The sequence below is a fragment of the Lepidochelys kempii genome, chromosome 2, assembly GCF_965140285.1.
Source record: "Lepidochelys kempii isolate rLepKem1 chromosome 2, rLepKem1.hap1, whole genome shotgun sequence".
Classification (NCBI taxonomy): domain Eukaryota; kingdom Metazoa; phylum Chordata; order Testudines; family Cheloniidae; genus Lepidochelys; species Lepidochelys kempii.
Window position 1 is genome coordinate 117526369 of NC_136381.1, and position 1153433 is coordinate 118679801.

General features: G+C 41.7%; 8 protein-coding genes and 1 pseudogene across 24 annotated transcripts; 5 read left to right on the forward strand and 4 right to left on the reverse strand.

Moving 5' to 3' along the window:
• Positions 1-2558: 2558 nt before the first annotated feature.
• F13A1 (coagulation factor XIII A chain) lies at positions 2559-91363 on the forward strand. Its single transcript, XM_073332122.2, has 15 exons — positions 2559-2671; positions 3499-3678; positions 14996-15184; positions 35588-35839; positions 48358-48476; positions 53103-53210; positions 55895-56069; positions 61148-61286; positions 68332-68435; positions 71726-71814; positions 72755-72908; positions 74733-75017; positions 78630-78790; positions 83570-83706; positions 88737-91363. Exons 2-15 carry the CDS (start codon positions 3519-3521, stop codon positions 88888-88890), a joined length of 2226 nt encoding a protein of 741 aa, XP_073188223.1. The 5' UTR covers positions 2559-2671; positions 3499-3518; the 3' UTR covers positions 88891-91363.
• A 53516-nt stretch (positions 91364-144879) lies between these two features.
• On the forward strand, positions 144880-154908 carry NRN1 (neuritin 1). Of its 2 annotated transcripts, XM_073332123.2 has the most exons (4): positions 144880-145496; positions 145671-145786; positions 150061-150205; positions 153732-154908. In XM_073332123.2, the coding sequence occupies exons 2-4, from the start codon at positions 145672-145674 to the stop codon at positions 153964-153966; spliced, it is 495 nt and encodes a 164-aa protein (XP_073188224.1). In that variant the 5' UTR covers positions 144880-145496; position 145671; the 3' UTR covers positions 153967-154908. The 2 variants fall into 2 exon arrangements, with proteins under 2 accessions (XP_073188224.1, XP_073188226.1); XM_073332125.2 differs by lacking the exon at positions 145671-145786 and having other exon boundaries at positions 144973-145496.
• A 106044-nt stretch (positions 154909-260952) lies between these two features.
• Positions 260953-632077, reverse strand: FARS2 (phenylalanyl-tRNA synthetase 2, mitochondrial). Of its 8 annotated transcripts, none has more exons than XR_012157340.2 (9): positions 631207-631804; positions 628775-628868; positions 563036-563668; positions 534723-534882; positions 515090-515221; positions 424874-425034; positions 378753-378904; positions 265312-265473; positions 263209-263283 (listed from the first exon to the last, which is right to left on the reverse strand). XR_012157340.2 is itself a non-coding variant. In XM_073332127.2 (8 exons), the coding sequence occupies exons 2-8, from the start codon at positions 628802-628804 to the stop codon at positions 263145-263147; spliced, it is 1407 nt and encodes a 468-aa protein (XP_073188228.1). In that variant the 5' UTR covers positions 628805-628868; positions 631858-632077; the 3' UTR covers positions 260953-263144. The 8 variants fall into 8 exon arrangements, 6 of the variants coding, with proteins under 6 accessions (XP_073188228.1, XP_073188227.1, XP_078707757.1 ...); XR_012157339.2 differs by having other exon boundaries at positions 263210-263283; positions 265272-265473; XM_073332127.2 differs by lacking the exons at positions 265312-265473; positions 631207-631804 and adding an exon at positions 631858-632077 and having other exon boundaries at positions 260953-263283.
• On the reverse strand, positions 384755-386796 carry LOC140907029 (uncharacterized). Its single transcript, XM_073332134.2, has 2 exons — positions 385934-386796; positions 384755-385347 (listed from the first exon to the last, which is right to left on the reverse strand). The coding sequence occupies exons 1-2, from the start codon at positions 386514-386516 to the stop codon at positions 384806-384808; spliced, it is 1125 nt and encodes a 374-aa protein (XP_073188235.2). The 5' UTR covers positions 386517-386796; the 3' UTR covers positions 384755-384805.
• Positions 631040-777338, forward strand: LYRM4 (LYR motif containing 4). 5 transcript variants are annotated; one of them, XR_012157341.2, is made up of 5 exons: positions 631042-631563; positions 669887-670007; positions 700479-700614; positions 701299-701421; positions 776957-777338. XR_012157341.2 is itself a non-coding variant. In XM_073332141.2 (3 exons), exons 1-3 carry the CDS (start codon positions 631478-631480, stop codon positions 708555-708557), a joined length of 258 nt encoding a protein of 85 aa, XP_073188242.1. In that variant the 5' UTR covers positions 631040-631477; the 3' UTR covers positions 708558-711933. The 5 variants fall into 5 exon arrangements, 3 of the variants coding, with proteins under 3 accessions (XP_073188242.1, XP_073188243.1, XP_073188241.1); XR_012157342.2 differs by lacking the exon at positions 700479-700614 and having other exon boundaries at positions 631043-631563; XM_073332141.2 differs by lacking the exons at positions 700479-700614; positions 701299-701421; positions 776957-777338 and adding an exon at positions 708507-711933 and having other exon boundaries at positions 631040-631563.
• LOC140907032 (small ribosomal subunit protein uS19 pseudogene) lies at positions 663579-664089 on the forward strand (annotated as a pseudogene).
• Positions 777339-777422: 84 nt separating the features above from the next.
• RPP40 (ribonuclease P/MRP subunit p40) lies at positions 777423-836054 on the forward strand. 3 transcript variants are annotated; one of them, XM_073332135.1, is made up of 11 exons: positions 777423-777528; positions 784928-785035; positions 791774-791854; positions 818545-819409; positions 825900-826044; positions 828864-828932; positions 830464-830559; positions 832022-832147; positions 833858-834056; positions 834334-834468; positions 835641-836054. In XM_073332135.1, exons 4-11 carry the CDS (start codon positions 819284-819286, stop codon positions 835837-835839), a joined length of 1095 nt encoding a protein of 364 aa, XP_073188236.1. In that variant the 5' UTR covers positions 777423-777528; positions 784928-785035; positions 791774-791854; positions 818545-819283; the 3' UTR covers positions 835840-836054. The 3 variants fall into 3 exon arrangements, with proteins under 3 accessions (XP_073188236.1, XP_073188237.1, XP_073188239.1); XM_073332136.1 differs by lacking the exons at positions 777423-777528; positions 784928-785035 and adding an exon at positions 788599-788694; XM_073332138.1 differs by lacking the exons at positions 777423-777528; positions 784928-785035 and adding an exon at positions 789483-790264.
• PPP1R3G (protein phosphatase 1 regulatory subunit 3G) lies at positions 785396-789524 on the reverse strand. Its single transcript, XM_073332139.1, has one exon. It carries the CDS (start codon positions 789468-789470, stop codon positions 788478-788480), a length of 993 nt encoding a protein of 330 aa, XP_073188240.1. The 5' UTR covers positions 789471-789524; the 3' UTR covers positions 785396-788477.
• Positions 836055-876806: 40752 nt separating the features above from the next.
• On the reverse strand, positions 876807-1068764 carry CDYL (chromodomain Y like). Of its 3 annotated transcripts, XM_073332143.2 has the most exons (7): positions 1068461-1068764; positions 967340-968006; positions 892520-892776; positions 891616-891788; positions 884317-884527; positions 879945-880088; positions 876808-878429 (listed from the first exon to the last, which is right to left on the reverse strand). In XM_073332143.2, the coding sequence occupies exons 1-7, from the start codon at positions 1068482-1068484 to the stop codon at positions 878271-878273; spliced, it is 1635 nt and encodes a 544-aa protein (XP_073188244.1). In that variant the 5' UTR covers positions 1068485-1068764; the 3' UTR covers positions 876808-878270. The 3 variants fall into 3 exon arrangements, with proteins under 3 accessions (XP_073188245.1, XP_073188246.1, XP_073188244.1); XM_073332144.2 differs by lacking the exon at positions 879945-880088 and having other exon boundaries at positions 876807-878429; XM_073332145.2 differs by lacking the exons at positions 967340-968006; positions 1068461-1068764 and adding an exon at positions 928491-928629 and having other exon boundaries at positions 876807-878429.
• Positions 1068765-1153433: the final 84669 nt, after the last annotated feature.

The following is a 1153433-nucleotide window of genomic DNA, read 5'->3' on the forward strand; positions in this document are numbered from 1 at the left end:
CTGGGAATTCCAATTTGCATCCAGGGAGTGGGGAATTCCCATTTTCAGCTGAACAGGCTGATGATGCCAGTTCTTTACCATTAGGTACTTAGCTATGTTAAGAGCTAGGGTAGGAGTATGGCCAAATTCTCTACTGTTGTAATTCAAGGCATGACTTCAATGGAGTTATGCCAGCAGACAGTTTAATCCTGAATTTACATTACTGGACTGTAGGCAATAGCTCTCTGTGTGGGGGACAGAATGCCAACTGCCCGTCTTTTCAGTCTCTAATCCAGACTGCAACATGATGAGTGGTCTGATCTGATTAAACGATCACATACATTGTGCTGTAAGTAAGGGGTGATCTCCACCAGCCAGTTTGTGCATGAGTATGTCTGTTTATTGTATGCACATTGTGTCTGCTGCCAACTAGCAGCCACTAGCTGGACACTGAGCTGAGTCCCCCTTCACAGTAGTTTACCCTCGTGTAACTCCATTGGGTTAATGGAGTTATTCCTGACACATCAGGTGCAAATGATATCAGAATTAGGCCTCCTGGCTTAATCTTCAGCTGTGCCAGAGCAGATCTCAGTGCAGCTGAGTGAGACGTGGGAGAAGGGATGCAAAGCTGACGCTAAGATGGATTTCTGCTCCTTCTTCCCCTACTGCTGGAGCTGGATTTAAGACTGCTCTAAATTCTACCACCTTAAAATGGCCCCAGCGGGCCATTCCACAGGTGAGGATCAGACCTCAGCAAGTGTCTCAAATTGCTTTCTAGTCATTATATTACACGTGAGGTTGTCTTTCTGAGTATGGGAAATCAAGGACCAATGGTTTTTATTTACTGAGCACTGAACATCACTATATGTTAATCACAGGAGTTTCTCTCACTCCTGAAACAATACTTGCTTTACTTCACTGTGCTCCTTAGCTAACCACGGTGACGTAGGTTATCCCTACGTGGGAAAAGCTCTAGATTTCTACTTTAAAAATTGCCACTTGTGGAGTTCCATTTGGCCCCACCTGACCCGGGACCTGTGCACAACTCTTTAGGTGTAAGCAGCTCTCCGGGTGTCGTGATGTCTTCCACTGCCAACAGCTCCACCAACACTCCCCTTGTGGGGCCTGGCTACTCCTGCTGAGTCCATCAGGGGACTAACTCGCAGGAGAGTTTCAGCCTGCAATGCATGTGAAGAGCAGGAGCGCTGACCGTACAAAACAGCTGCTCTTCGGTGCATGCATTTTCTCTGCCCACAAACTCTTACTATGTGGGGCGGAGGGGGAGCCTCACGGTGCCTGGAGGCAATGGAGGGGGGTTACGTTGATGCTGAGGAGATCAGAGCGCACTTTGCTACTGCACGTTGTGCAGTGAAGAGTAGCATGTGGCTTATTCTACCAATTGACTCCTGTTGACCATTAAAGGGACAGCATCAACCTGAAATTTGTCGATTGTAAGAAGTAAAAGTTATTGCAGGTGCTATACCTGCCCTTGGTCTTTAAATATTTTTCCCCCACCCTATCCTCATTGGTGTATGAAGGATCCACACACGAGGGAACAGGGAAATGATTTCACAAACTGTTGTCTAATGCATGAAGTAAACAAGTACACTGAAAAACAGATCAAATCATATTACAGGAGGATTAGGACTTATCTGTAAAAGAGCAGCTCATACATGTTGAAACAGAAGGATGATTTAATTCCCCAAGCTGTGGCCCTTTAACTGCAGCTAGACAGGCCCAGATTGATAAACGTGACTTTTTAATTTTGCACTTGCAAAATTGTGCATGTAGATACTTGCATGCAGAAAACTTCAATGTATGTGGGAAATTTTTTCATGCACAATATAGGCTCTGGGCCAGATCCTCAAGTGGTGTAAATTGATTTCAATGCATCTGTATGGATTTACATCAACTAAGGAGCTGGCCTGTATTTAAGACTGAGTGAAACAAATAACCCAGCTTTGGGACAGATCCACATGGCCCCTGTGCACCACTCTAGCGATGCAAAGAGGCAATACAGCAAGTTTAACCAGCTGGCTGAAATTCCCTAATGTGGCAAGCCCAAGTAGCCCAGAGCTAGCACGACTGGATCTGTGCCATTGTCTTCAGGGGCATGATTAAGGGAAGCGGCATGCTCCTTTATAATCTGGCAATCCCCAGATGGCATAATAGCCCCTTGGGGGCTGTGCACCTGGCAGAACTTTGAGCAGCCATGAGAGGTTATAGGATTAGCCCCAGGAGTGTGGAGCAGTAAAGGTGTCTTATAGCTACTTTCCCACTCTCCTCCCTCCCTGCCACCCCCGCCACCCCCGGCTCCCAAGCTGATGCTGTGTTCTGCTTTGCCACAGCTAAGGCGCGAGACCCCTACATGAAGCAGCATGGCAAAACTTATTTTACCATATACACTGAAAATTGTATATTGAAATCCTCCTGATGTATATGTGTGTGTGTGGGGGGGGGGGGGGGGGTTGGGGCAGAAGAGTGAGAGACACCCAAGGCTCCCGCAGCTGTTGCTGCTGCCTGGAGGTGGCGTGGGGAGGGCTTGCCAAGAAGGGAAGTCTCCCAGCCCTGAGGGGGGTGGGGAAGGGAAGGGGATATACTGCAGTTACTTTAAGAGCCCCCAACTATTGCCAGATTTCATTGCACTTGAGAACGTCTACCAGGAGCAGGAAAGAGAACATCTGAAAAGAAGGTACCCTGGCTAGCTAAATACTTTCTTCAAAATGCTATTAACTAATTGCCACATTTTGAAATGCTGCTTAAATGGGTATTTGGAAGAAACTGAGTTCTCAGCATTGGGTATTTTTCTGAGCAGGCTGCAGTGCCTTACACACACACACCAGCTTTATGCTACCTCAAAGAGAAATCTCTTATCATCCAATATCTGCAATTTCCCTTTAATTGATTTACTCTAGAGAAGTAAGTGGAGGAAAAGTTTTTGTCCCCTTTTTCTTGAAACCTGCAGGGTGTGGGAGGTGATTTTATTGTCTGGGTGTCTGTGGGCAAATCTTCAGATATTTTGTGTGTTTAAAATATGTAGAAACCCTATACAAGATATGATAGCATTCATTTCAAACACTTTCTAGTGTTTTGGACTCATGATGCAGTATAATTTATGTGTGTGTATTAAATCAGGGTAGAGAATTTGTGAGAGTCACTCACCAGAGATATTAATTCACCACTTAATCTGCAGTGATGCCTTTTTGGAGGGTTATGTACGTACATATGTATTTAATCCTAACCCATGGAATCTCCCAAATGTTTCAAAGTCTTGCTATTCCCAGACAAACGCTTTTGTGGTTGGGTTTATTCTTTCTTCTCTTTTTCATATATTTTGACCTTCCAAACCTCAGGGGATTGTAATCCATTGTTAGACTGATGCTTTCTGCCTTTGTTTTATTTATGTGAGACTGAAAATGTGTAGCGCATTGGCATCGCACACTTGTTATTTGTTTCTCCCTCTTAGACGTGGGGCTATAGCTCACTTTTCTTTTCTCTTGCTCTCCTTTTTCCTTTTAGGGGATTGCAACACTGTAAGAATGTCTGAACCAACGCACGCTGACAAAGAGAAAAAAAAAACAATTCCCCCTAGCCTGAGTGGCCGCAGAGCCCTCCCTCCAAACATCTCCAATGCTGAAGAAGATGAGGTCCCTGTCATGGAGATGACTGGTTTGGTACCTAGGGGATTTAACCTGAAAGGTACAGTGTACTGCACATTTTAAGAGTTGAACCCTTTCTATATTTCCAGTAGCTACGTTTATGTCTACGAACTAAAACAAAAACACTTGTAATAACAAAGTTAGGTAATAATAATTTGTTGTACTTCTGTAGCTCCTTTCATTTGAGGATCTCAAAGGCCTTTACAGACCTTAATGAATGAAACTTTGCACCATCCCCGTCAGAAAGAGGAAAGGAAATTATGTCTGTCTTACAGGCAGAGAAGTTGGCGCACAGAGAAATTAAGTGGACTGCCCCAGGTTCACGATGTCAAATAGTAGAGGGAGGAGGAAGATTCAGGAATATTTTGAAACTATAACACTGAGTTCAGTTCATTGTGACTTGTGGGGGTCATATTATTTGTTGTTCAAAAGCGTTCAGATGATTGCGGGTTATTTCTGAAAATGTTTTCAAATCTTGAATTAGTCTTTAAAATTACCAGAAATTGCTTGTTATGCTCCTGGTTACAAAGTTTACAATCCGGGATCAGAACTGATGATACGTGACTTGTATGTCAAACAACACTGAGTAACAGTTCTAAGTCTTTGGAACAAACAGGTTCACATGCCAGCTGAAAATAATATGAAAATCAGGACTGATGCTTGAATGATTCACTAACCTAAGAGGCTAAATTTATAACAAACATTATTTGAAATTAATAGGTGAGCTAGTTCCACAGAGCAACCAGGGCAGTATGATATAATAATACATGAAACTCCTACAACAATTTTCAGCCAAGGATCTCAAAGTATAACAAAAGTGGGTAAGTAGTAATATCCCCATTTTACAGATGAAGAAACTGAGGAATTGGAGAGCTTTAGTCACCTGCTCAAAGTTGCACATGAAGACTGTGTAGCCTTGATCCTTCACCCTAATCCTGTGCCTTAACCACAAATTCACCCACCCTTCCCATTCTAATACATAAATGTTTCTTTAATAAACATCACTTAAAAACAGGCAAGAAACTGTCGTGTTAAGAGTGGAACCATGGGCTATGCTTTTCAAACATCCTTGCTGTTGTATGTTGGTTTGTGTTTTGATATACTGTAGTGGAGTGAAACATGACATAAGAAGGTCCATCTCAGACTACTGTGGATCTCAAAGGAGAAACATTAATAAAATCAGGGAAGCCTAAGGTCTTTGGAAGCCTGAGAGGAAGATTAGAGAAGTTGTGTTGTGCGCCCGAACCAAAGCCCATTAAAGTCAATGGAAAGACTCCCACTGACTTTTGAGAAGCTTTGGATCAGAACCCATGTATAAGGGTAGAGTTGGGGGAGATTTTCATGGGGTTTTTCCACCAACAAAATTAAAGCTTTCAGGGCAAGTAAAAGGTAGTGAGAAGCCTGAAACATCCTCCTCCTGCCTCACTGGCAGGCCGAGAGATTATTAATGTACAAGGCAAGGAAACTGACGGCCTAGAACTCAGCCTCTAACTAGATAAGTGTAGAGGTTCTTTTGTATCAGAATGTGCTGAAGGGGAGAATCTGCCTGGAAAGAGTCACTGCTTCTGAGGGGACTCGTTTCCCTCACATTATCCCTTGGCAATGTTATTCCAGCAGAACTGAGGGAAAATGCAGTCGGCATAGCCAGAAAAATACATTTTGAAAAGGACCTGCAGGGTGTTTGATGGTGATTGGGGGGAGGGGGGAATTGCTGCTGTTTTCACCGCATTTTCAGAAATAACAGTAGGAATTACCTGGCCTCTTATTTTTTAGACCAGCATGTCTTACACATAACTCTGGCTGAGTATTGCATTTTGGGGTTGGTGCTTGCTGCACAGAGCAGGTGCAGTGTTGTACAGACAAGCACAAGGTAAGAATTTGCCAGCAGGACAGGACGTGCCAGGGAGCCGAGTCCTGTGTCAATGAGCATGCTTTCTGCCTAAGCTGCTTCCATGCCAATGCTACCACAATATCTCACAATCGCCAAACGATTTTATATTCACAGCACCTCTAGGACATAGGAAGTGCTGTTAGTCCCCCATTTTACAAATGGGGATAATAAGTGACTTGTACAAGGTCATACAAAAGTTTGTGGTAGAAGAAGGGACTGAACTTTTAGCTCTCAGGTCAGCACCCTGACCACTGGACGCATCACGTTCCACTCTTCCGCCAACTGCACAGAAGTCCCACATGCAATTTCTGTCAATAGGGGGTGCTGCAACTTTTCTGTGGAGTGTTCCTGCATTGGGAGGGAGTTGAGGCGATGCCATGAGAGAGCAGCTTTGCATAACATCATCCACTGGGAAACTCATGAGATTTCCTGACATAAGTTAATGATCTTGTCAGCCTTGTTATAAATGGAGTGTTGGTAAATCGGAGGGAGGGAGGTGAGCAGATGTCCCAGGCACGAGGAAAAAAATTGCTTTGGCTCTGACAAAATATTGGCCTCAACCTCCAGGGTTCTGTTAGTTCACCATTGGCTGTATGCCTCTGCTTGTAAGAAAAGGATCTAGAGCAAACTAGAGTGGGAAATGGGGAACTCAGGATTCCCAAATGGAAAAGTCACATAGAATTAAATAAAGAATAGTAACCTTGCTCTAGAGTGTTTAAACCTGCTGATCATTCTAATCAGGAATTGTATCCTTTCTATGGGCAGCGTTTAAAATTCTATATAGAGAATGTTTATCATGTATCCTCTCTGTGGGTGGGGTTATGATAAACTTTCTTTATAAACAATTTTAAACCCCAAAGTTTGTCATAACTCCATCCACAGAAAGGATACAACTCCCTATTAGATCGATCAGCAGTTTTAAAAACTCTAGCGCAAGGTTACTATTCTCTGTTTAATTCTATAGGATTCCTGAGTAACTGCAAGAAAGTTTAGTCCCTTTTAAATTCCACTGGACTTTTCCAGAAGGGCAGCAGTAAGAAATATTTTGAGCATTTTTACATGAAACAGACATTTCCCTCTCTGGTTTGTTCTAGATTGGTTTCCCACAAGGCAGCATACAGCTGATGATGAGAAAAGACAAGGACATACTCCTGCAACCCTTATTCATATGAGTATAAAAGAATAGCACAAGTATGTAGTAGCATAATCAGAAAGGCTAAGGCACAAAATGAATTCCATCTAGCAAAAGAAATACATTACAATAAGAAGAGATTCTATAAATACATTAGGAGCAAAAGAAAGACAAAGTAAAGTACAGCCCCTCTACTTAGTGGGGGAACAAGAACTAATAACAGACAACACGAAGAAGGCGGAGGTGTTTAACACCTATTTTTGCTTCAGTCTTCACCAAAAAGGTTACTTGTGACCAGATACATAGCAGAATTAATAACAAGGGGGAAGGAATGCATGCCAAAATAGGGAAAGAAGAGGTTAAAAAATACTTACGTAGGTTAGATGTATTGAAGTCAGTAGGGCCTGATGAAATTCAACCTAGGGTACTTAAGGAACTAGCTGAATCAATCTTGGATCCATTATCTTTGAGAACTCCTGGAGGGCTGGTGAGGTCCCAGAGGACTGGGCAAACATAGGACTTCTCTTTAAAAAGAGCAACAAAGAAGACCTTGGGAATTATAGACCAGTCAGCCTAACTTTGATATTTGGAAAGATACTGAACAAATTATTAAACAATATGTAAGCGCCTGGAGGATAATAGAGTTACAAGGAATAGCCAGCATGGATTTGTCAAGAACAAATCATGCTAAACCAATCTATTTTACTTCTTTGACACAGTTACTTGCCCAGTGGATAGGGGGAAAACTGTAGATGTGATTTATTTTGATCTTTAGTAAGGCTGTTGACACAGTCCCCCATGACAATCTTATAAGCAAACAAGGGAAATATGGTCTAGATGAAATTACCATAAGGTAGGTGCATAACTAGTTGAAAGATCATACTCAAAGAATAGCTGTCAATGGTTCTCTGTCAAACTAGGAAGGTGTATCAAGTGCGGTCCCACAGGGGTCAGTGGTGGGTCTGGTACTAGTCCATATTTTCATTAATGATCTGGATAATGGAGTGGAAAATATGAAATTTGTGGACAACACCAAATTGGGAGGGGTTGCAAACACTTTGGAAGACAGGATTAGAATTGAAAATTACTTTGACAAATTGGAGAATTGATCTGAAATTAACAAAATGAAATACAATAAAGACAAGTGCAAAGTACTACACTTTTTAAAAATGAAAGTCACAACTACAAAATGGGGAATTACTGGTTAGGTACTGAACAGGCTCTGGGAGTTATAATGGACCACAAATTGAATATGAGTTAACAATATGATGCAGTGACCAAAAAAACCAAACAAACAAAAAACACAAGCTAATCCTTGGTGTATATGAACAGGAATGTCATATGTAAGACAGGGGAGGCAATTGTCTCACTCTTCTTGGCACTAGTGAGGCCGTAGCTGGAGTACGGTGTCCAGGTTTGGGCCCCACACTTTAAGAAGGATGTGCACATATTGGAGAGAGTCCAGAGGAGACCAATAAATATGATAAAAAGGTTAGAAAACCTGATCTCTGAGGAAAAGTTAAGAAAACTGGGCCTCTGAGAAAAGAAGACTGAGCAGGACTTGATGAGTCTTCAAATATGTTAGGGGCTGTTATAAAGAGGACAGTGATCCATTTGTTCTCCATAACCACTGTAGGTAGGACAAGCAGTAATTGGCTTAATCTGTAGCAGGGAGATTTAGTTTAGATGTTAGGAAAAACTTCCGAACTATAAGGCTAGTGAAGCTCTGGAGTAGGCTTCCAAGGGAGGCTGTGGAATCCCCATCATTGGAGGTTTTTAAGAACGGGTTGGACAAACAGCTGTCAGGGATGGTCTTAGGTATACTTGGCCCTGCCTCCGTGCAGGGGCTGGACTAGATGACTGCTTGAGGCCCCTTTCAGCCCAGTATCTTTATGATTTACTTGTGAGTCCTTATCTACACTTTAAACAGCTTCATCAATCAGTACCTGGTAAATAATAATCTTATAAAAGGAATAAATCAGGTACATGGCCTTCATTAATGCAGCTGTGAGGGCCTACACTTATTTTTATTCAGTGGCCAGAGCAAGGGGGGATGCAGAGGGGATCAGTGACATAGGATGTAGCTCATGGTAGGGTTCTCGGGTGCAGGAAGGTCATGAATGGGGACTGCACTTGCCCGGCAGAGCAGTGCCTATCTCCCCACTTTTGTGCCAGGATAGAAAAGGGAGACTTGGGGCAAAATGGGTGAGGGATGAGTGTGTGAACTCTGAATCTACTACTCCACAGATCCTCTGACCACAACTCCTCCACCCACAGAAAGGACAGGCTGGATTCTGTGCCTCCCTGCTTCCAAGGAGAACCTCTGTGCAAAGCTGATTTACTTGAGCAGTATACAGAGGTCTGTTTTAGCTCCTAATTACTTACATATCACATTTGTTCATCAAATTATAATACCTGGCCATTTATATAATGCTTTCCAAGCCAAATTCTCCATGATTGTAAGGGAGCACAAGTCAGTTTAGAACAGAGCCACACTTGCTTACCCAGCTGTGAGTTTGGCCCTGCAGTCTTCAATGGAAAGTGAAACATTAGCTTACAAATTCCTAAAATGAAAGATGGGTGTGGTTTTTTTTCCCCTAGTTCAGCACTGGAAACTCATGCTGACAGTTGATAATCAAGGGGTCCAATATTGACCAGTAATAAAGATCCTACAGGCAGATCCTTTTGACTGAGGGTGTGTAAAGTTAAATAGAATCCAGCTCATTCTTTCATAGCTGCATTGATGCTAGCAGGAGCGTGGGGGAGTTGGTTTTGTTATGAAGTTAGCTAATATAAGTTAAGTCTGTTCCCTGTGGCGTGAGAAGATGCCATTTTTGCATAGTCATTTATCTAACTCTAACCGCAAGTATCTCTGGTATTTTTCAAACAGGCTGGGTCTATATGACATAGCTGATCTCAGCAGGAAATGTCAGCTGGAGAATATTTCTTTAATTATAATTCTCAGAACTTTGTTTCTGTAGTTTAAAATAGACTATTCAGGGAAGGGTATTCATCTTGCAAATTATTTCATGAAATGATAATGAAACATTAGGCCAAATATATTCTGTGTATTACTCCATTAACATCAGTGGATGAACTGGACCTATTTTCTGTCTAAGGTTCAGTTCTGGTACTCCATATTCAAAAGCACCCACAGAAACATCTGATGAAGTGAGCTGTAGCTCACGAAAGCTCATGCTCAAATAAATTGGTTAGTCTCTAAGGTGCCACAAGTCCTCCTTTTCTTTTTGAGAAAGCTTAAGAAAATTCTGGGTCAGATACCCAGATGGTGCAAATGTGCATAGCTCCATCGAAGCCCAATTCCTGACTCTATCACTGACTTGCTGGGTGACCTTGCGAGAGCCACTTACATGTCTCTGGGCCTCAGTTTCCCCAAACCCACCTGTGTTAAAGGTCTACAAAAGAGAGGGCCAGATCCTCAGCTGGTGTGAACTGGCATAGCACTGTTGAAGCTGGTGCAAACTGGCATAGCTGCAGCCACATTTGAACTCCATCAGTTTATGCCAGCTGAGGATCTGGTCCATGATCTTTTTGCAAGGGCAGACACATCCAGAGAGGAAAGAAGGAAGACAAAACTTCCTGATACGGGGTGGTGGTGAGGTAAAGCTCCGCCCCTTATGTCAAACATTTTTAAGTTGAGGTGTAGTAACTGGAAGCATTTACTGCTGATGTTCTGTGTTATGGGGTGTCTGCTTTAGAACAACCACCAAAAGGACTTTAAGGGGTTGGTTATAAAAAATCACATCTTTTATAAAGTGCCTTTCACCCAAGCATCTCAAACCACTCTACCAAGGTGGGTGGTATTAACTCTATTTCTCAGAAGAGGAAACTGAGGCACAGAAGTGAGACAGGGAATTAGTGGCACTCAGAAATAGAACACTGGTCTCCAGACCCCTAGCCAGGTACTCTAGTGACTAGGCACCGATGCCTCCCTACTTTCAGCTTGGAGGCAGGATTTGGGACTAGATATGGCTTCAAGCTGAACTTGAACTTTGACCCTCAGGTCCATCAATTTACAATACATACAGCTTTCAGACTAGCTTGGCAGAAAGCAGTTTTTACAGGAAGGAACCACTTTAATTATTGGGCATTTATCACAAGTCACAAAGCAATACCAGCTAAACCCCCAATTCTTCTGTCTTGTCATCAGATAGTCTAACCGTGACAATTAACCCATTGTCATCTATATGGGAAATCGAAATTTCACTCTGCTCTACCAATAAATGGCTACACAGGCTGTGCATTAGCTTAATTTAAAGCTGTATTTTTAAAAAAAAAAAAAAAAAAGCTTCATCCCTGCCTGGGAGATATCTTCAAGGGAGGATTGGGCAGGAAAGGAGGAACCTAAAGGGATTTCAAAAAGGGGTGGGGGAGCAGCTTTAAATTCCACCAGAGGCAGCTATCGCAGGGATAAGCTTATCAGCACATCCTCCAGCTGCTCTAGCCACACATCCTCCCTGACTAGCACAGTCTACTTGTTGAGTTGAGCTTTCCCCCTCATAGAATCATAGAATATCAGGGTTGGAAGGGACCTCAGGAGGTCATCTAGTCCAACCCCCTGCTCAAAGCAGGACCAATCCCCAATTTTTGCCCCAGATCCCTAAATGGCCCCCTCAGGGACTGAACTCACAACCCTGGGTTTAGCAGGCCAATGCTCAAACCACTGAGCTATCCCTCTCTTCCCCTCTAGGCTGCTACCATTCTCCACAGCTGAAATTACCCTTCCTGTCAGACTTTCTGCTGCTGGGGCTGTGTGCCAAGGCCTATGCCTGCAGTGTAGACACAGGAATGAATCTGCCCAAGTTTTTGCAAAGATCTTGCAGGGCACAGACACCATCTTCCTCCACGCCCTGGGGGTGCTCACCCCTCCTGTGCCCCGCCTCTTCCCACCCCCCTCTACCCCTGCCCACCTCTTCCTGCCCAGTTCCGCCCCCTCCCCCGAGCGCATCCCATGCCCACTCCTCCCTCTCCCACCCAGTGCCTCCTGCACTCCTGATTGCACGGGGCAGGAGGCGCTGGGAGGGAGGGGAGGCACTGATCAGCGGGGCCGCTGGCGGACGGGAGACGGGGGAGTGGGGAGCTGGCTGCCAGTAGGTGCTAAGCACCCGCTAATTTTTTTCCATGGGTGCTCCAACGCCTATGTTGCAGGGCACTAGCCATACGAAAGGAAAATGCTGAGTGCATAACAAGCCAATATACTTTGGGTATCTGCCTTAAGGAAAATACAGAGGATTCTGTAGGCAGGAATGTTGAAAGCAAGCAAGCCATAGAAAGCGAATGGAACAGGAAAAATACTAGCTTTATGGGAGCTTAAATAGGTATTTATGTGGATACCTACGTCATAAAGTCCTAGTAAGCTCCCTCTCACAGTCACGCTTTAGATAGAACAGAAGGAGCTCTTGAAAAGTTGACTCATGCAACTGGCGACAGAATGATGCAAGTTCAAATCACAGCATAACTGAATGGAAGTGCTCAGTGGGGGATACGTGTTGTGAAGCATGGTGAAAATGAAGATGGGGAAACAGCTTGTGACATAGTTTTACCATAATGGTAGGATGAACCCTCTGACTGCTACCAGTATGTTCCACTCCGGTGCACTCAGAGATATGCCTTATTAAAGTGTTCCCATAACAGGCCAATAGGATGGCATATGAGGCAGTAGATTCCCCGCCGCCTCCAACTGGATAACCACAGTTCTCTGTGTTGCTGAATTACAATTTAATTCAGAGACAGTAGTATTGCCTCCAGTATGCATTATGTATCTGCATCATTCATGAGACCTTCTTTAAGTCTCTTAACTTTAGTAATCAGGATTTCATCCAGGTATGGGAAAAATTCTAATGTATTGTGCCCAAATATATACGTTGTTATAATTACCAGGATCACCAGTGTTTTGGGATAGATACACCTGTATATGTGTGAGTGCTGCAGCTGTTCTAGCCCAGGGCTCATTTTAGGAACAAACTACCGCTGTGAGCCCATTTGAGATAATAGCATGAAAATTTTCTGCAAGGAGTTCAGGTACCCTGGTGATAAGTATGATATAATAACCTGAGTAGAAGATTTAATTAAGTTGTTGTTATAGTGATATTTTTCCCCGTGAACCAAGCAAGTGGGTCAAAAGAAGCAGGGCCAAAATTTTCAGATGTGGCCTCTGATTTTGGATACATATGTTTTTGGATCCCCAATTTAGGGTCCACCTTTGGCCTGCTTTTCAGAAGCGCTGACCACATGCAACACCCATGCTTTCAGCTGGACCAAGGTGTCTCAAGTTGGGCACCCAAAATCAGAGGCTATTTTGAAACTTGTTGGGCCAAAATGAAGCAGAGGAGACCATCCCACTGCTGTGCCAAGAACAAACACTCTGATCATTAGCAAATATGAGTAATGCAGGGCTCAGGTTGAATTCCTGATCCACTTGAACCACCCCTGTTCCAATTTGACAAAGGAGCTTGACTTTCAGCAAGCTCGGGTTGGGCACCCTGGTTTTGTTGTGATGTGATATTTACTTTGTAGTGTTGTGACATCTGCTCAGAAGAGCCCAGTATCCAGGTGCTCATACCTTGAGCACCAGGAGGAGGAGGTCTGCTTCCCTGTGTAGCCAGCCTTTTCCTTCCACCCAAGCTCTGGAGAGTGCCTCTTTTGGGATGGTTCCCGGGGATACCCAGGGGTGTGAGGCACCTTGCTACCACCTGCCAATAGTGTGAGGAAGCCTTTTCTGTACCTGCCATGGGTGAGCTCCCCAATTCCACCAGCCACGGGCAATGCAAGCAGTGCCCTCTAAGCCTCACAGACCATGCTGTTACCCTACAGACTAGCAATTGGCACATCCCAAACCCCCAGCCCTCTGTCTCCCTGAAGTGTCCAGCCCTTGTTCCATTGGACACACTCAGTATTCACAGATTCACTGCTTCCACAGAAACAGTACACCCCAGCTCTGCCAGTTCTACCTCACATCACCACTCTGCTTAACTCACAGCACTTAGATATGTTTACAGTGAAATCAAGTGTAAGTTTATGTAAAAAAGTGTAGAGATTCAAGTGTTAGCAAGAAGTAGTATTGGAGACAAATGGTTACACATACAATCATAACACACATTCTAGAGCATAGACTTAATTAACAAGATCCTCTCATGTCTTGTAGAATATTGTTTACCCCCAGAATCCTTGCAGTACTTTACAGCCAGGTTGGCTGTGACCTTCCTTTCATTAGACATGCATTCTGCCAGTTTGCCTCCTAGGTGAGGGATCCCATGTGTTTCCTTCCACCCCAAGATATTCCATACCAATCCTTGGAGTTTATTCAGAAACAGGACGCACGCACGCACGTGCACACACACAGCCTGCTTATTTCTCTCTTGTAGATTTTACAATCCTTAACTCCTCCCCAGGCTCCGCTAGGCATACATTGTGAGGCATTCAATACCCAAATAACCAGACAGGGAGATAGGTGTCTGTTACCTCCTGCCTGAAAGGAAGATGTCCGAGGCATGTCATCTTTTGGTGAGCTACCTTAACTCCATGACCTTAAGGACCTAATTTTCAGTACAGAGACATAATTCCTTAAATACTATCCATACGTACATGGCCTGGCTCTGGCTCTTAGCCCCTGAGGCCCTGCCCCCAGGCCGGAAGCTGGATCCACCTTGGGGTAAGAGCTGCACGGGCCGCTGTGGGGAGCCATGGCCCCTCCACTTGCCCTGGGCTGGGGGCACAGACGGCGGGGACACAGGCCAGGGGCTAGCTTTTGGAGCCCCCCACCCCAGGAAAGTAGAGGAGCCTGGGCTCCCTAGCCCAGCTCTGGCTCCCAGTTGAGTAGGGGCATGACCCTGGGTAAGAGGAGGGGCAGGAGCAGGGCCTCATAGGGGGAGGGGCCTCTTGGCCCCCCACTTTTAGGAAGAGTCTGTTGCCCCTGCCACACTCTGTTTCTCATCCTGCAATCCTAAGCCTCCTGCACTATTCACCTTCAAGCTTCTGCAACCAATGAGACAGGGAACCTATATAGTCAACAGCCTCACTTGTGACACAGCCCAGATTCACCCCTAGAGCACTGGACTATTTTATAACTCATTTCATATAAGGGGCCTGATTCTCCTCTCTCGAACCCTACAAAGACATTTACACATGTGCCAAGTGGGTATAAAATGTAATCAGATGATGATTTTCCTCTCCACTTCAGTGGGGCTATTACCAAGTAAGGTACTACTCAATGTGAGTGAATGAGCAGGATCAGAGCCCATAAGCGGTATGGTATCAGTATGAAACAAAGAAACTGATTTCCCCCCCCCCCCCCCCTTTTGTGTGTGTACCTAGATTTTCTGGAAGTTAAGGAAGTTCACATGTTCAAGGGTGACCAGGATGTTAACAAGCAGGAGCACCATACTGACAAGTACTACCACCCTAAGTTGATTGTACGCCGTGGACAGCCTTTCCTTATCCAAATTGACTTCAACCGTCCTTACAAACCTGAAAAGGACCAGTTCTGGGTGGAATACCTTATAGGTAAGTGCCAAACAGGAGCAATGTAGTGTTAGCAAAGTAAAGTTTATAGAATATCTATATCTGTTCCAAATAATATAGTATCTAAGGGCCTGATCTTCTATTAAAGTCAGTGAGACAGTAGGATGTGCTTAAAGCTGAGCATATGCATTAAACGCTTTGCTGAAATGGGGCCTGGATCCGGCTAGCCTTACTCATTCATTTAAGTCAATGGAACTACTCATATGAGAAATGTGAGCAGGGTTTGTCCCTCTATGTATATTCAAAAGCTGTACTTTACTATATTGGATTGCCAATGTTATCACTGGTTTATGTTTAGGGGCAAAATGATAGTGGTGGTGGGCAGATTAGAAAAACTTGTTACAGTAACTCCTCACTTAACATTGTAGTTATGTTCCTGAAAAATGCTACTTTAAACGAACTTATGTTAAGAGAATCCAATTTCCCCATAAGAATGAATGTAAATAGGGGGGGTTAGGTTCCAGGGAAATTTTTTTCGCAAATATTCCCTGCGGAAACTGAATGTGATGATGAACCCACGCTATCCCACTGGAGCACACCACTCCCTCCACTTTCCAAAGTTCCGGGGGCTGCATGTGTGTGTGAGACAGAGACAAACCGTGTGTGTGTGTGTGTGTGTGTGTGTGTGTGTGAGAGAGAGAGATGCGCATTGCCCCTTTAAGTACACCACTCTACGTACACTGTCTTTTTAAGTAGATCAGCAAGTTGAGAGAGCTGCTGCTGCCAGCAAGCTCCCTCAGTCCCGAGCCCTGTCGTGTCTCCCCCTCCCTGTTCTGTGGAGATGGGGTACAGGAGTGGGGGGAGAGGGACACCCTGACATCAGCACCTCTCTTCCCCTCCACCCACTGCACAGCAAGCAGGAGGCTCCCAGGAGCAGCTCCAAGGCATAGGGTAGGAGCGGCACACAGCAGTCGGGGGAGGGACACCTGAACTGCCCAGCAATTGATAGCCAGCTGGTCGGCCACTGCACAGGGAACTTAGGGGAGCTGATGGGGGGGCTGCCGGCCCACCCTGGTTCCAAGCCCCCACCAGCTAGCTCCAACAGGCTTCCCTTCCTGCAAGCAGTAGACAAAGCAGGTGGCTGCCAAACAACGTTATAAGGGAGCATTGCGCAACTTTAAATGAGCATGTTCCCTAATTGATCAGGGACATAACAAAACAATGTTAAACGGGAGGATGTTAAGTGAGGAGTTACTGTACTTGCAATTTTGGAGAATCTAGAGAAAAGAGCACGAGATTGTAGTCAGGAGAAATGGCAGAAATGTGTGTGTTGATATAAAAAATAGTTCTATGCACAAGGGGAAAAACAGAACACTAGAACTGTGAAAGTTTCTATAATGTGTACTTGCAGCTCAATATATATTAAACTGGAAAATTCTTAGGCAAGGGGGGAAAAAGATTGCAACCTTGGAATCAGAAAGGTATTGCAATCATAAAGATCAGATCATGAGTCATCCTGCACAACTACTCAGGAGAATAAGAGCAGGCATATGGTGACCCCTTGCACCAGATACCTCCATCACAGGGAGAGGAAATGACCCCCTCCTCCAATGCACCAGCCAGTGCAGACAGGGGATAGGCTGCAGGATATGTCCTTGGTAAAGAAGGGGGAAAGCGAGAAAGCAGACTGCAAGTCTGAGTCACAAACTGCTTCCCACTCTGCTTCTGGGTCAGCGCAGTCATACGCTGCCCCATACAGAGGGCTTTTGGTACAGTCACAATTTCACCGAGTTCTCTCTCAATTTTTTTTCAGACATCTCTGTTCCTTCCTGTTATAGATTGTGTATAAATTGGTTTGAATTGACATTTAATATAGCTTCCTGAGAACTGCATTTTAAAACTTGTATTACTGATTTTTTTTCTGCTCTTGGATTATGATCATATATCCACTTATTAGATTTGTTACTCTATCTTTTAAACATATACATGATGAAGAAGTTGCAGTCTGCAGTTCCCCCCGCCTCCCACTCTGTTACTTCTCATTTCAATTAGGGTTAGGAGGCATGTTGTGGTAGTCTAATGAGCTGATTGGCTAGAACATCCGTAAGTGCCTTAAAATTTAATATGCACAAAGATTATTAGTCCTTTTGGGGATTTAATTGAATTCAAGGCTTTTCCAATTCATCTTTATATCTTTAAACAAACAGCTATAGATTGAAGAAGTGAAAAATGGAAAGTTTGTTTGTTATTGCATTGTGTGATGTATGATGAATAAAACAAATTTCAGAATTCTTTATAAAAGTGATCTTTGTTTTTAATTTTTTTATTGAAGAATTCTAAAACTTTTTAGATTCATTTCCCATACATAACATGATGCAATAAAACAAAGTATACATGTGCATCGACAGGGCTCTTTCCCAACATACATCTTCCAAGTTTCACACCATGGCTTCATGGGAATGCATAGTGTACTGGTATGCAAGGGGCAGTGTCTGGTATTTCAGTGGTTGCAGAAGAACCTATGATCCAGTGCTCATTGAAGTCAGTGGAAAGACTTCCCCCTAGATCACATTAGAGATGGATCTGAACACTGTGGAGAAGCTTGCAATACAAACCCAGTTCCACATCATAACTTTACAATCGACTCCTTTCTTTATGATGCACCAAACCAAAACCCCAGAGCCAAACTTTTTTTTCTTTTTCTTTTTAAAGCTTTGGAGTGTTTGAAATCCAGATCCATCTGTTGGGGCTTGGTCACAATTCTAGTCCATGTTCTGTGTAATTCAGAAACAAACGTTGCATTTCCCAACTTCCAAATGCTCAGCCCAGCCACTGGCCTCTCTCATCCTGACTCTAGTCAGTCCCTCCAGTGCTGTGTCTGGACCAGGCCAGAGAGAAGTCACCAGCAAATAGCTACAGCAAACCTTTTTATTAAACAGGAGCACAGTGGGAAATGATAGTCACCTCAGACATTTAGAGGGATGAGCTAATGGACCTTGTTCTTTAGCTTAGGGGCAGCAGCACAGGGTAGTCTCCTTATGTGGCCCACCTGGCTGAGTGGGACAAAGCCCTACCTTCTGCCAGTCAGAGCCAAACTTGCTCAGTGTGGCCCCGTCAATGAGTGGCAAATTATTTCCACAAATCTAAATCCATATTCAGCCATCCTGCTATTTCTTGCTGAGCATCTCGTATGTAGTTCTTTTTTGCAGTCTCATGTTCGTAGGTTCCAATGGGAACTGAAAGCACTCGAGCACCTCTTAGGAAACCCTCAGCTGTAGGTAAGCAAGAGAACAAGGAGCTAGTTTTTATGAAGGAAGACTTAGCTGCTTTTCTCCTAGTGATTCAAAGTGCAGTGTTTCAGAGTTGCTATTCTTTCCGCAGGATGTCTTTCCCTGAGGAGATGACAGAATTTCACAATACTTAAAGTAGTGAGCATCCCTTGATTAGTGAAATACTTGATGGCAGTACACTGTTTAATACTTGATGCTGTTGGGCAGCAGTCAGACCTGCAGCATGTTTTCTGATCATGGTGCAGGACATAGCTTCCAAAAGGCAAGCAACGAGCTGCTGCTCTATCTGGTGATAAGCTTCCAGCCCTACTGAACTCACTGCCAGCACTAAGCAAGCTGGAATCCAGAGCACTGCTTAATACTCAGCACTCCGACAAATGTTTCTCTATAACCACATTGGGGTGGGGTTTTATGTGGGCAGCAACAACAAAAACAGAACAGTACACGTGGGAGGAGGAAGTCATGTAGGAGAGCTAAGCTGACATTTTGTATTGGCAGTATGTTTGCATCTTGCTACTTCCTTCTAGTGGAAGGTTCAATATTTAATGATCTTGAGGGGACGGGGAAGAGGTTTCTCTACAAATACTTAGGACCAAACAGAGACTGCTGAAAGATTCAGCATTTTGTTTGCCATGAGGAAACTCACTCTGTCTGCATTTAGTGTCATGTTCCTGGGAAGCAGGCACCTGGCTTACCAAACGTAAGCCGGGAATTGGGCAGACAGCAGCAGCAAATCACTGCAACCCAAGCCAGAGCTTTGGTAGATAAGAATGTAAAAGGTATTGCATGAAAATAAGTGGTGATTCAGAGGAATGTTGTAGATTTGAAAGTTTTTAAGTTGATGAATATTAAGCAGCCTTACAGGTGACTGTAATGACCTGCAAAGATCCTCCCCTCCTCTATTCACAAACATGTAATTTAAAATAGTCAGATAAGAGACCATCACAAAAGAAGCCATCCCAGGTTTTACAGCAGATTTAATGCATTCCAGGGCGGGGCTTGAGGTGTTTAAGGCTCAATCCTGTGTGGTGCTGAGTATCTCAGCAGGAGCAGATGCCCTTGGTTCCTGGTGAATTCAGTGGAGGTTGAGGGTACTCAGCACCTTGCAGGAGGTTCTCTTTGCAGGATCAATCCCTTAGTGAGTGCTGTGTAGATACCAACATAGAACGTATGTGTTTAGTAGGGTGACCAGATGTCCCAATTTTATAGGGACAGTCCCAATATTTGGGCCTTTTTCTTACATATCCCCCCACCCCATCCCAATTTTTCACACTTGCTATCTGGTCACCCTAGTGTTTAGTAAAGATGATTCTTGCTGACAGTAATTCAGCATGGAGGTTTAATAGATTAAAGACCAGTTCTGCTCTTAAAAATGACTCATAAGCGTGGGAACTAGAGTTGTGGGGGGTGCTGCAGCACCCCCAGGCTCCCAGCTGCTGGCCCCACGCGTTCAGGCTTCTGGATGCCAGCCCCACACGCCTGGGGGCTCTGCTGCCGTCCAGGGTCCCAGCTGCTGGCCCCAAGCCCAGGTCTCTGAGGCCACCCTGCGCCTGGGGCTTTGCTCCTGGCCTCAGCTCAGGGAGTGGGGGGAGTGGACAGGGGTAAGGGGGCTGGCTTTCAGCACCCCATTAAAAATGTTCCAGCACCACTGAAATGACTGAGTAACAATGGCACTTATATACTCCAGAGACCTGGTCCCTGCGTGTATTCAGATTTATCACTGTTTACTTTCCTGGCTAAAATAAATTTTTGCTATTCTTTAGTCCTGTTAATGTTGCAGAGCGCTATGGGAGAGTGAACTGGATTCCATTCTGGCTTGTGCATTGATAACAGGACTCTGAACTAAGCTAAATTTGGATTGCAGAATCCTTTTAGTTGGTAATGAATCACATTGGGTGAACTCTCCTTGCTACCCTCAATAGCCTGAAATTTGTTCTCTAGAGACGTTTCATGAATAACAAATTTGCAAAAACTCAGTCTGATTGCCAACAACTCACAAGCAGAGTGAAGTTAACTGAATACATTATTACAAATAGTTCACGCAGCTCCATTTAAAAATATGTTGTTTCACAACACCGTACCACACAGCTACCTAGTGAATACAGTACCTTAGCGGAATGTTTCTGTTAAGATGATCAGTAGTGAAGTTATGTAAATGTTAACATTTTAGACAGTTGTAATTATGTTTCACATGTAACACCTCATTGAATATGTTGTCCTGGGGAAGAGCAACTTAAGTTCTTCTAGCTCTTTCTAGGAGCTCCATGAGAGCTGTGCTGGTTGAGGCTATAAAATGGATGCACTGAATCAATGAATCCACCAGACATCCTGGACGTATTCATTGCCAGTCAAGTTGGGGCTGTGTTGGCTTTCTGGCAGCCTCCTGGTGAAGGGGCAAATGTGGGTATTTTGTGCCACTGTAAGCCCCACAGCAGATTTTTCACAGTCAGGGAGGGGGCTTGTGGGAATCTGCCCATCTGTTCATATTGCTGCAGATAACTAGGCTGGCACCAGTGCTGTGAAAAAGCTCCAGTACGAGCACTTATTTAGAATTGGTAGTTCTAACTATGATTTCTTCGAGAAACAATTGTATGATTCGGTCTGCTAATATGGCCTTCAATCTCACTTTTCATAGTAGTTTCTACTCCTGGGGGAATTCTGCAGCATGCCCTGTAGGGGTGCGGGTATCTGGGCTGGGGCACCCTGTGGCTGGGCTCTGGGATGTACGGGGTGAGGGTGTCTGGGCTGGAGGGCGCCCTGTGGCTGGGCTCTATGGGGGAGCAGGTGAAGGTGTCTGGGCTGGGGGCACACTGTGGATGGGCTCTGGAGGTAGAGACTGAGGGTGTCTGGGCTTGGAGGGTGCCCTGCAGCTGGGCTTTTGGGGATAGGGTGTACAGGTGTGTGGGCTGGGGTGTGTACACCCCATGGATGGACTCGGGGGGAGAGAGGGATAGTGAGTGTCTGAGACCAGAGGGGAAGAATTTTCCCCTAAGATGTGCCCAGCTGACACATGTGACGCACCCACACTGAGGTTCCCAACAGAAGCACAACAGAGAAACAGGAACTGGTTTGTCATAGGGGTTTCTTTACCTCTCTCTACTCCTGGAGAAATCTTTCTTGTTGTCTGCATTGTTACAGACATACTTGCTGACCAATATTTTGAAATAAATTACCAAATAATTGAAACTGGTGTGATGATATTGTGTTATTTTGACAACTAAAATATGCAGAATTTTGCAGAAATTTTAATTTTTTGGCGAAATTTTTTTAATTTTGACACAGAATTCCCCCAGGAGTAAATAGTTTCCTGTACACTACCAAAGCTGTTGATGACTTTATATGGTACATCCTTATTCTAATGAGATATTTCTATGCATTGTTGTAAATCTTAGGGCTAGTCAGACCTTCCTTAAATGGCTTCATAAACTCATAGATATTGGTCTATCTATAAATGTTATCTTAAACCTCTAATTTATCAATACACTTCAGAAATGGTCATAAATCCCAGACCTCTTGGCTAATCTTACCCCCACTTCCCATGCATCTATAAATCAAGGAATATTTCTCTGAAACTAGAGCAGAAACTTCCTTCTCTCTTTTCTGTAGCCTTATAGGACAATGCTCAGAGAGATTGTTACTCACATTAAATCAGTCAAGAGTAAAGAATTCTAAGGCCTGATCCTTTATGCTTTATCCAGGCCAAACTCCCCGGAAAGTCAAGAGGGTATTTGCCTAGTAAGGACTTATGGGGTCAGGGGCCCGGTCCAAAGCCCTCAGAAGTCAATGAGAGTCTTTCCAGAGCCCAGGTCCTTAGTCTACTTTTAAAGAAAAAAATGTCACTTTTAATTGATCAGAACTTTTTTTGACATTTAATACAGAAGCAGTAAATCTCATGCTTTGTGAGGTTAACATTGCCAGTGGAGTCGTTTTTGCCCATTGGATCCAGAAAAGATTTTTGACTATTTGAGAATGTTGCCTGGGATGGTCTGTTTTCTTGATGGCATGTCTGGTAAAGCACGTTGTCTCAGTCATTACGACAATATGCAAAAGCGGACTGCCTCGGTCTCTGTGACATTGTGGCAAAGCACATTTTCTGCCTGTTTAATCAAACGCCAGGGTTTAATTAAGTAAATATTTTTCCCCTTTAAAAAGAATGGATTCTCATAAACATACAGGAACACATGATGGGCTGAGCAAAGAGTCCGTGCCGTGTCCCATGTTGTTTCCATTTTCTAAAGGAGCTCCCATTCTTTGGAGCCAGAATTATTTATGACCATTGGAACACACTTCCTAAAATTGGTCCAGGACATAAAAACAACTGCATGCCAGCTGCTAGCTAAGAACAACAAATCTGTTTGTTTTTTGCATGATAATGTCAAGGGTATATTTTTTTCACCCTGGCATTCTTTGCCAACAGCCAGAAAGACGTAGGAAAGGAATTATCTGAGACCTTCTACAAAGTCAGGATTTTTTAATGCAAAAGGACCTAGATTCTGTTGCCCAATTACATCCATGCAACAACAGTAACTTTTAAAACTTGGCTTCTTTTTTAAAAAAATGCCTGTAATAACTCAGAGTTAGTAATAGTTAGCAGTGAGTGTTTAGCCCGTTTTAGCCCAGGGAATGTGGTCAGATCTGGGTAAAGCTGTGCTGAGATGGGTATGTGTGTTTTTTCTAAATGTTTTCAAGTCTGCATGCAGCCCTGCTGAAGGTGATGCTGTTTGAAGATGGGAGGGAACCAGATGTGACACTATAGGCAGCCTCTTAGAGACACTAGTACCTTCAAGGATTTGTTCCTCTTACAGGCTGTGATCATTTGGGGCAAGAAGGTTGGTTTTTTGTTTTGTTTTTTTGACAGCTGGGTGTTTGTAAAAATTATTCATGAGCGTTAGCTAATCATGGTCCCAGTGCACCCACCTACCATCCTCAGTCTGTTTGTTACAATAAGGCTTACCTCTGTTACAAGGCTACTATATTCTGGCTCTCAGCTCCAACTTATTTATCATCCTGTCACAATTGTTATACTTCCAGGACCTGCTTGGAAATGGATTCTTTATGCTGTGTATGAAGGGTCTATCTGGGTAAAATGAATGAGTTGAACAGGAAAAATATTAACCTTACTGTGTATATAGGAAGACAGATTCTGGCCTCTTTCTTTTAAATATCTGCTAATGGCTGAAAGGGATACTGTGCAATATCATGGGGCCCCCATATTTTGATATAGATCTTAAAACTAATGCAATCTGGAGCGGGGGGAAATGTCCTCTGGAGTCTAAATATATCTTTAAAAGAAAATTCCATTATTCTGTCTGCCAACAAAAGTATCCCCAACCAACACCACCACTGATTTGTGGGACCTATCCAAAAACATCTTGCACTCCCTCTGCTGGCCCTGCAACAGCAGTTAACGAATATGCCCTAATTGCAGAGCAATACTGATATCAGTATGTGCTCGCTGGTGCACATACAATGAATTAAAGCAAAATGACATGTTAGCGACAATCTTGATTAGAACAATGGAGCTGGAGGAGGAAAGCCCATGAGAGTTTTCCCTGACTCAGAACTGACCTGATGTTTGTTAAACTGAAAATAACAACCTTGGTATCTATTTTGGCAGGGTTTTGTTTAAAGAGCTTGTTAACTGGAGGAATATCGCTCTTGTGTTGCTGACTGAACCTTATTCTGCCTTCCTTCCTCTCTTCCCCACAATCAATGTAAATTCCTCCCATATGCTCTACAACTATATCCAGCACTAAGCCTAGCATACTATAGTAACTGACAGGATCTTAAGGTAATGCTGATATTCCAAGCAACTGAGACATGCTTTAAACAGAGCAAATTTCTATGTGGGATACATATGTAGGTGACCACAGGTCTTTGTTTTAATTTAACTGGTTTATTCTTTTACTTCTAAATCAATATGCTTGTAGCAGTTGTTGATGTGATGATGGATGGTGAGAGTTTATCTCCCTGTACAAAAGGCTGGGCTGTGGTTTTTGTAGGTGCCTTTCCTCTTGTTTTTGGAGTACCTTATTGCACATTCTGTTACTAAATAAGATATTGGACACCAGCAGGAGAAAGCCCCAAGCCAGCAGTAAGGATGGAATCCCAGCCACACTGAATGGCAGAACTCCCATTGACTTCAAAAGGGGTTAGGATTTCATTCTTAAGTATTTGTTTACTTCCAAATAATTAGGCAGTTTGGCATACCCAGGCCCGGTTAACTCTGGGCCAAATTCATGCCTCCCTCATGTAAGTGAGCTAGACTTGGGGGAGGGTTTAATGAGCGCTACGTCTGTACATCCATGAGGTGGAGAAGCACAGTTAGTTTCCCAGCACCGGAGAGCGCAGAGCAGAGGGTTACTGTCTAACAATGTTACTGTCTAACAATGGTGTTACCATACACACTGTAAGGAGAGTAATCAGATAAGGTGAGCTATTACCAGCAGGAGAGCAGGGGGTGGGGGTGGGGGTGGGAAACCTTTTATAGTGATAATCAAAGTGGGCCATTTCCAGCAGTTGACAAGAACGTCTGAGGAACAGCGTGGGGGAATAAACATGGGGAATTGGAATTAATTTGCAAACTGGATACAATTAACTTAGGCTTGAATAAAGGCTGGGAGTGGATGGGTCAGTACACAAATTAAAACTATTTCCCCATGTTTATTCTCCCCCCCCCCACTCTCCTGCTGGTAATAGCTCACTTTACCTGATCACTCTCCTTACAGTGTGTATGGTAACACCCATTGTTTCATGTTCTCTGTGTATATAAATCTCCCCACTGTATTTTCCACTGAATGCATCCGATGAAGTGAGCTGTAGCTCACGAAAGCTTATGCTCAGATAAATTTGTTAGTCTCTAAGGTGCCACAAGTCCTCCTTTTCTTTTTGTCCATACTAACTGTCCCAAAGAACACGTATCAGAATGGGGTGAGAACACTGAGCGGAGTCATGGCCACCCACCTGCATTATTTACCCTACTACATAGGAGTGGCAAACAATGCCCTTCTCCTCCCCCCATCCTACCCCATGAGCCTGTATGAGCCACACACAACTGAGACCTGAATGTACAAATATAGGTCACATCCCACTTGCCTTCAGAGGAGTAGTCCCTTCTGAGTTCTGTGAGTGAAGTGAGACAACGCTGGCTCCAAAGTGAGTCACTTTCCTTATAATGAGGGATTATGCTGGGGCATTACGATGAGTTACTACTCCATAAACATTCTTCAAAACACTGTTAGGAGGGAACTGGATGGTTCTAGGTAGTAACTAATGAGTGAGCCTTTCATGTTTAGAAGTCTTGTTTTAAATTCAGACCAGATCAACAGTGACCAAAAGTTATTGCCTTCTGGTGTCCCTTTGGTGCCCTGTGTAAAATGTGTTGATGGTTTCAGACCAGTCCCTAGTAGGCAGATGTTCGCATCACAGAAAGTGCCATCGCTGACACTCCTGTTGTCAGTCTCAGGCCACAGAAAGGGCAAGGACCGAATGAGCCTGGAGACTGAACTCCTCTTGCCTCTCACATCCCTGAGGCGATCCCTGAGGCATGTTGGTGGGACTGTGTGATGATGGAGCTAGCAGTACCACTGGTTGTTTTCACAAACCCTCAAATTCACTTTTTTAAAATATTAAGGGTAAAAATATTCTATGATAGGCAAAGCTGGTGGCATCACCTATTATTAAGGTTGCCTGACACTTCCCATTATAAGATCCTGTTATTAGTTGTTTATAACATTGCAAATTTTAACCATTTGTGCTGAAATTTTGCATGCTCGGTGGGTATCCACCTCAGGCTGAATTGTTTTGGAAAATCTCAGTCAAAATGGTTTGGCCGTTTCTGAGAATGAGGTTAGAGAGAAATACTTGGGTTTTTTTGCCCGGGTTAAAATAGTTTGGTGACCTTTTTTTTTTTGCGAAGCTTTGGTGCCCCTATGCTTTGGAGCAGAGACTTTAAATTTGTCAGGGATGTGCCTTTTGCCAAATTTGCCCAAGTTTTAAGCCTTTGAAGAATCATAGTTTGGACATGCTCAGACTTAGATTTTAGTAGCTTAATTCCCTGAAGATTCTACCCCCACAGGCATGCTCCAGCCAGGACTTTCCCCGCAACTGCAGCTCAGGACTGCTATGGGCCAGGTCAGGCCTATTCTGGCCATCTGAACTGGGAGCTGGGAGTGTCTCTACTGTGCTCTCAATGATCTCCTGCTGGGCCCAGAAAGCATAGAGGAAGAAGATGTCTAATTTGAATGGAGAAGGGAGAAGCGCCTGATCTGCAGGATCGGGGGCAAGTAGATTGGAACAAGGAGCCTGTGGGGAGAGGACACTGGGACTGGTTAGGCAAGGTGACTGTGAATGGGAGCCAGGGAGGAAAATGGGTGTGTGGGGGGAGAGGGGGAATTGGGCACTGAGAACAGATGAGAAGACTGGGCCTGGCTGGACAAAGACTCTGTGACAGGAGTGAGGGACTCGGAGATTGGACGAGTTGTCCAGGGAGAGAGATTGGGACTGGAAATTAGTGGAGAGGAGGAACAGAGGAAGGCAGGACCAGGAATAACTGAGCAAGGAGACTGGGATGAAAAACCATGGGTGGAAAAGGGACAGGACCGGGATAAGGTCAGATAGGAGGGGATGGGGCAGAAGGGGGTCACAATTTAGGGGGTGTGGGCAGAAGAGTTTGTGTTCTTTGGAGCAAACTCCCTCCAGATCCTGGAATGGAGTCAAAGATCCCTGAGTCTCACCATTCCTCTAAGTCAGCAAATATCTGTGACATCCACTGCCAAACGCTCACCCCCATCTAGTGCTGATCCATCTGGAGGATGACTACCTGCTATTGCTATCAGTTATTCCATTAGCTCAAGAGGTGGAGGTTTGTGTGGTGGCTTTAAAGCTTCCAGCCCTGCCGATGACCAGTGTGAGTGTCAACATGATGGAATTTTTGGGTGTGGTGTTCGTTTGCTAGATTCTTTAAAAACAAACAAACAAACAAAAAAAAAACCCTAAGAATTTACACACAAAATACGTTAAAAAAACATTAAGGTTACAAAGACAAATACTGAAAAGTTAAAATATGACAGAACTAAGGTTGCCAGGGCAACCTTTGGCCCCCTTGTATTATGATACAGACTTTAATTACATAATTAATCCTCTTTCCCCCCTCCTATCCCCATTTGTTTCAGAAGTTGAAAGATGTGTAGTGAATGAGGCAGGGGACTGCAGGAAAAGAAAGGGTGGTCTCACGGTTAAGGCAGTTGAAAGCCACCCTGGAGACTTGGATTCTATCCCTGCCTCTGCTACAGTGTTCCTCTGTGATGCTAGGCAAGCCACTTAAATCAAACTTTTCACAGGTGGTCACTAACTGGGTGTTCCTCATTTTCCGGATGCCTGAGTTGAAACTGTATGGTCTGATTTGTTGAAAGTGCTGAGCACTTGCAACTGCAGTCAATAGGAGCTGTGCTTTGAACTTAGAAAATGCTACATAATAAGTTCTTTGAAAAATTAGGTCCCAATTTGGGCACCCAAAATTAATGGATACTTTTGACCTTAATCTCCGTGCCTCAGTTCTCCTTCTGTAACATGGGCATAATAACCTCTCACCTCAAAATGGTCTTGTGAACATTCATTAATGTTTGTAAAGCTCTCAGATGCTATAGTAATGAGTGCCATAGAAAAGTGCATGAGGAAATCAATAATTCTGTCTTCAAAGCAGGGTTTGAGTAGTGTGAAGTAAATAAGGCCTGTGGCCACACACTGAATAATGAGGAGAAAGTAAAATACCATGAAGTGAGCATCATCCATCCTGTGCATGGAATGAGGCCAGATCCTGTGGAAAAAATAGTATGCAAATGTGTATTGAAGACTGAATGCATAATATGTATTGCATAATCCATCAGAATCACTCTGTCAGTTCCCACAAGCCCTCAGTTAATTGCAAATGATGACAAACCAACCCCAACTTTTTCACTCAGGACAGGCACCCTGACCATTCCCAACTCTGGAACCTTCCCAGTATCCCTTGCTTGGCAGTCTCTGCCATCTCCACTCCTGAACCTTCTTCCCTAACAAATCTTGACTGACTTCCAGCAATAGGGGCCTCCTTCATTACCCCTATCCAGAACTTTCTGCCACCATTCAGGACTTCTCCTGTTCTCATCTCTCACACATCTAGAACCCTTCCTTCTATCTGCTTAAACCACTTGTAACACCTGACCTTCCTCAAACAAGTTTCTCCTCTTGAACTTTCAAATTCATCCAGTTTCTCCACCTACAGATTGCAGTAGGTAACATTTTTAAGGGCTAAAATATGACTAATGGGATAAAAGGATTATGAGGTGCTCAGATACTATAGTGATGAGGGCCATATAAGCATTTTAGGTAGATGTATTAGCAATATTTCAGGGAAATTCTTGCAGATGGCAGTGTTGTGCATTTAATAATTGAATGATAATCATGCCAAAAAAGAGGGGAAGTGGGGAAAATCTTACCTAACGACGAAGAATAACTAAAAGCCTAACAGGCCAAAAAAAGTCATTGTCACTGAGTTCTGTCCTGCACCTTTGTATTACTATATCAATTCACATTTAACATTAGGCCTTTATCTGGCAAAAGAAATCTTACACAAAGTCAAAGTGAACCCATTCATCACTTTCGATTTGCACAACTTCTTTTTTCCCTCACACCTTCATTCTCTTGTACACTTACATATATGGTTTAAGGGGGAGGGAGATCAAGTGCAAAAGCTTCTGCATAAATTCTCCTTAACTCTGAAGCTAGTGAATAGGATTGCCCTTTTCCTTGACGCATTACTGTTCTGAGGAGCTCTCCTCATTTGTCGAAGCGTAGACATCAAAGACATGCTTTACAACCAGATGGGACTACAGTTCATTTATTAGACTGGCGGACAGTGTTCGATGCCATTAAACATAACCTTAGATTTAAAACATGTAGTGCCAGAAAGGGCATAAAGTTGGGAACAACACCTTCCAGAGATAAAAGATAATGACAAAAGCTGTAATTTAAAAATTACCAGAGGAATGCAACGTTTAGTAGGCAATTCTTTTATGCTACTTGTTTACATTTAATAAAGCAATACGCTGCCAGGTATGAGATGGCTAAGGGTATGTCTGCATTGCAATTAGACATTGGCCCATGCCAGCTGAGTTGGGCTTGTGGAGCTCGGGCTAAGGGGCTGTTGAATTGCAGTATAGATGTTCGGGCTGGGGCCGCAGCCCAAGCTCTGGGACCCTCCCACCTTGCAGGGTCCTACAGCCTGGGCTCCAGCCTGAGCCTCAACATCTATATTGCAATTAAATAGCCCCTTAGCCCATGCCCCATAGTTCTGAGTCAGTTGGCAGGGGCCAGCCCTGGGTTTTTAATGGCAGTGTAGCCACACCCTTAAGTATACTGGTAAAAGGATATAAAATAGAGCCAGTCTCATCAAGGTTGTTGGCTTGAATCAATTCAGGTCTCTGGTCACTAAAATTTGTCACTATCTATGGACACAGGGTGAATCGTATGAAATGAATTTGCTGTTAATCCAGGTTCCAGTGGACAGATGTCCACATTATGGAAACCACCATAATTAGCAACTTTGATGGCAGTGTTAGCAAAGGGGACACAACCGGTGACTAAGAACAATTCCATCGTGGTCAGGTGTCTTTAGACAAATGTGACAACAGCCTTGTCTACACTGCCACTTACAGCACTGAAACTTTCTTAGCTCAGGGTGTGAAAAGACACCCCCCCGGAGCGATGCAAGTTTCAGCGCTGTAAAGTGGCAGTGTACACAGCGCTGGGAGCTATTCCCCTCATGGAGGTGGTTTTATTACAGCGCCGGGAGAGCTCTCTCCCAGCGCTGGAGCTGCGACTACACAGCCAATGTTAAAGCGATGCTGTGGCCATGCTTTAACATTGGCTGTGTAGACATACACTAAGAAAATGAGGACTAGACAGTGCAAGGGATTGTTAGGAGGGTGTGGGGGATATCAGTGTTAGGTAGGGTTACCATATTTGAACACTCAAAAAAGCGGACACTCCACGGTGGTGGGGGGTGGGGTATTTGCACCCAGTATCTACCAACTCGCGTTGTATTAATGTGTTATTGTACTGTTCTGTATGCTGTGCGCTACATGTTGTCTATATTGAGTATATATAAGAAAAAGTGATATGGCCTCAAAAGTGAAGTTTAATTATTTAAAGTTTACCGTACTTCTTTATATGTAGTGAGTCCTTTCCTTTCACCAGTTCTTCAGTTTTCTTTCTCCTCATGTGCCCACACATACTTCTCTGTAGATCAAATTTTTCTCAGCAGTGGCTGATTGCTCTTTAAGAAGGCATGAAAGTCTTTACAAGAAGTTTGTCTGAAGTTGTATTGTACAAGTAGAATTCCTTTCAACGACTCAACATTCAAGTTGTTCCTTTCCTTTGTCTACTGGCTTTGCATCAGTGAAAAAATTCACTCTACATTTGCATTGTGAGAAGGAATAGCAAAGAAAAACTGTGCAATCTTTAACAGTTCTGAATGATACTCAGTGTTTCTGGATTTCTCAAAATATTTGGTGCACTTCTGGTGTGCTAGCAAATTACTGAACTCTTCATCACTGTTGCAACTTTCTGTAAACTTCTTCAGGTTGCTGACCTGATCAAAACACTTCACGTCATCAATTTGCACCCCCTTATTGATCAGGTACTTGATACAAGGTTCCACATCACTCCAATTTGGTGCCTCACTCAGGGTAATCAACCTGAAACAAGAGAAGTCTTCCAGGGGTCTAAGCCATTTCTTCAAATATTCTAAGCATCTGCTGTACATATTATCTGCTTCAGCACAGAATTTGTCACACTCTTCATCAATTCCTTCCATGCGCTTTTGTGCCAGTAGTCCCTTAACTTTCAGGAACATAAAGTTGTGAGTCTTGCATTCAAGAAGGATAGTGTGAACCGAGTTCAAACTTTTCAGCACTTCCACGACAGAATTGCTTTCCCTTTCGATTTCTTAGATGTAAGTTTGGAATACACTCATGAGTGAATGCATGTGCCAAAGGTAAATCTCACTTAATTCATACTCAAAAAAATGTCTTAAGCACTGTGGGTGGTTTGTCCTGTGACAGAAAGAACGACTTCAAGGCTGGAAACATCTGTATCAGCCTTGTAATGCCTGGAAGTAATGACAGCCATCGTGTCTTGCTATGAGAAAGCAGCTTTCGGTATTCAACATCAACAAACTCACAGTACTCCTTCAGTCGCTCAGTTCGGACAGCGTAGATATGAAAGTACTCGTAAATTTTAAAAATAATGTTCTTAATGTCAACGTTCATTCTTTCTGCTGCATGGTGTACACAGTTGTTCAAAATGTGTGCTGGGCAACCCACACCAATTAATGTTCTCTTCTGCAACAACTTCTTGAAGTTTGCAAACACATTCTTTCCATCTTCATCATGCTGGAGTCTTCCAAACATTGTATTGCAGTTGTCACCTGTAAATGCAATACACGTCTCAAACAAACCATTTTTTTCAAATGTTTGTTTTATGTAATGAGCAATCGTGTTGGCAGATTCATTAGGTGTGTTCTGGACCTCAATCAATTTTGACTGCAAACTACCATTCTTCCAGTCGAAATACTGAATAATTACTGGAAATATTTTCCCTGAACCTGTGATTGCTTCCTCTGTAGCAACTCCACAGTAAGCTACGTCATTTTCTTCAAACATTTTCAGAACAACATCAACAGAATGCGGTGCAAGCACAGAGAGAACAATTGCTTCTGTCTTGGTTCTAGCACTTGAAAATTTCTGTGCTACTTCAGAATCAGGGAATGTCTTCTTCAACAAGACAGATGTGCAATCCATTGACTTAAAGCTATTACGATGCTTAATGGTGTGAAATGCAAAAGCACCCTCTGCTTCAGTAACAGCATCCTCTGATTTGCTGCCTAGTTTTACAAAATAATCGGTCAATTTTTGTTGATGAGCTCTCTCCTTGAACTGCTTTTTTGTGCTTGTCTGGGTCCACATGAGTTTGTAAATCATTAGCGCCTGTATTTTTCACAGAAATGCAAGTACCAGGTCTACATACCAAGCACTCAGCTTCCCATTCTTCTCTACCACTTCGAGAACACAGGAAGTTCATCTTTAGTTCTGCAGTGGATTTACACTTTCGTTTTGGCATTGTGTTTGGGGGTAGTAAAATAAAATATCAAATAAAGAGCTCTTGAGGAAACACTGCCATGCACAGTATGAACTCAGAAAAGACACTGAAATTGTCGACATTGCACTATCGCCACTATGGAAAAATGAGACAACTTAACAATGCTTAAATATGAGGCCCAATTCTGCTGCATGTTCAGGCCACTTTGTGCTAGTGAAGCATCCAGTTTAGCTGGCGACTGAGGGATTCCTCTTCCTTGGCTGGCAGAGTCCTGGGAGTGGATCTTAAGTCTCCCCACTCTGGGCTGCTGACACAGGGGACGTGGCTGGGAACGTACCCATAGGGTGACCAGATCACAACAGTAAAATATCGGGACACACTGGGGTGCTGTCGGCCCCGCCCACAGTCCACTCCCGCTCCGCCCCCACTCTGCCCCATGCTCCACCCCCACTCTGCCCCAGGTCCCACCCCCTCTCTGCTCGGCCCCACCACTGCACCCTCCTCACCGCCTGGCCTGCCGCTGGCTTGCTGCATCCTTCCTCACCCCCACCCACCCACCGCTGCTGGCTCCCTCGCCGCTCGCCTCTTCAACCCCCACTGCTGGCCTTTTCACCCCCCAACCCACTGCTGGCTCACCGCTTGCCTCTTCACCCCACCCCACTCACCTACTCACCCCTCCTGTCGCAGGTCCCTCTGGCTCCTAGGATCAGGGGCAGCCGAGGGGTCTCCACGTGTTGTGCCTGCCGCAAGCGCGAGGTCCATGGCCCCCATTGGCCGGGAAAAGCACAAATGGGAGCTGCCGGAGCAGCGGACCGGGGCTTGCACGTGCCGGCAGCGTGCAGAGAGCCCTCCGCCCCCACCCCCCGACCTGACCCTAAGAGCCAGAGGGACCTGCCGGGGGGCGAGGTGGGGAGTCCCGGGGGTGCTTACCTGGGGTGGCTCCTAGGAAGCATCCAGTAGGTCCCTCTGGATCCTATCTAGGGTCAGGTCGGGTTGGGGGTGGGGGCGGAGGGCTCTCTGCCCGCTGCCGATGCCTGCAAACCCCTCCCTGCAGTTCTGATTGGGTAGGAGGGAGTTGGTGCAGCACGTGGAGACCCCCTCTGCCTCTGTGCCCAGGAGCTGCCCACACTGCAGGCTCCTGCCGGCGGGCGAGTGCTGGGAGCTACCCCAGGAAGCACTGCCAGCCCCAGGACTTTGGTGCGCACGGTGAGGTGAGCAGTCCCTGATATCGGGACAAAGCGCATCCCAACCGATGTGGCAAAATCCCAGATGTTTTTAGATATTTAAAAATTCCTCCTGGACGGCGATTTAAGAACTAAAAAGCCAGACATGTCTGGGAAAATACGGACATATGGTAACCTTAGTGTTAGGTCACTAGTTTGAATTTGGCCAGTGAACAAAGGCATTACCATATAACAATTGTTTCTCTCTCTATTTGTAGCCACAGCTCAGTTTTAAGTGGACATATGCCTACCTCATAAAAAATATCATCACACAGTAGCACCCTTTTGGAAATCTCAGAGGGCCCAGGGACTGATGTCTACTCCCATCTCTAGAGGGCCCTTTAGATCAAGGATGAGGCACATCTCAGGGCACTGTGAGGGAGCTTGTACTGCTATATCCGTTCTATGGACAAACGTGGGCCAGATATTTTTAAAAGACGTATAGGTGCCTAAAGATACAGTTAGGCACTTGGTGGAATTTCCAAAAGCACATAGGCACCTAAACACCTTTAAAAGTCTGCCCCTTAGTTTAATGGGCGGTCAGCTGGGCAACTTTCAGCAGCACAAAGTTCAGACTTTCCTCTTATCTTTTTAATTGAATAAACCAAGCAATTTACCCTACTCTTCAGAATTAGGTGGTTTGGAAGTTGCTAGAGATGTCTACTGAATAATCCAATTTTGCTGTCGTTTGCTGTTGTTTATACAATTACTGTACATCAAAAGTAGGAGAAAAATACCTACTGTAGAGGGAAGAAGGATCAAATCCACCACCAGTTTAAAGGGCAATCCTACATTCAGATCCCAATTGTTAGTAGCCACAAGACTGTCATCTCTTATCCCTCTACACCTTAATTTTTAATGGCCTTTTTAAGATGTCCTGCACTTCATCTTCCTATGTTTGCTATCGAGTTTTGTTTTTTCTTTCTAATTCCTTTTTCTTTAGTAGGTCTCTTACTTCTGTTGCATGCCCCAATAAACAGAATATATAAGCAAAAAGAAAAGGAGTACTTGTGGCACCTTAGAGATTAACAAATTTAAATAGTCTCTAAAGTGCCACAAGTACTCCTTTTCTTTTTGCGAATACAGACTAACACGGCTGCTACTCTGAAACCAGACTATATAAGGTATCTGGTTTGCAGCATCCCTGGACTTTAGGGCAAAAATGGCTATGTATGTGGTCCTGAACAATCCATCAGATGGAAGCATAGTAGAAATGCAGAGGCTGAGCTGTGTTATAAAGTTCAGAGCCAGAGCTAGATTTATGTTATCCCAAAATTTAGGGGTGTTCAGATCTGGGACTCTCTCTACGTCAGCATTATACAAATAATTGGAAAGGAAAATCAGTTACATGCCCTATTCTCCACTTCAAAGTACATAAATGCTATATTTTCACTCTGCTATTATTAGACTTGTCTGTCCCTGTGCATTTGCTTTCCATTCATCTGTATAAGAGCTTGCTGAGATCTGACTTACGATTTATTAGGGCAAGGATCAGTTTGGAGTTCAGGAGAAGTGTGATGCAATATCTAAACAATGCTGAGATGTGGTGTTATCTATTATCTATATGGCAGTAATACCTACAGGCCAGGGCCCTGCCGTGCTAAGGACTGTACAAACATATAACAAAGACAGTCCCATATAAATTGAAGAGGAGACAACTGGTGGATGCAGCAAACACATGACAGGGGTGGGAGAAGGGAGCACAAGGAAATGATGAGAGACTTAAACTGAGGCATTTACAAAGCTGTCAAATACATTCACAGAAGGTTCCTCCTCTCTTTCCATTACTGTAGGTCGTTATCCACAGCAAAACAAAGGCACTTACATCCCAATCCCTTTGGTTGAAGAACTGCAAAGCGGGACATGGGGAGCCAAGATTACCTGGAAGGAGGACAGTTCCATTAGGCTGTCCATCATGTCTGCTCCGAGCTGCATTGTGGGGAAATTCCGCCTCTATGTCGCTGTCCTGACTCCCTATGGCATCCTCCGGACAAAGAGAAACCCAGAGACTGACACCTACATACTCTTTAATCCCTGGTGCCCAGGTGAGGGGTGTACAATATTCAGATGTTCATACTTCTGAGACAAGACCCATCTGTTTCCCCAGGCTTTTGGGGAGACAGGGGTGTGATAAAGTTTGTGATGGAGGGGGTTATTGTCTGGACTTGACTTCTTATTTTTTTAACTTGTGGTTGATTATTTTCTAGTTTGAGTGGGCAGTAGCTGGTGGCTTTACTTTAACTTTTGGTAAAGGTACCAAGATGCTTGGATAGCTGCTTGATCACTCTCTCTGTGTGTCTGATTCAAAGCCCACTGAGATCAGTGAGTCTTTCCACTGATTTCAGTGGGCATTGGTTCAGGGTGCAAAGAACTAAATGTTTAAAACCTGGTGTTCCATTTGTGCATATAAAAATCAGAATTTGTGCTCACATATGCATTTTACAAAGTGAATTCTATATTCCAGGCATTTTTGAAGTGAGTACAAATGAGTTGCAAGTTCTGATCAGCATCTTTTCAAAACAGTTTAGGAGCACTTTGCTTCAACATGATAAAACTTGGAATATAGACAGATCCAGAATGGCTTCAAACTTCTGGTATATCTAGTGCTTTAATGCAGTCCTGGAACTCTTCCTTCTTGGTAGATATAATCTCTTTCCCATAATATTTATATACATTTCTTTAGTGTCAGATAACGAGCATCGTGCTTTGTGATAAATGTTTGGCATTATAAATAGAGTACTCTGCAGCACTTTGTTTTGTACATGGAGTGATTTGGCCCAAGTTCATTACCTGCCTCTGGTCCAAGAGAACATAGGCAATGATTAGTTTATGTATTGTTTAGGAAGATGCATGATTAATCCTGAGTAAAGTGACATTAGTTAAGTGGAATTAGGACTAAAAAGGAGGGAAGAGAAGGAGCTAGGACCAGTGGGGATTTAGAGTTAGTGGGGCCCTGTGCTTAGCTTCATTTTTGGCCCTCCCCAATGGGGGGAGCATTCTCTCTTATCTTCCCCCCCCCATTATCTTTTCTTTTTTTTCTGCATTCTCCTCCTGGGGCTCAGGGCTGGGGGTGCAGGATCTGGGAGGGAGTTAGGGTGCAGGAGTGGGCTGGGGGTCTGGGTGGGAGTTATGGTGCGGGAGGGGGCTCAGGGTTGGGGTGCAGGGTCTGGATGGGAGTTAGGGCATGGGAGTGGGCTGGGGCTGGTGGTGCAGGGTTAGGGTGGGAGTTAGGGTGTGGGAGTGGGCTGGGAGTTGTGGCCAGAAGTTAGGGTGTGGGAGGGGGCTCAGGGCTGGGGCAGGGGGTTGGGGTGCGGAGCACTTAGCTGGGGCAGCTCCCATTTGGTGCAGGTGCGGGGAGCTCAGGTGGCTCCTTGTGGCCCTGTGCTTGCCCCGCAGGCACCGCCCGCAGCTCCTATTGGCCACGATTCTCGGAGATGCCTCCCCCGCTCCCCCGCACCAGGAACGCAAGGGCTTTAGGGGCTGCAGCCCAGCGCTAAGCGGGCCCTGGAGCCCTGGGCGGCAGCCCCTAAAGCCCTGCCCCCTTTCCGAATCCGGCCCTGCGAGCAGGCGCTGGAGGACTCGGGGGGAGCAGGGGCAGCCGGGGAGAAGCGGGAGTTTCCCTTTCAAAGCCTCGCTTCTCTCCGGCTGGCTGCGCGGCTGCCCTGTGCTACTCCTGAGTCCTCCGGCCGACGTTTGCAGCTCTCCCGCCACCCGCACCTCCCGCCTGCTCCCCTGAGGCTGCGGGTGAGCCTCCCTCCCTGCTCTCCTGCCCGCCACAGCGTCTACCCCCGCAGCCGCCCTCCCGTGGAGCAGCCGCCCTGCACAGGGTGCGCCGGTGCTGAGCTGCCCCAGTGCCCAGCCCTGGGGGAACCGTGCCAGGGCACTGTGTGTTCCATGGTAAATCCGCCCCTGGCTAGGATGGGATGCTACAGCACCATGAACTCTCCTGAAAAACGGTGTAGAGTTGTGTTGCTTAAAACTGCACAGTAAGAAGATGCTCCATGGAGAAGGTAGGTGCACAGCCAGGAGAAAAGTGGGAGGCATCACAGCCTGATGTAGGCATGCAACTGTAACTCACTGCTGAGTGGATGTTAGCAGATCCCCCTCCATGCCTGATTTGTAGGTGGTATGAGTCTGTTACAGCCCCAGCTAGGGAGCTTTAGCTCAAGTTGTAGCTGTTCGTGCTTTTAGTCCTGGACATCTCTGGTTCAATGTGCCGTGTGTTGGTCAAGATGACAGCCATCCCCCAATCATCCTGAGCCAAACCCAATGCAAAATCCTCCTAAGAACTCAAGTCATCGAGGAGATCCTCATGATGAAAGCATACACATTTCATGTCCCGTGCTTAGCCAGCCCTATAGGAACTCGCTGCTATTGTGCTATCTACACCTGTGGAATATGACCAAAGAGACAAAAATCAGATAAAAATAGATCATCGGAGGAAACCAGTAGGACATGCTGCAAACTACAATGAAATGCTGAAGCTGTTGCCTTCAAAAGCAGTCATCAGCATTCAGGGAGTGATAAATAATGAAGAGGACAGGTCAATGACACAGAACAATCTGGATCTCTTGGTAAGCTGGGTGCAAGAAAATGGTATGTTCTTAAATCTGTCTAAATGTAAATGTGTACATCTAGGAACAAAGGATTTAGGCCAGTGATACTCAGACCTTAGTGGTTCAGAAGCCAAATTAGTGGTCACATTACCCAAAAGAGCCACAGCAGTGTAAATTCATTGTTTCATTTTCTCTCTCTCTCTCTCTCTCTTCCATTCTCACAGCAAAATGACTAACCAAGTATTATTATTTTATCAACTACAATTAGTTTACAACATAATAAAAGCACCCTGATTGGTTAATAACTTAGATGGGTTAATAATTAACACACAGGTGTTAGAGAACTTATTCCTTCACTCTCCCACTTCCCTGGTCCTCCTCGCAGGAACAGAGAGCAACAATACGCGAAGTCTGAAGGTGCAAACAATTCAATGTTTATTGGGGTGAACTTCCAGCAAGCTTAAATCCAAGTTCCTTTTTCCTTATTTTCGAATCCCAACTTACTTCCTGTTTGCCCCTAATTTATATAGTAATATTCTTAGCTATACCTTAACCAATCATTCTACTGAAATTTACCTAACCAATCCTAACATATTGTAACATGATTAGCTAACCAATTATATCCCACCACCCTTAATTAGTTTACACCCAGTAAAATTAATTATACAGCAGACAGAAACAATCACAGAACCAGGCAGAGACCATGCCAATAAACAATAGCAAAGGGGGAATTATAATGACAAAACAATACAGAAGTGAGGATTTCACAACTACATCTATAGTCTTAAGGGTTTCCCAGCTGTGTCTATTGATAAGTGAGTTCTTACCAGGCAGAAAACTATCAACCTACATTTCCTTTTACATCTTCTAGGCTCTTCCCTTTCTCGGGAGGTGATAGATTGGATCACCTTCCTAACAGCCCCAGATGGACTAGTTTGGAATGTGAGGATGTGACCGTTCGCTTCCCAGGGTATGGCTGCCTCTGCTGCTTAGCCAAAGGCCTTAGCCTAAGAACAGGACCTCAGACTGTCACAGTGAGCGAAGGCCCTTACACAGATTCTTTCTTGTATACCTCTATTACTAGCTAAATGATAAACATAGACCTACATTCTTAGAGTATAGGCCTTTACATGCAGGCCTGAATATCTATATCCTAACAACAGGGTTTTAATATCATGTGCTGCAAAGAGCTGCAGGAGACACATTAAAGAGCTACTAGCAGCTTGCAAGCCTCAGTCTGAGTATCACTGATCTGGGCCATACTTACACAATGGGGGACTCCATTCTGGGTAGCAGCAGCTCTGAGAAAGATCTGGGGGTTGTGGTGACTAATCAGCTGAACATGAGCTCCCACTGCAATGCTGTGGCCAAAAGGTCTAATGCGATCCTTGGATGGTTCAGAAAAGAACTGCAAGAATGATTAAAGTATTAGAAAAATTGCCTTTATAGGGATAGACTCAAGGAGTTCAATCAGATTAGTTTAACAAAGAAAAGGTTAAGGGGTAACCAGATTACAGTATAAAGGTACCTACACAGGGAACAAATATTTATTAATGGGCTCTTCAATCTAGTAGACAAAGTGGTCGGAAGTTGAAGCTGGACAAATTGATTTGAAACAATATGTAAATTTTTAACAGAGAGACTAATTAACCTTTGGAGCAACTTACCCACGGTTGGGGTGGATTGTCCATTGCTGACAATCTTTTATACAAGAGGTCAGTCTAGATCCGTGGTTTTCAACCTGTGGTCCGCAGACCCCTGGGGATCCACAGGTAAGTCTAAGATTTTCAAAAGGGTCGGTGCCTCCAAATGAAAACCACTGGTCTATATCATCACAATGGTCCCTTCTGACCTTGGAAGCTATGACTGTCTATGGGCAACTCATAAGGCTCTGCCATGGGGGAAAGAAACTCCTAATACTATGCAAGTACACAGATCCATTATGAATCCACAACAGTACAACAACACGTAAGCAGCTGATCCCAGAGTTTCCTGGATAACTTTGTGCTGAGTATGCTACCTCTTTTGGTCTGTTACTTACACGTACTCCATTCTATATATGCAGCCAATGACCCTTTTTACCTGTTTGGATATTGCTTTGTATTTTTTCAAGTCACAGCCCTTGATGACTGTGACAAGTTCAGTTTTCTGCACATCCAAGGGTGTGATTTCATTTTGATCTCTATTTGTTTCTGGTCACATGTTTCTAAATAGTTTTGACTGTTACACTTATTTTTCCCCGGCCTGCTTGTGCAAGCAAATGAGATAGAATGCCCCTCCTTCCTTTGTACCCTGAAAAAAGAAATGTGTGAAATGGATCAACCAATGTGTATAAAAACTCAGCATCTTAAATATAATCCTTGATTAGCAAAGTGAGCAGTGGTATGAAGATCTCATAGGCTGACTTGCTTGGTTAATAGATAACCTTTGGGTGAAATACACCATTTAAAATGAGAAAAGAATGACCTGAATATATGGGAGTGTTTTTACACTGATTAGAAGACAGGATTTGTCTGTTTCACTAGCAGCTTTCTGGCTCATTGTTTGGAAGAAATGTCTGTGTTTCTGGATGAGATTCATTCAAAGACAAAAGTGAAATATTTGTGTCCTTCCTGGATAGCACCTTTTGTTACAAGAGTTCAGCTTTGTTGTACCTTTCTGGTTTTCATAGTCTGCTGTTTCAGGACAAGTATGTATGTATCAGTCAAGCTAGAGAGAGGTTCTGGAGCTGCTGGCTTTAAAAGTCATTGGATTCTCTCATACGAATCTCCCACTTCAGATGTATGACTAATCACCCATCAGACTTTATTAATTCAGTTACATTACTTTTAGGGCCTGACCCTGCAATATGATGAGTGCTCTCAATTCAAGCTCTCACCACACTACAGGATGAAGAGGTTTTTTACATACTTAGATCATAGATCATAGAATATCAGAGTTGGAAGGGACCTCAGGAGGTCATCTAGTCCAACCCCCTGCTCAAAGCAGGACCAATCCCCAATTTTTGCCCCAGATCCCTAAATGGCCCCCTCAAGGATTGAACTCACAACCCTGGGTTTAGCAGGCCAATGCTCAAACCACTGAGCTATCCCTCCCCATAAACCATGTGCCTTTAGTAATCTTAGATCCGAATACCATGAGCCTGATTTCAGGAGGTGCTGAGCTCCCATAGCTTTTCTTGGTCTAAGTTAGCAATGAGACCTCAGCTCAGGTTCAGGCTCTACGTAAAGGGCTATACAGTGTATTCAGTCAAGCTGAAAACTTCCCTGGCTGAAGTAATGCATTTCACCCATTACAGCCTTTTGCTAACTGAACAGTGTATTTAAGATGTTGGGGTTATACACATTTTTGCTGCTCTAATTACAAATTTCTTCTGCTCATCCTTGAATAGATGATATATAATTTGAGGATTAGGTATAAATGGACGGCCCTGAACTGCTCACATAAACTGTTGTGAATCCAATTTTGTGCCATAGGAAGTTTCCCCTAGATTTGCAATTGCGGGTCAGATTTGAATTACTATGGTTATGTCTATCCTGCACACTCCTTACAGCAGCGTGTAGAGTACATACTGTGTATGCCCCTGCAGCCTGGGTCTCAATAGCAGTGTGGACAGTAAGGCGCTACTTAGGCAAGTAGATTAAAGACATGTCAGAGCCTTAAGGTATGTACTAGGTCTGTCAATTAATCACAGTTAACTCATGCGATTAACTAAAAAAAATTAATCACGATTAAAAAAATTAATCGCGATTAATCGCACTTATTACAATAGAACACCAATTGAAATTTATTAAATATTTTGGATGTTTTTCTACATTTTCAGTATTGATTTCAATTACAACACAGAATACAAAGTGTACACTGCTCACTTTATATTATTATTTTTATTACAAATATATGCACTGTAAAAGCGATAAAAGAAATAGTATTTTTCAATTCACCTCATACAAGTACTGCAGTGCAATCTCTTTATCGTGAAAGTGTAACTTACAAATGCATTTTTTTTTGTTACAGAACTGCACTCAAAAACAAAACAGTGTAAAACTTTAGAGCCTACAAGTCCTCTCAGTCCTACTTATTCTGTCAATCGCTAAGACAAGCAAGTTTCTTTACATTGACAGGAGATACTGCTGCCTGCTTCTTGTTTACAATGTCACCTGAAAGTGAGAATGGGTGTTCACATGGCACTTTTGTAGCCAGGGTTGCAAGGTATTTACATGCCACATATGTTAAACATTCATATGCCCCTTCATGCTTTGGCCACCATTTGAGAGGACATGCTTCCATGCTCATGATGCTCATTAAGAAAATAATGTGTCAATTACATTTGTGACTGTACTCCTTGTGGGGAGAATTGTACATCCCCTGCTCTGTTTTACCCGCATTCTGCATATATTTCATGTTATAGCGGTCTCGGATGATGACCCAGCACATGTTGTTCATTTTAAGAACACTTTCACAGCAGATTTGACAAAACACAAAGAAGATGTGAGATTTCTAAAAATAGCTACAGCACTTGACCCAAGGTTTAACAATCTGAAGTGCCATCCAAAATCTGAGAGGGACGAGATGTGGAGCATGCTTTTAGAAGTCTTAAAAGAACAACACTCTGATGAGGAAACTACAGAAAACAAATCACCAAAAAAGAAAATCAACCTTCTGCTGGTGGCATCTGACTCAGATAATGAAAATGAACATGTGTCAGTCCGCACTGCTTTGGATCGTTATCAAGCAGAACCCATCATCAGCATGGACACATGTCCTCTAGAATGGTGGTTGAAGCATGAAGGGACATATGAATCCTTAGCGCATCTGGCACGTAAATATCTTGCAACGCCAGCTACAACAGTGCTATGCGAACACCTGTTTTCACTTTCAGGTGACATTGTAAACAAGAAGCAAGTAGGACTGAGTGGATTTGCAGGCTCTAAAGTTTTACATTGTTTTATTTTTGAACGCAGTTTTTTTTTTTTACATAATTTTACATTTGTAAGTTCAACTTTCATGATAAAGAGATTGCACTACAGTACTTGTCTGAGGTGAATTGAAAAATACAATTTATTTTGTTTTTTACAGTGCAAAAATTTGTAATAAAAAATAAATATGAAGTGAGCACTGTACACTTTGTATTCTGTTATAATTGAAATTAATATCTTTGAAAACGTAGTAAACATCAAAAAATATTTAAAATAAATGGTATTCTATTGTTGCTTAACAGCGCGATTAATCTCGCAATTTTTTTAATCGTGCAATTAATCACAATTTTTTAAATTGCTTGACAGCCCTAGTGTATACCCTACACTGCTCTCTGTGTGACCAAGCAGTGCCCTCCATGCCTACATTGCTATTTTTAGCAGTGTAGTGTCCTGCTTCCTCCCCACTGCTGGAGCCTTCCCCTGCCTCAGTGAAAGGCTCTTGCGGCGGGGGAAAGGCTTGTTCATCTCCCCACAATCAGAGCCTTTCCCCACTGCCTCCCCCACCCCCAGAGCCGTTCACTGAAGGGTAGCTATACACCTCAGTGGCGGTGACATGTAGTGTAGACATACCTTAAGTGTCATCGATTTCAGAAAGGTGAAATTCACCCAAAGTCCCTAATTTACCGCTCCCGTGGTGTAGATGGGTTCTGACTGCTAATCCGGCTCAGAGGCTAGAGTAGCAGCCCTAGGGGATAAGGAGGTGCACTGCATTTGGCCATGTGTTGGGTAGATTTTGCAGGCACACATACTAACCCTTGCTTACTCTGGGCCCTGGGCTTTAGGAGTAGAAGCCTTGGGGGCCATTTGGTTACAGGGAGGCACAACAGTGCTAGAGCTCCCCAGGGCTCATGGAAAGTGCTTGTTGATGCGCCCTTTAAACATCTTCTGTATTTTCCACAGTATGCATCCGATGAAGTGAGCTGTAGCTCACGAAAGCTTATGCTCAACTAAAGTGGTTAGTCTCTAAGGTGCCACAAGTCCTCCTTTTCCTTTAAAGGGAGGCAACCTAGGCTCTCACCTGTGCAGTGGGTCAGCTCCATGGGGACATGACTCCCACCTCCTCCCTGCCCTGTTGGGAGAGACTAGACTCTCTCAGGAAGTGTTAGCAGAGGGCATTTCCTGTGCTCAGGAGGGTAAAGGGTATGCCACTGTGGCACATATATTAGGGGGACAAGGCGGGAGGGCCTTCCTGTGGACTTTCCTTGCTTGATCTCACAAAGGAGCCAACCCTTTAGCTGCATTACTTCATTCAGACTGAGTGTATTTCACCCTTACTAATCTTCATACAGGTGAAATACAGGCAATTAAACGTAGTACTTTTTTTCCTAGAATTGCTAGATTTTATTTATTTCCAAGGTAAAACCTAATTAGTAGAATTAATGGAACCCTCCCGCCCATCAGATCTGTAGTTCCATTCGCACAGAATAATTTTGGAATTGTGCTACCTGCAGAGGGCTTAGAATCAAAGTAGTTCACAGCTGTCTCCTGTTTTCTTCTCAAGAGAGCCAGTGGTATTGAAAGCTATCCAAAACCAAAGCAGTGGGTTTCTAGGGCCTATTTCAACTTTTCAGTGAAAGCAGAGATCCTTTTCTCGGTTTAACAAAATGCAAATATTTAAAACAAAAACAGAATGGCAAAGGATTTAATCCATCTTCATCTGATTTTTACAATGATTACATAATCTGCAAATAACAAAGACAGGCGGATTGATATCCAAAAGATCAATGGATATTTTTATTCTGTGAAAGGAAATATCTGTGGTCATGAAACCATAGGCTATCTCTACTGAATGAGTAAATTATCAGTAAAGATGGAAGAAAATGCAATTTTCATTCCCTTAAATGTTCCCTCTCCACCCATTTTTTACAAAGGTATTTTAATAAAATGCAAAGGTCAATGAGTAAATATATACAGTAGCTCAATCTGCAAATTATGCAAATCAACACCAATCAAATAGGCTATAGAAACCTTATGATCTGTGAAGTATGCAACGGTATTGGCAAAGTGCTATGCAGCAGTTGTTCAGAGCTAGGAATCAGAAATTGAAAAACTCACTTGACAAGCTACTTCCTTAGGGTCAGAGTCTCAGCTCATATAAGACAATGGAACTGTTTCAGTTTATGCCATCTGAAGATCTCTCTTGAACTTTTAAATCTATATTGGTAACCTCTGAATCAAAAACCATGATCCTCTACTGCCTGAGCTAAAAGACCCAGGTCCCCTGATAGGCAGGGCCGTCCTTACCCATATGCAAAGCACGCAGCTGTGCTGCTCCAGCCCCTGTTCCTGCTCCGCCCTGCCCCTTCCCCGCCCCCACTCCCCTGAGCTCGGCAGCTGGCCTGGGCCTGCACTCACCAGCGGCGGGAGTGCAGCAGCCCGGCCTCAGCCGCACCGCTTGTGAGTGCTGAGGGTGGTTCCCCCCTACCCCCCCCAAGCCAGCTCCGCCCCCCTCCCCCCGCAGAGGCCTGGGGCCCGTCCCCCGCTCCCCCCCATGGGGGTGCTGCATAGGGCCCCAGAGTTGCTAGGGACAGCCCTGCTGATAGGGTACGTTTACACGCTATTCAAGGGTGTGATTTGCAGCTCAGGTAGGCACAATTTGCTAGCTTTAATCTACCTAGCATGCTAAAAATGGCAGTAAAGATATGGCTGGGCAGGCTTCGGCGTGGCCCATACAAGCCCGCCTGGTCCCCTGGGTACACGTACCCATGTTGCTAGGCTGCATTGAAGCCTGTGCAGCCATATCTTCATGTCTATTTTCTGTCATGCTCACTAGATTAAAGCTAGCATGAGTGTGCCTACTGGAGTTACAGTCACACCTTCACTTGCAATGTAGCTGTACCCTCATTTCCTACCCAGTAGCAAGTTCATAAACCTGTCTGTGGGTGGCTGAGCCATTAGAGCAGGGGTTCTTGCAACAAATTTTTTGGTGGCCTCAGTGTGTGGCCACCAACTCTTCCTGGCGGCTGCACTGACTCTTTTTTCCCTAAAATTATTTTTTTCTCCTAAAGTGAATTTAGTAATATGCACATATATACATCCAAATCATTGTAATTTATTTATGTAAGGTTTGGGATTTTTTTTGCAGACTCAATAATAAAAATCATGCATAGTTATTTCTATTCTTTACTGAACCTAACAGAATAGAAACACAAATAAGGTGAACTGGAGTACTTGAGGCACCTTAGAGACGAACAGATTTATTTGAGCATAAGCTTTCGTAGGCTACAGCTCACTTCATCGGATGCATACTGTGGAAAATACAGGAGGATGATTTTATATTATATATGATTTTACAGAAAACATGAAACAATGGGTGTTATCATACACACTATAACGAGAGTGATCAGTTAAGGTGAGCTATTACCAGCAGGAGAGAAAAAAAACCTTTTGTAGTGATAATCAAGATGGACCATTTCCAGCAGTTGACAAGAACATGTGAGGAACAGTGGGGGTGAGGGGGAATAAACATGGGGAAATAGTTTTACTTTGTGTAATGACACATCCACTCCCAGCCTTTATTCAAGTCTAATTTAATAGTGTCTAGTTTGCAAATTAATTCCAATTCAGCAGTCTCTCTTCACAAATAAGGTGCTTTGCACATTCTTGTCTTTTTTATTATTGTTTGGTAAAAGTGGTTGTCTGTGTAACAACTATGAAGTAAATTTTAAAATGCTTTGACATAATAGAAGTCAAAATAATAATAAAAAACATATCTAGGTGGCTTGGGTCTGGGGAGTGGAGTGGAGGGGAGGGGAGACACAACTGCAGCTGGCCCAGAGCTCCTCTGGACGAGGGCGGGGGTGCTCCGGGCTTCGACCAGCCCAGGGCTCCTCTGGGCAGGTGTGAGAGCCAAGATTTCACCCCAAGTTTCAACCCAAGCTTTATGAACAGTTTTATGGACAAACTACAAATTTTTAAAATGGAAATACATATCCTATTTAAAGAGCTTCAAAACTGTAGGTTATTTAAAATAAACTGTTTAGTCCACTCTACCCTGTTAGTCATTTTTGATGGCACAACGGAGAGCCACTGGCACAGTGGTGACACAGCATAGTTTCATACTTGCCTCGTTTCACAATACCACAAACCATTATTCCATTTCATTTAATATCTGTGGCTGTGCTTTTACTTTATTGCATAGGACACATGATTTCGGTTGCCATTACATTATATATCTGAGCCTCCAGTCTTGCAAGCCCTAACACATGGGAGGCAGATCCTCAGCTGGTGTGTTGTAACTCCACTGAAGTCAACAGAACTAAGTCAGTTTACCCCGATGATCTGCCAGTGTTTACCTTTAAGCATGCGAGAGTCCCATTGACTTCAATGGAATTGTTCATGTGTTTTAAACCTGTGAGAGAGTGTTTGTAGGCTCAGGGTCTATCTGCTCTTGATTGAGATGAGATCAATTTAGAAAAGATTTCTTAAAATATTTTCGACAAAGTACTCTTCAACTTATTTTCCTCTTTGAAAGGTAAGTATTTCCTGGCCAAATGTACAATAATGCCCATATTTACAGGAAAAGAATCCAAACCCCTTAGCTAATACGAGGGAAAACCTGCACTCCAAATTCTGTAATCATTTTTTAAGGCAGTACAGATTTTTCTTTAACTTGCTTGACACTGAGCTATTTTCCATTAACGTTAATGGGCTTGAAATTGTTGGTCTTTGATCTGTTTTGCAGAAGTGCGTCATGGTGTTCAGCCTTTTAAATTAGTGATGCACAGTAATCATAAAATAGTTGATAAGATGTGACATTTTAATCATGCTTTACAGATCCCACTAAAAACAGTCAGGAGTTGTCAGCATTTTTCATCTTGCATACTTTTAAGTTGTATGTCTTATTCCTAACTGTGATTGCTCTAATTATTATTGTTTTTATTTGTATTGTGTTGGAAGAAATAATGTTATGCCTTGTGAACAAAAGACACTTTTCATTTAAGATGACTAGAATACAGTAGCTTTAAGATCTGTCCACTATAAAAACAAAGTAGCTGTATTAATGGTTACTGTGTGTAAATTCTGATGCAGAGGATTCTGTGTTTCTGGATGATGAGAAGGAAAGGGAAGAGTATGTCCTGAATGACCTTGGTGTTGTTTTCCATGGAGACATCAACAGTATAAAATCCAGAAGCTGGAATTATGGTCAGGTGAGCCCTTTAGAATTTCTCTGGCTGGCCCAAGTAGTACTCTGCAAGTTAGTTTAATTGATACCAGATTGTAGGCTCTTGAGTGCATTATCACTCTCTTTCTGAGAAACACAGTGGGCATCATTTTAATATTGCATGAAGTGGGTATATACCTAATCCAGACAAGTAATTTCTTATCTAATATTTAAAGGGCTAGTTTTAGGGGTATATTTCAGATATTGAGAGGCTGTCCATTGAGAGTTAAAGTCATCAGCTGACAGTTCTGAAATGCACCAGTATATCTTCTGCTGCATTATTGCCTCTCCAGGATCAAACCAGTTGACTCAAGAGAAAAGGGGGACAATGATTTTAAGCATTTATTTTTAAAAAAATTAAATAGCCCTCAAATGTTGTATAATACAATGCCGGGCATAGTTTGTACCTTTTTCTCTTCTTCTCTTTAGTTCTAGCAGCTCAATGGAAATAAGTATCCTCTTCTCACACATTATCCTGGCACAGGCTGTGAGGGTTCTTAAAACTTTTTCTGTTATAAAATTTGTTGGATTTTTTAAAATAGTTCTGGATTATGGAACTTTCCTAACGTAAACACTGATTTCCCTGTGAGAAGTTGCGTGGGTTGATTTTTCTCCTCTTCCCCTCGCTCCTCTCAAACGCTTGGCTGTTTATCCACGGATATGTTGGTTGTTCCATGTACCTGTGTCATGTACTTTCATTTTTTCATTTAAACCCGGAGGCCACAACTTTCTCCACTGTTGTGTACCATTTGCTGTCCTTTTCCTTTAGTGAAACACAGGTGGAACTTGGGTGAAAGTGATTTCGATCATTGAAGTTCTACAGGCGGAATAAGCTACTTAAGGCAATGGAAATCAGGTCTGGAAAGTGTACTGATGGGCTCCTAATTTTCAACCAAATGAAGTGTACTATGTTTCTTAACTTTCACAATTGACTCTCATTTGGGTATTGCCCAATATTCAGTCACTTTGAAAAATGTTGTTTTCTAAATTTGTGGTTTAATTGAGGAATCATGGATTTTAGAAACGAAGAACATGGGTGGGAGTGAATTACAGTGCAGGCAGGCACCATGCACAGATAGGACCATAGGGGGGTGTTGGGAAGAAATGAGGCCATATTTGCAGTATTGGTGGTTTGGTTTGTATATAGAGAATAGTGATATTTTATATCCTACAAGCATGTTTCAAACACTGCTCATTTGGATATTTTGCTCAAACTGAAAGTTTTAAAATGGGAGGTGAAGTTCCAAAACAGGATCACTAGGTGCTGGGGAGATTGTGGCTGCCATTTTAGAAATGGGTAGCACCATTTGGGAAAGTAAGAGAGTGGGTGGGGGCAGGAAAAGCGGAACCAGGAAGAACAATAGAGGGAATCAGCCACTGGGAATAAAAGAGTATGGGGAAACAATTGTACCCTTCATCATGATACCGATTTCCGCCCTGTATTGAGTAAATTGCTAGTCACTCAGAAAAGCCCAACCCACAGGGAATATGGGGAAAATCAAGGTTCGGAAGAGATCTGGGCAGAAAGGGTACTATGCCCAGAAAACTAGGCAGCTCAGATTTACAGTGATTTTCATGCTTTTTGCAATAAAGTTATGAACGGGTCCTCAAATTTGTCTACATACAAAGTTGCACCAGCTTAATTTAAGGCGTGATTTTTAAAAAATATATGGATTTAGTTTAACTGGCACAACAGGCCTATAGACAGTCTTATCTTGGTTTAAACCAGCTTTTATTTCAGTTTAGCATATGTCAATTAGAAACAAGTTTAACTGAAACTGAAATAAGAGGGTCCGCACAGGGGTTTGCCCTGGTTTAACTAAACCAGTGCAAATCTGTGTGTAGACAAGATCTCTGCGTCTGTCTATTCTTCCCCAGCTTTGTTTTCATGTAGCAGTTGCATTCCTTGCAGCCGTTTCTCCAAACTGCTCTGCCAAAACAGCTCAGTCTTGAATCCAGCTTTTAATTATTTTTGTCCTTGGCTGTCTCGAGCAGAGAGTGACTGCTTTATGCTGTATGGGCCAAATTCAGCAGTATTCTCTGGATACTTGGCACTGCTATGGCAATGCAAAAGCAGCCATTCACTTCCCACATTTTGGAGATCTTCAGATTTTGTGTTTTGCTTCAGGTCCATCTCTTGCTAGACAGCAGTTGAATGCAAGACTTGAAGACATGACATTGAGTTTGATGTAGTTTTTGCAAAATAACTGGCATAGAAGGTGGAGAAGTATAGGTCTAGCCTGGTTTATGGCTGCTTTGAGGTGCTCTAGTGATGCAAAGCCACCAGAGTATACTGGTGGCCATTTATCCCTTCTCTTGTCCGTTTAACCCAGTGTGGTAAACCCAGGACAAACAGCTACAAAAGGGGGGTAGTAATTAGTCCCAGTGAATTAAAAGGCCCCTCCCTATCCACTGAGGAGAGAGAACCACAGGGCAATAAGGTTCAGCTGGAAAAGGGGTTGCTAGAGAACCAATTAGGTTCAGCTGACTCCAACTACTTGGGACCTTTTTAAACCCTCCCCTGGGTGGTAGGAGGGAGAGAGTGAGGGAGTGAGAAGAGCAGGGAAGTTGCTAGTAGGCTGTTTGCAGTAAGACACCAGACCTTCCCAGTAGGGAGGCTGCACTCGCTCCCCAGAAGGGAAGGAAAACAAGCACAAGGACTGACTGAGGAGAGGAGAGGAGTAGCAGGACCCTGTGCCATCTATAAGGATTTGCCTTGCCCCAAACCTGAGTCTCCAAGGCTAAAAAGGACTGAGCCTACTGAGGCAAACAAGGTATTTTGCCACACGAGTTATTTCGCAAACACTTACTATTGTTGTTTGCAGTATTGTAGCCACATTGGTCCCAGGATAATAGACAAGATCAATAGAAGTTGGTCCAATAAAAGATAATACCTCACCCACCTTGTCTCTCTAAATGCATACAATGTCAATTCATAGATTTTTAAGGCCGGGGGGGCCTTACCACCATGATGACAGCAATTCCTGTGTTTCTCTCTCTCTCTCTCTCTGCCAGTGAGATTGAGATGGCAAGGGTTTAATGCAGAATATACTTTACTGCATCAAGTGATGACTAGATGCAAATAAAACAGATTTTTGACTTTGGTGAAAGTGACATGTCCTTAGCTCAAGCCACAAGCAGAGTGAGTTGTAGCAGACAGGGCTGGTGCCAGCAGATGTGAGCCAGAGGATTTACGTTCTCCGTTGTGAGGATGCTGTTTAGAAAGGGGTGTCTTTAGAGAGCTATCCTTTGTCCAGGATTATTTCCAATACACACCAATAAGATTATTCAATTGATCTCCAGTGCAAACACTCCGTGGATGATATGACTCTGGCATTAGCTCCTTGGGTGGGGAAATGCTGACCTCCCCTGAACTCAGTTTTGCACTCTAAGATTATAACTGATTATTTAATAATGAGTTTCTGTTAAATGCCAAAGAAACTAAATCAGTGCAATTGTGGTTAGTAGAGCCCAGAAGTTGAATGATGATAAATGTACACTGACTTTCTTGGTTGATATTGCATTAGAGAGTGCAACAATATATCAGTACCTTAGATAGGTACTGACATAATCCATTCAGTTTTTCTATTTTAGATCAATTAGAAAACAAAACCTTTATAGCATATTTGTTTTTTTTTTTAAGAAATGGATGCATACTGTGTATAGCACCTTCCCATTGCTCGTATGGAATTAAATGAGTGAGGAAGAGCTTTGTAGTTCATACATTTTGATGTATGTCACAGCCTGCAATAGAAATATAACGTTGTTATATGCATTTTCAGTGAATACAGAAGATGAGCATTTTATTGATGTGCATTTCTCTGTCTCCTTTCCTCTTCCAGGGGACAGTGGTATTTTCTGCTGCTATCCAATTTCTCCTAAGCAAATTGAACTACACCACAGGGCAAGTTATTTGATGATGGATTCTGGTCTATGTAGGCACCTCTGCTCCCTATTCATTCCTGTGCTTGTTATTACTGGATTTCAGAAGTGGGAGTCTTTAGACTGTTTTTAAAGAAGACCGCTTTAGGTCACTTGTCATTTTCTTAGTCCAAACCGCATAGGCCAGAACTAATCAATATAATGTACCCAATAGCTAGTTAATTTTAAACACAGGTCCAAGCATATTACTTTTTAAAGTATGGAGACTTTGCCCTAACCTTGGTAAAGCATTCATTGTTCAGCTTTGGGCACTGCAATGGCTATGTCAGAAAGGTCCTCGTAATCAACAGGTCTAGGACCTATGAAGGACACACAGTTCTCTTTGAATAGATCAGCATTCTTCTTGTTGTTATTAGAACTTCCTATTATATTCTTGATAGCCATTTAAAATGTTATGTAATGTAAGATTGACTTTGTTGCCATAACCTTTAGATGTCTAGATCAGAACGGACTTGAAAGCAAGACTACATTTTCTCACGATGGAACACTTCTTACTCAATGTGGATAATTAGTAAACAAAAAAACCAACAACCCTGTATATCTAAACACTGAACTAAAACATGACCTTGATCAGTTTATTGTAGGGGAAAAGAATATTGGCTTTCTATTTGCTTTCTAGAATAAAAACTGAACCAGCCTTTTTTCTTTTTTTCTCTTTCCTTTTATTTAGTTTGAAGAGGGCATTCTGGACGCTTGCCTACACTTGATGGATAGAGCAAAACTAGATCTCTCTGGGCGGGGAGACCCAGTCAAAATCAGTCGCGTTGGATCTGCAGTGGTATGCAACAAAGATAAAGACCTGGAATATATTGGAAATGACATGTTTTTATTTATTTAATTTTTTATATCTATTTTGAAAGCTGATCTTGAATGACCACTTGAATAGGTGGAATCTCACTTTCTTGTTCCACTGCACTGACCTAAGATCAGATCTCTCTTATTCTATACACACGCATGCTGAGTTCTAGAGACCACCATTAATAATGTCTCACTCCAGGAGGGATGATATCTTAGTGTCCACCCGTCATCTGTGTCTGACACTAGGACCACACTGATAGACGTGCCACTTTCAGACATTGCACTTCTTGATGTGATGGCACTCCACCTGACACCATGCCAGTATCTAGCAGGTCAAATAATTGATAACGTCCATCTTCCCAGAGCAGGGAAGACAATATGGTGGTTAGACTGGGAGTCAGGAGGCCTGGATGTTAATTCCCACTATGACCTGGCTTTGGTGTTTGGCCTCTGGAAAGTCACTTCACTGTGCCTCAGTTTCTTCATTTGTAAAATGGGGATGATAATTATTTGTTGTAATTAGATTGATCAGGGCTACCAGCAGTGCAAGGTACCCCAAAGGGTGAGAATCATGACCCTGGACCTCCTTCACCATCCAGTAGACCCGAGCCTGTAGGTGGTGGAGCACGCACTCCACCCTGATACAGGATGGAATAGCCCCTGTTAAGGCATGCATGCCCAATGCTTCTCAGGAGTCCTGCTTGTGCAGGTTGACTCTGCAGTGTCCCTCTTTCCCCTTTCCACCCCCAGCCATTTTCCCCCGGGGTGCTTCTTAACAGCCACAGTGTAGCCTTTTAATGACTGGCTATAGCACAGATTAAAGATCAAAATACTGCACTGTCCTTGAAATGTGCCTCTTCCAGTATGTCTCCCATGACAGCGAGCTGGATACAACCCCTCACCCTTTGGTTTTGTCACTGAATACTTACCTTGTTTCATCCCGGGGTTCACAGGATTTTCTAATTAGAAAACAGTAGCTAGTCCAACCAAAAGCTTTTAAATGAAAATTGTGATTTATTTGGCAAGAGTGTAGTTGCTGTGCATTAACATAATTGAATGGTATATGGTGAATGAGGTTTTTCACACAGCCTCAACTGATTTGGTTCAGATTGCTACTAACTAGGAAATGTATTGCTCATTGACTATCAATTTAGTCATTAATCAGCAAATTGCATGTATAGTCTTACCTGGAGAAAACTTACACAGCAAAATCTTTCTTGTTTTCGTGTGTGCTAGATGCATGCTATTAGATTCAGCTCTAAAAATAACAGTGGACCCATTTCTTCTCTCACACCAATATAAGTCAGGAATAATTGTACTGCAGTCACTGGATTTACACTGGAGTATAAGTGAGAGGCGAATCATGCCCAATATTTCTCAGTAGGATTCAGGGTCACTTAATAGGCTATATTCACTTTCCAGTGAGCATGCTTATTAATAGTGAACCATTGAAAACTGCCAGTGTATGTATGTTGCATTTTGACTTGACTTCACCTTCCCCCCACTTTCTGGCAAAGAATCAGGTGTCTTCGACTTGATTGCTCCTCCTCCCCCTGCTTGAGGATGGTACATCCCCAGGTCCTGCTTCAAGTGTGACACTTCCATGGAGTGTTAAACTACCAGTAGAAAATACACTTCATTTAAATGAATAGTCCATGACAAACAAATGACAGCTTAGGATGTCTGTCTCAAAACAGTTCCACCAAATTAATCATTTGGTGACATGATTGAAACTTTGTCATTTGGTTCAATGACATTGGACTTGAGCATTTGACCACCAGTGGGATTTTTCAAAAGAGCCTAAACAGGTTAGGCACCTAACTCCCATTGATTTCAGTGGCACCTAAATGCCTTTGAAAAACTGACCCCCAAGTGACTAAAAGATCTAGGTATTTGGCCAAGTAGTTTAAAGTAGAGAACTAGAAACCAGGAATTCTGAGTCTTAATCCCAGCTCAGAGTGATTTAGTGTGTTACCTTGGGCAAGTCAATTATCCTTTCTGTTCTTCTGAAGATGATAAAAAATTTTGAAATTCTTGGATGATAAGAAAAGCACCTCATCTGAAGAAACAACATAATGTGGGAGATGGTTACAACATTTCTAATACACAGCATAACCTCTCTCCCCCAAAAAGTATTTGTACAAAGGTTGTATAGAAGAGACTGTATAACTTTTTTTTTTACATGTTTATATCTTTTAAATTATTTTATCCATTGTCCTGTGCCACAATGTCCTCATAGCAGGGCACTACCAAAATCCAATGATCTACTTCTTTGTTAACAATGGGAAATGTTTTGGAAACAACTTACATGGTATTCCTAAATTGTAAGGGAAAGAGGCCATTTTGATCATCTAGACTGACCTGCATAACACTGGCTGGAGGACTTCCCTGAATTAATTCCTATTTGAACTAGAGCATATCTTTTAGAAAACCATACAATCTTGATGTACAAATGTTCAGTGATGGAGAATCCTCCATAGAACCTTGGTAAGTTGTTCCAGTGGTTAATTACCCTCACTGCTAAAAAATGTAAAACTTATTTCCGGTCTGAATTTGTCTAGCTGCAACTTCCAACCATTGCATCTAGTTCTACCCTTGTCAATTTTTTGACATACTTTACACAAATCTTAACATATAGATTTATAGAATTTCTTTTTTTGTTAGATCAATGCTAAAGATGATGAGGGAGTGGTTGCTGGCAGTTGGGACAATATTTATGCTTATGGAGTAGTACCGTCAGCCTGGACTGGAAGTGTAGACATCCTGTTGGAATATCATAGCTCTGGTATGCCAGTGCGGTACGGTCAGTGCTGGGTCTTTGCTGGAGTCTTCAATACTTGTAAGTATTTTAAAAAGTGGTATCTTTGTCTAGTGCAGATAGTTTTAGAACTAAGATACTTCTTGAACTACAATGTTCAAGAATAAATAGTAGGGGGTTTTGCCATTACATGGCTAAAACAAACATGCTTTGAACATGCTTGTATGCTTTCAACTTTTGCTTCTCTTTTACGAGAATCTTCTAGCTATTTAAAGTCTGTCTTTTGCATCTAAAATGGCTGGTAAAATTTGTTTAGTGATGTGTGGGTAATGGGGGCATGATGGGCATTGGGACAGGTGGAGACTTTGTAAACGTAATAGTCATTGTTTTCCTCTGGAACTCTGAGATGGAAATCATGAATGAGTGATCTCAGTCTAAACCCACTGTGAGCAACTGACCGTATCACAAAGCCATTGCGCTGTATGGCACAACTGACAGTCTCTCTTGGCTCAAGAAAGTTTAATTACTGGAGTACCAAGGATTCTTCTTGGCAAGACCGAGGTGCATTGGCACAGCACCTGTAATATCCTGTGTAACTTGCACTGTTAACACACTTCCTTGGCGTTTTTGAGCCAGCCCTGTGGAGGAAAATACTGGTTTGGTGTATCATGTATCTGGTGCACCAAGAGGTTAAACTAAACAATCAGATCAGAGTTTCAGTGTTGCATAAAAGCAGAGAGGTTCTAAGTTTCATATCCCAGTGAGGGAAAGCAATGCTTGTACGGTCATAACTTTCACTGTCAAGTGAAACTGTAGGAGCATCATACCAAATAATCACTCAACACCGGTTTCAAACTATTAGTCACTAGAGGCCAAGAAAGACATATGCACTGTGAGATAATGTGAATACTCTGCCCATCCCAAGATCTTGGAGTACAGAGTGTTTTCCGTAATTGGGTCCAGGAGGATTATGCCGGTGTACGGGATCCCCTATAGGCTCAAAGCCAGCATAGCAGCTCCTATACCAACGTCCCTGCTACCAGTGTAAGGGGCTTGGCTGGAGTATAAAGGGTATAGCTTGGGTTTCTCTAAACCCCACTGATCCCAACTTCTTTGTTGGCTCACTAAGATGACTGCCAGCCTGGTGACAGAGTGGCACACAGCCCAGGTTCAGGGGACCATAAAGGACATCTTTGCAACCTCTGAGCATAAACTCTCTGGCCAAAACCAAGGGTCTGGGACTCCATGTTTAAGTTGTTAAGAAGAAATTAAATAAACAAAATAACCCAATGAAACCTTCTCACTTTTTCTTTGATGTTGTATCCATGACCTATACAGGCACATCAGTTTTCTTTGCAGTGTATTCTTATATCAGTGATGTTACCCGTACTGGCAGATCTGGAAGTTGCATGATTCGTGCACTGAGCAATCAGTTAAGATTATGCCTCATTATCTGTTTCTGTTCCATACCTTTTTGCACCTAATAAGACAAGGAAAAACATGGGCCAGACGCTTACCTGCTGTAAATCAGTGTAGTTCTATTGACTTTGGGAGCGATGCTAATTTACATCAACTAGGACTTGGCCCTCCCCAAAGTGTCTGCTGCTGAACAATCTAGGAATATGTGGATTTCTGGAGTGGGTTGATTCCTGTTTGGGAGCAAAAGTAGAGCCAATATACTGTGATTATAGTCAATTCCCCATGGAATTTCAATGACCAGCTGTTTGCAAGTAGTGGTAATCTTAAACAAAGACAGTCAAAGTTTGAGCATTGGCCTGCTAAACCCAGGGTTGTGAGTTCAATCCTTGAGGGGGCCATTTAGGGATTTGGGGCAAAAATTGGGGATTGGTCCTGCTTTGAGCAGGGGGTTGGACTAGATGACCTCCTGAGGTCCCTTCCAGTCCTGATATTCTATGATTCAGAGACCATTCTGCTCTGAGAGCTCCAGCTAATTGCTGGAGGAAGACCTGAAAAGTTTTTGAAAATATTTTTTCCCTTTTGATTTTTGCAGTAGAAATTCAGGTCCTGTCTAGCATGCAAGATTGTATGGCCTTGTTAACAGTCAGTTGTTTCTTAAAATTTCTCAGCATTGTACTGCCCCTGGTACAGCTCTAAAAGTAGTAGCCATGGTGGGGTCTCTAGTATAGACAAAAATGTGTGATATAGCCCTGATCATAGCACGAATAGCCAGTGGAGAATTAAGCCTCTTAAACTGCGAGGGTTGCCAATCTTCCACCTTTGACAAGCACAAAATTCGCTATTCCTGCTCACTGACTCCCCAAACAAAAGTAAAAATTCTGTTTTATAAAGTGCAGCAGCCAGAAAGCTAGACCCAAAACAATGAAATTCTATTATTATGGAATGGTTCTGACAAGAAAGATACGTCCAAAACCTCCATTTCTGAATATTGAGGTGTGTGTGTGTGTGTATCTTTAGTTTAGATATACGTCTCTTCATCGGAAACACGCACACTGTACCAAATACCTTACTTATATCAGGACTAGCAGGACTCCAATACAACCCTATCTTCTACATGCTACGAGTATTGTGATCATGCCACTGCTGGTAGGTACCACCAGTCATTTGAAATTCCTATAGCCATTAGATGATGCTTTTTGCCCGCTCACCCTCCCACCTCTGTCCTGCAGTACACCAAAAACCTCCTCCATTGCAGACATACCGTTATACACAGCGGGCCAAATTTTGCCGTCTGAACCACAGGTGCACAGCTCCCATTGGGACTGATTCATTTCTGCATTCCTCTAGCTCAGTGGTTCCCAAACAGGGGGTTCTCGGGGAAAAAAATTCCCTAATGGCAGACAGAGCTGTCCTTAGGGACCCTGGGTAGTACGGGGCCATAAGCCTTTAGCACCTGGACTTCCAAGAGCTAAGCAGGTCAAAGCAAGCATATTTATCCCACTGAGGAGATTTAAACTTCAAGACTCCTTATAAGAAATGGAAAGGGAGGTAGATTTTTTTTTGCTGTTTTTAAAATTAAATAGGCAGCTAGTATTGTTTTTAAAATTATTATGAAGAACAAGTTTAAGCTTTGTTGTAATGTGTGTTCTTTGCCTGGACTGCTCAAGACATGAATGCTTGTGTAGGAGGAACTCTTTGAGTTGGCTTCTTAAATACCTTTATGCTGTTTCACATCTGATACTCCTTGATGAAAGCCTTGTCTTATAACAGGCTTATTCAAAGTGATACAAGCTATGAAAGTGAGATCTTGGAAGAGTGTTGCCGTTTTCATAATGTAATAAAAATACTGTAATGATGATAAATAATAGTGTGTAATAAACATGTCATAAAAACAAATTTCATATTTCCAAGATCATTGCTTTTATAATTTATACTTGGGTCAAGGAGAAAATCCCTGGAAATATTCATTTTTAGCAGGGGGTCTGCAAGACTTGACATTTTAATGAAAGGGGTTCACAGGTTGTTAAAGTTTGGGAACCACTGGTCTAGCTATACCCTATTTATAAAACTGAAGTAATGCAGTGTAGATTCAGGGCCACCTGTAGTCAATAGGAGACACATGTGCATCTTAGGGCAGAATCTGTCAAGGTAGGCCTACTAACATACCAAGTGCAGTTAGAGATCTAGCATTCATTGTTGTTACGAAGCCAGATGACAAACAAAAAAAATTGATGATTAGCAAGTTATAACGCTGGGCAGTGGCATATCTAGCATATAGCTGCTTACATGAAAAGGAGCCACTGCGAATGAGCGTCAAGATGACAGTGAATAGGGGGATGGCTAATTCAGCTAAAATAATTGCTTTGAGTTTTGAGTTATTTGAAGCTTGTAACATTTTATGACTGCAACTGCAACCAATCCAGTTTTCCAAGATTACCATACTGATTCAAGACAATCATCTGTTTTAAAATGCTAAAACATTCTGGAGAAAAGTAAACTAAGTCATTGATCTTAAAATAGCCAGATGAATTATTTCCAATGAGCCCCAAAGGCGCTCATGTGCTGGAAGTCTGGGAAGGCATTGGAATGAAATTTAATCTATAGGTATGTATGAGATCCATGCATCCAGGTAATTTGTCATCAAACAATTTAAAACATATGTGTGGTGTTGCTCTTTATTGAAAGTCACAGTAGTGACGTTAGCCTACATAGCACCATAGAGGGCAGTCCAAACTTTTCCACTGAAATTGTTTTGTGACAGTAAATTGGGTTTTCAACCCCTTCCCCTCCCCAAAACAGTATCTGCCTCCTGTGGAAACATTTGGCTTTTCATCAAAAAAATTAAGAACAAAAAAGCTCGTCTGAAAATCGAAATATTCAATTCAAAAATGCTGCCGCCGTGTCTCATGGAAGTTGTTGTTCAGATGCCTCAGACCCCCTCCCGCCCCCAATTCTTCTCTGAGAGCTGCGCGTCCCTAGTTGGACTCCCATCTCCTGTGCTATACCATGGCCATGGGACTCCCATGATGCACTGTACCAGCTGAACAAGAGCGTTAACCTGACTACATCTTAGCTTTCCCATCCGTAAAAATAGAGATAACAATTACATGCTTCACTGAGATGTTCTAGGATTGAATGCATTTTTTTTAATTCACTGTGAGATCATCTAATAAAAGGTGATTACAGAAGTTCAAAGTATTATTAGTGAGCGATTGGTACAAAATATGTAATGTGCTTTGTTTAAATTCTCTAACCCTGACACTTGTAAATAATTCAGTTTTCTTTCTCAATATCGATTTCTGTTATATTTTTTGGATTCTCTAGGTTCCTCCAAATGTAACATTGGAAAATTCCAACTAAACTTAAAGAAACCTTCTAACAGTGGCCCTTCTAATAAAGTCTTCCATTCACTTCAAAGCTTATCACTGCTGGAAGGACCAGTGTTTACCCTCTATTGTGTCTTAGTTTTTTGGGAAGCCTAACTGTTACTTTTTTTCATGTGCTAAAGGCAGACTATGTGTGGGGAGCGGCTGGAGGGGATGGGGGTTGTTTTACAAATGGAAAGCATTGAAAGAATAAAGGCCCAGGTTATCTTTCCATCCTCCCACCCTGCTTCCACCTGAAGTATACCTATAATCTCCTCCAATCTATCTACCCATTCTATCTACTCATCCTCTTGCCAATATATTATCATATTGCTTCAAATCATCCTTTTCATTTCCTTTCTCTTTCCACTCCAGTTCTGAGGTGCATAGGGATACCTGGAAGAATTGTTACCAATTATTCCTCTGCCCATGATAACAATGCCAATTTACAACTGGATGTCTTTGTAGATGAAGAAGGGAAAATGGACTCCAAACTCACAAAAGACTCGATCTGGTGAGCTGTCCCAGCAAACCTATCATCTCTGTGCACATAAAACATGACAGATGATCAAGGTTTCGTATGTCTCTGCTATTCTATTTAAAGAATACTGCTAGATTATCGAAAGACGTAGTTGCAAACTGTGGAATAAAAGCTAGTTAATAAATAGGGCAAGGAATGTAAACTGTTCAACATGGAAAAAGGCAAGGGATCAGTTCAAGAGTCAGCGTTCAATATACCACGCATATAAGCAACTTGGAAGAAAGGGTGAATACCTAAGTGGCAATAATTGCTGAACTCTAGAAAACCTAACAGAGGGCCCAATCTTGCTAGGTGTTGGGTATCTCCAATTTTGCTTGGAGGATTTCATAGCTTGGATTTAATTCCTGATCTAATGTCCATTGAAGTCATGGGAAATTTTCTGTTGCTTTTGATAGTTTCCTATTTGCATGTTTTATTTAAATTTGGTACCTGCATCCAGAGCTGCAGATGGGAAAACTTTAAAATAAATCAGATACATTTTTAAAAGATATAGGACAGGACTCTTTAATACTTCGATTAGCTTTATAAAAATAACAAGATATCGGATCACTATATTATTTGACCCAAGACCACCTTAGGTTTGCAGAAGACAATTCTGCTGTTTTCTCCCTTCAACTTTCCCATTCTCCTGTCTGGAGTGAGAAGAGCAATATATATTGATTAAGTTCTACATTCAGCAGAAATGATCTGTGGATTACCATACCACAACATCTCTCTTTCTGTGGAGCAATGATTCTGCCTTCTATATACATTCCTACATTCAGTAGATTCTTGTTCTGCCCACTGTTAATATTCCTGATTTGTGTGAATGATTTCTTCACCTCATCGGTAGAATAATATTCATTCATCAGGATGCTTCATTAACAATCCAAGATCTGGATTCTTTATAACATAAAAACTGGAACAAATCTACTGTCCTGAGGACAAAAAGACTGAGCCTATTATAATTGCAGCCCTGATGTCATCTCCATGAGTTCCATTGTCAGGGGGGAAGGATCCAGGTTTTGGAATCTATGTAAGAATTACATGTCAATTTCCAAGGAAAAATTCTCTTTCATGATAGCATAAGTCAGTGCATCTCACAGAACCACCCATATGCCATCCTATATAAATTGCACAGAAAACAAATAGCTCTGTGTCTAGAGAGACAAGGTGGGTGAGATAATATCCTGGGACCGGCACAGCTACAACAACATTACGTAGTTCTGTGTCTGTAATATATCTATTTTGAAGCCTATACTTTGTGATCCCAGGGTTCCAAAATTCAAATTTAGCATTTACTCTAATGACCAGAAGACAATATAACATTTCTGTAGGTATGATTCTCCTGCAACTTACACTGGTATAAATTGAGAGTAACTCTACTGAAGATACAGTGGTGTATAACTGATGTGAGAGAAGAATCAGGCCCTTTGTATATAGTCAAGTATGTTAGTCTCTAAGGTGCCACAAGTACTCCTTTTTCTTTTTGCGAATACAGACTAGCACGGCTGCTCCTCTGAAACCTGCAGTATGTTAGACACTCTACTAACAGCTTCACCAAGCTCTTTTTCCCCATGTACTCAAAGTCATATTTGTCTTAACCACTTGTGACTTTTTCCTTTTCATTTCCCTACCATTTTTCAATATTTTTCACTTCATTCAATAATTGTTCAGGTTTTCCTCTGAAGCTGGGGACAGATTCTGAGCGGGTGTAAATAGACGAAGCTCCATTGAAGTCCAGGGAACTGTGCCAATTCACTTGAGCTGAGGAACTGGCCCGCAATGTTTTACACCCCACATTTTATATACCTCTTTCTTTGTCTTGATTACTTTGGGCTTCCTTGTTCATCTCTTTCTCCTCATAATGTATTTATTGCTACATGGTGCACATAACCCCTTAGGCGCACATTAATTTATCTTACAGCACTTCCCATTTCTCCTTTGTGTCCTTTCTCTTCATTACCTTGTACCACTCTGTGGTAGCTCTAACTCAGACTTTAAATGGTTTGTGTCTTATCCTTGATGTTATTTCAGTGTAGCTTTTTATTTTTTTTAAGATGACATGTTCAAGGTATTTATAACAATTTTTGAAAAAAATGTCTTGACTTTTCTTTTTTAATTTATTTATAATCCCTAGGCAACTGGAAGTTAGGATCTCTTTCCTTTATGAACGTCTACAGCAGTTGACTATTTTATTCCCTGGAGCTGCAAAAGATGGATCTGTGTTCCTATTTCTAGCACTGCCAGAATTCAGGGATGTTTGGATCCAGGATTTTTGTTCAGACCCATCTCTAGGCATGGGGCTGCACCCAAGTGCTTGGTATCTGATATGCATTTACTTATTTTTAGAAAAAAGCATTTTTTCCCAGGATGAAAACATATATAAAGAATTACACAGACTTTTCCAGAAGTTATTTTTAAGAACTTGGTCAGATTACTGTCATTATTGACTGCTTCTCCTTACTTTAGTTTTTTTTAATTATGTACAGACACGTAAGGAATATACCTTGAAGGGATCTTACTATTGTGCCTTGATCCTAGTATTGATCTCCAATCAGGCAGAGCCCTGTTAAAATCAATGAGGCTCCATGTGGGTGCAGGAGCTTCTTCCATGCCAAGCTCACTGTAAGATGGAGGCCTGAGTAGCGATCCCTTCTGAGGTGTTGAACTCCAATCTTCCAGGCTCCACCCTCTCTCTAACTCCAAAACCAAATTTCTTGTGGTGTGGAAGACATTCTTCAGTGCTATACTCAATCCTAATGTCCTTTCTCATCCAATATGTCCCTAACCATATGAGCCCTGTAAAGTACTCTTCTTAAATTGTCTGCCAGGCATAAAAGTCTGCCACCTGGTCATTTTTTATTAGTTTTTCTATCATTTTGTTTAGTCTCTGGCTGGTTTAGATATAAGAGCTACAACTTCAGTTTAAATAATTGTCTATATATAGGGCCAGACCCTCAGCTGCTAGTACGCGGCGTAGCTCTATTGAAGTCAATAGAACAGTGCTCACTTGCACCAGTCAAGCATGTGGCCCAGTATGTTTTGGAGCTGGAAGGAACTTTAGATTATGTTTTAGGGATGGAAGAATCCCCCCAAATCTGGGGAAGCACAAGTGAATATGTATTTATCCATCCTCACCCAATGTCATCATACTTATTTATCATTTGTATTGCAGTAGCATATATAAATCTCAATCCCATTGTGCCAGGCATTATACAAACAAAAAAACAGTCCCCGCCACAGAGCTTACAGTCAAGTTATTACATTGCAGTGTCTACTCACCAAATAAGATTAGTTTCATTCATGGCCTCCTCCCCTCTGTTTTTTACCTTCTGTCCTTTGGTCACACTCAAAACCAAGAACATCTGAGTTTGATTCAAAGTTGGATTTTAAGTGCTTCGGGGCAGAGATTGTCTCTTCTCACATGGCATCGTCATAACTTTCAAAAACCCACCTACCAGACAGTGGTTCACCAAAGGCTCTATGAGAATGACTCACTACGCCGCATTCAGCAGTATCAAAAATTCTAGTTGTGTGCGTCACTTTTCTTGAATAATTCTTTTTCTGTAGTCCTGCTTCATTAACTCTCCTAACTGACAAGTTTTTCCCTGATCCAAGCATTTATTTCTGCTTTGAAATGTCTTGTTAGACAAGCCTCAGAGCCCACTGACTCCTCTACATTTCTGTTTTTTTCACCTATTACTAATGAAATGGTCGGAGTTTAACAATCCATTCTGGCTGCAATTTTATTGCTAATATTGCATGGATTAGGGAAGTATCAGTGGCTACACAGATGTAATTTCATTCATATCTGCTGGCAGGATACACATAATTTGCAAAGAAAATTGCTACTTTCTCCTCCCCCATTTTTGTTAATAACAAAATTCAAACACTTGGTTGACTCTTGAAGCTGTTGCAAGAAACTCGTGTTGGGTTTTTTTCCTCCTTGTTTGTGCTCTCCCTTGAGCTCTAATAAAATTTCAGAAAGAAAGTTACAAGAGCCATCTTTCTCGTTAGGGTGGTTCATCTTTGAAACATTCTCGACAGATTGTAAATAAGATGACCTGGTGGTGTTTTTCAAGCACCCAGCCAAGTGAGGGCATTTCAAGTCTGTGCTTAAACTAACCACTTAAATGCCTTTGAACATAACGCATGTGGCTCATGGAACAGCACTTGGCAAGGGTGCTGGAACAATTGGTATAGTGGGGGTGCTGAGAGCCATTGAACCAAACTGCAAACCCTGGATATAATAGAAACCACTTCAAGCCAGGGGGTGCAGCAGAACCCCCAGCACCCCTAGTTCCCAGATCCATGGAACTTGGTCCTGTGGAGATATGACCTCTAACATGGGCAACCATAGCACGTGAGTCTGTGAACTAATTAGAAACTAAGAGAGCTGGGCCTATTTTTTGCTTACATGGAAAACCTCCAAGGAAAACTTAGCACCATGGCACTGATGATTCAGTTGGGGTCTCTCTACCTTCTGCAGTATTACCAAGGGAGAGTTGGAAAATTCTAACAAAGTAAATTGCTTTTTGCATATTTTTTTAAAGTTAGACCTAATCATTGAAAGGGACCTCTACAGATCATCTAGTCCATGACTCATGGCAGGACTAAGTTTATCTAGACCATCCCTGACAGGTGTTTGTCTAACCTGCTCTTAAAAAACTCCAGTGATTTAGATTCTACAACCTCCCTATGCAATTTATTCCAGTGCTTAACCTTCCTGACAGTTAGTAAGTTTTTCCTAATGTCCAACTTAAATCACCGTTGCTGCAATTTAAGCTCATTGCTTCTTGTCTTATCCTCAGAGGTCAACGACAACAATTTTTCTCCCATCTCCTTGTAACAACCTTTTAATTACTGGAAAATTGTTAGTATGTCCCCTCTCAGTCTTCTCTTCTCCAGACTGAACTAACCCCATTTTTTCAATCTTCCCTCATAGGCTAAGTTCCCTGTAAGCTGCTCAGCTGCACAGCATCCTTCTTAGCACTGCACAGGCGCTCAGGAAACCCACCTGGGGGGAGGGGCATCTCCCCAGGCCCAGACATAGCCTGGCCCCCAACTCTGCTGCACCTGGAGCACCCGGACCGGCCAGAGTGCCCCTACCCTGGTCTGAACCCAGCCACAGCTGGGGTGGGGCGGCCCAGCCAGGCCCGAACCCATCCCTGGCCCAAACCTGCTGAGGGAGGGGTGCCTATCCTGTGGCCCCAGCCCCAGAGCTGCTGCGGCATGGAGAAGTGCCCCCCTCCCCAGGTGCTGCTGTGGTGGGAGAGACAGCTGGGGAGAGTCCTCTCGTGAGGATGTAGCCCCAGAGCACCCTCCTGCACCCCAAACCCCTCATCCCTGGCTCCCAACGTAGAGCCTGTACCCCCCGCTGGAGCCCTTACCCCCTGCACCCAACCCTCTGCCCCAGCCCTGAGCCCCTTCCCACACTCCGAACCCCTCGGCCCCACCTCCACCACATAAATTTTATTATGTGCACCAATATGCAGGTGATGAGTTTATGTTGCACATAACAAAATTCATTCCGCACGTGAGGTGGAAAAATTAGAGGGACTGCTGCTCATACATTATGTTTTCTAGACTTGTAATCGTTTTTGGTGCTATTCTCTGGACTTTCTCCAATTTGTCCACATCCTTCTTGAAATGTGGCACTCAGAACGGGACACAATACTCCTAATTAGCATGGAGTAGAGTGGAAGAATTATTTCTCGTGTCTTGCTTCCAACACTCCTGCTAATACATCCCAGAATGATGTTCACTTTTTTGCAACGGTATTGCACTGTTGACTCATATGTAGCTTGTGATCTACTATGACCCCCAGATCCCTTTCTGCAGTACTCCTTCCTAGGCAGTCATTTCCTATTTTGTATATGTGCAATTGATTGTTCCTTCCTAAGTGGCCTTTGTCCTTATTGAATTTCATCCTATTTACTTCAGACCATTTCTGCAGTTTGTCCAGATCATTTTGAATTTTAATCCTGTCCTCCAAAGCACTTGCAACCGCTCCCAGCTTAATATCGTCCGCAAACTAACGCAACTATTCCTCTTTAAAAAGCTTAGTCTTTGGTTTGTGGCATTCAAAAATGACCTACAAGGAGTTAGGGAACTATTTGTTTATATATCCAGTGCAGGGTCAGTTAATAAACCTGCACCTGCAACTTTACACAGAAACCAGACAAGCTCGTTTGTTTGTTTTAACTATCAGAATGAACATAGTTGTGCATATTACCAGTTGTATAGTTGGTACTGAAACCTCTGTTTAAGATTACCTAGTCATCAGCCTGGCTAGGTCTGCTTTATACCGTTCAGGAATCACAAAGCAGTGTTAACACCAGCATACATGGGCAGTTAGGGATTTCTCTTGCATAGAGGTATTCTCTGAGATAGAATTGACTGGCACCCTTCTCACAGCCCCCATTCTTGGGGACGTGGCTGACAAAAAAAGGATTCGCAAAAAGAAAAGGAGGACTTGTGGCACCTTAGAGACTAACACATTTAAAAAATTTCCATACGGCTAAATTCAGTGCCTTGCATAATGACAGGTTTCAGAGTAGCAGCCGTGTTAGTCTGTAGTCTCTAAGGTGCCACAAGTCCTCCTTTTCTTTTTGCGAATACAGACTAACACGGCTGCTACTCTGAAAAAAAGGATTGTGGCAGGAGCACCATTGTGCACCAACAATTCCTAGCTGCCTGAATCTCTTTTTAGGGGGGCTATGCATTAAGTGCCATTTAGAGCATCTTTCAGGCTCCTCTAATTGGCTTCTTGGCACTGGACTGGGCTTGAGGATCAGGGGATTGCAAAGAAGGCTTATACCTACCTTTCTGATACTCCCCATCAAGCTTCAGCAGGCACCAAATTATTGGGCCTGGGGATCTGGCTTGATCTGTCCTCTGCAACATATAAACTGTTGGACCCAGAAAATTCTTATGAGATTTTCATTGCAACAGTGAGACATTAAGACACAGGCTTGTTCTGATATTTATTTTTATGCTTTAGTATTGAATATTCTTGTCTGTTTTCCTGTGTAAGGAACTATCACTGCTGGAACGAGGCATGGATGGCAAGACCTGATCTTCCCGTTGGTTTTGGAGGATGGCAAGTCGTAGATAGTACTCCTCAAGAAAACAGTGATGGTAATCCTGCATGCAGTCTTTGTATTTTAGTCCTTAGACTGAAGTCAGTAGCTGTGGAGAAGATTTGGAGATGGATTTCTCATTCTCCCCCAATAGATATAAAAGCACCAATTATCTCAGTGGGCATAGAATTTGGCCAGAGGAAAACAAGACACTCTGTGCCATAATTCAGCCACTTTTGTTGGGTTAGGTGGTATGTACTTTATATAGTATTATGTATTAAAGACCAGCATTCCATATTCTGCAATACCAAAAGGTTTTGATGCAACCCATGTATAACCTTGACTTCTTTTAAGGCGGGAGGGGGGGCTGCATATTGTTTCCCATTGAAAGCATGTTCAAAGCAGAATTTCTGTGCATACTGATAGGAAGGATAGGAATTTTATAGTGGACATTACTTTGAAAAAATCACAGGTGAAACATAGAACATTTTGATGAAACCAAGGGCAGGTCTTCACTACCCACTGGATCGGCAGGTAGTGATTGATCTATCGGGGATCGATTTATCGCGTCTCGTCTAGACGTGATAAATCGATCCCTGAACGCGCTCCCCGTCGACTCCGGAACTCCAGCTTGTAAGAGGTGGAAGCGGAGTCGACAGGGGAGCAACAGCAGTTGACTCGCCGCCATCCTCATGGCCAGATAAGTCAACCTTAGATACGCCGACTTCAGCTATGCTATTTGCGTAGCTGAAGTTGCGTATCTTAGGTCGACACCCCTCCACCAGTGTAGACCAGGGCAAACTTTATTTAATCAGATTTCTAAAGTGCCCTCACCATAGTATTTAGGTGTTGGTCCTACATTTTGATACTGATTGTTACAGGTTGAGACTTATTTACATCCCCCTTCAGTAAAGGAGTAGCCCTCTCCCTTCAGTCTCAGCAAGTGGCATACGCTGAGCCCAGGGATGACTTCAAGGGTGGGGAGAGACTGTGGTATTTTCCACAGCATGGCCACCCAAAAGTCAAAGGGCTCAAGGAGAAAAATGGAGAAGTCATGGGATTCCGGATTCCATGAGCCCTGTGACCAGCCTGCAAGCCAACTCATAGCACAGTGGAGTGAGGAAAGGACATGTGGAAGGGAAAGGTGCCTGATCCAAAGAACGTTGAAGCTAATGAAAGGACTCCAATTGCCTTCGCTGGAGTTTGGACCCAGCCCCAGGAACGTTAAATGTATTTGTGATAACAGAGCTGCCCTGTAGAAGAGTGAGAGGGGATGTAACGGTTTTAAACCAAGTATTTTGGGAGTATATAACATATGCCATAATGCTAATTTCTCTCTGTAAATTCCTGTGGCTGCATTCTCTAGATGGTAGAGAAAAATGAAAATCCACTATTGCTGTTACATTTCTTAATTTCCTGCTCACTCAATTCAAAGATATATTCTTAAGACAGCGGCAGTCAGATGTTTCCTAGGTTCACACTCTGACAGACTGAGCTCCTCCAAGCTTGTCAGCTTTAACTCAAATCAGCTTATACTGAATGACATTTCCAGCACTTGAGGCTTATGCTAAACAGTGAAGCAAAAAGTGTGTCATTAAGGTGCCAACTGTTAGATAGCTTCAGATTTGGGACTGGATGGTTCACTGAGTTGGTAATAGAACATGGAGCCTTTCCTGTCTGGGTCAATTGTGGCTATAAGTTATTACAACATAAGTTGTTCTGTGGCCTTGAGCATGTGAAATGAGTTGATGCTATCAGTCCAGTTCCTAGCAAACAGGTCTCCATGTGGTAAAACTGGCATTAATTTGGCAGTTGCTGGCAATTCCAGCAGAGAAGAAACAACTGAATGACCTCGGAAGTAGTACCTATGGCTGAGGACTGAGGCATGCTGGTGGGGCAATATGGAAAACGTGGAGCAACGTGTCGGTGCTTTATCAGGGGCTAAACAGCGGACAAAGGGCCTGATTCAGCACTTAGTTACTCCAGTTTTGCACCGGTGTAACTCCACTGAAATCATGGTGAATAGGGACCGAGTTCTGTCAGTTCATCACCTTTCAGAAACTCCCAAATCACTTAAAAAAGGTAGATGAAAACATCACTGTTTTCAAGTAAAAATCAGCGCCATGATCTTACCTTGGTTGAATGTAGCATTTGTGGGTACATGCATGTGCACCTGTGGCAAGCTGAGGTTAGAACATCAAAAAACTAGAGTGGGGAAATATTGCGGGGCCTGGGAGAAGTGTGGCTTAAGTTCCATCAATAGCACTTGTAAAAGCTTTTTTCCCCCTCTCTTTAAATAACCTCAGACACTGAAGGCCTGATTCTGATACTCTTATCACACTGAGTAGTACTTCACTCTGCAAGTAGTCTCACTGCAATCAGAGTTTGTCAGGGTAGCAGAATGAGGCCCTGAAAGTGGAAGGGAAGCAAAGTCTCCATTTTCATTAATGAACAGTTTTGTTGCTGCATCTCACACCTAGCACATGAGTCCAAAGACACCTGCAGTGCTGTACATGTACCAGGTATAATATGCTATCTTTGCAGTACAGATACCAGTGGAATATTATGCCCTCAGCAAAGGAGATAGTCGGGCTTATGACACTAGGTAAAACCTATCTTTTTATTTCATGTACATTGGAATTGGAAAAGGTTCAGAAAACAGCAAAAAAAAAAAATGATTAGGGGTATGGAACGGCTGCTGTATGAGGAGAGATTAATAAGACTGGGACTTTTCAGCTTGGAAAAGAGATAACTAAAGGGGGAAATGATAGAGGTCTATAAAATCATGACTGTGGAGGAAGTAAATAAGGAAGTGTTATTTACTCCTTCTCATAACACAAGAACTAGGGGTCACCAAATGAAATTAATAGGCAGCAGGTTTAAAACAAACAAAAGGAAGTATTTCTTCACACAACGCACAGTCAACCTGTGGAACTTCTTGCCAGAGGATGTTGTGAAGGCCAAGACTATAACAGGATTCAAAAAAGAACTGGATAAGTTCATGGAGGGTAGATCCATCAATGTCTATTAGTCATGTTGGACAGGAATGGTGTCCTTAACCTCTGTTTGTCAGAAGCTGGGAATGGGCGACAAAGGATGGATCACTGAACCTGTTCTGTTCATTCCCTCTGGGGCACCTGGCATTGGCCACTATCGGAAGACAGGATACTGGGCTAGATGGACCTTCGATCTGACCTAGTATGGCTGTTCTTAGGTTCTTATTTTAAGCGAATGGTTTTGGCTAGTTGTTTTTTCCCAATCTAGCACATTCTAGATATTTACTTTAACTAAAGATAAAGAGAACAAATTCAACCTTTTATTTCTCTTCCCCCTCTAATCTCAATTCAGGTATGTATAGATGTGGCCCTGCTTCTGTTCAAGCTATTAAACATGGTCATGTCTGCTTCCAGTTCGATGCACCTTTTGTTTTTGCAGAGGTATGTACCTTAAAAAATAGTGTTTTGCGTGATTTAAATGCGACAGTAAGTCAGTCTCTAGGTATAATACATGGACTGCAATGTTATTTCCCATTACAACTCATGTAAAATAGAAATCCTGTCATTATATTTAGATCAGTAGGTTTGATATGACACTTGTGAATGATAAAATTGATGAAGCACTGCTTGCCAAAGTAGTAATCAGAAGAAGTTGCTCCAGTTGAAATGAAACCCCAGTTACCAGAGCAGCAGAGAAAGTTACTCGCTGCTTTCCATAACACAATCTGCATTGGCCCCTGCCTCTCATTAACGACTGTAACAGCAGGCAGGCTCCCCGGCAGGCTCTGAAGCTCTGGGTGGTGGTGTAAGCTCTTTGGGCCAGGGCATGTATCTTCCTGTATGTGTTGACAGCCCCTAGCACATTGTGAGGCTCTATTAGAATGCAAAGTAATTGTGCTCCTGCTGAGATGGTGGGGCTCCTCAACTCAGGACAGTACCTTTACAAGCATCATGGAGACCAGACTTGCTGCCAGGATTTCTCAATCTTCACAAATGTGTTATTAAATAGCTATTGATTGTTCAAAAGGACACAGTGGGCCAGATCCTCAGCAGGTGAAAATTGGCTCCAATGACTATACATGGAGCTACGTTGATTTACACTAGCTGAAGTTCTGGCCCTGCAACTGTACTAGGAAATCCATATGACAAGTGTATCTGACAGCTAGTTTAAAGTATTACCAAATTATCATTAACATTAAACCCTTTTTGGAAGTGTTTTGGGCCCCAGTCCAGGAAGGGGGCTTAATGTGCTTAATTTTAAACATGCATCTAGTCCCGTTTAAATCAGTAGGACTTGGTGATTGTGTCATTGAGTCAAGGGGAAGATATATTGGCTTTAAACACAACAGAAGACGTAATGCTTTGTTATTTAATTTTATAGGTAAACAGTGATATTGTTTACTCAAAAGCAATGAAAGATGGGACCAGAGTGATTGAACACATTGATAAGACCCACATTGGGAAATTCATCTTGACCAAGGAAATTGGTAGTGATGGAACCAAGGACATTACTGAGCAGTACAAGTTCCAGGAAGGTAACTGACTGCACATGGCAAAATGAAGTGTTGTATATACGGATGTAGATTTTTCTTAAATAGGTCTCCTGTCATTTATATATAAACCTCTAGCAAGGTGGGTTCTCACACAGCTTTCTCCAAGTGGCGTATCTTAATTCCACCTCAAACTTATTACACATCCTTCTGTAAGAACATCTCCTTAGGCTGTCGCTCAAAAACACCTTGGACAGGAGTTGCTATATCTGAAAACAGAGGATAACCATGGATGAATTTATTTAATTCAAAATAGGAGATTTTAAAAGTTGTTTTTCATCATCCACTTCAGAAGTGTGACAGTAGTGTGACCCTTAAAAGTAGTGGTGACTAAGGGTCAGCCCATCCTAGGTCACATGGCATGGCCCTTTAAAATTCTGGGAGGTTTTGAAGTATGCAAAGCCCTAGGAAATAAAACGTATTGGTGGAAAGAAAGTGACCCTAGAAATAAGTAGCATGTGGGAGAAAATCAGTTACTGTTTCTTTAAGGGCCTGCAAACAGGAATTTTGCAGAGTGGGTGAGGCAAGGCTCTTCTCTTACCCAACCAACTGGGGTGAGCTGAGAAAAGGGGACTAGCTCATTTTTCATCATCCACTACAGAAGGTCTGACACATCTTGGGTGACAGTAATTCCTTATGAGCTTCCTCCATGTCAAATACAGTATCTTGGTAAGTGCTTATTTTTTAACAAAAAAGGGATGAGTGTCACACAGCCCTACCACCCTGAGACTGTTTCCAGTGCTAAAAATTAAGTCCACTCGGCTGTGCCACATGTCTAGAATCAGATATACTCAAAAGTAGGTAGTGTTCTTCCATCTTCTCTACTAATTTACTTTAGCAACACTCCCCCATTCATTTGTGATATTGGGGAAGCAGAGAAGGATCAAAATAACATTTTAATCCCAAATAAGCTGCTTTACCCAGGACTGCATGGTTGGAGTACAGAGTTTTTGCTTTCTAAGTCCCACTGGTCAATTGAGTTTAGATTGATAATGAACCACAGTAATTATTATCTGACTATTGCTTCAAGTATTCACTTCTTATATTTCGCTATTCACACAGTGTGATAGATCACCTACGTCATATGGTAGCATTTCTGCTCCATGACTGGATGATTCCCAAATCCACAAGCTATCAGGATGGCTCAATGAACACTTCAGCACAAATATTCAAGCAACTGCGTATGTGCATGAGTATTTGGAACATCTTGTTTTTCTGTGAACAAAAAATTCACAGAAAACAAATAAGGCAAATATCATTGAGTTGAATTTGCTATTTTTATTTTTAAAATTTGCAAGTGATTTTTTGTTTTTATTTGCAGTATTTGCCAATCTCTGACTGGTACCGTAGTTGGAAGTCCCAGCAAAGAGGCCAAGAACTGAATGGACATGAAGACTGAACTACCCTCTTACTCATAGATGTGGTCTCTTTAGTACAGATTTGAGGCACATTAGCTAGCCAGTTTGGTTGGGAAGCATGCATTACCCCTACCACTGCTCAAATTGTCCTCTACTTAGCTCCAGGTCTCCAGAAACCTAAGGGCCAGATCCTGAGATCATTAAGGTTAAGGGGAGTCTTTTCATTGACTAATGAGTTTAGATCTGGCCCATGATCTGGTAGTTTTTATAAGCGCTGAAGTAATTTAAGAAGAGAAATAATTTCAAAATATTTGTAAAAGATTTTTTTAGGTGTTTGTTACTGCCATATACAAAACACCAATCTGGACCCTGGGAAAGTGGCATCATTATGAACCTGGTAATTAGGTTCTGTTGTTTCAGTTTTTTTAACATAATTTTCATCTTGTCCTAGGCACAGAAGAAGAGAGACTGGCCCTTGAGACAGCTCTGATGTATGGCATTAAAAAGGTTACCCAGGATACTATGGAGCAGGCAGGGACCGATGTTGACATGGACTTTCAAGTGGAAAATGCAATACTTGGCAGTGACTTCAAAGTCACTGTAACTTTCAGAAACAACAGCCACACCCGTTACACTGCAACAGCCTATCTGTCTGGCAATATTGTGTTTTATACGGGTGTCACGAAGAATGAATTCAAGAGTCATACTTTTGATGTGACACTGGAACCCTTGGCATGTAAGAGGGGGAAAACTTTAAGCCTCAGCCTTTTGTTTGCTTTCTTATCTGTGTGTGCTGACGCCAGTGAAACTCCCTCTAGTGATAGGCCCAAATTACATAGCTGTGGATAGGGCCCTGGAATGGGAGTCAGGAAACCTGGGTTCTGTTCCTGATTCTGCTGTGTATTTGCCCGTGACCTTACCCTCTGACCATCCACAATATGTGAAATGGGGATGATCATGCTTATCCACAGTCAAAAAGTATTTTGAGTTCTACAGATTGAAAGTGCTGAATTATTAAATAAGTGATGAGGATTGTTATTATTTAATGAGAGAGAGAGAATGGGTCCAGGTGTTAAGCTGTAAGATGTCATTTTCACATCTTTGACCATCTTGTAAGTTCTCAAAAAGGAAAGGGAAAACTCTGGTTCTTCAGGTGGAGGTTACAATGACAAAATAAAAGCAAAATCTTTCTCTTATTTGAGAGAGCCCTACAAGAGAAGGGAAAAGAGTGGCACTGGGTGCACATCTGGCACAAGAGCCATCCTGCAGTTAGAGCGTAGGAGGGTTCAGGACAGGCTATGGGAATACAGTGTTAGGTGCATATTTATGGCAATCTAAAAAGGAACAGCATACATCCCCGGCTAGTGTGTGCTGCTGACCACAGCATATGTGCAAGCCAGTTGAGGGAACATTCCCTACCTGAGATACCATGCACTCTGCGGGGGTGTGCTGTGCTGCTGGTACCCTCTTTCTAGCCCTCTCTGAACTGTTAGGGAGAGATCCTGCCCTGTTGTTTGCCGGGGATAAAGGGTTCCCTATTATCCATTCTGCACGTCTTAGGGCAGGATTTTTCCCCACAACTGTAAATTTCCATTTGGAGCTTGTAAATCTCCATAAAATAATATGAATATATAATAATAATGAAAAATTAGAGATGGACCCTAATCAAAACTTTAGCTCCAGTCTCATATGATGAGTCAATAGCTATTTGTTGGTTGTTTCTAACTCATCCGATTCATTTGTGAGTATTCAGTAACTGTTCATGTACTTTCTCTCTGCCGCATTGAGTTGTTCCAACCAATTTTATTATAACAAGCACTTTTTAAAGTGCTTTGAATCAATTATTAAATGTCGGCTGTAAAGTTGTCAAACTTTATAAAAAATACCTGGCTAGCCATAAAAATAAATCAATTTCAACTCTGGGCTAAACTCTCATTGGCAATCCAATTGCACCCCTATAACTGAGAGAAGAATTTAGCCATAATTTAGATATTCAGTATAGATGTGCAAATATTTCAGCATTCCCTCTGTTTTCCAAGCTAAATTCCACAGGTCAGATTCAGCCCTGTGGTGAGGTCCCATGGAAGGCACTGTGACTCTACTTAACAAAGAGGTTAAATAATGCAGTGGTGCTTGTTTGAATCCTCTGCACGAAGGTGAATTTACTAGGATACGTTTACAGCCACAGTGCTCATTTTTGCTAAGCTGTGGCTATGGTACATAAAACTGCTATGGAATGTTTTCATAAATTCCAAATTCTAGTGACTGATGATGATGAGTGAATTTAGACTGGGCCTCCATCTAGAATAAGCAGCATACCAGGGAGAAATCACTAGGGTTGCCAACAGTCCATTATTATAAGGGACATACCGTATTTTTTCATCTCTGTACAACAAGATTGGGAGTTGCTGATTGTTGCACAAAGCAGCAAGAAATAGCCCTGGTGAATGTAGGTGAGTACTGCTGCTTATTAATTATTATTATTATTAATAATAATAATAATGTCAGGAGGATGGGTGGGGTGAGGGTGCTAAGAAAACAGTCCTTTATTTTTTAAATAGAATGTTAGCAACTCTCAGAATCATCTTAACGTATTTTGAGAAATGGGAGCAGAATTTGTAGGTTTAGTGAAATAGCAAGAAGTGTGTGTGTGTGTATTTTGAAGGTAATAGAATATCACTATATGATCAAAATGCGTCAAGGCATTCTTTCTAGACTACACTGCTGAAAGGAGCAAAATAAGTTTTCAAACAGAAACTGGATGTGTGATTTTTCAGAATAATGATTAAAGGAACTGTATGGGTTGAAAACATCTTTGAGGATTTGAATAGCTTAAACCTGCCAGTGCCTTCAAAGGTGCTATTGCTTCCACTCAGTTATATTTAGCTTTCCCTGTCTTTTTGAAAGGCTGCTAGGCAGCTCAGTTTTGTGTCTCCCTGGGCTTTCCCGGGCACAGTAAGTTGTATTGGCATCTTACCAGCATACCCGCTGCAGAAATGAGATTCCATTATTCTTTTTTCTCAGTGATTAAATTTAATCTGAAATGTTTCTCTTTTTTCCATTGTAAAATAAATTCCATTTCTAGTACAACAAATATTTTTTACACAGATAAAAAACACCTAGTCTTGATTATAATTAAAGATTTGAGATATGATGAGAAATTCATTTACAGGAGATGGGACCACATCAAAAAAATTCCAGGCTGGCCTGGTGAATCTAGTTCAGGTGGTCATCATAGGAATGGCTTTGAAACCCACTCTAGGAACCCATTTTGATGTAGGTGGCTCAAGAGTGGAAAGAGGTATATGTGATTTACCCAGTTTGAATTCAATTTCATGGGTGTTTGTACAGTGCCAAGCATACTGGGGGTCTAGTCCAGCATGACTCTGAGGCTCCTAGGTGCTCCGATAAAACAAATGAATAATAAGTGGGTGGGAAATCTTGATATTTTTTACTAATGTTGGAAAAACTAGACTGGAGTTTGCTCAGGCAAGGAATCAAGATACATATTGTGACTGATCGCCTCCTAGATGATCTATGTGAGCTTCTGCACGTTGAATTCTAACACCGTTGCTGGACTGAGAGTTGCAGAGAATCATTGATTTTAACTGTATTGAACGGCATCTCAACATTCCAGCCCAGGGAGCTATTCTTTTCAATAATGATCATCCAGGACCAGAGTGACAGCTCTCAAGGGAGCGGGGTAGTGCGTGTCCCTTTGCCGTGTGGTGCATGTAGTGTTGAGGTAGGCCAACAGCGGGCATCAGCAATGAGCTCTGCACTGAGGAACAGGAAACCTTGCCAGTAGCACTGTGTGCATTCACACCTCCAATTGGCTGCTGTTACCGCCTGCATGGGTACCCCTCAAAAATAAGTGGAAGGGGTATGGAAATGAAGTAGAGAAGTAAACATTTAGAGGGAGATTCTCCAAGGGCATTTCAGCACCTCACTGTCCCATTAAAAGCCCATGGGAGTCATTTAGTACATCTTGTTTATATTACGGTAGTGCCTCTGAGCCCCAGTCAAGGATCAGGGCTTCATTATGCTGGGCCCTGTCCAGACATGTAACAAAGAAGATAGTCCCTGTCCCAGACAGCTCAATCTTAAATGACAGGTGGTGCACAAGAGGAGGACAAAGGTAACATACGAAGAAAGTTGTAGCAGAAAAGGAGGCATTGCAGCTTTTGTCTGACTACCTAACTCCCATTTGTGCCTTTGACAGTCTCTTCAGTGGAGGCAAATCTGTACCGTATCTGCAGGGCATCAGCAGGACTGAAAGTAATAACCGGTAACTATACTGCTTTCAAGCTTCAGTTTTATTGTGTGCGTTTGTTTTTTCTCCCATCAGCTAAAATTTCTGAGGTCTTAATCAAATCAAGTGAGTACATGAGTCAGCTGCTGGAACAGGCCTCTTTGCACTTCTTCGTCACAGCACGTCTCAATGAAACGAAAAAGATTCTGGCCAAGCAGAAGACCTCTGTACTGCAAATCCCCAAGCTGCACATCAAGGTCAGTTTCAGGAATGCAACAAAGGAACCTAGCAACTATCCTGAGTTCAGGATACATTCTGCATCACCATCACACAGACCTCTACTCCGTATATCTACAGGTTGGGCCAGCACTTAGGTGGCTAACCTGGGGGTCTTTTTTCAAACAAATTTAAAAGCTAATGTTATAAACAACTTAAAACAGAGTCATATATAAAAATAAGTAGAGTTGATTGTATCACCTCTAGTTCAGTTGCCTCATGCTTCCCACTCGGACCCTGTTTTCAGTTGCTTATAACTTTGCCAGATTTTAACGTTTTGGCTGAAGTTTTCCATGTTGGTGTGTGCTTGAGGCTGAATTTATTTGTTGTTTTTTGAAAGGCTCAGCAAAAATGAAGAAAATATGTTTTGCGCATGTTAAACATATTCTTACAACTGTTTTGTTAAGGTCTAGCACTTCCATGCTTTGGAGAAGGGACTTGAAATTTGGTAGGGACATCACCTTGATGTCAGGGATGGGCCTTTTGCTATCCCCAGGAAAATTCACCCAAGCAGGCAAAAGTTACAAGCCTCTGAAAATTCTCATGAAATACGAAAGTGTCACTATGGTCTAATTAGAGAATGTAAATGATTATCAGTATGGTCTTCAGAGAGGATTCTGTTTTACAGAGCATCTCCTAGAGAAAACCAACAAGTCAAATTAACTTCACTTATCTTCAGTAGCCAAATTTAAAAAATGTATAATCCTGTATCTTCAGTATTCAGACAGAACCTCTGACACAAAATCCCCAAGTTAAGCTCCAAAATAGCTTATTCACCCTCCTTTGTTGTGATGAAAGAATAATTAATGAAAGCGATAGGTTTTAGCCCAGTAACCATCTATTCTATAAACAATAAAAGCTTACGGTGACCTGCAAAGGGTAAAAAAAAAATTAAATTCGTTTTGTGCCCTATTTGCTGCTTTGTCATGTACAAAGGTGTCCTGCTTTTTGTTTGGTTTTTCTTCTTTTAAGTGCATGTAAGATAGAGGTGATAGGGACTTCTGCTCAATTTTAATTTTAGAAATGTGAGCAATGCAAATCTCGTCTTCCCGAACTTTCTTGGTAGACTTTGATATGTGAATTGGGTGACTACTTAATCCTTAAGTAAGGGGAAAGGGTGAAAAATACTATTCCCCATATGTCTTCATATATACATCTTGATCTTTCTATGTCCGACTAAAAGATCATTGGAATTAACCAATTAATGGGGAAAATATACCTCTTTCAAATTTAGCTTGAAGCCAGGTCTCAATAAGAAGTGTGCTAAGGTGAAATTCTGCTCAGTTACATCTGTGTAAACCCAGAATAACTCAATTCTTATGGAGTTAAGTGCTTTTGATCACAGGAGTTAAGTAAATTAGGTGCCCAACTTCCATTGATTTCAAATCAATTTTGAAAATCTTACTAGGGGCCTGCCTGCAACTTTAGGCACTTTTGACATTTTGATCCTAAACGCCTTATCCTGTACCACTGAAGTCAGTGGGAGTCTTACCTTTTACTATTTCAGGGTGGGGGTGATCAATCCCTAAGTGAGGATATCAGGATTTGGCCCATAGCAATCTCTTAAACTATTAAAAGTAATGTTAAAAACAAAGTACTACTGACTAGAATTGGTCAGTGAAGTGGTTTTTATCCCCAGTGGAAAACTTCTGAGTTTTTGTCAACTCCTCCCGCCCGCACCAAGTGTTGATGGAGCAGGGGGTAGCTAGAGTTTTTACTTGAAGGGCTTTTGTTTTTTCATTGAAAAAACAATTTTGGATGGGAGGAGTGGGGTGTGATGGGTTGGATCACAGAAACCCCCTTGGGGCTCCAACTGATGTGCCAAAACTGCTTCTGCTCCTGCTTTCCTGCCCTGGCAGCTTGGGACTTCAGAGCCTGGCCTGGTTTGAGCCAGATCCGCTAGCCTGCTGCAAACCCAGACCCAAGTGTGAACCACATCCCCTAACAGCTGTAGGCTTAATTGAAAGCAGCTTAAGAAGTGTTCCTGTCCTCCCAGTGGGGTCCAAACCCCAAATAAATTAGTTTTACCCTGTATAAAGCTTATACAGGATAAATTCAAATTGTTCGCCCTCTATAACGCTGATAGAGAGAGATGCACAGCTGTTTCCCGCATCTCCCCCTCCCTACCCCTCCCCCAGGTATTAATACATACTCTGGGTTAATTAATAAGTAAAAAGTAATTTGATTAAATACAGAAAGTAGGATTTAAGTGGTTCCAAGCAGTAACAGACAGAACAAAGTGAATTACCAAGCAAAATAAAACAGAACGTGCAAGTCTATGTCTAATACAGTAAGAAAATTGAATACCGATAAAACCTCACCTGCAGAGGAATTCCAGTAAGCTAGCTTTCACAGACTAGTCTCCTTCTAGTCTGGGTCCAGCAATCACTCACACCCCCTGTAGTTACTGTCCTTTGTTCCAGTTTCTTTCAGGTATCCTGGGGGGTGGAGAGTCTATTTCTTGTGCCAGCTGAAGACCAAATGGAGGGGTCTCCCAGGGGTTTAAATAGACTCTCTCTTGTGGGTAGATACCCCTCCTTCCCGCTGTGTAGAATTCCAGCTATAAGATGGAGTTTTGGAGTCACATAGGCAAGTCACACGTTCATGCATGACTCAGAACTTACAGGTAGCAGCCATGGTTCACATGCTACCTTGAACGTCCTCATGTAGACTTCTTATGTGGATTGGAGCCTTCCAAGATCCCTTTGCTTCTTGATTGGGCACTTAACTTGTAAATTCCTTTCTAAAGAAGCTGACCAAATGCTTTACTAAGGCTACTTAAAAATCAAGCAAGTATACAGCCAATATTCATTACTTCAAATACAAAAATGATACATGCACACAAATAGAATTAATAGATTCAGTAGATCATAACCTTTACAGAGATATGTTACATGGCATATGTAGCATAAAACATATTCCAGTTATGTCATATATACATCCATAAGCAGATTTCCATAAAGCCTTAAGGGGTGCACTGTCACAGGGGGGACTCGATGAAAATTTGTCTGTACCACTAACATCAATTTGAAGATGTAAGAGGGTCTTTTTGACTGGACTGTCACAAATGTGGCTATTAGTGCTATCATTGCACATCAGCCATGTGGTGTTATACACGCAGTGTTTTACCTCATCTGTGCTTCATCCATTTCCTATTCTTATATACAGGGGGTTTTGAGAACAACCAAATAGAAAGGTTATATACAGAGAACAGGCTGAGCTGGAGTTCCCTCCAGAGCATTAAAGAGGAGTGCAAAAGAATGGAAAGCTGTGCACAAGACCTTAGAGGATCCTGAGTGACACAAACCAGCGCTCCTAATTTTATACTATAGAATAGGGGAAAATATTTCAGTAGTCCATTCTGGAGTGTCTAATCACCAGAGTGAGAAAAGGGACTAGATAAACAGCACCAGGAGCATTTTCTTCCCAGGGGCACCTGCTTTCTCCTGGGAACACTTCCTACACCGGGAGCTGAGACAGAAAGAGGAAGTGGGCTTGGAGTAGGATCAACTACCCCAACTCTTAATTTATGATGGATTTCTCAGGAAGCTGCTTAAGCCAGCTTTGTGCTGCTCAGACCCAAGAATTGGACCTGAAGGAAGTGAAACCCCTTTTCTAATTCCAAGTTCCACCCCACTCTGCTGGCTGGTCTTACAGCCACAAGTTTGCATATTCCTACAGAGCCTAGTACTTTTTTTTAAGTCAAATTAAAAAATGGAAGACCCCGCACACACACACACAAATCATGATAGTGCTGTTATAGACAAGGGGCTGTGCACAATTTCATGCATTGCCTGAAGAAAGCAGAGTTGTTAAAACAAACAAGATCCCACTCTTCATCCTCTATCATTCACAAACCCTATGATTTGGGGTGCTGAACATCCACCCCATGAAATGCATGGAAGGTGGGGACGCACTTTGTCTCCCAACTGTGATGTAATCAGAGGTCCCCCTACCAGTCCAGAATTAAGGAGATCCTCAGAAGTGACAAGGAAGAAAAGGCTGTTTCAGTCTGGAAGCCAGTATGCCAGGGACAGTGGGAGTGAGCATAGTGTAAGAACAGCAATAGAATAGAATGAGATCTACAGGGTTTCTTTCTGTCCAGTACCTCAATACAAAATCCTCTTCGTAATACTCAAGGCTCCTAACTTAGCCATCATACATAAAAAAAAAGTCTGTCTCTTATCGTGCTTTAATAGACCTGTATGCATTACTCCATTTTAATTGTATAGCAGGTCCTTCTGTGGTTCTCTTATCCTCATTAGCAGACATGTTATGAAATCTTCCTGGACAGATTGTGTGCAGAAGTGAGGTGAAGCTTGGCACTTCTCTCGCGCTTTTTCCGCCTCAGCATACTTCTGTCTCAGAATACAGCAACGTTCACTGTGGGGAAACCCACATTTAAACCAGTGAAACATTTGCCCGGTCATTGTATCCACTGCAATAAAGAATGCAGTGAATGGCCAGTCACCCCAGCGGCATCTAGGTATTTTAACTAGTTTTGATTTGTAAAGAGGTGAGCACCAAGAAAAGAAACAGGGTTCCAAATGTTGGGGGGCATGGGGAGGGGGGAGGGTTGTAGTCTTCTCTGTGCATGACCAAGCTCAAGAAACTAATAGCTCACTTTACATTGTTTCGGTCTCAAAAAGCCATCCGTACAAACACACATTTTGTTAAATGTGCATTTAACAACTGAGACTTTGCATGCCAAGATTTTATAATTTTCTGCTTATTATCTACATCCTTCCCTTGTTTTGTAGGTTCCTGGAGAGAAGGTAGTTGGTAAGGAAATGTCTGTGATAGTAGAATTCACCAACCCACTGAACCAAAAGCTTGTGAATGTCTTGGTACGTCTCGATGGACCTGGCTTACTGAGGACAACCACAAAAATGTTCAGGTAGGGAAGAGCGTGGAAATAATGAGCTGTTCATTCCCTTCTCCCATATGGGATTTAGCACAAAATAACTATCCTTGTGGATCTATGTACTGTAATTCAAGCATATGCTTCTTATTCTAAGGATCTGTAATGGATGGAGGGGGTGTAACAGATGGAAGAGGTCAGTCTGTCACTGTGAAGGTTACTAGAGGGTTTTGGTAGTTGGGAAGTGGCTTTGGAGAAGTTGGTGGTGTGGGTAACTGCCAACTCTATTATTCTTTTATTTGTCATCTTTGTGTCATATCTAATCTCTGCCTCAACTACTCAACCACATATTGCCCACTACAAGGTGTGCGGTAAAACCATAAATAAGACTTGCTTTTTAGGGAGGGTGTTCCAAAAAGGGATTTCCCCCTCCCATTGATTCAGAGCAAGATTTTAAAAGATTCAGATAGCTGCTTTTGAAAATCCCTGTATGCACCTATGTGAATCTAAATACCTTTTAAAAAATATCTGTCTCTATGGGTCTGATGGTGAAACAGCAGAGCATGGAGGCGATCACTGTGTTGAACATAGGAGTAAGTAACTGTGATCCTACAGCATCCCTAAATAGGTCTATCCTGAAATGCAGTGGCCTGGTGCAGGATGACCTCAAGTGTGAGAAACAGGAAAGTCTTATGTTGTTGGCCAATGTTTTGTTTCATTTATAGAGAATCTCATCACTGGCACAGCTGCTCCCAGGCATAAGGGCTACATTTTCCAGAACTCACATTACATTTGAGTGTGATGTGGTGTATGTGTGAAAACAGTAGAACTGTGTGTGCATAAAAGATTTTTGGATGCAAGTCTTATTTGCATGCACAAGTTCTGCTGTTGGCACGCAGTATTAGGTACTGAAATTTAGAAGCTGGATTGAGGCCCTGGTTCCTTTGAAAAATTGGTCTAATTCAGCAGTGGCATAAATGATAGCATATTTGCACATCGGCGATCTGATTCTGATCACACTTGGACTGATGTAAAAATGATTGGCATCAGATCCTGGATTTGAGTTGGGTAGAAAATAGGTGTTAAAGGGCACTGGACAATGTGTAACATGCACTACAGTTTAAGGCATGACTGAATTTGGCTCAGGATCTTCCACAGGGCTATCCCAGTTTTGAAACTGGCCTTAATTATTAGGGAATCATTGTTTTGCAGCCCTTCTTATTCTAAAAGCTATGGCTGACTGTTCTCACCTTCAGGGAAGTGAGAGTTGTCAGGTGCATCCAAAGAAAGGGAGTTACCAGGAAACATGGGCAATCAAGGGGATACTTTGCTTTCTTCAAGTCACAGCTTCCCCCCCTCCCTCTTTAAGATAATGGCCTAGGACTTATTTAAAAATGGGGAATGATTAGCTGTGTCATTTGGAGATTTCATTTTAACTTTCCTTGGATGGATAAAGGCTGCAGGTTATGCACACAGGGGACAGACCATGGGTAGTTGTAGTTTATTTAAATAATAATCCCATGTGTCTCTATGTATTCAAGCTGATAAATGGCTGCAGTGTGTTGACAGCTCAGCACATTATTTAGAATCATTCATCACTAAGTTCACTCCCAGGCAAATATAATTAGGGCAGTTTGACTTCATTTGCCAAAAAGTTAGTCAGTTGGTTTTCTGGGGTTTTTTTTTTTTCCATCTCTATCCATCACTGGACCATCTCGGATTGGCGGTGGTCCCTTTGGTCTCTTGTAATTAGTTATTGTTTGGGGAGGGGGGTATTGAGGAGGATAAGAATTTAGAAATGGCTATAAATGCTCTCGTATTTTTACAGTACTGACATATATATGGTTTGAGACAACAGGCAATGTGGTCCAGTGGCTAGAGCACTGGGCTGGGAGTCAGGAGACCAGGTTGTTTTTCCTGCCTCTGTCCATTGACCTAGGCATGTCACAGGGCTATATATTGATGCTTAGCCATGGGCCTGAGTAGGGAAAGGAGTACGATTTGTGCAAACGCCTTTGACAGTTGCAGCCACTGTAGTTGGGGGTATTGCCTTTGTACATCTCAAAGCTAACAACTGGCCACACAATTAACTGCATTATTAAAACGATTTAGGACCAGCCCATATTCAGATCCTCCTTCAAGTCGCTTTATCCTTTTCCAAAGCTCTGAGCTTGAATTAAAGGTGATGGAGGTGAGGAAGGATGGTTTAGTGCATAGGACAGTAGATTGGGACACAGGAGATCAGGATTCAATTCCCAATTTAGCCACAGCCTCTTTGTGGTCCTTGGACAAGTAATTTAATCTACCTTGTGCCATCTGTACATTGAGGATAACAGCACTTCCCTAACCTCACAGGGCTGGTGTGAGGATAAATACATTAATGGCCACAAGACATTCAGTTGCAGTGAGGACAAGGTCATGTAAATACCTCAAGAGTGAACATACCAGCTAGAGGCCTGATACAAAGCCCATTTAAATCAATAGGAGTCTATTTATTTAAATGTGCTTTGAAAAGTTGATTTGTAGAGCCTGATCAGAGAGATCTAGTGAATCTAGTGGAATGGCAAATTTAGGGTAATAAAAATCTCCACATTACATTTGTACTAAGATCGTACCTACAACAAGCATTGCATAAGAAGAAAAGTTTATAGTGTCAGTACACAGAGCCAGAGCCTCAGCTGGTGTAGCTCTACTGACTTTGTTAGAGTTATGGGTAATATTTTCAAAAGAACCCAATTGACTCAGAAGCCAAAGTCCCATTGAGAGTCAATGAAACATAGATTCTTGAAACTTTAATCTTATGACAATTTACATGAGCCAAGGATCTGGCCCATGTCTGAAAATATATAACAAACAGTTGCTCTACCTAAAGGATCATGTAATGCCTTAATTGCTTCCCATATTGGAGATGTCTCTCTCTCTCAGGCACACACAGAACTAATGGCATTTTAACTGGCACCATCATCTAAGTCATGTAATTCACTGTTCTGCCATCGTAAGTTTGTATTTGGTGAAGAGTCAGTTATAGGAGGACAGGTTGCACATACTTCATAAGGAACCAAAAACAAAATAAAAAAAGGAATTTGCTAAGAGCAGTTTGCATACATTCTCTTCAAAACAGCGTGCTTTGGTTTTTTGCAGGGTGCAGGCCTTAAAGCTGCTCCAAAGTATTTTTGTGCTGAGCCTGGGACTTACTCAAGAAATCCCCATCACAACCTTGACTTTCCCCTGCCTTGAACCTAGTGTAGTCAGTTACATCTCTGCAGTGTAAAATGTTACCAAATCTGTCTTCTGCTTTTACTTACCTCATGGTAGTAAGCCACCTTGCACTCACTCTGTTCAGATGGTTACACAGAAGAGAGAATCAGGCCCCACATCACTATAACCTCACAATCCAGAAGTGTGCAGTTCATAATCCTCTTCCTTACTGCTAAAGGAAACAGTTTTTGTTTTTATAAATACCTAGCTCACATCCTCCACTGGTTCCATTAAGCAGGCTGCATTCCCCTAAACACAGTCAGTCAATACCAATTATCTGTACACTGGACAGGGAGAAGGCTGTGAAACGGCCTAAAAAACACAAACTCAATACATGTGGCTGTCTGTGGGACTTAAACCTTAGCATAAAATTGAAAATCAACAGTACAAAGTGCAGTTTGTTGATACTATAAGCAATCAGGAGCCATACATAATGGAACATTGCAACTGCTAACAGCAGGACTCATAACATTTCAGCTTGTTTTCATGGACACAAGGAAGTGATCTTTAAAAGTGGACAATGACAAGATGCTCTCTGAGTAATGCAGTGTGAGCTGGCAGAGTGTTTCAATTCCCCATCACCACTCCTCCTGCTGGATATTTCTGAATGAAGAATGGTTTGATGTACATTAGGGTGGGCAAACTTTTTGGTCTGAGGGTCACAGTGGGGTTGCGCAACTATATGGAGGGCCAGGTAAGGAAGGCTGCCCCTCCCCAAACAGCCCAGCCCCTGCCCCCATCGGGGCCCCCCCTCAGAACCCCAGACCTATCCAACCCCCCTGCTCCTTGACCACCACCTCCAGGACCTCCCCCCCTGCTCCCTGTCCCCTGACTGCCATGACCCCTATCCACACCCCCATCCCCTGACTGCCCCCCCTGAACTTCCAACCCATCCAACCCCCCTGCTCCCTGTGGCAGGCCAGAGTGCTGGCAGCGCAGCGAGGTGAGGCTGCAGGGGAGCGGGGACAGCAGGGGAGGGGACGGGGGCTAACCTCCCCAGCCAGGGGCCAGGCAGGATGGGCCTGCAGGCTGTAGTTTGCCCCACCTCTGCTCTACATACATGAATTTGCTTTCAGTGTATGTACTGGAAACTACAGCTAATCTTCTCAGGTTGTCCCAGGACCAGAGGGGAAGAACTGAACAACTAGACACAAATCTGCTGAATGCTATTTTATGGCAGCATAGTGCAGATTAGGATGCTAAAATGAATACACATTCCTTGAGCCACCTAAGAGACTAGGTGAAATCCTGGCCCCATTGAAGTCAATGGTAAGACATCCATTGATTTCAGTGAAGGCAGGTTTCACCCAAAACTTAAAATTGAGCTGAAAGACTAAGTTTATACTAAAGCTCAGAATTTTGAGCACGATTTCTTGGAAACACTGACTAATGGGTCATATTCCCTGCTGTTGCAGGTCAGTGTAGCCACCTTGTCTTCGATGCAGTTTTGCCCATTTACACCAGCAGAGCATCTGATGCATTGAAGATAAGGGCCACCAGTATCCTATGGGATTGACAGAAGCTATGAATTTAAAAGAGGGGTAAATGTAAATTGAATAGCTGGACAAACTTCCTCCTAGTCAGATCTATTTGACTGAGAAATAGACTCCCAAAGGAAGCGTGGGAAATTTTAAAATTGGATTGGAAAAAAAGCCTAGAAAAGTGTATTGTAAGAACAATTTGGCAATGGCCAGGAGATGGGAGCAGTATGAAAACAAATGTAGATTAGACTTCAGATTCTGTATCAGGGTGAGATTTCTCACCCTGCCAATCTGTCAAAATATTGATATTTTGCTTTATAACTGCAGGGAAATTCCAAAGAATTCTACTTTGACCTGGGAAGAAAAAAGTTTTCCAAGACAAGCTGGCATTCGAAAGCTAATTGCAAGCCTGAATTGTGATGCCCTACGACATGTCTATGGAGAGCTAGACCTAGAGGTTGAAAGGAAACCACTCATGTGAACAAGACTTCACTTCTTCAGTCTTTCATTTGTCTGTGTTTATAGGGGAAAAACAGTTCAGAAATATTTTCAGCTCTCATTGTCCTAGAGATCCAAATACATTTACATGTCAATGAAGCAAAGTAACAGAACACACCAGGGAGGGTTGGGAATGCATTTATTTGGTTATGAGTGTTCCAAATTAAGATAATACTAGTTAAAGGCAACTTCAGGCCGTATTACTCTTCTAGTTCACGTGAATGTATACCCCTTTGCATTGGTACTGGGAGGGAGAAGGTTCCATTCTCCAAAACACTCTGAACTTTAGTTTTAATTAGAGCTGGATATTTCCGTGAACAAAAACTTATAAACTCATATGGTAAAAGATAGTTTATGTAACCTAAGGGGTTGCTTTATCTTGTGGTGGTAAAGTTTCCAAATTCACAGAGCAGCTCACTTTGTTGAAAGGATTTATCAGGGTTTGGTACCTCAAAGCTGCTGCCAATTAGCACTCTATGCCCTCTTGCTGTGTCTTTACCCCACTCTGTCTGCTGCTAGTGCACTGTCCCTCTCATTTGTCCCTAGGCTACCATATCTCTGCCCAGGGATACCAAGGGATACCATATCTCTGCCTTGGGTGCACCAAGCTCCCAGTTCATTAATCAAAACCTTTCACCTCTGTTTAAAGGCTTCTGTCTTGCCACATCTACCTTCTCTCCTTACCACACTTAGTAGGGCCCTTATTATTCCTTCGTTCCATGAGTGTAGAAAACAGCTGATGCTGACAGGTGTTCCATGCCCCTTTATGGAGTTCAGGCTCCACCGACCTGGAAAGTGGGCAACTAGGGATAGAAAGGTGTGGACAGGCAGCAGGCTGGGAGGAGTAGAATCCAAACCCACAAAGGAAGCAAGTGCAAATGAATAAGTCCTCTCTGTGCTGTGGAACCTTTCAGGCTGGTTCAAGAGGCAGCTGTGATCAGGTGAGCTCCTGGTATCTTGGTTTTTGCAGGAGCAGCATTCATTAGCTAATAGGAGCCAGTGGGGCTGAGCATGGCAGTTTTGGGAGAGCTCCCAATGAAGATTGGCACAGATCTCTGGGTAGTCCCAGGGTAGAGGATGGAATCATAGCTTCTTCCAGGGGGAGGGTACAGCCACATCCCCTGAGAGATGGAAACTCTAAAGCCTGATTTCAGTGTCTTCTCTCCTTTACAACTTATTCCTGCATAAGAAAGAAATGAGAAGCCTGGGGTCCCATTCTAAGACTGATCCTACCCATAGCTGTTACTGACATTTCTATGGATTCCATTCTCACCGTTCTTCTTGCACCACTGCTACTCAGCTGAAAGGGAAGTACTTCCTGGCATGTTCTGTGTAATGGTGGGGCTCTCAGGGATGCTGATGGGACTTAGGAGATCTAGGAGAGAGAGTGCTGCCACTGATACTGAGCCCTATTAAGATTTTTCTAGGGGATTTGAATTTTATTCCTAAATACACATTTCCTCCCCAACCCCAAAACATACCTTGTTTCCCTGTGTGTATTATGAATGCCTACTGAAATACTTCACAGCATTTTATTCATTATAAAACAAGTTGGGGGGGGGAGAGGGATGGGTCTCAAATTATTCTGTATCTGCAGTAAAAAAATCTTTGCTTGCCAAGCTGTAGAGATTTACTGTATGGAAAAGAACACAGCCCATGCTAACAAACAGCATGTGTGGGATACTTCATCATTTTAAAGGGAGATGAGAGGAAGTGGGTACAAACCTCACATCTATTAAATAATATAGCTTTACTGTGCAGTTTATAGGTGACATGTTATCTGATCAACGAGAGAAAGATGCTTTGCCTTAACCTCTCCAGTCCCATGCTCCTCTTCTTTCCCCATGTCGTCTCCCCTCCCCACACTCACAGAGCCTCTACCCAGGTAAAAGTAATTTCTTTAGGACAAGTAAGTGCAGAAATTCTCTCAAGGACAGGCAGCTAGCTAGGGGAGAGATGGCTTGCTTTGTTAGAGTATATGGGACAAATTTTCAAACAGAGACACAAGTTGCACTTACAAAATTTTTATGTATACCTCATACTACAGTGCTGGGTATGGGACAGAAAGATAAGTACCCATTGCCTGCCTAAGTGGGCATGTTCACATGGGGAATGGGTAGGCATATACCTAAAGAGTACCTGTTAGCACCTGGGCTTTAATGCAGCTGTGTTCACACAGGGTTTTGCCAGCTCAATTTACATTACCTCATTTGAAAATTTGTCCTTACTTGTCCAAAGGCTCTCAAGGAGCCCTCTGTGTTTAGCAGTTAACAGCATGCTGAAAATGCATTACAGCAAATTATGTTTAGTGATCATATGTTCCTTGCTCAATTCTATAGTATCTAATACAAAATATCCACATTTTGCTACTGAGTATAAATCTGCTTGCTTCTGTGCATTTTTAATTAGAACATAATAAAAACCTTAAAATAAAGCCAGTCTGATTATGCAATAGAGCTCATAGCCTGTGTTTTGTATCTTGAACTATCATATCTCCTACAATCCAGCAATATAGTACACTACTTGCAGCATCTGTTAAGGGGTTAAAAAAATACCCACAACTGGGAAAGCAGAAGGCTGCTTAAGAAACACATCAATAAGAAACTCCTCTCTGATACCAAGGAAAAAGCCCTTTACTTAAAATGTTTTCCCAGGGCCATTGTGACTATTATAGCCACTGCTTTGCTCCCTGGTTTATCAGCTGAGTACCCAATATATTTATCCAGCAAGGAAGTTAACATTTGCAGGACAGATCACAGTGACAGCAGAAAGACTCCATGGACTTCCCTGGTGTCCGAAACCCTTTAAATGGCCAGTATTCTTTGAATGAAACCACAAACATCCCAGCTTCTAAAATAGGCACCTTTTAGCTAAATATACACTTAGCACTGTACAAACATTAAGCTACACAATATCCCTGGAAGGCAGGCAAGTATTATTCCCAATTTACAGAGCTATAAAGTGAAGCGAAGATGTTCAGTGGTTTGACTAGCATCTAAGGCAGACTCTTAGCTCCTATTGCCTCCCCATTCTCTACAGAGAGAGTTGCCCAGCCAAACATAAGGAACACTGAATAAAAATTGAATAAGGACTCCAGAACTTGGGTCATAGATTTTAATGGGTTTGACGTGAGTAAGGGTCAGGATTTGGCCTAATTTACACATACGATGCTATATGGAGAATATATTCTATACATACCCTGCCATCCCCCAAATTACACTAACACAGGAAATGGGCCCAACCCAAAACCCCAGCTCCAATACCTCTGAACTTTGGGGAAGTCTAGAGCAAAGTTTGAACTTGCCAGCTGAGGCCTTCTTGCCAATGGGTTGAACTAAAACCATATGGATCCAAGCTTCATGGCTCAGGACAATCTCTAGCAAAATTACACACATCAACAAAACAAAACCCTGACCCCAGTGAGCTCACAGGAGTAAAATACAATTGACAAATAGACTTTTCAGTTGCCTGCATGCTTTAGGGGTTCAGCGAGGTTTGAATGAGAGCGAGGTCAGAGTGTGAATGTTGATTGGGGGTGTATTCCAAGTGTAAGAGAAGGCCTGAATGACAGCACAGAGCTGGAAATGGATGAATGAAACAAACGAAGCAGTGAGGGAAAGCTTGGGCTGAGTATATGAAGCAGTACAGGCTGCCAGAAAAATGGGGTCCAGGCTGTAGACATGGTGGAGAGTTGCTGAATGCATTAAGTGAGAAGCTTGAACTGAATACAGAAGAAGGGGAACCAGTGCTGAATGTTAGGAGGTAGGAAAAAAACAGCCAGGATGAGGGAAAGAAAAATCAGCTTAACAGCAGTGTTTTGGACAGACCTAAGGAGAGAGCGAGCTGCCAGAGGGGAGGAGGTTACAATTGTTGAAGCAGAGAATCAGCAGAGCGTGTCTATGAGCTTGCAGTGGTGATGGCGAGGAGAGGGCAGAGTCTGCAGATGGTAGAGGAAAAAGCAGCAGCTTTTAGCATCCCTGTAAGACCAATAGCAGCGGGTGCTTCACTTCCCCCACACACACTGATGGCACCTTTACTCCAAAATTGCAATTTAGGGCCTTCAACATAAACATGATCATTTTAACAGCTGTAAAGTCAGAGTACAGCTTTGGTAAGTGACCAGCCTTATAGCATAGGGAGAGCCTGCTCTGGGCTGTGGATACATGTTCATGTGAAGTTCAATTTAGCCACGAGTCGGACTTACATGAGTAGAAAAATGTATTCAGGAACAAGGTTCAGATGATTTTTATATTATGCTTTAGGAAAGCCCCTCCAAGTATGAAAGCGTTAATATCAGGTACAATATATGTGCACCTTTTATACAGTCACCAGCTATTGGTTTAAGATTTATTTACTGTCTTTGACAAGACAGAGGCACTGTTGAAAAATTTTGCTTAAGTCCTAGTTTGCAAAGTGATTGGATTTTCAAAAAGACTTAGTTTCCTTAGTAACTTTTGAAATTAGGATCGAGGCTCCTAAGTCATGGAGGACTATTTGAAAAATCTTAGTTCAAGTCTCATGGGACTTTGAAAATGAGATTTAGGGCAACATTTTCAGAGTTGCCTAAATTTACCTATTTGATGTTGTTTAAGTGCATTTTACTATAGTAATAACTAGTGATGACCCAAGGTTTCTTTAGTCCATTCATTAAATCCATCTGTACAGGCACCGGGGGTAGAATATTCAAATAATTATGGGCAAATATTTTAGATAGCTGAAGAATCAGCTGTTTTATGGACTGAATAGTAACCCTGACAAGCTGTGGTTCCTTTTTGTATTCTTAGCTCTGTAACTCTAGAGGTGGAGATTTTCAAAGGCTCAAGAGACAGGGGCCCAATTCCCATTAAAAAAAAATCAATAGGAGTTGGGTGAATAAGTTCTGACATGCTAAAGTTGTACTATGCTGGTACAGTTAAAGCAATAGGCAGCCCCCATCTGGGAAGGGGAATAAGCTACACATGTATCTAAACTAGGGGTGGGACCTAGAGCAGGTTGGAGGATTTTTAACAGACCCATATTCAGTTGAAATCTGCAGGTCCATTGAACTTGACATGCTTCAGGAACTCAGAGTGATTGCTCTGGCATTTCATTTCAGAAGAAAACCAGAAAGCAAAGTTCCAGCAACATCAAAATGACCCATTTTGAAACCATTTTTAAAATAATTTTTCATTTGATATTTTATTATAAAACAAAATTTTAAAAAGGCAAAAAAAATTAAGATGCAACATTTCAAATGACCTGAAACAGATTTTCGTTAGGGTGGGGAGATTAACTTTCCTTTGAAATGTTTGGGTTTTATGCCTATTTGGAACAAAGCCAAATCTTCAAATCTTTCACAAAACTGAATTTCCACCCTCCACCCAGCTTTAGTTGCACAGGTATCATTGCTTCAATCAAATAAATGAAATCACACACCCCTATCTGAACTAGGCAGAGCAGTAGAAACCTGCGTAGCGTCCAGGCCGAAGTCTCATTCGTGACTGAAAATTTCCTCCCTAGTTTTAACAAGTTTGGTGGATTTCTTTGCCATTTTAAAGCAAATAATTTGAGCCAACTCTGAAAGTGTTATCATGTGATGTGGACAAGTCCTCCCATAATCGAAACATTTGAAGTTACGTCATGACATTGATGTTTAGAGTGGGGAATTGTGCACGACACAGGAGCTCATTCTTTTAAAAATCTGTCATTAAGCAATGGCTACAATTTGTGCACCATAAGAACAATACCTTGTGCTCCAGCTGCAAGCTCTGGAAGAGCTTTTAACTAATAAACCCTAATCCCAAAGCTGTTCTGACATCAGATGTTGCTAGAGCACAAGGAAAAAATGCCTTAGTATTCTGTGGTGATATATAATTTGAAAGTGTCATAACAAAAACACTACATAAATATTATTTCCATCACAACCATAGGGAAAACCGCTTTGTCAAATGGAAAAGCATATAATAAAGGCATTTTTGCACTGAGGATCATACAAATAAGTTAAAAAATAATTACAAAACCTTTATATTTTTCTTTTAAGGTCTGTTACTTACCAGAAGGGTACGGTTGTAAACCATGCACTTTCAGCTAAGCTGGAGTTTATTTACCCAAGCTGGGGATCACGCTTAGCTGCTGTGCAGACATGCCTTCTAAGGGAAGGGAGAGGGGATCTTCCTGAACCCAGTTGATTGTCTTCTGCCAGTGAGCCTGGCAATCCCAGGTCCCGTAACTGCAGAGGAGATGCTCCAGGCCAGCATGCTGCGGTTTATCCCACCTGCTCTGTGCTGCCCCCCCCCCCCCCCCCGGCCTAGGCTGTGCACCTGCACCTTTCTGGCCCCGCCGTCGACAGAATGTCAGGGTGTTGCTGGGGGGGGTAAGGGAGCACGGCTGGAGGGCTGAAGTTCTCTGGCAATCTCTAGCTGCAGAATGGCCCTTTGGAGCTGTGGCAGCTGGTTATAATTCAGAGTCGCCTTAAATTACACTGGAGACCGGAGCAGCCATCCGCCCGGCCCCAGGGTTGGAGAAAAGCAAAAGTGACTTGCTCTCCCCACAGCCCCCAGGATTATAGAAGAGAGGGGAAGGCAGAAAAAAAATGGCATAGTTTTGGAAAAGTGGCAGCACTATGGGTCCCGCTGAGTTAATGAAAACCAAAGATCAGATGTAGCATAGCATGAGAGAGAGAGAGAGATGGCAAAGAGGCACACTTTTCCATGACGAAGTAGATATTCTACTGCCACCCCCCAAGAAGCGGAGCGTTATTTACTCATCACTAGTTTCTAACATTCTCTCTTTCCTTCAAAGCAAAGTTCCCAATGTTGTTCCTGCAGGTCAACAATTCAACATTTAGCGTTCCAATAACTTTGCTTGCATTTTCTGCTGCTCATTAACGCAGACCATTCACTCTGTTCAATAGCTTTGGAATGGAGTGCACAGTACTGGAACACGACATAGATCACTGCAATATTTTGCTGCTGAACATGAAACACAATGCACCACTCCTCACCAGAAACAAATAGAATTGGGCGACAGGTGGGAGGGTGCAAAACCAGCGACTGACAAGGCAGTTACTTTGCAGGTTTTTCTCTTTTGAGTGTTCTATCAAAAGCCACCTGCTGACTTCCATTTTCTCCATCCACTAGAAACCCATCTTAGGGCTCAATCATGCCTGCCTGACCTTTTTCTTATACAGGCTCCTGTTACCCCCCCCCCCACCATCCTGATTTTTCACACTTGCTGTCTGGTCACCCTAAGCTCAGGCCCTCAGGCAGGGTACAGCAAACAGACAGTCTGACATCCTGGTTCTGGACAACGACACACACAGGACTCTTGGCCTAAGGTGGCGAGGCTGCCACCCAAGGGCAGAGTTGGCAGTAAGGGGTACGAGGCCTAGGCCCACCCTACTCCACCATGGCCCAGCCCAGGACCCTAACAGTGGCGGAGGGTTCCGCCACTGGGTCAGCTGGAAGCCTACTGCAACACGCCGACCTGGATTCAGGCCACAACCTAACTATAGTCTAGTGTCCCCAGGCTCCTTCCTACTTTCCCACCATAATGTACCTGCAGCTCAAGGTTGTCCCCCATCTCTTCAGGGTATACAGCAAGGGGCAGTCCTGCCAGCTCTTCACCTGGCTCAGTTTCCTCCAGGGGCAAGCCATGGCACAGTGCAGATTCAGCTCCAAGGATCCATAGTGGCCTGGAGACATCTGTTTCCTTCCCTGGCTCAGGCTCAACTGAGTTAGAGGCTCCACCTTTTATACTCCCTGTCCCACCCCTTAGCTTTGGCAGGAGGGGCCAGGCAGGCCTGGCTCCACCCACCATGGGGGTCAGAGTGTGGCTCCTCCTACTGCAGCTCAGTGGGAGGCCTCTCCAGCTCACTATAGCTTGTGTATGTGGTGTGGCAATGCGATCTATGGGGGTGTGATTTCTAAAGTGCACTAAAATGTTGAGCATTCATTGGTCCATGCAGACCAGCTGGCATGCACTAAAAGTTCCCCAACGCACATTACCTAGAGCTCCTTCCAGTAGAGCCAAATTAATGCATACACAGACTAGGCAAGTGCTATGGCCCAAATCCTTGGTACTGCTCAGGTCTGGGTTCCCCGCAATGCCATGTGCTGGGTTGCAATGCCAGTCACTCAAATTTGGCCTGGTCAGCCCTCCATCCTGACAGAGGGCCAGCCAATACTGCTTGGGTCCACCACCAGGAGTCCTCACTAGGGGCCTGACCAGCCTCTGTGGTCCTTCTGCTCTGCCTGCAGGACTGGCTACAAGTACAGGGAGCTGCAGTGAGTGCCTGGATGGGAGAGCCAGCTAGAAGAGGAATGGTGGGGAGTGCAGCAGATGCCAGTCACTGACTGACCTGGCTAGGAGAGAGTTAACATCCATACAGCTGAAGATCTATTCGGTTAATAGATCACTAATGCAACTCTGCTGGCCAGGACAGAGTTAATATAAATACATCCATACTGTGGGAGCCTCTAGTTTAGCTGGCCAGTAGAGGGGCCCAGATGTATAGGTTTGCATAGGGCCCAGCAATGGGTTCATCCAGGTCTAGTTTCCAGCATTACATTAAAATGCACTAGAGAACTTTTAGTGCATGCAGCAGAGTCTACATGGACCAATTAATGCACAGCACATTAGTGCACTTCAGAAAGCACACCCCATACTTCGCCTTGCCACACCATGTAAATGTGCTTTGATAGTAATACCACCTAGCTTTTATATAGCACATTTCACCAGTAGACCTCAAACTGCTTCACAAAAGGTGGGCACCATCATAGAATCTCAGGGTTGGAAGGCACCTCAGGAAGTCATCTAGTCCAAACCCCTGCTCAAAGCAGGCCCAATCCCTAAATGGCCCCCTCAAGGATTGAACTCACAACCCTGGATTTAGCAGGCCAGTGCTCAAACTACTGAGCTATCCCTCCCTCCTTACAAATGGGGAAACTGAGGTACAGAGAGGTGAATTAACTTGCCCACGGTCACCCAGCCAGCCAGGAATCAAGCCCAGGTCTCAAGAGTCCCAGTCCAGTACCATGCTGCCTCTTTAATGGGTCCCATTGGCAACTGCTGGCTACAGAAGCCCTCATAGCATCAAATGTCTAGGGAGCATTAAGGAGACTGTAGGGCTCCGGAGCGACTGCAGAGGCACAAGGTCCCCATGTGGAAGAATCTGGCAGATTTAGTTTTATCCTCCCATTTAGCCCACCCTTCTGCTGAGAAGGGCTATTCCAGACCTTCAGGTTCTTTGGAGCCCAAAGGATCTGTAATGATCTGCCCTTTGGAAATTCACTGATCAGACTTCCAAGCAGCATAATCTTCTGTTTGATAGAACTAAAGGAATCCTGTTTCACCCACTTCAGAAGGTGCATCTTTTGGACCATCAAAATGGAGTGAGGACTTTTTGCAGATGAATTAGTCTGCCCCCCAAAACCTGCTTCTGAGTTCTCAAAGAAACCACCCCAGTGCTGTTTAGTTTTATTTCAGTTTACCTGGACTGTTTTTTTCCTCCCTTGCAGCTGAATTGAGGATGCCACAAATGATCTGGAAGGAATGCTGGATAGAAGGAGCCCATGTAATCCATTGACAATCCAATTGCTTCCCCAGCCTTTCAAACAGATCAACTGCAAGCTTTTTTTCGGACACCATTAGATACAGCTTGAGCTCACAGCATGTCTGAGCGGCATGAGTCTGGGCTGTTTTCCCCATAATGCCAGAGAGGGAGGCAGGGGTATTAAACTTCTGAGTGAAAGCTCTGAGGAAAGATAACTAACCCTGTTTCAGCAGCCAAAAGATTTCAGTGGTTAACAAGACACATAAGCACAGCAGCACCCAGATCAATGGATTTTGCTTTACAGGTGGCCTCAAAGCCAGCTCCAAAAGAATGTATTTGCTATGAAACTTTTACAGCAGCTAATTATCCAAAAGCTTTTCCTTGCCATTTGTTTTGTATGGTCTTTCTCTAGCTGCTGTCCTTGATTTTAAATGAGACTGTATTGCAGAACAGCTGTATTGGATTGTATTCATGTTGTTGTGATCTGTTTTGCCAATAACCCTTAAGAGCTCAATTCTACCGCCACAGCTCACGCTGAGTAGCATATTACTGCATGAGTGATTCAATGGACTTACTCGTTGACTAAGATGCTGCCAGATGTGATCAAGGTTGCAAGAACTGGGTCCTAAATAATCATTGAAAAGTAGTATTTGTGGGGTTTTCATTACTAGCCAACTGCTACATCACAGAAAAACCTTCAAAGCCATTTTGCAGTTCACATCTCTTATTCTCTGCTACTGTGGATATTTGCAAGATGATTGGTCACATACCATACTGTCTATCCCAAAGGGTGTGTACACACATGAGCAAAGATCACATCATGTATTCTGTACCATTTATTATCCTGATGGCATCACCTATTATTAAGGTTGCCTGACTTTTCCCATTAGAAGACGTTTTCAATGGCTTATAACTGTGTCAAACTTTAACCATTTGGGCTGAAATTTTGCATGCCAGGGTCTGCCTCATGCGGAATTATTTCGGAAAAATTTCAGCCAAAATGGTTTAGCCACTTCCAAGGATGAAGCTAGGTTGGTTTTGCCTATATTAAAAAAAATTCTGTCAACCTTTTCTTTCAGGAGCTGTAGTGCAGCAGGGACTTGAAATTTGACAGGCAATGGCCTTTGTGTAAAGGATGTGCCTTTTGCTGTCCACATAAAAATCTACATAAATTTGTCCAAGTTTAAGTCTTTAAAAAATTGCAGTTTGCACACACTCAGAGACTTCATAGATTTTTAGCAGCTAAACTCCCTGAAGATTCCATCCAAATGGGGAGCGGAGGGAGAAGAACGGGACAGGCAGTAGATTGGGACAAAGCCTTGGGGTGGGGGCAGGAGATTGGTACTGTGGCTGGGGAGGAGAGAGGGAATCTGGAATTGGAAGCCAGGTGGAGAGGGGAGACTGTGACTGTCTGGGCAAGAAGACTGGAATTGAGAACCAGTAGGTGGGGAGAAAGGAGTTGAGTTGGAAGAGGAGACAGCTGATGGGGAGGAAGAAATGGGACTGGCAAAGACTGGGATAAGGAGCTAGGGGTGGGGAGAAGACACTGACAGGATGAGGAGCCCAAGAAGGGAGATTGGGGTTGGGAGTCAGTATGGATGGAGAAAGGGGATAGGGCAACTGGAGGTCAGGGTGGGGGGAGAGAGACAGATCGGATGAGGAGCCAGGAGAAAGGAAATTGGGACTGGCTGGGAAACGATTCAGAGCAAGGGATTGTGGGGGGGTGAGACCTGGGACTGGCTGGTTAAGGACACTGGTGGGAAGTGGGCGGGGGGGGGGGGGGTCAGAAACTTGGACAGGGACTCCAACGGGGTTAAAGACAATCTTTAATTACATGATCACATGCTATTTTTCTCCACAGGATGGACCTGCTCTGAGGATGAATCAGGGTTGTGTAGTGAAGGAGACTGTTGTCTGTAGGGCCCCGGTTCATTTGTTGCAGAAATTGAAAGGTGGGCACCAGTGAATGAGGTAGGGGGTTGCAGGAGGGGGGGAAAAAGGATGGTCTTGCAGTTGAATGCTCCTCTGAAGAACTGGACTCTATCCCTGCCTCTGCCACAGAGCGCCTGTGTGAAGCTGGGCAAGTCACTTCAAACAGACTTTTGTGTCTCTTGCCAGTTTTCTGAATGTGGGATTTGAAACCCTGGAGTCAGATTTGCAGACATGCAGCTGTGAGTGCTCAGCAACTGAAGTCAGTGTTGGAGCTGTGCTTTGAACACAAAGTGCTACACAGGTGCTAAATGCTCTGGAAAAAAAAAATCAGGCTTTAGGGGTTTCAAAATGGACACTCAAAATTAGTGGACACTTTTGACCTTATTCTCTCTGTGCCTCAGGTCCCTGTCTGTACAATGGAGAGAAGAATACTCCCTTCATCTCCCAGAAGAGAGAGTTTCAAAGATAAATTAATATTTGTCACTCAGCTAGTTTAGTGATGAGCACCAGAGAAGAAATTAAAAATTCTGTCTTCAGAGCAGAGTTTGAATATGTCCAAAAATAAGGCCTGGGAGCACACATTGAACAATAAGGAGAACATATAATTTTGAAGAGTGTTCATTCACTGAGTACTATCCACTCTGTGCACTGAATGGTTTTTCCACATGACTCTGACCTCAATCTTTAATGACATGATCACATGGTGTATCAATGCATAAACAAAAGGGGGCTGAATTAAAGCTGCACAGGCAACCATAAGCCTGGCATTTTCTGACTTTCAGGGCTTGACATTGCAACTTCAAGAATGTTCTTTTAATATAGCACTTCATGCAAATATATATTTATTCAGCAGAATAGAGGATGGCGTGGTATAATGATTTTCCTCACGTGAGTTTGGGGTAGTCCACATTATTCGTGAGTGGCAAAGCCTTGAGTGAGCTACCCAGGTGTCAAGGTTCCTTCCCCACTCTGAACTCTAGGGTACAGATGTGGGGACCTGCATGAAAGACCCCCTCAGCTTATTCTTACCAGCTTAGGTTGAAAACTTCCCCAAACTTTGCCTTGTTCTTGAACCGTATGCTGCCACCACCAAGCATTTTAAACAAAGAACAGGGAAAGAGCCCACTTGGAGAGGTCTTCCACCAAAATATTCCCCCAAGCCCTACACCCCCTTTCCTGGTGAAGGCTTGATAATAATCCTCACCAGTTGGTACAGGTGAACACAGACCCAAACCCTTGGATCTTAAGAACAATGAAAAATCAATCAGGTTCTTAAAAGAATTTTAATTAAAGAAAAAGGTAAATTTTACCTCTGTAAAGTCAGGATGGTAAATACCTTACAGGGTAATCAGATTCAAAACAGAGAATCCCTCTAGGCAAAACCTTAAATTACAAAAAGGCACAAACAGGAATATATATTCCCTCCAGCACAGCTTATTTTACCAGCAATTAAACAAAAGAAAACCTACCTCATTTTCTAGCTAGATGACTTACTAACTTAACAGGAATTGGAAGGCTTGCATTTCTGATCTGTTCCCAGCAACAGCATCACAGACAGACCAAACCCTTTGTTCCCCACCCCCTCCAGATTTGGAAGGATCTTGTCCCCTCATTGGTCATTTTGGGTCAGGTGCCAGCAAGATTACCTTAGCTTCTTAATCCTTTACAGGTGAAAGGGTTTTGCCTCTGGCCAGGAGGGATTTTATAGCACTGAAAACAGAAAGGTGGTTACCCTTCCCTTTATATTTAAGGACATGTGGCAGAGCTCCAAGCTGCTCCCCATGGGTCCCACACTTCTAGCTAGCTTCAGAGGCTTACTGCAACCCTCCACATAGCCCTTCTCTCTCGGGCCAGGGATACAGTGTACTGAGCCCTTTTCATCATAAGCCAGCAATGGAGGTTGGTGAGAGAATTCCCAGTCTCTGTTGCTCCTACAGCCTCATGCCAAAACAGTTTAGCCTCCTGTCCTGACAGGGGCCTGTTTTCCCCTCCCAGGAGGTGTTTCTGTAGTGGTGGGTTGGGAGGAACCCAGGCCTGCCCTCTACTCTGGGTTCCAGCCCAGGGACCCTAATGGTAGCAGCTGTTAGCAGCCAACCTTTTACTGCCAGAGTTGCTACATTTCCCTGGGCCACGTCCCCACAGCTCTCCTGCTTCTTCCTTACCTTAGGGCTCCCTTACCAATGACTTGAGGGTATCTTCATTAACCAACCCTTCAGCCCCACTTCCTCTTTCCTGGCTCCTCTCTGCCAGACTGGAGTGAGCCCTTTTATATTATCAGAGGGGCCTTAATTACAGTCAGGTGGTCACATTAGCTTAATGGCCTCACCTGACTCTTTGCAGGTTAATTGGAGTCAAGTTTTCTCATTAGCCTGGAGCAGCCCCTGCTCTGGTCAGTCAGGGAACAGAAAACTGTTAATCCAGTGGCCGGTATATCTGACTTCTGCTACTCTGCTGTACCTTCGGTTGCACTCTTCCCCTCACCTCCTTATCTATGCACTCCCTATCCGTGGCCCCACAAAGTCGCGGGACCTCCTGGTCAACCTCCTCCTGGCCCTGGCTTAAATGGCCATCTATAAAACCAGGGTGAGGAGGTTGGCCAATGGAGTCTCCTGTGACTGTGGGGCCTATTTCCGATCCTCCGTCCATTCATGCCTCCGGGCAGAGTTCCTCTGGGCAATGTCCACTGACTCCCTTGATGCCTTCGAGGAGCAGTGGGCGCTGTCCGGGGTTTTCTGTGTGGTGTCCCTGTCCGGTTCCCTTTGTTTGACCCTTTGACCGCACTGCTGTCCCTGTTGTTCATTAGTTGTCCCACGTAATTATTTGGTTTCCCAGGTCCTGTGGATCCCCCCCTTAGGCTTGGGGGGATCCTTTAGCAGTGGGCGGGCTTTGCCCACCCAATTCCTGAATCCCAATAAGACTACTCTGCTGTATCCAACTGGGCTGGGTCTATCACAGACACCAGGTCATCCCAGGCATGTGCCAGTAAAACCTTTGTAGCACACAACATGATCATGTGTTCTGTATATGCCACATAGTTCACAGAAAGCTAGTTTATCACCTCCCTTTGCTTGTGACCGTTGGCTCCCTTAGTTGCCATGAACCCAAATGCACTGATCTCTGCCATGCTGATCCTGCAAAGTACTGCACCCTGGACTCCTATTTACTTCAATTCAGTATAAACTGAAGATGCTCAGCACCCCACAGGATCAGGCTCCTACACCCCAAGAAGCACAGTTTCAGATTCAAATGTGCTGGAAAGTATTAAGCATCACTGCTTCCTACTTTAGTACCTATGACCCTGATGGGGTCTTTGTTCATCTTGGTGCCCCTGGTGGCATGTAGAGTGTTTCTCAGTTCTCTTGCCACTAGATGGGCTTGGGGGGATATTTTGGGGAAACAGGAACTCCAAGTGGTCCTTTTCCTGAATTTTGTCTAGCTCACTTGGTGGTGGCAGCAGTACCCATCCAAGGATGGAGCTAAAGAGTCTTTGGCCACAAGATTGACTCACACGGCACATTAAATAAAATGTTGTCACATCACTAATACCTTATATATTACAGGGATTAGACCATAAAGAGAGAGGCGGTGAGCTCTAGTGATACAAGTTCCACAGTTTATAAATGCATGCAAGCTGTTCTTACATCCACACAGGGCTCAGATACTACACATGTAGGGATAAAAATCTGCTGTCATTTACACAAGTGTAAATTGGGGGTACGCAGCCCCAAATTCAAATGTGGATGTCGCTAACTGTACCTTTAACAAAATCCAATTTGTTTCTCCAGCTGTACACTGGTGTAAATGAGAGAAGAATCTGGCCATCTGGCCCACCACGTCTGCTGAGCATCTGCATTGATATACTCCTAGGCATTAGAATGGGAAGATTCTACACTGACTCCATTTCAGGCTTATGGGGACCTGTTCTACATAGAATTCACAGTGAGGAAAGCATGGCTTTATATTAGACACTCGCAATGGTAAGAGCTTTGTAACAGGGACACTCAGCCCAGTCCCCATCTCAGTTACAATCTATGGAAGTGCAATGGTGTAAGGCCAAAAGTTACCATTGTGATAATCTAGGCTGGCCTCCTGCAGAAGGTTAGAGCTTAGCACAGATTGTTACAAAAGTCTCTCTCTAACACGTAGGTAAGTAAAGTAATTCACTTTATTCTCTGTATACTAGCTGCACTAAGCACCGTCAGGTGGTTGCTGTTTTACGACTCAGTCCTGTCAAATGATAAAACACCTCCTGAAAGGTGCTCAGCAATCAACACTCCCAACTCCTGTTGACTTCGAAAAGAGCTAAGGAAGCCCCAAAACCTCTCAAGAGATTCTTAGCACCTGGCCAGTTCAGGTCGTAATGCATAACAACTGCATGGTTAATATGATGCTTTCTAAATTAAACACCTTTTTTAAAAAAAATTACAACAGTTGACTACAATATCCTGGGCCTAATTCAGACCCAGGTCAAGCACCTGTAATTCTACTGAAGTCAGAGTTGAACCTGCTGACACCAGGACTGAATTTGGCCTCCTGCATTTTATTGACTAAGCAGTACCAGCCAAATGCCAGAAAATATATCTGCTTTTGATTAGTCCAGAATCAATTCCCAGATGTCTAACTGTATCTTTGATACATTTAATTTGATTCCAGCTGTGGAAGCTCAACTCAGACACTATTGTGTTATCTTTAACTCAGAAATTTCACTTAAGTAGTACGTCAGTTGATCATCAAAATGTCTTAGAATACTGAAAGAATGTTTCCATATTCCTACCAATGCTTACACTGCAGGAGATGAACACTTTTGCTTATGCTTTGGTCCCTGGAACACCTTTGACCTGTATTTCCCCCAAACATTTTTAATTCCTCTAAATTACATGCAAACCTCTGCAGCATATGCTACACCCCAGGTTAGTTTGTTTTATCCTATCCCGCCAGTCTTGGCTGTTTTCTATTGGTTCTCAGTAGAGTAGAGAAAGTCTGGAGCACTGTGCCTGGTGCAAGGTCTGAGGCCTGAACCAGGGGCTGTGAACCAAAGTCTGCAAATAATAAGAAATTAAACCTTAAAATTAATTCACAAATTTATGGATTAGGTCAAGCTATTAGTCGATAGTGCAGCATGTTAGTTCAGAAGACCTCAATGTTACGGTTCGGTGGCGAGGGCATTTGGCCAGCTTTATCATCAACAAAGCACAATACTAGCTCCCTGGGTCAATGTCTACAGTTACACTAACACATGTATGCTCATTACAATGGGCTCAGCTCAGTCAGTGGTGGGACTTTCCGATGCCCCCTAGGCTGGGCAAAGGATTAAGGTGAAGTACCCTGACATTTATAGGCTGACCCTAACAACTGGAATACACAACTTACACAACACCTTACGTGTTTGTTACCTCCCCTTGTTCCTGATATCTTGGATAAAACAACCCTATTCATTATTTTCTCAGACCATTTTATCTTGTACTAGATTGGGATGTATCTGCACTCATCATCATCATCATGTTCCCATTATACCTCTGGCATTTAGGGCAGTGACGAAGGTCCTCCACTCCTGTCTGTTTCTGGCAAGTTTTTCAATGGTTCCCCAGCTGTGCCCCAGGTTTTTCAGCTCAGCTTCCACAGCTCTTCGCCATGTTGTTTTCGGGCAGCCCTGTTTTCGCTTGCCTTCAGGTGTCCATCTTATTGCTACTCTGGTGATGGAATCATTTTCCATCCAAAGCACATGACCAATCCATCTCCAACACCTCCTGGCAATGATGGTGCTCATATCCTCCTGGCTGCACTATGTCAAAAGAAAGCTGATGAGGATCAATAAGGATAAGTGCAGGGTCCTGCACTTAGGATGGAAGAATCCAATGCACCGCTACAGACTAGGGACCGAATGGCTAGGCAGCAGTTCTGCGGAAAAGGACCTAGGAGTGACAGTGGACGAGAAGCTGGATATGAGTCAGCAGTGTGCCCTTGTTGCCAAGAAGGCCAATGGCATTTTGGGATGTATAAGTAGGGGCATAGTGAGCAGATCGAGGGACTGATCGTTCCCCTCTATTCGACATTGGTGAGGCCTCATCTGGAGTACTGTGTCCAGTTTTGGGCCCCACACTACAAGAAGGATGTGGATAAATTGGAGAGAGTCCAGTGAAGGGCAACAAAAATGATTAGGGGTCTAGAACACATGACTTATGAGGAGAGGCTGAAGGAGCTGGGATTGTTTAGCCTGCAGAAGAGAAGAATGAGGGGGGATTTGATAGCTGCTTTCAACTACCTGAAAGGGGGTTCCAAAGAGGATGGCTCTAGACTGTTCTCAATGGTAGCAGATGACAGAACGAGGAGTAATGGTCTCAAGTTGCAGTGGGGGAGGTTTAGATTGGATATTAGGAAAAACTTTTTCACTAAGAGGGTGGTGAAACACTGGAATGCGTTACCTAGGGAGGTGGTAGAATTTCCGTCCTTAGAGGTTTTTAAGGTCAGGCTTGACAAAGCCCTGGCTGGGATGATTTAACTGGGAATTGGTCCTGCTTCGAGCAGGGGGTTGGACTAGATGACCTTCAGGGATCCCTTCCAACCCTGATATTCTATGATTCTATGATTCTATGTCAATAGAACTCGGTTTGAGATTGTTCCGGGTCAAAAGATACGGGGGATTTTTCTGGGGCAGGTTGTATGGAATGAAGACAGTTTGGACATGTCAGATTTTCTCATTCCCCAGCATTCTGCACTATAAAGTAGTGTTGAAAGTACGCAGCTCTGATAAATCTTGAGTTTTGGTTTTGGTGTTGTATTTTGATGATTTTCAGTCTGTATTTAAGCTCCTGAAGGTGTTTCTGGATTTATTGATTCTCTTCCGGATGTCCTGGCTTGTTCCACCATCCTGGCTGATGGTGCTGCCCAAATACGTGAATGTTTCTACATTGGTGAGAATATGATCTTCTATCCGTACTGGTGATGGTGAGGCAATATTAAAGGTCATGATATCTGTCTTATTGTGGTTGATTTTTAATCCAATTTGCTGGCTGAATGTGCTGAATCGAGTTGTTTTTTCTTGTATATGGTGCTGGGTATGTGTTAGGAGAGCGAGAGCATCTGCGAAGTCCAGGTCTTCAAGGGATGAAAAGGGTGTCCATTTAATGCCTCTTGGCATGTCTTCTGTTGTACGCTGTGTTACCCAGTTGATGGCAATATTGAAGATTTTTGTAGACATGACACACCCCTGACATACTCCTATTTTGACTCAAAACTGAGATCACTGTGATCAACACTGCATGTAAAGTTGGAACAGAAGCTTTTGATGATGTTGATTATATGGAGAGGGATTACATATGCCTGCAGAATGTCCCACAGCCTGGTCCTGTGAATGCTATCAAAAGCCTTCTCAAAGTCTATAAAGTTTATGTAGAGTTGCCATTGCCATTCTAAGCATTGTTCTATTATGTGCTACCATGCCAGTTATTACAATCACTTAGAGTTCCTTTCTTTAGTATCTTCACTTTAACCCCATTGGTCTACTCATCTGACACTTTTTCCCTTTCCCAGACAGATGCAAATAGAGGGGCCAGGATAGATGCTGCTAACTCCAGGCTCTCTACACTACACTAAGTTTTTCACTTCACCTCTCTATGCCTCTCTTCCCCTTGTCTTATCTATGTAGACTGTAAGCTCTCTGGGGCTTGGTGCTAGCACAATGCAGGCCCAGACTCACCTGAGAACTCCAGGCACTAGTGTAACACATATAATTAAATTTTTCATGCTTGAGTTTTTGGATAGCTACCTTGAGATACCTGAAACGATCCTCATTTTCAGAGAGTGTTGCATACTTGCCCTCTGAAGTTTAGGCCACTTTAAGATATCTCCATTTGGGGGCCACAAAAACTGAAGCACACAAAATCAGAGGCCACTTTTGAAAATATAGGTCTTAACTGCCGTATGCCTCACTTATCTCCCCTCCCCCCTCTGTCCTCTGGGGAGAATAACACCCACTTTCCTCACATAGGTGTGGTGAGGGGTAACTGCTATATTTTTTTTTATTGCACTTGGAAAATGGAAAGTGCTGCTGCTAAAAATCCATACAAATGAATAGCTAGCAGTGGCCAAATGCAGCCCTGATGTAAGCAAAATTATGCTGTCCCCACTTACAACAGGGTTAGATTTGGTTCATTATCCCTAATATCTCTAGGAGACTTTGCACAGCCTTCTTCCCTCTTTCTTAGGAGTGCTACTGCTGCCTGTGTCCCTGCTTGATCTCTGTGCTCAGCTTCAACAGAACACTTGAATATTCCTTGCATGATGTGAATCATCTCATCACCTGGGATTTGGCCCTTTGGATTCTCGGCTCATTGGTTGAATTCCCTGCCCTGGTGCATGTGATGTGGATGCCTGACTGAGTTTAAAGACTTGCTTACGTCTAATGGAAAACTTAAAATAACCAAAGCAGACTATTCACCCTTGTCATGTCTTCTATATTTGCCTTCCCCGTGATATACTGATAATGGGTAATGGCATTTCTATTAAAAAAGGGCCACGCACAGCTCCTGCTGTTGTTCCCTACTTGAAATCATAATCCTCTGAGTTATCACAATTGATTTGTTGTGGAAATAATAATGATGCTTAGCACTTATGCAGCACTTTGTAAACACAAAGCGTCAACATTTTCAAATGTGGCTGGTGATTTTGGGTGCCCAACTTGAGACCCCTTTGAAAAAAGTCCTGATTCTCAGAAAATGCTGAGCACCTGCCCTTTGAAAATCAGGCTGGTGGCTCAAGTTGATTTTCAGGTGGCTCAAGTTGGCTGCCCAAAAATCACTAGTCACGGATGAAAAATTTGGCCTAGTCCAAAGGCCAGGTACACAGTCTTTGCACCGGGGATCTCCATGGCAGTCAGAATTTACCACCAAGAGTATAGATCACCAGCACAGCTGCTCCTAGTGCCCGTAGCCAGCTGTATTCGCTACTGCACCAGCCCACCCTCACTTTTGTATGATCGCTAAGCTTTCAGCCAGTTATCTCAACGTGCTTCAAACATATTGTAAGCCTCACAAGTGCTAATCCTCATGACAAATATGTATTACTATCCACATTTTGCAGAGGCACAGAAAAGTGATAAGTGGCTTACTCAAGGCCACATAACTGAATGGCAGAGATCTGAATCCAGACCTTCTGATTCCCCTCTAACCTTTAGCCCAGAAACCCATACTGTAAACAAAACAGCAAGTAACAAAGACAGCATACAACTGAATATATAGTGCCAGATATGCTTAACTTTGTTATTAGATGCTGGCTCTGCTACTGCTTGAATCTAGTTCTCTTGTACTCGAGCACGTCAGGTGATCATCTTCTAGCAGGAGCGGCGCGATAGTCCCCTGGGGAGAATGTAAAGGCTGTGACACTTTGGGGCATCTTGCAGCACTCCTGCAGCTTCAGGCTGTCCGCTCTCTGCAACATGTTTTGTGCAGGGGTGTAGAAGTTACCATGCCTAGCTAATAGTCATTGTTAGGCCGGGGACAAGCACGAAGACTGTATACCACTTAAGCCCTCAAAAGTGGGATGATTTTTTCTCAACCCATCCCCGTTATCTGCCCCTCTGCACAAGGGTGAATTTCATCTGTGTGAATGGGAAAGAGGGAAATGAGGCCCCCAGAATAACAGAGTGGGTACAAACCTTCCCACAGACCAACCTAAGAACCAGGCCACTGCCTCCCAGTCAGTCAAAAAACCCGCTCCACAAGGCCAGCACAGCACTGTAGATCTTGAAGTGAGGGCAGATCAAGTGCAACAGATGCAGTGGGCAGCCTGAGGCCCAAGTGCTGCTGTGGGACTTGAGGATTGACTTGTTAAAGAGCCACTGAACAGGCAAGACACACAAATGAGTTCTCCAGTGCCACAAGTAACTCGTCTATTTGTCAAACTCGGATATCATCTTAACACGAGAGCACTTTCCTGTCTGTGCAGAGGAATAGATCTGGATTGAGTGTATTTTGATCTGATGTCATGTGGGAATACCTGGTTCACAGGTGATCTTTCCCCAGGCTGCTTTAACAAATAAACAAAGAGGACTATTCTGACAGCTATTTGCTTGTTATTATTTCAGCTAACTACTAACTCCTGAACTATTTTGGCTCAGCCACCTGCTCAGTAAAGCTGAGTTTGTTGTTAAGTGTCCCAATGCCCTAAATCAGAGCCAGCATCTCAGCTAGCAACTAAGCAGTAGTTACACTAATGAATTTGCAACATGGTTTATTTGCATGCAGAAATCTCTTCTACCACTACTATAGTAGCAGCTACTGTAGTAGCGCTGGAAGAACACAGAAAAAGATATATGAATATTCATTCAAATTGTTTAATGCATTTGCTTCATATGGGGCTGCACCCCTTTTTTCATTTCATTGAATATTCTGGTGAATGATCTTTGCTAGCAGGAATAATCAACAAGGGCCTGATCCAAAGCCCATTGAAGTCAATGGAAAGTCTCCGTGGACACAGCGGGCTTGAGATCCGACCCTTAAGCCAATTATAAGCATAAATATTCACTGAAGGTGAATTACAGATTGAAAAACCAGCCAACAATTGTGCCAATGTTGAGTTTTACATACCAGTTTGAGAAATGTGCTGTCATTGGTTGGATACAGCAGCCAGACAATCAGAGAACAGACCCACCAGATGAATATCAGTGAGACTGGGGTAGTTACTCCTGGGGGAGTTCTGTGCCACTGCACAATGCAGAATTTTGCAGAAATTAATGTTGTGCCTGCAGAATTTCCTTTCCCCCACAGAAATGGGCTGCAGTGCTGCTAGCCACCACTAGGGGCCACTGGACTCAGCAGAGCCCAGCTTGCACATAGAAGACACTGCTAGGGGGAGGAGGAGGGAGCTAGAGAGTTCCTGGCAGCTGCAGTTCCCAGCACGCTCTGAGGGAAGGAGAGGGCCATGTGCAGGAAACTCCATGCAAGCCTGGGACCAAGCATCAGGCTGTTTCTCCCTCTGGATCCCTGGCTTGGGGGAGGGGGAAATGAGTGTCTGGGCAAGGGCGGGGGAAAGGGGTGTGGGTCTATTGGTGGGGGGGCCCTGCAGGTGGGCCCTGGGGGGAGGGGTTGTGGGTGTCTGGCCACACAGCTGGGCTCTGGGGGGAGGGAAGGGGACAGAGAAACAGGAACGGGGTTGTTATAGGGGGTTCTTTAACTCTCTACTCCTGGGGGAAATTTTGTGTATGTCTGTATTGTTACAGACATACTTGCTGACAGGTATTTTGAAATAAATTACCACAATAAATGGAACTGGCATGATTATGGAGTGTTATTTTGCCAAATAAAATGTGCAGAATTTTAAAATATTGTGCACAGAACTTTTTATTTAGGTAGTGCAATGAACGGTTGCTGGCTCTCTGTGAAGGTGTGAATTTTATTCTTACTGCTTAATAATATGCACAGAATGCTGTGAAGTTCGAGGATGATCTTCACTATTGGAATGAATAGATTGATAACTGGTGGGGAGAGGGGGTCTTATTTTTAAACCATGAGGTTCAGTCCAGCTGGCAGTTGAACACTCCAGGCCTGTTTCTCCTCTACTCTCACCTCCTCAGCAGGAACCATCAGTGCTGCAAACTGTGCTGTGCCAGGGCCCCTGTCTAGCAAATCAGATGCCAGACAGATTTGACATTGCAGGTGCTAGAAACAAAGAGCCTGATCTCAAGAAGTCAGTGGAAGGTGTTCACCACCTCACAGGATCAGACCAAAAAGTAGAAAGTAGCTAGCATGAAACTAAGAGGGATGGGTAACGGAGACTCATTCACGGCACATGGAATCAGTCTGCTGGACCTAGTCCAGCCATTTAGCACAGGGAAGAACTTCACATTGCGTTACAGAGGACAGTGCTACACTGATCCTTATATGCATCTAGGCCCTGATTCAGCAAGGCACTTAAGCACCTGCTAAACTTTAACCAGGCAATAGTTCTCTACATTTCAACAGGATGAAGCACATTCTTAATGTTATGTCCGTGCTTAAAGACCTTGCTGAATCAAGATCTTAAACTCCAGGTACCATGTCCATATGAAAACATTATGCTTACTGGGGTGTGACTTTGCTACACACCTGATGGATCAGCATAAAGCTGGGGAAAGTACAGCCCAAAATACCATTGAAGTCTATGGGAGTTTTACCTCAGTAAAGCGGGTGAAATTCACCCCTGTGCAGGAGGCCAACACAAGACATAGGCACTTGCTTACATTCACTGAACTCAAGGCTTTAAGCCATGCACTGGCCCTTTGCAGGGGGGGGGGGGGGTTCCCCCAGGCTGAGTAAGAACTGCAGAATTGGGTCCTAAAAACTGCACTTAGGTTCCAGGCAAACTGGGTTAAACAAGCATTTGACCAAACAAATTACAGCCAATTAACCTGGAAAAAAAAATATCTCGGACAACTCTCCCATATCTACAAGGTAAGCACGCGTTTAGTTCCCATTGAGGAACATTCCTCTTGTCTCCCAAGCTTGGTGAAATCCTGGCCCCATCACCACAGGGGCTCAGTGTGGCTTCCACTGGCAGCACAGGCAGCTGCATGCAGGACACACTTATGAAAACTGACAGCTAGAGAAACCAGGCAAAGCAATTTTTTACATTAGGGGCCCCAGAATGCAGCCCAGAGGCCAGAAGAACCAAGCACCAGTTTCTATTCCTCCTTTGTGAAGGAAGAAGCAAGAACTAAGAGAAAAAGAGTGTTTATTTTTTATCAAAAAGAACAGTCACCAGACTCCTTCCAAGTCATCATTACAGCCCTTGGCATCTCAGGAGCTGTGTAAATCCTGTGTATCCTACACAGCCTATCAAGGAATGTGAGAATGGCTGATATGCCTGCTCTCAAATGGCTTCCCAAGACCACTGCCATGCAGCTTTATGGTCCTGGTGGACTCCCTTATGGGAACTACTACTTGCTTGCACTTTTTCAAAGTTCTGTGTCATTTTCTGACAATATACAACAAATGATTTTTTCAACTCTTCCAGTATCTTACATTAATAACTCCAGACCCCACAGTAAGACTACAATCGGTTCATTACTGTTTAATAAGCAGGGCTGGTGTAACCACTAGGCAAACCAGGCGGCCACCTAGGGTGCCAAGATTTGGGGGAGCCAAAAAGCGGTGCCCCCAAATTTTTTTTATACTATTGCTGGAAAACGAATGAATAAAGAAAGAAAAGAGAAATGTCGTTGAACTTGCATTTTAACTTGTCGTTCTCTCATAAAAAGTGGCAATGACATCATTTTTCTCGTTGCGCGCAGCCCTCGCCCGTTCCGACAGGCTGTTTATCATGCTACATTTTCGGAGGTTGTCAGGTTGAGGCTAACTATTTTTGTTGAGTTGTTTCAAATCTAAGACTGGCAATTGCTGCTGCATCGTTTCGCGGATACTTTGTGTCAATTGTGTGTGTATGTTCAGTATTTGAGTGTATATGTTTATCATGTGTGAATATGCGTGTGTAGGTTGTTGAAATTTGTCATATTGATATTGTCAGTTGCTGTTGTATGATGGAGTATCCGCCATTCTGATTTTATAAATGTTATTAATAACGATAATTGGATAGTCTAAAGGTAGAATAAAATGTAGTAGATTTTGATATGAAAGAATGAAGGAAGGAAATATACGTGACTAAAAAGTGTGTATTTCCAATTACAATCAACATTGCTTAATTTTAAGGAAAAGTAATCTTGATCTCTTAATCATTATGCAGTATTCATTTTGAAAGTTTTTAATAAGCGATGCTTGGGGGAAAGGGGGTGGCGCAAGGTGGAAGTTTCGTCCAGGGCGTAAAATATCCTTGCACCGGCCCTGGCTGCCAGGCTTTCTAATCCATAAAAGACCTTCCTGGAAGTACAGGCCAGCTCTCCAGAATGAGTCTCCTTTATTTTCCTGATACCGGGACACACACAGTGTAATGGTATTTTCAACCAGCAATAATTGTGTGTAATGTAGTTTGGGAAAGTCCAAAAAGGGCATAATTACAATAATCAATATACAATAGGCTGGAACAAAAGCTTGCATTAACACTGCAGCAGTGATTTGAGTCAGATAAAAGCCCAACAAAACCATATCACTGAAACACAATACTGTGTGCTTTTTGTGAGGGTATGGCCAGTAGGGGGCAGAGAAGGAGTAACCGGATTATTGCTGCTTTTCACATGTATAAGTCCCTATCCTGTGTCTGAATCACTAAAGCAGATCTGAGGGTCCCACTGAAATGCAGATCCTGACGCAGAAATGGAGCCTTCTTACTCATAGGTAGAAAGTGCACCAAACTTCCTGAATAGAAACAAATAAAGCAGTATTCATTCATAACAAACAGAATCATCTCCAGTACCCACATCCATTAGACAGGTTTCAGAGTAACAGCCGTGTTAGTCTGTATTCATGACAGAGTTTGTAATACCAAGCAGAAAAGCACTTGCCAAAATTTTGTGAAGCAAAGAATTTGTCCTCAAGACATGGATGGGAAAGGAAGCTGACACTCACTTGTGGTTATGAATCATGGTGTTAAAGGACCACTGTCAGGTTAATATATATATATATTTTTAAATTCACTTTCTTGTGTTACCAACCTAAGACCTTATTACTGCTGAGAAAAATTTAAGAGGTAGATTCTCAGCTTGTGTGTCAGCAGAATCCCACTGAAACCAAATTAGTCTCAGCTAAGAATCAGACCCTTTAACAATCTAATTTGCTTATAACTATTCACACATTTCACCATTTTAAAGAAATGTCAGCTTCATTTTTCTTTCTGATCACGTTCACGTTACAGTTCTCATGATCTTGGAGTTGTCCAACCCTGAAGGGGAACATTTAAATTTAACAAAAACCTTTTCATTTAGAACATGAATATTAAAAGGTTAACAATGTTACAGTTTGTAAAACAAATGCTTCTCCAAAGCTTAGATTTTTGGCCACCTTATATGCATCCGTTTAATTAGGCAACATAAGGTTCACATTGACTTCAATAGTCATTGGACCAAGCCCATAATGCCAGACAAAATAAATGTATTTTAAAGATGCTTGCTATAAAACTCCTGTGTAACAGTAGATTACTCGTATAGTGAAGCTGTTTATATTTAAACAAGAGAAGACTTTGAATTAAAGATAATGATAATAGTAGCTAAACCACTTGGTTGCCACACCTTACCACCATCAAATGAATGGCCTAGTGGAGTTTAATGGGACTTTGGGGGCCATGATATGTAAATTCATGAATGAGCACACCAGTGATTGGGACCTACTGTTGCAGCAGTTGCTCTTTGCCTACAGAGCTATACCACATCCAAGTTTGGTATTTTCACCCTTTTGAACTCATTTATGGCCATTACTGTTGGTGAAACAGCAATGGGAGCGGGTTACATCTTCTCCAGGAACTAACATTTTGGACTTTGTAATCAACCTGCAAAACACCCTCTCTAGCCCTTGCTTGAGAAAACCTACAGGATGCTTAACAAGAGCAAAAGGCCTGGTATGATAAACATGACAGAGAGCGTTCCTTCAAAGTCGGTGAACGAGCCATGGTCCTGAAAGCCCTCAAGGCCAGTAAGATGGAAGCATCGTGGGAGGGGCCATTTATGGTCCGAGAGTGTATGGAAGCTGTTAATTACCTCATAGCGTTCCTAGACCCTACCTTAAAACCTAAAGTATACCATGTTAATACTCTAAAGCCCTTTTATTCCCAAGAAATCAAGGTTCTCCAGTTTACAGCCCAGGAGAGAGACAACGCTGAGTGGCCTGAAGGAGTCTACAATGAAGGAAAAAGCAACAGTAGCAAAAAAGCGGTGAGCCTTTCCATCACCCTGGGGCATAAGCAGCAATATCAAATCCAGAAGCTGTGCACCAGCTTCACGCCAATGTTTTCAGCCACCCCAGGACAGACAGAACGGGCATATCACTCCATTGACACAGGTGATGCTCGCCCACATAGAGCCCAACTCTCCCGGATGGCTCCTCAAGCCAAAACCGCAATAGAAAGGGAGATCAAAGACATGTTACAGATGGATGTAATTCGCCCCTCTGAGAGTGCATGGGCCTCTCCAGTGGTTCTGGTTCCCAAACCCGATGGGGAAATCCACTTTTGCATGGACTACCATAAGCTAAATGCTGTAACTTACCCAGAAAACTATCCAATGCCATGCACAGATGAGCTATTGGAGAAACTGGGATGTGCCCAGTTCATCTCCACCTTAGACTTAACTAAGCGATACTGGCAGGTGCCACTAGATGACCCAGCTAAGGAAAGGTCAGCCTTCATAAGCCATGTAGGGCTGTATGAATTTAATGTGCTCCCTTTCGAACTTCGAAATGTACCCGCCACCTTCCAGAGACTGGTAGATAACCTTCTGGCTGGATTTGGGGAATTTGCAGTTGCCTATCTTGACAATATAGCTATGGTCTCAGATTCATGGGTAGAACACCTCCAAGCTATCTTCCAGTGCATAAGGGAGGCAGGATTAACTGTTAAGGCCAAAAAGTGTCAAATAGGCTTAAACAGGGTAACGTATCTTGGATAGCAGGTGGGTCAAGGAACTATCAACCCCCTACAGGCTAAAGTAAATGCTATCCAAAATTGGCCTGTCCCTAAGTCAAAGAAACAGGTCCAATCTTTCTTGGGCTTGGCTGGGTATTACCGACGATTTGTACCACACTACAGCTAAATTGCCACCCCACTGACAGACCTAACCAGGAAAAAACAGCCAAATGCAGTTCAGTGGACTGAAACGTGTCAAAAAGCCTTTAACCAGCTTAAGACAGCCTTTACGTCTGACCCTGTACTAAGGGCCCCGGACTGTGACCAACCTTTTGTCGTAACCACAGATGCGTCCAAGCGTGTTGTAGGAGCAGTTTTAATGCAGGAAGGACCAGATCAACAATTCCATCCTGTCATGTGTCTCAGCAAAAATCTTTCTGAGAGGGAAAGCAAGTGGTCAATCTCAGAAAAAGAATGTTACGCCATTGTGTATGCTCTGGAGAAGGTATGCCTGTCCATTTGGGGACAGCATTTCCACCTGCAGACTGACCATGCTGCACTGAAGTAGTCTTTGACTATGTGAAGCCAACAAAAAACTTCTCTCTTCAAAATTTTGATTTTGAAATACAACACATTTCAGGAGCCTCTAATAAAGTGGCTGATGCACTCTCCTGGGAAGGTTTCCCAGAATCAGCGGGTAAAAATGTCCCTGTATTCTAAGTCATTGTAGTCCTTGAAATGTGAAAAATACTGTTTAGTTCTTCATGTAATTAGTAGTAAAATTAGAGGTGATTGTATCCTATTAACTCTGTTTCTTAAACCTCCAGGAAGAAATCCCAGCTAGTGTGGACCCGAACTGATTCAGGCTGGCCAGCACCATCTGTGATTTGGGGGGCATGTGATAAATGAAGAGGAAGGGGTAGCTCCATTTTATGGACACCCAGCCAGCCAGTTAGCTACAAAATCCCTGTGAGTAGCTGTCCTCTACTTGCTTTACCTGTAAAGAATTTAAAAAGCCCATAGGTAGAAGGAAGGGAGTGGGCACCTGACCAAAAGAGCCAATGGGAGGGCTAGAACTTTTTAAAATCTTTCCCTTTGTCTGTCAGTGGTTGTTCTCCCGGAGAGCAGGGACAGGCTGGGACTATGCTGTAAGAAGCTTTAAGCCAGGTATGAAAAATCATCAGATCATACCTAGAGACTACTTATTTAAAACCCCAGATATGTAAGTAGATCAGGGAATGTCTAGGAAGATGCAATTAGGTTTATTTCTTTTATTTCTTTGTGGCTTGTGGACTCCTCTGTGCTAACCCCCAAATGCTTTTGTTTTGCTTGTAACCATTAAGCTGGGCCTCAAGGAAACCATTCCTGATGCTTAATTATTATATTTGCTCTTTTTAAATCTAGCAATAGCCTAAGTTCCAGATGTATATTCTTTCTTTTTGTTTTTAATAAAATTTATCTTTTTTAAGAATAGGATTGGGTTTGTGTGTCCTAAGAGGTTTGTGCACACATTGTTTAATTAGCTGGAGGCAACAGCTGATTTCCTTTGTTTTCTTTCTCAGCTCTTCCCTGGAGGTAGGGTGAAAGGGCTTAAGGGTACTTCACAGGGAGGAATTTCCAAGTGCGCCTTCCTGGGTCCCAAGGGTTTTTTTGCACTTGGGTGGTGGCAAGGTCAGAGAGAAGCTATACTCTTGGGAGTTTAATACAAGCCTGGAGTGGCCAGTATTAATTTTTAGAATCCTTGCAGGCCCCCACCTTCTGCATTCAAAGTGCCAGAGTGGGGAATCAGCCTTGACAGCAGCTATGTAGCATGAGGATATAATCCTCAGTGATACAAAAACATGGGAGTGGAGCACAAATGAGTTGTCAGTGGAACTGCAAAAATCAGATTTCTTTGCATCACACTGTGGCATGTTGGTTTATAATGTAATGTTAGAATGTTTCTATTGAAAACATTTTTAGTTTTACATTGGTCTGTAAAATTCAGATACCAAGGTGATGTCATAATCAAATAATAGCTACTCTCATTCCACATCATTACCAATGTCTCCCCCCCACACACACAGTGTTTACTGCTATATGGGAATGTAAGCAAAAAATTAAAAAACAATGAGCTCGATCCTTTTTCTTATATAAGTGTAAAGCAGGAGTAATGTCAGTTAAGTCCATGGAGTTTAATGGTGAAAAGCTAGTATAAATGAGGCCAGAATCCAACGCCTTAGGTTGTGCATTTTTTGGTGATTATTTTATTGATTTTTGTGAAGAAACAGGCAATAACAAGTACAAAGAGGAAAAAGACATATCTTGCCTATGTTTCCAAATACTGTGTGCATCATGGGATCTCGTCACAGTTAGACAAATACAAGACAACGCTGCATAGACATAACACGTTAGGGTGGGTGTTGCAGTAATAAAATAGAAGATGTACATGAATAAGGAAAAAACAGAAGGAGGGGACCAGAGCAGAGGGAAAAGGAGTGGCATAGTATTAGATCTATCCAAGTGTATATAGAAATACAATACAAATATCTTCAAATTCATACAACTGATCTCTACATTTGTACACTCTACATAGTTGGCTGCTAACTATGAATACCACTGCTCTATTCTAGATATAAGCTTACTCTTCCATCTTTGTAAAATCATGCACTTTAGTGAACACTGCAGCCCCCAAGAACTATAGTCTTTGGGTGAAGTTAAAATTAATTTCACAGGTAAGTATCCTAAAATATAATTTTCAGCAGAGGTTTGGCTGCAGAAGTCAAACACCATAGTAACTCTTATGTTCACCTCTCTCCACTGCTGCCTACTGTTGGATAATCCCATGGCATATGCATCAGGGTCCCTTTTTTCTTTATTATGACACCAAACAGACATCAGAGGATTGAGCAGAGGCATTTTTAACATGATACAATATTCTCTGGCACTGGGATTCTGTTAAGGGCTGTGATCAATCCCCTTCCCAAGCTTTCACAAAGAATGCCCGACTAATGGAGTTCCTCTTCAGTAACAAAACATACAGAGTGGACATGGACTTGGGGAGTTCATAAAATGTTCCTAAAACTCCCAGAAGTTCTGGAGCCTCTGACAGTCCTAGATGTCCAGACTAAGCTGATATGTTAACAAGTGTCAGAGTATGACTACACTTCAATCAGACACCCGCAGCTGGCCCATGCTAGCTGACACAGGCTCACAGGGCTTGGGCTAAGGGGCTGTTTAATTGCAGCGGAGACTTCCAGAGGAGGGCTGGACCATGGGCTCTAGGATCCTGTCGGGTGAGTGGGTCTCAGAGCTCAGGCTGCAGCCCTAGCCCAGAAGTCTACAGTGCAATTAAACATCCCTGCAGCCTGAGCCCTACCAGCCTGAGTCAGCTGGCACAGGCCAGCCGTGGGTTTTTAATTGCAGTATAGATATACCCTTAGTTGTAAATACTACCACTCTGCAGTAGAAGAGGGACAAAGCCCTCACCATTGACTAATTGGGAAATCCAAATGCCACCTCTGCTCAGCTAATCCTTCCAAATTATAGGTTTTTTCCCCAATTGCCCATAATAGGCCTTTCTGCATGAAGGCTAGAATGAAATCAGTGCCTCTTAGCTAGGATAGTTCATACCTTTTGTGCAAGCACCACAGGTTGTACCTACTTTAATAAATAAGTGTTATTATTTGTACATAGTTTTACATATACATTTTTAAGGCTAAATTAATTTTTCAATATAAAATAATCTTGGCACCTTATACGGTAATTTCAGGCAAGCACCCTCCTGCTTCCTCCTTCATGGGAGGAACATCCCATAAACATCTGCAAAGCCACCTCATTGTCCCCTTTCAAATCCCCCCTTAAAACTCTCCTCTACCATGATGCCAACAAAAACCTTGACTGTGATTAGGCTGCTTGTGTGTGCTGAGACCACAGACTACCATGCTAACCAATACTGTCTCATTTCTTTGTACTCCCCTATCTGTCTGCATCCACCTGGTGTCTCTTGCCTTATGCTTTGATTGTAAACTCTCTGGGGCAGGGAAACATCTTTTTGTTCTCTGTTTGAACACCACTTAGCACAATGGGGCCCTGCTCTATTACTGGGATCTGTAGGTGCAAAGGCAATAATAATCATTAATCGTTTCACTTGCCCTGAAGGAGATTGACTGCTCTGAAGGCGAATTCCATTCCATCCAATCCTCATTCAAAAGCTGCAAGACATCTGCAGCTTGTCAAGCTTGTCAGCAGGTCAGCACTGTGGCTGAAGTTTATTAACAGGGCTGACAAGGTTGCGATGTACTTTCTGAGCTAGCAGCATATCACAAGGTTTCTAATTCAGGACCTCTTATTAACAACAATCCCTCTCTCTTGTGTTTATCTGTAGGACTGATTGAGGGCATCGTAAGTCCATAACTGAGCAATCCAAGGTCTTAGGTTGGAATCCTTGGGTCAGAATCACAGGAGAACAGCTTTATAAGTATGTGCACATCCTGTGATTTTCCTGCTTTGCTGTGACAGAGATGCTGGTAAAAAGAGCATGTGATCTGAAGCATAAGAGAACTAGGTTTCGTACCAGTAACTGGTGTTCTTAGAATACATTCCCTCCAGGGACCCACACGATTGGAAACATGCAGCTGTAGTGCACATCCTACCAGTTAAAAGGCACTTTGCCTCCCAAAAATAAATTGCTTTATTTATCGGATAGTGACGTTTGCCTCGGGTGACTCATTGGCACAAGTCATTTTCCTCTTTCTGTTGAGTGCAAATCATGGAATGTTTTACATTCATTCAGTGTGGGCTGATGAGTAGAGGAAAGGACAAAGTTTAAAGCGGAGATTTCACCCCCCTCCTCCCATCAAAGATCATCATTCAGTTTTATTAGATTTCCCTCTGGTCAAGTGTTTGGCATTTGGAAATGGTGCTTGGTATTAGTAGCTATCATGTTAAAATAAATTAATTTTTTTATAGAGTTGGTCAGGTTGGAGAAATTAAGGTGATCTAAAATCACCAGCTCTGCTTATTGGATTTTAGCCAAGAATATTTCCATCATTATGTTTCTTGGGTAGGGCATTACAAAAATGACAATAATTTCAGTGTTGTATGCTGCTATCTAACAGTGTGATCCAGCTCCCACCAAGGTCTATGACAGTTTCCATTGACTCCAGTGTGGGTGGAATCAGGTGCTAAGAGACAAATCAGCCATTTATTCAGTTAGCGTGACAAGGCATAGCTCCATTGATTTCAATGGAGCTGCACCAGTTTACAGCAGCTGTTGGGTAGTTGTAAATTGCATTACAGAAAGTTCGATTGCTGATTGAAATGAGAGTTTTGGGGGCCAAAACAGCAGGATTAGAGCTGGTCAAGGGAAAATATTATGATTTAAAAAAAAATTTAGAAATATTTTCCCCGCTTAAAATCTAAAACCAATATGTGTAAGTTTCAAAAATCACACTTTTAAATTTGAAAATTTGCAACCAACTCTAAGCAGCTAAGGAAAGTGGCCTCATCTCACGTATAGCTGCCAGTATAGGACATCCCCAATTTAAGCAGGAAAAAGTAATCTATATGTCCTGCCAATGTTAATCTGTCTGTCCTACAGTGCTTTGAGGTTCAGTCTTCTTATCGGATGTGGAACTTGCCAAGCCAATTTGCGGTGGCCTCATCAGCAAAGTGCAGAGCCCTCAGACCACCAGCAATCTGGTCAGAGGGCAGTGGTCAGTGATGTGTGACGTCCGTCTTTGGCCCCAGCCACACATGGGATCCTCTCATTGGCCGAAGAGTGGCTGTGCATTGATCCTGGCCCACTTGAAATCAGTTCAGAAGGCCCCATGAACAAATCAAAGCTGGGTACATGCATGGTCAAGTCTGTTAAAAGAGACTGGTTTCTGACATCAGCTGCAGAATATTCTTCTTGGCACATCGACGTCACAGAAAAATCTGGGAAGGGCAAGAGGGCCCACAATGGCTGTCTTGACAACAAGCATGCTCTTGAGTGGTCAGAGAGGTCTTTTGTATTTGCAACCAAATTTGCAACCAACTCTAAGCAGCTAAGGAAAGTGGCCTCATCTCACGTATAGCTGCCAGTATAGGACATCCCCAATTTAAGCAGGAAAAAGTAATCTATATGTCCTGCCAATGTTAATCTGTCTGTCCTACAGTGCTTTGAGGTTCAGTCTTCTTATCGGATGTGGAACTTGCCAAGCCAATTTGCGGTGGCCTCATCAGCAAAGTGCAGAGCCCTCAGACCACCAGCAATCTGGTCAGAGGGCAGTCGTCAGTGATGTGTGACGTCCGTCTTTGGCCCCAGCCACACATGGGATCCTCTCATTGGCCGAAGAGTGGCTGTGCATTGATCCTGGCCCACTTGAAATCAGTTCAGAAGGCCCCATGAACAAATCAAAGCTGGGTACATGCATGGTCAAGTCTGTTAAAAGAGACTGGTTTCTGACATCAGCTGCAGAATATTCTTCTTGGCACATCGACATCACAGAAAAATCTGGGAAGGGCAAGAGGGCCCACAATGGCTGTCTTGACAACAAGCATGCTCTTGAGTGGTCAGAGAGGTCTTTTGTATTTGCAACCAAATTTGCAACCAACTCTAAGCAGCTAAGGAAAGTGGCCTCATCTCACGTATAGCTGCCAGTATAGGACATCCCCAATTTAAGCAGGAAAAAGTAATCTATATGTCCTGCCAATGTTAATCTGTCTGTCCTACAGTGCTTTGAGGTTCAGTCTTCTTATCGGATGTGGAACTTGCCAAGCCAATTTGCGGTGGCCTCATCAGCAAAGTGCAGAGCCCTCAGACCACCAGCAATCTGGTCAGAGGGCAGTCGTCAGTGATGTGTGACGTCCGTCTTTGGCCCCAGCCACACATGGGATCCTCTCATTGGCCGAAGAGTGGCTGTGCATTGATCCTGGCCCACTTGAAATCAGTTCAGAAGGCCCCATGAACAAATCAAAGCTGGGTACATGCATGGTCAAGTCTGTTAAAAGAGACTGGTTTCTGACATCAGCTGCAGAATATTCTTCTTGGCACATCGACATCACAGAAAAATCTGGGAAGGGCAAGAGGGCCCACAATGGCTGTCTTGACAACAAGCATGCTCTTGAGTGGTCAGAGAGGTCTTTTGTATGTAGGCTCGGGTTTGCCCTAATCGTCTCAGCTATTCTAGCCATAGCATCCTCATGACGGATGTGTGGAGGAGTGATTTTGCTCAATTAAACTGTTTTATTCTGTGTTTCCCATACATAGAAAAGTTGCATTTAGGAGGCTGGATATGTATTTAAAAGGGGGGGGTATGTGGATGATTGCTATTAAAGCTTCCCTTTACTGCTCAAAGGCTACTCTCTTTGATTAAAATAAGTCTAGCTAATTATCCAAATTCTTGTATAGTGGCCCACCAAATAATATCACATCATTTAGAGGTGAAGTTCACCTCAAATGAGTTAGATGCACCACCAGCACTGATACCGGTAGCTAATGGGAGGAATGCTGTCAACAAATAGGATTCTACATGGTTAGAATTAAGGTAAAGAAAAATTGCTTTGTAACCAACCATCAGGCACCCCGCACACACACAATAAATAAAATCAGTCAGTCACAGAACTCGTTAAGGGGAAAGAAGTTTATTCAGCCCATCAGGGTGATAAGAATTCATTTCTCAAGTGGGCTGAATTTCACCCAGATTCAATAATTAAACTGTATTCTTTAAAAGTCAAGATACTTACAGCCGAAATGAATGGTTCTTCCAGCTTAACTGATAGGAAGGCGTGTCAATATTCAGTACCTAATTACCGATATTCAGGCCTAATTACAGCTGCATCACGTAGCTGTGTACTTAGAGGCCAAAAATTCTGGACATCAGTTTTAGTGCTAAATAGAAGCCTTATGGCCAGATCCTGCCACTATTACTCACAGTGAATAACAGTGCCTTGTCTCTCATATAGTCCCATTGATTGCAATGGGACTGCTTGCAAGCCAGGATATTACACACAGCACGGAAGGAGAAACTAGCTGCGGTCTCAAATTGAGGAGAAACTGAGAGTTAACATTCCTAGCTCCTTTGAGATTAAGCTTTTCATTGGCAGTTTATTGCAGTAAGTTCAGTTTGTGGATGTTGTGGGAAGGGTTTGCTTTAGACCCCAGGGGCCATTTGGTCTTGGTTAATATGACCAGCGTATGTTTAGCAGCTGTGTTAGTTACCACAGGGAAGGGGCTGCAGTTACATGCTGGCTGTGTATCCCAGAGGATGTTATGGAGGAGTGAAGAGCTAGGAGGCAGGGGTAAATGTTGAGGAGCCGCAGAACTGGATGATGAGAGCCAGCTCAGTGAAGATAAGGGGATGCAAAACAATCAGAGCTGCAACCTTTGAGCTGTTCCCGATGCACTACTTTAGTGGTGCACAGAGACTTCAAATATGGTTGTGGGATGTCCTGCCAACCACTGCCTTTTGCTGAAAGTGTGTCACTGTCACACCTGGCCAGGTGTGTGGGATCATATCATCCTCGAATGGCTGTGGGTGCTGACTGCAGAAGATATAAGCCTGAAAGAAGGAAGGGGCTGAGAAGGAGAGAGATGAAGGGAAGAGGTGAGACAGGGAAGGAAGAAGTGTTGGAGAATGAAAGGAAAAGAGGATGGGGAAGGAGAATAAAGATAAGGAGGATGCAGACTACTTATGACATAATCCCACCAACTCAGCTAGTGTGCGAACAGTCAGCAAGGAAAGAGTTAATTCTCCCATCCCTTTCTAAGTCAGGGTTTGTAGAATGTAGCAAGGGCAGTAACATGGAAGAAGTACGATGCAGGTGCAGGAGAGGGGGAAGTGCTCCCAGCAATCAAAAAGCAGGGCCTCCTTCAGCATACCCAGGAAACGGCAGGGGAATGAGAGAAGCAGATGCTGGCTCTTGGCAGCTAGAGTGAAGGGCAATGTTATAGAATGTCAGGAGGAAAAAAATTGCCACATATTATTGTTTGTAATTCCTGCAGTAGTCTCTTTATTAGATTAAAAGCGCATTTGGACAGGAGAACAAAGAGCAAATTGATGCCATTCAGTTCTTCTGAGGAGTGCAGAGATGTAGCAGCCAAATGGCAGTAACCTGAGGAACCCTGCCTACAGGGAGCTCTGAGGAGGAGTGCGCAGAAAGGTACAAAATGCTGTCCCATAACAAGACACAGGCAGCCACAATGGAGGCAGGACCTTGGCCACATCCCCTTGGATTGCAGAGCTCCACTAGGAATGCTATCAGGTCCCATATTTAAAGCTACAGGGAGCTCTAGGGGTTTTGTCCTGGGGCTGGTGTTGTTTCAAGGCAATAACTTTATTGTTACCTCTGTGATTTCCCTGGAAGTGAACATAAGAATGGCCATACTGGGTCAGACCAGAAGTCCATCTAACCCAGTATCCTGTCTTCCGACAGTGGCCAATGCCAGGTGCCCCAGAGGGAATAAACAGAACAGGTAATCATCCAGTAATCCAGCCCCTGTAACCCATTACCAGCTTCTGGCAAACAAAGGCTAAGGACACCATCCCTGCCCATCCTCGAACGGATGGACTGAACATCTCAGGGCATCAGTGATGGGATTCACAGCATGTCAATTCTATATCACCAGTTCAAATCCAGCCCAAGGCAGAAGTGACTGAAAGGGCCTGCCTACACTTAAAACACTACAGTGGCTCATGTTCAGTACAGAATCATGCCTAAGTCGACGGGAGGGATTCTCTCATCCGTGTAGGTAATCCACCTCCACAAGAGGGGAGCTGATAGCGGAGGCACATTGTGGGGCAAGCGACGAGGGACAATGCTGGAAAGCTTGTACTATAGCTGCCTGAATCATCCCGACTGTGGGAATAGTCTCCTGACTTCTCACTGTGGTACGCGGCACAAGCCTAAATTCACTTGCAATCCAATTACATTCACTCTACAATGAATGTGTAACCTTGATTTGTTTTACTGTCTAAAACAGGCCTGGAGAGAGGAGGCCCATGACCATTGGGAAACTCAAGACTGACAATCTCAACATCAATTAGATGGATCCCACAATTATGGAGTATCCAATAGAAGAATTGGAAAGTTTACTGGAGTCGCATCTTATAGTTAGAGTGGTGCAGCTTTGTGTTTAGACCAGTCTTAATGTACACATGGGGCTCATACTGGCTTCAGTGGGAGGGGTGGGTGTGTGTACACCATTGTGGAGAGGCCTGTACTCTAAGTTGTCCAAGGTAACACAGGCTCAACTCAGGTCTGTTGCATAAAATTGTTTATGAAAGACAGTGAAAGTTGGAGACAAATATACTGGTACAAACTGGATTGTTTTAGTTAAAGGAACTGTGATAAGAGGTCTTCAAGGCTCCTGCTGAAATCCCAGGTTGACATGACAATAAGCCGAAAGACCTGAGAAACAGGAGGAAACATTTATAACTGAAATCACCAAAATGTGCTTTGGTAAATTGGTTTGTGTTCATGGGATGAGGCTGCCACCCTTCTTGGGCACTGTTTATCTGAAGGTCACTGGAAGAGTTTGGATGGACTGGAAAGAGAAAGCTACCATTATGGCTGACATCTCCTAGGATCCCAGGATCCACCAAGACACCATTTGGCCTTCTTCCTGATCCTGGAAGACATCCCAAAGATTTGTAATGATGGTTATAATGGGAGAAACCCAGTGATAACTTGATGCGAAATACTGCACTACACTTTACTATTGTCTTATAACAGTAAACAAGGGTTTTATTAACATCTTATGCTTCGTTGCCAACACATGCGCATCAACAGGCAGAATTTAGCTCAGGGTACATCTTTTTTTAATGACTCTGTGACACAGAGGTCCATGGGGCTGACAGACAAAGGGTTCACTGTTCTTTACAAGCAACTCCTGTCTCAGATCTGACAAACTCACTACACCTAATACACCACTTTCATGGTATTTATCCATGGAAGGTAGCATGTGAGAGAACTACTGAAAGCTTCTAACTTATCAGTACTCAGTCACTGTGGGGTGTGTGTCTGGGTAATATTTAAGGAACAATGTAACTACACCAGACCCTCACTAAAACGCGTGTCTATATAGCAGAAATTCGCATATAACGCGGTCGCAGCCATGGATCCCAAATTTAATTACTTTAATTGTAATTCATTATAATGTGGTCCCCGTGTTAACGCAGTACCGCACATGGATCCCAAATCCTGTGTTCTAGCAAGGCTCTGATGTATATTAAATTTCACCCTAATGGTCTTGGAGTGAAAGTGGGTCACCAGGGAATTATATGTCTGAGTGATGGCCCATTCAAGTGGGAGGGAGTTATCACCCATCCCTAGCTAGTCGATTACATAATGTATTGCTCAGTTGTCCACCGTTGCAACAACCCAGAAAAGTCAGTGGAAAACCATCAAAGATAAACACTGAAACCACTTAGAAGTAAAAAAGAATGATATATCAGACAGGGGATCGCCCTGTCCGGGAATAAAGACAAAAGACAGATTTGGTATATTACACAGTGGAGACCGATACTCTGTATCCATTAACTGAGGTGACAACTGAGGAGGGATGTCATGAAAGATTGAATCCTGGCTTCTGTGAAGCCGGCCAGCTCTACAACAGACTGAACTTTGTGGGGAAAACCTACTCTATTAGATAGGAAAAGGTAACTATTAATAAGCGTAGGCCTAGTTCACATTTTATTATTTTGTTTTTTACTGTAACCATCTGTTCCCATCATTCTCTTGTTTCTAGTGGAACCTCCATTCTTTCTTAAGTAAACCTTCTTTTGTTTTATTACAAGTGCTCCTGATTGCTGTATGTTATGCAGGAGCAGTGATTTAAGATAAAACTGGGGTACACTGCTCCTTTGAGAGCAGAGGATCGAGGATTTCTGTGAGCAGCCAGTGTCAGGGTCTGGATATCACAGGGGAACATTTCAAGGGGTCCCAGGGACTGAAGTGCCCCTATTGCTAACCTGCAGGGCAAGGGCAGGGCTGGTGTAGCCTGAAGGAGAGTGCTTAAGTAGCTGACAGGCTGGTGGTGGCAGGAAGCTAACATTTAGCTACCACAAGCAAGACTCCCTCGTGCTAGCAGCAGGAGGGTAACAAGGTGACTCACAGGCCTGGGTATCCCTAACTATCACAGACCCTCCCTTCACTTTCCCCTGCGAACATTACATTTTCTAACCACAGTTGCCAGAACAGCCAACTGGAGACCAACTTAGAGCAGCTAATTTGCATCAGGGACCAGACCAACCCCTAAGGGGCCAAAGATCATGAAGGTGCATTTCCTCTCTTCTCAGACTTGTTTTTCACCTAAACTTATCTGGCTGTTCCTACTCTGGATTTCTTCTTAAGAAATACCCTCCAAATCCTAGGTGTTTACACAGTTTTCTTCCCCTTTAAGTAAGGCTCAGCGTGTTATCTATTTGGTACAAGATTCAGAGTAACAGCCGTGTTAGTCTGTATTCGCAAAAAGAAAAGGAGTACATGTGGTACCTTAGAGACTAACCAATTTATTTGAGCATAAGCTTTTGTGAGCTACAGCTCACTTCCTCACGAAAGCTTATGCTCAAATAAATTGGCTAGTCTCTAAGGTGCCACAAGTACTCCTTTTCTATTTGGTACAAATTTCTCTTAGTGCCTCAGATGTTCAGGATGTGGTTCAACATAGACTCTCTACTTCTGCCTAATTTTCCTCAGACCCAAGGAGTAATAATGCTGTTTCATCCCTCATCAGCTCTGTAACTCCTCAGTGGAATTCTCCCCTCTGACTTTTTAAGTTCAATCACTTTCTCAGGAAGCAATTTCAGGCTAATAATACTCAGAGTACTTTGCCTAGTGATTTCCAGACCGTCATCTACATTCAAGGACCTAGAATAGAATACACACGATATTGTGTGTGTGACACACACTTACACTAAGTAATATCATAGCCTCAAAATCTGCTGTTATATTCACGCAATTGTTTCTGGATTGCTCACTTTTAAATCTTTGTATCTACAGATTCTTCATCATCATTTTTATGTACATTTCAGTCCTTACTACTTTAATTTCTTGACCTTTTCTACAAGGAAATTAACACTGGTTCTTACCTTACTGACTGCCTTTGAAGAGTGCTTTGAGATCTCTGAATGAAAGAGGATTCCATTTAGCAGTACTGATGGGGCAGTTACTGAATCAAAGAGCAGGCATCAGAGTGCAGTCCATAGAGCGATGAGCAGATGGAGATGCCAGGTGTCCCTATGGAAGGCAGATAGATGTGCATATGTGGTGGTGTCAGCAGAGACAAGGAGGAACATGAGATGGAAGCTTGGATGGCTAGTAGCTGTCACAGGAGGGAGCACAACTATGAAGAGGGTTGAAGAAGATCTACTAATAGCCCATGATGCGGGGGTGGGGGGGGGAACCTACTAAATGTTCAGCCTTAGCAATTAGAGGATACTGTTATGAGTTAGGGCTGAAGCTGGTGGTCGAATAGATGCTCTTCATTCAGGGTAATGTAAGAAACAGTTAAGCTCCTTTTTGGAGTGACACATGAAACAATAGGAGTCACCACCCAACACAGGCCACACTCAAGTGGTGTCAGAAACTGAGCTTTGTGGGCGGAGGGGTTTCACTAGGTATTGTTTGACGGAGGTGAATATGTCTGCAAACAGAAGCACTCAGAAGCAACTAGAGAACAGGCAGAGAGAAGCAGCCAAAAAAGCCAAGCAGGCATCAAGAAAAGTACTGAAAACACAGTCCTGAGAGAAAGTGGAGATAGCATTTTACCCCAAACAAACTCCCTGGCTGGAAAGAGGCTTGGAACTGTGAGCAGAGGCGCTGTCTCCTACTGTTGGAGTCCTCTGGGGTTCAGGGAAACAGAACTTTATGTACTTCCTTTGTAAATAAACAGCGTTGCACTACAGCAATACCTGACTCCATGATCAATTTCTCCTTCTAATGGAAACAACGCACAAGACCCCAAAGTTTGGCTAACCATTTGCGTCAAAAGGGGTAACAATAGCTTTGTAACAAAGAGGTCCAATGTGATACATGCTCTTCTGAATTCTCTAGACAAAGAACTGCAAGGGCTCCAGGAATACATGGCCAAATGAAGCCAAATACAAAGTAGAAGGACGGTCGAGTGGGAAGGGCACTAGACTGGGACTCAAGAAATCTGAGTTCAATTCAGACTTCCTGTGTGACCTTGGGTAAATCACTTACTCTTGGTGCCTCGGTTCCATATCTGTAAAATGGAGCTAGTATGTCCCTGCTTCAAATGGATGCTGTGAGGATAAAATCCATTAATAACTACAAGGCATTGAGATATTATGCTGATGGTAGCCATATAAGTACTGATCTAGAAATCCAGTTAATTAGCAACAAGAAACATACAAAGAAACCAGCTATACATCTAAAATTGGTTCTCTTAGTAGGCCGTAAGAGCCCTGCATGTCTTTTCTTCACCAGGACTTGCCCGTTACTACTTTTTCACTTGTCCTCTTTTATTTTATAGTCTGGTGAGGGTTTCCCAGCATGCTCTTCCTTAAAGAGATAGCACCTATCACAGCTAGAACTGTTATTTTTAAAATGGAAGTTTACATAATTACTGACATCCAACAGATCAAAAGCTCTGCCCAGAGCAGAGTTTCTAAAAGTTCAAATCATAGAAGATTAGGGCTGGAAGAGACTTAAGGAGGTCATCTAATCCAACCCCCTGCAAAAGCAGGGCCAACCCCAACTAAATCATCACAGCCAGGGCTTTGTCAGGCCGGGCCTTAAAAACCTCTAAGGATGGAGATTCCACCACTTCCTTAGGTAACCCATTCCAGGGCTGCACCACCCTTCTAGTGAAATAGTTTTTCTTAATATCCAACCTACACCTCCCCCACCACAACTTGAGACCATTGCTCCTTGTTCTGTTATCTGCCACCACTGAGAACAGCCTAGCTCCATCCTCTTTGGAACCCCCCCTTCAAGTAGTTGAAGGCTGCTAACAAATCCCCCCTCACTCTTCTCTCCTGCAGACTAAATAAACCCAGTTCCCTCAGCCACTCCCATAGCTCATGACTCTAACAATTAACCAATAACCCTGATAAAAACAATTAAAGGGAATAAGTTTTTGTTAAGGAAAGCTGAATAATCCTATCCCAAGTTTCTACATCTAGCCAATTTTGAGATAAGACACTCAAAAAAAAAAAAAAACCACAAAACCAACCACAAAACATCCTTCTCATTTTTAGACTTATCTCCAAGACTCCTTTTATAATTAACTTCAAACTTTCCACACACAAAAATCCTCTTCTGCCTAGAGAAAATAATTGAGAATTTGCAGCGGGAAAGCAACTTCTTTGCAGAAAGTTAGAAAAATTGGGCTTACAATGGAAAACTAGTTGCAAACCTCACTATGGAATCACTAGAGGTTCCATAACATATTGGACATTTTTATTTTTAAGCTCTGCCTCACCATTTCACTTTATTTCATTTCAAGACGGTCAAACTGCTAGAGACTTGTAGACACTATTGGTGATGTCACCGAGAGCTTTTTTGACAAACAGTAGAGTGGAAACTGTTAGCTCTTTTAGTTCTATTATATCTGAATACTGATCAGACTTTTGAGATATGCAAGGTGGTTCTATCCCAGGGACCGGCAACCTTTGGCCTGAGGCCCACCTGGGTAAGCCCCCTGATGGGGACGGGCCAGTTTATTTACCTGCCGCATCTGCAGGTTCAGCGATTGCGGCTCCCACTGGCCGTGGCTCACCGCTCCAGGCCAATGGGGGGCTCCAGGAAGCGGTGGCCAGCACATCCCTTGGCCCATGCCACTTCCTGCAGCCCACATTGGCCTGGATGTAGATGTAGATTTCACCCTCTCTGATATCTCAGCAATACCAATAGCTTGTAGGAAAATTCAGAGTGATACTACCCTGGTCACATGATGGGTCAGGAAAGAAAATCTGTTCATTTTATTTCTTGCCAGCAAAATTCTGATGACACTGAGCATCCACAAAGCCAGCATTCCAGTTGCCTTGCATTGTCAGAGTGAGGCAAAGCAGCCAATGTATTCTGGTGAATGTAGTTCACCATGTATCTGAACACTAGCCTCCTGCGTGCCTTGGACCTCAGCCTCAAAGCAGCTTTCTCCCCGGGACCAAGGGATCTGAGCTGTGGGACGTGGCCAGGGGACTGACTGCAAACAACATAGATCTGCTGACCTTAATAAACCCTCCAGAACATGAGGTACACAGAGAATCGTGGTGCTACTACAGTAAATGGCTGCCTGTTTGAGCAAATACCCAACACTCTGCCCCTGAGTTCAGAGTGGTAAATTCCAGTCCTATTTAAACCATGTTAGTAGCCTATACACTTGTAAATTTCACCTGTAGGAAACAGAAATATACTTGTGGCAATCATCAAATTAGAACTTCAGAAAGAGTTTTCAAACGTATTGTCATCACTAATCATATTTTCTCTTATTTGAATAGCTGAATTATTAAGCATTCAGGTTCAGTTAGGATCAATTATCAAACAGCTCGTTTTGACCTATGTGAACTTCAGATCTGTTTTTTTTTTAAATGTTTTCCAAATGTGGACAGTCATCAGAAAAATAGTATGAAAGGTTTACATATAATGTTCAAGCCAGGTCTGCGTATCTTCATAGAAATGCCAGCAATAATATTACCATTCTCTTAAATTTCAGCTCTTTAATGACAAGTCTATTAGCTGAAAGTCTGTTTGAAATACAACCGGACGTAAAGCTCGCCATCCATTTTAAATAACAAGTCTTCAGTGCATTTTCCCACTTACATAGAGTGCATGTATCATAGCAACATGGCTATACAAACATACAGCATTACAATAAGAGATACTGCTCACAGTATCTGTGCGACGTTCATGAATTAGATTGACTATATATGAACCAGATCCGGCTCCCATTGAAGTCAATGACAAAACTTCTATGACAGCAGATATATACTCTTTATCTACTTAACTACTTCTCAGACTGCAGGAAACCATAAACTGAACAGAAAGGTACATTTCCCAAACTCTGCAGCACAGGCCAAATCTTGAGCCCAAGGCCCAACTCCAGTAGCAAGGTTGCTCTAAACTGCACCCAATTGCCCATAGCTCCACAAGCTTGTTCTGGCAGCCAGGGATCAATAGAGCCAGCATAGGGGAACTCTCTCTGTGCTAATGCTGGGAGTGGGTTGATGAGGAATTCTATACCACCTGGACATTCCCTTTGTTTACAGAGGGGATCCTCAGCAGAGTGGGTAGATCAGTTTTATGGCCCCTTTACACTGAGAATGCTGCTCACAGTCACTGCTATGAGGACCTTATAATCTGTGACATAAGAAACAAGACAAGCTGTGCTTTGCAAAGAGGCTATTGCAGTGTTGGGGTTGGGAGTTTTGATTTTGGAATGCTCTCTCGGTTGGATTTGGCAGAATATTCCAATGTTCTTCCTAAATTGTAATTAAAAAAACAACAAAGTTTCACAGGTGGACAAAAAACAAAAAATACTACTTGCTATATTGTTACAAATAATAGCAACAGCATAATATTCTGTGGTGTGTCTAATAAATTCTGTAGAAAATTACTAGCTGTTCAAATGTGCAATTATGTGTTAACATACCTTCCTAACAAAGAGGGGGAAAAAAGGGCAATGATTCAATTATCAAAGTACGGAATGTTTTCCCTTCTCGTTCCCTAAAGACTTGAGGCAGTTAATGCACCTTTAGCTGTCTAAGTACAGAATGACCTTTTAGGAGCCCTTCAATAGTTTGCAGAGGAACAGCCGTGTTAGTCTGTATTCGCAAAAAGAAAAGGAGTACTTGTGGCACCTTAGAGACTAACCAATTTATTTGAGCATGAGCTTTCGTGAGCTACAGCTCACTTCATCAGATGTTTACCGTGGAAACTGCAGCAGACTTTCTGCTGCAGTTTCCACGGTAAACATCTGATGAAGTGAGCTGTAGCTCACGAAAGCTCATGCTCAAATAAATTGGTTAGTCTCTAAGGTGCCACAAGTACTCCTTTTCTTTCTTCAATAGTTTGGTAATTGTGTCATTTCACAACTTTCAACAAACAGGTAAAGCTGAGAACAATTTCACTTCATGACCAAAGGAGTGTAGAGTAAGCTAAGATTTAGTCTCTAAGGTGCCACAGTACTCCTTTTCTTTTTGCGAATACAGACTAACACGGCTGTTACTCTGTCACCTAACCCACTTCCTCCCTCTCCTGAAGCTGTTATTATACAGGCAATGCTTTTCCAAACCAATAGCTCCAAGCCCAGAGAACTTACATTTTGTTTTCACCCACAAAAAATGCTAATTGCAGCAAGAACAAAAATCGTCTTTCTCTGCTCACTGTGCGACTCTGCTGGTTGGCATGAGCAGAGAGTTCTGAGCACTGGTGCTGTGAGCAGTGGGGAGGGTTGAAAAGAAAATCAATGGCATTTCTCGTTCAATTAAGTTCATTGTGATGCAGAACCACCTCCTCACACTGCAGAGCCTGCAAGAGATCAGTGCTGCAATCACTACCTTTTAGCAGCTTACCTCCCTCCGTCTGGACCTGCACAAGCCACTCTTTGGCAGGCGATGGCAGTTTGCTCTGAAAAAGATTCCTTATAGGAACCAATGAAATATGCTGTCATAAGTTATTGGCCTTCAGGAGAGGATGTCAGAATGAGGGGGAGGGGACTTAGGGCAGCTTTCAAAATGAGTCAGTTTATTTAGATGTCAAAATTACTGCTGTCTTTTTTACCCTTCAGTAAAAAGTTCTCTCTCCTTGGTGTCTCCCTGAGAAATAGCTGCAATACATATTTTGGTTTTATGACCCTTTGGTCTTAGCAGCTAAATGACCTGATTCAGAGCCCATCAGAGTTGATAGAATGATTCTCATTGACCCCAGTCAGCTTTGGATCAGGCCCCACCGTGCCTAGGAAGGAAAGCTCAAGGGAACAAAATGTTCATGGCAATGTGTATTTTCCACCTCTAGCTGTTTGACCGGCTGGTTAGTCCTGGATGGTGCGGAAAGCTCCTCTAAAGTGAGGAGCACCCTCATCTCCCATGGCAGCATATCCTATGGGCACTCAGCACATTAATGCCCTTGGCAAAGGCAGCCATGGTTTTCACTTGTACATTAGCTCATGGAAGTGATTAAATGCACAACATTTAACAAAAATCTCACAGCCCCCTGCCACCTATGTCTATGTTCATCCCCTCAGAGGATTACCACACTAATTCACTCCCTGGGGCATGATTCTCAAGGCAAGACCCCAAAGAGGCTGTCTGACTATTTAGACGCCATACCCATCTAGGAAAGAGAAGGGCATAATCCCACAGAAGTGTTCTTGATATTTCTAATTGCAACCTGCTAAGCAGCAGCTGCCATGTTTTCACTATGATGTTTCAGAAACTCATGGTTAGCTGGAAACAAGGATAGAGAGATGCTGGAGAGGGAGAAAAGATTTTGACATGTGCATGACTAGTAAACGTGTGCATGACTGACTACATGGAATATCTAGCTGAGAGAGAGAATACAAGGTGATGGTGATCAACAGCTACCCTCTCTTAGACAGATGACCTTCCTTTCTGGACTGTTGAGTCATGCATCTTTAGTACTGTGTCACTGAACAAGTAGCACGGTATGCTGCTACTTTTTGCCTACACAAATGCATACCCATTTGGTCCAGTCATTGTTCCACATCCTACATAGAATGATGTACCCAAATACATAGAACATAACTGTACCCAAATACAGCTTCTGAACAATGATCGTTTTTGGTAGAGTAACAAAGGGGACATTCCTTTACCATTTGGAATGTCCACTTTTGGTCAAGCCACACTCACTTGGAGCTTCACCCAACTCCTGTTCAAGTCAATGAGAGGCTTTCCATTGACTTAATTGGGACCTAGATCTGTCCCTCTATGAGTTATAACTTCCCAGATGTGTCTGAAGCCAATGGCAGCTGCTACAGAACTCAACACCTCTGAAAATCAGGGTATTAGTGTTCCTCTAGATCCATCATAGATTCCCAAAGTAGATACGATTCTATGATAATTCTAGAGAGCATCATACACTGTAGACTATTTACTCATCTCTTTCAAGATATGCATTAGTACATCACAGGGCAAAATTCTACCTTATATATTTTTCCTCCCTAGATTTAGCACTTTTCTGGCAATGACTATCTCATTTAAGTTCATTGAGATGCATACATAGAATATCAGGGTTGGAAGGGACCTCAGGAGGTCATCTAGTCCAACCCCCTGCTCAAAGCAGGACCAATCCCCAATTTTTGCCCCAGATCCTTAAATGGCCCCCTCAAGGATTGAACTCACAACCCTGGGTTTAGCAGGCCAATGCTCAAAACACTGAGCTATCCCTCCCCCCCACACATGGTAATCTAAATTGCCTGTGCTCTCCTCAAACTACACATAACTAATTAACACATGGATTTTTTTTCCAGCTCTGAAGTTCCTTTGTAACTGGTTATGTTACTAAGGGCTGATGAAGTGAAAAATTAAAATTTAGAAGAGCATAAGTATAGGTTTTCATGACAGCTGGCATCAGATAAAGCTGGTTATTTTAATGTGTTTCTAGAAGGAATCATATTGACTGTTGTAAAGAAAACTCAGAATGGAATTTCAGTTACTGAATTCCTATTTTAACTGAAGGCCAATAGCTGCTATGGCAATAGATATTCTTCAAATCAATAAAATAAATAAAAGAAACAGAATACTAATCCACTAAGGGATCCCTGTTCCCACTGCAGTCAATAGGAGTTTGGCCATTGACCTCAGTGGAAGTAGCAGCAAGCCCTATGTGGGATTGTTATTGAAATATAGTGCAGTTACAGACCTTGTGCAGCTAGCTCCTGTAATGGAAATGTCATTGTGGGCCAGAGTCTGACCTCAGTTACTCTAGCGTAAATCTGAAGTAACTCCAAACTGTTTAACACTGGTGTCAATGGAGTTCCCGCAGAGTTACATTCAAGTGATTGAGATCTATAGCTGGCCCACAAGATTTATTCATAGTGGCAGAAGGATGTCAAACAGAGGCAGGATGCATTCAACTCACCAAATTTCCATATCCTATACCCTACCTGGATTTTGCTGACTAAGACAAAATATCCAGTTTGGGACTTCGGTTCTTTCCCAGCACCACCTATGCCATTCAGGTCTGTGATGAAAGTACTGGGGCTCACCTCATCCATAGATCCTTTATATACCATGGATGAGAATATGTCCCTTGAAAGAAAACACCCAGCTAGGATGACAGAGACACAGTTTTCCAACGGGACAGCTTTTTGGAAGCCAGCCCACTCCTAGCAACATCCATGGGCACCTGAAACAATATCTTGTGTGCCAAACATAATGGAAGTGGGTATGTTCTCCATCTGGATGGAACATTTCTGAGCTCGGTTTTGCTCATCAACAACACCCTCATTACAACGCTGTATTAAGAAGTGGATGGGCTGGTGAGAAGCAACATCCTTCAGATAACAAAATTAACAATCCCTGCTTGGAATTTTCTTTTTTCCACATGTATCAAAGAGAACTGCTGATTGGCTGTGAATGATCATATTTTTAAGAGAGACATTATTTTCCTTACAACCATGGCTGGCAAAAATTTGATGGTGGTCAAGTGAGATTTTGTCAGTCAGAATTTATTTTCAAAAGGCATTTCAAAAAGTACAAACATACATGTAGGCTGAGCTTTTCCAAGGAGCCTAATGGAGTTAGGTGATCAGGCCCAGCTCCTCAAAGATATTTAGGTGCCTAACTCTCATTGAACTAGTTTATTTCAATGGAAATAAAGTGCCTAAATACCTTTGAGGATCTTGTTCTTCGGATCTTTATCCCTTTGATCATCCCAGGCATAGAGAATAAAGATTTCATTATTTCACTAATTTGGTAAACTTAAATTAGATCATTGTTCTCTAAGCCAAATATTTTGCAAAAGATCTTATCCAACATCCTTATCTTTTCAAAGCATTCTGTAAAACAATCCCAATACTTTAAATTCTACTCTTAGTCCTCAGTTCCCCACTACTTTCCCCAGCTTTGCATTTTGAATCACCACAACAGTTTACATTCATAAAAATTCATTTACCTAACAATGATTTCCATTTGTATGATTTACAGTGTATACACACGCGCATACTGTAATTTCATATTGTGACACAACTTTAATGTAGATTAGGGTCAAATTCTTCCCTCAGATGCACATGCCTACCTGACTCCTGTTCAATACAAGTCATACACATCCAAGGGTAAAACTAGACCTGTGGTTACCCAGGACTTTCAATTCATTTTTAGAAGATTGGCTAGTAACATAAATCCTAAAATATGCGACCAGACAATTCCACTGCACCCCCAACTAGAAGGTGTTCCTTAAACCCCACCTGTCACATTTTCAGTGTGTTCGTGCTCTTTTTCTACTTAAATAAAGTCTTCAGGCTCTCACAATGGATTGGGGTAATTTCAACTGGGCATCAATATTGGTTTGTATTTTTTGTCTCTGGCCATCTTCCTCTAACAACAGAGCTAGCTGGAGGTTATGAACCTCACTATCTATGGCTTGCTGTAAACAGATATGTCCTTTCTAGACTGTGGTAATCCAGTACGGAATGCAATTAGTAATAGTATTTTATCAGATAGAGTTGCCAACAAGCACAGCTTTTTGTAGCACAGATAAAGATGGATTCCTGACCTGAGGAGCTTCCAGTCTAAGGGCTAGGTCATAGCTCTATGGCACATGTCAGAAACAGGGCTCCACAAGGAACAATGGAAAGCAGAATTCCTCCTTGACCTCCAGAGCATGCAGAAGGACTGCAAGTACTACTAAAACCACTTTACAGGGCACAGCTTCTTCCCCCTCCACGAGCGTCAGTCCCACTCATGGGGCAATTTGTGTAAGGTGTCAGAATCGTGGCATCTATTCCTGTTTGTTCTAGTCTTCATCTAGGGCCAGATTTTGTCTGGCCCTTACACTGTTATCATAGAATCATAGAATATCAGGGTTGGAAGGGACCTCAGGAGGTCATCTAGTCCAACTCCCTGCTCAAAGTAGGACCAATCCCCAATTTTTCCCCCCAAATGGCCCCCTCAAGGATTGAACTCACAACCCTGGGTTTAGCAGGCCAATGCTCAAACCACTGAGCTATGCCTCCAGGGCAAAAGGAAATTTCCTCACCTCTTACGCAGATCATGTAAGTGCCAGGCTGAACTGAGCACAGGGACTGCTCCCCCATCCCAGAGGGAGATGCCCCACAGGAGGTGATACTGCCAGCATTTTAATCAGTGCTGTGATTATTATCTGACCCAACTTCTGAGTGATACTGTCAGAGATTATGATGATTACTTACTTGCATTAACAGTAGTAGCTTCACTGAGATCAGGAACCCTTTGGGCTAGGCAATACTGGGAGATAATCGCCACCCTGAAAGCTTTCAATTTGAACAGTTCGGATAGACAAAGCGTGGAAGGGGAAACAGAGGAAGTGTCTTGTCCGCACTTACACAGGTGGCCAATGGTAGAGCTGGGAATACATCCTAGATCTTCTGAATTCCAGGCCAGTCCCCAACCAGCTGGACCAAACTGCCTCTTTTGATGATAGTCTCTGGTAGATTTAGTCATGATGGTAAGCCTAAGGCTAACTGAGGAATACATTTACTTAACAGATTTACACCATTGCCAATGATAACATGCTAAGCATGTGCCTACAGCAAAAACAGTAATTGCAATGGGCAGAAAGAAATGCTGAAGAGATCTTTACCCTAAGAAACATTGAAAAGAGTTGTTGATAATGAAAATGTCTTAAGGCAATGGTTCAGTGACAACCAGGGGTCCGGATCCCCCTGTGGGGCGGGGTTGGTTCGAAGGGGTCCGCCAAAATAAACCGGAAAGCAGGGCCGGCATTAGACTCACTGGGACCCAGGGTGGAAAGCTGAAGTCCAAGCCCCGCTGCCCCCGGGGCTGAAGCCGAAGTCCAAACAACTTAGTTTGGCGGGGGCCCTTGTGGTGTGGGGCCCTGGGCAATTGTTCTGCTTGCTACCCCTTAATACCGGATACAGCTGAACTTCCCCAAAGTTCAAGGTTATCCAGAGGTGGTTTAGTTTAGGATCATTTCTAGCTGGAACACCACCAAAGCCACTGCTCTTGTGTTCCAGAAGCAGAAATCCTACAGAAAAGCCTGCTCTCAAGAGATTTTTGACCCAGTTTGTCAGAGGTTCAGATACCTCTGAACTGTTAAACATGGATCTGAAATGTTAAACAAATCAAAACTCTACAATCTGTTTGGTTTGCATGTTGGAAATTGTCATATAGTCAATTTCAAAGCAAGTTTTACATGTGCTATGGTCAAAAGTAAGTTCAAGACACGCCACCTCATACTAGCTAAGCCCTAACTTGCAGCTAGACCTTGTTTACCCTTAGGAAAAAGTAGGAGACACAAGTATGATAAAAAAAAAAACAACCACCACCACAAACCTTTATCAGCATGGCATGGGAGTGAAATGAAAATTCCTCCTGCTGCAGCTCTCTCAGTACTTGTACTCTTGAACTTGTCACATCCCTTCGATCATGGTGCTTTTCCAAGGGTGCTTTAACAAACTGACTAAAATACCAACAGCCCAGCTGCAGGCTGACCAGCATGTACAATGTTTCCATTCAAGCACCTTGAGCCTACAGCCCACCCATCCATCCCCTTTTATTTGCTGCTAATGCATTAAATCAAAGATGCAAAAGACCTACTGGGTCACCTCACTGATCTTTGCAGGGACAATGGCAGAATTCTTCCCTATGGTATATCTATCTCTGTCTGTTGGCAGTAATTCTAGAGCAGCCATTACCACATTTGAACGCCAGATACTGTGTTACCTTTTTTTGCCTTAAATCCAGTTTAGATTCAAATATCCCTACTGGAGGGAGCTTCTATCACGTCACTTGAGAGACTATTTAACATCTTCAGAGTATAAATTGGTTAGTCTCTAAGGTGACACAAGTACTCCTTTTCTTCCTGTGATGTTGGGACTTGAGCTTTCCCCAGCAGTCTAGAGACCTGATTCTATCCTTAATTCTGCCATGCAATCACTTTGGGACCTGACAAAAGACACTTTCCCCTACCTTGTCCCTATCTGGAAAGTAGAGATAATTCTGCTTATCTACCTCTGTTAATCAGTTTGAAGTCTATGGATAAAAGGGTGTTATATAAGTGCAATGGGTAAATTGCATGTTAGTATTACCATATTAACAGATCTCACCATCAAGAGTTTTTGCATCTTACTCTTGATTTCATGTAATTGCTCCTAGTTGTACTGACTCACTTAACCCTAAATAATCCCTCTCCCTTCTCCGTGACCTTCAGACCCTTGTAGACGGTCATGTCTCCCACCCTCTTACTTCTAAGCGTATTGCTTAGTCCTCTTCCCTTCAGGCCATGGGGAAGTGAAGGGCTGTTCTTTTTTAAATGATGCTTCTCAGGCATTGCTGGTATAAGGAGCTGCACTGCGCAGCACTCACTGCTGCTGCTGGAGTAAAACTACTTAATTATATTTACTCATTAGGAGCAGGGGGATTGAAAATCAACAGCAGCCCTCACATTGCCTATCAGCCAGCCTGAAACAGGGGTGGGAGGAGCTGATTTGGGGGCAGTAACTTTGTGGTTGGATCTGACTGAGGGGTAGTAATTATGGTGGTGAAGGAGTGGCTATTCTGTGGGGAGAGGAGCCGAGTAGAGGGGTGGTAGGAAGACATGGGCAGGGGTTGGTAATTTTGTGGTGGAGCACCTGAGTGGGAGTGGCTACTCTGTGGTGGGGAGAAGGTAGGTAGGAACTGGTAATTACAAGCAAGTGAAACCTTTAGGGTCACTGGGTTCAGTGTGGCTACACAGGGTGCAATGCAGGGCAGAAAGGAGACCCTGGTGGGCAACAGCAGCAGAACATCTCCATGAGCTGCTTGTGTTTGCTCCCTCTGCAGACACAGGGTCTCAGTTTGCATTAGCCAGAGCCAGCACTAGCCGTTTTGGCACCCTAGGGCTACTGCTACCTGAGGGCAAGTGGGCCACATTTAAAAGGGAAACACTCCCCCTTGAGAAGCGGCCCATCTGGTACATGCCCTAGACAGGTACCTATGTAGCCTACCCTAGTGCTGGCAGCAGGTCCCCCTCTCCCTTAGGGGAAGATACATGTGTAACCCCCCAGGATCAAGTGTATGTTATACTTCCCCCATTTTGGGCCTAAGTCCACAGAGGGGCTTTTTAGGTCAAGCTGTGAAGCCTGGTGTTTTCAGTTCTGTCAGTGTTCAGTCCCCAGTGTGTTAGCCAAGATAACAACATGCACACTCTACTGAGCTGAGCCAGAGCTCAAAACCCTTAAGGCCAGGCAGGGGTGCTGACAGACTCCCACCGAATTTGCCCTCATGCCTTGAGCCTTGCACCTGGGGTGGTGAGGGCAGCGCAGCATTCAGGGCCCCAGGGGAGGGTGGGGATGGGGTGGAAAGGATGGCACTGCAAGGGCACTGGTTTGCCTGGACAGCTCCCTTATTGTCTGGCGGGGGCATCCCTGCTCTGCCTGACAGGAAAGCCCCCCCTCCCCGCTCAGGCTGGAATAAGGAGCTGGTCAGACCAGCACCTGCAGCATCCACTTCTGTTTGTGCAGCCCCCAGCTCTGATCTGCCTCAGGCCCCAGCCACCGCCCCTAATACACACAGTAGGAAAGAAAAAGGCAGATGGGGCAGGCAGGCCCTGGTCTCCCTCAGGATTCAGGGCAGGCAGCCTGGCAGAGATAAACCAGCTCAGCAGCCCTCCCCAGCCTCATCCAGGTGACGTGATAGGGGAGGGATGGGGGGAGACTCCTGAATCCTCCGCCCATTCCTCACTGCAGGGGCCAACCCCGACAGACCCAGCAAAAGCCAGTCTCCCACCCCCACTGCTGCAAAGGGTTGGGGGGGGGGAGGCTTTCTTCCGTGCTATCCCCACCCAGGCAGGGAGGGAGAGAGATGCAGTGAGCTGTAGCTCACAAACGCTTATGCTCAAATAAATTGGTTAGTCTCTAAGGTGCCACAAGTCCTCCTTTTCTTTTTGCTGACTATACAGGCTAACAGGGCTGCTACTCTGAAATCTTCCACAACAGGATGTACTCCTCCTTGTCCCCCCTCCCTTCTGTCTCCTGGAGCGCGGCAAACCTCCCCACAGCCTTTCGGGCCCCCTCAATATCCTCACCTGGTGCCAAATGGATGGCTAGATCTCTCACTAGCCGCTCCTGTTGCTCTGCAGGAGAGAGGGCTCGAGGGATAGACAGGTTCGCTGTCTGCGAACAGCCCCCTCATTGGATTTGCATGCCTTAGAAAGTATTATTTTTGCATCTCCTGGCTAAAAAGAGGAAACACACAGTCACGCCCCTCCCATCGAAAATAACATTGGAGGCTTTGTGCTACCAGCCTGCATCCCCAGGAAGCCCCAACGGGCCTGGCTAGGGATCAGATGTAACGCTGGGCTCTACTCCTAGGTTCCCGATCTATTTGCCAGTTGCAGCCCCGTCCGTTATGTAACAAAGCAGCAATGCAGCGGCATCGATTCAGACAGCACAGGGGGGGCATGTATTTTATAATACGTTAAAAAGCCAAAACCCCTGGAGGGCGGGAGAGCGGGTTAAAATCGTGAGGAGAGGTTATTCCAAAATAAAAAGAGGGGGGAGGGCGGCAATTTTGCAGCCTGGCTCCTCAGCGGTGCCCTAAGTAAAAGCAACGCCATGCAAAAGCGATGCAAATGATTTCGGGTTGCTTCTCTATCAGGGCTAATTATTATTATGTGGCTTAGGCTCAGCACAAAAGAACCAACCCAGCATGCCGGCAGCCTGTTCGAGGCCAAGCTTTAGCCCCCGGGTCGCCTGTTGCTCTTGAGGAAGCGGCCAGCTCTGCAGGGTGAGGACAAGCCCGCAAGGATCACATCTAGCGGCCGGCGTGTGCCAGGCACAGAGAGTGTGAGGCGGGAAGCTGGACGCAGCTGTGCAGTGAGGAGAGAGGGGGGGAGAGAGGCACACGCCAGGCTTAACAGAAGCTGCTCTGCTTGTCAGGCGCTAGCTGCGGTGTTTGGCCATGGGGACGTGTTACTAACGACGGCAGGAGTTCCTCCCGGGCCAGCTCCTTCTGGTGGGCTTTTGTTTGTTGTCGGCGCTGTTGCAGGCGCGTGGAGAATCCCGGGTTCCCCTAAAGTCCTGCAGGGTCACGCCAGCAGCCCGGGGGAATTTCACGGCGGGGAGGAGATTTCGTGGCGATTAATGGCAGAGAGCGGGCTAAATCCAGGCTGGGATGCCTATAAATGGCGTTTCTCCTTCCAAGGTGCACACTAAAAAAAAAAAGAAAGAAAGAGAAAGAAAAAGAATCCGTCAGTGTCATTCCCCCACGTCAGGGCTGGCGGTGGGCGTGGGGCTGTACTTCCTCCGCCCCCTGCTAATGGAGTGAACCATTCCCAGCTCTCCCTTCTCCCTCTTTCTCCCCTTCTTCTCCATCTCCCCCTCGCCTGCAAGGTCTCCGCTGCTGGGAACTTGTTGGCAATGCCTGTTTTTCAGCTTCCCCCCACGTTTTCCAAAGTAACTATTTAAAGATCTGCAGTCGCAAATGGTTTTACTAAGTGTAGGATGGGACTTAAGTTGAACGGCAGATATATTTCTCTGATCCTTGCTGTACAGATAGGTAAGTGGACCGCCAAATTGTGTCTCAAGTTGTCTGCACCAAACCCCATTTGATGCATGCAGAAACGGAATGTCTAAATAACCTGAAATGATTGGCATGGTTTGTGGCGAAAGGGACCGGGCTATGTACTCTCCTCGCTGGCTCTTTTTAACGGCAATTTTCGTGTTTATTCAGGATGCCAAGTGCTGAAAGAACAGCTTTTCCGCAGGAAAGGGAACGAATTCTTTTTCGTCTTGAACCACTTTTGCTCTTCCTTATTGCAAACCAGACGGATGAAATGCTCGTTAATGGTTAGGTTGCTTTCTTTTTCTTTCCCTCCTCCCCGGGAACGATTACATACGTATTTCTTCCTAGATCTATGCCGCCGACAATTCAGTGGTTCCAATGCGAGGACATTTATTTCTTCCCTAGAGGGGCAGGGAGAGATGAGAAATGGAACAAAATGGCTAGAGAGCGGTCTAGCTGGAAAGTTTATTTGCAGGCAATCAGGGAGGTGCAAAGGGGTGGCAATGCTGTCTTTTGGAATGTCAGGGCTCTCCCAGCTGCCGTGAAATTTTTTGTTAAGTGGGATGGTGAAACAAAACCAAAATCTAAATCTTCTTGCCTGAGCATTAATTTTGTATAAACTAAGAGAACCTGTCACTGAAGCACAGGTGCAAAATGCCTATTCTTTGAAAGGGAGTTACTTACAATAGCACAGATTTCCCTCCACCCTGGTTTGTGTGTATATATGTATGTGTGTGTGTGCGTGTGCATTTCTTCTTGCTGTTGTTTGGGATTTTGTTGTTGCTGGGTTTTGTTTGTTTATTAGATTAATTTTGTTCAGTGTTTCCGATGAAAATATTTTCACAGTTACAAACATTAGAACAGTTTTAAAGTTTGCCACTCCTTTGATTCTGCATGAGGCACTAATAACCCAAAAAAGCCCAAAAGAAATTCCCTAGCATTATCCAAAAAAAAAAAAGATCTTGGATTAAAAAATAATTAAAACACATCCTTTATCGATACATTGGCAGATTACAAGAGAAACCCTTGAAAAGATTTTCTGCAAAGGAATTCTGTCATAATAAAAATACTCAATTTTGCTGTTTAAAAATCATTTCGCTCTGTCGCTTTCCTAGCTAGCCGATCTCTGCAGCATTGGGGCGGGGGGAGAGTGGAGAAAAGGCAAAACGCGATGGAAATAAATTTCGCATCGATGGGGTGGGGGTGTGGGGAGGAAACCCTAGAGACGAAACACTGAACTCGGGAAAATGTGGCTAGAATTTGCAAACCTCAAAATTCATGTCATATTTCAAACAGAATAATTTCAAAGGATGTCATTTTTCAGGACATATGGCCTTTTTAAAACTACATTTCCTATTTTTAAAATGTATTTATTTATTTGATTGGGGGAGGATGTGAGGATAGGAAATTTTACCAAGAGAGGCATTTTTTCGCCGTGAATTTTACATGTTCTTGGCACTTTATATGCACTAGATCGTTCGAAAACGTGCAGGAATTTGGAAAGTTCAGATAAAAACAGTGCTGCAGACCTCAAATATTATTAAAGTGTAGATATTTTGGGGGGAGTGAGGAAAGGGATGAATTTTCGGATCTTATAGTCTCTTCGGTGAGCAGTTTGATTTTATTTTACTCCGAAGTCTTTATTACTATATTGAAATAAGGTGCCACCTCTGTTTTGTAAAGAGAATAAATGCCACATCCAGTGTAGAGTTGTATTTACCTCTGCTGGTGAATTACTAAAGGTTTCCTATGAAATGGAAGTTTGTCGCATTAGTTTGGTGTCCCCCACAATGTATGTATATCTTTGCACCAATGCCTTGGTCCTTATGAATTCATGGCTGGAAGCTGTCCGAAACCACTTACACTTTGACAAGAAAGGTGGCTGAGGGAGGGAAGCGGGGGTTGCAGGAGCTTGGAAGGTGAGACAGAAAGACAAATGACGCGGGGAGTAGACGGAGCTAAAGAATATTAAACGTAGAGAATAAGCAGCAAAATTAAGGAATGCAAAAAGGATCAATTATGGATGGACCCTTTCGCCCTTATGCGTTGCAGATGGGCGGCACTTTCCCCTTTCTCTTTCAAACGACCTAATTCAAGAGAAATCCCATTGTTGGGTAACTCGGGAGAAACCCAGTCTCGTTTCTTAGAGCACAATTGCCCCCAAAGCCGCTGACAGCGACAGCATGCTAACCATGCAATTAGCTGCACCTCATTTCGCTCTCGCGCCCGCGTGTGCTTTGAGCAGGCCTCTCCTTCCGAGCACGAAGGCAGTACAATGGCACTTACGAATTATTATTGTTGCCATCGCATCTTGGCGCCCGGGAGGAGTCGATTCATAGGGCAGATCATTTGGGAGCCTGTGTTTTCAAGAGTGACTTGTAGCATTTTGCCGCTTGGAAGTGGCGTTTTCGCCCTCCTCATCGGCTTGCATGGAGGGAATCGCGATGGCTTTTGTAGGATCTCTCTCTCTCTCGGGATGTGCTCAGCTCTGCGATTTGTTTGCATGTTTTGTACCGTAGCCAATGTCTGCCCCCCCCCCCCACCTCCCCGGCGTGTTTTGACGTGCGGGTGGGCGGCGGTGGTGAGGGGTGTGGTTACTAAGTCAGGTTAATGATGAATCAAACGGGGAGGGGTGATGGGGTTTCTGAGTTGAAACGGAGCCTTTTGGAACCAGCCATTTACTTCGTAATGGGAGCACCTTAAAAAGAAGCAGCCACGTCCCCCAGGGGAGTCTCTAGGGTAGACTTTCTTACCGTTGCAATCCCAGGCTCCCGACCCAGTGTGTGCCCCCAGCACTTGGGGCAGGCTCCTGAAAGCAGCATGTGAAAATGGCAGCTCCCTTCACCCGATTACTGTAGGTGGCTAAAATGTCCTAGGCATGGGGGGAGGGGGGAGCAGCCGAGAGCCCTGAGCTCTGTTGTTCAGGATCAAGCCAGTGATCAATTAAACCAACAAGTCTCTAATTCCCTTTCATTTGCAGAGGGATTGATAGGGATAAATAGCCCGTATGCTAGCGAATCCCAGCCTGTCAGCTAGAAATTGTATCTGGTGGTGGTGTTTTTTTCAAACAGACAAATCAATTGAGTGAGTCCTGACCATGCAGGCGAGCAGAGAGAGAGAGAGAGAGAGCAAACCATGGTGACACCCCAAACCTCCCTCAGCACCACTGCAACTGGAGAGGCTAGTGGCTGGGAGGGATTTTAGAAATAACATCACTTAAAAGGTATTTACAGAAAATCCTCCCAGCAAGACAGCCTGGCTTCCCCTTGCATGAAAATCCACTAGATCCCTCAGCACTGTGTGGATTTCATTGCAAGGGGAAGAGATCGGGAGGGAGCACCTTCTTCCCAGCAGGGTCAGTTTTCTGTGTGGCTAGAGACTGAGCGCCTGGTTGATGGACTAAGCTGTAGCTAGACAGTTTTCAGAAACTTCTAGCTCTCTAGGCAGAGTGGTACAGAGAGGAGCTGAGGTGACGTGAGGTAAATGATGCTCTTGTGTCTCCACGTCGATCCATCTGGCTATGAACATGTCCAGAGACACACAGTCTGACATATAAACCACAGGCGTCTCTCTGGCACCCATCTAGCTGCAAAACTACGACATAGGTGAGGAGTAATTTCACACATACACAGAGAGAAAGAGAGAGAGAGTCTGTAACTCTAACACTCAGTCCATCGGTGGATTACACAGGAGGGCATTTTCATTTTTTTAAACAGTGGGAGGGTCTCAGTGTGTGCCAGTGAATAGCAAAATCCGAAAGGTGCAACATGGGAAATATAACCAGGAAAAGATTTCAACGGTGGAAAAATTAATTTCTCTTACTAGCGATTGCAACCCAAAACCTTTTCATTCCCACCCCACGCTGTTGCACCATCGGAGGGAGAAATCTACGTGAGCCGTTTCAGTTGGAGCCCCTTTGCGTGGTTTGTGAATGTTTTCCTTTTCCTCTCAGAGAGGTTTCATTTTTTCGCAGCTATTTCCCCTGAAATAATGAAGTGCCCTTAACAGAGTGTCCGTGTGTGTGTGTGGGTTCGGAAGCAGAATGTTATAACAATGAAACGCATCCCGGGAAAGGAAAGAATTCAATTGAAAATTGCCTTTAATAAACAACCTAACGGTAATCAGGACTGTAGTGGGCCACGCTACTGTAAACTAAACTCAAACATGCAACGGGAGAGAGAAATGGAATAAGAACTGACGGGGGCGCACACAAATCGAAGGCACAAACCCGCTCCCTGAATGCCTTTGACTCTAAACCTGTTGTTCTCAGCACACTTACCCTCATTCAAAATGAATCCCGTCTGCTGGTGAAAATGCCCAAACAGGAAAACTGGCTTTTTGTGCTGAGAAGGAAGCAAGGCGGTTTGCAACCTGGCGGGTGCACAAGAATGGGAGCTCTTCCTGTCTACGACTTTGATCCCTAATATATGGTGGTGGTTGGGGTGTGGGGGAGGGAGGAGGTTGAATGGAGCTCACAGACACGTGGGGGTTGGGTGCTGCACGGTGTTACTTGTGTTGGGATGTGTCCGGGCTGATGTGGTGCTGCTCTGTTCCCCAGCGTACCTGGTGCAGGCGGTGAGAGCCGCGGGGAAGTGCGATGCGGTCTTTAGGGGCTTCTCGGACTGTTTGCTCAGACTGGGCGATAACATGGCCAACTACCCGCAGGACCTGGACGACAAGAGAAATCTCCAAACGATCTGCTCGTAGGTCTTCCTATTTCGTTGTTATTCCTCGTCACGGATCGCGAGGGTTACATGCGGGGTGGTTATTCGACCCGGTTATTTGAAAGGGAAATGTCACTGGCCGGGCTGAAAATCCCGCTCGGTTTGCTGCTGTGGCTGTGTTTCTCTGCGTAAAAAGAAAGGGCTTGTACAGAGCTGCAAGGCGCTGCCCTATTTGCAGTTGTCCCTGGCCTGAGCTGGCCTTACCTCCGTCCTTATTGCCCCGCAGGCTGAAGCGCCAATCAGAGCAAAACGGTACTGCGAGGACAGATTTAACCTGCGCGCCAGCTGAGCCATTCAGTTCGTTTCCCCGCTGACTATGTATTCCTTTGGCTTCTCTTCTCTTTTTCTTGCCCTCTGCATTTTTTTTTTTTTAACGCCGATGGTCCCTTCCCAGTTGATCAGTTCAAGGCCCCAGGTGTGCCATCCAGCGTTAGCTGTCAATGCAAATAGTCATTTACATGGGTGGTGCCGGTGCAAATAAAAATGAAGGTCGGAAATCCAGCATGGGGTTGGCAACATTTGGCTGGCCCTGGCTCTTCTTAAAGGCCGGTTTTGTAGCTAACGAGTTGCCTAAAACAGGATCGTTTTTGCAAACCCCCTAAGCAGCGAAATTCTAGGGCTAGTCTTGTTCTTCATTGACTCTTCCGATTCTTTATTTGTTGTGGGTCGAGTTCTGATTTCCTTACTCTAGAAATGTGGGACTGTTTTTTAAGTCTGCTACTAAACAACACGAGTAAAGAGATCAGAATCTGGCCCCGGAATGAAACAAAATAAATTAAGATGACAACAATGCAATCGAATATACTGTGAAATAATAATAATAATTAATAATAAATAGCACCTTGCCGCCTTATTAGAGAGAGGTATTTCTCCACGATCATTCAGATCTAGTTAGTTTCATTTTTAGAGTTAATAACATTATTGCTTATATAAGGCGTGAATAATGACTTGGGCTTGTATAGAAATACTGGTGTCTGAAGAGGGACTGGCACTGAAATGATCTCTGCAGGCTGAGACACTGGGATGGTTTCTCTGCCAAACTTTCAGTCCTTGCGGAAGGAACACTGGGCCAGACCGGGCAGGGAGTTCTTAAGCACAACTTTCCATAGAAGTCATTGCAGAGTTTTGCTTCGACTCCAGACTAAGCGCCTGGTAGGGTCCATTGCTTAAAGAAATGTTGAATCGTGATTCATTTCGCCCACATTAAAAAAGCGTTATCTCCCATTCCTGACTCTTTACTAGGGACATATGAAGGTTGTTGGTGAGAATAGAAGGATAAGAGCTAATGCTTCATTTCTAAGAACTGTCCATTAAGGGGTTCTTTGTTTGAAGATAGTAAGGCACCGTTTGCATTTTAATTTAATTTTTTTAAAAATCCGTTTATAGGATTTCCCTAATTGCTGTTTTCCTGCATAATCCTGAAATATCCGGCAAAATAGTCATATTTAGAAGCCAATGCGGTGTCATTGGAGTGTAACGTCTTTCTTGAAACATAAAAAAGGAGTCCGAAAACAATGTACATTAAACGGAAACATTTTTTTTTTAAATCAAGACATGTTAACCCAAAAGATTATGTTGTGAAACCCATGTGACTTCTCTTTCTGTCTATATATTTCTGATCGACAGTAGGCTGCTATCTGCAGCGTCTACTATGCCGGTACGTGGCTTGAGTGGCCAGCTGCAATGTACCCGCTGTGCTGCAAGTAGAATAAATACATAAATAAGGGCCCTAGCATTCTAATCTGAAGCCTTTGTCCTAGATACTGTTCAGGAGTTAGCTTCTTGTCCAGTGCCACCTCCCTATGCCTGATTTCTTTAAAGGTTTCTCTCTCCCTTTCTCTATGCCAGTATGTGTATTGAAAGAAGATCAAGGAAGATTTAATTTTCCTTTGGGAGATGCAGTTATAGCAGAAATACTGCAGGAGAGGCATACTCTCAGCCTTCTTGGCATCTCAATATCTCATTATTTATTACAAATGTAGCAAACACTGGAGTCTACAACCAGTGTAGAGTGCTCATAAATTAGAGGCTGCAGGACTGCTTAAAAAAAACAACCGAAAACTGAGCGCCTGCCTGAAAAACCAGACCAAACCAGAGAACCGTCACAGGGGCCACACTGATTTTAGATAACCTAGACTACTACACAGAGATCTGCCAGTCTCCTCTGAAATGAGACAATCCTGCTTGGAGTATAGATTTAGCCTCGAAATCTGCTTTTGGTTTGAGTGAGAAAAATGGGAAAGCAATTTAGGAATATTGGAAAATTTTCCAAGGGGGTGAGTAATTTCTTATTTTAAACACTGAAGGATCCTGGGCTCACTTAAATCACTGGACAGACTTCCCCTTTGTCTCCAGCGGGGCTTTGGATCAGGTTCTGATTCTGAAATTACAGGAATACTGTCCCTGTAATTTCAGAATCACTGACCTGGCGCCTGATCCAAAGCATTCTGCAGAGAGGTGGCTGGTTTTCTGTGCAATGAGGGCTCGAGCTAAAGCCCTCTGAAGTCGGTGGAAGGTTTTCCTAGATGGGATCACCAACGTGGTGCTTTCCTGTCAAGTAACTTTGTTTTAGGAGCTTTAAACTTTGGCCGATTCCATCGTTCTGGAAGAGTAAAAGCAAAGCTCACTGCACAATAATACAGTTCATCAGCATCAACAACAAATAAGACCCTCCAACAATAATCATGCTAAGCAATAAATAAATATAATCATGATAATCATCACAGCTAAGAAACACCCTCCTTAATAAAGTCAGACAGTTAAGGAAGGTTAATAATAGGCTTTTTGTGGCTATTTCCCCCCGGAAGATGTCCATCTATTCTGTGAACGCAAAAGGCACACTTTCTACCCCTGCCTAGGATTTATGGAGCTATGCGTTAGACCCTAGCCGCCTTCCCTTCAAAGGCTGAGATTTCGATGTCTGACTCCTTGCAAAAGCCTAAACCAAAACGTTACCGCGTAAATACAGAATAAGCTTGCTGGGTGTAGCCGCCTTGCTTCTTCAGAATGGAAGCAAGCCGCCCGCTTAGGGGGCGTTTGGGGATTAAGATTGCAGTCGCTCCTGAGGGAGCCCTGAACCAGAGCTATTGACTGAAGGCTTGATCCTGCTCTCATTGAAATCGACGGCCCCGCCCCCAGTGGTTTAACTGGGAGCAGGAGCCGAGCCTAGGCGCAAAACGAGCCGGTTGTGCGTAGGGCTGCTTCTACTAAGGTTGCAATTCGGAAGGCAGCAAGGGCCAAGGTTTTGAAAAAGCGACTGTTGATTTTAGGGGCCTCAATTTTGCAGCCCCCCAAAGGGGGAAACTTCTTGCAGGGGCCTGATTCGCATAACTGGGGGGTTGGGCACCCGTCATCGCTACACACATTTGAAGCTGTTGGGAGGGGCGGGGTTGGAAGGGGAGCGTGTGGGGCGGGGGGAGAATCAGGCGTGGGGCTGGCAGGTTGTTGGACCATCTTGTGCAGCCAGTGACCTGGCGCTTGTCCCCTGTGTTTGCTTCTTCCCCAGGTACTGGGATGATTTCCACTCCTGCACCCTCACAGCCCTCACGGATTGCCAGGAAGGCGCGACAGATCTTTGGGAAAAACTGAAAAGGGAATCCAAAAACCTCGATTTTCAAGGCAGCTTATTTGAACTATGCGGAGGAAGCAACGGGTCAGCTCCTTCCCTACTCCTCCTCCCTGCCTTCCCCCTGCTCCTGCTGGCTCTCTCTGCAGCGCTAGTGACCTGGCTCTCCTTCTAGGAGGTCTCTCCTGGTAGACCACACATACCCACACACACACACACCTTCCATATACTGGATTTATAGAGGAAGTGTCCATCCGTTTTTTGGGGACCGTTGTGATGATCTGTGATGATGAAACATCCATATAGGATTGTGGAAACGTTCTCTCTTTATTTTGTGTTTTATTTGCCAAATGTTACCAAACAATGAGCAACAAACAGCCAAAATCGGACCTCAGCTTTAGTGTCTCTTCAAATAAAAATAGAAAACCCGAGCCCTTTGTGCAAAAGAATCTCAGGAATGGCTTTGGGCCACCTAATATTAATAATCTTAATAAATAATAAATAATAATAATAACAACCACAACAACAACAACAACAAAAGACGGGCTCCTCTTATAATATGAAAGAAAACGATGAGTTGAGAAAAAAGGCACTGGAAATGAATCCAAGATTGATATCCACGTGTGAAGCATATGGTGAATAACTCACAATCTATCATCTTTCCTCCACAGTCGCTTGTTTTTTGATCATTCCACTGCAAAAATAAATTTCCTCGAGGGGAAAAACGAAAGAAATGGACAGCTAAAGAAAAAGAAGGAAGGAAAGAGATTGTCTCTAATGACTGAAGGATTGAATGCTGCTAAGATTGCTGAGAGTTTAGCTTTACTTGGTGTTGTCGAAGCATCTTTCCGAGTTCACTGCCTTTAATTTCCCTCCTCCTCTCTTGTTTTAGATGTTACACATACCGTAAAATACCTGAATATCCAACAGTATAGATTACAAAAAGGGGGCTTAAATGTAAACTTAAAAATACAGCATATTGATTTTGACAAAAAAAGAACCTTGATTTTAAAAGAAAAGATGTAATTTAAAAAAGAGTTTATTATAAAGCTAATTCAGCAAAAAAAATTTGCTACAAGTATAGAAAGAAGTATAAAATAAAAAGTATTGTTTGAAATGAGGGTGTCGTTTTATTTGTAAAATATGCATGGTATATATCTATTTAACTGGACAGGCTTTTAATATAATGGCGGCTAAATGCAGAGCTGCTAAATTAATTAACATCGTCATCTTGGAGCAAAGAAATATAGAATTTCTAAACTAATTAACAGAGCCCTTGAAAAATAATGCTAAAAAACTCTCCCTAAAAACAGTCCACAATACTCCTTTTCTAAAACGTGGGACTCCTCTTCTGTGACTGCTTACAGAGGGAACCAGCCCCCGCCAGCCAAAGTGAGTGCCAGATGTCAGTGGGAACTCGGGGTACCCGAGCAATGCAGGACGGGCTCACAGGTCTAGCACGGCTGCATTTGGAGCAATTTGTCAAAAATCCGCCCCGATTATTCTTCCCTTTATCCACACGCGCCGGTTTTGCTGGCACAGCAATTGCTGACGGCCTTATAGGCAGACTATTTACAGCTATATTCTTTCCAAACCTATTTAGAGATTTAAAAAAAAATAAAAATAAACCTATTTTGCTGAAAAGGAGCCTGTTTATAGCTGTGGAGGGGAGAGAAAGCAACCACCATTAAGATGCTGCAAAGGAGGGACAGAAAGCGGCTGCCTGAGATCAGATGAGTCCTTTCATAATTAATAAGACAGCTCGGCTGAAATAGCCAGGAGACTGGGCCCTATTGATTTAGCAGCAGAAGCTGCTGTAACCTTGTCTATTTATAGGATTTTGATGCCTTTATGGAGAAGTAAACATCAAGGAATAAACACATCCTTTCTACCTATAAGATGAGAGCCCTGCTGAGAGGGAGGAAGCTGGGAGGAAGGGAAGGAGGGCTCAGAGTTTAATTTTGATCCTGCAATTCTAGTCATACACATTATTTATTCTGGTGCGGGAGGGGGATGTAATAATCCCCCTTCTCCAACATATCATTATTCTCTCCCCCCCCCAAAGGTCTGTAAAGTCTGAAATGTAATGTGTAAGCAATAGCAAACGTTCCCGTTCATAAATCAAACAGTGGGTTGCAATCCAATCTGCATTTCCCAAACGTATTGAATCCCAGCAACAAATGGGCCCCGGAACTGAAGCCAGCAGCCTTTAGCACTGCAAGCGATGTTGATTTTTAATGATAAAATACATTGGGGGGGAGGGGGGAATCACCAATCTATGCAAAGCTCAGCCTCATTTCGTGGGCATTTTTCCACCTTCCCTTCCCTTCTTTCCCACATTGGCACTGCCAGGGAACCGTGGGCTTTCTGCGAATGGCTTTTCCCAGATGATCAAAATTTAGATCGCTATTAAAAATAATCATGACATCACACGTTGCTATTTATTTTAGCACCAACTGACAGCTGCAAAAGAGGGGGAAAGGGAATGGGAGAGTTCAGGCAGACCCTGCACTGCTTTAGCACCCGCTAGAGTTCCCACTGAAGCAAACAGCAAAACTCCCATTGATTGCAGTGGGAGGAGAATCGGGTCCTTCTTCGGGCCAAAGTCCCACTGAAAATTTGCCCGTGTAAGGAGGATGGTTTTTGTTTGTTTGTTTGTTTTACTGCTAGTAGTTAAATCAATTTCCGTAAGGAGCTAAATCCTGCTGACTTTACACGTGGTCAAATCCTGTTACCTGTAGCAATCCCACTGACTTTCTCTCCCAAGCAGGATGTGGTCACGTGAGTCTAGTTTAAAGTCCCCAATCCGGTAGTCCTTACTCAATAAAACTTCCACTGAAGAAAATAGATCGGATTCCATTTTGAGAGAGAGGTTTTGTCTGTATAAGGACTGCAGGACCAAACGCCAAAGATGTGCCATTCTATTACAGAAATACAAATTGAATCTGGATTAAAATGGCTTCTTAGTTCTTTCTATTTCCAGATTTTGTTTTAAACAATAGTGGCTTTGTCTTAACTGTATAAAGCAATCTCAAACTCTTTGGTAAGGGGATCGGTTTCCATCTCAGTAGTGCGTTCAAGAGATTTTCAAATTAGAATGAATGAATAATAAATAATCTCTCTATATTTAGCAAATACACAAAGTCGTTCTACATGGCGACGAGACGGCAGACAGAGGGCTGATGGAATCATAAGCATGTTTTTTTTTTAAGTTAGTGGCTGAGCCAGTGAGAGACAAGGATGCTAGGTTATTTCATTTGAATTTTTTTTCTCCTGGGGTATTGCAAATTGTTTCGATTTTAATATCAATCTTCTTAGAGTTTTAGAAAGGAAAGGATTTGTTCAATAGAAGCAAAATCTCACGGGAAATCTCCCATCCTGGTGTTATTCCAAATGCACCAGCATGCAGATGTGCCTTTCTAATTGACAAACGCCTGCTTTCGGAAATCACTGTCTAATGACAGGGTAATTCCAGGCAATAAGATGAACAAGGATGCATATGTTATACATAAGTCTACATTGCATCGCCTATATTTATTTTATATACACAGCAACCGGGCTATAAATAATGACTTACCCAGCTTTCTTTTCCATAAATGTATAAGCCACCCACACAACCTTCTGACAGAAAGAAGAAACAACAACCCAAATCAGAGAGAGGAGACTGCAAAATAAGCTAATAAAGACCCACCAAAGGCATCCACCAAAGTGGCATGGAATAAGGAATGGATTTGAACGACCACATAACTATTCTTGCAAAATGGGATCTTCCCCTTGCTGAAACCATTGGGAGTTTTGACACTGACTTCAGTGGGAGCAAGATCAGCCTGTAACTTCTCAGCCTAGACCGTTTCATTTGTTTTCCACTTACAATTAAAGAAAAGGCCAGGCGCAAAATGACTAACTCCCCCTCTGATTTTCCAGGGAGCTGGGAATTACTGTACTAGACATAGCTGATATCAGTTAAGGTGTGCAAATGAGGAGACAAGGAGTTTGTAAATGAACTAGCACCAGGCTTTTTTATAGAGAGAATAGTTAAGCTTCCATCTCTGTAACTGTCTTGAAGATTAGAGGAGTAGCAGCAGAACTGGATTTCAATCTCAGTGTTCTTCCCGTGGCTATTTATTATTTGTATTGTGTTAGCGCATTTGCACCAGTCTTTTGCTCCACAAATATTTGTTTGTTTCTTACAAAACAAACTAAAAAATAGGAGGTGGGAACTGAATTTATTGGACACTTTAAAATATACATATTTTACATAATGTGTTAACAAATCATCTCTGGCCTCATTTAATTACTGATTGCTGATCAAAACCCTGCTCTATGGATCTTCAGACGGCACAACATAGTCTCAAATTATGGTGGCAGGGCTAAAGCCTTCTCAGTGTTTAAGGTTATGAAAATTTTAAGGGTCTCGAATCCCCTGGATGTTATTCTTCTATTTTCTGTTTGCTTTTTAATCCAGAAATGACTATACTGCCATGTGTTTCCAGAGTTTTTCTCCTCAGCTGTGTCCAAACAGAGCAGAAAAATAAATGACCCAAACCTGGTGAAAAGGACTAAGCGAACCAGGTTTGTTTAACCTCGTCTCTCTGTGCCCACCAGCTCCAGAAGGCTTTGTGGTTAGGATAATAGAAGTGATAAAAAGAGAAGAGAGGAGAGGCCAAGAAGAAACCAGCCATGCTCTCTGCTGCACTGGTCCCACTCCCCAATAAGCAGATTTCTTTCAAAGCTGCAGGTGTCCAATTCTCCAGAACCTCACACCATATTCCAGCCCCCAGGCAAACAGGAGCTGGAAAATTTCAAGTCCAAACAAAGGAGTTCAAATGCTCATTCAAACCGAAAGGGACAGAAATAACCCAGCAAGTGCCCTTCTTTGCTAAACTGCAAGGTAAATGGAGTTAACAGAAGCTGGGGCCGCTATTTTCATTGTCAGAGCAGATCTACAGGCCCTAATCCTTGTCCTAGTTCAGTCTGTGAGCAACATCAGACCTGCAGGCTGCTGTCCCCTGAGACTCACTGAAGCTTGTCTCCTTCCTTATGAATTCTGGATAAACTCGTGTTTAGTAACAGGCTGCTCCACTGAATAATCCTCGCCAACTTCCGCCTTTTAACCAGCCACCTGAGCACTGGAGGCGGAGGCTGTACACTGCTTCCTATTCAGATTTGCCTCAGATCACCTTAGAAAGAAGGAAGATTGAGCCAGAGTTAAAAAATGCATCGGTTACCTCTCCATCTGCCTTGTTGCATGATGCAAAGACAGAGAGAAAGATGGACGTGCAACGTTGCAAAGCCAGCCTGCTAGCACATGGGGAATGAACTGGGAAATGTGGTATATGTCCATTACTCAGAATAAGAACATAAGAACAGCCATGCTGGGTCAGACCAAAGGTCCATCTAGACCAGAATCCTGTCTTCCGACAGTGGCCAATGCCAGGTGCCCCAGAGGAAATGAACAGAACAGGTAATCATCAACAACATTTGAATGCAAGGCTGTCTGAGTGCAGGGTACATTGACCTGTTTGTTCACAGTATTATTAATAATTAAGGTTGGGATTCTGCCCCTCTTACTTACCTTAATTCCCACATAGCCCTGTTTAAACCAATGAGCTGTTCTCATGCTCTGAGAGCAGCCCTAGTGAAAGCAGTGGCGCTACAAGCAGAGGAAGCAGCCTGAGTAGGAGTGGCAAAATCAGGCCTGTATTTATTGATTAATTCATAATATTATTTGTATGCCAGTGGGGCCTAGAGATCCCCGCTGAAGGGAACTGAACATTTTAAGTAAAAGGGCCTGATTCACTACTGTGTTACTCCAGTCTTATGCTAATATAAAGTCACTAGTTTTAACGGAGCTACAAAGGTGTAAAGCTGGAGTAACATAGTGATGAGTCCAGCCAAGCTTTTCAGATATGCAACCTCTTTTTGCCTCTGGCTCTTCCTGTTCTCTCCTGTTATCTGCAGCTGTCCTGCTTTAGCTGCTCTTCCTATTTGCAGGCCATGTTTATTTTGTGCCAGGGCTTGCCAGGGCTGAGCCCCGTCACCTCTAGGCTTGGCAGTTCATAGCGCCAGCCTCTCTGCACTTGCCATGTCAGTTATGAAAGTCAAAAACTTGCTTGAGCCCCAGCACCTAATTACTTGAGAGCCCCAGCACCTCTTTCATTACAAATTAAGCGCAGCTTGCAGGAGGCTGGGGAGAGGACTGTGTAGGTAATAGCCTGAGGAGGCATCAAGCTGTCGTCTTCTTCCCAGTGAGTGCAGGGTGAAAACACATTTTGACGGGGATGAGGAGTATTTGGTCTTGGGTAACCCAGCCTATTTACACTACATGAATCCAAAGGAATTTGAGGTGAGGAAGTGGGCTAGGTTTGGCCATCAGGGTCTGGTAACTGGGTGTGCCATAATCACCTCAGCTGGAGCCAGTGGCCACCTGAGTGACAGTCACACCAGGCCCTTGGAGTGGTTTTCCAGCAAGCAGTGCTGTATTATCTTGGGTCAGGTGTCCTTCTCCTGACCAGCTGATGCTTTTGGCTTAACAGGAAGTAAGTCTCTGATGACAGAGTGTGATTGACATGTGTCTGCGCTGGAAAAAAAAAAAGGAGGCAACCAAGGGAAACAAACCAGCAGTCATTATGGGTGTAATTCCCTCCTGTGCAGAGGGCCTACACAGGACCAATGAGCCCACTGAAATCCCACTTAAGCCCTGGGACTTCAGTGGTGCATGTGCCTTGTGCCGCACCTCTGTACAGGGATAAATTCCACGCTGTGGGGATACAGCCCTACACCTGAAAATAGAGCACTTCAGTGACCTGTCTTGTAAACCATGTGTAAGACATCAGATTTTGTAACTGTGATATTACATGATTGAATAATAACCTGTAACATCATGATTTGCACAGTGTTATCTGACCCAATAAAATTACAAGACGGCATGTGTGTGCCTTTGTGAGAGGGAGAGAGATACAGGTGAACCTAAAGTCTGTTTACATCCTTGCTTAGCCCTGGTCTACACTAGGACTTTAGGTCGAATTTAGCAGCGTTAAATCGATGTAAACCTGCACCCGTCCACACGATGAAGCCCTTTATTTCGACTTAAAGGGCTCTTAAAATCGATTTCCTTACTCCACCCCTGACAAGTGGATTAGCGCTTAAATCGGCCTTGCCGGGTCGAATTTGGGGTACTGTGGACACAATTCGACGGTATTGGCCTCCGGGAGCTATTCCAGAGTGCTCCGTTGTGACTGCTCTGGACAGCACTCTCCACTCAGATGCACGATTGTTTGCCGTTGCTCTGACGCAGGGAGGGGCGACTGATGACACGGCTTACAGGGTTGGCTTACAGGGAGTTAAAATCAACAAAGGGGGTGGCTTTACATCAAGGAGTATTTCAGGCAGGACTTCACGGAGGGTTCCAATAAGAAATGGTGCACCTAAGTTATTGTTCTTATTGGAACAAGGAGGTTAGTCTGGCCTCTGATTGATACATGGCTAGATTTACCTCGCTGCACCTTCTCTGTGAGTGACTGCAGTGTGACCTAGAGGAATGAGCTCCCTAGACGGGGGGCCAAGGGCGGGGTTGCAAATGAGTACAAAACAAATCTGGTCTATTTCTTATTTTGATACACTCCATCTATCTTTTACAGCTTTGGCTGGCAGCAGACGGTGCAGAAGGACTGCATGCCATCCACATCTCAGGGCTGCTCGGCAGAAGATGGTACAATAGGACTGCTAGCCATCCTCATCTCTTGCCTGCCCGGCAGAAGATGATGCAATAGGACTGCTAGCAATCCGTATCACCTGCCTGCTCACCATAAGATGGTTCAATAGGACTGACTGCAGGACTAAAGAGAATGACCTGATCAAGTCACTCCAAATTTAGTCCCTGCACCTATGTCTGCTCAGATGCTCCTGATCGACCTCACACAGGCGACCAGGAGCACCTCGGACATGACGATGACGGCTACCACTCCTATTGCACCGTCTGCTGCCACAAGGCAATGGGTTGCTGCTGCTGTGTAGCAATGCCGTACCGCATCTGCCAGCACCCAGGAGACATACAGTGACAGTGAGCTGAGCGGGCTCCATGTTTGCCGTGGTATGGCGTCTGCACAGGTAACTCAGGAAAAAAGGCGCGAAACGATTGTCTGCCCTTGCTTTCACGGAGGGAGGGAGGGAATGGGGGCCTGACGATATGTACCCAGAACCACCCGCGACAATGTTTTAGCCCCATCAGGCATTGGGATCTCAACCCAGAATTCCAATGGGCAGCGGAGACTGCAAGAACTGTGGGATAGCTACCCACAGTGCAACGCTCCGGAAGTCGACTCTAGCCTCGGTACTGTGGAAGCACTCCGCCGAGTTAATGCACTTACTGCACTTAGAGCATTTTCTGTGGGGACACACACACTCGAATATATAAAACCGATTTCTAAAAAACCGACTTCTATAAATTCGACCTAATTTCGTAGCGTAGACATATTCTTAGAGACAAGCAGCATTAGAAACAGACTCATAATAATCCTCAAACCAGGATACTAAAGAACAAGTACCAAGGCACTGAGCATGGGGATAAGTTGTGAAACATTTCTATGTTAACTTGTATTTTCTACCCTCACTGCTCCAATGGACAGACGCCTGTTTTCCATCTGTTGAATGCACTGGAAATGTACCAGGTTTCAGAAGTTCCTATTCACAGGGCTTAGATTGAAAAGTACATCATTGGCATCTGAATCAATTGGTCTGGTGTTCTATTAATATTATGTGTCATCAGTATGTTGTCACCCTGATGATAAATTACTTTGACTAATACCAGCTGCCTGAATCATCACCTGGATATATCACTTATTGGACAGAGTTTTAATGTCTGGGACATTTCATACTCAATATTTTGTATGGAAAATAAAAGAACTCATTTGCATGGCATGAATGGATAAAATGGACCACTCCAGATCACTATAACAGCCAGACAGCTGGTGGAAAGAGTGAGGAATGGCAAAGCAAAGGGAGTATGTCAGCAAGACAAAAATGGAATATGTTTTAGCTGTTGGATAGTGGTTGCTCTACTAAATTGGTAGACATCCTTCAATCCCTTGAAGCCTAATAAAGAAAAGGTAGCTGGAGTTGTTCATTCAGAGCAAAATTTACCTCAGGATGAAATTCACCGCCGTGCAGAGGCCTACACACCACTCAACTCAAGGAAATTCTATTGGGAGGGTGCTAAGCAAGACATAAGTGCTGGATAGGTATCTTGTCCATTGTGCACAGGGATTAATTTTACTCACCAAAGCAGAAGGCCCACACAAGGCCCCATGCATCCATGTGAAGCATTGAATAAGTGGAGCATAGGGCCTTTGTATGGGCTGGACACACTGGGATGAATTTCACCTCCATTGTGATACAGAGAATTTGGTTAAAAAGTGTTTTGCTTAAATTATGAAAGTCCGTGCCTCCTCCTGAGGCAAAAGCAAGACAAGGGAAGTCAGAGTCAACAGTTTCTGATGTCAATCTGAGACTATTAATTTGAGAAGATTGACTGCCTGCTGCATCAGACAATAGAGATTACTGCCCACAGGTGCTGTCTCTTGAAGTAGAAAGGGACTCAGAACTGCTGCAGAGATTAAGGGACCAATCCTGATGTCCTTACCAAGCCCTTCCTCAGGCAAAGCTTCCCATGAAGCCAATGTGAGTTTTGCCTATGTAAGCATTTAGGCTTTGAGGTGTGGGAATTTTACCCAAGCAAAGACTCCAGGATCAGGAACCTCAATGTTTTAAATGTCTGTAGGTCCTTTTTATCTTTTCTATGATATTTGACCTCTAGGATTTAATTCTCTCATAAATTATGTTTCTGCTCCATTAGGTAACATGAAAAATGTACAAAGAGGCACTTATTTATGTAATGAAGGTCAATTTTGTATTCATCAGGATGGGTTTCTTGCCAGGAAATGAGAGACTCTGACGCAGAATCAGCATGTGAGGAGAAGTTTGACAGTCCTTCAGCAATATCAAGCTCAGGACACTTTGGAAAATGTTGAATATGCAAGCTCACCGCTCTGCTAGGCAGGGCTAAACACCACCACCACCACCACAAAGACAGACACTAACCTTGGCAGTAATTTTTTCATCACAGTTACCTGTCCTTGAACCATCTCTTCAGTGTAGTATCCACCAACAGGCTTTTCTTCAGCCTCTGGTAGGAACAATTTCTAGCCCCACCACATTCTTTTCTTAAAAGGGCACCGTCACATCACATATGTTTATAATACACCACCTGTCCTCACCTGTGCTATTAGTAACCCCTGAGATTATTAAAAGTGAAAAAAAAATTTAAATAGAATTGGCTTTTTTGTATTTATGATCTTTTTGCACTTCATTCAGATTGGCCACCAAAAAGAGTCTAGTAGTCTGTTTCACTGTGGCTTTAGGTCAGCTTCATTTTTTGGTTCTCCTGCACTGGCCGCTGCTCTGCAAGGGAATGTTTCAAGCAAAACAATAACAATTCTCCCATTACAACACCCCAACCTACCCCAAGATAGATTAAAGTTAGCAGAAAAAGTATTTAGTCATGAATATATTTCTATTAGTCATGAGTTTTGTAAACTTTTGTTTCTGTAACAAAATTTTATTTTAGGATCTAACCTACCAGACAGTGTCCCAGTGCACAAGCAAATTTGTTGCAAAGCAAATTCTGCTTTTCATTTATGCTCATGTTCCTCAATTTCCTTACCAGGCAGCAGGGCAATGATAGACAGATGACTCTGGTTCCACTTTTGACTTCAGCTTCCTTGCTCATTTTCCCCATCTGTGAAGTACTTTTGTAAAGTACTTTGTTAAGTACTTTGAGATCTATGGATGAAAAGCCCTATTTAAGAAGCTAGATATAGTTGTTAATTCTGCTTCAAGACTTGAACTCCAGTTTCTTTCTGGTGCTGAAGGGGCACCCAGAAACAAAAGATGAAGGATGCCTCTTCATAGATTTTTTTTAATCGTACTTGGGACAAAACAGAAAACAATATACGGCCATTTGGATGCTATTCATCTGTGCAGAAGACCAGCACAAGGGCCATATACCACTTCTATCTCACCAAAGTCTTATTCTGAAATTAAGTGAAACGTAGATGTGGTGCTGGCCTTCAGCTCAGGGGCCAATTTCACTCTATGTCATTGATTTGCTTGCAATAGACACGTTGTGGCATCTTCTTACAGAAACTCAGTCCATCTTCAGAAATTTCATTTCACTATTGGTGATCTCTTTATTTGGTTGTGTACCAAAGGTTATTTTATTTTTTAAAGTGCCAGTGATTTGTGCTGTCTCCAGCTAATTCAGTGACTTGGAAAGGGGAAAAAAGACAAGCATCAATATTACACAGTGCAGTAACATCACTGGTATGTCTGTTTCCTTTCTTCATTTCAGCTGGGGTCAATTGTTTTTTCAAACGTGGGTGCCTTACACTAGATACATAAAGCTACATTTGGACACCTATTAGAGTGACCTGATTCTCAGAAGGCTGAGTATCCACAGCTGCTGCTGACTTCAATAGGAGTTGCAAGTGCTCAGACTTTCTAAAAATCCAGCCATTCATTTAGGTGTCTAAATAGGGATCTGGGTGCCTGACATTGAATATTTGAACATGGTGGCCTGGGAGCATTGTCACAGTTTCAGGGTAACTACACCTGTATTCTTCCAGATACACTTCTGTGGTCCACTCCAAGAGTTCCCAGTCAGGTCTCCAGCCATCAACTGTCTCTGGGCAGTTTATCCAACCTTTATCCAACTCCCTTGTGATCTGGGTTTTTAAGGCTGCACAGCTCCCTGCCTGACACTGTGATATTCCCAGCAAGCCAATCTGCCAAAAGGCCAACACCTGCACTTTGCTTTCTCTCGGAGATGCTTATGATCAGTGTATGGCCTGCAGTTACCACCCTGCTCTTTCTAAGCAAGCATGTTAATTCTTACGGCAAAGGTATCACAGAGAAAACATAAGAACATACCAGGCGTCACTCATGAACTCTAGCAGGCCAAAGTCCTTCCAATCTTTGTGTGAGGGTTGGGACCCCTTTGGAAAGAAGGCCTTGTCCATTTGCTGGGTCAGAAAGATGGCCCTGGGTCAGTTCAAACACAGTCTTTTTCATTCCAAAAACCTTTCTTCTGGCTGTTGTTCTCTGAAAACCCAGTCTGAACCACTAGATGCAAGCCTCCCTAAGGGGTGGTACCTCTCTGGAGGTGCTTACAACATAAGCAATTCACCTTAATCACCCCCCCACACGCACACACACACTTTTTAGTTCCTGGAGGAGTTGTGGCAACCCTCCCGTCCTGGAGTTGCATACAATCCCTAGCCCACAGTGATACATCAACTTAATATAATGTGGGATTGCAATCTCTCTCACTTGCATAACAATTTATCTACTTCTAGTGTTAACAAGGAAGCCAGTGTTCGGGGTCCTTAGACAGCTGAAAAATTCATTTGGTTAAGAAGTTACAGCAAGAATAGCCAAGGACCAGCCCATGCACTGGATTCACACTATATTTGTTCCTTATCTGTGCCACAATTTACAATTGCGTTAACACACACTGAAACATAAGTAGTAAGTATAATGTAGACAAAGCCTAAGAAACCAAAGCAAAAATGGTGGACCAGAGCTTCAGGTGGTGTACGCTGACTCTTGACTACAGTGGAGCTACACCAATTCACAGCTAGCCCCTGCGTCTGGTCTAGATGCTGCAAATGGAGTCAACACCCACATAGAGTCCTCGTTAAATCAAAGGCTCTCTCCAGGGGCACAGGGGTGAGAGTGAACACATCCATTTGTGAGAACTAGTAACTAGCTCTAATGTTGCTATATAGAAAGGGCATTAAACTCATTTCTCTTATTAACATATACTACGGTGCCATCACTTCAGCAACAAAAATTGGAAAATTGGGGGGGCGGGGGTGTGAACTTACCAGCTGGCAGAGAGAAAGATGCAATTATCCTGTTATAAAATGGCCACTTGAAGGCTGCAGACGCTGGGCTCTGCCCAGTTTAAAGAACCTGCCCCACAAAGCTTGCTGAGAAAAACAATTCCTAGAAGATAGCAAACCCTCACACCAAAGTTCATAGGGACCAGGAATTCACTGAGAACAGTGTTGCATTTGTCACCACTCTCCCCCATATGTATTCTACAGTAATGCCTGCTACTGATAGCGCTACAGTAGAGCTTGAAGCTATTACTTTGTGTACTACTGTGGTATGTTTTTAGAAGGGTTGGCATGTACTTGAATACCCAACAATGTATTCATGGCTGCATTGGGGCTCTTTTAGTCCTCCAGTGTTCTCAAAAACTCCCTGTTCTTTAATTTTATGTTACAAAATCCCTTAATCAAATTTTAGTGATTTTAATACCACTTCTTTACAAGTTCAATATTTATCTTCCCGTGTTATTTTATATCTCATCACATTTACTACTGTCAAAAGTATTATAGTATATATTATTCAAAGCTGCTATTTAGTGTCAGTAATGTAATGTCACTAATTGTACTTTTACACCTGATACAATTACTGTCATTTGGTTACTGAGCTCTTTTGTATTTCTACAGATTTCAGTGTTACTTTACTCTTCACTCGTCCTTTTCCCCATTAAATTATATGCATATTGCAGATAAGAAAAAAAGGGCCACAACTTTCACTGACTCGAAACTCTGGCTGTACAAACAATGCAGGTTCCATTCAAAAGCTGCTTCATTTTATTGTTTCATTTTTAGGATGTTTGGGACTTGATTTTCTAAGTGTCAGAAGCTCACAGACATGTACAGAAATGTATGGGCAACTGAATGCCTAATTTCTGGGAGCAGATGCTGAGGCATTGTCTACACACAAACTTGTACCTGTTTAATTAAACTGGTATTACCTGCTACATAGTTACTCTCATTTTAGTTTCAGAGTGGTTTCTATCAGTTTAGCTTTAAAGCTGTTCCTAAATGACTTTGAGTAAACCAAAATAAGCCTCGTTTAAACTGAAATAAGAGCGTCCAACATAGGCTTTTGCACCAGTTTAACTAAATTGGTTTAAAACTGCACCTTTAGTTAAACTGTCTTAACATTCGTGGCTAGACAAACCCTTACTGCGCATGCAAAGCTCATATGTGCATGTACAAATGACCAATTAGGCATCTGGCCATTCATATACCCAGACTGAGTGGACCCAATCCCCTCCTGGTATAAATGATGCAGCTCAATTCACACCAGCTGATGATGTAGCACAGTAACTGTGGGCAGAAATTAAGCACACACTTGCACACCCATTTTTTGCAGAGAGCCTCTGGTTTCTGATTATTGAAAATCAAGTCCTTGTTATCATGTGCACTTGTTTGGAGCAAAGATCGAGGAGTTAAGGGCTTCCACAGAAATACTGTAGTGGAGGAAAAGCAAAAAAATAACAGAAAAAGACCCTTCACTGAGGAGTCAAAATAATTACATCTTAATAAAATAAGAGTAACCTCAAGAAAAAAAGATTCCTACAGTTATTAATACGAAAAAAAATTATACAGGAGAACTCACCATCCCGCTTAAAGACTGTCATGTGCAGGAATGAAGAGAGTAATTTCCCTCTGACCATGTTTACTTCTCCACAGCTGAAGTGCTATCCTTAAGTCCATACTCAGACAAAATTCCCAGTGAGGGACTTCCATGTGAGGAGAGATTGCGAAGTATAGCACAATTGTTTAATGTATAGAGGACATGAATAATGGGAGATATGACAGCTAGTTATAAATAATGAATGGCATAGAGCAAGTAAACCAGGCCCTTGTATTTCTCCCTACTGAAATACAAGATCAATATAAAACTTTTATTTTTCCTGTTGTTTTTACATAATATGTTTGGACTCACCACAACCTGGATGTTATAATGTATCTGGTAAGCTTTAATAATCAGGACCGTCCGAGAAGCAGAGCACCGAGTGAAAGGTGGCTGAGTTTCCTTTATCATAAAAAGTGACTAGAAAGCAGTCAGGTGTGAGAGACACAGTGGAATGCACAATGGCAAAGTGAGGCAGAAAGGTAACAGGTTTCAGGACAGGTCAATCATTTCAGTTGATGGGGCTGTTCAGATTTGATTGTGAACTCTGAGCACTTTCATTAAAAAAAAACGTTGAGAACTTCCTTTTCGATTCTCACTTCAAAGCAAAAGGCAAATATTTGCCTCACTGAGGGCTCAGACCTGCATCCCTTGCAGACTCAAAACTCCCCGGTGGGCAACAATCATGTCAATAGGAACTTTAATGTTCACAAGGAGAACGAAATCAGGCCATGAATCGGAAATGGTTGTGACATTTTCAAATAAGCTTTCACAGTATTAGGAGTTACCTTGTTAAGGTAGTTGCCTTCGCGATCATTTCTATGTTTCATGATTAATTATTATAAATGTGTTTGTATTGCAGTAGCAGCACCTAGGCACCTACTGTGCCAAGCACTGTCTAAGAGCTTGTCTTCACTACGGTCGCTGCTGCAATCGACGCAGCAGGGGTCAATTTAGCGGGTCTTCACTTTGCTAAATCGATGGCAGAGCGCTCTCCGGTCGATCCCGGTACTACAGCTCTCTGAGAAGAGTAAGGGAAGTCGACCAGAGACCGTCTCCCATTGACTCAGCACAGTGAAGACACTGGGGTAAGTTGACCTAAGCTACCTCGATTCAGGTTACGTTATTCACATAGCTGGAGTAGCGTAACTTAGGTCGACCTACTCCAGTAGTGAAGACAAGTCTTAAGAGTTGAAGCAGATATAACGTGGGACCCAGCTCTAACCAGCTTGGCTACCTATCAAATTTAACCATTTCTCCATTTTTAAGTGGGACAGGAGCAGAATTATTACTTATGAATATAAATGTTCTCAAATTAGTTGCCAGTGATGTTACAGGTATATGAACAGATAATAGAGTTTACTTAAGTAAAATCACATATTCTTTGAACAATAACAAATATGTCCCTTGAGTGGTTCATTATTCACATTGGAAGCTTGAAATAAATGTCTAAATGCTACGTGGCCAGTGAAGAGTCAGCTGATTTAAATTATGGATCGGGGCAAAGATTTGTACAAAGTAAATATGTGTGTGCCTGTTTTAAGAATACTATGAACATTAATTAGGGGATGGAGTGATGAAAAAAATAAATAGTTTTCTGCCCACAAGCCAGACACTGCTCGCAAACTCAGGACAGCTGGACAGATATTCTATGATTTTAACTGACGTGATCTGTACTGAAATAGTTAATGTTGTCATTTAACTTGCCACGGTTAGGCTTCAGAGTCCACACCTGACTGAAAGGAATGGGAGAAATTTATACTTCTCAGACTTATTGTGCTAAATTCTCAGCTGTATCCAATATATCCTAGGCACAGCCTAGGACACACAGGAGCAGAGGGTGTACACCAAAGAAGCCAATCCTGAGGCTGGTCTCTGGTTTAGTTTAGAGCAGCCTAAGGTCAATTCTGAACTACGATGTCTGGCTTATGGCCCCAAAGGGACATTATGCCAGTTGCGGATTGCAGGAGCAGAGTGGCACACCATCCTCCTTTCTCATGGCCACAGTTCCCACAGTAGAAGCCAAGAAGGAAGTGAAACAGAGAGCTCACATAACATGGGGACTCCTCTACCTCAGTGAATCCCCATCTGGCTGGATCCACTGGCTTTATGGCAAAGGAGCCACATATCACAGGGGAGAATCAGACTCATTGATTCTATCAACAGCCCTGCATTAAGGATTTATCTCAGATGAGGATTCAGGAACTTCATTTTTTTAAATGAAAGCTTAAATTCTGCAGAAATGAGGGCATCACCAGAGAAAAGCTGGCCCTGTCTGCCAGCTGCACAACCACTCCCTCTCCTGAGATGGGATGCAAGGCTCTGACCCCTGACTTCTCTACATGGCAGCTAGACCCTGGGGGATGACACGAGGGGAGGCAGTGCCTTCCCAATTCTAAGTGATGGGTGAGTTCCTTCTTGGTTTCTTGCCATGCCAGAACAAAGTCTCCAATCCCATGACAATCAGGCTCCGCTCCCAAAAGTTCCCTTCTTCTAACTCCTTTTGATTTGTAAATTGCACTCTCACATACATGTGTTTATAAAACAATTTTCAGTTGACTCAAAGACCCCAATGTAAAAATCCAGCACTTGGGGCCATCCTGTATGCTGACAATGCTTTCTGCAGGGCTCGGGTATCCACAAAGAGATGATTACAGTGCTGTGTAGCTGTAGGTTTCAGAGTAACAGCCGTGTTAGTCTGTATTCGCAAAAAGAAAAGGAGTACTTGTGGCACCTTAGAGACTAACCAATTTATTTGAGCATGAGCTAAGTAGCTGTAGTATTTTCACCGCTGACAGGTATAGAATCTTAATCCTATCTCTCTCAGATTATTTACGGTAACTGCTTCAGAAACCCATGTGTGAGGGAACACAAGAGAAAGGCAATTGCTTATACAGAATGTTTCCATCCACTGGACAGTGAAGCCGTCTAGTGGCATACAGAGATCCTCCACAATTTCCAGTGTAAACAGAATTTGGTTTTAAATGTTGATTCAGCAACTCACCCACTGAAGCTGTGGGCAAAATTGATTTAGCCACACTGTATATTGGGCATTCAGAGAATAAAGTCCTTGGTTCCATGCTGTGGAACCCTGAAATGTGGCATCATTTATTTATTTACGCACCTAGCCACTGTTTCTGCAGCACAGTTCAGCTCCACCGCTATGATACTGTCCCATAATAGAGTCAGTCTCCAGAGCCACCTGTTAAGGCAAGTAGTGTGAATGAAAGTACTTAGGCTCATAAAAATACAACTGTATGAAAGGCTATATCATCAGAGAAATACACCTCTGGAGGGTACATTTTGAGCATAAGTTAATATTGATCACATCTGGAAAAAGTCATGTTCTGTAGTCTATGCACCTGGATTTGAATGACCATTAGCAAGCTGTCTGGCTATACACATTTTTTCTACATCCCAATGCAAAACGTAGCAGTCAGGAACTTTACTTGGATTTGTGGCACTCCCTGGAGGATTTTGCGTCCCTGTGCACTTGATTTTCAAAGATGCTGTTTGCATTGCCTTCAGATGGAGGAGGGTTGCTCAGCCTTCCAGAGCCATGGAGGGATTCCCGGTATGGAGACACAAACCTAACGTTTTGGGGTTGGCCCATTGTGCAGACAGAGGCTAACTGCAAATTTTAGACCCAGGTTCATAGACTTCAAGGTCAGAAGAGACCATCGTGCTCCTCTAGTCTGACCTCCTGCACATTACAGGCCACAGAACCTCACCCAACTGTGAATTTTTTCAAAATATGGTGATGTTTAGATTTGTGGAGATCTCATGGCTACTTTTGAAGCAGAATGAGTGTAATAGAGTGTAGTGATTGCAAAGGAAAAAAAACTTGTGGGATATTATATTAGACCATTTTGGGAGGAAGAACTGGGGCTTTAATGCTCTTTCCAAATGTTGTGAAGATGAATAAACACTGATGTGCATATCCCTTCTCTTTGATATGAAGATATGCTTAATTATATCAAATATGATTTTATTTTTCAGGCAACAGGTAGCTGTATTCTCTAAAACCTGTTGCTCTTCATTAGCTAGTGTCCTAGCCAGACTCCTGTTGGTAGTTATCTCTCCTTTGCAACTTCAGCCAAATGTGGACATGACTGCTTAGTAGACAGAGGTGTTTGCTTTAAGTCTTTCATTAAGCCAGCTGATAGGATCAAGTGCAAAATAGTCACAACTAAACCTGGTGAGACATTTTTCTTGCAGTGTTTGGACAAAAGATCAGAGACCTATTTCTGCTCACTTCTTTCCTTGTTAAGATACCCATTATCTTTAACTGCTTTGGGACATACTGAGAGCATGACAGTTATAGAAAAGTCAAATTCTATTCTTTTTTAAGAGTGCCATGCTCAAATGCATCTGTGAATCAGATGGTACTACCCTTTGGTGCGTTATGAGTAGACAAAAGTCAAAAGAGGCTAACTGCTTTGTCAGTCAAGTGTGAGGCTATGAAATGAAGGACACTCCTGGACGGATTGTTGAACATTTGTCTTCATCAGTGGTAATTGCAGGTTAACGGCATTTTATCCTGTGTATCATTTAACAAACCAAAAATAAATAAGAAGAGGATTTCCAACCGGATAGGTGTTCTCTTGTATCTATACTGCCTAACAACTTGGACAAGCAGCAATGTAATTACAGGTCACGTGAGATTATGGACAAGTCTGAACTAGCTTTTTGTTTTCATCTTTTCATTTGCAGCAGAAGTGGTATGTCAGATACATTTTAATTTGCTGACTTTCTCTCAGAACATACTAGGATTTATTTTTAGATGTTATCCAGCACTGGTGTGGTACAAATATATTTTTACCAATAATTTGATCACCATAACCATTACTTACCATTTCTCAAATCATGGTAGAAATTCAAAAAAGATAAGGAAACAAAGGGGAATAAATGGTCAGTTTTCAGAATGGCAAGAGGTAAATAGTAGTGTCCCCCAGGGGTCTGTACTGGGACCTGTACTAGTCAACATATTCATAAATGATCTGGAAAAAGGGGGAAACAGTGAGGTGGCAAAATTTGAGGATGATACAAAATTACTCAAGATAGTTAAGTCCAAATCAGACTGCGAAGAGTTACAAAGAGATCTCACAAAACTGGGTGACTGGGCAACAAAATGGCAGAAATTCACTGTTGATAATTGCAAAGTAATGCACATTGGAAAACATAATCTCAACTATACTTATAAAATGATGGGGTCTAAATGACCTGTTACCACTCGAGAGAGATCTTGGAATCATTGTGGATAGTTCTCTGAAAACATCCACTCAACGCTCAGCGGCAGTCAAAAAAAGCAAAAAGAATGTTGGGAATCATTAAGAACGGGATAGATAATCTGACTGAAAATATCATATTGCCTCTATATAAATCCATGGTACGCCCACATCTTGAATACTGTGCCCCATCTCTAAAAAGATATATTGGAATTGGAAAAGGTACAGAAAAGGGCAACAAAAATTATTAGGGGTATGGAACGGCTTCTGTATGAGGAAAGATTAGAAAGGGACTTTTCAGATTGGAAAAGAGACAACTAAGTTGGGATATGATAGAGGTCTATAAATCATGCCTGGTATGGAGAAAGTAAATCAGGAAGTGTTATTTATTCCTTCTCATAACACAAGAACGAGGAGTCACTAAATGCAATTGATAGGGAGCAGGTTTCAAACAAACAAAAGGAAGTATTTCTTCACACAACGCACACTCAGCCTGTGGAGCTCTTTGTCAGTGGATGTTGTGAAGGCCAAGACTAAAACAGGGTAACAAGATACATTCATGGAGGATAGGTCCATCGATGGCTATTAGGCAAGATGGGCAGGGATGGTATCCCTAACCTTTGTTTTCCAGAGGCTGGGAATGGGCGGCAGTGGATCACTTGGTGATTGCCTGTTATGTTCATTCCCTCTGGGTCACCTGGCTTTGGCCGTTGTCGGAAGACAGGATACTGGGATAGATGGACCATTGGTCTGACCCAGTATGGCCATTCTTTATGTTCGGAACCTGTACATTTCAAACCATTTGTAACATGTTGCCATTATTTGCCTGAAACACCCTACTGCTATCAGCAGGAGTTGATCCTTTGGGGAAAAGGTTATGTGGCTTCTGCTGATTCACTGAGGGTCAGTGACACACAGTTGTTCCTGACTGACTCCATATGTAGACACTCATATCCAAAATAAGAGTGTCCATCCAGGAAATTATTCAGGAATAGCAATTGCACTTTAAATTCACATTCTATCTTAATGTTCATTAACCTTCAAGTGTAGACAAGCCCTGAGGTAGGACACTCATTACCCTAGCTTACATATATGGGAGTGGCTCACTGAGGGAGACAGGATTTAAAGTGTGGGCTGAGCAGTCCTAAGGGAGGAACTTTCTGCACAGTTAAACCAGGGGAGAAGGTTTGTGCTGAATTATTTATTAATTTTGTTAATGAAACCAAAGGCAAGGGGGTAAACTGGGAGTTTATATACTGTGTAGACTGTATTTGTGGAACAGGTTGGGGAAAACACCTGTTTACACCATTGTTTCTATAGATGGACTATTGTAAAGCTCTGTGCCATCGCACTGTCATCAATTTCTACAGCAACATTGCATTTTAAAGGGGGAAAAGTGAAAGGAGACCAAAAGGGACAAATGAAGGGCCCAGTGATATAAACAGCACAGTGCTCTGTGTGTTTGTGTGATATGCAGAGATACCTATAAATGCACATGTGTATGTCTACAGTAGATATCATTCAGGCCAATGAATGAGAAAGAGCGATTACCAGGTTATAGATCCATCAGTGAGATTGAAGATAGGCTACCCACAAGTAATGAAGTAACTGCGGGCCCCATGTCCTTTATTTCTACTTTCCGTCCCCACAATTCCAAACCTGCACCATACAGAGGAGCAAATATCCAGAGAAAGCTTTGGGGGGGCCCATTGGGAAGAGGAAATGAGTGAAGTGGAAAACAGCCCCTTCCCTTTTCTTCAACCTTTCCCCTTTGCAAAATATCTGTGTGGCTCAGGCTCAGGAAGAAGTAGGCTGGCAGAGGGGCAGGATCTTCACTAAGCAATCAGCAGCACCCCTCAAAACCACAGAGAAGTCACACAATTAATGCTTCCACAGCATAAGTCATTGCTCTTCTCTCTCTGTCCTCCTTTCACAGTCACAGAACAGAGAAGCCAACAGCAACACGGCTACTGGTTCTGCAGTGGGTAGGGGCTGCTGCAGTGGAGAACTAAGTGGGAGACACTGGCCAGAATCTTTGGGCTTGAATCCCCATAGCTTTTCGGCCTCCACTGCCTTTTTTTTGGCCTTTCCCCCATGAGGACCAGGGTAGGGAAGAATGTGCCAATGCCACAGTTTCAAGGGAGCCAGAGAGTTTGTTGCAGTAATTTTTTCCCCTCTGCATCTTTTTTGTTCACAAATTGACTGCTGTTTGCCTTCTTCACATTATATAAATGTGAATTGCTATAACTGGTTTTTGAGGGATGAGTCATGTTCAAAAAAACCTTTCCACTCTAAGGGCTTGTCTACACTACAAAATTAAGCCAATTTTATCTAATTCAACCTCAAGACTCTGAATTAATTAAGTCAATTGTGCGTGGCAACACTATGCTCATTGTCTCGATGGAGTGCGTCCTCACTAGCAGTGCCTGCATCGATACTCAAAGCAGTGCATAGTGGGTAGCTATCCCAAAATGCAACTTGCCACAGTGTGTTTTGGGAAGTTTGTGCAATGCCTCATGGGACCAAAACACTGTTGCAGGGGACAATGGGAACATAGCATCAGCATTCCATGATGCACTGTGCTCAATGACAAACAACCCGGTGGTTTTTGTGCCTTAAAACCTTTGTGCATATGCCATAACCCCAGAAGCATGGAACCTGCTCAGTTGTGCACTCCTGCTCAGAGCATCTCAAACACCTTGTGCTTTCTCCTGCAGTGTTTCCAGAGCTGAAGTAGGGTCCGCCGCGTGGAACTTAGCAATGTCCTGCAAGCAGCCCTGCTGCAAGCCACTGAAAAAACAACAACTCACAGTTGCTGCTGGCAGTCACAGAGCAGCTGCACTCTGTTGAGCGCCGTTTCTGGTCCTGTGAAACAAGCACTGACAGGTGGGACCACATCATTTTGCAGGTATGGGATGACGAGCAGTGGCTGCAGAACTTTTGAATGCGGAAGGCCACTTTTGTGCAGAGCTTTCCCCTGCCCTGCAGTTCAGCAACACAAAAATGAGAGCTGTTCTGATAGTGGAGAAGTGAGTGCCAATCGCTATTTGGAAGCTTGCAACACCAGACAGTTACCAGTCAGTGGGGAATCAATTTGGAATAGGTAAATCACCAATGGGAGCTGTTGTGCTCCAAGCATGCAGGGCCATTAATCGACTTATGCTACGAAGGGTAGTGAGTCTGGAAAATGTGCAAGACATAGTGGATGGTTTTGCTGGATGGGGTTCCCTAATTGTGGTGGGGCGATAGACGGCACACATATCCCCATCTTGGCACCAGACCACCTTGCCAGAGTACATAAAGTGAAAGGGATACGTTTCAGAGGTGTTGCAAGTGCTAGTGGATCACAGGAGGCATTTCACTGACATCAACGTAGGATTGTCGGGAAAGGTTCATGACATGCGCATCTTTAGGAACTCAGGTCTGTTCAAAAAGCTACAATATGGAACTTTCTTTCCAGACCACAGAATGAACATTGACAATGTTGAGATGTCTATAGTTATCCTGAGGGACCCAGCCTACCCTTTGTACCCATGGTTCATGAAGCCATACACGAGCCACCTGGACAGCAGTAAGGAACTGTTCAACTATAGGCTCAGCAAGCGCAGAATGGTGGTTGAATATGCCTTTGGTCATTTGAAAGGGTGCTGGAGAAGTTTACTAACAAGGTTGGGCCTTAGTGAAGAGAACATATCCATGGTTATAGCTGCCTGCTGTGTGCTCCATAATATCTGTGAAAAAAAGGGGTGAAATTTTCCAAAGGGGTGGGCAGCTGAAACAGATCGCCTGGCAGTCATTTTTGAGCAGCCAGCCACCAGGGCAATAAGAAGAGCACAGCAAGGGGCTCTGTGTATCCGCAAGGCTTTGAAAAGCCATTTCAGTAATGAGTCACAGTAATGTGAGCTGGCTGTCTGCATTGGGTTTTCCCAAACCTTCACCTGGCTTGTACCACTGTCCCTTTAAAGCCAACCCCCCGCTCAAGCCCACTGCTTCTACTCAATAAAGAACATTTATTTCTCAAATCCATTTACTTCATTTAACAAACATAAGGAAAGAGGGAGAACAGAAAAAAAAGGTAACTGTGGGGAAAAGGGGTTGTAAAGTTGGAACAGGAGAAAGATTTTCAGCTGTGTAACATAACACCGCATTCCAGACCATCAAAGGTCTGTGTATGGGAGCCTTCTGATCCTTGCAGTTAAGTGAAAGGGAGTCAAGTGAAAGGGATAATGGACTTTTTGCCCACACCTCATGGAACGCTTGGGGGAGGGTGATTCTGTGCCAGGCAATGCTGACTGGCTGGTTGTCCACCAGGGTCTGCAGAGGGCCTCTACCCTCCTGCTTTTGTTCCTGCAACTCAACCAGATGCCTCAACAGGTCTGCTTGGTCCCTCATAATCTGAAGCATCTCATCCTGCGCCGCATGCTCTTGCTTATTGGAAGCTTTCCTGCTCTCCATATCCATGTCTAACTTTTCGGACAGTGAAATCCTCCATGCTCTCAGCTCTGTGTCAGCTGTCCGGAGATGTTCATTATCTCAGTGAACGTGTCCTCCCGCCTTCTCTTTCTCCCCCTTCTAATCAGCAAAAGTCAGCTTTCAGGTGTTGATGACATGGTGGAGGACACACTTCCAGCTGTCAGTCATGGGAAAAAATAAAGGCGCTATTGTACATGAATATATGTTTCCATAGCAAGGCCTTTTTCATAAAAACAACAACCCCTTATTACACTAGGTGCAAGCCATAACATAATCAGAATCCGTAACCGTTCACTGTGTTGCTTTGCTGCTCCAGCCGTGGTGAGTAGGTCCCCGCAAGTCACGGGTGACCACCCTTTTAATGAAATTTATGGCAGGCTCATGTCAGGAGCAGAGGTAGCTAGCCGAACAATGGTCCTTCCCCATAGCACCACAGGAAGTTGTTTACCAATGGGGTGTGTGTGTGTGGCGGGAATGTTTTCACTCCCAAATTGCGGAATCTCTCATGGGGGCCCCAGTCCCCCATCAGCCACTTTAAACTACTTGTCGACCCATTCTGAGCACAGAAAAGGCACATTAGCAGCCGCATGGTTTGGCAATCCAGAATGGGGTTGGGGGGATGTTGGGTGGGTCTACATGCCCTTTTTTTCTCATAAGAGCATTTTTAATGAGAACTTCCCCCATTTCCCCTAGGTGACCTTATCTGATATCAGTCTCCTGAGGAGAACAGAGGTGGAAAGGAAGGAGATGGTGCAAGCATCTGGGTATAGACCCGGTCCTTATGCTGCTTTGCTGTGTACCGCAATGATGCCAGCAGAATTAATTCAGGTGTTGCGTGGGAAAGTGTCCTACCATGGTGGAAGAAATAAGACTGCCCTGCCCAGAAATCTTCTGCAAAGGATTGCAGAGTACCTCCATGAAAGTTTCCTAGAAATATCCATGGAGGATTCCCAGGCTATCCCAGTCCACACAAACAATCTTTTCCGGGGGCCACCCTCTGAGTAGCAGTAGCGGTCTCTTGTAAGCAGAGAACCACAGCACCTCGCTTTTTCTTCACAGTAAACATGCAATACCACCGAATGTGTTTGCCCACTAAAGTTTAACTGGACTTTGATTGTAACTGTATACTCACCAGAGGTGCCTTCCCTGGGATCACGGTCAGCCACTGTGATATCCTGTGACCCACAGGACTCCAGGGTTAAGAATATTTCCTGGTTCTTGGGGAGAATGGATCCACCACTCGCCTGTCTCCCATTCTCGTCCTCTTCCTCATCCACCATATGTCCTTTTTGTTGTCCCTAGACTCACACAACTGTGAGGTGTCCATGTTGCTTGTGGGGGTGCTGGTAGGGTCACCCCAAAAATCACATGCAGCTCATTGTAGAACTGGCATGTGTGGAGTTCAGTACCAGAACGACTGTTCTCCTCCATTGCCTTCTGGTGCGCTTAGTGAAGTTCTTTTATTTTCGCCCGGCACTGCTGTGTGTCTCTCGTGTAGCTCTTTTCCCCCATTCCACGAGCAATCTTTGCATAGATGTCAGCATTTCTTCTGCTGGATCAGAGGTCTGCCTGCACAGACTCCTCTCCCCGCACAGCGATGAGCTCCACCGCCTCCTGTGCAGACCAGGCTGGAGCGCGTTTGGGGTGTGTAGTCTACATGATCAGCTAGGCTCAAGCTGGCACACTCCCAATGCTGATCAAACAGGAAATGGGAAATCCAAAATTCCTGGGGCTTTAGCAGGGAAGGGGCTGTTTCCTGTGGACCTGGCTGCAGTGCAGCAGAATTGAGAATGATCTCCAGAGCGGTCACAGATGAGCATAGTGGGACTCCATCTGGAGGCCAATTAAGTCGAATTACACAATGCTGCATCTGCACTACCTTGCAGTTGACCCATGAAAATTGAATTAAGCACTACTCCTCTCACAGAGTTAGATTACAGAAGTCGACATTACAGGCGACTTAGGTCAGCATAAAGGAGCCGGTAGCGTAGACATTAACAGGTCGACTTAGGCCTGGTCTACATTAGAAAGATAGGTTGAAGGAAGCTGCCTTAAGTGTAATTCTGCATGGTACTTTCTATGTTCCCAGGTAACTTTTGTCCTTTCACTGTTTTCTCATCCCAGAGGGATATTGTGCTGCCACAGATTTCACCTTCAACTGTCTCCATGCTTATTATGTAGCCTGAAACCTTTAATGGACACCCACAGTTACAGTCCACACACACACGCTGAGAGATTCAATGCCCTAGTTATTTCATCAGGCACTATTGCTGCTTTAAAAAGTCAGGGTACCCAAGCAGGGAACTGAAACCACACAATGTCACTTAAGTGACCATTCTTATAATTCAGTCCCTAAATTCCAAATACTGAATATTTAAAAGAACACTCACTACACACACTTCATGAACAGGCTATAGCTGTGGTTTTCAAACTTTTTTTCTGGGGACCCAGTTGAAGAAAATTTTTGATGCCCGCAACCCAGCGGAGCTGGGGATGAGGGGTTTGGGGTGTGGAAGGGGCTCAGGGCTGGGGTGCAAGGGTGAGGGCTTCAGGGTGGGGCTGGGAATGAGGGGTTTGGGGTGTGGGAGGGAGCTCTGGGCTGGGGCAGGGGTTTGGGGTGCGGGATGGGGTCAGGGCTCTAGGCTGGGGGTGCAGGCTCTGGAGGTTTGGGGTGCAGGAGGGGCTCCGGGTTTGGAGGGGGCTCAGGGCTGGGACAGGGGATTGGGGAATGGGGTTGGGGCGCGGACTTACCTCCGGCATCTCCTGGTCAGTGGCACAGCTGGGGTGCAGAGGCAGGTTTCCCACCTGTCCTGGCACCACGGACCACGCTGTGCCCCGGAAGCAGCCAGCAACAGGTCCAGCTCCTAGGTAGAGGCCCACAAGCTGCTTAGCGTGAGTCTCACCCACAGGCACGGCCCCCCCAGCTCCCATTGGCCGGAAACCAGCCAGTGGGAGTGCAGAGCCGGTGCTCGAGGCGGGGGCAGTGCGCAGAGCACCATGGCCCCCCTGCCTAGAAGCTGGACCCGCTGCTGGCCACTTCCAGGGCACAGCATGGTGTCGGAAAAAGTAGGCACTAACTTGCCTTAGTTTGGCAGCACCGCCAACGGGACTTTTAATGTCTCGGTTGGCAGTGCTGACCAGAGCAAGGCGACCCAGTGCCTTACATTCCATGACCCAGTACTGGGTCACAACCCATGGTTTGAAAAACACTGTGCTAAAGGCCCAATTATGTTGGTCTGGCCAAACAAGTTAGCTGATCCTGGCCAATTGACAAGGAGGAAAAAGGGACAAGTCAAATTAATATATTGTTCACAGTGAATAGTTCAATTAGTTCTAGTCAATATTATACTCCTCAGGGGGGTTTCAATGCTGAGGAAATAGGAGCAAAGTGTATTGACCACAAACAAATTATCAGAATTGATGGATGAGAAGCACATCAAGGGCCACATTGTGCCACTATATTTTAATCCTGTTTTTTTGTATGTGGCTCTAATAAGATTTGGTTTTTAACAATTCTGTTTAAAAATTGATGACCTAATATGGTCCCTGGTCTTTAGAACTTTGCTGTCTTCTCTCTTGGGTTGCTGTAGAGTAGAAGAAGCCAAAGACACTCTATCCCTCCACTGCAGAAATTGGTCTGTGTGGCAGGTGGATGTCACGCAGATGAGTTCAGGTGCCATTTATATTCCATTTCTGGATACTGTGTTACAAGACATTCAAGCACACACACAGCTTCCAAATATACCCCCAATGCCACAGAAATTCTGAGAGACAAGGTGGGTGAGGTAATATCTTTGATTGGACCAGCTAATGTTGGTGAAAGAGCCCCATTTCTCTTCATCAACATTAGTGGTCCAATCAAAGGTATTACCTCACCCACCTTCTCTCTCTAATATCCTGGGACTGACAGGGCTGCAACAACACTGCAAACAGAAATTCTGGAAAGGTTTCTGTGACATTTACTGTTTCCTCCACTGTTGTAGGGCTGTTGCTCTGCGCTCAAGTTACAGTGGTAGGAGGAGCAGCTACACTGGGAACAAGAAGCACTTCCACAGCATGAACATCAGGGTAATTTGTGATGCCAGAAAGAGCCTTGTGAATTTTTTTAGTAAAATATCCTAGATCCACATATGACATCTTTAATGTAACAGATGTCTACCCTCCACCACATGTTAAAATTTAGTTCAGCTCTGCTTATCGAGTTGGTATAAAGTAAAACGAATTCTTGTTGTTTGAGAGTGTGACAAAGAAATATTTGTGTTACTCCACACTAGACTTTGTGTCCCAGATAGTAACATGTGAATTTTAAATAGGATCCTTTATCTTCAAAATCAGCCACAAGAGAGAGAAATGGGGCTAATAAGAAACAAGCCTTGCAAGGGCCTTGGGGATCCTTAAAATGAGGTTCAGATGGCTGCACAGAGATGGAGGTTCCCCACAGCTCTCACCGTGAAATGACTGCCAAGTGTTAGCAGCAGGCTCGTACAGGCAGTATAATGTGGGCTCACATGAGGTATATTTCTACAATGGAAAAAGCAGCATCAGCCAGAGGAAGGTGGCCAATATGAAGAATGGGGAAGCAAGTGGAAATGGAGCTAGAATGAGAAGTCTCAGAAATGGGAGAAGAAAATGGTTCAGGGCCAGATCATTGCCGCGAAGGAGCAAGTGGGAGTAAGGCTCCCCAGCCCACATCCCTGCATAGCCACCTCCCTAATTCCTGGGTCTAGGAGTAGGTGGAAAGGGACAGAGAGTGGACGGGGTCTTGGCTCCAACCTTCCAACATACTGACCAGCACAGCTGAGCAGGGGCAGGGTTACAGGGGTGACAATTCTGGGACTAATCTGTTACCAGTAGCATATGACTGGCCCTCCTTCCCTCCGAGCAAGGGAGGAGCAGGGCAAGATGAAGTTAACTCAAGAACTGCTGAATTTCTATAAGGAAGAAATTATGTCTTGGGCACAAACATATATGGTTTTAAAAAGTAAACTGAGTATTAAAGCAAATACATTCATACTTTTCATTTATAAGGCAAAGATGAGTCAGGCTGGGTTGCCAGCCAAGGCTGATGGGTATTTTTGGCCAGGGTACTAACCATCAGCAAACTTTTACTGACAATCAGTTTAAAAACAAAAAAGAAAACTGACTATCAGTACATTTTTCAGTAAAAAAAGGGGACCCATTTGGATGTCAGCTCTTTGGATGGAGCGACTGCCTTGGGGTCTAAATCAGGTTTAAACCCAAGTCCCCCTTCTATCCACATAGAAATTAGTCTGACCTAGGCCAGGACCGCCCCCTTCACTCAAGCCTGCAGATCCTGTTAGTGGGGTGGTTCAGAGACCAAGTCTCTCTGTGACATGAGTCAGAGCACAGGCATTTTGTCGCGTGGATGCAGCTCAAGTCCAGGTCGCCAGACTTGGATATGGAGAGTTTGCCATCGCCTTCCTGCAAACCACCTGGGTTGCATAGCCCAGCCCTTCCATTCCAGAACTTGCAACTTGCTTCCCAGGCACCAGAAGCAACCTCCTGAGTCAAAGACCCTGGACATGGGTTTACATGAGCAAAGGCAGCTTGAATCTTGATCCCAGAATCTGTAAAATCTGAAATGTACAATCACAAATAGAAACTGCACAAGTCCCAAATTGCCACGAAATGGTAATTGCCCTCCTATATAAACTGGATTTGTGTATTTATTGATGAATTTGAGTTTTCATCATTAAGAATTTAGGAGTGTCTGTACCATGTTGGTGGACAGCAAAGGAGATTGACCTCTTGGTAGCACAAATCCTGGCAGCTGAAGTCTTTGTAATGGCAACAAATCATATCATTACAGAATTCTAGTAACAAACAACATCCTTCTAACTTTCATAAAGAAGCTTTATTCAGGCTGAAAATTCAAATGCTTATTTTTAATCCAGCCTATGGACAGACAAATACTGCAACAAACTTACACAAATTTGCAAATGATTCATTTAAAAACAATGTACTGGTTGCTATTTCATCCCTTTTCTGTTTGCTTTCTGAATGAAAGCTGGCTCTCCCTGTGTGGAGAGCCAACAGAAGGTCTACTATCCATTAAAATAGGGCTTAAGAGGGACTTAAGAGGTGCACAAGGGAGGCTTTCACTCTCCATTTGTTTTCTGGAGTATAAATTTACTCCCAAGACGGTTTGCTGAAACAATTATTGTTAAATTAATATTTGTGACTATTTGCAGAAATTGAATTTTGAATTAGTAGTTGTGAGGATTCACACCAAAGGCCTGCTAATTAGTTCTACCCTCACCCAATCAAGGAACAGAGCTATACCATGTAACCTGTGTCCAGTCAAAACAGCTCAAATTACTAATACAACTAATTGCTCACAAACAATTCATAGTTCAAGAATGATTAACAGAAAAGGAAGCAAAATGCCATACAACAAATGACTGATATGAAATATTCTCCCTGATCCAATCCAGAGGTCATGGGGGGCGGGGGCAGAGTCTTAAAAAAAATCAGGCAAGAGGGTTTTCAATTATGAGTCCATGGAAATATTTGCAGGTTTTTGTTTTGGAAAAAATGGTTCTCTTCTTTTTTCTCTGCTCTCTCATAACCTCAAAACTAGCACTCTTTAAAAATTTAAACATGCCTTACAGTTAATCCTCAGTGAGGGCAAGAGCATGTGACATGGATTTGAAAAGTGCTGGTTTAGGAATGAGAAAGTTATTAATGATTAAATTCCCTAAATACTTAGTGGCATCAGCACATGCAGATCGATATTATAAAGTATAACTAGTAGTATGCTTCTCTTAATTTTGGTCAGGACACCTGCTAGCTAATTTTTCTACCTGCTACTGTCCTAGCTTACAATTATTTTTGGAGGAAATAGTAGGTGATTTTGATTAAGCATTCTTAAAGGCCTCCATGCACCTAGGTATTATTACAACCAATAAAGCTACATTAAAAGAAAGTTGAGATTACAAAGTCAAGCGCTCAAAAGTTAGGAGATGTCAGAATTAATCTGGCTGGCTTGTATATGTGTATTCCGATTAGAACTGGGTGCAAAATTATTTAACTGAAACTTTTTTAGGCAAAAAGTGCAGATTTGGCTATGCCAAAGCCTTTTGTGAATTCATGTCAATTTCACCAAGTTATTTTGGTAAAAAAAAAAATCTGAAAAATAAAATGTTTTGTTTCACCATTTTCAAAATGAAACTTTTGGATATGAAATTTCATTTAGAAATTTCCTTTGAATTAATTTAATTGTTTAAAACATTTTTTGAAATGCTCAAAATTAAAATGAAATGCATTGGGTCAGACAAAATAGGGATAAAATGAAACATTTCATTCAACCAAAAGCAATTTTTTAAAGAAAACTCTGATTCAACAAAACATTTGAAATAACTTCATTCTTGGGTCAACCCAAAACTTTTTTTTTTAATAGCCAAACCCAAAAATCCATTATTTACCCATCTGAATTACAATAGTCTTTAATTACATGATCATATCCTATTTTTTTCCACAGGACCTCCTCCTCATTCAATGAAAGGGCCATTAATCAACGTTTCTTTGAATGAGAATAAATAAGGCCCTAGGTCTTAATTAATGTACATTACTCAAATCCTGTACTGAACACAAAATTATTAACTTTTTCATGGGTATTTCTACAGTACTCATCACTAGAGTATGAGTGCTTCACAAACATTTAGCTTCACGATGCTCCTGTGAGAACAGGTGAGATTATTATTCCCACTTTATAGATAAGGAAGTGAGGTACAGAGAGATTAAGGCCAAACTGTCAAATAACCAATAATTTTGGGTCTCCAACTTGAGGCATGTATGATTTGATTTTTCAGAGGACTTGATGCTTGATTTCAAAGCCCAGCTCCATCAACTTCATTTTCTGCTGTGGGAGCTTAGCACTTCGCAAATCTGGCCCCAAATGTCTTATGTTGGGTACCCAGAACATGAGGAATGCACAATTACTGACCACCTGGAAAAGTCTGGTTTAAATGACTTGCCCAAGCATCACATAGGAATTTGGTGGCAGAGACAGGGATACAATGCAATTACCCATGGCATCATTTAACTGCATGAACCATGAGACAACCCTTTCTCTTTCTGCTGTTCCCTGCCTCATTCACTACATACCTTCCAACTTCTGCAACAAATGAGGCAGGAATCTTACAGTCTCCTTCACTACAAAACCTGATTCATCCAGAGAGCAGATCCTGCCTGTGCACTGAATGAGGCAGTGATCCTGTGGAAAAAATACAATGTAATCATGTAATGAAAGATTGTATTATAATGCAGAGACACAGAAACTCTGAACTAAGGTTTGCACAAACTTTAATTCTAACTTTTCAGGGCTTGATTTTTCAACCTTAATGTTCTTTTAACATTTTTTTTAAATTAGGAAATTACATCAAAAAAAACTATCAAAAAACAAATTTCAGGTCCCTGCTTCAAAGCATGTAGAGGCCAGAGCCTCTCAGTTAAATGGATATAAGATTTTTTTTTAAACAGGGGCAGAACAAGATATTTTCCCCGAATCTCCTATCAGAAATGGCTGAACCATTTTTTTCTGAAACTTTCTGAAAGGATTCATCTTGAGGAAGTCACCTGACATGGAAAATTTCAGACCAAACAAATTTTAGTAAAGTTATAAACGTCTGAAAACAGGGTGAAAAAATGCAGTGCTACCAATTTTGTCTATAATACAGGTAATTATACACCATTTAAAGAGCTTGGACCTTCACTCATGATGAGATCTGCTTAGAGACCAAGGGTTCCCAGAGAAACCAGGACGTCTATTAGTTCAGGGAGCCAAACTCTATGCCCATTTCAAGGGAAGAGGAGCACAAACCCCACCCTTGAACAAAATAGTTTCCACAAGTGGCAATGTGCAGTGTGGGTTTCATTTTATTTTATTGTCACCAACACAATGTCAGCAACTGAGAAAAAAACGTGTTCACAAATGTTACTCCATTTTGGCCAGTATTCAAGCTGTTCATATCAAAGTAGTGTTGAATCAACTTATCAATGAAGTAAATGTTTTACTGAAATATAAGTGTTCGCTACTTACCACTTTCCTTCCTCCACTAATTTTATAATTGTGCCAAAAAAGCAATCAAGCTTTAATGATGTTGAGGGACAAATGCAGCTATCATCAATATTTCTCTCAGCCATCAGTTGCTTTTACATCTCAGGGAACTGTCAGAAGTTTAGCTATTGCCAGGGCCCTTCTTTCAATCACTTACAATATCTTTAATGAGTAATCCATCAGCATAAACACACTATCTTCCAAGACACATGTATGGAAGAATCAAAACAGCCTTGCAAGTATTATTAGCCAGGAAAGCAATGCACAGAGCCATTCAAAAATTCAATTTGAATGTGTGCTACATCCGTTTCCATTGACTAGTCCCAGGAATTGATGCAGTTACTACAGCCAGGATTAGCAATTCTTTCTAGGGACATCCTTCATAAAAGAAAATCCCTCAGCTGAATGAATCTTTGTCCCAACAAATGAGGAATGCATTGCAGAGGTTTTGACTGGATAAGGTATTGTTCTTGTCCTATACTAAACTGTTGTGAGCTGTTAAAAAATGCCATTTTTCATCCTAGAGGTGGAGAGTGAAAGGACGCATGTGTATAGCTTGCATATTAGTTTGCTTCGGTTTTAAGGCATGTGGGGACTCCTTTGAGATGAAAGAGGTTATACGATTCACATGACTTCATATACGTATTTATTTATACTTTTCTCCACTGATGTGGGCCTGTAGTCAGAGTCACTGACAACATGAGCAGCACTGCTGTTTAGGAATAGTTTCACTAATCACCAGTGCTGAGTGGCACTGCAAACTCCACTATCCTATGCACAGTCCAGGCAGAACTCTGCATCACATAGGAAAGCCCACACGACAGCAAGGGAACCTAATATGTGGAGCAGTTAAAGTAGCAATTCAGTGACACACCCATAAGTATCTTTCTCCAGGATTCAAAGGGATAACTTTCCAACAAGGGATTCTGAGATTTAGCTGCATGGTTTCCATTAATTTTAATAAAAAGAAAAGGAGTACTTGTGGCACCTTAGAGACTAACCAATTTATTAGAGCATAAGCTTTCGTGAGCTACAGCTCACTTCATCAGATGCATATCGTGGAAACTGCAGCAGACTTTATATATACAGAGAGAATATGAACCAATACCTCCTCCCACCCCACTGTCCTGCTGGTAATAGCTTATCTAAAGTGATCATCAGGTGGGCCATTTCCAGCACAAATCCAGGTTTTCTCACCCTCCACCCCCCCACACAAATTCACTCTCCTGCTGGTGATAGCCCATCCAAAGTGACAACTCTTTACACAATGTGCATGACAATCAAGTTGGGCTATTTCCTGCACAAATCCAGGTTTTCTCACATCCCCCCCACCCCCATACACACACACACTCACTCTCCTGCTGGTAATAGCTCATCCAAACTGACCACTCTAATAAATTGGTTAGTCTCTAAGGTGCCACAAGTACTCCTTTTCTTTTTGCGAATACAGACTAACACGGCTGTTACTCTGAAACCTGTCATTAATTTTAATGGGAGCCATGCAGCTTAATCCCCATATGATGTGAATTGAATAACAGGGCTGTGACCCCAACAGAATCCCAATGCGAGAGGGAAAGGGGCTCACTGGTATCTGGTAGTGAGTTTCAGGTCACTGTACAACACCAACTCACTACAATCATAACCTGTATTTAAAAGTGTCCGGTAAGGTATCAATGGAAACCTAATAACACACTGATCATTAGCATTATTGCATGGTGTATGTATGGAGGACAAATTCAAAATTACAAACATACTGGGAATTATGTTCTTAAAATGTGCTTGCCAGGCAGGGCTGAAGTTACCCCACCCTAGACTGGGGCTCTGCCACCATAAAGGTACTTCCAATGTGCATTAAGAGACAATGGAAATACAATTTACATAAAAGGTAAACAAAACAATCAAGCCAACAAAGGGAGGAGATAACCACTCAGCATTGTGGCGGGGGGAAGAGGAAGGGAGGAGACTGCAGGAAAATGATCAATTTTCATTTTAGCAAACACCAGCGGGGGAAGAAACCAGCATGGAACGTCCTTCACCAACAGACTCCAGGTCTCCTTCCTCATAGCTTGAATGTGCTTTACTTTGAGGAGCAGCATTTAGAAGAATCCATTTCAAAGATTCACCTGACTATGAGAGAGAGGGGCAAAGAACCCCAAGTGATCTTTCACCTAAGGAGACAAAGGAACAAAGCACTTTAGGCTTTATGGAAGATCCTGACCCGAGGGATAGTCAATCCTCCTGCTGGAAGGAAGTGTGATAAGAATCTTACCTTGACCCGAGACTGTAGTTTTGTTAAGTTTTGGTTTCTATAAATCATTTTTCACTTTTATTTGCATGTAACCATGTCTAACTCTATCGTTTATCCTTGAATTCATTTAAAATCCCATCTCCTTTGGTTAATAAACTTGTTTCATTTTTAATCTAAACCAACCCAGTGCTGTGTTTGAATTGAAGTGATAGGTAAAGCCAGCTAAAATGATAAGCTGTGCAGGTTGTTTCTTGAGACACAAACAAACCTTATTCCTCTGAGGGGTCCAGAAGAGGGCTGGACATTGCAAATTTTGGGAAAATCCGGGACTAGGAGGTGTTGGGGTCATTTTGCCAGGTGTAACCAAATCTGATTCCAGAGTGTGACTGTGGTATGACAACCAGGCTACCGGACTCAGAGCTGCTGTCCCAGGATTGCTTGTCACACAGATACTTTGTGCATGCTCATATGCTGGCTGGGAGCATCCAGACAAGGGAGATGCAGCGGCAGAGCATTACCCCAGCAGGGTTATTGGGCAGGTGATGACACAACCCCTCACTGGTCTGGACTGCATCCCAGAACATGAAAAGGGCCAATCTAGTGAAAGCTTTAAAAAAAAATGGTGGGGCTACTGCCATGTTGTGTCTTTCACATACAAATCCAGTTTTCTTGGTAGTGACTTGCGGCATGACACCTGTTTGTGGACAAAACAATCTATGTGGGTTTAAGTCCTGATCCTCATTGTTCTCACTCCTGTGCATCTCAGAAGGAGTTGAGAGAGCTCAGCGTTTTTTGGGATCAGGCCCCAATTCACAACAGAACTTCTGTACATGCTTAAGTGATGTCCTGAAAAAGCAATGGTGGGGGCTGGGGGCTGATTGCACACATAAAAATCTTTCAGCACCTGCTGCTGTCCAGTGACCTACCATAACATAAAATGAAACAGGAGAATGCCACCTGGTGGACTTGCTCGTTTATATGCTAAAGAAGCTGCTGAAGCAGAGAAAAAAATTAAATTAATATGTGATGTTACACGTAATTGGCAAGGCAGATATACTTCACAATGGCTTCTCAGTGAGAACTTAGTAACCATCCAGGAGCCATTTCAGGCAGCAAATTACTAAGTCAAGGCAGCGAGATCATGTCTCAATTAAACCTTCCACAGTGATTGTAAATATTCCTGATGGATGTGCAATTCGAAGAGCAGGCTGTGAGAGTATGAATGTCAAAATCGGCTGCAGCTTTAAAAGCACTTTACTGCCATTCTGTGCCTTATTCTCCATTTGGGGTCAAATTTTCCTTGATGGAAAGGGTCACACAAGACTCTCTTCACCCATTAAGCCACATTAGGCAGCTTCCTGGGATAGGAGGAGAGGTAGGCAACAGTGGGTAAGTCACAACTGTGAGTTTCTTTGCACACTCTATCTGCCACAGAGTCTATAAATTAGCCATACATAAGCCAGCACAGAGCGTGGCGATGGGTGCAGGTCAGGGTAGGGGAACAGCCGTCGGATCCATACTTATACTGGTGCAGTGACTCCTAACACCCTATGAAAGTGGTGCAGCTGCATTGCTATAGCGGTAGATTATAGGGGTAGATTTCACTCCCCTCCTGCCCCTATTTCCCTGCATTTTAGCCTTGATACTTATTTGGCTTCTAGCTAGGGTGGTAAAAAGGATCAGATACTTATGATCTTTTCCATCAAGTAACCTTCAGGGTAGACATTGAGCTATCTCCACAAGCATAGCTTTGCATTATGCTAGAGGTCTCCCCCTTTGTTGACTGAGGGCAGCTTCTTAGCCTATTTCCATCTCTAAAAGGAAATGGTTGGACTTTTGTTTTGTTTTGTCTGCTGAAAAATCAAAATATTTTTTGTTGATGAAAAATGGTGTCAAGGCCACTTGGTATTAAACTCCCAAGGTTACAGCTTTTCTCTGACTTTGGAGCAGTAGATGCTGCCCTAACCCTAACCCCTTCGGACCCAGGTAGGCGCACTTGGGAATTCCTCCCTGTGGGGTACCCTCAAGCCCTTTCACCCACCCACCCCTGCTCTCCAGGGAAGAGCTGAGAAAGAAAACAAAGGAAATCAGCTGTTGCCACCAGCTAATTCAACAACATGTGCACAAACCTCTTAGGACACACAAACCCAATCCTGTTCTTAAAAAAAGGTAAATTTTATTAAAAACAAAAAGAAAGAAAATACATCTGGAACTTAGGCTATTGCTAGATTTAAAAAGAGCAAATATAATAATTAAGCATCAAGAATGGTTTTCTTGAGGTCCAGCTTAAAGGTTATAAGCAAAACAAAAGCACCTGGAGTTAGCACAGAGGAGTCCACAAGCCATAAAGAAACAAAAGAGATAAACCTAATCACATCTTCCTAGACATTCCCTCATCTACTTACATATCTGGAGTTTTTAATAAGTAGTTTCTATGTATGATTGGATGATTTTTCATACCTGGCTTAAAGCTTCTTACAGCATAGTCCCAGCCCTGTCCCTGCTCTCCGGGAGAACAACCACTGACAGACAAAGGGAAATATTTTAAAAAGTTCTAGCCCTCTCATTGGCTCTTTTGGTCAGGTGCCCACTCCCTTCCTTTTACCTATGGGCTTTTTTAACCTTTTACAGATAAAGCAAGTAGAGAACAGTTACTAACAGGTATATTGTAGCTAACTTGCTGGCTGGGTGTCCATAAAAGGGAGCTACCCCCTCCCCTTTATTTATCACAGATGGGGACAAAAGTCCAGTCAAAACCTGCACGTGGCAACACAAGTTATGGTACAGAGCAAAATAGTCTGGGAGATTTACATTGCAGGGTTTGTCTTCCCATCTGTGGGATGCCCATTCATTCTCTCATCTCTGTAAAAGGAAGCATTAAGCCCATCCACTGACTCTGAAAACTTTCTGGTAGCTGAAGGAGGGGCCTGGAAAATTGCTCTTCAAACAACAGGCTAAAAAGATCAGTTATTAACTTGCTGCCATGGCTTTGTGTTCTTTAGCAGCTTATGTGAGTAGTACTCATACGCATGCATGAGTATATATACACACACACACACACAGTGTCTATCTATATGTATATATACATAAGTATACAAGCTAGTGCATGTGTGTATGTACATATAATAGATATGTATACACACACAATATCAGTAGTCCCACAGTCAATGGTACAACCTATATTATATAATATAGATAGGTATATTTGTGTGTGTGTGTGTGTGTGTGTATATACACACACACACAGGTATATAAATAATTAGACTGTATTGATATAAAATAAATTATGAAATTGCTAGAAGTTGAAATAATCAGTGTGCTGCTCTTCTTGGACAGAGAGAGTTGATGTTTTAATAGCTTACACAGGAACAGAAGTGGGCAGCTTGTCCCAGCAGTATACTGTGGTTTCCTAGGTAACTGTACTTGAAATAAGGTGATGTCTGGAACTGGGTTGTAGCAAATCAATTTGTTGTAGGTGCATACATAGAAAAATGAAGCCAACCAGAATCCTGCTGATTCTCAGCTGCTACATTGTATCACCTAGTCATTTCAGTAATGGAAGATTTCAGTGAGTTTTAATGATCAGCAACACATTTTTCTTTTGTGGGGAGGTACACAGAAAATATTATTATGCCTATTATGTAGTATTGATACAGTTCCATAGCTCTGCATTATGACAAATGAAAAATGGCAGATCCCAGCCCTGAGGACTTTACAATCAAAGCCCTGATCCTGCAAATCCTTGCTCATGTGCTTACGTTTACACGCATGAGTAGTCCCATTGATAACAATAGGACTACACCATTGACATTCATCTGACAACTCATGTGCAACAAGTCAAGCACATGCACAAATGCTTGTGGAATTGGGGCCAAAGCTTGCTCCTTTTATGCCAGTAGTCCCACTGATTCATTACTTATAGGGATAAGGTGAGAAGGATTTGGCCCTAAAATTAGACATAGCATAGTAAGAGATGAAAACAATCAAAGGATAGAGGTTAGCAGTTATGGGACAGCCCAGTGGTTAGGGAATTAGACTAGAACTTGAGAGACATAGGTGCAAGTTCATACCCTGCCACTGACTTCCTCTGTGATCTTAGGCAAGTAACTTAGCCCCCCCCCCCATGTCTCTGTTCTATATGTAAAATGGGGGTCATAGTACTTCCCTACCTCATAGGGGTGGTGTTGTGAGGATGAATACATTAAAGATTATGAGGTGCTCAGATATTGTGATGATGATGGCCGTAGAAGTATCTTAGATAGAGGGCTACAACAGTGCAAGATCATGACATCTGCTAATTCTACACACACTTGATGTTAATTCCATTTCATATTTACAATTAACGAAATATAATAAACAATGTTTAGAATGAAGACCATTACAGAGACTGGTGTCTAAAACAACAATAGAAATATTTAGCATTGGTGAATCTCTGTGAAATGTCCATATGTGCTTCATTTGCTTTCATTTTATTAGAAAGGGCTAGTGTAAACACTGAAGGGACACCATCAATACAAAAATCACACTTCCGTCTGAACATTCTTCTGCATTTAGACAGCCAGTTTATGCTATATATTTGACAGCACTTCGGAGGCCTGGTTTTGCCAAGTGCTGAACAACTCCAGTGATGAGAAGCTGAAAACATCCAGCACCTTCAGGAGTTGCTTAGCAGCTTGAATGATTGGGCCCTTAAAGATAGGGAAAATATGGTTGCAAAATCAGAAAAATTAGCAGATGGCTCAAAGTAAGTTTTGGGACCTGAAACCCCTTCAGTCAAATATGAAAAATGAATTCAGTTTCTAGTTTCAGAGTAGCAGCCGTGTTAGTCTGTATCTGCAAAAAGAAAAGGAGTACTTGTGGCACCTTAGAGACTAACAAATTTATTTGAGCATAACCTTTCATCAGCTACAGCTCACTTCATCAGATGCATTCAGTGGAAAATACAGTGGGGAGATTTATATACACAGAGAACATGAAACAATGGGTGTTACCATACACACTGTAACAAGAGTGATCAGGTAAGGTGAGCTATTACCAGTAAGGAGAGCAGGGGGGTGTGGGGAGAGATGGGGAACCTTTTGTAGTGATAATCAAGGTGGGCCATTTCATAGATTCATAGATATTTAGATCAGAAGGGACTATTATGATCATCTAGTCTGACCTCCTGCACAACGCAGGCCACAGAATTTCACCCACCACTCCTGAAAAAAACCTCACACCTATATCTGTGCTATTGAAGAATGTCTGAGGAACAGTGGGTGGGGGGGGGGGGAAATAAACATGGGGAAATAGTTTTACTTTGTGTAATGACCCATCCACTCCCAGTCTCTATTCAAGCCTAAATTAATTGTATTCAGTTTGCAAATTAATTCCAATTCAGCAGTCTCTCATTGGAGTCTGTTTCTGATGGTTTTTTGTTGAAGAATTGCCACTTTTAGGTCTGTAATCGAGTGACCAAAGAGATTGAAGTGTTCTCCGACTGGTTTTTTAATGTTATAATTCTTGACGTCTGATTTGTGTCCATTTATTCTTTTACGTAGAGACTGTCCAGTTTGGCCAATGTACATGGCAGAGGGACATTGCTGGCACATGATGGCATATATCACATTGGTAGATGTGCAGGTACTGTGTCTCTTTAATGCAAGTGGTTCTTGTATTAATTTTTAACAAATGTATAGACAAAAAGAAAGGCAAAAATGTTATAATTGTTTAACAAGACATCCAGAAATGCTGACCATGGTTCTTCTCTGAACCATCTCTAACTTATCAACAGTTTTCTTGAATTGTGGACACTAGAATGGACACAGTATTCCAAAAACGGTTGCACCAGTACCAAATACAGTGGTAATATAACCTCTCTACTCCTATTCAAGATTCTCCTGTATATCCAAGGATTTCACTGGCCACAGTGTCACACTGGAAGCTCACGTTTTGCTGATTATCCGCAATGACCTCCACAAGTCCTTTTCAGAGTTACAGGTTCCCAGGATAGAGTCCTCATCTTGTAAATATGGCCTACTTAGAATCATAAAACTGTAGGGCTAGAAAGGACCTCAACAGGTCATCTAATCCAACCCCCTGTGCTGAGGCAAGACCAAGTATACCTAGACCATCCCTGAAACGTGTTTATCTAACCTCGCCTTAACATGCTGGCCGCTGCTTCCCGCTGTTCCCATTGGCCGGGAACAGAGAACCATGGCCACTGGGAGCTCGGGGGGGTGGTGCCTTCGGACAGTCACTGTCAGCAAAATGTCTTTCAGCCCGCAATCAGATTACCCTGGTGGGCCGCAAGTTGCCCACCACTGAGTTATGCATTTGATTCTTCTATGTTCCAAGATGTATGACTTGACGTGTGGCCATATTGTTTGTGCCCAGTTTCTCACGCAAGCCAGATCCCATGACCTATCCTCTTAATTTATCACTCCCCCATATTCATATTAATAAATTGAGTCTCATTTATGAGCATCCCTGTGAGGTAGAAAGGTATTGTTATCCCCACTAGATACATGTGAAACTGAGGCACTGAAAGCAGCCTAAATTCAAGGTCGTAAACAAAGACTGTGGCAGAACCAGGATCTCTTAATTCCCAGCCAAATGCTTTAACCATGCAACTATCCATCTTTGCTATTGTCGCTGTTTGAGTCACTGCACCTTACTCCATACTTAGATTCATAGATTTATAGATACTAAGGTCAGAAGGGACCATTATGATCATCTAGTCTGACCTCCTGCACAACGAAGGCCACAGAATCTCACCCACCCACTCCTGCGAAAAACCTCTCACCTATATCTGAGCTATTGAAGTCCTCAAATCGTGGTTTAAAGACTTCAAGGAGCAGAGAATCCTCCAGCAAGTGACCCATGCCCCATGCTACAGAGGAAGGCGAAAAACCTCTAGGGCCTCTGCCAATCTGCCCTGGAGGAAAATTCCTTCCTGACCCCAAATATGGCGATCAGCTAAACCCTGAGCATATGGGCAAGATTCACCAGCCAGATACCCAGGAAAGAATTTTCTGTAGTAACTCAGATCCCACCCCATCTAACATCCCATCACAGGCCATTTGGCCTATTTACCATGAATATTTAAAGATCAATTAATTACCAAAATCATGTTATCCCATCATACCATCTCCTCCATAAACTTATCCAGTTTAATCTTAAAGCCAGATAGGTCTTTTGCCCCCACTGCTTCCCTTGAAAGGCTATTCCAAAACTTCACTCCTCTGGTGGTTAGAAACCTTCATCTAATTTCAAGTCTAAACTTCCCAATGACCAGTTTATATCCATTTGTTCTTGTGTCCACATTGGTACAGAGCTTAAATAATTCCTCTCCCTCTCAGGTATTTATCCCTCTGATATATTTATAGAGAGCAATCATATCTCCCCTCAGCTTTCTTTTAGTTAGGCTAAACAAGCCAAGCTCCTTGAGTCTCCTCTCATAAGACAGGTTTTCCATTCCTCGGATCATCCTAGTAGCCCTTCTCTGCACCTGTTCCAGCCTAACCAGAAAATGTGTGATAAAATTACCTAAACACCACATGCACATTCAATACAACTTTTTTCACAACCTATAGGTCAGGTCAGGGACCTTCCACTTATCTATCTGTCCCTTCCAGGATGGAAATCAAAGAGAGAGGGCCTCACCACCCACCCCATCCATGGATCTGGAAAAGGATCTCATGGATCTTGGAACTTGTGTGTGGAGAGAAGAAGGAGAGAGAAATTGGGTCTGCTGGAATCACTTGGGACACACATTATTACTTCTGGCAACCAGAGGGAAGTCCTTCAGAAAGTTAATACAGGTTCAGGAGCCATCTCTCTGGACCAAGCAGGGACATGCACAAGGGGAGTGGCAAGCAGAGGCCAGGCCCCCCCAATAATTGGCAGGGGCACAGAACTCCTCCGACCTGGTACTGGAGCAGGAAGAGCGAGCTCAACCGGGGCCGGGGCAGGGAGAATGAGCTCCTCTGGCCCTGGGGCGTAGACACAGAAAGTGCGCCTCCAAAAGGGGTCAAATTTTTATTCCTGCTCATGCCCCTGCTACCAAGAAAGGTTCCAACGGCTCTGGCAGCATGACTTTATATCCCTATGCAGATGGCCTGCAATCTTGGCTGAGCACTGAGACTCATACAAATCTGGAGGAATCTATTGGATTTGAGTGATGGACCCTTATTCTCTTTATGAGTGGGAGCGTGAGTGGAAAGGATGTAACCTTTTGCTGAGTAAAGACTCATAGGATGGGGAAACATCATTTGCATTCATAAAATTAAACTGCATTTTTATAGCTCATGTTCATTTACTGCAGCTTCATCAAATAACCTAGCAACATCTACAGTGATGCTTCTAGAGAAAGGTTTCATGGTGGTAGGCATGATCTATACCTTCCATAAGGCTAGGGCTGCTGGGCAATCTGCACTGAAGGATTCTCCAGCTTCTCCCTGGCTCTAATGGAGCCTTTCCCCATGGGTGGAAGCCACTGGGACTCTATTTAGTTTATAAGCTCTTGGAAGAAGGGTTTTCTATGTGTACAGTGCCTACATTAAGTAGTAGGTCCCTGATTCCCAGCTTCACTGCAGTAGCAATAGTAATAACAGTGACGATTATTCCTGGAGAAACGCTTTTTCCTCACGCAACTGTACATATTCTAGGAAATCAGCTATTGTGAGTGTCCCTTTCGCACCGAAAACAAATCAAGGCATTCAAAACTGACCATCATATAAAGCAACATTTCATCTCTAAACAAAACTTGTTTCCCCTCTAGAACAGGGGTCCTCAGCCTGGAGGATCATGACATCTGGGAATGTCACAAACAGATGTCAGGAGGTTGTGACCATTCTTCCCCCCTAGTGGGGGGGGGAACGACAGAGGTTCCTTTAAATGCTCAACTCCTCTTTTATCTCTTCCTCAGTCCTTGCAAGTACCCAGCTGCTCATGCCCACTCACCTCTTCACAAAGTGGTGGATAAACACACTAGCTAGATGATGCTGCAAATATGACCATTAATGAAATAGCAGTGATGACTCTAGGTTTCAGAACCAACTCTATTATGAAAATCAGGTCAGTTTACATATCTGTGGACAGTTTGAACCAATAGTGCCTGAAGCAGGTGTCAACAGGCGTGAACAGCTGACACTCACACATTGGGTGTCCACTGGCTGCTTTTTAAAAATCCGGAGCAAGGCATGGTAAGTGATGTCTTAATAAGTGGTGGTAGTAGGTCATGGTAAGTGGTGTCTTAATATAAACTTCCTATAACAATCATTTTGGGAAACATGAGGTTTTTGTTGGTCTCTTTTTCTGCATGTGAAATCTTTTGCTTTTAGGGGTTGGGGGGGCATGCGGGATAAGGCATTTACCATGTTTCTTGGCCTTTAATGCTCCTTTAACTCACACTTGGATTTTGTGGTCCTACCTTTCCATATTAGGCCCTCTTCAGGCACCATTTACCTAGCAGAGGATACAGATTTTCACATCGTGTGGACGGTACTGGTGCATTCCATTGGCCTATGACAGTGAACTTGGCACATATACAAGCAGGGCTGTGTGTTCCAGAAGCTAGGCAAGGAGCCAGCAACAAAGAGTGAGAGTGGCCAAAGCAATCAAATTCAATGTGTTGTAGTCTTAAAAAATAAGAGAGAGAGAATGTCAAAGCAATAAGCTCACAACAAGTTGTTGTCTTGGGCAGCCCAGCTTATGGCTTTATTCCTATTCTTTACTCCATCCTACTGCCAAATGAAATTACATATCCCATTTAAAAATACACTAAAAGCAATGCAAAAAATTACACCCATTCTCCATATGATATTTAAGATTTCCTTCTGGACACAGGGTGACAGGGTGAGACATGAGAGAGAGGCTAAGCAGGTATTGATGCCACCTGTCACCTCTACGTGTCATGTATTTGCATGGCCACATCAGGCAGACACCATGCAGAACTTTAATGCCACTTAGCAGCAGTTCCACAGCAGCCTTCCTGTCCTGCTGTGCCTACTGACGAGAACCACTTGCTGCATCTCCTGAGGTAAGCAAATGAGATGGTGACTGATAGTGAATGACTGAATAAGTGTGAGTGAATAATGGAGTGAATGAGAAGGAACAGGAATGAAAATAGGAAGAGAGCTGGATGAAATTTTTTGGCAGAAGCTTTTTTTCCACTAAAAATGCATTCTGTCAACTGAAACATTTCATGAATTTGTGTTAAATTCACAACATCGTTTTGGTTAAAAAATGGGGAAAAAAATAGAAAAAATCTGAGCACTTTGTTGTGACACTTTCTAAATAAAATGCTTAAGTTTTTCAATTTGAAATGACTTTGTTTCAGAATTTATTTCAAATTCATTTAAAAAAAAATAAATGAATGGCTTTTAAAGCTCAAAAATGAAACAAAACTTTTCATTTCAGGCCATACAAAGATATTTTTTTCTTGACTGATCAGTTCTCCAAAAAAAAAAAATTGAAACATTTTTATTTCAAGTTGACCCAAAATTATTTTTCTTTTTCATTTTCAAAACAGCCAGTGACCTGATAAATCAATTAGTCACACAGCTTTAAACAGGAATCAGAGCAGGAGTGCATGAGAAAGAGAAAGGTACTGCACTCACAAGAATGAAGGGGTAGCAGCTTGGCCTTCATGGTAAAGCACTGGGCTGAGAGTCAGAAAACATGGGTTATAATTTGTCTCTTACTGTGCTAGAAAATAGGGATACTACCACCTACCTATTTCACAGGGATGTTGTGAGGTTGACTTCATTAGTGTTCATTAAACTCTGAGTTCCTAGGATGAAATGTGTACAAAGTATTATCAGTACCTGGGGGTAAATGGGAAGGAAACTTGGCTGGCCCCAATCCACATTATTTAAGCATTGTCCCATTTTATACAGGGTGAACCCATGAACTGTAGATCAACTTGCAAGATTTTAAAGGAGCTTAACATAACTTCCTGGTCCCATATGTTGTCACTATGATGCAGCATTGCACTGTGTTATTAGGAAACCTCAAAGCCACCTGTGGCTAACCTTGGCAACACATGTGTGACCTACTTCAGTTTCTCCTTCTTCCACCCATGCAAAGGCATATTTTATCTGTCAGTGGCAAATCCAACCCCTTTTATTTGTAGAAAGTTCACATAGAATAGAATATCAGTGCTGGAAGGGACCTCAGGAGGTCATCTAGTCCAACCCCTGCTCAAAGCAGGACCAATCCCCAAATTTTTGCCCCAGATCCCTAAATGGCCCCCCTCAAGGATTGAACTCACAACCCTGGGTTTAGCAGGCCAATGCTCAAACCACTGAGCTATCCCTCCACCCAAAAGGGAAAAACAAATCATCCCAGCCACGGCTTTGTCAAGCCTGACCTTATATTTTTTTGCCCCAGATCCCTAAATGGCCCCCTTAAGGATTGAACTCACAATCCTGGGTTTAGCAGGCCAATGCACAAACCACTGAGCTATTCCTTCCACAATCCAGCTCCATCACAGTAAAAAAAATTCCTCACAAAGTAAAATAAGAACACAATGCAGCAGCTCTTCAATCCAACTCAATGGTCACCATTCCCAAGTCACCTACCCGAGAGTCATTAACTTTTATGTCCCAAGGTCCTTTAGCTGCAGTTCCAGGGCCCCACTCTCAAGACTATCCAACATGAGTTCCAAGACCCTGCTCTCCTTCAACTCGTCTTCTGCAGCCCCAATCAGGTCTTCCACCAGAGGGCTCCCCTCGGTGTTCCACTCACCAGGACTCCTCACCAGTGAGTCCTGCCAGTACTCAGAAGAACCTCTCTCCCAGACCAAGCCCTTGTTCCTGGGCTCCTCCCGCAGCCCTCTCCATCAGCTCTTCTGCCAGAGAACTTCCTGCATCGTTACACTCCCCAGGCCTCTTTGACAAGGCATACTACCCCTGCTCCAGGGGACCCTCCCTCCAGAATTAGCCCCTTGCTTCTGGGCCCAGCTTGCACTGACCAAGCTGATTCTTCCCCTCATTCTGAGGAGCCTCCGCCCAAATCAAACTCCACAGGGAACCCCAGCTCTAGCCAGTCCTCCTAACATCTTTCCTCAGAATTTTTCATCAGCTGTTTCCAGTTACTGCTCTACTTCAGGTCTCCTGCAGCCCTTTGCCCTCAGGCAGCTTTCACCTGCCACTGACTAACTCTGAGACTCACCTACACTGGATCCCTCCACTCCTTCCTAAAGGGGCCCATCCCCCTGTGACACACTGGAGCTGCATTTGCAGCTAGCCAAAAATTTCCATCAAAACTTTGTTTCTTTGACTGAAAATTGGGTTTTGAACTCAACGGAAATTTTCACAGAGTCTGTTGTCTGCAGAAAAAATTGACTTTTTTTTGTGAAAAACGTCTTTTAAAAAGTCAAAAATTTCTGTGCAAAATTGACAAGCCTATAATTAGTGGGAATGGCATGTGTTTTTCAAGAGAAACATATAACTCCTTAGACACACTTATGGCCTTTCAAGACACTTGCTTTGGTTTTACTGGTTAGATATGTTGTGCCCTTGAGGTAAATTTATAAGGTGGGCATACTAGAGTGGTGAGAGGGCACAAGGAAGCTTCTCTGTGCTCAGCACAACAGTGCAGGCACAAGGACTAATATCCCAGAAAGGGGTGTCCTAACGGTGTCAGAATGGCGCCATGGCCCTGATACATCCTAATCATCACGATGGCTGAGCTAGGAAGACAACTGGCTCCCTTTGTTGCAGAAGTAATGCAGAAGGAGCCTTTCCCTGCCTTCTCCCTTAGCTCAGCTCAGCCTCTCGGGAGCCATAACCGAACCCCTCAGCCCTCACTTTCCCCTGAGAGTGATAACAATACTGTAGCTATTTTTCATTTAAAAAAAATCCACTTTCAGCTTGATCAGGATCCAAACTCTGAGTGATAGTGATAAATGTACTGCTGTCCTCCTCACACTCCTTCTATTTTTCAGATTCTGGTATGGATACTCCTGAATGGGGGCATCAATTTCCAGGACAACAACAATGGGTTTCAATCTCCGATTATTTAATGAGGACTTATAAGTAAATAGTACTTCTTCAGAGAAGCTCTATTCGAAATCTCCGTGGGATCCTAAAGAACTCTGGAACTGAAATAACTCACGGGCTCTACAGTCCTTAGTAAACACAATTTAATCTAAGAATAGCAAGACATTGTTCTGAAATGAAAAATAATCATTAAAGCCACGTGGCACAATGGTTTAACATATAGCATCAACAGACCTGGCTATGCCAAATTTAATTAAGGAATTTTATTTGTGGCAATAATTTATCATCCAAGGTAGAATAAAAGGTATTCAATTTCTTAGCATTCAGTTTCATTTAGGTGTACAGTTAGTGGGTTTATCCTATTGCAAAACAATTCAGCTACGAAATCAGAGCACCAACAAAGAGTACAACTAAATCTATTAGCAATCTTCAAACACTAATTGGATACAGCTCTGGACAGGACATTTTATGTGTGTCATATTTCTCTCTCACTCTTTCTATCTCACACACACACATAAATGTGTGTAACCATTTAGTAGAAATGATTGGTTGAATGCTACTGTAATGCTACTAATAATAAAAGCAGTATTTTTTTACAGACATCGCCAAGGGCATCTTTTAGTAAAGATGCAAAGAAAAAAAAAAGCTATAAAATCTCCTCTTTTTCTAAAGAGACCATGCAGGAACAATTTCTTCATTAGCCTCATGCTAGTTCCTTATGCGTTCCCAGTAACCAGGGACCAAAATGGATCACGACTATGGCACCCAAGTGGTCCTATTGCCAAGCATCTTTTGCCACTATTTAAACTAGTGGGCAGTGTGGGTGTAAAATGCTACCACATTGTCAGCTGTAAGCAGACAGAAACTAACCTGTTGACAACAAAAAGCCTATTTGTGGATCACGGTCACATTTCCCGGGGAGGTAGCCAGGGGTGTGAGGCACCTCGCTACCACCTGCCCTTGGTGTGAGGAAGCCTTGTCTGTGCGTGCCAAGGTCAGCTCCCAACCTCTGTCAACTACAGGCCACGCAAGCACTCCCCTCTAGGCCTAAGCAGGCCAGGCTATCTCTCTCCAGGTTAGCGGTAGGCACACTCCAACCCCAAGCCCTCCAGGTGGCTCCCTGGAGTGGGCAGTCCCTGTTCCATTGGACACGCACAGTGTTCACAGATTCATCGCTTCCAAAGAAACAGTACACCCCAGCTTACCAGTTCCACCTCCAATCACTGCTCCACTGAACACAGAAGTATGTTTACAGTGAAAAAAAAATAAAAGTTTACTTTTTATTCATTAGAGATTCAAGCAATAGAAAGTAGAAGTGTTGGAAACAAATGGTTACATATAAAATAATACACATACCTAGACTTTACTTAACTAGATACTTTTCTGCCTAATAGAGCAATACTCGTCCCAAATCCTTCCAGTGTTTTACAGCCAGACGTGGCTGTGATCTTCCATTTATGAGACGAGTCACACTGTCAGCTTGCTTCCTTGGTGAAAGATTCAGTGTGTCTCTTGGTAGATTTTAGATATATCAGGACAGTCCTTTGTTCTTTTCCACAATCTGGACATCTGGACACACCCTACTTATTGGTTTCCTCTTTTTTCAGTTTTGCAATCTTTTGATTAGCATCAGGCTCAATATGCAAACAGATTTACATTGTGAGACACACGATACACATATGACCAGCCAGCAAGAAATACATCTATTACCCTTTACTCACCTCCTGGTTACCTGCCTTAACAACATAATTTTCAGGACAGACACATAACTTCTTAAATGTTATCTGTACATTCATTTCACAGTGATTATGACTGGCTCTAAGCAGAGCTCTCATCCTTTAGTGAGATATTATGCATACATCCAACTCTAAGCACCCACTATGCCCGCTGCCAGTTGAGACAGTGAGGTTCCTGGGTCACAATCAGATACAGGGCACAATCCTGCAGATTTTATTCAGGAGATCTTAACATTCACCAAAAGTTAATCTCATCCCAAAACCACAGAGGTGATGCTGGAAGAATTGCTACCTGTGTTCCCACTTCCAGTTTGTTCATGTGCTGGTCAAGTGATAGTTTTGCCTGAGTAATATCGGCAGGGTAAGGCTCCTAGTACAGGATATAAAGTAGCAGGATAACCTACTGGGAAGTAAACTAGGGGAAAAAACACTTATTTTAAAAAAATAAATGCAGAAAGAGAGACAATTGATGAAATTATGGTTGTACATATGCTATTATTAACTGGAAGGACAACCAAATCTAATTCAACAACAATAACCATTCTTTATTGCTACAATACCCTCTGCTTGAAGGCCTCTGGGCACTAATCAAGCTTAAAATTAAAATAAAATCTTAAAGATAAAAGGCTTGGGATCACATAATCAATAACAACATGGGGCGCAATCCTGAAAATATTAGGCAAGGGAATAATTTTACTCAGATAAGCAGGACTATTGAACTCAGAAGGACTAATCATGGGAGAAAAGCTACTAAAGGTGTTTACGGGTGAAATTCTGCCAAAGCTGAATCGCAAATCTCTCACTGACTTCACTGGGGCCAGGATTTCACCTTAAGCATCTACAGGATTACAGATGTACACATATATACAATAAACAAGCTGACTTCTTGCACCTCTTCATTGTCATTATTATTTGTATTATTATCTGTATTACATTGGCTACAACCAAGATCAGGCCCCACCATGCTAGATATGCACAATCACATGGAATTTGAACCAGTCCCTGCTCTGAGGAGCCTACAATCTTGATAGACTAACAGAACAAATAGTGGCAGAAAGTGATTCAACATGCATTGCAGAAGATTGGGAACCCAGACACAGAGATTAAATGACTTGCCCAAGATCACACGGTGGCAGAGCTGAGAATATAATATAGGTCTCTCAACTTTCAGTATAAAAATAAAATGTATCCTGGTTAAATATTTGGTATGTTTAACACCCCTCCACCCCATTTCACAAGCCAACATAAAACTGTAAAGGAAATAAAATATATTAAGCCTAACAGTAGCTCAGCGCACTCATTAAGCAGGTGGCTCCATCCTGTTAACTTCTTCCCAGCTTTCACTGGTAGTCCCAGGTAGAGTTTGTAGCAGTAGTTTAATGCACAGGTTACAAAGGTATGGATGAAACAAGAAGAGCCTCTAGTCTCTTTGCCACTAGAGAGGAAAGTCTCTTGGACATTTGAGGTACATCTACACTGCAAAAAGAATTTAAAAAACCACAGGGGTGAGACTCAGAAGCTGGGTCTACAGACTCAGGCTCACACTTCGGTGCTAAAAACAACAGTGTAGAAATTCCCGCTCGTGCTGGAGCTCAGGGTCTAAGCCACATGCTTTCCACCGGGTTTCAAAGCCTAAGCGGGACTGTCTACACAGCTATTTTTAGCACCATAGTGTCAGCCCCACAAGCCCGAGTCTCTAGACCTGAGTTCTAAGACTTGTTGTTACGGGGTTTTTGTTTGAGGTTTTGGGGTTTTTTGGTAGTGTAGACATACCCATAGAGAACAGAAGTCTAGTGTAGATTGTGACAAAGTTCCTCCTCTGCCTTGGTGGGTCCTGCACTTATTGATGATTTGCTCGCCTCAGAGGTTCACGGCAGCACTCAGTTTGGCCACTTTAGTGGCTCAAATCTGCCATTCACTCAGTTAGCCTCATCACTGGCCAGCATGGGGAAAGGAAGAAGAACAATCCCGCAGTCTCTACTGATCCACCTAGTGGATCGGGGAACAGGCCAGAGACCTTCCCCTCTGGTGAAACCCACAATCCAGTTCAACTCCTCCGGTATCAAGTAGGGAGTTGGGGGAATGGACAGATGGGGGGAACCTGGGCCAGCCCTCTATTCCAGGTTCCAGCCCAGGGCCCTGTGGATTGCAGCTGTCTACAGTGGCTTGCGTGACAGCTACAACTCCCTGGGCTATTTCCCGATGGCCTCCTCCCAACACCTTCTTTATTCTTACCAAAGGACCTTCCTTCTGATGTCTGATAATGCTTGTACTTCTCAGTCTTCCAGTAGTACGCCTTCTCACTCTCAGCTTCTTGCTCCCAGCTCCTTGCATGCATGCCACAAACTGAAGTGAGCTCCTTTTTAAACCCAGGTGCCCTGATTAGCCTGCCTGTCTTAATTGATTCTGGCAGCTTCTTGATTGGCTGCAGTTGTTCTAATCAGCCTGTCTGCCTTAATTGCTTCCAGAAAGTTCCTGATTCTTCTGGAACCTTCCCTGTTACCTTACCCAGGGAAAAGGGACCTACTTAACCTGGGGCTAATATATCTGCCTTCTATTACTCTCCTGTAGCCATCTGGTCTGATCCTGTCACAAGGTGTTACCTAGTGTAAGCAACATGTCTTGCATATAAATTGGGTGTATTTTAAAAAGGACTTTTGTTGGTAAGGCAGTACCAACTAATGACAAAGGTAGATTGAATGTGTCGTAAACATGATGCATTTTGTCCATGAGCTTACAGGAAATCTAAATGGTTTTAAATAACTTTGTTCAAATGTCCTGAGGTTTTTAATGGAGAATGAAAATGATGAGGGTCACATATTAGTATTTTATTGACTACAAGCCAAAAAGGTTGCTTTGCAAACATTTTAAACTTTCTATCTGATCAGAGTTACCTTCCATTTGAGGATGCAACTTCCACTGGCATCAACATACTGATGGGTGAAAAGGAGAACACACCCTTCTGTCCAGGGGAAAAGATTCTGGACCTTTCCATTTCCAAAATAATTAATAGAATGAATGGGTTTGGGGGTTTTGTGAATTGCAGCTTATGCTCATGATTTCATATTTTCTGCAAAAGTATCAAAAAGAAACAATTATTTGGTGGGGAGGATGTCTTTCAAACATTCTCATGGAACTTTTCCAGTTTTCCAACAAATAAAAGGACCATTTCAGAAGAAAAAATAAAAATGTCCCTTTTTTTTTAAAGGTCTCAAATGGTTAAGACCTCTGTTTTAAGTCTCTCCCCTCACCCCACCCCAAAAAAGCTCTTCCAGCAGCATAGTGCCACCTAATACCATGTTGTAAGGAACTTTTCACTTAGCTGTTATTTTCAGGAGAATCATGCTTCTATTCTTAAAGGATTTTTGTTGCTCTTGGTTTGCACATCTCTTCCCTTATTAAATCATCCACCATGTAATTTACATCATATTGCTTAATTAAGAGGAAACTCTTTTGCTGCGGCATGTGTTGGAGGATGAATAGAATCAATCAACTTTCTTACAAGACTAGAATCTCCATACAAACCATTCATTTCCAAGCTTACTTCTGCAGAAACAATAAAACGAATGCTATTGTACTACCTTGAAAATGGGCATTTTAAATGCTTATGACAGGTATGTTGTAAATGTTCATGATGGATATATTGTATATTTTTCATATCTCTGGTTAGAAAATAAAAGGGGTCTAACTTAATAAGCATCAAGCGCTTGAATTTGGGGCTGGGGTACTAATAGGTGTCTGTGCCATGCCACCATTTTCACATCTCTCAGCTGGAAAAAGGAGGCAGAGAAAACGTTGTCAGGCCATCACTTCTAGGGAGAACGTCATCACTTTGCCCTCTAGCTTCCAATCCCAGTTCAGGCACTACGAATAGGAATTATGCGTGTGCGTATCGACAGAATAAAAAGACATCTTCTACACACAAGTATAAAGTCAACTGCTGTGTCTACTGCAGACCACCCATCATCCTGGAGAAGCTGACCTTAATTAATTTAAACCAGGCTCACCTTGTTTTACTATAAGCAATTAAGATTAATTTGTTTCTGTAGCACCAAGAGTCTGTTATGGCTATTGTCTTCAGCGGTGCTTAGCAAGCTTGCAGGATCAGTATAATGGTGATAATTTACAGATGAGGGCTGGGGAATTGGGAACAATGACAAGCAAAGTGACAAAGCAGCAGTTCTTGACATTTTTCATACCAGGACTTCCCACCCAGGTAGCCAGGATCTCACTCACACCACTTCCTTCCCATTTAGCAATATGGGAAGGGCAGGACGGTCATTGACCCCCTGATATCTGTTTGTGCCTCCTCCAGCTTAAGAATTCCTGGGCTAAAGTACTAAAGTTAACCCCTGGCTGGTTGGTTCCATGATTTTAGTTTAGATTTTCTATTTTAAAAGAAACTGATGTACCATCTTCCAAATTTCTGACTCATTATTCTCAAAACAAAGGAATGAACTGATTGTAACATGCAACAGGGATGATTATGTGTATGTGTAAGTAAGAGTGCTGATGTCCGTAACGGCATCCTACACAAGGGGCTTCACGACTCCGCCTTATAATCATCATATGACTTCATATCATAGGCTTTATTTTTTTTAGTGTTTGCACTTACCCTGTAAACTATTTCTCCAAGGCATGTTTCCTGGCTTCCAGACATTTAACTCCAATTGTAGACAATGTGGCTAATGCCACAGAAAACAAGATTTGTATGGCCTAAAGACAAGCAGCAACTGCGATGGTCCCTTGGTTTTCACACTGAATAAAAACATAAAAAGGGAAGGTTGAGTGAGGCTTCACTACCCACTAATACCTCACAGCAATTGTTTTCTTTGATAAATTAGCTCTAGGCAAGCACTTGACTGTCAGCATGGAATTTGATTTTGTAGCTCCTGTACAGAAGAATTGCCTGCTATCTCAGCTAAGTGCTGTCTATAGTGAATAGCAGAATATACTGAAAACAGAGCCAGCTGGATTAAGCTCTGTTTGGTTTGTGTAAAGCAGATTCAAACCAAATAATGACAGTTAATTTTTTTAAATCTTTAGGGTAAGAGTAACATCTCATGGGTTTATTGCTTAAAAAGAGTTGTCACCCACTTGTCACAGCTGCTCCTCATTTTTAAAGACGGTAAGATGTCACAATAACCCCTTATAACAATTGTTGGTGGGAAAGGGAGGTAGAAAGACTGAATTAGTCCAAAATAAAGAGCCTCCTGATACAACTCAAAGCCTATTTTAAGATCATGCTTGGTAAACAAGAACAGTATGAGACCAGACACTGGTGAACCAAAATTGGTGTGTCAGAACCTAGACCTAACTGGTGGACAAAATAATGAGTGGATGGGCTATTCCACCTATAACTCCTTTTTGGGGTCCTTAAAGAAAGGAACTTTGGGAGAAAAATTGTCTACTGTACCTAGTTTCACCATCATGGCTGCTACCCCCACCATCTCCTGGAACCTCCGGCCTTTGTCATCCTGATCATGAGAGATGTGCTAACCAGACTGGGCCAGAGAGAGGGACCCAGATGACCATTTCCAACAGCTACAGCTATATCCTGAACACCTCCTGGGACATGAAACTTTGTCTCTCCTCCCTGTGTTCCCTCCCCACCATGTATCCTTTCCCTTCCCCACCTTATTTCTTCTCTTTCCTAGCTCTCAGCTTTTTCCATCTGTCTAATACGAGTCTGGCTTAGCCAGCCAAGACTTTATATTTTGCAGCACTGCCGTGAGCCTGTGACCAGAATGAGGCAACTAAAAGCAACGTCCTAAACAGCCTGATACTGATACGAGTTTGCCAGGTCTCGGAGTAGTTGATAAGACCATTTGCTGTGCTATGACAAGACCATTTCCAGCTATGAGGTTGCAAGAGAGTCAATATCAGAGACAGAAACTTCATTTTCTATCTTTGCTGTTCTTTTCTCTCCCCTTTTGTGTATATTTGTTTTCTTCTGAGGAAATGTGATCAAATTTAAACACCAGCAACTCCAGTCCATCTCAACTAATGTCTTCTCTTTTCCTCCAAAGGACGGTTATTACCATCTTTAATACCACCTAAAAGACTGTCAAATAAGGGTTCCTTTCCTTCTAAAATCTCTCTCCAGCTAAAGGGAAAGGGAACAAGGGATGATGTTAAAATGAAAGCCCTATTTAATACCTTACATTGCAAATGCTTTAACTGTTTTTTCCTTCTTTTCTGTATCTTTAATAAAAGGATTCGTAATGGTGTGGTTGCTAACGTATTAAGCAGGCTGAGGTCTCTGTATACCAAACCCCAAACCTTGTTTAGAACTGTTTAATGGTGACAGTGACTGGGTTATGTTAACATCTTTGGCCCATATATTCCATCTAAATTAATACAAGTCTCATGACTTCTGGGTAAATCAGCCAATGAGAGTTTGAAGTGATGCTGTAAATGCTCCAAAACTAGGCACAGACTGCCTACTCCCATGAAAAAAATCTAGGGGCAAAAATGAGGAACCTCCCCACTCTCTTTCTAAAGCCTCCCAGTGCTTTCAAAATGGATTGAATATTTATCCTCACTTCTCCTGAACTGTTTTGAAGGATACAGTCCAGCTACACGGGACTGAGCACATTCCTCTGCAATGTCTCTATTTCAGGAGTGGCAGGGAGACAATTCCTAACTGGCTGGGTAATGCAGGTAGGGAGTCTCCTGACTGAAAGGCTGTATATAAATGTAAAATATTATTAATTATTTTAATCATTTGATTTTCAAGTGTGTGAGAGAGGACCTCAAATTCAGGAGTCTGTTAGAATTAGAGATAGGCCCAAACTGCAAATGTTGGATCAAATCTGAGCTTCTGCCAAGACTGGGCTTGCCTTGATCTGGGGTTTTGGTTTGGGCCCATCTTTGGTTGTAAAAGACTCTCCCCGAGTCCATTACTCAGCTGGAAATTCTGTAATTCATAGTACTCTCTTCCCTCTCTTAACCTGCCAGATGTAGCCTTATAAGATGTATCAGATAATGAATGATCCTACCGTAAGTGAGTCTCCACATTCTTGATAACTGTATTCTGCCAGGTGGTGTGTGAATTCTGAGGAAAAGCAAACTCCCTGCCCTTGGGGAAATGTTCAAGTTAGCCTTTGGAGCTACCATATGATATACTGAACTTTAAATCAGTCTGCTGAAATGCAGCACTGTATTGAATACACTGGAAGAAAACCCCACACAATAACCCCCTAAATCTATGCATATTTTAATGCTTCTTACATATTTCTCTTTTCTCAATGGTGTGGGTCCATTTCTGCCTCTTTCTTTAGACCAAGGGTGGGCAAACTATGGCCCACAGGCCGCATCCAGCCCGACAGCCATTTTAATCCAGCCCTCAAACTCCTGCTGCGGAGCGGGGTCTGGGGCTTGCCCTGCTCTGGTGCTTCAGCTAGGGAGCAGGGTTGGGGGCCACTCCGCGCAGCTCCCAGAAGAAGGGGCATGTCCCCCCTCAGGCTCCTATGCATAGGGGCAGCCAGGGGACTCTGCTCCACATGCTGCCCTCACCCCAAGTTTCCACCCCCGCAGCTCTCATTGGTCGGGAACTGTGGCCAATGGGAGCTGCAGAGGTGGCGCCTGCGGATGGGGCAGCGTGCAGAGCCACCTGGTCACACCTCCATGTAGGAGCCAGGGAGAGGGGCACGCTGCTGCTTCCGAGAGATGCTTGAGGTAAGTGCCACCTGGAGCCTGCACCCCTGAGCTCCTCCAGCACTCCAACCCCCTGCCCCAGCTCTGATCCCCCTCCTGCCCTCCAAACCCCTCGGTCCTAGCCTGGAGCACCCTCCTCTACCCCAAACCCCTCATCCCCAGCCCCACCCCAGAGCCCGCACCCCCAACTGGAGCCTTCACTTCTCCCACCTCGCCACCCTCCCCACCCCAGCCTGGAGCCCCCTCCAGCACCCTGAACTCCTCATTTCTGGCCCCACTCCAGAGCCCATATCCCCAGCCAGAGCCCACACCCCCTCCCACACCCCAACCCCAATTTTGTGAGTATTCATGGCCCGCCGTACAATTTCCAAACCCAGATGTGGCCTTCAGGACAAAAAGTTTGCCCATTCCTGCTTTAGACAGTATAGAGGTGACCATAGAAAAGTAGGAAGAATTGTAGACAGTGAGTTGATATATTTATATATATACACACACACATATATATGTAAAAAAGGATTTTATTACATCTTTAGATTGTCTGACCCAGCACATTTTGCTGATTCAGACTCATAAGGTCTAAAATAATTTCCTACTGCTGTCCTATCTGCTGGACTGTTGTATTTTTAAACAATTAATGGGCCAGCAAATTCCTGGGAATAGGTCCCATGACACTGTGCACTAAAACAGAACAATTTTTGCACGGGGTAAATCTGGTGCTGCAGCAAATTTATGGCAAAAGACTCTATACTTGAGATATTAATGATTAGGACCTGATCCTGCAAAGATTTAGGAGCATGCTTAACTTCACACACAGTGAATAGTCCCATTAATCAGCCCCTTATTCTGTATTTAGCCCAGAATTTTTGCTTCCTACGTAATAAGGCCCTGAGCAATGGGATCATTATTTTTTCCTCCATAAAATATTATAATGGACCTTGGGCTGAAAATCTGTGCTGCTGACCTCAATAATACCCCCTACACGTGGTCCTGGAAAGGCGTCCTAAAGAGGCATAGGTTCAAGGATTACACAACATGCCATACAGTGATAGACTCAAGGAGCTTGATCTATTTAGGTTAACAAAGAGAAGGTTAAGGGGTGACTTGATTACACTCTATAAGTACCAACATGGGGAGCAAATATTGGCTCCTCAGTCTAGCAGAGAAAGGTGTGACATGATCCGCTGGCCGGAAGTTGAAGCTAGACAAATTCAGACTAGAAATAAAGTGTACATTTTTAACATGCGGGGGTAATTAACCACTGGAACAATTTACCAAGGATTGTGGTGGATTTTCCATCATTGAAAAGTTTTAAATCAAGATTGGATGTTTTTCTAAGATCAGCTCTAGGAATGATGTTGGGGCAGTTCTCTGGCCTGTGCTATACAGGAGGTCAGATTGGATGATCACAACAGTCCCCTCTGGCCTTGGAATCTATGAGTACCTGTCTGCCAGGAAATACTTCCTGGGATGGACATGGGGGGTTTCAGGCCTCTTTTACATCACTCTGACCCTTTTACACCACATAAAGGAGCGGGAGTGAAGGTCTCACTCTTTGTGAATTAAGCATTGGACAAGATCATCCATTTAGATCAGATGGGCAAAGCTCATTTTATGAGCTCCCTGTAGTGGTGGGCTTGATGACTTGTTCCTCTTAGTCTAGAAAATTGGAAGGCTCCAGAAGCAACAACAGCTACTATCCTATAAGTAGTATAAGAGAAATACTGCACCTGCTTTTAGTTCCTGTCGCTAATATTTATTTCAATGTTTTGTTCTGCGGTTGGACGTTATTAGATAAACCCACTGGAGTGTTCTTAAATTGTTTTTGCTTCGTTTTGTTCTTACGTTATTTTTATTTCCTTTGTCAACAATGCAGCTAAGAAGCCTAAAAAGTATCAGAAGAGCAAGGCAATGTGCCCCAGATGGAAGCATAGAAGCATAAACCAGTCTCTCTTAGATCTAGTGTCCTGAGTTGGTTAAAGAAGTGGTATTTGGTTATAGGGAGCTGTATTGCTCTCCCAGCAGATATCAGGAAAACTAAAGTCACCCATGAGAACCAGGGCGTGCGATCTAGTAGCTTCTGCGAGTTTGCTACAAGCTAAGTTAGATAGGCTTTCATCTTAAGTTACAGGAACAGAACAGAACCACCTCATATTCTCTCAGCAAAGCCCTGATCCTCCTGTATGTCTGTGGGACTGTGCCACTCAAAGCAACACCCTGGAACCTCCATATTCCCCCCATTGTATAATTATGATATATTTCATACAACATATGCCATGTAAGATATCATATGAAAAGTCATGATCTGCTGAAAAGCATTGTTATGTCCAAATGTGTATATCGTTCGTGTGTATGAAGTTATGAGATTTTGCAATATGGTTGTTACTGAAATAGGTTGAGGTTTGAGAGTCTCTACTGCTGGTTCCCCAGGGACAGCAAGGGTGGTGATCCACTCCCAGGAGGATGTTAAGTGACCCTTAATCAGCAGGGGAGTTGTAAACAATGTATTTACAATTCTGTAAGAGAAGCACACACAATGGGGGATTGCTCAACCCTGTGACTCAGCAAAGCCCTCCAGGGCATGTCTGGGCTAGTGTTTTCCAAGCACATGGACTGAAGATATAAAATGGGGGACAGTGGCATCATGCTTTGGCCCTTATCCTTCTCCACATATGCTGGAAGCAATAAGAACGCTGGAAAGACAAAGACCAAAACTGAGGAGACTGGTCCCAGGCTTAAAGGGGAAGCCTATGTATTAAGAACTGTAACATCTAGTGTGATGAGAAAACTGCTTGTCCAAATACTGCCCAGTCTAATAAGGTTTAAGATTTAGACTGTGCACTTACCTTTTTTTTCTTTGGTAACTATCTCTGACCTTTTGTGTCTAGTACTTATAATCACTTAAAATCTATCTTTCTATAGTTAATAAATCTGTTTTATATTTTACATAAAACAGTGCATTTTTGTTGAAGTGCTTGGGAAATCTCAGCTCAGTTTACCAAGGCTAGTTTGTGTCCTCTCCACATTGAGGGAGAACCCAGGAATCCTGTCACAGGGACTCAGGATAAAAGTTGATGCTGCAGCTCAGAGCAAGCCTCCCAGCCCTGGACAGGTAACCAGACACGCACTAGCTCTGCTCAAGGCAGCACACTAAAAATAGCAGTGTGGATGTTGCGGCACCAGCAAAGGTGCAGGCTAGCCACCCGATCTTGGATAGTCCTGGTGGGTAAATGACTTAGGAGCACAAGTCTTCTTGACTTTCAATGGGACTTGTGCTCCTAAGTCATTTTGGTGCTTTTGAAAATCTCACCCTATTTTTATTTTACTATTCAAACAACTCATTTCCTAGGGTCAAGGTCTTTATTTACAAAAGTAAAATGCTGACATAGAGAAAACCTCACATTTAATGAGCTGTCTTTAAAAGCTACAGCATCCTTTTGTGGACTTAGGCAAGTCACAACAACAAAAAAGAGAAAGAAAGAAATCTAAGCTTTCACTAACATCAGTTAATCTTCACAAGGTCATACTTTACGTAATTTTAATTAACATCTATTGAGCGTTGATGTTCACTTGCCAAATGGAAATATGTTCATTAAAATACACATTAAATACCCCTGCTATAACATCAGTTGAGAATGTTAAACAGACAGGACTTGGAATCATTGTTCTGAATGTTCTTGTCAGTGGTGTATGTGCTTTACTTTTTCAAACATTTTCCATTTCTCTCAGCCTGGATAAATGTACCACAATGCATCTCCAAGGAGAGCAGTTTCCTGGCTAGCATTATAATTCTGCAAAGGGGAATTTTTATAAACTTTGAATTTACACCATACTGGGTAAAAGTGGAATTTAAAATTAAAAAGCCATATTAAAATAGCATTAGGGCACCCCTGGGAATTTATTTATTTGGTCCATTAATACATTTCTGACAGAGATGGAGCAAAGTGCTATGGCTGGGCTAGGGGAGGGAAGCAGGATTTCTATTAAGCAGTACTGTGGCCTGGTGCGTTGCAGCAGTCTCAAGCTGTGGATCAAGAGAACACACCATGACATTATCTTGGGGCACCCATGATTGAGTCACGTTGTTACCCCCGCTGCCTCAGCAAGAGAGAGAGACTTGCTGGTGCTAAACTGGATGTCAGCTCCTTGTCACTCCAGACTGTTAGCCACTCAAACACTCTCCTCGGAAGCTCGGCCAGCCTTTACTTTGCCTTGCAGGTTAACTTTATGTGCACCCCAATCACCAAGCCTCCTTGAAGAGCATTCCCCTGTCGTATCCAGCCCTGGCACTGGATACTCTCAGAAATTACCAGGTTCGCTGTCTCCAAAGAAAGTGTGTATGCTAGCCTATTAGGTTCAGCTGAGGGTTCACACTTTACTTACCATTACAGCACTGAAATGAATTTATAATAAAAGCAAGAACAAGTTTATTAATAAAGTACAGAGATTTAGGTGATACTGAGTAAAGATAGAGCAAACAGAATTGATTACAAAAGAAAAACATGCTGCTAAGAGACTAACCATAATTTTAGCAGGCCTCACTTCTTTGGCTAAAGCAGTTTCTTCACTCTCCTGTCTGGCTGCAGAGCCTGTTGGTTTTCAGTCAAAACCAGGATCCATAATGGTCATGATGAATCACTCCCCTCTGCCAAGAGTGTTCCTCAGTGAAATAGATAACAAAATGTCCTTTTGCTTCTCCTTATATTTTCCCCAAACTCATTGTTTTGACCCCAGAGACATGCCAAACCCCTGTGGTTTTAGCCTCTGGTGTCTTCCCACGCTGATTTCACTTCTCCTCTGTCAACCTGGCTTTTCGTGTTGTTTTACATGTGTTTTGGTTTTTACGTTGCTTGATTTACCTCAGAGATCTAGGCAGGAAGGTAATTCAACATTCCTTTCTCTAGGACAAACTTCTTTATCAACTCTGCCTGGTTACATGGTTTAAACATATTTTTAGTACATACAAACAACTTCTTAATGATCACCCGTACGTACATCACACAATGCTTATGATTAGGGCTACGATTTTGTAACAGAGGTCATGGATCCCTGACTTCCAGAGACTTCCATGACTTGAGCCTGCAGCACCTGGGAACTGAAGGGTACCCCCATCACCTGTGGTGGCTGGGAACTGCGGGACCTCGAGCTCCCAGCCACCACGGGGCCCCTGGGAGCTCGAAGTCACCACGGGTGGCTGGGACACCCCTGGAGCTCAGAGCTGCTGCGGGTGGTCAGGGTGCCCCAGAGCTCCTGGCCGCCACAGGCGTGCCCTGCAGTTGAGAGCCATGGGTGACAGGGATGCCCCACAGCTCCCAGCTGGGGGCCTTAGGGGTGGTGTGAAGACCCCGCAGCTCCCCATTTTGTCATTCATATTTTTAGTAAAAGTCATAGATAGGTCACAGGCATCCATTAATTTTTCTTTATTGCCCATGACCTGTCAGTGATTTTTACTAAAAATATGCGTGACAAAATCTTAGCCTTACTTATGATGACCAATATAGTATAAGCTTTCATTTGATACCTCACATGACCTTCTTTACAGAAAAATCCTATGACAGCAATGTCCTATGACACTACCTATGTTCAAAGTAGTGAGTTCGTTAGGCTCATAGGAGTTGCTGACACAACTCAAAACACTTAAAACTTAGGTCAACATAGCTACAGCACTCAGGGGTGTGAAAAATTCACACCCCGGAGTGCCTTAGCTATGCTGACTAACCCCAGCGTAGACACAACTAGGTCGACAAAAGAATGCTTCCATCGACCTAGCTACCATTGCCCTCGGAGGTGAAGTTCCTACAGAGATGGAAAAACCCCTCCCATGGCTGTAGTCTGCATCTACACTGTGGGATTACAGCAGCACCATAGCTATCCACTGTAGCGCCCATAGTGTAGATATGGCCTGAGAGGGACAATAGAACATAAATGCATATTATGTTGTATAGAAACATATCAGTGATAGGGCACAACACTGACCTGGTATGGTCACTTTGGAGCCATCTCTTGTTTTATTTAAAAATGACAAAAGTGTTTATGTCTCATGAGAAATGCCTGACAGACTTGATGCCCAAAATTTACAGCAGTGAGCTCATTCCTCAGAAACAAAAAGTAGCAAGGAACAGGATTCAGCTGCTAAGCGATAAGGCAGATAACAAGTGACCTTTCTATAGAACCAGCCCATGCTGCCTTTTAAGCACTGGAGAACTAGTAGGTTTCTGACCTCAAAAATACCATGGAAATGCTACCAGATTTTCATTTAGACTGTTCAAAACTCTTTTATTTTTGGTCACACCTATTTAACTCAAACACCTAGGAGAAAGGCTCTTTCTCATTAAGTATCCCACACTTCTGACCCTTCAAAAACTAATGGCAGAGAAAACCAGCAGTTCACATCTATATGCCACCCAACAAATCTTCCAGCCAAAACAGGGAAAGCTGGACTTAATATTCCAGATATTTATTAGGTAAAACATCAAGCAGAAAAAACATAAAAAAAAAATCAAGGGGTTTTTAATACATCATAAACAAGTAAAAAAGGGCACTACTTTTTTTTTCCCCTTTCTGGATCACTTTTAAATATTAGAAGGCTTGAGTTTACTTGACTAATTGTGTAATTAGAAATACTTCAAAATAATATATTTTTATATAGCATGCATTATTACACATTAGCATTTGTGAGAGTGCTATCTACAGACATTACAGATCTATTATTGGCAGTGGTATCTATAAAGCAATATGTATTTTGGCTCTACTCATAATGTGATCACATATTTCTTATGCTGACTATATGGTGTCATGCTGGACAGCATTCATGCAACAGCAGCTGGTTGATAAGACATTCAGAGAAATTCCACACCAGCCACCTTACTCCAAAGGAGAGTTCTAAGTTTGGCTTAATTTTTTAAGAGATAGAGTCTGATACACAAGTGTTTGCCAACTTCAACACTCGTGGCCTGAAAGCTCTGTGCTCTTCTTCCTGTAGGGTAAAAATTGCCTGCCTATGGAAAAGTTCTATCATAATTTGTATCTTCTTTGTTTGGACTACCCTTCAGAATTGAACAGAAAATTAACCCATTCCTGCTGTGTAATTCTATGGGATGGTTAAAAATAGAAACTATAAAAAGTTTAGAGTTTCCACTGGTTCTTAGAGTGATTTTTATTATACGTTTCTGAAGAACCTTATAGAATTAAGACCTGCTCCTGCACTGTTGAAGTTAATGGGAGTTTTGCCATTGTAGTCAATGAGCCTTTAATCACTATTACATTTTATAGGACTTTTCCATAAGCATGAAGAAGTCTATCACTTTCTGGGTACTGTCTGCTTCATATTATTTATCAATTAATTAATTAATTATCAGTAGTTAACTCCCTGTAATGTGTATGGTGCTGTAGAAGATACCAGCAAAGACAGTCCCTGCCCTGAGAAACTTACAATTTCTTCTTTTCTCTATAAAATGTGACAAAAAAAATCGTATGTTTCAATTACATGGTGCCTTATAAAACATATATAAAGTATAATAATATACCAAGGACTGAGGACTCAGTGTCTCAGAGGGTGGGTAGTGCATAGCACCTATCTAGGTAGCTCTCAATATTGAACCGCAGATGGCTGTTCAATATGCAATGAAAAATACTTGTGCAGTCTCTGTTCAGTTTCTAGTGGCCATGCAAAAGAGCCACCTTCACAACCAGCATCTTTGCTGAACGTCTTGATTGACAAGTGAAAGGCAGAATTGGGCATGGGGACTAAATGGCCCTCTGGGCTCCAGAGGTGACTCCCTCAGCTCAGGATCCAAGCATGTTGGTAAGGAAGTTTGCATTGCTGCTGTCTATGCTGCATCCTTTCTGTGGTGATAGATGAGCACTACCTGCTCTGCAATTAAAAAACAAACAAACCTACTACATTTTAACAAACAAAGACACATATTAATTATTGTTAATTTGTATTGCAGGAGCACCCAGAGCTCCCACCCAAGGATCAGGGTGCCGTCATGCTATGTGCTATAGACACATGTTGTAAAAAGACAGCATTTGCCCAAAAGGGTTTACAAGCAAAGCCAATATTCTAAATGTATGACACTTCTGAGCCAACAAGAATGGGCACCCCAAAAGCCATTGAAAAAATATGGGTATCCTTTTGGAGCCTCTGGAACTAGTAACCAGCCCTGTTCTTTCAGACCTAGTAGGGCAAAATGGTATGCAGGATGGTAACAGCTCAGTGAAAACATGAGACCCAATACCAATTAGGGATTTAACTGTTCAAATTATAACTTTCAATTTAATCTGTGAATCTACAGGCAGAAAGCAAAAGTAGCAGGAAGGTTTCCAATATTCCCATAGCCCAGGTACCCAGCTGTTGTTACGTCCACTTGTTGGTCTTAACCTTTTTCGCCCCATGGCACTCGAGTGAATGCTGACAGCATCCACACCTTAAAAATGTCTCTCTAATAAGATAGCTCTTCTGAACGATTAGGTATTAGTTAAATTAAAAGAACAACATCCTTGGCCCTGTGCTCTTTTATAGAGTCTTGTAATGCTGCTTCCAGGTTCAGTGCACCTGCAGAGCGAAGGCTGTAACCATTCACCACAAAGCATACAGATCAGCAGACAACATAATGTTTAAAAGCAGCATTGTCCTACTTATTGAGAACACCTGAACTCAAATATTTTCACCAGACAATCTTATTATATTTCTCATATTGCAACACAGCTGCTCATAACTTTCAAAATTCAATCTGCATTGATAACACCAGCCAAACAGTCCAGCAATATAAAAGTTCCTTATTGTTGACTGGGTAGCCTCTGTACATATTACTTTCCGTGGTACCACAGTAATCACACAAACAATGCAAAAGCACTCTGGTTAACTAAAGCACTTTGAACCAGAACTTTAGAAAATGGTAGTCCTTTTAAATCATGGTTACTCTTGTTCCAAAACCTAGTGGTTCTCAGCCTTTGGTGTATTAACTAGGGCTGTCAAGCAATTAAAAAAAGTAATAGAGATTAATCGCGCTGTTAAACAACAACAGAATACTATTTATTTTGTATATTTTTGGATGTTTACTACATTTTCAAACATATTAATTTCAATTACTACACATAATACAAAGTGTACAGTGCTCACTTTATCTTTATTTTTTATTACAAATATTTGCACTGTAAAAAACAAAAAAAAATTAGTTTTCAATTGACCTCATACAAGTACTGTAGTGCAATCTCTTCATCATGAAAGTTGAACTTACAAATGTAGAATTATGTACAAAAATAACTGCATTCAAAAATAAAAAATGTGAAATTTTAGAGCCTACAAGTCCACTCAGTCCTGCTTCTTGGTCATCCAATCACCCAAACAAACAAGGTTGGTTACAATTTGCAGGAGATAATGCTGCCTGTTTCTTGTTTATAATGTCACCTGAAAGTGAGAACAGATGTTCATATGGCACTGTTGTAGCTGGCACTGGAAGATATTTACGTGCCAGAAAGATTCATAAGTCACTTCATGCTTCAACCACCATTCCAGAGAACATTTGTCCATGGTGATGATGGGTTCTGCTTGAAAATGATCCAAAGCAGTGCGGACTGACATATGTTCATTTTCATCTTCTGAGTCAGATGCCACCAACAGAAGATTGATTTTCTTTTTTGGTGGTTTGGGTTCTGTAGTTTCCACATCAGAATGTTGTTCTTTCAAGACTTCTAAAAGCATGTTCCACACCTCGTCCCTCTCAGATTTTGGAAGGCACTTCACATTCTTAAACTTTGGGTCGAGTGCTGTAGATATTTTTAGAAATCTCACATTGGTATCTTCTTTGCATTTTGTCAGATCTGCTGAGAAAGTGTTCTTAAAATGAACTTGTGCTGGGTCATCATCCGAGTCTGCTATAACATGAAATATATGGCAGAATGTGGGTAAAACAGAGCAGAAGACATACAATTCTCCCCCCAAGGAGTACAGTCACAAATGTAATTGATGCTTTTTTTTTTAACGAGCATCATCAGCATGGAAGCATGTCCTCTGGAATTGTGGCCGAAGCATGAAGGGGCATACGAATGTTTGGCACGTAAATACCTTTCAACACCGGCTACAAAAGTGCCATGCGAATGCCTGTTCTAACTTTCAGGTGACATAAATAAGAAGCAGACAGCAGTATCTCCCGTCAATGTAAACAAACTTGTATGTCTTAGCGATTAGCAGAATAAGAAGTAGGACTGAGTGGACTTGTAGGTGCTAAAGTTTCACACTGTTTTGTTTTTGAGTGCAGTTACATAACCAAAAAAATCTGCATTTGTAAGTTACACTTTCACGAAAAAGAGATTGCACTTCAGTACTTGTATGAGGTGAAAAATACTATTTCTTTTGTTTATCATTTTACAGTGCATATAGTTGTAATCAAAATAATAACATAAAATGAGCACTGTGCACTTTGTATTCTGTGTTGTAATTGAAATCAATATTGAAAATGTAGAAAAACATCCAAAAATATTTAATAAATTTCAATTGGTATTCTATTGTTATAAGTGCCATTAATCACGATTAATATTTTTAATCACGATTAAGTTTTTTGAGTTAATCATGTAAGTTAACTGTGATTAATTGGCAGCCCTAGTATTAACATCTTGCTTCCAACTAACTGGAACACCATCCCAACGAACAACCTGAGAAATGCAACTTCCTGTCCTCTGCCCTGACAATCCCCTTGCAGATCCCGACCCCCAGTCTGAGAACCCACGACATATGACAACTTATGCATTGTGTAATTATCCATGATATGCGACCATGTCATCCCTCCCTTTACATCTCTTCACCGGCTCCCTCTTTGCTGTTGTATCAAACATGAGCTACTTATTTCACCCCATACTCCTCCCTACCTATCATCTCTCATTCAGTATCAAAAGGTCAACTCCTGCCTCCAGCTGGCCCATAAAACCAGCCTCCATCACCCACCTATCAAATTTTCAAACAAGAACTTTTGTGCTTTCTCCAATGCTGCCCTTCATGCTTGGGAGGAGCTCCCTACAAAGCCACTTAACTGTTCTTCTTCAAATCCCTCCTTAAAACTATCCTTTGCCATAAGACCAACAAAAAACTTGACAACCATTCGGCTGCTGGTCTGCTGAGAGCACAGCCTATCAAGCTGACCAATATTGTCTTATTGTTTCCTTGTTCTCCCACGTCTGTCTGTATCCCTCTGTTAGCACTTATCTTATAAACTCTTTGGGGGCAGGGACTGTCTTTTATTCTGTGTTTGAACAGGTCCTAGCACAATGAGGTCCTGGTCCGTGACTAGGGCTTCTAGGCCCTATGATAATACAGATAATAACTAATAATAATTGTTTTCAGAAAGAAAAAAAGTAGGAAGATGGCTGGAAAAAGGGAGAGGGGGAAAACCTAGAGGGAGACAGAAAAGATGTCCAGGAGATGTGGAGAAACCAGGTGTAAGAGTTCACTGTCCATGTATATTTCTGGTGATTATAAAGATTATGGGATATGATATCCAGTTCCTTTTACTAATTATAGAAATCAAGAAATAAAGTAAAACTATTTACAAGGTTAGGGGTCAGTTCTTTTTTTTTGTAAGGTACATTCGCCACTGATGCCAGACCATACAAATGGCACTGTGGTAGTCTTCAGTCACTAGTGAGTGATTTTCTTTGCTGCCAAAGTAGACCATTTTGCACAACTTCCTTGTGAATCAGCCTCCCTAGGAGTATAGGGGTACCTCACAGTAACAGTCAGCTTCCTGGCTAATTCTGGTTCAGACTTTTCTCCAAAAGTCTCCTCATAACTGGGAGACTCCCACAGCAAATGAAGGAGTTTCCCTGGTAGGGCTGACATCGTTGCAGTCCTTAATACCCATTTTTGTGCATTTTATACAGATCCCAATAAAGCCCAAAATGTGGTGGTGGTGGTGGCGTTGTTCTTGATCCTCTCCCCGGCGCCCGCATTACACTGAGGAAGTTTAAGACTTAGTCTAGTCCACTTGTCTGGTGTAAATACAGTGTCATTAAAAAGTCCAGGCTTATCGCTTTAGGCAACATGAGAAAAAAGTAAATGACTGGAAACAGACATCTGATGAAGCTAGTAACTGAGACGTGGAGGATGCTGCAAAGGACGCTTACTGAACAAGCCAAAGAGCTAACGGTTTTTACAGATTAAGGTTACAGCAGTGTGTTTCCTGCATTCCAGAGCCAAACTGACAAGAAAAACCTGGCCCCCCTTCACACCACAACCAGACCCCAGTTACTTTTCCAAATCATTATAAGAAGAGAGACTATCTGGTTTTAAGATGTATCCGTAAAGCTAGTTCAAAGAATAAACAAGAAGAGAGGTTCTCTGCTGTCAAGAATAGAACAAATGAGTTTAGGTTGGAGAACATAACAACTCCTGGGTTTGGGTCTATAAACTCAAATGAAATACAAAGGAATATTTAATATGGAAGGAAGAAATCTTGTGAGTGCAGGAGAGGTTAGGAGAGTTTCCCCAACCAAAGCAATTAAGTGTGATTAAAGACTGATACATCAGAAAACCAGTCATAACAATAAAGACTGATACAGAATGCCAGATTATCCTGTACTAAGTGGTATCATGCCTTGATAAAATACATTAATGCAGTCTCATTTTGTATATGACCTGGTCCATTTAGAGCAAGTTACTACAGGGAGCAACAACGGGAATAGGGTTTCATTGCCCACCGTATTCACACAGCTATTGTAACTCCCCTCCCTTTATGAACACTTATAGAATGGGTGTAAAAATTAGAAAGGGGAAGAGTAGGGGAAAGTGTAGAATTGTCTGTTAAAAAAATATAACGGTATAATCAACATAACAAGATTGTTTGGCCACTATAGGCAGACAGACAAATGATAATCTTTAGCTCTTAGTCATACACCCATTTAAAGGAGTGGGGACATTGTCATTGACTTGAATGGATACAGGATCAGACTCATATTGTGCATTTCATCTGTCAATCCCAAAGTCCTTTACAAAGAATATTAAGTATGTAGTCGCCAAATTGCAGATAAGGAGATATTTCTATCCAGTTCACATTGCACACTACACAGATGTAACCACAAGGGCATTAGCTTCCAAATTAGTGGCTTCTGTATCTAGTCACACAAATTTGAAAGTATCTTTTAAAAGAATCTTTCCTATTTGTACCAGCTCTGGCTTATTTGAGGTTTGCAAAACATTTTGCAGGCCAGTTGTGGGCCCTTCTAGTTAGCACTCGCTGATGTCATGTGAAAGTTTTTATTCTCAGGTCAAATATCTTACTTCCTAGGTCAGTAGAGACTATGAGCCCTGGGAGGAAAGTATGCTCATTGTTATAATAATAATAATAATAATGATAGACCTGATTCTGATTGTACTTACCCTAGTTTTAGGTGGGAGTGACTCCATTGTTTTCAATGATTTTACTCATGATTAAATTGGTATCAATTCAGAATCAGAGCCAAATATCTTTCATTCAGTACATTTCAGCATAAATGATTCCAAAACATTTTACCTACTATGGTCAATAAACACCAATGTTCAGTAAACTGCATGGGACTTGATTTATCTACCTCAGAGAGGTAAAAGGTTTCGTTGACTCTGCCAGGATTCCCACCTCTAGTTCTAGGGAGTCTAAATATCTCCAGTTTCATGCTTAGGCCACTAAGCCAATCCAGCTGTAGCTGGAGGAAAGGAGGTAAAAGTTTCAGGAGGATCTCTTGACAGGAAATGGCATGCATCTGAGAAGAAGGGAAAGGGGTGTCTCCAGGACAGCTGGGTTTGGGAAGCTGGATGTTGCTGGAGCTGGATGGTGGGGAAAAAATCAAGATTTTCTGCTTTTCATAACCAAAACTGAGCGAAAGCTTTAAATAAATAGGGATGTTGGGAAGACACAGGAGGCATCTGCAGCAGGTTGACTTCTTTGTTGACCCATGAATTCCCAGGTTTGTCCAAACATGCAAAGAGGTGACACAAGCCACTACAGATTCTTCTCAAATCAATTTATCCCTTCCTGCTTTCTACAGCCACAAGAAGTTTCTACTCACACCCACTGATTTCCTTTCATAACTATTCTCTACTAAACCCCTTCCATATTCACCTCTGCAGCCCTTTTTCTGTCTTAGAGTCTACATCACCCTCAGTCCCATGAGGAAATTCAGCTGTACGCTGAACATGGAAGTAATTATTTCATAATGGAGTCAGACCCTGCAATTGGGATGGTGTCAGGCCTCACCTAAGTGACCTCATTTACAGACCCAGGCTTTGGCTGGCTGGCACAAAGCGATTTGTAATAGATAGGATGAATTTTAGTGATCGGTATATCACAGTGCTTAGATAGCTCCCAGATGACTACATCACCAGCACTTCACAAAGCTACACTAACTCAACTCTGTTTTAAAAAAAATCTACTTTATCATAATATACTCGGACAGGTGCAAAAAAATCAAGGGTTTGGATCTATATCTGTCACAACTTCTGGAAATCCTTCCGCTAATATCAGGTGGAGGGAAGCTGCTCTAATTGCCTTGCTTCCTACGGCACCTCACATCCACCTGATGCCGCTCAGTGACATTAAAACAGATTTTCAATCTCCTGCTCAGTGTATCATCCACAGTGGAGAAAATAAATCAACCCTTCTTCCAGTGGTGTCCGTGACAAAGGAGATGACACCACCACGAGGTCAGCTCTACGCAGTGCCATGGCTGCTGCCACCATCACCTCAAGTGCTCCTAGGATCTGGGTGATACCACCTAGACTTGCAGGTAGAATGTGGACTTGGCATGCTAGTATCACTGGACCTGCTTACAAACCCTCACATACAGTGATACACTGACCTCTAAACAACATTTACAATTATACTTGACAGTACTTAAAACCAAAAGTGACTGGTCTCAGAGCTCTCCCTCTCCCTGGTTATGTGGCATTGCACCATGTACTGTACTGTAAGGTCCCAGTGTGGCAGTTCAATACAAGACAGGACACGGCTTTAGGCAAGCAAGCAGGCTGGTCTGCTGATGGGATTGCCCCTGTCAGCTTTTCCACCTCTTTTATTTCTCTCCCCCTCTGCACATCACATACCCCAACCGACCGCAAAAGGCATCAACAAAGGAAATAATATGACTTATGGCATACAAATAAACCAGGATTTATTTGAAGGGCAGGGCAGACCCACACAGTCAAATAGAGCACAAGTCCAAATGAAACAGCCAGTCCTCAAAAATAGAATAGAAGGTAGCTTTTGAAGGTCATGTAGAACCCTCTTTCTCTCTCAAAATATAACCTTCATGATTGCCTAAGAATTCAGTTCAGCACTTGTTTGCAGCGGACATTCGTCCTCTCATCAGATTAAATTCTTTGCCAAATATACCCCTGGCATAATCCTGTTATCATCAGTGGAATTACACCAGGAATGTGATCTTCCCCCTTCAAGTATGCAGTGGAGTTGTTTGGCTTATATAAATCTGTCAGGTATACAGTTCATACAGTACACATGCAACATGTGCAGTCAGATTCTAGGCCTTGTGCAAAGCCAGATGTGCAAATCCTTTGGTAGACATACTTGAACTGCACCTGGGGCACAGTAGCAAACACTGGGAACAAATTGGGGTGCAGGGCTCAGGGAGATCATGGGGGATTTGGGCATCTACGGAAGGTGTCAGGTTGTTTGTCACTGGAGAGAAGAGGTGCTTGTCACTGTGAGTGCAAGAGGGTTTCAAGAGCTGAGGAATTGGGGCACGTGGAAACAGAGTGTAGGAGCTTTCGTTTTCTTTTGCAATTGAAGGGTGTTGATACTTTTCATTGGGGTCATGGGAGGGGGGTTGGAAGTCACTGGAGGATATGGGAGAGATTTTCAGTTAGCTGAGTTGAAACCATATACAATTACTTACCTTCCAGTAACTTGTTCTTCAAGATGTTTTGTCTGTGTGGATCCCACTTATGGTGTGTTTGCACACAAGTCATAGAGAGTGCATGTGCAACATCAGTGGGATACACACAGACAAAGACTCCAAGAACTATTTGTTTTCTGGTTCTAGGAACTCAGACACCTGTCCAGTAGTTAAACACTGCCACAGTCTCCATTTACAATGCCCAGTCACTCATCTGAATATCTTCTTTAAGAACAAACTATTAGAGACACAGGACTGGGTCTCAGGAGATCTTGGTTCAACTTCCAGCTCTGACACAAGTTTCTTCTGTTACTTTAGTCACTCTGTGTCTCAGTTTCCCACTTGTGGAATAATGAGAATAACTGCACTGCCCTAGCTTACAGGGGTGTTGTGAGGATAAATGCTTTACACGATTGTAAGGTGCTCAACCACTATGAGTGCTTAGATACACAGACTTATATACAGTGGCCCTTGCAAAACACTATAAGCTATTTCTAACCTCTACATCCAGTCCTCTGCAAGAGACACTTTGCTCCAGTATGGACAAGTTTAATATTTGCCAGCTGGCTCACAAACACCTCCAGTGAATGATATGCCCTGGCTATTGACCTGTACCTGTCCACTTCAGCTCTGCAGAGAGCCCTATGCCCTATTGCTGGTATGTGATGAGTACATAATGCAACAGCACAAAACTATACATTTTAAATTGTACAACAACTCAGTCATATGAGTCAGTCAGAAGGTATATGGTTAAAAACAGTGTAAAGGACACACAGCATAGAGAACTGAGGCTACGTAGTGCCAGTAGACCAGGAGACCTGTAAAGGACATGAAAGACTGTCAATAGGACAGGTGAGAAGACCTGGTTTTCAGTTTACTGAGAGGGGAGGGATAGCTCAGTGGTTTGAGCATTGGCCTGCTAAACCCAGGGTTGTGAGCTCAATCCTTGAGGGGGCCATTTAGGGATCTGGGGCAAAAATTGGGGATTGGTCCTGCTTTGAGCAGGGGTTGGACTAGATGACCTCCTGAGGTCCCTTCCAACCCTGATATTCTATGATTCTAAGATGATAGAAAAGGAGTGGATTTTAATATGCTTTAGAAAAGGATGGGGATTCAGCAAGTTCTTGTCTACACTGGAGATTTACCCCAGTTACAGCCATTAGTGATCTGCCACTGGTGTAACTGCAGCTTGCAGCTCCTACCTTGAATGGGCAAAGCTGCTATTTGCACTGGTGAAGCGTATCCCACTTCCGGAGTTTATACTAGAGGTGTGAACTAGGGCAGATCCATTGGTGCTTGAATGGCTGGAAACATGGTAAATCCTCAGTGTAGACAAAGCCTGAGGCACGGAGTGGGGGCATGTTTTATTGGATAGCCGGTACAGCAGCATTCAAGGCTTACGCGCTAACAAAGGCATGTGTGTCAAACTCAGAGGAGCTAGGATACCTTCCTCACTAGTTCTTTGTGATTTAGAACAGACATGATTGGAAAATTCCCATTCTGATTTAGACAGAATTAAAAGAGAATGCAGGAGATTAATGGACAACAGGAAAGTGCATTAGAACTTTATAGCACTTTAGCACAACTACTATATTGACAGGCACCATGAGTCTCAGCTCCCCGCACTCAGCTCAGATAATGCTTCAGGGAATCTGAGGTACAATGGGACTTCTGAGGAAGTGCACGAGTGCCCAGTGAGGTCCTTCTGACTAGTACATTACAATGAATAGTTAATGAAGGGGCACTTACGCTAAACTGAAATACTCATTTTGTTGTAAGTGTTCCATTGCATCATGGAAGGAATCCATTGTTCTCCTCTGCAATTTCACCAGCCATACTGCTTTACTTTTCCCTGCTGAGATGTCACTTGTTCTGCCGAAGGTGCCGTTGGAACATGGCATCTGTTTCGATAGTCACTTAGGCAATTGCACATGAAATATCTCATTTGCCCATTAAAAGCAGCAGGGCTGAAACCTCAGGTGGTTTTTCCCTTGCAATCTAACAGCTAATTTTAACCTTGGAAGATTTGATTTTTCCTCCCCTAAAATCCAGGCACTTATTCCTAGCTCAAGACACACAAATAGCTCTCTTTGGTTAATAAATAGCTCTTTATAGAAAATGCTTAACATCTCAATGTTTGCTCTGAAGAAAGAACCCTTCAGCAGGAGGTAGAGGTGATTATGCAACAACAGTACCAAAAACCCAGTGTGTCTTATAAAAAGAGATCAGTTGGCTAATCCTGTTAGCTCCCTAATAAATGTTCTGTTAGGGAGAGAGGACGTTAGGGTATGCAAGTGAGAGCAAGGACTGATATTGCAAATTTCTACTCTCATCACTTAGTTAAATGCAAGTACTTCATATCTAATACAACGGGCTGAAACATAGCAGCCTATAGGATTAGATTTTCAAAAGTGGCTAAGCAGCAATTCTGGGTGAATTTGAGACCCCAGAAAGGGGCCTGATTTTCAGAGGACAAGTGCTCAGCAGGTTTAAGGGTGTCTTAAATGTGACACCTAAAAATTGAGGCATAACAAAATCACTCGTGACTTTTCAAAATTTTGGCCTATATCCTTTTTCATTTCGCCTCCATTTGAACAGAGCAGGGCCCCTCCCCCAGCCACATAGTCTGGATCCTACTTTTGGGTAAATAAAGTACTGGGATTTTGCTTTGGACCAACCTCTGGTATTGACATAATTCTGAGAGAATAAAGAACCGCAAGGGACATGGTGAGGCTTTGTCAAGCTTCAGGGATGATGAAACAAACAGGATTTTTTGTTTCTAATGCTGATTATGCTTCTGTCATTATGAATTTTTCTAATAAAAAGAAATCACAGAGGAATTTTCCTTATTAGTAACAGTAAGTACATAACTAATTACAGATGGGAACAGCTGAGTCAACGATCTAGAAAGCTGGCAATGCCATTTAATAGCTGGACTTGAAGTTAGAATGCTGCTCAGAGTCAAACTGAAGTAGCTGTCGTGAAACTTTGAAGAATGACACCAGACGGTTTTGTAAATGTCCCTGAATTATGTGAGGTTTCTTGCCCATGAATTACAGGATCATAAAGGACATTGTTCCTAACTAACTGTATGACAACTTGTAGCCTCTCTCACTTAGTACTCTAAGCTTCAGGTATTTGAGGTGCCTCATAATTCACTCCAGCAGAATTTTGCCAGCACACAAAATCATATTGACTAACAGTCTGAGCATCATTTTAAACTAAGTTCACACTGTTTTATAGCAATATTATTCCTCATCTAAATGTTCACTTACAGATCCAGAAATCATCCAACCTTATTAAACATAGCTTTTTGTGTGTATGCACGCACATGTGCACACACACACACCCCGTACCTAATTCAGTAGAAAGATATGGGCAAAAGTTGCAGTGGGGGAGGTTTAGATTGGATATTAGGAAAAACTTTTTCACTAGGAGGGTGGTGAAACACTGGAATGCGTTAGCTAGGGAGGTGGTAGAATCTCCTTCCTTAGAGGTTTTTAAGGTCAGGCTTGACAAAGCCCTGGCTGGGATGATTTAACTGGGAATTGGTCCTGCTTCGAGCAGGGGGTTGGACTAGATGACCTTCAGGGGTCCCTTCCAACCCTGATATTCTATGATTCTATGATTCTATGATTCTAAGTGAAAACTTGAGGAAGCCAAGGACGAGCCAAGGGTAGAATATGCTGGCATCTCTTCACTCCCTGATAGTCGCAGTGACCTTACACACTGTAGCACTTTTTTGGCATGTGTACATAGTCTTCTCCAATAGCTCATCTCGTGTTTTAGCTCATAAAGCCAAATCAGATCTTATGACTTGGCTCCAGCCTAGCTCTGCATTCAATGTTTGTGGCTTATAACCTGCTTCTGGAAAAAGGATGAAAGTGAACTTAAAAAAGCAGAACTGAAGTCTTAGCTTTCTATCTCCTCCCACAGGAGTTTATATAAAATTCCTGCAAGTAGCCCACAGACACAGCGGGCTTGGATGATTTGTATAAGGACATACAAGTATAATGTTGCAACAGCACCACTTATTTGGAATTTGGGAATAGGGGCTGGCTTAATGAATACCTTTGACTTCTTTTGCTCTTAGGGGTATAGCGGCATCTTGATGGGAAAGAACTTGCATTAATGTTAATAGACCTTACTGATTTGCATGCTAATGAGAATAAACTCCTCCCATCACAGCTAGCCAGGAACAATATTAAAACCTTAGGCAGAGGATGTCCAGATTTGAAATATTAAAGTATTTTAAATTGCACTTTGAGGGAATTCAGAACAGAACGTAAGAAACACTGCAGACAAAGGAAACAGCTATTCCAGAAAATGTCTATAATTTTCAGGGATTCCTTTTATTGCTGATGGCTTCCAAATATTTCTGCCCTTGACTAAGGTTTTTCAGTTCCCTTGTGCCTCCCAGTAATCTCTGCAGAGGCTGAACAGAATTGCACCAGAAAGAAGGAACTGCAGAAGCACAGACATAAAATCCCTCAGTTAATGAAGGAAGCTTCTTCACTCACAGATTGAGTACAAACAGTGTTCCTTTTGGAGGATCACACCATACTGGACGTGTGCACGTACTAAACAGAACCAAAAACAAGGAGAAGGGAAATGGAATCTCTAGCAAACAAAAGACAGCACCATGTACAAAATCTCACTCAAGTGAGTGTGGGGTTCAAATCCTAATTCCTTACCTATACTTTCTATTCTTTTAAATTCATACAGTCATATTGTTGTTATTCATTATTTAGAGGGCTATTAATGTGTCTGGAGCTTTACAAAGCACATCGAGCTAGACTGTGTCCAGCTACTGAGTGGCTGAGCAAAAGGGTCAAGGCACCAGAAGGGTTCTCTTCTTGTGTTCCTCTGCATGGTAGCCAGGTAAAATCACAGTCCCACACTTCCCTAAACTAAGAGACTGCTCTCTCCTCACGCCTCTCTGGATATGTATATACTAGAGTTTATACTTGAGTCAATAGATTGCCAGTGAACTCTCAGTAGTTACAACCCTTACGAAGGCCAGCCTGGACGCTTCCCAAATGTTTGTTACATGATACAAACATCTATAGCTCATCCCAAATAGATCCCTATGATAAACTCTAAACATTTGTTGTCTGGTACCTCTGGGCTATGTCCATCCGAATCCAAAAGTTGGATTTAACATGTGTTAACTAACATGAGTTACAATCCTAGTGTAGTCAGGGCAATTTGTATTTAACATGTATTAGCTAGTAAGGTAACCATAAATCAGCTGACATATTTCAGCTACGACTTGCCCTGTCTACCCTAGAATGTCAACACCTCTTAGGCTTTGTCTACACTAGCACTTTTGTCAGTACGACTTTTGTTGGTCAGAGGCGTGAAAAAAAACAAAACCCCAACTGACAAAAGTTTCACCGACAAAAGCACCGTTGTGGACAGCACTACGTCAGCAGGAGACATTCTCCTGCCAATATAGCTACTGCTGCTTGTTGGGGGTGGTCTAATTATGTTGATAGGAGAGTTCTCTCCTGCCGGCATAGAGCAGCTACATGGGAGACCTTACAACAGCGCAGCTGCAGTGGTACAGCTGTGCCATTGTAAGGTCTGTAGTGTAGACATGGCCTTAGTTAACATATTAAAACACACTCTTTTTCCTAGTGACGATGACGCCTGTGCAGACTACCCTTTACAAACATGTTAACTACCTCAAGTTAACTCACAATTAACTAACTAGGTAAAGAAACTCCAGTGAATATAGACTTCTGGGTGCTTAATGGTCCACAGACGGTGAAGAGGTTGAGCCAAGGTGCCTTCATTCACAGCATTACTGCAAATAGGGTTCCTTTTATAGGCTTATACTCTACTGGATGGATACATATACTAAGAACTAAAGCAAGATGGGAAATGGAATCTCAGGAGAACAAAAGACGGCATCAAGAAATAAAGTGTAAAAATCTCACATGAGTGAGGAGGTTTGGATCACATCTGTCATAAATATAAAGGGAAGGGTAAACCCCTTTGAAATCCCTCCTGGCCAGGGGAAAGCTCCTCTCACCTGTAAAGGGTTAAGAAGCTAAAGGTAACCTCGCTGGCACCTGACCAAAATGACCAATGAGGAGACAAGATACTTTCAAAAGCTGGGAGGAGGGAGAGAAACAAAGGGTCTGTCTATATGCTGGTTTCTGCCAGGGATAGATCAGGAATGGAGTCTTAGAACTTTTAGTAAGTAATCTAGCTAAGTATGTGTTAGATTATGATTTCTTTAAATGGCTGAGAAAAGAATTGTGCTGAATAGAATAACTATTTCTGTCTGTGTATCTTTTTTGTAACTTAAGGTTTTGCCTAGAGGGGTTCTCTATGTTTTTGAATCTAATTACCCTGTAAGATATCTACCATCCTGATTTTACAGGGGGGATTTCTTTATTTCTATTTACTTCTATTTTTATTAAAAGTCTTCTTGTAAGAAAACTGAATGCTTTTTCATTGTTCTCAGATCCAAGGGTTTGGGTCTGTGGTCACCTATGCAAATTGGTGAGGCTTTTTATCCAACATTTCCCAGGAAAGGGGGGGTGCAAGTGTTGGGAGGATTGTTCATTGTTCTTAAGATCCAAGGGTCTGGGTCTGTAGTCACCTAGGCAAATTGGTGAGGCTTTTTACCAAACCTTGTCCAGGAAGTGGGGTGCAAGGTTTTGGGAAGTATTTTGGGGGGGGAAAGACGCGTCCAAACAGCTCTTCCCCAGTAACCAGTATTAGTTTGGTGGTGGTAGCGGCCAATCCAAGGACAACGGGTGGAATATTTTGTACCTTGGGGAAGTTTTGACCTAAGCTGGTAAAGATAAGCTTAGGAGGTTTTTCATGCAGGTCCCCACATCTGTACCCTAGAGTTCAGAGTGGGGGAGGAACCTTGACAACGTCCTAATTCTATACCCATTTCTTTCTATACTGGCCAGTTGAGCTGGCTGCATAGGGGGAATATGCTGTACTCTTTGAAGGGGGTTAGGAGTGGCACACTTCCACTTTGCACTGAGGAATTCTGTGCTGGACTGTGCTGCTTTGAGGCACAACACCTCTCTACGCTCCAGCTGCAACAACATGGCTCTGCACTGACCCATACTCAGAGCTGAGCCTCTCGGGGGCAACACTGAGCCCTGTAGAAGACAGGGACCTTGCTCCAAAGCAATGCAGATGCACATGCTGCACAGTACAGTTCAAACTGTGGAATTGATAGGGGTATTGATAATGGAGATGGCTATGTCCGAGGGCTTCACAAAAGTAGGTATTAGGCAGGCTTGGAGTGGGCGGAGGGGGACTTTCAGTGGACGGGATGTGGCAAGCTATACCAACTAGTCAAGGAGGTTGAATCATCTCTATGACACCAAGGCAGAACTTGTGCAGACCTTGGAGGGCTCAAGCCTGGAAGTCAAGAAAAGGAATTCTCACACTGTTGTCACTCCTTTGAGACAGCCTCAGCCTTCACTTTGCTGCTGTGTTAGTTCAGCCATTCATCAGCCGCCTGAAGGCTGCACTGTGCTACTCTGTTGTTTATTGCTCACCAAAATACCATCATTCAAAAAGGCTGGGTAAAACTAGGAAGACTAGGCTTCAGAAGGGCAAGCACGACTCCTATTTTATGAACAACAGGCTACTAGAGAGCAAGCAGGACTCCTAGATTTAGCCCTGATCCAAGTCAAGTCAATTTAGTTATGCCTTTAAATGGCCGTAAGATATCTGAGCAAAGATGAAATCATAACTGGGATTTAATTTGCGGGTGTGGGGAAGAAGGTGAAGTGTGTGCTTACGAAAATACTGAATTGATTATCATATATTTATATATAATAATTCAGCAATCAAGTTGCAAACATCTAGAAGAGAATAAGGTGATAAGTAGCAGTCAGCATGGATTTGTCAAGAATAAATTGTGTCACACCAACCTGATAGCTTTCTTTGATGGGGTAACAAGCCTTGTGAATAGGGGGGAAGTGGTAGATGTGGCATATCTTGACATTAATACAGCTTTTGATACTGTCTCACATGACCTTATCATAAACAAACTAGGGAAATGCCACCTAGCTGGAGCTACTATAAGGTGGGTGCACAGCTGGTTGGAAAATGATTCCCAGAGAGTAGCTATCAGTGGTTCACAGTCCTGCTGGAAGGGCATAACGAGTGGGGTCCCACAGGGATCAGTTCTGTGTCCAGTTCTGTTCAATATCTTCCTCAGTGATTTAGATAATGGCATAGAGAGTACACTTATAAAGTTTGTGGACGATACCAAGCTGGGAGCAGTTGTAAATGCTTTCGAGGATAGGATTATAATTCAAAATGATCTGGAAAACTGGAGAAATGATCTGAAGTAAATAGGATGAAATCCAATAGGGACAAATGCAAAGTACTCCACTTAGGAAGGAACAATCAGTTTCACATATACAAAATGGGAAATGACTGCCTAGGAAGGAGTACTGCGGAAAGGGATCTGGGGGTCATAGTGAATCACAAGCTAAATATGAGTCAACAGTGTAACACTGTTGCAAAAACAGTGAACATCATTCTGGGATGTATTAGCAGGAGTGTTGTAAGCAAGACATGAGAAGTAATTTTTCTGCTCTACTCCACACTGATTAGGCCTCAGCTGGAGTATTGTCCAGTTCTGGGCGCCACATTTCAGGAAAGATGTGGCAAAATTGAAGAAAGTCCAGAGAAGAGCAACAAAAATGATTAAAGGTTTAGAAAACATGACCTATGAGGGAAGATTGAAAAAATTGGGTTTGCTTAGTCTGGAGAAGAGAAGACTGAGAGGGGACATGATAACAGTTTTCAAGTACATAAAAGGTTGTTACAAGGAGGAGGGAGAAAAATTGTTCTTCTTAACCTCTGAGGATAGAACACGAAGCAATGGGCTTAAATTGCAGCAAGGGAGGTTTGGGTTGGACATTAGAAAAAAATTCCTATCAGGGTGGTTAAGCACCGGAATAAATTGCCAAGGGAGGCTGTGGAATCTACATCATTGGGGATTTTAAAGAGCAGGTTGGATAAACCCCTGTCAGGGATAGTCTAGATAATACTTAGTCCTGCCACCAGTGCAGGGGACTGGACTAGATGACCTCTCGAGGTTCCTTCCAGTGCTATGATTCTATATCTATTCATCAAATTCATTTCAGACAACATAGTATCTGGCATAGACTCCAGTAAATTATATAAACACATGATAATTCCCCATACATGATTCATGCATGCTGATCCAGAAACTGACTTTAGGAGTCTGGCTGCACTGGGGAAATTTTCTAACAGGTTTTAAAACAGGTTAGAGCTGTAACATAGACCCCGTTTTGAGAAAACCTGGATTTGTGCTGGAAATGGCCCACCTTGATTATCATATACATTGTAAAGAGAGTGGTCACTTTGGATGGGCTAGTACCAGCAGGAGAGTGGGGTGGGAGGAGGTATTGTTTCATGGTCTCTGTGTGTATATAATGTCTTCTGCAGTTTCCACAGTATGCATCCGATGAAGTGAGCTGTAGCTCACGAAAGCTCATGCTCAAATAAATTGGTTAGTCTCTAAGGTGCCACAAGTCCTCCTTTTCTTTTTACTGAACCAGTTTCCAAACCAGTTAGAGAATTTCTCCACTGTAGATCTTCCCAAGGTGGCTAGGACTCAGACGGCTAGCTATTTTGGCTGAATGGTATGTTATTTAAGAATATCTAACATATATAACCAAATACAAACATTTTTGAAAACTGCATTCACACTGCAAGTGCTCAACCAGTTCTCCTTAGTATCTGTAGTGTATTTTTTCCTGAAAAAGCTAAGGTCTAGGGAATGCATTGTGTGCCAGTGGACAGGGTAGTGGAGTGGGATGCAGAAGCCCTGGGTTCTATTCCTGGCATGACTGACACTGATCTGCTACAGCACCTTGGGCAACTAATGTAACTTATCTGTGCTTCAGTTTCCCTGCCTGTAAAGTAGCCATTAATAATATATTTGCAAGGCACTTTGCCTGATGTAAAGTGCTACATGAGCCTTAAGTCTGACTATTACAAAAAGGACAGGGCACAGGTGGAAGTACATGTTGTATCCTTTCAAAGGCTAGTGGAGCTGCCACTATAGTACATGTGGGCAAAGCCCTCAGAGGAATTCTAGTCGAGTCCTTAGGAATTCTGCCAGAGGCTCTTGCCATAGCATGGCTTCCACCCCCCTACCTCACCTAACATTGGCTATGACTGAAAGCCACAACGTGATCCAAAGTGAAAGTTTAAAGGTGAGTATATAGATTGTACATAATCTTTCAAAATCTGAACTGTGTTCATGGGCTTAAGATTGCAATATCAACACTTCAATTATGGCTTCTAAAATGCTTTGAAGATGAAATGCTCAATGCAGTAGATGTCCTACTCTAAAGCCATATCTATACCAAACCTTTGGTCAATGCAAGATATTTTGGTGTAAAGCCGCCACAGTTAGTATATCACTTGTGTGCCTGCATACTGACTCCTTGTGCCAGCACTGTGCATAGGCCCCCGAAGTGCTTGTCACTGCACAGTGCAGTGCACTGTGGATAGGTATCCCAGTGCGCAACCTGCCATTGTATGGGAAATTTTAGCAACACATGGTGGGTCAGAAATGAGTCACGCAATGGTGAGTGGGAGCAAGGGGCCAAGTTCCCATCATGAAAGTTCTCTATCCCATAATGCCATCCACATCCATAATTTTGGCATCCTTTTTGAAATCCCATGAACCCATGCTGCACTTCTCTTTGCCCGCCATCTCTGACAGAAGCACGGAGCCCGCACAGCACAGCATTATTGTCCTGAAAATTACAAACACAGGGTGAATGATCTTCTGGTTTTTGCAATGCCACAAGAAGAACCACTTCAGTGGGGAATGTGATGATTTAGTGGAGGACAGGATGCTGTGGGACATAGCAAAAGCTGGTGGCATTCATGGAGCATATGGTGAACAGTTGCTTCTGGGCCTGAGAAACAAGCACTGACTGGTGGGATCACATTGTAATGAAGGTTTGGAATGATGAGCAGTGGCTGCAGAACTTTTGGACGTGCAAGCTCTTATTCCTTGCTTTGTGAGTTGAGCCCCCCCCTGCACTGTGGCACAGAGACACCAGAATGAACACTGAACAGTGGCAAAGCGAGCGGCAATCGCACTGTGGAAGTTTGTGATGCTGGAGTGCTGCTAGTCAGTGGGAAATCATTTTGGAGTTGGAAAATCCACAGTGTCGTGCCGGGCAGTTAATTGTCTCTTGTTATGCAGGACTGTGATTCTCAGTAACGGGCAGGACGTAGTGGCTGGATTTGCAGCAGTGGGATTACAGAACTGCGGTGGGGCAATACATGGAATGCACGTCCCTATTTTGACACCAGACCGCCTTGCCACAGAGTACATCAATAGAAAGGGCCACTTTTCTCTGGCTGTGCAAATGTTGAAAGATCACCAATGAAGTTTCACCACAGCAGAGTTGACTGGTCAGGGAAGTTACATGACGCATGTATCTTTAAGAACATAGAACTGTACAGAAAGCTGCAAGAAAGGATATTCTCTCCCGACTGACGGATTACCATTGGGAATGTTGAAATGCCAATCATGATCCTGGGGCACCCAGCCTATCCCTGGCTCATGAAGCTGTACACCGGCCACCTTGATGGCACCAAGGAAAGATTCAATTACAGGCTCAGCAGAATGCCAGTTGAATGCGCTTTTGGTAGATTGAAGGGACACTGGAGTTGTTCACTCACAAGACTGGGATATTTTTCTCACTGAGAGTCAATGGTTATAGATGCCTGTTGTGCGCTGCATAATATCTGTGAGGCAAAGGGAGAAAGCTCAGCACAGAGGTGTGTGGCTGAAGGAGACCTTGAAAGGCACTTCAGCAGTCAGTCACAGTAGTGTGGTATTGTGGGCCGTGTTTACCTGGCCCTGAAGTTGCTGTTTTTTCTTTTGGGGGGTGAACGGCTGTTAGGAATTGTATGGTGCTTAGTGTACATTTATAACTATAACACTGACTGTTAATGCACCTATTAATTTTGCAGTGCTTGCTGTACATGTATAATTATTGCACTGTGTTTGTCACTGACCCTGTGCATTCTGGAGTGCTAAGCATTCTGCAGCATTTGTTGTGAAGTAATACAGATTAATTATTTTCCAAAAAACAGATTTTTATTGCATACCAAAACCAGTGCAAAAAACCTATGTGCAATTAAAAGAAATTAATGGAATAGAACTTAACAAGGGAATGGGCGACAGGGGATGGATCACTTGTTGATTACCTGTTGTGTTCATTCCCTCTGGGGCACCTGGCATCAGTCACTGTCCGAAAGCAGGATACTGGGCGAGATGGACCCTTGGTCTGATCCAGTCTGACCATTCTTATATTCTTAAGGGGAAAGAACACTGAAGTCCATGTGTCAAGGTTCCTTCCCCCCTCTGAACTCTAGGGTACAGATGTGGGGACCTGCATGAAAACCTCCTAAGTTTATTTTTACCAGCTTAGGTTAAAACTTCCCCAAGGTACAAACTATTTTCCTTTTTCCCTTGGACTTTATTGCTGCCACCACCAAGCATCTAACAGATATATAACCGGGAAAGAGCCCACTTGGAAACGTCTTTTCCCCCAAAATCCTCCCCAAACCTTACACCCCCTTTCCTGGGGTAAAATAAATTTGATAAAAATCCTCACCAATTTGCATAGGTGAACACAGACCCAAACCCTTGGATCTTAAGAACAATGAAAAAGCAATCAGGTTCTTAAAAGAAGAATTTTAATAGAAGAAAAAGTAAAAGAATCATCTCTGTAAAATCAGGATGGTAAATACCTTACAGGGTAATTAGATTCAAAACATAGAGAATCCCTCTAGGCAAAACCTAAAGTTACAAAAAGACACAAAAACAGGAATATCCATTCCATTCAGCACAGCTTATTTTCTCAGCCATTTAAACAAACAGAATCTAACGCATATCTAGCTAGATTACTTACTAAGTTCTGAGAGACCATTCCTTTCTGTTCCCGGCAAAATCATCACACAGACAGAGAGAGCCTTTGTTTCTCCCCCCCTCCAGCTTTTGAAAGTATCTTATCTCCTCATTGGTCATTTTGGTCAGGTGCCAGCGAGGTTATCCTAGCTTCTTAACCCTTTACAGGTGAAAGGGTTTTTCCTCTGGCCAGGAGGGATTTTAAAGGTGTTTACCCTTCCCTTTATATTTATGACACCATGTTAATCCATTTTGGCTACACATATAGCAACTGAAGTTCTCACAGGAAGCTGTGGTTGTCCTTACTGTCCCCTGGTGTTGAGTGGTAGGGGTAGGGCTGTGGCCCCTGATGCCACGTTGAATGTTGGGGGGGGATGTAGGGAGGTGCTAAAATAAAGTTTTCCATTGACTGCAAAGAGAGTTGAGCCCATGCTTGTTGAACGTGTAGGTCAAACAGAGTCAGCAGCATCTGTGTTTGCTGTTGGAGAAGCCCCATTATGTTCTGGTGCATCTCCCTCTTCTTTTCCTGCTGGGACTCCTGGGCCTTTCTCCTGTAGCTCTTGCCCTCTTGCATCAGACTGTGAACAGAGGGCAAGGCTGTCTGAAATACTCACCCTCCAGGCCATCTGTTCACAGTCCAATGCAGGAGTGGCTTGCAGGATCTCAGAGAACATGTCCTCTCAAATCCTTTTCTTTCTCCTCCTTATCATGGTCAGGGATTCCGGGGGTGTGAAGGGGGGCCCTCAAGACCACAACAGCAGCAGATAAAACACACAGAGGTACCGTTGTATGTATAGTCATAATGGAAAGTGAAAGTTAAGCTTCAGAACTCCGTTCCCTTGTCCCCCAAAAGTTTTAAACAAGACATGCTTACTGACATGTCAGAACCGCTCTCCAGTCACAGTCATAGAGAGTGTGGCCTGCCAGGGGCAAGGGGGTGGGGAAATGAGAAAGAAATGATTTGTTTACATGTAACAGTAAAATTTCAGTCCCTATTTCCATGGGTACAAGTACAGGGCACTAAATAGTGGCACTATTTTCCGCAGGCGGTGGTGATTATAGCTAGCTCATTCCTGAGGGTAACAAAGGCACAGAGAGCACAGCTGCTGCTGGCGTGCTGAAGCTGCCAGGATCCATATGCCGCTAGGCTGTTTATTGCAGTGGTACCTGCCAGAGTCATTGCAGACTGATTGTCCTGCTGTGGAGGAAGGAATAAGGCTGCCGTCCCTAGAAACCTTCAGGAGAGGATTGCAGAGTATCTCCAAGAAAGTTTCATTGACGTCTCTCAGGAGGATTCAAGGGACATCCTGGTTACATACACAAACTGCTCCTCTCTTCGCCTCCACCTAATGAATGGGAATGAAAAGCAAATAACAGCTCTATCTCTGTTTGTTGTCCCGCTTCTAATACAAGTACATGAATGAAAAATCGATACCTGTGTCCTGCTAACTTGGGGTCAGGCACCGTCTGTACATTTAAACATTGTAATGGAAAATGCATTCACACACTTACCTCAGGTTCCTTCCCTGTCATCGGGCTCGCCCTTGCTCAGCTGCTGGGACTGACTGGACTGCAGTAGAATATCAAACAAGTCCTGACTTGTGGCACACAACATGGGAGAGCTTCTAGGTGTGGTCACCAGGCTGGGCAATCAGGAAGAAGCATTTCAACATTTTGTGGGATTTTTGAAGGGCAGGGGTTTTTGGCTTCCAGTATCTGTGACCTGTGGGCAGTGGAGTTCACAACTGTGACCAGAGCGGTGAGTGTCAAGCATTATGGGACAGCTGCTGGAGGACTGTTAGGGTTGACATACGTAACAGAGTGTCTATACTCACGTCGCATCAACCTCAGCACATCACCCATGGCTCTACGCCACTCAGGGAGGCGATGCGACTGCGTCACCATAACAAGGCACTTACATCAGTGGGAGACAAGTTTAAGTGTAGCCACATGCATAAAGAGGTCAATGAAAGGCTGCTTACATTGATCTAACTTTGTAGTGTAGACCAGACCTATGTATTATTATTAATATCCTGCTCTGTGTACAGGAATCTTCCTAGAAAGGGACACCTCTATTTCTGTGCAGAATAAAAGATGGTCCTAATAGTACTAATTAAAGCCTTTCCCTATCTTTTATCCAATAATCCTATAATCTTAAATTAACCAAATCCTTTCTTGTTGGTTATGCACAGCATTCACAGGCTAGGCGAGACAAGATCAACAACAAAAATCCTTGCAGAAAATAAATACAGTGAACCACAGTAAATTGGGAGCAGGCCCCCCAAAATGGTGCAAAATTCATAGGGGACACTGTTGCCATAGTAACCAGCATTACAGCTTGCTTCTGATAATTAATGGAGGGCTTTGCTATGACAGTATTCGTGAAATTTCACTTTCCCCTGTGCTCCACTGCAGAATGCAGTATCATTTCCCCATTCATAAATATTTCATTACCACAGTCAGCCATGTTTCATCATCACTGATAACACTCAGCCTAACCCACTCATAACTGAATTTGTATAGCTCTGTCCCTACAGCAACTTTCATTCTCTCCTTTTACTTCTGCAGTCTCCGTTTTTCTTGCTTGATATCCTTACGCTGCAGAGGTATTGTTTTGGACTAAGTTCAAGACCCACTTTCCCCCCCCCCCCAACTAAAAAAATCAATACAAGATTGTAAAAAATATCATACACCTATAATATATATATACACACAAATATACACAGATAAAATGTACGTATAGCTCTCTCTGTATAACACTGTTTAGAGAGATGCACTGCAGATATACACAGTAATTCACAGGACACTGGCTCCAATCCAGCAAACCACATGCATGTCTTTAAGCATGAGTTGTCCCATTGATATCAGCTCAGTGCCCCACTAGTCTCACTATGATCAATAGGATGTGCTAAAGGACTTTGCTGGATTGGGGCCTTATTATCCTCCATGAATAACGAGCTAGTGGAGACTATCCAAAGCATGGGGGCATAAGGGGTTAAAGTGATACAGAAATAACTGGGGTAGAAAAGGAATTGTTCCAATTCCTCTCTTTAGTACCAAAACTTTTTGTTTAAAATGACTGACAAAGGGTAAGAATACATTTCATGAGTAAGAGCATTTGAGCGTCCTTGTTGTTTATCACTTGACATACTAATTTTTGGTACCTTTCTGTTGTTTTGTTATTATGGTGACTTTGAAAATATCCTGGTAGCCAAAGGGCTCACAGATCCCAACCCTCAGGTGCATAATTATCTCCTTAATGCCAGATCAAGTTCTATCATTAGCTGTGATGTTTCATAGGCTGTCTCTAGGAGAAGATTTCTTCAGCCAAAGGAAAATAACCTTTAATCATCTGTAACCCTTTGTGGAGCATATTGTATGTTTCATTTAACATATTTTCTCATGTGCTTTGTATGTATTTCATAACATCTTTCGGTCTGTGGGCCAAATTCTGCTCTCAGATGTGTTTTTATGGCTTATATGGACATCAGTGACAGATGCATGCATCTCAAAGCGGACTGTAGCCCTCGCTATATAAATAAGAGTAGATACATTTCTCTCTCACACATGGGAGAAATCTGCGTAATCTATTAAACATGTGGTGGCAATATTCATGTGATAAATTGCAAAGCCATTCAATAAATACTATTTATTTTCCTATGCCATGCTATCTGTATGACCAGCTCTGATGCCATTTACACTAGAATCTTGGTTTAGCAGAGCTCTGTAAATCCATTTCCTAAAAGCACAATAAAAGCATTTTTCATACATCTTCACCCACAAAATCACTAGCTTTCTGCAGCTAAAAGAGAAGGCTAGAAGGGAAGGAAAGGGTACTTATGAATTATTTTGCCTTTGGCAAAAAATCCACTAGTACAAATTCCATTGCTAACTATAAATTGTAATTATTTTCTCTTGCATGCAAGAATTTCCTGACCGTTAAGGCCAGGCACAAATATAGCAACAGATATTTTTTTGTCAGTATGACTGGGACAGGGATGTAATGAATCAACTTTATTTTGGAATCAGCTGGTGGGCTCCTTCCCATAAAGATGTTAGGATGGAGAATTCAGGCTACCGGACTGACCAGAAGACATCAAAAATTAAGGAGTAGGCCTCAGCTCAGGTTTTCAATGCGAAGAAAGTTGATTACAATTTTGCCTTGAGTCATGAAGTTCAATCAAACTGAGAGCAAGGGCAACCAAGATCTTTTTAAAGATGGTCATTATGTTTCTGATCTTTCATGATGAAACAAATTAAAGACCAGTTTTGACTATAGCATTACACCTTGAGAAATGCAGACTACACTATTACAAAAGCAAAGCAAATACTAGAGCCACATCCAAATGGACTGATAGGTCTAAAATGAAACAATCCTACCATCTAAGTAGTATTCCAACAATTAAAATGATCCCAGGGTCATGGCAACACCATGGTGCAGTACTGGTGCATACCGCAAGTATGTTCGGCCGTCAGCCATCCAGAAAGTACGACAATAACCTACTAATTGCACATCTCTGATGATCTCTTGCTATTAGATTATGGCTCCTTAACTTAATTGCTTTTTAGCTTTAAAGAAAAAGTGTCAGTGAGTTTTGTGCAATATATTCATCCATGGTCAAAATAAGTTGCTAGAAAAATAAGAGAAAATAGTGCTGAAAAATAAAAGTTATGAAGACCATTTCCCCACTATTTTGTACTATTTGCATAATATATATACATCTTTCTCATCAACTTAATCCTGTTTTTCTTATAAGCTAGACCCTGCCTCTTTTGTTAAAGTGCCCTAAGTCCCACCCATTTTGTCAGGGTTGCCCAAACCCCTTCTCCCATTGTAAAGATAAGACCTTTGTCTGTAGTCATATTGCAAGGCCTAAATCCTAAGGCCTTTGTCTGCAGCCTGGTTAAAAGAGCAGCAGTCATTAGCTGAGAAGCAGGAAGTCACATCCTCACATTCCATCTAAATTACATTAAAACAATGTAATAGGCTGTTAAGAAGGAGACCCAGTCCTAATAGCACCCTCTATCACCAGATAAAGAAACAGATCTTAAGACGGTTAAAGAAAACTTAGTTTGCTAGCATCCTGTCTGGCAAGAAATCACTTATCAATAGTTGTGGTTATGAAATTCTCATTTCTTTATTGTTTTGTCATTATGGTCCTCGCTTCCCTATTGTTTGTCTGTATGATTTCTGTCTGGTTCTTTGGTTCTTTCTGTCTGTTACATAATTAATTTTGCTACGTGTAAATTAATTAAGGTGGTGGAGTATGATTGGCTAGAGAATTTTGTTAGGATTGGTTAGTGAAATTTTAGTAAAATAATTTATTAAAGTACAGCTAAGCAGGACTCAAATGTCACTATATAAACTGGGGTCCAAAAAGGAGACTGGAAGAGAAGGAACAGAAGAATGATAAGAAGTAAAGACCTGGAAGAAGAAGAACTCACCTCCAAGACACAGCCTAACATCAGAGCTGCGAAGAATCCTCTGCATGACCATGATGTGCAGCAACCAGAATGCAGATGAGATTGACCTTGCTTGGCCAACAGGGAAAGTTCGTCTACCTGATCAGAATTGGTGAGCATAGCATTGTATGCTTAGCATGTGTATTGTGCTTGGTAATTGTCAATAAATAGAGAATGAGGATATTACTGTGTAATGCTCTTTCACTGGTAAAAAGTCCTGCAAACCCGCAGAAAATTATGCCCTGAGCCCTAGGAACAGGTTAAGGGTGGGTGCCCTAGAGTCTGAGCTCACAGAAGGTAAGGGTGGGTGCCTAAATTAAGAGGGTTCCGCCTTGAGCCCTAGCAACTAGGTAAAGGTCAGTGCCCCTAGCGTGTGTGAATAACAGAGATTTTTGTGCAGGTAACACCATCTTTCAGAAGTTTAGTTACAGCAATCTGTGCTTCAGACACTTTCCCCTCACTTTCCCCTTAGTTTGTAAAAACTAAGGCTCCAGTCCTGCAACCCACACAGAGCTTCATCGAGTTCAATGGGAATCTGCCCATGCAAACCCTGTTGCAGGGTTGGGGCCTAAATTTGGCATGCAGTTTTCACACTAGAAAGTGAAATAAAAGCAATGGAGACCTTGAGACTTTGGGGAGCATGAGCAATATAAAATAGTCACTGTTTCTCTTTCAACCTCTCACTTTCCTCACCACCCTCACAACGGCCTCTCCAGGACTCTTCTCCAAAGGCAGCTGTTATCACCTACGTCATCCAATCTGAGCCCCACAATTTAACATAAAAGGCATCGGGATTTTCCCCCCACAGTAATGACTTCCTACCGTGTCCCTCTGGGAGATTGTTCATGGCTGTGGCTTTCATGCTAAAGATCCAGCTGGCCAATCAGAATGCAGCATTGGACAATTATGACATCATCAGCAAGAGTCTACTATGTTTTCTAAAGAATAATCCCCGGGGCTGGCGATACCTCAGTGTGAGCTCAGCAATAGTCTATTGGCAGAGATCCAGCCAGAGAGATTAGGCTGACGTATAAAGCACTGACACACCTACTGTGCGTGATGTAAATCGGAGAAGCTGGGATGTCATTTTATGACATATGGGACACATGTAGCATATAGTTTGAGGATTTGAAAGGCTCTGAAATCCTTTGACTGGCATCAACAGTCATATGGCATGTTAAGCGTGTAGGCTTAAGACTTTATGTTTCTACTTTCTATGCAGTCACAATATTCATCCTGTGATGACTCAGCCTGATCTGTCATCAGGGCCCCGTTGAGAGTGCACAGCTGACACATTTGACACTCCACAGGCTACCTAGAATCAAAAGAGAAAATACGGGCATGCTTTTAAGTGGAAACAAGCTACCAAAGCCCAATGCAAGAGGACACCGACTAGAAAGTGCAGCTCTGATTCCATAGCATAGTAGTTAAATTGCCTTTTGAACCCTCTTTGAACTCTTACCACCAATGTAGCCAGCAGAAATTCATAGTTTTTTAATCAGTTACAGAGTGAAGTTTCCTTGGTAACTGCTGTATGTTTGATCAGGCCTTCAGCGTTTGGTCTACCATTGTTTCTAGAATTCTTTCTGTGTGGAGGTACCTGATTTGAGATCCTGCCTACCCATCTCTCTTCGATGTGGGACACATTCCTCATGTTTAATCTGAGATTTGATTCTCTCCAGGGCCAGATTGGGCACCCTGGGCCACATCAGAGAAGATGTGAAGTTGCACCACCCCATGGGTGGGAATTTGCCTCAGGAAGCATCTTTCCCCCTGGTGCACATGGAGCCTGACCTAAAGCCCACTGGCGTCAATCAAAAGGCACCAACATCAATGGGCTTTGTAACAAGCCCATGGGAAACATGCATACCACATCATGCCTTAGGATGGTGCAACAGCCTCTGTGTCCCCGACTAATTCTACTGGCCAGTGCAGGGGAAGAGGGGCTCCCTCCCTGCTTCCCCTTCAACGCTTTTGGGATAGTTTGTGCCCCGGGGTGGTTGGAGGGAGCAGTCCCTGCGCATCCCAGAGAACAGGGCCTGTAATTGTGTGACAGGGGTGCTCTACATCTGAATACATGTAAAGAGTTAGGCTCAGATCTACAAAGGCACATAAGTTCCGAACTTCTGTTGAAATCAGTGGAATTTAGGAGCCTAAATATCTTTGTGGATCTGAGGCTTACTAAATAATGTGTCAGTAGATGGCGCTCATCTGCTCTTAACATCTGGCCCGGAGGGACGAGGGGGGCGATCAGAGAAGGGGAAACTCCTTAAACTCCCTCTTGTTCATGGCACCCCCAAAAGAACCAGAGACCATTCAGCCCATAGTATTTCCTATTACACCCTATCAGGAACTTTTATCTTCTAGCAGATATTTGTTCATCTTAGATGAGATGGAGAACAGAATTAAACCAAGCAAAACTGAGAGCTCAGCTACGTGTGTTGGTGTCACAGGAACCCAGAAAGTCAGAGATATTTCAAAGTGCAGCCTGGATACAGAAAGTTATCCCTTGCACAATATATTGCTCTTCTCTTTTCTTGTGGCATTAAGCGATGCTGTCACCATGGCAACCGGCTGAATTCACGTGCCTGTTTCCCAGATAACCCTTCTCACAGTATTGTACCAGATACGGTAGTTTGTACCTGTGCGATTGGGATGTGCTGCGGTAATCATTGACCCGCCTCATTAATTGCATGGTAATAATTAACTCTTCGCTAGCAACTTCGCATCTGCAGCTCTCTAAGTGCTGAACTAAGACAGGCAAGTATTGTTCAAAGGGGGGGAGAGAAAAAGAAAAGCAACTTGCCCAAGGTCACATAGCAGGTCAGTGGCACCAGTGGAGCAGAACCTCTGTCTCCTGACTCGCGGCCCAGGGCCCCAGCCCACTGGGTCACACTGCTTACACCAGTGCCCGCAGCTCTTTCGCCAGTGCGGACAAGTGGGCTTTACAATCACACCCCTCCGCTTTTCTATACTGCACTTGCCATTTAAGCTCTGACCTCTGTCCTATATATATATATGTGTCCTATATGTGATCCATATCTTAGGTCTTGTGTACACTTAAAATGCTGCCACATGGGTTGTCTTCACCAGGAGCGCATGTATTGATTGTATTGTCAGCGTGGGGCATTGTGGGACGGCTCCTGAAAGCCAGTAACAATCGACGTAAGCAACACGGTGTCTACATTGACACTGCATCAACCTAATTGCATTGACCGTGACTCTACAATGCTCCGGGAGGTGGTGATACTAAATAGGCATAGAGTGGCACTTATGTCAGCAGGAGTCAAATTTAAGTGAAGACACTTCCACATCTGGGTCGATGCAAGGCAGTTTACATTAACCTAACCATGTAGGGTAGACCAGGCCTAGGTAATCCACCTCCCCAAAGGGCAGTTGATAAGCCGAGTGAAGAATTCTTCCATCAACCTAGAGCACATCCCTGAGAGACTTAGCTATACTAAAGTAAATTCCTAGTGTAGACCAGGCTTTAATGTCAGATCACATTCTTCTATCAAGCAAAGCAGATGTAGCTAGATTTTACTTCCTATTAAAGCATTTAAGTGACTTCAGAGCTTAAATCCTATTTTCAAAAGTCACTTACAATATTTAGGGACCTGAGTCCCATCGAAAGTAAAATGCTAACCTAACGCCTAAGTGCTACAGCTGGTCAGAAATTTGCCAGTGGAACATTTTATCATCAGAACTATTCATGAGAATCTGTCCATTTTGCCAAATCTTCTGAAGGACATCGGGCAGGTTTCCGCCTGGTTTCTTGCCCACTTGCTCGCATTGAGGGCTGCCACAGAGCAGTGACCCCAGAAGACCCATCGTGGACTGAGGTTGTCGGGGCTTCCAGGCTCCCTGTTTTTTGGCAGGCTGCCAGATGGGCAGCTGAAGCGTGGGGAGCCTCAGCGATTTCATTTTTAAAAAGTCAAAATGAAATGCCATTTTGATTTTTCAAAATGAAAATTCTGGACTGCCCCCGTTCCTCAGGAAATTACAAAAGTCTGAGCTTTCATTCTGATGTAGAACAATTCATTCTCTTTTCAGGATTTCCCACCGAATGGAAACACTGAATTCTGACCAGGCCTACGAAGTACTTAAGTTCTGCATTCACAGAAAATCAGAACCGATTTGTGCATGATCTGATAAACAAGGAAAGAGGACCAAATCCAAAATGAATGTTATTTGAAATGAATATGCAGTTAGTTCTGTTTACAAAGGGCCCAAGCAGCTTTAGTCATTCAAGATGCAATGGCACTTCACACAAAAGTGAGAACAGGTCATCTTCACTAGAAAATTAAATTGAGTTAAAATGCAATTTTGAGGCATCATGTTTATGAACCTGATGCTAAACATGACTTTTAAATCAGTGTAGACAGGGACAAGTTGATTTTAACATCATGTCACCTACTCATAAGGTTCACTCTCTGGTTCCAACAGGGTTTATTCATGAACAGCTGACATGTTCTATACATGGTTGTCCCCTTCATGCTAGATGACACTTCTCATCTGAAGATCTCAAAGCGCTAGGATGGGTTTTAACATGACCTAATTTCCTAGTGAGGACAAGCCCTAAGAGTATTGAAACCTCTGTGTCCTTGCTGATTCCCAACCGTTTATATTTTTGCCAACCCCAAGCATTCAAAAATGAAGTGTCAGGCTAAAATCATAAGATTGGCTTCCAAATCATGAGATTTAAAACAATAACAAGTTTCAGATTCTTTTAGTTAGCTTGTCTGTTTTTTTGAGACTTTATGGTTCACATGTTCAAGCTTTCCTCTGCAACCAAGAGGACTAGAAACTTGAAAGAAAAAAGAAAGAGAGATTCTTATGTAATCACATGACTCCAGGAGTTGGGGCTTTAAGAAAAACACAAGGGTTGTAATCAAATCATGAGTTGGCTGGCTCTGTCTATAGCGGTCATCTCTACTAGTAATGTGGCATGCACCACAATATCAACACAACAACTAATCTAAACCTGGAGTCAACGCCTCAGAAAAATTAGATGCTGCAATAAAAGAGAGAAATTCCCAAAAGGAAAGAACGTTGTGAACAAAGTAGGCCACGGTAACCAAAGGTGTATTGAGCCAAATAGAATGACATCATACCAACCTTTGAAGGGCTCTGGGGATTATATTTAGGATCACATTGGTTCAGAAGTACCCTCTCTTTCCCTGGCTCAGCCCTGAAGGAATGTCAGGAGGGAGCACAAGGCCAAGTATCAACGTGGTCAGCCTCAGACAGGTGCTCAAGAAACTCAATCAGTCCACCTTAAAGAGGTCCCTCATAGTTTCAATGACATAAGTTATTCTTCGCTTCCTACCCTAAGCTGTTGTGTAGGGTTTCTGTTTGCTGTTAAACTATAGCGTTTTAGTCCAGAGGTTGCTGAATTTCAGTGATGGGTGAAATAATTTCTATATTTTACACAGAGAGAGAGAGAGAGACTGAAAAGCAGTCTGCGATCCTTCAGGACAAAAGCAGCTCTATAAAAATATGCCATTATCTTAATCATTTTCAATGTAACAATGTTCACGTTCCCATTTGCAGTGCTATTTTTGAATAGTATCACTGGCCTAAAGAACACTCCATCCCTGATGCTGTCAGTCTGGAACTTTTTATGAGCATGACATTCACTTACAGGGCTTTTATTCTTTCCCATTGCTGAGCTTTTCTTTCAGTTTTGTCTCCATTTCCCCCTCTGAGCTTAGAAATAGTCAAAACTCATTACAGAGAATATAATATCATAGACATTAGAAATGGAAAGGACCTATTAGATCACCAGTCCAGCTTCCTGCCAATTAAAGACTGTTCTCTAGCATACATTTTCTAATGCTTTGTCCAGTCTAGTTTTAAAAACGTCCAAGTAACTGGGCTACCACTGCTTCCTTTGGGAGACTATTCCACAGCCTAATACATCTCACTACCAACAAATTCTTCCTGCTATTCAGCCTTTTACTGTCATACTATTTAGCTCTAGTTATATCCCAGTACATCACACTAAACATTTCTCTCTGATTGGTGTTTACACCCTTCAAATATTTGTGCACGTTCATATCCCCTCACTTCCCTTGGTCATTGCTTAGCAAGACTGTACCTAGCTGTTACTTTGAACTGCTCTGTCAAGCCGTTCTACTCCATGATCCTATTTGCAGTTCTTCTCTAAAGTCCTTCCAACTTGTCAATAACTTTCTGGTATTGTGGGCCTAGCACTGACAGCAGGGGTTGATGTGGGATTTATATCTGGCAGGGGTGTAGCGCTGACAACATTGAAACAGGGGATACCTAGCTAAGTGTGAGCAGGGGTGAGTCCCCACCTAGCGGCTAGAGTCTGTGGCAGCACCCCCGACTAGCAATAGGAGTAGGGGGAATCCAGGGCCTCTCACTGCACTGGGTTCTGACCAAGAAGCCTTCTTGGGCGCCAAAAGGAAGGCATCTGCTGTCTGTGGTCCAGCTAATGTTGCCCATGGGTCTCTTCCTACTGCTCTGTCGTTCCTTGGGGCAACGCTGTGCCTTGCGGTTGATCCCTTGCAACCCAGCCCATGGGCCTGTGCAGCCTGGGGAGTCCCGGCTTTGTGCCGCACTCCTCCTGCGGATAGCCTCCTGGCATAACCGCTCCGTAGCAGTGAGTTCAAGTCTGTCTTTCTCCATCTGCCACCCTGCTGTGCTGAAGAGGCTCCCTGTTAAACCCCCTCTCCAACTGGGGCATGGCCAGCAGGTGTGCTGGGGTGGGGCTTCCCATGCTCAGAGTTGTTGCTGTACCCTTTGCTGTCCAGTGTGGGCTTTATCCATCCTATGGAATGTAACTTCATTCACTGTTTTTTAAATGGTCTAGCCAACCATTCAAAGAGGATGTTCCTTGTAATCATCTCTGGGAATCCTAGTTCTTGGGACACCACAAGGAAGCGCCTCAATTAATTATTCTCTTCTACCAATTTACAGAGCCACACTCTACCTCGCCCTACAGCATAGGGAGAATGATCCATGTGAACAGAACCACAATAATTCTCTGCACAATCATGTACCAAGCTACACTCCTGGAGTTGCAAGAGTTATTGTTAAGCATTTTATTTCACTGCTTATAGTAGTTCCAAGGCTCCTAACAGCTCCTGTTTGGAGCAGTAAATCTGCTGAAAGGCTGAGCATATTAAAGCCCCAGGCAGCAGTTGCTTGGCTCCTGATGTAGGTTTTGTTCACGCACCACAGGCGGAGGTCCTTGCAGAAAGCACATCTATGGAGGAATAAAGATCTGTAAATATGCTGCCAAATGGCCCTTTTGTCCTCACTGTGCTTCTAGAGAGGGGGAGAAAACAATTAAAGCCGTTGCAGAATCCCCCGACCCCCATCTATCTGCTCCCCAACACCAAACTCTCAGACTCTTCTATATTTCTGGTTTGATCTGAGAAGTTCCGAAGGGGAAAACATGCAGCATGATTTATTTAGTGTCACTGCAATGCAGAGAAGTGGAATAGTGACAAAGAGCCCAATGCTGCAAGGTGGCGATTGTATCCTATGAGGTGCAGAGCATCCTCTGATCCCATTGGTCAAGATACCCAGCAGCTTGCAGAAGCCATCCTAAAGAAAGAAAAGGAGTACTTGTGGCACCTTAGAGACTAACCAATTTATTTGAGCATGAGCTTTCGTGAGCTACAGCTCACTTCATTGGATGCATACCGTGGAAACTGCAGAAGACATTATACACACAGAGACCATGAAACAATACCCCCTCCCACCCCACTGTCCTGCTGGTAATAGCTTATCTAAAGTGATCATCAAGTTGGGCCATTTCCAGCACAAATCCAGGTTTTCTCACCCTCCGCCCCTCCCCCCCACACAAACTCACTCTCCTGCTGGTAATAGCCCATCCAAAGTGACCACTCTCTTTTCCACGGTATGCATCCGATGAAGTGAGCTGTAGCTCACGAAAGCTCATGCTCAAATAAATTGGTTAGTCTCTAAGGTGCCACAAGTACTCCTTTTCTTTTTGCGAATACAGACTAACACGGCTGTTACTCTGAAACATCTCTTCACAAAGTGTATGATAATCAAGGTGGGTCATTTCCAGCACAAATCCAGGTTCTCTCACTCCCTCACCCCCCTCCAAAAAACCACACACACAAACTCACTCTCCTGCTGGTAATAGCTTATCAAAAGTGACCACTCTCCCTACAATGTGCATGATAATCAAGGTGGGCCATTTCCAGCACAAATCCAGGTTTTCTCACCCCCCCCACCTCCATACACACACAAACTCACTCTCCTGCTGGTAATAGCTTATCTAAAGTGATCATTAAGTTGGGCCATTTCCAGCACAAATCCAGGTTTTCTCACCCTCCGCCCCCCCCCCCAAACTCACTCTCCTGCTGGTAATAGCCCATCCAAAGTGACCACTCTCTTCACAATGTGTATGATAATCAAGATGGGCCATTTCCTGCACAAATCCAGGTTCTCTCACCCCCTCACCCTCCTCCAAAAACCACACACACAAACTCAGTCTCCTGCTGGTAATAGCTTATCCTTTGTGTGGGGGGGTGGAGGGTGAGAAAACCTGGATTTGTGCTGGAAATGGCCCACCTGTTGATCACTTTAGATAAGCTATTACCAGCAGGACAGTGGGGTGGGAGGAGGTATTGTTTCATGATTTCTGTGTGTATATAAAGTCTGCTGCAGTTTCCACGGTAAACATCTGATGAAGTGAGCTGTAGCTCACGAAAGCTCATGCTCAAATAAATTGGTTAGTCTCTAAGGTGCCACAAGTACTCCTTTTCTTCTCCCTACAATGTGCATGATAATCAAGGTGGGCCATTTCCAGCATAAATCCAGGTTTTCTCACCCCCCCACCCCCATACACACACAAACTCACTCTCCTGCTGGTAATAGTTCATCCAAAGTGACCACTCTCCCTACAATGTGCATGGAGAGTGAGTTTGTGTGTGGTTTTTTGGAGGGGGGTGAGGGAGTGAGAGAACCTGGATTTGTGTCTCCAAGATTTTGATTTCGACATCCAGTACATCTTAGGAGCTTCTAACAAAGTGGCTGATGCACTCTCCCGTGAAAGTTTCCCAGAATCAACTGGTTAAAATCGCCCTTGAGATGTGGAAAATATTGTTAGTCTTTATGTACTCGGTAGTATATTTAGAGGTGCATGTGTCTTATTAACTCTGTTTTTTCCTAGAGCTCCAGGAAGAAATCCCAGCCAGCGTTTCACCCCATCTGTGATTTGGGGGGCGTTTCATAAATATAAAGGGAAGGGTAAACACCTTAACTGAATGGATCCGATGAAGTGAGCTGTAGCTCACGAAAGCTTATGCTCAAATAAATTTGTTAGTCTCTAAGGTGCCACAAGTACTCCTTTTCTTTTTGAGTGATAAGAGTTTCTTGGAAAAAGTTGGGTTCTTTTGTATGTCACCTTTACTTCCAGGAGGAGAGAAAAGACCCTGATTGTTATCAGCAGGTATTCCAAAGTATTCTAAAAACAGATTCCAGAAAGTCTTTTACTTTCAGGCTGAAAGGAAAAAGCTCTTGAGTGGGAAAGGGAGGTTCTTTGGCTAGAATTCGATAGCTCTTTGAAAGGGGAAGAATGTGCACAGGAGCGTCGGGTCTCAGACAGCATGAAGCATCATAAAGTATTGAATTTCTCTCAGAAAAAAAGATGATTCTCCTTGTATCAGAGCAAAGCTGCAAAAGAGAATAATCTCTAATCATATCTAGTACAGGAAACAATGTCTTTGCTTTTGCATCCATGCCACATACGTAAAGTTCTCATCCCTGTTTTGATCTATAGACATCAATTTTTAAAGAGATCACTGGAGTCAGACATGCAAGTGTGCAGCAATAACATAGGGGCACAATCCCACAAGGCACTAAACTCCTCCTGAGAGATGCGGAGCACCTCTCCCCAATGAGAAATTGTGGATCAGACCCATCCTGACCAGATCATATAGGAAATCATGGCCTTCCTAACCAAACTCCATTTTTCAGCATTCAGTATGTGGGGATGAACGAAAAAGGATGCAGGACACACAGCACACCAGCCCTGCAGATTGCAAACACACACTGATATGTATAGAGCTGCTGATGTGCAATGAACTTTTTCAAGAAAAATAGTTTTGTGTTAGCTTGTTTTAAGTGGGCAGCAGTGACAGGCGCTGGACTGTACGCTCAGATTCTCACACAGGCTCCCTCATTATAGCGCTCCCTGGCTTTCAGTCACCTTACACTCATTCATTTAACAACACTCATTACAGTCACCTTCTCTTTTCTTTTTTAACGCTCAGAATTCTCACTCCCCACAGGAGGGCCTTGTAATGAGGATGGAATATATTCTTAATTAATTATTCAGGGGGCCATTAGAAGTTCTCAGCCCAACCAATTCCTGTTGCGAACACGTGTCAAACTCCTGAACTCCCTGAAGTGGCATCAGGGTACAGGGCCAGATCCTCAACTGAGCTAAATTGGATTGGGTCCAGAGAAGACAGTTAAGATTTCAGATATGAACAAATCTATTGATGGCAGAGAAATGCACTTACATTGTCAAGGGGGTGTATTCAGTTCTACAGCTGGATCTGCCTACATGTAACTCTAAATTATTCTCACTTTCTCTGCTGTCCCTTGAGAAAGAGTTTGGCGCAGGAACAAGTAAACACCTTTATTAATAAATAATAATGATAATTAAAAATGAAAAATCCTGGACATGCAAGCTAATTATTTGTCATGTGCCTGCTCAAAGCCCTGCCATGTAATTCACTCTGCATACAATACAACAGTCAGATATGGAACAGTGAGAGGCAGCATCGTCTAGTTAGTACTGTCCAGGGCTGGGAATCAGGAGTCATGAGTTCTCATCCCATCTCTACTAATCACTTACTGTGGGACCTATGGCATAACATAGGAGCAGACATATCAGCTCAGGCTAGTGGTCCATTTAGGCCAGTAACCTGTCTCTAACAGTGGTCAATACCAACGGCTTCACAGGAGGGGGCAAAAAAGCCCGAGGTAGGCACTTATAGCTTCTTCCCAACCACCCTCAATTTGGGCTTGGCGTATACCTTGAAGCTAGAGGTTACACCTTCCAGAACTCCTTACTATTGTAACTGAGGTCACTTAATCTCTCTGAGCCTCAGTATTGTAAAATGGTGATAACGATACTGACTTGCAGCTGTAAAGTGCTTTGTGATTTTAGATAAAATTACTATGTAGGTGCCAAATTATAATATGCAGCTCACCAACATCTACATATAGTACATAATGACACAGAGAGTTATTGCTTGGGTTGGATTACATTGTGCAGACAGAAATCAAGCCGAGTCACTGAAAAAAAAGAGAGAACAATCTACTGTCCAGCCAACCAGCTCCTGCTCTAGATTACTGCAGTATTGCCCACCAAATTAACATTCACCGAAAAGGGCAGAAAGAGAATTCCCTGAACTGCATGTTAATCACCTCCAGCCACCCGGTGACCACAAAGAGAAAGATCCCTGGCAGTACTATGGTGAGAATACAGGCCTGCTTTGCACAGAAAGCAAACCCATTTTATATACAGAGCTTTCTCTTAGCAAAAACACACAGCAGGTAAAATATCCACAATACCCTGAGCTTTTAAAAAAAAATGCAGCTGTTTAAGTGTTTTAAAAGTAGTGTATATATATATATATATATATATATATATTTTCCCTCCAGTTCGGTAACAATTTACAGGGATGATTTAGTGACATGTATGAAGTTACTCAAGTGTGCAAATGAAGTGTTTACAGGATAGCAGCCCATTTGTTTGGGGAAGGACAATAACAGATATCCCAATATTAACTAATTAACTGATTCTGGTTTTCTGCTGCATTGTTTATTTTGTTTCCTCATTCTCCTACCCAATCCACACCATTTCTCTCTTTAGTCCACCTGCTGTGTCCTGTCTGACACTATGCCTCGTCTATATTCCAAAGTTTTACTGATATCACTATTTCTGTTTGTGATTTTTTTTAAACTGATACAGAAGCCCTAGTGAAGACACAGTTATACTGGCACGAAAGTGACTTATATTTGTATATTTATTCACCTTCTCATACTGCATCCACACTCGGGGGGTTGTACCACCTTAACTATACCAGTGTAGTTAAAACACTACACCTTTTAAGTGTAGACAAGCCCCTAGACTGTGAGCTCTCTGCGGGAGGGACTGTCTATGTTGCTAATTGTCTGTACTGTGCCTAGCACAAGGGGGCCCTACTATACATAAATACTAACTCTGGAAAGAAATACATTCTAAAATAGCCACTTCTGAAAAGTGTTGTCACTGTTTCATTCTGCAGAACTTGTTAAAGAAAATGCCTGGAAGGGTTAACATGGTCTAGAGAGAAGACTACTGAGGAAATGATGACTTGAGTTAAATATTAAACAAAACGAAGCCATTCGTTCCTAGACTAGAGTATATGACATACAGCTTCTGATCTCATCCGCTTCGCAGTAAAAAAGAAAATCAATTCTGTAACAATCAATACAACTACACAGAGTAGCAAGCAGCTATAACTATGCAGAAAATAAGTACAGCACCAATCTGTTAAAGTGACTGAGGAAATCTGCTTTTTCCAATTGGGAAGTAAATGACCAAACCAGATTAATGAACAGCTGATTGCAGGTTGTCTGAACAAGGCTGTTTTCAGATTAGTACTACTGTTTTATCATTATTGGTAGTGTTCGTTTATGGGAGAGGTCACTGAAGTCTCAAGTGGTATGACTGCATGGCAATTTGCTGTTCAGATAATTCACAATAGTTTTCCATTGTCACATGTTTACAGCGAGCAAAAAAAACCAGACCAACCAAACTGTACTGTAAATTTGCTATCAGCCTGCTGGGAAGACACAAATCTGAGTGTTAAAACAAAATCTCTGTAATCTCCCTAATCTCTAGAGTCAAGCATCCGTAGTAATCATTCTGAAAAACAATGGGGACTGCAGTATACTGTCTCCAAAACATTAAAATGGCACATACATATTGTAAACCAAAAATAAAAATCCTCAACCAATCCTATGTCCTAAACTTTTGAAGCAACATGTTACAAGGCAACTTTTTTTAACAGTTACTGATATAAAATCTAATGTCAGACAAAAATAAAGTACCAACAGGTGATCACAATGAAAACAAAGGCCTGGTATACGCCACTTACCCTTACGAAAAAGTGCTATGTACATGCCAAGCATTATTCTTAACCTAATGCTGCTCCTCTTGAATTTTTTTGCTTGGCATTATTTAACTTGGCTATTTAGGAGATCACACTCCCTACTTTGTTTGAGGTCCACCAGTTCAGTGATGACTGCTGTTATGATGTAGCTCACAGCAACCTGGACTGACATGCTTCCTAAGAAGAGCAAAATGAGAGGCACAGATGCAGCCCTTTCTTTGGCAAAGTCAGACGGGGTTTTCCCTGTGGAGTCCTCTTTGGTAAGGTTTTCTACAGTACACACATGCGGTAGCAGACCAGACTCTGAGGTTCAATTCGGATAATCTATCTTTGAACAGTAAAGTATATCTTGCATTATAATAATTCATTACATAACATTGCCAAATGTGATTCTGCTGGCATCTGAGAGTCATGCAGCCTGGTTGATCTCTTTTGTTGATATGATTCTAAAAACAGAGCAGAAGCACTGCTGCCTGCAATGAACTTTTCCAAACTTATCTGTATAAGATCAGGGACGGGAGACACAAAAATAAGGAAAGGGCAAGATTTCCAAAAGGTAGTCGTCTAAAAATTGTACCCTATTGCTTCTGATCTGGGGTCTGCTTCTAGGGGAATGGAAAGTGCCACAGTCACCAGCAACAGGGAGTCCTTGCCTAAAATATTTTCCAGATCACATCTATACTAGAGTGTGCATGAAGAAGGTCTGTTTAATCTAAATCTAGCTAAGCATTTATACCTTGCGGTCAGATAACCATGGCATCTGATAGCCTTACACAAGCCTCAAAATCCTTCACATGATCTAATCTAGTTCTCTCCTGAAGACGTCTGAGTTCTTTTCTTGTAAGACATGCAACCCCCTTTCCATTTCCTTCTTCTACCTTCTCCTTTCTTTTTTGTTGTGAAAGAACTCAGCAAAAAAAGTCAGTTTTGCATTGAATGAAATCAACATGATCTACAGTCATGCTTACCTCCACCAGAAGACGTGTCCATAGTCTTGGGCAGCTTCCAAGAAAGCTCTGTCCTTTCCCACCTTTCCACATAAACCCTGAAGGTTGACGGTTTCAGAGATCCTGTAGAATGTGGCTGCCAAGAGAGACTGTGGTCTCAGAGAGATGCAGACTCTTAGATAATTTGGGCCAATGCCACAGAGAGCCTCAAAGAGAACAAATGAGACCTTCAATATGGCCTATACATGGTTAACGTAGTGGGTGGATATATTCTTGGTAACTGACACTGCTGAAGAGTTTGAATGCTGCAGACCGCTCCACAGTTGGCTTGCTCACTCCCAAGTATAATGGGAGGCAATAATGCAGCCTAGAGGTCATGAAGGCAGGGATCACTGTAGCAAGACATCCTTCAGCAAAGCAGGTTAAAGCTTTTTAGCCAGTCACAGATGGAAGAAGTCATTTTTAGAAGCTACATGACACGGAATGAGGTTCTTAGCATTAAGAACTTTGTTTTCCCATTGGAAGGTTCTCTGAGTTTCTCTCATCCCTCATGAAATGTTACTGCAGTATTTTACAATAAGGGTCAAAAACACTACAGCTTTTACAAGATACTTTTTTATTACGGAACAAAATTCAAGACAGTGGTATCAGACATTTTTTAAACGAAGAAACCAGATCAATAGTGAAGTGAAAACTGCTTATTACTGGCAGTGCCACCTCTGTAAAAGCATTTTCAAGAACTCACCTATCTTCCCACCTTTTTTCCACCAAGAGATTAGATGCTCCAAGAACTCTCTCTTCCCCCCATTTCCCGGCTGCTAAGTACAGACAGTTTGCAATCTGGATCATGCCAAGTACCATACATGTTAATGGTTAAGGAGCAGGCTGATTCAAATAACATCCGGGTACCCTTGTTAAACCATTCAATTCACATCTCTGGCTGTGAGACCCAAGGTTCACTGCCCAATTTTCTCCCTACTACCTTTCTGAAACTTCTCCGCCACACATATTGATGGAGCAATCAAATGGGAAAACCAAACTTGCCCTAAGAAATTGTGTGCCATGGGGGAGAGAGAGGGGCAGAGTAAAGGGGTTTGGGAAGCAGTAGATGGAGGTTTCCATATTGAATGGTAGAGAGAATCTTGCAATGTGCCCCAGCCAGGGCCATAATAAGAGAGGAGATGTCATCTTTCCCCAAGAGGCTCTAGGTACTACCTCAGTGCTCTCTCACAGCAGGAAGCAGCCTATACTCCCCTACTTGTGCAATGTGATTGGTGAACATCACAGCACCCTTTCATCATGTAAGGATTGGAGTCCCCAGGTGGCAGCATTGCCTGAACTTGGCTGTGCCAAGGAATAATCACTGCTCTGGTGAAATTTTTGAAAAAGCCCTTTCACTGAAGTAGTCCCTAATGAGAATTCTAAAAGGGGCAGAGATTAAAAATGGGCAGGAATCGAATGAAATGTAATACAATTAAGGACACCTGCTCTTTAAAAAGATTTTTGTTTAAAGATCACCAAGTAGGTTCTTCTGTTGTGTAAATGACTCCTACTCTGTTTGCCTTGTAGAAAAAAAATCTAGCATATTGTCTTTATAATCAAATTATTTAGATAGTGCAACAGTGATTTAGATTAGAATTTGTTTATACCGCTAAGTCTGTTGAATAACGAAATTACAATGATCTCTCCATTCATTTCCCATCTGTGCTAATTGCTGGGTTCTTCTGGTTGAGTATGTTTACTGCACAGTAGTCTCGTGATGGGGTATAAAGCAATGTTGGATGGTTCTTAGTGCATTGCTTTTACTGCCCCCTTCCCTGAAGGAGGCAACATTCCTTGCAGAGCCAACAAATTTGTATGTTACCTGGAAGACCATATTAAATATCATTACAGGCAAGAACAAGCGCTCGCACGACAGTCTCTGCCTCTGAGTGCTTCATCAAGTATTTATCAGACCATTTAAAAATTTCAACAAGCCTCCAGTGTCATTCCACTGCCAAAATTTGCTTATTATAACCTGTCATGAAAGAAGTAAGCATCCAATAAAGTGACTGAACTAGAAAGGGGTCCGTCAAAGATCAGCTTTCTCCCTCAAAGGTCACAGCTTTCAGTGGATGACTTCTGTTAGGAAGCACAACATTATGGGAGTTCAAGTACCTGCATATTTCTGCTTTTCAGGGCCTTTTAATAATGAGTACTTCCCTCTTCCACCTCCAAGTGATATCAATCTTTGGCTGATGATGTGGGTGATGGAAATTTTTGCCATAGTACACACGCTAGGAACACTAATTTGAAGCAGGCACTGTGTATGTGAAACACATGCAGCTAGACATGTTAAGAGGATACGCTCTCTTTGGTTTGGTCTGAGTACAGCTGGGCCCACACCAATGGCCACATCCAAACACCCAGCACTCTGAGAAAGTTCTGATTTCCATCCAGAGCCACATTTCACATCTATCCCTTCCTTTATAATAGGCCAAACCAAAATCCAAGCACAATCAACTTGGGTCAGGATCCAAACTTTGCAGGTATATTTCATGAAAGTTTTTCTTGACGCAGAATGTGCCCTTTTTATAAGAAGGGGGAGAAAAGAAAGAGTGAACAGTTTTTCTATGTGTTTTGCTTTACTCATTATGTGGATGGAAAACCCTGTCAACATAGAAATAATGCCAAGTGTTTACACTATAATGGAACCCAGGGACCAATTAACAACACAGAAAACCACCAGGCAGAGTATTTCTTAATGTAACAGGAGGGAAATCTTACAATATTGCTCCCCCCTGCCCTTTCTTAAAATAAAGGACAAATGCTTTGCCAACAATTTCTCAACGGTAATCTTTATGATCTGAAAGTTCTACCACTGCCCATTTATGAAAAGGCTTCCAAACTTTATGCTTCGCCACAAAATCCCTTTCTTTCTTTACAAAAAAACATCCACAGTAATTGTGACTGTCAAAGCAGGGATTTTAGAATCTACCCTCCACTCCCAGTTCTTGTACTACCAATTCCTCTATGGCTCGATGAAGGTGGTGCACCTCGACCTGAGTCAGAGTCCTCTCCAAGTGCCGGTAAGTGATACGATAGCAATGGCTGACCTTCTTTGTCCTGGAAAACAAACAAAAAGAGGACTAATACACATGCATATACAAACACACACACCACAGCACACTTCCCCATCTGCACACTTCCCCATTAGTTGTTGTCTTGCCATCTTATTTTATTTTTATTGCTTAAATTATCAATGTAATGGCAAAATACACAATGCAGACATTTTCACCTACTGCCATTCCGCCATGTTGAAAAAGTATTTTGGAGAAACTAAGGAAGTGTTATTTACTCCTTCTCATAACACAAGAACTAGGGATTACCAAATGCAATTAATAGGCAGCAGGTTTAAAACAAACAAAAGGAAGTATTTCTTCACACAACTCACAGTCAACCTGTAGAACTCCTTGCCAGAGGATGTCGTGAAGGCCAAGACAAGAAGAGGGTTCAAAATAGAACTAGATAAGTTAATGGAGGATAGGTCCATCAATGGCTATTAGCTAGAATGGACAGGGATGGTGTCCCTAGCCTCTGTTTGCCAGAAACTGGGAATGAGCAATAGGAGATGGATCACTTGATGATTACCTGCTCTGTTCATTTCCTCTGGGACATCTGACATTGGGCAGTGTTAGAAGACAGAATACCGGGCTAGATGGACATTTGGTTTGACCCAGTATGGCCGTTCTTATGTCACTATGTACTTGACTGCTGAATAAAATATGTGTCAGCTTGACACATGCCCTGTGTATGTCACTGTGCTGACATTCCAATGGAAAGTGAAGACAAAAGAACACAACAGTGGAAAGATTAACACTGACACCTAGGAAAACAAGGGGTTTCGCTCACTTTATCTCAGTCTAATGTGTCTTGCAGTTTCAGAAGCAGGAGAACAACTGGCAATCTTACAGTGCTAGCAAGTAACACTGTTAGTCAGGGTGAGATGTTCAACAAATCTCTAATCCATGTTGCTTCAGCTCAGTTGTAGCAACCACTACTAGCTCCAGCTAGAAGGGGTGTTAGTGCTTTTCCAAACACAAAGAGCAAAACATGTATTTTTCAGTCCAGATTATTATTTTTATTTCAGATCATAGGAAAACAAAGAAAGAACAAATGTAAAGTCTCCACATGAGACAGTAGGACAGAGAAAGAAATGTGCCTAGCAAACCCTTACGTTCTGTATCTCAAATGAAAAATAAAATGGCAGCTGCTTCACAGCTACTTTTGTAAAGACTCCCTTGTATTTGAAGGTGCAGTACATAGAAAACAGAATGACATCTCCTTTCATTTATGTAGCTACCTACACCACAGTAAGCAGCAGTAGCGCATAGTGTCCTGAGATCGTGGAGCACAGAACATACTTCCACAGCAGTGTACCATGTGTGCTTTGGTAGTTGGGCATATCACCAGCAATCCAGAGAGACCAAACAGAAGTTTATGATTACACTGTTGGAAAGGAATTGCAACAATGGAACTGACAGTATTATTATACGTATCAACTAACACCTTAAATTAAACTCAAAGATATCAGAAAGTAGAAGAGGAAGGCACTTGAGCTTCCCCCAGTTTCAAAAGTTCTGACAGTTGTGAGGAGGGGAAGAAAAGGAAAAAGAGGGGAGAGAGAGATGGGTGGAGGGCATGACAGAAATCAGAAATATACTGTATGACAGAGGTTTACAAACTGTGGGGCATGTCGGAGGTTATCGGGGGAGGGGTGTGAGGACCTGACAGGGCTGTGCTGAAGGGCCAGGGTCAAGAGAGGTCTCTGTCCAGCAGGGGAAGTGGACAGGCGTTTCTGCTATCTTGCATTTTGCAGCTTCAATAATAACTGTATGTAATGTGTTTTTCAGACCCTTGGCAGAAAGGCTCTTTAAAAATGATGTAATTCTGGCCCTGATCCTGAGGCCTGGAAAGTGTATCACATTAGAAAATGTGTAACCATGTTTTAGCTAATATGATGTGATCACAACTTTGCTCTTAGCGTGGAAAAGGGCAAGTGTTTAGAAGCATAACTGGTCGTAGTTAACCTCAGGTTTAAAACCTCCCCCCACCTTATTTTGGATTCCATGTCCTTATGCTGTCTCCTCTCACCATTCAGGCTCCTCTCCCAATGCAGATGAGCAGTTCCTTCATGACACAGAGATATGAAAAAGCTTTTTGTGGGTGTCACAGAAGAAGCGTGTCTTCAGGAGGGATTTAAATGAGGAGAGGATAGTGGCCGTGCAGAGCAGCTCAGGCATGGTGCTTTGTTAGCTAGAATTGAAGCTGGGAATTAGTGTGAGAGAAATAGGAGAGGGGCTGAATTGTAGAGGAATCACAGTTACTGTGGTTGATTTAAAAAACATTAAGATCAAACAACGATTCATGCTCAAATAAATTGGTTAGTCTCTAAGGTGCCACAAGTACTCCTTTTCTTCAAACAAAGAAGTAACTATTAAGATGTGACTGGTATCACACTGATAATTTTGCTTGTATGTTACACGTCTTTCCCCATCTTTTTAGCTGGGATTATTGGGAGATTGTTACTAACTAGGAGTAGAACGATTTTTCAAAAATGTTTGTTCAATCGGAGATGCACAATAAACTTCAGAAAGCTGAGCCTCCTGCCTAATTAAGTCCACCCTGAATGCAATGCTGTAGCCAGCCCCATGTTAGAGTCTGTAGATCTATATTTCAAACAACTAAAAATTTAAGCCACAGAACTGGGACAGCAGCTTCGCTAGGTAAACAAACATAGAAGATTAACACTGAGTGCAGTGGACATTATTTACCTAAACTGCACTTTCAGACAATCCCATACGGTTTACAATCACACAGCCTTTCTCCTTTCATTAGGATTTAATTGATCTTATTGTCACACTCGACTCTGCACCAGCCTGCAGCTGTCAGGTAACGAATCACAATAAATACAGGGAAGCACTGCTCAAAGTAGCAAGAAGACAGTGATGTATTCTGATGCCACAAGAGAAAAACATGGATGCACTCAATGAATAACACTGAAGTGAAACAGTATCTAATATTTTTGCATGCATTTTTGGTGGGAACAGCTTTGCCTCATGGACTATGGCTTTTCGGGAATTGGAGTTCCCCAGTGTTACAGTCACAAGTTAGTTTCACTGCATGCAACCAACCTGCAGGTATATTTTACTCACACACACAAATATACACAGAGAGAGAGAGAGAGAGAGAGAGAGAGTGTAAGGGACCTGATTCTTCCCTTACTGACTCAGGAATAACCTTATTTAAGTCAATGTGAAACCAGTGTGAGATCAGAATCTGGGCAAAGGACTATCAAAACCTAGAATAAAAAAAGCATCTAAGGCAATCAATGCCAGCATTCGTTCCCCTAATGTGGAGTCCCTGCCACAGATGTCCACTGAAGGATGTTTTAAGTACAAGGTAGAGAACTGTATCTGACCCAATAAACCACCAACAGCAAACATCTGCAAGAACAGCAGCTGGATAATCTGACCCAGCTGTTAGACAAAAATACAACACAGAGCAACCCAAAAAGACTGCGGAAAGAACGAATGCCTGGGACTGGACAAAGTACTGTTTATCAACATGCAACACTGCAACAAGAAAAACCTCTCAGAAGTTTGAGATGGATGGGAGATAAAAGTACAACAGTGAGCAGGGAAAAAAGCGTTTAACAACTATATTCTACTTTCTTTTCACAGGTTTCAGAGTAACAGCCGTGTTAGTCTGTATTCGCAAAAAGAAAAGGAGTACTTGTGGCACCTTAGAGACTAACCAATTTATTTGAGCATAAGCTTTCGTGAGCTACAGCTCACTTCATCGGATGCATACTGTGGAAACTGCAGAAGACATTATATACACAGAGACCATGAAACAATACCTCCTCCCACCCCACTCTCCTGCTGTTACTAGCCCATCCAAAGTGACCACTCTCTTTACAATGTGTATGATAATCAAGGTGGGCCATTTCCAGCACAAATCCAGGTTTTCTCACCCCCCCCGCAAAAAAAACCCCACACACACACACAAACTCACTCTCCTGCTGGTAATAGCTTATCCAAAGTGACCACTCTCTTTACAATGTGTATGATAATCAAGGTGGGCCATTTCCAGCACGAGAAAACCTGGATTTGTGCTGGAAATGGCCCACCTTGATTATCATACACATCGTAAAGAGAGGTTTCAGAGGAACAGCCGTGTTAGTCTGTATTCGCAAAAAGAAAAGGAGGACTTGTGGCACCTTAGAGACTAACCAATTTATTTGAGCATGAGCTTTCGTGAGCTACAGCTCACTTCATCAGATGTTTACCGTGGAAACTGCAGCAGACTTTATATACACACAGAAATCATGAAACAATACCTCCTCCCACCCCACTGTCCTGCTGGTAATAGCTTATCTAAAGTGATCAACAGGTGGGCCATTTCCAGCACAAATCCAGGTTTTCTCACCCTCCACCCCCCCACACAAATTCACTCTCCTGCTGGTGCTAGCCCATCCAAAGTGACAACTCTTTACATAATCAAGTCGGGCTATTTCCTGCATAGATCAAGGTTTTCTCACATCCCCCCCACCCCCATACACACACAAACTCACTCTCCTGCTGGTAATAGCTCATCTAAACTGACCATTCTCCAGGTTTAAATCCAAGTTAAACCAGAACATCTGGGGGGGGGGGTAGGAAAAAACAAGAGGAAACAGGCTACCTTGCATAATGACTTAGCCACTCCCAGTCTCTATTTAAGCCTAAATTAATAGTATCCAATTTGCAAATGAATTCCAATTCAGCAGTTTCTCGCTGGAGTCTGGATTTGAAGTTTTTTTGTTTTAAGATAGCGACCTTCATGTCTGTGATTGCGTGACCAGAGAGATTGAAGTGTTCTCCGACTGGTTTATGAATGTTATAATTCTTGACATCTGATTTGTGTCCATTTATTCTTTTACGTAGAGACTGTCCAGTTTGACCAATGTACATGGCAGAGGGGCATTGCTGGCACATGATGGCATAGATCACATTGGTGGATGTGCAGGTGAACGAGCCTCTGATAGTGTGGCTGATGTTATTAGGCCCTGTGATGGTGTCCCCTGAATAGATATGTGGGCACAATTGGCAACGGGCTTTGTTGCAAGGATAAGTTCCTGGGTTAGTGGTTCTGTTGTGTGGTATGTGGTTGTTGGTGAGTATTTGCTTCAGGTTGCGGGGCTGTCTGTAGGCAAGGACTGGCCTGTCTCCCAAGACTTGTGAGAGTGTTGGGTCATCCTTTAGGATAGGTTGTAGATCCTTAATAATGCGTTGGAGGGGTTTTAGTTGGGGGCTGAAGGTGACGGCTAGTGGCGTTCTGTTATTTTCTTTGTTAGGCCTGTCCTGTAGTAGGTAACTTCTGGGAACTCTTCTGGCTCTATCAATCTGTTTCTTTACTTCTGTAGGTGGGTATTGTAGTTGTAAGAAAGCTTGACAGAGATCTTGTAGGTGTTTGTCTCTGTCTGAGGGGTTGGAGCAAATGCGGTTGTATCGCAGAGCTTGGCTGTAGACGATGGATCGTGTGGTGTGGTCAGGGTGAAAGCTGGAGGCATGCAGGTAGGAATAGCGGTCAGTAGGTTTACGGTATAGGGTGGTGTTTATGTGGCCATTGTTTATTAGCACTGTAGTGTCCAGGAAGTGGATCTCTTGTGTGGACTGGACCAGGCTGAGGTTGGTGGTGGGATGGAAATTGTTGAAATCATGGTGGAATTCCTCAAGGGCTTCTTTTCCATGGGTCCAGATGATGAAGATGTCATCAATATAGCGCAAGTAGAGTAGGGGCTTTAGGGGACGAGAGCTGAGGAAGCGTTGTTCTAAATCAGCCATAAAAATGTTGGCATACTGTGGGGCCATGCGGGTACCCATAGCAGTGCCGCTGATCTGAAGGTATACATTGTCCCCAAATGTGAAATAGTTATGGGTAAGGACAAAGTCACAAAGTTCAGCCACCAGGTTAGCCGTGACATTATCGGGGATAGTGTTCTTGACGGCTTGTAGTCCATCTTTGTGTGGAATGTTGGTGTAGAGGGCTTCTACATCCATAGTAGCCAGGATGGTGTTATCAGGAAGATCACCGATGGATTGAAGTTTCCTCAGGAAGTCAGTGGTGTCTCGAAGGTAGCTGGGAGTGCTGGTAGCGTAGGGCCTGAGGAGGGAGTCTACATAGCCAGACAATCCTGCTGTCAGGGTGCCAATGCCTGAGATGATGGGGCGCCCAGGATTTCCAGGTTTATGGATCTTGGGTAGTAGATAGAATATCCCAGGTCGGGGTTCCAGGGGTGTGTCTGTGCGGATTTGATCTTGTGCTTTTTCAGGAAGTTTCTTGAGCAAATGCTGTAGTTGCTTTTGGTAACTCTCAGTGGGATCATAGGGTAATGGCTTGTAGAAACTCGTGTTGGAGAGCTGCCGAGCAGCCTCTTGTTCATATTCCGACCTATTCATGATGACAACAGCACCTCCTTTGTCAGCCTTTTTGATTATGATGTCAGAGTTGTTTCTGAGGCTGTGGATGGCATTGCGTTCCGCATGGCTGAGGTTATGGGGCAAGTGATGCTGCTTTTCCACAATTTCAGCCCGTGCACGTCGGCGGAAGCACTCTATGTAGAAGTCCAGTCTGCTGTTTCGACCTTCAGGAGGAGTCCATCTAGAATCCCTCTTTCTGTAGTGTTGGCAGGGAGACCTCTGTGGATTAGTATGTTGTTCAGAGGTATTTTGGAAATATTCCTTGAGACGGAGACGTCGAAAATAGGATTCTAGGTCACCACAGAACTGTATCATGTTCGTGGGGGTGGAGGGGCAGAAGGAGAGTCCCCGAGATAGAACAGCTGCTTCTGCTGGGCTGAGAGTATAGTTGGATAGGTTAACAATATTGCTAGGTGGGGTGAGGGAACCATTGCTGTGGCCCCTTGTAGCATGTAGTAGTTTAGAAAGTTTAGTGTCTTTTTTCTTTTGTAGAGAAGCAAAGTGTGCGTTGTAAAGAGAGTGGTCACTTTGGATGGGCTATTACCAGCAGGAGAGTGAGTTTGTGTGGGGGGGGGGCGGAGGGTGCTTAGTACCTCTCAGGACCAGAGCTCACCAAGAGCTCAGCTTGAAAGTATTACTCAGCCTAGCCAAAGTTTCTTTCCCCCCTCACTCTACTCACTTCTTTTAGGGCCGGAGTGTAAATAAAAAATCCCAAAGATACAGTAGGAAACGTTACAGACAACAGATAATTGTTCCTTCCACTCAGCTTCATGCTTTCAAATCACATACACCACAACCGTAGTACACATAACTGGTGTATGTTGTATTATAAAATTTACAATTGACAAATAGTGCTCTTTGCTAGGAACAACATCATGGAAAATGGCAAAAGCCTTGTGTAATATACCATGCTGTCAACAGCAAATAATTCAATTACCATAGTCATATGGATGCGGAATACAGCAACCAGTAATTCACTGAATAAAAGGCCTTATCCAAAGATGCGCTCTCATCAGTCCTTTCATATATAGATAGCCCATGTCACATTGTGTCCTACAGTGTATTTTGAAAAGTGGCCACATTTTCGTTTATTTGAAGTGAACTTGATGCTGGTGAAAGACCCTGGACTGAGAGCTCTAGAAAATAAAGTTCTTTATTAAATCCATAGACCGTACCACATGGGGAATGGGCTTGGAAGCTGCTATTGCACTGTCCTTCCAACTGCCTACCAGCCTTGGTAGTCCTGTCTCCAAGGGTGTTTGTTCCACAGCAGCTTGGTTGAGACTGCCAAATGAAGCTGATGCTTGTGGTTGTAATATTTTTTTAGTGAGGCAGATACTTATCTTCGAGGATAGAGGTTCTCAAACTGGGCGGTGGGTCCCCTTTAGGGGAGACACGGAATGTATTCTGGGTGTGTGTGAGAAGCTTTAGGGGAAAAAAGAATTATTGCACACATTTTACCCACTGCAGTGGATAAGTAGCAAAGCTGATTCCTCCAGACAAACAGGTCCTCAGATGGTACTGTACATTTTGATGGCTTTCTATTAAGCTTGCATAGCATTATACAAAGTTGTTACCATCTGTACATTACTCTGTTTGCTATAAAATGGTGCGGACATTTAATTGTGAGTGACAACTGCAGTTTTGATTTTGCTCTTATTACAATGGATTGTTGACTCTGTTTGAATCAATGCCTTACTGTTTTTAATATTTAGTAAGTGTTGCATGTTGATTTTTTTTATTGGTATATGTACTTGTGTGGCAGAGGTAAGTTTGAGAACCACTGTACCAGGAACTAGATTGAGATTATTAACAATTCATTTCACAGCCTTTAGTCAGATAATGACTTTTTCCTCACTACTAACCTGGGCTAGATTTGAACTGGTGATCCAGAGATGAGTGTTCTGTACCTCATTACCAATCTCTGAGCCTCATAATCTCTCAGTTTAATTTTCTTCTAAATCAAGATCTTAATATAGAGCTAAATTTCAAATACTGTGTCCTAAATCAATAGGCAGGTTATTAAGAGACAGAAAGAAAATATGTTATGGGTTCCAACAGCAAAACACATTTATGCCTAATGTTGTGTCTAGTTAAGCTAATGGGAACTAACCAAAAATTCTGACAGGTTTCAGAGCAAATACTCACATACTCAAATACAGAAGCAAATATTCACCAACATGTACACACCACACAACAAAAACACTAACCCAAGAACCAATCTCAGCAACAAACCCTGTTGGCAACTCTGTCTGCATATCTATTCAAGGGACACCATCATAGGACCTAACCATATCAGCTACACCATCAGGGGCTCGTTCACCTGCACATCTACCAATGTGATATATGCCATCACGTGCCAGCAATGCCCCTCTGCCATGTACATTGGCCAAACTGGACAGTCTCTACGCAAAAGAATAAATGGACACAAATCAGACATCAAAAATTATAACATTAAAAAACCAGTAGGAGAACATGTCAATCTCTCTGGTCACTCGATTACAGACCTAAAAGTCACAATATTACAACAAAAAAACTTCAAAAACAGACTCCAACGAGAAAGTGCAGAACTGGAATTAATTTTCAAACTGGACACCATCAAATTAGGCCTGAATAAAGACTGGGAGTGGATGGATCACTACAAAAAGTAATTTCCATCTGCTGATACTCACACCTTCTTGTCAACTGTTTGAAATGGGCTACCTTGATTGCATTGGCCTCATTAGCACTACAAAAGTGATTTTCCCTCTCTTGGTATTCACCCCTTCTTGTCAATTGTTGAGAATAGGCCACTTCCATCTTAACTGAATTGGCTCGTTAGCACTGACCCCCACACTTGGTAGGACACTCCCATCTTTTCATGTACTGTGTATTTATACCTGCCTACTGTATTTGCCACTCCATGCATCTGATAAAGTGGGTTTTAGCCTACGAACGCTTATGCCCAAATAAATTTGTTAGTCTTTAAGGTGCCGCATGGACGCCTCGCTGTTTTTGCAAAAATTCTGAAACTTTTTAGCTCCTCAATCATTAATAAACAAAACTTCTATACAGTCATAAAGATGGGTCTGAACTACAGTCTAGTATGGGAACACAATGAAGTTGAGGAAGTTTTGATCTAGACTTTCCATACAGCTGTAGCATTTAAAGAGTTAGATGCTGAAACAAGAGACAGAGAGGTTCTTGCATTATAATAAAAAAGCCACTTTACTAGAACACCATCTGTATGCCCTAGAGGAGAAAGACACTCAGTTGCCAGAATGATTCATTGAAAGTCTGGTAGAGCAATACAACCATCTGGTGTCCACAACCATCAATGTTTTGACCTTCTTTCCCCATCTCTATAGATCATCATGGTTTACGGAAACTGTCAGATGAAACAGGAAGCCAGACAGCTACATCATCATGGTGAAAAATCCATTCCATAATACACAAACAAAAGCCAAAGGAATTCTTGTAAATATATAGCAAGCTGTGCAAGAAGCTAAAAGAACCTTCTTTCTCCTTGGTGTAATGATGACCACCTGACCTATACTGTGTAGAACACTAACTTATCAACCCTGATGCCTCAGCCCATCCTCAGATCCAAGCACCTCGCTCTGTAAAGAGCTCTCATCCTTCTTTGCTGAAAAATTAACTGAATTCCTATAATCCCCATGATGGCCTTGCATGAATGAATTAGATCTGATGCAAAAAAAGGAACCATGCACTATGGAGTTTCATAGACTCATAGAACTGTAGGGTTGGAAAGGACCTCAAGAGGTCTCCTAGTCCATCTCCCCAGACTGAGGCAGGATTAGATAATCTAGCCCCTCACTGACAGGTGTCTGCTCCCTCACACCAAAGGAAAATATGAAACTCGGAGGGATGATCAAGCCACTAACTGTGACACAGACCCTTGCCAATCATGGACGGCAAAAGTCAGTGAAGAGCACTTACACTTGCTTCTGAATAAAATAACCAATCCTTCCATTGAAGGCAATCCACCAACGACCCTGAAGCAATACTCAGACCAGCTCTCAAGCAGCCAATGCTGGATTCTACAACCCACACCAGCTACCAGTCCATCTCCAATCTCCCTTTCCTAGGAAGGTGTGATGCATGGCGAGAAAGGGTTAAGCATCCTGCAGGCTAAATGACACAGAGTCAACCTGTAGAGACGTGTTAGAACAGTATATAAATGGTAATTAGGGCCATTCCATGGTAGATAGGCTAGAACTCTGAAATACAAACCTATATTGTTAGAAATTAGAGGTGATACTAATTGTATGTGCGTAGTCATATGTTAGCCATGTAAACAGACAGTTCCTTGTCTGGCACTATAGCTATTGATTCAGAGATCAAAAGGGTATATTAACATTTAAATGAACTGTAAACACAGGATATCGCTGTATTTGTCTCTCTTTGAAATGTATAGCAAATCACCTGAGAATGATGGAAACCGGGCAATTGTTTTATGTTAATCTGTGTAAATAATTACCGGGAATGCTTAGGAAATAGGTCCGCTTCAAAGTCTCCATAATAGTCTACTGTTCGCCGAAGAACTCCGACCTGTCAAGAGAAGGCCTGGAATTGTGTAAAAGACCCTTGGGTCCTGATCCTGTCATCTCAGACCTGCTTGATGCTTCATGCAGGGGAAGCTTAAGTCATAAGGCTGAGATCCCAGTCCTAAACTGGAACACCCTGAACATGAAGATTGGACTATAACCTATGAACTAATTCTGAAATAACTTTTTGCAACTACAACGCTCGCCATCTCTAATGTGAATTCAATCTCAAGAACTGTACTCATGTCTGCATGTATACTGATCCTTTAACCAATACATTCTCTCTTTTCTTTTTTCATAATTTTTAGTTTAGTTAATAAGAATCGGCTGTAAGCGTGTATTTGGGTAAGATCTGGAATATTCATTAACCTGGGAGGTAATGTGTCTGATCCTTTGGGATTGGTAGAACTTTTTTATATGATGAATCAGATTTTAAGTAATCCTCATCATATTTGACTTGGGTGTCTGGGTGGAGGCCTAAGGCTGGGTTATTTTAAGGGAACTGTGTTGTTGGCTTCCGGGTAATCAGTGAGGTATTACAGAAGCTGTTTTGGGCTGGCTTGGTAAATCTAAGTATTGGAATATCCACCAGTTTTGGGGATTGTCTGCCCCATTCTTTGCAGTTCACCTAATTGAGTGGCATCAATTGGGGACCCCGGTCACAGGTCACTGATTAAGTGGAGCTGATCAAACTCCAATAGCATTTGACTCATGCTGACACCAAAGAATCCACTGCATCTGGATTTACACTCGGATGTTGCTGGGATGGCCCAATTGGACTAACTTCAGGTCACTCTGAACTGGGCTGAGTAAGAGCATCACTACAAAACTCCAATATGAAGCACCTCCTGAGGGGGAGGGAAGAAAGAAAGAAAGAAAGAAACACATTGGCACCCTGAAACCTCCAACTGCTCACCGTCCAGTTCTGGACCCAGTTCAAAATCCTTGTCAATCTATAAATACTCACAATAGGATAGAATCTCAATGCCTTAGAGTCTGTCTTTCCATCAATAATTCATACTACTGTAACCATCAGACACAACAAAGGTGAGGTAGAAGCGGCAGAGAGTTTACAGGGAACAGCACTATGTTATGGCACTCACTTTCAAAGAGATAAGGATGTGCCCAAGTCTGCTATGCTCAGAACATGATGTAAGGCCCCATCTTTCCTTCAAGCCTTTTCACCATGACAGGGATGAAGCATTACAGGCTGTGTGATAGTAAAACAGAAAGAAGGAGAAGAGAACTTTCCAACAAAAATATACACATCACAATATCCACTGGAATAACAGCACCATAGTGGCAAAGAGAGCAGTGTTCTTTGGTTAAAGTATTTGGGACCCTTAATTTTGAACTAGAACTATATAACACAAGGACTGGATGTTGGGAGAGAGGGAGAGAGAAAGGGGATGGATGGAAAGACAGATCCACCATTCAGTTGCAGACAAGACAGAATGAGAGATTGTATGTGCAGCTCACAGTTTCATTGAGCTTCACTTTTCCCTAGGGCTGGTAAAAAACTGTTTTGACTGAAAATTGGGTTTTCAACAAAATTTAATTTTTTATGTAAAGTGTCTGCATGCTAAGAGAAAAAATCGATTTTTTAAATCAAAAACCATTAACATCTGAAATCTGAAAAATATTTGTTAAAAACGGAAGTATTCTGATTTGGATACAGTGCTACAATGCCTCATGGGAGATGTGGTTCAGTTACCTCATGCTCTCATTCTCCTTTCTGGTCCAGGCCCTTTGGGTGGACTACATTTCCCATGATCCACAGCCAGTTACTTCCACAGTACACCACCTCCTCTCTCCAAGAGGGGAGACTGTGGTGCATCATGGCAAATGTAGTCCATGGCAGGAAGCCCAGTCTATAGAGTAGAATAAGAGCATGAACTACAACTCCCATGAGGCACACTGGCAGTGTCCTGAATTCAAACACTTTGGGTTTTAGCCAAAACTTTTCTTTTTCAAATTTTCACAGAAAAATCAACATTTTCCATGGAGGGGAGGAATGACACCATTTTTTGACCAACTCTCCTTTTCCCAAGTCTGGTTTCCTGTCACATTTCCCTCAGGTTCCTAAATCCCAACTAGATACGGATTGGATTGTTGCACATGCATGGAAGTCTATGACCCTACTGGGAGCTCTGGCAGGCATTGTGCTGAGTCTGGTAGCACACAACCACTTCACTACTCTAAGAGAGGATGCAGTGCCCCCTCCTCTGTGCATTCAGCCAGTGCTATTGGCTGGTACAGAGGTACCAAGGCTCACAACCCATTTGCAGAAGTTAGTGATAGCAGTTACACTAGCCCTGCAGAGTTCTTGCACTCCTTGAGCACACAGACACCATGTTTACCTGCTCCCAGTTCAGGGAATGCAAGTGAGAGAAGGGGAGAAAGATGCCTTGTAGCTTCTATCTCTACACACTTGTGCAGAGGACCGAACACGGTTTGATCCTGTGAAAATAGCAACAACAATTATCCTATCATTGGACATCAGGGCAGCTCAAAACTCTCCAACTGTTGGCAAATGAATTACCATCTACATGGACCCAAGAGTGACATGCTTTCTCAACAATCAGAACAAATCTTACAAGAGAGATGGAACTGGACTCTTCTAAATGCTGTATGAAGCATTTATAGTAAAAACGTGGAGTGGGATACTTTTTTTTAGTCTGTTTCATAAAAGATCAAAGAAAAAAGGTATAAATATTTAGCAGGAGGTTGGATTTTTTCATCAACTCCATGTTAATACTAAAGGCTACAAAAAGTATTACTAAAATTAATCTTGCTGTCAAGTTAAAAATGTATCTGATAAAGGACTAAAAAGGGAATTTATAAGAGGAGTGAAAACACTTCATCCTCCTCAGAAGCCAGGCTGGATCAGTGTGACAGCAGGTGCTCAGACATTTTCTATTAAACAAAACTCCATCACCTCGTTAACTCTGGAAACCAAATTCCAAGCTTGAAGAGAGTTCTGCCAAAAAGTGTCCCGTAGTAATAAATTAAAACAAAATTTGGTCACTTCCAACAATATAAAAACAATAGTTCTCTTGTGACCAGAAATGGGGTGCCCAGCCTGATCAAAAACAGACAGTGACTGACAGTTACAGGCATCACAGATGCACAGCTTTTGTGAAATGGAGATAGATAAGAAGGCATCTATGCTCAGATGCCACCACAGAACAAAGTATTATACGGCCAAACCATTCCTTTAAGACCATCAGTAATGTGAACAGTAAGTGGAGAGCAGTAGTACACACTAATACACAAAGGGTATTTCACACCAATCACAGCTTTGTTTGTGAATGATCTTAATGGGCTTTCCACTCTGGGGCCTTTGGGCACTTCTGCAATATAAATAATACCTAATCAGATGAACTAGGTTTAATTGGACAAAACCTATCAACATCACGCCCCATAGTGCGAACCAGTGCACAAGAATTTAGGGAGAGCTGTCTATTGTAGGTACTTATATCACCCTCATCGCCACAATATCTGAGAACTCACAATCTGTAATGGATTTATCTCACAACACCTCTGTGAAGTGCTATGTCCCCCCGGCTTTTTTCTTTTTAAATTACATATTAGAAGGAACTAAGCCACAAAGAGACTAACTGACTTGCACAAGGTCACACAGAAAGCAGGGACTTGAACCACGGACTCCCAAGTCGAGGCTAGTGCCCTAATCACTGGACTATGCTTCCTCTCTGTCAGCTGTAAAGCACCTCATGAACAAAATGGGTTGTTGTGTGGGCATAGTCTACCCATGTGCAATAGACAAGGGATAAGGAAAGCGATATACTAATCAAACGTGTGATTTTTGCAAGCGTCATGCAAATTCCATTCTTTAAAATTGACCATGGGGGCAAATAAGGGCTGGTGGTGGTGGAGATGAAGGACAAGATGAGCTAACATGAGCATGACAGTAGGGAGAGGAAGGAAGGGACTTGCAAAGTGAGGAAACACTCAGGGTACATCTACACAGCAAAAAAACCCATGCCAGCGAGTCTCAGAGCCACGGTCAGTTGACTCGGACTCGCACTGCGGTGCTAAATATAGCAGTGTTAACATTTGGGCTCAGGCTGGAGCCCCGGCTCCAAGACTCTCCCCTTTGCTAGGCGTCAGAGCAGGGCTCCAGACCAAGACTGAGTATCTATACTGCTATGTTAGCCCTGCAGCGCAAGCCCCACAGGCCCAAGTCAGCTGACCTGGCTCTGAGACTCGCTGCCACAGGTCTTTTTTTGCTGTGTAGACATACCCTTAGGTTAAAAAATATTTCTTTGCCTTTTTTAATATAGAAATTACTGAACATTCAAAAGAATCAAAAACTATGCAGCCAGGATATTTCCCCAGCTCCCCTCAGGGCATCTTACAGTGCTATAGGAAAGTCTGTAAGATGTTCAAATTTATATTTTTTCCACCTGTCAACTTACTTTTTGGTTTTCAGTGAAACTGAGTGGAAATTTTCTAGCAAGACATATAATTAAATGGTGTTTCCAGCTAACTTTATTTATTATTTACTTGGTTTATTTTTTTTTAAAGCTCTCCCTTTTCCCCATAAAAGAAAATATTTTTTCAAAATGGGCATTTTTTTATGGTGATTAATCTTGCTTAACCAGTTTTGGTTTTGAACTACAGAGATTCCCCTCCTTGATAATACTTTCCTTCCCTGAGGACAATTCCGTTCCACACAGCCAATCACAAGAAACCGGACCTGACTGTTTCTTTGACAGTCAATGCCTCGGGAAGACGACCCAGAAACAGTCCACAAGTAAGGAAGACCCAGGGCCAGTAGGTTAGACCATTTCACAGCAAAACACTAGCTGTCTAGCTGTTAAATATTCCTCCTGTTTATCCATAGTTACATAATGCCATAGTTCCCAAGAGCAGATCTTCAGCTGGTGTAAACTGGCCTAACTCCTCTGAAGTGACTAGAGCTATGACAATTTATACCAGTTGAGGATCTGCTCAAAAATCTTGTGGGGTGCTTTAAAATTTAAATCACCCCAAAATTCCCACTTCCATTGCTATTCTCAGTGATGCACGCAATGTACCATAGCTGCATTTACTCCTAGTGGGCTACCTGATGTCCTCATCGTAAAAGGAAGAAAACTGCGGATGGGGAAAATTGACTGGCATCAGCTGCTACAAAGGAAGAAAACAAAATGGATTAATGGGCAGCAAGCAGGTGAGGCAATCTAAGGATGCTAATGCATGCAGTTTATCACTTGCTTCTACAACTCATAACATACCACTTACATACCAACACGTCTGCTGTATGTCTCATTAATTTTAGTAATAATTGTCTGAATGAAAAAAAAATTGTGAAGATTTCTTGTGCATGTCAGTAAGACAATAATACACGGTATTCTAGCCTATAATGACTTTCATATATAGTTCTCAAAGCACTTGACAACAGAGGTCAGTATCGTGATCTGCATTTTACATATAGAGAAACTGAGGCACAAAGAGTTAAAGTGACTTGGCCAATGTTACACTGTAGGTTAGCATCCAAGCTTGAAACAGAACCCAGATCTTCCAAGTCTAAGTTCAGTGCCCAATCCTCTCAGCCACACTGCCTTCTCCTTTCCCACTCTGTTGTGTTACACCACCTACTGTGGGTGTAACACAGCAGAGTGGGAAAGGAGAAGGCAGTGTGGCTGAGAGGATTGGGCTCTGTAATTATATGGTAGCTCTGAGGAAGGGACTGGCTTTCATTTTATGTTTGTGTATGTCTCACGCATCAGAGAACGGGGCCTCTGCGCATTATTCTAATACAAATAATAAAACTTCTGCATATGTGTATATAATCACGCAAGTGTATATATGCACACACACGCTCATGCTTGCAAAGGCTATTTTGTATATTAACTCTAGCAATAGTGCTCAGGTTAGCAAGACATTTTATAATACAGGTTATATGTTAACAAGACATGAGTTTTGTTTGTTCCACACCCAGTTTTCCGACGATTCAGATGTTTATTGTGTAACCATCGGGGTGAATAGTTCTCATAAAAGGTACATAACAGAGAGTGCCACTTTATACATTTTTTCTTGCACTTTCATGAAATTTGAAGTTACAGAGAGTAGAATAAACTATTTTTGATGGGGCCCTGTGTTGTAACAAAAAAATATCTTAGCGGGGCCATGCTTTGTAAACTGATTGATTTGAGGGAGGTACAGTATATTATTCCACAAATTGGAGAATGGATAGAGGAAGACTGTTAAATATAGTCTGGGAAATGCATTTTGTCCATCTTTTCTTAAAAAAACCCTGAGCTCTTTATGTGTGATTGGTTAACTCCTAACAGAGAATTATGGAAAAAACTTGACATTCATCATGTACTAGATGAAGTATCTTGCAGGTTATGATGTTTGGCCTCACATACTAGGATCTCTGAAAGTGAGATTTCCATGAAAAGTGATGTGCTACAAAATGAAAAATAAGATTCTCTTTCTGAGATTACGGGTACATAACTGAACAACACTGAACCAAATGTGACCCTGGTGTAAGCCAATTAAAGTCAATGGAGTTTGCCCTCTACTTTTTCCTCAATGTACAATTCTATACTAAACACTTACCACCAAATTGGAAAGATCAGTCTGAGGGGTTTAGGGTGCATTTGTCTGTGCCTGTGGGGACTTGAAGGGAAGAGGAAATGTGAGGCTAATGACAGACTCATTAAGACAAAACTTATCTGACATTCCTTTAATTTAGAGATGGGCCATAATCACAGAATGCTAAACTGGATCTGAACTTTCCCAAATTTGGGACATATTTGGATTGGGTGGAGGAATGGGTTGGTTTAGCTCACTTCAGAGATACAGATTTCAGAGTAACAGCTGTGTTAGTCTGTCTTTGCAAAAAGAAAAGGAGTACTTGTGGCACCTTAGAGACTAACCAATTTATTTGAGCATGAGCTTTCGTGAGCTACAGCTCACTTCATCGGATGCATACTGTGGAAACTGCAGAAGACATTATATACACAGAGACCATGAAACAATACCCACTCCTACCCAACTGTCCTGCTGGTAATAGCTTATCTAAAGTGATCATCAAGTTGGGCCATTTCCAGCACAAATCCAGGTTTTCTCACCCTCCACCCCCCCCACACAAACTTACTCTCCTGCTGGTAATAGCCCATCCAAAATGACCACTCTCTTCACAATGTGTATGATAATCAAGGTGGGTAATTTCCAGCACAAATCCAGGTTCTCTCACTCCCTCACCCACCTCCAAAAACCACACACACAAACTCACTCTCCTGCTGGTAATAGCTTATCAAAAGTGACCACTCTCCTTACAATGTGCATGATAATCAAGGTGGGCCATTTCCAGCACAAATCCAGGTTTTCTCACCCCCCCACCCCCATACACACACAAACTCACTCTCCTGCTGGTAATAGCTCATTCAAAGTGACCACTCTCCCTGAGCTGTAGCTCACGAAAGCTCATGCTCAAATAAATTGGTTAGTCTCTAAGGTGCCACAAGTACTCCTTTTCTTTTTGCGAATACAGACTAACACGGCTGTTCCTCTGAAATCTCCCTATAATGTGCATGGTAATCAAGGTGGGTCATTTCCAGCACAGATCCAGGCTCTCTCACCCCCCCCCCCCCGGGAACACACATACACACACATAAACTCACTCTCCTGCTGGCAGTTTATGTGAGTTTATGTGTGTGTGTGTGTTCCCCGGGGGGTGGGTGGGTGAGAAAGCCTGGATCTGTGCTGGAAATGGCCCACCTTGATTATCATGCACATTGTAGGGAGAGTGGTCACTTTGGATAAGCTATTACCAGCAGGAGATTGAGTTTGTGTGTGTGGTTTTTGGAGGGGGGTGAGGGAATGAGAGAACCTGGATTTGTGCTGGAAATGACCCACCTTGATTACCATACACATTGTGAAGAGAGTGGTCACTTTGGATGGGCTATTACCAGCAGGAGAGTGAGTTTGTGTGTGTGTGTGGGGGGCGGAGGGTGAGAAAACCTGGATTTGTGCTGGAAATGGCCCAACTTGATGATCACTTTAGATAAGCTATTACCAGCAGGACAGTGGGGTGGGAGGGGGTATCGTTTCATGGTCTCTGTGTGTATATAATATCTACTGCAGTTTCCATGGTATGCATCCGATGAAGTGAGCTGTAGCTCACGAAAGCTCATGCTCAAATAAATTGGTTAGTCTCTAAGGTGCCAGAAGTACTCCTTTTCTTTTTTCAGAGATACAGGTCTTGATTTTGATTTTACCAGCACAAACCCAGTGTAAATCATAAAAACTCCATATGAATCAAAAGAGTGAAACCAGTGTGTGATTGGAATCAGGTTCAGAGGCCTGCAAACAAGTCCAGATCCAGATGCAAACTGTCCAAAGTTCACAATCTGGGCTTTTCGTTTGAGCCTATGTCCCTTTTCATTTACTCCCAAGATTGGTTGTGTTTGACGTAGTGGTTAGTTGCTGATAATCACATGCCAACAATTCACTACATTCACAACAGAACTAAAATACAGCAAATCTCATTGTTCAAAAAGTTCACAGCCAGAAAAATCATACTACAAGTTTAAAACAAGATTCTGGAAAAACAGCCGTATGACCTCAAAACATAGTTGGTGTAAATTGGTCTGTTTCCACTGAAGTCAATGGAGCTATGTCTATTTACACCAGCTGAGGAGCTGGTTGACTGTCTTCAAAACAAGAATGAGGACTCCCCCGACGGGAAAGTTTCTAAAATTAATCAGCAGAAGCAGCTACTGACATCCTATTTCTGTAAAACGATGATACACATGCTTGGTTGGGAAATTAATAAACATGTGTAATTGGGCATAGACAGGGGTGAGGAGTTAAAATAGCTATTGGTAGCCTAAGCTGACAAAAATGAAATTCGTAACGGGGCAGGGGGCGTGTGCTAGTTTTAACCTACCGCTTAAGCCCTATGTTAAGTGGGGCTTAAGTGATATGTATATGTGCCCTCTGCACCAGAGGGAATTTCATGCTATGTGAGTGAAGATCCCCAGTTTGATCTGTAATGTAGATATATCATTCTAGGATCTGCAACTGCAAGCTCTCTCTTTCAGTATTTAATTGACTATAGCAGCAATGCATAAGAAATGACTTCCATTAAAAATGAATCTCTTCCAGATCATTGCTTTTAATACTCCCCCATGTCTCGAAACCCTAACCTCGGCTGACGGTTTGGTTTTCAGGTATTAAGTGGAGTGGCCAGAAAGAGAGAGAGAGAGAAAAAAAGACAAGCCTTCATAATAATAACCTACACTGTTAATCAGTCATTTTGCTGATAAAATGCAATGTCTGTGCTCTTTAATAAACAGGTAGATTGTGAATGTGAAATAATCAAAGTGAGACTACTATGAAAGTCCGCTGTAAGATATTTTGAATAAGGATCTACAAAGCTGCTAATTGGATTCTGGAAGTTGTAGAGTCATTATCCTATAACACTGGGTTGCTTTGAATAGAATATGAAATCCATATTTCTAGAGACTGTGTTTTCCTTGTGATTAAAATGTAAAAGGAAATGAGCATGCATGTAAATGGGTTTTCAAGAATAAAAATGAATAATTAAAAATTAACTCATTGCAATTATAAAGCATCCACAATAACATTATTTTGCCATTTATCTTTTAATTAAAGATGTCCCATGATTCAGATTTTGTGGGCATGAAATTAGCATGGATTTTTAATGTTTGGAGAAAAACACAGGAGGTTCATTGCACTGATGTATCTGATATGACACCACCTCGGTGTAAAATGAAGCTGGGCACTACATATAAATCACTGATCTTTCTCACCTCTTAGGAAAGTTTCACAATCAAATTGAGACGCTAAATGAGTTCAGCTTTTATTGTAAAAAGAGCCTAAATTACAAAAGCACCGCCATGTATATAATTTGTTCAGGAGCCGCCGCTCAGGCAAAAGCTCAGGGCTGAATTAGTCTGAGGACTCTATTATCCTTCACCTGGTGAAAGGGTAATTAGTGGGAGAAATGTCACATTTATAATTTAAAAAAAACATTTCAAAGATGACTTGCATCCTTTGGCACAAACCAACCACCTTAAAAAATGGAGAGAGATCGAGTGTCCCCTGTTATGATTTTCTAGCTCCTGTGCCGGGGCACCAACTTTATCCAGAATAATCAATAACTCAGTGCTTGGCACATCCCTGCCATTGATCCACAGTCTAGCACACAGTGCCAAGTGTCCTTGAGGGAGGGGGCAGATCCCTCCAAGCAGTTATGTCTAGGTTCTTAAGACACAGCGCCGGTGCAGTCTGCATAATCGCAAGTGTCAACTCAACTTTCAGTAGAGTACAGCAGCTAAAGAGCAGATATACTGTATAAGGAGCAGTGAGTAACAGCAGCTCACTCATCCCTCCTAGTGTGAAGGAGGAAATGCACTGCTTCAGCTATTTTATAAAATGTCAGGAAAGGGACAAATTAACAAACTGGGTGGGAAAAAATGGGTATTTACTCACAAATACTTTTCTTTATAGATTTTCTAGTAAAATGGAATTTGATGTCTTCCCTGCATATAGTGTAGTTCATATAAAAGGAGAGTTTCCTTTGCAGTTGTCCTTCTATGGTCATCCATGGAAAAAGTTGATGCTTATTATTCTAATAGTACCTCAGATGCCATAGCAATTGCAAGCTTGTGACTGGTAACAACTGCAGTACCATTGTGGGTAAATGTTGACTTTTTAATAACAATCACTGTAATTCTGCTTTTCTCACTAGCAAATCTACAGAATGCCTACTTGGTTGCTGTGTGTTTGACTTGCATCTGTTACTTCCTTATGCAATGCCATGGAAATAAATCAAAGAACTCATGCAAAGACTGCAGGAACTGGCCAAAGAAACCTTGGTCTCTGCTACTTGGCAAAAGGCAACTACTTCACGGAAAACACAGGTGAATCTTCCTGGAAAAGGAAGAGCTCCCAATAACAAATGAAGAAATATGAGAGGAATCATATTATTCCATCCTTATCCTGATTGTGCATTTTTGCCTTTTCTCTGAGATTAATATCAAGTTCACTTTAGATGCTGCTTTTAATGACATATACATGCTTGTAAGCAGGGCCAGGGCAACCACTAGGCGAACTAGGTGGTTGCCTAGGGTGCCAAGTGGTTGGGGGTGGCGGTGGAGCCGAGGTAAGCTGGGGCAGGGGGACGCGGGGAGGGCCCCCTGCAGCAAGTAACGGGGGAGCGGGGCGGCGCACAGGGGGACCGCTCCCCGCCCCCGCTCACCTCTGCTCCGCCTCCTCCCCTGAGCACTGCCCCGCTCTGCTTCTCTCCCTCCCAGGCTTGTGCACCAAACAGCTGATTGGCGCCGCAAGCGTGGGAGGCGGAAGAAGTGGCGGCATGCTCGGGGAGGAGGCGGAGCAGAGGTGAGCTGGGGTGGGGAGCTGCTGCACGCGGCTCCCCGGGCCGAGGGAGAGGGGTGGGGGCGGCGGGGAGCTGCTGCAGGGGGGGCTCCCCGGGTCGAGGGAGGGGGCAGCGGGGAGCTGCCGCAGGGAGGGCTCCCCAGGCCGAGGGGAGGAAGGGAGGGGGTGGCGGGGAGCTGCCGTGGGGGGGCTCTCCGGGCTGAGGGGAGGGAGGGGGCGGTGGGGAGTTGCCGCAGGCAGGGGGGGCAGCAGCACAAGGTGGAAGTTTCGCCTAGGGTATGAAACCTCCTTGCACCAGCCCTGTTTGTAAGGGGTCCTGGGAGGTGCTCAGATACTACTGTGAGATGGGAGCAATGTAAGTACCTAGACAGAGACCACTACTTTACATCTGTGTTCAATCCTGGCAACTCTTATTCATTGCTACACTCCATGTTCAAGTCTAGCAGCTCACACTGATTTCTATGCCACTGGAAGGGTAGTCCAACTACTAGAAAGTGTATTCTAGTCTACAGTCATTTGTGGTGTGAAAACAACAAGGTGTATTCCTAACAATAAAAGGATGCATTCATTATCTACACTGCGTAGCAAGAGGGATGGAGACTGATCTACAGTAATAGGTCTTTTCTCTAATTGACATCTACACCTCTACCCCGATATAACGCGACCGATATAACATGAATTTGGATATAACGCGGTAAAGCAGTGCTCCGGGGGGGCGGGGCTGCACGCTCTGGTGGATCAAAGCAAGTTCGATATAACTCGGTTTCACCTATAACACGGTAAATTTTTTGGCTCCCGAGGACAGCGTTATATTGGGGTAGACATGTATTTCTTTTGAGACATGGCCAGCCGGTTGCCTCTAACTTCTTCATTGTCCTAAAAATGCCCTTCATTTTGGTTTGCTCTCTGCTCCAATTGCTTCTTCTCCAGTCTCTTCACATGTTTTTCATATTTTGCAGGCTAGCTTTTAGTGTCTATTCCATCTTCTGGGAGAGTGCCCATATGTCTGGCAGGTCACAGATGTCAGATTTTTTAAAAAGAGGAACCTTAGTCTTCATAATGCTGTTCAGCCTGCCAAAGAACAAGGTTCAGCCTCGACTCTTCTCTCGACCTCATTGTCCTGTTTCGGAATATCACCTACAAATTGGCAAAGTTATACTGCAGTTACTTGAAAAGCAGGGCATTGCAGACTCTAATCTGGAAGCTTTCACTGCTTCATTAGCACAAGACACTGTCCCTACAGTCTTCCTTTAAAGGAAAAAATTAAATAGAAATTATATCAATTGGGTTCTATAGCAGTTGAGCAGGATTCTGTAGCAGTTATACAGAAATTAATAGAGAATTCTCTCTTTTGTATAAGTGTTTTCAAATACAATCCTATAGAATTTCATAGCAAGGTAACAATTTTCTATAAAAAATTCTATAGGTCTTTTCCTGAGGTCTTATTTTTCTACAGGTAGTAACCCTTCGATTCCATTTGATGCCATACCACTCAAATTCTCATGGCCAGCAAATACATGCATAACATAGAACCATCCAGTTTTAAAGAGAGTGGGAGCTAAGGACAGCTTTATGGCCTGTTAGGCCATCATGCTAGTCCCTGCACAATGGCACTCTTATCTGGCTACAGTAGCTGTGTCAGAGAAAGAGAAGCACTGTCTAGAGGTCAAAGTACAGGCAGGGCTTACCAGCCGGAGCTTCCTGCAGCAGAGCTCCGATAAATATTTTCAAACCCTAGAGGTGAGCCACGGTGCGCCCAGCAGGGCTGAAGCCATGAGACCCCCCCACCCCACAGCTGAAGCCCGGAGCCACGAATGGCATCGGTGGGTGCTCCAGGAAATAATATATGCAAATTTAAGCTCTGAGTACAGACTTGGATTTTGGAAGTCTGCTGCTGACAAAGACTGGTTGTATGATCTTGAAAATGTAACTTTATCTTCCTGTGCCTCAGTGGGGATAAAGATACTTATTAACCAATTGTAGGCCTTGCTGGAGCCCTAAGCAGAAGGAACAGTATGAACCGAACGGTGTGAACCAGAGTAGGCCTGGTCTTGGCAAAATAGCAAAACACCAGGTATTAGTTAACACTGAATAAGCACATTCCTGACTGGTGAGGATGGTACAGGAACACAGAGATCTCTCAAGTAACTACATAAATACATTCCTAAGAGATGGTACAGGAACACACTGACTCCTCGTAAAGATAAGGAGGGGATGACAGGATAATGGATAAGGATGTTTTGTTTGAACTAGCAGGTACAAGGTAAAAGGGTGGTAACTAACAATATCTGGAGTGTCATACGTAACTTGTTTGCATCAAAGTATAAAAGGAGAAGTCAGAGGAGGGGCATATTTGTACTTGCCGAGGGGACAGCATCCTGGTGTACTGACTGAGCAGGTACCATTGTTGCAGGCACACACGTGTTAGTGTACCTGTAGCTCCTATGGGGTGCTAGTACCGTGCTTTGTCAACAATCAACTTGGCCGAGCGACTTCACCACTAAACCGAGCCTGTGGTCTTTCTTATGAATAACACTGAGATCTGCTGAATCGGCAAGCTGCACTCTACTCGTGCAGCTGACAACAGAGCCACAAGAACAGCAGCACTGAGGAGCTGTAACCACTTAACAGCCTTAACAACTCTCCACACCACCACCACCACCCATCACAAAGATATTGAAAGCCTTAATAAGCTAGTGCATGTAAAGAGCTTTGAGATCCTCGGATGGAATGAACTACAAGGTCTTTCAAACGCTTAACGCATGCGACTAACTTTATGCGTGTCAGCAGTCCTAACACAGCATTTTTGCAGGACCGGGTTCGAACGCTAAGTATGATTTATTAATTATTATTACTATTATATTGCACAGCCTTCCAAAGTTAATTTGGGTGGCACGCAACAGTGTATGCTGGAATAAAATTTCTATTGTGAAGCCTGAATATCAAGAATAGTAAAATCTTGTCTATAAATGTTTTATAATATATTTATTGGAGTCATATGTTATATACTTAGTCTTTCCTTAATAAAATATGTCAATAAAGAGAAAGCAATTTCCAGTCCATTATGGAACTTATGAGCAGGATAAATGTGTAGTTTATTGGACCATAGAGAAGAGACTAGCAGTTGATCTGTCACCCTCTGTCAAACCTTAACAGGTAAGGATAGCTTGTCCACTTTGATTGATTACAGTTATGATGCTGAGAAAAGCAGCTAGTCCAATGACAAATATTATTATTTTAAACTACAACCTTTGACGTGACAACATCTACAAAGGTTATGGGCAAAAATAATAAAGCCCTAATCAACTGTCCTGTACTAGTGATACAAACCAATGGTGTCCAAAGTGAAGTTAAAATGCTGATGTATGACTTTTGTGCAGGATATTCCACAAAGAGGTGGGGAATCTAGGATTTTTATTAGAAGACACCACAGTCTCTGCCTTGGCAATCATAAGGGCTAGGAAGATTGCACTTCTAGGGCCCAATATGGCAACCTAATGAGCGCCATCTGACTTCAGTGGAAGTTGAGGAAATCAGCATTTCAAAGGACTGGGCTCATAACAGTGAATTTTACCTTAGGATATGACATTTTCACCTCTTTGCACCTGGCTTTAACTTCAGATTTAGCGCCAAATTTTGAAATTCTTACTCAGTCCTTATTCAGGCAAAGTCAGAGAGCTTTGACGAGTGAGTACATCAGGGTTTGTCCCACTACGAACAACTTCAATGTGTGTTATTGAAATACACCTGATGCAGCTTCTTTTTTAACTACATGGAAACAGATTAATTTTCTCCCAACCCACACAACCACAAAAATCACTATTAGAAAGAATTCATTCTATGAATGAGACACCTGATTTAGAAAATTGACACTGACTATACTCCTCACAATATCATATTTTGTGGTGAACAATGGGTTTTTGCGTCTCTTTATCCCTCGCTATCATCCCCTCTTGTAGTATTTTGTTCACTCTTTTTAATATCTCTAAAACCTGGGATTAATACAAATTGCCTGATGATAAAATGGATGACCAGTGCACCTCAGAACAGACATTCTGGAAGCAAAACTTTTGCCATTCCTCTTACAATCACAAGTTCACTGGCTAATGAGAGTGGAGGTTTGTGGATGATTTGGCAGTTCGTTTATTGAAAGCATGGGAGACTGATTCATCAGAGACCCTTTTACAAATGTGTTTCTTGTTAGTAATGCAGAAACCACCAAAACATCACACACCTTTACAAACAATAGGACTAGATTGGGTCCCTGGGACATAGTTATTCCTAAAAGACAGAAGGGTGACACGTTGCTGCCTACTTGAGCATAATTCCCTCTTTGCTGCCCCCTTGTTGGCCATGCCAAGATTTTGCCCATTCCTCTCCCTCCTTGAAGGGGTGTGTGTGGGGGGGTGGGGGAAGTGCACTGGCTGACAGGCTATGTCTACGCTGCACTGTTAATCTGGGTGATTTACACCTGGGATAAACTAACCTGGGTGCTAGCGTTCCCGCAGCAAAGCTGATAATACAAATAATAAATAATAATATCCAAGTTATTGTGTCTTCGTTGATTCTGCACTTCCCTGTGCGGGTCTGGGGACATATCTCCTGGTTCTTTGTGCTGAGACACCTGAGGATTCCTTCCCAGTCAATTGTGGGAGAACTTGTCTGTCCTTTGGGGCGAACTGTAGGAAGGGTATTATGGGACTATTGGCACTCGAGTGATTTACCCTGTGTCCTCCCTGCAAAGTGGGTGAGCTCCAGTCTGAGTTAAAGCAGAGCCTGGGCTCTAAGCCATCCCCTTCCAGCTGGGTCAGCTAGTCCAAGCTTAAAGCACCTCCAAACCTGAGTTGGAAATTTTTCTCTGGGGTCGGCCCAGGAGTTAAAGATAAAATCTGGACAAGAGCCCAAGGTAACTGTGCAGTGTAGACATACGCTGAGTGAGTTAGCAGCACCTCCTAGGGTGTGTCTTCATTGCAGCGTTAACCCAGGCTTTTACCTGGTTTTAACCACACCATCCTACCATCCACACACAAAAACCTTTGACCCAGTAGCAGAGGTGGTTTGACACCGGGCTACATTACCCAGGTGGGGGTGTAGCTTTGGGCCCGAGCTCTGCTTTAACTTGGGCTGGAACCTGCCCACTTTGTGGTGCAGATGAAGGCTGTAACCCAGGTTACTTAACTTGAATGTTGATAGTCCTCCAATGACTTCCCACACTTCCTCCAGGGTAGTATATTCCTGCCCTTCTCCCTTCTTTTGCAACAGAGATCACCTACAAGTTTATACATGCCCATTCAGCATTTAAACCCCATTCCACAAGGGCAGCTACATTTCTACACAGTACTTGAACTCAGATGCCCACCAATGTGCTCCTAGCTGACCACAGACTCATAGAGCAGCACAGCTTAGTACAGTGTTAAGAACCATGTGATGAGTCCCAGAAGCCCTAGCACCTAACCTAGGTTAGTGCAGCACCAGTGTGGATATAGCTACATGGGTGTGACTTAAGTGTGGCTTAGCAGTGTGGAGGCTCACACTTGGCTTGGTTAACTTACGTTCCCAGGCCCTGGAGCCTGGACCAAAGCACAGATATACTGCAGCAAAGATACACTCTTACCCCTGTATTTCCAGGCCCCAATCCTCACAATCTACCCCAACAGTGTATAAAAAAGGGAAGTAAATAAACACCTTTCTCGGGTCTTCCACCAGCCAGTGTTTACACTATACTTTTACTTTCCTTTAAACTACAGGCCAGTGTACAAAGACTAAACCGTTGCACCACAAAGGTGGAAGTGTAACCATGAGGGTTATTGAACCTGAGTATCTCCAGTGTATCACATTCACAGAGACACCCCTGTTCTAAATAACGTTGAGCTGAAAAACTGAGAGAATGTGCAGGGCTCAGTGGCTCTGAACAATTTTTTTTCTGCCTTGTGTGTGCACGTGTGAACAACAGATGCACATTGGATTGTGTGTAAAAGAGCACTGATTAGACCTCTTAAAGGGCTTTTCTTGTGAACACACATCTTGAAAGGCAAAACACTGGCTACTTACATTGTAAAGTAGCTGAAGACCAAAAGATTTTTCATTAGTAGTGTCTTTTGGTCTGCGCTTGTGCCCTTCTCCTCCTAATTCTTGGAAACAAGGGCATAAGGAGCCGTGTGGACCAACTGCCTCTCCAGTTCCTTCTCTACTGCAAATAACTTTAGGATAAGGATCTCAAGCAGAGGGAAAGGGGTGGTAGTGGAATACACATAGGGCCATACATCTCAAAGAACACCAGTTACTGTACACGGTAAGTAACCCATCCTTCTTCTTTGAGTGATGGTCCCTATGTGTATTCCACTCAAGGTGACTCACAAGCAGTATTCACTGAGGAGGAGGGTGCAAGGAACCCAGCTGTACCACAGACTGAAGGACTGCTCTGCTGCAGAAGGTGTCAGATGTAGAAGCCTGTACAGTACTAGGGAGTAATGTCTTGCAAACGCATGCACAGAGCCCCATGTTGTTGCGCTCTAGCTCTCTAGAAGAGGGACATTTCAAGGTGAAGCTATCAAGGCAGCCTCAGCTCTAGTCAAGTGAGCGCTCACACCTTGTGAGGCAACTTTATCTGTCAATTCATAGCAAAGCAGGATGCAGCCCAAAATCCACCTAGAATGTTCCTATGAGGTGACTGCTTCTTCTCTCCTATGTTCAGTGAAGAAAACAAATTGTTTAGTGGATTTCTTGAAGAGTTCTGTCCTCTGTAAGTAGAAGGCCAAGGCTCAACAGACATCTGGAGAGTGGAGCTGCTTGTCCTCCCTGCTGGGATTGAGCTTCAGACAGAAGACAGGTAAGTGGATGACTTGGTTCAGATGGAATTCTGAGATCACCTTCGGACTGAATTTAGGATATAACCTTAGAGAAATTTTATCCCCATGGAAGACAGTATATGACTACTCATCTGGCTGAGGTGATTGCAACTAGAAAGGCAATGTTCATAGAAAGATAAGTGAAGGAACACGAGGGCAAAGGCTTAAATGGGGAATTTGCTGAGGTCCCACATCAGGATTAGTTTCAGCAATGGAGGAAAGATTCAGGCAAGGCCCTTCAGAAAGCATCCTGTGACTGGATGGGCAAAGACAGTATAGTTGCTGCCTGGAGGGATGGGGTGAAAAGTACTAATAGCTCCCAAGTCCACTCCTAAGAAGCTGGGGACAACCCTGACATTTTCAGAGAGACAAGGCTGTCCAGAACACTTGGGCATCTCGGTTTTAAACAAGGTTGGAAATCGTTTGATACTCTGTTTTATTGTGTACAGTTATCCCAAGGTGCAAATGTACATCTGTTATCTGCTGCCACGTTGTTAAACAGTGTTAAAGGAAAGTTGGTGCTTCCCTCGATGCACAATCACACCAGTAGTTTGGTATGTTAGTGTCCCCTTTACTTACTTACGGAGCGTTGCTAATATTTTTTGTTGCAAAAACAATTTCCTTGCACATTGACCGCTCCTGTTAGACAACAAGAGCAAAGCCGCAGTGGTGGTGAAAATGATCAGTTTTACAGTAGTCAAGTTATTTTTAAAAACGATACTCTTCTGTCATTTAAGCTCGCGAAGCATCTATGCCTAAAGGACCAGTGATTTATTTGTGGTGGGTGGGAAGGAAGCAGGAGAAATATATATGTCCTGGCTGGGAAGTTACTGAGGGCCAGATTCTAATATCTCACCTTTGCTGAGCAGTACATTACTACTTGAGTGGTCCAACTGAAGTCAGTGAGAGGACTCAGAGTGAGATCCTTCTCAATGTGAGTAGGGAACAAGGCTGTGTCCTTGAATGTTCACAGTATTGAGGGAACAGATTAGAAGGGGTGGTTTCCCCGTAGGCCACTAAATAAATCACTCTAGAAGATCATGGGGAAAATTCAGACATGCTGTAAGTGGGGGCATCTCTACTGATTTTACCAGAGGGGAAAAGGTGCAAACTCCATTGACTTTTCACATGGAGAGCCTTCAGTGAGTAAGGGAGATGTGGGTGGCCAGAAGTGGTCAAAATTATGGGCCAAATCCTTCCTTCTGCACACAGAGCAAGGAATAGGGCTGTGTACAAGGAGGATATGCTTACGGGTGGTGGTGGGGGAGGGGGATGATCCTATCCCCTCCCGTAGAGCAGCAGTGATAGGTGTTGTCTCCTCCTCTCTCATGGTGGGGTGAGGAATGACTGACAGACCCACACAGCTGTGGAGAAGGAGCAGGGCTGGTGGAGCCACAATTGAGCCTGCCCCCTTTTCCTTATCAGCCCCTCTAGAGCAATCTTCTGGCGTAAAAAAGGGTGTGTGTGGGGGAGGGGCCAGGCGGGCCATGTGCAGGTTGCCAGCACACTTCTCCCTCCACCAATGCAGTGGAATAGTATAATAGTTCTGTTGCAGGCACAGTGCTTTGTGATCACAGAGGAAGGGGCCAGGTTTGCCCAGATAAGAAGTACAAAATATCAAAGAATTAATAAGGGCTTTTCAAAAAGATGAATAAAGCGTCTCTCCAAAATTTCCATTTAAATAAATTGGCATTCTTTTTTAAAAATGGGAGCCCATTTACCCTATGTTCAGGCCCAAAACATCTGACCTGCACTTTCAGACACTAAATTACTTGAGTTACACCTGATACCAACAAAATGCACATGGGCTATCGGGGGGTATCATAGGCCTTGTCAAGCATTCCAGCCGAAGTAGGCTGTTTAATGAAGCATAGAAGGAAAACCTTTTTTAGAGGCAATACAAGACTGAGCTCATGTTTAAAACAGGAATTTGCCCATCCCGATTCAGCAAAGCAGCAGATTTTCATTTCATGGAGCAGAGAAGGGGGAATTGTTTGTCAGATGTATCTCCAGAAATATTTGCTTATGGGAGAGTGTATGTTTGTGTGTGGAGGACTTCTTGACCATTTTAGGGAGAAGGGTGTCCCCTGAAGGTTTCAGACATCTGTTCCAATGGGCTGCCCTGGAGATTTTTTATCTTTGGTTTGCCAAATGAGACGTCTGTGCTGCTAGCATTGCACAGGTTTTCTTTCCGCTAGGACTACTCTCTCTGTTGGAAAAAGGCAGATACTGAACACACTGTATCGTTCTCATTTCACTCAAGAAATGGGTTTAAACTACAGCTGGATGACAGAGCCAGACATTTCAGACAGCTCCTCCACTTTTCTATCTAAGTGACCTTTTTGAAGGCATAAATAAAACTGAGAAATTGAGGGACCAATTCTTCAAAGTGGTCCTTCACTCTCAGCTCCTATCTGTCAGCACGTTGCAAAATTAGGCATGAAATTATATGACTCAAACAAAAAACCTATTGGGGGAAAACAAAAACTGGGAAAGGAAAGATGCACTGTGAGTGTGTGTCCAACACTTGTGAGCATTTCCTTCTACATGTGCTCTGTATCTCAAGGTTATTTTACTGTATTTTACAATGTCCCCCTTACCTATTTAGCTGCACAACAGAATAAACAGTCTATAAAATCCACATTAACTGTTGGCAGCCATATGTACTGTAAACAGAGCCCTCTCCTGCTGTTTTGAATTCTATACCCTTTAGATGTACAATAGAGACCACTATTTATCCTGGAGATGGAACTAAGTTAATATTGAAGAAATACAATTAAACCAAGACAGGAATACTCCACACTTTTCTTCTGAAAAAAAGAATAAACTGGATTCAGTAATCAACCAAGATAATTATTTGATGGTGGAGGAGAAAGGCAAGACGACATTCAATAAGTGACAACTGCAGTAATTAAAAGATTTGTTAAAAACCAGTGTTGAAGTGCCTTTTGTTGAGTAACTAAAATAACAGTTTAAAAACTATTCTATATGTACAATATGTATTTTTCAGGCCTGATACTATATCATTTTTAAGGGTACTGGATTCTTGCTTTCTGCTTAATGAGAGTATTTATGCTTTTAAAAAACTATTTTAAATAATAGTATTTGAAAGCTTAAAGTCTGAATAATTTTCTATGATGTACACTTTTGTCATACACTCAAACAGAAATTGCATTGCTACCATTTCTTGGGGGGATGTGCAAGAAAAAAATGCTTTGGGGGATAATGAAATTTATTTCCACTATGGACACTTTACTCAATAAGAACCTGATTCCTCAGTTTGCTGATCACCTTCAGCTCTTTTTGAGATCAGTGGGAATTGAGGGCATTCATCAACTCACAGGATCATACCCTTCCTTGAGTTTGGAAAATTCCTTTGAAAACTGACCTATCCAGATCCATAGTTTACTTCTTTACATCTACTATAATGATTGATTATAAAAAAAAACCCTAACGATCTTTTACTGGCCAATCAAAAAAATAATTCACTATGGGCCAGCAGAATTTTGCAAAGTTGCAGAACATTTTAGTGACTCCAACTAGAAATTAGAAATATTTTCAATTGGCCTGTTGATTTGTTGTCATTCCAAGCAAAACAGAAGAAAATCCCCATTAAAGGAAAATGGGTAAGACTACAAGTTGTATTTGAAATGAATAACTTCTATAATTAATTATGCACAAATGTCTTTCTCATGAGGTTAGTGTTTATGAAAAAGAAATCTAACCATAATCCGATGAAAATCACTATAGGATTTTTGGGGGGCGAGAGGGGGGGAATTTTGGTTCCATTTTTGTCTTTTTTTGGAGGGGAGAGGGAAAAGAAAAATCTTTCCTCTTGAACCCTTTTGTGACCATTGAAAAATGCAGTATAATAGAACATCAAAAAAAGAACAACTTCAAAATGCCAGTGCTATTTTCAGAAGCCTCTTGTTGCTAGATGAAGTAGAAATGATGGTTTATCAGTTCTCCAGATGGACCAAGAGGAAACCCCCAACAGGAAACTTTCATCTACAAAGAAAGCCAACTGGAAACTTTACTTATGTAATTAAATGAGGGAAACTAGTCTGTGATCTGAAGGAGATAAAGGTGTTACTGAAGACTTTTAAAACTCCTCTATTCTTATTGTACTTGAGTCCGTGTGCTCTGTGCCTGTATGCAGTCCCTTTAGGAAGAGAAAGCTCTGGTGTGTCATGCCCTTCATGGTATTCTGTTTCTATAAGGAAATGACAAGGATTCCTTTCAGTAAAATATCAAAAAATGAAGGCCCAGATTTTCCCCTGTGTAACGCCAATGCCCTTAAGTGGGTCATCAGCAGTGGGGATTGAAGCTGGGATCTATAGATCTTAATGTATGAGCATCTACATCCTGAGGTAAAAAGACCGCCATGTTTTAGCCAAGGCTGTATGCAGCAGGCTCATCAATCTCTAGTTGTCTTCAGACACCACCAGGGGGAAACAGAGCACCACACCATGTGGGCATGGCTTAAACTTGTGATGTGGCCCACTTTGTATCACACAACCAGGGGATACTGTGCCTAAATCCTGTGTAGCCAGTCACAAAAAGATCACCCCAGTGGAGGGGATGGGATTATCCAGCAGCACAAAGATGGTTTTATGATGCCAGGACAGGGGTGTGGCTGGGGAAGGAGGAGGCATGGCCGGGGTCCCTTATGTCCTGGTGATCCCTGGCTGCAATTACAACTTCCTTGGGACTATCAGCGATGAACTAACAGTGCTCTGGAGGATGCTCTAACTTGCGCCAGGAGACATGCCCAGCACACAGCTAGCCCGGGATTTCTAGAAGAGCACAGAGGTGGCTTACACCCACTTTGGCATGTAAACACACCCACACCCTTCCACCTGAGATGCATTGTGCTATGGCCTAATGGTGCAGAAGATCAGGACCAAAATGGTAAACTATTGAGTTTCACACTTATCGGTTAGGCCATGTGTGTCATAGGGCTTCAATCTACCCATTCTGTCTTAAAAATGTATCTTAAACCCATAGTGTAGGTGGCTAAATGTAATGGGTGTCATATGGCTACTTAAAAAATATATGCCCAAGTATCTAAAATATAACATGTCACCAGAACGGTTTATAAACCTACATTTTATTATATACCTGCCAACTGTATACAGAGGGTCCTGTGCATTTCGTGATTGCAGAATTTGCCGTGGGATTTACCCCTTGCTGCAGAATTGTGCTCCAGAACCTCAGCTTTCATTTTATAGATGTTAAGCTTATAGCCCTAAAGGGTATGAAGATAATGTCAAACAGATGTTCATGTCTGCAAAGCTTGAAACAATGGCTCTGGAAGGTTAAATTGCCCCAGTCATCTCAGTCAGAGCCCCATGGACTTTGATTGTGCAGCCATGGAATCTGGTATTTTTCCAAGATGTTACAGAATTCAACGTTTTTGTTGCAGAATTCGTATTTGTGTGTGCTTGAGAGTAGACAGATGAAAATGAAGGTTATTTCATGCTAATAAAAATGCTAATTCAAGTATATTCATAATTATATATATAAACGTTATGCCATATTGTGAGAAGGTATTGCAGGTTGTAGACGAAAGCAACTGAAGGCCAAATTTTGCCTTTAACTTCAATGGCAGATGCTCATGTATCTGGTGCCACTATTCAGCCTATCCAACATATACCATTGTTTGCTGCCAATCAATGGATACCATAAGTCTCTCATTCCAAGATAAAAACAGCATGGCAGCTGAGAGTCTATGCTTCCTTCAATTTGTATTACAACCTGTACCCTACTGTGTTTTCACTGAAGCTTTTCTTTTTCATTAATCTTTGGCTCTGTATTTTGTACTTATATAGTAGAACATACTAGTGTAATTTTCTACTCATGTAACTTCTATTCATCAGACAGCTTTTAATTCTACATAAAAATAACCTTTTCTTAAACTATCCAAGCCCAATTAATCCCTTGTGCAATGCCAATGAGTACTGTAGAGTTACACCAGAGATGATCTTGGCTCTCTGGGTTTAATTTCAGCCAAGAAGAACTGTATGCTGCTTTGATCTTGAGGTTAATCATCTGCAAATCAGTTAAAAATTAATATTTCATTATTCCAAAGAAAGAAACTCTGATAGTATATGTGAAATATTGGAATTATATCTGATTTAATGTAGGACTATAAGAACATAGGAACAAAATGGATAAGGCCAATAGTCCATCTAGTCCAATATTCTGTCTCAGACAGTGACCGGTACCAGTTCATTCAGGGGAAGGTACACAAAACCCCATAAAGGACAAATATGCAATATCTTGCCTCTGGAGGAAGTTTCTTCCTAATTCCTGTCCGTTAGTGACTGGATTTGTGTCCTGAAGCACAAAGTTTGATATTTATTCAAATATAAATTTAATCTTAAAAATCCATGGAGCTCTTTGGCTCAATATTATCTTGGCTAGGTAATTATTTATACCATCTGTAAAAAAAAATTCCTTTTATCAATTTTAAATGTGTTTCCTTTTAATTGCATTGACTGTCCCCCTTGTATTTGATAAATAGTAAGTAGCAGCATGCAACCAACCTTCTCTATGATATTATTTTTACTTTCCTCAATCATTTCACCTCTTATTTGCCTCTTCCCTAAACTAGATAGTCCTAATCTTTTAAAAATCTCCTCACTTGCCTCATGTTTCCACACCTGCGATAATTTTTATTCCCTTTCTCTGGACTTTTTCTGCTAAATGTTTTTCAGAACGCAGTGACCAGAAATGAACACACTTCTCAAAGTGTGGCTGCACCATCAATTTATATAATGGCTTTTTAATATTTCCAGTATTACAGTTTATCCTGTCTTTAATGCATCTTAACTCCTTGTTTGTTTTTAGGACAATTCCCACTGAGAGAAAGGATTGAGCTAGTAGATTGGGCAATGGGGTGGGACTCGGGATATCTGGAGTCTTCTTCCCACTGAGCCACAAATGGGGTGTTTCCAGGGTTTTTATTCCTAAATTTAATAAATTTAGACTGCATCAATGCATATGAATACCTCAGAATATTCTCACAGATGCGTATTACCTCCATTTAGGTCACATCCATCTACATATTTGATGGCTACTGTTTCCAACCAGTTTACTTGGTTCTAAAATGAGATTCACATGCATGTAGTTTCCAGCATCATTCTACCTTCTTAAAAAATAGGTACAATATTTGTTACCCTCCTGGCTTCTGGGACAGTAGCTAAATTTAAGGAGAGACTGAATTATTTTATTACCAGCCCAGTCACCTCATTCTCAAATTCCTTCAAGATTGTGTCCTGGTGATTTGCTGCAGTTTAAATATTTGTTTTAGCACCTTTTTCTTTCACACCTCTGTTTCTGACAGGGTCTCATTTTTATTGTCTCCCTCAGAGCAACTGTTTACGAGTCTGTTCCTATGGTCTCCCATGGGCAAGGCTGATACAAAGAAATCATTTAGTTTCTCTGCAATATCCATATCATCTTTAATTTCTCCTTTTACTTCTTGGTAATCTAGAACAGAGGTGGCCAACCTGAGCCTGAGAAGGAGCCAGAATTTACCAATGTACATTGCCAAAGAGCCAGAGTAACACATCAGCAGCCCCCCACCAGCACCCGCCCCAGCCGCTCCCAGAACTTCCCACCCACCGGCAACCCCGCCGATCAGCGCCTTCTCCTCCCTCCCCACACCTCCCAATCAGCTGTTTTGTGGTGTGCAGGAGGCTCGGGGGGGGGGGGGGGGAAGAAGAGGAGAGGAAGGGGGAGGAGCAAGGGCACGGCAGGCTCAGGGGAGGGAAGGGGTGGAGTGGGGGCAGGGCCTGTGGCAGAGCCAGGGGTTGAGCAGTGAGCACCCCCCAGCACACTGGAAAGTTGGCGCCAGTACCTCCAGCCCTGGAGTCGGTGCCTGTACAAGGAGCCGCATATTAACTTCTGAAGAGCTGCATGTGGCTCCGGAGCCGCAGGTTGGCCACCCCGATCCAGAATAATTTATCAGGCTTCCTATTTCTGATATTCTTAAAGGAATTATTTGCTTTTATGTCTTCAGTAATTTGCTCTTCAAATTCCCTCTTAACTCTCATAATTTCCATCTCACATTTTGACTGCCATATACCATATATGCCATATATGTTGTAGATAGACATAATGGAGGAAATCCTGGCCCCATTCAAATCAATAGCAGAATTCCCATTGACTTAAATGGGGCTACGATTTCACCCCATGATTTAAAGAAAATGTTAAACATCATCTCATTTCTGTTTATCAAAATTCAGGTAGGATATTTAGTTCAAGCTTGAAAGTTTCGTGTTGTATGAATCATTTTACAGATGTGACATGGGGAAAGACTTTTCCCACAAGCCTGTATTTTCTGACAAACAACAAAACCTTTCCAACTGTAGTGTTGTTGCAGCCCAGGATAAGGTTCCCAGATATGAGAGAATCAGGTAGGTGAGGTAACGTAACATCTTTTATTAGACCAACTTCTGTTAGTGGAAAGCACAAACTGGGGCTTGACATGAAGAGCTCTGTATAGCTCAACAGCTTTTACCATCCACCAAGAGAAGCTAGTCCAATGAAAGATATTATCTCACCCATCTCGTCTCTCTCAAAAACCTTCTGAACGTTGTACAGCTAGGGAAACAGGCACAGAAAGATTAATTGCCTGATTTTCAAAGGTGCTCAGTATTCCCAGCTCCCACTGACTCCAACAGAAGTCTTGGGCGCTAGGCACATCTGAAACCTGAGCCATAAGTGACTTGTCCAGGGCCTCACACCAGAGCTGAGATTAGAAATCAGGAGTTCCTTGTCTGACTTCCAACATTTGGGCTCATTCCTCTACGCCATTGCCTTTGGTCTCTCATTCCAAAGATGGAATCTCCAACAGCATAGTGCTCCCTACTTTGCATTGTTACTCTGCTGCTGGTGAATTTTCTGCCCTGGGGGCCTGGCAGCTTGTGTTCTGTCAGCGGAACCCTTGCAGTGAATCAGACCTATACAACTATATGTAGATTTTGATATCGATATATAAAACCATGCTTTTGTGGTGATACATAAATGTGAATCATCAAATATATATATCTATAAATATTATTATAAAGTGGTGATAGCAAATCTTGCTTTCTGATTGGTCAGAAGTAATGACAATAGACAAGTAACGACACCATAGGTCCAAATTACTGGGTACTACTGTTCCCCCTCTGCCTCTCTCTGTGATCTCGGGTGACAGTACTTATCCTGTCAGCCTCAATTAATTTATCTATGAAAGAGGGCTAACAAGATTTGTCTGCTTAGTATGGATTGACTATAGTTTGTATTGCAAAGCACTTGGATGATGTGAAGAGTTATATAAGTGGTGGTGTTTTATTATTAGGTTTTTAAAACTGAAGTACATCACACAGGGCTTAAATTCGACCAGAGCTGTCCAGAGTTGAGCTCTGGTAAGTATTTTAAAGTCCCAAGCCCCAGCGCCTCCCCTCAGGGACAGGGCTGAAGCCCATGGGTGAAGAAGCAATGCGTGGGGGGGCAGTGGGCACATACATATCTTCTCCCTTGTTAGCCTTCCCTTGATGCTTCCTCCTTGCAGAGGAATGTTGGTGGGTGTTGGGGGCCAGCGGTGATGCTAGCCAGGTGCTCTCTGCTAGCAGGTCAGTTCCCCCCGTGGGCTCTGTAAGGGGAGGGCTTCCTAGGCCTCTATGCAGCAGGGACAAGCCCAGGTGAGTCAGTGAATTACTCCTGGGGGAATTCTGTGCTTGGTTCAGCTGCTAGTCCCAAGTAAGCTGTGGGGGGTGGCCCCCGTGCATCCAGACCCCCACACACATCCAGAAGCCCCCGCTGAGCCTCACCCTGGCACCTGGAACCTCTCTGCACCTGAACCCCCATCCCGCTGAGCCTCTCTCCCTTCATCTGGAGCCCTCTCACACCCAGACCCCTCACCAAGTCCCACCCTCCTATATCCAGACCCCCGCCGAGCCTCACCCCTTGCCCCCCCAAATATAGAAGTTGAACTATGCCTATGCTGAAGCCCCTCCTCCTGGCACCTTTCTCAGGGCTGAAGCCCTTCCCCGCACCAGGCCCCCTTTCCCCCATGGGGCTAAAGCCCAGAGCCCTGCTGCCCCTCAGAACAGAAACCCCTAGCCCCAGCACCCTGCCGGAGGGCAGAAGCCCCATAGGCAGAGAAGGGGTGGTGTGTACGGGGCTCCAGGAAATATTTCAGGAGAATATAAGCCCTGACATCACATATAATTAATGCACTTCTGCAAATTATGCCAGTATTGACTAATCAAAATATAGGATTTTCTATGATGTTTTAATTTGGCAATATTTTTAATATTTTCCCTAATCAATAAAAGTTGAGTAAATAAGTAAATGACTAAATTTTTTGTTTAACAGCAGTGTCCAACGTAGAGTCTTTGACCCTTCTCTTCTTCTGCCTCCCTTCCTCATCCCCTCGCACAACTCAACCCCTCTCTCCTGCACTGCTATGCTTCCCCTGTTCTTTTATGCTGCACTCTTACCTCTTTACCACCTACATCATAGCTTAATGTTCTGACCCCCGGCCTCTTCCACTACAGCCAACCCAGACAGTGTGCCACTTGGTCAGAACTGTTAAGATGTACTATCAACTGATCACACACACAAAAAAACCTCTCCGATAATCTTTGTCCCAGGGCTGCAGTGAATAAGTGTGAGGGACTGAAAATTCTTCTCATTTGTTCCCTTACATGAACAAAAATAATTTTTCAACCAGGGAGCGAGACATTACTTGGCAAAGGAACTTCCGCTAAGAGCACTTGCTGGCAATGTTTATACATTGCTCCTGAAAAATACACTGAGCATATTGACAGTATAGCACAGTCTTCAGTGGCTGTGCCAGCTGAAATGGACAGGGGTAAAGATCTCATACGGATATCCAGAGGTGGTCTCCGTCAGATAACCATTTGGAAAATACCAGACCCCTGGCACAACCTGATCCATTTCAACAGAAAAAAAATAAATCCTTTCCAAAATGTTTTTTAAGATCCAGGGATCCACTCACTGGCAGGAGTGATTTAGCGACATTAGAGAGGGGGTGAATGCTACCAGATAGATGGAAATTACCCCAAATCTGCAATACAGTGGCTGAATGTTAACTAGGTGTTCCTGTAAGCTCCATCATTGGACCTGTTTCAAGCAACTCACCTGAGCAGAGCCACGGGGTTGGGGGTGGGGGGCAAGGAGAAGAACACTGCTTTTAAAAATAGAGTGCTGGCCCAGCAACTCAGCCTGTGTGTATGCAGAGGCATTCTCCAGGGAGGTTATGAGTGTAGGAGGCCTAGGTATTTTTCTCTCATCCATGGCCTCTTTCCTACTTTTTACTTCTGTTGGCACTGCAGAGCCTATGCAGCTATGGCAGAGTGAGATGGATTCCATTGTGGCTTATCACCATCAGCAGTATGGCTCATGTGCACCAGATTCTGATCTCAGTTGCACCAGTGCAAATCCAAAGTAACTCTGCTCAAGTCAATGGAATTGTTCTGGATTGAGTGAGATCAGAATCTGGGCTGGTATCTCAAATGCAGGGCAAATTCTACTTTCAGGTACACTGCCTTACACCATTGGAAAGGGGAGTCTCCCAGTGGGGGACACAAGGTCAAGTCCAAGAAGGTTCCACAATACTCAAACTTCAATAGTATGATGTTTTCATGTATGGAAAAGCAATTCAGAGTCCATTTTAAGAGGCTTCCATGGCTCCCTTTGAGATTTGTGCAGCTGGACCCCTACTAATTCAGAGAGCTTTTATATCCCTTCAGTTCCAGGCAGAGATGTACCAAACCTGATGAGGACATAACCGAACTCATGCAGACAAACATTATACCACTCTACATCATCATCATCTTCTTCTCTGTATATAATTTACTAACTACTTGGTAGCATGCTGTGATGGCCACATCACTGTGGGGTAACACCTCATTTATGCACAGCTCAAGAATTCCAGAGCAGAGGAGACATGTCAGCTAGTTCTCGCATACAGAATTCCTGCATTGTGCAGATTATTATCTGGACTGTGGTAGCACTCAAAGACTCCATTCAGGATCTGGTCTTCATTGTGCTAGGTACTGTACAAACACACACTTTGCCTGTACAATACACAGCTTAAATTCAGACACGATGCGCAAACAATACAGAGAGACCACAGGGAAGACAGGGGTTGTAGTAAAAAGAACGTGATTATTCAGGTAAATTATGTGCACACCTTGGTAATACAGAAGGTTTTAGAGTACTAATGAACTATTTTTTTTCCTTTATTTTAAATACAAACTATGGGCCAGATCATCAGCTGATATAAATCAGTACATCTCCATTGACTTCAGCGAAGGATCTGCCCCAAAAACTCTTTTTGGGCAATTTATCGTGTTTCCTCCCTCCCCCCATCCCCCTTTTCATTCCGTGTGATAAGAATAAGGGAAATGGTAACAATGAAAAGACATTAAATGAACCAGGTGGCAGCAAATCAGTGGATGATGGACTTTGCAATCCTGCAGTTTGTGGTGAAGGTCTAAGCTGGAGCATTGCAGCCTGTGAGGACTGTTGGGGAGAGGCACAGGAAGTAGCTGCCTGACATTATATCATTAAAAATCTTTATTTGTTTAGTACTTTAGTTTTGTGACATTAAAGCTCCGAAAAGTGTTAGACCACACACCCTGGAAACTGAGGGTGGGGATAGTGTTCAATGTTGGCCTAACTCTGCTCCCATCAAAGTCACCTGAAAACTCCCAGAGTTAGACCAATGCTGAGCACTTTTGAAAATCTCAGTGAATTCCTGTGTTTGTTAACAGAAGAGGTACCACAAGGGCAGGGCTAATGCAAGTGTCTCCCTACACTGCCCAGCCAGTATGACTCAACCCTAAGTTTGAGGGGACTACCTTTGTGTGTAAAAATCAGTTTTAACAGACAACCGTTGGTAGCCTGCTGATACTTGACACTGGGGCCAAGCGTGACGGTGGATTTTGAAATGTGGATTCTTGTCCGTTAGGTATTGGACAGAGGCCACCAAATCACTTCATACACAGCAGGCCAACAAACAGCCACCTGAGTGAAAATTCAGGTGGTATTTGAAAGGAGTTTGCTGGCTTCCTGTCAGTCTTCACATCCCCAAATCTGCACATAATTCGAAATGGTAGCACTAGCAGCCTGTAAAAGACATCAGTGGACCTTTCCTGGCCAGGATTTCTTTTTCACTAACCTAGCAGGTTTTTTAATATTGTATTTAGTGATTGGCAGCAACTTTTTACCTGCTGTTCCACTTCCTCTCGAGTGCTGCCAGCCTGTCTCCTCATCAGAGCAGCTCTAACAGTCTGATTTCATTGCACAAAGCAAATCGCTTCAGTGGCCGTGACAATTTTCATACTTTTAGGATTTTAGACAATACAATTTCTGCTGTAGGACAGCTCTGGGTGCAGTAGGCTTGTTTTCCTTCACGGCAATCAAAATGTTGGTTCTCACTGCTAAGTAAAATATAAAGACATTTAAATTAAGGGCAGGAGGGACTATAAATACAGCACCAGATAAGAACTTTAAATCTTTTTAATGTACCTTTTTAATGTACTTTTTAATGTACCTTCCCTCCAACCATGGTTTACATTCCCTTGAATGTGAATTCTTACAGCTACGAGTTGCTACAGATTCCACAACAAAGGTTGTCCTTTTGAAGGAAGAGTGAGCTAGAAGAAAGAGAGAAGCATCTAGCTGTGCAACAGGCAAATGGCAGCTGCCAAAGAAAAAGCATCTACTGTGGTAGCCTCCAGCACCTTTCATAGTAGGAATCAATAGGGCAATTGAATGTTGCTAGTTCAAATAACAACTGAAATGCAAAGAAGTGTATGGTATTAGAGACGGGAAATAATTAAAAGACACAAAAGCTGTAGGCCTCCAAAGCCTTAGCAATCTCAGTTTTATATTTTCTTGAAAGGAAAGAGAACTGAATTATTCTGCTCAAACCTCAGTGATTATACAGCGGGGGCTGTTTAAAAAATCTACACATAAAATACAAAGGCATTTGACTTTATCACAGTATTCCCGTACTCCCTTGACTTAGCATAGGAAAGGCTATGTCAAATATCACAGCTCAGTAAATGTTGATTTTTTTAAATAGTGCCAGCTATAAATCCTTTATATTAATGATGTTCTCTTGGCTCCTAAGGAGAACTACGGGGATCAGTTTTCAAAGCACATCTGATAATATACATGTGTAGAGTTTATAATTTGCAAAGGGTTTGGTGGCTGTACACCCCACACCACACTTGGAAACTTAATTCTAAAAAGGCTGATGAACCTGTGACTGTATTTGGTAGTCTCTAAGGTGCCACAAGTACTCCTTTTTTTTTTTTGAGAATACAGATTAACAGGGCTGCTACTCTGAAACCTGTATTTTAAGAGGTGCTCAACACCTGCATCTTCCATTGACATCAATGGTTTTAATAAGAGATGCTAGTGCTTAGCACCTCTGAAAATCAAGCAGCTAATGACTAGCACAGAGTTCCATTATGCAGTAGTGCCCAGCTCAGAAGTGACCTCTGAACTCTTGCATCTTATTCTAGTTGGGACTAAAAATGTCCCAGAGTTTGTACAATTAGCTCTGTCAGAGATGGCAGGATATACCAAAATTCAGTACCCCCTACAAATTGATTATGGGCTGAGATTTCAGATTCATGGGAGAATGTTTATTTATCACGCACAAAGGTGTTATAAAGTGAGGCGCATATTCAAAGCCACTGCTGTTATAAGGGAATTACATACTGGGGGAAGGTATCTTCAAATGACAAGATATCTGTTAGTCATTGTCTTGGGCAATGGAGAGGCAAAGGTCTCCTTAGGGTCTGCCTTTGACGGATCAAGGAAAATCCCATGTTTGGACAAAAACTTTGCCTCCATCAAAAAAACAGAGAGAGGAAGGTTTCCATGTTGCTAGATATTTTTTTGTCTTTTGCCTCTGATCATACTTTGTCTCTGTTTCATATCCTTGTAATTTTAAAATGGTTTAGAGTACTAAACGTTTTCACTTAAATTAAACGTTAGTCTTCTATGGATTTCTGTGTTCCTTTGAATTACACACATTTATGGAGCATCATGGATTTTATGATGCCATGTGTAATGCATTATGTTTTCAGATTTTTGTGCATGTTACAATTCTGAAGAGGAAGATTAGTGTGTTAATGTGCCTGTGCACAAGGCAGCTCCTTGGAAAATCTCCGGCGGTGGTTTCAGTTATAGTCACCGAATCAGTTTTTAAATGATGAATGGGGGGGGAAATGGGGAGAGGAAATCAGAATTACATGAAAATGATCTCATAGGTATAACTGAAGTGGAAACATTATTCCCAACATGAAATTTCACCTTGCAATTTTGTGTGTTTATTTCAAAATGTAAATTGTGATATCCAAATCAATATGCGGGGAGAGCCATCATGCATGGATCTGTTTCTTTCACTGCAGAATCACTAGAGCACCATCACTCTGTTCCCTGGACGCTTTTCTATAAATATATTACAAAACACTTCCAGTCACTTCCAGTTTACATATGCCAGCGCAGTTAAAGAGAAGTGTGTAGGTTCAATATTTAACAAAGGTTTAATCCCTAGATTTAACTCAATAGAGCGAAGGAGGCCAGGTTCTAGAGGAAATTATTGGATATGGGGAAATGTGGGCGATTCAAGGAATGTAAATGAATGCATTTTTTGAGAGAGAATGTTAAGCATCATTGGCTAGGTAGAAGTGATGAGATTGCATGAAATCCTTGTAGTATTGTAAAAATGTCTACCAGGCAAAACATTAATATTGCAGATATGTATTACAGCTGAATAAAACATTGTGTTTTCATTCATAGGGAGTTGTGTACAACTTGTTCCCATTCACATGGGCTCACACCTTTTGGGTTTTGTGCAAAGAAACCCAAAAAAGCTCAAAGTGAATCTCAGCCAAAATCAAAACATTGAGTTTTTACCTGCTGTTCCCAATCCACACACTAATGTAAATCTGCCCAAGTTCTCTTAAAATTTAGCTTATGTTTACAGAAAGGTTTATGGACATTGGTGATTCTTCCTGCAAAATTGGCCCAAGTTTTGGGATTGTAATGAAATCCCAAACCTGGTGAATTGCGTTTGATTTCAAAGTTAGTTTCAGACAACTACAGCATATATGACAGTACTATCACTGCTGTCTAGTTTCTAAGCTAAATAACTTGTCAATGGGTTAACACATTTAAGATGTTGGATAAAATTTTCAAAACTAATTTAGGCACTATTGAAAATTGTAGCCATTTTCTATGGGCCTCATTACACTTTTAATTTCACCCGTGTAAATCAGGGGTCAGTAGAGTAATGCCAGAATAGAATCATATCAGTATAGAGTAATACCAGAACTCCCAGAGCAGAAGCAGACCCTATTATTCTTTCCCAATGAAACCTGATTGTGCTCCATATTGTGCATAGAGGAAGATGTACAGGTAACAATGTTACATTAGACTGAGGGATAACCTACAAGGAACCAAAACTTGAATGCTTTGCTAAACCGATACAACAGTTGTGATGACATTGCCTCATTATGGATTTCTGAAAACCACCCCATTATTTCTTAGCTGGCATCTCCCTGCTTTGCATGAGTTTGAAAGGTGGGTATTTTCCAAAGCTAAAATGACTATGTCACTCTTGAAGAAAGACTGTCTTCTTCAAAATGATTGTTGCTGTTGGCAGAAGAATTTGAAGCTACGTGATAAACAAAGTATGGTTTGTGAATGATCCTCTCATTGTGGTAACTGACATGAAATAGGTCATTTTGTGTCTAGCAGACAAATGTAACAGATACTAGATTTTGCTTGAATTATAAAGAAGACCTCAGCACAGATATCACTTGAATGTATTTTTCAGAAGTCACTTATCTTCCAAAAGAAAGGAAGTCTATGCTTAGAGCCCTAGACAAGAACTCAATATCAGGCATGAAAAAATCAGAGTTCTATCTATTTTTATTACGATAATGTTGGAGAGCAATAGAGAGGAAAAATCTACGGTGTGTTGAGACTGATGACTAAGTGCTGGCCTTGAGAATTATAGATGCTGTATGTGTGGTGCACTTTAGTTTTCCTGCGTCTCTAAAAAACTGCAGTGTTCATCCTGCAGGTGCCTATTGTTCCATTTTTAAAAACTTAACTGAAAAGGGCACTTAAGGAGAGCAGGCACATACTGTATTCAAAGGCAAAATCAATTTTGATATTGTGGAAAAGGCCAGGCCTGGATGATATTTTTGTTATTTATGACAGACGTAGGTGAAATTTCCTCAGGGATAATCAGACATACAGCTTCTGCATTAATAAACAAGAAAAATATCAAATCTGGTAGAACTTTGTCAGCTCCATCCTAATTGTTATGGACTCTGACGTACAGTGATTTTGTAGGTGGTACTCTTTCCTCCAAGTCAATGTTGAGCTAAAAGACTCCACAGAGTGCTCCCCCTTTAGGCACAGAGGTGAGAATCGCTAGGCATATATCAAGCATAAGAAAGAACACTGCACTAGGCCAACCCTCCTCTGACTAATTACCCATGTAAGGTGTTCTCTCAGTTTTACTGACTGACAACTGTGTTTGGAATCAGCACAGATGCCTTGATAATTCTCCATCCTTTTGTTTGAGGAGATACAGCTTTCAAGACTCAAGTTGGTGGCTCAGATATTTCCCTGACAGAATCATTTTGCCATCAGCATTTGTTTTGATTAAACATCGTATTTCTCATCAGTTCAGTAAAGGGAAGAAAATAGGGTTCCTAATGTTAATATAACAGCATTTTTCATTATGGTAAAACAACTATCCAGAGAAAGCAGTATCCATATCATGGTGGACAAGAGCTATTTTAACTTTCCACAGGGAAGAGAACCCGTTGTAGCACAACAAAGTAATATCATGGCATATAAGAATAAAGATTAAGGGTTGACAGCAGGCTTTCTATGCCCTTTCTTCAGATTCTTAGCATACAACATACATAATTTTTTCTATGCGATTTTCAGACACAGATTGCAGGTTATAAGGCCTGCAGCTATACCCCTTTTTTCTGTGATCCTGTCAGGTATTATTAAATAAGCAGGGCAGGGCTGAGTGAGAACGTGGATGGGAGATCTACAGGAAGCACCTACAGTAGATGCTATAGGAAGTGCTGATAGGGAACAAGTAGATGACACTCTTCCCTCGAGTCAGTACAGACCTATTTCCCTAGCATGTTGTTCGGAAGCTCTGTACTGCCATCATTTAGACAAAACCAAATACTGAGCTACTGACCACTTATGGCTGGCCACTGAAGATACCATGGGATTTGCAGAAGGGTTGCAAACTCTGGTGTGCTGATCAAATTACAAGGGCCCTGTGTTCACTTCTATAAGCAGAAGGAAGCCAAAAACCTATCAATCCATCTGAGGGAAGGAAGCAGGGTGTACCACCTCTGTGGCACACTCTCATTCCTTCAAGTCTCTGCACTATGGTGGAGGGGGAGGAGCTGCCCTGATAGATCTCTTCTCCTTCTTATCAACTGGGCAAAACATTCTGAGCTACTGTAGACAGAGACTGCAATGCAGTAGTTTGTGTACCATCCTCCTCTGCCCTTTAAGGGAGCATCTAGGGACAGCAGGAGTCGAGGGAATCCCTGGCAGCATGGCTCTCACGGAGTGTGTTCCGGCCAGGGTGGCAGGGGAGGTGAATACATCTGGTTGCAGTGTGGCGACAATGGGTTTCCGCATGAATGCCCCTTATATCTGCATAGAATTTGGGGAAAATGTTGGAGCAGGGGATCAAACTCCTTACTTCTACTGGGAGGAAAGTCCCACCCTCCTAGATGGGAAAGACAAAAAGAAACTACCAGTGTAAACTTGTTGAGTTTCCACTCTTATATTCTGCCCACCTACATTATCCCTGCAGATTCAGCTGTTTTTTGTCATACCTCTTTGCTTCCTTTCCTGTGCTGTTTTGTGGTGTTGCTGGATGCCACTATACAATTCTTGTGTTTCAGCTCAGAGGCTACTGTGAACCACAGGTGGATGAAGCGATCTGATCCCCATATATTGTTTGTATATCAATTTTTAAAGTAGGTAAGACTCTTTGTGATCCTTCAGATGTAAGATGCTATAAAAATGTCAACTCTTATTATTATTAGTCCAGAATTTGATGGAAACACTGTTCAAAAAGTACAACAGGGAAAAAAACCAACCACCAATGAATAGGATTTGTATACCTACACCACAGACAAAATTGACTCCAGTGCATTTCTGCACAAACCTGGATTGTCTTACTCTTACGTACTGTCTGTAATTAGCAGTGTCAGGCAAATAGCCAAGCAAACTTTTATGCATATGGACTGAACTGCCTTGTTTAGAAAAGCAAGTGAGAGAGACCAATATGCTTCTGAATTCTGTTTTCTTGCCCTTTCGTTCTCACAAACCCCATGCTGCCACACTGGAGTCTAAAATTAAAAACTCATTGCATTGGGTTATAGCAGCATCACTTCCCATCTCTCCAGTGGAGGGAGAGTTTAAGCATCACATCCTCAGGGCACAAGAGCACACGAAAATGGCCATTCGCTCTGGATTTCCCTATCCCCTTTTCCCAACCAAATCTATTTTTCTGGCCTTTTTGGATAGTTACATTAAAAGAGGTTAAATGGACACAGGCTTTATACATGCCTCCCATACCTCCCCCCAGAGGGAGCCAATAAAAAGAAGTAGTGCCAAGCCCTCCTGCTCTGCAGGAGAATGGAAAACATGAACATCCAGCACGAGTGAGATAGTCCTACACTAATTTGAATACCTGACAACCCAGTTCTTACTACCTCTGCATATCTTCCATTCCTGATCTGGAGATGCTGGCATCAAATCGCATCTTCCAATTAACAGTAAGGAGTATGCACTCTGTTCCCACAATAGATTTATGTAATACTAGGGCTTGCCTATACAGGTATTTATTTTAGAATTAACTACTCTGAATTAAATCCATGTGTGGAGCACTTATTCCAGAATAAGAATGGTGCCTTATTCCAAATAAACTGGATTTAAATAATGTGCAATATGGCACTCTTATTCTGGAATAAGAGCATCCACACATGGTTTTAATCGGAATAGTTAATCTGCTCTAAATTTAAATCCTATCTTAGTATGGATCAATTTTCATTAATTTCTATTTTCATTAAATTAATTTCATGTGTAGACAAGCCCTTAAAATGAAGTCAGTGTGAAATGTTAAGGGAAAGTTATAATACCCAAAATAATAAATTCATCGAGACAGACATATATTATGCTAGTGTTGACCATGATTACAAATATATTTTTAAAAGAAGTTAATCTCCACCTACACTAGATGCTCAGTGGTGTTTAAAATCATTATGTAACATCATTTATGAAACTCCTTTTAATATTGTTCTGAACAAGGTAAGAGTTTGTGAATTGGTTGGGATGTGATGTGTATGTACTGAATTCACTTATGTATTCTGTTTCTGTTGGCAAGAAATTTCTCTCTCTTTGTTATTCTCTTCCTTGCCCAGTACATATTCTCCTCACCTATACGAGTTATTGCCAGTTTGGCTTTCGTAATTGTTTTTTGGTTTTGCTTTTTTTGGGGTGGGGGAGGAGTAAAGAGATTGGCCCAAGCCACAAACTTCAAATCCATACTTTCCCAAGGGATTGTGTGTGGGGGGGTTAGGTTTCAGTTCAGACCATTAAATAGGTAAAGACGATCTGTAAATTTTGGATCTGGACCCGAACTTTACCAGAGTGTGAGAGAACTTGGATTTGAAGATTTAGTTTGGGCAGATCCTTGGGAGTTTGGGGTGTTTTTTATTTAAAATGTTGTGGGCATGTTTATTTTGTGAAGGAAAATACACACAACAGCCCCAAATAATTAAATTCCATGAAACCAAGTTCAGTTGCTTGTCAGTCATATACTGGTACAGCTAAACCCAGACACCCCTTCAAAATGTATTTGCCTTTCCTCGGCTGAGAAACACATAAGTTAGGCCTTATCTTCACTACTGGGGAGATCGATGCTGTTGCAATTGATGCAGCGGGTGTTGATTGAGCGGGTCTAGTGAAGACCCATTAAATCTACAGCAGAGTGCTCCCCAGTTGACCCTGGTACTCCAGCTCCCCTAGAAGAGTAAGGGAAGTCGACCGGAGCGCATCTCCCGTCGACGCAGCACAGTGAAGACACCGGGGTAAGTCAACTTAAGTTATGTCGACTCCAGCTACGTTATTCACGTAGCTGGATACCATGACTTAAATCGACTTACCCCGGTAGTGAAGAAAAGCCCTTAGAATGGGACACAGGCTTCTTCCACGCTAGGGTTAAGATACTCTTTGCTTGAAGAGCTTGTGGCATAAAGGATACAATTGCTTTAGTAACATTTGACACGTCCATCCACAACCTGCAGTGCTTTTAATGTGCTCAAAATCACTTTATCACTTAAAAAAACAACAGCAAGAACAAATGGCTTCAGTGAGCAGAAAACATCTCTAGGCAGGCCCCTCTGACTTCCTCCTGAACCTGTCCTGTAGCACAGTAGTAGATATGAAAGGTGCTGTCAGGTGACTTAATTGTCACTGACAAAAAATGAAAACAGCAGTGAATGCTTTTTTGCATTCTCTTGATGTTAACCCACTGACCTCAACTGACTTGAGGGTTGCTTTAAAATTCATTGTAGAAACAAAAGACACATTTAGTTGCAGGAATCTGCTGCGTCCCAGAAGCTAATAGCAAGACTTGGCCACTTATGCAATGCTTTACATCTTCAACATGCTGTGCAAACATTAACTAATTAATTAATCCTCTCCAGGCCTGTGAGGTACATCAGTAATATTGTATTGAGACAGACAGTTCAATGTTAAAACGTGGCTCTATTCTGAAAAGTGACTAGAAATGGTATCATGGGTCTTTCTGTTTATATATTAAAGATTTCAGAATAAAGTGTTCTTGGATTACAAACAAAAAGATGTTAATTTTTCCTAACTGCCAGCCCTGCAAACTCAGCCTACTCTTTGAGAGCAAAGATAGGCTCTTATTTCTCTCTTTCCAAGCATCATTACTAGTAATAAAAGTTATGCAGGTTACTTACATTTGTGCAGCCATCTTGTCTTCGGATTATGCTCTCAACATCACTTGTTCAACCCCTTCGACTTCAATGGGAGTTGCTGGGTGCTTAGCATTTTTGAAAGTCAAGACACTTATACGAGAGTTAGGGTTCTCATTTTAGAGGCTCAGGTTTGAAAATCTGGGCCAACAGTTTTATGTAAACAAAGATCTTGGGTCAGGCACATAAGGGGTGAGCATGTCACCTTTTAACTCAAAGGGTTTTATTCACACCTTAAGGACAAATAATGTTGAAGTGCAGTTCTGCTCCAAACAGTGACTGTAAAATTACATTGCAAGATCCATGTTTTATTGTGATTTATTGGTTTCTCTTCTTACAAGTAAAAAGGTTTTTCTAATTGACAGTGCCACAAACTCTTCCTTGGATCTGAAAGACATCTGTGTTCTTTCCTGTTCATGCATCAATCCTAGTAATCCTGAAACTGGAGTTTATTTAATAATACTGATAAAGATGCCTGAGTCAGAACAGAATGCAACTCACTTTCCCATTGCTGTGTTGGTTCTGCAGTGCTAATTGGAATAAAAACTGTCCCTAAATCAGCGATTTCACTTTGAATACATAGTATGAGGCCATCCTTTGAGTGCCATTTTTAGACAGTCACTTTTTGAACCTAACTACACTTTGTTAGTCCAGCTGGTAGGGGCAGCTGCAGAAGTAGCCAAAGCAGCAACCTTCAGACATTCAGAGAACTTTCTATAGTTTTGCTGTGACTTTCTCAGCCCTTTGCTACAATTCTCCAGCTCCCTCGTAGACTCTTCACCTCAGCTTCAATCCACACCTGCACCTCTTACCGTGTTTTCCTCTGCTTTGTCCCCCTCCTCCTCATTCCCTTCAATGTCCTCTCTCCCTTCACTTACTTTCTATTTATCTGATCCCCTCTGTAAACTCTCTGGGGTAGACACTGTCTTCCTACAGGAGTCTATACTAACACATTTTGGGTGTCATTGCAATATAAATAACAAATCCCAAGTCCTAAATCAATCAATCAATCAATCAATCAATCAGTCATCAAACACACACACAGAGCTGGAAAATATAAAACATATGAGAAGTGTTTTTCAAAAGATAAATGTTTTCCGTTTTCTAGATATCAACTGCTTCTTCAGGCTGTAAAACCCACATATCTTCTGATACTGTGACTTTGAACAGTAGTTATAAGTTCCATTTCAGACACTACATTTGGTTTCCAAATGTTGGCTTATAGTTTGATAGGTAATGAAAAGAGTGGGTTTCATCAGTGAAAGCTACATCATCCTGCATTGCTTGAGCTAGGCACATGCTGCTAACTCAAGACAGGTTATTGACAGGAAACAGCTGTGACTGATTTGTTTCCCCAGCAGATATGGCTACAAGGTGATGATATCAAGCAGTCCCTAACACAGAGTAGTGAGCAAAACAAGAGAAGTAAAACAGAAAAAAATAAAAGAACCCCAGAGTTCGGAAGTGCCACTGAGATCTGTAGCAATTCTTCTTTAAGGGATTTTTTATTTGATTTTTATTTATGCAAATGTTCTGGGTACAGATTTACTCAGCATTTATTAGGGTTTCATTTTCTTTTACATGAGCGCAGTAGGTCTCATGATAAACTGAATAGTTATCAAATTCCGGCATAGCTTCTGTAAGAACTTCTGCACCCTCAGCTGAGATGCTAGTTTGTAATTTCTGCCAATGACACTACTTCACTAGTCCTATGCATCCTCTGATAACCGTACTAGGGAAGTGGCTGCCATGTTTCCATATGGTGACTTCACTTTCCATACTGAGATCCCCCTCCCACCTAATTGGGATCCCACTCCCATTTAGTACCCTGACCCCTGTTCGTGATTCCCACACTGAGGACATCTGTGTTGAAGGGATTACTTTTCCCTCTCTTTCTTCAGAAGGACAGACAGACACGCACACACAGCAGAGACAAGTCAGAACCAATTGGTTTAGATCAAGTGTCAATCTTCTGCAAATCAACTTTAATTCTGTTGCAAACAGGATCTAAAGAAGCCTCCTTATGGTCATATTCAAAACAACAAAACACTCCCATTTTCTAAATACAAAGCGAACCATGCAATTTAACACTTTACCGAATCAAAGCACAACAATGAAGGAATAGACTCTTGCCTGTGTTTTGAAAGCATCAGAATGAAGAAGTTCAATAACTCATGTCTGGAACTGGGTAAAAGTCTTTATTCACCACGCTAGACAGCTGAGGGGAGCATACACACAAAAACACAGGCAAGAATATGTTTTTAACCCTTTTTAAGGATTTCCTGTAGAATGTGTTCACAAAGGGTGAATTTTAATCACTGTGGAAGGCTGGTACAGGGCTCTCTGCACTACTTACGGCCCCCATACAGGCTGAAGTGTTTGTCTATTGGCTGACCTCCTACATGCCATGGTTCTAGACAGACTGTCGTAAAAAGCTACACAGGGGGTAGACTGGGAACAGGCCAAGAAATGAGCCTCAAATCCACAATTACATGGATCCAGTAGCTCAGGTAATGCAGATATCTGGTGGGGGCTGCCGAACAGCAATTCTGCACCTGGCTTTGAGTGAAGGGTGCACTCCCCTCCCCGCTTTCAGCACACCACCCTGAAAGAGGATGAATACTTAAGCTCTGCAGGTGAAGTAGGACAAAGGACACAAACTACATCAAAAAGGAATAAAAGCTGCAATGTGCACAACCACAAAGTCTCATTTTGTCTCTTCAAGTGGGTTAAAGGTCGGGAAAAAAGGGTAAGAGATTAATTTATGCATTAACTCTAATGCTTCTTTGCTGCAATGCAGACACAACAGCTTTCTCTACTACAGTCTGTTCTAGTTAGAACTTCCTCAGCTTGAATTCACTATACCTCAGCCACATAGTGTTCCAATATAGGAATAGCAATGTACCACATCTTAATAATATCTTTGCTAAATGTCACAAAACTTGCCACCCATCAAGGAACAGAGGTAATTCATTATTGTGCCTCTAGATGTGCAGGCTTAAATTAGACTTCCAACTCTCCTGCTCAAAATAGTGAAACACACCTTACAAAAACAAAAAAGGCAAATGTGTTGGAACTGAGGGTAAGTTAGATTCGCCAAGGGACAGATCTATTTGCACGGTCGATTTTCCTGAGGTATACTTTTAGTGTTTATTGTATTACTCAATACAAATTAATAACAAGCATAACAGCATCTCAACTGCTTGATGCAAATGACCCATTAAAAATACAAAGCATCTTGTTAACAAAATGCAGTCATCAGAATGCACTGTGAATTCCCACAAACCTGTGTACATTTAAGGTTAGTATATCTCTAATAATCATCAGCAATCTTTCGTTTTCTTAAATGGCTATTATTATATCACTTCCCTCAAAAACTCTTTACTCTCACAGATATGGTGGTTGCTAAAAGAAAGCAGGAGCAGTAGCAGCCAGATTATTCTAGGTTCTTGGGCGGGCATGTGGAGGGGAGGGGCAAAGGCAGCACATTGCCCTGTCAGCTGCAACAGCCTTCACCTTGTGAGCCTGGGAGGCAGGAAGGGTAATGGTGTTATGAACAGCAATAGGGCAAGGGGGAAGTGCAAAGGGTTTAGAACAAATAAGGAGCTCAAATTTAGCCACACTCTAGGTGAATTGCTGGCAAGACATTCAGGAAGAAAGGTCAAAGAAACTGAAGCTCATTCTGCTTTCCTCTCTAAGGGTATGTCTATACTATGAAATTAGGTTGATCTTATAGAAGTTGATACAGTACAGGTCATGCCTGACTAATCTAATCGCCTTTTATGATGAGATTACTGGTTCTGTGGATGAAGGGAAAGCAGTGGATGTATTGTTTCTTGACTTTAGCAAAGCTTTTGACACGGTCTCCCACAGTATTCTTGTCAGCAAGTTAAGGAAGTATGGGCTGGATGAATGCACTATAAGGTGGGTAGAAAGCTGGCTAGATTGTCGGGCTCAACGGGTAGTGATCAATGGCTCCATGTCTAGTTGGCAGCCGGTATCAAGTGGAGTGCCCCAAGGGTCGGTCCTGGGGCCGGTTTTATTCAATATCTTCATAAATGATCTGGAGGATGGTGTGGATTGCACTCTCAGCAAATTTGCGGATGATACTAAACTGGGAGGAGTGGTAGATACACTGGAGGGGAGGGATAGGATACAGAAGGACCTAGACCAATTGGAAGATTGGGCCAAAAGGAATCTGATGAGGTTCAATAAGGATAAGTGCAGGGTCCTGCACTTAGGACGGAAGAACCCAATGCACAGCTACAGACTAGGGACCGAATGGCTAGGCAGCAGTTCTGCGGAAAAGGACCTAGGGGTGACAGTGGACGAGAAGCTGGATATGAGTCAGCAGTGTGCCCTTGTTGCCAAGAAGGCCAATGGCATTTTGGGATGTATAAGTAGGGGCATAGCGAGCAGATCGAGGGACGTGATCGTTCCCCTCTATTCGACATTGGTGAGGCCTCATCTGGAGTACTGTGTCCAGTTTTGGGCCCCACACTTCAAGAAGGATGTGGATAAATTGGAGAGAGTCCAGCGAAGGGCAACGAAAATGATTAGGGGACTGGAACACATGACTTATGAGGAGAGGCTGAGGGAGCTGGGATTGTTTAGCCTGCAGAAGAGAAGAATGAGGGGGGATTTGATAGCTGCTTTCAACTACCTGAAAGGGGGTTCCAAAGAGGATGGCTCTAGACTGTTCTCAATGGTAGCAGATGACAGAACGAGGAGTAATAGTCTCAAGTTGCAGTGGGGGAGGTTTAGATTAGATATTAGGAAAAACTTTTTCACTAAGAGGGTGGTGAAACACTGGAATGAGTTACCTAGGGAGGTGGTAGAATCTCCTTCCTTAGAGGTTTTTAAGGTCAGGCTTGACAAAGCCCTGGCTGGGATGATTTAACTGGGAATTGGTCCTGCTTTGAGCAGGGGGTTGGACTAGATGACCTTCTGGGGTCCCTTCCAACCCTGATATTCTATGATTCTATGATTGCATATGTCCACACTAAGCGCTACTGTGGCTAGCGTCAACTTTCGGAGCGTTGCACTGTGGGTAGCTATCCCACAGTTCCTGCAGTCTCCACTGCCCATGGAATTCTGGGTGGAGCTCCCAATGCCTGATGGAGCAAAAACATAGTTGTAGGTGGTTTTGGATATGTCAGTCACCCCTCCCTCCGTGAAAACAACGGCAGACAATCGTTTCGCGCCTTTTTTTGGTGCAGATGCCATACTGCTGTCAGCAGATGGTGCAGTAGGACTGCTAACTGTCATCATCATCCACCGCTTCTGCTGCAACTCTGCTCTCCTCATGCCATGAATCAACCTCACAGGTCCTCTTGTCGTTCTGTATCAATATCTATTCTCGTGGCAACCATCGTCATCCACCACGTCCACTGCAACTCTGCTCTCCTGCAGAACCCATGGAGCCCGCTCAGCTCACTGCTGCTGTTGTGAGCATTGCAAACACCTAGCACATTATCCTGCAGCATGTGCAGGACCTGCAAAAGCGGGCGAGGAGGCGACAACAGCATGATCACAATAGTGATGAGGACATGGACACAGACTTCTCTCAAAGCACGGGTCCTGGCAATTTGGACATCATGGTGGTAATGGGGCAGGTTCATGCCATGGAATGCCGATTCTGGGCTCGGGAAACAAGCACAGATTGGTGGGACCAGATAGTCTTGCAGGTTTGGGACGATTCCCAGTGGCTGCGAAACTTTCGCATGTGTAAGGGCACTTTCATGGAACTTTGTGACTTGCTGTCCCCTGCCCTGAAGCACAAGAATACCAAGATGAGAGCAGCCCTCACAGTTGAGAAGCAAGTGGCGATAGCTCTCTGGAAGCTTGCAACGTAAGACAGCTACCGGTAAGTCGGGAATCAATTTGGAGTGGGTAAATCTACTGTGGGGGCTGCTGTGATGCAAGTAGCCAACGCAATCACTGAGCTGCTGATATCAAGGGTAGTGACTCTGGGAAACGTGCAGGTCATAGTGGATGGCTTTGCTGCAATGGGGTTTCCTAACTGTGGTGGGCCGATAGATGGAACGCATATCCCTATCTTGGGACCGGACCATCTTGGCAGCCAGTATGTAAACCACAAGGGGTACTTTCCAATGGTGCTGCAAGCACTGGTGGATCACAAGGGACATTTCACCGACATCAGTGTGGGATGGCCAGGAAACGTACATGACGCTTGCATCTTCAGGACTCTGGTCTGTTTGAACAGCTGCAGGAAGGAACTTACTTCCCAGACCAGAAAATTACCGTTGGGGATGTTGAAGTGCCTGTAGTTATCCTTGGGGACCCAGCCTACCCCTTAATGCCATGGCTCATGAAGCCATACACAGGCAGCCTGGACAGTAGTCAGGAGCAGTTCAACTACAGGCTGAGCAAGTGCAGAATGGTGGTAGAATGTGCATTTGGACGTTTAAAAGCTCGCTGGCGCAGTTTACTGACTAGTTAGACCTCAGCGAAACCAATATTCCCACTGTAATTGCTGCTTGCTGTGTGCTCCACAATATCTGTGAAAGTAAGGGGGAGACGTTTATGGTGGGGTGGGAGGTTGAGGCAAATCGCCTGGTGGCCGATTATGCACAGCCAGACACCAGGGCGATTATACAAGCACAGCTGGGCGCCCTGCGCATCAGAGAAGCTTTGAAAACCAGTTTCATGACTGGCCAGGTGATGGTGTGACAGTTCTGTTTGTTTCTCCTTGATGAAAATCTGCCCCCTTGGTAGACTCTACTTCCCTGTAAGCCAACCAACCTTTCCCCTTTGAGCACCGCTTTCAGAGTTGTAGGGGCAAGGTTGCGGAAGATTGGCGAGGAGCTAAGTGGCGGTCTGCATATGTGACTGAATGTAAGCGGAGAATGCAGACAGTTCAATGAACTTTGTCCGACAGACCCTGCCAAACTGTAGTTTAGCATAGTTCAGCATATTTTTTTCCTGAAAACAAGTCAGTTTATATAACAAGCATAAATCATGAATGCAACGAATGTAACCAGCTGTTGACCCCATGTAACCTCGAGATAAGCGCGGAGACTATAACACCGCAGAGGACTCCCCCCCTGGTGGAGTCTTGCCTGGTCAGCTGTCCCTCCGCGTGCCCTAGGGATTCCCCACGCAGATTGGAGTGTAAGTTCTTCCTTCAATAAAGCGTAGCTTGCTATTCTTAGGCCTGAGTGTCATCCTTTCACTGGTATTCCATCGCCCCCACCCCCCCCCCCCCCCGGGCCATTGTGGGCACAAGAGGCAATAAAGTCATTATTGTTTAAAAATCATGCATTCTTTATTAATTCATCGCACAAATGGGGAAAAACTTGCAAGCCCCGGAGGGGTGGGTGAGGAGGGAAGCACTGGGTGGGGTGGTGGATGAGGGGAGGCGAGAAGGACAAGGCCACACTACAGTTCAAAACTTATTGAATGCCTGCCTTCTGTTGCTTGGGCAATCCTCTGGGGTGGAGTGGCCGGGTGCCTGTAACTTCCCCCGCTGTGCTCTTGGGCATCTGGGTGAGGAGGATATAGAACCTGGGGAGGAGGGCAGGCGGTTATACAGGGGCTGCAGTGGCGGTCTGTGCTCCTGCTGCCTTTCCTGCAGCTCCACCAGATGCCTGAGCATGTCATTTTGCTCCTCCATTAGACTCAGCATTGCATCTTGCCTCCTTTCATCGTGCTCCTGCCTCCTTTCATCGCGTTCATTTAACGCTTTCCTGGACTCTGCCATTATTTGCCTTCATGTGTTCTGCTGAGCTCTTTCAGTGTCGGAGGACTGCATGAGCTCTGAGAACATTTCATCGCGAGTGTGTTTTTTTCACCTTCTAATCTGTGCTAGCCTCTGGGATGGAGATAATGGGGGAGCACTGAAACATTTTCAGCTGTGGGAGGAAAAAAAGGGAGAGTAGTATTTAAAAAGTTACATTTTAGAGAACAAAGGAAAGACTATTTCACACAGAATCAAGCGATTCACATTACATAGCACATGTGCTTTTGGTACAAGGTTGCATTTTGCCTCTTATATTGAGTGCCTGCCAGTTTGGTGTGAGACATCACATACACTCGGCTGGGCAACAGAATTCGGCTTGCAGGCAGCCATGGTAAGGCAAAAGGTTTCGGCTTCTTCAACCTTCATAACATGTGGGAACAGTTTCAAACAGCAGAGCCCTCCTTTCCCATACCAAGCAAAGCCTGTTGGGTTGGCCATTTAAAAGGAGGAGCTTTGGTTTTAGGGTGAATGTGCAGCACAACCCAACCCCTCTCTCCCCCAATTCTCTGGGATGATAGCTTCACACACACCCTGCCACCGAGTGGCTAGTATCAGGGAAGATCCCTGTCAGACAAACGCAAACAGCTCAGCATGAACGGGCCTCCCCCCACCGCATGGCTAACAGCGGGGATGATTTCTTTTCAGCCAAAGTCAAACAACCCAGCAGGAATGGGCACCTCTGAATGTCCCCTTAAACAAATTTCCCGTATTGTACTCATGTGACCATGAATGATATCACTCTCCTGAGGCTAACACAGAGAGTACATCCAGGAGAGCTCTATGGAGATGTCCCTGGAGGATTTCTGCTACATCCCCAACACGTTAATAGACTTTTCCAGTAGCTATACTGGCCGCGAATGCATCCCAAGTCTTCAGGGCAAATCAATCATTAAACATTTTTGCTTTTAAACCCTGTATTATATTTACAAAGGTACACTCACCAGAAGTGTCTTCTCCAGCTTCATGGTCCGGGAGCCCACCTTGGGAGGGCTGGAAGGGTATTGGCTCCAGGGTGATGAACCGTTCCTGGCTGCCGGGGAAAAGGGATTCTCACTTTTCCTGCTGTGCGCTATCCTCAACCTCCTCCTCCTCCTCATCTTCCTCATCCACAAAATCCTCATCCCTGTTGCGTGAGACTCCCCCCTTGCAGGTGTCCACAGACAGTGGTGGGGAAGTGGTAGGGGCTCCCCCCTAGAATTGTATGCAGCTCATTATGGAAGCGACATGTATGGGGCTCTGACCTGGAGCGACCGTTTGCATACTTTGTTTTTTGGTAGGCTTGCCTCAGCTCCTCAACTTTCATGCAGCACTGCTGTGTGTCCCTGTTGTAGCCTCTGTCCATCATGCCCTTGGAGATTTTGAAAAATATACTGGCATTTCGTCTTTTGGAACAGAGTTCTGCCTGCATGGATTCTTCTCCCCATACAGCGATCAGATCCAGTACCTCCCATTTGGTCCATGTTGGAGCTCTTTTGCGATTCTGGGACTCCATGGTCACCTGTGCTGATCAGCTTGCCACGCTGTCCAAACAGGAAATAAAACTCAAAAGTTCCCGGGGCTTTTCCTGTCTACCTGGCCAGTGCATCTGAGTTGAGAGTGCTGTCCATAGCAGTCACAATGGAGCACTCTGGGACAGCTCCCGGAGGCCAATACCGTTGAATTGCGTCCACACTACCCCAAATTTGACCCAGCAAGGTTGATTTTAGCGCTACTCCCCTTGCTGGGGAGGAGTACAGAAATCAATTTTAAGAGCCCTTTAAGTTGACAAAACAGGCTTGGTCGTGTGGACGGGTGCAGGGTTAAATTGACCTAACACTGCTAAATTTGACCTAAACTCGTAGGGTAGACCAGGGCTTAGTGACCTTTCTAGAACAGGTTTGTAACTTTAGCAAGAGGAAGAACATCTCCAATTTGCACCATGGCTAGCAGGGATCAGGTGAGCACTATTACATGCTTACTTCTACACTCCTGGGATTATGGACCTGATCCAAAGCCCACTGAAATCAATGGAAAGACTCTCATTGACTTCAGTGGGTTTTAAGCCAGGCCGTGTGAATAGGGATGACTGATCATACTGTGTTCATTGCGATTTTGCTGTGTGGACAAATGTCCACTAGGGCCTGGGATGTGATCACCACACCCATTTGCATTTGAGCTCTAAATGAGATTTCGAACTGCAGAGGGCAGGACATTCAACCATTGTGTCACTTACCCACTTTGAAATTCTAGCAGAGTTAAGAGAGTTTACAGTTGAAGAAGGGGTCAGGGGAATGGACCCTAACACAAAGCTTATGTGGTATTTAATTAATAACACAGATGCCTGGAATTCCATGACCTTCCCTAGTCCTTTTTTAACCACATCCCACCAAGCAATGGCTCCAAAGAACAGCTTATTAAGGCAGCTTTACTGTGTACACAGAAGAAAATTAAATTGGAAGTAACCTTGGACTAATTAAAGCCCAGTAGCTGATTGAAGTAAATAAAAATGAACACATTTGTTTTAGGGACTGTGCTCAGCAAAGTTTTGTGTATACTGGCAACATGTGGATCTGGGACTCTCCGCTGGTATAGCCTCATCAGTGGTAGCAACAGTGCCAAAAATGCCCACGCTCAATATTCTCACTGGATTCCACCATTGCTACCACTGCCAGCGCTACACTGGTGAAGAATTACATTTCCATTTTTTCTAGTATAAACGTGGCCAGTGTGTTAACCAAGCCGAAAAGACAGAAAATGGCACTGATTGATTCATCTGCCTGATCTAAGATCAGGTCTTTGCAGTACTGATCTGTGGCCTTACGGAATAAAGTAAAAAACACTGTAGTGTCAACCAAAGTGCTCCCAGAGACAAGCAGCAGGCAAGATCTCATGCATTAGAACAGTCATACTCATCAAGTTTTGTAATGGGGCCAATTTCCACTCATGGGTACCAGAGAGGGATAAAGCAGTAGCCGTGGCCTACACTGAGTCTCCTCATTTTCTCCTTTCACTCTAGTGAATTCAAATATTGAATGGAAAAGAGATCATTTGCACAAGTATTCAGAATAAAGCTATTGAAAGGAGGCCCACGTGTATTTTCTCCTATTAATTAAAAAAATACATGCCATTTGGCGCATTATGGATTGTACCAAAGCAATTTTTTGTGTTGATGTAATCTGGTGAATTCCTAAAGCAAAATATTTGCTTTTTAAAAAGTGCATATTTTATATCTATATTACTCACATACATAGCATCCCTCTCACATATATGGTGGTCGTGGTATTTGTGTGATAAACTGCACTTAAGCCCCTTTCACCACATCACTTGCACTCAATCCAATATAATCCTTCTCCACCAGAACTATTTCTAACATTCCAAATCTTTAAGCAGCTTTCAAACAGCCACCATTATTTTTTTTTTTGCAACAAACAAACAAAAAACCTTCAAAACATTAGCACCCAGCACTTGGCATAAATCTTTACCTCTTTACTCTTTATCTCTTCTTTCCCTTGGGCCTCTGGTCCAAGAGGAGCAATATTGTTTAAGTCTCATTAGAAAAAAGGTACAGTACATAAAATTACATGGATTAGTGTCAGGTTAAGTTATTAGACCTTAGAAAGTCAGGAATCAGCCTTATCCAGTGGTTTAAGATACTTGTTCTCCCGGCAGATCTTTGAGATATTGCATCTTAAATCTCCAACGTTATTATGGAGCAAATAGCGGGCCAGCGGGCCCCTGGGGTGACAGTACTCCCCCCAAAAGCTTTGCCCCAGAGGCTGCGTGGGGTGCTCCTCCCCAAAGACATGCCCCAGAGGCTGGACCGGGGCTACAGCTCTGCCTGACTGCAGGCCAGAACCCTAACTGTTGACTGCCACACCCTGCTTAAAATCCTGGGAAATAGACTACTGCAGCTCGGCCGGATTGCAGGCCTGAGCCTTCACTGGTGGCTGCCTTGCCACCCCCATTTAGAAGCCTCTCTGAAATTATCCAGGGACTTCAATGTTCAAAGCCTAGAAATAAATGTAAATCAGGTTCAGCGTGAGTATGATATTAAAATGATTATTTAAAGGCATTTCAAAGGATAACTGAAAGCTGATTAATCTAAATTTTGTTTTATGTCTTTTTCCTTTGTACACCGAATGCCACAGTTGCTTCCTGCAATAGCTGTTACAGGAATGTTTTTAAAGAAAATGCTTTTCTTTGCCAAATGTTGCAATTAAAAAAAAATCTAAATTATAGACAGTTACAGCTATATTTACAGTTGCAAACCAAATGTTATTATTTACTCCTTTTCACTTCCTCGTAACTGCATTTCTAGTATAATGATCAACTTAGCATCTAGACATCTGGGTTGGAACAGGTTCTGTTGGAGAACTTAATGTGGGTGTCCAAACACTGTCAGTGTGGAAGTTGTTGACCATTTCATAGATTCATAAGATTTAAGGCAGAAAGCATTATTATGATCACCTTGTCTGACCTCCTTCACAGCACAGAACATAGAATTTTACACAATGATACCTGTTTTGAGCGCAATAACTTGTGTGTGAACTACAGCGTATCTTTTAGAAATACATCTAGCCTTGAATATTCAACAGATCCTTTCTTCCAATGGTTTAAGTGTGGTTTATAATAACAGTTTGTTAAGTATCCTGGATGAAAATCACGTTCCTTTTCAATCAATCCAGTTTCACTTGCTTGATAGCTGATGATTTAATCCTACTAATTTGCCAGTTGTCCATAGTCTTTTAGAAAAAATGGGACAGACAAGATCTGATTTTGTAATGTAATTAAACAAAACACATGCAGATTTACCCTCACCCCATAATTTCTTTTTCTTTTTTGGAGGAGCAGGGGGGAATAAGCAAAAGGGACTAGGAAACCCACCACTTTTTGGCTCTCTTTATACACTGAAAAAAAGCAAAAATGAGCTCAAACTTTTGCAGGTTGTCTTTATTGCTGCTTTGAAAGAACATGTGTGTGCTTGTTAGGGAGTCCCTTACAACTGTTTCCAGGTGCCATTCAGAATCTGGCCCTATCTAGATAACCGGTTCAACATAAGACATTAGCATTTATCTTATCACAGTCAGATCTGTTCACCACAAGACTACGTTGCAATTAAAGGAAAATACTGAATTGTAAAGTGACAGGCTGCACTTTGGGTTGCATCACTGCCTGCCCACACGGACTCTCACAAGGATCACAGTGCACATGTGCACCATATCTTTTATTGGACTTAATTTAAGGAGTAATACAGTAGAAAAATGAAAAGTAAGAAATTTTTTTAAAGAATAACTATGACTACCTTGCTTTAATAAAGCATTAATCTATTGGCAGGATACTTTTTTTTTATTCAGGTCAAACGTGAATAATATAAACCAATTTTACTGAAGTACTTTTTATACCAAAGCAAAGAGCGGAGCAGGTCACATGGGTCAAACTACAAGCATTTTAAAAGTTTCCCTACAGAAAGCCAAGACATGGGAAAATCAAAAAGGAATAAAATTTTCAGTAAGGAGATCAGCTTTCCATTCTAACTTGTTTCATTATTAGGGATAAAACAGCTAAGTGACCAATTATAAGTATCATTCTGCGGGCTAGACATTTTTCCTATGACTACACCTTCCCCAAATTTTACTAAGCCATGTAACCAATACAGGATTAGCTCTTTCCCCTCCCAACTAGCTGTGAAGATAATGTGAGCTGCTAATAACAAAAACAGTACATTTTGACCAGTATCATCATCTACTTCTAGCAATGCTAAAGGAGGACCTACTGTAACACAATATTCATTTATAAATTAGATTACACAGTGATCATGTTGCAGAAGATCAGGGGTTCTCAAACTTTTTTTTGCTGGGACCCCCTATGAAATATTTCAGGCTGTGATGACCCTGCTCCAAAAAAGTGATAACCCCCCCCATACCATCTCACCCTTACTTCTGGCAGTAGTGCTGCCTTCGGAGCTGAGCGCCGGCCAGCAGCCACCACTCTCGCAACCCCCCTACAATAGTCTTGGGACCCTCATTTGGGTCAGTGAATAAGTGCAGCTTATCCTCATTTGGGATACAGTGAATAAGTGCAGCTGCCCTTGCAGACCCTTGGGGGTGGGGAGGAAGCAGGGGGCATGCCATGTGCACACGCAAGTAATTGTCTGTGGGAGTTAATATTTCATTAACAAACCATAAATGTATCCTAGCATCCAACTGTCCACAATTCCTCCAAAAGAGAATCTGAAATAGAATGTAGATGGGATAGGGAAGATACATCATAAACTTTGGTACTGAGTAAATTTAAGATTAACACAAATTGAAATTTCATTGGTAGGTTATACAACTTTGTACCCTCTTTTCAGATATAATCTTCTGATTATTCAAACTTTTCCCCCCTAAAAATGCCTACACTAGACTTTCTAATAAAGCACAATGTAATCAGTTCTGCAAAATGTAGGTCAATACAAAAATACAGTCAACATGCATACAGAGTGTCTGAAACAGAACATGGCACGGAATAAACTAACCAGCTTCACAACATACATGATGAAAACTATATTCAAAAACCTCTAAAAATCATTTCCTTACCTAGTAACGCTTTGTTTATCAATCTATCGGTCTAAAACCGTAAAAAGTGTTTATTTTCTGGAATCTTACTGTGTTCTTCCATAGTGAATTACTTTGGCTTATTTCAGTTCAGGCTATTTTGCAAATGCAAAGGATAAATGAATTCCCAAAGCACTGCAAAACTTCTGCAGTAAAAATGTAAATGGATTATCCCTACATTAATATCTCACTAAACAGCAACACTTTAGAAGCAATCATTCATCTGTTGCTCACAACATAAAAGCCACATGATATTTTCTCCATAAATCATCTGGCTGTTATAAGATTAGTGTAGAAAGGGGCTGGGTTTTCTATGCAGGGTTTTTCTACGAGGAAATAAAATATTTAGATAATCTTGCAAGTGGGTTTTCAGATGCCACATTTTCTCGGCCACACACTAAGGCACTAATTTTCAAAAAGCTAAGGTCGATTGTCAGGGTGAAATATATGTGTATGTACACCCACATTTGCTCATGTAATTATCCACTGACATGTGCATGAACTGATTTGCATACACAAACTTGGGTGTGCACAGATCTTTGTCTCCACTATGAAATTTTGGTCCCATTTCTGTCCTACCACGTGCAATCCTTGATACTTTTTTCCATATGCTAATTCATAGATTCATAGATATTTAGGTCAGAAGGGACCATTATGATCATCTAGTCTGACCTCCTGCACAATGCAGGCCACAGAATTTCACCCACCACTCCTAAAAAAGACCTCACACCTATATCAGTGCTATTGAAGTCCTCAAATTATAGTTTGAGGACCTCAAGGAGCAGAGAATCCTCCAGCAAGTGACCCATGCCCCATGCTACAGAGGAAGGCGAAAAACCTCCAGGGCCTTCCAATCTGCCCTGGAGGAAAATTCCTTCCCGACCCCAAATATGGCGATCAGCTAAACCCTGAGCATATGGGCAAGATTCATCAGCCAGATACTACAGAAAATTCTTTCCCGGGTAACTTGGATCTTACCCCATCTAAAAACCCATCACAGGCCATTGGGCCTATTTACCATGAATATTTAATTACCAAAACCATGTTATCCCATCATACCATCTCCTCCATAAACTTATCGAGTTTAATCTTAAAGCAAGATAGATCTTTTGCCCCCACTACTTCCCTCGGAAGGCTATTCCAAAACTTCACTCCTCTGATGGTTAGAAACCTTCGTCTAATTTCTAATCTAAATTTCCTAGTGGCCAGTTTATATCCATTTGTTCTTGTGTCCACATTGGTACTGAGTTTAAATAATTCCTCTCCCTCTCTGGTATTTATCCCTCTGATATATTTATAGAGAGCAATCATATCTCCCCTCAACCTTCTTTTAGTTAGGCTAAACAAGCCAAGCTCCCTGAGTCTCCTTTCATAAGACAAGTTTTCCATTCCTCGGATCATCCTAGTAGCCCTTCTCTGTACCTGTTCCAGTTTGAATTCATCCTTCTTAAACATGGGAGACCAGAACTGCACACAGTATTCCAGGTGAGGTCTCACCAGTGCCTTATATAACGGTACTAAAACCTCCTTATCCCTACTGGAAATACCTCTCCTGATGCATCCCAAGACGACATTAGCTTTTTTCACAGCCATATCACATTGGCAGCTCATAGTCATCCTATGATCAACCAATACTCCAAGGTCCTTTTCCTCCTCCGTTACTTCTAGTTGATGCGTCCCTAGCTTATAACTAAAATTCTTGTTATTAATCCCTAAATGCATGACCTTACACTTCTCACTATTAAATTTCATCCTATTCCTATTACTCCAGTTTACAAGGTCATCCAGATCCTCCTGTAGGGTATCCCTGTCCTTCTCTAAATTAGCAATACCTCCCAGCTTTGTATCATCTGCAAACTTTATTAGCACACTCCCACTTTTTGTGCCCAGATCAGTAATAAAAAGATTAAATAAGATTGGTCCCAAAACTGATCCTTGAGGAACTCCACTGGTAACCTCCCTCCAACTTGACAGTTCACCTTTCAGTAGGACCCGTTGTAGTCTCCCCTTTAACCAATTCCCTATCCACCTTTCAATTTTCCTATTGATGCCCATCTTATCCAATTTAACTAATAATTCCCCATGTGGCACAGTATCAAACGCCTTACTAAAATCTAAGTAAATTAGATCCACTGCGTTTCCTTTATCTAAAAAATCTGTTACTCTCTCAAAGAAGGAGATCAGGTTGGTTTGGCACGATCTACCTTTTGTAAAACCATGTTGTATTTTGTCCCATTTACCATTGACTTCAATGTCCTTAACTACCTTCTCTTTCAAAATTTTTTCCAAGACCTTGCATACTACAGATGTCAAACTAACAGGCCTATAATTACTTGGATCACTTTTTTTCCCTTTCTTAAAGATAGGAACTATGTTAGCAATTCTCCAATCATATGGTACAACCCCTGAGTTTACAGATTCATTAAAAATTCTTGCTAATGGGCTTGCAATTTCTTGTGCCAATTCTTTTAATATTCTTGGATGAAGATTATCTGGGCCCCCCGATTTAGTCCCATTAAGCTGTTTGAGTTTCGCTTCTACCTCAGATATGGTGATGTCTACCTCCATATCCTCATTCCCATTTATCATGCTACCATTATCCCTAAGATCCTCTTTAGTCTTATTAAAGACTGAGGCAAAGTATTTGTTTAGATATTGGGCCATGCCTAGATTATCCTTGACCTCCACTCCATCCTCAGTTTTTAGCGGTCCCACTTCTTCTTTCTTTGTTTTCTTCCTATTTATATGACTATAGAACCTTTTACTATTGGTTTTAATTCCCTTTGCAAGGTCCAACTCTACTTGACTTTTAGCCTGTCTCACTTTATCCCTACATATTCTGACCTCAATAAGGTAGCTTTCCTTACTGATCCCTCCCTTCTTCCACTCCCTATATGCTTTCTGCTTTTTCTTAATTACCTCTCTAAGATGCTTGCTCATCCAGCTTGGTCTACAACTCCTGCCTATGGATTTTTTCCCCTTTCTTGGGATGCAGGCTTCCGATAGCTTCTGCAGCTTTAATTTAAAATAATCCCAGGCCTCCTCTACCTTTAAACCCATAAATTCTTCAGTCCAATCCACTTCCCTAACTAATTTCCTTAATTTTTGAAAGTCAGCCCTTTTGAAATCAAAAACCCTAGTTGCAGATTTATTTTTGTTAATCCTTCCATTCAATTTGAACTGAATTAGCTCATGATCACTTGAGCCAAGATTATCCCCTACAACCATTTCCTCTATGAGGTCCTCATTACTCACCAAGACCAAATCTAAAATGGCATCCCCTCTAGTCGGTTCAGCAACTACTTGCTGAAGGAATCCATCAGCTATCGCATCTAGGAAAATCTGAGCCCTATTATTATTACTAGCACTCGTCCTCCAGTCTATATCTGGGAAGTTAAAGTCTCCCATGATCACACAGTTTCCATTAGTATTTAGTATTAGTATTTACTTTATTAAAAACATTAAAAAGGGCTCTATCCATATCCAAATTAGATCCCGGCGGTCTATAGCACACCCCAAGCACTATCCCAGGGGAGGCTCTAATAGTTTTCTTCCCCAATTTAATTATTGCCCAGACAGACTAATCATAATGCTGGGTAAAGCACTGAGGCATTAGGCTGCCTGGAGAGAAGTCACGGCAGTTTTATTAATTACACCAACACGCAGCCCAGTCTGTCTGTGCTCAGGGTTTTGGAAATATCAGCATCGTTACTCCTATGCTACCATCACAGGTCTGGATCCTCAATTGTCACTGAGTTCTTAGCACAGCTCAGTAGAAGGACATGAGAACAAAAGCAGATTTGAGCCACTTTTGCATTTCCCCAATCCTGGGCTGGCTGTGTAATGGTCTGGTCCCCTAAGTTAGAGCAGTCTGCAGGTTGCTCTAATGTACACCCGCTGCCATTAGGTCTAAGTGGTCATTACAGCAGCCAGAAAGCCCAAGTTATGATCCCTTTCTCCTCATTACACCCCAAACACTAACTGCAGGAAATGGGATGTATCACAGGAGTCATTAGGGTGGCTCTATGCTACCAGAGGATCCCACTACACTGGGGTGATCTTCCCAAGCCTTTAGACAGACAGCAAGTTTAAAAGTGGCCCTAATGTAGTGGATAATCTGGTTGATGACACCTATCCTTACTGGAACAGTTAAGTTACCTCTTAGGTTTCCAATCTCTCCAGTAAAGATTGGAGCTTGTTTATGGTCAAAAAAGTGACCAAGTTCAAATAGCACCTTCTTATTCAACATAACTGCTAGTCATATCTGTTTACTTGTCCAAGAAAGCCACATTTTATACCTGTTAACACTGCAGAACCATATGAAACATTGCAGTTATGCAAAAGTGAGTTGGCTTTTACTCCTTCATATATCATTCACAAAATTGTCTGCTAAATTCTGATTAAAAATAGTAATATTAATTGATATTAATAGATCAGAGGTTGACTCTGCAGTGCTGGGAGTTAGAAATACACTCTTCTTTTGATATGTAAACTGAGCAAATTTAATATGCAAATAACTGAAAGAGAACTCTACAATGTTATTTTTAGAGTCTCTTTTCTAAGTTTAATTGGACAGCTACAGCAATTCTCCTTATACAGTATGATCTTTCATAAGAAGTTTGAAGATGAAAACCACAAAAGCTTCTAGGGAGAAATCATGTCTAGAAATTTCTTCTCCTTGGGACCTCCTCCATTTCAGGAGCAGATCCTCTCTGACCTTAAAGTCTATGAGATCTGACACTCAAATTGCTGTACCCATTTACTGGATTAGATTATGTCTTTACTGTCTGGTTGACCCTGTTCCCAAACCCAGCCATTTTACCACCAGATTCTGATGCTCTTAAAGGTTGAAAAGGCTTCCTGATGCAACATGGCTCTGTTTAAGATGCCTTAAGGGAGTAAAAAGAAAAGGAGTACTTGTGGCACCTTAGAGACTAACAAATTTATTTGAGCATAAACTTTCATGAGCTACAGCTCACTTCATCGGATGCATTCAGTGGAGTATGCATTCATCGGATGCATTAAGGGAGTAGCAACTTAAACAAAGCCTGCTGTTCAAGTCATGACTTACTGTACTAAAAAAAAAAAAATGGAGAAAAAAAGGGTTAGATTAGCAAAATAGAAAAAGAATAAATGTATAATAGTTATCCCAGGTGATATTTAGCGGACACTTTCTACAAATTAAATAGAAGAAAAGTTTGTATCTGAATCAAGAATGTATCAGTTGCGTAGTGGTGGATTAATCAGTTTGCAATATACAATACGGTGCTGTCCTTGAACAATGGGCAAATTACTTGAATACGTTGCTGTGGTTTTGAGAGATTCTGTTCCGTTCTGAGATGCACCGCTGAAATGACCCCATTCAGATTTCAGCATTTTGGACTAGAGTTCTGCAGTTTTCAGTAAAATGTCCGTGCAATTACATGTGGGAAAATCCCCTCCAGGTCTGTGTGGCTGCACTAGTGAGGGAAGAGGATGGTGGGAAGGAAGATGCTCCCCTCCAGTATAACTACAGCAGCATCCAGGCTCAGCTATTGCGTACACTTGATAGCCACAAGAGACAATGATATGCTAGCTATGGAGCGTGGCCAGCTGCACAGTGTATACGGTTATGTGTTACTTACTAGGAGCGTCCCTTCTAAAGCTGCAGCAGTGTGCGCCTTACCACACGTTATCCTCACCCAGCCAAGTAATTCCACCCTCTGCTATCATCATGGCTCGGCTAAGCACAGCACCTGCAGCACACTTCTCCGCCGCACTGGTCCCAGCATAGATCCAGCAGATAAAGGCAGGGTTTAGGCCTAAACTGGATCTCAGGAGAACTAAGATTCAGCAACATACTTTAGAATTCTAACATTAGCAACATGTCAGGCAGTTTGGACAAAATTTAAAAAAAAAAAAAAAACCCAACCCAGACCTGAACTTCCACCCTGAGCTCTTATAGAACCTTCCCCGAGAATCTGAGAAAGTTCAGCGTGGACCAGGAATATCATATAACAGCGAGAAAAGCTATTCCCATGGACTTACTAGATCAAGCAGACAAAGAAAGTACCAGAAATCTCTTAAGGCTTTTACATTAGGAGAAGATTAGAACTCAAGTCCCCTGGCTCCCAGGCCTGTGCGCTCTAACCAGGGACCTACCTATTCACAGGTACTTGACCTATTAACAGATCTTCCACTCTTCATCCTTCCTGATAAACCCCACATCTACAAGGTGCATGTGGCTGCCGTGCTAAGGGAGCTGGAGGCCCATAGGTGTTAGAGACAGTCTGTGAGGAGGGTAAATGGCAAGGGAATTGCTATCAAGGAGAGAGCCAAGGACTGTGGGGATAGGTCTAATAAAAATAAAAGGAAATGAGAGCCCAGATTGCAGCTGTGGGCACTTTAAAGGTTTGGTTTGGGTTACATGGCTTGCCTCTCAAGGGCTACCATCCTGGGGTGAGCCAACATGGATTATTAAGGAGGCACACCTGAACAGGGATCACATGGGTCCCCTATACAGAGCAGGAACTGGAGGAGTGGGACAAAGGCATGCTCAGGGAGATCAGAGGCTGCTAGGAGTGAATAGGCTCCAGCAGAGAGTTCTGGGCCTTGGGATTGAGACTACAGGGAGGAAAGGCCTCGGAGAGCCCTAATAAGAGGGTAAACACATGAACTTGAAGAGACTTGAAACAAAGCAGACTCCAGGGGTGTAAGATGGAAAAGACTCCAGCCAGGCAGAGCCTGGCAGTGGTCTGCCAAAGCAGGAAAAGCCTCAGGCAGGAAAAGGCCTAGGAGTGGGAAGAGAAACTTTAATTTGTGTCGACTTTTGTTGGACTTTTAATTTAGGACTTCCACTTTTATTCTGTGTTTATTTTATGTTAATAAACCCAGACTCCAAGGAGGGGTATTTTTGACCACAAAAAGCCTATGGGTGAAGTTTACAGAGTAGTCCAAGTGGGGAAACTAAGGCAAGGGGCACTTGCAAGACAATCTTGAGGTCACTAGGGGGCGCCTGGGAGGAGGCCACTCTATGACAGTTTGGAAAAAAATCAATTCACCCATTTTTACTTAAATGTCTTTAATTCTTGCAAGGGAAACATGGAATCCTGAATTGAGGTCTGAAGCAGATAAGTAGATGAGGTTCTTAGAACTAGGATTGGAGATGTTTTCCACATGCAAACAGCAAAACAAATACACTGAATTTGATTCTCTTTTCTTACCTTTACACAAGTGTATGTCCATTGAGTTCAGTGGAGATACTCTGATTTACAACAATAAATGAGAGGAGAATCAAGCCCTGTCAATCTATATGAATGTTATATCATATGAGAGAGGGAGAGTGAGCACAGTGTGTGTTACTCATTCTTTAAGAGCCATCACAACAACCCCCGAACATTTATAGGTGCAATACAAAGAAAGAAGAGCCTGTCTACGTACATTTACATCACTACATCCCCATTATCTTTAAATGTAGTTATAGATGAGTGTGCACACACATTTACACAAACACAAATATACACAAATGCATGCAAGTAAGTGGGTGTAGAGTGGGTACACAAACGGTTTATGGTTTTCAATACGCTATTAGCAGCAGAGAGCATCCTTTAAAGATAAGCAACTTTGTTTTTCTCTTAGCACGGACTACTTTGTCATCTTACAGTTAAACAGATGTGTTCTGTGGTCCACTAGAGGCAGATCAGTGTTTTGTTTTTTCACATGGATTTTCTATATTTTGGTGTTACAATTTAGACAATATTTGACCTAGGGCAAATGTGTCAATATTAATAGGAGGAAACCACAGCAGTCCCAGAAGAAGTGATGTAACAATGTCAGTGCCCAAAGACTCAATCATCTAGGCCAGCTGGAATATATAATTTTTAATAGGATCTTTGGGTTAATAAGATCTTCCCTTGTTAATGAAGAATAAAGGCAGGGGCTAAATCACATTAAGCGCTTCTAAAGAATTTAACAGACAATTTAGCAAAATGAGATTTTCACAATCAGAAATATAGTTCCAATCAAAAAATTTTTACATGCTCTACTATAAAACTACACATAAATCATCTAGTGCATGGTAATAAGGCTTATACTGTAGAGTATGTTCTACCAAAGATGACTTTGTAAATGTCATTATATTACTTACTATATGTTGGGGTTCCCCCAAGATCTCTTCCACTTGGTTCCCCAAGAATTCAGTCTAACTCTAATCTTGTCACCCAGATTCCTTTATCTGACACGTAGCAAAGTTATGATGAGTTGATCAGATTCAAGTATTGGGGGAGAGTATAGGGCGTACCACACATCCGAAGTTACACCGCAAACCTTTTCTTTTAAGTACATTTACACATGACCTTGCATTTGCTATACGTTACATTTCACATTTTGGGATTGGCTTGGCCACTTTGTAGGAACCGACCCCTGCACAACATTCTCAGTCTATGCACTGTCCATGTATAATTTATTCTTTACCTCATCTTATGTTCCAGGCTTATTTTATCCATTGTTATCCTGTCCATTGTAAATGGTTCCCTTATTTTAGCTAGTACAGACATTCTTGTTTCCAGCCTGCTGATCCATTTACTGCCCTAATCTTCCCAAGAAATGAGGCCTCACCCATGTCCAGTTACTCATGTCAAGCCAGGCCTACACCACGTTCCCTAGAATCATTTTATTAAAAGTATTAACGTGGATTCCTGAGATTAGGACAGAATACTGGAGGGTGGAACTCCTCAAATGAGTAATGTTACCCACATATATAACTTCATCAACACTGGACACAAAGACCCCAATCCTGCAATGACTTATACATGTGCTGAACTTTAAACTAGTAAGTAATCCTGGGAACTATTCCTGTGATTAAAATGAAGAGTGTGCATAACTCTTTGCAGGATCAGAAGCAGAGTGTGCATTTATACAGCATGGGCTTAATTCTCTGTTATAGCAGAAAACAGAGGGAGTAACTCCACTGAAGTTGCACAGTTTTCCATTTGAGCTTTGATCCCTGCATATTTTGTTGTGAATGAAGATAGGTGACTAGAAAGAAAATTTATGTAAAAACACAGATTCAAAAAAATACATCAACAATGAATTAATATTGGGGGGAAACTGAATAGCCTGAAGATAGATGCCACTGAAAAAGCCCATAGGTATACAAAGCAGACGTTTTATGAAAAAGGAAATAAACGTGATAAGCTATTGGCTCGAAAACTTAAAGGGATCCAAGAGCAACATATTATTCCACCAATTAAAGACAATCAGCAAAGGATAATTACACACCCTAATGAAATATGTGCTTCCTTTTCTGCTTATTATAAAATCCTCTGTTCCTCATATATTCCAAACTCTGAAGTTATTCAAAAATATCTGGAAGTAGCAGGCTTACCAAAGATAAACAAAATTGAGAAAGAAATGTTAGATAAAGAAATAACAGAAGAAGTCTTCTTAGAGACAATAGCAAGTATGAAAAGTGGTAAAGCTCCAGGAACTGATGATGGCTTTCCAGCTGAATTTTACGAAGTATTTAAGGAGGTATGACTGGGTCCCTTCAGTGTACCTTCAGTGGCATTCTGTTAGGGAGGAACTTCCATGAGCTATGATAGAAGCTACAGTTGTTGTTCTCCCTAAAGTTGGAAAAGACCATACCTTTATACAGCCCTTATAGGCCCATATAACTGTTGAATCATGACAAAGATGTTAGTAAACAATACTAGCTAGCTGATTCAGTCCACACTCTCAGTTCATATACACCCAGATCAAACTGGATTCATTAAGGACACTATTCAAAGAGTACTTGGAATCATCCATAATGCCATATTAAAAAAAAAAAAAGGTTAATTTCTTTTATCATCACTTTACTCGGAGAAAACTTCTGATAAACTAGAGTGGAACTTTCTTCTTCAAATCCTGTCCCACATGGACATTGGCCCCCAGTTCCTTAAATGGATACTAGCTCTTTATATCAGCCCAAAATCAACGGTGCAACTTAATGGGCTTGAATCTCCCATGTTTGAATTACACAGAGTGATGAGGAAGGCATTTCCATTATGTCCTTTGCTTTTTTCATTGGCCATGGAGCCTTTTGCACAGAAGATAAAGAACAATGACTATCACGGGAATAAAACTTGCAGGAACACACCAGAACATAGCTTTATATGCAGAGAATGTAATATTATTTTTTATCTAAACCAAATATTGTCCTAAAATTTGAATCTAAAGAAATTCATGACTTTGAGAAAGCATCTGGATTTAAAGCAATGTTTGCCAAATCTGAAATGCTAGCTATAAATTAGCCAGACTCTGAAATATCATCCCTCCGGAAAACACGTGGGTACAAATGAGTAACAAATTCTGTAAAATACTTGGAAATTCAAATCTCAAACAACCTAGAAGAGCTCTGTGATTTAAATATCAAACCACTACTTCATCAAATGAAAAAAAATCTGGAATGTTAAGACAAGTATGCAATTTCCTGGTTGGGAAGAACAGTCACAGTCAAAATGAACATTTGGCCAAGGAAATCTTTCTTGTTTCAAAATCTCCCTGTAATCATCCCACATAAAATCCTTGCAGGAATACAGAAGATGTTGTTAGAATTTATACGGAATAAGAAAAAACCAATAGTGAGTGCATATACTTTATACAGACCCATTTAACAGGATGATCTAGCTGTTCCAAATATTTGATGGTACTATCAAGCCAGCTAGCTCAAAGCACTAGTGAATTGGGAGCCAAACACTAGGTCTTTTTTGAACAAGAAAATTTTGGCAGTGTAAACATTGATAGGCTATCTTGGATTCATTAAAAAAAAATCACACTCTTCAGAAATTTATACACATGCTTTAGCGAACGCTATGGCTCTGGGGTAAAACTAGAGATAACGTATGTTCCTTTCCCTTGCCAATGACACCCTTTGCAAATAATCCAAATCTTAATCCAAACTGCGAACCAGAGAGCTTTAAGACTAGGAAAGCCATCAAATACATATGGTTGGACAGTTATTCAGCAAAGAAACTTTTCTAACTTATTTAGAGATCAAAACTAACTTTAACTGGCCCACTCTTCCATGGTACCAGTACTTTCAAGTTAGGCATTATATTGCTCAACTTTCGAGAACAGCTAACTTCAATAGAATGGATTCTGATCAATTAGGAAACAAACAAAAAATTATGGCTAATTTATATCAATCTTTGCAAACAACTTTCCTAACAAAATAATGCCATTATATGTAGGGTGACCAACTTTCTAATCTGTGAAAATTGGACAGAGTGCCGGAACCTTCATTGCCCTCTGCCCTGCCTCTTCCTTCTCAGGCCCTGCCTCTGCTCCACTTCTTCCCCGAAGGCCCCACCGCTGCTCCACCTTTTCTCTTGAGGCCCTGCCCACTGCCCCCCATTGCTCACTGCTCTCCTCCACCTCCCTCCCCCACCAGCTGAGAAGGGCTCTAGGGGAGGAAGAGTGACTGGGGCAAGACGTTTGAGGGAGAGCCGCTCTTCAAGGGTGGGAATGGGGTGACTGGGACAGGATGGGGGAAGGAGAGCCATGCTCCGGGGGTGAAGTGGTGATTGGAGCAGGACGAGGGGAAGCACCCCCAGGGTGGGGCACAGATGTAAATTTTTTTGGTTACATAACTGCACTCAAAAACAAAACACTGTAAAACTTTAGAGCTTACAAGTCCACTCAGTGCTACTTCTTTGTTCAGCCAATCCCTAACACAAACAAGTTTGTTTACATTTGTCAAGGTTCCTCCCCCACTCTGAACTCTAGGGTACAGATGTGGGGACCTGCATGAAAAACCTCCTAAGCTTATCTTTACCAGCTTAGGTCAAAACTTCCCCAAGGTACAAAATATTACACCTTGGACAGACCGCTACCACCACCAAACTAATACTGGTTACTGGGGAAGAGCTGTTTGGACGCGTCCTTCCCCCCAAAATACTTCCCAAAACCTTGCACCCCACTTCCTGGACAAGGTTTGGTAAAAAGCCTCACCAATTTGCATAGGTGACCACAAACCCAAACCCTTGGATCTGAGAACAATGAAAAAGCATTCAGTGTTTTACAAGAAGACTTTTAATAAAAAATAGAAGTAAATAGAAATAAAGAAATCCCCCCTGTAAAATCAGGATGGTATATATCTTACAGGGTAATTAGATTCAAAAACATAGAGAACCCCTCTAGGCAAAACCTTAAGTTACAAAAAAGATACACAGACAGAAATAGTTATTCTATTCAGCACAATTCTTTTCTCAGCCATTTAAAGAAATCATAATCTAACACATACCTAGCTAGATTACTTACTAAAAGTTCTAAGACTCCATTCCTGTTCTGTCCCCGGCCAAGACGACTACAGACAGACACAGACCCTTTGTTTCTCTCCCTCCTCCCAGCTTTTGAAAGTATCTTGTCTCCTCATTGGTCATTTTGGTCAGGTGCCAGCGAGGTTACCTTTAGCTTCTTAACCCTTTACAGGTGAGAGGAGCTTTCCCCTGGCCAGGAGGGATTTCAAAGGGGTTTACCCTTCCCTTTATATTTATGACAACATTCATGGGAGATAATGCTGCCTTCTTATTTACAATGTCACCTGAAAGTGAGAACAGGTGTTTGCATGGCACTTTTGTAGCTGCCATTTCATGCTGTTTACGTGCCAGATATGCTAAACATTCATATGCCCCTTTATGCTTTGGCCACCATTCCAGTTGTACCTTCACAATAAAGAGATTGCACGATAGTACTTGTATGAGATGAATTGAAAAATACTATTTCTTTTATCATTTTTACAGTGCAAATATTTGTAATGAAAATAATAATATAAAGTGAGCACTGTACACTATATTCTGTGTTGTAACTGAAATCAATATATTTGAAAATGTAGAAAAAACATCAAAATATTTGTAATAAACTTAAATTGGTATTTTATTATTGTTTAATAGTGAAATTAAAACTGTGATTAATTGCAATTATTTTTTTAAATTTCATGTTTGATCACAATTAATTTTTTTAATTGTTTGACAGCCCTAGTTATTTTATCTCTGTATTTCACACTATTGTGAATGCTGCTGGAATACTGTGCCCAGTTCTGGCACCCACAATTCAGAAAGGATGTTGACAAATTGGAAAGGGCTCAGAGAAGAGACACAACAATACTTAAAGAATTAGAAAACATATCTTATAGCGATAGACTCAAAGAGCTCAACCTATTTATCTTAACAAAGAGAGGATTAAGGGGTGACTTTATCATAGTCTATAAATCCCTACATGGGGAACAAATATTTAATAATGGGGCTCTTCAATCTAGCAGTGAAAGATATAATACGATCCAATGCCTGAAATTTGAAGCTAGACACATTCAGACTGGAAATAAGGCATACATTTTTAATAGTGAGGGTAATTAACCATTCGATTTACCAAAGGTCACTGTGGAGTCTCCATCATTGGCAATTTTTAAATCAAGATTGGATGTATTCCTAAAATATATGCTTTAGCCATTTTTGTGTTGTTCACATACACTCTGATCATAAAATTTGTAACAGGATTCTTTTAAGTTTACAATATAGTCTTATTTTCAAAGGCCCAGAAACAGGTTGCTGAAACAGATCTTGATCAAACTTTCAAAATATATTGACTCTTAGGCTGAGACCAAGCATGGGAAACTTCTGCTCTAGTCATAGTTGCAATCTGTTCAAACTATAAAGACCTTTTGATTACAGGAAAGCAAAGAGCACACGTTTAAAGAAGAAGGTCCAGTGACATAAGTCATGGTGGAAGACTGCAGGTGCCCAATTACCCTATGTGTGGTTTTTGTTTTTGTTTTTTTAATAGGGGGGTGTTTTTGAAACCTTTTTTCTTTTGTAACTTGAGGTCATGGTATAGAAGACACTGAGAACTACTGCACTAGTTCAACAGATCTCTCCCCAAAGAAAGGAACATTTAATGGCTGAATCCTCAGAGATAGCCCTCCCGTCCCGGTGAGACTGCAGCACAGATAGTCTTCAGCAGAACTATTCCCAAAGAAGACTTTAGTTCCATTATATATAATCTGATTTTGATAGATCCAGTAGCAGCACTGCACTGGATTAACTCTAGACTGACTCATCAGGTCACTGTAGAACTACTAAAGCTATTGAAGTAGGGGGAAAAAAGGAAGGATGGATTTTTTTCTGAAATTTTAAATAGATAGAACCAAATTCCCCATTAAAAAAAAAATCACACTTGGCAAAGTTAATTTTCCCTTGAAAGGATACAATACAATTTATTTTTATGTCACATCCTTCATGCAGTTTACAGTGAAAGTCCATTGCAGATCAAGTTAAAAAGAGGAGTGTTTTAATAAAAGATACGGAGACAGTAAATGAGTCAATGGTTCAGAGGGAAGAAGGAAGGTAAGAGATTTTCAGCTAGCTGCAGCAGCCTAAGTGAAGGAACAACACCTTCAAGCTATGAAAAGGAGGCTAAGTCTAGAACAAAATTGTGAGCAAGTAATGCAGTGAGGGGATGTGGGGCAAGAATATGGGATGAAACAAGGTACATACTGAATTTTGAACAGGATTTTATACATTTAAGACTGAGTTGTGGTTTTATTTAAAAAGTTACCATTTAAACTATGGTGATATACCATGAACACTTTGTTTCCACAGGCTACTAGATTCAATGTATATGGATTCAGTTTGGGTGCATAAAATACAGTGTACATATATATTATATCATATATACACAGATCTATTTAGAGCTGATAATATACACATATGTATCTCACAAGACAAAATGCTTCAGATAAACTTGACTGTATTATATGAGTATTAGCATATACCTTTTTTTTAAAAAAAAGTTTTATACCGGTTCTCTGTTGCTTTAATCTTGTATGTTTCATCATTTGGGCCCTTCATCCTACCTAATGGACTTCAGTGAGGCTCTACACAGGCGCAGCAGCATTTCTGGCAAGATCAGGGATTTAATCTATACTAGCCGTAACCCATTAATCATATATTCTAATAAAGCAGTTATATATATATATATATTTTCTATAAGCTGCTCCCTCTAGAGGGCAATATGAGGTCTCCCTCAGGCATACTAATGTAACACACTATTACAATTGACCATAGAGAGATATTTGACTTCTGAGGCATTAAGAAAAGAGGCAGCTCCAAAACTATAATGACAGAATTATGCAAACCATTATTTTGTAAATCTAAAGGGTATCAATTAGGATTTTTTTTTTATTACAGAGAAGCAGCAATGGTCCAGTGAGCCAACCAAGTGAGCCGGGAATACCCTAGTTCTGCCACTGACTTGCTTTCTCTGGCCTCCTGAAACAAACTCATTGTTCTCATTTACCACACTGTGTAAATAGTGATAATGATACTTACCTCTCTCACTTGGGTCTTGTAAGTATTCATTAATGTACATTCAATGTTTTGGAAATGTAAAGTACAAGATGAGTGCTAAGCTAAGCATCGTTATCATTGGTAGGGTAAGTATATTATTTTAAATTAACTCAGCATTTTACATACAGTACATTGGACAATACTCAAAAGCTTGTTTACCCTTTTTTTTGTTTTGTTTTGTTTGTTAAACAGATTCTTCTCTCTCCCCACCCCTAGTAATTTCACCTCACCAGCAAGCAAGTTGTAAAATAATTTTAAAAGAAATCTAACAGGCTTCCTGTGGTGGGATGGTGATATTCTAGAGAGAAAACTCTTGCACCATAAGAAAGATCCCCATAAAACAGTTTCTGCACATAGATATCTTGAAAAAGAAAAGGAAGCAGAAGAACAGTAAAGGCAATGACACTTCCGGTATATTTTAAAATGTGCTTAAAATGACTTTGAATGGTGACAATGTCCAATAAACAAGGATCCCTTAAAAAAAACAAAAACAAAAACAAACCAACAACAACCTTCAGCTGTTAGTGAAAGCCTGTAACAACCGAGAAATAATTTTTGTATTGACATCAGTCATTTTTTCCCAATTGTTAAAAAGTTCAAAGTTACTAGTCCCTACATTTTTTTTGCTCTGATGGGTACTTAGCTGATTTATCACATCAAACAAATAGAGTCATTCGTGTACTCAAAAGAGAACAAAAACAAAAATCAATCTTGCCATCTGGTCATAATTTAGTGATTGAGAATTTAATTGTTAAGAAGTAATTCTTCATTTTTTACATTTATATAGTTTGCTAGCACAAATGGAAGAAAATTAAAGCGCTGTAATGTAGGGCCAAATTGTCTGCAGGGGTACATTGGTACAGTTCTACTGAAGTCAACAGAACTGTGTTAATTTACATCAGTAGAGAATTTGGCCCATAAAGTGTCAAGCACTAGAGTTTCATTTAAGGATTTCAGAAAAAATCCAGCTGTGAATCCAGCAAGAAGCAATTAGGATTACAGTTTCAAGTGTTGTCTAAAGGTTCACTCATGTTAATTCTGTTTAAGTCAATGGGATTCATATGGATCAAGAAATCCACACTGCTTTGAAAGCTTTTCTGGCAATCTTCTCTTTTGTCTATAATGAAAACAGGCTCTTGGCTACTGTCTTCTTTTAGAACAGGAAAAGCAAGCACTTACAGAACCATTGCCATGCTCTGGCAAAGTGTTTTATTCATATCCCATTAAACTATTATGCACTTTTTTGGTTTCCATTTAGCATTCTTGCTGTTTGGAAAGGTGTTTCACTAAACATATACCATTCATGCTTCAACTCATCCTATTCTTCCATCTACCAGCCTAATTCATTCAGTAATGCCACAACCCCAGTGTTTCTGATATCACAATTCAGAAACACCACCGAAGTGTCTTTAATCTCACAAATTCTAGTTGGTGGTGTAATGGAATGATTCAGGCAGGAGAAGCAGGTTGACTGCGATGGGAAAAGCTTCTGTTTCTGTGCAAACGAATATCAGCATTGAGGGCAAGGAAATATATAAGAATTACAAGATTAATGAGACATTAAGAGATGGTTCAAGCAGTTTGTCTAGAAGTGCCCTGTACATAGCAATTGAAACAGCATCACCTATACACATAAATATGAGCAACCTCTCCTACCTTTTTAAAGGCTGAAAACAGCAATCATTGATTTGATACAAAGCAATTCCTGGGATTAATGACCAACTGGAAATCCAAACTAGTTATTCAGGACCCAATCCTGCCAAATTTTACTCAGGTAAGTAGTTTCACTGATTTAAAGGATTGCAATATCTGGCATTACTTAGGGAATGTTTTGTGCAAAGGCAGTTTTTGCTTATATGACAGTTGAATGGGGTTTTGTGAACGTGCGTATTTCTAAGGTTTACTTAAATGTGACAATGATTGTTTAACTACAGTTATTATTGCTAATTATTTATATTGGGCCATAAATAGTAGGTGACTTGAAAACAGGTAACAGGTCCCTGCCCTGAAAGGTTTTCAACCGAAAGGCGCGAAAGACAACAGAAATAAGCAGACAATTTACAGAGAACACGAAGGGTCCATTAGAGCCAAACATATCTTGGAAAAAGGATTTTACTGGAGTGTGTGGAGAGAAGGGGAGAGGTAGGAATCTTGGAGTATGTCTACATTACAGCCACTTCAGAATCATAGCTGCAGCTACGTTGCTGTAGCTCTGTAGTGTAGACCTTTCCTGTATTGATGGAAGGGTTTTTTTTTAGGGCTGTCAAGCGATTAAAAAAATTAATCACACGATTAAGCACGCTGTTAAACAATAATAGAAAACCATTTATTTAAATATTTTTGGATGTTTTCTACACTTTTAAATACATTTATTTCAATCACAAGACAGAATACGAAGTGTACAGTTCTTACTATGTTTATTTTTTATTACAAATATTTGCACTGTAAAACACAAAAGAAACAGTATATTTCAATTTGCCTAATACAAGTACTGTAGTGCAATCTCTTTATCATGAAAGTTGAATTTACAAATATAGATTTATGTACAAAAAAAACTGCATTCAAAAATAAAACAATGTAAAACTGTAGAGCTTACAAGTCCACTCAGTCCTACTTCTTGTTCAGCCAGTCACTCAGACAAAACAACTTGTTTATATCTGCTGGAGATAATGCTGCCCACTTCTTATTTACAATGTCACCTGAAAGTGATAACAGGCGTTTGCCTGGCCCTGTTGTAGCTGGCATCAAAAGATATTTACGTGCCAGATGCGCTAAAGATTCATATGTCCCTTCATGCTTCAACCACCATTCCAGAGGACATGTATCCATGTTGCTGACGGGTTCTGCTCGATAATGATCCAAAGCAGTGCGAACTGACGCATGTTCATTTTCATCATCTGAGTCAGATGCTACCAGCAGAAGGCTGATTTTCCTTTTTTGTGGTTTGGGTTCTGTAGTTTCCGCATTATAGTGTTCTTGCTCTTTTAAGACTTCTGAAAGCATGCTCCACACCTCGTCCCTCTCAGATTTTGGAAGGCACTTCAGATTCTTAAACCTTGGGTCGAGTGCTGTAACTATCTTTAGAAATTTCAAATTGGTATCTTCTTTGCATTTTGTCAAATCTACATTGAAAGTGTTCTTAAAACGACCGACATGTGCTGGTTCATCACTGGAGACTGCTATAACATGAAATATATGGCAGAATGCAGGTAAAACAGAGCAGGATACATACAATTCTTCCCCAAGGAGTTCAGTCACAAATTTAATTAATGCAGGGGTTCTCAAACGGTGGGGCAGGACCCAAAAATGGGTCGAGACCCCATTTTAATGGGGTCGCCAGGGCTAGTGTTAGACTTGCTGTAGTACAGAGCCAAAGCTGAAGCCTGAGCCCCACCACTTGGGGCTGAAAACAAAGCCCGAGAGCTTCAGCCCTTGGCTGTGGGGCTTAAGCTTTGGCTTCACCCCTGGGCGATGGGACTCAGGTTACAGGCCCCCTGCCTGGAACTGAAGCCCTTGGGCTTCAGTTCCAACCACCCCCACTGCACAGGGAGGTGGGGCTTGAGCTTTGGCCCCCCTGTCTGAGGTGGTGGGGTTCAGGTGGGCTCAGGCTTTGGTCCCCCCGCCTGGGGTTGGGTAAAAATTTTTGATATCAGAAGGGTGTCACGGTGCAATGAAGTTTGAGAACCGCTGAATTAATGCATTATTTTTTAATGAGTGTCATCAGCATAGAAGCATGTCTTCTGGAATGGTGGCCAAAGCACAAAGGGGCATACCAAAGTTTAGCAAACCCAGCATGTAAATACCTTGCAATGCCAGCTACAGAAGTGCCATGCGAATGCCTGCTCTCACTTGCTAGTGACACTGTAAATAAGAAGCGGGCAGCATTATCTCCCGTAAATGTAAACAAACTTGTTTGTCTTAGCAATTGGCTGAACAAGAAGTAGGACTGAGTGGACTTGTAGGCTCTAAAGTTCTGTCTATCCTTGTGGATAGTTCTCTGAAAACATCCACTCAATGTGCAGCGGCAGTCAAAAATGAAACAGAATGCTGGGAATAATTAAGAAAGGGATAGATAATAGGACAGAAAATATCAAGTTGCCTCTATATAAATCCATGGTATGCCCACATCTTGAATACTGTGTGCAGATGTGGTCACCCCATCTCAAAAAAGATATATAGGAATTGGAAAAGGTTCAGAAAAGTGCAACAAAAATTATTAGGGGTATGGAATGGTTTCCATATGAGGAGAGATTAATAAGACTCGGACTTTTCAGCTTGGAAAAGAGACAGCTAAGGGGAAATATGATTGAGGTCTATAAAATCATGACTGGTGCAGAGAAAGTAGATAAGGAAATATTGTTTACTACTTCTCATAACACAAGAATTAGGGGTCACCAAATTAAATTAATAGGCAGCAGGTTTAAAACAAATAAAAGGAAGTATTTCTTCACAGACGATGCACAGTCCTTGCCAGAGGATGTTGTGAAGGTCAAGACCATAACAGGGTTCAAAAAAGAATTAGATAAATTCATCGAGGATAGCTCCATCAATGGCTATTAGCCAGGATGGGCAGGACTGGTGTCCCTAGCCACTGTTTGCCAGAAGATGGGAATGGGCGACAGAGGATAGATCACTTGATGATACCTGTACTGTTCATTCCCTCTGGGGCACCTGGCACTGGCCACTTTCTGAAGACAGGATACTGGGCTAGATGGACCTATGGTCTGACCCAGTAGGGCTGTTCTTATGTTTACATTGTTTTGTTTTTGAGTGCAGTAATGTAACAAAAAAAACAATCTACATTCGTAAATTGCACTTTCTCGATAAAGAGATTGCACTGCTGTACTTGCATGAGGTAAGCTGAAATATACTATTTCTTTTTTTTTTTTTTATCATTTTCACAGTGCCAATATTTGGAATCACAAATAATAATATAACGTGAGCACTTTGCACTTTGTATTCTGTGTTGTAATTGAAATTGATATATTTGAAAAAATAGTAAAACATTCAAAATATTTAATAAATTTCAATTGGTATTCTATTATTTAGCAGTGAGATTAAAACTGTGATTAATCATGATTAATTAATCGTGATTTTTTTAATCACGGTTAATTTTTTTGAGTTAATCGCATGAGTTAACTGCGATTAATCAACAGCCCTATTTTTTTCCATTTATGTAGGTAATCCATCTCTCTGACAGGTGGTAGCTAGGTCGATGCAAGAATCCTTCCATCGACCCAGCCAGGTCTACACTGGAGGTTAAGTCGATCTAACAACACTGCTTAGGGTACAAAATTTTTCACAGTCCTGAGCGATGTAGCCAGGTTGACCTAAGTTTTAGGTGCAGACCAGGCCTTGGCATATACAATTTGAAGAATTTAACAAAAGCTTCAAAGGTACTATTATCTTATGAATACTAAAATGTACTGAAATAATCTTGAACTTTTTAGGAAAACAAATTATAGAATAGTTTTAGGCATGAAGCAATCCAGTTTTACAGAATTTCATCAGGGTTCTGCAGAAATCACACCAAAACCCTCCATAATTTAGTATAAAGTGATTTCTATACAGTTTTAAGTCATACTATAGAACAAATATATCCCTTCTATAGAAGTCTACAGTTTGGCTCAAACATTCTACAGAAAGGTCATCATTCTCTAGGCAATTTTACAGGACTTTTCCATAAGTGTTTCTGTAAACTGTATTTTCTCCCTGCCCCATGGCTGCATGATTTCCATTTACACAAGTCTGGCCAGTTTCAAAATATATATGCCAAATTTTCTTAAGCATTGAGTGGATCTCTATGGCTTCCTGTTTAATACTGGAAGGTGTTAATGGCTGCTATCAGTCATAGACCTGGTTAAAGTCTATGGGTGTATTAAGCACCTTGATTCAGGTTAAATAGAAGGAGCAATTAAATGCCCTTTTGTGTAGCAATATCTGAAAAAACAGAAGCTACTTCCCAAAGCACTGACTAGCATGGGTAGGCCTGAACAGAAGCTAAAGCCATGTTGGCTGAGGGGTTTCCCTGGAAACTGAATGCAAATGCAAGGTCTGGAGGATCAATTATTTGCAGCTATGTTTGTGAGAGGAAGAAAACCAAAACAAAACCTGCTAACAGCATGGCCCTGATTGGGAGCAGAGACTAGATCTTTGGGGCACAAGACTCACCAGAAAGACAGGTTTAGAAATTATGAACCAGGAAACTTCCTGCTGAGCTCAGGGAAGTAGGACTTTGTGTACATTCTGTGTAAATAAACAGGACTGCACCAAAGACACACCTAACTTGTATCATCGTTTTCTCCTAATGGAAATAACTTGGTAAAGCCTAAAATATTGGCTAACTACTTGAGCCAAAAATTATCGAATCTTAAAATCTCATAGAATTAAAGCCATAAATTGTGAGAGTTATAGATTCACTCAATGTTAGCATAAAACTGATATACTTTCTCATAGACAGTCCATTGTACTCCACCACTAACCAGTGATATCCCCAAGTCAAAACTTGCTGGGAAATGAGTGTGGAAATGGATAGTTAGTAACCTTAGGGGAACAAATATGGAAGTCTAAAAGCATGGGGAGGAAAATGTAGGTTAATTTGTTTTTAAAGGAAATGCAATACAGTGGGGCATGTAGATAGGTGTCTGGTCAAAAAGGGACCCCAGCGCCTCCGGTCAGCACGGACGACTGGGCTGTCAGCAGTGTTGCAGAGCTAAGGCAGGCTACTTCCCAACTGTCCTGGCACCGAGCTGCACCCTGGAAGCGGCAAGCAGGTCCGGCTCCTAGGTGGGGGGGCCATGGGGCTCTGTGTGCTGCCCCAGCACCGGCTCCACACTCCCACTGGCCAGGAACCGCAGCCAATGGGAGCTGGAGGGGGCGGCAGTGCCTGCAGGCAAGAGCAGCACGTGGACTCCGTGGAGCCTCCTAGCCCCATGCCTAGGAGCCGGACCTGCAGCCCGCAGCCCCCTCCCACATTCCGAATCCCTTGGCCCCATCCCCCAGCCTGGAGCCCCCTCCTGTCATCCCAAGCCCCACCCCAGAGGCTGCACTCCCAGCTGGAGCCCTGAACCCCTCCTGCACCCCAACTCCCTGCCCCAGCCCGTAGCGCCCTCCCACACCCTGAACCCCTCATTTCTGGCCCCACCCCAGAGCCCGCACCTCGAGTTAGAGCCCTCACCCCCTCCCAAACCCCAACCCCCTGCCCCAGCCCAGTGAAAGTGAGTGAGGGTGGGAGACAGCGAGCCACTGAGGGAGGGGGAGTGTAGTGAGTGAGGGGTGGGGCAGGGTTGGGGCCCCAGGGAAGGGGCGGGGCTATGGTGTTCGGTTTTATGTGATTAGAAAGTTGGCAACCCTTGAACCCCACATGCAGAAGGGAACTGCAGTGGTAAGTCATTCTTAAAAAAAAAGGTTTCTATTCATCTTTCAAATATAATCTATGCCATTTAATCTTCTTCAATAGGTGCTACTGTATCACTGAACAGCAGGCTGCAGTGAGGGGTGAAGGGGAAGGATGGGGACACCTACTCACTGTTATGACACAACTGATCTTGAGAACACAGACATAACAGCTGGATACAACAGTTTTGGACTATGCAGTTCATCCATCATTTACTCCTCAATCTAATCTCCAACCATATGGCCATTACCCAGGTCCCATCAAGCTGCACTAAATGAATCTTTCCACAGAAGCTTATGGGGCATGACTTGCTCCTTCTTGCCTGCACCACGGACATCTCTATCCTGATGGCTTTTTTGAAGACATCCTCAGTGTTCCCATAAACAAAAATTTCTCTTTGCGTCTGTACCCACTAGACATGTTGGACAGACAGAACACAGGAAACTGCTAACTGCAAAATCAGCTGTGTTTCTAGTCACCCCCTCCATGGCCACCTTCTTTTCATCCTCTTGCCTTTCTATCTTTACCACAGGCTGCCTCCTGCCTCAGACAGATATTTGGAACCATTATCAAACACAACAGACCACAATGAACAATATGCTCTTGGCTGGAAAAAAACAAATCTCAAGTCACTGTGTCCTCATTGTTTCTCAATTACAGCACTGCAAAGTAGATTAAAACACTCCTGTCTCTGCAGCAATTGCCTTTAATGCAATCAGGATGTAGAGATACATTTTTAAAGGTCAAACAGCTAATTTCAAATAGAAGAGGGAAAGAAAAAACAAAACAAAACAGGTAAGCCACCTGCAGGAGAGGTGCACTTATTCTGAAGCGCTGGCACAAAATCCCTCTGACTAATGTATACAAATTAAGGGCTAGATTGTGCCCTGCTCAGCACAGACATGCAAGATGGGATCCCACGAAAGAGCAGGCAACGCTGCAGCTGGGGAGATGACCAACAGCTTCTTATTTTTGCCACTGCCGGTGCTAGGTATCAAGCAGGGACAAGGTGAATTTGGAGCCGTGGCTCTACCCCTCTTCTGCCCAGCCAGCACACCGGGAGAGAGAACACAGCATACCCGTGTCAAGGGCAGAGCTATTACTGTGCTTTGTTTCCTGGGAGCCCTGGGAGGAAGTCTGGCTCCTGCTGCTGTGCAGCCCCTAGGCACTTTATCCAGTGCTCCTCCAAAGTACCCATGCATGCTTCAAAAACTCTTTATAGTCCAGAGAAGCAAAGCTGTGCATGTGTGTTTATACTTCTCTGAACTGTGTCTCTCTGTCTGTCTCTATATCAGAAATCATGTTTATTTACCCCAAATACGAATCTCAGTTATAGTACCAAATTATTCTGAGGGGGTAACAACAAAGATGCTGCTTTCAGTCCAACATGGATTTCTTTCAAAGCCGTTTTCAACGTGCTTTAAGCAGCAGAAGCTGTAGAACTGTAAAACACAAGGCTGGCTGCCAAGCCCAAGCTCTGCTGCAGCTGAGCAGGCAGCCGTTCAACACAAACAAAAATAATTGAGGATGAAAACCAAGAAAGGGATGAGGGGCTAGACAGAAGAAGAAGCTGATGCCAAGACTTAAAAAAAAGACAAGAGGTTTTTCCAGGGGAAAGTGTGGTTCTCTCTCTTTTTTTTTTTTTAAATCCTCCTAAATATGCTTCTACCAGTGATTCTAGGAATTTGCATGGCCAGCAACAGATTTTGAATGCGACTGTAATCTAAATAAACTATTGTAACAAGTTAGAAACTGGTTAAAAGACTTCAGAGACGAAGAGGCCAGTTTTCAACATGGCTATAGGTACCCAAAGGATCAGTACCAGAACGAGAATTGCTTAATATATTTATTAATACATTTTTTAAAAATTGACATTAAAAGAACACTTAGGTTGCAAAGTTAAACACTCAAAAGCTAGGAAATGCCATTTTACACTTGCAACGTTACTTCTATCCCCTAGTACAGTGGTTTCCAAACTGCGGATCGCAGAACATAAGGCACTGGGTTGCGGCAGCTCTGGTCAGCACTGGACCATTAAGAGTCCCGTTGGCGGTGCTGCCCGGCTAGGGCAGGCTAGTCCTACCTGTTCCGACACCGTGCTGTGCCCTGGAAGCGGACAGCAGCAGGTCCTGCTCCTAGGCAGGGGGCATGGGGCTCCGCGTACTGTCTCCGCCCAGAGCACCGGCTCCACACTCCCATTGGCCGGGAACCAGCCAATGGGAGCTGGGGAGGCGGTGCCTGTGGGTGAGAGCTGCATGGAGCTGCTTGCCCACCTCTGCTTAGGAGTTGGACCTGCTGCTGGCCGCATCCGGGGCGCAGCACGGTCCGCAGTACCAGGACAAGCAGGAAGCCTGCCTCTGCACCCCAGCTGCGCCGCTGACCAGGACCCGCCCGAGGTAAATTCGCACCCCAACCCTGCTCCCCAATTCCCTGCTCCAGCCCTGAGCTCCCTCAAACCCAGAGCCTCGCGCCCCAAACCCCTCATCCCTGGCCCCACCCCAAGCTCTGACCCCCTCCTGCACCCCAACCCCCTGTCCCAGCCCTGAGCCCCCTCCCACACCCTGATCCCTCATTCCTGGCCCAACCCTGCAGCCCTCACCCCTACACCCCAACCCTCTTCCCCAGCCCTGAACCCCTCCCAGACCCCAAACCCCCCGATCTCCAGCTCCGTTGGGTCATGGGCATCAACAATTTTCTTCCACTGGGTTGCCAGAAAAAAAGTTTGAAAACCACTGCCCTAGTCATCCTCAAGAGGGGCAGGGGTCCTGTAATTTCCTGGGGCTCATGTAATTTAAAACTATCACAATGCATGTGCCCAAGGGGCAGAATTAAGATTGCAGGAGCAGATTTTTGCATATAATTTCCATATTATTTATTTGCTTGTTTTACAGAAAAAGGTAAACCACCAATTTGGTTATGTACAACTGTAATGACCTCTGCTCACAGGATTTGAATCCTAATGCTTCAGCACTTGCCTCTAGTGCCTGGAATATATGACCTAACTGGTAGCAGAAAAAAGTTATCATCACAAAGATGGGGGTGCTAGGGCCATGTGCTGAGTCCAGGGGATGGGTTGGGAGAGCACAGCCTGGCTTTCTCTCCCCAAAGCCTCTACTACATCCGCTATGGCAGCTCCTAGGTGTGTTCCCACTGAAATGTCATTGTTGCCTGCTGGTGTTGCGGCATTGGACTGGCCTTAGAATGCTCATGTTCAGTTATTGTTCTGGATGCTCCCAAAATTTTCTCGAGGAATGCAAGTGAAAAGGAAAATGGAAATTTAACAGTTTATATCATCTCAGCAAAATCTGAATGGAAAAATCAGGGGACAGACAATAAAGGCACTTCTCTAACCTAAAGGCTTTCCTGTGCTGAACTTCAAAGGCCTGCTGCAAATGGTAAAGGTGTTAGACCTTCTCAAAAAGGTCACTAGAATTTATAATGGAAAATGTTATACAATCTAAAGACAGGGATTGCTACCAGTTCCACTTGTGATTTGGAATATGGAGTAAACAGTGAGGTGGCAAAATTTGCAGATGAAAAGTATGCAGGAAAAAGTGGCCTGGACATCATGAACAGCACAATGAAAAAAAATCTGCTAAATATGGAAGTGGTCCAAAAAAACCCAGCAAACCAACCCCAAACAACATGTTAGGATGTTCTCTAAGAATAAGATAGAAAATAACACTGAAAATATTGTAATGCCTGTATAAAAATCAATGGTATGTCCTCACCCTGAATACATAGTTTAGTTCTGGTCACCACATCTAAAAATAAAACAGAAAACAAGGGGTCCAGAGAAGGGCAACAAAAGTATTAGTCATGAAAAGACTTTCTGCATGAGGAGAGATTGATGAGATTAGGTTTATTTGGTTTAGAAAGGAGATAAATAAGGAGGGGGCACGACAGAGTTATATAAATAATGAATAGTACAGAGAAAATAAGTTGAGAGCTCACACTCTCATAACACAAAGCAAAATGCAATGAAATGGAAAGAACCAATAAAAAGGAAATACATTTTTACACAACAGATAAATAACCAGTGGGACTCATTGCCACAAAATATCGCCAAGAACTTAGGAGGATTCAAATATGATTAGATATGGATAATAAGAACATCCACATAGTTACATTAGATTTAAAAAAGTATGCATGGAATAAACCCTCGTGATTCAGGACATAAACCAGTCACTAATTGATGGGGATTAAGAAGAAATTCTCCGACAGGTAGATTATTTCATAATTGTCCATTATGGAGTTTCTTGTACCTTCCTCTGACACATCAAGTATACATGACACTGGATTAGATGGACCACTGAACTGACTAGTATAGCAATTCCTATGTTTCTGTTATAGCTTTTCAGCCAGCACTTATGCCTAAGGATGACAAATGTCAGGGTTAGGTTCACTATTACGCTGAAAGTAATGTGTTGGGTTTTCTAAGCAACTTAGATTACACCAAAAAAATTTAAATGTTTACAGCCACTGTGACAAACTCACTGTCATTTCACTTCCAATCTTCCTAATGCTTAAACTATCACAAATTCCTTGTTCTCTTTGGGATTTTTTGGGTGTTTATTTTTTGTTCTCCCGTTTCATCTTTTAATATATATAAATATTTTAATCTTGTTATTTTTTGAGCATTCAGGAAAAATACTGCAGGCAATAACAAAAACAAGAACAGTGCATGTTTTTCATGTCCTAGTGCTACTATGTATGGTCAAGCTTATGGAGCGCACTGCATTACAAATCTGCAAATCTACTCTTTTTGAGAGCAAGATTTTCTGAAGACAGCAGAGTTTGAAAGGAGGGCATTAGAGTTTCTGAAGAGAAAAATGCTGCCAGCCATACCAATGCCGAAAGCAGACAGTGACTTGCAAATAACACTCCAAGTAACACCAGGCACGAAATCTGTTAGTCATACAAAAGAGAGCTTACAAAAACTTAGTGTAAAGGCAATAAACATGCAAGTCTAGTTTGGCAGGACCAAAGCCTACAATGATGCTTCACCCCTTCCTAAATATTGTATTCTTGCAGTATACTGCTGGATATAAAATCATAATAAACACTACATGAATTGCCATATCTTAGGGTAAATCTAGAAAGCCTAATGTGCCATTTCATATTCCGTACTTAATCAAGCAATCTGCGTGGTGAAGCAGTATGTCTTAAGTGCAAAAAATGATAATGAATCTGCCTTTCATTTCTGTGAGGCCATAGAAATTTGAACTCTTAGACTTTCATACTTTAGAAGCTACTTTCACAAGGCATAAAAAGAATGGAATTGGTGGCTAAGTAAAGGGCAGATATAACAAACATACTACAGTACCTACATTTCTTTTGTAGTTCCTCATTATGTGTAAAACCTAACGGCTGAGACCTCTAGAAGCTACTGTAATACAATTATTAATAATTACTACTACTTTATACTATTGAGCAAATAGCAGCGTGCCCCTTTTGACCAACAAGTGTATTTTTATGTGTAACCCCCAAGGAGATGACATAGATTCCTGGGACTCTGCCTGCTGGCAGCTCAGGGAGAGGCACACTGTCCCTCGTCGGGAGGGGGAGCCAAGGCAGACTCAGAGTCTGCCCAGCAATAGATAGGGAGTGAGAGGCCCTTCCAGAGAGAAGTCATTTGTAGTCAGTCTGGAGCCAATGACGGAAAGGGCAGGACTGGCTGTGTGGGGAGCTGGTGAGTCCCAGGCCTGCATGCAGCGTTTCCCCTGAGAACTGGCTTCTAGGGACCTGACAGCAGATCCCTCAGCTGGGTTTTTCCTTCCCCACTGATGATTCCCAATTTGTAGTGTTTGCTGAGAAGCTTCCCAGCCAGGCTGGGTTTGCCCTCCAGCTCCCTAGGTGAGACCAGTCGCCACATGGTCAGCTCTGCTCTGGCTGCTAGGCCAGGGAAGCTGCCTGCTGAGTGTGTGACTGGACGCTGGGCTAGGAGGTTACAGTTTGGATGTTAGTGTAGTTGTGTAACCTACACCTTGAGCCCTGCACCCCTTTGTGGGGAGGGGAAATCCTGGGACCAACGCAGCCAAATAATTTCACAGGAAAAAAAGAAAGAAGATACACCCCACTGAGTGGGTGGCTGGATCCAAAAGAACCCAGACCTGTCCATCAAAACCTGTAAGCAGATTGGCATTAAAGGAGGTAACCTGGTGGAGAGGGAGTGCTACATATGACTATCATATTTCTTAGTGTGGTATCAAGGAAGGCCAGGATGCCAGAAGAGAAATGACTGAATTATTGTAGACAGATTAGGTTTTAGGAGGAAAGAAAATATTTAGGATATAATCCAAAATTTATTGAACTCAATGGAAAGACTCCTACTGATTTCAATGGCCTTTGGATGAAGTTCTTGGTGCTCGATCCTGCATTTCCTACACAAAAATTCCAGTGAAATCAACAAGAGGTTTGGGTGCCACTGAATGCAGGATGGGCCCTTAGACAATTACAATCATTGTTGTAACACCTTAATTTAATTGACATGGCAGTATCAGTAAGTACAACACAAGTTTATTTTGTGTATCACTTTTCCTACACACATATGAAATGCTTTGGACAGCTCAATAATACAAGCACACAACAGCACAAAGAAAAGTTATAATTTATTTCATATCTCATCATCATAAACGCAAAGCTGAACATTTTGATATGCAGTATCCACAAAGGTACTGGAAAGGTTTGAGAGTTTGGACAAACTCTCCAGAACACTGCACAACTACACAGTTCTTAATTTTGGAATTTTGTCCAGAGACGTATGGAGAGAGTGTAAAGTAATTGTCTGGAATTGCTAAGGACAAAGCATCCTGAAAGCTTTCTCAACAATGCAGGTGAAGTGAAGGGGGATTTAGCTTCTTTAAGAGAGTTGTTCCTACAGTTCTATTGTCATAGTGGATTTGAGGGGAACTGGAAAAAAGGGGATCTGAATGGCAATATGACTAGATGAAAATGTCCATCACCAGGAAAGATGGTAAAGACTGAGGGCCTGAGCCACTGCTGTTATCCAGCTTTACGCCATGCATATCCGTAGGAGTTACACCAGTGTAGGACTGGGGGAAGGCAGTTGAGAATCAGGTCACAACTGTTTGTCTAAAGAAAGAAATGATTGGAAGGAAATCTCATTTCTCACATTTGCTCAAAGTTCTTTTGTCAGTATATAGAACACTTTCAGGTTCTGGCACTGATTATTGTAATACAGACCCACGGGAGTGTGTGTGGGGACAAGTGGCATGGGTGCAGAATAAGAAATCTGACACTCTAACATCTTGTAGAAGGTTATAGCAGGAGAATAAATCAGACTGATATTTCTTTATTCTTTTGTCCAAAGAAAGGAAGTTAACAACAACAAAGATATTAAATACTGCACTTAATCCAGGGTGGAAGTTCCCAAACTCTTTATTAATAGGACGAAGCCCAACTGGTGATGATCAACTTCAAATGTCACGAAAAATCATGGATATTTTGGGAATTGGAGGAAACTGTTGAGACAACTGAATATGCTAGGATAGTGGCTCAACAAGAGCGACAGGTAATGTATGCTTTTGTTTTTTAATTAAAATCTCTTGGGCACAGGTTAAATGGTACAGCATCTTAGCTCACCTGATAATTTTCCTCTTTATGATTGTCCTTCAGCAAGGTATTGTTGAATCTGGGCCTATAAAACAGTCAAGTTCCAGCATATTCCTAAAATGTTACTGCACTCTGCTGGAAGTAAACTATGCAAATACAGATGGGTCATCAAACATATGTTTCTTCTGAATTGTTTAATATCAGTTCATCCATTTGATCCTCTGATCAGCAGAGACATGGCTGATGGCTTTTAGCACATACCCTTCAAACTTGGAACAACTTTACTTATTTGGCTGTACTCACTTTTGTTTGTTTTCATATATAGTCTGAGCATTCAACCTTATTCTTGTTACACTTCTTTCCATGTATAATAATAAAATAATAAATAAATAATAATAATAAAAGGTTACACTGTGCTATATATATTAGCATCCTCTCAACTAATAGAATTAACTAGTTAAGTACATCTGATTTCATTGCATATGTTTAAACTGATATTATATCTTGTAATTAGAATCCCAACAAAAACAAACAAACAAACAATAAAATCAGAGACTAGTAAGCTATATGTAGTTTAGATTTGTAAGTCCTTCAAACTATTATATGATAATGGATCGGGTATTAGAGATAACATAGGTGAGATGAAAGTAGAAATGTTTATATGTTGAATGTAACACAAGAATATTGATAATAAAGCACGCTCTTTAGTTTGTATAATTTAACGAACATGTTTCAGAATAACAGCCGTGTTAGTCTGTATTTGCAAAAAGAAAAGGAGTACTTGTGGCACCTTAGAGACTAACCAATTTATTTGAGCATAAGCTTTTGTGAGCTACAGCTCACTTCATCGGATGCATACTGTGGAAAGTACAGAAGACGTTTTTATACACACAACCCATGAAAAAATGGGTGATTATTACTACAAAAGGTTTTCTCTCCCCCCACCCCACTCTCCTGCTGGTAATAGCTTATCTAAAGTGATCACTCTCCTTACAATGTGTATGATAATCAAGTTGGGCCATTTCCAGCACAAATCCAGGTTATCCCCCCCCCCCCCCCGTCAGAGTTGGCAGCAACAAGGGCCGGGTTCAATATCTAGGGGATCCATTCCAACACCACAATGCAAACTGGCTCGAGCCCCCACCCAGTGACCTGGGACAAATATATACCACCCCCGCTGGGCGCCTCCAAGAGGCAATACTTCCCCTCTCGCAAGCACATAGTCTGAGTGTAGCAAAAAGCCTTTTAATAACAGAGAGAGACAATGTGGCATTATGTTGGGGAAACACCACCAACAGGATTCATAACACAACCCATGAGCAAAAAAAAAAAAAACAACCCACCCCAAGCAAACTGGGGCATGCCCTTTCCCTTTGGTTCTTGAGTCCAGCAACCCCAAATCACCCAAAGTCCCAAAAGTCCAATGACCCAAAAGTCTCTGTCCCTGGTCAGGGCAGCCCCAGAGTTCAAAAGCTTATCTACAGAGCTTTACCTCCCAACCTGGGTGGAGATGGGGGCGGAGGTAAGAGGCACCTTACATGATCTGAAGCTGACCGCCCCACAGCTCCATAGGCCTTTGCTCCACTCCGCTCCACGAACTGCTTCGCTCAGCTCTGCTTTGCGGCCCACAAGCAGCTCCCGCCGTCCCACGAACTGCTCCACCAGCTGGTCCACAAACTGCTCCGCGTCCCACCAGCAGCTCCCGCCGTCCTATGAACTGCTCCACCAGCCTGTCCACAAGGCACTCCAGCCGTCCCGCAAACTGCTCCACAATAGATCTTCAGGCTCCCCCACTACTTAACACAACGCTCAGTGATTTCAGCTCTTAGTCAGTTCAGCTCTTTGGTGAATTCAGCTTGTAGTAGAGGAGCCTCAGTGCTGGGGGGGGAGATAACCTGGATCTGTGCTGGAAATGGCCCACCTTGATTATCATACACATTGTAAGGAGAGTGATCACTTTAGATAAGCTATTGCCAGCAGGAGAGTGGGGTGGGGGGAGAGAAAACCTTTTGTAGTGATAATCACCCATTTTTTCATGGGTTGTGTGTATAAAAACGTCTTCTGTACTTTCCACGGTATGCATCCGATGAAGTGAGCTGTAGCTCACGAAAGCTCATGCTCAAATAAATTGGTTAGTCTCTAAGGTGCCACAAGTACTCCTTTTCTTTTAACAAACATGGTGGGGCAGAAGACATTTTGAGGAGCCAAAGGAAATTCTCCCCTGATGCATTTTGTAATGCTGTCTGGACTACTTCAATGGCAAATTATGTTTGTGAGAAGTTACTTATGAGCCCCAGGAATATACCATCTTTGGGAGGCAGGAATTAGCAGTATCTAGGGTGGGATGGATATGTATGAACTACAGTACAACTTACAACTGTGTTGAATGCTATATAAAAAGTCCACACTGAAAGCGTGAGACAAGAAAATTATCCCAAACCAATACTTTAGCTTTGTGACAGAATTTTAACCTGAGGTTTCCAGAAGCCCAACTAGCCCCACCAACCCAATGCTTTGCATTACAAAACTGCTGCTTCTGAGTGGGGCTGAATTGCTCAGGAGATTAGTAATAGGATATAGAGCCTTCAAGTGCTGTCTAGGTTACCAGTCCAAATGCAGGCCACTGTCCTAGTGACTAAAATTGTTATCTAATAGCCTATGAGAAATTAGTTTGATGGTCTCATCCGGTTCCCAGTAGACTAAGGTCTAAATTACAAAAAACAATTACAAGTGACAGTCTTCTTGTAGAACTCAGAGAGGCCAGAGACTGCATGGGCAAAAGGTACACACCCAACCCCAGAGTAACCTCCTGTCAAATTTCAAGTCCTTGCTCGAAAGCATAGAGGAGCTAGAGCTTCTCAGTGAAATGGTTTCCAGAAATTTATTTTTTAACATGGGCAAAATGTATCTTTCCCTAAGCTCATTGTGAGAAGTGGTTGTGCCATTTTAGTTGAAACAAACAAAATCTGACCGTAGCAGACATCCAGCATAGAAAATCTCAGCTTGCAGAATTAAAGTTTGGCAAAGTTCTAAGCAACTGAAAACATGGTCTTATAATGGGAAGTTTTGGGCAACCTTAAAGATAGGAGCTGCTATCTGAGCCACCTATAAAGTCCTCTTATCTAAACTTAAGTGTTCCCACTATCACAGAGAAGATTTTTTATATATAGTTTTGTTAGCTTTAAAATGCTAATAACTTGAAGCCTATCAAGTGAACTGTATTCCCACAGCCAAGCAGGGTGAAGCCTAATCAGTATCTGAATGGCAAACATCAGAGGAACAAACCAGGATGTTCTGGGAAATACTGCTAATGGTTTAAGAGTTTGTACTGTACTCTACCTTTTGAGTTAGTACTGAACCAATGCCCTGGGCTAGCACTAAGGACTCTGTGCTGCAGGAAATGCAGTCTCAGATAAGACAATACCCAGGTCCTGAGCATATGTATTAATGAAACATCCTGTGGCAATTTTTTCTTTTGTTTTTAAAAATAATTAATGGGAGGGGAAATGACAATGATCTGAAAAAAAATCGATACTGTTACATCAAACAACTGAAATCATACTATAAATACAAATACTATCAATAGATATTAAATCCCATATGAGTCTTCCCATCAAATTACTATTACAGGATGTTCATCTGAAGATTTCAAAGTGCTTTACAGCACTAACATCATCTACATTTGACAAATAGGGTAACTGAGGCACAGAAAGTCTTAATATTTACCTAAGGTTACCCAGCCAGTCACGGGCAGAGCTCGGAATAAAACTAAGATTCTCAACTAACTCCTTGCTGGAAAAGCAGAAGCACCTGGGAACATTCTAGTTTGGTAAATTAGGATTTTAGGTAGGGTATTAGCCCAAAGGCTATCTGTAATCTCTATATTATTCCACATTTTCTTCTTCTATGTGTTAAGCAACTACCATATTCTGTCCCAGAAGGGTCTAAGTTTCAGTGATGGATGCAGTTATCCTTGTATGTAGTATAGATAGTTGTTGCATTTGCAAGGAACTTTGAAGTGCTTTTGGATGAAAGGCATGACTATAGAGATACACACCTACATCTCAATTATACAGTAAAAATAACATATGTAAATTATTATTCTCATAATAATCATTGCATAACCCTGAATTTTTTTTTTTTTTTATAAATTTTGGCCAAGATTTGCAAAAGTGATGAGTGATCTTTGGTGCCTTCAGTTTTCAGTACTCAAGTTGAGACACCTGAAAAGGGCCTGATTTTCACAGGAGTGGAACATCACACTTCTAAGATTCAGACTCCTTTAAACGTGTCAAGTTTCCCCTGCCCCCCAAAATCATTTGTCATGCTTGAAAATATTGGCTCTTATGTTTTAAATGCAACATTTATAAAAGGAAAAAAAAGTTACTCAGGACTGTAACGCCTCTCCCTGTTATCAGCTGCAGTTGCAGATTTTACTTTTTTTGATCATTCAATTTTTGGCATCCAGCCCCAGTTTTAAAAATCCAACATGAGAAACAGTGCAGAATTACTCTAGACCTCTGATGCCAGTTTCCTTGCAGACTGTCTGATGGGAAAGGCAATGTATAATCAACCAATCAGGAAAGAAAGACACAAATCTCTCCTCCCACTCTCAACATTCTGACAGACAGTAGACAAATAACCATTCTTAATGGCTTGCCATCAAAGTCTGTGGTTTCCTTCAAACCACTGTATTCAGCTCCATTTTGGGTCAGGCTATGTTCTGTTATGCAATCCAGGGCTCTTCTGAGAGCACAGAGTACAGCAAAAGACATTTTTCACTATTAGAAACAAATTACTGTTAACAGGCTTCAGTAGGAATCCTATCATTCTTCTTTGGTTGGAGGCTAAGACATGCTAACTTGTGGGAAGAATGGTACAGAAGAAAGGAAAAAAGATAAAGAGGAAACCACAGGATTCCATTAGGGGTAAAAAAAACAAAACAAAACACCTGACGTGTGATATATCACCAGTGATATTCCATTAGAAATGTAATCACCCTTCATGGGTAACAAGAACAGAGGAAACCTTAAGTCATGAGCCACGTGGAAGAACATGTAGACTCACTTATTCAGGCAAATGCAGAATATTGCTCTGCTATATAGAAAAGGGATAGCCAGAATCACACTGAATCTTTGTAAGAAGCTACAGCAGGAGAGCTTCACCTTTTTTCACTACGTTACCTGGAAGTCAGTCCTTAACAATCAATCCTCAGACACATCCCAGAAACCTTTGCAAGAGTTCCCAAAGCACTTCACAGGAATTAGTACTGTGATTCATTGGATACTTTTAGCATGCAATGGGCTGGTGAAAAATGGCTAAACAAATCAGCTACAATAGGACACAAAGGAAAGAAGCAGGCTCCAGCCTCCGGACAGCTGCAGGTGAGCGGCTCCGCTTGTGGTCCACAGGCTGAGATCTAGGGCTCTACAGAATCTCCCCCAAGAGCTGTCTCCCCCAGCACACAACTGCAGGCATTTCGGGAGTTTGAGCAGCATTACAATGGATATAATATGTCTGTGAAAAAATAAACTAGCAAAAGCCTTTGTAAGCCGATTCAGTGAGACAACACCCCTTGACAGTGTTATATCTAAAGCCACAAAGACAGAAACTCATTACATGCCACAGAGAATGGGAGGAGGGAGGAAATGTTTTTCCGTCCGGTTTTGGATCTTTGTCCATAACTTTTTTATTTTTTAAAGTTAGCAGGAGCTGCTGCTCTATACCGCTTCCATTCTGCCCTTAAATTAAGTCTCCTGTTTAACGCATAATGCACTTGTTTTGCCTTATATTACTTTAGCTCTGTGAAGTGGCTCAGATACTTATCAGTAACACCTACTTTAAACCCCAAAAGTCTCAGTTCCTCTTAAGCATATATTGAGAAAAATTCTATCCCTTCCTATGGGAGCTGAACAGAGAGGGCAGGAATGGGGTGGTAATACTAGTGTCAGCCACCTCTCTGTCACAAGAATCATTCTACTCATTCAAGGCACAATGACTCCAGTCAGAGAGCCACAGTACATTACCAAGCAAACCGTTCACAAGCAGTACAGCAGTCCTTTGCTCCAGTATACTGTTTATCACAGTGCGACAGATATGGCAATATCCTGGGCAAACCTTATGGAGGTAACTTAAACCTTATTGATTACACTTAATACCTTGAGGGTCCATGAGTGATTCTATAGAGTTTCCTTAGCAGAAAGACAGAACTCATGCAATCTCTTAGTAGAAACTTTTCAGGACCGTTGGGGACACTGCATGTGTATTGTGAATTCCTAGGAATACTTAGGAGAGTATAAATGACCCACTTCAAATTCATCCTTTTGAAGCTATGCCCTGGGAAGAGAAACCACTTGTATACCGATTACCCACTCCTGAGAACTCCAGTTCAAAGACCTCTAAATTGTGTAAATGATGGACTGAACTTCTCATGAGTGTTCTTGTTCTGAGCAAAGAATGTTTTAAATATATTTTCTCTGTAGTCCTTTTACTTTAATAATCAAATATACTTGCTTAGAAGAATGGTGTGGTAGCTTAACTGAGGGCAGTGATGCTGTTGTTAGTCTCTGAAGATAAGGCAAACAGGTCTGCTTAGGCAGTCTGTCTTTGTCTAGGAATAAAATAGTGAAGGCAGGAAGCTGTTTAGCATGGAGATACCCGACCAGAAGGGAGAGAGACCAGTCTCCACCTAAGAAAGGCAATGGCTAGGGAGCTGGAAGCCTGTGACTGTGTGCCCTTGCTGCATCACTAAAGGAAAATACAGGTGCAGCTGCCCTGAATTACGACCTGCAGTATATGTAATTGCCAGCTGGAGCTCTGGGCTTGGGTCTTACCTGCAGACCACGCCCCCTTGAAGCTGTGAAGTGCCAGCTGGCATGGAAGCCAGGCGCTTCTTAGACTGCCTTAAGGCTAGGAATAGACCCTATAATGCTATTTATATGGAGGGAAGGGGAGAAAGTCCCTATGCCCCTCTTCACCCCTTACTGTAACTTCACAGAAGAGGGATGAAGTTAGCACTAAATAATTAATTCTTCCCTTCACCTTTGATGGCTCCAGAATTAATTTTTGTAAGAAAAAAACCTCTCTCTGGCTAGGACGGATTTTTAAAAAGTTGATTCACTGCAATAAACAGCTGAAAGGTTAATGATCTCTATGCTGGAAAATGTTAACATTTAGACCAAGGAAACATGTTTTCGTAATTTCAGAACAAACAAATGTCAGCATTCCTGGAAGAGATCACAATGTTTTCAACTTGTTTGTTTTGTACTTGGTGGATATTCTATACTAACAATCAACTTGTTTAAAGTTACAGGTCTAAGAAAACTATTACCAAGTCCTGCGAGGTTCTGATGACCCTCATCTCTAGCTGGCTAATGAGATTCAGGGCACTGACCACCCTTTCAGACGGGGTGGGCAAACTTTTTGGCCCGAGGGCCACATCAGGGTTCCAAAACTGTCTGGAGGGCAGGTGTAGTGTATTAAACTGCTCCCAGTAGGAATGTGCTACTTACGGCTGCCAGTCCTGGTGCTCTAAGTGGCATGGTACGGGGGCGGGAATGGGGGGGTTGGATAAGGAGCAGGGGGTCCTGGGGGCAGTCAGGGACAAGGCACAAGGGCGGTTGGATAGGCATGGGAGTCCCAGGGGGCCTGTCAGGGGGTAGGGGTGTGGATAGGGGTCATGGCAGTCAGGGGAGAAAGAGCGGATAGCGGGATGGGGTCCTGTGGGGGAGGTTAGCAGCAGGGTGTCCTGGGAAGGGGCAGTCAGGGACATGTAATTTTGAGGGTGAAGGAAAATTGTATATTTTTACTTTTATACCAAAAACCTGAATAGAAAGAATACAACTCACCAAAAAAATAAATATATGAAGTAAAATTAAAAAAGCAGTTTAAAAATATACTACCGGCATAAGATGGAAGTAAATGTAGAGAGAACAAACAGATGTCCATTTTAAACCTTTTAATGTACTGATGTGATGAAAAATAACTTTTTTCTAAGCAAATACCAAATAGAGGCTTTGGTATATAAAGACTAACTTATCATCCTAATTCTTTGCATTGACTTAACACCTTTACAAGTGAGTATCTTAAAGCACTTTACAAACATTAATTAAGGTATTATCATACTCATTTTGCAGATAGGGGAAAAAAGGAGACATGAAGTGACTTGTCCGAAGTTCCCCACAACAAGTCTGTATTTCTAGTCCCAGATCTACTCAGAAAACTATCAGAGGTAGCGCTCAGCAGTAGGGATGAATAGCAAGATGGTTCAAAATTAGTTAGGGTTTTCAAAACTAGGGAAGACTCAAGTACCCCAGGACCTCACAAAACATAGTAATGGTCAGATTCAGTTCAGCATTGCCAAGTGCAAGGTAATGTTGTGACCCAAGAACCTCTTGGTGTCAACTGGTAGAGGGCATAAGGGTTACAAGGGATCCCCTGGGTCTGGTATTTACATTGTAGCTCATTAAAAAATGTCATAAGGATTTTTACTGAAAGCCTGTGTCACGCTGGTCATCATAATCTTTGCAAAATGTATGTGCAGATAATACTGAAGGAGATATATAGGAAATTATGTCCTTAGGGCTTGTAGATAATATGCCTTAAGACCATTTCCACAAGGCCAGAGGTGGGAGACTCTTATCTATCTGGTTTAATATTTTGTGTCTTACAATAGAAGTCTATTTGTGTACTCAGTCAAATGCCAATGAAGAGACTGTGGGAACTTCAAGAGAAGAAATAAACAGCAAGAGGTGAACATCAGGGGAGGGACCCCTGTTTTCAGGTAAAGGTCTAATATATCTGTGGGTGCAGAAAGATACCCTGGCATCCTTCATCTGGGGGAGACAAGTTGCCAGCAGGTTTGGTCTCCTGAAAAGAGGATCTCAGCATCCTGGTTGAAAAATGCTGGGAGAAGAACTTTGGGTAGGCAGCATCTTCTCAGAAAAGAGGGCATCTTGTTTGTTAAATTTAAGCTCTAGAATGTGTTATGATTTTATAAGTAACCCTCTATTTCCATTAGTCCTACTTACTATCACTTGAATCTCTGTTCTTTGATAAATAAATGCATTCTTATTTTCACTATAAACATACATAAGTGCTGCGTGTTAAGCGGAACTAGGGTCTACGGTGTAACTGGCAAGTTGGGATATACTGTTTCTTTGGGAACAGCAGTGCTGGTAATAATGTGAATGTCCAGTGGAAGAGGGGCTGGACATTCCAGCGGGGCACTCGGAGGATTTGGGTTTTGATGTTTATCTTTCAGTAACTTGCATGAGGGATAGCAGAGCCTGCGTGGGCTGAGAGGAGAGTACTTGTGTTGCCTGTGGCTGGGCTTGTCAGGAAGCTGACCCCTGGTGGGCACAGAAAAGGCTCTTTCATGCTAAGGACCAGTGGTAGTGAGGTGTCTCACAACCCTGGGTACCCCCAGGGAGCAGCACAAATGCATATTAGAAGAAAGGGTGGAGGGATAGCTCGGTGGTTTGAGCATTGGCCTGCTAAACCCAGGGTTGTGAGTTCAATCCTTGAGGAGGTCATTTAGGGATCTGGGGCAAAAACTGGGGATTGGTCCTGCTTTGAGCAGGGGGTTGGACTAGATGACCTCCTGAGGTCCCTTCCAACCCTGATATTCTATGAAAGAATTTCAACTGCTTTTTCACACTCATGGGTTCTGAATTAGCTTTGATTCCTTGGGAAACAGATAAAGGCAACAATGACACTCGTTCAATGCACAGTGCCTGTCAAATAAAAAGTGTCTAAGCTGTTAGACAGTATTAATAATGGGAGATAGAATAATATGGAAGACATTTAAGTTATTTAAATCCTTAGGTGGATTATGCTGAGAATAAGGATTAGAGGCATGTGTGTGGGCATAGTGGTAGATCTAGACGGCTGGGAGTTAGAAGACATCTATTCTATTCCAGATCCTGTCACTGACTTGCTGTGTCACCTTAGGCAAGTCATTTAGGCCAGCATTTTTCTAAGTGTCTATTGATTTTCATACACCCATTTTTGGGTGCCCAATTTGAGACACCCTGAGCCATTATTTTCAGAGGTTCTAAGCATCTACAACTGCAGAGGAAATCAATGGAAGCTGTACAGATCCAAAACTTCTGAAAACCAGGATTCAGATCCTTAAGTTGAGCATCCAAAAACGGAGACGCTAAAAATTAGTGAACACTTAGAAAAATTTATCTAAATGTGCCTGGGCCTCAGTTATTCCATTTTTATATTAATAATAACGTTGCTTATCCAAGTTTGTAAAATGTTTGAGATCAAAAGATGGTGAGTACAAAAGTGCATAGCTTTGTAGAGGCGGGAGAGGATGATTTGAGGTGACGAGATATACAATTAATAGGACTAGGTTTATTTCATTTGGGAAAGGAAGAGGAGATACGAAAGAGGTTTTTGACATAAAATAGGTAATAAAGAATTCCAGCTGGATTCCCAATAATACTAGACCAAGATGAAACTAAAAGGTAACTTTTAAAAACTAATTAAAATACTTTGCATAGTGTATCAAAAACTCCATGCCACTGAAAATCTTCCAGGCAAATAAGCTTAGTAAGATTTTAAAAATAAGAGTAGTATCTACAGTTGCACTAAAATGATAAGGTCTGTCAATTCTCAAGCTTCAGAACACAAGGTGACACCAGTATGGAGTCAGAATGAAATTGTACCATGAATTATAGACCTGCAGAATTTGGGCCAGGATGATGATTTTATGTGCACCTCTGAAGCAACTGGTACTGGACAATTCTATAGACAGGATACTGGACCAGAAGGTGTCTTGGTATACTCTGGTATGACAATTTCTATTTCTATATTTTTAAATTCATACAATACCTACACTATCATAGGCTTTCTTTTTTATTGGATAATGTCCCCAGTGGACCTCAGTCTGTCCTTCTGGGCCACTACAGTCTATCATCTAAATATGAACTGTAGTTATATGTACCAATTGTGAAAATGAATATTAGTCCAGTAGATTATTACAATAGCTATTACGATCTATCATGTAAATATGTTTTTAAACAGTTTTAAAGTGGTGGATAATTGATATTGCATATTTCAGCTTTTCTGGTCTTTTGACTGCTAGCCCAATTGCTGGGGATTGCTTTGAAGTAAATCTAGTTTCAACCCAGGGAGAATGTTTTATGGCTGAGTTTTAAAGCTGGACTGATAGTAGTAAATGGATTAACCTCGCTAGTTTGAGGTTTTACTAACTTCACATATTTTGGGATTCTCAAATCTATTTGAAGTTCATGCATATTTTCCCTATAATTTAAATCCATGCTTCCCCTTCCACACAAGGACAATTCAACTTTTTTTTTTAAAGAAATATCTGTTCTATAAATTTGAGATAGAACCCAACATTCTAAGCTAGCACGAAGTGGATGACCTGTATACGACATATATATTACCTAGTTGTAGTTATTTGTTACTTAATTAGATTTCTCTTCTCACCCTCACGGTCTAAAGATTTCCATCTTGTCTCCTCTGTGAACCACTTTCACTTTGCTTCTCCCCCCATGGATTTTACTCTCTGCCACCATTCTGCTCTGTCCTCGCAATCTGCAATCTTTTCTACAGCAAGCAGAATGCATACCCTATAGTGATGGAGTCAGACTTGAAATTTCAAACCCACAATATTCCCATATGTAAAAAACTAAGCAAACCAAGGGCTTGTCTTCACTATGGGGGTAAATTGACCTAAATTACGCTACTCCAGCTACATGAATAACGTAGCTGGAGTTGACGTAATTTAGATCGACTTGCTCCGGTGTCTTCACAGTTCTGAGTCGACGGGAAATGTTCTCTAGTCGACTTTTCTTCTTGGAAAGCTGGAGTACCGGGGTTGACCAGAGAGTGCTCTGCCATCAATTTAGCAGGTCTTCACTAGACCCATTAAATCGATTGCAGCGGTGTCGATCTCCCCATAGTGGAGACCAGCCCTGAGTTTGCTCATCCCTAGAACCAACACAAAGTTAACTAGAGTGCCATAAAATACATTTCTATAAAACTGAGTGCAGGGCAGATCAAAGTTCAGAATGGGTTGGTTTTCAACAAGCCTCATGATATTGCACTATTCCCTTTCAGCTTCCATTCTTGTGTAGCTTTTCCTCCAACTGTGGTGTTGTGTTCTCCATGTGTGCACTAAGTGAAATTGACTGTATTCCTGACCTTTCCAAAGCAATGGCTCTGTTGCCACAGAAAACCAATTGGAGCAGCAGGCAAGAAAAAGATGAGAATTTAAGGACAGAAAGCAAAGGTGAAAAGAGGAGGGAAAAAAACACCTCAGCCCGAGAGGGGAATAAGCCAGATGGAAAACTGTAACCTAGAGAACCAGTGCTTGACCATAATACGCAAGGGCTTATTTGACTTGTTTCTAAACAAAGTTGAAAAGAGTATTTCTCGGTTCCTTTTATATCCAGTCCATTGACTATCGAGTGGATGATACAAGAGATGAGGTCCATGCAGCAGAAGCAGATGCTGATCTGGCTTTTATTGCTATGCAATAAAATATAGTATAAAATAATCTTGTGCAGATCAGTATACAGACACACACACACACAGCATTCACAGGACACAATTTCTTTTTTATGACAGATTTTTAATTTATGACAGTTACAGATTTTGACCTAGGGTGTGTTATTGCTGTTTAAAACTGGGATTTTCAAAAGGAGCCTCGGTACCAGAGGCATCTGATTTCAGTTCTCAAAGCAATGCAGGAGTCCCAGTACTTCAAAGTTCCTATGGCACCCGGATTGGCCCATGGAGTCTCCTTAGAATGGGAGCTGCCTATGCTTTTATGGGGAGAGTGATGCTGCTTTGTGGCTGAGCACATGGCTTTAACCAGCCTATCAGAATCCTGAGCCATCATGATCTTTGTAGATGGAACCCATGAGTTAATGGATATGGAACTCACTGGGGTGCTTTTACTCTGAGGTTGGTCTGCCCTGCCTGGATCAGAGGCTGGCTGCACAGAGTGGCCTAGGAAAAACATTTTCAAGAGCACCTCCCTAGCTTGTAAGGTCCCTTTAAGAAAAGGACTTTCCCACAGCACATTTGGAAGGGCTATGTACTTCCTCTAACCAGAAAAATCACCTTTGTGCTTGTATCCTTTACTGGAATCGCTGCCTCACAAGAGGAGCAATACTTAAAGCCTGGAGACTTCAACCTCTCTTATTAGAGAGGAAAAAATACAAAAAGTACAACTTCCAAAAGGCTGTCAATTTATCTGCCAATGAGAAACTACCTAACTAGTGCTAATACACACACAACTATTCACAGCTAATGAAAACATATGCGTGAAGATGCGGACACTGAGGAGTTCGGTCTTGCAGTCATGGGTGGTGAGAAGGAACTGAGTGGCAGTTGGGCCAGCTCTGCCCTTTACATCCTCAGTCACAGGTGCATAAGGATGCCCGGGACACAAACACAACCTGCTAGCCAAAAGACACTGATCTGTGGTGTATGCATGCCAAGACTGGAACACCGATGGATGAGTGCTCCAGGAATCTTCATTACGAGCATTTTATTTTATTTTTTGTCATTTTGAGGGATATGAGACAAAAGCGAAACATGGAGAGCTTCTCATTCATTGAAGAGAGTAAGTTGTGCTATTTTGTGTGGGAGGAAGGGGAGAGGAGAAATGGGGCTTTCGCCGGCTTTTACAAACCACTGTGTAATCTTGCTCGGAGGCTTGCTCAATTACTGGGGTTGATGAAAAGGGCCAGAAGCAGCCAGTAGTCTTCAAAAGACCCTGATATAAATTATTAATTTAATGCAGAAATATTAGTCTTCCATTTATTTGATCAAAGAAATGAAAAGCTCCAGAGCACTAAAGCACACAGTTCATCAAAAGGAGGCCTCTATCCTCTGATAGCTCTTGTCAAGCAGTCTCTCCTCTTCTGGTGATCTTTGCAGAGAAACTACAACTGGGACACCGCCAGGTCAGCAGTGAAAGGTAATCTCAGAGAATCCCTCAGCAAACTGTAATGTACTCAGGATGAAGAACAAGGAGTTCAGGGACTGAACTAATTGTGTTTTAATTTGTGTAATACTAGCAGCAAACAGAGTTTCAGTGTTATTCCACCGCAATTCACCTCTTGCAGAAGCAAAATGAAAACGTGACAGAAAAATATCCCTGATAAAGAACTAAGCTCTAAAAGTATTTGTGTATGCATTGCTTAATCTGAATTTTTTTTTTTTTTTGGCGGAGAGTGGAGGGAGGAAGCAGAGTATATGCCAAGAAAAGAGAAAATAAGGGGATGTAACATACATTGGCTTTTATACAATCTAATCAGGAGATATGGGAGCGATTTGATAGACGGTGGTAGAAGATGGGATCTGCTGACTTCTCCCTACCGCACTACAAATCTGCCCTTTATCAGTTAATATGGTGGGCAAAGAGGGGGTAGAGAAAGGATCAGACAACATATTGGTCATCTGATTATTCTATATCCAGGACATTTTGAAACGGTGGCAGTGTATACCTGCTAAACTACAATAGATAATAGTTTTCCTATTTTAGTATTTACACATTTACAAATGTACAACTGTCTCCAGAAAGTATACAAGAAATTCATTCAAAGACAGGAACAACCTTCCTTCACTACTTCCTTGCTATCTTTTTAACACGGCATGTGAAAAGAAATTTTCCTGCTTATTCTCTCCCATACTGCCTTTTCAGGGTATATTTAATTGTTCTGATTAAAAATTTACTTTGTTAAATACCACTGAGAACACAGTTCATTTCTAGTTTCCAGTTTTATATATTTCTTTCGCCTGCCTCCACGTAACAGGACCTGAAGAGCTCTGTGTAAGCTCAAAAGCTTGTCTCTCACCAACAGAAGTTGGTCCAATAAAAGATATTACCTCACCCACCTTGTTTCCATAAAACAGGGATGTGAATAGGTCTTTCTGCAGAGCCTTGCCTTGATTTCCCTACTTGCATTCCACAAAAACTCCAGATCACAGTCAAAAGGTAATTAAAACCACTCCCCTTCTGGGATACAACGTATTTAGTTGTCACACATGTCGGCATTCTAGGCACCAACCCCAGTTCACTCATGCTCTCTCTTTAGGTAGGGAGTCCTCAGGCTTCCTTCCCAGAGCTGGGTCTCCATTCTTTTACTCTTTGCAAGCCCCAAACTCCCGTGGTGCCAAGGTCCTCCCCACAGGAGCTTCTCTCACACTTGGCAGTTTCCTGAGCGTCATCCTTGTAAGGCCCAGTGAGTCTCAAACCCTGGGCCTGCAGCAGATATCTCCATACTACCACCCAGCAGCAACTATAACTAGCTCATGCTCCACTATCCACAACACACTGTGGGCACAGACTGTGGCATGTCCCGCCTCCAGATTCATGGCTCCTGATTGGCTCCCTGCCCTATATAAACCCAAAGGGCATTCCAGGAACTGTCCAGGCAACAGCGCAGATCTCCTGTAGCTGCTCTGACTATTCCTGCTCCCTGCTCTTGAACTCTCGGCTTCTCCCTTGGCTTGATTTGGACCTCACCTCTTGACCCACACCCTGAAACCTGAATTGGACTCTGATCCTTGGTATTGACCCCGGCCTGGAACTTGACTGAGAACTCCTCCGCTACTCTAAGCCTCAGGTTTGACCCTTCTCTGACCTTGATCCCAACTGCCCTTGCTAGGATCCTGACACTTCCCTCTCTGAAGCTTCTTTGAGATTCTTGTAGAGGAATCACCTGATCCCTGCTCAGGTGTGCCCACTTAGTAACTAGGGAAAGCTGGCTCTGCAGCCTCTAGCCCTTAAAGGGAAAGTCACCCTGTTAGACACTGTATCTTCTTACTAACCTCACAGAGATCATTTTTGTGTCAAACTTAAAATTGGGGCCCAGATCCTGAACTGGATAAATGTATCCACAAGATATTGAACAAACTTTTCAGAACACATGATTCCAAGGTGTCCTGCACCATTATGGAGTATACAAAGGGGTGGGGCTGAAATGTGTTGCTCAGGCAGGAAAGTGCACGCAAAGGTAGCTTTAACCAAAATACAGAGACTCTGGACTTCTGGGTTCAATTCTAGGTTCTGAAGGGAAATGTGTTCTAATGGTATAGATTCTTCTGCCCCTGTGCCCACAACCTTTCTCCAGCCATATCACTTGTACTAGAAGCTGCTACAGTGGCTGTATGTCACCGGAGTACTTCGCTGTTCAGATGGAATCCTCCAGAGGTGGCTATGATGGCTGTAGGGCCACGGTGCACTTTCCAAGCTGCCACACTGTATTGGAGCCAAAGTATTTAGCAACAACAGTTTAAAACTTTAAGTCTGAGAAAACACATTGCTGGTACAGCCTTCAACTCATTTTCTGAAGATCAGCATTCAGCCTCTTCTGTTTTACTTGACTTTGAAATTAGACATCTCTTTTAAACAGGATGAATTCCTACATATTGTTCTCCCAACCTTCCCTTATTGTTACCCATAATGGTACAAGATGAAATTGAGAGGTTTTTTTGTTCTAAACTGACTGTTTCACCCAGGTATGTCTTCTGGTTTTAAAATGAGACAGTACAGCTTATTTTCTATTATATATATATACACACACACACACAGAGTCAACTTTATTTCACTTTGTGGTCTCTGTTGGAAGTTTGGGCATTGCATTCTCATTATCTTCACTGGAATTTCATCTATGCACGAATGCATTACTGATATTAATGTCTCAACAATTTCATATACTCTTCTTACTGGAATTTTTTGGATGGCAGCAATCTTGCTTACTTAGGAGAGGCATAAATCTTTCCTCTATTTGCCTGATTTTTGGACAATCGTTTTTTTCTCAAGGAAAACCCATTTCTTTTGTGAAATTAGCAAAGTCTTGACCAGAAAAGGAGGACCACTTTCTGATTTAACTATTGATGGAATTTCAAAAATATTGGATAGATTATCCCATACAACAAGTACTGATGTGGATGTGGATAGCACCATTGGATGTGGATAGCACCATTGTTATTGCACAACATCTAGAAATGTTTACCAATTGCTGTCCACTCTGTAACGTTCCATAAAATTCTTGGTATTCACAACCCCTTTTGATTATGAAAACATGTGCATGAAAACATTTTTGTTCACCAGCATGTTGGAGTAAAGGGAAAATGTCAGAAATACTTGTAGAAATATGTATTAATGAAGTATTTGCACAGCCATCTTGAAAGCTCTTTATGGATATGCAAGTAGTCATTCCATCAGTTAGCAGAAAGAATAATATATGACTGAGGGGACGAGTCATAGCTCAATACTCAAAATAATATTCACAATAAATAGTTTTGCAAGCTGTCTATTGAATAGACAAATACATTCACATAAGCTATTAATCAAGTAATTTTCAACTGCAAATACATTCATAAAAATCTAAATGTGCTGCAGATAATTTACAAGCAGAAAAGGGGCTTAAAATCCTACTCCCCATCCCACAACTGTGGAAGGCTCTGAGCCAATTAAACAGGACAAGGTGGGAGCAGCACCAATGGGAGGGGAGGGGGCCGGGGGGGGGGGACGACGACCCTATGCAGGAGCCTGTAGCCTTTACATGCTACAGAGATCATCACCATCAAAGCTCCTACACCTTAGCATGCAAGGGTTCTAGAGGGCAATTGGCTGGGAGTTACTGGAACGAGGATGGCTGGGCCACAACTAGGCCGTGATGCCTGAAGTGAGGGAACATGCTGGGTGAGAGGACTACTTCAGCCTCAAGGCTGCACTACTAGCCATAGAGCAACATGGCTGCCATTCTGGAGACAGAGTGGCATCCCCCAGCCTCTATAGAGACCTTGGCTCACCCCCCTGCTGCATTATGGGAGTTCAGAATTTTGCCCAAAGAGAATGGTTAGCAATAGAGGCAATACCACATTTTTAAACACAGTATCCTGAGAAGATAGCAACCAACACAAAACCTGTCAATGGAACAGATATTTTATCTAGAGTAAAAGCATAGAATTAGCATATAGGAAATTAGACTAGTTCTAGATGGGTCTTTCCCATTTTTACATAACTTTCTGATGCTTCTTTTATTGTATCAACACTGATATGAAGACTGGCAATTAAAATGTATTTTCAGCAACATCAATGTGCCTAGTTTTCAGGTCTATGCATTGTCTTGTGCTAACTGACAATACAGCGCTGCCCCAGTAGCAATAAAAAGAGAAAGCTGTGCATGGCTGCAACAAACTTTTTCTTCACATTCTCCATAGCTAATAATCCTATTTGTCTTTATGCTCAGGTGCACTCATTATCTGATCATAGCCTATATTGTTCTCCTGAACATTTGACTTTTCAGTCTAGAGGTATTAATTGAAAATCCTGTTCACAGCAAGAGACATCACTTAAATGTTAGGAACGCTTAGGGACTAGAAATGCAAAGATTTTAGATGACTCCATAAATTCAAGTGGCACATCCATTTCTTTGCATAAATGAAATTCTGTTTCATACAATGCCAAGCCCACTTTAAGGAAAATGCCAACAACCAACCAAAACTTATTCACTTGTTGAACCACGATAGCTACCAGGCCAGAAAAATAATTGATAAATCCAGCATACAGTGTACAACAAATTCAAGAGAACAATGGTGTCAAATGTCTGACTACGGTAGGAAAAGCCTGCAGGATGCAGGGCATAAACTGATGATCAGCTAGGTTTAGGTCAGAAATTTCCCTTCACCCCTGAGATAATATTGAACAATTAGATTCACAGCCCCATCAACCTACAAGAACAAAAAATGACTGAAAAGAAATTATTTTTAAAACCCAATTTTTAAAACGGTTTCAGCCAATAAAATTTTACCTCTTACCCTCTTTGAAAGGGCGTAAGGTAGTTTAAACTGTGTGGAGGATGATTTCAAAAATAGTTTTATCTGCAACATCTGGCATTTGTCACTGTTAGAGATAACCAACTATATGAGATGGACCACTCTTTTTTTCCTGTATGATCATTTTGTGCTCCTATTCTAACAGGAAGGAATTCTGATGCCTGGAAGTGTGAATAGTTCCAGTTACATGGCTGGCTAATAGAAAACAGAGCAAAATCTAATCTCCCCCCTCCCACACACTAAATATAAACAATATTCTTATATGACCCAATACTATTCTTGTCATGCACGTCATACATGTGTGGATCAGACCATAGGAAAGAAAGGAGGGAATAAACAAACAAATAACAGCCATGGCTCAGGTCTAGGACTAGAATGGGGATGTTGTGGGTGAGGTACACTGGCAGATCTATGTGGGAAGTTGGTTTTCAGCCAGCACTATGCCTCCCTAGCATATATTCAACATTCATGCAAAACTTTAAAAGGAAAATAAAGTTTTTATAAAATAAAACCCATTTTTGAAAACTGCTGTAGGAAACATTTTGGAGCTATGAAAATGTAAATGTACAGCCATTGTAATAACCAAACATGTTTTTATACATTTTTCTAGATAACACATATCATCATCTGACAACGGGGAAGAAATATTTCAAGAGCTTTACTTACTTGGGATGCGTGAATTCGTCAATGAGGACAACCTTTTCCACCAAGTCTCCTCCGATGGTTCGGACTAAATCATAGAAGTCATTTTCAGAGTATTTCTCAGAGGGCAGCCAAAAAGAGATGTCATTTATCAAAGGAGGATATTTGCTGAGAGGCTAAAAAATAAAAAAAAATATGTATACACATGTCATAAATATAAAGAGAAGGGTAACCACCTTTCTGTATACAGTGCTATAAAATCCCTCCTGGCCAGAGGCAACATCCTGTTACCTGTGAAGGGTTAAGAAGCTCAGCTAACCTGGCTGGCACCTGACCCAAAGGACCAATAAGGGGACAAGATACTTTCAAATCTTGGGGGAAGGAAGCCTTTTGTTTTGTGCTCTTTGTTTACGGGGTTGTTCTCTCTTGGGACTGAGAGAGGCCAGACAGAAATCCATCTTCTCCAATCCATCCTAATCCAAGTCTCCAATATTGCAACCAGTATAGGTAAACCAGGCAAAGCGGATTAGTTTATCTTTTGTTTTATGTGAATTTTCCCTGTGTTAAGAGGGAGGTTTATTCCTGTTTTCTGTAACTTTAAGGTTTTGCCCAGAGGGGGATCCTCTGTGTTTTGAATCTGAATACCCTGTAAAGTATTTCCCATCCTGATTTTACAGAGATGATTTCTACCTCTTTTTTTTTTTTAAATAAAAGCCTTCTTTTAAGAACCTGACTGATTTTTCCATTGTTCCAAGATCCAGGAGTTTGGGTCTTTGATGGTTTTGTAACCAATTGTTTAGGATATTATTCTCAAGCCTCCCCAGGAAAGTGGGTGTGTAGGGCTTGGGGGGATATTTTTTTTTTGGGGGGGGAAGATGTCTCCAAGTGGGCTCTTTCCCTGTTCTTCGTTTAAAACGCTTGGTGGTGGCAGCATACTGTTCAAGGACAAGGCAAAGTTTGTACCTTGGGGAAGTTTTTAACCTAAGCTGGTAAGAATAAGCTTAGGGGGTTATTCATGTGGGTCCCCACATCTGTACCCTAGAGTTCAGAGTAGGAAAGGAACCTTGACAACACATCTATATAAATGTTTCATTTGGATAGAGATATTTAAAATTCTATTTTATGCTCATAATAACATGTAAACTAAGCTTTCACAGAGTTAATTCCTTCAAATTTTGCAAAGTTTGTGCACTGTTTTTTAAAGCACAAACTGAACTGTCAAGTAGCTAAAGTGCAGTTCTAAGCTGAAAAACTTTAATCTCTCAAAACGGCATTGTGGGGTTCCAGTGTTCATTGTCTCAGTGCCTCCTTTGCTCAGTTCACAAGTAAAAAGACAGTTATTCTGGCTGCCATTTCTGCAAACTCATTCAACCTTAATTCCTCTTGCACATCACCACTAGCAACCAAGGCTCTGTAAGGCAAACAATGCAGGTACACTGTGCAACCCTTCCCTATCAAAAATAAAATATGGCTCTGCAGTTAGAATAAACATTAATTCTGCTAATTACTTGTGAGCAGAAATAGAATTCATCTGCCTCTTTCCTAGATGTGTTGGTTCTGCAGGTCTAACAGATCTAGGTCTAACTACGTAAGAACAGGTCTACCTACTTAAGAGTAGTAAGAACTTAAACACATAGAGGGAGCAGATCTGTTCAATAAGAGGAGGCCATTTCATCACAGTAATTTTCAAGGTAGAAACAGTTTAAAGATTTATTTTCACATATTCAAAAGATGCTTATCACATTCATGCATAACATTTCCATGTAGTTTATTTTACCATGTTTATCTCATTTATCTTCTGTAATGTTTATGTTTATCTTCTGTAACGTTCAATTTAATGCTAAAACAGTCTGATTTACAGTTCTTGGTGCATTCTTATTTGTAGCCAAAGCAAAGAACATGTTTAGACTCAAAAAATGGGAGTATCAGTTAATTTCCTCTATTGGTTTTAGTTACAATAAAACCCTTAAGATTAAAAAAATACAGACTATTGTTAAGATATTCATATTTTCATAATCATTACAATATGCAAATGTGTCACCTTTGCTGTAGACTGGAAGACCCTGTCTCATGATCTAAGTGGTCAGGAGAGCATGCCCTGATATTTTCAAGATCACAGAGAGAGGAAGAAAATTAGGCCAATGTTTACATGCACTGGACTTTTAAGGCCCGAGCCAAAGCGCACTGAAGTCAATAGGCTTTGGATCTGGCCCTTAATGAGATTTCTTTAAATCAATCCTTATTTTGAACAAAAACCAGACAGCAGTAGTTCTCCTCTCCCATTCCTGCTTAACTTTCTAATTATTTGTATTACCATAGCACTTAGGAGCCCTAGTCACAGACAGGATCACATTGCGTTAGGCGATGTACGAACACAGAGCAAAAAGACAGTCCCTGCCCAAGGGACTTACAATCAATTATAGGACAAGAGACAACGAATGGATACAGATAGAGGACTACAAGTACACAGCGAGACAAAATTGGTCAGCATTGGTCAGGTAGGTAGTGGTCTCTGTATACCAGCAGACTAACTGTTGTCGAGTTTTATGTAGCAATCACAACAAAGGAGATTTTTGAGGATGAATTCAAAGGTTGATAATGAGGTAGCTTCACTGCTGTTTGCGTGGAGCGCTTCTAAAGCATCTGGAGCAACATGGGAGAAAGCCAAAAGCTGCTTGTTTGAAAATGTAACAGGTGGGCAATGGAGGCTACCATCACAAGCTGATGGGAGGCAAGCATTTTATTTCCTGCCTTCCCACTAAAACGTTACATCTTAATTAAGTACATGTATATAGGATCCTTGGGTACTACAAGAACAAATTGCTTTTCTTATTTTGTTTATATAAAAATACAACACTTTGTATGTAAGCATTGGTCTATACAGAACATTATCTCAATTAAAAATGTATTCTATGATTGGGAATGTTTTATGATAGAAAAGTGAAATCCTAAGTGAATACCTGATAAAGCAATAAACCTGTTAGTAAGACAAATTTACAGTGCCCAGATTTATACGAATCCTGTTACGTACAGTGTAAACCTTTCAATGAATATCTGATAAGGAATATAGTGCAAGTTTTAAATTAATAACCCCCGTAAATCAAACTGTGAATCACAAATGATTATCCAACTTGTTACATGAATAAACTTGTCAAAGAAATTCATCTCCCCTGTATACCAATTTCAAAACTCCACACAATAAAGCCATCATACAGGAGCTCTTGAGACAATACCAACTCTAAGGCTATGTCTACACTACGAAATTAGGTCGAATTTATAGAAGTCGGTTTTTTAGAAATCAGTTTTATATATTCGAGTGTGTGTGTCCCCACAGAAAATGCTCTAAGTGCATTAAGTGCATTAACTCGGCGGAGCGCTTCCACAGTACCGAGGCTAGAGTCGATTTCCGGAGCGTTGCACTGTGGGTAGCTATCCCACAGTTCCCGCAGTCTCCGCTGCCCATTGGAATTCTGGGTTGAGATCCCAATGCCTGATGGGGCTAAAACATTGTCGCGGGTGGTTCTGGGTACATATCGTCAGGCCCCCGTTCCCTCCCTCCCCCCGTGAAAGCAAGGGCAGACAATCATTTCGCGCCTTTTTTCCTGAGTTACCTGTGCAGACGCCATACCACGGCAAGCATGGAGCCCGCTCAGGTAACCGTCACCCTATGTCTCCTGGGTGCTGGCAGACGCGGTACGGCTTTGCTGCACAGTAGCAGCAACCCATTGCCTTCTGGCAGCAGACGGTGCAATACGACTGGTAGTCGTCCTCGTCGTGTCCGAGGTGCTCCTGGCCACGTCGGCTGGGAGCGCCTGGGCAGACATGGGCGCAGGGACTAAATTTGGAGTGACTTGACCAGGTCATTCTCTTCAGTCCTGCAGTCCTATTGAACCATCTTATGGTGAGCGGGCAGGCGATACGGACTGCTAGCAGTCGTACTGTACCATCTTCTGCCAGGCAGGCAAGAGATGAGGATTGCTAGCAGTCGTATTGTACCATCTTATACCAGGCAGGCAAGAGATGAAGATGGCTAGCAGTCGTACTGTACCATCTTCTGCCGAGCAGCCATGAGATGTGGATGGCATGCAGTCCTTCTGCACCGTCTGCTGCCAGCCAAAGATGTAAAAGATAGATGGAGTGAGTCAGAACAAGAAATAGACCAGATTTGTTTTGTACTCATTTGCCTCCTCCCCTGTCTAGATCACACTGCAGTCACTCACAGAGAAGGTGCAGCGAGGTAAATCTAGCCATGTATCAATCAGAGGCCAGGCTAACCTCCTTGTTCCAATAAGAACGATAACTTGTTCCAATAACAACGATAACTTAGGTGCACCATTTCTTATTGGAACCCTCCGTGCAGTCCTGCCTGAAATACTCCTTGATGTACAGGCACACCCTTTGTTGATTTTAGCTCCCTGAAGCCAACCCTGTAAGCCGTGTCGTCAGTTGCCCCTCCCTCCATCAGAGCAACGGCAGACAATCGTTCCGCGCCTTTTTTCTGTGCGGACGCCATACCAAGGCAAGCATGGAGGCCGCTCAGCTCACTTTGGCAATTAGGAGCACATTAACCACCACACGCATTATCCAGCAGTATATGCAGCACCAGAACATGGCAACGCGATACCGGGCGAGGAGGCGACGTCAGCGCGGTCCCGTGAGTGATCAGGACATGGACACAGATTTCTCTGAAAGCATGGGCCCTGACAATGCATGCATCATGGTGCTAATGGGGCAGGTTCATGCTGTGGAACGCCGATTCTGGGCTCGGGAAACAAGCACAGACTGGTGGGACCGCATAGTGTTGCAGGTCTGGGACGATTCCCAGTGGCTGCGAAACTTTCGCATGCGTAGGGGCACTTTCATGGAACTTTGTGACTTGCTTTCCCCTGCCCTGAAGCGCATGAATACCAAGATGAGAGCAGCCCTCACAGTTGAGAAGCGAGTGGCAATAGCCCTGTGGAAGCTTGCAACGCCAGACAGCTACCGGTCAGTTGGGAATCAATTTGGAGTGGGCAAATCTACTGTTGGGGCTGCTGTGATGCAAGTAGCCCACGCAATCAAAGATCTGCTGATATCAAGGGTAGTGACCCTGGGAAATGTGCAGGTCATAGTGGATGGCTTTGCTGCAATGGGATTCCCTAACTGTGGTGGGGCTATAGATGGAACCCATATCCCTATCTTGGCACCGGAGCACCAAGCCGCCGAGTACATAAACCGCAAGGGGTACTTTTCGATAGTGCTGCAAGCTCTGGTGGATCACAAGGGACGTTTCACCAACATCAACGTGGGATGGCCGGGAAAGGTGCATGATGCTCGCATCTTCAGGAACTCTGGTCTGTTTCAAAAGCTGCAGGAAGGGACTTTCTTCCTAAACCAGAAAATAACTGTTGGGGATGTTGAAATGCCTATATGTATCCTTGGGGACCCAGCCTACCCCTTAATGCCATGGCTCATGAAGCCGTACACAGGCAGCCTGGACAGTAGTCAGGAGCTGTTCAACTACAGGCTGAGCAAGTGCAGAATGGTGGTAGAATGTGCATTTGGACGTTTAAAGGCGCGTTGGCGCAGTTTACTGACTCACTTAGACCTCAGCGAAACCAATATTCCCACTGTAATTGCTGCTTGCTGTGTGCTCCACAATATCTGTGAGAGTAAGGGGGAGACGTTTATGGCGGGGTGGGAGGTTGAGGCAAATCGCCTAGCTGCTGGTTACGCGCAGCCAGACACCAGGGCGGTTAGAAGAGCACAGGAGGGCGCGGTACGCATCAGAGAAGCTTTGAAAACCAGTTTCATGACTGGCCAGGCTACGGTGTGAAAGTTCTGTTTGTTTCTCCTTGATGAAACCCCTTGCCCCTTGGTTCACTCTACTTCCCTGTAAGCTAACCACCCTCCCCTCCTCCCTTTAATCATTGCTTGCAGAGGCAATAAAGTCATTGCTGCTTCACAGTCATGCATTTGTTATTCATTCATCACACAAATAGGGAGATGACTACCAAGGTAGCCCAGGAGGGGTGGTGGAGGAGGGAAGGAAAATGCCACACAGCACTTTAAGCACAGCACTTTAAAAGTTTACAACTTTACAATTTATTGAATGACAGCCTTCTTTTTTTTGGGCAATCCTCTGTGGTGGAGTGGCTGGTTGGCTGGAGGCCCCCCCACCGCGTTCTTGGGCGTCTGGGTGTGGAGGCTATGGAACTTGGGGAGGAGGGCGGTTGGTTACAGAGGGGCAGCAGTGGCAGTCTGTGCTCCAGCTGCCTTTGCTGCAGCTCAACCATACACTGGAGCATACTGGTTTGGTCCTGCAGCAGCCTCAGCATTGAATCCTGCCTCCTCTCATCACGCTGCCGCCACATTTGAGCTTCAGCCCTGTCTTCAGCCCGCCACTTACTCTCTTCAGCCCGCCACTTACTCTCTTCAGCCCGCCACCTCTCCTCCCGGTCATTTTGTGCTTTCCTGCACTCTGACATTATTTGCCTCCACGCATTCGTCTGTGCTCTGTCAGTGTGGGAGGACAGCATGAGCTCGGAGAACATTTCATCGCGAGTGCGTTTTTTTTTCTTTCTAAGCTTCACTAGCCTCTGGGAAGGAGAAGATCCTGTGATCATTGAAACACATGCAGCTGGTGGAGAAAAAAAGGGACAGCAGTATTTAAAAAGACACATTTTATAAAACAGTCGCTACACTCTTTCAGGGTAAACCTTGCTGTTAACATTACATACATAGCACATGTGCTTTCGTTACAAGGTCGCATTTTGCCTCCTCCCACCGCGTGACTACCCCCTCAACCTTCCCCCCTCCCTGTGGCTAACAGCGGGGTACATTTCTGTTTAGCCACAGGCAAACAGCCCAGCAGGAATGGGCTCCTCTGAGTGTCCCCTGAAGAAAAGCACTCTATTTCAACCAGGTGACCATGAATTATATCTCACTCTCCTGAGGATAACACAGAGAGATAAAGAACGGATTTTGGTTGAATGCCAGCAAACATACACTGCAATGCTTTGTTCTACAGTGATTCCCGAGTACGTGTTACTGGCCTGGAGTGGTAAAGTGTCCTACCATGAAGGACGAAATAAGGCTGCCCTCCCCAGAAACCTTTTGCAAAGGCTTTAGGACTACATCTAGGAGAACCGCAAATGCCAGGGCAAAGTAATCCTTTCACATGCTTGCTTTTAAACCATGTATAGCATTTTAAAAGGTACACTCACCAGAGGTCCCTTCTCCGCCTGCTGGGTCCAGGAGGCAGCCTTGGGTGGGTTCGGGGGGTACTGGCTCCAGGTCTAGGGGGAGAAACAGTTCCTGGCTGTCGGGAAAACCGGTTTCTCCGCTTGCTTGCTGTGAGCTATCTACAACCTCCTCCTCCTCCTCATCTTCTTCGTCCCCAAAACCTACTTCCGTATTGCCTCCATCTCCATTGAAGGAGTCAAACAACACGGCTGGGGTAGTGGTGGCTGAACCCCTTAAAATGGCATGCAGCTCATCATAGAAGCGGCATGTTTGGGGCTCTGACCCAGAGCGGCTGTTCGCCTCTCTGGTTTTCTGGTAGGCTTGCCTCAGCTCCTTCAGTTTCACGCGGCACTGCTTCGGGTCCCTGTTATGGCCTCTGTCCTTCATGCCCTGGGAGATTTTCACAAAGGTTTTGGCATTTCGAAAACTGGAACGGAGTTCTGATAGCACGGATTCCTCTCCCCATACAGCGATCAGATCCCGTACCTCCCGTTCGGTCCATGCTGGAGCTCTTTTGCGATTCTGGGACTCCATCATGGTCACCTGTGCTGATGAGCTCTGCATGGTCACCTGCAGCTTGCCACGCTGGCCAAACAGGAAATGAGATTCAAAAGTTCGCGGTTCTTTTCCTGTCTACCTGGCCAGTGCATCTGAGTTGAGAGTGCTGTCCAGAGCAGTCAGAATGGAGCACTCTGGGATAGCTCCCGGAGGCCAATACCATCGAATTGTGTCCACAGTACCCCAAATTCGAGCCGGCAACGTCGATTTAAGCGCTAATCCACTTGTCAGGGGTGGAGTAAGGAAATCGATTTTAAGAGCCCTTTAAGTCGAAATAAAGGGCTTCATTGTGTGGACGGGTGCAGGTTTAAATCGATTTAACGCTGCTAAATTCGACCTAAAGTCCTAATGTAGACCAGGGCTAAATGAATAAAAGGAATACACCTCCTCTTACACCACAGCCAGAGCTGTGGATGTTGGAGACACCCTAGACTTACTGTGTTAATACAAAGTTAACATACATTATGTTGTTAATAATACCAGCGTGATAAGACTCTGTTTTAATATATTTCACCCTCACCCCACAAGTTACATTACATTCTCCACTACCAAAGAACCGTAGCAACTTATTGACTAATTTCAAGGTATTTAGGGACTAATCCAAAACCCATTGAAGTCACAACTCTGTATCAGGTCCTTCATTTTAAGAAAAGCAGGAGACTTGCCTGAAATAAACACAAACACAATCTGCATCTAATCTAGATGGTAGCTATGTATTTCACACTTAGAAGTATGATGTTAAACAGCAATACTGCAAAAAATACATATCATTGCCGTTTCTTAATGCCCTGAATCTGAAAGGTGCTGAGCATCCGTAGGTCATGCTAAAGTCTTTTGCTGTTGATTTCAGTGGAAGCAGGACTGGACCATTAATATGGAGACAGCACTAATATTCCCAGTTAAACTCAGACCTACAAGGCCAGATCCTTCAAAAACACTTGAGAGTAACCTTACTTATGTGAGTAATGCCGCTGAACTCAATGACACTACGTACATAATAATGCTACTCATGGACATAAGCATTTACAGGATCTGATCCTTTTTCTGCATTACCAAGTCTTCAGGAAAACTAAATGTATCCCTGGAGAATTAACCCTTGAAATTACTGCCTTAGACTAACAAATGTATTATTATTTTTTTAAACAGAGATGGAAAGAATATTAGCCTTTCATCTCCAAATAGACAAATATAGTTTAAACACTATCAAATAGTTAATAGATACCGCAAAGCTCCTTAATATTTTGGTAAAAGGTATTCTTTTACTCAGACTTATAATATACAAAACTCCTGTATGTTCAAAGATAAAGGGCAATAGTCTTATATTCTTGTCACTCTTTGCCACTGACTGCAGTCAATGGCACTGCAGAGGTATGAAGTCAGTGCCCAATTTGGTTCCCAAGTGGACTACCTGGTTCAAAAGTGCAATTGGTTAAATAGTTGTAAAACTAGATGGTAGGCCACTATCCCCACCCACAAATGGTGGACATATAAAAGGGACAGTCCTAGATTTTTGAACTGGAAGCCTAAAATTAGGCTCTTAAATCCATATTTAGACACCTAAGTAAGTGACCTGAATTTCAAAAATGCTGAGTGCCCAGCAATTCCCAATAGCATCAACAGGCCCTGTTGCTTCCAGATGTGCAGGTTCATTAACTGAGGTTCCACAGAATCTCAAATCCCTGATGAGACTGTGGATTTTTTGTGTGAAACTGAGCAAAGAAAACCCTGAACTGGCTGGCAAACGGGTGGTTTCCTTTACTCCCCAAATACATGAGAGGAGGCCATCTAACCTGTTTTCCCTTTTACCCTCCCGCCCAGTCCTGCAAGACTCAGGTGAGGAATGCAAATGAGCCTCATGCCTCTTGAAAATGCTAGAGGGGAGCCATTCTTCCTCTTGCAAAATGGCAACAAAACAAGCATAGGAGCCTAGGAAAAAGGTCACAAGTGGGAAATGCTGGAACCTACTCAGTCACCCTGGAGAGAGGAATGTGGGAAGTCCTTTACCAAACTTTTCCACGCTTCAAAAAATGAGCAAAGGGTTAGAGGTGAGGAGGTTCTTGTTGTATCCAGTCTAATTTGCCCCTCCGTAACATTTATAACTGAATACTGCAACGTTCATAAAATAACTTACAAGAAAAATATGATTTTTTCTAATTCAAAAAGAATTGTAGTATGCTGCACAGCTTGTGGGGGCAAGTGTTCCTTCAGCTAATAAAAACCAACCAAAGAAAGTTCTCTTCAGGGCTTTTCCTAAACCAAACGTTCCTTCTGTTTTCAGGTTCAAGGCAAACAATAGCCTCAAACTCCCTTTCCTCAAGGTTTAATAGAAATTGACTGTTGTCTGACTGGTTTTATTGGCAAACCCCTCGACACTGCTGTTTGGCTCTCCAGCCTCTACCAGCAGACACCCCTTGATTGCCGTTTCCTCCTCCCTTTATATAGTGTAGGCAGGTTTCCTCAGAAGGTAATGGACTCCAGTAGCTTCTAAACTAAGCCCTGCTTGCTAATCCTTGCCTCCCAGTTTTAAATCCAGGGTTTCTTGACGCAGTTCCTTCCTGACAGTCCCAGGGTACAGATAAGTACTAGGCCCTGCCACATACCCCACATATGAACTTTTTTTGTTCTTAAGATTTGAAAGTAACTTGAGAGGCTTGAGAAACTATAGAACCATTTGCAGAACACGGTCAGACATTAATCAGGGTTACTATACAGTTCTGGCGATGCTGTTGGCAACACTGTTGGCAAACCACAGTTGCCAACTTTCACGCGGTAAATAAGCACCCCGACTTTCACAATAAGCCAAAATCAAGCTAATCTCATTTCAAAACAAGGCCAAAACAAGCTAATCTCTAAGAACCCCAACACCCTATGTGACTAGATCCCCCGGTGTGCAGTCTGGGACTGTGGTGGGCCCACTGTGCATCCCTAACTCTCTCACCCCCTTGTCCCTGCTTGCTGGGAGATGATAAAAAAAAAAAAAAAAAAAAAAGAAGCAACAAGCTACAACAAGCAACAAGCCAAACAAGCAACAAGCTACAAGTAAAAACTAGCCAGCAAGCAACTCACAAGCCAATTAAGCCAAAAACAACCCCAATTTCTGCATTTTGTTTTGCAGGTTTGATATGTCTGCTGCAAACTCTATGCTATTTCCTTTTCCCCAGTCCACAGTTTTCTATATAATGAGCTTTATAATTGTGCCATTTTAGATTCTCTCTCCACACCTCCATTTTCAACTATTACAGCACATGTACCTTACGCACTTTTCAGTACTCTCATGAAAACTAGATAAAACTAGATATATGATTACAGTATCCACAAGGTATTTCCACTAAGTACAAGGGAGTACGGGAATACTGCAAATACCTGAGATAACTTTATGTAATTAACCAGGCAAAATTGGAAAGTATTTAAGGGTGAGCATTGAATTATTAAATAAAATAGACTCTTTTGAGGATCTTTGCCCAATGATACATGTTTACGGTTAGAGATCAAGAACAACAATAAGCCATAAATCAGTTTCTGGCTTCCCTCTAATAAAAAATAAACAAAATGCATCTTAACACTGCAGCCATGGTGCATGGTACTTACTGTCATATGAAATGGGGAACTGCGCATCCTGCTCTGCCAACTTGTAGAGTATATCTACCTCTACGTATTAGGTCTATCTGATATACTTAACCACCTTGGCGACTTAAGTACCAAATGCATGTGCTTAGACCCTCTAACATCACCAGATCTGCAGGAGAAACCTGGTGATGGATTCAGGCTACAGGAATCACGTGCTGATCACAAGGGTACTCTCTGCTCATTCGAACAGAGTCGGGACTGCCAACTAAACTGAACCAAGATTCCCCCCCAGCCATATAAAAGAGAAGCCTCACAAGATACTACTTTACTTACAAAAGAGAAAGACCTGCATATGGGTCCTTCCTGCCCTTGGGGAGAATGCTGCCCGAGAACGGGAAAGGGTTAGTGCTAGGAGTGAAAACAACACATCAGTAGTACCAAATGACCAATATTTTATCCTAGCCCAAAGCTCTAAAAAGCTGGTCGCACTGCACTGTTTTTGCCCAGTGATTTTTACAAATATTTTGCATTAGTGTTATATGTTTTTCCAAATACAATGATCAAACTACAGCATGCTGAAGGGAACAGGAGAGGAACTTTCTGATATGGTGTTTCACTAAAATTCTCTCTCTCAGCTACTGCGGAGACAAAATGACACTACACAATGAACCGTAAATTGAAAAAGTAGGAAAAAAGCTTAACTTGTATTTCGACAGCTGTGACACAAATACGATTTTAAAAACCGTGTTAGCAATTCCACAACAGTCAAACTATTAAAAAAGCCAACTGTGTTTTACTGTCATCACTGTTCTAGCCAGAAAATAAATACATGAAGACTATCAGCATTATTGCTGCCACAGCTTTAATAGTCCTGCATTGCCTATATTTTGGATAAATGTACATAAACTGCACAGGGTTTTAATGTGACATAATAGTCTCACGCCTGTAACAGATAACCCTTTCTCAATACATTCAGTGCTGAAGCTACACCAATCCACTGTTATGGTTGGAAATTTAAACACACAACAGACATGAAATTCAAATTTGCAATTGTAGCTTGATCCATTTGCACATACGGTAGTATTTTGTATTAGTGTATATACTGTTAAATTTATGCTTTCATATTTATGCCCAACGTAGCCAATTTACAGTTGCTGCAGAAAGCATAACTTTGCATTTCTCGGCTGTCATGGGTGTAAATTCCTAGCCATAATGTTCCATTAAGGGAGGGTCCTCCCCTCATCAAATTTCGCTTTCTTTTTTATATTCCAGTAAAGAGGTAAAAGTACAAACAAGCAAAACAAATTTGATGTCACAGACAAATATATACAGAATGGCCCTGGTCCTGCAAAATGCCTTCAATTCCCAGTAACACTTAGCACCTTGCAGGATCAGGCCCTTTTCCAGCCTACAACCCGAGTTATTTCACTGACCACATCATTACCCATTCAAATCAATGCTTGAGAATACTGTGGGCTAGACTGTGGAATTTAACCAACAGGCTGGATTTGGGAGTAGCACACTGCTTTACTCTCCCAGAAGGAGCTCTGGGAGAGACTGTGCTTCTAGAGGCAGGATCTCATGCTGAGGAACCCAGCATGGAGGGGGAGTAGACATGATGTACCATCTTTGGTACCATCAGCACACCTGTGCAGCTTTGCAAGCCAGTGTAGAGGAGGCTGGGAGGGGAAGACAGGACTTTGGGCCTGGCCTCCCCATCCTTTTGGGGGTGATTTATGCTCCCTGGAGCTTAGGCACTGTGATTATGCATGGCCCTTGCAAAAGCAGGAATGGCTTTCCTTATAGCAAGGCCCAGGCACAACCTACCATATATTTGAAGGTCTGCTATATAAGGTACGTGAATGCCAAAACGGTGTTTGAAAAACAATTAAGTGTGACAAACCCCTTTTTTACTGTGCTCTGACAACTCCACCATAGCCAAAAGAAATTTCACCAATTTTCTCCAGTTTACTTCATTTTTTGGCCAAGAACAAGCATGGTAAATGTAGTCTGGGCCAGGGAGCCCAGCCCACAGAGGAGAATGGGGGCATGGGGCACATGGACCTCAACTTCTAGGAGGCTTGGCAGCCGTATTATCAAGTCAAAATTTTTGGATGTTCAGTTGTTTGGTTTTTTTTGCTGAAAAGTTGAAAATTTCCATGGAGCCTCCCCCATTTTCAACCCAGCTCTGTTCATGACAAATGCCAGGGACCCCAGCCATAATTCTAGTACTTGGTGGCTGATCAGAACTTTTGATTCCTAAGCTGCATTTAATAACACACAAAAAATGCTGGCACTGCCCTTCTCTTTCAGATGAGAACCCAAATTAAAGCCAGATCCTACCACAACAAGCATTTGTCTGTTAATTCTGTTACTGATTTGAATGCCAATATTCACCAACACGTTGCATCCATCAAACAATATCCAGGTTTCCATTCCATTTATAACAGTTAATATCCCCCTCACTTGGGTGATACAGAGAAGGGAAACTCAGATTCCTCTCCTGAGATCAATACCCTGAAGAACAATTGCACATTTGGCAGCAAGAGCTGATTTGTTTGTCAGCAGAAGTCCACACAATTAAAACAACGTTGGATTACAAATAGCTGCTGCTTCTGATCTTAGCAAACACTTTTCTTTTTCATTTTTTTCCTCTCCATACAAGAAAATATAAGGAAATATTTTGTGGCTATGAATCAGCGCTCAGCACCTTAGCCACAACACTGCCTCCTCCCCACGTGAGGTAAGTCTTAGCAGGAAAAGCTACCAAGAGTTGATAACATGATGATATCGTATGTCAGGCTCCCTGCAGGTACAACATAGGAAAACATTTAAAAGTATGCGTTCTGTTTAGGCTCCTGGGTCTCCAGCTAACTTCTTCCCATCCCATTCAGCCACCTACTCCATTGCTGCAGAAATAATCACGAACAGCCTGAAACAAATTCATGGGTGTTCTTTTGTCACAATGAAACCAAAACCTAACAGCAGTAAACAGCACCCTTCCCAAACACTGATGCAGCTATGGTTCATTACAGAAGCAGCTGCCTAGCTGAGAGGAGGTGGAAAGGGCAAGCGGTGTTCAATATGACATTGAAGGATTAACATGTGGAACAACTGAAGGGAAGTTCAAAGCGTTATAGATGAGTATATCTCAGCAGCTCCCGCCTGCCTGAACTGCAGCAAGGACCGACAAGAAGAATGGTGCTCTAGCAGAACTCAGATGTGTGGTCAGTGGGGCTGGTAAACACTGAAGAGGAGAGGGCAGAATGCACAAACCTATGAGATATCAGGGAGGGCTGCACTCCTAAAACTGCAGGCTGGAGAGCTGAAACAGTATCTTCCTGTCAAAGCCCCCGTGCATGTTTGTCATTCTAGACAGAACATAGTAAATATACCTTTTTAAATGGTGTGTTTAGATAATATTTTAACTTGTGGCTATCTGGGAAAAAATGTAACAAATTACAGAGACGGTCTGAGAACAAATAGCTGCTGCCCAGCTGTCAAATATCTGTCTTTAGACAAAAAAGAGAAAGGTTGCTCTTTCCTTGAAAATTCTGTGTATTAAAATATAGTAATAGCTCTCTCCCACATATAACCCACAACAGACAAGTCTTCACACCCACGTATGAATTATCCTTTCTGATCCATGTTAAACCATTTAACAACATAAAACATTTATGAGATTAATGCTCAGAACAACTGAAAAGGGAAGAGAAGGTACAGTATTCATGCCACTTCATGGACACAGGCACCCATGGACAGATGCTGTGCATCTTGGCAAAGCACTGCACAAAACAGAAATCTAAAACATTGTCTGACCCAGGAGCTTCTGTTTGGCACAGCAATTAATGCGTTTAATATTTAAAAAGTAAAACTGTACCCAGCTGTCATTTCGGGGACCAGCACAAACACACGCACAGAATAACACAACGGGGGGGAACAATTCATACTTTTTACTGACAACTATGTATTAAAAACTCTTATAGTGTATTAATGTCAAGTTCATGTTGGCACAAGAGTAAAACATACAGAATTAAAGTTCAGTTATAATCTGAAAAGAGGCTGGGAAAATGGCATCGTGGCATTCCATAATGATTGTGCCTCTGACTCCAGTTCAAATGTGCTCAGCCTGCACATAAGAAGGATAGGTTTGCCAGCTGCCATCCCTACAAACTCAACCTGGCATCTAGAAGTTCTTCCCCGCTTGTGCATTTTCACCAAACATAAAATATTCCGCAGGCCAAATTAGACCCTGTGTGACACCTATGAATTGAATTCAGTGGAGTTACTCCAGATTTACATCTATAAATCGTTTGGTTTAAATAAAAGCAGCATTTGACACGGAGCCTATAAAGGGAATTTTTAAGAAGCTGGGCATTGAAAGTACATGGGTTGGGTCATATCCTGATTTGGCTTCAAGGAATTTATTATTAACAACAACAAAGACAATAGTAATAATACTACCTAGCCCTTCATCTAACCCCTACCACTTTTCAACTAAGAGTCATCCTTCCCTGATACTTAGAGATTCAAACTTGGGTACCATTCAGGGCAAACCACACAAGTGTAGACATTGGTACAAAACCTAGTAATTTTCTAAAATAAGGGCATGAACCCACAACTTTCTGCAAAAGTGCAGTCCCACAGAAGTCAGTGGGATGAGCCCAAACTCTTCACAAGACTTTCTGCAATGAGATCCTGGGCAATTGTCTAATCACGCTCTCCTGTTACTTATAGCTCTGAGAATGAGCTTAAATATGTGTTGAGAAAGTCCATAATACTGCAGGCTACTGTGCCTTTCTAAAGCTAGTGGAAATAAACACAGTGCTCATATTCATTACACTATTTTAAACAACAATTTTGTTATTTTAAATGTTTAATTTATTCAAACTTGTTACTGTTTTACTTCTCTGAATGAAAAAAGCATCTAGTTTTTTAAACAGATCTCTAGGGTCCAATAATTCAAAAAGCTGGATGGACTTTATGCAACCTTCCACATACAAAAAATCACTTCTATTTCTACTACAAAGTCATTTTTATACTCTAGTAAGTTATACACAATTGAAGGGGGAAGGGAATAGAGGAGTATACATAAATGAAGGGGCCAGTTTAACCTTAACTAAAGCATCAACGTTATACTGTATACAGCACAGAAATACTCACATGCACTGGTGCAATATACACACAGAGTGCTCTTTTGGAAAACTTCCCAAGAGCAGTAGCCAACATGCAAAATGTCACAATTACGTTACTAGTGAGATGACATTAGTGAAAGTAAAATTACTCTTTTGGAGCACCAAGCAATGTTTCAGTTACAGATATTTTAACCTTATACTTTTTAAAGAAATGCAATCAGTTGTTGGGACCAGTGTAAATGAACATCTTGATCTGAACATAGGGGCACCATTCACAGATGACACTGAACTAGAAGGTGTTTGAATACCACTGAGGACAGAGGGGTTCCAGAGAGATTAGAAATATGGCCAGAAAAAAACAAAAAGAAAATAAGATTCAATTTGAAAATATGTCTGGGGGAAAATAATTTGAAATACAGATAGTTCGATAGGAAAGAAACCTGGAAAGCAATAATGCAGAAAGAATCTTAGAGGGATAGTGGCCAGTAAATTATATACAAGTTTGAAATGTGAAACAGCTGTAAAAAAGGTCTGATTCTATGCTTCATACCCAGAGGGTATACAGATACAGAGCAGGGAGGCGACAGTCCCTCTCTAGACATCATAGGTGAGAGTGCACTGGCTATACTACCATCAGGTCAGTAGGCAGCTCAGATACAGAAGGATACTAACAAACTGGATGGTGTTAAGAAAAAGGAAGCAGAGATGGTTTGGGACCAGGAGGAACTGAGCAGGAGAAAATTCCCTACTACAACCAGGATCTCCCTTCTAACCTATGGCCCGCCAACCACCATCCAAACAAACAAACAACATTTTTAGTATTTGTTAGTTACTGGTAATGTGCTCAGTGCTGGGCAAGGCAAAAATAAACAGCCCATGCCATGGGACAGACAAGACTAACAGGCAGACCTAGAAAAAGGTGCTGACTTAAAATTCCCTCCCCCATCTTCTCAGTTTCTTACAAACCTCTTGAAAATGTTGGGATGGAGAAGACATTTGATTGCCAAGGGCTCCTCTGGCAACATTAACTCTACCACCTGAACATATGCATTCTGTTCATGTGCCTTTCTCTTAGGCCAGTGGTTCCCAAACTCCAGTCTGAGGAGCACTTACTAGCAGTCTGCAGAGCTAATTGGTTATATGATGCTAGCTCTCCTCCTGGTTTCAAGCAGCTAAATGTCATTAGAAGACAGCTACAAGCATATCCATACTTTTCTAATATTATTTGCCCATTTAAGCAATTGCTGTGGGATCATATGCAATCACAAGTGGCTCTCCCAGTTGGGAGGTGGCTCGCCCAGTGTGGGACTAGGAAGGGGGTATGAAATGGAATGGACTCTCTCTTTCTCAGAAGCTAATCTCTGGGGACAAATTCTGGTAACTAAGTAAATGGGATTTGCATAGAGGTATGGGAGAATAAATCATAGAGCCATAGGGTTAGAAGGGACCGCAAGGATCATCTAGTCTAATCCCCTGCCAGGATGCAGTATTTGTTGTGTCTAACCATCCAAGACAAATGGCTATCCAGCCTCCTTTGGAAAACCTCCAATGAAGAAGCTATCACGACTTCCCTAGGCAGTGTGTTCCGTTGTCCTACTGTTCTTACAGCTAGGAAGTTTTTCCTGAGATTTAATCTAAATCTGCTATGCAATGAAACAGAATCCTTTTCCCGCCTGGCCAAGTGTGAGCATAAGCTGCCCTGCAGCTGCTACTGAAGCAGCTCCATATCTACTGTGTCCCTCTCCATGGGAGTACTGACTAATGGCTAGAGATTGCCCTCTGCACTTGTCTCCACAGGCTGTCCCCCACAAAGAGAACTGCACTGGTTCCATTGCAATTGGGTAGAAGGCACCTAGGGGTGGGAAAAGGTGCATAAAAAGCAAACAGTTAAGCAAGAAATATCATATACATATAATATAAGTCTCAGACCTGGACGTTTCTAAGAACTACTTAGCATACCTGGAGGAAGTTGGCAATAGGTTGATATACTCAGTAGAAACCCAATTTATCAGCAGCTACTATGGGCCTGAGTTTAAGAGGTGCTGAGCACCTGCAGCTTCTACCAAAGACGATGGTAAGCTCAAGCACTCAGCACCTCTCAGGCTCAGATGTCATATTTTCTTGTTTTGGTACCTACTTTTTCTTGTTATGCTTAATAACAACACCGAGATAAATTGCTCAGTGGGATAAAATATTGCACTTATCAACAATTCCCATCAGAGCTTTATATATAAATAAAAAATGCAAGTCTTAGAAAACTGACTTAAGCAACAGGAAGACATTCTTTTAAATATATAGCTTAACCATATAAACAAATCACATCCAACATTTTATTTTAACTCAGAAGAAAAATATCACTGGGCACATTCGGTTGATAACATTTCCTTTTCCCCTCATTACGTTCCACCAATCCGGAGAGCTGTTTTCTAAGCAGTAGCTTCTCCACAACACCCAAGCGGGACTTGCACCAATATTCCGTGCATATCCAAACATGCAGGAATTACTGCACCAAGAACCTGTGGCCAAATGCAGCATGCGTAGAAGCTCTTCTGAGCCCGCTACCAAGCTGTAATGTTTAAAAAAAAACAGCAAAGAGATTTTAAAGTGATGGTGCAACATATTTCCTTGACAGATGCAGCTTCACACAATGCCCTGGACATTGCTGTAGCTCTAGTGGAATGAGCCTTTCTAGTAAATGGGAGAAAAATGCCCCCATCCCCGTAAGCCTCTCAGACACGAGCTGATCTGTATTGCTTAGGAAATGTTACTATATATGGCCCCATAAGAGCTATGCTCCCTAAGGCTCGTGGTCTGAGCGTATCAGTGATGGCTCTGAAATACTAATGGGGATGAATGAATAAAGAGAACTTCTGAACACCAGAGCTATGTCTATTACAGGTTTTTCCATTCTACTTTTCAAAGCAACAATAGGAAAAGGGGTTCAATATTACTGTTTTAGGAGAATATGTTTAATTTGGAAACAAATATGCAAACTAGACTTTAAATCTGTGTGAAGGTGCTACAGGATGGAAGTAATCAATGGTAATTTATTTATTTATTTATTTTTAAGTGAAATCCCTTCCAGTCACAAGATCCTAGTTATTTTTTTTACATTTTGTTCCCTGGAGTGACTACTAAATGTCACTTGTACCACATTCCAGAATGACACAGGAAACAGGAGAAGGATATTACAATATTGATATAGCTTCTTTCCCCCCATACTGTGCCTTGTATTGTTTGGCTTTTCTCTGTAGCTTAATTCTTATTCTGATCAGAGAAGAAGTAGCTGAAAACCAGATTTTTATTAACACTATATACATCTAACGGTGCTCATGCCCACACCTACATACATACAAACATATGCACAATCCCTTCCCATTTTCTAATGATAGCCACAGCAGCTCAGCTGTGAAAGGTAATCATGATGATTGAATGGGATTTGTGGATGGATATTAGAGCACCCTTTATCAAAAGCTCTTTGCAAGATGCATTTGTGTGTAAAATGCTTCCACAAATGCTAAAATAGCCATCAAGTAAACTCATCTTTGACAGAATCCAAAATGCCCTTCTCCCAGAGCATTGGTAAAAGGAACATAGAGCGGTATCAAAAACTCTTTCTCTTTCTTTATTTTATAATGTATATACATGCGCACACATACATCTAAATAAATTCACATCTCCCTCTCTCTGTTTATTCACAAATGAAATGTCTACGCACACTCATATACATAAAATGCACAGTTTACAGTATTACTATATTGTGGTAGCACTTAAGAGCTCCAAACCAGAGATCAGGGTCCCTTTGTGCTAGGCAATTTACAAACACATAACGTAAAGATAGTCCCTGCCCCGAAGACGTACTTACAGCAGCACGTATAGCACAGTCATTGCATGCCCAGCTAGCACAAGTATAAACAGCAGTATAGACGATAAAGCACAGCTGAGCAGAGTGCCCTACATGCCAGAACCTCAGGGTATATACCCTAAACAGCTCTCTACATGCACAAGCAGTGCCTCCAATGTCTAACATTGCGCCGCTACTGTGCATGCCATCGTAGGTGTAGACATCGCCTAAGTATAAAGTGAGAGACAACAGGCAGATACAGAAAACAGATTGGGAGCACACAAGGTAACAATGGGGCAGTTACAACAGGAGTGGACACAGAAAGCTCACAGAGGTGAAGTGACTTGCCCAGAGTCACACAGCAGATCAATGACAGGGCTTGCAATAGAACCCAGATGCTACGCTGAACTCTGGGTGCAATCCCTTATCCAATAGACTGGAATTTATTCGAGTAAGAATTGACATAAAATGTTACAGGCCCACTAGTACCACAGGAGAATTTTCCACATACCCATGCCTTTATAGAAAGTAATAAATTTGTCCCTGAGAAGTGCTGAGCACCTGACTCCCACTGAAATCAATAGTAGTTGGTACTCAGAGCCTCTTACAATAAGCTCTAAATCTGTTATTATTTTAAAACTCTGTGTTTATCCCATCATCTGATAGTAATTTAAAATGAGTTTTTAACATATCGCTGATGGAAACTGCTCCATGGTTTATTTAAGCACTTTGTCTAACCATTACGCTTCACTATTTAGGATGTTATAAAGACGGGGTTGATGCATTCCGCAGCAGAATTATTCATTTGTGAGCTATTTGTTTTAAAGAATCCCAACTCGTCAAACTATGAAAATATGAGGTTTAGAGATCAGACAGCACTGCAGTACATTTACTTTTTAAAGCTCCTTTAAGCTTTTGCTACGTACCCATTTAAGAAGTAGCAGATGTACTGTTGTTTGGTTACATTTGCTTTCACCTTAAAAAAAATGCAGGTAGCAGTATTATATGACTGGAAAGAAATCTATCTATTGCATCATTTAATTGGGGATCAGCCCTGCTTTGAGGTTGGACTAGATGACCTCCTGAGGTCCCTTCCAACCCTGATATTCTATGATTCTATGATCACTCCATCTGCAATGCTACAGTGAATGTGTCAGCACTGGCAATTGGTAATTCCTTTTTTCTTGATCTTATTATTTTGAGGGAAAAACCACTGTTGAACTGAAAATTCTATTAGGGCCATATAGCCTCCACTTTTTGTGTAAAGATGCACTGAAAGGAAGTTCCTAATGGTATGTCCCAGATTACTGGGGATCTCTTTAAAATGATATTGAAGGATGTAACTATTGGGCTTATTTATCATGTTTGCATTTTATGAGTATTCACCCAGTAATGACTAAAAAGCTAATATCCTGACCCAGAATGCTCTGGGCTGAGGGTAAAATCTGGGATGGATAGTCTTGGGTCAGCTTCTTCTGTTATTGTTCGAAAGTCCTTGTCAGGAATCTGGAGGGGATATGTAAAGGATATTATATTTAGCTGCAAAGATTTGAAGTCAGGTATACTGCCCTGGTGCCCCAAATATGGAGGACTATGGAGGCGCAGAAAAAAAAATACAGCCAAAACCTGTGTCCTGGGAATCTCCCCTGTGCTGTTCCTAGCCCCGCATAGCAGGTACAACTGTGACCTTTTTGATAGGGGTCAAAGACAATGCAGTGGAGGTTTCCCTGGTTTAGAACAGTAGTAACTTACAAGTAGAGCCCTACAAATCTGCAAGTATCTGCTTTATATCCGTGGACCATTTCTGCGGATAGCAGCGCAGATGTGGATACAAATTTTGTATCCGCGTAGGGCTCTGATGGTAAGAGCCGGACGGGCAGCTGTGAGGAACCGCGGCACAGATCCTCCACCTGCCCTGGGCTGGGAGCCTGGGAGGCAGGGACACTGGGCTGGTGGCTGCTTGGGCCCCAGACCCAGAGCAGGTGGAGGGTCTGCCGTGGCTCCCCACAGCTGCCCACCTGGCTCTTACCATGGCCAGGCTGTGGATCCAAGCTACCTCCCTCCCCTGGCTGGAGCCGGGTCTGAGAGAGCCACACTGGCAGCTGTGGGGAGCCTGTGTTCCTCCTCCTGCCCTGGGCGGAGGGACTGGGGAGGCAGAGACACTGAGTGGGGGGGTTGGGACATTTGGTGGGGGGCTGGTGGAAGGGACACAGGGTAGGGGCTGGGACACTGGGCAGAGGGCTGTGGGGGCCCTGCCCAGGGCAGATGGAGGGTCCGCTGTGGCTCAGAGCCGCAGCCCGGCCACGGTAAGAGCCAGGTGAGAAGCTGTGGGGAGCTGCGGTGGACCCTCGACCTGGGTGGGGGAGCAGCACTCGGGCAGTTCCACAGGTCTGCCCCCTTCCCCCGGTCAGACCAGCGTGGAGCCCACCTGGGGAGTCATGGCAGACCCTCCACTTGCCTGCGGCACAGGGGTAGGGAGAGGCTGAGAGCAGCCCCCGGCCGTGTCCCCACCCCCCCCAGGCTCTCCGCCCAGCTGAGGGCAGGTGGAGGGTCCGCAACTCCATGCAGGCTCCCCACTGCTGCCCATGCAATAATATTGTCAGGGGGTAGATAATAATATTGTCAGGGGATGCATCAGAGCCTCAGCCTGGGCTCCAATGTAGGGCACTGCAAATCCGCAGATATCTGCGGATAATTTTGTGTATCCGCGCAGGGCTATACTTACAAGGCTGTTTAGGGTACAAGTTACACAAAGTCCCAAGAGGAACAGGCTAAGCACAGGGTTACCTGACTCTTCTCTATTTCTACCAGAAAATGCACCTTGTTTTCAAGACAGGGCTCTGGCACCTTAATTGTATGGAGGAATGATTGCAGCTACATGGTGAGGGACGAGACATGGAATCGGATCCAAAATCCTTTAGCATCAATAGGAGCCTTTCTATTGACTTCAATGGGCTTTGGACCTGGCCCACAATGCATAGATACATTTTTCCTCTGAAGGCCACTCTTACAAATTGGGACCTGGGGCTGGATATCCCTTTCAGCAGATAGAGGGTGGCATTTGCATCTAAGTTTTTCCCCTTTTCCCCTTCCTCAAATTCTTCCCACCCATTCTACTTCCTCAGAATTCCCTCTCTCTTCCATTCAGGCTTCCTCCTCAGAGGTTCTGAGACTTCAAGGTAGGGGAAGTGGGAGTGGAAGACTGAAGTATCTGGCCAGCCGACTTCTCTCCCTGCCTAAACTACTCATGGCCCTCATGGCTTTGTGACAACTCCCCTGCTGTGGTTTGTGCTGTTAAATAAGCAGAAGCAGAGATGGGGAGTAGTCACAAAGAAATGAAAGCACTGAGTGAACACGTTGGCTGAGTTGAAGGGTTTCAAGTGCTGGCTTCTGGCTGACTGTTCAGCCAAAACAGAGAACAGCTCCTGGTATCAGGTGGGATGGAAAGATACTTTCTGTTGCAAGCTGTAAACAATCCTGGGATGTTGGCTGAGACTGTTAGCAAATATGCAAAGGCAGGGGAGCATATGGCTGTTGGACTACAGGTTTTCAACACAGCAGAGAATTAATTTCCTTAGTAAGAAAATATAGAAATTGGTCCAGCTTTTACAGTTACTTACAATTACAGCTGTTTTAACTCTGCAATATATTCTGACCTGAGGAGATACACAGTGGCCTCATAAAATGCAACCAAGGAAAGCAAGCAACTGAGAGAATGACACTGCTCCGTTCATATTCAGAGAATGTATTCTTTTTCCTTCTAAAATGAAATGCCTCACTGGGATATCAGAGCACAAAGCAGAGAACTCGGTGCATCTAAAAAGTACAGCTCCCATCTTTAGTTTCCAGAGCCCAGTCACAGCACTGCTATATAAATAACTAGAAACTGGAAAATCACTCTAGCTATTGACATGATAATTAAGCAGAGGGGATGGGAACATAAGACTCTGTGAATATTTTAAGGTTGTAAATGGCCAAGAATTATTTAGCATGTTTATGAAGAATGTGGGAGATTATCTGTATTTTTTAAATTAATGTATATTTCCTATTGGTCCACTATCATGCTATCTGTTACCTGGCTACAAGAGTAAATGTAATCTAGGTGGAAGTGGGGGGTTACACTTCTGCAAGAAGGCAGATGATGGACCAAGAAGGTGGTCAGGGAAAGTGCGGGCCCCTTACTGAATGGGGGAGGCAACCTAGTGACAGAGGATGTGGAAAAAGCTAATGTATTCAATGCTTTTTCGCCTCTGTCTTCACGAACAAGGTCAGCTCCCAGTCTGCTGCACTGGGCAGCACAGTATGGGAAGGAGGTGACCAGCCCTCTGTGGAGAAAGAAGTGGTTCAGGACTATTTAGAAAAACTGGACAAGCAAAAGTCCATGGGGCCAGATGCACTGCATCCGAGGGTGCTAAAGGAGGTGGCGGATGTGATTGTAGAGCCACTGGCCATTATCTTTTAAAACTCATGGCGACTGGGTGAGGTCCCAGATGACTGGAAAAAGGCTAATGTAGTGCCCATCTTTAAAAAAGGGAAGGAGGATAATCCAGGGAACTACAGGCCAGTCAGCCTCACCTCAGTCCCTGGAAAAATCATGGAGCAGGTCCTCAAGGAATCAATTCTGAAGCACTTAGAGGAGAGGAAAGTGACCAGGAACAGTCAGCATGGATTCATCAAGGGCAAGTCATGCCTGACTAACCTATTTGCCTTCTATGATGAGATAATTGGCTCTGTGGATGAAAGGAAAGCAGTGGACATGTTATTCCTTGACTTTTGATTTGGTCTCCCACAGTATTCTTGCCAACAAGTTAAAGAAGTATTGGCTGGATGAATGGACTATAAGGTAGACAGAAAGCTGGCTAGATCATCGGGCTGAATGGGAAGTGATCTATGGCTCCATGTCTAGTTGGCAGCCAGTATCAAGCGGGGGGGGGTCGGTCCCGGGTTTGTTCAATATCTTCATTAATGATCTGGAGGATGGCGTGGATTGCACCCTCAGCAAATTTGCAGAAGACACTAAATTGGGAGGAGAAGTAGATACGCTGGAGGGTAGGGATAGGATACAGAGTGACCTAGACAAATTGGAGGAATGGGCCAAAAGAAATCTGATGAGGTTCAATAAGGACAAGCGCAGAGTCCTGCACTTAGGAAGGAAGAATCCCATGCACTGCTACAGACTAGGAACCAAGTGGCTAGGCAGCAATTCTGCAGAAAAGGACCTAGTGGTTACAGTGGACAAGAAGCTGGATATGAGTCAACAGTGTGTCCTTGTTGCCAAGAAGGCCAACGCCATTCTGGGCTGTATAAGTAGAAGCATTGCCAGCAGATCGAGGGACGTGATCATTCCCCTCTATTCAGCATTGGTGAGGCCTCATCTGGAGTACTGTATCCAGTTTGGGGCCCCACACAACAAGAAGGATGTGGAAAAATTGGAAAGAGTCCAGCAGAGGGCAACAAAAATAATTAGGGGGCTGGAGCACAAGACTTATGAGGAGAGGCTGAGGGAACTGGGATTATTTAGTCTGCAGAAAAGAATGAGGGGGGGGGGGGGATTTGATAGCTGCTTTCAACTACCTGAAAGGGGGTTCCAAAGAGGATGGATCTAGACTGTTCTCAGTGGTACCAGATGATAGAACAAGGAGTAATGGTCTCAAGTTGCAGTGGGGGAGGTTTAGGTTGGATATTAGGAAAAACTATTTCACTAGGAGGGTGGTGAAGCACTGGAATGGGTTACCTAGGGAGGTGGTGGAATCTCCTTCCTTTGAGGTTTTTAAGGTCAGGCTTGACAAAGCCCTAGCTTGGATGATTTAGTTGGGAATTAGGTCTTGCTTTGAGCAGGGGGTTGGACTAGATGACCTCCTGAGGTCCCTTCCAACCCTGATATTCTATGATGTAGCTAGCCCAATCACTAGTATTTATCCAAACAGTAAAGGCATCAAGATCTGCTGCTGCCCTTTTTGTCCACGTTCAAGAGGGGCACAGCTGACCTGCTCCTGTTGTGCTGAGATTGCCAGCCAAAGACTGCTGACTTGCTAACGATTCTGATCTGGGGTAACAAACACAGAGGGCTGGTATGAATGGAAAAAAATCCCAGGGCAAAACCAAAAGTTAGAATCTGCTGTTAAAACAGAGACGCTCTCCAGCAACGGAATACAGAAGACAAGACTGGGCAGGAGGAGCCGGAGGTGCAGAAAAATCCTGGACTCCGTGGAAGACAGTGACTATGATTCAAAGGATGCTCAAGAGGGGTGAGGAAACTGAGGGAGGGTCTTGAACACAGATGTTTGTTATTTTTGCATAGATCTGTATAACTCTGGTGCTTTGGCTGTGAGTACAGTTTGTGTAGTTAGAGGTGCCTTTGTTAAGTCTGTGTGGTACCTGTTTTAACTGTCCCCAGGTCCCCAAAGGGTGAAACAGTAATTAAGAGTACACACGAGGGTGGACCACTGGAGAGGTATGACTGAGACCGTGTGTATGTGTGCGCACAAGTGCCTAGGGCAGCTGGACTACATCCTGAAATATTCCAGGAGTGGGAATTAACAGCTATTCTAGGGTTGGTAGTTAGAGGCTCCTTACATCTTTTCTCCACACCAATTAGCATGTCTGCACAAGGCCAGACATAATTTGCCCCTTAGGCAATACAGAGGTAGCATCAAGAAGTGATAGCTGCTGGAAACATCTGAGCTCAGGTCAGATTTCTTATAGCTTCCACTCCACATCCAGTGGGAACCAGGAGCTAATACTATGCAGAAAAAAAACAAAGTTTTAAGGGTGTTTGGAATGTTCATTAAATTGAAAGGTTAGATACAATTCCAGTAGGTATATTTTTGCACTACTGAACTTGTGGTTTCATCTGAGAATCAATTTACAGTATCATACGATGGCAGAGTTGCCATGGTAATTAAGTTTTTCAACACTAATCACTACTGGAATCATGTATGATTTGTTAGCATATGAGCTATTGGTCCCAGGTGGTCTTGATTTAGACCCTTTATTAAACCCCTCTCTATCTCCACAGCCAAAAATGCAAAACTAAATTTGCATGGTGTATTTTTGAGTTCTGGAGCAAAGCATACACTATACCCCTCTTTCCCCCACTGTCTGAGTTGCAGACGTTTTGGGGGACATTACACCAATTTTAAGAGAGTTACTATATATCTATGACAGGTTTCAGAGTAGCAGCTGTGTTAGTCTGTATCCGCAAAAAGAAAGAGTACTTGTGGCACCTTAGAGACTAACAAATTTATTTGAGCATAAATACAGCTCACTTCATCGGATGTATGTAGTGGAAAATACAGTGGGGAGATTTTATATACACAGAGAACTATATATCTATGTTACTCTAAATCAGACAATTTCTTCCCCTACTTGACTTGAGATGGGAGATGATACCTACAAGGACAGGTTCTCCTTTTATGGCTTGTGACCTTGATTTTTGTGGCCTCCCGTTTGCCTTTTCACAAGGAAAAATAATAAGTGTGATCTATCACATGCAAATGGGTCCATAGGTGCTAGAACTAAGGGTGCTAGGGGTACTGCGACATCCTCTGGCTTGAAGTGGTTTCCATCATATGCAGGGCTTACAGTTTGGTTCAATGGCTCTCAGAACCCCCACTATACAAATTGTTCCAGAACCCCTGAATGGGTCAGGAGTGGATAAAGCCTGGGAAGATTTTCCAATTTATTTGTTTGTTTACTTACTAGAAACAGGGAAATCGCCATTATATCACAACGTCAACTTAAAAACAAACAAACACCGTATTGTCTGTCTTTTTCATTCTATATCTTGAATAATCTTTTCGTCATTTCTTTCACTCTGTGTATTCTCTGGAATCCACTCTAGAAATGTTGCTTTTCTCTTTTGCCTCTCACCTAATTTATTTTACCTTTCAATGTTATTTTTCACTTCCTTTCCTCCTATCTCCTCCATTTCTAAACCACCCTTTTCTTCTCTTCCCCCCATCCAGCCAGCCCCGCAAATCCTCTATCCTTCTTTAACCAACCTTCTTTAGATCATGGCTGGAAGGCAGGTGCTGCACACTCTCCTCCAAATGCTGGCTTGATGAAATACCTTTCCCTCATGCAGTTCAGTGATACCAAGTAGTTTCAAAGGCTTTCAAATATCTATTTTACATTTTTAAAGCATTAAACGGTCATGATTTTACTCAGGACCATTTAAAAACATTTTTCTGCTTACCATGAGCTCAATCCTGCAAGATGCTGAGCACTCAGTTCAATCTTGCAAAGTGCTGAGCTCTCTAGTCGCGATCCAACAAAGCACTTAAGGACATGCTTAACTTTAAGCACATGAGTAATCCTACTAACTTCAGTGGGACTACGCATGAGCTTAAAGTTAAGCATGTGCGTAAGTGCTCCGCTGGACTGAGGCCAGAGAACTCAGCATCTTGCGCCTACTGGCATGACTCTTGATGCTAGAGGCCATGATTGACAGGTTTCTAGTCCAATGATAAGGCTGAGTGTGAGGTCTCTTTATTCTGAGCTGACAGTAGAAACTGTCAGTGGTTCCCTTCCCTTGGCTCATTAGTGTGAGAAAAGAAGAGAGTCCCCACCCCCACGAAGAAGATATACAATACCCGATGGGGTGGGGTAGTGTAAAAATGTTATTGATACTCATTTGGGGTGATCTGCAAAACTCATTCATAAGAAATGCTGCATTTCCAAATTTATGCCAATAAAATTTTTATACCACACCATCACGTATTCTCTATATGTATCTACAAACATGTGCTCTGAATACATCTTCAATTACAATAAAACTAATTAGTCAATAAGTCACATTTGAGGCTGTAGCTCAAATGTTCAGACATCGAAGTTCAATTTACATACTAATGGTGCATATTTGCCTTTAATAGATGTACTATTAGAAAGCAAACATAATAAATGGATTGGAGTTACCCTATCTTGATGAAAAATATCTGAAACTGCAACAGCCAGTCAATCTATTTACTTTTTTTATTGGGAAATAAAGCTAATTACAGACTAAGAAGATAAATGTAAATTACACAGAGCAGCATACTAATGGTGGATCATTAGACCCACCCCCTTCACAGTACGTAATCAGTTCAAACTGGCTGAAATGGCTGGCTTGTACCTTAGACTTTATTTTTCTGAGACAGAACTAGCAACATACAGGCAAAGCTGCTTACGTTTTGCAAATGTGTTCCCTTAGGCATGTCACTTTGTTCTATTTTTGGTCTCCCCTAGATTTCCAGAACAAGTTCTCCATCTCCCAGTGGCCACCATTCCTAAGGTATCAGCCTCGGGACATTTCACTTGTCTGAAGAAATTGATGACTACCCAGTGTATGCGTAATAAGAGGTTTTAAAGCTGCATGGTGTGAGCTGCAAGAAAGCTCAGGTGTGTAGTGAAAAAGGTGTTAATTGGGTAACTGGGTGAACAGAACTCTATTACAGATTATGGGCCTGATCCTGCGGTCATTACTCACAGAAAACACTCAATGAAGACAAATGGGAGTGCCGGAGTTATTCAGGAGCAGCAGCCACCAAGGGAGACAGGAAAGAAACACTGTATATTACAGAGGTATATTGTCAAGGACCCATAAACAGTCTTACTCTTTTTTCCTTATTTTAGAGTCCACACAACTTTAAAAAACAAACAAACAAACAAACAAAAAAAACAACCCCAACAACCCCACAAGAAACCCAATATTGTTATGTCTTGACAATACAACAGCATGGTCTTATGGCTAAGGCACTGAATTTACACTCGAGATTTGGGTTAGATTCCTAGCTCAGCTACAGACTTCCTGTGTGATCTTCCCAAGACGCTTTTTCTCTGTCTCTCACATTAACCCCTCTGTAACACCTCCATTCTTTCACTTTTTGTTGGCCTTGTCAAGTAAGGTCTCTTACTAAGTGTCTGTGTAATGCCTAGTGCAACGGGACCCTGATCTCAGGTGTGGCCCTCGGCTCTGCTGCAATAGAAATAAATAACAAAACAAGCAACCACTGGAAAATGAAACTGACTTTATGCTGAAGAACAATACACCTACAACAGACTGACACAACATGCTGCTTAATGTGGCCGTGAAACAACTGAGATTCCAGAAAACCACCTTGGCAACAGAACCCACCTGTCAACACCTATAGATGTGCAGCATTTTATATGAACCTCTCTCCTCGTCCCTCCCCAAATGTCATTTTATTTTTGTAACCTTCCCTGTGAGGTGCCAAAGTCTGAGGTCTTTTTCACAAGAATGCCAGCTCAGAACAATTCAGGAAGTGGTAATTATCTGCATGTGTAGGTATGCTAGGAGCTCTGACGAATGGAGATATCACATGATATACTAGATCAAATCACACAGTTTCCCCGTCTATAAAATGGGGATAATGACTCTGATCTCCTTTGTAAAGCACTGAGGAAAGGCGCTATAGAAGAGCTAGGTATTAATTGTTAGTTATTATAAACAGGTCCAAGTAATTTCCTTTAATTATAATATCATGTTCTTCAGGTGCTCAGTTTTTCCTGCCCTTTACATTCCAGGTCCTACCTCCCACCTGTTCTTCATTCTGAACCTAGGCAACAAATGCTAGTGATTGTAGGGCAATAACTTCCTGTGATCCTCCATAGTCCCGAGACATGACAAGTTATAGGTTGAGCCACATAGTTAATCCAAGTGAACACAGTAATCTATGGGGAAAAATACTCTCAGACTGTTGTGACAGGTGGGCACAATGGTATGCTAGTTGTCAGCTTCTTGACACACTACTGCTTGCATTCAAACACCAAACGCCTGTGATGACAAGCCTGAAAATTCAGGCTGTTAAAATGTTCTTTACTAATGCAAGAAACACATACTGTAAGTCCTGAGAATGCATTCAAATTCAATTCCATCTTTGAATGAGAGCATATTTAACCCAGATAATAGTAAAGATTATTGCTTTCCAATGAGATGATCTTGGATATTTGAAGAACATTTTAATGAACAGTGGAAAAATATAAATGGTGGTGCATAATTTTCAGATTATAAGAATTGATAGGTAAACTCCAAAGGTTCAAAAGTTTGGTTCAGTTAAGCACTGAAAGTATGATTCCATGCCTCCTGGGGTGCGCACAACTGGGCTGGGAATCTGGTGAGGACAGGCTCTCAATATTTCTGTTGTACCTTGCTTCCTCTCACTTAGGCTGAAAATGCTGCAGTGGCTTTCCTCTAATATCCATCAGAAAAATCATACAGGCCTCCACATTGGAAAGCCAGGTTTGGAGCCAAGCTACAATTTTTCTATGAAATTTGATATGAATTGGACAAATGGTTCCTTAATTATGATACCCTAAAAGCAGGAGGGCTTATCAAAGTTAAAAAAGTCTACTAATTTGGTGTTGCCACTTAGTAGCAAAATGACAGACAGAAGAGATAAAAATTAGTTTGTTAGATTCCCCTAGCTGAGATCTAGAGAACTGCACCATACATTACTTGATTACAATCTCATCTGAACAGTTATTAACCCCTTAAAAAGGAGTATAGTATAGTATAGTATAGTATAGTATAGTATAGTATAGCTCTCAATAGTTCAATATAAGACATCAAATGAAAGCTGGGGACTTAAACTTTTATTTTTTAGAAAGAGTAAGCCTCTAGCCCTATTAAATGGGGACAGAGCAGAAAATGTAAACTGAGGGATAGGCAAAATTCTTCCACCAAAACTGAAGGCGGGAACAGTCAAGCTATTTGTATAAACACACATGAAAGGAAGTGCTAGTCACCAGAGTGAGAAACCACTTCTAACACCTTTGGCAGATTCTACTTTACTGGATTCATCTATCCTGCCGGCACTGCTGTGCCTCTTTTAAGTTTCTTGCTTTCTCAATGTCCCCACCATACAGGGGTGTGCACGCACCTACACACACTCCAACACCCCTATTTAGGAGCCCTGTACCAGAAGACCTTAGGAAATCTGTAGGAAGAGGGCTAGAAAGAGCAGAGGGTGTTCCCCTTTCTTGGGGACATCCTGAGGTTTACAGGAGAGGTGAAGGAGAGGTTACTTACCTTGTACAGTACCTGGAGTTCTCCAAGAAGTGTGTCCCTATTGGTGTCCCACGTCAGAACATACCTGTGCCTTGACCTGAGATTTTTGTCAGCAGTGTCTGCAGGTCCACATCGCCGCCCAAGACACACTTGTGCTCCAGTATGAGGGCACACAGGCAAAGGGTGGACTCACCACCTCTCCAATTCCTTCTCAACCACAAAAGTCTAGCAAAAAAGACTATGAGGCAGAGGGGAAGGAGAGAGGGTAGTTCAGTCCCATAGGGGGACACACCTCAAAGAATTCCAATCATTATACAAAATAAGAAACCGCTCTTTTCTTCGAGTAGTGTTCCTATGGATGTTCCACCTCAGGAGACTCCCAAGCAGTACCTCAATATGCAGGAGGGTGCCAAGGATGTAGATTCAGTACAGACTGTAGAACAGTGTCACTGAAAGCCATGTCAGCTCTGGAATCAGGCACAAGAGCATAGCGCTGGGAAAAAGTGTGCACCTAAGACCAGGTGACTGCCCTGCAGATGTATGAGATATGAAGCAGCTTTTCAGTGCAGCAGCAGAGATAGATTGAGCCCCACTGGGGCTCAATCACTCTGATAAGAAGGCAAAACCCTGTGGTTCATAACAGGTTAAGTCATTCAGTCTTTGGGTGGAAACCTGATGTCCTTTCATTCATTTCTCAACTGAGATGAAAAACCATGGGGAAGCCCTAAAGGGCCTAGTCCTGTGAAGGTAAAAGGCAAGAGCTCTTTTTATGTCCAGCGTCTGGAGGCTTGTTTCTTCTCTTAAAGACTGAGGCTTAGGATAAAATGCCAGTATCTGAATCTCCTGATTAATGTGGAATTCTGAAGAAGCAGGGTAGGAAGCAAAGGTGTGGACATAGTATCACTGTATTGCTGTAGAACAGTGGTTTTCAACCTGGGGTCCGCAGACTATGTCGAAGATTTCCAAAGGAGTCCACATCTCCATTTGAAACTTTTTAGGGGTCCTCAAATGAAAAAAAGGTTGAAAACCACTGCTATAGAACAGAGTGTATGGGGGATCAGGCATCAAGGCTGCAAGTTCCCCTACACTTCTGACTGAGGTGAATGCTTTGGGGAATGAGGTATTACAGGACTGAAAAAGGAGGGAACAGGTTCCCACAAGTTCAAACATGGATTTCCTCAGCTCATTGAGAACCAAGTTGAGAGGTCCCATGATGGAGCTGACTCCCTAACAGCAAGATAGAGATTGAACAGACCTTTAATAAACCTCATAGTGGTTGGGTAGGTGAAGAAAGCCACTCGATAGGGCCATGTGTGTGAAAAGCTGTGATGGCAGGTAGGTGAACCTTAATGGAGCTCACCCATAAGCCTGTGATTTTTAAATTTAGCAGGTAATCAGGAATGTGTGTCAAATAGGACTCAAGTGGAGATATAGATCTGTGGCTGCATGAAATCTGGAAGGTTTCCACTTCTGCAGCAGTTTTTCTTGTCATGAGTTTTCTACTATGAAGCAGTACTGTTTATACCTCTGGGGAGCAGTCTTGTTCCATACCAGAGAGCCATCTTGAAGCCATGCCTTGAGGTGAAGCACCGAGAGGTTGGGGTGGATGATGGATCCTGACTCCTGGAGTTTGCTGTTAGAGGAAGGCAGAGAGGTGGTTGCACAGATATGCAAATCAGCTCTGGGAACCACACCAGTCTCAGCTATGACAGTGCTATGAGGATGGCTAAAACGTCCTCCTGTTTCAATTTTCTAGGACCTTGAGCAATAAAGGTGGCAGCATGTAGCAATGTGCAAGGCCAAGAGATGACTAGGGCATCTCCTCTCGAGTTGTGGCTCTGACCTCTCCTTGAGCAGAATCGTCTGCACTTCACGTTGGATGGTGTCACAAAGAGATCTACCTGCAGATGACCCCAGGTAAAGCTTATCTCTTGGAACATGTCACTGTTCAGCTCCCACTCATGGCTGATGTGGAAATGCCTGCTGAGGGAGTCCCCCACTGTGTTGTGTACTCCTATCAGATAAACCACTGAGCTCTGAATCCTGTGTGAAATGCACCAGTTCCATAGTTTCACAGATTTGGTGCTTAAGGACTCAGATCTCGCTCCTCCTCGTTGATTGATATAATACATTGCCGGTCTATTGTCCAGCATTATTCTGATCGGGTGGCCTCAGATGTGTGGTAGGAAGTGCTGGCAAATGTAATGAACCACTTTGAGCTCTAATATGCTGATAGGGAGGATCGCTTCCCAAGGGGTCCATTTGCCCTGATTTGTGAAGTTTTGAGAGTGTGTACTCCAGGCAATCAAGGAGGCATCTGTAGTGATGGTTCTTGTGGGAGGAGGCTGCAGGAATGGAACTTCCATGCACACCCTTTGTGGATCCTTCTTCCAATTTAGAGAATCAAGGCCCTTCTGAGGTACAGATACTTGCTTGGATAGACTGGTTGTTGGGAGTAGAGACAGTTCTCAGCCAGGCTTGAAGATACCGAGAGTGTAGTCTTGCTAACAGTGTCACAAACATACAAGCTACCATATGTGTCTTAGGAGTTGCACGGCAAGGCCTTGCTGTGGTTTGCAAGCTGTTTTGCAATGTTGCCATTCAGCAGGTATGCTCTAATGGTGGTGGAGTCCACTGTGGCTCCAATGAAGTCTATGTGTTGAGTGGGTTTGAGGTAAACTTTTCTGTGTTGAACTGGAGGCCCAGTGGAATAGAGAGAGGGCCTTGCTGGTTGCAGTTGGTGCCTCAAGAAATGGGACCTTTCAGAAGCTGATCATCTAGGTAAGGTAAGACAATTATTCCCAGCTGGTGAAGATGGGCTGCAACAGCTGAGAAGACTTTGGGACATGGGAGAGACCGAAGGGTAGGGCATGATATTGGCAGTGGTCCCTGACCACAAGAAAACAAGAAAACATCTGTGCCAGGGGTGCTTGGCAATATGAAAATAAGCATACCAAAGGTCGAGGGAAACAAATAATCTCCTGGACCTAGAGAGGGAATCATCTCTGCTAGGATTACTATTCTGAATGGCTGACTGTAGACAAAGGTATTCGAAGTCCTGAGGTCCAGAATTGGTCCCCACCCTCTATTTTTCTTCTGGATCAGGAAGTCCTGGGAACAGAACCCTTTCCTAACAAAGTACGGTGGAACAGGTTGTATCACCCCCACAGTTAGGAGGCATTGTACATCCTGTCTCAAAAAATCCTCATGAGAAAGCTTCCTGAAGAGGGACTTGGTGGTGGTGGTGATGGGGGGACAAGGAGTTGCAATGGATGGAATAGCCTGTAGAAATCACCTCCAAGATCCATCTGTCCCATGCAATGAGCTCCCAGGAAGTTAGGAAATGGGAGAGACGATCCCAAAAAGGGTGAATGGGGGGAATGGATGCAGCATAGAACCTGGAGCGGGAGACAGGATACTGGGTTAGTTGGACCACTGGTCTGATGCAGTATGGCCATTCTTATGTTCTGATGAAAAGGTGTGCCCTTCACGTCTGGCTACAGATGACGGTACTGACAACAAGTTCAGCTTGGCTTCGGAGACTTTATGTTTCAAAGGCACAGAGTCTGGTGCTGCTTTAGGTTGTTTACCTGACAGCTTCTCAGTATGTGGCATGGTCTTCTTAGCCAATGGTGTGATCTCTCTGCTGGAAGGGAAGAGAGCCTTAGCAGTATCCAAATCAGGATATGAGGTCTCCTGAAACACAGACTGAGGTTGTGACTTTCTTTTTCTTTTATTCTGTTTTGGAGAATGGGGTCTTCTCTTCTCTGAGAGTCTGGATGGTTCTGAAGGGCTCCCAGGGTATTTGCTTACTGTTGCAGTAGAGGTGGTCGCTGGGGCTCTCTGAGCAACCAGATAGATGATACAGAGAGGTGAATCGGACCCCATAAGTCTGTGAGGGTTTTTCATTAACAGGAATTTTAATCTATCATAAGAACAGCTATGGTCTGACCCAGTAATGGTCCATCTAGCCCAGTCTCCTGTCTGACTGTGGCTGATGCCAGATGCTTCAGAGGGAATAAACAGAACAGGACAATTTCGGGTGATCTATCCCATGCCATTCAGTCCCAGTTTCTGGCAGTTGGAGGTTTAGGGACACCCAGAGCAGAGTTGTATCCCTGACCATCTTGGCTAATAGAATTGATGGATCTAGCCTCCATAATTTATCTAATCCTCTTTTTAACCAGGGATTTGGAGCGGAGCCCGCGGAGCAGCTCCGCAGCAGTGGAGCTGCAGGTTTTTGCCTGGAGCTGGAGCAGAGCCGGAGCACAGTTCCAAAGCCCTGTTTTTAATCCAGTTATATTTTTGGCCTTCACAACATCCCATGGCAATGAGTTCCACAGGTTGACTGTGTGTTGTGTGAAAAGGTTTTTTTTGTTTCTTTTAAACCTGCTGCCTATTAGTTTCATTGGGTGACCCCTAGTTCTTGTGTTTTGTGAAGGGGTAAAGAACACTTCCTTATTCACTTTCTCCATATCATTCATGATTGTGTAACCCTCTATCATAGTTGTCTCTTTCTAAGCTGAATGGCCCCAGTCTTTTTAAGCTCTCTTCATTTGGAAGCTATTCCATACCCCTACTCCTTTTCACTGTCCTTCTCTGTACCTTTTCCAATTCTAGTAAATCTTTTTGAGATGGGGCAACCAGAACTGCATGCAGTATTCAAGTTGTGAGCACACCATGGATTTATCTAGTGGCATGATATTGTCTGTTTTATTATCTATCCCTCAATTTCTTTTTTAAATCCTGAACCGATCATACATTTGGAAGGAATGTGAATCTATTTCAGGCAGCAAAGGCAGCTTGAATGCCCGTCGCTGCGGGGAAAAGAGTTATGGCAGGTCTGGCAGGGAAGTCCAAGACTTGGGCATAACCCATACTCAAGGCTGCGGATCAAGGACTAAGGGACAAAAATAAAGGCTCAGCATGCACAAATGAAGAAGGAAAGGTTTGCTTAATAACAGAAAATAAAAGAAATTTGAAAAGAAAGGATTAAGCAAGAAAGGTAGCAAGCTGTGTAGCTAGATAATAGGCACCACAATGCTCCATGTCAAGCTGCAGGTGGTTGAGAAGGAACTGGAGTGGTGGTGGGTCTACCCCCTTCCTGTATACCTTTGTACTGGAGCATCAGGATGTCAAGGGCACAGACACTGCTGATGAAAATATCCCATCAAGTGTGCATGGGCACACGCACATCCTGATGCAGAGCAACCACAGGGACGCTACTCGAAGAAGAACCTCATAGTGAGCTTTCAGAGTCAAATCCTGACCGCTCGCGAGACTCCTCAAAGACCACCCTGAGTAACCAGAATTCCTAGAAGGAGTTTTAGTCCCTTAACAAACTCCTTCTTAAATTATTTAGTTGGCTTTGTAAAAATTAAAAGGGTGCTTATCACATAGCCTAGGGGCCCCTGAAAAGACAACCAGCAGCAACCCCACAAAGTGTAGCCGAAAACCAAATTTTACCTTATTACCCTGACAACAAGCCTATTCTGGTTTGTTAGTGAGAAGCCTGCTGAGCCTATTTTGGATCATTAGGGGCTGAAGGTCCTAAGGCTGGGAAGGAAGAGCACGGTGAAGCTAAGGGAACCACCAAAGGCCCAAGGGCTAGGGAAGCTGCTAATTAGCCTCTCACAAAATTCATGGGGAGGGAAATGGAGATTCGGGAGGCAGCCCTTCCAAAGAGCATCCTAAGGCTCAGGAGTGTAGAGGAGAGACCTCAATATTGGTGCAAAATGATTTTAATAAAATAAATAAAATTTTCAAAATATTAAGTCACTAAACTTGCCTTTGCCTTTACTGAAGCTTATGATCTATGTATCATCATCATCTACCTTATCTCCCAAGGGCAAGCAAATACCAGGGAAGATAAACATTTCTTTATAGCCACAAAATGTTTATTACCTCCAAGTGTGTTTACACTGTGATGGGTTGGGTCACAGAAACTCCATTGGGACTGCCACCTGATGTGCCGAGACTACCTCTAAGCCTGTTTTGCCTGGCAGCTTGGGACTTCAGTGCCCTGCCTGGTTGTGCCAGACACGCTAGCCTGCTACAAACACAGACCCAGGTCTGAACCACATCCCCCAGAAGCTGCAGGCTTAACTCAAAACAGCTTAAGAAGTGCTCCTGTCTCCAAAACCCAGATACCCAGTTCCAAATGGGATCCAAAGCCCAAATAAATCTGTTTTAATCTGTATAAAGCTTATACAGGGTAAACTCATAAATTGTTCACCCTTTATAACACTGATAGAGAGATATGCACAGCTGTTTGCTCCCCCAGATATTAATACTTGCTCTGGGTTAATAAATAAGTAAAAAGTGATTTTATTAAATATAAAAAGTAGGATTTAAATGGTTCCAAGTAATAACAGACAGAACAAAGTAAATTACCAAGTAAAATAAAACAAAAACATGCAAGTCTAAGCCTAATACAGTAGAAAACTAAATGCAGGTAAATCTCATCCTCAGAGATGTTCCAATAAGTTTCTTTGACAGACTAGATTCCTTCCTAGTCTGGGTCCAGCAATCACTCACACCCTTGTAGCTACTGTCCATTGTTCTAGTTTCTTTCAGGCATCTCTTTGGGGTGGAGAGGCTATCTTCTGAGCCCGCTCAAGACAAAATGGAGGGGTTTCCAGGGGGTTTATATTGTTTTTCTCTTGTGGGTGGAAACCCCTCTCCAAGATGGAGTTTTGCAATCACCTGTTCAAGTCACACATCTATGAATGATTCAGCTTTTTGCAGGCCGATGCCATTTTTTACATGTTAGTTTGAACGTTCCCAGGAAAGCTCAGATGTGGATTGGCATCTCCCATAGGTCATTGTTAGTTAAATACTCCCAATTACTTGAATAACCCCTTCACACCATGTTGACCAAATCTGTCCTATGTGTTTCCTACAGCAAACACTTTAAATACAAGCACAGAGCCAACGTCCATAACTGCAGACATAAAAATGATACATGCATGCGAATAGGATGAATATATTCAGTAGATCATAACCTTTGCAAAGATGTGTTACATGGCATATGTAGCGTAAAAATATTCAAGTTATATCATATTTACACTCATAAGCATATTTCCATAAAGCATTATGGGGTGCAATGTCATATACACAGACTCTGGGATGCAGTCTTATAACTTCTATTTTTCTTTAACATTCTATACTATTTTCTTTTATACTATGTTTTGAAAGATATATATATATATATATATATATATATATATATATATATATATGAGTTTATTGTGCTTTGTATAGAATGTAGATATGAGTCTGCAATTACAAACTGTGTAAACAGACTGCAAACAGTAAGTTATACCTCTAGAAACTATTTAGTCAAAAAAGAAAAAAAAAATCAGAGTTATCAAAGTACAGGACAAGTCTCCTGTGTATAAGATACTGGCTTGATCCAAAGATAATACTTATTTCAAGAAGACAAACCATATAAAAAATTTGTGTTTTAGGAAGAGACCTGATTGTGGGCTAGGAAATGTAGGGTGAGTTTTCAAAGTAATAAATATAAGTAAGCCCATACAAAGAAGTCTAGAAATATCATAATTAAAATGAATTTTTATAATTACTCTAAAAACTTATTCAGAAAAAGCCTCTAGGATAAATATGTGTCATTGGAAGTGTTTTAAACCTTTTGTTTATTTCTTAAATGTTGAAATGGCAAACACCTTTCTGAAATGCATACTTGAAAATATGTTAATTAAATGTGAAGCTCCTAATACCTTTGCTATGTAAATAGTGAAATTCTTCAAGTACAAATATAGCAAGATCATTTGATGTCATAACTGGTTACTAATATAAGAAGCCATTTAAGTAAAGAAATATGTATATTAATTGGGAAACTAGTTACCTGGCAATCCTTTAGCAATCCCTCATCAAACTTGTGAAGACAAGAACCACCTCTCCAAAAACTGGTAAAAAGAAAAGACAATACCGTCTCTGATAACACTTTAAGAATTTAATTTTAAAAGACTACTTTGAGAACTGACCTTAACAGAGAGAACAGGAGCGTTTGGACTCATTTGAAACAGAATTTCAACTCCAATTAAACTCTCATGGAACTAAAGGAATATTTCAGAAAATTGGCTGAATAAAAAGGAGTTAAAACTAACTTTAAAAGTCATTTGATGCTTTTCTGACACAAGAAGAACAAAGGCGAGTTAAAACATGTTGCATATTCATTATTCAGACTGCTCATTCAGGAGACGAAGGTGCCACCCAAGCCAACTCTAAAGTCATGAAGTAGTGAAAGAAGGACAGCAACCAACTTTAAATCTACATAAGACAAACAACAGGTGTGTTTTCCTAATTTCATGGAAGTAGGAAGGAAAGAGTATAAAAAACTCCTCAGAAGTGAGCACCCCCGTACACACACCTCCTGCTACCCTGCTTCAGCAAGAACTCTACAACTCACCTCCATAAGCAAGCTGACCCAGACAGACAAGAAAAACAGAAAAGACTCAAGAAACCATCTCAAGGAATAGCTTCCCAACACTTCAGCATGGATTGATGAGAGGAAGTTAACTAAGACACTTGCCAAGAGACTAGATTTAAAACTCTTGTAATGATTTTATTGGAATATGAAATTGCTATTGTAACTTAAAATACTAATAGTTAATCTGTCACTTAAAATACTAACAGTTGCTTGTTAATCACCAAGTGATTAGAGCAATGGTTCTCAACCAGAGGTACACAGAGGTTTTCCAAGCAGGACATCAACTCATCTAGATATTTGCCTAGTTTTACAACAGGCTACATAAAAAGCACTAGCGAACTCAGTACAAACTAAAATTTCATACAATGACTTGTTTATATTTCTCTATACATGATACACTGAAATGTAAATGCAGTATTTATATTCCAACTGATTTATTTTATAATTATATGGTAAAAATGAGAAATTAAGCAATGTTTCGGTCATAATGTGCTGTAACACTTTTGTATTTTTATGTATGATTTTGTAAGCAAGTAGTTTTTAAGTGAGGTGAAACTTGGGGTACACAAGACAAATCAGACTCCTGAAAGGGGTACAGTAGTCTGGAAAGGTGGAGAGCCATTGGATTAGACCATGTATTCCTGGAGACGACACAGGGTAAACAACGGTAAACAGAGAAATAGTGGGATTTAATTGGATTTAAGATTCTTAATATTTGTAACTGGCCTGTCTCTAAGACAGCTCCTCATATGGCTTCTTCTAAGTAACCGACTTAAAATATTTCCTTCAATTTCATAGGATTTAGTTAAAATTACTTTTTATTATTATTAACTAGACAGGACCCAACAGCCCTTAAATTCTTTTACCCAATCATAAACAGCCTTTAAGTATCTAATTGGACACTAAAACTGGAGTCATAATAATTTTGGGAAACAATACACTTTGATCTTAATTTACCAAAGGGAAAGCATTCCTCAGAGGTGTTCACTCTGTGGGGCATAATCTCTGTTAAAAGCTCTCCACAGAGAAACATACAGAAGAGATTGTAATGGAAGTAACCAGCTTAACAATTATGTTCTGTTATTCGTGTTGTTTAATGTCCTTTTTTCCTTCCTTTAATAATAAAATAACACTGGCTAATAATTGTGATGATTTTGCTTGTTCTTAATCATGGTGTCCCCTAAAAAACGTTAAAGAACCCCTGTGACTAAAGCAGTGGGAGCCACACCCCGGAGTTGGCAGCAAGAGAAACAATTAGTAACAGCTGGTCTACCATTTCTTGGTTCTGTAAAACAAATATTTTTAGTAATTTTTAAAATAAAATTCCTTGGTGTCCACCAATTAAAATAAATAAAATTCCTTTCTACCACACAGGAGGGACCCACACCTACTAAGGCTAAACAGGCACACCTGGGCCCATAGGGAAGTTCAGGGCGTGGTGAGACTCCTAAGGCTTGCAGTAGGAAAGGTGCGGGAAGCCCAACTAACCTTATAAGACTAACAATACATGGAGGCTAGGGGCCTCCCGCTGAGCCTTCTCTAGAGCTTGTGGGAGCTGAGGGTTAGGGAGGCCCCTGAAAAAAAGACTTGAGTGGGGATGGAGGGCTGCTAGTTTCCTTGTGGTCTCACAAGCCTCCAAAGGCCTATAGAGATTAAGGCCTTATGATGCACTCCAGCCAGTTGGGAAACTTACCCTGGTAGAGACTTCTCCTAGGTACCTCCTAGGGATTGCAGAGTCTTAGAATGTGTGCATTAATAAGGCTTCCCAATTGCAGACATCAGGAAGGAAGGAATGCCCCTTTCTACGCACTCTCCCCTCCACCATCCCAAGTTAGGACTTCAAAAAAATAAGGAAATTCCGACATAAAATACTTCATCAAGGTGAAGTTAAGGTTTCTGTCCTTGGTTGGCATGCTTATTATCTTTCAGATATATTAGAATCACACAAGAAATTAGAAGTCTAAGGAATTCAGTTAACAACATTTTAAAGTATGGAAGTCAAGATAGCCAAATTGCCATGGTTTTGCCCCAGAAGAAACCACTGAATGTCTGAGAGGATTCACTTATAGAGGCAGAACTAAATATGCATTTTTTGTTATTCTAGGTTTGCTATCTGTTAACTTAGAGAACTATAACAATCTACAAATATTAGAAGAGCACTAAGATGAGGAGAAAATTGTTTAAGGTGGTGCATGATGGTAAAACTGGGAGCAATGGCATGAAACTGAGGGAAAAAAAATTTCACAAGCTAGCAGGAAAATGTTTGTACTAAACTCTGTTGGACTGTGAAATAGTCTGTCAGTGGATGTGGAAGATGGCCTGGCACTGGAGTATTTTGAAATGGACAGAATTTTGCCTAATACAGTCAAAGTCCTCTCATATCCCTAATTTTTATGATTTCGCATGGAGAACAATTTTTGACTGTTACTACAGGGACCATTTTTCATCTATTTCAAGAGGAGAGAAACCTTTATTTTTTTTTTCTTGGTGCTGGCATAGAGAAATTTGAAGGAACAGTCTGAGCATCACACAAGTGGTATGTTTTATGTTTTGAAGAGCTTCATTTAATGATGGTGCAAGAAAAGCTGCTATTAAATCTGGTCAAGGAAAGGTAAAACACTTGTAATGAAATTCAAAACTCTCAAAAAACTTTATTTTGTCATTTTAACGTCTGCATAAGCATGATGCAGATCTGAATTAAACTGAATGCTATGTGACAAGCTACAGAGGAAATCAGGCAAATCCAGAGTCTACCCTTAGGAAACATTGCAAGGCCTTCCTCTTTGAGAAGCTGCCCACCTAGATTATCACTACAAAAGGTTTTTCCCCCGCCCTGCTCTCCGGCTGGTAATAGCTCATCTTAAGTGATCACTCTCCTTACAGTGTGTATGATAACACCGATTTTTTCATGTTCTGTGTGTATATAAATCTCCTCACTGTATTTTCCACTGAATGCATCCGATAAAGTGAGCTGTAGCTCACGAAAGCTTATGCTCAAATAAATTGGTCAGTCTCTAAGGTGCCACTAGTACTCCTTTTCTTTTTGCGAATACAGACTAACCCGGCTGCTACTCTGAAACCTTTCAGCCATATGTGTCACACTCAATTCAAACACTCCTTTTATTCCTAAACTCCTAGCAGCTGCCCTCCCCAAAGGAAAACCCTACTCCAAGCAGAGTTTTGACCCTGTGAAAGGAGAGGTATCAAAGACTCATGAAGTTCAACAGGGACTTCCTATTGCTAATGATTAGGCATGGAAGGTGCTCAGATACAACAGTGATGGGTGACAGCATAAAATTCTAAAATAGATTAGATTAGATAAGATAAATTTAATAATCTGGAGCCTCACATCCACAATAACATTAAGAGAAGAAAATAGTCATTTTTTCTATCAGGCTTTTCAGCTTTGACTGAGTTCTGTCAGTTATTTTCTTGGCTTGCTTTGACTGGCTGCTGCTTCCTGGAAAGTTGGAGTTGTAAGTATGTGTACTGTATTTGAATGGATGTCTGGATGTTTCAAACCTACAGCTGGAGTTTGAGCTTTGGGAACATACTGGAATATTTAGGTTTGCTCTTGTGTAGGTCCTTTTTACAGTATTTCACGGGAGAATTGTGGACGACTTTCCCCAATCTTATATGCCAATGCATCTTCATTGTTGGGTTATTGTACCAAAGTGAGAGCTGTTTCAACAGCTGATTCAGGTTTATCGTAATTTTTCTTTTCATATTATATTTACTTTCAAATAATAAAAAAGAAACAAGTTGGTTCACAAATTAAGTGAGAGGAATAGTAAAGACATTAGTGTTTAAAGTCCACCTCTCCCACCTTGACATAGTACTGCTACAATTATTATCCAATTTCTCCTACAGAGACACCGGGTAAAATTTCAGTAGCTATTCTAACTTTCAGTAACCCCTTCCACTGAAGCATGATGCCAGTTGACTTGACCCTCCCTATGCCAATGGTAAAGTATACTCTGAATGCAGCACTGCCTTTCAATCAATTCATGTTCAGCTGCTGTATTACTGAAATGAGTGTCAGCTACAGAAACTTTAGGATGGTTTTGATGGTAGGGTTACTACAAAAGTGCTGCTGAAACCCCAGCTTGCAACTCACTCATAGAAGAGGCTGGAGGAAAATGCTGCTGATACATTGGGGCAAAGGAAACTTGTGCTTGTTAAGTATCATTAAAAGCTATACCCACATACACATTGAAGATAGCAGGTCACATTTCCAAACTGTTTTGTGGAAGGTTCGCCAAGCAACTCCCAGTGACTTGTATGTGCATAATGTGGCTGTAACACCAAGCAGGGATTTGGGAATTTATTACAGTATTTTCAGAGGCAGCTTCCATTCAAAGTAACACAGAATTACAGCCCTCATTCAGGAAATCACTTAAGCACATTCTTGACTCCATCCCTATCCAGGAAAAACATGTAAGCATGTGCTTCAGTGCTGTTTTGAACAGAGATGATTTTCTGAATATCCAGAGCTCAATAAAAATGTTCCATTATTGATATAAATTTATGGTAATGACAGGATTTTGCCACAGCAGCTGAAATTTTATTATGATTTTAAATTGCCTTTTACCGTTGAACACAATTTTGGTTATTTAACATCTCTTCTCCTCTGCTAATGACCAAACCCTCCTACAGAGCGAAAATTATATATTGTGAAAGGGTTGGGCCAGATGGCTACAGGAGAGTAATAGAAGGCAGATATATTAGCCCCAGGTTAAGTAGGTCCCTTTTCCCTGGGTAAGGTAACAGGGAAGGTTCCAGAACAATCAGGAATCTTCTGGAGACAATTAAGACAGACAGGCTGATTAGAACACCTGCAGCCAATCAAGAAGCTGGTAGAATCAATTAAGGCAGGCCAATCAGGGCACCTGGGTTTAAAAAGGAGCTCACTTCAGTTTGTGGTGTGCGTGTGAGGAGCTGGGAGCAAAAGGTACTAGGAGCTGAGAGTGAGAACGCGGACTGTTGGAGGACTGAGGAGTACAAGCATTATCAGACACCAAGAGGAAGGCCTGAGGGTGAGAATAAAGAAGGGTGAGAGGAGGCCATGGGGAAGTAGCCCAGGGAGTTGTAGCTGTCGCACAGCTGTTCCAGGAGGCACTCTAGACAGCTGCATTCCACAGGGCCCTGGGCTGGAACCGGAGTAGAGGGCGGGCCCGGGTTCCCCCCAAACCTCCCAACTTCTGGTCAGACACAGGAGGAGTTGACCTGGACTGTGGGTTCACGAAAACGGCCAAACTGAGGGCTGCCGTGAAGCTCCAAGGTGAGCAAATCCGCCAAGCGTGAGACCCACCAAGGTAGAGGAGGAACTTTGTCACTATATATATATATTAATATTACCTGAAAATGCACTTTTTGGTCAATGTGAGGCACACTAAACTGTTTCAGGAAGCGTTCGTCTTCACTCCAGAACAGGCGAATGTCAGGGATATCATAGAGAATCATGGCCAGCCTCTCTAATCCCAGGCCAAATGCCCAGCCAATTTTCTCCTCAGCACCAGCTGCAATAAACAAAGATAAAAATCCAAGGGCTTAAGTGTGGCACATGAAAAATTGCTAATACAATGCCCCTCTCTTTCCCAAGGAAGATGCTAAAGAAGCATGAAAGGAAAAAAGTCTGCAAGTAATTGTCAGATGATGGAGCTAAAGGCTGATCCTCATCCCATCAAAGTCAGTGGCAAATGTGATCGAGGAAGCATGACCAAGTTCAAAAGTAAGCAAGGCTAGTGACCAGGAAGCCTTGCTCACATGGCTCTCTGGCTGCAGTTAGACTTTGAAGACACAATTAGCAGCACTGTATATTGCCTTCCTTTACATTACTTCTCTATTGTGCTTATAGGTTAAACACTTAACATTTTATTCAATTATGCTGTATAACACATACAAAAATCAGTTTACAATCCAAAGCATTTTAGTTGGGCTGATAGGCCAGGCCAGTGCACAGTGAACACTGTCACTAGCATTTGGGAGGATCGAAACTGTCCCTTTCAAGGTGACAGTAAGATCAATTCAGACCACCAACTGTATGCATACTTTGCAGAACAAACAGGTTTAGGACGCTGCTAGTGTTAATAACAACACCTCTACCCAGACAGCTCTCAGATCAGCAGAGGCTTTTACACCTGGAGAAAGCTGTTACTCCCAGATAAGCAAGGTTCTATTACTGTAGCAGTTAAATAATAATTAATAATTCTTTGTACTTATATAGCACTCTGTATGTGAGGATCTCACAGATCTTTACAGATGTTCATGACACAAGACCCCTGTCAAGAAGGTGAATATTCTTATCTTCATTATTTACAGTAGCGTAAATTGAGGCACAAAGATATTAGAGTAATTTTTTTAAAAAACGGAGCCTAAAGTTAGACTCCAAAATCCACATATAGACAGCTGCCTGATTTTCAACCGTGCTAAGTTCCCAACAGCTCCCAGTGAAGGTCAGCCTTGTAAACAATCAAGCAATTGCCTAAATGTGTATTTAAGCTTCTGTTTTTGAAAACCTTGACCTAAGAAATGTGCCCCAGTTCACAGAGGAAGCTGGTCATAGAATTCTGTTTCCTGATTTCTATCTTTGTTACCATCCATGGAAGAAAACTCCAGCAGGGAGCCCATGGGAGCCCTCTTGTAATTAGGGTAATTGCTACCGCCTAGAGATGCACTGTCCCCATTAGTGCAGAAGAGGAACATCACAGAGTCCTAGATTTTTGAGGGCAGACATAACAAGAATTAGAAAAGAAGCATAGTCATTGTTTTGATTTATTTAATTAACCTGAATCTCCTTATGTTACTTAGAATACTGAGTCCCTCAGCAGGATTCCTGTGCGCTTTATTTAACAACTGGCTCACATTGCACTTTCCAGACAATTGCAGTGCGAGGTTAATCCACTTTATAAAGAATAATCCATAGCAGGGATAGTCAATAGGCAGACCGTGGGCCAAATCTGGACCGCCAGACACTTTTGAACGGATCGCAACATCTTTTTATTTACTTATTACCTTTATTATTGGGTTTTTTATTATTTTCTCTGGAGGCAATAACTTGACAAAGAAATCAGGACCTTGGCAAAAAATAATTGATTACCCCTGATCCATAGAGTCAGAACTGTAAATACCCTGCACTATCCTTCTTAGGGTACAGAGTGAAGTACACATTCAGGTTTTTTGAAAGCAGACAAGATAAGAAGCAGTCTCTGCATATACGTCACACTAAAAAGGGTGTATTTTGCAAGTTTGGTTACCCCAATTTTTAGATCATATAAAGGACAGACACAAAAAGACACAAATGTCACCAAATGACTTTGTTTTTTTAAACTCATACTGAAAAAATAAAGGAAACTGAAAGCAAAGGCTGCTGCTAAGTCATTTGGAAGCCACTACAGACGACTATGTTAATTACGAAGACACAATAGCGACTCCATAAAGTTGCACTGGGCTTTGTGCTTAGCTTCTCTGCTTTGAACATGATAATGTGCCCTCCTCAAATTTAAAACACTTATTCTTTTAGTATAGAATGAATTTTTGGAGAATTTTCATGTAAGACTGTTGATTAGTTTAAAAGGTATAAGTATTTAAAAACTGAGAAATTTGTATAATCTACTCTCTCAGCATATGGACGCTCCAGAATCCAAGCGTTCATTTAAAAATAATTATGTTTGTAGTCCTTACAGATGTGAAGAAAAGATGAACCAAAAGCAAATCAGTGTTACAGTGTGGTCTTCCTGAACTGTATCCCTTTGCTGTCTTGTCACTTGCCTCCTTAGATGATAAACTTTTTAGGTCAGGGATCACAGGTAGAATCCCAGCCATACTCAAGTCAATGACAAAACTCCCACTGACTTCAAAAAGGCCAGGATTTTACACCATATCATTGTACAGTGCCTAGCACAACAGGGCCCTGATTTACTCTCAGAGCACTACTTAATACATAATAAAAACAGAAATAGACTGCCTGAGGCAATAGCTCTGGAAGGTATGAACTGCCACTGCTTGTCTCAATAGAGGAGATAACTCTGAAACCTAAAGACGCCAATTTAAATGCCAACAATGTTAACTATTTCACTAACCAATCCATGCAACAAACCTCGATGCCAACTCTGCCCACATATCTACACCAGCGACACCATCACAGGACCTAATCAGATCAGCCACACCATTACCGGTTCATTCACCTGCACGTCTACCAATGTAATATATGCCATCATGTGCCAGCAATGCCCCTCTGCTGTGTACATCGGCCAAACTGGACAGTCCCTACTTAAAAGGATAAATGGACACAAATCAGATATTAGGAATGGCAATATACAAAAACCTGAAGGAGAACACTTCAATCTCCCTGGAGACACAATAGCAGATTTAAAGGTAGCCATCCTGCAGCAAAAAAACTTCAGGACCAGACTTCAAAGAGAAACTGCTGAGCTTCAGTTCATTTGCAAATTTGATACCATCAGCTCAGAATTAAACAAAGACTGTGAATGGCTAGCCAACTACAAAAGCAGTTTCTCCTCCCTTGGTGTTCACACCTCAACTGCTAGAAGAGGGCCTCATCCTCCCTGATTGAACTAATCTCGTTATCCCTTGCCTGATCCTTGCTTGCATATTTATACCTGCCTCTGGAAATTTCCACTACATACCTCTGATGAAGTGGTATTCACCCACGAAAGCTTATGCTCCAATATGTCTGTTAGTCTATAAGGTGCCACAGGACTCTTTGCTGCTTTTACAGATCCAGACTAAGACGGATATTTCGCTACTGCTCATTTGAGCAGACAGAACAAACAAAGGTGACAAATTAATCTGATGACAAATGGAACTGATGACTGTGTATGTTTTTTGATAAGTAAAATTTTAGCAGAAGAAGGTCTTGATCTAGACTGTTTTTAAATATTACTAATGTGCATATTTTGAGTTATGAACAATTTAATAACAACCATTTCTGTTTATTCTGCAAAGTTTAACGTAATATTATTTGACAAATTAATTTACTGTAAAAATAAAGTGTATTTCATGTCAGTTATTTATTTTTTAGATGGAGTGGGTGCCACTGCATATTTCTGCAGTATGTGCATATGGTAGCCAACTGAGAAAGCATTCTTCATCCAAGCAACTACCTTGCAAGCTCAGCACTTCAGTGGCTGACCTATCCATAAGTACCTGCTCCAAGAACTTATCTTTCAGGTCTCCTGAACACTAGGAAGCCCACAGGAAGGAAACTGCTCTCCTGAAGACTTTCTGAATTTTAGGAGGCATACGTAACAAGGTTCTCCTCAGCTGGCTACCCTACTTGAACTTGTCAAATCCCTATGGCACCCTCAGAACACACCCCTCCTGCTGTGTCCCTTCCCTGCTGTCTTGTTTTCTATTTGTAAATTATAAGGCCCCTAGGCAGCAAAACATTAAGCATGTGCTTAACATTAAGCATATGAATAGTCCCAGTGCAGTCACAGGGACTAGAGCATATTCTTAAATGCTTGCTGAACGGGATTTCTAAGGTGCTTAAAGTACATACTTAAGTGCTTGAATCAGGGTCAAAGCATATATATTTTTAAACACACATATTTCATGAAAGTACAAAAGTTATCACTACAGAATTTATAGATATAAAATGTACATGAATAAAAATTAAACACCTATACTAACAAGAAATTAACTGCTTGGGGCAAGTGGGCAAGAGAAAGTGATGAGGGAGCTGGAAGTGACTGCCACAGACTTAAAGCTGGGATGGAGACAAGCTGAGGGCTCACGAGTGAATCTGGTCAGGCAGCAGGTTTAAGGGAACTGGGGAAGCAATCATAGCGTCTCTGTTTAAAATGTCACAAGCCAATGGAGATAGCTTTCTCCACCTGGCTCTCAAAGCTTTCAGGCTGCCAGGCTCTTGATGCTTCATGTGGAAAGATCTGACCACTCAGCAGTGGAGCATCATTGAAAGTTTCTTTGCCCCATACACACAGTTTTAAAGCAGCCCTTCTCTCAGGCCCCAGGGTCAGTCTCCCATCCTGGGTCCTCAGTCCTCATAGATAAATACATTATATATATTAAAGGAAAAATCCCCCCCACAACTACTCAAACGCCACCAAGAAATTCTCCATTACAAATCTTTGTTAATATAGAATGAAGATTACTCAAATGTATTTCAAACACAAACGTGGACACAAACACCAAAGAAATCATAAGTTAAGGAAAAATACATGACTAATAGAACACGATTCTCCAGACATTAGCCCACTACCATCACACTGTTCAGCCACTCTAACACTCTCTACTCACTCAATGTCTGTACCAAACAACTACAGATAATTCAATGTTCTTTGGGATGAACTAGAAGGTGCTATACTCTAGCTAAGAGACATATCCTGACCTGCCAAAGCCGAGGGGTAAAGCTACTGAATCCTTTATTACAGCTATGGATAGAGATATACATTTTTCTAAGGAAACAAAGAGCTTTAAAGCCATGGGTGAGATAAGGACTTTTCTACCACTTAAGATTTTTAAGCTCTACTTTGTAACTTAATTTTAGGATCAGGTTAACATTCTCTCATATGCATCTCAATCATGCTTACTTTTATACCTATACTGCCTTTTATTATACAGTTTCCCCATTACTTCTGTAAAATTGCCAGTAAGGAATTAGTTTATTCAAGACAACTAAACTGAGTCTTGGAACTATGAGAAGGGGCAGTTACTAAGAGGTGAGAGAAACTAAACCAGTGGTTTGCATCTTGCAGCCAAATCAGCACAGAGCTCCAGCCCCTCAGGGCCATACATGTAGTATCGGGTGCGGCCCACATTGGTAAAAAGGTTAAGAACCACTGAACCAAACTCTGATCTTAAGGTTGAAGCAGTACCAGGAGTGGAAAAACAGATTGGGTACAGTGTGTGCTGTAAATCAATGAATCCAAATCTGGCAGACTAAGGATTGGAGTGAGATGATAAAGACCTCTCTCCTCCCCCCGCTTTAAAGATTGTTATTGACTGTTAGCTTGATCACCTTTACTGACTGAAACTGCAGGTAGAGATGTGGACTCTCAAGTAGCCAGGACCCAACTATTATGACTTAAATTCCACTCAGAAACTAATCTACAGCCAGACAATACTACAGAACACAGGTGTAATGTAATGAGCTCTCTGCATGAAACATTGCTTAACGTGTAGCCCCATGTCACAGTACTCTAATCTTGAGGTGAGAAATGCAAGGTAGGAATTAGAAAGAAAAGGATGCACTCTTCTTGCCTAGCATAGATGAGGAAAAACAGTCTTGGCTACAGCTATTACCTAGTAGCAGATGAAGATCTAATAAAACCTCCAAATTGTGAACTATGAGTGATAATTCACAAACACACTTCCTCAATCAACAGGGCTGATATACTTCTCTGCCATTTCTCCTGGTTGCATCCCTGAATGTATAAGCATTATTCCAGTCTTATGTGCATTGACCCTCTGCCCGTCATCCTCATTCAAGCTCCAATTTCAGCCAAAGGCTCAGGGCCTGATTCTTCATTGTGTTTCTTTTGAATAGTGGGTGTAAAATCAAATCAAATGATAGAATCTTGCACTCTATTTACCCTGGTATAAGGGACTACACAGGGGTCAGGCACTGAAGAACTGCGCCAACTGGGGTAGATCAGATGGAGACACAGCGTTAAGGAGAATAAAAACTGTTAAAGTGATTCTTCTCAAATTCCTCTTTAATTTAAAGAAAGAGCTCTCCTCTCCAGGCTGAAATCTTGCATGCATGCTGATATGTATTTCTACAGCTGAGTTAGAAACACCTCAGACAAAGACCTGAGTCCATATTTTACATGTTAATAAGCACTGGTTTTAAAATGATTTCTGAAAACCAGAGTTACACAGTGTTTGGCTAGTCAGTATGGACTAAGATCCATATTCTAAATAAGGGCCACAGTGATCAGACAAAGTATGTTTAACCCATGTTAGAAAGAAATCATTTTTAATCTAGTGTTCAAAAAAATGGTTTTCTGGTATGGGTAAAACTCCATTATGGTTTGGGGACAAAGGGTCCTATAAAGGAAATGCCAACACAGCAAAAGTCGCCAGTCTAATATAGATGTGTCTAGGAACAGGGTTAGAAAAGCATTCCATAATGAGGTCAGATGAACAGAATGTTAATCAACTGATGCTGAAAACATATTAAAGTTCTGCTGAACTGATCTCTTCATCTGAAACAAGAATCAGAACTATTTATATTATCTTTAATCTTCCTGATATCTGCTGGGAGAGCACTACAGCAGTGCATAGACAATCCAGGAAGTTTTTGGAAAATGTAGGGGACAATTTCCTGGTGCAAGTGCTAGAGGAGCCAACTAGGGGGGGAGTTTTTCTTGACCTGCTGCTCACAAACCGGGAAGAATTAGTGGGTGAAGCAAAAGTGGATGGGAATCTGGGAGGCAATGACCATGAGTTGGTTGAGTTCAGGATCCTGACATTGGGAAGAAAGGTAAGCAGCAGAATACGGACCCTGGACTTCAGGAAAGCAGACTTCAACTCCCTCAGGGAACTGATGGGTAGGATCCCCTGGGGGAATAACATGAAGGGGAAAGGAGTCCAGGAGAGCTGGCTGTATTTCAAGGAATCCCTATTGAGGTTTCAGGGACAAACCATCCCGATGTGTTGAAAGAATAGTAAATATGGCAGGCGACCAGCTTGGCTTAATGGTGAAATCCTTGCGGACCTTAAACATAAAAAAGAAACTTACAAGAAGTGGAAGATTGGACAAATGACCAGGGAAGAGTATAAAAATATTGCTCGGGCATGTAGGAATGAAATCAGGAGGGCCAAATCACACCTGGAGCTGCAGCTAGCAAGAGATGTTAAGAGTAACAAGAAGGGTTTCTTCAGGTATGTTGGCAAGAAGAAGAAAGCCAAGGAAAGTGTGGGCCCCTTACTGAATGAGGGAGGCAACCTAGTGACAGAGGATGTGGAAAAAGCTAATGTACTCAATGCTTTTTTTACCTCTGTCTTCACGAACAAGGTCAGCTCCCAGACTGCTGCGCTGGGCATCACAGCATGGGGAGTAGGTGGCCAGCCTGCTGTGGAGAAAGAGGTGGTTAGGGACTATTTAGAAAAGCTGGACGTGCACAAGTCCATGGGGCTGGACGCGTTGCATCCGAGAGTGCTAAAGGAATTGGTGGCTGTGATTGCAGAGCCATTGGCCATTACCTTTGAAAATTTGTGGCGAACGGGGGAAGTCCCGGATGACTGGAAAAAGGCTAATGTAGTGCCAATCTTTTAAAAAGGGAAGAAGGAGGATCCTGGGAACTACAGGCCAGTCAACCTCACCTCAGTCCCCGGAAAAATCATGGAGCAGGTCCTCAAGGAATCAATCCTGAAGCACTTACACGAGAGGAAAGTGTCATGCCTGACTAATCTAATCGCCTTCTATGATGAGATTACTGGTTCTCTGGATGAAGGGAAAGCAGTGGATGTATTGTTTCTTGACTTTAGCAAAGCTTTTGACACGGTCTCCCACAGTATTCTTGTCAGCAAGTTAAAGAAGTATGGGCTGGATGAATGCACTATAAGGTGGGTAGAAAGTTGGCTAGATTGTCGGGCTCAACGGGTAGTGATCAATGGCTCCATGTCTAGTTGGCAGCCGGTGTCAAGTGGAGTGCCCCAAGGGTCAGTCCTGGGGCCGGTTTTGTTCAATATCTTCATAAATGATCTGGAGGATGGTGTGGCTTGCACTCTCAGTAAATTTGTGGATGATACTAAACTGGGAGGAGTGGTAGATACGCTGGAGGGCAGGGATAGGATATAGAGGGACCTAGACAAATTGGAGGATTGGGCCAAAAGAAATCTGATGAGGTTCAATAAGGATAAGTGCAGGGTCCTGCACTTAGGATGGAAGAACCCAATGCACAGCTACAGACTAGGGACCGAATGGCTAGGCAGCAATTCTGCGGAAAAGGACCTAGGGGTGACAGTGGACGAGAAGCTGGATATGAGTCAGCAGTGTGCCCTTGTTGCCAAGAAGGCCAATGGCATTTTGGGATATATAAGTAGGGGCATAGCGAGCAGATCGAGGGACGTGATCGTCCCCCTGTGTTCGACATTGGTGAGGCCTCATCTGGAGTACTGTGTCCAGTTTTGGGCCCCACACTACAAGAAGGATGTAGATAAATTGGAGAGAGTCCAGCGAAGGGCAACAAAAATTATTAGGGGTCTGGAACACATGTCTTATGAGGAGAGGCTGAGGGAACTGGGATTGTTTAGTCTGCAGAAGAGAAGAATGAGGGGGGATTTGATAGCTGCTTTCAACTACCTGAGAGGTGGTTCCAGAGAGGATGGTTCTAGACTATTCTCAGTGGTAGAAGAGAACAGGACAAGGAGTAATGGTCTCAAGTTGCAGTGGGGGAGGTTTAGGTTGGATATTAGGAAAAACTTTTTCACTAGGAGGGTGGTGAAACACTGGAATGCGTTACCTAGGGAGGTGGTAGAATCTCCTTCCTTAGAAGTTTTTAAGGTCAGGCTTGACAAAGCCCTGGCCGGGATGATTTAATTGGGGATTGGTCCTGCTTTGAGCACGGGGTTGGACTAGATGACCTCCTGAGGTCCCTTCCAACCCTGATATTCTATGATTCTATGATCTTCTATCTCCTTTAAATTGATACGTCAGGCTCCTGAGTGCAATCTAGTTTACATTACCTCCTTAAACAAGGATGTATCTTTCAGACTCTGCATGCTACATAAGCCACGCTTCAGGAACTCCAGAAGAGAAGTAAACATTCAATTACACCTACCTATGAGAGGAAAAAAATCTGGGGTTCTTTTTAAACTCACATTTGGAATAATTTTCTAATAACTGCTTTGAGAACATAGCTTTGTCTCCTGGGTCAGACTGATCTGTTCTGTTTGCTTCACTTGAAAACTCAGTAAAAGAACTTTAAAGCCTTTAACTGAGTTTTTAATATTTATGTTTATTTTTGTCCATAATCAAAATAGCCTTGAACACACTAAATGGAGAGCCTATTTAAGAATAACTCCCAAGGGAAACAATCACTCCTATTAACTATCTTCTAATAAGTAATTAACACATATTATACTTACTTGTCAATATTTCACTGGGCTAAATAGCCAAGTGGGAAAGGGTCCTGCTTCTATATGCGTTTTTGGGCAGGAAGAAATAGATAACTAGAACAGAAAAGGAGAGAAGAGGTAATGGCAAAAGGAGAGAGATGGGGAAAAGATGGCAGGAATGGGAAGAAGAGAAAATTCCTTTCTCCCTTCCACCTGATCATCTCTCCTTTTTATCCCCCTTCACTTCTTTACCTTTTCCTTTCCCATGTCTTGATTTCTCCCTTCCCAAACCTCTCATCTTTTCCATCTTCCACATTCCTAAACTGAATCCACTTCCTCCCTTTTTTCCCCAAACCACCTTCTCTAAAGTCCAAGGATGAAACCCTGCCTCATTGAAGTCAGTGGCAAAACTCTCACTGACTTCAATAAGGACCAGGATTCTACCAAAATCTCAGAAACTTTTCTAACTTATATAAATGAACACCGCCATAAACTAAACTTTCTCAAACTCCATCATCTGTATAAAGTTTCAACTCAGTTCTCACGTGCAATTCAAGATATTGGTTTTGAACCCAAAGCCCTTCATGGTCTATGTCCCAGCTACTTTAGAAATTGCCTCTCTCTTTGCATTTTACGCTAAAGTTATGAACAGCTAAGATGCTCAAATTTTAAGGCCTTAGAGTTGAATGTCTGGGGGTTGGACATCCCCAGTGGATGACATGGGGGAAGCAAATTCCACTCATCTGACAAAACCCAAAGTTGCTAACCTTCCGAGCATATTGCCCATCTACTTCCCCAGATTTTGCCGAAGGGGTTGGATGTTGCTTTATTTCAGCATGTGTATGTTGAGTGCCTGTTGCATTGCTAACATTTTGTCAACACTGGAGAGACTGAGAGGTACTGTAGTGTTCAGAAATTCAATTATAAACCTAATTTATCAGGGGTATAAACTACAGCTGGACAAATTCACTCCCAACAAGTTTATTGCCCAGATGCAAGTTTCTTGGCAAAATTTCACCCTCATTAATTCTGGCTGTTCTCTGTTTTACTAGGGTGGTCTTTTCTAGATTTTCTCAAAGAGAAACAGATACCACGCAATGGCTGAGTCCAAAAGAACATCACATTTTGATTCAATTACCTGCTAGTATTTTATCCTTAAATTAGGTGTGGGATGTCAAAGTAGCTAACAGACTGAAAAGTAACACTTTATACACACACCACTTCACCGAATATTATTTTGCATGTGATTGAGATTTTCTTTAAAAATGAAATAATTAAAAAAAAAATCTGTAAAACAGATTATATATGATAAGTGCAAATTTTGTTCAATATATTTGGAGGCAACTTGGTATATGGGTTAGAGCAGGGGACTGGATGTTGCAAGCTACTGATGATTATCAGGTTTCTGGGGCAGGTATCGTCTTGTGGTTCTATATTTGTACAACGCCTAGCATAGTGGAATTGTGGTCCATGATTGGAACTCCTAGTCACCACTGTAATAAAATAAACAATAATAATAAACTCCAGGCTCCATACACAACTCTGCTACAAACTCATTGTTGGTCTTTGGAAAGTCATGATCAGCCTGTGCATCACTTTCCCCACTCTGTAAAATAATGCACATATTTATAAAGGGCTTTGTGATCCTTGGACAAAAGGCCCGACATATATGCAAAATATTATTAACATCTTCCTGCCACTACTTGTATACTTCTCTCAAAAGTTAAGAAAAGCCAGAATTAAGGCTGCCTATGCAATATTAATTAAGCTTCCTTGTGTCTATGAATTATGATATAGTATTTAACTACATGATCACATACTATCTTTTCCACAGGACTCCTGTGCTCGGGCTGGGGGCAGCACGTGGAGCCCCATGGCCCCCCTGCCTAGGAGCTGGCTGCTTCCAGGGCACAGCACTGTGCCAGCCAGCACAGGTAGGGACTAGCCTGCCTTAGTGCCGCAGCATCGCCGACCGGACTTTTAACGGCCCAGTTGGCAGTGCTGACCGAAGCCGCCAAGGTCCCTTTTCAACCGGGTGTTCCGGTCGAAAACCGGACACCTGGTCACCCTATAACAAACTTACTACCACTCTGTGTAGTTGCAGCCTGCGACTGCCCTGGGCTGCTTTGTTTCTGCCTCCAGTAGGGAGAGCATCACAGGAAATCCAAAGACTGCATAAGGAGTGTACAGAAAGTGTGGCATCTCTACATTTCCTGGAGGATTTACTTTGTCGCACAGTAATCTGAAAAACTGTGTACCAAAGCACAGTTCCATATGAACCCTGCCTCATTCTATTTAGTGTACATATCATGCAGGATGGCTTGTTTTGTTGTTCAGAAAATAGCAATGCAAGATACATTTTATCTATTTTCTTCAAAACAAAAGAATCCCCAGAAAATTCCATAAAAAAGAGATTAAAAGAATGTAAAAGTTGCAACGTGAAGCTATCAAAATTCTGGAAATGTCAAATTTAATGTTACTTGAACAATCTTACGTCTGCTACCTCGTTCATATGTATTGCAATAAAACTTTGTTTGATATAATTTTTTGTGTGTAATATAAATCAAACATTATTAAGGTTGAAAAGTGAAACTCTCAAAAGTTAAGAAATGCCAGAATTAAGGCTGCCTATGCAATATTAATTAAGCTTCCTTGTGTCTATGCATTCTTTGTGTCTATGTCTATGCATTATGATATAGTATTTAACTACATGATCACATACTATCTTTTCCACAGGACTCCTGCTTCATCCACTGCACAGGACAGATGGTGCTCACTTAATGAGCTGAGTCATTCATAAATATTAATTAATTTATTTCTTCAACACCCTTGTGCGATGAGGAGATATTATCATCCCCATTTACAGATGGGGAACTGAGGCACAGACATATTAAGGTCAAAAGTATCCACTAATTTGGGGTTCCCAATTTGAGATGCCTAGGGCCTGACTTTTCAGAGTATTAAGCACTATATATCACTTAATGTGTTCAAAGTGCAGCTTCCACTGACTTCAGCTGCAGCTGAATTTCTGCAAATCAGATTCCCAAGTTTCAAGTCAGGCACCCAGATAATGAGGAACACACAATTAGTGATATACCCAGTGATATACCCAGAATCACACAGGAACTCTGTAGCACAGACAAGAATGGAATCCAGTTCTCCAGGGCAGCATTCAAATGCTTTAACCATGAGACCTTCTGTTCCTGCAATCTCCTACTTCATTCATTACACACTTTTCAAATTCTGCAACAAATGAGTATGTGTGAACTGTGAATTTTCAAACGCTTATAAACTGGCCAAATTTGTGTGGAATTTCACAGGGATGTGTGTAAAAGGCACCTCGCTGATTCTGAGGCCACAACTCTCCCCTCTTGCCGTCAAATTTCAAGTCCCTGCTCCAAAGCATCAGGGAGCTAGGGCTTTTCAAAGAAAAGGTCACCAGAATTTTTTTTTATCATGGGAAAAACAATATATTTTTTTCCCTCTATCATCACCATTGGAAACACCTGAAGCATTTCAGGTGAAAATTTCCAGAAAAATTCAGCCTGAGGCAAACATGCAGCGCAGAAAATTTCAGCTCAAATAGTTAAAGTTTAGTCAAGTTATAAGCAATTGAAAGCACTATCTTATAATGGGAAATGTTGGGCAGATTTAATAATAGACGGTGCTACCAGCCCTGCCTGTACTGACCACAAAAGGCAACATTTTAATATCCATACTCATGTTGCATTGTACCTTATTCCATAAGCGCAGTCTCTTCGGGGAGAAAGATACCATTCAATGTGAGTAAGGGTATCAGAATCTGGTCCTTACTATTTTTCCCCAGAATACCTGCCTCACTCAGTAAACAGGATGGATGGTGAATGAGACAGGATGAACAGTAAAGAAGAAGATGGACTGTGTCTAGTGACTGAGGCAAAACTTGGCCCATACACCGGGCACCTGATAAAAACCTAGCGAAGTCAATAGAAAAGCTTGGATTGACTTCCATGGGCTTTGAATAAGTTCCTAGACAAATGGACTAATGAAAAGCTGCCTTATTCACGGAGCAATGTCTATCCTATGCACTGAATGAGGCAAGGGTCCTGTGGAAAAAACAGTATGTGACCATGTATGCAATCAAAGAGTACATCCTAATGCATACACACAAGGGGGTTAATTAAGGTTGTACAAGCAGCTCGAAATTTGGCATTTAGTGACTTTTGAGTACTTCACTTTGGAACCTTAACTACTTTTTAATAAGAGTTTTTTAATGGAAAAACTCTCAATGTATGTACAATGTAAGTGAAAGGTCAAGGCTTTCCTTATTGGCTATTTCAATTCACTGCTAAAATATTTAAATAAATTAACAGGCAAGTCAATCCAGCTTTTGTTCTTTGTGAGGAAAGAATATATTAATAAAATCTCTTGTTCAGTAGAAAAAAATTGCATTTTAGCATCCTTACCAAAAAGATTACTTTCTCAAAATAAGTTACTAGTTCTCTGTTTCTTTCTACATGGTTGGTAATTAATTTGCTGCTGTTGTGCATAGAACTTAATTTAGAGTAAATAATGCCACTGTCACTTAAATACTTGAATGACAAAAAAAGTCAAATTCTGTAATTCCTATGTAATGACAATTAATGAAATGCTATTTTCCACTAGGAATTATTTTAAGCGTTAAATAAAGGAGTTATTGTTCCTTTTAAGATTTACTCTCATCATCAAACTGCATCTCTCTTATTATCTGAAATATAATTAGAAGAAGACTTTAAAAAACATCCAGACAATTCTTAATTACATCTTCTTTTCCATTCTTGTTTGAGAGTTGACAACAATCACTACAGAAACTCACAACGAAGTAGGACTGAGTGGACTTGTAGGCTCTAAAGTTTTACACTGCACTCAAAAATAAAAGTTATTTTTTGTACATAATTCTACATTTGTAAATTCAACTTTTATGATAAAGAGATTGCACTATGGTACCTGTATTAGGTGAATTGAAAAATACTATTTATTTTGTTTTTTATAGTGTAAATATTGGACACTTTGTATTCTGTGTTGTAATTGAAATAAAAATATTTGAAAATGTAGAAAATATAAAAAACTATTTAAATAAATGCTATTCTATTATTAACAGTGCGATTAATCACACAATCGCGACAGATTTTTTTTAATTGCGCAATTAATCACAATTAATTTTTTAATTGCTTGACAGCCTTGCAAATTAGGCTATTACTAGTTTTTTTCTTTGTTACATACAGAGGTAGCAACATTATAGAAACATTTAATGAATCTAGCCTCACTGTTGCGATATAGACATTATTATTACCCTGATTTTGCAGATGGTGAAATGGAGGCACACAAGTAATTTGCCCAAAGTCAAAAGCATATCAGTCCAAGAGTTAGGAATATATCCCAGAACTCCTGACTCCCAGACTGATGTTTTAACTGCTAGACCACACTTTTACAAAAGTCTAGGTTTATGAAAGTTAACACAAGATTTAACTTTTATATTCCCCGAACAATGTTTACTGCACATATACCCTAACAGCACAACAGCATTAACAGTGTTGAGAAATGCTACACAAAGCATGTCACATATGTAATGTGATCCAACTATGAAAACCTTTTTAATTTCCGGAATTATGGTATTAAAATTTTAAGCCATTATGTTGCATTAATACACTCTTTGCATAAAACTGTAATTATATAGTTTCAAATTACTTCATCTAATGAAGTTATTTGTAAGTAATTTGCTGCAACAAACTGTGAGAATAAAAGAATTAAGAACTCAGAATGGGTATTCCCAATTCCTTAAAGTTAATTTTTGTCAAAATACACTGTGGGTGTTTCAAACAAGCATAGCTATCCATAACTCTCTACAACTAGACATATATGAATAACGTCCACAATTACCTCAGATAAGAAATATGTATAAGGGATGTAAACTCTCCTCATGCTTTACGGTTTGAAGAAGCTTCCCCTACGAGCAGATTATTCCATACTTTTTGTGACAAAGTTCCTCCTCTACCTTGGTGGGTCCTGCGCTTATTGGCGGATTTTGCTCGCCTCAGAGATTCACAGTAGCCCTCAGTTTGGCCACTTTCGTGGCTCACATCTGCCATTCACTCCGATAACTCATCACTGGCCAGCATGGGGAAAAGGAAGGAGAACAATTCCCACAGTCTCTGCTGGTCCACCTAGTGGGTCGGGGGACAGGCCAGGGACCTTCCCCTCTGGTGGGACCCACAGTCCAAGTCAACTCTTCCTGTATCCAATAGGGAGTTGGGGGGTTGGGGGGAACCCGGGCCAGCCCTCTACTCCGGGTTCCAGCCCAGGGCCCTGTGGATCACAGCTGTCTATAGTGTTTTGTGTAACACCTGTGTGACAGCTACAACTCCCTGGGCTACTTCCCCATGGCCTCCTCCCAACACCTTCTGTATCCTCACCACAGGACCTTCCTCCTGATGCCAGATAGCATTTGTACTCCTCAGTCCTCCAGCCGCATGCCCTCTCTCTCTCTCAGCATCTTGCGTGCATCTCACTAACTGGAGTGAGAGTCAAGGTGTCCTGATTAGCCTTAATTAATTCTAGCAGCTTCCCAATTGGCTACAGGTGTTCTAATCAGCCTGCCTGCCTTAATCAGTTCTAGAAAGTTCCTTAGTGTTCTGGAATAGTCCCTGTTATTTTACCCAGGGAAAAGGGACCTGCTTAACCTGGAACTAATGGATCTACTTTCAACACTCTTTTGTAGCTATCTGGCCTGACCTTGTCACATTGTCTATTATGGGGTTTCTTACACTTTCCACTGAAGCACCTGTTACTGGCTATTATTGGACAGAACAATGCACCAAGCGGACCACTGGTATAATCCAGTACAGAAATTGCTATGTTCCTCTCAATTTATTTTCCATAAACATGCTTTTCAGTTTACATATTTCTAAGGATGCAAATATAATCAAATCAATAGAGTTACACATTTGACTTGGTATTCATGTATTATTAACCCAACAAAGTCTTCACCATCCTCTCAATTTTCTCTCCAGGTCCTATGATATGTTGCATACCAATGGCTCGGTGGCAATACATGCAATTATGATAAGAGAGTTCCTCAGTTATCAAGCATGTCTTTTACCTTTGTTTCCTGTTTTGTATGAACATCTTAAAATATCCATCATCAAAACAAAACTAGATAAATAAAGTTACATCTGTGCAATTATCCCACACAGTAGGTAGGAATTTATTACAAGTACTTTATCTACAATGTTTATTTAATCCATCCAGTCAGTAGTCTCAAGACTGATGAGATCTGCTTTGATGCTTGTTCATGCCTGACAGACCTAAAGCTTCATATTTGTTATGCTGCAATAAAACAGATGTTTGATGCTGGAATCTGGATGGCAGTGATTTTTTTTAAGTTTCAGCAAATGTTCATTTTGGCCCCCAAAAATCAAATGGAAATAGATAGGGTTTTACTAGGAAAGAACTCTGCCCCAATATGTATGTGTTATTTAATTTAAATTAAAGGTAATATTTACTTTCTTTAAAGGAAAAAACTACGAGCACAGGTTCTGAGTAATACAACCTTTCTCCCCAACACCCCCACACACCCACCGCATAATTCAAACTAATAGGTTCCTTGATTCAAATAAAGAAGTTGGATATGAAACAATCTTGTAATCTTCTTGTAATTACTGGACTGTACTGGTGCTTGTGCATGAGACAAAGAATGAACTACTGTTATTACAGGAGAGAAAACAGAATGCAGGAGAACTAAAAGGAGAAAGGAAAGCTGTAAAACACTGGGGAAGATTGTCAGCTGGTATATATAGCTCTACCTCCACCAACATCAATGGAGCTGCGCCAATTTACATCAGATAAGAATCCAGCCCACCACAGGGCCCTCTCCACTGACAAAAGGATTTGACTAAATGTTACATTGTTTTACAGACGACATATTTGTCTAATAGTGCAGTGAGTATGTTAAATTCAGTAAAATTGCCAGTTCATTTATTCATTTCTTTGTGTATGTTTTAGAAAGCCTTAGTCAATATTTACAATACATTCAGATGATCACTTCAGATGAAGTGAATAGCTCTTTATTATACCTATTTTGCAGCTGGGGAAACTCAGGCACAGAAAGGTTACCGATTTGCCCAAGGTCACAGAATGAGTGAGGGAGAGAAGCAAGACTGCACATAGGAGTCTGACTTCCCAGTGCACTGCTCTTAAAAAAGTTTTATTTTCCCTCTGAATCAGTGTAAGATATTGATGTTTCCAAATTTTTGAGCTCTAGATTCACAGAATCACACAGAGATCCCAGTGTAAGAAAACTACAAGGTTAACTGGAAGATCTGAATTTACTCATCTTTTCTCTCTTTAAATCAACATAGGCCATGCAGGAAAGCATGGTAGATTTTCACAACTGCATATTAAGCATTGCACACTCATTACATATTATGACTGATTACTATCTGCACAGAAATCCTGGTGTACTGAACTAGTGATAAAAGATCAGGAGATTTTTGGTTAGAAAAAAATCCCACAGCAACTCTTCAAAGAAAACAGGCTGCCAAATAACCAACCAACACCCCTCGCTCTCCCCCCCCGCAATAAAGCAGGAAAAAGGGCTCTAGATCATCAGAACTCCATGTTCCATATGCTCTATGACAAAATAACTCCACTTACCTAAATATGTTGGCAAGAAAGAAAGCAGTGTTAGGAGTCTAGCAGAGGAGAAAGGGTGTTACAGGATAGGAGGAATACTGGTGATACCCCAGTTTGGCATATTCTGGCTGTGTCAAGTATAATATACTATTATCATCATGGCTTAGGGGTGCTACTATATTTGCTCAGGCTGGTAAATTTTCTTAACTATTTTGCAACATTGTTTTAAAGGGTTAATAAAAAGTAAGACAGGAAAAAGCATTCAATAAAGCACAAAGAGGTAAATCATCCCAGAAACTCATAATGATCTGTGAAGGTACCTGTGAGAACCAGCAGTAAACTCTCCCTTACTACTGTGAGTTTTATCAGTGAAAGGAAGGTATAATGCTATTGCTGTATTTGTTAAATAGTACCCTTGAAAAGAAAGCTGGGTCTAATTATTTCAGGAGTACCAGTTAAATCCATCTGATGCTCAGTGACCATCCAAAAAGCAGTTACAACCTTCAAGAGACTGAGAGTCACTAAGGCACATCTCAAGACCTATAAATATAATTAGTAATCAAATTTTATTTAATAAATAGTTGTCTTCTACCTTTCATATTAAAGCTCAGCTGAGTGATAACTCTGCTGTTTTAGCAGATTTTTAACTAGATGGTGTAAGATAGTACACCTCGAAACAAAAGTGTACCACATTCACCTATTACCAGTCTATTTCCAATATGGCATGTTTTATTTTTATTGTCTAGTAAAATGCTTTTTCTAAACTGTGTGGGAGGGGGTGCAGATGAAGTTTTGAGCGACTACATCTCACAGAAGCTCCAAGACAGGGTGCCTTATGTTTCACAATCCATCCAATTTTTACCACTCTAGCCCCTGGTCCTGCAATGAGAACTAGTCAGCCAGATCCCTGCACCAAGGTGGAGACCAACTGAGCTCCATGCAGGTGCAGGGGTCCACCCACATGGAGTGATTTGCTTTAATTATTAAGGTCCTGATCCTGCAATTACTCAGAATTGAAGAACTGTTATACCTGAGACTTAAAATATACAAAAATTAAAAATGCCATGTGGCAGGGCAGGGGTAAACCCCTTTAAGGCCCTGCCAAAATGTTGGCTGCAGCCTGGTCTCTAGCCAAAAGGCCTGGGGTAGAGACACAGGTATTCAGCAGGGAGCCCAGCTGCAAGCCCTAATGAGGGCTGGCTCAGAAGAACATGCTGAGCTAAGTGCTGACAGCTAGGCTGAGGCATGAAAGGGCTATAAAAGCCCTGGGCAAACATCAGTGAGGGGCTAGCCTGGGAGGAGACAGGAGGGTGGTATTGCTGTCTCTTTACCAAAGAAGGAAGCCTTGAAAGCTGGGAGACCCTGGGGAGGGTCTGTGGGGCACTAGCTGTTGGGGGATCTGGGAACTGTATGAACACTGTAAATAAAGACACTTGGGTGATCCAGCAAAAGAAGGCGTGGAAGATTCTTTATTATACCAGCCTAAACACAGGGCGCAGGCTCAAGAGGGAGAAAGCCTGTGGGGACCCCGTGACATGCCAAAACAGAATAAAAAGAAAAAAGAACTATTTTGCTCCACAAGCCAGCGCTCTGCAGACAGTCTGCCCAGAGCCATCTTTTTTGACTGCAATGCAGGATAATCTTGCAAAAATGTCAAGACACTGGAATAGACTATGCTGCTTTATCTCTGTGGTAAATCACAAATGCTAAATCAGATAAACTACAACTCAGGCCCGAAAAAGAGCTCTGTGTATCTCAGAAGCTTCTCTCTCTCTCTCTCACCAACAGAAGATGGTCCAATAAAAGATATTACCTCACATACCTTGTCTCTCTCACAACCTTTTGTCTCAAGCAGTGAGGACAAATAGGAAAAATATGTCTATGCAACTCATCAACCTGGACTCCAACATCTATGTTCTTGAAAAGTGACTGGAAAGTATAAATCAGTAAGTAGCAAATACTGATTTCTGAAAGTCAAACAGAAATACTAGAGACCCAACTCCTTTCTGGGAATCTTTGGATACCCAGGTGTACCAGGGTGCTGGTGCAAAAGCACCTAATTAGCCCATGCCCAGTCAGCTCCAATCAGGGGAAACAGATTGGGGCTGATGGAAAAGGCCTGGTACCGGCCTGAGGATTAGCAAAACCTGCTGGCCTGAGAAGCCAAGAGTTACAAAGGCTGGGAGAGAGCCAGAAGGCAGCGGTAGCAAGGGAGAAGACAGTCAGGGAGGGAGCTGGAGGCTGACTGCCTGTAAAGCTTGTATATAGATGGACACTGGTGGCGGGACAACCTTAAGTAAATAAAGACACAGGTGTTGCACAACCCTGAAGTGCCTCTGAGCCTTTCTGGGGAGAGCAAGCGGGCCCCAGGAAGAGGGGCGTGTCGTGAACCCTGTTACACCTGGATTCCAGCTGGAAAAGAGAGAGGGTCCAATCACTTATATGGAAAAAAAGACGTGTGTGTCTTTTTAGAATTAACTCTTAAAGAAGATCCAGTCTACATAAAGAAAAGCTATTGCATACCGCTACCTTAGAACCCGGATAACCCCAGACCGGGTGGTACTGTGATCTTCACACTGATTAAATCAGGCAGGATTTTGCAAGCGGCCAGACAAAAGCAAAATATCAATCTAGATGGGTTTTAGATTCCAGATATTAGTATAAGGATAAGGAAAAGTGAATATTGTTGAACAGTCCTTTCTGGAAAAAAAATGCACGAACATGTTGTTATAACCCATGATGTTGTGGGTTCTCAAAAAAATAAGTGATATCTGTTTTGGGCAGGAGTGGGTGGAATGGCGTGTGAGGAGAATGACAGACTAATCTGTGGATGAGCACGGCAATGTGGAATCAGAAGATCTTGTTTAAACTTTGTGATAAATGTATCCTGACAGTTTATTTACTATATTTTGGATATAATTGCTACTATAGTGTAATATTAAAATTTCCTGCAAGGAAAGGTCCTCTACTTGGACTCATAAAAGCATTAATATTTTAGGAAGTCACTATTATACTAAGAATAGGAAGAACATTTTCTTGATCACAACTTTAGAATTAACAAAGTGAAAATGTAGGATGTTATGTTATAATGGAAGAGTCTCCCTAGAGATCAAATAATCTAAAGCAGCAAGAGGTTTCTATACTTTTTCATATAATTAGATAAGTCCATTTACTTTTTGTTATGTAAACTGCGGTAGCTGACCTATTAATTAAATAGATGGGTCTTCAGCAGTTTTCAGGATATCACTGGAAAGGCGACTTTGTAGACACTCTCCCTCATAAAAAGACTTCTATTAAAGACAGTCATACTGTTAAGTTGCTCTGTGTCATACCTTAAGAGAATAACACCTCTTTGTAAACTCCCCACCTACCACCACTATCAATATAACAGTACTCATCAGGATTTATAGTGAGCACCAACTGTAAAGTAACCAAGGAAGTGGAAGTGAATGGTCCTTGTAAAAAATGTCATTCAATGTAGCATCTTTAATACAAATTTCACAAAATGTGGCTTAATTATTGTGACTCAGGAACCTTTGTGGCAACTGGGAAAGGACATAGGGGGTGGAGAGTTTTACAGGGAACCCCTGGATCAAATATATGCACAATAATTCACCAAAAGGTGGCATGTTAAATGTCAACGGAGAGCCAGTAGCCCACCGGTCATCATAATCATTATTAAGGCTACAATTCAGTCATAGGTATTTTTAGTAAAAGTCATGGACAGGTCACGGGCAATAAACAAAAATTCACGGCCTGTGTCCTGTCCATGACCTTTACTATAAATACCCTTGATTATATCTTAGCTGGGGGGGCCCAAGGTGCCGCTGCTGCTTGAGGAGTCCCTGGGGCCAGCTGTGCAATGCAGAATTTGCTCAAAATTAACGTTCCCAGCAAAACTCTCTCTTTCCTGCAGAATTAGTGATTTCCACCAAAATGCTTTCTTTTGGAGGAAATCAAAAAATTCAGCCCCGTGCATGGCGGGGCTGTCAGAGAGTCCCAGCCATACATGTGGCTGACAGAGGGGGCCCCAGCCGAGCAACATTTCCTGAATCTTTAGGTCATGGTTTGGGGCTTGCACCCCATTCTGCATCTGGTCATCTCTATATAGCAAAGACACCAGCTCTGGTTTCTTAAGATGAGCAGTTGGCAAGCATACATCCACAAACTGATCTTTCTTATGGACTTTATAATTCATGCTTGTTCCCCATCTTTCCCGAATAGTGTAAAAGATCCACTCTGCTTTAGGTTGAAGAGTAGAGGTTTGTTTCCTTGTGAATGCTTCCTTTAAAACTTTGCCCTCTGCCATACTGAACTCAAAGTTTCAAAGGAGGCTTTTGCATGGAAATCAATATGTCATTACTTGGCCCAGGCCCCTCTGCATGGACATCAGTCTGTTGAGAATGGACCCAACTGTTGGATCCCACATGTTCCTAAGCCAGCTGTGTCTGGGCAGAGCCAAGCTTCTAGCTCTGGGTCTCTAAGGCACATTCCCTGGGTGACCCCCCCCTTGCATGAGCCTTTCCTTGGGAGATGGGACTCAACTGTCCTGTCATCCCCAGACCCTGGAACCAGAGTCTCAGACCTCCTGAGTCCCCTCTAGTTGTTTATAACATGCTCCCTCAGAGAGTTTCATGTAGGCTGTGGTCACAATGGGATTCTAGTTTAACCCCTTCAGGGACAATGTGATAGGAAGGCAAGGGGGACAGATTTAGCAAAGGAATTTCTTAACCCCTGTTACTTTACTCTTAAAGAGGACTAGAGAGTTACAGACATTTTTTAAAATAACAAGTCCTGGGATGCACTGATTTCACCCCACATCTAGTCTAATCTCACCCCTTCTGAGAGTCCAATGTCTTGTTTGTGTTTCAGACTGGGTCTCTCCTGCCTCTCTCTCTCAAGCCAGTTCTTCTTGCACATGGCAGAGGTTGGTTCCCTTTCAGAGAGAAACACATCTCCTTAAACACTGTGTATGTCTCCTTTTGCTATGTGCCCAGGTTGATAAACTCCAATCCCTTCCGCCCAGTCAGGCTTCTGTGTAGAGAGTTCATTGTTCCATGCTGTTGGGCCAGCAGTTAAGATACAATGAAAGCTGAAGGCAATGTCTAGATTACTCTGTGATGGCTTCTCAGTCACAGTCATTCAATTAGGCATCAAGCATATTTCCTGGTCAGGGCAGCTATCTGGAATGCAGCATAACAGACTGACCTATCAAGGTCAGGCTGTTTTTTCAGCACAGAATATAAAATGGTCAGCACACAAAATAGAAGACAGGGTACAAAAATAGAAGTCATAATCTGATACAGATATAACCCACTGCATCACAGGAAGTTTTAAACAAGCAGCAGTTTATTGTTCATTCCTTCTGCAAGAAAAAAAGACCAGAATTTCCAGACCTCTTCTCCAAGTTTCACAAACACAAGCCTTTGGAGGAAGAAGGAAAGTGCTCGAGGTAGAATCTCTAAAATAGGCTTTGAACAATGTGTGTCTGGTTCTTTCTTTCTTCAGGAAAGAGGGGGGGAAAGGTAAACCCTAACAGTCTTTAAATAAACTCCCAATGATTTAGAAGTATCTCCCTACAGCACACCTATCAAGCTGTCCAGCCCCAGCAGTCAATTTCCTCTTCCTTTTAATTTGAAGGATAAAGGGCGAGGGTTTCTGGTCGAGGATTCCAAATAACCCTTCCATCTTCACATAGCCTGGAACAAGGATTCCTAATCCTTTTAAACTCCTGGCCTCACGCAGGCATAATGCACGAGCACATACATCCCATTTCTGTACTAATGAGCTTTTCCTCTTTATATTTGTTATATTTGTGGGTATGGGCTCAGCTTCTCAGCTGCTCCATAGATCCCTGGTTCAAAATAATCTTCAGGGGCAGAATTAAGCTGTTTCAAAGCTATAGGCAGGAATGAAAGAAACTGACTGCCCCATTACAATGTTGCCATATCTCATGATTTTATCACCAGTCTTGTGAAACTTGTTTTTTTTCCTTAAAACTCCAGCTCCTGAGGTCATGAGAATTTCATCTTTCATATATTTAAAAAATAACTTTCTAGCCCTTTTGATTTGGAGAAAAGCTCAAATATGACTCAAGTGTAACCAGAAGTCTCAAAAACCAGAAGGCAGAGAAAAGGAAACCCACATTTACTATTTTTAAACATCTCACGATTTTCAAGCCAATCTCATAATTTTGGGGGACCTGACAAACGCTTTTTGACTGCTTAGGTTGGCAATACTGTCACTAACTACAGACAGCACTGTTTCTGTACGTTGCCGAAGTCACAGCAATATAAAGTATCCATATGGCCAAAGCTTTTAGCTTCAATTCACAAGTCCTCAAAAACAGCAAAAAATTGAAAGAAAACCGAGAACTGCTTCCCTTCCACGTTCTTGGCACTGAGTTTCAGAAGGGAGCAAATACAGGACTGCATAGCATATGTTAAAAAAATAAGGTGGGATCTACATGAGATTTTATATTGAACACATACTCAGTTTTTCATATTTTGTCAAATGAAAAACTATCCGAGCCAAGGAATTCTCTATTTTGAGTTTAGTTTTTCTAAAACATTACAGCCAGGCTGCATGTTTGGCAGATGCCTGGTGGAGCAGGGAAGAGAAATTCAGACACACACATATGTCACAGCTGTGGAGTTACTTCAGAACCACCCCAAAGACACTCCTTCAGTCCAATGGCTGAAGTACAGTCCCATGCCTCCACACAAATCCCGCCACTGGAGGAGTCCTCCATGATAGAATGCACCCCTGTATTCACACCCTACACACATTATAATAATTTTTGTACAAGGCATATCTTATGAGGTCTCATTTATAAACTCTTGATTTACTGATCAATAATATCATGACAAAATGCATGTAGCAGTGTTATATGTGAAATTATAAACACAAGCGGAGATCCTGACTAAAAGCGTGTTTTCCAGATAAGTCTGGGGAGGGGGCAAACCAGTTCCTGGGAGACAAAGGACAAGCTGACACCACAGCCAGGTGTAAACAAGGTGGATGCACCATTACCTGCTAAGTGGCCACTCTTTGGCAGGAAAGGGGACAGAGGCAAAAATCTACATCTTAGCAAAGAATGAGCATGGAGTCCCCTTCCAGAAAAGGTGGCCTGTGACCTTGCTCCCAGCTGGAAATGCTTCTTGAATGGGGGACGGACAATAAAAAGAAGGGGCAGACAGCACAAGACACCCTCCTCTATCTCCCTGCCCATCATATTCACTGGCCCTGAATAGACAAAGGAAACAGCCATTGGACTGTGGGAGATGGGTCCTGACCTATATTGTTTGGTCAGTAAGACTGCTGAAAGCATGTGGTGAGAAAACTGCTCTGAATCTAATGTTGTTTGTTAAGTTAAGCACGAGTAAAACGTTTTACCTTTATTTTTCTTGTAACCATTTCTGACTTAGATGCCTCATTACTTGTACTCACTTAAAATCTCTCTCTACATAGTTAGTAAACTTGTTTTACTGTTTTATCTAATTCAGTGTGTTCAAATGGAAGTGTCTGGGCAACTCCATTTGGGGTAACAAGTTGTGTGCATGTTATTCCCTAGGAATAATGGACTTAACATACTTGTGCTGTCCAGGAGAGGGCTGGGCTGGGCTGGGCTGGGCTGGGCAGGGCAGGACATACATTTCTGGAGGAATATCCAGGCCTGGGGGTGTATTGGGGTCCGCCTGTGTTGGATCATATTAAAGAAGTTCTGTATTAAAATCACAAATGAGTTTGATTCCCCATAGTTTAAATTCCAGTATATTACTAATTAAGAGGTCTCTTGGTTTTTGGTACTGTTTCTCTCCCTCTATGCGTGAAACTTGCAAGCTGCTAATTGCGTTAGTACATTCTAAGACAGAGTCTGTTCTCAAAGCAAGTCACATAGAGAGAGACTCAAAGCAATACTCTGTAACAACAGAAACAGCACCCAGAGACTCCCCGCCCTTTTGTTGTATTAACAATTGTGATTAAAATAGAGATAGAGGATGTATGTGGATGGATGCTTGGTGTGGATAATAACTGAATGATCAGGGAGGTGCCAGCCTAAGAATCCAGTGTCCATCGGCTAAAGAAGGCGTCAAGTGGAAATAACCAGAGGACCCCCGGAGGGCAGACTGGAATCCACCCAACAGCCTCAAGAATGGGAGAACCAAAGAACAAGATAACGTCTAGCAGCACGGAGTCATCAGGAACGTGCTATCTGCTGATTGATTCAGCAACAGCATGATGAAGCAATTCCCATAGACTGGCATAGGAAGAAATTCCTATAAAAATGGACTCTAGAAAGTGAGAACTTTGGGGTCTGATTCTGCAAACCAACTTCCAGGAGCATCAGATGAGCATCTGACAAGGCCCTGCTCCCTGTTCATGTCCAGGCCACCTGGCCAGTGGCTTGGCATGAGCAACTCTAAGGCTGGTAACTATATGATAACAACCTTGCAGAACCTGCGTGTCTGTGTTTGTATGAATGAATGTGTGAATAAATATGAGATTGAATGGAATGTATAGCTATAACTAACTGCTTACTATGATTCTGTCTGTATTCACAATAAATGTGGTATTTTGCCTTTTCCCCCTTAATAAGATTCTGCCAGTTTTTATTTTATTGGTATAACACCTGCAGCATAACCAAGGCTGGTAAGAGCCAAGGTATGGCTGGCTGGCTGCAGCACCCACACAGACATAGCTACGAGTGACTTACATGTGGGAGGCTGTTTGTGATCAGTCCAGGTTGGAGGCTATAGCAGCAAGGAGTTGTAAAACGCAGGATTTAGGGTAGGGGTGACACAACTACTCATTAGTCTGGATTGTATCCTCCGAGAGGCAGATTCCTTGGACAGGGCTCAGTGCCTTACCTAGGGAGCATAACTCCTGTGAAAATATTCCCTGTCAAATGGTCCCCTGCTTGTAGAGTGGAACAGCACTGGTTTCACTGTTAGGGGACCTTGAAGAAGAGGGAGTCAGTATAGCCCAATACACCATAAACTCATTTTACACCAGTTTTCTATTTCTGCATTCAGAGACATTTTGGGTCATGATAAAATAAATTCTAAAGAAATTATATGTGGAGTTAAACAAATGTAAAATCTTTAGTGTGTAAGGAGAGTCTGATGGGCTTGAGAGATTTGAGCTTGTCACAAGCCCTTCCAGTGTTATAGCAGTCATCGCTTACAGGTTGGCCAAAATGCTCACAGGAAGGTTAAGCTCTTCCACAGTCCACTGTCTTTGCTAATGGGCCATCAACCCCGTCTGGCTTCTTCACTGTTGTATCTGAAAGGCTGGCTGTGGGTGTTTTCCAGACTAAGCCGATTTGAAATACAGATCCCTAGTCAATATTCATAACTTCAGATACAAAAATGATACATGCATACAAATAAGATAAGCATATTCAGCAAATCATAACTTTTCTAATGGCACCTCACATGACCCGTCTTGTACAAAATGCATCGTAATTATGCCATAATTACATCATAATAATATCACTGTGAAGAATATGGGGTACAGTGTCACATGATAGATTTCGTTCTCTCACATGTATGGTGCTGCCTTTGGGTCACTGAGTAAAATGCTGCAATACCCTCAGGAGCCAAGTCATTGTTAAAGAGAGTTAAATCTAGTCAGTACTTGACTGGGACTCCTGAGAAAATCCCGGTATTGCAGGAAATTACTATTATTTGTATTACATCCGTGCCTGGAGGTTACAAATGAATTTGAGACCCCAGGTTGTGCTTAGCACTGAACATACACTCAGCTTACAACCTAAATAGACAAGACAGACAAAGGCTGGGAGAAAATAAGAACTATAAATCCCATTTTACAGATGAGGAAGTGAGGCAGAGAGAGATTAAATTATCTGCTCAAGGTCACATGCAGAAGTCAGTAACAGAGCTAGGAAATGAAGGCAAATCTTTGGAGTCCTCAGTCTTGTTTGGGGTTATTGTAATTAAGCAGGTGGTATTTACATCTGAGTGTATATTGAAACAATATCCTAATAAGGAATTAAGGGACACTATGTTTTGGAGGTACCATCATTTAGATGTGATACAAACCAAGATCCTGACTATATGTGGTATTTAAAGATGTTATGATGCATTTCACCAAAAGAAAGGATATTTTAAGCCAGTTTCCAGTTTGATAATTATACTCTGTCCCCCTAAATTTCCCGTCTAGTTTCAGTTGGTTGGAACATTCTTTTGTTACTTCCAGTCCTAACACCTTCCTGTAATGCTGACATGTGCTACTAAATAGCTCCAGCATTTCAGCTTAACTGTGGCTCTATTTAGCAGCATTTACAAACATTTTAAAAATGTTTTAGGATCCTAAGAACTATATAAGTGCAACTTATTTGACTGTATCTCTCAATTTTGCATTGATTTCTCAAATTTATAGGGAAATGTAAACACAATTCTAAAATATGTATTTATTTTGACTCATTTTTAAATGTGCTGAATTTTTAATAACAGTGGGACGGGTTCTCCTCTCACTTGTACTGCTTTAATGTTGGTTTAACTCCGCTGAAGTTACACTCGCTTTTTACGGGGTAAGTGAGAGGCTCCTTTGGCTCACTGAGTGCCTTGTTCCCTTCATTGCTACCACCATCCTCAATGTTGTGATATACATCTACTTTGGCTGCTATTTTGGTGCAACTTTAATTCTTTTCCACTTCAGCAAAATTCAGTAGAACAGCATACTGGCTTTTTAAAATCAAGCTGCAGTAAGAGGAGGTTATTTACCTGTATCTGGAGGACATGGTGAGAGAGGATAAAAGGAAGAAAGGACTCACTTCTTCCATACCGCCCATAGTTCCATAATATTGATGTTCATTCTTGCCTCTCAAGATGTCCATGTTTCCTGTGCCAAGTGGTTGCCCATATGGGCTCTCCAGCTTAGTAGGGACAGGTCCGTAATGATGATCTTGCCCAGTAAAGAGGGGAGAAAGAAGACGCCTACACATATGTGATGAGGATTTGTCCACCATAGGAGAGAAGACAGTACCTTGGCAGAAACTGTCAGCATGAGGTTCACAGAATGGCGGCTTCAGGAGTAAACCAACTGTAGCCATGTTTGAAGGTAACAAAGGTGGAGTCTTGCGAATGGAGTGATGTAGTTGCACAAGTCCACGTGGCCAAACAGGGACAGACATATTTTGACCTTTACTTGAGGACTGCTTGTGATGTGAGCTATGATATCGTTCGTGGTCCGGAATCTGTCTGTGGGCAAATAGGCTCTTGTAGTGAGAGAGTTCAAAGTTGCCCTGATGAAGTTCAAAGACTGGATGGGGGTAAGAACAGATTTTTCGATGTTCACACTGACTCCCAGTGAGGAAAGGAGAGAGAGCATCATAAAGGTTGACATTAAGGCTTCCTGGAGAGATTTGGTGGCGAGGAGTCAGTTGTTGAGAAATGGGAAGATGAGGTGGCCATGAGGTCTGACATGAGCTGCTACCTCAGAAAATACCTTGGTAAAGATTGAGGGAGCAGTAGCTATCCTGAAGGGTAGTACTCTGTACTGGAAATGATTGGAGCCCACCACAGCTCTGAGAAATCATCTGTGGGCAGGATGAATATCAACATAACAGCATCCGTCCTTCATGAAGCAATGAACCACATGCCATTTTCTAAAGATGGAATTATTGCTGCGAATGTGACCATGCAAAATTTGACCTTGTGAATAAAATGGTTGAAGTGGTGGAGGTTGAGAATTGGTCTCCCCACCCGCCCTTCTTCTTGGGTATGAGGAAGTAAGTTGAGTAAAAAACCTGTCCCTTGATATTGTGGAGGAATACATTCTATTGCTCCTTGGAATACAACAGGGACCACCACTCAAAGAAGAATTAGCTATATTATCCCTAAATTACAGTCGTCTTTGGTGGGGAGTAGGGAGAGGTAGGGAGGGAAAGCAATTTGTTTCCAAATGCTGCAATATAAAATTCTTAATTGGATGGACAGATCTGTACATAATGCAGCAAGATGTTCATTAATTCAATATTCTTGGGAAATACATTATACTATGGCAAAGTAAGCATTAAAATGAGCAATGTTCTCAAAGACTGTTTGTGAACGCACATACAATATAATTCCTAAAACTACAAATCTTAGACCGATCAAAAACATTCAGCTGAGCTTTTAAGAGATATTAAGGGGACAGCAAGAACTTATTTCAACGACATCAGTGACCTTCATTTTCAATGTTAATGTCCTATTTACCATGATAGCAGCTTAATAACCTTTTAACTGACTAAATGAAATTATATTTCAATGATGCAATATTATTACCATTTCTAAAAACAGGAACACACTGTTCCTTGTACTCATTGTTCTGATGTTTTTATCCCACATTAGAGGGGTCATGCTTAATGTTCAATTTCCCTTGCCCTTCCTCCTGTACACAATAAACATTTCAGTCAATCTAAGCACCAGAGCTTGAAGAGAACTCACATTTCATTTATGAAACAAAATGTTTTACCTTGTCAAAAAACCCTCCTTCAAACTGCAATCATGGCCTCCTTTGTTCAGATTTCCTTTGAAAATTATGCTGTACTCCCATGACAAGTTCCTTGACTCTCTTTATACAGGTAGAAGCTACTTTAGAACACACAATTGTGCAAAATTCTGCTCTCTGAGTTAGCTCCACTTTGGAGGCAGAGACAGTTTAGATAACATTCCAAGATGCCACTGACTCATGTGACTTTGAATGAATTATTTCACTTTTCCTCATCTGTAAAATGGAAATCATAATTACCTTCTTTGTAAAGGACTTTGGAATCTTTGGATGAGAACACTGTACAAATGCTAAGTACTATTATTAAGGGTTAACGCATATACAATATGCTGAAAACACACAAAATGACAATTGTAACAGTCATCACTAGGGCCAGAAGGTTTCAACTCCTGCCACATGACAGGCATATAATCTGTAATCCTGACACATATCCATTATGACTGGAGCCAGGATAGAACGATCATATGTAAAGACATGCTGTTATTATAACAATTATCTCTTATTACCCACACATCATATGGCATCAGTCACTAGGTCTAAAATACAGAAACAAAAACTATTGGAAAATAAGAGGCTAAATTAATAGCAAATGCAGGTATCCTCTCTACTAGGTCTATAACCACTAAAAGAATTACATTTTTACAGGTATTATTCTCATCATGTATAAGTCAATCAACATCTTTTTCCTGAATAAGCTTTCCTTGCTTTCTTTCTGGCCATCTCTCCCTTAGCTGCCAATCTGAACTCATCTTGGAGTAGATACAGGGAACTCCCTTTTTTGAGGTCTACCTTATGCACGAAAGGACATTGCTCAACCCTCCACGCAAGAGAATATCCTTCTGAAAAAACATTATACAGACTGCTGTCTTGTTCCATTTATCACAAACACTATTTGCCATCTCAATTATTCAGCATAGCTGAGCATGAATACTACATATTGAATCCTTGACAATTCTGTATGCCAGATATTGCTTTCTATTGAAAAAAAATCATGATTTGACTCTTCCATGAAGTTCTTAGACATGTTATTACATATTGTCTTTTCATTAAGGTTTTGGCAGCTCTCTCATGAGTGAGCCACTCTGGGTTAATTCAAACTGTTTAATAGCTGTATCTCAAAAATTTTAAATATGATCACATGCATATCTGGATGTGAGTGAACTTAAAAAAAAATGTTTGTGCTACACAGACCTTTATCTATAGAAGTGGTGGGCAACCTGCGGCCCGCATGTGGCTCATCAGGGTAATCCGATCGCAGGCCGCTAGACATTTTGCTGACATTGACCATCCGCAGGCACGGCCCCCCGCAGCTCCCAGTGGCCACGGTTCGCTGTTCCAGGCCAATGGGAGCTGCAGGAAGCGGCCGGCCGCAAGGACATGCTGGCCAGCACTTCCCGCAGCTCCCATTGGCCAGGAATGGCGAACCGTGGCCACTGGGAGCTGCGGGTGGCCGTGCCTGCGGATGGTCAATGTCAGCAAAATGTCTCGCGACCCGCAATTGGATTACCCTGATGGGCCAGTTGCCCACCACTGATCTGTAGTCATGTAGGACTAAATTCATAGGTGATATGAATTGTGATGTAATAATAAAAACTTAGCTCCTATATAACTCTTTTGATCAGTAGCTCTCAAAGCACTTTATAAAGAAGGTAAATATCATGATTCTCGTTTTACAGATGTGGAAACTGAGGCACAAAAAGAAAAACTAATTTGCCCAAAGTCACGCAGCAGGCCACTGGCAGAGTTGGGAATAGAATCCAGGTCTCCTCAGTCCCTGTCCAGTGCTCTACCTACAGGCAAGACCCTGTGCTCTTTGTCTGGGTCCACAGTTTGAGAAGAAGTAGAGAGATCAAATTAAATATGAAATCCAGAGAGAACTTGTTTCAGGAAAGCACTTGGGCATGTGCAGAAGTCCATCCCTATTCAGGACAGCACATGTTTAAGTGCTATCTTGAATAGGAATGCTTCCCTGAAACAGGAACTTGGCCTGCCTAATATACAAGTGCAGTCATTTCTCCAGTCTCAATTCATTTGGACTTCTCTTTTTACTCTACTTTGCATGATGCTTCCCTTATGTTAGATTTTATGTATTTCTAATTTCTTACATTTGAAAAGAAATAACTAAAGGTCAGAATGTTTCAGTGGGTTTCTAAAATGAGTTAGAGCTCATTGGAAAAGTTATCTGACTGGTGGAGCTTTGCTGAGGACTTTCTAATTGTTCCTTTTCAGAGACTGATTTTGATTTTTTTGTTTTTGTTTAAAAATTTATTTAGTAAAAGGTGTTCAGTTGACAACCATGGCAATAGACATCATCTGTTTATCCAGAGAACAGCTACAGAACAGACCACCACAGTGCACGCTTCACCATACAACCTTGCTAAATTGTCTTCACTCTGTTCTTGGACGAATGCCTCTAGAGGTAAAAGAGGGCCCACTCAGTTTTTGGTGCCTCTGCTGAGACTGCCAACGTATGAATCTCTGACAATTGTTCTGATGGGACTGGTGATATAAAGTGGCCTGACAGTACAAATATATTTCACATAGGTCACTGAACACCTATCAGACAATGACTTTTGGTCACTACTAACCCAAGCCAAATTCAACCTGGCCACCTAGAGGTGAAAGGCTCTGAATTCCATTACTAATCCCCTGGGCCATCTACTCCCCCAAAGGCTTATTTGTCTTGTTCCTGCTATTTATCACAGAACTGAAAGGCACATCAGTAAGATAAATAAAAATGGTGTGGATATTTCCAATTCAGTTTTAATTACAGAAAATAATTGGTGATGTTTCAAAGTGCCATGTATACAGTATTACATTATTACTCCTCTAGTGTTGGGAGTTACACTGAGGAAAGAAAACTAAAATAGAATCACGTTTGTGAATTTTGATAACACAGATCATGAAAAAAAAAAAAACCCAACACCACAGATGCCTGGAAATGATATCTTTGCACTTTTGACTGGTATGCTGCACTGGATCAAAACACAGCAATGTAAACTTGCCAGTGTACTACAGCCTCCTTGAAAATTTAACACTGTTCCTGTTTTACACCAGGTTCAATCTGAATCAATTTCAGATTTTCAATTTTCTGATGAAGGGAAGATCTAAGCATCACACTATTGAACAAGATAAGAGCTCCAACAAACCTCTGTAACCCACCATCAAGAGCCTCTTAGGGGATCTTAAATCCCCATTATTAATGGCACTGTGACTATCCCATTAACATGTAAAATATACACTTTTGTAACTATGACAAGAACACAGTAAGTTATTACTTTACCTGACAAGAACAAGTTAATTAATATAAACAGTGACACATTATTAGACTTAGAGACTATAAAAGATAGACATGTCACAGGCTTAGGAAAATTAGTGTTTTCATTTTTAGAGCCAGATTGTGGCACGCCATTTCACAGGTATACAAGGAGCTTCCCTCATGTTTGTGTCTCCCATTCTAGGACCAGGCATGATTGCTGACCCTTAACCTCAAGAACTATTTATACCCTGCTACTAGAGGTATGTTAAGAATAGAACCATGGCTTTGCAGCTCCAGACATTGTGAAGCCCAGGAAGGTTTGATCCAGGGACCTGCAGAGCACATGCGAGCCCTCCACAGAAACTGGGGCATAAGCATAAGAAGGAGCACTGGTGCAGCAGAAGCCTACAGTGCAGCTGCTTCCTGGCTAATACTTGAATCATGGAGGTCTGGGGGAGCAAGTCCCCTTTGTTACTTTTAGGGCTACCTCACTTCTGTCTTATGGCCCCCTTACTGCTCACTACTGTTTATATTAAAGCAAGCCACTTGACATTCAGGGCCCCCCCACTTATTCTCATAATTCAAGCACTGTTCCTGACCCCTCCTCAATCTCAGTTTCTTCCCCCTCAGACTCTGAGCTGGTCAGCAGCAATGGCTTCCCATGGAGGTTGAGTCCTCTCTGCAGATTACCAGCACACAGATGAGGGGATAGCTCCACTATTCCTTCTGCCTCCCTACCCAGTCCAGTTGAACATCCCACTCATATCCCAGGCCCAAAGAAGGAGATCCGGCCTTATCTAAGGGTTGCTATTTTTTCTCAGGTTACACGCAGGAATAATCTTTGTGAGCAGCCAGCCCAGCCAGCATTGAGGTGCATCAGCCTACCAAAAGTGATTTTGCCTCCTACCTATCCTTTCAGCCATAAGAAACTTCCTGCAGCCATAAGAAATGTCACTCTGTCATAGCAAGGCCAGCTCTAGTTTACAACAGCTAAAAAATATAAGGCTATAAGAGAAGAGGCACCGAAGGAAGAGGAGGAACCCAGGAGGAAGAATAAGAGGAAGAGAATAGTGAGTGGTGTGAACAAGTGAGTTGTGTGAAGGAGTGGGTGAAACAAGGACCAGAAGAGAAGAAGAAGGGAAAGGAAAAATGACACAGGAGGAAGAAACCAGCGGTGAGGGGAAGAAAAGGGGACAAAGGCAAAGACTGGAGGGACAAGCTATTTTAACAATATATTGAATAACGCACCCTTTGAAAAGTACGGAAACTAAAGTAAATTGCATTTCTTTTTTTTAAACTAATTGTTACATCTAAACCTTCCATAAATGACAGATCTTGGGAAAAATATTTTGTTATTTTTCATTCTGTTAGTCAGTCTTTCCTTTTTTGAGTGTGAGGTCTTAAAATATAAGATAACATGATTCTGAAACCACAGAAAGTAGGCAGAGGGACTCAAGAGTCAGCTGTAGTTCCAAAGGCTACTTTTAACTTTTTTTTTTTAATTAAAATGACTAGTTTACAAATTAAAAGTGTTATTTCATCTTTAAATTCTGTTGATCTGAAAAAACAACTCAAAGTTCATTCTCATGATTAATGGACCTCTTGATGGAATGCAACCTTACATTGGAAGTTGGGATGGGTACATTATTCTTTATATTTGCGCTAGTTCTAAGGGTGGATAAGCAGGGTGCTCTCTCTGGGCACCAACTTCCAAAGGGCATCATACTGCTGTGCCACTCTACTGCTGCTGTTTTTTTTTTTTTTTCGGTGGCTCAGCTACACAGGAGGAAGGGATGCGAAACATTTTCCACCCTAGCCAGCAAAACAGTTAGGGCGCCTTCTGTTTATATTATCCAAAAACCAAAAAAACCAGAAACTTTTTTAAAAGACTTCAAAGTGGGATGGGGTATAACAGAGGGATATGCCACTGTTTCCAGAACCAAAAAATAAGGCTTTAACCACTAAACAAGTTACATAAGCACAAGGTTGCAAAAAAATAAATTGGTTTAGCTATTCAAGCTTTATCAGGTTAGACTACAGTACGTTTCCGGCTACACTCATTTGGGCTTCAATTATAACAACAAACGCACTGAAATAATTAAATTATGAAGCCCCGAAAGCATTTAAAAATCACTAAAATGAAGCAGATGCACTAATAAAATTAACACTAATAAACTAGGTCAACACTGAGCGAAAGGAAAGAGCAATGACAAAGACAGAGAACTCTACACCCAGAATGCTGGAACCTGCCCCCTCCAGGGTACCATTTTCAACACTGTTTTCCACATATAGTACTGTGCATTTCACAGTAATGACGCAACTCTTTGACCTCTGTAACACAGGCATTGCTCACATTGTTCCCATAGAATCTTTACTTGCTGCTGCTAGCATTCAAATGGCTACTTAATACAGACAGACTTGGGAAAAATGCTCATGGTACCAGTACATTAGCAACTTCCTACAGTAAGAGGTATAGTCTCTTGTAGCATGGAGAGACTGGTGCATGTACTCCACACAGGCTTATCTTCAGGGCAACATGATCTAGAAAGATGAGCCTAGGACAAGGAGTCAGGGGCTCCCAAATTCTAAACTCACCACTGTCACTTACTTGGGCTTGGGCTTGACCTCTGTCTTCCTAATTCAAAATGAAGATACATTTGCTGACCATCCTCACAAGGTTATTGTGACAATTAAGTAGGGTCAGATTCTGCCACCCTTTCTCAGTTTGAGTGGCACCTTCCTCAAAATCAAGGGAGTAACTTGCAGAGTAAGGTACTACAAGATGAAAATAAGGGTGGGTGGCAGAGTTTGGCTCTTAACGTTTACACAATGCGTTGCATATGTAAAGCACTACATTCAATAAGAAGTGAGTAAGGAACCAAACCTTGAGGAGTTCTGAAGCACCAGTAACTTCCACCAAATTCAGGGGGTTTCAAGTATGCTCAGTCTGTCTCCAGATATGACCTACTATTGTTATAAAGCTGACACGTAAGTGATTATGCATGGGGGTTGAGAGTATGCAAATGCTAAGTATTATTGTTATTATAATACAGCTACACAAAAGATGATGAAGAGACTTAGGGATATGGCATTGACTTTTAGGTTTCTCAAGGGCCAGAACAACAGGGATCTCTGCTCAAAAGGAAGGAAGGAGAAAGAGGAGGTAGGGAAAAATGCAGGCCAAGAGAATTATTTAGGAAGGAAAGAGAGAAATTCTACCTGTCTTTCTCTTTCTTTTATATGCACTCCCTTGTTCACACTGGGAAAGCTCTAGCATAGCAGCAAAACAGCAGAGAAAGAAGAGCCAAGGCAAGAAACTAAACTGTTCATTAAAACTCAGGATTGGAAACAGCTGACAAGCATTATAGCGATGCAGAAAATCATTTTTCTCAAATCTCTGACACAGAAAAACCAGGCACAACCCTCATAAAAAATCAAGGACAAAGGAGCAAAGGAAGGGACAGACTCTGAAAAAGAGGGGGTGGCAATAAAGATACACAAAAGCTGTACATTTAAGTGTTTTGAATTATGGACACATTTTAAAAGAAAGCCTAACTGTTGTTATAAATCCTGACATTAAAACTTCCGCTTTTTAAATCCCACTCCTCAAATGAAGGTCAACGACAGATTGCTGAGGCACTAGGAGAATTTCTGATATAAAAGCAGAGGCTTTGGAGATATATGCAGAGGATAGAGATAGTAAGAGGTCTAGAAAGTAATTCTAGAAACAGTGGCAGGTCTGTCATTTCACAACTAAGCGTGTGTCACAGTAGAGAGAAAAAGGGCACGGGTGGACATAAAATTATGTAAAAATTAAAAATACGAAGCTTGCTCAAGATCAATCATCAAAAGCTAATATTGCAGTATTAGCAAATAACCCCTGAAGAACTGGTGAAAAGAAGTTAAGTCTTGCCCCTGCTCCCTCACAAGTAGATCAGTTTCTGGAAAAAGGGTAATAAATCAGCAAGGCTTCATTACTTATAAAGTGTGATAAGCCCTTTTATGCCACACTTTACCATCATGCATTCAGCATGGTCCAATGTGTAGGGCACCGAACTGGGAATCAGGAGTTCTGAGTCTGGGCAAGTCACTGACCCTTTCTGTATCTCTCTGTCCCTTCACACCCTTTGACTGTTTTGTCAATTTAGAACAAAAGCTCTTTGGGCCAGAGACTGTCTCTGACTTTGTATCTGAGCATAATATATTGGAGCCCCATTCTCAACTGGGGCTTCTAGGCACTATCATAACACAAATAATAATAAATAATAATTTATTCCATCAGTCAATTTCTCTCCCTCTGTTCATTACAAGTATTTATGAGTTAGAGGGCAAGAGTGATAAAACATTGCCTGAAGAGTGCAATACTTATTGGGATTATAGTTATAGTATGTTGCTTCAGTGGGTCATAAACCCTTTCATGCAATATCATAAAATCTCAGAGGAACTATTTTAATCCTCAGGCAAGATTTTAATACTGTTGCCCTTAAACCCATATATTCTTTGATTCATATATATTGCATATACTAACACTAACATATTATTATTATTATACATTTCCAGCTCAATTTCAAATTTTCAGTATGATAACTGATTTCAAAACAAGCCCTAAATAGCAGTTATATATATCTTCTTATCAATGGGCCAAATTCTCTCCTCAGATGCATGCAAACAACCCTGGTGACTTGAACAGGATCACCATTAGGCAACAGATTTTGAGCCTTAATCTTCTCATTGTCCTCACTAATCTTCCTTTTCTCTTTGTTCCATCCCCTTTTCCGCTCCTTTCACACATGTGTAGGTTGATGGGCTCTCTCACCAAGCCAGGAAAGAATGGTGCTACACCTTAGACACACTTCAGGAGCTTGCGTGAGGGCGCAGTTTACTGCCCTCATGCAATAAATGAGTAACATAAAACAAAGAGATTTTCCTGACCAACAGGCTGCAGGGACTTTTCCCCTTGCTTGCCTCACTCAGGCTCTACCACAGAAAAGGCTGTCTCTCCTCTTTCCAGGCTTCTCCTGGCTGAGCTGTCATGGCTTTAGACTCCCCAGCAGGCAGTCACATGACTCAGAGTCCTGACCCCCTTCCTAGTTGGTTCAGATAACACACTCTGCAAACGACCAGTCTCAAACATAGGATCTTAAACCGGCTAAGGGTTTTACACCTGAGAATGGGACTGATCTCAGCCCTCCCTCTCCACCAGCCTGGCCTCTAAAGGGGCAGACCACCCTGTTACAATTTTATTCTAATTTTGCTCTTTACTTCTTCCTGATCAATTTTTTTTTTCATTTTTTTGTGTATCTGCTCATAGGACCTGATCCAACAACCAGTGAAGTTGATGGCCAGACTCCCACCAACTTCAAAGGGCCCATAGCTGACTGGACATTTGAAACACTCTGCTTACCAATTCATTAATTTTATAGAGTGACCATTTTGCACTGGACTTGACTATTGGCTGCAGTATACATTTGAGAAATGCAGCCAATTGCAATGACAGATTAATAGAGACATCACGGTTAGAAACTGTCTACATGATAGGTTCACGTGCATCTATTTTAGATGGATGGAGCTATACAGAGTGGCATTGATAGTAGGGTGGAGTTATCGCCATTTGGCGAACTTTATCTTAACTTTGTATTTCCCCACACTCTAACTTAAAGTGTAACCTTAACTTTGAATTTCCTGGCTTTTGAGTTTTTTATTTGTTTTTAAATTACATTATTTTATCAGGGCTTTTTATTTCCCTCGTTGATATATATTTACAAACTGAGCTCCTCTTAATAAAGATTTTGTCTAAATTTATTAGGCTATTTGGTTGGCCTGAAACATACCTTTCTCGAGTATTCTGATCCATACAGTTTTATAATGGCCATTATTTTAGTAGCTCCTCTGCCTGTTCTTAAGATACAATATAAATAAATAATATAAATAAATAATATAAATAAAACATCCCTTACTTCCCTCCACAGAGGACACCCAAAGAGATCATGGAGGATAACATGAAAAAGCAGGAAAGTTTGGCCAGATTATTGTTTTCTTTTAGAGATAACCCCAGATGACTGCTAACGATAATAGTTAAATTTATATTGCAACCCACCATCCACCATACCACAGAAACAATATTTGGGGCTTACATAGCACTTTACGCCTCCACACATTAACTATTTCACTTAGTGGAAATAAAAACTCTCTTTCTTTCCAGGTATTCATACTGCATTCATCACTGTGGTATGTGAGAACTGTAACAAGTGCTGACAAGCAACATAAGGAAAAACAGTGGATTTTACATACCCTTCTGTGGAGAAGACTGATAAATCCAGGATAAATCAGAGAATCATGAAGTCTGTTTAACCTCCTGGATCAGATTCTCTGCTGATATAAATGGACAGGGCTCCACTAAAGTCAATGGAGCTCTGCCAATTTATGCCAACTGGGATCTGACCCGCTGTGTCTACTGCTTAGTAGCCCAGTACTCTTCCCCTCTTCCCCTCCTCCCCTCCCCCACAAAAAACAGTCATTCAACAGATATTAACATCACAGGAGATGCGGAACCAATATAAAAGGAAAAGAGGCTATTTCTAGCAGCAACTTAGCTTCCAATGGCAGATTGAATTGGGTTTTGTGGATCAGCAGATCAGCAACCTATGCCCCAAATCTCATATCTCTCTAGAGGGATCCCCAAAAGTTGCCATGTCCCCCTGGAAAAGTAAAAGTGAGTGAGTGAGTATGTTTGTCTGTCAGGTTTGATCCAAAACCCACTGAAGTCAAAATCAAGTTATTCCCATAATTGGGAAGGTATTTAGGAAGGTCCATCATTAAGAGTTAGCATATACATGTTGTATTAAGGTACAGTTTTTGTTTTTACTGCATGCTTGAGCTTGAGCTAGGCACAAAAGGTAGTTAAATTAAATAATTCAACAACTCAAACAATTCACCTTAATGTACCTTGGTAGCCTGAATTTCCAAGACCTAGCAAATACAATGCTCTGGCAGCACTCTACTGGAGAGAAACCTTGCTGGTAAACTAAAAAGAGAAGGCAGCACATTTAACATCAAAACCCACGGCGCCATTTTTATTCAAGGCCTCCCCAAATGCGCCTAATCAATGAAGCAGCTTAAAAGAAAAAATCATGACCAAGGACTCTACCCTGGTGATGATGAATAACTAGGGATACTTGGGATATGTCTACAAGGCAGGTGGAAGCAAGCCTCTCAGTCCCAGTAGACAGACACACTCTAGTTCTGCTTGAGCTAACGCATTAAAAACAGGTTTCAGAGTGGTAGCCGTTTTAGTCTGTATCTGCAAAAATAACAAGGAGTCCTTGTGGCACCTTAGAGACTAACAAATTTATTTGGGTATAAGCTTTTGTGATTAAGTGGGTTTTAGAAGAGCACCCAGAAGTCACCTACTACAGGACAGGCCCAACAAAGAAAATAGCAGAACGCCACTAGTGGTCACCTACAGCCCGCAACTAAAACCTCTCCAGCGCATCAACAAAGATTTACAACCTATCCTGAAGGATGACCCATCACTCTCACAGATCTTGGGAGACAGACCAGTCCTTGCTTACAGACAGCCCCCCAACCTGAAGCAAATACTCACCAGCAACCACACAACAAAAACACTAACCCAGGAACCTATCCTTGCAACAAAGCCCGATGCCAACTCTGTCCACATATTTATTCAAGTGACACCATCATAGGACCTAATCACATTAGCCACGCCATCAGGGGCTTGTTCACCTGCACATCTACCAATGTGATATATGCCATCATGTGCCAGCAATGCCCCTCTGCCATGTACATTGGCCAAACCGGACAGTCTCTACACAAGAATAAATGGACACAAATCTGACATCAGGAAACATAACATTCAAAAACTGGTAGGAGAACACTTCAACCTCTGTGGCCACTCAGTAAAAGATTTAAGGGTGGCAATTTTGCAACAGAAAAGCTTCAAAAACAGACTCCAACGAGAAACTGCTGAGCTTGAATTAATATGCAAACTAGACGCCATTAACTTGGGTTTGAATAGAGACTGGGAGTGGCTAGGTCATTACACATATTGAATCTATTTGCTTATGTTAAGTATCCTCATACCTTCTTGTCAACTGTCTAAACGGGCCATCTTGATTATCACTACACAAGTTTTTTTTTCTCCTGCTGATAATAGTTCATCTTAACTAATTAGCCTCTCACAGTTTGTATGGTAATTTCCAACTTATCTGTATGTATCTATCTATCTATCTTACTATATGTTCCATTCTATGCATCTTATGAAGTGAGCTGTAGCTCACAAAAGCTTATGCTCTAATAAATTTGTTAGTCTCTAAGGTGCCACAAGTACTCCTGTTCTTTTTGAGCATAGGGACTGTTCCTTTAGATTGTTTGGTAAGTGCCTAGCACTGAGTGGATGATACGATAAAAATATTAATAGGTTATTTATGCATCAATCAATATTAAGTATCCTAATTCTTGCAGGTTTAAATAACATCCTGTGTGTGTAGGGAAATCCATTTAGTTCAATTACAACATGTAAATCTTTTATTAAGTTTCTAATTACCAGCAGCATCCATAGATTTCAGAATATCCTTTCCTCTGGTAAGGACACGTAAAGTACACCAATTTTCCTTCCCTGTGGAAATTGTGAAATGTTTTTAAATAAACTTTTCACGCTCACTATCTCTGGAAAAATGTCCCCCATAACTAAACTAAACTCTTCAATATTTTTTTTTTTTTGGCCCATGGAAAAGCAAGCCAAAAAAATGAGAAGCGTGGGCAACAATGGAATATATGTCAAAACCTGGCAAAATCAAGCATTATTTAACCCAAAAAGGAGAAGAGTTATAGATGATTTGATTGACGATATAGTGAAAAGTGATCAGTTGCTCCTTTCTCCCTGTTCCATATTATAAGTACAAGGGGGACAATAAACCGAATTAGAGAACAGCACAGTCTGAAATTCCTGGAACAGAAACACACTGAGACATGAGTAACAAAAGTGCTTCTAATGGGCCTTTCATGATCCAAGTGAGAAAACATTATTAAGAGAGAAAGAAAGTGTGTCTCTGATGGGGAGGGAGTACCATCCTCTGAAACAACAGCCTTCTGGGTCTGCTGCAATGATAATTAATTCTGAGGCTATTGAGAAGAGAGTGGGTTTGAGAGCTTAAATTCATGAAGAGTCCTTGTGTGTTCTTTTGTATGGTTTAATCTATGCAATAAACACTTGGGATGTAGGATGGGCACCTATAGTTATATCTTATAAATGCAAACAAATTAATCAGTTAAACAAACAGATACAAGCTACACCCAGAGACAGGATACCACGGGACGTTGATTTTATCCAGGACGGCAGTTCCTGGGTTCCATTGGTTCAAATTTTTTAAAAACTATTATCTTTTTTTTAACCATTTCGATTCAGTCATCCACTGTAGATCTAGGTCCTCTCTAACATCAGCAGTTTGACCCTCATTTCTTTCCTTTAGCGACTTCATTGCTTGACTTAACTTATGCGTACCTTCCTAAAGTCCTTTCAGTTGAATGCATCTGAAGTCTCAGTGTCTCCTCTACATTCTGACAATTGTAGGTGTTCTAGTTTAGAATTCTCCAAGTTGCTCCTCTGCTGCTGTGACATTGCACTCCATATTTTTATAAAAATATGTTTATACGTGTGGATATGATGTTACTGGAATATGCTTTATGCAAAAGGTCTCTTGTAAAGTATCATAACAAAGCTTATAATCTACTGAGTGTGGTCATCCTATTTGTATAAATGTATCATTTTTGTACCTGAAACTAGGGATATGAAATATATCCTACTGTCCTATTGTAATTATGCAAAGTGTGGGCCATTAATGGTGGTTTGGAATCTTGATGGCTCCCATTAACCAGGATAATTGACTGTAAATGGCTGTGTTTACTTGTAAAACTTCCTGTATACATGTGTGGTAATGAAGTCTCACATGTATGTGATCATGTCACCTGAACTAAAATCCATCTTTAACCTGGTGCTTTTCCATTTAGAAGGAAGGGGGAGAACCTAGATGGAGACAAAGGATTCCAATCTTGTGCCAAAGATATAAAAGGGGGTGGAACAGAACGAAGGGGGCGGCAGTCATGAGAAATCCCCTAGCTACCACCTGAGCTGGAACAAGGACTGTACCAGGGGAAAGGATTGGGCCCAGACTAAGGAGTCTTGTCTGTGAAAGAAGCTTATTGGAACATCTCTGAGGGTGAGATTTACCTGTATTCAGTTTCTTAAATGTATTAGGCTTAGACCTGCATGTTTTGTTTTATTTTACTTGATAACTTACTTTGTTCTGTCTGTTTTTACTTGAAACCACTTAAATCCTACTTTTTATACTTAATAAAATCACTTTTGTTTATTATTAAACCCAGAATAAGTGATTAATATCTGGGGGAGCAAACAGCTGTGCATATCTCTCTATCAGTGTTATAGAAGGCGAACAATTTATGAGTTTATCCTGTATAAGCTTTATACAGAGTAAAACGGATTCATTTGGGGTTTGGATCCCATTGGGAGCTGGGTGTCTGGGTGCTGGAGACAGGAGCAGTCCTTAAGCAGTTTTCAGTTAAATCTGCAGCTTGGGGGCATGGTTCAGACACTGAGCCTGTGTTGCTGCAGGCTTGCGTGTCTGGATCTACAAGGCAGGGTTCTGGAAGCCAAAACTGACAGAGAAAAAGGGCTCAGAGGTAGTTTCAGCACATGGGGGGGTCTGTCAGCTGCTTTGCCCACTGAAGCATTTATGATTTACCAAAGTTTCTGATGCTTTGGTGCAATATTAAAACACACTGGGCCAGATCCTAGCTCTGGTGACAGCCCCTTTGCACTGTCCCAATGACGTATAGAGGCCATGTAGAAAGAGCAGTCCTACAGGGGATTCTTCCTGGTACAGGAGTGGCGTAGGGGTCTGCATTCTAGCAACTGCTGGCTGAAGAGCAGCCTATGCACAGCTGGATTATGGCGACCCCTGCTCTAACTTACATGGAGGGCTTCACTGGTGCCCAGAACACCCAAAATCCAGGAGGTAAAATGGGTGCTTAAAGCTACCTTAGACCCCACAACTCCTGAGAGGGGTAGCACAAAATCTGGACCCTTGATTTAACCTCAGCATGGTAAGAACCTCAATTTTCAGCACTGCAATTGTCATGAAAATGGTATTCCAACATCCTGTTAACTGATGCTTTCACCTGGATAACATGCTTTGTATGGGTCTGTACCTGTTTACCAGGAAGGAGGAGCAAAATACACCTGAGGGGGCCTATGCGCTTATATTTTGGCCTCCCAACACCACTATTACATTCTATACAAAAAACAAAGCAGAGTTGTTGCTTAGCAACTAAGAGCCCACACAGGGAGAAGCTAATCAATATGGCTTTGACTATAACCCCTTTATAAACAAAAGTAAAACAATAATTTACTCTGAAATTCAGACTGTAGCATATTTTCCTTTGTGGTCTGACCTTTCCCTCCCCACCCTCTGGCTGAACAAATACTTGGGACTGATAGCTCAATGAATTACCACAGGGTGAGTAAAGTTTTAACAGAAACCTGAACATGATGTTAAGAAAGATGAGAGACATAACTGACAGTCCAGTAATCTTCAAAGCAGTTTTGCATAGTAGCAGACTAAAGAATTCAGGCCACTCATGTCTTGTAAGCTAATGATACAATCACTTCAGATTTTAATACAGTGTAGTAGAACAAGCCAATCATTTATTCTGTAGTCGTCTTGCATAACTGCATAAACAACAGTATCCCTCCTCCAAACATAGCATTTTTATGTTTTCCGTGAATTAACTGAAATTCAAATGCAGGTGCTTTCTTCGTGCAGTTGGAATCTTGTCCTGTCTCTTAGTTAAGTCCTGCACTGCAGAAGTCAAACATAGCCATGTTAAATCGTTGGATAAGCTGGGAGATAAATTACAAATGAATTATTTTCAAGGTTACCACATTAGTTTTATTTTTAGCAGAAGGAGATATATATTATTTGATCCCTTAGCTGCAGACAAGCTTCTGCTGGGGACACTGGGTATGACCACTAGGTAATTCAAGGGGATGGAAGACCACGAGTGTCGATGAAACCCCCTCGCACTAGGCCCAAGTGACCTTGGCCCCCCCGCCCTGGAGGCACTCGCAGCAGTTATGCTGAGGATCTGCAACAATATGTTGTAAAGTCAGACTGTCTGAAACTAAACAAGGCCAGACAGGGCAATATGGTAAAACACTGCTGAACAAAGCAGCTTTATATATATGGTTTAACAGATGGTACAAAGAAAAAGGGAACTAGCTGGTATCTGGATTGGCTGGCTATATGGATACTTAGGGCAGCTTGCTATTGGATAAGTATGCTGAAGAAAGGATGTATAAAAGTCTGTGTAACTTCCTGCTCTGTGTACAGGATTTGAGGTGAATATCTCCCTGTACCATATTGAAGCTTCAAATAAACTTTTCTGCTTCTCTACCCCGTTGTGATTATTGGGTGACGCACCCCGGGCAATGAACCTTGCTGTTGCTTGCCTCGGGCACTTTGTGCCGGCAACACTTCATTACAAAAATGAACTCATTTCAGCACACAACTACATATATTTCTTGATATAAAGAAGAAAACACTTTTTACAAGGGAAAAACACTTGCAACTGTTAGCTAAGAGGCCACATAAAACACTATTAACAATACCGTTAAATCCCCACAGCATTACAATGATCAATTCAACAGGATCTCAGACAACAGCGAGCCACTTACAAAAACTCCTTTCCACCTCTTAATTATTGTGGGAAGCATCCCCTCAGTTTACTCCACATTCCCCTCCCCCAGCCTGTATCTTTTGTAGTGTGCCCAGAAGGTCACAAATTGGGTTATCTCAGACCAAGACAGGAAGCAAGGTCCAGAGACCTGGAGCCCTCACAGAAAACACTCTGCCAGCTACCTCCTTTCTTGTATAATATGAGGATCCACCTTGAGCAGCCCAGTTGTGGCAGTATAGCACAGGGAGAGAGATGATCTCTCAGGCAGGCACGTCCCAGGCTAATTAGGTCATAACCAACAACTTAAACTGCATCCAGAGACTGATAGGCAGGCACGGAAGACATCAGAACATGACAGGATGAGGAATGGAAAGAGTGGGAAGATGTGGGGGGGGGGGGGAGGCGCGGAAAGAAAGGATGGTATTAGTGAGAATTTTTTAAAATTCAATTAGTTGTTACATTTGAAATGTCTTATTTTGTGAATAGGAGTCTTTCATTATTATTTAAATCAAAATAAATAATTTAGGTCCTGTTCTTGCAATTGATCCACCCATGCAGAGCCCCACTGAAATCAGCGGGACTCTACAGGAGAGCAAAAACCTCCCTGTATGGAATCAATGCAGCTGTATATCCATATACTGTAAACAAGGACCTCATCTTCTTATACGTTTGCAAAATACTATGCATATGTATGTCACTATATACATAAATAGCAAAAGTATCACTGCACACATCTTATTAAACCATAGCTGAAATATAATCTATTTTTAATTAGCTTGCAGTAGAATTTGACATTGTGTATGAGGGCATACTAAGAGAGAGGGAGGCTACAGGGCAGATCTTCAGCTGGTATAAATTGTCACTTGGGCCCAAGACAATTTGCAACAGCTGAAGTTCTGCCCCTACACATACTGGTTTTCATTTTAACCTCTCCTTGCACATTTGTAACTTCTTACCAGGCATGATGGACCATGACATATCAGATGAAAAATGATTGTGCATTAAACATGGTCTCTCTTTTGCCTTGAGTAATGTCATTTTTTGGGGGAAACTCTTTCATGGGTAGGAAAGAAGGATGATTTTTTATAGGTGTCATAAATATAAAGGGAAGGGTAAACCCCTTTAAAATCCCTCCTGGCCAGAGGAAAAATCCTCTCACCTGTAAAGGGTTAAGAAGCTAAAGGTAACCTCGCTGGCACCTGACCAAAATGACCAATGAGGAGACAAGATACTTTCAAAAGCTGGGAGGAGGGAGAGAAACAAAGGGCCTGTCTCTGTCTGTATGCTGCTTTTGCCAGGGACAGAATAGGAATGGAGTCTTAGAACTTTTAGTAAGTAATCTAGCTAGGTATGTGTTAGATTATGATTTCTTTAAATGGCTGAGAAGAGTTGTGCTGAATAGAATGACTATTCTTGTCTGTGTGTCTTTTTTGTAACTTAAGGTTTTGCCTAGAGGGATTCTCTATGTTTTGAATCTAATTACCCTGTAAGGTATCTACCATCCTGATTTTACAAAGGTGATTCCTTTACTTCTATTAAAAGTCTTCTTGTAAGAAAACTGAATGCTTTTTCATTGTTCTAAGATCCAAGGGTTTGGGTCTGTGGTCACCTATGCAAATTGGTGAGGATTTTTATCAAACCTTCCCCAGGAAGTGGGGTGCAAGGGTTGGGAGGATTTTTGGGGGGGAAAGACGTGTCCAAACTAAGTTTCCCAGTAAACCCAGTTAAAGTTTGCTGGTGGCAGTGGAAATCCAGGGGCAAAGGATAAAATTAATTTGTACCTTGGGGAAGTTTTAACCTAAGCTGGTAAAAGTAAGCTTAGGAGGTTTTCATGCAGGTCCCCACATCTGTACCCTAGAGTTCAGAGTGGGGGAGGAACCCTGACAATAGGACTGTTTTATTTAAAAATAAATAAATAAATAAAATGGGGGAAGTTCTCTGTGAGGGATTTGAACAGATGCTTAGGTTCTTAGACATAGTCCCAGCAGAGATGAAATTAGTGGGTAGAGTATAGATGAGGCAATCAAAGATGCATGATGATAAATGCAGCTTATCACACAGCTCAACAATTTATCACACTGATATTGCCACTATTGTCCATTTGTCTTACCACTACATATATACACACTTGATCTCTATCTGTCCAGCTATTTAGAAGTAAAGCACAGATCTGTGTATTCAGATATAATTCCCAACTCATTGTAAAAGTAAAGGTTACAGAAAATTGAGATAATTTCCTCTTTCACATCTCTTATTCCCCCACAGAATGCACACCAAACAAAATATTTCATAGTCCAGAGAAAATTATCACCTTCCATGCCATTATCTATACCAAAAGTTTGTTGAAGTTATCAAAATCACTGGCATTAGCACATATTATAAACATGCTGGGGAAGGATTTTCTGTTTCCTATTAAAAATAAAGACATACTTGTTTGAATGTTAAAATGCAACTTGCTTGGTAGCAAATGGTTAAAAGACTCAGCTTTTGGTCCTTCTGTGGTTTTTTTTTTTTTTTAAAGGAAAAACTGTGCTAGTAATTACATCTTGCAGTTACGAGCCCAATTAAGAACATGCAATATGTCCCACTTCTTTTATTCTCTACTGATATAACACCACAGGCAGCATTAACTGTCTAATAAATAGGTGACTACTGCTTAACACTTTGTAATGCTTCAGCACTTTCATTCACTCCAGGCATCAACGCCTCCTCTCCCTTGGCTATTAGCAGATCAGCCTGGCAGCATGAGGATGCTACCATGTGGTGTGACCAGGCACACACGCACAGTCTTGTGATTCCCCTGGGCTATGAAAGGCAGGTGGCATAGTCAGATTCTGAAAAGGAAGATGCACTAAGCTACCATATGAAGGTTTTAAAGACACTTTTTGCTAGCTAATTGACTGGAAAAAGGAACAACTTCTACATGGAAGGATCTATGTTTGTATGTCAGCTTGACTAGAAGGATTCAGAGTAACAGCCGTGTTAGTCTGTATTTGCAAAAAGAAAAGGAGTACTTGTGGCACCTTAGAGACTAACCAATTTATTTGAGCATGAGCTTTCGTGAGCTACAGCTCACTTCATCGGATGCATCCGATGAAGTGAGCTGTAGCTCACGAAAGCTCATGCTCAAATAAATTGGTTAGTCTCTAAGGTGCCACAAGTACTCCTTTTCTTTTTGACTAGAAGGAGTAAGCGTGTAAAGTATATTTAATATACTTTTATGCACGGAGTTCTAAATATTTCCTTTATGAGCACCAAATTTGATTTATACATATAGGCAAATATGAATGAGAAGAAACATTGGAACAAATTCATCTATGCACAATATTTAACTGATCATGGAATATGGACATATTGAGCTCCTCTGTAATAAGTAAAAGTTTAGCAGGTTTTGTAAGCTATAATCTAAACTCACCTGGCTAGTGCCTTCTAGCGAGGCTGCAATACTCAGTTATTTTTACAGCAAAGAGTAGGGAGTCACTACAAAACTCTATGTGCATTACAAATTAAAAAGATACTAATATCAATTCATACACTCATACAAATTGATTGATCTCTGTAAAGATCACCCATCAGGAAGTATTTGAAAAAAGAACACCACAATAATTACACTTTATTTACATAAAATAAGGAATCAAGACCACCACAAACTTGGCTAGCTCTACATGAATACGGCACAGGCAGAACTCACAAGACCTCCCCACAGCCTGTTTTGTCTACCAATAGCTTAAATCCTATGCAGCAGTGATTTTAGAATACTGCTCCCATTTGCTGAAGAACCAAAGGTTCATATTGTCTTTGTTATTAGAGATTTGCAGTATGTAATAATAAAATAAAACAAAATAAAACTCATTCAAAAGATTACAGATCATCTCTTCGCATGAATAAACAGACCTTATCAATTCAAATATATTAGTTGCACATGCATCTATGAAGCAAGTAGATTAATGAAAAACAAATAAAAAGACCATATATTAAATTGTTTCCATAACTTTAGAGGACTCTGATACAGCAGTCTCTGATTTCATACCTGACTTTTCAAGCACAAATTACATCAATACCCACAACCTTTTCCTATGTTTTAGCTGTAGTCAAATTTTCCACCACTTCATCAGATTTGGGGGGGGTGTGTGAAAAAAAATGCACAGCCAAGCATTTCCACAACCAGTTAAGTTCAATTTTCCTAAGAAGTCTCATAGCTGACTCATAGAAAGCGATTGTCTCATCTAGAAAAATAATAGTTTTAGAGTTCTACACTAATTCACCTGGTGGCACCTTTAAGAAATTTATTACTAAAACAGAGTGAACTAAAAATTACTAACACAGTATAAAACATAGGTGAGATATTTTTTCCCATTCTTGGGAAGTCTGTGGGTGGAGATCACTAGAGTCCTTCATAATGTACCAATTCAGTTAGCTTTTTCCTAGCAGAGCAAAGAAAGATCTAAAGATTCTATTCCGACAGAAACACGAGCAAGTCTCGGCTATTTCATCCAGAGCCTACTCTCCGTCTCACCCATCCTGCAAAAGAAGAGTCAGCTCCTCAGATGGCATAAATCACCATAGCCTCGTGAAAGTCAAAGGACCTTGCACTTTCATCTCTTTTCTGGCCCACATCAGGTCAACAACATCACCAGTGTAAGTGTGACACTGTTAATTCTAAAATGGTGGATGAGCTCTATTTCCAAATCAGTCTACAAATCCTTCAGATGTATCCATAAACCCCTGCAAATTATCTATCCTTTTGGGAATGAGATCCAAACTCTTGGAAACAAAGTTCTTTAAATAAAGAAGTCCATTAATTTAAACTGTTGAATTGTTTGTACTGCCCTTGGTTGGAGGCAGTGAGATTGCCATCCTAGTCTTAGTGTCTCTGCTCTGCAGTGGAAAAACCTACTCTTGGACTGGGAGATTCCTGTTTTTCAAAGTGACGCAAAACCTGCTGCAAAAGATCCAACTCTGCAAGGGGGCACACAAAAAATCCCAAACAAACTCAACAACAGCTCAGCAAACCATTTCTGCTTCCTGGGCCACATTTAGGGCCAGTCTGTGCTTGGCCGTTGTGTGGATGCACAGGAGAGAGTATGGGGAAGGGTGTCAGGAGCCAAGTAAAAATAACTCCATACTCTTTCCTGATCATAGGGGCTGCTGCCTGCCACTGCCCCCAAGTCAGTTGCATGCACTAGTAAGTGGAGGTAGCTAGTTACTGAGGGAACAGCATGCTGCCCCTTCCCAAGGCTACGCTCTTGGGAAGCAGAGAAATCTCTGGTAAGCAATGTTTTTCAACATACAAGGCCACCCAGAGCTCTCCACAGGGTAGTGCAGTTCAGGCAGGTCCTTAATGTCACAAACAGGCCCTTTGCATTCCTGTGTATATGTTGCATAAAATGAATGTTAATATTGTGTTATCAATAGCATAGTATTTTTCCCCACTAGTGTTTAAATATTCTTTTTGTTGCTTTCATTGATACTTTGGAGTGTATTTAATGTTCAGGTTCAGAACATGTGCAGCATTTTTCTGTCAAACGCCAAGGAATAGAAAAGAAAACCTCAGTTCAGTCAAGAGGGGAGGAGAAGGTGTGAGCAAAGTCAAGGTGATGCCATGTAACAATTTTCATAAGGTTTTTTTGGCTTTGGTTTTTTCCCCTGCATTGGTACAAACAGCTGTCTGGACTGGAAGGTTCACTCTGAAAGGTGATGCTTCTTAATGAATTCTCTTCTGCTTCTGATCGAAAATATTTTCACTTCCTACATTGGTCTGGGTTGACTTACTGAATTTAGCATTTGTGAAAAACAAAACAAAGCATACAAAAAATCCAGGCTATTCTACTGATCCATAGCAGCTAATATAACAGCAAGCAGCTGATAATGTTGAAAAATAAAAATAATAATGTTATTATTAATAATAAAAAGAAACAAAAGAAAAAAACATTTAACTAATTTCTCATTGCTAGTATTTCATACCACTGAAATTTATATGCACAGCCAGTTTTTTTACGTTGGTTGAATGGACATTATTATTCTCACTCATCAGCATAGTTACCAGTCCTCTATTATGAATCTGCACTAAACATAACATTTATATGAACTCATTGACTGACTGATCCTCATCACAATACCAACAACAACTCTTACAGGCTTTCATGGGTACTCTGTGCACCGAAGAATTGTCAAATCAGGCCTATTGTCTTATATTACACTTGTACCATCTGTCTTATCATACAGTGTCTGCATATGGGGTTCCAGCCTTCATCTCTCCCTGACCAACGTATTTATGATGGTCACTATTGTCCTGAAAATTTTCAATAAAAAATGTTAAAAAACAAAACCAAACCAAGATCATATACAACGTGAAATAACTGAAAGAAATAATAAAAAGAGAGCTACATTTCTACTTATTTATTGTAGTGAAAGCTGTTGTTGCCTGAACTAAAGATTATTTTTTGACTTTAAAAAAATATTTATTTCTGACTAAACTTGACATCTTTTTTGGCTAAGATCACAGGTAGTATCAATGGAGATGAGACTGAGGTGCAAAGTCTTAACTCAGAATCTGACACAAACCTCCATAAAAGTCAGGAGCGTTTGGTTCTTAGGTTTTGGTTTGGGACCATCTTTGAGTATGAGATTGATAGTGAACATGTCTTCTACCCAGAGACAATATCCTATCCCTGCAGATGGACAGACTCACTGATCAAGAGAGCTCTGCGCAGACACAAAATTTGTATCTGCAATCCACAAAAATGATCTGTGGGTATAAAGAGGATATCCACGGATATGCAGGGCTTTAGATAAAAATTTTTGATCCGCATCCATCTGCAAACTGCAAAAATGGTCCACGGATATCCACATCCGTAGATATCTGCAGATATAAAGTGGATATCCGCAGATTTGCAGGGCTTTACTGATCTAATAGGACTGTGTTTTCAAGTTATTGGCAGACAATGTAGGGCTGACGTTTATTGTGGTGTGGAAAGTTTCTGAATTGAGGCCTGAACCTTCATCACTGAAATCAGTGACTTAAATGGAAACAGCATTGTATCTTTAAACAATTATGTTTAGGACTACAGTTAACTGTGTCCAAACTTATCAATAGGACTTTAAATGCAAGGACATGCATGACATCTAGACTGACAGTCTCAGTGCTAATGAGTTACAAGTATTACAAGTTCCCCCTCTATCTTGGTGGGTCTTGTGCTTATTGGCGGATTTGCTTACCTTGGAGCTTCATGGCAGCCCTCAGCTTGGCCGTTTTCGTGAACCCACAGTCCAGGTCAACTCCTCCTGTGTCTGACCAGGAGTTGGGAGGTTTGGGGGGAACCTGGGCCCGCTCTCTACTCCGGGTTCCAGCCCAGGGCCCTGTGGAATGCAGCTGTCTAGAGTGCCTCCTGAAACAACTGTGCGACAGCTACAACTCCCTGGGCTACTTCCCCATGGCCTCCTCCCAACCCCTTCTTTATTCTCACCATAGGACCTTCCTCTTAGTGTCTGATAATGCTTGTACTCCTCAGTCCTCCAACAGTATGCATGCTCACTCTCAGCTCCTCGCGCCTCTTGCTCCCAGCTCCTCACATGCACACCACAAACTGAAGTGAGCTCCTTTTTAAACCCAGGTACCTTGATTAGCCTGCCTTAATTGATTCTAGCAGCTTCTTGATTGGCTGCAGGTGTTCTAATCAGCCTGTCTGTCTTAATTGTCTCCAGAAGATTCCTGATTGTTCTGGAACCTTCCCTGTTACCTTATCCAGGGAAAAGGGACCTACTTAATCTGGGGCTAATATATCTGCCTTCTATCACTCTCTTGTAGCCATTTGGCCTGACCCTGTCACAAAACACACCCGCTTTGAGATGATTCCCCTGTTTACAATTACATTTTTAGACCTGTCAGCACATATTAAATGGATTAAAAACTGAAAAAAAAAAAAAAAAAAAAAAAAACCTTCCCTGTTACCTTACCCAGGGGAAAGGGACCTACTTAACCTGGGGCTAATATATCTGCCTTCTATTACTCTCCTGTAGCCATCTGGCCTGACCCTGTAACAAAGTATATAATAAATCATAATGGTATCATGTAAAAAAATCAAATCTCTTTTTATAATGAGCCTATATACAAAAGTCCTTCTTTTAAAAGCAGCAAGTAATAACACAATGAATCATGAAGATGGGATGACACTGTATGGACAAAAGACAGAAGATGAGGGAGCACCCTGACTACAATGGGTGAAGTTAGAGAGGGGGTCAAATCTAATTTATTGGAGGAGCCACCTTATCAATATGGGAGTCTTCATAAAGGGCCAATCAGAACCATTGTGATCAAACTATTTTTAAATGCACTGTATCAAAAAGGCATACTGCGGAGCCGAAGTATTTTTTTTTAATTATTCATCCAGGTAGTAGTAAATAGTATGAGCCAGAGTCTCAACTCACATAAAAGTATAGGTTTCAATGAATCTACGTCAATTTACGCAAGCTGAGGATCTGGCCCTAGGTTTGTAAAAATTTCTAATTAGGCCTTTAACTGACCTGAAATGTGCATCTGCAGAGCAATTTCTGTCAACTGGATAAACTGAATACTTTCTCCTTCCATGAACATTTGTGTTTCTTGCTCTTAAAAAATACTCCTATTCTCCAATTTGAAAGCCACCCTTTCCTTAAATCAAATCACTTGTACTTTCCATTTCCATTCTTGACACCAGCTTGAGCTCTGGACAGAGTGTGAGTCCTGGGCTTTTGAAGTTCCTAGTTTATTCCATTTAGTGTCACAACCTCTAAGCATTATTTAAATGTACCTTTTGTCAGCAAATATGAAATATGAAACCCAAGAACAAACACACTGTAGCATATGTGTACAAATATACACACAAGCAACGTAGTATACATTCCGTAGAATACATGTTTTTATATATATATATAAATAAAAAAAGTGTGTGTGTGTGTGTGTGTAGACAAACATAAGTGGAACCTTTCTCTATTTAGGCAGAATATTGGCTGAACAAATATTTATTGAGAGTTACTCAGCTGTAATACATAAGGGGATTCACGACATGGTACATCTGGACTCGTCTTAGTCTTTATGAGATAATTGCACCTTGGACCACCTAAAACAAGGCGTAACTAAAGGATTTGATTTTTAAATTTAAAAACATGGAATAGGCAGGAATTGAATCAGTCATGCCTCTGCACTGTTCATAAAGGAAAGAGACTATAAACAAATGGGCAACAGAAATGGTGCAATAAGAACAGGATTAATCTGAGTGTGATTAATTCAGTGTCAGATTAAAATGGATAGTGCCAGCTGTAACGGATCCATTCTGCAGCATTATTCCTTCCTGTCACTTTTTGTCCAACCCCCTCCTATTCCAAAATGGTAGATAAACCTGCAAGAGAGTTAATTGTCACATACATGGATTTAATCACATTGTCCACAGTGTTTGGGGGCCTTGCCTTCAGCGATCCATGACTAATTGTTGTGGTAATTTTTCAATCATTAACAGCAGCGCATATGCTGCAGACAAATCCCATGACACTCACCAAAGCCCAGTGGCAAGAGGCATACACTCCTTCATAAAGGCCACCACACTCCCCACTACACCTATTATATCCCCATTAATATATGTCTGTTTCCTTTGGATGGAGATGGGAGGGATGTACTTAGACTGTATATTGATAGCTCAATAGTTCGTTTTTATTTTCTTTAAGGCATGATCCGGCTTTAAGGCTTGGTGAGGGAAAGAGAAGGAAATTAAAACTCCATCTGGGACACTAGCTGAGGGTCTGCTCTATATTCTGCTTGTCCTTCATTCATTTTATGTTGAGCTTGTGTGCTTCAGCAAGTGCCCTTTCTTTGTGTTTCAGCTGTATTAGAGATTTCCATGGCAACTGCCGGTGCTCATCTGCTGCACCATACTGTAGCCTCTCTCAGCTCAATTCTCCAGTCGCCCCAGTGTCAGGGCATGCTATAGGCACTGGTGGGACAAGACCTTGCCTTAGGGAATCCTCCTGCTGATTGAAGCCCTGCTCTAATCACCTCATAATATAAGTGAACCAAATCACATAAAAACAATTTTCTTTTTGAGATTCTTGGAAATAAAACAAACAAACAAAACCCCCCTAGAGGTTCTTTGTTGCTCAAAAGCAAAAGAAAAACAGCACCCAGGATCCTGAAACAGCAGAAGGGATTAGTTCCATAATAGTCTGGAAGGAATTGTGGGAAATACATAAAAGCGTCTCTGCCGGTACAACCTACATGACCTGCCCCTTTAGCTCAGCTGGCAGAGTGCTTGCCTGGGGAACAGGAGGCCCACATTTCAGTCACCTCTGTGACTTCTCTTTATAAATTAATTTATTCACTGGCATGCAGGCCAGTTTATGCTAAATGAGGTGTGTGGTGCCCTCCACTGGAGCCTATGTGCGCTCATGGAAAATGTCACATTCGGTACCCACTTTGCACCTTCTGGATGCACTCAGTGGGGTCACGTTCCTCCCTTTCCCCCGTTGTTCGTTAATGTATTAACTGTCACGCAGGCCTGTTTATAGGACATGTGAGGCAGGTCCTTCAGAAGAAGGCACGCCCAGGCACAGAAAGTGGAGGTCAGGAGGCACCAGATTCAGACACTGCAGCATCATTCCTAGGAAAAGACCATTTTAAAACAGAGGTATAAAGAGCACTCAGAGGCTTTAGAAATGCAGATAAAATATTAGTTATTGATAGCAAGTAAATAATAATAATAATAATAGTGGAAAGATCACCAAAGAAAGTAAATGAACAAACAAGAGCTCATGGCACAGGAAGAAGAGATTAAATAAAAGTAAAGCCCACTCACTTCCTGGGCCTCCCGCCTCAAACAACTTTTATTTAGTTTCTGGTTCTCATCATAAGGGAATAAAAAAAAGTCCTATTCTTTTGGCCTGTTTGTGACAGTCATGGCACCAACTCTCTGATGTAACTGTTAGATAAGTTATGACAAGACCAATGCTTCATTTCCCCCTAGCATAGCTGTGACCATGCAGTGCTTCTGACATTCCAAGAGCCTCGTCTAAGCCAGTGGTTTTCAAACTGTGGGTCATGACCCAGTACTGGGTCGTAGCATGTAAGGCACTGGGTCGCAGCGGCTCTGGTCAGCACCACCAACCAGGCTGTTAAAAGTCCTGCTGACAGTGTTTCCCGGCTAAGGCAGGCTAGTCCCTACCTGCTCTCACACTGCACTGTGCCCCAGAAGCAGCCAGCAACACATCCAGCTCCTAGGTGGGGGGGGGTGGGGCATAAGGCTCCATGCACTGCCCCCGCCCCAAGCACCGGCTCCGCATTCCTATTGGCTGGGAACCAGCCAATAGGGGTGGGGGGGGTGCGGTGCCTGCAGGCAAGACCCATGCGGAGCTGCTTGCATGCCTCCACCTAGGAGCCAGACCTGCTGCTGGCAACTTCTGGGGCAGAGCGCAGTCCGCGGTGCCAGGACAGGCAGGAAGCCTGCCTTAGCACCCCCGCTGCACCGCTGCCCGGGAGCTGCCCGAGGTAAGCCCCCACTCCAACCCAGCACCCCAACCCCCTGCCCCAACCCAGAGCCCCCTCCAACACCCTAAAACCCTCATTCCCAGCCCCACCATGCAGCCCGCACCTCCCGCACGCCAAACCTCTGCCCCAGCCCTGGGCCCCTCCCACACCCAAAACACCTCATCCCCAGTTCTGTTGGGTCACGGGCATCAACAATTTTCTTCAACCGGGTCACCAGAAAAAAAAGTTTGAAAACCACTGCACTAAGCCATCGAGTGGGCCAGCCACACTCACTCTTCTGTACGAGTCACGATGAGCCATGGTATACATTTACAAAATAAGAAAAGGAGGACTTGTGGCACCTTAGAGACTAACACATTTGAGCATAAGCTTTCGTGAGCTAAAGCTCATGAGCTGTAGCTCACGAAAGCTTATGCTCAAATAAATGTGTTAGTCTCTAAGGTGCCACAAGTCCTCCTTTTCTTTTTGCAGATTCAGACTAACACGGCTGCTACTCTGAAACCTGTCATTTACAAAACAGTCCTTCAAACTTTTATTATTTGTCAACAGCTCTCTCTCTCTCACATCCATAAGTTTGTTTTGCCTGGCGGGGGTGGGGGGGCGGGAGGGAGAGAATTTATGGAATTCAAATGAAGCAACTTGTGTGTGTGCGTGCGTGCATGTTCTTCTCTCAGGGGAAAAAAAAAGGCAACAATATGTAAACTGTTTCTTGATTAATTTCTGCATGTGGTAGAGTCATTGTTATTACCGTGCTGTACTGCGTCAGTGTCATGGACACGGGAACTGCACAAGTTAGGGGATCTGCCTTCTAAAGCCTACCAAACATGACAAAAAAAATCCTGACACTGGCAGATGGCATGTGAATCACTGTAAAGGCAATTAGCAGCTCGCTGCCGGATTTTGACATGCTGGGGAGGAGAGAGGGGGTTTTCTCTGCTTGGAGCAGTTAGCGCTAAAGGGGATGGAAATAGGGATTAGTCTCACTTTGCTCCCACAGAGCCTTCACAACTGGTGTTGCTGGCTTTGCGGCTGCTGTACCATAGATGCCCCTAAGTCTCTGGTGCAGAGAGATTTGCAGCAGCAATAAAATTGCCATCTCGTTACCTTGATGACTACAAGTCACAGTTGCTGCAAAGAGAAGGGTATTAAGCGGAATAAAGATCTGTGTAGCAAAGGAACAGAGCTGCCCAGCTAAGCACTGACACTGCTATGCAAAAGCATTATAGAGCATTACTGAAAATATATCAAAACCCTCCAGTGTTTCTAAGAAACAACTATAAATGGATTTTTGAACTGTTAAAAAATTGGGTTTCTCTCAAAATGGCTCAGTGTTGCAGAAGGTGGTCTCAAATTTTGATCAGTTCAACTAAAAATGAATCCTGCAGCCTGAGCTTTGTGGATGCGTTTCTCTTCAAATGATGCCAGTTGACAAGAAACTGAAAAGAGTAATAATACAAACTGCAATAATAAAAATAGTAGTTCCAATACATGGTCCCATAAGATTCCACATGTAACGGTGCTGCACATCCTGGTTACAACTACAGCAGGAGCACAGCTCTGGCTAGACAAGTGGTTCTCAACTCTGGTCCACCGCTTGTTCAGGGAAAACCCCTGGAGGGCCAAGCCAGTTTGTTTACCTGCCGCGTCCGCAGGTTTGGCCATCGCGGTTCCCACTGGCCGCAGTTCGCCGCTCCAGGCCAATGGGGGCTGCAGAAAGCGGCGCGGGCTGAGGGATGTGCTGCAGTGGAAGCCTCGATCGGCCGAACCTGCGGACGCGGCAGGTAAACAAACAGGCCCAGTGCGCCAGAGGCTTTCCCTGAACAAGTGGTGGACCAGAGTTGAGAACCACTGGGCTAGACCAACTCTGACAGTTGAGACCACCATGACTGCTAACCTGTGCTACTGTCACCTTGTTCACCCATCAACCTCCCCATTTGTCACCTTCTTCAGTTGTTATGTATTAGCTAAATCTTAGATTGTGAGATTTAGGGACTATTTGTTAGTACAGTGTCAAGTACAATAAGACCCTAATCCCTGTTTGGGTTCCCAAAGCACTCTGGCAATAGCATTAATAACTATAACACTCAGATCCTTCTACTCTAAAAGCAGTCTCCTACCCCTTTTGCTAAAGGAGAATCTCCATTAGCTGTTTGATACAGGGCCTATGATGCAAACAGTTTGATTCTCTCAGTCGAGAGAAGTGGGAAACATACTCTAGCTAGATCATTTGAATACTTATAGATGGCTTCCATCGGAGACTCTCAGTGCATTTTGCAAATATTAATTAAGCCTTAAAATGACATGTCAAGTAGGTAAATTATTATCACAATTTTGCAATAGGTAAAGTGAAGAACAGGAAAAATGGCTCATTTTGGCAATCCTCTTTGATATACCAGTTCATGCAGTACACAAAGCTAAGCCCTTGCCAAGCAGCATCTACTGAATTAGCAGAAAAGTCCATACAAAAGCAAAAAAAATGTTTTTTAAAACACCCTCATGCTTTCAAGGAACATACACTTAAAACTGAATAGAGCAACACAATGCTTTGTTTTTCCACCAACTCAAACACTTTTGGGTAGAAAGACTAAAACCTTAACACCAACATCTAACAAGCTTCTTGAACCAAAGAAAATTTACCCCTTGAAATAGTTAGAAAGTAACGATATGATAGAAATTTAGATGCAAAGAAATACCGATTGCTAGTGGGAGTGAATGTTGAATTCAAAACAGAAAGTGCCAGTTTAACAGCTGTTCCATCTATAGGGTTATATGACTATTGAGAGTCAGGCCTACAAAAGGGAAGGCAATGTGACCCAGCAGACAGAGCACTAGACTGGGACTCAAGAGACTGGGTTTCTATTTGTGGTCTGCCATTATCCTGCTGGGTGACTGGGGCAAGCCATGTCACTGCTCTGTTCCTCAGTTTTGCAATCTGTAAAATGGGGATAATCCTTAACAGAAGACATCTAAACAAAATCATGCACAAACATGGCTCTATGTTTCTTGAGGTTATCCAGAGACAGTGCTTCTCTAATACATTTACCTTAAGAACAAATAACAGGTGCAACAAACATAGGCTTCAGTGCTTAAAGAGGCCGTAGTGCTAGCATATCTGTAAATTCACACCTTCTGAAACTATAGCACATGAAAAGATCAAAATTTAGTTTGGTGACCACACATCACGCTGCTTCTTATTATTAATGTAACAGACAAAAGTGTGGTAGGAGCTTGACAGCAAAACAGGTCATTGCTCCAATGAGCTTACAGTCTAATAAGACAATGTACAAACAAAGGAGTCGGAAAAGGGATGTAATTTTTTCTAATTGCATTAGTCTTTAACCCTCATTATATGCCTGCCAAACCTTCAGCCCTTATCTTAGGGTATGTCTACAGTATAAAATTATATCGGATTTACAGAAGTCGATTTTTAGGAACAGATTTTATACAGTCAATTGCGTGCATCCCCACTAAGTGCAGTAAGCCAGCGGAGTGCATCCACAGTACCATGGCTAGCGTCGACTAGTCCTCGCTGCCCTTTCGCTCCCGGTTGCTATGCAGACACGTGGCAGGCTGGAAGGCGCAGCCCAAACCCTCTCCTGCACCAGGATGAAACCGAGTATTTACATGTCAAAACTACGAACGCCAGCCTGATGTCAAATGTAGCTGGCCCCCGAGCGAGCGGGTTATTTCCAAGCAGGGAGGGGAAAGGAAGTTGCTAAAATAAGCCGGAGGTACGGATGCACATTCAAATAAGAGGAGAGAAAGAAAACCCAGCCAATCCTCTGCTAGGAGCTGAACCCCTCCACCCCTGCCCACACACACCCCCCACCATTAATAGCTTCCCTCAGCGCTGCCAGAGATAAGCTCCCAGGGCTTTTCCTGTGTACCTGACTAGTGCATCTGAGTTGGAAGTCCTGTCCAGAGCAGTCACAATGGAGCACTCTGGGATAGCTCCCGGAGGCCAATACTGTTGAATTGCATCCACAGTACCTCAAATTCAGAACAGCAATGTCGATTTTACTGCTACTCCCCTTGCCAAGGTGGAGTACAGAAACCGGTTTTAAGAGCCCTTTAAGTTGACAAAACCAGGTTGGCTGTGTGGATGGATCTAGTTTTATTTCGATATAACGTGGCTAAATTCAACATCATCGCGTACTGTACACCAGGCCTAAATTTCAATTTTTTAATCTGTATTATATCCATTTTCTATTGATACTGTGATTTTAAAAAAAAATTCTTGCCCAGTCCTCAGAGCTTTGACTAATCACCAAATAATGCTTTTACTCTTTTCTACACTTAAGTTTTCTAAGAATACATAACCTGCATTTTTCCATTTCTAACTACCAGCTGCACCCACATCTACCTATTTTTAATTCAAAGCATGATGCTACCAGAAGTCACTATGACTTCAAAACAGGAGTGAGATGCTGATTTTGCCTAGTTCTGGTGAAATGTTGAGAAGCAGAATTCTGAATAATCAACTGGCAGGAGCCCAGCCCTAGATTAACTCCACTCATATTTTATATCGCTGTTTTTGCAGCTAACACATCTTTAGATGGGTAAACTGTACTCTTAATGTGTCATTTTGGATCAGACACAGCATATGTATCTTTATACACATAAACAGTACATAGGAACACATGAATTGCCATAATGGCTCAGCTCCATGCTCCATCTAATCCAATCCAGTATCCTATCGCTGACGGATGCAGGAAACTGCATTGTAGGAGGAGATGGGATAATATGCCCCCCACCCCATCCCAATTAAGGTTTCATCCTAATCTAGGAGGAATGTGCTTTTGCCTTGAAACATGAGATTTTATCTCCCCTCCAATGCTCTTTTTATTAACATGGATAGCAAGTGCAAATATATACAGAATAAAGTCTTTGGAACTCTCCCAATTAGCGCTCATGAAAGTGAGGAATTGTTATCCTGGCCTTGATTCTAAAAAAAAAGAAAATGGAGCTCAGATAAAGTGCTCAAATAAATCTGTTAGTCTCTAAGGTGCCACAAGTACTTTACCTCGTTCTTTCTGCTGATACAGACTAACACGGCTACCACTCTGAAACCTGGGAAATTCTAGTTAGTGCCATCAGTCTTACAGTAGTATCGTGAAAAGAATTCATTTAGTTGAGGTAAAAGAAATTTCAGTCAGAGTTTATCTTTGACTGTCCCTAGTGAAAAGTGTGTGCTAACAAAGTCAGAACTAATATGAGACAGGGAAAGGATTCCCCTAAATCTGTTTGTTCTTCTGGAATAATTCAATAGCTAAATACTTTTCAACTGTTACAATCAAAAAAGAATTCCTGACTGGAGCCTTATTTCAATGCATTCCAATAACGTTTCTAGTATTGCAGTCCCCAGTTCTGTCTTGAATCAATCAATATTATGAAACAAAATTCAGTAAATTCATCTTAACATTTTTTTTAAAAAGAGGAGAAACTCTGAATTACAATAATATCACTGACAGTCCCAGCCACTGATAGTAAGGAGATGAGACTGATGCATGAAGAGCCCAGTTTCTGAATTAGGATGCTATTTATTCTCAGAAGTGGAAGAAAAAGTGGAAGAAAAAATGGTTACCTACCTTTCATAACTGTTGCTCTTTGAGATGTGTTGCTCATGTCCATTCCATTCTAGGTGTGCGCACTCCCACGTACATAGTCATCGGAGACTTTTGCCTAAGCAGTATCCATAGGGCTGGCTGTGGTGCCCTCTTGGGTGCTGGGCTAACGTGTCGGTATATTAGATGCAGCTGGGCCTACGCTCTCTCAGTTCCTTCTTACCAGCAAGTCCAACAGAGGGGCAGGAGGGGGGGTAATGAAACGGACATGTGCAACACATATCGAAGAACAACAATTACAAAAGATAGGTAACCATTTTTTCTTCTTCGAGTGCTTGCTCATGTCAGTTCCATTCTAGGTGACTCACAAGTAGTATTCCTGGAGGTGGGCTCCGAGTTCACAGTCATGCGGCTTGCAACACTGCTCTACCAAAGCCAGCATAGTCTCAGGCCTGCTGGGTAAGTGCGTAATGAGATGTAAACGTGTGGACGGATGACCAGGAGGCAGCCCTACAGATATCCTGGATCAGCACTTGAGCTAGGAAAGCTGCTGAAGAGGCCTGCACCCTAGCTGAATGGGCGGTCACAATCGCCGAAGGAGGCACCTTTGCCTGATTGTAGCTGTAGCGGATACAGGCAGTGATCCAAGACCAAATTCTCTGAGCAGACACTGGACAACCTTTCATCCTGTCGGCCACTACGACGAACAACTGTGTCAACTTACGAAACAGCTTGGTCTACTTAAAATAAAAGTCTAGCACCCTTCTGACATCCAGAGAGTGAGACCTGTGCTCCTCCTCCATCTTATGAGGCTTTGGAAAGAAGACAGGTAAGACTATGTCCTGGCTCATATGAAACTGTGAAACAACCTTGGGTAGGAAAGCCGGATGCAGCCGCAGCTGAACCTTATCCTTGTAAAACACCATATAAGGCAGCTCCAAGGTAAGTGCCCTAAGCTCAGAGGCCCCGTGGGCAGATGTCATTGCGACCAAGAAAGCGACCTTCCAGGAGAGGAGGACGAGGAGGAAGAAGCAGGAAAGCAAAGGCTCAAAGGGGGAACCCATGAGCAGCAATAGCACAAGATTCAGGTCCCAAGGTGGGACGGGGTTCCAGATATGCGGGTAGAGGCGCTCCAGGCCCTTAAGGAACCTGACAGTCTTGTCTTGGGCGAAAACTGACCTGCCCTCGAGCAGAGTGTAGAAGGCCAAAATAGTGGCCAAATGGACCTTAACAGATGAAAGGAACAAGCCTTGGAGTTTGAGATGCAGCAGGTCATTTTTGACCAGGGAGGAGTATAAAAATATTGCTCAGGCATGCAGGAGTGAAATCAGGCAGGCCAAATCACATTTGGAGTTGCAGCTAGCAGAGAGATGTTAAGAGTAACAAAAAGGGTTTCTTCAGGTATGTTAGCAACAAGAAGAAAGCCAAGGAAAGTGTGGGGCCCTTACTCAATGAAGAAGGCAACCTAATGACAGAAGATGTGGAAAAAGCTAATGTACTCAATGCTTTTTTTGCCTGTCTTCACGATCAAGGTCAGCTCCCAGACTACTGCACTGGGCAGCACAGCATGGGGAGGAGGTGACCAGCCCTCTGTGGAGAAAGAAGTGGTTTGGGACTATTTAGAAAAGCTGGACGAGCAGAAGTCCATGGGACCGGATGTACTGCATCTGAGGGTGCTAAAGGAGTTGGCGGATGTGATTGCAGAGCCATTGGCCATTATCTTTGAAAACTCATGGCAATTGGGGGAGGTCCCAGAAGACTGGAAAAAGGCTAATGTAGAGCCCATCTTTAAAAAAGGGAAGGAGGAGGATCCGGGGAACTACAGGCCGGTCAGCCTCACCTCAGTCCCTGGAAAAATCATGGAGCAGGTCCGCAAGGAATCAATTCTGAAGCACTTAGAGGAGAGGAAAGTGATCAGGAACAGTCAGCATGGATTCACCAAGGGCAAGTCATACCTGACTAATCTAACTGCCTTCTCTGACGAGATAACTGGCTCTGTGGATGAGGGAAAAGCAGTGGATGTGTTATTCCTTGACTTTAGCAAAGCTTTTGATACGGTCTCCCACAGTATTCTTGCCAGCAAGTTAAAAGAAGTATGGATTGGATGAATGGACTATTAGGTGGATAGAAAGCTGGCTAGATCGTCAGGCTCAACGGGTAGTGATCAATGGCTCGATGTCTAGTTGGCAGCCGGTATCAAGCGGAGTGCCTCAGCGGTTGGTCCTGGGGCCGGTTTTGTTCAACATCTTCATTAATGACTGAATGATGGGATGGATTGCACCCTCAGCAAGTTCGTGGATGACACCAAGCTGGGGGCGAGGTAGATACACTGGAAGGTAGGGATAGCTTCCAGAGTGACCTAGATAAATTGGAGGATTGGGCCAAAAGAAATCTGATGAGGTTCAACAAGGACACGTGCAGAGTCCTGCACTTAGGATGGAAGAATCCCATGCACTGCTACAGGCTGACTTGCTAAGTAGCAGTTCTGCAGAAAAGGACCTAGGGATTACAGTGGATGAGAAGCTGGATATAAGTCAACAGTGTGCCCTTGTAGCCAAGAAGGTGAATGGCATATTGGGCTGCATTAGTAGGAGCATTGCCAACAGATTGAGGGAAGTGATTATTCCCCTCTATTCAAACACTGATGAGGCCACATCTGGAGTACTGTGTCCAGTTTTGGACCCCCCACTACATAAAGGATGTGGACAAATTGGAGAGAATCCAGCAGAGGGCAATGAAAATGATTAGGGGGCTGGGGTACACGATTAACAAGGAGAGGCTGAGGGAACTGGGCTTAGTTAGTCTGCAGAAGGGAAGGGGGGGGGAGCAATTTGATAGCAGCCTTCAATTACCTGAATGGGGGTTTCAAAGAGGATGGAGTGGTGGCAGATGACAGAACAAGGAGCAATGGTCTCAAGTTGCAGTGGGGGAAGTCCAGGCTAGATATTAGGAAAAACTATTTCAGTAGGAGGGTGGTGAAATCTCCATCCTTAGAGGTTTTTAAGGGCCGGCTTCACAAAGCCCTGGCTGGGATGATTTAGTTGGGGATTGGTCCTGCTTTGAGCAGGGGGTTGATCTAGACAACCTTCTGAGGTCTCTTCCAACCCTAATCTATGATTCTATGATGGAGGCCAGGGAAACGATGCAGAACTTCAAATTTTTGAGGTGCTTGTTGAGGCGTCGCAGGTCCAAGCTGGGTCTCAGGCCCCCTTTTGCTTTCGGAATTAGGAAATAATGGGAGTAGAATCCTTTTTCCCAACTGTAGGGTGTAGCCCGAAGAGATTATGTTGAGCACCCAATGGTCCGAAGTTAGCCGCGACTGGGCTGCAGGTGGTTGAGGAAAAAGTAGGAAGGTGAATCCTGCTATGTGACTGGCCCGCTGTCCTTGAGCTCATCCTCAAAATGCCTGTCTCTGTCTTCCATAGTGTCTTGAAGGGCCGGGCTGAGCAAGTGAATGGGAAGATGAGGGGCAGCGTCATTTAAACCCCTTGTCTTTGTCTTTTTTTCTATAGGTGCTCTGCTAGGGAGGCCCACAGGACCTAGGCGGAGGAGGTGGATGATGGAACTGCTTCCTAGCTTGCTGAGGAATATGAAGGTCCAGGGATTGGAGAGTGGTGCGGGAGTCTTTAAGGCCATGCAGTCTTGTGTCTGTGAGCTAAGAGAAGAGCCCTGCTCCCTCAAATGGATGGTCCCGGAGAGTGGACTGCATCTCCTGGGATAACCCCGAGGACTTCAGCCAAGAGCTATACCTCATCACCACCACAGAGACAACAACCCTGGTTGCTGAGTATATTGCATCCCTGGTCATCTGGAGGGTGCCTTTTGCCACTGCTTTGCCCTCCTCCACTAAAGCGGCAAACTCCTGGGCACAGTCCTGTGGGAGGGCCTCCCTGAATTTGCTAAGGGAGTCCCACAGATTAAAATTGTACCTATCCAACAGGGCCTGGTGGTTAGACACCCGAAATTGCAAACTGGCAGTCGAATAAATCTTTCTGGCAAATAAGTCCAGTCTCTTGGAGTGTTTATTCTTTGGTGTGCCGCTCACCTGGCCCTGCCTGGTCCGCTCGTTAACTGGGGACACAATCAGCAACTCAACTGGTGCGTGAGTACAGAGGTATTCAAATCCCTTTGCGGGGATGTAATACTTCTTTTTCACATTCTTAAAAGTGAGCAGAATGGAAGAGGGGGTCTGCCACAGCATTTTCGCAATCTTAAGGATCCCTGTGTGGACGGGAAGTGCGGTACAGGCCAGGGTTGTGGAAGATATGATGTTGTAAAGATCATCTGATTGCTCAGCCAACTCCTCAGTTTCCAGGTTTAAGTTGGCAGCCACCTTTTAAGGAGGGCCTGATGTTCTTTAAAGTTGTCCGGGGGGACTGCCAGTCTGGGAGGGTCCCACCACCACCTCGTCCAGAGATGAAGACGAAGAGTGCATCGCAGGAGGAGGGGTGAGTTCCCCTTCCTCGTCTGGAGATGGCTCATTAGGCGTCTGAGCCTGTCGTGCTGCCCCCACGTCAGATTCTGCACCGTGCTCTGACTCCGGTGCCAGCAGAGCCAGGGGTGGTTTGTCCGAGGTGGCCAGGGAGGAGTGGTGGGACTATGGAATCGGCATTACCTGTAAGCGCCACGGGTTCCAATAAGGCCATTGAGCAGGCCACTGGCCCTGCTGCCACGCTGCCGCCACGGATGCTCAGCTGGTCTTGCGGGTCGATGGCAATTCATACTTTCTTGGCGAGGGGCTGAACTCCGGCTCTTACTCAGACCATTTTCCTTCTGGTGACCAGGGCAGGGCTCTGGAGGCCTGAGTCTGTCGACTGACCCTTGCTGGACACCGGTGTCTAGAGTGCAGGATCAATGCCTGCCCGTCGAGTGGCATGAGGATGGTAGAGACCAGTGCCATGATGGGGAGCAGTCCTGCACTGGTGGGGACCGACACCTGGGAGATCGTCTAGGTGATAGTGACCTGCGCCGGGGCGATCTCTGGCGGGAGGCCTGATGGTAACGAGAATACGGAGACCAGTGCCACAACTCCAGCGTCCGATGCCTCATAGAAGGAGAGCATGAGCGTGGCGCCAGGACTCTGGGTCTTCTGGCCGGAGACCGAGGTTGCAGAGCTGAGGTCCTAGGCTGTGGGGACATACACCTGCGAACAGGGGACCGATGACACTCCACTGCCCTTTGGGGGCGATCCCGTGGCCAGCTTTCCCTTGGATTTCAGGGCCTTAGCCAAATCTGGTGCCTGGTGTGGCGTCTGTGGTGCCAGAAGACTCACTAGGTCTTTAGTCGCCTGGGTCCACTGGGGTTGCTACCGGGAGTCGGATCCCTGGCTTGGCTACAGTGGTACCCCCTTGAAACTCCAGGGTGGACATGTGGCCTGAACTAAGTCCTTTGCCCAAAGCCTCCTTTCCTTCCTTAGATGGTGCCAGGGAGCCTTTTTTTCTCCCGCAGGTTCTTAGGCACCGGTGAGGGGGAATGTTGCCAGGCAATACGCTCGGCACCGATGCAGAGGTGCTGGGAGCGGGGTCCATTCGGGAGGGCTCTGATGCTGGACAAAGTGTAGCCTCCATGAGGAGGGCCCTCAACCAGATATCCCGTTCCTTCTGAGTTCTGGGATGAAAGTTCTTGCAAATCCTGCACTTATCTTTTATATTGGACTTCCCCAAGCACTTCAAACAGCTGCTGTGCGGGTCACTAACAGGCATCGGCCAGCTGCATGACGAACACGGTTTGAAGTCCGGGGAACAGAGTATGCCCCGCTCTGGGGCGAAGTCCCAGCCAGGACTCTCACTACTAACCTACTGATAGTTAATCTAATGGCGAAGTTCCTAAGAACTATATACAAAGGAAGTAACAATGGACTGTTAAGAAGCCTAATGCTCTTGCAATGCAAGACAAGACGCTCCAACCAACCATCATGGGCGCTAAGAAGGAACTGAGAGAGTGTAGGACCAGTGGCGCCTAATATACCAACGCATGAGCGCAGAACTCAAGAGGGCGTCACAGCCAGCCCTACGGATACCGCTAAAGCAAAAGCCTCCAACAACTGTGCATATGGGCCGGCACACACCTAGAATGGAATCGACATGAGCAAGGTCTCGAAAAACAAAATCCTTGTTTTGTTTTATTTTTATTTCTCCGTCCTCTCTCCCAGATTTGGAGAGGAGGCTTCATAGGACAGAGGTCACTGGTAGAGGAGGGAGCTGGGCAGGACTAGACTTGGGCCAATCAGCTTGTGTTTCTTGATAGAGGAAGAGCCTTAATGATATATTCCCAGCAAATGTAGGAAAGTCTGAGGTATTTGGGCTATGAAGCACAAACGTTAAAAAAACAAAAACAAAAAAACCCATGCTTAAACAATAGAAAGTATGTACAAAGCTACTGTCGTATATTTACTTCTAATTTCCATACATTATGAGACATAAAGATTCCCCCATAATTATACTGCAATATGGAAGTTAGTTCTTATTGTCGATGCTCCTTCCATAAGCATTATATTGCATAATCTAATTGTTAAACTGTTTGCTAATTTATTGCTGCTATTTATATAGGGAATATCCTTTAAGTGTTAGAAGTAACTGGTTCTTTCATTGACTTTTTCATGTGCAATGGTAAACTTCAGTAATAACTGGTTGGTCCATTGCCTGGCTCCACCCTTTACTGTAGAACAGCCGCTTTTCAGCTCCACCAAGCATAGGAATACCAAACCTACTCCAGTCTCTTTGTTGCTCTCTGGAAATATGATAAGGTTCAGATTTCATTCACAGGACAGCCATTTCCTTTTCTGATGCAATATGTTCCAAATCTGATATGCTATATTCTCTTCTAATCCCGGTGAGCCACTGGGTTGTTATGATTACACAGACCTAAGTACAAGCAAACCTGAACATCTCAAGGTTAAACTTAAGCAACCCTGAACTAAGGCATTTAGGCTTAGAGTGACCATATTTCCCTATACTGAACATGGGACACCTAGTAAAATTACTCATATTGAAGCAAGTTCAATGGCAAACAATCGTACAAATGTTCAATCTAACATCAAGTTGACTGAGCCCCTGTTAAAAAGAAATACTGCATAGTTGGATTCTTTTTATTTACCTTCTTATCTTTAAGGCTTTAGGGTTCACATGTGTGTCACACATCCCCACACTCCCATACACCTCTCTCACAGAGGGGGGGTTGACCGACCTACCGAACTGACCCTCCCCCGGGATGGACCCACCTCTCCTGGTACCTGCCACTGTGTCTTCCCAGGGCAACACAGGGACAGGGGGCATGCAGGGTCACATGCCCACCCTTCCCAGATTTCTGACAGGGTTCACACCAGAATGTGGCTAGCAGCAGCCTATATGCACTTCGTGGGAGGGAAGGGATGGGAGCTGCTTCCAGCTGCAGGGGAGGGGAAGGGATGACCTGGCCCATGTCCTTGCAGAGCTCTTCTCTTCCCCCTCTCACTCCCGTGTGTGGCTGGAAGAGTCTTGTCCCTTCCTGACCGCACAGTGTTGAAAGGCAGCTAACACCTCCAGGCTGCTGCTGGCCACTGACATAACCCAGCCGCCTCCTGTCCCCTTGCTACAGCACAGGCAGGAAGGGTTTAAACCCTAAGGATGCATTGTGCTCCAGGGCCCAGGCAGCCTGACTGCAGGGGCTTCAGTGAACCTGGCCAGAGAGGGCTCAGCAGAGGAGGGTGCGTAGGGACTCAGGACGGGATGTGTGCAATGAGGGTGCTACGCCCCTGCCCCGGGGGCTGCTGTGAAGCCTGCAAGTTCGGGGCATGAACAGGCTAGCAATCTCTCCCCCCCACTCGCCACTCCAGAGCTTAGCTGAGAGGCAAAGAGGCTTCCCTGTGCCAGCGCTATGCGGGGCTCGGCTCCTCCTGGCCAGTGTTCCGGGCCAGAGCACCGGCCCAGCCAGAGGCAGTAGGAGAAGGAAGGAGCATGCCTGCCAGGCTGCTGGTGAGCTGAGCATTCTGACCAGGGGCTGATTCTCCGCACAGTGCTGGGAGTGGGGTGCGCCCCACGGGGGCAGAGGGAAGGGGAGATATGGAAGAGCAGCGGGACTGTGGAGGCCAAGAGGCAAAGCAGGGAGAGGACGGCGAGAGGTGGAGCATGTAAAGGGCCACTGGGGGGCAACAGCGGCGACATGTAAGTGGCCACTGTCTGGCACCTGCCCACACTCACCAGCCACCGCAGCTCACAGTGCGCAGCCAGTGCAGGCTGGAAATGGGATGGGGGGTGGGGCCCTGCTGGCTGAGATCCGGCACGTACTGATGGGGTGGGAGACAGAAAATACAGGGCAATTTGTCCGTTTTAAAGGAAAAGTTGGGACACCTGCAGGAGGGCTTAAAAACTGGAGATCAGGTCACCCTACTTAGGCTACATCTACACTTATGGCGGTGTGCAGAGTACAGCTAGCACAGGCATAAACAGTATTGTAGACAGTGAGACATGGCTTAAGCCAGTGGTTCTGAACCCGTGGGCCCCTTGTGGCCCAATAAGCACACAGCTGCAGCCCATGTGACAGCCTCAGAGCTATACAGGCAGTATATATATTGTGTGGATGCGGCCCACATAACAGAGAGAGCTGCATATGCAGCCCACAATGGTAAATAGGTTGAGAACCATTGGCTTAGACAAACAGAGTAGAGTACCCTACGTGCCTGAATCACCTAACACAGCTCTCTACCTGCCCAAGCAGTGCCTCCCACCTCTACACTGCTATTTTTAGCAGTGTAATGTGTAGCGTCCCCCAACGGCTGGAGCCTTTTCCTGCCCCTGAGAAAGGCTCTGGCAGAGGGAAGCAGCGGGGAAAGGCTCCAGAGTCTTTCCCCGCTGCCTTCCCCCTGCCAGCACCTTTCGTTGTTGCCCCTCTACTGCTGGGGCCTTTCACTATTGTGTGGCGCTACAGACCACAACGACAAGCAGGGACACAGCTGGTCTTTCCCTGGGGCTTAGAGCTACATGTGCAGTGCCTGTACTCTACACTACTGCCAGAAGTGAAGATATAGCCTTTGTTATAGCAGTTAAAACGCAAGCTGTGACATTGGAGCTGACTTACAAGATACTTATACAAAACAAAACAAAATTTCAAAATAATACAGGAGATTACTCTGGTTGTCAGAAAGTAGCGCTAGAAAATCATCTCTGCTTTCTCTGTTTCTTAATCATAGACAAAGGGTAAAGTCAGAGAGAGAGAGAGCATATACAGCTTCAGACAGCCATAGGGGAAAACTCTGCCCATTTACCCAACCTACAAACATGAAAGTCTGAAAGGCAAGAAGTGGCATGAATTGCACCATCTGTGATATATTTTAACATTAGTCTCCTCGACAAATAGATTTTGGACAGATAAGAAATAAAGTTTGCTTTTGCTGTCTGGCAAAGTGAAACAGTTTAATGCTGCACTGCTAGGAGTAGGTACAGACTCACATAAATAAAGTCTCCTCTCCATTCCTATTTGGCTAATCCTGGTAAGCATCGTACAGCCCAACAAAAATCTTGTGGAATCCCCCAATCAGATGAGGAAACTTGTTATTTGGATCAGAAAGGCAACAGCTCTTAGTTGCATAAAAACTAGAATCCTTATAAATGAGAACAAGATGAAACTGGGAGAAGAATTGTTTAAATAACTCTACAAAGGATCACATTTTGAAGCGTTCAGCACAGCATATTACAGTAATTAAAATACATTATTAGATTATATTCTTATCTGTGTAAATAAAAGAAAGAAAACACTTCTGTGCTATAAATTGTTGCTGTTGAGGGTGCTGAGATCACCATCCTGTTTTGCTTTGGAATTACTTAATAAATCTCACACATTATTTAGCTGCCTCTTGTGTACAGCACTCTAATCCTCCTGCTGGATCCCAGGAAGATCAGTCATACTAAGGCTCCAAATCTTTAATGTCTTTTTTAATTTCCAAACATGAAGGACAATGTGAGAAAGACACACTCTAACTACTGTATGTGTAATATTACCTCACAAGGCTTTAATATATCTAGCCGTATACAGTAACTGGTTTTTAAAATTCCAATTGGACGACCTAATCATTCTCCCAGAGAGTAGAGTCTCTCACCCCTTCAGGGGAGAAAGTACTTATGTCATGCCCTCAAATAACCAGTCTAGCTGGCTCAGGGCCAGCATTAACTCAGAGCGTGTTAACATCTTGCAGTGGTTTTGTGGGGAGGAGAAAATAAGGTCTGAAGTATAGGCTAGATTCCAGTACTGTGAGGGTATGGGATGAATGTTCCAAATGCAAATGAAGTCTTGTACCATCAAAGAGACATTACCCTCTAAATCTACTCACAGAATCAATCTAATGCTCAGCTGGTAATTTGTCCACAGACCATGCAAAGCCAATGTGGCGCCACATATTTAAATGTTGGTTCCAAGTTCTATAATAGCTTTTTAGTTCGAAACTCAATCCTGTACTAACCATCCCTGCAAATAAACAACATACCTCCCAGAAATAGGTATAACTGAATTGTCATAAAATGTATTGCAATATATTTGTTCATTCTGAGCAAACATATACAGACTGGGAATAAGGTTATATTAATTCTTTCAAAGAACACCAAATTCCAACATATACGATGAATCTGTCAGAGGTAATAAAGTCAGAGAAAGCAACATTTTAAGAATTTTGTGGGCTCATTCTGGATGAAAAACGATGAACAAGTTAAACAAGCAGAGCTGTAAATTAAGAAACAGACAATAGACAAATTATCTTTACAAGAGGAAGAGGAAAAAAACCAGAAACCTTTACATAACTTTATAATACACTGTATGTGTTTGACCTGCAGCTGTAGCCATGGGTAACAGAAAATGGGAAAGCAACAACAAATAAAATACTGCCTCCTGAGACTTTAAGGGATATCACCTCTATGTAGTCTGTCTCTCTGCCTTGCCCCAATTTATCAAGCCAAGACCAAAATTTCCTTTAGCCTTGTCCAAAAGAAAGCAAACCCAACCACCAATGGAAAAACCATCTTCATCCAAGAGCGGGAAGCAAACCATCCTTAACTAAATTTCCCTTTCAGCTGTGAGGAAGGAGAAAGGAAACTCTACATCCCCTCAAGAGTTTATCCCTAGCCTGCAACTGCTTCCACTTTATGGACTTGATCCTCCTGCAAGGTGCTGAGCACTCTGGCTCCAAAATCTTTACGCATGTGCTAAAGTCCCACTGGTTTGAAATTTATGGGACTTCAGCACACATTTAAGTGTTTTGCTGCATCAGGGCCTAAAGCACATTCACTTTGATGAAACAACCTCTTAAAATTGAGCATGTGCTTAAATGATCTGCTGTATTCAGAACAGGCTGCTGAGCACCTTGCATGATACAGCTCCAAATAAAGACCGGAGTGTGGACACTCTCCTTTTCCAATAGGGAGACTGAGCATCTTCTCTGAGATAGGTCAGGTCCTCTGTCTTATTCCCTTTTTAATCTGTCAAGACCTGCTCTGCCTATTTTAGCTTACGGCCCCCAGAACACACTACACATATATGTAGACAGTAATATCCACATGATATGTTGTGGACCACCAAGATCAATTTATCATACTTCTATGAACAGCTCACCTATGCCTTTCCCCTTTAAGCCAATTCTATCAGGACTTCCTCCAGAATTCCCTGAGTTTAGACGATTAAAGTAAAATTTCACCAGCTATTAACTATCAAATTGGGTATGTCACTGGGATTGGCCAGCTCTGGCAATCATATAGCATACAACTGCCAGATAGCTCTGTTTACATTTAAATAAAATCCCAAACTCCCCACCTCTTTTACTTATGGAAGTAGAGCTCAAATCACTAGGCAGCTTTGAGAAGAAGGATGGCCCTGTGGTTAGGTAACTTGCCTAGGACTTGGGAGACTCTGCTCCATCACAGACATCCTGTGTGACCTTGGGCAAGTCACTTAGCCTTTCTGTGCCTCAGTGCCTCATCTGTAAAATGGAAATAATAGCACTCCCCACCTCACATGGATGTTGTAAAGATAAATACATTGAAGATTGACAAGCGCTCAGATATCATTGTGTGGGCCATTTAAGTTCCTTAGCTAGAAAGTCACTGGATAAAAAGAGATTTTGTTTTCCACTAAAAGATTTGTGATGAGGGCAGCTGAGCCTCAAGAGGGAGAGTAAAATTACTCTGGGTGTCTTGTTTGAGAAGTACAACCTTTATTCAGCGTAACACCGGAGGCGTTTTATGTATCTATGTGCTCAACCCATTGATATGCAATTGTAACTTAACTTCACCTTAAAACAGAGGTCCCCATACTGTGGGGCACCCCGCCCCCCACAAGCGATTGCAGAGGAACGTTCACAGGGACGTGGCTGGGGGTGTGGAGGGAGCATCACCCAGCTCCGCCCCGGCCCCTCCCCAAGCTATGGCCTCTGCCTCCTTACCCCTGTCCATGTCACCATGGCCCCTCCAGGAGCTGTGGCCCCACTCCCAGCCCCAGCTCAGGGGGATGGGGGAGGTGCGGCAGACAGGGGTAAGGGGAGGGTAAGGTGAAAAGTTTGGGGACCACTGACTTAAAGGTTTTGTAAGGATGTGCGTATGTGTACTCCTCTCTACTATATCTATACATACATACGTACATACGCGCACACACTTAAATATTTCAAGATTCCTGCAGTGTTAGTGCTCAAAAAGATGTTGGGATGGGTAGAACACATTGGGTTTGCATGCTGGATATGCCATATGCTCCATCTGTTGAAATATTTTAATGCAATTTAACAGGCAAGACTCAAAATAAATAGCTGGATGAGACATTAAATTTCCCATTCCCCAAAACTCCCCGTCCTCCCACTGCTTGATAAATCAGAATCCTACATCTCTAAAATGTAACTCAGAGTATATTAATAAATTAAACAAGTAAAATTGTCCCTTCAAGGTAGCATTAGCAAGGTTTTTCCATTAGCTACAAATTCACTGCTTATTCAGCACGATACGGAGTTTGGTTGTGTCAAAACCAGAGCCTGAAACAACTGAAGGGTTAAGAATTTGGAGCTGCTATTCTCCTTTAGAAAGCATGTGTACAAATAAATAAATAAAATAATCAAATGTTTAGAGTGCTACAGCTAAGATTACACATGTTAAAATTTTTATTGTGCAGAAGATGGCAGCACTGGGCTCATTAACACTTTAAGTGCTGGAATTAAATACTGTAGCTAAACTGTCAGTGTTTTAAAACAGGAAAAAAAAACATTTTGAGGAATAGCATCTAACTTTCACCTCACACAATACTTTGTGGCAAGAATGCTTTTGCCTTAAAACCCCTCACATTCAGAGGAAGAGCTTGCTTCAGTGAAATTGGTTTAGTTACTGCAAACTCTTTTCTTTGTGTTTCTCTGTCTATGAGGAAGGCACGTTATCAGGCTCATTAGTCTTCACTCACAACAATCTTAGGACTGAATACATAAGGATTGACAACAATAAACGGTCAGCAAAAGTGCTTTCACTGCAACTTCAAGATATTATACACACTCCTTTGAACCTCAGCACCGCACAGCAATGTTTGAACTGAGAATACAAACGAATGCAAACTGTGCACAATTTCTCCGTATCCTTGTCAAAGGCCTCATTCCGTCACTGAAGTCGGAGCAATCCTCTTCCCTTCCATTTTAGCCAACTGACATTTTCTCTGCCAAGCTCTCCTCATATCCATTGCATTCATCCTCAATCCCAAAAAAACAGGCAAATCGCCATCTCTGAGGGCTATGCCAGTGCTACTTTCTGAACGGGAAGGCAGGAAATACATGCGCAGCAACAAGCCTTGCCAACTCTCCCCACTAGCAGCTTCAATACAGCAGCACTTAGGATTAAGGCTAAGATTTACTCATGGGTATTTTTAGTAAAAATCATGGACAGGTCATTGGCAATGAAAAAAATTCATGGCTGCTGCTTTGGTGGGTCTTGGGGAACAACATCTGGCCCCTGCTCTGGCAGCGAGGGCTGACTGTCCCCGGATGCCCGCTGCTCCAAGGCCCCAGGGACTGCTGCTCTGATGCCCTCCAGAGCAGTCCCCGGAACCGCTGCTGCACCAGGTCTACTGCTCTGGGGCTGCCCCCAGGACCACTGCTGCTTGGGCGGCCCCCGGAGCCAGCTGCTCGGGTGGCCTTGTGGTCAGCCACACTGGCAGCTGTGGAAGTCATGGAGGTCCCAGAAAGTCACCGAATCCGTGACTTCCATGACAGACTTGCAGCCTTACTCATGGTTCACAAGCGCTCGGTGTGTGATATCGATAGCAGTTGCACCTAGACCAGGAACTATTGTTTTTCAGAAAATCTTAATATACATCCTACTAGTTATTACTACCATTATTCATTATTATTTGTATTGCAATAGAGCCTAGGAGCCCTGATCATGGATCAGCATACCATTGTACTAGGGGCTGTACAAACACAAAACCAAAAGACCCCAAAGAGCTTACGTTGTGCTTAAAAGCTTCAATACTTTATTTTCTAATTGTTGAGTGTTAATTATAGTAACCATAACTTTATATTAATATGACTTTTATACATCAATTTTAATATAAATAATATTTAAATACACAGTTTTACTATTAGCAAAAAGACCCCACACAACATGAAATTTTAAAAAAATCTAGAACTAGATTTTATACTGATTATGATACTGAATTTCCTTCTATCCAGCTCCCTCTCTTTGCACTACAGTAAATTTCCAAAGTTCTGCATCACTAACTTCAGCCTTTGGGGAACATGTAACTGCATTCCTTACTCTGTGCCTTCGGAATAATAAGAATTTTCTAAACAGCTGAAATAAATCTCTACAATAGGTGGAGTTTTTGGTTTTTACACAGATTAGATATATTGATAGAGTTTAAGCCAGAAGGGACCATAAGATCATCAAATTTGACCTGCTGTATATCCTTGTGTATTACACAGACCAATAAATTTTACTCAATTTGACAAGATATCTTCCAGAAAAGTATCGAGTCTTGATTTGAAGACATCAAGAGATAGAGAATCCACCACTTCCCTTGGTTGTTTGTCCAATGATTAATCACTCTCATTGTTAAAAATTCATGCCTTATTTCTAATTTGAATTTGTCTAGTTCAACTTCCAACCATTGGTTATGCCTTATCCACGAGATTACAAAGCCCTTTAGTACCTAGTATTCTCTCCCCATGAAGGTACTTATGCACTGTAATCAAATCACCACTCAATCTTCTTTGTCATAAACTAAACAGATTGAGCTCTATACATCTCTCACTATGAGGGATTTACTCCAGTCTTCCAATTATTTTTGTGGTTCTTTTCTGCACCCTCTCCACTTTTTCCAACATCCTTGTTAAGCTGTGGATACCAGAACTGTATGCAGTATTTCAGAAATGATCTCACCAATGCCATACACAGAAATGCAATCACCTCCCTACTCCTACTCACTACACCCCCTGTTTATAGAAGCATGGACCACATTGGCCCATTTTGCCACATCTTCACGTGGGGAGCTCACGTTGAGTTGCTTATTTACTCTAACCTCTAAATTCTTTTCAGAGTCACTTCTTTCCAGGGTACAGTCCCCCATTCTATACGTATGGCCTGCATTTCTTGTTCCTAGAGGCATAATTTTGCATTTGGCTGTATTAAGCACATTTTGTTCAAATGGGCCCAGTTTACCAAGCAACCCAGATGGCTCTGTATGACTGTCCTGTCTTCAGCATTATTTATCACTTCAAAACTAGTTACATAGACAGGCCGAAGACCTGGAGGAAAAATTTGGCACCATATTCTCAGTGGGGTTATAAAGAGTAGCTTTCCTGGTATATGCATTGCAATTTTCTTTTAAACAGTCAATAACACTGCAATCTCTCCTCTCCCTTTTACACTTCAGGATTTTTATTTTGGAATCAAACATCATCACAATGGGCACCCTGACTGACCTCAACACAGAGATCAATATCTGAATGGGTATGAACAATGAACAACCCCCATATCCCATTCAGTGAGCCTTTAAGAAGGAGGTCAGCTTTAGAATCTTGGGTGAAGAAATCTGGTATTGTTTTTCTGAATACCAGAATCAGCTGAACCTTGAAAGTGAGGTATGACACTAAAACAACCCTATATAAGATAAAGCAATGAATCTTATTTTATTTCAGAAATTTCAAATTTAATGTACTATTTTTGTTGTCTCTGTCATTTGGGTTCTTTGTAACACATTCTGAAGGTCAATGTCAGACAGTGGAGACCTAGCAGTGAGTTATGCTGTCAGGAAAGAGAGGCAAAGACTCAAAGACTATGGAATCTTTTCTTCGATATAAAAAGACAAAAAAAAAAAAAAAAAACCCAGAAGACCAGGAAAGTGGGCAGTGAATGAAGCTAATAAAGCTTTTGCTCTTGCACAAATTTGATTGTTTTAAAGTACATATTCTATTTAAAGGTAACTGAAATCAAAGAAAGGCTTCTGTCAGAGATGGTCAAAGTTTACTTTGTCCTGCCCCAGCGGAGGAGGTTGGACTTGATGACGTCCTAGGGTCACTTCCAGCCTTACATTTCCGTGATTCTCTGTAAAGATGAGTATCAGAAGCATTTTCAGTGGAAGAGAGTATTTGGGAAAACAATAGTTTAGCCCAGATTCCATAGGGCATTACAGCTACAATAGAATTCTTCACTCAAGACTAAATGTTCAAAACTGAAAATCTTAAATAATTTGGCAATATCATTTGAATTTGATACATCCTCAAGTTAGCCTCCAAGAAACTGTATTAAGATATTACAAGCAGGAGAACTGTCATTGCAAGACACATGTAGTGTTGTTTAACTGTGTCGGTCTCAGTATGTTAGAGAGACAAGATGGGTGAGGGAATATATTTTATTGGACCAACTTCTGTTGGTAAGAGAGACAAGCTTTCAAGCTACACAGAGCTCTTTTTCAAGTTTGGGAAAGGTACTAAGAGCGTCACAACTAAGCAGATAGTTTAGCTTTAGCATAAGTAGTTAGCATATATTCTGAGCCCTGGTCTAGACTAGGAGTTGAGAGGTTTTAGAGTAGCAGCCGTGTTAGTCTGTATTTGCAAAAAGAAAAGGAGTACTTGTGGCACCTTAGAGACTAACACTGAATGCATCCAATGAAGTGAGCTGTAGCTCACGAAAGCTTATGCTCAAATAAATTTGTTAGTCTCTAAGGTGCCACAAGTACTCCTTTTCTTTTTACTAGGAGTTGAGGTCGAATTTAGCAGAGTTAAATCGATTTAACCCTGCACCTGTCCACCCGACGAAGCCCTTTTTTTTTTGACTTAAAGGACTCTTAAAATTGATTTCCTTACTCCACCCCCGACAAGGGGATTAGCGCTGAAATTGGCCTTGCCGGGTCTAATTTGGGGTACTGTGGATGCAATTTGACGGTATTGGCCTCCGGAAGCTATCCCAGAGTGCTCCACTGTGACCGCTCGGGACAGCACTCTCAACTCAGATGCACTGGCCAGGCAGACAGGAAAAAGCCCGCAAACTTTTGAATCTCATTTCCTGTTTGGCCAGCATGGCAAGCTGCAGGTGAGTGCAGAGCTCATCAGCAGAGGTGGCCATGATGGAGTCCCAGAATCGCAAAAGAGCTCCAGCATGGACCGAACGGGAGATACAGGATCCGTGCTATCAGAACTCCATTCCAGTTTTCAAAATGCCAAAACATTTGTCAAAATCTCCCAGGGCATGAAGGACAGAGGCCATAACAGGGACCCGAAGCAGTGCCACGTGAAACTTAAGGAGCTGAAGCAAGCCTACCAAAAAATCAGAGAGGCGAACGGCCGCTCCGGGTCAGAGCCCCAAACATGCCGCTTCTATGATGAGCTGCATGTCATTTTAGGGGGTTCAGCCACCACTACCCCAACCGTGTGCTTTGACTCCGTCAATGGAGGGGGAGGTAACACGGAAGCAGGTTTTGCGGATGAGGTAGAGGATGATGATGAGGTTGTAGATAGCTCACAGCAAGCAAGTGGAGAAACCGGTTTTCCCGACAGCCAGGAACTGTTTCTTACTCTGGACCTGGAGCCAGTATCCCCCGAACCCACCCAGGGTTACCTCCTGGACCCGCCAGGCGGAGAAGGGACCTCTGGTGAGTGTACCTTTTAAAATAGTAAACATGGTTTAAAAGCAAGTGTGTTTAATGATTAATTTGCCCTGGCATTCGCGGCCAGTACAGCTACTGGAAAAGTCTGTTAACGTGTCTGGGGATGGAGCGGAAATCCTCCAGGGACATCTCCATAAAGCTCTCCTGGATGTACTCCCAAAGCCTTTGCACAAAGTTTCTGGGGAGGGCAGCCTCATTCCGTCCACCATGGTAGGACACTTTACCACGCCAGGCCAATAGCACGTAGTCGGGAATCACTGCAGAACAAAGCATTGCAGCCTATGTTTGCTGGCGTTCAAACAACATCCGTTCTTTATCTCTCTGTTATAGATTCATAGATATTTAGGTCAGAAGGGACCATTATGATCATCTAGTCTGACCTCCTGCACAACGCAAGCCATAGAATTTCATCCACCACTCCTGCAAAAAACCTCTCACCTATATCTGTGCTATTGAAGTCCTCAAATCGTAGTTTAAAGACTTCAAGGAGCAGAGAATCCTCCAGCAAGCGATCCATGCCCTATGCTACAGAGGAAGGCGAAAAACCTCCAGGGCCTCTTCCAATCTGCCCTGGAGGAAAATTCCTTCCCGACCCCAAATATGGCGATCAGCTAAACCCATATGGGCAAGATTCATCAGCCAGATACTACAGAAAATTCTTTCCTGGGTAACTCAGATCCCACTCCATCTAATATCCCATCACAGGCCCTTGGGCCTATTTACCATGAATATTTAATTACCAAAACCATGTTATCCCATCATACCATCTCCTCCATAAACTTATCGAGTTTAATCTTAAAGCCAGATAGATCTTTTGCCCCCACTGCTTCCCTTGGAAGGCTATTCCAAAACTTCACTCCTCTGATGGAAACTTCATATCCTCAGGAGAGTGATATCATTCATGGTCACCTGGTTGAAATAAGGTGCTTTTCTTAAGGGGACATTCAGAGGTGCCCGTTCCTGCTGGGCTGTTGGTCTGTGGCTGAACAGAAATGTTCCCCGCTGTTAGCCATGTGGTAGGGGGAGGGGTTAGCCACACGGTGGGGGGAGGCAAAATGCAACCCTGTAACGAAAGCACATGTGCTATGTATGTAATGTTAACAGCAAGGTTTACCGTGAAAGAGTGTACCCATTGTTCTATAAAATGTGTCTTTTTAAATACCACTGTCTCTTTTTTTTCCCTCCACCAGCTGCATGTGTTTCAAGGATCACAGGATCTTCTCCTTCCCAGAGGCTAGCAAAGATTAGAAGGTGAAAAAAACACACTCACGATGAAATGTTCTCTGACCTCAAGCTGTCCTCCCACACTGACAGAGCGCAGATGAATGCATGGACGCAGACAATGTCAGAGCGCAGGAAAGCACAAAATGAACACGAGGAGAGGTGGTGGGCTGAAGAGAGTAAGTGGTGGGCTGAAGAGAGTAAGTGGAGGCAGCGTGATGAGAGGAGGCAGGATTCAATGCTGAGGCTGCTGGAGGATCAAACTAATATGCTCCAGCATATGATTGACCTGCAGGAAAGGCAGCAGGAGCACAGACTGCCGCTACAGCCCCTGTGTAACCAACTGCCCTCCTCCCCAAGTTCCATAGCCCCAGACGCCTAAGAACGCTGTGGGGGGGCCTCCAGCCACCCAGCCACTCCACCCCAGAGGATTGCCCAAGCAACAGAAGTCTGGCATTCAATAAGTTTTAGAGTTTTAAATTTTTAAAGTGCTGTGTGGCCTTGTCCTTCCCTCCTCCACCACTGCACCCAGCGCTTCCCTCCTCCACCACCACTCCCGGGCTACCTTGGCAGTTATTCCCCTGTTTGTGTGATGAATGAATAAAGAATGCATGAATGTGAAGCAACAATGACTTTATTGCCTCCGCAAGCTGTGATCGAAGGGGGGAGGGGAGGGCAGTTAGCTTATAGGGAAGTAGAGTGAACCGGGGGGGTGGAGGGGGGGCAGTTTCATCAAAGAGAAACAAACAGAACTTTCACACCATAGCCTGGCCAGTCATGAAACTGGTTTTCAAAACTTCTCTGATACGCACCACATCCTCCTGTGCTCTTCTAACCGCCCTGGTGTCTGGCTGCGCGTAATCAGCAGCTAGGTGATTTGCCTCAACCTCCCACCCCACCATAAACGTCTCCCCCTTACTCTCACAGATATTGTGGAGCACACAGCAAGCAGCAATAACAATGGGAATATTGGTTTCGCTGAGGTCTAAGCGAGTCAGTAAACTGCGCCAGCGCGCCTTTAAACGTCCAAATGCACATTCTACCACCATTCTGCACTTGCTCAGCCTGTAGTTGAACAGCTCCTGACTACTGTCCAGGCTGCCTGTGTATGGCTTCATGAGCTGTGGCATTAAGGTGTAGGCTGGGTCCCCAAGGATAACTACAGGCATTTCAACATCGCCAACGGTTATTTTCTGGTCTGGGAAGAAAGTCCCTTCCTGCAGCTTTTGAAACAGAACAGAGTTCCTGAAGATGCAAGCGTCATGTACCTTTCCCAGCCATCCCACGCTGATGTTGCTGAAATGTCCCTTGTGATCCACCAGTGCTTGCAGCACCATTGAAAAGTACCCCTTGCGGTTTATGTACTCGCCGGCTTGGTGCTCCGGTGCCAAGATAGGGATATGGGTTCCATTTATGGCCCCACCACAGTTAGGGAATCCCATTGCAGCAAAGCCATCACTATGACCTGCACATTTCCCAGGGTCACTACCCTTGATATCAGCAGATCTTTGATTCTGTTGGCTACTTGCATCACAGCAGCCCCCACAGTAGATTTGCCCACTCCAAATTGATTCCCAACTGACCGGTAGCTGTCTGGTGTTGCAAGCTTCCACTGGGCTATTGCCACTCGCTTCTCTACTGTGAGGACTGCTCTCATCTTGGTATTCTTGTGCTTCAGGGCAGGGGAAAGCAAGTCACAAAGTTCCATGAAAGTGCCCTTACGCATGCGAAAGTTTTGCAGCCACTGGGAATCGTCCCAGACCTGCAACACTATGCGGTCCCACCAGTCTGTGCTTGTTTCCTGCACCCAGAATCGGCATTCCACGGCATGAACCTGCTCCATTAGCACCATGATGCCCACATTGCCAGGGCCCGTGCTTTGAGAGAAGTCTGTGTCCATGTCCTCATCGCTCTCGTCACCGCACTGACATCGCCTTCTCGCCCGGTTTCGCTTTGGAAGGTTCTGGTGCTGCATATACTGCTGAATAATGTGCATGGTGTTTAATTTGCTCCTAATTGCCAAAGTGATCTGAGCAGGCTCCATGCTTGCCGTGGTATGGCATCTGCCAAGTAACTCAGCAAAAAAAGGCGCAAAACGATTGTCTGCCGTTGCTTTCACGGAGGGAGGGAGGGCCTGACGACACGTACCCAGAACCACCCGCAACAATGTTTTTGCCCCGTTAGGCATTGGGATCTCAACCCAGAATTCCAGTGTGCGCTGGAGACTGTGGGAACTGTGGGATAGCTACCCACAGTGCAACACTCAGGAAGTCGACGCTAGCCTCAGTACTGTGGAAGCACTCCGCCGAGTTAATGCACTTACAGCATTTTGTGTGGGGACGCACACAATCGACTATATAAAAACGATTTCTAAAAAAACGACTTCTATAAATTTGACCTAATTTCGTAGTGTAGACATACCCTAAGGGACCATTCAAGGGGAAGTGTCACTACTTCACTTTTAATGCCTAACAGCTTTGGGGCAGGGAACTTATCTCTTAATCAGCCTATAAAGCTCATTTATATTTCTGCCCAAATATATAGAAAATAAATAAAATACAGCATAAAAGTCATCCAATGTGTGGCATCCTCAAGGCCTCTTTAAAATATAGCCATAGCAGAGCACTGTGCGCACAGGCAACTTAGTTCTGAGTGATAGCTTTTGGTGATCTCACAAACAAATACTTCACATTTAAGCAATAATACAAAGGGAAAAAATGTAATTGTAGCTAAGGCTTGTTTTTTTCCATAGAAAAGTGCCATTTTTTAATGGAAGAAAAAGGTAAATTTCACTGGGCAACATAAAATTTCATAACTACATGTCTTAATGACTCACATCAACCAAAAATGCTTTGTAAGGGGCCAGACATGTTTTGTTAGGAAGAAATAAATAAAGAGTTTCTATTCACTGTTTACTATTTTGGAACTTTACTTCAAAATTTTCAGTGTATCTAAGGAAAACTTTGACACAAATTGTTCAGAAAAACAACGTTTCAATAAAAGCAGTTTAAACACACATTCTAAAATTTTTACTGTAGAAAAGGTTTGGTTCAGCTGAAGTTTATTCTGCTGCAGTATCCTGTATGAATGCAAACTCCCTTGTTTCTGCTCTGGTGCTTATCAGTTAGCAGTGCAGCAGAACATGAAAAAGATCTTTTGGCACTTAGCCTGTGAACTGGCACACACAGCAAACTAACTGAAATATTCCCCAGCTGTGGCCTAGCCAGCCAAAAATGAATAATGTTTTTTTTAAAAAAATTCCATTCAATCCTACTGTGCTGAGTTCTAGAATATCTCCCATAGAGATTCTGAGTTAGCATTTTTCACAATAAGTGAGCAACTGGTGGGAAATTTTAAATTCATGTTTTTCATAGAGCAGTCAATTTCATGTTTTCCATGCAAGCTGTGATAACTGTGAAAATAATGTAGCTGCATTTATAGGCAAGTACTCTGGATGAAGTTTTGAGGCACACAACAACAAAAAACATGTGAAAGATGTGGTATTCACTTCCCAGGAAAAGATGAAGATCTCTCCCCTTGCATATGGGCAGGATGATAAACAAAGAGCTGATGAAAGATGCTGGAGAAGCAGGATACCCGATAGATAGACTTGGCAGAATTCTTCCCTGCCCCCCCCCCAATTTCCCCCCCCCAATTTTTATCCATTTTTAATTTGACAGTTGCAGGAAATTAAGGGGGAAGTATGGTTGGGGGTAGTACTAGGGCACTGACAATGATGTAGCTGGGGGGATCCTGTGCTACTGAGGGGTTCAAGATACCCGGACACAGGATGCAGGGGAGGCTGCAGTTCTGGTCACCAGAGCAGAGGCCTCTGGCCAGGGCTGAAAGGAGGAAGATCAGCCTTCAGCCATGGAGGAGGCCACCCCACTGCTGAACACTCCCTGCCTGGGGACAGCCCCTGCACTCAGGGCTAGTGAGTGAGCGCGGGACTGTGACAGGGTTGCTGCAGAGGGCTCCCTGCACAGCCGTGGAGCCAGTGACACTGGATCGTTGCAGGCGCAAGGCTGCCTATGGTCCTAGCAGGGCAGAACAGAGACCTCCCTAGTCGGGACTGCAAGGAGGAGAAGGACAAGCCCCCAACTGTGGAGGAGGCCACTCTGCTGATGAATGGCTCTGTCCCCTACGGCTGAGGGCTCATCCTCAACCTTGCAGCCCTGGCCAGGGGTCTCTACTCTGCCCTGCCAGGACCATAGCCTTCCCCACACCCTCGGCCTGCAGAAATCCAGTGTCACTAGCCCTGCAGCTGTGCAGAGAGCCCTCTCCACTGTCATAGACCCGCTCCCTCTCTCCTGTGACAGCAAGGCTGCAGAGGGTGCTCTGTGCTGCTGCTGCAGGGCCAGTGATACCCAATTGCTACAGGCCCAAGTGGGAGGCTGCACTAACTTGTATGGATGGATATGCTTTTCACCAATTTCAGGGTGTCAGCTGAAATCAATGTTTAACAACATCTATCAATTTAAATTAAGTCCTGCCAAGCCTTTATGTAGAGGGAAGAGATGGAGCCATGAAAACACCCCTCCGTGCATTATGGGGTGGAGACTTTGGAAAGGAAGTTCCAGTCCTCCCGGCAATCAAGATGAAGGAACTAGGAGGCACAATTTTGATTTCTAATAGCCATGAGAAGTACTTCCCTTCTGGTCATAGTGTCAGGGCAATACTAAGGATTTTTAACTTTGTTTTGCGGGAGGCTTGTCACTATAACAAATTCTGAGAATCTATGCGTTTGAGTCATAATAATAAACAAGGCACCATCATAAATAAATGTTAAGTTGGCACTTTGGGGATATTCTGAAATCTGAGGGAATGGGACAGTAGCAACTATTACCTGTGTAGGCCACGTCAAGTCATATGCAGTAATCACAAGCCACATTTCTTAATAAATAAATACATAAATAAACAAACATACATACATTTTGGTTTTGTCTGTATTAAGTTTACTGCAAGGTCCTGTATATTTTTTCCAATTTGTAATATCCTCTGAGCAATCTCAAAATAAAATGTCTTCTTTTCTCAACAACTGTGTCTTTCTCAACAACTTTCTGTTTGACAAACATTGATTCCTTTCTTTTTGTTCCCCACCTGCAATGCATTTTGCTTTGAATCGAGCTGAAATTAACAAGACTCTTTTCGTCTGCACATCATCATCATCATCACCATCATCAACTGACCTGGATGGGAAACGGTTTTCCCATCCCATAAAAACTCAAGATTCCAAAAATATTCTTGTTCCTCCTCAGTACAAAACTGAGACCTTTCAAAGATTTTCAAGGAAAATGAGAGAGATACCCTTTCTGAATCCGGGGGAGACTTGAACCTGGGACTCTCACATCAAAGGTGGGTGCCCTAAGCACCTGGCTATTAACTATTCTGGGATGATGCCCTCTCAATGTCTCCCATTGGAGCTGTCCCACTTTGTATAAATAATTAAATGTTCACTGGGCCAGAGACAGACTGACTCCATGTCAGTGATCAGGTCACTTACCTGGGATGTGAGAAATCCAGGTTAAATGCCTACTTTAAAGAATATTAAGAAAAGAGGAATTTAGAATCTACTAATGACCGATATACATCTACATCAGAAACACAACCGTGGCCCAGCTGCAGCACTGCAGCTTGCAATGCTGTAGCATAGATAGTTACTGCAGCAACAGAAGGTGTTCTTCCATCACTGTAGGTAATCCACCTCTCTGAAAGGGGTTAGAGCTGTCTACACTAGGGCTTAGGTTGGCTTAACTACGTCTCTAAGGGCTTGGCTATCCTACCCACTGGATCGGCGGGCAGTGATCGATCCAGCGGGGGTCAATTTATCACGTCTAGTCTAGATGCGATAAATCAACCGCCGAGCACTCTCCCGTTACTCCTGTACTCCACTGGAGCGAAAGGCGCAGGCAGAGTCGACAGGGAAGTGGCTGCAGTCGACTCACTGTAGCGAAGACACTGCGGTGAGTAGGTCTAAGTACGTCGACTTCAGCTACGTTGTTCACGTAGCTGAAGTTGCATGACTTAGATCGATCCCCCGCTCCTCCACCCCCAGTGTAGACCAGGCCACCTCAGGGTTGTAAATTTTTCATATCCCTGAGCGATGTAGCTAGGTTGACCTAAGTTTTAGGTGTAGACCAGGCCAGAAATAGCTTAAGAAAACCTACAGCAACAAAACACACTAAATACACCATAACAGGAACACCTGGAGGCCGCAACCTTACCCGTTTGCACAAAATAGATTAATAGTATTCCAAAGGGCCATTGGTATGTAATAAACAACAACTGCTGTTTATTCCGGGGGAGCTGCAGGTTCCCATCCACTCCAAAAATCAAGGCCATGAAGTAGTGAATTTGAAAATACTTGAAAAGTAATCCCATTATCTTTTTCTTTCCTTTTTTGTAATCTTTAGAGGATAACTCATGTCAGGCAACCAACCATATCTCTGTAATTTCAATTAAATTAATTGTTGTTGCTCTTGAAACAGTACATGATCATCAGTACAAATAAACAACATATAAAAGGAGAATATTTACCCAATTAACACATAGTGGTAGCTAAGATGCCACAGTGTTCTCCTATGTGTGTGCTGTTTTGCTAACAGCATTTTTTAATCATAACTATTTGAATAAATTAGGCTTGATTTGAATGACAGGAGAATTTGTCTGTCAATTAATTAGTTTATCTTTTAAAATTAAGGGTCCTCCCTCCCCACAAATTCCCTAAAAAAAAGCCATGGTTTCAGTTTTTGGGCTCAACTAGCTGGCTAGCTTGGTGCCCTAACAGCATGCAATCTGTTTGTAGTCTTTCTGCTGCTCCTGCTAGTAACAGAGATGTGTGTGTGCGCAGCACACTCTGAAGGAAAAGGGAGTTGGAGACTGTGAAACTGATTGTGCTAGAAGTGTTTGCTAATAGAGATGTCAATGAAGTAGAGAAGTTTCAGTACCTGAGTTAACTAGCTGCTGCTCCATGACCCCGCAGCCCAGCACCTCCATCCATTCTCCTTGGAAGTTGATCTCCATCTCAAAGGAAGGGTGAGTAAATGGGAAGTAGCAGTCTACCCATCTAATTTCCAGTCCTGTACCATTGTTTAAAAATAAATAAATAAGAAGAGTAAGTATTTAAAAGGCTACCTCCTCCAACCCTTTGTAAAACTTGTCCTTCAGTTAATGACACCAATTACTGTAATCCTGAGAAAATAAATAGCAAACAAACTAATTTGCAGCACTTTTGTGCAAGGTAATAAATCTTGCAACTTGTGAAAAAATGGCTATGTCTTTTCTAATATGAAAAACACTTTGTGCAATTCAGGCACCCTTTGAAACCAAATCAATCACTTGTCAAATTCGAGCAACCACCTGGCAGAGAAGGAAAATGAGCCAAGATCATGGGATGGTAGGTAATTTTGTTATTCTCTGTAACAGAAAATGACTAAGATCCTCAAATATAGCTAACACTTTTTGTTGTGTTTTTATTATTTTTATTATTTTACAATTTTAATTATTACTTTAATGACACATTTAGGCAAATAAGTTTCCGCCCTCCCCCCCCCTTTTTTTTCTCCAAACACAGTAATCTTAACCTGTTTTAAAAATAAAGCTATTTTCTCTGTACGTGCTTGTGTATGAATATTTTATTAGGCTACACATACGAGAATACATGATGGTGCAATGTGGTGTAACACACAAGATATCTGTAGCATGAGTTTGGGATGACTTCAATACTTGTAAGTAAGTGAGCTATGCATGCAGTGTTGCCAACTTTTGACCCCAGTTTGGTTCATTTCATAAATCCCTAGTGCCTGGAGTCACGATTACACGAGAAACTCAGCTTTCATTAAAAAAAAAAAAATTAAAAAAAATCAGTTTTCTAGCCTTTATGATTACAGAAGAAAGCCTGAAAACATGAAAGGCTCAATAGCCTTTTAAATGTTTTTAAATCTCATGACTTTTAAGCTAATTTTATTATTTCTGCAAGCCTGACTCATGAATTTTGAATGTTTGAGTTTGGCAATATTATACATATCATCCCAAAACTGTGCCAAGAAAACCTTTACAGCATACTACACCATCCTGATTACAGTAGATGACAAATATTTTACAGGGGAAAAAATGTTTAGATAAGTTTTTGTTTGTTTATAGTTGTTGTTATTGTAAGCATCAGCATATATCAGGGCCAAATTGATTCCAAGGTTGAATTCCTGTTTCTGTTCCAATTCCCTTCCCCTCACTTTTTCCATTACTAATAATACATGAAACAATTTATTTTTAGGCTGAAATTTTCCATGTTTAGTTTAAGCCTCCCACCCTTTTTTGAAGCAACTGTGATTCAGCCATTTTTGAGCAACACAACCAGGGAAACCCCATCCCTCCAAACAATTTCCACAAATGTTCTGATGGAAGTGTTTGCACTGACATTAATTAAAAATAGATGAAACTAGAACCTTATTAAAGACTGTAATTAAAATGGCACTCTAGAGGCCCCATCTGAGATTATGGCCCTATTATACTCGGCATTATACAAACATAGTTAAGACAGTCCCTACCCGAAACAACTTACAATCTAGGACGCCAGTCCTACACTGTGATCCACATAGGTGCAATATCCCATCCACATGGACTACAATGCAGAATCAAGGCCTAAACAGACAAGACAGACTAAGCGTGGGAGTATTGTTATCCCATTTTACCGTTGAGAGCTGATGCACAGAGACATTTGGGGTATCTCTTCACTGCAGAGTTTACTTGGGTGTTGCCCTTCACCTCCCTCCCATGCACACACAAGTTTAGTGGTACTTTTAACTTGGGCTAACTGGCTCGTTTGAGGCTGTACACTAAACCCCAAGAGAAGCTTTCACTCATGCTGATAACCTGCCCACTTTGCAGCGGGGACGCAAGCTAAACCACTCGAAGTAATGAAACTAAGTTCAAACTTGATTTAATTCATGTTCACTAATGAGCAAGGGAAAGCAATTCAAGTTTGAAAAAACACTAGCCTGAGTGAAGTTTGTTGGGGTGATGTTAACTATATATTTCCATGCGATAGATGATTTTTTTAATTTTAAAAAGAAAAACAACTTTGAATTTCCACAATTTATAACTTTGGGTTTTTTTGTGTTTTTTTTAAAACTATAACATTCTCTTACAATCTTAGGTGATGGATTCTTTCAGCCTTAGCTGCAGGTTAATGGCATTTTTGCACATAAATACTCACACACACAATACACTGTAACACATGCATGTGTACACAGACACAGCCAAAACAGTAAATACATTCAACATTTAGGAAACACCACAACGGATGCTGTTGACAGTCAGCCATTCAAACACATTAGCACTTGCATATTTTCTTTTTTGCTTTTAAAAATAAACCTCAAGAACTTTTATGGATGAAGGTTAACTTTTTATTCATATAAAATTAGAAAATTCAAAGTGATTATCAGAATGACCATATTTGTACTATGTTTTTTATTTATACACACACACACACATTATGGGTATGTCTTCACTCCATGCTGGATCGGTGGGCAGCGCTCAATCCAGCAGGGATCGATTTATCGTGTTTAGTCTAGACGCACTAAATCGATCCTCGAAGTGCTCTCCCGTCGACTCCTGTACTCCAGCGCCGTGAGAGGCACAGGCAGAGTCAACGGAGGAGCAGCAGCAGTCGACTCACCGCGTTGGAGACACCATGGTAAGTCTATCTAAGTACGTCGACTTAGATCGATCCCCCCCCCGCAAGTGTAGACCAGAGCTAAATGGTGATAACTATACTGACTTCACGCATATATAAATATATGAAGTCTATATGAAATCAGTATATATATGCATGAAGACAGTAAAGTTATCCCCATAGATAGAGAACACTACATATATACAAAAGGGACCAACATATGGTGACTGTGGGAACCATAACTTTGAATTTCCTGACCTTTGTGCAATTGGAATTGTAACCCTAAGGCTGATGTAAGACATCGCATTTTTGTATACATATGCATATATGTGAACTTATTTTTCATTCAGATTTCACAATTTGCAAAGGCAGTAAGAATTACATTGAATATTCAACTAATTTTGTACTTAATAAAAAGAAAGCTCCAGTAGAATATGTTTTTAATAATCTGCCTTTCAGATAATGTTCAGATATTTGATTTCTGTTATTAAAAATCATAGAATCAGAGAAATGTAGGGCTGGATGGGACATAATTTTTATGATTCTTAATCAAGTAAATACAATTTCAGCATATTATCTGAAAGACAGATTAAGGACTGAATGAAAAGCAGGAAGGTGAAAAAATGATTCTATTACATGAGGGGATTTGGGGGGGAGGCTGTTTGTTTTTTAAATTTTGAACCATTGATGTATGTAAATAAGTTTTTCTGGTGTTCAAGGAACACTCCCTTTGGGGTATCAGACACTGTACAGAATGCAGTTCCAGTTAGATTATATTGCATTATTTGTCACAGAGTTCATCATGTTACCCAGTGTTCTGATCCACAGGGAGGCTCAAAGAGTTAGGATTGCTGTGGAAAATATATACACATTTCCTGTAATTTAGGATTAGTTAGAACACTAAACAGAGTGTTTTGTAACATCCATTCCTTTTTATTTTTAATGTATATTCAAAATTAAAGAAATAACATAAAAAGTACAGAAAACAGAGAAGGGATAGTAAAAAGAGAAACTATATAAGAGAAACTGTATCAATACTGTATCAATCTTCACTTATTTATTTTATTAACTTTTGTTTCTGTTTCTCCAGTCCTATACCAAGATACTTCATTTTTCAAGATTGACTTCATTTAAATACACATTGCTTATTGATTAGGATTAATTTCTTTTTAAATTATTATGATCAGAGATTAAACATGAGAAATTTCAGGCACAAAGGATTATTTCCAGAAATTTTAAAAAGGCTGAGGGCTCCAAAAATCAGACATACAATTTGAAAAAGTCAAATAGGACTTAACTTTCTGTGTTCTGTAAACCAAGCAATTGGTCCTTCAGACACTAACTACCAGATGTCGACCCACTCATTTTAATATTTCAAAAGGGACTGTTCATAATTACCCACTGATGTCAATGGGAATCCTTTCATTGGCTTAATTGGGTATTGGATTGGGTCCCTTGTCCAGCAGTATCTAAAGGATTAGGCCTCTAGTGAGTAAAAAGTAAATGGAGGATTATTCTTATTTTTGATTAATGCATGCCAACAAGGAATTGCACAGATCTCATTTGTATTCAATGGAGATGGCATTGCCATATACTGAGCTAAAGGAAGAATCTGTCAGTAGTAGCCTAACTGAGCCCTGTAAGGAAAATGTTTAGCAAAAGGCACTGAAAATAAAAATCATGAAGGCAGCCCATTGCTGTGGTACTGCTAAGAATCAGAAAAAAACAGAGTACCAGACATTCTCCAGAGATTACACATTTATGTACTGGTTTGTTCCTTGTACGATTATGTTTAGGAAAGGACTCTGGAAGAAAAGAAAATATTCACAAAAGGAAACTACTGAGAACAGGAGTTGCTTAACCCTATGTATGTAAAATTTACATCTCTCCTAAATTAAGCCTGACTTCATTACTTCCTATTTTCCTTTATTGCCCCATCTCAAGAAAGTTACTTTGGAATTGGAGGGGTTTCGGAGAAGGGCAACAAAGGTGATTGGGGGTATGGAACAGCTTCCATATAAGGAGAGATTAGTGGGACTGGGACTTTTTGGCTTGGAAGGGAGATGACTGGGGGTGGTATGATTTGGGTCTGTGGAGTCATGGCTGATGTGGAGAAGGTGGGTGTGGGAGTGTTGTTTGCTCGTTTTCATGACACAAGAACTAGGGGTCACCAAATTAAATTAGTGGGCAGCAGGTTTGGAGCAGACGGGAGGAGGTATTTCTTTACATGGTGCGCAGTTGGCGGGTGGGGCTCCTTGCCAGGGGATATTGTGGGTGCCGGGATTATAGCTGGGTTCATAAAGGAACTAAATAATTTCATGGAGGATAGGTTCATTGATGGCTATTAGTCAGGGTGGGCAGGGATGGGGTCTCTAGCCTCTGTTTGCCAGAAGCTAGGAATGGGTGACAGGGGATCAATCACTTGATGATTGTCTGTTCTGTTCTTTCCCTCTGGGACACCTGGCATTGGTCACTGTCGGACGACTGGATACTGGGCTAAATGGACCTTTGGTCTGACCCAGTATGGCCGTTCTTATGTTCTATTAATTCTGCTTGCAACAACTGGCAGAAATTGTGTGGAGCAAAAATCTAATTTATCCTATGTTTTCTCAGAAATTATCACCAAATGAGATTTTTGTTAAACTGGTAAGAGGTACACAAATTGGAGATAGTCCAGAGGAGAGCAACCAAAATGATAACAGGTTTAGAAAACATGACCTATGAGGAAAGGTTAAAAGAATTGAGCACGTTTAGTCTAGAGAACAAAAGACTGAGGGGGGACAGAAAAGCAGTCTTAGCCCTGGTCTAAACTACAGGGTTAGCTCGAATTTAGCCGTGTTAGGTTGATTTTATAATGAATGCGTCTACACAAGCAACCCTGTTCCGTCGACATAAAGGGATCTTAAAATCGACTGCTGTACTCCTCCCCGGCGAGGGAAGTAGCGCTAAAATCAACCTTGCTGGGTCGAATTTGGGGTCGTGCGGACGCAAATCGACGTTATTGGCCTCCGGGTACTATCCCAGAGTGCTCCAATGTGACCGTTCTGGACAGCACTTTCAACTCCGATGCACTAGCCAGGTACACAGGAAAAGCCCCGGGAACTTTTGAATTTCATCTCCTGTTTGGTCAGCGTGGAGAGCTCAGCAGCATAGGTGACCATGCAGTCCCTCCAGAATTGCGAACGAGCTCCAGCATGGAGCGAATGAGAAACACTGGATCTGATTGATGTACGGGGAGAAGAATCTGTGTAGGCAGAATTCTGATCAAAAAGAAGAAATGCCGATATATTTGCCAAAATCGCACAGGGCATGATGGACAGAGGCTACAACAGAGACACACAGCAGTGCTGCGTGAAAGTCAAAGAGCTCATGCAAACCTACCAAAAGACAAAGGAGGCAAACGGTCGCTACAGGTCAGAGCCCCTGACATGCCGCTTCTATGATCAGCTGCATGGCATTCTAGGGGGGGACCCTACCACTACCCCACCACTGTCCGTGGACACCTGCAAGGGGGGAGTCTCACGCAACACGGAGGAGGATTTTGTGGCTGAGGAAGAGGAGGAGAATGCGCAGCAGGCAAGCGGTGAATCCGTTCTCCCCGGCAGCCTGGACCTTTTCATCACCCTCGAGCCAATACCCTCCCAAGGCGGGATCCCTGACCCTGAAGGCGGAGAAGGCACCTCTGGTGAGTGCACATTTGTAACTACACTACAGGGGTTAAAAGCAATAGTGTTTAATGTTTGATTTGCCCTGAACAATAGCAATGCATTCATGGCCAGTACAGCTACTGGAAAAGCCTGTTAACGTGTCTGGGGATGGAGTGGGAATCCTCCAGGGACATCTCCATGAAGCTCTCCTGGAGGTACTCAAAGCCTTTGCAGAAGGTTTCTAGGGGGGGTTCCTTATTTTGTCCTCCACGTTAGGACACTTTACCACGCCAAGCCAGTAGCAAGTAGTCTGAAATCATTGCAGCACAAAGCATGACAGCGAATGGTTCTGGCTTTCGGTCACTTTCAAGCAACATTCGGTCTTTATCTTTCTGTGTTAGCCTCAGGAGAGTGATATCATTCATGGTCACCTGGTTGAAATAGGGGAATTTTTGTAAGGGAACAGTAAAAGGACCCCATTCATACTGGGCTGTTTGCGCTTGGCTAAAAGGGATCATCCCATAGCCACGCGGCGGGGGAGAGGGGTGAAGGGATCATCCCAAATAGCCATGCAGAGGGGTGGAGGGTGGTGTGTGCTGCACATCCACCCGAAAACTGCAGCCCCTCCTTTTAAATGGCAAACCCAACTGGCATTGCTTGCTATGGGAAAGGAGGACGCTGCAGTTTGAAAACATTCCTACATGTTATGAAGGCGTTAGAAGCCAAACCAGAGTACCCTTTGGCTTACCATGGCCACCTGGAAACCAAATTCTGTTGCGCAGCCGTGTGTGATGTGTCATCATACCGGCAGGTGCTCAATATAAAAGGCAAAATGTAACCTTGTATCTAAAGCACATGCTGTCTGCTGTGAATTGCTTGATTCACGGTGAAAGAGTCTCCCTTTTGTTCTCAAAAATGTATCTTAAATTTTACTCTCCCTTTTTATCCCCCTGCAAGTGCAAATGTTTCTATGCTCCCCGTATCATCTCTGTCCCTGAGATTATCGCAGATTAGAATGCGAAAAAAACCGCACTCGTGATGACACGTTTTCTGAGCTCATGCAGTCCTCCCGCACTAATAGGGCACAGCTGAATGCATGGAGGCATTCAGTGGCAGAGGCCAGGAAAGCATTAAGTGAGCACGATGAGAAGAGGCAGGCTACAATGTTGAGGGTAATGGGGGAGCAAAGAGACATGCTCAGGCATCTGGTGGAGCTGCAGAAAAGGCAACAAGAGCACAGACTGCCGCTGCATCCATTGTATAACCGCTTGCCCTCCTAACCAAGTTCCATATCCTCCTCATCCAGACACCCAAGAACGGGGGGGAGGGAGGCTCTGGGCACCCAGCCACTCCACTCCAGAGGATGGTCCAAGCAACAGAAAGCTGTCATTCAAATAGTTTTGATTTGTAGTGTGGCTACAATAAGCAATGTGGCCTTGTCCTTCCCTCCTCCCACACCCCACCCGGGCTACCTCATCAGTTATCTCCCTTTTTAAAAAATAAAATTAATAAAGAAAGAATGCATGGTTTCAAAACAATAATTACTTTATTTCCTTTGCCAGCTGTGATCAAAGGGGGGAGGGTGGCTGGCTTACAGGGAATTAAAATCAACAAAGGGGGCGGGTTGGCATCAAGGAGAAACACACACAACTGTCACACCGTAGCATGGCCAGTCATGTAACTGGTTTTCAAAGCCTCTCTGATGCGCAGCACGCCTACCTGTGCTCTTCTAATTGCCCTGGTGTCTGGCTGTTCAAAACAGGCAGCCAGGTGATTTGCCTCAACCTCCCACCCCGCCATAAACATCTCCTCCTTGCTCTCTCAGATATAATGAAGCACACAGCAAGCAGTAATAACAATGGGAATATTGGCTGCGCTGAGGTCTGATCTAGTCAGCAAACAGCGCAAGCGAGCTTTTAAACATCCAAATGCACATTCTACCACTGTTCTGCACTTGCTCAGCCTATAATTGAACTGCTCCTTACTACTGTCCAGGGTGCCTGTGTATGGCTTCATGAGCCATGGTAGCAAGGGGTAGGTTGGGTCCCCAAGAATAACTATTGGCATTTCAACATCCTCAACAGTAATTTTCTGGTCTGGGAAGTAAGCCCCTTCTTGCAGCTGCTCAAACAGCCTGGAGTTCCTAAAGATGCGAGCGCCATGCACCTTTCCCGGTCATCCCACGTTGATGTCGGTGAAAAGGCCCTTGTGATCCACCGGTGCTTGCAGCACCATTGAGAAGTACCCCTTGCGGTTTACGTACTGGTTGACAAGGTAGTCTGATGCCAAGATAGGGATATACATTTCGTCTATCGCTCCACCACAGTTACGGAAAGCCATCCACTATGACCTGCACATTTCCCAGAGTCACTACCATTGATAGCAGAACGTCAGTGATTGCATTGGCTACTTGAATCACAGCAGTCCCCACTATAGATTTGTCCACTTCAAACTGATTCCCGACTTACCGGTAGCAGTCAGGCATTGCAAGCTTCCACAGGGCTGTTGCCACTCGCTTCTCAACTGTCAGGGCAGCTCTCATGTTGGTATTCCTGCGCTTCAGGGCGGGGGAAAGCAACTCACAGATTCCAGAAAAGTGGCCTTTCACATGTGAAAGTGTTGCAGCCACTGGGAATCATCCCATACCTGCAAGACTATGCAGTCCCACCAGTCTGTGCTTGTTTGTCAGGCCCAGAATCAGCATTCCACTGTATCAACCAGCCCCACTGCCGCCATGATGTCCCAGTTGCCACATCCCGTGCTTTCAGGAACGTCTGTGTCCATGTCCTCCTCACTATCGTCCTCGTGCTGCCGTCTCTTAGCCAGGTTCTGCACACACTGCAGTATAATGCATGAGGTGTTTACAATGCTCGCAACAGCAGCGATGAGCTGAGTGGGCTCCGTGCTTGCCGTGCTGTGGCATCTGCACGGGTAACCCAGGAAAAAAGGCACAAAATTATTGTCTGCAGTGCTTTCACAGAGGGAGGGGAGACTGACGACGTGTACTCAAAACCACCCGCAACAATGTTTTTGCCCCATCAGGCATTGGGAGCTTAACCCAGAATTCCAATGGGCAGCGGAGACTGTGGGAACTGTGAGATAGCTTCCCACAGTGCACCGCTCTGTGAGTCGATGCTAGCCACGATATTGAGGATGCGCTCCGCCAACTTAATGCGCTTAGTGGGGGCATACACAATTGACTATATAAAATTGATTTCTAAAAATCGACTTCTCTAAAATCAACCTAATTTCATAGTGTAGACATACCCTTAATAAGTAAGTTATGAACGGAACAGTCAACAATTGTTCTCTATGTCCACCCAGGGTAGGACAAGAAGTAATTGCCTTAGTTTGCAGCAAGGAATATTTAGGTTAGATATTAGGAAAAACTTTCTAACTATAGGGATAATTAAGCACTGGAACAGGTTATCTAGGGGAAGTGGTGGAATCCCCATCATTGGAGGCTTTTAAGAACAGGGTAGAAAACACCTGTAAGGGATGATGTAAGGTATACTTAATCCTGTCTCAGCACAGGGGAATTGACTTTTGAGGTCCCTTCCAGCCCTACATTTCTATGAACAATAATTCTTAGCTCTTGTATAACTGTTTCATCTACAGATCTCAACAAACTTTCCAAGGAAGTCTAGTTACAACGATGTTAGAAGAGAAGCAAGAAAAGAACAAGGCATGTGGTATCAGGAGCCTCAAGGGCAGTGCACTGAGAACTAACAGTGAAAGAAATATTAGTTCCCACTTGGCTTTCCTATACTCTTTTATTGAGGTTTCAAGAATTTGGCAAGCAAATATGATGAGTTTGAAAAATATGTGCAAGCTGACATATATTCTATGGAAGAGAATTTAATAAAGATGTTGAGATAATTTAGAAGGGACAGCAATTACCATTTTGGACAGCCTGCCACCAAGAAAAAGATAATTAAAGACTTACTAAATACGATGTTGCGTTTTCCAATTATAGCCACATTCTTACTGAGGGACAGAAATTTAGCTGGTGTACAGTAAATTGGTGTAACGCCATTAACTTCAGTGGAGCTATGCAGATTTTTTACTAATAGAGGCGCCTGACCTTACAGACTATTTATATGGGGGTTAGACTTTGACCTACCACACAAAATGGGCTTTTGACATACATGACACACTGATTTGCTAGCACATGTGAATGTGTAATATCTTTACCCAGCTTGCTATTATTTAGAACATCCTTCCTGCTTCTATTTCCATTTTCTCAGTGAGCGTAATTACGGAGTCCACAACTCTTATCAAACCAGTTAACAATAATTGATTAAAAGCACTTGCTGCTTCATCAATGAAGGTGGCCTACCTTCAGAATAATCTATCTATTTTTCAACATAATCACATTCAGATCATTCCAGTTCTAGTTCGCAATGCTGGAGAGGCACAGCTGTGGACTCTGTGCTTGGAGGTCATGTGCCATGGCAAGTGATGCATTTGGTCAGTCTGTGCATTGTTTGACCATTTGTTCTCTTGTGTACGGGCTGCGTAGCTGGGCCATGGGTCAGTCTGTTGGAGCTTCAGTAAGGGGCATGTGGCTCTGACCCTTGGTGCTTTGATCATCCCTGCTGCTTGAAATCTCTGAGTGGCTAATCACTCTTTGATGAGGAGAGGAAGAGATGAGCTTGGCTAAGCAGGGGAACTTGACATTAAAAAAAAAAAAACTTGCTAGGTGAACTCAAGAGCTGCAAATGAAGGGAGTTAACACGAGAGCAAGATTGGTCAGGGAGTGTGAGAGGCTTTCCTTTCAGGTTCAGCTTTATGTGCAATTTCAAGATGTCCAGAGCTGGAACAGTGGTGGTGACCTGAAACAGATGTGCCAAGTTTTCTTTCCTGCCAGTAGCTAGAAGGAACTTGCTGTGCATGAAGGGCAAGGTGGTGGCTGTGCTGGAAGAAAAGATTCTTGGATTGGAGTGGTAAGTAGAGATGCTATGGAGAATCAGAGAAGCTGAGGAGTTTCTGGACAGCCAGGTTTGGGAAACATCTGTATCCCAGCTACAAGGAAGAAAGGAGGTGACCATCAGAGAGAGAGAGAGAGAGAGAGAGAGTTCATAACTCCCAAAGTGAAGAGGTGGAGCTGACATTTTGCATGGGTGGAAAAAGATGAGGATGGGCAAGCTGTGCCCACCAGAGAGAAAAGGATCAGGAGAAATTCCATCCAGCTTGAAATTTCCAATCCATACCAGGTCCAGCATCCAGCTCTAAAGATCCAGCTGGAGTGAACGAATGAAGAAATAAATGGGACACATGTTAATAGCGTCTCAGTCCAACCTGTAAGAAATATCAAGCTTGCCAACAAAGAGATCTCCAACCCTCCAACAAAGACAGACAATCCTGGTTAGGGATTCAGTACTCAGAAGAACATTCTGTAAGGGACAGACTGGCAATAGGATGGTGTACTGTCTTCCCAGAGCCAAGCCTCTCTAAGAGTGGATAGGCTTTTGAAGTGGAAGAACAAGGGTCCTTTAGTGCTGATATGAACCATCACTGATGGCACTGCATCCCAAGATCTCTCACAGAAAATAGATTGTTTCAGTGATCTTGGAGCAAAGGGAGACACGAGGCAGAAGATTCTGGAAGTGAACTGATGGCGAGTGGTGTAGAGCTGAGCTTTTTGGCTTTGTGGAATATTGGTCAACCTTCTATGAAGACAGGGTGCTGTATAATTTGGATGGCCTACACTGTACTAGGAGGGGAACCCATCTCCTTGGGGACAGGCTGGCTATAGTAGGCAGGAGGATGTTAAACTAATAACAAAAGGGGAGGGTAGAAAGAGGGAAGACATGAGAAATCACTTAGCACAACATGTTGGCAACAAAATTAATCAAGACATTACAGGACATAAAGAGAAGAAATTTTTAATTGCCTATACACCAATGCTAGGAGCCTGGGTAACATATGAAAGGAACTGGAATTGCTCGTTTCTGAGCATAAATTTAATCTAGTGGGAAGTACTGAAACCTGGCAAGATGATTCACATGACTGGAATATTAAAATCAATAGTTATAACCTATTTTTGTAGGATTGAATGGGTCAAAGGGGAAAGGGAGAATGGCACTCTGTGTAAGAAATGGGATTTTCTGTTTCCAAGTCACTGACAACTCCAAAGAAAGGATCTTGAATGCTTATGGATCAATGTCCTAACAGATAAAGTACAAGACGGGGTATTAGTTGGCATTTGCCTAAGACCACCAAATCACACTAGGGAATAGGATGACCAGCTCCTTATGCACCTATCTACAATTCGGGGGGGGTGGGGGAGGAGTGAAGTGCGCTCATGGGGGACTTCAAGCTATGTGACAAGTGTTGGAGGTCTTATGCTGCCAGTATTAAAACATCCATGGAATTGGTAAATGGGTATAGAATGGAATGGGTAAAGTTACCAGGGTAACTATAGGCTTTGTCTGACATCGATCCTGGGAAAAGATAATGGAGTGGCTAATTAGGGACTCAATTAATAAAGAATTAAAGGAGGTGTCATAAATATAAAGGGAAGGGTAAACCCCTTTGAAATCCCTCCTGGCCAGGGGAAAGCTCCTCTCACCTGTAAAGGGTTAAGAAGCTAAAGGTAACCTCGCTGGCACCTGACCAAAATGACCAATGAGGAGACAAGATACTTTCAAAAGCTGGGAGGAGGGAGAGAAACAAAGGGTCTGTGTCTGTCTATATGCTGGTCTTTACCGGGGATAGACCAGGAATGGAGTCTTAGAACTTTTAGTAAGTAATCTAGCTAGGTATGTGTTAGATTATGATTTCTTTAAATGGCTGAGAAAAGAATTGTGCTGAATAGAATAACTATTTCTGTCTGTGTATCTTTTTTGTAACTTAAGGTTTTGCCTAGAGGGGTTCTCTATGTTTTTGAATCTAATTACCCTGTAAGATATCTACCATCCTGATTTTACAGGGGGGATTTCTTTATTTCTATTTACTTCTATTTTTTATTAAAAGTCTTCTTGTAAAAAACTGAATGCTTTTTCATTGTTCTCAGATCCAAGGGTTTGGGTCTGTGGTCACCTATGCAAATTGGTGAGGCTTTTTATCCAACATTTCCCAGGAAAGGGGGGGTGCAAGTGTTGGGAGGATTGTTCATTGTTCTTAAGATCCAAGGGTCTGGGTCTGTAGTCACCTAGGCAAATTGGTGAGGCTTTTTACCAAACCTTGTCCAGGAAGTGGGGTGCAAGGTTTTGGGAAGTATTTGGGGGGGAAGGACGCGTCCAAACAGCTCTTCCCCAGTAACCAGTATTAGTTTGGTGGTGGTAGTGGCCAGTCCAAGGACAACGGGTGGAATATTTTGTACCTTGGGGAAGTTTTGACCTAAGCTGGTAAAGATAAGCTTAGGAGGTTTTTCATGCAGGTCCCCACATCTGTACCCTAGAGTTCAGAGTGGGGGAGGAACCTTGACAGGAGGATACTATAATTAATGCCAATCAACATAGGTTTATGGACAATGGATCCTGTCAAACTAACTTGATCTCTTTTGGGGATGAGATTACAAGTTTGGTTGATAAAGGTAATAGTGTTAATGTAATATACTTAGACTTCTGTAGGGAATTTGACTTGGTATTACATAACATTTTGATTACAAAACTAGAATATTAAAATGGCACATATTAAACGGATTAAAAACTGGTTAACTGATAGGTCTCAAAATGTAAACAGAGAATCATCATCGAGTGGGTATTTTTCTAGTGGAGTCAAAAAGGGGTCTTTTCTTGGCCCTATGCTATTTAACATTTTTATAAATGGCCTGGAAGAAGACATAAAATAAAGGTTGCAGATGACACAAAAACTGGGAGAGTGTTAAATAATGAAGAGGTATCCGGGGGGGTCCAGATCTCTTGGTAAGATGGGTGCAAGCAAACATGCATTTTAATATGGCTAAATGTAAATGTACACATCTAGCAATGCAGACCGTACTTACAGGATGGGGGACTCTGTCCTGAGAAGCAGGTACTCTGAAAAAGGTTTGGGGGTGGAGGAGGAGATCAGCAGAACATGAGCTCCCAGTGCGATGCTGTGGCCAAAAGGGCTAATGTGATCCTTGGATGCATAAACTGGGGAATCTCGAGTAGTAGAGAGGTTTATTTTACCTCTGTATTTGGCACTGGTGCAACCAGTGCTGGAATCCTGTGTCCAGTTGTAGTGTGCACAATTTAAGAAGGATGTTGATAAATGGGAGAGGGTTCAGAGAAGAACCACAAGAATATTCAAGGAGGAGAAAACTTGCCTTATAGTGACAGTCTCACAGAGATTAATCTATTTATCTTAACAAAGAGTAGGTTATGGGGTGAATTGTTCACAGTTTACCAGTGCCTACATGGGGAGTAAATATTTTACAATGAGCTCTTCAGTCTAGCAGAGAAAAGTATAACACTATCCAATGGCTGGAAGTTGAAGCTAGACACAAATTCAGACTGGAAATAAGGTGTACATTTTTAACAGTGAGGGTAACTAACCATTGAAACAGTTTGCAAAGGGTTGTGGTGGATTCTCCATCACTGGCAATATTTAAATCAAGATTGGATTTTTTTTCTAAAAGATCTGCTCTAGGAATTATTTTGGGGGAGTTCGATGGCCTGTGCTATACAGGAGGTCAGACTAGGTGATCACATTGGACCCTTCTGGCTTTGGAAACTATGAATTGACAGGGAAATGATTGCAGAAATGGCTATCCTGCAAAGAGAAATGGCTGAACACCTTAGACGCAGCATATCACCCAAGTGGAGGCATACCAAATATGCTCACCAGTATATTTAAATTGGCAGTTAGTCTCCACATGGGAGACACTTGCCCTCCACTACTGTTCATGAGCAGAACACCAATTTATGGTAGCCCATAATATAACCAGTATGGAAACCACCATGTAGCTAGCAGCCCAAGCAGAAATCAACACATTCATTTTCACTTGCCACCTGCTGTGGGGACAGGTGGCAGCTTCCTATGATGTTACAGGACCAAACTAGCAATGTCCTTGCCTGACATCTCATTTCCGCCTTCTGATGTGTCCAAACTCCCAGAAGCATATGTTTCTACCATGCCAGAGGTACAGAAGCAAGCATATTTTTGTACACAGGTCCTTTATCTCCTTTATTAGCAAAAGAAATTCTGTATGGTAATACAGCCTCTAAAAAACTCTAAAGAATACATCTCTCTGTTCAGACTGATGACAGGGAAACAGCTGGACACTCTTGATCTGATTTGAATCACCTTGAGGACTGGTCAGACAATTATTCAAAAGGGCATACAAGTTGTACAGAATTCTTACCAGTCTTGTATCTTTAAATGGGACTTTCTCCATAAGGTTCACTCCATCCTCTTGCAGGGGAGGGACATTTCTTCCATTGCAATGACAGGATTTCATTCATGCCAAAGTTTTCCATTTGTTGTTTCATATGTCTGTCCTGAACTCAGGCACAAATGAGCTGAATGTGTGTGGTGGGGTGGCAGCTCCACTCTTATGACAGATAGGGCTAGAGTAGGCCAGAGCAGCTGTGCAGAAGGGCAGCCAATCAGGGCCAGTATTATAGTCAGCCAATCAGGGCTAGGCTAGGCCCTATATAAAGGCTGCCCAGGAAGGGAGCAGGCAGTCTGTCTCCTAAGCAGGAGATAAGCACCTTGGATAGAGCAGTGCTGGGCAGGCTTGGGGGAGCACAGAAGGGCTCCAGCCCAATACCTGCCAGACTGCAGGCTCTGATAGAAAGGGCCTAGAGGGTATGAAGGGCCAGAGGGGAAGTGGCCCAGGGACAGTTAGACAAGGGGAGAGGAGGAGGGCAGGGAGGCTGCCACGAGAGGGTCCCTGGGTCAGGACCCAAAGTAGTGGGTGGACCTGGGTCCTCCAACTTCCCTCCTCCTGGTACTGCACCTGGCCATGGAAGGGTGGCTGTGACAGACTGCAACCAGCCCTTGAACAGAGGGGCTAGACTCGCGGGGTTGTGGTTGGCCACTGCAGCAGGAGCGAACTGGAAAGAGTGCTGTTAACCCTGCCCTGGAAGGGGGTGAGTGTGGACTTGGGAGCGAGTGTGGACTTGGGGGCGCTGTCCTGAAGAGGACACTGCTGAGCGAGGAGCAACGTGGGTCTGGACGCCAGCAGGGTGAGAGATGGATAGGACACCACCAGCAGAGGGTGCCCCGCAGAGGATAGAGCTAATTCCCGGAGGTGCCACTGTGGTGAGCCCCAACCCTGTTACAATGTGCTAAACATTTTTCAGCACAAGCGTTGTTTTTAAAAGTCAGCATTTACATAGGACCCACATAATCAGGACTGAGTTGGGGAAAGACATTTATGGGGAGTTGCATGGGTCAATATTAGATCAGTCTTAACAACTTCACTAGTCAGAAATGGTAGCAAACACCACTGATTATAATATAAACTGGAAAGTTCTGCAAACAGAGATAATATGAAAGGCCCTAGAATGGTCAGAAATACGGACAACACATAAAATGAGAATTGGCTTAGGAAAATGCAACAACACAGATCTGGGGGAAATAATCTGAAAGAAAAATATTGAGGAAGGAATCTGCAAAAGGAGTAAAGGTGAAAGTACTTGGCAACAAATTAGTTATGAGTTTACAACGAGATGTGACAACAAAAAAAGCCAATGAACTTTGGGCTTTTTATGTCACAGAGCAAAAAGAAAAAAAGTTAATCTCTGGACAGCCCACTCCTGAAATACTGCATTCAGCTCCGGACACCTCCTTGCCCAAAAGCTTCGGACAACTAGAGAGTTCAAAGGAGGGCAACAAAAAAGATCGGTAAGCAGGAGAGACCGATTTACTGCATGAGGAAACATTGAAATAGCTTGGTGCAATGATTAAGTGGGCACACAACAATCTTCAAACATCTGAAGTGTATAAATGCAGACGGAGAGAAGTTAATTATTGTATTACGAGAGGACATACACAGTAACTAGAAAGAATGGAAGGAAATTAAGGAAGGGGAAATCTAGGCTGAATATCAGGAAAACCTCCTTGACAGTGAGATCTATTGGAAGAGATGGAAGGCACATCATTTGGGAAATCTAAAATTAGACAAGACAAAGCGCTAGAAAATGTAACAAAGGGAACCATCATACATTGTCAAGGATGCAAACAAGATGACTTAATATTCTAGGTCTTTTCCTACTCTAATATTTATTATTTTTTTGTTAGTCATCAATAAAACCAGAGGTAAAATAAACACTGGTATAGTCATTAAGCTTCCACAAAAGGATGGCCTTTAAGCAACTTATGTTATTTGATGACATGTATGGCAGTAAGATACCTCAGAAGCTTAATATAGCTCCAGTGCCTATGAACATGTTATCCTGCTTGATAGAATGTGTAACTCAACTGAGGTTTTGCTGACTTCATAACCTGTAAAGAATACAACCCTAAGTGATTTATGAAAAGCAGCAGTAATAAACAAATCTCCTGTGAGAGAGAGCGCGCAACTGAATGTGGGACCTTAAGCAACTGAATGCGGGACCTTACACTATAGTTCTATTTCAACAAAGAAAAATTATATTTTTCTACAGAAGCAACAAAGCAAAATCCATTTCAAATTCAAAATTAAAATTTGAGGGACATTTGTGTTTCTGAGGCAGAAAAGTAAATAAACATACTATAAATTGGACAGTAGAATATTCAAAGATAAATTGCTGTGACTGGGAGAATTTAGTTGAACTTATCCAAGATCTTTTGCACTGGTGCCCATATTGTATGTCTACATAGTAAATGGCACAGCATGGATTTTGTTCCTTTGGTGCCACCTTATTTTATTCTGTTTTCACTGACAACTGAGCTGGAAGTAATCGGAGAAGAGCAGGAGAGAAAGACAGGAGTGAGGAAAAGGACCTAATTCTTATAAGTTCCTGACCATACACTATGTCTATATGTTTCCAAAAAATGGGGGAGGGGGAGTGTAGAAAGAGGAAAACCCTCACTGTCAGATCAAAATGAGTAGGGAAATCTAATAAGTTAAAGTTTAAGTCTGCAGGTTTAGCAGCTGTTTAAGAATGTCTTTTCTAATGTTCATCTGGCCTCAGCCTAACGGGCTGCAGAATAAACTTCAGTGTAGTAATTATTGTTAAAAATGCAACATCTGCCATCAGTAACCAGTGGCTGTCACTACAGTTTCAGATAACACTGTTAACTCTGGGCAAATGTTGACTTTCAATGGCAACCATAACACCTCAAAAGTTGATTTACAAATATTTTTGTTCTTATCACTTTGACCCTCAGAATGTGCTACACTGCCATTTAAAAAAAAAATAAAATAAGTAAGTCATGTCAGGTACAATTTTCAAATGCACCTAAATGTCTTTGGACCCTAAGGTCTATTTTCAAAATTGACTTAGACTGACTCACTGACTTTTTTTTAAAACTGTATCCTTAATCTAATTGACACATTTATGCAATCACCCTTTTTTAAACAGAAAAATGTTAAATATAATACAATTATTAAAGAAACTGTTGGAAGACAGGATACTGGGCCAGATGGATCATACTGACTCAGTATGGCCGTTTGTTCTTACGTTACCATTTTTCCTGCCAACTGACATAGGACTAAAACTGGCAGGAAACTTTTTTAATCAATATTTAGAATTATTGAAAAATTTCTATCATCCCTACATAGGACCTGATATTGCCATCAATCCTCACTCATAACCCCCTCTAATTTCAGTGGGCATCTCAAAACAGCTTTAATAGTAACCAGCATATCCCATGCATTCTAATGCTATGCATTACTTCCTTGACAGGAAGTTGAGTAAATTCAGCAGACCAGTCTTCCAGCAAGGAAACAGCCATAAGCAGCTATGCTCACTTAGACCATTCCTTTACTGAGACAGTGAAACAGAAACAGGTATTTCTGAAGAATGTTTGATAAATCACTCTTATTCATACACACACACACTTTGTAACCTCGAATCAGCAAATGGCGGACAGCCTCCATTCAGTTAGAGTCTGGTTTATTTAGCTATGGGGAACTTTCATGTTACTTCATAGACAGAGTGGATGTAATAACACATACACAGAATATGTAACTTTATATAAAATTACTGATTATATCAAAAAGAGCAAATCAACAGGTTTTTTTAAAACAAATACAGCGGTTTTAGTGCCATGACAGTTCCCAACAGCTCTCTGGCTCTCTCTCTTATTATGCTGCATAACCATTCTCAAAAACTTGGATCCATGCCTGCCCACCAGTAGACAAGGTGAAAGGGTCTAATACCACACTGCAATACTTACCATCACCAAAGAGATGAGTCACAAGCTTTGTGAGCACTTGTTTTAGATTGAATTCCACCAGCCGCACTGCCTCCATGGTGTGAGTCTCCTGCTTGTGTGCTGTGCGGTGCCCTTGCTCAAGCAACTGTAAACTTTCTCCATCTTTGATGTTGCTGAACAACTAAACCAACAAAACAAAAAGCACATTGTTTTGTATTGACTTTTCTAATGAAGTTTTATTGACTCTAGAAGGGAGTTCAGCTGCTGAGTCTTCAGCATGAAATAGAAATTTAGGGATTATGGTTTTGTATTGGTGTAATTGTGAGCATAGTTTTTTCCTGAAGAATCTTTATTATGGACGATGATGCCAACAAATATACAAGGAAAAAACCCAGCCTGACTTTCAGGACCCAGGTTGAGTCTGCAGGGATGGCAGTTAGAAAAACTATTTAGCATATTTGTTATGGAAATCAAGAGGCAATAAACACTGCATCTTAAAAATCACTTTCCAGAGCAGAGCCAAAAGCTGTAGCCAAAAGTAAGGAAAAATGTAAGAGAAGCTAGTTTCTAGTTTAAAGATATATGATGTTTGAAACCTCTTATTTTTATTTAAATTTTTTTTTTACAAATTCCATTCTTTAAACAGTAAGATGAACTATCAAACATTCAATCAACTGAGCTTTACAACTTGATTCTGTACACTGATTTATAGCTACTAATTACAGAAATCTATTTGTAGGAGAGAGATTCATAATCTGTTTGATTTAATTTGTTACTATAAATCTGTTTGGGATGGGAGATTCACAACTTAACTTCTGAATTGTTTAAAATGGTTAAAATAAAATGGTTTAAAAAAATATCAGGATAAATAAGAGTACCCAAAACAGAGAATACAATGTAGTACATCTAAGTTATGTCACAATATTAATATAGAACATATTTGACACACTATGATTTTATAAAAATATGCTAATGAATGAATATAATGTAATTAGAATATGCTTCATGCAAAAGGTCTCTTGTAAGGCATCATTACAAAGCTTATAATTTATTGAGTGCAGTCATCCTAATTGTATAAATGTATCACTCTTGTATCTGAAACTAGAAATATGAAATATAACTGAAGGCCTACTGTAATTATGCAAAGCGTGGGCCATTAATGGTGGTTTGGAATCTTGATGGCTTCCATCAGCCTGGACAATTGACTGTGGAGGGCTCTGTTTGCAGACAGGCCTTCCTGTGAGTCAGGCTGGGAGAAATGAAGGCTTGGAGTCTTACAGGACATGTGACCATGTCACCTGGTACTGAAATCCATCTTAAATCTGGTGCTTTTCCATTTGGGGGTGGGGACCCAGACAGGGCTGGCTCTAGGAACCAGCAAACCAAGCACATGCTTGGGGCAGCACTCCGGCGTTTTGTTTTGTTTTTTGTTGGTGCTTGAGGTGGCAAAAAACCTAGACCGGCCCTAGACCCAGAGAGAAAGGATGCCCACCTTGTGCCAAAGCCATATAAAGGGGTGGAACAGAACAGAGGAAGCAGCCATCATGAGAAATCCCCTAGCTACCACCTAAGCTGGAACAAGGGCTGTACCAAGGGAAAGGATTGTGCCCAGACTAGAAAGGTATCCGGTCTGTGAAAAACTTATTGAAACATCTCTAAGGGTGAGATTTTTATCTGTATTCAGTTTTTATTACTGTACTAAACTTAGATTTGCATATTTTATTTTGCTTGGTCATTCACTTTGTTCTATCTGTTACTACGTGGAACCACTTAAATCCTACTTTCTGTGTTTCATACAATCACTTTTTTTACTTATTAACCCAGAGTATGTATTAATACCTGGGGGGAGGGGAGGGGAACAGCTGGGGAATCTCTATCCGTGTTATATAGGGCGAACAATTTATGAGTTTACCCTCTATCAGCTTTATACAGGGTAAAACGGATTTATTTAGGGTTTGGACCCCATTGGGAGTTGGGCATCTGAGTGTCAAGGACAGGAACACTTCTGTAAGCTGCTTTCAGTTAAGTCTACAGCTGTCAGGGGATGTGGTTCAGGTCTGGGTTTGCAGCAGGCTAGTGAGACAGGCACAAACCAGGCAGAGCACTGAAGTCCCAAGCTGGGAGGGCAGGGAAAGCAGGGCCAGAAGTAGTCTTGGCACATCAGGTGACAATTCCCAGGGGAATCTAACCCATCACAGTACTATAGCTTGAAAAATTTTTCAAAAATTAAAACACTCAAATCTATGAAAGTCGAATAAATGAAAAGCTATAAACGTAAGCTAGCTTTGGAAACCCAAAAATAGTTTCCAAGATCTCTAAGTTCGTGTGATTGACCCATCCCTAATAAGAACATTTTGATTCTTCCCAAAGAGACCTGCAGGTCATGCTAGAATTTTAGCCACATTTAGAATAGCCACCATAGAATGTGCCTGCCCTTAATATTGCAGCTGCCTTCCAAATTGATAAGCTAAAAATCAGCAGACCTCATGTGTATTACATAGTGGCTGAATCCAACTGTTTCTTCCATTGCACCACAAAGGGAAGCAGGCAGAATGGGTGGGTGTGTGTGCGAGAGACGCCCCTCCACAAAGTACCTTGTACCCTATGGGAAAGTGCATTCAGCTGAAAGAAAGTTCAAATTTCACTTCTACTTACTGCTGTTTATATTTCTATACTTCACCACTCTTATTCTTCAGCACAATTTATAAACATTATAGAAGGCAGTCAAACTGCTTTTCCTGTTGTACAAATTAAACTTCAAGGCAGCACAAGGTAATTTCAGGCAGTGCTGAGAATAGAACCTAGGTCTAACAGGGAAGACCCAAGACACATTGCCTTTCAAATTACTATGTCGAATTAGTATACTTGTCTATAGCCACTGCTCTAGCTATTACATAACACTCCCCTCCCAGAGCCAGGAACAGAATTCAGGAATCCGAATCCCAAAATACTGCAGCTGCCTACCAAATAGCTCTGTGACCCACTGGCTAAATGTGTGTAGTGTCCTTCTGGCATGGCTGGTCCAGAACAAAAATATATTCTTTGTAGCTTACATAATAGAGGGCTGTCCTGGGGAATCTGAAAATCCAGGAATTATACCCTACCGATGACCTATTTATTATTCAAATTTTCTTTTTTAAAAACTAATTTACTTTAAAATTACTTAAAACCAGATTTTAAAGTTAAAAACCATTAAAATCTCAAAGGCACACAAAGAGTAACCAACCACATCTGTATATCTCTCACCTGTCAAACAATTTGATTGCCAGTGTCACACTATGGAAGATCTGAAAGCTGAGAGGCATGACAACAATAAATATACGGGTGGAGAGAGGGCAAAGAATTATGCACATAAATCCTTGTGCACACAACCCCTCTCATCCGTGCAGGCTAGTCTGACGACTCAGGTGATAAAGATTGATGGTAGATCCCTTGAACTTTTACCAGATGGAACAAGGGGAAACTTGGAGATTAACACTTTTCCTGGAACAGAAGTGTACATAATACAAAATACTCATGCCCATAACAGCAGGTTGCTATGGAGTAGAGGATGCAATTTTAGCTCACTTTGCTATAGGGTTAATGTAGACATGAAGTTGTTGTACTGAAGAAGCCCAGCGCAGAATGCAAACCCTTTCAAGTAGGGTACCAAACAGCCTTGTAAATACTGTGCATCATAACCAGTTTGCATGGATTCAAATCCCTGATGTTCATAAAGGTTTCCCATGATCAATTCTTGTAAATCCATAAGCAAAAGTCAATGACACTTTTCTGATATTTGCAGTGTTTGCTATCTCACAAGAACAGGAAAAGAAGCAGGCTTCCAGTGCAACAAAGTAAATTTATCTGAGATCAAAGTTATTATAAAACTGTGGTATAATTATCTGAACCAAAATATAAAACAAGATAGTTTACAAAGTGGAGAATCACAGAAGGTAACAATTTACTAGGCAACTGCCTGCTAGAGTCAGACACACACAGGGGCCTGCAGAATTACTTCTTCATACTTCCCCTCTATTTGATTTTCCAGGTCAACCTCTCCCCTTGTGAAACGAAGTGAAAATGGCTTCTACTGAACCTCCTGACTACATTAGATATAATCAGCCAATCAAAGGCACAGCAAATATGCATTGATTGGCCTATTTGATCTATCCCAGCAAACGTGTCTTTAACTCAGAATGTACTATGAACAGTATCCTTAACAGTTCACAGATGCCTATAGAGTTAACAAAACAAATACACTTGCAAAATGCTTTTTTAGAAGTTCTAATAAACCACTGCTGACTTTCAAATGCAGGTCACAATTAATCAAGGTTAAATTCTAGCACAAATATTAGATGTAATGCTGAACTGGGGAAGTCTGAATTTAATTATTAGGAAAATTAGCAGCCAAGATTGGGCGAGTGAGTGGGGGGAAAAAAACACTACAGTACCCCCTGAACTGGTCTATTATTACAAGTTAGAAGGTGACTTGGTTGGGAAACAGAAAAAAGAACCTGAAGTCTGATTCTTATGTTGTCTTCAGCATGTCACAGGAGAGGGGGAAAAAGGAAATGAGTACTCATCACTCTAACAAAAAAGGCAGCAGCTTTAAAAATTATTTATTGCGCTTTGAAATAACAAGAGGTTCATCTTGCAATTGACCATTTGAAAGTTAAAAAACACCCTTTCCCTCACTGGCATTTTTTCTGCATTGCCCAAACAAAACAAATTGTCTCCACCACAGCATCCACTTGACCTTAACCACTAGCTGCACAGATCAATCATCTAAAACTCTGGCTACATCGACACTAAGAGCTAGGGCTGTGATTCCCAGCTCACACAGAGCTCTCATCTGAGCTAGAAAACTAAAATTGTAGTGGCATTTGGGGTCATTAAGCTAAGAGCTGCAGAGATCTGAACCCTGGGGGGAAAAAACCCAGCCATTTAAAAAAAAATACAACCAAAAAACCAAAAATCAAGCTTTTTTTGTTGTTGTTTTTTTGCACAGAGCTCAAACTATTGATGTGATGTGGGTCAAAATGGTCTCAGTCTGTCAAGTTATACCCAAGGTAGTGCATGTCACCACTAAATCTTTGGGGGACCCTAAGCGATATTTAAGAAAATATACTTTTTTTTTTTTTTTTTTGAGTGCATGCACCAATATGGTTAGAGGGTTTCATTCCTTCCACTTTATATCCTTTAAAACTTGACTCTTGTAAGTGCTCTAAAATCCGAATGGTTACTTGGACTGCTTTGAAATTTGGTGTGCCTCATCATGAAGGTGCAAGATGGCATTAGCGATCCAAATTTGGGGGTCAACTGACCAAAGGTTTCCCAAGTTGCAAACCCTCTCCTCTGCAAAAAACAAAACAAAACCAAACCAGTTCTCTTCTGCTGCCCTTACTGTTGATCTGAGAGGTACTAATAACTAGATGAATCTCAGACCTCGTTGAGATGGATGTCTGTGAATTCACCCTTCAATTATCACAGAATCATAGAACTGGAAGGGACCTCGAGAGGTCATCTAGTCCAATCCCTTGCATTCAAGGCAGGACTAAGTATTATCTAGACCATCCCTGACAGGAGTTTATCCAACCAGCTCTTTAAAATCCCCAATTATGGAGATTCCACAACCTCCCTAGGCAATTTATTCCAGGGTTAACCACTCTGACAGTTAGGAATTTTTTCCTAATGTCCAACCTAAACCTCCCTTGCTACAATTTAAGCCCATTGCTTCTTGTCCTATCCTCAGAGGTTAACAATTTTTCTCCCTCCTCCTTGTAACAACCTTTTATGTCCCATGTCAGTCTTCTCTTCTCCAGACTAAAACAAACCCAATTTTTTTCAAATCTTCCATCATAGGTCACGTTTTCTAGATCTTTAATCATTTTTGTTGCTCTTCTCTGGACTTTCAACAATTTGTCCGCATCTTTCCTGAAATGTGGTGCAAAGAACTGGACACAATACTCCACTTGAGGCCTAATTAGTATGGAGCAGAGCGGAAGAATTACTTCTCATGTCTTGCTTATAATACTCCTACTAATACATCCCAGAATGATGTTTGCTTTTTTTGCAACAGTGTTACACTGTTGACTCATATTTAGCTTGTGATCCACTTTTTGCAGTACTCCTTCCGAGGCAGTTATTTCCCATTTTGTATGTGTGCAACTGATTGTTCCTTCCTAAGTGGAGTACTTTGCATTTGTCCTTATTGAATTTCATCCTATTTACTTCAGATTTCTCAAGTTTGTCCACATCATTTTGAATTTTAATCCTATCCTCCAAAGCACTTGCAACCCCTCCCAGCTTGGTATCGTCCGCAAACTTTGTAAGTGTACTCTCTATGCCATCATCTAAATCACTGATGAAAATACTGAACAGAACCGGACCCAGAACCAATCCCTGCGGGACCCCACTCATTATGCCCTTCCAGCATGACCATGAACCACTGGTAACTACTTTCTGGGAATGATTTTCCAACCATTTATGCACCCACCTTATAGTAGCTCCATCTAGGTTTTATTTCCCTAGTTTATGGGAGGGTCACGTGAGCCAGTATCAAAAGCCTTACTAAAGTCAAGATATACCACATCTACCGCTTCCCCCTTATCCACAAGGCTTGTTACCCTGTCAAAGAAAGCTATCAGGTTGGTTTGACATGATTTGTTCTTGACAAATCCATGCTGACTGTTACTTATCACCTCCTTATCTTCTAGGTGTTTACAAATTGATTTCTTAATTATTTGCTCCATTATCTTTCTGGGTACAGAACTTAAGCTGACTGGTCTGTAATTCCATAGGTTGTCCTTATTTCCCTTTTTATACATGGGCACTATATTTGCCCTTCTGGAATGTCTCCTGTCTTCCATGACATTTCAAAGATAATTGCTAATGGCTCAGATATCTCCTCAGTCAGCTTCTTGAGTGTTCTAGGATGAATTTAATCAGGCCCTGGTGATCTAAAGACATCTAACTTGTCTAAGTAATTTTTGACTTGTTTCCCTATTTTAGACTCTGATCCTACCTCATTTTCACTGGCATTCACTATGCTAGACATCCAATTGCCACCAACCTTCTTGGTGAAAACTGAAACAAAGAAGTCATTAAGCATTATCATCATTAAGGATAAATTAATCACATGCTCCCACCTAAGACAAAAGGAGTTTTGGACTGATTGACTGGAGGTTGCTACAATTTGTGAGTCATGTGTGGCCATTTTATTTTGGGGCGGATGTAATCCAAGTCTTTGGGGAAATGTTATAATGAATGCTTCCTGGGAGGAACGCGGTATTAGGGAGTGGAGGAGTGGGGAAATAGAGGGAATGGGTTTGGATCTGCAGCAAAGGGAGGGGGGCTTTGGGAAGTGGGATAAATGGCTGGGTAGTAGGGGAGGGGAAAGAGCTTGTACATTTCAGCAACTGTGGGGGTAGCAGAATAAATGTATGTGTACTGAGGAATACTGGGGCATTGATGAAGTGGTAGAGTTAACTGTGCAATCTTAACTGTGCATTTCTGGTTTTCATAAGTTTGAGTTTTGCTCAACTCAACCTATTGCAAGGAGATGATATACCATCAAGCAACCTTAGCTCTGCATTGTCATTTTTTGCCACTTAATTATTAGTGCAGATGTAACATTAAAACATGTTCATGAACCTCTTAAAATGCATAAATTCAACCATCCAGGAGCTCTGCAGTTTGATGGGATGCCTGGTGCCCAAGTCAGTTTGTTTACTCCTTCCAAGGGAATCACATACAGTTGCAATAATTGAACAGGGGTGGGGGGGATCTTTTGTATTGGCATATGTGAAATTGATTAAATGTAGTTCCTGACTGGCAAGCTGCCATACTGCAAAAAGGCACCATTAGGATATGCACTAATTAGCATCCTTGCTGGCATGTTCCACAGAAGACTGATCTGCGCATAGTTCTTGTAGCAGTATCATTATTTCACTAAGGCCCCAAGCATGTGCCTTTTTTTTTTTTAAACTGATATAGTTATATCGGTACAAGTCCTAATGTGGATTCAAGTTATATCATTACAAAAAATGCCTTATACTGGTGTAGTTATTCCTGGTATAAGCACATTTTTTACCAGTATAACTATGTCCACATTGGGGGCTTGTACTGCTTTAATTATACAAGTATAAGTAAAGCAGTGCAAATTGTGTGTGAACAAGCCCAGGGAAGCCAATTACTGAATAGGATGGAGAATGACCTACAGTCTCACCCATTTTAGTGCCTATTCTAAACTTTTATGACAGAACTTCTGCATCAGATCACATGGATATATTTTAATAATTTCACATACAACATTAACACATCCAAGCTGCAGCCATGTCATGTGTGTTTACTCTTTCACAGTAGATTGTGAAAAATAGACCATTTTATTATAACCTGTCCACTTAATCTTACAAGCAAAAGAATAAAGGTTTGGTTTAGTGATGTGATGAACAACTGTGTGTCTACCTTGTGTGATGACAAGAAGTCTTTCTATTTAATTTTGAAAGCCAAATATATTGCATAATCATGGAGGACAGATACTGGAAGAATGTGTATGTATCAATACGGCTGGCTAATTCAGCATTAAAAAGGAGGGAGGAATTAGGTGATTTAAACATATGGCATGATGGCTACTAGTCAGATCACAATAGGCAGCAGCAGGAAGTAAGTCAACATCAGTAACCTCAGGTGGCCAGAAGATACTAATTATTAGACAAAATAAAAGTGGGGCTAAATTTCTTTAAAGTCTTTTTATAGCATTGATCAACATGTTTTCTCAAAGTTGACCAGTTTAAAACACTTATTTAATTAACCTTACGTATGAGATTCAATGTTTGTGTAACAGTATTAAAGCAAAAAGCTAAATAAGAGTTTAGTAATGTGTGACACTGCACCCCATATTCTTCATAGTGATATTATGATTATGACATAGTTATGGTGTATTTTATGCAAGATAAGTCATTGAATAGGTCATTGAAAAGGTTGTGTATTGCTGAGTAAGATTATCCTATTTTTATGCATATCATTTTTATATCTGAAGCTATGAATATCGACTACGTGTCTGTATTTCAAATGTAGTTATACCTGGGTACTGCCCACTAGGCAAGTTGCTTTCAGTCTAGAAAGCTGGGTGGGGAAGGGCCTATTCAGGGCAATGAGCCATTAGGAAAAAACAATAGGCCTTAGGAGAAGCGTATCTCCCACCTGGGGAGCCTTCCTGAGAACGCTACAGACAGCCTCCGAGTAATGCCTGCTATGACTCTACAAAGACATGTGATGTGATCACATGTCTCTAGACTCCATCTTGGGATGTCTGTGTTTTTCCACAGACTGGTCTGGGAACCAAGCTTTGGGAACAAAGGGTTCCCACCATATGCAAAAGCTATATAAGGCAGGGAGTGACATAATCTGGAGTTCTTCACTCCCCACAGAAGAAGACTTGTAGAAACACCTGACTAACAAAGACTGGACTGGGGGAAGTGCTGGACCCAGGTTAAAGGGATTTTTAGCCTGTGACTGAAACACCTGGGGATTCCAAGCTGTAAAGGAAGTCCACCTTGCCCCTTAAGAATCTGCCACCTGCTTGTATAATTTCTTGGGGTGAGAATCTGCTATTCATATCAAATCTATTTAGTATATTAAGCTTAGTTTGCATTTTTGTTTAGTTGCTAGGTAATCTGCTTTGATCTGTTTGCTACCACTTAATCTATCTTTTTATAGTCAAACTTGTTTTTGCTTTATCGAAACCAGTGTGTGGGAATCATAACTCCGAGGCAAAAAGCTGTTGCATATTCCTCTCCACATTGAGGGAGGGGGCAAATTTTATGAGCTTATGCTGTGCAATTCGCTGTGCAGTGTAAGATGGTATAATTTTGGGTTTATATTCCATAGGGGGTGCATGCCTGAGGAGCTGTGAGCAGCCTTCCTATGCAGGGGCTGGTCAGAGAGCCGGCTTATAACTGCAGCTGGGTGTACCTCTACGTATGCTGGTTTAAGTACAGGCTGGAGGGCTTTGTAGCTTGTCACAGTAGTACAGTGTGAGATGGAGCCAAGGCTGGTGGTCAGGGGGCTCAGTGGTACCCCAGTTCCAGGTGGCACCCTGGGGGGAACCTGTCACATGTTTGAATTTATATTGTTTTAAATCCTGACATCTCCTTGTCTTTCCAACAAACATGACACAGATAACATGGTTCTCAACACAGTATAAAAACCTGGGTTAGATAGATTTCTGTCCATCTAATCTAAGGTGCCCATCAAAATAGCATCCTGGTATAAGCAAAATTACACACATTCAGGCCCTGATACAGCGAGGCATATAAACATGAGAGGTGATAATGGAATCCTTTTGTCTCAGAGTTCATTAGCTCAGGATACAGTTAGTAACAAGTTTACTTGAAAGCGATACCTTCATTATACTGTAATTTGTTTCCCAGCAATACATCCTGTGCTCTGACTGGCTCCTTATATTTATGACCACCCTGTCACAGCACTTCTTCGCAGTCCACATGTCTTCCTCCCTACTCTGCTTTACCCTTGGGGAAGGCTTAGTCTCCATCACCAAGAGAAACTCCTGTTTAACTAAACTATAATTAGAACATGCGGCTAGGTGGGGTGACTAGGTGGGAGAAGGGCTCAGAAGTTGAATTAGCCATGCTTATTGTGTGCTTACGAAAAGGGATTTCTGAGGTCAGACGCCAATTCTAGTGTCAGGGATTTACGGTTGCCAATCAGAATGAAGGAATTTACATTATCCACATATGGTTATAGAATTTTTTTCCAAGCAGCTGAATAGTGATTATGCAAATCCCTGTGTTAAGATTATGTAATAAGTACCCTCCACCAGTGAGTACAAAAAAAACCCAGCATTCTGTGTGTATGATGTCTACACTGCAGCTGGGTGCAAGCCTCTCAGCCCAGGAAGACAGACTCGCACTAGTGGGGCTCAAGCTAGTGGCTAAAAATAGCAATGTGGATGTTCTTCAGAGCTCAGGCTCTGAAGCCTAGGGGGTTGTATGGGCTTGAGAGGCCAAGCTTCCACTCAAATTGGAACATCCACATTGCTATTTTTTAGAGCGTGAATTCAAGTCCCACTACCGTGAGTGCATACCTTCCCAGTTGCAGTGTAGACATACCTTGTATGGTCAACAAATAACCTGAGAACTGCCATTTATTCATAGTAGAGAGTTGTACAGTATCCCTTGTTCTAACTGAGTGAGAATTCCATTTCAGCGTATTCACTAAACTCGAATGAATCTAAGTTCCTTCTGAAAACACCACTTAAGAATATCTACCTGTCACTTGACAAGAAAAAAAATTGATTTACCAACCTTGACAATAACACTATAAATCAGTGGTTCTCAAACTAGGGCCTCTGCTTGTTCAGGGAAAGCCCCTGGCGGGCCTAGCCAATGGGGGCTGCAGGAAGTGGCGCAGGCAAAGGGATGTGCTGGCCACCCTTCCTGGAGCCCCCATTGGCCTGGAGTGGCAAACCGCTGCCACTGGGAGCTGCGATCGGCCGAACCTGCAGACGCAGCAGGTAAACAAACCAGCCTGGCCTGCCAGGGGCTTTCCCTGAACAAGCAGCTGTTCTCCCTAGTTTGAGAACCACTGCTATAAATAAACAAGCAGCTGTACTCTAAATCCACTTACCAATATCGAAGCATTTTCATATTTTTTAAAATAGATTATTTTATAAAATGATGGATTAGCAATGACATTTATCTGGAGCTGATGCATCAACAAGAAAACTTCCTGCCATCCCAAGTAGTTTCTGACACAAAAAAACTTGTGCAATCACACCCAATCTAAGCAGCGTCAATCACTGAGAAGATGCATAAGCCAGTGTGTTAATAATGGAGTACTCTATGCTGCTTACTGACAAGCTTTTGGTTTGGGAAGAGAGCAACAAAAATCATTTCAGATAGTAAACCTGCTCAGCTTTCTTAATCTCTGGAAGCTTCAGTCTTCATTCCTCCAAATACAACAACTTTTTAATTTTTTTTTTTTTAAATCTAGCCAAAATGTTTCTTTAAAGGAAGACTAAGTATGTCGCATGGAATAACATAGAAAAAGCTATTATGTTCAAAGGGTACCAGACTCATAATGATGGATTTCAGGTTCATAATGCTATAATTCTTCATTTCTTTAACAAACTAAACCTTTTCAAATACACCTGTGGATGAAACTTGCTTTTTGTTTCCCAATTAAAGAAACAGGTACATCTGTTTGATAAATTTGTCTTGAAATGCGTACTTTGATTTTGAATTGACTGAGTAAGATGGTAGTTCCAAACATTTTATTTATTTATATTTAAAATAATAAAGAAGCCTATCCAAGGCCCTAGGTGCTCTAACATAATTATTGTGACCCAGGGACCTCTTTATGCTAACTGGCAGAGGGCATAAAGGGTACATAAGGGTTACAGAGACCCTCATAGTCTGGACTTTACAGCTCACCAAACAGTGTAATGTAAGGTCTCTAATGAAAGCCTATGTCATACTGGTCATCACAATGATTGTGAGATGTATGTACAGCTGATATCTGAGTTATGTAACTGTACAAAAATTATGTTCTTAAAATGTAAAGTGACACCACCGAATTGTTCCACCAGAAACATTTCTCTCTCTGGCTATGTGTAAAGTAACCTTTATAATGGACACCCATTTACATACTGAGTCAAAAGCTAATAAAGGGAAGTCAAATCAGCATGAAAGCAGAGAGGGGAAAAAAATTAAAGGGGGGTTATCCTGTTCGCAAACTAAAATTATGATTTGGGGGACTATTTCTAGGGGGCAGATGAACCCCCTGTGGGTTTGTTTTTTTTTCCAGTCTTGTAGGACAAACTGCCAGCAAGCTTGATCTTACAAGAAGAGGACTCAACCAAACTGGCTGCAAATGCTGGGGAAAGAACTTGAGGAAGCTATCTTGTAGGAGACAGGGAAATGCCTTGTTAGTTAAGTTTACTCTCTAAAAAGCATGTTATGATGTCGTTTAATATGTTACCATTTGTTTCCATCTCGCATGCCAGTTTATTTGAATCTCTCTATTCTTTCTTAAATTTTCCTTTTGTTTTATAATTAAGGCCCTACTTGAATCACAGGATGATTGTCAAATAATTGCAGCTGAATTGCAGATAAGTAATAATGGACCTTTATTATTTGTGGTAATTTGGAAAAGCTAGAGAAGACCTATTTCTTTAAGAAAAATTTGCTGGAATGATAAACAAGTATTATGCCTGCTTTTTTTTAAAAACCCAGACATTTCGCTGCAACTATTACAGTCATTAATGCATGGGGATGACCGCAGGAGTCCTGCTGCTGTCAGCTCAGATAACTAGGGTTCTACTGTACTTATGGGGGGAAAAGTATAGTTCCAAACCTCAATGTATGCAAAATTCTGGATTGTGTAAAGTAATTAACATCAAAATTGTGGTGAAAGCTTAATATTGTGGGATCCACAGTATCACATATTAAGTAGGGCTTTATTTATAACTTAACTCAAGTGCTGTACATAATACAGGGACAGCACTCTAAGGTAAAATGGGTAAGCTATTCCTTTGGAAACAGAGGATCTGGGATTTCTGTACGCATCCAGTGATCAGGAGCTAGATACCACAGGGGGATACTTTGAAAGGACTTGAGAACTGAGGTGCATTTATTGTCAACTTGCAAGGCAAGGACAGGACTAGCTGTTTTAGGGAGCTTATACCTAGCTAATATGAGCAGGACTCCCTTGTGCTGGAGGGAAGGTGGTAACAAGATGAGGAGGCTCAGCCTACATGCCCCGAGAAGTGTGAAAATCATACAATATGTACACTTTAAATTAAACCTCAGCTGCACTGAAACAAGTTCCACAGGAAGTCGGCCAACCAATCACCTGTAGCACTATTTCATCTAGGAAGCACACCCTCAGCCTTCTCCAAGACCTTTATCAAACAGGTGTCTTCTGCAGAGTCAACAAATTTTGGCTATTTTGGAGCAAGGGGTGGGTTCAAAAATCTTGCAGCCCACACAGAACACCCTGTGTTATAATAAAGGGACTCCAGTTTGGATGCCCCTGCTGACCACAGTGTGCCCCTACTCACCCTGGGATGCGGAACAATATTCAAGTTCAGCAACAATTATTCAAGTTGGGGTGCAACACCATGCCCTGAGTGTCCCTAGCCTCTGTTTGTCAGAAGCTGGGAGTGGACAACAGGGGATGGATCACTCCATGATTGCCTGTTCTATTCATTCCCTCTGAAGCACATGGCATTGGCCACTGTTGGAAGACAGGATACGGGGCTAGATGGACTTTTGGTCTGACCCAGTATGGCCACTCTTATGTTCAATTTCCAAATGAAGCCTATTTTTAAATCAGTCTTTTTATCCACTGTACCTCACGATAAGATATTTTATCCAAGACATGAAGCACCCATTAGAGAGAATGTCCACTGAAAACATTTTTTTCATGTCACTGCTCCTCCCCTTCTGTTCCCTGTCCCTTCTCCCCCAATCAGGAGATGCCACTCATGTGGATAAGAATGCATAATCCAAGTCCTGCCAATCATGACTATTGATTACATTTAAGTGGTAGCTCTACATCACAAAATTGGCATTGACTGGAACCCTTATTGGCAATCTTAACAGAGATGCCCTTGATTGAGTGAGCATGGAAAAATAAAGAAGTTTTAACCCCTTAAGAGCGTCACTCCAGAAAAAAATCTGAGGACATTAAGAAATTTGTCCTGCTACTATTTTTTTTTTTTTAAACTGGATGGTATGGCTTGGACAATACCAGCCAGGCCTGCTCTCCACTCACATCTGAGATTTACTGTGTTCTTGGATATTGAGGTTCTTTGACCAAGTGGGGTAGCAACACCTCATTCCCATTATGAAAAAGGTAAGTTGAAATATTCACCTTTCCTTATTCCTGTCATGCTTCCAATCAAATGAACAGATTAACAAAGATAGTAACATTGTTTAAAAAAGACTTAGAACAAAAAGTAGACTTCCATGGGGCACTCCATGTGGTCCCCAAACAATGAGGGTTGGAGTCTCCAAATTCTAAATTTCCTCACTAATAACTCTATATAACTGTTTTGAGCCTCCTCCTATAACACACTGGATGGACATCAAGACGACATGTCTCAACTGCCCACACTTCGAGCTGACACTCAGACAAAATTAACAATAAGTATGACTTACTTTCTCCCCGACAGGCTTTGCTCTAAGGATCTGGAAAAGAAAGCTGATGTTGATGAAGGGCTGTATGAATATGAAGTGGCACAAAATCTCATCACAATTCAAATAGTAGCAGTTCATATATCCCAGCTTTTCCAGGGTAATACCTTCAGTTATTCTAGAATATATCTAATCATATACCCATTTTAGCTACTGGTATTTTCAAATGACATGCTTTGCAAAACCTCCATGTTAAAACATGAATTTCACAGAAAACTAGCTGATAATCTGAAATCAAATATTGGGAAGCTTCCACTGTAGAAACGCCTCTATTGATAATATTTAAATGTCTGACCTCCCTTTTCTTCAGTTCAAAACTCATTCATTTTCCCAACTGGTATTTAGGAAGGGGTGTGGGGGGGGGGAAGGAAGAGAGAATCTGAGAAACAAACCATGTTTCACATCTACCACTATCAGAGACACACAGTTCAAACTGCTGATGAGACTACCTAATCCCCATAAAGTTAAATGCCATTGATCCTGCCACCCATTCACGTTGCTCTCAGGAATGTGGCCAGCCGGCAAAGCCCCCAGTATCATCAGCAGTGGGCTTGTTCCAAACCTCAATGTTTTTAAAACTCTGTTAAACAAATTTTTTTTTGTGTAATAAAAAAAAAAAACCTATATATGCTGCTAAGTCCTTTAACCTACTTGTCAAGGGTCTTCTCATAAAATCCTGCTGTTGGAGCTATACAGGATAGTTGTGTTGCCAGTTAACTATGGCAGATAAACTGCTTATTGCCAAAAAAAAATGAAAATGTACAGACTTCCTCCCCATCCATAACCTACTGTCTTGAAAGAAACCCTGAGGCCCCTAGTGTATGTAAACATTAATCTGATGAAAGTCTGAATTGACTCAGGACCCAATTCTTTGACACCCTTTTTACACTGGAGTAAATCCACAGATTTCAGAGAAGTTATTCAGGTTTGCATTGGTGTACTGCATGGGAAAACAGAATGAGGTCTGTACGTTTTAATATGGGGAAAACAAGAGGAGAGAAGAGAAAATAGGTATGTAGAAAATATAATTGTACAGAGAAGGCTAGTTGGATGTTCCCATCTATTTCAATCTATAAAACAAAAACAGAAGGGAGGTTGGCTAAATTAGGAGACAACACATTTAAAACGGATAAAAGGAAATTACTTTTTCATATGATATAATTAATAATAGCCATGGGATGTAATAACAATGAAAATCTTCATAAGATACCAAAAAAAAGTAAACTTTTCTATAAATAAGAATAGCATCTGTAGTTATATTACCTGGGATAAGAGTTTTCATGCTTCAGAGTATACAAACCATCAGCTGGGGTCAGGAAGTAATTCTCCCACAATTATATAGAACTGCACAATTAGGAGCAATACATAGATGCCAACTCTCCCTCATTTGGAGAGAGAATCCCTATTTTTAGCAAAGTTTTAAAATTCTCCATTGTCTTAGCAACAAATTCACCATCTGCTCCAATACATTTCAATGGAGACTACAGATGTATCCCTATTTTTTCCCTCCAAATGTCCCTATCCATAGCCTTCAGATGTTAGCATCAGTGTGCTTTATGGGACTTTGACCACTGATGGAGCTAGGATATTGAACTGGAGGAACATGTCTGTTCCCCATCAAACTTATACAAAACTTAGTATAATCGAGAAAAAATACTTTGAATTCTTTAAGACATGTAATTTTTAATTAGCATTTGTTGTCAATTGAAATGTTTTGTGATACTGAGTTTGTATTATTTCTCTCTGGTGGCTAAATTACCTGAAATCTAGGGGGGGTTTAAACAAACATTTCAGTATGTGTAGAATTGCACACATTGATCCCTGTACATAAAGGAGTGCATCCCTCTTTCATTTTTATGTAAAAAAGTATGAATACGTCTTTGGGGATCAGATTTAAAAATGGTCAGTTCTAGCCTTACTGCAGTTATGCTAATGTTGCTAATCCAAAGAGTTTGCAAATCACATGACAGAGGGGAAAAAATCATGAGATTTTATATATAGATTAAAAAAAAGATAGGAGGAGACATCTTCTCTGAGCCCTGGACTACACTACCTTTTTACGTTATACCGACTGAACTCCTGGTGTAGAGAGCACTATGTCAGCGGGAGGGCTTTTCCCATCGACATAGCTACCGCCTCTCAGGGAGGTGGAGTACCTATGCCAACGGCATAGGTAGCATCTTCACTCAGTGCTACAGTTGCAGCAGTGCACCTGCACCACTGCAATACTGTGAGTGTAGACAACACACTGAGGTCCTTTTTTCAGAAAAGGAACAAACCATAATAAATTGTATTTAGTTTTTTTTTCCCCCTTCTCTGGGAGATGCCTTCCAATGAAACCCCACTACACACCAAACACCTCCTTCCCTCCACCCCATAGCTGGCTGCACACTGTTTGGAACAGAAACGGTCTCTTCTAGACTCTCAAACCCATCATTCTCTCTCCCTCTCTCTGTTATAAAAGAAACAGATTCCCAAGTTGGATTTTTTACTTTTTCATGTTGGTGTCTTAACAAGATCTTCAGTACAAAATGGCCACATTCATCTCATGGTCCACTGTACTAATAGAAAACATGCCACACTAAAGAATGCCTGATTAGACCTTTATTGAGGATATCATCCTATTTGCAATCTTTCATTTCTATAGTCTTAGATTTTAATTTGTAGTATTAAAGATCAAAAATGAACATTGTGTTGTCTTCGCAGCCAGTACTGCATATTTTGTCTAGATCTTAAAAAAAAAAGTTTGCCGCTGCATGAGTCAGAACAAAAATAGTTAGTGTATTTTACACTCAGAATTGAGGTACATTAGCAGAGCCTTACAGTACTCTAGTTCCTATCACATCTATTACCTCCCTTCATAAGCATTAATTCATACAATACTTTAGGCAAATATTAAAAAATATTAATGAACATATTAGAATAAAAACTGCAAATGTGCTGTGTCCATGACTTTCATAATTAATTTTATGTGAATATTTAAAGTTTTTAGAATAAGAATGTACTTGGAAAATGAGTAATTATGGAAAACTTCACAATGGAGCTGGTTGCATGACCATCTTGAAATCTCAGCTCTCTCTCCTCTTATATAAAAGAATCACTCATCCAATCAGGGAGCAGACATAATGCCATGTGACTTAGGTGATCGTTCACACACCAGGAATAAGGATTAGCAAATAAAGACATAACTGAACCAAATAGTTCTCCATCATTATTATTCTGACTAAGATATTTGGGAAGAGTGATGTGAATGTTTCACTCAAACAGCAGTACTATTCGAAATTTGCCTTGATTACGTTTGACATGAGTTTGTGAAAAAGAGGTGGTTCATTCAATCTTTCTTATCCTGTCCAAAATGCCCATTCAAGCTGAACTGAAGCTTTTTGCAAACATGCTTACTCTCTCTTGATATCACAAACCATGGAGACCATTAGCTGTGTATTTTAAATTCAAAATGCCATGGGACCTTTGGCATTTCCTTTATCTGACTGCTTCCAGGTAGGAGGAGGACAAACCACAGTAGTGCAAGTAGGGTGGTACTCTCCAGTATGCAGTACCGGCAAAAGATTTTTAGGAGGTACGGGATACCGAAAAGACTTGGGGCTAGCCCCACCCCTTGAAGGAGCAGACCACAGCTAGGGAGGGCATTCATTCTTATATGGCTTTAACAGGCTTTGTTTAAGTTGTTAGCATACGTATTGTGCTGTTAAATTGGTCAGGAGTCCTCAAGAATGGAGAGGGGGACGGAAGGTGTTTAAACAGTGTTTTTGATTCCATTTCTTCCTATTGGTCTGAATTATCCATGACATTCATACTGTATCACATCAAGTCCAAATCATTAGAGGAATGCCCCTGCTTCCACTGACCAGAGGATGTTTGGATTCTGACATCAGCCCGGTTCTGCAGCCTGATGGGAATCAGATGTTGTCCCCAGTGTACGTAGAACTCTTCTTTGCAGCCAAACTAGTCCAACATGCATTTTGTTAACTGGAACTGGAGCAGCAAAACAAAGAAAATGCTTCTTTTCCACCTTTATGGGTGAGAGAACTATAAGTGAAGATTATAATGCCGGACACTGATGACCTTAAACCAGCTGCTTCAGGAATCTGCCAAGAACTTGGCTGAAAATAAGTTCCTCATCTTAGCAATGGAGCTAAGACTTATCATACATCTGCCCACCTTTATTCGAATGTCACTCCTTCGGATCTGACAGCTCAGGCATTGTCAGTTTCATCTAGAACAATTTACAAACTTGGAACCTAATCCTGTAAACCCTTAATCATTCGATCAATCCCATTGAAGACAGTGGGACTATTTGCATGACTATGGACCACTTTTTTGGTAAGAGTTTCAGGAGTCTGTTCTGTTCCTATAAGGAAAATTGAATCTCCCATTGAAATGCAATGTTTGGGTACAATATAACGCAGTTTAGGATACAGTTCTATTTAAAATTTATCTTTTAATAAGTCATACATATGCTGAAATGGCTCCTCACTCAACTCCCATATAAACAGACTGAAATACTACATATTTGGGGGGAAAGTGAGTAGTTAAGCATGTTGATGTTTGTATATACAAACACCCATTTCATCACTGTACTGGAAAAATATACCTGAACTTAATTTTCTATAGAATTTGGAAAAATATACCTGAACTTAATTTTCTATGGAATTTGAAATAAGTTTAACAGCCCCAATTGTTTTCTGTGTTAATCAGTGTGAACCTGAAAAAAATTACATGCCTTCTAAGAGAAAAGAATCACTTATTGAAAAAAAAAAATTCCTTCCAACTGGTTCAGAAGAGGGTTACAAGACACATACATAACCTCATGAGCAGATGGTGGAGAGGATACTCTCCCACATTATGACCAGCAAAATAATAATAAAATCTCAAAGAGGCAGAGGTTCACAGATTTGCAAACTTAAAAACCTGTGCTATGCTTTAAACCACCTCAGCACATACCAGGTTTATGAACATTAAAAAGTTAACTGCAAAGGAACACTGAAAACCATTAATCTGAATGTGTACCAGCCAGTATGCCCTCTCTGACTAAAGGTGCACACCGGAGCAGCTAAAAATTAACCTTGCCCTTTTATTCTAAACTGAGTCATGTCACTGGCTCCATCTCTGTTGTTACATAACAGATAACAAAACTCCAGTGGGACATGGTGCTGGCACATAGGGTCTCAGATACACGCTGTGATTTTTCAGAATCTCTTTTGGGAACAGTCACGTAGGTGAAATAGCTGGTACTTATGAGCTATAAGAAATAGCTGTTATTTCTGCTAATAGCTGCTATTTCTATGCATGTATATACATCTTGGTATCTGAAGTTATGAATATTAGCTATGTTAACTGCATGTTTGCTTCTGTGGTAACGGCCACAAGGTATTTAGCTAGCACATGAAGGGACAAGTCAAGTTGAATGGCCCATTAAGGAACACTTAGCTCACAGTGGACACTGGAAAACACCTGTCTTCCTGTGAATGTTCTAACTAGAATATGGGTGGGGCGTGATGGACATGTAGCTTGCCAATATGACTCCAAACACCATCTTTCACAGTAAGAACAGATTTTCCTTTACTTGGCACAAGCTAAAAGGCTGCTCTGGAAACATATCCATTTTGCCTCTTTCCTGCTCTGGCCTCTTTCCTCCTCCAGCCTCTGGACTATGAACATATACTAATGGAAGCATTCTAACCAAGGGACTGAGGACTTTAAGGTAATCTGGAGCCTTCATATTTCCTTGATCCTTTGTAGATGGACTTATGAGATGGATATGGTACAGAGACTGTTCTAGCCTCATTGATTGCTGATTTCTCCCTTGCAATGGACAAAGATCAGATGTCTGATGACTTTCTCACATGAGTCAGCAGCCTTTGATACCTGTGGTATAAACAACATAGCCCTTGCTTGAGTGGTTTTGTTCTTTCCTCTCCAGATGTCAAAGCCTGTTCCCATTGAGCTCAATAACAAAACTCCTTTTGATCTCAATGGGGACAGATTTGGCCCCAAGAGATCAGAGAATGTGATTTTGATCGATTGTCTCTGGACTAATAAGCAGTTCTAATACATGTTCTGCCAGGCTGATTTTGATTGCCCTCCTGTATATCGTGCTGAGGAAAATAATAAAACAATTTGGGCTGTAGTTCTATCCAGATGTACATGGCACACACAGTTCTATGCATCTTTTCCATCAAACCCAGATGGCACAGCATCTTTGCTTTCCTAGTGCCTGATGGAGAGCAATACTTAGAGAAAGGTAAGCTGGCAGAAGCTTAGTTTGGACATAAGGGAGGCACTGATAGTGTGGTAAGGGAAAGTGGGGTGACTGTCCTTCCTATTCTTCTTTCATTTAAGAAGTTTTCAATTTGGGGTGCTGCTGGATCCTCAAGGATACGTGGAAGTACAGGTGGCACCAGGGGCCCAAAGCATCATTTTACAACTGCATCTGTTTACCAGATGCAGTTGTCTAAAATTTTAGACAGGTAAGGGGGGTGTCAGAGGGGACAGGGAGAGCTTGGGGGCCCTGGGCTGGGGAAGAGTCACATGGAGGGTCACGTGGCGAGATCACGTGCACTCCCTTGTGTCCCTCCCATGGGTGCAGTACCGTGAAGAAATGATTTCTGCTTGCACCACTAACAAAACAATGACTGGAAACCTGAAAAGCAAAGTAATATGATGAACTGGCTAGTGTGTTAAATGTGTATCATTGCCTGCATGAAATCAGATCTACTCAACCCTGCATCAGAGACCTTACTTCTAAACTTAAGGGTACATACCCAAGCTGGTCTTAATCAACAGCAGAGGAGCTGTAGCAGGACAGATGAGTCACTAAGCGTGTAGCCAGGGTCTGGAGCAGGCTTGTATAGCCCATGCTGCTGTGGCTTCATTGCTATTAGTAATCAAGCTAACTAGATCAAAGCTAACTCAAAGTGTGTCTACATATGCTGCAGTCTGGTGTCAATTGCAGTGCACACATACCTTATGAGCTAATGAAGCTTTTCCTTTAGCTTAATTTGTAAGATCTTGTGTTCTAGCAGCAGGAAGAAGTGGATTCTATCCTCAATACTGTGAGGTTCCTATTGGCCATGGTGTGTAGCAGAATGCCCTAGGGCAGTGATAGCAACCACTGGCATCCATGCTGCTTTTGTGGACTGTGGTAGAATTTATATATGAATGCCCAGACATATAATATATTTTCCCCTCACTTGTAACACCACTGCTTTTTACTCTTTTTCAAACTGACTACTCCTGTGTATTCATCTAGGGAGTGGGGACTCTTGAGCTAGCAATTCTAAGCCAGAACCTGGAACGGTTAGCGCCCTACTGAACACAATGAAATCACTGAATTATTTGTTGGAATTAGAAGTCTCATTTTATTCTTGTGATGAAGTTTGTAATAAGTGTTACGTATTACAATGAACTGCGTCAATTCTCATAATGAAATTCAAGAATAAAACAAAGTATTCAAATTCTACAAGGTGAACTCTGCGCAATCTTCCTCTCTACCAGCCCTCCCACAAAATATGGACACCTACACTTTCTGCTACTCTGAAGGTCTCAACACAAATGTTTCAGGGAGGGAGGGAGGGAGGGAGGGAGAGAGAGAGAGAGAGAGAGAACGAACATCTTTTCCAGGCAAGTTGGTTAGCACATCGCTATAATCATTAATGAACTGGATGTTAACATTCTGTGATAACAGATCAATCGTTCTCCTGAGAAAAATGGTGAAGAAAAGGGAAAACAGGGAGAAAGTAACATTCTTATTAAAGGCTGCAATGAGGTGAATGGTAAATGGTATGGGGCTTTTCTTTCTCACCCTTCCCGACATAAAAACAAAATTTAAAATGGCTCTGACACTTGGAGAGATTGTGGAGAAAGAAATGCCTTTTTCTGTATCTCATGGGAGTGTCCAAATGGTCAAATTTTGGATCCTCATTTCAATGTCTGTAATCATGGGGTCTAGGATCTTGTCTGACTCTGCAACTTTCAGTCATATGTCTAAGGCTTCCCATGATATAAAACTATCAATTGAAAACCCTAATGCTTATTGTTCATCTCTTGGGAGCAGCGAGATGCTCCATACCTGTCTACATGATATAGGAAAAACACACAGCTACAGTTCTAAGTGCAATTCTCTACAGTAAAACAATATTTATCAGTGCCTGCTAAAGGAGCAACTTCCAGTTATGAAAAACAATGGGGAAAAGTTACCATTAGTACAAAACAAAAAGGTCTTCAAATGTAACCCTGTACAAGATATCTGTGAATTTTAATTCCATTATTAAGCTCATTCAGGAGAAAACCAATCTGAAAATGGGTGCTACATTTCTTAAAGGAACCATTCTTAAATTATTTTTAGCCCTTAAATTCATTAACCAATTTACTCAGTGTCAGAAAAAATTCATTCTGGACTCAAAGAGTAAGTGTGGTAATTTTGAGGAGGATATGCTGTATTTTTCATACATAACTAAGGCCTGGTCTACACTACAGAGTTAGATTGATGCAAGGCAGCTTATGTCGACCTAACTATGTAAGTATCTACACTAAAATTTCGCTCCTTTTGACAGAACTGCCCCGCTATGCCAACTTAATAACTCCACCTCCGTGAGAGGCGTAGAATCAATGTCAGTGTAGTTAGGTTGACGCAGTGTTAGTGTAGACACTGCATTGCTTACATCATTTGTTACTGGCTTTTAGAAGCCATCCCACAATGCCCCCACACTGACAGTACAATCGGCACAAAAGCTCCTGGTGAGGACGTGCACCATCGACACAAGGAACAAAGCGTAGACATGCACGAGCGATATAATTACTGCGGTGGCTGTATGTTGATGTAAGATGGAATGACTTAATTTTGTTGCGTAGACATGCCTTAAATGGTTAATCAATTCTTTAAATGTTAAGCTCAACTCAACCCAACCTTGACTGTGCAACTGCAAGTGGCACTTCCATAATGGAAATATATACTTTTTACACGTGTCCCCACCCTATATGCACACATTTTATATTCATTCATATTACCTCCTCAGCTAAGCAACCCCAATCACTATTCTTCTCCAACAAGCAAACCCTTTCACATATTGGCATCCCTTTTAATAATCTATTACTCATATCAATATATTACTTATCAATGGCACTTAAGCATTCAGTGTGTAAGCTTTGCCAGTGAAATATATAAACTCAGGAATCTCAGACATTTGCTAAAGACTCGCTGACTGGCATTTTTGCGCCCTGCTGAGCTTACTGTATAAGCATCACAACAAGCTTGTATCAGTGTCAGCTGTACAGAGCCATCCTTAACATAGCTTTGAGCCGAGACCATGCATAGCAAATTTCAGTGCAAAAGGAATTTTTCTGAGAAAGTTAGAAGCAACTGAAAAAAAGGTGATGGTTAGAACAGAAAATGCATTTCAATTTCAGCTGTAACAATTATTGCCTTAAATTACTGACATGTTGAGCGTGTGACTGCAACAAAGCAGTTGGTAAAAAGATGTTCACAACATGGGTTTGGCCTGGATGAATTCAATTATGTAGGTCACAAGTAAAGCTGGTTGCTCTTCTTTCTTATTTCCGAAGACCATCTCATTTTGCTAGTTTTCAAATAAGATCTTTTTTCTTCATTTTTCAAAATTTCGTGTGGGTTTTTTATTGTATTTTTCAATTTAAAAAAAAATCTGACTGTTCAAAAATGAATTTATTTCAAAATCAAAACTTTTCATCTAATTTTGTCAGTTCTGAAAAACTCTACCATGTGACTAGGCTGACTAATCAAGATTGGAAATACAAAAAAAAAAAAAAAAACCCCACACCCTGAAATTGAAAACCATAAACCAAAAAAGAAGGTTTGAAGTAAAAGATTTTCATGATTTTTTTTAAACAAAAAAATTGGTTTTGTTTAAAAAGAAGTATTTACTAAAATTCTAGTTGTAAATGAGTTATTATACAGGTCATTCGAAGACAGTTTTGATAAAAATCTTTATACCATGCCAAGCTAGCATGTGTATGTCACATATTTTACAGAAACAACTATATTAGAAAGGTTTCAGAGTAACAGCTGTGTTAGTCTGTATTCGCAAAAAGAAAAGGAGTACTTGTGGCACCTTAGAGACTAACCAATTTATTTGAGCATAAGCTTTCATGAGCTACAGCTCACTTCATCGGATGCATACTGTGGAAAATACAGAAGATGTTTTTATACACACAAACCATGAAAAAATGGGTGTTTATCGCTACAAAAGGTTTTCTCTCCCCCCACCCTACTCTCCTGCTGGTAATAGCTTATCTAAAGTGATCACTCTCCTTACAATGTGTATGATAATCAAGGTGGGCCATTTCCAGCACAAATTCAGGTTTTCTCCCTCCCCTCCCCCCCCGCAACAAACCCACTCTCCTGTTGGTACATAGCAATCCACAGAGACCTCCCTACCAACACTACAAAAAGAAGGCTTCTAGGTGGACTCCTCCTGAAGGTCGAAACAGCAGACTGGACTTCTACATAGAGTGCTTCCGCCGACGTGCACGGGCTGAAATTGTGGAAAAGCAGCATCACTTGCTCCACAACCTCAGCCGTGCAGAACACAATGCTATCCACAGCCTCAGAAACAACTCTGACATCATAATCAAAAAGGCTGACAAAGGAGGTGCTGTCGTCATCATGAATAGGTCAGAATATGAACAAGAGGCTGCTCGGCAGCTCTCCAACACCACTTTCTACAAGCCATTACCCTATGATCCCACTGAGAGTTACCAAAAGAAACTACACCATCTGCTCAAGAAACTCCCTGAAAAAGCACAAGATCAAATCCATAGAGACACACCCCTGGAACCCCAACATGGGATATTTTATCTACTACCCAAGATCCATAAACCTAGAAATCCTGGGCGCCCCATCATCTCAGGCATTGGCACCCTGACAGCAGGATTGTCTGGCTATGTAGACTCCCTCCTCAGGCCCTACGCTACCAGCACTCCCAGCTACCTTTGAGACACCACTGACTTCCTCAGGAAACTACAATCCATCGGTGATCTTCCTGATGACACCATCCTGGCCACTATGGATGTAGAAGCCCTCTACACCAACATTCCACACAAAGATGGACTACAAGCCGTCAAGAACACTATTCCCGATAATGTCACGGCTAACCTGGTGGCTGAACTTTGTGACTTTGTCCTTACCCATAACTATTTTACATTTGGGGACAATGTATACCTTCAAATCAGCGGCACTGCTATGGGTACCCGCATGGCCCCACAGTATGCCAACATTTTTATGGCTGACTTAGAACAACGCTTCCTCAGCTCTCATCCCCTAACGCCCCTACTCTACTTGCGCTATATTGATGACATCTTCATCATCTGGACCCATGGAAAAGAAGCCCTTGAGGAATTCCACCATGATTTCAACAATTTCCATCCCACCATCAACCTCAGCCTGGTCCAGTCCACACAAGAGATCCACTTCCTGGACACTACAGTGCTAATAAACAATGGTCACATAAACACCACCCTATACCGGAAACCTACTGACCGCTATTCCTACCTACATGCCTCCAGCTTTCACCCTGACCACACCACACGATCCATTGTCTACAGCCAAGCTCTGCGATACAACCGCATTTGCTCCAACCCCTCAGACAGAGACAAACACCTACAAGATCTCTATCAAGCATTCTTACAACTACAATACCCACCTGCGGAAGTGAAGAAACAGATTGATAGAGCCAAAAGAGTTCCCAGAAGTCATCTACTACAGGACAGGCCTAACAAAGAAAATAACAGAACGCCACTAGCCGTCACCTTCAGCCCCCAACTAAAACCCCTCCAATGCATTATCAAGGATCTACAACCTATCCTGAAGGATGACTCAACACTCTCACAAATCTTGAGAGACAGGCCAGTCCTTGCCTACAGACAGCCCCCCAACCTGAAGCAAATACTCACCAGCAACCACATACCACACAACAGAACCACTAACCCGGGAACCTATCCTTGCAACAAAGCCCGTTGCCAACTGTGCCCACATATCTATTCAGGGGACACCATCACAGGGCCTAATAACATCGGCCACATTATCAAAGGCTCGTTCACCTACACATCCATCAATGTGATATATGCCATCATGTGCCAGCAATGCCCCTCTGCCAGGTACCATGGGCAAACTGGACAGTCTCTACGTAAAAGAATAAATGGGCACAAATCAGATGTCAAGAATTATAACATTAAAAAACCAGTTGGAGAACACTTTAATCTCTCTGGTCACTCGTTTTCTGATCTCAAAGTGACTATCCTTCAACAAAAAAACTTCGAAAACAGACTCCAACGAGAGACTGCTGAATTGGAATTAATTTGCAAATTGGATACAATTAACTTAGGCTTGAATAGAGACTGGGAATGGTTGAGTCATTATAAAAAGTAACCTATTTCCCCTTGTTTATTCCTTCCCCCCTCCCCCCCCACACACTGTTCCTCAGACGTTCTTGTTAAACCCTGGATTTGTGCTGGAAATGGCCCACCTTGATTATCATACACATTGTAAGGAGAGTGATCACTTTAGATAAGCTATTACCAACAAGAGAGTAGGGTGGGGGGAGAGAAAACCTTTTGTAGTGATAAACACCCACTTTTTCATGGTTTGTGTGTATAAAAACATCTTCTGTATTTTCCACAGTATGCATCCGATGAAGTGAGCTGTAGCTCACGAAAACTTATGCTCAAATAAATTGGTTAGTCTCTAAGGTGCCACAAGTCCTCCTTTTCTTTTTATATTTAGAAATGTTCTTTAAAATATCTGTCGATTTTGGGTTGTTGTTTTTTTTAACCTCCTCACCAGTAAAACAAGATTCTCTTTGGCACACAAAGGAAAACTGAACAGCCTTGGAGGAAAATATTATAAATAATACACTTTAGAAGTCTCTACAAATTACCTAAGATAGCTTTTCCATATGTCATCATGGCATGGTTTTAAGGCCCATTATTTTGCAGTCTGTGAGGGCTAGAAACTGGAAAGGGGAAATTCCTTGACAGGCTGCCCTTATAGGTAAAAGTAGAGTGCTACTAGCCAAATGGAGGGACCTGTGAAACTCCCTGCTTGTTAGAGTCATGCTAAGCATTATGAATAGTTCCTACCTCATGATTGGAGAAGAGCCGCACTCCTTCCATCTGGTGAAAGATTGGGTAGTGGCTGCTATCAATCGTATCGCGGCGGTAGACATCTCCCACAACCAAAAAGGCATCCAGCCCCGAGTGCATCAAGTCCCACTGGTGAGCCGACGTGTGTGCTCTTAGCATGTGAGTATGGCTCATGTAGTAGTTTTCCCCTTTCCTCCTGCTGGGGTGGTCTTGTGGGATAAGCAATCTGTCAAAGTTCTGCTCCACTGTAACCACCGGGGACAGATCATCATAAACAGAAAAGAGTGGGGTCCCAAAACGTCCTATATATTGCTTGTAAAAATGATCCTTTATCCGCTCTTTGATCAGCCACAAAGGATGGTACCTTTGGTTGTGCAAGTTCTTTCCCACCTTGGACAGAATTTTCTCTGTGACATTGCTGTAGTCATCTCGAGGGTATACTTTACCAAGCAGTTCCACTGTACTTGATGTGGGTGTTTTGGCAGCAAAACTTGAAGTTACAGTCCTGGACCAGGCATGCCCAAAACTGGTGATTCTTCCTATCTGGACTCCCTGTGATAAAACAGTTTTGGAATAACGAACTACTCTCATGAAATTCCAAGATGCTGCCATCATAATACCTCCAAGGCTCTAGAAAGAAGGCAAAAAAATTAATAGTCAAGATTTGCTGTAGGTATTGCAAACAGTCTAATGATAATGAAAAGCCAAACATCAATTCATTAAATAAGACAGAAGTCCAGTGTTGTGTCCACTACCTTACAGAAAAATCTTATGACCCAATTCCAGCTAGATTATCTTCTCCAACCACCAACTCTGCCCTTCTATTAATGATTTGGGGCCCGATTCTGTCCCCATTAAAGATGATGGGAATCTTTACAGTACCTTAAATAAAAGTAGTATAGGCCTTTTATTTATTATTTTTTATATTCAATTTAACCTCCCTCCCCCCAATAACTCAACTTATTATACAGGAGAAATTGTGGTAAGTGTTAACACGTTTGTCAATAATTATATTCCACGTGCTAACATATTGTTGTACATTCTCAAAACAAACTACAGGATTAAATAGCAGCAGCACAACAAAAGAGAAGCAAATGTAATATTTTGCATTGTTTACAACAAAATTTTGTCCCCCATAAGAAGTCTAGAGATGAAACCTAGCTCATTTCACAGCATAACATACAAACATAACATATGCATTACAAACTATACATTTGTAGAATGGACAGAACTGGTCTTAGCATTTTGAGGAAAACCTGCAAAACAAATTTCCAAACCCACTCTAATGCAAATTACTCTTGTCCATGCTGATTTTACCACTACACAGAGACTAGGCCTTAGGATTTTGGAGGAGGTCAGTGAAATGGAAGATTTTGCTAGGGATGGGGGGTTTGGTGGTTGTGTCAGATACAAATGACTATCTCTATAAAAGAGGTATCATTGTCTATCCCCCAGTTTCTCTGGTTGCAGTAGCAGAGCCTTATTGTGCTGGGTTCAAACATAACTGCTGAACACTGAAGTGTTTAAAGAGATAATTCCTGAACAAGCAAGGATTCTGAGGGCTGTAAGGCCTCCAGAAACTATAAGATTCTGTGCTCATTCACGGAAATGTTAGCACTTATATACCATTAGTAGTGCTTTACAAACATCACAAGACTCCTGTGAAGTACGTAAATACCACTGTCTCTATTGTAAGAAGTGGGACACAAAGGTATTATTGTTAAGTGACTTGTGTAAGGGCACAAAAGGAGTCTGTGTCAGAGACAGTATTCAAGTCTAAGGGTATGTCTACACTACGAAATTAGGTCGAATTTATAGAAGTCAGTTTTTTAGAAATCGGTTTTATATATTCAAGTGTGTGTGTCCCCACAGAAAATGCTCTAAGTGCATTAAGTGCATTAACTCGGCGGAGTGCTTCCACAGTACCGAGGCTAGAGTCAACTTCCGGAGCGTTGCACTGTGGGTAGCTATCCCACAGTTCCCAGTCTCTGCCGCCCATTGGAATTCTGGGTTGAGATCCCAATGCCTGATGGGGCTAAAACATTGTCGCGGGTGGTTCTGGGTACATATCGTCAGGCCCCCGTCCCCTCCCTCCCTCCGTGAAAGCAAGGGCAGACAATCGTTTCGCGCCTTTTTTCCTGAGTTACCTGTGCAGACACCATACAATGGCAAGCATGGAGCCCGCTCAGCTCACTGTCACCGTATCATCACCAACGCCCCAGTCCCTTACAGCTCCCTTTGACCTCACACCCTGTATGACCTGTCTTACAACTTGTGGCTACAGGAATACAGATGAGCTAATAAGTATATAAGCTCTGAGTACATGAAAGGTTTTAAAGCAAAAATCTTTAAAGCTCTTTTATCCTGCCTCCCATCCAAGAATATTTAATTAATGAAAAATTCTGAAGTGCCATGGAAAATATTAGAAAATTTGGACTGCCACCATCTTGTGATCTGACAGCTTTTGTGTACATTATGTGTGGGGAGGAGAGTTCCACTAACACAGCATATGCTAAAACAAAAATTATAACATATGCTAGGTTGCTAAAATTGGACATTTACCAGTCTGCTTAGCAATTTAGCAAAGCCCTGCATTTTAGTTTTGAAAACTGTGCAGGCATACAGCAGCAACTATCACTGTTTTAGCCATGACCATGTCTGTATTTTTTCCCCACTGGTTACAATAGGACACCATGGAAGTGGTTTATAGTGCCATAATATTAGCAGTTTGAATGCTCTACCAAACTAAACTCTGGGTTTAGAACACAGACATCTTGTTAAACTCCAAAACAGGCCTGCAGTCCTACCACAAACATCGAATTTGTTATACGACAAAGACTTTTGAAATAGGTTGTACCTCATGTACACACTTAGGCTTCAATCTTATCAGGTGGTGAGCATCCTCAGATCCTGCTGAGGACATCTAACATTTCCCATGGCCTTTCAACGTTTTGTATTAAAATCTTGGGAAGAAGGCAGGATAAAATGATTTTTTTAAAAGACTTTTAATTTTTTCATGTCCTCAGAGTTCATCTACTTAACAGCCTATGTATAGTCTTGCAGCCATAAATTGTAAGGAACATACACAAAACCCCCTTTTTGCAGTTTCTGTAACCAAAACAAGATGCCGTAGGCTGGTTTGTTGTCTGTTTTCTAATAGTGCCTCATTAATCATGACGATATCACTGGAAACATTTGGAGGCTTGCAATATTGAAAGAGGAAAATTATAAAATGTTTTCTTGGATAAGGTTATTAACCATCATATTTCTCCTTATTGTTCTGTTTAATAACTGTTTAAAGTTTGGAATAGAAGTTAATAATCAAACCATCTCTTGTAACTAATCCAGTTGTCTAATTCCTTAGCAAAGTTTAGTATTTTTATGTCCTGTTTTACACACATCAACATTGAGTGGCACAGAGAAAGCGGCCCATGTATCTCAAGCACGCTTTCCTCCACCACCATCCTTCTCAACTACAAGAAAGTTGCACCATGTGAGGTCAAACCCTATGGTGCAGCATCTCCTGGGAGAACAGAACATTCTTCTGCAAGAGCACTGCATGGGCACCAATAGTTGTATATTAAAATGTTAAAGTAAGAAGTGCAAACTCTCTATATAAATTTCAGGTAGGATACGATAACTGATGACAATTCCAGTGTCCTCTTCATATCATATTGGCTTATACTGCAGGTTCCATTATTTCATTCCTGATGCTATCCACCAAGCATACCTAGAACAGCTACAGTGCACCAGTTATTCATATCATTTAGGTGTTCTGGTTTATTCATAAATTAAAGCACATTAATTTAAATAGATAACATTTCTCAATTTCTCAGAAGTTTTTTTCTCCTGCTGATAATAGCTCATCTTAACTAATTAGCCTCTCACAGTTTATACGGCAACTTCCAACTTATCTGTATGTGTATATATATATATCTATCTATATATATATCTTCTTACTATATATTGCATTCTATGCATCCGATGAAGTGGGCTGTAGCCCATGAAAGCTTATGCTCTAATAAATCTGTTAGTCTCGAAGGTGCCACAAGTACTCCTGTTCTTTTTGCAGATACAGACTAACATGGCTGCTACTCAGAAACCTGAAAGTTCTCAATAGCTTCTCACATGTTTCAGGTGAATTCAAATTCATTTTCGGTGTGCTCAAAAGGTCCACAAGCTCTATAATTCTGTTATAACTCTAGTTGCATTAAATCTACATTTCAAATATTGACAGAGTTTGGTTCTAAATGAATTAGATGAGCTAAATAATGTATGTTTTAGCAGCTGGGAAAGTGGAGTGCCTGTACACTGGAATTTGTGTTCATTAAACTACAGTCACATCTAATTTGTTGTACTGTACCATTCAGAGAATGTCAAATTTAAAACAGAGGGCTAGAGGGGCACAGATAGAAACTATCACCTTTCAAATGGCATCAGAAGTCAACCAGCAGATGGCCACAAATTCAAATTGTGCATATTTTAGCACCCAATGTAATAGAATAAAGGCACCAAGCCCTATAGTCTGTGAAATTTAAAAATTTAGGCCCCAGCAGAAAGGCCCAAAATCTTCAGGTCCCCTCCTGATGCAATATTTGAAATAGATGGAGAGAATGCACAGATTCAGAAGAGTAGAGCATTAATGCTGAAACTGGCTTAGATGTTCTCTTAAACAGGCTAAACTGTTAAGGAAAATCTCTTACTCCACATGCACAGTAAGCAATTTTCCTTCGCTTAAAATGGAAATTATTCCTTGAATTTTTCCCTGAACTAAATAGAGACTGTTCTTCATTGAAGACTGGCTACATTCCAAGTTTGACGCTTTAGATGGGGACTTTCAAGAACACCTACGTGATTTACGTAAAAAACATCTAGTTTTGAATGATCTGAGTATCAGAAATACCAATCCCAAAACTCAGAAATGGTTGAAAGTGAAGTGCGTATTTTAATGTTAAATCTTTACTATATAGATATATTCTCAACATACATAATAATATTACATATTCTCACACACATCTCAGATCCAACAAGATGATTCATAAATGGTTCCTACACATTCTCAAATACATCTCCTGTGTCCTGCGTTTGATACATTACTCTTTCAAGAGACGCATCCTGAACAAGGCTAGCCCTTCATTCCTTATCTGCAGGGGGAGCAGTACCTTATTATTATTCTCTTCACCACCCTTAATCCAAACTCTATCTAGTTTGCTTTCTTTAATGAAATGTTCTTCAGATCTGAACTGTTATCTAGGAAATATGCAGCTGAAGTGGCCATAAAGTCTACCTGCAAAAATAGTATTTTTTCAAGCACATTTTCTCAACATCTGAAATTCAGCTATGTTATCCTCATGTATTTGTTAAGCACAAAGAGTAAGTTTACATTGTGAAGCATTTATATGGGCAAAAATTAATTTACTTTATTTAGAAATTAGATGGTATATTTCATTAATTTTCACTGCTTAAATATGTTATTTTTAATAGATGTAACAAAGTCACATGACCACCTACCTAGCTTTAACTGAAGAAAAACAGTAGAAAAAAAATTGACTTGTGTTGGAAGCTGGTAGTTAAACACAAGTTTAGGTGGGCATTAAAAATACAAGGGACAATAGATGGAGAGTAAATAAAAAAGCACTGCTGAATTCCACCATAGGTGCCGACTCCGTGGGTGGTCCAGGGCTGGAGCACCCATGGGGAAAAAATGATAAGAGCTGAGCACCCACCGGCAGCCCCTCTATCACCTCCCTCCAACCCCAGTGACTTCTATTTACCGTGAACAGCTGTTTTGCGGCATGCAGGAAGCTCAGAGGGAGAAGCAAAGATGCGGCACCCTCAGGCAGGAAGAGGCGGGGTGGGGGTGGACCAGGGGCAGAAAGAGGTAGGGTGGGGGTGGGGTCTTGGGGGAAGGGGTGGAGTGGAGGCGGGGCCTGGGATAGTGCTGGGGGTCAAGAACTCCCTGGCATTTTGGAAAGTTGGTGCCTGTGAATTCCACAGTAATGGTCCAAAATACTATAGCACAAATTAGCAATTCTGCAGAGTGCTGGATAATTAATGTAGAATACTGTATTATTAGACTGTAAAATCTTCAAGGCTTTAACACTATATTTTACTTTATGGAAAATCATTCTGCATGTTTGGAACTATCTACATAAATATTAATAACAATCATTATTAATTATTATTTCTATTTCAGTAAAATATCTGATATTTAAGATATCAGAATCAGAACCCATACTGCTAGGCTTTGTAAAAAACACAAAAAAAGACATATTCCCAGACTCTACAGAGTTTACAATTTAAGGCCACATCCTATAAGATGATATGTCAATGGGACTCTATTCAGGCATAGGGATTTTCCCTCATGCATCAATTTGCAGGATTGAGACCTAAGAAGAAAAGAATTAGGGAGAGAGATATAATCAAATTTTTTAAAAATTTTTATTACATTATTAATTTTATAATGGACAGGGGAGGAGGACAACAAGAGGAGGACAGAGGTATCATAAATGCCCCATAAAGCCTATCTTAGCCTTGCAAATATGTTGAGTCTTAGTTCTATTGTGATAATTAGGCTTACAAATTTACTCTAAATGTGAGCTCAACTGTAAAAAGTATGTGAAAGTTCATATATCATATCATAAAACTTGTAACAACAAACGTTGATGGGAAAAGGTATGAGACAGAAAGGTGAAATTAGTCTAAACAAAAGCTACAGATATGGTTCAAGGACTATGTTAAAATCATGCTTGGTAAAAACAGATGTTGTGGAACTGAAAATTAATGAACCAAAACTGATGTGTTGGATACAAGGCCTCATTGGTGGACAAAATAATTAGGGGATGGGCTATTCCACCCATCACTCCTTTTTTGGGTCCTTAAAGAAAGACACTTTGGATGAGGAAACAGCAAAGAACAGACAGAGACAACTGAAGGAAGCTTTGCCGTCATGCCGGCCACCCCCACCAATCTCCTGAGACCTGGAGCCTTCATCATCCTAATTCTGAGAGATGCCCTGATCAGACCAGAGCAGAAAGTGAGACCCAGATAACATCACCAGCTACCAGCTCCAGCTGAATCCCAAACACTGCATGGTATAAAATGGGATCGGATTTTTACAACGAGAGTAACAGCTCTAGTCCATCTCAACTAACGTGTCTTTTCCCCAAAAGGACAGTTATTGCCATCATTCGTACCATCTTAGAGACTGTCAAACAATGGGGTTTTGCTTGTAAAATCTCTCTCCAGCTATGGGGAACGGGAACAAAGGATGTTGTTAAAGTCAAAGCCTTATTTAATACTTTACTTTTCAAATGTTTTAACTGTTTTTTCCTTCTTTTCTTTATCTTTAATAAAAAAAGTTAAAAGGAAGTTTAATGATGTGTTCACCATGATACTAAGCAGGGTGAAGTATCTCTATAGCAAACCCCAAGCCCTGTTTAATACTGATTAATGTTGGCCAGTGATGGAATTACATTAACACCTTTGACCTATTTATTGAAAATACATTAATACAACATTTCCTATCTGTGCAAAACGTTATTTTTCAATTACACCGAGGTCTTTTTCCAAATCAGGGGTACTGTGACAGGTAGGTCTATGGAGGCTTAGTCCACGAAGGATTCACCTGCCTGAATAAAATTCATATACCTGGGAAGTGCATTTTATCACAAAATCTGAAACCTAAAAAATATTCTAGCCCAGTGTGACTTAGAGACCTCTTGATGCCAAGTGGCAAAGGCCTTAAGGGATGCAGATGAGTTACAGGAATCCCCTGGGTCTGGTATGTACATGCTAATTCACCAAAGTGAGTGTGATGTAAGGTTTCAAACAAAAACCAGTGTCATTCTGGTCATCAATATCACTGCAGAAAGCATGTACAGATGCGTAAGGAGTTCTGTACATATCAGGGATGGCCAAACCATGGCTTTTGAGCCGCATGCAGCTATTTTACAGTTCAAGTGTGGCACGTGGAGGCCCCCACGTCCTTCATTCTCTGGCTACCAGACTTGGGGGAGGGGAACTCAGGGCCTCTGCCTTGCAGTGGGGTAGGAGCTTCTGTTTAGCGGGGAGGAGGATTTCAGGGCTTCAGCCCCGCAAGGTGCACCTACTGAGGCTCAGGGCTTCAGCAGGAGCAGGGCTGAAGCTCCGAGCCCCAGCGGGCGCGCCCTGCCTTTCAAACTTCTGAAGTTTGTCATATGTGGCTTGGAGGGTCAGTAAGTTTGGTCATTCCTGGTATATATATATATATAAAATTATGTTAAAGTCTGTGAATAGGAATTGGTCACCAGGAAAAGTGAAAAACAGTTTTTCTTTTAGGCACAAAATGTTTACTTATTTTTCTGTTTCTATATTAATTACGTATTGTATGGTTCAAAATAGGACTCCACTCCCAAATCTGAACCAAATGCTAAAGAAATATTGTGAAAACTTCAGAGGGGGAAAAAAAAAAAAGAGAAAAACAGTGGGGTGTAAGGAGGAGCCCTATCTTGAGGTGCAGATCAAAGGTCTGTTCTGGTATATTTGTGGGACAAAGAGGTAATTCTGGCATCCTTCACCTAGGAAGTAAACAGACAGAGAATTTGATTCATGAAAGAAGGGTCTCAGCCAGACTTGGCTGAAAATGCTGGAGAGAATTTTGAATGAGATAAGCTTCTTTGGACAGGGAATATCTTTTTAGTTTAGTCTAGTCACTAGAAACCATGCTACAATTTTGTTTTATATGTAACCATTTGTTTCCAATATTCTTACTAGCACTTGAATCTCTGTTCTTTGCTAATACATGTATCCTTGTTTTCACTCTAAATATATCTAAGTACTGTGGTGTTAACCAAAGAGATGATCCTGAGTTGACTCTCGCAGCTGGTGTGTACTAGTCCTTTGGGAATAGTGGATCTAGGAGTTTTGTAAATGCTCAATGGAATAGGGAACAAGCACTGCAGAGGAACACTCAGAGGATTCAGAGGTTGGTGTGTGCCTATCAACTACCTGTACAGAGAGAACAAGCCTGCAGAGCCCAGGAGGGCAGAGCTTGTGTTAGCAGGGAGCTGATCCACAGCGGACACAGGCAAGATGGCACTAAGGGCACGTAGTGGTGAGGTGCTGCACAACCCTGGATACCCTAGGACGGGTCTCACCCTGTCTCCAAACAATCCTAAAGTGAAGCTTAATTCAGCTGGGACAAAGTAGAGATGCAGCTTTGCACATATTCATCAAGTCTCCCAGGAACCTGGAGAAATGCCCCCTGATTTTCTGTTAGCTCCTACTCTCTCCCAATAGCCTCCCAACTCACTCAATTGGCTGTGTTTTTTACAATGATGGGGAATTAACTAACTCACAGCTGGCTCTGCCCCACTATCCTACACACCTAGGCTTTAACTACACGCATGCCAATATTATTTTCATAATTTACAATTCTTAGAAGTAAGAGTTTAACCAAAACTGAAATGTTCTATCTGAATTTCAAGTGGGGTCTAAATTCAAATCCTGGAATTTGGACCTGCCCCTTCAGTTTTGGCTCCTATTGGGATTTAAAACAGGAAAGGATCTATTCCCTGGTTCCAACTGGGATGCAGTCAAAACTTCATTAAAATACCCATTCATTGTCAGATTTAAGTCCAACTGTAGACCAATGGGACAATTGTACCATTCAAAATGATAGAATTCTCCTATCAATTGATCTCCTGCACTTGCTGCCATTTTGAACCAAAGTCTCACCGTTGAGCTAAACCTCAGCACTAGCGCTAATGCATCTTCGATCTCAACTTCCTAACTTTAACCCCGCTCCAACATTGCTCTTTTGTCCATATCTATTGTGGAAATAATGAAAATCTGTGAATGAACAGAGCATTTACTAGGACTATGTGTATTTCAACAACCAATCAAAAAATAAAGACAAACATTTCTCTATGGATTTTATTTTAGAATCCATTAGTCTAACAGGCTTCAGAGTAGAAGCAGCACAGAACATGTAAATGTTGGCAGCAGAGATGCTACTGCTGCTGCCGAGGTACAGTATCTCCCAGTTAGTAAATGTACGATCACATATATAAAAAGAAGCCATCTTTAGTTTGAACAGTACCAGCCCTATTTATTTGTCATAGGTTCTTACAATGTGTTTAAAGAAAAGATCAGAATGTTCTTCCAGAAGGAACTGTATTTCCCTGCCTGGGGCATACAGGTTCTATGGGTTGATAAGATTGGGACTGAAATATTAATGAGAAGCAATTTGTCAAGAAAATTATGCAAGAAAGCTAGGCGGTTGCACAAAGAGGCAAGCAATATGAGATACAAAATCATGCACTCTGATCTAAAAAAATCACTGACTGTCTGGTTTAAAAAAACTACTACCTTTGTAAAGAATGCTTTGGGGAAAGTAAATAAATAAATTAATGAGAGAATTGACAAACAAGTGCTCACTAAATTCAGCATTTATAATTGCAGGTACTATCTACAAAAGTAAAGACCCCCACAACCCCTCACTCAGGATACACAAGATGAGATTTCATAATTGATTCAATCAAGAAATGACTACTAAGGATATTTTTGCAACTAAATTTCTATACTACATTCCGCAAATGTGAGATGAAAGATGTTTTGTCATGGGGTAGGATAGCTCGGTGATTTGAGCATTGGCCTGCTAAACTCAGGGTTGTGAGTTCAATCCTTGAGGGGGCCATTTGTGATCTGGGGCAAAAATCGGGGATTGGTCCTGCTTTAAGCAAGGGATTGGACTAGATGACCTCCTGAGGTCCCTTCCAACCCTGATGTTCTATGATTCTATGTCAAAAGCTGTTTGATTTTTGAAAACCTACAGAACATAAGAAAAATATCCCATGATGGGCAGAAATACAAATGGAAAAAATATCATTTTTGAAACATTTTCTCACAAATCATAATGCATTTGTACTAGGCAAAATGATGATTGTTGTGTCATATCAGAAGGTTAAAATCTGCAACTAAATAGATGCACATGGGAATTAAATTAGTCAGGCGCTTCAAAATATTATTTCTTTACAAGGAAAATTTACAAATGAGAAAGGACTTTGTGTTATCAAAAAAAAAACCCAGATATGGTGTTCCTTTCATGCAACCCTTCATTTTATAAAGAAAAAGATACTGCTGGAAGACAAAATGTATTAATGAATACCAGTTTATCCAGACAAATGAGGCCATATTTGTGTGTAACTTAAACTGATCCCCCTGCCATATTCTGTAAAGACTCAAACTTGTGTTGACACTGGTTTAATTCCCATTGATTGGAATGGGTAATACACACAGACATTACTCATGATCTCTTAGATTATTATTATTGTTAATAATAATACTTTGCACTTACATGGCACCTTTTGCCTGAGGATTTCACAGTGCTTTTCAACCATTAATTAAGGCTTGCAATGCCTTATGAGGAAAATACATTATTTATACCCATCAGGTACAGCAGCTTCCAGTTCAACAATACTGTATTTCATCACACATGAAGATGATAATACTTAGCCTGCCTTAAGTGCAGGGGACTGGACTAGATGACCTCTCGAGGTCCCTTCCAGTTCTATGATTCTATGAGCTCTGCGTAGCTCAATAGTTTGTCTCTTTCACCAACAGAAGCTGGTCCAATAAAAGATATTACCTCACTCACCTTGTATTTCAACATGTTGTTTTTCATTTGTTGTTTGTTTCCAACTGGTTTTCGATTGATTTCCTCTCTTTCAAATGCTCAGAATGTTTTTCTTTAATCTTAAATGTCATTTTATCAAGTATTCATGTCAGCATTTTAAAAAAAAAACTTTACAGTGAACCTAAATTTGAATGACTTTTCGATGAAAGAAATTGCTTGGATAATGAAAAATAATGATGTGAACAATCATCTAAAAGTATTTTAAACTAGAAACAATTTAACAAGAATAATGGCTACTCTCAGTGAAATTAAAGTGCTTTTTAAAGTAGATTGACTAAGTTGCCTATTAAGAACTGTGCTGAACAATTAGGGAATACTGCAATGTTATGGATGAAGCAGCCTTCCATGTGCAAGTTCTTGCACTTAACATAATGTAGTAGGCCTTATATAATATAATTTTTAAGGCCCAGTCATACGTTCCTCAGGCAAGCATGCAAGGACTGCAGGGTCAGACTCAAATTTCATCCCAAAAAACTTCACAGACTTAAATTATATTATTCTTATTGTTTACTTAGTACTGTCAAAAGACATGAGCCTGAGAAATAAATCAAAAGACACTTAACTGAAAAAGAAATATGCTTTGAGATGAGAAGTGAAGAGAGATGGAGAGTTGCTGAGGCAGATAGGTATAAGAAGGATATTCCAAGTTGATTATCTGCCGTGCAGAAGGCTCTCACATCAAGAATAGCAAAAATGCGTGAAATGACATAGAGGAGAACATTGCTAGTGTTATTTATGCCTCACTGAGTATTTAACTCAACCTGCTAACTCATGTGAAAACTAAAACCTGCCTCGTCTTTGCTAGAATTTTACCTCACATTAGTTAGCTCAAGTTAGCTAATTCAATATAAGAACTGTTTTCCTGGTGAAGACATGGCCAAACCACAATCATAGGCTATCAGTGTTAGGGTTTGATCCCTCACAGTGCTCAGTATTCTGGCCATGATCCAGCAGAGCAGGCTAAATGTGCTTAAGTGCTTTGATGGATTCAAGACCAGAGTGCTCAGCAGTTTGCAAGATCAAGTCCTTAGATTAAAATAAAGAAAACCCCAAACGGAACAAATGAAAAAGAAGAGCGGAGAGAGTGACCCCTCTGTAAAAGATGCATTAACTCTGCCTCACAAAATGGCAACTGCCTCTGCATCCAGGCAGACTGCCTTAGAAATGTAAAGATGTAGTACAGAGAGGATAAAATCATAATCTTTACATACACTGCAGCTACTGTAGATGAACAGAAGAAACTGGGAGGGTAATGGAGAGAAGTATTTGTTGTTAGTACTAAACAAGTACTAAGTAATAATCCTAACTAGGACCAGAGGATGAGGCGAGAGCACATCCACAGCAGGGTTTAAAAATAAGGTAGGACAATATTGAACTAAATCCTCAAATGAATGGGGAGCTAGTAAAATTATATGAGGATTGGGGAGATAATGATTGCAGTTCCTTGTATGTGTGAAAAGTCTGGCAATGGCATTCTGCCTATACTAGAAAGAAGAAAGATGAGACTTGGGAAACACACAGGAAAATTTGTTTTTAAACTACAGGGATGGGAGGGGACAGAATCTGGCACCCTCAATTATGATTAATCAGTGGGTTACGGTGGAGTGAGGTACTACTTAATGCAAGTAAGGGGTACAGAATCCAAACCAAGAAAGGAAAATACAACCATTGCCTAAACAACATGCAGCAATGCAGATTTTTGACAGTGATAGCTTTATAACACTGAACAACACTTTATAACACTTTATAGCATTGACTTTTTAGGAATATGAACGATATAAGCTCCGGAAGTTCCAAGCACTATTGCCTAGACCTATTACACTGAAGTGACATTTTAGAATTGTTTTACTCACTATATACCTTGATTTATAAGTTATAACCTAGGCACAGGATACCACACTATAGACATATTTACAGTGAATTCTTTTAAATTTACTGCTTTTCCCTTCTCCTTGAAAGGCCTCTGTATGTGTATTGTCATCTTCCTGTTTATTTTTTAAAAAATCATCTTCATTTTCATGCTGTTACACCATTATATATATTCACAATAAATATTATATCAAAAGTATTAGAGAAAATGTGTGTAGTTCACTATTTGTTATAACAGCATCTGGCCTATCAAACACATACTGTATCCTACAGGACATTGTCCAGGTATACTGGAAGAAGAACAGGAGATCCGGGATATGGTTTGATCAGGCTGCAACTTTATTATTACATGTCTGGGACTACTTGGCAGATAAAAGTGTACAGTGCAGGTAACTCCATGATCATTTCAATATCTACCTGGGGGCTTCGGCCAGCCCACTCTTTTTCCATTGGTCCCCAGCATTGCTGGGACCTTACCATCCCCCCACCGCAAATGAGGGTTAAGGTGGGCTATAAAGGAACGGGGCCGGAAGGCTCTGTGCTGCACTAGTCACAGGCACTCTGAACCACCCCTCCCACCCCTGTTCCACTCCTTTAACAGGCCATTTATCTGGTCACCGTGTCCCTTCCCTACAGAGTGCCTGTGCTGGACATCTGCCCCACACTTACAGAATGAGTTGTGACATCATAGACTAAAACTCTTCCTCACTCACCTACTCTTCCCGAAGGTGTGGGGAAGGTGACCCCTCACCCACTCCATCTTGGCCAATCTGGCGGTGAAGGAAAAATTTCTTCTCAGCCCCCAAAGAAAGGAGCAACTAGCGAAATGCCCACAGCAGGTCCTGACCAAACCCGGTATTTTGCCACTTCTGAGGCTGGGTGCTGCTCTGCCTGGTCTGGGGAAAAGGGGCTTCTCCTACCACGCTTGCCCTTTATCAACTCCCCTGCCCTTCTGGTCCCTGGGGTATGAGTCAGCATTGCAATGCTGACCCACTTTTCTTTTGTAGCAGCCTTTGTGCCTTTCTGGCCTCCCCACCCTTAAAGTGATATACTCCTTTCCCCAGCAAGCCAGAAAATGCTCCTTCCTCTCCACCACACCTGCTTGTGGTGCTGTAATTGTCAAGATATGAATCATGGGTGTTATTTTTAAAGTTAACTGAGAAAAACCACATAAATCCATTTTGTGTGCACCTAATTTATGGATGAAATTGCTGAATGTTCATAAACAGCCTGGGAATTTATACAAGAACACATAACCAGACCTTCAAAGTTAGAGATACACAATTCTCAAATGTTTAACTTATGCATGCAGATATTAGACAGGTACCTAATAATTGGGAATTTGTGAGCTCTTGAGTTAGGTATGAATATCTATATTTGCAAACTTGTTCCCATATTTTCAAAGCAATTTTATCTTTCTTATTGAAGCAATTCAGATGATTAAACCTTCCCCCACCCCTTTTTTTAATTTAATGTACTTTTTTCACCATGTAATGTACACTCTTTGTTTTCTTTTTTCACTTCACTCAACTTGAATAGTGAAAATAGACTTGTCACTAGTCTCGTCTCTTTTCAAGAGTTCACTTTTATTAATGGCCAGTTTTAATCAATAGTTTTTCCATGCTACCATAGTGCTAATACATTTCAGTTTCCAACACTGTAGGGAAATAGTTAATTTTATGTAATGTTTTAAAGTTTTTAACATGTCTATTAATATAATTTATTTTTTCAATACATAAAAGAATCTGTTACCAAAGTCTCTTGACCCAGGTAGGATCAGATTCTGACACTGCTACCATTAGCATTTTATTCTGTAAATAGCCCACACAAACAAAGGGGCCCAACTGTGAAGTAATGTACTACTCAATGTAAGGGCTTCAGAATCTGGTCCCAAATTACTACACTATAAGGTGCAATCATACAAACAGTATCAAGCTCAGTCCCATTGAAATCAGCAGGACTAATCAATGGTGTAAGATCTAATATGTTGGGTAAGAGGATGAGTGTTTGTGGAATTCTATTCTGTCCCATTCATGTTCTTACACCAGACCCCACACCGTGACAGCTCAGTAATTGAATGATTACATTTTATAATTTCTTTTTGGTCATAAATTAGTTGGGGACAGATTATGAACCCCTTACACATACTGGTAAGAAATTACTCATCTGAAGCCACTGGGCTACTTGAATGAATAATTCCTCACCAATGTAAATAAAGGATTGAAAATCTGGTCCTAAATTCCTAAATCTCTTAATCTAAATTATGTGACTATTTTCCCTATAATCACCCATAAAAGACTGCAGGTAGAATTGCTGTCTTTGTCATTTATGTGGACATGGTCAGAGAATTTAATTCTGCTGGGAAACACTACCATAAAATCTCTAAGATAATTAAAGCAAGAGTGAAAGTCCAAGATGAAATGTTTGGAATTTTTAAAGTTCAAGCGACTTTCCTGCATCTTTAGGGTATTTAATTTTCTGCCATTCTAATACATGCATACAAAATGGCAGATGAACTGAAAACTCTCTTTCTCCAATTCTTCTTTCGGTCATCTGCTGAGAGTCAGAATAAAGTAAGTAGATTGACTAGAGACGTTGCTGATAGCTTTCAGCGTATAGGCCCTGGTCTACGCTACGAGTTTAGGTCGAATTTAGCAGCGTGAGATCGATTTAACCCTGCACGGGTCCACAGGATGAAGCCATTTTTGTCAACTTAAAGGGCTCTTAAAATCAATTTCTGTTCTCCTCCCCGATGAGGGGATTAGCACTGAAATTGACATTGCTGGGTCGAATTTGGGCTAGTGTAGATGCAATTCGATGGTATTGGCCTCCGGGAGCTATCCCAGAGTGCTCCATTGTGACCGCTCTGGACAGCACTTTCAACTCAGATGCACTACCCAGGTACACAGGAAAAGCACCAGGGACTTTTGAATTTCATTTCCTGTTCGGCCAGCGTGGAAAGCTCATCAGCAGAGGTGACCATGCAGTCCCAGAATTGCAAAAGAGCTCCAGCATGGACCAAACGGGAGGTACTGGATCTGATCGCTGTATGGGGAGACAAATCCGTGCTATCAGAACTCCGTTCCAAAAGAAGAAATGCCAAAATATTTGAAAAAATCTCCAAGGGCATGATGGACGGAGGCTATAACAGGGACCTGCAGCAGTGCTGCGTGAAAATTAAGGAGCTCAGGCAAGCCTACCAAAAAGGCAAAAGGCCGCTCCAGGTCAGAGCCCCAGACATGCCACTTCTATGATGAGCTGCATGCAATTCTAGGGGGGTCCCTACCACTACCCCACCCCTGTCCATGGACACCTGCAAGGGGGGAGTCTCATGCAACAGGGATGAGGATTTTGGGGACGAGGAAGATGATGATGCGGAGGAGGAGGAGGATAGTGCGCAACAGGCAAGCGGAGAAACCTTTCTCCCCAACAGCCAGGAACTGTTCATCACACTGGAGCCAATACCCTGCCAACCCGGGCTCCCAGACCATGAAGCCGTAGAAGGCACCTCTGGTGAGTGTACCTTTGTAAATATAATACAGGGTTTAAAAGCAAGCATGTTTAATGATTAATTTGCCCTGAAGACTTGGGGTGCATTTGCAGCGAGTATAGCTACTGGAAAAGTCTGTTAACGTGTCTGGGGATGGAGCAGAAATCCTCCAGGATTTCTTGCAGGGCAGAGTGAGATGCTTGCATTATCACTGTCTATGTTATATCCGTTTCAGGCCTTCCATTTTTTATTATTAAGGGGACATTCAGAGGTGGCCGTTCCTGCTGGGCTGTTTGCCTGTTGCTGAAAAGAAATGATCCCCGCTTTTAGCCACACCAGGGGGCAGGGTGGGGGGCTCATTCACACTGAGCTGTTTGTGTTTGGCTGGCAGAGATCTTCCCTGATACTCGTCACACAGTGGGAGGAGGGGTGAGGCGATCATCCCAGAGAAATGGGGTGGGGGGGGTTACTTGAGTTTGTGCTGCACGTTAACCCGAAAACTGCAGCCCCTCCTTTTAAATGGCCAACCCAACAGGTGCTTGGTATGGGAAAGGAGGGCGCTGCTGTTTGAAACCATTCCCACATGTTATGATGGTTGAAGAAGCCTAAAGACTGTGGCTAACCATGGCTGCCTGCAAGCCGAATTCTGTTACCCGGCCCTGCATGTGTGAGATCTCACACCAAACTGGCAGGCCCTCAATATAAGAGGCAAAATGCGACCTTGTACTGAAAACACATGTGCTGTGTAATGTTAACAGCTTGCTTCACCGTGAAAGAGTCTACCCATTGTTCTCTAAAATGTGTCTTTTTAAATACTACTCTCCCTTTTTTCCTCCCGCAGCTGCAAATGTTTCAACGCTCCCCCTATCATCTTCGTCCCAGAAGCTAGCGCAGATAAAAAGGAGAAAAAAAAACACACTAGCTATGAAATGTTCTCTGAGCTCATGCAGTCCTCCCACACCGAAAGAGCTCAGCTGAATGCGTGGAGGCAAACAATGGCAGAGTCCAGGAAAGCTGAAAATGAACGCGAGGACAGGAGAGACGAGCAAGATGAGAGGTTGTGGGAGCAAGAGGAGAGGTGGTGGCAGCGTGATGAGAGGAGGCAAAATGCAATGCTGAGGCTACTGGGGGATCAAACTGATAAGCTCTGGCGACTGGTGGAGCTGCAGAAAAGGCAGCAGGAGCACAGACCACCACTGCAGCCATGTGTAACCACCCGCCCTCCTCCCCAAGTTCCATAGCCTCCTCACCCAGACGCCCAAGAATGCGGGGTGGGGGGCTGCCCAGAGAACTGCCCAAGCAACAGAAGGCTGGCATTCAATAAGTTTTGAAGTGCAGTGTGGCCTTCTCCTTCCCTCCTCCCCTCATCCACCACCCCACCTGGTGCTTCCCTCTTCCCCCACCCCTCCTGGGCTACCTTAGCAGTTATCCCCCTATTTGTGTGATGAATTAATAAAGAATGCATGATTTTGAAACGACTTTATTGCCTCTACAAGCGGTGATCGAAGTGGGAGGGCTGCTGACTTACAGGGAAGCAGAGTGAACCAAGGGGGCAGGTTTCCATCAAGGAGAAACAAACAGAACTGTCACACCATCGCCTGGCCAGTCATGAAACTGGTTTTCAAAGCTTCTCTGATGCGCAGTGCTTCCTGCTGTGCTCTTCTAATTGTCCTGGTGTCTGGCTGCGCGTAATCAGCAGCCAGGCAATTTGCCTCAACCTTCCATAAACGTGTCCCCCTTACTCTCACAGACATTGTGGAGCACACAGCAAGCAGCAATAACAATGGGAATATTGGTTTCGCTGAGGTCTAACCGAGTCAGTAAACTGCACCAGCGCGCTTTTAAATGTCCAAATTACATTCTACCACCATTTTGCACATGCTCAGCCTGTAGTTGAACAGCTCCTGACTACTGTCGAGGCTGCCTGTGTATGGCTTCATGAGCTACAGCATTAAGGGGTAGGCTGGGTCCCCAAGGATAACTACAAGCATTTCAACATCCCCAACAGCTATTTGCTGGTCTGGGAAGAAAGTCCCTTCCTGCAGCTTTTGAAACAGAACAGAGTTCCTGAAGATGCAAGTGTCATGTACCTTTCCTGGCCATCCCACGTTGATATCGGTGAAATGTTCCTTGTGATCCACCAGTGCTTGCAGCACCATTGAAAAGTACCCCTTGCAGTTTATGTACTGGCTGCCAAGGTGGTCTGGTCCCAAGATAGGAATATGCGTTCCGTCTATCGCCCCACCACAGTTAGGGAATCCCATTGCAACAAAGCCATCCACTATGACCTGCACATTTCCCATAGTCACTACCCTTGATAGCAGCAGCTCAGTGATTGCGTTGGCTACTTGGATCACAGCAGCCCCCACAGTAGATTTGCCCATTCCAAGTTGATTCCCAACTGACCGGTAGCTGTCTGGTGTTGCAAGTTTCCAGAGAGCTATCACCATTCGCTTGTGAACTGTGAGGGCTGCTCTCATCTTGGTATTCTTGTGCTTCAGGGCAGGGGAAAGCAAGTCACAAAGTTCCATGAGAGTGCCCTTACACTTGCAAAAGTTTCGCAGCCACTGGGAATCATCCCAGACCTGCAACACTCTGCCGTCTCACCAGTCTGTTCTTGTTTCCTGGGCCCAGAATCGGCATTCCACTCCATGAGCCTGCCCCATTGCCATCAGGATGTCCAGATTGCCAGGGCCCGTACTTTGAGAGAAGTCTGTGTCCATTTCCTCATCATTCTCGTCACCGCGCTGCCATCACCTCCTCGCCTGCTTTTGCAGGTTCTGGTTACGCACATACTGCAGGACAATGCGTGAGGTGTTTACAATGCTCATAACTGCCGCAGTGATCTGAGTGGGCTCCATGCTTGCCGTGGTATGGCGTCTGCAGGAGAGCAGAGTTGCAGCAGAAATGGTGGCTGATGACAGATGCCACGAGAATAGATATTTATAGAGAACGACGAGAGGACCTGCAAAGTGGATTCATGAGAGCAGAGTTGCAGCGGAAGAGGTGGAGACAATGGTTAGCACGGGGCATATTCCTCGACAAAGAACACACGTACCCGGGAGCCCATGACAGACAACATGGAGAAATTCGCTACTGAGACAATAGCAGCAGAGCAGAGTTGCAGCGGACATGGTGGTTGACGATGGTTAACAGTCCTACTGCACCGTTTGCTGAAAGCAGTATGGCGTCCGCATGGAAAAAAGGCGCAAAACGATTGTCTGCCGTTGCTTTCACGGAGGGAGGGGCAACTGATGACATGTACCCAAAACCACCCGTGACAATGTTTTTGCCTAATCAGGCATTGGGAACTTAACCCAGAATTCCAATGGGCGGCGGAGACTGCGGGAACTGTGGGATAGCTACCCATAGTGCACCACTCCATAAGTCAATGATAGCCACGGTAGTGAGGACGCACTCCACTGATTTAATGCGCTTAGTGTGGACATACGCAATCGACTGAATAAAAACGATTTCTAAAAATCGAATTCTATAATATTGACCTAATTTCATAGTGTAGACATACCCTAGTTTATTCCCTGATGCCAGGGAGGGAAGGCTTGCTAAATAACGATCAACAGACTAGATGAGCCTGTCTAAATCTGTTTCTACAAAGTTAAAGAACAAAGTTTGAAATGAACTCTTCTCTTTTTTTTGTTTTTAAAGGCAAGTTATTTGAATAAAATATTTAGTCAGCTATGGCATAATAAAGTTTAGAAGAATATATGCAGACTCTACAATTTAAGCAAAGTGGAAACTGATTCAATGCTCCTCCCCTGTATACAATTTCTAAGAACCCAGCACAAGCTCAAAGGAAAAGAAAGCGAAGAGACACGTTAACATTTCACTTCAGTTACAAAAAGAACTGGATCCAGGGAAGAAAATTTGAATCACAAACCAAAACATGCAAAATGACCTCACACAAACCACCACTACAACTGACACCTTCATTCACAATCACACTGGAGAAGGCAAATATCAAACATGTATAGATAGAAAATTGAAGTAGTCTCTCATTCCCAGAGGTGATTCTACTTGCTTAAGCTATAAGTCCATAGGCAGGGTAGAGTGACATGCTTGCATTTTCACTGTCCATGTTATACCCGTTTCAGGCCTTCCATTTTTATAGTATTACATTCATTTGAGAGAGAGAAAATAAAATCCACTAGTGCATAGGGCAGAAAGGAAATTATTATCCCATTGTTTTAAAAGTCAGTTTACTTTACATAGCCGATAACATTATTCCAATTGAAACTACAAAGCACAACTTTCTCCTTTGTTAAATATTTTTAACTGTCAAATGTTTTCTATGTTCTCTCATTTACTTCAGTGTTATTGATATTGAAGCAAAGTGAAATATTTTGCAAATAAAACAAAGGTACTTAAATTGACCATTTAACCTGTTGTATTTTTTGCTAAGCCTTTGCTAACTTGGCAGTAAATTGAGCATTAAACTGTAGAAAGACAGGGAACATACCCACAGGGCTAGTCACACAAGTGAAGTCTATTCACATAAGGATGAAATTAATCAACATGCACAAATCCAGCATCAGGCCTATGCATTAGTATAGGATTTAGTGGCACAGACATTCTGCTGGCCATCTGCCCAGGGATGAATTTCACCTAGTATTAAGAGTTTGCAGGGTTAAGGCTCATAAATTGTATTTATATATTCTGAAGAGTCACATTCTAAAATACTAAGTTCAAGATACATTCACACATCATTGTTTAAAATACATTCAAGTTTCCATATAATTCTCTTGACTGCAATTGTGATTGAAAGAGTATCACACTAACCTCTGAAGTAACTACTGTACGTACATCATATATTCAAGTAAGTCCCACCAAAGGTGTGGAGTCAGACTCAATGTAATCATTATAGCCTACACAATGTTAACCTCTACCCTATTTCTCAAAACTGCTAGTGAATTAGCCAGCATTCTAGTTGGTACATTACTGTAGTTACCAGCAGACTTTGACTAGTATAGTGGCATTTGTTTCAATGTCATTGGGTTTGTCATGTGCGGAATCAGGGGAGAAGTGAGAGAGAGAGAGAAAGAGAGTTGTGTGTGTGTGAGAGAGAGAGAGAGAGCGAGCGCGCCACAGTGGTGCAACTGTATTTAGATTTATCTCCTCCTGCACTGAATGAAACATCACCGCATTGTAAATTATTCTCCATTACGTAATGAAATACTGTATCTATAGAACAATTTAATGTATCCTATATGTTTTTTGGAGATCTAAATAGTATATATTAAGTATACTTTATTACAATATGCTAATGACAAGAAAGGGACCTCAGCCAAATTCCAGGAACTAAACAACCCCAAGCTCTGGAATCATTAAGACCTCTATCTGAGCTTTGTTATCTCTAGCTATTCTGATGCAAATTTTCAGAAGCATCCACTAAATGCTGGGTATCGAACTTGCAATGACTAAGGTCTGATTTTCAGAATTGTTGGGCATCCATGAATCCCACTGACTTGAACACTGACATCGTTGTGTCAAACTGGGCACACAAAAATTGAGGTAGCCAGAATTAGTGGGCACTTCTGAAAGTTTTGGCTAACGACATTCAAACAAATTGTAATGAAAATAATAAAAACAGAAAACAATAGAAACAAAAGATAATGGGGAGGGGGAGGGGATGGGGGAAAGGACAGAAGCACAAAATCGGTATAGAAAGAAAGTGTTAGGGGAAAAGGAGTGGGAAAAGATCAGGCCATGATTATTGGAGATACCTGCGGCTTAAGGGCTGAATCTCGTACTTTTGCACGGTGTGAAATCATTTCTCAATATTATAGTTCTACTCTGCATAAAGCAGTACTTACAAAAAGGATCTCCTCGTTTCTTCATGTATTGTTAGATCTTAGCAAAGATTGTTTTCAGATCTTACTTTTAGCCTGCAGAGAACATATTGGAGAAAACTTGGCATCTCCATGAATTCAGGAAGATTTTCTACACCCCACCCTGGCCTTTTTTCTTCCCCTCCCCCTTCCTCGATAGCTCTAAGAAACCGTTTAGAGGCCCCATGTAACTATTTCCCTACCCTGGCTACAAAAATTAATAAACTTTAATAGCATGCTACGAGGGAACACTTTTACTTATCCTTGCCAATAGTCCCTTTTTCAACAGAAATTCTAATGATGTCCACAACACTATGTGGACACAGTGGGTGACACATTTGCTTATAGTCATTGCCATATATGTATTTTATCCATCTCAGCATTTACACAGTAAAGTGCCAGAATATGGCAAGCGATATATAAAACACATTCTTTTCTATATTGTATTCCACTAGTTGGCATGCTGTCTCTCAGCTTAACTGGCACCAGTACAAATATTCAGAGCTGTACAAAAAACATTGCTGAGAGCTCAGTGACTGCCACAGTTTCTTGCATATTATCAGTGCACCACACTGTGACATTCAATACATTGGGGGAGCATCCTATAACCCCCATATTCCTCATTTTTATATAATCATGATCTTACAGGTAAAGCATGCCTTGTCAGGTATCAAGGGAAAGGTTATGATCTGCTGAAAGTCATTTCTCTATCCATTTATGTATTTCATTAATGCATATGAAGTTATGAGAATTGTGTGGTATGGCTGTCACTAAAACATACTGTAAGTATTCAGCCAGATATTAGCTCCCCAGAGGCAACAACAAGGAAAGTAACCACCCGGGCGGGGTGTCAAACAACCCATCAACAGCCATTGTCCAGCAAGGGAGCTACAATTCAATGACTCACCTGCATGAGGCCACACAAGGGAAATTGCTCAACCTTGCCTGGAGACACAGGGTATGTCTACATTGGCAGACTTACAGCGCTGCTCAGAGAGCACTGAAGGGAAACCGCTGTTGTCACACTGTCAGCTGCCTGCGCAATAACATGTTCACACTTGTGACACTTGCAGCAGTATTCGGAGCAGTGCACTCTGGGCAGCTATCCCACAGAGCATCTCTTCCTCTTCTACCACTAAGACTTGTGGGAAGGCAGAGGGGAGTCGCAGGGCAATCTGGGTCCTGTTCCAATGCCCTGCGATGCATTGCGTCACATCCCAGCAATCCCCGTGCTTCTGTCTGTATTTGGTGCCATCTTTCAGCGGTTTGTGTACTGTGCGCTCTGCCTCTTTGGTCTGCAGGAACGGATCCCGCACTGTGGACCAATATGCTGCTCACTCTCACTAACCCGACACCTTTGTAGTTTAAGGAATAACTCCACTGCCACTTGTAAGAGCAGTTGGACACTGATCTGACCGCAGGTAGTAGCTACGACATGAGATTGTTCTTTCATTCATGGAGGTGCTGACCACAGTGTAATGCTGCTTTTGGGCTCGCAAAACAAGCACTGAGTGGTAGGATCACATCATCATACACGTCTGGGATGACGAGCAGTGGCTGCAGATCTTTCGGATGAGGAAAGCCACATTCATGGCACTGTGTGATGAGTTTGCCTCAGCCCTGCAGTGCAAGGACATGAGGATGAGAGCTGCCCTGCCCTGCCATTGGAGAAGCATGTGGCGATGCACTGTGGAAGCTGGCTACTCCAGACTGCTACTGATCAATCGCTAACCACTTCGGAGTGGGAAAGACAACACATTGTACGTGTGTTGCCGGAAGCGTGCAGGGCCATTATTCGCATCCTGCTCCAAAAGACCATGACTCTGGGCAACGTGCATTACATTGTGGATGGCTTTGCACAAATGGGCTTCCCTAACTGCGGAGGTGTGATAGATGGCAAGCATATTCCAATTCTGGCACCAGACCACCTAGCCGAGTACACTAATCCAAAGAAGTATTTCTCTATGGTTCTCCAGGCACTTGTGGATCACTGTGGGCATTTCACGGACACTAACACAGGCCAGTCGGGAAAGGTGCATGACACACATATCTTTCGGAACACTGGCCTGTTCAGGAAGCTGCAAGCAGGGACTTTCTTCCTAGGTCAGAAGATCACCATAGGAGAAGTCAAAATGCCCATTGTGATCCTGGGAGACCCTGCCTGCCCCTGAATGCCATGGCTTACGAAGCCATACATGGGGAACCTTGATACCAGCAAGGAGCAGTTCAACAACAGGCTGAGCAAGTGTATGTATGATTTGTGTATGTCCAAGTATCATCTGCAACCTTGTCCTTTGGAGTACAGTGCAGCGGGGACTGTACTTCAGCAGGGCTAAACTGCAGAGGTACAGGTGTTGAGTGCAGTGGTACTGGGAGTCCACAGGGCTGGACTGTGCTGGGACAGGAGTGGAATGCAGCGAGTACAGCCTGGAGTCAGGAGGTTGATAAGAGTGTGTTGACGGTGGGAGGCGCATGGGAAAGTTTTGCGACAGTTGCTGCAGGGGAGGGTGGGCGTGGAGCTGCTCGGTTTGCAGTGCTAGTAGTGCCTGGAGCGTGTCCGCTTGGTGCTCCATAACCTTGAAAAGCCGCTCTGCGGCTTTGTTCCGGCATGCCGCATTCTCCTTTCGGTCCCTCTTCTCGCTGTCCCGCCACTCCTTCAATTCTTGTTTTTCAGCCGCAGCGTGCATCATGACATCACACAGAAAGTCCTCTTTAGTTCTTTGTGGCTGCTTTCTAATTCTGCCCAGGCATTCATGCAGTGATAACAAAGAGGGAGGCTGGGCTCCCAAGGTCATATCTGTGAAGCCAAAATGCAACATTTTACAGAAGCAGTATTGTTTGCAACACACCAACCACTGATTCAGTGATTTAAAACACAGCCATTATTCACATACCTGGTCCCTAACTGGCTGACCCCAGGCAAGCTCACGTGAGCCACAAGACCCCCAAAATGGTGAGTAACCACAGGGGCAGGGGAAATCAGTGATCCAGGACCATACCGTACACTGGGCATGGGGCTCTTGGGGAGAGCCAGCACTTTAGGGGGGCCTTATAATCATTACTGTCCCCACGTTTTCCACAGGCTGTGTTCATTATGGAAGATATCTCGCTGCTGAGGGTGAGCAGGGAATCAAGGGAGGGTCTTCTCCAAGACTGCGGCTTCTGCCCTGGCCCTTATGCAGCTCGCCTGTGTGCAGCAGTGGTTCCCCCCTGCCCCCACCTCCCAGTGACAGCAGAGTGGCACAGGAAAGTTACCGTTAACGGGGAAAGAAGTATCCACAGGGGCCTTCGTAGTGGAGGTGGGGTCACCGCCGAGTATCGTGTCCAGCTCTTTGTAGAACCAACACCTCATGGGCGCAGCCCTGGAGCGGTGGCTTGCCTCCTGTGCCTTGTGGTAGGCGTTTTGCAGCTCCTTCACTTTGACCCTGCACTGCAGCGTGTCCCGGTCATGGCCCCTTTCTGTCATGCATCATAAAATCTGTCCACTGGTATCATAATTCCTACAGCTGGAGCGCAGCTGGGACTGGACAGCCTCCTCTCCCCAAATGCCGATGAGGTCCAGCAGCTCGGCATTGCTCCAAGCGGGGGATCGCCTGGCGCGTGGAGCAGGCCTGGCCACCTGGAAACACACGTCACCGAGCAAACAGGAAGGGGACTTTCAAAATTCCAAAGGAATGCACAGGGTGGGGGTGACGGTTGGCCACCTGAGGGCAGGGCAGTAGAGTTCATACCAACGACCGGAGAGGCGAGAAGAGGCATTGTGGGACACCTCCCGGAGCCCAATCGCAGCGCTGGAATCGACCAGGGTGTTGACACTGGCACCGCGGCGCTGTAGCCCCGGCGCAGAAAGCCGCACGCCTCTCGTCGGGGGAGGTTTTTTTACAGCGCTGCAACTGCACCATGTCTGCGCACTAAGTGGCTTGGCCACAGAAAGCGTGTTCACCTCGGGAGTTACACCGCAGAAAGCTGCTTTACTGCGCAGGAACTACACAGCGCCTCAGTAGTGCCCACCAGACATGCCTGGACTTGTGTGTTCCCTAACCACATGGGACTAAGAGTATAAAACTGAACACTAGGGGCCCAGGCTTGGTCTTTCTCTTTCCCTCACCTATGCTGCAAGCAACAAAGACCCTCAGAAAAAGACAAGACTCCAACAGAGGAGATCGGCCCAGGTTTAAGGGACAAACCTGTATATTAAGGACTGCAATATCCAGTGGGGTGAGAAAAACTGCTTAATCTAGATGTTGCCCAGTCTAACAGGGTTGAGAGTTTAAACTGCATGCTTATATTTTATTTTATTTTGGTAACTAACTCTGACTTTTTGCCTACCACTTAAAATCTACCTTTTGTAGTCAATAAATTTGTTTAACTGTTTATCTTTTCCAGTGAGTTTGTCTGAAGTGTGTGGTAAATCTGCTCAGGTTTTGCAAAGGCTGGTATATATCTACTTTCCATTGATGAAGTGGTGAACCAATTAATAAATTTGCACTGCTCATCTTGAGCAGTGCAAGACAGTATATTCCGGAGGTACAGTGCTGGGAGCTGGGGGGATTTGGCTCTGGTGCCTTTCTCTGTGTGATTCATGAGTGGCTCTGGGAGCACTCATGCAATCTAGCTGGGTGTTGAGTCTCCCAAGCAGTTGTGCTGAGCGATAACGGCACCTGGAGGGGTTTGCTGCTGGTCACTAGCAAGGCATGTGAGAGACAGCCCAGGCTGGAGAGAGTTCAGGGGGCACAGCGGTTCCACGGTCCCAGGCTGCACCCCAGGGAACCTGTCACACACAGAATACCAGAAAATAACGTCATCTACCAATGGATTAAAAAAAATTCTTTTATTAATGTTTGTTATTGGTTCACTTCAAGAACCCTCTAGTTCTTGTAGTATGGACAGGATAAGCAGGAAAGCCAACTTGCTTGTGCTATCCCAGTCATCACTTTACCTCAATCATCACTTTACCTAACTTTTGCTTAATTCCCTATGTGGACCCAATCCAACCCTCACTGAAATTAACCGAAAGACTCCCATTAACTTCAGTGGGAGTTGAATCAATCCTGGTAAGAGAGACGCACTATTACTCTTCTCCTCCCCGAACGGCAATTATACTCCTAATTTTTTTAAAATCTCTTCTCATACGGCATTCATCAACTCCAGCTATTGCTCTGAATCATTTTGTTGTTGTTTTTCTCTGGACCATTCCTATTTCTGATGATCCTCTTTTAAGATGATGTGAGCAAAACTGAACACAGTGTTCAAGATGCGTTTGTATCACTGATGTATATGATGGCACCATTATTATTCTCTTCCATTAATGCATCCTAACATCATGTTCCTTTTCTTTCTTTCTTTTTTATTTTTATTTAAACAACATTCTAGCTTGGCTCAATTCATGGCTGCAATGGGATTATCCATATGCTTAAAGTTAAGCACATGCTTAAGTCCTTTGCTGAATCAGGGCCATAGTGTTCAGCATCTTGAAGGACTGAGTCCCATATGTATTTCTAGTGTGTCTCTGACTGTAGCATTTAAGTACCAATTTAGATTTATGTATAATAATGTTTCTTTCTCATAGGATCTAGCATGTGTTTTGTTGCTGCAGTACCCACAAGCTGGGTCAGACGAAGGTGCAAGAGGCTTAACATGGACATTTTTCTATTGCATTTTATCTAGATTTTAATCCACTGCCCACCACTATAGAATTTGAGTGGCATTGGATACTGAATAGCTATTGTTGACACACAGAGTACTCTATTTCAGTGGTTCAGAACCACTGATTGACCATTACCATTCTGGTTCACTAGTAAAAAGAGGAATTCCTATAAATTAGGGTGGTTCCATAGAACACCTCTAAAAGGGAGAAGGAGGTAACTTCTTCTACTCCTGCATCTAGTATTTAAGAAATATAATTTAACTATTTTAACTTAACTAATGTTACATATAGCACTATCTCAAGAGACAGATGTTACATAAATTGGTCTTGTCCCCAGGCAAAAAGTAAACAAATGTCAGATACACAGCCATTTATTTTATTAATTAAAAAAGAAACATATCCAAAAGGCAACACTCAGATACTACAGAGATTGAAAAACCTAAGTTTAGATAGTTGAAATTTTGATACTTTGTAATTTTACTGCAGCACATAATGTGGTGCGCTCAAAGAAAAACCAAACTCTGTATGATTCCAGGATCAATTAACAGATATATTTTAATTATTAGTTGGCTGCTAGCAGTCATGTGACCGCTGTGAGCCAAAAGAAGGACTATGGGAGGGAGAGAGGGAGTGGAAAACGGCATAAATTCCCTAAAGGAAGGTTTTTATTGCTGTTTTTTCTTCAGGTAGATACATGATGCCATAAGAATGGAGAAATATAACAATATCCCAGCACTAGAACAGAAATAATACACAGTAAAGACAAAGGGACTACTTTGATGATTCTATTACAGTCTATCAACAAATAGTTATTTAGAAGGCTTTGGTGTTCTGTAATTTAAAAAAAATATAAACTTATTTAAAAATAAACAGTTGTACTCCTTTCACAAAGCAACCTAAAGCATACTTTACTTTTGATAGAACTTTATCAAGTGGTGTCAGCATAGTTGCTGGGAAAAGGAAAGTTTAAACTTCATTTCAAAATAGAGAAGAACTGTTGTGGTTGTATGTGAAACTGGTTCAAGGAAGGAACACAGTTCCAAAGGAAGAAAGGCCTGGAGGTAAAATATAATTTAATAAATGGCATGGCCTACACTCTCCCTTAAGGTATTGAATGAAGCCATTTCTATTGGAAACAAGGCATGAACAACACCTCCTGGGTGTCATGAGGTTCACCTCCCTCATGATCTGGCACTTCCCCAAAAAAGCACTGCCTCAGCCATATATCAGACAGAGGGTGTACTAAGCTGATAAAACAGACACCATCAAGAAACAATTGAAACAGAACTTATCTCTTCACCAGTTCCCTGAAGTAGGAAGATGACAGGTAAGCAATTACTTGACAAGCAGCAGCTTCCTGACAGTTGATCCAATCTCCCTAGGCTGTATTCTTGTTTCCTCTAATTCTTCTTCTTTCCTAGGTACCTCCATCTTCATCATACAGACTGAAGACCTACTCAGGTAAAAGTCCCTTTGAAGTCAATGATCTCAGTTACACCAGTGTGAATCTACTGACATCAGAGTAGTTACTACAGATTTACACTGGTGCAAGAGAGCACAGAATATCACTCTCGGGGAGTTCTGTCTGAGGAAACTTTGAATAAGTACTGTGGGGTTTAGCTGTTATTGGAAACTCTGCCCAAGAAATATAAACAAAAACAGAGTATAGAAACAAGAAGATGCCTATTTTGACAACTAGTTCAAACAAATTGGAAGCTATGCCCCTTATTTTAAGGTGTAAGATATGCATCTAATGTTTTAAAATGTAAAAGTAAAAAGGTTTTCTATAAATTTTTCATTTGTATTTCCATATGCCTTGAGCAACTCAAACAACTGGAAATTCTACTTTTATATCTTCCCAGAGCTTCTCAACCCCACAGCATGTAAGCTAAAATCAGGCCTGCTCTACATTACAAAGTTAGTTCAAAATAAGCCCTCTTCCGTCAACCTAGTTGTGCACATTTCTACACTTAAAATTTGTCTCCCACCAATGTAAATGCCCTGTTACACTGACACAGTAACACCATCTCCCCGAGTGGCATTGAGCCAGAGTTGATGTACTGAGGTCGACGCAGCATGAATGTAGACACTGCATTACTTACGTTGACTAACATCCTCCAGCTGCTGTCCCACAATGCCCAACACTGACTGCTCTGGTCACAGCTGTGAACTCCTCTTCCCAGGGTCACAGAGACAGAAAGGTCCCCCTTCCCTTTAAAGCCCCAGTGAATTACTGAAATGCCTTTTCCTGACTGTCCAGCTTGGCGAGCACACCTAGCAGTGCTCCCTTGTTGTGGCAACTGCCCAGCTGACTGTGCCTGCTACACGCTCCAGACACGCTTCAGCTTGGAACAGACAGGAGATAATGGATCTCCTGGGCCTGTAGGGAGAAAAGGCTGTGCAAGCACAGCTACGGACCAGCGGCAGAAACATGGACATCTACGAGCAGACTGCACAGGGGATGCAGGAGAAGGGGTCTGACAGGGACCAGCAGCAAGTGCCCCATGAAAGCAAAAAAACTGCATCAGGAATATCAGAAGGCTAGGGAGGCAACAGTCGATCCAGTGCTGAGCTGCAGACCTGCCACTTTTAGAAAGAACTGCATGCCATGCTTGGGGGAGATCCCACCACCATCACATACCACCATTGATATCTCCTAGGAGCCTAAACCACTGACCCCTGATGTGAACAGTGAGGATGGGAGACATACAACTGCGGGGAGGAGTCAAGCTATGCCAGGACCAGTTTGACGCTCCACCGCAGTCCTGTCAGTCTCAGCAGTCAAGTGCGGGTGAGCACAACGCAGGGGAAGGAACCTTGGGTAAGTGTGTAATTGGATTTCCCATTACAATAATGTACTGATGGCACCCCCAAGTTAAGCGGACACAGCTATTGATTTTTCATTAATTTACTTTTACTAGAAGAGGCAATAGTACAACAAAGAGAGGCAGTGTTATCATCTGCTTTTCATTCCCTTGTAAAGTTAGGCAAAGGGCATGGGCAGCGTGTGAACTACCCATTTGGGAAGGCTAGCCACTGGCCCCACCCCTCCCAGAGCCCCGAGCCGCCCACCACAGCTGGAGGAGTCCTGCCACAGCTGCCCCAAGTCCTGGCCTGCCAGCCAGCCCAGGCCACCCCACCCCAGCTGGCCAGCCCCAGAGTGTGCACCAGCTGCCAGCTGGCCTGCCCTAGCCCTAGCCTGCTTCGGGGAAGAGGAGCGGCCTAGACTGGGGCCACAGGGGAAGAGTGGGAGGAAGGAGGGAGCCTCGGGTCGGAGTGCAGGTAGGGCCATCCCTGGCTGTTTGGCGATGCTTTGCCTCCACTGGTCTGAGATATCCACTGCCCATAGCAATGGGGTCTACGCAGAGCAGTTTGTTTATGTACACAGGGATGTCCCTTGAATCCTCCTGAGAGATCTCAATGAAACTTTCATGGAGGTACTTTGCAATCCTCTCCTGAAGGTTTCTAGCCATGGAAGCCTTATTTCTTCCTCCGCAGTAGGACACTTTCCCACACCAAAAAGAAAAGGGGTATTTGTGGCACCTTAGAGACTAACCAATTTATTTGAGCATAAGCTTTCGTGAGCTACAGCTCACTTCATCGGATGCATACTGTGGAAACTGCAGAAGACATTATATACACAGAAACCATGAAACAATACCTCCTCCCACCCCACTCTCCTGCTGGGGTGGGAGGAGGTATTGTTTCATGGTCTCTGTGTATATTAATGTCTTCTGCAGTTTCCACAGTATGCATCCGATGAAGTGAGCTGTAGCTCACGAAAGCTTATGCTCAAATAAATTGGTTAGTCTCTAAGGTGCCACAAGTACTCCTTTTCTTTTTGTGAATACAGACTAACACGGCTGTTACTCTGAAACCTTTCCCACACCAGTCAGCAATAACTTCGGCAGGCACCATTGCAGTACACAGGCTAGCAGCATACGGATCTGAGTGGCTTCAGGACACCACCAGCAGCTGCTCTCTGTGCCTTTGTTACCTTCAGGAGTGAGATATCAGCTAAAATAACCTTCACCTGTGAAAAATGGTGCCATTATTCACTCCCATTAACCTATCCTTATAGTTTCATGCAACCAAACAATTCCCTCACCCCTGGCAGGCCATACTCACCATGGATGGTTCTTTGAGTGGCATGCGCACAAGCACCCCAAAGCATAAGTGTCAATAAGCATGTCTTGTTTAAAACTGTAGGGGAAAAAGCAAAGGGAGTTGAGTCTCAACTTTCACTTTCTGTTGTGACGATACTGACTATGGCACTTCTGCGTGTTTTATCTGCAGCTGCTGCCACTGCGGCCTCAAAAGGTCCCCCTTCCACACCTGTGGATCACCTGAGCCAGATAAGGAAAAAGAAGAGGACTTGGGATGACATGTTCAGTGAGATGCTGCAATCCAGTGCTGCATCAGACCGTGAGCAGAGTGCCTAGAGGGTGAACACTACAGACAGCCTGGAGAAAGAATAAGCAGACAGGAGAAAGGCCCAGGAGACCCAGAGGGAAAAGGAGAGGGAGATACACCAGGGCATAATGGGGCTTCTCTGGTAGCAAGCACAGATACTGCAGACTCTTGTGGATCTACATGTTCAACAGTCACAGGCTCGCCTCCCTTTGCAGTCCATGGAGAACAGCATTACGGCACCTCTCTTCACCCCTCTTCAACATTCCTTGTGGCATCAGGGGCTGCATCCCGACCCCTACCACCCCACTCCTAGGGACATAAGGGACAACTACAGCTTCATATGCACTGACCTGTGAAAGCCGCATTCTTTCCCCTTGTTCTGTTCCATTAATTTATGAAGGTTTTATCGTATTTGCTTTTAAATTGCACAGATTTTTCTTTGCACTGGTTTTGTTATTGAATAAAATCCTATTACCTATATTTTGAAAATGATTAATCTTTATTATTTCACCATATATGCTGCAGAGCGCCTAGCACTGCTGAAAGCACCCACTTACTTGTTACTATACAGTTTGACACAACTTACAGGATCAGCGACAAACACAGTGTAATAATAAATTTACAGCAAACACCTCAAAATTAATAGGTGCATGGACAGTGTTATATTCATCAATGTACAGTACACCAAGCACCACACAATTCTTAACAGGCTCAAAACAGCAGGGCGAGGTAGAGCACAGTATAAAATGCATTACTGTGGCTCACTATTAAACTCTTCTTTCAAAGGCTCCCTCAGCAGCATAAGCTCTTCTAACGGCCCTTGTTTCTGATCATAAAAGAATGTCCCTGCTTGAAGCTTTCTGAACAGTCCAGTGTTCTTAAAGATACATCCGTCATGCACCTTCCCTGACCAGCCCACACTGATGTTGGTGAAGCATCTGCAGTGATTTACCAATGCTTACATAACCATAGAAAAGTAGCCCTTTCTGTTTATGTATTCGGTGGCAAGGTGCTCTGGTGCCAAAATAGGGATTTGTGTGTCATCTGTTGTTCCACAGCAATTTCGGAACCTGATTGCTGCAAATCCACATTGTCAAGAATCACAGTCCTGCATAGCAGGAGACAATTAATGGCCCTGCATGCTTGCATGACAGTGGCCCCTCCAGTGGATTTCCCAACTCCAAAAGGATTTCCCGTTGACTAGTAGCAAACTGGCATTCCAAATTTCCACAGTGCCACTTGCTTCTTTACTCTCAGTGCTGTTCTTATTTTGGTGTCCCTTTGTTAGTGTGCTGGGGTGAACTTGGCACACAGATCCAAGAATGTGGCCTTGTGAATCCAAAAGTCCTGCAGCCACTGCGCATTGTCCCAAGACTGCATGATGATGCGATCCCACCAGTCAGCACTTGTTTCCTCAGGCCCAGAAGCAGCTCTCCACCATCTGCAGTTGCTCCATGAACACCACCAACCACCTTGAACTGGTTCTCGCTATGATTCACAGCAATCCGTCCTCCAAGGAAACATCATGTCTCCCACCAATTTGGTTCTTCTTAAGGCTCTGCAAATACCAGAGGATCATGCATTCTGTGCTTGCAAGACTTATGATAATAGTGCAGAACTGTGCAGATTCCATGTATCTGTCAGAGGATGGGTTGCATAGTTTCTTGGGATTTTTAAAAAAGCACAAAAATAATGGGATATAGATGACAATAGAGGATGGAGACAGCTGTACACTGGGAAGTTGACCTCTTGCTCCAAGTCACACCTGCACAACTCGTTTCTGTCCCACCGTGCATTGCCAAAACTACCCAAAAAGACAGTGTGCTGGACAGTGGCAGGTTGCTCACTGGGATACCTGCCCATGGTGCACCACACTGTGCAATGACGCAAGTATTCCTGGTGAGTATGCACAGAACCAACACAAGGAACCAAGTATGCATGCCCACAAATGAAATACTAACTGTGGAGGCTTTATGTTGATGTCACTTGTATCGACCAAAGTTTGTAGTACAGATGCCCCCTGACTTATGCAATCGTTCCATTCCGGAAAGCCTTGCGTAACTCAAATTTTGCATAAGTCGGAAACGTATACCTGTACATTACGCAAAAATTTCCACAACTCGAAAATTCTATTTCTGACTTATGGAACTTTTTCCGTAAGTGCGAATTTGCGTAAATCGAGTCTTGCGTAACCCGGGGAGCGTCTGTATAGACATGAACTAATTCTTGATTTCTGGAAGCCAATTAACCATGTAATATTTCCAAATCTTCCTACATTGCTTCAGTTAAGGGCCTTGTCCTCACAGATACAAAGAAATTAATCATATCATGCAAATGTCTGGACCAGATAGAATCTCCTGGCTTTCATCTCTTTACACAAAATGAGGAATTTCCTCCCGCCTCTCGTGGGCACCCTCTTTCTGGTTGGGTGTGAGTATGCTTTCCTTGCTGTTCTTACAATGGCGTAGCACCTGCCTCTCATGAGTGCCCTCTGGCCGATGGTAGTTCGGCAGGTCTTCAGTGACTCAGCCCTCTGGCCAAGTCACACATACCGTCCCCTTCTTCCAGGGTATACAGTCACCTAGTATGGGGTCCGTAGCACCAAGGCTTTCTCCCAAGAGGCACAACAGGCGCCCATCTTGGTACCCTCGGTTGGTGGCCTTTCGGCAGCCCTCGCCTGGGCTCAGTCTTCAACCAGACCAGCAGGGCCCATCATGGTACCCTTGCCTGGTCTGGCTAGATTCTGTACTCAGCCAGCCTGCAGTGAGCTCTCCCCAGTCCTGCTGCTCTTCCATCCAGCCAGGCACTCGGTTCTCCCTCTTCAAGCTCCAGGAAGCAACTGACTGCTCTGCCTCTGCTGCTTCCTTTTCTATGGCCCTTCTGGCCCCTGATTGGCCACCTGAAGACTTCTCCTCTGCTCATTTCTGGGGCAGGGTAAGGCACGGCCATAAAGCCTCCAGCAGTGGACCTCTGGACCTAATCCACCCAGTCAGACTCCCCCAGAATTACCCTGGCCTGGGGGGCAGGATGTGCAATATGCAGTTCTGAATCTGTGACATGCTGACTCTGTAACATGCATCTCATAGTCCTACTAGAAATAAAATATTTTTAATGTTGGAATGGGTGCATTCTAAGCTTTCATTGAAACATACAGCATTTACTTCTAAAACCTGTAAATTTCCAAGACATTAGATCCTAAAATCAACATGTTTAGACATTGAAAATATATTCAAGGTAATTTTTAGAGGTTTCTACAGGGTATGTTATAATTGCTTCCTTTTTTCCATATAAAACTGAACTCACAGTAACTAACGCAGTCTGATTTACAAGTGGAGGGAAATGAAAAATAGTACCAATAAAAAAGTATAAAACATTCTAAACTATTCCTAAATTTTTTTTTCCTGTAAAATATATGTTGTATGTTGTATATAGAATACATGACAGTAGAGGTGTGGTATAAAGGTTTTATCAGCAAAAGCTTGGGATGGCCACCTAGTACTCACAGATAGTGAAGGTTCTTTTACTTATGTAGACTATCACAAAAAAGCACCAATAAAACTTTTCTATCACACTATATTTACCATCTATCTATTCTGCTCACTCATGTTTTCTTTATATATTCAAAAATGTGTAGACATACGCATTGTTCTTCACAATTGAAATTTAATATTGTACAACTAAAACTGTGAAGTTCTGGGATTTGAGCTCACAGGAGTTCATGTGGCCTAAACCCCCATGAATTTCACTTTGATTTTTTAATTTTTTTTTTTTTTATTAACAACCTCTCCAAAAAACACAAAGCAAAACTAAGCTGAAACTGCCAAGTTTTGCCTGGCTTCAATTCAAAATGACACTGTTTTATGCGGTCTCTGTCCAAAAACAAACTGACAAAACTCAGTCTAGCATTTTAGATCTCTGTGAAGCTAACCCCTTTGTCAGGTTTGCAGCAAAGCCCAATGCCGGGTAAGATTAGTCTGGTTGGAGGTTTCACTATAAAAACTTCATGTTGCTCAAGTACGCAACTTACTAATGTCCTAGTGAACCAGTTGGAGCCTCACTCAAAGCCCATGTCAATGAGAGCCCGCAGTCAAAGCCGCCACTCTCCAGCCGCCCAGCTCTGAAGGCAATAGCACAGAAGTAAGGGTGGCATGGTATGGGATTGCACCTTTACTTCTGCACAGCTGCTGTTGGGACACTGCTTTCAGAGCTGGGTGCCCAGCCAACAGCCGCAGCTCTCCAGCCACCCAGCTCTGAAGGCAGTGCAGAAGTAAGGGTAGCAATACAATAACCCCTGGGAATAACATTGTGACCCCCCTGCAACTTCCTTTTGGGTCAGGACCCCCAATTTGAGAAATGCTGGTCTCCCCCGGGAAATCTGTAAAGTATAGGGTAAAAGTACACAAAAGACCAGATTTCACGGGCAAAAGACCAGATTTCACGGTCTGTGACATGTTTTTCACGTCCATGAATTCGGTAGGGTCCTACCCATAATGTATCCAAAGTTTTAGCGGATCATATTCTATACCTCTACCGAACACATTAACTCATAGCAGCCAGTTCACCATGTGAGCTGGCAAGGACGGTAGTAATTATTACATATTATACTACTCTTCCAAACACTGTACACACTCAGCATTAAATTTATCATGTGATGTGCTCATAACGTAGTCCATAATTCTTGATTTGCACCTATGCAACATGGGCATAAGTGGATGAAACTCCACTGAAGTCAATGGAGTGATACCTGTAACAATAACCATTTGAATCGATGATTACTGACTTATGTGATGTGACAAGCATATTAGCTTTTGTAACCTAAACCCAGGTCACCCTAGGTGTGCCATATATATGTGACATAATAGCTTGTGGACAGATATTTAAATAAAAGTACAGATATGTACAAGGCATATTATGTGGCCTATATTCCTCACTTCACACAGAACAGTTTATTAGTATTATTATTTACATTACAATAATAGCTAAAAGCCAAACCTAGATCAAGGTCCCACTATATATGCACATAGTCCATGCCCCAAAGATCTTATAGTCTAAATAAACAAAAATGTCAACAGAAGACAGCTAGAGGAAATCATTATACCCGTTTTCCCCTCAGTCTTTTGACAATATCAGTTAATTTATTTTCAAGTATTATCTTTTTAAGATCTTCAACAAAAACCAGAACTTAAAGAAAGAAGCTGGGTTCCTTCCAACTGTTTGCACAGCAAAACTGGTGTTTAACATCTGGGACTATTTAATTCTTGAGTAAATCACAGATTTAGAACTGCTTTCTCCCAAAGCTTGGATTTTTAATATAAGCATGCACTGCACCATGTCAAAGATCAGAGGCCGCTGATTTCCATGTATGACTTCCTCGGTAAAACTCTCCAAATGCCTTGTCGGACTGGGAACAGTTGCACGTCTTCTTCCAAGAGACATTTATTTCAATTTTTGCTCACAGAAGGGTCATGGTAGCCATGATGAGGCTAATATGAGCAAGAGCCTCTTTCATCACCATAAGTCACGACACTGACAATCTACTGTAGAACAAGCAGCAGCCTTCTTCCGTTCTCTCCACCACTACCGCATTGTCTTATTTTCATGACCAGAGTGGTTGATCTTCAGCTTGATGATGTAGCAAGTATCTTATTGATTTCTCATGCACTCCCCCCATTCACCAAGTAGGAATGCTTCTATTAGTGGCTTCCCCATCAACCTCCTCAAGGTGCTCTCAGAAGAGATGATTGCTCTGCAAAGTTCACAATCTGGAGTTCTCATTTTCAATTAACCTGGGCTGGGGCTGGTTAAGCAAGTGGAAGGAAAAAACAATTTCAAGCAGGGGTACTGTACTCTCCTTTTCATTTAGCTTCCCTCTCATATTCAATACCCACTTAACCTTCACACAACTTCAGGGTCAAAACTTGACTAACACTTGATAAATTAAATCCATGGTACAGTATTCTCACACTTGTAGCATCCAAATTAAAAGTACCTCTAAGAATATTTAAGCTAAAACCCATCAAACAAAGGGCAAGCTAGAAACCTGTAATCTATTCATGACTCAGACACTGATTTGCTCTGTACTCTTTGCAAGCCATTTAACTCTCTATATATCAGTTACTGCATCTGTGGAATGGGAATGGGAATAATAAATTTCATTGAGATCTGTGACTGAAAAGTACTATCTACCTTAGTGCAAAATATTGTGGGTGCGGGTTTGTGTACATTACCACAGGGAAAGCAGGGTTTATTGGGTGTCTGGGTACTAACAACAGCAGAACAACACAGCTTTCTAGAGGTGCACTACATGAATAATAATATATGGACAATTAAGCCTTCTTAAGAGTGTGGATTCTATCCCTTGGTTTTGATACATGATGATTAACCAGTGCCTTACAAGGAACGCCTCACCCAGAAACAATGACAGTCTGCACATTCATTCCCCAAGGACACAGTATCACCATAAAGGAATGTGATCAATAGCTAGCAAACTAAGAGGAAAAAATATTGGGGTACTTTCATTTCCACACAGGATAGACCTGAATAAATAAATGTAGTGGAAGACAGTTGTGGTAGGAAATACCTGTTCATTATTTCCTGCAGCTCTAGGTATTAACAGCCATACTCATAAAAAAGAGTAATGGGACTTTTGGCATCAGTACTGTATTTATTTAAATTCTAATCTGAGACACATGACAAGCATCGCTGAGTAGTTTGGGTAACATGCTGCTACATTTATCTATATCCACTGTACTAAAATACACAGGATAAGATTCTGTCCTGCTAGGAAGACAGTAATTATTAAGTGGTCATTTTCTATATTCCATTATACAGTGGGGAAAAATAAAACTTCTATAAAACTTACATAAATGCGATGCACCACTTAAAGTGACCTGGAGACTGTGTTACTGTGATACTTTATCAACCTTTCCCAAAGTGTATGGTGTGTCCTGACCAACTGCTTGTCCAGTGGAGGGATGGGGGAGAGGGGGAGGAGGAAGAGAAATGGAAGTCGTCTTGCAAGCTTCCCCCATGCTGCTCTGTCAACAACATGGAGGGGTTGAAAGGTGACACTACTGATTTCATTTTCCTGAAGAAAGGCTCAGCTTTCAAAAGTTTGGAAAATGCTATTGTAAATTATATATATTTAAGTATCCATTTGCTCAACGTACTAACCACAGAGACCCCTGTATCACATTCTACAATGATGAGACACCACGATCTGGGCAACAGGCCCAATTCTGTCCTCAGTGAGAGTTTTGTCATGGTGTTCAACAAGAGCAAAGACAGACCCACGGTCTTATGAAAACATGTTTGCATTAATGTGGTTGTCACATTATACTCCATATTCTTTGTTAAAATATGCTTCTGGTAGGATAACTAAGGTATGCTTTATGCAAGATAACTCTTGTAAGGTATTATTGGAAAGGTTATAATTTACTGAACATGATTGTCCTATTTGTATGCATGTATCATTTCTGTATCTGAAATTAGGGATATTGACTATGTATCGGTATTTCAACAATGCTACTTTGGGTGACGCCCACTGCTAACACTTAAGGGGGGAGGCGGAAGCTAGGAAACAAAGGACTCCCGCCTTATGCAAATCTTATTTAAGGGTTGGGAGGTAATCCAGGTCATCAATTCTCCCCTGCTACCCCACCCAAGATGACTGCTGGAAACAACTAACACTGAACGGTGGGGAAAGAATTGAACCCAGGCTAGAAGGGCATCTGGCCTGTGAAAATTATTAGAACCACATTTACAGTGAGAACTTGCATGTAAACAGTTTCTTTAGTGTATTAAGATTAGTCTCCATGCTCTGTTTTATTTTCTTAGTAATCTGCCTTGTTCTGTCTGCTACCTCCTTAACTACTTAAAATACGCCTGTTATAGTTAATAAATTTATTTCTGGTTTACAATATAACCCAGTTTATGTGATTTTTAACTGGGGGGCAAGAAGTTGTGTACACCCTCTTCCACATTGAGGGAAGAGGTGAATTTCATACAATTTGGGGTTTGTACTCCAAGGGGGGGTGGACATCTGGGTGCTAGGGCAAGCTCCTTAAACTGAGCCTTCCCAGAGTGGATCTCTGGCTCTCTGTGCAGCTGGGTGTGGCCCTGCCTGTGTTCTTGGCTGGAAAAGGCTGGGGAGCCTAACCCATCAAGGTCAGGTAAAGGGGACCCAGCCTGACAGAACAATCTGACTCAGTGGTGTCCCAGCATACCAGGTGATGTCCCAGGGGGTCCAGCCCATCACAGTGGTAATTCAGGATTCAACCTTTTCTGCTTGACATCATTTACTCTGGAAATAATCGTGCCTGGCTGATGCAAGCATGTGCAACATTATATATAATCTAATCCAAAAGTGAAAAGAAGAAGCCTGTGCCCACGGTGTACTAAAAACTAAAGAGATAATGCCATATGTTATGTGGACTTCTGGAAGTTTTACAATACAATGTTTAAAGGAGAAGCTCTGAGCTAGTTAACTCCATCCCTTGTAATGTTCCTTTACCGTGACTACTGCCTAGTAAATATTTTAAGTTAAGAGAAGAAAATAATGGACTGAATCAATTTCTAATTCTGGACTCAGAATCCTGCATATAACAAGCCACAAATACTGCCATGGAGCACTCAGTTCCTATACACAGAGGTGAGCCTTTACAACACTCAGCAGTTGCAACTGCTGCCAGATCAGGCATGGAATTAAAGTTTTCCGCAGTATTGTATTCATTCTACTTAACCAGAGAATGGTTGTGGTGACATTAAACTGTGCTAGATTACTTAAGAACAGTGTGGAACCGAGGCCTGAAGTACCTCTAACCACCATGCCCTGCCTTTGTGGCATACACATAAAGAAAGGTCAAGTCACAGATTTTGTAATCCAACCAGATTCATCTTCCCTCAAAATGCCCTGACCTATGGTCACCATTCCTTCCGAAATAAGGAGCTGTAGGACATGTATCTGACTCAAGTAGCTGACCACATGTTTTAAATGAGGAGTAATATACCATTTTCTCCATGGTTTCCTCATTTAAATGTTTAAATAAATAATAACTCAAACACCACCTACAGTAGATGCCAACATGTTGTCATAGAAAACTGCCATATAGAATGTAAATCTTGAGTCACATTCAGAAAAAAAATAAAAAGCTCAACATGCTAGTGCCCCCACCCCCATCTCCAACCAGAGAGTGTCAGCAAACAGTGCCAGAAGTGTGAATACGAATGAAGAAAACCAACATTGCTCGACAGGAAGATAAACAGAGTCCTAATTTATTTCTACCAGAATTTCTATAAAGTAAAAACAAACACATTTTCTATGCTACCTCCTTTTTATTTTATTCTCTCTCCCCTACCTCTTTATTATGTACTCTTCCACAGACACATTTAAAGTGCATCTCCACACTGTTTTTTCCCTAGAATCTTTTTAATAATCAAATTATCATTTAAGTATAACCTGTTTCTCTTCTTTTATCATTTCTTTTCTCTTCAAAGTTTTAATTTTATGTGCGTTTCATAATTTTCCTTCCTCACCAGCCACAAAGCACACACACACAAGCTCTCATATTCAGTTTTATTTCCTCACACAGCTAGCATCACCACTTTGCTTAACTTTTCTCTCTCTCTGTGGTCCACTTTACGCAAATTACCTTCTTTCCCTGATGACCTTCTTTACTATCCACTCAAATATTGTGTAGGGTCTTCTTTTCCCTCTACTTTCTGCCACTTCCTAGTTCCTCCTTTCTGAAATGTTGAGCACTGTGGCACGGAATCATTTAAGCATGGGAGTAGTCCCATTGTGTTTTAAATTAAGCACATATTTAAGCTGCTTGTTAGATCAGGACCAGAGCTGCTCAGCACGTTGCAGAACCGAGTCCTTCATTCTAGAATCTAAATAAGGGTTTTTTACCTAATTCTATTGAATGCCTATCTAAAACTATTCATTAAGTGACAATGCACTCACTGAAAAAACAGATTAGAAACAGGACATCACCAGAACACACTCATTGGCTGTTCTCACTTTGAGGACAAGACATTATTTCCAGATTAACTTTTGTTGTTATTGTCCTCCCTACCCTGTCAGCCCTTAAATAGATATCACATAACTAGAGTGAATTTCACACTACTCAGTCTATTCTCCCAGTGTCATAAAACCTACCTTGGAATGCTTCACTACCCATCTTGCAGTTCCAGCTTTATTCTTGGTCCTTCTGTCATTTAACAAACTATGAAAAATCTGCAAGTAATCAGTGATTTCAGAAGAAATGAGAACGTGCAGTTACTTCTCATTCTTAAATAATATCCATGTCTAATGAACAGGTTTTCATTTTTCACCTCTCACATGGGAGGTACAAAAGCTGTAATGCTTTAACACTTCAAAAAGTTAATTGAAAACCATACAACCCATTTTATCATCACACCATAAACTTTAATAGCAGTGTTTTCCATTATAATACATATGTTTAAGTAGCTGTGCATGAACACCATAAACTGTCACTAATTATTTCAGAGAAAGTACCTCTAAAGTTATAGAACTACAAAGAGTGCTGACACACCCAAGATTTTGATAGAAGGTGAACTTCAAAGGTAAGAAAAATCAATTGGTTTGGGTCTCTTTTTTGCTTCTTTCTGGTGTATAAAAAAGACAAACGGAAAAGTATTTTTAATGAGGTTTTTTCCTACGACTTTTTTTAACCTTAGAAATAGCCGTAATATAAATGTTTGCCTTCTCTGTTTTTGCTGGAGGTCTCACTGGAGGACCAGAAAATGAGGTGGGAGCTTGCTCAGCCCTCCATTGGGTCCTGATTCAGGAAAATACTTAGGCACATAATTAACTCAATCCAGCACAAGCTTGAAGTTAAGCACATGATTATATGTGCTTCCTGTTGCCAGCTCTCACAATTTTACTGAGAGTCTCATAATATCTGGTGTTTTACTTAAATCCCCAGCTCCTGGAGTTACGGGATAACATGAGAATCTCATCTTAAGTGTGTTTTTTTTTTTTGTAAGCCCTTGGCGTTGTGAAGAAAGGCTTGAAATACGAACACTAAATGTTTAAAAAGCAGAAGGCAAATAAAAAGACCCAAAATGTATTATTTTTTAAATCTCATGATTTTTAGGGGCCTGACTCGTGATTTTTGAATGCTTGGGGTTTGTACCTCTGGGATACTTTCCTGAAATGGGACCTTGTCTTGAAAAATAAATAGGAATGACAATTTACAGCAGTCAGCAACATCAATCACTAGACTTAAGGCTGTGCACTTGGACTTTCAGAAAACCTCTGACAAGGTTCCTCAGCAAAGGCTCATAAGCAAACTAAGCAGTCATGGGATGACAAGGAAGGTCCTCCCATGGACCAGTAACTGGTTAAAAGATAGGAAACAAAGGACAGAAATAATGGTCAGTTTTCACAGTGGAGAGAGGTAAATAGTGCCCCCCCCTGCACCCCGCCCAGGACCTAGGACCAGTGCTGTTCAACATCTTCATAAATAATCTGAAAAAAAGGATACATAGTAAGGTGGAAAGTTTGCAGATGATACTAAATTACTCAAGATAGCTGGGTTCAAAGCTGGCTGTGAAGAGTTACAAAGAGATCTCACTAAACTGGGTGACTGGGCAAGAAAATGCCAGGTGAAATTCAATGTTGATAAATGCAAAGTAATGCATATTGGAAAACATAATCCCAACTATACATACAAAATGATAGGTTCTAAATTAGCTGTAACCACTCAAGAAAGATACCTTGGAGTCATCGTGGCTAGTTCTCTGCAAACATTTGCTCAATGTGCAGCAGCAGTCAAATAAGCAAACAGAATGTTAGGAACCATTAGGAAAGGGATAGATAATAAGACAGAAAATATCATAATGCCACTATATAAATCCATTGTACACCCACACTTTGAACCCTGTGTGCAGTTCTGGTCACTTCATCTCAAAAAAAAGATGTATTAAAATTGGGAAAAGCACAGAAAAGTGCAACACAAATGATTAGGGGAATGGAACAGCTTCCATATGAGGAGAGATTATAAAGACTGGGACTGTTCATCTTGGAAAAGAGATGACTGAGGGGAAATATGATAGAGATTTATAAAATCACCAATGGGGAGGAGAAACTGAATAGGGAAGTTTTATTTATCCCTTTACATAACACATGAGCTAGGAGTCATTAAATGAAATTAATATGCAGCAGGTTTAAAACAAACGTAAGGAAGTACTTCTTCACACAACACAGTCAACTGGTGGAACTCATTGCCAGGGGATGTTGTAAAGTCCAAAAGTATAACTGGATTCAAAAGAGAATTAGACAATTTATGGAGGTTAGTTCCATCAACAGCTATTAGCCATAATGGCTAGGGGTGTAATCCCATGCTCTGGGTGTCCCTAAACATCTGACTGCCAGAAGCTGGACTGGATGAGAGAGGGTGGATCACTTGATGAAATGAAAAATAAGATGTGATTCTTACTAGAGTCATAGGCTGAAAAGCTCAGATGTAAATAAAAGACTAAGATGTTCTCAAAGATTCATGTCATGATTCTAGTTCAGACCCATTACAGAGGAAGAAGAAAGTCAAAGTCTGAATCCAAACTTCTCCACAGTTTACAAGCAGGCGGGAATACTTAGCAAACATGACAGAAGAACTTACAGCAAACTAGTGAAAAACAGACTCATTTCAAACCCAATCCTGAAATACTTAGGTATATGCTTAAGTAGTCCCACTGAAATTCACATGCTTAAAGTTAAGCACACATATAAGTGTTTGCAGGTACAGAGCTTTAATGTTTAAGCCAGGGCTCGTTTAACATTTCTCTCTTTATGGAAGATTTTCTTGAAGGCAAGGGAAAATGTAATTTGTTTGCACTGACATTGAGAAAAATACCACTGGGGATCAAGCTGAGTACAACTAAATTGATATAGTTTTCCACCACAAATGATATACCATTGCAGTCAGTACTGAAGTCTGTTTACCATAGTTTAAACTTAAATCTCTACAAAGCATTCAAACAGAACAAGTTTGCAGAGAAAGACGCAGTTATTAGGAGTTCACAGGTAGAATACATCATTCACCGAGGGCATATTTGTCGGCAGAAAAGTTGCAAAACGCAATAAAAACCCTCTAAAAGGTAAATATCTATAAATTTCACACTTGATTACCCAGTAGCTGTAACTGCTGACAACTTACTGTGGTTTACATCAGTTCCCAAGGGTCTCAAGCCACTGCTGATTGAACAGATTACAGTGATCTACTGTTAGTATAAGCCCCTAGGTAGGCATTATGATACGGTTAAAAAAAAAACAAAAAACAAAACCTGTAAAACTGTAATTCCACTGAACCCTTTATCTCTTCAAACCTGTCTTCTGACATTTACCATAGCCGTTTCTGCACTGCTGACAATGGCTATTTGTTAAAAAACTGCAGTGGAAACAAACATCAGGATACATATGAAGAGAAGAATGAGTAACTGAATACAGCAAATGTGGTGGGGTGTATTGACCCAATCCTTGGAGTGGCATGGAAGGAGTTAACCCTTCTGCTGGCTGCTGTTATTTGTAACCAGTGTAAAAGACAGATGTCATATGACCACGGCAAGAAACAAAAAGCAGGCCTGTCACTCAGTTTGGGGAGGCTAGGGGATGAGAAAGATCTGATTTAGGGCTCTCCATAGGTCTGAACCGGGACCAGGAGAGATGCCCAGAGGGAACTGGGGGCAAGAGCCCAGGAAAGGGCTATTGGGAGACTTAGGAGAGGAACAGGAGGATCAGGACTTTCCAGAGTCTCCCAGCAAGGTTCTAAAGAAATTACAGGCATGAGAGAGCAAGTGTGTGCGCACAAAAGAACTAGTTCCTGAAGCCTTGACACAAGGGTAATTGGGAAGGAAGCCTGGGGAAGGGAGCAAATGGACTTCTTGACACAAGGGAAATTAAGATTTAAGAAGAACTAAAACGACCTGGGATACCCTGCTCTAATATTAAGTGCTGAGTACCTTTATATTACGTTCCAATAAACAGCCCCAAGAAAGGGGAACCTACACTGCGACATGTGGAGTGGGCACACTTTGTGGTACCAATAGAGAGGAAATTAAGATGCTGACATTCAGACAGAATCAGGGTAAGCCAACCATCACACACAACCTGAAGTGAGTCTGAGAGAAGCTTCAAAATAAATTGTGTTATATACAAGCAACTAATAGGTTAACACTTGTCCTGCTGAAATCAACAACAAAACTCCCATTGATTTCAATGGGTGCAGGAGCAGGACCCAAGCTAATGCAGTCACAAGAATCAGACAATTTAATTACAGTTCTCTTTTCCTTTTGTGTGGAGAGTACAACAGTCTCATTATATGGATGCAAAACATACATGACCAAATTCTCCAGCTATTCCTGTTTGAAACTAGGTAATTCACACAAGACTTATATAATATTAATTATACTCCTTTGATTAAGAAAATCAAAACAGATGTGGAAAAAAAGGTCAAAATATAAAATTTCATGGTTGGGCAAAACTGCAGCAGTTAAAATGAATAACTTACCCTGAATTAACTTCCTTTTCCAAACACTTCAGGTTTTAGTCCAGGGAGTCTCTTAGATAATGGCAATCCCTGAGAAAAAATTTCATTTGGGAAAATAAGAAACCCAGGGTTAAGCAATCTACTTTACAAAGGCCATGGCAAAAGAGATGATTGGCTTTGCCAAACATTAAGCACTATTACAAAAAACAGTCAGACTAGAAACCTGATGGATAACACCAAATCCTAATTAGCACTCAGTAAAAATAGAACAATTAGGCATTTAACCTATTGTTAGCTCCCCTCTTGAAAATGTCTGCAATATTAAGCTTTTATCCTTTTTCCTCCTATCTATTTTCCTTATTTTAATATCTGAATTTCAAGTTTGATGTTGACTATTGTTGAAGGGGTTTCTCCATCCTTAGTATTCAAAAAAAGTTTCCAAATTTCTTTATATCAGTCAATAGTTTGAAGGGAGTCACTCCCCTTCCGCCACCTTGCTATGGTAATTCTAGAAGAACTAGGAGATGAGTGATCAGTTCTTTGGGCTTTTGTAAGACACAGAGTTTTCAGGACAATCTAGTAAAAATACTAGGACAGAAATTTGGACTTAACATGAGATAATGAAAGAGTTTAACTGACATTATCAACTGATATGAAAGAAGAGGAAGAGTAGGAGAGCATCAATCCCAGTATGTGATCAAGACCACAAAGTTGAAGAAAGTGACTGGTAGCAAGCCTCCTCAATACAACATTAGGGATTTACACAGACCAATTTAGAATTGCGTGTTTGTGTATATACCAAGTATTTTTATTTAAATTGTAGAACAAGCTTTATAAGATTTCTGTTTAAAAGAATGATCTTCATAAATAGAATTCAAAAAAGAAGAAAAATAGGTAATTCACATTTTTTGTTATATTTGAATAATAAACCCTGATTAAAAAAAACAGTCAACCTAATGCTAAATTGAGTCAACCAGACAATCCACTTTATGGACTATTTATTGAAAAGGCATCAACCTTTGTCTGAGAAAGAAAACTATTTACCTGGTTGAAAAATTCACACTCACGACTTTGAGAAAGGTGTGGGTTGATGCTACACAATTAGCACTCATATTTTCTTATATTTCTACACTGCACATTCACAATATCGGATTTTCCTTATAAACATGACTTATTCCCCTCAGAGAAGAAATGCATTGTTGAATGGACTTATACAAGTGTCTTTAAATTATGTGTGGTACATCACTTTTGAATGAAAATCTGATATTTTCATGCTCTCTTGTGACCACCAGCTAAAAGGTGAAAGCAAACCTGGAGAATGAATTTCAGTGCGGTTGAGTGTCATGCATGACATCACGAGGGCAATCTGGGGCAGATAAACCCAGAAACAGAATACAGAAAATCACACAAAAACAAGATCTCCATGTGCCCTATAAACACCAAGCACACAAAGACTCTACATTAGTCTCCAGTGAAAGTTCCCTTGGTGACTTTGGAATGATGAGCACCCAAAGAACCTAGGCAAGCAGCAAAAAAAGCCAGCAGATGGTTCTAAATGAGAATAAAGACAGGTGACTAACTAGTCTGAGAGGTATAAAAATAAAGTTGGAGCACTGCCGTGGTGTTATCATTTTTTGTAGAGCCACCTGGAGGTGTTGCGGGCTTATCTCTGAATGCCAAAAATGAGTAGTGCCCATCTGGCTAACCCTAATAAATTTCCTTCCTTCATTACGAGACTATAAAAGAATAGAATTCCCTTAGCTCTACTCAAATGCTTTCAGCAGATCTATTTCTTTAAAATATTTATATGGGTCAGGCAGGGCTTCACAACAATTTCCTTTAAGTACAATAATGCCATAAGTTCACATTTGGAAGCACATACCATATCAGTAGCAATAATAATTAGTAACTGTAGGAAGCATCAACATTTAATTTTTTAAACACAGAACTTTGGATTTATATTTCCAAAACGATCTTAGGAGGATATGGTTAGCCAGTTCAAAGGACTAATGGTAATTCTCTGCACTACTACATAGGATGCACAGCTCAGGAAATCTGCCACATTCATGGAGGAGGATAGACCATGTACAAACCAAGAGAAGAATGAGCCCATAAGAATGTGTTGTTACTCAGTTCTCTATACTCCCTACCTCCTATAAATCTTAGTTTAAATTGTACAATCAATATTTCTATGCATTTCTCCCAAGCAGTTTTCACTTGTGCAACTGACACTAACATAAAAGATGGCCATAAACGTCACTGATCTTAATGAATCACGGGTGTTGTTTTTCCACAAAGATAAATGTATTTTTCAACAAATTTTTCTTGTGTGTTGGATACACATAGATTTTTCACTGACTTTAAGCTTGTACTGTATGCCCTCTCTTTCCGTTATATTTATGACCATGCAAGGATGTTTCTAATCATAATTACTGCTGGAGTTCCCCTAGGTCTTCCTGAGAGTACCCCAGCAAAGTAAATCCTTACAATATGTAGTCTTGTTCTACAAAGGTGTTTGTTTATTAGAGCTCCCTTTCCCAATATCAGCCATACATCTGCTTTCTGGGTAAAATGTTAAGTTTAGGGCCTTCTCCTGCTTAAATCAATGTCAAAACTCCCATTGACTTCAGTCACGTTAATATTAAGAGTACGCCCTTGCTCCCTAACTCAGATATATCATTTTGGCACTAGAGGATGTGAAGTTACCAGGGGCGGACAAGTCCCATTAATTAAATCACACATCAACCAAACATTCTATCTACAAGAGCAGTTCACAAATGGATTTTTGTGGGGTGGTTGGTTTTGTTTGTTTTTTCACCCAAAATGGCTTTCATTTTCATCAAAAGTTTTCTACAATTGTTTGGATTTTCATTAAAAAACCTCAAACCTGAAAATGGTGGTTTTTTTTTTTTTTTAGCCAAAAAGTGAAAAAAGAGGTAGGCCGAGGAGGGGTAGGAGGGTTGGCTGGGCAACTCCACAGTGATGACTTTTCCACCTAGGACAAATTACTTTTCTAAAAGAGATTACACTGGGGGAGTAACCTATGCTTAAACTGCACTGAATTTGTCCCATTAACTAATTAAGGTAACAATCATCATAATAATAGATATTTCAGTTATTCGGTGATTTTCATCTGTTAATCCCAAAGCACTTTATAAAGGAAAGTATGTATCATTGGGGGAAATTTTCAAAGGCACAAAGGGCACTTAGGTGCATGACTCCTATCCCAATGGAAATTGGGTGCCTAACTTCCATTTGTGGCTTTGAAAATCTCCTCTGTTATCTCCATCCCACAGCTGGAAAAAACAAAGCATGGCGAGGTGAAAAAGTTTGCCAAGGTAACACATTAGGTAATGACAGAGACCAGAATAGAACACAGCTCGCTTGACTCCTACTGTCCTGTCCATTTGGCCACATCGCCTCAAGGTAGTGTCAAGGTAATTCTTATTGCTCACTTCAGCAGCTACTAGAACCCCAGTGAATTAAACAATTAAATTAAACAATATATTGCTGTTTTGTTTTATCCTCATCTGACACCGAAACACTGGCCTGTAGGCACGCACTCAAGTCCCTTACTTCTCTACCCCATGCTTAACAGAAACAGAATTTTCATTTTTTAAAAGTTCATAATTTGAACTAAAACATAAAAGCAAGTGAGAAATTAATTATTTGCCTTCCCTGCCCACCTCCTAAAAACACATGCAAAACTAGAACTGATATAAGCTAATCAGAATTCAGAGAGAGAAGAAACCAACTAGGTCACCTAATCTATCCTTCATGCTAATCCTAAATTGTTCCCTAAAGTAGGGGTTCTCAACCTTTTTCTTTCTGAGGGCCCCCCCAAACATGCTATAAAAATTCCATGGCCCACCTGTGCCGCAACAACTGTTTTTCAGTAAATTAAAAGCTAGGGCCAGCATTAGGGGGTAGCAAGCAGGGCCCCATGACGTAGGAGGGCCACATGAAGCTAAGTTACCCGAGCTTTAGCGTCAGCCCCGGGCAGCAGATCTCAGGATTCGGCTTTCTGCCCTGGGCCCCAGTGAATCTAATGCTGGCCCTGCTCTCTGGTTTATTTTGACTGACCCCCAGAAACCTACTCGCAGCCTCTGGGGGGGCTCAGACCCTGATTGAGAACTGCTGCCCTCTAAAGCATGTGAAAATATTTTTGTGTTATCACATGACCCCCAAAATCACTGCAAATTGATAGACATTCACATATCATAGTGGTTAGCGTGCATATCTTTTTATTTTGAAAGATAATGTCTTTCTCAGAAATAACATATGCTCCATGCTATATGGCAGTTAAGATTTTTTTAAACTTGTCTCCTTAATTCAAACTGAACTACTCATCTTCCAAATGTGGTGTTATGTTTCTCATGATAATCTAAATAAGAAACAGAAAAAAAATTACAGCACTACTCAGGATCAATGTAAGCTGCTCTCTGGTGAATGCACACACAATTCAATGGGCATTTTGTATTAGAGGACTCCCTTTTTACCCTTAGGCAAGAACATCACAGGATAAATTATATTTAACTCTCAGTATTTCTGTTTATAGTATGTATGTTGTTGCTTTGCTCTTGGATAAGCTTAATAAAACAGGGAACCATTTCAGCATCTGAGACTTGTCTCTTGGTTTGGAGTTGTTTTTTTGAGAGGTCAGATATAACTTCAGTATGGAAAATTCCTAACTATTAATAAGTGGTCAAGAATAAAATCACATTATTTAGCTGCCCCCTCTTTTAGCATAAAATAGCTCTTTGTGTCAGTGAAATACTGCCACATGTGACTTAATAGTGTCCCTGGTTAATTTTTAATCAGCAAACAATACAAAAAATAGATGTAGACATACACTAACCTAAATTTAAAGTAAGCACAGCCGTTGGATATTTCTAGCTATGTTGTAATATCATAGGAATATAAATATGTTCCATTTAGAGTTGCCAGCCATTATTCCACCTACACAGATGGTAATTTTCACCTTTAATTGGGCCACCAGAAAAGAAACTTACCAGCAAACCAAAAGCTTGCCCCTAATTAAATCACATGTATAAGGGCCACATCCAAAGTCCACTGCAGTCAATTAAAAGACTCCTATTATCTCAATTAAACTTTTAAAACACCATTGAATTTATCATCTATCCAATTTTTATTCACATTTGGATTTTTTCACATTTGGATTTTCATTAATGGTGACAAAGGTTAAGAATCAAGACATCATTTAGTTTCAGAACCTTAAAAATAGGGGAGATTCAGTTCTCACTGCGGTATTTCTGTGGGTTTGTCAGTTCTTGACATGGCTACCTGGTTACTTAGACAATGTCTACACTACCACAGAATCGACGCTGCTGTAATCGATGCACCAGGTGTTGATTTAGCAGGTCTTGTGAAGACCCACTAAATCGACAGCAGAGCACTCTCCAGTTGACTCCAATACTCCACCGGGAACAAGAGGAATCACAGAATCAGAGAATATCAGGGTTGGAAGGGATCTCAGAAGGACATCTAGTCCAACCCCCTGCTCAGAGCAGGACCAGTCACCAACTAAATCATTCTAGCCAGGGCTTTGTCAAGCCTGACCTTAAAAACCTCTAAGGAAGGAGATTCCACCACCTCCCTAGGTAACCCATTCCAGTGCTTCACCACCCTCCTAGTGAAAAAGTTTTTCTTAATATCCAACCTAAACCTCCCACACTGCAACTTGAGACCATTACTCCTTGTTCTGTCATCTGGAGTAAGGTAAGTTGAAGGGAGAGCGTCTCCCATTGACCCAGCACGGTGTAGACACTGCAGTAAATCAACCTAAGCTACGTCGATTCCAGGTACATTATTCACAAAACTGGAGTAGCGCAGCTTAGGTTGACTTACCATGGTACTGTAGACATAGCCTTAGGGTCTGAACCAATGCCTATTCAAGTCAACACAAAGGTTCCCATTGACTTGAACGGGAATTGTATTGAAACTCTAGTTAAATCTCTGTTTAGGCATTCAGCACCACCAGTATCTGTTACCAACCAGCAGACAACAGTGTCAAAGCCTAATGAGCATTGCATAGGAAATTCATACCAAAACACTGTTGTTTTTTAAATGAAAAAAGAGACTTAGCTATGTGAGCACAGCAATTGTCAACTTGTGACAGGAATGAGGTTGTTTTTGTCTAAAACCTTGTATCCCATCTACACTAGGCCATGATATAAATCGAAAAGAGGTGTTTAAATACACTTCCAACAAAACTTTATAAAACAGTTTGGCTGACCAGTGTGCATCTCCCCACACTCCAGGAAAATATCAAAAACGTTGAGGGGAAAAGAATGCCTTCTCTGTTGTATTGTCTCCTCTCTCCTCACGATATAAGGATGACTGTCAACTGGAACTCCAGAAAGGGTTGGAGGTGGAGGTGGGGCAAGGGTAAAAAACAGAGGAGATGCTTCTTTCATCTGAGAACCCAGAGCACCAAGGGAAAAACTCAGGAGGAGAAAATACTGCTACATCCTGTATTATGTCACTCTTGGTCTCCTCTTCAGCAGCTACTCAGAAGAACAGAAGCCAATGGCTATGCAGCTGCAGTAAGGACAAAGCTGCCAGACAGACAGGCACTAGCAGAGAAGTAGCTGTTCCTAAAGGTTCCTGTCTCCATGAAGGAGGCAAGTGCTTTCATCAGAGATTCTTGAGATCCACAATGACAAAAAGTGAAGTGACTTCCAAGCTCTTCTTCCCCCAATCCTCATCTCATGGCAAAGAGAATAGTGGTAAATTCTGAAAGAACCTTGCACTATTTTCCTCCTGCTTAGCCCTCGTCACAGGTCCGATGCTCTGGAACTGCTCTGTAGGAAGCCAGACAGGACTCTGGGGTAGCGTGACTCCCCTCATGGCATGCTGTCCAGGGCAAGAAGCCTTTTCGGCTATGGCCTTCCTAGATCTGACCTCAGAGCACTCAGCACCCCTGTTCTCACCATGCACTTCCTGCAGCGGGTCCACCTGGATGAGACCCTTAGGGAAACTGGAAGGGCCCTGCACCCCAACTTCGCAGTTAGCAGTGACTCAGCCAGCGTGTAAACCAGAAGGTTTATTAGTGGACAGGAACACAGTGTAGAACAGAGCTTGTCAGAACAGAAAGCAGGACCATTCACCAAAGACCATCTTGGGGGGACCTAGGGCCTGGTGTCCCCTCTTACTCCCCAACAGGAGACTGACCTGCTTCCAGCGGCCCGACCTCCAACATGCCCATTGCCTCTCTTCCAGTCTTTGTCTTGCATTCTGGGCAATGAGTCACCTGGTCGCATCCACCTCCTAGTTCTCAGGTTACGAAGGGCACCGTCCATTGCTTATATGCAGGCAGCTTGAGCAGCCTCACCTGCCCCTGGGGGTCTCAGCAAAAGTCACACACCCTTATTCCCACCACCTAGGCATTGGTGTAATATACCAGGAAACTGACCTACACGCAGTATTCATACAAAACAGTAAGACTCACATACACACAACACAACAAGGGGGAAAACACCTTCATCACACCCTCTCCTGTGAGTGTTTCTGCATGCAGAGGTGATCCAGCCCAACATTAAGGCCTTCTTTAATACAAGAAGGCTTTAGGGTTTCAGCATAATTCCCCATTTTTGATAGTATGCCTCTTTTCTGTTGACTCAGTGAATTGAAACTAATACAACACTCGGTATGTCTTCTCCCATCAACACGCGAGTAATTCAGGCATTTGTCTTCCATTTCTTCTAATGGGAGATATAAGCATAAAGAGCTCTTTATTCCACAAGGAGAAAAATCAAACCTGATGACTTCAAAAATAGTGTATATACACAGTATGCTGAAGCAAAGTGGATCTATTTAAAGAGTCTCTATTGTAATTCATATTCCATCCCAAACTGCTAACCAGGCAGAGAAAATACCATTACAAGGGCAAATGTATTAATCCAAAGTGCAGTAATCAGTGGTGTATCGTAGGAGATAAGCAAGGCAGGTCTTCCAACTGAGAGTTCACTCCACTCCCTTCCATCAGTATCAGAAATTGGAAGCATATAAAGATTCACAAGCAGTAACATGGCTCTGTCAACAAGGCTCAAATAATCACAATATCTATTTTGATAAAGTCAGTCTCATGGCAATATAAAACTTCACGAGGCAAAATAAAAACAAAATGAGATTCCACTGCTGAATGTTTCCAGTTTGTTTTCTTTTATTTCAGTCTTTTTAGTAAACTTATTTTATCATATTTCTTAACTATTCAGTTCATATTTCATTAGAACCTGCAATTTACAACAGGTTGGCCAGTGCTTTTACCTCCACAGAGCCCCATTGACACTCTGAACCAGTTAGGGAGTCTTCCTGTATGTTGTAAACTGCAGGATCGGGGCCATAATATTCACTTGTTAAAAATACTTCAGAAAATATATCTTTATGCATTGTGTAAGCAATTTCCCATGAGCCAAAATACAACAATTTCCCATATAATATTCCCCAGTTTTAAACTCTGATGGGGAAAAAATGGTTACCAAAGATAGAGTAGCAGTGTTATAAATATTCTGTTTGGATTATTGAAATATTTGTCATGTTTGCATTAAAGAAACTGCAGAATTACACTTCTGGCCTATCTAGGGAGGATAAAAACTATAATAAGATATATGATTTTCTTCAAACCAGAGAGTTCCCAAGTGGAAGTCATAACATGGTGCTAGAATTACGCTGTTGAGAAAAGGTCCTGTGACATTGCATTCCATATGATTTTATGAAAATATGCTGATGACTGTGAATATAATGTAACTGTAATATGCTTCATGCAAAAGGTCTCTTGTAAGGTGTCATTACAAATCTTATAATCTACTGTGTGGTCATCTTATTTATATGAATGAATCAATCTTGTATCTGAAACTAGAAATATGAAATATAACTCTGAGGTCCTATTGTAATTATGCAAAGTGTGGGCCATTAATGGTGGTTTGGAATCTTGATGGCTCCCATTAACCAGGACAATTGACTGTAGACGGCTCTGTTTACTTGCAAGCCTTCCTGTGAGTCAGGCCAGGAAGAATGAAGGCTTGGGGGGTCTCACAGGACATGTGACCATGTCACCTGGTACTGGAATCCATCTTTAACCTGGTGCTTTTCCATTTAAAAGTGTGGGAACCCAGAGACACAAAAGATTCCCTCCTTGTGCCAAAGCTATAAAAGGGGGTGGAACAGAACAAAGGGGGCTGCAGTCATGAGAAATCCCCTGGAGCTCCCTTAGTTGGAACAAGGATTGTACCAGGGGAAAGGATTGGGCCCAGACTAGAAAGGAGTCTAGTCTGTGAAAGAAGCTTATTGGAACATCTCTGGGGTGAGATTTCATCTGTAATCAGTTTCTTAAAGTATTAGGTTTAAACTTGCATGTTATCTTGCTTGGTAACTCACTTTGTTCTGTCTGTTATTACTTGGAACCACTTAAATCCTACTTTTTGTATTTAAGAAAATCATGTTTGCTTATAAATTAACCCAGAGTAATTAATTCCTTGGGGAACAAACAGCTGTGCATTTCTCTCTATTGCTGTTATAGAGGGCAGACAGTTTATGAGTTTATCCTATATAAGCTTTATACAGAGTAAAATGGATTTATTTGGGGTTTGGATCCTATTGGGAACTGGGTATCTGGGTGCTAGAGACAGGAGCACTTCTTAAGCTGTTTTCAGTTAAATCTGCAGCTTTTGGGGGAAGTGTTTGCAGCAGTCTAGCGTGTCTGGCTCAACAAGACAGGGTACTGAAGTCCCAAGCTGGCAAGGAAAACAGGCTCAGAGGTAGTCTCAGCACATCAGGTGGCAGTCCCAAAGGGGTCTCTGTGACCCAACCCATCAGAGGTCCATCAGGCATTTTATAAAATTATTCAAAGTAAAGTTCCATCTACACTATTAACCACAGGCCAAGATATAATATGGATTGGTCTTACCTGTATCAATGGGACCAAATCTTGTTCTAATTACATGAAGCAACTGTACTTTGGTTCTATAACAGGTCAAGGCTAGAGCATAGTGTGGTCTCATTCATTCATGCAAACTCAAACTGTGATAGCATAGTCATGACAATATTGTTTTTAAACATATCTGAACACTATCAAACTGAACATGTTAAAGGGGCCTTATATCTCCTTAGTTTTCTCAAAGCAGGGCCAACCCAGTGATGTGTGAGGTCCCAACCAAAGCAGAGAAAGATTATAAGAAATCGGGCCATAAGTCGTTTGTCCTTCTAGTCCTGCTGTTAAAGAGCGTAGAAAAGTCTGAATTAATTGCAGTACAAATAATAATAATAGTTTCCTCTACCTTTGTACCTGTTATTGAAGAAGATAATACATGAGTTCCAAGGCTCCCAAAATAGATGCTTGCCTTATTTGTCCTTAATGTTAGTCCCACATCAAACCCTATAGGGCTTGATAACACTGATGTGCTTCCTCCAGGAACAGCACAGAGAATGAAACATCCTAGAAGAACTTTTGCTTGAAAGGCTTCCAGGAAACAGCACACTTTAATCATCTCAGAGAACTCTTCTGTGGCCCCAGATGCCAGAAAATAATATTTACTTCCAATGCCAGTATTAGTGAAAAATATGAGAGGAACTCAACATATTTATCTTTACAAAAAAGCTACTGTACTTGGAGACATTTTCTTGAAAAAAACAAAAAGAACACATTTCCAGCCAAGATAAATGTCCCTTGCTGGCTGACAAAAGATACAGTAGGCCAAGAAAAGCAAGAAAAAACATCAAAGAATCCACGCTTTATTATTAATGAAGTGCACTTAGTGTCATTATGCCTTGGGCTCCCTATGATACAAGTACAATCAATAAACATTGCATTTCTTTATGTATTAGGACAATCTGAGCTAAAGAGTAAGATTTGCCTCTTGCTTTTTCTTTATAACCATTTGGGGAACTGCAGTCTGTGACATGTTTAAGAATCAACTTCCACACACAGCCTGCAGGTTCAATCACCAGGGATTTTGAAATGAGAAGTGAGAACAATACGACGACCAGGGTCAAATGAACAGAGGAGATAATAAGGAAAAAAAAGTAAATCACTTTAATAAGGAGAAGTCAGACCTTGTAAGACTTTAAACAGTATTCATTTAAAATCAATAAAAAATACTACACAGGGAGTCTAGAAAAAGAGATCAGAATAAGTACGTTTCCCTAACCTTAGTGCAAGTCTCAGTTCAACCAATGGATTTTTCCATTATTTATAGCTTGGATATTAAAGTAATTGACTGAAAAAAAAATGCATGAATAAAATGTCTATACCACAGTGAAAGAGAGTTTAGATTTCACCGACCTTCCTGAAAAAAGAACTGGATGGTGAAGGAAGAGAATAAACTATACTGCAAATATGAACAGCAAAAACATATAGAAATTCCCACCCAATCTTTCTTCACCAAGCAGCATCCTTCTCCCTGTTCATAATCCACTTCCTCCGTGATACCAAAGCTAATGTGTCAATGTAAGAAACAGGTAGCTTTTCATATTTAAAATAACTTTCGTATAGATTAGATATTTGAGCATTTCCTGATCACCTCCTATTTTGAGATCTGTATGTTGTATCTGTCCAGTGTATCATGACTCCACAAGGAAGGGACTCAGTCTTCTTTTATGTTTTTAATGACTCAGTGCTCTCTGACAGCCATTAATGAATTAAAATAAAAGTGAACGAATGCCAACATTTCTAGAAAGATATGCTTTACAATGAAAGTAAAAGAAAAAGCAATAAGCTATAAAGTATGGCGCTTAGAAACTTTAGTGATGGAAGCACTATAAATACCCTTCCAGACCCAACAAATAAAAAAAAAAAGATCAAAATTAAATACAAATTTTTTATTGTAAACATGGATTAAATTTTACAAAAAAATCTTGAATTGGTTATTTTCACTCTGCATCTGATTTTGTATGTTCTAAAAAACACAAACGCATCACAAGGCAGCATCTCCAAATGAGAGAAAAGGAAAATAAGTGTGCAAATCACTTGCATAAAATTGTAAGTTGTAGGTAAGAAAAATTCTAAGAAGCAAGGGGAAACAAACCGAGTATAATGCCAAACACTGATGTCAGGATAGATCTTGGAAGCATACTAGATCCCTTACGGTGAGATCTATTATACTGGGGAATATTCTTCTCAAGGGAAGGGAAGGTTATTTATGACTGGACAAAACACTAAAAAGTATAATATAGAAAACAGTTCTGAAATGATGCAGTGACAGACTAGAACACCTAAGAAGCCTAGTCCATTTCTGATTTCTATGATTAAGTTTGTCAACAAGTTTTCATTATGCCAAATGACCATCCAATGAAAATACCCTCACTTCCTGCAGGGTTTCTGTCCACAAAAAATATCTGAAACAATATCAGTATTAAGGTTAGTGGTATCTTTCAGGTTTGGTATAACTACTACGAAGTGAGCATTCTTAAGGATTACAAATATGATAATATATATCTTCTGATGTCCTGAATTCCAGTCTAATCCTTTTACCACAAAACCATCTATAGCACTTTTCATTCAAGGATTGCAAAGCACTTGACAGACATCAAGATCCAGTTAACTTCCTGCAGAAATGCCTGTGCCATGGGAAACCCTATTTTGGTGCAAGGTTTTAAGGGCCCAATCTTCACCACATATTCATTTAAAAGAGACAGTGAAGGTGGTTTCATGGTAGGGGTATGGGGCAGGGCCAGGCCATGGAAGCTAGGAGTTCAAGCCCCTGCTCACAGCTTCCGAGAGGCAACTGCCAGCATTTTGAAAGGGATATAAAGCCTCATGCTTTTGGCTGTAATCCCACGTTTGAAGATTAGGTTTTAGGGAGGAGATTTTGAAATAGCTGGTTTCATGGGAGGAGATTCTCCCACATTTGACTACTTTGGGATTTCTCGCATCTTCTTCTGAAGCTGGCCACTGTTGAAGCCAGTAAATAGAACAAGATGGACCACAAGTCTGACCCAGCACATTACAGAACAATAAAAAGAGCAACTCTTAACAGTTGATCATTTAAATGTCTTGATGGGTCACTTATTCTTTAGAGCTAGCCTCTGACTAATTTTGTGTGTATTTTTGATTTGTCTGCTTTGAACATCATTCAAAGTTCAACATTACATACCAAAATAACACATACTATAATAACTTTTGAATTTAACAGCTTGCTAAACTATCTAGCTATTTAACAGATCTTCCCCTAAATGATCCAGGGTATCTCTGATCTCTGTTGATGGCACAGTCCTACAAAGTTGTTGTTTTCTTTCTCTTTTTCAATCCTTTTTGTATTCCCAAAAGCTTGAAATTTAATCAATATATTTTCTTGTTAAACCCAAACGAGGCAAGCAAGAAGTGTATTGATGCATGATCAGAATCCTGCAATAGGATTCATACAGAAATAGAATTTCTCCCTATGGGACCAGAGAGATGGAAGAATTTTCTCTTGTTATTTCTTCTAATGTCAAAAGTTTAGGGTGGGATTTTCAGAAGTGCCTATGTAATTTAGGATCAAAACTACTTCTGACATTCAAAAGTGCTTGTGCTCCTAAGTCACTTAAGTGCTTCTGAAAGCCACCACCCCACTGTTCAGTTCTGTTTCTGTAGGCAATTACACGAATATAAAGAAATTACTAATTTTAGAAACAGAATTATTCAGAATACCCATTTGTTATGAGGAAATAATCCTACCCAGTGTGGGCAACAGAAAAACACTTTTTTAATTATAATCAACTATGATAATATTGGCTGAGAGCCAAATTCTGCCTTGATTTGCATTCCTAATTTTCAATGGGTGGTATAGAATCCAAACAAGGGCAGAACCTAACTCTGTGTGGCACTGTCTATCATTGCTATCAAGGAGCAAAAGTGATTAAGACGAAGGAGAATCAGAGCAGCAGCAGGAAGGAAAAGAGGTTATCCAGTTTTTAGAAGTTGAAAAATGGTAATTAAAAAAGATGATAATATCATGACAATCAATTATCACTCCAACCCCAAAAGAAAAACAACCAACATGAACAACAACAGAACAGGAAAGCACATGCTCTCTCAAAGCACTGAGTGCCATGTCATAAAGCTGAAATGATATACCAAAAAGAATAATTTAGGCAGCATATGACAAAGCTACAAATATGCCCCGGAGAATGTAACAGCTGCTCCATTTCACACAGTTCTGCAGTCTCTGCAGGTATTTTGTTCAAATTCATTTTTCTCCTACTACAGATTTAGAATATTATCAAGTACACCAGATGCTTATGTTATTACATCATTCTCAAATTGCTCATTTATCTTAAGATATAAGGCAAAAAGTGGGCCAGCCAGGTTTCCTTCTTCCAAACCTGAACACAAGCAGCAAAGACTGCTGTCTAAATAATATATAACAATAAAACCCGACCAAGGTATCAACCAACAACATTCAGAAAATGTTGCCTAGGTTTGTTTATGCTAAGATTTTACGCACACCACTAAATTCTCCCTCATATTTGCACAGCAACATGTAAGTAAGCAAAAGCACAGTTTACACAAACACACAAGTGGACCAGTCCCGGTCCCATTTAAATCTGTGATCTGAGTAAGATAATTATCAGGGCCCACATGCTGAAGACAAGCAGCACTTATTTTTGTGCAATACATGGCTTCCAAGAAAAGCAAAAGCAAAACAAATCTATAAAATTAATCACTCTATCCAACAATACCATCAACTTAAAAAAGAAAACTTGTCTGAATCTTGTTCCTACTGCTTGATTCAAGCAATCTACAATTACTATAACCAAAATAAAAGGGAGGAAATCGCCTTTTTTAGTTCACTTTTGCAGTTGACTGCACTTTCTGTATCACTTTCTTCTGATTTGTCTTTTGTTTGTTTTACATATACATGTGGCTTTCATACTGACACAGGAGAATGAAAAACGTTTTAAAAATAGGGCATGTGGTTGTAAAACCACAAAAATTATCAGTTGGACTCAGGAGCATGGGTAGTACCTGAATTTTTTTTAAATACTTTATTTAATGACTAGATTAGATTTCAAACTGACAGCATTCCTGTAAACAAGGTTTGCTTTAATATATTTTGCCTTCTTCCTCATAATTCTTTCATATTTTGGAGATCAATAAGAGAGCAATAGAACCTCTAGTTCAATGGTGCCCAAACTTTTCCTGTCACACCCCCTCTTACCCATAATGGAATCTGTCCACACCCTCCCCGCCTTTACTGCACAGTTGGCTCAGCAGAGGAGCTTGGGCTGAAAGCAGAGGTGGAGGGAGAACTGAGGATGGAGGAAGAACTGGGGCTAGAGGCGGAGCTGGCCTGGGGGTGGAGAAGGAATGAGAGAGGAACTGGAGGAAAGGGAGCAGAGGGTGGAGTGGAGCTGCAGCTGGGGCTGAGCTAGGGCTGGAGCCGGGCTAGGTGATATTCCCTCCTTCCATCCCGTGGGGGCTGACTTGGGTCCCGCCATGCGTCCCCCACAACATTCCTCTGTACCCCCCTAGGGGGGCACACCCCACAGCTTAGTGACCAATGCTCTAGTTCCAATGACTGAAAGGAAACTAAATTGAGAACGAGTCATCACTGCACTAGTCTGTAAATCTACTTTTACTTATCTAACCTTTTCCAAGCCTTCCAAACTAGATTTTACTGGCTAAATGAAGATTGCAGGTTTTTTTAAGATCTCTTAAATATATGAATGAAGAAACAAAAAGTGTGGTTGTCTCAGAATTTTAGGAAGAATGTTATAAAGAATCTGCAAATAAAAATGGAAAATTCCATTTTAATATGTGTTTAGCATACCTGTTGCCCAGACCAAGAGAAGTATACAGCACAAAAACAATAAAAACCCTTCATTTCTTCTGTTCGTATTCCCTTAATTCACATAGCCAGCCTACAATGCTTCATTCTGTGACCTATAGCTACCAAGGAAACCCCAAGGAGTATGGTGCTGGCCATGAAAGTTCAGTTAATTGCATTTCTGTAGAACAATTTAAAGTTTCTTAGAACAATTTTAATTTTGTTTTTAACATAGAAGAATGTTTGAGAAGGTGCTATATGTAATTAAACAAAAGTGAAATGTATTTTAAATTGCTTGTATGCTTTTCACAAGACCCAAAGGATAGCCAAAAGAAAACAACTTGTGTGTGTGCAGTGTATAAATATAGACAGAGAGAGGTTATTCTACAGTCAATATTGCATTATTTATCTGTATTATTTACACACAAAGCATTATTTTATAAACACACTATAAACTGGGTCAGAAATGTAGCTGATGGAATTAAGAAAACTCAAGCACAGGTGCAGGTTAAATATCAGTTTAATCAGTGAAAATGGTGCACCACAAACACACCTTTTCTGAAGACAAACTAATTCACTATTTAAATAGCATGTAATAGATAGACCGTAATGTTAGAAACACTGCTATACCAAATAATACATATTGGTGATATTATATTAAAAAAAATCAATCATAGATACTGGTGTGATATAAACGACATGCGCTAGTCATGACAAAACTACCAGCAGAGCTGGAAGTTGGAGCCATTCTATTTGAAGGTCCGGAAAAATCTGGATGCTTACAGTGCAGACGAGAGAAAAGTGGAGGCTGATGGTGCGGCTGTGGTGAAGGAGCAATAACCCACAGAGCAGAGGAGGGTAAATCTAGGACTTATTAAATAAACAAGGAGAACCTAGTAACTGAATTATAACCTCATAATTCACAGTTAACTGTTTATTCCATGAGCAATACACTTTAGAGGAGCCGTGTGTGCGCAGACAACAGGTAACATGTACCCTTTGTCAGAGCCAATTCCAACAAAGCTGGGACCTCTTGCAAAATCTTGGGCCCACAACTTCAAGACTAAATGCAGATGACCTCTCTCCACCTATTAAACTCCCATGTAAACTCAGTCTCAGGAGAGGGTGTATGTCCTTGCAGAAAGAATAAGGAAAATGGTGGATGGAAGTTTCCTGTTAAACAGAAAGAGACAGAGGAAAACCTTTGCTACACTTCCCAGGGACATTTTTCCCAAGAGTCCTTGTGCTATCACCCTGCCTCAACGCTCTCAAACAGCACAAAGCAAATCATACTCAACACCACGTGACACCAGACCACAAGCAGGAGTCATCACATTATCATAATTTAATAGATTTATGGAGGCTAAAGCCAGAAGGAATCATCCAATCATCTAATCTGACCTTCTGCACATCACAGGCCATTACATTTCACCCAACTATCCCCATATTAAGCCCAAAGAATGCATAGATTTCAAGGCCTGAAGGGACCATTGTGATCATGTAGTCTGACCTCCTGTACCACACAGGTCATAGAACTTTCCCAAAATAATTCCTAGAACATACCTTTTAGAAAAGCATCCCATCGTGATTTAAAAACTGTTTGTGACAGAGAATCCACCAGGACCCATGGTAAATTTCCCAATGGTTAATTATTCTCACTGCCAAAAATTTACACCTTATTTTCAGTCTGAAGTTGTATAGTTTCAACTTCCAGCCATTGGATCATGTTATATCTTTCTCTGCTAGACTGAAGAGCCCATTATTAATTATTTGTTCCCTATGTAGATACTTATAGATTGTAATTAAGTTATTCCCTAACATTTTCTTAGTTAAGCTAAATAGATTGAGCTCTTTGGCATAAAGGCATGTTTTCTAACCCTTTAATATTCTTGTGATTTTTCTCTGAATCCTCTCCAATTTATCAATACCCTTGAATTGTGGGGACCAGAACTGGACACAGTATTCCAGCAGGGGTCACACCATGCCAAATATAGCAGTAAAATAACCTCTCTACTCCTATTCAAGAATTCCCTGGTTTATCCATCCCAGGATGTGTAACTTTAGTTAGACAAAAGCATTTCAGTCCTCATGAAACTAAACTGTGTGCGATAAACGGAGAACAGGAGAGACCAAGGTGCTAGCAATGCCCAAAGGGCCCTGCAATAATAGAGCATTGATTAGGCGAGATATGACTAAATATGCCCATAATCCACGGTGTTTCCACAATGTGGAGCCTTCCTGTGACTGTAGGTTTGGCAACGTTGTCTGAATCAGCCATAGGCCTTTATGATTGAAATTATCTGAACTTTGGAAGCAGTTCAAAGAAGTAAAAGTAGTATTGGACTGATATTAGTTATTGACTCCTGGATCATCCTGCCCCTCTCCTACCATGCAACCTTTCTACTGCCCAACCTCTCCCTCTGGCATTGCCTTCTCAACTTTCACTTCAATAATCCCTTCCTCTCCCCAACTTCAACCCAAAGAGCCCCTTAACAGTTTGTAATACAAAGAACTAACCTGACTTCTGGCTGCCAATACTCTGTCCATGTGGTTTGAATGTTACACCCTTTCCGCTGTCCTTCTTATGGGTTTGTCTTTCAAGGATTCGAGTCTGCAACCATTTAAGAACAAAAGAAATTTTATGCATGACAGCAGTCCTATTAAATTCAACAGGGTTACTTATTTGCATAAAGTTACTCTGGTGTGCAAGTGTTTGCAACATTGGAGCCTTAGGACAGTGGTTCTCCACCAGAGGCATACAGACCCCTGGGGGTACGCAGAGGTCTTCCAGGGGATACATCAATTCATCTAGATATTTGCCTAGTTTTACAACAGGATACATAAAAAGCACTAGTGAAGTCAGTACAGACTAAAATTTCACACAGACAATGACTTGTTTATACTGCTCTATATACTATGCACTGAAATGTGAGTACAATATTTATATTTCAATTGATTTATTTTATAATTATATGGTAAAAATGAAAAAGTAAGCAATTTTTCAGTAATAGGGTACTGTGACACTTTTCAGAGTAACAGCTGTGTTAGTCTGTATTCGCAAAAAGAAAAGGAGTACCTGTGGCACCTTAGAGACTAACCAATTTATTTGAGCACTTCATCCAATGAAGTGAGCTGTAGCTCACGAAAGCGTATGCTCAAATAAATTGGTTAGTCTCTAAGGTGCCACAAGTACTCTTTTTCTTTTTGTGACACTTTTGTATTTTTATGTTTGATTTTGTAATCAAGTAGTTTTTAAGTGGGGTGAAACTTGGGGGGTACACAAGGCAAATCTGATTTCTGAAAGAGGTACAGTAATCTGAAAAGGCTGAGCCACTGCCTTAGGACATGTGTTTAACTTTAACAATTCTAAAAGTCTAATTAGGTTCAACTTTCCAAATGCAGGATACCGTGTTTTGGTTAAGAAGTACCCTTCAAATATGTGACAGAGAAGTCTATCACAAGCCATTTAAAGACACTGATTCTGCATGGAGAACCAAAGAGACACTCTTGTTGAGGTCAGTGGCAAAGGTGTTGGAACAATTTCTACAGTGGAGGTGCTGAGAGCCATGGATCCAAACTGTAAACCCTGTATATGATGGAAACCACTTCAAGCCAGGGGGTGCGGTAGCACCCCAGCACTCCTAGTTTCAGGACCTAGGGTCAGTGGAGTGCCCGGCGGGCACAGGGGTCAACCTGCATGGTTCTCAATGCACAATTGTGATCTAAGTGAGGAAACTTTCAAATAATTATGAGTAAGGATTCAGTCCTGCAAACATTTACACATATGTATAAATGTTTTCAAGATTTCCCCAGTCCTGCAATCAGGTTTGCAATCAGACCCTTGCTGAACCAAATTTAAAGCTGGTTTAATTTTTCAGGAAAATTTCCTCACTATTGACAAGGCCTGTGAGCTTGACTGTGGTCTCCCGCCAGTACAAATCAAGAGTAGTTTCATGGAAGTTACAGGAGAATAAATCTGATGTGCATTAGTAAATAAGCAAGAAAAGCACAAAAATAGGGTGTTTTAGGAGCTTCAAAGATGTGCAGGGGAAAGTTTCTCTTTTCAATATTTTGTTTGCAGGATTAATAATGTGCATGGGACAGAGTGCTCTGGTTTCTAATGACCTAGCAAACACCGTGTAACATTTTCTTACGAGAAACAGGAAGTGAACCTCTACAATGAAGATTGTAGAGCTGATTGAAAAATTGAAAAGATTTTGTGGGATACTTTGAAAGGTTCCATTTTGCAGGGACCAGTTTTCCATGAAACTTTGAGACTTTCTAAATACATATTTTTAGCAAAAATCTTGTTGGCTAAACTGAACTTTTAGCAATGAAAATGTTAGGCAGCACCTTGAAACACAATTTTGATAGAAGTTATGGGTTATAAAATGGATAAAAACATTGTGTTGCCTGAAAAAAATAACAAAGAGGTGACCAGTTTTTCCTGAGCAGGTCCACACGGGGAGAATACATTCACTATTCATCAGAACACTTTTCACTTAACACAAGTATCGGAGGGGTAGCCGCGTTAGTCTGTATCCATAAAAACGACACAGCTTCTACCCGCTTTCACCTTCTGGGAGGCAGGGAGCAGAGTTAAGGGTCTTTGTTCTGAGGACTTCACTGTGCAACCTGGGCCCGATACTCTCTGTGTCCTTAAATACATCAAACAGGAACACAGTGATAATTCATAACGAGGGGGTGGGGGGAAGGTTGGGGGATGTCTCAGGCCCAGAACAGCCCCTCGGGGGAGGCTGTGAACGTCCATCCCCGTGGCCGGGAGGCTGCCCGCTAGAGGCAGCGCTGCACACAGGGGAACCACGCGGCGGCAGCGACCCGAGGAAGCGCCTCTGGCCCTGCAGCGTCTGGGCCCCCCCCCCGCGCCCCGCCGGGGACCGTGTCCCCAAGTGGGGCCCCGCCGTGGGACCCTCCCAGCCGCCACTCACCGTCCCCCTCAGCTCTCTCGCCCCGCGGGCTCGCCGCTGTAGCTGCCCGAGCCCCGCCTGACACGCCGCGAGCGGAGGCCGCCGGCCGAGACCGAGGCGCAGGGTGCCGACCGGCAGAGCTGGAGCCGAGCAGGGGGCGGCCCCGGTTCCCGCCCCGCCCCGGGGTCCCCGCGCCCCAGCCCGGGGCTGAGGCGGCCGCACTGAGCTCAGGCTCCTGCGCGGGCGGGAGGGAGAAGGGGCCTTCGAGCGAGGACCCGCCTGCGCTAACAACATGGCGGCGTCCAACCGGACCCAGGTGCTGCGGCTGTACCGGGCCCTGCTGCGGGCGAGCCAGCGCTTCACCGCCTACGGTTACAGGTGGGGCACGGCCAGGGGAGACACGTGCCCGGGAACCTGCTGAGGGGTGGGGGAGGCTGGGGTCCCCCCAGGTCCCTGCGCTTTGGAGGGGCGGGAGGGGGGCCTAGGTTCTGTCCCCCACCCCCCGGCTCTGTGTTCTCTGGCGCAGCTCAGGTTCCAGGCCCCTTTGAGGGGGGGGCCGGCTACAGGCCCGTTCCCCCTCCATTCGCCCCCCCCCCCCGCGTTCTCCTGGGATGGAGGTACAGGCCAGGTTCTCTTCCTCGGGCCTCCTGCATGAGGGTGGGAGAGACAAACCAGTTTCTCCTGTAGGCCCGCTTAACGTCCCTGGGTGTGGGGACCACAACCGGGTTCCGAACTCAACAGCTCTTCCTCCAGGGGGAGCCTCAGCCTGGCACTGGGTGGGAGCCGAGCCCAGGTTCTCGAACGCCCAACTGAGCCCCCTGTATTCCACAGGGGAAGGGCACCCAGATTGGGTTCCATCCTTTGAGCCATTTTTTTCTGCCCCAAGTGCTGGACGTGTGGCCGTCTCTTCCCCCCATTGTATGGGGTTTATGGGACGGCGGCATGCCAGACCCTGGCCTTCCACCAAGAGGACATGTCTAGGTTACTAGGGAACAACTGGCTAGCTCTGTGCCTGATATTACTTCTAGCTACCTAGTCCACTTGCTGATCGCAATGATGATAGAAAGTTAATTGGAGGAGTTCCTTTATTTTAGATAAGACTTTCAGTTCTGGTCCTTCTTACTTTCATGTACCACCCTCACGTTAACCATTTTAAAGCGTAGAAATTATGATAAGATGTGCACTTATATTGGATTCTTGCTAGTTTTCACGTAGAGATGCAGTCTTTCCCTTTCTTCAGTGAAATGTCTTGGTTTTGATTAGTCTGTCTCTAAATACAGTAAAATGGGAAATATTGTCTAAAAACAATTTTTGCTATATTTATGAATTTGAAAACACTAAAAACAATGGCAGCTTCTCGCAATACGCAAACAGTAGCACTTGCCTGCAGACCATCTGGAAGCAAGAAAACAATTCTACCTGTTGGGTTTTTTTTTTTATAAGACACCCATCAATGAAGTATATGAGCACGAAACTAAAATGAGACGCTGGTAGTCTCTTCTGTTTTTAAGATAAACAGTTCTACAGCATCTTTAGGACTCACATAATATGGTATTGTGGTATCTTAGCACAAATTCCATAAGGAATTACATTTATTCTGAAGGACAAAATCCTAAAAGTTAAACTCACTGTTTCATGGATTTAGTGGGAGGATTTTTTAATACTATTGCTTATGAGTCTATGCATTGAGTGTGAATCGTCTGCTACTGTTTCCCTATTTTACAATCTTACATTTTTTCCAGAAATGTTTACATTTAGAGTCAGACATGGAGTCGAATATTTTTGTATTGCTTCTGTCTTGCCTATTTATGAATGGCAATGTACATGTTTTCATAAACATATTCTGAACTTGGTCTCCCGATACCACAGTTCCTTCTTCCAATCCAAAAGTTATTTTGTTGCCATCACTGTGAAGGGTAATGTTAGTTTTAGAGTTACTGATCTCATTACTGATAGGCTTTAGAATAATAATGCACAGGATCATCTCCAGAGTCTGGCAGTAAAAATTATGGAGTGCTCTGAAGCCCAGATGTGTGGGCCATGTTTTAATAGCAGGAGAGAATTTAGTAGATAGTAAGTAATTTCATGTCTGGTAGTCTGCATGCATATGACCTAAAGAATAAAGTGTGATTTAAGACGGTAGGAAAAGAATCAGAAGGTGATGTTGAGGTGTCTAATAGCTATATACATGGTAGGAAGCATCTATGGTTTTTTATTTGGTAAATAACTTGTTGCATAGGTGTGTTTTTCTTGGGTTTTAAGTAAAAAATAAAAATCAATATTACAAAGGTCTCAGCAGACACTTGCAACAAGTGTAAAATATAGTTTTTGATTTTAGTTCAAATTTGGATAAATTCAAGATCTGGAGAATCGGGGCTTACCTGTAGAAGAACAGGAAAACATTGTGAAGAACTAAAAATGTTTTAATTAACATAAAGATCTTCTAAAAGGAAAACATTGTGCTTCCTGCTTTCCCCCAAAAGTCTGGTCCTTTATAGAAGGTGCCAGATAGGCCAAAAATGAAGGAGTGAGGGTTAAATTGCTGCACTCTGAGACCGTTTGCAGGCAAAAGACCAAAGTAAAAAGAGAGTAGTCCAAAGAAGCTGCTTACAGATTTTGAGGCCTTGCACCCCAAAATTCAGAAGGATCAGAGGGAAATGAAAGAGGAACTTGTTCATAGTTTATTACATTAAACTTGAAGTGGGTGTCCGTTTACTTTGTAAACATTTGCAGAAATTATCAGCTGATATCATTTATTATTTTTATATTGCAAATTATGTACTGGGCTCCCTACAGATTTACATACTTTAAAAATTAATCTTGCTGAGGGACTTTCTTGTACATGCAAAAAATAAAATAAAAGACTACACCTTTCCTGCCCAAGGGGGGAAATGAGGGAAGGAAGTAGTCTTTGGTGGGGAATTTGAGAGTAGATAAAGATTTACTGTGACCCCCAAATTGTGAAAAACAAAGAATAAACAGCCTTCCACATGCACTTAGTCAAGGAGGCGATAAGATTCTGCCAGCTAAGACACAGAATAATAAATAAATTGATAATTATTTCGGTATTATCGGTAATAAATTGATCATACTGATTATGATAGTCTTAAAAAATTCTTCTGTACTCTCTCAAATAAAAAAAGCAAAATTATTAGTTTTCATGCTATAGAAAAATGTTTTTATGAGAGAAAATTGTTGTTGTAGCATGCTGTTTGAATGTTGTTTAAATCAATAATCTACCTCTGGTTGAATGTTCTGAAATTTATGATTCTGCTTCAAGCAAACTTCCAGTTGTTTTGGTTATTTTTGTGTTGGTTTGTTTTATGAAACATTATTAAGTTGTCACATTTTGCATCTATTTTAATATCCCCATTCCTCCTCCTTTCTTTGCGCTTCCAGCCCATTCTCCTGGTGTTTGTGTTCCCCCTTTGCTCCTATCTGTAGTATCAGTGTCTGACACGTTTGCATGTTTTAGTAAAAAGTAATTGCTTTCTCCCCTGTTGGCTAGATACAAGTGCTCCAGACCTTGGTTTTATTCTGTTTTGTAACATAGTTTGATACAGACTAAAACTGATCATGCAAAAACAGAATGCCACAAGCTATCTCTTGATCCATTGTTTATATGTAGTAAATCTTTCTGACCCTACATGAATAATGGGGATAAATTAAGTATCTAGAATCAGTCAATTATATCTTCTCTGCTACCCTGAAACTTGAAATATAATTCAAGGTAAATTGAAAAACTGGGACTTAGATTAAACAAGGATGTGAGAGGAAAGAGAGAAAATCATTCTCCCGCTGGTGAAAATCTTGGTTTTCTCCATTCTGTGGATCAGCCTTCTCAATCAGTTTACCAAAATTTGATCTGCTAGTCTTTGAGTTTTATATTTTTTAAAAAGGATGATTTTATAACATCAAGAGATTAAATTGAGACAGTGTTTATGGGCTTCCTCTGACCTAGGTGTGTTCTAGGTTTCTGTTACATGGGAGGTTAGTGAAGTTAAGCTCTCCAGGCTCTACTTCTGGTTCTTCCACTGATTCCAGTTTGGGCAAATTACTTAATTGTCTGTACCTCAATTTACCCATTTCTAAAGGTGATATAGTCACCTACTTCACCAGGATGTTGCGAGACTTGTATTTGGAAAGTGGAATTTGTCATTCAGCGTTCTCCTGTGTAAGTTTTGATTGGTGAGTGCCAGATCTCCTGTGAATAAGACTGATGTTCTTGAGTCTTGATTCATAGAATGTTGCTTGTATCTAACGTATCATTGGGTCCCGTTTCCATGGTGACATCAATCCTATGTTGAAACAGCTGGTACCAGCACAGTATGTCCATGATCCATCAACTTGTGCAGAAAAAAGTGCTGAGAAATTAATGACATTTTTATCCTGCTTTCAGTCCAGTAGACAACAATGGACACTAATTTATTTGAGCAGTTGGCCATTTTTAGTGCCTCAAAGGCCTAATGCAAATTCTGGTGGTGCATAGAGCTGTTAATGTGCCTGTTCTCATCTTTGGATTTAGGCTTTGGATATTTGGGCCATCCCTAATAGTGGCCTGGCCATTAATTTGTGTGTGTCAGTGCACAAGTTCATGAATCTAATGAAAGAGTGAGCCAGTTTCTTTTCATGCATCAGCAGAACTGTAAGCCATAATAAAGACTAGAATATCTTTATTCCTGGTTATAGATAAGGCCCTACCAAATTCACAGTCCATTTTGGTCAATTTCACAGTCACAAGATTTAAAAAATAATAAATTTCATGTTTTCAGCTATTTAAATCTGAAATTTCAAGGTGGTGTAATTGTAGGGGTCCTGACCCTTAAAGGAGTTGGGCTGTGTGACCGGAGTCCCAGTGGGGGACAGCTGAGGTCACTCAATTAGGGTGAACTGCAAAGAATGGGGCAGATAATCCCCAAAGTTGGTGAATATTTTAAATAGATTAGATATACCAAGCCAGCATAAAACAGCTTCTTTATTACCTCACTGGTTGCCTGGAAGCCAACAGCACAGTTCCCTTGAAGTAACCCAGCGTCAGGCCTCCATCCAGGTACCCAAGTCAAATATGATGAAGATTTCTGAAAATCTTACTTCATCATATAAAATAAAAGATTCTACCAATCCCAAAGGATCGGACACATTACCTCGCAGGTTAATGAATCTTCCAGATCTTACCCAAATACATGTATACAGCCAATTCTTATTAACTAAACTACAATGTATTAAAAAACAAAAGAGAGAGAGAATATGGGTAAAAGATCAGCATACATATAGATGTGAGTTCAATTCTTGAGGTTCAGATTCACAGCAGAGATAGTGAGCTTTGTAGTTGCAACGAGTTCTTTCAGAAATAGTCCACAGATTATAGTCCAATGTTTATATTTCAGGGTGGTCCAGTCAGTATTGGGATCTCAGTCATTGTGGCTTAGGCTTCCCCTGCATAAAACCTCAAGCAGATCTGAGATAAAAAGGCTCAAGACCCAAGGATCTTTTATACAATTTCAGGTCTTCCTTGACAAGTTGTAGTCCCTCGGGCAACAATAGGTAATCAGGGCATCTTTGAAGTGGATCCATCACCGGTACTTAGCTATACCAATTAACATAAGACAAATGCCTGTTCCTCCACCATTCGCTGGTGATTTGCTATACATTTCAAAGAGAGATGAATATCCCATGTTAACAATATCCCATGTTAACAATATATCCCATGAGATATCCCATGTTAACAAGAGATATCCCATGTTAACAATCCATTTAAATACTAGGATATTCTTTTGATCTCTGAATTATCAGAATACAGCATAGAAAGGGACAGTTGATTACATTGTTGAGCATTACCCATACATATGTAAATACACAAAAACACAAACATTATCTCCCCACATATCTTTAAGGGTTGAATCTGAGTAATTTTATTTTGCAGGATGTTTAATCCTTTCTGGCCATGCGTCACAGGGGGGTCGCAAGGCTATTGTAGGAGGGATACAGTACTGCTACCCTTATTTCTGCGCTGCTGCCAGCACTGCCTGGAGAGCAGCGGTTGCTGGTTGGGAGCCCAGCTCTGAAGGCAGAGCCGCTGCCAGCAACAGCACAGAAGTAAGGATGGCCTGGTATGCTATTGCCACCCTTACTTCTGCGCTGCTACCTGCAGAGCTGGGCTCCCAACCAGCAACCGCCGCTCTCCAGCCACCCAGCTCTGAAGGCAGCAGTGCAGAAGTAGGGGTGGTATGATATGGTATTGCCACTCTTACTTCTGTGCTGCTGTTGGTGGGTGCTGGCTTCAGAGCTATGGCGCCCGGCTAACAGCCACCACTCTCCAGCTGCCCAGGTCTGAAGGCAGCAGAAAAATAAGGGTGGCAATACTGCCACCCCCCCTAAAATAACCTTTGTGACCCCCCTGCAACTCCCTTTTGGGTCAGGAGAAACACTGGTCTCCTCCATGAAATCTGTATGGTATAGGGTAAAAGCATACAAAAGACCAGATTTCATGGTTCATGATGCGTTTTTCATGGCCATGGATTTGGTAGGGCTCTAGTTATATAGATGTTTGCAGTGTTATAGTTGCATTCGTCCCAGAATATTAGAGACACAAGGTGGATGAGGTAATCTTTATTGGACCAACTTCTGTTGGTGAAAGAGACCAGCTTCTAAGCTACACAGAGCTGAAGCTTATTTCCTAGTCCTAGACCTCCTCACTCCCTGCATATCAATTCAACTCTAATAATTACTTTCCTAGCAACTTGGCAATACATTTCTGTCATAAAAGTTTAAATTATTCCCCTAGATAAACTTCAAACTATAGCTTTCAGTGGAAAAAAATGTGAGACAAAAAACCAAAACCTGAATCATCTAAGCAGCTGAAGGGGGAGACTGAAGGCGATGGCAAAATCTAGTCCAGGATATCACAGCACTGAAAGAATTCCTCAGAGACCAACTGGATTCAATCTCAGAAGATATTTATGGCATCTCTAAAGATGTCTGTGACATAGAATCCTGAATAGCTCACTTGGAAAATGAGCTACCAAAGACTGCCATTGAAATCAGGGAAATTAAAGAAGAAACTGTGTCCTTAATTCTTAGACTACACCACCTGGAAGAAAAACAAAATGACCTAGAAAACAGATCTCGAAGAAACAACTTTTGCCCCTTGGGTATTGTTGAGGGTCTAGAGGGGAAGAATATTATCAGCTTTCTTTCAGAAGCTGCTCCCTGACATACTTAAATTGGACCCCTAGCTGCCCCCACTAGATATTGAAAAGGCTCATTGAATGCCTGGTACTAGAAGGCAGAAGTCTGGCAAGCCCAGACCTTTCTTCAAGCTGCTGAAGTTTAATGATAAAGTAATGTTAATGAATGCTGCCAGAAAAGCTGAAACCCTGATCTACAAAGACCACAACATTTCTTTTTTCTGACTTCTCAGCTGAGCTTAACAAAAGGAAGGCTGCATTCAGTGGCATAAAGCAAATCCTTCAGATACAGCATCAAGTACCCATCCACTTTCACTATGGATTTAGCAGGCGCCACAAGATTTTTGCAAAACCCCCTCGGAAGCTTGGCAGACATTTCAAAGACAGATTAGATTTGACCAAAAATAGCAGTCTCTTTTTTTCATCATGAAAAGCATACCTCAACAAGTTTAAAAATCAGTTTTTCCTATGCATCCTTGTAGATAACGGTATTATTCACTTATATAATCTTTCAGCTCCTAGCAGATAACCAGCTAGATTGAACTCTTCCGTTGATCTCCTTTGGAACTGAGCAATACAACAACTGTATAGTACTGCAATGCATAGAGTAACAGTTTAATTCTAAGATGGGGTTTATAGCACCATCCACTGACTGAAGTATTAGCTGCACTAACCATCACAACTTGCATGGATAGACAGAGTCTCTTCACTAGCTCTATCTCTGATAGATTGTGTTTTGGTGACCACAGGTCGCATGGAAGTCAACATTCCTGATTTGTAGACTGTAACCTAAACCTTAAATTGCACTAGTTTTTATTCAATTTGTCCAGGGCATTTGAAATACTATGAATATGATTTTATATTGTATTTTTCATATTCAGATTTTTTACTAATTTATATTTGATTTAACAAATCAATTGTAAACTTACACATGATGAGTCTGTATGTATTTGCATATACTTATGTGCAAGTGTACATAAAATCTTCTGTACTTAGAATACATTATACATCTTCTAGGATACCTAATGGTATTTACAGGGTAATATTTGAGTTAAAATATATTTGTATTTCGAGATGTTTAGACTATTATTAAATAATATAGGGAGAGAAGAAGCAAATGGAACTGAAGACATCAAGGATCTGAACATGTCCACACTGGCTTGTTAATTTTTGGTATGTTCTGTTGCAAATATACTTCGGAAGACATATGAAATTTAACTGTAGAACTTTTTGTATACCTGACACTCTTAGAGGCTCAATTAAAGGCATAAAATCAGTCAAAACTAACCAGTATCTCATATTTATAAATACAGACCATATCCTAGAGATGTGGTTTTACATATTTCCACATTGATATTTATCTTAAGGTTGTATATCTTAATGTATCTTTTTAAAACTGTGCCATGAATGTTCTTAGTGTGTGCTCCTGGAAGGTGAGGGAACTTAACCTTCCAAAAGAATTAAAATCCTGAGACACCTCAGATTAAAAAAAAAAAAAGTACCAAGTTGCTTTATTGCAGGAAGCTCATTTAGCACAAATAGATGTCAGTAGAATCAAGACGTGGGCGGGTGTTGAGTTTCATTCCTCATTGAATTCTAAGAGCAGAGACGTATCCATCTTAATTCATTAAAGTATAAATTTTCAGTGCATACAGTCTTGGTTTGATCCTGAAGGAAGATGTGTCTTCCTGAAGGCTGTTTCAACTCAAGAGTTAATTCTAGGACGCATGTATAATCAAAGTGGAGGTAATTCTGAATTTTTCAATACATTGCAGACATTCTTTCTAATAAAAAAAAGACATTCCTCTAATATTGGGAGGTGGTTGGATTTATCCAGCTGTCTATCTAGCATAGTATTCCAATTATATGATACCCAGTTCTCAAAACACAATAGGCCAACCTTCATGATTCATGAATGAACTTGATTTAAAAAGATACGGAAATCGAGACACTCCAAAGAGCATGACTATTCATCTTACTCCAGAATTGACTTTTTTCTTGTGTCTTCAGAACTGATTTTAGCATGCCCAGAAGCAGCTATTGATGATATATTAATTTCAGATCATGCATCAATTATGCTTAACATAGATGCAGGTTACATATCATTGAAGTCTTCCAGGTGGAAGCTGAACACGCTGCTATTAAAAAATGCAACGTTTTGTTCCACAGTTGATTCAGTCATCTCTAACTTCATACAAGAAAATAAGCACTGAGTTACCTGAGATACCATCTTTTGGGAAGCTATGAAAGTTACTTTAAAGGATGAATATAAAATATGTCTCCCTAAAGAAGAAAGAAAGAAAGAGACTCAAATTACTAGAATCTCTGGATAAGGAAATAAATGAGTTGCAGAGAAAGCATAAGACTGACCCAAATAATGAAAACCTCCTACATTCTCTAATCAACACAGAATATAAATATAATGAATGCTTATCCAGCCAAGTCGAATTTATACTCAACAGGATCAGTCAAAGATATTATGAATGGGAGATAAAGCAGGTAAACTACTTGCCAGAACACTTAACATGGAACTAGCCAACAACAATATTTCCTTCTTATTACATGAAGACAGGAATGCAAACATTGAACCAATAAATGTAAATAATTTAAGCAGTTCTATCAAGCTTTATATAAATCAGACAACCAATTTGACTCTAATAAATGTGATCATTTTGTTGAAGGCCTACCTTTTATTACCCTAACTTCAGAACAAATGTTGTTTATGGACAAAGCTAGCACAACACAAGATAAAACAGTCTGTTAAAAAATATATGAATTCCAGCCAGGCTCCTAGGATGGATGACTTTCCAGCAGATTTCTACAAAACTTTTGTAATCGGCTATCTTCTGTTCTTTCAAAGGTGTTCACTGAAACATTCCAAAAATGAACTATTTCTCATGAGATGAGAACTGCTTTAATTACTTTATTATTAAAGAAGAACAAAGATGGTTGCAACTGTGGCGACTTCTGCCCCATATTTCTATTGAACATAGATTCAAAATAATTGCAAACGTTTTGGTGACACACCTGAATGTCCTCTTTCCCTCAATTATACACACAGATCAGGTTGGTTTCATTAAAGGAAGATTGGCTGCTGCTGATATGATAAAAATCTCTCACTTGGTCACAGTGTGAGGCAACATTGCCTCATGGTCCAGAAAGCTCAGATGTTCCCGAGACCCAGAAAAAGCCTTTGTTAGGTTTGAATGGCCTTATCTAATGGCTGTCCTTAAAAATATTCAGATTTGGACCAATAATCCTGAAGTGGGTCAGTGCATTATACAGCTCTCCCTTCGCTTCAATGTCAGGTAATGGAATTATTTCTCCCACATTTCAACGAGAAAGAGCACAAGGGGGCTGTCCCTTCTCACCCTCCTTTTTAATGTTGCTGTTGAACCACTGGCAATGTACATGCATCAGCACTCAGCCACTGAAGGTGTGACTATAAACAGGAAAGAATGCAAAATTAGCTTATATGCTGATGACATTTTTCTACAATTGAAGAATCCATTCTCATCAATCCCATCATTGTTTAATTCAGCTGATCTTTTTGGAAAGATCTCTGGTTTTGCATTAACTGGAATAAATCACAAGCAATGAATATGTCCAAAAGACCAAATCCTTCTTAGTTTCAGAACTTTCCTGTTCAAATATGCAAGGAAATAACTTACTTGGGTGTTAAAATTTGTCCTAATCTTCCCAAAATTGTTTTGATAAATATGGACTATACATTAAAAAGACAAGGTGGGCATGGTAATATCTTTTATTGGACCAACTTCTGTTGGTGAGAGCGACAAGTTTTTGTCAAAAGCTTGTCTCTCTTAATCTTAACAGCAAAAGTGCCTCTTATCTTTCAAGTCTCTCCCTTTGCTCTTTGCTCAAATAAATAGTCTTATCATGCAATTTATATGGGATAAAAAACAACCTTGCTTGTCACAGAAAGCCCTTAAAAATCCTGGGCAACTAGAGGTGTGGGGTTGCCCAATTTGTGTCTATATTATCTAGCATTCCAAATGCATCCTTTAGTAATGTGGTTCCCCTCCTGTAACTCTGTATGCCAGCCTGGTTTGAGATGATAAAAAGTTTAGATATACCATTTGGTTCCTTGTGTTCTTTTGTATATCTTAAGATGCTACCTACACCATTAAGGAAAAAATCCAATCTTAAGATGATTACAGCATCAACTCTTCTAATTCTCTTCTCGAATCACTATGGGATAACCCATGCCTCAGGATCAAAACCAGCCCTACACTTAAGATAATTTGGATAGAAAAAGGATTAACAAAAAAATAAATATATAATACAAGATGATAGACTGGACTTCAATTACATATGCAAAAACATCAACTACTGCTGTGTGTCAGTTCCATCTTTCAGCAGCTGTGCTCAAGGATTCATGCAAGGATAGGGGACAAATCGGTCTCACCTCTAAAAGAACTTGTTAAGAAATATTATAGATGGCTTAATGCTTTGCATTACCCTCTAAATCTCAGTCCCAAATTAAAATGGGGGAAAGGACTTTGCCTTGCTATCACAACAGAAACCTTGGAGGATATCTGGCTTAATGTGAAAGATTCTTCAAGTTCTTTATCCTTGCAGTTCTTCCAGAACAAGATATTAAACGGGTAATACTGGACTCCAAGACATTTGTTTAAGGCTAGATTAGCAACACACAGTGAATGTTGGAAACAGCCCCATGCCAACCTTTCACACATTCTCTATACTTGTCAAAAAATGTGTGTGTTCTGGAATACCATATTTAGTGCTCTCTCAAAAGCTTGAAGTGTTGCTATTTTTGCTTCTCCATGCTTGTGTCTTTTAGGGGTACTGGATGAATTGGTATTACCAGTTAACATGAAGAAATGGATTGCAGTAACTATTTTAGTGGCCAAAGAGTTATTTTGAGAAAATGGAAATCTGCAATTCTGCATACACAGACTGGCTTAGTGAGCTCTGTACTATTACCTTAATGGAAAAAATGACTGTCTAATAGAAATGCTTGGAGAAAAAATATGAGTGTATCTGATCACACATGAAACTATTGCATACTTCTGCAGTTTAGTATCCTAATACTCATAGGTTATGTTCTCACTTATTTATCTATTTAGTCACTTTAACAGTTGATGCCCTGCACGACCTCTGTAGCTGAAGATTTTTTTGGTTGTTTGTTTTTCCAGGTTTTACAAACTGAACATTGAATTTTGCCAGGTATATGGTGTTTCCATCTTGTGTATGTATTTATGTACGTTTTGGTTGTGTTATGTGTTTATATTTTATCTAAAAACAAAAAAATATGTATTCTTAAATTAAAAAAACCACAAAACAGGTTGGTCCAATAAAAGAAATTACTTCAGCCCCCTTGTCTCTCTGGTTATATAGATGCAGAAAGATCACTGTAAGTGCTTTTAGAGTCTAGGCTGAGTTTAACTAGCTGCACTACAAAAGTGTAACCTTTTTAACTAACTTGATTAGTAAAAAGAAATATGAAACAATTCCCCCTCCAGTTTGGAATTTGATCAACTCACTGACAGCTGTTATACATTAGAATGGGCTTTAGATTCCTTAGCTTCTCACTGCGATCTACTTGTCTCTTGGGCCTGGAGGGTGTTGTAGTTTAAAGATCATTTTTGTGAGTTGAAATTTCTGGAGTCCATATGGAAGAAGAAAGAGCATAGAAGACAGGTCTGCTATAGTGCACAAGGATTTTATGCAGAGGTGAAGAGATAGTCCAATGATTGGGGTGCTATACTGGGACTTCGGAGGCCTGAATTTGATTCACTGCTTTGCCACAGACTTTCTGTGTGACCTTGGGCAAGCTGGTTCCCTGTGCAGCAGTTCCCTATCTATAAAATTGGGATAATAGCTCTTGCTACCTCGCAGAGGTGTGGTGAAGATGAATATATTTAAGATTATGAGGCGCTCAGATATTTATGTTGTGTCTGACATACCTGGAAAAATAAGAGCTATGACTGAGACCAGAAAATGGTGTTTAGACCTGGAAAGCTCATGTTCAGAACTGGTTCTGAACTTAGGGCTAAATCAGCTTATCACTGGTTCAGCAGCACCTGTTGCTGACACCAGTTGTCATCAATTAGCTACTTTTCAAATGTACAACGAGCTTTAAGTTGGCAGATGGTTGTGCCTTTGCGAGGATGGGTGCTCGGGTGTGGAAATCCCTGCTGCCCTCCAACAAATCTCTTACTACTTTTAAACAATCCCTCAAATATACGTATATATTGTTTAAAAAATATTGTGACCGTTGTTGGCCTATTTATTACCTCATTTCCCCCGATCCCTTTCCCTTTTAAAAATAATAATCATATTGCATTTCATTCCCCCTGCCACCCCCAAACTGTAACGTTTGATCAGCTAAAGTGAAACTTCTTGCTTTACTGTTAGGCACTGACAAACTAGAAACACCTTTTATCCCCGGTCTAGATTAACAACTGCACAAATGCTTTATCTGTAACACATCCGTGCTGGATGAGTAATGCTATACATTTTGCTTTCTGGTTGTCCTAAATGCGATTGTGATTGACAGGATCTTCCCTGCTGTCAGCAGCATGTTGCATGATACTGTACATTTAGAACAAAATGTGATCCATGGAGACGTTAAAAATTTATCTGAAACATGGCATTTTCAGGAAAGTGTTGTATTCGGTCTTCAAGCAGGTAGTCTTATAACTGAGTTAAGGAAGCTAGAGTGTGGGGAGGTGTCAATTCTGCTCCCACAGCGTTTTGACTTATCCACCCCAGAAATCTGGCTGTACCATGACAATGAAATATTATGATTTGGTACTTTTCCTGTTTGAACAATTTGCAGTGCAATAAAGATAGGAAATCAGATGAGGGATGTGTGGTATTTTTCGTTGGTTTTCTTTAGTTTCCTTCTCTACATATATTAGTTGCCTCTTTCCAAGCAGTGGTAGATTTTGGAGCCTTCCAGGTTCTATTCCCGTATGGCATAGAAATCATTGATGTAAACCTAGGTTTTTCTAAGTGTAATTTGTTCAGTTACAAAATGTTCACGGCATATTTCCTTGAACAGAGGTGGTAACAAATTTCGCAGTCATTGCCCTTATACAGAAACCATATGTAAGGCCCCACTGCCCTGTCCCAAGAAAGCACTGCCTCGTACAAAATCAAATAGATCCAGCTCCTTAAACGTTCTGTGTTACTTTTCCTCCTCCAGCCCCTACGCTTTTTCAACAGAAAATGGTTCTATCAAATCTGTTCTATTCAGGACCCATTTCCTTGGACTTCAAGGCATCATTGAATGTTATTCTAATACTTTTATCCTTTCCTTGTAAAATTAAATATGTTTCTCTTTAAAAACCAAATGAAAACACATTCACACTTGTGCTTTGGCAAATTTACAGAATTTCACTAGGACAGAGAGGAACCTAAAATATTTATGGTAGTAATTTGGAAAAACAAAATGTGATCCAAACTTTTGAAAAATAGAAATGGTTAGCTATAATTTGAAAACAATGAAGTGGGTCTTTCTCTGGGGACTGATAATTGACTTTGTTATTTGAATAAGGCTCCCAAATTAAGGAAATCTGATGTATTTGTAATCTGAAACACTATTTACCTTCTTTACATAGCACAGTGGAACAGACATTTTTCTTTTATGTAAAATTTAATTACAGGTAGTGTTTGAGAACTAATGAGGGTAATAGAAAATTACTGCTTTTGGCACAGATTTGTGTCAGTAGCAATATCTATATAATTTCTAGTAGATAAGAAGTTCTTTGTAATGTAGTAATAGCTCTGCAACATTGAAAGATCAAGTTCACTCCCCTTCCTCACCCTGCATTCTTCTGTAGCATGTGGTTAATTTTCATTTTCTCACTTTCAGAGCCTGAAGCTCCCCTTCTATATTCTGCTGCACTCAGAGAAAAATGATTGAACTGATTTACTTATTAAGCAGTGGGTATAAGGTTGTGATTCCAGGGATCTTTCTTAAATGGTGAGACAGCTCATCATTCTCTGAAGAAGAAAAAGATTTATCTTTTTCCAACCTGCTCAGTTAGCATGTTTAGATCCGTTAGAAAAGTAAGCCAACAGTAACTTGTGCCAGCATGCAAGGTGGCAGATGGCACCAGGATTGGCCTACTGTGGTCCTTTGCTCATTGGTTAGATCTAGTCCTGTCCCTTTGAACTCTGGCTACAAGAGAAGTACAACTCTGTGGTCAGTTGTCTCCACCAATAAGAGCTAAGATGAGAAAAATGGAATTTATTTTCTTGGTGTTCTTCTGGGTATGTGAATATTTGGGCCTCTATTGATTTGGCTTGCAGACAGGAAGTCAGCCACACTTTCTACATTCTGTTTCAGGTACCATGATCTTCCCCACTCCCCACCGCCCCAACCTCAGCTGAGGGGAAGGATGCTTTCTTGAGCCATTATATGAAGTGTAAGGTATTTCACCCAATTCCCTTAATATCAAAGCTCCTTGACAAGATCGGAATGAGGAAGCCACAATCATTCTGAAGGTTCCCTTCTGGCTGAAGTATTCCCAGTTTTTGAATCTATGAAAACATGGCCTTTTTTTTACTCTTATTTTTTTCCCCACTATATTTTATTGCTTTTTCCCCCTCCCTTTTAAAAAACTTGTATTAATTACTTTCTCAGAGCACAATTTAGTGTTTAATATGATATAATGAAGGGATTGTATATACACCTACTTTCTGAAAACTGGTTGTCTGCAATGAAAAAAAACCTTAAAATAAACCTTAAGGAAACTTTAGATGAGCCCCGTGCAATGAATTGGCTGTGTCCCGGGGTTGGCTGGCATACAGGGGCTAAGAATCTATTCGGTATTGCAGGAAAGTCAGATAATGCTAGTTACAAAGTGGTATGAAAGGCTGTTTCCTTGATCCTGTTGGGTTTTTTTGTTTGTTTGCTTGCTTTTGTATCTTTCTTTTGATAACTGGCAATGGATAACATAGTGTTGTCTACTAAATGAGAAGAGCCCAAATACAAAATAAAGTAGAATTTAAGTGCATGTGTAAATAATACAGTGTCCAGAGGTTAAGGAATTTTCTTCTGACCATTCCAAAGTATTGTTCTATGAAAACTGCTGGTTAAATAGGTGGACAAACCAGTGTGGAAGATGGGATGTATCACAGCTTAGTATCAGGGCTTTGGAGCGGAGTCTGGAGCTGGAGCGTGGAGCAGCTCTGGAGCAGTGGAGCTGCAGGTTTTTGTCTGGAGCTGGAGCGGAGCCGGAGCACCGCTCCAAAGCCCTGCTTAGTATGACTCCTTGTGAATTAGTGTCTATTGAGTTACACTGACTTTGTGTCTTGAACTTAATGGAAAGATGATCTGTTTTTGTTTTTGGTTGACAGAAATTTTAGTGGTTGTTTCCATGCACAGTGAAATGGCATTGAAATAATATAATTTTGTAAACATTATATAAAGATAAGCCTGAGCTTCAAAATCTCTTTGTGGACATTGAGCACCCTAAAGTCTGAATATATTCAGATCATGTGTTTTGATTGAATCCATTACAAAAATATGTATCGTTTGCAAAACTCTGATCCCTATGTGGGTTTGGATTCTGAGTCTACTCGCCCAGTTTTGGGGCTTTTCAGACCCATGATTTTGGTTCAGGCCCATTTCTAATTTATTAGCTAATACAGATGCATGATATCATCATTCCACAGCTGTTAGATCATAAGTAGAATGTATGCTTTCTAATAAGTATATACAGTCCAGAAGTACAATATTTGCTCACTTAAGAATTTATAGATATAATTTTTCTGATAAGAAAAATGGGGCAATTTCAACTAATTTTATATAGGCAAAAATCTGTCTCTTATTTTTAAAAGTCTTTTCTTTTTTTTTTTTTTTTTTTCCATTTTAGTTTTGGGTTCATTGTTTAGCTGCAAAAGACCTATGGCAGTAATATATAGAGAGGATGCTGTATATTCTTTGTTGCTTTTGTCTTTGATATCTGTAAAATAATGCTTGTACTCCTTCAGGGCTAAGAAGTTCCTAAAGTTTGATGTTAACTTTTAAAAAATTTATTTTAGGGGATATCTTCAACAATGTAACAGAAAGCAGAAGTGTCTCTCCCTCACCCTCACACACTGAAAGTTAATTTGTTTTCTCTCTGTCCCAGGCAATGGGTTTTTAATTATTATTTTCAGGTCTTCATTGCTTTAGAAAACCTCACGGTCCTCCCTGCAGCTGTTCTGGCTATAGTGGTATCCATAACTAAATTACTAGCAGTGACTGCTAACTCAATATTGTTGAAGTTCATACAGTCTAATTTATTTTTGAGACTTCATTTGGTTTGAATTACCTGCGAAAGTAACATGTTATGACCCTTTAAGGTTGAGCTCATCAGAGATGCCTTCTTCTCTGTTCAGGTATCCTTTTGCTCATATCCTCAAGTTTTTGATTTCTCTCGTTAAAAGTGTCTTGCAGGGTACACAGTCTCTTTCTTTGATAATATTCATTGGCATTATTTATTTATCTAATAAACATATCTTATACAACATAACGCTCAAGTGAAATCACAAGAACTTATAAATATCAGTCTACTGTTTGCATAGGCAGGGGAAATCACAATATAACTTGCTCAGAGCCTTGGTATTGCCTGCCCTCAGGTCCTGATTCAGCAAAGCACTTAAGAACAGGATTAAGTGCTGTGCTGAATTTGGCCCTTCATTGAGAGGAAGGTGCAGACATCTGTAGATGCTCTCTTTAGTTTGTTAAAGTTTAAATTCCAAAATTTTGCTGCTGTCTCTTGTAACCATGAATCATTGAGGTTGATCGTTGTTTATCAACACATAGTGTGAGCCACTTTCAATCTGTATTTTACTACTAAGCTATTAGTTCCTTCAGAATACTGCCCCAAGCTTTGTTCGATTATATAGGCTTTTAAACTTGATCGTGCTGGGGGGCAAGTATAGTAGTTAACAATACTAAACTAACAGATGTTCGGAAATGGGAGAGCTTTTTCCAAAGCATTCTCCCTGCATGACACTTGTATTATTCTCACATCTCTTCTGAGCTTTCTAGCTGAGACTCGCTTTTCAATTTGACTAGCATGTTTTGGACAGCTCTGTCTTCCAAAGAGCATGTCCATTTCACCATTTTAATTTTAAACTCAGTTTGCCTATCTGTAAAAACAGCAGCCTCCATTTCTTTTCAAGAAATCTTTCTTGATTTCTCTTCTCTAATATTGGCTGCTCAATGTGCATCTGGTAACATGAATTTTCTTCCTCTTTTCAAGACTCTTTAGTTATCTGACTTGCTCTCCGTAATTTGTTTCTCTCAACCACATCTGCCGTTATGAGTTTGAAGTACTGCCACACTTATCCCCTATATTTTTGTGCATTGGTATCTGGTAGCACCTGTCCAGTAGAATTGTGGTAGGGGGAAGAGGGAGGGTTAATGGATTCATCAGATCCTAGAAGCTCAGTCACAGTTTTGGGGGACATGGATCAGAGTTCATGTCACACACCCCGTCAGTACCCAGCCCAAGGCAGGGAAGCTAATGATCCAACCAGCGAACTAAATTCAAAGATGAGTCCTGGTCATGTGCCACCTGAGGCATGTTATGCATACGCTAAGAAGAAGCCACAGTTCTTGCTAACAAATCTCTGTATTGTTTTACCCATATGGTTTGTTATACAGACCTGTTCCATCTTAAAGTACAAAGCACATGCCATTACCAGAAAATACATTTCATGTTCTCATCCATGTTTTAACTCAGATAATATTTATGTGACCTCTGTGGTAAAAATGGAAGATGAATAGGGAATGGAAGATGAGAGTAATAGTGATAGCAACATATAGTTACACAAACTAGCTGTGTGCTCTCTTTGATCACAATTTTGTTTTCCCCAAAACAACCTTTAAATATCAAAGTCAGGGCTTGGAAAATCTTCTGTTCTTCTGGTGAATGAAAAACTTGCTGTGAAGAGTGGGTGGTCCTCACCAGCAACTTGTTTTTGTTTCTAAAGAAGCTTGTAGTCCATATGGTGCTGAACGTAATCTTCCATATGGGAGCAGAATGTAAACCAATATAGTATTGTCATCCTAAGTCCGCAGACAGGTCAGCTGCCTTTTATTTCTCCTTTCTTACCCAAATGACTGCAAAAGTGAATTAACAAGGACTGTGGACAGTCAATGGCAGTTTGTTACAGAATTATGTTAGATTTATGCTGCTTGAGAAAGCGCCCCAATTAGTAAAAGCAGAAGCAGGTAATTGCAATAATTGCAGTGCCATGAGGAGGAGGTCCCAGTGAAAGCAGCCTTCAGGGGGTTGGTAGAGTAATGGAGACTACATCCCCCAAACCCTCTTGCCTCAGCCACGAAAGGAGGAGGGGAAAGAAGAGAAAGGAAGCTCCTCTCCCTTCCAGCAGCCAGAGGGGATGATTGGAGCTTCAGATGCAGGTAAGTTGCATCATACGCTCATTTAACTTACGCGAATTCAACTATACGTGTTCGGCAAAAAAAAAAGAATAATAACAAGATACCTGTAAATAGTGCAGGCGATTCCACTCACCATTCCACTCAATGAGCGTATCCCCCGGAGTGACCATGAGATGGGAGATGTGAATCTGCTGTTCCCTCAGTCGGTCTCAGTTCCCGCGTGCCTCCCATAGTGTGAGCATCTCTCCACGCTGGGTGAGATTCTAGTGTTTAAAGATACTGTACATATTTTCTGTGCTCAACTGAAGAAACAGCGATCTGTTCCAACGCTGGAGGAAAAACTGGCTGTGTTGGACTTATTGAGAGATGGTATGTCTGTCTCCAACATGGCGCATAAATATGGCCACAACAAATCTAGCATCCGTGCCATCAAGATTTGAGAGAGAGAAATACATCAAGCCGTGGCATCTAGTGCTCCAATAACTGCTAAGCTGACAAGCCAGGTGCGTGATAAGACTTTAGTGAAGACTGAAAAGGCATTAAACTTATGGCTGGAAGACATGAACCATAAATGTGTGCCTATCGATGGTAACAAGTTGTGAGAAAAGGTTCTTAGCCTCTACATGCTGTTCAAACCTCCGGCTGAAGAGGGACAGCCTTCTGATGAGAAGGAATTCAAAGCCCGCCAAGGTTGGCTTAACAGTTTTAGGAACTGCTTCAACCTCAAAAACGTGCAGACTCCTGGTGAAGCTACATCTGCCCAATGAAGAGGCAGCAAAAGCCTACCCCGAACAATTTAAAAAAATCATAGAAGTAAAGGGCTATCTTCCAGAACAAGTTTTTAATGCTGACGAGACTGGTCTCTTCTGGAAAAGAATGCCCAACCGCACTTACACTTCAAAATCAGAAAGACAAGCCCCTGGCTTCAAAGCAGCTAAAAACCATGTGACTCTGTTGTTTTGTGGCAATGCGGCTGGGCATTTAATAAAGCTGGGCTTGCTCTACAGGGCTGCAAATCCCTGTGCCCTAAAAGACAAGAACGAAAATCTCCTGCCTGTGTTCTGGCAATCAAATAAAAAGGCTTGGGTGACGGCAGCATTATTTCTGGATTGATTCCACAAGTGTTTCATTCCAGAGGTCAAGCAGTACCTCGAAGAGAGAGGATTTGACTTTAAAGTGTTGCTGATCATAGACAATGCTCCTGGCCACCCTGTGGCACTCCAGTTTGCGCATAATGACTTTGAAGTCATCTTTCTTCCCTCTTCCTTCCCCCCCCCCCCATACCATCTCCAACCTCTCAACCAAGGCATGATTCGCTGTTTCAAGGCCACGTACACAAGGCTTACATTCTCACGGATATGTAGCGCTATGGATGCTGATCCCAATCTTAATGTGATGGAGTGTTGGAAGTCCTTCAACATTGCTGATTGCATCACTTATATTAAACAGGCAATGGATGCAATCAAGCCTGAAACAGTCAATGCATGTTGGCGAAACCTATGTAAAGAATGTGTGAATGATTTTAAGGGTTTTCTGACCATTGACAAAGAAGCGAAATGCATTGTTCAGGTGACCAGGCAAGTGGGTGGTGATGGCTTCATTGACATCCTTGAGGAAGAAATTGAAGAATTAGTTGAGGGCCATAGAGAAACACTGACTAATGAATAGTTAGAGAAACTGATAAAATTGTCTACAGAAGACGAAGATGATGATGACGAACAGGAAGAGCCAGCAAGTTGGAATCTTCATAAATCTGAAGTGTTCCAAGCAGCGAAACACCTGAATGATTTAATTTCTGAATACGATCCCTCTATGAAACGAAGCCTCAAAATCACACATAGTATTACGGATGATTTGAGACCGTATCAAGAAATGTTTGAGCAGCTCAAAAGACAACAGCGACAGTTGCCGATCACGATGTTTCTCAAGGAAAAACATCCAGCAGCAGATGAGCCTACGCAATCAACTTCTCGAGCTGAACCAGAGCCAACCACTTCATCTACGACTTGCTCTCCATCACCCAAGCTCTCAGTCACCTCCGTCTCCTGGATCGACATCAAGCCTTGACGACCCCCTGTAATTAAAAATACAGTACTGTAAAATTATATTTTGCATATGTACTCTTTATTAGATGCTGTACATTACTGTATACGTTATACATTTATATATAAATGGGTTGTATACACAAAACCATGTACAGTAAACTGTACTTTATGGGCGATAAATTTTGACTATACGCGATTTTCGCCTTACGCGCTGACTTTAGAACCTAACTCCTGCGTAAGATGCGACTCCACTGTATTTATAAGATACTTGCAGTACTAGCTAAAGGCTGATAGGAATGGTGGAGCTCCCAAGTTGGAGTTAGGGGCAAGGCCCTGGTTGAAATCAAAGCATTGTCCCCTTTCCTACAAGCTGATGCAGGAGATTAGGCCTTTTCACCAGGGCATTGCCCTGGACCTTACTGGTGGAGGGCTCTGCTCCGATCCTCATTTTTCATATCTACCTCTGCTTAGTAGGTGCCTGGTAAACCTTTTAAGCACTGATGGTATGTGCCTTTTTAATACCCAAGAGTGACAGAAATAACCACAGCTAGTTAACCAAAACAGACAAATCAGTGTTTCTGTGTCTCGAATTTGAACGCATATTTGAAATTTGATCAGTGGCTTTCCCTTTGTCATGTGGCTTAAATAGTTAACTACCCAAGGGTACCACTTATTAAAAAAAATGGATACATTTCTGTTCTCAAAATTTATATTCCTAGAGAAAGACTGGACTTAGCCTTTTCCCTTAAAGGAGCAGCAGAAGGGGAAGAGAGAGACTTTTTACTTCAATGACAGTCATTTAGGCCTGGTCTACATTTAAGTTTTGATGACATATCTATGTCAGTTAGGAGAATAAACAATCGCATCCCTAAAGTAGATAGCTATGCTGGCAAAATCCCTAGTGTAAATGCAGTTATACTGGCAAAAACCCCACTTTTTTTGACAGTATAGGTTATTTTATTCAGGAAACTAGTATAAGCTATACCAACAAAAGAATTCTTCTGCCAGGAGCATTTGCTGGTATAGCTACACTGGCAAAACCTTTCTATTGTAGACAAGGCCTTAGTGTACCCAGTGATTTTTACATGTTCTCTATCTGTTGCATTAAAATGCTTTTCTGTAGACAGGTTTCAGAGTAGCAGCCGTGTTAGTCTGTATCCGCAAAAAGAAAAGGAGTACTTGTGGCACCTTAGAGACTAACAAATTTATTTTGTTAAGTACTCCTTTTCTTTTTTCTGTAGACAGTGTTTGAAGAGCAATGCAAGAGTAGCAGAGGGTTCGGAAGTTGTCATTTATTGGCATGGATTAATCATTTTTGAGAGCAGCTGATCCAAGTATCTTTTTTTTTCTTCTTTTTCTTTTCCTACTAGGAGACTGTCATATTAATTGATATAGTTTTGATCTGAATCCCTACCTAGATTTTTTGGAAGAATCCGTTCATAAATCAGAATGTCTCCTCGTATAACCAATACAGTTCATTTATCTAAACTACCTTGGATTGCTTCCTTTCCAGAAAACATTTTAGGTCAATAAAGCTCCGATGAAGTGCTTAGGACATAGTACAAACCACAGTACTTCCTAGTGCATTTCAGCTTGAATTATGTTTTGAATGTCAGCTGGAAGAATCCTGTATTGGTCTTGAAACTAATATCTGAAAGTGACAGTTTCAGGAAATATCTTGCAACTCACCGTCTTATCTAGAACATTGTAATACTTTTCTAGGCCAAGTAATTATTAGTAATTTTATAATATAAAATACATAGGTAAGGCTGTAAGAAAGTCATGACTTTTTGCTTCAAAAGTTGTAATCACAGTTTGTTAAGCTGTGTTTTTGGTGCGGTCAGTTCTAGTAACACAGACATATTTCATTTATTGACTTGCTTTCAAAATGGATTCACAATATCTATTCAAGAACAAAAATGGAAAATACTAAAAAAAAATGTCAATAGACTATCAGAGGATTTGTGTAAATCAAAACTGCCCCTCCTTATCACAGTTTGACAAGTAATCATTTGAAGTAAAACATTTCAGAGGCTTTGCATTGCTTGTGAAGAAATGCAGCAAGATAAAAATGTATAACATAAATGGAAAATGACACTTTTTCAAAAAGTTCAATCACAAAATTGAAGTTGAATGATGTTGCAACCCTGTGTGCCAGGTCAGAACACCTCTCACTCAAATTTGGCCCCCCATCCCTCTGAGGGGCGGCTAGGCCAAATCTGAGTGAGTGGTGTTTTGACCTGGCGCATGGCTTCAAAATGCCACTCAAATTGCGACAACTATAAAAAGTTGCAGTGTGTGTTAAATGTTGCGGTTCCACAACAAAATCATGGCCCATGATTTTCTTACATCCATATATATGTGGTCTTGAAGGTGAAAAGTTTAATGAGAAATTACAATTATTATTTATTTGTACTGTCCATATAAACTAGGTGCCTTACACAGATTATAGACATAATATTTTACCTGCCCTGAACAATTTCCAATGTGAAAATTTTCACTAATGATTAATTTACAACAAAGAGTAACATAAAAAAATTAGCCAAGATTTTCAGTAATGGGTTCTGAAAAGCTAATTCCTAAATTCAGATTTAGGCATCTAAATAAGTGTCCCAACTTTCAAAAGTATTGACCATGCAGCTCCCATTGAAATAGAGATTTACAAAAAAATCTTGGCCATAATTCTTATTATTAATAATGTTGATAATTTGTGGATACAAATTTGATTTGTTAGCCCTTTTAGTCTGGGTGTGAGGGGCAAGGATCAGCAGTTAGAACATGGAATATAGTCAGGAGTCAGGGTTTAAAAAATTAATCATGATTAGTCACAATTTTAATCGTACTGTTAAACAACAGAATACCAATTGAAATTTATCAAATATTTTTGGATGTTTTTCCACTTTTTAAAATATATTGATTTAAGTTACAGAATACGAAGTGTACAGTGCTCACTTTATATTATTTTATTAAAAATATTTGCACTGTAAAACCGATCAACAAAATAAATAGTATTTTTCAATTCACCTCATACAAATACTGTAATGCAATCTCTTTATCGTGAAAGTGCAATTTACAAGTGCACTTTTTTGTTACATATCTGCATTCAAAAACAAAACAATGTAAAACTTTAGCATCTACGAGTCCACTCAATCCTACTTCTTGTTCAGCCAGTCACTAAGGTAAACAAGTTTGTTTACATTTACAGGAAATAATGCTGCCCGCTTGTTATTTACAATGTCACCTGGAAGTGAGAACAGGCATTTTTATGGCACTTTTGTAGCCAGCATTTCAAGGTATTTATGTGCCAGATATGCTAAACATTCGTATGCCCCTTCATGCTTCAGCCACCATTCAAGAGAACATGCTTTTATGCTGATGACACTCGTTTAAAAAAATAATGCATCAATTAAATTTTGACTGAACACCTTGGGGGAGAATAGTATCCTTTTCTGATTTATCCGCATTCTGCCATATATTTCATGTTATAGCAATCTCGGATGATGACTTCGCACGTGTTGTACGTTTTAAGAACACTTTCATTGCAGATTTGACAAAACGCAAAGAAGGTACCAATGTGAGATTTCTAAAGATAGCTACAGCACTCGACCCAAGATTTAAGAATCTGAAGTCCCTTCCAAAATCTGAGAGGGAAGAGTTGTGTAGGATGCTTTCAGAAGTCTTAAAAGAACAACACTCTGATACGGCAACTACAGAACCCAAACCACCAAAAAAGAAAATCAACTTTCTGCTGGTGGCATCTGACTCAGATGATGAAAGTGAACATGCATCGGTCTGCACTGCTTTGGATCATTATTGAGCAGATCCTGACATCAGCATGTCCTCTGGAATGAAGCATGGTTGAAGCATGAAGGGATATATGAATCTTTAGCGCATCTGGACGTAAATATCTTGTGATGCTGGCTCCAACGGTGCCATGAGAACGCCTGTACTAACTTTCAGGTGACACTGTAAACAAGAAGTGGGCAGCATTATCTTCTGCAAATGTAAAGAAACTTGTTTGAGTGAGTGACTAGCTGAACAAGAAGTAGGACTGAGTGGCTCTACAGTTTATCATTTGTTTTATTTTTGAGTGCAGGTTTTTTTGTACATAATTCTACATTTGCAAGTTCAACTTTCATGATAAAGAGATTGCACTACAGTACTTGTATTAGGTGACTTGAAAAATACTATTTCTTTTGTCTTTTACAGCACAAATATTTGTAATAAAAAATAACTATAAAGTGAGCACTGTACTCTGTGTTCTGTGTTATAAGTGAAATCAGTAAATTTGAAAATGTAGAAAACATCCAAAAATATTTAAATGGTATTCTATTATTGTTTAACAGCGCAATTTTGTAGGCTGGATTTGGTAATATAACAGTATTTTGTAATAATTTCTCCTTTTGGAAAAAATAACAAGTAATCTCTTCCTTTTCAGGACTTGGACCTCTCTGATCAACCTTTCTTCTGCCATAGTAAAGTTTAAACTGCTTCCAATGCACAGATGATCTGGCAGAAAATTTGTTAATCGAATAATTTCTGCCAATTGACTTGGCATATCTAGATTTTTAATCTCTGCTCATTGTCTGATTTTTAAGATTTGCTCTCTGGTCAGATCAAGGTAGAGGATTGCATGCTGGGACCTGTGATGTCCAAGGCCAACACCCTGGTATTAAAGATGAAGGCATTTAGAGGCTATATTTAGCTCATGGGAAACACTTTGATCACTATTGATATAGCACATCAGTCTTGATGGACCTGGAACCTTTTGCTATCTCAATTTTTAAACTATTTGTGACAAAAATAGTAAGAAACCATGTGTAACTAGATTCTTTCTTTGTCTGGAATCAGGAGCATAGCAATCTTCATTTTATCTTCCTTTATTTATGACTGTCACTTTGTCTTAGTAGCATGTGGCATTATGGGACCCAAATGAATAAGTAGAATTTATTTTCGTGGAGGACCCATAGAGCATCCACTTGTATGGCCATTTTCTCCTACCAGTCCCAAGGATCAACAGTGAGGCATTTTGTTCTGTTACCAGCATGCAAAGCTTCTCTACTTCCATTTGTGTCAATGATGCCTTTAGAATGCAATCCCATCCAAATAAATTTTAGCATGGTATCTGTGAGCAGACTATGAAATGTGTTGTTGTTATTTTACGTTATGTAGTGCCTTTTATCCCAAAGTGCTTTACCAGCTATATGATGTTTATAAATCACTGCTGAAGTGCAGCCACCTCTAGGATGGAGAGTGGCAGCTGGCCAGTGCAGAGCATGCTATGCAACAGTGGAAGAGGAAAATTTTGTCTGACAGCCTGGTAAAATTCTGGTCTTACAAAAAGCATAATGGAATTTTTAATGACAGTGTACAGCAGACTGAACCTCTGTTTTCAAGGACTCATCAGAAAGATGAACATGCAAACTGAATGATATTAATTCCTGTGCCTCAGAAGGATGAAGGGATGAATCAGTCTTACCAGGATTTGAACTTGTAGTTCTAGGACTGTAGATATGCCAAACCTGATGATTAGACCATTAAGCTATCCCATGCCCTGTCAGCATCTGGGCCAATGAAACCTTATTTTGGAGCTATTTGTCATTTCAGGCCACCAGGACACTTTTCATCTGTGGCAAATTGTACTTCTAGCCCCTGCAGCAGTTCCCAGACTGGTGCGTCATTAACTGAATGACATGTTCACTTGGGTCCTGTGCTGGTAAAGCATTTTTCTTTTCCACTTTTACAATACAGGGTTGCAGTAGCAACTCCAATTAAAATTAAAGGAGTCCATCTATTCTGAAATCTTATTTCCTACTTTCTAGTTTTAACTTTCTCAAAAGCACTCTCTTTGTGCTGAAACTTTTTATGCTTCGTCTTAGTTCAGTGATAATTTCACTCCTTAAAAATAATTAAGTATAGCAAGCGACAATTTATGTTTTAGAAGTTGTTTCAGAGTATTGCCCAAATGGGAGTAGTCCAGGTCTAAATAGAATGGGTAGTATTGATCAGATAGTATTCGGTGTTCTCTTTATTAAAGTTCAAAACAGGCAACCATTTAGCCTAAAAAAATAGTCATTCCCCTGGGTTAGACAGACACTGAACTTGTTCAAGTATGAGGAGGAGTTTTCTGTTTTTTAGAAAAATAAAAGAAAATTCAGGGAAGCTGTTTCGGAGTTATGGTGCTATAAAAATATAAATGTTAGAAAAGTCTTCTCACTTTTCTTTTTTTATTCTCTCAACTTGGACAGGATACTTTTAAAAGTTCAAACTTTTTAACTGATCTAGTAAATCTGAGAAATAGAACATAATATAGAAACAAGATTTGCTTTAGAAATCAGAAGATTTTTAGTTTTCAAATGGGCAGGGTTGGTGTCCCTAGTCTCTGTTTGCCAGAAGCTGGGAGTGGGCAAGAAGGGATGGATCACTTGATGATTACCTGTTCTGTTCATTCCCTCTGGGGCACCTGGCGTTGGCCACTGTCAGAAGACAGGATACTAGGCTAGGTGGACCTTTGATCTGACCCACTATGGCCGTTCTTATGTTCAAACTTGTTAGCATTTACTACGTAAATCCAGTCATATTGATGCATATTATGATATATAGTGGATCTCCATTTATGATGTAATGTGCATCGAATACATCTCTTAATATCCTATTGATCATCTAGTACTTGATACTAGCTTACCATTAGAAGGGGAGAGGGTTTTTTTTGTTGTTTTGTTTTTGACCAAGCATTCTTTCAAATTATTTTCTGTAGACCGATTCCACCACGCATCCATCCATGGCCCAAAAGCAAGACTTTTTAGGAGTGGTTTGGAGTTCTAAACCTACTGACCAGAATATATTGGAAAGATGGAGGGAGGAAGATGCTGGGATGGCTATCAAGGTTTTGCTCCCCTGGGCCTGGCTTAGGGACTTAGTCTTAGATGTCTACCTCTGGCTGGTAGGTGTCTGAAAAACTAAATGCTGTGTTGCTCAAAGAATGAAGGCGCAAGTCTGTCACTTTTCTCCCACTCCATCTCATGGCTGCTGTGAGGAATGACGTATTTACCCCTTCCCCAGCCTGTTCTTTGGTTGCTCTTCTTCTATGAAAAATATGCAGTGCTTGTCTCTGCTGCTCCTCAGAACCTTCTCCAGCAGGAGCAGCCAAAAAAAAAAAAGTAAGTTTCTTGGCAGTTTCACTGCTGCCCATAGGGTTCTGTATATTAGCAGTGAAACTGACCAGTGGCTTGTTAGTTTAGTTGCTTGGGAAACCTGTAAGCAAAAGAGGCACTGAAGGTGTCATCTCTTAGTAAACTGAGGAAGACACTCTGCATTGATTTACAATCCACAATTGGAAGGTTATCTTCACAATTGCAAGGACTAGAAACTGATGCTGATTTTATTTTAGATGAAAGCCCCAAACTTGCCTCAAAAGAGGATTTTTCCCCCAAGTCTTTGTTCGATGAGTAGACCTAGGCTTTTATATTACAGCCAGATATCTTTAGTATATTGTAATTTGAGAGTCACAGCACTGCTAGAAGTTTGTCTAGTGTAGAAACTTTGAGAGCTGGAACTCTGCTAATAATAAATAAAATAATAATAAAACAACATTACACCTACTCCATTCTGTTTGCTCCTGGATTAAATTCCACAAGACACTATGCCATCCCTAACTGTGAAGTATGAGTACTTGTGGGAGAGCTAGATATGGTTACTGGCCTGACTAGGATTCTGTTCATATTAAATTCTCAAATTTAACTTTACATTAAAGTGTCTGCATAGGGTATCTGTTATATTGTTTGTTAAAAGTTTCTATTTGACCCTTGATGGTGACTTCTAATGAGACTTTAAAGAATTAGGAAATATAAAAAATATTAAAAAGAGATATTCCTTTCCTTTGGAGTAATTCGTTATATTTCAAGTCTGCACTGGTATCTGGCCAAGCAATAAAAGTTTCAGGTAACTTAAAATGAATCTTCAGCAGACTTTTTATCCCTGAGGCTGTCAGTTTTTGAACTAGACGTTGGTCTAGAATGTAAATATAGCTGAGCAAATTCCCTCCAATTCATGTTTTGCCCATATGAACTGAGGTCTTCGCATCTAATACTTCTAGAATATCAAGACCATAGCTATCAGTGAGGGGGAAGAAGAGAATCAAACTATAAATGGAAGAAGTTAACAGTAGGTTTTTTAGAAGGGAGTCTTTTCTGAATTAGTAAATATTTCATCCTCTTTCTACATAACACTGCTCCTCGTCTCGCTAAGTAAAAGCATGATGAAATTGGAAAACCTTTTTATTTTATAATTGGTCACCAGAGTGGATTTCCTATAGGTGAGGTACTACATTATATAACTTATTACTCACCACAACTTTAGTTGATAGAGAAATGTAATTTTGTTCTCTTTTTTCTTTCTTGGTGAAGCCTTCAGGCCTCTTCCCATGTGATCTATCTCTTTTGTTTGTTTGGATTCTATACCACCATTTACTCCTTCTGCCCCAATATTTTGGATCATCCTAAATAACAATCTGTAATAGCTGTGCCATTCTCTTTAGCAGTCTGTTGGCTTATAACTGTGATATGCTCCATTAAGACATTATTTTTGTTCACAATAATAGACAAGGAGAAATGTCAGCACATTTATAAGGCCTCCTTTGGAAGATGACTTTCACCGTTAGCATGTTTTGTGTATTGATAAATGCAAAATGTTGAGACTCTCTAACATTGTTACTTGACCAGAATTATTTTGAAGGAAAAGTGCTGTGTAGTAAAAACAAGTGTGCCTATGCACAGTATTTTCAACTTTTTTTTTTTGCACTCCATTTAAACAAATAGTTTTTATCTTTTGTGCCTAAGACTTAAAGAAAAACCACAGTGATTTTTATATATATATAAATTTGACCTTGCATAAGTATTTTCTAATAAGAAGAAGATCTGAATCCCAGAGCAGCAATTATTTTCTGATCTGTACCTGTTGCAATTTCAGTATTTCTATAGCAGGCAGTGGTTCAGACTTCACTCCTTGGAAGCTTCTATTTTGGGAGGAATTGACGCACAATAAAATGGAAGGACACTTGAGCTGCATTTTAGGGAATAGCAAAAGCAGAAGTATTAAAAGTTAGTTTTAAGGTAAATTTGTGTGCATTAGGAGAAAACTATTGTTTTTACTACTGTTTTCGGTCAGTAATGTCCAAGATTTTAAAGCTGGTAGCTAGTGCCCATTGCCTATGACACTGTATCTTGAAATGCATTTGCCTGGGAACTGTTTTCCACATTAACCCCAACCACTTTTGATGCTTTCTACTTATGTGCAGCTGCTATCTGATTAACACCTTGTATAGCCATGCACCTGCAGTGCCTTTGGCCTCAAATCTCTGCACTGAAACTGTTAACCATCTACATCAGTGTTTCCCAAACTTGGGATGCCGCTTGTGCAGGGAAAGCCCCTGGCGGGCCGGGCCGGTTTGTTTACCTGTTGCGTCCGCAGGTTCGGCCGATCGTGGCTCCCAGTGGCTGCAGTTCGCCGCTCCAGGCCAATGGGAGCTGCGGGAAGTGGCGTGGGCCGAGGGATGTGCTGGCTGCCCTTCCTGCAGCCCCCATTGGCCTGGAGCAGCAAACCGCAGCCACTGGGAGCCACGATTGGCCAAACCTGCAGACGCGGCAAGTAAACAAACCGGCCCGGCCCGCCAGGGACTTTCCCTGCACAAGCGGCGGAACAAATTTGGAAAACACTGATCTACGTTATACTTTTGGTTTAATTGGATGTTAATTGCATGACAGATGCAGATATCGCAGAAGGTGGTTCAGGGAAGGTGTGCATGCAGGATAGAGCACAGTGACTACATTTAATAATACACATTTTTATTCTGGGTTTGTGGTCACCAACTAACTGTATGTGTTCAACAATTCCAGACAATATCTGCAGTAAAGTAGAAGGGAGGACAGTTTCCGTTAAAATGGTGCTACACTTGGATGATAAAATGATTTCAGTAAGACACTGAAAAATTACCTGAAAACTGCCTTTATAGTCTCCTACTTTTTCCCATTCCTGCAAGCACAGATTGAGTTTCTGCTGCTGCTGGTTGTTTGTTATTAAATACTTTTCACTGATATAATGCCTCTTTTTCGAGGATCTCAAAGAGCTATATAGAAGTGGTTAAGGAAAAATGGCATATGTTGTAATTCTGCTTCTCTGAAGAAATATTTTTTCATAATTCTCATTCCTTGGTCCTGACTTCTTGGTGCAACTTCCCAAGCTCTACAGGTTATTTATAGTTAGTGGTGTGAGGTAAGAGCATGAGTTCTGGTAGCTTTGCAGTACCCCAGTGCGTAACCTTCCAATCAGATCCTGATATGGCAGGAAGAGAAGACATCCTCAGGAAAACAGAATGGTTGACAAATGAATGCCTCAAAAAAGCAGAACAATAACCATCAAAGTGTATGATAAACTCTCCCTCTGAAGGGCTCCCCAACAAACTGTGAGGGGAAGTGAGTGACTGAAATTTCTGCATGAAAATACCATGTAATTCTGCACTGAAATTATGCAATTTTTCCCTTCTGTGAGCATTAGAGCTGATTGAAATGTTTTAACTGAAAACTCGTTTCAGTTTTACTTCAAAAACAAACTTTTTATGCAGGAAATTTTGAAAACAAAACCAAAAAAACTTTGAAATTTCCCACAAAAAATAATTGGTATTTTCCAAACAGCTCTTCTAAAGTGGCCATCTGTAGTGGAGATTCGTTCCTGGAGAATAAGTAGCCTGAGGAGGAGGAGGGAATGAGTTTTCCAAAGGTCAAAACATAACAAGATGGCAGAAGTCGAACAGAAGAAGAAACGGACCTTTAGGAAATTCACCTACAGAGGTGTTGATCTGGATCATCTCCTCCATATTTCCTACGAGCAGCTGATGCAGCTGTACATTGCTCGCCAGCGCAGGCGTCTAAACTGCGTCGTAAGCAACATTCCCTTCTGAAGTGCCTTCTCAAGGCCAAGAAGGAGGCCCCTCCCACGGAGAAGCCAGAGGTAGTCAAAACTCACCTGCGCGACATGATCATCCTCCCCGAGATGGTGGGCAGCATGGTTGGTGTATACAACGGCAAAACCTTCAACCAGGTGGAAATCAAGCCCGAGATGATTGGCCACTACCTGGGCGAGTTTTCCATCACTTACAAGCCAGTGAAACACGGCAGACCTGGTATCGGTGCCACCCACTCATCTAGCTTCATTCCTCTGAAATAAATGATGCTTCGGAAAAATGTTTTCTATATGTAAATAAAGAAAATGCTCCTGCATTTATAAAATAAAAAAATAAAATAAAACTGCAAGCAGTAACCAGGCTAAGGACAACAGTGTGAGTAGTAAGGTAGCATTGCTCCCCAAAGCATCAGGCTTAATATTTCAGTGGTCTGTAGGGCTTGCGCAAAAATCAAAACTTTAAAAATCTGGACATAAAGGACACCCCACAAAGACTCTGGGGGCTGAAAATGCAGCTGAAGATCAGTGTAGCCCATCTTGACCATGTCCCCATTTCTCTGGTACACCAGCAGCAACAAGGATGTGTGGTTTTGGAGCTTTTATGTTGGCACATGCCCTGTCCTTCCTGGGCCAGTTAAACTGGCTTTATTAACAGACCATGCTGGCTTTATAAATAGACTGTGCTGGCTGCTTTCTGTATGTAGTCTTTTGTAGCCGTGTTGGTCCCAGGATATTAGAGAAACAGGGTGGGTGAGGTAATATCTTTTATTGAACCAACTTTTGTTGGAGAGAGAGAAAAGCTCTCGAGCTCACACAGTGCTCTTCTTCAGCTCTGTGACTTACTCATTACAGGATTGGCTACAAGCATTGTCTTTGGTGAGAGATCTAAGGTACAAATTGACCTGAGATAAGTGACTGATCTTTTAGGACTGGAAGCAACCTCAATCTTATGTGATCTTTGGTGTATAGCAAGCAGCTATGACTAAGTCCAGCTTGCCTGGATGGCAAGATAGACTGGAATGCCCAAGGGAACTGTCTGACTCCGTGGTAAGACTGCTATAGTGCTTTAGGAGTTCACACTTGTTAGTGGGTTGGTGAAATTTAATTATAGAACACACACCAGTTTCGGGTCTCTGCCCTGCTTCTTGACAGTCATGAACCACTACACAGAGTTTGACATTGAACACTATAGAAATAAGCAAGCCGTTCTTTCTTCAATTGTTTGATGTGACTTTTTTTAAAAAATAGTTTCAAACACTGCGTCTTTGCATAAGTTAAAAAATAATAATAATAATAATAATAATTAATAATAAAAGCAAGTCTGGATCGGGATGCTTCAGTTCTTTGAAACTATGGATCCAGAAATGTGCCCTTTTATTCTGTTAAATTGGTTTATATTGTGAAAAATCACATTTTGTAACAAAGTGTCAGCAGACTGAAGTTTCATCAAAATGGATTTGGGTAATCTCAGATGTTGAATTGCACTTACTTTGCAGGATTGGGGTTTTGCAGGAGTGGTGCCTAAGTACAAGAATTGGAATGTCAGCATGATGGTTGCTTGGAAACCATTTGAACAGCAAAAAAAAAAATTTGGATGGAGACTGCAATTTCCGCCTCATGTGAAGCTGTCTTTGCCCTGGTCTTCACTACAAAGTTATGTCAGTATAAGTACATTGCTCACGGTTGTAAAAATCCACACTCCTGAGTGACACAGTTATACCAGCCTTCCCCCACCCACCCCCTGGGTAGACAGTGCTATGTTGATGGGAGAGCTTAGATCAGGGGTGGCCAACCTGAGCCTGAGAAGGAGCCAGAATTTACCAATGTCATTGCCAAAGAGCCACAGTAATAAGTCAGCAGCCCCCCATCAGCTCCCTCCCTCCTCCCCCGCTTCCAGCACCTCCCACCCACATCAGCGCCTCCCCTTCCCTCCTGATCAGCTGTTTCTTGGCATGCAGGAGGCTCGGGGGGGGGGGGGGGCAAGGGCACTGCAGGCTCAGGGGATGGGGCGGGAAGGTATGGAGTGGGGGTAGAACCTGTGGCAGAGCCAGGGGTTGAGCAGTGAGCACCCCCCCCCCCCGGCACATTGGAAAGTTGACACCTGTAGCTCCAGCCCCAGAGTCGGTGTCTATACAAGGAGTCGCATGTTAACTTCTGAAGAGCCGCATGTGGCTCCGAAGCCACAGGTTGGCCACCCCTGGCTTAGATGGTATTTGCAATAATAATATTAGGTTAAAAATATTCCAAGAGAATTAAAATTCTGTCCTTGTGTAATTTACCTAGAATAGACTCAGCAGTTTCTGTGGACAAATTCTGCCTTCCTCCCATTCACTCTTCCCCCTCCCACTCCTCCACCCCCATATTTTTTGTCTCTTGTTCCACTGGCCTTCTGCATTAATTTGTTGTGATAGTTTCAAACATCCATTATGATAATTTTAATGCAAGAGTTTGCACTGCAGGTTAGCTTGCTATTTTTGTTGCAGCAACTGTGTCATTTCTGAAACCTTCTTGCTCAGGCTGACAATATAGCACATGCTGCAAGAACCATTTGAATCAACAGGAGCAAAAGGTGTAAGGTATTAATCTGCAAATAACTATTATGCCTGGATGAGTTTATTCTTATTATTATTTATTAAAGGATATTCAGATACTCTAACCTCTCACTTGTAAATCCTGTACCATATGAGAATACAGAAGAATTTGTGCTGTGTTACTCTGCTTGGACTGAGAATCAATGTAATCATGATAATTAGTAGTCTGTCTGCAACTCACTATGAACCAAACAAAGGGATTTCCTCGGAGCAGCTATTCTCAAGAGAAAAACAAATGTGTGCAAGAGAGGATGTATGCTGTGCATGCTTCTGCATATCCTTGTTTCTTGCTACGTACAATATGTGTGTTGCTATAATTTTAAGAGGGCTCAGTTGTTCAGAGGTACTGCAGTCAAAATGTTACTGGTGGATTTTTGTGTGAGCATTGTTAAGATCTAGAAACATGAGAAGAGGATAAAGATTCAGAACTGAGACTGTACAAAACAATCAGTTTTTATCTTTTGTAGAAGATGTTACATTGAGAAGGGCAAAAATATGTTAACTTTTTCTTCTTCCTTCCTTTTGTTTTTTAAAAAAAAAAAATCCTGGAAGAGTAGAATGGGTTGGGTTTAGAAACTGTTTACCTTATACCTCCCAAAAAGGAAGAGAGGGTGAGCTTACGGTTAACATTCAGGGTTGGATGTTAGGAGATACAGGTTCTCTCCCTGGCTTTGCCACAGACTTCATGTGTGACTTAAGGCTAGTCACTTGAACTCTCTGCTTCTGTTTCCTCAGTACTTACAGAGATATTGTGACGCTAACTTTAATTTTTGTGGAGTGCACTGAAATATAGCACTTTCCATCCAAGGATGAATAGAAAGTTTTAATAATAGTAAATTGCAGCAAAATTTTGTCTTCCTACTACAGGTATTTGCACGTTTGTACCCCAATTTTGCAAAAGATTAAGTACATGTTTAATTTTAAGCACGTGAATAGTCCAGTTGATTAATTGGAACTACTCACATGCTTACAGTTAAGCATGTCCGTAAGTCTTTGCTGGACTGGGATATAAAATGGCATATTATAGATTTACAGGCTTATAGAAATTAGAGAAGGAAAAGATAACAACGGGTAATCCTTTAGTCAAGTCTGCTGCCCATACATGTTTGTTTCTTGCCATACACAGTGTTTAGACAGTAAATGTGAATTGTTGTGCCAGTTCTTAAATACATCAATTTTCTTTCTAAACAACTGTGTTTGGTGTATTGAGTGAAAAACTAGAAAATGGATAATTAATCCATCATACGTATAAAAAAGCAAAAGCAATCTGGGGCCAAACCTACAGACATGCATGTAATTAGTCCCATTAAAATCAGGGGGGCTACTCACCTTAGTAGAGTTACTCACATGAGTGTTTGCAGAATAAAGCTGGATAACGAACACCAGTTTTTTTTAAAAAAAGATAGAAAGTGTATGTTAGGGTTGTATATCTTCCAGGAAACAACCATTCCCAGAAAACCACTGAATTTTTTTTTTCCTTTTAAGAAATAGATTATATTTAAATACACATGCACCCTGGCTGAAGAGCATTTTCCTTGTCCAGTCATTCATTATCAAGCAACAAAATTAAACTAAATGTCAACATTTTTTGGTTATGTCTGCCCCAGAATAATTAAGCAGCTTCCCCTCAAAATCTTTCTAGGGCACCAGCTGCAAATAAGAATGAGTTTCCATATTTAATAAATTCTATTAACTACACACACATCCATGTAACATTATAGGTGAACAGGCCCTAATTAAAAGCATACACCATCTGCTGGTTTGTGGCAGCAGGGTAGCACTCCATAACCACCCCTGGTTCCTGTGATTGAAATGTATTATTTATGAGCTCTTACAAAAATATGTCACTTACCTCATGGAAACTGCATTAAGAGCTGGATGGCACCATCTAATGGTATGGTAGTGAAGCAGGTTGTTAATCTTTTTTCTTAAGAATATTCTTTTTGAGATAGATAGATATATATATATATATAGGGTGGAGAGAGGGGTTAATGATCAGATTTCCAATAGTTTCATGTTGAACCTGAAGCTTGCATTTAATTTTTTTATGAGATTGAAAAGTAACGTTTGAAAATATTAAGCTATTGGAGTGGTTTTCATTGTTTTTTACTTTCTGTGCAAAATGTTTAAGTTTGAGATAAATATGTTTATTGGTGTGAGGCATTTTAGATGGTGATAGACAATAATAGTGTGAATTACAAAGATATCTGAAAAGGATCAGCATGCACCAAATACTTCTATTATCTGGCCTCTCATAAAAATACCTACTGATCAATTGAGAGTGTCTTTTAACAAAAATGAAATTCACCTAGTGTTTGTAAAGGGATTTATTGCAGACTGAACAAAGATTATTTATTGGCTTTTGAATATGGTGAGAGAATTCTGATCTGTGTTTCAGATGGCCCTTGGGACCTAAAGTTTTGCACATTTTTCTGTGTTGCCTTGCAAGGGTGGAGGCCACATCCTCTTTCCCACCTGTTAGTGGGACTAAGGGCACGGTTCCTCGAGTGGAAAGCAAAATGCACATTGAGAAAAATAAAACACCTTTTTGAATGGCTGATTCAGCAGCTCACCTTTGGTGACTTCCAGGTTACAAATTGATGTATGCAGTGGTTAGCATTTTGCCTGATGACCCTTGGAATGCCAGGAACAAGAATCAGTGCACTGATTCAAATCACTCTTGTGGTTCATATGACAAGAAAAGAGGAGATTGAAATATGAGTGCTACAGAGCACCAGGATAACTAGCATCCAGCAGAAGTAGTGCTGTTGTGCTACTTGTACTTGTACTAAGGCTTTTTCTTTGTAGTGCCAAGCAGTGCTGCATCTTAATAGCAATAACAGGCAGAGCAATAATGATTGGACTTTTCTTCTGGCTACTTGTATTGTTACAAGGAGACCTTTGGTATTAAAAAAAAGTAACCAGAGAGCATGTAATGACACCCTCCAGGTAGTTGTACTTAACTTTTTAAAAAAAACACCAAAAAAACCAAAAAACCTGCCTTGGTGAAGAAAGTTTAGACAACACGGGGGCTTTCTGTGTTTCTCTTGGTACTGTTAATTATTCTGTTTCCAGTGATGAAACCACCATCTTTCTTGCCACACATTAGGTAAGGGTGTGTAGAGGAGTAATTCTACAGTTTGTTTGTGATTCCACCATATGTTTATAATCTACAATAACATTCGAGTCTGTTGGCCTAGAAAAATGTTTATACATCTCAGAGGTGATGTACACATGAAGAAAATTGAAGTATATGAAGCACAAAGTTCTTCCACATTAAGTTCTAGTGAAGCTGGTTTTACAGTTCAAGGCCCTGACCACTGCTTTATAGTATTGACTAGGGCATGTTAGGATTTAACCTGAACAGAGAGAGAGAATATAAAGTTTGAACCAGATAAATGGGCCATTAGCGTGTACAACTGTTTGTTAATATCCTCAACAGCATTTTACTACAGTAGCCAAACACTTTAAAACTTGTTTTGATGTCAAAACTCATACACTTACGGATGCTTTTTTTTTAACAATGTCTAGAACATATGCCATCAGAAGGATAAGAGATGCCTTCAGAGAAAACAAACATTTAAAGGATTCAGAAGAGATACAGACACTAGTGAATAAAGCAAGAACAAACCTAGAGATTATTCATCGACAGGTAAGCATACTTTAGTTCATCTCTTTTGCTTAAGAATTGTAAAATGCTGAATAACATGTTCTCCCCTAAAGGGTGTAAGTCCCATGCCAGTTTACGGAAGGGAAAGAGAGATCCTGTACAAGTATTATTGTTCACAAATGGTGGGGAGGCAGAGTAAGGGAGTGAGTGACTGGCACAGTATTCAGTTCTCCTTGATTGGAAAGATTTAAGCATGAGTCCCATTAGTACTAATGGGATTCTACATACTATTCTCTAAACTCCTTTACTGTCCCTCTTTTTTCTGCTCTTCAGTCCTCTGCTGCCATGTGTTTTGTCTTTCCTTTGCTTTGCTTTTCCCTGTGTTGTGTTTTCTCTTGCTCTCTTATGTCCATCTCCTCATCCCTTCTTTTTCTCCTTCCCCCATCACTGGCATATTAATATGCTCAGGGGAGTGCCAGTAGCTTAAGCCTCCTTTACTCTATTTTTGCCCAATTTGAGGCACAGTCCAGTATGGTGTAGAAGCAGAAGCATATCCAGCCTTAACATGTTTTAATAAGTTTGTGAAAATATTTTTTGCCTGTTTGCACCCCAGATATCATTGATTCCTGTCCACTGTGTTCACACCACTGTGCACAGGGCTAAGGAGGGTAGCTAGATGATTCCTTGGAAAACACATCAAACTTAACTGATTAATTTTATACATAATGTATGATAAGTTGTATCTGTAAGTTCCCTCTAGCCTCTTACTTCAGAAATAGAGCCTAGCTTACCATTTTCTTTCAATCCTCATGATTATTTTACATTTATTTATATTTTGTAGGCTTTCTTTGCAAGGAAAGGGGCTAGAAAGATTTTTATTTCAAGCAAAAGCTGAGATTGTTCTTCAAATTTATTTCTCCCACGTCAGGGAGGGTCTGAGGCTGCAGGTTTTATGGAGCCAAAGGACAGCTCTAAATTAAAAAGCTGGAAGACCTCTTGCTAAGTAGAGTCAACCATTAACCATTCAATAACAGCAGAAGAATACCTCTGATATTATTTGTTGAAAGAAGGTTTGTTCTTTGGTGGGGGAGGAGGTCGCACTCATATGACCTGCTGTTTGGCACTAACAAGCCACAAATGATTCAAATTCATAGGTGTCTTCTAATTTTGGATGCCTTAACATTTAGGTATCCAACTGGACACACCTATGACCTAGCTTTCACTGGTCCCATTAACCTAAGTGGAGCTGTTGGTGCTCAGGTCCTGCCTGTGTCAAGTTCAATATTCTCAAATTGAGGCAATTATATTTGGAGGCCATGCTTGGGAAAATTTGGTCCTTAGTGATTTGGTCCAAGGTATCACAGTATGTCTGTGACAGAGCTTGGAATAAAACCCTGCTCTCCTTATTCTGAGTCCTGTGCTTCAACCATATAATATTTATGTGACCAGTCCTCCAAAATCTCAATGGGGCTTTGCAGAATTGGGTCTTGGATCTTATTTCATGTCAGTTGACATGGTGGAGAAAGGAAGAAAGCACTTTTTCTAACCTAGCTGGTGAAAGAACACACAAAATTGGTTGGGTCCTTCAAATATGTGCTTTTGTTGTTTTGATGCCTAAAGAAAAAGGGAGCAGGGAGATAACAGTAGCAAGTTAGGTTAATCTCTGTTCTACATTCCCACTATCTCGTTTGGTTCCTGTTTATAAAATAATAGGTACCAGGTAGCCACTAGCAAATACAGTTGTCATATTTTTTAAGCGACATTGTCACAAGATGACCATTCAGTCTTTGTTTGGATCCATGAAAACATTTGTGTTTAAAGTTTATTCAAAACACAATAATGACTGTTGTCATGACATCAACAGAACCATTTCAATCCATTCATTTTGTTCGCCTTGTTACTCTGAAGTATTCACACACAAAAATGAATTTAATAAGAGATGATCTCGTAATTGTCAATCTAGAAATAATCCTCTAGGGCCATATTTTGCCTTCAGCTATGAACATGCAAATCCCGGTGAAAATGGCTCAGACATATAAAGACACAATTACACCTGTCGGGGGAAATTTTCAAAGGCACAAAGGGCATATACTTAAGGCGAAGATTTTGTCACAGATATTTTTAGTAAAAGTCACAGACAGGCCACAGGCAAAAAAGAAAAATTCACGGAAGCTGTGACCTATCCATGACTTTTATTTAAAAATATCGCTGATAAAATGGGGATCTGAAGGTCCCCACACTGCCTGAAGCAGGGCAGGGGCTGCGGGGTATCCCTGCCGCCTGCAGCTCCGGGGGATCCCCCACTGCCTGTGGGGGCCAGGAGCTGTGGGGTGCCCCACCTCTGGTGTCAGCCAGGAGCTGCAGGGGTTCTCTGCTGCCTGCGGTGGCTGGGAACTCAGGGGTTCCTGCGCTGCCCGTGGCGGCCGGGAGCTGCGGGAGTTCCCCCACCACCGGCAGCTCCAGGGACCCTGCTGCCCATGGCAGCCGGGAACTGCGGGGTACCCTGCCACTTACGGCGGCTTGGAGCTCCAGGGGCTGCCAGAGGCGGCAGGGGTACCTCACAGCTCCCTGACCCCATGGGCAGCGACTTCCATAACTAAATCGTAGCTTTACACTTAGGCACTCAACTCCCACTGATTTTCAGTTTGGATTTTCACATTTGAAAATTTCCCTCTTTATATTTAAATTTTAAAATAGTCTTAATTTGTAATGGCTTGATACACATAACTTAAATGCATTGTAAATCAGCAAGATCATTTAGAGATCTATATTTTTCTCTTCTACAAAACCATTTGTCTGTTTCTCAATTTTGTTCTTTAATTTGTCTTGACTATCTTCACCTTACATTTGCTATAGGAAGACCTTAATCAGTTACTACGTCTATAGCTTTTAAGAGCTTTTACTCTCCAATGGGGTTTCTTTCATGTTCTAAGCAAACCTGCTGATTCAAAAAACATCTTTAATTCGATTGCATTTGAGATCACTCTGTGTACAATTTCAGGGAAAAATATATTTAAAAAGCAGAGGATTTTGTAGAAATGGAAGGGGAAATTCTTGTCAGATATGGAATATTTTCACTATTTTGGAAGTGTTAATTTTATCTAAGCATTTCTTTGGACACCCTTTTAATTTTTTTCTTCTTTCAGACAAGATAGAATCTCTCTAAGTCTGACTGTCAAAGGGTGTATATGTATCTATATACAGATATATTTTTATTGGAGTAAAAATAATAGCAGATGGTATGTGGTGAGGCTTCTCTTTAAAAACATAATCTAATAGAAGGAAATGAGTTTAGCAAGTGAATTTCAGAGATGTCTGAGCTGTGGGGGGCTTTGAATGTTGATATTTGGGATAACTGAAGCTGTATTAGTCTCTATCAAATGAAAAATGTATTTCTAAATAAGCAAAAGTCATTGTCAGTGTTTTATTGTGGAACAAATTATATACATCAATGCTGTCAGCACTTCATCTATAAAGCAAGCTCTAAATATTAAGAAACAAGTCTCTGCTTTGTCCTAAAGTACACACATAAAGTAGGGTGAAAGTACAACAGACCTAGAGTTTCTTCCATTCTGTGTCACACTTACAATCATCTGTTCCATGAAAAACACCGTTTTTGCGTGACTCACATTTCTCTAACATCTTGATTGTTTATTTTCAGTCTTATTTTAATTGAACAATTTAATTAATGAAGTGAACTGACATAAAATAATGGGTTTATATTTAAAACCAACCCTAAAACATATATTATATAAATTGTTTTGGTTTTTAAACACAAAAGCAATGAAGCAAATATTAGATGTAGTGTGCATTTTTGTAAGTTTGGGGATTTATTATAATATAGCACATCTGGTATTGCTGACTTTTTCATTGCATGTCAATAGAAATTAAATAATATCCCAGCTTGCTGACAATTTGTTGTTACTGTGAAATCAAATTTACATGCTAATTTATGGTTTAGTCATCAAAGTGACCATTGAAGTATAAGGTTCATAAATAACAATTTTAATCAGTCTAGTGGGAAATGTGAAATAGTGACAGATTACTGTCATTTCATGTCAGTTACCACAGTATTTTCCTGAATGTTTTAAAAGGAGCTTTATAAAGCTATAAAGCATGGAGAAACATTAATCTCAACCTCTGTCTTCCCACACTTTCCTAGTTATTGGTTTTGATTTGAAAATAGGATGGGTAAGGGAGGGAGCAGCTCACAGATTCTTTTCTGCCCATAGCACATGGTATGGAGGTTTTTCTTGTGTCTGGTCTGCTAACAGCAGAGAAGGGGATTATACACTGTGACCAGCGTATTGTCATCATTAAAAGAGTGGAAAAGTTGCAGTTGTTAATGCCAGCATACAGTCAGCTCTAGAAGAGCACTGTAACTTTAATGTAAAATCCTTTGTATGTGGAATGAGTTCTACTGTCACCACTAGTGTGATATGATGTCTGTCACTTGCTTATCAAACTATTTCTATTTATGCTCCCATGACTTCTCTGAAAAACTATTACTACTGTTTGAACATGAGGGGGATTGGAGAGGCTTCCCTGAAAAAAAAATATTGCTTTTGTTTAGATTGAGGGTTTATACAAGCCACTTTGAAGGCTCATTTGTGTTGTGTGTGTTCAAGTCCTAGCTAGTTCTCTTCATGACATCACAACAGCCTTTGATTTTCACTGCACCAAAATGAAAATCTGTATGGGACCAGTGTGTTTTGGTTAAATGCCTATTTTAATCCACAAAACTATTTTTTATTATTATTATTTTTCATCCTACAAAAGACTTCTTGAAGGCTTGAAACTTGAAGGCTTTAGTCTTCTAGCTCTACATTTAAGAAGGAATTACTCTGGATTTCCCACCAGATATGAAGACTACAGTACCAATCATTCTTGTTTTGACATCATATCACTGAAGTACCCTTCAGTAAAAAGGTTTGGAGGCCTCATTGCTTTTGCTTGTTCTTTCACGTAGTCCAAACTGAGGAGAATTGTACTTTATACAGAAGATTCTCTTGCAGGGTGACCAACAATACGTCATAAACTTCTGGAGGAGCACTATGTGAGGGTTTCCCTGATTAGTGCTAACTTATCTTCCAGGTATAGCCATACTCTGAGTGAACAGATGGAGAGTAATGACTCCTCTCTTTAATATCGTTTGAATTGTTTGACTTTGCTTTTTTATGTATATGAATGGAACTGTAAGAAGAATGTTTGTGAGCTATGACAACTCTATTTAATGGGCTGTGCTTATAATACTAAGTACCAAACACTTAAAATATTTTTCACATTCACAGCATATAATTAACCTCTTCTAATCCTTGCAGTATTCTTTGGGGTTGGTAAGCATTATCCCCATTATATTGAGATGAAAACTGAAGCAGTGTTGAGTGATACAGCCAGAGTCACTGTCAGATCCAATATTAGAATTCAGGAGTTCCTATCTCCCAGTCGTGTGGTTATGCCACACCTGTCTTAATCTTGTAAGTCTTGTTTTTTTCATTGCAATTTACTGTAATTAGTTGACAAGTATATTTCAAGTTAGAACCTCTGTTTGTGTATACTCTACCGTTAGAACAATTCTTCTGGATTAATAGTTTGCTTTTTGAGTTACATTATATCCAGTACAGTAGGGCATATCCAGAGTGCTTGACCTTTTTGATGCAGTCATTGCCAATATGTCCCCTCAGCAGTGTTATGGATGCAAGCAACAACTTGGTGGTACCAGAGGTTGTGACTGATGAAAGTACTAGAACAGCACTGATATTATTACGAATCAGTAAGAATATATCTACAGCATAAAAAATGAAGCATAGAATATTTTGAATCTTTTCTTCCTTTCAGCACCTCCTAAGTGGTTTGGTTAAATGGTAATCTTTTAGTATTGTATGTGTTGTTGTATTCAACATTTTTATATTTTTAATGTTCACAGGTTTTTAGAGAATGTTGGAGGGGCACAGACAATTTGAAGTGTAGTCAGTTTGAAAAGCAAAAATTAAATTTTGCTTAGGTTCTGAACTTGCTTTTGGATCCCACTGCCAATTTTTTTTTTGGTTTTACCACCATATTTTCCTGTTGTTTTACACAAATGGGGCTGACTGACTATATGGGGGGAACAATGGAATAGGCTCATACAGACACAAACTAACATAATTGAGAAAGAAGATTTTTTTTTTCCCTCTGATCTTTTCAGTTCTAATAAGCTTAGTTTTACTTGCAACAGTGGTAGGTAAAATATTTTGGGAGAAGTGGGCAGGTACTTTTTCAGCATTCAGAGTGCTGGGTCCAATCTACAAAATCTTTAATGGACTTGGAGTTCACCATCATATAGACCTTCTCTCCCTGCAAGAGAACTACTTAGACTACGAAGCATTAGAGGCAGAATGCACTTAGCAGCAGAACCTTGTATGAAATTTCTTGCTAGTAATTTTAATTTAAGTCTATAGATAAGACAAACATTTAGGGTTTTTTTTCCCTCTTGTTATGTGAGAGTTGCAAAATTATGTAATATCTTTGGTTATGTAATGGCAATACTGTAGCCAAGAGCACAGCATAGTTGGAGAGAGCCTTGAACCCCCATTCAGAAGGTTGTTTGAACACCCACAACATTGTTGAAATTTGTACTGATTACTGTTGATGCTGGGGGTTCATGAACCAAAAATCTGAATGTTTCTGTTGCTACTGACTGCAAATTATCTTTGTACACAAATGAGGTTTCTTTTTATCAGATTTGCTACTGGGAAAAAACATGTAAAGGTGACAAATGAATTTACTGCTTGCTTCAACAGGCTCATCTGAATTGATTTTATTTTAACTTTTTAACTCTTGCACATAATTCTAAACTTTACAAAGAAAAATATCTCAGAGTGCCTGTAATTATCTCCCCGGAATTGAAAAACTCCACGCAACATAGAGTGATAAGATTGCTAACGTAAGTTCTGTATCTCTGAATGGAAAACCTGCTTTCCCCTGTTTTTCCAGATAATCTACAGTTCGGATGGAGTATATTTCCAGGGAAGGGAGTGGGCATTTGTTTGTTTATTTGGCTTTGATCATTTCCCCTCTCCCTCTTTTTCTCTACCCTTTCCTCAGAACCATGTATGTTGTTTATCTCCTTATGTGGAAGCCAGAAACAAAAGCACATTGCTCTCTCCAAGAGCCTTTCTGCAAGTCAGCTAGCAGAGTGATTGATAGTCAGTAAGCTTGCACCTTTTCTTTTGATGGTGACCCAGCATATTTTCCTATCTCTGCTGGCCTGGGAAATGGAAGCCCCAACTTCATCCTGAACCCAACTCTCCTGCATATCGACATGCTAACCCATCCCTGTTGGCTTTTTTTAAAGCCTAATATTGATTACTTTTTTCCACTCTGTTCTTTTGGATAGCTCTCCCAGCCCTGTGGATCTCAGTGAAGTTAAAAAAAGGTGTGTCGTCTTTTCTCCGCAAATGTATTTACTAATAGCTTTCCTCTCTTGGTGGTTCATTACCATTTTACCTATGATTTTTGTTGTCAGAGATTAGTTATTTATTTGTATTACAGTAGAGACAGTCCCTGCGCCAAAGAGATTACAGTGTAAATAGACAAATCACCGGGGGGGACACAATATCTCCATTTCACAGAAGAGAAACAGAGATATTAAGAACTTTCCCAAGGTCTTACAGGAAGTCTGTGGTAGAGCTGGGAGTTGAATCCAGATCTCCTGAGTCCCAGTCCAGTACTTTAATTGAAAGACCAGTCTTCCTCTTGGTTTGCAATTAATTGCAATTTGGCTCACCTGTCTTTGAACTTTTTTACATATTCAAGCTTGTGCTGATTTTTATCTTTCATTTGAAACTGAGCAAACCTTGTTTGTTTCATTTAAATTGCACTTAAGTTTGAGTTCATTTGAAAGGAGAACTCAAGAGGTGCAAATCTTTGTGAAATGCAACTGCCCCTGTTTTAAGCAGGCACCCTAGAAGCATGCAGCAAGAGGGGGAAGCATAGAATGAAGAAGTGATTAAAAGCCTTACAATGGCTGAATTTTCAATATTGTCCCTTGGAAAGAGGAGTAGGTGTTCTCCTTGCTGACACTTAACACAGTGGTCAGTGAGGTAAGAAAAATCTAACTAATAGTGTTTTGTATTAGAATTTAAGAATATGCACATTTTTTGTCTTTTAGCTGGTCATAGCTTTGGAAAAAAGGGGTAGGGTGGGATACAGGAAGTGAACTGAAGTAAGAATAACTTAGAACACGCTTTGATAAATTTGAATAAAAATCCAAAGGGATTAATGTTTGGTCCGTCCCAGGACATTATTAGCAAGGTGAGACCTGCTTCCGACCAGTCTTCTCAAATAGTTTTTATCTTGGCATATGGTATAGTATTAGAGAATATGCAATATTGTAACAGATGCAAAAGCCCAGAGCTGTCACAACAGTTTAATTTCAAACATCTGAATGTGCAGGAAGTGTAACAGACATTATACCCTTCTTCAGGTGATATCGCTCTCTAGGTTACACCTGTTCCAGTCTCCAGGGCAATGTTAGTCTTTAGGCTTTCAATCTAACACTCCTGATGGAAGACAAGGTTGTATTTTCACAAATGATTGTTGCAGTTTGCTCTGTGACTAAACTCCAAGTGACAGATTCTATATGTAATATTTATAAAAAACAAAAACAGACCCTACATTGAGGTAACCTTTAGGTTGTGATACCTGCCATCAAAGACCAAGGCAATTCAGAGATAAAGGGTTGAAATCCAGTCCATCCAAAATAAGTGTTACAATGGAAATGCGTATTTTGAAAACATGCACTTTACATCTGTAGCAAGTATCTCTGTGAAAAATGACTCTGTTTTTGCAGCAGCTGCTTGTAAAATTCATAATTTTGACCTTTTTGAAAGATTATTTACAATAATATAAAAGTGATGTGAACATTTTATGGAGGTACACAACTTCTCTTACTAGGGTGACCAGATTTTCAAAGTGATGGGGAGGATACATGCTCACAGAAGGGTTCAACAAAAAGGTGGTGGTAGGTGTGAGGGCGGTGTACCAAGGAGAGTTTGACTTTTGGGAGGTAGGGAGAAAATAAGGGGCCCACTACTCCACCTTTCTTCTCTCAATCAAAAACTGCAAAGCAACCTTGTCCTCCTTAAAACTCTCCTTTGCCATGATGCCTGAAACAAACTTGACAGTGGTTAAGCAGCTGGTGTGGCGAGACCGCTGCCTGTCATGCTGACCACTGTTGTTTCTGGCTTACCTTGTGCTCCTCCGTCTGTTGTCTCACCTTTATACTTCAATGGTAAGATCATTAGGGCAGGCAACATCTTTCATATATGTTTCTACCTAGCTCAGTGGGCTTAGGACCTCTATACACTTCCACAATACAGATGAATAATAATAATATAGCACTACCCAGAGTCAGTGAGCATTTGAGTGTGTGTGTGGGAGAGGGCTATATATAGGAAAATGGCTCATTTAGGAGAGAGGAAGTCAGTTTGGCAATGTGTTAGTGGAGGAAGTCAGTGTTGGTACTAGACGCATGCTTGCACTTAGCCAGCTCTAAATTTCACCAGCTCAGCAGGCCAGTGGCTCTTTGAGATGGCTGGAATCTGTGGAGAATTCCATTTTTGTAAATTACAAGCATGAAAATAGGTTGGTTGGGTCACGTTCATGTGTCTGTCAGGTATGTCAGATGTGTACATTTTTGTTCTGTATGTCCTGTGTGTGTACACACACATCATCTAAATGGTGAATTCACATGAGGAATGTGAACAGTTGTTGTTATTTCCCTGGCCAGCTAGATAATGTATACATATGTACTGTCGGTGTACAGTAAATAGGCACATGTGCATACACACAATATGTATAAGCTCTTTGGAGCAGGGACCATCTTTTTGCTCCCTTTTGTATCGCTCCTAGCACAATGGGGTCCTGGTCTATGTCTGGGACTCATAAACACTATGGCAGAAAAAAAAGTAATAATATGCTCACAATCTATTGTGTCTGTGTGCAGATTGTGTATCCAAATACATTGATCTGGGTTATTTTAACCATTTCGTCAGGTAATATGTTTAATCAGAGCATCATATGACCTGACCAGTTAGCCTTTCATGTTAATACTACAGCACCTTGTTTGTACTTTGCTTACTTTTAATGTTGACCCAGTGCTCACCTTGTCTGTTTTAATGATTTTAATTTAAAGTACCTTGTGTCTCCCAGCAACCTAATTTCCCTGTGCGTTTCTCAGTAGTGAATACTTATTGATGGTCATTACTCTCTAACTGCTTGTGCCAGGGCACCTCTGGGAGGTTAATCAATCTTGTGCTTTTTTAATTGACATCAATAATGTGTTTACATTTATCAGTATTTCTTAACTGTCAAGTTATAACAGTGGAACATCAATAATAAATCACGCCAATGGTGAACTTCAAACATGAGAGTTTTAAGAGTCTCCTTAAGCAATTTGACATGTTGTAAATTGCTTTGGAGTGATTTGTATGTGCTGTATGGGAAGAGGTCCAAAAATTGGTATGTAAAATACTGTAGAATAAATAACATTAAGGAACCAATCCATTGAAATGACAGTAGGATGGTTTTTGCCATATACATTATATACTATTATGAGGAAAGAGGAAGCAAATTTTTTAAGGGCTAGCTTAAAGGCCCCAACCAAGATTGTGAACCCATTGTGCTATGTGCTGTACATAAACATAGTAGGAGAAAGTCCCTGCCTTGAAAAGCTTACAAACTAGATGAGACAAAGGCTGGGTGAAAGGAATTATTATTCCTACTTTACACATGGGAAATAAGGCACAGAGAGATTAAGGACTTGATCCAGATAAGCACATAAACACATGATTAACTTTAAGCATGTGAGATGTCTCATTTAAATGAATGAGACCATTCATGCTTAAGATTAAGCATATGCTTAAGTGCTGTCCTGTGTTGGGGCTTAAGTAACTTACTTGAGGTCACATAAGAAGCTTCTAGCAGGGCTGAGAATTGAACCAAGATCTCCCAAGTCCAAGTCTGGTATCTTAAGACCATCCATTCTCTTTCTTCTACCCCCACTAGCTTCATGCAGTAATAAGCTGCACATATGACAATCATCTAAATGAGAGAGACCTGGCAAAATGCTGACCATGCTATTTGCTTCATTCATAGTGTTTTACAGACTGTCTTGAGGACAACTTCCAAATTAAAGACATGATTAATGAGAATGGGGAAAAAGGAAATGGGGGGAAGAGGTAAAGAAGGTTGAATACTTGACAAGAAGATAACACTGAGCACCAAATAGGAGTTAAAAATAGCACCAGTGAAGCAGCTATTTACTTCCTTCCTAATTTTACATTTCATGATTTTTTTTATTTAGCTCCTATGATTTTAAAGGTAAACTGCAAAGCTTTTATGGTAAATATATGCAACAAACATTTAAGATCCTAACCATTAACAGAATATGTTGTTATTAGACTTTAAAACTACAAACTTAAAAAGAAATTATCCTTACAACTTACCTGGTAAGACTGGAGTTCAGGGTTTTCCATGTCTCATAGAAGGTATTGTTCATTATTTTGTTATTTATAAATCATTTATAGTGCTATGGCTTTAAATGTTTCTTTACACAGAGCAAGAGAGAGGTATTCATTTCCTTAAAGATCTGACCATCTAAATCAAACTAAAACAACAAATGCATAAGCCAGGACATGAGACAATGGTTCAGGAGTGAAAGAAGGAGATTATTAATGATGACAAAAAGGGTTGGGGGTTGCATGAGGATCTCTTCTTTGAAGGAGCAGAGAACAGGAGTACACTGTGGATGAGGACAGGGAGACTGTTCTAGGCATAGTGGCAGCTTGATAAAAGGCGCAAAGTTGAGTAGAAAAAATGAAAACGGGAGAGGAGTAAGATGAAAGTATTGAAAAGAGTAGGAAATACCAAGATTATCTAGATCTCTGTAGATGAGGAGAAGCTTTGAATTTGATTTAGGAAGAGACAGAGAGGAATTGGAGAGTTTAGTGGGTGGTCAGAGCAGACCAGTGGTATTTTGGGCCGATGGTGAGAGTCGTGGAGGGCAGAGGACACTAACCAGGGTGAGAGATCAGACACCCATTAGGGACAATGATTTTGGTGGGAGGGGGATAACTCTATCTGAGCATTTATACCAAGTTGCCATCGTTGTAATATCTGAGCAACTTTTGCAAAGTGACCAATTTAAAGAAGCAACAGCAGCAGGATTTAGCGAACGAGTGGGTATGGTAGCGGAGAAAGGAAAGAGGAGAGAGAAGAGTCACAAGTTCACCGAGGTTCAGTCCTGGGGGATGGGAAGGTTTGATTAAACATCCAAAGCTTGTTCCTGCATCTATGGAAATCCGTGGCAGAGCTCCCACTGATTTCAGTGATACAGGAACAGGTCCCCCAGGCTTTAATGGTCTTTGACTGAGTAGCCACTGCAATTTTAGTTCCTCAAGATCCTGAAGTGTAACACCAAGGTTCTCTCATTTGAAAAATATTGGTTCTAGATAGATTCTTTTTATTTACTAGTTTGAACATATGAAAAAGGACAACCAAAATGACAAGACAGCTGCCATCTCAGTGAACTGAATATTATTGTGGAGACCTGGCATGTTCCACCTATCATGATTGAATCAATGTGAAAACTGGGACTCCAGTTCCTGTATTTCATATTCTCTTCTAGCTCTCTAAAGAATGACACACAAAACCCACTCTAGGGAGAGCAAGAGATTTTACTGTTATGTACTATAAAGTTAAAAGGTTTCTACTATCAAAATAGGCTGTTAAATAGCATAAAGAACATAAGACTAAATGGTAAAAATCTTGTAAAGTTCAGTTTACTATTCTGGCAGCCATTCTGCTGGCCGCTTGTACTTTTACACAAATGTTCAAAGTAGTGAATAAAAAGAATCTGTCTTCAAATGAGAGGACATTGGCAAGACAGCCTTCAAAGGAACTAAATTACAGTGGTTACTAAGTCAAAACCCATTAAAACCTAGATGTTTAATCAATCTTTTTATCAAGAGTAAAGCAAATCAGAAAGCAAAGGAGCTGACATTTAATGTATCATTGCAGATTATGTACATTCCTTGACTGTACAGAAGGATGTGTTGTGGGGACCTTGTGTGGAGAAAGCAGATCTAGAGTCAAAGGCATGCATCTCTTAGTTGGAAAATGAGGACCTATGTTCACAGTAGGGCTCAAGTAGTCTTTGCCAAATTGGTTTGAAACATGTTAAACCCTTCAGATTGACTCAGATTAAACATGAGACTAATTTAGATTAAACCTGCTTTGTCTGACTCAAATGAAGAAGGTGAAATCTTATTTAAATTGAGTTTAAAAACAGTGTTTCACACACTGGCCACCAAAACCATGTTTAAAATCAAAGTAGCCTGAACTTCGTTTTAAGCCAGTTCAGCAAGCAGGTTTTTCAGTACAGTATAGGCACGGCCTAAATAATAACAATGGTTTCTGTTCCTGATGTATTAAAATGTTTTGAAGCCTGAGTTAGGTTAAGAAACATTGTGTTTGGACCTGTGTTTTTTTTATTGTATTAAGAGATGACACAGAGGCTGCTGAGAAATGAGGACCTGTAACAAATATCATTGCATAGCGGTTTGCAGGCTAAAAAGTGAGCGTGAGTCTCTTGCCCCAAAGTCTGCTAGAAGCAGTACGCTGGTACTCATCCAGTATTGGTGCTTCATGCTTTTGAGTGAAATTTTCAGAAATGTATAAGTCCCACTTTCAACAGTGACTTGGGCACTTAGGAGCCCAAGTAACATTGAGAGTTAATGATATTTAAGTTCCTAAATCACTTAGGCACTTGCACATTTTACCCTTTTCTTAGTAAGTTTGCCACCATTTCCCACTTTATTAATGCACACTCTCACTTGAATGGAGCAGCACAGTGTAACAGCAGGCTTCTTGTTTCTCACACCTTTTTATACCCATTAATAAAAGCACAGAACATCTCTCTCTCTCTCTCCCCCCCCCATACTCTCGGGCTGAAAAGCTGAGTATTTTCGTTTCAAGTAAATACCCATCAGCCCTGCAGATCTATCAGCAGTAGTTCTAGGGGGTAACATGTAAGCAGCCCAATACATGAATGACCTGAGAGCGGTTCTGAGTACCTGCAGCTCCCATCATGATGTTGTGGGAGGTGATACTATTTATTTGCATGACAGTAGCACTTAAGAGCCCCAGTCATGGACAAGAATCCCATTGTGCTGGACGCTGTACAGACACAGAACAAAAAGACAGTTCTTGTTCCAAACCTTTGAAAAACTCCTATCCACAGACTTTAAGCATACCTATTCCCCCCTTTTTTTGGGAGCGGCGAGGGGGAGAGGTAATTGTACCAGTTTACCAGATAAAGGGGTTGATCTTTAGGTTCAGTGCAGAGCATTTACCATTCCTACTGAAGTCAACAGGGGTTTGACACAAGTGATATGTGATAGTTTACTGTGAGTACTGGTAGAATATGGTTCATTATTTGTGTCCTGTTAATTTATTTGATTTTTTTTTTAAATTGTGTACCAAAATAGCAATAATGAATTCAGAGTACTGAACGTGTTCATTTAGTTTCTTAATTTTTTCAATCCTTATTTGCTGCTTGCTTGCTTAAGATTTCGTTTGAAATGGTAAAAATTAGACTTTTTTTTACTTCCTGACTCTTACTGTAAAACACAGACAGTGATACCGTGTTTCTAATATAAAAGTGTTATTAAACTTAGAGAGAGGGAGGGAGAGTTCTGACGTATTTTTATAAAAGAAAACAAGGATAGGAAAGGTAGAACACAGGAGCAAAGAGACCCAAAGTTTCCCACAGTATAGTAATAGATATGACCTTTAATATTGAGGCCTTTGGATCAAAGTTAAGTTGGCATTAAAATTTTCTAATAAATTCCCTGCTGAATCTCAGGGTTTTTTCCCCTCAAAGTTAATTCAATAAGGTCACAATAAAGCGAGTGCTGTCTGTGTTATTGTAATTGCTCTCAGCAGGCTGGTAATATTATTGCACAGAAGTGCCAGCTACTGTGCTTTTATTTCTCTCTTCAGCCACACTCCTTCCTACATACTCCCTTCCCTCGTCTCTCAAGTCCACCCCAAATAGGAAATGAAGCTGTTTTAAATGCCATTTGCCTCTCATTTAAAATGCTTTTACAGTGATGCTTTCCTGAATCCTTTTCAGCTGAAAAAATAAAAGCTTTAGTTAGACTTCTTGTAGAATAACTGGAGACTTTTATTTCCTTTCTTTAATTCTGGTCCAACCTTTAAGCACTGGATCCAGCCTTTAAGTTCTTAAGTAAAGGATGTTATTTCTAAACACAAAGGGCTTGGTTCATCTCATGTTGGTTTGACTCTCTGAGGGTAGCAAATTGACAGATATTTCAAGAGTTTTTGTAAGACTCTGGAGGATGGCATAGTCATGGGAAACCAGGTAAAATAATAATGTCTTTCACATTCTTCTGCATATTGAGACATACGTGGTTGTCCTGTTTCTGTAAATTATTTCTATCCATGCCCAGCCTGGATTCTTGAATAGAATAATAAATCTGATATTTCTTGTCCTGTGGAATGCAAGTTTACGTGTGACATTCATGAATCTACTAGTAGAATATTAATCTGGGCATAAACCATTGCAATGAATAAATGGGTACACAGAAACACTGTGATCATTGCTCTTCGCATATGTTATACAACTGTAAATTGATATATAAGTGTTAACATGAATTTGGTTTCACTTATTTTTGTTTATAGCTACTATTGTGTCCGTAATTTGGACACTGTTGCTTGGATCCTAATTCCCAGATGCAACTTACTCCTCTCCTTCCTCAAACATTTGGTCTTAAATAAAAATACAGATTTGGTTGATCTGGGTAACATGCAGTGTTGTGTGAGAGGCTGCCCACGTTGTAGCCAGCTTTTTTCATCTATTGCAGAGATTTTTTTAAAAAAAGAAAAGGAGTACTTGTGGCACCTTAGAGACTAACCAATTTATTTGAGCATGAGCTTTCGTGAGCTACAGCTCACTTCATGGATGCATACTGTGGAGACTGCAGAAGACATTATATACACAGAGACCATGAAACAATACCTCCTCCCACCCCACTGTCCTGCTGGTAATAGCTTATCTAAAGTGATCATCAAGTTGAGCCATTTCCAGCACAAATCCAGGTTTTCTCACCCTCCGCCCCCCCCCCCCCCCCCCCCCACACACACACACACAAACTCAGTCTCCTGCTGGTAATAGCCCATCCAAAGTGACCACTCTCTTTAAAATGTGTATGAAAATCAAGGTGGGCCATTTCCAGCACAAATCCAGGTTTTCTCACTCCCCCACCCCCCTCCAAAAACCACACACACAAACTCACTCTCCTGCTGGTAATAGCTTATCCAAAGTGACCACTCTCCTCACAATGTGTATGAAAATCAAGGTGGGCCATTTCCAGCACAAATACAGGTTTTCTCACCCCCCCCCCCCCTTTTTTAAAAAAAAAAAAACACACACACAAAAACTCATTCTCCTGCTGGTAATAGCTTATCCAAAGCGACCACTCTCCCTACAATGTGCATGATAATCAAGGTGGGCCATTTCCAGCACAAATCCAGGTTCTCTCACCCCCCCACCCCCATACACACACAGACTCACTCTCCTGCTGGTAATAGCTCATCCAAAGTAACCACTCTCCCTACAATGTGCATGATAATCAAGGTGGGCCATTTCCAGCACAAATACAGGTTTTCTCACCTCCCCCCCACACACAAACTCACTCTCCTGCTGGTAATAGCTCATCCGAAGTGACCACTCTCCCTACAATGTGCATGATAATTAAGGTGGGCCATTTCAAGCACAAATCCAGGTTTTCTCACCCCCCCCCCTCCACACACACACTCACTCTCCTGCTAGCAATAGCTCATCCAAGGTCAGTTTGGCCCACCTTGATTTTCATACACATTGTGAGGAGAGTGATCACTTTGGATAAGCTATTACCAGCAGGAGAGTGAGTTTGTGTGTGTGGTTTTTGGAGGGGGGTGGGGGGGTGAGAAAACCTGGATTTGTGCTGGAAATGGCCCACCTTGATTATCATACACATTTTAAAGAGAGTGGTCACTTTGGATGGGCTATTACCAGCAGGAGAGTGAGTTTGTGGGGGGGGGGGGGGGGCGGAGGGTGAGAAAACCTGGATTTGTGCTGGAAATGGCTCAACTTGATGGTCACTTTAGATAAGCTATTACCAGCAGGAGAGTGGGGTGGGAGGAGGTATTGTTTCATGGTCTCTGTGTATATAATGTCTTCTGCAGTTTCCACAGTATGCATCCGATGAAGTGAGCTGTAGCTCACGAAAGCTCATGCTCAAATAAATTGGTTAGTCTCTAAGGTGCCACAAGTACTCCTTTTCTTTTTGCGAATACAGACTAACACGGCTGTTACTCTGAAACCAGAGATTTTTTAAAATACAGTATTTGCTTTAGATTATGATTATTTTATTACAGTAGCACTTGGGACCTTCAATGAAATATCAGTCTCCCATTCTTCTAGGCATCATACAAAGATGTTTTACAAATACAATCCTTGATCCAAAATGCCTGCAATCTGTCCTCCCCTAACTGCACCCTTTATCTGTTAAAATCTCCCTGTGTTACATCAGGATTCTGAGTATGCAGTTTTGAAATTTAAAATGGAGGTTTTTGCTTGCACCACTGCATCATACTTTTGTGAATAGTAACGAAAGAGCACACTTATTTGTCATTTTTTCACCCTATTTCTCTATTGCTCATTATTTCTCTTCACCCTCCCATGCACTTTTTAAAATTATTCTTGTCCCACACTCTTGGTCACGCATCATACCCTACTGGTACAAAGTGCACTGCAGTGTCTGCATGTTGGATGAACTTCCAGTGATCAAAAGCATCACTTTCACTGTGTTTGAAGTTTCTGCCAGCCAAGTTACAAGCATCTTGAGGTCACTCCTGATCAATAACTCTTTATTGCTCTTTATTTATGGCATACACATTTTAATTTATAATTCCAGTTGCTACTTGGGATACTCATTTTTGGTAGCAGAGATGTGATACGACTAGTGAAAGCAGTATGTCCCCAAGATGAAAGGATGCTACTGACCCAAAAAACTTCAAGAAGGTTGATTTGGAACCCTGCTGTGGTTGGAGTCTAAGATACGTTAAGGTTGCCCTGAATCAGTGTGGCAGATGATCAAGTTGTTGCTTTGCGAATTTAATAATTAAGCATTGCTGTGACAGAATTTCTATTTAAATTAACATTTTTGATTGATTCTGCACTTCAAAAGTTCAGTATTGAGATTATAGCAGTGTAGGATAAAGAACTCACATTTTCCAAAGCAGTTTTCCCTGTGGCTGAATCAGGTCATTCTAAAGTTAACCTGAATGTTGAAAAATCCATTTGGACTACATACAATAAAAGCTTTTTAAATGGGCATGCTGGGGGAACGAGGGGGTGCCGGTAAATTAAAAATGCCGATTAACTCAGAGAGAGGGGTTTGAAGGGAGGGGGAAGAGGTGGCCACGGTGCAGGGTGTGGGAGGGTGTAACAATGCGGCCTCTGGTGGGACACAACTGAGAGTATCAATTCAGAACCAATGGCTTAGAGCAGGGCAGTTACAGCCCAAGGCTGGGTTTCCTTTACTATTAAGGCACACCAAACCAGCCAAACAGAGAGGACTTTGGTTTTACCCTATTGACTAACCATAAGTCACACAAGCAATTCCCTTAGGCGCTCCAGTTTCCCAGTATCACCACCAGCACTGCTCCTTATGGGAATGACTGGTTATGAAAACCAATACCCCAGTGAAAAAAAGGTTCTCCCAATCCCAAAGGACCAAGCCCCAGACCCAAGTCAATATACAAATCAGATCTTATCCACAAATCACGCTGTTGCCGATCCTTTAGAATCTAAAATCAAAAGATTTATTCATAAAAAGAAAAGTATAGATGAGAGTTAAAATTGGTTAAATGGAGTCAATTACGTACAGTAATGGCAAAGTTCTTGGTTCAGGCTTGTAGCAGTGATGGAATAAACTGCAGGCACAAATGAAGTCTTTGGAGTACATCCACGTCTTGGATGGGTCATTTAGTTCATTGTTCAGAGCTTCAGCGTAGCAAAGTTCCTCCAGAGGTAAGAAACAGGATTGAAGAAAAAATGGATGGATTTTCAGGGCCGTTTATATCCTCTGCCATGTGGAAGGACATCCCTTTGTTCTTACTGTGGAAAATCACAGCAGCCAGGTGGAGTTTGGAGTCACATGGGCAAGTCACATGTCCATGCATGACTCAGTTCTTTACATGTAGAGCAGCCATTGCTTACATGATACCTTGAACGTTCCCAGGGAGGCTCCTCATATGTGAATTGGAGTCTCCCAAGGTCCATTGTCAGTTAAGTGTTTCTTGATTGGGCACTTAATCTGAAGAGTCCCTTCTCAATAAGATGGCCAAATGCTTCACTGGTGCTACTTAGAATCAAACACATTGAAACACAAGTACATAGCCAATATTTATAACTTCAAATACAAAAATGATATATGCATAATCATAACAGATATCATAATCATAACCAGCAAATTATAACCTTTTCACAGACACATTACTTGACAACCTTTGTACAATATTTGGTGCAACTATAGGACCTTGGTTGCAACAATGATCTATACGGTCACAGTTCATGTCAATAAGTCACAGAGGGGCTGCAGGGCACGGGCTTGGAGGGAGTTTGGGTCCGGGAGGGGGCTTGGGGCATGGGAAGGGGCTAGGGTGTGGATGTGGAGGGCGCTTCTCTCTGGTGGCTCCCTGCAAGCGGCTTCCCATCCCTGGTGCTGCTGGCGGAGGTGGAGACAGGTGACTCTGCAAGCAGGCATGCTGCCTCCATCTGCAGGCCCTGCCCTCTGCAGCTCCTGTTGGCCGCAGTTCCTGGCCAATGGGCTGGAAGCCGCAGACTCACCACTCAGGGAGAGGGGACGGAGGCAGCATGCCCTCAGAGCCACCTGGCTGTGCCTCCGCCAGCAACAGCAGAGATGGGGAGCTGCTTGTGAGGAACCTCTGGAGGTGAGCCCCCGCCCCCCCCATCCGGCACCCAGAGCCCCTCCCAAGCCCCCTCCCGGACCCAAACTTCCTCCAAGAGTGCACCACGCAGCCCCTCCCACGTTCCAGCTCCCTGCCAGCCCCACACCAACCGCACTGTAAACCGGACTTTCAGTGCAGATCAGAAATGCCGGTTTATAGAGCTTGCCAGTTGGTGAAGTGCCAGATAAAAGATCTTTTGCAGTATTAACCATAAAAATATCAGTCACGTTGTCCTTTGTTAAGCTAAACAAATTACTTGATTAAGATGCTATTTAGCACATATTGTTTTAAATAGTTTCCTAATGGGACCCTTCCTTCAGCCATCTTACAGGGTTTCAGATGATGCATTTGTCCATTATTCTGAAGCTAGCTGTGGCTAATGTTTGATCTGAATGAAAACCACTCAGCACTTCTGAAAATTAGGCCACTTATTTAAATTTCTAAATAAGGATTTAGGAACCCAACTTTGGACACCAAATTTTGTGACGGGTTCAGTCACAGAGAGCCCCTTGGGACTGTCACCTGATGTGCTGAGACTACCTTTGAGCCCATTTTCCCTGCCAGCTTGGGACTTCAGAACCCTGCCTTGTTGAGCCTGCTGCAAACACAGACCCAGGTCTGAACCATGTCCCGCAAAGCTGCAGACTTAACTGAAAACAGCTTAGCAAGTACTCCTGTCTCCAGCACCCAGACACACCCAGTTCCCAATGGGGTCCAAACCCTGAATAAATCCGTTTTTACTCTGTATAAGCTTTAAACAGAGTAACTCAGAAATTGTCTGCCCTCTATAACCCTGAGAGAGAGATATGCACAGCTGTTTGCTCCCCCGGGTGTTAGTCACTAACTCTGGATTCAATAATAAGCAAAAGTGATTTATTAAATATAAAAAGTAGGATTTAAGTGGTTCCAAGTAATAACAGACAGAACAAAGGAAGTTACCAAGCAAAATAAAACAAAAATGCGCAAGTCTAAGCCTAATACAGTAGGAAACTGAATACAGATGAAATCTCACCCCCAGAAATGTTCCAATCAGCTTCTTTCACAGACTGGACTCCTAGTTGGGGCCAGCAATCACTCACACCCCATAGTTACTGTCCTTTGTTCCAGTTTCTTTCTGGCATCTCTTTGGGGTGGAGAGGCCATCTCTTAAGCCAGCTAAAGACAAAATGGAGAGGCTTCCAGGGCCTTTTATATTTTCTTTCTTGTGGGTGGAATTCCCTTTGTTCTTCTGTGCAAAGTCACAGCAACAAGATGGAGTTTGTAGCCACTTGGGCAAGTCACATGTCTATGAATGATTCAGTTTTTTGCAGTTTTTTTTTGTTGTTTACATGTTTACATGTTAGTTTGAATGTTCCTAGGAAAGCTCAGATGTGGGTTGGTGTCTCCCAAAGTCCATTGTCAGTTAAGTGTTTCTTGATTGGGCACTTACTGAGAATAGTCCTTTCTCAAGAAGCTAACCAAATGCTTCACTGAGGCTACTTAGAATCAAACACATTAAGATACAAGTATGTAGTCAATATTCATAACTTCAAATACAAAAATGATACAGACAGCATAATCATAACCAGCAAACTACAACTTTTCCATAGACATCCCACTTGGCCTCCTCTGCACAAGATCTGGTGCAACCGTAGGACCCTGGTTGCAACAATGATCTATATGGTCACAGTTCATGTCAATAACGTTACAAATGTAAAAAATCTAAACCTAGCCTCTGCACCTGAGAGCTCAATATCTCAGTATCTTGCTTGTACATCTTCTTTCAGGTAGTTTGGTTAGTTCCTAAGTATATGCTAAAAGAAGTTTTAACAATAAAGATAGATTGACTGTTGCATCCCAATCATAACAACTTACATATGTATATCATTTTATTCTGAAAATTCCCAAAGCATTATACAATTATAATATCAATGAAACACATCCTCCCTTTACGTGGAAGGCTACCTACCAATTATTTGTTTTATTTGCTTGGATTCAGTATTTTCAAAAGCCTGTCCACGCTCTAGGTATTCTCACAATTAAATTCAAACCCATAAAGGAATACAACCCCTTATCTTAATACAAATATTATTCCTGTGGGAATTCTGTGCCAAAAAATAATTAAAATTCTGCATACAGTATTTTAAAATTCTGCAAATTTTATTTGTCAAAATAACACTATATAATCACACCAGTTTCAATTATTTTGGTTATTTATTTCAAAATACCAGTCAACACGTATGGCTGTAACAATACAGACACACACAAAAATTCCCCCATCAGTAGAGAGTTAAAGAAACCCCTACGGCAACCCCAGTTCCTGTTCCTCTGCCCCTTACCCCCCTCCCCCGAGCGCAGCCAGGGGCAGACATTCACACACCCAGAGCCCAGCTGCCCGCACCCCTCACCCCCAGTGCAGACACTCACGTCCCTCCCTCTCCCCAGAGCCCAGCCATGGGGCCCTTGCCAGCCCAGACACTAAAACACCCTCCCCCTCAGAGCTCAGCCGCGCCCCTCCCCCCTAGACATTCTCACCCCCGACCCAGCTGCAGGGGGCCCCCCAGCCCACATACTCATACTCTCTACCCCCAGAGGCCTGCTGCAAGGCCCCCTTCTGGCCCACAGACTCTCACCCCTACCTTCCTAGATCCTAGGGATCCAGAGGGGGAGAGAGCCTGATGCTGGGTTCTAGGTTTGCATGGAGTTTCTTGCGCACTCCGCCTCCTTACTTCTGGGCATGCTGGGTACTGCAGCTGCTGGGAACCCTCCAGCTCCCTCCCCCCAGCCTTGTCTTCTGTTTGTGAGCTGGGCTCTGATGGGTCCAGCAGTCCCTATAAGCGGCCAACATCTCTGCCATCCATTGGGGGGGGGGGCCGGAATTCTGTGCGCACATTAATTTCTGCAAAATTCTGCATTGTGCAGTGGTGCAGAATTCCCTCAGGAGTAAAATATATATCAACCTTCATGGCCCTTGGGAAAGAGGATAATTTAGCCAAAGTCACTGGGAGCAAATTCTTACTTTTATTAAATGTGTCATGGGATTTTTCCTGTTTATATAATGAAGATGGGATCTTAGTTTTTAAGGCCCCATCCAAAAGTCCTCATGTGATAAACTGAAGGGAATTCCACCTATCTTCCTTAAGAAAAGGAAAGGCTAAATAGAGCCCGTCTAGATTTCAGTCTGTGGTTTCAGTGACCATTAGTGTTTCAATCTTATACTTAAACTACTTAGCCCACACCATTAGAAGCCAGTGTTACTAGCACCCATATTTGTGTATTTTATACTGCTAGAAGCTCAGAGACCTTTGGACCTCCAGTGCTATTATGCAGATTCATTAATTGTTCATTTCAGTAGCATTCCTGATAATTTAAGACCAATTCAGAGAACTCACTCCAATGAGCCCTTGAGGTAAAAATGCTTTTGAAGTAAATAATATTAAATATTTGGTAGAGTCCCAACTAAATATTTTGATGAACTGTGTTTTTGACCTCTTGATTTTGGTAAATTGAATCTTCCTTTAAAAATATCGTATCTTCAGATTAAAAATGAATGTAATACAGGCACTATATTGCTTGATTGTTGCTTATTGATTAACAGGCCAGTCAGTATAAATCAAAATTAGGAAAATTGCTATACATAATTTGAGCTCATTTAAATTATCTTTGTTATGGGAGCAATCCTCTTGTTAAAAGAATCAAGTGCAGTTGTACCAAATAGTAAAATAAAATTGAACATTGGACTGGTGAAAGGACGGCTAAATTCAAGTCCTATAGAAGTCCACTGGAATTTTGTTTGTCTTCCATGGGATCATAATTCACCCTTTGATCAATTTAAAGGTGGAATGCAAATGAAATTGTGAAAATTCCATCTGCTTTAATGCATCTCTCTGCTCCTACTCAAACTCAGAAAAATCTGCATCTTCAAGTATTGCATGCCTAAAGGAGCTACTTTTTCTGCCCTGTCCACACGCCTAAATCATTGTACCTATTTCCCTCAGATTTGGCATTGTTTTCTTCTTTCTTCAGTTTGTGCTGTGTATTAATTCACCCCGAGCCCCTTAGTATGGTCAGCCTTTTCTTTTTCTGTTTTCCTCCAAAATTTTCCCTCCTCTAATCATCTTAGCTCAAGCCTGAAAAGACACAATACCCAAGAGTGGAAAATGGTAGTACGGTAACTCCTCACTTAGTCATCCCAGTTAACACTGTTTCGTTGTTAAGTTGCTGATCAATTAGGGAACATGTTCCCTTATAACTTTGTTTGGCAGCCGCCTGTTTTGTCCACTGCTTGCAGGAAGAGCAGTCTGTTGGAGCTAGCTGGTGGGGGCTAGGAACCAGGGTGGACCGGCAGCCCCTGTATCAGCTCCCCACTCCCCTAAGTTCTCTGTGCAGCAGCTGCCCAGCAACCTACCAATTGTTGGCAGTTCAGCTGTCCCTCCCCCCACTGCCATGTGCTGCTCCTGCCCTCTGCCTTGGAGCTGCTCCCGGGGGCCCCCTGCTTGCTGTGCAGGGGAGGGGAGAAGAGGGGGACTAATGTCAGGGTGTCCCCTTCCCCCTACTTCTGCCCCCCGTTTACTCCTTCTCCATATAGAGCAGGTGGGAGACACTACAGGGCTCAGGAGGGAGAGAGCTGGCCGCAGCTGCTGTCTCAACTTCCTGATCTTTTTAAAGGCTATGTACTTAGAATGTGGTGTCAACGTACTTAAAGGGACAATGCCCCCCCCCCCCCCCCCACAGAAGGTGTGTGTCTCTGCTATGCTGTCTCCCCTCCCTCCATTTGTGCTGTCTTGTAGAGTGTGAGGCTACATTAACAACAATGTGTTAACTCTTGAGGGCTCAGCCAAATGCTAGTTCATCATTTATCAGCAAGGCATTCCCTGGGAAATATCCCACCCTCTTCCACCCTCTAACTTCACCACCTCAACCAAGCTTCACAGTCGTCATTGCTGTGTACAGTATTAAATTGTTTGTTTAAAACTTATACTGTATGTGTGTGTGTGTGTGTGTGTGTAGATATATATATATATTTTTGTCTGGTGAAAAAAATTTCCCTGGAACCTAACCCCCCCATGTACATTAATTCTTACGGGGAAATTGGATTCACTTAACATCGTTTCGCTTAAAGTCGCATTTTTCAGGAACATAACTACAACGTTAAGCGAGGAGTTACTGTACTATTAGTGGACACAGTTGTTGAAGTAGTCTGCTCCCCTTTCTTCTCTTTAGGAAAGCACAATCTTATTATTCCTTAAGTCAAGTCTTAGAAAACAGACCCAAGAACTCAGGTTCAGAGAACACTGCTCTAAGAGACAAAGGCCTATAAGACCTGATAAAGCCACATCTGCCTCAATCCAGTTGGCAGTTTTTTCCCAGTTTATGTCTTCAGGCGACATTTATATTGTTTGTGGACCTAACAGGGCAGCAACATACTTGGGGAGATTCAGACCTTGAGAAGAGGAGTCTAACATGATGACACATTTGACATCAATATTCCTATGGTCTGTTATGTCCAGAAACCTGTGATTATAATCGTGCTGAGATGCTGTTTCCAAAACTCATGTTGTAGAAAACACATATTCATAATAAAAACTCTACAGAATACTGTTGCAAACTGAAGTTTGTGATCATTTTTTAGAAATGCACATCTTATAGAAATCATAGTCCACTTTTAGTACTTTGAGTTGAATTCAGATTTTTGGTTTCTGGTTGTTGTTTTTTACTCATCCACGTTTATTTGTGGTTATATTTGCAAATAGTAACTTTGGGGAGTGGGGAGGAAAGGTTTATTTGGATTGTGACTGCATATATTTAGGGATAAATCAGTGGATTAATTAGCAGTGAAATTCATATGTAAAAGAAAGTTCCAGGAAAAAAATTAAGCAGTGTCAGTTACTGTTTGCATTCTATCTTTCCCATAGTGTGTAGCCACACAGGCTACTTTGCCTCCCTTCTACTATGGGCCACCAAGAAGTTAACCAAAGAAAGCATAAATATGTAGTGATATAAGAGGAAAGCATGAACACCACATGAATTCTAAGTCACTTTAAAGAAACCTACCTGGACATTTTCTCTGTTTTTTTAGTCATCATTTTCTAAAACCAAATCTTGAAAAATTACAGTGGATAATGACTTCCTGGTTGGTTTTATTTAATCTGGAGTCCATATCAACTAAACAGAGACACATTTTCCACAGTAGTATTTTTGGACAATAAATCTGGCCAATATAATGCACCTTATTGAATGGTCATATGTATTTTATCTATACAAAGGGAAGAATCGGTGAGCATCAATACCTGTGTGCTTTAAATTTACTGCACCACTTCCTGAGTATTGGCAAAGGCTTTGGCAGTTTGTAAAATCGAGGTCATCATTTGCTTGTGGTCCTTCCTCATCTGAATGTATTTCTTTCAAGGCCCTTCCTGCTGCAGTCAAGAAATTGGTAAAGTAGTTCTGTGTTTGTTTTTTTGGTAATAATTTTTCCATTTAACATGTCTCTTGATTCTCTGTTTTATTCCCCTCCCACCCTCTCCCCCAGTGGCTCAGGTGGCCCATGGCACAGTCTTCTGTCTTTTTATTAGGAATTCTGGAATCCATATACACCCAGTGGTCATATTCTTGAAGCAACCTATGCTAAATGCCAACATAAAATAATAGATGCACAGAACACAATTATCATTGCTAAAAAATAAATGCGAAGAACATAATAGTGGAAAGTATTCATCCTTTGGGGATGAAAACCACTTAACTAGCTTTGATAAAATTAAGCTAGTGTTATGGATCTCAAACTGATGCAATTTCCCTGCCACTGAATTCCTCCCTCTTCCCCCAGGGGAAGCTCTTGCTACTTGAAATGATTGTATTGGATACACTTATTTATGCCAGGTGATGTAGTCAAAAGAAGGACTGGAATTCTGACCACCCAAGTTTTCATCTCAGTTTTACCAGACTTCTGTGATGTTGAACAAGTCATTTGTACTCTGTCTCAGTTGCTGTCTTTGTAAAATGGGGATAACACTTTTCACACCTATTTCACAGGGTGCATTAAGGCTTAATAAATGTTTGTGAAGATGTATTATGTAACTACTAAGTATTTGTGATTTTTTGGGGGAGGGGAGAAGGTTGGTTGTTTTTGTTTTAAAGAAATGTCTTTTAGACTAAACTTTTTCTAAGAGTTCATCCTGATTTGGTTTTAACTAATACATTAATTCTAGACTTTGTTTAACTGACAATTGTAGTTCCTCTGTGACCAGGGAAGAAGCAAGCTGCTTTCATTTTTTCTTAGTTTTGAGATCTCCTCCTGCTCCCAGCACTGTTCCCTCTAAGCTGTGCGCGTGCACACAGATCTTAAACCCCGTGCACACGGCGAAACACCGTGCACACAAAAATTTGCACAGAAGCACAACAATTTGCACAGATGAAATGTTTTGCGCCTACAGCCTGTCAAAAATTTGCACAGAAAATTTTTTTTGCCCACACGGCCTGTCAAAAATCAGAGGGAACATTGGCTCCCAGTGATGTCATTGGGTATGCCACAGATTATGCCCCAGATCTGCAGCAAATTATTCTAAGGGAATTTGTGACTATGTATAACAATTAATACATTTCCCCACTGTTCATTAGAAGTGAAAAATGTAGAAAGAATTTGCATTCTGGTTGGACATGGCAGCAAGATGGTGATTCTTTTTCTTTATACTGGAAAATGTTTTATTCTGAAATACTTATGTGGATTTCTGTAGAATTACTTAGCAGACTAAAACCTTGTCTTTGTTATTCCTCTGGCTTGTACTTTAGCAAAAATAACTAGTAATAAAAAACTGACTTCACACCACAGAGCGTTTAGAGAGTGTTAAAAATACAGTATATAGAGATGTAAGATGGAAACCGAAAAGTAATGTCATGTAGAAATAGTAACATAATTCTAGCATTTAAGTGGCAATTGAAGCTGGGTTTCCAGCTGGTGTAAATGAAAAAAAGAGTCAGGGACTGCTGGTGTGATGTGCAATGACATCTTTGGATCCTTGAGGTTCTTCCTGCATAATAACATTGTTTACAATTGCTGATTGCTTAATTTTTGTTCTAGTTCCCGTGAACAGTATTGAAATAAAGACAAGACAGACAGACAGACCTGCCTTGTTGGAACTAACAGGTTATAGCAAAGTTAGAATATGGATGGAAGGAATGTAGTAGGTTTTAACATCTTGCCAAATGATGTCTTGGGCTTTAGAGGCCTGTGGAGCACGATTATTGAATACAATTAAAGCATGGTTTGGCTATACTTAAGAAGGCAAACTTGAATCAGATCTCCCAACAGCTTTGTTTTTATAGCACTAACGATACCGCACATTACATTTTTCAATGTTACTTTATATACATGTTTGTCAAGATGGTTGAATATTGTATTGTGTGATTTTTGTTTTTCCAATACATAATTTTTATGGAAAAAAGCAGTCTAGGGCATGTGACAAGACATGGTTTTCTGTCTCTTCCTGCACTCCTCTCTTCTGCAGCTATTGGGCCGTGTTGTCTTTTATTGGTAGATTTTATTTATTGTATTGTATTAGACACCCACAAGCCTTGGAGGCTGGAACACTATCTAAATGAAATTTTAATTCTTACTGTGGCATCTTTGAACACATAAATAGTGTCAAAGGGGTACTCCTGGGGGAATTCTGCACCAAAAAAATAAAAATTCTGCACATAATATTTGAAAATTCTGCATATTTTGTCAAAATAACACAATATAAACATTCCAGTTTCAATTATTTTGGTAATTTATTTCAAAATATCTGTCAGCAAGTATGTCTGTAACAATACAGACCAAAAAAAAGATTCTGGTAATTTATTTTTTTTTACAAATAGATTTTTGACTAGGCATATTAATACAGAACTTTGAGTAATTCGTTTAAATTACAATACAGAGCTGTATTTCCTGCACCTGTCAGAAGCACTGCAAAGGTTTGGGGGGTCCGGGATAACAGAGGAACTGAGGGAGAGGGAAGAAGCTTGGGAGTGAACCTGGAGGATGGTGGGTGTGGGTGGGAGGAGATTTTTTTGGGGGGGGTGGGGGGGGGAGATCGTTAGGGAATTGGGAAGCCTTGCCCATGCAGACCCTAACTAACCCCAAGCCTCTCTGTCAATCAGATACATCTGCCCCTGTCCCCACCCCACCCGTCCCAATGGGTCTCTGCAGCCCCCGCCTTGTCCCCAGACTCAATACTGTCACCCCACTAGCTCCTGAGACCAAGCCCCAGTCTATCCCCCTACTATGCATTCTGAACCCCAGTCTGTGACCCCCTAGCAGCTCTGTGTTCCCCACTCTGTCTTAACCTGGCTCCACGGGCAGGATGCTGTGATGAACTTCTACTCCTGGGGGAATTCTGCAGCATTGGGCACGCATAGAATTCCCCCCCCCCCCCCCCAATACATTCTGCCCAAGAAGTGCTGCAGTTCTGCCTTTTACCCATCAGGGGCCGCTGTGGTGCCAGAACAGCCATCTCTGTTCATCCATCTGGCTGGCCTGGTGCCACAGCAGACTCTGCTGGGCAAAAGGGAGAACTGCATCTGTTCTTGAGCAGAATGTATTTTATGCTGGGAAAAAACAAAATTATGAGGGACAGATGCATTATCAGGGGATAAGAATAAATAGACACAAGTCGGACATCAGGAATGATAACACACAAAAGCCAGTGGGAGAACACTTCAATCTTCCTGGACATTCTATAACAGATTTGAAAGTAGCTGTATTTGAATGAAAAATCTTCAGAAACAGAAGAAAAACAGGTTTCAGAGTAACAGCCGTGTTAGTCTGTATTCGCAAAAAGAAAAGGAGGACTTGTGGCACCTTAGAGACTAACCAATTTATTTGAGCATGAGCTTTCGTGAGCTACAGCTCACTTCATCGGATGCATACCGTGGAAACTGCAGCAGACATTATATACACACAGAGATCATGAAACAATACCTCCTTCCACCCCATTGTCCTGCTGGTAATAGCTTATCTAAAGTGATCATCAAGTTGGGCCATTTGGTGAGAGAACCTGGATTTGTGCAGGAAATGGCCCACCTTGATTATCATGCACATTGTGAAGAGAGTTGTCACTTTGGATGGGCTGTTACCAGCAGGAGAGTGAGTTTGTGGGGGGGGGGGGTGGAGGGTGAGAAAACCTGGATTTGTGCTGGAAATGGCCCAACTTGATGATCACTTTAGATAAACTATTACCAGCAGGACAGTGGGGTGGAAGGAGGTATTGTTTCATGATCTCTGTGTGTATATAATGTCTGCTGCAGTTTCCACGGTATGCATCCGATGAAGTGAGCTGTAGCTCACGAAAGCTCATGTTCAAATACATTGGTTAGTCTCTAAGGTGCCACAAGTACTCCTTTTCTTTTTAGAAGAAAAACAGCAGAACTAAAATTCATTTGCAAATTTAACACCATTAATTTGGGCTTGAATAGGGACTGGGAGTGGCTGGCTAATTACAGAAGCAGCTTTGCCTCTCCTGGAATTGACACCTCCTCATCTATTGTTGGGAGTGGACTACATCCACCCTGATCGAATTGGTCCTGTCAACGCTGGTTCTCCACTTGTGAGGTAACTCCCTTCTCTTTATGTGTCAGTATATTTATGTCTGCATCTGTAACTTTGTTAGTCTTTAAGGTGCCACCAGACTCCTTGTTGTTTAGATGAATTATGCGCATCTTCAGATGCACAGAATTCCCCCAGGAGTTAAGGGGTCACTACAAAGAATCCTTCAGATCAGAACACACTTAGATTTACAATTTTTTTTACTAAGTTTTTTTGGTAGCCCAGCTTAATTGTTTTTGACACCTTATTTTGATGACACCTTAGATGTGATGTAGATGGATTAAAAATGAATGTAATGCAGTCATCAAACTGCTTGGTTTTGCTATTTTGATCACTGGGAAACTTATAGCCATATTTAGCAAAACATCTCTTCGTGAATGGAGCTCACTTAAGAAAATGTTGCAGGAATTGTGTTGATTTAGAGAATAAACCTTTTTTCTGCTTCACGAAAAGGAAAAATAAAACACTAGACTAATAAAAGTAGAATTATTCAAGGTGAACCACAAATGACATTGCTAAAATATCAACTTCAGTAATGTATCTATGATGAATGCCCAGTTGTATAAATTTATAACTTATAATTCATTTTTAATTTATAATTTAATTATTATAACAACCCCAAGAACCCAACAGCTTATTCTTACCTTCTTTTTATTTTTTAAAGACCTTTATATTTTCTTTTTCTTTTAGGTTACATGACATTCTTCATTGTCATATGACTAGTTCATTGGTCTACTCCGACAGCCCAGCATGTAGCATGCTGGTAAGAGACAGACGTCTCTGAACTCTGTAGACTACATTATGAGAGGTTAGGTAAGTGGCATTTTTCTTTATTATATTGCACAGCTTTTAATTTATTTCATATTCAACACCGTATAAAATATTCTTAAAATAAATTTAGGGGGGAAAGCGCAATATAATATTAAAAAGCCACTTATCAGACCTGTTATACATGGGGTTGACTCCATGACCCAGGAAAATTGCATGGTGATTTTGACATCATCCGGCACCATGCACGCTGAGGCACCTAGCCGGGTATGGTGAGAATAGATGTTATGGGACTTTAAAGAAAAAAGTTAGTTTGTATACAGAAGGGCTATTGCAAAATGAATTTATTTTTCATGCTAGGGCTGTTCACACAACCAGAGCACAGAAATGAGCTAGACGTGGGATTCATCCTGCCATTGGTCAGTTTATGGGGTTGGTTGTTTATGAACATTGAGCTTTGCTATTTCAAGTTTTCGAAGGCTCTGTTAGTCCTGCTGAATGTAATACTACTGCGGGAGTTCTGCACCACTACACATGCACATAATTCATGCCCCGCACAGAATTTTTTTCCCCCACAGAAAATACATTGTCGGAATGGTGCTGCAGTTCCTCCTTTCATCCGCCGGGGACACTGTAGTACCAGAACAGAGAGCAGCTTCTCCCAGATGGAAGCAGCCCCAGCTGGGGATAGGGAAGAGAAAGAGGCTGCCTTTCTCATAGCACCCTGCCCATGGGGCCGATTAGAAGGCATGGTATATGGGGGAATGGATAGCATGGCGCACATGGGGCTGCTTTGGATCACAAGCTGGGGTTCAGAAGGGCTAGTGGGGGGTAGGCACAGTCTGGGGCAGAGGCTGAATGGGGACAGGGAGGGAGGGAGGTGCAAGGACACATGGGGATGGGGGGAAGGGTGGCTGAGTGGGAGTGCAGGGCCATGTGGGGGAGGGGGTTTCTAGACAGGGAAGAGGGTGGCTGAATGGGGGTGCAGGGACACACAGGGATACGAGAGGGGTTACGGGGATACATGGGGATGGGGTGGGGGGTGACTGAGTGCGGGTGCAAGGACACATAGGGATGGGGGGGTGCAGGCAGGGGCATGGAACCGGGGGGGGGGGAACCAGGGCCCTCCCACTTTTCTCTGCGGCTGGGCCTGCGTTCTTCCCCTCCGAGGCCCCAGCCAGGCCAGCATGCAGCCCAGCCAGGGAGCTCGGGTAGTTGTGGGAGCCCCGTGCACGTATCCTCCACCTGCCTGCTGTGCAGGGGGCTGAGAACAGCCCCCACCCTGTGTCCCCGCCTGGCTCAGGGCAAGTGGAGGCTCCGTGATTCCACAGCGGCTCCCCACAGCTGCCCATACAGCTCTGGCTGTGGGTGGGGTACACCTCAGAGCCGCAGCCCAGCCACAGAAAGAGATGCGCTGCAGGCACTGTGGGGAGCTGCAGACCATCCACCTCCCGAGGGGCTGCTCGCCCGTCCCCCCGGGGAGGTGGATGGTCCACCGCGTCTCCCCACAGCTGCCCGCACAGCTCTTATCGTGGCCGGGCTGCGGCTCTAAGGCCAACACTTTTGGCCCACCCTAGGTGGGAGCAGCAGGCTTCCAGCTTGGCCGGGTAGGGGCTTCTGGGGGGGAGAGGAGGGGCAAGGGCAGGGCCTCAAGGGGGTGGGGAGTCCCCAGTCCCCCCACGTTTGGGAAGCCTCTGGCACCCCTGGGTGCCGGGACACGTGGACAGGGGCAGATGTGCCTGACAAAATGAGAGAGGCTAAGGGTCAGCCAAGGTCTGTACGGTGGAGGCTCCCTAACAATCCCTCACTGCCCAAGAAAAACCTGTTCTATACTTCTCCCACCCACATCCAACAACCCTCCAAGTTCACACCCAGACTCCTTCCGGCAATTACTTTCTTGTCCCTCAGTTCATTTGTTACCCCGACTCCCCCCAAGCCTTTGCACTGCTTCTGAGGGGTCTGGGAAGTACAGTTCTGTATTGTAGTTTAAATGAATTATTAGTCAGAGTTCTGTATTAATATGCCTAGTAAGGAATTTGTTTGTCAAAAAACATTTCCTGACTCTCTCTTGTTGTCTGTATTGTTACAGACATCCTTGCTGCCAGGTATTCTGAAATAAATTACCAAAATAATTGAAACTGGCGTGATTATATTGTGTTGTTTTGACAGATAAAATATGCAGAATTTTCAAATATTGTGCGCAGAATTTTTAATTTTTGGAGCAGAATTCACCCTGGAGTGATGTAATCTTCATCCTGTTGGTGACTTATCTGAAAATCTCCTAAATCTACCTGACTCTGATTACTAGAATCATTGGGAATCACATAAAAAAGCATCATCCGCTACCTGGTTGTTAAAAGTGATGTACAGAGCTAAAACCTGCTCTTCTCAGCAATGCATTCAGATCAGAAGTATTAATGAAACTTTACTCAAGGGTTTGACAATTACAGTATAGTTATATTTAGAGTACACTTAAAATGCTTTTAAAGGGGAGATTTAACAGATGAGTTTTAAGTATTGGAAAAAGTTAATATGACACACTTTTCTATGATAGGAATAAAGGGGGGAAGAGGACTCATTTCTGTAGAAAACTTGAAGTATGAAATTTAGCTTAATACAGGGGATTATCGTTTAGACTGGCATTTTTTAAGACTGTGTGCAGGATCAAGTCTTGATTTGCATGATGTTGCATGATTTCATGGTTTGTACAGGTGGTGAATAATGGGCTTTGACTCTTGAGTCACCTGTCTTACTGGTATGTTACCAAATGTAGACATATAAAAGCAGAATACACTTAAATTGTCAGTGTCTACTATGTATACTGGTGACATTAAATATTATAATCATGTCATCTTATTAGCGGTAGTGTTCAGAAAGTAACCTTGTAGCTTGGCACCTGGTGGCAATGTGAGTAAACACAGTTGCCAAGAGCATGGAGAGGGTATTTCAGCGGCTTTTGTGCATTAAGTTTATAGATAAATACTGATTAACAAAAATGTTAAAGCAACAGCATTAACTTAAATCAGATTTCTGACTGTTTTTTTTACCTTTGTGACTATTCCAATAACAGAGGTTAAAGAAAAATATTCTTTTTTTTTTAATGTTTTTCTTTCTGCGTTTGATAGTATTTTGTTTTCAGTCTCATTCAGCTGGCTTCCTGTGTTGTTATGTGGATCTTTCACACAGCAACAGCTGAGACAGAAACTTTAAAAAAAAAATTATTTTAAAAATTGGCAGGACAACTTAAGGGCCAGGTGTGGTATGGCTTTTAAGTTTTTAAAAAACTGATTTCAAGTTGACAGTGTCCCTTTATTGTCATGTAATCAAATAAACTTAAATGGAAACTTCTCTCCCCCTTATATGTAATTACATTGAAAAAAGCTAGTGTTAAAAATACCACATCAAGGTATCAAGATCACGTACTGAACTTCTAGAACTTCCTGGTTTTTTTTTAAAGATAGCTGCAGCTGTATTAATTTGCCCACATTGCGCATCCAGTATATTCTATAGTACCTATTAATAACAAAGGGTAATACATTCAACTGACCTTTAACTAGTTCTCAGGGAGGATCTGTATACATGTCAAGTTTCATATTTCAACCATAATTGCTATAGTCCTCTTTTTTCTTCTTTTTTTTTTTTAAAGAAAGTGTGGTTGCAAACTTTTTTAAATGGGAAAAGTGTTCTTCTGTTGTTTGCTTTTTGTTCTTGCTGTACTTGGAAATGAATGAATGGATCTTGCTTAGACTTCCTGAGGAAAAAAATATTACTTTGAGAACAGATCAAATCTGAAAAATTTCAGCTAAAATGGTGAATATTTATGAAAGTTATTAGTGAGGGAGGAAGGGAAAGTGTTCTAATGAAACTATTCTGCAACCGTAACTTCTGTATAACCAAGTGCCTGCTATAATAAATGCCAAAGTACATAACATGTATTCACTATCTAAGCACTGGTGTTATGTACCAGTAGATTCATCAGGTCACCCCTACCACATATTGCAGCCCAGGAGTTTGGGGTTCAGAATCCATCTTTTTCCACCCAACTCACCATTCATTCTACTGAAACTACTAGAGAAGATGCCAGCTGGGACCCTACAGCTTTATGGAATTTATGTATACATTATAGCAGTTCCAGGATGCCTTTGAAAAGCTAAGCAAGTTGATATTGTAGCCTTTTCAATGCCCACATCACTGTCACAGCCAGGGCTATATTGGCATGGTTGCTGCTTTTTCCCAAGAACAAGCCAGCTAGCTCCAGCCAGGCCCTACCTCAGTGAAATAAGTCACGCAAACACATACACTTTTCTCCTGGCATTTCAAAGTGCATGCTCAGTAAGCAACAAAAAAACGGATTGGAGGTTTTAATTTCATGTTTTTCACTGACCTTTTGAAATGTCAATTTCAAATTTTCTACTTAAATACTTAAAAATAAAGAAATAAAAGAGCTATATAAAAACTAAGTATGATTAATTATCAAGCATAAAAACTAATTTCACCTCTCACACTGAGAGTTGGTTCCTCCAGATCAGATTTATAAATACATTGTCAGGATAATGTGAATAATTTACGATGCTACTGCCAGTAGTCTAATTATTCTGTGAATAAAAAGAGGACGTCAGTCCCCAGGGATGTAAAGCACCTTTCAAGAATACCAAATTAACTTAAAACATTAAAGCAAAGAACAAACTAGAGAGCAATAGTTAATATCCTATCTAAACTGGTCTACGTCCACATAAACACCATAAGTAATAGTTTTAGAGCATTCCTGAAATAACAGTAGGAATTTCCTTCTCATTGTGCATATTTGTTCCACCCCTGTTTAAACAAATATATTTAAGTTGGAATGATAAAAAGTATTTATTTATTTTACAATTACTTTCCATCTTCCCTCAGACTCTCCTACAAGTTGCAGTAATCAGTGCTCTGTGTTGACTAGTGATAAATTACAATTTAATAGTTCAGGGCTATGATCTCAACAAGATTATATTGGGTCAGATGGTTCTGATGTCAGAGACTTGAATTATTAGTTATTTCAAAGAGGAATTGGACTGATGAATTTTTTCCATGAGTAATAAATCCGCTTGCAAACTGTCAAACGTGGTCTCTATATCAAGTTGTAAATTTAGTCATTCATGCATGGGAAAAGAAGTCAGTAATCAAACTGAGAGGCTGCACAGGGATACGAGAGAAGTAACTGAGCTTACTGCTGAGGCCAAGTGTTACTTATACTTTGTGTCCTGTTATTGATTTTGGTTTCACTTTGCAGTCATACTGGTCCATCAGCCTTTTAATTCAACATTGTAGAAAATGTTCCACAGAGGAAGCTACTAATTCTGATAGATTTATGAACTTGTTTGCTGTGGTGGTGGTGGGAAATAAAAAAAGCAGCTGGTTTGTGGAGCCATGACAAAAGTCACTAATCAAGTGTCCATCCTTAAAAAGTTCCTCCAGATTGAAGGATTCTACCAATTTGCAGAGATATTCCCTGTCTTAAAAATAGGTAATTCCATTTCAAGCTACAGAAACTTCTTGAGGATGTCACTCTACATTTTTCCTTTATCATCAATCACATCTACAATTTTGTACACAGTTCAATATATGATATATGGATAAATTTTAGGAACAGAGGATGAAAGGAAGGAATAATTGAGGAAACTGAGGAATAATTGTTTTTTGAAAATTATTATAAATTATTAGTTTATATAGACAGCCAGCTAACAATTTTGAATAGGCAACATGCAGACCAAAAAGACAGGAAGGAGATAGGGTGCATCTGCAACATAATTTTTCATTCTTGCTTTCATTTGTTAAATATTTTCCCTTTCTTGGCCTAGCCTACTTTGTCCATTTATGATTAACATTTATCATTTACTTGTTACATACCCATTTGATTTTTCATTTATATGTTGTTTTTAGGCCTTATCTGTGTCTGTGTGCATGTATAATTTGTATAAATTGTATTTATCAATTTAAAGTATTACATTAAATTAAACGGTGAAAAAAATCTTACAAAATAGCCATATAAATACATCTTCAAATGTTTTAAGAAGTCCTGAAAAATACTCCCAGCAAAATAGAAATAAAAGACAGATTTAACATCCTAAATTTATATAACATAAAATATGTTTTGTGGGTTTTATTCATATTTTCAGCTTTTAATCTCCTGGTTTATTTTCACTTTTCAAAGATTTAAACCTCTTATTAAAAAATTGAAATAGAAAATCTTTCCAATTTTGTAATCTTGTTTAAAACTAAACATCAAATTCCATATTGAATAGTTCTAAGAGTCAGCAATTATTAGATCTGACTATCTTCATTTCACTTTGAATATTATTCCAAACTGTATTTCCAGCCAGTATTTAGTATCCATACTGAACTGTATTTTGTTATCTTATACTGTGGGAGGGAAGGGAAAACCCACAACTCAGCAAAAACAATGGGTGTTGCTGCTTTTCACCAGTTATACTTAATCTCCTCTGTGTCTCAGTAGCTGTAGAAAAGCAAACATTCACTGCTTTTGATCGGAGGAGAGAAATGACAGTATAACATCCTCTACAGCCAGTGCCAATCATATTTCTGAGCCTGCCTGCAGAATGTGTACATCATTCTGTCTCTTCTCTCTTTCTGCATGGAGACCAAGCAGCTTGTCATCTTCACTAGTTCAGTTACAGAGAAGTGCAATTGCTTCCTAAAACTAGAATCTCTTAGGTCAGCCCTGTAGTGTGGGAACACCAGTCATTCATGTTTTTATTTCAAATTTAGTTTTTTTAGATGAAACAGTGAGGACTCCAGAAAATACAGCATTCTGTTAGAGTGACAGAATGTACACATTATTGTACTAATCATTGTACAAATTATGCCTTGTGAGGTATCATTTCAAAACTCATAATTTGCTGGTCATTATTGTCCTGATTGAAATGTGTGTGGCAACAGTTTATGCAAAGTCACAAGATTTCACTGTATGGTGTTCTGATCACTAAGAAGCATTCCCTGGATTCTGGGGAGAAGAAGTCCAGACTAGGGTTGTCAAGTAATTAAAAAAAATAATCATGATTACTCGTGTGATTAATCATGCTGTTAAACAATAATAGAATACCATTTATTTAAATATTTTTGGGTGTCTGACTCAGATGATGAAAATGAACATACAGCAGTCCGCTCTGCTTTGGATCGTTATCTAGAAGAACCCCACATCAGCATGGACGTATGTCCAATGGAACGGTGGTTGAAGCTTGAAGGGACATATGACTCTTTAGCACATCTTTCACGTAAATATCTTGCAATGCTGACTACAACAGTACCATGTGAATGCCTGTTCTCACTTTCAGGTGACATTGTAAACAAGAAGTGGGGGCAGCATTATCTCCTGCAAAATGTATTATCTCCTGCAGATAACCAATTGGCTGAACAAGAAATAGGACTGAGTGGACTCGTAGGCTTTAAAGTTTTACATTGTTTTGTTTTTGAGTGCAGTTATATAACAAAAAATCTACATTTGTAAGTTACACTTTCACGATAAAGAGATTACATTACAGTACTTGTATGAGGTGAATTGAAAAATACTATTTCTTTTGTTTATCATTTTTACAGTGCAAATATGTGTAATCAAAAATAATAATATAAAATGAGCACTGTACACTTTGTATGCTGTGTTGTAATAGAAATCAATATATTTGAAAATGTAGAAAAATATCCAAAAATATTTTAATAAATTTCAATTGGTATTCTATTGTTTCACAGTGCGATTAATCACAATTAATTTTTTTAATTCTGATTACATTTTTTGAGTTAATTGTGGGAGTTAACTGCAATTAAGCGACAGCCCTAGTCCTGACCTAAGAACTCAGTAAGACTGCTGAAAGCATATACTGACAAATTTTGTTTGAATGTTATATAATTTGTTAAGTGAGGCACCAATAGCATTTTAACTTTATTTTCTTGTAACCATTTCTGACTTTTATGCCTCATTTCTTGTACTCACTCAAAATCTGTCTTTGTAGTTAATAAACTTGTTTTACTGTTTTATTTAATCCAGTGTGTTTAAATTGAAGTGTCTGGGAAATGTCGTTTGTGATGGCAAGTTATGTGCATGTTATTTCTGTTAAAGCAATAATGAATATTATGTAATCTTGTTCTGTCCAGGCGAGGGCTGGGCAGTACATGAAATACATTTCTGGGGAAAATCTAGGACTTGGAGTGTGTTGGGGTCACCCTGCAGTATAACCGAGGCTGGTAAGAGCCAAGGTGTCGCTGGCTCGCTGCAGCACACACAGAGACATAACTGGGTATGATTTATATGCTGGAGGCTGTGTGTGAACAGTCCAGACTGAAGGCTAGAGCAGCAAGACATTGTAAAGGGCAGGTTATAGACTAGAGGTGACACAACTACTTGTTAGTCTGGATTGCACCATGGTATGTCACACTTAGTGCTCAGCACAGATGATTGCTTCAAAAGCTTTTTAACTTTGGTAATATTTTTTAATTACTTCTAGACAAATCTTCCTCATTTTCCTTTTTCTCAGTCTTCCCCTGTACAAAAACAAAGAATAGTGTGTTTCAAGCGCCAGTTAAGGTGAATAACCTTTCCTTTTCTAATATTCAGTGAGTGTACGGCGATTGATTACACCAGTTCTATTTAATACATTTAATGGATTAATCTCTTATCTGCCCAGAATGTTCTTTGAAAAAGATTACAGTGAATACAAAAAAGTTGGTCTTGATATAAATTTAGTATCCTAAAAATGTAATGTCCAGATTTCTCTTACAACTTTAGATTTTTATAGTGTCTTTCACATAAAGAATTTCAAAGCATATGTCAGATTTTGGGCCAAACTCTTGGAACATAAGCAGAAGTAAGGAAAGCCTCAGCAAAGAGAGGAAGTGTGAAGTGCAGCTTTTGTGCCCTGATGCTGGAGCCCTCACTAGTATTTAGTGTAGAAAATTCTAACTTCTGCATCCGAAGAGAGTTAGGTAAAGGTGTTTGGTATGGGGTACAGAAGGGGAGAAAAATAGTGTACTCAATAGTCCATTCAGTAACTCCCTGCAAATATTTATGAAGATGCTATGGCAATCTTTACCCTAAAGAAACTTGCTGTGTTTACTACCATTTGATTTCCCTTGGCACACCTGTAACACATCTCATATCCATACACACAGATTTTCCTAATGGTGAACAGGCATTCACAGCACTGTTTTAGATTAGACATGCTTTGCACAAGACTACGTACCATGTCCTCCTCCACCATGCCATTCTCCATTGCTAGTGTGGTAGGGTGGATAAGGATGACTGGCAGCTTTGAGATATTAATCAGCCATACACTCAGTTATATGCATCATCTGTAGTTCTTAAACCGCAAAACAGATTCTCCTTTACAACATACATATCACATTCTCATTAACTCTAATAGAACAATGTTCTGTGCCTAGAGATAAAAATATACACCATTGTATTCAGTTATGTCTGATTTTGTTGTCTCCACAGCAGTACAGATATGTGGCCCTTTACAAATAACTGGGTCCCTTGCTTTTAGAGTATTAGTTCTGCTGAGGTGATTCCCTGCTTTCTCCGTGCATAACAACTCAAGGTTTCTCCTGTGGCTCAAGTGTGTACCTGGCAATGAACAATAAGTTTCCAAGACAATTATCCTACCTGGCCGAGTCTTCCCATTATAATGCTGAACAGGCTAAATCTGAATGCTTAAAGGACCCAGTGAATCCATACAATGTTGAATTTTAAAGCCAACTTCTGTACCAGTGTTACATTAACACTAATGATATCTGGGTAATTTTTTAGTTAATGGATGAGGTAACATGGTGAGTTCTAACGTGGCAGTTGGCAACCAACTCTAAAAAGTTTCTCCAGGCTTAAATAAAATATGCTTTAAACTGAGTGAGAGCGGGTTCAGGGGGCTGGAATGGCATGTTAAGATGCCTGCAGTAAAACCTATGATTGTTTCTGGATGTAAATTAAACAAGTGTTCCTCACACTAATAGTCATCATGTTGGCATAAAAGTACTTGTGTGTCAGTGAATTGTGGTTGTAAGCATCATAATGTTACTTCAAGAGGATCATTAGAGCTGAATGACGCAACCAAAAAATCCTAAACAAATCAAAGTGCTTCTGTAAGAGCTCTCTATAAGGGCATCAATCATTGCTGTATAAGCACTTTCATAGCCTGAATATAAAAACACTCTGGTGAGGTCCGAGAAAATAGATCCGAGGTGTAATTCTAGAGGAAGATGCATTGGACTAGTTACCGGAAGACAAATGTAATATAAGATTTTACTGATTGAGTTTCTCAGTGAGTCTAACCTTCAGCGCTACAAATAATTATTTTAGCAGTGACTAACCACTTAAAATGAGCATCTATTATATCAATAAAGGCACACAATGCAGGATTATATTCTTTCAGGTTTACTCCCTTCAGTTAAGATGATGTTTGTGTTTTCTTAACCCCCATATTTAGCCTTCCTGTTCCAGACATAGCAATTATCTAAAGTTGTATAGAGAGGAATTTTTTTACATTTTAAGATCACTAAGGAACTGAAATTTTATTGTCAAAATTAGTGCAAAGAACTTATTCTTTATAAGTACCTGATCAATCCCTTGTTGCATAGTGGGGGGTTGGGGGGGTGGGAGAGGATTATATGTTGTCAGTTGATGTTTTGTCATGAAGCTTGGCAAAAATGTGAGATTATAACTGGAAATAATGTTTAATGCGCTCGATGCTGAAGTCTGTTCATTGTGGGAAATGGATCAATGTGGCCACAAAATAACCATACTAAACCCCAGATCCACATTTGTCCACTGATTAATTTTTAATTTTTACATTTGTATAGACCCTGTCTGTTTTTTTTAAAATTAAATAATAAAATATATTTTCTTCTCAATAGTTAAACAGGTATGACTTTTACCCTACATATTCACATTATTTATTAGGTTATCTATCTGTTGGACAGTGTGCTTTCAGAGAGCACTGTGCCGTAGTTTGGAAAGAGAAGGGAAATTTTGGATAGGAAGAATCTTTTCGTCTTATGCAAAATGCTTAAGATATTTAATGTTCTGTCAAGGTTCCTTCCCCACTCTGAACTCTAGGGTACAGATGTGGGGATCTGCATAAAAAAACCCCTAAGCTTATTTTTACCAGCTTAGGTTAAAACTTCCCCAAGGTACAAACTATTTTACCTTTTGTCCCTGGACTTTATTGCTGCCACCACCAAGCGTCTAACAAATATAACAGGGAAAGAGCCCACTTGGAAACGTCTTTCCCCCCAAAATCCCCCCAAGCCCTACACCCTTTTTCCTGGGGAAGGCTTGATAAAAATCCTCACCAATTTGTATAGGTGAACACAGACCCAAACCCTTGGATCTTAAGAACAATGAAAAAGCAATCAGGTTCTTAAAAGAAGAATTTTAATTAAAGAAAAAGTAAAAAAAATCACCTCTGTAAAATCAGGATGGTAAATACCTTACAGGGTAATCAGATTCAAAACATAGAGAATCCCTCTAGGCAAAACCTTAAGTTACAAAAAGACACAAAAACAGGAATATACATTCCATTCAGCACAACTTATTTTCTCAGCCATTTAAAGAAAACAGAATCTAACGCATACCTAACTAGATTGCTTATTAACCCTTAACAGGAGTTCTGACCTGCATTCCTGCTCTGATCCCGGCAAAAGACAACACAGACAGAGAGAACCCTTTGTTTCCCCCCCTCCAGCTTTGAAAGTATCTTGTCTCCTCATTGGTCATTTTGGTCAGGTGCCAGCGAGGTTCTCTTAGCTTCTTAACCTTTACAGGTGAAAGGGTTTTTCCTCTGGCCAGGAAGGATTTAAAGGTGTTTACTCTTCCCTTTATATTTATGACATGTTCAGACAGGGCTTCATCTGTAAAGGTCTCACCTGAATGTAAAATGTAATACTGCAATATTAGAAATCAAAGTAAATGTTTCTTTTTATATCAGGACATTAAGGCTCAAAATAATTTTTAAAAACACTCAAATTGCCCTTACTACCATCCTCTTGTATTAACAGTGCAAAGCACTTTAAAAGGTTTATAGACTATTCAACCTTCATGTTGTTTATATTTTTACACTAGATCAGCTTGGACAATTAAAGTAACACAGTCAAGTTCACCTTCAGATTCTCTTGCACACATACAATGTTCCAGTGTCTCGGTTATTACCATGAAACACACATAGCTCTGTAAATTTACACAGCACTTAACAAACACATGGGCTCAGGCAAACTTTCACTTGACATGAAGTTCTCGCACTTCATTCCATGAAGCCATTCATATGAGTAACAGCTACATGAGTAATACTTTGCAGGATCGGGCCCTTAGATAACCACATGTGTTCCTGCCCACAAAAAGCTTTTCAAACACTGCTAGGGGAGATTTAAATCCACAACAGGGAATTGCTGTAATTGGAAATCAGACAAAAACAGTCACAAAAACATTTCCATTAGTCCTAGTTTTGGTAATTTTCCTTTTAAAACACAAATCTAAAAGCCAACAATATTTAGTGCTTTTCATTTATAAATCTCAAAGTGTTTTACAGAGGAATGTCATTATTATTATTCCCATTTGGAAAATAGGGAAACTGAGGCACAGTGTGGGTGAGGTGACTTCCCAAGGCCACACAAAAACTCAGTGGCAGAACTGGGGAAAGACCCAAGGTCTCTTGACTCCCAAGGACTCCCCTAGCTCCATGTGGGGAGAGAGGACTCTGAATCCCAGCCCCGGGGCTGCGGTGGGGAGAGAGGACTCTCCTGCTGCAGCCGCGAGGCTGAGACAGAGAGGCGTCATTCCCCACCATAGTCCTGCACCCCAAAGCTCCCCCATCACCACCCCCCACCTTACCCCACTACCCCAATCCACCCCCTGTGGCTACGCACCTGTGTGCGTACCTGCACTAATCAGCCCTTGATGGCTTCTTGTGCGGCTGCGCAGGTGCTCCGCATAGAGGTAATACAGGTTGGGTACCTGATGATTCTGATGAGGACGAAGCTCTGGAGATGGGGGACATAGTGGAAGGAAGAATGGAAGACAGAGGATAAGAAATTAAAAGGGGGTAGAGATGCGGTTGGATTAATTGGAAGAATGAAGTAGGCAGTGGTGAGAAATGAGAGCAAAGATGGGGCAGGGATGGAAATTAAACATTCCACTGTAGTTTGACTTTCTCTGTAGTAATCCCATAACCACTTTAAAAATAAATTGATCTTGGGGCCGAAAGATCTTTTGTATTTTTTATTATCACCACATGTTATAAGACATTTCCCATGAATAGGGCTCTTTTCCCTGTGGCCTTTGCCTTTTAGTCATTGCTGTACATAAATATAAACAGAGTTTGTTTCGAGTAGCCTGCTATACAAAAACTATTTAAGCTTTTATTACTTTCTCCTTTGTGAAATAACATGCCCTGATCCTTCTGAAGCCAGGCATAAATTATGGATATAGTATAATTCAGTGTTCAGTATAGATATTAGATCATTCTGGTGCTATATAAATACTATCCAACTGATGGAGGTACAGGTGGACGGTCAGAGCTGCACCAATTTCGCCCATCCTGGGATGGTTTAGAAGGTAATAAATGAGAGTGGTGTTTTTAAGCATGGGTTACAGAGATGCATTTCTGTTTGAAAGAGATACATTAGCTTCTGATGCTTAGTTAACTGAGTTGGAAGAGGTGCACTTTTTCATGGGTTTTCATGCTTTTCCATTAGTATAACTAAGGTTCCTATGTGGACTTTACAGGTCAGAATTGTAGTGTTGATCAATTATAGTGATAAAATACATATGTAATTGTACAGCCTTTGTGGGAAACTAAGGACAATCAGAATCCAAAATGTATATCCAGTTAGCACTATTCCAATTACGAGAAGTGTTCTGGTAAAGAAAAGCACAAAGCAATATATCTTGCTTCCTGAGTAGAGATTTCATTTTTATTTTTAAGCAGAGCTCCTCATGAAAACTTCACTGAATAGCACTTCACTTAGGCTTAATTCATTAACTGCTCAAGGTGATGCCAGAGAGAACCTTTCTTATTACAAATCTTGATAATTGATTTAAAAAAAAATAAGGGGGGGTGCACTCAGGAGATTGGTGCGTGTATTTAAAGGTGAGGTTGCCATTAGTAACACATTTGGTCTTCTTGGTTGGAGAAGTTATTGTTCATTACTCACCTGAAGTGAAATGTTAATGGCCTGTGGTGATCTGAAGAAACCCTACAAAAATGCCCAGGAAAGCTCTAATGGCATTATACAATAGTCCTTTCCACGCAGATCTCCCCACACATTAGAAAGCCATAGAATGTGTTTTTTGCTTTTAATTAATGTATGTTCCACTAATTGGGATCTGGAATAGCAGAAAATGCAGAGAAGCACCTGCTACTGACTAAAAAGAACAACATTCACCTGGAGACAAGTATTGTACATTACTTACTGGTATTTGCAAAACATATGGGACATGGGCTGTGTGGAACCATGACAATTTGGAACCACATTTCTGAAAGAAAAAACCTCATCACATTGGAAGGAACCTGTTCAGTATCTCTTATTTTTCTGTGTTACTGTCTATTGTTTCTAATTGCTTTTTAGAAGACTAACAGTTTTTGGTAAAATGATTTTTCCTCTCATGATTTGAACAGAGTTGAAGTTAATAATAATACTACCTGATATAGCGCCTTTCCTATCAAGGGATCCCAAAGCACTTTGCAGGCATAAAAATAAATTTGATCTCTACATAGGGATCAATTAATTGACCAATGAAATGTACCTTTGGTGTGCAGCTCTTCAAGACAACTCAACAGTTCAGGACAGCTGCTCAGTCTGCCTGAGGAGGAAGAAGGCTAGTTTTTGAGCATTGGTGTAACGGATTACTCATTTATTAGATTGCTTAGACCTACCAAATAAACTAGAAAGACTCAACTGTAAGTGATAATGTAGAAAGGGAACTTTGCAACCTGATAGGCAGTAGGACCAAAAAAAAAAAAGTTGTTACTGGTAGCTGAAATCATTGGTGACCATCAACATAAGGAGAGGCTTTTTAGTTTTCCAATAACACAAGGAGAAGCACAAACTTTTATATGTAAAAAGGGCATCTTGATGGCTTGAAATGTCTTTTGAAATAGGTTGCTTTGAGCATCTTTTAAAGGTAGTGCTTGTACTCAACGTGGCAGAGTCTGAAGCACCAAATATAGATGCTAATCTCTGGTGAAAGATCCTGCCCTTTTGAGTTCAAGGAGGCAGTTATTTGTTTGTGTGCTTCTGGCTGGGAAGGCATTCTGACCTCTGGGGTCAAAAGATGCTTTTGGAATCTTGTGGCTAAAGAAGTATATGGATCTGGGAATTTTAGAATGCCATTTGAGTCTTTCAGCTTTTGTGGAGACTCCTGCTTTCCCTCTGAACAGGTCTTGACGCTCAAATGATAAGTCTTCAACTAATTTCTGAACCTAAACTGGTAAGCTAGAAGCTCTCAGCCAAGAAGTTGGTGTCATGGCTGATCGTGCAAAGGAGCTGTATTGCCCAAGAAAGGAAGGTGTATGTGGCAAGCACAGCTTGGAAACTAGCTTTACACTTCTGAAGGGTAACCAGATAGAATTGGTTTTACATTCAGGAAGGCCACGTACTTTCCCAGTGAGCAAGAGGAACCAGCTTGTGTCATGGGCTGCCAAGGCATTAAGAAAAATATGACAGGAGAGTATGAAAGTACTTGTGTGGGGGACCTAGTAGATATGCGTCTGTGACACCTCTGACAATTCCAGGTCCAGAGCTTTGATAAGTCTACCCAGAAAATCCTCATCATTCTTTAAATCATCTAGAGGAGAGACCACAGACTTGGTAACTGAGTCATTCAAAAGAGACAATGATTGTGGTGGCCCTTCTAGAATGGCATCTTCCAAATAGTTAGTGGAGAATCTATGGAGAAAGTTGCTAGGATGCAGCTGACAGCATGGAAGCTTGTCTCTGACACGTTGAGGTCACGTCTTCTGGACCACAGGCGTAGTTGCATTTCAGGCTGAACTACACGTACGTTCTTGGCTGGGGTATAAGGACATAAGTAGTTTACAATTGCAGCACTATCCAGAAAGTTCCAAGCTCATGCCCCCTATGTGCATACATCACACACAGTGAGAGCTCATGCAGGTGATCACTTTCAAGAAGATTTACCCTTTCTCACATGTATACTGTTATATTACTAAAAATCCTGCTGTACAACTTTTTTAAAAAACACTCAACATAAGCATTATTCAATTAACCAAAATTTCCATTACCATACATAATACAAACGTGGGATTTTCCCTAGAAGACCGTTGGTCCATCAAGTCCAGCATCTTGCCTGGTGCCTTATCCCCACTTTACTCTTCCACCACCCCAAAATACTCCTCCATAATGTACAGTTATATATAATGTACATTGTATAATTGATTAGACATATAGTGGCAGTGGTGTTCTTTCATGACTCCTACAACATTAGAGCTCAGCACTTACTTCTGTGAATTACAAAGCTCTCTTTTTGAAGTAAACTCTATTTATTAGTTTTAATTTCTCCTGCCATTCAAGCTATTGAGTTATCTTATTATGGGAGAGCGCAGAAAGGAAGAACTGATCATTTTAAACTATATCTTCCATAATAGCCTCAATATCTTGCCCTTTAACACTTCTCCTTCCCAGGCTAACTAATCCTATCCTTCTGCAATGCAGAATTCTTCATATGTAAATCCCAATACACCTCTGGCCCTCTGTGTTATCCTTCTTTGGACCTTTTAAGTCTCAGCTGTCTTATTTTTAGATAGGCAACTAAAATTGGATGCATTATTTCATATGAACATTGTTGATCTGGATAAACACATTTAAACCAGGCTCTGTACTTACTGTCTCTCTCTCTCTCTCTCTCTCTCTCTCTCTCTGCTTTAACCACTGTTCATTTTGTTCATCTGTTGAGGAACAAAAATCAAGAGGACTGGTGTGTCAACTTCAGTTCACAAGCAACCTGTCAATCAATCATGATCTGTTCCTATGGGGAAATCTCTACATTTTTCCTCTGTGAATTATTCCTGACAGTCTTATGGTTAAAATGTTGACCTTTGTGCTCACATTTGCAGGGTATATTATGTCCATTTTTTCCCTGCTCTTATCTGAATCAGACCCAGGACCCCATAATCAGCATATTGTAAATCTATCCATCTTATATACTTACATGGCCCCCACTATCTTAGCATTTGCTATCGTAATGTATTTGTCCTCCCAACACCCCAGTGCAGAAGGGAAGATCAGAGAGGGAAGTGAGGTACATAAAGATAAAGTGACTTGCTGAAGGTCCTAAAAGGGGTATGGGCCAGAGCAGGGAAGGGAATTGTACCCCGTCACCTAATCACTTAGACATGCTTCCTCCTGAATCACCTTTATTACTAAAGAGAAAACCATGAGATTGATAAGGAGGATAGCCTAAGAATATCTCCCTGCCAGAAGACTCCAACTTTCTACAGCTATATAAAAGACAGTTGTGTGCCTGCCAACATGATAGTTCAGCAGTCACATTTGTGACACCACTGATATGTTTAATTGGTGTGTTGGTATTAACAAACGTGTAATGGCATAAAGCACAGAGAATTTTGTTACAGCTTTGGCAAACCTGTACTGAAAGAAAGAGTAGCACAGATGGCTGAAAATAACAGTAAAATATTCCATTACATGTCTGCAAAAATCATTAGACAGCCACTATAGATGTTATTAATGCATGAGATTCACTTGGGGAGTCACGTTTCTGTAATATGCATTAAAACAATGATCCTTTTGTTTTCAAATGGAACTGTTGCCAAATACAAACATGTATTTCTGCAGTTATGAAATGAGGTTATCAGCAATAAAGAAGATGCAATCCAGGATTACACATTTATTCTCAATGGCTTTGTTTGTCTTTTGCCAACTACCCACCAAAAGCAACTAGTAACACTACTGTTGTCTTTGGCCACCACTGCCAAAATGCAGTCTTATAAAGTTATATCGCAAACCCAATGTATTGGTTTGGAGCATACAGTAAACCCAGATGAGCAGAGAATTTTTAGCTAGAAGACCAAAGTATCAGAATTTGACCTATTTCTGAGAAGCAAGAATAACTTATAAGAAGAAACTGGTTAAATACAGCCTTTTATAGTTAGTGAATAATGGTTGAACCTCTTTTCATCCTCTGGTATGCGTGTGTTGTGTATTACTTTCAACCTTGAGGTTAATTCAAGCATTTATGATTTACAATCCATTATATTATTAGGTATTGATTAATTTTGGATTTATTTCTGAACATTTCTTAAAGTTACCTTTATAACAAAGAAGCAGAAACTCCCTACATTTTGTCTGCAGGATTAAAAGGCTGACTATATTGCAGAGCTATGTAGCAATGATCAGCCATCAGAATAATACATAGATTGTTAAACTGAGTGAAGAAATGTAGTCTTATTGATTGGAACCCCTCCCCTTTCATGCTTAAGAACTCTTTTTATTAGTATGATTGTGGCGGGGTTTGTTTATTTTGTAGTTGCATTTTTTGGCTCTTCAAAAGCAGGAGTATAAACTGCTGCAAATAGGCAAGTTCATAAATCAGAAATTATGAATTCTCCCTTGGATTACATTTATTTTCTAGGTACCTGGATATTTTTTGGAGTACACAGTTTGACTCAGCTGAGGTGGATGTGTGCTTCTAGTAAGTATGAGCCAAACAAGACAAGTTGAGTGATCACATTTTGCTTTGTGGTTTTGTACCTATAAAACTTAGCCAAAAATGATGTAAGAAATTTTTTTAAAAATCTATAACCAAATTAAAAATTAAAAAAAAAATCCATAACCAAAGCCTGCTCATTCTGAAGTCAGTGGTAGTTTTGTAGCTGACTTTAAGGAGGACAAGATTTTGCCTGTAGTTGAGTCTTCACTAGTAAAAGGAGAAGTGGTACTTTTACTTGTGGGTTTTCCTGGACCAGCTATATTAAGATAAAACTACCACTTGCCTTGTCTTGCTAGGATTTTACAAGATAAAGATGTTATGTTAGCTATCTCTTAAAAAAACCAAAAAAAAACCCCAAACAAACAAACAAATCTTTTTAACTGTCAAGATCCAGCCAAAGTAGTAAATTAGGGATCCAGTATAGCTTAAACACAACTGATATTTGGGTGCTTTTGTCCTGTACACTGTCATTTCCTCACATGCTTGCATTAGTAAACTATTGTTGCTTCCTTTGTCCATGATCAGCGCAATGGAATTTTGGCAATACTGAAGAAAGCGTCCAGTAGCTATAGAAGAAGACCTTGGTAACTAAGAATAAACTGAATGAAGTCTCCTATTTGTGCACCTTAGGGCAGGGCTATTCTGATTTTCGGTCAGTTGGAAAAACTGCTGTATGTTTTCTGAAAAAAGCCACTGGGAAAAGAAAAGTGAAAAAGCCCACAAATGGATTCATGTGTTAGTAGCTCTACAGAGTGCCTTGTGTAAGCTGCATGTTATGTTTCAGCCAAAGGCTTCTTCCTGCTAAGGGCAAATTTCAACATATTTATAATAGATAGATGCAAATATAATCAAACAGTCTTCCTGAGTATTCTACCAGTGGGAAACTTGTGGTAGCAATCTTCCTTTTTAAATCAGCAGCCACAAAGCCAATTATGTCTGAGAAAGAATTTTTGAACTTTCACAATGTGCTTGGGGAGAGTGAAGTGTTTATTTAAATTTTGCTGAGAAAGAATTAAGTGTGCTGAACAGCCAGACATCAGAATTTCAAGCTAAGTGCATCTGAGCAGTTCTCTCACTTTTTTTCACTTCCTATTGATTGTCTGAGCAAATGGTGAAGACCTCCTTGTCATACTTTTTTCTTCATTTTTTTTGGAAGGCATCTGCAGTATCTTGGACTAATACTTAGCAGTTTTCAGACAAAATCAGTAGCGCTAATTGGCAATGGCAGTTTTCCCTGTATGGGTTCTTGTCATTATCAGATCCTTTTTCATATAGATGCTTATCATCATTAGATCACTTGTCATTTTTTGACTGTTTTCCTCACCCTACTAACATGTGAAGGCTATAGCTATCCACTAGGGTGTTACCACATGTGAATTACCACATCTTAGCTAGTGCATGTTAAAAAAAAAAAGAAACTTTTTCCCTAGTGAAGTCAAGTCCTAAGGGCTTGTCTACACTACCCAGATCGGCAGGCAATGATCGATCCAACAGGGGTTGATTTATCGTGTCACCGCTGAGCGCTCTCCTGGTACTCCACCAGAACGAGGAGTGCAAGTAGAGTCAAAGGGAGAGCGTCAGCTGTCTACTTACCACAGTGACTTCAGCTGTGCTTCACGTAGCTGAAGTTCCGTATCTTAGATTGACCCGGGTGGTAGTGTTAGACAATCCCTAGTAATGGACCTGTGAGATTAAATCTCTCTGAAGGAGAATATCTAGTATGAAGTGCTTCATGATTTCCTGAAATTGCTCATTTTGTGCAGCATCGAAGCTGAAGTTATGATCAATTTCTTATCAAGTTTGTGGTTATAATTTTCTCATTGTTACCTAATAGTCATAACAAGAACTTTGATTTTCTCATCACTTCCCTTTTAACTTTTGAAATTAAAGTTTGCGTACTGTAATTAGTTAGTTTATAGTATTTGTAAAAGAATATCAAATAGATGTTATGTTCATGTAAATACTTCAGAGTAACATAGAAATTATTGATAAAAACAAATTTTTCACAAGTTTGCCTTTGATAGGTGAGATAGTTATCAAAACCAGATTGCTCATAGACACTATAATATTCCTATCAGACAATTTTTCCCCTCTCCTAGCCTTCATGTTTCATGATCATTCTTCCAACAGTCTTAAATAGCATGCATTTTGCCTCCATACTATTTTACAGTCCCTCTATTTCAGCTTTGATTTCCTACATGATCTTCCATCCTCTGATGGGTGTGAAGAGGTTCATAATTAAGGGGGTATATTCTGCGTATTCTTCTCTTCACTCAGTCTCCTCAGCCTATCACTCCGTTTTCTGCAGTACTCTGGTGGACTCCTGGCTGTTGCTCAACTTCCTGCTCCTGTGCAGTCCAAAAATGTTCAGTATGTTTCTGTGCTTTTTACAGAAGTGAAAAACTTTTTCCAGCATGGGGGTAACAGAATACTGTGATGATTTTTTGCCACAACACTAACAGCGCAGACCAATAGAGGAGGGTTATTTTTGATTATACAGGATTTACTGTCTTATAGCAGGATGTACACTGCCATTTTTATAGTCAGCACTAAAAAAAGAAGAAGAATTAAAAAGCAGGGCATAGATTTTTAAAAATACTTGTCAAATTATGACTCCAATAAATCATGTTTAAAAAATTTCAGATAGCAAGACTCTTAATCTTTCTGGCTTTGACATTTTTCTTCTGAAGTGTTAAGAAGACAGTAATTCTGGTCTTGTTCTTTTTTTTCTTTCTTTCTCAGTTACTATAATTCTTGGTCAGAAATGTCAAGGGTTTAAAAACAAATATCTGTCGATGTACATTTCCTACATACTCCTTTTAAGGACAGGAATGAAATGTACAGCACTTCTACAGAGATGAATTTCCACAGAGAATGTGGAACAGAGCCAGCAAATAACAATCCACATAAACAAGTGTACTTTCTTTATAAGAGGCAGTCTTTAAGAATGAAGACAATAAAGAACATTTTTTTGTCAAGTTAGTGTATGGAATGAAGGCTCAGGACCAGAAATCTTAGAAACCATCCTGAAAACAGGAGGTATATTTTACTTATCATTTATTGTAATTCTAGTACATTTTGCTACTTGTTTAGTGTATAGTACAAGATACTTTCTTTCCATTTGGGATTAGATTAACCCATTCTCTTAAGAATCTATTCATTTCACTTTAAGAAAACTATAGCAGCTACAGACATTTGCTGCCTCTATTACTGCCTGAGCTCATTTCAAAAGGTGCGCTTAGGGGCAGCAGGAAAGCCCTAATTGTTACCCAAAGCACCATATCAACTGTGCTTGAGGTGGCAGAATTCCTGCCAGTTCCTTTCAAAAAGCCTTGTGTAAATTAAGGGCCTTAATGGTCACATTAGAATGAAGGCAGCAAGGTCTGTAAGAACTTGAACCAAAAAATGAATAAAAGAAAAATGTTTTATATTTGCTGTGGATGGCATGGCAGATCTAATAATATTACGTTGTAAAATTATTAAACATTTCTGTACCTTCTGAAGCACTTGAGTTCATGATGATGTAATTACAGTGGTGTAACCTTTGGTATAGTCTCTAAAATTGAACCTGTAAATATTTAATTACATGGTAAAGAATATTCTTTTAAAAAATAATAGTGTTGAACACAGATCCAATGCATTCAGAACCTGAATAGTGATAACTATCTTATACTAAACCATACAAAATTCAATTTGCTGTTTACTTCAGCTCCACAAGTCAGTGTAAACCAGGAAAGTTACAAAATAATAACAGGACCTGCTCTTAGTGGATCTCAGAGAGGTGTCACTATTACATGAGACCAGGAATTTTCTACATTGAGTAGCCATTAGAAAATAACATCTGGTTTATCAAGTTAACGGTCTTATTGAATCATGTACGTTTTCCCGTATCTCTTGGATGACACAGTCTTAAAATGCGTTAATCTAATGTACACAATCACTTCCACTGTTCTTACCACTAGGGGAGTCCAAGGTTCAAAGGAGAAGCCTTATTAGCCTTAACCAGTGCTTAATTTGTGCCAGGTCTGAGCCCTGGCATCTCTGGACTTGACGGGTCAGTTACCGGTCCTGGCACAGGCAGCAGGAGGCCCATGCTGGCCACAGAGCGCACTTTCTGCACTGGGGCTGCAGTCACTTCCCCCTCAGGCTCCGGTTCCGCCGCCTCGCCCACACATCCTGCGCAAGGCCAGCAGCTCGCTGATCCTGCCTGACACCTAGCGAGTGCAGCTGCGGCTAAACTGGCACAAGCTGAGCTCCCTCATCATGGACAGCAAAGTCCTTCGGGTCCAGGGATGCCACCCCCCCAGAAGTGCTTCTGCCAGCAGTAGTGCCCCTTTCACTTCGTGGAGGGCTCTCACGAGCAAGCTGCTGCCCTCTGGAAGACCCAGGAGTGGCAGCAACTCCCGAGTGCTGGTAGAGAGGTGATGCATTAGGGACTGGGGAAGTGACCATGCAGCCAGGGCAAAGTGCGGGACGGGGAAGCTGGGCACCAAAGCAGGAGGGAAGCTCCAGGAGTCTGACAGGTACCCACTGGGGGAAGCGGAGCAGTTGGAGTGGGGTGCACAAGAGGCAACCGGCAAGAAAGCAGCACTGCGCTCCAGCCAGGGGTTGCTGACCCCCACGGTGCCCACAATCCTGGCTACCGCAGCCCCCAGCAGCAGCTGTGCTTCGTAAGGGAGTGGGCGGGGTGCTGCCTGGCCTGTCCCCCTCAGGAGACCCTCACCAGAAGGGGTGAGAGCTGGGCCCAATCATGGACCCTCTTATGTGAGGGGAGGGGTGCTCTCCCTCCCCCTCCCAGGGGATTTCAGCTGGGCAGGTGCCCCAATCCAGGCCGAGAGCCAAGCAATGGGAATGGCTCGGGTAGGGGAGGGCAGCGCTGCTCTTCCGCGTCCCCTGCCCCATTTGGAAACCAAAACACCAGCCCCCGCAGGACATGGGGGTTTGTGATGGAGTGTGGGTTGGGGGGTACGTGGGGAATAGGCAGGGTTGGGAGTGCGTGCGGAATGGGGGATAAGCAGGATTGGGTGTGTTGGTTGTGGCATAACAGTACATCAGTGCTTAATTTGTGCCTGGGCTGAGCCCCAGCACCTCTTTCATTACAAGTTAAGCACTGGTTTCAACGTATGCCAGATTTGGCCCAATGTGAGAAAATTAAATATTGTAGGTCATGTTCAATACTTCCACTTCTAGTTCCATAAAGTATTCTCCCCTCCAGTTCTATGTTTGGTTCATTCATTCTACATGTTGAGAGGAAGGCTAGGTAGAAGGTGGTTAAGGTGACACAGAACTCAGAGTTAGGAAACCTGGATTTTGCTCCCAGCTCTCCAAGAGTCTTCCTGTGTCATCTTGGGCAAGTCACTTAACCACTTTGAGACTCAGTTTCCCAATCTGTAAAACAGGGTGATCATGAGGAATCATTCATTAAAATTCGTAAATGGCTGTGTGATCGCATAGAAGATACTGTATAGCTGAAAAGTACTGTTTATTTTAATTTAGTATAAAATGCATAATCATAATTTTACATTGGATTTCCTTTTGCTTAATTATGATTTTGACTTAGAAAACACATTAGTTAATTTCAAAGTGCTAGAATTTTTGTAACATATTTTACTAAAATGCAAAAAACTTCCAGCAATAAGATGCCTTGACAAAACAGCAGAGCCATGCATTAGTACCCCTTTATACAGCCATCAATTACCTATCTGAGAGACTCATAAAAGCTTATATCAATAAATTCCAAGCAAGACAGGTTATTTAATGACCAAATATCCAAAGTTGCCTATTGGGTTATATGCGCTAACCTGCACATTTACACACCCAAGAACTTGGATTTGAACATGGAAATCTGATAGTTAGATATCCAGCTGCCCACTTTGCATACAATACCCACCTGCTGAAGTGAAGAAACAGATTGACAGAGCCAGAAGCATACCCAGAATTCACCCACTACAAGACAGGCCCAACAAAGAACGTAACAGAACGCCACTAGCCATCACCTTCAGTCCCCAACTAAAACCCCTCCATCGCATCATCAAGAATCTATAACCTATCCTGAAGGAAGATCCCTCACTCTCACAGATCTTGGGAGACAGGCCAGTCCTTGCTTACAGACAGCCCCCCAGTCTGAAGCAAATACTCACCAGCAACCACACACCACACAACAAAAGCACTAACCCAGGAACCTATCCTTGTAACAAAGCCCGTTGCCAACTGTGTCCACATATCTATTCAGGGGACACCATCATAGGGCCTAATCACATCAGCCACACTATCAGAGGCTCATTCACCTGCACATCTATCAATGTGATATATGCCATCATGTGCTAGCAATGCCCCTCTGCCATGTACATTGGCGAAACCGGACAGTCTCTATGTAAAAGAATAAATGGACACAAATCAGACGTCAAGAATTGTAACATTCAAAAACCAGTTGGAGAACACTTCAGTCTCCCTGGTCACTCAATTACAGACCTAAAAGTCGCAGTATTACAACAACATAACTTCAAAAACAGACTCCAATGAGAGATTGCTGAATTGGAATTAATTTGAAAACTGGACACCATTAAATTAGGCTTGAATAAAGGCTGGGAGTGAATGGGTCATTTCACAAAGTAAAACTATTTCCCCATGCTTATTTTCCCCACCTACTGTTACTCTCACCTTCTTGTCAACTGTTGGAAATGGGCCATCCTGATTATCACTACAAAAGGTTTTATTCTCCTGCTGATAATAGCTCACCTTAATTGATCACTCTCATTATAGTGTGTATGGCAACACCCATTTTTTCATGTTGTGTGTGTGTGTGTGTCTATTGTATTTTCCACTGCATGCATCTGATGAAATGGGTTTTAGCCCACAAAAGCTTATGCTCAAATAAATTTGTTAGTCTCTAAGGTGCCACAGGTACTCTTCGTTCACTTTGCTTGTGTAAATGCTTCCTGGAAAAGTACGTTTTGTGATGCAGAACAGTTCCTCTGAGGTGATAAATTCCCTCAGTTCCTGTTGAACACAGTTTTTACACTTGGATGCCTGCATTTGGGAAATCTAAATAAAACTGCTTGATTTTTCACAGGTGATGTGAATCCATAACTCCCTTTGACCGCAGTAAGAGCTATGAGTATGCAATATGTTTGAAATCAGGCTCCTTGTGTAGTTGCCGAATATGGGTTTCGGTACCTAACTTTAGGGTCAAGTTTGTAAAATTTGGCCAGCATTTTGATGGGTTTATTCTCCTTTTGCATGTTTAATTGTTGTTAATATACAGGTTATTTGCATGTAGGGAGACAAGAAGAGACCTGATAAGGCCAATGTTCTTGGAATGCCCAAGTGTAACAGCATGTAAGTTAGAAATTTTTAGTCTGTCTCTTGTGCTTCTGTTCATTTTCTGTACTGTTGATCATGGAGTAAGTCTACAGATGGAGTTGTAAGGACAAAATCCTCAATTAGTAATGATTGTTTTAGGAAAATTAATAACATTTCCCCTTCATTTGTGTGTTCCTTGTGGTCCTTTGCTGCAGTTCTCAAACTGTATCTGTCTGCCCTTTGTTTCCTGACTCTGCAATTGGAATAAGGATTTGATCAGCAGGAACTAAAAGTAGCTCATGAATGCTGACAACATTCTTATCAATGTCAAGCAGACTTGCCTACTTAAAAGTTACTTTTTGTTTACGTGAGGCAAGGCTAATTAATGTTCAAGGCCCTTCATACATTTTTGGTTTTCACTGATTTTTACCGAAAAATTTCTGGGTTTTACAAAAACTGTGGTTTCGTTTTTACCAGTTGTCATCCCAGTTTTGGACCACTCAAGTAAGTGAAAATACTCATTACATGTTAGAAAATCCAGTACATTACATTAGGTCGCTGTTTATGTTAATAATAAATTAGTCTACATGTAAATGCAAGGCTGTCTGTCAAGGTAAGGCAGTGTAGTGGAAGATACACACTTTCTCACACTCACATGCATATGTGCACATAAGTGAACTCCCCAGACTCAGCTCCACTCTCCAGAAGAGAGATGGAAGCTTGGTAACCTGGGTGGCCAGAGTAACCAAGCTGCCATCTCTTCTTCTGGAGCGGGCCTGGAAGCAGAAGACGTGGAGGAGGCAGCTTGAGGAGCTAGTGCCTCACCTCCTCCGCCTCTTCCAGGCCCAATCTGGGAGAAGAGAAGGTGGTTCCGTTCAATAACCTGGGCTGCCCAGTTTGCCAAGCCACCATCTCTCCTTCCAGAGCAAGGAGCTGGGTCAGAAGTGCACTTACTTTTCTCTGTTGGTGATTTTTCTCCCTGACTGCCGGTCCCCCCATATTAATTCTGATATTTACGCAGAAAACTCTTGAGTTAATTTTTGCATAATTTATACTGGTTTTTAAATGTTTATATTAAACATTGATAAATTCCCAGGAAACTTTAAACACAACAAAAACTGAAAATGTAGGGCCTTGTTAATGTTGCTGCTGCTGCTGCAACTGGTAATGCTTGTTAAATGGCAAGTGTAGAAGATTAAGAAATATTTACGTGTCAGTGCCAAGCTAAAGCCTGTTTGTTTTGTAGGTGCTTTTATTTATTTTTGTAACAAAGTAATGTATGTTCTGTGTTTGATTTATTTGCTGGCATATTAATTAGGTCAGGAAGATGCATGTCTTACATATTAATTTCATGGTATATTCTACTAATTGAGATACATAAGTTAGAGTACAAGCAGCATGTTGCATCCATTCAAATACAGCTATTAGGAGCTCAAGAGACAATTAGCTTTAATGACTCCATGGCCAGGCCTAAAATGAACCCTAAAGATATAAATCACATAGAGGAGCAAGTTCTTATAGATCCAAATTTCATAATTAACCTTCACAGTGTAGTGAATAAGAAAAGAGGGGGAAAATATACTTAGAAGAAATGAAATAAAATTAAATACTGAAACAACCTGACAGAAGTGTTTGATGGTATCACATTGCTATCTTGCACTGTGACTTCAAACGCTGCTTCTAGGAAACCTGTCAAATGGCCGCAGTTAGACCATGTCTGTGCTAGGGCCTTTTTAAAAAAACAAAACAAAAAAAAAAACACCTCCTACTTTTGCTAACACTTGCTCAGGTTCGCTATTGTTAGCAATACTGGGATCCCTGGTGTGCGTGAGACACTGAGTACTACTTACGTTCTTTACCACTTGTCACATAGCCCTGCTTAGGGTAGGTCCAGTCAATATGGTGTTTATAATAGCAACAGCAGCTCAGCCAGCAGCCCATTCAGGTGGCCAGCAGTGTTACTAACACGAGTGAAATAGAACCAGTGTTGGCAGTAGTGGGACGTTTTTAGAAAATGCCCTTCATGTAGATAGGGCTGCCAGGTGTCCAATTTTCGACTGGAACCCCCGATCGAAAGGGACCCTGGCAGCTCCAATCAGCACTGCTGACCGGGTTGTTTAAAAGTCCAGTCGGTGGCTCAGCAGGGTTAAGGCAGGCTCCCTGGCTCCACGCAGTTCCCAGAAGCAGCGGCATGTCCCCCTTCCTGCTCCTACTGGTAGGGGAAACCAGGGGGCTCTGCATGCTGCCCCCGCCCCAAGAGCTGGCTCCACAGCTCCCACTGGCTGGGAACTGCAGACAATGGGCGCTGTGGGGCCAACACCCCTGGACGGGGCAGTGCGCAGAGCTGCCTGGCCTCAACTCCGTGTAGGAGCCAGAGGGAGGATATGCCACTGCTTCTGGGAGCTGCTTGAGGTAAGCACCACCCGGAGCCTGCACCCCAACCCCTTCTCACACCCCATCCCCCTGCCCCAGCCCTGATCTCCCTCCTGCCCTCCAAACTCCTCGATCCCAGCCCAGAGCACCCTCCTATACCCCAAACCCCTCATCCTCACCCCCACTCCAGAGTCTGCACCTCCAGCAGGAGCTCTCACACACCCCTGTGCCCTAACCCCCTGTCCCAGCCTGGAGCCCCCTGCTCACCCCTAATCCCTCATCCCCGGCCCCCCACCGAGCCCACATCCCCAGCCCAGAGCCCTCACCCCCCTGCACCCCAGCCCAGAGCCCCCTCCTGCACCCTGAACCCCTCATTTTTTGGCCCCAGCCCAGAGCCCACTCCCCTAGCCAGAGCCCTCACCTCCTCCCACATCCCAACCCACTGCCTCAGCACAGAGCCCCCTCCCTCACCCTGAACTCCTCATTTCGGGCCCCACCCCAGAGCCCACACACCCAGTCGGAGTCCTCACCCGTTTCCCAACTCCCTGACCCAGCCTGGTGAAAATGAGCAAGTGAGTGAGAGTGGTGAGAGCAAGCAACAGAGGGACGGGGGAGAAGGGGGCAGGACCTCGGAGGAGGGGCAGGGCAAGGGTGTTCAGTTTTGTGCGAGTAGAAAGTTGGCAACCCTAAGTGTAGAAAGGGCTGTAGTCTGGCAATTCAGCAAATGAGGCATTTACTGTATGCTTCACTTAATGCAAGCCCTCTTGTTTTAAAATGGACATTACTTGATGAAATTCCCCCTCAACTCAAAAGCCAGCCACTAGACTCTACAAGTGATACTGTCATCTAAACACAAAATATTGTTTTGTACAATTGGCCAAGTTACCGTATGCAGAGGAGGCTAAGAATCAGTGGTCCTATTGTGTTCCCTGGCGGGAACTGAAGAATAATCTGAGAAGAAATGAAAGCCTCTCTCAGGACAATATTCCGTTAAAAATGTCATGCCCTCTTATTAACTTGGACATAGCTGTGCTGGTTTTTAGATTCATTGTAATGACTACTATCTGTTGCACATACTGTTGTATATTCTAAAAGTGTTCTTTAATCTGTAACATTTCAGTGAACTGTTCTCATTCTGGCTCATAATGTATTTTGTCAGTGCTTTATTAAAAAATTAAGAGATCAGAAAAGAATGTCATGCATTCTAAAAGAGGAAGGAAGTATTTTGGTGTAATGCACTTACTGTTTCTTGCCTGAAATATTGTTCTAGGTCCCAATCAGCATTCTGTGTACACCCAACCTCTAATTGGCTTCAGTAGGAGTTTCAGATGCACAAGGAATGCAGGCTTGTGTTCGTAATCAACTATTAATGCCAATATTTTCACACATGGGTGCTTTAAAAATTGGATCCTAAATTCGTATTTAGGCACCTAAATAAACACCTTGTACTGAACTGAACACCCAGGAACTCCCATTAAGTTCAGTGGCTCAATACATTGGAAAATCAGGCTGTTTGTTTAGGTGCCAAAATAAGGACTTGAATCCTGATTTAAGCATCCATTGTTGACAATCGTGGCATTCATTTTTTAACTTAACACTGTGGTTGTAGGTCTATTGGTATGTTTTAATTATTATTTTGGCTGCTGATATTTAATCCCTAACAGTTGACGTGCTGTCTGATAGTTTAATAATCATGAGGCTTCCAGTTTTCAAATGTTATATTTTGCCATTATCATTGAACAGCAGTGTGGTGGTTCCATGCAGCATCTTGTCAAATATTAGCCAGGATTTTGGTACTTACTTTAAGTTCTTTACATAGGACTTATTTAAATCCAACTCATGCTTTCTTTTTCGCTCTACTGAAACTGAAAGATACTTTCAGTTTCAAGCAGAGATGGCTCAGTATTTACCAGAGGTGATTTTTACCAGATAAAATCATGGTTCTTAACACCTTGTGAAAAATTAGTTAGTCCCTGTTTAAGGCATTTTCTATTTTAAAACTCATTTTGTTAATGCACACCACATTACACTTAGTTTTAGTTACATATTCTAATTGTGATTACATAAGGCAGTAGATTCATAGATTAATTTAGGGTTGTGCAAATAAAAAGTAAAACTGCCAGGGGTGTAGTACTACAATATGTAATTATAATACTGAATGTTGGAATGTCTGCGTACATTTCGGTTCAGTATTTTCTAAAGGAAGCTATACATGTCATGACTCCTTTCAGTTTTCAATATTATATAATCAAAAGTCAAACACATTTCAGTTTATGACAATAAGGCAATGGTTCCCAAACTTGTTCTGCTGCTTGTGCAGGGAAAGCCCCTGGCAGGCTGGGCCGGTTTGTTTACCTGCTGCGTCCGCAGGTTTGGCCGATTGTGGCTTCCAGTGGCCGCGGTTCGCTGCTCCAGGCCAATGGGAGCTGCTGGAAGCGGCAGCCAGTATGTCCCTCGGCCCACGCCACTTCCAGCAGCTTCCTGCACAAGCAGCGGAACAAATTTGGGAACCACTGCAATAAGGCATAGTCATAGGCTTGAAGCATTAAATAATCAGAGCGTGCAGAGTTGCAGATTACCAATCCAGGTGCATTTGTCCATGCCACGTTCTGTAGCAGAAGATCAGCTTTGATGGAGTGGATAGGCGGAGCCTGTTCCTCAGTTTTGAACGGATGTATCCTAAGTTTGAAAAGATTTCTTCTTTGCTTGCTGAATTTGTTGGACACTCACTCTATTATTTTTCCCAGTTTCCCATTTAAGCCAGTATTTACCGGCGCCCTGTCCTAAATTAGTTTTTCCTGGGAAAAAGCCAACCCTGGTTTCAAGGAAGAACACATTAAATGTGTTTTTATAAAATGTGAGCAGTCTTCACTAGTACTCTCTAAATGTACTAAAATGCTGATCCTTTAGAGAAATGGGGGAAATATTTTTAATTATTAAACACATGAGGCCATCTTTTTTTTCTTTTTTATAATACAAACAAACAGTTGCAAATACAGCATTTCTAAAAGCTATGCTATAGCTGAAACAGAAGTGATGGGTTTGTTGCAGGAGTTTAGGGCCTCTGTTATGGAGATCAGACTTCTGTTCCATCTACACAGCCTGTGGCAGCGTGCCTCCTGACCCCAGGTTGACAGATTCAGGCTCGCACTGCTGGGCTAAAAATAGCTGGGTAGCCATTGCGCCACCGGCTGGGTCTTGGGATCTGAAGCCTCGGGAAGGGAGTGGCTTTAGAGCCCAAGCGCCAGCCTGAGCTACAACTTCAAAGTACTGTCTACACAGCAGTTTTCAGAGCGGTAGTGCAGCCTGCATAAACCCATGTCTGTTGACCTGGGCTAGGAGGCTTGCTGCCGTGGGCTGTGTAGACGCACCCTGAATGATCACAATGACCCCTTTTGGCCTTCAGATCTATGAATTTGAGTTTGTAACTGTTAACGTTGAGGACGTTTGGTTTTTTTAAAACTTTTTAACAGGGGGCCACTTACTGCTAACTGTAGTGATTACACTTCTAATATGAATTTACCGTGTCTTCTAAGAATGTGAAGGCACTTGACATTTCCTATAAGTGTAAAAGAGAAGAAGAAGAGAGCTAGACAGTTCCAATACTATTGGATGAATAATTGCAAACCATTACGGACAATATTTTGGTGTGTTCTGAATGAACAGGGACTATCACTTTTTTTTTCTATCACTTTTTCTAAAATCTGCATCCAGCCTAGGCTGCTTTACCCCTTGAAATGGAAGCACTGTCTAGAGTTGCCAATTGGGGGGGTTCGTCACATGACAATCTTTAATTAAAGATTAGTCTTTAATTCCTGGAAACTCCAGGACAGTCCTGGAGGGTTGGTAACCTTAGGATTGCCAGATCGTTTACACCGTTTGCTTTACGCCATGACTCTTGTTATAGTCCAGGCAGCATATTTTGAACCAGGCAGTCTTCCTCAGTGGTGCCAATGCAACTGTGTCATCTCAAGGAGCGCTTGGTGGCTCATGAGGCAAGACAAGATACTATAAATGACTGGCTCAGCAAAACCCCAGCTAAACATTAAAAGTGTTACTTTACTGAGACCAAATGTAGATGCAGGAATACATTCCCCCTTTGTTGTTATTTCATTATTAAAGTAAGTGTGTGTGTATGTGTGTTTGTAGTGGTTGGGTTAGTGCTAAATTGATGAGCTCATATTTCATAAGCTCATAAGATTGAATGGTATAGAATAAAATCAATGTTTCTGTTAATTAAGTTTTTTGGGTGGTGGGAAGACCAAATGGCATTGCAAAGTCATTTCAAACTTTCATATGTATATTGACTAAAATTATTGGCTTGAAGATTTGAAATCTCTACTATAGAGATTTTTCTTTTGTTTTAAAGGAGAAGCAAAATACATTGAATGTTCTCTAAAACCTGATTCTCTGCATTTATGACACAAGGGAGATGGTTCTTGGTGGATATAAAATAATGGCATTAACATTAATGTCAAATATTCTGAGCATTTAAGTGCAGTATTTTCTTTGCTAGTGGTTAAACTCCTCCACCCACTGGGTCCTCCTTCAAAGGCTCTTCCTGATTTGGAATAGCGGGTCGTTTCAAATGTACTGGAAATTTGTGCTGGTATCTTTTTATATCGCAGGTTTTTTTAAATTACCGTTTGTTCTCCATTTTATTAAAAGATTGTCTAAATTTCCCTTTTTAAAAATATTCATCATGTTTATAATTCTGGTTGTGCTAATAGATTTATTGTTGCTGAATAAGTGTTGATAATACTTTGATGATGGTGCATTAAGTAAGCAAGTAGGATTCTTCCTCTTCAATTGCAGTTTCCCCCACTCACCAAAATCCCTGCCTTTGTTTTTGTTCATGGAGAAATGTTTACCTAATTCAGGGGTGGCCAACCTGAGACTGAGAAGGAGCCAGAATTAACCAATGTTCGTTGCCAAAGAGCCGCAGTAATACGTCAGCAGCCCTCCCATCAGCTCTCCCGACTCCCAGCGCCTCCCGCCCACCGGCAGCCCCGCTGATCAGCGCCAGCGCCTTCCCCTTCCTCCCTGCACCTCCCGATCAGCTGTTTGGTGGTGTGCAGGAGGCTTGGAGGGGGAGGGGCAGGGGAAGGAGCGAGGGCATAGCAGGCTCAGGGGACGGGGTGGAGTAGGCCTGTGGCAGAGCCAGGGGTTGAGCAGTGAGCACCCCCCAGCACATTGGAAAGTTGGCGCCTGTAGCTCCAGCCCCAGAGTCGGTGCCTGTACAAGGAGCCGCATATTAACTTCTGAAGAGCCGCATGTGGCTCTGGAGCCACAGGTTAGCCACCCCTGCCCTAACTCATGGAGGCGGATGGGTCTTTGTTGTTATTTAATGCAGTCATTTAGACTCTACTGGCTTGATTTTTGCTTTAGAATCCCTACTAAAGCAATCTAGGGCCCTCTAATAACGCCCCACACTGGTGTAATGTTGCTCCCATCTTGGCACAGGTCCTGTATGAAGTCACTATTCAGACGTGTTGCAAGAGGATGAAACTTCATGGGTTGGGCTGCTGAGAGATCATACCACGAAAAATAGTTCCTACCTGATTTCACCTCTCCCGACTGACTGATACCCTTAGTGCATGTGTGAATTTTTCTAGGTCTGAATTTGGCCCAACATCCCTGCAGTGCAGGAACATAACGGTTGTTAATATTTTATCAGGATTCTTTTCCAACCCCCTTTTATAAATTATGTTGGCAAGAAAGCAAAGGAGCTGGAAAACATGCATGAAGAGTCCGAAACTTGCGCATGGGAAGAGTGATACCTTTGTGACATGCTCCTCCATGACCCCATTCAAGACCAGTGGGCTTAAGACTCATTCTGCAGCCCTTCAAACATTTGATGTGAAAGGGAACTTGTCATTACTACAGGCCTGAGTTGTCCGTGCCAAGTTGGGGAGAAGGGACCCTCAGTAAAAGAGGTTATGCTGAATATTGCTTGAGCTACAGAAGAGTATAAATGTGCTGCAGATGTGCTACTTGAGGAAGTTTTCCTGAAAGAGCAGTTGCATTAAATAGAGGTAAATAGTGTTGACGTATGAAAGGTATTTAACTCACATGTTACTTTGCTTTTCAAAGATGTTCCATGTTAGAAGTGTTTTGCTCTTCTGAATATTTCAGTTCTTTAAAATCTGGCACAGATTAAAGTAGAATATCTTTGGAGTCCTGGCCTCTGAATTGGAGGGGGCCTTCATCAGATGAATAATTAATGGGGCCTTTCCTAACTAGTCCTTGAGGAGAGAACACTGAGCAAGGACCAGTCTGTGCAGGGTGGAGTATGCTGGGCTGCTTGGGTGGGGCAGATGCATTAATTTATTGGGCCTCGGAGGTAGCACCTATTAGACACGGAGTGAGTTTGGGAATATTTGGAATAAAGGAAGTTTTTTTAAGTCAGTCCAGGGGTTGAGGCTGGCCTGAGTAATCTGAGTACAGGAACAGAAGTTTTTTTAAGAGAGCACTTATAATGGGGGGTGCAAAGTTTTGGTCAACCCAAGCCCTATTTAGGTTTAATTGACTTCTGTTTATGAAGGTTGATTTCTCTGCCTTTATATTAATAAAAAAAGTTCAAAGAAAAACTATTTTTGATGGGATCAGGACTGACTTTATCATTATTGTTCATAAGATCAGCTTGCATGTGAAGCTCTGTAATATAGTTGTACATTGACTCGGGAAAGGAACATTTTTGACTAAGGGTGTGTCTTCACAGCACAATTAGCTCAAGTTGTAACACAAGTGTAACCCCAACAGTTCCTGTCCACACACAAATCTCTAGCTTGAGTAAAGTGGTGCTTTAAAGTAGAGCTAGCTGGCCCATCTGAGAGGGGTCGAAGCACGAGTAATGCTGATTCTTGAGCTAATAATGCTGTGGGGATGCAACAGGTTGAGTAAGAACAGCTCATGAGGAGTCACTTTGCTAATCCAGTCACTCTGCACTGCTAATCAAATCATTCTGTGTAGCTCTACTGTTGTTTTGTGATGTCGTTGCTCACACTCCTAGTCTAGCTCGAATGTAGTAACTCAACTATACTCTAACTCGAGCTAACTTTCAGTGAAGACAAGCCCTAACATACAGTCTGCCTCTTACTGTATCCCTTGTTTCTTTAAACTGTATTTATCTTGAGGCTGAAGAAAAGATTGAATTGATGTCCATGAATGTCAACCAGCGCAAAGTGATTCAAAAATTATGGCTGAACGTGATACCAACCACAGTGGATGCTAATATTTAATGCTTCATACTTACCTAAAGTGGAGATTTTAGTATCTACATTATAAAAACTTTGTTCTAAGTAAAATAAAACCACGAGAGCTTTACTTATTGCTAATTATACAGTTATTTTAATAGGTAGAACTAATAAAAATAAATACTTGATAAAATTAACTTACATCCGTCAAATTTTACTCAAATAGTTATTGTTAAAGTTTTTTCATAAGACTAGAAATTACTCCCATGTAGTGTTGATGGGTTCATAGTCGACAATGTGTCTTGGAAATACCTATTCTCCATAGATTTACAGTTCATAGAATCATAGAATATCAGGGTTGGAAGGGACCTCAGGAGGTCATCTAGTCCAACCCGCTGCTCAAAAGCAGGACCCATACCCAATTAAATCATCCCAGCCAGGGCTTTGTCAAGCCTGACCTTAAAAACTTGTAAGGAAGGAGATTCCACCACCTCCCTAGGCAACGCATTCCAGTGTTTCACCACCCTCCTAGTGAAAAAGTTTTTCCTAATATCCAACCTGAACCTCCCCCACTGCAACTTGAGACCATTACTCCTTGTCCTGTCCTCTTCCACCACTGAAAATAGTCTAGAACCATCCTCTCTGGAACTACCTCTCAGGTAGTTGAAAGCAGCTATCAAATCCCCCCTCATTCTTCTCTTCTGCAGACTAAACAATCCCAGTTCCCTCAGCCTCTCCTCATAACTCATGTGTTCCAGACCCCTAATCATTTTTGTTGCCCTTCGCTGGACTCTCTCCAATTTATCCACATCCTTCTTGTAGTGTGGGGCCCAAAACTGGACACAGTACTCCAGATGAGGCCTCACCAATGTCAAATAGAGGGGGACTATCACGTCCCTCGATCTGCTCGCTATGCCCCTACTTATACATCCCAAAATGCCATTGGCCTTCTTGGCAACAAGGGCACACTGCTGACTCATATCCAGCTTCTCGTCCACTGTCACCCCTAGGTCCTTTTCCGCAGAACTGCTGCCTAGCCATTCGGTCCCTAGTCTGTAGCTGTGCATTGGGTTCTTCCGTCCTAAGTGCAGGACCCTGCACTTATCCTTATTGAACCTCATCAGATTTCTTTTGGCCCAATCCTCCAATTTGTCTAGGTCCCTCTGTATCCTATCCCTGCCCTCCAGCCTATCTACCTCTCCTCCCAGTTTAGTATCATCCGCAAATTTGCTGAGAGTGCAATCCACACCATCCTTCAGATCATTTATGAAGATATTGAACAAAACCGACCCCGGGGCACTCCACTTGACACCGGCTGCCAACTAGACATGGAGCCATTGATCACTACCCGTTGAGCCCGACAGTCTAGCCAACTATCTACCCACCTTATAGTGCATTCATCCAGCCCATACTTCCTTAACTTGCTGACAAGAATACTGTGGGAGACCGTGTCAAAAGCATGTCAGTGCCAACATGGTTTTCTCAACCCATGACACATACCATGTAGTTTATTAGAGACACTGTTCTTCCTGCTGCTGCATAGTGTGGAGGGAATGCAATACGAAGAGTGGGGAAGAGGGTACAGAGGTGTGTGTGTGTCATTCTGGCAGCATCCCTCAACTACATAGCTTATGTTACTATCTAAGGAATTTATATCTTTGGGTAACCAAAAGCACCTGACATACTAGTATACTACTGTAATATATGCTTTGGGAACACTCACTAGCTGAGTACATCCAGTGCCAAAAAGTGTCAGTATACTAAAGGACACATCAACATGGTTTAATTTAAAAAATGTTCCTTATAGATTAGTAATTACAGAAATATACCACACTATTAAATACATACAAAATTTTAAAAAAAGATAGGAAAATAATCAACTTTGTTTATGGCCTTTAAAAAGAAGTCTGGCAGTAAAGTCTTTTTACTTCACCGCACCATCATGCATTTGTGGTATAAGCCACATATGTTATAGAGAAACTAATGGACCAGCTTTAGATAACTTACAAAAATTATTGGGGATTCTTTGCCTTGTTTACCATAGGTCCCACTGTAAAAGGCTCTCTGAAAGCAATTAAAACCCTCAAAAATTATCTAAAAAAACATTTCTGTATTTAAAATTGACAATTTTATGGTCTCAGTATCTTGGGTCTTGTATGGGTAGAAGTGTCCCCTTCTAGCTGCTGCAGAGCTGTGCTCTTCCCCCATATTCCCCATAAGAACCCCGTTAGCCTCTATGCTCCAACCATTCACTAGGCCACATTTTTGCCCCACCGTCAGTATCCATGCTTTCCTCCATGCCCCCCTTGTTCCCTACTACAGCGTTTTAAATGTTGTGTTTTTAATTTTGAATGTTAAAAAATGGCCTACAGATAAGATGTTCTCAAATTATGTGTGTTTGGAGTTTCCGGATACTACAGTGGTTTCACTAAAGGAATTCAAAGAAAGATGCAGAACAAGAAGGGCAAATTTTCAAAAACGGAGACCAGCTGGAGACAATCAAGTCTGTGAGGTTGGAGAGGGTAAGGATCTGATACGAACAGCTATTATTCCTTTTGAGAATGGAAACAAGTTCCTGCAGGTCTGCCCTATCAGTGAGCATAGGATATCCTGGAACATGCTCCCCAGACTTCTCTTGCTGCTGGGAACCTGCCCAGATTGATGCAAGGTACAGGTGCTTGGGTTTGGCCTCCCCTGCACCAGATGCTTCCTCTCCTCATCCCTCTACTTTGCATCTTGCTATCTCTTCTGATCCAGAAAAGGAGGCACTGGAAGAAAAAAAAGGAATTAGATCCAGAGAGCTAAGTGCTGGCTTCCATGCTTCCAGGAGAGGAGGCAAAGAATACTGGAATAGGAAAGAATATTCCCTCTAGTTTTCACCTTTCTTGGCTTCCTGAAAGATGGCATCATGGCACTGGCTGTTCTGCTTAGTGCAGCGGGCTGGAAAAAAAGGAAAATGCTTGACAATCAAATTTTATATTTTAACCAGTAACCAGCTAACTCCTCTCCTTCACCCCCTTTTTATAATGATTGCCTGATAGAAACATTTTTTTTAATTTTCATATCCTAAAATATACTTACATGAGTGCTCCTCAAATGCAAGGTTTAAGAAAACACAGCGCTATCCATCTCTCCCAGCAGCAACAGGTAGCAGGCCCAGTGTCCAGAATATCAGCCAGCCAGGAAAGAATTTTTAAAGGGGCCTGATGTTGCACATGTGGTTTTTATTTTGTATTTAAGTAGTCAAAAGTGGGGTTGCCTTTGCAGCGGCCTGATGACAAGGGGCAGATTCATCCTTCCAGATGGAAAATGTGGGATTGTGACTCACTTCAAAGCCAGTCAATGCCGCTCTTGGATTTAGGAGAGTGGGTTACTTGAGAATGATTAAACATATTCCCCTCCTTCATAAGGACTTAACATTCTGCCTTGTACATAAATAGCAGATCATTATACTTTTATATATTTTGAAAACATGAGGAGTGTGAACTTTGGAAAATTACACATCAGGTATTTTAGCTGAGCAGCAGGAAATGTACATATGATCCAGTACTGAATGCATCGCTTCCACTCCTCAGGTTAGCAGCTGTTAAAAATGATCCGTATATGTAGTAAACGTCAACAATGCCTACTGCTGATTCACTTATAAGATGTTCTTTTATTAATGTGATAACCTTTTCAAGAACTACGTGGGGGATACATAGTTAGAAACATCCACAATTCATAGACATTGAGATCATCTAAAAATGTTGAGGCATCATACATCCTACAATGGAGCACCCATAGGGACAAAATCACCTTGTAAGGTAAATAATCTCAAGTCACTTGTAAGATAAATAATGGCTCCATGTCTAGTTGGCAGCCGGTGTAAAGGGGAGTGCCCCAGGAGTCGGTCCTGGGGCCGGTTTTGTTCAATATCTTCATAAATGATCTGGAGGATGGTGTGGATTACACTCTCAGCAAATTTGCGGATGATACTAAACTGGGAGGAGTGGTAGATAGGCTGGAGGGCAGGGATAGGATACAGAGGGACCTAGACAAATTGGAGGATTGGGCCAAAAGAAATCTGATGAGGTTCAATAAGGATAAGTGCAGGGTCCTGCACTTAGGACGGAAGAACCCAGTGCACCGCTACAGACTAGGGACCGAATGGCTAGGCAGCAGTTCTGTGGAAAAGGACCTAGGGGTGACAGTGGACGAGAAGCTGGATATGAGTCAGCAGTGTGCCCTTGTTGCCAAGAAGGCCAATGGCATTTTGGGATGTATAAGTAGGGGCATAGCGAGCAGATCGAGGGACGTGATAGTCCCCCTCTATTTGACATTGGTGAGGCCTCATCTGGAGTACTGTGTCCAGTTTTGGGCCCCACACTACAAGAAGGATGTGGATAAATTGGAGAGAGTCCAGCGAAGGGCAACAAAAATGATTAGGGGTCTGGAACACATGAGTTATGAGGAGAGGCTGAGGGAACTGGGATTGTTTAGTCTGCAGAAGAGAAGAATGAGGGGGGATTTGATAGCTGCTTTCAACTACCTGAGAGCTGGTTCCAAAGAGGATGGTTCTAGACTATTTTCAGTGGTAGAAGAGGACAGGACAAGGAGTAATAGTCTCAAGTTGCAGTGGGGGAGGTTTTAGGTTGGATATTAGGAAAAAAAATTTCACTAGGAGGGTGGTGAAACACTGGAATGCGTTACCTAGGGAGGTGGTAGAATCTCCTTCCTTAGAAGTTTTTAAGGTCAGGCTTGACAAAGCTCTGGCTGGGATGATTTAATTGGGGATTGGTCCTGCTTTGAGCAGCGGGTTGGACTAGATGACCTCCTGAGGTCCCTTCCAACCCTGATATTCTATGATTCTCCTTTATGAATATTTGCAGTGGATAGAGAGAGAGCTTCAAGCATTGCAGAGTAAGGTAACATGCCATTCTCATAATATAAATACATTCTCATGAGTTTATTTGAATTGGTTACCAACATTATGGTCTCTTTTTCATCAGCAAATAAATCTTAATTACTCATCACTTAGTTAAAAGGTTGTGCATTACCTTAACTGTATTATATATATATATTTCTTTGTTCAATGGCATATTCAGCTCCAGAATTTTCCTTCCTACTGTAATTAAAGTATAGTTACTTTCTATTTTTCTTATAAAGATGAACAAAGATCGAGTTTCTTATGTTCTTGATACTAAAATACGTGAAAGTTCATACAATTATTTCATTTTAAATGGGCAGTAATTTTGATTCAGAAAGGATGACCTTCTCATGATCATCATTGTGATCTGATTTGGACTGAGTAATTACCGAAGGTTTCCTACTTCTCTGGGTCTTTCCCAGCCTGCACATCTGAGGAGTTCTAACGTTCCACCATACATGTGTGTTTGGATTTGTGTTGTGAAAATGTAAAATTCTTATTTAGGTGACAAGAATTGGAGGAGAGCCACTTGTTCATCTACCTTATCCCCTAGCCATCTTGCTATATAAAACCTACTTAGCTATTTGCTTTCAGATCACCAGTCCTCTCACAAGGCTGACTAAGAACATTCCTGAGCCACAGAATTTATTTTATTTTCTGCTGTGCCCTCTAATGTGCAAGCAAGGAGGGGTAGACCAGTTCAGATAATATTGGAATTGCCCCAAAAGTTGAAGCAAACTTGTTCCTATGATTTTTTCCATGTTGAATCCATTTCTTATATACAAGGAACTTCTCCTGCAGGATCCAGTGTGCCATTTTAACTTATGACTTCTACACTCCTTACATGCACAAAAAGGAAGAAGAATGACTGGATAAGGATAGGTCTTTTGTACAGATACTCCATGTATATTTAAAGGCCTTTGACTTTACTAATGCCTTTAGAGAAAACTGAAGTTCGAAAAGAGACTAGAAAGGGGGAAAGAACGCATCAAATAGGAACATTGGTGTAATTTTGGGAATTCTTTGTGGATGACATTAATAAACACATTAGTACTTCTTTCCTTTTTTAGGGTCCAAGCCCTCTCCCTTGAAATGTCATTCCCTTTACAGCAAATTATCAACTAGCAAATCATCTTTTCAAAAATGTGCATAATGTATATCCTGCATAGAATTGTCCTTGAGAAAATTGCATATGGATGAGAAGATTTCTCTTTGGACACTGCTTAATACTGCCATCATGAATCTCCTGGAAGCCAGGGATAAGTGTATAGTCTATATGGCTCTAACTGAAGTCTTTGGGGAGCTCCTGCATGTATTTGTGGGCAGAATTTGGCCTGTGTTCTCTTAAATATTGCTCTCCTTGTTGGTGTGGTGGTAAATATACATCAAATGCTTCTTCCCTTCTCATTTGGGGAGATAACGCCTGCTGAAGTTTTTCCATAAGGAGTGCATTGATGCCACATTGAAATGAAGTTATTTTAATTTCTGCTTATGCAGTTAATAGTAGAACTGGTCGGAGTGGCTTCCATGGAACCATACTTCATTGGAATGGAAACACTTCAAAATTGGGGTATATTATGGCAGAATTTCACTTCAGAAAAAAATTGAGAGAAGTACCAACAATGTCAAAATGAAACGTTTTGAAAAGACTTGGTTTCAAATTTTTGTGTGTTTATGATAATACAAAATTTTAAAAGTAGAAATCAAAACAAACCATTTCAGCTCTGTCAAAACAAAATGTTTTGACCCAGAACAAAAATTATTTTCTGAATTTTCCTTCATTGAGATTTTTGGAATATCGGATTTTGTTCCAGTCAGGGAAACAGAGCAAATTTTTGAAATCTTTTTTGAAATGGAACATCCATCTGCTTCAGACTTCTAATGAATAGATCCAAAATATCTTGCCCCTTTCTTCCAAAACAAAACAAAAACAACAATAAGCTGAGACCAACGAATGGTCTAATGAGGTTGAAATTAGGTTCCTGGCAAATCTAACAGTTTTTAGTGGTGGTGGTGTTTATTTTAATGACTTCTGGTACTCCATAAGATGGCATTTTGTTGCCTGGGTATTGCTGCCTTGGTGGAGGGGTTGCTGATTAATTTCAGTTTCAGGGTAGCAGAATAAGTCATGCTTTCCTCCCCAGCTGCTGCTATTCATGTTCGCAGCACTTACCTCCTCCCCCAAGACAGACACATAAATCCCACTTGTCACATTATCTGTCATAACATTAGGATGAAGACCATGATATCTGACAAAATACTTGCAGACTAAATGTCTCTAGTTCTTCTTCTTTGTAAGCTTCCAACAAGGTGAGAAAAATCCTATAGGAGATCTTTAGAATATCCTGTGCATCAATTTATGAATTTTTCTTCAGGGTTTTTTTTTGTTTGTTTGTTTTTTTAATAAACACCTTTTCTATCATTCTTGCTGAGTTGAGGGTTTTTGACTGGTGGGCTCTAGATATTATTGTCCTGGCATAGCATTGTTGTAGGGATGCCACAAAAATCTGACAAACTGCTTTCAGAAGTGGCAGGAAGAAGTCAGTAATTCCATAATTTTATCTGCTAATTAATTGGAATTATGGAGAAAATTGCAGCTTCAGTAGTTTCAAGATAACACGTTTTCTGAAAAATTACTGTTTTAATGTATCAGTATGGAGCGTTTCAGCTCTAAAAAGCCACTGTTCAGAGCCAAAAAATATCCGTGATACAAACAAGGCCCCATGTAGTCTGGAATTCCACAATCAGAGAATTACCGGTTTGGTTTATCTTTTGGGATCCATCAGCACAGCTTACATCTACCCAGGTGCTTGCTCAGAGAGGAGGTGTGGTCAGGTTGTTAAAAAAGGCCTGGGACAATTGGCAGTTTAATGCTTCTCCTGACTGGATTTTAGGGCTGCCCTCCCCTCTTGGAATTATGGGATTGAATCTCTGCTCTGGTGCAGCTTCTCCTTCACTACAAGTGTGGGCAGAAGTTGTTCCATAGTTAAGACTGCTACTGAGCTTCTGGTATAAGCCCAATTTTGGTCTCAGAATGGGAAGGTTAGACTGGTAGCTGATTTTTTCTTAAAATTTTAAAGCGAATTGAACAAGGAATTCCTGAATTACTATATTATAAAATTAGCTGTTAAACACATTTGCAAAAGTCTAACTATATTTGCTACTTGTCACTAAAAAAAGAAAAAGGAAAAAAGAAAGAGAGAGAAGCTATTTTTACTGAAGTCTCCTAGCTAATGACCAGTGCCAAAATTTAGTTGATTAATATGAACTGACAGAAGTTATTAATACTTCCTTTAGCAACATCTCTAGGGAATGTCATTTCTGGTGAGCTTAGTATAGCATGTCATATAACTGCTGGAAACCTAATACGTAATTCTCTAGGGCCCAACTTTTTAAAGGTATTTGATCGTTGCTACCCTCAGTGTTGCAATGCCTAACTGATTTAGGAGCCTGAATCTAATTTTCAAAAAGGTTTTAGGCACTTAGCCTAAATTCCCTCGACAGTTAATGGCGTTTAGAATCCTAAGTGCCAAAATCCTTTTGACAATTAGATTTAGGCTCCTAAATTAGTTAGGTATTGCAATGCTGAGGGCAACAACAACTATATACGTTTAAAAATCTGGTACTCAGCCTTTGTCTGTCAGACAAATGTAACCCAGTCTATAGGGAGACTTATTAATGGGATCAATGTCATTTTTCGATTGGAAGGTTTGCAAGGATGGCTGCCAATCCGTCTAGGACTCATAAAGGTGTGAGATTCCCGAGTGAGCCTGCTAGAGTTTTCTGAGTTTCTTCCTTCTGCAGAACTGAGGGAGCCCACAAGAAAGGAGAAGGGTGTTCTCCTTCCCTAAGCCCGGCTCTCACCCAGTTCCGCTTCCTTGGAGGTCTTCTGTGCTCCTCTGTGGGTTGCACTAGTTGCAACTACAGGTAGTTTATTGGGCAGAGATGTCAGGGAAACCACTAGTAATTCCCTATCTTTTTTTTTTTTTTTTTTTTGCTTATCCCTGTACTGCTCTTATGTGTTCCACTGCCACATGGTCCCCTCTTCTAGAAAGAAAATGTCCAATAATAACCCTTATGTCCTGCAGACTGTAGAAAGGAGAGGGGAAAGCTCACATCATAAGTTTCCTTTGCTCCTGCATACCGTATTATGATGATTTTTAAAAAACTAAGGAAATTCACTCACTAAAACCTTTGTTAAAGTAAAGTTAGCTGCAGGCACATACTGGTATTTCCATTACTTCTGGGATAATTCTGTGCAAAAAAAATACATATTTTTTAAATTCTGCACACAAAATAAAAATTCTGCACACAATATTTTAAAATTCAGCAAAATTCTGTAAATTTTATTTGTCAAAATAACACAATATAAACATGCCAGTTTCAATTATTTTGGTAATTTATTTCAAAATACCTGTCAGCAAGTATGTCTGTAACAATACAGAGACACACAAAATTTCCCCCAGAAGTAGAGAGTTAAAGAAACCCCTATGACAACCCAGTTCCTGTTTCTCTTTCCCTTCCCCCCAAGCCCAGTCATGGCCCCCCCTGCCACGTGAACCTCCTGCAGCCCCAGAGCCAGCCAAGGGCCCCCCTTAGCCCAAACAACCTCTACCCCTCAGAGCTCAGGGATCCAGAGGGAGAAAGAGCCTGATCTCTATCCCGGGCTTGTGTGAAATTTCCTGCGTGCTGCCGCCTCCTTCCCTCAGGGTGTGCAGGGAACTGCAGCTGCTGGGAACCCTCTAGCTCTCTTCCCCTCCCTGCAGCAGTGTCTTCTATGTGTGAGCTGGGCTCTCCTGCGTCCAGCGGCCCCTAGTGGTGGCCAGCAGCTCTTCAGCCTATTTCTGTGGGGAAAAGGAAATTCTGCACACACATTAATTTCTGCAAAATTCTGCATTGTGCAGTGGCACAGATTTCCCCCAGGAGTATTGCATACATACTGCTTTTCAGTAATATTAGAATTTTTTAAAAGTCCAATGTTGGGAAGCTAAGAAATTCAGAGCTAAAGTTAAAATTCTCAGTCAAGGAATCAAAACTACTTTAACTTTCCCCATGTAGCAATGTCCTGAAAAAATCTGAAAAGCATACTACCACATCCATAAATCAACAGTTTAATTTTATCATTCCCTGCAACCAACCCCCGGGAGGGGAACGGGGGGGAGAGAACCCACCAACCAGACTGCTTCAGTCACATAGTGGTTGAGCTACTTTATATCTTTTTTTGCTGTGCTGCGAGAATTTTATACATTTCTGAAAAGACAAATTCCATACTGAAAGCAGACCTTTCATCATCATGAGACACAAAGCTAGCATCTCTCAAAATATAAACATCACAGGTCATGAACATGGTAATGGAGCACTTGTGTGAAAAAAGCAAAAACTATTGTGATGACAAATTGTCACATTTAGTATGGGAGACACGTGTGAATGAAACAATACTCTGCATGCAAAAAAAGAAGATAGTGGGCTGGCATCATTAATATGGGTGAAGTTAAGGTAACTGGTATCTTGCTTGAGAGGTACAACTTAACTCTGCATTTATTAGTTGTGCAACTTTTGAGGGCTTTTTGTGTTTTTTTCACGCTCCCATTCTTGAAAAACAATAGTCTAACCTCTGATCCATGTAACCGTAACTTCAGTTTAATTAAGTTGCGAGTGGTAGGGAGTATAATTAAATAAATAAAGCTGATTTCCTGAATGTTTTCTTGTGTATCGCTTGCCACCATATAGTTTCATGAAGTTTGCTGCAGCTTTCAGTGCCACAAAAGTTATAGAATCATAGAAGTACAGGACTGCAAGGGACCTCAGTAGATCATCTAGTCCAGTCCCCTGCACTCAAGGCAGGACTACGTAATAACTCTTCCCCTCTTTACTAAGGTATAGAGCAGGAGTGGGCAAACTTTTTGGCCTGAGGGCCACATCGGGTTTCCAAAATTGTATGGAGGGCCGGTTAGCGGAGGCTGTGTCTCCCGAAACAGCCAGGCGTGGCCCAGCCCCCGCCTCCGATCCGACCCCCCCACTTCTTGCCCCCTGATAGCTCCCCCGGGAATCCTGGTCCATCCAACCCTCCCTGTCCGCTAATCGCCCTTCCCCCTCCGCCCCCCCCGGGACTCCTGCCCCAGCCAACCACTCCTTCTCCCTGACCACCCCTGGAACCCTTGCCCCGACTGCCCCTGCTGACCCATCCAACCCCCCCTCCTTCCTGACTGCCCCCCGGGACCCCTGCCCCCATTCAACCCCCCCATTTGCCACCCTCTGACTGCCCCAACCCCTATCCACAGCTCCGCCCCTGCCCACCCCCCGAACTCCCCTGCCTTCTATCCAACCCCCCCTACTCCCTTACTGCGCTGCCTGGAGCACCAGCAGCTGGCAGCACTACAGACGCGCCACTCAGAGCACCAGGTCAGGCCGCGGCTCTGCAACTGCGCTGCCCGTCCACCCAGAGCGTTGCAGCGCGGTGCGCTGAGGCTGCGGGGGAAGGGAAACAACAGGGATGGGGCTGAGGACTAGCTTCCTGGGCCAGGAGCTCAGGGGCCGGGCAGGAAGGTCCCGTGGGCCGTGGTTTGCCCACCTCTGCTATAGAGAATCCTGATGAAGAGATCCTTCCCTATGAGAAATGGAACCTTGCAGCAGAATTTAGGTCCATAATGCCATGAGGTATTCTGTTCATTGGCTACAAGGAGGTGTAGTCACCTATATTTTAAGAAATAAGGATGTGAAGAATATAGTAGAAGACTTATTTTTAAGGTGAAGTTCCCCACAATATGGTAGAAAATCTTAATTTGTATCACAGCATATGAGCCCTTGCATGATTACCATTTTGAAAAATATTTTTAAACTAATATGCTTTCTAGTGTCTCCTTGTTGGATATGGGTCATGGGACATTAGTCATCAAATAAAGCACATCTTTTAATACACAGGGTTGTAACTCTAGTATGAGGAGCTGATTGGATTTGGAACGCAGAGCAGGGAAGACTTGTAGAGCTGGGATGATAATGCAAATACACTGTGTATGTTTTATTTATTTATTTATTTATTTGTGCATATGTAGCATTGAGCTGTAGCCAAATACATACATCAGTTATACAATAACTAGTGGGGTTGCCAATTGTGTTGGGACTTATTCCTGGAAGTTTCATCACATGACATAATCTTTAATTAAAGATTAATCTTTAATTCCTTGGAGACTTCAGGACACTCCTGGAGGATTGGCAACCCTACTAACCAGTTAAACAGCTACCTACACTTTTATTATTTTTAAGCAGGATTTGCTGGAATGACTTGGGAAGTACCATACTGCCATCTATTGGTTAAGCCTTTTTATATTTTCCCCACTGATAACTTTTGTTTGAGTATGTGCAGAGCTATGTAATGTTGTTAAATAGGTTTTAAGATTGGGTCCGTCCAGATTAAACAAGCTCTTATAGGGTGAGCCAGACATTTAATGGGTACCCATTTTCTTGCTAAATATTTGTTGAAAAGTATGTTCCTTATATATAATTCCCGATACTGTGCCTAAATAGTTTAAAGAAACACCGTAAAGTTCTATCCAATAACTTTTAACCTACTACTGTAAGTAGCACTGAAGATTACTAAAACTTAAAGAAATTAGAGGAAAGAACTCTGTATCTTCTGTTTATTTTGTGCATTTGACAGCATTTTGTTCATGGTCAGTTTACCATGTTATTTATGGGTTTTTTTTAAACGGGAGAGTGGGGGAGGAGAGAGAGCCATTTTTTAAAAAAAACTAGGAGATATGATTGTAAAGACACACAAATTGGCAGGGGAGTCTCTGAATCTACTTTAACTTTTTTTTTTAAATGTATGAGCATCTCACTGCAAGTATGTCTGTGGTTGTGCAGCATAGGCATTTTGTTTTATTCTACACTGGGCCAAATTTTCAAAGTTAGATGCATTCCTATATTTGTAGCTATCTAACTTATCTGCGCAACCCTAATTTGTGTTCATGTATTGAGTATGTGTGCATACGTCAGGCATATGCAAATGTATATGCATGCATACATTTGGGAAATTGTCCCCTAAACATGTGTATTCTGCATAGGGAATAAGGATGCATCTGTTTAGAGAGAAAGAGAGAAATCTTTTATAGTATGAAGTCATTTTCTATGGAACAGCTTCACTGTAGCCAGAATTGCAATTTGTACATTGACATAGTCTGCGTATTTTCCCCTTTCCCAGTGCTATGAATAGAGTTAAATTATATGTAGATTCCATTGTTTATATACATTAGACAAATATGCACAGAGAAGCGTTTGTATGTGTGTTTTTTGTATTACAATACACAGTTTCTTGCAATTGCATCAGGGACTAATGTTTTCATACACTGAGGTTTAGCCATATAATTTCAATGTATGTCAGTCAGTTGTACAGATAAACAATACACACAGCTGTTTGAACATTTAAACCTATATGTTGTAGCTGATGTTGGGAGCAGTGTTAGATCGCATTTTGGATGCTCTATGGCAGGGGTCAGCAGCCTATGGCACGCGTCCCAAAGATGGCATGCGAGCTGATTTTTAATGGCACACTGCTGCCTGCCAAGTCCCAGCCACCAGCCCCGCTCAGCCCGCTGCCGAACCCAGGCCGGGACCCCGGCAGGCAGCAGCGTGCCTTTAAAAATCCTGCCCGCCCCGGCCCGCACTTCACCCTGCCCCAGGGGAGGGGAGGGAAGGGGGGCGGAGAAGAAGCTTGGTCCTGCCAGCTGCTGCTGCAGAGCAGGCAAGCTCCCCCTCCCATGCCGTGCTGGGTTCCTGCCCCTCCTCCTCTCCCTCTCTGCCGCTGATCAGCTGATGGCCCTTGTGAGCAAGAGGGAGAAGCAGAGCTGCAGCATGCTGCTCCGGGGAGGAGGCGGAGAAGAAGAGATGGGGATGGGGGGGTGGAATCAGGGCATATCCCCTCCAGCCTCCTGCCGTGAACCGCTCCTGCACCTCCCCACAAACCCCAGCCCTCTGCCCTGACCCCTGCACCCCCCTCACACACACCCAGCCCTCTGCCCTGACCCCTGCACCCCCCACGACCCCAGCCCTGACTCCAGCAGCCCCACACACACATATCCAGCCCCCCCACAGCCCTCTGCCCTGACTCCTGCACCCTCCTCAACACCCCCTACCCCCTGCCCTGACTACTGCACCCCCACACACATACCCAGCCCCCCCACACCCCATGTCCTGACTCTTGCAACCCCTACATTCCCACCCCCACCCCTCACCAAATGGGAGCTGCCCAGGTAAGCAGCCACCCCCAAACCTTCTGCCCCAACCCTGAGTCCCCTCCCTCATTCTAGCTCCTGGCCAGATCCTACACCCCAACCCCCAGCCCTCTGCTCAGTGCACTCCCACCCTCAGTTCAGTGCAGAGAGAGAGGAAGAGACTGGCCTAGAACCAGGGAGAAGGTAGGTACCCACTCTGTGTGGGCAGGGCCGGGATCCCAGACCGGCAGCAGGCTGAGCGGGGCCGGCAGCTGGGACTCTGGCTGGCAGGGGCTGGCGGACGGAACCCCAGACCGGTAGCGGGCTGAGTGGCAGCGGGCTGAGCCGCTCCGCCCACTGCAGGTCTGGGGTCCTGGCCGCTGGCCCCGCTTAGCCCGCTGCCAGCCCTGGCCAGCCACGGCCCCGCTCAGCCTGCTGCCGGCCTAGGTGAATGGAACCCCAGGCTGGCAGTGGACTGAGCGGGCTGGCAACGTAAGATCAGCATTTTAATTTAATTTTAAATGAAGCTTCTTAAACGTTTTGAAAACCTTGTTTACTTTACATATGACAATAGTTTAGTTATATAATATATAGACTTACAGAGAGAGACCTTCTAAAAAACGTTAAAATGTATTACTGGCACGCAAAACCTTAAATTAAAGTGAATAAATGAAGACTTGGCACACCACTTCTGAAACGTTACTGACCCCTGTTCTACAGTGTGTTTTTGTGATTACTCAGAATAGACTCCAAAGGTACAGAATGAAAGCAAAGAAGAATAGAATGATGATAAATATTTTAAGAGGCCCTGTGACATGCTTTATTTTTTTTTCTGATGTCAGACTGCTGATCAGTGGATTCACAAACTCTAATGATGTGAGAGTTGTTATAATGCAAGATTTCTGAAGGGGTGTTTTGTTAGTGATACTATTTGGCCTGTGGCATAGGCTGTTTTTAATATGTCAGTTGTGTCACATGCATATATCTTCAAATATGATCCTTGACATTAAACCACTGATATCACTGGAATAATAGTAATACGTATCTCTTATATAGAACTTTTCATCAACAAATATTGAAGTGTTTCAGAATCTTTAATGTATTTATCCTCTCAACAGCCCAGGGAATGAGGACAGTTATGGGAAGTTTTGACTACTTAAACTGGGTACTTCCTCAAATATGTTTGACAGAACATGACCTAAAGCAGCATTTGAGTCGTGCTGGAATGCTCTGGAATGCTGTTCCTGCACCTTTTTGGGAACTTCTGTTCTGGTACTTCTGCTAATTCTAGCTGCTTCCCAGCTTCCGTGGAAGGAGCGGGGTCCTGATGCCAGTGCCCCTGTGAAGGGAGCTGGTCCTGGGCCAGCCCCTTTCCCCTCCCTGGCTACAGAGCCTCCTTTGAGCTGTCAGGTGTTGATGCAGGCCTCAGGTAGGGGGCACTTGGCAGCAGATCAGCAAGGAGGGAGCTGGGGACACATAGGAAGGAGCTGGAACCTGGTAGCAGGGACATAGACATTGGAGTCCCTTTCACACACACACACACACACACACACACACACACCAGGCACAGGTGAGGGGAGGTAAGGATTGAATGGGCTCTTTGGGGAGTTGCCCCACTGCTCCCCTGGGCCTCTCCCAGCTCTCCCACAGCACCTATATTCCTCCTAGTTCCCCCCACTAGTCCTACCTTGCCCTGTTCCCCTCAGCTCCCTCCTGAGGCCTCCCGCTGCTCCCCCCAGTAGGCACCTCAGCCCTCCCCCACTCAGAGCAAGCTTCCCCCATCTCTGGGGTTCCAGCACTACTTCCTTTAAGACTCAAGCACAGGGCTAATGTCACCATTAACATTGTCTATAGAAACAATCCTACATTCCATTTGTTGCTGCCAAAAAAATAATCCATAGACAAATATAAAAATCATTATGCTTGTTTTCCTAAATAATAAGAACTGTGGGTATGGGAAAACCTATGCCCACTTACACCTGCTTCTTCTCCTCAACTTCAAACAAAGTTCCCCCCATTAATTGGCTAATTCATCTCTCTCCTAATTCCTTTTAAAGTACTTGCCAAGTTTAGATTTTCATTCTTTTTTTTTTTTCCAACTTCCCTGTGGGTCATTTAATGGTACCCCCTCTCTACCTCTGCGTTCCTATGGTAAAATTGGTTGGGGCTGTGTGTGACATGTTCGTTAGATGTTGTATGGGGGGGGAGGTTAATTGCTGATTTTATTGTTACTGTAATAAATCCAAAGGGAGTGTGTTTAAAAAGCTCCAACTGTTATCCCAGACTTTGTGTAATGTGAGTAAATATCAATGTCTGGGCCTTCGAGACCTTTTAACCTTTTGTCTCACTGATATTGGGAAGGTCATGTGTATCTTGCAAACCACACTTTTACCACCTAGTTAGTAATAAGGTGTTTGTACTTCGATGTTCATGATCTTCCAAAAGCCTAGTCCATTTGTCAGGATATTACTGAAAGGTTTCTTCCTTAAAGCTCATTTTTAAAGTTTCTATTTAGATCTCATTTGGGTTATTAAGCCCTAGTTGATACTCAGCATATTAAGAACAGTAATGTTTAAATGATCCTAGGTGGCAGCTGTAATGTAACCTATAAGAAGTCAACAATATTGTATTCTTGAACCTGCCTCATTATGTTCAGACTTTTCATAATTTCCAAAGAATCCACCCGCATCCCACCAGATTGGTGCACAGAGACAAAAACCCTCAGCAGCACTCGCACAATCATGTGGGAGTTTTTTGCAATTAGAATGCTACATTATTTCCCAGCCTTACTGCAAATACTCACTCTTCTCTCATTTCCAGTTGCAACGTGCTCTAGGAAATACCAAGGCAGGTCTATATTCCAGTGTGAGATTAAGGGCTTGGCTACACTTGCAGATGTAGAGCGCTTTGGGTTAAACCAGCCTTCGTACAGCGCAGTAGGGAAAGCGCTCCAGTCTGTCCACACTGACGGCTCAAAGCGCACTGGCATGGCCACATTTGCAGCACTTGCAGCTGCATTGGGAGCGGTACATTATGAGTAGCTATCCCAGCGTTCAAGTGACTGCAGCGTGCTTTTCAAATGGGGAGGGGGTGAGGTGGAGTGTGTTGCGTGTATGTGGGGGGAGAGAGAGTGAGGTTTTGCGGTGCTGAGAGTGTGTCAGCATGCTGTATTGTAAGTACAGACCCCCCCTTCCTCCACCGGCTCTCTCTCACTCACTGAAAGCAAACATTAGCTGTTTGGTTTTTTCTCAGAGCCGGCACTCCGAAATGGAGCTTTGAACGGGCCACTTCTGCATCCCTGTCGGAGTTCACAACAAAGACAAGAGAGGCCACTTCAGTTAATGGGATTATAGGACGTTTCCAGAGGGCAATCAGAGCGCTGTAATATAACTCCTAGTTCACACTGACGCTGCAGCATCTCACCCAATACGCAGCAAACGTTATCCCTCTCGGGGAGGTGGAGTACCAGCAGCGCTCTAGCCAGGGAATCAGAGTGCTCTACGTGCCTTGCCAGTGTGGATGGGGAGTGAGTTAGAGCACTCTGGGCGGCTTTATTGCGGTATAACGTGCAAGTGTAGCTAAGGCCTAAGTATGGAAGAGTTGGGAAAAACAGTATAGTGAACAGCGCAGCCTTCATAAAAAGTCTTTCCCTGTGCTGTATTTCTCTCTGACACAAGCCCTCTTCTTTCACCCTCTGCTATTCCAAAGAGAGGAAAGATTAATTAAACCAATCACTGAATGTTTCCCACCCACACTACCCAAAATAACTCCTTGTACAGAATTAGCTCTAACCAGCTATGCGAAACCCAACAATTTAATTGCAGCCAAAAAATGAAGAAAATGTGCTGTCATAGTTTATTCCAGTTAGTCATGTTAATATAATCTATACCCTGTATTCACATAAACACAGACATCTCCATGCTCAAAAGCTGGAGGATTTGCAAATAATTATTTTTTCTCTCCTTAATTTTTTTAATGTCCGTGAAAAGAGCTAGGAAGACAGCACTGGAAAATGAAGTCATCTGTGCATGGAACAGATATAGAACAGGACAAGTGTAAGCTTCCCCCAATGAAGAATGATCCAGTGGCTAGTTTGGTTCCTTGGGGGTAAGGACTCCAAGTTCTCCATGCCTTCACCACAGGCTTCCTTTGTGATCTTAGGCAAGTCACTTAGTCTCTCTGTGCCTGTTTCCAATCTGTAAAATGGAGATAATATTCTGTTCCTCACAAGGGTGTCTTGAGGACATTGCAGCTTGTGGGTTCATATGAGTACCATGCTAGATAAATGCACAGGTGCCACCTCCTGGAGTGCCTCAGGAAGTGAGAAGACAGTTCATTTTCCATGTTGATCAAGTTATTGTCCTCTGCTGAGGCTGCCAATAAAGCTTGACAATTGTAGTAATGCTTTCTGAGATGTGGGCATGTGTCTTTGGGAACTGGACTGAGATCAGCACAGTCATTTCCCGTCCTCCAGAGTACGGTCATCATATAGTGACAACTTTTAGTCTCTAACCCCAGTCTGGTTTTGAACTGATGTCCTGAGTTCTGCGGATGTATCTTCTTTTCATTTGTTCCCTGTTCAGGATTTTTAAGAATCTTACATATACAGATAACTTCTAGAAACCCCAGGCACTATTTTTTTCCTAAAGGAAAAAATATGACAGTCTTTAGTTCCAAAGGGCTAAATGGGGTTACCGTTACCTGAGTCTGTGTCCATCTGAGGACATGAAAGTAAGGATATGGTCTGTTTTCCAAAGCTTTACTCTTTAGTTCTGCTTGAACAGCGCATTTTGACTCATGTCATTTTTCAGAAATAGGATTTAGTAATATTAAAATGAGAGTGAAAGATGTGCAAAGAAAATCAGCTGTCATACATCATGCAAATCTAGATAAAGAAGAAAGTTGGTCATGTGTAGGGACCAGATTATCAGAGTTTGTTAATCTGTTAGGGTTTTCACAGAAAAAAGAAGTCTGTTTTACACTGAAATTAAACTTGATTTCATTCCTGGCATACTTGCAGATCAGCCAAATACGGTAGTAGCCACAACAGCAGTGATTTGATCTGAAAATATTTGAATGGAGACCATTACAGACAGACATTTTTTTTTAAAAAAGATACAAATCTGTCAGAGTCTACATGAGTTAACGCAAGCCTCAGCTTTGGAAACAGGAAGATGGTTAGAGTCTGTATTTTCTTAAGACAAATGATGCTAGTTGGGTTTTTTTTTTTTTCTAATTTAATTTTGTAATATGTCGAGAGAGAATTTGAATCTGCATTGGGAAAAGCCCAAACTTGTAATTAAATATGAAAGGGACGTTTAGTTTAGCAACATTACTCCAGAGAGAGAAAGAGACCGAAACTTTATAATAAGTAGTACTACGTTTTAAAATCCAGTTTAATCTCTGGCTCTATCCAGGCCTCTACGTTTCTGAAGAAAGGAAAAAGGGGAGTTTCTAATGCCCTAGATTTTGGAAAAGCCTATATATTGTAGGAGGATTCTTGACTATTTTTTCTTTTAAACAAACTTGGAAAATTTTTGTTACTCCTACATAGTGGGAAGCCTTTGCTATGTGTCCTGGTAATAAATGGTAGTCTTGTTCTATAATAAAATAGGCACAAATGATCACAGAGTAGAACAATGTGGAGTTTTAAATGCATAACAAGCAGAAGATTTTTTTTAAGTGTATTTATTTAAAGAGATTCCATTATGGGTTTATGTATCTTGCTCAGGATTTTATGCATGTGCCCAAATTAAATTCTAGCAAACATACACATTTCTATAATAATTGATAGCTCACTGCATATCTTTGTTCTCAAAGTATGCCATCATCAATATTGACACAAAATGTTTCTTGTGAAATATTCTACGGGCTTAGATGCCAGTCATGAAAGACAGAGAATGTGAATTTCTAGCAATAAATAATACTATGTTTCTTGGGCTACCTGGATTTTTTTCTTACCTTTTATGTATGGTGAGTTTGTCAGATAAGATTCAGGACAATTAAAATTAAATCTAAATGTTTCCTTCTTTTTTTTTTAAATAGATACTTCAGTTTAGTTATTAAGTAATGACTTGCACCACCAGAAATAAAACTAGCAAACAGTTTCTTTTTGAAAGGAAATATATTTGCCTTAAATATGCTTATACTAGTTCTATTTAGAAGTTGATTAAGTAAAGGCAACATGAACCTATCACGATTATTGAGTCAGCAGCTTTCACATACCCTCTGCCCCCCTCAGGTTAATGATTTTGTGTAACCATATAGAAATCTAACAATTCTGTATATAGTAGAACCTCAGAGTTATGAACATCTTGGGAATGGAAGTTGTTCATAACTCTGAAATGTTTGTAACTCTGAACAAAACATTATGGTTGTTCTTTCAAAAGTTTACAACTGAACGTTGACTTAATATAGCTGGAAACTTTACTATGCAGAAGAAAAATGCTGCTTTCCCTTTATTTTTTTTAGTAGTTTATGTTTAACATAGTACGGTACTGTATTTGCCTTTTTTTTTTTTTTTTTTGTCTCTGCTGCTGCCTGATTGTGTACTTCCGGTTCCAAATGAGGTGGCTGGTTGACTGGTCAGTTCATAACTCTGGTGTTCATAATTCTGAGGTTCTACTGTTCTCTATATTTCGGTTACCTATATGCTATTTATTGGATTATGGGTTCGATCCTTCAACGAGCTGAGTGCTTTCAACTCCCACTGACTTCAGTGAGAAGTGAGGGTGCGAATACGTTGGAGGATTGCACCCGGTATTATTTGTATGCTGTTTGAGCTTTCATTCCACTTCTTATGTATTTGTGGGGTTTTATTAAAAAAAAATATTTTGTCTCACTGTACAGTTTTTTGTGTGTGTGGTTCGGGGAGCGGATATACACAAGAACATGTCCAAGTACTGTAATTGTCTGCTGTGAGAGCCATCAATATTAATGCCTCTCACTTCCTAAAAATGACGTGAAAATGAAATGAAAGTTTATTTTAATTCATATTGAATCAGAGAAGTTGTTGGATCATCAAAACTCCCATTGACATAATGATAGCAGGATTGGACCAAGATGATGAAGATATTTTATTGTTGTCATAATCATGCTGTTATGCCGACTATGTTTTCGAAGATAAACTGAATTTAATTGCTTTTTAGTCATCATAATCCATAAACTATGCCCAGATCTATTTGATGCAAGGTATTTTCAGATATTTCTTGGTAGAGTGGAAATAAAGCAGCATTTCTGGATGGGGAAGAAAGAGTTATTAAACTTATTTTGAAGTCTTTTATTGTTTGGGATAATCAGATTGTCCTGAGTGTTGTTGAATGGGGACACATTAAAACTTAAGGGGGATATGATGTTCCACAGTGAGCAGTTCACATGAGGGTTCTGTGGAGACTTTCAAGGCCAGCTGTGTTTCATGAGTTGAGAAGGTTTGGGATAACCCCCAAAACGGGTATTTTACAGACGTTTCCTGAAACTAGACAGAGATGAATATATATATAAGGTTTCAGAGTAGCAGCCGTGTTAGTCTGTATTTGCAAAAAGAAAAGGAGTACTTGTGGCATCTTAGAGACTAACCAATTTATTTGAGCATAAGCTTTCGTGAGCTACAGCTCACTTCATTGGATGCATAAAGTGGAAAGTACAGTGAGGAGATTTTATATATACACACAGACCATGAAAAAATATACATTGTAAGGAGAGTGATCACTTAAGATGAGCTATTACCAGCAGGAGAGTGGGGTGGGGGGAGAGAAAACCTTTTGAAGTGATAATCAAGGTGGGCCATTTCGAGCACATTTCCAGGAGTTAACAAGAACGTCTGAGGAACAGTGGGGGGGGGGGGGGGGGGAGGAATAAACAAGGGGAAATAGTTTCACTTAGTATAATGACTCAACCACTCCCAGTCTCTATTCAAGCCTAAGTTAATTGTATCCAATTTGCAAATTAATTCCAATTCAGCAGTCTCTTTTTGGAGTCTGTTTTCGAAGTTTTTTTGTTGAGGGATACTCACTTTGAGATCAGAAATCGAGTGACCAGAGAGATTGAAGTGGTCTCCGACTGGTTTATGAACGTTATAATTCTTGACATCTGATTTGTGTCCATTTATTCTTTTACGTAGAGACTGTCCAGTTTGCCCAATGTACATGGCAGAGGGGCATTGCTGGCACATGATGGCATATATCACATTGGTAGATGTGCATGTGAATGAGCCTCTGATAGTGTGGCTGATGTGAGTAGGCCCTATGATGGTGTCCCCTGAATAGATATGTGGGCACAGTTGGCAACGGGCTTTGTTGCAAGGATAGGTTCCTGGGTTAGTGGTTCTGTTGTGTGGTTGCTGGTGAGTATTTGCTTCAGGTTGCGGGCTGTCTGTAGGCAAGGACTGGCCTGTCTCCCAAGATTTGTGAGAGTGATGGGTTGTCCTTCAGGATAGGTTGTAGATCCTTGATAATGTGTTGGAGAGGTTTTAGTTGGGGGCTGAAGGTGACGGCTAGTGGCGTTTTTCTGTTATTTTCTTTGTTGGGCCTGTCCTGTAGTAGGTGACTTCTAGGTACTCTTCTGGCTCTGTCTTATCTGTTTCTTCACTTCAGCAGGTGGGTATTGTAGTTGTAAGAATGCTTCATAGAGATCTTGTAGGTGTTTGTCTGAGGGGTTGGAGCAAATGCGGTTGTATCATAGCGCTGTACTTTTCACTTTATGCATCCGATGAGGTGAGCTGTAGCTCACGAAAGCTTATGCTCAAATAAATTGGTTAGTCTCTAAGGTGCCACAAGTACTCCTGTTCTTTTTATAAATATAAGGTATGCCGTAAAGTTGAGGTAAGAGGAGAAATAAAACATACTCATGAAAATACCTTGGATGACAGAGACTCCACACAAATCATCATGCAGACTGTTTTGCTGGGTGAATGGACTTCATAGCTCAGGTTTGCAGCCCTCACCAGCAATCAGATTCACATAGAAGGGAGTGAGGAAAAGGATAGAGAAATTGATCTTTTCAGCACACTGCATTTCTAATACTTTACTTCAAATGGAAATGTTGTCAAAAGAAAGTCTTTAAATTTTGAGTGCTATTTACTGTGAAAGCACCAGTTCCTTTCAGATCCATAGTGGTTCACAGTATGTGAATGCCTTTCAGTGCTATGAAATTACTTTATCTCTCTTCCCCAAAAGAATAAGCATATTTATTATTTATTTACACAAATCCCCAAGGACTGGATTTTGTTCAATGTTTCATTCCCTAATAGTCTCTCATAATTAATGATCTAGAGAGACATTACTTGGGGCTGAATCATTTTCCTGTTAGGATGCCAACTTAGGATATGTATGTACTGTGACTGTATTCTCATACAGTATTCAGCTAGTCACAGTGCAGAATACTTTAGGGTGTATTTTACAATATATACAAATGTATTATTTGAATAAAATGATGAATAGGCAAATTTATAAAAGAAAGGCATCCCCATTGTCATTCATTAATCCTGTTGTATTGGTATTTGAACACGTAGGTTCCTCTGTATATAATTTATCTAGGCATTTACATTATACTCCTCAATTTTATCTGAATACCTGATATACTGCATTCTTCATCGTGTTATCTGAGAGCTTGTAAAGGGTGCTACCCCCAGGTACCTCCATATTTTGTATAGTTTTTGCTATACCCTGCTGCACAGTCCAGTGATTATTTTGTTCCGTATTTTATGTTCAATGGATTGAAGCCTACTGTAAACTGCACCCTTTTCCCAGATGGGATTGGTCACTTCATGACAGCCTTCCTATACGAGTTGTGGGTTTCTGAAGGAATCGAGCTGCTCTGTGAAGGCAGGCTTCACCCAGCTTCAGCTCTTTCGTACAAAAATGAGAGAGAAGAGAGAGGGTAGTAACATGTAGCTAATGGGAACAAAGAGGAGAACTATGGAAAGTGAAGAAGGGATGAGGAGAATGGAGAGATCAAGCACATTTCTGGGTGCTTAAAAAAGAAATACTTCTCTATTTCCAACCTCTGTTTCTATGAACTAATCAATATTTCTATAAAATAATCAATATTTCAGGGTAAAAGTCACTGATGTCCTAGTCCACTATGTACAGATTTTATGTACAACTGTTCATGTACAATAGTTGAGTGATTTATTTGTTGTTACTGCAAAAGATCTGATTCTCTCCTTTTATACAGACACAAGCATTAAATGGGAATTATGTAATTCAGCATCTGATTGCCTCATGAAAGTTATAGCTGCTTAAGTGTCCAGTATAACTACATAAATATAATACTTAGCACTTAAATAGCAAGTCTGGACTTCTAGCCTGTTTACTTTCTTTCAGATCATTACATCTAGAAATTGGGAGAAAAACATATTGGAGTAGTTCTTTTTAATGATAGTTTGTCTACCTCTTGCCACAAAGCTTTAAACAGTTTTTTTGGCTCCAAATGCCTGTATGTCCTTTTGGCAAGGAAGACAGCATTTGTAGCGCTCAGCCTCAGCTACTAAAAACTTACAAGAGTTCTATTCTAACTTCTCTTTTCTAGCTCTCCTTCACTTCCGTTTCCATTCCCACAGAAATGGAATCACCGGAAATAGGGAAAGGGTTTTCAAGATCATAAATGTTTCAAAAGTATTCTAATTCTACTAAATTGGCATAACTTATGTATGCAAATACCCACTCACACCTCTTCTGATAACATTTGGTTTTAGCTCAGGGATGTTTTTCTTTGCTAAGCAAGTCTGTATTTTTTAAACATATTTAACATCAACACAAACTGAAACTTGGCAAATCACTGAACAATCTCTGCTGAACTTCACGTTTGCTGCTTTTGCCCAAGTTAGTGTGTGCTAAACTTGATGTGTATATCCTTCTTTTATAAAGTTTTCAAGTCAGAAATGGATATTAGGTATTTAGAAAATTATTGCTTTCATCTAGTGAATGCAGAATTACATTAAACAGACTTACAGAAATTGTGAATAATATTCATTCTGAACATATATTTTCGCACAACATATCTAATTTGGGCGGGGGGGAAATAATACTTTGAATTATAACTTTTTTAAAACAAATATGCAGTGATAAAATCCATTGTCACGTTTTATATAAGCATTTGGCAAATACAGTCAAATAGGAGAGATACTGGGTATAGGTTATAAATAACGGTCTCTGGATCTTAAAAGTAAATAGATTATTCTGACATGTATTAGTAATTAGTTCATATATCAACTTTCATTGTACATTACTATGTGTGTGTGAGAGAGAGAAAGAGAGATTTTTAATAAAAGAAAATTGGATTCTATATTAAATGTTGGGGGGATAATCTTCTTTTATAGGAATTTTTTTCATATGAGGCTTGGTGCTAGATTCACCAGTGCCATTTGCAGGTGCAGGTGAACTGGCTTCAGAGTTTTCCCTTTCAATTAAGTTTTAATTGTATGATTCCTCTGATATAAATATCAGTTCTTTAATCATCCATGGAGTCTCCTACAACTAGCAGAATAGACAAACCTGATTTTTTAATGTAAAAAAATGTAAAAATCTATTTTTAAATACACACCCCCGTAAGGTCTTTTTATACATCATAAAGAGGCATAAAAGGACATAAAGTAAATGACGTCAGATTCTAGTACCAAGAGGAGGCTATCCTTTTCCCTCTTTTGCTGCACATTTATTATAGGGTTAAAAAGAAAAGGATTAAACGCTTTTTCATTTGAATGCAGAAAGAAGTGTTCTGTTATGTTAAACCATCTGTTACTCGTCAGTTAATTTCAGCTCATCATCTGCAATTCATAGAACAGATTGTTATCCCTCATGAGATGGCATTTTTCAGCAAAACATTTTTAGGAAATTGTTTTTAAAAATACAAAAACAGGAGAGCCAAAGGAAGTTATTTTCTTCTTTGAGTGCTTGCTCATGTCGATTCCATTCTAGGTGTGTGCACACTGATGTGCACACTTGTTGGAGATTTTAGCCTTAGTGGTATCTGTAGGGTCAGCTGTAGCACCCTCTTGAGTGCCGCTCTCATGCGTCAGTATATTAGGTGCCGCCAACTCTACGCCCTCTCAGTTCCTTCTTACTGCCAGCGATGGTTGGTCGGAGCGTCTTGTCTTGCATTGCAAGAACATTAGTGGTTCTTATAGTCCATTGGTCTGTCTCCTTTGTTGTTAGTTGATAGGTACTTAGTCAGATCTTTAATTTAAGTGTTAGAGTAGTTGTTTAGGAGTAAAAGTCTCAGCTGGGACTTCGCCTCAAAGTGGGGCATGACCCGTCCCCAGGCTTTAAGCCATGCTCATCGTGCAGCCAGCCGATACCCATTAGTGACCCCCATGAGCAGTGGTGAAACAAACTGTGCGGTGGCAAGGGCCCCCAACAATAGGGTGCCCCAAAATGCAGGACAAATCTGACAAATGACTGAATTTAATAAGCGTTGCAAATCATGAAGCAGTCCAGGCTTTCTGCATTCTGCGAACTTATTCTGCGAAATGTGTTCTAAATGTGGTTTTTTGAAGTAGTCTAGCAAAGAATTTTGCCTTGCCATTTTTTTTTTTGCTGTCTCAGCAATAGCATAACAGCAACTAAGGGAAATCGTCATTTGCCAAGCAAAGTTGCTTGACCAGTTATCCAGCTGAACAAAAGCACCCTCCCCCGCACTTTGCAACAATGCCCATGATTTGTCACCAGCATGTAATGATTCAAAATCCCGTTTTTACAGAGCCAGATAAAAACGCCGGATTAATTGCATTAAACCTAATTGGGTGGTCCACGGCCCACCTAAGTCCACCCGTGGCTATGCCCCTGCTCTCTCAGACATTTTTAATCTGCCTAAAATCAAGGTCAGTTTTTTAGCAATAATGAAGCAACACTATGAGTCTGACAGTCAAAAAGATGAAGAAGACGAAGCTAAGCAAAAAGACAGTTTGTCATCTTATTTTAAAAAGCTTAAAGTTTTGAATAGTGGACACTCATCAGAAAGTATGGGCGAGCAAACATCTGAATTATCTGATCACTTGCCAAGTTGTGGGGATACCACAACAACTGCAAAAGTTGAACAAGTGGACTCTGAAGTGACAATGGAACTACAAAATACTGGTAATTTTGTCAAAGTAAGGGAAGAAACCTATCCTGAAGACATTATTGTATTATGGCCAAAATCTGTTTCATTGGATAAAGTAATAAAGTAAATAAACTGAAAAATGTAGATCATATGGAAAATTTAGAAAAGAGTATGGGGTTGTGGGATTAAAGCATTTTAGACGTCTTCATGAGTCCCATTTTCTGAAGATGAAGAAAAATGGGACAACAGAAATGAAAATTTGGTTGATTTTTTTGGAAACCACTAAGGCAATCTACTGTTATGTTTGCAAATTATTCTCTGACCATAGTAAAGGAAAATAAACATTCATCAATGGGCACTCTAATTGGAGAAATGTTACAAGACATATTGCTGATCATGAAACTTCCAAAGCTTATATTAATGCTATGTGTAAGTTCGTTCAAAGGTGTAAATTATCTGGAAGAATTGATTCTGTGTTATCAGCTCTGTTTGAAAAGGAGTGTTCTTATTGGAGGAAAGTGCTGAGACGTGTTGTTGCCACGGTCAAACTGCTGTGTTCTTTGGGACTACCTCTAAGAGGACATGATAAGTCATTGTCAAATCAAAAAGGTAATTTTTTAACCTGCCTTGAAAATCTTAGTGAATTTGATGATTTTCTCGAAGAACATTTGAAAAATTATCGGTATTATGGCTCAGGGAAGACCAACTTTTTAACGCATCAAATCTACAATGAATTCATCACTATAATGGCAGAAATGGCTGAGAAACCAATTCACTGATGAAGTAAAGGATGTTAAGTACTATTCCATAATAGTAGATTCAATACCAGATGTGAGTCATGCAGACCAATTAACATTAATTTTAAGATATGTGACCGGCAATGGTGAAGTTGTAGAGCAATTTCTTTGTTTTGTCCTGCTAAAATCCCACACTTCTGAATGTCTAGAGACAACTGTTTGGGAAATCATTGCAAATTTAGGTTTGGACATCAAAAATTGTTGTGGGCAGAGCTTTGATAATGCCGCAAATATGGCAGGAAAATATTCAGGTCTACAGGCAAGACTGAGCCAATGCAAGCCCCTCTGCTTTATTCATACCATGTTCCAGCCATTCTTTAAATTTAATCTGCAACGCTGCAGCCGAATCTTGTAAGGGATCTACAAATTTTTTTTTACTTAGTTCAAAACATGTATGCCTTTTTTCAGTTTCCACGCATTGGTGGAGTATGCTACGATCACGCTTGGAGCAGACAAATGAAACACATTTGACAGTCAAAAGAATTTGTGACACCAGGTGGTCTGCTCCTGCAGATGCTGTTTTGGCTTTGAAAATGAGCTATGATGATATAAAGAAAACCTTATTAGACATAGCCACATCAAATTCTGAAAAACGGCATGTGAAAACTGAAGCGAAATCCTTAGCAGAAAAGTTTGAAAAATACGATATTGCTGTTTTTACTCTTTTGTGGAACCGTTTACTTCAAAGAATTAATGCCATCAGCAAATTGTTGCAAAAGATTGATAAAAAATTTATTGAATGCTACACAATTGTTAGCTTCAGTTAAAAGTTTTGTCATGGAAGTTCAAAATTACTATAGCCCGGTGGAAGTAGAGGCACTAACATTAACAGAAAATATAGGTTCCTCTGATCTATCTGATGAGAAGCATAAAAAAAGCAGGAAGTTTTCTTTCGGTGAAACTAGAGACAATGAAATCAATTTAAAAGGGAAAGAGAAGATCATTGTTGAGACCGCCAGTGTTTTTTGTGACACAATAATAGTGCAATTATAGAGTAGAGGTGAATCTCTAAAGAAAACTGTTGATTTATTTTGCGTCTTTTTTGACGGAAGTATGGACAAAAATGCGAAAAGCCACTACGGTAAGAAATTAAGTGAATTCTACTGAGAGGACATAGACACAAACCTTTTTGAAGATTAAGTGAAACATTTCATTTTATCGAAAATGATGAGGTCTGTGCTTCATAATCACCAGTTGATTTGTATAGACTTGTACATGACGGTTTGCAGTCAATCTTTTCAAATGTAGAAACCATTCTGAAAATATTGTTAACGATACCTGTCACAAATGCTTCTGGTGAACATTATTTTTCTGTATTGAAACAAGTTTAAAAATTATTTGTGAAATACAATGAGTCAGGAACATTTGACAAGTTCGGCAATATTGACAGTTGAAAGTGCCTCTTTACAAAATATTACTTATGATTACTTGATGATTTTGTAAAGAAAAAGTGTAGAAACAAAGCTATATGAATTTTTTTTTCAAATTGAATAAGTTTCTTCACAGGAAGTTAACTTTTATTTTTCCATTTATGCATCATCTGTACTTTTTATTTTTACACATTTTTCACATTAGCGTAATGCAAATACAAGCTTTCATCTAGACCAGAAGTTCCCAAACTGTGGTCCAAGAACTCCATTCAGGTGGACCGATGAAAGGTTATAAAGTTTTTTTTTTTATAAAGCACTCTTGTCCAAAGCACTTTACAATAGTTAGCTAACAGTACAAACAACATTTGGAAAGATCACTAAGTGGTCCACCAAGACCCTCAGCAATTTTCAAGTGGTCTGTGAAAAAAAGTTAGACTACAAAAACAATCAAGGTACCTCACTTTATTTTCATTTACTTCATATTATTTATAATATAGGAGGAGGATGAAGAAAAAAATAATGAAAAATTGCGGGGGGGGGGAGTTAAGAGAGAATGCTCTTTTTCTTGGCTGGGTCCCGGAGGGGCCAAAATGAAGCTCTGCACAGGGCCCCACTAACTCTAAATCTGCCACTGCCCACTAGAGCTGTTTAAAGTGTTATGGGGGAGTCCCATGGAAAGGACAAGTGCAAGATCTGCAAAAACTTTCACCCTCAAACTCCAAAGGAGCAGGATATCTGCTTGAGGCGCACTTCGTCCTGCCTCGGACCTCTCTCAATCAGAAAACCCACCTGGCAGCGGTCCCCCTCCCCAGTGCCTAAGAAGCAGTTGAAGTCGACAGGCCGATCAGCACCGTAGAAAAAGGGAGCTTCAGGCAAAGGACCTGTGTCAGGCCATGTGCCTTCTGCGGAGCTGTTCGAGGGTACTGCTCCAGTCGGACCCCCTAGCCCAGCCAGGGATCTTCCTATGAGTCCTGGGAGCAGCATGGGGTCCTGGCCCCTCGTAGGGTCATCTTTGCCCGAAGCAGGCCTGGTGGCCAAAAAGCAAATAGGCCAACCAGCACTGCAGATGCCAAACCAGGCAACGGACCCGGACAAGGCGCTAGACGTCAGGAGGGCGCTAGCCTGCTACATTGAAAGGACCAAGCCATTCCGCAAGTCAACACAATTATTCATCACAGTGGCCGACAGGATGAAAGGTTGTCCGGTGTCCGCTCAAAGAATTTATTCTTGGATCACTGCCTGCATTCGCTGCTGTTACAATCAGGCAAGGGTGCTGCCTCCAGCGATCGTAATGACCCAGTCAACCAGCACGCAAGCTTCCTCGACAGCTTTCCTAGGCCAAATGGCTATCCAGGACATCTGTAGGGAGGCCACCTGGTCGTCCATCCATATGTTCACGTTCCATTATGCACTTGTCCCGGGTCTGCTGGGTGATTCTGGCTTCAGTAGAGCAGTACTGCAAGCTGCTAGACTGTGAACTCCGAGCCCACCTCTGAGGATACTGCTTATGAGTCACCTAGAACGGAATCAACATGAGCAAGCACTTGAAGAATTAAAAATGGTTACCTACCTTTTCGTAACTGTTCTTCGAGATGTTTTGCTCATGTCCATTCCATTACCTATCGTCCTACACATCTGTCGGAGTTGCAGGCAAGAAGGAACTGAGGGGAATACAGTCGGCGACGCCTAATATACCAGTACATGAGCACAGCATTCAAGAGGGCGCTACAGCCGACCCTACAGATATCGCTAAGGCAAAAATCTCCAATGACTGTGCACATGGGCACGCACGCACCTAGAATGGACTGGACATGAGCAGTACATCTCAAAGAACAACAGTTACGAAAAGGTAGATAACCGTTTTTTCTTATAGCATTGTTCATATTTCTACATTGTTCTGCTCCTGTCCTCATTTACATGTTAGTTGTCTTGACTAATAAAATGACCCTGAGTTGATAATTCATGTATTTCCCTTCCCTGTCTGCCCTCCCCTCTACTTGCCTATGCTTCAGATATAACCATGCTTGAACACAATTGTAATACATGCCTGTTGTAATAAGGTTCCTTTTTGCCTGTGTGGACAGAAAGGAAACGTTCTAACCATGTGTGGGAACTATTTTTGAACTGCAATTTGTTTATTAATTAAGTAAAATATTTACCAAATGTATCCATATGCCACAGATTCGATTACTTGTATTATTCCATAAGCAAATGGTTAGTTGCTTGGGGTGAGTTGATGTTGGGTTTGGTTTTAAATTCCAGACATGCCATCTACAGTAAATCTTTATATTCAAACCACATATGAATAACAAAAAGTAACCTTTAAAGGGAGAGAAACGTAATGGTTATTTCAAGTTATTTGATAATCTTTGCTTTATTTTTCTTAATTTTAACAATACAATTTTAAAATATTGTCTTATAAGGGAGTTTGGGGGAAAGGGGCTCCTTACCCGCAGTAGCGTGTTCTCCAAAAATATTGGCTCCACAGAGCCCTGCTGTAGGTGCTGGACACGTAGTCATGTGGCCACAGAACTTTTTTGAGCAGTAGTTACCAGATGGGGATGAAACACATGTTCCTCAAGCCCAGCATTCTGTAAGCCAAGGGATTTAAATACTGTGCTCACTTTAACAGTCTGTTAATTCCTCACTGTCCATCTGTTGGCAGAGTCTTGGAGCCAACCTTTCCTTTTCACATTCATGTTTGTTTTACATGTAGTTGTTCAGTTGTAAATAGTCCATGGGTAGTTTAATAGTTACAGTATAAACTCAAAAGTCTTAGTTTATTGTTTACAATGTCTGTTTCTGGGTCACTTTCAAAGTTGGCAGATCTGCTTGGGAAAATGCCAAATGTTCTTCTTACATCGCTATGATCCTCACATCAGAGAAGAATGAAAAATGCCTTCCATGTGTTAGGGAAGGGCACTCAGCCCAAGGCTGTGATGCCTTCAAGGCCTCACCAAAAGGGCCCAGAAGAATTGAAAGACTCTTCTCCCACACCATCTCCTGCATAGAGCTCTGGTAGTGCATAAGTTCGTACGCTTTCTCCCAGGAAGATCTCTCCACACAACAGTAATGTGGCCAGTAAACCCCTCTCAGTAGCAAACCCTGATACAAAATCCCAAACGGAAAAGGGCCAATGAACCCTATACACACATGCTCTTAGTGCTCTTACCTAGCTCTCCCTCCTCTTTATTGAATCCTCTAAGTCTGGATGTCCTGTTTGTGTCCCTGGGGCTTTTTATTTCTCTTACCTTTCTATAGCAGCACTGGTAACACCCAAAAAATGATGAGTCCCTCTCTCACTGACTTAAACAGGAGCAAAATATCTTTGAGTGCATTATCATTAATTTAGCTGGGCACAGGATGGAAAATAAAGGGCACTGGGGGAGCTTTGTGGGCATTAATGGTGCTGCAGGCAGGGAGATAGGCAATAAAAGAAATTAATCGGTGGGGAAAAGATATTTTCTTGTACTCCATTAAGTTTCCCAGGTACAGCTCTTAAAGGTGTGATTCTACTCTGAAAAGTGACTAAAAATGGCACTGTGCAGTTCTGTGTTTGTCAGCAAACTCAGTGGTTTCCATAAAAATACACTCAGCTTACAAGTGAGATGTTGTCTAATTTCTAGCTCTGCAGTTTTGTCTCAAATCTGAGAGTCAAGGTGGGCTTTTTCTTTTCTTATATCACTTCCAATAAGATAGATTCTACAGTCCAAGTTATATTATCTGTGACACCTGTGACATTTTGCACAATTATTTCCTAAGTTCCAATCAGATATAACTCTAATGAACAATGGAATCCAGTTCACCCTCTCAGCTGTGTTGGCTCTTCAGAACTAAGAGAGTAAAAATGTTGTAATTACTAAATTTAATGGACATTTTGAATATACACAGGACTGTTGAGTAAGGTGCCATTTTTAAAGTAGTCACTTTTCAGAGAATTGCACCTTAAAGTGACTTTGGCAAAATTGGAATTAGAACCATAATCATCTGACTTTCAGGTCCACAGTCTCACTAAACAAAAATTCTCTTCCTTGGAGTGGGTAGAGTTAAGGGTGATGTTGGCACCTTAAACAGGTTTTCTGAATTTCTAGTTTTCAGAGTATTAAAAACTACAGCATTCTACTAATGTTGTTTTCAATGACAATATGCTTTTATACTTAACTCTGTTTTAAGAGACTTTTCTTCTAGGATTCTATTATTCTTGAGAAAAAATTATCCTTCTAAACCTTTTTTATAGCTGTGAAACATTCCACAATAGGTCCTCCTCTTATCATTGCAGCCAGCTGTGATTGAGGGAGAGCTCAGTGTTCAAGTGAACCAGGAACAGTAGGAAAGTTTCTTGCTTTTTTTCTGCCACACCCAAATGATCTGTGAATGGTGTGGGAGTTATAGAAAGGACAGATTCAATCAATACTTACTATTCAGCAACTTCCTTTCCTTTTCTTACTGTCAATTTTGCCCATTTTACCCCAGCCCCATACTACTTATGTTACAGCATTTGTCAAATCTGCAGGTGTGAGGGAAAAATCAAGTATGGTTTCATACTGACTTTTATCTGAGCTATCCTCTATCGGGGACTATACCTTTCATGTGCAACGGAAAGAACTTGATGCTGTAGATATTTTTCATCTCTAATTACTCTGGTCATCCTTACTGATTTTGTTTTTTTCATTGATTAAACTGTTTCAAGATAATATATCCCTCACACAAACTAACTACAAATATTTGGGGGTACGGCTAAAATAATCCTGTGTAATCACATCGAATGGTGGCGCAGTTCTATATTGTATATTGTAAACTGTTTGGGTAGAGAAGCTGTCATCGTACTTATTGATAAAGTGCATAGCACATTACTGGCACTGTATAAATATTTAAACATCAAGTAATTCATTCAGACCTGAAGTGTATCTCTACCATCACTTTGGTTTTCTGTTCCCACAGATTCTTTCATAAATGTTTTTTATTCTATAACTTTTCTTGGAGGACTAAAGTGTAAATTATACCACCAGTTATACAAAGGGTAAGAAAAAAACTGAAGGGGAGGTTTGTGGAGCAAATGGTAGGATTTTCTAGGCAAACATCGCTTGTGGTAAATGAACTGTGATGAAAATACTGTGACATTGACCCCTGCACGCTGGCTTCCAGCCATTTACCAAAAGAGTAAATGTCTCATTGTGCATAAATTACAAACATGCTTGGTGAAGAAAGAGCACAGTAAATAGCCATTTAACTCTTTAATGCTTTGTGAGAATGAGTGTGCGGTAATATAACACTAGTAAAACATTTTCATTAGAATCAGCGCCAACAGAATATCTTTGCAGAAGAAGTTATTGGGATCTTAGGAATTAGTGAATTAAAACTGAAATGTTTAAACACTCTCTTGCAGTCCCGCTGATATGGGGGGGTGTGAGCATCTTAATTTTTTCAGCAACTGTAAAAGGAATTTGTGTCTGTTCTGTCTAAAGTGTATGTGATCAGGGTATGTACAAAGCTTTAATCGTCTTATTGGAAGTTCAAGGATAACAGTGGTTGAAGAGCTGAGGTTTAGAAGTTTAACGTAAATTTTCTGAAATAAATTCTGGAACTACAAGAAAATCCTACAAACTGCAGGCAGATTAGTGAAGATGCAGTGGCATAGTGTTTAGGGAGTGCACACTAAAATGTGTGTCTGTGTATGTTTATTGGGAAAATGAGCCAACATGTATGTCTTTAATGGAGATTTTCATATATCCAAGTCAGCCATTCCAACAGTGGAGAACATAACCTCTTACCCCAGGTGAACAGAAAATAACTACATTTTTTGACATTCTCCTCCTGCAAAGAAGCTTTCCCTGCCTGAACACACAACTTCACTTCCAGGTTCTAGCAGATAGAAGAGCTCTGCTTAGCAGAAACATTGTTTTTTATCTTGTCTTTAGTGAAATTTTTTAAAGCTTTAATTTGTTAGCTTTCTTTATTCCGCAAGAGAGTAGAGAGGGAATGTTGAATCTTAGGTCATGTATACATTGGGTATTTTCCTGAGCTGCCAGCCACCAGAATAGCACCACCAGTACGAATCTCTATGTAAGCAAAGGAAGCCACATCATGCCACGATGGCAGTCTTCTGGGGTGCCAATGAAAATCACAGCTTCCCATCTCTACATAAGAGGTTTTCACCAGTTTAGTTACATCCACAGCTGGCCAATGAGTGCTGGAAACACTCCACATGGCCAAAACCTTAGATGTTTGCCTGACTCAGAAGTCAGACACTCAACCTCCCTGCCTCTTCCTTTGAAAAAAGGGAAGAGCTGCAGTTCAGGTTTCACCCTTGGGACATTGCCATCCAGGTTGTCCAAAGATCTTGACAAAGTCCTCTAAAATGAGGGAAGAGGAGGGCCTAGTGTCCAAATAATAGACACAAGTAAAAAACCTTTTTGAGGGGGGAAAAAACAATAAACTTTGCCTTGTATATAATAAGAGCCTTTAAATCCATGACAGCATACACAGCTTATTTTTAAAATGCAATGCAAGGTTTTAGATATGAGCGCAGAGAGACTGCAAATTTCATCTCAAACCCAGAACAGAAAATGAGTGATCCATTGACAGTTTAAAAAAGAAGTTGTAATGGCTGAACCTGTGACCAAGCTATAATGAGAAATTCTTCTCCGGTTTATTTAACTAACCTCAAAAACATCTACCGTAGATTTGGCTGGGATGTAACTGCCCATCCTCTCTTCCCCTTCCCCCACCCCCAAGTGATACAAACACAAATGTTAATATTTAAAGCTCCCCAGCCTGCTACTTTAAAACCAAACATCTCTTACAAAGCTGAATTGAACCATCTGGTAGAAGTCACTGACATAGCAGGAAGTGCTGCCTCTTGCAAACCTGATTCAGCAAAGTGGTGGGAAGGCTGAAATAGTGTGGGGGGAGAGGGGGGGGTTGTATCAACCAAGGAGGCCTCCAAAGCTGAAACTGCAGCACAGATCAGTTGGGAATTCATCCCCCTTGCTTTTCTTCATGGCAGGATGAAATCTCCATTCCCCAAAAGTGACGTAAGTAAGAAAACAGATTCTTTATACTGTCCTAGAACTTTAAAATTCCCAAGGTGACAAGGTGGGTGAGATAATCTCTTTCATTGGGCCAACTTTGTTGGACTGCCTGTTGTGCAGGATGGCTGCCTATGAACAACATTGAGTTCCTGTAGAAAGGATGCTCCCTTCTTCCCGGACAGATATGTTAGTTGCAAAACATTTTTTAAAGCTTGTTAGTTATTTAATTTCATGGTGATAAGCACATTGTAAATCAGCAGGAGCTGCCAAAAAGCAGGGCACTTAGTTGAGAGCCTAAATATAGATTTCAGAGCCTAATTTTAGACCCCTCAGGTATGAACATTTTGGCCTAAAATGTTCAACTATATTAATTGAATTAAATGTCATGGCAGGGTTTATAATATAGCAATAATTATGACTCTGCAGCCTGCCACATAACCCACATGTTGCGTGGTCTGCCTGATATAAGTTACTTTTTGTTGGGGGTATATACTGTTTTTTTCTTTTTGTGAAATAATATGGTTTTTCCTAAGTTGTGTATACAGCTTCTTTTTCCATATACTCTATATACCACATCTACTCCCTATTAATCAGTGTTGTTCATGGGCTTTTGTTGACTTAATTCTGTATGCTAAGGGAGTGGAACATTTGCTGGCAAGAAACGCTGCTGTTCCTTTAAGAACGACATATTAATCTTCCCTTCAGTGAATAGTCAGTCTAAAATCCAGTGCTTTACAAGTTTCAGACCAGGCTATTTATCAAAAGGGGACTGTTCATTTCTTAGAAGGGCAACATTTATGCAAAGATGCATCTGTGACAGTGTGGGGAGTGGATAGCAAAATATAACTTAATAACTGCTAGCTTTTTCTTTTTTAAGTAAGCTAATACAGGTTTGAAACATTGAACTTTGACTTTTATATTGCTCTCTAGATTCCTGCTGCACTGACGCACTGTCACAAGTAATGCAGTCAATGATACTTTGTAATATATCAGATTCTACGTAATACCGTCTAGATAGATGTAAATATTTTATATAAATTATGCCATCTTTTTCATCCTACTTCAGTAACCGCAAGCTGAGTTTTTTTGTTTTTTTCCTACATTAATAGTTCAATGGGAGCTAATGGGTGTCCTGCCTTGTGAAAACCAGGACACTTATTTAGTTGGCTGACTATGGATTTAGAAGCCAAATTTTAAACTCCTTTTAAAAAGAATCTTGGCCTCTGATGCTTTCTTTAGCCTAAACTTCCTCTTCCTCTACCCCTTAACTGGTCTGTATGCCAGTTGGTTGCTACCCTCTGCCCCACAGGTGGCAGTGATTCACTGGGAGTTTACGCAGAGTTTATAAAGCAAGCTCAAAGGTAATTAACACATAAGACAATGGGGAGAAAAATCATTATTTGGATTACCATAGTGGCTAGGAGTCCTATTCGTGGACCATGAACCCACTGTGCTAGGTGCTGTACAAACACAGACCCTGCCCCCAGGGAGCTTACAGTCTAAGAATGAGACAAGACAACATATGGATGCAGACATACTGGAGAGTACAAGTAAACAATCAAACAATATTGACAGGCAGTGGTCTCAGTATACCAATAGCCTAACCATTGTCATGTTTTTTTGTAGGCATCATGGCAACCCAGGGTTTGAAGGAGGATAATGTTAGCTTTGCTGATCTTTGCGAGAGGGGGGGCTCCTTCCAAACGTGAGGGACAGCATGGCAGAAAGCAGAGCTGCTTGTTCAAGAATTTAACAAGTGGGTGATGGAGGCTGGTACTGTGGGCCAGTCACAGGTGAGAGTTGACCTCTCAATAGTGGATGAGAGGTAGGAGTGGGGATAGGCCATGAAGGGCCTTGAAAGTGGCTTATGTTTGATGCAATAGAGAAGGGGGGTCAGTGGAGCAATGCAAAGGAGGCAAAGCGACAGGCTAGGGAAATGATCATGACATTAATTTTTTTAATGGATATGAGCAGGGCAAGGCTGCGTTTGTCATTTGGATAGGGAAGGCAGTATTTTAGAGAGGTGACCGCCGACAGAATCAACAAGATTTAGACATAATCTGGAAGTGAGGACCCAGAGGGAGGTCCTAGTCAAAGATGACACCCAGGTTATTGGCCTGAGTGATAGGCAAGATGGTAGTGCTGTAACCCTAACCCTAACCTGTGGAGCTTGAGCTGACCACTAGACATCCATATGGAGATGTCAGAGGAATAGGCCAAGATTTTATTTTGGACAGGACAAGAGGGAGTAAGATCTGTGAGTTGTCAATATATAGAAAATAGCTGAATTTGTGTTTATGGATAAGATTACCAAGAGATAAGATGGCAGAGGGAGAAGAGAAGGGAACCCAGGACAGAGCCCTGCAGAATCACACAAAGTTGGAGGATGGACAGTCCTCCACGGGACACACAGAACGTGTGATTAGAGAGGTAGGAGAACTAGGAGAGAACAAAATCACAGAAACCAAGGGAGGACAAGATTTCAAGATGATGACCATGGATGACTCTGTCAGAGGTGGCGGACAAGTTAAGGAGGATGAGGATGGAGAACTGGTTCTGAGATCTGGCTAGGAAGAGGTCATTGGCGACTTTGGCTAAAGTGATTTCAGTGGAGTGCAACGGATGGAGGATGGATTGGAGTCTAGGATGGAATTAGAGGAGAACTACTCCAAGCAGTGATTGTAAACAGCACATTCTGTGAGCTTAGAGATGAAAGGGAGATGGGGTTGTAGTTAGAGAAGCAAATGGGGTCAAGGGGTGTTTTTTTCAGATGAGAGAAATTAAACTGTGAGGGGAAATTGTGAGGGGAAAGCTAGAGGAGAGGGGGAGAGTATGGAGAACAGTAAGAAGGAGATGAGAGTGGGTGCGAGGGAGATCAGGGGATGGGCTTGGATGGGGTCACTGGGAATAGGGAGCAATCAGGAAGGAGGAGGTAGAGCTGGTGGGAATACTAGAGGGATGATAACAAGGATGGGTCAAAGAGGAGGAGGAGGACGACGGATGCTATGTTGCAGAAGAGGGGTGTTGTGAGAGCTATGGGTGAGTGGCAGATAGACCAAGTTACCCACCCTCTCCCCTAGAAAATCAATTTTTCATTGTCTGTAATGCTTTACTATTTAACTATAAAGCACAGAGATCCTGGGTATGAATAGTATGTTATGAACAAGAAGCTATTTCTATCCATTATATGTTACTGATGTACAAATTGTGTAGGGGACCCTATCCCCCTCAACTACTTTTAAGGCAAATTAATTTGTGAATCCCAAAGAGGTAAACGAACAACTTCTGTGCATTAGTCTCCACCCAAAAAAATTCTTATAAAGTTCCTTTCTATTTGTCTAAATATATTTTGCATTTCCTTTCTCTGTAGTTATTAATTGCATATATATTAACCTAACAAATGTGTATGCATATCTTTTTCCTTACATTGTCAGTACTGGGTTGAGAATTTAAGTATGTGGCTGTTTTATGCATTATTATTTTTTGCTGGCTGGGTTGATGCTGACTAACAACGTTGCAAAAAGAATACAGACTGTCCACTTTCACTTTTGTTCTCAGCTGTGCATTTTTTCTTCCCTTTACTTCCCATTGGCCCTCTAAGCCTGTCTTTTCTGAAATATTTTTTGTTTTATTTCAGGTTACCATTGGTCAACTCTATTCAACCCAGAAACTTGTTATTGAGAGTCCAGAAAACACAGAGATAATCTGATCATCTAGCACCGTTGGACCATCGTCAGCATTCTGTAGTGCTGCACATTGATAGCATATCCAATATAGTGTGTATGCACCCTGCCTGAGTTTGAAAAACTTATCGGTATAGTAAAAGATAAAGCTTTTGAGATGCTCAGTTTTTGGCACCAAAACAGTCTAGAATTTCTCTTCTCATGGTTCATGCACTAAAATGTACTGCTAAGCCTACAATAGCGTGTAATGTATTCCTAATATCCCCCTTGCTAGTATTTCATGTGTAATGAGACTGTTTCTTGGCCTTATTTGACAATAAAATTCCATGAACCGAATACTTGTAATCAGATATTTTCTTCTCCCAGTGATCTTGCAACTTACCTGGCTCATAAAGGATACCAATTATATTTCAACCAATGATACAATTGTTTAAAATTACTTTTTACATTGAGCCCCAGTTCATATGGAAATATGCAGCCTACAGTGAATAAACTAAATAGCTGAATTTGTATGGACTTGGTGTGGGTAAGTTCTTGTTAAATAATTTATTCATTAAAGCCATGTGAAATTTAATGGAGGCCTTTAAGTAAAACAAGATATTTTGTTATATCCTGGACTTCAACACTTACAAATATCAAAGGTTAGATTGTGTGTTTTCATTTAAAGAGCATTCTCTGTAAATTTCATAATTGTCAGACAAACCTCACTAATTTTTATTTTGTTAATGTGCAACTCAAACTTTCCTGGAAGCTTACCAGTCTTATCTCACTTCTCAGTGAATAGCTCAGTAATAGAATTTTAGCCTCATGTTACTGAGACTTCAGAACTTTTAAAATAAAATTTCATCACTGTTCCTTATTTTAATATACTAAACTGCAACTGGCAAAAGGAACAAAGCATATTTTCCTGTACAAAAATTTTGTATATTACCCTTATTACAGATACTTGCAAAGTTAGATAATTGAGTGTGAATGGTGAGGTTGGTATATTTAATTCAGAATGCATACAAATATTTTCTCATTTCTGTTGAGCGTGCAAGTCTCTACACGCTGGCTCAGTGTCTCATGCCTGCTCTGCAGGGACTATCTCCAGAGGCTGAAGGCAGTTCAGTCTTTATGCCCATTCAGTACTGGATCCAGTGAAACTCCCAAGGAGGTTGCTTACTGCATTCTATTCATCTACACTTACTTACAGTAATGCCACAAAAAAGTAATTTTTAAAAACAGCTATTTGTTAAACTGAATAAATATAGGCAATAGCAAACAGACATTTCTAAAGCTTTCTGTAATTATCTAGGGGCCTCATTCAATGCCCACATTGAGTAGCATATTGAAAGAGGTGGGGTTTCTTAAGAGATTCTCCTAAGCCACCAACTCAGTAGCTTCACCTTAAGATTCCTCTTTCTTGCAATGTTCCTGAGCTCTGCAAGAGAGAAAATTCCTGAAATGTTTTTTTTTTTATTTGAAAAGTAAATTACACCTGTTAAGACAGTGTGCTAAACAAGAATTTAATCTTTTTTAAAAATCAAGTTTTATTCGGTTCAGTGCTCTGAGTTCACTACTTACGTTTTCCACTAGAATGTACAGAAAAATTACTCAGTTTAAAGCTTCAGCACAATGTACATCAAGAGCTTCACATGAAGTAGTCAGAACTTTAAACTAGGACAATGCCTGTAACTTTTAAAGAAGCTGCATTTGTGGAGGCAAAGGGGCATACTTTCTTTTTCTTTTGTAAACTAAAGAGAGAGTATCAAACTGAAATGACAGAACTAAGCAATGAACATATGTAAGTGATTAATTCAGAAGTACTAATTCCCAAAACTTATTCATTTATAAATATTGTAGAATTATTTGTAGAATTACCTGACTTTTAATAATATAGCATTCTATTAAGTATGGAAAGAGTATGCAAAATAAAGTGCCACTACTGTATTTAAGACTACAAAACTGCCTTAACACTGCTTTTCACATGGAAAGCAGATACTGTAGTATTTCTCCATTTGTTAGGTACATAAATACAGCAAATAGATCACTTTGCTACAGCATTAATAGATTTTTTTTAACTAGGCAGAATGCCATGGACTGCAGTTTAAAAACAAGGCACTAACACTTTAAAATCCTAAAATACACCTAACCAAGCTAATTAGAACATTAGCATTGATGGTAAAAGGACAAGCGGGGAAAAGATTTACGTGCCACTAAAGCATTTAATAGCATTAAGATGTTAATTTTATGTTTTCTTCAAATAAATTTTACAGAAGAAAATAATGGCAGGTCTAGCAATTTGCATTTGCTAATAAAAATTATACAAGTGTCTTCTGCGAGACACAGTACAGATACATTTATAATGTTACTTCAACCCTTCCAAGTGTATGTTTACACTGCAATTAAAATCCACAGATGGCCCATGCCAGCCAAATTGGAGTCACAGAACTCGTGGTAAGGGTCTTTTTAATTGCATTGTAGACATTCTGGCTTACTGGAGCCCGGGCTCCAGGACCCTGTGAGGTGGGAGGGTCCCATATCTCGGGCTGCAGCCCAAACTTCTACACCGCAATTAAACAGCACCTTACCCCAAACCCTGTGAGCCCAAGTCAGCTGACACGGGCCAGCCGCAATATAGATATACCTTATGTCTCTTATTACCAGTCAGATTTTCCTAAGCCTGCAAAGGGCACTTGTAGTTTTAAGGATGCATATTGTACATATGATATGCCAATTGAAAACAACATTAACAGAGCGGAGGCCTGTGTGCATAGAAACGTGTAATACAAAGTAGGTTGAGAAGGCTCATTTTATTTTCTCATTTGAGGAATCAGTTACATAAGACTTCAAGAAGTTATCCCTGGGCTTCTTATACAGCATGACTACATTGCTTAGTTTCTAAGCTTACCTAAGGAGACTGTTCAAGCCTTAAGCACTAACCAACTTCAGTTATATAAAAGATATAAAAATACTTTATTTAATAAGGTGCAAAGTTAGAAAATGAAATAATCTAGTACAATGATTACTTGTAAATTGCAACACAATTAGTGCACTTAAGGATGCTCCTTGGAGCGGGTGTCGACAACAGGAATGTCTGTTTCCCTACTGATGCACAGTATGTGTATCTTCTATTAATATGAATGATAGTAGCATGTGCAAATCTGTTACACATGACTGGAACAAGAGACCCATTAATATTCTCTGTTAATGCATGATGATTAGTATTGCATTTGTTGAGATAACATATTCTCTGTATATAAAAACTATTGTCAAATACTGTATGAAAGTAATCCTATCAACTATGGAATGAAAATGTGCTACTGTACTTCACTTGGCTCTTTAAAATGATGGAATATGGAAGGAAAACCTAGTATAAATTACACTGCTCATTTAAAAATACCCTTTTTATATATTCTATTTTCACTAGTTATCCATGAAATTGTTTACTGGATTTTTGTCTGAGCAATGTAAACAATATAAATATGAACATTGTCAGTAAAAGGAATCCCAGTGATTTAATTTAATGTCCCCCTATTCTAAAAGGGATATTTGTTTCTGATTTACAGCAGAGGAAAATGTTAAGAACTCTTACTAATTCTGTGATAATTCTTAAAATTACCTAGTAAGATACTAATTTTTGTAGTATTACACTGAAAGATCATTTGCTTCACACGTTTACCTTCAGCTTTCCCTGATCTCAGCAACCTTTGACTTTATTGATTTGGAAATGATGTGGCTCAGTTATCATGCTCCAAAATTTGGCTCTTTACATATATCAAAGGTCAAATAAGAGCTTTTAATAGAAAAATGCAAACAATATTCTGAAAGAGAGCAGAAGGCAATCTCTGAACTTCCCTAACATGATAACTGTCTAAAGCAGTGCTACTCAAAGTGGTGGTCCGCGAGCCATTGGCTGCCGGTCTGCGCGCACATTGGGAAAAACAATTGCCTGTCCCCCACATCAGATAGCTTGAGAAGCACTGGTCTCAAGGACAGGCAGTTCTAAAACCCTGTTGACATCTGATTAGACAATCTTGCTTCATTTAAAAAGAAAAGGAGTACTAGTGGCACCTTAGAGACTAACCAATTTATTTGAGCATAAGCTTAAGTGAGCTGTAGCTCACGAAAGCTCATGCTCAAATAAATTGGTTAGTCTCTAAGGTGCCACAAGTCCTCCTTTTCTTTTTGCGAATACAGACTAACACAGCTGCTACTCTGAAACCAACCATTACTACATTTAGAGGATCAATTTTAAAGCCTGGAAATACTAGCGGTATGGCCACGGTAAGGTGAAGCAGACCTGAGGTTACATACAAATGTTTTTACTTGCTGATCACATACACTGTTCTTGTTTAAACAAGCCATCAACATAGAGATGTTAAACTGACACTGCTCTAGCAAAACTGTACCAACTATTTCTAGCCTAATGCATGTCATTAACAGCATTACTTGTGCCTCCTAACATGTAAGACACACAGGACAGTATGTTTTTGTGGAAGGCTGGAAGCACCAGCTCCACAGCATGCTTCCCGCCACACGCCCACACCTCCTTAACACTTTGCAGAAGCACCTCCACTAACTTCTGGCAAGGACCTCCATTTCTCCACATGTATGTAGGACAGAATTGAGAGGGAATGGCTAACCTCAGAAAGTTCCCCTGCTCACTCAATAGATATCTAGGGTGAAATCCTGGCCTCATTTAAGTCAGTGGCAAAATGCCCAAAATTGACTGAAATGGTGCAGAATTTCACTCTTAGAGTGCATATTAATGCTACAGGAAGCAGCATTAGCACTTGTGAGATCCACCTAGGGGGTACTACTGTGCAGCCACAGGGAAGGAAGAGAGGAGGGAGGAACCATGCTGCCTGGAACAGATGGCTAGCAGGGCAGCTGAATCTCCATAGATCTTGGGAGAGCCATTAATTTAGGGCAGCTACCCCACTGGCCATTGCAGTGGAAGAAAAGAATTCTTTCACCCACTTAGAACATGTTGCTTTTTTCTTCTACATATAAAAAAAAAATTTTTTTAAAGGGAGGGGGAAATGTGGGCCATAGTTATTCAATCTGAGGGGAAAAGGGGAAATAAATCCACTTTCTCCTTAAAATGAACATATTCCACTAATCTAAAGAAAAGATTTGGAGTGCTTAGATACCACAGTGGTAGGTGCTTTTGAAATATCTAGTAGATTCCATAGGTTGATGAAATATTAATATTTTAGAGGAAATGCATCTTCCTATTCTACTTATCTATGCTATTTTTAAACCTCCTAAGTACTGCAGTATTCTGAGGGAGAATTTGGGGGTTAAATTATGCATTCAAATGATTACTGTTCTACATCCAGAATAAGAGAACTATGAAGACCTGTGAGGAATTTCTTTTGAAAAAAAGTACATAAAATATTTATACCAGCCTTTGGAAATTCTGCTCGCTAAGAACAAGCTTTTTTTTTTTTTTTTTTTATAAACAGACAAGTATTGAAGGTCTTTCATTATCGTGCTAAAGGGCAGGCAAATACATTTTGTACTTGGACAGGTGAATTTTCATGACAATTTCGTATTACCATAGACCTGCATTGGGTAGCAATTTTCAAGTAGACCAAACAGGTAATCAGATTTTAACTAAGAATTCTGGTCCAGATCATCTCCACTACCTTCATTCAATACACTGGTCCAGCTCCAGGTCCCACTAATGTAAACAAGAGCAGAATCCAGCCTTTAGAGTTCAGATTGAAAGCCCAGGCCTTTCAAAATTGATACTTTAAAAGGTAGCAGGTGTAAGTTACATGCAGACCTTGACAGCACTAAACTATGTTTAACTTCATAATATCTTTCTGAAATTCCTACCCTTCTATCAACCCATCTTAATCATGTATACCCTCTTGATCATGTATAACTATTAGAAGTTTCCTACTGAGTGTATTTAAATATACAAATAACGAACAATAAATGTTTCCTATATGCTGCAAAAATCAAATTGCTTAAACCAAATTTAACGTGCATTAAGTTTGGTTTCCTTCATGCCCACGCAATTTAATCTGACCTTTAAAAAAAAAAAAAAAAAACACCCAGATCACTATTTGTTGTTTTACAAATGTCTATAAAAGCCTTTGGTTATATTTCTTCCTTTAATCCTCGAAAACCTTGTCTAATCCACAGGGACCATAGAAATCTGCACATACAGTACTGTAGATTCACAGAACTGGAGTTTTTCCAAACATTCTTACAACCTCTAAGAGTTCATGTTTTCAATTAGTTTTTTAGAAAATCTTCACATACTGCAACAGATATCTTATGGTGATACAGTGTGTTGACATTGACATATTGACATTTAAGCCCAATTACCATTTTGCTTAGTCTCACCATCAGAGTTTATGGTGTTAGAAATATTTGATTTTTACTAAATATACCTATCCAGTCTGAACTTATTACATATACCAGTAGCAGTAACGTCCAGGGATTATGCATAGGTTCTAGCACTCAGACTCAGAGTCTAACTCTGTTTTTGACACTGACTTCTTGGGCAATCTTTGGCAAGTCACTATATCTCTGTAGGCCTCAGTTACCTCATCTGTGAGAATCATAATCATAGAATATCAGGGTTGGAAGGGACCTCAGGAGGTCATCTAGTCCAACCCCCTGCTCAAAAGCAGGACCAATCCCCAATTAAATCATCCCAGCCAGGGCTTTGTCAAGCCTGACCTTAAAAACTTCCAGGGAAGGAGATTCCACCACCTCCCTAGGCAACGCATTCCAGTGTTTCACCACCCTCCTAGTGAAAAAGTTTTTCCTAATATCCAACCTACACCTCCCCCACTGCAGCTTGAGACCATTACTCCTTGTCCTGTCCTCTTCTACCACTGAGAATAGTTTAGAACCATCCTCTCTGGAACCACCTCTCAGGTAGTTGAAAGCAGCTATCAAATCCTCCCTCATTCTTCTCTTCTGCAGACTAAACAATCCCAGTTCCCTCAGCCTCTCCTCATAAGTCATGTGTTCCAGACCCCTAATCATTTTTGTTGCCCTTCGCTGGACTCTTTCCAATTTATCCACATCCTTCTTGTAGTGTGGGGCCCAAAACTGGACACAGTACTCCAGATGAGGCCTCACCAATGTCGAATAGAGGGGGAGTATTTCCTCTTCAAAGTAGCTGCTCGGATTTAGCCAATCCATGTCAGCAAAGAGCTGTGTGATACAGCCTGGCAACAGGAAGAAACTGATCAGAACATCCAGGCTAGAAAGTGAATGGGAAATGTTCTGTACCTGGACAGAAACTATCTTTGCCCTGGGGTGGTGAAGCTAGGCAGCACTCCCTGGCTTAAAGGGGTTTCCAGTTTTGTTGAATGGCTTTCCACACCCCACTATAAAAATTGTTCCAACGCCTCTGCCTTTGTCGGTTTCACATTTGGAGATAGGGGAGGCCCTCCAGGGGAAACGGAGAGACTGCTCCCATCTAAATCCCCTAGGATTTGCAGAGACTCATGCTGATGCAGTCTTTGAAAAGTGCTTTGAAATCTACAGCTGAAAGTTGTGCAACATACTGTCTTGCTGAAAATTGAGCATGTGTGACTCATTAGAGAGAGACAGTCCCCATCCTATTTTTACTTTCAAAAAAAGCATTTTTGCTTTATTATTGAAAAAAGCGTCTTGTCTATTGTCAAAGCAGGAGAAGGATTTTTTTTTAAAGTAGTAGTGGTAGCAAGATTGTAGGTAGGTACAGATATGCTAGCTGTAATTTAAAAAGTACTTTTAAATATTTAGTATTTTAGTCTTGGAGAACAGTGCTTCTCACGTCTTGAAGTTTTAGACTACTTGGCTGGGAGGAGAGGGGGGGATTTTTACTCTAAAGGTGACCAGCAAAGGTAAAAGTTAGCTTTCTTGAGTTGGTTCTTTATGACGTTTAGAGGAAGACAAAAAAGTTCTTCGCTTTTTGTTTTAAACAGTTACACAGTCTACCCTGTTTTTCCTGAAAGGCTATATGGCTGACTGGACAACTGGTGAGCTCATAATATCACATATACCATCGATATAAAACATCATTAATTTAGAGGGTAAGTGATTTTTATTCATACTTTTAAAATGCTTGTTAAATATCTATAACTCATTCAGCACCCTACTGCTTTACTTGGGAGTTGAGACAGTTCCCAATCTGTATCTGGGATGCCAGCAAAACCAGGGAAGAACAGATCAAGAATACCTATCTTTTCCTATTTGAATAAGTATAAGGTATGGGATGTTAAGTTAGTGTTCTGGAAAGTTCTGACATTTTGGAGACCAACTCTGAAAATCTTTGTCAGAGTCTGTTGCATACCAGAGAACATTCTGGCCTGTTGCGAATAATCTTGCCCTGACAGCAGGATTCTCTGACATACCAGCTACCATCTCTGCTCTCTCCCACCCTCCCTCCCTCCCTCAGCATAGGCTAGATTTGACCTTTAATAGTTTAAAAAATATATATATTTTTATTTTTTTATGCTGTAATTCAGCAAAGAATTGGGCTCAATACTTTTAACATCATACCTCAGCTATAATAGCATACATTTCAAGTACTAACAATCTAATGTTTTATGTCTTTGCCATCTTAACAAACTAAATCAGCTCACATTTTCCCATGTAGTATCCTGTTTATACTACATATTTTTATAAAAATGTAATGTATCGGGGACAGTAAACCATTTCACTGTTTTCCTTTTTAAAATATATGGACTCTGTGCATATTTGGGGGGGGGCGGGTAATACATAACTTGTAGAATTACTACTGGGATTTCTTTTTCAGTTTATATTTATACAACTTACTGTGTACAACCTCAAACACAGTACTGTATCACAATAATATAGGTCAAGTTGAGTAATGAAACGTTCAAGTAATCAATTTTCAATGGAATTGTGTTTTCGTTATGCTAAAAAGGCCTCATACACACTGAAAATCTAATGTGTCATGGCAGGTGCTTACAATATTGTAGTGCCCTAACATAGGTGAACCATGATTTAGTCCTGTGGCTCAGACAGGATTAAACCATGTTTTAGCCATCACCCTGAATGCTGCTTACAGACCTGCAAAGTCCAAGGTTATAGTGTGATTCACTAACAAAGTCTGACCCTGTCTACAATGCAAAATCAAACTGTGTTTTAACCTTTAGAGGGCACGATCACATTGTAATTGAGTATTCCATTAAATTAGCTTTCTATAATGTAGACAAGCCTTGGAGCATCTAGTTCTATAAATTACAGCTCCATGCACTTAAACAACTTATATCAGTCATCTAAATGTAAAAAGTTGTACTTTTCCATGCTACTTATCTTGTTACACTGCTTAGATGTTAGCGAATGGGGTCTCTTACAAATGTGTACTGACAAATGACACTTAGAACACATGCTTTCATACTAAACAAAATAAGGTACTATAAACACCTACAGAAATGTGGTTATAAATATAGCATGAAGAGGGTTGAAGGAAACCATTTATTTTCACTCATTAGTGAGGACCATGGAAAACTAAGACCTGACTCTACTTCATAAAATCATTCCTCAGGTAGTGATCTCTAACAAATATTTACCCATGCCAAATTGTACAAAAATCCATCATACTATTGAAAATTTCACATCTGTGTGATGTAGTTAGGTCAACCTAACCGACTCTGTAGGCACAGCAAGATTGACAGCAGAATTGTTCTGTCAACCTACCTAGCGCCTCTCGAGGGTGGTGGATTTACTACAGCAACAGAAACTCCTTCCTTCACTATAGTGCTACGGAGGTGTAACAGCAGTTGTGCTGCTCTAGTACTGGTAACGTAGACATACCATTAGAAAAACCATCACTATTTAAAATTTCTAGATCTTTCATTAAGAGGAAAAAGCAACTCGTGTATGTGTGTGGCAAGACTCTGTTTTAACAAAGATTAGCCAGAGTTACACATGAACTTTATAAAAAAAAGGCTGTGGTAGGTGGGAAGTGCATTAGCCATTGAACAATGTTAAAGAGCACTAACTTACAAGGAAAGAAGGATATTTTCCATCATTCAGGGCCTCCAAAACTACAGCAAAGATGGGACACTCAAGTAAACCAGAAAGTGCTCACACTCATGAAAATTATATTATGGACTCCATTAAATTAAAAATAAAGTGGAAGACTGCTGTCTTATTATGTTGCTTTTGGAAGGGGGTGAAAGAATTAGGCCCCTTGTTTGAATGTGTGAAGAGTACTGACTGAACTTAAGCCTTTAAATTCCTCCACGCTCTGGCAAAGACATATGTGCTTGACTTTAAGTGCTTGAGTAGCCTCACTGACTAATCACATGAGTAAAGTTAAGCATAAGAACAGCCATACTGGGTCAGACCAATAGTCCATCTAACCCAGTATCCTCCTTTCGACAGCGGCCAATGCCATGTGTGTCGGAGGGGATGAACTGAATAGGCAATCATCAAGTGATCCATCCTGTCATCCACTCCCAGCTTCTGACAATCAGAGGCTAGGGACAGCCACAGTGTGGAATGGCCATTGATGGACCTATTGTCCATGAACTTATCCAATTCTTTTTTGAACCCATGTGTTCGTAGAATCAAAACTTAAGAATTATGGGGGTTGGCGACTGACCCTCGCCCAGTTCTCCCTCTCAAAAAAGAGCTGGATTTCTGCAACTCATAATAATAAGTCAGTTTTTGCCTACATCTGTCCCTGTTTCTAGGAAATGCCTACATACCCATAAAAGGGAAAGTGCGTGCATTATCTGTCAGTCCAAAGACCTAATGCATAACATAGCACAGTCACAACACTGGATTTAAAGTTCTCTCCTTAAATTCAGTGTATTAAATAGGAAACTTCACATAAGGCACCACCATCAAGTTAGAGAATTTTTTTTTTTAAATAAATCACAAAAATTTTGTTTCCAGTTCTCTTTAAACAACTTTAAAGAGAAAAGTCTATGTGAGGCAACTGTGCTGATTTCTTGCAGCTCTTGAGAGTTCATTTCCTTTACAAAAATGGTGAACTAACAATACCGGAACTAACAGGTCAGACCTAGCTTTTTCTACAACTTTAAGGCTGACGGTAGGAGGTCCCAAAATAAGCCACATTCCAATGGGAGGCTCAGAAACCAGTGACTATGCAGCAAGGTCTCCCCAGGAAAATGGTGCAGGGTTGTTCCAGGGTGCGAGTACAGGGGATGGGACACTGCAGTGGTATCTGACAGCTAAGGCTTGGCTTGGCACAGCGTGTTTGCCTTCTGGGTTCAAGGGCAGGACATTCATAGCCGGCTGCTTGTTACCCCACCCCACTCATCTTAGGCTCGGCACAATGGGTGGCCGGCCGGCCCCAGGCTCCCTGGAAGGCGCTGGCTGACTGGCGGCTTGTTTGCCCCCAAGCTAAGCTCAGAGTAGGGCGCTGCTTTTGCCCCCAAGCTGAGTAATGCTGGTCTGCTCCCAGGCTAAGCTGAAGGCAGGGGCTGCCCCAGGCTGGGTAGTGCTGGTGTGGTTCACGGCTGGCCCGGGCGGCGCTCAATAGAGGGGCCCGGTGGGGTCGCCGTGGCCGGGGTCTGTGCTGGGCGCTGCGGGGAGCCCCCCGGGGGCGGGGCGGCAGCAGCGCAGGGTGTAGTTGCTGCCCCCGTTGTTGTCCCAGTACTCGCCCTGCTGGCTGCGGTAGCAGACGGCGAAGTGCACGGCGGAGCCCTCCTGCAGGCCGGGCGGGGTGCACAGGCTGAAGTGGAAGCGCTCGGTAGGGGGGTCGCTCCCTTCGGGGCTGGGCAGGGGCAGGGCCGCGGCGTCCAGGAAGGAGAGCCACTCGTTGAAGGTGTAGCGCACCGTCACCTCCTTGGGGCCCGGGCAGCTCAGCACCCGCACGGTGCCCCGCACGTCCAGGTCCCCCGCGGGGCGGCCCAGGCGCTCCAGGCACACCCGCTCCCGCCGCAGCCGCTCGGCCGCCGCCAGCTCCCCGGCGGGCTGGAAGTCGGGCACCAGCTGCAGGGGAGGCGGCGGGCGGCCCCCGCAGCCCAGGCCGAGCGCGGCGCTGAATCCCTCCAGGGGCAGGCGCCGCAGGCGGGAGAGCACGGCGGGCGGCACCTGCGGGTCTTCCGCCGCGCTGAAGTGCTTCACGCTGGCCAGGTTCAGCCCCAGCGAGTCCGCGAACTGCACCCGCTTCTTGCACTTGGTGCAGCAGCCCCCGCTGCCCTCCTCCGGCGGCTGGAAGAGCCGGGCGGCCGCCAGGCTCGGGCTAGCGGGCAGCGACAGGGACCGCCCGCCGCGGCGGCGCAGCCCCAGCAGCAGCTCTCCATCCCCCGGCGGGGGAGAGGCTCCGGCCCGCTCCGGCTCGCCCCAAGGCTCCTGCAGAGGCAGCGCAGCCGCCGCCGCCGCCGCCCCTTCTTGCTCTTGCTCTGCGGAGCTGCCTCGCCAGGGGTCCCGCGGGAGCAGCCGCGCCGTCCCCTCTTGCTGGCGGCTCCCGAAAGGCGCTAGCATTTGCTCCAAGCCCAGCAGTCCGGAGTCCCGGCCTTCCATGGCATGTCGCCCCCCCTCCTCCTCCTCCTCCCCCCCGGGAGGCGCTGCTGGCGCAGGAGGGCGCCCGACCCCCCCCCCTCTCCCGGCCGGGGCTTGCTCTGGCTAAGGCGGTGGGGTCACTTTATCCCCTTTGCCTTGCGGCGGAGTCATGGTGGGGGGCGCGCCCCTGTCCCCTGTGGGCTCGGGGCGGACGCTCGGGAGAAATCAAGTGGCGGGCTGCCAGCCACGTCCCCAGCCCTGCCAGAGCCAGGGGGCGAAGGAGCAGAGCGGACCCCGCGCCGCGGACGGGCTCGGAGAAGTTTCCATGCGTTGAGTGTTTGGCCGACCACGCCCCCCTCGGCGGGAGGCGCTTGCCCGCCCATCCGCGGCTTCCGAGCCAGTGGAGGGCCCTGCCGTTCGTCTCCAGGGCAGCAGCTACAGGAGGAGTCCAAAAGTGGTAGCAGAGCGAGCGAGAGAGAGGAGAGTCCTAGCGGGAAGCGGCTGCCACCGCATTTTCCCTGCAGGGCCCTGAGATGTCGTGTGGTTTGCTTACTGCCCCCAAGCACGAGCCCCTCTAGAGCTGCCAGGGTCAACCAGCAGTGCCTTTCACCCCCTGTAGCGGCAATGCTATTCTCCTTTTCATTGCAGTGCCTTAGGCCAGGGGTTTGTGTAGCCCTGGGGGTAGCCGGTCTTATCGGGATATTTGGCTAGTTTTACAAGGGGCTACATAAAAAGCCCTAGCGAAGTCACTGCAAACTAAAACTTCACACAAACAATGGCTTGTTTATACTGCTCTATATACTATACACTGAAATGTGAGTACAATATTTATATTCTAATTGATTTATAATTATATGGTAAAAATGAGAAAGTAAGCACTTTTTCAGTAATAGGGTGCTGTGACACTTCTATATTTTTATGTCTGAGTTTGTAAGCAAGTAGTTTTTAAGTGAGGTGAAACTTGGGGGTATGTAAGACAAATCAGACTCCTGAAAGGGGTACAGAAATCTGGAAAGGTTAAGAGCCACTGGCCTAGGCCATTGCCTGTATAAAACCAGGGCACAGTGGTCCAAGCTACCCCATAGTTAGTCTCACATTCTAACTGCCAGATTTGATACTTCAGGGAATCTATGATGCTACCATAGAGAAGGCAAAAGTAATTTAAGCCCTGGTTGTGCAACAGGCTCTCTGCATAGGTGATTGACCTCAATAAATGCAGCAGGTACTTGGCAAAGACATTAAAGGTGTCTTGGCAAAAAGAGATTTAAAGGTGTCCCTTTTTTGCTTGTGTGATACACAAAGGCCTGGGGGGAGGGGTTTGCTGTTACTGCTTTTTAAAGTTTTTACTTCAGATTTTTTTAATGTAGAAATATCAGGATGGATACATCTAGTCTTCCTGGCTTTGCAGAGAACTCACTGGGGATGTTAATTCGGATCTTTCTGCTGGTCTTAATTGAAGACAGTGTTGAATCTTTAAAAAAAACTTTTTTGTCATCAGGCCATTTGAATAAAATAGAAACAGAATCAAAACATTTTAAACAGATTTCCCACTTCTGTTAAGCTGTGGAACTTAACTTCTGTTCCACAGATTTCACTTCTGTGGAACACTGTCAGAATCCTGCCAGTTCTCCACTAATGCTTGTGCCAAAATTTTTCAAAAGTGGCCTTTGATTTTGGGTGCCCAGCTGGAGATCTCTTTGGCCTGATTTTCAAAAGTGCTGCGCCCTTGCAGGTCCAGTTGAAGTCTGTGTGAGTAGCAGGTGATTCGCGTGCTGTCAACTTTTACCATTGTATCACAGGTCTCATATTTGTTGTTTTTCTTTTATAGGCCTGTGATTATATGAGAACCTCTCCTCTCATAATTAAAGAGAGAAACTTGAAAACAAGAACCCTGAAGTCTCAAAAACCCAAACAATCAAAATAAAAAGAATCCCAAATGTATTATTCTTTTAACGTCTCATGATTTTTAAGCCACACATTACTTTTTTTTTCCCCTCAGACTCGTGAAGATGCACAGGCCCCTTTTGAAAGTCTAGTAATAGTGTTTTCTAAGTTTATAATGTAAAAAAAAAAAAAACACACAGAAAAAAGTTTGATTTCAGCAAAAACAGTGCAGTACCCTATAGGCCATTTTTAGCTGAATGTTGCATGTTAAATGACAGCACCATAATGAGGACTTGATTAGGATTTTTGGAGTCAATGCCCTTGCATGTCTGAGAAGTTTTCCAAAATTAAACAGGTACTTAGTACACATTACAGCTGTCGTCTTTAGATAGTTCTGTTGGTGAAAGTACAATTCCTCTCCTTCACTCCACCTTTTTCAGGACAGAGAAACTAGAAATCCACATGCAAGGAACATCGCTTTCTGGAGATTTAGGTTTTCGCAATGGATTTCTGTCATCAAGGTAATTTTCTGAAGAAATTAAGATGTATTTTTAATTAAATTTCATTTCAGTTGCAAAAATAACCTTCCAAAGGTGAACTGAATCATAGAATATTAGGGTTGGAAGGGACCTCAGGAGATCATCTAGTCCAACCCCCTGCTCAAAGCAGGACCGATCCCCAATTAAATCATCCCAGCCAGGGCTTTGTCAAGCCTGACCTTAAAAACTTTTAAGGAAGGAGATTCCACCACCTCCCTAGGTAACGCATTTCAGGTAGTTGAAAGCAGCTATCAAATCCTCCCTCATTCTTCTCTTCCGTAGGCTAAACATCCCCAGTTCCCTCAGCCTCTCCTCATAACTCATGTGTTCCAGTCCCCTAATCATTTTTGTTGCCCTCTGCTGGACTCTTTCCAATTTTTCCACATCCTTCTTATAGTGTGGGGCCCAAAACTGGACACAGTACTCCAGATGAGGCCTCACCAGTGTCGAATAGAGGGGAATGATCACGTCCCTCAATCACGTCCCTCGATCTGCTGCCCCTACAATGGTATACACCCATTGGCCTTCTTGGCAACAAGGGCACACTGTTGACTCATATCCAGCTTCTCATCCACTGTAACCCCTAGGTCCTTTTCTGCAGAACTGCTGCCGAACCATTCAGTCTCTAGTCTGTAGCGGTGCATTGGATTCTTCCTTCTTAAGTGCAGGACTCTGCCCTTGTCCTTGTTGAACCTCATCAGATTTCTTTTGGCCCAATCCTCCAATTTGTCTAGGTCCCTCTGTATCCTATCCCTACCCTCCAGCGTATCTACCTCTCCTCCCAGTTTCGTGTCATCTGCAAACTTGCTGAGGGTGCAATCCACACCATCCTCCAGATCATTTATGAAGATATTGAACAAAACCGGCCCCAGGACCGATCCTTGGGGCACTCCACTTGATACCGGCTGCCAACTAGACATGGAGCCATTGATCACTACCCGTTGAGCCCGACAATCTAGCCAGCTTTCTATCCACCTTATAGTCCATTTATCCAGTCCATACTTCTTTAACTTGCTGGCAAGAATACTGTGGGAGACAGTGTCAAAAGCTTTGCTAAAGTCAAGGAACAACACATCCACTGCTTTCCCTTCATGCACAGAGCCAGTTATCTCATCATAGAAGGCAATTAGATTAGTCAGGCATGACTTGCCCTTGGTGAATCCATGCGGACTGTTCCTGATCACTTTCCTCTCCGCTAAGTGCTTCAGAATTGATTCCTTGAGGACCTGCTCCATGATTTTTCCAGGGACTGAGGTGAGGCTGACTGGCCTGTAGTTCCCAGGATCCTCCTCCTTCCCTTTTTTAAAGATGGGCACTACATTAGCCTTTTTCCAGTCGTCTGGGACTTCCCCTGATCGCCATGAGTTTTCAAAGATAATGGCCAATGGCTCTGCAATCACATCCGCCAACTCCTTTAGCACTCTCGGATGCAACGCATCTGGCCCCATGGACTTGTGCACGTCCAGCTTTTCTAAATAGTCCCGATGAGATACAGTTCTACTGTGTGGGCATCCCATCTCCCAGAGAGGGGCAAACTGCTCCCATTCATCTCATCTGGTGTTAAAGATAAATGGATGCCAATGAAATATTAACTCTCTTAGGAGCAGTCATCTAGCATGGCTAGATAGTTCATTCATTTGAACAGATATTTCCACAAGAATAAGGGTGCAAGCTTGTGCTATTGAAGATTAGAACCACTAATGTTAAGATAACAGTTATTTAAAATTTCCCAGTAACCTGATTCCTTTTGTAACTTCTGTCATTGTAATCAGCTTTTACCAGTAACTAGTTCTGGAGCATGCAAGAAAGAAACTAATTCTCAGCCTAGTCTTGTGTGATATACAGGAACTGGTTCAGAGAATAACTAGGAAAACAGATGGTCACTGTTGCTCAGGATACATTGTTTGACTATCATGGATTAGAATGGGAGTCAGCAATGGACAACACCGTAACACATAAGAGTGGAATCTTTTCTTCTGAAACGCTGATAAACTTACAAATAGTCTGAAGGGCAAACTAAAATACCTGAAATGGCTAGTTTAAGTCATATTGGTGCAAATACCAGTCTGCACCAATGCAATTTAGTTACCCGAAGGATTTTTACCAGTGTACTACCTGTGCAACTACAGTGTAGTTACACCATTGAAAATGTCTATAATTAAGACACACCTTTATACCCTGATCCTGAAAACACTTTGAGACATGCTTAACTTTACACACTTAAGAAGTCCCTTTTAAGTCAATGGAATAACTCTTGTGCATAAAGTTAAGCACATATGTAAATGCTTGCAGGATTGGGGCCTAATCCATAGACTCTATCTGAAGGCTATTCAGAAACACTATATTAGAGGCAGTGCTAGTGTGTATGCTGAAGAGCAAAACCAAAGTAACAAGGAGTGAATAAAATGTGGCTAAATAATGAGGTATGAAATATCATAACTCTTGGATACTATACATATATTCAGTAAGGTCAGATCAACATAGCTTCTGTAAGGCTAACTTTGTGCTGGTTTAATATGTTAGAGTTCTCTGAAAGAGACGCGTAAATAAAATACTGGCTCCATGTGTTGGAATTTTCAAACAGCTTTTGACAAGGTCTCCCAAGAAAGGGAGACTTTTTCTGGGGAAAACACAGGATAAAGGAGAAAATCATATTGCAATGTTGCCAACTCTCACAGTATTTGATGTTTTTTTCTTAAAATTCCAGCTTCTGGAGTCATGTGATAACGTAAGACTCTCAGCTTTCATTTTTAAACAAAAGTACATTTCTAGATATCATGGTTATGGAGAAAAGTTCTAAACCATTATCTTTAAAGATTCAAATAACAAAAGGCAAATAAAAAGATCCCCAAATTATTATATACTTTTTAAACCTCAAGATTTAAGCCAATCTCATGATCTTTGGGGGTCCTGGCTCATGATTTTTGAACACTTGGAGTTGACAATATTGTATTGTGGGTAAAACTACATCTGCTAATCTGAGTAAAGGAAAATTAATAGAGGTTGGGAAGATAATGGTGAACCCTAAGAAAAATTTTATAATAATAATAATAATGCTATTTAATATTTATAATAGTGCTTTATAAATTAAAAATTCTGTACAGAGTACCTAATCCTCAGAATACCACTGTGAATCAAAAAAGTATTATCCCATTTTAGAGACGGTGAGATCCACAAAGATACTTAGGCGCCCAGATTTTGCTGCCAAAATCTCTGGGTTTTTTTGGGCTCCACTGCAATCCAGAAAACTCCTGTCAAACCCTATAGGCGCCCAAGTTTTCAGGGTAAAAGTTCCCCCAGTGCCTATGAGCATGTGCCCTGCTTCCTTACTGTAATTGTCCAGATGTCTATCTCCCCCTAAGCCGCAGAGCGATTCACAAACCGGGGGGAAAACAGACACTCCTCTGCCTAAGTCACATGCTGGGCCAGATCCGGTAAATGTGTTCAGAGGCCACCTATTGGTATGGGTTTCATTCACAATCTGGCCACTAGAGGAGGTAGTGGTGGCAATACTTATAACTTTAACTTTTAGCCCAATGGCTAGAACACTTGCCAGGAATGTTGAAGATACAGGTTCAATTCTCCCCGCTCTGCCAGGGGGTCTCCTACCTCTTAGGAGAGTGCTCCAACCAATGAGATATGGAATAGTTTGATTTGAGACTTCCTCAGTATCTCCCGTTGAAGTGTTCCACCATGAATAAATAATGAAAGACCGGTTTGAGGAGGTGGACTGGATTCTGGGTTTCCCATTTTCCAAGTGGGTTCCTTAACCACAGGACTACAGTCTTTCTCTCTGTTTGGCCCAATGACTGTTCCCCTGTGGATAAATACTTAAATGCTCATTTGTGGATCTGTGTCTGGACCTACCTCCCTAACTCCTCATCTTATGCTTATTCCACAAAAGCATTCTGCTTCCCCTGCACTACGTGTTACTTACTATGTTTGTTAATGAAGGAGCGGTGAAATTTGCTGATCACAAAAAACTATTTAGATGAGTAAAAAAATAGAGAGGATTGTAGGAAAAACCTCCAGAAAAATCTAACCAAACGCAGGATAGCATAACAGCAGCTGAATTTTAATTTTGATAAATGCAGGGTAATGCATATTGAAATGAATAATGTATATTTCTCCTAATAGTATCCCCTTGACTGTAGTAAATTGATCTGCAAAGAGGATTGCCGTTCATAAGAATTCTGTGCAAGCAGTAGGAATGAATATTGGATCAAAATCCATTTAAGCATTAAATCAGGTAGTTATGGAGATCTTGGGAATTTAAAAATTCTGAGGGCCGGCTAAATTGTTTGTTAGTATTCCCAAAGCAGGTGAAGTTTGAACTCTTAAGTGTAAGGGTTATATCCTCAGCTGGTTTAAATTGTCACAGCTGCTACAGCTATGAGGATCTGCCCCCAGGCCTTTAATATGTTCTCTATTCAAAACATTTACAAATGGACTCTTTGAAATAAAAGTTTTAAAAGTGATAGTTCACAAGAATAGATCGTTCAAGAGCATAACCAGATCTGATCAATGTTTTTTCAAAGCCTACGCTTTCATCAAATTATTTTTGTAAAATCTTTGTTTCAGCTGGAGAATTTTTGTCATTGGAGGTGACTCATTTTGGTCTATTATATGAACAATGTCATGGAGAGGCAATAGCAATGAGGGTTGCACTATGGAGTTTGAGAGGAAGAAGAGTCTTATGATTAATGAACTGGACTGAGTCTCAGGTGATCTTGATTCAGTTCCTGCCTCTGCTTCAGACTTTGGGCAAGTCATTTATCTGGCAGTGCCTCAGTTTTCCATCTGTAACATGGCAATAGCAAGATTTCCTTTGTCTTATCTGTTTAGGCCCTGATCCTGCAAACACTTAATTACATACTTCACTTGAAGCATGATTCAGAACAGTTTACCCATCCCCTCCCTCTTTGTAAGTGAAATATAAAAAACCCTAATTCTTTTGCATTTTTAAAGTCTCATTGGCAACTATTATCTGTTCTTGGAAGAAACAAACTTAGTACTTTATGGCCCTGATTCAGCAAAGAATGTAAGCAACTGATTACCTTTAATACACTAAACACAGTGGGAAAATTCATGTGCTTAAGTGCAGTGCTGAACCATGGCCTTTGAAATTAAAAAACTTAAATTGGCTTATTTGGAAAATATTTGCAAACTAAGCCCCCGAATCCTCCAAACACTAAGGCACATGCTTAACTTTACTACCGTGAAGTAGGCCCACTGAAGTTAGGGATCAGGACTTAATGTTTTTTTGTCTCCCTCTGTCGGCCCAACCAAATCACTCACCCTTACAAAACTTGACGCACTGGCAGTGCATTGTGACGTTTTCTCTTGACTGCTCCACTTTTCTTGTTCAGGGATAGTAAAAATATATCCAGTTCTCCATCAGTGAATCCAATGGAGAAAAGAAAATAATCTGAAAGTATTAAAGTGGGATAGGGGATTTCAGTGGGACCTAGCCATTGTGTTATAGTAAATTACTTAGTGGTTTTATTGCCAGCCTATTCAGTTGAAACGTTATATAATAGTATCTTGCAATATTTACTGTTGCACTGGGAGGGGAGAGGGAATCAATAAACTTTGTGGGGGGAAAGTCTGGTAAACTTGCCTTAAGAGGGAAAATAATCTATAAACCGTGGAGGGCGGGGTGTCTGGTAAACTTGCTTTAAGAAGCCCTTTTACGATTGGAGGGATGGACTCAAAATATCATATTCACTTCACCTTTCATTTATCTTATTGCCTGAATGACTGTGTCTCTTTTTCAAGACAAAGCTTATTTTGGTTTAAGACAAACAATGGAGAATAGAAACGGCCTGTCAATTGTCTGGAGTGGCTTCAGTTAATTCCCTCATACTGTAGCCATCTCAGGGCTAACGTGTACCATACATTTTATTCCAGACAACAGAATGAAGGTAATTTATGTACTGATAGTAGGAAAATATGAGAAGTTCTTTCATTTCAGAACTGTCACTAGGGATTCTATTTTCACTAGCCCAAGATGTTTGATTTCTGAATCAGTTACATTATTCCATGAAAGTAAAACTTTGTTGCAGATGCCCTGTCCAGAGGCCCAATCCTTTGGGAGGCAGCACTGCTGATGGATGTGTGGTTTAACAAACAGATAAATCTGTTTGGATCAGTAACCACCACATGGACACAAAAGGAAGACAAAATTGTTTGTCTGCAGTCATCCAGCTTCAAATCCCTGGAGAAGGGATGAGCTATATCTAGACTGGAAAATTAAATTTGCTTACTCAGTTGCCACTGATTCAGATAACCATCCAATTTAATCAGGAGTCAATTCAAGCAGCCTGTTGATTGTTCCTCTATAACCATTTCAATCATGGCTTCAATCTCCACATCCTAGATTGACAGATTTCCCAGCAGTCCCAAGGAAGGTATTCTATTAATAAACATACAGGTTACAAAGACTCAAATCTCTTCAGTGACCTCACCAATTCCCCCCTCACATCTTGTCTAAGGAAATCCCTAATGACAGAGGCTTATCAGAAAACATTAATGAGTTATAACTATTGTGTAATATTAACATACATATGAGAGAAGTCCTGGTGAAGTGTATGTGTGTGTGTGTGTGTGTATATATAGAGAGAGAGACATCAGCAGTTTGTGCCCAGAATGAATATTCAAATCTGACTTCAAATTCTTCCCACATCTCACTTCAGATTCTTCCAGGATTAGTTCTGAATTGTTTTTTTATCCATATTTAACTAAGTCTTGGGACTTCAACTTTGAAGATGTATGCTTTTGCATTAAGCTGGTTTTTCAGAGATAAAATTGTGTCATGAATAATCTTGGTTTTCAGGACAGCTAATTTTAACAGATCTGTCATTCCTATGTAGATGGCATGTTGGGATATTAATATCCTCTTAAATTATTTAAAAACTATTAATGCTTCATGTCCTATGGGAATGTTGTCTGCAAAGCTAGCATCTTAGGGTTTCAGTTTTATCAGTTTGTGAGGATTTCCAAGTATTGGATGTAAAGATTCCATCAGGTTATGAGTTTCTGCTATATTGCAGTATAAAACCTGTATCACAGAACTTTCCAGGTTATACTGTTTGATTAGAGATTGTTTAAATATCTGTGTATTCCTTCCTGTTTTGAAGCTTACACAGAGAAAGTTTATTAGAACATTTTCTTATTTTTAAACTAGCTTTCTTCTCTGTTAAGCAAAATTGAATAGCTCTAATCCATAAAGGCAAAGATTAGATTTGTTCTTGAAGAAGCAGGTATTGAACTTAAAAAGTGTTCAATATGCCTTAAGAGGAATAGCAGTAACTGTTACAGTTTCCAAAGGGACTGAGAGGGGTTTAATTTGAATTTCTGCCAGATGTTCAGGAGACAAAACCTGTCATAAATTTTACTGGAGACCTTCAGACAATGGCAGAAATCTCTCATCCTTTAGGGCTGCCAAGTATTATGAAGTGTTCCATCCCATCTTTATGTAGTGACTCACATTAGCAATGATGTATGAGAAATGGAGATACTTTGAATTTATGAATATTCTATTTCTCTGATTCATGGCAATGATTGCATTTCCCATAATGATGTGGTGATTCTAAATCTTCTGTTATTTGTGCCATGTATGTGGCAATAGGGCAAAGAATCTCTTAATTTTGGGTGAAATCCTGACCCTATTGAAATCCAGTGGGATTTCTCCTTATATGTCTTGCACAGAACTGAGCATACTGTTTGTGATGAACAAATACATAATAAAAAAGGGAATTATCACATTATCCTTTGTTTCCCAAAAACAGTGTGCAAAAGATTCCAAGCACTTTGGGGGAAATTAAACTGAGGACAAAGTTCGACTGAAATTTAACAAAAATACCTTTTGCACAGATCTTAATTTCACTACAATTTTGTGCATATTTGGATTATTTTAGAGGTGTTAAGTTGCAGTTTTATGCATACGTGTTTTGGGAGATATTGATTTAAACTTTTCCATGTATGTAGCATATTAAAAACCTTAATTGGTTAAGTCATGCTTGTCAGACTTTTCAATCAGCTAATGTGGTTGTGGACAGAGCAGTATCTATGTAAAAATGACTCCTTCTGGTGGAGATTTGCAGCTGTGTTCATGAAGTTCTGTGCAAGTAGCAGGAGCCTTTGAAAAGGACATAGCTCTATGACAAGGTCTGTAGAGTGATTGGCAAGAAAAAATATACTTAATTACTGAAAAAATGTTTTCAGCATAGGATATTTTTTTAAAAAGGCTGATTTCTGGCATACTGTCACAGAGCCACATCCATTTCAAAGGCTCCCACTATTTACAAAGAACAGCAGCCATGGTAGTGGAACACTTTGAAGTAGAAACTACCTGCTGAGTCAGACAGCTCGGGGCAGAGCATCAAAGAGGGGTGTGTTTGGACTCCAAGCATCTTGAACATTCAGTTACTTATTTTTAAAGATATCATCTTCACCACACACCCCACCCCTCAATGAAGTTGGAGGTAGAATTTTGGATAGATTAATGGGTTTACATAGCCCGCATCCTGAGGAGAGTATTGGGATATATATGGGAGAAGATTTATTGTCGGTAGCCCATACATTTCTAATGTGCAAAGAATTTGACTGATTCTGGCAATAGACTATCATTGTGATTCTCTCCAGCAATAGATTGATTCTAAGCAGATTCTAACCCCAGAAGCTTAGCGGTGTCCAGAAGCTCAGCAATCACAGTACTCAATCCTGACCCAATTCTATCCACAAATGTCACTCTTTTCCTTGATGCCTATCTCTAATTGGCCCCTTATCCCAGTCCAATTCTCCTCATGTAGGCAGTCCCAGTCTCCATTCATCAGACTTCTCATCACAGTCCCAGTCTCCTTGCCCAGCAAGTCCTAGCCTAACCCTTCCAGACTCCTAGTCACCATCTCCCTGTCCTCATCTCCTTGCCAAGCCGCTCCCAGTGCCCACTCCCTGCTCCTCATCTGATTTGTCTCTCTCCCTCCTAACCTGCAGTCAATCCTCCTGCCTGCCTTCCCCATTCCCATTGGCTCCCATTCCCCACTGACTGAACCATTTTAGCTGAAATTTTCCAAACAAAATCATCATAAGGCAGACACCCACCATGGAAAATTTTTCCCCAAAGGTTAAAGTTTGCGAAGTAATAAGCAACTGAAAACAGGGTCTATAATGGGAAGTATTGGACAATCGTAATAATAGGTTGTGCTACCAGTCCCACCTATAACAACTCATTTAATAGAATCATAGAATATCAGGGTTGGAAGGGACCTCAGGGCGTCCTCTAGTCCAACCCCCTGCTCAAAGCAGGACCAATCCCCAATTAAATCATCCCAGCCAGGGCTTTGTCAAGCCTGACCTTAAAAAATCCTGACCTTTCTATCATAGTACCACTGAAGGTCCCCCATCACAGGTAAGGCCCCTATTGTACTAGGCGCTATACAAACAAATAATACTAAGACAGCCCTTCCCTCAAAGAAGGGACAAAATAGCACTAAATCCCGTCATCAGAAAAATAACTCACTGAGCAAAAGTATATTCAATTAGGTGGCCCTTCAACGTTGTCCTGCCTAGGTGCAAGGAAATTGGCTCAATGAGCTGAAGTTGTTCTTTTACACTCAGCGAAATTTAGGCAGTTTGATTTAGGAGGCTTAAGTGTAAGGGCGTGAAGCTGGTAGGAGGGGTCATGAAGTAATAAAGCAGCCAAAAAGAGCATTCAAAACCCCCTAAACTAGTGTAGAAAATTACACCACTAACTTAGGCAAAAATGCCCTTGCACTCTTATTTACCCAAGTTGGGGGGAAAGGGCCATACAATTGCCAGGCAGATGCTTGCTATATAGAAGAAAATGATTGTAAAGAAATATTTTAATGTATGTAATATATATTAAATATCACAAACATGTCACTTTGGGAGAATAATAAAAATAGACAATGTCTATCTATAGATATATATTGTGTATATATAAACTATATGAATTCATAGCCATCTGTTTTGTTAAATGTATTATGCAGTACATATATATAGGAACCTGGTTTATTTAGTATTCAGTTTATTTTTTCGTTACTTTGTTTGGTTAAATGGTTAAGTGGGAAAAACATAGAACTGAGAATCAGAAGACCTGTGTTTCATCCCCTGATCTGCCGGTGACATGCTGTTTAACTCTGGGCAAGTCACTTCACCTTTATATACTTCAGTTTTCCCATTTGTAAAATGGAGATAATGTTACCTTTACAAAATGTTACCTTTACAAAATGCTTTGAGATCTATGGAAGAAAACTCTACAGAAGTGCTAAGTATTATGCATATACTAAACTTTTATTAGCCATATAGAGAGAAGATATATTTTACATCAAGTTTATATGTCTACAGTAAGAATTTGATAATATATTTTACAAAATATATTCCCCTTGCTGGTCCTGAGCTAATATTAGTCCTCATTGGTCCCACTTTTCTGCTTGCATCTGAAAATTAGAATGCATTTTTGCACTGTAGCGAGGGGGCATGTCCTCTCTCCTGGACAGACGCTGCAAGTCCTCCCTGGTGGGCAGAGCCGGCACACCCACGCCTGCCCCTCCGAAAGCAGAGGGGTGGGACAGGATCTGGAAATATAAAAGGCCAGCTCTCCAGCTCAGCTGCTGCTGGAGATCGGACCCGACAGCAACCACTGCAGCCCCCGAGATCTGGATGGACTGCCGGAGCTGCTGGCTGCTGGAGACGTTAAGGAATTGCTGGGGCTGCCGTTAGCTGTTTATCCCAGTGAGGCAGACTGTGACCCCAGGACCCCTCTCAAATGGGAGTGTAGGAAGTAGTCCAGGGGAGCTGAATATAGTTCGGCTGTGTTGTTGACTGACAGCTGGCCAGCGTGTTGTGGCCAGATTTCCCTGCTGACCAAGTGGCAGACCACTCTGCCACTGTTACGGCCCTGGGCTAGGATGCAGTGGAGTCAGGTGGGCCTACATCCCTCTACCCCTGCCACCCCATCCCTGGCGTGGCAGCCTCCCCACCACAGACAGGAGGCCTGCATTTGTCGGCGGTCCATCAGAGCCAGGACCCTGACTGTTTGCTGCCCCGCCCTATTTGGGAGCCTGGGCTTAGAGACTCATTGTTGCTCTGTCTTGAGTATAGGCCTGAGCTCCCTGACTTTGCTGCCCTGCCCTCTTTGAGGGCCTGGACTAATAGACTTGTTATTGCTCTGTCCTGAATACCATCCAGAGACGCCTAACTACTTGCTGCCTTCCCCAGCTGGAGGGTTGGGGCTTATAGACACTGCTGCTCTACTCTGAATGTAGGCTAGAGCCCCCTAACCGTTTGGTGCCCTGTCCGGTCAGAGGACCAGGGCCCCTAAGCTCAGTACTGTGTAACCGTGCTGAGTGGCAGAGACCCTGATGCTAATTCCCCCCTGAGCTGTGCTCTTCCAGAGGACTTGTAGCAAGGGGGCGTGACCTCCCTCCCAGACGAACGAAGGGACAGCTGCGACCGCCTTACACACACCTAATTTAAAAAGAATATTATGACACCAATATTTCTTCATTTTTTTTTTTTTACTTTTAACTGATGAGACTAACAGCTGCCGCTGGTGCTGCAGTCATTCAGTAGATTCTTTCTAATCTAGCCGTAATATATTAACATGACAGATTCAGAAATCCCCCTTATAAATGCAGCATACTCATGCCAAAACTGGTCTGTTTGTCTTTTACCTGCTTTAAACTATTGTAATATAGGAATGTTTCAAGAAGAGGCCATATTGTATGGAGCCCAGAAATAACTTAGTTAAAAGAAGCCACTTTTTTCAAAGCGAGATAGCACATCATCAAGAAAAGTTACATCCCTCACACACACACACACACACACTTTAGATGCATAAGGAAACAGTTACAGTGAACAACTGGTTTTGTTGGTTTTTGTTCTACAGTGACATGTTTGCAACATCAGAGGGTCATAGTCTGCTCCAGTCACACTGGTTTATATCCTGAGTAACTCTCCTGACATTAACAGGGCTACTCCAGATTTACACAGGTATAAATGAAAGCAAAATATGACTGAGAGTCTTTTAATTAAAATAATAAACTGCAGAGTCCTTTGGCAAATGACTTGGCAGATTCAACACTGACAATATGAGTATTATTTTAAGCAAGCCTGAAGCCAGCGATTTGATAATACATTATTGATCACAACTCTCTCTCCCTCACTCATCATGTATTTTTGTACTCAATCAAAAACTAATAGAATAAAAGGCAGTCATTATTTAAATTCTTCAGCAAATTATTGTCTATCATGAAACTACTGTTATTTATTTAAGTGTATAAGCCTGCCAGACAAAAAGTATTTCCAATTTCTCTAACAAAGTTCCAGTGTAACCTGGATCACTGTCTGTATCTAGAATAACAGGGCTTGATTCTGCCATCCTTACTCATAAAAAGTAGTTACTACTAGGGCTGTCGATTAATCACAGTTAACTCATGCAATTAACTCAAATATTAATCACAATTAATAAAATTAATCACAATTAATCACAGTTTTAATTGCACTATTAAACAATGGAATACCAATTGAAATTTATTAAATATTTTGAATGTTCTACATTTCCATATATATTGTATTCTGTGTTGTAATTGAAATAAAAGTGTATATTATTTTTATTACAAATATTTGCACTGTAAAAATAAAAGAATAGTATTTTTCAATTCACCTCATACAAGTACTTTAGCGCAATCTCTTTGTTGTGAAAGTGCACCTTACAAATGTAGATTTTTTTTGTTTCATAACTGCACTCAAAAACAAAACAATATAAAACTTCAGAGCCTACAAGTCCACTCAGTCCTACTTCTTGTTCAGCCAATCACTAAGACAAACAAGTTTGTTTACATTTACTGGAGATAATGCTGCGCTCTTCTTATTTACAGTGTCACCAGAAAGTGAGAACAGGCATTTGCATGGCACTTTTGTAGCCAGCATTGCAAGGTATTTACGCACCAGATATGCTAAATATTCGTATGCCCTTTCATGCTTTGACCACCATTCCAGAGGATATGCTTCCATGCTGACGACTCTCGTTAAAAAAATGTGTTAATTAAATTTGTGACTGAACTCCTTGGGGGAGAATTATATGTTCCCTGCTCTGTTTTACCCGCATTCTGCCATATATTTCATGTTATAGCAGTCTTGGATGATGACCCAGCACATGTTGTTCATTTTAAGAACACTTTCACTGCAGATTTGACAAAGCACAAAGAAGGTACCAATGTGAGATTTCTAAAGATAGCTACAGCACTTGACTCAAGGTTTAAGAATGTGAAGTGCCTTCCAAAATCTGAGAGGGACGAGGTGTGGAGCATGCTTTCAGAAATCTTCAAAGAGCAACACTCCGATGGGGAAACTACAGAACCCGAACCACCAAAAAAGAAAATCAACCTTCTGCTGGTGGCATCTGACTCAGATAATGAAAATGAACATATGTTGGTCCACACTGCTTTGGATTGTTATCGAACAGAACCCATCATCAGCATGGATGCATGTCCCCCAGAATAGTGATTGAAGCATGAAGGGACATATGAATCTTTAGCGCATCTCGCACGTAAATATCTTGCGACGCCGGCTACAATAGTGGCATGAGAGTGCCTGTTCTCACTTTCAGGTGACCCTGTAAAGAAGATGCAGGCAGCATTATCTCCTGCAAATGTAAACAAATTTGTTTGTCTGAGCGATTGGCTGAACCAGAAGTAGGACCGAGTGGACTTGCAGGCTCTAAAATTTTACATTGTTTTATTTTTGAATGCAGGTTTTTTTGTACATAATTCTACATTTGTAAGTTCAACTTTCATGAAAAAGAGATTGCACTACAGTACTTGTCTGAGGTGAATTGAACAATACTATTTCTTTTGTTTTTTTACAGTGCAAATACTTGTAATCAAAAATAAATATAAAGTGAGCACTGCGCACTTTGTATTCTGTGTGGTAATTGAAAGCAATATATTTGAAAACGTAAAAAACATCCAAAAATATTTAAGTAAATGGTATTCTGTTATTGTTTAACAGGGCGATTAATCGTGATTAAGTTTTTTAAATTGCTTGACAGCCCTAGTTACTACCTAAGTGGTCCCTTTGAAACCAGTAGGGCTTACATGTGGAGCACGAGACCATTCAACATGAGTAAGGTTGGTAAGTTTAGGGTCCTACAGCCGGATTGTGGAGCCTTTACTGACGTTGGTGAGCACTTATTTGTACGAGTAGTTCCTCTAAGTCACAGAGAGGAGCAGTTTAACAGTATGAGAGGCATCATGCCCTTATTTACTGAGTAAAGGATGGAGAGCAATGGATTAATCCCTGCTACAGTTCTGTGGCATTGCTCAAGGTAAGGAGTCAACATTTTTGGATGTTAGGTAACTTAAGTGTAGAGCTGAGCCCCAGCAGCTTCCATTAACTTGAGTGGGGACATCAGGGGCTCAGCTCCTCTAAAAATCACACCACTTTTATTTGGGTGCCTAGCTTTATATGCCCATGTTTGAAAATAATCATCTTAACCGCTCTGTGCCTCAGTTTACCTCATCTGTAAAATGGTGGCTCTCCCTTATAGGTGGATTGTGACAATTAAACAACATTTCTGAAGTTCTATAGATATCCTAAACCCCACCAGAATGCACAGAAAACCATCCAGTTTGTGCAGCCTCAGTGACTCTCCAAACTCCATTTAATTTGAGAGTGAAGCAAATTTGCCCAGTTGGTTGTGCTGTGGTACACATTTTCTTCACTGTGCTATTACAGTAGCTTCTATAGACACTGCAACAAATTTTTTAAAATAAAGTTTGCTTTAAAATATTATTTCCTCCATATCCCTATCTGAGTTGAGCAGAATCATGTCTTCTCATTACAATTTTCTCTTTGTGCCAATGGACTTGCTTAATCTTAAATGCTACCTCTTAATTAGCTGTAGAAGTCACTGTTCAATGACACACAGTAGTCTTCTCACAGAAGATGAACATGATAACCAGCCCAAGCTTCCTTATTCCCAATCCAAGAGCAATGGTCTAACATAGAGCATTTCCACTAAGCTATAAGGCCTGCCTTCCTTTCAAATTCAAAGACACTTAATGCCTTCAAATCATATCAAACTCTACCCATGTTCTCTGCCACATTTTCAATTGGTTCTGTGATTATTCTGTTTCATCAGTTGATCCAAAGTGTCTGCTATTTCCCTATGTAATACTCTTGTTTAATTTTAAACAATAGAGAGGGACAAACTATTGGCACTGAATTGCAATGAGTTGTCAAATTTTACAATGTACCTGCACAGTAAGTAAATAGAGTAATTTAGTTAACTTTCAACATTTCACTTAGATGGTTCTGAATCTTTCCATTAAAGTTCAAAAAGCTTTTCTGAACTACTGGATCTTGCTTTCTTGAATGGACGCATGGTGCAGTTCATTTTTTGTCTAGCTTCTTCATAAAACTAACTAACAAACAAAAAATCTTCTGGGCACATACAAAGAATTGCCTGTTCCCCAAAATGTTTGGCCTAAATAGCAAGATTGGCAAGAGGCTCATCTGAACACAGACTGCTAGCAGACAAAATGTGAGGACTCAGACTGTAAAGACAAATACTAAATTTGCACCAAGTGCCAGTTGGCAACTGTTTTGCCAGAAGAGGATTATGTTTCAGGGTCAGCTGATGTGGGAGTTGGGAGAGCCTCAGGTAAGGAGATGATTTATACAATCAGAGCTTCTGTGCTATTGTTGTTCTCAGACAACACTTGGCCATGGAAAAATCCCAGAGGAAATTTTGTGATTGACTCAGCTATTTGGACTAAATCCAATTACAGGAAATATGTTTGTTCTAAGTACCCAAATTTACAAATTGCTTGTTCTCAGGATGAAGTGATTTTTTAGTAGTTTAATCATCCCTATAAATGGTATAAAGGGAAAAGGAACACAAACACCATACTTTCAAACTGGGAACAAATAGAAGCAAAATAAGAATGAAATAAAACTACAGATATGCACACCCACTGGATTTCTCTGCTGAAAGGGACCAGAGTGGTAGGAGCACTCCAAAACAGTCCCCTCACATTATTTCTCACTAAGCATCCCCTAACAAAGGAATTTGGGACGCTTCCCTGTCTGATAGATCTTGGGGATCAGAAGGGCAGGGCAACCCAGCCCTGTGGATATAGGAAACCTACCATCTGTGGGACTTCTGCCTCTGCACTGCTCCATGGCTCCGCCTCCCATGGCATCACAGTCCCTGAAGAAGCTTTGCTTCCACTAACTGGATCCTATGTGGCTGCTCAGTGACCTTTCCAGGGGGGACCCAGAGGAAATCAATACAATTCCTAGCTATATGAGTTCCCTGCCACATTTCCACATGGAAATTTAGTGGCTCTACATGGGACAATGCCATTGAATGTTGTCAGTCCCCTGTTCCTTACCCCTAAGTCCCAAATACTCATGGAACCCCTTCCTCACATAGGGAGGCGGTGACGGTGCTGTGGAGGCAGCACTCCCTTCACTTAAAGCTGACAGCGGGAGATTTGTGCATAGAGGGTCCCTTTCAAGAACATGTGTATACAGGAGATGCTTTGAGCCTGAAACATCAGTGGTTTTGTATACAGACCATGACTAACATTTTCAAAAAAAGGAGCCTACAGTTAGGCTCCAAAGTTCACTTTTAAGCACCTAAGGGTGGGATTTTAAAAAGTGCCTACGTGACTTAGAAACCCAAGTACTAACGTCAGTGGCGCTTGTGCTAAGTTATCTAGGGGTTCTTGAAAAATCCTACCCGTCAGTGCCTAAATACAGTAGTGGGGCTGAAGAGGTGACCACCCTGTCTGCCTCCAGCTAACTTCAGGTGTATGCATTGTGCCTTTTCACACAGGGCTGGAGAGCAAGCCTTTCCCGCACTCCCCCGGCAGCAGTGACTCCTGTTCCATGGGGCTTGGCCCAATTCCCTGCTTTGGGTGTTGCAACCTGGCTCCTGGGGTCACAGAACCATTCAGGTTTGGCCCTAAGTCTCACTGAAAGTAAATAAGACCTAAGTGCCTAAGATGTGTTTGAAAAAGGGACTTAGGATCCTAAGTCCATTAGGTGCTTTTGAAAATTTTACCCTAGAACCTCAAATAGAATGGTAAAGTGTTGCTTTGCTTATCTTAGATGAGGGTCTGTTTCCCTAAATCAGGGGTTCTCAAACTGTGGGTCGGGACCCCATTTTAATGGGGGCGCCAGGGAAGGTGTTAGACTTGCTGGGGCCCAGGGCCGAGGCCGAAGCCTGAGGGCTTCAGCCCTAGGCATATGGGCTAAGGTTACATGCCCCTTGCCCAGGGCAGAAGCCCTTGGCCTTTGACCCACCAGCCCAGGGTGGCGGGGCTATGGGCTGGCTCGGGCTTCCGTCCCCCGTCCTGGGGTCGTGTAGTAATTTTTGTTGTCAGAAGGGGGTCGCGGTGCAATGAAGTTTGAGAGCTGCTGCCCTAAATTATTACAAGTTCTGGATTGCTTTGTAGTTACTTCTTAGGTTTTAAGGTTAACATGAAGAGAGATGACTGGAATTCAAACCTCAAGAAACTCCACAGCTATTGCTTTTTTAATACCTGGGCACCACATAGCCATGGACAAAAGGCTAGATAGCTCAGGGAAGTCGTGCATACCAACACTGAAGGAACTAAGTCCAAAATACAAGTGTAAAGGTTTCTTATTGGCTAAGAAGCCACTCTCCTCTGTCTCTATGGCTTTCTTACTCTGCTGGCAGCATTTTCAGTATTTCTCTGACGGAGATAAGCAGCAACATGATCCCGGCATTGGGTTGAAAAAGAGTGTTTCAGAAACCCTGCTAAAATCTTTAGGCCAAATCCTGCAGTCTGTACTCATTCAAAATACCTCTCTCACAGCAATAGGAGCTTTGCACGAGAAAGAACTGCAGTACTGGGCCTTTTATGAACCGCTGAATGTTTTTGGAATGTAACACAACAGTTTATTAAAGAAAAATGCCAGCCTTTTTCTCGCAATATATTTTTTAAAAATAGACCTCAGCATAACAAGCATTATTAAAGCAATAGCTGCAGGAATTGCAACATTTTAATGGCAATAGATGACTTACTGGAAGCTGGTAACTTCCCTAAGCATACTAAAAATGTGATTAACTGAGATGGAAAAGAACTCTTTCAGCAGGAAAAGCACTTAGTTTTGAATGCTGTTTACATTTGAACATGGACTTTAAAAATGTGTACAGAGGAGGAAATGTAGCATTATTTTATTTTTGGTCTGTTTTGGGCTCCATAGTACCATTTAAGGACTGCCGTGTATTGTCCTGGTGGAACACCAGGAAGCATTTTACAGAATGTCTTTCAGAGCCCCCTGGTATACAAGGGAAGCATAGCTGCTATTCCACCCCATTGTGGGATGCAGTACACTGCTCCCTGTGTGCTGATCCCACTTCCCAAGGCAATGTGGAAGAATAGAGCCATGGTCCTACCTTCTCCCTACCTGGTTTGGGACAACTTGCATCACGCACACTGAAGGCGTGAGCTTGCCTTGTGCTACCCTGAGTACAGGGACTGCATGCAGCTGTGTTGTGAAAGGAAGATGCAACTCTCTACCACCACCATGCACCCCAGTAAAGGCCAACCACAATCGCACCCTTTAAAACAGATAGAGGCTGAGATTTCTACACAAAGACAGATCACAAGCACTCCCACTCTCCTTTGAAAGGATTTTGTCTGATACCCTCCTCCCCATTTTCTGCTTTCTTACTCTGTCTAGGGCAGTGGTGGGCAGCCTGCGGGCAGCCCATCAGGGTAATCTGCTGGTGGGCCACGAGACAGTTTGTTTACATTGACTGCAGGCGTGGCCGCCCGCAGCTTCCAGTGGCCGTGGTTCGCCGTTCCCGGCCAATGGGAGCTTTGGGAAGCAGCCGCCAGCATGTCCCTGCGTCCCACGCCGCTTCCCGCAGATCCCATTGGCCGGAAACGGCGAACTGCAGCCACTGGGAGCTGCAGGCAACCATGCCCTGCAGACGGTCAATGTAAACAAACTGTCTTGTGGCCCGCCAGCGGATTACCCTGACGGGCTGCAGGTTGCCCACCACTGATCTAGGGTCACAAGGTCAGAGTGGGAGGTTTCCTAGCCAGACAGCTCCTTTCTTTTTATTCTAACTCCAAAGTCACAATGAAATTAACAAAGGCAATGCATCCCATGGTTAGCTAGTGTTCAGTATTCTTCCTGGCTTGAGAAAATGTTTTTGTTGGCTTCAGCAAAAGTTCAAAAAATTATGGTTATTTACCAACACCTCTTAGGTTCCTTGAGTACATTAACTTTAGCATCGAGTTGGGAACCTACTAGAAAATGGTGAACAGTGAGGCCATTTTCACAATCAGTCACTGAGCTGAAGATTTGAGCCTGAGAGTATTAAAGGAAACCGTGGCTTAGCCATTTTTCAATTCCACCCACTTTCTCAAGAATTCCTAGAAAAGCTTCTGAGGAAGTGAGTAAGGAGTCTGAAGAAAATGTACCATGATCAAGCAAAATGCCATTTTTCAGTTTTCAAAATCTCAAAAGGAAAAAACAAAGATGGATTTTGCACATTTTATTCCTTTTAGCTAAAAGTCTTAGGCAGCCTGATGTATCGGTCTATAACTGTTTTACGAAGTATGGCAAAGCTTATACAGAAATGCAAAACAAGATTTTTTCTTTAGAAACACCACTAATGATGGCCAAGGTTAGAAGATTCAAGGCAACTTCCTTCCTTTTCTTTTTCAGTCAACAATATTTGGAGAGAGAAAAACATTGACTGGAAGCAAGAATGTTTTGATGGCAGCTTAGAAACATACACGAGATTCAAAGTAAACACTGCAAATAATTTTTAAGGTTTAATTTTAGGATAAATATATATATGTAATTAAATATCTGACTTTTGATCACAGAAGATACTCCAGAATGCATAGAAATTAAAAAGTGCATGTCACCTTTTAAACCCATTTTCTGTTCTGTATTGCAGCCTCACACATTCACTGTTCTCCAGCTTTGAAAAACCAAATAAAGATCTGTTTTCAAAGATGAAAAAAATATAAGGAAGAGGCAGTTGGCTTGTGCAACAAAAAAACGTTTCCATATAATGTGAAGATCAGGCTTTTTTTCCAAATCCAGTCATCTTTACAGAAAACAGAATCAACTTTTCACCAGTGCCAGGCAACATTTCACAAATCCCACCTTACTCCAAGCTATTACCATGGATGTTGCCTCAAGGCATTTCCTCTTGCCTACATCCTATTATTTTCTTCAGTCATAACAAATTGAATTGCTGTATAACTGCATTACCCAGACTGTGGATTGAGATCCCTAAGGAGATTGTCCTGGCTTTCTGGGTGTTGAGCGGTTTAAATGATTTAACTTTTAAAATAAGAAAATGTCCATTTTCACAATACACAGAAACCTCACACCTAATTAAATATAGAAATACAGTAACAGCCATTAAAAAGTCAACATTTCTCACCAATTTCCATGCACCAATATAGCCTATTTAAGCATAGGTAAATACTATGGTATCTCAGAGATGGGTGTACGGTAACTGTTGCAAATACAGACGCTCCCCGACTTACACAATCATTCCGGAACGCCTTGTGTAACTTGAATTTTTGTAAATCAGAAATGTATACCCGACCATTACGCAAAAAAAGAAGAAGGAAAAAAAACCCTCCTATTTCTAGCTTACGGAATTTTTTCCGTAAATGCGGATTTGCGTAAGTCGGGTCTTGAGTAACCCGGGGAGCGTCTGTACTGACTTTTGAATGCAGTTCATTTTGCCTGGTGCGCTGAGGGGAAAGGGAAAAAACCCACAAGACTATGGGTTGTGCTACAGATGGGTAGATTTCTCCTCTGGTGCAATGAGCTTATTTGACTCAGAGGCATGAATTTTTACCTTTTCAACAGAGCCCCCATCCATTGATCTTCACACAGGAATGTAAAGCCTATCTCTTCACACAGGCTTTTGCCTGTGGGGCTGATCATGGGCTATGCATATAGTTGAATTTTGCAGCAGAGTCTCTCTATTGACATGAATAATCAACTATTTTTTGTATTTTTAAAAGACTTTGTGAAGTAGCCAGCGACAAATGTAATTGGTACAGTTTTTAAATTAGAAAACCATTGTGATTACACATGCAAGTGGTTAGATGCCTAAATGTCCATTTTTGTGTATAATTACAAAATTTGTACAAGCAATTGCATTAACTATAGAGTCAATGTAGGTGCAAATCTCAGACTTCCTTGAAATATGTTGCTGAGCCACTGACCTCAGGGGTCTGTACCTTAACAAAAGCCTATCAAGCTAGATGGTCTGAGCCAGTGAGCTCACAGCAGCCTCTGCCTTGTCATCAGACTAGCAAAATAACAGAAAGTAGTACCATAAAATCAACCTAGGAGGCCAGAGATGCCTAGTGAGTGACTTCACAGTGGTCTCTCCCTTGCCATCAGACTAGTAATCTAGGGTTCCTGTATTACAGACCTCACAAAGACCTGCCTCTTTACATCACCCAGCAAGCTATAGGTGTTGAGCCAGTGATATCACAGAGAGCTAGACCTTACCATAACCACAGAAGACTCTAGCTTGACCTAGTAATGGAGCACAGTCACTCATGTCACAGAGGGCTGAGGCTTGATATAAGTTCTGCAAGCTAAGAATGCTGAGCTACTAACCTTAAGGAGGCCTGAGCCTTGGCATCAGTCTGACGAGCTATAGCTGATGAGCTAGTAATTTCAAAGAGACCTGAGCCTGCAGCTATAGATCCTGTTTGGAGCAGTCCAACAGCTATAGATCCTGAGGTAGTGTCCTCAAAGAAGTTTATGCCTGGATATTAGTCCTGCTAGCTAATGGTGCTGAGTCAGGGATGTCACACAGGCTTACTTTTGACATGAGACTAGTAAGCTAGAGGTGCTGAGCCAGTGATCCTAAAAGAGTCCTGTATCTTGATACCAACCCAGTACCATAGAGCTGCCCAGCCAGTCAGCTCCCAGAGGCCTATGGTTTGTCATCACAATCCAGCAAGCTAGAGATGCTGAGCTAGTGAACCTAAAGAAGCCTAACTATTTACATCAGTCCAACAAGCTATAGCTGGTGAACTAGTGAAATCTCAGAAACTTGGCCCTTTACATATATCCAGCACACTACAGTTGCTGAGCAAATGACATAACTATGTCTTAAAATCTGTCCAGCAAGCTGAAGGAACTTTTCCCTTAGCTCAGCTAAAGGGGCTGAGGAACCAGTCTCTTATAGTCCTGGCCTTGACAGTAGCCAAAAAAGTCAGAGGTGCTAAGCCATGACCCTCACAGACTAACAGCCCAGTATGCTAATGCCGCTAAACCAGTCATCTCACATATGATTTTGGTTAGCTCAGGAGCTATCGCTGTTGAACTGATATAAAAGCTTGGGTTTCTTCCAGACTCAGCTTTTACAGCTTACTGGACTTGTATCAAGACACAGTCTTCTGTCTCCTCTTTCTGTTATTTATGTATTGGAAAGTTCTGTGAGCCACTTTAAGTAAAAAGTGCTATATAAATTTGATAGCCTTGTGCATGCATAAACAGCAGCAAGCTTGACTTGGTACCTATGGATATGGTCACATTTGCTATTTTGTACTGTTCTAAAGTGAATGAGGGGACAGCAAGCCAGGGGACAAAGGAGATACAGTGAGCAAGGGTGAGCAGGGAGCACACAGAAAAGGCAAGGTTTTTACATGTTCTCCATCATTAAAGAATCATAGAATCATAGAATATCAGGGTTGGAAAGGACCTCAAGAGGTCATCTAGTCCAACCCCCTGCTCAAAAGCAGGACCAATCCCCAATTAAATCATCCCAGCCAGGGCTTTGTCAAGCCTGACCTTAAAAACTTCTAAGGAAGGAGATTCCACCACCTCCCTAGGCAATGCATTCCAGTGTTTCACCACCCTCCTAGTGAAAAAGTTTTTCCTAATATCCAACCTAAACCTCCCCCACTGCAACTTGAGACCATTACTCCTTGTCCTGTCCTCTTCCACCACTGAGAATAGTCTAGAACCATCCTCTCTGGAACCACCTCTCAGGTAGTTGAAAGCAGCTATCAAATCCCCCCTCATTCTTCTCTTCTGCAGACTAAACAATCCCAGTTCCCTCAGCCTCTCCTCATAAGTCATGTGTTCCAGACTCCTAATCATTTTTGTTGCCCTTCGCTGGACTCTCCAATTTATCCACATCCTTTTTGTAGTGTGGGGCCCAAAACTGGACACAGTACTCCAGATGAGGCCTCACCAATGTCGAATAGAGGGGGACGATCACGTCCCTCGATCTGCTCGCTATGCCCCTACTTATACATCCCAAAATGCCATTGGCCTTCTTGGCAACAAGGGCACACTGCTGACTCATATCCAGCTTTTCGTCCACTGTCACCCCTAGGTCCTTTTCCGCAGAACTGCTGCCTAGCCATTCGGTCCCTAGTCTGTAGCTGTGCATTGGGTTTTTCCGTCCTAAGTGCAGGACCCTGCACTTATCCTTATTGAACCTCATCAGATTTCTTTTGGCCGAATCCTCCAATTTGTCTAGGTCCCTCTGTATCCTATCCCTGCCCTCCAGCGTATCTACCACTCCTCCCAGTTTAGTATCATCCGCAAATTTGCTGAGAGTGCAAGCCACACCATCCTCCAGATCATTTATGAAGATATTGAACAAAACCGGCCCCAGGACCGACCCCTGGGGCACTCCACTTGACACCGGCTGCCAGCTAGACATGGAGCCATTGATCACTACCCGTTGAGCCCGACAGTCTAGCCAACTTTCTACCCACCTTATAGTGCATTCATCCAGCCCGTACTTCTTTAACTTGCTGACAAGAATACTGTGGGAGACCGTGTCAAAAGTTTTGCTAAAGTCAAGATACAATACATCCACTGCTTTCCCTTCATCCACAGAACCAGTAATCTCATCATAGAAGGCGATTAGATTAGTCAGGCATGACCTTCCCTTGGTGAATCCATGCTGACTGTTCCTGATCACTTTCCTCTCATGTAAGTGCTTCAGGATTGATTCTTTGAGGACCTGCTCCATGATTTTTCCAGGGACTGAAGTGAGGCTGACTGGCCTGTAGTTCCCAGGATCCTCCTCCTAAGGATCTAAGAAAAGCCAAAACTGGTGGTCTAATGCTGCAACCACTTGCCATCAAACACTGTGCTTACCATCTGAGTAACCCTACTGAGGATGTAAGACCAGGAAAATGGAAATGCACTGTTATTTGTAAAATCCTGCAAAAACTGGATGCATGTTAATACTCACAGAGTCCTGATAAGTCTCCACAGGATTCTGACACACCTGAACAGAGTCCCAATGCATATTGGCCTGTCTCATGCAGTTCCAATACACTCAACAGCCTCGGGAGCCAGATACTTCCTATGCGGGGTTGTGAGGTGTCTGCCACAGTGACAAGCTGCTTGACACATCTCATGAGGTGCCCAGCGCATCCAGCAGGACCCTGAAACATCCCTGTTTGCTTGACATATCCCTCTAGGTGTCCATAATCCCCAAAACTTCCCACATGGTGCCAACACGTGCTGCGAGTGCCTCACATGCCCACTGTTTGCTCAGCACTTCAGTGGAGTCCTGTCACATCCCTCAGGAGGCTGACTCTTCCCTGCAGAGCGCCTGACAAGTGTCACATAAAATAAAAATACTTTTTAAATTATCCAGCCATTTTTACTGGCACATGGTGGGAATCCTGGGGGGAAGAGGGGAGAGGACAAAGCTGATAGAAGGCACCTGCCCAGATTAAGCATTCTACAGCCAATTGCCTCTCCCCCATTTGCTCTTTAAAACATACTGCTACTGAGGGAGTTGTGCTGCAGGCTTCACTACTGTCAGTGTGTGTTTGGTAGCACTACCACGGTGCTTACTGCAGAGAAGTCTTTGAATCATGATTTGAAGACGTCAGTAACTCAGCCAGAGGTTATGGGTCTATTACAGGAGTGGGTGGGTGAGATTCTGTGGCCTGCAGTGGGCAGCAGGTCAGATTGATCCTGATGGTCCCGTCTGACCTTAAAGTCTATGAGCATGGGAAGGTGGGTGAACAGACTACCACTAGCAGTGTAGAGAGAGAGGTTTCTGTGTTCCTGTGTCTGTGGGTTTGAGGGACTGGGGAATCTTATAGGACAGCACTTCTCAAACTTTAACAACCCGAGGACCCCCATTTTTATTTAAAATTTTTTATGGACTTCCAAGCCCCCTGCTCAGCCCCTGGCGCCACCCCCACTCTACCCCTTCCCCCAAGACCCCACCCCTGCCCCACCTCTTCCCACCCCTGCCCTCCTCTTTCCTCCCTGAGCATGCCCCGTCCCCACTCCTTCCCCTCCCTCCTGCATGCGTCTGAACAGCTGTTCCGAGGCTTGTAGGAGGCACTGAGAGGGAGGGGGAAGAGTTGATCATTGGGGCCGGTGGCCCTGGACATGTCTTGTGGACCCCCTGAAGTACCCTCAGGGACCCCTGTCTGAGAAACTCTGCTATAGGATGTATTTAGTACCAGTGTGGCTTCCTGTGGATTGTTCCGTTATCAGCGTGTCTGGGGGTTTCCTAAATGCTATCGTTGTGGGGGGAGGGTTCCTATGGATTGTACCATTATCAATGCACAGGTGTGTATGAGGGCAATGTCCTATGCAATGTACTGTTGTCAACAAAGGGGACTTATATGTGTGTGAAGGGGGGGTATATGACATGTACCACTATTAATAATGTCCAGGAGGTGGGGTTCCACGATGATGCTCCTCTATTATTTCCCACATATCCAATATGTCATCAAGGGTCTGATCCATAGTCCTGGTGCTCTGTCTTCCTCTTTACACTTAACACTCCTTTGTCTGCAGGTTGGCCATCTCTCATAGCAGTATATGCTCCTTTGTTTCTCCCCTCTTGCTGCTCCACTCTAGCCAGAATGCCACTTAATGTGTCATCGTTCTCACCTCACTGTGTATCATTTTGGAGCTGTAACCATACAATTTTATGTCTGTGTGGCACAAAATAGGCACATTAGCTGTTTGCTACACATTTTGGAGGCTTCAACTATATACCCAACATATAAGAGGCTGTAAATTGGACGTGGTAGTGACATGGCCTAAGTTGTCAGTGTAGCAGTCACTCATGCAGAGGACCTGATTTTTCCTTTACCCCATACCATATGTAGTGATTTACCCCACTGTGACATGAATGCAAAATTAATTATGGAACAGCATAATACATCCGCTTTGAATTCACATTACACTGATATAAATAACTACAGAAGATGCAACAGCCTAAAAACACAAATGATATATTGATCATGGATGGATTGATGCATTGTGCCAGCAGCACCCCAACCCCTTTCACTTCTCTGTTTTGCATTTGGTGAGACAATTAGCTTTTTTGTCCCCTTTAAAACTGATGACACAGTTCTTTTAAACATCAAAACTACAGGTGAAAATGTTTAACTCTTTACGGAATCAACTCTTTAGCAGGTTGCTACAGCAGGGTTACCTCCTGTAAGAATTTTATTGTGAGTCTTAAGATAATTTATGTTTTTCTTAAAGCTTCAACTCCTGCAGTCAGTTATTAAATAGAAATATTAACTCACTGTTACCAATGCTTGCAATTTTTATCACAACTTTTGCAATATTTTGTATTTTTCTTCTTAAACCTCCAGATGCTGGAGTCAAGTCATTCTGTGAAAATCTCAACTTTCATCTTGAAAAAAGGAAGTTTCTAAGGCTGATAGTTGCAAAGAAATCCTTGAAAACATGACCCAAGTGTGCTTTAAAAAGCTCACAAACCAGATAATTTAAAAAAATGGTGTTCTTTTTATTTGTTAACGATCTCATGATTGTAAAGCAAACCTCATGATTCTTTCAGCCTGTTGTGATTCTTAAATGCTAGTGGCTGGCAAGGCTGCCAACACCAAAACCAGATCCAAAAACGTTTAACCCTTGGTGGAGCAGATAGGACAGGCCCTGGATGGGCTCTTCAGAAAGCAGCTTCTGACACAGATTATGAGGGTGCTGGGTTACATTGTGCCTTAAATGCCCAGCCCTGTGTGGGTGACTGCACCCTGCCACGGCATCCAAACACCCCCCAACCTTGCTCCCCCTGTTCTGTCCCTTTTTTATCCCGTTTTGCACAGGGGGAGGGCTGTCGCAACTTCGCCAGCTGTTACTGCGCATGCTCACCCCCTCTCTCAGTAATTACACGGCTAGCCAGAGCCGAGGCTACACCGGAAACAGCTGTTCTGAGTTTGGAAGGGCGCCGGAAGTAACCGCACTGCCCCGCCCCCCCCTTCCTCCGGCTGCCCGCCTGCCTGCCTCCTCCCGCCGCGGACGTGGGGCGGGGCGAGGGGGAGCCCCCGCTGCTTCCTTATTGGCGGCTGCCGCGCGGCGCGCGGACTCAGGATGTCGGTTGCGCTGCGGCGGCTCCGCGAGACGCCGCGGCACCTGCTGGTGTGCGAGAAAAGCCACGTGCGGCATGAGCGCTCCCGGCACGCGGCGCACGTGCGGAGCCACGCCTACAACTGCCGCGTGAGTGCGGGGCGGCGGGTGGCTGTGGGAGCTCTGCCCGCGAGCGAGCGGTTGGGGAGCGCGAAGGGCCCCCTCCCCCTAGCTGGGCTCCTCCGGCTCGGGGGCGGCTGGCTGGTGAAGGCGCTCGGTGTCTCCCTCCCAGCCCCGCTTCTAGGTGCCTGTCAGGGGCCGGCTTCCTAGCCGCCCTCTGCTGGGGCAAGCCCCAGGTGTAGACGCGGCTCTGCTGCCCCCTCTGCGCTGCCGGGACTGTAGATCTGGGCCGCTGAATTATAAGTGGAGGCCAACATGAGGGGTCTCCCCCCGTTTAACCTGCTCCGTTTTCAAGGCTGGTTATGCCGGCCTAGTTACAGGGGTAACTGTGCTGCTATAGTCTCTGTAATGTAGACCTGGCATTAGAGTGACATACTAACGACCCGAAATCTACCAGTGGTGTAGACGCTGATCTCTTTCCCTTCCTTTTCAAAAAATAAAAAAAAAACAAAAACATAAAATTAAAATAGCTGAGCCAACAGCCTCCTTTTTGTGTAAAGGTTTGTATTGCCAATTTTTCCATGAACATCCGCTCTATTGATTATTCCAGCTCTGCTCTTGGGGCAGTTCTTCATGGATGGATGAATAAAGTTGTGTGTGACCATTTCCCCCCCCCCCCTTTTTTTTTTTCTTTGCAGAGTGATAGATTTTTAAAACAAAGAGGGAAAGCCCCCAAAACTTGATGTGGTATTTTCAACAAAACACACTTTCTCCCATCCAGTGTATAATTTGTTGGTGGGATTGTAGTTCATATTTTTAATCTAATCATGTCATTTTAGAGTATCATTTGGATGAAATGATGATATATCAAGCTGGTAAAAAAAAAAATTCTGATCACTTCTCTACTGGCACCTAAGGCTTTGAAATTGGTTATCTAACAAGATAATGTTGATGGGGGAAGGAAAAGATCAGTGTTTACCAACTGGTAGATTTGGTATTTTAGTCTAAGGCCAGGTGAAAGCTCAGAAATTTGTTTCTGTCACTAACAGAAGTTGGTGCTATAAAAGATACTACCTCACCCACCTTTTCTCTATAATTCTATGTATGCATTTCTGAGATGCTTCTTTAAAAGGACATGCAGTTGCTTCTAGAATGTCTCTTATGCTGGGACTTAATTTAACCAAGCTGGATCCATTAATGGTTTGCAAGTTGCTGGGTTTCAAAAACTTCAAAACTTAAATCACATTTAACAGCTATATATATATTGTCAATATAATATATAATATATAATATAATATAATATATAATATATATATATATAATATATAATGTATTGAACAAGGTGTCAAAAACAGATAAACAAGCCAACAGCAGATAGATATTGTGGTGCTTTCTTGAGGCAGTCCAGAACTGTAAGTCACCCTGTTATCCTTTCTGCCTTAGCAAAAGGAGGTTTGGTCGGTGGTGTTGTGTGTGACGGCTCCCTGCCACCACAGTCTCCTGTTAGCTAGCCAAAAAAACTCCTTAGGATGCTGCCACCCCAAACTGGGCCTTGCAGATTAATCCTTGGTGCACTACAATATTGAACTTTCCAGAAGCATCTCTCTGCAGCATCCAGCCCCCGTCACTGGATGCTGACAGAACTACCAACTCTGCTGCCGCCGAAGAGACAGACTACATACCAGCCTGCTGGTTTGGCTGAGGATGCACACCTCTTTATTATAACAGCACTGAGATTAATTTATAATAAAGCAAAAGTAAGTTCATTAATAAAGAACAGAGATTTAAGTGAAATTAAACAGAGATAATAGAAACCGAAAATGGTTACAAATGAAACAAAAGTATAAAGTGTTTCAGTCTCTGTGTAACCTTAGCAGGCTCCATGCTTTGTCTAAAGCAGTTTTCTCACCTACAGCTACTTCTCAGCATCATCAACTCATCTGGTTGGAGATCCACTGTTCATAGATGCAAAGAGACTGACCTCTTCGTTCCCTCAGTTATGAGTAGCAAAATGTCCTTTTGCGGCTTATGTTCCCCAAAGTTCATAGTCTTTGTCCCAAGAGTCAGGCTGACTCCCTGAGGTCCAGATTATGAGGTATCCTCTGGTGTGCTGATGCCATGCTATTGCCTCATCCTCTTGATAACCGGTGTTTACCTCAGATGCAAATGAAAGGTCCATTGTCTCTGGCATCCCTGTGCTCAGTTTACATTACCACATTCACCCTGTCTAAATTGGCCTTCAACATTGGTTCTCCACTCATAAGGTAACTCCCTTCTCTTCATGTGCCAGTATATATTTATACCTGTATCTGTAATTTTCAGTCCACACATCTGCAGAAGTGGGTTTTTTACCCATGAAAGCTTATGCCCAAATCAATCAGTTAGTCTTTAAGGTGCCACCAGACTCCTCGTTGTTTTTGTGGATACAGACTAACACGGCTACCCCTCTGATTATAGACACAGGCAAATCAACGTTCCCTTTGTCTAGGACAAACTTGATCAAATCTGCTCCCAGAACTTATTGTAGAAACATATTTCTAGCACACATACATAACTCTTTATAGTGCATGCATGAATCATCATGCAATGATATTAATGACTACTGTGTCACCAGCTTTCACTTGATACTTCACACAACACTCTTTACAGAAAATACCATGACAGCAATGTGGTAGATGTAATGAGTGTGTCATTGGAATTGAAATAGGTACAGAAAAGGGCAACAAAATTATTAGGCGTATGTAACAGCTTCCATAGGAGGAGAGATTAAAAAGACTGGGACTTTTCAGCTTGAAAAAGAGATAACTAAGGGGGATATGACAGATGTCTATAAAATCATGATTGGTGTGGAGAAAGTAAATAAGGAAGTGTTATTTACTCCTCATAACACTAGAACTAGGGGTCACCAAATGAAATTAATAGGCAGCAGTTTAAAACAAACAAAAGTGGAACTCCTTGCCAGAGGATGTTGTGAAGGCCGAGACTATAACAGGGTTCAAAAAGGAACTAGATAAGTTAATGGAAGATAGGTCCCTCAATGGCTATTAGCCAGGATGGACAGGGATGGTGTCCCTAGCCTCTGTTTGCCAAAAGCTGGGAATGGGCTACAGGGGATGGATCACTTGATGATTACCTGATAATTCCCTCTGAAGCACCTGGCATTGGCCACTGTCGGAAGACAGGATACTGGGCTAGATGTACCTTTGGTCTGACCCAGTATGGCTGTTCTTTATGTCAGGCCTGATAGGATTTACAGAACAGTGGGCCATCTGCCATTGGCACTGAGGACCTGTTAGGGTCACAGTATAGTTTTTAGACTCATGTGTAAGTTATTTGTAAATTTATCTTCCTGGCTCCAGCAGTACCTAAAGCCTGGATCCTGCAAAATACTGCACACAGCCAGAACCCCACTGAAATCAGTGGAGTTCCATGTGGGTGTAAGGGTGCAAAATTGTGTCTGAAGATTAAAGGTACCAGTCCTACAAGTGACTCCTTGTGGGTGGACCCCGTTGGTCACACAGAGCATTATCTGGAATGGGGCCTAAGATTTCATGCAAACATCTGTAACAAAAGATTTGAAGGAGATAGCTTCTCTCTTAGACTCAAATTGATTTGCATATTGCAGCAGCAAGTAAGCAAGTTGTAGCTGTGTTTACTAAACCTCCTCTGGCTTGGCTGTGAAATTAAATGATCACTTCCTTTTCTGGCAAAGTTAAGTAACTGCAGTTAAATCATCTGAATGTTGTTGAAAAACCCAAATCCACTCTGTCCGCTCCCTTGTCACCACAGATCACTGTGTGACCCTGGAGGCCCCTCAGTGCCAACTAGCAGAGAGCACAACATACCATAACTCACATCAGGCCTGGCACTCTCATTGCCCCAACATACTGTGGTCATAATCTGTATCTAAATGGTGTTGTGTAAAGTGCCATATGCAAACTGTTAACATGCTGGTCCTGAAAATCGTTGCATGATATATGTATGGCGTGTGTACAAAGAGTTAGAAATGCGTGCTGAAAATATGTTCTTAAAACGTATTTGGAAGGCAGCACATAAAGCCCAGCCTTACCTAGGTAAAGCAATGTGTTTTTACTTGTCTGGCCAGCTTGCTCACAGAGAACACTGAAAAGTATATTTACATATAAGATAAACAAAGCCATCAAACTAGCAATTGGGGAGATGATCGCTTAATGATCACAATGGGGGATGGAGTCTGTACCTTCCTGGCTCTTGAAACAGAGACAGTGAACTTTGGGGTAATATAAGGGGGACAAAGAGAGATTTGAGTCTTCTGTCACTGAGGAACTTAGGGGTCAGTGTCCTCTGAGCCTATGAAAACTCTCTTGGCCTAGAAGGTAAGCGTAGCTGGAAACTGACTATAGATGAGAAACCTGCTTAGAAAAGGGAACTTGCTGAAATTAAGTTTGCCACAAGAATGCATATTTTGTTTTGTTCTGTTTCACTTGTAACCATACCTGTTTTTTTATTCTTATTTATTATCACTTAAATTTGTTCTTTGTTAACAAACTTATTGTTGTTTTATTACAAAACCATCTCAGTGCTGTGTATTAAATTGGAGAGTGAATCCTCAGCTAACCTAACAGGCTGATGTGCATGCGATCTTTTTTGGAGGCAGCAAACCTAATAATTTCTGGGAGTGTCCAGTGAGAGGGACTGGATACGGCAAAGAGATGTCTCTGTGGAACTTGGGAACTGGGGTCCACTGGTTGTTGGATGCAAAGCAAGTTTTGGACTGGCAGAGTCCTGTAGAGTTTACTGGTGAAGAAGAAAAGCTGGTGTGTCAGGTCTCTGACACATTACTTGGCAGCAGCAAAGCTCTCGCTTGCTGGGTCTGAGAGGGGGTGACACAGTGGCTTACAGTTCTGGGTACCCAAACAGAAGCATCACACCCTGATTAGAAAATTAATGGATAAAACATTTTAACTAAGGTTCAGCTTCAGGCATTCTCAGCAGTACACTTCTCCCAAGTCTCACCCCTCCTTTCTTCCAAAGCACTACTTTTGTGTTATTGTCAACAAGGTCTATCACTCTCTTCTGAAGGGAAGCTCAGTGCTGCCATGTCAGACTCAGCCTATTCCCAGCTCCCCTGTATTCCATTCTGTATGGGTTCTTATATTATGCTCATCACCTTAGTAGCTGAGGACTAGATGCACAAAGGTACGTAGACACCTAAACATCAGACTTTGGCACCTAAGTCCCAGTTTTAGGCTCTAATGCAATTCACAAAACTCCAGCCAAACCCTGTAGGTGCCTAAACTCACTCAGCACCTAAATTTTCAGGGTAAAAATTCCATAGCTACTTAGTTTCTGTTTCTGGGCCTGCACACTGCTGCCTTGCTCTATCTAGAATCCTGTCTCCTGCCAGAGCAACCTGTGAACTGAGGAAGATAGGTGTTCACTTGCCTAACTTGCTGGTGGAGCTTGATCCAGTAGGTGTGCTCAGAGGCTGCTTACCAGATTGGATCCCATTTAAAAATCTAGTGTTTGGTTATAACTTTTAGCCCAGTGGTTAGAGCACTCACCCAGGAGGTGGAAGACCCAGGGTCCAGTCCCCCTGCTCCATTGACTTTAATTATTTAGCTGCAGTGAAACAGCTTCAGCATGAGAGATTGGGGGAGCTCTGTATCAGAATATCCCATAGCTCAGTGGTTAGAGCACTTGACTGAGAAGTGGGAGACCCCTCTTTAAATCCTGGTAGAGGGGGGAATTTTGAACCTGCGTCTTCCTCATCCTGGGTGAGTGCTCTAACCACTGGTCATAATGTAGACAGCAGCAGTACCTCCTACTTTGATTGTCTTGTGTAGCATTGCATGCCGGCCTCTTTCTTTCTCATAAGAAACACAGTAGGACCTAATCTGCTTGCATTTGGGAGAACAGCCATGCTACACTGAATGCACCTGATCTCATCTGAGTTTTTGTGGATCAAGGAGGCTTTTGGGGGGGTGTTAAATCTGTGTCTTGCACTATGGAATGTATTTGTTTTAAAAATGGACCAAATCCTACCCTGATTTCCATTCATGCATGGGCATAACTAAGGACAGATTTAACCCATTATGTGGTAAATGCCCCAAATAGCAAAGGTAAAAAAGCATTCAAAACAGATTTTAAACTAACCTTTATTTTGTCTTAAAACCATACCCTTTGCAAAACCATGCTGTGCAATAATATCCCTTTCTGTAGTGCTTTAAATGGCACTGTACTGTCTATGAACTATGCAAAATAGAGAACCGAGTCCTACACAATAAGGTTTGGTAACTGAAACTCTAGGCCATCTGGGGTGGGGCTAGCTTAAAATTAGTAATGTGCTGAATTCGTCTCTTGCTATTTGGGGCATTCACCCATCTACAGATACCTTTTACTCTTTTATTTTATGTGCTGATCTCTTTGAGGAGCTGAATTTTTGTTTGCTTATTTCTTTTCTTCAGCCCTGTTTTGTAATTTTGATTATCTATGTTTATATTGTAAAATCTAATCTGCATTACAAATATGGTCTGAATAGGTGTCATTTTTGATCCCTGAATGTGGAATTCTTCCAGAAGCACTGAAAAGAGTTATCACAGACATTGGAGAGTATTACTTGGTGAAGAATTTATCCCTTCATGAATTGGTTACACATGAATTTATCAATACATTTGTGAAGAAAGGTAAGGGGGAGCTAAAAATACATACAGTGAATATGAATGAAACCAAATGTCTTGGCAGTGCTTTCTGGAATACTAAAAAGTGCTTGTGATAACATCAGGGTTTTTTTTCTATGAGTTGTTTGGACTGTGACATTCTTGGCATTTGGAAGAGAAGAACAAATACAGAAGTCTGCATCACTCTCCTCTTCTCTCTGCTCCCTGGCAGATAGGCTATTATACCTGTTATAGTGCAGAGGAGAAAGGTTAGTGATAGAAGAAATGGTGGAGGATCGACAGAAAACGGGGCAAGAGAGCAAGGTCGCTGTGGTTCTTTTAAAAATCGAATTTCCTTAATTTTTTAAGGATGGGAGAACTAAACAAAGAGAATCCTGTAGTACACTCAGATCAGTTTATTTTGTTCCACCTTAGAGTTCTTGGACAATGTACACTGCTCCTGACAGCATTTACCTTTACAACAGCTTTCCCCACATAATTCTTAACAGGAATGATTTCATAAACACTAGCTAGAGAGTAAAGCATTAAACATTTTAAAGCAATAACTCCAAGATTTCAGAATGATATTCTTTGGATTCTAGCTCTAGAGGGCTTGAGGTAACAGTTATTTAGGGTGTGTACAGTGCAAAAAAAAATTGTTCTTAACTTGGATTAGCTAACTGCGATAGCTAATTTGTGTGAAAATAGCAGTGAAGACAGAGTAGTTTGGCTTTTACTCAGGTTAGCAGCTCAAATTAAAATCTATAGGAAGAGGAGCCTAACTGCTAACTCAAGTTAAAAACCAAGTTGCTGTATCTTCACTGATATTTTAATACAAGTTAGCTACCACAGGGTAACTAATCCAAGTTAAGAACACACCTGTTTTTTGTAGCGTAAACATATACTAAGGCAGTACTGGGTCGCAACCCAGTACTGGGTCACAGCATGTAAGGCACTGTGTTGCCTTGCTCTGGTCTGCACTGCCAACCGAGACATCCCGTCGGCAGTGCTGCCCAGCTAAGGCAGGCTAGTGCCTACCTTTTCCGACACCACGCTGTGCCCCAGAAGCGGCCAACAGCATGTCCATCTTCTAGGTGGGGGGCATGGGGCTCCATGCGCTGCCCCCGCCCTGAGCACCGGCTCCATACTCCCACTTGTCAGAAACCAGCCAATGGTAGCTGGGGGGGCGGAGGAGGGGTACGGGCTCAGTGCTTGCAGGCGAGAATCATGTGAAGCCGTTTGCACACCTCCGCGTAAGAGCCAGACCTTTTGCTGGCTGCTTCCAGGGCACAGCGCAGTCCACAGTGCCAGGACAGGTGGGAAGCCTGCCTCTGCAGCCCAGCTGTGCAGCTGACTGGGAGCCGCTGGAGGCCCCCCCAACCCCAGCCCTGAGGCTCCCCCAAACCCAGAGCCCCTTCCTGCACCCCAAACCTCTCATTCCCGGCCCTACCACAGAGCCTGCACCCCCAGCCCAGAGCCCTGGCCCCTTCCTGCACCCCAACCCCCTGCCCTGGGTCGCGGGCATCAACAATTTTCTTCAACTGGATCCCCAGAAAAAAGTTTGAAAAACCTTGTACTAAGGTACAGCAAGCATTGACGTGTGTTTGTACATGGGTGAAAGGGAGAAGCAAGATGTAAAATCAAAAGTCTTATTAAGGTTTGAGATCTCCTGACCTATCAGGAATAAGAATAGATGAACACGTGTAAGGCCTGTGGCATTCTTTACAGGAATGGAATGAAGGAAGGTTTAGCCCTGGTGCTCTAGCTCAGTTCCATTTGAGTAATTACAGTCTGCCTACCTGAATTCTCCTTGCACTTTCAATTGGGTATGATTTATGGTTTGCTTTATGTCCTGAACTGTAGTGATGCATTGCTGTTATTGTTTAATCGCAGCTGTCTTCCAGCCTAGAGGTGACTGCATTTCAGATATTAGTGAAGTGTTTCTTCTCCATATAGTTTCTAATAATCTTGTGAAGTTCTGGGTCTTTTGTTAAATGTCATTATAGAGATATTAATTATGAATAAAATCTGCAAGTTCCAAAGAAGGCATGTAAATCTGCACATAGAAATGGTTTCTCCCTCTGGTCCTTCTTCTATCTTGAACTTCAAAGATGGAACAACATGTCTCCTGCCTTTGATATTTAACACTCTGAGGAAAAGGCATGTTGATAGCAGACATCCAGGGACATCCACCACTTTGTTGATGCCAGAAAGTTCCCTTTTACTTAGGACTCAATCGTGGAGCAAAGCACTTTTTCAAATAAGCTGATTTTAAAGAAAAGTAGTTGTCCCTCCATTAAGGATTAATTACTTGCTAAATTTAGGACCCTCTTTCTTGCTGCTCTTATTCTCTTGAATAGTACTTGTGCCAGCAGTTCCTATTCGAGCAATAGGACCACTCATGTGCCAAGATTACAGGACTGGGCTCTTGATTTTAGAAGATGAAGGTGGTTGTGGTACATGACTGGAAAAAAAAATGTCCACGATAACAACATTGTCCCCTTTATTTTTCAATGTGACCCAATATCTGAAAAATGGTTGGACCAAATTTTTTTCTAATTTGGTGAAAAGAATCACTTCCAGGTTGAAATAAAGTGTTCTAAGTTTGGGCTGGAATGGATTTCATCTGGGTTATAAAACCCTGAAAATGTCACTGTCACATTTGTAGAGGCAACACGAAAGTACCATAGTGGGAGAAGGCTAGTTACTTTCAGTGCAGAAATCAAGCAGGATCTAAACAGCAACTGACTGGTTTATTTATCTTGAGATGAGTCTAACTTAAATATTTCCAGTATATATTTTGAGAACTGTATAACCTTGTGTTTTACTGTTCCTTTGTGTTAAAGGTTCATGCTATGCTCTTACGTACAACACAAAAATTGATCAAGATAATGCTGCTGCTCTACTACCAACTGGTATGAATTCACTAATGAATTGACTAATGCCTTTGATTTGTTTTGTTTTTACTTGGGTTTTTGAAAGCGGTACTGTCAACTGGAAAAATCATGAGTACATTTCTTTACCTATGTTTACTAGTAATTATTAAAATGAAATATTAAAAAAATTAAAGTTACTCTTTGTTATTCATGCTCTTGATTTATTTAATTTCTTACATCATGGACAGTAAACTCAATTAAGTCAATTTCACTTTTACTCATCATTTCAAATGGTCAGTGCTGCAAACCTTGCGTTGCTAATGCTGTAGAGGAATATTTGTGTGAAAACTCTTTTCACTGGAATTAAAAAAACAGCATTTCTGTTCGTCTGAAACTTTATTAAAGGCTGCTTTTTACAAACTCCAAAATCTAAACCATTTTAAGTTGATGCTGTCCCCTTAAAAAATATAGGTCAGGTGATTTTGGTATATTTCTCAAAATACTATGATGAAGTATTTAGTACTTAAAAGTACTGAGTAATACTTTTCTCAGAGTATAATTAAGCATTTTACGTGTGAGAGTAATGGAGAGCTTTGTTTCGTTTCACTGTTTTCCAAATGTCTTGAGATTTCAACATATTATACAATACATATTACATCAATTACAGTAAAAATGTAAATCTTTTCATATCCTTTTATTTTTAGTCTCATTTGCTAATTGTCATAACCCAGTTGCCAAAAAAAAGCAAGTGTTTGGCAGAGCACAAGTAAACTGAAATTCTTCATGTAAGCTCTTTGCAGTAGGGATATCATCTTTTGTAAATATATATAGCCACTAACCCAATGGAAATCTGATCCTGATTGTGGTCTCTGGGTGCTAGCAACAGGTAAATGTTTCAAAATAATATTCACAGCCATTCTGGAGTCCATGATTTAGACATGTGTGATATCACAGTCAGTCCTTTTTGACACAATATTATTATTTTGTGGTAGTGTCCAAAGACCCCAGCCAGGATCAAGGGCTCCATTGTGCTAAATGCTGTACAGCGGCAAAGGATGGCGCCGTCAATGCACCAAAGTGTTTTCAGTCTAAGCCACAAACCTTCAGACACTTATGTGCCTAACTTTACTCACCTGGGTAGGCCCATTGAAGTCAAAAAGTTTAAAGCACAGCAGTCGCTTCAAGCATGAGAGTGTTTGCAGAATCAGGGCCTAACTGAACACAAGATTCAATACATGAATATAACAAACACTAGGAAATAGCTGGGAGGAGGGAAGATACAGGTGACAGTAGTAACATGGCAAAATTACATAGGGTAATTGCACCACTCAGGAATTATGTTATTTAGGGTTCACTCATGCTAATTCATAAGACATTTTTGACAACCAACAATAATCTTTTTTAAGGGTTACTCTTTGTGATCCATTTAACTGGAACTGAAGGCGCCTGGATTACATTACTAACACCTAGTGATCCAGGTTTAACTTTATACAGCATGAGACTCTCAAAGACTTAAAAGGGAGCTATGGAAGCGATAACTGGTACTAACAAAAATCCTTGTTGTTCATAGGAAAACTAATTATATCAGTAGACAAGGATACATATGAGGAACTTGGACTACAAGGTCGTCCATCTCAGTATTCTGGTAAAAAAGTCATGAGATATAGTAAGTATTGTTTACACTAACAGCACCTATTCTAATATTAATATCAATTTATAAAGTGTCTTAATAGGACACCAAACTGTCTGAGTTTAAGCTTTGATTCCTCTAAATTTGGTTAATCTCTGGGATGTTTTCTCCCTGTGTACACACACCATACACATATTGAGAGAAATATGTAAACTACACAAGTAACAAGAAAAGCACAAATAGAACATATATATTTAATATCTCATTGATATTGTAAGAACTTAATTTCTGCATTTCTTTATTTATTTTTAATTATATATCCCTTGTATTGCAATAATGTAGGATATGAGCATTTTTGCATTTTGTATACTGTATGCAATCTCTGTATCTTCGTCACAAAATAATGTGCCCCTCCCCAGAAACATAAATCTGTCACATCTTCACAGCAGAAAAACAAAAAAACTTAATGAAAGCTTGCACCTAGCAGGATGCTGCAGAAACTGCAAAGAAAAAACCTAAACTTAAGAGACCCCTTTTATTGAGAGAGAGAGAGAGAGAGAGAGAGAGGGGATTTTGTTTTGTGTGTTTGTGACACTTAAAATCTTTCTCAGGCAAATTATCCTTTAAATAGCCTCAATGCCTTGCACACGGTAAAGAAAATTTGCAGTTCTTAGCAGATATCCTGTGGACATGCTTAGTGATTTCTAAAAAATCAGTCATAACTCTTTTAGTTCATATCCTCCCCCGCAAACCTAGAAGGGCCATACATATTGAAAGTTAATTACAAGCAAAGATTAACTTTCAGAGTGCTGTTGGCTTTAAGTTATCTGCATAAAAACAACTAGTAGCAAAATAGGAAATAATGCTAATTCATTGAACTTAAAAATATCTCAAAATTTCTTCAGGTTTTTTTTTTTTAATTCATCTTTGGATTGGGACCAATGGGTGTGGGAAAACAGGCTCATAATGGAAACAGTGCTGAGGCCGTAAGTATGGCTTTTGCTGGTACTGTAAGCTATAGCTTTTTCCTTAAATGCCAATGGTCTGGTGCCAGTATTTTTTTAAAGCCACTATTTTGGCATGACAGCTCCCCTTTTCTCATTTCCCTCACAAAAGTGAGCTGCTCATTGCTGGTTTTAGAAAGCAGATAACTTCAAAAAAAACCCCACCAGACAGACAAAACCCCACAACTTTCCCTTGATTTCTGCACAGTGAAGCTGAGACGCAAGCAGAAAAGTTAACAAAAGGCAGCAATGTAATGTCTTCTCCATCAGCATAAAGAGAGAAAAATCTTCATTTGCAAAATGGAGAGCAACAGCTGTATGACTAAGATTTTGAGAGAATGCTACAAGGCATGGAGGGTTACCTTAAAAGGAAAAACAAAGTGTATCCATAAAAAGTAGTTGAAAACATATTCTAGTACTCTGATAATTCTCATAGAATCTGAATATTAAAGCTGAGCTCTGTTGAGTAAAATTTGCCCATTCATCTTCTACAGTTGTTACCATTGACTTGACTGACTCGGCCTTTGATCCTGATAGTAAGAAACATAAAAGAGTGCTTTGGGCCTTGAAAGAGAAGAAACCTTTAGAATTTGATTTCCTGCTGTCCTGGCATAACACAGGTAATGAGAATGAACTGTAATATTAGAAGAATATTAGAATATTAACTATGGATGACATAAAATTAGATGGGTGAGGTAATATCTTTTATTGGACCAACTTCTGCTGGTGAGAGAGACAAACTTTCTAGCTTACAAAGAGCTCTTCGTCAGGTCTGGGCTGTGTGAAGAGCTCTGTGTAAGCTACAAAGCTTGTCTCTCTCACCAACAGAAGTTGGTCCGATAAAAGATATTACCTCACCCATCTTGTCTCTGTAATATTCTGGGACCAACACAACTACAACAACACTGCATACACCAATAATTAGATATCATTCTTATTTGGATTGTAAACTTGTAATATAGTGGCATTTTGTTACTTAAAGAACAAACTCTTGTTGATGGCACCTCAAAGGTGCAGTGACATGAAGTAAAATTTGTCAGGAAGAAAACTGCAAATTCTGTTTGATTTTGAAATTAGCGTACAACCACTGTATGTCCTGCTATTGGGCTTTTGTAAGGCTGGTTACAAATTTTCCATTGAACTGGTTTTTGACCGTTTTTTTTTTTTATTATTTTTTTATCAAAAATTTGAAAGTACTGCAGTGGTGCCACATGGGAGTTGTAACTTGTTTGCCTCATGTCCCCATTTTTCTCTATAGGCCAGGCTCATTGGCCTGGCTTTGTCTGCCATGATTGACTGCCTCCCCTCTCCAAAAGGGGAAACTGTGGTACACTACAGGAGTTGTCCAATATCAACCAGGAAGCCTGGCCTATAAAGGAGAATGGGAGCACAAGGCACTGTGGCAGTATTTCCAAGTCAAAATATTTTGGTTTTCCAAAGAAATTTTTTTATGTTTTGAATTTCTGCTGAAAATTTGAAATTTTCCATGGGGAAAAGTTACCATTTTTCAAGCAGCTCTATGCTGTTCCTCTGACATGTAGAGTACAAGCCCTCTTGTTGGTGGCCTATGTAGAGCATCTCTTCAGGAACAGCACACAACTATCTTTTTCAGAAGGAGACTTAGTATTGTTTTTCTCCTTTCATCCAGGGATCTCAAAGTGTAGGCAAGGACACTATAAAAATTGCTTTTTACCAATTGGATATCTTGCTTTTGAGTCTGTTAATATATCTTGAAGAGATGGTGTGGGAGAAAAGAGGACAGACTCAAAACACAATGTTAGTGATAAACTATATTCAGATGGTGATGTCCTATTTGTAATAAACTGTCATCTAAGCCTCTAAATCTGGTTAATGTTTCGGTGGGATGATCAGACTCTCCATTTGCATTTTTATAGAGAAAGAACAAGTGGAAAAGCTTAATTTTTCCTTTCCTATGTCTGTGTATTTGGAAACATTAAACAAATACTCATCCTTGAAGATGTTCCGTAATACATGAGTTTAATTTTTATTTTGACCAGAGTAAACTGCCTTAACTGTTGCTAATGACAAATTGAACTATACAAATACGGCTCAATAAGGTTTCTCTATAGAGCTTGCTGGATCTGAAACTGTACTTCATTTCCAAGAAAAGAGGAGAAGATGAAAAATCTAGGGCTCTGGCACAGGTAGATAAATAGCATGTAAGCAGTTTTAATTTCAGTACATCTTATAGAGCATCTCACACATCTTTCTCTCCTTTACAAATACATGTAAAGGTTTGTTTAGTTTGATGCTCAGTGTTCCTTTGGTGTTGCAGTTTTATAACAACTTTTTGTGGTCTGTGTTGTTAGGTGCAGAAGGATCAACACTGGTGTCATACTTTTCCAAAAATCAAATACAAGCCCATCAACCAAAAACAACATTCAGCACATTAAGAAATTTGCAGTGTCCAGTGCTCCATAGTAATGAACTGCAAGGAAAGCTGGAAGAGTCATGCAGTGCACAGGAACTGTTTGAATGGCTAGGTGCTGTTTGCAACAAAGTTGGTTTGTAAGTATCTGAACTTGCCTTGATCTTAAATATTTAAAAAAAAAACCATAAGCCATAATTTTCTACCTTTGATACCTGACAATAGGCACTTCAGTCTTTAGATACCTTAAATAAGTGACTTGATTTTTCACAGGTGCTCAGCACTTCTGAAAAGCAGACCATTTATTTAGAGGTCTAAATGTATTTAGGTGCTTCATGGTTGATGCACAACTCTGAAAATGGTAGTGTTGGTGTAGAAAATTTGCACTATCCTTATCCAGATTCTTTCTGTTTTCAGAGACAACAAGTCATTTAGCTTCTTATCAACCTATTGCTGTCCTCAGCCCAGCACAGTAGTGGAGCAAGCCTATTTGTGCACGATCACTGGCTTTATACTCCCAGAGAAGATAATTCAGTTATTGGAACAGCTGTGGTAAGGGCCATCAGAGGTACATTACTATAACATATTTACAATTTTAATATTTTCCCCTTTCAAAGTATTTTACAAAGACTAATCTTCAGCACCCCAGAGAGGTAAGTAAAGTATACCATCCCCAATTTACATATAGGGAAACTGAAGCAAGGAGGTTAAGGCCAAAATTATCAAAAGTGACAACTGATTTTGAATACCTCAGCTTTGGGGGACCCAACTTTGAGATATTCTAGGATTGGTTTTTTTTAAGTGTTAAGCAGCCACAACTCTAGTTGAAGTTGTGGGAGCTCAGCATTTATGAAAATCAAACCCACCGTATGTCATATTGGACAAGTCACAGCCAAATTTTCAACTCCTACAGCAAGTCACGCTGAGTTTTGATTAAAACACAGATGTTCTGGCTCCCAGTCTTAAGACCACTGGACAATGCCTAGCCTTTATTAATATCAGTTTATGATTTGTAGTCTGGTTCCCTTCTGGTGGCTGAAGTACTAATACACAAAAAGAGTCCATTCACCAGATTTTCTTTCCATATGTGTTCCACACTGACATTGGATTGTTCTATTATCCCAGTCACAAATAATGCCAATTCCCTACAAGATGCAGAGGCGGCTCAGAAAAACTGGTTTCTATTTTAAAAAAACGAACCAAACAAACAAGCAAGTATTTTTAATTAAAGTACAGCGCACAGTTACATGTGTCAAAGTACATGATACGATATAAATCTTCAGGGGTGAAGTTCTTCATTGTGAAATGGCATTTGGTCCTGTTTCTTTTGTTTTTCATTCAATTTTACATAAACAGTTAACATTAAAATATGTAAACTGCGCAGTCTCATAAATATTTTAATTTAAGGTAATATTAAGCGTCTGAAGGAATGCTAGAGCCTCGGTGCCTCAGCAGGAAAACTACAACCCTTTGTGCTCTCCGTATGTACCTTCTAAAATGGTGTGACACAGTTGGAATTTCTCATATAAAACACATTTGTTTTCCAATAAGATGCTCATCACACTAGTGGGTGTCCCACATTTCAGTAAACCCAAGAGAGATTTTTAACTCCTTTAGTTATACATTTCCCTTAAGTAGTTAGATCTCTAATTCCATTCTGGTGTACTTCAATATAACTTATTGTTCCATTCTAATTAGAAGCTAATGTATTTTTTCTTTTCCAGTTGCTATTTTGATGAACCAAAATTGGCTCAGTGGGTGACCTTAACCGTGCATGGCTTTGCAGACAGCCCTGTTTCTTGGAGAGAAAGTGAACATGGTTTCCAAAAGGGAGGAGAGAACTTGTACAATTTTGTTGTTTTTAGGAGCCTGGACTATTGGCTTCAAATGGCTGTTGGAGCAAATGATGATTGCCCACCTTAAAAGTTCTGCCTGTAGGGAAGTTTCTTAAAAAGAATTATCTGAGATGTGCTTACAAAATATCAGACAATTAATTAGCCATTGAAAGGATCTATGTATATAGGAAGTTTTTCATGTTAGCATCTTATTGCTTCCACATGACAAGTGGAGAAGTCTTGTTTACTGGAATGTGTATTTTTGTCAAATATCTATTCTTAATAAAAAGTGAAATCTTGTTATATATTCCACAAATGTGTAATCTTGCCAAAATGATAAATGGTTTTCTAAATCATGGCCTTCTGTGTTGAAAACAACAACAAACAAAACAGCACACCCTCCACTATTCAGATACCAGGAACAGAAATTCCACCTTCCAACACAGAAAGAAATTAAAGCAGCAACAAGGGGTCTGCAGTCTGGGAAAGTTCTTGAATATGGCTGGCTTACTTGACAGAAGCTTTATTGGATGTTTTATTTTGTTTTGCTTCTGTGCAAACTGCTGCAGTTGTTGGACAAGTCTACCATGACCCTGCTTTAGAAGTCTTTGTTTAGGATTAGGCCATGCCACGTTTCAACTTTCACCTCTTTCTGTTGTCACAAAAGATCGAATTTTTCTTTAGTAAGAAAAGTGTTTGTTTTTTTCCCTGCCCCATCCTTTAAGTCAAGTGGCTAAAGGGATTTGGCTCAGGCCTTGCTGGAAAATTCATCTGCAGCAAGAGATCAAGCATAGCAAGGCTTAAGGGTAAGAGTTAGATCTTGGAAAGTTACAAGTATTTGAAAACCAATGTTCAGCATGGAAAGTGTTTTGTAGCTTTCACTAGAAAGGCTGCTACCAAACCCTGCTCTGATATACCTCTCAGAATTATTTTTTTCCAGTAACTGCCCAGTGTGCTAATTGCTTTCCAAACAAAAGAAAGGAACAGTCCCAGCCCTGAAGAGCTCTTACTGTGTTTTTAAAAAACAAACAAAAAAACAGTAGAAGGAAGAAATACAATGTATACAGACAAGGTGGCTAAATATATAAACATTAATGACTCAAACTCTCCATTAGCCATCAGCTAGTTTTCCATAGGCATAGTACCAGAGGTGGTCTTCAGGAAGGATCTGAATGGAGAAGAAAGTGGCTTTGCAGCTGATCTCACTAGGGGAGGGGGGCATAGCTGTTAATCAGGTGGACCAGACTAGCATTGTGATCAGAGGAGCTATGCAGAACAAGGATAGATAAGCAGTGGAAGCAGCATTATGCAGAGCTTACAATGGAAGGACAACAACCTTAGAAGCTCAGACCTGCTAACTCCACTGATCTTCCACATAGAGTCTGGGTTTTCAGACCCTTTTATGGTCTGCAGGGAAATTCCCTTCAGATTGGCTGCTAGTTCCCCATACCATTTAGCTGTGTAAACAAAGGGCTGGGAGCACTACCAAAGCTCAGCCATTTGGGCAGAGAGCCACTAGGGTGTGGAAAAAGAAAAGGAGGACTTGTAACACCTTGGAGACTAACCAATTTATTTGAGCATAAGCTTTCCTGAGCTACAGCTCACTTCATCGGATACATAGGGTGTGGCTAATTCCTGCTGGCTCTGCAGCTCCCCACCCCCTCTCTAGCCATTCTTGCCATTCACTAATGAAGATACTTAGTACTGCCCACCCCACTCCTACTCCAGAACCATGTCCCTGTTCAATTGCCTGCTGCCTAGGGAACCCTGGGCTCTTTCCTTCCTCACTCCTCCATTTCCACACCGATAGTGCAGCTGCCCACACCAACGCTTCAGCACCACACACCCAGCTCCCTCTTACCATGGGAGTTTTCTGTAAGGACTGATAATATTCCCCCCTTCTGACACCTGCAGGAGTGGGTTGTTAGCCTCTCCCTCTCCTTTCAAGTGGTAGGGAATACCACCGAGAGCAACTACCTGCTTCCCCACCCCTCCAAAGCACTCAGCTCTTCAGGGGAAGAGAGTTGCTAAGATCCCTGCCTGTCCAAAAGTGTGCTATGATAAACTGGGCTCACGAAGACCCAACCAACTGCCACATACACAGGGTTTCCTTGTGATGAGGGGCTTTTCCCATCACATGGCCAAGAAGCCCCACCCGCTGGGTGGGTGTCCTCCCCCTCACTACTAGTTAACCCCTCTCTCCTGAGTGGGCTCAGGCCTTGCTGCCTGGGGGTGGTGAGGGCAATGAACAGTCCTTTCCCTGGAAATCCCAGTGCTCCAGCCAGCCTCCTGCTGAGATGGGAGAGACTCCTCTGGTCGGTGAGGGGGTGGTAGGGTGACCAGATAGCAAGTGTGAAAAATTGGGGCAGGGAATGGGGAGGTAATAGGTGCCTATATCAGAAAAAGCCCCTAATATTGGGACCGTCCCTATAAAATCAGGACCCCTGGTCACCCTAGGGGGTGGAAAGGCGCAGGGAGCAGGTGTGGGGGCAGTGGCATGTTGGGGAGTGGTACATGGAAGAATTGGGCGGGGGGAGACATCTGTAGTAAGCTTCACTCCCTATCCTGCCCCTCGTATGAGGGGCTTTGGAGTGGAAGCGCAGGCACTGCCGGTATCTGCCCCCCCTCGCCCACACACCTCCTGACCTCCAGCGTGGCGGCGGGAGAACGCAGCGGGCGGGGAGGAGCTGGCTGTCCAGCCGGGAACAGCTGCGCCGGGATCAGAGGGGGTGACCGCTCAGCGAGCAGTCGGGACTCTGGGGCGTGGTTTTCTGACCGCGACCACATGATTGAATGGTCCGATTCAAGCCTGGGAAGAATTGGTTTGTGTGAGGCACACAGGGGGCTTGTTTACCAGGGAGCGGGGAAGCAGGCAAACGAGCAGAGAAACAGGGGGTTTGGAGTGGCGACTGAGAGGGGTAAGGGATAGGGACTCATGGAGCCCTCCCCCCCACTTCCCCTGTGTACTCCCCCGCCTCCCCTTGCAGCCGGGGGTAGGCGATAGGAGGGCGGGCTGGCTTGAGCACCTCAGCTGCAGGGCTGCGTTTGGGGTTGATTGGACGTGTGCAGGATGGGTGGGGGTGGTGAGGACGGGAAGGAGTGTGCATTCAGCGCAGTGTGGGTGGGTGAATGGACCAGTGTTTTGTCAGCAAGTATGAGAGCTAATGGATGGTGGCATAATGTGGCAAAAAAGGGAGGTAATCTTGGTGGTAGTGTTTTGTGTGGAGTGGGGTGATGTGGGTATGGGGGAGATCAAAGAAGAGATGGTTGTAATTAAAGTGGGAGAGGAGTTGAACAAGAGTCTCTACTGAAGGGGCAGAACAAGACAAATGCTGTGGAGGTAGAAGCAGCAGGATTTGGCATAGTTTTAGCTATAGTGGGTATGGGAAAGAGTCAAAGATACTCCACAAGTTCTAGCAGTTAATTAAGATGGGTGGTTGGTGATGTTGACTGTGACAGAGGGCGTGGTAGAGAAGAAAACAAGTTTGGGTTTGTCCATGTTAAATTTAAATTTAGACATCCAGCAGAGGTTGGAGAGATTGACTGACTGAGATGCTGGGTTGAGTGGCTGGAGAAAAGTCTGGAACAGGCAGATTCCCAAGTCACTGGTATGGGGATGGTGGTAGTAAAAATGATCTCCGTGATTGAAATTTCCCAAAGATAGGGTGTAGTAATCCTTTTCTGAAATAAGGCTTGTCCCCTTATTTTGCCCGATAGTAGGCTGCTCCCCCGCCCCCCCGCCGCACAGCCTCTGGCAGCACATTTCAGAACCAGCCAAAACTTAGAAGATTCCATCCAAAATACTGTTTTGTGGTAAGTTAATGAACTGTTGTTTGTATTGTATTAACACTTGGAGGACTAACCAAACAAACACACAGTAAGAGACTAGCTACAATGTAAACAGGAAAGACAGACAAAGGGTGAAAAACAGAGGCATGAAGAGGTGAGTGACTTTCCTCAGGTCAGGCAACAGGTCAGTGGTGGAGTTGAGATTAGAACCAAAGTCTGACTACATCTAGTCCAGTGCCCTAGCTACAAAGACCATCTGACTTCTGATGTTGTTAACCATATTAACATAAAGAAAAGAAGGACTTGTGGCACCTTAGAGACTAACAAATTTATTTGAGCATAAGCTTTCGTGAGCATCCGATGAAGTGAGCTGTAGCTCACGAAAGCTTATGCTCAAATAAATTTGTTAGTCTCTAAGGTGCCACAAGTACTCCTTTTCTTTTTGCAAATACAGACTAACACGGCTGCTACTCTGAAACCTGTCATATTAACATAGGCTCTCAGCTTTATCATTACCATTTCTTTATGTTAAAGAAATATTGGGACAAGACTGAAGGGTTTTCCTTGTTCTATTTCAAACACATTCTCAGAATAGAGCTTGAATGGTCTTCAGATATTGGAGTATTTAAATATTTGGTCTTCATGAGTATTAATAAGAACTTCAGAAAACTCCAGCATAAACTGTGGCAAGCTCTCAAAGATCATCTCTACTGGTAGAATAAACACTAGAAAATGGCTATTGCCTCTGTTTACTCATCCTCTTTTGAAGTATGCTACCAAATGTTCTGAAAAGGATTTTAGTTTAAATGGACTAGTTTAATGTATTGGAGCTAAAAGGGGAGCTAAAGCAAATTACAAAATTCTTGTCTCCCAGAGTGAGGGGTGGCATAACTGTGACAACTTTCTGTTAGCTAGCTGCTCAAACACAGTTGAGCCTTGATTGTTCCACTATATACACATAATAGCTATTCAATTGGAGAGTAGCCTAGCTTCAGAAATCTATTCTAGTGTTTTGGTTTCTTTTTTTAAAGAAACAAACAGAAAAGAGATCATATAATTATCTCCATTGTTAACATCTGGGCTAGATGCCCGTATTCACTGGAGACCAACAAATTAATATTGTCCCCAGGTGTGGTGGTGTAGTTGCAGAAATCTAGAATTTCCAGGTGGTGTAGGGGAAATAATTTCTTTTTATAGGTGGAAAACAGCACAAGTTCTTATGTTAACTGATTCATTGCATGGACAGGAGTTTCTAATCTCCTCAATCCCAGCTTTTTTGTTGCCACTATTGTACTACCAGATCAGCCATGTAACTTATAGTAGGACGCTACTGAAGGATCTAAGTAATGAGGAAGGCTAATATTTCATTAGAAAATATCTTCAGGAATATACACCTGACACTGAAGCAATCGGATATCTGAACCAGGCCCTGAAGCAAGAAATATAAGCAATTGTAATTGGGCCAACATAGGCTACCCCAGCACTTCCATGATGATAAAATCTTTTCTGGCATTGAGGTCAGGGCTGGCCTTATGTATGGGTAACCACCCAGGATGCTTGCGGGGGGGGGGGGGGGGGGGAGGAGGGAAGGGAAGAGAAGAGAGGAGGGGTTAAGAGGCAAGGAGCAGGGTGGGCCTGGGGTGCAAGCTGTGGAAAGGAGTGGGGGAGGCAGCAGGGCCTGGGGATGAAGGGGGGGGGGGGGAGACAGAGCCCGGGGCATCAGTGGGGCCTAGAGTGCCAAAATACAAGTTTACCCAAGATGCTATTTTCTCTAAAGCTGCCCCTGATTGAAGCACTGGAGTTCAGGGCACTCATTACTACAAGGGCTCACTCCAGGATAAAGTAGAAAAACAGCTGATTCTAGGCTAGGTCCTGATAGCTGCTGAACATCCGCAGCTGCTATTGGGTTTCAGTGGGAGTTGGGAGGGCTCAGCAGCTAAGAACATCAGGCATTTTGGTAGGAAGTTTGAAATACACAGGATGGCAGGTCAGAGCAGCCATACAAACCTAAACTAAGGCTGACCTGGCTATAGCTTATGCCCACATCAACTCCATTTAATTGGACACAAGTTTACACCAGTATCTTCTTAAACTATGAAAGTACAAACTGGTGAGCCTGTTATCTGGCCATTAATAGAAATGTCTGGGCAAGGTGAATGCTCTCAGTGTATTAGAACGCTGCCCTCTTTTCTCCCCTTCACCCCCTTAAATCAGTTTGCAAACTGTAATGATATAAAATATGAAATTACTCTTCATGAACAAAACAAAAATAGCTCTACTCGGCACACTTGACTTGCCCAACAATGAGAGATCAATCTGTGTAGGTGCCTAATGCAGAAGGGTCAAGGGGAAGGAGAAAAATAGTTTTCAATATCTAGGGAATTATGCAATTACTTGAAAGGAAACTAAAGGTGTTTTTCATAATTTAAAAATGTATTCATTTTCTGTAACGTGAGATGTACTTTCCCCATTATAAAAGTTCTCCGGATGCGGGGGCGGGGGAGTTCTTACTGTACTAACTGAACCAGGAAAGAACACAGATAGTAAACTGCTCTGGATGAATGAGGAATTGTTAGCATGTCACTCTGAGCATATTCCTGAAGTCTGAATGGGAGGTACAGCATGTGGATTGCAGCAGAAGTCTTTTTGTTGAAAAATCAGTCCTAAGTCACAGTGATAATGAAACAGTTAAAGTTCCAATTGGTGTCTTGGGGAGCACAAAAATACAACAGAAGCATGTTTTAATACACCCCTTAGAATTTTATATATGGCATTTCAATCATGTCCTCTCTTAATCGGCTCTGATGGGAGTTTTAGATTTAGGGAGGCAGTATCTCCTAGTAGATAGGTCACTGACCTTGTCAAGTCAGTTTGCCTCTGTTTCCCCTCTGTGAAATGGGCATAATGATACTTACCTCTTTTGTAAAGCACTTTGAGGCTTACAGATGACTATTTATTTTTGGCTTACAGAATTTACTTTTAGAACCTTAAGCAGCTAGTATTTTCCACTTAGGAACACATTAGTAGCCATGTTGTTTTGGAGGCTGCCAAGCAAGCCTGGCCTGGATTCCATAGTTTCACCACCCAGCTGGGGTTTTAGCTGTGTGGTGCCAATTGATAGATATCCAGTGGAGAGAGATGGCTAAATTCCCTTTTGCTGCTTTGTCAAAAGACACTTATAATATAACCCATAATTAGCCGATAATGTCAGTCATGTTTAGCCTCAGCAGAAACTGATGTGGTTAGTATCAAGTGGCCAAGGCTCTAGTCCTTGTGTCTCATTCGTATGTCAGGGCTTGAAAGAGAGGGCCCTATCAATAGAAATTTCATGGGCTTGCAGGATCACACTCTTAGGGACAAGGTCTTAGCTGTTTTCTGCCCCCTCTGTGCTGCTTGAAAATCTACGCCTTCTTTTTTTTCCCCCATCTGCTTATCCATCCATGCCTGGTATTTGTAGAGAGCTATTCTCCATAATATCTAGGCACTTAAATACAGAAAAGTTAGGGTGACATGAGACCCAGATCAAAAACTTAATCCCCTTGTGACGTTATTGATATAATCTGAGACTGTATAGATTATTGTTGCAACCAAGTTTATGGTTTGCTGGTTATGATTATGAGTGTATTTTTGTAGTTAAAGTTATGAATACTGATTCTATACTGTCTGTATTTCAAACTTATGCTATGCTTCTGGGTGACACCCCAGACAAGTTGGTGTCAGCTCTGCCTAGCCTGCTTGATGGCCCATTAAGGACCATCAAATGACCCATCGAGAGAAGGCAGATACACCTTGTGACTCAGCAAAGTATGCAGGGACTTGCTCAAGTGACTCCAAACTCCATTTTGCTGTAATTTTCCACAGTAAGAACAAAGAGGTGTTCTTACACCTGGAAAAGACTATAAAAGAAGAAAAGTACTCCTTTTCTTTTTGCGAATACAGACTAACACAGCTGCTACTCTGAAACCTATAAAAGGTTGATGCCTCATCTCCATCTTGTCTTCAGTTCTGCTTCATACCTCTGGAGGAACTTTGCTACACTGAAGCTTTGAACAAAGGACTGATGACCCATCCCAGCTGTGGATGTATTCCAGAGACTTGATTTGAACCTGCAGTTTATTCTATCACTGCTACAAGCCTGAAGCAAGAACTTTGCCATTACTGTATGTAATTGATTCAATTTAACCAATTCTTGCTCTCATCTGTATCTTTTTCCTTTTATGAATAAACCTTTAGATTTTAGATTCTAAAGGATTGGCAACAGCTTGATTTGTGGGTAAGATCTGATTTGTATATTGACCTGGGTCTGGGGCTTGGTCCTTTAGGATCGAGAAAACCTTTTTTCTTTTACAAGGGTATTGGTTTTCATAACCATTTGTCCCCATAAAGAGTGGCATTGGTGGTGATACTGGGAAACTGGAGTGTTTAAGGGAATTGCTTGTGTGACTTGTGGTTAGCCAGTGGGGTAAAACCAAAGTCTTCTCTGTTTGGCTGGTTTGGTTTGCCTTGGTGTGCACAGAAACCCCAGCCTTGGGCTGTAACTGCCCTGCTTTAAGCAGTTTGTCCTGAATTGGCACTCTCAGTTGTGTCCCACCAGAACCAGCATCCTTACACCCCTGCATAGAGATTTGCCATTTGGAGCAGCAGGATTCAGTTGCGGTTAAGATAAAATTTGGAGAAAATATACAGGACTCAAGCCAGCCCTTCTTAGAGCTTGCATCTCTGGCCCCTTTGTGCCATAAACCGCCTTGGAGAGAAGAGCATGCATCTTTCAATTATGGAACAACATGCCTTTCAGGTCCCCGAGGTACTGCTGAGCCTGGGAAGCCCTGTTTGCACAGCTCCTATGGAACTGGGAGCCAGGTGCATAGCCATAGTACTCCAGAGCCATTGTGCAATCACATGGTGTCCAAGTGAATGGCTCTGGCTTCTTCCTGACCCTTGCAGGTTCTGGAGCAGAATTGCCACTCGTTCTTCAGTAAACCCCTTCACCCAACAGAACAACTTGCTTTTGAGGAGCTTTCCTTCCCTCAGGTCTACAAATGGACCTCGTGCTATGTTTTAACTGAACTTGAGACAATCCTTTACTCCCTCAAATCCAAAAGGTTTAATCCTCCCGTCAGTACACAGCCTGATTATCTGGGCTCTATGCTGAGGCTCTCCAGGAAGAATGGCTGAGGGAAGACAGGAATGTTCATGAGGGCTGTGAAATGGCCATGCAGACCCTCTCCATGGTCACATGCAACCTCGGAGATGCAACAGCTTCTGTTCCTGTTGCCGCCCCCGTCCCCTTATGTGACTAGTGGGATTTTTTCAGTGGACTCAAATAACCATGGAGTCACCTACCCCTTTCTAAACCTCCCTGCTGAGACGGAGGGAGCCCCTGTGGAGATGGTCTCTGCTGCATGTAAGGGACCTGTTTATTATTGTTGTTGTTCATGTCTATTCCAACCAAGAATTGATGTCTCATTCACTAGGCACTGCACAAACACAGTAGTAAATAGTCCCTGCCATGAAGAGCTCACAATCTAAATAGACAAGACAGGCATAGGGTGTAGGGAGGCGTCTAACACACCAGCAGTGTAAACAATGCGATGGCAGCAAATGTCTCAATTGGGGAACTACTTTGTTTTTTGGGTGAGTTTAGTTAGGAGGGGATAAACTGAATGGTGAGGGAAGGGAGATGAGGCAAGTGTGGTGGGAAGCTGAGATGAAGAGACTAGTGTAGGGGGAGGGTTGGAGCAAACAGCCAATCAGCACAGGGCAGAGAAAGTCCAGACAAAACTGTAGAAAGTTCTCTAAATATCCGTTGTGTTAAACTTGGCAAAACAAATTCTTCCATCCCTAATGAGAACTGTGTTTAAGGAACTCACCCGGCCAAATATCTAAGAGCACCTTTTTGCTGTAATTGCCTTTTACACCAGCTTGGTTGGACATGGACCATTGGAGGGAAACGTTATGAACACCAGACCTAGGACTACCTGGAACTGCACTATAGGCACGAGATCAAGTTGCTGGTCAGCTTGTTAACAAGCTTTCCTTTTTCACCCCAGACCAAGAAACAGAGCTTTTGGTAAATGCATCAGAAAGGTGAATGTCACCAGCCGTTTAACACATGTAGGGTTACCCTTATGTTATGGCTGACTATAATTTGGATGATACGAGAGAAGGATGGTCTTGTGGTTGAGGGACTGGCGCTTGGATCTTCGCTCCATTGCCAGCTCTGCCACAGACTTTCTGGTGACCTTCAGGAAGAGATGTGGGGCCTGCTTTTCAAAAGAACTCTGCTCCCATTTAGACACCAAATAAAGCAGACAGATTTCCAAAAAGTCTCGGTGTGTTGGGTGCTGAGCACTTGAATATTTGGCCTTTATCTTTTCGTGCCTCAGTTTCCATCTACAAAGTAAGGCTAATATTACTCTTCCCAGCCTTTGTCTTGTTTGTTTAGACTGTAAGCTCTTTGGGCCAGGGACTGACTTACTATGTGTTTGTAGAGTGTCTGGCACAATCTAAGAGCTACCTTAATGCTGTTGCCTATTGTCAACAATCTTGCTGCTATCAAGACTGTGTAGAACTTTAGCATCCTTAGAGGTGCTCTAATCTAAACACTGTGGGGCTCAGTTCTCAGAATTTGGCTCTTCAAGGTGGTGGTGCAAAATAAAAATGCCCTGGGAACATTCAAGAGTGAGGGAAGTAAAGTTTTGAAACAGGCAGAGCCAAATTCATCCTGAATGTAATTCCACCAGCTGCAGTGAAGTTACACCAGGAATGAATTTGTTCTGTTTTCATCTGAACAAAACAACCGATCACATGCTTACAGAGTCTTTCCCCTGTCTTTCTATACTTTAAGAGGCCAATACTTTAAAATGATTCCACTGCATATTTATTTTATTTAAATAATAATTGTTGAGGAAAAAGCATGAGAGTGGGAAGACAAGGACTAAATTCTGGTTACTTTACGCACATGTTTTCAGACTTGGGTTCCTAAGATGGCACTAGGGTGACCAAATGTCCCTACTTTATAAGGACAGTCCCACTATTTGCTTCCCCTGTCCTGATTTTTCACACTTTCTATCGAATCACTCTAGAAGGCAGTAAAATAGCTTGACTTTCAGAAGTGCTGAGAAATCACAGCTCCCATTGACTTCTCTGGGAATGGTGGATACTCAGGATCTGTCTAAATCAGGCTATGTATTTGAGTGCCTACATAGGAATCTAAGTGCCTAATTTTTGGAGAACAGTTTTTAAAAATTGACCCCTATTACTGCTCAGAGTACGTTGTTATCAACAGAGCACTATAAATGACAACTGATGTACCTTGGCCAAAAGTCTCTCATCTCTCTCATTTTCCCTTCTCCCCTAATGAAAGCATCTAAATCACACTGTAAAGCCTACAGCGTATCAGCCCTTTTGATCAACTGTCAATACTGATGACAAAGTTTTCAGATTATGAAAACCAGTTCTAAGGTATTGCAAAGACCAAGGGGAGATTTTTTTTCAGGGCGACTCAAGGCCAACAAGAGAGAACTGGAGTGTTACATTAATTAGCCTGGAGTGAGCCTTCTGAAAGCAGAATGGAGCTGTTTTGGCTCCAAAGCAAGAAAGAGCTGGCTGAAGCCCATTCATCTGCATGTAATTTTAGAGTGAATTAAAGTTTTGAAACCAGGGAGGCTTGCTGAAAAATGACGGTTTGGAAGAAGCAAGTTGGCTGCTATGAACATGAATGGCAGCAAAGCCAACATAAGCTCATGTTTCTTTCATTCTTGGACCACTGTGAGGTCCAGGTTTTCTAGCAGGATGTGCTCATGCAAAATGACTCTGCAGTGTGATCTGCCAATTTTTAGTGAGAGGCAAATATGAAAATAAGCCATTCAGTTCTCTTATGTAAATGTACTGCATGTGTCTAAAAGGTCAGGCTACTCAGACATGATGGGGTATGTGTGTGCACCAGTAAAAGAAGCTGAGGTGAGAGTGGACAGAAAACACAAACCATTACTTCAGGGTTTGGCAGAAGCCAGGAGAGTAAATAAAGTATTGGGATTAAAAAAAAGGAAAAAACAGAGTAAAAGAGGTTATCGTAGCAATATCCAGTGAGCCAGTGGGACTAGACCAGGGGCATCAGGATAAATTTGTGTGAAGGGTACATCTGAGGGTGTCGGGAATGACAAAGGGTCTGAAAGTTAAGGGGACAGGTGAAAAAAATTATGCTGTGATCCAGACAGCTGTATAGATCAGATGTAACTTAATGACCATTAGTAGAAGTAAATGGCAAAAGTTAGGTGAGAAAAGGGCTATCTATTAGACAAGAGGTTAATTAGATATGGGGATGTGACTGAGTTCTACACAGCTCTTAAGATACATAAGTTGGGTGCCAAAAACCTATCTGAGCAGCTAACAAGTTCATAAAGGGGGACAAATGAAAGCAGAGAAGGTCCAGACTCTACAGCAATATAATTACCTGTAATGTAAAGTGTCTTAATGCTTGCAGGGGGGGAAAAAAACTATCAAAGCAGTCATAGTGGATGTAGTTTAAGAATTAAACAGACACTTAAAAGGAAGGAAACGCTGCAGAAATGCTGCTAGTTGATAGATAGGTGGATTGACCTAGACGGGCCACCAGGCCTCCTTCAATCCCCAAATGTTGCTGTATCAGAGATTGCTGAGTTCACCGTATATTGAGTAATTTTATATACTATTGTGAAGAACTGCTCTGAGCAGGGACTCCTGTAGGATTCTGCTACCATGAGTTACAGATGTAGTTTAAAGATAACACCAAAAAAAGGGGCGAATGGCATTACGTAAATAGAAATTAATAATACAGTTATTCAGATTACTTCAGTGCGGTCTGACCAGGGAATAAATATCCCAGCTAATAGACAAAGCAAATATTCAGGCTTAATTTTTAAGGTGAGGCAAAACAGTTCAAATAAAAACAATGCTGAGTTTTTTCATATCCCCACTTCCTAATTTAAACTGCTGAAAATTTAATTTTGAGGTGAGAATAAAGTATGTCGAATAAGTGCAATGGGAATTGATAACCCAACTGCCAGTCGTGTGTCTGAAAATCTCTCCATTGCCTGTAATTTTGGACCAAGATTTTTAGAAAGAGGAGCCCAACCTTTCGGCATTCAAGTCCATTGTATTGTTAGGTACCTAAGTCAGCGTTCTAATCTTCAGAGGTGCTGAACGCCCACAAATCCCATTGAGATGAAAACAACATTAGCTGAGTGTGATGTGGAGGTAAAATTGTGTCTAAACTGAGATGTTTTACATAAGTAGGGTGACCATATTTCCCCAATGGAAAACCGGACATCACGTAGAACTAGCCTGAGCCCCATCCCCTGCCACGCTTGGGGCTGGCCCAACCCGCTAGCCCAAGCTTCCTCCCCCCAGGCCTGGCCCGAGCCACTCATAGAATCATAGAATATCAGGGTTGGAAGGGACCTCAGGAGGTCATCTAGTCCAACCCCCTGCTCAAAGCAGGACCAATCCCCCATTAAATCATCCCAGCCAGGGCTTTGTCAAGCCTGACCTTAAAAACTTCTAAGGAAGGAGATTCTACCACCTCGCTAGGTAATGCATTCCAGTGTTTCACCACCCTCCTAGTGAAAAAGTTTTTCCTAATATCCAACCTAAACCTCCCCCACTGCAACTTGAGACCATTACTCCTTGTCCTGTCCTCTTCTACCACTGAGAATAGTCTAGAACCATCCTCTCTGGAACCACCTCTCAGGTAGTTGAAAGCAGCTATCAAATCCACCCTCATTCTTCTCTTCTGCAGGCTAAACAATCCCAGCTCCCTCAGCCTCTCCTCATAACTCATGTGTTCCAGACTTCTAATCATTTTTGTTGCCCTTCGCTGGACTCTCTCCAATTTATCCACATCCTTCTTGTAGTGTGGGGCCCAAAACTGGACACAGTACTCCAGATGAGGCCTCACCAATGTCGAATAGAGGGGAACGATCACGTCCCTCGATCTGCTCGCTATGCCCCTACTTATACATCCCAAAATGCCATTGGCCTTCTTGGCAACAAGGGCACACTGCTGACTCATATCCAGCTTCTCGTCCACTGTCACCCCTAGGTCCTTTTCCGCAGAACTGCTGCCTAGCCATTCGGTCCCTAGTCTGTAGCTGTGCATTGGGTTTTTCCGTCCTAAGTGCAGGACCCTGCACTTATCCTTATTGAACCTCATCAGATTTCTTTTGGCCCAATCCTCCAATTTGTCTAGGTCCCTCTGTATCCTATCCCTGCCCTCCAGCATATCTACCACTCCTCCCAGTTTAGTATCATCCGCAAATTTGCTGAGAGTGCAAGCCACACCATCCTCCAGATCATTTATGAAGATATTGAACAAAACCGGCCCCGGGACCGACCCCTGGGGCACTCCACTACATACCGGCTGCCAGCTAGACATGGAGCCATTGATCACTACCCGTTGAGCCCGACAGTCTAGCCAACTTTCTACCCACCTTACAGTGCATTCATCCTGCCCATACTTCTTTAACTTGCTGACAAGAATACTGTGGGAAACCGTGTCAAAAGCTTTGCTAAAGTCAAGAAACAATACATCCACTGCTTTCCCTTCATCCACAGAGCCAGTAATCTCATCATAAAAGGCGATTAGATTAGTCAGGCATGACCTTCCCTTGGTGAATCCATGCTGGCTGTTCCTGATCACTTTCCTCTCATGCAAGTGCTTCAGGATTGATACTTTGAGGATCTGCTCCATGATTTTTCCGGGGACTGAGGTGAGGCTGACTGGCCTGTAGTTCCCAGGATCCTCCTCCTTCCCTTTTTTAAAGATGGGCACTACATTAGTCTTTTTCCAGTCATCCGGGACCTCCCCCGTTCGCCACTCACCTGAGCCCCCGTCCCTGCGCAGAGCTGGCACCACTGCTCACCCGAGCCCTGCCGCCCCTCTGGTCAGGACTGGATTCACCACTCCCCTCTGCTCTCAACAGGTTCCTCCGCAGCCCACTTGCCCACTTTTTTGCAAAAGTGGGCATTTGTCATCTTTGCTCTTGCCAACTTATCAACTATCAGTTGGCAAGAGCAAACAGGACAAATGCCCATTTTTGCCAAAAAAGTCGGGATGGCCGGGACAGGGCTTAAAAAAGGGACTGTCCCAGCCAGAGTCGGATGTATGGTCGCCCTAATAATAAGGAATAGTTGGAAGGCTTGTTAGCAACACAAAATTATTAATGTAATATTACTTAAGGGTTGGGATTTTCAACAGCACCTAAAGAAGTCAGAGGCAAAATTTTGGAAAACGGTTGCATAAGCTGTCTGTGCAAAATGTACATGCAAGGATCACAAACAGGTAATTGTGCATTCAAAATTGGATGATACCACTACATATCTTGCACACACAATTCTTAATTTGCACACCATGTGTATATTTACCAGATACATACTGAAGTGTTTTGGTTTTTATTTTGAAATGTGGGCCTTGCTTTCAGTGGCAGTTGGGAGTCCAACTCTGTCAGGCACTTTTGAAAATTCCATCCTAAATTATGATCCTAGAGCTGTTTAAGTTTAATTAAATTTTTATTTAAATGAAGGAGGTAATAAATATGCTTTTTGCAAACTTCTTTTTAACACTTTCAAAATGACCCATTTCTTTTTGAATTGCTTCAGATGGCTGTTTTCCTTCCAAATTGCAAACTATAATATGCTTGTCAGTTGAACTGACTCAGTGATGTTTACCATCCTGGGCTTCTAGCCAGGCTAATCTTAAAAACTGCAATTACCATTGTTAGGAATAGTTACAGTTCTCATCCCATTTCCTCTGCCTTCTTTCTTTTTTCCCTCAAGGAAGTCCTCCATTTTCCTGTCAGAATCCTGAGGAGCCCTTAATTTCTCCTTAGCGGGTTCCCACGCTGCACTTCACAAACCTCAAGGGTGTGGGTGTAGTCACAGTGACTCCTTTTCCACCCAACTCTTTCTGGCACCAATGCCACACTTCTGCTTACACAGGGACCTACTGGGAAGCAGTGTGAGGCACTCCTTTTGCCCAGGATTGACATCCCTTGCTGGCCTGACGGGTTTAAGATTGGGAACCAAGAATTGAACCTACTGGTTTCCTGCAGAACAGGGTATTATCATTAAGACACCTACTAGGTCAACACACTCCATCCGCCTGTGTAGCGTGAGTTCTCAAACTTTTTTTCATCTCATGTGAATCCTAGTTAAAAGCAGACTGTTCTGTGGACCACCTTCTTCCCATTTGTCTTCACATGGTCAACCTCCCCTCCCATTCATGATCATATAAGGTATTGCTGGAGTTGCTGCAGAAATGCTCACCAGGAAAAGTAATGCTAGAAAAACATGTAATGTAACTAAGTGACCTTCTAATGTAGATTAAAGGGAGGGGGAAAAGAAAAAGAGCTAGCACCATGTAGGGTTACGTCCTGGCTGGTTGTGTTTTTGTTTTTTTTAAATAGATTTGCCAGTTGCCAGAAAAATAATTTAATCTGTCAGTGGTTTTGTTTTTGTTTTTTTTAAAAAACATGTGTCTAAAGATTTGCATTATCATCACAGTACACTGGGATACCTAATGTTAAGTTTCTGTGTCCAGCTAAAGATGCTGTTTAAGTAAGAAAATGTTCTCAGTCTTATCTATTATGTGTTCTCTCTTTAGATCCTATAAGTGACTTTTGGGTGGGGGGGAGAGCTTGCAGTGGGCTTGCCTTGTGGGGGAAGGGAGGTGCTAGATATTTTTGCATTTCAAAAGTGGTAACCCTAGTACCATGTGACCAGCCAGCTGTGTGTGGACCACAGTTTGAGGACCTGTGATCTAGCATGTAAGCAAGGTTCTGTTTGCTGCTGTGCATCTTGAGAGGATTAGGGGATAACTTTCTCTTTAAATGTCCATTCAGTTCCACAGGGAAAAGACCACATCTTTCTGTTAATCTGCTAGAAAAGCAAACCTCCAACTCTTCTAATGTGCATGCATCATATCATCGCTGTAGCCACCAAGTAGAGACACTTCTGAGGGTTACAGCACCCTGAGTGCTGGCTACCAGGCAGAGCATGTTGAGTGGGAATTCTCAAGTGGACAGCCAAGTCAAGACCTCACAGCTGGATTCATTAGAATGTCTGGAAGGTGGAGATAGTGCACTGATCCATTGAATGAATTTGGTGTGCTGTAATTTTAGCTAAATTATGTGCTGGTATTTTACCATCAGTGATCTGAAGAGTTGAATATGGCAGTAATCCAGGAATAGGAAAAGTACAGCCTTTTCAGTGAAGCCTTTAGAACAAAGATTCTATTTTATGCTATAGCACAAACGAATGTAAAACGTCCTTATTCTCAACTGTCACCCTCAGCTCAGCAACTGTCTTTTATGTTATGAGATACATATGGGTTGTGTATCTTTATGATTATATGAGGAGCAGAATATATTCACCCCCCAAAAAAGTTTTTCAATATGTGAATTCCAGTCATGCTGCAAGAAAGAGAAAACCATGGTTTTCTTTTTAGTGCCTCTTACTCTAAGGCTTAGTCTGCACTACAGAGTTATGCTGACATAAGGCAATTTATGTCTTCCTAACTACGTCATTTGTGTACACTACACACTGGCAGGAGCAAGACTAAGGTCTGATCTACACTATGAGGTTAGGTCGAATTTAGCAGTGTTAGGTCGATTTTATAAGGAATGCATCTACACAACCAACCTGTTCCGTTGACCTAAAGGGCTCTTAAAATAGACTGCTGTACTCCTCCCTCATGAGGGGAGTAGTGCTAAAATGGACCTTCCTGGGTCAAATTTGGGGATTATAGACATAGCGCTGTGCAATTCGATGGTATTGGCCTCTGGGCTCCAATGTGACCACTCTGGACAGCACATTCAACTCTGATGCACTAGCCAGGTACACAGGAAAAGCCCCGGGAACTTTTGAATTTCATTTCCTGTTTGGTCCACGTGGCGAGCTCAGCAGAAGACGTGACCATGCAATCCTAGAATCACAAATGAGCTCCAGCATGGAGCGAATGGGAGACACTGTATCTGATTGCTGTATGGGGAGAAGAATCTGTGCAGGCAGAACTCCGATCCAGCAGAAGAAATGCTGAGATATGCCAAAATCACACAAGACATGGTGGACAGAGGCTACAGAAGGGACACACAGCAGTGCCGCATGAAAATTAAGGAGCTCAGGTAAGCCTACCAAAAGACAAAGGAGGCAAATGGTCACTCCGGGTCAGAACCCCTGACATGCTGGTTCTATGATCAACTGCATGCCATTCTAGAGGGGAACCCTACCATTACCCCACCACTGTCCATGGACACCTGCAAGGTGGCAGCCTCATGCAACATGGAGAAGGATTTTGTGGATGAGGAGGAGGAGGAGAATGCGCAGCAGGCAAGCGAATAAGCCATTCCCCCCGGCAGCTACAACCTTTTCCTCACCCTGGAGCCAATACCCTCCCAGGGGGAATTGTTCCCGGACCCTGAGGGCAGAGAAGGCAGCTCTCGTGAGTGCACATTTGTAACTACACTACAGGGGTTAAAAGCAATTGTGTTTGATTTTGCCTCGAAGAATTGGGATGCATTCATGGCCAGTACAGCCACTGGAAAAGTCTGTTAACGTGTCTGAGGATGGAGCGGGAATCATCCAGGGACATCTCCATGAAGCTCTCCTGGAGGTACTCTGAAAACCTTTGCAGAAGGTTTCTGGGGAGGGCTGCCTTATTTTGTCTTCCACGGTAGGACACTTTACCACACCTAGCCAGTAGTCTGGAATCATTGCAGCACAAAGCATGGCAGTGAATGGTCCTGAGTTTTGGTCACATTCATGCAACATTCAGTCTTTATCTTTCTGTGTCAGCCTCAGGAGAGTGATATCATTCATGGACACCTGGTTGAAATAGGGGAAGTTTTGTAAGGGAACAGTAATCCCTTCTGTTTAGTGATCCCTGGTCATGCTGGGCTGTTTGCGCTTGGCTAAAAGGAATCATCCCGGAAAATAGCCACGCTGGGGCGGGGAGGGATGTGCTGCACATCCACCACAAAACTGCAGCCCCTCCTTTTAACTAGCATTGGTTGCTATGGGAAAGGTTGCTGCAGTTTTGAAACCATTCCCACATGTTATGAACATGGAAGAAGGCAACCCCACGTACCCTGTTGCTTACCATGGCTGCCTGCAAATCGAATTCTGTTGCCCAGCCGTGTTTGATGTGTCACCATACAGGCAGGCACGCAATATAAAAGGCAAAATGTGACCTTGTACCTAAAACACACGTGCTGTCTGCTGTGAATTTCTTGATTCACTGTGAAAGAGTCTCCCTTTTGTTCTCAGAAATGTATCTTCTTAAATTCTACTCTCCCTTTTTTTCCTCCCCTGCAGCTGCAAATGTCTCTATGCTCCCTGTATCAACTCCATCCCTGAGGCTATTGCAGATTAGAAGGCAAAAAAACTGCACTTGCGATTACATGTTTTCCAAGCTCAAGCAGTCCTCCTGCACTGATAGGGCACAGTTGAATGCATGGAGTCATTCAGTGGCACAGGCCAGGAAAGCATACAGTGAGCATGATCGGAACACGCAGGAGGAGATGCTGAGGCTAATGGGGGAGCAAATGGACATTATGAGGCATCTGGTGGAGCTGCAGGAAAGGCAACAAGAGCACAGACCCTCGCTGCATCCAATGTATAACCGCCTGCCGTCCTCCCCAAGTTCCATATCTTCCTCACTCAGATGCCCAAGAACATGGGCGGGGAGGCTCCGGGCACCCAGCCACTCCACTCCAGGGGATGGCCCAAGCAACAGAAGGCTGTCATTTAAACAGCTTTGTTTTTTAGTGTGGCTACAATAAGCAATGTGGCCTTGTCCTTCCCTCCTCCCCCACCCCACCAGGGCTACCTTTTACTAGTCCGTGATCTCAATTTCTTTAATAAATAAAGAATGAATGGATTCAGAACAATAATGACTTTATTTCCTGTGCCAGCTGTGGTCGAAGTGGGGGAGAGGGATTGGCTTACAGGGAAGTACGTTCACCAAAGGGGGCAAACACACACAACTGTCACACCATCGCCTGGCCATGTCATGAAACTGTTTTTCAAAGCCTCTCTGATGCACAGCGCACCTCAATGTGCTCTTCTAATTGCCCTGATGTCTGGCTGTTCAAAACTGGCCACCAGGCAATTTGCCTCAACCTCCCACCCGGCCATAAACGTCTTCCCCCTTACTCACAGATATTATGGAGCACACAGCAAGCAGCAATAACAATGGGAATATTGCTTTTGCTGAGGTCTAACCTACTCGGAAAACAGTGTTGGATCATATTAAAGAAGTTCTGTATTAAAATCACAAATGAGTTTGATTCCCCAGAGTTTCAATTCCAGGGTATTACTAATTAAGAGGTCTCTTGGTTTTTGGTACTGTTTCTCTCCCTCTATGTGTGAAACTTGCAAGCTACTAATTGTGTTAGTACATTCTAAGACAGAGTCTGTTCTCAAAGCAATTCACAGAGAGAGAGACTCAAAGCAATACTCTAACAACAGAAACAGCACCCAGAGACTCCCCGCCCTTTTGTTGTATTAACAATTGTGATTAAAATAGAGATAGAGGATGTATGTGGATGGATGCTTGGTGTGGATAATAACTGAATGATCAGGGAGGTGCCAGCCAAAGAATCCAGTGTCCATCGGCTGAAGAAGGCGTCAAGTGGAAATAACCAGAGGACCCCCTCGGAGGGCAGACTGGAATCCACCCAACAGCCTCAAGAATGGGAGAACCAAAGAACAAGATAACATCTTGGAGCCGTCAGGAATGTGCTATCTGCTGATTGATTCAGCAACAGCATGAAGCAGCAATTCCCATAGACTGGCATAGGAAGAAATTCCTATAAAAATAGACTCTAAAAAGTGAGAACTTTGGGGTCTGATTCTGCAAACCAACTTCCAGGAGCATCAGATGAGCATCTGACAAGGCCCTGCTCCCTCCTCATGTCCAGGCCACCTGGCCAGTGGCTTGGCATGAGCAACTCTAAGGCTGGTAACTATGATAACAACCTTGCAGAACCTGTGTGTGTGTGTGTGTTTGTATGAATGAATGTGTGAATAAATATGAGATTGAATGGAATGTTATAGCTATAACTAACTGCTTACTATGTTTCTTTCTGTATTCACAATAAATGTGGTATTTTGCCTTTTTCCCTTTAATAAGATCCTGCTGGTTTTTATTTTATTGGTTCAACAACAGCACCAGCGCCCTTTTAAACATCCAAAGGCACATTCTATCACCGTTCTGCACTTTCTCAGCCTATAGTTGAACTGCTCGTTACTGCTGTCCAGGCTGCCTGTGCCAGGGAGCAAGGATAACTATAGGCATTTCAACATCCCCAATGGTAATTTTCTGGTCTGGGAAGAAAGTCCCTTGCAGCTTTTCGAACAGCCTGGAGTTCTGAAAGATGCAAGCTTCATGCACCTTTCCCGACCATCCCACACTGATGTTGTTAAAATGGCCCTTGTGATCCACCAGTGCTTGCAATACCATTGAGAAGTTTCCCGGTGGTTTACGTACTGGTTGGCAAGGTGGTCCGGTCCCAAGACAGGGATATGCATTCTGTCTGTCGCCCCACCACAGTAAGGGAACCCCATTACAGCAAAGCCATCCCTTATGACCTGCACATTTCCAAGAGTCAACAGAAGGAGGGTAGCGTGGACATCAGCCACCACAGGGCTAGTCTACGCTGGCAGTGCTTTAACTTGCCTTGTGTGGTCGCAGCGCAGTGCTGGGAGAGAGCTCGCCCAGCGCTCTAAAAAAAACTCTCCCAGGGCTCTAAAAAAACCCACCTCAATGAGGGGCACAGCTCCCAGTGTTGGTGCACTGTCTACACTGGAGCTTTACAGCACTGCAACTTGCTTCACTCGGGATTGTTTTTTCACACCCCTAAGCGAGAAAGTTGCAGCGCTGTTAATTGCCAGTGTAGACAATTTCACAGTAATTACTGTGGTGGCTGTAAGTCGACCTAACGTAGGGCGACTTAAGACTGTAGTGTAGACATGCCCTTAGGCTGCTCAGCATCTTCACTGATAGGTTTCTGAGGAACATGTGGGGCTATAACTTACAGTACTTCCACTAGCACTGTAAGCCTGCTCATGTGGCAGTTGCTCTTCATCTTTGTAAATCCACAACAGCTCCAGAAGTGTAGCAGAGAGCTGCTAGCAGATCAAGTCATACCAGTGTAATGTATCAGAGTCTAAAGGCAGATAGCGGCTAGCCGGCAGGCAAGCAAAGCTTGTTTTATTCTCATCCAATCGTCCTTTCCACACATGCTCTCTGGAATGCTTGTTGCATGGCTTATTACTCTAGTACAGTCAACAAATAACCACAACGATATTTAGCAGACGTGAAGCACTTTTTGTTTCAAGAGCTTTACAAAGGTGTATAAGCATTACCACTACTTTACAGATGGGGAAAATTGAAGCACAGAGCTAACTGACTTGCTAAAGATCAGTGACTCATCACTGATGAACAGGGTGGATTGATTTAAATCAAGCTGATTTAAATAATCAATTTTAATCCGCTTTTCTGTTTGTAGTTCAGTTATTTGCTAAAGAAAAGTGCATTCTCATTGGTTGATATAACCCTTAAAATAGGTTGATTTACAGCTAAATAGAGTCATTACATTAGCTTTGGTACATCTTTATTGCTGTCTGAGAGAGTACACTATATATACATTTAAGCAATTATGTAGCTTAATATTTTCAGATTCTTATTAATTGTACATCTCTAGTATGTTTGAAAACGGTGAACGATATATTGCTTATTTACTAGATAATTAACATTTTGCTGATTTGTGTCAAGCTGCATTGGGATGGTAAGGGGAATTTACTTAAACACGCACAACAGCATATGAAAATTATTTTGATTAAACAAAACAACCTTAAATGTTTTGGATACATAAACTTCTCTTATCAAAACATGTTTCACAACTACATGAGTTATTAATGGAACAGAGAGATTAACTGTCAGTAAATTAAACTGATTAGTTCACATCAGCCTGAGAAAATATACATAAGTAAAAGTGCCTGGAGATTATATTACTACTTGCCTATGTCTCTGGAAAATGAGAGCCTACATAATTTAGGAGACTTCTATCCTGCAAACTTTTAAAACTAGTAGATCTCATTCCCTTCCTTGTTGTTTTTTTTTATTCATAGACTGGAAAAGAATTACAAGTTTTCCTGCTTTTTTCCCCCCAACTCCCAATCAATTTCTCAACATTAAGTGAATTCGTCCAAATGAAGAAAATATTCTTTCTGCGCCTGCAGAAAATGCTACTGCTGTCAAAACTGGTTTAGCATGTCACAGGCTCTTGTTACCAGGTACTTAGCTAGTGACTTCCACCAGTTCAGCCGTGTGACCTTCTTTAAAGTAACTATCGCCAGTAAACAGGTACTGCTTGAATGGTTCGCCTCCAGCACTGAAATTTATTATGGGTGACTAATAGATGGTGATGTCCTAGCTGCAGAATCTTGTTCAGCAGTTAGGGTATGTCTACACTACGGAATAAGGTCGAATTTATAAAAGTCGGTTTTTTAGAAATCGGTTTTATATATTCGAGTGTGTGTGTCCCCACAGAAAATGCTCTAAGTGCATTAACTCAGCGGAGTGCTTCCACAGTATCAAGGCTAGAGTCGACTTCCGGAGCATTGCACTGTGGATAGCTATCCCACAGTTCCCGCAGTCTCCACTGCCCATTGGAATTCTGGGTTGAGATCCCAATGCCTGATGGGGCTAAAACATTGTCGCGGGTGGTTCTGGGTACATATCGTCAGGCCCCCATTCCCTCCCTCCCTCCGTGAAAGCAAGGGCAGACAATCTTTTCGCGCCTTTTTTCCTGAGTTACCTGTGCAGACGCCATACCACGGCAAGCATGGAGCCTGCTCAGGAAACCGTCACCCTATGGCTCCTGGGTGCTGGCAGACGCGGTACGGCTTTGCTACACAGTAGCAGCAACCCATTGCCTTGTGGCAGCAGACGGTGCAATACGACTAGTAGCCGTCATCGTCATGTCCAAGGTGCTCCTGGCCACGTCGGCTGGGAGCGCCTGGACAGACGTGCGCAGGGACTTAATTTAGAGTGACTTGACCAGGTCATTCTCTTTTGTCCTGCAGTCAGTCCTATTGAACCGTCTTATGGTGAGCAGGCAGGCGATACGGATTGCTAGCAGTCGTACTGTACTATCTTCTGCCAGGCAGGCAAGAGATGAGGATGGCTAGCAGTCGTACTGTACCATCTTCTGCCGAGCAGCCATGAGATGTGGATGGCATGCAGTCCTTCTGCACCGTCTGCTGCCAGCCAAAGATGTAAAAGATAGACTGAGTGAATCAAAACAAGAAATAGACCAGATTTGTTTTGTACTCATTTGCCTCCTCCCCTGTCTAGGAGACTCATTCCTCTAGGTCACACTGCAGTCACTCACAGAGAAGGTGCAACGAGGTAAATCTAGCCATGTATCAATCAGAGGCCAGGCTAACCTCCTTGTTCCAATAAGAACAATAACTTAGGTGCACCATTTCTTATTGGAACCCTCCGTGAAGTCCTGCCTGAAATACTCCTTGATGTAAAGACACCCCCTTTGTTGATTTTAGCTCCCTGAAGCCAACCCTGTAAGCCGTGTCGTCAGTCGCCCCTCCCTCCGTCAGAGCAACGGCAGACAATTGTTCCGCCCCTTTTTTCTGTGCGGATGCCATACCAAGGCAAGCATGGAGGCCGCTCAGCTCACTTTGGCAATTAGGAGCACATTAAACACCACACGCATTATCCAGCAGTATATGCAGCACCGGAACCTGGCAAAGCGATACCGGGAGGAGGCGACGTCAGCGCGGTCACGTGAGTGATCAGGACATGGACACAGATTTCTCTGAAAGCATGGGCCCTGCCAATGCATGCATCGTGGTGCTAATGGGGCAGGTTCATGCTGTGGAACGCCGATTCTGGGCTCGGGAAACAAGCACAGACTGGTGGGACCGCATAGTGTTGCAAGTCTGGGACGATTCCCAGTGGCTGCAAAACTTTCGCATGCGTAAGGGCACTTTCATGGAACTTTGTGACTTGCTTTCCCCTGCCCTGAGGCGCATGAATACCAAGATGAGAGCAGCCCTCACAGTTGAGAAGCGAGTGGCGATAGCCCTGTGGAAGCTTGCAACGCCAGACAGCTACCGGTCAGTTGGGAATCAATTTGGAGTGGGCAAATCTACTGTGGGGGCTGCTGTGAAGCAAGTAGCCCACGCAATCAAAGATCTGCTGATATCAATGGTAGTGACCCTGGGAAATGTGCAGGTCATAGTGGATGGCTTTGCTGCAATGGGATTCCCTAACTGTGGTGGGGCCATAGATGGAACCCATATCCCTATCTTGGCACCAGAGCACCAAGCCGCCGAGTACATAAACTGCAAGGGGTACTTTTCGATAGTGCTGCAAGCTCTGGTGGATCACAAGGGACGTTTCACCAACATCAACGTGGGATGGCCGGGAAAGGTACATGATGCTCGCATCTTCAGGAACTCTGGTCTGTTTCAAAAGCTGCAGGAAGGGACTTTATTCCCAGACCAGAAAATAACTGTTGGGGATGTTGAAATGCCTATATGTATCCTTGGGGACCCAGCCTACCCCTTAATGCCATGGCTCATGAAGCCGTACACAGGCAGCCTGGACAGTAGTCAGGAGCTGTTCAACTACAGGCTGATCAAGTGCAGAATGGTGGTAGAATGTGCATTTGGACGTTTAAAGGCACGCTGGCGCAGTTTACTGACTCGCTTAGACCTCAGCAAAACCAGTATTCCCACTGTTATTACTGCTTTCTGTGTGCTCCACAATATCTGTGAGAGTAAGGGGAGACGTTTATGGCGGGGTGGGAGGTTGAGGCAAATCGCCTGGCTGCTGGTTACGCGCAGCCAGACACCAGGGCAGTTAGAAGAGCACAGGAGGGCGCGGTACGCATCAGAGAAGCTTTGAAAACCAGTTTCATGACTGGCCAGGCTACGGTGTGAAAGTTCTGTTTGTTTCTCCTTGATGAAACCCCCCGCCCCTTGGTTCACTCTACTTCCCTGTAAGCTAACCACCCGCCCCTCCTCCCTTCAATCACCGCTTGCAGAGGCAATAAAGTCATTGTTGCTTCACATTCATACATTCTTTATTCATTCATCAAACAAATAGGAGGATGACTACCAAGGTAGCCCAGGAGGGGTGGTGGAGGAGGGAAGGAAAATGCCACACAGCACTTTAAGCACAGCACTTTAAAAGTTTACAACTTTAAAATTTATTGAATGACAGCCTTCTTTTTTTTGGGCAATCCTCTGTGGTGGAGTGGCTGGTTGGCCGGAGGGCCCCCCACCGCGTTCTTGGGCGTCTGGGTGTGGAGGCTATGGAACTTGGGGAGGAGGGCGGTTGGTTACAGAGGGGCTGCAGTGGCAGTCTGTGCTCCAGCTGCCTTTGCTGCAGCTCAACCATACACTGGAGCATACTGGTTTGGTCCTCCAGCAGCCTCAGCATTGAATCCTGCCTCCTCTCATCACGCTGCCGCCACATTTGAGCTTCAGCCCTCTCTTCAGCCCGCCACTTACTCTCTTCAGCCCGCCACCTCTCCTCCCAGTCATTTTGTGCTTTCCTGCACTCTGACATTATTTGCCTCCACGCATTCGTCTGTGCTCTGTCAGTGTGGGAGGACAGCATGAGCTCGGAGAACATTTCATCGTGAGTGCGTTTTTTTTTTCTTTCTAAGCTTCACTAGCCTCTGGGAAGGAGAAGATCCTGTGATCATTGAAACACATGCAGCTGGTGGAGAAAAAAAAAAGGGACAGCGGTATTTAAAAAGACACATTTTATAAAACAGTGGCTACACTCTTTCAGGGTAAACTTTGCTGTTAACATTACATACATAGCACATGTGCTTTCGTTACAAGGTCGCATTTTGCCTCCCCCCACCGCGTGGCTACCCCCTCAACCTTCCCTCCTCCCTGTGGCTAACAGCGGGGTACATTTCTGTTTAGCCACAGGCAAACAGCCCAGCAGGAATGGGCTCCTCTGAGTGTCCCCTGAAGAAAAGCACTCTATTTGAACCAGGTGACCATGAATTATATCTCACTCTCCTGAGGATAACACAGAGAGATAAAGAACGGATGCTGTTTGAATGCCAGCAAACATACACTGCAATGCTTTGTTCTACAATGATTCCCGAGTATGTGTTACTGGCCTGGAGTGGTAAAGTGTCCTACCATGAAGGACGCAATAAGGCTGCCCTCCCCAGAAACCTTTTGCAAAGGCTTTGGGAGTACATCTAGGAGAACCGCGAATGCCAGGGCAAAGTAATCCTTTCACATGCTTGCTTTTAAACCATGTATAGTATTTTAAAAGGTACACTCACCAGAGGTCCCTTCTCCGCCTGCTGGGTCCAGGAGGCAGCCTTGGGTGGGTTCGGGGGGTACTGGCTCCAGGTCCAGTGTGAGAAACAGTTTCTGGCTGTCGGGAAAACCGGTTTCTCTGCTTGCTTGCTGTGAGCTATCTACAACCTCATCATCATCATCATCATCATCTTCTTCGTCCCCAAAACCTGCTTCCGTATTGCCTCCATCTCCATTGAAGGAGTCAAACAACACGGCTGGGGTAGTGGTGGCTGAACCCCCTAAAATGGCATGCAGCTCATCATAGAAGTGGCATGTTTGGGGCTCTGACCCGGAGCGGCCATTCGCCTCTCTGGTTTTCTGGTAGGCTTGCCTCAGCTCCTTCAGTTTCACGCGGCACTGCTTCGGGTCCCTGTAATGGCCTCTGTCCTTCATGCCCTGGGAGATTTTGACAAAGATTTTGGCATTTCGAAAACTGGAACGGAGTTCTGATAGCACGGATTCCTCTCCCCAAACAGCGATCAGATCCCGTACCTCCCGTTCAGTCCATGCTGGAGCTCTTTTGCGATTCTGGGACTCCATCATGGTCACCTGCAGCTTGCCACGCTGGCCAAACAGGAAATGAGATTTAAAAGTTCGCGGTTCTTTTCCTGTCTACCTGTCCAGTGCATCTGAGTTGAGAGTGCTGTCCAGAGCGGTCATAATGGAGCACTCTGGGATAGCTCCCGGAGGCCAATACCATCAAATTGTGTCCACAGTACCCCAAATTCGAGCCGGCAAGGTCGATTTAAGCGCTAATCCACTTGTCAGGGGTGGAGTAAGGAAATCAATTTTAAGAGCCCTTTAAGTCGAAATAAAAGGCTTCATTGTGTGGACGGGTGCAGGTTTACATCGATTTAACGCTGCTAAATTCGACCTAAAGTCCTAGTGTAGACCAGGGCTTAGGAATCCACCCTGGTACTTTGGGTTGAGAATATTGGCAATAAAATGAGGTGGAATAAGTACTTGATCCCTCCACTTCTTTACTGCCTGCAATGTAACTCTGTTGTTGGGTCTTTCTCTCTTCAGTGTCCCTTGATGTTCTTGCCAGATTTCAACAGCATCAGCAATACAGCAGCAATCTTTCTACAGTTTGTCCAAGGCTATGGAACTATGCTAATATACTGAAACCTATCTTCTACTTTTCTCTTTAGTCTGACGTTGATTAGTTTGGTTGGGAAAGTTCCATCTATTCTATGTGAAGAAAATCATCACCAAAAATTGTCATCAGAATAGGCCAGCTTTTAATCAATAGCTCAAAACAGTCAGTCGCAGAATTCTATTATACATCGTTGGAGCTCATTAATTTGGTTCCTCCTATTCCTTTCGGCAAAGCTGAAGTGAAGTGGCTGTTATGCAAAGATTTTTCAATTTCAACAGCATTTTCCTTTATTTCTGGAATTGTAGTTACGTCTTTGGCTAAAAGGTGCATGAAATTAGCACTGCACCCCTCTGCTATAAGTTTCAGGTTCCCTTAATTATCTTTTTCTAGATTTCTTCTCATATTTATTACATTTTTAGTAGGGCGGCCAATTAATCGCAGTTAATTTACATGATTAACTCAAAAAATGTAATCATGAGTAAAAAATTAGTCGTGATTAATCGCACTGTTAAACAATAGAATACCAATTTAAATTTATTAAATATTTTGGATGTTTTTCTACATTTTCATACATATATTGTATTCTGTGTTGTAACTGAAATGAAAGTGTATATTTTGGATTACAAATATTTGCACTGTAAAAACGATAAAAGAAATAATATTTTTAAATTCACTTCATACAAGTACTGTATTGCAATCTCTTTGTTGTGAAAGCGCAACAAGAAGTAGGACTGAGTGAGTGGACTTGCAGGCTCTAAAATTTTACAGTTTTATTTTTTAATGCAGTTTTATTTGTACATAATTCTACATTTGTAAATTTAACGTTAATGATAAAGAGATTGCACTACAGTACTTGTATTAGGTGAATTGAAAAATACTATTTTTTTTTACAGTGCAAATACTTGTGATCAAAAATAAATATAAAGTGAGCACTGTACACTTTCTATTCTGTGTTGTAATTGAAATCAATATATTTGAAAATGTACAAAACATCTAAAACTATTTAAATTAATGGTATTCTATTATTAACAGTGTGATTAATCACAGTTAGTTTTTTAATCGCTTGACAGCCCTAATTTGCAGCATTACCCATGACAAAGCTATTCCCTTCACACTTGAATTTTTGTTCATAGTTTACCGCTTTTACTTTTACTACTTTTAAGTATTCTTCTGTGTGAATGTAATTCTAAGAGCTCCTCAATGTCAACTGGCAGAAGGCCCACTCATATTGTTAGCCACACAACTGTGGGGCTCCCACCCTCTTTCCAGGGCCCAATAGCCTTCTACAGATTAATGGGACCTTGTCCCAGTAAAGGAGCCTTTATAACACAGAAAATATTCTTAAACATGCACATGTATTTATTAGCAATTAACAATCAATCAACAGAGTACACACACGGAACATCTAATGTTCACCGCTCCCAATAAAACAGCCTGTCTCCCAATAGCCAGTCACGATTCAATCTCATCCAGGGCTCCAGCTTTCACACAGTCTAGTCGTGCAGGAGTTAAAAATCCTACCAGCTCTGGTCTTGAACTGGATCCTGGAATTAAGTTCCAAGGAGCATGTTTCCTGATGCTCATTATATCGTTAAAATGAGAGTAGTTCTTATCAATACCTTATCCGATTATTTTACTCAAAGCATATCTATGCAAAAACACTAACCAATCATTTTCACTATACAGGGGTTCACATGCCTAAGACAGCCAGCCTACTCATTAACTTTTGTATTTTTCAAAGTTAGTAAAAATTTCTGAATTTCGTCAGTGGAATACATTTGCAACAGCAAAGCCTTATACTTTTTATTATCAAGAAGAAGCTACAGAAACTCAAGGCTAGCTTGTCCATTCTCATGACTTTGTGACTATATATCTATCCCTGCTAGGAATGCTGCAGCTGATACTTTCCTATCTGTCTGCCTACGTCAAGGCCGAATGCTCCTGACTCTCCAGTTTTTTGTTTCCAACTTATGGTGGCTGAACATAGCAGGTGGCTGAACATAGCAGATGGTTGCAGGTTATGCTAAATCCATAGGCTGAGAGTCCTGTCAAGTCTAGGCCTCTTATTACAATATCAGGCTTGACACACTCACTATCCCCCAAAATTTTGCTGTCACAGGTATCCAAAAGGTATCCTGTAAGGTATTACAGTGGTTCTCAAACCAGGGGCGCCGCTTGTTCAGGGAAAGCCCCTGCCGGTCCGGGCCGGTTTGTTTACCTGCCGCGTCTGTGGGAAGCGGCGTGGGCCAAGGTATGTGATGGCCGCCCTTCCCACAGCCCCCAGTGGCCTGGAGCAGCGAACCGCGGCCAGTGGGAGTCACGTTTGGCTGAACCTGCGGACACGACAGGTAAACAAACCAGCCCGGCCCAGCAGGGGCTTTCTCTGAACAAGCAGCACCCCTAGTTTGAGAACCACTGAGGTATTATATGTAAATTGGTGACAAGTTGGTACCAAATATCATTGCTTGATGAAAATACATTTACATATGAGTAGGGGTGTCGATTAATCGCAGTTAACTCATGAGATTAACTAAAAAAATTAATTGTGATTAAACAAAGCTTTATTTGCACTGTTAAACAATAGAATACCAATTGAAATTTATTAAATATTTTGGATGTTTTTCTATTATTGTTTAACATTCTATGTATTCTATTTAACAGCACGATTAATAGCAATTAATTTTTTTAATCAGTTGGTTGCCCTTCATGTGAGGTAAACAAAGCAATCAAGTGTAAAAGAGTTAAGTGAGCACACCAGGGGAAAGAGTCTGCATCCCCAAGAAGTGCAGCTGCAAAGCTCTCCCTTGGTGAGGCTGAGGGTTAACACAATGGCTTACGGTTCCTTGAGGAAGTGTCACAGTGAGTGTTTCCAGATTTATGAATTGTTTCTGTAAAATAGACAACCCCATCTTCTGTTGTCACACAAGCACTTATTGGATCGCTGTGTTCGTTGCTCGGTCAATACCGATTGATGAATTTCCCGTCAATGCTTTTTGCACATTTGTTCAATCTCCTTCTCATACACTGTATCCAGCAATGTATGCTCTGTTGTTGGAGTGTGGCCTGATCATAATGATTGAATCATGTCAATTAAATGTTTGTTCTGAACAAGACAAAAGGGAGAAATTGTTGCATAAATTAACCATTGGATCTTTTTGTTTGCGGAGTCTTGCTGGAATTTACTGGTCCTGATTAAAACCATGGATGAGTTCATACTGGATGATGATGAAGAAAGTGTTTTGAATACAGGTAACTTACTGCCTGATGTTTAATTGCAGCACTTCTGGTGGAACCTGCAGATGATTCTGAAGTCGTAGACATTGCAGATGATGGACATTCATAACCCCATATATATAAGCTGGACTCTGACACACAATGGTAAGTCACTCTCACTCACTGAGTATTAGTCAGTGCACTGCTTTAAAAAAAAAAGAGAGAGATTGTAAATGAAAGATTCATTCTACTACAGCTGTTTGTGCCACAGTTTAAATGATAGTTTATTCTTAACCCAGTTTTATAGGGAAAATAATAAATCATAAGGATTATCTAAATCTATTTAAACCATCTCTAGAGAGATACCAAACAACTTGAAGAAATTTTTTTTAAAGTTAAAATTCATAAATGCCTAATACAACTTTTCTTTTAAAGAGGAAACCTTCACCTTGGATGTTTGTTTATACTGAGCAATAAAAAATCATTTCAAAAGTGTAGCCATAACAGTAAAAATGTAACTGAGAAAAGCTCCCACAACAAACTAGCATGCCAATTATATTGTGGGCACAAACATTTTTGAAATTCATAAGTAAGGCCATGAGTTGGTCACAGATTCTGATTTTACGTGACCATGCCAAAATCTTAGCCTTTTTTGTAAGCAGTCCCCCCAAAACACAAATGTATGGCATGGAAGGCAGTCCATAAGAATGGTGCAAAGATAAATTTACTAACCAGCAGTTCCAGATTGTTCAGACATGTCCACGTTGTCATTGTCAAAACTGTTGCCTTCTGAGGAGCGTTTTTCTTCGTGGTATTTCATTCTGACGACCAGCCCTGATGTATTTTTGTTGCAGTGTTTACATTTGACACGTTCCTTTTTTTTTTTTTTTTACTCCTCACAGGAATTTCTTAATAATATTCCCAAATAGGATCTTTTTATGACCTGCAGCCAGGGAAGTCCCCAGGTGTTGAAGTCAACACAACACTAGTGGCTGCACTGTGACGAATGCTATCCCTTCTTCCCACAGTGCCCTGCTTTGATACAAGTATTGCCTCTTTCTGGTTGCACACTCTCTGCTCCTTCTCCCTGGGTGTGTAACTCTCCTGCCCCCAGAAAAACAAAAGAACAAACAGCAATCCAAGACTCCTGCTCCTGTAACCCCCATGCCTTTTGCAGGGCAGTACTTCATTCATTTAGAGAGAGAGGGGAGGAAACTCATGGATTTCTGTTTGTTTGTATCTCTATGTACACATGCAAAGCCATTTACTTGAAGGGCTCAGAACCATCCAGGAGTAAAGCGGGTAGTTACTTGACAGCTCAGTGTTTTTCCGTAAACTGGAGAGTAAGTGTCCATGGTGGGTGGAGTAAAAAATATTCATAATTTTGAGAACTGAGCCAGTCAGAGTTCAGCTAGGGAGAAGCTATAAACTAGGAGTATGAGACCACCCAGGTGGTCTCAGTAGATGATCCTGATGAGATACACGGTGGTATTTCCTGTAATCGGAGTCTGGGTCGCACATGCCACAGGGTCCAGCCCTTAATACAGTAAATGGCATATTGTGTCATGTTTGTAAACCTAGACCTCAAAAATTAGATGTCTTCCTCCTAATCCTTTCTTTATAGAGAAAAGCAGCCTTTAACTCCGTTTTTGATAGAGGCTTATGGACCCAGCAGATTTAAATTAAATATTTTAAGAGATTATAAATAGTTTAGGCCTTAAAATATTTTGTATTAAATTCAGATTTCATGGTAAACAGGTTTATTTTTAAGAAGAAAAGTGACTAAATTTTAAAAAAGCTGATTTGTATCCTCCCTGGTACAGAGCCATAGATTGATTACTATTTCTGTAGGCTCAGAATTGTCTAGAGGAACAAACACCAGATATTTGACTGAATTTCAGTCAGTTTTACTCAGAGTTACTGGGCTTGTTGCTGGACCAGTTCTGCTTGTGGGGAATATAACTGAAGAGTTTGCCTATCCTGGGAAACAGAGTGGCACTTTAAGATGTGTTAACTAGAGCTGGTTTTATAAAAAGGAGAGGGAAAAAAACTTTTTTCCTCCTGTCATCTTCAGGCTTTGAAATGTTTAAATGATGGATTTTTCACAATTTGTGTGAAAAGTTAATTCTTTTTGCACTGAGAAATCAAACCAGTTCTAGTGCTAACTAAACATATTTTAATTAGCACTTAGTGTAGACACAGTCAGCCATAGTTGTTTTTTGTTTTGTTTTGTGTTTTTTAAAAAAATTTTTTAAGTATGAACAGGTTATGGTTATCCCTAAGTGGTATTTAAGAAGTTTTTAGTTAAGATATTTTAAAATGCCACTCATTTTAAGTGTAGAGAAACCCAAACAGGGAGGTATTGTTATAATTGGACTGGAAAGAATTAAATTATCAGTAAATGTTTATTTCACCACACACAGAAACTGACAAAATATTTTCATCAGTGATAAGTGAAATTCACAGGTAGGCAAAGTAAGAAAAATGCTGCTTGAGAACTTACTTAGAGTTTGATTTCAGGATATTTACTTGTGACATGATGTTGACAACTTGTTTTTAACAGTTTTATAAAGCTTTGTGACAGGCTTGCTTGTGTAGTTCTGCTTTCCCTCTCATGAGATTTCCAGTAGGTTTCAGTGGATAGCTGCTCATACCCCTCTAGGCTCCTTTGAATGTCCAAATGCATGAAAACCCATTATGGATGCTTACATTTTTATAAATATCTATCAAACAATGGCCAAATTCAGAAAGCTAGCACAGGGTTGTGAAAAGTGGCACATCCCTGAACCAGTCATGTCCATCCCAACAAAAGGGAGCTTTATTCTCCTGCAGGATAGCTTCCAATCCTCTTTTCCTGTCATACTGCTCAGCATGATTCTCTAGTAACGATGTAATTGGTGCTTTCAATGGCTAATAAAAAGCTAGTAAGAGGGGGGATGTGACTGTGAAACTAGCAGAGTCCTCTTATTTTAGGGATGATGGAGACTACAGTTATCCAGTTCAGTAGAGCTCTTGTAATGTTCATGTCACCAGCTCTATTTGGTTAGCGTGTCTCTTAGTGTATTCTCTTGCACCACCACTGTTTGATTACACCATGTACCTGTTTTCCAGAACACAAGAAATATATGTGATTGAAGTAGGGGCTGGGAAACTTTTTTAGAATAGATAAAATCCCATTTTTGAAAAAACGGTGTTCTCTTTTTTGATCCACCACAACCCTCCAAGAGGTTGTGACCCACACATTTGGAATCACTTCTCTATAATACGTATAAGTTCTAGCAACAGGAGAAACCACTGATGGCTGGCTCATCTGATGTTCTCTCGCTAAGTGTCAATAGAGGTGGCTGTGATGATGGCAGACAGCCACTTTTACCAGAGAATTAGTCTTCCTCAGGGGCCTGATGCTCTTAATCTGTTAACCACAAGGTACAGTGTAAAATCCAGCTATTTACTCAAGCTGATACCTGAGGAATTGATAAGGGGTATATTTTTACTTTCATTCTGAGCTTGAGTCAGTCTATTAATGTTGTGACACTGATCAATTTGTATGGTCTAAAAATTACTTTATGTGCAACCAGCAAAAAATGTGATGGGTACACTTCAGGATATTACAGGTCTGTCCATAGGTGGAGTGCAAGGTGCTTTACGTGGTGATTGTTGTTCATCATGCCTTTATACAGAAAAAGGTGTGCTGTGCTTCTCCCTCTTCCGTTTTAAATAAAACATAGACTCACACGTACTGTGGGGCTTGCACATCCACTTTTCTCACTGAAGCCAACATACCCTTGTTCATGAAATCATTTTTTAGTTCTGTGTCCAACCTACTCCTGGATGGCTCACCCATGGAAATACATGTATTTGTTTGTTTGGGAACATTGCCTTAACCCAGAAATTGTTAGAAGAATTTCTCTGAGGGAGTAGATCTTATCTGGATAGGATTTTCATGCTAAATATTATGTACTTTTAGATTAGTCATCTTTCTACCTTCAAGTGGCATTGAGTTGCTTCAAGGAATCAGCAACCACTACAACTAAAAGTCTTTAATTGGGTTATCTCCCTAACTGTGGGGCACTCCCCTGCAATCTTATTTTGTCCCTTGTAATAAGGATAGCTATCTGGCTGAAATGACATTCACAGCATGTGCATTGTCCTCTCGCTCCCCAACTTGTGTATGAGCCTCAGGCTCTGACAGATACACTTATGCATTAAACACACTGACATCTGCTGCAACAGAGGCAGAGGTGAGGAGAATGTTTAAAAACAAAAGTGCTGATAACCATTCACTTTACTTGCACCTCCCTCACAGCAGAGAAGACAAGAATTTAATGGGTGTTTAAACTAACCTGTCTCATATCCTCGACTTGGTCCGGTTGGAGGCACATTGTAGGGAATGTGCACTGCAGGTACAACCTGTGCTACAATTGTTTTGTGGGGAAAACATGACTTCTTGTGCCAGCTGCGCCTTTCATTTGGGTTTAAGTGTTTGCTTGTTTCCCGGAATAGACTTTTATGAGCTGTCCAAATATGGATACAGGCTAAGTCTAGGCCTAGCTCTGCTCTTTATGAAATCACAATCGTAAGGATCTTTTAGCATCCTCTTTGAGATACTGAAAACAGTCCTGCTGCGAGACAAACCGCATATGTTATAAGCCCAATCTTTCAGGGATCTGGAAACTTGTGCCCAGGAGCTGAAATTCCCTAAAGCAAGAAAGATTAAAGGAATCAAATTCATGATCTGTGGAGTGCTTGTGCAGGCCCTGGGGCTCAAGGAATGCAGATGCTAGGTATCTTGCTTTAAAAAACAAAAATGTAGTGGGGAGCGGACAGTCTTCTCTCTTGGAGGTGCTGGCTCCGCTTCATTTATCGCCCAACCCTAAGAAATTATTGATCAAAGTGCTTGGGGTTGTATAGATCATGCACATTAGAGGACTGAATGAATGCATTAAGGACAGGACAGTCCTAGACAGAAGGAGAATGGTGACCTGCCACCTCTAGCCCTTACTCCTGTGTTGGTTATGGATGGTGGCAACAGCTGCTCTGGAATATTGTCCTGCTCCTGCATCATCTGCTCAGTGGTGCATTAGGCAAAGTCCAATGCTGAGTTGAGCCAGCTTTCATTTCTGTAATACAGTGCCCCCAGTCTCTAGGATTTATGCTGTCCCCATAGCAGTGAGGCACGCTGTTGAGTCTGTGTTGACAGGCAGACTGTAATTCAAAAATGGCATGAGGTTTTTTTGGTTCAATCCACAGCATCGCTTGTTGGTATCTACTAACTCCCCTCTTCTGTACCCCCAACAAAAGAAACCCCCTGTCTTAAGGGCTAGATTGTAGCTGGCCCCTACATTGTTGCACGAGAGGAGGGGATTGGGTTATGGAACAAAAAGCCAGTGCAAGCAGTGGTGTGGATCCTATTCTAGATGTGCATGAGCCTCACGTAGACAAGATGTGAATCTTTGAACAGGTATGAAGTTGAGCTATACCTGCCCCCTGTGGATATAAAAGGCAGCTGCAACTGTCCCTTAATTCCCTGTACATGTGGTAGTGAGAGAGAGCCAGAGTGTGTCTATCTGCTACCCCTTAGCACTTTACTATAAATTTTCATAGCTAGGGTGAATTCCCTATATATCCCCGTCTTGTTTTTTTTCTTACAACTTTTCCTTACTTTTATTAAACACCCTCCACCCCAACTCCAAAACCAAAACAACCATATCTACATCTTTCCCCTCTGCTACAAGTGCTGGATGGTTTCAGAGCCTTTCAGGAGCTGGTCTCACAACTTACTGACACACTGGAGATGTAGACCTCACTGATCAAGGAGGCCCATAAATAACTTGGTATCTTCTGCTCTGGGAAGGTTAGCAATACCTATTAATGAAGACAATTTGGAGCCAGCTAACAACCTTTGGCAGACCCCTACTATCCTTGCTCCAACTAGCAAACAAGCGTAAAACAGATCAAATGCTACAGAAGGGCATCTACACACATTGCGTGGAGCTCTGCTGATCTCTACAATCCAGGAGAAAGTTGGACAGCCTTGTCCATCAAAAGCTACTCTCTGAGATAAAGACCCTAAAAAGCTGGATCTCTGGGATGAAAGTTTACTCCCTGCTTCACTCCAGCTACACATCTTGAATTACCAAACATCACAGCAAGGAGGGCTTCCTGGCTTCAGGCATGGGGTAGCTCCCCCAAGGTACAAAATACTACAGAAGATCTACCCCTTGAGAACAATGACCTATTAGGTAGCCACACAGAAGAGGCCCTACGTTCATTAAGAGACTCTAGGGCTACTTTGGGATCACTAAACATTGATATCCTGGCCTCAAGATGGAAGTCCTTCTGGTACCATTCTCAGACCAAACAAAGAACAGTGATCATCCTTAGAAAAAGAGACCCATATTCTCACAAAAGAGACCACTTCTTTTCAGTCACTACTATGCTGCAATGTGATGGCCATACTAGAGCCATTCCCAAACCTTATCTTGATAAACTGAAAAGGAACCCTAGAGAAGGTACCTCTGCAATTCAGAGAATGATTTCTACTTCCCATATTTCCTTATTCCAAAGAAAAAGCAGAGCTTTATCCTGAGAAGACTGAACAAGTATATATTCAGGATGGTGACAAAGTATGTCAGTAGTTAATTAGTGGCTGATAAGACTCTTCAATCCCACCTACCTGACTGCCACCTGCTTTCCCGTCACCTAGAGTGGGATCCAAACAACAACAAAAAGTTACTTACCTTTGCAGTAATCGTGGTTCTTTGAGATGTTGTCAGTGGGGATACCATGACCTGCCCTCCATCCCCATTCTTTGCTTGTTTGTTGAAATTCAGAATTTCAGAGGGACTCAAGGGACTGTTGAGCCACTCTGCCTTTCATGCCCTCAGGTAGCAGTTATGGGAGGAGTGGAGGGAGCAAGTTTGGCCCAAGGGACACTCATGTACAGAGACTCCAATCTCGATGTGCATGAGGTATATGCACATCTGAAGTGAGCAAAACATCTCAAGAACAGCAGTTACTGCAAGCTACATAACTATTCTTTCTGTAGTTCACTGGGAGTGAAGCAAAACCTGAGAGTGGCCCTTAGAAGCTAAATCTGAAGCTTCAGACTCAGGTAAGTTGTTTGAGATTTATCTACCACTGTAAATGCATACACAGCTTTACAAAAATAGGTAAAACGTATGCTAGAAAAAGAAGGCATCATTACCAAAAGAGGAATGCATGGAGAAAACAGATTTAAAATGTCTTGGGTCACTTTTTACACTCTATACCTGGTTTATGGGAACTAGGAGGATGTCTCTGTCCTCACAGCTACCAGTTCACTGTTTCTTACATAGGAGAACAAACTCTGCTTTGATCAGCTTTATTAGATGGCATGGGTTCCTGAATGATTTGCTTTGGAGATCTGCTGGGAAATAAGCCAAGGTAGAGATTTTTCAGAATAGTTAAAGGTACAACTCTAGATTAGGCCAACTTAAATTCAAATACCTGTTGGGAAATATTGGCTGGAAAACTAACCTTGCACATGTCTCTTTGCAAACAAATAATTCTTGCAGAAGGCTAGAAAACTCACTCACTACTGAAAATGCTCTCAAAGAAACACAGGTGTTTCTGGTGAACTCCTAACGGGATGAGAGAGGTTCTGCAGGAAAAGAGGCCCCAGACTTACTGTGCTGAGATGCCTCCTAAATTGATCCACACTTTGAGCACCAGTCCAGTTTTGTGAGGAACCAGTGTTCTGAAAAAACACATGCCTTGAAGTGTCTGTGTCAAACCCCCTCTGAGTGTTATTAAACAAGTGGGAAAAGAGGTGTGCTGCTTTGCTGGATATGACTTTGACTTTACATTCATTTAATAATTGAGGCACTCATTCTATAGCCCAAGGAGGAAAAGCTCAAGGTGTGTAAGTACCTACAAGCTTTTGATTTGGAGGCAAATGCACAAAAGAGGGAAAAAACCTATTTCTAAGCTGTAACTTTCCCCAAATTATTAATTTGCAATCTTTTTTTTAAAAGCTAACCTTCATGAAATTGTGTATCAAATTCCATTTTTTGTAATAATTTGTTGGAGTAAATCTGCAGTGCCCAGCCTCTGCCCACACATGCACATATATGTGTGCAGGTGTTAACATTTGCACATTCAAAACTTATTAGACCCATAGGTTTTTGCAAGTATTTTTTAAAAAAGTTACTGACAAATATGTACACAGGCAAACTTCAAATTTAGTGCACTAGCCAATACATACACATACAGAGAGAGAAATCTACATCTCAATGTTAGAATGTGGGAGATACATTGCATCAGAGTCTCCATTCTCTCCCAAGTTTTACATCAGCGTAACCTCACAGGTTTTAATGGAGTTTCTCTTGACTTTGAAGGGAGAGAAGAATCAGCCTAGCAGAGACAGCTTTTTCTCTAGATAGTTTGGTATATAGGCAACAGTGTTATCTCAAAGTATAAAAGCATGTTTTTGATGACCCTTGACAGTTTATATGTAGGTGCTGCTTGTGACATTGAGTAGGAATTGTCAGAGTTACATATAGTATGAACGACTGGGATAGAGTCCCTGCTGTTTATAAACAAACCGCATAATAGCCAGAACCCATTAATCCCCAAACACGTCTTGGCGAGCTAGATTTGAGCATCAATTTAATCTCACTTTAATTATTTTAATCACATCTCAATTTCAGGGTTTTCTTTTATGGGTCACATTATCTGATTGTTCATTTTCTTGTGGCTCTTAAAAGTGACACGTGGTCAGAATATTATGAAAGTTAGAGGAGCATCCCACAGAACAAAGGGTCAGGTTTGTAATCATACGTATGTGAAAGGGGTTGTACATGTGACCAGCATGTTTAGATAAAGTTCTGCAGGCAGCTTGGCGAGAATGTGTGCGCGTGGGCATACAGGATGTTGCCAGGTCGGTCACCATGTCCAGGTGAGGTTGAGTTTGTTTGATTACTATGGTGTAGCAAAAGTGGGATTCCTTTCCATTTGAATCGCCTGTGAGCATATTGGAAGAATTACTGACCTGATCCTTATTTACATTAAGGCCCCTCTACAATGCCATGGCAGCATAAAGGAGCATAGAGATGCAATATATACCCACCTTAAGGCTTATTTAGAATGACAGAGGGGTGTAATGAGTATCTGGCTGAAATTCTATAAATCAGAATCTGGTCTAGCATGCTGGGTTTCTTCTCTCCCTTCAATATGATCACCTCCAAACAAATTTCAGTTACTGGTTTGTAGAACTAGTGGGAAAAACTGTATTCTGCCCTTTTGAAATGCCCAGAAGGAGACCCAACCATAAACAGATTAGTCTTTTGGAGATAGAGGGAAAACAGAATACATGAAGCTATTCTAGCAGAATGGTTTACAGCAGAGACTCCACTTTCCACTTGACAGTGTGGGGAAACTGTAATAGATTAAAGCATTAAACTTTCATTGCTGTAATACCATCACTTACAGGGTTTGTTAAAGATGGGAGATTCCTTTATCTTGGAAGCTGATATTTGAAAAAGAGGACAGAGAGAAACCCATTTAAAATGTGTTAAGAAATATTAGTTTTATTTTAACCAATTTTCACAGCTGAATATTTATTCTATAAAAACTTTACAGATTGTACAGTTTATATATAGTTCAAACTACTAGAACAAAAGTAGGTCCCACAGATGCAAAAATACTGTACCAATCCAAGGTAAAAGCAATTTACATAGTGTACAGCTCTCCACCAGGAAGGGAGGTGGTCAGTTCCAAGTATAAACTTCAAAACTGTACAAAAATAAGGTTTGATTTTTCATTCTTCATAATACATTCAATAAGATTGCAAGCACAGATACCCTAGTAATAGTAGATATCTGCAGTCAGGAATCAGTAACCAGTCCTGAAAGGAATGCAAAATAGGTCTATTTACACAGGGCACTCTTTTACACCATATTGTGTATATATAGTGTATATTTAAAATAATAAAAAAGCATTGACAAAGAACATTAAACATCTAATATAAGGTAGTTTTTTTTTATAAAAGGAGTTTTTGTATGTAATAGTGTGCCAAAAGAATTTTAACTTATTTAAATAAAATATATTCTAAGTGAACCTAAAATGCATTTTTGGTGTAATACATCAATTAATCCAGCAAATAGAAAAAACCATACTGTGTATAAAGTAGTATTCTCACCCAGCAACAGAAGCACTTATGTAGTTATTAAAAAAAAAATCAAACTATTTAAAGAACACTAAAACTAACTTATAACTTAGGATATTCATATACATAAGATATTCAGTGATTCACTAATACTGCAAAACAAGCTTTTTCCCCCCCAAGAGACAGTGGTTTCTTTATGCTATCTAGGTAAGCATTAGACATGTTCCCCCCGCAAAAAAGGGGTTGAGTGTTTTCTTAGCATAGCTCCTGAGCACACTCTTTTTGGGATATTTATCTAATTAAATCTTTCATTATAGGGTTTTATTCTCAAACAAAAAAAATTTAGAATATTCCATTCATTAGTTGAGGTATTTCAACCTTCTTCTGAGATCAAGACAATGCCTTATCTTAAGCCACTTGTTGGGCTGTGAAAATAGGGGCTGGCTAATACCCGTTTCAATTCTGTATTTTAGTGAAGGGGGAAAGCATTATTCAGACTTCCCTGCCACACAGAAAATAATACAACACAATTCACTCTTCCCCCCCCCCACCCCCATTCTTTCTGATACAGTACTAGCCAATGATAACAAAAACTAGAGCCTCAAAGAGATGTTTGGTAGTGCACTCCATTATAATTCTTAGTTTGTGTATATAAAGATATATATATCTATATATATATCTATATAGGGAGAGTTTTTTTGTTCGTTTCTTTTTTAAGATACAGTACTTTACAACCCCTTGACAATAAGTGTGAGGGTCTTTCCAATCCCATCCCCAAGCTTTGAGCTATGGGTGACTTAGTAACAAAATAAAATTGGGGCATTTTTATGCCCCATATGTCCAGGTAAATACAACTCCAGTGTCAGTGCACATCTCATCAGAACTCATCGATTTTCCTTTGCAGGTATTTTAACATAGAGTCCATCCCTTGTGCAGAGCCCCAGATTTTCTTTAAAGCTTCACACTCCTTGTCATTTGCTTGTTCTAAGTCCACCTTCATGATATTACGGACTAAAGCTTTGGATTCTTCAAGCACCTGTAGCACAAAAACCACAAATGATATTAGTAATCTGTGTGCTAAATGTTGGTTAGTAAAGTGGAATAGTCACCTATTCCTATATGTGGGCAAATCCCAATATTGCTAAGAGAAATTATGCACATGAATCTAGGGGACAATATGTCCCACATCAAACAGTTACTTTTCCATAAAGTAATACAGGAGTTTCTTCATTCTCTGCCAGATCAAAGTGGAAATATTTGAGTATGAACCAAATAAATGAAAAACTTGACGGGTTTCAAGATTATCCTGTTACCATAAAAATAAGACTTTGTAGCTGGTATTAAAAGGGATAGAAGTCATTATAACAACTTGGTGAATTCTGATCACAACACTGTGTTTTCCAAGATTGTCCGAATTATAACCTGGTAGACCTTAAATCTAAAAAACAGCTTTTTTTATTTTTAATTCAAATTCCATAGGCTGCTTTTAAATGCTAAAGTTGATGATTTTTAGACTATTCATCCGTCCTTCTCCGAAAACAAAGACTTCATAAGAGCAGAAACTGATGTTGATTTGTTGTGAAGATTGTGATGATCTAGGAGTTTAAAATATACTTTACATGTTGGTAAAACTCCAGCTGACAGGTGTGAAACTGCCACCTGTGTACAGGAGCAGGAAGGCTTCTGTATCTTCTTACTAGGTGTATCTCTGTGAGTTTAACCTAATTTAATGGAATGTCAAGAATTTGATACTCGTGATTCTTATGTACAGGTATATTTAGAATAGTCTTTTGATATGTGATAAAATGTTTGTAAATATTTAAGTTACATTGTGTAAGTGGGTCTTTGATGTGAAAGTGGTGGAGTCTGTTCTTTCTTTCTAGGGCAAATGAAGTGCTGACCCCAAAAGCTACTTTGAGCAGGTATGCAATTAAGGGACTGAAACTGTTAGTACTTAAAGATGGTTAAAAAATTCTCCTCCCCCACCCTGGTTTTATTAGTATTTATAGCCAGCTGTTGAGATGAAGGAAAAATCATGGATTATTTTCTATCCAAATTTGGAAACTTCAGTGTAGTTTGTTTTTTGACAGATTTTATTGACGACACTATTGCTACTGTTAAACACAGAGGAGTTAGCCACAGTGTGGTGTTAAAGCAAAGACCCTTCTCTTCCTCTCCACCCCTACCCCCACCCTCAGATACACCTGCCATTAATTTCTGTATTTCTGCTTAGTTCTTATGGCAGCTATTTCAATTTTTAATTTGGAGTTAGCTAGTATTATTCTCTTTCTACGTGGAGTTAATAACTTAGATTTTGCCTTGTGTTCTTAATCCTAGAATCTATTCAGCCTGTGATAATTTGAGAGGTTTCTCTCTCCTTGACCTCTTTATTCTTTAATGAGAATATTGGAATTTGGTATTAAAACTCTGTGCTCCAATCTACATAATTTATCTCAAGTACTCCTTGCGAATTGTTTCTAGAAAGATGAGTGAATGATGTAGTTCATTATTAATCTATTTATAAAATGGAAGAAAATAAAATGAAACTTACAACTGAATTACATGTGACAAGTTCCTTAATTCGAACCATTACTTCCTGTGTGAATGTTCCCGGCCAAAACACTTGAGATACCAATCCTTTTGCACAAGCTTCCTGCGCAGTCAACTTCCTTCCACTGAACAACATTTCATTTGCCTGAGGGGATAAAAAGTTATTTCTGATATGAAATGTAATGACAAAAGAAAAGTTTAAAAGAAAATGTTAATAAAATGCCTGCACTAGTTGGGATGTTTGGTTGTACTGTAGCTCTCCAGTGTTAATCCAAATACATCAGTAATATAGAAAAAAGAAAATAGATGTAAAATTGTTGTGTTGCCAGCTATCATAACTCAGTAGTTAATCAGAGATGGGTCTGTGATTAAATAAGAAATCACCAGATAAATACTTGAGAAAAGTCACACTTTTTCCATTCATGAATGGTTAAGATGTAATTCACTTGAGTGCTATTTTTAATTCATACTAAAAATAAATCGTAATTAGATAGCAACTGTTAAAAAAATCTGAAAAACAGATGGAAATGGTTACAAGTGGCAGTTTGATGCATCTCCTGTGTTTGATTAGTTTTAGTGGTTTAATTTTTACTTCTGCAGCACTAACAAACAGTAACATTCCTCCACAGATCACCATTCAGTTGACTCATTTTCTGTGTTGGAAGAAAGCACATTTAAGTCATGCAGCAACAAATTTTGCAGCTTTAAAATGTTACCACGGAGACTTTACATATTTAAATTGTGATATTCTTACAGGGCCTAATCCCAAAGTCAACTGAATTCAGTAGGAGTTTTTCCAGCAACTTGAATGAGCTTTTGATCCAGTTCATAGTATTTCCTCCTTTCTATTAACCTCATACAGATGTTGTTTTAATACTTAATTTAAAAACAGCTGTTTTGAGAGTAGGTGGATAGAGCTTCTGTTCTTTCTGAACCCTTGAGGCCTAGTTTTAAATAGTATTTTTATCAAATGGATTATAGGCATGGAATGAGAAAATATATTGGAGTACAGGATAATTCTCTCACGCAGGAGTTAGTGCACTATTATAAATAATGTGTATTATTTTCTAATGTTAAATACACCTATGCTAATAAGGTAAAATGTATTATTTGCGCTGTTAGTCCCTGATCCTGCAAACACTTAATTTTAAGCACAAATATTTCTATCTTTTAACATTCTAGTCCATTCTTAGTAGGTGCTGCACTGATAGTCCTTCTTTAATACTGAGTTGCTACTTTCTACATTAAAGGAAATCACAAGGCTATTGAGTACATTTATTTGCAACTGAAACATTACTCAATGACAAGGCCATTGTATCATAGCTCATGGAATACCGAGAAGAAATATGAGACGGATCTGACAGATTTAGCATTTCTTAAGTGCCAAGCATTATTCAACTGGTTATCTTAAGACTTTCATCTAAGGATCTTAAATAACTTACAAATCACTATCCCCATTTTACAGATGAGGAAACTTAAGGCCCAGAGTGATTAAATGACAATGATACAGTGAAATAAAAGATCTGAGTTCTATTGCTAACAAATAAAGTTACTGATGCCCAGTCCACTAGACACACAGATTATACCATGTGTTGAAAGGTTTCATAGAATAGTTTTGCTGTATTTGCAGATCCAAAGGAAGACACTGTAAACAGATTTCCATCTCAAGTTGCAGAAAGGAAGCTATGAATCATGTACAAAAAGAGAAAGTGTTGGGTACATCCACCTATAAATCCACCTTGTGTAAAAAGTTTGTGAACCTGTTCGCAAAATTGGAAAGTATATTTGTGATGGCTGTAAAGTGACAAAACTATAGCTACATAGAGTTATAGTCCATGATGCAACATTCTTATCTTATAACACTTGATGTCAAGTGAACACATCAGGAAAAGGAAGTATCTTTTGCGAGAAAGTACAAAGTGAAGAACTTCTGAACCAACACTGAGTTTACTTTTTGTAATTACAAATCTACTTGGGATTTATAAATGTAATGTATCTAATTATTTATCATCTGTGGGAGTGTATGAATTCCAGAGTGACTTTTTATTCTTTTGGAACCTGATCGATCTGGCTGAGCTCTTTCAACAAGAAATAGTATAAAGAACTGTAATGAAAAATGTTTTGGTCATGTTAAATCTCATTTACAAGCTACAAAACAGCAGAGCCTCTCCAACTTGAAGTAAGCACGCAGTAGTGTTATGGTTTGACAGGTTTTGAAGGGGAATGCGTTCTGCTATGGGCTGGCACTTAGTTCTTGATCTAGCTCCAATACATGCCAAAAAGTTAACAGCAATTTGACCAGAGTCCTGCTGTCAACAACATTCTGCAAACATCACCTGTATTTCTGCTCTGAAAATGGACAGCGCTCTTGGCCATTTCCCACAGAAATAGAATAAAATGTAAAAAGTAACAACACAATACGTTTCACTAACCTGCTGAGTGTTAAGTTCTCTTTTGGGTACATCCACACAGAGCAACAAAACAAAACAGCAGTGAGTCTGAGCCCAGGGCTCTAGACTGAGGTTCAGGCTATGGTGCTAAGGATAACTCTAGACATTCAGGCTCAGGCTCAGACTCTGAAAGCCCCTTTCTCCCCAAGATTCAGAGCCCAAGCCCAAATGGCTACATGGCTATTTTTAGCAGCATAGCGCAAGCCCAAGGCTGTAGTGCTGGGCTCTGAGATTCGCTGCCATGAGGCTTTTTTGCCACGTAGACACACTGTTCCTTCATTCCTCCATTCATTTCCTACTCATTCTGTTCCAATTCCTCTCTCCATTTTGTCCTCATTTTTAAAAAATCCGATTAGCACATGATCCCCTCTCCTGACAAGTTATAAACATGATCCTAGGGCACAATATGTTCTAGAACGTGGTTATTTTTTAAAAAAGTACAGTAATATAGGAATTGCTATACTGGCTCAGACCATCTAGTCCAGTATTCAATCTCTGGTTAGCCAGAACCAGCTGATTTAAGAATAGTTTTTGCTACAAGTAGAAAAATCAGTACATTCCCCAAGGAACATGAAAAGGGCAGGCTTTATGCAATCTAAACCCAAACTTTCTAAAAAATAATCAGTCACAAAGTTTCTCAAAGCTAGAAACCAAATACAAATGGAAAGAAATGACTGCTCACTTAGAGTAGACACGAGTATGAAAAAATTATTAATCTAACACATTTACATTTTTCTATTAAAGAACTATATCCAGCTGTCTCACAATGAGGTCTCTTAATTAGTTATGAAATCTATTCAAACTTTAATTACACTAGTAAAAAAAAAATTAAAGTTCCTTTTAAATCAATCAGTAAGTGCCTCTGTGTGTGTGTGTGTGTGTGTGGCAGGGGGAGGTTCTAGAAAAAAAAATGCAGGCAGCCCTAGGCACTTGCTTCATGGAGCTGCTAGTCAATTTCATACTGGCTTAGGCTGCAAGTCTAACATCAAATGGTGCTCAGAAGGATGCATATATATTTTGAAATAAAATGCACAGTAGTATGAAGCAAAATGAAAAATAATGAAGATAACTGTGGCTTGTTTCAGCTTTTTTTAAACATTGTCCCTGTATTTGATTTTTTTTTTAAGCTGTATGTAAATGCAGTTTCAGCAGTCACATGATATGGGGACATGTTTTTAACCTACTGATCCTACAGACTACACACTTCCCTGGCATAACACTTAGGAGTGACAAACAAAAGTGTCTTCTTGGAACACTTGAGAGAAATAAAATATCAGGATATTAATATGTTAATATTAAACAAAGCCACTTCAACTGATATGTGCATCTTAGTAAAGTTTGACAAGGCTACTCATGCATGACAAAAAGAAAAAACCCACACAACTTAAAATAAATGGATATATCTTACATGTTAAGATAAGATTGCGGGAAGTAAGCAACTATAGGTGGCAGCTAGAAATGCAATACTCCAGTATAATTGTGCTTGACTTAGGCATTATGCCTTTAGGAGCACAGGGGGAACAGAGTACTCTCTGCCTTACGCCTTTAAAGGATGCAGCATTCAATCCCTCATGTTCTGGCCCAGATCTGCTGGCTAATATGGAGGGAGAGGAAGCATGTTTGTGGCCCAGTTTTCCCTTCTCCTTCCCTTTTGGGGAGACCTCTGCCACTACAGCCAGTTAACCTTGCACAAGGAGAAGGGTTATAATTAGCCCATGCTCCCTCTCGCTTTTCTTTTGTATACCCATGGAGGCCTCGTCACAGTCTAGTCAGAATAGATAAGCTAAAAATATATTTATTTCTCATGTTTTATTTCATAAAACAATTACAATCCACGCACCAATGAAAACATGACAGGATCACTGTAGATAAAACACTAATGGGGCAGAAAGCTGATTATTTATTTTTATTAAAGTTACTTACAGAAGCCAGGCCCATTATCCTAGGAAATGTGAGGGATGAACATCCATCTGGACTCTGTCCAAAAGTAGTGTACGGTGTCTGAAACCAAGCCTTCTCATTAGCCCAAACCACATCACAGAGAGATAATATAGATGCTCCAAGTCCAATGGCTGGGCCATTTACTGCTACAATGATGGGCTTCTTAAACTGAATAAAAGTATTCACAAAATTCCTGAAAAAAAACGAACACTCCATCACTACACATTTTAGCAGCAAAATGTATCAGCTGCTCAGCACTCAGTAATAAACAGTCTCCACAGCAACTAGCTGTAAACAACATTTCAAGAACTTGCTCTACTCCCTCACCCTCTGCAGAACACAACCACTGGGTATCTGCAGACCTCCCACAGCCCTGTGTGGTCCTTAAGGGATGGTTGTGTGTGGCAATTGACATCACTGGTAGTAGAACATTACTGAGTATGCTCAGGGAGCATTCCCAGATTTATCTTAAAACAGAGAGGAAGGGGAGCCTTCCCTGAAAAAAACAAATCTGCTTTTTGGAAACAAGTGGGAAAAGATCCATCAATAACTTCAGCCCTGTTATCAATCACAGATCTTTAAAACCTTCCCTGCTTCATCCCTTGATCTTCCATGTTCATCATGATCCTCAGAGGTCTAAGTGCCTTAAGGATAAGCAAACTCATCTTTCTTTAGCCACCCAGAACAACATCAGTTTATTTCAGCGCCCAATGGCATCAAAGGCTTGGATAATGCATGGGTTAACATGTGGAATTGTGGAGTTCAAATGTGTAGCATAAGTGCCATCTGGGTACGACAGAAGCATGCAATCAATCCCAGGGAAATGGCAATGAAGAGGGAATAAAAATCTTGAGAGCCCTGGGGTGAGAGCGGCCATTTAAATGTTTATGTTTATAGTGTAACAGAATACTTTGCACATAATTTGGATTTGGTGTAATTTTTCTCTCTTCCCATATCCAAAGTTTATTCCAAACTTGATTACCTCACAAACACGAAGCACCTTCAAGCAACTATTACATTGAAATCTGTCATATTTTTGAGACCTAAGTTAGAATTGTGAAGGGAAAATGGGGGACTATATTGTGGGGAAGGGGAAAGAGAGCCCCTGGCATGAGGGAGGGGTGGTAGGCAGTTCCTGAAATAGAGGGGAATGGGAGGATGACACACAGAACTTGTGGGGATGGGGGTGAAATGGAGGGATGCAAGGAGCCCCTCATATGTGCAACAAAGCATGCAACCCTCAAGTATGTAAACACCTCAGGACAACAGCCCTTTCTGTTTAGCTCGCTGATTCTGGATTTACATTAAGAATTACTCCCAAGTGAGAAGGTCTGGGATAGACTTGAAAAACCTGAGTAGTCTTGTCTACGGTAGAGAACACCACCATCAAAACTTTCAAAGGTGTGACTGCCTGGGGTAGGAGTACTGGATGAAAGCATTATATTGGGGCAGCTTTCTGTCCACAATAGCCCTGCAATGGTGCTGGCTGTCCTTGTGTGCTACTGCCAAGGTGTGGTACAAGCACAATAAGCACTTCCAAAAGTATTGGCATTGCTGAATTTCTCTAGCCTAAACAAAGTCAACATACTGTTTAATCAGGCCAAAAAGGATGGAGACAAAAATGAACATGAGGAGACAAAAGGAAACAGGCTTGATCAGGCATTGAATTGTCTGAAACCACAAATGTTTTGAAACAATGAAACAGAAATATAATCTTGCTTCTTCTTTGAGTGATGGTCCATATATGGATGCAAATGCGGACGTGCAGGTGTGCCATGTACCGGAGCCAGAAGTTTTTCGTAGCAGTGCCCATTGACCCACACGTGCATCATGTATCCCCTCGTCTTTGCAGATGAGGCTATAATAGGCTGTGTGGGTCGATGCCGCTCCAGTTCCCTCCTACTGCCACATGGCTGGAGTTGGAACCCCTGTTCCTCCATGCTCTTAGCTCCGCTGAGAGAGTGATCTTTGCCCTTTTACCTGTATATAGTTGTAAATAGTTTGTTTTTCCTTGCAGTTAGTAGAGTTAGTGTAGTTTGCTCCCTCTTTGGGGAACAACCTTCCCCCCTCGCCTAAATACAGGGACTAACTATGCCCTGTCAGACTGGCTTCAAGAACTGTACATTGTGCCCGTGCTCATTTTGGTGAGTGACGAGCAGCAACGCTGCTTGTATTGCCTCAGAGAGGCCAATTTTGCCATCCATTGCAGTATTTGCAAAGTGTTCTAGGCCTGAATGCAAGGGGCTTAAGAACTTCACCACAGGAAGTTCCTCATGGAGGAGGCCAGTGCCCATGTGTGCATTCAGATCCGGAACTGGTGTTGGATCATATTAAAGAAGTTCTGTATTAAAATCACAAATGAGTTTGATTCCCCAGAGTTTAAATTACTAATTAAGAAGTCTCTTGGTTTTTGGTACTGTTTCTCTCCCTCTCTAACAACAGAAACAGCACCCAGAGACTCCCCGCCCTTTTGTTGTATTAACAATTGTGATTAAAATAGAGATAGAGGATGTATGTGGATGGATGCTTGGTGTGGATAATAACTGAATGATCAGGGAGGTGCCAGCCTAAGAATCCAGTGTCCATCGGCTGAAGAAGGCGTCAAGTGGAAATAACCAGAGCGCGCCCGCCCCCGCCCCCCCCCCCCCCCCGGAGGGCAGACTGGAATCCACCCAACAGCCTCAAGAATGGGAGAACCAAAGAACAAGATAACATCTTGGAGCCGTCAGGAATGTGCTATCTGCTGATTGATTCAGCAACAGCATGATGAAGCAATTCCCATAGACTGGCATAGGAAGAAATTCCTATAAAAATAGACTCTAAAAAGTGAGAACTTTGGAGTCTGATTCTGCAAACCAACTTCCAGGAGCATCAGATGAGCATCTGACAAGGCCCTGCTCCCTCCTCATGTCCAGGCCACCTGGCCAGTGGCTTGGCATGAGCAACTCTAAGGCTGGTAACTATGATAACAACCTTGCAGAACCTGTGTGTGTGTTTGTATGAATGAATGTGAGAATAAATATGAGATTGAATGGAATGTTATAGCTATAACTAACTGCTTACTATGATTCTTTCTGTTTTCACAATAAATGTGGTATTTTGCCTTTTCCCCTTTAATAAGATCCTGCTGGTTTTTATTTTATTGGTACAACACTGGCAGAACCAGTGGTGTACCCCCCATCACCGGTGACCAGCACTCCTTCAAGCACCGGATCCACTGGTACCATGACTGTCGGAGAAGCTCCGCCACGAGGGGAAAAAGCACAGCCATGGCCACAAGAACAGATCCCCGACCAGGACACAGCCTTCCCTCCCTGAGCTGTGCCAAGTCGGGTGAGAAGTTGCACATTGACCTGGCCGCTCCACCACCAAAGGATCCCAGACTTGAGGATAAGGCAAAAAAGAAACACAATCCAATGGTACTGTCGGCTCCACCGGGCCCATGCCGGTGCTCTCCCCATTGCGTTTACCGCCCATCCCACCAGCTCAACTAATGCCGCTTGGACCCTCGGGGCCACCCCACACCTCTGGTTGCCTAGACCCACTACTCTCTACTGAGGTCACCGCTCGTCTCCACTCACCCATGGGGCCTGCTGATAGGCAGAGACCCTTACTTTGGGCTGCCCTGGGATCCAAACTGCTCAACAGATTCACTGAGAAATCCAAGGTCTGCATGGCGATGCTTGCATTGATTATCCTCTCTCCCTACCTGGGAGCCCCGTTTGCAGCGCTCGATGTGAAGGATGCCTATTTCCACATTGATATTCACCTGGCCCACTGGAAGTTTCTTTGGTTCATGGTGAGACATCACCATTACCAATTCTGAGTTCTCCCCTTCAGTACGGTGACAACTCCATTTGTCTTCACAAAAGTTGCACACATGCGATTACACGATGTTTCCTTACCTAGACGACTAGCTCCTTGTCGCACTTTCCCAACAAGTCCTCATCGTAGCCATCCTACCTCTTCGCATCCTTCTTACCTCCCTTGGTATTTGCATCATCAAGGAGAAGTCAGTCTTCGTCCCTTCCCAGATGATCAACCTTATTGGGGCCTGACTGGAATGCATCGTGGCATGTGCCTTGCTCCCAGAGGACCACTTCACTATGCTCAATTTCTGAATCATGAACTTACGCTGCCAAACCCACACCACCATCTGCCACTGTCTCTCCCTTCTGGGACATATGGCAGCCTCCATCTAGATAATGCCCCATGCCCGCCTCCACATGTGACTCCTCTCCATCTACAGACCACATAGAGACCATATTGACAGCAGAGTTCGACTCTCCCAGAGGGTCCTAGTCTCCTTTACATGGTGGACGGACCCCTCCATGACAGGTTCCCCTTTTTTCTCCTCCTACCCCCCAAACCACCATCACTACAGACTACTCCTTCACGGGCTGGGGGAGGCCCACTTGGCTCATCACAGAGCTCAATGCCTCTGGACACCACGAGAAGCCAGGATGCATATCAACATCTCGGAGCTGAGAGTGGCCCATTTCACATGTCGTGCTTTCCTCCCCCTCATATGGTCCTGCCACATTCAAGTGCTCTCACACAACATCGCAGCAGTTGTTTATATTAACAAGCAGGGCAGAGCCAAGTCTCCCTCCCTCTGTGCGGAGTCCATCCATCTGTGGAACTGCGCATCAAACACCAAGTCACACTCCAGGCCACATACCTCCCAGGCACCCAAAACTCCCTCACAGACACGCTCAACAGGTCCCTTCACGTGAACCATGAGCAGGAGTTGCACAACGCAACCCTCCAATAGCTCTTCAGCAGCTGGGGCATCCCCCATTGGGACCTCTTTGTGACCAGGGAGAATCGGTGCATTCACCTCCCAGTCTTCTATCCTAAACCCACACCTCCCATGCAGCTAGAACACTGCATTCTCTCAACATCCAACATGCGCTGGCATTCTACCTACAATGCACCCGTGCCTTTTGGGTATCACCAACACTCTATCACCATTGCCGATGGATGCAAAGATCAAGCCCTCTGACAGCAAATCTCCAAGTGGATCTCAGGGTGCATTCATGAATGTTACATGCACACCGATGTCCCCCACCTCCTGGAGTCACGGCGCACTCTAACATGAGTGCTTGCAACCACATCTGCCTGTCTCACGGAGGTTCTGTGGCAAGACATCTGCCATGCAGCATGGCGCTCCATTCACACTTTCACGTCTCACTACGCCATCGTCCTGGCGGCAGCTGCAGATGCAGTTATAGGCCGTGTTGTACTCCAGACCACACTTCCTCACACCCACCTCCATGCTGATCACTTACCTGTAACAGAAGGTTCTTTGAGATGTGTGGTCTCTATTTGGATTCCAATACCCGCCCTCCATTCCCTCTGCTTTGGCCTCGACTACTTAGTGGTAAGAGGGATACTGGAGTGGCATCGACTCTCACATTCTATTATAGCCCTGGCTGCAAACATGAGGAGGATGTACAATGCACATGTGGGTCAACAGGCACGGCTATAAAAACCTTCCAACTCCGGCGCATGGCACACCTGCACACCTACATTTGGAATCCAAAATGGGACCACACATTTCAAAGAACCTCCAGTTACAGGTAAGTAACCTCCTCTTGCTCAAGACAAAAGGGGGTCTGACATTAAAAGAATTCTGTGGAGAAACCTACTGATATTACAAAAGTACCTATATTTCCTCAGTTTGATTTTCTTCCCACTATAAAAATGAAAAAAATCTTTTCCTTAGAACAAAGCCGTAGGAGCCGAGAGATAGGCAGCAAAGTGCCAGAGCCTTCTTTAAGATGTTTTGGAATGCACAGACTGGGCTGTTACTCCTTTGCTGTCAGAAAGGGTGTTACCTGGTGAGTTTAAGACAGGATTTAAATCTCAGATATTTTCTAAAGCCTCCTCATCTCAGGAGGACAATATGAAGAAGGCAGCTTGGCATGGTAGGGAGCGGGAAGACCTTTTAGTCTTATGCTCAAATAAATGTGTTAGTCTCTAAGGTGCCACAAGTACTCCTTTTCTTTTTGCAAATACAGACTAACACGACTGCTACTCTGAAACCTGTCCTTAGGAAATATTGTAACCTAACAGAATTCACAAATACACCTACAGTTGTAAGGTCAGGTGTTCCCAGCGTTGAGTGATTTTTCCCCCCTTGATGTTTCTGCCAGACAGAATTGTGGGAAAACTTTTGCACGACTGGTGAAACTGACAAAGAAACCCTATTTAAAAAGAAGCTAGTTCTTGGGGAGTTAGGTGCTAAATACATTTGAGGAGCTGGGTTTAGAGCTTGTATCTTGGGGAAACTGACAAGAATAGCTATTTCTATTGGACAACAGAATATGACCTGAAGTGGATTAAGTTAAAACTGGAAAAAGGTACTCTTATTCTGGAATAAAAGTGTCCAAACAGGGAGTAATTCTGGAACAGCTATAGCACTTTAAATTCACACTCTACCTTTTCTAGGCATAATTTCCGCATTTAGACAAGCCCTTATTAGCCACTTGTTTCCAATGGCTTCACCACTTACATAATCAATGAACACATGAAACCTTTTATCTTTTTTGACGAAAGGCAAGAGTGAATTATGAGCGTTTGTTCTATCTATATTTTTGGATATTTATGCTACATGTAAATGTTCAGGTAATCAAAATGTAATAGGAAACCAGTTTACAAGTTACATGGGGAAAAATATCCTTGAGATATTATAAGAGGTACACATTAAATGCCTATAATCCAACACAGGCACAGTGTCCACCTCAGCTGCGTGTTTCTTTCATTAAAAATTATGCTTTATAAGACATTAAGTTAATTTATTTGAATATGGAATTTGACAACTAGCATTAGGATGTTGCTCACAAAGATTAAGCCATCCCTTTAGAATGTCTGTCATTCTACCTTTTTTATACGGACTTTGTTCAATCTATTCTTTCAGTACATGTATATATTGTTTGTACTGCTTTTGAACAACACATTTAAAATAATCTTTTAAAAGCATTTCTCAAGTCTGAGTTGTTTATATTAGGAACACTATCATGCTAAGTTTTTATCAGACACAGGGGCTCTAATTCAACATGGCAAAAATGTAGTAAAAAGCTATGAATAAAATGTACACTTGAACAGAAATATAAACAAGTTTTGCACACTGTATATTATCACAACTGAACGTTTGACCACACTAAATTTCTACTAAGAAGAATATAGTTAGATCTTTTATGAGATAAATTAAAAATAAACTAGTTTAGACAATGAAAAAAAATCAACACTTAAATGACTGAAAACAATTTTACATACCTAATAGCTTCTGCCATCTTAGTGCTTTCCCTTTTTCTATCATCTGTTAAACGTCGTATAAAATAAATAAAATCAAGACCACAGCAGAAGACACTACCAACTGCACTGAGCAGCACAAGTTTACTGTCATCTGCAGCTGCTGTATTCAGTGCACTTTGGACTTCCTTCATTACCTGAAAATCAGCAGGAATTAAATTCGTCAGACTCTTTTTATTGTGTTATTAAAAAGTAATAAACTGTTGTTCTTTTTTGACAGGTCTGAATCTGAACTTTTACATTCCTGTGTATTCCCTAGTATCTGGGATACTTGCAAATTCTGCTGCAGGTGTTTGTTTAAACACATTCAAATTTTTCATTGTCCAAAGGAAAAGAGAGAGTCTAGTAATGTATGTTAAAAAATGTGCAGATCACAAATATGAGTACACTGAGATAACGTAATCATTCGGAAGAAATCCTGCAGTCTGCATCTGTTGCTACAGCACTCTCTCAGTATTTCTGTAATTCGAACACCAGGTGGCATATGCAACCAGTTCAGAAAAATGACTTGAATTTAGGCTGAAGTTTATTTCAAGTTCCACTTAATAAACCACTGAGTTTATTATGAAAGGCTGCAATGCTAAATATTCAGATAATGTAGTGTATTGTACAGTGTTAATAAATAAAACTCAAACGTACTAAGATTCAGATTTTAAAAGGCAAGAAAATATAATATTTACACCTTTATAATCCTTTAAATGCACTAGTATGACTTTTCTGGAACCTACTGAACTATCAGTTGTTTTTTCATATTTCTGTGATTAATAATAATACTGTAATTATAGCTGTTGAAAATATTTGTACCACCCCCCCCACCCCCCCCAAAAGCAAGCAAACAAATCAAACCACATAAAACAAACATTCTAACCTCTGGATTTAGTGAGTTGTTGTCAGATGATTTTGTTGATAGCAAAACGTGCGTGAATCCGTCTTGTTTCCTGACAACAATGTCTCTATACCGGTAAGCACTTTCAGTTTGTCTCACGCTGAAACGTAGCCTCTTGTCAAAAGGTTGGTCTCTCCTATCATCAATAAATCTCCGTTTGCTGGCTGTCACTCCTGTTACAGATGTTTGTATGTTGGTTGTACCGTTGGCTGCTAATGCTTCAATAAAGGTGGAAGTACCTGTAAAGAGTTTGAAACAACAGTTTTCTATTAATTTAGTTCCATAGTTGGAAAATCTCTTGTCATGGAGACATGTCAGTCAAAGCATACTATGACAACATACATACTTGGGGATCCTACTAGTAGTACAATTAAGACATTTTTAGAAATATACTAAAATAAAAGAAATGACAAGAAGATTCACTTCCTGAGGCATTTTGCTTTTCCCCTCTTCTAAGTGGCCTAAAGTGAAGGGCTTCATTTTAACCAAAAGTGGGAACCCAATAAACTCCTGACCAAACTCACACCTTTGACAAAAATAAAGTAAAAGAGCTGGACTAACAAGACCATATACAGTATATGAATGAGTATAGAAAGGTAGGAACAGGGAACACAGGACAGTCTTAGTGAGAAAGACACAGAATCAATCTCTGAAGTGGAAGGGTGCAATGGGAGACACGGAAATAAGGCACTTCTTGACCTACATAATTCTTTCCTTTAATACTTTGCCTTTCTGATCTTGCTCAAAGTAATCTTAGCTTAACAAAGAGAATTTTAACATGTGACTTGATTACAGTCAATTAGTACCTACCTGGGGATCAAATATTTAGTAATGGGGCTCTTCATCTAACAGGATCCAATGGCTGGAAGTTGAAGCTAGACAAATTCAGACTGGAATTAAGGTGTACATTTTTAACAGTGAGAGTAATTAACCATTGGAACAACTTACCAAGGGTCGCGGTGGATTCTCCATCACTGACAATTTTAAAATCAGTATTGCATGTTTTCCTAAAAGATCTGTTCTTTATATGGGGATTATTTTGGGGAAGTTCTATAGCCTGTGTGACACAGGAGGTCAGCCTAGATTATCATAATGGTCCCTTCTGGCCTGGGAACCTGAGAGTCTATGAAAATTGTAATTGGTAGAAATTCAGAGAATGCAAGTGAACAAGCCACCCAGAGAGTCACAGAAAGCATCAGGTTTTTCCTACATTCCATATTGTGAATGTAATATTGTCTAAATTAACATTTATGGGAGGTGCAAAGAACATTATGAGAGATATTTATGTCCAGTAGATAAAGGAGCTTACACACCTTTCAAGATCCATGGGTACATCACAGCATGTGGTGTACCCTCATCCACAGTGCACTAAATTTCCCAACAGCAGCTATGTGGCTGAAACCAATCACTACACTCTTGCAGGATCTCACACAGAAAAATGACAAAAGACAAAAACATTGTATCACCCATGGTGCTTTTCACAAAATGCTTTTCACAAAACGATCACTCCATATCTGACCTCTCAGTCCTCGTCCTCAAAGAAACCCTGCACAACACCCTTAAAAGACAAGCCTTAGAGCTTAAATTCATAACTTTGCTAGACACTAAAGCTCATGGTCTTAAAAAAGAAGCAGCTTTTATGACTTATTACAACAATCTTTAATCACTAACCTCCCTTTTTTGTTCTATGGCAGCAGAGGTGTTAATGGGCCAGTTCATTTCGATTGGTCTCTTGCAATATGTGTTAACTACTTATGCTAAACAATCTGTTCCACCTGGTCTTTAGCTCACACTCTGAGTATTTTTCCCAGACCTGAGGAAGAGCTATGTGTTGCTAGAAAGCGCACCTCTTTTATCAACAGAAGTTGGTCTAATACGTAGGTGCCGACTCTGCTCAGCACCTACCAGCCACAGCTGTTTGGTGGTTTGGGGAGGAGCTTGGGGGAGGGTGGAGAATCATGGACGGGAGCCTTGGGGTAGGGATGGAGAGGGAAGAGGTGGAGCGAGGGTGGGACCTTGTGGTGGAGCACCCCCAGGGTAAAACAGAAGTTGGTGCCTGTGGTCCAATAGAAGATATTACCTCACCTACCTGGTCTTTCCAATAGATAAAGGGACATTTTTCAGTAGAGATTTGCATGTTGCTATCTGAAACCTGTGTAAAGCTGCAATTCAAATATGGAGGGCAGAAACACTGGAAAGGTGCACTACCAGGCTAAACCACAAATCTGATTTTTTTTCATATTTTCACATTTAACAAAAGATATGAGCCCATTTGTCAAATATTTAAAGATTAACTATGGCTCTGATCCCCCAATGGGATCCCCAGGACCCATAACTGTACATATTATATCTTAAAGATAGCTAAAATGAAACTTATAGACAAGCCTTAATAATAAAAAAAAAACTCAGTGGTGGATCTTGTTTAATTACTGTAATTTTCCTTGGAATAATTCATCCCGTTTAGCTGAAGTAGCTACATCATATATTTAAAAACTGTGACTAATGTATAGTGCTGTCACTTTAAAAGAGTATGTGTGGGAGACTTGTGGGTCCCATGAGGACATTATGTACATTTACCTAAATAGTTTGCTACACTATTACTGTAATTGGGATATTTACTTGTTATTTTTGGCCTGATTTGAATTAGGAATTACACTGCACTAATAAAAAGATATTTTAAATAAAATAAACCTTGAGAGCGCATCAGTTTCTCTAACACTGATTTTGTTACTTTTCTCTTTCAAACACACACAACCCTTAAAAAAAAAAGTTGCACTCAGAATGTAATGCATTTGCAAATAAAAGTACTTCTGATTAAAAACCCGATAAGATGCTTAATTGTCAATTTAACTGAAATATTTTATTTTACTTTTTCATGTCTTTTGTGTCCTCTGAGTTATATCATTAATAATCTACTGCTCTCTATCTATAACCATTTGTATGGAGAAGATAAAGAGAATTCAAGGTTCTTCCACAGTCGCTTAAAGGGAAGAGATTGAGAATGGTCCACAAACTGAATCCATTTTTTTCCCCCCAAAGAGAACAGAGGGAGAAAAGTAATGTGGAAGATTGATGTTATTTTATGTTGTCATAGAAGATGCATATTTGTTCCTATATTTTCCAGTTTATCAAATTCTTTTTCATTTCAGCAGAATAAAAAAAACTTAATGAATACTAAATGTGAAATTGCTTGTAGTTCACAGCAGATATTTTTCTCTTTTTAAAACACAACAGGGCTGATCACAGTGCTATAGAACAGGGGCTCTCCACCTTTTGCTTTCTGAGGTCCCCCCACCATGTTATAAAAATTCCGGGGGAGGGTGGAGAAGGACTCAGAGCTTCAGCCGCGGGGGGCCTCTGGGCTTAAGTGAGGGGAGGGAGGTGCCTCAGGGCTTCTGCCCTGTGGAACTCCAGTGCTCTGACATCCTTCCCACAGGGTGCCAGGGCTTGGGGCTTCAGCTGCGGGGCACCAAGGCTCAGGGCTTCAGGCTTCATCTGCGGGGCACCAAGGCTTGGGCTCTGAGCTTTCTGCCCTGGTCCCCAGCCAGTCTAACACTGATCCTACTTCGCAGACCCTCTGGGGGCCACAGACCCGCAGTTGAAAACTGCTGCTATAGTGGAGAAGTTGCAAGAACACAATATTCTGTTTTTCATTAGCAACTGAAGATGAAGTGGTATAAGAGTTTGCAATGGTTTGGTTTTCATTTTGAAGGGTAAATCAATACAATTCAAATCACCTCTACTTTGCTGGGACAAGGGCAGTAAACTCCTACATTAACATTTACAACAGCTAAAGACATGAGACTCAGAAGGGCATGAGAGAACAGCAAAACATTACAACATTTAGGAAAACTGTAGAGAACTTAGGTTTCTGCTCATAACTTATACTACTAAAGATGTCCTCTTGTATCAAATAATTGCTTTAGAGATTCCAGAGGCAATAAGATACTTCACATACACCCTCCGCAAAAAGATCAAAACCCTCAAGCCTTCTTTGTCAAGGTAAACCAAGATATAAAGGTCAAAGAGCAATTTCCCTGCTTACTGGACAACACACATGAGGAAGTGCACACATTTTACACACACATATTACAGCACTGGATGGAAGGTATAGTTCAAAACCTCACAAAATACAACTGGGCAGCTACACTTAAATGGAAGGAGATCTATGGTTTAAATAGTCATCCACGTTTAATCTCTGAAAAACATTCTGACTATATTAATGGACCAGGGCCACAGACTTGCTGACTTAAGAAAAAAGTGTGTATTTTTCTTGCAAGGAATTTCAGCCAATTTATTTTAATCAGAAAATTACATTCATAGATCAAGAATACTGGACCAGTGTCTATTAACACTTGTTGGTTATAGGACCACCACAGTACATACTAAGATTTACTGGACCTTGAAATGTAGTGTACAGTTTCTTGTGGCTTTTGGCCATGAAACTGAAGAAAAGAATTACTGAAATTCAATGTAAGGCAGTACATTATGTCAAGTAAAAATACGCATGCATTAGTCAATTTAAACCACAGTCCTGAAGTAGTCTCAGATTTTTGTTACAGCAAATGAGCATAAAAGAAACAAACAAAAATACCATGGAAAAATCTTAGAATTGTATTTGCATAATTAACATGAGATGTAAGTCACCTATTTCCAAGTAATTTAATACCATAACAATATTTTAAACCACAAATTCTGAATTTGTTTTTCACCAAAAGGCAAACAGAAAGATATTCTCTCCATTTCAATTCTTTGAGAAATACATGAGAAAGCATTAATTAAAAAAAAAAAAAAGCTACGAACCTCCACTAAAAATCAGGGTTTGAAATATTCATTTATCCCAGACCAGTATCAACTTATACACAATTAAATTTTCATTAAAAAAAAAAGTTTAACCCTGATGGGTAAATGTAAATGGAGTGTTACTTCAGTGCTGCCTCTACAGCTTAAAGCTTTGCAATGCAAAGGCAGAGTGAAATTAACAAAACTATCAGTTTCACGGCTCTGTTCAGACCTGGGCAGCAGCAAAGAACCTCCTAAGAATCACCATTTTCATTCAGCTGCTGCTGACAGAAAAACTATGAGCATCAGGAAAGCCAGGCACAAGCGTTATTCACAGGGAAAGAGGACCCAAAATACAGAAGTTGGAAGGGAACAGAGTAGCAGAGATCTCTTCCCCATTCCTTGCTCTTATTTTTACCATAGCCAAGAAACTCTGAAGTAGGGACAAAAGAAAAAACTCTTCCTTTGTGTTATGGCAATTGAAACATTTCAGATACTCTCTGGCTAGCAGGTAATACTGAAAAAAAGAACCAAAAGAGGATGCCATGACAGTGCTCAGGGTAAAATCCCAGGACTTTCCTTCATAACAGCCACTGGAAGCCCCTTGACCTTGCTTGTGGTGCCATCTCCTTTCATATCCATCTCTTGACTTGTAGATTTACTTATATGGCTGGCTGGAGTCTAGTATTTTCCCCGTGATTAAAAGCAAATTAAGAATGTACAGATAATAGAGGATACATATATAAATATACAGTAACACAGAGAGCCAAACAATCTTTTGTTTTTCCACACAGTAATTTTCAGTACATACATACTAAAGAAACTAAAACTAAAGGGAACTGAAATAATTGAATCTGATTAAGGGTTTTGTTGATCAGAAACCCTCTTTTTGAATAACTGAATTAAGAATCCAGGACAGACACCATCAGCACTAAGCTTTTTAAAAAAAGCTTTTTACACAAACATGACTCTATTTCTGCTTGAAACTTTTGCGGTATTACTTTTTAAGTAAAGAATCTTAGCTTTCCAATGACTGCAAGCAAACCCTAGAAACCTGTGTAACTTTAAAGACAGGCATGTTTAAGCACAGATCAGCAGTTTTCCAAAGAAACAGAAACTGAGTGGCAGGCATGAAGGGCAGTTGTGCAAGACTGACGTAAAAAAAAATTCAGTGTTAAAAATAACCCTTGTATATTATGTTAAACTATTGTTTTGGGGAAACACAAACAAAAACAATTCTCTCTCTATACTTGTATCATTTTACAGCCCCAGTATATAAGACTCAAACACTCAGCTCTCCAACTCATGCTGCTGTTACTAATGCTCCTCTTCCTCCGAGAAAGTGTTCTTTTGCCCCAGGCCCGCATGCATCACCAATCCACAATTTTACTCAGGTCACCATTAAACATTTTCCATTTTAGCCTTGGGTAACTAGATAATTAAATGTTGGTATCTGAAATGTTCCCTAGACCTAGTATACAGAATTGCTCAAGTACGGAGGTAACGTGATCCAAGCCCAGATTGGAAAGCTTTATGGGTGACCACTATGTGTACATGGTCCACTTCCTTCCTTCCTTTTCCTGTCTTATCTATGTAGACGGAAAGATCTTCAGGTCAGGGACGATCTCTTACTAAGCATTTGTATAGAGTTTAACCCAATGTGGCCCGATCTCAAAAGGTGCTATTGTAAGACAAATAAATAATAATATACGCCAGAGTCATCTTTCTGCCTATGCTTTCTTCAAAGTACTTGAATAAATTACAAAGCAAATACTTTTTAAAAATAGTGGAATATTTGAATAGTTTCTAAGAATTCAAACAGCTGGTTCCACAAACCACTCAAAATATATCAGAAGCTATCAATACCTTGCACTTCCTAAGAAACCTACATTGTATGTCTGCAACATTTTTAGCCTAAGAAAGCCTCATTTATAATGTTTAGTCCCCAAATGTAAGTGTTAACAGTTTTCCTTTAATATGCCATTATAAAGCAACTTTTTTTTTTTTTTTGCAAAAATCAAATGTTTTGTTCTGGAAGAGTTATCAGCAAAAGTTTGTCAGTCGTGTATGTAAATACAGTTTGTACTAATACGTATATTGTTCCAGCATACTGGTATTGGCTTAGTGCACAAAATACCTATATGACCAGTAATATTCTGAAGGAACTGCACATTAAAATACAGCCACCAAACAGAAGGGAAACTTGAGATGTTCACCCCAATCATCTCTGTCAAAGTCAATTCATCAAAATACTCCTACAAATCATTTAAAGCTGCATATTGTATTACCTTGTCAATCTACACTCAGCCCTGGTCTACTCTACGGGGTTAGGTCGAATTTAGCCGCATTAGGTCGATATAAAAATGACTGCGTCCACACAACCAACCCCATTCCGTTGACCAAAAGAGCTCTTCAAATAGACTTCTGTACTCTCCCCGATGAGGGGAGTAATGCTAAAATTGACCTTGCTGGGTCAAATTTGGGGTAGTGCAGATGCAAATAGATGGTATTGGCCTCTGGGAGCTATCCCAGAGTGCTCCACTGTGACTGCTCTGGACAGCACTTTGAACTCCGATGCACTAGCCAGGTATGCAGGAAAAGCCCCGGGAACTTTTGAATTTCATTTCCTGTTTGGTCAGCGTGGCAAACTCAGCAGCACAGGTGACCATGCAGTCCCCCCAGAATTGCAGAGCGTGACAGTGAGCTGAGCGGACTCCATGCTTGCTGCGGTATGGCGTCTGCATGGGTAACCCAGGAAAAAAGGTGCAAAATGATTGTCTGCCGTTGCGTTCACGGAGGGAGGTACAACTGACAACATGTACCCAAAACCACCTGCAACAATGTTTTTGCCCCATCAGGCATTGGGAGCTTAACCCAGAATTTCAATGGGCGGCAGAGACTGCGGGAACTGTGGGATAGCTACCCACAGTGCACCACTCTGTAAGTCTATGCTAGCCACGGTAGTGAGGATGCACTCCGCCGACTTAATACACTTAGTGTGGACATACGCAATCGACTGTATAAAATCGAATTCTAAAAAATCAACCTAATTTCGTAGTGTAGACATACCCTCAGTATAGCTTTCAGAAACAAGGTGTAAAGATGGGCAGCAAACGGATGTTTCCAAATTGAATTGTCTCCATCTTTTACTATATTTTTGAGAAAGTGGTTTCGTTTAAATCCTAATACATACCCTGGTCCCTCAGCCATTCTTTCTGCAAACATGCCACCTAGAATCCCATAACCTGGATTCGTCACAGAGTAAGCAGGAAAATTTTGTGGGAGTACTTTATAAAAATAGTAGCAATCCCTAAGTAAATATTACACAATTAAGATAATCTTGCACTGGCTGGATGACTTAACTGGCCATTTCCATCTTAATTTCTATGGAATTGTTTCCCTCAGGAAACATTATGGATATGCACATGACAGATTTCTTTTCTCTTCTGTATGTTTTGTATGGGTGTGAGCTTTAAACAACATTACTGTGGAATAAAGCGTTTTCTAAAGTCTGTATTTTTATAAAGTATTACTTTTGGAGGTGGGTGAAGACAAAGTGAACCTTCTTTTACACCTACATTGAGAAATATTCTCCAGGCAGAGAATTCTGATTCATGTCCTGCACCAATTTTTATTTTGACTCTCATGCTATATTTAGAGTATTAGGTTCTGTATCAGGATGCAATACACCAGTGTACAGACTCAATGTACAGGTGGGAAATTATTTTCTCTCTGATTACATCACAGTATCAATATAATATTTTCACAATTTTAATGATAGCAGCATTACTGCTTGCCTTTGCTATCAGTATCTCATAGGCTATATTGCTGCATTTGCTGTTTACTGTCATTCCTACTCCAAACAATAATGGGAGCTATGTGCATACTGTATAAATAAAAACAGTCTATTTCCACACATTTCTCTACTAGAAAGGAGGTTAATCAGAGCTTTCCTGAACACCCACAAGATGGTCATCTGGCAGAAGATCAGAGTTTGGGCATTTTAAATTACACTGGTGGAAATAATAGAATTGAAACAGTTACATACTTTTTTGTTTTAATTAAATTACTACACAGTATATTAGACAGACACTTAATAGGATTATGCCCATAAAAACAGCAGGGCCGATGGTATTAACACAGTTTGGGAATGAAGTTCTTAAAAACTGACCTGAATAATTTTACTAAATCAGAAACAGAATTATACATTTTCATGCATAAGCGACTTAATGACTTCTCTACAAGTTATTTTACATGAAAAATAAACACACCTCTAAGAATTGTACCTGCTAGATTATCAAAATGTACCAATCACTCATTGTATGATTCATTTATTTTCAAATTTTAAAGAGAATATAAGTAGTCCAAATTGTTCAAACCACAAGACTCTATCCTTTTCCAATGCCAGTAAGGCACGTAGAGAATTTTTTGCCTCTCTTTTGCTTAGTTTTAGACTTACTGTTTGTCAATTTAGCTGAAACAAGGGATTTAGAACAGACATGCCAAACCTGAAGAAAAAAAAATGCAGAAATTGTGTTTGTTTTTGGCTTAAATGGTTTGAGAGTTGCTTGTTGACTAGTAGCTTTCCTTTTTTTTTTTAATATAGGCTCCTGGCAAGCAGGGGCAAGGGCAAGCAGGAGGAAGGGGGAAAGAGAGTCAGGGTGCACAGCAGGACCACCACAGTCCCAGACTGCATGCCAGGGGGATCTAGTCACATAGCGTTGGGGTTCTTTGGGACTGGCTTGTTTTGGTCTTGTTTTGAAATGGGATTAGCTTGATTTTTGGCTTATTGTGGAAGTTGGGGTGCTTATTTACTGCGTAGAAGTTGGTAACTGTGATTTAGAACAACTATTGGCTATTCCAAAAAAGAGTGTATAATCATTACAAGAAATCCCACTTGTATGTCATAGGTAAACACTTTTGGTCCATATCAAAGTGTATTATAACATTTGCTCTCCCAGGAACAAGAATTATACCAGGAGCTGTTTCTCATTGTACGGATCAGATTTTAATATAGAGATTATGAGTGAGATTCTCATGGTTGCTCCAGCCTCTGGGTAAGAAGCAGTTGTAAAGTGACTCTAAAAGCCCTAATGTGCCTGGGAGAGAAGTGTAGAGGGTGTGCCAGGGGGTGGAAGGTATGGTAAGGGGTGGAACCATTGTTGTTCCAAAGCAGCTGGGAACAGGCTATCAACTGCTCAGGCCCCTGCAGCATCCCAGAAATGAAAATCCTTAGTTCCTTAAGTGTTCCCTTCCCCACCAATCCTTGGGCTGCTCAGCACAGATTCTCAATTTGTGTCAAGGACATCTCCTCCTCTTCTGTTCACAGTTGCACACATATGCCTGTGGCTACTACACAAAAAAGAAATATTAAGAAAGTAATGAGTGTATTTTCAGCTATATTTTAATGTAATTTAGTAGCTGGAAATAAGGAGCAGCAGCTAGCACTGTGTTACCAGCCAAGTCTCAGCAGATCAGAACCAGGGGCTCCATAGAGGACAGTTTAAGAATCTCTGCATTATGCAATTGTAGGATTTTTAAATTCCAGTGTCCGAGGCTAGAACTTTGAAATATGCAAGCATCTGTTCCTTAAGGAACTCGAATAGTAAATTACTCTAAAATGGATGGCACACATGGATTAACAATATTTGTGGTAGATTCAGTCTAACCGTGACTGTAGGACTATGTTACTTTGCATTATCTGTGTTCACAAGACTAGCAGGGGTACACATTAAAAAACAAAAAAAAAAAAAATGATTTCAGTGCTAAAATCATATAAAATTGAGAGAAAGATTTGGCAGTTAGGTCTAAAAGTTGGGTGGTAGAAGTTGTGATGAAATTCACCTCTGTATTTCACCCTACACGCTATTGTAGTAATCTTTGTACAAACTATGCCTTCTGAGGTACCAATTGAAAACTAATGTCTCACTGGTCAATATCAGCATGACAGTATGTGTATAGCAACTTTATATGTAAAGTTATGAATTCCCCCAAATGATGATGGTATTCAAACCCTGACAAGCAGGTCCTAAATTTACATATAAGTTATATATTGCTCCTCAGACAGCAAGAGGGGGAAGAGAGGAGACAAGGAAAGTCTGCATTTCAGCAAACAGAGGTGAGAAGAAACAGCATGCAACCTCTTTCAACACCAGACACCATGTCTCCTTTACTCTTTGAATAAGGGGGTAAGCTTCAGGAAAATGCATCTCAAAGACGGAATGGACTATAAAGGTGAGGAGCAAAACCACCCGGGGCTCTCCCTCTCTTCTCCACCTAAGAAGACAAAAGGAACAGCCTACGGATTTTGGGAGAAGATCCGGACTTGAAACTCAGTAAGCAATGTTACTGGGAATTTGGGGTAAGAATTTCACATTGACCCAAGTCTAGTTGTTTTATCTTTATTTCTCTTGTAACCATTTCTGAGTTTAATGCCTTATACTTGTACACACTTAAAATCTCTTTTTGTAGTTAATTCAGCTTGTTTTATTTTTTAATCAAAACTAATCCAGTGCTTTAAACTGTGTGGATAACTCTATTTAGGGTAGCAAACTTTTGTATATTGATCCCCTTAGAGAGGCAACAAACTTAATATAACTGACTATCCAGGAGAGGGCTGGACAATGCAGAAACACACTTGGGGGGAGGGATCTGGAACTGGGAGTGTAGTAACCAAGGCTGCTGGAAGCCAAAGTGTGGCTGGTGTTTGCTGATAGGATGCTGGGATCAGAGTTACTGAACCAGAGCTATAGCTATAGACAGACACACAGGGTGTGACCTGCATGCTGTTTGGGTGTTTGTGTGGAGCCCAGGTTGGGAGTTACAGCCGCAAAGCATTGTGAGGCACCCCAAGTTGCAGCCTCTCACTGGTCTGGCCAGAATATCATAGTGGCTTAGTCTAAACAGGATGTATACACAGTTTGCTATTTTACATGAGATTTACACTTTAAGCATTTTTCAAGTGAATCTCAACTGTGTTGGCTGGGAACAGTCAAAGAAAAGTTAGTTTGTTGTTTTCTGTTTGCTTATTTTGGGCAAGAGGAATAGAAACAGTAAAGTATACATATGAGTGCCAACATAGCAGCTATGAAGCTAGAACTGACCAGGTTGGAGCAAGAACAGAAAGACAAAGATTGTAAACACCAAAAGTGGCAAGCAGAGATGAGAGCCAAGGAGAGGGAGCCAGAAAGTCAACAGCAGGAAGACTCACACCAGTGAGCCATGGAGCTGAAAGACAAAGAAGCCCTAAAAAAGGAGGAGGAGGACAGTATATTCTGGACACGAAGGCAAGGCATGGACAAATCCCACAGTCTCCAGTTGCTTCCTTCATACAAGGAACACTCAACTGTGACAAGTTGTGGTCTGCATACAAGGAAAAAAACTGTACTGAAGAATACTTTACCACTTTTGAAAGGCTAGGTGAGGTTCAAAAGGTTCCAGAGGACAAGAAATTCCCCACACTGATTGCAAAACTCTCTGGTACATCTTTAAATGGATTAATGAAATGTCAGTTGAAGAGGCTTTGAAATATCCTGAATTTTAAAGAGATATTTTGCAAAGGTTTCAAATGACCCCTGAAGTGTATAGAATGAAATACAGAAATTTCAGGAAAAGTGTTGGCACTCGTCACAGTATGTCTAATGTGTGTCTGACAATGAAAAAAATGGGCAAAGAGCAGGGGGCTAAGAACTGTGACCGATTACTAGATCTCTTTGCTCAAGAATATTTCCTAAGTATATGTTCTGATGAGGTCAGAGATGCATTATGGGATAAATCTTTAAATTCTGTACAGAAAATGGTCATCCTGCCTGATTCCTTTGTGCAAGCCTCAATGTCTAATGAGTGCAGGACACAGAAGAAGGGGCACAAACCCAGTGTAAAGGGGGGATCCCATTTTACCCCCAGGAAGGAGGTGCAGGGAGCCCAGGCAAATATCTCCCCAGAATCATTCCCCTCCTAGAAAGCTCTATCATATCATACCTCCTGTGGAAGAAAATGGTCCAAGAAGGTGTGATACTGTCTAAAGGGGAAGGTGACTGTCTACTCTAACACGATCACCACTTTTACAACATTGTGATAAATCTTGTCTAAAGTATGCTTTGTGAGGTACTGGAGAAGTTGGAACCTGATGAGTGTCGTTATCTGGTTATAACGTGTATATTGACATTGTATGTGGAATTATGAGATTTTGCTATACGTTTATAACTCAAACATATTGTGAGTCTGAGAAACGCCCACAGGTGAGCTCTTCAGGGATAACAAAGGAAATGTAAACAAAAGCCCCTGCATGTAATGCCCAAAGACACCTCAAAAGGCATGTATGCAGAATGTGCAAGCAAAAATTTGCAATTCATATGAAGAACTGGTGGCAAAGCACGTACACCATGGGACTGCTGGCCCCCAGGACACAGCAAGGATTTTTCAGGCCAAAAGGATCATGATATAAAGAGGGAGAACAAAGGCCAGCCTGGCCACCTCTTCCCTACCCCATCTCTGGACTGATGAATTCTGACAGGGGAAATTTTGAACAAAAGGACTGAGGTTCCCAAAAACTATTTGGGCAACCCAGAGAGAAGTCCAGTTTGTCTAGTGATAAAGATAGGCTGGAGTGTCTAAGGGGATTGTCTGTGGCTCCACGTTAAGCTAATATTGCGATCCAGGAGCACACATTTGTTGCTGGCTTGGTTAAATCTAATTACAGAATACTCCACCAGAGTAGGGGAGTCTGCCCAGTTTTTTGATAGTCTGACCTGAGACTGGCTGTCTCCACTATGATCCGTACCAGGCATGGCGAGAGAAGGTGCTTCTAGTCAAACTCCACCGAGCACCTAAGAAATCATTGCCCTCAGCTAAAAAGAAATTAAGCCCACGTCTCATCCAGCCCAGACTGAAGCAATTGTCCTATTGAATTTTGTGAGGTCTGACCCTGTGGAGGTAGATATGGAATTTATTAAAGTCACCAAGGTCAATTGCAAAGAACATATAGGGTGGAGAGTGGTTCTCAAATCAATCTGGTCAGGAAAAGCATGGTCCAGAAGACTGACATGTTATCTGATCAGGAGTTAGAGCTTCTGACACTGGGGAAACAAAATTCCTTGTGCCTTGGGCTAAGGTTCATTTGGAATGGGAAGGCTTAGGGGTGACTTGACAGTGGGGATTCTGAATAGTATCCCTTTGGAAATGCTCATGGGGAATGATATTTTGCATATGGCTAAGGCTGTTAATGTTTTAACCCATAGTAAAAGGGAATCGTGTACTGGGATTCCAGAGGAAAATGGTAAAGATCAAGAAACTGCTAAGAGAGATGGGGAAGGTCCTGCCACAATCTCTGCGGCAAGAGAAATCACTGTGTTTCCAGGTGTGTGTGTGTGGGGGGGGCAAAGTCAACTTCTCTATGGCAGATGAAATGGTGGAGGGGGGAGGGAAATAATCCCAGTTACTGAAGTTGTCAGCTGCCAGTGTTTTGCAGATGAAGAAAGGGCAGACCCCACTCTAGAGTACATAAGGGGATATGTCTTAAAGGGAGCCCAAAAGAGGGGAAATGGGGAAAGGTTTTTGAAGAGGAAGGAAGATTGTACAGGGAAGCTCCCATGGGACGTGAAAAGAGCCCTGGAAAATCCTACAAGCAGCTGGTTGTGCCTGCCCAGCATGTGGGGAATTAGCAATGCGCACTGTGGGACCTATGGCATGTCCTACCCAGAGGGGGAAGAAACATATCCTGGTGGAAGTGGATTTTGCCACCAGATATCCTGAAGCAGTGGCTCTAACTAACACAGAAGCTGATTCTGGGGCAACAGCCCTTTTCACTATTTTTAGCAGAGTGGGTTTCCCTAAAGTGATTTTATCTGACTGTAGGTCAAATCTCATGTTTCAGCTACTCAGTAAGTTATAGAAGTTTTGTGGAATGAAACAACTAAAAGCTACCCCATATCACCCAGAGACAAATGATCTGGTGGAAAGGTTCAATGAAACTCTAAAATCTACGCTGGAAATGTACGAAAATAAGAGAGCAAGACTGGGATGAAATATTACCATATTTGCTATTATCTTATAGGGAAGTGCTCCAAGAATCAATCAGCTTCTTCCCATTTGATCTTCTATCTGTAAAGTAAGTGAGGGGACCCCTAGATTTCATCAGACACTCACAGGAAGGGGACACTAAGGCAGCGGGAGACCCAGTAACTGAATACATACAAGGAGTCCGATGGAGCCTTAAAAACTAACAGATTTATTTGGGCATAAGCTTTCATGGGTAAAAATCCCTACTTCTTCAGATGCATGGAGTGAAAATTACAGAGACAGGCATAAATATACTGGCACATGAAGAAAAGGGAGTTACCTTACAAGTGGAGAACCAGTGCTGACAAGGCCAATTCAGTCAGGGTGGATGTGGTCCACTCCCAATAATTGATGAGGAGGTGTCAGTCCAAGGGAGTGGACCACATCCACCCTGACTGAATTGGCCTTGTCAGCACTGGTTCTCCACTTGTAAGGTAACTCCCTTTTCTTCATGTGCCAGTATATTTATGCCTGTCTCTGTAATTTTCACTCCATGAATCTGAAGATGTGTGGTTTTTTTATTCATGAAAGCTTATGCCCAAATCAATCAGTTAGTCTTTAAGGTGCACTGGACTCCTCGTTGTTTTTGTGGATACAGACTAACATGCCTACCCCTCTGAATACAGAAAAGAGTAAAAAGACATGATGGGTATTGTTCAAGCTAACCTCAAGGACCGTCAGTCCAAACAAGAAGGATGATATAACCAACATACTTGTAAACACTCTTTTGAAATATGGAACTTGATGTTAATGTTAAGCCCCGTGAAAAAAAATACAAAATGCAAAATTCTTGGGAATGAGCTTCTGAGGTGATAGAATCGGTGAATGAAGATACATATGTTTAAAAGCCTCATGGTAATGCTGTCCCACAACTGGTACATGTAAACAGACAAAGCTTATCACAGCAAGCCATGGTAAACATGATCTATTGTGTAGAAGGGGAAACTGAGGCACACCAACTCTCTGATTTGATGGCTGAATGCCAAACTGACTCATCTTTGGAAAGCATTGATATCTGCAGTGAGTTAACACCAGCTGAAAAGGCAGAGAGCTAATGTGCTACAAGACCACAATCTAGTAAGCCCCAGGAAGATTTACTTGCTAACTCATAATATCATTACTGAAGGACCACAGCCACCTCCCATCAGATCTTACCGTGTCACTGGTAAGGTACAAAATCAAATTTGCACAGAAATACAAAGCATGCTGGACCTACAAGTAATTAAATAGTCAGAGCTCTCGGGCCTCACCTGTGGACTTGGTACCTAAGAAAGACAACATTATGATTTTGTGTTAATTATAGGAAACAATGCTGTCACAGTGCCGGATGCTTATCCTATGCCTAGAATCAATGATATGATGGATATCTTAAGCAAAGCTAAATATCTCAGCTCTTTTAATTTAGTTAAGAGGTACTGGCAGATACCTTTAGATGACAATGCACAGAAAAAAATCTGCTTTTGTTACTAATATGGGATTATATAAATTCAAAGTGTTACCATTTGGGTTAATTAATGCAGGAGCCACTTTTCAGAGGCTGGTCCACCAAGTGTTAAAAGGTTTACAGGACTTTGTGAGGGCCTATGTCAATGAGAGAGAGGTGTTCAGCAACACATGGTCTAATCACAAAAAACACTTGGGAATTGCGTTGTAAAAGCTCAAAGAGGCAGGATGACTACAGAAGCCCCTATAAAATTGGAGTAGCCAAAATTCCTTATTTGGGATACGGAAATTGTGCATACAAAGGGAAAAGAAAACATGGTGGCAGATGCCCTGTACAGGAAAGAGGGCTCTGATCACTGCCCCCGAGTCAGCCAGTGGTTAACACTCCTGCAACTTTGCAAGGGGGGGAGGTGTGATGGATTGCACCTCTATAGTGTCACTCTATACACTTTGTACGAAATATGTCTTCTGAGGTACCATTTGAAAACTAATCACTCACCGGTCAATAATATCATGATGAAATGTGTGGAGCAACATTCTATGTAAAGTTATGAATTCCCCCTCAATGATGATTGTAGCATATGTTCAAATCCACATAGCCCTGACTAGGCAGAACCAATCAAGCAGGTTTAAACAAAGGAATGTGTGTTTACCTCAATTTACGTATAAGTTGTAAATAGGGTACTCCAGTAGAAAGAGGGGGAAGAGTAAAATCTGGAAAATCTGCATTTCAGCAAACAGGTGAGAAGAAACAGCATTCAAGCTCTTTTACCCTCAGACACCACATCTCCTTTACTCTTTGAATAATCTTGGCTGAGGGGTAATCTTCAGGAAAATGCACCTCAAAGAGGGAGCAGACTATAGAGGTGAGGGGCAAAAACACCACAGGGACTCTCCCTATCCATCTCTCTCTTTTCCACCTAAGAAGATAAAAGAAACAGACTATGGATTTTGGGAGCAGATCCTGACTTGAAACTTGGTTAACAATCTTACTGGGAACCTGGAGTAAGAATTTCACATTGATCCAAGTCTCATTTGTTAAGTTTAGAAAGTGTTTTATCTTTTTTTCTCTTGTAACCATTTTTTACTTTAATGCCTTATACCTGTATTCACTTAAAATCTCTCTTTGTAGTTAATTAAGCTTGTTTTATTTTTTAATCATAACTAATCCAGTGTTTTGAACTGTGTGGGTAACTTCATTTAGGGTAGCAAACTGCTTTACAATGATTCCCTTAGAGGGGCAATGAACCTAATATATCTGGACTGCTCAGGAGAGGGCAGGACAGTGCAGAAACACACATTTTTGGGGGGGAAATCCAGGACTGGGAGTGTGTTAGGGTCACCCTGCAAATAGTAACCAAGGCTGCTGGAAGCCAAAGTCTGGCCAGTGTTTGCTGACAGGCTGCTGGGGACAGAGTTTCTGGCCCAGGGCTGTAGCTATACAGAGACATTAAGGGTGTGACCTGTATGCTCTTTGGCTGTTTGTTGAAAGTTACAGCAACAAAGCATTGTGAGGTACCCAAGGTTGCAGGGCAGGTACTAACAGCCCTTTACTGGTCTGGATTGCACCCCAGAATGTCATAGTTGTGAAGAAGGAAAACAAGTCAAATGGGGGTTAAAAACACATACTGTAAATGAATGGCTAACTGAAAAATAATGACAATACCTAGTACTTGAAACACTTTATATCTTCAAAGTATTTTTCCAAACATTAATTAAATAGCCCTCAAATCACCAGTTCTATTTTTCCCAGATACAGAGATTATAACATAGGGCCACCGCACTCCCCACTCTAAATGGAAATCAGTACAAAAGAACCACAGGGAAGGAAAACTCCAGAAGCTTCAAGTCATTGATTTCCCCCCACATCACTCCTTTGGGAGCGAGAGCGAAGATTAATCCCTACTACCATGTAAAGAGCAAGGAGGATCAGCCCCCAGAATCTGGGCTATCTGCATGGATGCCCAGAGCTGCTACACTGGATCCTCTAGCCACCATACCATCAATGGATCCATGCTGCAAAGGCCGGCTACTACCCTGACCCACATCCGTCAAAGGTATGAATGTCCATGTCAGTTCTACAGCTGAGAGGGAAATCTCTTCAGAAAAACATCATACAACCTAAGGGCATATTTTCTTATTAGCTAATTCCTGCTTGGTGCCCAGCAGTGGAGGGGCTGGAGTAGAGAAATGGATTTAGCACATCTAACCCAACACTGCATAGATACTGCAGTAATGGCTAAAACCCCCTTTCTTCACAGAAACGAGGAGATACGTATACAGATCTAGTGTGATTGATCTCACACTGGTAGGACTCAACAGATAACATGATCTGAACCCTACTATGTTAACAAATATGAACCCCCCTCCCAGAAATTCTATAGTATAAAACTGCCCATGTTCAAAGATCAGGTTAGTATCAAAGCCAGGATTAGACCTGTGGATGGCCCTGGTTCCTAGTCCAACAGACTACTTTTCTCCAGAAGCAGTTATTGGTTTTGTAGACTACTAGAATATTCTTCTGGAGTAAGAAACTGTATGCATCTAAATTAAATATGTACCAACTGGAAATACTGAGACTGCATCGCTAGCCAATTTCTATTTATAGTTGAAGAAACAGCAGTGAGATGACACATGAACTACCCGCCCCCTAGACCCATGATATTTAAAGGGCATGTACTGTATTACACAATAATAATGAACTAAATATGAAATTGTAGTGGCTAAGTAGTACAATATTAAGAACATAACCTTGCAGAGATACTCATTGGTAAACAAGAAATTAGGGGAAAACAGATGGTGGAGAAAAACAGGGGTTAGGGCAAATTCCAGAAAGAATGAAAACCAAGAAAAACAAAAGTTAACTCCTAAAACAGGGCTTAGGAGCCTATGGTGATAGGTATTAAGAGCTACTATAAGACAAGCACTATATATAAACTCCCTGAGGTTCTGTGGAACAAAGTAGGTGAGCAGCAGCCTCAAAGAGACAGACTTCTGTAACTTACATAGAATGTTTTTAGTTGGGGGTGGGACGGTAAAGTTAATATGACCATTTTGGTGGAGGAGCAGGAGCAATTTTTTCAAAGCGGGAGTAGTATTGTCGCAACTGTCATTGGGAAACCAGAAAGAGTTTTGGCAGCTGGTACAGAGATACTTTTGGAGATCCCGTCACTGGGAGGCAAAGGACAGTTTGGATCCCTAATCGGCTCATTTGAGATTGTAGGGGAATCATGACAGCCCATCAGATGAGTTCACAAAGGTCTGTGTGGAGGTGGGAAGGGGGAGGTTATTCACAGAGCAGGACCAGCATAGCACAAGCATTGTGCAGCTGCACATTCAGTACGATAACGCCTCGCTTAACGCTATAGTTATGTTCCTGAAAAATGCTACTTTAAGCAAAACGATGTTAAGCGAATCCAATTTCCCCATAAGAATTAATGTAAGGGGGGGGAGGGGTTAGGTTCCAGGGAAATTTTTTTCGCCAGACAAAAGACATTATATAAATATGCACTATAAGTTTTAAATAATTTTAAATAAACAATTTAACACTGCACTCACCAATGATGATTGTGAAGCTTAGTTGAGGCAGGGTTGGGGTGTAGCGGCTTGCCCTGCTCCGCCTGGCCCTCCTGCCAGAGTTGGGATGTGGGGGCTTGCCCCGCTCCGCCCACTTGGCACTCCTGCTGGGGTCGGGGTACAGGGGCTGAAGCAATGGGGCAAGCCCCCACACGCTGACCCCACTTCTCAGCAGGAGTGCCAGGTGGGCAGTGTGGGGCGAACCAAACAACCTTATAATGAAATATTGCACAACTTTAAACGAGTATGTTCTCTAATAGATCAGCAACCTAATAACAAAACAATGTTAACCAGGACGCCTTTAAGTGAGGAGTTACTGTACATGGTTTCTGAGGATAGTCCCTCCCTGAGAAACAGTTAAATTGAGCTTAGCCAAGAAACCAAAACACTGAAAGGGCCCTACCTAAAAGTGAGATATAAGAATTGCTATTTAATAAGATAAAAGTTGTACATGCACATATAACAAGACTGAGTATATACGTAATTGTTAGTCTAATTTCAATTTGGAAACCATTTCAAAATGTTGTATGGATGAATTCCTGACACTTGTCAGGGACCCACCTGTCTAGATCAGTTTCCAAACACTGAAGAGAGCAGAATAAATAAATCAGAAATAGCACAATACTGTCAAGAGGCCACAATATGATTAAATGTGATGTGGAAATCAAATTTAATTATTATCAGAAGAAAACTGTGCAATTTTAGATAACTGTAGATGTGAAAGGATATTACACAAAATGGTTTTAGACAAATATCAGGTACTCCAGTCATAGGGGAAAAAAGGCCAGACTAAATGTGGATGGTAATTAAAATTTTTCTTCAGAAGTCAGATGCAGCTTTAATGAACTCCACATCGTTAAACAGGTCAATAAGAAACTGAGGGGAAAAGCAGAATATGCTATACTTACAAGAAAATAAGTAGTAAAGAACACTGGGAAGAATACAGGGAGATGCTAAAACAGATAAAGAGGAGTATTAGAAATGCAAAAACTTTGAAATATGCATAGTTACAGATGCTAAACACAAACTTTTTTCCAATGAGACAAAATAAGAGATAAGTGAAAGAAGATTGAGACAGAAAATAAGACTGAAATGGAATACAAAAGTTACATCTGTGGATTAAAAAAAATGAAGAAAAACCAACATGTCGTAAGAAACCAAAAGGGATATACACTAAATAAAAAATATATTGTATATATATGCAAGCTACAATGCTGCAACATGGTGAAATTGCTTATTTATAGTACGACTAGGAACACACAAACATGACATCCTGCATGGAAAAAACTTGTCCATCTTTGGTTATATGCAAAATAATTCAAGCTGCAGACAAGCAAGCTTGACGGGTATCTTCCGTAATACATTTCTGATTAACACAGATATAAATTCAGACAGAGTGGAGAAAGTGCCCTAAAAACTGCACTTTATTTTTTTTCAAGACTGCTTTCATAAAGTCATATTTAATAGAGCTCTCCTAATATTAAGACCTACTGGGTGCAGAAAAGCAGTCAAGAGCAATACCCAAGACAGCCATCTTGGCTGAAGTAGAGAATTTTCATCCTTTGCCAACGGTTCATTTGCTATTTGTTGTATATTTTGCTCAGTATTTGTGTAGTTTTATACCATTACATAATATGTGTATTACATCAGAGTTTTCTATATTAAATATTCCACACTTATCTCTGATATATTTCAGTTTTTGTTTTTAAATGTCTTCATTGGAAAAACTGCCCCTATTTTGCTCAGCACAGAAATCTAAAGTTATATGGCTAGAATACTAATTTGAATAAAATGTGAAATATATTTGATAATGTAAAGTTTTAATAAATTAAACACACATCACTGAGCCTACTGCTCATGCTGGTAAACCTGATTACAAGTAACATACAACTTTTGACAAAGGGGACAGATTTTGCAAAAGAGCCTGAGTACTTTAGAAAGTGCCTGACTTCAGTATACAGATAGCCCATAAAACACATGCAGGCTGGGGACTGTGCATACACACAACTAGATTTTGCAGGGACTTCTGCAAAATAAGACCTGAATCCATTCCTTTTCCCCTCTGACCTGTTTTTGTATTCCTACATTCATGGTTCTACACATACAAATCAATAGCATTTGGTAGATTCCCCTTCATGAGCACCACTAGCAAAACACTAGGGTAAAAGTGGGACTATCCAACCAGAAATCAGAAGTCTAATACTTTGGTCTGTTGACTTCACTTGGTTGAGCCAATCTGCTTCCCTACCTTTTGTTCCAGTGGCTTTGATCCCAACCCATTACACCTGGAGCAAATGTTAACACAGTGTACAGACCAGCCCACACATTAGAAACATGACTAAGTTGGGAGGTAGGCCTGAATTATCATAGTGCTGCTCTGGGTCACATGCATTAGACTTGTAGATTCATAGCTGCATGTGAAGCCTTGAAAGCCACTGGTTTAGTCCTGCTGTTCTACAGTATTACTTCATCTACTTCAGGTGCTAAAAAGTTAAATTCAGCCCTCTAAATTTCCCTGCTTTTATCGAATTTAATTAACTTAAAGAACTCACTGAACATAAAGTCTAGAAAACCATCATCAATATATAGTAATATAAAATTAATCTAAGCATTACCATCATTTAGTTTTTTAAAAACACAGGAAAGCTGAAGAAAACTACATACAAAATGCCAGGTTGAGAAAGGTAAAGGCAATGAGGACAGATAACCCTTCAGTTTATATTATTAAAAAATGCACATTTAATAAGGGACTTTACTGAGTATAAAAACCTCACATTATGGACATGGTCAACTCAATTTACTGTTTGTAATCTACCCATGACAGCATAAATGAAATTCAAAGCAGCTATCACACAGCAATTTTTTTTCATTAGAGAAGCTCGGATATTCTCAGTGGGGGGATGTGTGTGTAGTGGTGTTTTTTTAAAGAATGAACACAGTGAGGTATGTAGCATAACTAGAGATGTAGTAATGCTACACAGTAGCATAATTATTATTTCAGAAATACTGTATGGTTCAGTGACATTTACAAGATTAGTAACATTCACTTTTACTGAAAGTTTGATTCTCCAGAGCTTTACCAAACTCTGCATCACAGCCTTCTGATTCACATTCAGGGAATGTTCCTGTGTCTCTACAAAACCACCAAACAATTCTGCAGCAAAGACTTCTCTTACTATTTTCTGTAAACTGAACATAAAGAGAGACTTTCCACATAAAATACACTCTTTGTGCATGTAATTACATTGAAGTTCTTGTGAATATTGTGACAAAGATCCTCCTCTGCCTTGGTGGGTCCTGCACTTACTGAAGGATTTGCTCGCCTCAGAGGTTCACGGCAGCCCTCAGTTTGGCCACTTTCGTGGCTCAAATCTGCTGTTCACTCAGTTAGCCCTTCCCCTCTGGTGGAACCCACAGTCCAGTTCAACTCCTCCGGTATCAAGTAGGGAGTTGTGGGGATGGAGGGATGGGGGGAACTTGGGCCTGCCCTCTATTCCGGGTTCCAGCCCAAGACTCTGTAGATTGCAGCTGTCTGCAGTGGCTCCTGTAACAGCTGCGTGAAAGCTACAACTCCCAGGGCTAATTCCCCATGGCCTCCTCCCAACACCTTCTTTATTCTCACCACAGGATCTTCCTCCTGATGTCTGATAATGCTTGTACTTCTCAGTCTTCCAGTAGTACGCCTTCTCACTCTCAACTTCTTGTGCCTCTTGCTCCCAGCTCCTCGCACACACACCACAAACTGACATGAGCTCCTTTTTAAACCCAGGTGTCTTGATTAGCCTGCCTTAATTGGTTCTAGAAGCTTCTTGATTGGTTGCAGGTGTTCTAATCAGCCTGTCTGCCTTAATTGTTTCCAGAAAGTTCATGATTGTTCTGGAACCTTCCCTGTTACCTTACCCAGGGAAAAGGGACCTACTTAACCTGGGGCTAATATATCTGCCTTCTATCACTCTCCTGTAGCCATCTGGCCCAACCCTGTCACAATACATAAACTGTCTATTGCTGCTCAATTACACAATGTACAAAGACAAATTTCACGATATGAATGAATAACTCAAAAAAACACTGTATTATCAAACTTACTTTTCCACAGCTCAGTTAAACTCTATTGAAAACATATGAACTGCTTTGAAATCACAATGCATTGTTTTAAATCACTACAATCAACAAAACATAGTTGTTGAATTTCCCTCTCTTGCTCTCAAATTTATGTGACATTTAATTTGTTTGATATAGAAATCTTTTTTTCCTAGTTAAGATTCTGCTTTGCCATGAGCCCTGAGCAAGGAGCAGCAAACTGCTATAAGGGCCCTGGAGCAGACCAGCACAGATTGTGACTCAAAGTTGCAATCTGTTTTCTGAGTTTCCCCTCACAGCAAGGGGGAAGTACCCTTCACCAGTTCTACACTAAAGGCAGCATACTTTCACCAGCATGCCGGCATTGTTATACCAGCTGGCATGTTTGTGGGTTCAGCCAAGGTTCCTTCCATCCTCCACAGTCCTGCCCACTTGGGTGGGAGGGGCAACACTAGCCTTATGGGTTTCAGAGTGGCAGCCGTGTTAGTCTGTGTCAGCAAAAACAAAGAGGAGTCTCTACGGTGCCACAAGGACTCCTTGTTGTTTTTACTAGCCTTATGGAAGCTGCTCTTCTCACTGAGCTGCCGCCTGCAATCTAGGTAACCTGTGCAAGGAGGCTGTACAAACTGGGATACAACCTGGCCCTAAAGGAGTAATATAGTTTAAGGAAAGGGAAATTTGGGGGTGGGGGGATTGCTTCTAAATTTGGTCTCTTCTGTTGCAACACAAAACTAAATATTTCTCATATATTTATATATAAGCAAAATGAGCCACAAAAAACTCAAAGAAGATTCTATGACTGCCTGGGAAATGGAAGCATTTCATTCCTCAGGCAAAAGTGGACTTTGAGTGTAACATACTCTTTCATGAGACGGTCAGACAAAAACATTATCAGACTTGTTCCACAGATTATGTTTTAGATAAAAACATTGTCCGGACCATTTTCTGAGATTTAAAATTGTATTTTTAAGATATGGTGGCTTATGTCTGAAAAAGCGGCTCAAAAGCTTTAGGTGGAGTTCTGTGTGTGATGTAAGCAGGAAAGCCCAGAACTGATATGTGGACCACCTTATCCAGACTCTTGAAAGTAATAGTCTCTGCTCATCAAACCTTAGGGAGATGGACAGAGCTGAGAAATAGACATATCACAGTTGCTGGGGTTACCATGTTGCTTTAGAAGTAGGTGATCATGAGCTACAAACTACAAAGAAGTGAGAAATATGACTAGAAGAGAGTGGGCTGTTGCTAGACTTGAACTTAAGGGCTAGGTCTTCTGATAATCTGGAACATCATTTAGCACTGCTGTGAGGTGGGAGGTAATGGCTGACTGTGCCATTAAAGAGATAAAGAGAAAACAGTAATTTCTGTTGAATCAGAGTCACTATGTTTCAAGGGAGACATTTATTGATGTTGGACATCCATGTCCAACTCATGAGAACAGAATAGGCATGGTTAGTAAAGTCCTAATAGTAGGACCAAAGCCTGTTCTTTATGTATTCCAGAAAGGAATTGGGGGGGGGGGGGAGAGGAGGAGAGGCGGGAAAGGGGGAGGAGAAGGAAAGGAGAAACCCTTGTAGTTGGAGCCCAGCAAACTACAGAGCCCCTAATCCATTGCAGACATCTAGGAAATCTGTGAATTTCGAAAAGTACTGAGTAGTGAAACAGTTTTCTCCTTGTGTGAAAAAGCCACACAACTGAGATCTATTAGCGAATCTTTGAGACGCAATCCATTTGTTTGTTGCTAGCACCTACTGAAGTTATTTGGCTATCGTAAAGTTTTATTTTGATCCTCCTGCAAAATGGAAACTGATGCACATCTGTGGTTCACTCTGTGCTGTGCTGGAATTTAATATAAAAGTTGATACAGGAGGGGGGGAAAAAGCCTTTTGTTTTTCCATTTCTGAAATATATCTAGGACAATACGCTCAATGTCATAAACCATACACCTCTTCAAAAGAAAAACTGTACGCAGTGAAGGCAGGCTAAGAAAGCGTCTAATATCACAGAGTTAGATTAGGATAGCATGTGGGCAGAAAGAATCTTTTCTGGACTATTTAGGTGTTTTTAGGGAACTTTCTGAGGACTCTGAGAACAATGGAACTGGCATGTTCTACTCTAAATCCATAGGGCCAGAAATAAATATATATATTTACCAGTTATACTTTCTTCTTCAAAAGAGCTGCATTAAATTGGAATGTTAATGTCATAGATTCTTCCCCTATGTGCCTTGATACCTTGACCCATTCTTACTAGTCCATGTAACAACCATATAGTCAGAGACACACAAGTTGTGCTGATCTGGTCTAGCTTCCCCGACTTTTCTCATTCCAAGGCAAATATTTTGCTGTGTGTAAGTGTTTGTATATTAAACACTCTACTATCTGTCCTTATTGGTTTACACTGATTCATCTTGTAATATATAGTTTCTCTCTTCGGCATTGTGGCTCATGGACAAAATATAAGGGAATACATCCCCAAATAAAATGTACTCATGAGATATTACCGCATTTATTCCCACAGTTGACAAAGCAGGATAGAGCAGAAGAAAACTTCCACTTAAAACTACTATGCATATATTGTTCATGTTATTTGGAATCTTTGTTGCAGAAAAAAGAGAAACTTAAAAAAAAATTATAGACACCTATTGCTAGAAATGCATAATCAAACTCTGCCTCTCTAGGACTAATACTATAAATTCACGTTCCAATGGGTGAAAGTGAAAATCTTTTCCCCAGCCACATCTATATGAGTTTGTTTTAAATCCCCAGACTCCACCTTTCTTTAGGAGGACTGAAATTAAAGTTGTCTGAATCCCTGACTATCCATTTTGATAGGTTTATTTAAAGTTAGTCATAACTATGGGCACACACAAGTTCACACAAAAGCAAATAATGAATTTCATCATATGCTTTGAGAATATTTGCATCACAGATATGTCTCTTATGTGGTGCAGAAAAGTTTAGATACCAGCTTTGGACCTTTGTTATTTCAAGCTCCCTGTTTAGGAGGCCCACTCAACAGTGTTTTCATTCTTTTATGGTCAAGCTAAAAATTTAATGCTTCTCTGTCCTAGGTCACAAAGAGGCAATTAGAGTCTAACCACTTTTGAAATCTGTTTTTCCTCTAGAAGCAGGCAGTGAAAAATTCCTCATCTCCACCCCAGAGCCATAGGAATTTTCAATCAGTTTAGTTCTCAAAGAAAAAAAATTAATATTAATGGGAAATATCACCAAGGGATGTCATATTATGTCTCTCTCTTTTTATTAATAAGATCTAATTTGAGGAGCCACCAGGTACTAATTAGTTCTCTGAAGGGCTTCCTCATTTAAGGACTTTCCTAGAGCTATCTGTGCTGCAGAGTCAATCTGATTAAGTTTATTCTTCAAGCAACGTACTACAAAAGCAAATCTCCTGTCTCTCTAAAGGGCTCTCTGTCTTATAGCTCACTTAAGAGAGAACAGGTTTCAGAGTAACAGCCGTGTTAGTCTGTATTTGCAAAAAGAAAAGGAGTACTTGTGGCACCTTAGAGACTAACCAACTAACTAACTTAGAGACTAGAGAGAACAGTCTCTTCAATCTTCTCCTATGTGACTTGTAAGAGCACAAGAGCAGTGCTGCTCAAATGGTGGATCACATGATTACCTCCAGGCAAAACCTAAGGGCAGGGGGACTATCTACCAACAACCACTTCTGAAGAGTTGAGAAGAGGCAGAGTAAAAGCATGTTGAACTCCTTCCTTCCTTCCTCTCACCTCATGAACAGATGCAAGAATGGCTTTGCTAAATTCTGGCCTTGTCTATACTAGGGGGAAAGGTGTATTTGTATACATAGCCTAGGGTTTACCTTGACCATACAAAACATTAAAAATACACCTTTTTCTAGTAAAGTCAACATCTCCGAGGATAGGGTCTCAAGCCCCTTCCCTCTCCAAGATTAGTGATTGGCCAGAAGAGTTAATTAGTGACACCAAAAAAGGTCCTTGCTCTGTTCTCATCTAAGTTGTTATACTGTACAATGAATTTTACCTATTTGGCAGCAAGTAAACATGCAGAGCAACTTTAAAGAACATAATCCTCCCTCAGTCATACCAATGAATTAAAAAAATTGGTACCTCATGCCAGATTTTTAAGTTATGAGAGGCCTCCCTACAGATTTTCCTATCTAATTTAAAGCCTGCCTAATAAACCTTGCTAGTTCTGAACCGAGGAGATTGGAATCACATATTTGCTTAAGTGTGACTGACAAATCCAAACAGCCATCTCTCAATCACAGCTGGCAATTCAATGCTCAAAATGATTCTTTTCCCTGCTAAATTCTTCCTTGCTTGTTCTCTATTTTCTTCACTCTGAAGAGATTTGGAGAAAATTTGTTTTTAGCTTGGATGATCATCCCACATATGTAGAACTCAATCAATCTGAGAGAATTGGCAATTGCAGGTATAATCTCTCAACCCAAGTATTCAAATATCTTCACTCTGTATTTCAAAAGCCAAGTCCCGCTAATAACAATCCCTGAAGTCTCTAGAGCCTATCATTCATCTTAGTTCTGGCATTCACTTAATGGGTTAAAAGACTGAAACTTACTGCCTTGTGTAGTAAAATAATTACATACACAAAAAACATTTTAACATGGTGTTTTAACCTTAGACACATCAATGTTAACGTTTACAGAGGACTCCAGAGAACTGATCAGCAAAATTGCAGAGAGTATTTGGGCTCATTTTCTCATTGTAATCAAGATGCTGAATTTTTCCCTTCAGGAAACTCTTATTATGCAAATTCATGATAAACTAAAAGTATCTGAAAAGAAACTGTGTTAAAATTACACCGATTCTGGTGTTATATGCCTTCTTTTGACAATATTCCTGAATTCCAGTAAAATGGGACTCCATAAAAGTAAAAGAGATTATGGAACACTTAAACCCTTTATCATCTTTGGAGCTTCTTATTAAAATTAGAAAAGGTGAATATAAAGTGGATTTGTTATCTATTTGCACTTGAATATAATTTGGAAATTATAGAAAATGACAACTATATTAAATCACATACATGAAACAGAAAAGGAATATGGGTATGTATGTATGTATATGTGAATACATGTTCTAGTGAGGGGATGGGGGGAGACGCTAATATTTGATATTGGCTGATCAAGAGAATAAGACTATAATCCCATACCATCCCACATGACTGTATGCAACAGGATTCTGTGCTGGTAGGTAAGAAAATGAAATCACTCAAATTTAGTAGTACTGTAGAAACTTACTTCAAAGAGTACTACTCCACACTATGTGAGTAAAGAGAAATCACCAACAATATTAGAATGCAGGGAATGGATTTTGAAGACAAGGTATTAATGTATTATTGTTATTATTAAAATTCATAGAAAAGTATTTTAGTATCAGTTTATAAAGGCTTTAGCAAAATACAAAATTTCCTTAGGAAGTGAACAGGAGAATATGTTTTAAATGTATTTAGTCAGAATGTATCAATGACAACAATCTGATTTACACGAGAACAGAGGTATACTATAATTTGGCAAGATTTTTCAGTTATTTTTTTTAAAAATAGTTTTCTTCTTTACTATTTATGGCACACTGGTGTTTAACAAATATAAAGGTGTCAGGTACAATATTTAAAGGATGCAAAGGGGAGTGGGTAAATAAGAGTTACAAGTTAGAACTTGTGAAGCAACAAGACAACATATTCCATTTTCTCTTTTCCCTGTTCCCTGCACTCCACCTGAACAAATGAAGGCCTGACTCGATTAAAATTATGCCACATAGCTCCTAGTGAATATTAACATAAACATGGATAAAATTTTCACTGAGTGAGAAAAATCTGACAACCACTATATATGGATTATAGTACAAAAGAGCATTTTCAGGTAAAAGTTCTATTTCTGCAGCTGAGGTACAGTTAATTCAAACAGACAAATAGGTGAAGTATTACTATTAACATTCAAAGAGCAGGAGACATGAGACTCAGAACTGCAATACCTTACTCACTAAATGCCTGATCCTGAACCACCAAAGTCAATGAAAGTTTTGCCACTGACTACAAATGGTGCAAGATGGAGCCCGACGCAACTGTAGCTTTAGATGCTTGGCATCCTCCAGATACTTAAGAGGATAAAAGAAAAGGAGGACTTGTGGCACCTTAGAGACTAACCAATTTATTTGAGCATGAGCTTTCGTGAGCTACAGCTCACTTCATCCGATGAAGTGAGCTGTAGCTCACGAAAGCTTATGCTCAAATAAATTGGTTAGTCTCTAAGGTGCCACAAGTCCTCCTTTTCTTTTTGCGAATACAGACTAACACGGCTGTTACTCTGAAACCTGTCATTAAGAGGATAAAGGACCCTGCCTCGATTTTATTTCATTGCTCATCTAATGCCAGACATATTCCTTATTTGAAAATGGATTGGGACAAAAAAAAATGTCCTGGTTCAAACGGATATGAAAAGAAATGAACTACAACCTTATTCTGGAAAAAAATCAAGAAAGGCGGTTATGTGTCAGCATTTTCACTGACACTGTGAGCTGACAAAATAGCAATCAAGAAAATTATTTTGACTGTTAAGAATCAAAGGGCTTTTCTACACTGAGGCTGTGTCTACACTAGAGACCTTAGAGCAGCACAGCTGTACCGCTGCAGCTGCGCCACTGTAAGATCTTCTGTGTAGCTGCTCTATGCCAACGGGAGAGAGCTCTCCCCTCAGCATAATTAAACCACCCCCAACAAGTGGCTGCAGCTATGTTGACAGGAGAGTGCCTTCCATTAACGTAGCACTGTCCACACCCACTCTTCTATTGATGTAACTTATGCCGGTCTGGGGTGTGTTTTTTCACACCCTTGACCGACAAACGTTTTACTGCCAAAAGTGCTAGTAGACATAGCCGCACACTGCTGCAGCTGCACCAGTGCAACACTTAGCAAAGATGCCACCTATGCTGATGTGAGAGCTCTTCCCATTGATGTAGGTACTCCACCTCCCCGAGAGACGGTAGCTATGTCGATGGGAGAAGCCCTCCCATCAACATAGTGCTGTCTGCACCAGGAGTTAGATCTGTATAATTGCCTCTCTTGGGATGTGGATTTTCTACACCCCTGAGTGACATAGTTATGGTGACTTAAGTTTGTAGTGTACACCAGGGCTCAGTGACATAGACAAGTTTCAAAAAGAGGAGAACTACGTTAACTCTCAACAGTACAATAGACCTAGCAAGATGATGTCACTTCTCGAAGCAATGTACTATTGAAGAGATGGGCCTTCACTGGGTGCCTATTAATGTAGTCAAGGGGAAAGTGAGGTATTGTGGACCTAAATAATATGGAGGTATGCTTAACCAGCCCTTCCTGCAGGAAGATCAGCATCTCAGTTATGAAGTCCTTTCTATGTTCCTAGCCTTATCAAAACAGAAAATATTTTTCTAAATGTAGGAATAAACTTTTAGGTAGATGTTCTTGCAGATTGAAATAACATACCCAAAACCTCATCTCACAACAACCCTGTCAACAGCCTACAGATTCAGATGACAGATAGGTTCCCTCAGACAGACTGTTTGGAAACTGCTTCAGTAGCCACATATTTCTGAAAGACTTTTGTACTTGACTGGAATACTGAGCCAGTCAAGTACATGCTGGTTATACTACAATAGCTCTGCATGATCTACTTTATTTTTGAACCTTACCTTGTATCAAAAAAGGCTTAGAGGAGAAAATGTACATTAAAACCTAGGACACACTAAGAGAAAAAGAACCTGCATGCTCTTTACCTGGAGCATGAGTCCTTATGAATTTTATGTGCAGTATTATGTGAATAATATGAGACTTAAACACTACTTACCTCCTCATATTTTTCTCAGGTTGCATATTTCATTTTCAAGTATTGCAAAGGTTTTAAATACTGGCAATATAGTAAATCTTAAGGGCAAGTTCGTTAACCACTTACTCACATAGGTGAATGGTTGCTCATGAGTATTTTCTTTGAAGTTAACAAAGCTACTTATGTGAGTAACTTACTCACTAATGGTTTGGGGATTCACAATATGACCCTAAGATCATTTCCTGAATTAAAGACCTACTACCTGGGGATTCAAGAGAACACACTCTTGTTAAATGTTCTTGTTTCACGTCAGGCTGATAATTTAATTCCAAGTTGCATTCACAAATTTGAATTCCTCTTTATTTAGCTGTCTCAAGTTATGCACTTTCTCCCTCCCCCCATTGGTATACAACCCTTCCAAAGCATGAATGTACTTATGTTACAAATCAATAATTCTGAAATTGCCATTTGCAAATGAACAGTTTACACACGTAGCTACTACTCACATTTGTTTACTATCTTGAAAGATGTCAAGGTTCCTTCCCCACTCTGAACTCTAGGGTACAGATGTGGGGACCTGCATGAAAGACCCCCTAAGCTTATTCTTACCAGCTTAGGTTAAAAACTTCCTCAAGGTACAAACTTTGACTTGCCCTTGAACCCTATGCTGCCACCACCAAGCGTGTTAAACAAAGAACAGGGAAAGAGTCCACTTGGAAATGTCCCCCAAAGCCCTACACCCCCTTTCCTAGGGAAGGCTTGATAAAAATCCTCACCAGTTTGTACAGGTGAACTCAGACCCAAACCCTTGGATCTTAAGAACAATGAAAAAACAATCAGGTTCTTACAAGAAGAATTTTAATTAAAGAAAAGGTAAAAGAATCACCTCTGTAAAAATCAGGATGGTAAATACTTTACAGGGTAATCAGATTCAAAACATAGAGAATCCCTCTAGGCAAAACCTTAAGCTACAAAAAGACACAAAAACAGGAATATACATTCCATTCAGCACAGCTATTTTACCAGCCATTAAACAAAAGGAAATCTAACGCATTTCTAGTTAGATTACTTACTAACTCGGCTGCTACTCTGAAACCTAAGTTTTTACAGGAGTTCTGAGCTGCATTCCTGATCTGTTCCCGGCAAAAGCATCATACAGACAGACAGACAGACCCTTTGTGTCCGGTCCCCCACTCCAGCTTTGAAAGTATCTTGTCTCCTCATTGGTCATTTTGGTCAGGTGCCAGCGAGGTTATCCTAGCTTCTTAACACTTTACAGGTGAAAGGGTTTTGCCTCTGGCCAGGAGGGATTTTATAGCACTGTGGACAGAAAGGTGGTTACCCTTCCCTTTATATTTATGACAAATGCTAACTAGTAAAAAGGAGAATTAAAAAAAATATTCAGCTGGAAGTACATACTACATTTAACTCTTGAACCAAATGAAAAATTTAGGTCTGATGGTTGTGGGCATAGTTTTTCAATGGATGTTGATTTTAATGGACACTAGATCAGGTCCAGACACTGGATTAAGTAAGTTTTCATTTGTATTTTATTTATTATCATTAAATACTCCAATATTTACCTGTAAAATATTTTTGAAAACAGCTACAATACTTAAAAGATTAAGCTAGAAAGAACTATATAGATGCATAAGCTGTGTAAAAGCACATTTTATACAAAAGCATAAAAAAAGTCAGTGGAGGATTTGTGAAACCTACAATTATTTTTTTCAATTCAATAAGCTTGTTGTTACAAGGTTAGGATAGGACAGATGTTTATTTCTTTAAATGATAGCTAGACCAGTGGTTCTCAAGCAGACCTGGGTTATATGCAGAGGTCTTCCAGGGGGGTACATCAACTCATATAGATATTTGTCTAGTTTTACAACAGGCTACATAAAAAGCACTAGTGAAGTCAGTTTAAACTAAAAGTTTCATACAATGACTTGTTTATACTGCTCTATATAGTATTCACTGAAATGTAAGTACAATATTTATATTCCAACTGATTTATTTTCAAATTATATTGTAAAAATGAGAAAGTAAGCATTTTTCAGTAAGAGTGTGCTGTGACACTTCTGTATTTTTATGTCTGAGTTTGTAAGCAAAGTAGTCTTTAAGTGAGGTATGCAAGAAATGTGGGGTATGCAAGACAAATCAGACTCCTGAAAGGGATACAGTAGTCTGGAAAGGTTGAGAGCCACTGATCTAGACAAGACATCTACGGGTGATTTATTCTGAAGTAAATACCACACCATCTTTGTCACATCAGAGTGAATTTATAAGAATTAAAAAAACAAACAAACAAACAAAACAAAAACCCCAAACCCACAAAACAGCTGACATCACATAGCCTCAAGAAAACAATTCACCCTCACCATTACTTCTGACCACCAAGTCAAATGTTACTAAATATTCTCTCTGATGATAATCACATTCAGTCCCTGCCAACCAGCAAATAAGCCAAAGAATAAGGTTGCATTAAAGTCACAAAACCAGCAATGCAGTGTGAAATAGCATGTTATTAGCAAAACACAGCCTTGAGAAATGAGTTTTAAGGCCCTGATCCAGTAAAGCACTAAGACAAGTAAATAGTTTTAACAGTCCCATTGAAATCACTGTGTTTAAGAGATTTGTTAGGTCATGGCTTAAATGCAGATCTACTGTAAAAAGTGACTGAACTGTGGAATTCCCAGTTTACTGCACCTCAATTATTTCTGTACCAAACCTCCTTAGTCTACAAGTAACAATATTTTTTCTAACTTCTAGGCTCACAAACTCAACCTAGGCTCTGACAATCAAGCTGGATTGTTTCCATTTTTCACACTAGAACTAGTAATTTACGGTTCAGCAGGCTAAATTATGCCTTCAGCGACACCTGTATAACCACGTCATTTTCAATGGGATTTTCCTTCACTGACATTTCTTCCTGTTTAGTGTCTCATCTCTTCTGCTGTTCCTGAAACATCCACAGGAGCAAACAGAATATGTTGTTGACCTTGCTGAATTTTCTGAAATCTCTTCTGCTACTTCAAAGGAGCAAGGGAGAGATTGCTTCTACTTTTCAGAATTCTCTGATATCACTGAGTTTAAGGATTTGTTTTGCTAATTGGTCTACTCTATAGATATGGCGTCACACAGGTCAACAGATAACTACACTTCATATCAACCATGAGGAGAACTGGACAATCATCAGTAGCATCTGCAATGAAAGAGGATGCAAGTACTGTACAGTAAGGTTTGTTTCACTTTGTCTTTGGCTAGGTGCAGTTACCTTAGTTCCCTGCATGAAGCTCAAGCAAAAAAGGTAGCTGAAGCAGAGCACTGAACAGACCCATCTGCAGCTTCATAATTCCTCTGCAGTGAGAATTCTGTTTTCTTATTCATTTGGTGTCATGGTTCCTGGGCTAACAGCACCTCTGATCCCTGCTGATCTCTTTGAGTGTAACACATCTCAGGTCTCAGATTACTAGCCGTCACCTATCTTGGGATGGAATCACATAAGTCTCCCACTTTCAGTACAGGCCCTGGCTGCAGTCCTCTGGTACTAACCATGATTATCTACAAAGGCCTGATTGAGAGTCAGACCCTGGAGTTCTGTTCCCTCCAGAAGTATGGACAGCGGTATTCAGTAACCAAACATTTTTAATGCAAAGTATTATTTATTTAGAGCCAAAGCATTTAAGAGAAAACAGATCTTAAAACAATAAGCAAACTGTACACAGGTCTAGCTTATGAGGTGTCTAACTATATTCTACAAGCAGGCCCTGGTAGATCTAATTTCCTATAGAGTCCTCCACAGAGCCTCTCTTTGTGTCAGCTTGTCTTCATGGACAGCCCACGGCAACTGACAATGCCCTCTCTTCTCCAAGAGCCTTTGACTGTTTCATTTCCTTTTGATCTCCAGGCTGCCAGCCTAACAAAACAAAGCTTGCATCTTTGCTGGAGACAGGATATAGGATCCTCAAAGTCAGTAGCTTTCCAAATTGTCTTTCAAATGTGTGCCAGGACATTCTTATCTGGGGAGCTCTTGTGTTGCCCTCCTGCACAGTCCGCACTGAATTAAAGCATTATAGGTATATAACAAACACTCCACTACCTCCAGTATAAGTTATACAGTCGCTCTCAATAATTAGATTACATATTAGTACTCTTAGATTATTACATAGCAAGCTCCATGATGTCATACCTGGCCATGGGTAAAATATCCTCTTCTGTGGGTATAGCTGATTCTTTTGCCTGAAGACCATTGACCACAACTGTGTTAGGTACCCGCATCTGGACTTTTTCTGAAATGTACATTATCCTGTCTTATGTTTACTAAGGCACTTTCCTTTGGATTGTTGTTTCCATTCTGAACAGATCACTTCTGCAATGCATGCAAATGGAAAAACCAGTTTCAGTTTTTGAGTTGGATGGAAAGTTTCCTAGTTGGGAAACTGGATTCTGGGACCAGGCCCCAAACTAAAATTACTCTCCTTACTGTTGTTTCAAAATAAAGGTGAGAAAATAGCTGTGCTGTGAGTACACTTCTGATTGATCACATTCACAATTCCCCTCTCTCACAAGAGTCATTCATCAGAGGAAGGTGACAAGCACATTCTTGCTCTCTCTTGTAGTTTTTTTTTTAATAGCATTTTGACGTACCAGCATCACTATTGGATGAATTCTGTGAGGATTCAGATGAAAGGGCTCAAACCCTTTTATGTGATTCCTTTTTGGACTTCAAGACAGCTTTTGACCTTGTTAATAATATAGGTGCTGGTGGAATGGTTCTCTGAGGTGACCTTCCCCAGACTCTGTGTTAGTTTGGAGTTTAGCAGTGGTGGAGCACTAGAGGTGAAGTTAGCCTATTTCCCCCCAAACCACTATCCAAATGAGGACTACAGAGGAAGGAAAGCAGTGGTAACTGGTAGTGGGACAACTGCAGTGGAGGAAGGTAGAAGTTTATCAGCATCTAGTTATGCTAAAGGAGAAGCTGCCTTCCCGGATTTCCCCTAAAGGGGAGGTTTTACCTGGATTGGAGCGCTTCTTTCCCTTCTTGGTTTTCTGATGGTGCTGCAGCTGTCTCTCTCCCCCAGCACTGCTTTCTACCACTGTAGTAGCTCTGGCTCCTGCACTGACCTGCTCCTCCACAGCAACTTTTAGCAGACTATCAATTTCTCCACAAGACTCAGCAACTGCAGAGCTAGTTCCCTCTTGGAAGGCTCCTAGTTCCTCCTTTCCCCTCAACTCAAGCAGTACTTTGTCAGGGGAGCTTCTCTGTAACCAAAGCAACATTCAATAACTGAGCAAGAATTGAGGAAGGATCCCTTGCACTGGCTCTGCTTTGGGCCACCTACCATTTTGTAGATGCTGGCCTAAAATAGCAGGCAGACGGTGGCCAACTCTGCTCTGTAGGAAAGGAGAAGAGGTGGGAGCATAAAGTTGGCAGAAAAGTTGGCAGGGGAGCAAAGAAACAAAATGTAAACTGAGTTCCTAGCTGCCTGCTATTGGAAGTAGACACACCTGGTAGTAATTTGGTGAGAAGCCCATTCCTCTTTACCCCTAAACCCTAACTTGCCCAGAGACACAGCTCCAGCTGCCTCTGGTCCAATCAGTAGAGAGGCAAAAAATCAGAGGACATGCCTCTCTCAAAGAACAATCCTTACTACCAGGTGCGGTGCTTATATGTTGAGGAGCTTCATTAAAATCAAGGGACTCCTTCCTATACTGGTAGTTAGCATTACACATAGTAAACAGCTGCATGATCTGGCTCTGATGTGTTAGTTATTACACAAACAAAAAAATTCCTGTGTTAAAAAAACATTATTAAGGTTACAAAGTCACTCAAAAGTTAGGTAATGCCAGAATTTAGGTTGCCTTTGTAACATTAATTCAGTTCCTCTGTGCCTATGCATTATGATACAGTCTTTAATTACATGATTACACACTTTTTTTTTTTTTCATATTCAGTGCACAGGATGGATGGTGCTCACTTAATGAGTGGCTATTCAATATTTTGTCTTCACCTTGTGAGCCTTGCCTTATTTACATCACTCTATTCAAACCCTGCTCTCAAGACAGGGTTAATAAACTTCCTCCTGAGTTTTTCTATCAATATACTATCTGAGTGCTTCGATATTAATGAATTAATTTTCACAACCCTGTGAAATGAGGGGGAATTATTATCCCCATTTTATATGTTGAGAACTGAAACAGAGCGAGAAAGGTCAAAAGTATCTACTAATTTTAAGTGCCCAATATGAGCTATGCAGGACTTGATTTTCCAGACTGCTGAGCACTATATAGCATTTATATGTTCAAAGTGCACCTCCCACTGATTTCAGTTACAGTTATGAGTGCTTAGTATTTCTACAAATCATATCCCAGAGACTCAAGTCAGGCATCCAGAAAGTTAGGAATACACAATTAGTGACAACCTGAGCAAAGCTTAAATGACTTGCCATGCATCACAGAGCCAGGGTAGAATCCAAATCTTCAGGGTGGCATTCAGCTGCCTTAACTGTGAAACCATCTGTCTCTTCCTGCAATCCCCTGCCTCATTCCCTACACACATTCCAGGACTCCTCAGATGCCTTTGAAGAGCAGTGGGAACTGTCTGGGGTTCTCTGCTCACTATCCCCTTCCGGTTCCCTGATTTTTAACCCTCGATCCTCACTTCCATTCCTGGGTTTTTTTTTTTTTATTATTTGTTGCCCTAAGACTTCAGTTGTGGCCTGAGTTTAGTGGTTCCTTCCCCTTGGGTGAGGGGGTGGGCCTTTACTTCTGGGTAGGAGTAGGCCCACCCGCCCCAGTATTCACAATAGGTAGATACCTTGCAGTCCCCTCTCTGCCTCCCTGACTCAGACTCACTCCACACCTACCTCCTCTGTTTCCCAGATCCAGTTTTCCTAACCAGCCAGTCCCAGACTCCTCCAACCAAGGCTCATTCCCCCCTCTTGCAGGTCTGGCTCCATAGGTGCTGGAACTATGGATGCTACCGCACCCCCTGGCTTGAAGTGGTTTCCATTATATACCGAGTTTATAGTTTGATTCACTGGCTCTCAGCACCCGCACTATACAAATTGTTCCAGCACCCCTGTCTGGCTCTTGTCCCCTCTGCATTTGAATCAGGCAGCTTCCATCTTCACAATGCATAGGGATCACTGAGAGCATAGGACAGAGACTGGCTTCCTGTTCTTGGTTCAGGCACCCAGTCCCTGTCAAGTATTTCTTGATAGATATGCTAAGTACAGAGTGTAAAACAATTTTAATGTTGGTAGCAAGGGGCATTTGTGGATTACCCTTATTCTTCAAGGTAATGATTAAGCAATGACTCAAATGATACTTCACTTTTTACCACACACACTCACTCACTCTCTCTCATCCTCTTAGCTCAGATGCATTTATGATTCAGGAGAGTCAATTATACTCAATTCACTCTTAGTTTTTATGCCAGTGTAATTGACTATTTCACCATGTGGACTTTGGGTATTATCCCCTTTACGAAACATTGCTAATATCTACGTCTCTAAGTTGCACACCCCATAATTTGTACACAAAAATGTTTTTTCCTCATTTCTCAGCAAATATTTAACAGGAAAGTGCAGTAACGTGATCACATTAAGACTTCATTCATTTTACAAAATACAATACATATCTTCAATCGTGTGAATCTGTGAGCCAAAACATATTGTAGGCTGTGAGCACAGATCCTATGGGAGCCCTAACGTTGCAGTCGGTTGTGGACATGGAATAACTGAAAATATTCCAAAACCAAGGGATGAGTTGGGGGAGGAGTCTCCAGAGAAACACTGTGCAATGCCTGATAACTCAGACTTGTTACAGGGACAATAATATGGCTCAAAGGAAATAAGTAACATTCAAAGTACCTGGCCAAAGTTTCAAACCAGTCTCTTATTTGGCAACCACAATTTGCAAGTACAAAATGAGAGCGTAGGTAGCATACATAGTGAAAATATACCCTTTTAAGTTATGAAGAAAATATGGTAAGAACTTGCACAAAAGCAATCTACAAGTTACACAGTTCAGTTTGATTAGCTAAAAAGTCAACTTCCTACTGACACACTTTATACAGTAGTTCTATTACTTCTGTTTGCAATCCAGAGTAAAACTAAAGAACCAAAATTGTGCATACGAACAGTTCAGCTAACTGCCTTTTTGGATACCTAAACTCTTTCCCTGTAGAACTTTACTTCTTTAGTTTTATTCAAATGTACAATGCTTTAAGGAATTTATGAAGTTACAGAAGATCAATTCATTTCAAGTTTAAAAAGGTAAATGTTTTCTCTTTACCTGTAAACATGGTTCACCAGTTTAAAACACTCCACAATAGCTGTGGCAAAAAGCATCCAGAGAGGGAAGGAACGAAAACAAGTATAGACATACGAAAGAAAGCTAAACATTTCAAACACTGAACTGCTGCCTTAAAGACCAAACTACCTTAGGGTATGTCTACACTACGAAATTAGGTCGAATTTATAGAAGTCGTTTTTTTAGAAATTGTTTTTATATAGTCGATTGTGTGTGTCCCCACACAAAATGCTCTAAGTGCATTAAATGCATTAACTCGGCGGAGTGCTTCCACAGTATCAAGGCTAGCGTTGACTTCCGGAGCATTGCACTGTGGGTAGCTATCCCACAGTTCCTGTAGTCTCTGCTGCCCATTGGAATTCTGGGTTGAGATCCCAATGCCTAATGGGGCAAAAACATTGTCGCGGGTGGTTCTAGGTACATATCGTCAGGCCCTCCTCCGTGAAAGCAATGGCAGACAATCGTTTCACGCCTTTTTTCCTCAGTTACCTGTGCAGACACCATACCACGGCAAGGATGGAGCCCGCTCAGCTCACTGTCACCCTACGTCTCCTGGATGCTGGCAGACGCGGTACTGCATTGCTACACAGCAGAACCCATTGCTTTGTGACAGCAGATGGTGTAATAGGCCTGATAACCATCGTCATCATGTCCGAGGTGCTCCTGGCCACCTCGGTAAGGTCGGTCAGGAGTGCCTGGGCAGACATGGGTGCAGGGACTAAATTAGGAGTGACTCGAAGAGGTCATTCTCTTTAGTCCTGCTGGCAGTCCTATTGTACCATCTTCTGCTGAGCAGGCAGGAGATGAGGATGGCTAGCAGTCCTATTACACCGTCTGTTGCCAGCCAAAGATGTAAAAGATAGATAGAGTGAATCAAAACATGAAATACACCAGATTTGTTTTGTATTAATTTGCTCCCCCCTCCCTCCCTCCGTGAAATCAATGGCCGACAATCATTTCGGTGAGGTCAGTCAGGGGCACCTTGAAAAGTTTAATGGAGATTCAGTCCTGCCTGAAATACCGGGGGGAGGGATAGCTCAGTGGGTTGAGCATTGGCCTGCTAAACCCAAGGTTTTGAGTTCAATACTGGAGGGGGCCATTCTGTGTGACAGTTGTTTTTGTTTCTCCTTGATGTAAAGCCACCCCCTTTGTTGATTTTAATTCCCTGTAAACCAACCCTGTAAGCCATGTCGTCAGTTGCCCCTCCCTCCATCAGAGCAAAGGCAGACAATCGTTCCGCGCCTTTTTTCTGTGCAGACGCCATACCACAGCAAGCATGGAGCCCACTCAGATCACTGTGGCAATTAGGAGCACACTAAACACCATGCGCATTATCCAGCAGTATATGCAGCATTAGAACCTGGCAAAGCGATACCGGGTGAGTAGGCAACGTCAGCGCAGTGACGAGAGTCATGAGGACATGGACACAGACTTCTCTCAAAGCACGGGCCCTGGCAATGTGGGCATCATGGTGCTAATGGGGAAGGCTCATGAGGTGGAACGCTGATTCTGGGCTGGGAAACAAGCACAGACTGGTGGGACCGTATAGTGTTGCAGGTCTGGGATGATTCCCTGGGGCTGTGAAATTTTCGCATGCATAAGGGCACTTTCATGGAAATTTGTGACTTGCTTTCCCCTGCCCTGAGGCGCATGAATACCAAGATGAGAGCAGCCCTCACAGTTGAGAAGCAAGTGGCAATAGCCCTGTGGAAGCTTGCAACACCAGATAGCTACCGGTCAGTCAGGAATCAATTTGGAGTGGCCAAATCTACTGTGGGGGCTCCTGTGAAGCAAGTAGCCAACGCAATCAAAGATCTGCTGATATCAAGGGTAGTGACCCTGGAAAATGTGCAGGTCATAGTGGATGGCTTTGCTGCAATGGGATTCCCTAACTGTGGTGGGGCCATAGACGGAACCCATATCCCTATCTTGGCACCGGAGCACCAAGCCGGCGAGTACATAAACCACAAGGGGTACTTTTCGATAGTGCTGCAAGCTCTGGTGGATCACAAGGGACGTTTCACCAACATCAACGTGAGATGGCTGGGAAAGGTACGTGACGCTCGCATCTTCAGGAACTCTGGTCTGTTTCAAAAGCTGCAAGAAGGGACGTTATTCCCAGACCAGAAAATAACCATTTGGGATGTTGAAATGCCTATAGTTATCCTTGGGAATCAAGCCTACCCCTTAATGCCATGGCTCATGAAGCCATATACAGGCAGCCTGGACAGTAGTCAGGAGCTGTTCAACTACAGGCTGAGCAAGTGCAGAATGGTGGTAGAATGTACATTTGGACATTTAAAAGCGCACTGGTGCAGTTTACTGACTCGGTTAGACCTCAGCGAAACCAATATTCCCACTGTTATTACTGCTTTCTATGCGCTCCACAATATCTGTGAGAGTAAGGGGGAGACGTTTATGTTGGGTTGGGAGGTTGAGGGAAATCGCCTGGCTGCTGGTTATGCACAGCCAGACACCAGGGTGGTTAGAAGAGCACAGGAGGGTGCAGTGCGCATCAGAGAAGCTTCGAAAACCAGTTTCATGACTGGCCAGGCTACGGTGTGAAAGTTCTCTTTGTTTCTGCTTGATGAACTCCCTCCCGTCTGGTTCACTCTACTTCCCTGTAAGCCAACTGCCCTCCCTTCCCCCCTTCGATCACCACTTGCAGAGGCAATGAAGTCCTTGTTGCTTCACATTCATGCATTTTTTATTAATTCATCACACAAATAGGGGAATAACTGCCAAGGTAGCCTGGGAGTGGTGGTGGAGGAGGGAAGCAATGGGTGGGGTGGAGGAGGGAAGGACAAGGCCACAGCATTATAAAAGTTTAAAAATTTAAAACTTATTGAATGCCAGCCTTCTGTTGCTTGGGCAATCTTCTGGGGTGGAATGGCTGGGTGGCCGAAGGCACCCCCACTGTGTTCTTGGGCGTCTGAGTGAGGAGACTGTGGAACTTGGGGAGGAGGGGGGTTGGTTACACAGGAGCTGTAGCGGCGGTCTGTGCTCCTGCTGCCTTTCCTGCAGCTCAACCATACGCTGGAGCATATTAGTTTGATCCTCCAGCAGCCTCAGCATTGAAGCCTGCCTCCTCTCATCACGCTGCCGCCACCTTTCAGCTTCAGCCCTCTCTTCAGCCTGCCACCCCTCCTCCCAGTCATTTTGTGCTTTCCTGCACTCTGACATTGTCTGCCTCCATGTATTCGTCTGTGTTTTGTCAGTGTGGGAGGACAGCATGAGCTCAGAGAACATTTCATCATGAGTGCATTTTTTTTTTGCCTTCTAATCTTCGCTAGCCTCTGGGAAGGAGAAGATCCTGTGATCCTTGAAACACATGCAGCTGGTGGAGAGAAAAAAAGGGACAGTGGTATTTAAAAAGACACATTTTATAGAACAATGGGTACACTCTTTCACAGTAAACCTGTTGCTGTTAACATTACATACACAGCACACGTGCTTTCGTTCCAAGGTCGCATTTTGCCTCCCCCCACCACATGGCTAGCCCCTCCCCCCTCCCCTTGGCTAACAGCGGGGAACATTTCTGTTCAGCCACAGGCAAACAGCCCAGCAGGAACGGGCACCTCTGAATGTCCCCTTAAGAAAAGCACCCTATTTCAACGAGGTGACCATGAATGATATCACTCTCCTGAGGATAACACAGAGAGATAAAGAATGGATGTTGTTTGAATGCCAGCAAACATACACTGCAATGCTTTTTGTTCTACAATGATTCCCGACTACGTGCTACTGGCCTGGAGTGGTAAAGTGTCCTACCATAGTGGATGGAATAAGGCTGCCATCCCCAGAAACCTTTTGCAAAGGCTTTGGGAGTACATCCAGGAGAGCTTTATGGAGATGTCCCTGGAGGATTTCCATTCCATCCCCAGACACGTTAACAGACTTTTGCAGTAGCCGTATTGGCCGCTAATGCCAGGGCAAATTAATCATTAAACATGCTTGATTTTAAACCATGTATACTATTTTAAAAAGGTACACTCACCAGAGGTCCCTTCTCCACCTGGCGGGTCCGGGAGGCAGCCTTGGGTGGGTTCGGGGGGTACTGGCTCCAGGTCCAGGGTGAGAAACAGTTCCTGGCTGTCAGGAAAACCGGTTTCTCCGCTTGCTTGCTGTGAGCTATCTTCCTCATCCCCAAAACCTGTTTCCGTGTTGCCTCCAGCTCCACTGAAGGAATCAAACAACACAGTTGGGGTAGTGGTGGCTGAACCCCCTAAAATGGCATGCAGCTCATCATAGAAGCGGCATGTTTGGGGCTCTGATCCGGAGCGGCCGTTCGCCTCTCTGGTTTTCTGGTAGGGTTGTCTCAGCTCCTTAAGTTTCAAACGGCACTGCTTCGGGTCCCTGTTATGGCCTCTGTCCTTCATGCCTTGGGAGATTTTGACAAATGTTTTGGCATTTCGAAAACTGGAACGGAGTTCTGATAGCATGGATTCCTCTCCCCATACAGCAATCAGATCCCGTACCTCCCATTCGGTCCATGCTGGAGTTCTTTCGCGATTCTGGGACTCCACCATGATCACCTCTGCTGATGAGCTCTGCACTCACCTGCAGCTTGCCACACTGGCCAAACAGGAAATGAAATTCAAAAGTTCGCGGGCCTTTTCCTGTCTACCTGGCCAGTCCATCTGAGTTGAGAGTGCTGTCCAGCGCGGTCACAATGGAGCACTCTGGGATAGCTCCCGGAGGCCAATACCATCGAATTGCGTCCACAGTACCCCAAATTCAACCCGGCATGGCCGATTTCAGCGCTAATCCCCTGTCGGGGTGGAGTAAGGAAATCGATTTTAAGAGCCCTTTAAGTGAAAAAAAAAAAAAAAGGGCTTTGTCATGTGGACGGGTGCAGGGTTAAATCGATTTAATGCTGCTAAATTTGACCTCAACTCCTAGTGTAGACCAGGGCTTAGTTAAGGAAGAAACAGCTTCTTTATAGTACTTTATGCTGGGATGAGATGAAGCTCAGGTTACTGCTCTGCAGATATGATGTTCAATTCCTTTTTCCCAAGAAGCTGAAATGGATCTTGGGGAACGAGATTTAATACCATGAGGTGAAGATTTGCTAGATTTAAATGTATACCTCTTTAATAAACTGCTCCTTACCTTTTTAGAGACTGTAGATTTTGAAGTTTTAGAACTCTTTTGAATGAGCTAGAAATAGAATGAAAAGAGCATCTAGTTTTCTGCAGATTTCACTTATGTAATACTATATAATAAAATAATAATTTATAAACTTTCACCTCTTGTAACTTGGGGAACTGGGTAACACAACAAATAAAAATGCAACATTAAAAACTCACTTAGCATTAAAAAAAGCTTAATAAAAGGATCTAATAAAAAATAGGGGAAAGCATGAGATATTGGTTTTTGTAGTTGTTTACAAGTGAGGAGAGATGAACTGTTGTGGGCAGTAATTACCATACCACAGGGGCCAACACAGTAAGGTGCCATGCCCTGCCTACCTGAAACATAATGGTGGGATTCCTATAATGTGGGTAGGTATTAGAGCAGAAGCACCCATCAAAAGAAGGCTCACAAGAAGGTGGTCTTGAACAGTAAGAGGGCTAACGTCACTTAGAGTTTTCAAATCCAACAGTACCAACTTAAAATCGGTGTGCCACTGTAAAGAATTCAATATGGTGTAATCTGCTCACAACTGTTCCAACCAGTGAGCAAATACGTTACTGAAGAAGTTACCAGAAATAGGGCTGCTTCATAAGCTCTGTAATTTCCTGTTCTGCTGTCACAGAACTTTATGGTCACAATGGCATGTGCTGTTGTGAGGTCATTTCTGGATAAAGAAGGGTGCAAGTTGTATAACTGAAAAAAAAATCCCAAAATAAAAAGGGTTTTCTATTACACCTGACAGACAGTATTCCACGTAAGTGATGCAGCTGAAAGTTACTCCGAGCTTCCTGAGAGGAAAAGACGCCTTGTTAAAGCACAGGACTAGGAGTCGGGAAACCTAGATTGTATTCTCAATTAAAAAAAAAGTAAAAGATGAGAACTTAACACTATCCCCTCACAAAATTGAGAGAGCGATTGTGTTCTCATCACAGACTCTCCCAAATTATAAAACCTAAAAACCCCAACCCCTTAAAATCTACTCCCGCTTACCTGGCAAATCACACCAAACTGTTTTTGGACATTATAGTCTCTGTCAGAAGCATAATAGACAAAAACTAACTAAAATAAAAATTATGTCTTCTGTGTTTGTTCCAGAAGTTAAGCTCAACTTCATTAAAAAAACAGGAAGAGGTCACAGCATGGTGAACCATCTACTTGACTGAAAAGCAACTAAGAAACATTGTACAAGAATTACAGCAACTTTAATCATTAGAAAGCACAAACACCTGCCATTGACATGAATGTACACTCATTACACGGGGTAAAATCATTCCCATTTAAAATCTCACTTCAAAAAATGATGTAAAAGCCTTAAAGAAATAAACACACAAAAAAACAAACAACATGCAACTCGCGATGTGATTGTGAAAAAGCAATTGTGGCCTGCACATTTGGTAAGCTGTAAATATCCAAAGAGAGAAACCTGAATCCTAAGAGTTCTAAAATTTAACCATTACTGTAGATTATCAGAAGAAATCTTATTAAATATTTAGAGTGCCATTTATGTGATCTGTGCTGTAGAAAGAGAGGATGGCAATGCTCCAACCCCCAAGGGGCAATTTGCATTCAGCATCTAATTAATCTAACTCCAGGGCAGTAACTGGAGATATTTTGTGAGCAAAATCATACGACAAGACATGAACCAGCTGAAAAAGTTCCTCCAGAAATAGTTGAGAAACTTTGGCCCTGGGACTTCTTTTAGACTACAGAAATCTTGTCAAACGTTTTTCTTCTATCACCAAAACTTTCAAACCCAACGCCCCTGGTGTGAAGTAGCATGTGGGGAGATGATCAAATTTCTGTTATACAGGCATTTGGGCCCTATTCTCATTTACCAGTGTAAAGTGCCCAAGTGTAAATGAGATTCCAGACCTGCAGTCTCATGTGTTAGAAATGTCAGTCAGCTAACACTGATAATTCTAATACTGGATTTTGTGGCTCACCCAGACTATTCTGACATAGTACATGAAGGTTATAAGGCTGAAAATAAATGCATTCAGATATTCAAACCAATTTATAAATGCTCTTTGCACTGAAATGTCAATATTTTGGAGGCACCAAAGTTATTTCAAGAGTCTTAACATCCTGTAAAACAGGCTTTGGCAGGAGACAGAAGTGCCTGGTTAAAACCATGAAGATCCCAGTGGGAGAAAAAAAAGAATACATGGCAACGACACTCACTGGTCAGCAACTAGAATTACTCTTCAGTCAATGAGGCACTCCTACTACCAAACTCTAAGAAATAAACAAAGCCTTTGCAGGATCCCCAGGCTTTGGCAGCCTGAGAAGCCATATGGAACTCGAAATGAAACTTGGGTCTCTGGCATGACCACACTGAGCACTATAAAGTAGGTTACTAGATTCATGGGTACTTTTAAAGCAGATTTTCCATGCTATTGTACACAGTCTCCAGGGATTTTTACATATAAACTATGGTATTTTAGCAAAGGCAACATTAACAGAGGAAATTCAAAAACACTGGCAGATTTACTAATTCTGGAGAGTCCTCTTAGGGATTTTTTCCTCCTGAAGGAGGGATGAAATAAAGTCAAGACCATTCTCCAATGGAATATTATCCCTAACTCCAGAGATCTGCCAGAAATCCTTTACAGTAGGTTCAGAAACTGGTTCTTCATAGACCCGGTAGAATATACCTTATTCTGCAGCTTGGCCAGTTCATTCAATGGACAAATGCCTACTACACTGGATATAAACAGAGTAGAAAAATGCTGAAAGGGAGAAAATTTCATTTGACTCAGATAAAGAAAATTCAAGGACTTATTTTTATCTTATCTTTTAGGGGGGAAGCCCACAAACACTCTAGGAAAACATTTCAGAGTCTGATTAGAGAAAAAATGAGGACCATCAATGGGTTCCCATAGCAGGAGTCTCTCAAGCAAATGACTTCAAGGTTGAGTATTTGTAGTGTTCCAGCCATTTTGGCCCCAGGATATGTGACACTCTGATTACCATTCCCCAGACCTGCAGAGGAGCTTTGTGTCACTTGAAAGCTTGTCTCTTTCATCAACAGAAGATATTACTTCACCCACCTTGTCTCTTTCAAGGCTGAACATCAGTGACTGCATTTTAGTTGGAGAAATAACGTTAGTAGACATCCTTAATGACTGTTTGTCTGCATCTCCTTTGGAGGCTACCTTTTTCATTGGTTTGTTTGAGGAAAACCAACTGCACAGAGATCAGGATCTGTGGCATTATGCTTCCAAAGTGCTTTACAAACTCACGGCGCAACTTCAGAAAATCGGGAGCAATGCTGGAATACATGATTAGGGACACAAGACAAACTACATTGGCTTGTTCAGCAGAATGTCAAAGAATATGAGAAATGAAAAGGACCAAGGGAAGGGGGCAGCAAGAAAAATAAAGTGTGACAACCATTAGTAAGTTTAAAGAGAAAAGCCACTATGGAAGATAGCAGAGTAGATAAGGGAATCATAGCACATTGCACAAACTGCAAGCACTAACAAAAGTATGATCTGTGGGGATATTTGGATGTACCCGCTTGCTACATCTCGTCTTAATGACACTATAAACTCTTCTGGGCAAGAGCCTTTTTTTTTTTTTTTTTTTTTACTGTTTTTCACAGTGTCTACCAGAATGGGCCCCAAATCTTTCCTGGGACCTGCAGGAGAAGCAAGTCAAATAAAAATAATGTATGGATAACTGGCATAAAACTGTCTAGCAGAGGTATCTTGCACAGTTGCCTAAATTCTGGGTTACTCAGGAGTTCCTCCAGACTGCTGGACTGGTTTTAAAATAACAAGATTTGCAAAAAATAACTGGGCACTAAATTGAGTTGTTTGTGATTTGAAGTTTCTGATAATATGAAAAACTACCTTTAAAGTTCCACGTTGCCATTTGTATTTTTCTGATATAACAACTTCTCAGTTGTCACTACTCCTAAAGTCCCATAACTGATCGGTACAGTGTTTACTACTACATCATGGGTATAGTTTACTTTCTGTATGTCAGTCAGTATCAGTTGGTGTAAAGATACTGACCAGAGAGGAGTCTCCTTGAAGATTTGTAGCTAAAGAACACTAAACAGAAAGCCCTGCCACCTATGTGATTATACATAACTGCCTTGAAGGTGTTTTAGTGCATTTTAGCATACCTGCCCAGCATGTGTAAACAGTGGCTACAGCAAGCTGAAATTTTTTAAAGTATTGTATTTTAGCATTCCATTTACCCAACAAACCTTTCAAATTCAGTAACAGAATGTACAGTATCCTGTATATTTTTCATGTGTTCTCTCTATTGCCCCCATTATGAGTAATACAGTATCTTACCCACAACTGCAATACTGTGTGCACATATATCAACTATCAATAAAAATAAACTTCTCCACAGAAAATTTACATTTTACACACTAAAGTATGCCTTTTTCTACACAGGTGCACTTGAAGAGGAAGGGAACCTTACCACACCGCAGTGCACTTACACAGGACCAGGCATAATGTCTCCTGGAGCTGGTGAGCACAAAGGGGGTGGACCAGCTAGTATTGCCTACGACTATGAAAAGCACCAGAATGGGTGTTTCTGGACAGATTGTGCACTAGGATATTCTTCCGTTTCCAAATGAGTTGGGATACCTTTGCTGGGACCTTCTTCAAAAGGTGTAGCAAGTCCCACTCTGCACTGCATTATTCCTAGGGTATAAAAAGCATATACTTTTTAAAGAAAAATTGCCTCGACTCTGTGCCTTCCCCCTGTTCTAATGAGCTTCATAAGGAAGTCTACCTTGCACTGTGTGGTCTACAGGCTGAAGAGTATGTTTGTACTAATGTTTGAAATTATATTGAATTATGCATCTTAATCTGTCGAAGAGCTGAAAAGTGACAAACATAATTGCAGTTCGGTGAGCTGTGCTGGGATTTGCACTAAAGACTTCTCTCAAACATCTGAAAAGTTCCAAGTCTATTAACTACAACAGCTACGTTTCCCACAACATTTTTATTAGCATTGAAGGAGAACACTTCAACCTCCCTAGTCATTCAATTACAGACCTAAAAGTCGCATTTCTTCAACAAAAAACCTTCAAAAACAGACTCCAATGAGAGACTGCTGAATTGGAATTAATTTGCAAACTGGATACAATTAACTTAGGATTGAATAGAGACTGGGAGTGGATGTGTCATTACACAAAGTAAAACTATTTCCCCTTGTTTATTTCCCCTCCTACTGTTCTTGTAAAGTGCTGGAAATGACCCACCTGGATTATCACTACAAAAGGCTCTCCCCCACCCCCCAGCTCTCCTGCTGGTAATAGCTCATCTTTCCTGATCACTATTGTTACAGTCTGTATGGTAACACCTATTGTTTCATGTTCTCTGTGTATATAAAATCTCCCCACTATATTTTCCACTGAATTCATCCGATGAAGTGAGCTGTAGCTCATGAAAGCTTATGCTCTAATAAATTTGTTAGTCTCTAAGGTGTCACAAGTACTTCTTTTCTTTTTACGGATACAGACTAACATGGCTGCTACTCTGAAACCTGTCAGATATGATGTGCTCCATCGTTTGTGCCAGGTGACCAGAGTCATATACAGGTGTTTGCCTCATTTTCCATTTAAAGAGGGGTTGTCACATCTCCCATTAGATGTCTTGATGTGATTCAATCTGCACCAGACTCTCCAACATAAATCAAAACACAGTGATTCCTTGGTAGGGTCAATGATAAGTTTGTTTTGAGAGCTCGAAACACTCCATGTGGCTCTCCATTGAGCCTCAGTGTCAAAGTTGAATGTAAGGGTCATGATGAGGTTCCATAGAGGGTTGTGGGATTTCAATCTTGTCTTTGGCGGGTTCTGCAGGTTGTTGTGCAACAGGATCCTCATGTTTGCATTGACATGGTTGAGAAAGCAAGATGTCTGGGCAGCTCTTCTAATCTGTGGAGGCTGGTTGTGTGATAGGATGGGGAGCCAATCAACTGGAGTAGATTTGAGCGTCCCTGACACTGTGCATGGTGTTATTGAGTTGAGTACCAAGCAGTTTAGTGTGTCTGCTGTGAGAACACAATGGCGCACAATATTCAGCTGCAGAATATATCAAGGCAATTGTTGCAGTTTGTAAGGTCTGTGGACTGGAGCCCCATGCTGTTCCAGCCAATTTCCTGATAAGCGCAGCACAAGACCTGACCTTATCACGGATGTTCTCGAGGTGTTGTTGAAAGGTCAAACTCCGGTCCAGCGTAAAGCTGAGATACTTTAGTTAGAACAGGGGTGGGAAAACTTTTTGCCTGAGGGCCACATCTGGGTGGGGAAATTGTATGCAGGGCCATGAATGTAGGGCTGGGGCAGGGGGTTGGGGTGTGGGAAGGAGTGCGGGAGGGGGTGCGGTGTGCAGGAAGGGGCTCAGGGCAAGGGATTGGGGTGTATGAGGGGGCTCAGGGCAGGGGGTTGGGGTGCAGGAGGGGTTCGGGGTGCGGGCTCTGGCTTGGCACCACTTACCTGGAGCGGCTCCAGGGTGGCAGTGGCAAGCAGCAGGGCTCAGGCAGGCTTCCTGCCCCCCCTGACCCCACGCCGCTCCCAGAAGCGGCCAGCACCCTGTCCCTGTGGCCCCTGGGGGGAAAGGGGGACAGAGGGCTCCGCGTGCTGCCCCCGCCAGTGGGTACCTCCCCAGAAGCTCCCATTGGTGGTTCCCGCTCCAGGTAAGCGGTAAGCTGCTCCAGGTAAGCCGTAGTTTGCCCATCCCTGAGTTAGAATCAGAGACATCATTTTAGTAAACATATACAAGCCATCTAATATCATGTGGCCTGATCCCATCTTCCCTTCCCTTCTTCATCCAACCATCTACATAGGCGACTTTAACAGCCATCATGAAGACTGGGGATACTGCTCAAACGACACAGCTGGGGAACAGATCACAGAATGGAACTTCCTTAAAGATCTCCATCAGCTCTATGATGCAAAGCAATGCAGATCTTTTCAGTCTCCAAGGTGGACAATGGATCACAACCCTGGCCTGTGTTTTGTGACCCGTAACAGAACAGGTATCCCACTGGCCACAACAAGAACCATCTTGAGTCAATTCCTGCATAGCCAACGTGGCCCAATTATCCTCCAGATTGGCCTGGAAATGCCTCTTCTGCAGTTGGTGCCAAAGCCACTTTGGAATTTCCGCAAGGCTGACTGACCTTCAGAAACAGAACACTGGATCCCACAGCTCGAACAGATACCTAGAAACTTTCGCCATTTTAGAAAAATCCTAAAATCGACCGTTAAGTAGTACATCCTACGCAGTCACCACAAGGCTTTCATCTCCTGAGGGAAGATGAAAGAAGTGGCAACCCAGATAAAGCCACTGTGTTGCTAGAATCCTTGAATTCGGCGCAATTGAAAAGAGATTGTTGAAAGCCTTAATTTCACCCATTCGAGCTGCAAGGCATGAGCTCTTTTGTGGCAACTTGGAGGATCCCAGCCAGTAATGCGAGTCCCGGCAAAGGTGACCACAAAATGCTGTCGCCTCTCATCTTCTTTCTAATAGCAAGATGCCAACAAGATTACACGCCAGGAGGTCCAGTGGGAATTCCACAAAAACCTTCACCCAATGCCTGGAGGACTCTCCACTCTCCTCTCTGTACTCTGTAGAGGAGATCAAAATTGCGTTTTTGGAAACCAAAAGCCGGAAAGCTGCAGGGGTTGATGTAATTCCTCCAGAGTTTCTCAAGAACCTGGGGAGATGGGGATAGGAATGGCTGGGGGAGCTTTTTACAGCCATGCACAGAATCAGACAAGTGCCAACAAGCTGGTGACAAGCAACAGTGGTTGTCTTACTGTAGCCTGGGAAACTGCAACCAGTTATCGCCCCATCTCTCTCCTCTCAACCACCAGAAAGCTCATGGATGGAATGGGCACTGCTCCGTCATCTGTCTGACATTATCAAAGACATCCTCCCAGTGGAGCAGGCAGGACTTTGCCCAAAGAGGAACTGCTGTGACCAAGTAGCTTCACTCACTGGCTACACTGAGGCAGGATTCTAACGTAAATTGAAGACAGGGATTGCCCTTTGTTGATTTGTCCTCGGCATATGCATTGCCTGGAGACAGGCCTCCTCCTCAAGATCTCCTGCGTCATTCACTGCTGTGAATGATCCGTCTCTTAGCAGCGTTGCCTGGGGACCACCACTTTAAGGTACACCTTAATGGCCAGATCAGTAGACAAAGAACTCTTAACTCAGGGACACCTCAGGGCTTTGTCCTGGCCCCAATACTTTTTAATCTATACACCATGGATATACCAGAGACAGAGTTGAGGAAATTCATGTATGTGGATGACATTGCCCTAGTTGTTCAGCACACAAGCCTCCATAGCATCAGCTAAACCCGAACCCAAGAGCTTAGCACAACGGCTGGATTATTTCCAATGCTGGAAAAAAAAATCTGGTGACTGCTTTCCATCTGAACAATAAAATGGCTAATACGAAACTCGATGTGTAATTCTGTGGTGAGAGTGTCAGCCATGAAAGAGAACAGTACAGATTGCTCAGAAAATTCTACAACTAAAAGAACCTATGGGTATGTCTACACTTTGAGCTGAGGATGTGACTCCCAGCTCAAGGAAGCATACTCATGCTAGCTCGCATCAAGCTAGCATGCTAAAAACAGACTGTAGCTGCAGCACATGGAGTGAAGGGATGGGCTAACTGCCCTAAGAGTGTGCCTAAAGTCTCAGATGGGTACATACTTGGGGTGGCTAGCTCATGCCACTGCTCACTCTGCCACAGCCAGACTATTTTTAGCATGGAGGTTCAATGAGAACATCTACACCTTGAATGGTAGACACACCCTATATTAGCTCATCTGATCTATAGTGCAATTTTCACATTGGAGTAACCCCAGCATAGCTATTTGTAGGTTTATAGGTCAGAACAATGCTGTCTAGCTTAGAGATAAATCTTTCAACGTGACTCTGCTTGCTTACACAGGAAAAAAGAAGGTATACGGGGGGCATAGAACAGAGATGTTAGGATTGGGTATCATTTCTTTAATTCTGTACCAGGAAGCGAGGCAGGAGGGGCTGGGAAACATTCTAGGAAAAAGCTGTACAATGAGCGGAGAGCATCAGTGTGGTGCTAGCCTATTGGGAGAAGAATGTCCCCCTGCTCCCTCCAATACTAAAACAGGCTAAAAGTTCTTGTAATAAGAAGTGAATAGGGGGCCCCCTTGAGCTGCTCAGGGCCCTAAGTAATTACTTACTCTGCTTATGTCTAGTGCTGGCTCTGGGTGAGACAGAGATATTTCAGAGATGTCACTTTTTCCTTCATTCTAATAAAATTCTTTGTCAATGAAGAAATCAACTCTCTGTGACTTCACTATTCTCTACCACTTGGACACTGGAGACAATGCTCTTGTGAGAGATGCTCAGACATGGGGAAGAAAGACCTTAGATGGGGAAGGCGATCTTGGAGCAGCCAGAATGCCAGAGGCAGATGTGCCTGTAGTCTCCCGCTGCTTTCTATCAGTCCATAGTGAAGGCAACACAAGCCCTATTTAGAGAGAGAATTTTCCCTTTTCTCCCAGGACCTTGGCTCTCACTCCATTTGTTCCAGGTTACTTTGCAGGTCTGCTTATAATCCTCTGAGTCCTATTTCATTTTCTCAGGAGGAGATTCTCAAAGCCTTACTGTTCCAGATCTCTACTTCCATGAAGAGTGGCATGGGCTAAGGAGGAACCCAGTGTAGAGGCCTGCTTTGTATATAAAAGCCTAGTAGCCTGGGCACATCCTGGTTCTGAAGCCCCCGCAGGAATTATTCAAGCTACAGTCCTGGCTCAATGCATGTGGGACTGAAGGCCCATAAACTGCTGATGCCTCACATGATGCTTCAAAGGCAACTGTACAAATCCATGATTTATACCATCAAAACTTCTCAGGTCTACTCTTCTTGCACTTCTAGGACTACTCCATTCTTCCTTTTATGCATGGGAGAAACAGCCCGCAGCCTGTAGGTTCCTCATGTGATGATGTGAAGTTAACTGCACACAAGGGTTTGCCTGGATATCCTCTGAGGCCTACTCCATTTTCTCCTCCATTCTGTTCCCTTTTCCTCAGATGAAAAGGGTTCTAATGCTCCATATCCTGAAGAAAGAAACAGCTAACGGAGAAGGTAAGCCACTGTAGGAAATGACATCAACAGAAGTATCAATGTACTGTTACTGTGTGCTGGCAAAGAGGAATCATACCCAAGCATCTTGAAAGCTACAGAAGATGTTAAAGAAAAAAGTACTAAAATTTTAAAAAGCACGGTTTCAGCTTTAAAAAGACACATTTGATGGGAAAATCTCATGACTAGGGCCCCACCAAATTCACGGTCCATTTTGGTCAATTTCATGGTCATATGATTTAAAAAATAGCTGAAATAATGAAATTTGCTATTTAAATTGGAAATGTCACAGTGCTGTAATTTTAGGGGTCCTGACCCATAAAGGAGCTGGGGGGGGAGGGGAAGGGTCACAAGGTTGGGGGAGGAGGGGTTGTGGTACTGCTACCCTTACTTCTGCACTGCTGCTGGCAGCAGCGCTGCCTTCAGAGCTGGGCAGCTGGACAGCAGTGGCTGCTGGCCGATAGGCCAGCTCTAAAGGCAGAGCCACTGCCAGCAGCAGCACAGAATTAAGGATGGCCTAGCATGGTATGGCCACCCTGACTTCTGCGCTGCTGCCTGCAGAGCTGGGCCCTCAGTCAGCAGCTGCCATTCTGGCCACCCAGCTCTGAAGGCAGCAGTGTAGAAGTAAGCGTGGTATGGTATGGTGTTGCCACCCTTACTTCTGCACTGCTGCTGGCAGGGCACTGCCTTCAGAGCTGGGTGTCCAGCTAACAGCCACCACTCTCCAGCCACCCAGATCTGAAGGCAGTGCAGAAGCAAGGGTGGCAATACTGTGACCTCCCACCACCACCCCATAACTCCCTTTTGAAGAAATGCTGGTCTCCCCTGTGAAATCTGTATAGTATAGGGTAAGAGCACACAAAAGACCAGATTTCACAAGGGGAAACCAGATTTTCATGGTCCATGAAAAGTATTTCATGGCTGGGAATTTCACGACCTAAGGCTAGTCAAAGTTGTGTTTCTCATCAGGTGCAACTTTTTACACTTGCACCAGTGCAACAGAAGAGAGGAAAAAACAAAAAATAACCTATCCCTGTACGTTAGGAATAATACTGTGCAAATTACTTTGCTGCATGAACATGAATGTTGATAACTTTCACCTTGTTTTCATAGTATTCCCATTAGATCTAACGTCATTTTAACCTGTGGGTATTGCCAAGTATAGAAAATGGATACAAACATGCCATGACGGTCTTCCTGAAGAAAATGCTATTACTACACACAGGGAAAACATTTAATTTCAAAAGGAAATCAAATTGTTTCAGGACGTCAAACGCTCCGGACCCTGTTCAACAATCTTTACCACTTCCATGAGATAGTGTAACGTCTATTAAATCCAGCAGGAAGCAGTCTATTTTTAATTTTTTTTAAAAAGTCACATATATCCACCTTTGTTGACACAAAGAGATTCATTTATCACACAAAAGTATAATGCAGTGCACTGCAAGTGAGTCATCCTCCCATTTTACCCACATACAACACATCATTAAAATTGTAAGGAACTCCCACATATACCAAGTATTTTTACCATTTCAGCTTGAAGAATGTGCATAGTTCTAATATTTACAAATAATTTAAGAATCTCCTGTTTATATTTTTATATGAAGGCATGCTAAGTTAATTCAGTGTTAATTCAAATAATTTCTGTTTGTGATACACTACACAATTAAAGATGGTCAAAAAGTTGTAATCACAAATCATGTGATATAACACATCTGCAGCCACAAGGAGACTTGTACAAAGAATCCTCAGTTTCTATGATGGTGATGAATGATTAAATCAACAAAATTCACACTTGTGCTATAAGAAATTTCAACATCCATCATTTCAATGACCTCAATCAATCCACAAAACCAACCTACTCCTCCTCCCTCCTCATTTTCTAAATAAACGTATAAAGAGAAAAAGAAAGTAATTATAATGTGAATCCTGCACTCCTTACAGACAAAACTCACACCTGTGCCATTAGGAGTTTTGCCGGAATAAGGATTGAGGATTTGTAGTAAAATTTTCAAGTGTGCCTAAGTGACTATGACTACATCTACACTATTAATTACTTCGGTATAACTTACGTAGCTCAGGAGTGTGAATAATCCACACCCCAGAGCGACATAAGTTATACCGACGTACGCACCAGTGTGGACAGCGGTATGTCAGCAGGAGAGCTTCTCCCACCATCATAGCTACTGCCTCTCAGGGAGGCAAGAGTTAAGCCGATGGTACAGCTCTCCCCATCGGCTTAGAGTGTCTTCACAAGAAGCACTACAGCGCTGCAGCTGCGCTGCTGTGGTGCAGACATAGCTTTAGACATCATTATCCACTTAGAGTTAACTCAGAACTGCAGAATCTTTAATACACGTGGATCAATGTGCTGGCTAGCAAAACACAAGGGGGGTTCTGGTGAAGGTCTGTTACAAACCTCCATATCAAACTAAAGGAGTAAGTAACTCATCCTGTTTTCTAGTTCATCTATTTGTAATGTGTGGAGAGAAAAAGTGTGTTGTTACATGCTAAATATGTTATATGTATTCACTTTGGTGGGATACATATGCTGGAGATCTCATGCCTTCTGGATGTGGGGAAGAAGTAGATGAGCTATATCTTGACTTTAGTAAGGCTTTTGATACTGTCTCACATGACCTTCTCATAACCAAAGTAGGGAAATATAGCCTAGATGAACCTACAATAAGGTGGGTATATAACAGGTTGGAAATCCATACTCAGAGTAGTTATTGATAATTTACAGTCAAGGTGGAAGGGATATTGAGCGGGGTCCTGCAGGGATTGTCCTGGGTCTGGTTTTATTCAGTATCTTCATAAACAATCTGGATAACGTCAGAGAGAGTACACTTATAAAGTTTGTGAATGATACCAAGATGGGAGGGGTTGCAAGAGCTTTGTTGAACAGGATTAGAATTCAAACGGTTCTTAAACTGGAGAAATGGTCTAAAATAAATAGGATGAAAATCAATAAGGACAAATGCAAAGTACTACACTTTGGACAGAATCATCAATTGTACACATACAAAATGGGAAATGACTTCCTATGAAGGAGTATGCCAGAAAAGGATTTGGGGGTTACAGTGGATCACAAACTAAATATGAGTCAATAAGGTAATACTATTGTAAAAAAGTGAACATCATTGTGGAATGAATTTGCAGGAGTATTGCAAGCAAGACACGAAAAGTAATTCTCCCACTCTACTCAGCACCAATAAGGCCTCAACTGGAGTACTGGGTTAAGTTCTGAGAAGATTAGGATAAATTAGAGAAAGTCCAGAGGAGAGCAACAAAAATTATTAAAGTCCAAGAAAACATTATATCCAAGGAAACTGAAAAAAATGGGTTTTAATCTGGAGAAGAGAACACCGATGGGGGACATGATAACAGTCTTCAAGTACGTAACTGGTTGTTATCATGAAGAGGGTGAAAAATTCTTCTCCTTATCCACTAAAGACAGGACATGAAGTAATAGGCTTACATTTCAGTAAGGGAGGTTTAGGTTAGACATTAGGAAAAAAAACCCTTCCTACCTATAAGGGTACTGGAACAAATTACCTTAGGGAGGTTGTGGAATCTCTGTCATTGGAGGTTTTTAAGAAAAGGTTGGACAAACACCCGTCAGGGATGGTCTAGAATAATACTTAGTCCTGCCTCAGAGCAGGGTCTTGCTTAGATGACCTATTGAGGTCCCTTCCAGTCCGACACTTCTGATTACTCCAAAGTCTCCCACTGGCTGTTGATTGCAAGCTGCAGGCAGCCATTTCCCAGCTTCACCCTCTCAATTGGTCCCTGACAAGGATGAGAGGCAACCACTACCGATGGCCAGCTGGGGAGCTTGCAGTTAAATTGGTGAAGAGAAAGTCACGACTGGAGAAAGGAAAGGAAGAACAATAAGCACATTTCCCCACCTCCTCCTCAGCACAATTACTCAAATAAGTCAGGAGTTTGGAGGATACTGGATGATGGCATACTAGTGAATTTTCATGTTTCTTCTCCCCCCACACCCCACTCAAAAGTTTTTCCTCTGACTTTTCACAGAAGAGAATAACCTAAAATTCACTTTAATACTCTGCAAGTCACTTTGAAGATGAAAACCATTTCAATATCTATACAACGTTCCAAATAAAGTAATGTCCTTATTTTACAAATGAAGAAAATAAGGGCTTGTTGACACTTACAGCAGTGCAGCGGCACCACTGTAATTCTTAGCGAAGATGCTACATACCCTGATAGGAGAACTTCTCCCGTCGGCATAGGTAATCCACCTTCCTAAGAACTAGTAGCTATGTCGACTGGAGAAGGCCTCCCGTCCACATAGCGCTCTTTACACTGGGGGTTAGATCAGATTTTCTACACCCCCGAGTTATAGTTATACCAAAAAGAAGGAAAAAAAAAAAAAGGAGGACTTGTGGCACCTTAGAGACTAACCAATTTATTTGAGCATAAGCTTTCGTGAGCTACAGCTCACTTCATTGGATACATTCAGTGGAAAATACAGTGGGGAGATTTATATACACAGAGAACATGAAAAACAGTTACAGTGTGTACGGTAACACCCATTGTTTCATGTTCTCTGTGTATATAAATCTCCCCACTGTATTTTCCACTGCATGCATCCGATGAAGTGAGCTGTAGCTCATGAAAGCTTATGCTCAAATAAATTGGTTAGTCTCTAAGGTGTCACAAGTACTCCTTTTCTTTTTGCGGATACAGACTAACACGGCTGCTACTCTGAAACCTATAGTTATATCAGTTATACTAAGAACCACCCTACTTCCCTGACACAACAGAATCTTACTTAAAGGGTGTCTGTTCTCTTTTTGTACTTCATTAGTATTGTGCTGATTGAAACGTAACCTTCTGATTGAATAAGATTAAATTTAATTAGGTGGTTAGTAGCTGACACCTGAATCATTAAAGAAAAGGTCCATGGTTTATTAGATGTTTACAAAATACTTTACAGTAACTCCTCACTTAACATTGTAGTTATGTTCCTGAAAAATGCAACTTTAAGCGAAACAATGTTAAACGAATTCAATTTAAATTTACAGATTTAATGTAAATGGGGGGAGGGGTAAGGTTCCAAGGAAATGTTTTTTGCCACACAAAAGGCATAATATACATAAACAGTGTAAGTTTTAAACAGTTTTAAACAAACAATTTAATACTATACTCAACAATGATGTTTGTGAAGCTCTTCCCCGCTCCCCTCCAGCCTCCTGAACGCTGGCACAGTTCAGTCCCAATTGACAGTGAAAAATTAACAAGTGCTCTGCACCCACCAGCAGCGAAGTTCCCCCAGCAAGTGCCTCGCCGCCTCCTTCTCCGAGCGTGCTGCATCCCCACTCCTCCCCCACCCATCCCAGAAAGTCCTAAGCACCACCAAACAGCTGTTTGGCAGCAGGGGAAGTGCTGGGGGGGGGGGGAGGAGGAGGAGAAGAGGAAGTTGTGCAATTCTCCCTTGTAAAGTCGTTGCTCTTCCACAGAATCCTACAAGCAGTGGACAGAGAAGGAACAACGTTATAAGGAAGCATTGCATAACTTTAAACAAGCCTGTTCCTTAATGGAGCAGGGAAGTACCATTGAAACAATGTTAAGCAGGAGGATGTTAAGTGAGGAGTTACTGTACACATAACATAGAAGTTGTTTAATAGCATAATAATTATGCAAAGTACATATTTCATCAAGTGCAGAATTTTTTTCAATGGCATAATCATCTCATTTTAAAATAAATATATATAAATCAAATCTAAAAATTTAGGGTGAAATACATGCTTAAAATATTACCTGAACCAGGTCCATAATTTCTCCTTCCTTTTATTCAGCATACATAGTTTTGTATGTGTAGCTGGCATTTCAATTACCATTACATCTGTTAGTACACTTAAGAACTGTATCCAGAACTTCTGGATATACATGCATCCTCATATCAAGTGGCAGAATGTATTTGCCTTTATATGGCACATGATATGAGTCTTAGAGGTTTTCTTCTTAATTTTTGCTAATTCTATTTTAATAATCTATGCCAAATCTAGTATTTTGTATTGCATTATCACGTAGGAACACATCATACCAGTGAGCCTATTTCATAGCCTATGATTTGTACCTGTTTGTTTTTTGGCTTCATGATGCGGTATTGTTGTAGCTATGTTGGTCCCGGGATATTAGAGAGACAAGGTGAGTAAGATAATATCTTTTATTGGACCAACTTCTGTTGGTGAGAGAAACAATTTACAAGATATTATCTCACCCACCCCGTCTCTCTTTTTGGCTTCACTAACATTTTGAATATTTTAAATATGGTGATGAAATCCTGATTCAACTGAGATCAATATTACTTTCTAGATAGGTTATAGTTATTATATAAATAATTTGAGAGCAATGTGTGTTCAATGTACACCTGAGGGGGAGAATACCACATTATAATGTACTGTAAATCAGAGGCCCAGTAAAATAAAACTAGAAATCCCTATGCCTACATATGTAAATGTAAATATTAACCTGAATAGTTTTATATGGAGGTTTTCCCTTTTCACATAAGTTTAAATAGTTCATTTATTTTGCTTAAAATATTTTCCTAATACTTGACAGGGCATATTCTGTAGCAAATTAATAATTTGGAAAGCTTTCACATTTTAATTATTGCTATCCTTTGTCATTTATTCAGAACTCTGTTTTTGATTATTATATTTTAAGTGCTTAATTTATTTACACTATTCTCAAATACTTATGAGTATAAAACACTAGATAGACAGATACGTCTTTAGGACCATTTAAAAAATATATATATATTCCCTTTTTAGAAAAAGGCTTCAGTGGGAACTGTTGGGTGTCCAGGATTTATGAAAGTCATATCCCTTATTTGCATGCCAAAATATGAATTTAGGAAGTTAGCTTTAGACTTCCTGGACTTGAAAATAGGCCCACATGTTTTGATACTTTAAAGAGAAAACTCCATGACTCCAAGTCAAATGTTTTTTCTGTGTCTAATCTGACAATAGTATGAGACACCATTTTGCCTAGATTTTCAGTTATATCATCATAAATTCTTCACAAATGATGTATTTTGGAATGGCCTGTGTAAAATAAGCTTGGTGTGAATGTACTGGCTTTGTCTTTAGAGGCCTTGCTGCACTAATTTTGGCTAATATTTTAGTGTCTACATTTAGCAAGTATTTGGGTCTGTTTAACAATACATAGAAGTTTTCCACCTGTTTTAATAATTTAATAATATTATTAAAGTTTTTCTGAATGTTCGAGTGTTTAATCTTTTCAAGTCTTTTTGTAAACTTAAGAGAAATATAGGCTAATATGTTTATGTATACTTCATAAAACTTTATCGGTAGGCCATCTAGACTTCATGTTTTACTTGAATAGTTTTAATTGCAGTTCTCATTTCTTCTTTCTCCCTTTCAAGCAGAATTTTAGTGTCTTCATCCGTATATCAATGATGGTTAAGTATTTAACGAGTATCTATAGTAGTTACCATTTTCTTTCAATATGAGATATTATAATTATTAACGGTATCATTTTACAGGTGTCATAAATATAAAGGGAAGGGTAAACCCCTTTAAAATCCCTCCTGGCCGGAGGAAAACTCCTCTCACCTGTAAAGGGTTAAGAAGCTAAAGGTAACCTCGCTGGCACCTGACCGAAATGACCAATGAGGAGACAAGGTACTTTCAAAAGCTGGGAGGAGGGAGAGAAACAAAGGGTCTGTGTCTGTCGGTATGCTGCTTTTGCTAGGGATAGAACAGGAATGGAATCTTAGAACTTTTAGTAAGTAATCTAGCTAGGTATGTGTTAGATTATGATTTCTTTAAATGGCTGAGAAAGGAACTGTGCTGAATAGAATGACTATTTCTGTCTGTGTGTCTTTTTTGTAACTTAAGGTTTTGCCTAGAGGGATTCTCAATATTTTGAATCTAATTACCCTGTAAGGTATCTACCATCCTGATTTTACAAAGGTGATTCCTTTACTTCTATTTACTTCTATTTCTATTAAAAGTCTTCTTGTAAGAAAACTGAATGCTTTTTCATTGTTCTCAGATCCAAGAGTTTGGGTCTGTGGTCACCTATGCAAATTGGTGAGAATTTTTACCAAACCTTTCCCAGGAAGTGGGGTGCAAGGGTTGGGAGGATTTTGGGGGGAAAGACATGTCCAAACTACGTTTTCCAGTAAACCCAGTTAGGGTTTGGTGGTGGCAGTGGATATTCCAAGGACAAAGGATAAAATTAATTTGTACCTTGGGGAAGTTTTGACCTAAGCTGGTAAAAGTAAGCTTAGGAGGTTTTCATGCAGGTCCCCACATCTGTACCCTAGAGTTCAGAGTGGGGGAGGAACCTTGACAACAGGTTACTAGCTTTATAGCGTATTGAATTCCTTTTGTCTAACAGCTGTTATGCTTTTCACACCCTTTTCTCTATTAGTAACCAGACCACTATGTACTTTTGCTTGTCCCTCACTTCAGAGGTATTCCCAGATATTTTCAGATATTATTGAATTATACTCCAATCTTTTGAATAGCTAACTTCGATTGTTTGAAGGCTTTCTGCAGTGTGGGAGGAAGAGTTAGGGAGGTCTGTAAGTTTATTTCTTATTGTGCATTTGTTTTAATTAAAGCTTAGGTTCTGCAAAAAACAGAAGTTGTTATAAAACTCTACAATTGATATAACAATGTTGTTGTGCTTGCAATTTACTGGTACCTTAGAGCCCATTCACATTAGTCAGGCACAGTTAAGTGACAGTATTAATCAAATTACCAGATTAATTAAGCAGTTTTATTGTGATGAAGGAGGAAAAGTTGACTTACAGACCTTTTCACTGATTGGATTACTGAGAGTTCTATATATTCCAAGGGGCAGTGTCACTAATTGGAAAACTTGGAATAAAAATGTTCATGTATTATAGTTCTTCTAATATAGGAGGCGGAGAATATGGGAGTTGTGTAGCTTTTTTTTATTTTAAATAACTATTATATGTCCACCAGGTTATCAGTTTATATTAACCTGCCTCAATGCCCAGGTAAACCAAAGGAGTTTGTAAAGGGAGAAACCGATAGAAAATGAAACAATGCCAAAGATAAGGCTCCTTGGGGAAACAATGTGGGGGAATCAGATTTCAGAGTAGCAGTCGTGTTAGTCTGTATTCGCAAAAAGAAAAGGAGTACTTGTGGCACTTTAGAGACTAACAAATTTATTTGAGCATAAGCTTTCGTGAGCTACAGCTCACTTCATCAGATGCATTCAGTGGAAAATACAGTGGGGAGATTTATATACATAGAGAACATGAAACAATGGGTGTTACCATACACACTGTAACAAGAGAGTGATCACTTAAGGTGAGCTATTACCAGCAGGAGAGCGAGGGGGGGGGGGGGAAGAGGGAGGGGAGAAACCTCTTTGTAGTGATAATCAAGGTGGGCCATTTCCAGCAGTTGACAAGAACATCTGAGGAACAGTGGGGAGTGGAGGGGGGGAATAAACATGGGGAAATAGTTTTACTTTGTGTAATGACACATCCACTCCCAGTCTCTATTCAAGCCTAACTTAATTGTACCCAGTTTGCAAATTAATTCCAATTCAGCAGTCTCTCGTTGGAGTCTGTTTTTGAAGGTTTTTTGTTGAAGTATTGCCACTTTTAGATCTGTAATCGAGTGACCAAAGAGATTGAAGTGTTCTCCGACTGGTTTTGAATGTTATAATTCTTGACGTCTGATTTGCGTCCATTTATTCTTTTATGTAGAGATTGTCCAGTTTGGCCAATGTACATGGCAGAGGGGCATTGCTGGCACATGATGGCATATATCACATTGGTAGATGTGCAGGTGAACGAGCCTCTGATAGCGTGGCTGATGTGATTAGGTCCTATGATTATGTCCCCTGAATAGATATGTGGACATAGTTGGCAACTGGCTTTGTTGCAAGGATAGGTTCCTGGGTTAGTGGTTCTGTTGTGTGGTGTGTGGTTGCTGGTGAGTATTTGCTTCAGATTGGTGCTGTCTGTAAGCAAGGACTGGCCTGTCTCCCAAGATCTGTGAGAGTGATGGATCGTCCTTCAGGATAGGTTGTAGATCCTTGATGATGTGTTGGAGAGGTTTTAGTTTGGGGCTGAAGGTGATGGCTAGTGGCATTGTTATTTTCTTTGTTGGGCCTGTCCTGTAGTAGGTGACTTCTGGGTACTCTTCTGGCTCTGTCAATCGGTTTCTTCACTTCAGCAGGTGGGTATTGTAGTTGTAAGAATACTTGATAGAGATCTTGTAGGTGTTTGTCTCTGTCTCAGGGGTTGCAGCAAATGCGGTTGTATCGTAGAGCTTAGCTGTAGACAATGGATCGTGTGGTGTGGTCTGGATGAAAGCTGGAGACATATAGGTAGGAATAGCAGTCAGTAGGTTTCCGGTATAGGGTGGTGTTTATATGACCATTGCTTATTAGCACCGTAGTGTCCAGGAAGTGGATCTCTTGTGTGGACTGGTCCAGGCTGAGGTTGATGGTGGGATGGAAACTGTTGAATTCATGGGCTTCTTTTCCATGGGTCCAGATGATGATGATGTCATCAATGTAGCGCAAGTAAAGTAGGGGCATTAGGGGAGGACAGCTGAGGAAGCGTTGTTCTAAGTCAGCCATAAAAAGGTTGGCATACTGTGGGGCCATGCGGGTACCCATAGCAGTGCTGCTGATTTGAAAGTATACATTGTCCCCAAATGTGAAATAGTTATGGGTGAGGACAAAGTCACAAAGTTCAGCCACCAGGTTTGCCGTGACATTATCGGGGATACTGTTCCTGACGGCTTGTAGTCCATCTTTATGTGGAATGTTGGTGTAGAGGGCTTCTACATCCGTAGTGGCCAGGATGGTGTTTTCAGGAAGATCACCAATGGATTGTAGTTTCCTCAGGAAGTCAGTGGTGTCTCGAAGATAGCTGGGAGCGTAGGGCCTGAGGAGGGAGTATACACAGCCAGAGAATCCTGCTGTCAGGGTGCCAATGCCTGAGATGATGGGGCGTCCAGGATTTCCAGGTTTATGGATCTTGGGTAGCAGACAGAATATTCCTGGTCGGGGTTCCAGGGGTGTGTCTGGGCGGATTTGTTCTTGTGCTTTTTCAGGGAGTTTCTTGAGCAGATGCTGTAGTTTCTTTTGATAACTCTCAGTGGGATCAGAGGGTAATGGCTTGTACAAAGTGGTGTTGGAGAGCTGCCTAGCAGCCTCTTGTTCATATTCCGACCTATTCATGATGACAGCACCTCCTTTGTCAGCCTTTTTGATTATGATGTCAGAGTTGTTTCTGAGGCTGTGGATGGCATTGTGTTCTGCACAACTGAGGTTATGGGGCAAGTGATGTTGCTTTGCCACAATTTCAGCCTGTGCACGTCGGCGGAAGCACTCTATGTAGAAGTCCAGTCTGTTGTTTCGACCTTCAGGAGGAGTCTACCCAGAATCCTTTTTGTAGTCTTGGTAGGAAGGTCTCTGTGGGTTAGTATGTTGTTCAGAGGTGTATTGGAAATATTCCTTGAGTCGGAGACGTTGAAGCTATCCATAGAGCTCTGCAAATCTGCGGCTATCCACTTTATATTCGTGAACCATGTTTGCTGATTCTGGATGGATACAGATCCAAATTTTATATGTAGAGCCCTGAAAATTTGTGGCTTTCCGTGGACCGTTTGTGGATCACAGATCGAATGTGGATACAAATTTTGTATCCACGCGGGCTCTAGCTATAAATGGGGGAATACCCACTTTGGCTCCTTTCAGGCTATAGAATGGCTTACTCTTTCCAAAGATATTTGTTTTTATAGTAGACAAATTCCTGTTACAACCTCTGGAAAGCAAAAATTAAAATAGCTCTCAGGAAGCGTTAATGCATCAACATCACTGCAAATCTCTCTTTCACCTACTTGCTTTGCTAGGGACTGTTTGTCTTGTCCAGTAATCTGAGTATTTGGCTATGTCTGAATTCAGATTCACCATAAATAACATTACAACATACTTTGTAGAAGCAACTTTGGGAGATAATTTTAAATTTTAAAAAATTTGCATCCTGATTCTTGTATGTGAATGAGGTACCTAGAAGGTTACACCTATGCCCAAAGCCATGGAAAGTGGACTGTCAATCAAAAAAGATGATTTTTTTTCAGTCAAATAAATATGAAGAAAGTTATTCAGGACAACTCGCAGTGGCTGCAAATTCAATCTTCCCAGGTAATTTATCTGTGCGTAGTCCCAGCCATAGTGAATAGTAATGGAAGATGTAAAGAAAATCTGTTCAGTTGAGTTTAGAGAGGCTGAGGAAAAGTTGCCCACCTTCTTCATAAAAATGAATACAGCTATTTTAAAACAGAACTAAAAATTCTAATTGTGAAGAACATCCACAAGCAAGTAGTTTTAAACCAAATGGTATGATAATAGCTTAGAACACTTTTAAATTGACTTATGTTTTATAGATAGCTGCTGAGATATTTTTCTTTAGCAGAACTTAATGAAACTTCCTGCTTCTTTATTACTCTGTAATGTCCATACTTCCTGCACAGCCTGACAGGAAATGGGTTGCTGTCTGAGCATTTTACTTGAGGGAGATGGCAATGACTCAGTAAAGCAAAAGGCGTTGCAAAATCAATACATACTGACCTAAGATCATATATAGGTTCTGTGATTTTAGGCTCTCCACAAATGTTGCTGCATTCTGCAAATTCTAATTTTATTTGTAAAAAGTTTTTAACTGTTGCATATGCTATAATCCAGATGTTACAATTCGTGTTTTGTATTCACTGCTAAAAAGGTGTGGTTTTTACTTCAGGGTAGCTATGTGAACTATCCTGAAGTAAAAATATAGTGAAGACAAGGTCAGCCTACCGCAAGGTCAGCCTACTGAGGTCAGCCTTACTTAGGTTACTTAAGATTGGAGAATACTGTTAAAAAATTCAGAAGAACTTACCCGGGCTAGGTGGGTGAGCAACATAATGGAAGATGAAATTGAATGTTAAATAAAAAGTAATGCACAATGGAGGAAATAATTTGAATTACTCATATACCTTTTTAGATTCTAAATTAACTCTCTATTCTGGAAAACAACTAGACAATTCAATCAATACTTCTACTCAATATGCAACAGCCGTCAAAAAAAAGCAAACAAAATACAAGGTCTACATAGATCATGTCTACTGCTTCCCCCACATCCACTCAGCTTGTTACTCCACTTAGAAGTTAGACACATACCTATTAGGGATAGTCTAGGTATATGTAATTCTATCTCAGCATGAAGGGATGTATAAGATAACTGACTGAGGTGCCTTCCAGTCCTACATTTCTATGATTCCATATGGATTGTGATGGAGATTGATATGGAAAATATGACAATAAATCAATGGTATGCCCTCACTTGGAACACTGTGTTCAGTATTGGTTACCCCACCTCAAAAAGGTTATAGCAGCATTAGATGGCATACAGAAATTGAACACTCTCTACACTAGTCCTGTGTGTGAGATCTCTGAATTGACTCCTAGATTAAAACATATTTGGAGAATCTATCACAAACCATTGGTCAGAGATGACACAATAGGAATTATTGGGGTATGGAAAAACTTTACATAAAAGAGCAATTGAAAATATTGCAATGGATTATTTTAGAAATGAGACAAATAAGAAGGTAGATAGAAGAAGAAGATAAAATAATGAATGGTAGAGAGAAAGTAGATCAGAAACTTCTTGTATTTTGAATAAGGGTAAACAGGACAAGAGGTATTCAAACAAATTGAAAGATGCCAAATTCAAAACTCACAAAAAGGAAATATTTTTCCATACAGCTTCCAATTAGTCTCTAGCATTCATTACTACAGTATATCAGAGGCTAAGAGCTCAGCAGGATTGAAAAAAGGCTCAGGCATTTATATGGATTTTTTAAAAAAAATCCAGAGTTAGAGTAGCAATTTTTTAAAAAGCATTTGGAAGGGATAAAAATCCTTCATATTCCTTTAATTGTGGAGCTGCTTTGCACCCAATTCAGTCTTCTATACCAATGTCATCAGCCCCTATGCCACTTTGATCATACACCCCTACGTCATCTTCAAAAGCAAGGGCTGGCATGGAAGCAGATTTATGGCAACTCTGTAAAAAGACTCCTCCTACATAGGGAAGATCTTCTCAGGACAGATGTGCCCAGTGTAGAACCACATTGCAGTTATGAGTTAATGCTAGCAGTCTAAGCATGGTACAGAATTGAGGCCTCTGACTGTCTAAAGTCTGCCAGATCTTTGAAATACCTAAAACCTGTGTATCCTGCCAACTCTGAGTTTGTAGGTTCTGTAGAGACTGATGAAGAACTTTTAATATAGTATTATAGGCTTCAATGGCAAACGAATTTCACAAAATCCATCAGTTTGAAGTCTAACTTTATTTGGGGTGGAGGGGGAGAAAGGAGTTGGAAATTTGGATAAATGTATCTAGTGTTGGAACTTAAAGGCAGATTTCTAAACTCCAAGGAATTAACTCTGAAACTGAACACTTTAGGCTTTGCAAACTAGGTCTATGTATGGACCTTTCATCAGGCTCTTAGAAAAGAGAGTCTAAGACAAGGTATCAGTGAAAGATGACCCAACAAAAAAGCATTGGAAGATTTTTAAAAAGACCACCACTTACTTTCTTTTTTCTTTTGTTATATGTGTCATAACACGAAAATGCCTGTGAACAGATCCACTTCAAATTTGGGGGTGGGGCAAACACCCAAAACCCACAAATCATCCTTTTGAAAAAGAACATACTAAATTTCAAAGGCAAAGGATCTTTTTTTGTTGTTATATGTGTCATATCACGAAAATGCCTGTGAACAGATCCACTTCAAATTTGGGGGTGGGGCAAACACCCAAAACCCACAAATCATCCTTTTGAAAAAGAACATACTAAATTTCAAAGGCAAAGGATCTTTTTTATGTTGATTCTCTCCCATGATTCACACTCCTTCACCCTTTTGCCCCTTTCCTACAACAAGGTCCTCCCTGCCAATCCCCAGCCCTAGGAAACCCCCAACATCTCCTTCCTCTGCTCCTGCTGTCTCATTGCAGAGCATCTCTGCAGAAATGCCGTCACAAGCCTGATTTTCTCCACTATAAATTCATTCTTTCTTCCTTCCGTTCTGCCATTTTCCTGGCTAAACAACTCTATTTCTCCTACTTAACTGGATCCCACCTCCTCAGTGAATTGGAGGAGAGGGATTCCAGACAGCAATTGTAGACAGCATGTTCAATGAACTTAGAGATGAAAGGGAGATGGGGAAGAGGTTGGAGATGGAAGCGAGGTCAAGTGTGGGTTGCCTTTAAAAAAAAACGGAAGAGACTCAAGCATGTTTATATTCTGAGGGGGAAAAAAGAGTTCCTTTCTTTCTATTCCATCCTACAACCTCTACAATTTGACTTTTGCTCTTTTAACTCCACTGAAACTGCTCTCATCAAACTCTTTAATGACCTCTTCCTAACCAAAATTCAGAATGAGTACTCCATCCTCCTTCTCCTTGACCCCCATTGGCTGTCTTTAACAGACTTGATCATGTTTTTCTTCTTAAGTCTTGTCCTCTGTTGGCTTCTGCTACTCTGTCCTCTCCTCCTACCTCACTAATTGCTCCTTCAGCATGTCCTTCAGCGATTCCTCCTCATCCTCCCTTCTAGCTTTCTGTGGAGGTTCCACAAGGTTCTGTCCTTGGTCCCCCTCTCTTCTGGTTTTACATTTAACCTTTGGGTACTCTCATCCACAAACACAAATTCAGCTTCCACCTCTATGCTGATGACTCACAGATCTACTTCTCTACTAGAGACCTGTTTCCTTCTGACCAAAATAAAATCTTGGCCTGTTCCTCTAACATCTGCTTGTGAATGTCTACCCATTAGCTAGCGTGCAATGTGGCTAAAACAGAGCTCTTAATCTTCACCCTACCTCCTTTCTTGATCACTGTGGACACCACCACCATCCTGCCTGTCAGGCAGGCCATTAACCTAAGCATCATCTTTAACTCAAACCTCTCATTAGGTTCTCACATCCAGGCTATGTCTAAATCCTGCAGATTCTTTCTGCATAACCTCTCTAAGGCACAGCCTTTCCTATCCATCCACAGAGCTAAAACCTTATCCAGGTTCTCGCCATCTCACGTATCAATTACTGCAACTTTCTTTTCTCTGGACTTGTGTGAGGCTGTGTGATTGAAACATGACCAGTTATATCATTAATATTGCCACCATTAGTCAATTGCAACAGATCTGGTACAAAGTGTATCATGTAAACAATCAATGGAAAAGTTATGATTTACTGAATAAGATTATCCTCTTGGTAATGCATGTATTGTTTTTGTATCTGAAGTTATGAATATTGCTGCAAAGATCATTTTGTTAGCTTGTCATTTTGATCACGTCACCCCTTTTTGCATTCCTCCACCCGCTCTCTCTTCTTTATTGCATCAAACAGGAGCTATTTGTCTTCACTTTCAAGGCCCTTTACAGACTTTCTCCACCATACCCATAATCTCTCACTTGCTACAGAGATGTTGACTCCTGCTTTGGATTGGCCCACAATGCCAGCCTCCATTGGGCACTTATTACATTTTCAAACATGTGCTTTCTCACATGCTATCCCTCATGCTTGGGAGGAACTGCCCATAAACACCCACAAAGGTATCTCATTATCCTGCTTCACATCCCTTTCTCCTTTGTCCATGATGTCTACACAAAACTTATTAACATATGTTCTGAGACCACTGCCTATCATGCTGACGAATATTGTCTCATTCTTTTCTCACACTCCCCCATCTGTCTGTATCCACCTGTTGTCTCTTGCCATATTCTTTGACTATAAGCTCTCTGGCGCAGGGACCATCTTTTCTTCTGTGTTTGTACAGCACCTAGCACAATGGGGCCCTGACCCATGACTAGTGATCCTAGCTGCTACAGTAATACAAATAAATAAAATTATTAATAATAACGATCTAGGCCCTGGGTTTCCCTTGCACATGCATTGTTTCAAGGTATGTGCTCTCAGTGTACATTAGGTAAGTAGAGCTGGGTGGTAAATGGTTTTCCCATCTCAAAAGGTCAAAATCTTGAAGATTTTCATTAACTGACAATCTGAAAATTATTTTGGTACAAGTCAATCGAAACCTTGTGTGTCCATAATTTGGAAGTATTTTATTTTTATTTCAGCCTAGTGATTTAGTGTTTTACTATAATTAGCTTAAATTTTAAAACTAAAAGTAGTTTTGAACTGAAAAAATTGAATCTTTTGTTTTGAAAAATGTCAAAATGTCCCATTCTGACAAATTTGAAACTTTTTTCCAAAAACTTTTTGAAACCAGATATATGTTAAAAATCGACCATTTCCCACAGTTTCAGTTTCAACGATCTGGCATTTTCCAACAAAAAGTGCTTTGCTGAAAAACTCCCAACCAGCTCTAATAATAAGTTTGTTCTGAAAATATCGCATGGTTTAGTCCTCCTGACTACATTCCATTTCCCCCCCACTCCTTTTTGTCCTACTGTATCTGCACCTGTGAAGAAACAGAGGAGAGCCAGAACATTCACACAGTGCCACAATCCTAAGTGTTAATAGGTGGGCTTCTGAAGACATTCCTGAGAAGATGTCTGGTTGACATGACAGTATGTTGACTGCCTGGCCAGCGTATCTACATCCTCTGAAATGCATAACAGCAGTTGAGAGAAACAGTGACACCTTAGCAAATATACAGGTATGTGGACCTGACACTTATCCTCTACATGATTGAAGCATCCTTCATTTCTATTCCTGTGAGACTCTATGCAGTTCTCCTCTCTCCACTTCCACTGGAGGCACTGTACTGTCCCCTATATTGCCAATACTACTAGTTTAGAGGGACTGGATGTTGGAAATGGTTTTGTCATTTGTGGCCAGTGATTTGCCTGACAAGGTTCCTTGTTTCCTCTGGTTCTTTCTCTGGATGCTAGGAGGCAACTACACCGAAGAGAGAGTACATTTGTCAGTTCACAGTGGGCATCCATACAATACTTCCTCACCATATCAGTTATCACAAAACCATTGCACGTGAACACACATCTAGCTCATCTACACCAGCGACGTATTGACAGTAAGTTTCATACGTTGAAGCCTCTTATGTTTATCTCCAGCTTCTGTTTGCGTCCTTTGAGGTTCACATTCCACATTCAGCCCACGCACTGCAAGAGTTAAAGAGTCCTGCCACCAAAGCGTGCATTAAAATGATTCCCTAATTCATCTGAAGAACAGTGGACTGGTTTGTGACCTGACACTGCAGCTTCTAGAATGAGTTCCTCACTGCCCACTGCTTTCCTATTGTGCCTGGGTTTTCAGAAAATCTGAATAGGATCAACAATGTGCGTGAGCTACAGGCAGAACCGAAGTCCTCAGAACACTCTCTTTTGTGCCCATCTGTTGTGCCTGTAGCGGCTACGTTTGCGAGGCCCAATTCTTAGTTTCCAAAACATTTTTGTCATCCCTCCAGCCTCAACAGTACACCTGCAGATTTTGGCCTCTGCATCACGTTTGCAGATGCAATTTTACACTTTTGAAAATGTAGCCCTAAAAGTGCACTTTGAAGAATATTTACAATTGTACAGAAGAGTCTAAATATGTTTACAGTTATTTGGTGTACTCTTCCCCTTGAAAGAATAAGATTTGGGAAACCAAAGGGGTGAACATGAAGTTTTTAAACAGGTTTCAATTATTAAAAAGCAGTTTGTCCTTTTATGGCATTTCAAGTTTTGTAAAACCACTTGAATAAATTCATAGCAGGTCATTGAGATATTAGTAAATTTGGTCTTTAATCTAAATAAACTTTCAATGTAAAGTGAAATATACAGCCAAATACTGATAAATTTAATCAGAATGCAAGACAGAATGCAGTTCAGAAAGAAAGTGCATATATCTGCCCATTCGGCTCAAATTTGCACAGAAACCAACCATAAGAACATTATTATTTAAACGATACCATTCTGATGGCTTTATTCCAAGCAATAGTTAGGCAAAAGATATGTAAACCAAAAGAGAGAGAACCACTGTAAAGAACCCCTACTAAAAATTACGTGACTATTTCCATCATTTATATTCCTAGCATTCATGACAAATTTGAGACTCACCTATTTAGAGAAATTTAAAGCAATGATGTAATCTTTGGGAATGGTACACTAATGTCAAGTCAAACACAGATGTATCTTACGTTGATTTTTAAAACACAAATTCCAATTGAATTCAGTGAAGAAAGCAAAAGCTGGCAAACCCCTCAAAGGCTTCTGCAGTCACAGTTATTTTAAAATAAAGCAATTGTGAAATTCTCCAGATTTGGTTTAGTACAGCAGTTATTCTCTCAATCAATCAATATACTGCTCATACAGGTCAGCTGAACAAGTAACTGTTTGCATATGACAAATAACAAAAGAGTCCAGCCAAAACGCTAATCTACATAAAAACGTACACACTTACCTTTTCCATTTATTGTTAATGCTGATGCAATTGTGGCTGTTACTGGCACTGGTAGCTGTGGCACTAATGGATGTATTCTTGGCCTGCTCCCCATCCTAGCACGCTCTGCACCAGGTCCTAATAAAGCTCCCACTGGTTTTTCTGCTGCCACTTCTGGTGCTACAGAGTCTTCTTGATCCTGTTCTATGTGGTCCAATTTATCAGGGCTTTCATTTTGAAAGTCATCAACTGCTGTCCTGCTTTTAATAGGACTTTTGGGAACAAGGATTTTGATACCTGATTTTGCAAGGTCCATATTTTTCCTGCCAGAAAGAGATGGTGAATTGTTTTTCCGGAACTTCTGGGTGGCAGTAAACAATTGATTATTTTTTGACTCCTGGTCTTTGCCAATCACTAAAGATTTAGGTGACGTCTTTGAAAAAGAGCTATTGGTAGATCTAGAAATTTGTTTTCTGGCATTATTTGGAGAGGTCCTGTTTGTCCTGGTTAATGTGCTTTCTTTTTGCTTTTCATTGTGACGCCTATTAAATTCATGTATATATTCCTCACAATTTACAAGGTGCTGTTCAGGTTCCCAGGTGTCATCTTCGCTCTCATATCCTTTCCATCGCACCAAATATTCTATTTTTCCCTTCTTGTTTTTCCTCTTGTCAACAATTCTCTCTACCTGTTGAAAGGAAAATTAAAAGTTAAACATGGATTTAGATGTAAAGAGGAAAAAATACGAGAGAGCAATTGCACATGAGATTATATGCACATGGAACACTTTTACAGGAATATAGATTAAAATATTTTTATGATTCTACCATGAGATTGTACTCTTCCACTGATGACTGGCAATGCAGTTTAATGTACCTCAGCTCGTTACTTCCATCTGATAAAATCTGTCTGGAATATCAAAAATGTTCTGATTCAGAAAATATTTTGTATGTACATGAATCTGAATATAGCGTATCTCAGTTACCACTTTGAGTGAAATCTTGGCCCATTGGAATTAAGAGATGTTTTGCCACTGACTTCGATGAGGCCAGAGTTCTTTTAACTTTAAGGAAAAAATGATTTAATAGGTTTAGACAGCAAACTGTTTATTTTACAAAACATATTGATTTAATATTGTTTGATAATCTATTTATTTAGCATGAGTCATGTGTGAAGTTATTGGTCCTAATGATATATTCTTTGGTGATCAAGGACACTGTATAGCTCAGGAATCAAGGGAGGATATGTGCCATTACATGAGGAAAGCTTTTCTTCTGGTGAAGACAAATAACTGAGAATCAGGAGAACTGGTCCTGATCCCGGCTCTGCCAGACTTGTGTGTGTCCCTGAGCAAATCACTCTGCCTCAGTTATCTCATCTCTAAAATGGGAATGGATAGTTATCTTACTTTTATAGGCAGTGAAAGAACAGCCACAGGATTTCTTCTGTTCCGCTTCCCCCACAGGAGGTGCCTTTTGCTCACCCCTTCCATCCTATCCTATTTTTGTTATGATGCTCCTGATGCTCCCCTTTCCTCCATCTTCTCCTTGTTTGTGTTTATGTGTTTTGTTTTTTAAAAGGGGCTTTTATTACTTTACTTTATTGTTGATCAGTACTTTGACCCATCATGTGCTAGGGGCTCCCATGTATGACCATACTGAATACATGTATCTAGGATTATCTCTGAAGGATACTTCTACACATCTAATTCACAAGTGTGTGGTTAACGTAAATTAATGTATATGGAGTGATTAGAAGAATGGAAGGCAATATACAAGTGCAACCATTATTGTTGAATCATATTGCAGCTGACAACAAAGTGTGTTAAATGTACAAAATTGCATGTTTGTGTATTGTATTGAACTTCAAATGTTTGCTTCATTTAGACTACATAATTATTTTAACTTCACCTACAGTAAAATCTGTATGACCTGCTGTAACAGAACTTTGTGATAGACCGCAGGTACTCTACCATAAATATCCAACCATCGGGATGTTACAAAGGCCAAATGTATAACTGGGTTCAAAAAAGAATTAGTTAAGTTCATGGATGATAGGGCCATCAATGGCTACTAGCCAAGATGGTCAGGGACGCAACTCCATGCTCTGGGTGTCCCTAAACTTCTGACTGCCAAAAGCTGAGACTGGACAACAGGGAATGGATCACTCAATTTCCCTATTCTGTTCATTCACTCTGGTCTAGATGGACCACTGGTCTGACCCAGCTGACTATTCTTACATATTGCATTTGACTAAAGCCAATAGAAGCTTTTTACCAGAATTCCCTTAATAAACATTACTTTACTGTTCAGATACATGGTACTACCACTATTACAATACACTATTTTTCACAAATTTTGTTTCAAACTGCCAAAACATTTAACTAGTGACATTTTCTAATGGCTAAACAAAGAATACTTGAAATATTTATAATTTATTTTAGAGCAGATTATATTACTCTTTTATATATTCATGGGACCGATGGAGAATGGGCTAGACATCAGAATATGAAATCAAGGCATTCACTTTTCCATAAAACAATATATGGAAAACAGCCTGAACAAAAATGTTGTCTCAGAGTGAATGAATAGAAAGTTTACCATATGGATGTAAGGAAGAACTAGCTATCAAGAACTATTGTTAAAACACAGACTGCCTAGAAGTGCTTGTCAGTGTAAACCAGAAATGTTAAATTGAAAGCAAGATGAAAGAACACAAAAACACCAGAATCTTAATCTTGTATTGTCAGAGAGTAGTAATGATGACTCTGTCTTCCTATCTCCATTTTTCTCTTGTGCTTCTGAAACAAAGATAAAAAAGCACTCACCTCAGAGAAGATGAGCTACAGATAGCAGTAAGGAAATTTATATTCTCTAAGTAAAATCTTCATAATGAACACACCTAACAGGGGCTACATCTTTCAAGGATGACCAAATACTAAGTACATGCTCTTTTAAAGTAGCAGGCAATTACACCTGTGTCATAAATATAAAGGGAAAGGTAAACACCTTTAAAATCCCTCCTGGCCAGAGGAAAAACCCTTTCATCTGTAAAGGGTGAAGAAGCTAGGATAACCTTGCTGGCACCTGACCAAAATGACCAATGAGGAGACAAGATACTTTCAAAAGCTGGGGGGAGGGAGAAACAAAGCCTCTCTCTCTCTCTGTCTGTGTGATGTTTTTTGCCGGGAACAGAACAGGAAAGGAGTTTTAGAACTTAGTAAGTAATCTAGCTAGGTATGTGTTAGATTATGATTTCTTTAAACGGCTGAGAAATTAAGCTGTGCTGAATAGAATGGATATTCCTGTCTGTGTGTCTTTTTGTAAATTAAGGTTTTGCCTAGAGGGATTCTCTATGTTTTGAATCTAATTACCCTGTAAGGTATTTACCATCCTGATTTTACAGAGGTGATTCTTTTACTTTTTCTTCTATTAAAATTCTTCTTTTAAGAATCTGATTGCTTTTTCATTGTTCTTAAGATCCAAGGGTTTGGGTCTGTGTTCACCTATGCAAATTGGTGAGGATTTTTACCAAACCTTCCCCAGGAAAGGGTGTGTAGGGTTTGGGAGGATTCTGGGGGGAAAGACGTTTCCAAACAGGCTCTTTCTCGGTTATATATCTATTAGATGTTTGGTGGTGGCAGCGATAAAGTCCAAGGGCAAAAGGTAAAATAGTTTGTACCTTGGGGAAGTTTTAACCTAAGCTGGTAAAAATAAGCTTAGGAGGTTTTCATGCAGGTCCCCACATCTGTGCCCTAGAGTTCAGAGTGGGGAAGGAACCTTGACAACCTGCATACAGGAAGACACCTCAAAGACATAACAGATAAATTGCTGAACAATAAATACAATTTTTTCCCCCTAGCCAGATGATTTGTAGAGCAGACGCAGCAAAAGCATGAAAAGCACTCTGAACAAAAAGTTATCGTTGCTCTTTTAAAAGTTTACAACTGAACATTGACTTAATACAGTTTTGAAATTTTACTATGCAGAAGAAAATGCTGCTTTTAACCATCTCAATTTAAATGAAAACAAGCACAGAAACAGTTTTCTTACCTTGTCAATTTTTTTTTAAACTTTCCCTTTATTTTTGAGTAGTTTATGTACAACACAGCACTGTACTATATTCACTTTTTTTAATCTCTGCTGCTGCCTGATTGCGTAAGTCTGGTTCCAAATGACGTGTGTGGTTGACCGGTCAGTTATAACACTGGTGTTCATAATTCTGATGGTCTACTATATTTATATGATAATGCCTATAAATCTCAATCAAGGATCAGGGCACCATAAGGACAAGCAATAGAAAACAATATCTACCTCAGAGAGCTTAATATCTCAATGCCAGACAAGCCATAGCAGGTGGACAAAACAAACAGATAGGATATGGGTGTACTGGGAAGAAGAGTTCAGACCTTATGGCCCTCGCAGGCTGAGCTCACCACCTTTCTGCACCCTCTGTCCCCCTCACAATGTCGATGTGTGGTAGGACTCAGAAGGAGGTGAGTGTAGAGTGAGGAGTGCCTACCTTGAGTTATGGGTTATATAGGGTTATAGTAGGAGCCTTATAACCCCAGCATGGAAACCACTTAAATACCTAGTATATGAAGGTATGGGTGATAGATGGATAGTATCCTTGCCCTGTGTTTAAGTTAATAAAAGTTGCAGCCTATTGCTTAAAAGCCACCCTCATTTCATCAGTATGTCTGGATCAACAGAGTTGGGCAGAAAGGCAGAAGTCACAGTTCCCCACTTGCAGAACAAATGCTAGATGATTGCAAATTTGTAGGCTTCATGCCAGAGATGCTGGAAACAACTGGCTTTTGGTAATTACTGGATATTAGACAATCAGCCATCTTCTGCCACAGAACACATTATCCCTGGATAACAGCTATTACTTAGATTGCTGTAGTGCCCAAAATGTGCTACCAAAGATTGGCTTCCAAACAACAAGTAGAAGATCCAGTCTTTGTGTTGAAGAGAATATATATTCTAAAAAGACAAAGATAGACTAAAGGTGGAGGCAGGAATGGTATGTATCAGACAAGCAACATGATATGGGTGGCAACAGGCACACTTCCTAGTTTTATTTATTTTTACACATATTATCCCTCCCCACCACTCACAATTCAGTTTGTGGTAGTAATGTACATTGTTATATAAAGAAAGGCATGTTCTAATGGCCAGAGCACAGGAACATCTGAGTTCTAATCCCAGCTCTGACAACACATATCTGTGGCTTTAGGCAGGTCACTTAACCTCTGTGTCTCAGTTTTCCCATCTGTAAACTGGTCATAATATTGTCCTCCCTCCAGCGGATGTGGTGAGAATTAGTTAATGTTGGTCACTTTTTTCGAAGAGGTAAAAGCACTATGTAATTGCTAAGCATTATTAATGAAGGTAACTGAAGCAGATATAAATAAGAAAAAATAGTTTATTGTACGTTTCCAGAGAACCCCAACTATGGTATCTTAAAACCATTCTCTTCAAGATCTGCAAACTGAAATAAACAGCACTGAAATTATACTAGCATGCAAGTAGTACAATTCTTAAAGATTGTCAAAAAGCTGCAGAAAACTAATATTTAGACATCAACACCCTTACTTGCTACATCAAGCAAACAACATGGAACACTAGAACCCATTAATACAGGAGAATTTAGTTAAGGTGATAAACACCCAAGCTGTTCCTGTCAGGAACAGAGATGGAAATAAGTGGGACAACTACCAACAAATCAAAAAGTTTTAGGATTCAGTGGGAATTGCAAGTGGAAAATAAGCAGCAACCATAATCTTTCAAGAGAGTGAAAAGAAGACAAGAACTTGATTCTGGAAGCAACAGGAAACATGGTTTTCAGAGTTGTAGTAGAAAGAAACAGCACAAGCACAGACTGAAATAACAGCAAATAGCGGAAGGAGCACAGGATTTTGATCCTTTTCAGGGTCAGTATTAATGGACGGGAAAGCAATCCAGAAACAGGGCCTAGCCAATAATGTTCAGAGACCTAAAGTAAACAATTAATCAGCTGAATCATGAATGAACAAGGATTGGCTAAAGGTGCAGTAACTAGTGTGCTGTGCACCATGTTTGAAGATGAAGAAAATATTTTAAAAGTTGAAACTTTATTTTACACTAGGGGAACAACTATGTTACTCTGCATTTCAATAGCAGCTCACAGCCATTGTAAGCTCACGCCAATGATTCTGTGTCCCATTCAGAACAGAGCTCTTCACACCCACATCTTGCATAACACTCCATCTGTCCCATGTGACCAAGACAGGATCTCAGATTTGCATAGTAGGAGGTCCCAATTTTTACCTGAGAGGTATTCATTAAAGCCATTTTTAGCCTCAGAATTCAACCTTGCTTGGTGCTTCAGCCTATTACCATGAAAAAAGTAATTATGTTCCCCACCCCCACAACTGCAAGTGCCAGTCACCATGCTTAATATTTCTGGCTAAAGAAAGAAATTCCAAGTTCTAGTGAATGCTTCCCCACACCTCAGACAAAAAGGGCTGCACACACAGTGGCACACTGCTACATTCAACGTGGGAGTTGAGCTTCTGGCTCCAACACTCCCAGTCAACTTGGGAAGCAGACTCTCATTACCAGCTGAATCCAGGTCTCCTGCTTCACACTATTTACCACAGATTTTTTGGAATGATTCTTAATTTCCTATGTTTATGGCATAAATTAGTTGCATAAGAAGTTCATTAGGCAAAGGTACATAAACATAAGTCACTAAAGGCCAACAAAAATTTACAAAACAAAAACAACTAACAATTTACAAATAATCTTGAAGAAATCCAAAATGATACAACCTCAGAGTTATTTGTATCAGCTCAAGCGGTTAGATAAATGAAATTTAATCATTGTGTCTTGTAAACTGCCAGGTCATTTTGGATCTCTAGCAGCAACTTTTTTGCACTTCAGATCAACTTTCAGTCACTGAATCAGAATTTCACTACAATCAGACTTCTGAAAAGTCAAGCAGCAGGTTGTTCTAATATTTGAAATTTAAATATTAATGCACCTTTTTAAAAGAGATCGTTTGCACAAGAAATATAAGCACAAGGATTCTGGACCACATTCTATCGGAAAGTATTTCAGTATGGACTGCAAAATATTTTGTAAATGGTTCTGGGCCCTTTTTTCCTAGTTTTTAATGACGAAAAGTTCACTCCTGACACACACACACTCTTCTCTCACCCTCACCCCTGCAAGGATTTTTTTAAAAACCTTATAATAATCAAGAATGTCAAGTCCGCTTTCCCTTGAAGTGGTGGTTCTCAGCTCTCAAGGATGCTTATTGTGAGCTCTTGCTCAGTAACAGAAGGATGGAGCTGAACCTTTAACAAACACAACTTCTTTAAAGCATTCACATTAGTCATTTTAACTACACAGATGTTAACAATAAATAAAAAGCAAAGACTGAAACAGTCTTATTTAAAAAAAAACCTTCCCTTCCTAAATTGCTTAGCTTTCCACCTTTTGATTTTCATCTAGTCTCCATAGCATGTACTTTACATAGCGCTTTCCCAGAAAATTTTATTGTGTTTAAATTGTTCCAACATAATTGTCGAGAGCCGAATCAGCTGTTACATAATGCTGACCACGTCTGACCGGTCAGTCTACACCCAGTCAACATTGGGTCAGCTAGTTGCAGTTAAACCGTGGTGAAGGTGCTGGAGTTTGGACAAGATGTAAAAACCTGATTGACAGATGAACTGCTCAGGGAATTGTTAATTGAATTAGTCTTTAAGTCACCAAGACCAAAATAAGATAGACAAAGTAATATTTGGCTGAAGTACATAACTGGACAAATTATTCACTACGAATATAATATGAGTTTAATCCTTTTTTCTGTTTCTGAATTATCCACAAACATGCCACTATTTTTACAAATATATTCATTATTCACAACTGTTCAATAAATAGTTTGTGGGAACAAATTTTAGCCTATAGTTTGTTTGCACATTGGTGACAAAATAAATATTTGTATAGTGATTAAAGTGCACATAAAAAGAGCTTTTGGATGTGTTCATGACAGCTCTTTTGCTGCAAATGAGTACTAATATTTATTCAATGTGCTCAATCATAATGGCTCTATCTATGCAAGAAAATACAAAAGTCCTTTCAGAATGCAAATCTAAGAGGTATGTATAATACAATCAAGAAAGCAATCAGTCCTTCATCTGAGAAGACTGTCCCACTCAAATCTCTAAATGGAGAATTCACAATTGACAGAAACAAAGAAATAACAGAAACAAGCAACCCCCCCCCCCCCGAGAAAACCTGGATTTGTGCTGGAAATGGCCCAACTTGATTATCATACACATTGTAAGGAGAGTGATCACTTTAGATAAGCTATTGCCAGCAGGAGAGTGGGGTGGGGGGAGGTATTTTTTCATGCTTTGTGTGTATAAAAGATCTTCTACACTTTCCACAGTATGCATCCGATGAAGTGAGCTGTAGCTCACGAAAGCTTATGCTCAAATAAATTGGTTAGTCTCTAAGGTGCCACAAGTACTCCTTTTCTTTTTGCGAATACAGACTAACACGGCTGTTACTCTGAAACCTGCCAGTATGCTGTGTGAGTACAAGAAAGTGATGGCTAACCAGGAGCTCCCGCTCCACCACAATCTCATTCACTCGCCTCACATTTGCCTTACGTCCTGCCAACCATCCTGGACAGCTGGAGAAACTCTTCTGTTGTCCAACTTCAACCCAGAAGACACCTGGTGGATAGAATGGGCAGTCTCTGATGTAAACAACAAGCACCTCACACGTGACCCTACCATTGAACTGTCTGGTTCCTTGCTCTGCTGAAGACAGTGGACGACCATTTACATGGAAGAGAAGTACACATAATGCACAAATGGAGAACCAAGGATTCACCACAGTGTGAACACGGAGACCTTCAAACCATCCAATACATTGTGAACCAAGTGTCCAGGAGATATAGCAAAAGTGCACTCTGCATTTCCTGAAATGGATTTCAAACCTATTAACTTGTAAATGTTGCTATTTCCATATGAAAGAAAATTTAAAGAATAATATAACTATACTGAAAACTATGCATTATAGTCTTGGATTAAAAGTTAGTTTCCAGGGAATCATATATCTTGATGGGTACCTGAGGACTGTCACACACACTGCTGAAGAGCTTAACGTAGAACCATCTATAAACAAACTTGAAAATGCAACTGTCACCCCACCCTGGCTAGCCAATTATGTAATGTATTGCTCAATTGTCCACTGTTGCAATAACACAGAAAGGTCAATGGAAAACCATCAAAGATAAAGTACAAACATCAAAGCCACTTGCAGGTAAAAAGGAACATTATAACAGACAGCAGAGTGCCCTGTCTGGAAATAAAGATAAAAAACTGATTCACAGGGTAGGGAAAGACACTCTCTATCCGTTCACTGAGGACACATCTTGCTGAGCATAGGTGATTCATAAAACATTGGATTCTGGTTCCTGGGAACTGAATTCTAGGGGGAAAACCTACTTTATTAGATTGGAAAGGTAATACTAATAAGTGTAGGTCCTAGTACACGTTTTATGGTTTTGTTTCATATTGTAATGTTTATATCACTCTCTCTTGTTTCTAGTGGAACCTATCTTTAATAAAACAAAAGAAAGTTTATTTAAGTGCTCACAAGTTGTGTGTGTTATACAGGAGTTATACAATTCAAGGTAAAACAAATAAACTGGGGTACACAGCTCCTCTGGGAGCAGAGACTCTGGGATTTCTGAGAGTGTCAGGGTCTGGATATCACAGGGGAATGCTTCAAGGGGTCTCAGGTGCATCTCTTGTTAACCTGGAAGGCAAAGATAGCGCCGGCATAGCCCAGAGGAGAGTGCTTGAGTGGCTGACAGGTTGGTGGTGTCAGGGAGCTAACACTCTGCTATCACAGGCAAGACTCCCTCTCAGTGGAGGTCGGGGGTAACAAGATGACTCTCAGTCCTGGGTACCTGACTGTCACACAGACTATTAAAGAACTTAATATTGAACCATCTATAAATGGACTTGAAAAGGAAATTGTCTCTTAGCACCAGAAAAGGCCACAGGAAAAGATGGAATTCCAGCTAAAGTACTGAAGCAAGAAGGGCAGATTGTGCTTAAACATCTGCACAATGCCATGCTTCCCTGCTGAAGGAAAGGTGGAGTACCACAAGACATGACGGATGCCACCATCGTAACACTGTATAAAAACAAAGAAGATTGAAGTGATTGTAACAACTACACAAAAATCTCTTTTCTTAAAGTTGCTGGCAAGACATTTGCACAGGGCATTCTCAAAAGACTGCAAGTTCTTGCCAAACATGTGTATCCAGGGAGTCAGTGCGGCTTCTGAGCCAGTAGATGAACTATTGACATGGTCTTTGCACTACGGCAACCAAAAGAAAAGTGTCAAGAACAAGAAAAACCTCTCTACTTGTCCTTCATAAATCTTACAAATGCTTTTGACTTAGTCAGCACAAATGGCATTTTCCAGTTTCCCCTCCCCCTTTTTCTCACTGTATTTTCAGAGATTCATAGATTTTAAGGCAAGATGAGACTGTTACATCTTTAGGTGGTCATCTTGCACACCAGAAGCCATTCAATTTTACCCCGCTAACTCATATTAAGCCCAACACACTGGGCTTGATTAAAGCATCTATCTTCCAGAAAGGCATTCTATCTTGACTGGAAGATATTAAGAAATATTAAAAAGGGATGGAAAATAAGACTGAACTACCATAATGCCATTATATAAATCCATGGTGAGCCCACACCTTGAATACAGTGTCCGGTTCTGATTGCCCCATTTCAAAAAGCATACAGTAGAACTTGGAAAGGGTTCAGAGAAGAGAAACAAAGATGATCAAGGGTACAGAATGGCTTCCAACTGAGGAGAGACTAAAGGGATTAGACCTGTTCGTCTGGCTTTAGCTTCCAGCTTCATTGGTTCTTATTATGCCTTTCTCTTCTAGATTAAAGAGTCCTTTAGTACCTGGTATTTTCTCCCTGTGAATCTATTTACACACCGTAATCAAGTCACATCTCAATCTTCTTTTTGATAAACTAAACAGATTGAATTGTTTAAGAGATTACTATAAGGCATTTTCTCCAGCCCTTGAATCATTTAGTGATTCTTTTCTGAACCCTCTCCAAATTTCAACATCCTTTTTAAAATGCAGACACCAGAACTGAATGCAGTATTCTAGTATCAGTCTCACCAATGCTGTATTTACAGAGGTAAAAATCACTTCCCCACTCTTATTCACTACTCCCCCATTTACACATCCAAGGATCACATTAGCTCTTTTTTGTCACAGCATCACCCTGGCAGTGCATGTTTAGATGTTTGTCCATTATGACCCCCTGAATCCTTTCCAGAATCACTACTTTCCAGGATATAGTCCTCCATTCTATAGGTATGCCCTGCATTCTTTGTTCCTAGAAGTAATACAAAGCATTTGGTGGTATTAAAGCAGCATTTCTCAAATGCGCCCACCATGGCTGCATGTGGCAACCAGGGGCTTTTCTTGCGGCCACAGCCTCCTGGGCTGTGATGGAGGGGGAGAACAAAGTAGAGCCCCCTCCCCCTCCCTGTTGCTCCTGGATACTGGGGGCAACAGCAGGGGTTGGGCCCTGTCCCCCTCTGCAGTCACCTGGGGCACAACACTGTAGGAGCAGGCAGCCAGCAAGTTCCCCACCTTTCTATGGGAGGCAGGGCTCAGGCTTTGGGCTTCAGCCCTGGGGTGACCGGGCAGTAAGCTCTGTCTGTGGGGCTTCAGGCTCCAGCCCTGGACTCTCGCTGCGCAGTGGCAGGCCCCAGGCTCCAGCCTGATGGCTTCAGGCTCTGTCCCTGGACCTCATCCTATGGCCATGGGGCTTTGGGCTCTGGCTGTGGGGCTTCAGGTTCCAGCCCCCCACTGCCTCCTCCAGCCTCATCTCCCCTGGCCCCCACTGCCTCCCCCAACCCTCCATCAATGGCTTAATTTGTCCCCAGGTTTGCCAGGCTGATTAAGTTTGCTGTGAAAAGTGATACCCCAATATAACGCGACCTGATATAACACGAATTCGGCTATAACGCAGTAAAGCAGTGCTCTGGGGGGCGGGGCTGCGCTCTCTGGCGGATCAGCGCGTCAGCACGTCTGGCTCCGACACGCTGCTCTAAGCAGCGTGTTAAGGGTGCCAGGCCGGGGCCAAGGGGTTGGATAAGGTTGGCAGAAGGTCTTGGGGAGCTGTCAGGGGGGGGGGTGGGGGGGGTGGATGGTTTGAAAGTTCTGGGGGCGGGGCGGTCAGGGGAAGGGGGCATTGGATAGGGTGTGGGAGTGCCGGGGGGCCTGTCAGGGGCCAGGGAGCAGGGGGGCTGGGGTCCTTGGGGGTGATTAGGGACGGGGCGCTCTCTGGAGGGGGCGGGCAAGGGACAAGGAGCAGGGAGCCTAGATAGGGGGTGGGGTCTTGGGGGGGTGGTTGGGGTGGGGGGGTCTCTGGAGGGGGTAGTCAGGGGACAAGGAACGGGGGAGGGTTCGATGAGTTGGAGGTTCTGAGGGGTCAGTCTGGGGGCGGGAAGTGACTATGAATAATGGAAATGCTCGAGGCCAAAGCAAGTTCAATATAACGCAGTTTCACCTATAACGCAGTAAGATTTTTTGGCTCCCGAGGACCGCGTTGTATCGGGGTAGAGGTGTATTTGTATGTTTGTTAATATCACTTTTCACAACAGACTTACTAGCCGCACTCTGAGGCCACCAAAAAATTTGTCCTGAGAACCCCTGTATTAAAGTGCATATTGTTTGAATAGTCTAAATTACCAAGTGACCCACATTACTCTGTATGATTTGCCCTATCTTCATAATCATTTGCCATTCTGCCAATCTTTGTGTAATCTGCAAATGTTATCTGCAGTGATTTTTCTATTTACTTCCAATATTTTTATCAATGATCTGTGTTGGATCATATTAAAGAAGTTCTGTATTAAAATCACAAATGAGTTTGATTCCCCAGAGTTTAAATTCCAGGGTATTACCAATTAAGAGGTCTCTTGGTTTTTGGTACTGTTTCTCTCCCTCTATGTGTGAAACTTGCAAGCTGCTAATTGTGTTAGTACATTCTAAGACAGAGTCTGTTCTCAAAGCAATTCACAGAGAGAGAGACTCAAAGCAATACTCTAACAACAGAAACAGCACCCAGAGACTCCCCGCCCTTTTGTTGTATTAACCATTGTGATTAAAATAGAGATAGAGGATGTATGTGGATGGATGCTTGGTGTGGATAATAACTGAATGATCGGGGAGGTGCCAGCCTAAGAATCCAGTGTCCATCGGCTGAAGAAGGTGTCAAGTGGAAATAACCAGAGGACCCCACCCGGAGGGCAGACTGGAATCTACCCAACAGCCTCAAGAATGGGAGAACCAAAGAACAAGATAACATCTTGGAGCCGTCAGGAATGTGCTATCTGCTGATTGATTCAGCAACAGCATGATGAAGCAATTCCCATAGACTGGCATAGGAAGAAATTCCTATAAAAATAGACTCTAAAAAGTGAGAATTTTGGGGTCTGATTCTGCAAACCAACTTCCAGGAGCATCAGATGAGCATCTGACAAGGCCCTGCTCCCTCCTCATGTCCAGGCCACCTGGCCAGTGGCTTGGCATGAGCAACTCTAAGGCTGGTAACTATGATAACAACCTTGCAGAACCTGTGTGTGTGTGTGTATGAATGAATGTGTGAATAAATATGAGATTGAATGGAATGTTATAGCTATAACTAACTGCTTACTATGATTCTTTCTGTATTCACAATAAATGTGGTATTTTGCCTTTTTCCCTTTAATAAGATCCTGCTGGTTTTTATTTTATTGGTACAACATTTTGGTGGAGAATTGCGAAAGGGGGAATATTGGTAAAAAACCTCAGTTATTGTAAATATTGGTGTGCACACCGCCAGCTCTAGTGAGCTAGGCATTTCTATTAGGTTAACCAGACCTGCTGGCCTCGAAGAAGGTAGCAGGGGACCTGCTGGCCTCCGAGAAGGTAGCAGGAAAAACAGATTAAACCAGACCTGCTGGCCTCCGAGAAGGTAGCAGGGGACCTGCTGGCCTCCGAAAAGGTAGCAGGAAAAACAGATTAAACCAGACCTGCTGGCCTCCGAGAAGGTAGCAGGGGACCTGCTGGCCTCCGAGAAGGTAGTAGGGAAAACAGATTAAACCAGACCTGCTGGCCTCCGAGAAGGTAGCAGGGGACCTGCTGGCCTCCGAGAAGGTAGCAGGAAAAACAGATTAAACCAGACCTGCTGGCCTCCGAGAAGGTAGCAGGGGACCTGCTGGCCTCCGAGAAGGTAGTAGGGAAAACAGATTAAACCAGACCTGCTGGCCTCCGAGAAGGTAGCAGGGAAGAACAGGTTAACTGGACCTGCTGGCCTCCGAGAAGGTAGCAGGGAGAAACAGGTTAACCAGACCTGCTGGCCTCTGAGAAGGTAGCAGGGAGAAATAGGTTAACTGGACCTGCTGGCCTCTGGGAAGGTAGCAGGGGACCTGCTGGCCTCCGGGAAGGTAGCAGGGGGAAAAACGCATAGATTAAGCTATGATTTCAGAATCTAGGCTGTGTCACTTGCTAAGTAATACCAGCAGTGACAAAGAGATTGAAATATCCATGTTAAGATGTTTAAAAGAAAACAGGGTAAGCCAGTACCAGAGGGAGGAATGGAGTCAGAAGGAACTCCAACCTCACCTTTTGTTAAAGAAATTACACCTTTTAAACAAATCCTTCAAAAATGTGGGCACAGTCCTTGGACTAAACAAGCCCTAGCTGATGTCTGCACTATTTCGGACCTAGAGGATAGATTGGCTCAGTATATCCTCATATACAAACCTTCTAGTGCTGCCAAAAGAGATGCAGCAGCAATTTGGTTGTTGTGGGAGGCATGTAAGGATTCTTCCCTCCGCTTGTCTTCATGTAAAGAGGAAAAGGCACAAATGGAAAAGGGAGCAGACAATTGGAAGGTGCTGGCTACAAATATCCAAAGCCAGCTGAAAATAGTGAAAGAGGCACTCCAGGAATACAAAAAGAGTGAAAAAGTTAACTCTGCAGAGGCTGGAGGGAGGCAGGTAAAGGGGGAGAAGGTCCTATGTACGGCACCCCCAGGCATAATTACAAAGAGAAAAGAGAGTAAAAAAAAAAAAAAAAAAAAGTTAACTCTGCAGAGGCTGGAGGGAATTAAGCAGTTAAACTTTGTATTTCACCCAAACAACTTTTAACCGAAAATGTTAAAAAGGAAAAGTGTTAGAGCATTCTTGGTTTCTTTGCAGCCATTCTGAAAGAAAAATGGGCCCTTTTCCAAAGGAATGTCCGTAAATTAGCCAGGCAAAAATAAACTATCTGATTAAAATCATTTGACTGGACAATTTAGTCAAATTTGCTAAAAGAACATAAGAGGGTTCTATTGGAACTTAACTGCCTCAAATGTATAAAGGGAATGTAAGATGTAAAAAACAGAGCAGTGTGGAAGGGATGTTAAGGAAAAGAAAATGTGTATGTATCTGTCTGTGTGTGTGTAAATATGTAAAGTTCTAAGGACCAGTTAGTTTTGTTTTTGTTAATGCCACTAAAAATCCATTTGACTCTTTAATTCAAAGTTGCAAAACTGACAGACCTTTTTGCTAGACACAGGTAATTAGTGTTGTTTGGCTTTGGGATTTGGCATTTAACCCTTAAAAGGTAACTCAATGCTTTACAAAATTTAAAATGTTTTTAAGTTGTGGCTGCAGCAGGGCAGTCAAAATCAGGAGAATATAAAAAAAAAATATTTTGGATTCTTTTTGTTTGTTTTTTGTTTGTTTGTTTTTGTAACAAAATAGCAGATGAGAGTTGTAGTAAAAAAAAAATTAAAAAAAGACAGTGCCTCTCTGAAGCAACAGCAGGGGTGAGGTGCACAAAACAAAAAGAAGCAATGTTAGAAACACTGAGTCTTAAAATGGCTCTGAGTAATCAGACTGTCACTTTGATAAAGGTACATGAAAACTCTGTAAGCAAAAAAAGAAATAGTGACACCTTATGTAAAAATGGATCTGGATAATGTTATAGAAGTTAAACTATGGAAGGAATGTGCATTTGCCCCAGAACATGTGCAGGATATATTGTAGAAGGGGCAAAAGAAATGCAAACATACCATGCTACTTAATTAAAATGCTATTAGGGCTCCAAAGGGAGCCACAATAGGTTGGGTTTTCTTTTTCAGATTGCTGTGTGTTTTGGAAGCAGAAGTTAAAAGTAATCAAAACTCTGGTGAAAGTTGATTGTGTCCCTTTTAAGATAGAGTCTCTGAGCTGCTGATGGCTTTAAATCCAAAAGCAGGAAGTTTCTGTGAAAATGCAAATTACCTAAATGATAAAGGAAGGAAAGAACTAGCAGCACAAAGGAGCTGCAGATAAAGGACATACCTAGTCAGCAAACAAATTGTCTAAATAAAAGTCATGGGATAACAAGATAATTTTAATAAATTTAATGATAATAAGTATCCCTGTAACAACGTATAGTGTGTATGATTTTTGGAAAAATCCTTTAAGGTCGTATGGTAATGATGCTTCTCAGTTATTACCTGTAAATAAAACTTAAAGCTTAACACAGCAGAAAAAACATTATAAACTTGGTCTGCTGTATAAGAAGGAAAACTCAGGGATTTAATGACTAAACAGTGGGATAATTTCCCCATAACCCTTAAAAGATAAAAGCCTTTGAAACCTGGCCTGCCTATAGAACAAAAACAGGAAAATATGGGGGCAATTTCTCTGTTTTGCCTGCAATCAGCAAGGGTATTTGTAAAAGAAATATTTTAAGCAATAATCTGCCACCCCAAAAGGGGTAGAAACATGTTCTTTTTGTCTTTCAGAAAATCAGGAAAAGCTGCCAGCTGAAAAGCAACCCAATACCATGAATCTACTGTCACAATAGAAATTGTGTTCTGTGTTCTATGTTTTGTCTTGTGTTTTGTGTTGTTGCTAGCACTGTTGTGTGTTAAAAAAAAAATACTGAAGACCTGTAGGAACTTAAAAATAAATTAAGCTTTCTGTCCCAGCTACAGGACAGCCTGATACAAAAACAAGTACATGCCAATGTAGACTTGGTCCAAACTGGTCTGGGTAACCTAAAAGACCAATGGAATCTTTAGTAATGGCTTAATACTACCACATGGCTTATCCATAAGAAAAAAAAAATATTAGAAATAGGAAACTACACAGCCATAGCTATGGGATGCACTGAAATGCAGATACTTGCACTAGCTACTTTGGAACACAAAATGTTCTGGGTCATACTGGGAAATATTAAGGGTTTGATGCATTTGTTAAAAAAGAAAGAGATCATTGTTTGACACTTATCAATATGAATGGATGCAATATGTTTCCAGTATTGTAAACCAGACTTGTTAATGGGAGAAATTGTTGTCAAAATTGCACACCAACAGTCCCTGGAGGCAAAGGTATTGAAGGTTAACCCACTCCCCATATTACACATGGGATCCTTTTGGCTACCCTGGACCTTGAGCCAGTGGGCTGGGGAGGGAGGGAAGCTATTGGACACTAGAGGTTGTACCGAATGGACTCCTCAAAAGTGGGTGTGCCTCACCTTGCCTGTTTCCCCAGAACCTTGTAGTAAAGATACATCACTAGGATCATGTATGTGGCATGAATTGGAATCACAAACTCAAATTGCCTCACAGTACTTTCTCTTGAATAGGCTACATAGAAAGTGACACTGACGATTATAAATCTTAGTGTCAAAAGGGGGATTATGTTGGATCATATTAAAGAAGTTCTGTATTAAAATCACAAATGAGTTTGATTCCCCAGAGTTTAAATTCCAGGGTATTACTAATTAAGAGGTCTCTTGGTTTTTGGTACTGTTTCTCTCCCTCTATGTATGAAACTTGCAAGCTGCTAATTGTGTTAGTACATTCTAAGACAGAGTCTGTTCTCAAAGCAATTCACAAGAGAGAGAGACTCAAAGCAATACTCTAACAACAGAAACAGCACCCAGAGACTCCCCACCCTTTTGTTGTATTAACCATTGTGATTAAAATAGAGATAGAGGATGTATGTGGATGGATGCTTGGTGTGGATAATAACTGAATGATCAGGGAGGTGCCAGCCTAAGAATCCAGTGTCCATCGGCTGAAGAAGGTGTCAAGTGGAAATAACCAGAGGACCCCACCCGGAGGGCAGACTGGAATCTACCCAACAGCCTCAAGAATGGGAGAACCAAAGAACAAGATAACATCTTGGAGCCGTCAGGAATGTGCTATCTGCTGATTGATTCAGCAACAGCATGATGAAGCAATTCCCATAGACTGGCATAGGAAGAAATTCCTATAAAAATAGACTCTAAAAAGTGAGAATTTTGGGGTCTGATTCTGCAAACCAACTTCCAGGAGCATCAGATGAGCATCTGACAAGGCCCTGCTCCCTCCTCATGTCCAGGCCACCTGGCCAGTGGCTTGGCATGAGCAACTCTAAGGCTGGTAACTATGATAACAACCTTGCAGAACCTGTGTGTGTGTGTGTATGAATGAATGTGTGAATAAATATGAGATTGAATGGAATGTTATAGCTATAACTAACTGCTTACTATGATTCTTTCTGTATTCACAATAAATGTGGTATTTTGCCTTTTTCCCTTTAATAAGATCCTGCTGGTTTTTATTTTATTGGTACAACATCTGAAGAGCCTCACACTCAGAATCAATCCCTGCAGAACCCCACTAGAAATACTGCCATCAATGAGGATTCCCCATTGAGATTTATCAGTTAGCCAATTCTTACTTAGTCCATTTAATATGCGCTATATTGATATTGCATAGTACTAATATTTTTTAATAAGAATATCATGCAGTACTAAGTCAAATGCCTTACAAAAGTCTACATATATCACAGCTATGCAGTTACCTCCCTGAACTGAACTTTTAATCTCATTAAAAAAAAATCAGATCAGGTTTGCTTCTTGAGATCTATTTCAATAAAACCATGTCAACTGGCATTAATTATATTCTCATCCTTTAATTCTGTTTTAATTGAATCAGAAATAAGTTTATTAATAATTTCCCCCAGGACTGATATCAGACTAACCAGCCTACAATTGCCCATTTGTCCTTTTTCAAATATCAGCACAACATTAGCACCCTTCCAGTCTTCTGGAACTACCTTAGCAGACAAGACTTATTTAAAATTCAAGTCAGCAGGCCAGAAACATCATCAGCCAATTATTTTAGCACTCTTAGGCAGAAGTTATCAGGACCTGCTGACTGAAAAATGTTTATAGCTAGTAAATCCTCATTAGTTACTAATGGACTAAACAGTACTTCAACATCCTGCTTCTTTCCAGATACAGAACAAAAATATTTCTTGAACACTTCTGCATCATTATTAACAATTTTACCACCTCCTTCTAATAATGGGGCTATGCCATCAGGATTATTTTGTTCCTAATATATTTTAAAATCTTTTTTGTCCCTAGCCTTGCCAGCCATAGATTCCCCCCAGATGTCTTTAGCTTCCCTTATTAATTTTCTACACTTCAGAACTTGTAATTTATATTGATTGCTAAATACTTTCCCTTTCTAATTGTTGCCTCCAGGTCCCTACTGAACCAGGATGGGCTTTTACCCAAAGTTGTTCTCCTTCTGGATTGTGGAATCCTGGGTTTTTGGCTACCTAATAAACTTTTTATTTTTTTAAATAATTCCCAATTTTCATTAATATTTTTCTGTCTAAATTCCCAACAAGTTTTGCTCCAATTTTCCTCATGTTTAGGAAATTAGCCCTTTTAAAGCACCAACTACATTATTACTGGTTGGGACTGTCCCCTGTTTGCTCATATTGAATGTAATCAGGTGATGATCACTAGTCAGACAACCACCAGCTTCCAGTGATTAATCCATCTTTATATGTCACAATGAGGTCCAAAACAGAATCATTTCATGATGGGGGCAATATCTTTTCTGCTAGACAACTGTTTATTAGAAATGCTACTGTTGTTTTACTACTGGCTGCCTGAGACCTCTAGCATACGTCTTCCACCAAAAACTGAAGTCCCATATAACACAATTTTTATTTCCACAAATTACAGACAGGTGAGCTTAAGGAGTAACTCTTTCTAGTTTAATAGTGGTTTGTAACAGACCTTCACCAGTATCCCTCCTGTGCTTTACTAGCTAGCAATTAATCCATATGCATTCAAGATTCTGCAGTTCAGAGTTATAAGTAACTCTAAAACAGGTAATAATGTCTTTACCATGGAGTGCCACACAACCTCCCCTCTTTTATCCACTCTATCCTTTCTAAGCAGGTTGTGCAACTAGTGATTGACATTCCAATCATGCGAATCATCCAACCATGTTTCAATAATACCATTTATACCAAACATTCTTACAAATGAGAATTTCATATTCCTCTTGCTTATTACCCAGTGTTAATATATGACAAGTCAAAAAATTTCTTCTCTTCACATTCTTTGTCACCTTGGTTCAGTTTTTTCACAACACAGAGTTTGAGTTTCTACTGCATTTGTCATGTTAGCACCCTTCCCAGGAGTTGTTAGTTTAACTCTCTTCTGACTGCTCCAGTCACCCCACCACCGCCTGTGAGATGCAGGCTCCCCCTCTCTTCTAATGAAATGTGGCCAGTGTTCCACAAAACCTTCAGTTTCACACCAGTATTTTACACAATGGTTCATCTCCAGCATTTTATGCCTTCTCTGGCTTGTGGAATTGTCAGGATCTCCAGAAAGATTACTTGGCCTTTCCTCTTCCTCAGCTCCTTTCCAAGATCCCTGAAGTATTCAATAATCTGTGTAGTTCTATGTCATGCTGTACCACTGGTTTCCATGCATATCGTCATCAATGGAGACATTACATCTCATGTCTTCGCTCTGGGGAGAGAACACAATGTTCTGCTATCCTTATGTCCCTTGCTGAATTCTCTGTCTTTTCTTCTCAGTATGGAGCCACTGATGACTACTGCTTGCCTACATCAGACCACTGAAGAACCTCTCTTGCTACTTGCTTTGTACCAACAGGAGGCCCATCAGCTATGCTCCCAGTAGATGTCTGTTCCATTCCCCCGGAGACAGGTTCCTCATTAGCTGATTCACTGAGTACCTGATAATGATTCAACACTTCTGGCAGGTTGAACACCTTTTTATTCTTTCCCTTCCTGGTCACAAATCACTAGACTGCTTCTTCATTTGTACTCACTCAGGTTTCTCTATTACTGACCCTTCCCCTTGTGGAATCTGTGGCAATGATTTCTGAATCTGGTTGTCCAAGAAGTCTTCATTTTTTCGCTGCTATGCAGCATTGATACTTGCACTTCCAGACCACACATCTTACCCCTCCTATATGGACACCAACTTGCACTTCATTTACCAAAAATCTCTTCTGTCTTCAGGCATGTTCGAGGCAGGTCATTACAGCGTCTCATCATCCATATCTGCTATATAGTATAGAGCAGGGGTCGGCAACCTTTCAGAAGTGGTATGCCGAGTCTTCATTTATTCACTTTAATTTAAGGTTTTGCGTGCCAGTAATACATTTTAACATTTTTTAGAAGGTCTCTCTCTGTAAGTCTATACATTATATAACTAAACTATTGTCATATGTAAAATAAACAGACCACCTAGGGTCGTGAGGGTGCTCCCAGCCCCCTGCCCAGAGCAGCTCACAGCAGGGGGCTGGAGGGGATATGCCCTGATTCCACTCCCCTTCCCCAAGGCCCCGTCCCCACCTCTTCTCCGCCTCCTCCCCAGAGCAGCGAACGTGCTGCAGCTCGGCTTCTCTCCCTCCCTCCTCTCCCTCCCTCGCAAGGGCCATCAGCTGATCGGCGGCAGGGAGGGAGAGGAGGAGGGGCAGGAACCCAGCACGCTGGGGGAAGAGGCGGGGGAAGGGGGAGCTAGCCTGCCCTGCAGCAGCAGCCGGCAGAACCAAGCTTCTTCATCCTGTACCCGCAGGGAGCGGCGCAGAAGAGAGGGCCGGGGCGGGCAGGATTTTTAATGGCACACTGCGGCCTGCCGGGGTCCCGGCCTGGGTTCGGCAGCGGGTTGAGCAGGGCCGGCGGCTGGGACCCGGCAGGCAGCAGCGTGCCATTAAAAATTGGCACGCGTGCCATAGGTTGCTGACCCCTGGTATAGAGCTATACCTAATACAGAAGCAACCACCCTGTTCACCTCTTCATTCAGTTCTGATCTCTTGGCTATTGTCAAACACGCAGCTCACAGGACAAATCAGGCCTGCTTGATGTATCTATGTGGCCTGCATGACAGATTCATATTCCGCAGAATCTATGTGTTTACTTTTTAAAAACCAAGATTTTAGATCTCCTGGTTGCAAAGATTAAATGTGAATTGAGTGTAAACCAATGCAGTGAGGTATGCCTGAATCTGCAAGACAGCCTGAAATAATATCTGTGAAATATGAACAAACCCAGGCCCTTTAACCCAATGGGATGTGACCCAACGATTATAGTTTAATATAAACTTTAACTATTTCATTGCAGATCATTTTAGTGGAATGGAGGAGCAGGTAGGATTGAAAGCCAAGAGAAGTGAGAACTAGGTGCTACTGCAGGAAAGGAAATGAAGATATAAAAACAGAGGGAACACAGACTAAAAAGGGAGAGAAATAAGGATGGGGAAGGAAGGGAAGAAAAGAACAGAAACCGCGGTGGTCTTATAGGGGAGCATATTTTCTGACTGACTGAAGCTGAACTTGACAATAAGGCACTGAATGAATTCCTATGATTTAGTCACTGAGGTCGTGGAACCTGTGACTTCCAGCAACATCCGTGACTTCAGCAGTCGGGAGCTCTGGGGTACTTCCGCTGCCTCTGGCGGCCCCTGCAACTCCCGGCCGCTGGGGGAACTCTTGAGCTCCAGGGTGTCAGAGAAACCCAATAGCTCCCAGCCTCCATGAGTGGCAGGAGAACGCTTCTTGCCCTTCAGGCGGTTTGGGGTCCGCAGATCCCATTTTGTCCCAGATATTTTTAGTAAGAGTCACAGACTGGTCACGACTTTCGTGAATTTTTCTTTTTGCCAGTGACCTGTCCTGGATATTTTCAGTAAAAGTCACGAAAAAATCTTAGCCTTAGTTATTATTACATAAAGGCCATACTCCACCACTGATCTCTGCGTAAGCCTCCCTACTAACATCAACAGTACACAGAACTTAAATCCAGAACGGCAGTTCCTATCTACTCCAGTATCCTGTCCCTAGTAATGGCCAGTACCAAATAGTTCTGAGGAAGGCACAAGAGCCCTCCAGTAAGGAAATGTGGAATAATCTCCCTCCTCCTCCCAACACAGAGGTATCCTCAAAATCCCTTATAGTTACAGATTGGTTTAAGACACAACACATAAGGTTTAATATCCCAACCAAAATTTGTTAGCAACAACTATTACAATGCTTAATATTCTTGTCAGTAAGCATCAGAAAGGAATTGGACAGTTATATGGGTAAATTATTGGCCTCAAAGCCATCCTGTGGCAATGAGTTCCACAGGCTAATTGCCAGGTGTGTGAAAATGTGTGGTCTTTTATCAGTTTTAAATTGGTCACCTTTTGACTTCATTGAATGCCCACTGTTCTTGTGTTATGAGAGGGGGAGAACAGAACTTCCAGATCTACTTTTCTAGATTATTATTTTATACACTTTTATGTTCCTTTTTATTCATCTCCCTTTTAATGTAAACTATCCCAGTCTTTTGTCTCTCTTAGTATTAGAGTTTTCCTCATCTCTCATCTTTCTCATCACCCATCTCTGAACCCCCTCTAATACTGGAATATGCTTTTCCAGACAGTGTGACCAGTATTGTATATAGCATTCTAAGTGAAGCCCACCACTGAATTACATAAGGGTATTATATTTTCCATATTGTTCTCCATCCCATCAGCTTCTATCAATGGAAGTTGTACTTGGATTGAGAGGGTTATGAAATCCTATATTTTATAGCCTGTACCACAGACCAATTTAAACTCAGCTCTCTTCACAAGTTTCAAACCCCTGATATAGGTGCTTATAATGGACCTCATCACTGTAGAAACTGAGTGCCTGAGATGAGTGTCTCAATCAAGTTTGTAGTGCACTGTCACAACTGGGGCCTGTTAGAGGTCTAAACAGAGATTATGGGACTAGAAACTGTACTATTGTGCCCTCTCAACAGCATCAGTGCTCCCTCCAGCACTGAGAACATAACTGAGACCCACTGACAGATTGCCTAGCTGCTGCTCATGCTGCACCTGTTCTGTATATAGGCTGGGATTTTCAAAAATGGAGGGAGTAGGTGACATGCTTTCACTGAATTTCAATGGATGTTTAACTCCTTTAGGCTCCTCTGAAAATGCTAGCCATAATTCAAGAAAAGATCTTTGGAAGCCTTTTGCAGGAAAGGCACACTAGAAATGCTAGAGAATGTAATAGAAACCTGTGGTAAAATAGCCTTCCTCATTTAGTGAATTTCCTTACTGAGAAACATCTTTTTCCAACGTTTACTCTTTTACAAGTCACCCTTTTAAACTCATTAAATATCTGCATGGCAGATAATCTTCCTGTTTAGGGTTAACATATTTATCACTCAATTATCACTCAAAATTATCACTCAAAACTGTAGTGGCACAACTAAATGAAAACCTATTGCAGAATCATTTTATCAAGAAACTTACATTAATTATATTTATCTAGATGTTCCTTTATGAACAAATACAACCTCTTACTGTTCATTTTGCTGTTCATGATTGACCTAATGCTCAGTTAGGAACAGTTCAAACATATTTATTTACACAACGAAGTAGCAAAAATAAATATGTTGTAGGATATAATCCTATAATATATGTAAAAGTGTATAGATATCATCTGAATACATCTCTACACATTTATATAATCAATAATACATGGTTAACAATGGTACACTGTACAAAAAAAAACTGTATCATTTTATTCCATTAGAAATAAAGATAAAAGGAATACTGTTAAATAGCATTAAATAAACTTGGTCTCTTAGACGACAGTATTCTTATTAGAATGAACTTCTTAAAATTACCACTCTTCCCTTTCAGGTATGCAGTAAGTTGGAGGAGACCAGAAGACTTATGTATTAACGTGCTATACACATTAAGTTATCAAGTTCTCTCATCACCAGTTACCCAAGGATCTCATCACCAATATATAAAATCCCTCAGGAAATTCTTCCCACCTTAAATTAATTAGTGAAATCAGTGCTCCAGAGAACATAAGATGATTCAATTCACTTGGCTTTTTATTGCTCACAGCATTAGTAGTTCTCTTCTTTCATTGGCAAATATTCTATTTGCCAATGACTTGCACTTACGTAAGAGATCATTTTAATAAAAATATTGTCACAGTCTCTTGCTGATAGAATAATGCTGAGAGGCAGCTGAAGAATTCATCAAAATCAAGTATCAAGACAAAGGAGACATTTGCTTCCAAAGCAAGAGACACTGATCCTGCAACAATTTTTAATTACAATTACTATTTCTATAAAACCAAATGGCTGATGCAGATTCAAAATATTTTATCTAATTTGTACATTAAGGTGACAGTAGTTCATGGTACAATTGTTGACCTGCTGTATTCTGAAAGACTTAGAAATCAAATCTATGTACTTCGGTCATGGTCAGGTACCCACAATAGTGGATTTTGGGTGGAGGTTTTGGTATGCTGTACTTCAAATTTACACTCTCTTCCTTTCCCCAAACACATATTTTTGTTTATTATGGTCAGCTATCCAATAATATGACTGGCATGTATTGCAATGGTATAAAAAGCACATGGGTCCTTGTAGAATTACTATAGGTATATTTTCACTTAAATTAACTGTTCCTTAAAAAGCTGCTGATGTATTAGACACAATATAGATTTTTTTACTCTCCAAAAATCACTCTCAATATCAGTCATTCATGTCTTCTTATTTAATAGCATATTAATTATGTTCATTGCACTTAATATTAAAGATCCTGAATTACAAGGAAGTGCTGATGTCTATAGGATTTTCGTCAACACTTCTATAGTTTTGGACATGCCCCTCTTTATAACTTCATTGCTATGCAGCAGCTGCATTTATTATTATTCTCCATCATCAGTTTACTTAGGGGATAGCAGTTTTTGGAAGTTAGACTGATTATCCTGATGTTAGCTGGTAGAATATGCCCCGTCCCATCTCAAAATTGTGTGTGCATTGGCATCAGCAGTAAAGAATGTGACAGAAGTGTTTTTTGGACACAGGAAATGGCAGCTTCAGTAACAGCAGACTGTTTAAATAATTCTCCTACTCATTTCAAACAATTAATAAAAAAAGAGAGAGCTGAACAGAAAACTTTTTTACATTAACAAAAGTCTTGAAGAACAAGTTCCTTAAAACTGCTTCAGAGTAATCTTTTATTTATTAACTTCACAAATTCAATCCAGGTAAGGAACAAAAAACTTACTTGCCACAGACCTTAAATTTTCAGAATCAGGTAGCGTAAAGTTATTCTCTACTCCTGCTGTACCCTTCTCACCTTCTTGTTTGAAAACAATACCTCAAAGTTAGCCCTAGCATGAAGCAGCCATTGAGACCTGGAAAAATGCACACAAAGGAGATGCAAGAATCCTGCCACTGCAAGATTATGGTTGAAGTTTAAGGAAATGTTTCTTTAATTCTGTGCATGGGCAGCAGGTTTGTATAATTTTTGGTGGTGCCCAAGTGGATCCGTCCCATCCATAGGATGGACCAGGCCAACCGCCCCGGGCCCCACGCTTTGGGAGGCCCCGCACTTCAGGGGGACGTGGGGTCCAGGGTGGCCTGGGGGGTTAGTGGGTGCCTGACGCCAACAGCAGCAAGCAACCCTGCTCCGCCCCACCTCTTCCCCCCCTACCCCCACTCCACCTCTTCCGCAAAGCCCCTGAGCAATGCCAGGAGCCGGCGAGGTGGAGTGGAGTGGACTGGGGCCAGGTCACTCGCTGCTGCCAGCGCCAGGCCCCCTGCTAACTCCCCAGGCTGCCCTGGACCCCGTGGCCCCCTGAAGCACAAGGCAGGGGTAGGCACTACCATGTTGTGCGATGAACACTTGACAAAATTACTGGACTTGATGACGGACATTGGGGGTGGGGGGGGCTATTATGTCATTCAATTATTCAACCCATAAAATAGCACACATTTTGCCACACTGAAAAAAAACCCCAGTAACCTAGCTAATAAATAAATTCAACTCATATAATTAATGAAAAATGTGTGTACTGTATATGAGATTATATGAGATATGAAAATGAGCTTGCTTTGGGATTTTACAAGGCACTTATATCTTTTAAACACATTTGGTACCTTGAGTAATGATAACACTTCTTGCAAATTACATAAATAGGGAACCCATGGTCCCTTTCCCTCACCCCACTGCAAAGGCACAGGGGTTATTGCTGGCTGCCCTAGGGCTGCAGAAAACCCCATGGGCAAAACATATGGAAAGAAGAGGACAGTCTGAAGGGGACTCCCACAGTGCATTAATTAACACTTAATAAATACATCAAAATTAAATTCATTACAGAGATAAGAACCTGTAATGACAGACTTTGCTTCATGAGAAGCTCCAGAGAAAGAAGACCCAGAGGAAGTAATGGTAGGGGCAATCCTAGGGAGACCAAAGGGCCTGGCAGAGGGAGCAGACAGAGAACAAGGGTAGAGGCAGAGTCACTGCAGGGTTGACCCAGTCTTCTGCCTCTCTCCGGTGGGTAGAAACACTGATCACTATCACTATGGGAGGGAACAGTAGAATGGAATGCCCAGAAGAATGAATGACTTGAGGACAATTTCCTGAAGGGACCCTTATCCTTGCAGAGCTTTTCTAGCTCCGACATTTACATTTCTACACCGGGTTGCTTGGCCCACAGAAATAACAGGTACAATTCAAGTGACTTTTAAAATTGCCTATGAAACCAAGTTAACAAAATTAATGAACTTATGAACAACCAGAAAATATACTTCCCAAGTGAAAAAACTATAAATGGATTTCTTTGCAAAGAAATTGTAAGTTTTCTTACAGGAAAAGCCACAAACTCTCTGGAAAGGAAGAGTAGATTGAATTACTTGCCTCAGTGAAATTAAATACCCAGAGAATTGCTGTGCCTGTGAGAATAATGACTGGGGCTTGCTCACCTGTGGCTCCCCCTCCCCTTGCTGTGGAGGCACAGCCAAGCAGGTCTGCATCTGCAAGCAGGCCCCCTGCCTCAGGTGCAGCTGCCATTGGCCGTGCTGGCCAATAGACTGAGAGCCTCCTGACCAATGGGCTGTGGGGAGGAGGAAGGCAAAGGGGGAGATTGTAGGGAGCTCTGGAGCACGGGAGGCAGCAGGGAGGGGAGCTGTCTCTGGAGGCACAAAGTGGGGGACTCTCTGGAGAGGAGTGACGAGGGCACAGGGGCTGTTGGGAGTCTTGGGGGGGGGCAGAGGGTTGTGTGGGTCTCTGGGGGGCGGGGGGAGTGATGATGGAGCCAGCCGAAGCCCGGGTCTGCTCTGGGGGGGGGGGAGTGTTGCTACAGCCCCTCAGGAAGCCCCCTCTGTACTGTGTATTTTATGTCAGCCCCGGGGTGCCCATCGCTGCTCCTCTCCCCCGCCCCCGGCTCCATCTGTCTGTCCCCACAACCCCCAGCTGTGTTTGAGTGTCTCTGACAGTGACAGACTCCTGCTGCTCTCTCTGCCTGCGGCTCCCTCCCACTCCCTGCTGTGGAGGCGTGGCCAGGTAGCTCTGGCATCAGCCCCTGCAGCTCCCATTGGCTGGGGTCCTCGGCCAATGAGCAGGGTACTGGGGATTCTCCGCAGCACGCAGCGACTCCGGGGACGGGGGGAGCTGCTTGTGGAAAGTGGGGCGGGGGAGGGAGCTGCCCTCGAGGTGACAGTGCCCCACATTGCCTACCCACAGCATGGGGCTTCCCAAAGCACGTGGTCTGGGGCCCAAACACTGGTGGAGCTGGGCCCACCTTAATGAATATTGATGAAGCATGGCACCACGGGCACATAGAACTCGCCGCCTATGATTCTGTGATCTATGCCAGTGTCTATGACATTCAGAAGAAAAGCAGAGTCTTGTCCTTCATATGCAAGTGGCTAAAGTGTTTGTTCAGGTTGGAATAGTGTGATACTCTGACTTGACTTGTTAAAATCTGTTCCTGAGAAGGAAGTGGTCAACAATTTACACACATTATGTTTTTTACGTCATCTTTTACTTAAAAATTGTTTTGGTCTCTTGTTTACTTTCCCTCCCCCTTTTCCCCCCCAGATGCCATCAGAGATAAACTCAGCTTTCTAACAGTTAGTATATCCAAGGTTATCTACTATTCCTGACAACACCAAAGCATTAGAATTTATTTATGAACTTCCTTGTACGCTATTAAGGTGCCATTTGAGACTTCATATTTCTATGTAAAAAAAGATTTTTATTTCTGTTCCCCACCCCCCATAGACACAGTTGATTACAGATACTTTTTAGCCATCTAGGCATTTTTTCCATTTAAATTACAAACACAGACATTTCTTTCCTTTATATATATACAAACACGATTACATTCTTAAAGGGAGTCAGTAATTCCTGAACATCAATTACTAGTCTCGGAAGGAGTTTTGATAAAAATCTTCATATAATTTCAGAATTGCCCCATTTCATTCATTAAGATTTGTTCTAAGTTCTTTCACCCAGGGAATCTCAGAAATTTATTTTATATTTAGTTGTTTGGTTTAAGAACAGAAACAAAAAACACTGCACCTTCCCTCCCACACACATTAGATGCCTCTAATTACTATTTGTCTTGAAGCATTCTCTTTTATTTTCATATTAGCTATTACTATGCTAGGAGTGGCAGTGAACACTATAGTTAAAGATGCAAAACCGTCTCACTTATAGTCACCCATTTTCAGTGACTCTTAACTTCCTAAATCTCATCTTTCAAGATGAAATTTTCCAGGCTTGGTTACTGCCTGGGAGATTATTTTTTTGTTTCTTTGAGCAAATATGGTTTAATGCTTTTAAAAAAAAAAAAAAAAAAAAAGTAAGAGTGAGAACTTTTTTCCCCATTTTGAAAAAAATAAAACACCTCCTGTTCCAACTTTTGCAACCTTATTTTGAACTGAACCCCCCACTTCTTCAAAGCCCAGTTTATTCAAGAAGGAGATGTTAAAAACAAAGTTTTGATGAGCAATTTCATAATATAAACGGCATCTTCACCACACCAGCAAAGAACCTCATTAGTCAAAGTGAAGGAGCTCATGTGAAATAGTACGTACCTCTGTGCATACATAGGTTGCTTCAAATGGAAAGGTCCCTCACAGGAGCCCTGTGAAAAGCCTTCTGATATAGATGGAGACGTTGTTGGGGAACATGGTAAGAAGTGGGGAGAAAATGGCAGTGTGAGCTGTGAACGGGATACCACGACTGCTTTATTAGCCTCAACCTATATGGAGTATTAGAGCCTTTGAAGGCACAATGAAAGATGTAAGCATCTCATTTATCAATGCCTTGGGATAAAAGGAGTCAGGCAAAAACAATTTCACAAGGACTACTGGAAGGAGGCTTGTCTTCTCTACAAGTGCACACTACACTTTCCAGTTGGTTTTTCAGGCTCCTAAACACAGGTGGAGATCATCATTCCCATAGTGCTGAACTGCAAAGAGTCACAATACACAACATTTGAACTCTTTATGATCTTTTTTCTTGGAAAATTTGCCGCCTTCTTCCACATTCCTCAGTATAATGGTGCAAAAGTGTCCATTTCCACGATAAGAAATATTAAAAGATGCCAGTCTTTAGAGTGCAAAAAAAAATCTCTGATAAGTAGTTAGTTACTTTTATCTGACTGGTTTCAGAGTAGCAGTCGTGTTAGTCTGTATTCGCAAAAAGAAAAGGCGTACTTGTGGCACCTTAGAGACTAACAAATTTATTTGATCATAAGCTTTCGTGAGCTACAGCTCACTTCATCGGATGCATTCAGTGGAAAATACAGTGGGGAGATTTATATACATAGAGAACATGAAACAATGGGTGTTACCATACACACTGCAACCAGAGTGATCACTTAAGGTGACCTATTACCAACGGGGAGGAGAACCTTTTGTCACGGAGTCACTGGGCGATGCTCTGGAACTGCTCCCTACGAAGCCAGTCAGGACTCTGGGGAAGTCTCCTTTCTGTGAGCAGACTATCTGCAGAACACACAGCTCACACAGCTTCCACCTTCCTGGGTCTGACCTCGGAGCATTCAGCACCCTCTCTGCCCCTCCGTGCGCTTCCCACAGCGGGATCCTGGGGAAGCCAAAGGGTCCTGCACCCCAACTCCGCAGTCAGACGTGACTCTCAGCCAGCCAGTAAACAGAAGATTTATTAGATAACAGGAACATGGTCTAAACCATATAGGTGCAGAGAAAAGGACCCCTCAGCTGGGTCCATTCTGGGGGGCAGTGAGCCAGACAACCCCATCTGCACTTAACTCCATGTCCCCAGCCAGCCCCAAACTGAAACTCTCTCCAGCCCCTCCTCCTCTCGGCTTTGTCCCTTTCCCAGGCCAGGAGGTCACCTGGTCCCTTTGTTCTCCAACCCTTTAGCTCTCACCTTGCAGGGGGGAAGGGCCAGGCCATCAGTTGCCAGGAAATAGGGTGTTGGCCATTCTCTGTGTCCAGACCCCTGCACACACCTGCCTCTAGGGCTCTGCAATGATCATACACCCTTATCCCACCACCTAGATACTTAAGAACTGCATGGGGAAACTGAGGCACTATTCAGCAGAAACATTGAGAACAGTCCCGCTTCGTCACACCTTTTATAGTGATAATCAAGGTGGGCCATTTCCAGCAGTTCACAAGAACGTCTGATGAATAGTGGGGGGGTGGGGGAATAAACATGGGGAAATAGTTTTACTTTGTGTAATGACCCATCCACTTCCAGTCTCTATTCAAGCCTAACTTAATTGTATCCAGTTGGCAAATTAATTCCAATTCAGCAGTCTCTCGTTGAAGTCTGTTTTTGAAGTTTTTTTGTTGAAGTATTACCACTTTTAGGTCTGTAATCGAGTGACCAAAGAGATTGAAGTGTTCTCCGACTGGTTTTTGAATGTCATAATTTTTGACGTCTGATTTGTGTCCATTTATTCTTTTACATAGAGACTGTCCAGTTTGACCAATGTACATGGCAAAGGGGCACTGCTGGCACATGATGGCATATATCACATTGGTAGATGTGCAGGTGAACGAGCCTCTGATAGTGTGGCTGATGTGATTAGGCCCTATGATGGTGTCCCCTGAATAGATATGTGGACACAGTTGGCAACGGGCTTTGTTGCATGGATGGGTTCCTGGGTTAGTGGTTCTGTTGTGTGGTGTGTGGTTGCTGGTGAGTATTTGTTTCAGGTTGGGGGGCTGTCTGTAAGCAAGGACTGGCCTGTCTCCCAAGATCTGTGAGAGTGATGGGTCGTCCTTCAGGATAGGTTGTAGATCCTTGATGATGCGTTGGAGAGGTTTTAGTTGGGGGCTGAAGGTGATGGCTAGTGGCATTCTGTTGTTTTCTTTGTTGGGCCTGTCCTGTAGTAGGTGACTTCTGGGTATTCTTCTGGCTCTGTCAATCTGTTTCTTCACTTCAGCAGGTGGGTACTGTAGTTGTAAGAACACTTGATAGAGATCTTGTAGGTGTTTGTCTCTGTCTGAGGAGTTGGAGCAAATGCAGTTGTATCGTAGAGCTTGGCTGTAGCCAATGGATCGTGTGGTGTGGTCTGGATGAAAGCTGGAGGCATGAAGGTAGGAATAGCGGTCAGTAGGTTTCCTGTATAGGGTGGTGTTTATGTGACCATCGCTTATTAGCACTGTAGTGTCCAGGAAGTGGATCTCTTGTGTGGACTGGTCCAGGCTGAGGTTGATGGTGGGATGGAAATTGTTGAAATCATGGTGGATTTCCTCAAGGGCTTCTTTTCCATGGGTCCAGATGATGAAGATGTCATCAATGTAGCGCAAGTAGAGCAGGGGTGTTAGGGGACGAGAGCTGAGGAAGCGTTGTTCTAAGTCAGCCATAAAAAGGTTGGCATACTGTGGGACCATGCGAGTACCCATAGCAGTGCCGCTGATTTGAAGGTATACATTGTCCCCAAATGTGAAATAGTTATGGGTGAGGACAAAGTCACAAAGTTCCGCCACCAGGTTTGCCGTGACATTATCGGGGATACTGTTCCTGGGGATACTGTAGTCCATTTTTGTGTGGAATGTTGGTGTAGAGGGCTTCTACATCCATAGTGGCCAGGATGGTGTTTTCAGGAAGATCACCAATGGATTGTAGTTTCCTCAGGAAGTCAGTGGTGTCTCGAAGATAGCTGGGAGAGCTGGTAGCATAGGGCCTGAGGAGGGAGTCTACATAGCCAGAGAATCCTGCTGTCAGGGTGCCAATGCCTGAGATGATGGGACGTCCAGGATTGGATCTTGGGTAGGAGATAAAATACCCCTGGTCGGGGTTCCAGGGGTGTGTCTGAGCGGATTTGTTCTCGTGCTTTTTCAGGGAGTTTCTTGAGCAAATGCTGTAGTTGCTTTTGGTAACTCTCAGTGGGATCAGAGGGTAATGTACAAAGTGGTGTTGGAGAGCTGCCTAGCAGCCTCTTGTTCATATTACGACCTATTCATGACGACGACAGCACCTCCTTTGTCAGCCCTTTTGATTATGATGTCAGAGTTGTTTCTGAGGCTGTGGATGGCATTGTGTTCTGCACAGCTGAGGTTATGGGGCAAGTGATGTTGCTTTGCCACAATTTCAGCCCGTGCACATCGGCAGAAGCACTCTATGTAGAAGTCCAGTCTGTTGTTTCGACCTTCAGGAGGAGTCCACCCAGAATCCTTCTTTTTGTAGCAATTACCCTCTGATCCCACTGAGGGACATGGGTTCTGCTCACAGTACAACCATAAGTTGATTAAAAAAATTACATTTGAACTATTTTAAAGTATTTCTGGGAAAACTTCTCTCAAAACCTCTCTCTACTCCTCTCCACAGTATCAAAACTTACTCAAAGCAAGACACATGAAATGGTTAATTAAGAAAAACATATTTTAATTTTTGATTTCAAAATCATACACCACATTACAAACTATTAAGCACAAAATTTTCTCTTAAACAGTTACATTTTGTGGTCATGGTTTAGAACGCTTACTATATTTATTAATTTTGATGCAACTAATGTACTACCATTTCCAAACTATAAAATCATCTAACTTTGAACATAGCTCAGAAACTGGAATTTCCATTTTCAAATTGAAAAGGAGTACTTGTGGCACCTTAGAGACCAACCAATTTATTTGAGCATGAGCTTTCGTGAGCTACAGCTCACTTCATCAGATGCATCAGTGCTCAGTCTACTGTTACTGCTCCTCAGTCTGTTACTCTGAAACCTGTCATTATGCAAGGCACTGCATTTAGCCGTATGGAGTGGAAATCTATCAACTGCATGAAAAAACTTGTACAGATACAGACAGACATCATCTAAATAAAAAAAGAATAAAAATTTGTTACTCTGAAACCTGTCATTTTCAAATTGAATGCTTTGAAAATAATCCCTACAAATGAGCAGACAAGTTAAATTACATATTATACTTACACCCAAAAGAAAACTTACATCCAAATGAAAACATTTTGATACACCCATTTTTAGTTTGTGCAAAACATTAAGATATAGAATCATAGGACGGGAAGGGATCTTGAGAGGTCTTCTAGTCCAGTCCCCTGCACTCAAGACAGGACTAAGTATTATCTAGACCATCCCTGACAGGTGTTTGGCTAACCTGCTCTTAAAAATCTCCAACGATGGAGATTCCACAACTTTCCTCGGCAATTTATTCCAGTGCTTAACCACCCTGAAAGTTACATAGTTTTTCTTAATGTCCAACCTAAACTGTCCTTGTTGCTATTTAAGTGTATTGCTTCTTGTCCTATCCTCAGAAGTTAAGGTGAAGAATTTTTGCCCCTCCTCCTTGTAACAATCTTTTATGTACTTGAAAACTGTTATCATGTCCCCCCTGCTAAACAACCAGTGCAGCCACTGGATGATCGAGGTACTAAAGGAGCACTCAAGGATGATAACGCCATTGTGGAGAAACTAAATGAATTCTTTGCAACCGTCTTCACGGCTGAGGATGTGATGGAGATTCCCAAACCTGAGCCATTCTTTTTCGGTGACAGATCTGACGAACTGTCCCAGATTGAGGTATCGTTAGAGGAGGTTTTGGAACAAATTGATCAGGGTGGATTGGATTTAAATCACTAGTCAGGAAGACTCAATTTCATCATGGATTTCTACATAAAAGTGCATTCTTGTTGGTTGTTATAACCTTAAGACATATTCTTCATAACTCAGAGATTGATGTAGGTTTCATTTTTAGAAAGTACACACTATACATTTTTAAACAGTGATTTATTTTGAAAATTTTTCAGATTAGTTTTATAGCTATATCAGAAAATGAATGATTGGTTATTTCATTTACCAAAGGTAATTGAAGCAGATATTTATGAAGACATTGGGAGGTGAACTATCTCCAATTCAACAGGTTATTCATTAATATTTGAAGGATTTTCTTGCCATTCTGTATTAAGAGGAGAACATCACCAGACAGACATTTAAATTTGTTTTATTTAACTAAAACAACAACATTAAGTATTCTGGATGTTTTTTTCAAAGCAAACATATAATATTTTAACAAAACAAGCATATGTCCCTTGCTTCTCACATTTATCTTTAGACTTCTCCTTCTCCAGATCTATTCCTACCCCAGCAATCTTCTATTCATTGAACTTTTTGAAACTTTGCACTTTTAGAGAGAGGTAAGGGATTGACTCTATGTACACAAATCTGCAGAGAGACAATAGGGTTGAGGTCTGTTATTTCTCACCTCTATATATTATTTAAAAATGTTTTTGCTGTTAACAAGCATGTTACCTCTGGAGACACAAATCCACAGTTTGAGAACTGCAAAACTAAGCATCTCTGACAGTATCTTCTAGACTGAGCACTGAGTCCCCTTGGGTAGATAGAAAGATTAAGCTAAATAATCTATACAGAAGCCCATGGAACCCCATAAGATTGGGTCCCTAATCTATGAACTATTGGAACTCATTTACAAAACTTTTCTTAAACATTACATGAATATATTGTCTCATACTATAGAATTAGAATTTATAATCAGGGCTTTGGAGCTGTGCTCCAGGCAAAAACCTGCAGCTCCACTGTGCCGGAGCTGCTCTGCGGGCTCCGCTCAAAAGCCCTGTTTATAATCCCTATTCCATGATAAGACATCTTTGAGCTATAAGGTATCTTAATTAAAACTATCTTTAGATAGATTTTTTCCTCAAAAAGCATTTTATAAAAAAAATTTGACAAATAAAAAAAATCCGATTTAAAATAAAAAAAACACTTTTTTTTAAAAAAAAATCATTGATTTTTATCCACACTGAAATTGATAAATTTAACAGCAATAAATCACCAGGACCAGATGGTATTCACCCAAGAGTTCTCAAGGAACTCAAATGTGAAATTGCAGAACAACTAACTGTAGAATGTAACCTATCATTTAAATCAGCTTCTGTACCAGATGACTAGAGGATGGCTAATGTGATGCTAATTTTTAAAAAGGGCTCCAGAGGTGATCCTGGCCATTACAGGCCTGTAAGCCTGACTTCAGTACCAGTCAAACTGGTTGAAACTATAATAAAGAACAATTCTGACAGACATATAGATGAACATACTTTGTTGAGGAATTCAGAGGGGTAGCTGTGTTAGTCTGTATCAGTAAAAACAACGAGGAGACCTTAGAGACTAACAAATTATTTGGGCATACGCTTTCATGGGCTATAATCAACTTCATCAGATTCATGGAGTGGAAAATGCAGTAAACAGGTATAAATATACAACACATGAAAAGATGGGAGTTGCCTTACCAAGTGAGGGTCAGTGCTAACGAGGCCAATTCAATTAGGGTGGATATGTCCCATTCCCAACAGGTGACAAGAAGGTGTGAGTTGTTGAGTAAGAGTCAACATGGCTTTAGTAAAGGGAAATCATGCCTCACCCATCTACTAGAATTCTCTGAGGGGGTCAACAAGCATGTGGACGAAGGAGATCCAATGTATATTGGGTACTCAGATTTTCAGAAAGCCTTTGACAAGGTCCCTCACCAAAGGCTCCTATGCAAAGTAAGATGCCACGGGATAAGAGGGAAGGTGCTCTCATGGATTGGTAACTGGTTAAAAGATAGGAAACAAAGGGTAGGTGTAAATGGTTTCAGTTTTCAGAATGGATAGAGGTAAATAGTGGTGTCCCCCAGGCGTCTGGTCAACATATTCATAAATGATCTGGAAAAAGGGGTAGACAGTGAGATGGCAAAATTTGCAGATGATACAAAATTACTAAAGATAGTTAAGACTCAGGCAGCCTGTGAAGAGGTACAAAAGGATCTCTCAAAACTGGGTGACTGTGCAAGAAAATGGCAGATGAAATTTAATGTTGATAAATGCAAAGTAATGCACATTGGAAACCATAATCCCAACTATACCTATAAAATGTTGGGGTTTAAATTAGCTGTTACCACTCAAGAAAGATGTTGGAATCATTGTGAATAGTTCTCTGAAAACATTCACTCAGTGTGCAGTGGCAGTCAAAAAAGCAAACAGTATGCTGGGAATAATTAAAAAAGGGATAGATACTAGGACAGAAAGTATCATGTTGCCTCTATATAAATCCATGGTACACCCACATCTTGAATACTGTGTGCAGATGTGGTCGCCGCATCTCAAAAAAGATATATTGGAATTGGAAAAGTTCAGAAAAGGGCAACAAAAATTATTGGGGTACGGAACAGCTTCTGTATGAGGAAAGATTAATAAGACTGGGACTTTTCATCTTGGAAAAGAGACAGCTAAGGGGAGATATGATTGAGATCTATAAAATCATGACTGGTATAGACAAAGTAGATAAGGAAATGTTGTTTACTACTTCTCATAACACAAGAACTAGGGGTCACCAAATAGGCAGCAGGTTTAAAACAAATAAAAGGAAGTATTCCTTCAAACAACGCATGGTAAACCTGTGGAACTCCTTGCCAGAGGATGTTGTGAAGGCCAAGACCATAACTGGGTTCAAAAAAGAACTAGATAAATTAATGGAGGATCGGTCAATCAATGGCTATTAGCCAGGATGGGCAGGAATGGTGTCCCTAGCCTCTGTTTGCCAGAAGCTGGAAATGAGCAACAAGGGATGGATCACTTGATGATTACCTGTTCTGTTCATTCCCTCTGGGGTACCTGGCACTGGCCATTGTCGGAAGACAGGATACTGGGCTAGATGGAACTTTGGTCTGACCAAGTAGGGCCATTCTTATGTTCTCTTCTCCAGACTAAACAAACCCAATTTTTTCCAATCTTCCCTCATAGGTCATGTTTTCTAGACCTTTAATAATTTTTGTTGCTCTCCTCTGGACTTTCTCCAATTTATCCACATCTTTCCTGAAATATGGCACCCAGAACTGGACACAATACTCCAGCTGAGGCCATATCAATGCTGAGTAGACTGGAAGAATTACTTCTTGTGTCTTGCTTACAACACTCCTGCTAATAAAGACCAGTATCATGTTTGCTTCTTTTTTTGCAATAGGGTTACGCTGTTAACACATAATTAGCTTGTGATCCTCAGATCCCGTTCTGCAGTAGTCTTTCCTAGGCAGTCATTTCCCATTGTGTATGTGTGCAATCAATTGTTCCTTCTTAAGTGGAGTACTTTGCATTTGTCCTTATTGAATTTCATCCTATTAACTTCAGATCATTTCTCCAGTTTGTCCAGATTATTTTGAATTTTAATCCTATCCTCCACAGCACTTGCAACCCCTCCCAGCTTGGTATTATCTGCAAACTTTATACGTGTACTCTCTATGCTATTATCTAAATCATTGATGAAGACATTGAACAGAACCAGATCCAGAACTGATCCCTGTGGGACCCCACTCAATATGCCCTTCCAGTTTGACTGTGAACCACTGATAACTACTTTCTGGAAACAGTTTTCCAACCAGTTTTGCACTCATCTTATAGTAGCTTCATCTAGGTTGCATTTCCCTAGTTTGTTTATGAAGAGCATCAAACTCTTTACTAAAGTCAAGATATACCACATGCCCCTATCCACAAGGTTTGACAGCCTGTCAAAGAAAGCTATTAGGTTGGTTTGACATGATTTGTTCTTGACAAATCCATGCTGTTACTTATCACCTTATCTTTTAGGTCAATGGCTCTCAACCTTTCCAGACTATTGTACCCTTTTCAGGAGTCTGATTTGTCTTGTGTACCACCAAGTTTCACCTCACTTAAAAACCACTTGCTTACAAAATACGAAAGTGTCACAGCACACTATGACTGAAAAATTGCTTACTTTCTCATTTTTACCATATAATTATAAAAATAAATTGGAATATAAATGTTGTACTTACATTTCAGTGTATAGTATATAGAGCAGTATAAACAAGTCATTGTCTGTATGAAATTTTAGTTTGTACTGACTTTGCTAGTGCTTTTCATGTAGCCTGTTGTAAAACTAGGTAAATATGTAGATGAGCTGATTTACTCCTTGGAAGACCTCTGCCTACCCTCAGGAGTCCTTGTACCCCTGGCTGAGAACCACTGTTCTAGCTGTCTACAAACTGACTGACTAATTATTTACTCCATTATCTTTCTGGGTACTGAATTTAAGCTGACTGGTCCGTAACCATGGTGGATAAAAATCAATGTCTTTAAAAAAAAGTTGCATTTTTTTTTATTTAAATCGGATTTTTTTGATAAAATGCTTTTTGAGGAGGTTTAAGAAAAGTTTTGTAAATGAGTTCCAATAGTTCATAGATTAGGGACCCAATCTTATGGGGTTCCATGGGCTTCTGTATAGATTATTTAGCTTAATCTTTCTACCTACCCAAGGGGACTCAGTGCTCAGTCTAGAAGATACCATCAGAGATGCTTAGTTTTGCAGTTCTCAAACTGTGGATTTATGTCTCCAGAGATAACATGCTTGTTAACAGCAAAAATGTATGTATGTACGTACGTATGTATGTATAAATAGAGAAAGAGAAATAACAGACCTCAACCCTATTGTCCCTCCGCAAATTTGTGTACACAGAGTCAATCCCTTACCTCTCTCTAAAAGGGGTGGAATAGATCTGGACAAGGAGAAGAAGTTTGGAGATAAATGTGAGAAGGAAGGGACAGGCAGTAGAAACAAAAGTGAAACTGGTTGAGCAGCATATTCCAGAAGTCTTGAGGTCTTTCTGAGTGTAGCCTTCATTGACTTGAGATCTACCATAGCATTCTCTCAGTAGAAGGGAAAACCTATAATGGTCATAAGAGAGACCCAGTTTGGGAATATTTTAATGAAGTTCCTCTACCGGCGGGTAAAACAGGCATGAATGTAAAATGCAAACAGTGCAACAAAGAAATGCAAGGCCTGGTTGCCCAAATGAAACAACCTTATGAAAAGTGTTCCTTCTCAGGAGGAAGCTGCATTGAACATGATGAAAGGAACATGTCTGAACATGCAGGATCTTCAGATTGGTAAACTTCTTTATTTCATGCTTCTTTCTTAAGGACTGCCTGTCTTCCTTCTGGACTATTCTTGAATTCTCATGTTTGAGCAAAAAAATATAGTTGTTACTCTATGGTACTATTGTTTTAGATGCAGTTGTGATAAGAAATAAATAGCTGAAATAGCCAGATCTTCCTTGTACAATTTCACCTTTAAAATAGTACTGAGTGTCAGTGAATGCAATGAGTAATACTAAATGAGCAGTATGGTAATAATAATTAAATGACCGCACTGACTTATTTTGTTTAGGAGAATCCATCCTCAATATACAGGATTCTGAAGACTATCCACCTTCTAGATTACCATCGTTTTCTATAGTTTCAGAGTTATCTGCCAATGATAATGTTTCAGTCACATCATGTATGTCACATAGCCACAGTATATCACCTGTAGCAAAAAGAAAAAAAAACTCCATCATCCAGAAACAACCATAGATAAATTTGTGAAAAGAACCAGCAGATTTCAAAAAGAGGTAACTGATGAAAAAATTGCCCTGTTTGTTTATGCAGGAAGAAGTCTGGAGATAAATGTGAGAAGCGAGGGACATATGCTTGTTTTCTTAAAATATGTTTGCTGTTGAAGAAAAAAAATCCAGAATACATAACTTTGTTGTTTTAGTTAAATAAATCAATTTAAATGTCTGTCTGTCTGGTGATGTTCTCCTCCTCATACAGCATGGCAAGAAAATCCTTCAAATATTAATGATTAACCTGTTGAATTGGACATACTTCACCACCCAATAACTTCATAAATACCTGCTTCAATTACCTTTGGTAAATGAAATAACCAAACAATCATTCACTTTCTGATATAGCTGTAAAACTAATCTGAAAAGTTTTCAAAATAAATTACCGTTTAAAAATGCATAGTGTGTACCTTCTAAAAATGAAACCTACATCAATCTCTGAGTTATGAAGAATGTGTCTTAAGGTTATAACAACCAACAAGAATGCATGTTTATGTAGAAATCCATGATTAAATCGAGTCTTCCTTACTAGTGATTTAAATCATGATTTAAATCAATTTGATTTCAATCAAATCCACCCTGTCTGTAACTCCCTGGGTTGGGTTGTCCTTATTCCCCTTTTTACAGATTGGGATTTTATTTATCCTGCACATATTTCTGCTTATATTTATTGGATAGGAGTAGGAATCCTTTTTACTCTTCTTTTTTAAAATAGTAAAAATCATGAAAATGGGATCTCTGTTCTTTAAATATTCAAGTATGGACATCACAACAACTTTTGTCACAGCAATCAAGTGTGATATCATCAACAAAGGATTATGATTTTAGGTTGAAGCACATGGACTAAAAAGATAAAAGTAATATAAAAATGTACCCAGTCATAAGAATACACAATTCAGAATTAAGTTTTTCAAGCCTATCCATCCCACCTGAAAAGACAAAACCTGCTACTCCCCAAAACAAAAATGCCATTTATATTCAAGGTTGCCACATATTCTACAGGACATCCTTTGGTTCAGGGTTTGTCTCTCAAAATCTGTGTCCTCCTTGAAAACATTTCTGCAACTAACTTTACACTAGACCTTTGGGAGCTTGTATTTGGGATTAGTTATCAGAAAGACCTTCCACATACTGACAACCTTGACTTGTTTCTCCCATTATAGGTGAAAAAGCAAAATCTTAATGTCATAGTTAATGAACTAAGCACCAGAGAACATACCCTGATCTCTCTGAGAAATTACCACTGATGCAAATAGTGCCCTTTGCAAGAGAAAACCCCTGAGTTTTGTTTTACAAAAGAAGCAGTGTCTGGGATATGTAGAGTCATGGTCTGTGTGACAAAGTACAGAAGTTTTGGTGTGATCTCCAGTTATGACCTTTAAAATTTATGAATGCCTTGAAATAAATCTAAATTACCTATCTGTTTTGGCAGCTAAATTCTGCTCTCATTTGCTTTTCTGTAAAACTGAAGTAATGCCAATGAAATCAATGGAGTTAGTGTAAATTTTAAGTTTCAGAGTAGCAGCCGTGTTAGTCTGTATTCGCAAAATGAAAAGGAGGACTTGTGGCACCTTAGAGACTAACAAATTTATTTGAGCATAAGTTTTCGTGAGCTACAGCTCACTTCATCGGATGCATTCAGTGGAAAATACACTGGGGAGCTTTATATACATAGAGAACATGATACAATGGGGTGTTACCACACACACTATAACAAGAGTGATTACTTAATGTGATCTATTAAGCAGGAGAGTGGGGGGAAAAACCCTTTTGTAGTGATAATCAAGGTGGGCCATTTCCAGCAGTTGACAAGAACATCTGAGGAACAGTGGAGGATGGGAATAAACATGGGGAAATAGTTTTACTTTGTGTAATGACACATCCACTCCCAGTCTTTATTCAAGCCTAAAGTTAATTGTATCCAGTTTGCAAATTAATTCCAATTCAGCAGTCTCTGGTTGGACTCTGTTTTTGAAGTTTTCTTGTTGAAGAATTGCCACTTTTAGGTTTGTAATGGAGTGACCAAAGAGATTGAAGTGTTCTCCGACTGGTTTTGAATGTTATAATTCTTGACGTCTGATTTGTGTCCATTTATTCTTTTATGTAGAGGCATTGGCACCCTGACAGCAGGATTGTCTGGCTATGTAGAATCCCTCCTCAGGCCCTACGCTACCAGCACTCCCAGCTATCTTTGAGACACCACTGACTTCCTGAGGAAACTACAATCCATCGGTGATCTTCCTGAAAACACCATCCTAGCCACTATGGATGTAGAAGCCCTCTACACCAACATTCCACATAAAGATGGACTACAAGCCGTCAGGAACAGTATCCCCGATAATGTCACGGCAAACCTGGTGGCGGAACTTTGTGACTTTGTCCTCACGCATAACTATTTCACATTTGGGGACAATGTATACCTTCAAATCAGCGGCACTGCTATGGGTCAAACTGTACATTGGTCAAACCGGACAGTCTCTACGTAAAAGAATAAATGGACACAAATCAGACGTCAAGAATTATGACATTCAAAAACCAGTCGGAGAACACTTCAATCTCTTTGGTCACTCGATTACAGACCTAAAAGTGGTAATACTTCAAGAACAGACTCCAACGAGAGACTGCTGAATTGGAATTAATTTGCAAACTAGATACAATTGACTCAGGCTTGAATAAAGACTGGGAGTGGATGGGTCATTACACAAAGTAAAACTATTTCCTCATGTTTATTCCCCACCCCCCGCACCCACCCGCCACTGTTCCTCAGATATTCCTGTCCTCAGACATTCCTGTCAACTGCTGGAAATGGCCCACCTTGATTATCACTACAAAATTCCCTCCCACCCCGCTCTCCTGCTTAATAGCTCACCTTAAGTGATCACTCTCGTTACAGTGTGTATGATAACACCCATTGTTTCATGTTCTCTATGTATATAAATCTCCCCGCTGTATTTTCCACTGAATGCATCCGAAGATGTGAGCTGTAGCTCATGAAAGCTTATGTTCAAATAAATTTGTTAGGCTCTAAGGTTCCACAAGTACTCCTTTTCTTTTTGTAAATTTTAAGTAACTTTACAGATCGGTGTTATTGAGAACAGAATTTAGTACAATAAAATATAACAGAACTAAAATATGAAATACTGTCATAAGCAATCACAAAATAGCATCAAAAGTTACTGATATAAAAGGTGTATTTGTTAAAAATATGTCCAAATTATCCACTGATTATTTTGGACATACAGATAATTTTGGATATTTTTGAAAGATGACTGGATACTTTAACACCACCTTCCAGATTGATTTTATTTTAAATAATTGTCAAAGAACTTGGAGTACAAAAGACAAAAGGGCCCTTGTCTGAAAGAGCTTGCAATATAAATTGGTTGAATGCAATATAAATAGTTAGAAGGCAATGAGAGTAAGAATCAAGATGAACAGAAAAGGGAAAAAAGTAGACTTGTGGAAATATTTGAAGCAAGAGATAGAGGATGCTTGGTGTATATTTTAACACTACTGTAACAACGCACAGTAGAACCTCAGCTATGAACACCTCGGGAATAGAGGTTGTTCCTAACTCTGAAATGTTTGTAACTCTGAACAAAATGTTATGGTTGTTCTTTCAAAAGTTTATAACTGAACATTGACTTAATACATCTTTGAAACTTTACCATGCAGAAGAAAAATGCTGTTTTTAACCATCTTAATTGAAATGAAACAAGCACAAAAAGTTGTCTTACCCTGTCAAATATTTTTTTTAAAGTCCGCCCCCTCCCCTTTTTTTAAGTAGTTTACATTTAACACAATACTATACTGTATGTATTTGCTTTTTTGGGGGGGAGGGGTGGGGGGGGATCTCTGCTGCTGCCTGATCACATACTTCCAGTTCAGAATGAGATGAGCGGTCAGTTCATAACTCTGAGGTTCTACTGTACTAAGACAGAAGGAACATGTTGCAAGTTTCTAGGAATTAGGTTGTTTGCTTTTAAGTAAATTATCACTTTGTGTGGGTGGGAGTTAACAAGTTTGAAGTTTTGAAATACGTACTGTGACAAAGTTCCTCCTCTACCTTGGTGGGTCTTGCGCTTATGGCGGATTTCCTCGCCTTGGAGCTTCACGGCAGCCCTCAGTTTGGCCGTTTTTCTGAACCCATAGTCCAGGTCAACTCCTCCTGTGTCTGACCAGGACTTGGGAGGTTTGGGGGGGAACCCAGGCCCGCCCTCTACTCCAGGTTCCAGCCCAGGGCCCTGTGGAATGCAGCTGTCTAGAGTGCCTCCTGGAACAGCCGTGCGACAGCTACAACTCCCTGGGCTACTTCCCCATGGCCTCCTCCCAACACCTTCTTTAACCTCACCATAGGACCTTCCTCCTGGTGTCTGGTAACGCTTGCACACCTCAGTCCTCCAACAGTCCGCGTTCTCACTCTCAGGTCCTAGCACCTCTTGCTCCCAGCTCCTTACACGCACACCACTAACTGAAGTGAGCTCCTTTTTAAAACCCAGATGCCCTGATAAGCCTGCCTTAATTGATTCTAGCAGCTTCTTGATTGGCTGCAGGTGTTCTAATCAGCCTGTCTTAATCATCTCCAGAAGGTTCCAGATTATTCTGGAACCTTCCCTGTCACCTTACCCAGGGAAAAGGGACCTACTTAGCCTGGGGCTAATATATCTGCCTTCTATTATTCTCCTGTAGCCATCTGGCCCGACCCTGTCACATATTACACCCCCTCCGCCCCCACCACTCAACACTATGGGTTGGGCAACTTGGGACGTCAGGCAGTGTACTCGTGACAAGCCATCTGCATTGCCATGGTGGCTTCTAGCCCGGTGTTGTATGGTGAATTGGAAAGGTTGTAGGGACAGGAACCATCTGGTCACCTTTCCATTCTTCTCTTTATTTCACTGCATCCACTGGAGGAGTGAGTGGTCGGTCACAAGGGTAAACTGTCGTCCCAAAAGGTAATAACGTAGTGTTTCCAAGGCCCATTTCACAGCTAGGTACTCTCTTTCAACCATGGCATACTTCTGCTCTCTAGGGAGGAGTTTCCTGCTGAGGCAGAGGATTGGGTGTTCTTCATCTCCGACCATCTGCGATAGGACAGCTCCCAATCCTACTTCAGATGCATCTGTTTGTAAAATAAATTTTTTGTTGAAGTCCGGGGCTATACAGAGGGCTGTCTGTAGATCCATGAATGCCTTCTCTGTGGCATCTGTCCACTTCACCATGTCTGGACCCCGGGCTTTTATCAGGTCTGTCAGGGGACTCGCTCTGGTAGCAAAATGGGGAATAAATCGTCGGTAGTACCCCACCACACCCAGGAATGCCCGGACTTGCTTTTTCCGATTCGGCTGGGGCCAATTTTGGATAACCTCTAGTTTGTTCAGTTGGGGCTTGACCATGCCCCTTCCTACAATGTAGCCAAGGTATTTAGCCTCGGCTAGCCCTATAGCACACTTGGCTGTGAGGCCAGCCCGTCTCAGGGTGTCCAGAACCGCTTCCACCTTTCCTAAGTGGGTTTCCCAGTTGGGGGTGTGAACGATCACATCATCCAGGTATGCCGCTGCATAACTGGCATGGGGCCGTAGGAGCTTGTCCATAAGACGCTGGAAGGTGGCAGATGTCCTATGCAGTCCTAAAGGAAGAACAGTATATTGAAACAGACCCTCTGGTTTTGGGCCAGTATTCAGGTTCCCAAGGCCTTAGCTGCCCTTCTTTCCCTTTTCGTCTTTCTACGCTGTTTGGGAGTGCAGAACAAATCTGGGGATATTTCAGAGAAGGTTGCGGGTTGACAGCCTACTGTGGATGCCTCACTACTTTCAGGGCTTCCCCCTTTCTCCAATTCCCCTACCGGGAGTAAGTCTCCAAACCCTGGGAAGTCCCTCCCTATGAGCACCGGGTATGGGAGTTTAGAGACTACACCTGCTGCTACCTCAGTGGTGTTCCCCTGAATCTCGATTTTTACTGAGATGGTGGGGTAATAACCAACTGTCCCATGGATGCATGTTCTCCCTGTATGCTTAGCCAACAGCAGCTGACTACGCTTCATGAGCTTCCCCAAGACAAGCGTGATAGCACTCCCCGAATCAACCAGTGCTGTGGTCTCTACCCCATTTAGCTTCACTGGTCTGGTGTACATATGTGGGGTTAGTGAGACCCCCACAAGGTGGATTAGGGAGCATGGGTCTGCCCAGTGCCCCAGGTTACACTGCATAGGCTCCTCGGCATTGGGACACTGTGCAGCTATGTGTCCCCACTCCCCGCAGGCGTAACACCTGTAGGGAGCCCTAGGCGTTCCCCGGTCTCTTGGTTTGGGCAGTCTAACATCACAATCGTCTTTCCCCTCAGTGCTCCGACTCTTTGTGACTTCTGGTGGGCCTTCAGCCCCTCTTTTTCCACCTGGGCTCTCCTGGTGGCCCAGTCACCCGAGCTCTAGGGCTTGGTGATCCTTCCTTAACTGGTCGGGTCAGCTCCCTCACCGTCCTTCGCCTTTCTACCAGCATGACAACCTCGTCGTAGGTCGAGGGTTCATTCTGGCTTACCCAGGCGTGAAGGTCTGGTGGTAATACTCTCATGTACCGGTCGATGACAAGAACCTCTAGTATCTCCTCCGGACTCCGGGACTCAGTTTGTAATCGCTTTCGTGTGAGATGGATGAGGTCATATAATTGGGACTGCAGGGTTTTGTTTTCCTGGTACCTCCACTCATGATATCGCTGGGCCCGCACTGCGGTCGTTACCCCAGATCTGGCCAGGATCTTTGCTTTCAGCTGGGGGTAGTTTGCCACAGCCTCTTCAGACAAATCATAGTAGGCCTTCTGGGCCTCCCCACACAAGAATGGGGCGAGAATGCCAGACCACTGTTCTTGGGGACAAGCCTCCCACAGGGCTGTCCTTTCAAAGGCCAGGAGATATGCTTCTACATCATCCTCCCATGTCATTTTCTGCAGCCAATTGCTGGCCCGCATGATCTGCGTCCCATCATGGCCACGGTTCAGCTCTGTAAGGGCCTTTACCTGGTTTACCAGTTCCCGCAACATAGCCCGGTCTTGAGCAGCCTGATCCATCAGCAGGTAATTAGTCTTTTGCTCCAGCCGCACTGCCTCCTGTTGGGTGGCTGCCTGGACACGGGTAGCCTCCTGCTGGGCAGCTGTGACTTGTATCAGTGCCCGCACTACCTCCTCCATTGTGGTGAAAAAAAAAAAAAATAGACCCTCTCCCCCCACCCCCCCTTTTTTTTTCCCCAAACACCCTCCTTCTTCCACCACGCTGTGTACACCAAATCCCACTTCCGACACCAATTGTGACAAAGTTCCTCCTCTACCTTGGTGGGTCTTGCCTTTATTGGCAGATTTGCTCGCCTTGGAGCTTCATGGCAGCCCTCAGCTTGGCCGTTTTTCTGAACCCATAGTCCAGGTCAACTCCTCCTGTGTCTGACCAGGACTTGGGAGGTTTGGGAGGATCCCAGGCCCGCCCTCTACTCCGGGTTCCAGCCCAGGGCCCTGTGGAATGCAGCTGTCTAGAGTGCCTCCTGGAACAGCCGTGCGACAGCTACAACTCCCTGGGCTACTTCCCCATGGCCTCCTCCCAACACCTTCTTTATCCTCACCATAGAACCTTCCTCCTGGTGTCTGATAACGCTTGTACACCTCAGTCCTCCAACAGTCTGAGTTCTCACTCTCAGGTCCTAGCACCTCTTGCTCCCAGCTCCTTACATGCACACTACAAACTGAAGTGAGCTCCTTTTTAAAACCCAGATGCTCTGATAAGCCTGCCTTAATTGATTCTAGCAGCTTCTTGATGGGTTGCAGGTGTTCTAATCAGCCTGTCTGTCTTAATAGTCTCCAGAAGGTTCCTGATTGTTCTGGAAACTTCCTTGTCACCTTACCCAGGGAAAAGGGACCTACTTAGCCTGGGGCTAATATATCTGCCTTCTATTACTCTCCTGTAGTCATCTGGCCTGACCCTGTCACACTATATGAAGAGTATCTGATCTTTCCTAAAACTGATGTGATTGAGGAAACCCTGGTGCCAACTGGAAGAGGACACAGGATTTTACAAGGATCCTCTTTGTCAGATATAGGCACAATTCACTAACGGGTGGCATCTGAGGTCTCTACCGAAAGCCAGTAGCCCACTGGTCAGAACGATCGTAGTGAAATACATGTATGGATAATATTTAAAGAGTTATGTGTCTGTACTGAAAATTATGTTCTTCAGGCAAATAATCTGGAGGTGACATGTCTCAGATAGGTTCTTTTCAGGCAGTGGTAACAGACACTTATCTTCCTGTCTGGTCATTGTTTATACCGTGACTTACAATTTATGCCTATTTTCATACTGAGCCAGTTACTGTTGGAAAGATTACAACAACTACAAGAAAGGAATATACAGGGAAAACCAACCTATGGGGGAACATCCTGCTTATGAATAAGGATAGTGGATTGTTCTGCAATATCTGAGGCTGTAAAGAGACACCCAGAATCCTTCACAGAGGAGGCAAACTGACAGTGTGACTTGTCTCATGAACAGAAGATCACAGCCAATCCTGGCTGTAAGATGCTGGAAGGACTTTAGGTGAGTATTGCTTTATAAGAAATGAAAATATCTAGTTAAGCAAAGTAAAATCTAGGTTCTAGCATGCATGTTATGATTTTATTTTATATGTAACCATTTGTTTCAATACTTCTACTTGCTACCACTTGAACTGAATCTCTATAGTTTGTTAAATAAACTTTTATTTGTTTTCATTATAAACATATCTAAGTACCATGTGTTAAGTGGAGCTGTGATCTGAGGTAAAACTGGTAAGTGGGGGTGTACTGCTTTCTTGGAAGCGGCGAATCTGTGACTGTCCAGTGGAACAGTGGCTGGCTACTCCACGGAGATGTTCAGAGGGCTTGCGGGATGGAGTGTGTCTATTGCTAACCTGAAGAGAGAGATCAGAGCCTGACATGCCTGAAGGATAATGTTTGTGTTGCTGGTGAAATTGTGTAGCTGATCCCCCTCCCTGCCACCCACAGGCACAGACAAGTCTTCCTCACACTAAGAGCAGTGTGAAGCTGGCAGACCAGGTGTAGGCATCTTGGCATGGCTGCAGGCATCAGCTGAGCACTGACAAATTCACAGCTGGAAACTAGACAGCTCACCTGTATGTTAGTATTGCTCAAGATAGGTGTTAGATCGAGAAGAATGTGTTTAGTCTCTATAGAATGCTTACAAGTTGCTGCATGCATTAATTTCACGTGCAACATCTGTCTCCCATGCTATAATGTGATGGCAACATTTTACTTTATAACTGTAAAAATGCCTGCTCTGAACCTGTGAATCCAGTCAGGCCTATCAAAGGACTATCAAAACTAAATGGGCCGTTATGGAACATCATTATACAAAGTTTTGGTTAATAGCCCTCTCACACCGATGAAGGTACTATCTGCAAGGAAGCCCATCCCATTGGCTTAAATGCTGGAACAAGTGGATAAAACAGGGACACAAGAAAGTTTTCTCTCTCTCTTTTGCGCTTTGGACTCTCACAGGCCTGGAGCTAGGAAACAAACAGAAATCCCCAGAGTCAAGCTGGGTTACCCCAAAAATATTCAAGACAGTGTCCTAAGGAGATTGTCTGTGACTCCATGGGAGGACTGCTATAGTGCTTCAGGAGTTCACATTTGTTACTGAGTTGGTGAAATCTAAGTATAGAACATACCAACGGTTTGGGGTGTCTGCCCTGCTTTTGAACAGTCAGCCCTGAAGCTGGCACTCATGGTCATGAACCACACAAGACAGTGTGACAGGCAGGTTGTAGGAAGAGCCTCACAATCCTGGGTACCCCAGGAAGCGTCACAGCTGGTCTTGGGTATACACTGAAATGGGAAGTATAATCTAAAACTTAAGGGCTTGCCTGCATCAGGAAGTTGACCAGAATACCTATTGTAGAATAAATAGAATATTCTGCAATAAAAGTGATGTTATTCCAGAAACAGATTATACAAGGAAAAGGTCTTCTTCCAAAATGTTAGTGGGGTCAAGCCAAAGACCTTATTGTTGCTTTTGTGGCCTTTATCTTTACTGGCATCAGATTTAGTTCTTGCTAAACAGATCTGTTCCCTGGAATAGCAAACCTTCAGTTTCTGCTTGGACATTCTATGTCAGACTCCCGTAATCTCAACCTGAACCAGCACCTCATGGTGACAGCCAATCGCCACTACACTTCCTGCAGTTCCTAAAGAGTCTTAAGATGCCCTTAAAGTATGTCATGAAACATTTGACCCACAATATTTTTGTCTCATGGACGTACTCCTCTGGCAGATGATTAATCAAAGAAAGCAAATTATCTTAGATGTGTAAGAAGTGTATTTTAGGGTACATTTCTGTCTGACCCCTTGATCTGTTTAATACACCTGACCCATTTAGAATATAAAAGCTTCTGAGAGACTTGCAGAGGTCATGTAATCTCATCAACTACCTAGTTTCTGTTTTACTTCTTAACTATCAGCATTAATCATCACATCTCATTGTTCTGTAACAGACTCATCCCTGGCTAACTCAAGGCCTCTTCAAACTATTTGAGCCTGGTGGCTCATGAGTCATCCAGCCACACCTTTTCTGTTGCTTCCATGTAGATCCCACTGGTAAAATATCTCTGGTTAAAATTTCTCAGCTTTAGGTTTCTAACAGCTTCCCACAGTGCAATAATTACTCTAAAACACACCATTTATTATGCCTTATCACTTAACCTTAAAAGCCTGTTGAGATGTTAGCACATATATAAAAAAGGTAAACACTGGCTAAAGTGAACTTGGACCAAAATCTCAATTAAAAAACTTCAAGATATTTCAGTCATTCCTCCTGACCACTGTTCAGGATAAATTAATTTGCAAGAGCTTTGACAGCTATTTAAATCTGGGGAATGAGAAGTTTAACTAGGGAAGTACGTTAAAGGGCAGGAGGTATCTCAAGTACAGTATATACAAGGTTTAGTTTTAAAAAAACGTGCATTTTCAGACCCAGGGAAAAACGTATTTCAGAGTAACAGCCGTGTTAGTCTGTATTTGCAAAAAGAAAAGGAGTACTTGTGGCACCTTAGAGACTAACCAATTTATTTGAGCATAAGCTTTCGTGAGCTACAGCTCACTTCATCAGATGCATACTGTGGAAAGTTTAGAAGATCTTATTATATACACACAAAGCATGAAAAAAATACCTCCTCCCACCCCACTCTCCTGATGGTAATAGCTTATCTAAAGTGATCACTCTCCTTACAATGTGTATGATAATCAAGTTGGGCCATTTCCAACACAAATCCAGGTTTTCTCCATTTGCTCCAACCCCTCAGACAGAGACAAACACCTACAAGATCTCTATCAAGCATTCTTACAACTACAATACCCACCTGCGGAAGTGAAGAAACAGATGGATAGAGCCAGAAGAATACCCAGAAGTCACCTACTACAGGACAGGCCTAACAAAGAAAATAACAGAACGCCACTAGCCGTCACCTTCAGCCCCCAACTAAAACCCCTCCAACGCATTATTAAGGATCTACAACGTATCCTGAAGGATGACCCAACACTCTCACAAATCTTGGGAGACAGGCCAGTCCTTGCTTACAGACAGCCCCCCAACCTGAAACAAATACTCACCAGCAACCACATACCACACAACAGAACCACTAACCCAGGAACCTATCCTTGCAACAAAGCCCGTTGCCAACTGTGTGCACATATCTATTCAGGGGACACCATCACAGGTCCTAATAACATCAGCCACACTATCAGAGGCTCGTTCACCTGCACATCCACCAATGTGATATATTCCATCATGTGCCAGCAATGCCCCTCTGCCATGTACATTGGTCAAACTGGACAGTCTCTACGTAAAAGAGTAAATGGACACAAATCAGATGTCAAGAATTATAACATTCATAAACCAGTCGGAGAACACTTCAATCTCTCTGGTCATGCAATTACAGACATGAAGGTCGCTATCTTAAAACAAAAAAACTTCAAATCCAGACTCCAGCGAGAAACTGCTGAATTGGAATTCATTTGCAAATTGGATACAATTAACTTAGGCTTGAATAGAGACTGGGAGTGGCTTAGTCATTATGCAAGGTAGCCTATTTCCCCTTGTTTTTTCCTACCCCCCCCCCCCGAGACGTTCTTGTTAAACCCTGGATTTGTGCTGGAAATGGCCCACCTTGATTATCATACACATTGTAAGAAGAGTGATCACTGTAGATAAGCTATTACCAGCAGGAGAGTGGGGAGGAGGTATTTTTTTCATGCTTTGTGTGTATATACTAAGATCTTCTAAACTTTCCACAGTATGCATCCGATGAAGTGAGCTGTAGCTCACGAAAGCTTATGCTCAAATAAATTGGTTAGTCTCTAAGGTGCCACAAGTACTCCTTTTCTTTTTAGGGAAAAACATATGATTCACTTAATTTATCAAGATAAAATGTACCTAGCATTTGCAGACAGATTACTTCTATTTCTAAACTTTATATATACCTGTATTACAGTGTACAAAGTTAACAATGCATTGACCTGATCCAGCAATTATCTGACTAAGTCTTCCAAAGTCTTACAATAGGACTACTTGCATGAGTAAGCATTATTTACATTGGTGACGGCTGCAGGATCAGTTCTGTAGTTGTTACAGACATAAAATAATTGTTGTATGTGGAACTATTTAGGAGGGTTCATTACGTTTGACTAGACTATAAAAAAGTTTTTCAGAGGCTTTTTAATAACCTATTACACAGATCCAACTAGGGTTAAGACCACTTTAAGAACAAAAATATGACGACATGACAAGTGTGAGAATAAAATGCCATGGAGGCTAAGTACTATAACAGTTCATCACTAAATATTCTATATTGAGGTGTAGTACAACCACCTAGACTCTAATACTAACAAGCAGTTGATTATCAGTAGCTACTGACTTATCAAAATCAGCATTTGCAGACCTCTAGTTTTAAGACTGAAGGGAACCTGAGAATATGCTAGGTGCTAAAATAGAGAGAGTTAATGTTTTCACTCTGGTTAATATTAGTGCTTATAAAAGCTACGCTATTTTTGCTCTTTATACTAAAAATTTCAAAGTATTTTATTTGTGAATAAACAGTGGTTATATTTTTATATATTTTACATCTTAATTTCCAATCAAATCCTATTGAACAAATAAAATACTACAGACCTTCCAGATGGTATGAAATGGTTTCAGTTATTTTTAAAAAGTAACCTATAAACAGTATTACTCTGCCAGGCCAGAGCCTTACTACCAGGAAAAAAATAAAAATAAAAAAGGATTTTTTCAAGGAAGTGGGGGGTAAGGAATAGTTGCAGCAATGTTAAAGTTGTGCAATTAAACATGCAAGAGTCAGGAAATGCAGAATCATAATTGCACATTCAGACTTAACTATGCCTTTCTATGCTTTTCAATAGACTCACTCTAGGATTAACCATGACCAACAAACATATTTTTAAAGGTATTAACTTGCCTATACTATGTACTTACACTTTTTAAAAACACTTTAAGCACTTTTTTAAGCACTTAATTAAAAATGTTAGTTAACTTTAAAACAACTTTTTCCTAGTGTAGAAGAGACTACAATGCTTGTTCTGAGGCCCTGTCTCCACATCAGAAATTGCAGCAGTTTCAACTGGTTTCTAAATCAATTTGATTAAAATGGTGAAACCCCCTTATGTGGACACACTGAAACTCATTTAAGATTTAGCTTATTAAGAAGTTACTTTAATTAGAAAGCCAATTTAGTTACATCAATACAATTTGTGTGTGTAGGCAAGCCCTGAGATAGGCAAATGAAAGAGGTGGAGTGCACGAACTTATCCGTTTCAAGAAACAAAACCAAAATGTTCTGTTTCTGCACACAACACAACTCAAACTACTTAACCTTAAAAATTCAAACTTCCCAAGTGCATTGAGAGAGATACTAGGGATAAGTTTGAGAAAATATTTTAAAAATAAAGACTTGATCAAAAGCTAGTTTTACACATACTTGCAGTACAACCGCAAAAAAAAAAACCAAAAAAAAAACCACTTTAGAATTGGAAAAGTACAGAGAAGTGCAACAAAAACAGTCAGGAGTATGGAACAGCTTCCATATGAGGAAAGATAAAAAAAAGACGGACTATTCCATTTAGAAAAAAGACGATTAAGGTGGCCTATGACAGAGGTCTATAAAATCATGAATGCGGTGGAGAAAGTGAATAGGGAAGTTTTATTTACCCCTTTGCATAACACAAGAACTAGGAATCACCCAATTAAATTAATAGGTGGCAATCTTAAAACAAACATAAGGAAGTATTTCTTCACTCAATGATCAACCTACGTAATTTGTTGCCAGGGGAAGTTGGGTATAACGAGGTTCAAAAAAGAATTAGATGAGTTCATGGTAGATAGGCTCATCAATGGCTATTAGGCAATATGGTCAGGGACAGAACCCCATGCTCTAGGTGTCTCCAAGCCTCTGCTTGCCGTAAACCAAGACTGGACGACAGGGGGATGGATCACTTGATAATTCCCTTGTTCTGTTAATTTTCTGTGAAGCATCTGGCACTGGCCACTGTTGGAAGACAAGACACTGTGTGGCCCATTGGTCTGACCCAATATGGCCACTCTTATGTTAAAATATTTATCTCAAGTTTGTTATCTCATGCGTAACTAGTGTTGTGCAACTCTACAAGACTATACTGCAGAACTACACAATGCCATATTAAGATTTATTCTGTATCTATGAAATGGCATAGTTTAAAACCTATGAAGTTGCAGGAAAACAATAGAAGTTACTTAGGTGGGGTTTGTGTGAATCCAATTAAGTGCTGCAGTTTGTAGTGCTGTATGAAAAAAATTACACAACTCCCCATTACAGTAACGGGTTAAATTAGGAAATTAGATTAAAAAGAAATCTTACATCAAAGGAACATTAAATTTGAGATTATAAAGTTTTAAAAGTTTAGAAATATGAAAAAATTAAGTCTCTCATATTAAATACATAGATTCCAAGGCCAGAAGGGATCATTGTAATCAGCTAGTGTCATTGTCTGTATAACACATTCTTTGTTCCTGGATGTATATATTTATACTCCACTAGAAACACACCTGTACAAAGATGATTCCCCATTTACAATTACATTTTGAGACCTGCTAGCTTCAGTCTGCTAGCTTCTAAAGCATAAAGGACCAAGCATGGGAAGACGATGACAATGGACATATTTAGGACACGCTTTAAGGATGCCACAAATGCAATTTCCACATCAACTGGTGGTACGGACACCATCTGGAAAGAAAAAAGGAGGGCTACCTAGAGAAACATTGCACAGGACAATAGAGAAAGAAGCTAAATCAATCAACGTGACACTCGAAAGCATGAAAAGACCAGCACAAGACAGAAATAAATGGTGGAAACTGATGGATGTCTATGCACCTGAGGGCGCAGGAGGGTAAAGAAAAAAGAATATGTAACATGGATAACATTAAGTTTTTCTGAGAACCTCAACTTTTGTATCCACTGACTTTTTAAAATTCACAACCTAGAACAGTAGATCAACATGTTTTTGAATTTGATACCCACATTATCAAAATCTAATTTCAGAACAACTCTCGACTATTGTCCAGTAACATGCACACTTTGTCAAGAACATCTGAAGGCTGTACTTGTTGCCTGCACCTACAGTATGTTAGCATTTACAGCATCTGTCATTTATTTTTAACCTGAACAATTAAAGAGTTAATTCGGGAGGACATTTAAAAGCACAATTATCATCCTGAAATCAAAATGTTCTTTCCTCTCTGTCAAGCTGCAGCAGATGTCTAGGGATTTGTATGTTGGCTTCCTAGTGGAGAAGAAATCAGTGACATAGATTCTAGGCCTACTCCAAGTGTAATCATTTTCATCTACTCATATAAACACAAACCTGGAACACAGGTTGTCACAAACAGCATGCAGGTAATCTCTCCTTTGAAAAATCTCCTCCCAACATCAATGCTCAGTTCGCAAAGAGTAAATCTGACTCAAGAATTGACTGCAGAAACCAAACTCTCCTGATGTTCACACACCTTCTATACATAACCTTGCATAACAAAACTAACATAACATGCATTCCCAAGACTGAACAGTTGCTCATGTGCTAAGAAAAAGAACATGAAAGACTACAGTTACAGCATCACATGGTGACATCTACAACAACAATATATTCTCTACCTTTTTAGTGCCCGAGGGCCAAATAACTAGCTAGCACAGCAGCATCCCTTGTGTTCCAACGTCAGCTACCAGCATCACAGTTAACAGTGTAGGAAATGAAGCAGGCTCACCAGAACCACTGCATCCAGTTTCCATGCGGGTAGGCAGGAAAGGACAGGAGTGGAAAGAACCGTGCCACCCACAGCTTCCCATTGGTGAACACTTAATTACACAAGTAGCCCAAATGACTTAAGAAAACAAAAACTGGAGGGTGATAAGGAAAGAAGGAAGGGAAAGGAAGGACAGAGCCAGTAAAAAGGAACACCAGATAAACTCACTGAGATATGTAAAGGTCTTGCAAAGAATTTATTCTTCTCCATCGCCACCCACCTTCAGCTCTTGTAGATGAAACAACAGATGTTATTTTTCATTTTTTGGAATTATCTGAATGAAACAAGGGTGGTGCCTTGGGAAACTGGATTAGAGAAGGATGTTTCAATCAGAAGGGAGGGAACCATTCAGACTTTCATGAGAGAAGCTAGCTAAAAAGAAATGGAGGTTGGTGCCACAGACCAACCAGAGAAGCCAAAGAATACAAAAGGAAGCCACATCAGTTGTATAAAAGGTTGCATGAATATAGGATCTTCAAGGCAAGAATTGGTAGTTTTCACTTTTGATATTCAAAACAACACAGAGTTAGTGAATTGACTGAGGTTGAGGGTGATGGTGTAACGGTTTAAAAAAAAAAGGTAAGGAAAAAGATTTAGGATGGAGGGGAAGGGTCAAAATTACTTAAGGGAAAAAAACAGATGAGAAGACTGCCATAGTTCAAGGCAGAAGATTATGGTGTGGATAAACAATTTGTCTGTCAAAACAGAATGAAAAAATGTGGAGATTTAACTTACGCACACTCTGATGTTGCATTTCCCGCATGATTACTCATTCACTATTTGAATTCTGTTAGCCATGATTTTTTTTACCTCCTCTATGGTATGTCTATTCAGATAATCTTTTTCAACTTCTCTACTTTTTTTGTTTTAAATGTGGCATGGTATCAAAACATTTATTAAATCAAGATGAATTAAGTCAACTGTATTACTTTTTTCCAAAGTCCCTTGTAGCTAAATTTAAAAAATGACAGTCTATTATGAACAATTGTTGCATCTTTCTCATGTTACTGTCCTCTCACTGGGAATAAGTCTATATATTCACTTCCTTAATTAGTTTGTTCTGGATCACCCCAGCTGTCATTTATATTTGGTTCTGCATGAGGATTCCCATTTTCCTTAAACTGAGAAGTTATGTAGCACTCTACCAATCTTTTTTCTTAATATATCTTATCCAGGGACACTAACCACTAATGTTCTTAGTTTTCCAAAATTAGTTTTAATAAATGAAGAACCTTAGTTTACTCTTCCTTACTAACCTAAATTCATTATTTCATTACCACTTTTCTCCAGATAACTGCTTACTTTCAGGTATGTTACTTCCTTTTTATTGGTTGCTACCAGTCCAAGGGATATTCTCAATATTTTGAAATTTGCTGTGTTTGGCACTCATACCTTGGTAAATGAAATCAATTATAAACACTAAATTCTGTCCTTTCTCTGATAAATATTTCAGACAAATTCATCCCTAATAAAGATTCCTTAACTTCAACAAAATTAACACTAGGGAAGAATTTTGCTATTCATTTTTATTTTTTAGTCTGATTTCCTGGGTTAACAATACCTAGACTGTAAATTTTTGCTTATTCTAACACACACACACACACTTTTTTCAGAAACCTCACCAAATCATAGTCAATATTGTGTATGCCTTAGAAAAACTAGGTGTCCCGATCAAAATTCCACAAAATTAATCCATATTTCAGACAAAACACATGGTGAACTGCCTTGATGGATCACACATGATGTTCTGGTCACTGAAATAACAAATATTGTTTTCCTCTGAATCCTGATGCCTTGGGCCTTCCCTTGTTGATATCGAGTATCATCGTATTACTGGCATATCTCACCAGAAGATGTTTATTACCTAATATGGTTTGCTGCTGCAGCAAGACCACCAAGTTTGACTACTTTCTGTGCCAAGAGATTTATACTCTGTGACCTTCACTCTTAGATAAAAGAGTGAGATAATCAGTAGTTCCCTCATCCTCACAAACTGACATCTATTTTGAGTCACCGTGATAAGGATCTGGAAAAGTTTCATGGGCACAAAGCCTTGGAAACAAGCAGGGAGAACTGGAGGTCCTGGTGATGTCAAGGAACTATGACGTGATCGGAATAACAGAGACTTGGTGGGATAACTCATATGACTGGAGTACTGTCATGGATGGTTATAAACTGTTCAGGAAGGACAGGCAGGGCAGAAAAGGTGGGGGAGTAGCCCTGTATGTAAGGGAGCAGTATGACTGCTCAGAGCTCCGGTACGAAACTGCAGAAAAACCTGAGTGTCTCTGGATTAAGTTTAGAAGTGTGTGCAACAAGAGTGATGTAGTGGTGGGAGTCTGCTATAGACCACCGGACCAGGGGGATGAGGTGGATGAGGCTTTCTTCCGGCAGCTCACGGAAGCTACTAGATCGCATGCCCTGATTCTCATGGGTGACTTTAATTTTCCTGATATCTGCTGGGAGAGCAATACAGCGGTGCATAGACAATCCAGGAAGTTTTTGGAAAGCGTAGGGGACAATTTCCTGGCGCAAGTGCTAGAGGAGCCAACTAGGGGGGGTGCTTTTCTTGACCTGCTGCTCACAAACTGGGTAGAATTAGTGGGGGAAGCAAAAGTGGATGGGAATCTGGGAGGCAGTGACCATGAGTTGGTTGAGTTCAGGATCCTGATGCAGGGAACAAAGGTAAGCAGCAGGATACGGACCCTGGACTTCAGGAAAGCAGACTTCGACTCCCTCAGGGAACGGATGGCCAGGATCCCCTGGGGGACTAACTTGAAGGGGAAAGGAGTCCAGGAGAGCTGGCTGTATTTCAAGGAATCCCTGTTGAGGTTACAGGGACAAACCATCCCGATGAGTCGAAAGAATAGTAAATATGGCAGGCGACCAACTTGGCTTAATGGTGAAATCCTAGCGGATCTTAAACATAAAAAAGAAGCTTACAAGAAGTGGAAGGTTGGACATATGACCAGGGAAGAGTATAAAAATATTGCTCGGGCATGTAGGAATGTTATCAGGAGGGCCAAATCGCACCTGGAGCTGCAGCTAGCCAGAGATGTCAAGAGTAACAAGAAGGGTTTCTTCAGGTATGTTGGCAACAAGAAGAAAGCCAAGGAATGTGTGGGCCCCTTACTGAATGAGGGAGGCAACCTAGTGACAGAGGATGTGGAAAAAGCTAATGTACTCAATGCTTTTTTTGCCTCTGTTTTCACTAACAAGGTCAGCTCCCAGACTGCTGCGCTGGGCATCACAAAATGCGGAAGAGATGGCCAGCCCTCTGTGGAGATAGAGGCGGTTAGGGACTATTTAGAAAAGCTGGACGTGCACAAGTCCATGGGGCCGGACGAGTTGCATCCGAGAGTGCTGAAGGAATTGGCGGCTGTGATTGCAGAGCCACTGGCCATTATCTTTGAAAACTCGTGGCGAACCGGGGAAGTCCCGGATGACTGGAAAAAGGCTAATGTAGTGCCAATCTTTAAAAAAGGGAAGAAGGAAGATCCTGGGAACTACAGGCCAGTCAGCCTCACCTCAGTCCCTGGAAAAATCATGGAGCAGGTCCTCAAAGAATCAATCCTGAAGCACTTGCATGAGAGGAAAGTGATCAGGAACAGCCAGCATGGATTCACCAAGGGAAGGTCATGCCTGACTAATCTAATCGCCTTTTATGATGAGATTACTGGTTCTGTGGATAAAGGGAAAGCAGTGGATGTATTGTTTCTTGACTTTAGCAAAGCTTTTGACACGGTCTCCCATAGTATTCTTGTCAGCAAGTTAAGGAAGTATGGGCTGGATGAATGCACCATAAGGTGGGTAGAAAGCTGGCTAAATTGTCGGGCTCAACGGGTAGTGATCAATGGCTCCATGTCTAGTTGGCAGCCGGTATCAAGTGGAGTGCCCCAGGGGTCGGTCCTGGGGCCGGTTTTATTCAATATCTTCATAAATGATCTGGAGGATGGTGTGGATTGCACTCTCAGCAAATTTGCGGATGATACTAAACTGGGAGGAGTGGTAGATACGCTGGAGGGCAGGGATAGGATACAGAAGGACCTAGACCAATTGGAAGATTGGGCCAAAAGGAATCTGATGAGGTTCAATAAGGATAAGTGCAGGGTCCTGCACTTAGGACGGAAGAACCCAATGCACAGCTACAGACTAGGGACCGAATGGTTAGGCAGCAGTTCTGCAGAAAAGGACCTAGGGGTGACAGTGGACGAGAAGCTGGATATGAGTCAGCAGTGTGCCCTTGTTGCCAAGAAGGCCAATGGCATTTTGGGATGTATAAGTAGGGGCATAGCGAGCAGATCGAGGGACGTGATCGTTCCCCTCTATTCGACATTGGTGAGGCCTCATCTGGAGTACTGTGTCCAGTTTTGGGCCCCACACTTCAAGAAGGATGTGGATAAATTGGAGAGAGTCCAGCGAAGGGCAACAAAAATGATTAGGGGACTGGAACACATGAGTTATGAGGAGAGGCTGAGGGAGCTGGGATTGTTTAGCCTGCAGAAGAGAAGAATGAGGGGGGATTTGATAGCTGCTTTCAACTACCTGAAAGGGGGTTCCAAAGAGGATGGCTCTAGACTGTTCTCAATGGTAGCAGATGACAGAACGAGGAGTAATGGTCTCAAGTTGCAGTGGGGGAGGTTAAGATTGGATATTAGGAAAAACTTTTTCACTAAGAGGGTGGTGAAACACTGGAATGCGTTACCTAGGGAGGTGGTAGAATCTCCTTCCTTAGAGGTTTTTAAGGTCAGGCTTGACAAAGCCCTGGCTGGGATGATTTAACTGGGAATTGGTCCTGCTTTGAGCAGGGGGTTGGACTAGATGACCTTCTGGGGTCCCTTCCAACCCTGATATTCTATGATTCTATGATTCTATGAATGTCCACTATTCCACAGAGTCTAATTAGAGAATATGGATCACATTTTCCTCCTGGAATGGGCGGGCACCACTGTCAGAATAGATAATGCTGCAGTGCCCTCATTCTCCAGCAGTTCCAGGGTAGTATATTGATGCAGCTCAACATACTACACCAAAAACTTAAGAAATCCCTAATTTTTGCGGTCCAGAGTAGGTAGGGATCTGGTTTGTGGTGGCCTGGAGATTCTGGAACCTTTAAGGAGCCAGATATACTCTTTCTGTGAGCTGATTACTCCTCCCAGATGTGTTAGCTCCTCTGTCTGTTTCAGGTAGCTATTCTGGTAATTTAACAAAAATTTGTGAGCATTAGGTGGCTGCCTCTCTCTTCTGACCAAACAACATCATCAAGAACAACAACAAAATCCTACCACAGTCCAGTGCTCTTTCAAAGCTTGGCTGCATCTTCTGGACTCACATTAAGAAAGTGTTGTGGTTGTATAATAAGCACTGAAAAATTGAGAAATGTCAGAGTCTGAGATAGCATGCAAAACCTTAATCCTACCCTTGTGTGTACACATGAATGTACATTCTAAGTATACAATTACATGCCACTTCTCAAACAATAAAATATACTGTCATACAATTTTAACTAACAACCAGAGCGTAATCAGGTAACTTCCAGCTAGAAAAAATTTGGTTAAAAATGCTTGGAAAAACCACTAGAACCAACATTCTTGGATTGGGACATGGAAATTGATCCAGGTGGAACCACCATCATGTTCTCTAAATTGTCTATGAGCTGAAACCAAGAAATCCTCGACTTTTCAAACTCCTAAAAGGAAATAGCCATCAAATCTCCCTTTGAAAGAACTACTAACATGGTCTAAGACAACAGGCTCTCCTCTCTAAATGGCTACCAATTGGCAGCTTTTCATTTCCCCCACTCACCTATGAATGCCTTATTCTATTTTCTGCTCCTTCCTGACCATGCTCACTGAAACATCCCATCAGAACTTCAGGCTTTCAAGGCAATTCCAGATCTGTAACTAGGGTGACCAGATGAAACAGAAAAAATATCAGGACACATAGGGGAAGCAAATAAAAAACAAAACAAAAAAGCAGGAGTGGCCAAAGACGCAGTATCGGGACAAATGGCGTCCCAACCATGCATCGGTCGGGACGTGGCACAAAGACCTAAAAATCGGGACTGTCCCAATTTTATCGAGACGTCTGGTCACCCAATCTGTAACCCCCATGTATTTCAGCTTCTATTTGGACAGTATTTCTGTATCCTCCGATTGTTCTTCCCCTTAAGTCCCAGCATGCATCTTCACAGCACCAGTTACTTTCTCAAAACTTTGTGCTTCTGTGACCTTGATGCCTTCCTTCAAGTGTAAAGTTATCTAAATCAGGGGTTCTCAAACATCATTGCACCGCAACCCTCTTTGGACAATACAAATTACTATGTGACCCCAGAAGGGGAGACTGACACCTGAGCCCCCCTTGGTTGGGGATGGGGGGGAGGAGGGCAAAGCCGAAGCCCTTGGGCTTTGGCCCTGGGCCACAGCAAGTCTAAGCCAGCCCTGGTGACCCCATTAAGAGGGGGTCGTGATCCACTTTGGGGTCCTGACCACAGTTTGAGAACCACTGATCTATGTATTATCTTTGGTGCCTTTCTGTAGGTGCATGAAAACTGCTTCCATCCCCCTTTTTTCTGTCCTCACCTCTGAACATCACTCCAGCAGAATGTAGAAGAGAATACATATTTTTCGGGCATCTCCCATCTCCTGAAAATATTATCCCAAGCTCTCTGGATAGAAAGGAGTGTCTCGGATCTCCATCTTCATCATGGCACATCCCAAAAGGGATGTAGCCTTCTTCAAAATTGAGCACCTGAAATGATCTCTGGCAAGGTGTTTAAGGTGGTCTGATAAACTTCAGTTTATGCAGTGCTGGTCCGAAGATATTAGGAGAGACAAGGTGGGTGAGGTAATATCTTTTATTGGATCAACTTCTGTTTGAGAGAAAGAGAAAAGCTTTTGAGCCACACAGAGCTCTTCATTTTCCAGACCTGAAGAAGAGCTCTCTGTAACTCAATGCCTGTCTCTCTCACCAACCTCTGATCCTACCACATTTTCACTAGCATTCATTATGTTAGATGTCCAATCGCTACTAACTTTTTTGGTGAACACGAACTAAAAAGTCATTTAGCACTTCTGCCATTTACATATTTTCTTTTATTGTTTTACCCCCTCAAAACAGGCCTACCCTGTCCTTGGTCGTCTACTTACTTCTAAAGTATTTGTAGAATGTTTTCTTCTTATCCTTTATGTCTCTAGTTAGTTTAATCTCATTTTGTGCCTTATGTCCATCACCAGCAATCCTGTCGCAGCACCAAAGCTTTTGCCACCGATATGATTGCTGGCTATGTAGCAACTTTTCTTGGTACACACTCTTCAGAATTAGTCAGTCTTTCATTCTTATATGTCCATACCAAGAAAGCTTCCAAAGCCAAATCAGTGCTGATGGAGACAACCTCTGGGTTTGACTTTGAATATCTTTGTTTCTGATCTTGTCCTGCTACTTGATATGGAGCAGCTGTCAATCAGAATAAAAAAGGTCAATCCAGTATTCTTTAGCCTTCCTCGGCACCCACATTTCCCTTCCGTACAACAGAGTTGGTATAACTGTGGTTCATATAACTCCACAGCTTTGTAGGAAGCTTGATGTCATGTCATCCCACCAGAGGCCTCTGAAGGGCCTGAAACATGGCAGCAGCAGCTGCTATATCAGCATCTGCATCTTTCAAACATCCTCCAGCATTGTTAATGATGCAGCCCATGTATTTGACAGCTGCCACCTACTTGATGTCCCATCTGGACAGGTTAATACTGATCTGGTTGTAATCTTGAGCAGGAGGCTGTTTCATGGTAATGTCCAAGGACCTAGTTTTATCCAGATTAACAATGCTGCTTCTTGCCAGACCAGAACAGCCATTAGCTGCATCGATTCAAACTAAGCCAACGTCATCAGCGTATTCAAGATCTTGAAGAGGAGTAGCGTTCAGCTCAATGCCACCGACAGCAGTTTCCTCAGGCTTATCCATCAACTGATTAATGCCAATACTGAACAATTATGGTAACAGAACATCACCTTGCCGACCTCCTGTGGAGACAGGAAATGATGCCGTGCATCTGCCACTGACTCAAACGCAGCCTTCCATTCTATTATAGAGCTCTTTTATAAATGACACTATCTTCGCAGGGATGCAGAGATGCCTCATCAGATCCTGCAAACTTGCTCAATGCAATGACTCAGAGGCCTGATGGAAACCTATAATAAGCGCTGTACATGGCTTAATAAATTCATCCATCTTCTCAAAAAGCTATCTTAAGGTAAAGATCTGGTTGACAGTGGAACTACCAGGTCTAGAGTTGCACTGAGTATCCAGGTCTTTGCTTCATAGCACATCACTGATTCGAGACGTTAACACAGAAATTAAGTTCTTCAGAGACTCCAAATCTAAATGGGATTCCTGTGAGTCCAAATCATCCTTAACTAGGAGTACCCTGAAAGAATGTGGATGAGTAACCCAATGTGCAGCCTTGCTTCTCTGCTTCATAGAGAGAGACTTTGATGTGGGAACTTTTCAAGGTTTGGAACATCAGTTCAGAACCGCCTTTGAACCTAAAGCCCAAACAGTGACACAAAGCAGTACTTTGGTACAAGGCATACCAAGGTTAAGGATTTTAACATAAAAGGCACTAGCACAGAGCTCCTCCATGAAGATGAAGTGCTGAGGAGCTCCAGTCGCCTTATTAAGTCATTAAAGCGCATCAAGAGATTGATACAATTGTACACCTTTTATGTCTCAGAGCTCAAGACTCTCTTCCTAAGTGTACCATGTTCCTTCGTGACCATATAATGGGACCTCCTGTATAACACAGGCCAGAGAACTTTCCCAAAATAATTCCTAGAACATATATTTTAGTAAAACAGCCAAATCTTGATTTAAACATTGTCCATGATTGAAAATCCACTATGACCCTTGACAAATGGTTCCAGTGGTTAATTATTCTCACTGTTAAAAATATATGTCTTATTTCTAATCTGAAGTTGTCTAGTTTCAACTTCCATATATTGGATTGTTTAAAGCTTTTTCTGCTAGACTGAAGAAGCCATTACTAAATATTTGCTGCTCATGTCAAGTCAAGCCTTAACCTTCTCTTTCTTACACTAAATAGATTGCTTAAAGGATTAGAAAACATTCTTGTGGCTCTTCTCTGAACCATCTCCATTTTATTAATATCCTTTTTGAACTATGGACACCAGAACTGGATACAGTATTCTAGCAGCGGTTGCACCAGTGCCAAATACAGAGATAAAATAACCACTCTACTCCTACTTGCAATTCTCCTATTTGTATGCCCAAGAATTTTTCATTAGTCCTCTTGGCTACAGCATCACACTGAGAGCTCGTGTTCATCTGATTATCCATCAAGACTCCCATATCTTTTTCAGAGTCAGGGATTCCCAGGATAGAGTCCCCCATCCTGTAATTATGGCCTACATTCTTTGTTCCTAGGTGTATACATTTGTATTTAACCATATTAAAACCCATATTGTTTGCTTGCGCTCAAGTTTAAAAAGTGATCCAGATCCCTCTGGATTGCTTGTTGTCCTCTTCATTATTTACCACTCCCGCATTTTTTATCATCTTCAAACTTTATCAGTGATAATTTTATGTTTTCTCCTAGGTCATTAAGAAAAATGTTGAAGTAGCATAGGGCCAAGAACCAATCCCTGCAGGACCCCCCCTAGAAGCTTACCCATTTTAAGATGATTCCCCACTGTGGTCTCAAAATGATTTGTATCAGTTAGCCAGCTTTTAGTTCATTTCATGTGTGCCATGTTAGTTTTATATCATTCTAGATTTTTTAATCAAAATGCCATGCTGAACCAACTCAAACACCTTACAGAACTCTAAGTATACTACACTAACACTATTACTTTTATCAACTAACCATGTAATCTCATTAAAAAAAATCAAATTAGTTTGACAGGATTTATTTTCCTTATATCAATGTTGATTGACCAGAGGTATTTACTGCATATGCATTCAACACTAACAGCTGTTCATTTTATTAAGAAGTATTAAGAATAGAATCAGACAGAGTGACAGCCCTCCAAAAGAAAAGTTTTTCTGGATACTTTGAGGAAATGGTCTAAAGCTCTTCCTCTCAATTCCCTCAGGGTAAGCAAGAATTATTTTTACTTTGGGACATAGCTTAAATTTATTGAATTGCACTGAGATTTTATCTAAATGCTAGATATGAGATTATCCTTCTTAAGGATATTCTCTCAAAACAGTCCCTCAGGGAGGATGTTCTTACAGACTGTTTTGGCCCTTTCCCAATGCTTTTATGATGTTTGATATAGTGAAATCTTCTGGACCTCTCTGCAAGCATCTGGTCCAATGCCTGAGGTAGTGTTAATATGAAGGAATGCATTTCCTTCTGTATGTCTGCCTTGCAATACAATCCTTATAATGTCTTTATCCTGAGAACCACATGGGTTTGCCTCTAGCTGTTTACACCTGTTCAATATTTCACCAAACACTCCCACATTCTGTTGCAAATAGAGATTTGGGAAGCGTCCATCAGATTTCTGGGCATATGAATCTGCCTCCTACAGTTTCTTTGTTTCTTCATGAAGGAGTCAATGAGTTTGTGCTGACTCTTCTGGAGGATTGTAGTCTCTAGAAGTAGTAATCCAGGTATTATGGTATCTGTATAGAAGGGACACTCACCTCACTTGTAATTCCACTCCCTCGAAGGAGGTTATCTGATTAGATTCACATTGACTTGTTTGCTTCTGCTCAGAGGCCCCAGTTCAGCAAGGTAGTTAAGCACATACTTAACTTTAAGCCTATGAGTAGTCCCATTGAGGTGATGTGCTTAAAGTTAAGCATGTTGCTTAAGAACTTTACTAGATTGGGGCCAAAATTGGGAAAGGGATTAGAATTTACAGAGACTGATGTTTTTGTGATGGTGTTATACTATTGTAGATACTCTCTAGGCACCTGTTACACTTAGAATTTGGGGTGCTCTCTGCTCCTGCTCACCAAGGAACTGAAACAATATCCCAAAGGGAGGTGGCATGGAGGTGCTGGTAGCTGGTTTCAGATGAAGCCAGCCAGTCTGTGCCTCAGAGCCAGAACTGGGGAACTGCCAGGCTCTCTTGGGCTGGGGGCAAAGACCAAGGTGCATGGATATCTTCAAGGGCAGCACAATTAAAAGCAAGTAATTTCTGTTTCCACCAGAGACTGCATTTTAAGAGTCTTAACCACATTCTTAATAAGGCTTCTCTCCTCAACAGAGACACTTTGGGGGTACTGTAAACAAACAAGTTACTGATAGAGCTACTGAAGCAGCATGGGGAAGAAGCTTTCTTGGGGAAGGCAGAGAATGAAGGAATAAGATTCAGACAGCTTTACAAACATCTGGGTGAGCCATGAAGTTACTTTAAGGGAAAAATACTCCTTACCCAAATTGTGAGGGAGGGAAGGGAGAGGGCCCTGGAAATCATCCTTTGCCATGTCCCCATACTTATCTGTTGCCAAAATTCTGTATCTAAAGGCTTCCTTTTAGGGGATGCTGTGCCTTTGGCTGCAGACATCTAAAGATCTGCTGGCCAGTAAATAGGGGAGAAGTAGCCTGGAGCTTTGATTCAACCCTATAAAGATGTGGATCTCTGATGTGCCTGGGGAAATGTCATAGCAGGAGTACAGTTCAGTCCTATTTTCTTCTTTTGGGGGGTGAGTAGGCGAGTGATAAAAATCTCCCTTTGTCATTGCTGGGGACGGGGAGAAGGCATGGAGGTCAAGAGTTGCAAACCAGTCTTGAGAATCTAACAAAGGAATTATGGACACAAGCACCACCATCCTGAACCTAAAATGACAGATAAACTTCTTGAGATGTCAAGTCCAGGATGGAAGACCAAACCCCTTTTGTCTTTGGGTGAGAAAGTAATGGGAATAAACATGCCTGACCCTGAACTCCAAGGGCACCTTCTCCATTACTCCAAGTTGTGTGAGGAAGTCCACTTCACAGTATCTCATGACAAGGATCCCTGAAAAGAGACAGGGAAAGGCAGGGTAAAGAGTAGGAAGGGACTGTAGTTAGATAGGATCCCCTTTCTTTACATTTTCCAAGACCCACTGAATCCAAGTCTTAGTCCAGGCTTCCCAAAGTGGGAGGGAGGGGTTGGAGGGAAGAGATCCTCTAGAGGTTCTTCCAGGCTCTGGTGGAAGACACAGACTATACAACAGAAGAAGAAGAGGCAGACAGTCATCATCGCTGGAATCTCTGGTTCTGTCTCAGGGGCTCAGAAGTCCTTTGGAGGCTGCTAATAGTACTAGGTAGAGGAATGCTGCCAGAAAGCAATCCACAATCTCACTTATTTCCTTCTTGTGTCTGGAGCACAGAGGTCTAGAGAACATAGAGTCACCCTCAAGTCCTAAAGGAAAAGAGTGGGCTTTATCTGTCTTTGAATCAAATGTTCATTTCCCTCAAAAGAGAAGGTCCTCATTTGTTGTTTGGACTCCTCTGAACACTGGAACCAGATAGATCTTCTCAGGGCCACCAATGTAGCCATAATATTCACCACTGTTTTGGACATGTCCAAACCATGCAGGCTATCAGATATCGTTTGGACATGATAATCTTTAGCTTCTCTTAGTGTTGTTGAGGTAACCTGTCAAATTGAGACAAAGCAGTTTGTCATATGCAAATAAATGTATTTGCACAGAAGAATGGAGTAATTAGCTACACACATCTGGAGGTGGGCAGATGAACAGACTTTGCACCTGAAACAGTCCAGTCTCTTTGGGATTTTTCTTCCAAGGTACAGAATTGGGAAGCCTATGCTGCTTTGACCTCTCTTGGACCATAGCTACCAGAAGTGACCATGGTACTGGGCGGGAATAAAAGTAAAGTACTCAGCTTCCTTGGGAGGGACTTGATATATCCTGTCAGCTCGCTTGGATGTGGCTGTAATGGACCCTGACATGCCACAGCTCTTTGGCAGGCTCCAGAAGTCCCTTATTCATAGGCATGAAGATGCTACCAGGCAGAGTTTGTGAGGTTTCCTCTGAACCATTTCCAGAGGTAGATCTGGAGTCTCTGCCATTTTCTTGTAGAGACTTAGGAATGCCTTGAAGGTATTGAGGGATATACTTCCTCATCAGGAGAAGATGAGGAGATTGCAGTGGGAACAAGCTGTTCTTTCTCATCACTTTCCTCTTTCTGCCCTTCCAGGATCTGAGGCTGCACTAGCTGACCTGGCTGTGTTGGTTTATATTGCCTCTTTGGGTGGAGGGAGACCTAACCAAGAGGGGGCAGATGATGAAGGTTTATATGACTTCAATGGTATCCCCAGTATGTCCACTAGGACCAATGCTGATATTGGTTTGGGGACTGAGGTGGGGGGACACATAGGAGATAACCTTCCTGGCACCCCCCATGATCTCTAAGTCATTTCCTTCTGTCTCTTCCAGATCTCTCCCCAGGGTCTCTTCCTGACTCCCACTGTGCTATCCAAGGAGGGTGTGTAGAAGGGAGAGACGTGAAGAAAAGCAGTACACCTCTTCCACGGGAGGGACCATCCTGTCAGAAGTACACTGGTGGTGAAGTTGGTACTAGAGATACCTTCTTCATCTGCTGTACCGAAAATGCTGTAGCCAGGAGCTTAGTTATCACCACACTCTACTTTGCTGAATCTGACATTGTCTGTACAGAAGCACAGGATACGAACGCGCCAAGTACTGAGAGAGATGTGTTGCACAGGTTTAGTTGGTACCATCGCCGCTCTTGTAACAGTCAGTACTGGGGCACCAGAGGGACCCTTCTCAGGCTGGTGGGTGTCCCTCGACTGTTAAGCCGAGTGGGTGAGAGAATATCTTGTATTGGACCAACATCTGCTGATGAGAGAGACAAGTGTTTGCACTTACACAGAACTCTTCTTCAAGTCTGGGAAAAACTTACTCAGAGTCACAGCTAAATACAAGATGGAACTGATTGTTTTGCATAAGTAAACACCACATATTTCAAGGGACCATTCAAGGTGAAGGGATCCTTTAACGCTCCTCCAGCCATGTAAAGGAAAGGAAGGGAGAGGGGGAAGCAGCTGGGTGTGGGTGAGAGGTTGTTAGTGGGTTAACAATCTATAGTCTGGTGAACTCCTAGCTCTTGGTGCTCGAGAGGGACTGAGCAAAGGACTGAGGTCTAACTGTATAGTTCCTTTCAGTGTTTGAGGAATTTTGCATAGAATGCTTCAAGGTGAACAATTTTAGGTTGGCTCTTCTCGCTTGGAGTCTGTTTACAGAAGGAACAACATACAGTATATCACTCAGGAATCGGTCCCTTTCCTAAACAAAATAAGCTCCTACATTGCCCATCATTAAGTGGCACTGAAGCTTCAATGAGGGGCAGGCCTTAAACCCCCTAGAGATTTTGCTTCTGCTATTTTACAAGAAATCTGTACAAAAAGGGTGAAAGGAAGAGAGTTTCTAGCCTAAAAAACAGAACCTGACTAAAAACCTGTGTGTGTTGCCAATGGACAACAAGAATAATTAAACTAACAGTCAATAAGCACAGCACACAGAGAACCAAGCAGACACTGCGGGGATTCCATCTCATTGCCATAGGGATTAGGTGGTAAAAAGGAACTGAGAAATCCGTGGGTCCATTCGGCTCATGGGGGGGAGGGGGCGAGGTTAGCTCATCTAACGTGCAAGTGCAGTCCCAACAGGCACTGCTGGCAAAAAGACTCTGATCTCATGCACATGCGTCACCAGTGCACCAAAAGTAGGATCAATGTGGACACTCACTTGAAGAAGGGCCATACTGTGGCAAGTAATTCCCCTTTCGTAATCACCCCCTCTGCTTGCCAACATGCCCATCAAGAAGGGCACAGAAAAGGTAATAAGAAACTGCATTTTTCCTCACTTGCCTCATTCTCAAAAACTGACAATTTGTTTTGCTCAAACTTTACCAGAAATATTAACCTTCAAGTTAGATATCAAGTTGGAAAAGTTTCAGAAAATAAATGAGCAACTGAATATAAGGGTCAGGCTTTAAAAGGAGAACACTATGCAACCTTAACTTTACTGGTCACTAGTGTTTCTGCTACAATAGTAAACAGCCTTATTTTCCATACTTTTTAAATTAGAAGTCAATAAAACAACAAAATTTCTAAAGGTGCAATTACTGGAGCATTTGGGGGTTTTGCATTTTCATTCCAAGTAGAAAAGCACAGACCAAACTTCTTCTAGAGGAATTCATTTTAGTTGTTGCAAACTGTATAAATATTGGTTGGAACAACATTTTTTTCGCATTTTAAAATCAACAGATCAAATGTATATATCAGCATAAACTTGTATTTTATCTTAAAAGAACTTTCATTATATGGGAGTAGGAGAGCTGGAAGTGACCCCTACATTTAGAATGCTTAACCCTTTCTGTAATAAAAAATTCTTGTGGCCTTTTTTGAAAATCAGTAACATCTCCACCGCTTGCAGCAGGCCTTTGAAATTCAGGAAGTAGAAAGCCCTGGGGCTAGAAACATGCCTTTCACTTGTCTCATGTAATTGTCTCATACAATTCAGGTTTGGCTGAATTGTAAACTAAAAGTCACCATTTCCCTACTCTTCCTTGCATTACTCAGGAAAGTTATGACTTAATTGTCATTACAGAAACTTGGTGGGACAACACCCATTATTGGAGTACCTGCAATGGAGGGGCATAACTTATCCCAGAAAGATAGGTATGGAAAAAAAGGAGGCATTGCGCTGTACATCAAGAATGTATAAATTTGCTCTGAGGTCCAAGAGGAAGTGAGCAGGAGACCTACTGAGAGTATCTGGGTGCCGATCAAAAGGAAAAAGAATAGTAGTGATGTTATGATGGGGCTCTGTTATAGACCACCAAATCAAGAAGAGAAAGTAGATAAGGCATTCTTCAAGATAACAAGATTAGCTACCACACATGAGCTAGTATTAAATAAGGAATTTTAACTTCCTTCATATCCGTTTGAAGACTAATATAGCAAAACATATGTCCTGCAAGTTCTTAGCATGTGTAGGGGACAACTTTCTGATTCAGAAAATAACTAGGCAGTCATCCATTTTGGATCTGGTTTTAACCAACAGGGATGAATTAGTTGCGAACATGAAGGTGGTAGGGAACTTGGGATGAAGCGATCATGATCTGATAGAATTCAATATCCTAAGGAAAAGAGGACATGAGAACAGCAAAACAAGGACACTAGACTTCAAAAAAGGCAGATTTCAACCAACTCAGAGAAATAGTAGGAAAGGTCCCATGGAGAAACTAATTAGGAAGAAAAGGAGTCGAAGGGGACTGGCTGTTCCTAAAAGATGTAAGACTAGAGGCTCAACATTAAGCTATTCCGGGGCATAGGAAATCTAAGAAGAGCCACAGGAGACCAATGTGGCAGAACAAAGAGCTTTTTAGCTATATAAAAACCAAAAGGGATCCATACAGAAAATGGAATTATGCATGGGAATAGCACAAATGTGAAGGGACAAAATCAGGAAAGCTGAGGTAAAGAATGGAGTTAAACTGGCAAGTCATGTTAGAGACAACATGCAGGTTCTACAAATGTGTCAGACAACAATGGTGTGGGTCCACTGCTCAATACAGAAGGTGAGCTGGTAACAGAAGATGGTCAGAAGGTGGAGCTCCTCAATGCCTACTTTGCTTTAGTTTTCACACACACAAAAACAACATGTGACCAGACGACTAGCAAAGTTATCGTAGACAATAAAGGGGAAGGAATGCAGATCAGGATAAGTAAAGAATATGTCAGAGATCTTCTGATTAATTTGAATGAATTCAGGTCAGCAGGGCCTGATGCTATTCACCCAAGGGTTCTGAAGGAATTAGCTGAAGAAATCTCAGAGCCACTGGCAATAATAGGGAAATACAACTTAGATGGAGCTACTATCAGGTGGGTACATAACTGGTTGGAAAACCATTCCCCAAAAGTAGTTATCGGCAATTCACAGTCAAGCTGGAAGGACATATTGAGTGGGGTCCCACAGGGATCTGTTCAATATCTTCATCAATGATTTATATACCTGGATTTGTGCTGGAAATGGCCCAACTTGATTATCATACACATTGTAAGGAGAGTGATCACTTTAGATAAGCTATTACCAGCAGGAGAGTGGGATGGGGGGAGAGAAAACCTTTTGTAGTGGTAAACACCCATTTTTTCATGGTTTGTGTGTATAAAAAGATCTTCTGTACTTTCCACAGCATGCATCCGATGAAGTGAGCTGTAGCTCACGAAAGTTTATGCTCAAATAAATTGGTTAGTCTCTAAGGTGCCACAAGTACTCCTTTTCGTTTTGCGAATACAGACTAACACGGCTGTTACTCTGAAACCTGTCAGTATAACACTGTTGCAAAAAAAAAAAAAAAAAAAAAGCAAACATCATTCTGGGCTGTACTAGCAGGAATGTTGTAAGCAAGACACAAGAGTAATTCTTCCACTCTACGCCACGCTGATTAGGCCACAACTGGAGTACTGTGTCCAGGTCTGGGTGCCACATTTTAGGAAAGATGTGGGCAAATTCAAGAAACTCCAGAGGAGAGCAACAAAAATGATTAAAGGTCTAGAAAACATGACATATGAGGAAAGTTTGAAAAAAAATGTCTTTGTTTAGTCTGGAGAAGAGAAGACTGAGAGGAGACATGATGATAACAGTACATAAGTACAGTTCAAGTACACAATAGGCTGTTACAAGGAGGAGGGAGAAAAAATTCTCTCCTTAACTTCTGAGGATAAGACAAGAAGCAATGGGCTTAAATTGCAGCAAGGGCAGTTTAGGTTGGACATTAGGAAAATCTTCCTAACTGTAAGAGTGGTTAAGCACTCTGCCTAGGGAGGTTGCGGAATCTCCATCATTGGAGATTTTTAAGAGCAGATTAGCCAAACACCTGTTCAGGATGGTCTAGATAATACTTATTCCTGCCATGAGTGCAGGGCGCTGGACTAGATGACCGCTCGAGGTCCCTTCCAGTCCTATGAGTCTATGATTTGCAAACTAATGGATGACAGGAGATGTCCTGGAAGACTGGAAACATAATGCCCATCTTTTAAAGGTGGGGGGAAAAGGAGGAGCCGGGGAACTATAGACCAGTGTACCTGACTTTGATACCTGGGAAGCTACTAGAGCAATGTATAAAATATTCAATTTGCAAATACCTGGAGGATGAAGGGATGGTCACTAGCAGCCAGCACGGATATAAAAATTTTATTAAAGCTAATGTTAAAAAATTATATAATACATAGGTTGAGAAAAGAGCATCTGTACATCTGGGTATAGTGCTTAGATTATCCACAAATACAAAGTTTGTTTTTAAAAGTCATATGATACATACAGTACATAATCAGCAATAACCCAAATTTAGGTGAATAGATTTAACAACACAGTTTAGATATTAGAATCCAAATACTTGGGTACATCACTCATGAAAAGTTGTACAGAGATTTGGTTGTGGAAAGCAAAATATATCAATGAGTGGAGATCGTCCCTCAGTAATTGAGAATTAGGTTGGTTGTCCATTTATAAAAAATACAGTCCTTGGGGCAAGTACTTCAGTTAATTTCCTGACTGCGCTTCTTATCGGCACTCCAGCTTATCCCGCCTGGTATTGCCAATGTAAGAACAAATCATGAAAAACTAGCTTGATTTCCTTCTTTGACAAGGTAACTGGTTTGGTGGATAGGGGAAATGCGGTGGACATAATATACCCGGACTTTAGCAAGACTTTTCAAACAGTCCCACATGACCGTCTCATAAGTAAGCTGGAGAAATGTGGGCTCAGTAATACTACCATTAAATGGATACATAAGCGGTTAAACAACTGCAAATTAAAAGTAACTATTAATGGAATAACGTCACAAGAGGGGTTCCACAGGGATCTGTTCTGGGTCTGGTGTTATTTAACATCTTTATTAACCACCTGAATGTAGGAATAGAAAACATAATAATCAAATTTGCTGATGACACAAAGCTAAGGAGAGCTGCAAACACTTTGAAGGATAGAGCTAAAATTCAAAGAGTGCTTGATAAATTGGAGAACTGGGCCACAGACAACAAAATTAAATTCAACAAAGACAAATATAAGATGCTACACTTAGGGAAGAACAAACAAAATGCACAAATACAGAATGGGAGATAATAGGCTTGGCAGCTGCACTGCTGAGAAAGATCAGAGAAAGAGGAGAGTAAAAGGGGGACATGATACTCTTCAAATACTTGAAAGGCTGCCATTAAAAAGATGGAAAAAAATTATTCTCTCTTGCCACAAAAGGCAGGACACGAGACAATGGGTTCAAACTACAGCATAACAGATTTAGAGTAAACCTCAGGAAAAACTTCCTAGCTGTAAGTACAGTGGGAAAATGGAACAAACGGCCTAGGGAAGTCGTGGATGCTCCTTCCCTACAGGTTTTCAAAAAGAGGCTAGATAGCCATCTGTCTTGAATTGTTTAGACACAACAAATCCTGCATCTTGGCAGGGGGTTAGATTAGATGACCCTTGCGGTCCCGTCTAACCCTTGGTTCTATGATTCTAAATTCTGGCGGTATTGCAAAATGACAGCTGGGTGTGAACATTCTGAAGAGCCAGGCCCATATTACTGCCAAGAGCAGCAGCAAAACAGCAGCATACATTATACTGGGAATGCCAGGGAGTTGTCAGAGCATCTGCAGTGGCTGGGGAGAGCGGAATGGAGAGCATACTCAAGCCACACTCCCCAGCCCACACTCAGGTAATGGCCTCAGCAACAGTCTCCCCTCTGGAGCACCACACTGTGGAGTGCCCCCCAACTCATGAGAGTGGGGACAGAGAGAAAGAGTCTGACTGGGCTTGGCTTTCTCTAACCCCCTTGTGCAATGCATTATGATTAGTCTTTACTTATATGATAATTAGGGCCCTACCAAATTCACAGCCATGAAAAACACATCATGGACCATGAAATCTGGTCTCCCCCGTGAAATCTGTATAGTATAGGGTAAAAGTACACAAAAGACCAGATTTCACAGGGGAGACCAGCATTTCTCAAACTGGGCGTCCTGATCCAAAAGGGGGTTGTGGGGGAGGGGCCATAGTATTGCCACCCTTACTTCTGAGCTGCCAACAGGACTGGGTGGCCAGAGAGTGGCGGCTGCCACCATACCATACCATGGCACCCTTACTTCTTGCTGTGGCTGGAGGCGGCGCTACCTTCAGAGCTGGGCTCCTGGGCAGCAGCCACTGCTCTTCAGCCACCCAGTTCTGAAGGCAGCACTGCCATTCATAGCAGTACAGACGTAAAGATGGCAGTACTACAACCCCCCTGTAATAACCTTGTGACCATCACCCCCTCACAACAACCCTTTTTTGGGTCAGGACCCTACAATTACAAAACAATGAAATTTCAGATTTAAATAGCTGAAATCATGCAATTTACAACTTTAAAAATCCTATGACCTTGAAATTGACCAAAATGGATTGTGAATTTGGTAGGGCCCTAATGATAATATACTATTTCCCCCCCTCCACCCCCAGGACGCTGAGATTATTTAGTGCACAAGATGGGTATACAAGGAGGCAGAATTAAGGTTACACAGGCAACCTTCAACATGACATTTCCCAACACAAGGGAATTCTACATTAGACCTCGTCTTGATGAATAGAGGAAATTATCAGAGAACTAAATATTAGTGGTAGTTTAGGTATAAATGATCATGACTTGACCACATTTGTATGTTCAAACAGAATAAAGTCCGGACCAGTAATATATATACTTGGTGCTTTAAAAGAACCAATTTTACAAAGCTGAAACAATTATGAGTCAAATAAGTTGGGAGAAATAATTTAAACAGAAAAATACAAAGGATAATTGGGATGATCTTAAAAAAACAACATATTATCAGATGCCCAGAAAACCACAGTCCAACAATTGAGAAAGAAGATCTCACGGGTTAAAAAAAACTGGCTTAAAGGAGAAGTGAAAAAAGAGAATAAAAAAAAATCCAACCCAAAATCAAAACCCACTATACGACAAATGGGAGAAAGGAGAACTTGATAGTAATTGTAGAAAATTGAGAAGGGATGCAAAAGAAAGCTAAGAGCAAAAGGACACAAAGAGCCAACAGACTTAACTATAATAAGAATAAGTTTTAAGTATATTAGCAACAAAAAGAATCCTAGCAATGGTATTGGTCCATTACTAGATGGAAACGAGAGATTTGTCAATAATAATGCAAAAAAGGCAGATGTGTTTAATAAATATTCTTGTTCTGTGTTGGTGGGGGGAACAAATGCCGTCATATCATATGAAAATGATTAAACAGTTTCCATTCTAATAGTAAGTCAGAAGAATGTTAAACAGTAGTTAATAAAGTGAGATATTTTTGAATCAACAGGTCCAGATAACTTGTGCCCAGGAGTTTTAAAACAACGGGCCAAGAAACTCACTAAACCATTAATTTTGATTTTTAATAAGTCTTGGAAAAATGGGGACATTCCAAAAGATTGGAAGAAAGCTAATGTTCTGCCAATATTTATAAAGGTAATCAGGATGACCTGGGTAATTATAGGCCTGTCAGCATGACATCAATCCCAGACAAGATCATGGAACAATGGATACAGAACTTGAGTAATAAAGAATTAATGGAGGATAATATAATTAAAGCCAATCAACATGAGTTTATGGAAAATAGATCCAGTCAAACTTTTTTCTCTCAAATGAGATTACATATTTGGTTGATAAAGGTAATAGAGTTCATGTAATATACTTAGACTTCAGTCAGGCATTTGATTTGATTCTGCATGACATTTTGGATTAAAAAAACTACAATATAAAATTAACATGGTACAAATTAAATGGATGAAAACTGATAAGTCTCAAAATGTAATTGTAAATGGGGAATCATCATAAAAAAAGTGTGTTTCTAATAGGGTCCTGAAGAGATTAATCCTTGACTCTATGCTATTGAACATGTTTATTAATAACCTGGAAGAAAACATAAAATTATCAGTGATAAAGTCTGCACATAACACAAAGAATGTGGGAGGGATAAAAAAATAAGGAGGACAACTAAGTGATACAGAGTCATCTGGATCATTTGACAAACTAGGCACAAGAAAACAAGGTGTGTTTTAATATGGCCAAATGTAAAATTATACATCTAGGAATGACGAATGTAGGCCACATTTCCAAGATAGGGGCCTCTATCCTGGCAATCAGCAACTCAGAAAAAAGACTTGGGAGCATGATGGAATATCAATAAAACCTGAGTTCTCAGTGCGATGCAGCGGTCAAAAGGGCAAAAGTGATCCTTGGATTTATAAACAGGAGAATATCAAGTAGGAGTAGGGAGATAATATTACCTCTGTATTTGGCACTGGTGCATCTTCTACTAGAATACTGTGTCCAGTTCTGGTGTCTATAATTCAAGGGGGATGTTGATAAATTGGAGAGGGTTGAGAGAAGAGCCATGAGAATGAGTAAAGCATTAGAAAACACACTTTACAGTGAAAAACTCAAGGAGCTCAATCTATTCAGTTTAAAAAAAGAGAAGGTTGAAGGACATTTGATCAGTCTTAGGTCATGTCTACACTACAAAATTATGTCAACCCAAATTAAGTCGGCATTCAGCCACTGCAGTTATTAAATCTCTTGTGTGTGTGCACACACTTGGCTCCTTTTGTCAGCAATGCACATCCTCACCAGGAGCACTTGAATCAACTGTATTGTCAGCGTGGGGCATTGTGGGATGGCTCCTGAAAGCCAGTAACAGTCAATGTAAGCAATGCAATATCTACACTGACACTGCACCCACCTAATTACATCGAGCATGCTTCTACGCTGCTCGGGGAAGTGGTGTTATTAAGTGGACGTAGAGAGGCACTTACGTTGGTGGGAGCCAAATTTAAGTGAAGACATTTCCACAGCTAGGTTGACGCAAGGAAGCTTACATCAACCTAACCCTGCAGCGCAGGTAGGTACCCACATGGGAACAAAAATTTGAAAATGGGCTGTTCAATCTAGCAAAAGGTATAACATGATCCAACTGCTGAAAGTTGAAGCTAGACAAGTTCAAATTAGAAATAAGGTACAAATTTTTAATTGAGGGTAATTAACCACTGGAAAAAATTTACTAAGGTTTGTGTTGGATTCTCCATCACTGGCAATTATTAAAATCAAGAATGGATGTTTTTTTAGAAGATATACTGTAATTCAAAACAGGATAAAATTCAGGGAAGCTCTTTGGCCTGTGTTATGCAGGTGGTCAGACTAGACTAGAGGATGACAACTGTCCCTGCCAGTCTCAATCTATGAACCTATGACTTTTGAATGCTTGACTCTGCAACCTAAGTAATGGTCTTTTAACATATTTTTTATAAAAAATGTAATTTCAAGATTGAGAGGGACTGAGCATGACAGACAGACTTGCATAAGGTCTCTGTTCTGAAAAGCTCACAATTCTAAAATTCACAGGCATGTCATTCTCTAAATTATACTGCAGAAGTAATGCAGTCAGACTATGTTGCTCTGCAGTAGCTTAGGGCTTGTCTACATTTGGAAATTAACTGAAATAGAATTCCAGAATAATGATTTCGGTATAAATTCTAGTGTGGACACTCATTCCACTTTGGTAATGGATTAAGCTAAATTGGGGAAGGGGGCAACTTTTCCTTTGGAATAACCATTTCAGTAAATTTCCTAGTGTAGACATACCCTTAGTAAATGTGGTTGACTTGTAGGCAACAACTTGAAATCACCCATGCTGAAAATACCAATTCCCTAGTTTTAGTGGTGTTTGAGTTATAAATATCTAATCATAAAAGGGTTTTTCGTGTTGTATTTTGAACAACACCTCTGAACTACTGCAGAGTAAACATTATAGAATAACTATGTCACAAGAGACACAGCAGTTTCAATTGCACTGAATTACTTTTTATGTTTATAATGACTAAAAAAACGTCAAATACACAGTGTCAAGGAAACTATTGTTTAAATTGTTTCCAATATGATCTCCTGAGATGTTTCTCCAACATTAGTAACATTTAGAATATTCAATATATCAGTTAAAATTTTCAGTTGACTTCCTTGAATATTAGAGATAACACACACATCTAATCTTTAACTTTCCCACTGAACTATGAATAATTAAAACAAAATATAACCAAATTTAATACAGGTAGATACTAACGCTTGGTCTACACTACCAATTTATCATAGTATCACTACGTCGCTCAAAAGCGTGGACTCCCGGTGTAAAAAGCACTATGTTGGGCTTCTCCTGTCACCACAGCTGCCGACTCTTGTGGAGGTGGAGTATCTACACCGATGGGAGAAGCTCTCCCGTCGGCATAGGTAGTGTCTTCACTAAGCACTGCAGCTGCGCTGTTGAAGCAATCTACATGTAGACAAACTCTAAGAAGACGTTAACCTTCTATATTTCCAGACACTAAGTTTCCCCAACTATTTTAGTACGTGCTTTTAAAGGCAGGGGAATGGTGCAGAGGGCTGAGCACACCTTATTATTTAGTGACTGTAATTACCTTAGTTAAATAATTGTACACTAGAAAATTATCCATATTGATAGATACAGATGTTCGGGGGGAAAAGTGCAGAACACCATCTGGGTCTTACCAAGGAAGGGAAAGGTGTATTAAACCCATAGCATGAGAAAGGGAGACAAATTTCAACCTCATTAAGAGGCAATTAAACAAATCATCTTTTCTCACTTTCTTCCAATGGGCTGAGTTATATACACATGCATGCACACACATGAATAGGGAGTAAGCATTCATTTTATAGTGCATTGTAAGAAACAATTCCAAATAAATCATATTAACATTAGATTATAGTAACAGTACACAATCAGACCTCAGTAAGCAGCAATCACAACAGTACACAATCACCACTTAAAACGTCATTTTGTAGTCACATTGCACCTTGCAATAATATCAAGGAATCATCTAAATCCATAATGCTGCCTACTAATATATGCAATTTTAAATGCTAGGATGAACAGTTTCCTTTTAATACCATACATAGCCTTTGAGGCTGTGTCAAAACATGGCAAGCATAGCTCTTGAAAATAGAACCTCATCCCTCTAAAGTTTGTTATTTTTTTTAAATTTGTAACAATTTTATGTTAACAAGCAGCCTAGTAATTAGAATAATGTTAACATGGAAGATAATATAAAGAATTTTACACAACATTAAATTGAAAGAAAAAGGCCCCAAAGAGAAGCAAGAAGAGCTATACCAGCATGCAAAATCTGTCTGTCCAAAACTCAAATATAAAACTTCATTAGCTTTCCAAAGCCAAAGTGCAAGTCACTTAAACTAAAAAATTAAACCCAGTTCAAAATATTAGAATAAAGCTTATATATATATTTTAAAGGTTTAAGTTAGTGAATATAAGAAGGAAAATAAGATGTTCAAATGCTACACATAGCAGAACATCTTATCAGCAAAAAAGAGGGCTCTATTTAAATTCAGTTTTTCAGTCAGCTGCTATCTGAAACTGAGAGGAAAATATCTGAAACCTATGTATAAAAATTCCAAAAAACGAATTCCTTCTGGAGGCATGGACCCATGCACATCCAAGAAAACAGGGTTTTAAACAGAAAGGTACAGTTATGACTAAAACTAACCTCTGACCCCAAAAGAAGCTTTGCTCACTCCACATGTAGAGCCAAATCTTGTCCTTAGTTACACCCATGTAAACTCATTGACTTGAATAAAGTTTCTTGAGTATAACACAATAGAATATGGCCTATGCCCAGCAATAAGACATAAAAACGATGTCTATTCTAATTAAAAATGAATATGTAGCACAATATGCTATGCTTTCTGTGGGACTGTGCACAGAAAATGCAACCAAAACAGATTGTGACAATCCTGTAAAGAAAAGCTCTGTGCAACTCGAAAGTATGTCTCTTTCACTAACAGAAGTTGTCCCAATAAAAGATACCTCAGCCATGTTGTCTTCCTAAAATCCTTTGGCAGACACGTCTATAACTAAAATATTAAGACCTACTTTGAACTTTTTACACTGCTTATAAAGTAAATAAGGCTAGATGCAAAAACTGAGGTGGTTAAAATTAGCTATGCAACTTAAATACTGCCGCTCACATTGCTACACGGGAAGAATTTACTCTCCTGGTCGAAATATTTCCCTTTTCAATGAGCTGAACTACCAGGTCACCTGCTAACAATGTAGATTCTTTCCTGTCTGGAAGAAATGTATTGTCATCTCCCTTAACAAATAGCACCGTATTGTTCCCAGCTGGTTTACTTATGCAATTGTGATGAGAAAATGTTTTCAAAATGATGTGCAGAAGATGTACACTTTGATTGGGGTATTACAATTTATTTCATTTGAATACACAACATAAAAATGCACACAAGTTTTTCCTCTTTCTCTTTCTTATATGATTGCTATGTGTATAGAGTGCTATATTCAAATATATTTTACACATATACACCCCTTGACTAAACCTGGATGCGTTGGATGCTGAAAGCACCTTGGCTAGTGTATGCGTCTATGAAAAATAGAGTGCTATATTCAAATATATTTTACACATATACACCCCTTAACTAAACCTGGATGCGTTGGATGCTGAAAGCACCTTGGCTAGTGTATGCGTCTATGAAAAATACAGGCTGTCTACCTACATTTTAATTCCAGAAGGGACTATTATGATCATCCAATCTGTCCTCCTGCATAACAAAGGATACAGATTTTCACCCAGTAATCCCTGCATCAAACCCACAGCCAATCTTTAAATAAAGATTTCAATCAATAGAGAATTCACCACATCCCCAGATACATTGTTCCAATGGTCAATTACCCTCTTTGTTAAACATTTTCACCATATTTCTAGTCTGAATTTGTCTACTTTCCGCTTCCAGCCACTGGATTATGTTATGCCTTTATCTGCTGTATTAAAGGGCTCTCTGGTATCAGAGATCATGTCCCCACATATAGGCCATGATCTAGTCACCTCTTAACTTTCTCTTTGTTAAGCTAAATAGATGAAGCTTCCTCTTCAGTCTTGCAGCGTAAGGCTGATTTTTCAGATTATTCTTCTAGTTCTTTTCTGAATCCTTTCCAATTTGTTGATATCCCTTTTAGATTGTGCCACCAGAACATTCTAACAATGGTCAGACTAATGCTGTAGACTGAGTAATAACATCATCTCCCCATTTCTCATTTTAAAAATCCCTACTTATGCATCCAAGGATTGCACATGAGCTCTTACCCACCACATCACATGGCAACCTCACATTCAGTTGGGTATCCATCATGACCCCTCAATTCTTTTTTCAGTTAGGGATTCCCAAATACAATCCCTCATTTTATAAGTGTGCCCTTCAATCTTGGTTCCTAGACACATGACCTTCCCTTTAGCTGTATTAAAACACACACAGTTTGATTGAGCCCATATTGCTTTTTTCTAGTTCTCTGGAACTTTCCCGAATATTTCAAGTTTTGTTAAATATCAACAATCAGAGCTTCAGAAAGCTGCTCAGTCAATTTTTAAAACTTCTGAATGCAAGCTATCTGGTCCCATAGATTTTAAAGTGTTTAACTTTAAACGAAAATATTTATTGACTACTTCTGCTTTTTCTGCATCATTGACAATTTTATCATCCCTTTCTAGCAACAGACCTACACCATTACTAGGATTTCTGTTGTTCTTGATATAGTTTTTTAAAAGCCCTCTACATTGTCCTTTACCCTAGTGGCCATGGATTTTTCATTAATTCCTTTCACTTCCCTTATCAACTGTATGCAATTCATGATGGCTAATTTATGGCCATTGTTGTCAGCTACATGTAGTTGTTATAGATTATTTTATTTTTCCATTGCTGCTTTCACTTCCCTTCTTACTCAGGGTGAAGACTTCTGTTCTGATAGCAGAATCGTGGTTTGGGGACCTCTTGTGAAGATTTTTTTTTTTAATCTCCCAATTATCATACACATTTAAAATTTAAATCAAATCAGTTTTGCCCATTGTTATTATTTTTAGCTTCTGGAAGTTGACCCTTTTTTAAAAAGTGCCAGGTATATATATATTTATTTTAAAAGTCCCAGGTTGGGACTACTTTCTCTTTGGACAAAACAAACGTAACTAGGTCATGATTACTTTTATCTAGGCAATCACTAATTTTTCGTTTAGTGATTTTTCATTAGATTTCACCTTTGTCAAAATGAGATCTAATATAGAATTACCTCGAGTAGGATGTAATACTTTTTGTGATAGAAAATCATCTAAATTTTAGAAACTCCACGGAAGTTTTACTAGTGTCTGCATAACACCTCCAGTTTGAAATACATGATAGAAAGTACAGTTTTTTCTACACATCATAACTAGTTGTTTGAAGTATGGTTCATCCTGTTTGCTAGTTTGATTTGGTAGTCTATAATGGATTCCAAACAGGACCACATCTTGTGATTTGTCAGAACACTGATCTATAAGCATGCTGGCTCCTACATTTCTGAACTGTCAATTATTCTAAAGCATGTAATGGTAGTTTTGGTATAGAACAACACCTGCTCTATTTCTGTCTTCAGGATCCTTCTTAAATAGGGTGTGTATTCAGAGATTTTAACATCCCAATCATGTGACTCCTCCCACTATGTTTCAGTAATAGCTATTGTATCAAAATTTAGTTTTAATAAATGAGCACTTGAAATTCTTAGACACCTGAGAAGTGAATACAATCATTGGTATGCAGGCAATTAAGGAATTTCGTCTCTACATCCCTTCAAACCTTGATTCTTTCCATTTATGAAACCTTGAGCCTGAATTATATTTTTGCCTGGTGTGAGACAGCAGTGACCATTTCAAGACCACAGATAAAGAAATTAATTCTGCACAACACTGGAAAGTTGTATATCACTGGAAAGCTGGATTTAACATATTTTTTAAAAATATGAACTTCAAATCACATTCTGAATACGCTTTTGCCTTTCCAACTCCATTCTTCAATTCAAACTTGATTTTACTTGCTACTATATTCTGAGAATGGTTAGAGCTAAAATTTAATAGTTGTAATCCCAGTTTTCAAATGATATAAAACAATGATAACCCGAAGCTCAAACTATCAAAATGATGCTGGAAATGAATTGGAGGGGAAATGTAAGGTGGTAATTAGAACTAATTGTTTTTAGAATGTGGATCTACCCTGAAAAGTGAGTTAAAAAAAAAAGCTGTCATAAATATAAAGGGAAGGGTAACCACCTTTCTGTAATACAGTGCTATAAAATCCCTCTGGCCAAAGGCAACATCCTGTTACCCGTAAAGGGTTAAGAAGCTCAGCTAACCTGGCTTGCACCTGACCCAAAGGACCAATAAGGGGACAGGATATTTTCAAACCTTGGGGGAAGGAAGGTTTCTGTTTTGTGCTCTTTGTTTACGGGGTTGTTCTCTCTTGGGACTGAGAGAGGCCAGACAGAAACCCATCTTCTCCAACCCATCCTAATCCAAGTCTCCAATGTTGTAACCAGTATAGGTAAGCCAGGCAAGGCAGATTAGTTTATCTTTTGTTTTATGTGAGTTTTCCCTGGTCTAAGAGGGACGTTTATTCCTGTTTTCTGTAACTTTAAGGTTTTGCCCAGAGGGGGATCCTCTGTGTTTTGAATCTGAATACCCTGTAAAGTATTTCCCATCCTGATTTTACAGAGATGATTTCTATCTCTTTTTTTTTTTTAAATAAAAGCCTTCTTTTAAGAACCTGACTGATTTTTCCATTGTTCCAAGATCCAGGGGTTAGGGTGTTTGATGATTTTGTAACCAATTGGTTAGGATATTATTCTCAAGCCTCCCCAGGAAAGGGGGTGTGTAGGGCTTGGGGGGATATTTTGGGGCAGCGGGGGGGGAAGACATCTCCAAGTGGTCTCTTTCCCTGTTCTTTGTTTAAAACGCTTGGTGGTGGCAGCATAGGGTTTAAGGACAAGGCAAAGTTTGTACCCTGGGGAAGTTTTTAACCTAAGCTGGTAAGAATAAGCTTAGGCGGTCTTTCATGCGGGTCCCCACATCTGTACCCTACAGTTCAGAGTGGGGAAGGAACCCTGACAAAAGCATCATGGGATTCCACCTTCAGTATTTATCAGTGATTTCCATATCTAAGCATGACTAGCATTTAAGTAAAAAGGTGTTTTTAAACTGCCACCATGTCCAATTCAGCTTGGGCTTGGAAAATCAAACTTGGTACTTTCCATCTTGCACATCACCAACTGTAATAGAGGCTCTATCAGGCAAACTGCACCATCCGTTACACCTGTGCAATCCAACTGTTTTCACCTTGTGTTTGCAGAGGTGTTTGAATCCATAACTGGAATACAGTAGGATTTCACAGGTCTGCAAAATTTATATTTCTGGTAATGCTCTCCAAGAGGGAAAAAATCCAGAACTTTTAATAAACTACATGATTATCATGCTTTAAACTTCATTTTCTAAAATATTTGTGGTGAATGAATATTAATTATGTGTATCTCAATAGCTTCACACAAAATTCAGAGAAATGTTAACATTTATACATCTTAGCTCTAAAAGGGTCAGAGGTCACATGAGTCCCATGTAGATGCTGAAAATTTCCCACTGTCACATGAAATACTGAAGTTATAGTGAAAAAAAATCAGACTTAAGGGGGAAAATACAAGTCCACTTCACTGGGATGTGTACCTCCTCTTGAACGTACACTGCTACTTGTGATGGCACCATCAACATGGGATTCAATGTCCTCTCAGATTTTGTTGGGAGTTAGAACTAGTTGAGGGACAAATATTTTTGTCTTAAACTTCAAATATTTTGAACAAATATTTTGTTCTTAAACTTCAACAGTTTTGGGAAACTAACCAACATTTAACTACAAAGAAAGATTTTTAAAAATCAGTGGAGATTTTTTTATCTCTTGCCAAGACAGGGGAACATTTTGGTGAAATTAGGATAAATGCATCCAGGATCCATTAATTTTTCAGCAAGTTTCAGCACCACCAGCACTACTCAACTACATTCATCCACTAATATCACCCAGAGTCTCCAGGACCATGCCAGCAGTGGATAGAAGGGTGGATCATCCTGTACCAGATGAGTGAAATAGAAGGCATGGGCATTTGCCTTCATGGCAAATACCTAATTTCTCAAGGCAGAGGGGGAGGAGGCATTTCTGTTGTGGCTTGTGCTTGTGGTATAATCTCCTTGCATGTGACCCACTCAGTCTGCCTCTGTACACATGCATACATACACCATATTATTATTATGAACGTGACTGGTAGCACTGCCTATTATTAAGGTTGCCCTAGACTTTCCATTATTAGACCCTGTTTTCAGTTGCTGATAACTTTAACTATTTGGACTGAGACATTCCAGGCTGGGCATCTACATCGGACTGATTTGAGGGAGGAAAATTCAGACAAAGTAGCTCAGCTACTTCCAAGAATGAGTCTGAGGAAAAATATATTGTTTTGTTCTGGTGAGGTTTTCTTTGAAAAGCTCTAGTAACCCCAAGCATTGGAACAGGAACTTGAAATTTGGCAGTGGGATGGCCTGTGAAGCAAGGATGTACCTTTTGCCATCCCTTTGAAACTCCACCCAAATTTGGCCAAGTTATTTTCTGAAAAACTGCAATTTGCATTTGCTCCATCGAGACTTGATAAAGCTTTGTAGCTTCATTTCCCATAGATTCCAACCGCACCAAGCAGGCACCAACCAATGGCTGTAGAAGGCCTAACAGGACTTTCCCTATAATTACAGTTTCCTGAATACATCAGGGCAAGTCCAAGCCCAAAAAATGAGATCAGGGAGCCTCTCTCTCTTGTGCTCTCAATGACCTCCTCCTGCTGATGACCAGGTAGCATGGAGGAGGTAGCTGCCTGAATCAACTGCAGAGAAGACAAGAGTCAGGCCTGAATTGGGGGACAGGGAGCGGAAGGGGGAGAACTGGCTGGGCAAGGAAACCGGGACAAGAAGCCAGGAAGGGGTGGATTCACTATGTGCAAATTAGCAAGGTTTTACTATATTATACTTGATAACAAACAGGTTTTAGGTGTATGGTTTTGAAAACATATGAAATAGTAGGTCTTTAGTATCACTATTTTTCTGCAGTCATGGACATAAACTGCCAAAGCAAACAACTTCTTGATGCACTGACATCCATGTTTCAACAATCTTTCTGTCAACAGTGTGACAAAGCTCTGTCCTTGCCTCCGTGGGTCCCGCATTTCCTGGCAGATTTCTCTAGCCTCAGAGGCTCACTGTGACCCCCCACGTAACCCTTCTTTCTCTAGAGACAAGGGTCACAGTCTACTGAGCCATTTTCATCATAAAACAGCAAGGGAGGGGAGGAGAAGTTATCCTTCCTTGCACAGTCTCTGTTGTCTCCCAGTCTCAGTGATTAATCAGGGGGCAAAGGTGGGGGGGGGAGCCCGGGCCCACCCTCTACTCCGGACTCCAGCCCAGGGACCCTAATAGTATCAGCTATGGTAGCTGACCTTATAGAAACATAACATGTACAATTCCCTGGGCTACTTCCCCCCCCCCAGCAGCCCTCCCTTCCTCAAGCTCCACTTCACCCTTACCTCAGGGCCTCCTTCCTTGTGCCTGATATGGTGTGTCCTACTCAGTTTCCCCAAGAGCGCAACTTCCTCCCACAGCTCCTGACATGCATACCTACCTGACTAACTGGGATGCTTTTAACTAGTTTCAGACAGTCCCTGATTGGCTTCAGGTGTCCCAATCAACTAGCATTCTCCCTGCCTTCTGGAAAGTTCTTAATTGGCCCCAGGTGTCTTAATTGACCTGGAGCAGCTTCCATTTCACTTAACCTGATACCAGGGATTTGTTTAGCCTGGAACGAATATATCTATCTCCCACTACTTTTCTATAGCCATCTGGCCTTGCCCCGTCACAACAGCCTTACAACACCACGTCCCAAAGAAAAGTCCTTCAACTCTTGAATTTATACCTTATCTCTTAGAATCAAATATTTTGTTAAGAAACTGAAGCCAAATAAGAGCATACCTTGAGAGATAAAATGAGCCCAACATGACAGAGAACAAAATAAACAAAATCCTGCAATATGAAGTAAAAGGCTATCTTTCTGACATAAGTTTTGCCAAGAGACGTTTCTTCTTATATGAATAAAATAAATTTTTATGATCCTTCAGAACAAAAAGATAATTATTGGTAATTTGTACCTTGGAATGCAATTCCCTTGTTCATATTGATCATCTGTAATTTGGATAAAAATACAGCTTTTCAACATATTTATGCTGAAACCATGCCTCCAGAAAACCAGAAGATGTTAAACTAGCTGTGGGCTTCTAAAAATTTTGTCTTATCCAAGTATTTCCCATACTACACAAAAAAAAAGCATACAATGAACCATGAGGATGAAAATTTCACAGCATCTAGTTTGTTTTGTTTTTAAAACATGTTTCCAATCAGAGATCAAATTCTTTCCTGATCAGTGATCCAAGACAAGCACTTGAAAAAACACACTGGCCTGAAAACATTTGTACTGGTCTGCCAACGTATTCCAAGTCCTAGCATCTGTATGGCAAATAAATAAATAAATAAATGACGTGACTTTTTTCTTTTTAAAACCCGAACTGTAACAAACAAGGTTAATTTTTCATTTACCATTGTAGGGTAAGGAAGACTAATATACTGAAATATAAATAATAAAATTAACTGAAGTTTATGGTTATCTACTACAGTGGTTGACAGTTTCAAATACCCAGTAATAGATTCTGGAATTCATTACTACAATTTGTTTTACTGTAACACCATGACCTTTCTCTCTCATTTTCTGATAGATATTTGTATGTTCTACATCAAAAGTCTGGTCATACAAGACAGCTAGATCTTATTTTGCTATACGGATCGCATATACTAATCTCGTCTCAGTTGCAAATTTTACAAGTCTTCACTGGGATTGTGAAGCTCTGCCCCTGAGTAGACCACTGGCAGGGAATGAACCTAGAACATCTGCATCTAAAAGCATGAACCTCTACTGCTTCAGCTAAAAGAGCAAGAATGAAATCCTGGTTCCACTGAAGTCAATGACAAGAAACCCAATGACTTCATTAGATCCAGAATTTTATCCCAGATCTATTAGCTCAGAGGCAGTAATAGACACAAAAACCTGTATGTGGTCTAGTTTAGAGGTGGACAAGCGTTGTTAGTATTGAATACAATTGTGCAAATTTAACTGCAGGCAGAATCAGCTTCTGCAGTTGGATGTAGTTAACAATTCTAACGAGCAGCAGGCCAGAATAGAATCCCTCTCACTCTCTTGCAGCTGTTTTGACTCTGTAAGGCTAACTGGAGGAAAAGTTATTCCTGCCACTAAAGCAAGCAGCTATTACTTCATTAGACAACATATCTATTATGAAGGTTTTAATCATTATATTAACTTATGTAACTACTTTTCATAGGGGAACCACACTTTTAAAAACAAACAAAACACACATCTAAACCACAGAACCTTGTTTCACTACTGTCAGCACATTACAACTTCAGAGTCTTTATTTTTTAAACATTTTTATAATTTAGGCTTAATGTCAACTGAAATGCATACCTATATAATATTTTTATGGACAAATTCTTGCTGAGATAAAACACCTTTTATAAGATATTTGAGTAACTGGACTTTAAATCATGACACTCTCTACAAAAGCCAAATCTGAAATATGCCATAAAATAAGTGATTTACACAAGCTAGTCTTATTCCAGAAAACCACCCCTTGTATAACTGTTAATTACCAAAATAGTAAAAAGAATTTACCTTGTTTGCAAAACAAACAAACAAAACAAAATAAAATACACAACTCTGGACACCAGAAGCATAAAAGAAGTCCTGGTTAAAAAAATTAGTGTTTCCCCCATACAATATTTCAGAATAGTCTCGAGAAAAACTTAAATGGTCTCAATGTGTGTCTCAAAAGCAGGGAAATCTGGAAGTTAAGATGTTTCTTATTTTGAGTTTTGTTTGTTTGTTTTTTAAAAGGGACTGCATAGCTGTGTACTGTGTAAATGTGGCTGGGCCACTCAAATTCAAAGCAACATGGCCTTGAGGCAAGGAGAACCCTGACAGTCATTAACCCATTTTATCATTATATTTTATACAACAGGTTTTAAAATGTACAAAGTGTCACTGAAACATCACAAACAAATTGATAGTTACAGTAATTACTTTGTTTCATTATTCAAGAGAACAAGTAGACAGTTAAACAAGTATTGAGTGAATATGCAAGTGGTTTTCTTTCACATTTTATACTAACAAAATGGCTACAAAAATCATTAAAAACAGAAACCTACCTTAGGTTAAGAGAATGATTTTCATTAATATCCATAAATCCATCTTTACAAACATCTAATGCAAAAGATCTATAGTAGATCACCGCTAAAGAGGCACATGCAAGTCTATTGAGGATGTTTACCAAAACGGTAATTACTCTTGTCTTCATAGCGTATTGGACCAACCTGCATTAGAAAGTCTTATGCTAGTTTTGTTTTTCTATTAATATTGACAACAGATCAAAGAGCTTAGTTTTAAAGAATACCAAATTGTTCTGTAAATATTAGGAAAAGTCCATCAAGAAAAAAAATTACACACTAAATTAAGTGTTATGGCCACTGAAACGACATTTGATCATGAAAGATACATAAATGACTAACAATATTCTAGGTCAAGATAAAGTGTGAACAAAATGTAAGACTATATACCAAAGGGAAACACTGACATCTTTAGTATTAATTAGTGCAAAAAAAAAAGTTTAGTGATATTTTACACAGTAAAGGCAACAAGCTATTCAACAAGATTTATATGCAACAGCAAGTGCCAAGCGAACAGGGGGAGGAGGGAGTGATAATAGAACTGACCTATAAAAAAGGAGATATGAGTGAGAGCAAGAATCACAGAGGAATCATCAGATTGAGTATTCCAGGAAAAAGCATTCATTCCCCTCTGCAACGTCCTGGTGAAGAGGTATGTGGAAGCAGTGCTTACAGAGGAATGGGTAGGATTCAGACCAGAATGAAGTACAACAAATCAGCTATTTTTGATAAGACAGTCATTGGAGAAATATACAGAACACAACCAAACCTATTACAACAATTCTATAAGACTTCAAACAGGCTTTTGATAGCATTTTGTAGAAAGGGTAATGGCAAATCTTAAGATTGTATGGCATCCCAGAACTGAAATTGATCAAGTCAATAGAAAACATCTGCAGCAAGACCAGGAGCGTGGCAAGAGAAAACAAGAAGCTGAAGGATTAGTTCAGAATGACAGCAAGGAGTGAGATAAGGATGTATATTATCGCCAGATTTGTTCCACTTGATACTGGAAGCAGTACTGTCTGTAGCACTGAGAGATGAAACGAGAAGAGTCAGGCTAGGAGGAAGAACAGTGAATAACCTTAGATTCACAGATGATATTAACCTCATAGCATTGACCAAGGAGGATTTACAGAGAATAACCTCATTCAGACCCACCGTCACTGCTGAGTTGATGGACAGGAATCAAAGAAAGAGAAAGAAGAGAAAAAGTGACAGTTAAGGTTGCGGCAAGACACATCTATTCACCCAAAATCTTAAAAGCACAGAAAATAAGAAGTTAAGGGGAAAGATTTGTGCATTTCTTTCCACCCTCATATTATTGGCAGTGTGGTAGGCACCATGCCAACACTCCATAATGCTTTCACTTCCATCTTGACAAGATACCCAAAAGCAATGTACAAACCCCACCCACCCCGCAACTCATCAAATTTGCATGCTAACACAAAACCTTAAGAGTGACCTCATAAGCTTTTATATCAACAGATCAGCACATCTGAGTGCCACACATTCAGAAAGTTATTTTGTCTTTACACTGTTGAGGTAAATCTTAATGTTTTGTTTGAGTGCAAATCTGCTGAGGTTTGGGTATGTTGTGCTTTTGCATATCTATTTAAGATGGAAGTGAAAGTCTTAAGAAGCCTTGGAGTGTATCATCAACAGTGCTGCAGGCAATTGGAGGGGTGGAAAGGAACACACAAGTCTTTCCCCTTCACTTAAAAGCATGGAAATAAGTTTAGTGAAGATGAGGCATGTCCAGCCAGAACCTTAACTATCACTGAACATTGGGGCGTGGGGGGGGGGGGGTTTCCACTCCTAATTTCCTAGGTTGTTTGGTTTTAGGTACACCTTTGGTGTATCTCAGACGATAGCTCCCAAGGGTCAGGGAAAAGCAGTGCTGCATCTGTCTCGTAATCAGAGAAAGAAACTGAGCTGCTGACGCTGCTCCTGACTACGTCAACCCTCCTGAAGACCGTGCGAGGACGTGATGTGCTTTAGTAAATTGTGTGTGTCTAATATTTTATTCTTATTGAAGAGTTAATGCAAGTAAGGATAGCCAGAGCAACTGTCCATGATAAAATAACCTATCAGCTGGAATGAACTTCTGTGAAGAGTCTATGTAATCCGCAAGCGTCATGGCCACCATCTTGGCCAACACTGAACCAATGACCTCCAGAACAAAAAACATGGTGTCCTTACAACTTGAGCTAAATAGCATGGGCAGTCACAGGCTCATATCCTTTGTGGACTGGACACAAAAAGGGGCACATAACACACACTAGGGGGTTACCAAAGGAAAATGTGTGACAAATTAATAAAATGTGTACTTTGGCTATTCACATCATGTACAGATTAACATGGTTTTAAAATGTTTTTTCCATTTTGTGATTCACATGCAACTATACCATCCTCCCACAGAGTAACAGAAGGATTTGAATCCCTTGACCTTCAGAATCCTACCTTAGGCCCTTACTCTTTGAGCCACAGAAGTAATTGCTAGTGTCTTTCTAAGCTAGCTACTTGAGAGCATGGCACACTTTCACAGTGGGTTGCAAAACTATTTAGTAGCCAGCAGTAGAATACTGGGGAACAGGAATCCTAGATTCCATCCTTTGTTCTCAGAGGAGTGTGAATCATAGTGGTTAGAGATTGGATAACCCAAACTGTTTTAGCCACTGTGAGGTGCAGTAGATAAGATGCAGGTTTGTCATATTAGAGATGTTACTGTATGCACAGAACCCACATTGTGTAAGTTCTTTGTTAACTTACTTTAAAAAATGGGAGGGAGCAGTGGCTCTTCCCTAACTATTTTCTAGGTTGGCTGTCTCAGTAAGGTAGTTAACCACACGAGAATTTAAACAGCACTTAGAAGTGAGATTTGAACACACTGTGTCTTCTTTGCAAGCTTGGGAATTGTTCCTTTAGGCCAGTGGTCCCAAACTTGTTCCGCCGCTTGTGCGGGGAAAGCCCCTGGTGGGCCGGGCCGGTTTTTATTTACCTGCCGCGCCCACAAGTTCGGCCGATTGTGGCTCCCAGTGGCCGCAGTTCGCTGCTCCAGGTGAATGGAAACTGCTGGAAGCGGCGCAGGCCGAGGGACATATTGGCCGCTGCTTCCAGCAGCTCCCATTGGCCTGGAGCAGCGAACCATGGCCACTGGGAGCCGCAATCGGACGAACCTGCGGATGCGGCAGGTAAACAAACTGGCCCGGCCCACCAGGGCCTTTCCCTGCACAAGCAGCGGAACAAGTTTAGGAACCACTGCTTTAGGCTACATGGGATTCTGATTAGTTGGAGAATGGGAAAGCAAGTCTCTGCCCCTCTTCGAAGTGAGAAACAGCAATTCCACCACAGCACATTTGTTGTCAAATAACATTTGACTGGTCTGCCTTGGTGCATCAATTTGCCATTATGGATAAAAGGTTGTAAACCACTTTACAGACAAACAAAACCTAACTGATATTCTAGGAATCAGCACATGTGGAGAAACAATGTGGCCAAAGGACAGGTGCCAGAATACTTTATACTGCTTGCTAGAGAAAAAAGAGACACACTCCACTGGGGGGGGGGGGGGGGGAGGGGGAGGAGAGGGTCACCCAAATAGGGGATTGTAACTCATTCTCAGTATCAATTCATTTTTCATCAAACCACCAAGAAAAATATGTCAGTAGTACTCAAAGTTTATATTGTGTGTTTTGGTTTTTGCCATTTCCGTGACATTTTTTAATAAAATAAGAGGTTTAAATTTCTTAATAAAACAGATCAACTTGGACTATGGTTTAGATACCAATACACCACAATATACGGAAAGATCCATGTGTTGGAGTAGATATTTCCCATCCAGGAGAAAATTTTTAAAAAGTACTATTTCAAAAATAAGCATATGAGCAGTAGTCCTCTGTAGTCCAAGTATATTTTATGTGTAGGACAAAAATTGTATGCACAGTGTGTGATTTTTCAGAGATTTTAAGGCTAAAAGTGATATAGTCTGACCTCTTATATAACACAGGCCACAGAATTTCATCCATTTACTCATGTAATGAGCCCCAACTTGTGATTTCACTAAGCCTGTGCAGATTTTTACATTTTTTTTGAGATTACATATTGTCTTTTGAAGTGAAGTCTTACATATGTTCAAGAAATATATTAAGGATGAAAATATAATTTTTAAAGGCTCCTGAGTATCTTTCCTTACTGTCAGGTTTCAGAGTAACAGCCGCGTTAGTCTGTATTCGCAAAAAGAAAAGGAGTACTTGTGGCACCGTAGAGACTAACCAATTTATTTGAGCATAAGCTTTCGTGAGCTACAGCTCACTTCATCGGATGCATCTGTGCATGCTGTAGCTCACGAAAGCTTATGCTCAAATAAATTGGTAAGTCTCTACGGTGCCACAAGTACTCCTTTTCTTTTTTCTTTCTCCTTACTATAAGCATATGAAAGTCAGTCTGAAAATGTGGACTGCAATGGCTGAAACATGTAAAGCTTTAATATTTTTAATGGAAAAAGACTTGATAGATGTTAAGTCATATGATGATCAGGTTTATGAACAATGACAAAGTGAAATACAAAATGAAAAGCAGTAATGTTACCCATTGGCTAAATTCAGGTGGATTTGGTTTCCGCTGCTTCCTGATAAAACCCAAAATCATTGACTTAACAAAAGCAAAATCAGACCTGGACCATGTTTACTCATTAAGAGAAATTCATCCAATGGGACAAGTCAAAAGCTGTAACATCAACAGAAATGTTTATAGGCAGAATGGAAACACTTTGTATCTAATCACACTACAGTCTCCAAAAGCCACAAAATAACTCACATCACTTCCACTGCACAAAGTCCACTGCACTAAAATTTAGAAATGAGTGTTTTCCAAACCCATTGCAGCAAGTTTTTTGGGTTTTGTTGTTTTTTTTTGGGGGGGGGGGGGCGAACTGCCTACTAAATGCCAGACTTTTTGTTGTTGTTGTTAAGCTAGCTGTTAATGTGCAGTTGTACCCAGAAACATTTAAACGGGATAACCTTCATGATTCCAACACAAATCTCTCACACCACCAACTATTTAGTATTATTTTAATCCCAATCACCACTACAGAGCTCTGCCAGAAGAGGTTAGGCAAACCACTACAAAGTACTTGCAACTTGCTTTGCAGTTGAGCTGTCTGTATAATTTGGGATCACCAGTTCCCCTGCTGATCCAACAAAAACTATTGATTATCATCTTGCAATAGGGAGGTGCCAGCAAAGCAATGAAAGTTGGTCAAGGTCTTTCATAAACACAGAAGAAAAGAGAGTGAAATAAACCAAACTGCAGGAGAAACTAATCCTAATCTTTGCTTAAATAGCTGTTAAGTATGCACAGGAGTTTCTAAAAGGGGAGTGCACTGGGGGGTACGGGGCAGGGGAGATGCCATAAAAAAGAGCAAGTCAAACCCTTACATGTGGACAAATTTGGGAAAAAGTGAGAGGGACCTTTCTGTCACTTGTCTTGTCCACCAACTGCCTCAGGTCCATCACCAACTGTAACATCACTTGAAAAATTAGGTAAGGCATTTAGAAGGAAAAACACTCACTTGTCACAATCATGGATATACAGTCAAGATCACATCTTTAGGTTATCGTCCAGAAGAGAAGAGAAAAAAATAAAGCAAAAAAACAAAACAAAACAACTGATCTCTGATGTCTCTCCACAATGAATCTTTCAGATTTTCTTCTGATCTTGCATTCTTTCTTGAGCAATTAGTTACCATTAAAAAGGCCCCTATAAAAGCTCATGAACTAATAATAGATAGGATCCACAGCTTGTCCAAAGTATTCTTCCAAAGTTTTGGGGTCTTTCAAGTTGTCTGCATTTGAATTACAAATCTTGACCTATAACCATGCTTCCTGTCTCAAGAGAAAATATCCTTAATAACAAGAGTTTAAAAAAAAATCCTCCAATACAGTGACTGAATGGTCAGTGCTTCTGAATTTTTAATTTTACTTGCAACAAAATTCTCAATTCAGGTTTCTATTTTAGAAGGACTGGGGTCTTTTGACACTAGCATGTTTAACTGTCATTGTTAGACTGATTAACATTTTCAGATATTTGATTATATCTCTTGATCAAAACACATGATTAGACTGGAAAAACAGGGCTGTAATCACACTTGATAGGGCATGACTTTGGACTGCATATTACTGAATGCAAAGAATCATATAGCACCTTAGTTAAAAGACAACTCACAAAAGAACAAAAAACAAAAACTAGAAGCAGAGTTAGAAGTACTCAGTCTATACAGTTGTAGTTTAATGAGTTCCAGTTACCTATAAAAACATTCAACATCTCATGTCTTCTAATGGTTCAGCATCAGGCACTGATGGCACAGCCATGCAAATTCGTCCTCCAGAAGAAACTTGGCAAGGTTGGACAGCAATTTTGGTTTTAAATTACAAAAATCAGTGACAGTTTGTCCATTTATAAATCATACAAGCTTTAAAATAAAAGTTTAGTTGCCTTATGCATACTCTTCACTTGGATAATTAAAGAATTAATTTTATTTTTAGATTAAGAATGATAAAAAGTAATCCATGACAATATGGTCCAACCACTTTTGGTGTTTTGAAAAAAACAGGCTTTTGAGTAACAGGTGGAATAACTAGACTGCTCAGAGGACTGGCAATGAGATATAGAGTTGTTCACTTAAGTCATCATTTCAAAAACACTGCCAAGTGACCAAAATGCATTACTATCATAGTGGAGCTCAGTGGCCCACTTGGTATGAATTTGTAGACCGAATGCAATTCCTAGTAAAACAGGATGGAGGGAGCGGGGGAGATTGGTTGATTTTGACACCTACAAAACTGGTATTCTATATGACAGTCTCAAACATCAGATATTGGTATCAGACAGGATACCAGATTAGAAATGCTTATGCTCCAAAGAGGACAAATACTGTAATGAGAACAGAGTCTAAGGGCCCAATTCCTCAAATCCGTTTACCAGCAGAACATCCACCAAAATCAATGCAAGTTTTGCACCTAGAGGATTTCCCAAATCGATCCCCAAATGTATCTTCTTACTTCTAGAAATGACCCCTTCAAGACTCAGTTGAGCCACATTAATAAGGTGGAAAAACTTGTAAAAGCGATTAGCTATGATTTATCTGACTTGGGAATAGAGGCCTTTGGTTTTCTGGTCCACCAATTCAGCACCACGAAAGCCCACTTATAAATTTAAGCGTACACAGGATACTTTTCATTGGTTTATGTGTGTCTATTCTTCCATCATTGCATGTATGTAATTCCATTAATGGGCGATTTTTATACACGCACCAGTAGAAGAGGAAAAAAAAAAGTCTCTGTGCACTCTTCTACAACTGAATCTTAAAGACACAAAATTCCAACCACCGGGTACAAATAGTCTTTTCTTTTTTTTTTAAATCTGCCTTAAAATGCATTTTCCCAAGAGACAAAACCCTTGCTGGCTCAGGCGAATACATATTTATCAAAGAAATCAGAATGGATCCAGAATAATGACTGTTCTACACTCCCAAGGATGGCTTCTTGTAAAAATAAAAACAAGGAAGTTACATCCAAGAGAAACCATAATGCTTTTCAATTAAGGTTAAGGATGTGAAATTGAGGCATCAAAAGACAGGAAATTCAAAGTTAAGGCTATCTCAGTCTCATCTCATCCCCTCCTTACCCCAAGACCCCAACTCATGCCCTGACTGCTCCCTTCAAGCACTTCTCAACAACCTGGTGATTGATGGTGTGTCAGAGCCTTAACTTTGGCTCTCATGGCTTCTCTTACAACCTTTAACCTTCTTGTTCTAGCGTGTGAGGATGAGCAGTTTAAATTTTAATATTTTGCATCACCTGAGCTTGCTGCATGGCCAAGGCACAGGGTGGTACTTTGATACACACACATACGGAAACTCCCTCCGCCCCCAACACATGCCACAACTCGGCTTTGCCCACATTTTTGCACACTACCAAGCGGCACACTTTTGTGTTGCACTCTAAACAGGGCGCTGCTGTCAGCGCTACTCCCCACCATCCAGCAACACCCCCCGCTGGAGTCAAAGTGTTGTTGGGGGAGCACAGGCCAATGGCAACACTCTACCGTCTCCTCCTTTCAGTCATATTTCCGTCCTCCTCCAGCAAAACTGGGGAGGAAGGGGGGGGGCACCAGGCACCGCGGCTTGGGAGCCCCGCACCCGCCGGGCCCTGCAGAGAAGGGGCAGCAGCAGGAGCAAGTGTGGTGACAAGCCTGCAATGTTTCAAACAGCCCCGAAAGAAGGGCGGGGGGTCGGGCAGTGTGTGCACGGGCGGGGGCGGGGGGGGGGCAGGGCTGGTGCTCTGGGTCATTACCTCGTAGAGTTCCTCGGAAGCCATGCTGGGGAGTCTCACAAGGTGGAGTTGGGGGCTGGTTTGGAGATACTTTGTTTCAGTTGGTGTCTGTGTGGCCTCCCTCCTCCTCCTCCTCCTCCTCCTCCTTCTTCCTCCTCCTCCTCCTGCGCGCTGCTGCCTCTCGCTCCCCGGTGCAACTGGCCGCCGCTCCCCGCACGAAATGCCAGCGCTGCGGCGGCGGCGGCGGCGGCGGGGGCTGCGCGCAGAGCAGCTGCGCAACTCGCTCGCGCACTCACCCGCTCGCTCGCGCGCGCACACACACACTCACCCCACACTCACCCTCGCCCACACGGCGGCTCCCCGTACCCCCACCCCTCTGTCCCCGGCTCGCTCCCCAGGATCACTAATCGAGCGCAGAGAGAGCGCCACACGCAACCCGCTCCGGCTCGACTTCAGCCGCCTCTCGCACCATCCTCCTCCTCCTCCTCCTCCTTCCCCCGCTTTGATCTCCCATTGTCTGCGCGGCGGAGGGCACCGCGAGGCGGCGGCGGCGGCGGCGGCGGGCCAGCCCGCGCGAGCTCCCTGGCCGGGCGCGGCGCAGGCTGGCACAGCGGCCATGGGGCTGGCTGGCCGCGCGCGTTGAGGCGCCCGCCTGGCTCCAGCCCTGGAAAGAGCGTGTGTCCCGCTGGGGCGGAAGGGACGGGCCGCCCGGGCAAGGGGCCGCCACACTCCGCCAGCCTGGGAGGAGAGGCAAAGCCATGGGGCGAGTCCCAGTGCTCACAGGAGATGGGGCCTGCTAAACCCTCACCGCCTCCTGTCCCCACCGGGATCCCCATCCACCTACTCATCATCCTCCTGCAACTCCTACTCATCCCTACCATGATCCCCATCCATGCCACCAGGATCCCTGTCCACCTCCTCCACATCCCCACCAGGATCCCCATCCACCTACTCTTCACCCTCCTGCTCCTTCTAGACATCCCCATCAAGCTCCCCATCCACCCACTCATCCTCCTCCTGCTCCTCCTACCCAACCCCACCATGATCCCCATCCACATACTCATCCTCCTCCTGCTCCTCCTACCCAAACCCACCATTATCCCAATCCACCTACTCATCATCCTCCTGCTCCTCCTCCTCCTCCCCACCATGGTCCCCATTCCCCCTTCTCATCATCTTCCTCCTGCTCCTCCAACCCATCCTGATGGTGATCCCCATCTACCTACTCATCATCCTCCTACTCCTCCTGCCAATCCCCACCATGATACCCATCCACCTACTCATCATTCATCTGCTCCTCCCTCCCATCCCCACCATGGTCGCCATCCACCAACTCTTCATGCTCCTGTTTCTCCTACCCATCCCCACGAGGATCCCCATCCACCTACTCATCAACCTCCTGTTCCTCCCACCAGGGATCCCCAGCCACTTACTAATAATCCTTCTGCTCCTTCTACCCATCCCCACCATAATCCCCATCCACCTACTCTTCTTACTACTGCTCCTCCTTCCCATCCCCAACTATGATCCCCATTTACCTCCTCCTCCTCCTTCTCCTCTTTCTACCCATCCCCACCAGGATCCCCACTCACCTATTCCACTTCCTTCTGTTTCTCCTACCCATCCCCACCAGGATCCCCATCCACCTTCTCATCATCATCCTGCTCCTCCTACCCATCCCCAACAATGATCCCCATCTACCTCCTCCTACTCTTCCCATCTATACCCACCGTGATCCCCAGCCACCTATTTCACATCCTACTCATCCCCACCATGATACCCATCCACCTATTCATCATCCCTCTGCTCTTCCTACCCATTCCCACCATGATCCCATCCACATACTCATCATCCTTCTGGTCCTCCCTCCCATCCATAACATGATCCCCGTTCACCTACTCATCCTCCTCCTGTTCCTCCTACCCATCCCCACCATGATTCCCATCCACCTACTCCTCATCCTCCTGCAACGCCTACTCATCCCTACCATGATCCCCATCCACCAACTCTTCTTGCTCTGGTTTCTCCTACCCATCCCCACCAGGATCCCCAGCCACCTACTCCTCTTCCTACTGCTCCTCCTACCCATCCCCAACCATGACCCTCATCTACCTACTCCTCCTCCTCTTCCTACCCATGTCCACCAGGATCCCCATCCACCAGCTCTTCATCCTCCTGCTCCTCCTACCCATCCCCATCGTGATCCCCATCCACCTTCTCATCATCTTCCTGCTCCTTCTACTTATCCCCACTGAGCTCTGCATCCTCCTACTCATCATCCTCCTGCTCCACCTACCCATCCCCACCAGGATCCCCATCCATCTACTCCTCCTTCTCCTGCTCCTCCTACCCATCCCCAACAATGATACCCATCTACCGCCTTCTACTCTTCCTACCTATGCCCACCGTGATCCCCAGCCACCTATTCCACATCCTACTCATCCCCACCATGATCCCCATCCATCTACTCATCATTCTCCCACTCGTCCCCACAGTGCTCCCCATCCACCTACTCCTCATTATTCTCGCACTGTAAAAAACAAAAATTGTATTTTTCAATTCACCTCAAACAAGTACTGAAGTGCAATCTCTTTATCGTGAAAGTGTACCTTACAAATGTAGATTGTTTTTGTTTACAGAACTGCACCCAAAAACAAAACAGTATAAAACTTTAGAGCCTACAAGTCCACTCAGTCCTACTTCTTATTCTGCCAATCGCTAAGACAAACAAGTTTGTTTACATTGACAGGCAACAATGCTGCCTGCTTCTTATTTACACCTGAAAGTGAGGACAGGCATTCACATGGCACTTTTGTAGCTGGTGTTGCAAGGTATTTAGATGCCCGATATGCTAAACATCTGTATGCCCCTTCATGTTTTGGCCACTATCCAAGACAAATGCTTTCATGCCGATGATGCTCGTAAAAAAAATAATGTGTCAATTAAATTTCTGACTGTACTCCTTGGGGGGAGACTTGTATGTATCCTGCTCTGTTTTACCCACATTCTACATGTATTTCATGTAATAGCAGACTCAGATGATGACCCAGCACATGTTCGTTTTAAGAACACTTTCACAGTAGATTTGACAAAACGCAAAGAAGGTACCAATGTGAGATTTCTGAAAATAGCTACAGCGCTTGACCCAAGGTTTAAGAATCTGAAGCGCTGTCCAAAATTTGAGAGGGATGAGGTGTAGAGCATGTTTTCAGAAGTCTTAAAAGAGCAACACGCTGATGCGGAAACTACAGAACCCAAACCACCAAAAAAAGAAAATCAACCTTCTGCTGGTGGCATCTGATTCTGCTGATGAAAATGAACATGCTTCAGTCTGAAGTGTTTTGGATCGTTATCAAGCGGAACCCATCATCAGCATGGACGCACGTCCTCTGGAATGGTGGTTGAAGCATGAAGGGACATATGAATCTTTAGCACATCTGGCATGTAAATATCTTGCAACGCCAGCTACAACAGTGCCATGCTAACCCCTGTTCTCACTTTCAGGTGACGTAGACAAGAAGCAGGTAGCATTATCTCCTGCAAATTGTAACCAACCTTGTTTGTCTGAAAGATTGGCTGATCAAGAAGTAGGACTGAATGGACTTGTAGGCTCTAAAGTTTTACATTCTTTTATTTTTGAATGCAGTTTTTTTTGTACAGAATTCTACATTTGTAAGTTCAACTTTCATGATAAAGAGATTGCACTACAGTACTTGTCTGAGGTGAATTGAAAAATACAATTTTTTTGTTTTTTTACAGTGCAAATATTTGTAAAAAAATAAATATAAAGTGAGGACTGTGCACTTTGTATTCTTTGTTGTAATTGAAAGTAATATATTTGAAAATGTAGTAAACATCCAAAAATATTTAAAATGGTATTCTATTGTTAACAGTGTGATTAATCTCAATTAATGTTTTTAATCGCTTGACAGCCCTACCTCCTACCCATCTCCACCATAATCCCCATCCACCTGCTTATCATCCTGGTCCTCCTATCCATCCTCACCATGCTCCCCATTCACCTACTCATCATCCCTCTGCTCTTCCTACTCATCCCACCATGAACCCCTTTATCCACTCATCATTTTCCTACTTCTCCTACTCATCCCAACCACAATCTCTCTCCACCTCCTCCTCGTGCTCCTCCTGTCCATTGCCACCATGGTCCCACTGTTCCTCCTTCCACTCTCTGCCATGAACCCCTCCACCTGCTCATTATCCTGCTTCTCCTTCCCATCTGCAACATAAAAGCATAGAAATGTAGGACTGAAAGGGACCTAGTCAGGCCATCAAGTCCAGTCCCCTGCATTGAGGCAATACGAAGTATTATGTAGAGTCTGACAGATGTTTGTCTAACATTCTTAAATCTGCCAACGATGAAGTTCCAGTGCTTAACTACCCTTACAATTAGGAAGTTTTTCCTAATGTCTAATCTAAATCTCCCTTGGTGCAATTTAAGTCCATTACTCTTGTCCTGTCCTCAATGGATAAGAACAATTTTTCACCTTCCTTTTTATAACAACCTGTTATCTACTTGAAGACTGTTATGTCCCCCTTCAGTGTTCTCCAGACTAAACAATCCCAGTTTTTGAAATATTTCCTTCCACATTGTGTTTTCTCGACCTTTAATCATTTTTGATGCTTGCCTCTGGAATTACTCCAATTTGTCCTCATCTTTCCTGAAGTGTGGTGGCCAGAACTGGACACAGTACTCCAGTTGAGGCCTTATCAGTGATAAGTAGAGAGAAAGAATTACTTCTCATGTCTTGCTTACAACACTCCTACTAATACATCCCAGAATGATGTTCACTATTTTGTTACAGTGTTACACTGTTGACTCATATTTAGTTTGTGATTCACTATAACCTCCTGATCCTTTTCTTTAATACTCCTCCCTAGGCAGACATTTCATTTTGTATTTGTGTAGTTGATTATTCCTTCCTAAGTGCAGGACTTTACATTTGTCCTCATTGAATTTAATTCTATTTAATTCAGACCATTTCTCCAGTTTTTCAAGATAATTTTGACTTCTAATCCTGTCTTCCAAAGCACTGGCAACCCCTCCCAGCTTGGTGTCATCTGCAGACTTTATAAATGTACTCTCTATGCCATTATCCATGATCCCCCTCCAACTCCCCCTCCTCGTCCTCCTACCCATCCTCAGCATCCTCCTCCTGCTCCTTGTCCCTATCCCCACCATCATCTCCCTTCACCTCCACCTGCTTCTTCTCCTGTTCATCCCCACCATCGTTCTCCTCCTCCTTGTACCCATCCCCCTTCACCTCTTCCTCCTATCCAACCCCCCCAGGATCCTCTCCATCTACTCATCTTTCAGCTTCTCCCACCCATCCTCATTGTGATCCCCCTCCACCTCCTCTTATAAAATTATTACTGTGATCCCCTCCCCGCACTTCCTATCCCTTTGTCCCTCATTCTTTTGCTTTTATCCTTCCTCAACCTGATCCCCCTCAATTTACTCATTTTTCTGAATCTCAGTCTGACTCCCCCTCTAACTTCTCTTGGTCTTTCTCTTCATCCTCCCCCTCCACCTCTTCTTCATATTCCTCTTGTGCTCTGTCTCCTCCTAAACCTTTCTCATTCTCTCACCTCACACCTTCTCTCAATGGTCAGGAGATATTTAAAGTTAAAAGTGAAGGAGAAAATGTTTTTCATAATGCTGCCAATATCTTTCCAACACAGTAACAAGGACTGTGTGTTTTAAGATGCTCCGGGTGCATCTTGAGCAAGGGACCTTTGAAGTAAAAACAGAGAGCGAGTTTGTAAATGGTTCTTTTACTCATATAGCAAAAATTTTCATCAGATGAGGAGACTTCTGAACATTGACCATAAAATGAATCTCCAAATGAGTGAGTCAGATAACTTTTCAGTAGAACTGCATAAATCTGACCCCGAAGTAATATGTTAATCTGGAGCATAATCAGGATGTAGGTTTAAGAAACTGAAAAGAAAAGAATGGTAATTCTGTTTTACAGAGTGCAGAATATATTCTGGTCATTTTTGTGGAGTGCCACCATTATGCTTTTTGCTTTATAGATAAAGATGTGGCTCCTCAACCAAGGACAGTACAATCTAAATCACATTACATCAAAAAAAACGACTTTCAAAGAACATTAAGGGTGCAGAGTCAAGCACTCAAAAGTTAGGAAATGCCAGAATAAGGTTGCCTGTGCAACTTAAATTTAGCCCCTTGTGCATAAGTAGTATGATACAGTCATCAAGAATATGACCGCACAGTATTTTTTCCACAGGAGTCTTGCTCACTGCGGGGTTTCTTTTTATCCCCATTATTTAGTGTGTGGTCTCATGCCTCATTTACTGCACACCACCCAAGCCTTGCACTCCATAAAGACTTACTGATTTCCCCATGGGCTTTTCCCGGGCACTCTCCTTGTAGTATCTCACAGCTTGGCTATATAGGGACACAAGAAAATTAATTCAAATGAACTAAAGGTGTGAATTTACCATCGATTAATTAAACCTCATGTCACAACCCCAGGTTTACTACAACCTGGTCTTTGCTACCTGCTGCCACCACTAAGCTTCTCACTGGAAATTTTCTCTCTTGGGACACCCCAGCCCTTTGCTCCCTTGTTACAAGGACCTTATCGTCAAGCCACTGCAGAAATCCCCATTCACCACAGGTCTACTCTGGACTGAATTAATAAACTTGTAATTTATTATTTACAATTAACATATGAATGAATTTCGGGACTGATCCCCTGGGAGCGCTCACTATCCCTTTCAAGCCCTGGAACGTCTTATTTCCTACCCGGTTCAGGCTTCATTTTCAGAAGCCACAGGGTCTGATGTTCTCCCACTCTGGTCTCACCCTCTCAGCAGCCCAGACCTTGATCATCCCTGTTGGACCATTCTTGGGGGTCTGGAGAGACCTTTCTTAGCAAGCTCAGCCAGCCCAGACCAAACCACCTTCAGTGTCCATCCTCACCCCTCCAGCCGCTGACTGTTGAACAAACATTCCAGATGGCTCCTAGCAACCCCATGAGCCCTCACAGAGTCCTTAGGTTTCAAACCACTATCTCACTTCCACCCACATATTTTACCTCCCATATACCCAAAATAGTATAAAACACAACACAACATACCCTAACATTCTCCACTTATCACTAAATCCCTTGTGGATGCTCTTATTCAAAATTAAAATAACCATAATTTGGTTTGCTTAATTCACATTGAATTAAGCTAAACAGAACCAAGGCAACTTTAATTCTGAATAAGAGCATCTACGCAGACAGGCAATGCAGTTTAACTAATACACTTTGAAAGTTACTTTCGATTAACTTTCCTGACTGTACCCATAGAGATGAGTCCTGATTTCTTTACAAACATTAATGAATGCGTCTTCACAACATGCCTGTAAGATAATATGGGGATAATACCACGTTACCATAAGGGGAACTGAGACACAAAGACTCAAGTAAGTGTCAACTAATTTTGTGAGGCCAATTTAAGAAGCCTAGGGCCTGATTTTCAAAGTACTTGGCAGTCTCTAGTCCTTCATGTGTTCACAGTAGAGCCCCTATTGACCTCAGTTGCAGCTGAGCGCTTAGAACTTCTGCAAATCAGCCCTAAGTATCTCAAGTTGGGTAACTAGAAAATAAGGAATACACACTAGCCACCTGTGAACATTTTATTTTAAGTGACATGCCCAGCATCACACAGGAACTCTGCAGCAGAGGCATGGGTAGAATCCAGTTCCCTAAGGCACCATTTAATTGCCTGATCTGTGAGGCCATCCTTTCTCTTACTGCAAGCCCCTGTCTCATTCACTGCACACATTCCAACGGCAACAAATGAAGCACAGGTCCTACAGACAACAGTGTCTTCCATAATACAACCTTGATTCATCCCCAGAGTAGGTCCATCCTGTGCATTGAATGAGGCAAATGACTTGTGGAAAAATCAGTATATGATCATGTAATTAAAGACTGAATCATAATATATATGCACAAGTGGACCAAATTCAGGTTGCACAGGGAACCTTAATTCTGGTATTTCCTAACGTCTCAGGGCTTGACTTTGCAACCATAATAATGTTCTTTTTACACAATTTATTGTATGTAATTTCCTAAGTTTTTAAAAAACATTAAAAAAAACCCACAAAAATTTCATCCTGTGGGATCATATTGCCTCACTCCACATGGCTCATTGGCAGGATTGGAATCTTTATACCCAGAGCACAGTCCTCTACCACTTGAGCTAATGGAGTAACTGATAGAGTATTTGGCTATCTACTATGCAGACCAACAACTAGAAGGGGATGAGACACTTTTCCAGTGGGTTTCCACAGCTATTAGCTAGACAGCAATGGGAAGTGGAGACCCAGAAATAATGGGTTCAATGCCAGGATCTGGAGAGAAGTGTTCTGTAGTTGTTATAGACCCTTCTGTCCTTGTCTTCCTGTCACCTTCTGTTCCTATCTCCACTTCCACAGCTCCTCTTTGTCTCCTCTCCTGCTGCTATCCATCCTCTAGCTACTTCATTTTCCCTGTTCCATGTTCCCCCATCCTCCTCTATCCCTGGTTCCTGCCCCTCTTTCCCTCCTTTCTTCCCTCCACATCTTCTGCCCCCCAACCCATGCTACTGCCACCCCTCTACTACCTCCTGCTTCTAACTCTCCACTCTCCTAGAATCTTAAACCCTCTCTCCCCCATGCTTCTACCTCTGTGTCCCTGCCCACCATCTTCTCCCCCTCATGCACCCAGTCCTCACTCCTCTGCATTGAAATCAGGCAACTTCCTCCTTCTCCTACATGCTACCTGGCTGCCAACAGCACTGAGGGCACAGGAGAGAATCCCTCAGTTCAGAGCCTGGTGCCACAGCAGCTTGCAACAGATGTGAACAGCAACTGAAAGGAAAGTCTTGCTAAGTCCCTGCAACCCTTGACTGGAGCATGCTCACTTGCTCTGTGGGGACAGTGTATGTACAATCTGCCACCATATAGGAGCTGCCAGGTGTTGGAGTAGGCTCAGTGCCAACAAAAGCTACAGAGAATTTAGCTGCCATACTAACAAGTCTCTAGTGAACAAGTGCAAACAGATTTCTCAGACACTTATGAATTGGCCTAACTGGGGCACATTTTCACAGGGATAGCAAAAGCCACAGCCATGATACTATGATGTCTCTTCTGCCTTCTCAAGTCCCTGCTTCAAAGCATGGAGGTCCTAAAGTCTGTCAATTAAATAGTTTTAAATTGTTTAACTTGGGCAAAATAAAACAACAATAAGAATACCTAGCTCTCATATAGCATTTGTCATCAGTAGATCTCAAAGCATTTTACAAAGGAGGTCAGTATGATTACTCCAAATTTTACAGATGGGGACACAGACACAGCGAGGCAAAGTAACTTGCCCAACAGAGGTTACTGACCTGTTGTCATAAGTATAAAGGGAAGGGTAAACACCTTTAAAATCCCTCCTGGCCGGAGGAAAAATCCTTTCACCTGTAAAGGGTTAAGAAGCTAGGATAACCTTGCTGGCACCTGACCAAAATGACCAATGAGGAGACAAGATACTTTCAAAAGCTGGGAGGAGAGAGAAAAAGAAAGGGTCTGGGTCTGTCTGTGTGATGCTTTTGCCGGGGACAGAACAGGAATGGAGTCTTAGAATTTAGTAAGTAATCTAGCTAGGTATGTGTTAGATTATGATTTCTTTAAACGGCTGAGAAATTAAGCTGTGCTGAATAGAATGGATATTCCTGTCTGTGTGTCTTTTTGTAACTTAAGGTTTTGCCTAGAGGGATTCTCTATGTTTTGAATCTAATTACCCTGTAAGGTATTTACCATCCTGATTTTACAGAGGTGATTCTTTTTTACTTTTTACTTCTATTAAAATCCTTCTTTTCAGAAACTGAATGCTTTTTTCATTGTTCTAAGATCCAAGGGTTTGGGTCTGTGGTCACCTATGCAAACTGGTGAGGATTTTTACCAAACCTTCCCCAGGAAGTGGGGTGCAAGGGTTGGGAGGATTTTGGGGGGAAAGACGTTTCCAAACAACACTTTCCTAATAAATAAACCCAGATAAACGTTTGGTGCTGGCAGTGGAAGTCCAAGGGCAAAGGGTAAAATAGTTTGTACTATTTTACAACTTACAAAACTTGGGGAAGTTTTAACCTAAGCTGGTAAAAGTAAGCTTAGGAGGTTTTCAAGCAGGTCCCTACATCTGTACCGTAGAGTTCAGAGTGGGGAAGGAACCTTGACACCTGTAACCGGTGATCTCTGCACATTCACATTCCTGGGGTGCACTGATGGTGAAACAGTGGAACCTTCTCACAGGAGGGCCAGCTGAGTGCTCGCATGGCCTCTCCTGTGCTTCCCTTACTGCGCGTTCTGAAGGCAAGCCTGTAACATGATCCCGTGCTTTGGCATCCTCCGTTCCTTTCACCTCCTTCCCAGGTCCAAAAGTGGAAAGTATGACTCTGATGAGGAAAAAGGAAAGGAGGGTGGGGTGAATGTGCAGAGTCCATCTGGAAAAATTCCAGTTGCAGGTATGTAACCTTCATTTCTTCTTTGAGAGACAGCTGCATATTTCCACTCTTGGGATAGTCTGATTCGCAGCATTCCTGTCTACGGATGCCAAGGTCTAGTTAAACAGCAGTTGTAATACTGCTTTACCAAAAATGAGCATCCACTCTGGATACCAGATCCAGGAAATAGTGTTTTGAAACCGTGTGAATTGAGCTCAATATAATTGCCTCTCTTTTTATTGTCCACATAAAAGATAAACAGCCTCAATGATTTCCTGAATTTCTTAGACCTATTCATATAAAAGCTAATGCTCTTAGCCTCTAAAATGTATAACTTCCTTCATCTGGAAGAGAGTGAGGTTGGGGAAAAGATACAGGGCAAGTTAATGGATTGATTGAGATGGAATTCTGTTACTATGGTGGGAAGAATTTAGGGTGTAGGTAGAGGGCCACTTTATCCTTGTGGAACACTGTAAATGGCAGGTTAGCCAAACAAGTTTGTAGATCGCTTACTTTTCTAGCAGATGTAATGGCCTGTCTTACCTGAAAGGTGAAATAGGGAACATTCTCACAAAGTTTCAAAGGGCAGTATCAACAGCAGAGTAGGCACAAGGAAGAGATCCCATTTTGGTATAGCTTCTTTGACTACAGGGTAGAAGTTAATTAGTCAGGTCAGGAATCTTTTTTTCTGTCATGACTAAATGCAGTCTTATAGTCAATTAATATGTGGTGAATGGAGGCAGCTACAAGATGCACTCTTATGTACATTATAGAGAGCCCTAAGGATTTTAAATGAAATAGGCATGCCAATATAGCTTGAATAGGGGGTGACAGTGAGTTATTATTAGCCCAAAGAGAGAGCCTTTTCCACTTAACATCATGAGATCTGAGGGTTGACTGTTTCCTGGAGTCTAAGACTCTCCTGAACTTTTTTTGTGCAGGACATTTTCAGGTCAGCCAGAGTCCTATGGCCTGTGCCGTCAAGTGACGAGAGTGTGGATATGTGTTCTGCTGTGTCAATACATCTATGATTACTAGGCTATATTGATAGATCCCTTGTGATAACTGTAGAAGGTCTGGAAACCATTGTTGTCTCATCTAGATGGGAGCAATCAAAACAATCTTCACCCTGTCTTGTGTTATCTTCGTGATGAATCTCTGAAAAGATATGGGGAGAATCCATAAACAAGACTTATTCTCTTACTGCAGTAGAAATTCATCCGGTATGGACTGGCTGCGTGCTCCTGCTCTTGAGCAAAACCTTCAACATCTGACATTATGTCTTCTTGCAAATAGATCTATCTTCTGACAGTCCCAGAGAGAAGATCTTGTCTGCCACAGAGTTCTTCCTTCACTATTTGTGCTGATCTCCAATGTCCTCACTCAGAGCCACACACATTTTGCCTTTGATTTCAATATGGAGAGCTATAGGATTAATTTAATGCCAATTGCACCAGTCCCACAATGCCATAGCTTCTTTGTTTAGGTGGCTGAAAAGAACTCCCCCTTGCTTGATCACAAAGATCGTTGCTAGTGTATTGTCTGTGACTCTAGCTGTATCACTCTGCTGTGCAGATGAGGGAGAAAGCCTAACAAATAGCTGTTGATTCTAGTACACTAATTTTCAGATTTTTATCCCAGGGATTCCAATGATCATGAATTGTCAGGGTCTTGTAGTGAGGTCCCCCAGTCCAAATTGGAAGCATTAGTAGCCAGTGAAGCTGGATGGTAGCCCACAAAACTGGAGAGTTGAATGCTATCCCTCTAATGACATTTGTGATGGTGAGTCTACCATGTGAGAGACAGAGGCACTCCCCCTATCTCCACCACCTGTCCCACAGTGTCAATTTCATAAACATACTGTGTATTTGGCAGGTAGCGTTTTGCTAGCCAGTGCTGAAGAGTTCTCATCTTAGGACAAGCATATGGGGTTACATAAGTGGGCAAAGGTATGAGGCCCATCAGCTTGAAGAAGAACATCATTGTTTGACAAACTTCTCCTATAATACTGCGACTGCTGTAAGGATTCTTAGAAACCTTACTTCTGAGAGAAAAGCTCTGCCTTGTTGAGAATCCAGATCTGCCTGTATAAAAGGTATAATCTGGGTAAGGACTATGTGTGACTTCTTCAAGTTTACCTTAAGCCCTATTTCTTGGAATATGGTACATGTTTGTAGCATACCTCTTATTAGTTCCTTCTGTGAGGATGTCTCAATGAGACAATCATCTAATTACAGGTGTACATGAATATCTGTCACCCTTCTCAGTCTTTTGTTTACCAAGGCCAGTAGTGTCTCCCATTCAGACCCCCCTCCCCCCGCAGATCTGCTGTTGGATACACAATGCAATGCTAAATCAGGTCAAGACTGACTTGATTTGTATCTTCCCCTTCCCCTGATGAAAGGCAGATTGGGAACATACATCTTGTAGCAGAAGGGCCTGGAGTCAGGTCTGTTGCTCCTTTCTGGATCTAGAGGTGAAAGTGCTGCATGTGGAGCTGTGTGATGTAAAACTGCCTTCCTCCAAACAGGCTAGACACTGTACATGAGTGTCTGAGGCAGGGAATACAGCAGGGCAAGAGGTATACCTCTTGAACCCTGGCTTCTCTTCCTCCAGTTTTACCATAGAAACCTGGATCCATGCTGAAGCAAGAGATCCAATATTCTTACTAGTTAAATTAATCCAAAAGGTAATAAATACAATAAAATTATAAAATGTTCTAAAATCTAATCTAAACAAATGGAAAAACTAGGTTACTAAAGTGACATTGAGAACAAACCACTCTGATGAATCTGTGTTGGATTGACCCGATAAAGTTTCTGATCCATCTGCTACCATGGTTGGAAGGAACTGAAGTGGCCAAAGCACTCCACCCCTTTTTATGGTCTCTCACTTGGAACATTTCGGAACAGTGAAGGAAGAGGCAGAGGCTGCATGCGAGCACTCTGAAGGGTACTGCTATAAGAAGTGTCAACTGTCCAGGTTGTATTGTTGGCCTGGGAACGTACACTGAGTAACACTCTAGTAAGACTTTACTGGAAATTGATCTTGTTTTTCCCCAGCAAGGAAGGATTAGCAAGGCAGCAATGCATCAGTTTCCTCTCACTGCAAAAAGTCTTTATAATGTAAAAATTATAGATTGGCTTTCATTTAAAAACAAACACAATCTACCCAGTCGTATGTGGCTCTCCTGCAGCAGGGCAAGCATGGTTCTGACATGCCTACATTTTAGGCTTATGCTAGTGAGATAGCATTATTTTCAAAGCAAGAAAGGACACACCTAAGTGAAGCCAAGTGAAATTCTGAAATTTCATCCTCTGGGACAATCCAACATTCGCTTTCATCCCAAATTTTGAAAAAAATTGGTTTGGAAAGTTGAAGCATTTCATTTCAACATTTGATTGAAATGAAACATTTCATTTCAGTTTTCTGAACCAACCAGTTCAAACATTAAACTGCTTTTACTCATTATGACTTATTTCCTCATGGGAGTTGTAGTTTGGGAGCCTGGTGCCCCTATTCTCCCCCATGGACCAGGTTCCTTATCTGGACCCCTTCTTCTGTGATGTACCATGCAGAGTTTGGCCAGAGAAAAATCTGCATTGCATTATGGAAGATGTGTTGCTTCAGGGAGCTCATCCAAGTGGAGAGAATGGGAGCCTGAACTACCATTCCCACAAGACAATGGACTGATAGTGATACCCAGTCTAGTGTTTTATGGAACTGCTTTGAAACAAAACATTTTGGGTCACTTAAACAAATGAAATATTCTGATTTGGGTCAAACTGACCAGAAACAAAATATTTGATTTTTTTCATCAGAAAAATCAAAAATGAATTTTTTTCAGGAAAATTGAGATTTTCATGTGGAAAATTTCAATTTTGCAGAAACAATAAATATTCCATCGGAAAATCCTGACTAGCAGTAATACTGAGTGACTTTAGTTCTGGCAAGTAGTCCAAAAAGTAGAGAGAACTTCCTTGCATCTATTTCAATAGTAAGGGCTAGGAATGAGGACCTATGTACAGAGCAGTGATCTTATTGACATAGTCACGTAGCATAAAATGCTGATGGTGGTAAACAATTGGAAGATTGGTGCCTGAAAAAAAGGTACCTAAGGTGCATAGGCAGGACAAGGCAGTGTCTATCATTCAAAAGACAGCACCTAAATAGGGGCCTTAGGTGCCTATCTTTCAGAGTAGCAGCCGTGTTAGTCTGTATCCGCAAAAAGAAAAGGAGTACTTGTGGCACCTTAGAGACTAACCAATTTATTTCAGCATAAGCTTTCGTGAGCTACAGCTCACTTCATCAGATGCATACAGTAGAAAATACAGTGGGGAGATTTATATACACAGAGAACATGAAACAAAGCGTGTTACCATACACACTGTAACAAGAGTGATCAAGTAAGGTGAGCTATTATGAGCAGGAGAGCGGGGGGGGGGCAGGAACCTTTTGTAGTGATAATCAAGGTGGGCCATTTCCAGCAGTTCACAAGAACAGTGGGGGGGGGGGGAAATAAACAAGGGAAAATCATTTTACTTTGTGTAATGACACATCCACTCCCAGTCTCTATTCAAGCCTAAATTAATTGTATCCAGTTTACAAATTAATTCCAATTCAGCAGTCTCTCGTTGGAGTCTGTTTTTGACACCTACAAGATCTCTATCAAGCGTTCTTACAACTACAATACCCACCTGCTGAAGTGAAGAAACAGATTGACAGAGCCAGAAGAGTACCCAGAAGTTACCTACTACAGGACAGGCCCAACAAAGAAAATAACAGAACGCCACTAGCCATCACCTTCAGCCCCCAACTAAAACCTCTCCAACGCATCCTCAAGGATCTACAGCCTATCCTGAAGGACGACCCATCACTCTCATAGATCTTGGGAGACAGGCCAGTCCTCGCTTACAGACAGCCCCCCAGTCTGAAGCAAATACTCACCAGCAACCACACACCACACAACAACCACTAACCCAGGAACCTATCCTTGCAACAAACCCCATTGCCAACTGTGTCCACATATCTATTCAGGGGACACCATCAGAAGGCCTAATCACATCAGCCAAACTATCAGAGGCTCATTCACCTGCATATCTACCAATGTGATATATGCCATCATGTGCCAGCAATGCCCCTCTGCCATGTACATTGGTCAAACTGGACAGTCTCTACGTAAAAGAATAAATGGACACAAATCAGACGTCAAGAATTATAACATTCAAAAACCAGTCGGAGAACACTTCAATCTCTTTGGTCACTCGATTACAGGCTAAAAGTGGCAATTCTTCAACAAAAAACCTTCAGAAACAGACTCCAACGAGAGACTGCTGAATTGGAATTAATTTGCAAACTGGATACAATTAATTTAGGCTTGAATAGAGACTGGGAGTGGATGCGTCATTACACAAAGTAAAATGATTTTCCCTTGTTTATCTCCCCCCGCCCCCCCACTGTTCTTGTGAACTGCTGGAAATGGCCCACCTTGATTATCACTACAAAAGGTCCCCCCCCCCCCAGCTGGTAATAGCTCACCTTTCCTGATCACTCTTATTACAGTGTGTATGATAACACCCATTGTTCCATGTTCTCTGTGTACCTAAATCTCTCCACTGTATTTTCCACTGCATGCGTCCGATGAAGTGAGCTGTAGCTCATGAAAGCTTATGCTCAAATAAATTTGTTAGTCTCTCAGGTGCCACAAGTACTCCTTTTCTTTTTTCTTAATATCTTTGTGAATCTTGCCCCTGGTCACTAGCTGCGGGATACTTTAGTAAAAGACGACTTGAGGTTTCTGATCAAACAAAATAAAAATATATTTTCATCAAGTGAAAACAACTTCACCTTAATCTTCATTTGATTGTAATAGTGACTTCTTGACCTTAGTTACAATTATATGATGTTTGTTTTAATGATATGATGGACTGATCCAAAGGATTCCATCTGGGTGTTACAATTATTTGTTCTCTTGGGCACCTGCCCTGACTAAAGGAAAAGACCATTTGCTTCCTCTCTTTCCCTTCTCCAAAAATTTTTTTTTTTTAAAGTGGAGTAGGATTAGGAAGCCAGGCAGAAATAGACAAGTGGGCCAGTCCCAGGTGGTCCTGAGCTCCTTTAGGGAGGCATTTTGTAGGAGGGTAAGTCTGCCATCTTTAGTTCAGCAGAGTGATTAGGACGAAATTCTGAGCTGATGCTCAGTTTTGTGCTCACTTTGTGGCTGGGAAGGGAGTGAGTAGGGGAGAACTTGACTAAGTGGTTGTCCAGATTAAATGGTGCATAGTGTGTATAATTTATCTACAGGGCAGTGTGCTCTGGGTACAGATCTTTTACATCTTTAAGAAGACTGCTTTTGAGTCCTGATCCCATGTGGGTAGGCCGTGGAGCCTTACTGATGTTAGTGGGATTTCATGCAGACACAACAGTCCCCCTACACAGATCAGCTTGTGGGATCAGGTCCTTAGTCAGCAGCAAAACTGAGAGTTGGACAGTCATTCTTCAGTAAGCAAATATTTTGTCTTCCTAGTTGTAAGAATTTCGAAGCATCCTTCAGAGAATTCATCTATTGCCTGGAATGTGCTGAGTTCTAAGGCTGGCTGTAAAATCTAAAAGAGCTAACTTCAAAAACAATTACAGAGATGATCTGAGAGTACAATTGTTGGAAAAGCTAATGGGCCATGGGGTGTTCTGTTCAGCAGAGCTGGTTGGCAAAATGTGTTTGTGCTGTTTCAATTGTTAATTAGGAGGAAAGAGTTTCCTGAGGATTAAATTCATTGTGGGAATTTAATTCAATACTGAGTCTTGCCAGTTTCCAAAGGGAGTGGAAACTGCTCTTTTAAAGTAATGCAGGGTACCCACTCTGGTTTTTGCCACCTTGTCATCTAGTCCTGTTTGGAAAGATTGTGACTTGTCAAGGTCACAGTGATTAGGGCACTGTGCCATGGAAAGCAGGACATGGTATGGTACTTTGACTATCAAAATATATAATGGGCACTTCCATCTACCAGAGAAAGATATAACAGGATCCAATGGCTGGAAGTTGAAACTAGACAAATGCAGACTGGAAATAAGGCAGATATTTTTAACAGAGAGGGTAATTTACCATTGGAGCAGCTTTCCAAGGGTTGTGATGGATTCTCCATTAATGGCATTTTTAAAACAAGGTTGGATGTTTTACTAAAATATATGCTCTAGGAATTATTTTGAGGAAGTTCCCTGCCCTGTGTTAGACAGCAGGTCAGACTAGATCACAATGGTCCCTTCTGGCATTGGAATCTATTAATCTATCCCCCTAGTCTATTAGGTCACACTGCTTTCCCAAGACCATACTGTCCCTGCATTAATTGTGCTTTGGGGTTCCTTCTCTGTGGCCATAAGAATAGCTGCTCCCATCCTCAAAGTGACAAGACAGGTCAGTTTTGCTGCATTGTTCTCTAAGGATGATATTGCCATGAGTACATGTGTATTGCCATGAGTACTTATAAGAGTAGATTTTCAATGTGTTTTTAGCAATCTTGGAGTAAAGCAGCATCACCCCTTTTTGGCTTGACCCGCTAGTCAAAGTTAGGGGCCCTGGGAACATTCCAGTTGGGAGTAGAAACTGATGATGGAGTCTGGTATTTTCTTTGTACATTCCTTGTAAATAAAGACTGTATCAAAGTGTTGCTTCTCCTAATAGCAAAAGGAGTAGTTTTTTAGCTTACAGGTCCAAGCTTCTTTTCAGCCAGTGCACCCATCCCAGAACCTCTCTCTCTAAGGCCTTCTCTACACTGCCACTTACAGCGCTGAAACTTTCTTCGCTCAGGGGGGTGAAAGTTTCAGCACTGTAAAGTGGCAGTGTAGACAGTGCTACAGTGCTGGGAGCCATGGCAGTGCATTAATGTTGGTTGTGTAGGCATAGCCTAAGTTTCTCTCAGGGCTTGCCTATACTTGTGAGTTACAGCACAATAAAGGAGCCCCGGGTGCACTAGCTCACTACCCGTCCACACTGGCAAGGCACATAGAGGGCTCTGACTCCGCGGCTACAGTGCTGCTGGTTCTCCACCTCGGCGAGTGGAATAATGTTTGCTGCGTCTTGGCTGAAACACCTGGGCATCAGTGTGAACAAGGTGTTGCATTACTGCGCTCTGATCAGCCTCCGGAAACATCCCATAATCCCCTTAAGTCAAGTGGCCACTCTTGTCATTGTTTTGGAATCGCTGCAGGAATGAGGATATGCCCTTTGAAAGCTCCGTTTCTGACAGCTGGCTGCTTATCTGCTCTGAGACAAAGCAAGCCATTAGTGTGGAATGCTGTGTGTGTGTGTGTGAGAGAGAGAGAGAGGTGGGGGGGCGAGTGGGTGTCTGCTGCTGTCTGAACTTACAAGACAGCATGCTGACATGCTCTCAGCCCCCCAAAAACCTACTCTCTCTCCCCTCACATTCCCTGTCACACTCCACCCCACCCCCCCATTTGAAAAGCATGTTGCAGTCACTTGCATGCTGGGATAGTTGCCCATAAATGCATTGCTCCCAATGCCGCTGCAAGTGCCGCAAATGTGGAAATGCCAGTGCGCTTGAAGCGGTCAGTGTGGACAGACTACAGTGCTTTCCCTACTGCGCTCTCTGAAGGCTGGTTTAACTCAAAGCACTCTACATCTGCAAGTGTAGCCATGCCCTCAGAGTCACACTGTGCTTACAAGCTGGTGTTTGGCTTTCTTGCTGTCTGCCTTTCTTTGGTTTTGTGTTCTCCCTTCCTTCCTTTAGTTTTAGGTGGGGAGCTCATTAATTTATCCATACAATTATGTTAATTTAAGGGTGTGTTCACACCCATTAGTCACAATGAGGTTCTCTCTCTCCTCTAACAAGGTCTCACCCAACTCTTTACACTCCCTGCCTCAACTCAGCTTTGCTCATAATCCAAATGAGACCTAAAATGGTCTCACCGTCCCAGCAAGAAAAGAAATAATTTAGCAAAATACAATTGATATGAAGTTAACTACATACATGTACACAGTCTCTGTCAAGATGTTTTCACATCAACAACCCAAATTGATTTTTATGCCCACCCAAATCCCTGTGGGATTGTTGCTTCCTGATGGGCCTTCAGTCCCTTTCAATTAGCCCCTGAGGAATGCCTGTTGTTTCTGTGGAATTTGCTGACTGAAGCAGACCCTGTCCATTTGTTCTAATGGGGAATTCACCTCTAAACATTTTCCAGCCTTGACTTGCAGACTGAGAGGGGAGTTGCGGAGTGTGGCAGTGGAGAGGGGAGGGGAGGGCAGCAAAACTGAAAATCTGTCCCCGAATCATAAGCACTAGCATCTGTTTCCAATATGAAAGGGGGGTTGAAATATGGATAAGCCAAGACAGGAGCCGTCACAATAGACTTTTTCAATTCTGCACATGCTATATCACATCCTGATGACTACTGAAATGGTTTCCCTTTCTCATCCAACCTACACTGTGGTTTTGCAATATTGGCAACCCACCAATGAAACTTCTCTAGTAGAAGCAGTGCCCTATAAAACTTTGCACATCTTTAAGTGTCTGAGGAGTTGGCCAACTTCTGTACAGTATTAATTTTTTTTTTTCAGTGGAAATTCCCTCCTTACTAATTTGAGGCAACCCACATTTCTTTGGTTTCAGTTTCAAATTGGCAGCCTTTCAGCTTATCACAGAGCATTTGTAAGTGTTTTAGTTCTAGCTCAAATGTTTTACATTGCACCCAGATATCGTCTAGGTCAATGATTTTCAACCTTTTTTCATTTTCGGACCCCTCACAAATTTCAAATGGAGGTGCGGACGCCTTTGGAAATCTTAGACATAGTCTGCGGGCTCCCAGGGGTCTGCAGAACACAGGTTGAAAACCACTGATCTAGGTATAACAGATAGGCTAAGAGGGGCATATCATGTAATACTCTCTCCATTAGCCTCTCAGATATGGCTGATGAATTGCAGAAGCCAAAAGCCATCACTTTAAATTACCACAACCCTCGCCCTGTTGTGAAAGCAGTTTTTTCCCTGTCTTTTGGATTAATTTCCCCTTGCCAATACTCACTTTTAAGATCCAGTGTCGAAAACCGGATTGAACATGCTGCTGCATCCAGGGCATCATCTATTTGTGGTAGTGGATAAGAATCTTTAAAGTGACTTCAGTAATTTTCTATAGTCTACACAGAATCCAGTGTTGCCATCCTCTTTCTTAACTAGAACTTCTTGATACATTTCCCCAATGGTCTGTAGTGCCTCTTGCCTACTGGTAAATGGTGATGTGGCTGTTTAATGAGTTGGTTTCCCCCAGTATCAATCTTGTGCTGGACCAGTGCTGTACAACCTATAGCTTTGTTGGACTGGGAGAGCAACTCTTGATTCTTAACCAGAAAGTCTTTTAGACCATCCTGCTCTTCCTCATTTAAGTGTATGGCACAACACAAACTCTGGGCACTCATCTTCACCCCCCTTCTTCTTTGTAGTTTTCCTTGTGCTGGCATTTACCAGATCCACCAGTTCACATTCTACAACCACGCTTCCTTTTTTACTATTTGTTGCTTGTCAGAAACATTCAGCAAATGAACAAGGATCAGTTCTCATTTCAGACTCACGGGAGATTTAGCAGCCAAGATTCCCCTGAGATCCTGGGTCTCAAAATTGGTTTCTGCCACTCCTCTTTCCCTTGCTAGAAATCTACCACAGAATGTGGCTGTTATAGTGGTTTCTCCCTTGGGGACAGGGCAACCAATTGTCTACAAATAATTTGTCTCACCTGGGCCATATCTTTCAAGGGAATTTCCACAGACTGAATTCCAAAGACATCTTTCTTGGCATTTATTACACAGTTATTAGCCATAATTAAATCCAAGCCAGTTATTAGCTCAGCTACTATTCCAGAAGTCCAATCTTCAAACCTAATTTTCCCAAGTTTTGGACTGGTAACCTTACCCCAGACACTCTCCCCATTTGAGACCAATTAGGTTGTTCACTTTTGGATCATTGATTCCCTAGCCTTTTTAGCATGTCTGGGTTAACAATTTATGTCTGAGCCAGTGTCATTCACCACTGTGTGCATTAAAGATCCTATTATACACTCAACAGCCAAACTCCCATTCCTGTTGTTTAACTGTCCAGACCTAAACAAAACTGTAGGGTTGATCCTTGTACCTCCAAACTTTGCCTCCTCAACTTTGTGTTTCCCCATTTCCTGAGCTGGGAAAGCAGCTTTTCACTAGATACTTGTCACACTGTTTTGGCCTTCCTTAAATGCATAACAATCCTTTTTGTGGCCAGGTTCGTCAACCTCCTCCTCGCTCTGGCCAAAGTCTCCATCTACAATACCAGGAGGAGGATGTTGGACGAGGGGGTGCTCTGCAACTGTGGGGCCTATTTCAGTTCCTCCCTAGTTTCACGCATCCGGGCAGAGTTCCACTGGGCAGAGTCCACTGGGTCCCTCGATAACTTTGAGGAGCAGTGGGCGCTGTCCGGGGTTCTCTGCTCGGTGTCCCCATCCGGTATCCTCATTTTGACCCTCACTCCGGTCCCTGTTTTTTAAATTAGTTGTCCCCCGTAATCAGTTGGTCCCTGGGTCCAGTGGTCCCTCCCGCTAGGATGGGGGAGGGGCCTTTACCAGTGGGTGGGCTCCCACCCACTTCCCGGGTTTTCCAATACGACCTGCATTAAATTGAACTGTTTTCTTAAATTTTGCATTATTGTCAGTTTGTTGTTTTGCAAACTAAATTAATCATTTGTTCTAATCGAGCTATATGGTCATGAAATAGATTAGAATCCCCTCTTTCATCATGCATATCAGTAAGATCCTTTATTATCAGTAATTATTGATTCCCCCCCCACCCCCCAAAATTCCCAGCTTTTTGAAAAAGCCAGGAATTGGAGTTTACTAATTTTTTTCATCTGAATTTTGGCTTTTTCAGGACCCTTTTTGACCTCAGTTGCTAGTCAAAGTTAGGATGTTGCAGTTGGGAGCGGAAATTAATGAAGGTGTCTGAGCTGGATGATGCAGTTTGATGCAGTCTTGTTTATTTACGTATGAAGTCCAACTTCTCCAAATGCAGGAGGAACCAAAGGCAAAAGGAATAGTTTCTTAATTTATAGGCCCAAGCTTTTTTTCAGCCTGCATCCCTGACTGAGAATCTCTCTAAGTTTTTCTCAGGGTTACACCATTCTTATGGACTGCTGTTTGGCTTTCTTGCTGCCTGTCTCTCTCTGGTTGTGTTCTTCTTTTGTACACCCCCACACACACTTACCCAAAACAATACTTAGCAAAACCTCATCCTCCCACACAGTCCAAAACTCCTGAGGAGGTTCATATGCCCTTTTGTCTTCGACAGAAATTTTGACAAATTTATCCTTATTATTACGTTAATTAAAGAATGCAGTCACACTCATCAATCTCAATGAGGCCTTAACTCAACCCATAAACAAGTTTTCACCAAGCTCATAATAGAAGCTTTTAAAGCTGACCTCCAACCAGAATAAAAATTGGAGTTGTGCTCTTTGATTAAAATGAATAAGGTCTAAAAGTAGGATTTTTTTAAAAAAAAGATCTGGGGTTTTGTTTGTTTTGTTCTTCATTTGTTTTTGCTTGCTTTACATTAAAAATTTCAGGTCCTGTCTGTGCTGGAAAATTCTCACCCTGGTTTCACTAGTAAACACATTTTTGCTAAAATTTCCCATTGTTGTTACTACTGGTTTAGCTCACTGGTGGTAGCAGCATGGGTGTGCTAATTGGATAGGACTCCAGGTGGCCACTGGTGTTTTTAAGCTTCATATTTTCTATTCCTGCTTGGAGTACGTTTATATGATTCAATGCTTAAAACCTTATCTATACAGTAACTCCTCCCTTAATGTTGTAGTTATGTTCCTGAAAAATGCAATTAAGCAAAACGATGTTAAGCGAATACAATTTCCCCATAAGAATTAATGCAAATGGAGGGCGGGGAGCTAGGTTCCAGGGAAATTTTTTTCACCAGACAAAAGACGTGTGTGTGTGTGTGTGTACACACACTAAGTTTTAAACAAACTATTTAATACTGGTACACAGCGATGATGATTGTGAAGCTTGGTTGAGGTGGTGGAGTCAAAGCAAGGGATATTTCCCCTTACTGCTAAATGATGAACTAGCAATTGGCTGAGTCCTCAAAGGTTAACTCGTTGTTAATGCAGCTTTACACACTACAAGGCAGCATGAATGGAGGGAGGGGAGACAGCATGGCAGACAGAGACACATCCTGTGTGTGAGAGGGAGATGCACATTTCTCCTTTAAGTACGCTGACCCCACTCTTAAGTACATTGCCTTTTTAAGTTAATCAGCAAGCTGAGATGGCAGCTGCTGCCAGGAAGCTCCCTCTGTCCTGAGCCCTGTTGTGTGTGTCCCCTGCTCTATGGAAGATGGGATAAGTGGAGTGCAGGAGCAGGGGGGAGGGGGACACCCTGACATTAGTCCCCTTTCCCCTCCCCCCGCACAGCAAGCAGGAGGCTCTAGAGAGCAGCTCCAAGGCAGAGGGCAGGAGCAGCACATGGCAGTAGCGGGAGGGACAGTTGAACTGCTAGCAATTGATAGCCTGCTGGGCGGCTGCTGAATAGGGAACTTAAGGGAGCAGGGAGCTGACAGGGGGGCTGCAGGTCCACCCTGGCTCCAAGCCCGCCACCCCCAGCTAGCTCCAGTGGGCTGCTCTCAACCACTAAGCTCACCAGTGAGTCTTCCAGCACAACTAAGGAACACAGAAGTTGACATTATTGATAATAAAGTGGAACCTCAGGGTTACAAGCACCAGAGTTATGAACTGACCAGTCAACACACACCTCGTTTCAAACCGGAAATACCCAATCAGGCAGCAGCTGAGACAAATACATAAATAAATAAGCAAGCAAATATAGTACAGTACTGTGTTAAACTTAAACTATTAAAAAAAATAAAAGTTTAAAAAAGATTCAACGAGGTAAGGAAATTGTTTCTGTGTTTGTTTCATTTAAATTAAGATGGTTAAAAGCAGCATTTTTCTTTTGCATCATAAAGTTTCAAAGCTGTATTAAGTCAATGGTCAGTTGTAAACTTTTGAAAGAACAACCTTAACATTTTGTTCAGAGTTACGAACAAACTCCATTCGCAGGTGTTCGTAACTTTGAGGTTTTACTGTACCTAAAGTAAAATATCCTTATGCCTTCTTTCTACATCATACAGAATAAAAAACCTAATAGTTAAAATCTTTTCCAGACTAATTTTTTTTCAAAAAGCCATAAGACTCCACACCTACTAGATCAGAGGTCCCCAAACTGTGAAGTGCATCCCCATTGGGGGTGTGGAGGAACGTTCAGGGGTGTGTAGCTGGGGCCCGAGTTAACCCCCACAGGGGGGTGTGGGTAGGGAGCACCACCCGCTCCACTCCTGACCCCAGCCCCGGCTGCCAGCCCCATGCCCAGGGCCCTGACTGCGGTCAGGGCTCTGCTCCTGGGGCCCTGGCTGCCGCACCCCAGCCAGGGCTCTGCTTCTTGCCTCTCCTCCAGCTGTGGACCCAGCCTCTGCCCCCTTACTCCTGTCCATGTTCCCCCGCCCTCCGGATCCACAGACCCGCTCTGGGCCTGGGGGGGAGGGTGGCACGGACAGGGGTAAGGGGGGGGTGTGACCCTGAAAAGTTTGGGGAACCACTGTATTAGATCCACTTTTCAAGTAATATTTGTTTCATCGTAAATAAACTCTATATTTTAATCTATTTTTAAAAGAGAAAGGAAGATACATTTAAGACTCCTAATAAAGACTTTTGCGAATTTATATGTATATACCTAAGGAGAAAGTTTTCCTTCTAGCCACAGGAAAACATTATAATTAACTACTAAATACAATTCACCTTCTGATTTTACTATAAGAATTGGCTTTTTATAGCTTACCCTTGTTTTGTCTTTACTAGGTAGCATGGAAGTTTGTGTGTGTGCATGTGATTAGTATTAAAGGATGAATACTGGGGGTTAGAAACATAATATTAACTACTTTCTGTAGCTGAAATAGTTTGAAAAGTTTAAGAATAACTACCATTGTGTATTGAGAGATAACTTGTTTAATCATAGAACAGTTTGCAAGAATCCTGGATTTTGATTGGATGAGCCATTAACTAGTATTACCTTACAGTTCCTGTGTGTCTGTCCATTTTCTAATGCATCCATCATCATAGCATTTACTATATTCATGGTTAAGAAAGTAAATTTCATCCAAAGGGGTCATCCTATCCATTCTTTGGGTCAGCTGAACTGGTGTTAGTATCAGCAGAAGCCCAAGTGTAGACCAGGCTCCAGCAACTGGACTCATTTTTATCATCATATGAAGATTAAGAGATAACTTGATCATGGTCTACAAGTACATACATGGGAAGAGATTTCTGATAAATAACCCTTCAATTTAGTAGATAAGGGTGTAAAAACATCTCATGTTTGCAAGCTGAAGCTAGAAAATTCCAACTAGAAATAGCACACATTTTTAACAGCGCAGGTTATTAAACATTGCAACAGGTTAACTAGGGATGTGGTAGATTCTCCATCCCTTGCAGCCTTTAAGTCATCAGCATAGAGATGGTACCTGAATTTTTGTTTGTGAATTTCTGTTTACCCAGAGATAAAGTGTAGTGGGAGAAAACAAGGGGATCAAGGATGGAGCTCTGTGGAACCCCACAGAAAGTTGGAGGGGAAATGAGGAGGGTCCTCTGAAAGACATACCAAGGGAGCAATTACAGAGGTAGGAGAAGAGAACAAGAGTCATGGAAGCCAATGGAGGACAAAATTTCAGGATGAAGAGCATGGCTGACTATGTCGAATGTGGCTGACAGGTCAAGAAGGATGAGGATGGAGTACTAGTTCTGATCTTTGGCTAGGAAGAGGTCATTGGAGACAATGGCAAGAGTGGTTATAGTGGAGTGCAAGGGGTGGAAGCCAGGAGTCAAAAATCAGAGAAGGTGACTGATGGTGAGGAATTGGGTGGATGGTAGATGACAGTAACAGAAAGGAGAGAGGAGAGAAGAGTTGGTTACACTGCTGTCAAAAAGAGGAGCAAGAGTGGGGAGGAGGGGTTGAAAGTGGCAGGAATGGGAGAAGAGAAACCCAACACTCCCCTCCCACATGGACTGATTAAGAGCAGGGGATGCGTGAGAAGGAAAGGCCTTGGTAAGATATTTTTGTTTGATACGACCTATTTTCCATAACACATGGAAAGTGACATTAACTAAGCTACCATCTTTTACTTCTTTACTGATTCCTTTTCACAATTCCGTTTCCTTGACTTGTTCAAGGATCATAGGATTTAAGAAGACCTTGTGAAGGCCGGTAGGTCAAACACTTGATTTACTTTGGAGCACAGGGTTTTAATTGTAGATACCTTCATGTGCCTGCTCCAGCTTTATTGTAATGTGAAGAGGTCAGCTTTTTGAAATGCTTAGTGCTTTTTTCTTTTTTTTGTAAATTTCACTGTGGCCTTGGAATGGCACATCAAAGGAAACTTTGTGCATATGTGCCTACAATCATGTTGGGGAAACTGGGCACAGACTAGCTACTGCAAGGTCAAAACAAAGTGGTTATGTTTACATTAAAATAAGTCAGTGTTGTTTTTTTTAAAGCAGGGCAGCAGGAAGCTGTGACTGAATTATTGATGCAGCATTTAGAAGGTAGATAATTTTGTCCATCAAGCCTTGCTGTTTTTTATTAAAAAAAACTAGCCAATTGTGTTTACAATATTCCCTTAAGTATAGTGCCATGTGCGGATTGCTTCCAATAGCTAGGCAAAGAGGAGTATTTTCCATTAACTGAGAGCAATGAACAAGAGAGGCAAACAGGGGAGTTTCAAAGGGAGTGTGGAGAGGGAATGTGAGAGGGTCTCTTTCTAGACACAGCTCTACATTCAATAGTATGATGGCCAGTGATAGATCAGTGGTTGTCACCTGCAAAATATGTTCCATGTTTCTTTTCTGTCTGAAGCCAGAAAGGATTTTCTGTGTATGAAGTGTAAGTTGGTGGCTGTGCTGGAAGAAAAGGTTCTTAGTTTGGAAGCACAAGTACAGACACTTTGGTATATCAGAGAGACTGAGGAGTTCTTAGAAAACCGGATTCAGGCGGCATCGCTGTCCCAGATTCAAAGAAGAAAGGAAGCGACCACCAAGAAATCAAAGAGGAAATCAGAAGGGAGGCTTGCTGTGACAACCAAAGGCAGCATTCTACTTGGCTGCAGCAGACAAATACAGGCATCAAGAGAAGAGGATCAGGAGGAGTTCCACACGGCTAGAAGTTTCAATCATTACCAGGGCCTCAGTGTGGAAACTGTGGAAGATAGCCCTGAAGTTCCAAATGGTCGAAGATTTGCTTTTCCCATAATGACCACACAAGAATTGAGCCAATGATATTAAAAAAAAAAAAAAAGTCCAGCCTTTGAGTCATCAGGATTACAGGAGTAATCAGATGACCTTCTTGCTACAAATCCTTCACCACATCCCCTTCCTTCTATTTATTACTCCACATTCATCCCATCATATCTAGCGTTAGGCTCTGATCCTGCAACTGATGGCGTGCGGGTACAGCAGGCTACCCGAGTCACCAGTTGAAGGACTCAAGCCCTAAACTGTAAAGTCTATGGGGCCAAAATAAGGGGTCAGATTCTTGGGAAGTGGAAATCTGTGTAGCTCCATTGACTACAGTAGACTTAGCAGTCACGTTTAAGGTGCTTAATATGGACAATAGCACATCACCAGTCAGGTTGTTGAAGCAAACTAAAACAGATATATCTGATATCCTAAATAGATGCTGAATCCAGAGTCCCAGGATTAAAGTGCTGGATACATTTTACAAGGAGCTAGTTTGCATGTAACTTACCAGAGCTGGTAAAATAAAAAAAAAAAATGCAGGTATTTTGGGGAACTTTTTCTTCTTTAAAAATTTGGTCAATTCTAGAGTTGGTCCAAACTTCTGAATTCTCCACAGGGAAATCCACTGACCCTGCCAATGGGTTTTTATCTTTGCTTGGAGACAAAACCAGAGCGGTCAGTCAAGGCAGGCTTGGAGTGGTCATGTCTCTGAAGACTCAGCCACTTCAATCTGTCTCCAAAAGCTGCCAGGCAGGTTCTCCCAGATCTCCTGCTCAGAGCAACAACAACAAAAACGGATATTTTTATCCTAAATTTCAGCTTATGGGATTCTAAGCTTGGGGATCTTCAGGCAGGTGACTGGAAATACCTCTTCTTCTATCAAGGTCACTGAGAGCAGCAGCTTCTAGTGCAGTGTGTCTGGGTGAGCTTCAATGACTGCTACACTTCACAAACAATCAGAAGAATCAGGAATTCTGCAGGAAAGGGTATAGAAATGCCCAAGCAACCTGGCTCCCGCTCACCTTATCGGCTGCCATGCCTCTGCTAGGGCTACCTGGCTCCCACTCATGCGCCATCATTTTTTCACCCTCCCCATAAAGCAGATGGAGATGAAGAGCAGTCCACCCATAGTGGGACAAGCAGGCAGTGAGGGGAATCTCTAAAGTTCCAGATACCACATAGGGAACATCTCAAGAAGCTTAATGAGTGGGAAAAAGTTTGAGTCCTAAGAGAGCAAGAGAAATTTTTGGCGTAACAAAATGTTAATATAAAAGAACCATTGTGTCATTGCAAACTGGGAAGATTTAAAGTAGATTGTGTTAATTAATTGACATGAGCTAAGGTAACACCAATCAGTGTGAAAGTTTAGAAGTTGAAAAGTGCTTTTGAAATACTAACAAACCTGGACAAGCTAATAAACGAAATAAAAAGCCAGACAGCCAGTGGATAAAATAAGAGAGACAGGGGAGTACAAGGAAACAATGAGACTTATGAGAATGAAACAGGTTGATATTCTTCAGAGTCTAAGAAATGGATTTTTAATTAACTGCCCAGAGCATTGCTTCATTTGATGGACATAATGGTGATTTTAATAGTCTGTGTGACTTGGGCAAGCACTGAGTTGATAAGCATGTAAACAAAAGAAAGAGTTCCCTTAACAACGACATCCAACAAGCTTGAGGAGGTCAATGAGGATAATGGCTTGAAAGTCAGGACTTCTGAATTCTATATTGCTTAGTAGGGAGTCAAAAGAATGTTAGGTCCCTTAACATCTTCATTAATGTTCATTAATCTTCTGGAAGAGGACGTATGTAGCATTTGCAAATGGTAAGTTGAGAGATAGTGTGAACGCCAGTGAGGACAGAGACCATTATAAAGAAATAATAGCTCAGTGGGATTCAGCTTGGAGCCACACAAGAATAAGCCAGTGGAGGGTAGGGGGAAAGAATCATAAACATTAAGTGGGAGGAGAAATCTTCAAATATGCTCACACTGGAAGAAATGTGGGCTGAGAGTAAGCAAATTAGTGAAGAATTTACAAGGTGAAAAAGAAGCAAATCATGAAGCAGGGAGATAATAGACCCTCGCCAAAATGTTGACGAGTTCTGTTCTATTTAGGTTCTTACATCGTTCCCATTATACCTCCTGAACATGTAGTTCTGGGCACCTCCTTGCCAGATAGAGGCAGGCAAACTAAAGAATACTGGATGGCATTTTAATTTTTACAGAAGTCTCTTTTTAATCCCTTTGCCTACAAATCCAGCTATCTTCACTTCCTTCTGTTGGACTGTTTAAGGTGCAAAGGAAAAGAAAATTACCACTATTGGGCCAAATTTTGCTGGTATACATATGGAGTCATTCTGCAGTGGAGTTATTTCTGTTTTACAGCAGCATGAGAGAGCAAAATTTGGTCCAGTAACACCTCCAAAAGTTACTTAAAATAGTTTTCCTAGATATGTCACTACATATAATCACTGTTAAAGTAATACCTCTCTTTAGAATATCCTGAAAGGATAAGTGCGATGGTTTATGCCCCTAGGGTCAGGGCAGCGTGGCCTAGACGCCAGAGTCTATGGATCAGCCCTTAGGTGCAGGGCAGCACAGCCTAGCGGCCAGAGTCTATGGGGGTGGGGCGCCCACCGAGGGGTGTGGCGGCCCCCGTAGGAGGGCCCGGGCCCAGGCCCACCTGACTCCACCAGGCCTCAACCCAGGGCCCTAACAGTGGCATAGCACCTTGCCACTGACTCAGTGGGGGAGGAGGGGGGTCCTACTGAAACACACTGAGGTTTCCCCGGTGGGAGGTATCACTCCCTGGGTCACTTCCTACCAGTCTCTGCGTTGGGGTCTCCCAGGAGCCTTTGGATTCTCCGTAGACAGTTGGGCCGGTCGCCTCCTCTGGCTTCTCCAGTCGCCAGGGTTCAAGCGGGCCTGGGGAGGCTCTGATTCCTGGTGAGATGAGGGGCTGCAGCTGGCACTCCGCAGGAGCTTCCCAGACAGGTCCTTCCCCTGAGGCTACCAGCCCCAACTGAGCGGGGCTTCCTTCCTTTATACTGCTAGAGCATTTGGAGCATGCCCAGTCCTGCCAGGGAGGCAGGCTTCCGCTGTCAATAATATGGGCTTAATCCTGTCTGGGCTAGTGCGGGGTAAGCAGACCCCGTCACACCAAGACTAAGAGAAGTTTTACCGTACAACGACTGTTGATATCAGGATGTCCTTTATGGTCAGTCTGAATTCTCTGTATTCCTCAGCAAGTTTGTTGGAAATATTTAGTTTCCAGAATGGCTCACAGTCTGGCTATAGTGAAAGATAAACCTTACAGGATAGCACCTTACTGGTTAAAAGAATTTCAGAGCTGGAGCCCTGGTAACCTGAACTAAAGCAAGAGAGAGAGAGACGAAAAATATAAGACAAACCTTCTGTTGTTCCTGACCAAGATTTTTTGAAGTGGCTAGTGATTTTGGGTGCCTAACTTGAGACACCTTAAAGTTTTCAGAAAGTATTGTATGCTACCCCTCTGAAATCAGGGTCTCTTAAAGTGTCACATACTAGGCACCAAAAATTAGTTGGTATTTTCAAAAATCTTGGCCCTCAAATATGTTCAAGATAATCTGTTGTTCTTTAGAAACTGGATTCATGCAATTGTATCACGCTTTGGTGTTGTTAAATGGCACATATATAGTTCTTCAAGGGGTAATACCATAAGCAGTCAGTTTGTCTGATTTTTTTTGGTAAATATTTAGTGGAATTTGACCTACTTATTGCATCTTTCTGGATATGAAATATTATGAATATTTTTCTAGGAGATTCTAATTCTTTCCATCTAGTCAAGAAGTAGAAAAATCAATTTAATTCCTCTCCCTGCCCCAAATTATTCATCACATTCTTCATGCAAAATATACTATAGAGAACTCAGTTTATACACAAGTATATCTAAATTTCTGTCCCGAGAACTCCGACACTAGAACTGTATGAAATAATTGAGAGAACGTTGAGAGAAGGGTCTGGCTTGTAAGTTAGTAGAAGTCTCCCACTTTTTTCCAAAATTTCCTTATGTCCAGTAGTGCTTCAACAAGCAGAAACAGGATTGAGGGTCCTATCCTGTTTACATTGAAATCAGTGGCAAAACTCTTAACTTGAGTGGGTACAGGAACAGGCATTTAGACAGGGATGGTATGGAACCCTGAGAGTTAATTTAATCAGGACAGTGTAATGCAGTGGCCACATCTAAGTAACCTAAATATATTAAAAAATCTGCTGCACTTAAAGCTATCCACAACTCTTGCCTGTAAAGCACAATGTAGTGTGGGCTAGAACTGCGCACGGAAGCACACCCAAGTCTTTGAATTTGTTCATAGAATTCAGACAGGTTCTAGCAAGAAATGACTGAAATGACACAGGGTTTTGAATACAGACATGAAAATGAGTATCCAAGATGTGACTAGATATCATGTTGCCTACCTTGCATTCTATCTGAAACATTTCTTTTCTTGTTTTTAATTTCATAGGGCTAGATCCTAAAATCCTTGCAAAGTTTTTGCTCCCTTCCCCCAACCCCAACAGCAGCCCCAGAATCCAGGAATTGTTTTTGCTCCTTCTCCTCCAGGCAGCACCTTCATAAGGGGAACTGCACAGAATCTATTTATATGGAGAGGCTGTGTTAGTAGAATCTCTTAATTCTACCCAGGACTGACACCCCTGTCATGAAAAGTGGCATCTTGGAATTTTTAATAAACAGAAATGGTTGGAAACTCTTATCTTCTATCTTATTCAAAGATGGCACCCCTGGCACCCCAGTCCCCCCCCCGGACACCAGATTAATGTATTGGGTCAGTACTGACTCAAGGAGAAGATTGCTCACTCAGTAAGTGGCAACACCACTTCCTGCATTCCTTAGGCTCTCTTTGAGGTCTTTTATCCAAGTTCTGATCTGGTTTAACACTGCTTATTTTGTCAGTGCTGATGAGATGAGTGCTTTATGAGGAGAGGCTGAGGGAACTGGGATTGTTTAGTCTGCAGAAGAGAAGAACGAGGGGGGATCTGATAGTTGCTTTCAACTACCTGAAAGCGGGTTCCAAAGAGGATGGATCTAGGCTGTTGTCAGTGGTAGCAGATGACAGAACAAGGAGTAATGGTCTCAAGTTGCAGTGGGGGAGGTTTAGGTTGGATATTAGGAAAAACTTTTTCACTAGGAGGGTGGTGAAACACTGGAATGCCTTACCTAGAGAGGTGGTGGAATCTCCTTCCTTAGAAGTTTTTAAGGTCAGGCTTGACAAAGCCCTGGCTGGGATGATTTAATTGGGGATTGGTCCTGCTTTGAGCAGGGGGTTGGACTAGATGACCTCCTGAGGTCCCTTCCAACCCTGATATTCTATGAGATCACAGACCTACGCGGTATAGCTGCTAGCAAATGAAATGAAACATGAATACAGGTTTGGGATTTTTGGCTTGAAACAATGGTGCCTTAAGCAGAAGCAATAAATTTTATTTATCCTGTTTGAATTCTGCTTTCTTGACCTTTTTCTAATAAGAATCACTCTTATGAGTTAAACATAATGACAGGTTTCAGAGTAGCAGCCATGTTAGTCTGTATTCTCAAAAAGAAAAGGAGTACTTGTGACACCTTAGAGACTAACAAATTTATTTGAGCATAAGCTTCCGTGAGCTACAGCTCACTTCATCAGATGCATTCAGTACGAAAGCTTATGCTCAAATAAATTTGTTAGTCTCTAAGGTACCACAAGTACTCCTTTTCTTCTTATAAGCTAAGTATTTCCCTCAGCAACCATCATTGCATTAATAACTAATTTACTCAATTTGGCTTGCTAGAGTAAGAGCTTTCCTTTAATATGTAAGATTAGGTTCAAGTAAGAGTCTTTCATGAATTCATGTATTATAAGGCTTTTCCACTAATTGGTCTCTAAGCATGTCATCAATCTTAACACCAAATTCACAAGGTTCAATGCTTGTTCCCTGTTGCAAAGGCTAAGGCTCAGCGGAAGAGGGGAAAGACATTGATTTTATTGCTGCTTGATTGCCTACAAAATATGAATTGTGTACTATCAATGGTACACAGAACTAAGAATGAGAAAGAAGAGACAGACATTTGCTGCATTTAGCAGAATGAAAATTCACCAGATGTATAGAACAGTGGAAGTTTAATTTTTTGGGTAATCCACGACTGGAGTAACAAAATAATGACAGTGGACAAAATCCTGTAGTTTCTGGTCACTTTTTATTAAGGCAATGCTCCCATTGAAGTCAACCACTGAAAGATCTGGCCCTAGGTATGAAGTAAATATTTTGGCAATCATTGAGTTATCCAAGAATGATAATACAATAAATAGTATAATAAGGCATAGAGTTATGGATCTGTTGTTAGGACAGAAATAGCTTGGTTAACAGGACTACAGTTTGTTTTAAAGATTTTTTTCAATTAATATAAATTGACGAATTTTCCTTTATATAATCTATGATAGCTGTAGAACTGATAGAGAATGCAAAAGGTCAGTCTTGAAAGACCAGTGGCTTTCATATATATATGTGCAAGCCTCTGTGTACATATCTCTGACTGAAGGTAAGGAATTATTTATCTTGATTACCATCCACTCCTAGGTTTGGGATCTCTGTGGGAGATGTGCTCCACATGAAGATACTAGAGCTGAGAGCTATTTCTAAACCTGCAAGTTTTTCTCCTTTATGACATCAAAATCTAAATTCTCCTGGACAGCATGATGGAGATTCATTACACTAGCTGTTATAGGGGTGTGTTGGTGTAGCCAATTGTGTCAGAGAAGATTCCTGTTCATAAAGTTCAGTATCCTCACCTCTGAAGAAGTCTGATTGACTGACTAACAGTTAAACAAAATTGTCCCCCAAAGGGAAGAAGAGGGAAAACAACAACAAGGGAAGTGCCGAGGATACTGCATGCAACCTGAGCTTGGTGCACATAGGGAGGCTGGAACCACTCTCCCTTTTCTACCCTTGGAATGCTCCAGGTTGTGAAGGACCCCAAAGGACACTGCTCTCCACAAGAATCCAGAGGCTTGAAGCACAGGTGCATTGGTCCCAACCAATGTGAATATGAGGAGGTTCAGCTTGAAGAACTTCATTTACAGGTAAGCAACCTTCATTTCTTCTTTCTTGGCAAGAGGCAAAACTTCCTTGTAGTTCGACTTGTATTCTCATTTAGAGAGAGAGAGAGAGAGAGAGAGATACTGAGCGCGCACTATTTTCTTATTTAGTATCTATTCTGAATGTCTGGGTAATGTTTTAGTGACTATACCTGCAAGTGCCAATTCAAATTAGATCATTTTCATCTTTGATAAAGAGGGGGGTAGATCAAGGTGATCCTGGCTTTTTATCAGCCACCTCCAGCTGTGGTGTGAAGTAATTTGTATTCTCCCATTTGCTTGGATTTTTTTTCTTTTGTAGGTGTAGTTGATAAGAGTGTCAGTTTGTCCATTCCAAACCCACCCCACCCTTCAAATTTCTGTAAGTACCTTAAATTAGCATTATAACAACATGGTCCTGTTCTTAGCGGCCATGGGTGATTTGTCTCAATTGTTGTTTAATCTCTCAGGATTTAAGATCTTTTTTTAGAAAATCAGAGCTTTTTGGTTAGTTGTACCCTACAAAAATCCTTGGATCACTGGTCCTTTCCTTCATACAATTTCAAGAGTTTTACGGATCTGAGTCTCAAGTTTAATGTTGCTTCTCAGAAAAGTTAAATTGGATTTGTCCAGATGGAAACTCTCACAGGTCTCCTTTCTAGGCAGGATTAATTTTATTAAAATATAATCCTTGCATGCTTACACTGTCAACTTTAGGCATTCCTTTTTAATCTTTTGCAAAGTAGCATTAAAATAAATTTCTGGTATTGATGAAGATTTACATTAAAATGCAGACACACCATTTTAGGCTACAATTGCTGAGAGACAATGAACCGCGGATTTCCTTTCTTAGATTAAATCTCTAAATTTATCAGATATGAACTACTAAAATGTGGCTACACTAGTCACTTGAACATTATTATAAAAGGGAAATAAAGTCACCTCTTTGTGCCCAAGGAATTGGTTTTTACTATTACTTTTAATTCCCTTTGCAAGGTCCAACTCTACATGGCTTTTGGCCTTTCTCACTTTATGCCTACATGTTCTGACCTCAGTAAGGTAGCTTTCCTTGCTAATCCCTCCCATCTTCCACTCCTTATAGGCTTTCTGCTTTTTCTTAATCACCTCTCTGAGATGCTTGCTCATCCAGCTTGGTCTACAACTCCTGCCTATGAATTTTTTCCCCTTTCTTGGGGTGCAGGCTTCTGATAGTTTCTGCAACTTTGACTTGAAGTAATTCCAGGCCTCCTCCACCTTTACAGCCACAAGTTTTTCAGTCCAATCCACTTCCCTAACTAACTTCCTTAATTTTTTGAAGTTAGCCTTTTTGAAATCAAAAACCCTAGTCATAGATGCTTTGAATTAAATTAAAAAAATCAGCAGCCTCACTAGAATGCTGCATCACTGACCACCAAGTTCAATGAATGAGAACTGCATGGGACAAGAAAAGCTTGAGGGTTTAACTCTCGGATCCGTGTCTGAACTCCTTTGTTCTTTCTTCTCATGTTGGCACCATTATCGTAGCCCTGACCTCTCATGTCAGCTATCACAATTCCCGTATCTTCCAGCTTTTTAAGCAGCACATTTGTCATACCAGCTCCTGTAGTATCATGAATGTCAATAAATTTCTAGCATCTAGAAAATGCTCTGACAGTCACCATTACAGGGACATTTTCACTAGGTTCTGTTATTGTTACAAAACACACCATTAAAGTAATTTGTTCCGTATGGCTGATGTCAGGTGTGCAGTCCAGAATCACAGAGTATTTTGCTGACTTCAGATCTGCCACAATCTTCTGTTTGACTTTTGTTGCCAGTAACTGTATGATCTCATTTTGAATGGTTTTTCCAAGGTAGTGGTGTGTGTACATTTCTTGGGTGGTGACTCTTCTTAGATGCTCCTGGAGTACAGCATCAAACTCATCCATCAGCTCCACAATTTTAAGGATGTTTCCATTGTTTGGCACATACAGCTGATCTGAAGTGCCAAGCAGTGCTAGGTTTTGGGTAGCAAGCATTCTCACAATGGCAATGAGCCTTTTCAGAACATTTTGCCAGTAAAGAGACTCTGATGCAATCGTCTCTTGATGCTGATCCTCTATGGTGGCCTTTAACCTTAGTCTCATCTCAAGTGCTTTCCACCTACGGAATGCTCTCTGGTGATTTGCTGCCTTCTCATGGCATGCCAGATTTCTAGCCAGATTTTTCCAGTTCTTTGTTCCTGTAGAACCCAATGTGGCTGGATCATTAGACTGGAAGAGTTTTCAATAAAAACAGTATGCAGTATTCTGGGTTTTTGAGTATATAAGCCATGGCCTCTCCACTTTGTCACCACTGGGGATTTCACGCCAGTAATGTGTTGGATGGAAATTTCAATTTTCATTGTCTTTGGGGAACATGAAGTTTTTCACTTGCTGTGGCCCATGCAGTACAAGGAAGTCCCTCAGGCTACTGCTCAAGTGGGTCCACAGTCCTGGATAATGTAGACTTAAGGAACTAAACTCAGCAGCAGCTGTTTCTTGGGCCTCCACCACATTCTTCTCTGATCTACACTTCTCTTCAGGAATGTGCATGGTTACATCCATTTGAGATGGAGATATGGATGCTGCAGTAGCTGCCAGGTCACCTGCACTCGGACTAACTGGAAGAGCAGGCATCTCCTGACCACGCACATCCTCACTGAGGCTGGAAGGCTCACCGAGAACAGTTGTGTCTATGTATCTCAGGAGAGCTTCTTCCTGCTTGGATAGAAAAGCTTCCTTTGCTTTCTTTCTTTTTCTGAATGCTGTCTCAGAGGGGCATTTTTTTCTTTCACTCATGACTGCTGTTCTGTGCCAGCTATAGTGGCTCTCAACACTCAATTGAAGGGGACAAATAAGCAGGCTGGTAGAAGGGACTGAGTGAGGGAAGATATCAACATCTTAGGTGCCTAACTGGCTCCTACTACTTCAGTTGACTGCCTGTTCTCCTTAAGTGGGTTCAGGGAAGCAGCAGGAAACAGGAAGCTCCCTGAGAGGCTGGTGTTAATCAGTCCAGGCTCCTGGGGGTGCTAGAGAGATACATAAGAGGCTCCTCCTCCTCTCTCCCTGCAGCTCTGTGTATCTATAGCAGAGAGAATACATATGCACCAGCAGCAGACACAATTTTCTACACTCTGGGTCCTAGTGGCACCCCTCTATGGTCCAGCACCTGAGGTGGCCACCTCAGTTCGCCTCATGGTAAGGCCAGCCCTGAACAATATTATTAAAAATGAAGCATTTTGGGCAAACTTTCTGCATTTCTCCAACAACTCTACTAGGTATTATTATTATGATTACTAACTGAGATATGTACTACATCAGTGGTTCTCAAACTGTGGGTCAGGACCCCAAAGTGGGTTGCAACCCCATTTGAATGGGTTCACCAGGGCTTACTAGACTTGCTGGGGCTCGGGGCCAGAGCTGAAGCCTGAGCCCCACCACCTGGGGCCGAAGCTGAAGCTCAAGCCTCACCGCCTGAGGCCGAAGCCAAAGCCTGAGGGCTTCAGCCTTGGGCAGCGGGGCTCAGGTTACAGACCCCTGGGGTGCTGAGACTCAGGTTTTGGATTTAGCCCCTCCACGCCGGAATTAGAAGGGGGTCAGTGTGGTGCCTACCTTTAAAAAAAAACAAAAAAAAAAACCCAAAGAACAATCTTGGTGATTACACACCTTTGAACCTTGTTTTAATAGGAGAAATTAGTTGAGAGCATCATAAAAAGCATATTAATAGACTACCTGGATAAATATACTCTGATGGAAACAAACCAGCACTGTTCATGCTAGAATTCTTTGAGAAGATAAATAAGTTAGAAGATAAAGAGGAACTATTCTGTGTAATTTATTTACATTTCCCCTTTTGACAAGGTCCCTTGATAGAAGCGTTAAAAGACATGTAGCAACCATAAAGCTAGAGGTAAAATCCTGCAGCAATAAATTTGTGGCCATCTACTTTTACGGCATGCACAATGATTATCAACTACATTGCACATATACTGAACAGGGAATAGACTGTTTCTGAACTTCTGCTCTTTATATCCAGGCCACTTGCCAATTAGTTGAGGAAAATATCTTTTAGCTATCAGACTTATTTTTTTCCTATAGACCAGACATTCATGGCTAGATTTTCAGAAGAGCTCCGTTCCTAGTCAGGTACCTAAGTGAACATAGACAGTTTTCCCAAGTGCTTTATTAATATGTCTTTTGAGAAAAATGCAGATGCTGAATGCTGAGAATTTTTGAAAATCTGGAGACTTCATTTAGATGCAAGACATGCACACATTATCCAGCTTCTTTTCATATACAGAATAGAAATATATATTGAACAGTTCCACTTTTTCTGCATTATTACTGACAATTTTACTGTCTCCGTCCAGCAATGCACCTATATCATGTATACATTTTTTGTTCCTGCTACATTTAAATAATTGCGTATTGTCCTTACACCTACTCAACATAGTTTTTGTTGATATCTTTATCTTTAGCTTCCCTTATCAATTGTCTGCATTTCATAACTTAGTCATTATTATCTACTCCCTCTTTCTGCCATTTCTCTTCTTAACCAGGATGGATTTTTAAATGAAATAACTTTCTCTCATGATTACAGACTTGTGGTGTTTTTGAACATATAATAGAATAGTCTCAAACAGCTCCCAGTTATCATTTACATTTTTTAAAATTTTTCCCTCCCAATCAGTTTTGCTTTAAATTGTTTTCAGCTTGAGGAAATTTTCCCTTTTACAGTTCCAAGTAAATATATGTTTCTAGTCAGAAATATTCTGTTTGCTCCTGTGACAGGGTGCTGGGCAAAGGGTTGCTGATTCAGCCCACTGTTAGGCCAGCTCCCATTTAGGGGAATAAATTAGAGCTGTCTGGAGATAACCTGGCACTAATTGGAGAAGCAGAGACAGCAGCTGCCTAATTAGCCTAGGGCTGTATAAAATCCTCAGGGAAGGAAGCCAAGGGGGGGAAGCAGAAAGAAAGGGAAAAAGCAGGGAATGGAAGCAGGGAGGTAGCACTTCACTCCTGCCTGCAAATGGTGAAGGGCCAAATGTATATGGTGAAATGGTGGCGGGAACAAGTCTGTGAATAAACAGCACCAGTGGTTTCTAACCCCAGGGTCTCAGAGTGACTTTGTGAACCTAGCAGAGGCAGGAGTCAAGGGGGCCCTGCCACACACTGCTACAGCATCTAATGATGTGACCATATAGTGATCACTTGCACCCAGCTAACCATTAATTTTTGGTTCTGTGGTATTATTTAACTTGGGACCAAATTCTGCCTTCAGCTACACTCATGCAACTTGCACTGAAAATAACTGGAGTAGAAGGTGTGTATGTGAGGGCAAAATTTATCCCCATGTGATTGAGACTATCCTTAATTTGGCTATGTGGGATCTTTGAATTACTATTTTCTCTAGAGCCAGCAAAGATTTCTTAATAATGGTTAAGATGCAACAACCGTAAGACAGTTTAACCAACAGAATTACAGCTTATAAATAAATGTGAGAAGAGATGGGAGGATATTTGCTTGATTTATTTTTGACAAGAAAGAGTGGTGGAGGATGGTTTTGATCATTAAGCACTGGATGGGGATTCAGGTGATTTGGGTTCAGTTCATCTGTTCACCCAGCAATACTACACTCAGCATGCAACTTAGGGCAAATCATTTAACTTCTCTGGGCCTTAGTGTCTCATGCAAAATAGGGAAAAAATTCCTTATCTCACAGGGCTGTTATGAAGATAAATTCATTCATTAATGTTTGTGAGGTGATCAGATACAACAGTGATGGAGACCCTATAAACACCTACAGAGATGATGGCTGACTGACATGAGATAGCATAATTCCTCCATTCAGCAATGAAATGTTTATATGGCAACAAGCAATAGAGAGAGAACACAAAGGGAAAGGGAACAGAACATGACTATTTATGGCTGGCCAGGTACAGGCTATTCACAGTCTCACAAAAAATATAACGATGGCTTTGTATAAATCAATGGTATAGTCACATCTCAAATGTTACATCTAGTTTTGTTGCTTTATGATAGCCTCTGACTCTTATTTCATCAGACATAGAGGCTCCTTTTATTAGAGGGTCTAATACTTATACTTTTCGCTACCACCTAATTGAAATGTAATTAAGTATTTTAAGTTCTTCAGGGCTGAAGATTATCACCTGAATTTCTCTTTCAATATTGATTAATGTGTTTCCAAGGTTGCTGTTAGATCCTCTTCCCTCCAGTATATCCCGCTAACTGTTTAAAATAAATCACTCTCTGCCAGGTAGAGAAAACTAGAAAAAGAGAGAAATTTTATTTAGAGTCTAATACTGTTATTGGCTTATACATGTAAAAGGCTTCAAAAATAGAACAGGCAACTTGAAACAGGGTTGAAAAAAAACAAAACTATCAGATGAACTAATGGTTCAGTAAAAATATGGGTATATCAAAACAAACTTAGGTTGAGCTAGAACCATTAACTATTTCTTTATCATCCTAACTCTCGGGCTATTTTATTCTATACTCCTGGTGGAAGATTCCATATGTGTAACTTACACAATCAAACAAATAACTTCAGTCTCTGCCTTTCACTCTCCAAGAGGGACAACTGAGCCTTTTCAGGCTAGCTGCTCTGTGAGGGAGTTTCGCCTGCTTAACTTAATTCAGTTTTTAAATCTGTTTAGTTCAACCAGTGCAAACCACTGTGTAGACACCTTTTTAGTGTAGCATAAACCAATTCCTAATTGACTTAAACTAAAATAAGACTGGTTTAAACCAAAATAAGTGTCCACACAGCCTTTTGCACTAGCACTGTTTAAAATCACAACTTTAATTAAATTGGTACAACCTGAGTAGATAAGGCCTAGAATTTTGCTTTTAATCTCAGTGAATATTGCTCCCAGTTGAAATCTAGCTTCCTTTTTCTTTTCCAAGAGCACTGTTCGAAATATACATTCTGAATTTATATAGCAACAGCATGTGGCCAGTATAACGTTGTATGGTACTTTCCCTTAAGTTTCCAAAGCTGCTGCTGCTTTTTTTTTTTTTTTTTTAAAAAAACGCACTGCTTAATTTGTAAATGTCATGAAAATGGTAACTAAGAGGCAAGGGATTTGCCTGCTTCATCCAGTCCAATAATACATAATATGGGGACACTAAGAAATTGATTTCATATTTAAAACTGGTAAGAAAACATGACTGATTATGCAGCATACAGTAATAATAAGTAGTACTTTGCATTTATATAGTCCTTTTATATTAGGGGATCCCAAACACTTTAATAAATGAGGATGTTTTATAGACAGGGAAACTGAGGGACAGAGTTGGGAACCTTCTTGTCCAAGGTCGTTCAGTTAGCCAATACCAGAGTTGGGAAGAGAACACAGGGAGTCTAATTTCCAGTCTTGTATTCTAATCACTAGATCATGGTGTTCTTTGGAAAACATTACTATGGGAAATCAGTGAGGCAACTTTCATTGGCTAAAAGGGAAGACTGGTATGGTAGCTTCTCTGTACTTGTATCCTAATAAACAATTTAACACAAGGAATGGAGTTCTGAATACCAGTCGTTGCAATAACGATGGAATCATTGAATATATGTTGAAGTGCTCACAAAAAAAAGCTTCCACTTTCTTGGAACAAGATCCTTCTTCCAAGAGACCAAACTTGACATCAGTATTAAAGCTGGTTGAAAACTGAAAACTTGTTTTTCCTAGAAGTTTCAAAAATCTTGATTTTTTGTTCTGTTTTGCATTTTTAAAATTAAAAATGATTGAAAATGTTTTATAAACATTTCCATTTCCTGAAAATCTGGGTTTTGGTGAACTTAAAATTGTTAAGATTTTCAATATGCAATAAGCATTTCGTGGGGGGAAAGGAAAAATGTAATTTTTTGTGAGAAAAGTAGTTTTTGACAATGCTGACTTTTTTTCATTTTTAAAAAAAAGGTAATTTTGACAAATGTTTTCATTTAAAAATGTTGAAAGGCTCTTGTGTATCTCTTCATATGAGGTACGTCCTGCATAGACTTTGAGCTTTCAGACACATGCTGTCCTGCATAGTTCTGTTATTCTGCCAGATCACACTGTTTGGCACCAGCAACCCCCTCACCACACATGTTGTTGGAAAGCCCTTGAGGAATGTGACTGGACAACAGCCAACCCGAATACTCAATCAAAATCCTCACATTACTACTACTACTACTACACCTGTTAGCTATCTTTGACATCTTTGATCAAGGATCTACTGCAGACTTGCCTACGAGACCTCACAGGTGCAGACGGGTACACTTTAGGTTGGCTTTTATCATTCCTGGAAGATGTATAGCTGCTCCTCTTGCCCATAGCTTTTCACCCTTCCCATTCAACATCAGTGCAAGACTGCTGGGAGAAAATGTGTGATGTCATGGGCTACAATGCCAGCAATGTGCTGACCACACCCAGCTAGGTCTCTTTCCCATCCAGTTCTGATGTTGTTTCCCAGCTGTTCTAGTATTTGTAGGAAATGGGAAGCTGGATGAATGGAAGGCAGCTGGTGTGATGGACAACCTCTGATCTTTATCAACCAGGCACACAATATAATTTGGTGGATCATGTCGGTACAGGGTAAAATGAGTTATATTTTCACTGACACCAAATGAACCCTTATTTTCAGTGTTTAAAAACCATGAGGACTAAGGACATTTCCCTGGGTCCTTCGATAACATTGAAAACAGTCCTGTTGGTAGTCGTGTTTCACCCTATTTCCTCACTTTTGCATAGTACTACTGTCATTTCAAGGAAAATTGGATCTACTAAGTCCAGTAAAAGCAGATAAATAGAAATTATTTTCAGTCTAATACTCTGATAAGGGCTATATACAAAAGTACAAAAATAGGAAAGGAGGCTTGAAGCAGGCTGCAAAAATAACTGTTGTGACAAAGTTCCTCCTCTGCCTTGGTGAGTCCTGTGCTTATTGGCGGATTTGCTTGCCTCAGAGATTCACAGCAGCCCTTAGCTTGGCCACTTTTGCTAGTGGCTCACACCTGCCCTTCACTCAGCTAACCTCATCACTAGCCAGCATGAGGAAGAGGAAGGAGAACAATCTCCGCAGTCTCTGCTGATCCAGCATGTGGGTTGGGGAACAGCCCAGAGACCTTCTTCCCCTCTGAAACCCACAGTCCAGGTCAACTCCTCCTGTATCTGATCAGGGGTTTGGAGGGAACCCGGGCCTGCCCTCTACTCTGGGTTCCAGCCCAGGGCCCTGTGGACTGCAGCTGTCTACAGTGCCTCCTGGAACAGCTGTGCGACAGCTACAACTCCCTGGGCTACTTCCCCATGGCCTCCTCCCAACACCTTCTTTATCCTCATCATAGGATCCTCCTCCTGGACTCTGATAATGCTTGTACTCCTCAGTCCTCCAGCAGTACTCCTTCTCACTCTCAGCTCCTAGTGCCTCTTGCTCCCAGCTCCTCACACGCACACCACAAACTGAATGGAGGTCCTTTTTAAACTCAGGTGCCCTGATTAGCCAGCCTGCCCTAATTGATTCTAGCAGCTTCTACCTTTAGGAGTCTGGATCCACCCAGATTTCCTTAATTCACATTTCTTCCCTTCCATGAAAACTTCTAGAATTTACATCATATTAATTTTCTGGAATGGAAAGCCTAACCTTACGAGAGGGACTAAGAGCGTGGCTTGTTTCACCTAACAAAATGAAGGCTGAGCAGTGGTACGATTGCTCTCTTTAAATATATCAGGGGGTTAAACACCAGGGAGGATGAAGAGCTAAAAGACAATGTGGACACAAGAACAAATGGGAATACACTGGCCATGAATAAATTTTGGCTAGAAATTAGGAGTTTCTAAACATCAGAGAAGTTAAAAAAAAAAAAAGAGTACTTGTGGCACCTTAGAGACTAACCAATTTGAGTATAAGCTTTCATGAGCTACAGCTCACTTCATCGGATGCATACTGTGGAAAGTGTAGAAGATCTTTTTATATACACACACAGCATGAAAAAATACCTCCTCCCACCCCACTCTCCTGCTGGTAATAGCTTATCTAAAGTGATCACTCTCCTTACAATGTGTATAATGGAAATGGCCCCACTTAATCAAGTGCTGTGTGTGTATATAAAAAGATCTTCTACACTTTCCACAGTATGCATCCGATGAAGTGAGCTGTAGCTTATGAAAGCTTATACTCAAATAAATTGGTTAGTCTCTAAGGTGCCACAAGTACTCCCCTTCTTTTTGCGAATACAGACTAACACGGCTGTTACTCTGAAACCATCAGAGAAGTGAGGTTCTGGACCAGCCTCCCAGTAAGAGTTGTGGGGGCAAACAACTTAATTAGTTTAAGATAGAGCTTGGCAAATTTATAAGTAGATTGTCTGATGGAGTTGCTTGTGGAGGATTGGGTGCAGGCCTCAGAAGCCCTGGCGTTCCCTTCCGGTTCATGTCTGATGTTCTTAAAATCTCATCCTTCAGTTCTTTAGCCAGTCACCTTTAAGGGTCAGGAAGGGTCTTACAATGTATACTGTAGGATGGGGTGATTTTTTTTTTAAATCTGCTTCCTCTTGAGATGGCCACAGCTGGAGATGGGATACTGGACAGGGTGGGCCAGTGCTCTGAGGTAGTACTGAGAATTCTTTGTCTTAGATGCTTGCCTGCCTGATTCTTGCTCATATGTTCAGGATCAAATGGACCACCATATATGGGATTGGGAAGGAATTTTCACCTACGTCAGATTGACAGTGACCTTGGGGATTTTTCACCTTCCTTGGCAGCATGAGGTACTTCCTGGGATCATCTTGCCAATTTTAAGTCTCATCTATTAATAAAGACCTTCCCCCAGTACTGGATAACAGAATGATCAAGCAATGTTTTTCTGGACAACAACCATCTAAGTGATCCTATTTAGACAGTACAGCAGTTATAACAAGTGAGGGTCGGAGCCAAGGTCCTTTTGCAGTTAGATTTAGTTGTGCATGATGCCTAGATTCCATGATGATAATGAGGGCATTAGAAACACTTAAAGATTTGTAGTGGCCTTTTAGCTAACGGGGATACAATATACAACCACAGACAGAGTCAACTAATTTGTACTGGGTCATGAGAGAGATAATCACTTGATTAAAAATGAGGTATACACAAGACAGACCTATTTTTTAAATTTGATTGAAGATGTCAATAGCTAATCCCACCTAATAGTCTTGCCACATCTGATCACACTGAATCATTGTGTTTTCATTTATCTACCTATGTTTTTATATGACCTGTATCACCACGGTATCTGAGCATCTCCATAAAATATAAATTATACACAGATATTTCTCTCTCCTCCTCCCTCCCCCACCCCCATAGGCAGTAGAGTCTGCAGTCTGCTTGTTTTGCATAGATTTGTTTTCCCTTTTCCTTTTCTTAAGGATGATGATGTTATTGAAGTGTGGGTCAGAAGATAGGAATTGCATTTTACTGTGAACATGCTGGTGTTCATGATCATCCTGATCTCTCCCATGAGCTCCAGATTCTTGACAACTAATCTCTTTTTCCTTCACATACAAGTTTGACTCTTGAGATGGACTGTTCCATTGCTCCAGTTGGTTGTATCTTTTGTGCGCAAGGTGTGGTGCTATATCTGGTACCTTGGGCCAATCCTATGGAGGGCTTTGAAGAGGAGATCTGAAACCTGGAATTTGACCTAGTATTCATCTGAGAGCCAGTTAAGAATGGAGCACAGAAAAGTTGTCTTTTCTGTGGTCTGCACTGCTGAGCAGATGGGTTACTATGTCCTGGGCAACTTCAGCTTTTCAAGGTTGGTGTTTTCAGACTTAGATACAAAGAACTACAATAATCAAGCTTGGAGGCCACAAATGAGTAGATCACAAGTCTAATTCCAAATCCAACAGAAAGGGGGCACAGTCTTCTTTCCAGATATAGATAGAAAATACTTTTGTAGCCACAGCTGTCAGAGAATCCAGAAGCAGTGAGGAGTTGAAAAACACCAAGACTGTAGTCTATCTTAATGATGTGAGGACAGATATCCTGAGTGGAGGGTGATGTTAGAAAGGTAGCATTCAAATTGCTTCCCTCCCTTCACCAGCATCATCTGAGTTGTTACTGAATTCAGATTCAGCCAGCTGCTTTTCATCTAGCTTCTGAAGTTAGTCAAAACATTAGAACTGGGAGATGGTTTGCATCTGATGTGAAGATGTAGAGATGGGTATCATCTCATTTGCACATTGCTAGCATTTTAGTCCATGCTGTTTCTCTGTCTCCTCTAGAGGCTTCATAAAGATGTTCAAAGCAATGGGAGAGAGGATGGATCCTGGTGGAATTCCACAGGTGAGAAGAGGTTGCATTCTGTGTGTGTCTGTGTTGTTTCCTGATCTTTGATTGGTCTGGAGAAGTGTTGTGTTAGTTGTGCTTGTTGTTAGTGAAGATCTTGGGGTTGGGAAGATGGCCACTGCAGAGCAAGTTTGCTCCACACCTCTGGGTGCTGTGCTGTGGAAAAGGTCAAAGTGTTGTTCCCAAACAGAAGAAAGCAGGAGGCTTTAAAAAAAAAAAAAAGCTATTTACATAAGCAAAGGTTTTTGCTTGTTTCAAGATGAGGCAAGGTGCAGCCTCTGACATCAATTCATGCTGGTAGTTGGGGAGCACAAATAACAGTGTGTGTGTGTGTAGGGGCAGAGTTTCTCATCAGCAGAAGGCAGCTATATCATTTAAAGAGTTGCAGTGGTTGTGATGTCATTTGTTTACAGAAGCCACTCCTACCCTGGGTCTGTTACTGCTGAAAGGAAACAGTAGAGAAATGTGACTGCACAAGCAGTCTTACAAGCTCTCATTCAGGCTCCAGTTGCTGGGTGTTTCTGGTTCTCTAGCAGGGTGTGCCTTCTGCTGGGTCTGTGGTTGCCAGGAGGGACAGAGGAGAGAAATGAGATGGCAGAGCTTTTAAAGCTGTTGTTCAGGTCTAAGTGCTGCCTTTTTCTGGTTTCCTACCAGTGATGTCCTTATGCTGGCTCTTTTCCTGACCCACTATTGCCTATCCTGTGAAAGGGAAGAATCCGAGTAGTTTGGTGTGTCAGTCTTTTTGGTATTACCCACTTTTTTTTTTGGGAAAGAATCTAAAATTTCAAAATGAATATTTTCTTAATTATTGTTAGAGGGACCTTTTACATAAATAAAATATTGTATCTCTTCTTCCTGGGTGTATCGAAAATGTAGTTTCTTCATCTAAAGTACACGCTTCCTGGCAATCTTTTGTTAATTTGATATATTTCATACTGAGAAAGATCCTTAGAGCCCCATGCTTAGATGCTGAAAAGATCCATTATAAGACTTAATTTTTAAAGACTATTTAGGTTGAGGATGTTGGTAGCTATAACTACCTCATCTCTGCCAGTATAGAAGAGCATAATCTAAGAGCGAGACAGTTTAATAGCTTTGGAACTTTAGGCAAGCTGAAGTCTGTAATATGCAGCAAGTGCTGGGTTCTATTGTAAATTATAAATAAGATCTTTCTGATAGGAGATAAAGATCAACCAAGGAGCCATCTCCTTAAAGATATGTGCCATATTTCCTGTCACATCCATCAAATGCGTACCGGTTGTAGTGAAAAAAGTTTGTAAGACAGGATCCAGCAACTTGACTCAGAGTCTAAAGAATATCCCCTTTCAAATTCCCAAAGAATTTTAGCATCATATCTGTTTGTGCGTCACACCTGCTTGACATAGTACCAAGGATTCTCTTTTTCCAGGCAAGAAAGATGAAGGATGAGTTATCTTTTACATTATTACCTAGAGATTTGGAGGAGTAAGGCCAATATTGCATCTGAAGTGGCTAAACCAATATGCCACATTATGCCACTTCAAAATAATTCACGTATACAAAAATTATGTAATGGTTCTGAAAATGTTAGCAACAGGGATCAGACAATGCAGCTCTACTAAAGAAGTTTATACTTGATATTTCAGCTGAATACTAACAAATCGTTCATTTTTATTCAGCCTTTGAATATCAGCTGTCAAATAAAAAGTGAGAAGCATCTTCTGGTGTTTAACACACGCATGTGTATTTTGGTTCTCAAAATATCTCGATCCATCTAGCCAGAATGTAATTTTACCATTAAAGGAAGGACAGGAGGGCTGCTTGCTTCTCCTTGACCCCCATGTTAAGGGCCCCCTGCTTAAATGAACCTCTTGTTAAACAACATGTCCTGACTACCTGCAAACACTTTTGCATGTGCTTAACTCTACTCATATGAGAAGTCCCACTGAAGTCACTGACTATACCTAAGCTTAAGTTAACCACATGCATAATTGCACGGAGGATCAAGGCCTGAGATAGTTCTACTTTCTCACTCATCTTCAGATTCCTCTTAAAAAATGAGAGTAATCAAGGTAAAACAAATCCCTGAAGCAACATATACACAACGTTTGTGGCTTTCCTAAGTATCTTGTTTGAATAATAGGATGTAAGTAAGTAACAATTGATGTCTTGTGGGCTGACAGAATCATTATTCTAGACAGTAGCTAATAGAATTGTGTAGACTAGAGAATACCTTTGTAAATCTGCAATTTTCTATTAAAGTCCTTCCAAATGCTCTTTTTTAGATGGTAATTTTGTGGCTCTACTGGGTATTTTATGATTGCCTTGTATAGTAGCTTTCTAAGCTTTACTATTTTTAGTACTGTGTGTTGCCCCTCTCTGTTCTATCATCCTTACAATTTTTCTGGCAGTGACATTTCTCTGTGTTTTCCCCACAGAGCTGCATAGTTTTCCAGGACTAAAAAACAAAACAAAGCAGGAGTGGTACCTTTTGAAGTGCTCTGCCCTGCAAGTTGCTGAAGGTAGTGCTTTAGATAATCCTCTTCATGTAGCAATATCCGTTTAATTCCTTTAGACACTTTAAAAGGGGAAAACGAGTCCTCCTGCAGAGGAAGAAGGAACAAGTATTTTAGTTAGTTTAGTTTTCATTTTTCTTGTTTATGGTACAAGGAAACTATGGCTTCAGCTAGAAGTTTACAGAGAGTGGCTTTTGAGGCTTTATTTTTCTTTCCCACTCTCCAAAAGCGGGCAGGGGAGAACAGCCAACGCCCAACAATTAGGTGTCTTTTTATGATTGCAGGGAGGGGAAGTTTCTATGTATATAGTCACATAAACTGAGAGGACAGAATGTGACAACACAATGGACCATACTTTTTGTTACACATTATGCAAATTGTTCCATTTAGAGACTAATATTTACCTGGGCACCTGAATGCTACATAATCTCTCTTCCCTTGAACTGAGACCTAGAAGTACTTAGAAAGCAAGCATGTTCTGGACAATGTTCTTATACCCTATAGAAGACAAGACATTATTGGTTCCTGGCTGGCTAAACTTCTTCATTGATAGCGGATCATATGATCCTAGTTTGAAGTTAAGAAACCTCCCGTTGTAATTAGTAGAGAGAGTTAATCTTAGTAGCTCTTGGTCCCTGCAATGCCTCAGCCATTTTTACCACCCTTAAGATGGTAGATTTGTACTAGCCACTCTGCTAAATTTGTTTTTTTTTCAAGTGTTGCTCTATATTTCTTATATAATTGGAAATGTGTATACTTTCAAGAGATCTCAAATATATAGAAATTGTTTCATACATCCTAAAGAGCACAACTTTATAGCAGAAGTAAAATAAAAAGTGAATAGCTCTCATTAACTACTGGAACCTCCAGCTAAGGGCAGACAGTCTTTTTTTTTTTTTTAAAGGCAGCCCAGAAGCATTTATAACTAAACTCCAATGTTGTTATAGCAGCATTACGGTTATCCTTAAGTTTTAATTTATTTTATGGGAAATTAAGGGCCAGATTAGATACTTACTCACCCTGAATAGCAATTTACTCCATGGATCATCCCATTCAAGTCAATGGAACTACTTAAGGTGTAAGATACTACTACTTCATCTGCATAAATGTGGCAGATTTTGTCCCTTTATGTCTGTGGTTACAGTGTCTTTGAAAGTACTATGCCATATTTCTTGAAGGCAAGGCACACAAGGAAGCCTTTGTTTCTATATCAGCCTTCTTGTTCATATCCTGAATCTCTACTTTCATTGAAGTAATGGTGTCTTGCAAGGATAACAGTATTGCATCAATTAACTCTTCATCATTGATTATAATATTAGTACATTTCTGGAATCCTTTGTGGGATCATGAAAAGAAGACTGCCTGCTGCACTGTAACTTTAATGACAGGAAGTTTATCTTCAATACTGTTTTTACTTTCAGCTTTATCTTTAGACATAATTAGGCTGCACCCATTTCCAGAGCTTAACTCCTGACTACTATGCTCCAGAAACCACACTGACAAATGCAATATAAAAAGAAAGGAAAATTCATTGGAGCTGCAGAGCTTTAAGAGTATACCTCTTACTCCAGCAACAGCTTGTTGATGTGTCCTCACCCAAACTCTGATTTAAATATACTGGGATTGTAAATCAATTCCAAGTTTTCCAGTGACAATGAAAAGAGTATGTTAATGCTTTGGATTAGTATTAATGTTTGATTTCAAGCTGGTAAAGGATAGTGTCTAATTTCTCCATAACCGTTGTTCCAAAACTATTTCGGTTCTGAGGTGAAGTGATGTCCAGCAATTTGAGCCAGGCCAAAGCATTATTGCTCTCACTTAAAATTTGAAAATCTGAACTATATTTGCAAAGCCTTTATAATGCTACTAGGATGATACAGGATTTATTTGAAACCCAAACAATAACTGAATTTTTTCGGACTTTTTAAAAATGCACTCCAGGTGCCAGTATAGGATTGCTGTCAATTATAAATCTAGGGGAATATTGAGAATTAAATCCTGCTTTCCTATTGGTTACTGGACGGTCTCAACATTTAGGAAAAGACAAGAACTGCAGAAAGAGCACTGTATCCATGGCAATGGGCAGAGTACCTAGTCAACACACAATAAATAAATAATTTTTTTCTTCACCGTTCTATTTTTACAATTTATAAAAGGAATAATGACCTGCAGGGAATTTCAGTGCAATTGGGGACCAATCCAAAGCCCATTGAACTCAATGGAAACACTCCCATAGAGCTTAATGGATTTTGGATTAGGCCCTTACTGATCAGCTGGATGAAGACCATCATCTTCACTTAGGGCACTACACTCTTCCAAACTGATACTTTGCCACCATGAAACACCTATTTATCATGGTATTGTCTTTATAATTGGATAATTTAGAATAGTTTCCCATTTAATAGGCACCAATTCTGCTTATTATCTATTTATTGAACCTATAGCATAAACTTAATTTAATATTGGTCTATATAATTAAGGATGGGTGGAATTGTCTAAGCTATTTCACTCGTGTAAAAATATATTAATCTGTAATTGTACCAGAGAGAGACTTCTAATCTTCAGCAGTATGGAGCATCTGCAGCTCCTATTTGATTGGCATTATGGCAGCTCAGCACTTATGGAATCATAGAAATATAAGGCAAGAAGGGACCCAAAGAGTTCATTTAGTACATCCTCCCCATGTTGAGGGTGGATTTAGTAAACCTAGAACATCCCTGACACGTTTGTCTAACTTGTTCCTAAAAACCTCCAACAACAGGGATTCTGCAACTTCATTAGGTAAATTTTTCTAGTGCTTCGCTATCCTTATAGTTAAAAAGTTTTTGTTAATGTCTAACCTAAATCTCCCTTGCTATAAATTAAGCAGAGTACTTATTGTTCTACAGTCAGTGGCCATGGAGAACAATTGATCACGGTCTTCTTTATAAGAACCTTTTATATATCTAACCCTTCTGCCAGGTGGAGCTGGCAGCAACCAGGACTGGGTTCAATATTTAGGGGTTCCTTTTCAACAATACAACACAGAACCAGCTCAAGCCCCCACTCAAAACCTGGGAAAATTACATACCATCCCATGGTGCTTCTGAGAGGCAATACTTCCCCACTGGCAAGCAAAGAGTCTGAGTGTAGAAAAGAAACTTTTAATGAAAGGAAGGAAGTCTCCCATCATGAATTAGGGAAAATGCCACAAGCAGGATTCATAATCATAAAACTGTGATCAGAGTGCGTGGGGCAGTGTTTTCTGCCTCATGTTCTTGAGTTCTATAACCAAAAGTTCTTTGCTGTGCCCCTCTCTGCTCCCTCACCAGACCCTACTCACAGTGGTCGTGCTTGGTCAGTGAGGACTCAGGGTTCAGAGGTGCATCTGTGTGAGTTCACCTCCCACCAGGGGAAGAAGGCACCTTGCTTGCTTTGCCATCTGAGCACTCGCTCTGGCTGGCCATCCCTCCAGCCACAGTTCCACTCCGCTGGCCACCTTGATTGCTGCTCGTTCCACTCCGCTGGCTGCCTCGCTAGCTGCTGTTCCTCTCCGCTAGGACCTCTGCGGGTCAGTCTCCAGATTCCACCCAGATCTAGTGATTTTCAGCTCTGAGGCACTTAAAATGCAGTCCCACCACAAGTGATTGTCAGCTCTTTCAAGCACTTAAAACAACAAAAGGCTCCTAATGGAGCCCATGTAGCTCTACCCTTGAACTGTGGGGAGGAACAGGTTAAACCAGACCAGGGACCCTTAGGGAAAACCCACACTTCCTGGCTGGGACACCTCTCTGCCACCTCATTTCACCTCTACAGGGGTCTGGCATTTGAGCCCCTGGCTTAATGAGGACCTTTCAGCTGAGGGTGACCCCTTAATTTGGGACAGGTTAAGCAAAGTCCTGCACCCCTTTACTCAGACAATAAAAACAACAGTGATAACATTTCACTACCGCTGCATTCAGTACTAAAGTGATTTTTAACCAAACACCAACCAAAGTTGATCACTTGGAACTACACAGCTCCTGTCTGCTAGATGCCTACACAGAGTAGGTGTGTTCATGTTCAGTTTGCTCCTGAAGTCCCTCCCCAACTAGCTGTCAGGGGACAGTTCATTCAGATGCTGCTTATACATATTTGAAGACTGTTATATCCATTACTTTCTATTGATGAATCCATTTATGTAACAGCTAGATCCAAGGCACACAAAAGAGAGAATTAACAGAGAGGCTCATATGTGGTGTCTCTGAATAAGAAAACTGTTGAAAATCACTTGTTCAGCATTGCCACCTGATGGAATGGTTATGGGCCTACCCTAAAGCCTATTGAAGTCAATGGCAGTCTTTCCAGTGATTTCAATGGGCTTTGAACCAAGCCCTTATAGGATCCAAGATACTCAGGGTGGGATTTTCTAAAGCACTCAGTATTGGCCTAATTCTCCTCCATTGAAGGCAATGGGAGTTTTACTTACATTGTAATCTCTTCAGGGTAGAGTGTGTCTTTTTATACGTTTCTTCAGTGCCTGGCACAATGAAGTTGGAGTTTTTAGGTGCTCCTGCAATACAGATAAATAACAATGAGAACAGAGAGGCCAGTGCTGAGCACTTTAGAAAAATCTCACCCTCCAAATGGAAAGAGTAATGTTATTTTAGATAAGTGACATGATAATAAATTGTACAGACTGATTTACATTTGGTTATAAAACGTTACTACTTTTGAGATATTATGAACAATGTCTTTTTCCATATTGTAAGTGAAACCTTTGTAAGTTTTGAATAAGTGGAAAAATAATGGAATAGCTTCTATAAAAAGAACCAAACAGGTGTAACAAAATGCATTTTATACCATTGCAAAATTGTTCTCTGATCACTCAAAATATAACCATAAATTCCTTGTCCTCCTTCAGATGCTGAATTTTCCTTTCCATGCACTTCCTGTAAGCAAAGTCATTTAACGGAGTAGTAAACAAAGAGATAATTAAGGATGTATCTGCAATCATTTGACTAAAACTTAAAATTAATGCTTCTGAAAGACACTGGCTTAACAACACTGGAAATTTAGTTATTTATCCACAGAATAACGATACTGTGGATAGTATAATGAATGTTTTCCTACCAGCATACTGCAGCCATGAACAATGAGCAATATAGTTCTTTGCTTCTCCTCTCAAAGTGTCAAAAAATGTGTCAATTTTTTTGTGGTGTAAATCAAGCAACTGAACCAAGACTACAACTCCTTTCATATTGGGTAGTGACTTCATTGATTATAGACTTAGGAGGAATTTGAATAAGTAACTCAGAAGTTAAAAAGGACCTAACATTCATTATCAATACCTTGAGCTATCTAGAGATAAACTATTTTGCCAAACTAATCTGTGTATCAGATACATAAAACTATGGGTAGTTCTGTATTTTCAAAGGTGTTATCAGTTACTTGCCCACACAAATATGCATGATCAGAGAATCTGCGTGGTTTGACATTGCTTGCATGCCTAGCTTTTAAAGAAGTCTTCCGACACTGTGTGGAGTATTAGTCATTTTTTCCTCAAGTCTTAGCTGCATACTCTATATATGGAGATGTTAGACAATAAGTGTGGCACGCCACTAGGTGTGGCCTCTGTAAACTGAGATCAGCATCTGTGTATAAGTGAACTGACTGGGCCACAACCCATATAAAATGGATGTGAAGCTTTAAAGTTGGGGAAAGCTATGCTCACATCTTATCAAGATGACTTGCAGCTTTAAGATCTTTGATTTGTTGCTGCTGCTAGATTCTCAGGTAGAAGCAATGTCTTATAGTGCTTCTCATCAGCTCTGGTTGGCCATTCCTGTCTAAGTGGGGTCCTTGTAAATGTCATCTTGCTGATTCCAAGCAACATTATTTCATTTCACTATAGTGACTACCCAGAAGCTCCAGCTAGTGCTCACTTTGAGCTGGGGGAAGACAGAAAAGGCATATACATTAACATCTGTGCTCAAATCTCTGCACTGGTTTCCTGTTCATGTCAAGGTGCAATTCAAGTCATTTGTGACACTCTTAAAGGCCTTAAATAGCCCACAGTCCAATTAGCTGAGACACCAGCTCTTGTTCAATTCCCCATTGTGACCATTATATTTATCTCAGATGATCTTGTTAGCAGTTCCTAGGAGAAATCATGCCAGAACCAGCAGCAGGGCTCCCTCAATTAAAGGCCCTGCCTTTGGGAATTGCCCCTTTTGTGATTTTAAGGAAATATAAAAGGTATTTAGGGACAGACACTGAGTTTACTGTGAAAAATGCTTTATTTCCCAATTTATGGGGCAACAGAAGGTAATTTGTACATAATTTATAAAAAAAGAAATATAAAGTTAGGTGTACTCAAGTACATTATCCAAGCAAGGCAGGGAGGTGAAGGTATGGTCTGTGAATGAGAACTGTATCTCAAGTGAAGCACATTAGCAATTTATATAGGTAATTAAATTGTTTCTCTTAATCAGGGAAAGACTGGTGGAGATAGGAGTGTCTCCTCCTATTCTGTAGTCAATGTATAACATGCTCTCTAATGGGAGTGAAGTTTGAGGGGAAAAATACTTCCTCTGTGTGGTATATTTGTGACAGGAATTTCAAGTGATGGGAATTTATTAGCAATTGCATATCTAAAATAATCAGTTTCTTTTTGTGGTTTACTATGGATGAAGGAACTTTAAGGAAAATAACTCCAAATTTGAAAAAAATGCACGTATGATCAATTCACTGAAACATGTAAGAGAAGCCTCAGACATGTTTTATATACATGCTTCAAGCTTGTCTGCCTTCAAGTGTTACATAAAACACAAGTCATTACTGTGGTGTCCTGTGGATGGCTGGTAGCAGGAATATTTCTAAGTACATCTAAAGTATGACATTTTAAGTAATTTAATTCGTAAGGGTAGAAACGGTTGTCATATCCTGATATGTTTAGCATTGAGAAATTGATATAGGTTCACTGTACAGCTCCTGGAAATTACAGAATGTTATTGAATCATGTGAAATTCATGCCGGGTTTGCAGCTGTGAATTAAGATTACAATTTATACAGTGACAGGATATTTTTGGACTAGTATCTCTAATCTCATGATGTTTTTACTAAATTGCTTGCCTGGAAAGGCATGGATGATAAGACTTCTTTTGTACATTAGAGTTAAATCATGACTCCAAGGTGTTTGATCTCCCTATGCTGCTTTGAAATCTGTAATGGTCTATGGCGGATTGTACTTTTGTTAGAGCTGGTCAAAATGGTTTGTTTGTTAGTCCAAAAAAAAAAAAAAGGGCCATTTCTCAAATTTGGAAATGTTAGCGCAAAAACTGGTTTCAGATTTTTTTTATTCCCCCCCCTTCAACAAAACTTGGAAAATGAAAAGTTTAGGTTTTTTGGTTCATAAGTTTTCCTTCCATTTCTCCCCCCCCCCCCCCCAAAAGGCAAAGTGATAAAATGGGTGACATGAAAAAAATTGCAGCAGGGAGGAGGAGAATAAGAGGGGAAAGGAAAATTCTATAAAAAAATCAAGTAAATAAAAAATTGTTCATTTTCATTCCAAAGATTTTGAAAATCACTTTAAACCTTTAAAATTTTTCATGAAATGTTTATTTTTCTACCAGCACAATATTTACCCCTGTAGCTTTATAAGGTTTGAAAGGGACTAGCAACCATATAGACCAATCCTGGCTGGTCTATATAGACCAATCCCATGCTGAGAACAGGGATGTCCCATCTTGCAATACTATGGCCTGGTCTACACTGGGGAGTGTGTGTGTGTGGGGGGGATTGATCTAAGTTACGACTTCAGCTACGTGAATAATGTAGCTGAAGTCCACGTACTTAGACCTACTCACTGCAGTGAGTTGACTGCTGCCGCTCCCCCATGAACTCTGCCTGTGCCTCTTGCGGTGGAGGAGTACAGGAATCGATGGGAGAGCGCTTGGGACAGGGGGGAAGGGGGTGACTTATTGCATCTAGACTAGACATGCTAAATTGACCCCTGCTGGATTGATTGCTGCCTGCTGATCTGGCAGGCAGTATAGACATACCCTATGGCTATTTCTACACTGCAAGTGAAGGCATGATTGTAGCAGAGGTGGGCATATCCATGCTCTCTTTAGTTTACCTAGCCTATTTAACAATAGATGTGGTGGCTATGCCATGCTGAAGCCTGTGCTACTGCATTTACACTACTATTGTTACCTGTGCAAGCTAAACCAGAGCTAGCACGTGTGCCTACTGGTGTTATCTTCACCTGCAGCATGGACATAGTCTAACTGGCAGATGCTCAAATGACATACTTTTTGCAAATAAATGTTTGTTACTTTTTTTAACCTGACGTCCACAATGTTTGTTTGAATGTGAAGTGTTCCTTTAGATGACTAGAAATAACTTGTTTTTTCAGTTGGTTAGTAGTAAAAACCTACAACTAATTAGCTTTTTCTTCACTCTTGTAATTGTAGACTATAGTGAGAAGGCAGTAACAGGCTACAATTAGCTCTTGGCCATAGAAACCAACCTGCCAGATATACAAAAGGAATTAAGAGCAATGTAGGGACCTCATACATGTTCTTTGAAAGTGGTCTGTAAAATACTAAAACTGCTTCTGCCAGGCAATTTCTTAGGGACAGACCTTCAACAGGTGTACATCTGCATTACTCCACTGATTTCAACGGAGCTACTCCATACCACCAGCTGAAGCTCTGGACCTTTATGTTTATTGCCTTCTTTCCTACCTAGCAAGAAGAAAGTAACACTTTGTACAGTCAGATTATATAAAATCCAGATGCATTCAATACAGGGAAAGGGTAGGGTAGATTTAGACCAACCCACACATTATTTCTTTAAATCAAAGGTCTGTGAAGTGGGCTTGTTCCTTCATAAGTTACAACTATAAGAAAAAACAAACATGTCAAGACACCCATAAACTTTGCTTTGGAATTATTCTGTATAGAGCCTACTGTCTGATGCTGTGCAGTTTTGTATTTCTGTCCCAAAGTGGAGAGAAATCCCTGGAAACTACATTTATATCCTTTTACCTACACTGCCACAAAAGAGTGACCCTGTCATAAAAGGTAGGGGAAAGACAACTAAAGGGAATTCTGGTACCAGATTTCTTTCAAGGTTGGGAACTCTCTCTCATTTCACAATCTGTGAAATGAGCCAAGTTAGAGACACCTCCTCTTACAAAGGGTGGCTTTCACCCAATCTGTCCTGCTCCTCACTACCTCCCCTTTTGGTCAGTCATTCCATGCTTTTTGTATAAGGTAGATAGACCTCAATAACTCTACCTTGTTTCTTAGTTGTTCCCTTAAATATATTCTCATTTACACTGAATTAGTTTGACACATGAGTACAACTGGATTGTTCTTTAGTTCCTTAAATGATTTTTTATATTGGAGAAAACCCAATGAATAATTATGGACTATTGGAGGAAGATTTTGGGGGTCTGTCTGTCCCCCAGTTTGTTCAAGGTATATATGAAACTGCTAGGAAGGTTATTAGTAAGGAGACACTAAGTGAGTTGTCTTTAGTACATGCATGATATGTAGCTCTGTATCATATTTAAACTGATCACACTGACCATTTGGTGTCTGACAAAAAAAATGGGGTGATAAGGGCTGGATGGCTGAAGCTCAGTATAAATAGGAGAGAATGTGGGGGGAAATTTTGGGAGAACTGGCAAGTATTATAACACTTCTGATTAAGGCAGTGCCTCTACCATTTGTTACTGAGGTCCACAGGTTAGTACTATGGTTATTATTCAAGGCTGTTCTGATCTTGTTTTTACCAGATGTCAATTTTAATTGTAGTTAGGATTCTTAATGTACAAGTTGAGCAACTATTAATGGAAAAAGCTTTTAGAAACTGAAATAAAATGACTATGAAAGATCTTTGCGATAATTAAAAAAGCCATAGGTACACTATTGCCAGGAAAATAGGTGTGCGTGTGATTCAATGACGTTAGTCCCAACACAGGCAAGCAGTCCATTTAATACTGAGGTTGTGTGTACATTACTCAGGATAATTATTTCATTAGCAGCTAAAATATACTGTTTAGACTGCTGTACTTCTAGAAATACACTTTAAAAATTTCAGGATTGGGGAAACATGTTTGTATGTATGTCAGGGGCATTGTGTTCTCAGCCCTGGCACCATCGTTGTAGATGACCATATTCATGTCAAAAGATGAGACCTACCTTTTAACTAAAGTGTCTCTGCAAGAAATTCATTCAGTCATATGTAGTTGACCATTACATTTGCACTGGAAAATATAATTCAAATTATTCCACTGTTTGTGTTCTCTAAAATAAAATGTTTCCTTCCTACTGCTTAGTAAAGGAGCCTAGATCTAGTCTGACCATTTTAAATAAATTCACTAATAGGTTAAAAGTAAGAAGAATTAAAAATGACCAACTTCTGAGATTTCTCTTCAAAGGTCCCTTTTGGTTACTATTTAGAACTTAGAAAATTCAGACTTCTCACGTGTCTATGTACACACTATTATGTTCGTATTTAATATTTAAGTATTTATCTTAAGTATTATTATTTAATTTCCCCCCATAATTTTATTTACACCAATGCATTTGTTGATGAAAGCATTTTACTATAGATGTGGAAAACATTTTATCACCATGAAGCCAACACAGAATGCATTTAACCAAAGCCCTGTTTTACAGGACATGGGGCCATGTATCAAAGCAAGGACCCACCACACCCGAGCCCCTGCGGTGGACCCACTCATCAATTCCTACCCTTCATATCATTCAATGAAGCCCCCTCCCCTCATCATAGAAGGCATCATTCCTTGTTGCTGCCTCTCTCCTGCTGAAAGGATCTAGTCACCACCCTGCTGGGCACCCACACTCAGAGACATCCACAGAGAAACAGGCAAGTTATTTAGGGACTGATTTTTAAATCTATTTGAAGTTAGGCCCCCAAATGTATTTAAAAAAATCTGGCCCTTAGTCTCTTTGCCTCAATTCAAAACCTGTAAAATGGGGATAATCCCCATTTTACAGCATGTTATGAAGAAAACTACACAAGAGATTGTTAGGTGCTCAAATTCTATGGTAATGGGGAGCTTATAAGTACCTAAGATAGACAGAAGCTATTACAGTGTTGCCAAAGCATGTGACAGAACACTCAGGTCTATGTCAGCAGTAGGTACAATCATCTCAGAATGAGGCAGCATCACTAGGACAGATTGCTTTTGCAGTCTTTCACATTTCCCATGAGTGCGTATATTCTCATTAACAAGATGCAATTAACATTGCACTTAATTTACAGCTTCATTTCTCTAAAGCATTGTCCAACTTATGTATGGTGGAATCTATGGTTAAACCCCACTTCTGCCACAAATAAGGATGACTTTTGAGGATACTGTGTCTCTAGAAACTGGTGGACTAGAATTAAGAGGTTTCTTAGAAGAAATTCCCCCTGTTCTCTTTTCTCTGTGCAATGATGCCAACAAGAGCTTAAACTCCTTGTTGGCTGGCAGAAAAGGAGGTTTGGCATGTAAATATTTGTATTCATGAATAAAGATGTAAACATTTACAGTTGACAGTGTTTACTTAATAAAAATGTCATCAGCTTCATTCCTTCAGTTGTGTCCATTCTTTACTTACATTCTAAACCACCAAGGGAAATTCCACACACACACAGGTGTTAACATGATAAGGTTGCAGATATTCATTCCCAGATTACTTCAGAAACTGAAAATACAGGTGTCCCACAGAATCCCCTTGGTGCCAATTAGCACATGGTTCACTGTTCTTTACGAGCAACCTGTGTCAGACCTAACAAACTGACAACACCTAATACACCATTTTCATGGCATTTATCCATGAAGGGTAGCCTGTGAGATCACTGCTGAAAGCTTGTGCCTTATCAATACCCAAGTACTGTGAGAGGTGTATGGATGATATTTAAGAAATAATATAACTAGACCCTAAACACAGCCTGCCCTTTCCATAGCTGTCAGGCTATAACTGCTGGATGTTCCTCCAACTCAGTCAAAATAAAACAAAGATTCACAGCCTGACTTTTGGGTCATGGAATGCCAGAACTCTTTTTGACAGTGACCAGTGTGAAGAACAGTCCTTACTGACAACACTGAAGAGGTATAAATAGACATGACTTCACTCAGTGAAATCAGACTCACTAATGAGTCCCACCTTGAGGGGCTAGGAGCAGTCTAGAGCTACTACTGGATTGGCAAGGCCAAGGATAAGGCGAGATAATCGGAGGTAGAATTTGCCATATGGTCTGACATTGCCCACAAGCTTGACTCGCTCCCCAAGGAAGTCAGTCAGTGACCAACTTATGGTGCTCTACATAAACTTGTCCAGAGACCAGTATGCCATCATTATCAGTACTTATGTGCTGATAATGATTCATACAGATGAGAGGCATTTTACAAAGATCTCAGTGGGGCCATCAGAGGGGTACCACACGAGGACAAACTCATAGTCCTTGGAGACTTTAATGCTCATATGGGAGCTGACTTTGACAGGTGGAGCAGCATGGTAGGACATCATGGCTTTGGAAGGTCAACCTCCAATGGCCAGCTACTTCTCTCCAATTGTGCCAAATTCAGTTACCATCAATAGAGTCTTCCAACAGGCCAACAAATGTAAAACATGGTTGCATCCCATATTAAAACAGTGGCATATGCTGGACTATGTAATTGCACAGTCTAAAGACATTGAAGTTGTCTACAGCACTTGCTCTTTGAGAGGTGCCAAATGCTGATCAGATCAATGGGTTTTAAGAAATACCATGTTGCCATACTTCTCACCAAAGCACCCCAGAAGATGCCTCAAGCCACCAAAGAAGATTAATGTTTCTGGCGTAAATTATCTCAAACAAGCAAAGTAGGAATCATCACTGGAGACTGCATCAGCTCCACAGACATTGGGACAACCTGGCCAAAGTTCAGAGATGTCATATATAATATGGCATCCAAGGTTCTTGGCTTTGTAAGGTGGAAACACCAAGAATGGTTCAATGAGAATGACCCTGAGATAGACCAGCTACCGAAGACCATGCATATCACATGCCAGTCCTACATCTAGGACAAGAAATAGGCAAAGGAGGCGAAACAAACTACCACCATCAGGCGAAACAAACTACATATGCAATTAAGGCTAAAGAACCACCACTGGTGGAAGCAGCTGACAAGCATGATAGGAAGGCTTTCTGTGAAGGTCTCTGTGCTGTGTAGGTCCCAAAATCCAGTGGTACAGCCCCTGTCCTCACAGCAGATGGTAACTGGCTGCTCACAGACAAAGGCAATATTCTCTCTCGCTGGGCAGAGTGCTCTAATAGTGGGTTGACAGTTTAGGAGACTATGTCTGATGAAGCCATCAACTCACTCCTGCATTGTGTGGTCTTGGAGGAGCTGTCTGTGGCCCCTTCTTTAGGCAAGATTGCTAAGGCCATCAAGCAGCTGTCCATGGGCAAGTCAGACATGTGGTCCGCATGGAGGTATCCTGTATATGGAAAGCAGTGCTCTACAGCCAACTGAGCATGGGAACCTATTCTGTGGGTCAACCCATCCTCAGATATAAAGACACCTTGAAGGCCAACCTCAAAACATGCAAGATAGACTTTAAAACTTGCGAAGTTGTTACATTCGATAGTGGTCTGTGCCATGAGGCTGTGTCCACTTTTGAGGAGTGGTCTGAGGTCTCTGAAGGAGAAAAGAGCATGTTGTAAGGCCAATACCTCCAGTCCTCCACACAACAACAATTATACTTTAAAGACAGGCAACTGCATTTGCAAATCCTGGATTGGGCTTGTTTCCCATGTGAGAAGCTGTCACAGGGCAACGACTCACCGGCGTGGCGCCTCCAGTTGGTCATCTAGGGCAGTGGTTCTCAAAGCCAGTCCACCGCTGGTTCAGAGAATCATAGAATATCAGGGTTGGAAGGGACCTCAGGAGGTCATCTAGTCCAACCCCCTGCTCAAAGCAGGACCAATTCGCAGTTAAATCATCCCAGCCAGAGCTTTGTCAAGCCTGACCTTAAAAACCTCTAAGGAAGGAGATTCTACCACCTCCCTAGGTAATGCATTCCAGTGTTTCACCACCCTCTTAGTGAAAAAGTTTTTCCTAATATCCAATCTAAACCTTCCCCACTGCAACTTGAGACCATTACTCCTCATTCAGTCATCTGCTACCATTGAGAACAGCCTAGAGCCATCCTCTTTGGAACCCCCTTTCAGGTAGTTGAAAGCAGCTATCAAATCCCCCCTCATTCTTCTCTTCTGCAGGCTAAACAATCCCAGCTCCCTCAGCCTCTCCTCATAACTCATGTGTTCCAGTCCCCTAATCATTTTTGTTGCCCTTCGCTGGACTCTTTCCAATTTATCCACATCCTTCTTGTAGTGCGGGGCCCAAAACTGGACACAGTACTCCAGATGAGGCCTCACCAATGTCGAATAGAGGGGAACGATCATGTCCCTCGATCTGCTCGCTATGCCCCTACTTATACATCCCAAAATGCCATTGGCCTTCTTGGCAACAAGGGCACACTGCTGACTCATATCCAGCTTCTCGTCCACTGTCACCCCTAGGTCCTTTTCCGCAGAACTGCTGCCTAGCCATTCGGTCCCTAGTCTGTAGCTGTGCATTGGGTTCTTCCGTCCTAAGTGCAGGACCCTGCACTTATCCTTATTGAACCTCATCAGATTTCTTTTGGCCCAATCCTCCAATTTGTCTAGGTCTTTCTGTATCCTATCCCTCCCCTCCAGCGTATCTACCACTCCTCCCAGTTTAGTATCATCCGCAAATTTGCTGAGAGTGCAAGCCACACCATCCTCCAGATCATTTATGAAGATATTGAACAAAACCGGCCCCAGGACCGACCCTTGGGGTACTCCACTTGATACCAGCTGCCAACTAGATATGGAGCCATTGATCACTACCCGTTGAGCCCGACAATCTAGCCAGCTTTCTACCCACCTTGTAGTGCATTCATCCAGCCCATACTTCCTTAACTTGCTGACAAGAATACTGTGGGAGACCGTGTCAAAAGCTTTGCTAAAGTCAAGAAACAATACATCCACTGCTTTCCCTTCATCCACAGAACCAGTAATCTCATCATAGAAGGCAATTAGATTAGTCAGGCATGACCTTCCCTTGATGAATCCATGCTGGCTGTTCCTGATCACTTTCCTCTCATGCAAGTGCTTCAGGATTGATTCTTTGAGGACCTGCTCCAAGATTTTTCCAGGGACTGAAGTGAGGCTGACTGGCCTGTAGTTCCCAGGATGCTCCTTCTTCCCTTTTTTAAAGATTGGCACTACATTAGCCTTTTTCCAGTCATCCGGGACTTCCCCGGTTCGCCACGAGTTTTCAAAGATAATGGCCAATGGCTCTGCAATCACAGCCGCCAACTCCTTCAGCACTCTCGGATGCAACTCGTCCGGCCCCATGGACTTGTGCATGTCCAGCCTTTCTAAATAGTCCCTAACCACCTCTATCTCCACAGAGGGCTGGCCATCTCTTCCCCATGTTGTGATGCCCAGCGCAGCAGTCTGGGAGCTGACCTTGTTAGTGAAAACAGAGGCCAAAAAAAAGCAGAGTACATTAGCTTTTTCCACATCCTCTGTCACTAGGTTGCCTCCCTCATTCAGTAAGGGGCCCACACATTCCTTGGCTTTCTTCTTGTTGCCAACATACCTGAAGAAACCCTTCTTGTTACTCTTGACATCTCTGGCTAGCTGCAGCTCCAGGTGCTATTTGGCCCTCCTGATAACATTCCTACATGCTCGAGCAATATTTTTATACTCTTCCCTGGTCATATGTCCAACCTTCCACTTCTTGTAAGCTTCTTTTTTATGTTTAAGATCCGCTAGGATTTCACCATTAAGCCAAGCTGGTCGTTTGCCATATTTACAATTCTTTCGACTCATTGGGATGGTTTGTCCCTGTAACCTCAACAGGGATTCCTTGAAATACAGCCAGCTCTCCTGGACTCCTTTCCCCTTCAAGTTAGTCCCCCAGGGGATCCTGGCCATCCGTTCCCTGAGGGAGTCGAAGTCTGCTTTCCTGAAGTCCAGGGTCCGTATCCTGCTGCCCCTGGTGGGCTGGACCAGTTTGTTTACGTGCCGCCTCTGCAGGTTTGGCCAATCACGGCTCCCACTGGCCATGCGGTTTGCCACTCCAGGCCAATGGGGGCTGCGGGAAGGGCTGCCAGCAGATCCCTTGACGTGCGCTGCTTCCTGCAGCCCCCATTGGCCTGGAGTGGGGGACCACAGCCACTGGGAACCGCGATCGGCTGAACCTGCGGATGTGGCAGGTAAACAAACTGGTCCGGTGCACCGGGGCTTTCCCTGAACAAGCGGCGGACCAGCTTTAAGAACCACTAGGCTAGGAAATCAGCTCTTTCAGCTGAGAGCACCCTTTGCAGGCCAGTGTCTTGCCCACCGCTGGCCCCTGTGTCTCTCCCAGATCCCAGTGCCCGCTGTACATTTGGGTTCTGCCCCCCCAGAAACAACCCACAATCAGGGTCACCCCACCCAGGGGAACCCCCAACCTTTTATCTCCAGCTTACCTCAGTGGCTACTGCCAGTCACCATCTAGCCCCTGCTCCTTGGAGTAGACTTCAGTTTGTAAATGACTCATCATTGGCAAGGCGGGTTGGACCAGCTGCCTCTGCCTATCTAGGGGCTGCCCCTTTGCAGCCCCAGTACCCTTTGTGGGCCCTTAACTAGGCCTGCAGCCTGGGATTTTACCAGGCTGGAGCTCCACAGCTCCCTCTGCCTTTCCCTAGCACTGCTGCACCTTAGGTACCCTTCTCAGCTCCCAGGCAGCCAGGTCCTTCTCTCTCAAGGAACCTCGAGAGAGTATCTCTGTCTTTGGCTCTAGCCCTCTTATAAGGGCCAGCTGGGCCCTGATTGCTCTGGCTACAGCTGTGGCTGCTTTCCCAATCAGCCTAGCTTCTCTCTGCCACAGCCTTCCCCTGGGGCTGCTTTAAGCCCTTCCGGGCAGGAGCGGGGTGACTATCCCACTACAGAAGCCATAAAAACAAATAAATCCAGAACTCAAGTCAGCACTAGTTGAACACTCATCCATCCATCCATCCATCCAATGTAGCTATATTACATTAGGCCCTTATGGCCTTGGAGTGAAGGTGAGTCACGAGGGGATCATATGTCTTGGTGATAGCTCATTCAAGCAAGAGGGAGTTATCACCCCTCCTTAGATAGCTAATTATGTAATGTATTGCTCAGTTGTCCATCATTGAACCAACCTAGAAAAGTCAATGGAAAACCATCAAAGATAAACTACAAACATCAGAACCACTCGTGAAAGGGAATACTATGACAGCAATAAAGACAAAAGACTGATTCAGTATCTCACAGGATGGAGAAAGACACTCTGGATCCATGAACTGAGGAGGCATCTTGAATGAGTGGGGTGCTTCATGAAAGACTGGGTCCTGTCTCTTGGAGGCCAGTAAACTTGACAAAAGACTACACTTTGGGGCAAGAACCTATTCTATTGGATTAATAACATTAATGTTTTACGGCCCTGGTTTTCATTTTATGATATTGGTTTCTATGTAAACATTTGTTTCCATCACTCACACTTGTTTCTATTCTAAAATAAATTTCCATCATTTTACTGTAACTGAACTCAAGTGCTGTGTGTGATACGGGAGCGGTGCACTAAGGTAATATTGTGGCACACTGTTCCTTTGGGAACAGAGGATCTGAGATTTCTGTGTGTATCCAGTGATCAGGAGCTGGATACCACAGTGGGACACTTTGAAGGGACTCAGGGGTACCTATTCTCAACCGCAGGGATGGTGTAGCCCAGAGGAGAGTGCCTGAGAGGCTGACAGGCTGGTTGAGTGTTTGAGTGGCTAACACCCAGCTGGCACAGGCAAGACTTCCTTACGTGGGAAGCAGGTGGCGCCCAGGTGACTCACAACTCTGGGTGCCCCAAGAAACATTGCAACTGGATTTTCTGAGTTAAGGCTCTTTCACAAACTTTAGACATAATTTCCTCTTTCATATATAACACTCCCCCCATGCGGATGGAATCAGTCGCTGGCTGGCTGGCTGGCTGGGTTTTGGGCAGCCATGTGGCACTGAGGCAGCACAAAGTTGCTTGGGTCCATTATATTTCCCCCTACATAGATGTTATTCCCCACACAAAGTACTGTGTTGGGTACCAGTTCAGAACATTTAAGCTTGTGTTTCAATCCAACTCTATTCAACAAAGCATTTATGCACCTGCTTAAGCGCTCTGGTAAATATGCATGGACTGCTGAAATGGGGCCTGTCTCTGGAGTGAACACCATGGGAGGCTCAGTGCCTAGCAGTGTATCTGCCAAAGAAATATTTACATAACTGTAAAGTACAATGTTATGGTTACATAGCATTAAAGTTGTCATATAGATTTTAATGTATTATTTACACTTATATGTGAGTGTATTGGTGGACATGTTAAATCAGAAAGAGGAAGTGATTTCTACAATTTGTGAAAGAATCAGGATTTCCTGTAATTTTAGGCCAAGCTTTTTAAAAATGACTAATGATTTTGAGTGCCCAAGCTGATTCACCTTAAAGCATCCTGATTTTCTAGGGTTGGTCCTCTGAATCAAGTCCCTTTGGGTATGTCTACAATACAGCTAGGAGCAAGCCTCCAAGCCCTGGTAGACAGACTCTCAATAGCGGGGCTTGAGCTAGTGCACTAAAAATAGCTTTGTGGACACTGTGGCTCTGGCAGAGACTCGATCTAGCCACCCTAGCTCAAGCCTAGGAAGTCAGGTGGGCTTGATCTTGGGTTGCTAGCTTGAGTCTCTATTAGACCGGCAACATCCACGCAGCTATTTTTAGCACACTAGTTCAACCCCCTCTAGTATATGTCTGTCTACCTGGGCTGGGAGGCTTACTCTCAGCTGCAGTGTAGATATACCCATAGAGGCAGGTCAACTTGGGCTCCCAATATTAATAGTCACTTGTTAAAATCTTGGCCTAAAATTACAGGAAATCATCATTCTTTCACAAACTTTTGAAATCACTTCCTCTTTCTTATGTACAGTGTTGCCAACTCACATGAAAAGTAGTATTTTTCTTAAATCCTCAGCCTCTGGAGTCAAGTGATTATGTCAAAATCAGCTTCTTTTAAAGGAAGTTTCTAGCCATTATAGTTGCAGAAAAAACTTGAAAATGTGACCCAAGCACATCTTTAAAGCTCAAAATCCAGAAGGCAAATGAAAATAACCCCAATATATATATATTTAAAAAAATTCTCAGGAGTTTTAAGCCAATCTTCTGATTTTTGAGAGGACTGACATGATTTTTGAATGCCTAGCATTGGCAATATTGAAATCACACACTGCTGTTATATCACAAATAAAATAACCTGATTTTAAGTAAAACAAAGCCTTCACAGTAACTCTTGCACTATTCCATCACAGCTACTGTATAAAGCATAGCACAGTGATGACATCATAGTCATAAGATGACTTTGAAGGTCATTTTTGCTAGGGATTTATTGGGGGAAATATAAGCAGGACTAGAAGCATCATCTATTAGTAAGGTTGCTAGACAGTTCCCATTATAAGACCCTATTTTCAGTTGCTTATAAAACTTTATAAAATTTTAAGCAGTTGGACTGAAATTTTCCATTCTGGGTGACTGCCTAGGGCTGAATTTATTTTATTTAATTTTTTTGGAAATGTCAGCCAAAATGGTTCTGCCATTGCCGAAAATAAGGTAAGGGAAAAATAAGTTGTTTTGCCTATATTAAAGAGTTCTGGTGACTTTTTCTTTGAAAAGCTCTAATGCCCTCACACTTTAGAGCAGTTATATGAAATTTGGCAAGGGTATGGCCTTTGTGTCAGGGATGTGCCTTTTGCTGTCCCAATGAAAATCTAAATTTGGCCAAATTATAAAAGTTGGAAAAATCTCAGTTTGTACTTAGATTTCAGTTGAAATTTGGATTTTAGCAGCTAAATTTCCTGAAGATTCTATCCACATTGAGCACTCAGATACTGTTGTGATGCATATCATAGAAAAGCCATTGAGGAATTTAATAATCCTGTCTTCAGAATAAGGTTTGAATAGTGTGCAGTAAATAAGGCCTGGGACCACACATTGAAGAACAAGGAGAAACCAAAATATTGAATAGCTGCTCCGCTAAGTGAGCACTGTCCATTCTGTGCACTGAATAAGGCAGGGGTACTGTAGAAAAAATACATGCAATCATTTAATTAAAGACAGTATCATAATACATACAAACATGGGGGTCAAATTAAAGCAGCAGAGGAAACCTTAGTTTGGACATTTTCTAACTTTCGAGTCCTTTACTTTGCAGATGTAATGTCCTTTTTATGTAGTTTTTATGCATATAATACACATACAAATCATTAGCAATGTTTATATTATATGCTTGTAACTGCTGATATCACCAAAACCCCAAGATGGCATTATAGTTTTGTTTTTCAAAGCTGCTTGAGAAAAATAAACTTTGTTTTTCATAGTGTACATACTTTGAATATTTTTTAAAAATACCTCCCCCTTCTCTTCCACTCTCTGCCTCCCTCATGTTCTCACTTTTCCCTTTATTCTTCACTAATGCCCTCTTTCTTCCAAACACTTCAGGAGCAACTATGACTCAAACAGCTGCAGAAACAGCTTGGCTTCAGACAGTTACCACAGTAGATTTGCTTAATCAAACAGCCATCACAGCAGCTTGATTTCAAACAGTTGCCAAAACACTGTAATACAGCAACTTCAAAAACCTGCTCCAGCAACTTTGTTGCAGATCTGAAATTATCATCATTCGTGGAGGTGACATCATACATTCTCAAGGAGGGTAATCAGGTGACATTAACTCTTATGAATAATGCATGCTTTTGTGGAACAGTTTTATCTATCTAATTAAACGTTTGTCAGAGTGAATACCATATTTAAAGGTGCACAACCATTTTCATTATAATTCCATTTTTTCTAGCTCACACCTTAACAAAAAATATTTTTTTTGGTCTAGATACTTTCCATGCTTGGCCTCACTCCAAACACGAATATTTTTTCAAAGTTTGGAGAAAATTCTTTCAACCATTTTAGAGACACCTGAACAGGAAATAAATATACTTCATCACTTTAAAAACTAGGACTTCTTTGCACCTACATAACTCAAAATTGGCTGAACTTTACATTTCAGACATCACACATGGTTAGCCCTCATTGAGGGTCAATCAGAAGTATATAAGAAAAAATATGAAATAGTAAATGGTTAAGATTTGATTTTGTGCATACAGAAACAATTTTGCTAAGATTTTAACGGCATCATTTTCCGTAGTATTATGGAAATGCACATAAAATCATGTAACTGTGTAGTGCCATCAATAATTTAGAAGCTAAGAAGCAGTTGAGGTTAAACCTGTTAAACTGTATTTTAAAGAAGTAAAATTTCACTAATAAAAAGTAATTTTTCGTGTTTTATTAAAATAGATCTGTGATAACCTTGAAGAATCACATGTGACTTCAGGGGTTATTCTGAAATTTTCTCTCTGTAATTACTGCAGATTACACACTATAGATGCCTTATATTTGACAGCAGCTTTCATGCTTGGCCAGAATAAGGAATCTTGGGTTTCTGATCTTATGCTTCTCAGCTCCCATAGAGACACTCTGGATTATGCTTAGCTGTTCCAGCTACATGCTGTGTGGTATAAAGGGTAGAATCTACAAGGATTGTTAGGTGCCTAAGTTTACCAAGTGATCTGGATCACTCTGAATTAGTCACCTGTCCTCTTCATTATTTACCACTTCTCTTTATCAATCTTCTCTTCCTTCAGCTCTTGCTTTTGCTATATATAAACACTCAACAGCGTGTTTACCATAAGAATCTCCTTCCCGGGTGTATGAGTGGCCAGGTTCAGTAGTGAATGAAATTCTTTCTGTTTAGTTTGTATTTTACTTGAAGTCTGTCAAGGGGTTTACCATGTAACCCCAGAGTTAGTAGAACTTGAGTTAGCAGATCCTGGGTGTGCTAACCTAGGGATTGAATGTTTATACTTATTTGTAACCCCAGGTTAGGAATGGCTGAACTCTGGGTCCCAAGCTGGGGCTCCAGTGACTGCACTGCATTATGCGGGCCTGAGTCCAACTACTCATATCCCAGATTACTTAGCACCCTCCCAAAATATGACCGCTCTAGTCTTTTTTTCATGGTGCAGCATGGGACAACTTGACTGTTCACCAAACTTGACAGTCCAGGGGTCAAAGAAAGTCAGTCAACGGGATTTAAGGATACTTTTAGTGGACTCCCAGAGCAGGAGTCCAGTGGGACTGCGTCTACACTGCAAAGCAATAGGGCTTGAACCCTTGCTCCAGCTTGACTCAGGCTCAGACCCTCCACTGCCGGATGGTCCTGGGATCCTGGGTCCAAGCCCTCGGTTAGTGCGATTTGGGTGTAGACGGGGATAGGCTTGACCCTGAGTTTGAATCCTGGTTTTACATTGCAGTGTAGCTATAACCTAAATCACTTTAAGATTACAAGTACTATATAAAAGTAAGCTATTAGTACAGTAGTAATACTATTGGGCTTGCGCTGGGCTTTTAATAAGTGTTCAAACACAATATCAACAAGGCATTAGACTGTATTTGATCATCTCTGTTATTGAAGGCAGCCACACCTACAGTAGAGTGTAATGAATATGAGGTGTGACCCATCCTGCCTGACTGGCAGGACAGCTCTGAGTTATTCCAATAAACCAGCATTTGCCTCCTTTGAAATACATTGGTGCAAATCTGTTCCTAGCTCCTCACCCTTTTTAAGTGGCCATAGGACATAGACTGTAATTATAAGGACCTTGCTGATCACCAGTTTAGGTGTTCTACTTTTTCTAAATGAAGAAAAATCTGAATAGCACAATACAGTTCCAGATTTGATTAGAAGTTTTACAACTAATCGTACTGACAATTACAAAATGCATACTCTAATCCTTGTTATTGATTGATTACAGTAGAGATCAGAAGAGAGCAGGCCCCATTGTGCTAGCATTGTAGAGATACATAATAAGAAACAGTATCTGCTCTGAAGATGTGGCAGTCTAACTAGACAACAAAGACAAAAGGGATAAAGGAAATATTATCCCCACTTTACTAATGGGGAAACCAAGGCACAGAGAGATTAAGTCACTTCCCTGAGATAAGGGAGTTTTTGAAAGAGCCAGGAATTGAACCCAGATCTCTTGAGTCACTGCCCATTTCCTTAAACTCTCTATTCACATTCAACATCTACAACATTAGCAAAACTATTCCACACTTTGAAAATTAATACTCACAGAGAGTGTTCTTAGTGCAGAGGCTGTTTGTACCTCAGAAGAAGTAAACTGTATGATAAATATAGTCCAGCTATACTAAAGGGCTACTAGTCCACCTGTGACTGGGTACCTCTCTTCTGGGAGTTGCCCATAATTATAAGTAAGGAAATATAGTATCAGATAAATAAAAACATCCCATGTGGAGCAAATCAGCCAGAGAACCATCCCAGCGTTGGTAGTGGGGGGCCTTCATTTGTAAGTTTGTGTAAATTGAACAAAAGCATCATTTGAAGGCTGGTATGGGGAGACAAACAGAAATAAAGGAGTTGAGAGCATTTCAAAGATAGCCTGTAACAGCAAACTGAATAGAGAACATTTATTATACAATAATAGGATAAGATGTGAAGCCTTTCAACGAAACATAACCACATGTTGATATTGAAGCACAACTATGAGAGCACAGTAGGACAGCCAAGTGTCTAACCTGTCTACAGTTCAGGGTCCTGCATCTGAGCCCATGTTGTCTGCTGAAGTTACTGTTGTTTTTCTACAGTGATTCATTCCCAGAAGGCATACTCCTTGCCAATGTATCACACCTGGAGTTCAGCCAGATATAAAAGAGCTACTTCAGCTTGACATCTGAGAATATTGCAGTATGGTGGTTGTCCGAGAGCCTTCTTGTCACAAACTGCCTTTAAGATCTTGTCTTGGTCCCTGAGAGTCTGAAGATTAAAGTTTAGGCAGTTGGTACAGCTGAAGTCTTGCTAGTTGTCCTGAGACAGACAACATATGCTGCCTTTTGACAGGGCGGGGTTTCTTCCTTTATGTAAATAGTGTTTAATTTGAAAATTATAGTAATCCATCTTTCTAAAAAGACGAGGAGATCTCAAGATTCTACCCTCTCTGCTAGTCCGTTAGCTCTTATATTGACCCAGATTCTCTGCCTCACCTAATATCTGCTACGTGCAGCTGAGGAAAGGGTGATGGTGTTCCAAAGAAGTGAGTTGCAGCTTTCTGATTATTAGGCAAATTCTATACCAGATGCATGTTAGATTAGAGCAGCCAGGGTCTTTCCCACATTGAGGAAATCTTTAGCTGGGAAGATCACGTGGGCTTCCCAGGCCCTTTGGGCTGCCAGAGTAGCACAAAGAAGAAGGAGTGAGGGAATGAATCTGACTCATTTGCTTTCATGTTGCTGGTTTCACCCAGTTCTATCACTTCATTTCTCTGTGTGCTGCATATACTGAATGCACCAGGCCCTTACATATATCCTCCATTTGCTTTAGAGGAAGTGGGGAGTATGTGTTTAAGTTCCCATAGAATTCTGAATCAAGTTCAAGGTCTCAGTTCTTATGTTCAAAGCGCTCCATGGCCTGGGCCCAGACCTCCTGAAAGACAACTTCACTCCTCTGGCACAATGGAACTCTCAACAATAAGAATAAAGCTAATCTATCCGGGAGACAGAACCTTCTCTAGGGGTGGTCAGACTATAGTATGAACTCCCCCAGGAATTAAAGCACTATCACAAACCTCACCACTTTCCACTCAAAGTGCAAGGCACATTTCTTTGACCTTGCCTTCTCTAATATAATCACATATTTAACAACAAACTAACAACCAGAACAAGACATTCTATTCCGCATGTTTCTCCCTCTGGGGAAGAGGAAGAGATAACAAACATGTGAGAGACATGTAGTCACCTTGCTCAATGCACTCCTGGAAGGTGCATAGAAACTATGGTGATGAGCATGGTATAAGAACCTATTTAGAAATTGTCCAAGATTTGACAGTGTCCACCCAGATCTCCAGCTGTTGTACCCAAGAGTTTGATAATATTGATGCCCAAATAAACAATATTCTAAAGTTAAACATTGTTAGTTTGTCCCTGTGGACTGAAAACTGTGTAGTTTGATTTTGATGCAGCAGCCTGGCAAGAGGGTGATATGGGGGGAAATGCTGCCAAATCTTGCTTAGCAGATGGAATTTTGACTTTCTTAAAGTTATGGGATGTGATTTATATTTTTCATTTTGACATTCCCTCCCAAGCCAAAACATTAACAATAACTTTATATTACCTTTTATAGTGGTCTCAGTTTATGAGTGGATATAGAGTTGAAGTTCTCTTCCCTGTAAAAAGATATGTCCCCACTATACCATGGGCATCTGTACAAAGCTACAGAAAATCAAAATGAGAATTTCTACAACTTCAGAAGCCTCATGAGGGCTTATCACACTTAGAAAGTGCAAGGATTTTATTTAAAAATGAGTGAATATGATGAGATTACTGGTTCTGTGGATGAAGGGAAAGCAGTGGATGTATTGTTTCTTGACTTTAGCAAAGCTTTTGACACGGTCTCCCACAGTATTCTTGTCAGCAAGTTAAAGAAGTATGGGCTGGATGAATGCACTATAAGGTGGGTAGAAAGTTGGCTAGATTGTCGGGCTCAACGGGTAGTGATCAATGGCTCCATGTCTAGTTGGCAGCCGGTGTCAAGTGGAGTGCCCCAAGGGTCGGTCCTGGGGCCGGTTTTGTTCAATATCTTCATAAATGATCTGGAGGATGGTGTGGCTTGCACTCTCAGCAAATTTGCGGATGATACTAAACTGGGAGGAGTGGTAGATACGCTGGAGGGCAGGGATAGGATATAGAGGGACCTAGACAAATTGGAGGATTGGGCCAAAAGAAATCTGATGAGGTTCAATAAGGATAAGTGCAGGGTCCTGCACTTAGGACGGAAAAACCCAATGCACAGCTACAGACTAGGGACCGAATGGCTAGGCAGCAGTTCTGCGGAAAAGGACCTAGGGGTGACAGTGGACGAGAAGCTGGATATGAGTCAGCAGTGTGCCGTTGTTGCCAAGAAGGCCAATGGCATTTTGGGATGTATAAGTAGGGGCATAGCGAGCAGATCGAGGGACGTGATCGTCCCCCTCTATTCGACATTGGTGAGGCCTCATCTGGAGTACTGTGTTCAGTTTTGGGCCCCACACTACAAGAAGGATGTGGATAAATTGGAGAGAGTCCAGCTAAGGGCAACAAAAATTATTAGGGGTCTGGAACACATGAGTTATGAGGAGAGGCTGAGGAAACTGGGATTGTTTAGTCTGCAGAAGAGAAGAATGAGGGGGGATTTGATAGCTGCTTTCAACTACCTGAGAGGTGGTTCCAGAGAGGATGGTTCTAGACTATTCTCAGTGGTAGAAGAGGATAGGACAAGGAGTAATGGTCTCAAGTTGCAGTGGGGGAGGTTTAGGTTGGATATTAGGAAAAACTTTTCCACTAGGAGGGTGGTGAAACACTGGAATGCGTTACCTAGGGAGGTGGTAGAATCTCCTTCCTTAGAAGTTTTTAAGGTCAGGCTTGACAAAGCCCTGGTTGGGATGATTTAATTGGGGATTGGTCCTGCTTTGAGCAGGGGGTTGGACTAGATGACCTCCTGAGGTCCCTTCCAACCCTGATATTCTATGATTCTATGATTCCTCGTGAGTCTACATCTCAATTATTTTTATTAGAATTAGATTTGAACAATACATATGACTGTCACTCAACTGTGTCTGATTTTGCACTAAATACTTGATTTCTTTCACACAAAGGCATGTCATTTGAAAGAGAAAATTCGGTGGGAGATAAATTTACAGGTGCAAGCTAAACTGAACTAACCTGATTTAAACCAATGTAAGAACTTGTCTACATGGTAAATGAAAATGAAATAATTAAATGTGTTGTAATTCATACCTTTAGATATGTGGTTTCAAGTTGCATGTGGATGCTTTAATTTTAAAATAATGTAATTTAAAAAATTATTTCAAAATAGGGTAACCTTATTCCGTAAGGAAAATGTCCACATACAAGCTAAAAAGCAAATAACTAAAAAATGTGATATACAGCCGATTGAGTGATTTTGGTTCCATTTATTCTCCAGAAAAAACCCTTAGTTTGTCCATACAGGGGCTTGTACCTCTTTAAAAAACTGATTTAGTTTATCTGATTTTAGTTAATCAATCCAACCTCTGCATTTAGACAAGGCCAAATTGTTCTCTCTTGGAGAACCACTGTAAACCATTCATGAGAAATATAATAGATGAACAAGTCACTGACTACAGAAAACATAAAAAGACAGATTCCACATGCCTTTTGTCATGAGACTGCTATTACCTACAATGTTGGGCCTAAATTTCTTTAGCTGAAAAGCTTGGAGAGAGAAATTGATTTGACAAGGAAACAAGTTCAAGCTATCTCCAAAAACATTATTAATCATAAATTGGAGAAACCTAGCTAGATCTTTAATAAAAGGATATACATTGTTGAAAGGTGACCTGGAAAAGAGGAAATGGGTTTGTGCTACTGTTCATTTCTTTCTGATTCATAGACAAGACCTGAAAGAGTTTTGTTTTTCAGACTAGTTTACTTGTGTTTGCTTTGTAGCTTTAGAAATGTAAAGAAAGTCTGTCTTCTCTGGTTTTGGAAGACTGTCTTAGATTATGTATGTGGATTGGGAGATCCTCAGGTGTTAATTTAAGGGACAGGAGTGTTCAAGCTTTAACCAAAACATCATTTCTCACAGATGTTTGGGTTAAATAGGAGTTAACAAAAACGTGAACTGTGCTTTGAACTGAGTTTTAAAAAAAAAATCACTTCCCCTTTCAATTAACCACATTCCACTTACATGGTTGATCCAACAACATAATACTACACGATTCATAGTCTTCTAGAGTCAGCAAGACCTAAAAACAACTGAGAAACAAATGGCAAAAACAAGTCTTTTTTGAAAAGTCTTTTTCAGAAAGAATCCCTCACTTTGCAAGCCTTATATACCTTATGTACCAAAGCAGCAAAAAAGTGGCAAAACTCTTCCTCTCCCTCTCCCCCTTTGCAGAAAATCTTTATGCTAAAGCTCACACCTGCAGCCATATTATATTGCACGTTGATGTTCCAGTTCAGGGAAAAAAGTGTTTATAAACCGAAGCATGTGCTTAAGTATCATAGGCTTCATTAAAATTTAAGCACACGCTTAAACACCCTTCCAGAATAGGAACAGTTTCCTGAAGTGGGGCCCAAGTCGTGTCACATCACAAAGTAGGCAAGTTTCCTGAGTCGATTCTTGGACGGCAAATCTCCAAGGAACAGCTAAGGGTTGCAAGACGTGGCTGTGGTGATTCAGCAGGTAGAACTCTGCCCTTTCCGAGTCTGCTGGCTACGCACTGCATTGGGGATAGTAGGGGTACTGTGCTGCCTTATGGAGGAGCCCTGATATCAGGACATTTTGTGGAACTGGTGCTATTAACTCACTGCCATGGCCAAATTCTAGTTTATTACGTCATGTCTGCCTCCAAGATACAACTAATGTCAAACAAATCCTAAATGCAACAGGTTGCAAACTGTGTATTTGTCCAACAACCTTCTACATTAAAAAGGGATGTGTTTAATGCAATAAGTGCGTATAATCATTCAGGACCACATTCTGATCTGTTTCTCCAAAGAAAGTCAGGAGTCAATGGAATTCTCCCTGACTTACATTGGTGTAAATGAGCTCAGAATCTGCCTGTTGGTGGATAAAGGATATTACAGCTCATAGCTGTGGAAACAGGTTGGGAAATCCTTCTTGACAAATGTAGCAACAGCCCCAGGGAACCCTGATGTCATTGGGCTCCACTTCCATTTGAGACCAGTACTGCGTACACTATATTTGATTAGTTTACAAGTCAGCTGTAATTATATATCTGATGAAGGTCATTCTGAATGAGATGTCAGACTGATCATTTGGCTGTTAGCTTAATGAATAAATGCACATTTTCTGCCATAACTTGTAACACTTTGCCTGTGGGTTTGTGGCGGGGGAAGGAGTCACCTGGCATGTGCTGGCTTCTTTGTCTCCTAACTTACTCATGGAGCACTTCCTTCTCCACACCCATGGGGAGAATTGTCTTTCCACTTGTGGAAGTGGAGAGGAGTGTTGATCCTAGGATATAATGCTACAAGTGATTCACACAAATACTGGTAGGGAGGGGGAAGCATACCAGTAAAATAGCACTGATGTAACAGGGTTGCTTGGGACTAATAATTCCCTCATGAGTACTCTACATTATTTTATACTTAAATTCTTTCACTAGCATCCTCTTGAAAACATTGAAAAGTTGTAAATAAAACAGCACTAAAACAAAGTGTCCTAATAAGTTGTGTTTTGATTTCAAGTGTTTTCTTCTAAGCTGCTGGAATTTATTACTTTTAGGCTCTTGCTCCCTTTTGAGACTACACTAAATCAGTGGGTCTCAAACTTTTGTATTGGTGATCCCTTTCACAGAGCAAGCCTCTGAGTGTGACACCCCCCCACCTTATTAAAAAACACTTTTTTTTAATGTTTAACACTATTATAAATGCTGGAGGCAAAGCATGATTTGGGGGTGGAAGCTGATAGCTTGCGACCCCCCCACGTAATAACTTTGTGACCCCTGAGGGGTCACGACCCCCAGTTTGAGAACCCCTGCACTAAATGTTATTCTTTGTTCTTCATTTGTATCATGTTGTCCCAATTTCCATTTTGGAGACTTGAAAGGTGTAGTTCATTGAAGTGTTTTGGCATTTTTAATGAGATTTCCAGACCCATCTAGGCCTCAGGAAGAAGTATCTTTAAAAGTCTCTCGCCCCCATGATTGTATTACACTTGTGGAATGGTATTTCTGATTTTTTAAAAAAATTTGACTGAAGAGTAGCCAATATATTGAAGAACTGACTAATACTAAACGTTACCAGCTGAGACACTGGAGTATAGCAGTGATTTGGGATGTAGGCTCTAAGCGAGTAGAAGCTAAAAAGCGTTGCAGATGTAATGGGCTCGCTCTCTGTTGATGGTGGTGGTCACGCTGCTCTCACAGCACTACTCCAACAGCTGTGTTGGAGTGGTCTTGTCAGTGACTCTGGTAGGAGACATCTGCCTTGCTCTTCTAACTGGAGTTTAAATGCTATGATGACAACTGCAGACAAAGTGAAGAAAAAGGAGTGCAACAGAAATCTAAGAGAAATGTTGAAGATATAAATGGAAACAACTGTGCTACCCAAGGTTGAGACTATAATGGCACAGAAATCAGGAAATCCAGATTATGAAAGAAGATTTTAATCTCAGTTACACTACTGTGAATCTAGGGCTTTACAACAGTAAATAGTGAATCTGTATTTACAACAATATAAATGAGATGAGAATCGTTCCCAGGTTCCTAAAGTAACCTTAATTCTCCTTTTTGCCTATTTATATTACAACTGGTTCATTACCTAGGCTATGCTCACACAATATATACATAACGCTTTGCATGACTTATTATGTAATTAGTGATAAGAAAAGTTGTACTGTGAATTGTTATGTTTAGAGCACAACCTATTTCTACAAGTTTTAGCAGTTGGGTATTTTTAGTATATTCTTCTATTGGTTTCTGTTTGAGTGAGAGCAGTGATAAACGTATCAATTTCAGACTCTAAGCAACAGTCACAATCCTAGTACTTAAATATAAACTATTTTAACACTCAGAAAATGGTACGTACTGTTGAAAACACTATGAACTATATTTTTTTTCTGTTGTTCAGTACCTTTAGCCTCCCGCCGTCACTCCTTCAGTTACATATAGCTTAGTCCTAGTGAAAAAGCTAGTGTAATTGTGCATGCTTCTGTTATAAGAACTTGGATTTAAACAAAGATATTACTTGAAAATTATATACATAAAACGAGATATGTTCAGAGAAATGTAGCTCATTTTCCTAGACTACCTAAATCCAGCAGATTAAGATTCAGCATGAACCTACTCTGGAGCGTCATTCACACATCTAGATAAAACATACATGTTACCCTACCCTCCCCCTTTATCACCACATTAATCTGGAGGCCAAATCCTGAGCCCAGCAATGTAAGTGCATGAGATCCCATGCATTTACATCTCACTGCTTGGTGGCTAAAGTATCAGAGATTCCATACAGAGTTGTGGCACAGTTTGAATCTATGGCAGCAGGTTAACAGGCAGCAGGTTTAAAACAAACAAAAGTATTTTTTCACACAACACACAGTCAACCTGTGGAACTCCTTGCCACAGGATGCTGTGATGGCCAAGTCTATAACAGGGGTCAAAAAAGAACTAGATAAGTTCATGGAGGATAGGGTCCATCAATGGCTATTAGCCAGGATGGACAGGGATGGTGTCCCTAGCTTCTGTTTTCCAGAAGCTGGGAATGGGTGACAGGGCATGGATCACTCGGTGATTCCTTTTCTGTTCATTCCCTCTGGGGCATCTGGCATTAGCCACTGTCAGAAGACAGGATACTGGGCTACATGGACCTTTGATCTGACCCAGTATGTTTAACCACTTAAGAACATAAGAACAGCCAAACAAAAACAAAAAATCCCAACAAAACACACAAACACAGATGTAGGATAAGAGCAGTGGGCTGCGTGTATTATACTACTTTACCTAATAGTAGCTGGCAATGGGCTGACTGCGTGGGATTCCTGACCCTGAAGCACACTTTGAGATTAAGGGCTTGTCTACATGGCACCATAGTCCAGTCTGTGAGGATGTGAACTGCAGAGCACTTTAATTGTCCTGTGTAGACCCTGCTGAAGTGAACTCAAAAGGTACACAGATGTAGTTCTGAAATCAATCTTTCTTTTCCTTACCTTCACTATAAACTACTGTGTGTTCATGTAAACATGTGCTCTAAATGAAGAATATATTTAAACATTTTAGCAATTTACAAATTATCTTAAGGATACCATAGAGCTACCTGAGTACTTCTGTGTGCTTAACTACTTGTGCAACTTATCCATAAAATGTAGCTGTGTGAAAGTATATAAAAGCATAACGGGGATAATGAAAGAAGATTCATAAAGGAATTATTTATTGAAAAGAGACATGATTAACACAAAAACAGTGAAATAAAAACATTTGCAATCATATCCATGTTACCAAATTACACAGGAGTCAGTACTTATGATTATCCTACTTTGGCGGCAAACATCTGTGAATGTGTTTTTCTGTTTCTGAGTTTTCATATTGAGTTCTCTGGTTTAAGCAGTAGCCATGTCTTCCTGCTGAGATCTGACTTTTTTCCTTTCCCTAAATACACTCGTTTTGCTGTGGTGTGTGTTCCTCAGCTTTGTGGGAGTGAGGTGGGCCATGTCTGCATTTTCTATCCCAAATTGTTTCCTCACTGTGAGAAGTTCCCTCAAGAGGGCTCGGGTAACCAAATTCAGATTACAGAACAATAAAATCCTGTTCCCCCAATATGAGAATTCCTACTGCCCTCTGGCCAGCCTCAATATGCCCTAATTTCCAACATTGGCAAGTGTGATGTAAAGATACCACTATGTTCTCAGTGGAATAATGTAACTTCTCTTGATGTCTTAAAGTAGTTTAGGCTTTCCCCAGTTGTGGAATTTCTAAGGTGCGCAGTTTCCTACGCTAACCTCTTTATAACCTACAGGTTCTGCAGGGATAGAGTCCTGGGCTCCTGCTCAACTCTTGCCCCAGCTCATGTGCACCTTCAATCCATTTATCACAATGCAGCTAAGATGTCCAAAATAAGAAAATGTCAGTTTGAAAGCTAAAAGTTTCAGAAACAAAATAGTAACCGAAAACAGCAGGTTAAAATGGAAATCATCATACAACCTTAACTATAGTATGTCACGAATGTTTGACCCATTACATTTTAATTCAGCACAACTGAATTCAATAGGTGTGTTGCCACTGAATTCCATGGATGCAAGATCAGGCCCTAGTACGGGAGAGAGGAAGTACAGGAGTTGGCTTGAGAGTAAAATGAGACTTTTCTGTATCAAAGGATAATTCCCCCTGGACTTCCCTTCTGGTTGGGCTGCAGCAGTAGATATGCTCCTTGAGTACAGGATGTACAGTGCATACACAATTACTGGCATTCACGGTTGGGTCCAAAATCAGCACTCCTTAAAAATATGGGGTGCTGACAGGACTTTCACTTCTATCTTAGTTTTTAGAGTTACCTCATTTTATCTCTGCAGATGCTCTTCCTTATTCAGGCAGAATATGGGAGAACCATTGCCAGTTTCCAGTAAACAATGCCATAGGAGGCAGTGGGGGGCAGCATTTGTTGCTGAAGATTTCAATCTTTGCCTGACAGTCTGTGAGCAGCTCCAGAGCTATAAGGGTAGCGGAAGCCTCTGACGGCCCAGATAGAACTCACCAACCTGCACAAATAGTGGAGCGTGTGTAAAGGGCTGCTGTCCTTGTGCTCTAGAAGATGAACATTAATTTGGGGGGCGGGGGGTAAGGCCAGTCTGAACGAGATCATCAGTTTGCCAGAACTGATTCTCTCTCCTCCAGAGAAGAAACACTAAGAACATTCCAAAATGTCTTTATTTGGGAAGGACAGTCCTTTTTTTATTTAGCAAAATCTTTCCCCCACCACTCCTCTCCCCAAACTCCCCTATTTCAGTGTATTTCAACAGAGTTAAAATGCACGTCCCCATTTATTGTTAAATATAGGCAGGTATCCCAGCAGTTATAGAGGCAGGCACTCAGGAAGAGTGGCATTGAAAGCCACAGTGAGGTCAAGTAGAATGAAGAGGGAGATCCCTAATCAGAGCCAAGAGGCAGCTCATTAACCACCCAAGACAGGAAAGTTTCACTAAGGTGGAAAGGTTCCAGAATGAAATTGATCGGAGAGGCTGTGTAAATGTGAGGAAATAGCTTTCCCCAAACCTCTGAGGGAAGAGAAGTGGAAGAGAGGATGATGATAAACAACGGAGTAAGGTTCAAGTGAGGGATTTTTCAGAAGAGGTTGATAGCCCAAATAAGATTTTTTTGTTTAACTTTCTATCAGACAGCTAAACAATTTAAGAGTAGAGGCCAAAATTATCAAGCCTGGATTTCTAAAGTTAGACTTCTAACTTTATATTTATGCACCTTGTTATAAACGGTTGATTTTTCAGACATGCTGAGTGCCCTGTTGGAGTCAATAGAAACTGCAGGAGAGATGAAAGAAAGGATGATTCACCAGGTGGAAAAAAATAGTTGTCAGGCTACCCAGGTCCTTTGGTTTGTTTCTCCTCAGGCTTTTCAGAGATCAATGTCAATAATCATAACTGGTCTTACATTGCTAGAAAATAAAGATAAAAAAATCTGTAGCATGAGTTATTATTGCAGGCCTGCAGTGACTGGGTGCCAACTTCCCTTTACTCCAAGGTAACTCTGCTTCTGTCTCTCAACCAGACACTCTTTTAGATCTTTCCTTCCTGTTAAGAAACCAGACTGGCCTTATCATAGGGTTTACTCAATGCTAGAGTCTTCTATTCCTAGCAGCTCTCGGAATTAGCTCCTTCCGAGTCTGGGGCCCCCTTCTGCTACTCATTCTACTGCTGCGCTCTTTCTGTCTCTGCAACTCCTTCTTTGTGGCTTGGCTTTCCAAGCTGGGTCACTATACATTTTTTCCCCCTTCCAGGGTATCAGAGTCTTTCTTCACTAGCAGTCTCAGGCAGTCATCCCATTCTCTGCCTCACAGTGCCACCCCCTCAATGGCTGGTAGGGGAACCCAGGCCCCCCTCTCTATGCTAGATTCCAGCTCAGGGATCCTCTAGAGAGCAGCCAAAGTCTGTTCCCTCCTGGACTTTACTGCCTTTCTTGAGCCCTTTCCTTATCGTCTGGCTGTCCTCTGCTCTCTGGGTTTGCCAGCCTCCCAATGAGTAACTGTAGGCAACTTTCCCCTGTAGCCCCAAACACACCTCCCTTCTTCCAGGTAGTGACTACAGACTACTTCCCTGCAGCCCTCTCAGCTATCAGCTTCCTGGCTTTATAACACCTATGCATCTCGTTCCTCTTCAGTGGGGCTCCCTCATTCAGTGGGGATTACTCAAGCCACCTGATTCCTTGTCAGCTGTGGCCTGTCTGGTTGATTGGCCACCTTCTGAGCCTACATTACCCCTTTCAGAGCAAATGT

Bases quoted from the DNA above. Each gene is read 5' to 3' on its own strand.
- F13A1 (XM_073332122.2), top strand. From the start codon at position 3,519: ATGTCTGAACCAACGCACGCTGACAAAGAGAAAAAAAAAACAATTCCC. The intron at 35,840-48,357 runs GTGAGGGGTGTA...ATTCTGATGCAG, and splicing joins CTTTAATCCCTGGTGCCCAG to AGGATTCTGTGTTTCTGGAT. The intron at 75,018-78,629 runs GTAAGAGGGGGA...TTCTCCCATCAG, and splicing joins GACACTGGAACCCTTGGCAT to CTAAAATTTCTGAGGTCTTA.
- NRN1 (XM_073332123.2), top strand. From the start codon at position 145,672: ATGCCAAGTGCTGAAAGAACAGCTTTTCCGCAGGAAAGGGAACGAATT. The intron at 145,787-150,060 runs GTTAGGTTGCTT...TCTGTTCCCCAG, and splicing joins GGATGAAATGCTCGTTAATG to CGTACCTGGTGCAGGCGGTG. The intron at 150,206-153,731 runs GTAGGTCTTCCT...CTTCTTCCCCAG, and splicing joins AATCTCCAAACGATCTGCTC to GTACTGGGATGATTTCCACT.
- LOC140907029 (XM_073332134.2), bottom strand. From the start codon at position 386,516: ATGCAGAGCTCATCAGCACAGGTGACCATGATGGAGTCCCAGAATCGC. The intron at 385,348-385,933 runs GTGAGTGTACCT...TTTCTCCACCAG, and splicing joins AGGCGGAGAAGGGACCTCTG to CTGCATGTGTTTCAATGATC.
- FARS2 (XM_073332127.2), bottom strand. From the start codon at position 628,804: ATGGACAGAGTATTGGCAGCCAGAAGTCAG. The intron at 563,669-628,774 runs GTTAGTTCTTTG...CCTTCTTTCTAG, and splicing joins TATTGGCAGCCAGAAGTCAG to AGCCTTGGAGGTATTATGAT. The intron at 425,035-515,089 runs GTACTGAAACTT...TGTTTATTGCAG, and splicing joins GCAGCAGCTAGTTAACTCAG to CTGGTGCTGAGGAGAAAATT.
- LYRM4 (XM_073332140.2), top strand. From the start codon at position 631,478: ATGGCGGCGTCCAACCGGACCCAGGTGCTGCGGCTGTACCGGGCCCTG. The intron at 631,564-669,886 runs GTGGGGCACGGC...AACAATGTCTAG, and splicing joins TTCACCGCCTACGGTTACAG to AACATATGCCATCAGAAGGA. The intron at 670,008-776,956 runs GTAAGCATACTT...GTTTTATTTCAG, and splicing joins TAGAGATTATTCATCGACAG to GTTACCATTGGTCAACTCTA.
- PPP1R3G (XM_073332139.1), bottom strand. From the start codon at position 789,470: ATGGAAGGCCGGGACTCCGGACTGCTGGGCTTGGAGCAAATGCTAGCG.
- RPP40 (XM_073332135.1), top strand. From the start codon at position 819,284: ATGTCGGTTGCGCTGCGGCGGCTCCGCGAGACGCCGCGGCACCTGCTG. The intron at 828,933-830,463 runs GTATGAATTCAC...TGTTGTTCATAG, and splicing joins TGCTGCTCTACTACCAACTG to GAAAACTAATTATATCAGTA. The intron at 834,057-834,333 runs GTAAGTATCTGA...TTCTGTTTTCAG, and splicing joins GTTTGCAACAAAGTTGGTTT to AGACAACAAGTCATTTAGCT.
- CDYL (XM_073332143.2), bottom strand. From the start codon at position 1,068,484: ATGGCTTCCGAGGAACTCTACGAG. The intron at 880,089-884,316 runs GTAAGTAACTTT...TTATCCCCTCAG, and splicing joins GGATAATGGGCCTGGCTTCT to GCAAATGAAATGTTGTTCAG. The intron at 878,430-879,944 runs GTAAGTTTCATT...TTTGTGCTACAG, and splicing joins TTGTCACATGTAATTCAGTT to GTGCTTGAAGAATCCAAAGC.